The sequence below is a fragment of the Helicoverpa armigera genome, chromosome 23, assembly GCF_030705265.1.
Source record: "Helicoverpa armigera isolate CAAS_96S chromosome 23, ASM3070526v1, whole genome shotgun sequence".
In the NCBI taxonomy this organism is placed as follows: domain Eukaryota; kingdom Metazoa; phylum Arthropoda; class Insecta; order Lepidoptera; family Noctuidae; genus Helicoverpa; species Helicoverpa armigera.
Genome location: NC_087142.1, coordinates 6996004 through 8149436, shown reverse-complemented (window position 1 = coordinate 8149436; position 1153433 = coordinate 6996004). Strand labels below are relative to the sequence as shown.

General features: G+C 34.9%; 20 protein-coding genes, 3 long non-coding RNA genes and 13 other non-coding genes across 66 annotated transcripts; 15 read left to right on the top strand and 21 right to left on the bottom strand.

Annotated features, from left to right (window-relative positions):
• Positions 1-10365: 10365 nt before the first annotated feature.
• LOC135118515 (uncharacterized) lies at positions 10366-12865 on the bottom strand. The gene is made up of 3 exons (XR_010277628.1): positions 11006-12865; positions 10747-10897; positions 10366-10469 (listed from the first exon to the last, which is right to left on the bottom strand). It is a non-coding gene; the product is annotated as an uncharacterized LOC135118515 (long non-coding RNA).
• Positions 12866-17688: 4823 nt separating this feature from the next.
• On the bottom strand, positions 17689-26917 carry LOC110373734 (serine/threonine-protein kinase 40). Its single transcript, XM_064040705.1, has 8 exons — positions 26349-26917; positions 25123-25266; positions 24466-24699; positions 23690-23822; positions 22957-23137; positions 22520-22613; positions 21890-22093; positions 17689-21532 (listed from the first exon to the last, which is right to left on the bottom strand). Exons 1-8 carry the CDS (start codon positions 26682-26684, stop codon positions 20939-20941), a joined length of 1920 nt encoding a protein of 639 aa, XP_063896775.1. The 5' UTR covers positions 26685-26917; the 3' UTR covers positions 17689-20938.
• A 205-nt stretch (positions 26918-27122) lies between these two features.
• LOC110373719 (AFG3-like protein 2) lies at positions 27123-30899 on the top strand. The gene is made up of 2 exons (XM_021331058.3): positions 27123-28967; positions 29711-30899. The coding sequence occupies exons 1-2, from the start codon at positions 27518-27520 to the stop codon at positions 30577-30579; spliced, it is 2319 nt and encodes a 772-aa protein (XP_021186733.1). The 5' UTR covers positions 27123-27517; the 3' UTR covers positions 30580-30899.
• A 1533-nt stretch (positions 30900-32432) lies between these two features.
• On the bottom strand, positions 32433-36858 carry LOC110373720 (transcription initiation factor TFIID subunit 3). 2 transcript variants are annotated; one of them, XM_049837537.2, is made up of 2 exons: positions 36582-36858; positions 32433-36467 (listed from the first exon to the last, which is right to left on the bottom strand). In XM_049837537.2, the coding sequence occupies exon 2, from the start codon at positions 36446-36448 to the stop codon at positions 32927-32929; it is 3522 nt and encodes a 1173-aa protein (XP_049693494.2). In that variant the 5' UTR covers positions 36449-36467; positions 36582-36858; the 3' UTR covers positions 32433-32926. The 2 variants fall into 2 exon arrangements, with proteins under 2 accessions (XP_049693494.2, XP_021186734.3); XM_021331059.3 differs by having other exon boundaries at positions 36622-36858.
• Positions 36859-37977: 1119 nt separating this feature from the next.
• On the top strand, positions 37978-53388 carry LOC110373735 (general transcription factor IIH subunit 1). The gene is made up of 12 exons (XM_064040883.1): positions 37978-38216; positions 38248-38462; positions 40000-40201; positions 41972-42108; positions 42473-42674; positions 42997-43102; positions 44968-45102; positions 45294-45539; positions 45814-45912; positions 47401-47527; positions 48640-48830; positions 49270-53388. Exons 2-12 carry the CDS (start codon positions 38309-38311, stop codon positions 49390-49392), a joined length of 1722 nt encoding a protein of 573 aa, XP_063896953.1. The 5' UTR covers positions 37978-38216; positions 38248-38308; the 3' UTR covers positions 49393-53388.
• A 545-nt stretch (positions 53389-53933) lies between these two features.
• LOC110373732 (syntaxin-12) lies at positions 53934-61546 on the bottom strand. 2 transcript variants are annotated; one of them, XM_021331075.3, is made up of 6 exons: positions 61414-61546; positions 58479-58707; positions 57906-58071; positions 57301-57429; positions 56807-56945; positions 53934-56255 (listed from the first exon to the last, which is right to left on the bottom strand). In XM_021331075.3, exons 2-6 carry the CDS (start codon positions 58697-58699, stop codon positions 56080-56082), a joined length of 831 nt encoding a protein of 276 aa, XP_021186750.1. In that variant the 5' UTR covers positions 58700-58707; positions 61414-61546; the 3' UTR covers positions 53934-56079. The 2 variants fall into 2 exon arrangements, with proteins under 2 accessions (XP_021186750.1, XP_021186751.1); XM_021331076.3 differs by lacking the exon at positions 61414-61546 and adding an exon at positions 61215-61407.
• Positions 61547-69244: 7698 nt separating this feature from the next.
• On the bottom strand, positions 69245-70164 carry LOC135118575 (uncharacterized). The gene has a single exon (XM_064040958.1). The coding sequence runs from the start codon at positions 70142-70144 to the stop codon at positions 69524-69526; it is 621 nt and encodes a 206-aa protein (XP_063897028.1). The 5' UTR covers positions 70145-70164; the 3' UTR covers positions 69245-69523.
• A 44-nt stretch (positions 70165-70208) lies between these two features.
• On the bottom strand, positions 70209-71554 carry LOC135118569 (serine/arginine repetitive matrix protein 1-like). The gene is made up of 2 exons (XM_064040947.1): positions 70337-71554; positions 70209-70292 (listed from the first exon to the last, which is right to left on the bottom strand). Exons 1-2 carry the CDS (start codon positions 71552-71554, stop codon positions 70209-70211), a joined length of 1302 nt encoding a protein of 433 aa, XP_063897017.1.
• A 15641-nt stretch (positions 71555-87195) lies between these two features.
• Positions 87196-88789, top strand: LOC135118548 (uncharacterized). The gene is made up of 2 exons (XR_010277663.1): positions 87196-88175; positions 88541-88789. It is a non-coding gene; the product is annotated as an uncharacterized LOC135118548 (long non-coding RNA).
• A 22127-nt stretch (positions 88790-110916) lies between these two features.
• Positions 110917-194628, top strand: LOC110373728 (fibroblast growth factor receptor homolog 1). 2 transcript variants are annotated; one of them, XM_064040848.1, is made up of 15 exons: positions 110917-111129; positions 150380-150521; positions 183563-183716; positions 185468-185592; positions 186269-186562; positions 186907-187098; positions 188257-188477; positions 188956-189091; positions 189401-189657; positions 189962-190202; positions 190447-190636; positions 190824-190935; positions 191193-191386; positions 191834-191971; positions 192532-194628. In XM_064040848.1, exons 2-15 carry the CDS (start codon positions 150422-150424, stop codon positions 192734-192736), a joined length of 2559 nt encoding a protein of 852 aa, XP_063896918.1. In that variant the 5' UTR covers positions 110917-111129; positions 150380-150421; the 3' UTR covers positions 192737-194628. The 2 variants fall into 2 exon arrangements, with proteins under 2 accessions (XP_063896918.1, XP_049693500.1); XM_049837543.2 differs by lacking the exon at positions 188257-188477 and adding an exon at positions 187231-187433.
• Positions 194629-195434: 806 nt separating this feature from the next.
• On the bottom strand, positions 195435-226241 carry LOC110373724 (putative glutathione-specific gamma-glutamylcyclotransferase 2). Its single transcript, XM_021331064.3, has 3 exons — positions 225767-226241; positions 213486-213521; positions 195435-197459 (listed from the first exon to the last, which is right to left on the bottom strand). The coding sequence occupies exons 1-3, from the start codon at positions 225944-225946 to the stop codon at positions 196929-196931; spliced, it is 747 nt and encodes a 248-aa protein (XP_021186739.1). The 5' UTR covers positions 225947-226241; the 3' UTR covers positions 195435-196928.
• Positions 226242-228708: 2467 nt separating this feature from the next.
• Cv-c (crossveinless c) lies at positions 228709-539007 on the bottom strand. Of its 6 annotated transcripts, XM_021331060.3 has the most exons (21): positions 538827-539007; positions 531518-532051; positions 302218-302289; positions 267876-268024; positions 253858-253971; positions 251226-251368; positions 242613-243222; positions 241795-241937; positions 240465-240605; positions 239552-239661; positions 238506-238673; positions 237444-237556; positions 236858-237110; positions 236410-236513; positions 235961-236088; positions 235312-235471; positions 234623-234717; positions 232970-233107; positions 232623-232763; positions 232115-232300; positions 228709-231727 (listed from the first exon to the last, which is right to left on the bottom strand). In XM_021331060.3, exons 2-21 carry the CDS (start codon positions 531723-531725, stop codon positions 231613-231615), a joined length of 3291 nt encoding a protein of 1096 aa, XP_021186735.3. In that variant the 5' UTR covers positions 531726-532051; positions 538827-539007; the 3' UTR covers positions 228709-231612. The 6 variants fall into 6 exon arrangements, with proteins under 6 accessions (XP_021186735.3, XP_049693495.2, XP_049693496.2 ...); XM_049837538.2 differs by lacking the exons at positions 531518-532051; positions 538827-539007 and adding an exon at positions 500302-500671; XM_049837539.2 differs by lacking the exons at positions 531518-532051; positions 538827-539007 and adding an exon at positions 311012-311701.
• Positions 529711-529783, top strand: Trnak-cuu (transfer RNA lysine (anticodon CUU)). Its single transcript has one exon. It is a non-coding gene; the product is annotated as a tRNA-Lys (tRNA).
• A 15252-nt stretch (positions 539008-554259) lies between the features above and the next one.
• LOC110373740 (uncharacterized) lies at positions 554260-556606 on the top strand. The gene is made up of 2 exons (XM_021331088.3): positions 554260-554363; positions 554852-556606. Exon 2 carries the CDS (start codon positions 554863-554865, stop codon positions 556450-556452), a length of 1590 nt encoding a protein of 529 aa, XP_021186763.3. The 5' UTR covers positions 554260-554363; positions 554852-554862; the 3' UTR covers positions 556453-556606.
• A 399-nt stretch (positions 556607-557005) lies between these two features.
• Positions 557006-669742, bottom strand: LOC110373736 (uncharacterized protein). Of its 6 annotated transcripts, none has more exons than XM_064040740.1 (22): positions 669303-669742; positions 638763-638876; positions 636199-638209; positions 576184-576261; positions 570143-570325; positions 567745-567973; positions 566719-567031; positions 566298-566389; positions 564929-565151; positions 564617-564708; positions 564280-564410; positions 563737-563897; positions 563334-563426; positions 562812-563074; positions 562406-562426; positions 561909-562089; positions 561600-561667; positions 561152-561288; positions 560748-560925; positions 560557-560583; positions 559924-560094; positions 557006-558379 (listed from the first exon to the last, which is right to left on the bottom strand). In XM_064040740.1, the coding sequence occupies exons 2-22, from the start codon at positions 638831-638833 to the stop codon at positions 558090-558092; spliced, it is 5013 nt and encodes a 1670-aa protein (XP_063896810.1). In that variant the 5' UTR covers positions 638834-638876; positions 669303-669742; the 3' UTR covers positions 557006-558089. The 6 variants fall into 6 exon arrangements, with proteins under 6 accessions (XP_063896810.1, XP_063896811.1, XP_063896813.1 ...); XM_064040741.1 differs by having other exon boundaries at positions 638769-638876; XM_064040743.1 differs by lacking the exon at positions 560557-560583 and having other exon boundaries at positions 669303-669741.
• Positions 602892-603821, bottom strand: LOC135118551 (uncharacterized). The gene is made up of 2 exons (XR_010277665.1): positions 603371-603821; positions 602892-603163 (listed from the first exon to the last, which is right to left on the bottom strand). It is a non-coding gene; the product is annotated as an uncharacterized LOC135118551 (long non-coding RNA).
• Positions 669743-679154: 9412 nt separating the features above from the next.
• LOC110373725 (uncharacterized) lies at positions 679155-683772 on the top strand. Its single transcript, XM_064040880.1, has 5 exons — positions 679155-679667; positions 680025-680092; positions 680400-680519; positions 680830-680880; positions 681460-683772. The coding sequence occupies exons 1-5, from the start codon at positions 679478-679480 to the stop codon at positions 681544-681546; spliced, it is 516 nt and encodes a 171-aa protein (XP_063896950.1). The 5' UTR covers positions 679155-679477; the 3' UTR covers positions 681547-683772.
• A 1448-nt stretch (positions 683773-685220) lies between these two features.
• Trh (trachealess) lies at positions 685221-850281 on the bottom strand. Of its 5 annotated transcripts, XM_064040818.1 has the most exons (14): positions 849963-850281; positions 824318-824350; positions 796925-796972; positions 774172-774192; positions 717081-717319; positions 703483-703559; positions 699239-699328; positions 696260-696428; positions 692121-692245; positions 691730-691783; positions 690420-690613; positions 690012-690121; positions 686875-687022; positions 685221-686783 (listed from the first exon to the last, which is right to left on the bottom strand). In XM_064040818.1, the coding sequence occupies exons 1-14, from the start codon at positions 850115-850117 to the stop codon at positions 685571-685573; spliced, it is 2676 nt and encodes an 891-aa protein (XP_063896888.1). In that variant the 5' UTR covers positions 850118-850281; the 3' UTR covers positions 685221-685570. The 5 variants fall into 5 exon arrangements, with proteins under 5 accessions (XP_063896888.1, XP_063896890.1, XP_063896891.1 ...); XM_064040820.1 differs by lacking the exon at positions 774172-774192; XM_064040821.1 differs by lacking the exon at positions 691730-691783 and having other exon boundaries at positions 849963-850277.
• On the bottom strand, positions 745820-745891 carry Trnaa-cgc (transfer RNA alanine (anticodon CGC)). The gene has a single exon. It is a non-coding gene; the product is annotated as a tRNA-Ala (tRNA).
• LOC126054068 (U4 spliceosomal RNA) lies at positions 764689-764828 on the bottom strand. The gene has a single exon (XR_007510672.1). It is a non-coding gene; the product is annotated as a U4 spliceosomal RNA (small nuclear RNA).
• An 8506-nt stretch (positions 850282-858787) lies between the features above and the next one.
• Positions 858788-858859, bottom strand: Trnaa-ugc (transfer RNA alanine (anticodon UGC)). Its single transcript has one exon. It is a non-coding gene; the product is annotated as a tRNA-Ala (tRNA).
• A 798-nt stretch (positions 858860-859657) lies between these two features.
• On the bottom strand, positions 859658-859729 carry Trnaa-ugc (transfer RNA alanine (anticodon UGC)). The gene has a single exon. It is a non-coding gene; the product is annotated as a tRNA-Ala (tRNA).
• Positions 859730-860272: 543 nt separating this feature from the next.
• On the bottom strand, positions 860273-860344 carry Trnaa-ugc (transfer RNA alanine (anticodon UGC)). Its single transcript has one exon. It is a non-coding gene; the product is annotated as a tRNA-Ala (tRNA).
• Positions 860345-861513: 1169 nt separating this feature from the next.
• Trnaa-ugc (transfer RNA alanine (anticodon UGC)) lies at positions 861514-861585 on the bottom strand. The gene has a single exon. It is a non-coding gene; the product is annotated as a tRNA-Ala (tRNA).
• A 66-nt stretch (positions 861586-861651) lies between these two features.
• Positions 861652-861723, bottom strand: Trnaa-ugc (transfer RNA alanine (anticodon UGC)). Its single transcript has one exon. It is a non-coding gene; the product is annotated as a tRNA-Ala (tRNA).
• A 7577-nt stretch (positions 861724-869300) lies between these two features.
• Trnaa-ugc (transfer RNA alanine (anticodon UGC)) lies at positions 869301-869372 on the top strand. The gene has a single exon. It is a non-coding gene; the product is annotated as a tRNA-Ala (tRNA).
• Positions 869373-869929: 557 nt separating this feature from the next.
• On the top strand, positions 869930-870001 carry Trnaa-ugc (transfer RNA alanine (anticodon UGC)). Its single transcript has one exon. It is a non-coding gene; the product is annotated as a tRNA-Ala (tRNA).
• A 12592-nt stretch (positions 870002-882593) lies between these two features.
• On the top strand, positions 882594-882665 carry Trnaa-ugc (transfer RNA alanine (anticodon UGC)). Its single transcript has one exon. It is a non-coding gene; the product is annotated as a tRNA-Ala (tRNA).
• A 658-nt stretch (positions 882666-883323) lies between these two features.
• Trnaa-ugc (transfer RNA alanine (anticodon UGC)) lies at positions 883324-883395 on the top strand. The gene has a single exon. It is a non-coding gene; the product is annotated as a tRNA-Ala (tRNA).
• Positions 883396-886928: 3533 nt separating this feature from the next.
• LOC110373738 (uncharacterized oxidoreductase TM_0325) lies at positions 886929-888211 on the top strand. Its single transcript, XM_021331086.3, has one exon. It carries the CDS (start codon positions 887035-887037, stop codon positions 887794-887796), a length of 762 nt encoding a protein of 253 aa, XP_021186761.3. The 5' UTR covers positions 886929-887034; the 3' UTR covers positions 887797-888211.
• A 1307-nt stretch (positions 888212-889518) lies between these two features.
• Trnaa-ugc (transfer RNA alanine (anticodon UGC)) lies at positions 889519-889590 on the top strand. The gene has a single exon. It is a non-coding gene; the product is annotated as a tRNA-Ala (tRNA).
• Positions 889591-889943: 353 nt separating this feature from the next.
• Positions 889944-912575, bottom strand: LOC110373737 (tubulin polyglutamylase ttll-4). Of its 13 annotated transcripts, XM_064040975.1 has the most exons (19): positions 911608-912568; positions 911057-911407; positions 909074-909329; positions 904854-904988; positions 903642-903835; positions 902400-902611; positions 901679-901756; positions 900837-901085; positions 900168-900463; positions 899083-899290; positions 898650-898776; positions 898153-898372; positions 897531-897680; positions 897009-897068; positions 896448-896546; positions 895479-895686; positions 894912-894979; positions 894142-894162; positions 893020-893758 (listed from the first exon to the last, which is right to left on the bottom strand). In XM_064040975.1, exons 1-19 carry the CDS (start codon positions 911991-911993, stop codon positions 893660-893662), a joined length of 3417 nt encoding a protein of 1138 aa, XP_063897045.1. In that variant the 5' UTR covers positions 911994-912568; the 3' UTR covers positions 893020-893659. The 13 variants fall into 13 exon arrangements, with proteins under 13 accessions (XP_063897049.1, XP_063897041.1, XP_063897039.1 ...); XM_064040979.1 differs by lacking the exons at positions 893020-893758; positions 894142-894162 and adding an exon at positions 889944-891538 and having other exon boundaries at positions 912193-912575; XM_064040971.1 differs by lacking the exons at positions 893020-893758; positions 894142-894162 and adding an exon at positions 889944-891538 and having other exon boundaries at positions 911617-912574.
• Positions 912576-913839: 1264 nt separating this feature from the next.
• On the top strand, positions 913840-916309 carry LOC110373723 (uncharacterized). Its single transcript, XM_064040748.1, has 2 exons — positions 913840-915945; positions 916184-916309. The coding sequence occupies exon 1, from the start codon at positions 914026-914028 to the stop codon at positions 915388-915390; it is 1365 nt and encodes a 454-aa protein (XP_063896818.1). The 5' UTR covers positions 913840-914025; the 3' UTR covers positions 915391-915945; positions 916184-916309.
• An 8186-nt stretch (positions 916310-924495) lies between these two features.
• LOC110373717 (zinc finger MYM-type protein 3) lies at positions 924496-938441 on the bottom strand. 2 transcript variants are annotated; one of them, XM_049837825.2, is made up of 20 exons: positions 938180-938441; positions 937191-937598; positions 935635-936203; positions 935265-935451; positions 934752-934907; positions 934221-934376; positions 932786-934063; positions 932263-932539; positions 931896-932004; positions 931352-931466; positions 930514-931161; positions 929479-929646; positions 928917-929146; positions 928340-928550; positions 927875-928000; positions 927368-927489; positions 926785-926923; positions 926436-926535; positions 925668-925858; positions 924496-925360 (listed from the first exon to the last, which is right to left on the bottom strand). In XM_049837825.2, the coding sequence occupies exons 2-19, from the start codon at positions 937546-937548 to the stop codon at positions 925669-925671; spliced, it is 5139 nt and encodes a 1712-aa protein (XP_049693782.2). In that variant the 5' UTR covers positions 937549-937598; positions 938180-938441; the 3' UTR covers positions 924496-925360; position 925668. The 2 variants fall into 2 exon arrangements, with proteins under 2 accessions (XP_049693782.2, XP_049693783.2); XM_049837826.2 differs by having other exon boundaries at positions 925668-925843; positions 938180-938440.
• A 1352-nt stretch (positions 938442-939793) lies between these two features.
• On the top strand, positions 939794-955707 carry Ino80 (INO80 complex subunit). The gene is made up of 28 exons (XM_064040811.1): positions 939794-939994; positions 940206-940451; positions 941104-941309; positions 942265-942471; positions 942761-942855; positions 943019-943214; positions 943535-943672; positions 944003-944199; positions 944660-944903; positions 945248-945427; positions 945963-946218; positions 946516-946662; positions 946799-946939; positions 947095-947216; positions 947862-948151; positions 948573-948823; positions 949138-949241; positions 949762-949917; positions 950431-950590; positions 950941-951068; positions 951225-951314; positions 951407-951643; positions 952042-952144; positions 952277-952353; positions 952879-953005; positions 953471-953620; positions 953918-954193; positions 954599-955707. The coding sequence occupies exons 2-27, from the start codon at positions 940217-940219 to the stop codon at positions 954130-954132; spliced, it is 4452 nt and encodes a 1483-aa protein (XP_063896881.1). The 5' UTR covers positions 939794-939994; positions 940206-940216; the 3' UTR covers positions 954133-954193; positions 954599-955707.
• A 16088-nt stretch (positions 955708-971795) lies between these two features.
• On the bottom strand, positions 971796-981634 carry LOC110373739 (uncharacterized). The gene is made up of 5 exons (XM_064040901.1): positions 981375-981634; positions 980713-980938; positions 974768-974898; positions 974214-974369; positions 971796-972419 (listed from the first exon to the last, which is right to left on the bottom strand). The coding sequence occupies exons 1-5, from the start codon at positions 981448-981450 to the stop codon at positions 972229-972231; spliced, it is 780 nt and encodes a 259-aa protein (XP_063896971.1). The 5' UTR covers positions 981451-981634; the 3' UTR covers positions 971796-972228.
• Positions 981635-1153433: the final 171799 nt, after the last annotated feature.

The following is a 1153433-nucleotide window of genomic DNA, read 5'->3' as shown; positions in this document are numbered from 1 at the left end:
TGAGAATCTCGTAGAATTTGATATCAGCATCATAAGCAAGTAAAATCAGTGTTAATAGTACATATCAGTACTAGAAAAAAGCCTAAGAAATATACGAGATATACCGGTGTTCTTTAAAGTATGGATCGAAACGAGCCCGATAATCTCAGTCGCAGTCGGTAGCAGCTCAAATCACTCTTATTTATTTCTATACAGTTTCTCTTATATACGAGATCATTACGCATCCCGGTTGCATAATTTTTCTTCTATCCAAAATTAGTTATTAAGTGAGTACCTAGAATGAAAATACGGGAGACCAAAATACATAGAATCTTCTGGAAAACGTACTTAATCAACATGATGCATCAGCTTAATTATTTTATGTTTACAAAAATAACGGTAAAACTTTCCGTCCATCGATATAAAACGGACAGTAGACAGTAGACAACTGTGCGTGAAGTAACGAGCCAACATGAATCCGAAGCGCTTATTTCAATTCAAATCTCCAACATTATGTCTTATACAGATAATTGCGCTTCTGCGATTGTTACTTGGAAATTATATCAATCTCAGTCAATCGAAACTCACTCAATTCTTGACAAAATTATACTGCGTTTGTGTGTGTTCCTCTGTTGTTAGCATATATCTTCTTATGTTATTCAAAAGCTCGCCTTTCCCAGTTTACACTTTCATCATCATCGATTACATGTGCACAATCATAATTACCGTAATTTTCGGCTCCGATCATTACACTACCTTTATCGCTGCCAACATGACTAATGACCGCATCATGGGCTTCAAAATAAATCTATCATTAACCTATTATGCCATCTTTAGCATATTTGGAAGTGCTTTTGTAAGGATTTGTCTGATCATTGCTCATACCGTTTCCCGTACCCTGCCAATCCTGGTATTTTGTGGTGTGACTTGCGCAGTTGCCGCCACAGACCTCAATTATATATCAATCATAATCATCTTCACAATGCTTCATAGACGTATGAAGAATTTAAGAACATTCTTAGAGACCAACTCAATCCCCATTAATATAACTGGACAGGATGAAATAGCAATCAGTATTTCAAATGTACGGAAAAGTTTGTTGTATTATAATAACTTGCTGGATAATTTCAATGCTCTTGATGAGCTATTACAACTTATAGTAAGTTGATTTCCCTGAATTTTATACAATCCATTTTTTTTATAAAAAAAGAAGATTACCAATATAATATGTTTGTTGTTTCAGATATCCGTCAACTGGATTACAAACTTCAGTAGAACTTGCGTGGTTGTTTATGTTTTACTTCTACATATTATTGTGCAGGTATATTTTATGGAAGAGAATTTGAAAAAAAACCGTTTCTTCTTCATCCTTTCGTCTCAGATCTTAATCAATTGCATATTTTTTACTTTCAGTTGGAGCCTGCGCCGCAAATGATCTATTTCTTTTTGGACCTATATCCGTCACTAGTGCTGATATCAAGTCTAGCGATTATTGTGGAAACGATCATGTACGAAGTGAATCAAATTAAGGAGACGCTCACTACACAAATACTTAGATGTTCAGGTGAGGTATTGCCATCTGTGAACCTTCGTTAATTAGATATTTACTTTTATCATCATCGTTATCTGCGTAGCCGTTTCCCAATTACACTGTGGTTGGTTTCCAGTCCAACCTGACCTTGCTGAAAACGGAGTTCTGAATGGAGCGACTCTCTATCCGACCTCTTCAGTCCAGTATCCAAACGATTCAATACTCCTTAAAAAGACTGTTTTTTTGAGTGTTTTGTTAGACTCCAAAGTTACGCTTTAATTGGAGTATCATTGAGCTCTGTATGTCATCAGACGAGTGTCTCCGGTTCGAGCTGCAGACGGCGCTGCAGTACGTGCGCCTGCGTCCGTTCCGATACACGCTCTGCCGCGCGGTGCCGCTCGACATCAACCTGCTGTTCACCACCGCCGCACTTTGCATTACTTATGTCATTGTAGCTTTGCAGTTGACGCATTTTTCAGCTTATTGAAGTTTTAATAAAGTATTTTGTGTGTTGTTCTATTTGTGCTTTTCTTTCTTTCTCGTCTTAATTCTTGCAAACTGTGATTTTTTTTCTGAACCCATTTTGTTTCTTGTAATGAGCTGAGCTTGCATTTGACCTCTACTTTCAACATAATGTAATTAAAAGTAGGTCTCAATTATTCTTCCTCATCTTTTTACTCATTTAAAGATTCTTTTGTCTATCTATAGCTATCAGTTTTAGATCCAAAGTTTAAAGTAACATTATCAATCAAATTTTCAGTTTATATTTTTTTTTTTTTATTCACATGGATTTTTGATTGAAGCTTTCTTTTGAGCAAGAACTGAGAATAGTCATGACGACATGATTCAATAAAGAATGTAAAACAATGAAGAAAATATCGTCTTTTAGATCAGCAAATATTGGAACACCCAGGAATTTATACAAAGCAGTTATTTTCGAAATTACGAAGGACATTCATTCCAAATGGAAAATTTCTCAAGGTCAAACAAATTATTGTACTTCTCAATATAGTTTTTAATTACGGTGATACTTATCACGAACACGGGCACACCGGTGTCATGTATACTTGTGTTATTTGTGTACACAACGGACATAAATTGATACTGGCAATAGAAGCTTAGCCAGAAGTTGAAGCAGTCACTTGCCGCCATGATACCCAAGCGACAGCTTCCCAATCAACAAATCGTATCCGAGTGGGTACTTAAAACCATAGCAGCATGTCGTCTCTTACTTGGCAGTTACATGAATATCACCGAATCCAAACCTATCGGCTATTTCGTGAAGTTGTACTGCATTTGTTTCTCTGCTGTCGTCATCTCAAACTACTTCGCTGAGGCGAATGAAATATTTCTTTTTTATACGGTATTTATTTCTATCGCTGAATACATCTGTATTTCCTTCTTGTCCATAATTAACGACAACAATATATTTTTGGACTTTTTCACTGCCATTAAAACGAACGACAGAATTATTGGTTTCGAAAGAATGTCTCTAATCACCCGTTTTTCGTACTTGATCATTTTTGTGAATTTTGCTGTGCGATTAGTGATTGCCGTCAGCTTTTGTACAACGCATATTCACTCATTTTTTGAGCATTTTTATGTTTTCCTCACCATTATAGCCATGGACCTTTACTATGTGACAGTCATTATCCTTTTTGCGTTACTACAAAACCGTATGAAGTGTCTGAGATTATTCGTAGCATCCAATTCTGTCCCCATTTGTATTACTGCGGGGAATAACGTTGCAAACAGTATCCGAAATGTAAGGAAGAGTTTGGTTTATTACAATAATTTGTTAGATTACTTGGAAGGGCTTGGTCAGCAGCTTCAATCTATGGTACATTTTATTTTTATATACTTTTATATTTCTGGAGCTGTCATAATAATCTTATCATTTCATTTATGAGTCTCTTCTTTTATTGCAGATATTTGTTAACTGGGTTTGTCATACTTCAAGAGTGATTATTCTGTTATACAGCATTACAGTTTTTTACTTCACTGGGGTAAGTTAATGCATACCATTTACTACACATGGTCTAAATGCAAACAACTGTAATAAAATATTTCCAGCATTATTCGGACCTGTTCTTGGGAACCCTTACGATAGGGGCACTACATTCAAAAGTGATGATCTATACTCCAGCGGTGATTGTAGAGGTAACTATAGGCGAAGTGGATAAAATCAAGGCCATTCTAACCACACAAATATTGAGAACCTCAGGTAAGATCTCGTCACAATTTTAATTGCGACCGGAAGATTGCCTTCTTGGGTTATAGATGATCAAAAAAATGACGCAGTCTAAAAATGTCCACTACTGGAAAAAGGCCTTCACCACGCTGAGCATGAGTGTTGGTGAGTGCAGTGTGGGATACTTTAAGCTACGGAGATGCTGCCAATCTCCTCAAAATATACAGCCCCAACGCCAATGCTGATGATGAAGAATTGACATTCTGGAACACGGTGTATATTTAATTTCTTTCGCAGACGAGTGTCTCCGGTTCGAGCTGCAGACGGCGCTGCAGTACGTGCGCCTGCGTCCGTTCCGATACACGCTCTGCCGCGCGGTGCCGCTCGACATCAACCTGCTGTTTACCGCCACAGCATTTTGTATTACTTATGTCATTGTAGCTTTGCAGTTACACCATTTTGCTGAATAATGTACCTAGATGTTTGAATAAAATGTTTGTGTGAAAATGGTGTATAATTTTTGTCATTTTGGTCAGTCATTTTGGACCAAGTAAAATCAGTGTAAAAAGTGTGTATTAGTCGTAACTTATAAACTCTAGTAAATAACGGGTGATTTTTTTGCTGGTATCTTTTTGGGAACACTGTTTTTGGCAGATCACGCTTGAATCGTGTCTTGTGTCATTGTCAAACTTGTTCAGTATGGTCTATAATTTAACCATGAATCGATTTACGAACGAACAACGCTTGCAAATTATTGAATTTTACTATCAAAGACGACAATGGCCGAAACGTTACTGTGAATGGCGAGCGCTATCGTGTGATGATTGGCGATTTTTTTTGCCCAAAATGGAAGAATTGGACATGCCTGACATGTGGTTTCAACAAGACGGTGCCACATACCACGCGGCACGCGAAACAATGGCCCAATTGAGAGCAGCCTTCGGTGAACAGTTTATCTCACGTTTTGGGCCCGTCAGTTGGCCGCCTAGATCGTGTGATTCAACGCCTTTGGACTATTTCTTGTGGAGCCAGCAACGATTGACGCACTGGGAGTCTTTTGAAGCATTTATTCGTTATATACCGGCTGATATGTTGGAGAGTGTGCTGAAATTGGACCTTGCGAATGGGCCATCTAAACCGGAGCCGCGGGCAGCATTTGCATGAAATCATCTTCAAACATTAAATTATATTGATCGTTCTATCAATTCCAACAAAGATTTCATCAAATTTTTCAATTTTTTTTGTGCTTTTTTTGAAAATCAAATCCTATATACCTCTTAAAAAATCACCCGTTATAATTCAAAATATGGATATTTGACGGCTCCCAGCGCGACAAACACCGAAGCTTTGTCAGCATAATACAGGGTGAAAAACAGAATAATATGTAGGAAAATAATAATTTTAAGTATTTCCTTTTGTATTTTATATTTATGGGTGTGGGTTGTGAATGAGATTGACAGGCAGGCAATTTTCTACATTTCATAGAGTAATAAATAAGGGTCAACAAAATATTTCATTGATTTGCAAGCAAGTGAATTATTAAAATATTTTGTGCCTCTTTTGCCGGTCCTTTACATCCTTACTAATATTCCTTACTAATATTATAAATCGGAAAGTGAGTTTGTTTGTTTGTTTGTTTGTTCCGCTTTCACGCCGTAACTACTGAACCGATTGCTTTGAAATTTTGCAGACGTAAAGTTAGAAGTCCGGATTAAATAATAGGGTACTTTTTATCCCGAAAAAAATAGATATTCCCGAGGGAAAACAAAAATATTGTTTGCTTGATGGATGGATTGTAGATGGCGCTGTGTGTCGTTTAAAACAAGGTAATATATTGCAATTTGCAATATATATTGCAAACGAATATGAACATACCTATAAATTTAGAAGCTAAATGATACGATAATGAATCCTCGAAAATGAGGAATTCTCGAGGGATGACGTATAATTTGTTTTATCGTCTTAACTGTTTTTTTACATCTACTTAGAAGTTTTCTTTTAGTTGTGATTTATACCGCAATATAACCGAATTCCACGCGGGCGAAGCCGCGGGCGGAAAGCTAGTGACCTATAAGTCAGTATTCAGATAACGTAAGCCATCTAAAGCATTCTTACTCATTCAAGAATTTAACCATTTGAAAACGACATATAAATCACTTGAATGTCATCAAGTTATATACGACTATGTATGGATTATTTACATATTTCTGACCTCTGAGCGCAATTTTGACGAATAATTTAAGAATTCTAATCTCCATTATGAATCAAAAACTTTATAAATATGAAGCTGATACACTAAAAATTTTATTTTTTAAGTTAACTTTGCAACTGTTATCAGAAAACAATATAGTGATAACCAATTAAGATCCTTTTAGTCTGCCTTTTGAGCATAATGGTCAACCTACCATTTGCCGTGTAGCGACGGCTTAAGAATACATATGTCGCTACCCCTTCTTCCAGTGGGTGTCGTAGAAGTCGACTAACCCCTGGGCCGCACTCATCGCGATAACCCGAATATTCACGTTATCGCGATATGTGTAGCCAAGTATTCGCGAACCCTTCGGCACTTCGGGCGAAGCTTCGGGCTTATCGCTTCGCTGTCGGTAAACTCTCGCAGATCAAAGGGTTTTATTGCGATGAACTTCGCGGTGCGCGGCCACACTTCAGTCGGCCCGTACGCATCGGCCAAGCGGACGTGTTTTCAACGCTAGTATTTTCTCTATAGTTTTCACTACAGTGCTGAACGAACATGGATTGGAGCAACGAAAAAATTTTAGAATTCATTGCGAATTATGAGACTGAGCCGATATTGTGGAACCCATTAGAAACTGGCCATAAAAGAAAAGATCTCTGCTACGACGCTTGGTTGAGGATTAAAAACAACTTAAGCTGGGCATGTACCGTGGAAGATTTGAAGAAAAAACGCGACTCCCTCATGGCATACTATAGGCAACACCTAAACAAGAAAAAAAAATCTTTCAAATCTGGAGCTGGGAGAGACGAAGTTTACCAAGTTAACTGGTTTAATAAAAAATAATTATTTGCTGCCATAAAATACAGAGCAACCGCGGCGTCCATGTTGTTTTTGCGTTTGTACATCGCGATAACATTTGAGCGATAAACTTCGTCTATTATATGTGGCCACCAAGATTCGCCGTAGCCCGAAGACGAAGTTTATCGCCCGAATGTTATCGCGATGAGTGCGGCCGTAGCATATTTGAGACAATTGCACCGAACACCAGTGCGAGAGAAGGAAAACTCGAAAAAAAACCCTCTATCAACCCGTCTGGCCAGCGTGATAGCAGTAGGCTAAATACCTCCATGAGCAGCACAAAAAAGCCACGGCCCCTAGTTCCCGGCAGTCCCGCTATTCCCGGTCACGGTGGCGACCGTGGTTACGGCGGGGCAGGGGGTGCGAAGAATCTCCGGGTTACGGGAGGCCACCAAACAAAACTGACTCTGGCGACGTACAACGGCCGCACGCTACGGCTTGACTCGCATCTGGCGCAACTCGAGGTGGAACTTGGGAAGATTAGGTGGCACATATTAGGGTTATGTGAAGTTCGAAGAGAGGGGGAGGACACCATAACCCTCGAATCAGGTCACCTAATGTACTTCCGAGAGGGAGACCAACAATCCCAAGGTGGCGTTGGGTTTCTGGTTAATAAGTCCCTAGCTGATAACGTTGTGGAGGTGTCTAGTGTGTCGAATAGGGTAGCGTACCTTATCATAAAGCTCACCGACAGGTATAGCCTCAAGGTAGTGCAAGTGTACGCACCGACCTCGACACATTCAGACGATGAAGTGGAGGATATGTTTGATGATATATCAAGGGCCCTCCACTTCACTACAAAGACCCATTACACCGTTGTCATGGGGGACTTTAACGCTAAAGTGGGAGTACAGATTTGCGGCGAATCGGCAGTAGGATCCCATGGATTTGGAAGCAGGAATCATAAGGGGCAAATGCTCGTCAACTTCCTCGAACGCGAGGGGCTCTTTTTGATGAACTCCTTTTTCAAAAAGCAGCCCCAAAGGAAGTGGACGTGGCAAAGCCCCGACACTATGACTAAAATGAGATTGACTTCATCATGACGAACAAGAAGCACATATTCAGAGACGTCTCCGTGATCAATAGGTTTAATACCGGTAGCGATCACCGACTTGTCCGAGGCTCTCTGAATATCAACTTCAAGGCCGAACGTTTCCGTCTGATGAAGGCCAGGCTCCGACCAACACTGCTCCAAACCATGACAGGATCCGAAACGTTCCAGTCAAATTTGGAGAACCGATTTGCCGCCGTGGAAACCACAACAGACGTTAACCAGAACCACGAATATGTGGTTCGGATCCTCAGGAGGAAGGTTCGAGATTCTGTAACATGCAGCGTAAGGGCAAGAAATCAAAGCTTTCGGAAGAGACATTAGGGCTTATGAAGAAACGACGTGAAAACCCGCCTGTCACTTCGTCAGCTAAGCGGGCTCTAAACCAAGAGATCAACAAGCACGTACGACGCGACCTCCGGTGCTCCAATACTCTTGCCATTGAAAGAGCAATTGAGCTGAATCGGGGTCAAAGGTGTTCGTACAATCTCTTGGAAGAAGCCACTTGACGAAGCTGACCACAAAAAGTGGAGAAGTCGTTTCTTCGGTGCCGGCAGTCCTTTCGGAAGTGGAAAATTTCTATGGCCGGTTATACGCATCGCATGCATCTCGACCTGATCCCGGAAATGAGGATTCTAGAGCCACATTAACACGCCATTTCACCGAAGACCTGCCAGAAGTCAGCAGTGGCGAAATCGAGATCGCTCTGAGACAGCTCAAAAATGGAAAAGCCCCTGGCGAGGATGGCATTACAACAGAGCTTTTAAAAGCAGGAGGTAAGCCCGTACTGGGGGAGCTCCAGAAGCTTTTTAATGCCGTCCTGTTTGAAGGGAGAACTCCAGAGGCGTGGAGTAGGAGTGTTGTCGTCCTGTTCTTCAAAAAGGGAGACAAAACCCAGTTGAAGAACTATCGACCCATTTCCTCCTAAGCCACGTCTATAAGCTGTTCTCAAGAGTGATCACGAACCGACTTGCGCGAAGACTCGACGAATTCCAACCACCGGAGCAGGCTGAGTTTCGAGCGGATACGGCACCATAGACCACATCCACACAGTGCGGCAGATTATACAGAAGACCGAGGAGTATAATCAGCCCCTGTGTCTAGCATTTGTGGACTATGAGAAGGCCTTTGACTCGGTTGAAATCTGGTCTGTTCTGGAGTCCCTGCAGCGTTGTCAAGTAGATTGGCGATACATCCAAGTGATGAGATGTCTCTACAAAGCCGCTACAATGTCCGTCCAAGTACAGAATCAGCAAACAAGGCCCATACCGTTGCATCGAGGAGTGAGACAAGGGATGTTATTTCCCGAAACTGTTCACTAATGCAATGGAGGATATGTTCAAGACGCTGAACTGGAAAGGACGCGGCATCAACATCAATGGCGAACACATCTCTCACTTGAGATTTGCTGACGATATCGTCATCATGGCGGAAACGCTGCAGGACCTACAACAGATGCTTAACGACCTGGCTGAATCTTCTCTACGCATCGGCCTACGGATGAACTTGGACAAAACCAAGGTCATGTTCAATGAACATGTTCTACCGGAACCGATTGCGATACACGGCGCCGTTCTCGAAGTTGTTCGGAAATATGTATACCTCGGGCAGACATTGCAGTTAGGTAGAAACAACTTTGAGGACGAGGTGAATAGGAGAATTCAGTTGGGTTGGGCTGCATTTGGGAAGCTACGTCGAGTCCTAACATCGTCGATTCCACAGTGCCTAAAGACAAAAGTCTTCAATCAGTGCGTCCTACCTGTCATGACTTACGGAGCCGAAACGTGGACACTGACGGTACGGCTGGTCCACAAGTTTAAAGTCGCTCAGCGGGCTATGGAAAGAGCTATGCTCGGCGTTTCTCTGAGGGATCGCATCAGAAATGAGGTAATCCGTCAGAGAACCAAGGTCATCGACATAGCCTACCGAATCAGCAAGCTGAAGTGGCAGTGGGCTGGCCATATTAGCCGAAGAACCGATAACCGTTGGGGTAAACGAGTTCTAGAGTGGAGACCGCGCCTCGGCAAACGTAGTGTAGGACGTCCTCAGGCACGGTGGAGTGATGACTTGCGCAAGACGGCTGGCAGGAGCTGGATGCGAGAAGCCGAAAATCGATCTCAGTGGCGTGCACTTGGAGAGGCCTATGTCCAGCAGTGGACTGCGATAGGCTGATGATGGTCAACCTATCCGAAATCTATCTCTTTACAAATCGACTCCATCCAAAGGTTGTCTGGAAGCTTGGATGGCTTTAAGCGATAAGACCGCTTACTCCCTCATATTTGTTTGTTATGTCCTTGTCTATGTTTGGTGTACAATAAAGAATATTTCTCTTCTATTCAACGACAAAGCAAGCTTTTCCAGAAACAAAACTGGTCAGAACAAAAGGATGATTCTTTTTAGTTGCTTTAATTATGTCGCAGTTTTCAAGAATTAAGACGAGAAAGAAAAAAAACAACTAATAGAACAACACACAAAATACTTTATTAAAACTTCAATAAGCTGCAAAATGTGTCAACTGCAAAGCTACAATGACATAAGTAATGCAAAGTGCGGCGGAGGAGAACAGCAGGTTGATGTCGAGCGGCACCGCGCGAGAGCGTGTATCGGAACGGACGCAGGCGCACGTACTGCAGCGCCGTCTGCAGCTCGAACCGGAGACACTCGTCTGATGACATACAGAGCTCAATGATACTCCAATTGAAGTATAACATTTGGAGTCTAACAAAACACTCAAACAACCAGTCTTTTCAAGGAGTGTGGAGCCTTTTGGATACTGGGCCGAAGAGGTCAGATGGAAAGTCACTCTATGTAGAACTCCGGTTTCAGCAACGTTGGGTAAGACTGGAAACCGACCACAGTGTAATTGGGAAATGGCTACGCAGATAACGATGATAAAAGTGGCGGATCTACTTAACGAAGGTTCACAGATGGCAATGCCTCACCTGAACACTTAAGTATTTGTGTAGTGAGCGTCTCCTTAATTCGATTCACTTCGTACATGATCGTTTCCACAATAATCGCTGGACTTGATATCAGCACTAGTGAGGGATATAGGTCCAAAAATACATAGATAATTTGCGGCGATGGCTCCAACTAAAAGTAAAGAAAATTGATTGATATGTGAGACGAAAGGAACAATCGGTTTTCTTATGAATTTTGATTTTAAACTTCTAATGAATTTTGATAAATCCAAAAATATACCTGTGCAATAATGTACTGAAGAAAAAAATTAACAACCACACAAGTTCTACAAAAGTTTGTAATCCAGTTGACGGTTATCTGAAACAACCACCATGTTATGTATTTCTTTCCTACAAAAATAAAAAAATATATATAAGATAATACTTTACTTACCACATTTTGCAATAGCTCATCAAGAGATTGGAAATTATCCAGCAAGTTATTATAATACAACAAGCTTTTCCGTACATTTGTAATACTGATAGCTATTGCATCCTGTCCCGTTATATTAATGGGGATTGAGTTTGTCTCTAAGAATGTTCTTAAATTCTTCATACGTCTATGAAGCATTGTGAAGATGATTATGAGGGCAAAGTGATTGAGGTCTGTGGCTAAAACTGCGCAAGTTATACTACAAAATGCAAGGATTGACGAAGGATGGGAAAGGATATGAGCAATGATAAGACAAATCCTTACAAAAGCACTTCCAAATATGCTAAAGATGGCATAATTGGTTAATGATAAATTTTGTTTGAAGCCTATGATGCGGTCATTAGTCATGTTGGCAGCGAGGAAGGCAGGGTAACGATCTCGGCTGAAAATCAAGCAAATAATGACAGCGCACGTGTAATCGATGATGATGAAACTGAAAACCGGGAGAGGCACTCTTTTGGACAATGAAATGACGTACATGCTGACAATAGAGGAACACACACAAACGCAATAGAATTTTGTCAAGAATCGAGTGAGTTTTGATTGACCGACAGTAGTATAATTTCCAAGTAACAATCGCAGAAGCGCAATAATTTGTATAAGACATAATGTTGGAGATTTGAATTGAAATAAGAGCTTCAGATTCATGTTGGTTGGTTACTTCGCGTACAGTTGTGTACTGGCTACTATCCATTATTATCGATGGACGGAAAATTTTACAGTTATTTTTGTAAACATAAAATAATTATACTGATGCAGCATGTTGATTAAGTACGTTTTCCAGAAGGTTCTATTTATTTTGGTCTTCTGTATTATCATTCTAGGAAGTCACTTTATATCTAATTTTGGATAGAAGAAAAAATATGCAACCGGAATGCGTGATGATTAGAGCAACTGTATAAAAATAAATAAAAATGGGCAGTTTGAACTGCTGCGACTGAGATTACCGTAGTCGTTTCGATCATCACTTTGAAGTTTACAGGTATACCCTGTATATTTACTAGGGCTTATTTACTGATACGTACTTTTGATACTGATTTTATTTTTCAAATTATAGACCATTTTCACACAAACATTTTTTTCAACATGTGCATTATTCAGCAAAATGATTTAACTGCAAAGCTACGATGACATAAGTAATACAAAATGCTGTGGAGGTGAACAGCAGGTTGATGTCGAGCGGCACCGCGCGGCAGAGCGTGTATCGGAACGGACGCAGGCGCACGTACTGCAGCGCCGTCTGCAGCTCGAACCGGAGACACGCGTCTGGAAAGAAATAAGATATACAACGTGTTATATAGAATGCCAGTTCTTCATCACCCAGCTTTGTCTCTGGATCTGTATACTTTAAGACGATGGGAAACATCTCCTTAGCTTAAAGTACCCACACTGCACTCACCAACACTCATGGTCAATTTGGGGCATAAGTGTTGGGGAGTGCAATTTTAGGCTGTGTAATTTTTTTGTACGTCTATAACGCAAGTCGGCAATCTTCCTGTCGCAATTAAAATTGTGACGATATCTTACCTGAGGTTCTCAATATTTGCGTGGTTAGAATGGCCTTGATTTTCTCCACTTCGCCTATAGTTACCTCTACAATCAACGCTGGAGAATAGATCATCACTTTTGAATGTAGTGCCCCTACCGTAAGGGCTCCCAAGAACAGGTCCGAATAATGCTGGAAATATTGTATTACAGTTGTTTGCATTTAGACCATGTGTAGTTAATGTTATGCATTAACTTACCCCAGTGGAATAAAAAACTGTAATGCTGTATAACAGAATAATCACTCTTGAAGTATAACAGACCCAGTTAGCAAATAGCTGCAATAAAAAGAAGAGACTTAGATACTTTAACCAGTTCTAGTAATACAGAAAAAATATAAAAATAAAATGTACCATATATTGAAGCTGCTGGCCGAGCCCTTCCAAGTAATCCAACAAATTATTGTAATAAACCAAACTCATCCTTACATTTCGGATACTGTTTGCAACGTTATTTCGCGCAGTAATACAAATAGGGACTGAATTGGATGCTAAGAATAATCTCAGACACTTCATACGGTTTTGTATTGACGCAAATAGGATAATGATTGTCACATAGTAAAGGTCCAGGGCTATGGCGGCGAGGAAAACAAAAAAATGCTCAAGAAATGGGTGAATATACGTTGAACCAAAGCTAACAGTAATCACATATCGCATTACAGTATTTACAAAAATGATCAAGTACGAATAACGGGTGATCAGAGACATTTTTTCGAAACCAATAATTCTGTCGTTCGTCTTGATGGCAGTAAAAAAGTTCAAAAATAGATTAAAGCCGTATATTAAAGACAAGGAGGATATCAAAGCGTATTCAACAATTGAAACGAAGATCAAAGAATAAATATTTTTTTCATGCACTTCAATGAAGTAGAAGTTTGAGATGACAACAACAGAGAAACAAATGCAGTACAACTTCATGAAATAGCAGATAGTTTTGGATTCGGTGATATGCATGTAACTGCCAAGTAAGAGACGACATGCTGCTATGGTTTTAAGTACCCACTCAGATACGATTAGTTGATTGGGAAGCTGGCGCTCGGGTATCATGGCGGCAAGTGACTGCTTCAACTTTTGGCTAAACTTCTATTGCCAGTATCGATTTATGTCCGATGTGGGAATATAAATAAACTCCACTTTTGCTGGTAGCGACACGAGTATATATAAATTCACAGGTGTGCCCGTGTTTGTGATTACTATCGCTGTTATTAAAATCTATATTGAGAAGTAGGTACAATAATTTATATGACCTTGACATTTTTTCCATTTAGTATGAATGTCCTTCTTAACTTCTAAAAGAACTGTTTTGTATAAATGATCTTGGGTGTTTGAAGTACAGACATTCCAATATTTGATGATCTATGGTATTTCCTTCGTTTTTAGAAATTCTTAATTTAACAATGTTGTCATGAATATTCCTAGTTCTTGCCCATTTGCCAATAAACATGAGCACAATTTTTGTCAGGTGAAATCAAACCTCCATATGAATCAAAAATCTTTATGAATTGATTAGTTTATCAGCTTCAAAATAAAGATTTTGATTCTTATGGAAATTACATTTCTCCTGACAAAAACTGCGCTCAGGTAAGAAATATGTAAATAATCCATACATAATGTAGGTATGACTTGATGACATTTATATGATTTATGTGTCGTTCGCTTTGAAGACTTTGATATCCGAAAAGCTGTACATGGTGTTTCGTTTTCAAATGGTTAGATTTTTAAATGAGTATGGATGGATTAAATGGATATACTTATGTACCTATACTCCATTCAAAATAACATTAGAAATTTAAGTAAACCTATTTTACTGTTTGTTCAACCGATTTTGACTTCTATTGCGTTAGTAGTATGATTAATGGCGGCAGCAGTAAATACTTGGTATTGTAACCACTATTTTGCTTTCAATTCCGTTCTTTTGTCTACGGAATAGAAGTCAAAATCGGTTGAACAAACAGTAAAAAAGGTTTACTTAAATTTCTAATGTTATTTTGAATGGAGTATAAGTCATATTAAATTGTCTACTTGCTTATAAAACTATGGATAAGATTAAGTAACCTACCTGTTCATATTTCTTTAATTTTTACGTTTTCTAAATACCGTCTTATAGGTCATGTTTGTAAAACACCAGCAAAAGAGGCACAAACATTTTATCCATTCACTTGCAAATCAATGAAATATTTTGTTTTCCCTTATTTATTGCGCTAAGAAATGTGTCTTTAAATTGCCTGCCTATCAATCTTACACACTCATACATCTAAAAAACAAAAGGGAATGCTTAAAATTATTATTTTCCTACATATTATTTTGTATCCCACCTTGTAAAATGCTGACAAAGCTTCGGTATCTGTCGCCTAGGGCGCCGTCTAATATGCTAATACTTGCCGAAAAGATGGCGAATATAGGACGTAGCCTTTTGTATATTTTTTTACTTCTTTTGTTGAGTGACGTCTATTATATTGAGGGGAACTTATCTTAAAACTTCAGTTGTAGTTTTATAAGATTTTTATTTTACAGTTAAGTGTAAGTTGTGCCATTTACTTAACTATAACGATACTTAATAAAACGGCAAATCGGCGGTTTGATAACAGAAAACGGTTCGGTTATATTATAATTAGGTACATGGTGCAACTCACCACAAGCATATTCTGTTATTTGACCCTTTTTGAAATATAAAGAAACTTTCAACTAGAAAGTTCTCGGTACAAGTATTAATATCAAGTTATTCCTTCATCTTAATTTACAAAAACATTTTGATGAAATAAATAGGCAGATCCCCTGACTGATTTGTAAAGAGGACAAATATTCAGACTAACGAAAATAAGACCAAGACGATTTGATAATATTTCACATCCTGTAAGTATTCACCCTCGGGAATTCGAATAACAATGCCTCCATACACATTACCTCATAAAAATCATACATAAAAATCTGTATGCTCCAAATAAAAGTGGGTAGGTAAGGAACCTTGCCAATTTGTAGCTACTTTACGTTTCCAATCGCTGGAGGCAATAACATCATTCTATTTTATTGTTTCAAATCGTTACAGGTTTTCTTAAAACAAATTACTTTTAAGACAACAAACGGCAGTCGAGTTAGAGGGCAAAAATATTCATGTAATTTTTCTTAAGTTAAGAATAAAGGACGTGGCACATTACAGCAGCACCGCAACAGCACGGCTCCACACCAGCATTTAAGTTGTCATTCAATTTAGAGCATTAAATCGTGTATATTATAATATATTTCGTAATGTCAATATGATAAAGGCAACGGCGAGCAGTCAGCGTGCTCGCCGCTTCCTCACAACTCGACTCGCCGCACGCGTGCTGCAAGCGAGCGGTCCTCATGCGTACAGCGCGCCGACGGCGTGCTAATTGCGCGCCGACGCCGAGCCGGCAGCGAAACAACGACATTACGTCGAGTTCAATCATAACATCAATCATAATCGTCTTAAAATAAAATTGAGTTTGCGGTGACAGCAAGCTTACACCTCCCGGCCGTCGCGCGGCCGGCGTGCCGACGGCGAGCGGACAGCGCGTGGTTGGCGCGCTGGCAGCTAGCCGTAGTCTGAATTCGAAGCGACGCCGTGCTGCGGCCGTGCTGCTATAATGTGCCACAAGCTTAAGCCTAGAAGAGTGGCTACAAAATTAATTGGTAGAAGCTCAGGCTATAGATATGGTCCATAGGCTATACTTAGAGGTTCCTATAACTTGAAAGTACCTATAAATCTCAATAAAGAGATGGAAATCCTTTCCACTTCCATTTATATACCGTAGCGTACAATTTTAACGCACTTCAAAATCCTAAAATCCTTGGCTTCAAACGAAACGTATCTCAATTCTAGTGACGTCACCTCCTATAAAAATAAACAAAAAGAACTCTATACTTTATGCCCCACACGGGACGACCATAAACTCCAATAGAACAGAAAGGTATTCACTCGTAATGTTCGGGAAAATTTTAAATTTTACGACGTCAAATACTTTAATCGACTTTTTATTGTCGTTTTAGTACTGAACCCGTTAAACGGCTTTTAAATATTGAATATGAGATTAATTGTCTGTAAACGTTTTAAATGGTGGATTTTTCTAATATGCATGTCAGTAGCAGACTACCTATTTCCCTCACCATACTACCTACCTTCTGCTCGTAAGAAAGTCCAAGCTATTTGAATTACAATTTCGAACTAAAAGAAAACAAGCTTTAGGTACCTACGTCCTATCGAATTCATTTTCATGTTACCTATTCGTATTAAAGTATGTAGATATGTAGACACTTTTTGTTGAGTACCTATCCTAAACTATCCCATATCACCTACCTAATATCAGTCATTATTTACCTTAATATCGTTAATCCAAATTCAATAGGTGGTACTATTTTACGTATTTCGCATTGGAAAATCATAAGTTTTATATATAATTACATAACTTTATGTAAATATCAAAATGTAATATCTATCATCCTTTCATTTACAAACATGAATGACGTGCTACTAATAAATAGAGCGTTCCTAACGCAAGCAATAACGTAAATTGAAAATTCTCAGCGCACAAGGGGAGGTGTAATATTTCAGTGTCCAAACTAACGTTCGCGTCAGACTTAAACCCTGTTTAAATGAAAACTAATTTTAATATTAATGCTAGGTCTTATTGCTGGGAAGCTCTGAAAAGATGCTATTTTTTACTGTTAAGAAAAGTTAGATTAATATTACATTATTAAATTCTATAATGGTTGGGTTTGGAGCTACTTTTCATGCTGAGCGTAAATGCTGAACCACTGGTCACTTATTATCCATTCTTGGTACTTTTTATTAGTATTGTTAGCGTATGAAAAGGTTCGATAAATAACTGATTACGATGGCTCAATGACTAGGTAGCTGCTAAATGCAAAGTAAATCAGTATCAATGAGGATTTATATAAGGTGAGAAAACAGAAAGAAAAAAAAGAAAGTTCATTTTATAATTCATTTTATTAGCTTACATACCACATTAGCATGCAACTAACAAATAACAAAATTGTCCTACTTATAATACGTTCGATCATCAATTTTATACACTACTAAACTACAACATTCATTTGAGAATACAAAATGTTTTTTCATACGCGTAGCGACATCTGTCTTTAGACACTAGAAGTAATGAAGTACGCTCTCCACCGGTAGATGGCGCTGTACAAACTGTATTACGACATTGGAATTTGCGCGACGACATACAAAGCACTATTTACATATTTTACTTTCGTAAAATTCAAAGGTAAAAAAAATGTATAACTACATACATAAGATTAAGATATCCAGCTTTTTTTAAATGGCTACATGTTGATTTCAGTATATTAGATTAAGAATAATAATAATGTATAAAATATGGTCAATTTAAACCAACGTCAAGGTTGTATTTTTTCTGCCAGCAGATTTGATGATGTTATGATTTAGATAGATGTTAGCAATTCCCACATTAATGATTACTTAACATGTAAATACCTGTTAGCAGTTACCAAGAATTATACTTTTTTTTTCAATTCAGATACATATCATAAATGGTTATTGATCGCTACAAGATTTATTTATATGACGAATGAGTTCTAGTTAAATATGAAATTGTGTTAATAATAATATTTATTCACTACTATGCGTTAGTTATATTAGTTGGTACTGTTATAGAGATGCAATATTGCTAAGATCCTAAATGCCTATTTTCTGAATTGAATTTACGCTTATTTTATTGACTAATTAAGTAAGTGGCAGTATTTTCAATTCGCATATTTATCGTTGTTAATATTGTAGCAGTTTTAAATACAAGATTGATTATATGCTTATCTAAATTGGAGTTGATGTTCATCCTGAACTATATTACACGATTAGTTAGTTCTAAAATATTTGATCACGCACATAATAATATAAAGGATACGTAAAGAAAAATATACAAAATTCTTACTATCCTTGATCCCAATGTTTAGAAAATTAAGTCCCTCCACAGAAATCATTCATTTCTAGCTTAACTCCGATTGATTTTCTTAACCATATTTTGGAAATAGGTGGTTGGAGTAACGTAGAAACACGTTTTCTTTTTGATGTCCAATTTTATAATCTAACTACAAGTTGGCACTATAATCACTTTTCTTACACTTCCGAAAATACTTACAATTTCACATCACAATCAAAAATAATAATTAAATGGACGATAAACTTTAAGTAATAAATTGATTGACAATTATTATTTATATAAAAAATAATTGCATTGATATTAAAAAATAACTACTTAAAATAAGTAAAATCGAGTACCCGAGTTCCTGTGTATAAAAATATTTATGTTTACATCCTGCGTCGCTATTATGCAAGTAAATGAAGATTTTCGCGATGGCAATGTATTTGCTGTTTCCGCCCATAGATGGCGTTAGTTTAATTGCAGGTAATATCGATATCTTTCTACGATATGGATATGGATATAAGCCATGACCATTAAGTATATTAAATACATATTTACCATCAGATCCACTTCTAAAAGAATCCATGGGTATTTCTTGCCGGTCCTTCTCCATGAGACCAACTTTTTTGGAACTATGTAGCTAGATTGATGTTTCATAGGAGCCTGCAAAGGCCTACTTGAAATAAAAACAAATACTTTGAGTGACATCTTTTTCTATGAGATTTTGAGAAATCTCTTTAAAGGCATTAAATTTGAAAGCCACGTAACTTATACTGAAATAGTGCCCACATATTACTTGCATAATAGAAACGCATACTTACCAGTAGTTACTCGATAAAGAACCACTGAACATCTCTAAAACTATTCAAATCCGAAATGTTCATAAAACAGCTAAACATAATGAATCACATCGGCTATGTTAAAGCCGAACAATCTAGGCGTTACACAAAATATAAATCAAAAGGAGTTGCAAAACTAAGAAGAATGTATTTAATCACACCTTACAGCAAAAAGATTTTACAAGTGCAATTCGCGCCAATCTGAATGACAGATGTCAGTTGTGAGAAGCCATCAAGTTTGGCGCGAACTATACAATTACAGCCTTACATATAAACGTGAATTAAATAATAAGTAATACTTAAGGGCTGTTTAAGAAAATTCTTACTTATAAACGTTGCTTAAGCATGTCTTAACTAACATTTAATCAGTACTTAAGGCTTTAAGTAGTAATTAGTTAAAATGTTGCTTAGAAGGTTATTAGAGATTTTTGTAAGTAAGGCTGTCATATTCCACTTCTTATGTTAAAATATTGTTTAGAAACATGATGAAATGTGGATATACAATACTTTTATCTTTACTTTTGCAACCCACAAACTATTTGATTAATTTTAAACAAATATACTTACTTAAAATTAATACAATGCTAATCTAAAAGTATCAGACTTAAACGATAATAAAGAAGAAAATTATAACAGTTATTAAATTCCGTTCATACTGCAAAACTAAATTCAATTGCCTCCCTAAAACTGATGTCAGACTTACTGCCAAATAAAAAGCACTCTATGGTAATAAACTCTTTACATGTTTCATTTGTTATGGCAGTAAAATAAATTGGTTTCAGCCAGTAATTAGCAATACAATATTTTCTTCATTTTTAAAAGTGTTTGCGGTGGCCGATCTCCACGGAATTAAATTATTCGTGAAAAGGAAAAGAAAAAAGAACTGAAATACAGGAATAAATTGATTCAAATCAATGAAGTCTTGTTCGTTTTTGGCAGGTATTAAGTCAAATTGAAACTATCCTCCTTCACGAATACATAGATATTTCTATTCTGTTGAGCACTTATTACATAACAACTGGGCCCAGACTCCTAGAGCCGAAAAGACAAGTTTTTAAACAACCAATGGAATTCATCCGCTTAGGTACGTTGTTCAAAATCTTCTCCGTTCCACTATGGAGTCTTGACCTTAGCTATACCAATAACACATTGATCATAGATTAAACACATAGCTACAAAAGTAAATAGAATCAATCTGCATACATACTTAGGCCTTTAGTCTAAAATCATACCCAAGACCAAATTCTTTCGTTACAGAATTTGATTGATTAAAAAAATTTAAGATCCATACTTAAGTGTCATTCTAGAATACTCGCTTTTTCTACTAATCAATGTGAAATAAAAAATCAAATTACAAAATTTTCCATAGCCATAAAATATACTTTTGTTGCTACACTTACCAATTTTTTTTTATCCGTCTATTACTCTAAAGAGGTTTTAATCGACATCGGAAGGGTCAACATGAGGCCTTGGGTGATTAACCACAGCTTCCGAATTAATCGTATGAACTGGTGCCGGATTCATAATCCTATTCCCATTCACTCTAGAAAGATCTAGAACCGGTAGTCGTAGTACATAATCGTTGTCCCAACCCCTAGACCGAGATTCGGACCACTGTATAACTCTGAAGTCTGCAGAATTTTGTCCTGAAGTGGTCGCTATAGGGTTGAGTCTCGGAATGCGTTGGGCTAAGCTATGCAGTCTGGAATTTTGTGGTCTTTCTTGTCGAGTTTCGGGAACGAAGTTGGGTGCATCTGGTCTGCGATTTGGTTCTGGTCGCGAAGGTTGGTTAGAAGCAAACATGTGTTGGTACCTGGCTATTTCACACGGCAGAAGGGGACGGGCATCCCTTCCGATCCTTTGAACGGTGATTTGTCGCTGGTTTTGCTGGTTGGGGGATGTGATGGATGAAGAATCAACGGCAGTGTGGGTGGGATGTATGATAATGCTGTTTTGGTTCACTCGGGTGGGTGATGGGAAGTTTAGAGCGAGGAAGTCTGGTAGAGGTACGCAGAATACGCCCAGTTCATCCTGTGGACATAAAATAAAATGTTTTTAAAAGATTGGTGAAGTTTTATATAAAATCGTAGACAAACAATATCTGTAGCATACGTAGTTTATGAATAAATAGAAAAGAATATGTATTTGTATCATAGGTGTTTAGTTAGGTTACATTATACATACAGCATGTCTCACCGCTCAATCGGAATCATTTTGAGTAGGCACTCATACATTCATGACATTAGGCAAAACTAGATTTTAAAACATAAATGTGACATTTTAAACGATTCAATAAGATTTCCAACATTCAAGAAAATACCATAACGCATTTTAACACACAATAACATTATTTTCTATCTGCAATATTAATTTGAAAATCAAACTTACCGCAGGATTAGGCGGCCTCTCAATATGAGTGTCAGGTATATTGAGAAAGGGTTTCCTATCCACTTCGGTAGAAGACTGGACGGTATTCGGCGATTTCTCTTTATTTTCTTCCTCTAGGGGTACGTCGGGAACCACTTGCAAATCTTCAGGCGGGTTTGGAATGGTGACGTAGCTTGCTATTATGCTAGAAAGCTGGTCTAGTACCTGTGAAAAAGACAGAAGAATAGCAACATCTTGTAAGGTTTTTCTAACCTACAGACAGACATGTGTTGCTGGGGAGTTTGTTGCGCCACTTTTGCTTCCCAGCAAAAACACATAGGAAGTGGTGAAGAAAGGGTTGGAGTTTTGGGGGCGGTCTTTTGTGACTTTTTTGACGATCAAAAAGTGCTTTTTTGCAGCCAAGTTTCAATTAATGTTGAATCTGCTGGTCGATATTGCAGGTTGTGTAGCTTGTTGCTATTGATAGATGGCGTTATCCAAAATTGCATCACCGATTACTTATTTTATGCATGTTCTACTAAAATTAATACATACTCTTCATTTTTCAAAATGTTTACCTTACTTTATTTAAAAAGGATGAACATTTATTTGCAAAATTGAGTACAATGCAGATATATCACTAGAACTTACCTCATCAGCCATTAGTCTATGTTTGGGATCTTTGACCAGCAGCCTTTGTATTAGGAACACAGTGTTGTCAGATACTTGCACAGAGTTGCCATCTCTGTAAATAAAAATAAATAAATTAAATAACAATATTTCTTTGTAAAACCTATCGTGAACTTCAGTTTCAATTGCTGGGTCGAGCCGACATCCATTTGTTTTTTTCCTAAATATTTTTTTTTGTTCCACAATATCGATGATTTTAATTTTATTGGTTTAAATCAACAATAAGGGGACATTATCTCTAACACAGGCTGATTATAGCCCGTCTAGGAAAAAAGTACTGCACCCATCAACATTGTATAGTTGAACCTTCAAACTATATACCTAAATCCAAATCTTGTAAACTTTTCAATGCTTTTTTGAAACAAACTATGTATTTCGTTATTTAGAAAAATACTTACGGCGGTATATTATAATTGGCAGCTTGTATCCTACTAAACAGTTGTGCTAGACTGGTATCACAGAATGGGAACTGTCCGTAAAGCATGGTGTATAACACAACGCCTAGAGCCCACATGTCTGACGGCTTGCCTAAGTACGGCTTGCAGAGTAACACGTCCGGGGAAATGTAGGCTGGTGATCCTGGAAGAAATTGGTTTTATGGTAAGTTAAATCAAATCAAAACGTTTATTCGCGTTCATGACGCACAGACAAAAACGAATATACATATAAACGCACACAAAAAAAAGTTACGTTAAGGACTAAGATCAGCAACAACATAAATGTCTATTCTCCTTAATACAACTGTTTACTTTGATAACAGACGACACATATTCATATACGAACGAAACGTATAAGAAAACTTCAAATCAACAAAGTAGTTTCTGAGATTATCTTGATTAATCAAACAAAACCTTCAGCTTTGTGATATTATTATCGTAAGCCTTTATTTGAGATAACTATATTTAAACAGCATATAGCATTGTGCCCAAGCTTGTTCATCACGAGTGTCTAACTATCTATCTGGTCTAAAAAAAACTCAAAAGCTACTAAACGATTTTCACGTAATTTTTACCAGTAGATAGTGATGAAAGATTAATGACAAAGCTTTTTTTATTATTTAAAACCGTGCAAAGCCAGGGAGGATCGCTAGCAATATTATCATAATAAATACTCAACTTATTAGTGACTTACCTCTCTGATCCTTCAAAAGGTCCCGGTCGCTACCGAGATGGGTGCCTAAACAGAAGTTGGTGATGATAACACGGCCCGTCCGTTGGTTCAGCACTATGTTACCCAACTTCAAGTCCCTGTGCACAATGTTCCTCTGGAAAATTAAATATTATGTTGTAAGATAACGGCAGACAGAAAACTATTGTAAGAAAGAACGCGAGTTCTATTGACACAAGAAAAGACGGATGTACATATGGACAATATTAAACATAAAACAAAATTGAAGGGGAGAATATGCGTCTTAATACCCCCAATACGGCCTTCGCTCAACATATTATTATGGTAGGAGAAAACATGCTGCGCCGACACCTAATAAAATTGGAATAAGGACAGGGGGATGATGATACCTATACACCTATATATACACTGTAATAATACCTATACACCTGAGTGGCACTTTGTTATACTCTTGGACTACTAACTGCGTATTTCAATAACGTATCTATTGATTTGTTTAGTAGGTTATAAGATTTCGACATTAGTCTCATAGAAGCAATGTTGAATATTGAAATCCAGACCATATATCACGAAATCAAATACGTGTATCTTTTTTATAAGGCAATACGAAAAGAGCGCGCGTTTCAAAATAATCTACAATAATTTATACATTGTAAGGCTAATAGCTCTTTATCCAAAGACAAGGAATCTATTAGGTATATAGTTTTTAAGGTGTAGACGCCCAGCATTGATTTGATTTTGTGTATTTTCAAAAAGGTTATAAAGAAATAAAAACTCACCTTATGCAAATTAGCGACAACCCTCACAATATCATAGAATATCAGTATAGCCTCTTTCTCCGGCACCTTCTTGACTTTAGTAACATACTGCTGAAGATTGACCAGCTCTGATCCTTTCTCACTGAACTGGTGAGAACTGACGCAATCCAGTACTAGGAAGAGACGCTGTCGAACTCGGCCCGTGTAGATGAAACCGTTGCCGTTTGGGTTTGGAACTTCTTCTAAAGCGTGGTCCTGTAAATTGAGAACAAAGCAATGTAGCTTTATTTTTCTTAATGATTTCAAAATAAGTTTCTACACAAATGCAGTAAAAAGGGCCAATAAGTTACAAAACATTGGGGTATGAATGTATGTGCGAATTTTTGCGTGGTGGTGGCAGCCACTAGGAAATTTCAGGTGTGTTGGCTGAATTTTGGTTTAACAGTAATTCATTACAATGACCCAGATATTACATACAGGGTATGTATGTAAGCATAATAATACTACGATCATCGAGGGTGTTACTGAAATAACCCAATACTGCAACAGAATGCTATTACCAATATCAATAAATGATATAAAAAAATGTGGATAAGAGTTAAACAACCTATATTCTCACTGTCTCTTATGGACCACAAGCCAATAAATGTCATTCCCAATATTGTTTTTAATCCTCACCTTATACAGCCCATGGTGGTGAATGACCCCATCCTGGTCCTTCAACAAGGACAGTAAAGAATATTCTGTATGCAGCAGCATCTTGCCTTGTCTATCATCTTGGGTTTCAGGCTGCCCTTCATTTCTTAGGGTTAAAATCTTCACCTGTAAAATAATATTTTATAATGAGATCAGTGTAATATGGACAGTTAAAAAACAGCATAATATTTTTTTTATGTCTTCTACTTCCTGCAGAATGTAAGCAAATCATTTTTGCATAACTAATAGTAATTTTGTTACTCACTAATTATCATTTTTTATTACCTAGCTATGCATTAGCTATTTGCTATGCACTAGCACTATTAGGGACATAATTATAGTTTTATGATAGTAAAAATTGAATTTGAAAACCCAAAATGTGCTTTTTATCAGTTTTAGTGTTAAGCCCATTTCATAGACTTCAATTAATTTTTATTTCACAATATTTTTTTAAATGTGTAATATTTAAATTACAGATAATCAATAATTAACTAGCTGAATATTAAAAGATTTATTTGCTATGCCAATTATTATTATTTCTTTATATTATATACTTTCTTGAGTTTCGGAAATAACAAATCAAACAAAATTGGGAAGGGAATGATGATTTACTGTGCTTGTAAAAAGTAACAAGTTCTATAAAGTTCATTGAACAAATCTATCAATAAATCACAGAGAAAAAATATAAAGAACATGTCTTCCTACTATTTAATTAGCAGTTTACTTGCTAATCAAATATGAATAAATTATTTTTAATTATACAAGACTTAACTGAGAATTTACGGAAATGATGACACAGGCAGAACCAGTATCATTTCATAGCTATTGCACAAAGTCAAGAAATAAAACTGTAAAAATGAAAAATATTGCATCTTTTAATGTAAAGTTTTTGATTAAAAATTATTGCGTAAAAAATTCAATGATGGAGTTATTAAAACTCATTAGATATTATTAAAAAATAGATAATTATGTATGTAATTGAGGCCTTTAGTACGTCAGGAAAGGCTAATGGAAAATAGACATAAAAAAACGCAATAATTTTCATACAATTTGCTGACCAATGATTTAAATTAAAAACTCTGATCTGATGAAGAAAATTGAGAGAACTTACAATCAAATAGCACAATCAATAGCAAATAGACACACAATTTAATGCACCTAATGAAAACATGATAATTCTGTTTACAAATAAAATAAGTAGGTATTACCTGGTAAAACTCATCTGTTCTCTCCTTCCTTGCCAAGCACTGCACTATGCTTTTCACAGGACTTGGCCCGAGTTTAGGACCAAGGAGGTACGGACCTGCCTTACGAACCAGCTTGTCAGGAACAGGCGTCCCAGGTGCTGGCACATCATTCCTGTTATACGACACTTTAGCCCTCTTCGGCGAGTGGGGACCGAACTTTTTGGAGTTCTTTAAGACCCCACTAGACGTTGAGCTCGCGTACGCTGACACTCTAGCGATCTTCGGACTTGGTTGAAGTAACAAAGGTCGTGTCCTCTTTCCATGGTTCGAACTGCTTTCTGGCCTCTCTTGATCCATAACTAGTGCAAATTCACTAGTTGATTTCAATCACTAATACAATGCTAATCACTTTGTTTATGTAGGAGTCACTTGGATGGTTTATGTTTTACTGGTTTTTTTGCGATTGATGATGCGGAAGGAGTCGTTACGATGAAAATAATACAATGTTCGTAAGTCTGATTTATTTACCTACGAAATGAAAATGTCTGATTTTCGTTCAGAAACTAAGCGAGCATATGATCCACCCGTTGAACTTTATTTACTTATTTAATATTTAATTTACATTCAAAAAACCTTTCAACTGCAATATTTGTTTTTTTTTATTATTGCCTCTGCTAATTATTTAGTATCTTTTATTACATTAAAATACTGATTTGTTACTGATCAAAAAGAGCAGAACTTCCGAACTTATTATCGATACCTCTATGCTTATAAATTCATTCATATCATCACTCATTCACTCAACCATTCAACAAGCCACAATACTGTTTGTCACATGTCAAAAATGTTAAAAAAATACTGAAATAGCCGTGTAAAACCATTCAAAAAGGTGTCCCACAATCACAAGCTTTTGTGTTTAAGGTCAATAATTAATAATCTGATCGTATATTGAAATAGAATATTTGCTATGCTAACTCAGTTCAAATTACATCTTCTGTCGTCGTGTGTAGAGGTCTTTACTCCTACTTTGACAGGTGAAGTGACAATCTGATTGTGACAGATTTTATAACCATGTTTGTCACGATATTTCACGATAGTATTTTGTGATCCCGTTTCCAACAGAATTGTGCAATAATAATAAAGAAACAATTATTCTGTACATAGTTAATAATAATTAAAATAAAATCAAAATGTGGAAAGGTTTGAGATTAACGCACTCTCAGTTAACTAAGTTTCACCACAATGGCCCGAAATTTCAACCAATCGGTGTCCCAGCGATAGATTCAGTATTGAACCAGTGGTACGAATTCTGCAAAAAGCCGCCTAAAGGATTTGAGAAGTACTTTCAGCCAGGCACAAGTCAGAAACAGGCGAAAAACCCGAATCCTGACAAAAACCCACCACCGCCGTCAAAAGGTGCGCAGCCTTCCTCCTCAAAACCAACGACAGCTCAGGACAAATGGAACATGAACATGTTTAGTGGCCCTGGAAGCGGCAACCGCAGCGGCTACGAAGGCCAGGACAAAGAGAAATGGATGATGTTTGGAGCAATGGGCATTGTGACAGTATTAGCATCTATCGCATACTTCGAACTTCGCTACAGAGAGATTAGCTGGCGAGATTTCGTTAATCTATATCTCCACAAAGGCGCTGTAGAAAAACTAGAAGTTATCAATAAAAAATGGGTGAGAGTAAAACTAAACCCAGGAGCAGCATTAGATGGAAAAGTGATTTGGTTTGCCATAGGCAGTGTGGACTCATTTGAGAGGAACCTAGAGAATGCACAGATAGAAATGAGTGTTGATCCTCCTAACTTCCTCCCAGTCATATACAAGACTGAGGTTGAAGCTTCCAGTTTAACAGGCATGCTGCCCACTATACTCATAATAGGATTTTTAATTTACATGATGAGAAGATCAGCAGATATGATGGGGCGAGGAGGAAGGAGAGGTGGTGGACTGTTTGGCGGAGTTATGGAGTCCACAGCAAAGTTGATCAACCCAACTGACATTGGAGTCAAGTTCCAAGATGTTGCTGGCTGTGAAGAAGCTAAGATTGAGATCATGGAGTTTGTAAACTTCTTGAAGAACCCCCAACAGTACATTGACTTGGGAGCTAAGATCCCTAAGGGAGCCTTGCTTACTGGCCCTCCTGGTACTGGTAAAACCTTACTGGCAAAAGCAACAGCTGGAGAAGCAAATGTGCCCTTCATAACAGTTTCAGGATCTGAGTTCTTGGAGATGTTTGTGGGTGTTGGTCCCTCTAGAGTCCGTGACATGTTCTCCATGGCACGTAAACATGCGCCTTGCATTCTGTTCATTGATGAGATTGACGCTGTGGGCAGGAAAAGAGGAGGTCGCAGTTTCGGAGGTCACTCCGAACAGGAGAACACGTTGAATCAACTTCTAGTTGAAATGGATGGGTTCAACACTACCACTAACGTTGTGGTTCTGGCTGCTACAAACCGAGTGGATATTTTAGATAAAGCCTTGCTAAGACCTGGCAGATTTGACAGGCAGATATTTGTACCTGCTCCAGATATTAAGGGTAGAGCTTCAATTTTCAAAGTGCATTTGTCTCCCCTGAAGACTACTATTGATAAGGAAAAGTTGGCTAGAAAAATGGCTGCACTTACACCAGGTAAATATTTACTTTTTGTCAATACATGATTGCATATTTTTGTGACCTTAAAGTAGCATTAGGTCTCATCTTCCAAAGATTACCTTAACTTACCCGTCCTAACAACTTAATCAACTTTTCTGCATTAATTTATGATGATATCTGTTAATTTCTCTAATATCCAGCAAAATTGGTAGGCTACAAGAAACTGATATCCAGTATAAGACTCAGTGACGTGGTGTTGATATAATTCTTATATAAAACCATTTAAAAAGGGTGGTTACTGTGACAATTTTGTGATTTTTGACAATGCAACTTTATCATTGGCATAACAATTAAAATTACCCAACAATATAATATATTGCGACATTGTGACGTAGCATTTCTTCGCCTATTACTCAAAACACGCTCATCATCGCCAGACACGACTTTCACTGCCAAATAACTTAATCGTCGTGACTATATTCGCGATAATCGTTGTAAGGGGTGATTGAAATAAAACATCCTTTGGAATATGAGCTCAGTCAAGGGTCATCTTCGCTACATACAGTTTTCTTTCATGCATCTCATTTTTAGCCTAATCTCTGACCACCAATAAATCTTATTTCATAAAGATATACCCAACTTTACCACTAGCTTCTTAAACACACTCTTGGAATACATTATCGTCTACTTAAAGTTACTTTTAAAATACTAGACTCGTACATACCGTATAACTGTATTTATGTCAACAAATTAATTAATCTTTCACACTCTGTTTCCAGGTTTCACCGGCGCTGATATCGCAAACGTCTGCAACGAAGCAGCTCTCATCGCCGCCCGAGAGTTAGCAAACGACATAACGATGAAAAATTTCGAACAAGCGATTGAGAGAGTTGTCGCTGGTATGGAAAAGAAATCCAATGTCCTTCAACCTGATGAAAGAAAGATCGTGGCGTACCACGAAGCTGGCCACGCAGTCGCCGGCTGGTTCCTACAACACGCCGATCCATTACTCAAAGTATCCATTATCCCCAGAGGAAAGGGTCTCGGATACGCGCAATACTTGCCCAAAGAACAATACCTCTACAGCAAAGAACAGCTATTCGACAGAATGTGCATGACACTAGGAGGAAGAGTCAGCGAAGAAATTTTCTTCGGCAGAATAACAACAGGCGCCCAAGACGATCTCAAGAAGATTACACAAAGCGCTTACGCACAAATTGTCCACTACGGCATGAACCCCAAAGTAGGCAATGTTTCATTCGAAATGCCTCAACCTGGCGAAATGGTAATCGATAAACCATATTCGGAAAAGACAGCCGAGTTAATCGATTCCGAAGTCAGAGAATTAATAAACGAAGCTCATGTCTTCACAACAGATTTGTTAACTAAGCATAAGGATAACATTGCTAAAGTTGCCGAGAGATTGCTAAAGCAGGAGATTTTAAGTAGGGAGGACATGATTGAGCTTCTTGGTAAGAGACCCTTCCCAGAGAAGAGCACTTATGAAGAGTTTGTCGAAGGCACAGGCTCTTTGGACGAGGACACTTCGTTACCAGAAGGTCTCAAAGAGTGGAACAAAGAGAAAACATTTGTACCTCCCCCAGAAAGTTTAACACAGCCAGCACCAAAACCACCTTCTGCCAAGTAATGAAATAAACCTTTGTTGTAGTTTTGAGTGTAGTCAGTTTTACGTGAAAATATTTTAATTACCTTTAAGATGTAAAGGTATTTTCTTTATTAACGTCTGTGGGCGTGTGAACATGACTTAGATTTGTTTTTTGTAGTCTGAGAACGAATTGATTATCTGGAAATGGTATCAGCATTTACTGTCGAATGTTAGGTTTACAAACGAAAGTGAAGACGTTAGAGAACGTTTGCATTAACATTTCAACAAATAATCATAATGTTTCAAACATTTGTATAGCTGCTTCACTATTGCTGTTTTGTAAAATAAACAAATTCCAGTCACTTGATGTTATTTTTATTTTTTTAGATACTTATTCTGCTTGTAGTGTTGTTACGTCTAAACTATTATAACTCGTCTGTTTTATAAATAACAAATGGCTTTTAAAATATCTATATATGGAATGAAAATTTAATTAAATTTATTTTGAACAATTAGTAAATTAATTGTAACGAGTGTTATTTAATTGTGAAAAGTTTAAAGGGGCTATACCCGTTCAAGCCGTTACTTTATTAAACTGAGAGAAATAGTTATTTAAAGCTTAGTAAATACTTCTGTTGATTTTAACAATAGATTTTTATGTTCAACAATATCTTTTATTTCTGTGACCTTTGCTTGGACCTCCTACATACATACAATACACCATGGATGAGCACAGAGATCTTGGTCCTGGGCCTGATTGTCAGACCATCGGACTACGTGGACGCTTGCGCACTAAAATATGCTCTGAGCAGCTGTACTATCTTTGAGAAGAACCACCGTATTCTGGACGCCATCTTTATCAATTAAGTATTGCTTTCGTGGTACCTACCTATACAAGTCGCGAGGGTAGGCGAGGACGTGAAGTACCTGCGTCCGGATCTATAGAACAATATACGGCCTTACCTATTTAACAATAATTCATGATGGTGATTATGAGCAGATAAAGACGTACCTACCTAAGTAGATAGGTAATAACTTATAAATAGTATGTTCACTCCACTATTCAAGTCTGAAGTCAGTCACAATGCCAAAAGTTGTTTACCACACTTATGTCCTTGATACATGCCCACTATGTAAGAAATAGGTAACTATACATACTCGAATGCATAAAAGTACAAATAGGCGTGATAATTGCTATGCACACGCAGTTGTATTTATAAGTACTTACATAGTAATATTGTTAAAGTACCTGCTATCATACTATGCGTCTGACCTTGATTGATATGGTTATACGTGATGCAATTGCATTGAGCTTTTCTTAGTTCATTACAAATTCTTATTCAATACACTCTGATTTAGAAGGCTAATCACCTCTGCCGAAATCGGCTTGAAGATAGAGCGATAAAATTTGGCGGCAAATTGTCTACGCACCAGTCATATGCGGCCGGTCACTTTTATTTACAAGAATGGAGCGGGAAATATGAATAGTATGAAGCTAATGTAATCATTTGTTTGTATCTAGACGAATCGTGCGTTGTGCATGTTTTTGACCGGCCGTGTTATTGTTGCTCTTTTGACAGGCTAGCGAGCTTGTATTTTTCAGATAGGCAGGAGGAAGGAAGTGGTTATGATTGGAGTGGTCACATGGTAAGGATTAAAATAACTTACTACATTTCGAGTACCAATATATTTAATTGGCCACTGGCTGAAATTAAAAATTTACATTTGCCTCCCCTCCAAGTAAGTCGAATGCAGTAGGGCAGGCACTTTCGCGCGGGAAACACATATCCTTGTCTCGCGTTATAAAAACGTTCAGACTACAGGAACAGCGCGACTATGCCTGCCCTGTACAAAAATTGAAGGAACAACTTCAACAAAAAAAAAACAGGGTTAGGTATATTAAAATTATAATATGAAAATATTCAAATATCAGCTGAAAATACATCCAGCCTTATTTCTGTTTATTTAAATATTCACTACATTTACTTTATACATCACCAATTTCTTAAGTAAATTCAGTTTTTGTACAATATAAAAAGAATCTTATATTATCATCTATGTTTACACGCGAGAAGTGTATAACACGCCCGCAATCGCATTACAGCTTGATCTAACCGAGCGAACGAGAAATAAAGAGAAATCGTAACAAAATATTTAAAATTATGGTAATTATTACAAGTAACTACACTATTTTTATGTTCAACATTTTATGTCAATATTCATTATTATCTATACTTAATTGAAGCCTATGATATAACATTATAAATGATGAAAAACATTTTCTTCATGATATCATTCAACAATTAATCCATTAACAACATGCATCCATTTACTCGTATCTATCGAACGGAAAATTATCACTAATCTCAGTAACAACAAAAGGTCCATATCAATGACAGTCTCTAATTTTTTCCCCTTTGGGTTTTCGGCCCCTCTTTTTACCGGAGGAAGTGACACCGGCGAGCGCCATTGCGGCACGTTTGGCGAGACACGACTTACAAAACCAGTCTTCTGTGGCGCCAGGCTCTTCCGTGATGCCGACGCACACCCAGTGGTACCAGCCGTCGCAGCCGTCACAACCGATCATAGGCGAGCCGTTGTCCGGCCGGCCACACGCGGGACATACCCAAATCTTATTGCCGTGTTCGTCCACGTAATAGGGTGTAGGTAATGGCCCGGTCGGCCTCTCGACGGGCGCGGGAGGCGGCGGAGCTGGCGCCGGTTCTTCCGAAATCGATGCAACGTCATCGTCAAAGTTTTCCACGTGCCCTTTCTTGCACAGCGGTTTAATTAATATCCTTTTATATTTCGAAGAGGAGGATGGAGTATTTTTTCGGGGCGGCGAGCTCCCGGACGGCGGCGAAGACGAGTGGCCTTCGATGTCTGCGATGTGGTTGTGTTTTGAATGTTTTGGTTTTGGTGGCCGCGTCACCAGTGCAGATATTTGCGCGAGCTCTGGGGAGCGACTGTGTTCTCTCGACAGCGGCTCTTCTTTCATCGGTGATTCCTCCTCCTCGTCTTCCTTTTTTATCACCGGTTTGATGTTTAATTTGTATAAATCTGGCGAGCTTGGTGGCATTGGTGAATTTGAATTCGACGAGCTCAGTTTAAGCGTAAGTTTCGGGACCAAGCCGTCAGCCAGTTTTTCCTTCTTTTTCTCCTTCTTTTCTTTCTTTATTTTATCTTTAAGCTCTTGCCTCTCCTCCTTTTCTCTCTTCTTGTCAGATTTATCCTTGTTCTTATCTTTTTTATCCTTTTTCTTCTTAATTTTTATGCCATCCTTATCTTTCTCCTTCTTTTCTTTTTTATGTGACTTATCCTTTTTCTTTTCAGAGTTATCTAATTCTTTCTCCTGTGGTATTTCTGGAGATGGAGCTCTGACAGGCTCTGGTTCTGGCTCAGGTTTCTTTTCGACCACTGGCTCTGGTGTGGGCAAACGTGGCGGGACGGGCGACTGCCGAGGTGGCTCGAGTCTGACCGGGTCCACTTTAGGAGGATTTAATTCGATAGTGATATCTGGCGTGACAGGTGGCATTTTAAACATGTTCGACTTGTGATCTTTATGCGACTTGGACTTATGCTTCTGTAAAATGTTTGGAATGGTTTGAGATTTGTGCTTGTCGTGTCGGTCCTTTTCTCGTCCCATCATCGGAGACTTATGCATGCCTCTGTCATCGTCATTATCAACGGGAATCACTTCTAAGCTAGGGCGACGACGTAACATTGGAGGTATTTTCATAGGGGAAGATCTGGATGGGTGAGGGAAATTACCCATTGGGATAAGTGGATTTCGTATACCAGGGTTCATTCCACCAGACAAGAAACTAGGTCCGGGAATCAAACCAGGTCCACCTGCACCTAATGCAAATGGATTGGTGAGCAAATTCGAAGGCGGTATTCCTCTTAGTGCTGGATTATTGGCCAACTCAGCTAGAAATTCACTGCCAGGTATTAATCCAGGTGTAGGTATTAAGCCTGGACCAGGCATTAAACCTCTCCCTGGAGTCATAGCAGGGAAGAATGGGAAACCAGGTGGCATTTGTGGCAACTTTGATTCATTCTTTGGCCTACTTGCTTTGGGTGGTTTCGCACCACTCATTTTCAAACTCTGCTTTTCAGCTTGGGCTAACTCTAATGCTATCTGTTTCTTCAATAATTTTGCTTCTAGTTTTGCAGCTTTATCTTTCTTGTCCTTATGTTTCTTTTCCTTCTTAATTTTTGGACTGACACTAGCTATATCTTTGGGATAAGGTACCTGCAAGGATTTATTAATTGATATACTAGGACGATGTTCCGTTGGCGGAGCTCTAGAAGCCATAGGATGCACATCTATAGAATCATCATCAATATTTATCACTTCATCAGTCCTCAAGTCCATAACTTTAGACAAATCTACAGCACTATTATCATTATTGTTCACGACTGGCTCTTCAGATTTCACTCTAACATTTTCATGCGATCTACTTTCAATTGCATTATCATGTGCAGAATTTTGTAACCTTGAGATCATTGTATCAGACTGTAATTTTTCATGAACAACCTCTGGAGTGATTTTATCTTCTTTCGATTTGTTCGATATTCTTTTAAATATATTAATCTTTGATCTATCTGGTTGAGAGGCCAATTTCTCCTCTTCTTCAATAACTTCTTTTTTAATTTCCATTTCTGGTACAAAGGAATTAGTGGAAGGATGTGATTTATGTACAGGAATTGAATTAGAAACAAGTGGCGATTTTGAAATAGGTATTTTCCTTGGTACAGGGATTGTATCCTCTGTTATTACTGAGTTTTTGGGCACAACTGGTGGTGCCGGTGGTGGTAGATCAACAGGCTCCTGCTTGATGTGAGGAATCGGTCTGATAGGTTCGGCCACAGCTGGTGGTGGAGGCATCGCAGATCTCGAAGGTGGCTGTGGAGGCGGTGTTGCCTTAGGCGCTGGCATAGTCACGTGATTATGATGTGTAGGATGAACATCCTTATTTTTCATTGGATAACCAGGTGGATACTTATTCAATTTACTACTATCCTTAGATTTACTACCCTCACCCTTATGACTCTTATCTTTTCGTTTACTTTTCATAACTTTACCATTCAATAACTTATTCTTCTTAGATTTCTTATCACTTTTCTCTACTAGTGGTGCCTTCATTACATTAGAATGATGTGAATTTGCTTTATGTTTGTCATAATGTTTATCTGACATAATAGCAGGAGGTCGAGCCTCAGGCAGTTTACCCTCACGTGCCGGAGACAGGAAACCTGACATTGTCATCATCACACTACTGATTTCTCTAGTCCTTTCCTCCTCATCCAAACGTAACCTTGGTCTTTTACTGTTGGGTAACGAAACAGGATCAGTGGGTCTCTTGAATATTTCCTTGTTTTTGTCAGGGCTGTCAGTGACTGAAATTTCTGGACTTGTACATGTTGCATTACTATTGTCAACATTATCAATGCCGTTTTGACGTATCTCAACAGTTCCTGCCACAACAGGTGTATCCCTCTCTTTTTCCGGGTACATAGGTGGCAGGTGCTCGTGCACATGCATAGGTCTCGTGACCACTTCATGGCTGCCAGGTTTGAGAAAGTTCAAATTGGATTCTTTAGGTTTAGGGAACTTTTCAGAGGTTACAGGCGGTGGCACGGGTGGAACGCACCTTGTATACTCTGTCAACTCTGGTAAATGAATGTGTAGGTCACGAAATACTAATCCTAAGTCATGTAAATTTGGTTCAGTCCTATTAAATTGTTCGGCGTATCTATTTGCTTGTGTCCCAAGTGACCTTATATACTTCTCCAGCACATGCACCAATATGTCCAGTGGAGTTGAGTTTATACCGTTCCATCCTATAGTTTGGCATATTTGCGCAACATTCCTTCGCAGTATCTCGCGGGCGTACGCCTCTGACATTATGACACCAACAAGTTATCTGGAACAAACGAATATATCGTATTTACTACGATAGTCCACAGCTAATTCAACATCAAACATGTAATTTGTCGTATTCGTCATGTTTACAATCATATAGAATCGTGTTACGAACGTTAGGACTCCTGAAACAGCAAATCTCATGATTTTTATACCTGCAAGTGTCTAGTAGTACAGAGTCGTGATTCCGAATGGGTGAAAATTTCACGTTTGGAACACACATGTATGCTTCACTACAATCTTAAAAACTCAAGGATAATTTATAAAAACACATAAATCGTTTACAATGCAAAATAACGAAGTGTTTACGTAAAAACTTCTCAGCATTCTAAAAACACAGTGCCCCGTGCGCCATGATTGCATTTTGGGTTGTCAATGTTCAGTGTTGCTCTGCTAAAATAATTAAAAGGCGGTCTATTATGGATGCGTTCATAGCACATTTCTATTATATTATAACATGACAAACTATTTTTAGAGTGTTACCCCACTTGGAATAGGACATGATGGGGGGCCATTTGGCTTTTTTGTCGAAGCAGGGAAGCCCGGAAGTAAAATGGTATTCCCCTACGACATTGGTTCGCAAAGTCCCAATAAAATTAAAAACAATGTAAAGAAATAATTAATATGGACGAAAGTATGTTGATAATTAAAATCTTAATAATTTTCAATGAGACGGTTTATTAATTAGTACCTATTATAAAACAACTATGAAAATTAAAATAAAATATGATTTGTCACGGTTCACAGTCAGCGCGTCACAAAAATACGTTTGTGTTCTGAAATATGTGCTAATACATATATTAACACTTTCACCCGCTATTTTGATTTATTGCAGGGAAAACTAACACACATAAACATGCTATAACAAATAAAAAGTTTTCTATTTGCGTTCTACCAGATTTAAGTTGAATGTATATCGAAAAACATAATATATGTATAACACCATGTTCGAAATAGAATTCTCGTATTTGGATTTTTGAATGAGAGTCGATATGGCTAGAATGTTAGTTATTTATTTGGTATATGACTGTAGATAGAGTAGTAAGGAAGAGGAATACAAGCTGCGCCCGCCGGCTCCAAATAAAATTGGGATAAGGGCAGGAGGAAGGACTAGTGTGTAGTTATCGGTACGGATAATGAGCTGTCGGCGGAAGATTGGGGATCGCATTGTGCACACTTATGGCAATAAACCAATAAATCACTTCTGCGCAGGTGAAGGTCAGGGCTCAATATCCTTGCCGATGATTATACCTATAGTAATCTGTGCACAGGATAATGATTGCACAATATTATTGTAGGTCTAGGGCCACCTTATTATTATTATAGCCTTTGGAAATTAAGTAAAATTCTAAATTAATAACTTCTGTATACGTTTTTTATCATGATATAATGTATCTGGGAAAACTTAAAAAAATTAAATAAAATAAACGTAAAAAGTTACTAAAACTAAACCCACGTGGTTCGTTTTGTAATGAACAGAAAGATAGCACAGCAATTCAAAGTCAAGTTAAAAAAAAAGCCTGACAGTTTGTCAAATCCTCTAATGGTCGACGGACTGTGATATGCTTTTTGTAGATAGAATTTCATAATTCTTCGTTTTTATACTCGAAATAAACGTTCACATTGAGAGATACACGAGAATTTCACAAATTAAAACTTAAAAATCGCGCTAAGCACCATGAGGAGCCGATAAAATCGAGTTAAAATTTGCACGTAGCGATAGGAAGAGCTCGAGCACTATAGTTTTAACCACAGAGTACTTTTTATATTATGGTTTTAACGTTTTATAACTTTTTCATGTTAAAACTGTTGATATTGTGGTTTGAGTAGTGAAGATTGAAGATGACTACGTCTTCTGAGGACGTTTTGCTCAGCGTGAGCTACGTGAGGTACAAGAAGGGTGATGGGACTTTGTATGTTATGAACCAAAGGTTAGCTTGGATGTTGGAAAACAGAGACACAGTCGCTGTATCACATAAATATGCTGATATTAAGAGTAAGTAAATTAATGGTTAACATCTTGACTACATTTTAAAATATACTTTCTAATTAAATAGCAAATACGTTGTAGTGTGTAATCAATTTTATGTTCACACATCTCTGGTAGATAAACATTTATAGTATGTTGCTTTCTATGTACATCACCTGTCGCGCTATCATATTACAGTGATACTGCAGTGCATTTGTATCTAAGCAAGTCAATCTACTTGTTATAGTTAATTCTGCAAAGCTCATGCCATACATTGGTATATGCTCTGTACTGTAGATGCAGGTGCGCTCGCTTTCATAGAAACTTATCTTCTAGGAATTTAAAGTACATAGTTGTTCTCAGGAATGATCAAATTACCTGTACGTGAAGGATAAAAGTAATGTAGTTAATTTCTAAGAATAAAATCCAGGGTTATAATAAAAGCAATGAGTTAACAGCGTTGTTTTGCTTTCACATTGACGCACTTAATATGTATATAGTTTTTTAAGAAATTATTGTATTACTAATGCGTCAAATTTTATTTTTTGGGTGATTTAAGAGTTTATTGGACTTCAACACATTGAACGGAAAAAGAATGGTAGCTTATGGTACAAGGTAAAATGATTATGGTATAGATAAAAGGAGCCAACAAATTCAGACCTTAAAACTTTGTCTGCTAATTATATCTCTCATACAAGCCTTTTATCTAAATTTTTTACATATATTTCCCATGACCTTGGTTATCATGAGTCATTGGAATTTGGTCAATGCAATATTATGGTATGTTTTTGTTTCATACTTAGAAGGACACTTAATAATATTGACCTCAGGCAGCCCTTTCGTATATTTGTAGGTAAAAATATTTCCAATAGTTGTTGACCATGACATCAAGTAGAAAAAGGACAATTCCTTAAGCATTTTACTTATTTTTCTTGTGACTTTAATTCTCTCTGTATCTATACATCTATACGTATAATAAAATGATAGGAAAGTCAAAACTGTACATTGAATATTTTTTTTTTTAAGAATACTTGGGGAGTGATCCATAATCGATTCTGAACCCAAATATGTAGTTTTTAGAATTTTTGTCTGTATGTCTGTTTGTCTGTATGTTTGTCCCGGATAAACTCAAAAAGTACTGCATGGATCTAAATCAAATTTTGCATGACTATTACCTGGGGGCCGGTTCAACACATAGGCTATATATTATCATGCTATCACCTACGGGGTTGAGCAATGAACGATTAAATAAACTAAATTGCCCACGCAAACGAAGTCGCGGGCAACAGCTAGTATATTATAATATTCTCTGTACATACATATATGTACTGTACATACTGTGATGGATGTGTATCTAAAAGTGTTTCTTCACTATTATTTAACAGGGACACTATGTAAAATTATGAATAGGCTTCGAAATCTTGTCTTATCCTGCTCAAGAAATAAAAATAATTATTAATGTTTGCTTCGTGTGTATCTATTAATTAAAACAAGTTGAATATATATTTATGTCCCAAGCGCAAACAAAAAACTCAAGTAATTTCTCAATTTCTATTCTTTCCAGCACAAAAAATATCCCCAGCAGGCAAACCAAAGGTGCAGCTGCAAGTGGTGTTACACGATGGTACGTGTTCCACATTCCACTTCGTCAATCCTGCTGGGGCGGAGGCCCAGGCCAAAGACCGGGATCAGGTTAAAATGTTGCTGCAGAACTTACTACCAAAGTTTAAGAGACAAATCGATGGGGAGCTCGAAATGAAGTCTAGGTGAGGGTCAGATTGGATTTTTGAATTTATATTTGGAATAGAATGCCTGCACAAAGAATGTCTTTCATGCCTGTATTTGTGTATTTTTGTTTCTGTGTTATCCTTCTCCGTGTGAGAGAAGGCCTGTGCCCAGCAGTGGGATGATAGAAAGGCTGTAACAGTAACATGGCAGATCACCACCTTAGAATGGCAGAACACCATGTTTAACAATTTTATGATCAAGTTGTTTGGTTGAATATTATGTCAATGCATAGATGTACCCATATTCGCAAAAAATTTAGTATTGAATGATAAAATATAGCTAAAACCAAGTCTAATATTTAGTAGTCATCTTCAATATATCCAATAAAAATAAGTAAAAGCTACAAAAAATAGTTTATTATGGAATTTGTTTCTGAGCCAAATTCAAGATGTAGATGAAATTATTTAGAGTTAAAAATAACTGAACAGCACTTGCAACCTTTCACTGACATTGCACTCAAAATTACAAGAACTAGTGCAAATGCAATATTTAAAGTAGAATTATGAAAATTATAAATAAAAGCATTATGCAAAGTATAATCATCAGCAAGGATATTGAGCCCTGACCTTCACCTGCACAGAAGTGGTTTATTGGTTTATTGCCATAAGAGTACAGTGCGCAAAGCGATCTTCACTCTTACGCCGAGAGCTCATTATCCGTGCCGATAACTATACTATGTACAATAAAATTGTCCTTTCTATTAAAAAGAGGAGGTATTTGATTGGTTTTCCACAAAAATATGCAGAGTACAAGTTTCAGCCTATTGTTGTACACAATTTTATCTCAATCAGTTTAGCCATTTCACAGTGAAACCGAAACTTACAAATGATGCAGCTATTTCAACGTTTTTCATCAGAATCTTAGTAGAATACTATCGGTACAGTGGTAGTATAAAAATATCCCAAATCCCTCCCCAGATTTTAATTGACCTTGTACCAAATTGTTGTGCTTATTACGTCATCACGTCAAGTTTAAATTAAAGCGCGTGCTTAAACTAAACATGTTAGGACTTGTTCACATAACATTGTTGATGCTTTTTATCTAAAGGCGCGTACGCACGTACGAACACGAACATAGCGAACACAAACACCAGACCCGAACATTTGGTTTGTACGTATGGACGGCATATTCGAACACGAACGCAAACATAGTTCGGGTCGAGTTCGCGAACAACAGTCGTGAACTCTATCTTAGTAGCCTTGACGGCGCCGTTGGAAGTGGTCGATTGTGAAGTTATTAAAGCGCTTCGAACACCGTCCATACAGAACACACTACAAGGATCGCCGCGAACATGTTTGACGAACAGAGTGTTCGATGTTCGATAGTGGTACGCACGTGCGAACCAAGTTGTTGCATATCATGTAACGCAACAAATTTGTTCGTACGTGCGTACGCGGCTTAATACTTTATTTATACTGATGTTGTTTTGTTTTGATGACGTCAGTCAATCTAATAGGGATGTACTTACGATATGATTTTTATGGACCTTGGATGCCTGATCCAACTAATTAAATAGATATTTTATTGTGAAAGTATAGTATATTTACAAATAGATATTGCAATTTTTTTATTTCAGGCAACAAACAAAATGTATTTTTTTCAAATTAAAAATATGTTGTCTATCTACTTTAAACAGCAAAGTATCTCTTTTGGGCTCACTTACTATTTTCTGGATTCAGATGATTATTATATTATGCACAAAATAATTAGATATTTTTATGAGTGTCACTTTTGTATTTTATTCACAGATTGTTATCCCTACACCCTACTTTAAAGCATTTATATGAAGACTTGGTGATATCGAAGGTGATCAATAGTGAAGAGTACTGGAATACGCCCACACTCAAAACTTATACCGAATCTAATAATATTAAGCAGGAGGCTGGTATGTTCACTTTTTATATTAATTTGACTACCTCCCACCAGCGGTTTCACCCGCTTCCTGAGGGAACTACTTCAAAAAAATATAATAAAATACTGGATAAAAATTGGCTATATGTTATTCCGATGTATAAGTTATGTTATTGCCAAGTTTCATCAATATCGATTGAGTAGTTTTTGTGTTAAAGAGGAATAAACAATTGTACTAACTCTATAGTAATAATAATACATTAAATTAATTAATTTCAAATTATTATGTAAACCATAAGGTTCAAAGAAAAAAATCTGTACCTGTACATAATTTATGTACCTACATTCTTGGCAAATAAACGATTTATATTTCTTAAATAAAATATTGCCTTTCCCAGGTGTATCCGGAGCATTTTTAGCGGATATCCAGCCACAAACGGACGGCTGTAACGGCCTCAAATATAACCTCACGCAAGATATAATAGACGCCATATTTAAAACTTATCCCGCTGTCAGAAAGAAACACATTGATTATGTACCCAACAAGATGACTGAAGCTGAGTTTTGGACCAAGTTTTTTCAGTCTCATTATTTTCATAGGTGAGTTTTTTTCATACGTGCTCAATTAATCAAAGATGGTCCTTACCCATATTTGTAAGATGCATCGAACTGTACGATAGACCCTTCCAAGAGCTAAAAGAAATCATTTTTGAACTTCAAAAGTATTTAAATAATCGAATCACAAATATCGATAATTTCACATAGAAATGTCGATAATTAGGACTTTCGATAATGTCGAAATATCGGCAAGTTTACTTAAAAATATATCGATAATTTTACTAAAAAAATATCGATATTTACATCGACTCTTTTGACCCCTGAAAAGTTTGTGACGTCGATATTATTTTGTAAATTATTTCAGAGACCGTATCGCCTCATCGTCTAGCAAAGATTTGTTCGGAGAATGTGCCAAAATGGATGACCAAGCCATTGCATCAGCTATGAAACACACTACTTTAGATCTCACTGTAAGTATAGAACAAAAAACTATCCCCTGTATCAAGAAACCTTATATAGGTACCTACCAAAAATAATGCCTCGTATTTGGAAACCCATAATTTGAAAATAAGATAGAATCTGACGTAAACAAAGGTTAGGCCTGGGAGTGGCTTAGCAAGCGGTCTTCTCTAAATCTATACATATAATAAAATGATAGAAAAGTCAAAACTGTACATTGAATATTTTTTTTAAAGAATACTTGGGGGGTGATCCATAACACTAGTTTACAAATTTTTATTTTTTTCATATACCCCTCACAAAATCTATACCAGTACTCTCTGCCACCTTTGTACATTCTAAAAGTAACAACATAAAAATTCTATCACGTCACATTTTTTTTCTACCCCCAAATATTTGTTTTTAGGAATCATTCTTAACTCTCGATCTTTGGTATTGCATTACTTGTTTAGTTTACGAGATATTTTTTGTTTAATTAAAAAAAAATTTCGCGTAGACAGTGTAAACAAAGTTGTGATCGATTTTGTTATGTTTGTGGACAATTTATATTTATAAAGAAGAAAAGACATATGAAAGAATCGTTGAAAATTGCATATCTTCATTATTTCGGATTTCCTGTGGCCAATCAAGAAAAAACTGGGCCTACTATGTATTTTGTGACATCTGGCGAAAATGTTCACCTGTCATTTGGTACACCAATGTTGTGCAGGGAACCAACTAATCACGAAAATGACTGTTAATTTTGTGTTACTAAGACTTCGGGTTTTAATAGGAAAACTAAGTCGGGTATTGTATATGCATATGTCACTTAAAGAGGGGGTGATTGGCGTCCCACAAGTACGCAAAATCATAAGTGATTTTAAGTTTGATACTCTTTTATCTACGACTGAAAGAGTTGCTTGGAATTCATTCAAAACTGTTGTTAGAGACTTTTTAAGCGATAATAAAAGTGAAAACAATAGAGATCGTGAGTGATTCATTACAAAATTATCATAAGATGGGTGTTAATATGTCAAAAGATTAATTTTCTACATTCCCACTTGGATGTTTTTCCGGAAAACTTAGGAAGCGTAAGCGACGAACAAGGAGAGCATTTTCACCAGGATTTAAAGGCTTTTGAAGATCGTCATCAAGGCTATTGGGACGAAAATATGTTGGGAGACTACTGCTGGTCTATATTAAAAAAAACGATTCCTAAACCTACAAAAAGAAGTCCGAAATTAATAATTTATAGTTGATTATGGTCCGTTTTCTCGTGTTTTTTAAATTAAGTATAATTCTAAATGTGGACGTGACAGATTTTTTAAAATATTTTTCCTAGAGTAGCTATAGATAGATAGATAAAATTCAACAACTTTCATCTGGGGTATAAAAACCGTGTAAACTAGTGTAATCGATTCTGAACCCAAATATGTAGTTTTTAGAATTTTTGTCTGTATGTCTGTTTGTCTGTATGTTTGTCCCGGATAAACTCAAAAAGTACTGCATGAATTTAAATCAAATTTTGCATGACTATTACCTGGGGGCCGGTTCAACACATAGGCTATATATTATCACGATTAAATTACGATTAAATGAACGAAATTGGAAATTCTCACGCAGACGAAGTCGCGGGCAACAGCTAGTAAATAATAAATTAGAATAGAGAAATGCTTATTTCTTAAAAATACTTCATTTCAAACATAACAAAATATACATTCAAGTCTCATTCTATAAATATCATAGATAGAAGTGGATAAATAAAGATTGGACCGTTTTGGTATCTAGCTCAGGTTTTATCGAAATAAAAGTTCAGATCAGTTTTTCTAAACCTACAAACAGTGCTGAATTTCATCCTAGTTTTTTTCAGTGATGAATAATACCCCCTTTTCCCCAGGTGGACCTACCACAATTCACGGAAAACATACCTCTTTTACCGACGGAAGACGACGCGCCGCCAGAGAAGGACAGAGGGGATAACACCTCCATACACAGGAACATGATCAAGCGGTTCAACCAACACTCTATTATGGTTTGTTTTGCTTGTGTTTTAGGTAGGTAAGTGGTCAAATTTTTGACCATATGGAATATTACAGACAGGGTAACTGGGTTGAGGAGGTCAGATAGGCAGTCGCTTCTTGTAAAGCACTGGTACTCAGCTGAATCCGGTTACCTATTTTTATTATGTTTAGACTATATTTCACCATTATTTCTCCATTCCAGGTGCTCAAAGCTAGTCATAAAACAAATTCTAGTAATAATAATAATAACAGTAGTAGTAAAACGACGAATAACAACAAAGTTGTTGAGAATGGCGTCAAGGAATCGAATGGAGTAGCAGAGAAGAGAACGGCAGATAGTAATACAGAAGCTCCTGATAAGAAGAAGAGAATATTAGAGAAGATACATTATGAAGATCTAGAAGATAGAAAGGGGAATGAGGATACGCAGGAATTGAAATTGTCAAAGGTAAGAGAAATTACCAAAATAATATTAATACAACAACAGCAAGGGTTACTCGAAATTGCTATTTTTAGTCCATCTATAGGTCACTAAACTTATACAAAGAATGTTCCTATGTTTAAGTCGCTGCAGTCTCGTTACCGAACTATATAATAAATTGCTATGTAAGTCTGTAATTTGCTCAAGATTTCTTATACAAGCTTTGGTTAGGTTCTGAAGAGTTCTAATAAAAGAAACATCATAAAATAATCGTAATTTAATATTGTTTCTTTGTATACAGGTGGAACGATATCTTCTTGGTCCATCGTCTCAGACACATCAAACACACACGCATACAAATAATCCACCACCTTTATCTGCGCTCGCGTCGATATGTCAAGTAAGTGCCTATTTTATTACTACCGTAGTTGGTATAGTATTTAATATATACTTAGACGTGACGCAACATCAAGTCGTGATGGCCTAGTGGGTAAAGGACCAACCTCAAGTATGAGGGCGCGGGTTCGATCCCAGGTCAGGCAAGTACCAATGCAACTTTTCTAAGTTTGTATGTACTTTCTAAGTATATCTTAGACACCATGGACTGTGTTTCGGATGGCACGTTAAACTGTAGGTCCGGCTGTCAGTGAACATCCTTGGCAGTCGTTACGGGTAGTCAGAAGCCAGTAAGTCTGACACCAGTCTAACCAAGGGGTATCGGGTTGCCCGGGTTACTGGGTTGAGGAGGTCAGATAGGCAGTCGCTTCTTGTAAAGCACTGGTACTCAGCTGAATCCGGTTAGACTGGAAGCCGACCCCAACATGATTGGGAAAAAGGCTCGGAGGATGACGTGACGCAACATCTATCAGGTCCAATTTTATGTACTTCTATACCGACGATATAACATATCGACGTTCTTACTAAGTTGCGTAATAAATACTAACATTTTGTAAATGGTCCTAAAATTGTACCTTGAGAAACTCCAGATTGTACAATCTTGAATAATGGTAATTGACTTGTATAATACTTGACTTGACTTGATGTAATAATTGGGACGGGTGTTCATACGTACGATGTTAAATTTTTTGTATCAATAAAGAAGAAAAAAAACGATATCTAAAACAGAGTTTTTATAGCAAACGTTGATGATTAGCTCAATCAAATGCATCACTAAGATTAGTTTACAGTCCATAAAATGTTTTTTTTTTTTTAATAATAAACCTATTGAAAAAAGACATGCTGCGGTTCAAAAATATGTGATCTTATCCTCTGCGCGAGATTTTGATTTTCGAAAAGACGATGTTAGTTTTCAATGTTATGATATATGGTATTATCTCGTATGGGGTCCGCAGCAATACGCTGAGCGAGGGTAGTATTGCATTTTTTACACATATTTTCCCCTTCATGTTTCAATTTTCTATCTAAAATATTATGTCATGTGCCTTTACCCACACTTACCGGCAAAACTACATAGTCCTGGTCGTCGTATATTTGCGGTATAACTCTCACGGCGTACCAAGTGGAATATTTAAGCTTAAAAATATAATATATGCGTAATCAGCTTGAGGGAGGCTTGTTTCCGCCTCGATAGATTAGCTGGTTTATAAATAATAATGTCGCCTTTCCTTGATGAGTTTAATGTTGGCCATATTAGAACATTTAACAAGTGTTGATATAAGTACAACTGTAACGTTGAATGTTTAATGTCTCTGCAACCAATATATGGCCAAGCCGCACGGGCGATTGGGAGGTATGTAATAGGCAATGTACGAGGGGATCAGGGGACGGGGCGGCGCGGCCTCGTCCTTTGCAGGTGTGGCCGGAACAGGCCATTGTCCAGCAGTGGACGTTGTAGCTGTGACTGTATTTTGTTTCTTTCTTCCCTAAGGCGTGGTCGAGCGGGCAGCAATGCCAGCGGCCGGTGCGGGTGAGCGCGGGTGCCTGCGTGGGTGCTCTGGGCGAGCTCAGCCCCGGCGGCGCCCTCATGCGCCACCACCACGCCGCCTCCATGGCACGTGAGTACTGCGACATGTGACACAGTGTAGGCAGCAGTGCAGCGGCCGGTGCGGGTGGCGAGCTCAGCCCCGGCGGCGCCCTCATGCGCCACCACCACGCCGCCTCCATGGCACGTGAGTACTGCGACATGTGACACAGTGTAGGCAGCAGTGCAGCGGCCGGTGCGGGTGGCGAGCTCAGCCCCGGCGGCGCCCTCATGCGCCACCACCACGCCGCCTCCATGGCACGTGAGTACTGCGACATGTGACACAGTGTAGGCAGCAGTGCAGCGGCCGGTGCGGGTGGCGAGCTCAGCCCCGGCGGCGCCCTCATGCGCCACCACCACGCCGCCTCCATGGCACGTGAGTACTGCGACATGTGACACAGTGTAGGCAGCAGTGCAGCGGCCGGTGCGGGTGGCGAGCTCAGCCCCGGCGGCGCCCTCATGCGCCACCACCACGCCGCCTCCATGGCACGTGAGTACTGCGACATGTGACACAGTGTAGGCAGCAGTGCAGCGGCCGGTGCGGGTGGCGAGCTCAGCCCCGGCGGCGCCCTCATGCGCCACCACCACGCCGCCTCCATGGCACGTGAGTACTGCGACATGTGACACAGTGTAGGCAGCAGTGCAGCGGCCGGTGCGGGTGGCGAGCTCAGCCCCGGCGGCGCCCTCATGCGCCACCACCACGCCGCCTCCATGGCACGTGAGTACTGCGACATGTGACAAACTGACCAGAATATACAGGAAAGAAGAGCTTTCTTCGAAGAAGAACTTTCGCTCGTTTTTTCCGCGCGACAAATTTCGGATCACGGGCGGTGACGCGCTTACCTATAGGTACGAGCGACAGAAAACAATCGACAGCTACCATATGATTACGTTTTATTTGATGGTTTTGCTACGCGCAATAAAAATCCGTCAGTGTAAAAACGGTTTAAAAAAATTTAATATGTCCTTTTTGTACACCAAACTGCTCCAATCTGTAATACTTTGCTCGGCAAAAACCATAGGTCCCTTATATATTATTTTTTAACCGACTTCCCAAAAAGGAGGAGGTTCTCAATTCGGCCGGTATGTTTTTTACCTTCCTGACCAAGTTCTACAACATCTTCATAAAACCCATCTCCCTTACAGAATTAATACCACCCGACGTGAAATCCGAACTCCATCGCATCTACCTCTCCGGTGGGGAGTTGCTACGGGAACTATGGCGGTGTTTCCCGCAGCCCGGGGCGGCGACCGACACGGAAGATACCACGGCCAGAGCAGAGAAGTTTTATGAAGCCCTGTTAAGATTTAGGAATGTTAAGTTGAGGCCTTTTGAGGTAAGGAGATTGATATAAATAGCATATTCTCAAAAATGAAAAATTTTGAACAAAGACAATATTGCGCACCGTTTTGGATAATGATTAAAAACTATGTTTTGTGATTTTTAATGTCTCTAAGCTGTCAGTGTACATATATGACACTTAAAAGTATCCCCCATTGAAGCCTTTTTTCAGCATATGTGAAATGTACTACATAATTCCATGTTTTTATATAAAGATTTTCTTCTATTCCTACCAAATATCATGTAAAATGGTTGGGCATGTTGATAAAGCACCTGTGCCATTGTAGTAATAATAATATTTTACCAGACTGACAAATTGAGTTATTTAGCCATTTCATTTTACCTAAGATAAAAACACCTCTTCAATTTAGCTTGTGTAAGAAATACACCATTACTATTGTCCAAAATTAATAAACCAATCTATTCCTCCCCAGGAAAAAATGCTCCGAGATTTAACACCTTTAGCCACAACGTTAACACGACATATGAATCAAATGATAGACACTGCCTGCGCGAAATACGCGGTTTGGCAACAACGCCAGGCCAAACTGCGGTAGTAGTAAGTTTGTAGTTTTCGTTGTACCTTCAGCAGAAAAAAATAAATAAAAAATGGTAAAAAACGTTGTTGGTAAGGCTTGTTGAAAGGTAAGTTTCGTTGACCATATATTTTCTTTGGACTTTTAAAGGTATTTTTATGACATTCGTTTTTTTTATTGGTATGATAAATATGTCATTTGTGGTCTTATGATAGCGTTGGGTTAAAATTTTGAAAAAATATTTCTTTACACGACGACAGATTTTTCTCTGTGATTCTAAAAACAATATCATAATTTCATAGTTAGTGGATTCATATCTAAATGTATTAAAAAAATTGTCATAAAATATAGGCTTTTAGCCACTGCGGTTTGACTGATATAGCCTTTCAAAACAAGCTATTAGAATAAGTGGTTCAATATTAGCATCATCTATACTCATTGCATTTCAATAAAAAATATTCTAAAGACTCGAATACACGCTTTATTACAATTTTAAAGAGCAATAGATAGATAAAAATGTAACGAAAAGCTTCTAGACGGGTTCTGTGATAGATAGATAAACACATTTATGCCATATACTTGCAAAATAAATGGTCTTACTACAAAAACTTAAACATGTGTCAAACACTTGTCTAAAAAAAGTGTGGCTGCAAAATGGTCCTTATTTCAACGTCATAATCTGTCATTTTTTTAGACAATTGTTAAACTGACGTTTAAAAGTTTTTGTGGTAAGACTGAAAATGTCTTATAAAAAAATAAAAACTTTTTCTGCTGATGGTACTTTTTTGTTTTTGTAATAAATGCGACCAAATTGTCAAATTGTCGTTTTTAGGTAAGTTAGTGATGTGACGAGAGACTAAATGCATAATAGTCCTATTTATTTTGTAATCCATTGCGTGTTTTGCACTGAAGTTTATTTTTCTATGAGCTTTGAAACTGTCGATAGGTATGGACTAGTGTTGTGATAGATATCTTTTGAAGATACAGAATAGAAACACAATGTATTGAACTGTGGAAGTCTGAGAGCATAATAATTGGAATTTAAAGAGTTTTTTATTAGTTCCAACTTTTATGGGATAGAGAGCTTTTTGTTTTATAGGCAAAAAGAAAAATAATAAAAAATTACGCACAAAATTAAATATGATCTGATGCTCTAATCTCACGATAAAAATCAGAAAAGAAAACATGAAATGGATAACTTTAATAAAACCACTCCCTAGAACCAAAACTGCCCTTGTAAATAGAAAAAAAAAAAACAGAAATAAGACTGACTACTCAACCAGTTCCCTAAACAATTTATTTAAAACTTTCTCGTCACATCTTAACATTTAATTTGGCATATAAACAATTGTACATACGCCTGTCTTATGTATAAAAAAATAATCTGTGAATACCTAATATCATTTAGTTAATGTAAAATTGGGCCCATGGACGCGGAGACAGTTGGTCGAAAAAATCGCAAAGTCGACTATTTGTCGCACTTATTGGATGTTAGTCTGACGCTTTTGATAGCTTCCTTAGTAATTTGTTGAGATATTAGTATCTTCATTTTATGGGATATATTTTAAAAGTGTGAAAAAGTGAGAATGAAAGAATGTAGTACCTAGGTACTTATAATTGTGTGTTCATTTCCACCATACTTGTTCATTGATTTTTAAAATCTTTTCAGTATGTTACAATGCTTTTTCAAATTCCTTATTCTACTTTTAATTCTAATGTTGCCATAGAAAATATACTTTATAGCGTTTATATCATTTAGTGCTTCCAAAATACTCTGCGACTCTAGTACAAATGATAAATAAGTAAAGATTCTTTCCAATCGTCTAATCGTCCGTGAATGGCCCGCCTTAGATTACGTAATAAAAAATATAATTTAAAATGGAAATAAATGCATTTTAATGAACCAAATCTAACTGAATGAATAGTACTAATTTATTATATTTTTCACTGCATATCAAAGTTATTGCGCATTGATTCAATAATGTAATATTCACTTTAAAAAACTGCATCAATATTGATTGTTTTAAATGTAAATTTGCAAAAATATTATGTGCCAAGTATGAGATTTTTTAAAACAAAATACATTCAACTTGTGTTTTTTTAATAATTTGGGAAATAACTTAAATAAAAATGGGTAAAACCGGTGGAAAAAAATACTATTTTGAATATGTTTAAACAATTTGGTGCAGTTTTAACTATCACTGTAGTGTTCACGCAATTAAATTGTTAGCAGTTGACTTTCAGGCGATATTAAAAAAATACTCAAAAAAGTAAAACACTAAAAGCCATCTCTATACTCAATATAGAATTATGGGTTTATTTCTTAAACGCATTCATATTATGTTGATCTTCAATTTGAAACTGATAAAAATATTCAGACAATATCTAAATAAAAACTTCCAAGGGGTATTGGGTTGCTCGGGTAACTGGGTTGAGGAGGTCAAATATGGCAGTCGCTCCTTGTAAAGCACTGGTACCTACCAGCTACGTCCGGTTGGACTGGAAGCCGACCCCAACATAGTTGGGAAAAAAGGCTCGGAGAATGATGATCTAAATAAAAACTTCTTACTGAAAGTCGACTGCTTAATAACAATAATCAAATAATATCGACATTCTAATACTCTATTGTTCCAATACTGAACATAAACTGATGTAATTTCTAATAATGATTGGCGACAATAAATCGCATTATGTAGTATAAGTTGGAAAAGTCCAAATTTATCTCGTTACCATACATATTGGCTAAATTTATTATTTTTCTTGTAAACAATGGCTGATGTTAGTTAGTTTTGTACGAATTTAAATACTTTTTGAATGTGGTAACACCAAATTAGCGAATTTTTGTCTCTTGCTCTGCATCTGAACGACGAATAGTTGGTACAGCAAACATAATTATTATTTCAATAATAATATCTACGATCTTTTTAAATTTTGTTGGTCGGAAATTATTGCTAACAAATGCCATTGTGAACAAGAGGTTTTTAGGTTATGAAAAAACGAAAATTTTGATATTTTTAAGCATTAATGTTAACGTTGGTGTTTCTTTCACCTTTTTATTACAATTGTTTGTTTTATCTTTATTGTTTTAAAACGTTAAGACACAAAATAGAATGTGACACAGGGATAGTGTTGTGACGTCTTTGTGCTATATCGATACATTTAATAGTTTTTTTTTTGTGTTGTAGTATTTATTTATTTTCAACTGTATTTCCATTCTCTCACTACTATCATCTGTTAGCAATAATATTTATTATAGTTTTATGTAAAAATATCTTCAGTTTTAATTTGCTAGTGTTGCTTCTATTTTGTGTCACATTGTAAATTACTATCGAAATTATGTTTATTCAGTTTGAAGTTATTCAAAGCTATTTTTTAGATCTCTCTAAGATATTCGCACCCGTTTACTACCAATACTCCATATAGTATTTTTTATACTAGTGTTACGATCATTTGTCAATAATATCATTATTCGCTTACCTTAAGTTTTGATAATAAACGGGTGCCCAATAAATATGTTCCTGAAGCAATATTTGTAATAATCTGATCGTTTAGTTTATTTTTTAATAAATATTTCATTTCGTGATACGTAAAAAATATTTTTAGAATTCTTAGGGTGATAGTGTACAATATTTTAAAATAAGATGTTTACACACCATTTATCCCTTATTTAGTCCTAATATAAGGATTTTACTCAGAAATTCCGTATAAAAGACCAGTTTACAGTGGTATTTATCGACTGGCCACCGACCCTTGCAAGATTATGAAAACGCTGGTCAGATTATGATAGTCTTATGAAAGTTTACTGTTATTTTTATCTATTTTTCTTATGCTTTCCCAAATTGGATACTATCGATAAAATATTGTACACCATTTACCTATAGTATCATCATTCAAATAAAAATAGGAATGCGTGCTTATCGATGTAAACGCACCTCTGAATAGTTTGTTTTAAATAAATATTGTTCTTTTGTCTACTAGTTCGTCAGTTTAATTTAGATACAAAGATATGATTCGGTATTCTGTTGTTTTATTTTCATCATTATTAGCCTTTCACAGATATTGAACAAAAAATATCCATCTATTATAGACAGGATTTCAAAACGGTTGAGGATAGGAAGAAAACGCTGATTTCTGACAAAGATTTAATATAAATATGTTTTACAAATTCAACAAAATATACGTTAATGATATACTTAAAAATCTTTTGTCAAAAGCATCGATATTTCATATGCATACCATCTGAAAGTAGGTAAGTTTTATCGATAACATAGTGATGTTACCAAGTGTCATCTCGATTTCAAAATAATGCTTTTAACAAAAGTAAAACAATAAAATGAAACTATGTGCAGTTATGAGTTAAACAGCCTTCTTGCCTACTAAAATAATATTATAATAATATATTAAAGTTTATGAGTAAGTTACATTTATATATACACGTGATAAAAACTATATTTATTGTTCTTTTGCAGAAGCAAGTGAAATTATTGTTGCTTCGAAACGTTATTTCGTGCAATACTTCCTTAAATAGTGAAGGTAAAATAGGTTACATAGTATTTTTAAACAATTTAGAACAGGTACGTTGATATACAAATAAAATACAACCAAATCACAATTTTGTTTTATAACTTGGCAACATTATTTGAAACTCTGACATTTTGAATTGCCAGTTAATTCTGGTTAGAAATTCAACCTTCGTTAGAAATGGCTTGCTAAGTTATTTTCATTAAAATCTTGAGTTTTCTTAAAGCCATACTTAAATGAGGAATCGAATTATTTTGGTTATTTCATACATTTTGGTTACGTGACTCCTGTGTTTGTGTCAAAGTTACTGCGTGAAAAATCTTTGGAATGTTGACAAAACAAGAGCTTGACAGAAATTGATTAATAATAATTACCTACTATAAAATTCCTAACTACTATTAGTACATAAATAACACAATTATATATCTCTACATTACATAAGGCCTTATACACAGCGGTTACTATAGTTTTTATTAACAAACCCGTACGCTAGAATAAAATATATTTTAAAGTGGTTAAGGAAAAGATGAATCATAGACATTGTCGTAAAAATACTCTCATTAGATAGGCATTTCAATGCTTAATGAGTAATGATGGAGATTACATTATATTTATATAGTTACTGTAGGCATCTATAAATAATAATTATAGTAATTCCTATCGAATGAGTTTTTTCAGTTGTTATTACTATATGACCATAATTTATTCTCGGGGCATAAGACAGGGAGAACCTTTATATATTTTTTCTAATAATATATAATTTATAATAATGACACTAACATCCGAACACTGAAAAGTCACTTAATTTTAAGTCCTGCTTAAAGATCATTCTATCACTGTCATACTTAAATTAATTGCTTCGAAAGATTTTTAAGTAAGACTTAAAGTTAAGTAACGTTTCAGTATTTCCTAGTAAATTGATTGTTTTATGTAGGTATATTTATGAACTTAAAACATACAAACTTAGCTACCAATACTGTGACAAAGTGAGTAGATAAAATGACGTGTCAAGATTTAAATATTCAAAATTTTTGTGTGTAAATAAGAACTAAATAAACTAGGTTATTTACATAATGTGTAAACAAAAACATAATAAATAATCACAGTTTAGTTATTCAGCGTTAAAATATAAAATAAAACCTAGAATATATTTTGCCTAAATGACCAATTAAAAGTTATTTTCGAAATTTATATGTTGGCCTGTTAAATATTTTTCTAGATCTGTTACAACTTAATTTTGAGTTTAGTATTATTTGTACATGTGACACCACAAAATATCAGAATATTGGTATTTTTTTGTGATGGCAAGAATATAAAATGTTGCCACATATAAACTTAGCAACAACCTTAAAAACAGAATTTTGTGATTATAGCTTTTTTCACTTTAATTTCGAGACTTTATAAAACGTTTTACCGTAAAACCGTCCAACCGATTTAGACGAAATTCTTTTCGAAGATAGATTGAAACCTAAAATACAAACTAGCATCTTCCTTTTTACAAGTTAAATTATGGGAAAGAAATAGTGCATACGTTTTTAGAAGGACATTTGTATAATCCTGAAAACATTTATACATAAAACATGTGTCTAGTTTTTTTCATGCTTTATAGTCGATTTTAATGGTGTTATGTGTATTTATGTCGGTCGGAAGACATAATAAGGCTACATATAATATATAGACAATCCTCCTCTTTTCAGATCTTTTGAACCCCATGTAGTATTATGTAAGGTTTATTTACCTTTTTGCTTGGGTAAAGGATATTTTGTAGTACCTAATTATTTATTGTTTCCAGTGAGAATTAATGTTGGCTTAGGTTGATTTTACACTTGAAAGTTGCATTCCCAAAATTCAAGTTTGTCCGAACAGTTAGGAACATTTGTAGGGCAAAAATGTGGATATTTTAACTTCGAGAATATTATGAAATTAACGCTGTTGCAGAATGAATCGCAAGTGATTTTACGCCCTGCTTTTTTAGAAAATATTTCTGGTATTTTCTTTCACTTTATGTAAAGTTTTTTGACACCTTTCAAGTGCAAATTCAACCTAAAACGCAAACTATTAACTACATCATTAAATTCGTTACATCGTCCACTGGGGCTTCAAATCCTATCATAAATTAGACACAAACTTCTGGGCACACTTACCCTTTACAAATCCGGTTAATAATACTGTATGAAGTTTGGAAGCCTATCTGAAAGCCTTAATGACCCATACAATGAAGACGATGGCTACAATGACAGCGATAATGATGAGAATGAACATTTTCTTGCGGTACCGACGTTGGTACTCGGCGGCTTTCGCTAGTTCGTCGACACCGGCTTCCACGTTCGCGCTAGCGGCTTCAATGTGACTTTCTACTGTATCTGTTATAGAAAAATAAATTATTATAGATGATTTACTCCTCTATTTAAAAATTTACTAAAAAAAACAAACAGATGCAACAAAAATTGCATTTTTTGCTGTACGTACTGAACCGATTTAAATGAAATAATAGATAGTCCTGTGTGGAGCCTACGAAATACATAGGTTTTTTATCCGGGAGCAGGACATAATTGTTTAGAGATGCAAGTGGAACTGCAGGGAACAGCTAGTCTTCTATAGTAATACTGTGTAGAAAAATCTGTTATTGCTTTGCCCTAAATGCTCCGAAAGTACAGAAAAATCGATTTTTTTTCTGTATAATAATAAGAGACATGAGTCAATAGGATTGTATTGAAATATTATACCTGCACTGATCGGTACCTACCCGTACAGGTTTGTCTGTACCGGCAACCTGTTTCTTTGTGTAAGCACCCTATCCCCGAGAAACAAAGGCTATATTTTTCCCAGGTACGGGAAGAAATTCCCCGGAACGCGGAAGAATTCGAGGGAAACATCTGGTCAGTAATAAAATATATGAACAAAATGAACTTACCAACAGACTGAGCCTGTTGATTGACCATGTCAGCTAACTCCTGTATGATTTGGTTAACATCCAAGACGTCGGCTTCTATCTTATTTATATACGCCTCTTTCTCAAGCAGCATGCTCGTCTCGAATTGTACTAGACGCGCCTGGAAATGAAAGCATAATTATTGATAAGGTGTGGATTGCGGTAAGTAAATTATATAAAATTATATCTCTAATCGCGACACAATGGATTTAGCAGTCTGCAGTTAATTTATATTGTTTAAATTCCTGTAGGAATAAAAACATTTTTAAATCAATGAGTACTTTGTCATCTATGAAAAAGTATTAGTTCCCTTCTTTCTGGTTTAAGTTTATTTATTTTCAGAGACGCTAGCTAGAACATTTTGCTAACGGTTTTTTTTTATATTAGAAAATCAGTTATGGCTTGTATATATTAGCGCAATACGTCCTCAGTATGGCACACTCTGTAAAATCCCATTTACCAGAGGATTCTCTTACCTGTGCCTGCTGGTTAGCAATGAGCGTGGCCTCTTCATCATCGGCGATGGCTTGTTGTTCCATCAGCTGCGGATCGTTGCGAACACGCGGCGGCCGCGGCATATGTGCTGCCATCTTTTCTGATACTTGCTGTAATATTCACAAAAATAAATAATGAAGAATAAAGTTTTGATAATTCTGAGGATCGAAAGGATTCAATAAACAATGATGATGAATTTAGAGTAAAAAAAAGATTATACATATAGTGAAATCAACAGAGTTTTTTACTATCGACCACACATTATAAACAATGGGTTGCTAAAGTTTTTGCAAAGTGAATAGAATGTTAAAGACTAATAAGTCAACTCTGATGATCAATTTTCTGTAGAATATCTTTGGTAAGTCACAATCACTACAAAAAAGCTGTCTGTGGTGTGTTTGTCTTCAAGACACCAATTGAGCCAAAAAAATAATAGGTGTGGAATATAAAAGGTATAGAAATTATAGAATATATTTTTTTCTTAGCAATATCTCATTTTTTTTGTTATTTATAACTTTAACAAATTAATGTCCAAAAAACATTAACAAATCTTCACAAACCAAATAAGAAAAGAAAACCAACTAACCTTCTGCACCGAAGAGTATTTAGCCAGTGCATCTCTAAAGGCTTGTGTGAGCCTCTCCACCTGCAGCTTCTGCGGCTTGTCACCGCGTCGCACCACCACGCCCAAGCGCTGTATGTCACGGGCTGTGGCTGAGACTGAGCCGTTCACTGTCTGTTGTGTGTCATGGCTGGAAGAACGGGGTTCTATGATTAGTTCAGTGTTGTACATAGGTCTGCAATTTTATATGTTTATTTTTGCAATGATTTTCTAATTTGGTCTTTGCTTGCTTTCAAACATGTAAAGTATTTCGGCAAAGGCAGCTGCTTTTCAAATCAAATTTTAATCAGACTCTCGTCTGATTGGACGGCAATCCAAAACAATTGGAGACAGATCAGGCGCAGGACATTAACGTACTCTCCTAGGCACGGGTGTAGATTCAACTCCAGTCTGCTTTGTAAAAGCTTCTGTAATCCACAATGCAATAACAGTCCCCCTCCCCCCCACCAAGGAGTTGAATATATCATATTTTTGCTTATAGTCCGATTACTAGCGAGTCCTAGTTCTACAGACTCTCTAAATACCAAAATAACTCACATTTTCTCCCTCAACTGCACATTATCATTAGGCCCTCCAATCTGCTTCATCATCTTCTCCAGCGACCGCAGCCCACTATTTATAGTATTCACATTGTCAGCGATACCCTCGCTCAAGTTATACAGCTCAGTGGGGCTGAAGTCCGCGAAACCAACGTTGGGGACCGCGGCGGTGGCTCCGTAGTCGCGAGCGGAGCCGCTTATTGGTTCTCGTTCAGCCATTTTTTATTCTGTAAAAATAACTTAATATTAATATAAATTAATTAAAAAAAGAATAAAGAGCTGCCTTGTGTGAAAGTTGATATGATTAGAAATAACGCTACGTGCGAGATAAGCGCAGATAGAAAAGATTGTAAGAAAAAATATGCTGCGCCGACCTCAAATAATAAAGAGTTGCGTCTTGGACATTTTTTGAAAGGAAAATCAATCAGATTTGTGGAATGATAAAATTCCGTAGATTGCTGCAGAAGACATCATTCATAGGTATTTTATATAAGATACTCCTACAGTTGAAATAAATATTTGAAATACTATATTTACTCAAAATAACATAAGTTGAGATAGGTTTAGACCGTTTTGATAACGTAAAATATCTATATAATATATCTAAGAATGTATTTAATTAACATAATATTTACATATTAAAAAGATTACAGAAAAGTCGATAGATTGAATAAAGGTGAAGGACATTTCAAATATAGTTAAGTTAGTGATAATATAATTATGCATAACTTTTAAAAGATTGTAGCATTCTTCAAGCCTATGAGACGAAAACTGAGCCTATGTAAAAATAAAACGCCTATGTAAATAACATAATTATAATCTAGTAATAAGTTGTAACCTATTGGGTCCATATTGATTCTAAACTGTAAAATATACCACCTGTATAACATGGAATGCTAATAAAGAATTGAGTATTGAGAAATTTACATAATTACTGCTGCTTGGGCTGTTCGAAAATGGTTCCAATGCTCATGTCTTGCCAAAAACGTTTGGTCTTAGTTTCAGTGCAATTACATTGTACATTCTTATTGCAATCATATACTTATGTAATAACACTTCATTATGTAACATAATTGCGTTTTTTATCAATATTGCTGGTTATTAAAAGTGTAAAGGAAGATATTAATAAGAATATCACAAAGCTATAAAAGAAATAAGTTTTTATTATATAAGAGCAGAGAAAATATACATACATTGGTATTGTTGCTATCCTAATAACGGTCCAAAATACTCAATTCCTTATAATCATTCCATATGTTATGCAGGTGGTACATATTACTTTTGCGTTGCCAGGTAACTGGGTTGAGGAGGTCAGATAGGGCAGTCGCTCCTTGTTAAACACTGGTACTCAGCTGCATCCAGTTAGATTGGAAGCCAACCACAACATAGTTGGGAAAAAGGTTCAGGAGATGATGACACAAAATGGGCCTATCAGAGAACAGCTTATGGAAGATTTTAGATGCCAGTAAATATGTATGCTAGTAAATGTTTGAAAAGGATTATCCAGAGATGACGATTAACAATACTGTCAATAGGTTGTTGTTCTAACATTGGGATTGACCAGTAAAAATTTTCCTTAAGTAGTAGGTAGTATCTACAAGCAAACCCTATCAAGTGTTGAATTTTTCACATTTATTGCATTGACATCCTATCAAATTAAGTACCACAAATAAATATCTGTGACATTGTAGTACAAGTTTTAATAAATATTTTTACAACATGATAAAAGAATATTAACATTTTATTTTCAATTAAACTTATTTAATAGTTCATTAGCTTAGTTGTTTTGTTAACTTTTACTTTAACTTTTTAAATGAAACAAATAAGGTTATCAGAATAAAGTTTATGTGAAAAAATAGATAGCAATTCAATTATTTAAGTATTAAGAATGGTTTGAAAGACATGATCCACCAAATTATAAATATTACTCAACTGCACAAGGAAAAAGTTAGTGTTTTTATGCTTTATATTGATTGATTTTAGAGATAGGACAATAGATTGCCAGATAACATATAGTATGTCATGGTATAGCGATAGTATCTATAGTAATATTATAAAGCTGAAGAGTTTGTTTGTTTTAATGCGCTAATCTCAGGAACTACTGGTCAGATTTGAAAATTTCTTTCAGTGTTAGATAACCCATTTATCAAGGAAGGCTATAGGCTACTTTTTATCCCGGTACGGGAAGTAGTTTCCACGGGATGCGGGTGAAACCGCTGGCAGAAGCTAGTGTGTTATAATGTTCTTACATGTTTTAAAAATAATATTTTTGGCAAGATAAATAAAGCAATTCCTCCTTGAAATGATAATGCTGAAGCACACATAATAAAATTGTATTAAAAATACTGCTTCGGACAAAAATAAGATGTCACATGGCATGACTGTTGGTTACTGCAAAAATTCTTTGTTTATAACGCAAATAATGACTCACGTCCTCTTTATTGTTATCTTCACGCGAAATATATGTATGTAAACATGCGTTATATTTCAGGAAAGTAAATAACCATTTCAGTTTTATTAAAAAAAGGAATTTAGCTCAGAAAATTACCAACACATATAATTTTTTACATGTTTTAAATAGGTAAGTATTTCGTATGAATAAAAATTCACACAAAAATATACGAAACGCAATGCTTTTTACGCTTTCTTTTAATACAGACGGAACTTCAATTACGTTAGCTTAAAGAACAGACACTTTGAACGGTCGTTTATATAAAAAAGTTTAGGTAGTTACCACTTATTGCGATGCAGGAAATGAACAAATTGATTCTTGTTGTGATTCACTACGATTTTTATCCACAATACATTAATTGATGACCGACAGCTACTCGACAAATTGTGAGAATACACCTTCACTAAAATGAACTAAGACTACTTAATTACATGATATTGAGCAACGTGGTTGGCGTAACCGGTTTACTAAATAACTTTACCTTAAAAATGTAGATTAGGATACTTAATTCAGGTTTTTCTACGGCAAAATTCTTTTGTTCAATTTCCAATCGACGGTCGATGGACTGTCAACTTAATTGTCAATGTCACGTCATGTATTTTTGTTACGTCAAAAAAAAAACAATTACCAATGTAAAAAAAGAAAATAAAGTAAAATAAAATTAATGTAAAATAGGAAGAAAATAAAATTATAGTTTATTTTTCCTCCAGAGTAGTAAAATATTATGAAAGTTTAACACAATAATATTATTCAAAGCAGGCAACATGACTAGCATTTTTGTTGTCTTACACGCCCATAGATGGCAGTAAACGTCAGTTTGTTTGGTTTGTTGACTATTTTTGTAGTTGCCGATATTTTTGTGGAGTTGGTTCGATTCCTGCGTAGATCTTTTTTTCTATCGATGGATCTGGATGTTTGTACGTTATATGTATTTTCGTGACTACGCCCACAATACAGAAGTTTGTTCTAGAATAGAATTAATCTTGTCCTGAAAATGCAAAATGCAAAGAAGCAGCTCTGATGAGCTCTGAAAACAGCATGCTTAGTTAGTTCCATACAACGTAAGTTGCTACTGTAAATAACGTAAAGCACGACGTACTCACACAAAATTATTAACAAAAACTTTGAATTAAATCATAACGACGTTAAAATCTATGCACTGTCTAACAAATCTTTTATTTATGATATTTATTCAAAGGACGTATGGTATGGAGGCCTTGCAAGAATTTTCTCACAAGAGCGTGTAAAGATCAGGATGCATAAACCACTCGCCACCTGCTACCTTTGCCTGTTAACGTGCTGCGATTAAAAAAAAAACTACTTGGAAAAATAGAATAAGGCGAGGAAGTGGTCAACAATAATTCCATAACCGGCACGCGCATCTAAGGCGCCAAAAGGGGTCGGAGCGTCTGAGCGGGGCGAGGATAACAATACGCGCGCTAGCTTAAACTAAAAGTCGTAAGCGACAAAATGGTTTTGTAATTTTAATATTTAGAAATGATAATTTAATAAAAATTCCTACTACCATTTTAAAGAGTATGTATATACTCAACTACTAAAAAAGTTAAGAGGCTTAAATCGGTCCCGTTTGCCCATAATATGTGAATCTCTTTTTAAAAAGAGGTATGTTTGATATATTTTTCTCTGTTATAAAAGTTACCTAATCATGTTTCTACAACTAACAAAATAAGGCTTATATCATGAACTTTCAGGTAACCAAGTTGTATTTTGATCCGTTTTGTATTTACTGAGAAAAATTGAAATCCTTGGCGCCAAAAATTCCAATTCGTCCTCATAATGGCCGGGATTTGCGAGCACCGTGATTTGAATTTAGAATAAGTAGGATTATGATAAAATCAAACATGGTGGAAGCTTATAGAAATTATAATAAAAATATTAACAAGGACAAGATCATCCACCTGAATCGCAAATCACCTTATTTCTTAAAATAAACCTAATTACTTATTAAAAATAAATCAACTATATATCATATTCATCCATTGCTATTTGAAGTAGGGGGAGTGTAAGGTATATGACAACCTCAAATATAACCCGAAATTCCATTTGAACTTAGTTTACTTAGTGCAGTTCGTACACATAATTTTAAGTTTTCTTCCCAGACGTTCGTGTGACTAAGAATAATTAATTTAATGCTGGCAATTATTCGAGACGACGTCTGATATTTATTTTATATGATTTGTCTTGTAACATTTGATGTGACGACAGTATTCAAATATTTCATTTATTTATGGCACACGCGTTTAATGAGCTCAAGTTTGAGCAAATAGAATTAAGTAACTTTACATACAAGATATCCAGTGTAAAATGACCTTTCTGATTTTGAATATGGCAATACTTCGGTATAATTGTTCCTCTTTGCCTTCCTGTCCTTCCCAGAAAGAAGAATGTGTTCCGTCTTCCTCACTGAAGAAAATAATGAGGTTTGAATGCCATGGACTGTGTTTTTTAAAGCTCTGCCTGTTCTTTCAAGAACTAGATGTTCCCTTCAGAACCATTAAAGCACTGTTTGAAACATTTTTCTCACCCTTTTAAAAAGTAGCTATGCTCTCACATTCCTTTATTCATGTACTAAAATTGGTTCAAAAAAAAGGTTGGTAAAAGTTCTGGCCTGAAACCCCAACAGATATACAGGCTTTGACATATACAATATTAGTAAGGTAAAAAATAGTTTGTTTCAAAAACTCAGTTAGGTACTTATATATCTACTGCAAAATTGATTTTCTTTATCAAATATAATAGGCATGTCAATTTATACTGGTCGCACTGTTCTAAAGAAAGTGAGTTACAATGGTTATTTTGAATCCCCAGTTTCAAGACGCGTTTCAAGCAAAAACGTACAAATAACTACCGAAGGGTTAAGCTTACTGTTTTATTATAACAAATGACATTAATGATGAATGGTGTAATGAAATACGCATGAATCGCTTTGTCAGTCTCTGGCTAAAATGGAACTGTGTTGTTGTCTTGTAGTGCGCTGAAGGACATTTTATGACGATTTGACTCATTAATGGCCGGCTTCTGTGCAAAGTAGAATGAAAAAATAAGGGTGCTCAAAAACCGGCCATAATTATACGGGTCCAAGTTTATTTACTTAGTACTTAAATAGGTACCTATTAAAAGATAATCCTATCTTGCTGTGCTTTTATTAGGATAAGGGCAAGGGATTAGGGACTGATAATAGACCCTGTTTTCCTTCGAGCGAAGTCATCTATTAAACTTTGCTGCCAAGGTTTTCTTTAAAAAAACAACCGAAATAATTTATAAAAATAGCTACAGGCTACTTGTACATCAGCATTTAACAAAAATCACAGAGAACTTACAGAAATTCTCAACAAAACCATAAACACTTCATATCCTATGAAACTCCCGCGCAAAATGCTGTCAGCCATTTTAACTGCCGCATTATTACGCGTCCATTTTTTTGATGACGTTAAAGACTGTTAAATTGCTCTCCGCATTAGCCACTTAAAACATCTAGGTGGGAATCTAGGAATTTACAGCAAAGTACTTATTTCCTGCAATCCTGTTTGAATGGGCGTCTTTAGTAGTCTGTAATTACCTTTAGATGTTCCATACTTTGTGCATTTGTACGTTGGTATTCTCGGTATTTCACAAAGGTGAGGTTTTATATTTCCGCTTTCATTCAGAGTCATTAGGCATTAAGAAGGTATATATTAGATCGCTATTTTGGCCTAAGGTTCATACGAAACAAATTCCGTCTTTACCTAATAGAATTTGTTACTGCATTGAAATATTACTTAGGGAGACTGCTGGAAATCCTGATGCAAAAAGCCACAAAACAGACTGAATATAATCTTAGTAACTTCACGTCCAAAAACATACCTGACTCTTGCATCTTCATAAAACCCCATGCTAAAGAATTAAGTTAGACGTCAGATTACTTAATAGTACCCCCGTGTTAGACGAGTTAAATTCCCGCCAAAACTCACGTCTGTCAACACGGCCAATGGCGCCCAAAAACAAATTTAATAACAAAGAAAAATCACTCTCAGTCGCTATTAGTTCCAAACGACTGAAGAACCACTTATTTATGTTTATTTAAGTAAGTACCTAAATATCGGCGGCCGCCATTGACCAAATGTTTATGGGAATGTACTACGGGATAGCAGATAAAAAAATATACAATAGGAAAGCATTTTGAGATTTGCTCACTTGTATTTTTAACTGGACATATTGCTGTGGGATTTTCAACCTTACTTGCATCGAAACAGAGTGTGATTTTGAGCGTGTGTAAGTTTTCAGGGATAAATATAGACAGTTGTAAGTATTTCAGTTTCAAGGTAACGTTTAAGTTAAGTTTAAAAGGAATTTCTTTTGTAAACTGATGTCCGTACCCTGCAGACCAAACAGTCGGCCGACAGTCGACCCGAACGGTACCTAAGCAATTTTTTTTAAGAAAATCTTTTATTCTGTCAAAGTTTTCAATCGATTATGATGTCCACTTAATAATCTAATCGTTGTACATAATGTGTGTTCTACACTCCATCTCGATACTGATTTATGAGCCCAAACAAACTAACAGCACACTAAAAGTTTGCACTGTAAGGATGCTCTAAAACTTGCATTATCACTATCAAATAAAAGCCTAACATATCAACAAAAAGCGCCCTAATTCTTCTCATAACAACTAATTATAATATACCTTAACAACTTCATAATTAGCGCGCCTAATAACAGAAAGCTTCATTTTTCGCGCCAACCACCATTAATCTTGACATAATAAAATGATTTCTCGTCCACAGATATATGAAAGGCCACGCTTTAGAGTAAATCATGACAATTTATGGTTTTATTTAGGAAAATAAGTAGGTGTAAATATAGTCGCCGCCATTTTGTTTTAGAAATATAATGGTGAGTCCAATTAGCGTAGAAATTGAGCTATTTAAGAGTAACAGAGAAGTAAATAGTGCACCATTTATGTAACTTAAAAACGAAAAAACCTTCAGGTAAACACTATTACCACTGCATTGAAATGCTACTTAATAAGACTGCTGGAAATTCAGATGCAAAAAAATCCACAAAAGAAACTGAACTGAAGAGACATGTAAGAATATTTTCAGTTTCTTTTGAATTGCTGTACCTTTTTTTTTTTATCGACGTAAAATCATCAAATGACCCCTCCCGCTGTGGGTTAGCAGCGGTGAGGGAGTGTCAGACTCTTACTGACTAAAATCGTCGTGTTCCGTCATAGGCCTTTTATGTACCAGGGCCGCGGTATCTCTTTCGAACAACCCGCAGCCCCGGCAGGCCTTGGCCCTGCTGGGCCCCGCTGGGGTTGCTGACGTCTCTTTGAGGAGCGCGTGGAACAACGCGCGCCGTCGACACGGGTCTGTCGTCTAGGAAGACAGAGGGACGATGAGCCACCCGAACTCACCGCCCACAGACCCACGCCTACGGTGGCCGGGAGTCATCTCGCGACACCCGGCGCCCATGGTGTCTACCTGGTCCAGCGCGGCGGCCGGGATGAGAGGTGCGCACTCTCTGGCGTTCCGCCTCCTCCTTCTCGAGCATGACCGCTTCGCAGAAGGAGGCGACGGCATCCCATTCCCTCTCGCCCCGGACCATGGCCTGAACCAGGGCCGGACGCGAGAGGTCGCCGCCGCCCAAAGCCTCGACGAGGACCCGGCGGTGCCCTTCCCATGCGGGGCACACCTGGACTGTGTGATCCACCGTGTCCTCGGGGCTGTCCGCACAATGGTGACACCCGGGCGCCTCCTCACGACCGATGCGGTGCAGGTACCTCCCGAAACACCCGTGTCCGGTGAGGACCTGCGTCATGCGGTACGTGAGGGCGCCGTGACTCCTCCCGAGCCACTCCTCAAAGAGGGGACTTACCGCCACGATGGTGGCGTGCCCTGCACTGGGTTGCGATAGTCGCTCCCTCCAGGCCACCATGAGATCGCGCCGGAGCTCCGCCCGCTGCGCGACAACTTGCCGCGGCAACGGGGTTTCTCCCCGGCGCTGAGCCTCCTCGCGCCAGTCGTACAGGCGCAAGAAGACCCTCGCCTCCAGATCCCACGGTGGCAGTCCAGCGAGTAGGCCAGCTGCTTCGCGGGAGATCGTGCGGTACCCCCGGATTAGCCTAATGGCTATCACCCTTTGGGGCACGTTCAGGTAGTGCACAGCCCGCGGCCGTGCCGAACGTGCCCATACCGGGGCCCCGTAAAGGGCCATGGACCGCATGACCCCCGCGTAGAGTTTACGGCAGGGGGCGTTTGGGCCTCCCAGGTTGGGCAGGAGCCGCTTGAATGCAGCACCTGCCTTCTCCAGTTTGGGGCCCAAACGTCGGAAGTGCTCGACGAAGCTCCACCGGCCGTCGAGGACGAGTCCCAGGTACTTCATCGCCCTCTCGACGCCGATGGTAGCCCCCACCGTGACTTGGGAGCCTGAAGGTGGCGCGTTCCGAAGCCCATGAAAGCACATGGCCTCGGATTTGTGCAAGGCCACCTCCAGTCCCAGCAGCTGGATCCTCTCGATGACTATCGCAACCCCGCGCGTCATTATGTCGGCCGCCTCCTGGTGCGACCTCCCTTGTGCCAGAACCAGCGTGTCGTCAGCGTAGCAGACCACGCTGACGCCGCTAGGGAGGTCGGCGCGCAGCACCAGTCGTAGCCGATGTTCCACAAGAGCGGCCCCAGTACCGACCCCTGCGGAACACCGCACGACATCTCTCGCCGGTTCCATTCCCCGTTGTGACCAGGGTAAATGATGGACCTATCCGACAGATAGGCCTCGACCACGCGACGAAGGTAGGTCGGCACCCGGTGATACCGGAGTGCCTCCCTGATGCAACTCCAGGGAAGAGTGTTGAAGGCGTTGGCGATGTCAAGAGACACCGCCAAGACGACCCCACACAGCATCCCCGTCGTGAGAGCTCACGCGCATGATGGCGTCCACCGTTGAGCGCCCTTGCGGAAACCGAACTGGTGGTCCGCAAGGTCCGGCCCTATCCCCCCAAGGTGCGCGACGAGGCGGTGTGCGACAACTCGCTCAAAGAGCTTGCCCACCTCGTCGAGCAACACGATAGGCCGGTATGCGGACGGAGAGTCCGCAGGGCGCCCCGGCTTCCGTATGAGGACCAGTTTCCCTGTCTTCCAACGAAGTGGGAACTGGCCCCTCTCCAAACATGCGCTGAGAAGCCCCCTAAGTCGAGGCCCGAGAGCCTCAAGGGCCAGGACCCAGGCCTTGCCAGGCAGGCCATCAGGCCCTGGGGCGGTGTTTTTGGCTTTCAGCCTAGCCACCGCCACTCTCAGGTCCACCCCAGTCACCTCGGGGACATCGTCGTCGTCGGAAGTGTGGTCCGTACTTGACACCGCGGGTTGCAGAGACATGGGCGGGGGAGAGTGTTCCCCGCGCGAAGGGAACAGAGCGCTCACCACCTCCTCCACCAGCTGAGGCCGAAGACTCTGGGTCAGCGGGGGGGCCCATGGGCGGAGCTTGCCCCGCACCATTTTGTACAGGCCCCCACGGGTCCCTGTCCAGAGACCCCAGCAGCTCCGCATTGGCCACCTCCTTGGCCTGGACGATGGCCAATTGGAGGGCGGTCTTCGCAGCTCTGTAACCCTCGTACAGCTCTGCTTCCCTGGCCTCTGCATCCGGAGGGCGGATGCGCAGCCTGCGGTGTCTGGTGTACAGGTGCCTCGCAGCGACGCACGCCTCTCGAAGGGCGGCGATCTCGCGAGACCACCAGTACACCTGGCGTCGGGCGCGTCCTGGCGGGACTCGGGGCATGGCCACGTCACAAATCTCGGACATGGTCTCCCGGAACCACTCCGCCTCGTCGTTGATGTCGGCGGGCCTGTCCGGTGATGACACCCAGGCCTGCACGACTGAGGCTTCCAGGAGAAGCTCCCGGTCAAGGTGCCTCAGCGCCCAACGTGGACCACTCGGGGTCTGCAGGACCGGCGCGCTAGGGTTCTGGGCGGAGACGTCAAACCGGATGTACCGGTGATCGGAGTAGGTCTCCACCCCCTCCTCCACGCGCCAGTCAAAGACACGCGGTAGCAGAGCGGGGCTGGCGAACGAGATATCCACCACTGACTCGCCCCGCATCCGTACACACGTGGGGACAGAACCCCGATTGAGGACGACCAGGCCTGCTTCCAGCGCCCAGTCCTCCACCATCCTACCCCGTGCATCTGTGCGTCGGGAACCCCAGGCCAAGTTCTTGGCGTTGAAGTCCCCTAACACTATCACGGGGAGGGAATAACTTCCGACGACGACGGACAACTCCAGGAGGGAGTTGTGGAACTCGGCGAGTTCGGCTCGGGGAGAAGTACACCCCCACGACGACTATCTCCCCGAACCGTGCTGCGACGCAACCCCTTCCACTCTTCACCCCTTCGAGGGAAGGAGTACCAGCGGCGGCCGACGATATGATGGTCACTGAGCCGCTAAGGTCCTTAACCCAGTCATCCCTGGGAAGGACAAAGTACGGCTCAGCGACCACGGCGATGTTGATCGACCACTGCGCCATGCTTTGGAGCAACAGATCCTGGGCACGGGCGCAGTGGTTGATGTTCGCCTGGAGGAAGCGTAGTGGAGCCAGGCTAGCACTCCATCACGTCTTCCTCCTCTTGAGGCCCGAGGACGGGCGCTGCGGCAGCAGCAGTGGCGACAGCGACAGCGGCGGCAGCGTTGGGGGCGGCGGCGGCCGCAGGAGCTGCGGTGGTGGCCACTGCGGAGGTGGTAGCGGTGGCGGCGACGGACGGCCCGCCCTTGCCCTTACCCTTGGTCTTGGCGGGTGGGGCACAGGACTTGCTCCCTGCCCGGTGTTCGGCCGGCTTGCCAGCAGCCGCGCATGCAGTGCAGTGCGGCGCGGCACTACAAGCCACGGCCTTGTGACCGGGCTGACCGCAGCGGAAGCAGAGGGCGCTGCGGTCGACCTCCGAGGTGCAACGGTCACCCACATGATGCCCGACGTGGCATCGGAAGCACCTCAGCGGTCGGGGGTCAAGCAGCTTGACCTGCGCCGACACCCAGCCAACCAGCAATCTTCGGCCGTCTACGATGCGCTTGGCCGCCGTCACGGGGCAGCTCACCGTGATGGTGCACGTGCCCCTGAAGTCGGGACGTATGGTGCCCGCCTTGACTTCGTCGGCGGAGCACCCACCCGTCCTAGCGACGGCGGCCACCACCTCCTCCGCAGTAACTGAGTCGTCCAGGCCCATGATGCGCAGATCCGCGCACTTTTGGGGCCTGGAGACTCGGGCGTCGTCCGCACTTATGGACGCCCTAAGCCTCTCGGCTAGAGCGTCTGCGGCGGGCCCACTGGCCGCTCCTGGGACCTCCAGCATTCGGGCGCCCGTTGCGGTCACCCTGAGCCGGAGGCCGGAGGCGATACCCAGCTCCTGCAGGTTCACCGCCTCCTTTGCTTGGGCGAGCACGTCGCGGTACGACACGCCCCTTTTGACCGCGTCCGGCTGTAGTGTGACTACTACAGCCGCGGTTTTGGGGGCGCGGAGTTTCGCCGCGGCGGCTCGCTCCCTGCGCCGCTGTTTCTGGGCCTTCTTTTTGGCCGCTTTGGCCGCCCTCCGCCTCTTTTTCTTTTCCCCCACCACCTGCCACTCAGACTCAGTGGCAGAAGAGGTAGGGGCCGCAGACGGTGTCGGCTTTGGAGGGCGTTTCGCCACTGGTGCCGACGACGGAGCCGGTGCTGACGGTGGCACCGGGGGCCTCTGCGCCTGGACCGCCCTTGCGGTCTTGGGCTTTGGCTGAGCGGGCGCCCTCCTGGTCGGTCCGTTCGGCGCCGCGACAGGGGGCTTGCTCGGCGGTCCCCTTCTGGGTGGGGGTGCCGCTGCAACCGCGGCCGCATAGGAGGCCCTTTGGGCCGCTGGGGGCTTCGACGCCGCGAGGGGGGGGCGCAGGACCCTGCCCTCCAGGACTGAGAAGCGAGCCTGGAAGGCCGCCATCTCCTGACGGACTAGGGCCAGGATCTGGCTCTCAGCCGGCGCAGTCTGCGCCTGTTGCCTGGCCCCACCGCGCTCCGCCCCCTGCTCGCGCATCTTAGCGAGCTCCGCCCGGAGACTCCTGTTCTCCTCCACAAGAGACTCCAGGGCGGCCGTCAGACGACCCACCTCCTGCTGCAGTTTGGCCAGCTCGCTCACGGGAGCCCGGCCAAAGTTGCTCACCGCTGCGGCGGTGATGGAGGCGGTGGCGGCCTCAATGGCGCCGTCTTTGCTGGCCTTTTTTCTCTTTAAGGCCACCTGCCTGATGGCGGACTCCACCGTCTTCTCGAAGTCCGCCCTGCGCTCCCGGTCGGAGCCGATGGCCGACTCCTCCTCGGAGGAGGAGCTCCGATGAGCCGCTCCTCCGCCACCCCCAGAAGCCCTAGCGGACCCTTCGCTGACGGGCCTCCTGGCGACCTTTTTGGCCGAGGCCCCGCGACCACCAGAGGAGGACCCGGGGTCTTCCCTCCTCCTCTTGAGGAAGGCGTCGGCCCGGTGGTCCTTCTTGTTGCGGGGGAGCTTAAGACCCCCCGCATCCCCCTCGCTGGACACGGACTCGGAGTCCGAGTCCTCATCCCACTCCCTTAGTTCGTCGTTGTTGTTGTTTTGTTTTTTGTTTGTGTTGGTATCCATACAGTTCCCACGATTATGAGAGCAATTGTTCGTCCACCCCGGCAGTGGCCTCATACCGGGGCAAGCCTACATACTGTTGGGGGCGGCTGGCCCCAACAGGGGGGAGCGCTAACGACCGTGTCCCCCACGGCCATTCATCCCCTCGCCGCGCTCCCGAAACTTAGGATTGGGTGGTTTTTTATCAAGAGGTGTCCTTCCTCTGGGCCGGGCGATTAAGCCAAGCCCTCGGCGGCGGCATTATACATGCCTCCGTCTGCTGTCCGGCCAACCCGGCTCAGCAAACCCGCCGAAAGGTTTGCTCTTCGTTGTACGAAGAGCAAACGACCACCGCTTTAGTGCGCCTGCACCTCCGCGGGTATGGCCGCATCCTTGCCATGTCCACTAGCGTGGACTGGTCAGGAGCGGCCCCTCCCTGGGTCCCTCTTTGTCTGGCCTCTCCCCTGAACCTTTCCGGCATGAGTATCTCTACCGGCAGAGCTTCAGGATCATTGAGGCACACAAGCCCCACCACGACGACAACGTGGGGACCCCCTCGGTGGGGGAATTGCTGTACCTACCATTTCAATGTAACGATACGAAAAACGATAAACGAATCATTTTCAGTGGTCAAATCAAGTTGTCAAATCGTTGATTTGACAATCAGCGGCAAGTATAGGTACATATGTCTGGTGCTGGTTTGGTTATCGTTAGGTAAATGAAGTTAAATGCTGCCAATTGCTCAGTGTTTAAGCTTTGTAGGAAGATATTGAGTTACTATAAGCTCCTAGCTTTATTAGTACGTATTTCCCGTAGTTATTCAGATATTGGTCCTGTATCACTTTGAAGCTTAGTCCATCGGAACGAATTTCGATCAAAGCGGCCTATGTCAAAGAACAGGAGACATCATATGGGATATACCTATTGTAACCCTTACTAGGTTATATTATAAACGCGAAAGTAGCATTGTTGTCCTGTCTGTCTCCTTCTGTCCGACTTTTACGCCAAAATCATAGAACAGATTTAAATGTTTGGCACATAGTTAGTCTAGAGCCCAAGAATGAGCACTGGGGCCCGATTCTCCTAATTTTACTTAAGCGACATAGGATTCACGTTCGACTCGATTCGACTGAGATACAATCCCGACTCGATTACGATTGAAGCGTATGTGGCATTCCGCTATTTTTTCTTTGAAATAAACGTTTTTATTCTTTTCTGTCATTCAATAATGAATCATTTTGTCTGCAAATGATTTACGATTGCAAAATGATTGTACAGCAAACTACCGTATAGACCAAAATCGCCAAAATAGCAGACCAATCGGACACCAATCAAATATCAATCGAATACAATTGGTCTTTTATTAGTAGCAGAAGGCCCGATATGGTTAAAACTGCTATTGCGATTCGATTTCTATTCGATTTTGACATTTATTAGAATCGGGCCCCTGATAGGCAATATCAGGTAACCATAGACAAGTAAGACATAGCTTAGAACCTTTTAATAAATTATTTACCTTTTTTTCCCTACAGTTTCATAAATAATATAAATTAAATAAATGATTGAATAAGACTGCATAGTAACGCCAGGTCAATTAGACAGTTAACAATTTATTTATATTCAGCATTGCAGTTGCTAACGGCGGACTGTGACGCAGAGTCAAGACAAAACTAAAGGGATTGGATGAGGCATATTTATAGAATGCGTTCGGTGACTAAACTAACGTGAATGAGTCTATCTTGGGACTCCATACATAGGTACCTATAAGACTCATATTCTCAGATACATTGGAAAACGATATGAGATTCGAATATAAAGCTTTAAATAAAAAAAAGAACAAATCTGGAAAATCACTTAGAATGCGCATATGACACACACAAGTATTGTGTAGGTAATTGGTTGACAATCAAATGAGTTTTTTAACCTATACCTATAATTGAAACCTGTAGAACAGACATTACCCGAAGATCTTACATGTACTATGTAAAAAAAATACATACGAAATGATTTTTTTTACATGGAAAGACTACACCATGCTTTCCGTTGGTTCTTACCACAGAGCTATGAACCATATTACCACCTCCACAGCTTCACACATGCGCGTCACGTCGGAGGAAGTTTACGACTCACGCGCAGTGTTTCCTCGTTCGCAGGATGTTTTGCAGCGCAACCCGTTTGGACGTCGCTATTTCTGATTTATGTATGTCGTATGTGATCGATGTTGGGTCTCTATGGGAAATCGTTGGTTTAAGCTTGGGGAAATGATGATGATTATGAATGATGAAAGTTACCTATATAAAGAGTATGTGAAAAATGTAGGATGATGATGACACAATTTTTTGGCAGTAGGTATGACTATGTGCAGAAGCCGGTTCGTTTTTCGGCTTTCCACCTTATAGTCCAAAGCGATTTTCTGGCTTTTTGATAAAATGAGTAAGTACGTAGGTAGACAGTATCAGCAGTAGATGAAACACTTTTCGGAATAATTTTTGATTTATCATGATTCATCGACATTTAGAGAAGCTTTTGGAAGTTAAGGACTTATTCCAAAAGCGAAAAACATACTAATTTGAGACCCATGTATGCATGTGTTTGGGGATGTAGGGTCCATTTTAGGATATGGAACATTTTAGATAGTTGAACAGTGTATATCAAATTATTGCAGTAGGTACTAATACAGGTAAATCAGAGATGAAATGTTGCATCTATAGTTACATCTATTTAAACTTGAATCTCCAGAGAATTTGCAAATCCTGACTGATGTCCATTATGTAACCTTTCAAGCTATTTGTGTTATCATAATCTCCTCTCAGACTAAACACAAACGTTCGCGTATTATTCAAACAAAAACAACTGAAAACTATCGACATTTAGAACAATTTTCAGTTTCTATTTACAGAAAGACAGGTGTAAAAGATTTCGCGTCAGAATTGTTTGGGAACGCGAAGGTTATTGGTGCAAACTTTTTTTCTTGACTTTTCTTATTTCATTGTGCATTTAATTTTGTTTTTATGCAATGTTCTTGTAGCTGAAGAGTTGGCATCTTGCCTAGGTGATGATTGTCACTGTTGTTTTTATACGTAAGGTTATGCATTTCTTATGATTTGGGTCAAGTTTATTTTCAGTCCATTTAGGTATATTTCCTTGGCATGTGCTAGTTGCTATGTCATTGGACCTTAGCTATAGAAACATAAATGACTAGGAATTCCATTGCTATATATTTCATCCGCGGATGGGTCAAGTTTATTTTAAGTCCATATTCTTTGAGTGAGCGATTTTTATCATTGGGCTATGATTCAAGTTGTGCTAAGCAAACTACACCGGACTTCTACAAAAAATTTTACTACACAGAACTTTACCCGGTTTAAACGTTATTTTCAGGACATTATTTTCCATGTTACATACCTAGGTACTTATTTAACTTAGGTACAACTTATTAGAAGTTGTAAATGATATGATTAATATGTCTTATTGTATCTACTACTGTAATTAAACTTTCTAGCCTTCTTTTGCTGTGCCCTAACAGGGTCCGTAATATGTACCTAGCTTTAGGCCCCTTGTAACATCTTCATAACTTTATGGTATGCAAAATAAATATGAATATGAATATCATTTTGTAGCATCCAGCCTTGAACTTCAATATTTTACAACCAAAACTTAAAAGATTATTGAAAACAGCCATTCTCTCGAAATCTTTGTTCTTTTTTATTTTCCACAAAATGACCGCGGCACTGTTGCTACACAAAGGGATAATAGTTTAGTTTGTTGCACCGGGTTATGGCATGTGCTCGACGAAGATACCACGTGCATTAGTTTAAAAAAAAACTGTATGATCTATTGTTTATGAAACAACAATAAAACGCAGATGGAACAAAAATATTGAAAGAAAATTAATTGGAATAGTGTAGGTACTCCTTGAAATTGCGATTGCACATCGAATTGTGTTCAAATAAAAATAACTGCTTTCCGTGGTATTTCCAGAGCCTTTTAACTTTGTACAATATCTTTTATAGTCGAATGCTTGTACATGTATGTTTGTGCTTGTGTTTATCAATTTAATCGTGAGCTTAACGATGGTTTCGAAATTGTATAAGTGAGCTATCTCTATTTCCAGCATCCCCTCATGGCATGGCGTCTCCGGTAGCTTCGATACTCCAATCTTTTTACAAATCTCACACAGTTTAGTAGAGTTCAGGGTTAGATTTCAAAAAAGGACATAAAAGCTATAACAATAACTGCAACAGAAATAAATAGCGTTTCCTAAGTGGTACTGCATAGGTACACCACAGACATAGGTAAGTATGTCTTTGTCGGCATAAACAATAAACGATTTGAATCAGGTGATAATTAACGCCTTAAATGTCTAAGTGACGATTGTTCTAGGCTCAACAATTATTAATATTGTCGTTTGTAGCCTTGCAGTTGAAGAACTGCTATCATTAAAGAGGCATTGACCTTTGGGGACTTGAGCCAAGTGTTATGAACTAAGTCGGTAAGTATGCACAAGAACACGCTGAGGTATTTTAGAACAAACCCGGTTCAGAAGAAATCCACTGCTTCTTTTATAACCATTTTCTCACTTTCAAGGCAGAATTGTACAAGTAAGCTTTCCCTAAAAGCAGCAGTAGAAGTTTGTTCATACACTTTGACCACCGTAAAGTAGCCTAGTTGGGACAAGCAAGGCTACCCAAATGTATCTATGCATAATATTGCAGGCAAACTCAAACTCAAAATCGTTTATTCAAATTAGGCTGATAAATCAGCACTTTTCGAACGTCAAAAACAAAAGACGGCTTACTTGTCATAAGCGGGGCACCTAAACTATTCCCACAGTTTCACTTCCTTGGGATTCCCTCAATCAAGATTGAGAATCAGCAAAGATTACTCACAGCTTTATCCGTTCAATCACGAGTGTATATCAAGAAACGGTCACCCATCCTAAACCGATTGAAGTAACCAATAAGCTCTTTAATGAACCTATATCCTAACTGTTTCTTACTAAGCTAATGAACATAGTAAAGAGCCAGAATGAACACATTGTAGCCAGCTGCGCTACGATGCGCTCTTAACGCGATTATCATGAAAGTAGGTGAGCAGAGTTCAAGGTGCATGCTTGTATGATCGCAAATGATAAGAGGATAGGGTAATATACCGTTAATATTTATTGTTATGTACGTAGGGGAGTTGGGAGTTTTAATTGCTAGAGATAGTGTGAAAGTATATGAGCTTTGGCGTTGATTGAGATAACCAGACTGCACCTTGTATGTATGTAGAAATTGTTTTGGCATTTGTTAAACAATTTAATTTGCTTGCACTGACTGTTGGGGATTCGATTCTCAAACGCAGCGAGTTTGAAAGAAATGCAGTCAGTTGTTTGTCATTATAAAAATTGATAACTGAGACATAATCGCGTTCGTGGGCATTTTGGGCTGTCTTTGTGTTTCTTGACCTAATTTGGAAAATGTCCGTCTTTAAATCTGATAAAAACCACTAGGGCTTTAAAATTAGTTATTTAAAATCACTTTGTATACTTTATTCTCAATACAACAATGTCAATAAATAAACCTTTTGTAAGCATTGAGGGACACAAATAATGACTAGCACACGTGTATGACAAATGAATAAAATTGTACTTTACGTTCTGACTTGAATGCAATCAAAAGACATGACTTTGAAAATCTGGTTTGTACCACATTTGTATCAAGTAAAACACGTGTTTAGTAAAGTCGCTTCAAGCCTCCTTTTATAGAGGTTGGTGATGACAAATGTATTTCTCTATCCAGGTTAGGTCCAGGAACCTATTTGAAAATTATTTTGCCATTAGTAGGTACGTTACATATGCATTTGTGCGTGTGGTGACGATAAAATTGAGTATAAGTGGTCGTGGTTCTATATTACAGGACTAGATATCATCAAACCATGCAATCGAGACAGTGCAAAGAAAGTCTTCCCAAAACGGCGATAAAAAAAGAATATGCCTTTCACTCAATACAGTTAGTTAATGAACTCCGAAGCTTGAACTTGAACCAAAAGGCCAGTCGGTCCTGTTAGATTTCTACTTATTGATATTGATTAGACAAACGAACATCCCCATGTTGCTAATGGGACAATTGTTTCACATCCGTTTTGTTAATCATTGACAAATAAGACTTGGACGTTGGACGATGTAACTTTTAATAATTGTATGGAAATTATAAATGGGTTTTGAAGCGAAGCGGAAGGCATTTTGAATTGGTGAATCTCGACAGTAATTTGGAAATTTTTGGCAGTTAGGTAAGTAAAGAGTAACTCTATGGAGTTTCTTGCCCGTTCTTCTTCATATCCATAGGAAGCTACTTTTTTAATGGGCAACTAGAATCAAACTTAGTTATATTTTGACGTTCATAAGTGCTTGTAAAGGCCTAAATGAAATAAATGATTTGACTTTGACTTTGAGTCGTTACGGGTAGTCAGAAGCCAGAAAGTGTGATAACCAGCCTTAGCAAAGATCGGGTTGCCCAGGTAATTGGGTTGAGAAGGTTAGATAGGCAGTAGTAGCACAGATTACTATAATAGTTATAGTAGCCGGCATATAACTTGGCAAGGATTTGGGACCTTTAATAAGTTTAAGCTCGCACATAGTGCACTAAATTATACAAAAAAGTGGTCCCTGCTATTGCTTGTGCATTATTCTATGGTTATTGACATCATTTAGTGGTGATTATGTCTGCTTGAAAAAAATAGGACCTGTTTTCATCTCACGATTCTTGCCAAGTTACGTGCCGGGAACTATACTTGAAGTAGTATGTATGTGAAACACTAGTACTCTGCTTTCATTGCTGCATCTGTTTAAGCATGGTGGTATTTTGGAAGACGATGATATCTAGTTTTAATTGGGGAAGCATTTCTTCCTTCCATACATTTTATTAGAGCCTATGTAGCTACGTACGTATTGTATTAAGTACTTCTAGTGTAAAACCATCAGTCTGTTTGTCATGTATTTTATGCTAAAGATTATTGTAATATTATGTAAATTTTACATTCAAAGCTTTACGTCTGTCTGTCAAACTGTTATATTTACATGTACCACCGATAACAAAGGGCAAAGTTCATACAGTTTAGTAATTCATGTAACTCATTGTTTTCTAACTTGTTTTAACGGTTAACGCCTAAGTTAAACATTGTAACTTATGTTCTAACTTACGAAGTTCCGAATCCTCAATACTAACTGTTATTTTTGAATATTATTTATACCTGGTTGTTATAGAATTCTGACTTCAAATGAGTTTGCTACCATAATTTTTGAATTCCATTTCCAAATTCAGTTATTCCCTTTTGATTGTGTTTTGTTTTTAAGTTTTTTTTAGTTTTCTAGAGGCGAGAAAATAATGTAAGTAATAAAGTCTAGGTACCTATAGTGTAGTTATACTTACGTAGTGTAGAGGTATACTAAAGTTAAAGGCAGAGCAAATCTTAAAATAGACTTGTAAATAACGAAACGATGGAGAGTTGTAAAGTTAATTGAAATAGCGATACAATAATAAATATTAACATAATTTATTCTCAATAAATCTTTGCTGCACAATCGTGTATGGCAATTAAATGAATCCTTTTATCAGCCTCTTGTGTCTTTCCATTTGGATCTGTGTAATTCGTTTCCTTTATATTTAGATATGTCTATGATCATCATCACTGCTCCATGAATAACATATGTAGTCCTCATTTATTGTTTATATTTGAAACTAGCTTCTGTCCGCGGTTTCACCCGCGTCCCAGATGGTGGCAAAAACTATCTTATGTCCTTCTCCCAGGTCTAAGCTATAGCTCCCCTCTAATTTTCAGCTTCAGTGGTGCAGCCATTCTTGAGTTATAAAATATGTAACTAACACGACTTTCTTTTATATACATACATAGGTATATAGATAGATGTGTAGTTTTTAAAGTACATTTGGATAGGATTTTCCTGCGATCGTTGAGCAAATCATGTTTAACTTTCAACAAATTCAGAAGTCAATTTATTTTCAGCAAAGACAACTTTTATTATCATCATAAAATCTAAAAACATCCCCAAAAATTGTAGCTGTTGGTTTCGTTACACATAATTTATTGGCGCAGCGTAGAGAGAAACGTAAAGCGACAAACATTAACGACGATCAACTCACGCGCAGTCCATAAAATTTTAATTCGATATCGTTCTGTAACTGAAATGAATGAAACTGGACTTCCTGGCTAAGCTTTATGAATGGGTTGGTGATAATTTTTACTTTTACGGTTTCATGCGATATTAAAATATACATAATCAGTAAGCTTTTTCACAGTAACTAACTAGCGAATTGGACGGCTTTATGTATATACCAAAGGACCATACGCATTTGTATTCTACTTTCATATTACAAATTCTATTCTATTCTAAGCAAACCGTATTTAAATATCTAAGTATAATTTATTTAAAAGGCTTATGTTTAACTGATCACCAGATATAGTAACAAACAGCAGACAAAAATAGTAAATGATCACCAAAATGAAACTTGCATTTTAATGTAAAACTATCACCAAAGTTTTAACAATTTGCTATCCTATTTAAGTGAAATTACTCCAAAATAAATCATGCGTCAAGCATGGTCGGCATCACCAAAATTAAACCACCATTTTAAAGTAAGATATAACCAAAGTTTTTAAATTCTGCTATCCTATTTAAGCAAAATGAGTCCAAATAAATCATTGTTATCCCAAAAGTAGTAAATGATCACCAAAAGTAGTAAATGATCACCAAAAGTAGTAAATGATCACCAAAAGTAGTAAATGATCATCAAAAAAGTTCAAGTGACTCCAAAAAAATAAGTTTGGCCTGATAAAATAAATGTAATAACATTATGGGGACCCTTTTCCTGCACTAGCGTGGAAAAATGTCTATTGCATGCCTCTAAACAGTGCGATAAGAGTGTGTTTTCGAGGGAGTGTATTGAGAAACACATTCTTCTTCTTCTTTCTCCTGCCCTGTTCCCAATTTTACTTGGCGTCGGCGCAATATGTCATTTTCTTCCATTTTCCCCTGTCACTCGTCATACTGACACTCACGCATGAGTGAGAGAGATTGCAAGCCGGACACATAACTTAATATGGCATCATAATACTTTATTTGGTAATAAGCCTACATTTTATGGCAATCACAGTGACTTATTTAGGCAAAAATAATACATTAATTTGGTCGTCAAGAGTTGGTGATCATTTACTAAATTTGGTGGTCGAATACAATTTAAAGTGAAGTCGTGACTAAAATAGCTGGTACTATTACATTTTTAGACTTTATTTTTCTGGTGTTCAGTAGATATTTCTGGTTACAAAACTTAGGGTATCAAAGCATTTTATGGTGGTCATTATATTTGTTCCCTTAAATAAAATAAACCGACAAAGGTTCAGCACTCACAAAAAAATACAGAATAAAATAAAACTTTTTAATTCAAATCTATACTTAATATTGTAAAGCTGAAGAGTTTGTTGTTTTTTTCGAAAGCACGCGCTATAAAAAATTATCCCAATGTTAGATAAATACTAACACATATTTATAGAGAAAAGTTGTAGGCTACTTAACCTTTTATCTAGATGTGTAAACCCACGGAATGTAGGTAGGTTACACTGCTCTTAGAAGGTAAACTATTTTAAACTAATTCTTTCGAAGCTTACACACTCTCATAATGTTTTTCGCTACATCGCCCTGGCGCCTGGTCTTTCGATACGATCTTTCTGGTCTTTTTACCCTTGTCTCAGTGAACTAACTAGCTGTGGTCCAGTGGCTAATTGGTAAGGAACGTGGTGAGATTGTCACGGGTTCGTGCGAGGGAATTTCTTGTTCGTGGACAACTAATTAGGCGCCTATTCATTCATTAGTAGGATTTTTATATTGCATTTTTTAGTTTTAAGGCGAGTTGAGGGTGATTTATTTTAGTTGGTTGAAACTGAAAGTTTTTTAATTGTTTTTTTTTTAATTTTGTTTTTAGACAACATATTAAGTGCCAATTCTGTCTTATTTAGGGGTTTTAGATACTATTCGAAATTTTCGAACATTAATTGCCAAGGCTATCTTATATTGCAGGTTTTTAAAGAAATACTTGCATACATTATACAAAAGCAATTGCCGTCATTGAACGTCATTAAACTACGTTGAAAACTACATCATAGTCGGGTCAGCCTAACGTGAAATATGCACGCAGATATATAGACATACAGGTCAAATTGAGAACCTTTTTTTTTTGAAGTCGAACTTTCCAGAATTTCTTACACACGTTACAAAAAAGGTTAGTTATTCTTAGTAACAAGAAGAACATATCAGGCTTTCACAGACCGATACATAGCAATTAACTCTGCACTCGAATATGCAGCGAATAAATTCAACTTAGATAATATCGCCTGTATTCTAGTTTCGCGGCGAATGTACTACTAGTGTTGGGAGATTGGATGATACTTCGGGGATTTTGTAACATAAATGAGTGGATAAAATTCCCGCTGTTTTTGCAAAATGGAGAATGATTATTTCTGTATTCTTTGTTTAAGATTAAGTTTGTAGGATAGGATAAGTGTTCGACTATAAATAGAATTTTATAAAAAGACGTAAATATTCTATATTCTTTTCTTTTTAATGACCCTTCTTGGCGGGTTTCTGTAGTCAAAGTCAAAGTCAAAGTCAAATCATTTATTTCACTTAGGCTTTCACAAGCACTTATGAACGTCAAAAAATATAAATAAAGTTGATTCTAGTTGCCCATTCCAAAAGTAGCTTCCTATGGAGAAGAACGGGCAAGAAACTCCATGGTTACTCTTTTTAAAAATAATAGGTATTACAGTTTGTATGTATTGATACATATTATAATAACATGCGAAGATCATGTAGAATCACAATAGACAAAGAATATGAGAATAAATAATAATAAAAAAAGGTTAAAATGCTACATGGTGTTCACATTTACAAATCAGTTTATATTTTTGTACAAAGTTACAAACAAACAATCAAAATAATAACACAATCTTACTAGCGGGTGTAATAATACTGTCAGTGCGTCCTATGGAGCAGGACCAGCATGTTTCCAAGCATTTTTATCTTGAATATAATCTTCTAATTTATAATAAGCGTTTTTACAAAGTGTGGCTTTTATATGAGTTTTAAACCGCATGTCATTTAGTTCCAGAATGTTGTCTGGTATTTTATTATAACATTTGACACAATATCCCATGAAAGATGTATGTACTTTAGATAGTCTAAACTGCGGGATGGCTATTTTATTTTTATTTCGAGTGTTATTGTAATTGTTATTGTGTAATTATGTCTATCACATATTTTATCAAACAAATGTAGGTTTTCCTAACATACATGATATTTTCATATATAAATTGGCAAGGCACGGTCATAATATTAATGTTTTTAAACAGTTCCCTAAGAGATTCACGACCACGTAAGTTGTACATAGCTCTGACAGCTCGCTTTTGTAAGATAAATATGCATTCAATGTCAGCAGCTCGTCCCCACAGCAGAATGCCGTACGACATGATGCTGTGGAAGTAACTAAAATATACCAGTCTAGCTGTTTCTACGTCCGCTAGCTGCCTCATCTTTCTAATAGCATAGGCGGCCGAGCTAAGACGACCCGCAAGAGATGTAATGTGGGGTCCCCATTGTAGTTTTTTGTCAAGAGTGATTCCCAGGAAAACTGTCTGATTTATAAATTCTAGTTTTTGACTATTGAGTATTATGTCACATTCACTACTTTTTACATTTGGCAATGAAAATCGAATGCATTTTGTTTTTTTTTCATTAAGGGCCAAGTTATTTGCGTTGAACCAATTTTGTAGTACCCACAGAAACGATGTTGATGAGCTCATTAGTCTACAATGACTGTGACCAATATTTTGATCGAAACTAAGAGTGCGCAGTTTTATTCATTTTCCTTCGTTTTATACCCAAGAAGTATTTTCAATCATGAAAAATTCAATCAATATTATATTCCATGATTAATAATATGAAAGTCAATAACTTTTTCTTTTTCATAATAATATAGTTTCCCGGTATTCAGCAGCACGGGACATCACTATCAACCCACACGTATTGAAATTGAGATGTTTGATGTTGATTATGGCTGCGTGGGAGGAAATTAATTGGCTGTACAGATATTACTAATTATTTTACAATTTAAGACTATCTCACTTCGCTGTGACAGTTGGAGCCCTTGAATTGTTGCTCTTGAGATTGCAATTTATTAGGTAGAGCAGTTTTTTGTTATTTATGATGAAACTATGATATGCTCATCATAAGTTATCTTCTAAACATTATTTTGGTAACTGGAAACAGCTCATCTCCTTTACTTATAAAACTTAAGAATTTGCTGGTTTGAACGGGATACTTCAGGAAATACTGGACAGATTTGAAAGTTTTTTCAGTGTTAGATAGCCCGTTTATGGAGGAAGGCTATAGAATCTATCTTTTTATCCGGATGGGAGAAGTTCTTACGGGACGCGTACTTACGTAATTAAGAATTGTTGATGATACAGACGTAAATAAAATTATTAATAACTGTAAATATTGAGAAAGACTAAAGAATCTCATCTAAGGTGATTTAGATATGATACCAAGGCTTAGATATAGAAATATGCATAGCATTTTAATAATTTAATGCTATCTTACATCGAGTAGACAGTCAGACATGGTCTGAATAGTAAAATACTGACTTTATCGTTTAATTGCAGCAAACGTATTGACAGCCGCTGTCAAACAATTTATGAGTGGTAACGAGTGTTACCAGTTTATTGAAGAAATAGTTGATATACTTTGATTTTATGGTAACATCGATGAGAAATATTTAAATGTTTATTATGGAGAAAAAACATTGAGATTAAGGAAGGTATGTGAAGTAAAGCTTCAATGTATAAAATAAGAAGTGTAAAATGTAAACTAAAAAATATCAAATTAATTCAATAAAGATATCAAGAGAATCTGAGAATTAAGCGTTTGCAAATCAGAATCAGTGTTATGAAAGTTCTACCAAAGATTATGTAACTTAAATGAAAGTAAGTAAATTAAGATTCGACTTCCATGAAATTGTACCACCATAAAGAAATTTTATAGCCATTTCGAAACCTATAAATTATAAACACAAAAGAGATCCAGAAACAAACAAACATTGTGTTAATAAAACTGAACACATACGTCAAATCAAAGTCTCGAATCAAAGGGAAGAAGAACAAAAGGATTTTGATCACATTTCACCATAACTCCACTTAAAACCACAAACAATTTTCATCTTTAAGTCCTAAGTAATAGGGTTAAAAATCACGTGGGGTATTTTCTTCAGTTTTTGTGTTGCAAGTACCATCAAACGGATTATGTACGTATTTTGGATTCCAATGCGTTTTGGATGCGTTCGGCAAGTCGTACCTAAATACAATAAGCGTGTTAAAAAGGAGGAAAGTAAGCGGTAACCTGATTATAAATTAGTCAAAATATTGCCATATCCAAATGAAGCCAGCAAAAGACAACCAGACCCAGCTTCGGTTGTAGAGGTAACTGCTTTGAAGAGGCACTCGTTCTAGATGCTCAGCTGCAACCGATTAGGCTGGAAGCTGGGAACATAGCCGGGAAAGCTAGGCAGATGACGATTTGATAGACAAAGATAGATTTTTGGGAGTTTGTTGGGCCACTTCTTCTTCCCAGCAAAAACACGTAGGAAGTGGTGAAGGGTGGGCGTTTTGGGGGCTGTCTTATGTACATTCCTGACGTTCAAAAAGTGCTGTCTTGCAGCCAATTTTGAATAAATGATTTTTGATTTTGACACTTTACTTTGCTGGCACTTACCTACATTTTGTTGTTTTTTAAGGCGGATTGCGTTTTCATTTTGTATGGGAAATTACTATTAAAACTGACACAGATGATAATGACTGGTGAATCATAAAACGCGGGGAATACTAGTCAAAGCTCTATTTTCTACTGGCGCCAAAACAAAAGGTGCTTTATAACACCACTTCACACCTTTCCCTTAAACCAATACTAATTACGTATAAACGCTAATTAGCACTAAACGGTCGGTGTGCGGTGTACTGTGAATTAACATTACGTTATAATTGTTTACACTTCGTTAATTTTATTTTAATGTTTGTTGGTTTATTTGTTTATTGGTGAATGCAGTTCTGTTTTTAATTGCCGCGTTTTTATTGTGGTGAAGTTTTTTTTATTAGTGTAGTAGGGCTGTGTAGAGCTAGTGCTTTGTTTTTCTATTTATGATTAGAAATATTTCTACTATTTTAATGTTATAAGAGAATTCAGTACTTATGCAATTGTCACGGTTTCTTCGCTATTAACAAAGATAAATTATTTCGGACTTTTACCGATCATCCCGAAATCTTAGGTAGGTTACAGAAAAATACTTGGTACATCATTTTATCCAAATTAGTTTATTAATTATTCAGACCCCAACATACACAATAGTACATATTGCATAGTTCAGAGCGTACATCAACAAAAAAATATATCGATAAAATTCTCAACCATTTCAAAACAAAACAGCGAATAGGTAACCCGATACAAAACAAGCGTTGACATTGTATTGTTGCAAATAGAACTGATAGAGTGCCGTCATTGGTCTAAAATACGAGTGCTACAATTGAATAACGATTTTAATGTGCGCACGGTGGACTGGGGTCCGATGTTAGTGTTGGGACTTGTTAGTTATCGATAGATGTGATTGTTTATTTGAGAAACTGAGTAAAAAAAAATCTAGCAGTTAGGTTAATTTTATTTCATTTGCTGGCTATTCGCGGTGTTTCAAAAGTTATAAGAGACGTTTTCTTAAAAGTATTAGGTACCAAAAGAAAGGTATTGTATTTATTTTGTAGAAACAATACAATACGTCGATCTTTATAAAAAATGTCTTAACAAAGTGTTGTTTAAGTAGCTTAAAAAACCTCATATATTATTTCTTCCTCGTTACATTAGGTAGGTTTTGCAAATTGTTCGGAAATGAGTGACCCATGTCCTTATTCGATTACATACATATTTCGAGACTTGTATAAAGCACTAGGAGGGTACTACTCTGTTGTTGCCAGTGCCTACCGCCGATAATATCGATAACTTACATCCCATCACTATCATTTAGTGCTGTTATCCGAGTCAGGTCGTCAATGGCGGTGAAGTGGATACGGGAGTCGTTTGATCTAGTGTCTCACAATCTCGACCCCACTAGCGTTGCCAAAACATTTAGACCAAGGTTCGCTTGTACAGTGGGGTGCAATAATATTGGGGTCAGCTACGTACCTATTTACGAAGGAGCAATCTGGAATCGGTTTTCTTACTGGATGGTGATTATGTAATGTCTACTTAATAGATGAAAATATGATTTAAATATTGATATTTACATTAATACAGGTACATACTAATACAAAATGGCACCTTTTTATCTGTTAAGAAGTTTTTCCCCAGGAATGTACCTATGTGGACAGTGGTGGATGCGGAGTAAAGCAATTTCTATTGGCATAAAACTACATTTTCAACAATAGTAATATGTATTATTCAAGAACTAGAACAAAATAATTATTTTAATATAGTCATTTACATTGCCGCCCTTTTTGCAAATCAGTACACATTAGTTTTAAAAAACCGTTGCAATACGCATTTACACTAAAAGTTTAATGGTGAACATTTGAACTTAACCGTCAAATCCGTAGCGGACCCCAATCGGGGTCTGAACATCAATGTCACCGTAAGCTCGGTTTAGACCCCAATTGGGGTCTGCGAATCAGTCATATGCTTTCCTAATTATTTACGCTCATATTTATTTTCTTTCCAATCAAACCTCATTTGTGAGTACTAAATAAAATAACTAAATAAATTTAAATTATTTTTACGCATTCAAACCTTTCATATTTAGCATCCCGTTAGAAATATACCTTTTTAAAATCCAATCGTAATTACCGGGAATTCTGATCGAACTCGCCATGTTTGTTTACATTAGTTGTTTTTTTAAATTTGAAGATGCATAGACAAGATGGCGACGGTGATAGAAGTTTTGCATCGAATGATCCGATTCGTTAAAATAAAGAATCGATTTAATAATTTTATATTATTTGATATTATAATATTACTAAATTGCACTTTTGTATACTTACCATAATCTGAAAATAAATTAGGAAAAGTAAATTTATTTTGAAAAAAATGCTAGAAAATCAGTGGTAGAAAATACTTTGTAGCCGGAATAAAATAATCTTCGGTTTTTAGGGTTTCTGAAGACGGCAAATGAAGACTTATTTATTTCTTCGGGTGTTTTATGTGCAGGATTCCTGTAGACCTGCCAAACTTAATGGCGATTCGTTACTTCCAACTTTTTAACTGAGCGGCAAAGCAATTTGACGAGAGCCGTAGTTAGGTGTAGGTAGTTATCGCAAAATTTTATGACGATTTTATTGTTTGAAAGGGCAAATAGTTCGCTGTTCATCGAAAGCTGGTCCAAGAAGGAAAGATGGCCGCCGCCGACTTATTTTTAACCGACTTCCCAAAAAGCGGAGGTTCTCAATTCGACCATTTTTTCGTATGTTTGTTACGCGATTACTCAGCCATTTATTTATCGATTTTGATGATTCTTTTTTTGTTTGATAGCGTATACTTCCGAGGTGGTCCCATTATCATCAGGTTGAAATCTTATCACTCAGGTGTTTGCCTGGTAGCACTATTCAACAGTGAAGGCTTTGAGCTGACCTGATGATGGAGACCAGTGAAGGTCGAGGGAACTCGACAACTGAATATTTAAACTTTCTCGTGTTTGTGCTTATATTATTCGTATTTACGAGGCCTCTGCAACAGTGAAGGAGATGTAGACGAGAGAAGTTCGGTTGTCGAGTTCCCTCGACCTTCTCTGGTCTCCATCATCAGGTCAGCTCCAAACCTTTACTGTTTCATAGTGTTATCAGACATACATCTGAGTGTCAAGTTATAACCTTATCTTTGCTTACAATTTTCGAGAGTTGCCCTCGATTTCTCAAGGTATCCATCATCAGATCCTGGACCTAATAACAAATATGGGGAATATACCCTTTCGACCAAAAACAAACATCCAAATTGAGAACCACCTCCTTTTTGGGATTCGGTTAAAAATATTTGGTGACTTTAAAATCAATCAATTATTATTATTGTTTCTCATCATCAAATAAGTACATTACTTTGGTAGTTACAAATTGCATTATATTTCAGAACACCAGGCTTACCCTCCGCCGAAACAAAAATCTTAGAATTGTTGAGAAATAATATAAGAATAAATTAAAATTCCGTAATAGGTAATAAAAATTCAATTAAAGTTAAAAATTTTTACAAATGACCAAAATAAATAATACATATAAAAATTTAATGCTAAAAACTTTCATAAAACTTAAATATCTTTTTTCTTAACAACAAAAACAAATTGAACCTATAATTTAAAATTAATAAATAAAATTGAAATAAGTTGCTTTTAAAAAATAGGTATGTATATATAAAATTGGTATTCGATTATTTATAATAAATATCCGATTTAGGTATCGAATGCACACCGCTGATTGAAAAAAAAAAATACATACTCCATTCCAAAGTCTACTTCTCTTTGATCTTGTAAATTGTTCATTTTTATTGTGTATTTTATGTGCTGATTTTTTAGTTATTGAACATAAATAAGTGCACGAAATGTATTGCAACGGATTGAAAATGTTATAAATATGACGTTTGTGTTGTGTTTGGGAAAGTGATGCGATTATTTATTGGTAAGTTTTCACCAAATTTGAAATGCCTAACTTTTCGATAGACTTAAAAACACCGTAATTATTATCTTTTTCTGAATTACCTGACCCCATTTGACCTTTGCACGTTGTTGTCAAATAAGTGAGCTCTAAAGTTATAGTTAAAATACTTCTGATCAGGCATTACGGACTTAGAATTCATGTGTTGAAAGTTAGTACAAATTTTTGACTTCCATGTCGCGATTCAAAATATCCCGCCGAATCAACGGTAAAGTCATATGTCAAAATCTTGTCGAGCAGAGGGGTTAATATCTAAATCAAACTGATGAATATCATAAAGAAAAATGACCACATTACTTTCCTAAACATTTTCTCTTCCCAAAGAAAAGTCTTCATGATTTAAATTAAGTGAAATACTAAAATCTTTGGCGCCGAGTGTATTCTGAAAGAGAAAAAAATGTATAGTAATAAAGTTTCTTGAATTGGCTATCACCCAGTTTGGTTCCGCTGAGGAGATGTAGGATGTCCAAACGTTTATGATAATATATAGGACAGGACACTTAAAAACTTTTGACGAATTTATATAGTGTGATAGTGGCAAAACTAGGTGTTTAACAAAGAATAGAAATCTTTAAATTAGTAGGTACTAAATATGGTGCTTTTTAAATTATTTTTTTTGACTGATGATACCTTCCCCTGCATAGGTTATATGATTCATTTATTTACCCTAAAATAAAATGTCAATTACCAATACCTAAGTATCGGGAGTTCCCAAAAAAGAAACATGATTCATGGTATCACTACATTGTAGTTTTATGCGCCGATAGTGGTCTCGTTCGGATATAACGCCCCATTAGTTTTTATGTCCAGTGTTGCAAGCTGACAAATAATATTTTTCCTCAAAGTCGTTAGTGTCAACTCTACGATTTTATACGCAGTTTCTATTTAGAGCTTGGAGCATTTAACTAATCGGATACGCCATTGCAGTATCTTCCCGCCAAAGGTGCAAGACAGCGCGCCGCTCATAGTCTTATTCTGTCGTATGCACATTGGACAGCGTATGAAGTCTATGCTTGTGTTTGTCAATCGACCAACAAAAAAATTTGGTTCTCAGTTTTGACCCGTATGCATATTATGTTTGTGAGCGATTATCTCATGTTTGGCTGAACCGATTTTGATAAAGTTTTCAGAATAGTATGTTTCAAAATTAGGAGAAAGTTTGAGTTATCATTATCACTCACCGACCGCTGCTCGAATAATTGGCAAACTTTTTCGTATACACAGAGATGGCTCGTATCGGCTCCAGTTAGTAAAATGCTCTAAGCTTTAGATAAAACGTGTGAAACGTTCTATGTAAAACTAGTATGAGATGACTCGTTATTTATTTATTTTAATACTAATAAAATATTGGTCGCATGTTGATGTGCAAAATATGAGTATTGCCAGGAATGAAATTTGCAATCGAGTGTAGTAGATTTAGAATTTATTGTGGAGTTTTGACAAGCTATCACAAAGTTACGGTTATCCTGTTTCCTGAAGAAAAACAATTATGTTATATTTAAACAGTTATTCGCACTTAAAAAATGCAGGAATGCAGCCATCGATTTGTTAAATAAAGCTTGATTGCATTGTAGCACTCCCACGCTTTTTTAAATTGTTATTTAAATTCAATTTTCGAATACCATCAAACATGTCAGGATGCCAAAAAGGATATTAAAAAAAAAGATTGACGTAAAAATTCGAATGCACAAAATTTTGAATTTGCATATCCGCCGAAAGTTTGCAATCAATAAAAAAACAAATGATTGTATTTTCTCAACGGCCAGTAATATTCTTTATCTGGATAAAATCTGCCGGTAGTAAGAGAATATCGATTGAATACTAAAACCAATGACAATGGGAATAATGTTTTTACATTTTTGGCCGCGGGAACTATTTTACAACCGGAGATTTTAATAAAAGTACATTTTATAGTTCTTTGTTGTTTGATTTATTGGCTGACGTCACTGTCATCTAATGACAGGATGATTGAAAACGTCAATGAAATGATAACAGGCTGTCAAAGGACGGTCATTGATGAGTGCACTGTAATATACATTGCGTAGTTTATATGCCTAAAGTTTTTAAATGTAGAACTTATGCGTCAATGGATTTTGTGCTCTGACCGTGAGACATCCTTGTATATTTTGATCGCCAAATGATTGTAATAAAAGATTTTATTATCTTATCAGGATATCGGTTGTTTTCGAGCTAATCTGACAAACATCTGTCATAATATGCACTCGTGTAAAATGTTACTAGAATCAAAATGTTACTTTGATTAATTTATTAGATTTTATTGTAGACGAGGTAATTAACTAGACATCAATCATGCCATTATTATTGAATTAAAATCTAGGTACAGCATGTAACTATTTTGACGGTAAAATTACTTTATCTAAAACCAATATAGGTAGTGGAATAATTTGAACACATGGGCCACCTAACATTGAAAAATGATTTCGAAATCGGATCAATTCTTACCGATATTTTTCAGCTTTAAAATATAAGATATAAATCACTTCAATGTTACACTAAATTCTATCAAGTAAGACAAGTTCGCGTGATCAGACGCCAGTCAGAACATTGTTTATCTTCGTCTATTAACTTTCAAACGTCCGCCATATTGAATTGCAGACGGATTGTATTTCAGTACATTGAGTTTAGCTTGTTATTCTTTTGTTTTTGTTGTTTTATTGTTATGTAAGTTTGTGTTAGTATTATATTGGGTTTAGATACAATGTGGGTTGTTGTACCTTTGTAGTCCAAATGGACGTGAGTACAGTTCTTGAAAAATTGCTTTTCGGGTCTGAAGTTAGTAATTTAGTACCTCGAGCTACTGCAGTAGTGTGTTTAACACCAAATTTATTTTTAGTTAAAATGTACAAAAAAAAAATCCTTTACATGAGATAAAAGCGTTATTTTATATAGATTGTTCAATATAAGAGCTGAAAAGAAAATTACATCTTAGACTTTTCGGTTCATTTATAAAGTTTTTACAGCAATGCGTCAGCTAAAATAAATGGGAAAGTGCAGAAAAGCATTTGTAAAAACACTGAAAAATAGTAGAATATTAAAGAAGTATCTAACAAGTAGAAGAGGTTGTAGAAGAATTTATTCTAAAAGGAAAGTAACTTAAGACTGTGCCTAGTGATATACAAAGTAAAAATACGTAGGTATATATCGAGACTGACCAATCAATTGGCATCTAATCGCCTTAATAGAATGCAATTGTCTTGTCCTTACTTCTTAGAAGTGAAGAGCTGTTGTAGCAGTTATACAGATCACTTTGCATTTTATTATTTAGGTTTTTTACAGATTAATAATGTCATATAGTTAAAACTCATGGCTGAGTATTGAATTGAAGAATTAACGCGTCGAATTAGAAGGCTTTTTGTACAACCTACTTATTTTAAACTGGCCGTTTTCCCCGCGGTTTCAGTCGCGTATCTAAATCTTAAAAAACAAGTTTTTCTGTAAGTATAAGCATTCTGTCCCTATGATTTAGAAATGTTTCTGGTACAATAGGTACTTTACGAGACTTTAATAAAAAAAAATCTAATATTTTACTCATGCAGGTTCATCTTTATTTTACAGGATTAACAATTGCTCAAAATTAAAACTCAAAGTTATCAAAAACCAATACAAACGAAAACCGCTATGCAATTTTATTGCCAAAAAAACAATAAGTAATTTATTTTCACATCGATTAATTTCCGACGGAATAATGTAATTAATTGTCAACATATTTTATGGCCGGAAATTACAGCATTCGGCAATTGAATTCTGATACAGCAGTTTTTAATTTCTTTTTTGTTCAACTAGTGGTTGCCTGCGACGATGTCTACGTCAATTTATAGGTCTTACCTGTAAAATACGAATGCATGACTTTTGTAACTCTTTTGTAACTGATACCAAAAACTTTCTCTTGAATCACACCACACAAACTATCAATTTGGAAAAGCCGCATCAAAATCCGCTGAAAAGTTTTAATTATCTATGCAAGACAGACAGTGGGAAGCGAGTGGGTTTCAAACTCCTTATCTAATGGTGTTGGACATCAGAGTTACTTCGTCTCAAAAGCCATTTTCAAATCAATTTCAGTGATGACGAACAAACACAACAAATTAATCATATTGCAGTACATAATTACAGCTACATTTTTTGCAAGGGACGGACCATCGACAAGATGAGAGCATCACTGACCCAAATATCAAACAAGGCATTATTATAAACGGCTTGTTGTCTCTGGTTTTTTATTTTATTGCCTTGTTAAAAGGATTTATTGGTGTATTCAATGAATGGGACGCTAAATTACATTGTAAGTACAGTTTTAAGAATTAAGATTAAAAAATCCGTATTTTGGTTCATTCTGTGTTTATTATGTGTCTTGGTTCATTGACCAAAATAACTGTTGAAGGTATTTTTTTAAATTATGTTTCATTAATTATTTAGCTCTAGAATTTTCCAAAACTAAAGGTAATGGAAATTGTCATCCGTCGTCCTATAAGTATGAATATGTTTATTTTATATATTTATGTTTTTTGTTTATTTTTTGGCATTGTTTCACATACATAAGTACTTATTAGTATTAAGTAAATTATTTACTTCTTGATAAAGAAAACCCTTATTATATTCTCTAAAGATTCTGTTGTTGTATTACATAATACTTACGTCCCGTGTCTAAACCGCCCGTGGTCGTAACCCACAAAGTATTTAGGCCTGAGATAAAACGACATATTTAGGATAAGTGTCACCTAAAGGTGTCACCTAACTACGTAAGACGTTAAAAGCTCGTATAAAACTTTGTCACAGTTGTGTGTTGAAAGGTAGGTGAATATGTGTGGCATTAGATTTGCTTGTTATAATAGGGTTAGGTTTTGGTACAGATCTGGTCTTATAATATTGCCACTCAGAATCTAGGTACTTAGTGCCTTCAGTCTTTATAAATGTAGGGATCAAAAAACTACTGCCCTTCCTATGCGCATTAAATGTTTGACTTCTTCATTTTGGATTGCCGATTTCAACAACTCATTCAGTTATTATAATTTCAGTTATTATAACAACATTTCAGTAAAAACATATACTGCTCCCTAAAAAAGACCTACGTTAAATAACGATTTCTTAGTAAAAAACTTGAATACAAATAAAAAAATAAAATTAATCAGTTACTTTCAACTACGCACACAACTAAAACTCAGTATAATTTACTCTAAATGCTTTCACCAATCATTAAAATCAAAGCTTGCTATGTGTAAGCTTTTCCTGTCAAGAACAAATAACGCATCGAAATGCCCCATAACCTATCAAAACCCATAACCCCTGACAGCCCTAGTTCCGACCTACATCTACGTCCGTACCTCCCTTCCTCATAGTGAACTAAAATAAGCTCGCCCGATATCTGCTGTTTACCTCACTGGTGACGGGTTTATAAGATGACAATTAGCAGGGAATACTGGGTTGATGGTAACCCTTTATGAATTTTAGCTGCAACAATAGGTACTTGGTTAGTTTGGGGTAGGTAAATCGGCTTCAGCGTGTGCATAGCAGTTTGCCTTTTTCGAGTAAAGTACAGCCTAAAGCATGCGCAACGTTTTCGTTTTGGGAATAGTGCCAAAGTATAGTTTTATAATAGTAGTAGAATAGTGCCTGTAGAGTTTTATGCCGGTTCTTCTCTATAAGGACTATTACTAGGAATCATGCACCTACCTTTTAACTTTTCGTAAGAATCTGTAAAACTATCACAATAAGACGAAAAGGACGAGGGGAATGTTCGTCAGTCTGTATGTTCGATTATTTCATTTACAAGCTTATTTATCGACGAGGGTTATATATAGGCTACTTTTTGCACAAAAAGTTCCCGCAGAACGCTGGTGAAACCTTAGTGAAGAGCTGCCTACTAGTATCTCATCAAATAAGTGTAATCATCGGCAAGGATATTGAGCCCTGACCTTTACCTGCGCAGAAGTGATTTATTGGTTTATTGCCTTAAGTGTACAGTGCGCAACCGAGAGCTCATTATCCGTGCCGATAACTATATGTCATCTGAACGAAGCTGGCAACAGTAAAAAAATATTAACAAAACACTGTCGCACATGCGTGAGGCATCAAACACTGAACACAACACATATCTCACTCAAACAAACTTTCGAACCCACCTGTCAACATACTATCTATTTACACATACACAGTTATACATTATATGCAATTGTTGTTTAAACAATGCATCGACCGACATCGTTAATCAAGGTCGAGCCAAACTGATAGTGATTGATAGTAGAAACGCGACTTGAATGCAAACTGCTTGTGCTATCTGCAAGTTATGCAATTTTATAAGTGTTGTAAATAGATTGGCTCTTTATTTTACTGTTATCTATATTATGGTTTAGTAATGGCAAATGTGACTGCCGTGTACAAGTACTCAGGTTCGATAAACGGCCCGAAGTCACAGTCTTTGTGGTTTTTAAAAAACTTTCACAAAGCATTCCGAAGTCTGGAAGTTGCTGCTGATATCCAGTCATGTCGGAACGTTACAAAGACTATAAAAAATACTTTATGAAAGTAAGGGAGTATAAGCATAAAATATAACATGACCTGCGCCGGAGGAGGACTTATACCTACATGAAGACCAGCCTTATTTTCAGTTTAGTCAAATAAGTACGAGTATGTACGTAGGTATGTATGGACTTATCCAAGATGTTAACAAAATAAAGAGCATCCGTAATCTCAAACAAGAAATGTGACGTGCGAACATTTTTATACCATCCAATAGCGATCAGACATTTCCTTTACATCTATTCTAAATTTAAATATATTTCCCTCCGAGGAAGTCCGAGAGGAAACGATTAATTGTTAAAAAGCGATGGTTTGAGTTAGCGGCGCGTGCGCATCCTTAACCGTTACATGGCGACGTTTTTTCAAAAGTGTCCACATTTAGAATTTGTGGCGTTGCTTTCTTTTTCTTTTCTTTTTTTTTTGAAGAAGGTTAATGATGTCCTGCTTGGTTGGGTTAGTGTGGAGAGGGTTAATGTTGGGTTTTATTTTTAGTATAGGTGAATCAGTTTTGAAATGTTTCATTTACATTTAGGTTTTAAATTAATTACATACTATTAGTTAGACGATGTTTCGCAATCAGGCAATACTTTTGATATCGAAGCCAAATGACATCACTATTGTTGTAAAATGTATGTACACATACGTCGAAACACTTACTTCAATCTTTTTATAAGTAAAAGTGCTCAAGTTTATCGCTTTTACACTTATCTTTTGTTGTTTTATCGTCCTTTTAAGATTAAGGCCCAGCGGAAAATACGGCAAGGGGTCTATGACTTGTGTTAAATTAATCGGTTTAATAGATTTGGAGCCCATTAAACGCGAACAAACAATAAAACCCTTCCACTTTTTTATAATAGATATATAATAGCTGAACCGTTTAAGCTGAAAATAAGAGGTAGCTTAGACCCGGGAGAAGGACATAGGACAGTTGTTGCCACCATCTGGGACGCGGGTGAAGCTAGTAGGTAATAGATATATAGACAAATTAGCCCTCCAAACAGAAGCCGCTTCCACAACACGTTACCACTCAATGGTCGATACGTTGTGACAGACATACAGACGCGTAGGAAGTCATTAGTTACCCTGTTATTTATAACAATTGATTATATACTGACTGTAACTAGTGGCCACTACAAATTGGTGAGAAGCACCGACTGACCAATTATTGCTGGGGTTTAAAAAGGACAGGTAAAAAAGGTTGTCTTATTGTGGACTTTAGAAAGGACAATCTATTTTATGCTTTGGTAAAACTGGCTTATATGAAGTGTATGAGAAATGAAATTAAATTGGGCTTAAGTAAAAGACATTTTTAATTTTGGATCTTATTAGGAACGCCTGTTTTGTGTACCTATTGAAGAGGCATACGAATCCTTTATTGTAGACTTTCAATTCTGACAATGTACAGTGCATTTGTGGATATGTATAATAAAATGGTCGATACGTTGTGACAGACATACAGACGCGTAGGAAGTCATTAGTTACTCTGTTATTTATAACAATTGATTATATACTGACGGTAACTAGTGGCCACTACAAATTGGTGTGAAGCACTGACTGACCAATTACTGCTGGGCTTTAAAAAGGACAGGTTAAAAAGGTTGTCTTATTGTGGACTTTAAAAAGAACAACATATTTATGTAGTACTCGCTCTACTGAAGTGTATGTGAAATGAAGTTAAATTGGGCTTGAACGTAAAAGACATTTTTAATTTTGTATCTTATGTTGTAGGAACGCTTATTTTGTATATCTATTGAAAAGGCATAAAAACAGCAAATAACCGTTGAGAATCTTTTATTATTGTAGACTTTCAATTCTTACAATATATAGGATGAGCATTTATGGATACGTTGTGACAGACATACAGACGCGTAGGAAGTCATTAGTTACTCTGTTATTTATAACAATTGATTATATACTGGCGGTAACTAGTGGTCACTACAAATTGGTGAAGCACCGACTGACCAATTATTGCTGGGCTTTGAAAAGGACAGGTTAAAGAAAGGTTTGTCTTTTTATGCGCTTTAAAAAGAACAAGATTTGAACTAGTGAAATGTATGAGAAATTAAGTTAAATAGGGCTAACTATGTATATGACATCGTTAATATTGTGTCTTATTTGTTAGGAACACCTGTTTTGTATATGTACCTATTGAATAGGCATACAAACAGCGATAAAACTGTTAAGAAACTTTCATTATTGTAGACTTTCAATTCTTACAATATATAGGATGAGCATTTGTGGATACGTTGTGACAGACATACAGACGCGTAGGAAGTCATTAGTTACTCTGTTATTTATAACAATTGATTATATACTGACGGTAACTAGTGGCCACTACAAATTGGTGAGAAGCACCGACTGACCAATTATTGCTGGGCTTTAAAAAGGACGGGAGAAAGAAAAGGTTGTCTTTTTAAGGGCTTTTTTAAAGCACAAAATTTTTTTTTATTGATGACAAGATTTTTATCCAACACAATGCTCTTCTGACGTATAAGAAGTGATGGTATATTGGGCTTAAGTAAAAGAGATTTTTAATGTTGTATCTTATTTTTGTAGTTTTGCATACCTACTGGAAAGGCATACAAACAGGAATAAAACCGTTAAGAATCCTTTATTGTAGACTTTCAATACTGTCAATATACAGGGTGTACCCAATTGTGCAACTACGTTACCGGAAGTTAAATTAGTTTAAAAAGACAAAAAGGGATATGTGTTAAAAGATAACATAATAGTGCACATGATCATATGTAAGATACGACCAAAATATCTTTCTAAAATTTGAGGCTATAAAATGTTCGCTCTAAACTGTACATACAAACAAACAATAGAATGTAGGTGTCTTATTATTATTGTGATGAGTTAGAAATGTTTTGTTTGACGTATATCGTTAATTAAGTACCTTAGCTTCGTTTACAATATAACAAAGCACCGTTTTAATTATTTGTCTAGCCTCATTAATATTTTTTACCCACTTCCCAAAAAGGAAAGACATTCTGCTGAATTCATTTCGTAAAACGATTTCATTTCTTACTTTTCGCGTCCTAGATTAATTCCTTAGTAAGTTACCAGTTGCGGGCTCTCAATCTAAGTTGCAAAAACAAACAAAATCACTTCAGCATTTTAGGCAATCAACTACTGTAATGCATGAAGGCATAGGTGCAGAGAGGTCTCATTAAGGAAACATAACAATTCCTTCCAGTCCAGTCCATTCACAATAAGAGCAGAAACCGTTACAAAAACAGTCTATCAATTCCTGCGAAAAACAAACACACATACAAACTATAATATATCTACAAGTATAGTACCGGTGAAAGTTTATAAGTACCTACCTAAGTTCATCAATCAAGTACAATGAGTCTGTGAATCAATAGTGCATGTCACGGCGCCCTAATGGGCCTTTCGTTAGCTAATGGCTTTTATTAAAACTGTATGCTGTTGTGTTTTGTTTTTTAAGGTGGGATGTTGTTTGTAGGTGTTGGGTGGGTTTTAAAAAAGAGGCTGTCTGTCTGTCTTGTTTCTGATAAAAATAAAGGTTGAACTTCTTTCTCATTTATGTGAAAATTGTTATTTCATATTTGAAGAAAATCTTTATACTATGTCTAAATCCTTCTTGACCAACCCGCATTGAACAAGCGTGGTGATTAATGCTCAATCCTTCTCCTTGTGAGAGGAGGCCTGTGCCCAGCAGTGGGACGATAAAAAGGCTGTAACAAAAACAAAAAACAAATCCTTCTTGCTAAACTTAGGTTTAATATTTGTCCAACGGTTAAAATGATATAAATTCATATCATTGAAGTTACAAGGATGTAAGTATTTGTAACTTCAGAGAATGAAGACCACGATTCTCTTTCGTCCCAAATATTATATAACTAGTGGTTTCATTCATAGTGGTTACTTCCAATAAAGTTCTTGTAAATTGCTTTCAATTATGATGTATGCCAATCCAATGGCAATCTAAATTGTAGTATATAAGTGCACATTTCCTTCTAATCATGATAAAAAATAGTTCACAAGAATTATATTACTAATCAATTCAAATCAAGACCAATAATTCCCTTTTATCTAGAGTGCAACGTCGTTGTTATCAGAATGACAAATGCATTCAACTCTAATATCTTCATAATCAATGCAAGTCATCTAGTTCATACCAGTTTGAAACCTAGACTGGACAGAAAGTCATAAATATATCAAAATCATGGTCCTATAAACATTAGTGACTGAAGTGCAGTTTCTATCGAAGTATTGTTTGAAATAAATATAAGGGCTAGCATGCACTTACTTGTAATAATTTTATCGACGTGGACTTGGACGAATTGGAATTTTTGGCGCCAAGGATGTCAATTTTTCTCAGTAAATACAAAACGGATCAAAATACAACTTGGTTACCTGAAAGTTCATGATATAAACCTTATTTTGTTAGTTGTAGAAACATGATTAGGTAACTTTTATAACAGAGAAAAATATATCAAACATACCTCTTTTTAAAAAGAGATTCACATATTATGGGCAAACGGGACCGATTAAAGCCTCTTAACTTTTTTAGTAGTTGAGTATATACATACTCTTTAAAATTGTAGTAGGATTTTTTATCAAATTATTATTTCTAAATAATAAAATTACAAAACCATTTTGTCGCTTACGACTTTTAGTTATAAGCTAGCGCGCGTATTGTTATCCTCGCCCCGCTCAGACGCTCCGACCCCTTTTGGCGCCTTAGATGCGCGTGCCGGTTATGGAATTATTGTTGACCACTTCCTCGCCTTAATTTTGGACAGAAATCGGCTCTTTTCTAAAATCTAATAAAAACATTTTCATAATCAACTTTGGGTGAATGCCTTCTTGGGTCAATATTTTCTTTCGTTTTAATTTACAGACAAGAGTGAGTGTTCAGTGGTATATTACTAATTATATTAGAAAGATTGGTGAAGGCAACATTAATTATATGAGTCGAACGTTTATAAAAAAAAGGTATGCTATAGGTAATGATGAATTTGCGACAACAGCATAGTCTTTTAAAAGTATAGATTTCGCAGGATGTTTTTATCCTCCCAAGTAGTTTACTGAACTAATTCTCTGTGGCTACAGCTAAAGCATAGCTTCAATTTTTAAATATCAAAACTCGTCTCAAATGTGACTCAAGCCCAATCATAATCCAACTTTCTCCAATCGAAGTATTGTGTTGAACATAAATACAATGTTTTAGAATAATAACGCTCTGGATTATTGAAACCGACGTACTGTTGATTTATTATTAGTAGACCACGTGGGCGATTGTAGGTACGACCCACGGAAAAAGAAAAAACTAGCGGAGACGTCAAAACGCAAAATCTCCTAAGAATGTAGCGCACCAAACTGCGGGTTCGGGGGACGAGGAATGTTGCTAGCTGAGCTCTCATGCACCTTCTATAGAACCCACCTATTTTTTTGAAAACCAAATCACTTATAAGTAAAGGTCTGCGTCAGAATCGCTGACACAACTCTTCGATCCTCTCGAAATACATATAAAGAGTTGCTACCTAATTGCTACCAGCTACCATTAGTTGCTACCAATTGCTACCCGTGGTTTTGAAGATATTCAGCATCTAAAGGTGACAGCCATTCTGATATCAGGATGGCTGTCACTTTTCCCAGTGTGAAGAAACGGCACAAAAGTATTAATAAGGATCGCAGAGTTGTGACAGGGATCCTGAGGCAGACAAGTAAAGACCAATCTTTGACAGCTTGGTCTTCATTTAACAACGAATCCGAACGCCTCGTGAGTTCTAGTAACTGATTTCGACTTCTGTACTTTACTTGGCCCATAAGAAGTACCTGCCTTATGGCATCTCCGCTCATCTTTCTTTCCTCCTTGGTACGACCTGTCTATGGTTAAACAATGCACGATTTAAGTGATCTTACACGAAATGGGACAAATCGGTGAAGTGAGTTATGGTTTTTGGAATTATTTGTTTTGTTATTTATACGGGTAGGTAATTAAATTGAGTTATAGTTGAGCATTTAGAAGAACACAAGAGACAATTTTTTTTTACAAAAGTTTTGTTTTTCGGTTTAATTTACTTGCTGACTGAGGCAGTACAAAGTAAACCAACGTATAAATTGAAATAAATAATTGATATCGCAATAAACAAAATAAGTAGGTAGTTTTATTTCGAAAAAGAAAACAAGCGCTAGTATATACCAGTCTTCTTTTCAAATAACATCATTAATTTGACGTGCCAAAAATAAATTTAACTCAGCCTTTTACCTATGATAGAAAGGAAATTAGTAGAAATAAAAGTCGTGGTGGCCTAGTGGGTAAAGGACCAACCTCAAGTATGAGGCCGCGGGTTCGATCCCAGGTCAGGCAAGTACCAATGCAACTTTTCTAAGTTTGTATGTACTTTCTAAGTATATCTTAGACACCATTGACTGTGTTTCGGATGGCACGTTAAACTGTAGGTCCCGGCTGTCAGTGAACATCCTTGGCAGTCGTTACGGGTAGTCAGAAGCCAGTAAGTCTGACACCAGTCTAACCAAGGGGTATTGGGTTGCCCGGGTGACTGGGTTGAGGGGGTCAGATAGGGCAGTCGCTCCTTGTAAAGCACTGGTACTCAGCTACATCCGGTTAGACTGGAAGCCGACCCCAACGTAGTTTGGGAAAAAGGCTCGGAGGAAGAAGAGAAAGGAAATTAGTGTACCCATTCATTTTAAGTGAATACAGGCAGTGAAGATCATATAAATCCTATGTTAGGTGTACACAAATATTAACATAAGTCTTGTTATGTAAAACAAGCTATATTTGACCCCATTTTCAAAACTATCTAAGCTTAGTAAGTAACGTTGAAGCTTGCTCATAAACTATCAACTAGTCGGAGTAACTTATTCTGTCTTGTCTGTTTGTTCATAAGTCTGTAGCGGTCATCCTGTGTACTGTCTATAGAATTGTTAGTACTGTCTATCTGTTTGTAAAGTCATTTTTAGAATAGAATAGATATGTCTGAAAAAGTCATCAAATCATCTAAAAAGTTAGTTTTAGTTTTACCTTCTCTCAATTTATAAATTACAGGTTTTATTGCAAAAAAGTTAAATGGGTGCTTGAGTTTCTAAGAATTTGAAATCCACTATAGATGTGTTTCGAAAATATTTCCATTTAAGTTTTTAAGTTTCTAACTTTCTCTAAGAGAATGTAGATTTTCATAGATTGCCAGATAGATTTCATAGATTTCATAGAGTGTCTAAGAAAAGGCTTATCTTTCTTATAATCTTTAAGTTTAGAGAATGTAGCATCATAAGTAAAACGCTCAACACTGTCTGTATGTTTGTTGAACATTTTTGTTTATTTTTTTCATATTACAGCTTAAACCACAAATGTAAAAGTGGTTTATTTGTTTATTTAACATTAATTTAATGGTATTTGAACCTGCCAATTACGTTTTTAAAAGTAACGAAAGAGATACAAATCCTGCAAAAAAGGTTGATATATACTTTGAGAGTCACAAATATAAGCTTTTATTTTTTTAAGAAGCCGCTAATATTTAAAAATTTTCTTGAAACATTTTTTTCTGATACATAACTTTTTCATTTCAGGCGTAAAAAAAATAACATCCCAAAGAAGGAGGTCAGATATACTAACTGTTATCAACCGATTACTTCATACAAGGAGCGTTTACAATCAATTACAATAAAAGCGCATCCAACGCGTAAGTGCAGCCAAACCCGCGGGACGAGGTTACTAATAGTTTAAACGGTGATTTGTGGGACACGGTGGAAACAGAAGGTCTAGTGTGTTCTGCCGGCATTGTTCGAGAAAGTTACCACTCTGGAACACGAAGGGTTCAAAAGGAAGAAAGGTGAGTTTAAGACTGCAGAAGTTTCAGTAAGTTTTCTCCAAAACAATATTATTTTCGCGTTTAATCAAAATGACGTAGCAGTAAATAGAAAACTGCTCCTGGACGTTTAGAGCTTGTGTCTGAGAGCAAACAATTTATTTTCGCACCATCTGATCTTTGAATATGCTTATCATAAATGGATTACTTGGTCGGGTTTTTTATGGCAAGAATATGCAAGCAAATGGCTTGTTAAAAGAACATAAAAATATGTTGTATGCATTTTCACATCTCCAAACATCATCATCAGCCTATCGCAGTCCACTGCTGGACATAGGCATCTCCAAACATACAAAACACCAAACATAGGAGTAAATTAATATCTCTCCTACTCTATGTTGACTAGCAGTCGTGTGACTCTTATTCTATAGCAGCTGCGCACGAGTTGATCTAATGCGTAACGCTTGATTTAGAGAGTGAATTTACTCTACAAATAGTGATGTGGTTTGTTGCTCTATTAGATAAGATGTTGGCGGTGATGCCAAAATGGTTTAGTATTGGGAAAGTTGTATTTTAATTGTTTGTTTAACTTTTACGATAAATGATGGCCTACTATATTAAAAAGACAAAGTTCCTCCGTTTTGGGAGGTCGGTTAAAAAAATATGAATCCCAATAACTTCTGACTGTTCCTTCGCAGCGAAGGATAATTTTTTACCATTCGATAAGAATAGTAATACCTAATTAATTTTGTTGGCCTTTATAGGTGGCGTTGTAGGTGGTAGCTATTTTTCTTTTCAAATAGTACTTACGTGGATATAACAATTACAAAGTTATACCTAGGTTCTATTAAAACGTCTTTGCCTACTTTATATAAATACAAATATGTCTATAATAAAATAAATACATTATAAGCCACAGTTTAACAGTCACAGTTTAAATTATACTCATCCAAAATACTGTAGTAAAATACGTACCGTCTTATAGGACTTCTATATTTTTCTCTACAGTGACTCAGTGGGCGGGAAACCTTATGGATTTATGTTAGTGACCTCCAGCACCATTCAATTACATGGTCAAGCACTTTATTATCAGCGTGACGTTTACAAGAGTGTTTACAAACTCTGAGAACGGTTCCATGTAAACGGGATGAGAGATGATAAATCGAACGTTTGCCCTCAAAGGATTTATATGGTTGATGCGAAAGAAGATGGGATGCAGTGAGATTAAGAAACATGGGTTATTTTATTAATTAGCATAAAATATTGGACTGACATATATATGTTTGTTTAGATTATTGACAGTTCACTATGTTTTTTTTACAGTGCTCGTACATTTTTACACTGACGGAAAAGTTGCAAAAACATAAATGATAGATATGGACACACGTTTATTTCTAAGATTTTCTAATTTAATTTACGATGTGGCTTTTATAGGCTATCGGGTTTCATGAAAACCTTATTGCTTTTACCCTAATCAAATTGCATGCAAATTCTTTGAAATGAACGCTCTAATAACCAATTTTATTCAGCATCTATTTAAAGCCTTTAAAGCTACAAGAAATGTGGGGTGGTCTCTCTTTCAAAGCGTGTCTAAACCCAAAATTGGGCCAACTTCGGCAATTCCTTATTACAATCCTTTTGTAAGAGGTCGAAAATAATCGGAAGTGTTAATGCCATGGAGAACAAAATGAAAAGCGGAGATGGCATATCGCAAAATCTCCTAAGAAAGTAGCGTGGCAAAACGCGGATATTTTGGGGGACGAGGAAAGTTGCTAACTCCTTACATGCCTTCTACGGAACTCATTTATTATTTACAAAATCTCATCAAATCAAGAACAATTTTTGGCAGATTGGTTTTGATTTGCCAAGGAACCCATATGTCTCGTAAGTTCTAGTAACTGATCACGCCTACCATACGTTGCTTGACCTACAAGAAGGCGCCTGACCTACTTTCCTTATGGCATCTCCGCTATATTTCCTTCCTCCGTGATCCATACCAACTATAAATCGATTCGTAATCGGTATGAATGAAAGCTATTAAAAGAACGGGGAACTGAATGAAGGAGTGAATGAATGGGGAAATGCATACACTTTCATATTTGCTTGTTCTATATTTGAAAGTAGTGAGGTAGTGATGTAACTGCTAAGTGCAGGACTAAATAATGGGCTGAAAATATCGATGTTTATGCGAGACTAATTAAAGAAATATTTTTCTTGTAGAATTAATGTGCTCACAGACTATATTCGGCGATATCGTAAGACAAGGATTTGTAAAAAACAACTGAAGATCGATCTTAATGGTAGGGACTACATAGAAGTCTAATGAAACTATGAGAACTCTCCCTTCAAGATGATCTTTTAAATACCTACCTACTTAAAAAGAGATAACTATTTAACATAAAGCGTAGTTTTCCTAACAAAAGCAAACCTATATTAATTAAACTAAAACAAAGCTAATCTCTCATACTTTTTTCTCTCAATCACTACTCGAACTACACACTCCTATACAGTAACTATTGACATATTGCTTGCGCGCGCGTAGGTAGCACGCCATCGATCGTACGCGCACGCGACAGTCGCGTGCCACTGTATATACCTCTATGTAAGTAACCAATAAGAGCAAAGCATAAACTGCACTACATTACAGTTTCAACCATTTCCAGCGAACCATTGTTGTGGGTTAATAATGAAAACATTGAGGTTTAACCACGTGCTGAAATTAACGTAAATGTTGTAATGATGGCTTTAGTTTCAGTTGTATATTGTACGTTGTATGTATGTGTCAATGGTCACCGTAAGGCACATAGTACTTTTTCTGATTAAATACTGTTTAAATAATTATTTAAGGGCTGAATTCAGAAATTAAATTACTTATAGTCGGTTCTCGGTGAAACTCAATTTATGTGTTCGCGTTTCAGTAATTTGGAAATGTCAGTCACAAATTCAAAATCATATATTTTTTGCGAATATGGGAACATCTTTCTGTATTCTTTCAGATGTTTTCGAAAGGTTTAATCAACCCTTAATGATAGTAAATACTTTTTTTTTAATATTTTGTGTTAGGAATTAAACTTCACTAATATTCTGTGAAAAAAAAGGTAGGTACTAAAATTCTTAGATTATATTTACATTCTAGTAGTAGTGTAACTACAGAAAAAAGACAAGACACAAACCCAAATTCTTTCATAAAAAGTCCCACATCCGTTTCCCAAACCGAAGTCGAAGTTTAAACTAATTCAGTCTATCAATCAATCAATCAGTAGTGAATCAATCGCCAAGGGAGGGGCGCGACCCGAATTTGTTCTTAAATATACGAGTATCCGTTTCCGGGGATATCGTGGCACGCGCCGCTTTGAGGGAATTCCAAGGATGTTTGTTTTTTTGGGTGCAAATGATAGTTTTGGAAAGATAGGTCAAGATTTTAGGGGACAGGGATAAGTTAGTTTTAAATAGTTTTTTGTACAGAAGTATTTAGTTAAGGTAAATAAGAGCTTATATCCAGAAAGTGGGTATAAGTAGTAAAGAAGTCTATGTATTATAAAAGTATCATACGAATGAATAAACATAAAACTTTAGATTTTTTATTATTAGAAAATCGTGAAATCAATCAAAATTTTTCGTTGATACCGCACAACCTGATCGTTTGTTACGTGTGTAGTTCCATCCATCTTCATACTGACTTATGAGCCTTCAGCCCAAACCAACTATCGGCCGAGTAAAATGTATTCAATTTTCAGTTTTCAGTCTATAATACAGACGAATATAAAGACTCTATATGCTTGTGATTCATAAATCTATTCACACAAGGGACTTATTATCTAATATAATTATGCAACAGTTTCTGCTAAAGCATACCTAATTACTGCCCAGCCGGATGGGCATCAGACATATTAGCGAAAGCACTTACAAAATCACTATATAGAACAAAAACCATTCATTTAATGCAACTAGGAAGTGTTACAGACATACAATACTTGGAACACATTATTGTGTTCCTAGAAAATAAAGTAATGGAGGAAATTCGTTTCCTTGTGAAACTACGATTCTTACTATTTACATATGGACAGGGAGTGTGGTGTAAATGGAGTAACCAAAGCACGTCGTAATGGTTCAAGAAGCTTTGGGTTGCTTGGTTGTTGGGAAGCCTTAGCTTGTATGTATCTAACTGTCGTCCTCCAATCCTTATCCCATGGGATCGGCGCAGCATGTTTTCTTCTTTTACACTTAAAAGCAGTTGTCAATTTTGTTAGATTAGGTAACAGTGCCGCACGGCAGTTATAGTCGTCTAAGCATGTCTTTTAAATGTTTTTTTTTTATCTAATATTTAAAAATGTAAAAAAATATGATGAGAGATAAATAAATGAACTAGTATGTGAATAAATCCAATATTTTATATCTTTGAAGTGACAATAACTTGTCTTGATTGTCTTGATTGATTAATTGAAAGGAATCTCAAGATATCGAGTTGTAGTAAGCATTAGCAATATTTGCAATCTTATCATCAATAACCTTATAATGAAGGGGAAAGTCAATATATTATTGTCGCAATCATTCATGTTTTAATACCATTTATCAATGCGGTTTTGTTTTTATTATTTCCGAGTGCTCTTATTGATAAGGTTGTGAAACATCTGGTTTCCTCTCCGTCTTGATATTTATGTCAAATATTGAGTACTCCACTTATTATTTACTCCATGTTCTCTACAACTTTACGATTGAGGCATGTAATAGAAATTGCTACTTTAGTAAGTTTATTTGTAGAAAGTGATTATGGATTTTATTCTATATTGTTATCAAAGTTGCAAGTTTGGTTTGTCTGTTGTTAAATAAGTGGTAGATTATCGTAGATCAGGAAATTAAAGAAACTCATTTGTCTAGAACTATACTCACTTGCAATAAACCAGTGCATTGTATTTTTATTTTAAGAGTGCTCTTTTAAAGAAGGACCTAGCCTTGACATTCAAATGTACTATAACGATATTGCACACGAATGTTTCTTCTATTGTCTTCTCTCTAACATAAAGTAATAAATTACCTTTGAACATTTCGAAGATGTTGGTGAAACTGCAACCTTTGTGCTCAAACCCCTACTTCGTAGCTTCTTTCTTTCTTCTGGACTCCGACTGAAAAAAATAAAGTAAGTAATTGTGTATCGTTCAACTGTTTTCTACGGGTAAAACCGCGGTTAAAACTAAGTCTACTATCTAGAATATCTTCACTGTATCTAATACAGTTGTATTGTGACTGGCTCATAGATTATGCAGACAATATAATACGAATAATAGAGGATAGCGATAATATTAGCATAAACTGACATCTCGCCGTGTATTCCGCTGTTGTTAGGTTAATACACTGGGTAAAGATAGTATTTTATTTAGAAGTGATTTCTTGTGTTATCGGTATGGAGACATTTAATTAGTATTCTTATTATATTTCCGTAATATAATTAGCTACATATGTATTTTACTGATTGAATCATCAACGATAGGTCTAGTTTTTAATTTAGTTAGAATTAGTTTAGAATTTTAATTTAGTTATGTACCTATGGACTATGTTTTCACCACGGGTTTTCACCAATCTCTGTTACATAAGTACTATCTACATTTGCAGCATAACCAATAAGCAATCATTATTACTAATAATTAACTAATAATTATTACTAAGTATACTCATTTGTTTTTGTATACGGAAAATAATTTCAGACAAATATTGCAGAGACCGATAAAGGCCAGATTTTTATACTAAGATATAAATTTTATAAAAGATAGTAGGTATGGTGTATTACACTGAACGTTATTGTTTGGTTACAATAATGCTATCTTATTCAAGAGAGAGTTTAATATAAACTATGAAATATAAATGTTAGTAGATAATACGAATAATAGAGAATAGCGATAATATTAGCATAAACTGACAGCCCGCTGTGTATTCCGCTGTTGTTAGGTTAATACACTACGCAAAGATAGTGTTAAGGTGTATTTTGTGTTAAAGTATAGACTAGAAAATTGTACATTTGCATAAAGTAGTTAAGAACGAATGTATCTTTATTTAACGTACACCAGTTTGAAATCTTACCAGGATAATTAAAAATTGAGAAGGTACTTATTTTTCACCAATTTCTATTTATTTAGTTACTTATGCACTTCCTTCTTTATTTGCAGATACAAAAATAAAACGTTTGAACTTTTTAGTACGCCCCAATTTTCAAGAAAGATTTTGTATTATTTTTGTAATCTGAAAATATTTCGAAAAAATACTCTAAAGAGTGGAATAGTACCACCGTTTACGGGTTTTCTAATTCATAATATTGCTTGGTTGCAATAATGCTTACTTATTTCAAGAGAGAGTTTAATATAAATGTTAATACAATACATAACCTACTGCCTTTTACTATTTAATCTGCAATAACTACTTTTAAGCCAATTTTATGTACAAACCACGGAAGGATTATATTGTCTGTATTTATCCGGGGTTACATATTGGTACTTACTCAACAGCGAAATGTAATGCTTAGAATATTATATTGAAACATCGTTTTATAGGATAACTTCATTGTATTCTTTAATAGCTGATTCTGCGACAGTGTTTATAAATAAGATTTTTACTCCTTTCTGTATAATCTTACTAAAATTACCTACTATCTTTCAAGATAAAATTACCTACTGGATGGTTTTTACAATTTTTTATCCATGGAAGGAAGCTAGTATTGATGGAAGCTAGATAATTAATACTAGTTAATTTTATATGGTTTCTACCACATGGTCACAAAAAGTACTAAATACAAATTATATGGTATAAAACTGATTCAAGAGGCCTATTTACTTATTTAGAAAAACAAGAAAACTACATTTTATATTCAGATACAGAACTGATAATCATCATACTAACATCAACACATTTAGATGACCGATTTTCTGAATGAAAATACGCGCTACTTCGCACGAAAAACCGTGTCTCCGGGACCATATCATTGAATATAAGCCAACATTAACAAAACGTATGAAAAACAGTGAAAATACATTTATCACAAGACAAGATATATCATAAATGCAACTCCGATTACGTAATGCCACGCAAACGCTCTGTTTACTTCAGTTTTCCACGATTTTCACGCACCAACTTCGATCAAACAAGGACAGAGATAAAACAAGTACAGTTTTCGCTATACGAGTGAGGGAGATAGGTGTACGCGCGCGCTTTCCACCGCGGTTAAAATTACAGCGCACGCGCACCGCTGAAAGCTCTCGCGCACAGACTATTCAGTCTTCTTGCAAAGCTCGATGCGTGCGGACGTCTGCGAGTGTCGAACATTAATCGAATTTTCACGTACGGAGCTGAACTTTTGATGTGACTGTGTCAAAGTGATTGTGTATCTTAACTTTTAGTGACGTTTTGTGTTAAAAACTTATAAATTGGAGTCTACAGTGACATTTTGTGACGTTGCGGATACGAAGGAATTGTGTTCATTCCCAGAAGCGGTAAGCTGATTTGTTATTTTAAGATATAATTAAATATAGACTGGCGGCATTTATATGAAAACGTAATTAGTTTCATATGTATATGAGTCAGTGTTCTTAGTATTGTTTTTGGGTGTGATTAGATAAAGTACTATTTTTCTCGGAATTGAATTTTAATTTGATGGGAATTGGCGGGAATTTATTTAATGTGCCTAAGAATGACGATGGGATTTGCGCTTCTGTTTACATATTTACACTATGGAAACCTTCAGAACACAATTGATATTTTTTTATACTCATAATAAATAAATTAAAAAATACTGAACATGGACCTGAGGAAAATATTATAAGTGATATCTTCGTCTTATTATATTTAAGAGTACCTAGCTAAAAACTTTTCACTGTACTTAACGTGTACCTGGAAAATAAAATATACATACATAGCCTCCCATTTTAATTAATTTCAAATACATTTCACAATTTCCTTCCCAAAAATCAAAAAATCTCAATTGACAAATTCCAACAATTAAAGAACATTGTCTTTACTAGAAAAAAAAAACGAACAAAAAAGGAAACATTCAAGCAATAAATAAATCTTTACGAAGGCAGGCAAGGAAGATGTTCGAGCGGGAATCGAACCAGTGTCCCTTTTAGCATTCAGCCGGCGTCCTAACGCTTAACACGTGGCAAACAATGTGTTTTTGTGCCTTAACGAACAGAGAGGTCTATGGAGTATGCTGTGTGTTGCAAAATTTTGGATGTCTTTTGAAAGGATTGTGTTAAAAAAAAAAAAACATTTTTATGTTTCTGACTAATTGTAAAGTTATGTAAAAATGTGTTTTGGTAATCAACTAAAAAATACAGTATAAGTATTTTGTTTCTCGAATGTAGAAGTTCTCTTCTCTCTTAAAAACTATTTTTTATGTATCTTACCTACATGGATATCGTAAGCAGGATGTGAAATAAATTGAAAGTGCACTAGAAAAAAGAACATTTATCAATCCTAAATATGAAATAAATTAAACCACAAAAACTACAAAACAATTCAAGATCACAGAATACTGAATCACCTTATTACTTCATAATTTATTTAAAATACCAAAATATTTTAACGCAAAAAAAAATTACCAACAGCGTCTCCACAGTTCGTAACCACCATTATTCTTTCCGGTACTAACGTGTGCGGAACACGTGGTTCTGTAGGTAGGAACAAAAAAACGGACAGACAGATCACAATGAAGATGTTACCCTTAATCTCGCCCTTTGCAGGCGTGGCATGTGCCTTAATTAAATACTTTGGACACGTAGGGATTTTGTCATTTTTATTTTTTATTGTTAGTTCTGGCAGCTACCGAAAGAAAGAAGAAACGACAAATATTGATTCGACACAAAATAACGCAACTGAAAAAATAAATAAAACGATTGAAAACTTTTTCTAATAGATGGACATCAAATGCGTTAAATTTCAAAGCTGTCTGGGAGCCCAATACTTTAGTACTTTGTCCACTCTGGATTTGAGTCTAGGGTTGGATCTTAATTGACGAAAAAGTCGAGTAAAAATCTTTAAACTGTGGCAGTTTGTCTTACAGACGCTACTAAATTACTAGCACATCAAGCTACTACAATCTGTAAAATTTTGTCGGTCAACATTGAAACTTATGCTTTGGATAAAGTTGAAACCTATGTAATGAAGGATATATTTTAATAGCGTCTTACAACCTTTAAAATTATACCGCCAACGAAGGCCCTCATACTCAGAAGTACTCAGGATATTCTTAAATATTACTTCCATATTTCTCATATAATATCTGTGTGAATAAAAGCTATAAAACTGCACCGTCAAACCAAAGTTTACACTAAAGCAAAAATAAAGTTTATTCTTTCGACATCACAGATTTCTTCGAAGTCATATTACTTTTTTATTTCGATCATAACAATATAAAGTCATAAAGGCTAGATCCGTAAAAGTTGTCTGTTTCTTTATATGAGACGAATCATAGTTTTTAAATTATACTTCAGACTTTCTCAGATCTGAAGTCTTTTAATGTTTTTTCCGTAAATGTATCTCTTTTATGTGTAAGTTACAGTCTAACTTACATGGAAACTTAAGTTAGTCTTAAGCCAGCTGCGTAATAGGTAATTGTGCTCCTAAAACGTCTACTTTCTGCGCAACTACAGATAACTTTAGATCTGTCAAAAGTCATAACAGAAATTCTTCTGTGTTTCGGAAGAGACGACATGTTGTGAATCCCGGGATTTGCACATTTTTGGCAGTCTTATAAAGCTCGGATAAATTGGTTGCGCATAACCAGATGTAGCTGAGTTCAGTGTTTTACAAGGAGCGACTGCCACTGCCTCCCCAACTAGTTACCCGGGCAACCCAATACCCCTTGGTTAGACTGGTGTCAGGCTTACTGGCTTCTGAATACCCGTAACGCCTGCCAAAGATGTTCAAATGACAGCCAACTAACATTGTTGGGAAAAATACGATGTTTCGTTGGGAAAAGGCTAGGCAGATGATCTGTCCAAAATATAAAAGTGTGGTCTACACTCAACCCACGGAGTCGATTAGACATCAGAATTATTGAGAAAACCTCTATTCTAGAGCGTGACTCAAGTAATGGAACGTTTTATTGTTCTTCAACTTTTTATAACTGTATAGGTATTGTGTGTTTGGTAAACGGAGAGTTTTGGAGTAGAGAAAAATGGATTTATAAAACGTGAGTAGGTGGCATATGCTGCCTTTATCCTGTGGATCGGTTTGTTCTTTGGAAAAAATAGGTTTTGAATATAGATGGAATTATTTTAATATTCTTTACGCGGTTTCAGTTATTTCAGAAGCATGAAAACGTAAAAAAAACAGTGTAAATGTGCCTTATAAATGTATTTTTTGTGCTAGTCTTATTTTGACCAAAATTATACCAAAATGGAAAACTCAAATTGCTTTATCATTCAAGATAAAACAAATGAATGATACCTATCAACTAAATAAATGGGGAGTGAGTGAACTATTTCCAAAGTGACTCTCGCATCACATTCATACGTTCTTTAGAATATATTACATTTGTACAAGACGGGAATCGAATTAGGATCGATGCCAATACAATCGATTAATGTTCAATCGATATATCGATACATTAGAGATGTGGTAGCTACGCATTAGTGGGCGGTTTTGAACGGATAATTTTCCTAATGTATTCTTTGGAATTTCACTATGACTGGTATTGAAGATATAATTCTTAATAATAGGGGTTAAAGTATGAAATTGCCGATTTGTACTGAAAACCTAAATTGTATTTTTTTTTAAATTTTTAACAAACTTATTTAATCAAAATAGTTGCCATTATTATCTATACATTGCGGTCATCTAATAAGAAGGTCATTTATGCCTTTACGATAGAACTCTGAGGATCTAGACTGCACAAACAGTGTGAAAGAATTTTGTTCTGCCTCCTGGGAAGAAACTTCTTGTGACGTAGATAATTGTCCAAATCACAAAAAAAAATGGTCGTCCGTTAGAGCAAGGTCTGGCGAATATGGAGGAAGACGAATAGTTTCCAACTGCAGTTCCTGAAGAGTTAAAACGGTTTATTTTGCTGTGTGAGGCCTCGCGTTGTCATGGAGCAATAGCGGTGAAGGTCGATTCATGAGTCGTGGCTGTTTTACTGCTAATTTTTTCCACATTATTCGGTGTTCGGCTGGGTATCTGGGTAGTTTGACTAGGATCGGCGTTCACCGTCTCTCTTAATTTCTCGTTAATCACCTGTCAGGCGGTCTTTCTCATGGCTCGTTCTTCAAGTCGAAGTTTCCACCACGAAAGCGTTTAATCCAAAATCGCACGGCGCGTTCTTTAGCAGACACCTCTTCAAATGCAGCATTGATATTGCGGGCTGTTTCTGCCGTTCAATCCCGCGTCGGAACTCATATTCAAAAATTACTCAAATTTTCGCAGTATCCATCTTTCTTGTTTAAGTTGAATAACAAAAACAATTGAACATCGATAATCAAATGTTTCACATTTTTTAAAAGAAAAACATCACAGAAACCACGTGAAAAAAGTTCCATTCGAAAACCTCAAACCATGAAGACTCTATGGCAATTCAAAAACCTACTAGAATAAAACGGCAATTTCATACTTTAACCCCTAATATATCATGCTGATGTTATTTCTATTCTACTAAAGCATTCGCCAAATAAAGGGGCTCTGAATTTGGTTACTTATCATCTGCTTAGCCTTTTTCCCAACTGTGTTAGGGTCGGCTTCCAGACTTCCAGAATGCAGCTGAGTACCAGTGTTTTACAAGGAGCGACTGCCGTGCCTGACCTCCTCAACCTAGTTACTCGGGCTACCCAATGCTCCTAGGTTAGACTGGTTATCAGACTTACTGGCTTCTGATTACCCGTAACGATGGCCAAAGCCATTTCAATGAAAAATAAAATGGGTGATTTCAGAGTGCAAAGTTATTTGATGACAGCTCAAAACTGAACTTTTTGGATCAGTTAACTAGCTGTATATTTTGAGTGGGAAGTAGTGATAATGTTAAATAAATAAAGCAATTGTTTTTCAACTGAAAAATATGATAATAAAATCTGCCAGTGTTTTGAACTGGGAATTACCCAATGGCAAGGAAATGAGCATTATTTTTTTAAAACATGTTTTTTAGCAAAAACTAGGCAATGCAGTATTTTGGGATATTATGGGAATATCCCAAAAGCTCAGCTTGTTTACGAAAACATACTCTAAATAAGATTTTAATGTTTCTTGATCTCGAAGCATTTTCAAAAATAAAAATAAGGTTATTTTCCTACAGTATTTAATAAAATAGTGATTTATATTTTTTAAGATTTAACAAGAGTAAGAATATTATACATATACACACTTATCTATTATTATGAATTTATTAATAATTTCACAGCCATGACTAAGAAATAGTTACCCTTGCAACTGTACTGCATCTTCATCAATCCAGCAGTTTTCAACACTTACAAACAGACCTGCATTAATATACCAATCGTTATTCGATAAACAATCTCGCATTAAGGTCAGCCAGAGTAAATAGGTCAAGTGCGAGTTGTTCCACAGAGTTATGTAAACAACTATTTGTCAGTCTATCAATCATTTATTTGTAGCATTGGATTTTGGAAATAGAACACAAGTTACTGGCTGATTCATGCAGTTTTCACCGCGTTTTGAAAGACAAAGTTCGAATTTTAAATTGTACTGTTCTTATGTTCAAAAAGTATCTTAAGTACATACCTAGAGTAATGTGTGCTTTGGCTAAAAATAAAATAACATCTTAAAATATTCGATTTCTGTACATCTAAAACATTCCCGGATAACTCTCCTCCGGTTTCAAGGAAACAAACAATAAATGATAGCTGCCAAACCGCAAATCGTTGCGAATTATATCTTAAAGCTATAACAATAAAGTCTAATTTTGAATGGTTCGTATATGATCGGGATTTAGTTCCTAGATTCGAAATGGAGTTTGTAGGTTTTATCCGAAGTTCCTCGTGCTAAAGATACTTTGTGACGTCAATACTTACTTTGATTTATTCCAGAAATCATATAGTATTAGGTATTTTTAATGAATCATATGGTACTTCCATTGCAGACAAAAAAAGAAGAATAACTGACGAAAATAGTTTTCAATTTCCGACCGAAGACTACATACTTGATAGTAACAAACTTAAATCAGTACCTAAACAAAAACAACACAGCTCTAATTCAATGCAACAAGGTCTAATTTACATTAAATTATAATTAAGTTACGGTAAAAAATAGTTGGTCGAGTACGCGGAGCGACGGAATCAGAACACTGGCCGTATAGAATACAGATCGAAAATAGAATGCGTGTGACAATGAAAATAACTAAATACAAATTCAAATTTGGAATTCCGTGCGCGTTTGTTTCTTGTTGTCTGAACTTTTTAGCGATTTGACTTTCGAAATGACAGACCACCCTTTTGACGAAATTCAAATTAAGATTTTTTCTTTCACACAAAATATATATTAATATAATTTTTGACTGAAGAAAATACTTAAAACAAAAATTGATAGCTTGCGTAAATTTTGGCTTAGTGTGTGGTCCAGCTGCTATGTATTGACTTTAAATTATTTATAAATAATTTTATGAAAACCGCAAACTGTAAGTCATCTAAAAAATGGGGTCATTGCTCATACTGACAAAATCACGCGATAGTACACTTTGTAGGGCTTCGAATCGGAAGACCAAAAATAAAGAAAAAAAAACATTATTCTTTTTTATTGGATTATTGCCAGAGTCTGGTAGTCTGGCTGGGTAAAATCTTTAATCATAATTTCGTTATATACATTCTTTTTCGTACGGATGGTCAAGCCAGCCAGATGTGTTGAAAATCTGAAGTCTTGAATATTGATAATTATTGATTGAGCTTATGGATAGTATGTCATGTAGCTAATTAATAAAATTTAATCAATTCTTAAGTTATTGATCGCTTCTCACTGACGGCGACATTTTTGCATACCCAGTACCATTTCAAGTAGCAGAAGAAAAGTCTGTTTTATAGTTCTCGCCAAACTTTATGTCAGCTTTTTAGGAAGCGGGAGGAGAATTCGCGAGGTGGTTATTGGCCATATGTGCGTTACGCCCGGAAGATAGTTGCAAACCGCCCTTAAGTTAGACGAGCACTATAGATACCAAAATTAGGAGCTTTGTTTACTTACTTTTTAAAACAAATGCAATTATATAATTTACAAAATAAATTATACATATCTAAGTTGCTACTTAATGAGTAATGTAGGTAGGTGCACTATCAATTGTCTTTAAGGGCCAGTCGGCCATATTGTCTACCTACGTCATATCCTCGACAGGAGACAGGAAGAGATACGCTATTCTATTTATTACCCAACACAATACGAAGTATCCTTACTAATATTATAAATGAGAAAGTTAGTTTGTTTATTGGATAGGTACATATTTTTTGGTGTAACAATGGGGTTGGGCAAATGGGTAGATAGTACCATACTTATATTTTTGCATGAAAGGCTTCGAGGTTTCGGGCAAAATCTTGTAATTAGAGGTATATCAATACAAAGGCGAGTAAATTGTTCACCATGAGTAAACAGTAAAAACGCGAATCAGTTTTTTTTTTAAATTTTGGCATCAAGATTTTGTATTAAGAGATTAGAGATTTCTTACTTTGAAGACGCTTGTAAGCTCGGAGCCGCAGAATTCAATCAGTATAGTATAAGTTATAGGCACTTCTGTCTGCGTTGAACTTAACACTGGACATCATAAACCAATATAATGTATTAATTATTATTAATTAATCAACGGTAATTGATTTGATTGTTTTGTGATAATTGCTTGAGCATTGACTAATTATAATTATTTGTTTGTCAATATTGTCGTATCCACGAACGGTGAACATTATTTGCGAAATAGCTACGAAATGCCCACAAAAATTGAACATTATTTAACTATAACGATAACCAAATCATCACCAGCCGTATATCTTGCCAGGGCTATCGTTGGAAGCTGAAAAGGGCTATCGTTGGAATTAAATCGTGCAACTCACAGTAAAAGTCTTCTTAAAGTACATAATTAACTGTAATCATATAATTGTAGAATATGTTTTTTATTAGCCTATATTATCCCACTGTTGGGCAAAAGTCTTAAATTCTTGTATCATCATCATCAGCCTATCGCAGTCCAAATTCTTGTATAATAACAATCAATTTAGATTTTTTCGAACACACTTTTCTTACTGACTATCCATTACCTAATTTATGTCAAGAGCAAAAACGCCATAAATCAACACCACTCCAAAACATTCAATATGTCCGCATGCATTTTCGCAGTACAAATACATAAAATGGTGACGCGCCATGAATTTTGAAAATGGAATGAAGTTCAGTAGCCGCGATCTGCATTTGACATTCTCTATGGTTGTCATCACCATGTTATGGTTACGTCAACCCGTGGCCGTGAACCCGGTAGTGGAGTGTTGGTTGCTAGAGATGGGATGAGGGGAATCGATGAAATATGGTCAAGTATATCGATGTTAAATTGGAGTAGTGCTGTGAGATTTTTGTGTTTGCTTTGCAAAAAGGTCTTGAACTTGAACTCGTTGGGGGAAAATAATGAGAAAATAGTTTCTTTTTATCATCTTAGTCATGACATCACCGTGGTTTTTGTACGGTTGAAAAGCTTCATTTTGGAATTACATAACGTAAAGCTACGTGCTAAGCTAAAGCTAAGCGTATAGTATGATATCATTCCTAAAATAATTGGTGCACCTCAGCTTTTCCGGCGAAAAATGTGACGCCATCATCATCTGCGCAGACTTTTCCTAAGTATATTGGGGCCAGTTTCCAGTTACCAGTGTCAGTCGTACCAGTGTCTTCCAAAGACCAGCTACCTATCTGACCTCCTCAACCTAGCTACCTGGGCAACACATTAACACGTGACGCCACAATAGAATAATTACCAATAATTCATCGATATTATCTAGACAAGCGTTTCCCCCCACTATTCAGGAAGCTTCTATATTTAATATGTCATATGCATACGAGTTCGTAACATACAAAATACCCATAGCATATGCAATGCATGCCCCATAGTCTATAGACGGAATAAAAACTAATAGGGCCTACTACCACACATACAAATTAGAATATTCCCATTTGATAGCAATTAAAATTCAAGGAAATTCATTGAACTCTATATGGTTATTATCTCCTGAAAAGGTACTTGTTGTATCCTGTTTGAAGTCTTGGTACCTAATATACATATGTATGTATTATTGTATTCTTATATACATAATTTATTATTGAATACCTACAAGAGAAAAAAATATTGTAGCTTCTTGATAAAAATGGTAATAAATTGCATAGATAAACTAATATAGTACAACCAGGTTGCAAGAACTTTAAAACTAGCCTAAGATCTTAAATTGCCAACTCAGGATTTAGGTCATGATCCATAACCTCTAACGTATCTATTTGGAGTACTTGTAACATGATATTTGAGAGCTAAGCTTCCCTATATTTGGCATGATACCTCATAGGAATTATAGCATGACACGCTATGCCATACTAACCTAGCTTAGACTTATGTAGATGATGTTTACTTTAATAAAGTAATCTATATGCAGCTTCAAGCCATTGATCCTTTAGTATCTTTTTAGTGACTTTTTTGAGAATATAAATAAATCCTCCATGACACCACAGTGATAGGGAATGCCAGACTACTGCTGACTAAAATCCCATCTTGGTTTCTGCTGGAGCCGGCAGGATGTACATACATGGAGAGTAGGACTTATTTCTTCAACCATATTTTAGAGAAGATTCACGCATATTTCGATACTATCTCTCGTTACAATTTGTAGTAGGTAAGTCAAGTTACCTATCATAAACATATCTCACAAACTGGAGTATGATACTATGTTGATACACAAATAGACAAGTTTATAATAAAAATTATAATTAAAGCTAGCGGAATACCGGCTAATCCTAGATACCCACATAACAGTTCTAGTTTACACTATTAGGTATTCTTCAAGCAAACCAGTTGCATCATTAGTTTAAATATAGACATTACGTTCAATAAACATAATCAGTTTATTCTGAGATTTACGGCAACAAATTGTATGCGTTGCTATCAAAATAAACTGGGGATACATTTCGGGTTTATTGCTAGGCTACATCTTATTCTAGTCTACATCTTATTCTAGATCTGGCTAAATTCCTAAGTCTTACTGAGCGTTTTGTAAACGCCGTTAGCCTATAATTATAGATACAAAAACTATTCTCGTATCTGTTCTCGTATCATCCTCTCTCCATCTCCAAGATACCACATAGGTATACGCTGTGATAACTAATGCAAAAAATAACTTATTCTTGACATTAACATTATAACATTAAATATAGATTGCCATGGTGAACATGCATAATACTCGCAAATTCCGTGCCTCTTTATTGGTGATTTTCAAAATTGAATAAGTTTATTTAGAGATTATCCCCCTACATAGACACAAAGTCACAAACTTTACTTCTATATCAATATCTATAGCAATAACTAGCTTGATCTCCTCAGTTCAAACAGCAATGCATTCTATCAATCCATAGATGGATCAACGCGCGCTTAACTTCTTGACCTCCGTATCTTACATAGTGAGTAAACCCGTCAATCGGTCTTGCGTCTGATCTCCCTTCGTATTGATCTGCCGTCCTATTAGTATAATAAGATTTAAGGGTATTCTGCAAATAAGTTTTTGACTGTTTTGTTTATTAGTTTGGCAAGGTTTTAGAAAGACTGTTGTCACTGCAATTTGTTTTTAATCAAGGCTCTTGTGAGACTCTTGTGACTTAGGTATCCCCAAAATATCTCCTTTGAATTGCATCAGGTTTTAACTCCAATATTCTTGTCCATCCTTCCATTCATCCATCTAGTGCCCCTTGTTAGAATATCTGATAAGTAATTATCAGCTGAGATCAAAATACTTCACTCCACTTTTGCCAATCAACGCAGCTTGATATTAAGTCTACAAACTGCCCAAGAGTTCTGGCTACCATCACACAAATCCATCATCCACCTATCATCTTAAAGGACCACACATTCACGCTTACATAATCTTAGTTCCCGCCAATCGCAAGCAAAGATAACCAGCGACGTAATGGGTCAAACGAATAGCAATATCCGGCCATACATCATCGCTTCCTAGTGGCTACGGTGCGCGAATGATAACGCTTGAACGTGCACTTGTTATATGGACACACTTTATAAAGGACGGTAGACAGAGAAGCGGAGCGGAGGCGGTAGCGGGAGTCTCCGGCGATCCCCAGTGAGGACGAACAGGGCCAAGGCCCGCCGGGGCTGCGGGATTGTTCGAAAGAGTTACCGCGGCGCTGGTACATAAAAGGCCTACGAAGGAATACGACGGTTTTTTAGTCAGTAAAAGTCCAACACTCCCTCACTGCTGCTAACCCGACAGCGGAGTCATTTGAAGATTATTGACACGTTAAAAAAAAGGGGATTCGGCGATGCATAGACGCTTCCTCGTGGCTACGGTGCACGAATGATAACGCTTAAATGTAGACTTGCTTTATAAGGCTGTTGTGAGCTGCGGAGCGGAGGCGGTGGCGGGAGAGGAAATCTAATGGTGTGCTAATGAATGTAGATATGAGTGGGTGTTAAATATTTAGAGTTTGCATAAATGGCATCAATGCTCAATTTTTGGTTTTTTGAAGCTAAAACTTATATTACCTACTCTAAAATTTGCACACTCAGTGCTAAGACCATTACTGCTATATGTATTCACGTAATTTTACTTCAAAATCTCTAAATCATAACGATATGATTAACTCAAAATAGATAACTTCATGTCGCTCCCTCTTCTACCAAGCCCCCACCCTAATGGAAGGCAAAGCTTATGATTGACGTATCAGCTTATAAGACATGCATAATTGAGTAGCCATCGGCCAGCGAGTAACTGTAGCACTCATGTAGCTAATATGCGGAGGGAATATTAATACGAAGGGCTTTTACAATTTGATAGATAAGGGGTTTTACGGAAGGTAAAAATTAAGGGAATTGTGGAATAGACAGAGTTTCTTATATAATTGAGAGAGTATCGCCTACACTTAAGTCACAACATTAATTTCATCTGATACCTAGGCAAGATTTGGTGGCGGGCACTGTCATGCTCGCAGACATTAAACCTGGTCATTTAGATCTTCTAAGTCAAAGATGAATAATTTCAGCGCTTAGTTCAATTAAATTATTATTATTATCTCTTTCTGAACTCGGGACTACAGAGTCCCGGATTTTTGGGAGGCGAACGTGGGGCCGAAGCCAACACGCTGAAGCCCTTTTGACACAACTTTAATGAAATGGTATGAATTATTGTATTTTATGAATTTATTATTATTAATTATTAATAAGTATTTATTTTATTCAAGAAAAACATAGCACTTTGCACTGTATACATGTTTGGAAAACAAAATTTACATAATCATGCAATAGTAGACTCTATCTTTTAAACTATCTTTTAACTTTTAAATTCACACTTACCTATGACCTCAGATAGGGAAAATGGAAGATACAGAGCACCTTAGGTGCAGTGGATAGAGAATGACAAACTTTTACTGACGTGAACCCACCTGCGTTCTTTCTTGAGCCCTATATGTGTACCAGGGCCGCGGTAACTCTCTAACAACCCCCAACCCTAGACTCGGCGCCTAACAGCGTAGGTACTTGCTGGTTTAAGTACTTCTAAACCTCCAAACACCATCTAAAAAGTATTTCCTCCTAACTTTTATCACAAATCGTTCACAGTAGGGTGACTGCGAGTCACGACCATTAGGACACTAATGTGTGGTCAGATCACGACCCCATAAAAACGCAGTAAATGTTGTTACAACATTCTTTGTTGTGTTTATGTGATTTTGACTTGTTTTGTTTACTGAGTTTATAGCTAGTTTGTATAGTTTGGAAAGGACATATGTTTAAAATATTTGATATCAGGAAACAATTTGTCATTAATATACGACACTTAATTGGTAAAAAAGGAAATGTGTTTTTTTTTGCGCAAGTCCCCCAAACGATAGCATCCTTTTTCTTGCAGTTTTCGCCTAGTGCAATGCGAAACATGAGGTAAGATTTAAGTGTCCTTTATTGTATAACTTGTAGACATGGAAACATTAGTAGTGCATTATTATATCAAAACTAAGAATATTCTTTAATTCGTCTGATTAAGTTGTTTCTTTACAACGACATCCTGTTAATTTATAATTGGCAACGACTATTAAAAATAGTCGACGAAGTTTTTATGTAATTTCTGAGAAATGTGACGCAAAACTGTCCTATAGCGTCACAGTTGTAAAGATTCCAATTTTTCATACTGATATGCGCGTGCGCAGTCTATGCTGAAATGTAATGATTAATATTGTCATCGTTGAGATTAATGTATGATAAATGTAAAGTAGTAATGTGTAGAATGAAGAGCTTCTCAGGGAACTTTTTTATTTTGATACACATAGATTTTTTGATGTCAAACAATGTATGCCTGGGCCTCAACTAAAGCACGTTTTCTTTTTACTTTTAAAGTCTATAAATACAATTAAAAAGGTTTAGGAGTCTCAGAAAACATTTTCTGACAAGATTCTGAGAGAGAGACTGAAAAAAACTATAATGACTGTATGTGTGGCTAAATAAATGGTTTAAGTTAAAGGTAGTTTAATGGTTAAAGTTAGTAGTACCTACTGAAATTAACTTGCTAAGCTAAGCTTATAAGGTCACTGTAGATTCTAAAGCTGATATTATTTTAAGAAAAAGAGATAAATAACCACGATTATTCCCCGTTAAACTCATGTAAACTATTTCGGTTTTATTCCCACATGACCGTGGAAACATTAATCATAATAATGTACTAATATCCTGTACCAATCAAAGTGATTCATACTTCTTGGCCTAGCAATGAAAATATTATGATGACCCGGTTCAAAGTCTGTAAACTTTCGCAGGAAGTTTTTTTTTTGATAGGAAATGACGTAATGAGCTTTTGAGATAATTTTTCGATTTTGAAAATGAGCTTGAATGTACTTTAATTTCGCTGTGAAATATGAAAAATAATAAAAGCTTTTTTGAAAATAGTTTCAAAACCTATCGAATAAGTATTTAAATTGTTAGAAAAGATGTTTTTTTTTTGGCGCTACAAAGTTAACAATCACGAACATTTCTGCAATAGTTGAAAACGAATATGACAACGGAACCCCAATTCAGTTGTCAACAGCTACTAAACAACATTGTCAAGATACTGCCTATTATCTATTTACAACTGTGAGACAAATGACTTTATCCAAACAACCGAGATGAACCAACATAATTCAATCAAACAAACCGGCGCAAGATTGTCTCAAATCACATGAGTGCAAGCATTATCTTCGATTGGCCGTCTACAATAAAATATTAACCCTCAACTCCAAAAAGAAACAATAACCACACAGTTCAACCATCAAATCTCAACTTTACGACCCAAGAGTTAAAGTTCAAATTTTATTTGACAGCTGACAGTCGTAAGTGTCACTTTATGGCCCGAATCGTATGTGAGATGTAATAAATTTCAATTAATGTTGTCAACAATGAATATAGTATTGTCTTACTGTACAGATTTGGCTAGCAGTGTTGCCATGAAGAAAATAAATGCGACCTTTTTTGTGTTCTTAGAAAATTGATTCTGGCGATGAAATGTGATACGGACAAAAAGTTAACGGCTTTTGTTTACACATGTAGTTTTGTCACTTTGTAGTTTTTGCTCTTGATATATGGATCTGTTAGGATTCTTTATATTTACTGTTATTTTTATTACAAATCTTCTTTAAAAATAATTACATATTGAACATAAAAATAAGTCTATTTGCCTCAGTCAAACCAAATCAAGCCACTTTATAATAAAAATTAACATAATATGCCTTAAGCACTTAAAAAAAGGTGGCCATGTTAAATAAGGGAAGTTTATTGCCCTATTAATAGCAACACTGTTGGATGCATCTTATGGGCTACCCATATAAGTCGTTATACCCATAAAAGACAATTAATTATGTATGTACAAAGTAATATGTGTATTATTCACGAATAACATCTTAAGTGATGTTAAATGACGGACAAAGGCCATTTTTAATCGATTTATATGTAAATAGAATTGATTCGATTGTTCGAAGTTATTTATTGCATGTGCATGTGAATCTTTATTCTTATGTACTATTGTTTGTTGCAAAAGTTTATTTATTTACTGTGATATAACGAGCGGTGGATATTGTTTATTTAAGTATTTATTTCTATATTTTAAAAGGGAATTTTATTACTGGTTGCATACGGTTTTGGATGTGTCGTAACTTTTTTGTTTAATTAAATTGCGAAATATATTTTACACTGATTACACTGTCTTTTCTTGTAATAGATTTATAACAATTATCTTTATCTTTACCGTAGGCATTTAAATAATTGTATGACAATAATAAGTAATATTTACATAATAAGTATCGATATAAAAAAAGTAATTTTCAAAACAATATTATGCTAGATACTTTACAAATAAGATTCTTGATATATACTATAATAATATGGAAAAATAGGCTTTTCCATGATGATTATTTTCACCAAAAACAGGAAGGTCGTACCTATTTTGGAACGATGGTATTAATGTGAATTTGTTCCTGCGTTTTGACGTACAAAGAAATGAGTCAAAACCATACACGCGTTTATTTAAAGCCCCCTTCTGGCTACACAATAACATATCTCGATCATTACCGGAATCAAATCGATTTCCGAGAATTTTTGGCACTCGATTATAAACCGGTTTTCATCGCTCAAAAATGGATAATCGTTTTATTATTAATTTAAGAGACATTTGAACAATATAATGATATGATTAATAAACTATTTTTGGTATACCTATGAGATGGGATCAAAAGATTCTGCACTGCAAACTTTTAGTCGGCCGATCAATAACAAAAAGACGTTTATATTTTCTCTAAATCCCTTCAATCAGAGTATCTATATTTTAAAATTATTATTGTAAGAATATGCGACACAAATTAAAATATCCTGCACGCACGTGACATATTGAGTATTTATTTATGTATTTTATTTTCTATGGGCCTTAGATGCTTGATTCAAAGAAATTAATAAAAAAAAAAACTGTGAAAATTCTCAAGCCAAAAAAACCCTTACTATATTTAAGTAATTTCACAAAAACAGCTCAGACATTTAGATACTCTCCAATAACCAGTGAATACATCAATACAATTGATAGCTAGTCGAAACTACATGAACCTTTCATCAGTCAACGACTGGACCGGAAGCTACGATAATATTCCACTAGCTACCACGAATATAGATGATTGACTGCAATAAGACGTTGGCCTGAGGACTGCGTCCCACTCTCGCATACAGACCTACAGATAAGTTAGAAAGAGACGGTGTAACAGGAGTAAAATGCAGTACACGTACAAGGAAGTGGGAATGATTCCTTATGCTATAGAAATATTAATCGGGTGTGTTTTGAATGCAAATGGTAGTTTTTATGTTATGTAAGAGTTGGTACATAAATTATTATGTGGTTGTGTTTTTTGTAGTATCTTTTCAAAAGAGTAGGTTGAGTATTTTTAGGGTTCCGTAGCCAAAATGGCAAAAACGGAACCCTTATAGTTTCGTCATGTCCGTCTGTCCGTCTGTCCGTCTGTCACAGCCGATTTACTCGGAAACTATAAGTACTACAGTGATGAAATTTGATGGGAATATGTGTTGTATGAACCGCTACAAAAATATGACACTAAATAGTAAAAAAAAGAATTGGGGGTGGGGCCCCCCATACATGTAACTGAGGGATGAAATTTTTTTTTTCGATGTACATACCCGTGTGGGGTATCAATGGAAAGGTCTTTTAAAATGATATAAAGTTTTCTAAAAATCATTTTTCTTAAAGTGAACGGTTTTTGAGATATCAGCTCTCAAAGTCGTAAAAAGTATGTCCCCCCCCCTCTATTTTTATAACTACGGGGTATAAAATTCTAAAAAAAATAGAGGTGATGCATGCTAATTAACTCTTTCAACGATTTTTGGTTTGATCAAAGTATCTCTTATAGTTTTTGAGATAGGTTGATTTAACTGTAATTTACGGAACCCTTCGTGCACGAGTCCGACTCGCACTTGGCCGGTTTTTTACTTTTATTTAAGCTTTATTTAAAAAAATCCTGCAAAACTACCTATCTGTTGAATAAAGTATTAAACTGTCGCATTTCGAAAACAAGTGCAAAATACCTCGGTCAAAAAACAATAGGTTTAATTATATTATATCTTGATATATACCTCTAAGTATATTATATACATAATATGCAATTGCAGTTCCAGTAAATTCGTATTAAGACACTTCACATATTACTCTTGTATCATATTTTATCGTGTTTCATTTAGTGCGTCATAATCTGTTTTCAGCGTATCCTTCAAAGAAAATGATGTTTGATATGCATTTTATGCGAATCATAGCTTTGCTCTTACTCATAATTCCTATACTTTATCGTGTGATTTCAATCGCATCAAGCCGGGAAGAATCCCGGCGTGTAAAAGTAGCATTATGTCACCGTCTCCAGATATCTTACTCAGTAATCGTTGAAACTCAATAGGTCCAGCTCTTTTAGAGTGAAAGTATAACAAACAAACTCAATTTTATATTTAGAAAATTAGGAAAGATGATAAGAAGGCGAATACTTTGAACCTCTTTTTTAAAAATACGGCAACGACGTGTTTAATACTTGACATACCTACCAAGTAAAAGTTATAACCAAAGCTAAAAATAACTTAGAATTTCGAACAGTAGTTTGTAGAAGCACAAAAACAAAAGAGGTGGCACTTAACGAACGCTCTCAAGTACTAGAGTACAATGTGGTCAGTATATTGATATCTTAACGTTTCAAGCACTGGAGACTTATTGGTGCGCCTTTAGAATAAAAGTGGGAGTAGAGTGGGCTTGTGTATTTATTATGTGTTTACTAGTTATATGCTTTTATTGATAATTGTAATGATTTTAGTTATGCTGAAAATATAATACAGACGCTGTTTCTCTGAAGTTTAAGTTTCAAATAACTAACTGCGGATTACAATAAAGGATACATCCGTTGTTTTGCGATTGGAGATTGAATTTTGACATTAGCTTCAATCTCCAATCGAAGAACATAGATGTATTTAATGATTAAAAAAAAAACTATTTCTATGGCTCTAAAGCACTATAACGAAAGTAAACCGCTTTTATTCATACTTGCTTTATGTCAAAGTCATCCGTGTTAACGATTATCACAAAAAATGTGTGCAGAAGCGACTCTATAGCACCTCTGTTCTTAAGACAGTTCGTAGACTCCCCTTAATCAAAAACTCCAGACGCTGACGAGTGGCTTGTCGCATGTATACCAAGTAGCTACATGTATGTATACGATCCTTAACTTATAGTCCTTTTCCTTGTGAGGATCACTCACTGAATTATAATTTTATCTTTGGTAGAAAAGTTGGGTTATGTGGGTGACTCTGGGTGAGAGTGCTGTATTTTATTGGCTGTTCAATGTTGTCAAAATGGAGTCGGTTTTAAGTCTGTTTTATCCAAACTAATATTATAAATGCGAAAGTAACTCTGTCTGTCTGTCTGTCTGTCTTTCTGTCTGTCTGTCTGTCTTTTCTTCACGCCTAAACTACTGAACCGATTTGTGTGAAATTTGGTACAGACATAGTTTGAAACTTGAAAAAGGACATAGGATAGTTTTTATTACAAAAAAAAAATAAAAATAAAATTATTCCGGACATATAGCGCCATCTATTGGTCAAATCAAAAATCTGCTGGTAGTCACTATTCCACGCGAACGAAGTTGCGGGCAAAAGCTATACTTTATAATTTGATGGAAATCGTAATTTTATAAAATAAATCGAAAATATTATTGAAAAGAATGAAAAATGGGAGTTGAAAGAAGTCATGGTGGTACCTATCTAATAAATGGTTGTAAGTGTGTTGAGATTCTTTATAAAAAGCCACTTAGATAATCTTCTGTAACATCCTTTTGTTATTTAATCCAGTACACAAATGCTCACATCACAACAAATTCCTCTCAACAAAGGCGACATAATTAGCTAATTAAAAGAATGCAATTCTTAATGTAAAACAAATGCATTCTACCAACGTATACTAAAGTATGCGGTAGCGGTACACGAGTAGTTTACCTAAGTAGGTATTGATGATGAAACTATATTGACTCATCATCATCATCATCTGCCTAGCCTTTTCCCAACTATGTTGGGGTTGCCTTACAATCTAACCCGATGCAGTTGAGTACCAGGATTTTATATGGAGCGACTGCTTATATGTTCTTAACTAAGTTACCCGGGTAAGCTGATTCCACTTGGTATCGTGTCAAAGATATACAGATGGCCGAGATTGTGTTGTGTAGTTTAGCGCCACTTCTTAGAAACAAAATGGTGTTGGTGATCAACCTTTTTTGCACTTTAATGTCCTAAAAATATGACATGAGAAAATTGAGCTATATCTTATTATCTGGATTCGGTTATGTCAGTTTCAGTAAAAACTAGGCTACATGATTTACGGTACCATCATGAAAAAGAGAACCATAGATTCATAATGTTATGGTCGAGTATCTTTTTCTTTCGAAACATTAGGTGCAGATACGTCACACATACAAAACACCAACATATTTTTAACGTCGATCCAATTCAACCATAAACTGTCTAGCTGTCATACAATTTGTATGCAATTTACACATAATTCGTATTACTAAACAATAGAATTGGACGTATTAACTCAGTCGATATAACTAAAAGTCCCTAGGTGTCCGTATTCCGTAAATCAGTGTGTTTACAAGAATTGTGACGGTAGACAAGTTAGAGGAATTTGTATGCGATGCAGAGAATGCTAATGTTGCTAAGTTTCTTCGTTCCCTGAATAGGGCTGCGAGTTGTAATTTAAAATTAGTGGTAATGTTAAGTTTTTGATCGTTGGTGGTCTTGGCAGGGATAGGTTTTATCATTAAGGCTGTGTGAAAGGCTAATTGTAAATAAAGGACATAAAATCTTTTCTGTTTATTTACAAAAATGTTGTTTCAATTCTTATTGAAAACAAACCATAAATAATGCCAAAAATATGATCTTTATTTCACAAACGAAATAAACAATAAAAAATTATAAAAATTTCTTTAAAAAATGCTGAATTATACACTTTAAAACGATCTCCTAAGTACTTCTGCTGCCAATATTTCTTTGCCTTTAAGAAAAATACATATCTTCTTCTAAATTTCACGTATTTTACATACCAGTCAGCCCTAATAAGTTACACATAGTGTCTCCCTTGGCTCGTCAGTAAGTTGTAAGTTTGTAAGAATTGGAACGAATCATTTACATGGGTCAAGCGTGATCTACTGCTTGTTTGATTACATTAGCTACGGCTTTTACTAGATATTGATGATTTAATGGGTTTAGGAAGCTTTTGTTACGTCTGTACTTTACGAGTATGTAGGCTTTTAATGGTGGTTTGCAGTGATGATAGAATGACAATGAATTTAAGTTTGGCAGTGCACAAATACATAGTGCTTCGTGTTTTTGTAAATAAACAAAACAAAATATTTTGCTCTCGTCCTCTTGGAGAATAGCAAGATATGGCAATACTATTGAGCTTTTTTCATAGATCATAGCAGTCATTTAAATAACTCTTTGATCGTAAGTTCAATCATCATCCATTGCATTTTGTAAAGTGTGCTCAAAATGTGCGACCCTCACAGATAGTTAACTTCTTCAAGTAAAATAAATTCTTGATTTCTTCAGAAAAATATAGACCCATTCCAATTAATAACAACACAATTAATTCACTCAACACCCAACATCACAATACTTTATCTCCATCCTGTAGAGGTGTTAATACCCCCCATTGTCCCTAAGATTATCATCTCTATATTGTCATTCGTCCCGTGGAGTCGACTAGCGACTCGAATCAGAATAGCCCCGTCGATTCTCGGAAATGTTGTTCGAAAAATGTGTCGATGTGCGTAAAGTATTCCGTAGTGTTATAAGACCGTGGCCAGAATTTCTGATTAGTCTACCACACTGAAGATTAAAAAGTCGACCGACAGTTGGCCCGATAGTTTTATTTTTTTGTAGAAAGTCGTGAATTCTATCAAAGTTTTTGGTCGGTCTGATAGGGGTCAAATACCTGACAGCTGTAATTTCTGCATTTCCAAACATCTCGTACTTATCAAGCGCCCAATCACACTTAGGGCGACTAAAAAGTCTGCAGTGTGAGTTGTCTAAAATATGGATTTGTTTATTGTATCACTTGGTTTACAGGGCATAAGGGTATTGTTAAAATGGGTTTCGGAAATGAAAATGAAAGTGCTTGCAGCGACATTTTATTTGGGATATTCTGTTGTCGACTAGCGACTCGAATCAGAATAGCCCAGTCGATTCTCGAAAAATGTGTCGATATGCGTAAAGTATTCCGTAGTGTTGTACCTCCGTGGATAGAATGTTTGATTAGTGTTGTCTTAGTAGGCGACTGGAGTTGTCGATGAAATATGGATTTGTGGAGTGTATCACTTGGTTTAGAGGGTATTAGTAAAATGGGTTATTGTGCTTCTATTTTGCGTGAATTTTTCAGTATTTTTTTCGAATAGGCAAAATGTAAAAACTGCTTGATATCGTTTAGTTTCCAAATAACAGCAGCAACGGCAGCAGTGATTGACAAAAGTAAACAATTTTTTTTTTAATCAGCATCTGTGGTAGGGATCTTTTTTTTAATCAGCATCTTTTTCGGATGGCACGTTAAACTGTAGGTCCCGGCTGTCATAGAACATCCTTGGCAGTCGTTACGGGTAGTCAGAAGCCAGTAAGTCTGACACCAGTCTAACCAAGGGGTATTGGGTTGCCCGGGTAACAGGGTTGAGGAGGTCAGGCAGGGCAGTCGCTCCTTGTAAAGCACTAGTACTTAGCTACATCCGGTTAGACTGGAAGCCGACCCCAACATAGTTTGGGAAAAAGGCTCGGAGGATGATGATGAGCATCTGTGGTAGGGGCATTAGTGAGTTTGCTTAAGAAGTTTTTTTTTTATATTTTTATCGAAAGTACAATTTAAGAAGCTGTACATTGGCGCACTTATTCTAGACGGACAGATACTCAAATCAACCAATCAGAAGCCTCTTAAATCACAGTACAATTTAAATGCTCGATACCAGTCCAGCTCCACTTCATCCCAGAACCATTCTCCCAGCTCCCAGCAGTCACGTGTACCCATTTGAACCATTTGAAATCTCTTAACCTATAAAGCGAGCAATTGGAGCGAAGATACCAGCATCTCGCTCCCCTTCGCCTTGTTATCCAATCTCTACAAAGCCACTGTTGTTTTCAATGTAATAGACACAAATACTATTGGCCTAGTTTGAGATTGGGGAGTGAGGTTGTTGCCTACTGAGATTGGGGAATGGTTTTTGACCGAAATTATTTAATTGAATAAAAAAAACGAGCATACTTTGTGCATTGATAAATTAAAAAAACCTTTTATTCAAAATGGGCCGAAAAACAGCATTTTTCGAAGGTCAAGCTTATATGAAACAGCCCCCAAAAATTTCCACCCTTCATCGCTTCTTATATGTTTTTTGCTAGGAAGAAGAAATGGTGAAACAAAACTCAACACATATCTGTCTGTAACATTTGAAGCATTGTTATACTTGATCAATATACAAAGGTGAAAATTTCCCATTTATGATACACATCAGTAACGATGAATTAGATGAATAAATTATTATGTATTACCACGGTTACGTCGACATTTTTTTATTACGTACAAATGATATTTCCATACTTTATGACTGGGTTTGTAAAAGCACGTGCAATCAATCACTTTGTTTATGACCAATCAATCAACACGGATTTTTAGCATTCAAGGCAAAAAAATATTATGTAAATAAATGTACAAAAACACAAAATATACGTTTTTAAAGCTATTAGATCATTTATTTATGATACTATGAAAAATGATATTTATGAAAAATTGTGATGATTTCAATCGTCAAACAAAAACTTCTTGAAATACTTGCACAGTTGGAAATCTACACTCTTCTTAAATAACATAGGCAATATTTTATCCCGGTACGGGCAGCAGTTCCCACGGCACGCGGGTGAATCGCGGTAAAACGGCTAGTCGAAGATATAAGCAAGACTTTCTTTACGCACCTACAAAAAAATAGCTAAAAATATCTTATACGGATTTCCTGACCTTGCTCTGAACTGCGAATGATTTAATATCGAAAAACATATACATTAACCAAAAACTCTTTGATATCAACTTTTATAGTCGCTCTGAATAAATTCTTGAGTGCCTAATTGACTTCAGTGTTCATAAATAATACGGTTCGCTTTTGATAAAGTTACGGTTTTCAGGAATCTTTCTGAATTAAGTGTATTGATTGGGAACGTTTCCGGTTTTTCGCCGTATTTCGTGTTTATGTAATGAAGCGTAAATATTTTTCATTACGTTATCGATAGCTTTTCCTGAAAATGAGTGCGGTTTATCGTTCTTGAGAACAGTGAGTCTTTCTAACACTGAAATATATTTTTAAATCCCGTTCCTACCAAAAGGATATACATATACTATTGCATTGCATCTATTTGTAATGTGTTTATAATTTTTCACTGAACAAATTATTGACAATGTTTGCAGCTCAGGAAATATAATTCAAAATCTACTTTAAAGTGCTCGATGAAAGAGATTCACAAAAACAAATTGTAAAAAAAGTATTTTTCAAATATTTCAAACTTTTTTTACGTCACACATTGCATAAAATATTCAAAACAATGCTGCAAAAAGGTCGATAAAATTTATCGATAAACTACACTTTAGACGTCCACTTCTATTGTTGAAATCGCTCAAGCAATTTTGAACTTTGTAGCTTCAAAATATGAAACAAAATCGTGTGTTTTATATATGTAAGTTCTACTCTGTAAGAGTACAGAAATAACATTCAATATAAATTATCAAACGCCGTGAAAACTTCAGCGGGCCGTAGCATAAATAACTAACACGATGCCAATGCGAATTAAATAGACACCATTTGCATGTGACTTATAATATAAATAAGACTTGAATTTCAATTTGAGACTCGAATTCAATATCAGATTATCATGAAGATAAATACATAATTATTGCTAGAGCTACTGAATTCATATGGAAAAATTATCTCTTTTGACATTAGTAATGTCACATTAAGTTAAATTGATAGGGATGGGAGTTTTCATCGATATAAAATCGAATGAGCTTTCAAATTCTATGAACGTTGGTATTCTGGGAAATACGCGAAACTATTTTGTATGCCGTTTTGTGATGCAGATGCGTTTCTAGATGTTGATGATATGCTATGAGAAAGATGTAAATTGCGTCCACCGCTTCTCATTGTGGACGAGTTTCTGTGAATATAGTGCAATTAAATAGTTCGCAGCATCATTTTCTTATTGACTCAAATCTATATTAATGTTGTAAAAAGCGATTTTTTGTTTGTTTCACGTTTCAGAACTACGTAACCGATTTGAAAAATTCTTTCACTTTTAAGAACCGCCACTATCCCCGGGTGATACAGGCTATATTTTATCCGGATACGGGACGAAGTTCTACCGGGATGCGAGTGAAACAGCTAGGTAATTAATTAGTACATTTTACCGTTAGCTGGTTGAGGCTTTTACATCTCGAAGGAAATGTATTAGTAAGTTGTCAACAGAAGTTTACAGAAACCATTTTTTCTATGCTTGAGAAACTCGCAAAGAGCCTTGATATCAGTAGATGTCCTTCAATTGTTATGATGACGAAAATAGAATCAGATTTAATTATGACAAGTACATCTTTAATGCAGTCGGTTATGGCTTTGAACAAGGTCAATTATATGTTTATATTGCATAGTAGTGTGCATTGAATTTAATATGGATGTCAGTTCAAAATCATTTTAGTCAATGAGATTAGCGATCTAAGTGTGTACTTGATGTTAATCGCCCATTTTATTACGATTTTCAAATTGTACGACTAATTGTTTATGTCGCTGTAGTTGTTTTTTTGTTATTGCCTTTGACAATTTACACGTGTTGTTATTCTATGTCCTATCATGCCTGAGTTTTTCACTGGTTAAAAAATGGGCTTGAAAACGATAAGACCGTTTTTCTTAAAACCACCAGATGTACTTTCGAACAAAATTATTAACTTTCGAACGAAATTAATAACATCTCTTCTTATTGTGTGACACACACCAATTGTTTAACTATTGTGTCCGCATCGTAGACAGTGCAGTAGTAAAGTTATGGCACAAAATTATAGCTTAAATGGTAACTCTTCAACCTTTCTTAGGAGCATGCCACCTGAATCCCACAAAAGCTTACCTGCACTTATAGTTAAACACTAACCAAACTATTGAATAGCACCTTACTGTAACCGACTTGACTACTCATAAGCAAGTTACAGTTACTTGTAACACAAACGCTGGTTAAAATTTTACTACAGGCTTCTTATAACCGTCGTATTTACATATCTTAATCCTAGAATGGGTGGCATATTATTATCGGCCACCCAAAGATAGCTATGGTAGTCATATTATTTGATAGTCTGTCATACAGTTTAGTGTAACGTATACAAACAAACACACTTATGTATGTACCGTTATATATATATTAGAATACATAACTATTTGAAGGTGTACACACACATACATGGAGTATAGGGATATTGGACTGTCTCCTGAAATCCTCTCTCAGATGTTTTACTACTAAAATTAATGTATTGTTGGATGGATGCAATAATTTTCCATTTCATTCATCAACCGTAAATTAATTGTGCCTATCGACATCAATAGGTTCCTTCACTATCCCATTACAAGAAGTACAGACTTCTTCTCATATAGAGAAAGAAAAAGTTTTCTCAAAGTATTTTCCTTCATCATTCCTCATACATTCTTATAATTAATTCATCATCAGTTAATGGTGTTAATTATAACGCCATAAAGTATATCTTCATGTTTTATACACCACCAATTACTTCTCACTGTAACAATTAAACTTCTAAAACTCGTAAATTAAAGGCTCGTAAAATTTCCAATAGATGAGAAACAATGTGTGGTCACAGCGAAAATTCTAAAGCTCACAACGTGATCGATGTCGAATTGATGTCCATCGTATTATTCAAGCCACGTTCTTGATAGTAGCAACAGTTATGGCCTGTAGTAGAAGCGCGCCCAATTGAATAACGATTTTCTGCGCGGGCGCAGCGTAGTGTTGCGCGACTAAGTACTGCGTTATCGATAAGGATTAAGTTTTTGTTACGTGGTGTCAATTTTGATTGTTGTGTGTCAATTACTGTTGTTTGTAATTAGGTATTAGTTTTATAGCGCGGTTTGGAAATAATCATTAATTGAATTGGTACTTGATGGTTTTACAAATACCTAATTGTTTGTGTTTTTTTTCAAGTAACTATTGAACACTAAGCGGTTAATTTATGCTAAAGTATCTTGTTTAAATATTTGAGTGTTAGAAAAATCTTAATCATTTAATCCGAAGTTTATCGACAGTGTCCCCTCCCTAAGAGATCTCAGGCTCCTTATCGATGATTTACAAATTGTACGACGGACAATAGCCATAGGGGAGGAGTTGCCAAGGTCGGGAGTTCGAACCCGGGAGATACACTTATTTAACATAATGCGGAAGTTTTGTCATATAAACGATTATTCAATAGAATTTTATTCGATGTTTTGTATTGCAGTTTCTGTAATGTGGGAATATTGGTATTTAAATGTTCTATAGGAATATAAGGGCGTGGTGAATTTTTTTGTTTGGTATATTTATGTGGGCAGGGGAGATTTTTTTGCTGTTTAGTGGGAATTCTGTGTTGAAATAATAATTTTCTTACGCCTTCTTCTTTGCAAACCTAAAATTGATGAAAAGTTCTTCTCTTATTGGCTTGAAAGAAAATATCAATTTATGTCGAAGTTCTCTCTTCTACGTTCAATTTTAATTCCTTCTCACAGGTTAAACAAAAACACATCGTACATTGTACCTTCTATAATCTAAACCACCTGCGCCAAGGTGTAAATTAAGCCCTCTTAATACTCTCATAAGCCCATTGTCGGCTCATAACTCTCTGAAACTACTTACACCATCACCAATTTTGCAGAACACAACGATAGACACAAAACAGCACTCCATTACTATGACCTGTTTAGATTATCGAGCGAGTTCAAAAGCCAGTAGTTTTCGCGGCTTGTTCTCTTTTACTCCAAACCCATTGTTTTCTGTTAGCAAAATTTTCATACATTTCTTAAAGTTGGGTCCAAAATTTTGTCATCCATCCATCCCAATTTTATTTGAGATCGGCGTAGCATGTTTTTTCCTTCCATACTCTTCTATTTAATAATTTATTTGACTCTTCTATTTGCCGTCATCTCACTAGTAACATTATTACTTACCATATCTACTTTCACACAATATTTTTTTTTAACAAAATAAATAAATAAAAATATAAATTTAAATTACTTTCACTTGGTTCCAAAAGATTTTGTGTATCGTCAGCAAAATATCAAAATCTTCATATCTTTTGGAGCTTGGTAGAAGGAATTTATTATTTTTCATTAATTGATTTTTTCGCTTTAGACCTGTTGGGAAGGAATTTGTGGAGCAGTTAGGAGAAGCCGTTTTCGCTAATAGATTAGTGATCCACTCTCCTATTATTGTTTGATATGATTTACGGGCTAGTAAGTGGGGCGAGTAGATGGACTAGGAAACAGGTAATGAAGTTTTATGCTAAATATTAGTGTTTAGATTTTGTATTGAGTTTGCAGTGAATCTGTGAGTTTGTTTATTCCGGTTGAAAGTAGGTTTTGGGAATTGTTTTGTTAATCTCTCTACTTTATTAACTATTAATATTGAGCTAACAGGTTCATAAATTTGGACCAGTTTCTACTGAGTTCGTTTACTTTTTGGTTTTAAAAGAAAATATTTGTCTGGAATTAATCTAACCTTTTAAATTAAATTTTAATTTAAAATAAAAACATTTTATTACTTCAAAAATGACTTACAGAAGCTTACTTTATATTCCATGTCATTATTTAAGGTACGTGTATTCAAATTATTTCAACCAATAATTTCAACATCTACTCTCCTGTCTTCATCTTTCACCACTCGCTTATAAACTGGCACAACCAAACGCAGCATAAGGTATACAAAATCCCGAAATAGCTCTGACCGTATGAATTTGACCTATAGTGTGAATGTACTGTTGTGATATCACAGCTTAATATAGGAAGAAACACTTTATAAGGTTTTTAGGTACTGCGGGAAATGGTAGGGGTGAAAATTCTTCTGCCTTTGAGGTTTCCATGCCCTTTTTCAGGTAAGTTTTTGTTCTGAAATTGGCTTCAAAAGGATTGGGGTTTGGTGAGAGATCAGAATTTCCTTTTTCAATATTTTGATAACATAATATGAACATTACTTATCGAGCCTGAAATTGAACTTAATATTTTATACTTTTTCAGTCTACATATTTCGTTTTGTTAATCTACCTCTGAATATTACATATTCAAAAAGTTTTTCAAACCCGATACCCTTACTTAGTCGTGACAGACAAAAATTTTTATGTTTTGTTATTACAGTATTTTATTTAATTCTGCCGCAACACATTCAATGTACTTATGAATGTATCAAAATGAACTAGATTATCATTCCTTACCATTCAATCACTTCACAGATAACATTCCACAACATTACAAGTGTTATAAGAAGCAGTAAGTTATCTGAAACTAGTAGTTAGAGATAGTTTGAAGTGCCACTACACTGCCTACCTACAGCTTCAAGTGTAATCCTTTCATTTATATTTAGAGCAGTCCCAAGGTAGAAGGTTAAGAACGAAAATAAAACTAATTTAATTTTTTGTGATCATATTAGGGCGATATTGAAAGAATTTTGCGGTGTTTTCTTTTATGTATTTTAGACCGATATTAATTTTAAAACGAGACCCTAAAAGAGTTATTGTAGCCTTAGTTCACAAAGGGCTTCTGCAGAAAGAAACTTGGGTTTCTGAAGGTAAAATTCTAACACTCCCTTCATCCTTCATCAAGGATAGTTCTGCTAATAGGAAGACTATCCTCAGATGATTTTAAATTCTTTTAAATAAAAGCTATCAAAAGATCGATTTAAAATTACACGCAGGCTCAAACTACCAGGTTTAATAGTTACCTGTGTATTCTTATACTAAACCACGAAACCTTTTAAACGTCAGTTGAACACTTGTCTAAAAAAATTACAGATTATGACGTTGAAATAAGGTCCATACTGCAGCCACACTTTTTTTAGACAAGTGTTCGATAGAAGTTAAGTTTTTGTAGTAAGACCATTAAACTTTAACACTAAATCCTCCTCTATTTAAGCCGGTTAAAACTTCACACGTACACAACAACCGAAAAATAATAATTTCAGCTTCAATCTCCGTACCCGCTACAGGGGTTACCTGGCTTGGTGCTATAAATAGCCATGACTCGCACCCCATAGCTCCATGGTTAATGTACGCAGCATTTAATGCAAGACCACCGGCTTTATGCTCCTTTTAAGTTTTGAAGTTTAAGTTATATTGAGTATCGATGGTTATGTCGGGATTTTGAAATTTTTTGAGATGAAAATTGTAGAAGCGAAAAGGTATGTATGGTAAAGGTTTTTTAGCCATTTCGATAAAGACTATTAGAGATATCCCTTTTCTAAGGTGAAGAAGGGATTACATATTTGCTAAATTGTAACAGTCGGTTCAATTTTTTTTTTCATTTAAATTGTACAAGAGAAAGTGTTGTCATACATAGTTTAAACATTGAAAAGATTCAATAGATCTAAAACCAATATAGATTAGTTTTAAAAAGTTGTGTACATTTTTCTTGACAACACAATTTCTAACTTAACACTTGTACAACATAATCATTATATAAAGAAACACATTCATTACAATATTTGAACAGTTTTTGAACAAAAACGGTCAAGTACGATCGATTACATCTCTCTGTCGCGGCGTATACAAGGTGCGCGCAGGAAGTTTACGTAGCACGTGCTCCTACATACAGGATGTTTTAAATGCGAAAGCGAATTAGAATTAACAATGGTTTGTATGTTTGTGCGTATGTATATGCGAAAATTACGATTTAGTGGGTAAGTGTGGGTGGTTTTGCTGTTGTTTGAATATTTAATGTATATACTACTAGATATACCTACTTTTGAGTCAGTTGATATAGTAAGGTGGAAACAGGTAGGTAGGTACTATGTCGTATTTTAAAGTTAAATTGCCATAAACTATGAACTTAAGATTTCATTAGATAATTTTAATTTGACAACCTAAACTGTTATAAAATTAATAAACTACTTCTACAATAAAAAGTACTTTGCGCACCATAAATAGTATATTTTCCCAATAAATATGCTATCTTAAACTGAAAGTTTTTTTTAAATCATTTCAGAAGTTCTTGAGATGAATGAACAAACAAACTCTTCAGTTTGAAAATATTAGTATTGGTAGTTATAGATTTATTTCGTCCTCTACAGCATTCTATACCAAACACACTTGCGGTGGCAGTTATTTGCCTCTGCTGTCAATTATCACTGTTCTGCGGTTTGTGGTCACTTGTACACTCAATACATATAAGGACATAAGTTCAGTTCGACACTTCCCACGAGCATTTGCATATTAATACTGATTTGTGAGTCATTAGGAAGAAACCGCCGGTCTTTGTAGTATTGGGCAGGTTTACAAACACAAATTGAGGGTTATTTATTTTTTTATAAGTTATTATTTTATGAATAAAAATATTGATGTCCTAATAAATAACATCAAACTACTCGTATTATATATAAGGTCCTACCAACGGGATCAGCCCCGTCCTGTGGGAACTACTTAGCGTACTCGGTTAAGCAGTCTCTTTCCTCTATAAATGAGCTATCTAACACTGAAATATTTTTACAAAGCTATTCAGCTGTATTATATTTAGTATACCTACGTGATAAACAAAACTATTCTCTGTTATTTTTCAGGGTTCATTCCCAAGTCATTCAGTAGTATCATTCTAACTACTTAAAAGCAAAGATTTTTCAAAGTAATGCCTATTTTTTCTGAATAATTAAGTAAACAATTTTTTGATACGTCTATATATTTTATCAACTCTGTAACCAATCCCGTCAGTTAACTATTATATAATTATAGTAAGCGGTTACGCGTATAATTGTTCACAATCACCAAAGTTTGTTTATTACCAGTTAACGACGTATTCTAGGGTTTAATGTGGTAGTTAGTACATGACTATGTATTGACTAGGTTAATTACTAGTGTGCCGTATAAACAGATTAACTGTGCACTTAATGAGAGATTTGGTATTATAAGTATGTTGTTGGTCCTTGATTTACGAGATGGTTTTTGTATTTACATCTCATCTTGAAGTCTAACGCTGTTTTTTTTCAATCAGTGATGCTGTTTTATGCATCCCTGTTTCTATAATCAGCTTATTAGAATTAACAGATTTTATCTCTAATTATGTTTAAGTAACAAAAAACTAATACAATTCTAAAAATTACGAAGAAAGTGGTATATATTCAATTCATACATCCAGTAGAAAATGCCTAATACCAAGTAAGTAATCTATGAATAGTACACAATAAAAAATACATTTGTTTGATTTCTTTCATGGTCTTTCATTTCTAAAGTCAATCTTGTAATCTGTAGAGTGTAGACTAACGTCAATTAACTAGTCAACAAACGATCCGAGTAATTCCTAAATACTCAATAGTAAATCTTTACTCTTATTACAGTTACTTAATATACATAGTTAAAAAGCATCACCCTATAGAAACTCATAAAGCCATGTTTACTAACACGAAATTAAAAAAAAACCGCCGCCGCGACATCTGGCGCTAGAGTTATGTAATTATTTGTTTTATGAACACATCTACGTTTACTTAGTTATTTTTTTGTCTCATATGAGACTGAAATATTGTTAGTAAAATTCTATATCATTTGATAAATAGGTATTTTGGTACAGTTTTTCAGGTATTTTTCATGTAAATAAAGAATATGTACCTATATGAAATTCAGCATCACGATGTTTTAAACTTAGGTAAATTAAAAAATGAAATAAGCACAAAACACGCTACATTGAATGATTTCAGCAAGATTTAACAATATTGTCACCACTACCACAGAAAAATAGGATCTTAAAAAATACATGTTATGTTCTAATGTGCTATATATTTAACCTAAACAACAACTACATACAAAATATACACAAACACCATTTTTTTAAAGAATTTGTCCTCCATTTACAAGCAAACAATTACAAAAACACACATTTGGCACGGTCTGCCAATATCTCAAATCGTTCCCTCCATAAATCAATCACAACCAAACAAACTCTTTGACAAGCCAATCCCGTTCATTCACCCGCAAAGAAATGAACTCTAAAATAAAAACAACCACAAAACGATTTACAGAGTTATTAATAGTCAAACAATTACACGCCCAAACCCTTTCACCCTAAGAAATAAATAAATCATTTAAAAATGGATTGTTGAAAACCGATTTAGAATACCCACACACTGGAGACTAAACAGTCGGCTGAGAGTTGACCCGATGGTTGCCAAAAACTTTTATTAAGAAGAAAATCTTGTTTCTAAGGCTCTAGACTAGACAGACGGACTGCGTTTCACTGCAGTTCAATCAACTTCAGAACATGACTGCACGCCGACGGCAATTCAACTGCAATCGGACTGCACGTTTCATTTGCAGTTCTATTGTAGTCGTGTCAACCGCATTCAAACTTCCCTTAAACTGCAATTTGCAGTTGAAATGCAGTCCGTCTGTCTAAAGCCTAAGCATTTTCAGGCGGTCTGAGACCGGATAAATACCTGAACTTTGTCATCATATTCATCGCCATACTGATTTATAGAACAAACAAACTATCGGCCGACTAAAAGTCTGCAGTTTACTCTCACAATAGGGGTTATATAGAGTGGATCACTAAAAAACTGACGCCATATTTAAAATCGTCGGGATCCCCTTATAATATATGAGGCTAGGGCACGTGTTATAAGCTGCTATGAATTCTGACATAAACCAGAGCATAGAAAAAACTAGTCTGCGTTAGAAGGGAAAATATCCTATTTTTGTTTATGATTAGTCGTTAAAAGTTTACGTTTACGCGTTAACGTGAAACTTTCAGCCAATTTGTAAAGGTGTCTGGTTTAAAACAGGAAAATTGTTTGAAAACTGTTTTAAAGTCGTTTTTCGTGCTTTAACTGCTATATTTTGGCTATACTTTTTAAAACAGAATATAACAGTATTCCATCTCATATTATGTCTATTTTTTTCAAAATATATTTACAAGATCACAAGCATGGGTTCTGTTAAATAGCAATGTATATTACCAAGTAAACATGGTAAGAGTCCTGTAGTATAAAAATAAATGAAGATTCTTGTACCTAAAATAACTATTCCAACAAAAGATACATTAACAAAACATCTATCATCTGAAATCCTATCCCAAGATACAATTTCACCCCCTAAAAAAAATTTAAATAAGATACACTTTCAACTACATATAAAATAATCGTTATTATTAACACGAAATAAAATCTTCACCCCGATGCATCAGTGAATCAAACCTGAGTTATTTTATATACATATGTTTGTTTATTTCTCGTTTAAATTTACACCGTGCCAACGACCGGCGCACTGTAAGGAAAGTTATAATTATGTGGGGTTATAAAAATATTGTTGGATACCGTATGGGTTCTGTAGAAAGGGTTTTTGTACGTTGTATTGTAATTGAGCTTGTGCACTGTATATATCCTGCATAGCTGGCTGATTTTTTAAGCCTAAGAACAGCCACCATGGTCTTAATTCGGCCTGAATTATTGCAACTTATAAGTTGTAAAAGCATACTCTTGTGCAAGTTTCAATTAAATGATAAAGGATAACGCCAAAACTGAATAAAGTTAACGCAAATGACAGAATTTTAATCTCAATCTGAATTTCAAAGATCAAGTTGAAAATACGTATAAAGTTAGACGTACCTTTAGCGAGGAAACTTAGGGTAAAGCAAATAGAAAATATTACTTCTTTCAAGCAATAAACCTCTGAGTAATAACAACTCTAAAAGGTAAATCTCTGAATCTTTCTTGACGTCACATCATCCTTTCAGTCTTATTTCAGCATTAACCGCCAATTTGTTGCACTTGTTTACATTTATCCCAGTTTCCAGAAACCTGTCAATGTACAATATTGCCCAGACTTTTGCAGTCCTTACAAACTCATTTCAGTTTCTTAATTAAAGGTGACCTCATAAATTTTGAATTAAATAGCTTGTTTTTGAGTCATCTCCACGTATTGATGTAAGAAAATTTACCAAAATATTCGCTTGTTTTTTTAACATGGCAATTTTGTGTTATTTATTTCCCGTTTAACTGTGTGGCAACACTGGGATTATTGCGCGAACTATCATAGGGCTGTGTTGATTGACACATATTCTAGTTTATATTTATATAAGAGATGTAAAATTAGTTGGTTGCGAAATGCTGAAGCGAATATAAAAATTCTTTGACTAATAGACGTTTTCTCAATTTCAGTATGACACGACTATCATGAATATATTGGTAGATATAAAATTCAGCTTTTACGAACGATAAGGTTAAAGAATTTTGATTAGATGGGACATACATATGAAGAATTCTTGAGAAGATTAGACAAAAAATCTGCCTTTTTCAATACTAGATATTGTAAATAAACTGTCACTTATCGTATACAATGTAGACGACAACGTTCAGATATTTTGTTGAAGGCGTTGATTCATATATTGCTGAACAGTTCTAAATATATCTGTCATCGCCCGAAGTGTTTTTCTTTACACGATTCGAGGAAAATTTCGTAACTTGATGCAACATTTTAATGACATGTTATGGCAAACAATTTTAGCGGGAATTTTGATTGTTAAATATAGGTTATAAAAATTCGATATTGAGCTGAAACATGGAGTGTAGAGTGAAAGAGAGTGAAAGATGTAACATCGGTCGTTCAATCGTTCAGTCAGAAGGTAGTAAGTCTGATAATAAGTCTTACCTAGGGGTATCGGGTTGCCCGGGTCTATGTGGGGCTCAGCCAGCTGTATCCGGTAAAACTGGAAACCGACTTCAACATAGTTTGGGAAAAGACTAATAATAATAATCTTCCACGCCGATTTCGGCAACGGCGACCACTTCGACCCTAATGGCGTGCGTGTGCTCTCATGTGGCTGGAGTATCCAATTTTGTGCGTGAAAGTCCGCGCACACTGCGGACATGTCAGGGTACCAGCCACAAAGTTGTAGTTGATAGCTACAGGTGGTCGAGCTTTCAACTCATCTCGTTTGGCATCCAACTCAGAAAGTCGGCGTGCTTCAAAGTCAAAGACTTTGGCTTTAACGCGGCTTCTCCAGTCTCTGCGGTTGGATGCCAGATTCTCCCACTGAGACGGGTCAATGGAACAGCTTTTCATGTGACGCTTCAGCACATCCTTGTATCGCAGCAGCTGTCCGCCACGTTTCCGCTTGCCCTCCTGCAACTCGGAGTAGAGGATGCGCTTGGCCACTCTAGTATCCGGCATGCGCAGTACATGCCCGCACCAACGAAGCTGTCTCCTCATGAGGTATGCTTCAATGCCACCTACATTGGCTTTCCTCAACACTTCTGTGTTACGCACACGATCAAACCAACGGATATTTAATATTTTGCGCAGACATTTGAGGTGGAAGCGGTCTAGTTGCTTGATGTGGCGTCGGTACGGTGTCCATGTTTCCGCTGAGTAGAGTATACAAGGCAACACAACTGCCATATACACAGAAACCTTTGTGGATATCTTTAGGTCATGGGAGCTGAAAACCTTCTTGTCGAATTTGCCGAAAGCAGCGGCTGCAGCACCAATTCTGCTATTGATTTCGGCGTCAAGGTCGCACTTTGATGTTATAATGCTCCCCAAATATCGAAATTTATCGACCTGCTTCAGGACATCTTCACCAAGCATAATGGTCAGTTCTTGACGTCCGTGATTGTCTGAAGACATTACTTCTGTCTTTTTGATGCTGATTTTAGACCAAATGTACAGCACTGCTTGTGAAGGTTCGTGACTAGCTGTTGCAGGACTTCAGGGATTCAGCCACGAAACAGAGGTCATCTGCATACATAATGTCCTGTATATGTGCATAGGACACCTTTGTGGTCGCCTTGAGTCTATTCAGGTTGAAAAGTTTGCCGTCAGTCCGATAACGAATACGAACTCCTTCAGGAGAAGAATTCAATACTTCCCGGACTACAACTGCGAAATATAATGCAAACAATGTGGGAGCCAGGACACAACCTTGCTTCACTCCACAGGTGACGGAGAAGAAGCTCGATTGGTCATCTTCAACCGCTACACAACATTGCATGTCATCGTGCAGGAGTCGCAGGAGTCTTATGAACTTCTCTGTACACCCCAACTTTCTCAGTACCTTCCAGAGGGCCTCGCGAGGGACGCAGTCAAAGGCTTTTTCCAGATCAATAAAGCAGAGATACAAGTGCTGTCCCTGCTCTCTACTTTTTTCCTGGAGTTGACGGACTGCGAATATTGCCTCACAAGTTCCTCTGTCTGGTCTGAAACCAAATTGGGTTTCCGGCAGAATCTTTTCAGAGAGGTTCCTGAGGCGGTTTAGAAGTACTCTGGCGAAGACTTTTCCAGAGACAGAGAGCAGTGAAATACCGCGGTAAGAACCACATTCCGACCGGTCGCCTTTGTTCTTATAGAGAGCCCTGACGCGTGATAACTTAAAAGTTTCAGGAACTTGTTCTTTCTCCCACATAAGCACAAACATTTCCCAGACGCGCGAATGCAGTTCCTCGCCGCCGTACTTCAGAAGCTCACCTGGTATAAGGTCTAGGCCAACCGCACGCTGATTTTGCTGTTGTTTGATGGCACAAAGCACCTCATGTTTAGACAAAGCATCATCCAATTCTTCTGCTATTTGAAGTTGAGGCAAACTGTCTATGTAGTGTAGATCGGCTGTTCGATCTACATTAAGTAGATTATTGAAGTGTTCTGCCCAACGATCTAACACTTCATTTTTGCTTTTCAGCAGACTTTTACCATCCAGCGACTTCAGTGGTACCTTTATGAAGTTGGTGATACCCAGGAGATTGCGAATTTCGCTATAGAAATCACCGAGCTGATTACTATCAGCAAGCGACTGGATGTATTGAGCCTTGTCTTGCCACCATTTATCTTTAGTGTGTCTCGTGAGTTTACGCAACTCACGGTCACTCTCTCTTATAAGTGCGCTGTTATTACTGCGCTTGAGAAGTTCTCGGTGTTTGGCAATAGCTTTAGAAAGAACTTCGTCGTTCTCATCAAACCAGTCTTGCTTGCGTTTATTTTTTAGCCCTATGGTGTTAATGGCTACGTCAAGAATGGACGACGATAAAGCGTTCCAGTCTGCATCAATATCACCGGTATTTTGATGAGAGTGTATATCACATGCCAGCGTTTCAGCGTATTTGCTTCGGGGTCCCGGATGTTTGAGTTTCTCAATGTTTATGTTCTGAGGCTTTTTCCTGCTAGCCCTGAATGGTCGCCGAAGGCAAAGACGCAGTTTGGTGACAATTAGTCTATGGTCCGTCCAGCAATGAGCACCGCGCATAGCACGAGTGACTAGGACCTGAGAGATGTCTCGCTGCCTCGTGATGGCATAGTCAATGAGGTGCCAGTGCTTAGAACGTGGGTGCATCCACGTAGTTTTGTGCTTAGCAGCAAGGCGAAACATGGTGTTTGTGATTGCAAGTTGGAATTGAGCACATAAACTAAGCAGCAACTGGCCATTAGAGTTGATGTTGCCTACCCCATGCCTACCCAAAACTTTAGGCCACGCTTCATAATCTTGACCAACTCTAGCATTGAAGTCCCCTAACAAGAGAATCTTTTCTCTGTTCGGTATTTTATGGAGACATTGTGTAAGTTCTTCATAAAATTTATCCTTGATGTCGTCAGAACTATCTAGCGTCGGTGCATAGACACTGATAACATTAAGGAAATTGTCACCGTCTAAGTGAAGGCGCAATGTGGTTATACGGTCCGAGATGTGGATTGGACATTCTTGAAGTGTCTTCACAAGATTATTCTTGATCACAAAACCAACTCCCGACCTTCTTGGTTCTGTTGCAGCAGTGCCCTTCCAGTAGAAAGTGTAGCCACCGCCATGCTCGACTAGCTCGCCCTCATCGGCAAGGTGGGTTTCGCTTACAGCAGCTATATCAATGTTGTAGCGGCGGAGTTCTCGAGCAACTATGGCCGTTTTTCGTTCTGGGCAGGCGTTTGTCTCCCGGTCGAGAAGGGTGCGAACATTCCATGCACCAAAAGTCAGTAAAGGTGTTTTAAGTTTATTTCTATTGCGTCGACCATGAATAAAAAGATGCGGAAGCAGCCGTGGTTACTGCTATCCAAAGAGTGTTTGGGGTGAGCATTTTTTTAGGGCACCTTTTCTAGCCCCCTCCCAGGCTGAGCAAGGAAAGCAGTGCTCCCCTAAAGGGCTGCTTTGTCGCTCTGGGTGCTGCCGGATTCCCTCTGTCCCCCCAGCTCAAAGAGAAAACGACCACGGCATGTACTCACACCCCCAGAGCCGCTAGTGTGCAGGTCTCAGACAAAGCTCAGGTTGCATCAGCCCGAACCTCTCTACCTCAACCTATCGCCACTAGTCTTCGCCAAATCGGGGTCCATTATACGGAAGCAGTCAGATGCGCAGGATATATTATAGTGCTCAAACATACGCGCAAACGCAAGAGCACTCTCTCGTCTAACATCCCTTTATCCAATGGAACGGTGAACCGCTACGATCGGAGAGATGTTAGATGCAGCAGTTTGACATACGATAACACGATCCCTATCGCTGCCTCTAGGCCTTCCTGCGATGCCTCGGTGTCTTGCCACCAGTGGTGGTCTGCTATTTAGCCAAGACACAATTTCGGGGGATTTCCGATCCGGCTTGGGAGATGTTGTTCCCAAGCGCCGGCGCCGACGGTAGCCGCCGCGCTACTGACGGCGCTCGCCGCCGTGCTCGACACTGTGGCGCCCTCCAGCGGACACGCCAGGTACTGTGGAGAGCCTGCTCTCGCACACGTCCGGCACCGGCGGTGACCGCCGCGCTACTCCTGCTGGGAAAAGACTACACAGATTATGAATACGTAATTAAGAATCTATGCGTAAGAGTAAAATCTAGTAGCCCAAAACAATCGTTTCCCAAGACACTCTGGCACCACATTTCGCGAAACCCACGCATCTTAAGAATCCACAATTAACTCAAACTTACAACCATATAACCAAAGTATTTCTGTGCACATTATACTAAAATTTTATTAAACCATTTGACATTAAAATTTATTAGTTTTACGCACCCTGTATTTCAGAGCAGTCGCAAATGTTCGCTGTTTACTATCGATGAATGTTCGGAAGCTAATTTTAGGAATACAGATGTCCCGTTTAGCGTGAAAGCCATATTTGTCAACTATGCTGGTAAAAAGTTTTATTTTGTCCCTTTGAGTGTTTTTTGAAGTCGGTATACTTATATCACTTTATATTAATTTACATTAAAACATACCTAGAATATACTTACATATGTATTAATGATTTGTTCTCCTTTGTTCCAGAAACTAATGGATCCGAACAAGAGTTGATTTTGTCGGTGAAACATGAATCTCGCCGCCATTGCGTTTTGGCGCGAAATGCCAATCGCGTTCACGCTCCTCGTGGCAACGGCGTGTCTTGTTACAGCCAAAGATATTGTTTTAGGTGAGTTTTTTTCATACATAAAACCTTTTTTTGCCTACGTGAAAAAGTTATCCATGAATTTGAGTAAAAATCTCCGGTAGGCAGAGTGAACGGTTGAAATAAAAACGAATACTAGGTTATGTATATTTGTCATGCTGTATATTAATGTAGGATTAGTAAGATATACCAGTAAAGGATATCCGTCTTCCTTCAATATTTTATTTCAGCAATTACTATTCTTAAAATCTATTGCCAAATAATCGTAGGAAGTAAGAATATTACGTCGTTGTAACAAATGTCGATGGAATCAAAGGTACAACAATAGGCCCCAAAAAACATGTGTTGAATGCGTATAGGCTTGTTAAAGCCAAAAACGACGAATTTCGTATTCAAAATCCATACGTATTAACAAAAATCTGGGATGGTATACTTGGAATTTAAAATTCTAATCGTTTCGTAGAATGAATACTAATTTGTACCGAAATCAATTGTAGGGCCTACAGTACTGTATTTTTGGCAATCGGAAATCATTTCTTTTGTCTTATTATTATTCAAAGCGGGTTAAGGCGCCATGTCGAGAATTATATTGTCAAAGTCAAAGCGGCTTTATAAATATCGACTACAATCGTTAGTGTTGCGCCAACGATATTTGAATATGGTCTCAAAATCGATTAATTTTTGGCAGCCATAATTTTTGTAACGGTTGTTCTAAATTCAAACTCTATGACACCATCAGCTATATTAATCTTTTAATATTTTGTATGGACGTCCAAAATATTGTTGGCTACGACTATGTATCACAAATTAACACCGAAAAATTAATATAGCAACGGAAAAGGTTATTACTTCACGGTCACAAATCGATTGTTGCCTCCCCAACCCTCTCATTTGGTTCTCATTAGACGACCGGATGCCTAATTACTTTAATAACCAGTTAATTTAGAGCCCTTTGCTCTCTTTTTAAATCTTTCGTGATTGTGTCTGTGCCGTCCAGCGTCCGCTTATGGGAGGTCTTCTTACATTGGACGTTATGATCTATTTAATGTAACGTCCTGTGGAATTATATTGTCCTGGTACATCAATTTGATTGAGGGATGATAATTTGTTTAATTTGTCATGATTTTTAGGCTGAGAGGATGTTATGGATTATTTTTATTAGAGGAGATGAAGTTGGTATATTTAACGCGTCGTTAAATATCTCCCTTAATACTGTGGGTTGTGATTTATGTTCCTTATCTATTAAGTCATGATCTTTAATATGAACTTCTGGGTGAGACTCTTATGTATTTTTGTCGTATCATCTCTCATCCCCAAAACAAATATGCAATCTTTATCTTCCCTATTTTTTGTAGTCCAAATATTTTCTCCGGCGCTATCGAAAATCAAATAAACTTGTGTACAGTGATGACTTTCTGCGAAAATTTTTTTGATGTGAGGACCTAAACAAATATTCTATTTGTATTTGACATTTACTTAATTCTTATGTGGTCTATTGGTATTATTGCTTAGAACTTATTTGGTCCTAACAGTTGTATCAGAGATCACTTATGATTTGTATGGTAGTCTTCCATAAGTAACTCTTCGTTGATTGTGATGTCAGGTTAACCACATTAATTTTCATTAAAAATATGTAAATCAAAAATCTCAAAAAACACATCAGGCACAGACCCAACAAAAACAAAAACAGTGAATACAAAAAACCTTTGATCCAAAGTAAACGATACCATGGCAAATCAATATGATTTCGTATTGCATACAAATGGCGTGCGCAGGCGACGGATGTCGGCGCCTTTTGCAGCAATACTGCCAACACGACGGATGACAACTGCGTTGGCGCATCCTCTGGCCTTTGTAGGGTTGGTCAGTGGGTGGGGTTTGTGTGGATTATGGAGATAACAGTAAAATAGAACCGAAAAACTGTGGTAGAATTTTTGCCTGGGCCAGGAGCAAGGTTATGTTTTATATCAAGAATATCTAGATTTTATTCACTGCAATTAAAGTTAATCATCATTATGATCCTCACAATGCCCTACTACATCTATTTGAATTGTGTCACCAAAATCAAAAAGTCCATTTTCCAAAAATCTTTCCACTGTAAGTTTCATTTCCAAAACAAACAAAACACTTACATCATCATCAGCTCCCATTTCCTTATAAACCAAAACAATATTATTTGCCACTGCATGCGAAACAAGTCTATCTCTTCATGCAGGACTTGTACGAAACTTTTCCGCCCTACCAGCCCTTGTATGGACATCGCACGCCCTTTGCATTTCTATTACGTTGGGAAAATCGTGATCAGTTGACTGGATCGTGACGTCCTTACCCAACCTTGGAGACTCTTGCGCCTCCATTTTGTATTCAACTAATGTTATTATGACAAGAAAGCTCTCTTCGTAATGTATTTCCACTCATTTTGCGCTTCATATTAATTTTATTTATTAATCTTGGCATGGATGACGGCTTTATATTTGGGTTCGTGACAATAATTTGTACTTTGGCTTTAAGTGAGGCAATAAAATGGGATGAAACTGTCAACGTTTTAAGTGTAATAATCATCATTCTTATCAATCATTCATAATAGGCATGTATTTAACGCGGCGACTAAGTAAAACGAATATAGGTTTTAAAAAATAATAGAGTGGGTACCATTTATAATGGGTTGGCAGCTAAAAAGGAGTATCATAATAAGTAAAAGGTAGCGTATTAAAAAATCAGTTATGAGGTCCGTTTTAATTTAAACTAGTATCAAGTTTTTCTTTTGGCGACTGAATTAATATCTAAGCGAAAACTTAATGATGACAATAAAATAGAAAAAGGGCATTCATAAATAATACAAATCAGGTTCTATTTAAAATTGTTTGGATGAAGAATAAATATAAACTAGCTCATATTATAAATATATTGTGCGACTTTTTAATAGCTTTAAATAAAGTCTAAAATGGCATGAAGAAAAAATATTTTGCGGCTGTTATTTTCAAAATTATAGGTGAATAACATGGAAGTAAGCATGCAACATGCAGCAAGCATGACTTCTGTCACGGCTCCGGCGCTGCGGGGCTCCGGCGGTCCCATGCGAGCTTATCGTCGCATCGCCGCCTCGCCCCTCCGCGCCTACGCGGTTTCGAATTGCACTCTAGGGGTAGGGCAGACAAGACTACGTGGAGTCGGTTTTGCAGCGATTCGTTTTCGTCACTAACTTCAATTTTTAATTTTTAATTTTTAATACAATGTTTTTTTAATTGAAGGTTATAAATGGCAATATGCTAAATAAAATGAATCCAAATTATATTCTACCATCTTCATAGTGCGCCAAGTGAGATAATACCACCGCACCTTCCGCCATTTTCATGAAATTATGATACACAATATTAATAATTAACTCTTATTCCTTTTTATTGTACTCCTTTTAATATTTAGAGCTATCCACAAAGCGAAGCCTGAAACTGGGTTTTTAGTCGGCACGAAATAGTTGGTAACATATTATCTTTGCCATCCAACTAACATTATTAGTCGCCAAGTCATTATAAATAGCTCCTCACCTAATATTTCAATTGACTGGTAGAGTTTATTTGCTACCCAAACGCAGCTGCTAGTTTTTAGTTTTTATAACACCCTTAATTTTGAACCTTACATATTATAATAGTCGCGAAAATATTTAATCGCTGCCAAGTTATTTTATTTGTTGCCAACATTTGTCGACTTTTAAGTTATTAGTCACCAGGAATATAATAAGCCTTCATAATAATACTCATCTACTCATGTTTCTTAGGTACAAGTGTTCTAAATTCAGTTGATTCAGGAAATTGCTTGTTACTGCTTCTAATTTAACCGTTCCTTCCCGATTCTGTAAATATCACATCTGTTGGCGAGCATATTAACATTAGCCCACCTTCGCCAATTTATCTACTCCAACATATCTATTTAGTGACTGAAACATAAAACTCAACCATTTTGTAGACATATACTCATGAACACTAATCCAACAAGACAATTTTCGTGTCAATAAACAGATCCAAGACGTTAATGTCCAATTTTTACAACTCGTATCTCTCGCAGCCAATTTCTCCACCACAGTTGATACTTTCCGAGAAACACGGGCAGTTAAATAAGACATAATAGATTTGACATGTACTAAAATCCTTGCTAAGCCGAAAGACAAATAAACCTTTAGCCGACAGCCTAACGAAATGCAGTTCCGAAGTGGAGACGATGCTTAAAATGTCGTAAAAAAATTTATGGTCCGTATGAAAATAAATAGTTTTTCACCGTGATCCATTTAGATGGACCACTATAAAAGTTTTTACAACTGCTGGAAAATAGACTTCTGGAACATCTTGCGTAATAAATGATGTATCTGAAAGGCATGTAAATAATCTGTTACTAAGAACTTCTATAAATGTGTGTGCGGTGACTGAGTCAATCTCAGCTTCTAACATTCTGGTCTAGATGGCTTTGATTAGTTCAACCTTGCTACTTGTTTAGCCACGTACTGAATTACTAAACACGTCTCAAATTTTAAATTTGTTTGTTACCTATGCGAACTAAAAATAACTGTTTTGCGTGATGTAGTGTTACCTTCTTATGATTTTCCTGTTTTATGTATTGCTTACTGCATTATATTTACGTTGTCCTATCTTTACTCCACGTAATATCTACAAACACACCTGGTTCTTTTGCCTGTTCCCCTGAATCTAATGGATTTGGTTTCTTAATGTTCTTATTATTTTATCTACATCCGTCTAGTCTAGACTTAGATCTGTCACACCTTGTTATTCTAACTTAGCTTAAAGTTTTCGAAAGACCTCTGCATCGTTCGTGGGTCAGTAAATTACGTCAATTATTCAACTTGATATATTCACGCCAAATAAGTGAAACGTTCACGGCGCTTGTCTCCGGGAAATTTGTCAGGACCGCGCATAATCTCGCGTGTAAGTCTAAACTCATAAATAACGGTTATTTTCTCTCCAAATGAGACTGAATTAATTGGTGTTTTGCAGGAAAATAACCTCTTTGATGTATGTTGTAAAGATTATAATCAGACAACGTATCGGGAATTATAGTTGCGTTTGAATTTATTGCGCTATCTGTCTATTGGTAGTAATCAATAATCTTATTTTTCTTATTAATTGACGTGGGAGTTATTTGAATGCAAACTCTATTGATTGATTATCGTTTGCTAGTTTAGTCTTCTTCTAATTGATTGCTTGGTATCTTACCAATAATAACTGCAGATTTATGATCATAAATCCGTAACGCATCTTTTACTAGATAGATTCCCACAAAATGATTAACTTTTATTTAACCGACTGTCAAGTCATGCTTCTACAATCCAATTAAAACCACGGCCTACATAATAATTATACGTTTCATACCATTCAATCGGACTGCAGCGTATCTTTAAGTACTATTAATATTGCATCTTCCATTTGCAAAACTATGAGTTATGTTCCTACCGAGTGCCTATAAAGATAAAAAGGTCGTTCATATATAGCAGACTTTTGAATGCACCTGCTCTTTCAGCTGTCAATATCATATGCATTAGCAATGAGATCATTTGAGAATTTATCAACATTTCATAAATGTTTTAGCTATACTTTTTACAGCTTTAATTATTCAATTACGAGTTTTTTTTTTCAATTCGATTCAATAAAATAACTGACAAATGATCTTAGGGGCAATGCAGAGTCTCAAACGCATTTGTTATTTACCTAAGATCTTTCCTATCCAAACTAATATTATAAATGCGAAAGTAACTCTGTCTGTCTGTCTGTCTGTCTGTCTGTCTTTCTGTCTGTCTGTCTGTCTTTTCTTCACGCCTAAACTACTGAACCGATTTGTGTGAAATTTGGTACAGACATAGTTTGAAACTTGAGAAAGGACATAGGATAGTTATTATTACAAAAAATAAAAATAAAAAATAAAAATTATTACGGACATACAGTGCCATCTATTGGTCAAATGTCGAGCTGTTCCTATGCTCCGTAGATAGATGGCGTTAATCGCGCAATGGTGTCATTACAGGGGAACTATGTGGGTAAAACCAAAAATCTGCCGGAAGTCACTATTCCACGCGAACGAAGTCGCGGGCAAAAGCTATCTATTTATACTTCCTGTTTCACCTTAACGTCAACACTCAAAAAACAAACATCAACAGACTCATCATTATCAAAAAAAGCGGTATCTTTTTGCTAAGCACACATTTTTTGCATCTTAACGTATCGTTAGTACCACCCTCGTATCCGAATTCAGATAAAATAACACAAAGTTTCGTCACTTCCTATACTTTTGCATCTGCATTTATTTCCCCAGTTTGTCTTGTCACCACGTCGTCAGCTGATAAATTCAATGTTTCTTCATTAAATGCTTCTCCAACACGTTATAAATCTTACGTTTCTGACGTTCCGTCTTATTTGATCCGTATCTTCCCTTCTATTTCAGATTTGGCTTCCCGTTTATTAAAATTAGCGGCATTAATGTCATATTCAATTTCGTTTTCCTCGTTAGGTGGTCAGTTTTCATATTCTAATTAATGTTTAATATTAAAATTGGTATCAACAATTTTATGACTTCAATGTAGTGCTTTAACAGCGTCGTTTACTTCATATTTATGTTATTTTAGTTTGAATTTATATATTTATATTCTAATCACTAATATTATGTTTCCTTCTATATTAATTTTCGCCGTCCATGTCCAAAGCTTAATGTTTGTCATTGATGTATTTGTGGCGAGTTGCACGTCGTGCGTTTGCGCACTGTAAATATTTGCTGTGCCACGGTATGATATGTGTTTCAGTTCATTGAGCCCCCGCATCTATTTGTGACCAGTGGCCATTACAGGACTACTGTAATGTAGCTGGGATGTTGACTAGCTATTTTGTAGAAATGGCTTAATTAATAAAGACGTTTGAAGTAGGATATTTTTGTCTCACTCAAAAACAATTTTATTATAATTTAAACTTTATAGTTACACTATAGACCAGAAGTAAATTGCTATCGGTAGCGAAAGGAATACTGAAAATTGTCACAATAATTTTGACAAATAATTGTCTTTAGGGTTTGTCCTAAAGACAATAATTAAGAAACAATATTCAGAAATGACCAGAATCGGTTTTAATTTAAGACATCAAAGATGTTAAACTGTTCTGAGGACTTTTTCCCCTTAAAGACCAGCCACGGAGCTCCACCTCCCAAAATGAGCATTAGCAAAAGAGCGAAACGTAACGTCAACGCTGTCCACATCCAATGACAAATCATCCCATAGCCAACATCTGCTTTTAAGACCTGCAAATTCATTAGCTGAAAGTCTCTTTGCTCCTAATCATAAAGCACATATTCCCTTGGCAACTATTTCAGCAACAGCTAAGCCATTTAGCCAGTGCAAGTTTTTGAATGCACATGGTGTCTCCATATTCATTTTACAGTCTGTTGCTATTCTAGGAATAATATTCCTCCATATATTCGCGTATTTTGGTACAGGTGCCCAGATGTGGTGTACAGTTTTCCTTTTGCCAAAGTTTCGGTAGGGGAGTTATGTACCAGGCAATTTGTCTTCTTATTCGGTCGCATCTGTCTGGATTTATTGGTTTGGCTTTTTTAGTCATGTCTTTCCCAAGTTAGTGAACTTGATCCCAATTATTGTGGACTGACTAATTGCTGATTAACTTGGTTTTGATTCTTTGTGTCAGTATGTTAGCTTGACACACTCATATTCGTTATTATTTCTATGTTTAGCGCGTGGCTCATTGCTTTGTAATGTGGAGAGCTTTCTAACGATCAAATTGCTATTTCGTTGTAAGTTGTATTATAAGTAAATTGCATTATTTGCTCTTATCATATCTTTACAGTTGACTAAATCCGATATTCCAACACTTGCAACCTACATAACGCATACAGTTAATAAATGATTGTATGCCTACACGGCCTGTTTTCGAGAAAGCCCAGTTGTTTCCGCTATCCCCTGCAAGCGAGCACTAGATAACAAAATTAATAGCCGATCCAATCTAAGCCTATAAATCTGATAAGAAATATAGGCCCGTTTATTCAATTGGACTGCGGAATCAGGGGCTAACACTATCAGAGAATGGTCTAAGATATCTAATGCCATTTCGATAATTTCAAAATCTATATTATCTTGGATAAGTAATTCGTTCGTTATCTGTTGGAATTAGTTTATCTGGTATCCTCTTCGGTGGTATCTGCTTTATTAATGTTTTAAGCTTTTGCAAGTCCTGTTGGTCTTGTTGCCTGAGCATTTGAAGTTGTATGTTTGATCTCAGATTGAGCGAATACTTTATGAGAGTCTTTGATATCTGTTTAGATATCATTGCGTGTGGATAGTGTGTCTGGTATTTTCAGGCAAATTGCTTGCTATTTAGGTTGGGGAAAACCGAGAGATTGTAATGCAATAACGGATATCCCAACATCGAAGGTTAGATAGGAATTTGTAGGACCAAGATAGCTTGAAGCAAAAATAAATGGAATATCCAATCAGCATGCGTGCTAGCAACTCAAAACATTTGCACTACAGGCGGATTTATTTTCTAAAAAACCGAAGCTAGCGAGTTTCTGCTGGCACAGCGGGTCTTCAAAGATGCGTTGTGTACATTATTAAAATTTTTCTCACGAACACATGGGTTGCGGGGGCATGCAGTTGCATTTACAGGCGAAAGTTTAATGTTTAATTGAACATGTTTCGCAAGGGAAACTTCATTAGGTTAAGGATGCGATGTTTTGTCTTGTGGATCTATGTTTGGATTTGTGCCATCAACTTGTTTACGTCTTTCATTTGTTTTGGTTTTGATATGTACTTGTTTAGCTGTTGTATTATAACATAAAGGCTATATTATTAGAATGTATTTTCCATGTTACAAATAAGAAGCATCAAAATATTTAATGGTTATGGCAACATCTTCTAAATCAACTATTACCGTACAGGCTAAGTAATTTCGATAAACATATCTAACAAGAAATACAACATTAGATATTACATCTTTGATTTCACTATAAATCTTAGGAGATGTTTACAAGTTATGTGCTGTTGCCACTTCTCTAAGTGAAGAGTGGTAAGTTCAAAGATCACGTAAGTGATCATGATAAGTGGTTAACGCGTTACTTACAAGCGCCAATTTTGCGTAAGTTGACACTTTGCTTTGAGTTGTACAAATTATTGAAAACTGGTTAAAGTACACATTTTATTAATAAACCCTGTAAGTGGATAGTGTTTAGATAGATTGAAAATAGAATATGGATTTACCTCTTTTTCACCTTAATATTTCAATGAATTAGAATTACCAGTCTATCTTCAACACATTTTAGTAACATAAAAAATATAAATTCTTTAACAAGTTTGTCTCTACAGTTTTCTGTGTCCTCATTTCGACCTACAGATTTATTGCTAACCATTTTTTGCTTGTTTATTTATTTTTAAAAAGACATCGTGTCAAGTTGCACAAAAACCCTAGAGCGGCGAAGTAAATTATTGTGCGAATATTTTTTTACATCTTCAGTAGCTACAAACATATGTATGTCTTTATGAGTTTTGTGTGTGAGAAATGCTGGGATATTCGTGGTGCAACTTTTTGCCGGAGTAACTTTAGGTGACGCTGGATGCAGGTCACCCCCAACAGGTATCTGTGGAGATCTAAAGGGGAGGCCTATGTTCAGCAGTGGACGTCCTATGGCTGAGATGATGATGATGATGAACTGTAGGTAAGGATTTTATAACTTAGTGGGGATTTTTCCTACATTGAATAATTTTCAAGCATATATTGATGATGTCAATTCTGCTAATAAATAAGCCCGCAGTAAATTCATTATCCTCTTCTTTGTTGCTCGTCGCTGTCACTGGGTACCCAAAAATCTGGCAGCATTTTAATTATTTTTAATAATATTTCTACTCATCAAGTTAGGTTTTATTTAAAGCATTACCTAAGGCATCAAAAACAAAGACTGGACTAAAACAGTAAAATTTCCAAAAAACTACATTCTTCGAACTAACTACACGGTTTAAATCAGCCGAAACTCAAATTCCCGCCATCCAACAGTTTACTAAGAATTTCTGAACTGTTTTCCTAATAAACATGTTGGTGTCGTGTTACTGTGCGTTTCGCCTTACAAACATAATAGCAGAATTGTTACTAGTTCTACACGATTAGGAAGTTCCAAATTATTGTATGTGTGCTTCCTAATTTATGAGTTTGTTTTTCAATTATAACCAATCTATAATGTTCTATTCTATCATATTATGAAGCTGTGTGTGTTGTTTTGTGTAAACGTGCTATTATCAGAAACTAGGTACTGGACTCATTTAAAAAAATATAAGTATTAGTTACCATATTTATTGATAAATGGCGAAAAAATATATAATAGAAAGCTATAGGCTACTTTTTATCCGGGTGCTTAGAGTGATTCCCACGGTATGCGGGTGAAACCGCTGTCGAAAGCTAGTGATCAATATCTACATAAATGAGAACATTTCTTTTAAAAGCCAATAAAATCACATTCTTCCCTCAATTTTTATTATGCTTTTCCCATCAATTTCCAGTACCTAATATCCCCATTTCTCCTCCACAGCTTTCACTCACATTTCAGTCAGACAAGCTTAAATTAGTTTTATAAGCTCTACTAAGGAAATATTTGTGCTGAAAGCTGTCCTTGGGCTTGAGGGAACGGGGCTGAGTAGAGAAACAGCTAAAACGGGCTCTAGTTAAAGCGGCTTGTTCCCATTTACTCCAAACCTATTGTTTTCTGTTAGCAAAGTTTTCATACATTTCTTCCACTTGGGTCCAAAATGTTGTAGAAAAAAAAATATACCTTTTTTAAGCGATGGCAAAAATCATCAAATGATCATCATCAAATGAGTATCAGACTTTTACTGACTAAAAATCCATCTTGTTCCTTCGTAGGTATTTTATGTGCCAGGGCCGCGGTAGCTCTCTCAAACAATGCCGCAGCACCAGCAGGCAATTAATATACCTACATATACTTTCGAATTCCTTCTACATTTTTCCAAAAGATTTTGTGTATCGTCAGTAAAATATCAAAATCTTCATGTTTTGGAGCTTGATTTTTTCGTTTTGAACCCGTTGGGAAGGAATTTGCGGAGTAGATCGGAACAAACCCTCAAAGCTATTTGTGGATACAAAAGGTGAAGGTTTGGTTAAGTAAATCATGTTAGCAGTAAAGTGTGGTTGCTTTTTTGTGTTTGTGGTTATTGCGGTTTTAGCTGCCGAAGTGGTGAATTTAGTGTTGCGTGTTTGTCTGTCATCTGTACTGGCGAAGGAGTTATATTTGTTATTTTGACAACTGCCAGGATAAATCATTAATCTGATTCATGGCTATAGACCTAAGCGTTTCAAATACTAGTCATTTCTCTCGGTTTCATATACTAGTCTTCATAAATACTACTCGGTGTACCCGTGCAATCGTAGCCTTCTTCTATCTTATAATGTTTTGGTTGTAATCAGTCCAGCAGATCCCAAGATAAGTGCGCTCAAGCAAACAATACAGCTATCCAGCTTTAGAATATAAGTAAAGATTATGTAAGAAGCCTATTCAAAACTTAAATTCCCCTAATAAATCACTCCACGCAAAGTCACATCATTACCATCACACACAACACTAGTGACTACCGGTGTCCAGTTAGGTCTAATGGTAATAACACATCACATTGCTATCACTCATTCACTCATACTAGTACATTTATATCGCATTAGCCTTAATTAGCTCTGCTTTGTTCAGATATGTTCCTAGGTTTTGTACTTCCTCTAGGAATTTATTCCATTAGAAGAAAAGCATTTTCTGATGATAGGAAGTTATTATTCTTGGTTATCCATTTGTTTATGGTCCACATTTTTATTTATCTATATAACTAGTTACTTACAGCAATTCCACTTCCACACACCGAAATAAAAGTAGCCTGAGTCTTTTTTTAGGTTTTATCTAAAAAAAGTTTTCAGTAGGTAGTTTTGGCGTTAAAGCGAGACACGTCTGTCACGCTTTCCCCTGTAGGATAAGATTCCACCTGTGGGATGGTTCTCCTAAACGAACTCCTTTCCACACTCGTATAGAAAACCTAAGAAATGTCTTCACACATACTCAGCAGAGATTTAATTAACAAACCCCATTACAGTACTTCGCTCTATCAACCTAATTTCAATAAACCCAAATTCCCACACAAAAAAAAAAACTGCACAGCACAGTGGAACTAATGAACAATTTTTCGAGTCAATCGCATCGGTGACTGCATTGAACAAAAAACCGGCCAAGTGCGAGTCGGACTCGCGCACGATGGGTTCCGTACCAGAGCAAAAAAATCACGTTTGTTGTATGGGAAATGGAGCCCCCCAAAATATTTATTTAATTCTAGTTTTCAGTGTTTATTGTTATAGCGGCAACACAAATACATCTGTGAAAATTTCAGCTCTCTAACTATCACGGTTGATGAGATACAGCCTGGTGACAGAAGGACGGACGGACGGACGGACAGAGGAGCGAAAACAATAGGGTCCCGTTGGGTACGGAACCCTAAAAAGTCTAGACCGTAGCCAGTACCTAGATAAATGCAGGCGAATAATTGTTGTTAAGTATTTCTTTTTATGCGTCTGGTTTTTTGTCTGTCTGTCTGTAAGTAAAGGTCGATGGACATCTGCAGTTTACTGAGATTTAGAAGATCTTGACCTATTGATGTTGCTATGCGGCGATGCGTGAAGTCATTTTGAAAAAGTATTTTGTAATTTGAAGTTGCAATATAATCAATATTTTGGCTGAGGTTTAGGTAGCTTACGCTAGCGATTTCAGTCATGAGAGAACTACTTCCCGTACCGGCATAAAAAATAACTTTATGTTATTGCCAAGTTTCATCACAATCCGCTGAGCCGTTTGCACGTGAAGAAGTAACAAACATCATAATCCCTATTTGGTTGATGACCCACTTTAATTCTTAATCAAGTATGTTTGCATATCTATGTATCTAATGTGTATTTACAAATAGCCAAAAATCTGAATTTGGATATTACACCATATTTTATGTGTGTTCCACCACTTATACCGTTTTGAAGGAAACCAAAATTATGGCAATATTTGGATTAGGTAGTTACCATAGCAGACTTTCTACGGCATTGTAACATCAACGTTTACCCAAGCTGTTATTATTTACCGGTTTTAAAATTCCTTAAATATACTAAAATACATTATGTACCTACCCATGTCAATACATAATACCTAACTATACCTACCTTTTACTCGATCTAGACAAGTTCAGGTATAAAAAACATTCTAAAACAAACCTTTGCTACCTCAAAGAATTATAAAAATCGAAGACATCAAACATAGTACCTACATTAAAGCTCTTTGGTGGACATATATGTACGTAGTTTCAGAGATGACCATCCACAATTTTACAATCAATAAAATATGAATAAACAAGGAACTACCAAGTTCACTATTTACGACAATAATGAAAACATTTATTTGCTAAATAATTCTGTAAGATAAGTTCAGAATGGGTGTTACCGCACATTACAAAGCTTATAGCTTCATAATTAATACGAAAACGGCGCTGTAACTACGATATTTATTGTTATTTTATGCGAGTTCGAAATGCAATAAAAGATACTAGCCGTAGTATAAGTTTTGAATATATTCCTTGAAGTTTACTTCCTTATATAGATTGGCTAATCTGTGATCAACATACGGGGCCCATTTTGAATGCCTAAAGTATGTAGGTACCGAGTCCTAATGCTAATCTTATATTAATAAATTTTAATCTTCCCAAAACTGTCAGTTTTGATTAAAATTTGAGCTTACTTGCATACCCATCTGTGTGAGTACTCTAGCTTAAAGCTATGCATGTACATAGGTATGTCAACGTCCATGGGCAAACATCAATCCTTATCCATATCAATCCTTAGAACTAGTCTCAAGGGCACTCCTTAATTGCCCTTAACAATCCTGAAATACTACAATACATAACGCCTTTTTTGACAGCCATCCCACTCCACTCTTTCCATCGACACTACCATCATCATATTATAAACTTTATTAAATTAAATAAAATTATTGCCCTTCTGCCCTTTCCCTACACATTGACCTTCTCAACTGACCTTTGCAGACGACACTGACACCAGGGCACCATATTTGCAAAGCTCTTCAAGCAGAATTGTTTTACGACATTCTCCCCGAGACCCGAGTGGACCCGGGATGGCTAATTGTCATGTAAATAGTGTACAGTCAACTTCAGGTCAGTGGTAACAGTTTTATAGGAAAATCGTACTTATTACTATTGCTTTAAGGTGCATGACAGTTACCACTGATGTGCGGTTGACTGTACCAGTCATAATAATTGTATAGTTTTACATATTTACTGAAATGTAAATGAAGACGTAGAATGTGTTTTGTTGGGAAAGTGCTGTGTTAAAATATAATGGTTTGAACCTTTTATGAGGTTGTCGTGTAAGACGGGAGTGTTAGGAATTATATTTATTTATTTGAACTTTAGAGATTTTACTTAGGGTAAATATTCCGACAGCATCAAGATCTGAAGAATAAATTTCTTTGAAGATAAAATATTACAGACTCAAAGTTTTACGATGTTGTCACATTCTCGATACAAGAAATACGAAACGTCAAAATGAATGGCTTAACACTTCGTCCTGTAATAGTGCATCAATTTCGACATACTATTCATATAAAACGACTCCTTCAAGTGTCGGATGTACAAAAATAATATATTCGGTGTTAAAGAGGCTCTTCCTAAGCTATTTGAGGAGCGAGATCCGTGTACATATGTACAGGAACTGTGCAATTGGCGGGTATTGATACAAGATTTGCATGTCTTGAAGAGGTTGACACCAGCCAAGTGTTTGGTAAGCAAAGAGAGGGCAAATATTTTATAGAATCAAATGACAATAAGTACGGTGTGGTACTTTTAAAATGAAGGGATATGATGCATCTGAATATTTCTATACACAAAATATCTACTTCTGAAATACGTGGTTTCCAAGACAATGCACATCTCAGTTCAATAAACTATACCGTGAATCTTCACTTATCTCTTTGCGACAATCCTATACTATCTTTTAAGTATCGACACTAAAGCAACTACATAAATATCTAAGCAACTATAGCGACCGTTTCGAAGATGCCTAATGACGATCAGTTACTTACTTTTATATTTTAAGCGATTGAAAACAAAAACGCTCTAAAAATAAAAATATTCTCCTGAAAGTGGCATATTTCGTCTTCCACCAAAGGCAGCCTATGTCCGTTTCCAAGGTACCAAAACATTTCAATCATTTCAGTAGTTTTTGCGTAAAAGCGCAGCAAACACACTTTCACATTTTTATACTGTTGCTAGAAGTGCTCGTTCAAGTGATTATGAAGCACTTCAAGTAGCAGCCCTAGTATCCCCCATCGGTGACACATGAGTAACGCGACGTTTTGTTGTTCCTACGTCTGGACATCGTCTCGTTGGCGTCTCCGCATCAAGGTCAAGTGACTCAGCCACTTTGTGAGATGAGGAACGGTTAGAAGTTTCACTTTGTATGGTAGCTTAATTGGACTTAGTATAATTATTGTAAGGAACTTTGTTAGAAAGTTATAGTGAGATAAAAATAATACTTTATTATGTTTGGTACTACAAAACGGTAAAAGGGTTAATAAAAAATGTGTGAATAAAAAAACCGCACATTTTTTTATTATAAACATAAAAAATAGCTAAATAATGCTAAAAATAAAAACATTCTCGTTAAGCTTATAGTTTTTTTTTAATAACCCTACTGCTGCTACTGCTAAGAAGGGTTATAATTTTGTTACAAACTGTACAATTTACATACATAAAAAATAAGTACCTAATTAAATAACAATCTTTAATCTTTACGACTTCTGCATTTACCTATACATTGGTATATTCAAAACTAGCTACAGTTATGTTGATTTTACGTTAAATGACAAAGAGCTGACACAGTGGCTGAGTGTACATTTGTACCATTACAAACAAACTGACATTTAGTGCTTTTACATACAATACTAGTCTTGCAAATTTGCTTAGAAGGCTGTTATATGTAAGTACTTAACTTATCTATCTGTCGAGAGAAATATGTTTGATGTCAATTTTTTTTATTAGTTTTTTGATTGATGAGACCTTTTCAATTTTGTTTGTGTTACTAATGACATTGTGTGTCAAGCAAGTTTTTTGCGAGCATATTATTCTAAGCTCCTACAGCGATGATAGGTGTCCGTTAAATAAACATTTATTTTTATATCGCCAAGTATCTAAGTGCTTAATTTTTTGTACAAAAAAAAATCGGCTTCTATGTAGCTCTCCAAAAGTTTTGGTTATAGAGGTATTTACATGCCACATACTTATGAAAGTATCATATATGCTTAAACTGAAAATATGTAAAAATAAATAAATACTACTACTAGACAACACATTTTGTCTATGTACATATTTAGCTGGCACTAAAATCCATAGACAAACAAACCTTTCATAAATGACGTCAACACATTGTTTTCTATACCCCCCACAGAATTTCAACATTCTTTATTCAAAAAAGATCTATCTCAAGAAACGTTGAAAATGAGTCACAGATTAAACATCACAGATGCGCAGGAGTTGAACGGAAATACCTAATCTTTACATTAGTCTATCGCGGTTCGCTCTTACCACGTGTGGTTCAGGAATGTTTTTTGAAAATAATTGCGTTCCGGCCTATAATGTGGTTTTGAGATTGCGTGAGTGTTGAAAGTGAATTCTTGGCTGTAAATATTTAAAAATATAAAATATGGAAGTAAGCTTGAGATAATGAAAATAGCAAAGAAAACGACATACCTACCCAGTTATCTAATATGACATAAAAAAATATTATTTATGAGCTATTTTGTATGACTAGTAAATTACCCTTCTAGTATTTACCTACCTAACAAACTTTAGATAACATTCTACAAGAGAAAAAACTCATGAAATATGTTGTATTTCTTATCCTGCAGTGAAAAGTCTAAGTACCTTTTGTCATATTGAACTAGACAATCTAGGATGACATAATATGAACTGGAATGGACTAGGTGCTATTGTAGTCTAGAAGGAATTGAGTCAAATGTGTCACTCTGTAGGCGAAAGGTCACTGGCCTGCGACTAAACAGCACAAACGCAAATATATTTTTTTGTGTCAAAGACTAAGTTTTTCTCAGAGGAGTGGTGGTCGTTAATATAAGGTTAATTGCCAACATTCCTTAAAAACCTTACTTTTGCTAAAAAACCCATTGGTTCAAAAAAGCTACGTTAAATTGCCGACACATCTCGTTTACATTTAGACGCTGTCGTGATTAACATTACCATCTTTAGACATTTTTAATGTATTACCTACCATCCTTTTAAATTAGTGGAAATACGGTGACGAAACTTCTTAGAAGCAAGACCGAGTGTCGAGTGTTGTATCTACAAAAAAAAAAAATAGTTTAAAAAAACTAAAAAAAAAATACGCTATTCATGTATTGTCATTAGAACTCAGAGCGTATGCAATTTCATCCTGATCGAAGACCGGGAAGTGGGTCAAAAGATTCGAAGATTTTCTTACATTTTCTTACAAAGTTACAAGTGAAGCTAATATAAGCGTGTTAAAAATGGTAAAACCTCTGTCTTAATAAAAAGAAATGAGATCAAAACAGAACCGTTTAAAAATGAGCGCGAAAACTATAAAACAGAACTATAGATCATAAATAGTGTATCAGTCATCGTTAGCGGGAATCGCCGCTTGCGCAGCCGTGACCATTAATACGTTAGTACATTCGGTAGTACATTGTTCGTGAACGATTATTTAGATGCTAATTTTATTTTTGTTTTGGTTGCCTCTGTATATTTAGTAAGTGCTGGTTCATGCTTTGAACACGATTATTGAGGACTTAAAGGTACTTTCTTTATACATGACATGTGGATGTTGGTAAGTCTGAAATCGCCAATGAAATATCGATAAATGCTCGCACCAATGATGGGACCATGATGATGATGATCATAATGATTCTAGAGTTGATCTTTGTCTTTAAAAAATAGTCAATGTTTTTTTAGTGTTATTACCATAACCAGCCTTTTTAACCTAGCCCATTGCAGGACACAACCCTCTTCTAATACAGAGAAGGATTGAGAGTAAATTCCAAGAGAGGTCTCCTCAAGATGTTTCCCTTCACTTTCTTAGTCATGATGTACCGACCTACCGACATACATACATACACATACAAATTAAAAACCAACTAATTAACAGCACTTACAAACAATCGCAGTTACCGACCAAAACAGTAACAATATGTGTTACGTTATAACTGTTTTGTGACGTCATCCATTGCTATGCAAACCAGAGACTATGTGCCAACTGTCATAACTACGACGATGATTTATTGGAAATTGTCTTTGGTAATGCAGTCATCTTTAGTTAGAGTTTTTATTTGTGTCAATTTTATATACCGTAGTAAGTAGTTTTTAGTTGGATAAATAATATAACACAATAACAACATTGTAAAGGTTGACTCTGATTATATTCTAGGGTTCAGTTGAACAGTGTAAGCAGAAGTCTCTTATTTGAAAATGGGAATTAGTTGATCCCTGCGCTTTGACCCTCGTCTTTAGGTTTAGCTTTAGGCTTTAGGGGCATTTCTTCTCACACCCGGACAAGTAGTAGCCTATGTCCTTTCTCAGGCTTTTGTTAGACCATAATTTATGTACACTTGTAATTTAAGTATGGCAGATAGACAGAGTTAATTTTACATCTAAGTATAATATGGGTAAAGATTTTTCTAATTTCACCAGGAATATAAATTGCATACAGTATCGAAGGTTAAAGGAGTTGCATCTCAAACAAGTTGCGGGTTCGAAACCTGACAAGTACACACAACAGTGTACCTTGCCATAAATCATAAATGCGCTTTCTAGGTTTATCTTAGACGACACTGACTAACGGTGAAGGAAAACGTGAGGTAACCTGGACTTTGGCTAAATATAAATCAAAATTACCTTTCCAAACGCAGAGGTGGTGATTGATGGTCTTATCTTCTGATTATGAGAAGTGGTCTTTGGTCAGCAGTGGGATGATGAAAGCCTGGTATCATTAATATAATATGAAAGTCTCACACGGAGAAGGTTAGTCTTAATCACCACGCTTGCTGACGGCTGCGGGATTAAATAAATTTGCAGAGAGGTCTTTCGCAATATTTCCTAGAATAATACGATGATAGAAAACAATTAAATAAGAGGAAAATCATCAAAATATTACTCACACGAACCAAGATTTCATGACGTAAGTGCATGAGAAAATTTCATGAAAACCGTTAGTATGTCAATGAACTCGTGCGAGGAAATTGTGAAAAGCTCGAAATAGACTGAAACGTAACTGAAAGTGTTATGATGGAGATAATGTACTCTCTAGCTCATTCTAGATTGTGTGTACTCCAGAATTATGTGCTTTAGTACATTTCCTATGTATAAATGTCGTGACAAATGTCTATAAACAAATGAATGAGCTTTTGTTGTCACGCCTGTGTGTTCTACGGCTATAGGCAGAGATGAACCTAAACTATGCTTGTAAATGAGGCGAGCACTATACTCAAAATGTTTAGTCAGGTTGTGCTAGTGATATTTTTTGGGGCTCATAAGTCAGTATGGAGATGAATGCCAGTGAGTAAAAACAGACCTACAAAAAATTAGGCTTGTAACCTTCAAACTACGCTCTAAACAAACCAACTGACCAACTTCTATAGATAATTTTTTAGTAAGTGGAAGTTCTTATTGACCCTAAATGGGTCAAATCTAAAACGAAGCCACTGGAGATTTCTATGTACCCCAATCGAATCGAATCTTCATGATAAGCAGCGACGCTCAATAGATAAGCTAAACGTCAATTGAAGCTACTGAACCCTGCTAAGCTTCATAGTAAGACATCTGGATATTCACAATGGCCCAATAATCGCCCATAGGCCTTAGCATCTCTATTCACAGTCGGCTTATCTGCACAAGATGCCTCAGGCTCTATTGTGATCAAACCTGCTTCCGTATACTATCTTGAGGGTGGGTCACACACTAACTATGCTTTGTGAATACGTACGTCTGAGGTAACCTTAGGTTTTCAGAATTACACTAATATTATAATGATGAACGGAAGTCGAGCCCAAAATAGTTAGATGATGATGATGATAATGATGAACACTTTTTATTAAACTTGGCTGTAAAATAGCCCGTACATCAGAATAACAATAAAAAATAGATCTCAAGAAATGTGTGAAGTAATAATAATGCAGATAGTTAAAGAACAAATATCTCAAATCTATATATATCTTATTAACCAGATAAAGGATCCATTACCGGAAAAAAATATTCAAGACCTAATTGCAGATGCAAGCAGATTTGAGAAAACTTTGACACTAGAGCTAGTCAGATTAGTATACTTGCTTCCCACTCGATAAGATATCACAAAAGCCTTGTGGTAGTGTGTGCAACCTTAACTCAAGATTATAATCCCCAGTATTGGATAAGAAAGCTCGATATTTCATACAAATTCCCGTTTTACGCTCAATTTAGAGTCGTTTGGAATTTGATAAATGGAGAGGTCTGAGCTATCTAAAGTGCATTAGGAGCTTTCTAAGAGAATTTTGATTAAGAACAGGTTATAAACAGGCTTGATTAGCTACGCTTGACAATGTATTAAAATAGCATAGCTACATTATTTTGGTACATAAACTTTCATACTACTAAGAAAAGTTTTTTATAAATTCCTCGGAAATTACATTTCCTTTTACGGCGGTCACTTAGTAACTCTAAAGTTCAACCTCATCTCACAAAAGGTAAGCTTTTCTTTCGGAGCTATTCACGTGTAAATAAATGCCTATACAAAACTACCGAAGCTCGAGAAAAAGACATAAAAATAATGTATAAAAATCATTGTTAAATAAAAATTGCCAGATAATTTTAATTAACACGCTCATTTCTCAATACACCAACCATACAAACGAACATTGTCGCCCAAAAGTCTACAAACCCAGTTAAGTTTAGAATCCAAGACGCCACAAACTGCAATACAATTGTCGATCGTAAACCGGTTTCATCCAGAAACAGATACTACCTCATTAACAATCAGTTAGCCATTATTATTATTCAAATGAACACCTTGTCCTGTTGGTAAAACGGACAATATACTCATTGCTTTGCCTCAGTACGGATAAACACGGTCGGGGTAAGGACAGAACATTTCTATTATACTCCAGTGGTGGTATGACAAAGAATCCAGAAGGTCTATTTTAATGTCATTGGTGGTTTATCAATATGGAACTGGATTGCAACTGGTGTTAGTTGAGTACTGGTTAGACTGAAAGCTGACCACAATCCAATTGGGAAAGGCTATGCAGATGACTGGTATCATCAATGACGATATATTTATAGTTGTAACTATTACCGTGTCACTTAGTTCTTATATTTTTACAGAAGCTTTGGGCACTTCCTAGATTCCTTCAGGAGCTTCAAAGTCTTGCTCTAAATCTATGTTTGGCCACCCATCTAAAGACTAGCCGCAGAAAGTTCAACTAGGCTACCAAGCAATAAATTTCCTCCTTCACGTGATTCCTAAACACTTCAGTGAGGTCCATTGTAAACACACTTAAAATACTGCAACAGCATTTTATTGTCATAGCAAACAAATGCACTAAATCAGATCAAGTTACTCGCGACTAGAAAGTTATTGAAAACAGATTATTGTAATAAAATGAACAGTAAAGTGCATGTTATTATTTTGTGGACCACCATAAAATTTTATGGATTTCCAATTTGATAGCCTTTAAGTATCTAATTTTATTGTGGATCTGTTATTTCTAGTGTTGTTATTTATGGCAAATCGTGCGCATTACCGCCATTGATGGTCGGTTCATAGGTTTTGGTCAGGCAACGGTTCCATAGCTTTCTGGAGACTAGATAAGATACCTAGTTGTTAGCAGAAGGCTCGTCTTAAGATAAGAAAAGCATCCGAGCAGTTAATAGTACTTATTTGCAACAAGTCCCTAGATCTCCTTTCCTATATGTGTTTGGAATCACATAAATACCCAACATCAATTTTTACAAATGGTCAGATTCACTTTACATGCAAAGAAAAGTAAAAAAAAATCTACAAAATCCAACATGAAAACACCCTAATCGATCAACCTAAAAAATTCCCATGCCTACCACCAAAAATCAAAAACCGTTTGTAAAACCAATAATCCTGGGTTTACCAACATCGTTCCCCGGATCACTACATCTTCAGAAGCTAAGTAGTCCATGACTAATGTCTTCCGACCGAACATTATAGTATTGGGATAGTCGACGACATTTAAATAGATACAGGAAGCTAACAGGACGGCCGATGTCCTTTGGTTAGAAAAATATTTTGAGAGGAAGAAAGAAATGAGTTTGGGCTGATGATTTTTGGCGGAATTTGGGTGGTTTACCTGAATTTGATGGGATTATTAAATGCTGACTGGATTCTGAAGAAACTATTACTATATTAAAAAATAACAAAGCTTTTCACTGCGTCTGTTTATCTGTCTCAGAAACTACTGGGATTGAAATAATGGGTTTCACCAATTATCCGTGAGGAAGGCTTAGGTAAATATACGAGTTTATACGAAGCGTTATATTTCAAATAATTTTTGAATCGTCTGGATTGCTATATGCGACGTTAAAAGTATTACCTTTCAGATTCTGCATATAGCTGAATTACCTTAGACCTCTTTTCATCCTAGACGAGCATATTAATTAAATCCGGTTGTAATCTATTCTACCGAAAGATAATTTCTAATGTTTGTTCGCATCAACGTTACAGCTTACATTAACATCGCTTTCACGATCCCGTCCACAAAATCAAGAAAGCGAAATGTTACCGCCTACATGCGTTTGCGCAGAAAGACTTTGTATGTACAAAATGGGTCAGAAGGCCCACTCAAATTAAAAGTAATGCAGTAAAATAAAATTGAAATTCGTATTTCCTTTGCACCTACATATCCATTTAACTTGCATATATGCATAAAAGCATTGGACAGTGGGGAATTAACATCGTCAAAACTACCCCGAATGGAGTAATCGTTTTGGGGCTAGAGTTTTTCGGTACTTAAAAGTAGGTACCTAATTTGTTTTTATTTAGGTACATAACAAAGATTCATGAGGATAACATACATACATAATTGTTAACACCTTATTTCAAGCGAATAAATGATGTAAGAAACCCCAAAAGAAAATGATACATTAAAGTTCTCGGTATCTACGACTGGGACTTCTTAATTACTTGTATCACTATAGTTGCGCACGAGTTAATCTAATACGTCTCGCTCAATTTAGAGGACGAATTTACTCCAGAAACAGACGTGCACTTTATTAGTTTATTAGAGAAAACGTTGGCTAACCTGCCAAAATGTTACTTAGAGAAATTGAGTCATAGACACAGTATAGTTATCAGTAGATTAATTAATGATTGCAATGGGAGAATAATTTTGTATATTTATATGACCCGCTATTTAAGTATTTGCAGAGTTACCTACTCTTAGCTAAGCTATATTTGTTCCCGGAAAAGGATTCTGAGAAAATGGTGCCTGTCTCTATTTGAAGACAAAGACCAGGTCTATATGTCTTCGTAGATGTATAAAGAGAAGAAATAAATTCTGGTGGCACTAGAATCTTGCTTGTAGAAACTAAAAGGAAACCAAAGGTGAAGTAAAGAGAGACTATTCATAAAGCATAAATAATAGCTACCAAAAAAATAAAGGAGAAAGAAACCAACATACACCTAGATGGACATACAGAAGCTCTAACAAGCAAGATGAATGATATCACAGTGAATAAACCAGATTAACTATTATGAGCACAAGCTTCCGTTGGCAAAAGGTCAATAAATAACTTTGTTAACACTTGCCCACACGCAAGACTAATTACAGATGTAAACGCATAAAATACTTCGTGTATAGCTGCAAACCTTTATGTTAGTCTAAAGACATATACAGATATATACATATAGATACAGACATAGACATAGCTGTCGTTTGAACATCTTTGGCTGTCGTTACGGGTAGTTGGAAGCCAGTAAGTCTGACAACCAGCCTTACCTAGGGGTATTGGGTTGCCCGGGTAACTGGGTTGATATGGTCAGATAGGCAATCGCTCCTTGTGAAACACTGGCACTCAGCTACAGCCGCTTAGACTGGATTCCGACCCCAACATAGTTGAAAAAGGCTAGGCAGATGATGAATGAGATATAGATAGACTACTTATCACACACACTAATATTGAAAGGTAAACAATTTTGAATGCTTTTTAGTCTTTCACGCCAAAACCACTGATCGGACTACGATAAAACTTTACAACAGGAAACAGAGATAATACATTACAACATTACGACCACTTGTCTTTCATAATTGTCATCAGAATTTATAGAAAAGATTTCTATAGCTTTTCGTTAAATTACAAAAGAATTACAACAATTCCCAACTTCAGTGTGAACAAATAAATTCGTGGGATGTGGGATAGAAGATTTATGGTTTATTTCCTATGTTTCGTTTATACTTTTATTGCTATTATCTCTATCATTAGTTGTATCAAGTGGGTGGGCAACATCATTCATTGTTAGCTGTGCCTGCGCAAGTAAACCCACAGGCTTGAGTGATTGAAGTTTTGTTTTATTACTTTCTTCCCAATCTATATTACTATAGTCTATGTTTCTTTCGGTTCTTCCTTATGGTACAAATTTTCAGGATTTGATAAATCTGTGAATAAGTATATTTTTGGCTTGAACTCTTGTTTTGTGGTGCCGATTGCATCTTAAAACATTTCCAGATTTCATATTAAGAAATATTTATAGCTTTCCAAAAACTCTTGACTTCCATGAAATTGATTTCCCACAAATCAAACTAATTGAACGCAACTAAAAGAAGCGTGCGCGTGCGCCTATAAATAAATTCAAGATGGCGGCCCACCCTTCGCGCCAAAATTGGAAGCTATAGAAAAAGTTCGAACAGTAGCAAAAAAGGTACAGCCATTAGCAGAAATGCAAGTAGAGGTCTGTTGCTATTATTTATAATGATGAAGTTTTTGCTTGAAGCAGCTGAAAAGATAATAATAGATTTTGCCTCTTCAAGAATGTTGTAGAATTTCTTTTGTATGAAGAGAGGTACCTTTTTCAACAACTATGTATACCCTTTGTTGGTATTCTCACACGTTTAAAGGGGAAATTACTTTGACTGTATGTTCTAACTAAAAAGTTACTTAGCGTTCGTATTTGTAAAGCTCAAATGTGCAATGTTTTCCTTACGTAATTGTTAGAAGTTAAATGTTTGCATAAACTTTAACTCGGAAATGTACAACATCAATATCGTTGTACAAGTATTTATGTGACAAATTATTCATTTCAAAAGTTTACCTGCTTTCTAACTATGTATTTAGGTTTTGTAAGTTCCTTGACTAACCTAGCATTAAATGTCAAACACAGCGTTAATGTTTAGCCAACGAAATGTCATATTTACCAAAGCAAATTAAAATATTACATTTCAAAATTAAACCATCTGTGTCTCGCAATCTCGTGCCAAAATTTAAAATAACAGTCACAAACCGAACATATTTGACATTCTGTAACAAATTGACATTCGGTAACAAATTGACATTCCTGTCAAATTACACGTCATCGTTTAAATTCAAATTTCGCAACTGTCATATTCTAAACGGAAATGACGTATCGGGTTACTATGAACGACGGCGCTTCCGCCTTCGGACGCCATCTTAATTGGGAAAAAGCTTGCGCACGCGCAAACTACGAAATCCGAACAGGAAACGGATGTAGCGGTGTGTCTTTTTTAATATTTTTATATTCCCGACGCGACAAGTCGTTGGAATTAAAAATATTTCTTTTCATCTTTTGAATCTACTTTTGTTAATAGTTTCCTATATCTCGGATTGAGCTTTGAAGTTGTCATAACAAATATTGGGCACTCCGGCTAATTAGATAGTAAGTGATTAATTTAATAATATGTTGAAAAGTATCACATAAAAAGCTGGTGTGTGGAGGTAAACGGAATTTCACTTCAGTTCAGATTTGTTGAATGAACTAGAAACTACGTTTGAAACATAATAGTATAGTTCTAAAATTACAGAAATCTTCAGAGCAATTCTTTGCAAAGATAAATAAATACATGGATGAGTTTCTCATGAAGTAGGTACACTTCGTCAGACGTCTTTAAAATCAACTCTATTAATAAGTGTTGCCAGAGGATACATTACCTCTCTTTACGGTTAAAATCCAATGCTACTGAACTGTGATCTCTAGCACGCGCCTTGGGGATTGTCTTCTCAAATTATTTCAATAATCTCGAACCCCACGTCACATTATTATGAACAAACCGTAAAATCACAGGAAACCGTGCTATTTCTACATCCAGACGAACGCACTCGATATGACGTATGTCACACGATATTCTTCAAAACATCACCAGGAAACCAACCATCAACATTGAAGCTATTAGCTTCTATTTCGAAGGCAATAAGGTTGAGAATTCATTGGCAATTTGTGTCGTGGCCGCAGAGTTACGTGTGTAAGTCTGAGTATCGGTTTAGGCTTGACATTGATACTTGATGCCGTATACGCAGTTTTATTTTTAGGGGTTGTTTTAAGTGGTTTTTTGTATTTTAATGACTGAGCACTGATTTTGAAGGGCAGATTGGTAAACAGTTTAGTGGAGATAGAAAGCAGGCTTCTGACGTCATAGACGATGATAGTGTTTGTAATGTTGGAAGAGAGAATTTGTTTTCAGATTATAGGGAAATGTTTTGGTATGCTTGAAATTAGAAAATAAAGCAAAAAACAAACAGTAAGTAACAAAGAATTACTTAGGTCTGGTTTGGAGTTCTCACCTGAAACATTAGAACATTTCCATGTGTTCGAGGTTTGAAAATATACCTAACGCTTGAGATAGTTAATAAATATTTCTTAATATTTCCTATTTCATAATGAACAATACAAAAGACCTGATTCTTCCGATAGAGTCGAAGTTTCTTTGATATTTGAGACAAAAGGAAATGTAAAAGAAACTAAATCTGGTTACGATTGATGTTGATGATAAACTTCGGGATATGAAAGGCAAGATGCGGTTTGGCGGTGAATTTTATGTTGCCACATCGCAAGCTTCAAATTTCGAGTTCCTGGGTTTGATTTTTAGTATAGGATAAATAAATATTGGTAGTATTTACTATTGAGGAAGAATTACATAAAGAAGACTTACTAATATCTACTCCAAACACTAAAGTAGCTCCGTCAGACTATCTACTACAGATTTAAATGTTTTGTACACATAAGTACATAATATATGTAGATATCGAAGAGTCTAAAAAGCACTATAGGCTTCATTTTACTCGGTTGCGGAAAGTTTACCCAAGACGTGGATGAAACCGCTGAGAACAGCTAGTTTACTCAAATCCAACAATTTGCGTAGTCTTACAAAATTGGAGATAATTGCATATATGTTATATATGTATATGAAAAGTCTTCATCATTGAACATAGATTGCACAAATCCCATCACCTTAAAAACCTTGATATTATAACAGTACACCTGACCCAAAAAGCCCGCAATTTATTATGTATCTCGTGTCTAGTCCCTTAAACCGTTGTCTCAATAAGGCTCGAGGTAATATGATGTATTGCGTCCGCCATTGTTGGTGCCATCAATATAATGGTCATGTACCAGCTCTGCCCTAAGGGATCGGAAATAGTTGCACGTTTGAACTAGGAAGGTTTGTTCAGTTCATTAATTGTATGATGGGAGGTTATATCGTTTGCGATGTTGTGGGTTGAATATAGCGGGTTTCATCAAATCATACGTATAGGGTTTTTTATACATTTCCAGTATTTCATAGCCATATTTTCACTGCTGAAAGAAAATTTTATTTCAAAACCTCAATTTTGAAAAGTTTGAAAGCCAATAGTTTGATCAGGTTAAAAAATTAGTATGGAGCAAATGATATCCAACCGATATCAGACTGAATAAAAAGTTAAAATTCACAATTACCTTCAAATTAAACTAGCCAACTGACAGCCTACAGTTTAGTCTTCAGTTTAAAACTCTTAACATTAAGGTAGTACATTGAAAGTATAAGCGTTAGTTCTCTTAAAACAACTGACTACTGAATTTTTATGTACAATTTTCAAAGTAACAAGTAATTTTAAGAAAAACAGCCCTAATGAATGATGGATATCCCACATACCTACATATAAGTCAACCATACAATCAGTTCCTGTATGGAAGTAGGAAGAGGAAGTCGCTTCGGAATGTAACCTTCAACAGAAGATGGTTAAGCGCATTAATTAATAAGTGATTAACTGATTAACAATGCGTTTGTGATCGTTGTTTGTAATGCGTAGTACTGTTAGAGTGGAGGCGTTGTTTGTTGCATGGGCGTTGGTATAGAAAATATTTTGTAGAAAAAAAAATGGTTCACACAAATATAAATCTAAGGATGTGGATAGATTAACAACAAAACAGTTTATCCGTCAGAATAACATACAGTACCCACTGGGGCTACTGTTATTCGAGTACGGAAATTAGTTATTCAGGTATGAATAACCACGGAGAATACTAAAACTTTTGTGAAAAAAATGTCCTTTAAAATCTGAAAAATAAACTCTTTTCTGAAGAGTTTTTTTAAGGCTATGGTTGTTGCACTATACCATCGATATAAAATTTGATATTCCTAAAGCCCAAAATCTGCTCGTAAATAAATTGATTCACACAATCAGAAATATAAACATGTTTCACAAATAACACAGAGTCAGACAGAGACTCATTCTTTCTGAAAAAACATGAAACAATCGTCGCTCTACCAATATAATAGAAAAATTAATATCAATAAAAGTCAAATTACATGAAAGTATGAAAGAATCATGATGAAGATACGGAAATTGAAGTTATTTTTAGATACGTATATCATTGGCCTACATAATACAAAATGCATTAATATGTCGATAGTTTACAATATTATTTAAGTTACTTTATTGAATGTTTTTTTTGTAAACATATACCTACTTATAAATAAAATGCTTTAAAATTAGGATGTTCGCGTTTCAAAATTTTTTGCAAAATACTGGCACTATAAAAAAAAACTGGTATTCAAAATGATTACAAACACAGTAAAAATATTAACTGCACATCAAAGCTATTGCAAGAATAGAATACGCTTTTTAATTTTCAAAACAGTTACAAACTCTAAAAGAGTAATTAGATCGCAAAAGTTGTTTTAAAAAGAGAAATAAACCGACTTATATTTTAGACTTTTCAGTGCAAATGAACTTTTTGAACTCATCATAAAATATTTTTGATCAAATAAACGTTATGTACTTGATATACATTAAGAATATAAAATAACGCTGTATGTAGGTACTCCCACGTAAGAAAATCTTTTTTGGCATAGTTCCAAGCAATTAAAAAGTCATCTGTAATGTTCATACAAAAGAAACGCTTATGTATAATATAGAGCTGTTTTATTCTAATCTGTTTTATTAATAAAATTATGAATTGATACTACCTTACCCGCGATGTCACTCAATTTTGAAGATAAAATATCTAAGGGCACCGAGATCGAGCACAAATCTTAAACTACAATCATTATTGAGATTTGAGAAGCAGTTCAGTTGTTTTTCAGTTACATGCCAACTATTAGTCGGCTTATTTAAGGCATTTGATATGCTGCGAAGCTTAAGAAGGAACATGGTGGATTTCAGTCAGCAAGAGTCCGACACACCCTCACGGTGCACCCACAGCGGGAAGGATCATTTTGATCATTTCCACAAAAAAATGCCTTATTTGAGATTATATAGTTGTCGTCAGCGTTTCGAAAACTTTTGAGTCCTTTTGGAATCGAAGTCAGTCAGACCACCAACACACAACATTAGGCAGTTTCCATTGTTTCTCGAAATTATAGGCGTTCAAGTGTCAAAATGAAGGGTTGCCATAAAATGAGGTAATTATAGGACTATTGTTGCCATCGGGATAATTTGGGACTACCAAAATTCGAAGGGATTTTTATGTGTGTCATCTGGGATAAAAAACACAACCTGTAGGTTAGGTACACTTTTATTGATATTATCAAATTACTCTATCCATCTACATATTTCTGTTTAGAACTAACGAAACTCGATATAGCAGAAGAGCTAGAAAATCTTTGAAATGGTTTTTTTTTGTCTTAAATAAGAAATGACCAAAACTTAACCCAACCCAAAAATGGTCATTTGTATCGACCTTTCCCACGTTTCTTAGGGGCTATTGTTTTTAAAAATACGAAATCTTTTATGACGCTAAGCTTGACTTTCCATGTTTTTGTGACCCATGGCTGCAAGGGCTTGCATCTGCTGAACATATGCAACCACTAAATCGATGGTTAAGAAGCTCGCAAAAAGATTAGTGTTGTAGAGTAGACTGTCGATACTTTTTGTAGATTGTTTGTCGATCGTAAAAAGTTATTTTAATTTTTCAAAATTATTGACTAGTTTTGTAGTCTATTATTGACTTATTCTTTATTATTATAATTCACAAGGTATAATTTTTCAGAATTGTTAATTATAGATAATCTTTAAACAGAAAAATACATTACTTCATACCGTTAAAACCATTACTGATTTATCTTTTTTTTATATAAACTGGTATTGATTTACACGTATTTATCGATATCGACAAAACAAACTCGACGTGCCCATCACTAGCACAGGCCATAATTCACAGGCCACAAATCTCGATGGCAGTTAAAATTTCAGCCGGGACCACTTGCGAAACAAAGAGACGCTACATTGTAAAACTGCAGTGTATTTGTATGAAACCCACAATTGATCTCTATTTATTTAAAAATACTTTTTGAGTACTTACAAATTTTAGTCTCAAAATATACTTTTGTATTTTGATTTCTCAATATTTTCTATAATTTTGTAAAGCTGTAAATAGATCATATTTTTGTAGCATTTACTACATGAAAAAATCAATGACAAAAATGTAAAGTAATTACCTAATTCGATTTTTAAATCATAAGTGACCACTTTCTCCTTAAAGAGGCTAATAAAATATATTATTTTCAAAATAATTGTCTTACTTTGTTCACTTAAGTATTGACACTACCTACTTAAATGCTTAACAGTTTTCTTAATAAGGATCGCAAGAGCATGCGTAATCTAATAAATCAAATTGCATTTGACAATGCGTAAATGAAAAACTAAACAGTCGTTCTTTTGTGTACTTGTTTTATATACGTCAACGTTGAGTCAGTCTGTCCGTAGTGACGTCTGAATTTGATTCATTTGAAATATATCGATATAAAATATTTATCATTGAAGATATTTTGGTACACCTTCACATGAGAGTATAAAGTAAATTACAAAGAAATAATACTGATCAAGTTTTTGTAAAAACATCTTATTAATCCGTGCGTGAGTTTTTAGGAAGCCTATTTTCGTAATGAATAGGTGTGAGTACGTAGTTTAACTATGATTAAGGCTATTACTGATAAATTAAACCAAAAAAGGTACTCACTCGGATCTGAGAATCGTAGGTACCGATATAGGTACATGTAGCAAGACCCAGCAGTTGGTAACCACAGTTGAATATCTCGCAATTACAAAAATAACTAAAAAAATCTCACAGCCCACTTTGTAGGTCCGCACAAACACGCAATATAAAATAGGCACCAAATATGCAGAAAACTTCTCAAAGTAGCCAACCCTATTGAATAACCCTAAACTGCAAAGCGAAAGTCGAAGTCGTTACAGTAAAAGTCCTTAAAAATAAAAACCAACCCGTCAATGCTCATTAAAATCACGTTTGTGCTTATAAATAGAAGTTTGTTCGGACACCTGAACACTATAAATCTACTTGTATATTATTTTAACGTTCCAAGTGTTGCAAATGGATTTTCTAAACTGCATTGGGTCGTGGGTCTTGGGTAGGGTGCTTTTTCTTGGGCTAAATTTAAATTGTTGGTCAAAGTTGCAAGTTAACCTTATTGTTTTGGGGTCATTTTTATGTAATAAGTTTTTAATTTTGTCACAAGACTCATCATGGCCTTGTAACTCAGTAGCTATCAATGTTTATTTTTTTGAAGCAATTTTACAGCAAACCTATTCTACAACAAGACTCTCATAAGATTGTTCAGACACAAAATTGGTTGCAGTTTATGTTTCAATAGAGAATGAAAATCATTTTGATATTATAGTAGCAAATTGCATATAGGTAAGGTATGCCCCATAAATTATAAACACGTTCACTTTACACCGGCTTCTTTGTAGTATTGTCTCTAGTTGCTTTAGATTCACAAGAACAAAGGACTGTATACCAACATCAGTAATAAATACATCAAAAGTCAAACCTAATAAATTTTAAATAAGTCTCAAACAAAACAAACACAATAAATCTTCGTTTATTGTTAACAAAAGTCAATGATATTCATTTAATCGACATTTTAAGAGCAGTAAACATTTTTTTAATGTTTAATTTTAAACATGTTTTGTTTTTTAAACTTGCGAGTGGTCATTCGTATTCACTAGCTGCACGCGAAGGGTTTGCTTTATGAGCTGAGAACGCTGCACTAAAGGGTTACTTTATTCTCGTTATTTTATGGTGTATGTTAAAAATATAAGCGTACGCATTCGTAGGGTTATGCGGTTAAATTGTAGATGTTGGTTTTATTTACGGGATTCAATGCGATGCACTTCGAAATGGCGTTGTCCTAATTATCGTTTTTCTCAGGAGTTTTTTTATGCATGTATAATGTCCTGTAATGTAAAACCTTAAATGAATCCTTCAACCGTCGACCGAGAAACGATTAGTTTTCGTTTTTAGTAGTTATTTTGTCTATTCTGTTTTAAACTGAATTCCCAAAAAGTAGGAGGTTCCCAATTTGGATGTTTGTATTTTTAAACTTTACAATCCTAATTCAAAATGGGCAATGACTCAATGAGCACTCGACAGTCGCAAACCAGAGCGCCAAAAGCTCCAAAAGATTATTTAAATTTAATTTTCCTATATCGATTGTTACAGACAAAGACTACACAACACTAGAAGCGTCACTGAACGAGAGGCTGCGGCTCACTTGCGGTATAAAGCCGAACGGAGAGAAGTCCTCAGTGCTGTGGTACAAAGATGGACTGCTGGTCGATACTCAGAAGAGCAGAGTTGTCCAGCAAAGGCAGTGGTGAGTTATACTGAATGGATAAAAATAAGTAAATCGATGAAATATTTGGCATAAGACATTGTGAAAGGACCTATATATAGATACTCCATTACAATATTGATAGGTATAGGCTCTACGCGATCAAGTACTTACGTATTAAACAAATAAACTACTTACTACTTAAAATAACGATCCATTTGATTCAGTAACTGTTATAATTATATTTACTTTGTAAAATGTAAAATCAGTTCTGATTTTAGTTCAGTTCTGACTAGTGGGTAAACAAAGTCATATCCAAATTGTTTACCGTTTGCTTACTGAAATGTAGTGTAGTACGATGTACGACCCAAATGGATTATCTAAAAACCTGAATTTTAAGATTTTACACCATAGAAAATTAAAAGGAAGAATAATTAACGCTGCAATTTATAATAACACAAGCTCATTTTTGCTCCGTTTTCATAAACAATCTATTAAAAAAACAATTACAAAAGACTTCAGCTAATTCAAGCAGGATCCAACAAAGTCTACCTTGCTATTCCAAGTACAACTCGAAATAACATCGAAAATTTCGCGAACTACAGAAATAGAGACATAGAAACGGTAAGCAATGTATTCAGTAACATAGAGAACAAAATCACTTGCGGAGGTGTCATAACGGAAAATCTCCTAAGAAAGCAGCGCGACAAAATGCTATTCAGTGGAAGACGAGGAACGTTGTTTTCGCTCTTATACGCCTTCATTGGACCCGAACATTTCTTGTAGTACCAAAAATGGTTGATAGATGTCTCAACGAACCTCGTTAGTTCTCTCGAAACTGCTCATTTTAGTCATGCCCACCGTACGAATTTGACCCAGAAGAAGGCGCCTGACCTACCTTTATTATGGCATATCTGATCATTCCTTACTCCGTGATTCAGTAACAATATTTAGAGAAGTTTGAATACAAGCTTTAATGCAGGCCTGAGTTATGAGTTTCTATTTGAAGCGCTTCAAAACATTGTCGATCAAAATTATGTTTCGTATTAATCACGTAAATTGTGAATGAATACGTCAGAGCTAGTGTTTTGATGTTCGTTTTTAAGTTAGTGTAGGTTGGTATTTAGAAATGACGCACGTGCTTGAAACTGTTTTCTAATCAACAGCAACTAGTGCTTATTCTTCAAGATCAACACGACCATTTATATTAGTTCTTTCAGTTAGGGTGTAAGCAATTGAGTCTGCAAATCAATTTCTGTTACCTACTCAAACTCAACGAAATAAATAAGTGTAAGATACCACTACACCGAAACCTGACCTAGTCTAACTAGAACTTGAAAGGTTTAAGCCATTTTTTTCATTCAGTCATTTTATTTGATCTACCTTTATTTGGCTAAAGATGAACTGAAATTCAAGCCAACATTTATACTCCAACTCAAACCAAACTTTATAGCTTCATATAAAAGTTTTCAAGCCAAACTCTTTCTTGTGGATAAAATGTATTTTGGTCTGGCCACGTATTTGGCGTGGCAAAGAATCCTCATAAAACGATATGACGTTGGTTATCTTCTGTTCAAGATTATTTCATTTATGTTATTCAAGTGTTACTGCTAGCAATTATAATTAGTTTTCACACCACCAAACAGACAAACGTAAACTACTGAATGGATGATTCATCAACTGCCTAGCCTTTTCCCAAACATGTTGGATTCGCCAATTTATCCAGTTTTTTTCAGTTTATATGACCTTCTCAACAAGGATAATATTAATGCAATAAAAAATGATTGTTTCAGGTTAAGAATAAAAGGATTCAGAGCCAAAGATGCTGGGCTTTATTCTTGTAAGACTGATAATGATAATGAAAAAGAGATGACGATTAGGCTCACTTTGAAACATAATGGTGCCCATGATATGGAAGGTAAGTTAGTTCATTCAAATTACAAACTCTTAGCAAACGTGTGTGACAAATACTGTGTACATAAAGCCCATTATGATAGCGAAACTGAAGAAAACAATAAACATAATGCAGTTAGCATAGAAAAAGTCACAGTAACAAGTTGTAAAGAAGTAAACAAACTTCCTAGAAAATGATTCCTGAAAACAGCAAACATTAAAATAGAAAAGTTTTCCACGAAACTCTCAAATTGCACAATCTGTAAACAATAAAACGGTTCGCGTTACGAATCTTCAATGTCAAATGCATAAGCATTACTTTGAACACGGATTTTCATCGCTGTTTCAGTGTCTTTGCCCTGAGGTTATTTTAATATTATATTTTATTGGCGTCTTTATTGGTCATCCAGATGTGTAAACAGTGTGCACCGGATTCCGGGGTTGCAGCAATATTGCATCGCTCGGAGAAATGTTTGCAATGTTCGGTTTTAAAATCACGTTAGCTTTTTCGACGACACGGGATGCACTTAAATTTTGATCGAAATAACCAGCGGTTTCCTGTGTCGTGTTGGGTTTTTATTTAATGTTGTTTACATGTTCTTTTTTATTTTAAATTGTGCAGAATTCGACGAGATGTAAGCATGAATGAAAATCATCCCTGACTGAAGTCTTGTTAACCTAATATACTTGGAATTTTCCAGATTACCAAGCAGACATGGGCGTAAGAGCACTTCCAGAAACGCTATCACAAATCAAAAGTGCAGCACTAGTTGAGAACAACACGTTAGACGATAACATCACAGACAGCAAACGATTTATAAAGGACGAAGATCTTGATGAGAAAGGAGAGAAAGATGAAAAAGAACATCCAAATTACGGCCACGTTGATGAAAAACAGGAATATTTCCCTCCCCGTTTTAAGCACCCTACAAAACTTTATAAAATGGACATGAAACCTGCTGGGAATTCCATAAGACTGAGATGTGCTGCAGAAGGTAATAAATATTTTTATTGACGTATGTTTTTAGGATCGTGTTTTGTTGCTTTTATTTTTGATGCTGTGTTTAGTGTCATATTTTGGATTAAGTCGTTTTTGATTATGCACATGTGTACTTTTCCATCTTCAGTTCTTGTTTTATTCCTTATTTGTCGTCTTTATAAATATTTACTTGAATATTTTTTGTGCATACTATAAATACTTTAGTAAATGTTATTCCTACATTAACCTCAAATGGCTCGTCCCCAAGCAGTCTGCTTTCCCATTCTACTCCACTAACTTTAATGCAGCCCGCACCGAAATAGCCAGAACCATGTTTACTACATCGTAAAACATTTGCAGGGAACCCAACGCCTAATATTACTTGGTACAAGAACAGGAGTACGCCAATATCTAGGGTGTTCTTCCAACCGTCTTATGGGAAATGGTCGATGGCTTTGGACGAGCTGACGAAAGCCGACAACGGAAATTATACTTGTGTTGTCTGTAATATTCTTGGCTGTATCGAGCATACTGTTGTTCTTCATATACAAGGTAAGAATTTATGTTGGAGCTTTTTAATTAACACTTTCATTAGCTTAAGGATTATATGGCATATTTTTTCGTCAAGGAAACTTATTATAATTTTCACAACTTCACGACAATTGATTAGGCAATCTCTTATAGAACGCTACCCATCGAAGCCATACATAAAGGAAGGTTACCCCGGTAACGTGACAGTTCTGGTCAACGACACAGCAGTTTTATCCTGTCCACCAGTCTCAGATCTTGAACCGTATCTGTACTGGATCAGACCAGCCAATTATACTGCGAAAGACGCTGAAGTTGGACCCAGTGATATGCCAATACCTACGGGAGATGTTATAGAGGTCTTTTGATTATTTTATCTCGGTGTTGGTCCAATATCACTGTCAACTTGGTGATGGTCAATTTTAGTTAGGGTTGAAGGTTAATTTAATCTGCACTCATGGATAGATCATTACAATCTTCATCTGGATTAATTTCATGTTCACGTGTTACATCAACAGTATATTATAAGTTTCTGTAGTAACTTCATTGGTTAAGGTTTTTCACAAATCAAAACTGTCTCACATGTCGTTATAACTATTTGGTTTAAGTAGAAAGGAGTCGGTTTACTAACTTGGTCAAGGTCTTCATTTGGTGGTGGTTAATGTTGTACATCAGTTATTTTAACACTATTTTTAGTATCCTCATTAAAATAAAGATTCACCTTAGCAACAAGATTACTAACAGGAGAGAATTTCATCAATGTAGTTAACGAAAGCTTATCTTCTTTTTAAAGGCAAGCAAAGTTCAAATCGTTAACATTAAGTCTGGTTTAAACAGTAGGCGTTTCAAACACGCCAAGTATTTGATTCAATACGAATATAAACTGCAAAACGTAGAAAAGAACAGTACATTCCGTTAGTTTGGTTCCAAGTGTTGCAATTCAAACATTGCTATTTTTGTGGATTGTTTTTTTTTGGAATTCAAGAATTCCTAAAGTAGATGTGAATAATTTAGTTAGGATGATAACAATGATGTTAAAGAAATATAGCTTTAAGACACTGTTGAATCTTAATTTTAACAAGAGAAGATATAACTTTTTTTGCAATTATGTTTAAGAGTAAAAGTCTATACTATATGCCAGCAAATGCAATGCTGAATTCTAACACCCCAATTTTTTTATAGAGCGTTTGTACGCGAAACCAGTGTTGACTCAAGGCGCTGAAAACTTGACCGTTGTAGTCGGTGACACAGCTAGGTTCAGCTGTCAATTCCTCACTGATTTACACTCTTCACAATACTGGATGTACTTCACTAAAAACGAGTACATATACAATGAAACTATAGATACTGACGCCTTGATCAAGGAGTCTGTGGTCTATCCTGATTATAGCAAAGTTGTCACGGTGAGGGAACTGTCACTAACGCATGGGGTGTTGCATGATTTGTTATAGAACTTTGTAATGTATCTTTATGTATTATGTTTTTGTATCATTCGCTTTCTGTTATAATAAATATTAGTTTTAGATTTGTTTTGAGGATCTCGGCTTGTTTTAGAGCATGTTTTTTATCATCAACGTGATCTAGGGCGTATGTTATTATTATACCTACCCACGTTTGAAGCATATTTTTGATTTAGTTATTTTATACTTCTTTCAACATTATTTGCTTATATTATAACTTAATCAGAGTATTACTTAACTGTACAGCTGCAATATAAACCAAGCTTAAGTTAAAAGCATTATTTATTAATTATTTACGTGATTTACAAAATTATCTACATATAGCATGATTTCTCACAAATACTTATTGAGTGATAAACTAACAAACCGATTTTTACCATTCAACTATATTTCTGTTGCTAATATACCTTAACCCTTTCAGAGTGAGAACCCAACAGACAAACCAGAACAACTCACAATATACAATGTGACTAAGGATGACGAAGGATGGTATGTCTGTGTTGCCCTTAACAGTTTGGGCAATACTACTGCTAAAGGATACTTAACTGTATTGGAATGTAAGTATTTTTAGAGCATCAAGTTAAACTTATATTAGGACCCATGTAAGCTCGCATACGCGGTTGTAGACGATGCCATATCATGTCCTATGACAGTTAATAAATTGGTGTTACTAGCTTTGTTTCGGTTCCTACACAATATAAAAATATAGTAGGATTTCATATCAATCACGTAGAAAACAATATGATAGTAACTGACCAGGTAGAAAATATGGCTCTGAAATCCAAAAGTCTATTCTGCAGAAGTAACACCCTCTATAATTTTTAACATAAGTTAAAGTTTTCTAACAATTTAATTCCCAATTTCAGCACAACCAGTACAAGAAGCCCCCGACCATGGAAAGCACACACTCCTCATAAACATACTTACTGTAGTCCTCGGAGCCATGTTCTTCGTAGCTGCCATCATAGTGGTCATGATATGCAAGAAGCTGAAGAGAGAGAAGGAGCAGAAGCAGTTGGCTATAGAGACGGCGAGAGCAGTGATTGTTACGCATTGGACAAAGAAGGTGACGGTTGAGAAGCCGCAGATGAATGGCTCGCCGACGGCTACTGGTGAAGCTTTGGTAAGAATGATATTATGTAGTGACCTAGCTAATGTAGAACCTAAGGTTTTTGACATCCCAAAATCGAAAAAGGACAAAGGTAACGCTACCAATCTGTACAATGGTAACAATTTTCAGTAATATGGCGGAAACATTTAGAATCAAATAAAAGTGTCTCCTTCATTGCTTTAACTTCAATCGGTGGAGTAACAATCACATTTCACTTTCTCACTAAACATCGAATAGGATAGCTATTAATCATGAAATTCACTTCAGTATATTACTAATGTATCATATAACTAACCAACCGTTCCACAACCCACAGCTAATGCCAGTAGTGAAGATCGAGAAACAAAAGCTATCGCAAGTGCAGAACACGACAAGCGATTCCATGATGATGTCAGAGTACGAGCTTCCGATGGACATAGACTGGGAAGTGCCGAGGGAATCCCTGTGTTTGGGGAAGGTGCTCGGTGAAGGAGAATTCGGCAAAGTCGTGAAGGCTGAATGTGTTGGTATATTGAAGCCGGGAATGCAGTCTGTTGTTGCTGTTAAGATGTTGAAAGGTAAGATTTTATAACTAAGATTTGATACAGATTATATCATACATAATAAGTTTGGAAATACGTAGCTGTTGACTAGAATAGAATTTAGATTCCTTTATTATACCCAGACTTTTTAACTGTTGTAAATGATAAGCTCCGCTGATTTAGTAAATAACGTTACAACGCAAATTACACCTTTTTTGTTATGCCTATAAGAGACTTCTACGACTGTGTCTCATTCTAAAATTCGCCTTTAATCTTCCAGAGGGCCACACGGACGCAGAGATGATGGCACTGGTCTCGGAAATGGAAATGATGAAGATGATCGGCAAGCATGTGAACATCATCAACTTGCTCGGCTGCTGCACACAAGACGGTCCACTTTATGTTATTGTTGAATACGCACCCAATGGAAACTTGAGGGAGTTCCTGAGGAATCATCGACCTGGCAATCGGTAAGACTCCTTCGTTCTATAGATGAAATAATCGCTACAATTTTGATAGAAACAAAAACTGATCTGGTAAATCTAGTAATCCATATAACTAAGTTCAACTATGTAGTTACACCATCATGTAAAAATGGAAGCATCAGGTCTATTAAAATCTCAACCGAGCCTTATCATAAAAATCTTCTACTTACAGATACGAATCACCGACAGAAGAACTAAAAGAAAAGAAAACGCTTACTCAGAAAGATCTAGTCTCATTCTCATATCAAGTAGCAAGAGGAATGGAATATTTGGCGTCCAGACGGGTAAGCTCTCAACTATTATCTTGCATATTTTGTCTAAAAAATATTCGCCAATGGTTTCTTGTTAAGTTCACTTTCATTTACCAATTGGTTTAAGAGTCATGATTGTGATAATCGGAAGAGTCTCTGTAAATTTTTATGGTGTTTGAGGTTCAAACATCATTTCCTCAGTTGCATTTAAAATCATTACATGAATGGTTTTACCTATTATGTACTTCTTCTCCATCTTCAAATCTAATTCTTCACCCATCTCTTTCCAGTGTATCCACCGTGACTTAGCCGCTCGTAACGTGCTGGTCTCAGACGACTGTATCCTCAAGATAGCTGACTTCGGCTTAGCCAAGGATGTCCACAGTAATGACTACTACAGGAAGAAGACAGAAGGCAGGCTGCCGGTCCGGTGGATGGCTCCAGAGTCGCTGTACCATAAAGTTTTTACTACGCAGACTGATGTGTAAGTTCGAATAACTTTTCGATATTATTTATTTCTGCTATTAAATTGACTGTACATGCTAAACTTAAAACGAATGTTATTCATAAATTAACAGAAAAAGAAACTTAATATTATTAAATGCAGTAAAAGTTGCCTAATCTTATTTTTGGATCGGTGGTATATCTGTTACGATTTACTTTGGATCGAAGACATCGAAATACACAGGAGTGGCGATGATACTTTATCCATTAAGGCACGTACCACAATATTGAAAGATCCTTGACCTGATGGGTTAGGTTGAAGAAAATAATCGTCTGTGTTCGTCTGTTTCTAAATTCTCACTCTTCAAAAGTGGGAGACCTTTTGGTCAGAAACCAATTCCGAAATATAAAGACACAAGAGCTTTGGTTTCTTCACAGAAATTGATGTACATATTGTATTTACTTATTATTGTCTTTTTATTTCCAGCTGGTCATTTGGCGTGTTGCTGTGGGAGATCATGACTCTAGGCGGGACGCCGTACCCGACTGTCCCGGGACAGTACATGTACCAGCATCTCAGCGCTGGACATCGGATGGAGAAGCCTCCGTGTTGTAGTCTTGAAATGTTAGTGTACCCTCTTTTGAGTAATTTGCTTCTCTTCATCTAGTTCAGATTACTATAATTAGTTTATACTACTTATCTTGAAAATGCACTATGAGTGGTCTTTTTTTTTTTCCGACGTTAAAAATCATCAAATGACCCCTCCCGCTGTGGGTTAGCAGCGGTGAGGGAGTGTCAGACTCTTACTGACTAAAAACCGTCGTGTTCCGTCATAGGCCTTTTATGTACCAGGGCCGCGGTATCTCTTTCGAACAACCCGCAGCACTATGAGTGGTCTCACGCAGAATACCCTTACCCTTACCTTAAGCTAAAATTGAACATGATTATGAATTCTGAAGGCTTTTTGAGACAATAGGAACTTATGAATAAGATTTTAATCATTGCTCAAAGAGATTGGGTATATAATTTTGTTTTTTTCCAAACTCCCTTTGTTTAGGCTAAGTAAAATTCATCACAAATTTTCTTCTGTACAACTTCATCAACGATTGCGTCAACATTTCAGCCGGGTCCTACATGGATATTGGTCAACTGCTTGTGATAATAAATTAAAATATCTTCCACAGATACATGCTGATGCGCGAGTGCTGGTCCTTCTCTCCAGGAGACAGACCTTCCTTCACGGAGCTCGTCGAAGACCTGGACAAGATCCTCACAGTGACTGCAAACCAGGAATACCTGGACCTCGGTCTACCACAACTGGACACTCCACCTTCAAGTTACGACGGTTCTGGTGACGAGAGTGACAGTGACTTTCCTTTCATCAAATAGACTTTTGAATTATGATGGTGGAAAGAAGAACAGTATTAGTACGAATAAAGTACCAATTTAAATGGTATTTGATGATATAGTATTTCAGTTTAGTGAAACTGGTGTCTTACTAATTGACAATGAAACGAAATGAGTGATTTTTTCATCGTTAAATGTTGAATTGGATCTCTGAGATGAGATGAGATGAGACCTGATGATAAATCCTGGTAGAAAGTTATTTAAGCTAACTGGTAGCTCTCCAATTAATATTGAGATTACTCTATGAGATTTTCACTCAACAGTTACGAAGAGAAGAAATAGAGGATTCTTAGCTACTCCCAATGAATAGCTGAACTTAAATGAACCCACCAATGATAATCGTGTTTTATTTTCATAGTTAGATTATTACAATGATTTGAGATTTTTGACGAGTATTGTTGAGGACAGTAGGACCAATGTTCTGGTCCTTTTAGTAATATGGACTTGACTTTTGTATGTTATTTACCATTATTTACAACACAAAAATCCTTAGCATTTTAAAGAAAGTTGATGACGAAGAATTTCGAAATTATATCTAAGTATTGTAGAATTTTCTTTGGAAATTCCTATTTGTCTAGGTACTCAGCAAGAATACTTTGGTCTTTTAAAGTCGATGCACCCAGCATGACATAGTCTATATAAGATTATTTTATATAATTAGATTACCTACATATTTATTTATAGGCTTTACACAATATGCGAAACAAAGTATTGCATAATATTGAGTGTAAATAATTATAGGAATAAAAACCTTTTTGGGGTTAATTGTAAATATCCTAGTACCAAAGTTTGTGTTTTTTTTTTTTTGTATTATAAAATATTATTGTGAAGTTTTAGAGCATTTTTTATGAAGGGGCGATTTTTGAAAATGAAAATTTGTAACATCTAGTCTGTTTGTAAGAACGGAGAGTCGACTTTTTTATTTTAATTATTTTCTTTAAGAGTCTTTTTAAGTATTTTAGCATAAATCACAAAATATTATGGCTGTTACATTGAGTTAGGTATTAGAGACAACACTTTGTAGTAATTTACAATAATGAATAATAGAATTATTTCCCATTTCACTCAGGACACCAACAACACAAATCTAAGTTTTTTTTACCGTTCACTATGAATTTTACGGTATGATCTGATCGTTTTTTGTCGCAGTTGACAGTCCTGTCAATCTTTTCTCTTGAAAATTTACAGCTGTCAACTGCACAAAAGATTCGAACAGTTTCGTTCTTTTAATGATAAATTGATGTTTTGGTTGTCAGTGGAAACGGGGTAAGTCCACATTTTCACGTTGTTAATGGGAATTTCCTATTCCGACTTTTAGTTGTTAAATAATTACAGACACATTTTAGTTTTGCTGTCTGTAAAGGATGCATTTCACCACCAAATCTTTTACGTACTTAATTAATTATTTTATTGCAATAATTATACTTGTGTAACCAATTAGAAAGAAATTATTATGAGATTATTTTGTAAATAGTAGATAGGAATTTTCTACTCATTTTTATGCAATGAGAGTTATTTTATAAGTTGAGAAAATGTGTTTGATATGACTTCCACTAAATAATAAATTATTTGTTAAATGTAGTGGAAGTCGTAATGGGAATTTTATATGCATTATGGGAAAATTATAATAAAACATATATTTTCTACTATTAAATATAATATGTATGACATCACCATTATTGGTATTTATAAATTAATTAAAATTATATATTTTTAATCAATTATTTTGAATGTCGATGTGCCTTGAATAAAATAATCGAATATTGTTGTAGTAATGATTTTGGCGCTCCTTGTATGTATATTTGATGGATAATGTGTGGGTCAAAATGAGTTGTAATAATTATAATAAAATAAAGATTTATAGTGCGAATGTATTTTCTGGTTTTATTTTTACCAGTTACTGAAATACCTACTAGGTAAGCTCCTTCAAACAAAGAACTAGGCATAAAGAATCTTTAGAAAAAGTCGATCATAATCGTAAAGTATGTAATGTGAGAAAATGTATGAGAATATTTGTTGAAGCGACATCTATGATCAAATTGAGGTACTTATTAAGAAGCAAACGAACCTAAGTTAAAGAACCTCTCTCTTAGTTATTTACAACTGCCGATAGAGGGCAGTATTGGTATCGTAGAATTTAAATATCAAACAATAAATAAGTTATGGAATATTATAATTTAATATCAGCAGAAGTTATTTCAAACGCATTATGTAAGATTCTACGCAACGCTATGCAGGTGCTACTTGCTAATACTACTAGGTTTCTGATTGTAAAAATATGAGAAGGTGGATTCAGATGAATCGGGGTACTAACACAAGTATTAGGTACTTCTGGATTCACAGGTCTCGAATAGTAATATCGGGAAGAATTTATACGGAGCCTTCATCTGCAAGATAGTATTAACTATCAGAACTGGTGTTTGTCAGAACGAATGTTTTCCCGCAATCATCCCATAATTGTTGTGCCTCTGTAAATTCTGGAATTACTGATTGGTGTTTTGAATATTTGGAATTCAACTACCCTATTATATTTATTACATAAATAGGAATCTTCTTCTTTAATCTGCGCTCCTACAATTTTACAAGGAGCAAATAAATTCTTTCGAATGATAGCCATTTATCTAAAGCTCGTTTTTTCTCTTTCGATTATAGGCAAGGAATATGAAAACAAAAGTCAAAGTCATTATACACAATTTTATTTTTGTCAGTACATTATGGCGTCGCCTTAAATTAACATTCAAATGTTCATACAAAAATTATGCTAATTGAACATTCACATTTTTTGTTTAAATTACACAATAATCGTTTTACAAATTTCATTTAGTACTTATCACAATAATCTTTAGAATTCTAGCGAATATTAAAACAGTTACAAACAAAATTCGTATTACCAGTATTTTAAATAATAACATCAACATAAAATTTACTTAAAATTAAATAAAATAAATCTATTAATCACAAAATAAACTAAATTAATCTAGATTCGTTGATAATACTTATTTTATTACATCATTATTTGGTTTTGTTTTTGTTTGTGCGTTGTTTTAGTGTAATTACAAAATAACATTCTTAAATAAAATATAGTTACATGATTTAATTATAAAAATATATAATGTTTGATATAATTACAATAAACACATACTCAGCTACGAATTTATGCTGCCAAATCAAAAAGTCATAATGTTTCTATCATTTTGAATTACAATCAAAATAAGAATAGAAACCAACACTTTTTTTCGTGTAATTTCGAAATTCTTGTCAATTCACATTTTTATTTTATGTCAATTCAATTTTCTTCATGTCATTTTCGTTACGGTTAATTCCAAAATGTTTTTATAAAATGCCTGTATTTTTAGTACAACCGTCCAGCGTTATACAAAGTCAAAAAATGCAGAGCATATACATAAATAGTGTAACTAATATACCTAGTAAATAAATGAATTTGTTATGATAGAATTAGTATACATACAATTATGTTGACAATGACAAATAATTACATATATTAAGCTGTCCCCAAAGGATGTATTGTCTAACAAACAATGGTTTGGCTATTTTCTTTGTTTAAGAAATTGATTAACTTAACATTCAAAGCATTTCGGTATAGATATAAACATCGCAAAGACCAATAAAAATGGAATAATCCCTTTCACTTAAATTAGGTATTTATATTTACAAACTACGGAAGCGGCGAAAAATTAACCACAAAACTTAGCTAGATTATAGAACAAAGGTTTTGAACCCATTTAAATTATTCTTTGCAAAAATTTCATAATTATTTCTGCGAAAACAATTTATTTATCACATGCAAAATCTCATTTCTTTGCTACCTACCTAATACCCGGTTCTACTCAGAACAAGATAAATAGTCATGACGATCTTTGTCAATATCAGTATGTCAATTCATTTTGTCATAATTTTATCCATCCATTATTTTAAACAGCAAAATACCTTCCGTATTTGCGTATCTATAGAAACATTTATAGCAATTAAAGGAGTATTATCATAACGAAGCACAAAGTTAATCCAGTTAGTAAATACGTCTAAAACACGGAACTGCTGCACAATTTTCGAGTAAACTGTTACCAAATGGTCACAACTATTCACCTCAGTCCACTGAACAATGACGAATAGGCTTACTTACAACTATCGAGACCGTCCATAGCCTAACTTCATATCACATATTGACACAACGCAGTTTCTTCTCCGGGACTCTCGAAGCGAACTGGTAGCTTGGCACGACCGCCTTAACCTCAGCCTTTTCTTCCTGCGATTCCTCTCCCATTAACGTCCTCAGGCAGATCTTCATATCCGAAGCGAATTTCCTCACCAGCCTTTCCAAAGAAAAAAGGTGTTCGTCTAACGCCTCAGGGATTTCTTCCCTCATGAAGTCTGCTAGCCTTAAGAGGTATTCCGCGTTTGGACCGGACTGTCCTTGGCATTCTAGAATTTGCTTAGCTATATCTGGTAGAGGGGCTGCTCCTAACCAATGCCGGTTTTCAGGTACGGCGATGTATAGGAGAGCGTGTTTTTTCTCCGAAGAGTAGTAAGGAGCGGAGGAAGATGAAGAGGCGAAGAGATTAGGACGAGGGTGGAAGTGAACTGTGTGGGTTCTGTAGCCACCGAGCTGGCATTCTCGGGTGGATAGGTAAGGTAGGGCTGCGTTGTTGTCTGGTGATATCAGGAACGCTTTGCCCCAGGTGATGCCCTGAAAAAGAAGAAAGAGTAATTTTAGTATATGAACGGATTAGATCGTATCAGATCACGGCTTTAGAAAGGCCTTAGTAACATAATGCTGGAAAATTTTAAGCCCAATCTTTGTAGATCTTATCACATTAGGTAGCATTGTCATAATCATAATACCATGTATCAACACTATCATTTTTGATTGATCTCAGAAATAGCGGCAGTCTACATACATTTATAGTAATAATATAAAGATGAAGAGTTTTTTGGTTTGCTTGAAAAAAATTCAGCGTTAAGTAGCCCATTTATCGAGGAAGGCTACTTTTATCAGGGTGTGTCAAATAGTTCCCATAGGACGCTTATAAAACCGCTAGAAATATATACCTAATGCAAAATTTTATGCCCTACAAACGATTGATGATGGAGATTTAACAATGGAAAAACAACCAAAAACATAAACTACTAATAGACGAATATCATGAATTGCCGTCCGTTCATACACTTTCTAATGTTTACAGATAATAAGGGAAGCAGAGTATCAGGTAACACTGTCGGCACTAACATGATTAGTTACTGATACAAACTGGATTACAGCGGATTAGAAAAATATACGCCATTATAAATAACAAGTCTAATTTATAAGTCTGTCGTATTTAAAATAGATAATGTCTACAAAAATAAGCTGTTTTGTTTGATAATGTTATCGTTTGTAAACCTGTTGTCATAATAAGTTAGTTTTATGTGAGTTCATTAAAATTTTACGAATAAAAATATTTGAAGGTCGATTAGTTTATTTTTGATGGAGCGAAATACTTTTGTTTTCACCGGTTTTCATCATAAGCATATTTATTAATTCTACGAGATAAAATTTGAGAATTATATTTATGGGCTTGTTGGAATCTAGTAGGTACATAATATGCAAAGCCAGTCTGATGCGCAGTGTCAACAAGTGATATTATAAGCTGACTAGATAAATAATCTTGTCTACAGTAAAGTCATGATTACAGACTTTCTTCGTACATAATCTTATAGAAACAGATACCAAAACAAAACGCGTCATAATCTATTTAATAACATGATAATATAATTAGTTGGTAACGAACTTAGCATGTGCGAGTCCACGCATCGTTTGCATGGCTCTCGATAAGGTAAAGTTGCACATGTGTTAATATTGTTTACCCATACACTTTTCTTTTGGCTAACTAGATCATATTCAAGTCACTATAGGTACCTAGTCGTCAGAGTTTAAAAAAAAATTCAGTGCTTTTCTCAAATCGGTCTCTGATTATGGGTGTTCAGAGAGTAACCCAAATATATAAATAAAAAATTATTGCGAAAATCTGCAGCTAAGCTGTTTGTACTCTATTATCAATTCTATATTTTTATTTTCACATACCTAAACACTAGAATTTAGGCATAATATTTTTATAACCATATCATAAGCCGCTGATAAATATATAGGCATCTAATATTTTTATAAGTCTCACATAATACTTCAGATATCAGGGTCATGTAGCAAATGGCCCACACATTTAGATAAATTGAATTCCACGATCAAAGTTTAAGAGATTACCGAATACCACTAACGCCATCTATGTACATTTTTGCATACTAAAATTATTCGTACATTTCAGCAAAACGTGGTATTTGGCAAACAGTACCAAATGGGTACCCCAATTTTGAACGATAGCCAATAGGAAAACGATATTTATAGATCCGCTTTTTAGATAATAAAGAGAGGAATTTTGTTTAATCTATGTTGATTCGGTAAAAATTTGTTATTTAGTTGACCCCAAAATAGGTCAAGGTTGAGCCGAAAATATACAAACATTAGGCGAGCACGTGAAAAGCATTTGTTGAAGTTATTTAAACAACAAACATATGAGTAATACAGGTTGCTTTATTCAATTTGAACAGCCAATTAATGTTTGGATAATGCATCGGTATTCTAGAGTAATCGAATGCGATTTTCTGGTAGTCGGTTACATTCAGGAAGACTCGGAGCCGACCCCAACTTAGTTGGATAAGTTTAGGCAGCTGATGAATCCAGAGAGTTGGACATCAGGATCCCTGGTTGAAACATCAGACATGCTGCAGTTCCGAATAAGAAAGTATTAGGTATCGATAACTATTTACTGCACTAAAAGACAAATAAACGGTACCTACTGACTATTTTGCAAACTTTCCTTTTTAAGGCCATAAATTATAATCTATCCCCCATCAGGTGATATTGCATTTTTACATTGTAGTCTGATAGAATCTAGTATTTTTATCAACCTCTGATGTCTGAAGGCGAATTACAAGGATAATATGAAGAGATAAAAATACTCGACTTTGATACTATTATGGCAACAGCATTTTTGCACGCGTCTGTCTGATGATAATAATATTTTGGTTATAGTACACAACTTTCTTATCTAGTATAAATATTATATTTCGTATCAGCGTAAATATAATCCAGTTTTTGCTATTTGCGAGATCTAGACGTGCCTAATCTGACAGGTTTTGGACTTATCATCTTATCTTAACAAATATATGATATTTAAATAGCAACAATATTGCTTACACTGCTGTTACATTGAGTGAGCCTCTTGGCAAAAACCTATTATCCGCAGCTAATCGTTTTCCGGGATTGTTTGAAAGAGTTACCGGGACCCTAGAACATAAAATACTAAAGTTCTTACACAGGAAGTTATATTTCACAAATGGATCCTATTCTCACATCGAAACATATGCCACGTGTCTAAGCAAATATACTTCGAACAAGCAAAGAATTCATTAATAACATTATAGAGATAAACGCAATTACTCAATCTATACCAAACCTATTGTTTAAACAAACAACAGTGGTTCAGGATAAACTGTGAACTCTAAAACAATTAACCAGTTGTCTCAAACGATAGTCACATAGGTTGAACCAAAATACTATTGAGGCATGGGAAATATCTGAATTGTAATTTATTAGACATTATAAATAATGTACTTAAGTGTTATGGGATCAAGTTTGATATTCATTCATAGCCTTTGTTTTTATCAGATGTTTGGATGGGAATCTTTTATTTATTTTGTAAGATTAAAGAGCATTTACTGACTTATCATTACCTAAGTGGTATTGGGCTGCTCTGGTAACTGGCAGATAGTCAGTCACTCTATGCTCAGCTCCAACCCCTTAGACTGGAAGCCGACCCCAACATAGTTGGGTAAAAGCTAGGCAGCTGATGGTTATAGACCCGTCATTGATTAACTTCATTCTTGGCATGCGTGTACACATATATTCAAAAAAATGTATATCTACATAGTAAGACCACTTGGGTACGAAAAATTTAGTGCGTTTAACATGAATTAACCACAGTTATATAGATAGGAAATACACGGCAAAACTAAAACATTAATTGAAACCATTAAAAATGTCACCAAACACGGTAATGAACACAAATGTAGTAATAAAATCACCAACGCGTGACATTTTACAAATTTGCAATTCCTACCTATAAAATTACGAAACTACGCTGAAATAGCAATGTTAATAAATTGGCAAGTTCACGGTAACTAAAGTTGTTATTGCAAAGTTATGGCAAATTGTGTTAAGTCAATTTTCTTATGTAACCATAGAAAGAGGGTTTTCTAAAATGGCGTCCACGAGGTGGCAGCACCGAGTCGTCAGGTCCAGATAACTGTCAAAGTGCTTATCTTTACTATGAATAGTGAACGATTTTAGTGTTTTTTTTTTATTTTATAATTAAAGCACTGCATTATTGTTTTACTATTGAGGTTGAGTAAATAAAAAAAACTAAATCATATTGTGTTAACAAATTTTTCAACAAGCTTTTCCTTAGTACCAGTGATTTTTGCACCCTCTCTCTTAGCTCAATTTTTAGTTCGGAAACCTTATTCTGACCGTAGTCCATAATAAAATCAATAACACTTCCAATATAACAGAATTTCAATAAACAATAAGTTCGGCACCTACAATTCCATACTATTTGACAGCTGTTTGGACCTGACGCATACGAAGCGCCGCCTGGCGGCAGAAAAAATATCAAAACCCTCAATGGCATCGAAGATGGATCTTACGCAAGTGTACCATTTGTTAATGAATGATTGAAGACATTAGCTATCGCCTTTTAACGAAGGGAATGAACCTCGAAGAGCGAAAAATTATTAATATCAACTGATTCCCAAAAAATGTGAGCCATACACATTTTTCGGGAATGTACACAACGTACACCTCTGTAGTATCTTTCAATACTATGAAGAACAGAATTCATGAAATAAACATTCCTTTTGAAACCGCCTAACTTGATAGAGCTAAAAACTATAGCCGAGTCGTATGACGCTGAAGATAGTACAACCATATCTTGAAGTCCAAAATGCATAGAAGAAACTGCAAGACACACAAAACAGATAAATTCAAATTAAAACAAAACACAGTGAACATTATCTATTAGCAATGAAACTTAAGCAATAACAATTTACGACATTGGTAACAGAGTTATCGTTGAAAAAACGAACTAGAATGTGTCCTATTCGGAAGACGGTCATACGAGTCAGGGATACTATCAAGCTCTTTGGAATGGAATGAAATGAAATGAAATGAAATGAAATGAAATGAAATGAAATGAAATGAAATGAAATGAAATGAAATTGTTTATTTTGCAAGTTGGACATTACATCACTTTTACACGTCATTTTAAGAACGCTGAGGCCGGCATTTCCTAACTGACTGATCCCTGAGAAGAAACGCCGAAACAAACTCAAGGGTCATAGTCTCTTTTAAAGTCCAAACATGTTATAAATGAAATAATTATGTGTGAGTGTCACCATGTACGCGGTCTGGAATGGCCTTTTGAGGAAAGAGCCACATCAGGCTGGAGCTGACCAGTCCCAACAGACGGCACGCATGCATCAGTCGTCGTGTAGCTCAACCATATCTTAGGGAGCTCAACGACCTGTCACACGACGATATCAGATCTGCAGAACATTTGCGTAGGCCATTCAAAAATACTCAAACCCGCCAGACAGTATTTATGTTATAAGAATATATAATGTTGCTCGCATACACGATACTCACATTCACAAAAATAATAAATTAAAAAAAAAATACAATTATAACATATAAATGTCAATAAAAAGAATGTCATTAATAAAATGTTATCTGATGATAATAATATTTAAATGTCAAAAGTAACAATACACAGGCATTTAAAAAGATATCACTCACTAAGCGAGCAGCTCATTCCCAAGCTCCTTTATCATTTAAATAATCAGATATTTTGTAATATCCTTTTTTCAAGAGTTTGGATTTTATATGATTTTTAAATTTCTTGATAGGCAAATCACGAACCGCTTTGGGAAGTTTATTGTAAAAGCGTATACATTGACCCATGAACGAGTTGCTTACTCTGTGGAGGCGAGTAGCATGTACAGCAAGATTATGTTTATTCCTAGTATTTATGCTATGAACATCAGACATTTGAACAAAGTTAGAAATGTTTTTACGAACGTACATTAAATTTTCAAAAATATATTGAGAGGCAACAGTCAGAATGTTTATTTCTTTGAATTTCTCTCTGAGAGAAACTTTTGGACCCAGATTATAAATGGCTCGAACAGCTCTTTTCTGTAAAATAAATATAGTTTCAACATCCGCACAGTTTCCCCAAAGGAGAATCCCATACGTCATTGAACTATGGAAATAACTAAAATAAACTATTCTGGCTGTGTCCACATCGGTGATAAGTCGGATCTTTTTAATAGCATAGGCGGCTGAACTAAGCCTTCCTGACAATTTAACTATATGTGGGCCCCATTGGAGTTTGGAATCAACGGTCAAACCAAGAAATACCGTTGACTCAACAGGCTTCAACTCTACTCCATTTAGTTGTACATTGGTGTGTAACTGCCTTACGTTTGGCGTTGAGAATTTAATTAACTTCGTTTTAGATTCATTTAAGAGAAGATTATTGACATTAAACCAATGAACAACCTTAGAGAGTGCATTGTTAACTTCGTCAAAATTGTCGAGTTGGCGCTTGATTTTAAAAACGAGTGAAGTATCATCGGCAAACAACACAATCTTGTGATTATCCCTTACGTGATAAGGGAGGTCATTAATATAAATAAGGAACAAAAAAGGGCCTAGAATTGAACCCTGTGGAACCCCCATGGTGACCGTAGATCCAGAAGACCTCTTACCATTGACATCCACCCTCTGAATTCTATTGTGCAAATAAGAAGTCAGAAGGTCAAGAGCCTTGTTTTTGATACCATAGTGGTGAAGTTTCCTGATGAGTATATCATGGTGCACGCAATCAAAAGCCTTGGACAAGTCGCAGAAAATACCGAGCGCATCCTGCGAATCCTCCCAGGCCTCGAATATATTTTTAAGCAATTCCACGCCCGCATCCGTAGTAGAACGACCCTTGGTAAATCCGAATTGTTTGGTGTGCAACAAGTTGTTTCTATTAAAATGGCTCAACAATTGACGTAATATTAACTTCTCAAAAATTTTACTCAAAGTGGGTAAAATTGAAATTGGCCGAAAATTTGATGGATCGGTTGTACTACCAGATTTAAACAATGGAATTACTTTACTAAGTTTCATCAAGTCAGGAAAAACACCTGATGCAACACAAGAGTTGAACACAGTTGCTAAATAAGGTGAGATTATTTCAATTATCGATGAGATTATCTGAACTGACAATCCCCAAAGGTCAGCAGTCTTTTTTACATCGAGATCTTTATACGCTTGAATAATATCCTTAGAGCTGACAACCGTGAATTCAAAACCTTTGTCACATTCCGCAACACAATTTTTTAATATTGTAAGAGCCGAACTGGAAGATGCCATCAGAGTTCTGGTTGTTAAAATAGGGATATTGGTGAAATAATTTTCAAACTCAGATGCTACCTCCGAGTCGGACTTAATGTCTACATTGTTTATTTTTAAGTGAAAGTCTCGATTCCGTACAGTGGATCGACCTATTTCTGAATTAATTATATTCCAGGTGGTTTTTATTTTATTTCCAGAAGCTTTTATTTTCTGTTTTATGTGTACTGATTTTGCGGAGGTACAGGCTCGTTTAAATATTTTTGAATAGTTTTAACGTACTGTTTAAATGTTTCATCTTGATTGAATGATCTTTCATAGTATAATTCAAACAACTTCTGTCTACTTTTGTAAATACCCGGCGTTGCCCAATCACTAAATGTTGCCTGATCACAAACAGATATGGACTTAGTAGTAAAAACTTTTTTAAATTCACAATTAATTAAGTTGAATAAAAGGCTGTAAGCTTGATCAGGATTATCATGATAGGGCAATTCAGGCAGTTTTTCAAACAAGTTATTTTTAAATTGTTCCAAGCGATGTTTGTTCACAGGAATAAAACTTACATTTTTTCTCAGAGCTCTGTTAGTTTTCATAGGAAAAATAACTAATTGACCAGAGTGATCAGAATCCAACACATTTAAAATTTGTTTATTTAAAGGTTTTAAGTTTGTAAAGATGTTGTCTATACATGTAGCACTAGTGCTAGTTATTCTAGTTGGCTCGAGAAATGTACTGTACAAGTTGTATGATTTAAATAGAGTTATAAAATTATTAACAATAGCAGTATTTTCCAGTATATTAATATTAAAGTCTCCACAGACGACAACTGTTTTATTATTATTAGAAATTTTGAATAATACATCTTCCAGATGCTTCTCAAAAATTGTATATGTTGCACATGGGGGCCTGTATACACTCATTACAATGAACTGCTCAAGCTCAACGCATGATATCTCAATTACTCGCTCAACAGAAAGGTTCACAATATCCTTCCGTTCTTTGAATTTAATGGTATTGCGAAGAATTATTAGAGAACCACCACGTATTATATTTACTCTGCTGTACGAGCTGCCTACACAATGGTTCTTGAAGCTAAACATGAACTGATGCTCTTTAAGCCAATGCTCAGTTAAACATAAAATATCTATATTATTACAGTTCATGAACAACTCCAATTCCAATTCTTTACCAATCAAACCTTGAATATTTTGATGGAATATATTCAGATTGTGTTTGTTTCTAGAATTTATACTCAAAGGGTTTGATGGATCAGAAGTGACAACATTTTTTGCGGTATTTAATTGTACATTTGAAGAAATAATTGTATTTATGTCACAATTCAAAATAACCGATTGACTATTGCTAGAGATTGGCTCTATTGTCTGGTGGTGGAATTTAAATCACTTGGAACTAATTCCAAGTTCTGTGAAAAAATAAAACTAGACTGCTGAAAAGGAGCAGTATCGTTAGCCAAGCATTTGGCTTTGTTATAAATACAATAAAATAGCGATTTTGCTATTTGTTCTTTATAAAAATTACAAAGATAATAATTATCTTTTGTCATAAAATAATTATTACTAATGAGTACATTAGAGTCAATAAAATTGAATGTTTCATTATAAAATGTCATGGTTTGTAATTTGAGATTGCATTTATGTCTGTAGTTGTTTTCTGTCTGCGACAAGCCCTTGCCATAGGGAAAAGCATACAAAATTATTTTATTTACGTTTAATTGAGATAAACACTCAAAGTATTTAATTACTGTTTCAACAGTGGCATTTCCTCTTCTCCCAATTAGAACAACCAGAGTAGTAGTTGGACAGTAACTACTGCTTAATATTTTATCTAATATTTGTGTGTAAGAAGCCTCAGGCATACAATAGTTTATTACCTGGTCACCTAAATATTGGTGTAATTTGTGACACATGTTTTGCCCAATTTCATCGCTATACATTACTATTTTGTTGCATTTATTATTTTCATTTTGTATCAATTTAATTGTTTTTTGTGAGTCGAAGGAAGTACTTTGTTTACAACTATTTAATTTAATCAAATGAGAGGATTGATGAGAATCATCTAACCCTGAACAGCCTGGCAGACCTTGTTCACAACCTGGTGTTCGATTGTTTGTCAATGAATTAAACATTTTTTCATTCTCACTACACAGATCCACCAAGCCGTTCATTGCCAGTATGTACTCACCCATTTCTCTTTGTGAGGTTTGATATTTGCATGTAACTGCCATCAATGATTCTTGTAAATGGAGAATCCTTGACTGCAGATGCTCCATATCAACCTCATATTCTGTTTTACTATTATGGAATTTTAATTGTAATTTTTTACAACTGTTAAATGATTTGTAGTTTTTGCTGAAATTATTTTTATTACTTTTAATTAATTTTTGGGTCTTTTTGATAAATTTATTTATTTTGACATATTTTTTTAATTTGTTGTTGCTGCCAAAGATTTGCTTGACCTGAGATATTGATGCAAAACTATTATCAGTAGTCAGGTCAATAGTCACAATTTGAGAACTTTTCAAGAGTGAGTCAGCAGACCGCACCGGAGTGGTACCAACCAGTTCCTCAAACAGTGCATTGGTTTGCTCTGTTTGAAGTTTCTGGCTGGTACTCTCCATCCTAATAATAGTGTCCTGGGCCTCACTCAACCTACACTTCAGTTCAGCGTTGTGTTTGAGAGTTGTGTCAAACTCATCGCTGCACCGGTCAAACTGGTCAACAATGTGTTGGAGCTTATCCCGTTCTTCTGTGATGTTAACTAATTGACAGTGCAGTTCTGCCATCTCACTCTTTAATTTACTATTATTGTTTAAAATATTAAGTACTTCCTTCTCATTGTCATCCTGTTCCCTCTGTAGAACCCCACACAAATCCTTATATTTCTTAAGTTCCACTAGTGTTTGTTGAATGTCGTCCTTAATGCTCCGAATGCATCACCCACGTGAAAATACGATCATGCAATAACAATGCTTTAGTTAGAACAACGAATATGACACGATAGGTGTCGAATAGCTATGAATGTGCATCTACCACCAGTTCAATGCACTATCATAACACTTGACATTCAACTTGCACTAAATCGGGACTATTGACCGAAGCCTCGTGCAAGACAAAATTGCTGACAAACAATGTCAAAAACTTCTACATAAGCAATATGATCCCTCTTTGTTTCAAAATTGGTTTTAAGCTGAGAAATCAATATGCTTTTACATTATTCGCTGAATTTCATTTGCAAGATCAACAAGCCGTTCGCAATTCATTAGAGAATCAATTTGCGTGACCAAGCTTTTCATATAATTGATTTGTTGAAGCTTATTGGAAACTATCTCGGGGCGTGCTCTGAATTTATGATGCCGACCGCAGTTCATCTATACGTAGCTTTATCCATTTATAGCCCCAACAAAGGGGGTGAGTCGGGTGGACGGAATGGAGTACTGTCTAGACACAAAATAATCACATCAGCCAACAACAGCTTGCTACAATTTCGCAGTCTAGATAATATTCTACGGTACTACGCTTCTACAGAAGTGGTCTGTACTAATCTTGTTGCTTCAGAGAGGGCGAAAAAAACATTCGACATTGTTTTTGCAGTCTTAGTCGTACATACACCAAACGGGATGGAGATACCTCACGAAAGCTTCCTTTCAATCAACAATTCAAGGAAGGGCATAAAAAACAAGTCTACAATAGAATACCAAATCAATTCCACTAAATTCAATACGTCTTTGGCATTACAATGCGGCCCCAGTTCGTCTGTCGTACTATACTTTCATTTAACATCTATGACACGTGAATGTCCATCATACGACTGCCAATTCGTAAATCGGCGGACGTTAGTCACATTCGCACCGTTCGAGTTCATCAAGAACCCCTTTGTGTCAAATACGGATATAGTGGGAGATATAAAATGTATATCTGGAGCACTGAGGTTTTGTTCTATTGGCGTGGAACCAATTTTTCTTTGTTTCAATGTTTTAGGCATAAGGTTGACCGACCCCAATCTGTGTGGCAGAATTACGGGGTATTTTAATTGGGTTTTATTCTTCATATTTTGGTAATGAGGTATGAATGAATGAGGAGCGATGAACGACAGTCTGATGTAGATAAGATAATGTAGTCTAGTTTTGTAAAACTGGTTCATAAATATTGCTGAATCATTATAGCAAAATGATAAAGACATCTAAACTAACGCATGCTAATCATTGCACATAATTTACAGACTTAGATGTTCTGAGTGTAACCGTCAGTTGCACAAAGCTCCATTAAAGTTATAGCTTCATTCAATCTATTGCTGACACTTTTTATACTGTCAAAGAAAGAGTCAGCAACAAATTTAATGAAGCTTTAACTTTAATGGAGCTTTGTGCAACAGACGGTAAGGGTTATAAAATCCCACATTTACGAGCAATTATGAGTAATAATTGAGTAATAAAAGACCTAAAAATACCACTGTCACCAAGTTCGAACTACTCAATGAGAATCACACGCCAAACCAATGTGAAAACAAAAAGCAATCACTCAAATACATGACGTAGAAAGCATGTGACGTTTTGCGTCTATTCTTGAATTATTCGCAGAATCTTAATGCATAAACACCTAAGTACTAAAGACTAAGGACTTGAGTTATTTTTGTTTAAGAAGTAAACTGAATAACAATATTAGTCGTAGTTAATCTAATAATAAAAACGACACGTGTATGGGCACACATGTTGATAATAATGCAAAGCAAAAGCATGTGGGCACTGCGCGTGAATTTGTCGTGTCAGGACATATTTGTCATTAATGTATTAACAATGTAAGAGGTCAAGGTATAGTGGTCAATGCTGTTGATCTTAGGAAATGAGATGAGAAAGTGACCTCTGACAATATTAATCTAAATAATACAAAGAACCAAAGGAACAAGGATGAAGGAAGCTTAAAACTGGGGATGACTCAATTTCAAGGAAAAGACGACGATTTTCAGATGTGCATTAAATGACACAAGAAATGAATGCAAAGTGAATCCCGAAACCCATCTTGTTTCCTAGAAATTGCAGAGGCAATCTCGCCTTCGAAAGTAATTTTGCTATCGCACAACTACAAACTCGAACTAAAGAAAATACTGAAGAAATTCTACGTCTAATAACTTTAAGGGAATACAGACTTGGATAGAGAATGTAGGGAATATTTTGAGACTTCTAGCGTTTTAAAGAGGCTGTATGCTTGTAGTTTCTATAGATCCATATGATTTCAGTGTGTAACTGGCTATTGCAAACGTATCTGATCTCATCTTAAGGAAAAATATTTGTTTACTTTTACATTCTGCAATGTTTACAATCGACAATTTGCGATACTAATTAATTGGATAATGTGGCCTCGGGAACATGCATATTGTTGTATATGCAATTATTTATCTATGCAGTTTGGATTGTCCATTAGACAATAATGAGAGATGTGTGCCCTATTTCCTGGTGAAAGATATAACGTTCTTGACTTTTCCTGTAACCTTTAATAAAAATCTATTCCCCGAAAATATGATACATTAGTTATTATATCCCCAAATAAAAGTAATGTCCTGTCCTTTCTCAGGCTCCAGAACTAATTTCATTAGTTCAGTGGTTTTGGTGTATTGTCGCAATAAACAGATAGAGCTACTTTCGTATTTATCATATTATATAAGGATAAGGTACTTCTTAAATACATCAATAGCTTACAACGGTTCGATTATTAATAAATATTTAAATTTCCAATTTTATCAGACCACGCAACAATCGCGTGCTCTGATTATATTGGAGAAATAATTTATTATCGATATACTATTTTTACCTTTTTTATAACCACCTCTATGATTTGGCAACAAAAGCAAAGTACCTACCTAAAATTCTAAAATGTAAGTCCCTTTTGTGACTTCATTTTCTTCAATACTACCAACGTCAGACTATGACGCAGAATGACGTCTTAAAACTAGATGCTGGGATTTATCCCTCATGAGAAGCCTTGGATGACGTCACAGTTCACGTGTTTCACCACTCGACGACAAAACCAATTATTTCCAGTGCAAAGGATATTCAATATACCACGCATGACAGAAATGACGTCTATGTTGTGAGAAGCACGAATTATTTTCTTATAAAAATTATGGGATGCTTCATTGAAAATCATAACAGCTAATGTTACTGAGTTAGCTTAAGAGTTATTACGTCAAAAATGTTTCGTAATTTCACGAAGTAGTCATAATTGAATGATTCGTATCAATAAAATTAGAGAAATATTAACTCATAGCTCATTAGATGTACTTTCCCTATGATAGGTAAACCCGTGGATAGCATTAATCAATACCAACTAATGTTGATCACAATTGAGTCTAGGATTCTAAGTAAGAAGGAATGCATATTGCTATGGAGAGTAAAATCCCAAGAATGCTCTAACCATTGAACGGTCTTCGACCCTAAGAGCAACTAAGGAATGTTAGGAAGATAATGGAGATATTCATGACAGAAAGATGATTATTATAACAATTAATATAATAACAAATGATTATTATTCTAAGACGATCGCCGGATGCTCCTATCGGATACTTCGTTCAGTAAGTAATGAACTGTGAGGCCTTATTTCAAATGAGGAACTACTCAATGAAAACCATACAACGAAGAATACGAACACTATATTAATAATAAAATTAAAAAGGCCAAACTGATAGTTAAAGCTAATAAGCAAACTGTACAGGCTTAATTGAAGTATTCAATTAACCAAGAAATATCGAAAGTAGGTTACAATGTAATAGGAGAACCGTTAAAAAACAAGAACGAATCAATCAATAATCTTGTCCGAAATGACAGTAGGCTAAGGTTCCCAAATGAAACAAAAGATGCCGAAAAGCCATTTCGAAACATTCGGTTCAAAGTTAATCTAATTACAGGGCCCATTAGCCATAGGAATTGCGATGGAATTACCAATAAACCACTTGAGATTAGTAATCATTTCAATGGTCAATTTCGCCATCTGATTGGTCCTAATTTCGGTTTTTACTGGAACGTTCCATGGATCAATGTAGTAAGATGTGATGAAAACATAGCGTAGTTTACAAAATATGAGACTTAGCATCTGGTCGGAGATGTGGAGGATAGCCAGATGAATCAACACAATCATCTACATACACTAAGAAATTTCTAGAACGTACGAATGTCTAAATAATGAAGAGTAAGAAAGAGAACCATGTTTTATAAATCAGACTGGGTATTAGTAAACATACCCCATCAGCTTAGATAAAACAACAAAAATCAGGGACTTGCAAATACCAAAACACAGTTGAAGAATCTGGCACAAAACATAGATACGGAAGTTTTTATCTATTTAGAACAAAAATAAAAACAGAGGAACTAGAATGAACTGGACATAACACACGGATTTTGCGTCGTAAAGTGTGAAATGAATCTAAAATAGCATCAAAGAATGTTGAATGTGTTAGCTGTGGTGCTACTGGTATTATTTGTAAACTTTGTGTAGCGGTTGCCTTACGAGTAATACCTGCCTCAATTTTGTGTCTTTTTATTTATGCCACATCGCTAATTTATAACAACTGCCACCCTGCTTTATTTTCTTCGCAATCTAAAACAATTCATTCTCTGTTCATCTGTTCAGTAAGGCCGTCTATTATATGCTTTGTCTCTATTTATCCGTCTAACTTCGCACCTGTCAAGTGTGAGTAAGACGTGCCCATTCAAACACGGCGCGTGTGCCTCAGTATAGTAACCTCCATATATATTTTTATCCACTGCAATAATGGCCTCTTCATTGTCCTCACTGATTATACTATTGCATTTAAAAAAAGCTTTTTCCTAACGTCACGTAATTCTGATAGCGCTAGCCTCTTAGACATCTTCATATAAATTATAATTTACAGTTTCCCTAACGAGTGTTTTATCACTATTAATACGTAATAATACTTTTTGTTTTGACGTTCCGGGTTATCAGCTGACCTGTTCAATGTTTTAGATTGATGATATGAATATTATTTAATTAAGTTAGTTAGTCATATTTTTGTGTTGATATGAAACTAATATTCGCATGGCTTGTTTATTATATTATGTCGATTGTAGGTTATATTTTCTGCATGTGTATAAAATTGATAAGCCTTCCTTGACTGTAACAATCGGGTCATGGGGTATTTAACCGATATGGTTGTTTTGAATCGAGGCTATGTTCAAAAGTAGGTAATTTAAAAAATGAAGTAAATAGGTTTTAAGCATCAGAATCTGATCTGAATGGAAGAAGTAACTTTAATCATACATATGAGATTCTACAGGTGATTAAAATCCATGATTAAACAAGAACATTAAAAAGATAGATTGATTGGCAATGGACATAACAATGTCAAGGAAATCAATGATAAGATTGATAGAAAACCCATCACGTGGCAATGCATGCAGTCTTCTGGGCACGTTTCCGGAGGACAGTGATGCGAAGGAGTACTTCGACGCCTAACAATACTGGACATGTTGTTTTAGATTGTTCATTTGAGTCAAATAATAATACCTATTGATTAAAAATAAATCTACTATTAGTTACAGTCTTGTTATCGTCCCACTGCTGGGCACATCGTCCTCTCACACGGAGAAGGATATAGTATTAGAAAAACGAAAACCTAAGAATTCAACAAACGATGATGAATGATCCAATAAGGATATAAATTACTGTCAAATCTAAACAGTTTTTGTTTACGAAACTAGTACAATACAACTAAATAACTGTTTCCCATTCACGGTCATTGTTTGAAGGAAGTTAGCTCTGATTACAATGGGATCTGTTAATGGGTCAAATTTTTACAATAGCGAGCCGATTGTGAGTACAAAAAGTCTATTTACTTTTTGTTTGATAGATGATTTAGATTTTAGAATTTGCATCAATGATTAACATTTTTATGTTAAAGATATTGTCTTCCTACCGTATTTGCTGACTACAAAGAGTTGTCTACTATTACAGTAGAAGGTTTTACTAGTTCTTTCTTTCCATGACAATAGACCTAGTGTTGGAGAAAATTCTTCAGATATTTCTGAGGATACCTTTCTTCATAATCAGGTACAGACGTAAGAAATAGATAATCCAATACGCATGTCGAATAAATGCGTCAATGAGACGATTCTTTCAAGAAGAAAGACAATGACGTGAATACTGACACAAAAAGAATAGATATTTATATATAAAAGAAAATACTCACTTCCTTGTCTTCTATTAGAGTCGCGACTCGGCCGGGCTGTGAACAAGAAAATATTTTGTTAAATAAATTGTTTATGTAATGATAATAGTTACTTTACAATCTGCTGTCTCCAAAACAATTGATAACATGTGATTATAGAGTTGTTTTCAAAAATAATTTTATTTTGTTTCGATAAAATACCTAAATCATTTTCAGCCGAGTCACTGTTTTGTTTTCTTTTGATTTAACTATGAAATTGTTAATGCCTCGTAGCTTTATATAAACATGGACTATTTGACTTTTGTAGCTGATTTTGTTAGTAAGATGAACTAAACTTCAGCTTTTGTTTGCTTATCCATATTATAGAGTAAATAATGACGATCTGACAAACTAACCTTTGATACCACTTAAAATTTAATATATCGCGGACATCAAAACACTGACATACCGGTAGACATAGTGGGCGATTTCTTTTCCCGCGAAATTAAAAATAGATAGACCAACGTGATAGGTGCGTGATTCGGATTTACGCAGTTTATCTCACGCAAATAAACTAGCGTGATCCATTATGCGAAGTCGTGCAAAATATTTGGTTTAGAACGAGTTTTACAACTCTTGTGGAATAGAACTGAGTCGCGAAGTTTTCTGCTTGGTCTTCGAATAGGGTCCTAAGTTCCTACTCCTTGGGTGAGATGATGGTTACATAAGGTAACCTAGAAAGTTCAATTTCACATTGAGTCCATCAAACTTCAAATTCTGTTCGTGACTCTTTAATATGGCTAATCCATATGGCTTTGCGATCAGCCTTGGATGTATGTAAGTACGATGAGTTAAAGATTTTTCTTTAGAATTGGTCCTTTACAAGAAAATAAGATCGAGGATTCTGGTTCTCGAACATTCTCATTTTTTATCTGACTACTCAGGTATTTGGGGTCAACACAACATTTTGTTGTTTGCTTTGAACAGATGTCAAAAACACGAGTTTAAAAGGTTATCAATACATTTATAAAATGACAAATGAATACTGTTCGGAATTACCTACAGCAAGAAAATTTTAAAAAGTAGGTAGTCAATAAGGGAATCACTCAAATGAACCCTTTTACTGTCTAAGTAAATGTTTATGGCTTTTACAGGCCTTTTCCCAAATCAGATTTATAAACATGACAAAAGATCGGGATTTCACAAGTATTTCGCACTGGTCTGCCAATAAGTGCTAATCCAACACAAAAAGTGTTTGTATTCATTTGATACAATGAAAACCTTTTAATGCATTGCACGTATTTGCCAAACCATACTCAGACGGATTTTTATCACATTACACTACCAAATATCAAGTGTTCAGGCGCCTATGTAATTACGATTAAAGTAATCCCAACAGGACTGTGATAGCCGAAACTTCTAGATTGATCCAGTCATATCGTTGTGATAAGAACCTATTATTAGAAGTAATAATATTTCCTGTATGTTACTAGCCAAGATAAGACAATATTATGCAATGTATTCCATGAATACAGATGCATAGTTACAGGCCCGTACGCCGTACGTCATCATCATATTTTTTTATAATTTCCCCAATTATAAGTTAAAACAAATCTATCATCATCTGACTAGCCTTTTCCCAACTAAGGGACGGCTTCCAGTCTAAACGGATGCAGCTGAGTACCAGTAATTTTTAAGGAGCGACTGCCTATCTAATTTGCTCAACCCATTTACCAGGGCAACCCAATACCCTGTGCCTATTGTAAGACTGGTTGTCAGACTTACTAACTTTTGACTACCCAACCAAAGATGTTCAAATGGCAGCCGGGACCTACAGTTAATCCCTTATGTATCTAAGAAATTCCATTATCATGTCATGTTTACTAACTCTGCTTAAAAACACCACCGAGTAGGCAAAAGCAAATGAGTCTGATAGTACCCATATCTTTTGTTTACATGGGATACTTTATCTCATGTTTAATGGGAGATACCCCTTAGGTTAATAAAACAACATGAGTTTTTATATGATTTGGCTAGACGAACTGTCTGGTGTTCTCAAGTTGATCGACCTAACTTAATACAAGATTCTGCAAACTTTTACAATGTTGCAGATATTTACTTATGCAGTAGATAATATTTTTCTTTCTTGATACATTGTATTCTAAGTTTACATCTAAAGTTAATATACGATAATCCGCTTTCTCTGTAAATGTTTAGATAAGGCAGATGCTATGTGCATCGGACAAAGAAAAAAATATATGTAGTGTCTTTGATGCATAATGGCCTCTTTGGTGGAGTTATGAAATCTTTCTTGAGTTTGTAATGTACACGTTTAGCTTTTTTGAAGATTAGAAAATGTAACTTCACTATCAAAGCAAAATATTATTGTTTTGTCTTGTCTATTTATTAAAAAAAAACACATGTTTTGTTTTATTTTTCGATACCTATTCATAATATTTTTGTGCTCGATTTCTTATTATGTTTTGGTCTTTCGGTCTTATCTTCTGAAACGCAAAATATTTTGTAGTCGTTAAAAACAAAAATATTATTGTAACCTATGAATAACTATTACTTTGCATATTTACTTATTTATATGTGGAGCACGATTTCGCGTTTTATTACTACTTGCCTAACCAATACCCAATTTGAGATAACATGCGTTACATGATAGCATCCAATATAATACGTCGAAATTTTTTTAGATTTGGACGTAGTTAAATATCTTGTTTGGTTTCGTTATGGGACTGTGACGGTGAGGGAATAGTTTCTGCGCGTACGCCGTAAGAACTGTAATGCCTAGCGTAGATTGCTGATCTCCTTCGAGAAGCCATTTTCTGTCTCGGAAAATTAGAAGACAATGTTATCTATCGTGGGTCATCTGATGCTATCCCAGCTTATATAAAAAAGTAACCACTCTTATCTCTTTTCCAAGTTCAAGTTATACACTAAAACGGCAAAGTCCATTTCATACTATAGGAGGTATGGGATTAAAAGAAATAATATACTAATTTGATATTGAAATATTTATTCTATACTTTAAATGGTACTTGGAAGCAATACGTCCGTCTAACAAGATCCCGTGACGCAGTGTGTGTAGAGTTAAATAAACAGTAGATTGTTCAGATAGAACAAAGAACAATGTTATCGAAAGTTAGGGGTATTAGTTTTTGCTTTATATAATCCAACACGCCCCCTCAAAAATTAATCCCTAACTTTTAGTCATTCGTTAGTTTACTATACAGTATCTAGTCTACAATTCAACATTACAAAGTGAATACCAACTTATAAATACGACGTAACATATTATACTTCCAAGTAAGGTCTGGGACAACTGTACAATAATGGTCCAACATTTGCTGCACAGGATCAGGGAAAACCCAGAAAAACCTGATCAGACCATTTCATAATGAAATTGTACTTAAATTAAAACTTATTCTATACCCAATCCTTTTCTCAGTCTTATAAAAGACACGACTGGTAAAGGTTTTGTCAACAAGTCTGCCAACTGGTTACCTGTGGAAATATAATTTAATTTTATTACATTTTTCTCAACTTGTTCTCTAGAGAAATGATATTTTATATCTATGTGTTTGGACCTTTTATGACTTGTTGGATTATTAGCTATGCTAATACATCCGTTATTATCTTCATATAAAATAATGGGCTTATTAATTTTTAAGTTTATGCTTTCTGCCAGAGACTTAAGCCATAATGCTTCTTTAACAGCTTCATATAAAGCCATATATTCGGATTCAGTAGACGAGACCGCTACTGATGTTTGTCTCTTTGTACACCATGTAATTGTATTTTGATCAAATAATTTAAACACATATCCAGTAGTGCTTTTCCTATCATTACAATCGTGGCCACCCCAATCTGAGTCGACATATCCACTTAGGATGTTATTGTAATTATTTCTTGTATATGTTAACTTCAAATCAATTGTGCCTTTGATATATCTTAAAACTCGCTTTAAGCATAACCACAATTCTTTATTGTTCTTATTTGTGTACCGACTTAAAATATTTACGCATGTACTTAAGTCCGGACGCGTACAAAGCATAATGTACATTAAACAACCGATCAGGTGACGGCATGGTGCGTCACACTTCTTATCAGCGTTAAGAGCTTCATAGTTTAATTTAAGCTCCATCGGTGTGTTTATAGGATTGCAATCACTCATATTAAATTTATTCAAAACGGTTTTAATGTAAGCACTTTGGTCTAAAGTAATTTTATCATGGTGTCTCTCTATTTTAATGCCCAAAATAATTTGATATCGTGTAAGTCGGTCATTTCGAATTTAGTCATTAAATATGCTTTGAAATTATTCATTGTTTGCAAATCTGCACATGCTATAACTAAATCATCGACGTACAAGATTACGTAAATATTTTAGAAATGTCTCCTTTACCTTTCATATATATACACCTATCTACTGGGGAGTTCTGAAAACCTATTTCTTTGAGACATTGTTCAAATGTTTCGTACCAACATCTAGCTGATTGTTTTAAGCCATAAAGAGCTTTGTTTAATTTGCATACGTAATTATCTTTACATTTTACACCTTCAGGAACTTTCATGTAGATTTCTTCCTTTAGTGTACCATTTAGAAATGCTGTTTTACATCCATATGATGAATCAGTAAATTATATTGATTTGCGTAGCTAATTAAGAATCTAAAGCTTGCTATTCTAGCAACTGGTGCAAATGTTTCATTATAATCACTAAGATATTCTTGACTGAAACCTCTAGCGACAAGACGTGCCTTATATCTTGAAGGTTGACCTGAAACGTCATTTTAATAGTGAATATCCATTTACAGTCTACAATATTTTTATTTAATGGTTTTGGTACTAATGTCCATGTATTATTTTTCTTAAGAGAATTGAGTTCTTCTCTGACTGCTTTTTCCCACTGATTCCTATCGTTCAGAGATTTAATTTCATTTAATGATTTTGGTATATTACTTGTGATGGATAACGCACTATAGACATCATAGTCATTTTCATTATATGATTTACGCGAACATGTTTTCAGTCTTTCACTTCTTCGTAAATTTAAAAATTCATCAGGTTTATCCTGATTTTTGTGTTTCAAACTACTCTCAGATTCATTTTCAGGTTCATTCGGTATTTCATGACTACCGATTTTTCGAATTTTACTTGTACTGCATTCATCAGATTGAGAGCTATCTGATTTAGGGCCAGAACTATGAGACTTATAAGACACTGATTTTGTTACGGAGTCATTATCAGTTTCGTCTTGGGAATATGTATTATTACTCCGTTCAGGTCGTAATGAAGGCCTAGATTCGATAAAATTAGTCTCATCAATTACAACGTCCCTTACAGTTTCATATTTTTCGAATTCTGTATTCCAAACTTTATAACCATTGGGTTCATAACCTACCAGTATTCCTTTCCACGACCTATTGTCAAATTTGTTTTACTGGTTTTATTATGAACATATACAGTTGAACCGAAAACTCTGAGATTTTTAACGCTTGGTTTCCTATCATGCCACATCTCGTATGGTGTCTTTGATTGACTTAAAGCTTTCGTAGGCGTAATATTTATTAAATAAACTGCAGTTAAAACTGCATTTCCCCAAAACGTTTTGATGCTTTAGTGCCATTTAACATAGCACGAGCTTTTTCTGTTATTGTGCGAACCATACGTTCTGCAACACCATTTAACTGTGGGGTCCTAGGAACTGTTAAATGATAGCTTATGCCTCTTTCTCTACAGTAGTTTTTCATTTCGGTGGATAAGTATTCACCACCGTTATCACTATAAAGATTTACTACTTTGAAATTGAATTTAGCCTCACTTTTAGCGACATAGTCTTTAAAAGCTGTAAACACTTCTGATTTGTAAGTTAACATATACACCACACAATAATGTGTGTATTCATCAACAAATAAAACAAAATAATTTCTGTTATCTATTGTTGGAGGTGTTATAGGACCACAAACATCTGAATGCACAATAAACAGAGGGCGTTTAATGTAACTTTTGTCTTTAACTTTATTAAAAGGCAGGCGAGTCTGCTTCCCATTTATGCATGCTTCACACAACTTATCATTTGGAGTTACGGTATTTATTTCATCTAAGTCATCAATCATATTATGACATTTTAACTGCAGGAATTTAGTTTTACTTATATGTCCTAGGCGTTGATGCCATAATTCATATTTATTTTCATTAACATAACATGCTTGGGAAGCGGATTCCCCTTTTATTACTGGTATTTTAAACTCTAGAACTATAAGATTATTCAATGTCTTACCTTTCATGATGATTTTACCTTCCTTTGTAATTTGTGTGCCTTTGTCATCAAATATTATGGTGAATCCTGCTTGCTGCATCTTTGATACCGATATTAAATTATATGGTACTTCGGCACAGAACAATACATTTGTAAGTATTCCTTGCACTCCTGTTTGACTGATAAGATTTATGTTTCCCCTTTTAGTTGCTGAAATAAATGTATTGTTTTAGCTACTGAAATTTTTAAAGGAGGATTTAAACATTCAAACGATGTGAAGAGATCATCTCTATTTGTGATGTGATCAGACGCTCCTGAATCTAATAGGAATTTAATTGTCGAGTGGTCTTTTTCATAATGGTATGCGCTTGTCATGAACGCAAATCCTGAAAAAGAAGAATTCGAGGTCGTTCCCTCTTGCAGGGCAATAGTTTGGACTTGTCTTGTCCTTTCTGGGGCATTGTTTTGTATATTTGTCTGTCTTTTGAAATAGAAACAATCCTGTTTCTTGTGTCCTTTGCGTCCACAGTAATGACATTTCACAAATTTTTGTTTGTTTGTTTTCTTGAATGTTGTATTCTTCAAATAGTTTTGTTTTGTGCGATTGTATCTGTTTTATTATATTTTTCTTCAACATGGAGTATCTTTAAACTGGTATCACGACTCTCGTTTTTTAATTTTACTTCGTGATCTAATAGTCTAGTTTTTACAAAACCGAGAGTGATATTTTCTTCAGATAGTGTCTCAATTGCAGTGATAACGCCATCATATGTATTCGGGAGAGTAAGTAATAAATGAGCTACTTTGTCCGTTTCCTCTAATTTAGCTCCAGCAGCTGATAATTCTGTCAGCAGATCGTCAAATGTTGAGAAGTGTTTGATCAAGGGTATATCGGCTTTTAATTTTAATCCCAATAATTGTTTTCTCAGCGCTAATTGAGTTGCTACACTTTTCCTTTCATAGATCGCGTCAAAATGTTTAAAAACTGCTTGAGCAGTCCCATTTTCATTAATATAATTAAGATATGAGTCCGCCAAATATTCGACTATAATACTTTTGGCTGCCTTATTATTCTTTTCCCACTCAGCGGATCGCGTTCCAGGAATTTCTTCGTCAATAACACTGAGCAAGTTTAACTCTGAAAGCAGTGTACGAATTCTAAATTTCCATACACTGTACTTTTCTCCATTAAAAGGCTTAATGTTTCTTTTCACTTTTTCCATTGTCACAACTTTATTTTTATTTACAACTATGCACTTTACTGTCACTACGCACTACTGAATGTTCTCACTACTAAAAGTCCTTTTTCGCACTGGGCCCATAACCTATAGGAGGTATGGGATTAAAAGAAATAATATACTAATTTGATATTGAAATATTTATTCTATACTTTAAATGGTACTTGGAAGCAATACGTCCGTCTAACAAGATCCCGTGACGCAGTGTGTGTAGAGTTAAATAAACAGTAGATTGTTCAGATAGAACAAAGAACAATGTTATCGAAAGTTAGGGGTATTAGTTTTTGCTTTATATAATCCAACACATACTTCCTAAAAAGCATCCAATTACCTCTAGCCTCAATCAAATTCTTTCAAGCTTCCTGTCTTCCGAAAGACAATAGACTCCACATTCTTTGCTGAAATAAACTTGACCTTGATTGACGCACTGATGCATTGAATGCCAGCAAAAGTACATAATATGTCAGTAACGTCAAGTGAAATTGAAAACACGTCATCAGGATAACCAGAATTGTTTAGCCAGCTGACACGATATCCAATTTCCTTGTAAACATAATGTGTTGTTGAGTAATCTGTTGTTCTGTTTCATAAGTCTGCCATTGTAATAAATACCGTAGTATTAATAACACTAGTTTACAAAAAAATATTTTTTTTTTGTTCATGAAATGAAACCTATATTATTTAAGTAGGCTATGGATGGTTACTAAAAAAATTTTTTTTTATTTTTCGTAGCACGTCATAATTCAGAGATATCGATGACTTTTTTTTTATCTACCCGCAGTTGTTTAAATGCGTTTATCGTTCTGTTTTGTAAACAACTGTGTGAATCAAAAGTCTCATTTTTATATAAAAATGTCATCTAGAGTGTGTAAACTACATCCAGATAGATTTTGTTATGTTTGTGGGAAAATTGTTCAGTTAAATCGTGGTTTCCCTTTAACAAAACCATTGCAAGAAGCCTATTTACAATATTTTGGATTTCCGGTGTCAAATCAAGATAAAAATTGGGTTCCTCATGTGATTTGCACTAATTGCAGATTGGTCCTCAGCTCCTGGTATTCAGGTAAAAATAGATCACTGAAATTTGGTAAACCAATGATGAAAAATTTTACCAAAGCTTTGGATAAGTCCAAGCCTGCATTTCAATATCTCTGCTCTGTATTTACGAATCTTTCTGCGGCTAAATTAAAGGAAGATAAGAAGAAGATATTTGTGGGTCCTCAAATCAGGAGAATATTGGACGATACAAAAATCGAGAGCCTTTTAACCGATGTAGAAAACGCAGCCTGGAACTCTTTCAAAAGTATCGTTAAAAATTTTTTAGGCAATAAAAAAAGTGATAATTACAAAGAGATCGTTGAAAATTTCTTGCATAATTATGAGCGTATAGGTGTAAATACGTCACTAAAAATTCATTTTTTGCATTCCCACGTAGATTTTTTCCAGAAAATCTTGGTAGTGTGAGTGATGAACACGGTGAGCGATTTCACCAAGATTTAAAATTATTTGAGCAAAATTATCAAGGTTTTTGGGACGAAAACATGCTAGGGGACTATTGTTGGTCTGTTGTGAGAGATACAGATGAAAATATTTATAAAAAAAGAGCAAAAATTACCCATTTTTAACTGTCTATCGTTTATTTAGATGTGTTTTTTGTAAAAATCTTCTTAATAAATATTTCAAAAACCTGACGTGCTGGATTTTTTAAAATATTTTTTCCGAGATGTAGATACCCAAAGTAATGTAACCGTATGTATTCCATTTCATGAACAAAAGTCATGTAAACTAGTGTAATTATTCGGTGTTCTCCGGGGAAAGTCGAGATTATAAACTACCAATTTTGGTAGCAAGCAGACCCCCAGAAACAGGCTGGATACCCAGATGATAAAACTTTAGTAATTTTCTTAAAGCCTGCAGATCCTATGAGAGACAAGGGACTTACCTATTTGATTCCGATTAGAAAAAGTATTTAATTTAATTTATTTATACGTACTAGAAAATGAGGGGAAACTGAATTTTTTTTCGTCTTTCACATTACTAAAAATATCTGCCCCTTTTTATTTCAACAATACTCTCGCGACCTCGGCTAATTTCGATTCGTCAGAAGATTGTCGGTCGCGATGCGTCAACGCATCTCGTGAGAAAGTGCATCCACACCTTGAATCTTCGCCAGTTACACTTGTGAAGAATAATATTTGAAGGTTATTGCGTAAAGGAATTCCGGTGGGGAATTCGCTTATGCAGATTTTTGTCATACCTATTACGATTGTGTTACCCATATTTTATACATTGGTACGTGTGAACGGAATTGAAAAAGATTGTAAGGGATAAATGTAGCAAGATCTGCCCCGGATAGCTGAAATAAGTAGGCCTTGTCGCAAAAACTTTGAATAAATGCATTTTGATTTTGGGTGGTATAGTCGTATGTGGCCACAACGAGAGTTTTTTCTCTGTGTACAATTCAGACCCATCTATCGGATCATTCAGGTGCAGCAGTCCATGTATCATTGCGGGTGATACCTAATATACAAAGTTAATTAAGAACTCACCTATGATATAGGTACACAAAGGATATACATATTATGCATTTGCTACTGTCAAACCGCAATCTACCGTAATGCAGAACACGTTTCAGTAAATCGCGGTTTAGAACGTAGAATAGATCTACTTTGTACGTCAAACGTAAACGAGTCATTAGGTCATGGTGTGCTTTTGAAAAAAAGGTTCATCAAATGGCCTGCCCAAATTATCCATGGCTACTTCTTTAAATTATCTATCCGTTTGTTTTGAGATTAGAGATTGGAGGAATTTATAGAGCATCAAAACTCGATCTCTAAATGCAATGGATAGATGGATAGGAATCTACAGTTTATCATTCAGATAAAATCAAAATCACCTGTTCAATGAACAATTTGACGCACGTTTAATGTGAATATGAAAGCCGTTAAATACCAAACTAGTACACTGACACACTTTCTTACGCATTGCTTTCGGCGGACTAGCAGAACCGCAAATGTTACTCTTTTGTCACTTATTATGGCATTATTAGGTTTGTGTTTTTACTTATGAAGAACTGCCGATACAATGACATACAAAATGATTATAATATTTAAGTAATATTTCTCTAAATTGCCTTGCAGTGAAAGGTCACCCATCCATATCTCGACTGGCTGGGGTGTTGCTTAACCGCAAGCAATAATGATGTATGTGACATTTTCAGTCATAATCCCATGTGTTATCATAGTATGAACAGCCTCTTCATATAAGTGTTTAAATGCTGTTTTTAAGAGCACTTGTTATATTGATAATCCAATAGACACTCGAACCGGGATTCCGATTTAAGTAATTTGACATAAATTCTGTTGTGTTGTGGTTAAAAGAAATGCCATTTAAATACCAAAATATTATGTGAAATCATTTTCCTGCCAAATACAATGTTAATCACCAGGCTCGCTCAATGTGGGTTGGTGATTTCAGACTTTATAGTCCAGGTTTCGTCGAGATGTTTTCCTTCTCCTTTTAATAGCAATTGAAGTACAAGATAAACTTAGAAAGTGAGAGGAGGCCTGTGCCAACCAGTGGGACGATAAAAAGGCTGTGAAAATGTAATTATGTACCTACCAATGTACATTGGTTATCAGCTAGACGAGTCTACAACAAATCCAATACTTATCGGTACAGGATTATATTAAGTATAGTAAGCAAACACTAATATTTGCTTAATGATAATACTAAGCTAGTTTAATGACTTATTAAAGGATTAAGTAGGTACACATATATGATAATGTTCTCTTGCTGATAGAACTGGCTATTTGTAGTGTACTTATTTGATTTTTATATGAATCTAATTATTCTTGTATGAATACAAAACAGTGTTAATTGGAATACATGATATATGTATGTTGTGTGTTAGTGAATTATTGTAAAAAAAATCTCTTTTAAGCATGTTCTCAACAGATTAAAATGAAAAAAAAAATTCAATTGGTTTATAGTTGCATAATGTTGTTTGTTAGCTGTTTAGCTGTTGTAGATGTTTGTCATAAAATAAAAATAAAGCCAGAAATAGGCACAATTGATGGAAAAGTGATAAGAAGAATAATAACAATGGAATAGTATGATATAGAGATGGAATAAAAATGAAGTCCCTTAAAGAAAGCCAACTTCAGTTGCTAGTTATTTATTGAGAACATTAAATCAAATAATTTATTTATATAGTTAATGTTGGAAACCGCTCATTTCATATGAAATCTCTCATTAAACCGTGACCTAATTGGCTTGACCTGAACACTTCAGTATAATCTACTTGTAATGAGATCATTGGATCAAATACATGATTTATTACAACTTATAATTTATAAATCAACCATAAATTAATTTCCCTTCATGGCATAAAATAATAAAAAAGGTTACTAATACAAAAAGTATAATTATGCTAAATTATTGTTTGTTAGGACTAAAAATATTTTATTCCACATCTAATTATAGTGACCTGTTCAAAAAAACAAATGTCATTTGTTTACTAAGAAATCTATTTTCAAAACAAGTCATTGAATATCATTGTGCCTAAACAGTTGGACAAAATAAACACTATTTGGGTTCACTGAACTTTGTCAAAACAAAACAGTGTTATTCCAATTAGAATCTTTTTGAATTCAACCTCTGTGGCCCTATTAATAGGTGCTCATTAGTTTTACTTTTAAAATATTTTGAAATCAGAACGTGCGTTCAGTCAAATAAATTAAAAATCAATTATTTTATTTGGATGATGCAAGCAGGTAGACGTATGTCAATAACGAAATATTTTTGTCAAATTACCTTCGAATCAGTCCCTCTGTGTGTCGTGTTTCCTTGCCAGAATCTTCTTGAGAATCCCTTCACGTACCCAGTAATTGACTGCTGGTACTCAAAACCTGGGTTCCAGCACAGCGAACCGTACCCAAACACCCAGAATGGCTCCTTCTTCGCTTCCATGACTTTACTCTGTTCTTCTGACATATTTATTCTAATTTATTTGACAATTTTAAGTTAAAATGTTTTTATCCAATTTTATCTCGTAGCACTTCGCGAATTCAAATAAAGAATGGAAATTTTAGAAAGCGAAGGACCGAGTCGCGTGCTCTAATCACACAATTTTACTTCACTTTTATTATTCTACTTGTGTCTCATTGTTAGTATTTAGTATACGCACATGAAATAATAAACTAGCACTAGGAATTATATTTAAATTTTAAACGACCACCCATTGCGCTCTTATATTGCAGACTGACAATTGACATTTTTCGTTTTGTATTTTAGCAGCAGTCAGCGAGCAATGGCGCGTATTTGCGTTCCGTTACGCGTGATTCCTCGTTCTGACAAACGCAAGAATTAAGTCAATATCAATCTGTGAAGATCTGCTTCGCTTAAAATTCTGTTTTTAATGTATGTCTCTACGAGATATTGCCAAAAGTTTATTTTATTAATTTAATTACATTTAAAGTAAACTGATAGCACTCAATTTTATTTAAGTTTTCTACTTGCAAAGAAACGTTGCGTATTTCTTTTATTTTTGTTGTGGTAACTGGATTTTCCCCCCGCCCAATAACCTTTCTCCTTGAGAGGAACTGTTCGCTGATTGGTCGTTACAATCTGATGCAATTTTTTGAATCCCTTGCATGAAAGTCTTTGCGGTAATTTTCTTTCTATGATTAATTAATTATATTACTTACGGCTATCGTAAATGATCGTTAATGGCATGCCAACATGATATAACTATAAAGACATAACTATTCAACATGTAGGCATTGCGGGAGTTTTGATGAACTCGTATCTAGTAAAAGAATTAAAGTAGGAAATAATCTTTTTGTTTCTCTTTCTATCTCAATGTTCACGGTTTTCGGTCCAAACAATAATATTGTAAAAGTATTGCATTTTATTTATCAAATAAAAGAGTTGCTTTCATTGATTTGTGGTTGTTTTAATAAGCCTCGCCCCGTTGTTATTGCTTTTCTTTAAAGTAGATAGGTAATCTGTAGCTATACTTGTACCTATCTAATATTCGAGCAAAATAATGATCGAGTACTGAGAGCACGATGTGCACAGCCTAGGACTACTGAACCGATTTGGAAAGTTCTCTTGTTCGGAACTGTTCGGAAGCTACAATATCCCCGTGTAATATCAGCTATATTTTACCCGGGTACGGGAAGTCGTTCCCTCGGGACGCGAGTAAAACCGGGTAAAAGGATTTTATTTTTAACACATCTGTAAATTGAACTTAAGTGGTCAGGCAAAAATTACCTCGATAAAGTAGTGAGTAAACTAGTGAACAAAATTATTGGTCTGTAATTAGGACACTCGTTTGATAGACATCTGCAAACCTACATTCAGCGCCTACTGACGACCTTTGTTAGTTCATCTGGGGCGCGATTCTCCTAATTTTACTTAAGCGACATACGATTCACGTTCGACCCGATTCGTTTGAGATCCAATCCCGACTCGATTACGATTGAAGCGTATGTGGCATTCCGCTATTTTTTCTTTGAAATAAACGTTTTTATCCTTTTCTGTCATTCAATAATGAATCATTTTGTCTGCAAATGATTTACTATTGTAAAATGATTGTACAGCAAACTACCGTATAGACCAAAATCACCAAAACAGCAGACCAATCGCACACCAATCAAATGTCAATCGAATACGATTGGTCTTTTATTAGTAGCAGAATGCCCGATATGATTAAAACTGCTATTGCGATCATATTGCGATTCGATTTCTATTCGATTTTGACATTATTAACTTAGGAGAATCGGGCCCCCTGACTACTTGGCGGCCGTCATACGCTGGGGCGTTTACCAGTCCGTAGTACTCGAATGTTTTGTTTATTAAATGGTTCACGTATGTATTCTATCTCACTGATATTCTATAGGCGAAATGGTGTATTTGTAACTTCTTCTTGCACAAATGGTTGCATTTTGATAAAACTTGGTAGTACTTAAAGTGCCTACCTACAGCTTATAGCTTTAGCTTTTATAAAAATGTAATTTGGGGTAACCAAAAGTAATTAGCTGCATAAAACACACTCCATTGTTTATAAGGGACTTTCCCTTTGAGACAAAGGGATAGACTTGGGATAGGCATAGGAGCATGCAGATAAGCATATATTGCTTAATGCGGTTTGAGGTCAGAAAATACTGCATAAACATGTTCTAGGGAAAATAAGTTATCTAAATAAATAGGGAGTTAGGTACCTTCTAGCCTTTGTTATGCTAAGTTTAATAGCTACGAGAGATATTTTAGTACCTATAACAAGATGCTGAAAAAAATCGTGGTGGCCTAGTGGGCAAAGAACCAACCTCGAGTATGAGGGCACGGGTTCGAAGCCAGGGGCACGATTCTCCTAATTTTACTTAAAAACATTCGATTTACGTTCGACTGCGATCCAATCCCGACTCGATTACGATTGAAACGTAAGTGGCATTCCGCTATTTTTCTTTGAAATAAACGTTTTTATCCTTTTCTGTCATTCAATAATGAATTATTTTGTCTGAAAATGATTAACTATTGCAATATAATTGTAGAGCAAACTACCTATTGTAGAGGAAAAAATTTTTTGTTTGCTTGTTTGTACTCAAAAGGCTCCGCAACTGAAAGCTTGGAAAGCTTCACTCTTCTCGAGTAGCATAGGCTATATTCTTTCCCAATGTGGACTATAGCAGTTCCCACGGAACGCGGGTGGAACCGCGGGAAAACAGCCAGAATTAAATAAAACTCCAAAAAGATTTAATACAATGGTCCATATATTTTCATAAAGAATAAATCACAATGCATTAGTTTATTTTACACGATAAAACAGACACGGAGTATTAAAGGGTTATATATTTCAGTTAATTGCTGGAACATTTTATTTTATTTTACAATAAATGCAGACGGTGCTTTAAACAGATACAATACTGTGAACATCAATATGGTAAAATGGCGGATAAATTCATGACAGTCTGTCGAATATTTAAAACTGAACACACCCATTTTTTATTCCAAAATCATTTTTATACCACAATTATTTGACAGACTTTCATTTACATTATTTGGTTTCATTTTGTAATAAATATTAAGTATTTATGGAATGCCTGAAAACGGTTTTATTTTCATGTTTTCCTATTTAGAATTCCGCGCGTATTTTGTTTCATTTTTTTTATTCTCTAGAACTGGAATTCCAGAATGGAAAACTATTCTAAATTCCAATTATGGAATGAAATGTTTATATTTTATCTGAAACTAAGAAGTATGTTAAATATTTATTTTTTGGAATTGGTACATATGAGATTAACATGTAACTGGCCTTTATTTACAGTTTGATGATGTGATGTATGTTTGTTTATAATTGAATTAACCTAGTACATCGAAAGTCCACTCGCCAACTCGGGAGATTTCCTAACTATCTTGAGAGCAAAATATTTTCAGAATGTTGAGAAAATTCCAGAAACGTCTTCTTTTATATGACTTTTAACACCTTATACTAAAAACGCTTAAGTGCCTATACAATGCAATTACGTAAGAATTTTCTGACGGAATTGGAACCTGTAGACTCCCTCGATTAAAGTTAGGATTGGAAAAAGTCGCGAGTCAACTACAAACATTCCTAATGCTAAGAGTTGCCATTACTTATAAAACTGTCTCTGGAATTCACATCACATTCACGTATTAATTATGAATAACTGCACCAACAATTTGTGAAATCATAGGTAACTAACAACATTATAATATTGAGATTACAGATTAATAATTAAAAATATCATTTAAATCTATTTTTAAAAGCGATTTAATATCTTCAATTTGCGATATTTGGCTTCAAATTGATTTTCCATTAAGGAAAATATTTTTTATTCTGTATGAAGCTGTGTTTCATAAACATGTAGCTTTGTGGTTTATGATAAAAGGGTGTGGGGGAAAAGGGTAAACCCTATCCTACTTCTACGTTAGTCATCTTACTTATACCAATACTGAATGACGTATTAAATATAGGAAGATCTTAGGTGCATAACACCCATAAGACTTAACCACAAGCAACAACATTTTACCCATTCTCTTGCTGGAGAAAACCCATTTCTGCGTTATATGAAACACAGCTTCATATAGCAATTACTCTAAGTACATTAAAATTGTGATGGTCATTTTCTATCAAAGCTAACAATGCAACTATTTACAATCAGACTTTTTACAAATACACATACAACAATATTATTCAATAGAACATACACTTTATTCCATTCTGATACACCTCAACGTTCAAAAATTACATAATTTTATTACATTATTGAATATAATATAATATGAATAATTAATGTACCTAAATATAATTTAATACTATGTTCCTGAACACAGGACAGGTACGGTTAAATGTGTTTTATATTTGATTATTATTTTTATTAATATAATATGACTAGTGATATGTAACGATAACTTTACATAGGGTATGGTAAAACAGAATAATTTTTATATTCAAATATTATTCAACGAGATTTCTTGTTAATTATATTATTCAATAACAATATTGTAATATTGAGTTTTTAATGAATTTATTTAAAATATAACTTATATTTACAATGCACCACGGGGTAGACTAATATTAATTAATAATATCTAACTAAATTTTCAAATAAATCAGGCTTTTTGGTAGGTCCCTTTTGGGGCTAAGGGTCTAGCTAGAACAACTTGTGTTACAGAGGTAGGTAAAGAATATTTTAAAAACCTACCCCCTTACTTATAAAATCTCTAATCACCTTCTAAGCAACATTTTAACTAATCACTACTTAAAGTCTTAAGTAGTGATTAAATGTTAGTTAAGACATGCTTAAGCAAAGTTAATAAGTAAGAATTTTTTTAAACAGCCCTTAAGTATTACTTAAATTTAATTCAAGTTTATAAGTAAGGCTGCTAATGAATATAAATTTATTATGCGGTTAATTCAAATTATTATGATTCTGTTCAAATATTTGCAAGACAAATGCTCACAAATTATTTTAAATATTGCAAAACTTTTCTACATAATAATATAAGACCATATCAGATCCTTTTTTTTATTGCCTACAATAATTATAATTTTGGTCAAATATTCACGTCGAAATATAAATATGTATGTACTTAATATTAAATATGATAATATTGTAGTAAATATAGTAATTCTGTTATGTATATTGAATATGTCGAATTTCTATTTACCTACTGTCAGCAAATTATTTGAGTATATTGTATGCTTGGGCCATTTTGGAATTATTATACTCGTAACATTGAAATATCTAATCATTTATGTAATTATTATATCGTGCAGTCTATAGTCAACAATTTCTTAAGATTCTATCCAAAAGTAGATTTCTGTATCTTTTATTACACAGTCATGTGTTTTCCATTACTGATAACAATAAATATATTTTGAAAATCTATTGCTTTCCATAACTAGTACATAATATACTAATAGACATAATATATTAATATCCCATAATCACTTATTTTTAAATCAGAGAATGTAAATTTAGGTACATCTCTAACCAGCCCAGTGTTGGCAAAAACGCCAATCCATTCCATTATACAATTCCATGGAACTCTAGAGAAGTATGTACAGTGACGTCACAAACGTCAACTTAAGCCAGTTCCAATATGGCGCCGGCTTAAGTGGAATGCTTGGATCATACATTCGATTCGGGACCTTCTGTGTTATGTTTGAAGGACGCTCGGATTCTGGCGAGGTATAGCGCGCAAATGTGTCCGTAGCATTTGTTGTACCATTCTGGTGTTCGGCCCCTGGAACCAAGAAATATTTTAACATTAGTATATGGTGAAACGGTTACCACATAATTAGGAGAATTGTCTCCTTGTCACATAGCACAACTGCTAAGCACGAGATATCGGGTACGATTCCCGGGACTGGGCGAAATCGCTTTATGGGTTTTAGAAACTTCCACAGACTAGCCCGGAGTCGGGAAGATGGCGGAGTTACACCATTGTGCCTGGAATGGCATGTAAGCTGGTGTCCCCGATTGCTACTCAGTCGGTAGCAGTCGTTGTTACAACTCCACGTTAGGCGAGGATTTGACAAAACTCTGATACCAGGTCTTGTTAGGTGATTAAACCTCACTCGATAAGAAAAAGGTAAGATCTGATCAAATAGTTTGTGACAAGTAAACTTACATGGTATCAACTCTAGCCAGATGCACGAGTCTACTCCTGCCCTTCCCGGCGGGCTGCGCGAGGTAGCGCGAGGCGAGCACGACGCCGCGTGCCTGTGGCGCGGCACCGGGGGGCGCGGCGCCGTGCGCTACCGATGTCTCTGCCACCGCGCACCACCCGCCTGCTGTGCCGCCTTGCTGCCATGACCTGAAGAATAAGAGGTAGTGGGTTAAATGAGATTGAATATCATTAAATAGTTAGATAGTTTTTTTTGCCAACGTAACCTGTTTAGTCAAAATCATTAGCACTTTTGAAGTCAATATTTACAAAGCGCTATGCTTTCCTACGCCGCCCTTTCACTCCTTCGTAGTGTTATGGCATAAAAAGTTATTACATATGAAATGGTCACAATAACGTCATACAATTTGTGCTGACAAACCATGCACTAACAATTTTAATGCGAATTTCCTCCACATTCTCTCAGTTTGACGGTAGCTTTTTAAAATGTAGAAATACTATATAAACTTACCGTAAAACACAATAATCTCTTGAAGGTAGGTTGATGCTAGATGCCGTGACGTACTGGAATACTTCTGCGTTTGCGCCCAGCTTCTCAGCGACTCGCCACTTCACTAGTGAGTCGTCCCATATATGCCGCTCTCGGAGTATTCTGAAATTTCGAGAATATCAATTATTTATTTTTAAACTCATGAAACTAAGTTAGTCTTGGCAAATATGATATAATCTTTCATCTTATTTAGGCAACACTTTACATATGTACTCAGTACCTATACTGCTTTGGTAAAGAATTCTAATATTTAAAAATGCAAAAACTAAACTATTTATTGGAAATCTCTACAATTAATTGAAGTTTACCTTTGCATAACCTCCTGTGGCGGCGCCTCCACATCGGTGGTAGCTCTCCATAACCTCAATGGATGTCCATCCCCAACCTTCTTGCAACAGAGTTCCACATGAGGAGCAGCTCCTGACACTGACATCCACCCACGTGTTCTGGAATTATACAACCTGGGTTAAAATTCCATTCTGACTCTGGAATCCAAATAAAAAAGCCTGAAATCTAATCAAACACTGGAGCATGCGAATCATCCATTTAAAAATAGAAAAAAATGAAATTAATTTTTGTTATTTAATTTTCTATCATTCCCGTTTTTCTATTTATTTTAAAAACTATTATTATACATCAAATTAGTATGTAACAGCCGATTGATAAAATTGTATTCTTTTTAGTAGATTATGTCATGATGTTTATATTCCATCATTTATAGTGACTGTTATATCTATGCCAAAAAACAGTCCTTAGTAATTTTATTTATGTGTAATTAAAGCCAATAAAACGTTGTCTAAAACCAGTCCACCTATATTAAAGAAGCAACATTTAGATCGAAAAAAATAACAGTAACACTACATATAACACCTAAGTGGCCATGATAGGACTACATGTAGTGACATGATATCAGTGTTTTAGATGAAAATTTTGGGTAGAGAACATCTGTTCTTCATTGATTTTGTATATGTTTACTAACTGGTAATCTGTCACAAAACTTCGTACTTATTTTGTAAGGTCACACGTTTCCATTTTCATATAAAACCGCATCTCCAATTTATTTATGACGATTCGCGTATATACTACAGAAAAAGGACATAGTTGCAACATGAAGCCATTAAAATTACGCTGTGAATGTTGATTTAATTTTTCAGTTATGAGAAGAAATGTTCCCATGATTCATAATTTACCTTTCAGTTATATAAAGGTCTTATGATGATGTTATATTTAACCACAAATCAAAGGACATGGAAAGGGAAAATATTGAAAAACATTTTGCTCGGTCGTCCCATTTTCCAATTTTCCCACTGACGCGGACGTTACCTAAGGTATATTTAGTCATAACTGTGAATTATTATACTTTACTAACAAAACTATTAATGAATCTTTCATCATTTCCCACATTTTGGAAAACAAGGTATTGAATCTAAACAAATATGGAGGTGTAGAAAATATTTTATGTAAAAACTACTGCACGTATCTGTTATGAGATTGGTTTGCGATAAAATGTGCCTATAAATTCATATAATTTTTAGGAGATGAGTTGAAAGATTTCTATTCGTCTTATACCGTCAATCCTACCCTAAGCCAGATATTTTTTTAAGAAACTATTGATAAATATTCATTGTTTTATTTTGCACCTAAACCACAATTTTCGAAAATATATTTATATGAGAGTTTCTAATATCCATTGTAGGATATTAGGTTTAGGACTTCTGAAAATCAGTAAAGAACAGATGTTTTTTATAAAAATCGATGATAAGGTGGATATACGCTCTAACACCGATGTCTCACCTCTTTCCTGATCGGCCACAGACTCTAAAAAAGCATGAAAAAAGTTAGACTCTATAAGAGACAAGTTTACACAAAGAAATTTTGAAGAGAATTATGAATTCAGAGTCTACTTAGTACTTCAAGGATTTTGGAAATATGGGCTTTATTGCTGTGAAGATAGAACTTACTTTTCTTTGGCTTCTTTGAGTAAAGCTTTGATACAGGCTTGCTGGAAACCTTTCCAGTCTTGGTTGAAGTCTGCTCCCAGTTCTTCGAGCGCGACCTGGAATGTCAGAATGGATTTTGGATTATTTGTTTCCATTCCTCATGATTCTCTACAACGCTGATTCAGGAAGTTAGGTATATTATTTTCTTAGATGAATCAACTAGGAAATGATCTGGGAGAGTCCGGTTAGTATTATATTTCCTTTAAATATTACATTACTTTTCCTTTGATTGATGATTAACAATCTTCAGAAATCCCTATGCATGACATAAGACAAATTATAGCATAAAAGGGATCTACTCTGCATTTATTACATTACAGGAAGTATTCTACTTCCTTAAGCTTCATAGGAAAATAGAATTAACCTCAATTTTCTCTTTAACACTTATTGTTTGATCAACTTTCTCTCAATCTAGGTACTTACTATAACATTTCCTGTATACTACAAGCATTTACTTTATATTACAAGCAATTTTCTCGCGGTTTCACCCCATTCTCAGGAAAATTATTCCCTTACGTTGATAAAATATAGTCTATATCACCCGAGAATAGTGTACCTTTCCAACAGAAAAAGACTTTTCCAAATTCGTTCATTAGTTTAGGAGCCTTGTTTTCTTTTTATTATATCGATTAGATGTATAGATGACTTACCGGCACACTCTCCTCGAAGTAATTAAACTTGCACCTAGCGAGCATGTCAGCGGGTGCTAGGAAGAGCTGCTTGTGTGCCTGTATGAGCAGCAGCAGGCACGCGTGCGCCGCGCGGCTCTCGCTGATCTGTCTCTGGTCGGCGACGCTCTCGATTACCATTCTGACAATGGAATAAGTTGGGTGTTTAAAGATATAATACAAAAAAAAAAAACTCCAAATATGGGTACAATTTAAAGGTTATTTTAAACTGATATAAAGTCAATCGGTCAAGAAAATGTTGCTGATCTGTCACTGGTCCTCTACGCTCCCGATTAACATTCTGGGAATAAAGTGCGTTGGGTGTTTAGAGACAAATATGATAAAACTTCTGATATTAAGCACTGGTGTTACTTTGAACTCTAAAGTTAGTGAGTCGAGAAAAAGTAGCATTTTATTTTTGACGTTTAGATGCTTATATGAAGAGGGGAATGGGCAACTATGATCAGTAAAATCAGTAAAATTTTAAATAATTTATGTAAGTTACATTGATAAAAAATGAACCCATTATCTGTATATAGGTACTTTAGGACTCATTTAAAAGTCTCAAAGGACCAAAATGCTTATGTCTTCTCATGACCATTCTTTATTGTATTAAAAGAAAAATAGGTACCTATTAGAGTTCCCTTCCTTAGTGCTTCCAGTTTGTGGTGGTGCGTGATGTAACCTCAACAACGTAGGAGCTAGGCAGACAGCTAAGTTTGATGCCGTCATTTGGTTCACAGCCGAATGTTCCGCCACCTGAAAATTATAGTTCACATAAATAAGTACGTTATAAAAAAAATGTAAGACACACAAACATCGGTGAAGGTAGAATAAAGGTAGGCTTGTAGAATAAAGTGCTTTTTCACAATAAAGGTGATGATGTCAATTGAAAAGAAATGTGTTTGAAGCTGTTCTCATGATTAAAAATGGGAATTTGAGGCACTTCCATGATAAAAAAATAACACCCAAACAACTAGAGGAGTGACAGAGAATACTTAAAGCATGCATACTCATGCATGTCAATGAAAAAAAAAAATACTAATATGGTTGAACAGTGGTCTTTCTGTTTTTACTTACATCTGCTAGGAATATGAGTAGAGAATGCAACGCTTCTAAATGCTCTTCAGGTAACAGTAGTAACGCACACTGTACTGCGTCCGGCCTTAGAGGTTCGGGAACATCTGAAAATATTACATTGATAAGTAATCATTTGAATTAGTCATTTCCATAGGTAATGGAAAGGTACACAGGTACGTGTATCGAAATAAACGCTTCTCTATATGCGACGGTGCGAGCCCATTAATCAAAGGAAATAATATTGTGCATTCAGTGAAAAAACATGGCAGAAGTGCAAAAATGGTGTTCAAAATTCTGTAAGGCAACTTGACTTCGACATTCGACAATATGTACTTCATGTAAGATGTGGATTTTCATGAATCGGTAGTAAGTCAGTAGTAGGTAATTATTACAATATTTTTCTTCATTCTCTTCATACAATTAAATAATAGGTACCATATATACTCACGTTGAAAAATCGCAATAAAGGTCTCACTAAGCTTATTAGTCAACAACGCATCAGGTAGCTCCCTAAAGTACTGCTTCACCATGTCGGCCACATCATGCGCTTGTGCTCCATCGAAGTTCAAACTCGATTGGTTCGGTTCCATGGTGTTAAGATTCTCTATAGCGAAGCTGGCGTTAGAAGCCCCAGCAGCCTCGACTGTGGTACGGAGTTTCGCGATCCTGGATTTTACGCCGGCTTTTCTGAATATACCCATCTGAAAAGGATTTGTAGTTTTGGTTAGTTTCGATATTTGGTTTTGATTCTTTAAAACAATTGTTAGGATCTCAGAGTCCTAGAACTCTTTAGTTTCATAGTATTTATTTATTAGCAAAATTGTTTTCTACTACATCCAGATTAAACATAAAATTGACAACAAACTTGTGTTGATAGTCAGCTAATCTTCAATAGATACATTTTTCAGAAATCAAGATGAATTAAAGAATGACAGGATGGTCATCTAAGGACCGACCGCATCAAGGTTACTTAACCCTATGACTACAAAATAATAATGAAGGATAGATAAAATGAAGACAGATTATGTACTTACTTGATCTAAAGCGTTGTTTTTGAGCCAATTCAATGCACACTGTATAGGCTTTGGTAACGCATGTCCTGTCCTTTGTAGAGACACTGTTAGGGGTACACCGAACACTGTCTTATCTGAAACAGAAGAAATATTACCATTATATAGATACATTATAATACACAAAATGTACCTGGAATTCAAAATATTTAGAGTAGACAGCCGAGCAGATGGTTATAAATTGTACCATGTGTTAGGTTCCTGTACCTTGTTCCTGTTGTATTAGTTATTTTCAACACGAAATCTATTTATTTACAATCACCCAAAACTTTTCGTCAACGAAGTAAGAATAACATTTGCCCGATAATCCCCACTTTCCCCCAAACATCTTACGTTAAAGGGGAAAGTTGGGCAGTTAACATTCAAGGGATGAATACACTTAATAATACTTAATATAAACGTTGGAAATATATTTTGATTTCTTCATTGTTATGTACCATTGGATCACGTCAAAGGGTCCTCATGTTCATTCAAATGAAAGTGCACCTTACCCCATACATGATAAGGTGAAAATTTGCGTGTGATTTTTCATGTTTTTCCGTATATATTTGAGGAAGGATAATAAAGGCTTTTGTGATTTAGGAGTCCTAAATGTCACATTGTAACGTTTTGGTTGAATTTTATTTGCAATGATTTTGCGTGGAAATCCCTTTCTTTTGAAAAGCTTTGTTTTGTCATGTTGATTGACGAAAATACCATGTCGTATATAAACAGACATTTGTTGATCCATTGTCATACTCATCAATCATTTCCAAAATTAAGCCTTTTGATGGTTGAATATTTTTGTTTCCTTGTTTTGATGAGTCTGTTATTATTATTTTTATTTGTTTCGTATGCACTATCACATCTATAAATTATGACTTTATGTCACACAAAGTTACTCTATCCGTCGCTAAGGCAGTTGTACCTACCACCTACCGTTGCGCTAAATTGTATCTCATTCAGTTCACCCGTTTTAGCGCCAAAGCGCAACAGACAGACGGACTTACTTTCTCACCATAATATTTTATAGATTATAACACTAACCTTTATAATCAGGAGTCTTAATCTTCCTAATAAGTTTAGGCAGTTCCCAGTTCCAGCCAGACTTGTGTGAAGGACAGTATCGTTCCATGCAGGCTGTCAGTCGAAGAAGTGCCAGTTTCCTCAAAATGTGGAGCTGACCACATGACAGTGATGACATTGGCCGGGATACTGAAAAATGCGGATGAAATGTGTTATATTAACAACTAGCTGTTGCCCGCAACTTCGTCTGCGTGGGCAATATAGAATAGTCAAAATACTACTTATCCCGTAGGAGCATTCTTTCACGTGACAGTATAATTAGGATTAGCACTTAGCAGTCGCATTACGTACTGATAGGTTCAAACTAATACATTTTACATCCTTCATCATCCCTTATTTTATCACCCGTGGGGGTTGAATGGGGGTTGAATTAATCAAAATCGTATTTAAGCGAACGTCGTCATAAAATTCTGCTTCGTCATCAGGACTTCTTCATAAAATCTAAGAAGATGTATACAAACTTTCATCCCCTATTTTATCCCCTTAGGGATGGAATTTATCAAAATCCTTTCTTAAGGGTTGCCTACGCCATAGTAGCTTTATGCATGCAAAGTCTCAGTCCGATCGGTTTAAAATTGACAAAGTTTCATACAAACTTTCATCCCCTATTTCATCCCCTTGGGGGTAGAATTGATCAAAATCCTTTCTTAGCGGATGCCTACGTCATAACATCTACCTGCATGCCAAATTTCAGCCCGATCCGTCCAGTGGTTTCAGCTGTGCGTTGATAGATCACTATGTCAGTCAGTCAGTCACCTTTGAGTTTTATATATTTAGATTGTTCACTAGCTGAAGTAAGCTTAACAGAAAAAATGTTTGAAGAAAAAAAATTAAGAAAATATCATTGTGTCTAAAAACTGAATTCTGAAACCCTAAGTACCATTTTCTTAGTGCAAAAAGTTACTCGGAGTATTTATTTAAAGGGGCCATATAAAGTCTCTCTAGTTGCATTAGAAAGACATAGATAAATAACTATATTTTATTATTCTATTTTATTTATAACTTACGATACGAATCCGGGTCCTTTTGGTTTGGGGTCGGTGTCAATGTGTTATTCGCCTTGGGTCCACCATTCAACGCATTTGTCCTAAACGAATACCATCGCTGAATGTTGTTCCTGAAAGATTTAAATAATCCATAGTGAATTTCTTGATTTTAAAGAAAATACTTGGGATCTTCAAGTAGGAGTCGTACTGGCCTAGTGGTTAAAGCACCTGCCTCTCAAGTATGAAGCGCGGGTTCAATTCCAGGTTAGAGAAGTAACAATGTAAATTTTCTACGTTAATCACATAATTTCTAAGAGTTTCTTTTACACCAACTGACTCTATAAAGGTAAAAGAAAATATCTCAAGGAAACCTGGACTTTAGGAGTCATTTTATCAATCCACACTGAGTAAGCGATTAGGTACCGCTCATTCCTTCTCAATAATAAAATGCCTGCGCCTTGCAGTAGGATAATTAAATAAAATACACTGGTATGTTCGAGAAAATTCCTTTCAAGGTTAGTAAGAAAGTACAGTTAAGCTTAAGCTATAAAACTCTTAATAGCTTCACTTAGTTATTGCATTACAGTTAACCGCCTTTATGACTAATCAAAGGTCTAAATAAATTGCCGTAGTTAAAAACCTAGAATTCGTAATTGGACGATGATACGCGTGGATTGTTCCGGGCAAGTTTTATGTTTCATAGCCTATTACTCGCTAAAGAAAAGATTCATTAGATTTGTTTATGTCAAAATAAAAAGTCTGTCTAAATTTTTTGATAATCTAAAAGATGGACTAATTCGAATCACTATTTTCAACCCTGTCATGGAACCTATTAGATTAAGTAAATTTTAGCTTAGCACATTTTGGGCAAACATTCCATCTATCACTTTGCTCTTAGCTTACGAGTACATATAAATTATTATTGATTACTTACTTCTTACTCTTCATATCCAGACTATCATCGTCATCATCCTGGTCTCCATCGTGTGACCTGGATCCAGCTGAGTTGGGACTGCTATCCAGCTCTGAACTTCTTGACGCTGACTTATCTCTTTTGAGACTTCGATCACGAAACCTGTAGATAAACAGGAATTTGTTTACTTTATTCTTCCTTTATTACACAATATTTCTTCTTTCTTCGCATATAAATAGTTTAACATCACTGATTGCCACTTAATTAGTATCCTTATCGTCTATTCTATTATATGAAACAAAAATTTCACCAAAATTAGTCCTTACATTTGCAAGGTACATCACAATCACAAAAACACATTTCTACCAAAAAACTGACTATTCACAGAAACAATGAATACTGCAATGTAGCCAAGAAAGCTATTAGTATGCCAATCACTTGTGTAAGCATTGTCCATTACTGTGCCACTAGTTTTAAACTAATGACCGCTGGTTGGAGTAATTAGCTCTGACGCGGTAATGTCGCTTTCAAATGTAGCTGTTATGGTCATTTTGGAGACAAATTGTGACTTTGGAAGTAGTGTACCTATATATCCGATGATATGTATGGATGACTTCAGGATTGGACTCAAAACTAAACATGCTTTGGGCATAGCTATCATAGAACATAGCTATCATAGAACCAGGAATCATACTCGAAACTCTGTGTAAAGCAGTCACTCTTTGCGACTTCTATACCAACAAACCTAAAAACCGAGAATTAAACTTGAGACTCCGTATACAGCAGTCACGCTTTGCGACTACTAGACCAATAAACCTTCGAATAAAATAAAAAGACATGTACCACTTAAACTACACTTCAATATGACTGAACCATTTTGATTTATTGAGCGCCTGTTTGCATAGGACGCAGGCAAAATACATTATCCTTTGTTTTGCAAGTGTCCTATTCAAACGACGAGCGGTTCAAAGAAAATTTTGTATGATGTATCAACAAGAATGAAGGATCTCGTGTATCCTGAGGATGTTGGGAGGGGTGGATTATCCAGGCTTTTGAGTAGGAATTATTCAATTCTCAATATGCCAGGAAGTAGGAAAGCGTGGCTTAGTAACAGTGGAGTTTGATCGATAAGATGCGTTTGTAATGGTTCGCCAATCAGTGTCTATCTATATAATTATGCAGCTTGATTTGTTGGTCGTATAGTGCGACTGTTCGGGTTCGATTTCTGGATCGGGCGAAGTCATTTTTAATCTAATAAACTTTCATGAAGCAGCTTGGAATTTTAAATAGGTTTTGCCTGAAAGCAGATTCAACAATAGTTGAGAAGGGCAAAAATAAATAAGTTACGTACTTCTTCCCATCATTTCCCAAATTAAGTGAACTGGTCCTTATGGCCTGCCTTCGATGGTGTGTGTGGCCTGGAGATTTCTGGACTTCTCGAAGAACTTCAGGGTCTGGTTTGAGTTCCACTGGAGAAGGTGGCTCTACGTAGACCTGGTGATAAATAAAAAAAGCAATACTTTAAGTTATATGAATGTTAGCATATAGAAATGTCATGACTTTGACAGCAAAACTCCTATGTGTTTTGATAGGTTACACTTACTAATTACATTGCTATGAGATTTTACTAAGGGATATTTGGACAACACATAATCTATGTAAAGTTTAGAACACTTCCAGGGAACTGAGGTTTTGAAGAATATACGTATTTCAATAAACATGTCTACAAAAGAAAACTGTCCTCGTAATTGATACCAAAAACTTCCAGAACATTAGTTCCCATAACGGATACCATATTAAGTGGCCTAGAATAGTTAAGATAACTTCGTCCACGATAAGCCAAACTTGTAATAGTAATGTGTAGTTCCAGTGAGTTTCCGCAAACTATTCGCGGTAGTTAGGAGGCACTCTAAGTTATCTTGTCGAAATAGTTAACCAATATCTTGTGGTTGGATATACTTTGTACGAGTTTGTATGGACGCTGGATTAGAATGTAAGGTAGTAAAAAGATATATGTAAGAAGTTAAGGAATCAGTCTGCTATATTTGTAAGTAAATGCTCATATAATATAATAATCACAGAAGATAGCCAGTGGTCTGTTTTCTAAAACCCCATGGCTATACTGTTGTAAAACATTCACGGCACAAGCAATCATCTAAATAAACTCACCTCTGTGTTTTGATGAGTATTATGCTCCTTATAATAATTATGTCTCCAACTAGCTGGTTGGCACTCCGAATCACTGAGAGCACTAGAATCATCATTCTTGATCCCTCTATGGAAGATTCTCTTCGCCCTCCCCAATTTTGATTTCGAACTCTTATTGCTCGAACCCATGCTACCATCCGAGGCGTAACTCGAACTGTCATCTCCAAAAGGAGCGTTGAGGACAAAGGATTGTTCTAAAGGAGCAATAGGAGATGGGGGCATAACGGTCATAGGCGAAGGTGGTTGGGTTCTAATTGCCGGTGCATGTAAGGGAGAACTGTGGAAATCTGGGAAGGGAAATGCTGTAGGCGTAGTTGGAGTCATATCTATATAACTTAGATCTGCGTATTTATCTTGTTGTACGTCTAAGAAATGGGGGGATGATACGATGACTTCTGTCCGGTTTTGCCTCTTTCTTCTTCTCGTTTTGAGGGATTCCACTCTTCGTAGTAAGGCTTTCGCTCCGTCTCGTAATCTTTCGGAGCCGGTGCGTCGGAAACGCGTTCCTGTTTCTTCTTCATCTTCTTTGTCACTTGGTAACTGTATTACATTTTGGCCTGGTACTGTTAATCTGTAACAAAGAAATAGTAAGGTTTTATCTTACATATTTATAAAAAAAAGTTAAAGCTCTTAGACTGGCCAAAAACTTTTGATTGACCTGTTTTTATAGCTATAAAAAAAAGAAATGGCAATTTGGAAAATCTTGAATTATTGTCATTACTGTGAACCAAAATCTTATGAATTCTGAAGACATTTTTCGCACGCCTTAACACAAAAGCGACCTTAGCAGCACACTAACTCATCTCCATAAACTTTGAAAAGGCCTATTATGGTACCAAAGCTACACCAAACTTTGGAGGCTCCAAACTCAAAGTACGAAAGTTTGCAGAAACTCGTCAAACTAACAGACAACAATTTATTTCCATTATAATACAAAATTTGGGCGTTTATTAATTGAAGCTGAGATCGCGTCTCATTAATGGCGTTATCGAAGATGAGATGGTTATTGTTAGATTTTCTCTCCCACATAATCTTAATTTGGAATTACGGGATATGAAAATATTTGAAGCAGCGTATGTTTGTTTTTACTGAATTAGACTAGGAGAGATTATGAGTGTTTCTTTGCTAGTGAAGCATTTTGTGGAAATAAGTTTTACCACTGTCGGAATAGAAACCCTTTGATTGCTGGATGAGTGACATAATATTGTCACGTCATTATAAATACTGAAAGGTAAGGAATATTCAACAAAAGATAGATATAATTGGACGATCTAGGTCCTATCTGGATAAAGTGGATGAAGGATTATTTCAAGAGTTAGTTGAGAATTTCGAAATTTTCGACAGGTCTGAAATTACACTAACCCAAAATCAGTCTAACATTTGATTTAGAATAGGATACTATGATAAAGTTACATCCCAAAACTGCAAATTCATGTGAACTCCAATTAAAACTTACACATCGGTGTGGAAACTGCAATCATATTTTAATATTATGATTCCATTTCGCATAAAGCTTGGCGAATGAAAGTTAGGAATTCCAACTAGAGGGCGCTACGGGCACAAAAACTTTTCGTGAAAGAGAAATGAATTTCAGCACAGAGTTAATATTATTTTTGGTATTATTATAAACTTTGTTGAGATTAGTGTTGTAAGTTAGTTAATTAGTTCTCGGGTTCAGCAGTTCAGTGTATTCATTTGCCTAGCCTTTTCCCAAAACTATGTTGAGGTCGACTTTCAGTCTTATCATGATCCAGCTGAGTACCGTTGTTTCACATGGAGTGACGGCCTGTCTGAATGCCCCATCCCAGTTACCTGGGTAACAACGATAAACCTTGATAAGACTGGTTGTCAGACTTTATAGCTCCTGACTACCCATAGCGACTTCCAAAGATGTTCAAATGACAGTCCGGACCCATCAATTAGGAACGGGGCATGACAAGATAACCTTATGATCGATCGACATTTTAGTGTACATATTACTTATATGTATTGAAGAACTATTATTTGCAATATTAATATATTTATTTTCTTTCAAATTATATGGAAAACGGGTATGTATTAGACTTGTCATGTCTGTTCTTAAATTATGTCAGATTTAGGTATATTGTTTCCAAACTTTCGGCTATATAATAAGAAAATCAATTCTTTAACACTAATTACAGTTCCAGATTTTTTAACAAAAACTTATTTACTTGTAAATAAAACAATTAAAAACTTATCCATCAAATTCAAAATCTTGATGATAGATTGTAAAATTTTGCGAAGTTTTCTACCAAGAATCTTACTCCTAAAAAATAATAAAACACAGTTATCCCATTACCAGATTAGACAAACAAACAAACTCGGTACATTTAATTAACAAATTTTATTGTTCTGAAGTAGAAAGTTTCTTGTTTTCGTTAACTGTCATTAGAAAGTCAATTTTTTGGGAGTATCGCGTTATCTAAATTATTTTAATGTGGTTAAATCAGATGCATATTTTACACCAAGGCTTCGTTTAAAAAAGATTGTTTGAACGCGGTTATCTCAGGACCTGTATTCGACTAATTTAAAAACTCAGCCTTTGGTAGTCTATTTATCAGGAAACTCTATAGGCAAATTTTTATCCGGGTGCGCGGAGTAACTCAAACGGGTGAACTTACACTGACGGAAGCTAGTACTTACAATAGTGGTCTACAAATTCGACTTGTAACTAAAACAATTAATTTTTGATCGATCTAATTTCCTGGATGGTTTATCGCAAGGTGTCTTCGAACTTGGCTTTACGTGTACTCGCTCGATTATCGCTTCAAATTCACACGGTAACAAAGTAACAATTAATCTTACATTAAAAGCTTTCCGCTCTCAATACGAGCGCCCTTTATGTAGGTTAGTGGGGCCAACGCAATACATAAGGTTTTGGTCTCATTACTCGCGATTTGTTTGTTAAATATTTTAAATCAGATCAACTTTACACCCACATTTCTTTCTCTAATTTCCCTAACTAATATAGGTATAGATAAAATTTATATTTACATATAGTTTTGGAACCTGTAAATAAATCTGTGATTATAATTTTTATGACTAGATCAAAACAATCAAGACTAGCTAATTCTTCTGTGATAAATAAATGTATACCTAGTCAAAACTGTAATCATAAATGTTCTTATAACGACGTATGCCTCTTATTGATCCTATTATTGAGTAAGAAATTGGAAATAAATGAATGCCTACTAATACCTTTATCTATCGACAGTAAATCAACAAACAATTGAATCAAAAACTATTTTATTCTAAAACGCTTCCCGCTTCCAAACGGACCTACCCCCTCGCACACAGCCTATCATTACAGAAGGTTTAGCAATCCGAAATAGAAACGTGATAGGTGAAGGGCCTATGTAGAACAAATGGGATGTTGGCTTAATTATAGTCATTGTTCGATTCAAGCCATCAGAGTGACGGTCTATTTGCTAAGGGTTTAATGAGGCTCTTAGTCAATAGAGCTTCTTTTTGGTATGGTAAAAGGGCCTTTGTTAGTTTTAGAGATGATGCTACTGTAGTTTTGGAGCCGGTTCATTTGAGTTCAAAGTTGGAAATGTTTATTGAAATGCGGCTTCTTGGATGAGTACTTCTTAGTTCATAATATGATGTCACTCCAAAAAACGAACTTTGACCGTTTTTCGTAGTGTTATAGCTGGAAAGAAGAAGCGGTCCTGTAAATTTTCTTACATGACTGCTCAAAAATGTATAGGTTTCCTTACTGCAAGAAAGTAAGTAGGTACTTACATTGTTTAGGATTTCGACGTTGTCTCAAGTTATGCTCACATAATGTTCAAAAAACAATGCAGATATCTTGAAAGATAAGTGAGAAAATTGTCAGTCGCAGTATGTATGAGCAACTTTGCTAATTGTCAGTCTGATGAGACAAGACAATAAAGGGTAGGTCAACCTTTTTCAAAATTTAAGTTATTTCGATACATATTCTGTCTTCACAAGTAACCAAAGTTTAATAGATTAGATCCATAACAGCGTTCGACGGACACTTGTGAACTTTAACCTCTATTTAACTAACTGTTATGTCTTTGAGTGATGCCGACGTGGTCAGAAAATGTGGCTAAAGATTTTTATAGTAAACGGGTAAAGACTTTTGAGATAGGTTTGTTGATGGTGTTCTTGAATGTCTAAGTAGGTCATATGGAGAGAGAATTCTGATAGGACAGCTCAGTAACAGCATTTTACATGTAGCGACTATCTAACCTCCTCAATCCAGTTACCCGGACCGATCGCTACCCTTTGGTAACACTAGTTCTCAGACTCTCTGGACCCGGACTACCCGTAACGACTGCCAAAAGATGTACAAATCACAACTAGGTCCCATGAACGTAACATGCCTTCCGTAACGGTGACAAACTTGTCATGACAAGATGGTCAATCATCTGATAGACCGCGTCAAGCGTTGCTTAACCTTATGATCGATCGATTCGGCTAAAATTTAGTCACAAGCTGTTCTATACATTTTCTTTTAGTAATAAAAAAAAGTTCATAATTATCGTGGGAATAAATCGACTAACAGTAATTTTCTTATACAAATAAACACATTGAAATAATAAATAATAGATATAAATACACAATCACCGTAACAGGTAACAGGCTTGTATCCCATAAAACAATAGCCCGAGGCTAAGGAACCATCTCCATACCAAATAATAGAGATAACTAGTGTTACTCAACTGTTACATGTAAATAGAGTATTGATTGAGAAATAATCTGTTGATCTGTGTGTCTGTCTACTGTATTCTTTGTGTTGTTGTTGAATTCAGTAGGAATAAATTGGAATTACAACTGCATCTAAGTTCCTCAATAAAAAAGAGAACAAAATACGTAACTAGATGTTTTCCGCGATGACACCCGAATACTAAAGGAACTCTTTTCTGCTCGTAGATAAAAAGCAGCGTAGGTATGTCGTTCATCAGGTCCTAGTCTAACAGTGTATTTTTAATTTTATTATCTAGTTTACCGAGAAAGCGCGATAAATAAACACAAAAACTTAAAATCTTATCTAAGTAATATTTATTACTTGAGATTCTTCAAAGACAAGTGCAATCGCAATTCACACCTAGTACACCACCAAACCAACAACAAAAAGAATCGGTCATCGACACGTTCCTTTACACGTTGTCTAAACTGATACGCATCCGTTCCGTTACACGTCAGTATCATTCCACTTAACATTCCTATCAATCAGTTGTAACAATCAAATTAATAAGCTCGCATACAATCTGTAATCATCTAAGTGTTAATGAGGATCGGTTTTGGGGCTAGGAAAACAGCGATTGACTGGAGCTGTAGCGATTTTAAAATATTTTTGGTGTTTATTATTGGTAAGTATAAAAAAATGTACAGGATACCTCCTCATATTTTAAAGCTGAAGAGTTCGTTCGTTCGTTTGATTGCTTGAATTCTCTTATTTGCAGGAATTACTAAATTGAACCAGCTTATGTCAGGGTTGCCCGGGTTACTGGGTTGACGACGTCATATAGGCAGTCACTCCTTGTAACACACTAGTACTCAGCTGCATAAGGTTAGACTGGAAGCTAACCTCATCATAGTTGAGAAAAGGTTCGGGAGATGATGAGCGGGTTCAAACAACCAAACTACCAATAAAACAGTAGCTTTTCGAGTAGATTTCAACAGAGTCGAAATGTAGCAGTCGTTTTAGTGGCCCCAAACTAACAGTATTTGAAGATGCTTAAAACTAAAATAATTGGCCCTTGATTACGCAAGAGATTGATATCATAGATGATTCAGGGTTTGGTTTACTGCTTAATTAAAAGCATACCGTAATTGTTCATTTCTTGTTTCAATTTATTATGAATTTAATAGTTAAATCTACAGTACATCATAAAGACGAAAAGTTTGTTTGTTAACTTGAACGTGCTGATCTCAGAAACTAGCGGACCGATTTGAAAAATAAGTAGTGCAGCACACCAGTCTTTATTCTACAGAAACTTCTTGTAATTTTCCTTGCTTTGCTGATGCAAGGAAATAAAAACAAGATTACAACATAATAGGTTAAGTAGTGTGACTGCTCTAAAATGCACCCGCAATTTACAATGCCACTACGATGTCTAAGTCCTGCTGGGAAGTCCGGAGTGAATATATTTTCATCATAATTAAGGATAAAAATTACAACAGGGCGAATTAAATAGGCCAGTTTCTATGTAGGTAATTAGATCACTTCATAATGTTTTGTGCAAAAGCCACTGAACAGATTTCGAGCGTTTGCCCTAAAACAGTTAATTAGGTATAATGGATAGGCTACTCTTTATGTAGGTGCGGGAAAAGTTAGCTCAAGATGTAGGAAAAACTAGCACAAAATTACATGTATTTCTTTCGTCGCTATTCATACAGCATTGAGAAGGAAATACGGAAAGATCTGTGCAAATACGTAGCTATGCTAAGAGATTGATTGCCTTTTTGAAGAGTTTCGCTGCAAATGTTCTAGAAACCTGACGTAATTCTAGCAAATCGCGCTGGTAAAGTATTGAAGTATTATTGGATACGAAATTGAAGAGGTATCTATTTACATAGATAAGTATCAGGGAGCTCAGGAATAGTGGCATGAAAGCATCAACATTTTATCAAAGTGCCTAGAAGCTGTAAAGATACACAAATCTTTTAGAAGCTACGGTTTATTTGAGCTTAATTTTTATATACTTTTCAGTCAAATCTAGTGGACCTTTCTAGAAAACACTTTTTCATTAAAGGACTATTCCTTTGTGAAACAATCTCACCCAAAAAAAAAACAACAAATATAAACATTATACTTTACATTACAAAGAAATTAGATAAGAATATACTTGTGAAAATTCCGCTAGCATGTAAAGACGGTCTCAAGATCGACCTACTTGAGGTCACCCTCTCGTCATTGTTCTTCGCCTTTGTAACACCAATTTGTATAAGAGCTTAGTCTCTTGGCGCCTTCTGAACTCCTAGTACTTAGAATATTGTGCACCTGATGTTTGTTGGGGAAATAATACGAAATACGAGTAACAAATTACTATCAAGAGACCCATTGTTTGTACTAAAGTTGAGGTTTTTTTGCGTGTAATTTTGTTTGTGAATATTTTTCTTTAATTATTAAAACAGACGAATGGGATGTCTCGACGTTATGATTGCAGTTGCTTGACAATGAGTGTTCAAGAGAATCTCTGTGAATTTCTGTGCGCCTGGTATTTTTACGTTGGTAACGTTGCTTAATATGCATTGAAAATGATTAAAAGATGTGACTTTTCCATTTACTGGAAATGCTACTCATGCGTATATTTTTCAGACGAGTTTGAATTGTTTATATTTTACCTACTTATGATTTCAATCTTGTAATATACCTGGCTAGCAAAATGACGCTTGAACTACGCGTTGGCGATACGAACATTGAATAGAGTATTTGGGTACGAACAAAACTTTTGGGATAACAATTGAATGGGAAAGGCGAAAGTTTTGAAAAAGTTACTGAAGCCCAAAAGTTTAATAGTCAGCCTTACTTTTGGAAACCCAACTACAAGCTACAAGGGTAAATCTACCTCTATATAATAAAACTTACTGATATGAGATGAAAGTGGCAAGAAGTAGGCAGAAATGGAAAGATTTGGAGGAGGCCTACGTCCGAAGACGGACAACCTAGGGGCTGTGATTGATGGATGGATGAGATTTAAGGTTCTGGGAATTAAAATTAATATAACATAATGAGATTGATCAATTAACTAACTAAAAACAGGTATTGTGAAAACGTATAAATAGTTCTTGAGATTAGCTCTTCCGCTTTAAGGTATTGTTATAGAATATATTTTACAGCGTAATAGGCAACGATCTTCATCAGTATTAATTTCGCTGAAACCAATACTCTATAATTTTCATGACTACCTACTAGCCAAGGTTCACCATGAACGTTTTAGTTTCAGAACTAAAACGATCTCAGCACAAATTGAGATTAAAACTATCTATAACAAAGCGGTGCCGACATAACAGCTCAAATTCTAGTTAGGAGCTAACTAGCTAACATGTTGCAAAGTTAAATTCTAATTCAAGGTGCCAACGTTTGCATTAATGCTTCAGCGACCATGTTCTAGAAAATTAATAATTAGGATCTACGTTGCATTATGCACTGAGTTTTGGGTGTGCATGTGATCAAAATTTTAATGTAAATCTTGTTTTCAGTCTGTTTTAAGTAATCCTTCATATAAGTCATTCAGTGAAGGAACATGGGCAACAGATCCATTTTCAGCATGGCTTGGCTCTCAGCTGGTCTTGGTTTGATTATCTTTAATATCTACATGGAAGTTTTCCTACGATAACTTCCGCCCGTAACTGGATAAAATATAGCTTGTGTCACTCAGGGATGGTCAGAGTCAAAGTAAGATCATTTATTTCATTTTCACATTCTCGCGTTTACGAGCGTTATGAACGTTAACATTAAAAATTTGTTTGATCCTAGCTGCCTATGGTGTATATTTTCAGAGCTGATTCAATGCCTTCAAACAAAGAGACAGTCAAAATCTTTCCCCATTTTCATAATAAACATGAAGTTCTACTCACAGATCAGGTTCGACATCAGTATAGTTCCCCTCAGGGTCGACAAGCCCCACTCTTATCGTGGGCAGGGTCTCGTCTTCATCATCTTCCACTTCCCCCCTCGCTTCCCGTGCTTCTCTTTCTGCTAATGCTCTGGCTGCTATCACCTGGAAAACAGATTTATAGTATGTTAAATAATCTAGAATATAACATAAATATTGATTAGCTATTTTCTGTAGTTTGCTTCCCAGGAAACTACTTCGCGCACTTAGGTACAAAGCCATCCGAAATTAGTGGGATATAAAGATTTTTTCTAATGGTATGCAAACATACATTCCAGCTCATTACTGGTTTTCGATCATATTTGTAAAGTAAATGGAAACAAATAATATAATAACAATTTATGTGTATGATCATAATGTAAAAAGAAGAAAAATAATTGTGAGATTTCTCTCCAAAAGTTATTTATTTACATCATGACCTTTCGAATTAAGCCTTTGTTTTATTACATTACATACGAAATATTTTTTTATGTAACATAATTCAATTGTTCACAAAGTAAAGGTTAGTCTTTGATCATAAAACCCACGTGACAATTCAAACATACATATTCAGTATAAGATAAAAAAATATTGAACTTGTTAACATTTGGTCTTTTTATCCATAAAAGCATAACCCACGTAAAACAAACAAAAAAAAAATCGACACGCAGCCTTTCATGTTCTCCCTAGCCTTTTCCCAACTATGTTGGGGTCGGCTTCCAGTCTAACTACATGCAGCTGAGTACCAGTGTTCTACAAGGAGCGACTGCCTATCTGACCTCCTCAACCCAGTTAGCCGGGCCACCCGATACCCCAAGATTAGTCTGGTTGTCAGACTTACTTTCTTCTTACTACCCGTAACGACTGCCAAAGATGTTCAAATGTCACCCGGAACCTACAGTTTATCGTGCCCCACGAAACACGATTTTAAATGGCCTTTGTAGAGAGATATCTATATATCATTGTATTTGCAAACAGAACAAAAATAATCCAATTGACCGTACATTTCCGAGCGATATCCATTCCTCTTTATATTTTTAAATCCCCCGAAACAAATGTTGTGCGATCAACCATTTTTCACCCAACGTTGAAAACTTGAATGTACGGATGAAATACTCGATTTCCACAATAAAAATGTGTATCGAAAATTCTGCTCTATATTTTTTGTTTGAAGCGGTTGAAAAATGTTTTTTCAGATTTAGATATTGCTTTAAATGATTTTTAGAAATAAAAATATGTGAAACAGATAAAATCTATAGTCTACAATCCACGTAGGTTTAAAAAAATATTTATTTTAAACTTTATTGAATCAATTGCGTTTGAGACCATTTGTTTCATGGAAATATATCGGCCATAGTATTGTACTTAATTTGATATTTTTTGGTTAAGACTGACAGATCTAACACTTACTCCATAAAGCTTTCATTAAATAACCTAAAGATACTTAAGAACTATCAAAGCTTCTTAGTACAAACGCCACTCAAACTGCATCTATCACCCATTAAGTAAACACAAACAATATTACGAACCTCAAGTAACACAAAACCCATATTAATTAATGCACTGTCAGACCCCACTTAGAAACTGTAATAGCAACTCATGTCTTTATGCATAATTTAATAGAAGACAAACGTTTAGGGTCTTAAACCGTCACGTTTGTGGACTGAAAGGTCTCAGTTTTGAGTAAAAGGACCAACGGAGATAGGACCAGTCTTGGATCATACAATCTTGGGGATATTCTAACAGGTGATATATCTGTACTGATGTTTTTTGGTTTGAACACCCTTATCTCGACAACGACTGGTTCGATTCTGAAAAAATCGCCCATTAATCGAGGAATGCTTTAAGCTACTTTTTATCCAGTTGAGCGAAGTAATTTCCACGGGAGATGGATGAAACCGCGTAAACTAGCTAGTGTGGAATATACTAGTCGCCATAACATGTTGTTTTCAGAAAAATACAGGATAACTAGAGGGATTCATAAATAGTAGAAAAAATATGATTTTAAAAGTATTTTCTTGATTTTTGTTACAAGATTAATGATCAATTTCATATCCAAGCCCACATATTTTTTCCACTTTCCATTTACTGATTGGATTGAAGAGTCTCTTAGCGTGGGAAGTATCTTGTCAACGTAATTTTCTATTTATCTCGCTGTACAACCTACACTTAGATTCGCCCTAGCAACATATATATTTTTTGAAACAAATGTGGATTGGTTTCTAATTGGTTATTGAGATCAATGACAGTCTTTCTTGGTTTATCTACACGCATAGTCCATAATCTTAGAAAATTTTGACAAAGCCCTCGTTACCACTACAACTAAGCTCTTTCCACTTCGTCATAGAAGCAGTACTACAGACTTCTGCATTATGATGACAGCTTTTATCCTTCTGTATATTTGAAATCTACCCCTGAACCATCATCAAATATATTATTCTATTGCCGTTCACAGCTGAACATAAGCCACCCCCAATAAGTGGTAAACATCACGGTCTTGGGCAGCCCGAATCTATCTTCCACATCATATCTACTCCACAGCCCTAACTTACAGCTGTGTTAACATAGTTTTTAGAGTTAGTTTGATATTTAAATACCAGTAAAGCTATAGTTACCTGCAACCTCCTCTGCGCTTGCGGCGTGATCTCCACGACCCTGGACCAGCGGCGTGACTTCCTCTCGTACTGCCATTTGTCGCTCAAAGCGCATTGCTCATCGTCAGAGTCGTTCTGAAAGAGAAGACAATAATAATTATGAATAAAGTTATTTTTTTATAAGGTGGTAATTATATGACCCCTCATCTGTGGGTGCAGTGTGGAATTAGAGACTTTTATGGGACAAAACCCTTCTGTGTTTCATTTGGAGCCCTGTCTGGGCTAGCGCCACGATAACTGCTTACCACAATGTCATTAGGCTATAACATAACCTTTATTTTCGGTGCAGTCTGGTAAAAAGTTGTAATTAATGTAATTTTTTTCAATTATCTTTATTATATTAGACAACTGTGTTAGGTGAAAAACTTTGGGTCGAGTTCATATGCGATTTTTGTAAATATGCTATTTCAGTAGGTAGTCAAGCTGTTAAATCTTTTGGAATAATTTTTATAACAATAGTACTTATATTTTAATAAATAACACAGCCCAATTTTCTTTCACCTTCACTCTAATTAAAGGACGTAATCTAAAAACCAATTAAGAAAGAAAATCTACATAATTTTCAGTACACTCACGTCATACATTTACTCTTTACCGAGAACCACACATATAATGAAAGTCTGAATATTCATACATGCCAGACACTACGTAGCCTGTCGGGCAGTGACCTGCTAGACAATATCACCCTGTCTGGGTCCTTCTCATTCGAGGAACGTAATACCGCAGTATAAGGAGACTTCGAAAAAGGAGTCGATAAACAAATGAATGTAGGCATGTAGGGATCTTAGGAGAATACGGGAAAGATATTTTGCATAGAAAAATGCATCTAAGCGTATCTTAGACTGTATTATCAGGGTGCTTGAAAAACACACCGTTGCTGCATCAACGTAAAACGTCTGAAAGAACTCGTAAATTCTACAGTACATTATACTTATGTTTACTATGATCGGGAGGGCGATATCCTTTATGAATCACTATTAGCTTTTCCCTGTGGTTTTACCAATGCCCTGCACCGGGATAAAAGGTAGCGTATGTCCTTTCTCAAGCTCTGTGTGCCTTTCAATTAAATCAGTTAAGTAGTTTTGGCTTACCCTAACCAAGGGGTATCGAGTTGCCCAGGTAACTGGGTTGAGGAGGTCAGACAGGCATTCGCTTCTTGTAAAGCACTGGTACTCAGCTGAATCCTGTTAGACTGGAAGCCGACCCAAACGTAGTTTGGGAAAAAGGCTCGGAGGATGATGAAGTCGTTTTGGCTTAAAAGTAGTCTTACTTTCACAATTATAATATTACTAAGGATTCCTTTGATGAAGAATGAAGAAACATCTAAAAAAGACGAGACATACAACCTTAATCCGATCGCAATAGAAACCAAGTAATTGGATTAACACAAATTATTTTACAAGCCCGTAAACCAAGTGAATGTAATTCAATTAAATTGAATTAATCTGTTTTGAGTCGAGCACTGTGAGGCGTTGATTGCACTCAATAAAGTTGGAGCTTCGTGAATGTGTAGTCTGAGTGAAGACAGGTGTAGTTTGTTAGCTTTGGTTGTAAGATAGTATCGAGTTTTGTGAATTTGTGTTTAATTGATTTCAACCAGATACTTAGGAGAGAATATTGAGAATATGTTTTTTGGTATTGCATAAAATTGAAAGTGTGTTAAGGGAAGAATTGACAAAATCAGTTAACTGAGGAATAAATATGGCGGCTTGACATATATTGCAAAAAACTGACAAAAATATATTCTTTAGATAAAAGTTCACACATACACAAAACGTCATAGTTTAGCTTCTTATTTTTATCAAAATATAAAAGCAATCTATTGCCAAACTAGCGTTATCAACTTGGAAAGGGACCTAGCAGTCGCGCCTATAGCAAATGGTTCAATAATACACTTAACAAACCAACAAAATACTATTTTAAATCCTACAAAAGATCGTCATCTTTTATCTTTTAATCCTACAGCTGTCAAAACGAACCTAACAAGCTTCGAAGCGTTACAAAAAGGCGTGAAGGTGGCTAAATGTATAAACTAGCCGTTTATTAACAGGGAGATCAATTTGTTACCATGACCAGCGAAGTCAGATCATATCGGTACTTAGAGCTTTTCAACAACTGGAATCGTTAAGTTGAAAAATTGTGCCAATTTACGCGCGGGGGAGTTATCGCTACAAATAGTGACAGAATTATTGTCAAAAATAGGCACACATCTATACTTCTTCTATACTAATATTATAAAGAGGAAAACTTTGTTTGTTTGGTTGTAATGGATAAACTCAAAAACTACTGGACCGATTTTAAATATTCTTTCACCATTAGAAAGCTATATTATCTGCGAGTAACATAGGCTATACTTATCCCGGTGCGGGCAGTAGCTCTCACAGGACGCGGGTGAAACCGCGGGAAAACGGCTAGTTACTCATAAAGTGAAAAGGAGACATTTATTTTTAAATCGGTCTAATAAATCCATTTGAATTTTTTTTAACGAAAATGTTGAGGAGCTAGGCTTTCCCCGAATAACACATGCTATATTATTTTATCGGGGTAGGAAGAAATGTTCCTAAGGGACATGGGTGAAGAGCTTATTTAAATATGAGCACGACCGGTGCTCTCGTATCTTCGGAAGATGATAAAGTTTCTCCTGTTGGTTAAGTTATCTGTGTGTCGGAAAGCTAAAGAGTACAGTCATTCACGTAAATGGTTTGCTATTGAATATTATTTCTTATTGATATACTTTTTTGTTGGTGAAGGCTTTGATTGGTTGAACTGTAACAGTTAGTTCAATTGTTTGTATCAGATACTCGTTACGTTACCATAAATATTTCTTACCAAATAAATAGTTTCTTTGGGGTCAACTTCCTATTCATCTGCCGTTTATTCCAATTATATACATATGTCGGGTCTATTTCTGTCAACGGTGGCAACTGAGTACCACTGTTTTACATGGAGCCACTTTCTATTTGATTTCCTAAACTTAATACCTATTATTCCCTAACAAACTAAAAAACTATCCATTCCTCAGCATATCTCAAAGTCATAGTCAAATTTTTTACAAAATTATTTTAAAATTTAAAACCTCATGCTGCTTGCAAGCTTCCATAGATTGGGTCTCACGGGGAAGAACCGGCAATAAACTCGATAGACACAGATATAAACACTAGAATAAGGTTAAAATGAATTTTGACAAAAATACATAAACTTAAGAAAAGATGGATTGCCTGAAAGATGATATCAATAGGAAGGGAGTGAGTGTCAGTATGACATGGGAAAATGGAAGAAAATGACATATTGCGCCGACCCTAAGTAAAATTGGGAACAGGGCAGGAGAAAGAAGAAAGAAGAAGACATAACACTAGCATAAGGTTAAAATGTGTCTACAATTTTTGTTATAAATACACCTGAATCCTATTCAATCGTCATTATCAACAAGACACTATCAATATCATTCGTGACTAGAGGCGTTATAATTAGAAGTATAATTACACGCAACAATTCAAGGACTCGAAACTTAATAGTTAGCTAATTAGCACAACATAGCAAAGGTTAAATGTCGTTAGATCACGCTAGTTAGGCTGTGTGTACATCATCACGACCGTTTTTATGGTGAAAATACAAAAAAAAAGAAGAATCATCATCATCTGTCTAGTTTTTTCCCAACTATGTTGGGGTTGGCTTCCTGTTTAACCAGATGCAGCAGTACCAGTGTTTTACATGGAACGAAGGGGAAAAAAAGAAACATAATGATAAAAAATACCTCGAGATACAGGTTGACTTGGTACGGAAGTATTAGTACCTACAGTGATAAAGAAAATAAAAAGAAAAACTTTACCTAAATGCTCTATAATAGTTTTATTACTACATCATATCGTCTTCAAACTGTCAATTCAACCCAAAACTTGACATTAATATTTGACAAACAACGTGATTGATACAAGCAATATATCAATCAAACTCACAAAACTGTTCAGTGTAACCAACGCTTTACATTAACAATGATGGAAGCCTGTCTGCTCGATATGATCTCAGAAAGGTCGAAATAATTATGTGATATATACCTGCTCACACGATTATTAACAGTGTAAAGTTAGAAGTAGATATTTGTAAGAAAATTACAAAATAATCTCAGAATATTAGGAAGCTGAAGAGTTTGTATAAATAAAGGAAAGTACGAAACACAAATACAAATTGAAGAAGCTTGGATTTAGTTTGAAATCGAATTGAGCAATTAACACTTACTCCAATTATGAAAAGATACTTATATCCTATGAAACGTATTGTTCCCATAAAAATGTGATGTTGCTATTTCCTATAAAAAGAGGGCTATATGTATATGCCTTCCGACACAATTTAATAAGCTGTTGATGATTACGACAAGATTGTTTGGATAAACGGGCTAATCTCAAGAACTGCTGATTCAATTTGGAAAAATCTTTCAATATAAAATAATCTTTCAACGTAAGTCGCATAGGCTTGCGAAATAATTAAGCATTTTGGTATGAGTGATTTAAGTTTATCTTCTTTGTATTATTTACAAAGAAAATGGGATGAAACATCATGCCTAGTCTATATAAGTAAAAAAAAATTTTTTTTTCATCAAAAATCATTGCAACATTGTACGAAATCCAGCAAAATATTAGCTAAAATTGAAACAACCCCGATCCAAATTACCAGGCTGGCATAATCGAAAGGAGTTACCTCGCATCGAACAGTATCGATTAACGCAAGCCCTATAATACGAGCTTAACTTACAAAGCTGGGATTACACACGGCATTGTATTTGCACTTTATCGATATTACAGAATTATGTATTACAGTGTTAGGGTAATCTGTTTTGTGTTTACCTTCTTAAGCTGGGGATTATCGGGTTGTGATGAGATTTTTGTGCGAAAATATGTACAGGTTGTGTTTATGTTTGTTGGTAAGTATAATGTTACGTAATTTAGTTGGATTGTTAAGCTAAGGAGATTGTTTGATTGTTTGCTTCAAACATTATTCCTGAAAACGATTTATCTGGGTGCGCGGAATAGTTCCCATGGTAATATAGAATTAAAAAAAAAATCTCCGATAGGTTCATAATTGCTACTGTAACATGTACCGAAACACGATAACCACAGGATATATTTTACCATACCCGAACTTTAATCAACAGCAAAAATAACTGAATTTACAAAATCTGATTGCATAATACGCAATATCAACTGAAGAAAGGAAATTGTTCAGTTCAGTCCACTGGGCGATTAAGTTGCACTCAAGTGTAAAATCGAGACATCTGTAGCTTTTGCCGATACGATGCACAGCATTGAGCAATGTATCTAATAAATATTGGTGGCATATAGCAGAATTTGGGTACTTATTTTGTTTTGGAATTTCAGTTACCTACTTAAAGGGATATTAATAAAAGAATTATAACTCCCCCACTCAGAGACGTTTAATGGTTACTTAAGCCATTCCTTAGTGACTTGACTTATTTGAGTGACTAAGTAATCATTAAGGTCTCTGAGAGTGGCGGTAAGAGCTAGAGCAAAATTGAACTAAGACTAAGGCCCCTAGTTGATTGATAGTTTATTTTGAAGGTAATCGTGAATCCAATCAAACTTTCTAGTCGGTCTGATACAGGTCCAATACCAGATACAATATCCACAATACTTGATAAGTTGGATAAAACCATCAGCCGACTTAAAGTTTGCAATGATACTTGGTAAAAATAGAAAATTGGATAGAACCTTTTTAATTTGCAAGTAAGATATTTAATAATGTAATACGAAATCAACGTCAATATCAAAGGAATTTTCCATTATTTTACTATGTTACAATATTTTTTCTCCCACAGTTACGACCTCAAAGACAATTATATAACAGTACTTTGACCTATGATGATATCAATCAAAAAAATCTTTACCCAGAAGCACATTCACTGTGACACCCACGGCGTGACACAACGCGACTATCTGATATTACGTAAACCTTAAAACAAAGAACACCTAACATTAAACGATGCTTAATGGATGAGAGTATGAATAGTGTTTATAGAGCGCTGTATTAAAGAGACACGTTTAAATCAGCGGTTTTCTCCGCGTCCGATGGAAACTATTTTTTTTTTGTTATTTATCCATGTGTTTCAGGCATCCGGCCGTTTTATAAGTGCCTCGATCAAAAGTTGGCAATTAACGAGATGGAACGAGCAAACAAAATCATATAGGTACCTATTTAATTTGAAGAAGAAAATAAGAAGCCTTCAAAAGCGTTTACAATTTAATTTTGAAAATCAATTTATTCGTTTTGTTTTGAAGGGTTTTTGACTAACTGCTTGAAATTCAAATTGAATTATTTTTGGCAGAAAATATACCACATTGCGTTATGCGAAATCATTAAATAGCACGGAGGTATTCTTGTGGGAGTGTCAGACTTTTACTGACCGAAACTCACCTCTTCTATCTGTAGCCCAAACCTAACCAAACTTAAAGCTTGTTTAAATAATACTCAAACGCTGACACATCAATAATGTCTGTGTACCGATTCTTGTTACATTCGACCTTTTGCAAGCAGCAATCAATCTTATGTCGAAACGTTTGAGGGAAAATAATGTGTTTTGTGTGACTATGCATGTGCATTTAGATTTGGAAAAACAAATGAAGATAGGTGGTCAATGTTGTCATAGAATTATTGGGTTCTCCGAGACACATTATACATACGATACATATCCGTATTTTCACGCAACTGTGGAAAAAATATTGCTTTTGTAAGTAGTCCATTCAAATCACTTACAGAATTATATTATAGACATTACGTATACTCGTATGTATATTTTTTTCAAAAAAGTTTTTTTTTTTCATGAAAGCAGTAAGCAGCCTTGTTAGCTCTTCCAATGAAGCTAAAAGGTATGCTTTTGGAGGGTTTCAAGTCAAAAATGTAGAAACTGATATATGTGTTAGACATTCTTGTTTCGGTTATTTATTTATTATCAGTTTCATCACTTCCAAAAACCGTCGTCAATCATCTGGATATTCAATTACTCTTCATAATTGGCGTAATGTTTGGTATGATGATTCAATGTAAAGTACTGTCAACTGTGAACCTCTCATAAATAAATAAATATTACTTTTACGCACTTTTAATATAGTGTACAGAATTTCAATCATCTTCAAACATATTATTCTTCTTCAACAAACAAGAAACACATAAAACTCAGCTCATCTTTCTAACGATACATCGTCTCGTATCAAAATAATTTACAAACACAACAGACAACGCGATAATTCTATATAGCAAAGTAACGCAGCCATGCTTGAAATTGCCCGGTTATTACGTGAAATATCGGCTGAACCGGTAATAGTGTGTGTGAATTAGCCGATAATGGGCAAAGTGGGTAAAGGATTTAATGGCGTTGATAGGACGGTATGATAATTTTATAGTGTAAGCTTATAGTCGGTGTGAGCTAGTGTATTTTCCGAAGCATGAAAGATGAGTGCCCAGTATATTGCTGATTTCAATAACCTATCTTTATTCTATGGTTGTGTTTACTAGCGATATATTTTTTACCCATTAAAATCCGCAGATAATAATTAACATTCTACTTCTCGTGGTTGCACTCACATTGTACATTAGTTATTTACCCACCCCATGCTACTATAAACTTTAAAATATGTTTACAAAATGACAATCTATTATCTATTTTTATCTTAATGTAAGCCGTACCCTGGTTTGCTCCCAAAAAATATCAAACACACTTTTATATTTGTGCTATAAGAATATAACTCTTAAGTATTCCAAGAATATAAATTATAAAAGTCCTTGACAAAACAAAGAAAATTCCAACCAAGTCTAAATGAAAATTATGATTCAAAACATTCGCATGTCAGCCAAATGTTCGAAACTTTTCACCAACCCCTAGAGAATGTCAACCCGTGTAACTACGTCTAATTTGCAGAACTCCTGTGAAAATTACTTTGTGGGAACCCAGAGCAGTACTAATTTCTGACTAAATTGTAAAGAACTGAGCCTGGATTAAAATAGTACGTAAGACTTGTGTTGGCTTTGAAATGTACTGTAGCTGTGCAGTGGGTCTTTTGAAAATGAGATTTATAACAAAACTGAAGCAAGCAGAATACATTATGAAGTTGAAGAGATTATTTTGTTTGAACGCGCTAATCAATGAAACTCCTGAACTGATTTGAAAAATACTTTCAGTGTTAGATAGCCTAGTATCGAGAAAGGCTGTAGGCAACTTTGTCAGGGCGCTTAGAGAAGTTTCCACTGAATACATACGCAATATATGCCAGAAGCTAGTACTATCACTACCGATTTGGTAATTAGTTACAGCCTATTTATCGTCCCACTGCTGGGCACAGGCCTCCTCTCACACGGAGAAGGATTGAGCATTAATCACCACGCTTGCTCAATGCGGGTTGGTGATTTCAGACTATATAGTCCAGGTTTCCTCAAGATGTTTTCCTTCACCTTTTTATCAGCCACTGGTGTCTAAGATATACTTAGAAAGTACATACAAACTTAGAAAAGTTGCATTGGTACTTGCCTGACCTGGATTCGAACCCGCGCCCTCATACTCGAGAGGTTGGTTCTTTGCCCACTAGGCCACCACGACTTTTTTGGTAATTAATCAATTTTATTACGATCCCATGCTTTTCCTTCCTTTAACATTATTTAACTCTTTTATGTAATCCAACCTCCAATTATTAACCTATTAATATTTTCGAACCCATTTAAAATCATCAAACTTTTTGTCTCCAGTCATACCCAACCTTGGCGTTTTAATTAAGTTTCTTAGAATTTTATTCTAACAGAATTATCTTCATTAAGAGACGACGAGTAAGCTGAGATTTACTTAACTTTTGTGCTTAATTTACATTTATAATGTGTGATTTGTTGACACGCTTTATGGAATATAAATTGGGTAATTATTTGAATGGTTTCATTAGGATTTTATTTTATTTTGGAATTGCTTATGAATGGAATTTATGTGGGACGATTACATCTTTACTTAGGCTCATGCGATTTCAAAATGATACAGTTTCAGTATACCCAAATTCGTATAAATAAAGTCTTAGATTTATTATTATTAAATAACTCCAAATTACCAATTAAGTTAATATGTTTGTACGCAATGCATCATGCGATCTAAACATATTTTTATGCAAAAGACTCATGTTCCTACGACAGAATAAAAATAATAACATTAAATTGATAAACGCAAAAACATATAAAAGCAATCATAAAACATTTATCCCGGTATTTATTTACATAATTAATTAATATTCAAATGCGTACTCATAAACGCAGTCACAAACGTGCTAGCTTGGCAATTCTTATCATACGTACAGAAACCTTTAGTAGGGATATTATGTGTAGGTACAAGATTATGGTGAAAACGTGTATGTAATATTTACTTATACAAGATACATGCTCAAATAAGTGTTTATGCGTGTGTATAAGTGTGTATCAATGAACTTTAGCGCAAGTATTGGTATATTGATTGATAGCAATAGAGATTTTGTTGAAAACTAAGTCGCCATGTATAAGCAAATTACTCCAAATGCAACACATGAACAGTAAATAATATCTGATCAAATATTTATAACATATTTGGTAAACTCCAGCTAGAGCAATGTAGGTGCCAACAACTGATAAGTACGCGTATTATGATGTCCCCCTAGCCGATTATCGGCTACTGCGTCTGTTCTCATGTAAGGAGATTATCCAACTGTGCAGGATATATTATAGTGCACAAGCATTTGCGCAGACACAGGTGCGCTCACTCTTCCTTCACTCTCATAGTCCGATGGGACGGCAATCCGACACGACCGGAGAGAGATCACGTATTATACCTAGGTATTAAGTATATCAAAGTGTGCAACATTGTTGGTATGATAAGCACATAATAATTTTACACATAAAATGAAAACAAGTACAAACAATACAAAATATTCAACAATGTATCCTTTATCCAATAACTATAGAGTATAACGAGCCTATCTCCCGTTTATCTTCTCCTAACTTATCAGAATGCTAATCAGCAAATCGTAAAATGTTAACATAACATATAACTTATGTACGCATTCCCGTTTTACTCATCTTAAGGCGAGGAAGTGGTCAACAATAATTCCATAACCGGCACGCGCATCTAAGGCGCCAAAAGGGGTCGGAGCGTCTGAGCGGGGCGAGGATAACAATACGCGCGCTAGCTTATAACTAAAAGTCGTAAGCGACAAAATGGTTTTGTAATTTTAATATTTAGAAATGATAATTTAATAAAAATTCCTACTACCATTTTAAAGAGTATGTATATACTCAACTACTAAAAAAGTTAAGAGGCTTAAATCGGTCCCGTTTGCCCATAATATGTGAATCTCTTTTTAAAAAGAGGTATGTTTGATATATTTTTCTCTGTTATAAAAGTTCCCTAATCATGTTTCTACAACTAACAAAATAAGGCTTATATCATGAACTTTCAGGTAACCAAGTTGTATTTTGATCCGTTTTGTATTTACTGAGAAAAATTGACATCCTTGGCGCCAAAAATTCCAATTCGTCCTCTTAAAGTCTAGAATATTTTATAATATAAAAATCAACTAGTTACGACGCCCTGTTTCACCTACCCATTGAGTCCCGATCACATCCGCATCTGTACCTACTTAATATAGTTTTGACTTTTAATTCGGCTTCTAAGCACCATAATATGAATGTCTTCAAACCTAAATATGGTTGCTGTTATTTTTTTATTTATTTCTCTATCGTATGGTGTCTATAGCTACAATGAAACCACCGAAACAAATTACAATAGCTCACAAAATATGTGTAACGAAGACAGTCGCTTACACTTTTTCAAATATGACTGAAAAACCTACCGTCTTACCACAAAAACTTTTAAACGACCGTTTAAATCTTGTCTAAAAAATGACAAATTATTATGATATTGAAGTAGCAACACTTTTTTCAGACAAATGTTCGACAGATGTTTAAGTTTTTGTAGTAAGAGCACTAATGTTTAGCTTACCAAACTAACAAACTCTCCAACTTAATATAATATTAAAATCAATTTACAATCAAACTTATAGCTTTGAACTTGGTGCATGTTATCAAATGCACTCTTTAGATGTCCAATAATCGTAAAACAAGCGGTTAGGTTAGTTTACTAAGCATTCGTCCAGTGTTTCTCAAGTTTAAGAGATTGCACCCTGGGAGTTGAGTGCGGGTCCCTTTTAAGTTAATGGGGTCATTGACTTGGGAGCATAGATTTTACTGCTTGGAATAGTTCTAGGTATGAACTAGAAGAAGTTGGTTAATGTCTCGTCTAGATTTGGATCACGGAATTAAAAAAGAGGAACATCGTTTGATAATAATGGGCGTATTAACTTATTGGGTAAGTAGAGATAGATAAACTGAATATTAATTTGTAATTGGACAAATTCCGAAATATGAATAAAATGGACTCCAATTTTGTCATGTTTTGAATGAATACCGTAACTGCAATTATGTTTTGTTTAGAGTTGTGCAATAATCTTTTCTGGTGCACGGTCATATCATGAATATTTCTGTTTAGTTAAAATTCTGTATATAAGATCAAAAGTTATTTTGTAGAGAAAATTGGTCACGTAAAACTTTTAGAACCGTTGTCTCGTAAAACGCGCAACGTTTTATAATCATGGAAATGGGATTTTAAAATAAATGCAAGAGAAAATGCTAACTGGTAACAAGTCATAATAATTATCATTTTTATGTCTCTGCATTATATTATAATATTTATTATAAGAGTAACCGTATACTGCAGACTAAACAGTCGGCCGACAGTTGACCCGATGGTTGGCAATCCAACAAAAAACAAAAAGCTCGTGATTCTCATCAAAGTTTTCAGTCGGTATGATACTGGCTGAGTAACTCCTATTTGTAATAATATTCACAGAAACTATCGGCCGACTAAAAGTTTGCTATCTGCTCTGACGGCCAGTTTCTTCATCAAAAGTTAAAGTAATGTCTAAAGTAACGGTCAAATTCGTTTTTTCAAGGGTAAAGTGACAGCAAAATTCATAGAAAAATTGAATTTAACCGTTACTTTTACTTTAGACATTACTTTCACTTTTACTTTGGCTTTAACTTTTGATGAAGAAACTGGCTGTTTAATTTTATTTGATTTTGCAGGAGTTGTAAGGTAAGCTATTATTCACCTTTGCCGATATTGTTAAGTTTTCCTAACCTGGTATGACTCACAAGTAGGTAAGTAACTGTTTCTTGAGATTGCTATGATACACAATATAAAACCAAAGTACAGCCACTTCCTCTCTTATCCTCGGCTTTTATAATATAGGTACTTAATAATAGAAAAAGGTGTTTTATTTTTTTCTCACTAACTACAGTTTTGCCTCCGGTATCCGATATTTTTTGTACATTGCCTTTGTCAAATACAAAGAAGATGACACATTATTTGAACTACAAAAAGCTACTTAAACTGCCGTTAAATTTTGTACAATTGTTTTAGGACAATGAAAATACCTTAAAGCTTTCCTTTTTGCCCTGTTAGGTAAAAAGTGGCGCTTGGCTTGTTATTGTTAAATTACGTTCTAAGTTTTTTTTGTGAGCAAAAAAGGACTTTGCAGTATTTAGGACACGGTTTAATTTAGCTTTTTCAGGACTTCGAGGCTTCTATGTTGTTTTAAAATTAATAGATAAGTACTTAGGTATTATAAATTGAAAGTTGTTGGTTGCTTTCAAGATTAAACTAATGAACCAATTTTTATGAAAATTCAATATTGAGGATATGGAAATTAAATTAAGTCAAATCATTTGTTAAAGTAAGTTAGGTAAATATTCTTTATGATCGTAAACCCGTGGGAAATAGTACAGCAGTTAATTAAAACGCTGTTAATAAATTAATTAGCATTGATAAATGTAGTTTTCACTCCATAACTGTACCTTTTTAGTAGTTTTTAGTTTATTTGGATAAATCTCTGAATGTTGATAAAACTATTAAATTAAAATCATCCATTATAGCTGATCAATGCACTAAAATGTGTAATTAACTTCAAATTGAATCATAAATATTAATTATTGGGCTGTAATTATATTTGAGGGCTTGTGGGAATTATTTTTGAGTAATGAAGGTATGATAGCTAACGGCTTCTTAGTGGGTAATTACAAGTTGTAATTATTTTGAGTACTTTAATTGAGAGATAATGGTTATTTAGAAGGGATTTAAAGGAATGTTATCTTATGCTGCCGTTATTATTTTACTGACTAAGCTAAATAGACTTTTAGGAGGCCTATATTTTTTTATAATGCAAATTTCTTTCTTAATTCTATCTATCGCATTAAGTTAAGAGAAACCTGTAATGGTAGAAAAATGGCGTAAATAAATAAATAAATATCTATAAGATCGATGCTATCAAAAGAAAATTAATTGATTCACTGAAGTCTGTTGGAAAACTAAGCCACTTAAATATTATGCATACCTATATACCTATGAGATATTGTAGACATACATACATAGTATGCATATATAGGGCTTGATAACACACTGTTCGTATTTGATTTCCCTAGGGCATACGGATATCTGCTCCTCGAGACTTTTCAATACGAAAATAGCATAAAATCTAGAACAATTTAGGTATCCCAAAAACATATTTTTCGGTCTAGACGTTGTATATTTTTGTAGGTTATGTGACCTGAAAAGGTAAATATTTGTGGTACAGTATAAATATTTAAGAGCATGTATGGTCGGTTTTTATACGCGCGACAAAATATCCGCTACAGTATGGCCAGCTTGTTAAGGACACACAGAGGGTCGTCACTGACAAAAAATCGTCAAATTTCTTACTTTTACACACCGTTTTGTCTATTTACATTTTACAGTAATAAATATACTCTTAGCACATGACTGCTGTGACCGGGAATACAACCCGGGACCAATTCAGCAGTCTTGTTTCTCGACCATTGTACCAAATTAGGTACAAAAAAATAATAAAACTTACCGATCTCTTCTGATGATGATGATGTTCTAACTTCATGTTGGCACATCGGTTGAGTGCCGTCAGTCTTCTGAACAACGATTGTAGAGAGTCCGCGTCTAAGAACGGATGGTCGTTCTGTACTCCCGATACGTCTATGGGGAATTGTAGGTCTGTAACAAAGAAATTAGGTTTTAAAGAGACAGTTTCAATAAAAACGAAATACTTATAAACTATAGTAAATGACTATTAATACAAACTTTTAATAAAAATTTGAATAATATAGGTTTATGGTAGATGTGTATGGTAAAGGATTTTTTTTTGTTTCCACTCCCATAAAATTTTATCTGGGGAAAGTCAAGCAGAAATTCAATATAACATCCAATGTACACCACGTTTGCACATAGGGTTGCTTTCATATAAAACTAAAATATCTATTTATTTTCATTGAATTAGTAAGAAGATCCCAATTTGTACACAAATTATAGGCACTAACTGCGGATTTTAATAATCGCTGTTGCGTGAATTCTGGCATACCTAAAATTCTATTTGTTGAGTCGGCCCACTCGCTTCAACCGCGTCCACGACAAGTGGGGGCGACTGTGACGTCGTGGTGCAACGGCTCGCCGCGAATCGCCGAGTCCAGAGGTCAAGACTTGCTTATGCGCACCGGCCGCGCGCACGCGTTCTTACTACTTTGATTCGTATTTGCTTAATTGTACTATATTGTTATTCTTAAAAATCATTATACGTATTCACATATTATACAGTCCACGCTTATTATTTACTCCACCTGCTGAGCTATCGTCGCAACACTATTTCTTATCGCAAAACAACCGATAGATCGGTTAAGTCACCATTTTCATAATTTACCTCGGTCCACTATCAACTACTTATAGACTACCTGCCTCAATTTTATCTTCATCCACAATCAATTCAATAGAATATCAGACATTCAAACCTACGTCACTATACCCGAGTACTATCCACGTCACTGCCAAATACGTCATTCTTATGACGTCACAACTCCACGAACTATTGTCCTACCCTCAATAGAGATTAGAAAGATAATACTTGATTTAGGTACGATGGTTCTTCAATATATTGCGTCTCGCTTTCTCTTGTTATCCAGGATAGGGGATGAAAGAGAGGGTGTATTGTTTAGATAGGTATTTGTTTTGTATAACGAAGGTTTGGTTTGCTTGGAAGCGCTGAAATGCTTTTTGTACCTATTGAGATAAATCTAGTTTCTACCCATTTGAGATATTACATAGAACATACGTTTTTGTGGCGAAGGTATAGGGATTTATTTACTTAGAAGTACAAAAACTGTAGTCTTAATTTTTCAAGCGACAAAGGTGCTAACTATCTTAAACAATACATTTTTATCATCACCCTCCTGCGATTATCCCAATTTTATTCATCCATATCCATAGCCATTATCTCCCAATATTTTATTCCAGTAATATCAACTTTCACACTAGTCAGTACCTAAAGCAGTATTATAATCAAATTCCTGAAAATCAAAACCACATTTCAGCAAACTTTCTTTTCTACAAATAAATTCATTTAAAAACAATGTCCCAAAATTATTGTCAACTTAGTGTAAAAACAAAAGCGTGTCGCGTCGGTCGTTTCAGTCGTGTCGCGTTTCTGGTGTCGCATCGCTCGTCAAGGAAATGAAACTTCGCGTCGGAACTAGGAAACGCTCTTAACTCATACTAAATGCAACTCGGGTATTTTGTTACAAGAAATGTAGGTAGGTATATGAGTGTTAGAAGATTTATACATTGTACTATGTATGAAGAAGCACAGAGTTTATGAAGGATTCATTGCTCTTTTGAGTTTTCAGAGGAGCTTCTGTCTTAAGGTGAGGTGGGGTTAAAGCAACACTTCACTTAATCGGTCCAAGTGAGCATCTTATCATGACGACTTATTTCGTGTTTCGGAAGGCATGTCAAATGGTGGCTCTCGGGTGCTATTTGAACATCTTTGACAGTCGTTGTGGGTAAAGTAGATCCCATCAAAAACATTAAATGTAAAAAAAGCCAATCTTCTACGCAGTTCCTCCACCGTAAAAAGTTTTGAGATCGCATAGAAGCCAAGTCCTGTTCAACTTTAATTGTAATAATAAATCAACATTTTGTGACTATATCAATTAAATAGTTTTGTTCACATTACAATAATATTGTCTTGGCCATGAGCACAAGTTAAAAGTCGCTCCTTGTAATAATGTGTAAATACCATTGAATTGATAAATTCTATATGGACATGATTCTACGATTGGACTGATTATGCACTGAAGAACTTAGACAAGGACTTAAAAGATAGGCTAGTAACCTATCTTGGTGCCAAATTTGAAGGTTCTAAGTTTGCTAGAAGTACCTTAGACTTTTGATGATCGGTCAGTGAGTGAGTCAGTGACAAAATGGTGTAACTTTGATCGCTCATAACTCGTAAACTATTTATTCAAATTTCTTGTAATTTTGGGACTGAGCTTGTTCTAATACTTACTCTTGGTCATCGAAAACCTAAACTCCTAGCTTTGTTCACATGGAAGATACAGGGGGCTGAAATAGCCGCGAAACGCTTCGAGAAAAGATGGTACGGCCGTGCCCGCTTTGCTCGAGTCTTGGCTGGGGCACTGCCGTGCCCTCAGATTGGATTGCCTGAACCATAATAATAACTTAAGAACGGCTTAAACGATTTGGCTGAAAATTGGTATCGAGATAGTTTATAACCGGAAGGAAAACAAAGGATACTTTTTATCCCCATTCGAGTACTAGCAACAGCTCCCACGGGATGCGAGTGAAACCACAGGCGAAAGCTAGCATTCAATAAATCAAACTCAGTCCAGAATTTCATCTGCAAATTGCATCACAGTCGCATGTCCTACGTCCTTTGTGCCGACATCCAATAAGCCATATACAGGGTGCACCTGTACTAACGTATACAGGGTGTTTGCTGTACCAAGTAACTCATTTACGCAGTCCTTTGTTGTGGTAATTCTCTCTAACTGGCCTTCTGTGTAGAAGCGTGGCTTTTTTTTTTTTGTAATGAAAAATGTTGTTTAGGTTCTTTTTAAAGAGTGGGTAAAGTGGATAGTGTAGTGTTTATAGTCATTTACTTTTGAAAAAGAGAGTAAAAATGCAAAAATACTTAAAATATAGAGAGGTAAAGTCTTTAAAACAAAAAAAAACATATTCTAGCATCATTAGGTATAGGAGTCATTTATAAAAGTTAAGTTTTAAGATTTTTATCAAATATCATAAAAATACCTAATATTATTCAGAACATTTTAGATTCATAATTACAAAATAACGAAATGAAAAAAATACCTCTACATCGTATCCATTAAAAACAAATGAACAGCAACTCAACAATACAACTGTCAACCCACAACAATGCCACAGTTCTATAAAATACAGTAGGTAAAATAAAAAATACCACATTTAAAGTTATCGCGGGAACAAAAGTAGGCCGACTGTCAGTGGGTTCCGTATCGTGACGTCACGTCCGGCGTGGTGGGGGTGGGGGTGTCGGAAGCGCAGTCGCGTGTTACACGTCAAGCATGTAGGTCGTTTGGAATATAATTGGAGAGTAGGTTTGTGGAGAGAATATTGTTTGGCATTGGTATTTATTTTATGTTTGATCAATGAAAAAATATGAGTGTGTATGTAGTTTGCTAATGACACAATCTTAAAAAAAAAAAAATCATAGAGGTCGTTTATCGAAGTTGTTAGATTTTGATTCACTTTTACATGACATACCTACACATTACAGACAAGCTGAAAGTTTCAAGAGGACACTTCTTGAAATACGTGTGTAGGTGACGCAACTGCAGCGTATTTCTATGTTTTTATGTTTGTTTCGTCGTAAGGTCTATTTCTTTTGATTTGTTGCAATTGCGTTGTTTGTGTTAAATAAATGTTTTTTCTTTGTATGTGTAAGTAGGTAAACGGCAAAAAGGTCGCAAAGGTATTTTCGACATTTATGTGTTATATATCCTTCAGTATGTAAAAATATAAAACAGTCATAAATATTTTCCCATAACCCCTTTAACGATAAGGTCCGGAAGATGTTATAAAACGTCACATATCGTGAAACACGGTCACAAAATAAGATACCCACCTCGAGGCTCTCAATATAAACACACTCGACTTTATTAAATGTGGTATTATGACTACCAGAAGTCAATAAATATGATGTCAAACTCTATAAATTGCCCTTGGCCGTAATAGAGATGTTTTCCGATGTTACGACTGGATATTAGGTCAACTGCGGCCGACGGATGGTATAAAATGTCAAAATTAGTCTGGTTATGTATGCTAGAGTGCTTGAACTGTTTCTAGCCGGTCTAGTAGTTCGAATGTTTATAAGCCTATTTTTATAAAGAAAAAGAATATTTTTAAAAGAGCCTTATAAAGAAGATTTTTTATAAGGGTCCATAATTGTGACTAAATTAGCTATATAACAACAACCTGTATACATTATACGTATTAAAGAATTGATCCTGCATCGTTGCTTCAGCTTAATATTGTATACGCTTGCTCCGATGGATGTAATGGTCATGCGCTCGACAACCGTGCTTCAAGTCCTGAGTTTGATTCTTAGTGTCGCGTCGCTTTGTAGGTTTCAGAAACTTTAACAAAGCAGTTCGAAGTCTGCAAGTTGGTGGCATTACGCACGTCTCTGGGAGAGCACGCAAATCTAGCTACTCAGTAATAGTTATTGTTGCAGTTCCACGTGAGAGACTGTCAGGCGGTATTGATCAAACTTTGACACTAGGGCTTGGTAAGGTGTAAGTTAGTAAGCCAGCAGCCGACTGTGTGATACATTCGTGGAAGGTACGTGCTTTTACATCATCATCCTCCGAGCCTTTTTTCGAAACTATGTTGGGGTCGGCTTCCATACCATATTGGGGTAGGTTAGGTATGTGCTTTTATCAAACAAAACATAAACGTGACTTTTGTGTCGGCTACTTTGATTTAATAAAAGAGACAAGGGCTTTTTATAATTAATTTCACTCCGTCCTTAAATTCTTATTGCAAATTAATTTATGTTAAACCAATTCAAACTCCTTCAATGAAGGGTTAACCAAAAATAGACAGACCCCCATTTAACATAATTGCCATCAATCAGGCGAAAATAATGTTACAAGGTAGCATTCAGTATATTTCTGCTGGCAACACACGTCATGTTTTGACGAGGGTGGTAGTGACGTAGGTATGGCAACACAAGTTGTTGTTGATTGTTGTTGCTGTTGTTCTGTTGATTGTCTGTCGGGAATTGTTCGATAGATTTTGAGCGAATAATGGTATTAATATGACGTTTCAGTGGAAATTGTGGTGGTATTATGCTGTTGGACTTTTGTTGTGTGAATTTTAATTTAAAAATTAGAGATTTTTGGAATTGTTCATATAGCACTCTGCTACACTAAAATAATGTTACTTGGAAAAACAGAATGGCAAATCTACTGGTATGAAAATGATGTTGCAAGTACATACTTTGACTACATTTATGAGTCAAATATCTAGAATTAACAGAATAAAGGTTTAAACATTTTCCTTCAGTGTTTAAAATTTCTTCCAAAACTGAAAAAGGAAGAAGCCCAAACGCCATTAAACTACAAACAGGCTCAAACTCATTCAACAGGATAATTAACTAAATGCCAGACGAACAGCAAAAGGCTTTCACACTTCATTACAGAGACAGACAGACAGACAGATATTGAGGCAATTTCCTTAATATTCCTACCCCTAAAGCTAAGTTTTTATAAGGAATAGGGGATATTTTTTGTTTAAACATTGAAATTGGGACTCTGCTTTGTGTATGAATTGGCTATATTGAAATATTAAAGACCTAGGGTAGTAAATAATGTAGTAAATAGGAGTAGTAAATAAGCGGGTGCGTAACCAGGTACATAAGCAAGTGCTTAAGGGGATACATAAGGAAGAGCATAAGAAAGTACATGAGGTAGAAAATAGTGGAGTACATAATCTGCTTTATACATATTCTGCATATTACCTACCTACATATTGGGTTATTTAAGTTTGTTTAAATAAAAAAAATATCGGCTTGTTAAAATATCTAGATAGAGATTTTGATGAAGATCTAGATCTTCGATCTAAACTCAGTACTCAAATAAAACAAACAAACTTTTGTCTGTTTCTAACAATATTTCAGATTAAATCTCCAGACGAAAATAATTATAATAACAAATAGTCTGTTTTACTTACGTAATTTATTTTACAATGAAGAAATCGATACAAAATCGTGACTTAGCAAAATGTTCTAACCAAAATAGAACCTAAATACCGACGGTACATTTCAGTTGGCGCCGTCATTTTAACCTTTCGCGACCTTTCAAATTTATTTTCATAATAATATGACCAAGTATTACATATTTTCTACTACCGAACGATTGCAGCCGAAAATAGGCATCATTAAAAACACCTTTTTAGGTAAACACTATTATGAAAGCAAAGGATAATTTAAATATATTTAGTTAGGCTCGAGTATTGTCAATTTACAATATTTACTAAAGTGTATGTTTGTTTTGCTCTAGGCCATGTTGTTTTAGGAAATTCCAGTGAATGGTTATGGGATTTTTGTGGCCAACAGTAGTTGGTTGTTGGTCTACTCGTGTCGGCTGAAAAAGAAGATTTGGCTTAGTTAGTAATTAATAGTTAATTGTAGTATAAATCTAGTTTTCATACGATTAATAATAAATAATGAGTATAACATACAGAAAGGAAGGAAGAATAGTAGATATTCTTCGACATATATTACATACATTATATTAATGAATCTCTAAGTATATCCCTTGGTCATGCCATCACGCGTGAATAACTGGACCGATTAAGCTGAAAATTAGAGGGGAGGTAGCTTAGACTCGAGACAAGGACATATAGTTTGGCCACGATCCGGCTAAGGGAAGCAGTTACCTCGGGCGAGGATGAAACTGTGGGCGGAAGCTAGTACCTATAATATTAGGAAGACGTAAGAAGAGTATAAATATATTTAAAAAACTGAGTATGTAATAAAAAAAACCATCCCATTTTCATCAAAGCACTAACCGATGTGCACCCTATATTCATTCCGCCACCGTTTACACTGCACGGCAGTATAAACAACCCCCGTCGGGCCGTGTTTAAAATTAGCACGTGGTCGGCCGCCTGTAAAATATACGCTCGAACGAGCTCGCCTTTTATCCCAAATCAGAGCCTAAACCTTTCATGTATTACATATTAAATATTGTTATGTATTTAAGGGTTTTTTTCTTAAATATACTGATTTTTGGTTGTAATTAGACATGTCTTTGGCTGTACTTTTGATAATATTGAGCCAATAATAAATTATTCGATAGCCTTTGTATGTATATTTTGGTCTATTTACCGAGCATCGAGACTTACTTTAGCGAACCCTATTAAGAGTTTCTAAATCGAATTATATTAAGGTTGAACTAATCTGAAACTTGGTGTTTGGAAGTAATTTTAGTTGTTACTTAGTTTATTTTTCTTGGTAATTCTTATAACCTAATAACCTTCAGGTATAATTTACAGTACTTTCGTATAGCTTTCACCCGTCGATTCACAAGCGCCTAACTACCCGGATAAAAAGTGTCCTTCACCATCTCAATTGGTTTAGCCGTTTTAACGTGATTGCTTAGCAGACATATTTACTTACAAACAGAGTTAGTAAGGATTAAAATGCCTAAGTACTTAAAACTATTTTTAATTCATTTTAAAACTGTCACCTCATGCAAATGAGGCCACAAAAAAGTACCCAGCATTTTACTCAAGAATTTTTTAACATTTTTTCTTTGTAAAGAACAAAAGCATTCAAGTTCAAGTTTAAGTAAATGTATTCATGTATTATTCCGTAGATAGACAAGTGAGTCGGCGACTGACAGCTTGACGTCTGGCATGTGAAGTAGGCGCCTTTTGTCCGCCATTTGTATTCCGTGAGACAAGCTTTTGCTGTAAATTTTCCTGTGTAATATTACCTATGTTTTTTGTAACGTGTAGTGTGATATTTTGAGCTTTTAGTGGAAACCGTAAAGGGTGAATTTTTGTTAGGTTATAAATATCACAAAATAAAGGGTACCAGGGGTCAACACTATTTTTAACTAAATTGTTCAATGACACAATTTGGAGGTTGTGACCTATTTTTGACAGAGAGTCACAAATGTTTAGAATATCTTTGATTTAATTTTCCTTAGCAGCATGGATATAAATTAAATAAAAGTGAATGAAAATACAAACATTCCTAACTAAATTAATAAAGAAAGAAACTTAATTAAACACTGCCTATATGAGAACTGCCTTTAATAACACACGGTAAACAAAGAAAAATGTAATGACGAACCAAATTTTTTCATAAAATAAATACACCGAAAAGTTGATACCTACCAAAAACTTTTCATAAAGCCAAATTGATTCAAGTCTTCATTTTAATATTCAATGTTTTCCATTGACGTGAACTTTTAACCGGGGCGAAAGACTTTTGAGCGAAAAAAGGATGAAAACTTTCGAGTTTTAATTGAATCGTTAACTGGCTTGTTTTTTCTGTCCTGAAGTGTATTGTGGGGTGATTGTTTTGTGGATAAGGAAGTTTTTTCATTCAGTGTCCTAAATTAGAAAATGTACTTTCCTTTTAAGCAGTCTCGAAATTAAATGTAAGGAAGTATTAAAAAGCAAAGTATACGAATATTTAACTTAGAAATAGTTATCCAGAATGTTATATTGACCATCAAAAATATTTTCGAAAGAATTGTTCAATTACTGTTTCATTATTTCGCAAAGAAAACCACTAAAAGCCTACCCAGCATTTCTGAAATGTCCATGTATACCTACTACGTACACGCCTCTTTGCTGACGCCATCCCATTAACCCTTCAGTTAGTCGTACACAAACTGAATTAACCCCAAAATGCTGTACATAATCCAAGGGACATTTCGACCATCCGGGAGACCAATACAATTACTTATCAGAACATAATTAACGAACTCGGACATAGCTGTCCACAGAGATACGAAACCTTTTGTAAATATGGACCGCCGTGTCTATTTATAGGTTAGTCGTAAATAGAAAGGAATTAATTGAGGCAGGCATTGGACATTCAAAGGGTTGTTTTGTTTATTATTAATATTACACTTGGGAGAAATTATTTTGAGTCAGCTGTTGTACCCAAAATTATTCTAAATAAATAATTATTAAGATTAATATTTTTATCACCTTCAAAAAAGGAGGTTTTCAGTTTGACTTATGTATGTTTTTGATGCGGTTTTTAGTATGTACAGTATTTTTTCAGACTTTTTAGTAGGTTTTAGGTGGGATATATTGTTGAAGTTGGCGATATTTTTTGTAAAAAGGATTTTCAACGTATTATATTTGTATAACGATATTTCAATAAATTTCTGCGAAAAACTATACTTTTTTTAAAAATGGTAGATTTTTATACAGTAGCAACAATTAAAGTAAAAAAATAATAATATGCACTACTGAATATCGTGACAGTGAGCCGTTTCTAATTTATTCCCAACAGAATCCAATAGATTTAGCAAAAAACGGTTGAATAAATGTTTTATGAAAACTCCCGTCACTTTCGCTGTTTACTCACGTTCCAAGTACAGACGAGGTGAAAAGGGCAAATATATTTATATTTTTTATTTCAAATTATTTTATTTTTATTTTAACACGTTGATTAAAGTGTATTAAAATATTTTTTTTATGAAACAAAAATATTAATTTTAGTCTGAAACACAATTAAAAAATATTTTTTAGCATAAAATATAAAATTATATATTTTTGTACCTATGAATTATATATAATTATATAAAAATGCGCAGCCGAATTGAAAACCTCATTCTTTTTTTGGAGTCTGTGAAAAATACGAATTCCTTTTTAAGCAAGCAAGGAGCAGAATAACCCACAGAACTTTTGTAGTAAAAAAAACTATATCAGAATACCTCACAACGACACAAACTCGCAACATATTTTCCGCTTGAACTACAAAATCCATTTTCCCCGTTTACATTGAAATTCCAAACGCGGCATATGAGATTCTCCATAATACTGCAAGCTGCAAGTATTTCTATTTTACTTCTCAAAGAGCCTGCATAACTGTATTTCGTAGTAGTGAGCAAATATTGCCTTCAGAATCGAATTGAATAAGAAATCCTTGGAGTCGAGTTACTGTATCAAATATTTAAGATATTCGCACGGAGGAAGGTAACGTAGCAGAGATGCCATAAGGAAGGTAGGTCAGGCTACGCGCGGTAGGCGTGAGTTCGGGTTCCTTGTCAAATTAAAATTAATCTGTTAAAGATTGGTCATGATTAGGTAAGTGATTTTATTTTGAAAATAATGTGCGTGTTCCGTAGACGGCCTTCGTTCCTCGTCCCCCGAACACTCGCATTTTGGCGAGCTAATTTCTTAGAGGATTTTGAGTTATGACATCTCCGCTAGTCATTTTGTTCTCCACGACATTTTGTGTGACAAAACGTTTGACTTTTAAAACGGTGTAAAGTCAAAGCTATGTCCATCTATCAATAATATTTTTTATTAATTTAAGCATAGTCTTCCTTATTTTTAACCTTATCTAAATTGCATAGGCTAACGTCATGATGTAATAATCGCATGCTGAAATGCCACTTCATAATGTACTTAATTGATAAAGTGACATTGTGAATTTAAGCGCCATTTAAAATAGATATCTGTGTATTACTAGAGCTTAAAATATGGAGGACATTATTATTATTTCCATTCATTTATTCATTTTTTAAATATAACTTTATAAAAATATACGTAAAAAAGTGGACTTTTAAATTGTCTATATAAATACATATAACACTCTTTTCTTATGTATTTCATGTTTTGAAATATTTACAACGGTCTGTGTAACGTCTATATCCAGAGTTCATAAATCAATCAATCAATCAAGCGTTAGTCATTTACTAAGACGAGCTCACAAACAACTTTCTTTACTGCAAATTCCTCCATTATTATGAAGGAAAACAAAAATAGTGTCTGAGAATGACCCATTTGTTTTGGCTTTCAATAAAAATATTTTGAAGCGATAGTTTATTGAGTATTTTTAAAAATAATTTTTAATATACATATTTTTAAAATCTATGCACATAGTGTGAGTCCTAATTGTTACTTGAAATAAATAAATTTGAATTTAAAAATTGATAGGTTTTGCGGCACTTCAAATTAATCACAATTATTTTAGTGCGAGTTGAGACCTTATACGAGATACAAACACCAAAATAGACCTTAATTACCAATAAAAAACACCTTAATTAGGTACCAGGCTGTGTAAATCAAAACACTTTCAAACAATAATGAAATAAATAATAAAAGAAAAAAAAACAACAACTTAAATGGCCAGCTAATAAAACTCTCGAACCACTTGGCTGTCCGCTAGTACATCAAACAAATAGGGCCTGCAAATTAAAAGCATTTCACAAAGCCCTGCCCAGTGGGCCGTATATTCGATTAACTCGGCATAAATGAATTCGCTCAATATGTCTTTTTACCTATTTTTAAGCGACTTTTGTAGCAACAGGTTGTGTTGGCCGATTGTTTGTTTGTTTTTTTCTTCGTTTTTGTTTTAAAAATGGAATTAGAATTGAATCTTGCGGCTGTTTGCTGGATTTTAAAAAGAGTAGCCATGGAGCTTCTTACCCGTTCTTCTCCATAGGAAGCTACTTTTGGAATGGGCAAGTGGCATCAAACTTATTTGTATTTTTGATGTTCATAAGTGCTGGCAAATACCTAAACGAAATAAAATGGTTTAACTTTGATTACAATTTTGTTATACCGTTTTCAAGTATTGCATGTCAAGAGCTAAGAAGATGATTTTTTGGTGTTCTACAAACTTAAAAGTATTTCACAAAGCCCTGCCCAGTGGGCCGTATATTCGATTAACTCGCTATAAATGAATTCGCTCAATATGTCTTTTTACCTATTTTTAAGCGACTTTTGTAGCAACAGGTTGTGTTGGCCAATTGTTTGTGTTTTTCTTTCTTCGTTTTTGTATTTAAAAATGGAACTAGAATTGAATCTTGCGGTTGTATGTAGGATTTAGATTTTTGTTGTACCGTTTTCAAGTATTGGATGTCAAAGGTTAAAAAGACGGAGATTATTTTTTTGGGGTTCTACAAATTCATTAAGATTGATTAGATATGAGGAAAACATTACGGAAGAAACTGAATACATTAATAAAAAATAGTGTTTTGTGAAAGTAATAAGGAAAATTAATGTTAAATTACGGTTGCGAAAAACAGACGATAAAATCTTTAAAATTTCTAACCTCATTAACGTGATATCTACCTAATTCTAATCAAAGTACTGACTCAGAATTTAAAAAATTCTGATTCATATTAATAATACATTCAATGAACACCAAAAATAAAATTAGACCAAATAACATTAATATACCGCTATTTCACGTCAACAAATCAGTTGCATTTCTAAAGCTACTTCATCATAAAGGGCTTAACCGAAATTGATAACATTGTTCGTTTAGTACAATTTAAAATAGAATTGAATAATTGTGTACTTAAGATAAGGTGTAACGGTGTCAGTGGCGTAGCGTGGGTATCTGCCGCCCGGGGCAGTTGTCGATTTTGCCGCCCCTTCCCGTGTATTTTTTTTTTAACAAGTGTTACCTACTGGCCGTTTGTCATTTTTAACCGACTTCAAAAAAAGAGTTTTTTTTGTATCGACGTTAAAAATCATCAAATAACCCTTCCCGCTGTGGGTTAGCAGCGGTGAGGGAGTGTCAGACTCTTACTGATTAAAAACCGTCGTGTTCTGTCGAAGGCCTTTTATGTTTTTAACCCCCGACGCAAAAACGACGGGGTGTTATAAGTTTGACGTGTCTGTGTGTGTGTGTGTGTGTGTGTGTATGTGTGTGTATGTGGCATCGTAGCTCCCAAACGGATGATCCGATTGTAATGCGGTTTTTTTTGTTTAAAAGGTATGTCAGTCGGGAGTGTTCTTAGCTATGTTTGGTGGAAATCGGTTCAGGTCTTCAAGGTCATCAGCTCGTTTGCTAGATGTGATAGGAATGTTACACGCTCTGTTTACTTGCAAGTATATGTGGGATCTGAAATTTGAAACACTAATGTCTTTTGGAACCACTGAGCTGGTCTGCTGTTAGGGCACGAAGGTAGGAGACGTAACCCTGAACTGCCTTTTAGTAAACCCGTCGAGTTTGGGCTCGTTGAATTTGTCTTGACGAGTTCTCTTCATGTTTCTGATTGACGAGAACCTGATGCTGGAAATGGGATGTGGCGGATGGAACCCTGAAATGTCGGAATGAAACGGATAAACCGATTTATATTTTTGCTGTAAATCTAGAATGTCCAAAGGTTAATCTTTATTGTTTCTCAGTCTGTGCAATTCTCCCAGAGCCAGTTTGTCATGAGGATTGTTAAACAGTTCCTTTGGCCGAGATCGCATATAGCGACCCCATCTTAAGATAAAATAAATTAAATGAAAGAAGGAAAAATTAAGGAGCTCCTTTAAAAAGCATGAAATAAAATTAAATTATAAATTTAAAAAAACCCCCGACCCAAAAAAAGTATGCAATAATTATGACAAAAGGTTAAAAACGCTAAACCCTATAAAAAGCAAAAAATAACTTTTAACACTAGGTACGTAAACTAAATTTTGACGTGTCGGGGGACCGCTTTTTACCTTCATAAATACTTACATAAATAAAATGATACCTACCTAATTACAACATTCGTTTAAAAAAAAAAAAACACGTATCTAAAGTAATGAATTAGAGCGGTCCCCCGACACGACAAAATTTAGTTTACGTACCTAGTGTTAAAAGTTATTTTTTGCTTTTTATAGGGTTTAGCGTTTTTAACCTTTTGTCATAATTATTGCATACTTTTTTTGGGTCGGGGGTTTTTTTAAATTTATAATTTAATTTTTATGGTAACTCTTTCGAACAACCCGCGGCCCCGGCAGAAGGGGGAGGTTCTCAAGTAGATTTTTCTTTTATATCTTTGTTACTTGATTTCTGGAAGGTTTTAAAATTCCAAATACGCGAGCGAAGCGAGCGGGAAATTTTTATCGGACTTAAACCAAAAATTACGTAAAATTTAGCCCAAACGTACTTAACTTTTTGTTTGTTGACAGATGCAAGAATAAGGGCATATCGTTTTAGAATACGCGAGCGAAGCGAGCGCGAAATTTTTATCGGACTTAAAACAAAAATTACGTAAAATTTAGCCCAAACGTACTTAACCTTTTTGTTTGTTGACAAATGCAAAAATAAGGGCCATAGTATAGTTTCTGAAAACGCGAGCGAAGCGAGCGCGAAATTTTTATGGGACTTAAACCAAATATTACGTAAAATTTAGCCCAAACGTACTTAACTTTTTGTTTGTTGACAAATGCAAAATCAAGCGCATACAGTTTCTGAATACGCGAGCGAAGCGAGCGCGAAATTTTAATGATTTTTTATTTAAGACTCAAAACCAAAATTACGTAAAATGTAGTGTCACGTGTGTTTTAAGTACCTAACAATAATGAATTTTAAGTTTAAAAAGTTTCAACTTGTTTAATGTTTTGTTATTGTTAGACAGTTTTATGTACCTAGCGGCGCAGATACCTACTAGTTGCGAACAATTTTTTTTTATTGCGTAAATTTTGCCGCCCCCTAAAAGCTGCCGCCCGGGGAATGTGCCCCCCCTGCCCCCCCCACGCTACGCCACTGAACGGTGTATTCGGTATTTTGTCGGCGACTGTACTTATGGCATTGTTTTGGGTTTATTATAATGGGAGTAATGGGATTTTAAAGATTAGGTGATTAACGAAATTGTGTAGCACTTAGAAGTAAGAAATAAATAGGTAAATATCTTTTGAGGTTATTTGTAGTATGTTTTTACTAATAAATCTATTCTTCAGTTTCAGATTAGTAGTAATATATTTCAAAATTTTGTTAATAATGTTGTAGGTACATTTTGTTAAACTGTCTCTTCGTTTACAACAAGTGATCAAATGCGAGAAATTAAAGTAAATAATTTACAGCTCACCTGTAACTTTTATTTTCAGTTCCAATACAAAATGCACGAAATCCAAATAATTTAGAAAACGCATTTTATTTTACACTGCATTGCACTAAAATTTAACACAAAATATTTTCTTTTATACAAAAAAAAAACACAAAATTCACACAAAACCAGCCAAAGAAAATTGGGATTCAAAAAACAAAAGCGCGCGTTCTTTATTAAAAGTCGTCTATTCAGTCCGCGATAATTTAACAAACAGGCAGCTTGATTGTACTACATAGATAATCAGAATCAGCAAAGATAGATTGCCAATGAAAACATACGGATCAACGTGAGTATTGTCACGCATGTATTTACGAGCTTGTTTCGAGTTTCGGGGTAAGTAGAGTTATTTATTATTTCGCGCTTTTAAGTTGTAGTTGTATTAAAATACTGTGTTTTAGGAACACCTCGCATAATTACGTGGTCAGAACAAAATATAAAGATAGATTTATTTTTATTGACCCTCGTTCATGTACGTACACGCCCTGAAATACGTCCTCACCCGGATAAAAAGTATTCTACTTGGCTAATGGCTTGATGCACATAATTTAGCATGAGAACGTATTAAACAAATAAACAAACTAGATAAGTATAGGTAGACTAGACCGACCCCAACATAGTAGGGAAAAGGGCTCGGAGGATGACAAGTAATAGGTTAATAATAAGCCCCAAATAGTAATAGGTAAGAATTTCCAGGTTTCGACCTTTCGTCGTGAAGAGGTTTCTTCCAACACATTTTTACATAACTTATGACAATCTAGAGTATCACTTAATCACAAATGGCTGCCAGTAGTTACAGAATTTTTAGAAAAATAATTCCGGTCTACATTATTCTTTGCAACATAAATGGGTTGTTCCTACAACAGCCATATCTATTCATAGCGTATCGACGCCATTCCGTCTCATAGCTCACATGATACAATATTAATTAATCATTACTCAGTTGACGGTAATTGCTCGGACGCATCAATAACAATTTCTGATAGATCACTTGCTGGAATTAGGTGGTATTGCCTGATCACTACATTAGCATGATTGGTTTAGACCTAATTTAGCTGTTTTAAACGGTTTCAAATACGTCCTGATACAGCTTTTTACTCTATGTTTTAGGATATAATATATAGCCTAAGAAATTTTCAAAAAAATTAGGCTTTTTATTGGTATAAGAATTTTTCAAAATCAGTTCAGTAGTTCTAGGATTACAACATCATAAAATCTTTGTGACAGCCTCTTCATAACATTTGTTCGATATAAAAGACGTAACATACACACATTTACATTTATATGAATCATCTCAATATACACTATTCATTGAGTATTAGTCATATACAACTACCAAGAGTCTAAAGTCTAAACTAATATTGTAAAGCTGAAAAGTATGTTAACTTGAACGGGCTACTTTAAGCAACACTGGTCCGATTTGCAAAATTCCTTCTATGTTAGATAGTCCATTTATCGAGGGAGGCTATAAGCTACATTTACTCGGGTGCCTAAAGTTGTTCCCATGGGACACAGGGAAAACCTGAAGATAGTTTTTATCATAAAACAAGATTAATCTCAAGCTGCCGATCGTATCGTACCACCTAAAATGACAATAATTTATAGCATTTATAGATAAACATTGCTATCATAATAAAATTATAACACCTATCTCATTGTGTACGATAATACCGTTTATGATAAAAATAATATTCGATAGTGATAGAATCGGTCACATTCCGATTAGGACCTAGTTTATTTAATTAGTGTGATAGTGTTTATTTGGTTTTGATATTTCCTGTTTTCTTTTTCAGAAGTGATTCGTGGAAATATTGGGCGTCAGACCGACTGGTATTTTATGCCATGTCACGATGAACGCGAATGCCACGCCTCTATCGTCCTGTTTATTTAGTAAATACTAACGGCCAATGAAGTCAAAATCAAAATTATGAAGTAAGACACTGTTTACAATTTTCCATGAATCTGTAAGAACAGATTTTCTTTTGGCCTTTTAAGCACAAGCCTTGTTGTAAAAGTTGTTCTTAATTATTTCATAGCCTCTCATTAGTATAGTTATGGGCACGAATCTTGAGCTCTGACCTCGGGATTGGTTTTTTGCTAATAAATCACTTCTACGCAGATGTAGGTCAGAGCTCAAGATTCGTGCCTATAAATAAACTCTTTTGCAAAAAAAACGGGCACCTATGCGAAATCTTAGTTTTAAGGACTTTACGTGTATTTCAAAGGGTTTTAATGATTGTAGTATGTTTCTAGCATCAAAAGAGTAAGCCGAGCATGCGTGAGAGTGTATTCTAAATTTGAATTTTGTACAATTGCTAAGAAATTGGTTAAACCTTGTTTTGGACTAATTGCTGGCAGAAAGTTCGTCGGTGTTTTGAAAAGTTTTTGAAGTGATTTTCAGGAAAATGATAATGCAGTTTTAATTAATGATTAATATACTTTTTTGTTAGATCAAAACATTTTTGAAAAACTATGCGTATTTGATAAAATTTTCGCCTGCTCTAAATGGTCTATACGGATGATTGATGGCAATGTTAAGAGTTTCGGTATTTTAGTGTAAAGCGTTCTATTGTTTAGATATTGTACCCACGTGTTTTAAAATATCGCTTTTTCATAAATAAACACTATTTAGAAGAGTATCAGTACTTTGAGCTACGACAAAACCAATTTAAAGTAAGCAGTGCCCATCACAACCCGTCTCCTATCGGACGTTGACATTTAAAAAATACCAAATTTTTAACCGACTTCCCAAAAAGGAGGAGGTTATCAATTCGGCCGGTATGTTTTTTTTTCTATGTATGTACATCGATTACTCCGAGGTTTATGGACCGATTTACGTGATTCTTTTTTTGTTCGACTCGGAATAGCTGTCAGTTGGTCCCATAGTCATCAGGTCAGGATCTGATGATGGAAACCCTGAGAAATCGAGGGCAACCTTCGAAAGTTGTAGGCATACATAGGGTAAAAACTTGATACTCAGGTGTACGCCTAGAAGCACTATTCAACAGTGAAGATTTGGAGCTGATCTGATGATGGAAACCAGAGAGGGTCGAGGGAACTCGACAACTGAATATGTAAAATACCTCGTATTTGGACTTATATTCTTTGTATTGATGAGAACTTCCCACTTGTATGGATAGTGACAACTATACGTATCACTGAAAAGCTTTAAATAAAAACTTTTTATTAAACCGACTTCCCACTAAAAGCAAAAAACTAGTTTTAGGTGCATCGGCCTAGAAGTCGGTGACAAAATTAACTTAGTAACATCCATTAGACACCGAATTCTAGGCCGATGCACCTAAAAATAGTTTTTTTTTTTTGCTTTTTAGTGTTTTGGGAAGTCGGTTTAATTTTTTTGTAAAAAAGTTTTTGTGATAAATGTTAAAATTAACCACATGAAAAATGATGAGGAGGGTTAACCCAACAAACAAAAAATCCTCTCATAGTGGCTAAAAATGCCAAAAATAAATTTCTTGTAAGAGCCGTATTAACGCTAATAAGGGTGCGTTTGGGCACAAATTACAAGAACAATAACCTCAAACCCCCCTTATATTTGCTTTATTGTCAGCTTCTTTTTCTTATATGTACTTTATTATAGCAAGCGATAAGGGAGTCAAACTTATAAAAGCAAAAGGATTTGCTCTTAAAAAGCCAACCACTCTTATACATGTTTTATAATGGCGAGCAACAAGGGAGTAAAACTTATAGCGGCAAGACAAATTCTATTTTAAATCTATTCGCCTTAAAATCAGTGTTTGAGATTCTGCAACAAATGTTTTGTTGAGTGATTTTTCACAGTTTGGCAGCGTCAACGAGTATTTTAAAGAAAACAAGAGCCATGATTAATTTCATTTATTTTTTTTAGTGTACCTGAATCCGAGAGTATATTGTGCTTGTTTATTGAGAAAACTGTGTGGGAATTCAAACGTATGATAAAATGTGGTACAAAAAGTGTAATTATATCAACGCGCCCTTGAATTTGAGTAGTTTTGACGTAAAAATGTGAATAATTATTAAGGCATGTTTTTTATAACGCTTTTACAAGGGTAATATTATTCTCACAACGTCTATTAGAAATCTATAAGATTATAAGCTCTGTAATGGCAACATTTACTCCATCTGCTATCGCCATTTTATCTACCGTTAGGGTTCCTTTCATCATTCCGTAGCTGTATTAATATTAGCTATATTACATTTTAGGTATTATCACAATGATCGTATTTACGGAGAAGATCTCACTGTTCAAAACAAGAGATGGCCATGGAATTTGACACATTTTATCGTACGAAGAAAATGTTTTCATTGCAAATATCAGACTTTGTCAAACATACCTTCACACTTTGTGATTGGTCGTAAAAAAATAGAAGTTTTGCTACTATTGTTTTGTCAAAATTGTAAAGAGTATTTGATTTATGATCTTTATTGAAGATGAATGTGAATATTGTAATCCATAATTTTATTACACATTTCTCAATAGTAATAAAAAATTTTAATACCTAGCAATGAAAAATAATTATTACTAGGTACCTAAGTGTATGCAGTGGGACAGCATAGGCTAATTAAAAAAAAAGTGTAAATAAATAGATATTTTAATAAATAGATTGTAATATTTTTAATAGATCACTGAAAGCCATTGTGAAATATTATTTTTACTGCCCAGTTTTTGACATCACCACCGATATCCATCTTATTCAACTCAAATTTAGTTGAAAATTTATGTCTTCTTCACTACCACCACCGTTATATTCTTCTTGACTGATTTCCTGTACTTCATTGTCATCTTCCATAAAATCATTGACGGAACCCTCAAGTGATTTGTTGGTATCGGGTGTATGACTATAAGTATAAGTATTTAATGACTATGTAAGTGATTATGGATTGCGTTCATTCTTGTAAAGACCATATAAAATGCGGAATATTGTTTGTTGGGTAGACATCTTATGAAATGCTCCTATGAGTTTAAAAGTGTCATAGTTAGCTTATGCGTTACTATTACCTATAAGAACAGTTAGCCAAATGACAAGCTTTTATAGGGTTTTGAATATTATAAGGCTTAAAAGCATTGTAAATGCGCTTATGAGAATAACACATTTTCAATCCTTATTATAATCATGTAATTTGGACTTGTTATGGTTAACCCAACCAAATAGGGTAGTTTCCAGGGTCGAAATAATGAAATAATATTTAGTCCGCTTTTTAGATAATCAAAAAATATTGGATACGTATTTTTTCTTTTTTTAATTAAACATAAAATGACAAAGATAATACGCTTCAAAAATTAGGAGTGGGGGCCTTTTACGTCACAGTCTCCTGAAAATTGTAGCAACTTGTGACGTCACACTCAACTTTAACACGCTATATCTTAACAAGTTCTGATCCAATTTAAAAAAGAAAAAATACGTATCGCTTAATTTTGGACAATCTACAAGACGGACTAATTATTATTTTTTAGGAAACTACCCTATTATAAGAGTAAAGGTAATATTAGCCAAATCTTCTTATATTGTGCCATAATAAGGAACATTGACATAATGAAAGCGATTTTAAAGCAACTATAAGAAATTAGACCTTAAACATATAATTTTATAAGAGTAGTTTGTTTGTTGGGAAAGCTATCTAAAAAGTCAAATTATTGCCTCGTTGAAGCTCTCGATAACTCCATAGGTATCGGGTTACTAAACGACGAATTAGCTGCAAGGGAGTCAAGAATTCAAAATTATTGGCCAAACATACGTTTGGCCAATAATTTTTATTATATATATATAGTTTCTTAAGAAATGAGCAGATAGCCAATTATTGGTAAGATTTAAGCAGGAAAGTGCTGCAGATGCCAGAAAATCTCGGTGTAGGCAAGTTTATTTAATAAAATGTCCGTGGGATGAAAACACGCTATTTAAACGCTCAGACTCATAGATCTTCAGAGGTCTACAAAGTTTCCCAAGGGACGAGGTTGTTTAAAAATCAGTGATTACGAGACCTTAAGACCTCGTGTTCACAGTCTATGCGTTATTTTCTGTATTTTGTAGAATTTCAAGATTTTTCAAAATGTCGAGTCCGATAGGAGACGAGTTGTGATGGGCACTGCTTACTTTAAATTGGTTTTGTCGTAGCTCAAAGTGCGGATACTCTTCTAAATAGTGTTTATTTATGGAAAAGCGATATTTTAAAACACGTGGGTACAATATCTAAACAGTAGAACGCTTTACACTAAAATACCGAAACTCTTAACATTGCCATCAATCATCAGTATAGCCCATTTAGAGCAGGTGAAAATTTTATCAAATACGCATAGTTTTTTAAAAATGTTTTGTTCTAACAAAAAAGTACATTAATCATTAATTAAAACTGCATTATCATTTTCCTGAAAAACACTTCAAAAACTTTTCAAAAACACCGACGAACTTTCTGCCAGCAATTAGTCCAAAACAAGGTTCAACCAATTTCTTAGCAATTGTACAAATTCAAATTTAGAATACACTCTCACGCATGCTCGGCTTATTCTTTTGATGCTAGAAACATACTACAATCATTAAAACCCTTTGAAATACACGTAAAGTCCTTAAAACTAAGATTTCGCATAGGTGCCCGTTTTTTTTGCAAAAGAGTGTATATAGTTTTAGAATTGCCGTACCTTTCACCAACATATTCAAATTATACCTACATCTGCTCATCCCCAAAACAAACGTCAAAACAAACAAACATCAGAAATTCGTGATCCGCTACACAGAACACAAATAATAAATGGCTTGTGGTCGAGGCAAGTGCATCATTGCACAATTCAATTGGACCCACATGTTCATAAGGTCGGCGGTCATACTGTGTACTGCACAAAACGTATGGCGTGGGTTAAGGGAAAAGATATGAGCGATTTAGTTGTTGATCAGTTGTTGATCCATCTTTTAGTACATCGCTGTCTGTCTGGCTTTTCCTAACTGTGTATGTTGGGGTCGGTTTTTAGTGTAGCAAAATGCAGTAGAGTTTCACTGCTTTACATGGAAAGACTGCCTATCTGACCTACTCTACCCAGTCATCTGAACAACTCGATACCTCTTAGTAAGACTGGCTGTCAGACTGCCACTTAATTACAAGAATTTTTATTATAAATTCTTAATACTTAATCTGAACAATCATTTTTACTTACTTCTTATACTGGTGTAGTTATCTATCAGAGTTTGTACCTATGTATTATGAAAATATCAAGAAAGTATAAAAAGCACTTTTATGTTTTTACTGCCTGTTTGATGTCAATAAAAATTCATCTTATTATTAAATTACAGCAGTGAAATAAACAGTGTCGCGAGCATAAGCTGAAGCGATTCCAACTTGCACCACACAACACATATTAAAGCGAACTACACAAGGTCAATCCACACATGTGTTACCCGCCTATACAAAATATACTTAGTTATAAAAGTGTTTGATTGATTGCCTTCCAACCGGACTGCCTACATTCAATGAGGTAAATATTTAGCTCGGTTTGTACTGAGAAATGGTGCGAAATTACTGACCTGGATCTGTTTTTGTCTAGCATTTTTAGGTGGTGATCTATGTTTGTGCCTAGGAAATGACGTTAAGCTATTGAAAAATCTGGTCTATTATTGAAGTGTAGGTTAATTTTGTAACCGTTGGTTGTTGGGATCGAATAGACTGGCCTTTTTTAAATATTTGAAAACCTGAAATTACAACGTGAAAACGTGAATATTTTTTTTGTACCTACTTAGTTAATCTTTACAACGGTCGGGAAGTAGCTGACTTGAGAATTCTGCTGTATTTTAACATCGAATTAAGAAGCTCCTTCTTTTGACGAATAAAATGATTTACTATTCTGTCTCAATCCTACAGTTTAGAAGATAAAAATGGTTAGACTAACTTCTTATTTTAACAAAAACATTTTCAAATCCATAACAACTTAATAATCCTCACTAATCTTCTAACACATTTACTGGTACATCTATCTTTATCTGTGTCTATAGAGAATGTCATAACACACAACAAGTTACAAAGATATTTGGGCGCGAACGTGACGGAGCGCATGTCAGCCCTATTATGTTGGTTTCCGCGTGTTTATCTTGTATAAGTACTTTCTTATGTGTTTTTTTTTGGCTTGTGGTTTTTGAAGGCATTGAGGATAGATTTAGGGCCTAGAGTGAAGTGTCCAGTGATAATGAAATTCGCGTGACGACTTTGAAGATCTGGGTGTCCTAGGTCAGGCTTTCTTAGCTATTAAAAGTCTTGATGTGCGGTCTAACATCTGACCTACGTTGTCAAGCCTGGATGTCTAGGTAAAACTGACCCCAATATATTTAAAAGGAAAAGACTACGTGTAGTTGTTTCCTGTAGTCTACATAGATGATGGTTATCACTATCATGATCATATCATCAATTGCTCGTCAACTGCTGTAACTAGGCCTCTATTTGGATTAGTACAAAAATCTGTACGTCTTAGTTATTATCATTGCTTAAAAACTTAAACAATAATGGCCTTTATACAACCATAAAAATGCACCAATGAATCGTTGACTCACTCAAACATAAAACTACAACAATGCAATTCTAATCTTGAAATGCAAAAAAGATTATTACCTATTGACTCATTTCTCGTTCGTAGAGGAAACTTGGCCCAGTTGCCCCTCAGTTAGTATGAAAGACATTCATTAGTTTGACGTGAAAGGGTGGCAGCACTGGCAGCGGGTGAAATGGCAATGCAGCTGAATGGTGGAGTTATCAAATGTATTATGTAAGTTGTGTTTTGTATTTTCTGATTAGTTGTTGCGACTGAAGAATGGCTTGGGTTGTAATAGCAAATAAGTTTTTAGTACGTAATGTGGTAAAATTAACATACACAAGTAAGTAAATCAAGACCGATTTGAAAAAAAATATGGATGATCGATAAAGCTGAACATATAAAGAAAAATAAACCAATTTTTAATAGTAAATTCATCATTAATTTGTCCACAAAATAGGAATTAATTATCCATATCTTTTGTCATGATAAATATGCAAAAAACCAATTTGTTTTGTAATGGCAAAAAAAATATTTATCATTGAGAACCTAATAATACATATAAGTCACTATCTCAAAAACATGTATTTATGAAGTGTTTTTGTATGTATGTAAATACTGAAGATAGACTGCAATAACCAACACAGGTCTCCTAGCTTCTTTTAAAACACACGCAAATTAAACATAGGTTAACAAATTAATCAAAAAGTCAACAGCTGATGATCACAATGTCACGTAAGGTTGATAAGTGATGAGTACCGATGATGATGATCAAAGCAGCCGATGTTCACAGCTGCAAATGTCTTAATGATCATCAGTGTTAATTGATAGAAGTGACGGTTCTGTGGTCTTGGTCATTATTTTATTGTTATAGCACTTTGTACGATGCTATTTAGGAGATTAAAGAATTGAGTTGGGTACATTTTTGTAGAATATTATTTAGTAAAATATCTGAGTATACTAACATTATAAAGCTGTAGAGTTTTTTTCTTGCTTGAAAGCATTTATCTGAGGAACTACTGGTCCGATTTCACTGTTAGATAGCCAATTTATCGAAGAAGCGAGCTAGTAAGAAAGAACAATATTTTTTGGTCAGTCTTGTATGTATTTGGTTTTAAATATAGTTTTTGGTCTTAATATAAAAATAGCATAGAACCTTAAATGACAGGACTTAATGTATTGCTGCTGAAATTGGCACTCAACACCAGCTAGAGGTCATTTTATACGTAAGCGATATTCAAAATGGTCTCTAAAGTACTGACAGCGTATAAAATATTGCTCGGTTTAAGAGCTCTTTACATTTTTGTTTACGATAGGGAAATTAAATTTGAGTTTACTAGCTGTAACCCGCAGTTTCAGCCACGTAACGAGGGAACTACTTCCCGCACCCGGTTAAAATATAGCCTATGTCTCAGGCTCTAGTACCTATATCTGTGTATCAAATTACATTAAGATAGTGTCTGTAGCTATGGCGTGAACTGTAACTTTGTATACCTATACATACATATGACAAATTTTAATGATTCATTCTGAAGTTACACTGTTATTATTTAATTTAATAAAACGACATTCTTGAGAAAGCAACAAAAAATCGATGACACAAACACCTTCATTCATGCCTGACGTCAGTTTCCTTGTAAGACATTATCAACTAATAGTGTTAATAGAGGCAGACTGAATGTTTTGGTCATAATGCCACATTAAAACTAAGGTCAGAAGAATAGAACTGTATTTATTGATGCACAGTTGGTTTCACAGCTTTAGAGTATATAATACTAGCGACCTGCCCCAGCTTCGCACGGAATTGCCAGTATGTCCCCACTATTTAATGGATGTTATTATACATATAAACCTCCCTCATTTAAACACTCTATCTGATAAAAGAAACCGCATAAATGTCGGTTGCGTACTTTTTAAGATTTAAGCGTACAAAGGAACATAGGGACAGAAAAAGCGACTTTGTTTTATACTATGTAGTGATATTTCTATGAGTATTTGCGATTTTTTTTTGCTATGAAAAAAGCTTAAAAGGTTAAAATTCATATTGGCAGACGTTTTGAAGTGCAGTGATCCTTTGACTACTCCATATTTAAGACTTACTGACGTAACTTTTTGTAATTTTTCATCTGAAGTGCGTCCATGTGAACTGTGCGTTTCTGTTATCACAGTACACTTGAAATCGCAAACCGCTTCAAAATTCCAACTGAGATTGACTGATAAGATAACACTCAACTAAATGACGCGAATATGAATTGTACGTTACGCATTTTTTTAAACCGTCCCTAGAAATGACGTTGTTAAAGAATTAATAACTGAAATAATTGTATTTAATTATATTATCATTATTTGCATAATCAGCTTCTCTTATACTATTGCATCTGTTGTTTTTAAAACCCATGCGAAATGCACAAAAAGAAGTGAAAGGTGAGTTTTAGGGACTGTTTAAAAAAATTGTTACGATAAAAATGCTACTTTACAGCTTATGTTAGTTACGTAATTTCTGTAAGTACATGAATTGGATTTTTCTAAGTCCTTTTGATAGAGTGAACCTTCTCAATTATCTATCCTACATGGTACGCGAGACCGGTCACGCCTACTTAGTCAGCTGTGCTCCAAGTCAACAGTGCATGTGGGTTATGGGCATTTGGAAGGTCATGTAATAGACCAGTTATTTGGGCATTTTTATAAAACTGGTTTTAATATGGTGTGTTGGTGATTTTGTCTAGGTAGGTATCTAATGCACATATGTAGATAGAGCATAGGTACCTATAGTATTTAAAATATGATTTGAAATGTTGTCTAATAATTTCAAATTAAAATTATCATTATTTAATATCAGACGATAGAAATTAAATCATCATTCAAATAATATCTAAGTTATTTATAAAATCAACTTAGGTATTTATTCAATAATTTAGCTAGATAAATTACACGCTAATCTATTAAATGTTGACTGAGTACACAAATCCCCAAAAAGTATTCGCCAAAACAAATATTTATTCAACATTAAACGCTAACAAAAAACACTTACCACCTATAATTCTGTGCAAACAAATACCTCAAACAGAACACTGTGCAAAATTTAAACGTACACATTTTAACGGTCCAAAAATCACTAAAATCACAGAACTGTCCGTCCGTCCGTTGCAACATGCAGTCACCCACTGGTCCTTTACCTGAACTAATCGAAAAAAAAAACATTTGACGAATAAGTTTGCCTTGTCAAGGATGCCGACCCCCTATCGTTGCACTCATGATGTAGCACAAATTCTAACTTACTATCCATAAAATATGAATTCATATCTTATTCTAAACGACACAAGGGCTGTTTTTGCGCGAATAATTTTGCTACAAACCGCAAAATAGCTTGGCCTAATGTCAAAATGTGTCAAACAGAAATTCTTATTGTAAAGTCGGTTCATTTGGAATTCGAAATTTAGTCATTTTCGAGAAATATTTTACCTGTGTATCAGATAAGGCTAATCAGTTATGTTTTGTTTGACTTCGGAATGACGTAAACGATCATTTATTGTGACCATACCATTATGTTAGTGGGTATCAAATAGGTGGGCGGCCACTTTCACTAAAAAAAGGTTTTTTACTATTTGGTTTGTTGAGCAAAAAGTTTGGATTATGTCATTGGAACGGCCATTATTTTTATTGTTATGTTTTTTGTAAAGCATTTTAAACCGTTTCGAAACTAGTTCGAAAAGCCAAATACGAAAATTATGAAGGTCCAGTATTTTATTGAGTCTATAAACTTTTACTATCCGTATCGGAGCATGTAACTTCTTTTTTTAGTTAAGCTGGGTCTGTTTTTGTTGGAGTTTATTGCAAATCTTAAATATCAATGTTTTGTGCCCACATTATAACGTAGTTAACATAAAAGGTCTTTGGAACCATGAATATTTGGATATGAATATTTGGAACCAGAAGTTCCTGCCTTTTTCAACAAAAATTACTCTCGCTCAGTCGCTTCTTCTCCCTCTTTTAGATTATGCTGATGTCTGTTTCCTTGATGCGACTGAGGAACTTCTTAACAAACTCGAGCGTCTGCAGAATCTGTGCATCCGCTTCATTTTTGGCCTCCGGAAATACGACCATGTGTCTGAATTCCGGAGCCAGCTGAAGTGGCTGCCAATTCGGCAGCGTCGAGATGCTCATATTCTGTCTTTTCTCTCTCTCTTCACAATCCCAACGCTCCAAATTATCTTAGGGAACGCTTTGAGTTCCTTGTTCCTAGAGGCAAACCCTGTCGCTCCTCTTCATCTCTTTTACTCCGTATCCCTCCTCATACTTCGAGCCGTTATGATGGATCCTTCACTGTTCGCGCTGTGAGGCTTTGGAACGCTCTGCCTCACAGTATACGTGACAGCACATCGTTAGATGTCTTCAAGAGACGAATTAAAGAACATTTCCTGTCAACATGACCTTATTTGTATGTATGTATTTATTTATTTATTATATTTTATGTTTTATTTATAGGTATATATTTTATATTTTATGTTATGTAATTTCATCTCTGTTTTGTTTAATGTTGTGCACTTTAAATTTTCTCTTCCCTATCGCATCTCTCTATCGCTCTAAGGTTTGCTGTTAGAGAACCCAGTTCTGGGTTAAGCTCGCCTTTGTACATGTCTTCTCTGTGTTGTGTGTGTCTTTTAAATGTTTTTGTGTACAATAAAGAATAATAATAATAATAAAGGCCTTTGATTCCGTCCCTCACAGCTGGTTGTCACATGTCCTAAATATTTATAAAATCCACCCGACTCTAAAACGGTTCCTACAAACAACCATGCAAAATTGGCAAACCACACTAAGAATCAACCAAGGCACATCATCTGTATCTACTGAGCCAATTTCTATAAAACGTGGAATCTTCCAGGGAGACGCCTTAAGTCCGCTGTGGTTTTGTATGGCACTAAACCCACTCTCTCACCTGCTCGACAAATCTGAAATAGGATACACACTCACAGACAACAACACATCATACACCTTGTCACACCTCATGTATATGGACGATATTAAGTTATATGCAGCTAACACAAACGACTTATTCAAATTAGCCGACATCACCCAACAATTTTCTAACGACATTTGCATGCAATTTGGTGTAGACAAGTGCAAAATCTTATCAATTGTTAAAGGTAAAATACATAATAACTCATACACACTTGAATCAGGAGAATCAATACAACCAGTAGATCAGCACAGCACTTATAAATACTTAGGTTTTAAGCAATCCAGACAAATACAGCAAAAGACCACAAAACAAGAACTACACAAAAAATTCACACACCGCATCAATCTTATCTTAAAAACCAATCTTAACTCTAGAAACACAATCAAAGCTATTAACACATTCGCTATACCCATCCTCACATACTCTTTTGGAATCATACAGTGGTCTAATACTGACATCCAAAAATTACAACGCACTATTAACACTTCATTCACTAAACACAGAAAACACCACCCCAAATCATGCACACAACGTCTCACACTGCCAAGACAAGAAGGAGGAAGAGGATTGATAGACATACACAACCTACACAACAAGCAGATATCGACACTCAGAACATACTTTCACAACAAATCTGAACATTCAACACTACACAGACACATCACGAACACCGACATACAACTAACACCACTCAACCTACACGACCGAAACACACAAACTAACGAATCAATAACAAACACACAACAAAAAATAGCAGCATGGTCTACCAAAGCCTTACACGGAAGACACCGAGCCTTCCTGTGCCAGCCACACGTCGATAAACTTAAGTCGAACGAATGGCTCAGGAGAGGCGAGTTGTTTCCAGAGACCGAAGGGTTCATGCTCGCTATACAAGACCAGATTATAGTTACTAGGAACTATAGAAAATATATTATAAAAGACCAAACTCAACCGACTGACCTATGTAGACACTGCAACACTGCGTCTGAAACGATACAACACATTACAGGGGCGTGTAAATCCCTTGCACAGACCGACTACAAACACCGGCACGACCAGGTTGCAGCAATCATTCACCAACACCTAGCTTACAGAGACAAACTCACAGATAAAATGGTACCGTATTATAAATATAAACCCGAAACAATTTTAGAAAATCTTAATCATAAAATCTACTGGGACCGCACAATATTAACTGATAAAACGATACACTATAACAGACCTGATATTACAGTACACGATAAGTCTTCCAAAACAGTCTACTTAATAGACATTGCAATACCAAACTCGCACAATATCCAAACAACCATATCAGAAAAACTAAGTAAATATCAGGATCTTGCAATAGAACTAAAAACCCAGTGGAAAGCACAAACCGTCCACATAGTCCTCATTGTACTGTCATCCACCGGTATCATACCCAAATCTCTCTCACAAAGTCTAAACACATTACACATGCCTACCCACACACTACACATGCTTCAAAAAGCAACCATACTCAACACTTGCCGCATTACACGTAAATTCCTAACATCATCCACACTATCATCTACTTTTTCGATATAATCATCCCCTTACACGCTTGGCTCCGGCCCGCATGTAAGGTTTTACACTCTCTTCATAGAGAAGAAAACTAAATAACATATAAAATAATAATAATAATAATATACCTATAATTTTATCTGAGATTTATTTATTGACCTAGAAAAGAAATCCCTCAGGTCATTTTGACGAAGGTTACAAAGTGTTACATAAAACATTTAAATCTTTTATAAACGACAAAGTAATTAATTCCAGTGTAATTAAAAAGGTGAAATTTATGAGTTTTCTTGTAAATTTTACCGCCAGGTGATACAGTTTTATGAAACTCGCAATAAAATGTATTTTTTAATACAGTGTAAATAATTTCAGATTTAATTATAAGCATAAATTTTGCTTAATACCTTCCTTAAAACTATAAAACATTCAAATAAAGACTTATACAGATTCTTTTGCGCGTTCTCGTATTTTTTCCACGAATTAAATATGTTAACCACTGGGTTTTACATTTTGATGGTGAGATGAAATAGCAAGATGTGGCCATTAATACGTCATTTACGGTAAGTCAACATTCATTCTATCTATGTATTTATCCTCATGTCTGATTCAGATGTCTTAAGTTTTGTTATTTTAACTTTATAAGGATCCTTGGAGAAGTTATTGATTATCATGGCTCCTATGGTGGTCTACCTAAAAAAAATAATTTCTGGTGGCGTACTTTTGGTCAGATATTTGTTCTGATTTTCTAGTGGCAAGCGATAACTTCTAACAGGATTTACGGAAATTCCTAACTAGGTGGAAAATTCCAATAGATAACATTTTTATCAAAATCGAATTTACGCTTGGATTTCACAAAAACATAACGATATACTAATAACTTCAAATTAAAAACAAATGTCTATTAAAAAAGGAAAAAAATGCTTACTTACATTTCATATCACCGTCCTAAAACACCAATATTACAACACTGACACATCAGCCAACACGTAACCAATCAACTGATCAAGGCAAGTCTATTTCTCATCAATTCACATTCAAAAAACATGAATCATCGTCAAAATTGCACGAAAATCCTCACAGCTTCTCAGAAACCACTAATGTTCTATGATAATATCCTACGTCATGCCACAAGGAAAGTATCCGTATCAATGACTACACGAATGTAAACAAAATCCTTTGGTTTACATTTTTATGTATATCTTATCTCAGATTATGATAAAGACCTTGGAAATGGCTGTTTGTCATAATACTAAAAAACAAAACACAAGCAAAAAATACTCTTATGTATTACATAATAAAGTTGAATATTCAAGCTGTTACATAAGTTGTAAATTGTATAAGAAAATATAATCTTTTTAAAAAATATTGACACAGTAATGGATGTATGCGATTAGTAAAAAGTGTTTTAAGTGGTTTTTAAACTTTTTATTGTTGCATTTTTGAGTAATGAACTGATACTTAGCTCTTAATACTTTAAAGTTTAAAGTAAACATATTTTACAAAAGAAAGTCGACGATATCTAACACCGCCCACAGAAACACCCACATAGTCCTACAATCATTTTTTTCCATATTTTTTTTCGATTCGATCCACTGTGCGAGCCATAGACCCCGTGTCCAAATAATCAAAACTAAAAAAAACTCAATCAAAGATCCTTTAAAGACCCACATAATTAAATTATTCATAACCTGTGGGTCATGTTGGTAAAAAACCTGGGTGAGGACCCATATTTGGAGAATGGATTCCATCTCTGGCTTCATAATGGAATATTTACGTCACAAATAACTGAGTAAGCGTTTGGTCCTTTTGCTCCTATTAAAGAATAATTTACTTATATTGTCAGCGTAGATGTAATATGCAGTGTTGGATTAGTGTGGAATATCATTTTAATAGATGCATAGAAAATTATATCATATCTTCTGCCCAGCCTTTTCCCAACAATGTTCGGCTGGTTAATAGTTAGAAATTAGAAAATAAAAAAACGCGCGCTTTTAAAATGAAATCGAGTATCTATTTAAGTATGAAATTGACCAGTGATGGCATTTCGTACAATCTTTCAAAAGAGTCTATTTACTTTTTCATAATTTTTGTGCTCTATATAAAACCAAATCAGACAAATAAATATATTTTAGAAATCAATTTTCCCAAAGGACCGCGGGAAAAATACTTGAGCCAACAGTTTAAGTCAAACACGAATAGAATAAAGAAACAATAAAACAAATTGAGTGTGAACAAAGCGTAAGAGAAAAGATAACGAAACGTAATCCAAAAGTGAAGGGTCCAAAGGACGAGAGCTATCACGTGTAATGGAACGTCTTTAGAATACGAAATTAGGACATCATGAGCATTTGAGTGTAGTAAAACGTTTTGCTTCTACTTTTTGGATTTTATTTTGTTTTAGAATAATCTGAGAGGCTAATGAATATGTAATAGGACTTCTTTTAAAAAGACTTCTTTTTTGTAAATTCATATGTTTTTTGAATATTTTAATTTCGAAAATTGTTATACATATTTGTAATTTTAACATTGTACTTATTTACTTTATACTTAATTTAAAACTAGAGCAAAATCCAGTTAAAATTCAACAGATTTATTTTTCAATATTGTAATTTAAGTTTTGTTGTAAGAGAACCCAATTCAAGGTTAAGCTCGCCGTTATACAAACTATCTGTATTTTTTTTCGTGTTTTTCGTATATAAGTATGCAATAAAAATAAATAAATTAAATTCTAATAACTACATGTCTCTTTTGTGTTTTACTAAATTCTCCAAATAAAAATGACCAGAAAAAAAACATTAGTTTACCCAATCGCACAAGGGTAGGTCCACGTAATTCGTTCATTAACAACATAAGAATAGCGATCAATTGAGTGGGATTTGGCTTCATCTGGCCAGCTGAGCTTCGTTACCGGCTCAGTGGTACAGGCTGCTTGAAATACGAGTGCTGGGATTTGTAAGGACTTTCTGCTGATCTGGGGTTTTTTGGGCGTGAATGTTAGACGTATCTAATTCTGCTGTTGGAAAGGGATAGGTAATGTGGACTGGTTTTTGCTGCTCACTGATCTTACAAACGACAAACGAAGCTAATTTTAATATTTTTTTAGGTAATTGCATGATTAGGCTGTCTATTTCTGAGTAAAATTGTAATTAAATCTTGGAAAATAATATCTATTTCAATATAAAAGAAGAAACATCAAGCTTATCATATTCATAAAACTCTTGACAAGTGTATTATTTCATTTACATGGCTAGTCCCTTTTTTATTTTTAACTGATTTCCAAAAAAGGAGACTGTTCAATTCTTTGGAATCTTTAAATTATTATAATCTTTTGATTATTCAAAGTCAAAGTATTTATTTGCAAATGAAAACAGTAGGTATTGACATAATTAACAGAAATAAAAACAGGATAAAATAATAATAATTTGCATAAACATCTTAAACACCCTATATACATTCAATATGTAGGACAAACCTTGCATTGACTAGTAAGTATGATTAATAGATTCGTTGGGACAGGTCGGGACATAGTATCGGGACTGTCCTTAATAGGGTAGCACTTCGTGGAAACCCTTGGTTTATGTATTGTAAATTGTTTGAAGTTAAAGTAAGTGCACTTTGAGGTATCGTTACGACTGTATTTTGTTGGATAAGCACGTAGTTGAGTGCTGGTTATTTGTATGGAATAAAGTTTTATAGTTCTTCGCTTTGCAGTTTGTGTAAGTCTAGTGGCTATGGGGATTTAAATTTAAAGGTAAGAATAACCACTTAGTTTTAGTTATCACACCTGCACATGTGTTCTGAACCCTAAAATATAGTAATAATAATGGTTTCCGAGATCATATAAGGCCAGCAGGATCAGTCAGCTGCGCAGGACACATACTGTACAAACATTTGGTATATCAATCACCAATTTCCAGACTCAGGGCTGATTTGGGAAAGTTTCTGAGATCATTTCTGAGATCAAAGCGATTTCGACCTGAATCGAACCCGAGACCTCGTGCACAGCAGTTGCGCGCACTACCACTAGACCAACGAGGCAATCACATTACATATATTTTTTTCATTTATTTAAGTCAGGCCTCAAGGCCCATAGCATACCTATACACTGAGTATATAGGTCCAACCTCATTGCCACTCATGTGCCTTGCATTTGCCCAACCAAATGTGGTATCGTAGGTAAGGAGCCACGATCGTATGAAACCACGGTGCCCACCTATTTATTAGCTTGTCACATAATATTATATTATACATATCAATATGGTTATGGTTGACATACCTTCGTACATCTGCGCATATTGCGGGAAGCCGGCGGCTCTCAGCCATTTGCAAGCCTCTGCCGCTTCGATCTCTGAAACAAATAGATAGGAAATTAGTTTCATTGTTATATTCTATAGAGTATTTTTACCTATAATAATTTATTTTAGGAAGAAAAATCTTTTGATAATATAACATAGGACAAATAAGGAATAAAAAGTATAAAAACAATAGACTGTGCCAAATGAGCCCAGTTCAGAATTATGTCAGACAACTGGTTCTTGACGCTGGTCATGTGTTAGAGTTAACTGTGGGTCAAATACTTTCTGTCTTATTTAGCACATACATAAAATAATGTACAAGATCAGAGGAATAGATTCCTAAATGTTTTTCAACTTAACCGTGATTATACACAAACTTTTAAGTATTCATAAAAGTAAACAAATTCAGTAATAAAGTTTAACTAAGTTATTATGGTAAATAACTTAATAAATTATGCACAAAATTAACAAGTCTGCCATTTACGACTCTTGCAGCGTGGGCTCAACGACAGTTTTTCCATTGTTTTCCCATAAAACCTTCGTAGTAAAAAACATGATAAGATCATAAAAATTCTATTAACTTTCACATTGATGAACTTTCTATAAGATTAAATTGTTTTAGATAAACTTTTCCCATAATAAGTGGGAAAACAATTTTATGACAAAATCTATTTTATTAAACTCGATATTATTAATTTAATTAAAAAGTTAAATGACTTGTGACAGTTTCACAGTCAAATGCAAAATAATCCTGTGAATAATTGTAATGTAGAGGTATACCTATGCTATTTTACTGCCAAGTTTCATGGAAGTTTTTTAGAAATTATAAATTGGTAGGTATAATTACATCATTTTAATTAATTAAAATATTTGTATGACTGAAAATGATAAAGGAATGAGACGTGGTATCTCATCATGACCAACAAGTGCAATGTAGAATATTCCAGCATACAGTTCTTTGAATGCACTGATAAATATCATCAATTATCATAATTTTTGGTTTGCACTATCTACTGAAAAAAACAAATAGATAAAGTGATCATAATTTGCAGTACCTATCTACTGAAATAAATCAGATATGCCGTGATCGCATATACCTCTTGAATGACGCGTACTAATGTCATCATTTCTTAAAAAAACAGTTTTTAACAGTTTTAAAATATGAAAATTAATTTAAACTATTTATTTAATTTATAATAGGTATAAAAATATGTGTGCAGAAAGTGTAAAACTATTCCGCATATTTCTTCATAGACACAATAAAAATACTCTATTAGCATTGCACCACTAATTAGCCCGCTAGTTAAAATTCCAAAAAATAAAACAAATACTTTCACAGAACATACATTATTCTGGTGTCAAAACCAGTTATCTTGGCCCTTCGAGCCGTGACAAATGTTGAGGATATCAATCAGAGAGTATTACACGTCAGAGGTCAAGTTGAGATGGTCTGAAGTGAGGTACAATCAGTGGCTTTGTGTTCGTGATAGGTACAAATGCCTAAATAATGGACAAGAAAGTGTGGTTTCGGAGGATGATATTTGAGGATGCGGTATTTAAATGTACTTAGGTGATTTGTTTAAGTATGAAGAATATTGGTGGGAAAATATAATAGGAGTTTCCTTGAGAAGCAATTCCTACTGTCTTTTTTTCAGTTGGTTTTTAAGAAACATGGAAGTATTGCTATCTTATGGAGAATGTAATTCCGTCTTCTGTGTACTATCTACGTGTTAAGAGTACATGGATTTGAATTTGAAGCATTATAAAATTACAAAACAAGAATCTTTTTTAGATAGATTCATAAATCCTTAACTGAATTTATTTTAGTCATGTATGGCGAAATTACAAGATTAAATATTTTTATATTATTATGCCGCATCAATAGATTTCTTCATCGAGTCCATTAACTTAGGCGGATAGTGGCAAAGTGCAGATCAATTTTTCATTGGTACTTTAAAACGTATGATTTGTATGGCGTTTTTGTTTGTACTAACAGTAAAATAGTAGTGTACAGGTTACAAATAAAATGTAACGACTTCAGAATTTAGAAGATATTGAAGAAAAATTGTACATTGTTAAGTTGCTTTCCAATATACAGGAACTTTTCATTTCGTTTCACCCGCGTCCCTTGTTGCACCTCGATAAAAAGTAGGTACATAATACTTCCTCAAAGAATTGGGCAATTTAACACTGAAATACTCTTTTATAATCGGACTAGTAGTTCCTGAGATTATGTTCAAGCAACCAAGCACACAGAACAACAAACTCTTCAGCTTAATCAGCATAGATGTTTACCAACAAGCAAGCCAAATCTTATGATGAAATTCACCAACATAAACAAAAAGAAAACACAAAATTTTGATTAAACGCACATACAATCTAGACACACGGCAGTGTGTCCGCCAAGTTCGAGCAAAAAAAGCGACACACCGGCCGTGGGTTATATTACACGACCCATTTCGGGCCAAATTCGACCCCCCTGTAACTCAAAATCTATTTTATTTACGCATATCAAATTTCTAGTATCTGTTGAGACCCCCTCACTTATCTAAAATACAAAATTTCATTAATATACCTATTGTAGGTCTTGAGATATTGACGTCAGAAAATCGCTATTTTTACTATACACTCACTGACTGACTGATTCACTGACTCACTCATCAAAAACCTAGACCACTTCCAATGGTCGTATTGACTTGAAATTTAGCATGGAGGTAGGTCTTTATGTCAAGGTAAAGGGAAAAATCTGAAAATGGCCAAGTGTGAGTCGGTTTCAAAATAATGAAGGTGTTTTATACCCGGTGTAAATTTATACCCCTAAGGAACTGAAACGAACTTAATTTATTTATATTTATATAATATATCTTCGAATGGTACAAAGGTTTGTATTTAGTCAAAGTAAAGTAAAAATCTGAAAACGGCCAAGTGTGAATCACTTTCGAAAATAACGAATGTGTAACTTTGATCCACGAACATAATATATGATAACATGTCATGTCAGTCAGTTGGTAAATCTAGTCCATTTAGTTAATCTAGTTCATTTCTTTGTAAAAAACATAGTGCATATTAAAAAATCTAAAAGATAGTATAAATGAGACATTTCTTTAACTAACTTCATCATAAGAAAAAAATAAAATAAACAACCTTACAAAAATAAATGAAATCCCACCCAAAACAAAAATGTGAAAGACTGCCAAGTTCGATAATATGGGAATGCTTCGCCTATAAAAGAAGTGAGATCTAAATAAGTACCAAGTTCCATACACATACCTCAGTTAAAAATAGTTACTTTTTAATGATGTTACTTGGCAAGTTTTAATAGAAAATTAAATACTTGATTCATTGCGTTTAGTAGGTTTATAACAAGGTGTATGAAAACTTGCCAAGTAACATCATTAAAAAGTAACTATTTTTAACTGAGGTATGTGTATGGAACTTGGTACTTATTTAGATCTCACTTCTTTTATAGGCGAAGCATTCCCATATTATCGAACTTGGCAGTCTTTCACATTTTTGTTTTGGGTGGGATTAATATTACCAACAAACACACTTATTAACGTTTCTGACAGTACTTAAGTAGCCGATCGGCTATCGGCCACCGGAGTAGCGTCGACAGCTCAACATGAACCGTTTACTACACGATAAACCCCATTGGGACACCATACATTTTATTTTGAATAATTTGTTACAAGATACCGAACTTATTATCAACATATTGTTTTGGGGCTTTTAAAAAATGGTGATGTTTAATCACCATACCAGCGTCAGGTATTCTACCTGACACATGCTGAGCTGGACTCCCATTCGGTGCAAGCGTAAGACACTGCACCACGCCGTTAATTTTTGTATTTTATGTTTGTCTTTCTACCCACTTCTTGTTTTGTTTTATTTCTTATTGTGTATCTTTATGGTGTCTTGTCGTTTGTCCGAATAAATGTTTTATCTATCTATCTATCTATCTATGTTCTGCTTTTGGTGAAAGATTGATTAATCTATACTAACATAATAAATAAGAAACATTTTTGTTTGTACCCAAAAGGCTCCGAAACTACAGAACCGATTTGAAAAATCTTTTCATTATTGGAAAGCTACACTCTTCCCGAGTAATATAGGCTACATTTTATCCAGATACGGGAAGGAGTTCTCCCGGAATGCAGGTGAAACCGCGGGGTAAGCTGGTAGTTTTGAATAATTAGTTACAAGATACCAAACTTATTATCAACATATTGTTTTGGAGCTCTTAAAAAATGTTCCTATTTAATCATGATGTTCCGCATTTGGTGAAAGATTGAATAATTGACGATAATTTGTAGTGCTGTGCGGAGGTCGAGAAGAAATGGTATCGATATTTCATGGATCGAAAATACAGTGTTAATTCCTGGTGGTTTCGGTTCTTGTTTTGTATTGATACTTTCATTATTTTGCAGTAAGATTAATGTTGCTTAAATGGTGAATAAGGGTGAAAAGTAATTATGAGCCGGCCTTTCCAAAATAATACAGTAAAAAGAATATAGCATAATATAGCTTGCGTTTTCGAAGGGTCTTATTTACGCACCTGGATAAAAAATGACTCAAGAATATTTCCAGTAACAGAGCACATTTCGTATCTTAGATCTGCTAAACAAGAATAGAGATATTTATGCAAAATAATGAATAACAACGGAAAACTTTACAATTTTAATTTGTTTCACAATACTTAACATGACAGGAAAACGGAAATCAGACTGCATAATTTTAATAAAATAGATAATATATTCAACACGTGTTTTATTCCTACTAAGTATAGATAAGTTTTATCTATTATGCATTGATTGTAGTAGTCAAGTGTTTATCGTTTAAATGACGTCAGATTATCGTCTACTGTAGACTACTGTAGACCACACACGATTATTTGATTCCAATAGGCTACTATATTGTGTGTATCGGCTATTAGTTCCTAGGAAAAATTAACTTCCTCATACGCGTATACGTCAAATATGTTGATTCCTGTAGGTTAGGCTGTTTCTAAGAAAAATAGACAATGCCCCTTACATATAACATAAGTTGGTATTTCAAATATACCACGAATTAATAATATAAGTAACCTAGGGACTTTTTGAAAAACGTGGTAAGTAAATATACTCATGATAAGTACATAGATAATGGCATACATCAGTACAGGTAAGTTAACAATAACATGGTAATCGGTCCTAATTTTATTTCTGATTGTATGTTCAAAATCCACAGAATTAAAATGTATGCAATATGCAGGATTCTAAATAAAGCTACATACACAAACTCTTAAAGCATTCATCGAGCTTATAACTGTAATAGCTCAAGCCAAAAGCTGCAATATTACCTACAGGAAACCAAGTTCATTCAAATAGAAGACCGTTTCAATGGCTCGTGCTAAACTTAACAAAAAATACCAGTAGCTCATACATCTTCACCACAAATTGCACCTTTTGATGCAGCTGTTATGATTGCAGTTGCAAATAGGTGCAGCTGTCGAACAGATGCCAGTTCTATCATTTATGTTGCATCTAAGATTAACAAGAACTTTGATATACTTAAAAAAATAACCAGGGTATTAGCGACGCCTTTGCGTGGATATGTAGGTACCAAAACTATCTACTACTATCATATGTCAATGACCTCGTGAAAATTCGTTCAGTAGTTTCTGTTCTTATCGCACAGGAATACAAGCGATTACTCGCGCTGTTTAATTTAATTATAATAGATACTTAAATACGAATAAATCACTTGCTTATTATCCATTTATTAGGTACTGGCTTCCGCCCGCGTAGAGTTCGGTTATATCGCGTTTCCAAGAGAATTCTTCATAAGTCCGGGATAAAAACTATCCTATGTTCTTTCTCAAGTTCAACTCTATCTCTTTACCAAATTTTATTAAAATCAGTTCAGTGGTTTAGACGTGAAAACGTAACAGACAGACAGACAGATAGAGTTACTTTCGCATTTATAATATTAGTAAGGATTATTCAGCATGACATAAAAAAATGTGAAAAAAGCAATTACACTGCTCAGCAAAACGCTGCCACTCAAAACGGCAACTACAGAAGACATAACTGTCCAACCAAGTTGTTCCCTTTACACTTCCAGCATAAAAACTGTCACAGCCAAGCACTCCCATTCACTTCCACACTGCATTGTGTTGACGTGAAGCTAAATTCGTAAACATTAGTGAACTGGGTTGAACACAATGGCTGTAACACCACGGAGTAAGGAAAGATGAGAGGTGTTATAATGCAGGTAGGTCACGCCTTGTTCTAGGTCAAATACTATCAGTTACGAGTGAACTAACGAGGGGGTCGGGTTCTTTGAGATATTTATCAACGATTTAAAAAAAAATGTCGGGTCAAAAAGGCGTTTATGTAAGTTCAAAGACAATAAAGTTCCTCGTCACCGCATTTTGGCACGCTATTGTCTAAAGAGATTTGCCGTTATGGCACCTCCGCTAGTCATTTTGTCTCCATGGTTGAATACAATGGCGTGCAGCAAAACAGACCCAATTTGAAAGAATTGAATTATTTGTTTTTCAAATTACGCCTGTTTTGCCGATTGTTATGCAAACAATATTGACCCAGTTGTCTGGAAACCGAGTGTAATGAACGAATTTTGGACCGTCTTAATTTTTTCGTGTTGTTTTTATTGGGTGTTCTGTTTAAGTGATTTATTGTGATCGTATTTTGTTTTGGAAGCCCGTGTTATTTAGTCATACCGTTTGTATAAACCGGTGTGCATAAAAAAAATGGACGGCCCACATGATTTTGTGATGATCGTGGTTTTTGGTCATCTGTGAATTCTGTGATTAATGGTGCATGTAAACCTTTAAATTTTTTATTCAAGAAAAATATACGTTACATTATATGTATATGCGTAACTTATTTCAACACTTTCGTGGTGTATTTTCGGAGATAACAATAATAATTATGTAATAGAAAATCTTGAATAGATAAAATTTATTTGCAGACTTTAATTTTGAGAATTGCTTTTCAAACCATTGCCGGAATTGAAGATTATTCAACAATTTTTGAAGCCCTACGAGAAAAGTTATCTTTTACGCAAAAGATTTACCTTTTCCTGAAACTGAAACACTTCAGCTGTATGTACAGAAAACATCAAAAGATTGGCAATGTTTTGCTTTAATATCATCATACGAAGTTCGTAGTATATGAAGTTTATATTGTAAACAACAGCTGTTTGGTAAGAAACTCCTTTCTATGAATAGGTTTTGAAATAAACTATGATTGGGTTGAAGTACGGAAACCGAGAGGACCAAGTTTGTTCGTGCCCCTTTTCCATAGACTAGCTGTTTTCTCGCAGTTTCACTCGCATCCCGTAGGAACTACTGCTCATACTCAGATAAAATATGGCCTATGCTACGCGGGGATAATGTAGCTTGTCAACAGTTAAAGACTTTTCAAATCGGTTCAGTAGATGTTTTATTTACATTTCATTCAACAGATTAGATCATTTGAAAGTTATGGCAGATCGGGGAAATACCAATATGAATCACGCTCAAGAAAGCATGCATAATGAATAGAGCAGGAAGGATTCGTTCTTATATATTTATATTTGTTACTAGATGAACCCGCGAACTTCGTATCGTTTAAACCTTCCCTGGACCTCTACAAACATTTTAAAACTAAAATAAGCCAAATCGGTCCAGCCATTCTGGAGTTTTAGTGAGACTAACGAACAGCAATTCATTTTTATATATAAGAGATTTTATATTATTTTCAAATAACATAAAAACTAAATAATATGTAACAATATTTATATACATATAGAATACAAATACTGGAGTCGCTAACCACTATGCTTTCCTAAATATGTACATATGTAGGTATTTCACGACCACAACTTTGAAACCGCATCCATCGCTCTTTTAAAACCGATTTGGCTTCAAACGGTCTATACAAGCAGAAAGATGGATAACATTTCTTTCCTTTCTCTCGTGTACCAGTAAAAAGTTTTAAACAGTAATGTGTTGAGGTAATTAGTAACTTATCTATAGACGCCATTTTTGTTTGTATTTTGTGAACGCATTGTTATCTGTCAGACATGTTGATTTATTTGTTTGAGCTGTTGGAGACATTCTAATTTTAAAATCTTATAAGACACGTACTTATTGAGATTGTTGTATGAAAGGTTTTTTGGCTTTAATTCAGAAGCTATGCTGAGGAAGTTATGGTCATGTTTTTTTGGTCGGATGTAAGTAAATAATGGGTCCTGAGCATTTTAATTCCAAGTGGCATCAGAATTTTCCTTTTGAAAATCTTCCAAAACAAGTGTGAAGTGCACAGCACACAAATGGCATTTACATAAAAAGTGTGAATACATTAGGTACAACTCTGCACATACTTTTGTTAATACATAGCCGTGATGGAATAATTTTCTTGTCGTTTAGTTTAATTTAAGAAAATCTAACCTGATTCAATACAGCTATTGTTTAACTGTTAGTAAACATAACATTCTGTCTGTTTAACTTGTTTATCATACTTTGTGTGAGAAAAACTGGTCAAGATTCTGTGGAGGAAAAATTCCAGATTTTAAAAGTTTAGTGCTTATTAGAAAATACGATAAGATAGCAAAAGTATTTAGTTATGGTTCTTGGAATACAGATTATTGGATAGACGGATATATCCAATAAGCCCTAGAACACTTAGAATAAAACACACCAAAATAGTAGAAAAGAAAACAACCAAAACAAACGAAAAACGACATTTCGCACCTACTTATAAAGAATAAAAAAGAAGCACACAAAATTACCTGTAATCTGATCAACACTTAAATTAGGAACACTCATTTTGCACAACACTGGCACACTAGAACACTAAACGCGCATCTTAGAAACATGCAGACTCCCGCGCATCGTTTCCAACACTGAATCACTCATTCATACGAAAATCTCAATCTATTAACTGCTATTTGAAACGTATTAACACATAAAACGTTATAGAACCAAGTAACATTTATTGGTCGTAACTTAAATTGTTAAAAAGTTTTTCATTGAAAATTCGATCTAACGGTTCTTTAATAAGATGTTAAATTATCGACGTCTCATTTAAAAACACTGGCCACTGCGTCATTTTGTCACAAATTGAAACCGACGAGCATTCTTATTTGAACATTTGAATTTTCGAATTAACTTTTGAATTATGACGCGTGATAAATATAAAAGTCGATGTTTAAATTTAGAATTGTTTTATTTATAGTTTTTTTTTTGGATAACGGTTTTGCACTTTGGACGGTTTTAGAATGAGAATTGTTTTGAATTTAAATTTAGAATGAATTGGAATTCGATTATACTGATTTTAAAATTGTAATGATTCGAGTGTAGTGTACACGGATGTAAGAAACAAACGAGTGAGGCGACTAGTTGACTAAGAATGAGATTAGTTATCAGTGTTTATCGCAAGCAGTCGTTATGCGTCCTTTAATCGTTGGTCGCGTCACCCCGATAGCCACACAACTGGACTACATAAAAACGCTTGTTTGGATATGGTAACTATACAATTTACATTTTTATAAGGAAATCAATATTTACTCAGTAACCTGTTCTGAGAATAATTTTGTAGTTAAATGTAATTAGATCGCTTGTACTGGAATGTTGTCGTGGATTTTTCCTATGTGTTTGATTGTCGATACAAACATTAAAATTAAACTGATTCTATTGACTACAACAATTGACTCAGCGACACAATAATATTATATAATAGATACGCAATTACGCATTTGGTTCAATTACTGGCCAATATTTTTTTGTTTTGACATTTAGGTATACATTTTCTTCTTGTTTTCCCGCGGTTTCAGCTGAGAACTGCTACCGGGATAAAATAAAGCCTATGTTACTCGCGAAGAGTGTATCTTTCCAACAGTGAAATAATTTTTGAAAGTGCTTCTGTAGTTTCGGAACCTTTAGGGTACAAACAAACGAAAAAAATGTTCATCTTTATTATATTAGAATAGAGTAACCTACTGTATCCCATTTGTTGCGTTCCATCTAGTCTAGGTACTTATAAGTTTACTAGCTCTATGTAAAGGGAATGACTTAAAAAATTAGGGACCGAAGTATTTAGAACTCGCTTATCTATTGTGTCATTCAAACTACACCATGTAACACTAATTTAAAACCACTACTTTGCTTCTAATTCTGTGGAAATTACCCATTTTAGGAATTGAAAGAAACAAAAATGGCCATTTCCTCATTGTGCTAATCTTTTGTCAATTGAATTGTCGGATTCAGTTCTTGAAATTCCTAATTGTTAGTTTCCATTTTGAATTTAGAAATATTGAAATAAATACTTAAATGAGAATTGAAATGTGTTTTGAATTTAGAATTACTCGTTCTAAATATAAAATTGAAAAAATATTTGTATTAAATATAAATAAAAAGTGGTAGTTCTACATTTAAAATCGTAGCCTATGTAGAACGCCTTTAAATTTAGTGTTCTGAAAATTAATACAAAAGTCCCACAGAAAACTCTTTATAAACAAACAAACAAAAATGTTTACCTTTACCATCACAAAACGGTCAGTCTTACAACATTTTTATACATATTAGTTAACAAATGACGTGACATATAGAAATAGAACAGAAATGACCTCATGGTTTAACGTAGGTGGTCAGCAGCCTTATAGGTTGCAGTAATGCATTTAGGCGTGAATCGGCGATTTTGAAGTCCCAACTTTGGGTTATTTTAATGGCTCTGTTTATATGTAAATGCATACCTACTGTTTTACTTTAGTTAAGCGGGAAAAAATGTGTTTTTTTTTTCAGTGTATTTTTTTCCTAGTGAAGGATCAATTTAGGAATGAAAATTAAAAACAAAAGTCAGTCGTTGTTCAGACAAGACCTGTTATAATTACCAAATACTTACGGTGAGTTGCACCATTTAACTAAAACCATAACCGAGACATTTTTAGTAGTATGTATTCACATCGCCAATTTTGACCAATGGTCGGCAAGAACACAGGTGGTTAAGGTACTATGGCTTACTACTACTACTACTATGGTTTGGCTATCATTAAAAGCTGCAACCCTTCCTTAGAAAAGACACTATGTGCTTACAAAGAAGCTTCTAAGCAAAGTTACCTATAAAAAGTAAGGGTCCTAAAAACGCGTATAAATGGCGTAAAAGACCTCTAAACTGGCCCGATACGTAATATAACCCTTTATCTATGACAGTAGTGAGTGAAAGCCAATAGTAGCGTCAGGTAGCGAGGAAACTCAGGCGATTTTACAGCATAATAATAATTTTACGTGGTTTTAATGGCCACACTTGCTAGGGTGTGTTTTGTGATGTGGGACAAATATTTTTGAGAATTTTGTGAGAGAAATAAAATGTTTTAAGGATTATTTAATTATGATAGTTCTTATGATTTAAATGTTATCAATAATGAGTGTATTATTTACGCAAAAATGAAGATAATTAGACATTGTTGAGGCGGTCAGAAAATGTCAAAAGAAACATCGAATTATCAAATCTTTTTCTAAAGCGATAAGATAGCAACATCTTACAATAAATCTAGATAGCCCAAATCGTGTAAGTAATCTTAGTTCAATGATTTCATTGCAATGAGATTAGTTTTTTTCAGAAATGAATTTTGCAATTTTTATATAATTTACCCGTTGTGTATTTGCATTTTTTAAGGAGACTAAAAAATATATAGAACACCGTAAAAAAATGAGGTTATATTTTTTTTAGAAAAAATCAAAGACAAAGTTCCTTTCAGAAAGAAGAGCCTTTTCCTTTTGAGACCCAACACATGATACAGGGAAAATATAACCAACAAAACTGGAAAAAAACCGTACAAATCTTTCAAGAATCCAAGCATCACCACAGTTACGCATGTTATCAGAACATAAATACCACATACCATACATATACATAAGTCATAAGATCGCTTGAAATAATCCAGTTCCGATAGCGAGTGCAGTAAAATTGATTGTTATCGATTCCTGTAAATCTGACTCATGAATTTCAGGTGTTTACACTGAAAAGCTGCAATTTCAGTGCTATGGGGAAAATCTTAGTAGATTTGGATGTTGGGTTTATAAACAAAAGGCTTTTGACTAATGTCTTTTGAATGGTTGCCATGTTTTAAGGAATGGTTTTCAACCGACTTCATAAAAAGGAGGTTCTGCGTTTGACCTGTATGTATGTATGTATGTTTGTGAGTGATTGTCTCACGTTTGACAGAACCTATTTTAATACGGTTTTCAGCATAGTACCTATTATTGAGACTTATAATGTCGTAGTTAGTGTTGAAGTCAGTTTAATCGTTTTGTAAAAAGTTTTTTAACTACCCATCCACAAAATTGTCCCAAACCTCAAATTGTCACTCCATGAAAAAAAAAAAATCCCTAATAACAAAACTGTCCCGACCCTTTAATGGTCAGTATGGTCACCCTACCCCATAAACTCTACCAATCCGTGCTACACTATTAGTGTAAAGCCAAAAGCGATAAACCCAAACCTGAGGCATGGTCACCGCAGTTACCAGATGGTCTCTGTATCTATGTGCCGAACTAGGTTATTCCCGTGGTCACTATGTGAGTTTGTGGATTAAAGTAAACATTTATGGTTTATTAATGAATATACCTATGTATCTACCATATATTATCGGCAGGTGTCATATCTATGTAGATTATTAAGATGTATGAACTCTCAGATTTTCCAGTGCTAATATCATTTACAGTATTGACAAAAGACTAAAAAATATAAAGCAATTCTTATTGTGCTCAATTAAACTGCAGTTTCAAAAACCGCTTTTGGCAGGTGTTTACAACAATAAGTCAAGCACCTTGTTTTTCCTCTCCCTTATTTTTGAGCGTTAATCTGTTGTTGGCAGTTTTCCTATTCTTAAAAACGTCAAAATAACGAAATACTTTAAAGCCCTTTTACTAACTGAAAAAATGTTTGTTTGTAAGGTAGCCCCTTTATCAAAATAACTAGCTTAATTATTCGGTAGTCGTTTCCATGGTACCTACGCGGCTGCAACAGCTAGGAGAAGCTAGTCAGTTTATAAATATCGTTGATAACATTTCGTAACTAGTTTGTATTATCATTGAGAACAATAACAGACAAATTAGAAAGATAACGATATCTTAATGTGTGTATTTACCGTTTTTGTGTAACCGCACTAATTTAAAAGATGATAAAATTTACAGAGTGTCATCATCTGCCTATCCTTATCCCTTATCCCAACTGTGTTCGGTCAGCTTCAAGGGCTTCATGCAGCTGAGTACAACCGGCATAGTTGGAATAATTGGTTGGCATACTTTCTAGCTTCTGAAAAACTACAGAAAAACTTTATCGTAAAATATTTTTATTATATTATTTACACACGATCTTTAAACCCTAAGCTAAGTTATTGATCAGCTTGTGTTATGCGTTAGCACAGCATAGAAACTGCGGAGAGTTGCTAGAGCAACTTACTTATACTATGTACCTATGTATACAAAGTTGGTCCTCTGTCCGACTACATAATCTTGTGTCAACAGAATCCAAGATGGCGATCGTACATCATTATAATATTGCCAAACATCAATCACTGGTCTGAGGTCAACTACTGAATATGTTAGACAACCATTCATGATTGTATTGGTAATATTACTGCTTATATAAGTATAGATATATATGTGTTATCAGCTTGAATATTGTCGCAGTCAACTGGTTGGTACTTAGTCAATACGCATTGATTATTTAGAGTAAATTATCTAATATGAATCCTATTGATATTATACCTAAACTCGTTTGGATTTTTGCTCTTCTTTCTCGCTAATACTACTGAATTTATTTTGATGAAAAGGCGCATTATGGCTTATGGGACAGAATAATATACAGGTTACTTTTATCCAAGTGCAGCAAATAGTTCTCTCGGTATTTTGCAGCCACTTTATTCTTGGTAACCAATATCTATTAGGTAAATACACTTTTAAATAAAAACAAAGCTTCAAAACTTGACCAAACAATTGACCTTAAACTGTCATTTAACAAAGCATTAACTTCGTAACAGCAAACCCGAGCCTAACAGAATGACAAGTAATAATTATCGCATTAAGATGTTGCAGCAAGAACTTGTTACCCGACTTACGGCCATCTCTGAGGTATTAAGTGTTTACACGATAATCCCCAATTTGAAAGCAAAACTGACGTAATCTGAAGATCATAATCAGAGCGGGCTAATTCACGGGCGGAAGCGATGTAAAAGATGCTTCATTCGCATCTTCCGGAAATAACTCCACGTAACCGAATGAGAGCTTATAGGCTTCGTTAAATGGGTCATCTAACACTGAAAGATTTTTCAAATCAATGCAATTAAAGGGATTTGCAGGTTTAGACAAACTTTAGTTTTGTATATTAATAGGACAAGTATTGGTTAGTGTAGATAGCAGCGATTGATTAATTATCATAGGTGAAGTACTATATCGGCATTTTTTAAGCAATATGACACTTAAATCTATTACCTATATATTAACACATGTAAACGTAAAAAAATATTTATGACTTACACACTTTTACCAATTTAGAGTTTCTTAAGCAAGTTTCATTGAAAAAAAAGAGTTAATTTCAACAAAATCGCTAGCGCTTATGCCACATACTCAACCCCAACTTAAAGTCGGGCATTCAGCTTCACATGGCCACCGGGTGGCCCGGAAGCCGTTTATAAAGAATTTACCGCGCTTTACCGCGGTTTACCGGCTTGACCTCAAGTACTGGCTTGGTCAAATATGCTTTGACTTAGGTCTGAGGGAAGGTACCTCGGAGGTAGTTGTTAGTGAGTGAAGCAAATGGGTAATTGTTGGGAATGTTTGTTTGGCTGTTCATTCTTATTTTGTTTGTAGATATTATTGGGTATCAAATGAAGAGCAAATTATTTTGTATTGCGGAGTTTAATTTCGAGGAGTTCAACATATTTTATCTATTTATATCTATTTTGGCTACAAACAACGATGACAGTTCCTATACCACCACCAGTACCTATTACCAGTATAATAACTATCTAAATGAAATCTAGAGACTACACATATTGTAATTACCTCTATGAATAAAATATACATAGTAATTATATTTCAAACAATTTGTTATTAAAAAAAAAATATTCATGAAAGTAAGTGCATACTTAACCTTGTCAACAAAAACTATTAACTTCCCAAAAATAAATAAAAACAATTTCAATTTACTATTCGCGCTCTTAACGTCTGGTCTGGTCAATATACTGACTTAAGTAACATAAGGACCAACAAGACTCCATTTCATACAAATTCATGGGTCTCATAGGGAGGTTTGCGCTATAAACCATAGCGCTTGGACGTTTTTACGACACCCCGTGTCTCGTTAAAAAGTATTTAACTATATTTTTTATGTGTAGTTTAAAATTCTTTGGTGAAAGATGGTATGTTTATGGGGTAAGAACATGTGGTCGTGTTTGGGAATTGAAGATGGTTTAGTAGCTGATGAAATAGTTTACGTAGATACTAATTTTTGAGTAAGAATTTTAATATTTTTATAGTAGGTACCTACCTAACAACTAATGTATGTAAATGAATGTCAGTCGACTTAAAAAAGTAGCACTGCAGTAGAAAGAAAGAGTGATGGTCTTATTATGGTCATTTAGTTTACTTTAGTGTACCCAGAATATCAGTCTTAAAAGAGCTGGAAAGCAAAACAATCCATTTTGAGTTCTTTAAAATTTGTATAACCTTACGCATTCTAAAGCAGTAAATACAAATAAAAACACAAACGCCGAAAACCTGACTATCCGATTATCAAAATAACCGATGTTCTTAAAATTAAAAGAGCAATTTTTTCTCGGAATATCCTCTCTCTGCACTTAAACCGTTGAATAATTTATTTCTAAAATTAATGATTCACAAGCAGATATACTGCGAATCGAATGATTTTCGACAACATTCGGAAATGCCGTGCGAAATTCGACGAACATAGATTATGGAATTTGTTTGTTACCTTTTCCTGATTTCTAGAGAAGTTATTTTACTCGTATGTTTTTGATATAATGTTATAGGTATTCGAAATGCTCATTTTATAATGCTCTGTTTCTCAGAAGTTTACTAGGATGGCATCCTTCTGTCTAGCCTTTTTCTTATGCAATTTGAGGCTGTCAACATTTGTATAGTTTCTAAAAGGGTTAAGTAATCTGTATGATAAATCGTGTTCACCGATTTAGGTAAAATTTTGTATGAGATCAGATCATAGCATATCCAGACAGAGCAATTTCTTAAGCACATAAAAGACCCGCGTTTGATCACTATTAAATAAATAAATAAATTCGACATCACCGAATAAATTGTAAAAGACCGATTTTCCGAGAAATGAAAGCGTTGACACATCACTGTCTTGTCAGGTTGGCCTACTTACCGCCAATAGCCAATTATGGCCAACGCCAAATAGGGCCAACGTTTGTTTTCGGCAATCAATGCAATTATGTACAACTTTGGTGTTAATTAGTATTAATTGTTATATAATTAAATATAAGTGTTTTTGTCCAAATTAAGTGGAAAGTATACTTATTTAATGCTTTTGTAATATACCGTCGTAGTTTATGAGTATCCAATTTTTTTGGGAAGAAATATTCTCATCGATTTTTCAGCTAAAAGAAAGTTGATTAATGCAATAGTACTTTGAAATGACCGCGCATAATTGAACATACCTCCCGAAACACACAAAACAACTACTAATCACCAAAACCAGCATTTACAACATTACACATACTCAATGCTCATATACCAACATTACCAACATCAAACAACCAACATGTCCCCACTAGGTCAGTACCATAACATTTTCACCAAACATTTGTTACATAAACGCCAACACGACAACCGCAGCGTGGATAAGCGCTCGTTAAAATTCACTATAAACAGATGACCAGAGTTAGGCGTCAATTGACCATAAATTCTCTATGGCTTTCGTTACGGTAAGGTTGTATGCCAAGTTAGGCGATATGGATGCGATGTTTTGTAGTTTAGTAATATTCAACAAATATTTCAAGAGTATGTCGGTCTGGCGTTTATCTAGTGAAAGCTATGCTGTTTAATCAATTTCATCAGGCAAAATATTTGATTAGCCTTCGATAGCGGATTCGCCCTCGCTCAGTGGGAACTATTTCATGGACTCAGAGAAAAAGAATCCTGTACCTTTTCTCGATACGTACATTGGTAATCTGAAAGTCTTCGGTCAGCAGATTTGCTATTTATTTTTGAGTAGGTATTAGATAACATGGCTGTTGCGGAAAGCTAAAGGCTTCTTTTTATCTAGACACTCAAAATTAAAATCATCAGCTGTTTTTTCAGTCCCATCTCTGGCATAGGCTACCTCTCACACAGAGAAGCATTTAGCTAATATAAAGCTACAGATAGCATTCACTATACAACCATCCTAATTCTTGTCACTTTCTTTAGGAATTCGATGTCCGATTTATGACTGTTGTAATATTATTTGTTTTTATCCGTTTCCTATGGTCTTATGGCGATATTCTGAATATTTAAGCACCTATTTTAGCACATTTTCTCACATGGTTATAAACTTTATATTCATGGAAAACATATAATATTAAACATGTTGTATGCGGGGATTTGTATGCAGATATATTTTTATGGCTTGTTTGTGTTTTTTTAATGTTTTAATTTTAAATATTCAGGTGACATTATTTTTAATACAGTGATTGTAAACGTTTGGTTTTAGTGTCAAGCCAGTATGCACATTTTTATGGGTTTCAATGTTGAATTTATTTATGATTTTCGTTTTATTGCTTTTTTATTAATTTATTGAATAGAATAATGAATTTAGCAGATGGTGGTATAAAAGTTTTAAGCTTAGTTAGATTAGTCAGGCAATACCTGTGTGTGTATTTTTGGTGGGAAATTATCAAACTGTGACAAAAAAAATGAGCCTCAAACTCAAAATATATAAAAAAAATACTCAAACTCAAAAGAAGTACATACAATTATTTCCTATTTTTATTCCTGTCTGTGTTTTGTGTGTAATTGTGAACATAAAATGTCAAATAAGAAGCTCAAGTCGACCATTTAAACTATACTAAAATAAGCCTCAATAAGTAACTATAGGTAATTGAATCTTACACACAGTATGATTTATGTAAGTAATACACAACATCCTACTATTGGTTTACGAATTCAATACCCATTGTCTTCTGTTAGATTTAAATAGTACACGCTCTTGCTAAATTATTGACAGTGGGCACCGAGAGGTGTTGCAATTAAAGGTAAGAACATACTTGATGCAGAACATGTAAGATTGAAAATGTGGCCAAAAAATGTGGTCGATATGGTTCTAAGAATCTTGAAGTAAAAAATTTGATTGAAAAGTAAAGTGTGCTCCGGATTTCTGGAATCTTGAAATTATTGTGCACAATATTTTTATTGTTGGTGTTATAAACAAAACAGTTAAATACACATAATCTTAAAAGCCGATTGATATATAGCACCCTATTTAATATTACTTATCAATCGTCTTTTGTTTGTTTGTGTATTTAAGTTGCTCTTGGTTTTTTTTTAATTTCTTTTGATTGCGTTATTTGTTACACTCGGATGCTTCTTAATTTTTTAGCAATTCTTTCTTTAAAAATCCCTTTGGACATTATATTATTACTCTTCATTGCATCCAACAAGTGTACAAATATATGCACCACACATTTTGAATTGAATTCCACGAGCTTTCGCATTTCCATCTCTCAGCAATATAACACACGTGTGAGTGTTAGACAAGTATGTTACGACCCTAATGCTTATGTTAGAATTAGCATCTGCCTACATCTTCCTACTGATGGATAATGTTATTAAGTTACCTAAGTTAAGTTAGTTAAGTTAGCTAAGTTATTAGTTTGAGCGTGACTTGGGACTATTTGGTGGGATTCCGAATGTTAGGTTTCTGTGTTATTTCAGTGTGTGGGTGGTTGTAGTCATAAGTTGTGAATGACCGGATGACGTCATTGTTTTATTGTGTGTATTTATTACCTATACTTTGTGACAGTAGTATTAAAAACTTTTATGGATCCCTAGGTCATAAAAACACACAAATTGAGTGCGAACATTTCTATAAATAAGTCCGGGATATTGTAAGAATATTTGTGCAAGAACACAAACAAGCAGCCGTGGTCTCGCATTGATGCTGATTTGGTAGAATCAGTTACCTTGGTTTATACTGTGAGTATATTGAATAGCATTGTATGTATGATATTTTAAAAAAAGTTAAATAAAGTAAATTTAGGTCTTGTTTCTTTCGGTCAACTCTTAAAAAAATGACCCAAAGAATCCAACAACAAAGTTTTTGACCAAATATACTTAGACTGCCTATAGGTACTACAGAAACCAATCACATCCCACTCAAGTCGATAATTTGCAACATTTCTCACTGATGACTAACAATAACAACAACATAGGTACTCAGATTTACATGTCAAGGGAAACTTGCAAATTACATTTTGTAACACCTAATAAGATTTAAAGAGACAGCTTATGTATTTGTGAATACCTTAGAGCACTTAAATGACTGGACACGTCATCGTTGTACCTTAATTTTTGTAAACAGTACGCACCCTTATTCTATTCTTACTTGAATTTATATGTTTGTTTAAGACTTATATTGTGTTAGACAGTTTTGCTATATGCGTAAAGACGTGATCGAAAATGCATGAGTGAGCTATTACTATTTGGTGCAGCATTGCCTCACCACCCGCGCGTAAATTGCCAGATTTTTTCGCACATAGATTTGCTCTTATGGCGGTTCCAGTTGATCAAATACTCTAAACTAAATACCGATTTATGACCCAAAGGCACTAAACGGAATTACGGATTTACCGTAATTGGAAATGTCATTATTGCATGTCGTGATTGAAATTGGAGTGTTAAATAGATTACTATTGGGTTTGGTAATCGATTATTGTAGTCGATATTTCCTGCTTCTTGATAGCATATTGAATCGAATGGGCTCGGTACAATTTCAATCACGAGCGAAAAGCAAAGAAAGCAATCGATCTTACGAACAAAATTGACTTGATATCGCATCAATGAATTGATACCTTCACAGGCTAGTAATACAGATATCATTGCACACATTTGAGTAAAAAACAAAACAAAATCACCAAACTACCTAAACGAACCCAACTTTATTTCAGTCCCGACCGAATTTAACAGAGATTTTCGTAAGACCACGTATAAAATGACGTCATTCCGTCTGATTTCGTAACTGGCACTCCTACGTGTGTAGTTCTTAATTCCCCTCAGCAAATGTTAAATCTTAAACAAACATTTGTGCTAAGATGACTGACATCATATTGCGCGCGCGCTTTTACGCGCTTTTTGTTGTGGTTTAATATGTAAGAGTCAAAAAAAACTTTTTTTTTATAGAATCAGCCAGATCTACAATTTATATACAAGAATTTGCGTAGACAGAGGTGTGCTCGCTATTCCCTTACTCCTATATTTCGATGGGATGGCAATCTCAGGCATCGGGAGAGGGATCAGACACAAGACCAATCTTTTAATTTGGCTTTTAATTTGCACGTTATACCGGTACCTATAAAAACATCAGCGTCCAATCCTGAACAATGTGTGTAAATATTTGATTTTGTGTATCTATGTTATATTTATAGGTCCCATGCATTTGGGACTAAACTCGCCGGTAGCTGGTCAGTCAAAGTTGACAGTAATCTTTTCTTATTTTTTTATCAGACTGGTCTGCATGCCCAAAGTATTTTTCTTTCACGAACCTTTTCCCTTCATATTACCTTATTTTAAGAGTAATCCTACAATGCCATTTGAAAACATTAAACTACGGCGCTTGGCTAAAAAAATGTCGTTTCCCGCTCATAACTTACACCCAATTTATTCACGTTACGTTTTAGATCTGTTTAGGCAGCACTTAAGAAATATTCAGCGAATCTCACTGTGTTTGTACAGTACACAGTACATACTTGTTTGTGTATCTACTTGTGTTGTGTACTGAGTGTGTACATTGTCGTCTTTTGTCATTTTATTTTTAGTAACATTTTGGTTTTATTTGTGCTAGATAAGAGGTATTTAGATTATTGTTAGGAAATGAACTGTCTTAACAGACTCCAGCCAGATAAGGTTACTTTTTAATTTTAGATTCTCCATAACTAATAGGGTAAAACCTAGGTGTAAATGCTTTTTGTGGGTTTTAATTGTATATGCTAGTTCATCAATATAATATGCAGAACAGGTTCTATTTTGATTTATTTTGAGACTTAAGATCAAGTGCCAATTTTAATATGAGATATGATTTTTTTTCCAAAGCCAATGTCTATTATGGCTAGAGCAAGAGAGATTGTGAAATTCAGATTCCAATTAAAAACTAAATAAAACTAGTTACTATCTGTTTATGCTCGATTTTAAGTAAATCAAATGTCCTTTGTCTTTTCAAACATAAAACTAACAACCTTAAAAATATCTAATTTCACGGTCATTGCAAAATAGTGCAGGAAAGCAACCACAAAAAAACATCGATAAAATCTAAAATTGAATCATGTTCACTAGTTCGAAAAAATCTAGCTGCTAACTCTAGATATCGCATTTCGGTGTTCTTGTGGAAATTCAATATACGTCTGTGACTGACAGATTGACACCTCGCTTATTTGATTAATCACTTGGTGTCAAAATGGCGCTTGATATTACAGTTCGGTACACTCAAGATATGTTGCTATTTAGTTTCAATGTCTAGAATATTGTACGGGTATCCTGTGACTTTACTCGCGTTGGTACAGACACCAGTAAGATCGCCAATTCTGGCAAATTTTACTAGGTAATCGAACATTAACCTTCTACTGTTGTGATAAGGTTGAAAATTTATTGAAGAAATTTTACGGTTTGAGGTAGGTTGATGTATACCTACCTACTGTCTGTACTTAGCATGGTAAAAAGTAGCCTTAAAAAGTTGTCTATACTTTATATGGCCGCGATTTAGAAATTGAGTATTCGGACATTCTAGAGATTTAACTTTAAAAAATAAATAAACAAGTGAACGTTGATTTTAAGACGGATTTTCTTGCAAATATTTACATATTATTCAAATACTTTGAAGCCCAGTTTTAAAGTTTGTTTTTGCTTGTTTATTTATTTTGTCCACAGTAAGTACTTACGTACCTACTGGTATGCAAATTAAATTGTAATATTTGTTAGTGAAAATCTAATTCAAATTATTTTTTTTTTACACCAGAAATAGAAAAATCAATTCACTATTTAAAATATAAATTCTTATTTCAAAAATAGTGTTGTACCATCACCACATTGATAGTTTTTTGCCATTAAATCGATTTAATCGGGCCAGTTTATTTACACAATAGGCGATTAATCGATTGAAAGTAGATATCAATTCAAATGAACGATCGATCGATCAAATGAAAGTATAGATCAATATCTGTGGTCAAATAAATTAGAATCTGAATTATAACAATGTGATATCGTTATTTATTATGTCTCTGCTAAAGAAATATTTGAATAATAATTGCCTTGCTTGATGTAATAGAATGATTGTAAAAATAGTTTGAATTAAACTTGTCAAGTCAAAATATTTCGTCATGTAAAAATAATATAGACATTACACAATCATAAGTCAATAAGAACGAAGTTTTTACACATACATACATAGAACTGTTAATATGTTAATGACGTCTGTTCTTAAGAAAAGCGTAGCTTAAAAAAGTCAGTAAGTATCTATAATTAAAATTTTACTCAGTATTAATGCCATTAAATCTATTTCATACTTCATTAATATTCTAACAGCCACCCAGATTTCTTTAATCCCATAACTTCCTAACATTAGATGGAACATTTTATGAGCTAATAAAATCTTTCCTATAGCAAAGGAATCTGTAAAAAAATTGCATTTTAGAACTGATAATTCTCATAACGGAATTTAAACGGTTAATTTACAACCGACTTGTTGTATTGTTCTTTACATTTATGTGCGAAGAAACTTAATTAACTCACGCTACTAATATAAAAAAATTTGAAAGTTTACATGTTCCTTTTCCGCCCAAAAACAACAAATTATGTAATTAAAATTGAGAACGAAGGTTAGCAAGTAACCTTTGCTCTATAGCATTAGATATATTATGTACATTTGATGAAACTTGGTAGTAATATAGCTTAATTACCAGAGCAACATTTAGGCTACTTACTCTTATCCAGGTTCGGGAAGTAGTTCTCTCGGAAAGCGGGTGAAACCACGAGTAATGTATTTTTAAAAATTTACCGAAAATGTTTCTATAATCAACACATGTTTTATCTACCAAAAACCGTTACACCCAAAACGGACGATGGAAAAACCTGAAATAATGACGCGGGAAAAGATAAGCATCGATTCACATACTAAAACTTTGCGAATAATGTGTCTATTTCTACTCTAGTGTACAGATTAAAGTAATATTGTTGCACCCTGCAAACTTTTAGTCGGCTGAAATTTTGTTTGGGCTCATAAATCAGTATGAAGGAACCGCAAATTACAATATGTACGCAAATTACAAAAATCAGATATTTAGCCGCTTTCAGACCGACTGAACACTTTGATAGGAATTAAGCCTTTCCTTAAAAAACGCCCATTGTCGAGTCAACTGTTGGTCGACTGTTTAGTTTCTCGTCTGCGGGTACTCTAATGTGTCTGCTATTCTAGAGATTAAAGTAACAGTGTTAGTCTGTAGTCTGTATAACATTAAACTGACCCCTTTACCACGGTGATGAATGGACAAAGTCCTTATTCCCACAATTGTGTCGAGATTTCTCACGGAAATGCATTAAGTGGTGACGCGGCGTCGATATGTCGATGACATATGAGTGCTTGCACAGCACTAGTGTTGACACTAAAGTGATACCATTGGTTTAGTTGTGAATATAATTTAATATTTTAGGTATTTAAAGTATGTAATTTATTATTTTAATATGAATACAATTATTTTTAAAGACTAATAAAAATGTGTTGCAAATAAATTGAGAACATATTTATGATACATTTAATTTGTCAACTTTCTTCTTTACATTGTTCTCAATCTTAATTTTAATCAACTGGGCCAACAACAAAGAAATATAACATGAATAAAACAAAATGACTAATTCGATTCAACATGAACAACTTCTATAAAATACAAAACATGATATGTTCGAAATATGATACTTTAAAAATTATAGCCATTTATTTTAAGACACCTAGGATTTTTTATACCTCAGGTCACAGACACACTGAGCATAGAATTAGTATTAAAGGTCGATTTTTAGGGTTCCGTAGCCAAAATGGCAAAAACGGAACCCTTATAGTTTCGTCATGTCCGTCTGTCCGTCTGTCCGTCTGTCCGTCTGTCACAGCCGATTTACTCGGAAACTATAAGTACTACAGTGATGAAATTTGATGGGAATATGTGTTGTATGAACCGCTACAAAAATATGACACTAAATAGTAAAAAAAAGAATTGGGGGTGGGGCCCCCCATACATGTAACTGAGGGATGAAATTTTTTTTTTCGATGTACATACCCGTGTGGGGTATCAATGGAAAGGTCTTTTAAAATGATATAAAGTTTTCTAAAAAACATTTTTCTTAAAGTGAACGGTTTTTGAGATATCAGCTCTCAAAGTCGTAAAAAGTATGTCCCCCCCCCTCTATTTTTATAACTACGGGGTATAAAATTCTAAAAAAAATAGAGGTGATGCATGCTAATTAACTCTTTCAACGATTTTTGGTTTGATCAAAGTATCTCTTATAGTTTTTGAGATAGGTTGATTTAACTGTAATTTACGGAACCCTTCGTGCACGAGTCCGACTCGCACTTGGCCGGTTTTTTTTATCAAAGATGGAAACCTGGTTTCATAACATTTAATTTGAATAAAAGAAATTAATTATATTTGATTGCATCCAGCTGTAAAATTATACAGAAAATTAAATAAACTGACCGTATGCAAAATTATAAAAGACTTTTTTGAACTATGAACGTATTAATGAACATGACTAGCTTCTGCCAGCGGTTTCACCCGTTTTCAGTAAGGACTACTCTCCATAGTCGAAAAAAAGTCTATAATTCTGATATTCAACTATATTAGGTAGGTACTGACCATGTTACATCAAAAGCCATCCAAGTACTTTTTGCGCGAAAGACTACTAAATATTAATATCTACATACATACAACTTACACGTTTATATGTTCTTCACATGAAAACCAAACCTTCAAAGTCTGAACCAGAATAGACATCGAGACATCGATTAAAATATCCCCATAGTAACCACAAAACGTATGAAACAATGGCCCTTTATACAGTGGCCTGGTGTTTGTCAAACGCATCTGTAATTTGTCAAACGGTACTGTGATTTGTCAAACGTGGTCATAATTTGTCAAACTTCGTCAGATAACCGTTCCACTGTGGTGGTCTTCTATTGATATGTTTACGAGTAATTTGAATGCGAATGCTTGTTTGTTTGTTACGCTTTCATGGTAAAATGGGTGAACTGGATAAGGTGTTACTAGTACAGAGTTAGGTTATTGATGCTATAGAGGTAAGTAATGCTCTGAAGACAGTATGTGTATGACTGTAGTTATATGTTACTTTTATCGGGTGCGATACATAAATAATTAGATGACCCCACATACTTTGGGATAGAGAGGAGTTCTGGCACCCTTTGTGTGGATACCAGGGTCACTGTTTTCCCCGACTATTACCTAATGCAAAATGATCTTACAATTCCATGTCAAAAGCCTTCATACACATAAGAGAAAACTCTAACACAAGAGCTTTTGATAGGTGATTAAATCAGCAGTTTACCCGAATAGAAGAATATTCAGTCCCAGAAAGAAGTTTTATCAAAACGCCAGCGAAGCCGCGATAAGCAACTAGTTTTATATAACAATGCTAAAACGTGATCGCTTTTAGATAATGGTGTTTTGAGGCGTGAAATCAATCGTGATTATGGTATTTGGGACAATTAGAAATTGGCTTTGTATCGATAATTTTAATTGGGCGGAAAGTGATTGATCAATTTGTGGAGTAATTTGAATTGAACTACTGGAAAAGAAGGTAAGTGTTTTAAAATATATTTGGTTAATAACCACTTATTGATGTTTTTTTCTTCCAGAAGCTCAACATTTTTTTTAATATTTTGTGTCATTTAAAATAGTTCTTCGACGCTTGCAAACCATCTATAAATGACTAGAAGCCGACTCCAACACAGTTAGCTACACAAACGAGCCATGACACATTGAGGTACAAACACAAGAAAGTAACCAAACTATACAATTTAGCCGCACCCCTTTTGTAAAAACACACATTAAAATTACACTCGAAATTCGTAGAAATGTACCACATGATACACCCACTTTAGCCGAGGCGTATCATTACAAAACATTGCATAAAAACGTATTGAAACCCAGCGTCGCATGTTTTATTCATAACGTGTCCTGTATTGTATTCAAATATAGACTTTCGCCAATTATAATGACTAGTGCTTTCGCGGGCAGACCCTGGGTGCCTCACTAGTGGGTGTGGGCTAGAAACTTTGATTTAAGTTTTGGTCTGTTTTTGTTTCGTAAGTACCTGAGCATATGGTTTTATTGTAGAGGGAGGAAGCTTGTTTTAGACACATACTTCTTAATTTTTATGTATTGTAAATAAACTTAATATGTAGGTAATATTATTTGTAATTCATTTACAATAATAATTTCACTTCATTTTTTAAAATATATTGTATAAACCCAACACATTTCTTAGAAAAAAAAACATTTTTATTACACATTCAAAATCTCAAAAATACTCGCCAACAAAGAGTAATTAATTAACAGACTTTGTTTGCACATAAAAAGAAAACGTCAAAGAACTTTTTACAGAAATCAATTAAATGATAATTAAAAACATTAATCGGTCTCCGATTACTTTTAATTATACGAAAAAGTCTGTCAATGTAGAAACAAAGAAAATTAAACTCAGCAGACGGAATCAATTTGAGGTCATTGAACCATTGTTTTATTAAAAAAGAATATTCATAAGTATCTTTCTCATTTCCACTAAAAACATTAATTATGTCTGACATTTTGTAAAATTTTGGGTTTCTTGAATTCATTGAACAGTTATCTACATGAAAATGTGTTTTCAGACAAAAATGAATCCTTATCCATTCTACCTTTATCCCAAATAAAAATTATAAAGGATCTCGACATAGTATATGCCTAAAACTTGAATTAAGTGTGTTTTGTTTCCACTAGATATTTCGCGAAAAAGAAAAAAATCCAGGAACCCCAATCACTATTAAAAGGATTAAAAACCTGTTGGAAAACTCAAAATCCTGTCCGTCAATGTCCAGCATTTATTTTTTGTTGCGTCCATCCGCAATGCCGTCGCTATGTCGCCTGACTTAAAAAATATTGTGAACGGTACATGCTATAAGCGTTGGGCTGTTTTGTCTGCAAAAATAAAATAATTTCCTTTAAAGTTCAGAAATAAAATTATGGAGTTGAAAACAACAACCTTGCAATTATTTTCATATAAGAAGGGATGATACCAATACCTATATTCCACCCATCCCCGTTTCACCCAGTGTATTCCAGGGTATTTTTGTCGTCATGTAAAATGTACTATACCTTACAGTCAGCCCTGTAATAATTATTTTTTTATTGATCATCACCGTCTCCATTACCTGTAACTATGTAATCTACCCTTTCCCACATAATTAAATAGCCTAAGTATTTTTTAGTATTTCCATAATTTAGTCTACGACAATTTATTCCCGTATTTCCACAATGTTACCTATATAAAAAACGACTATCTCTTACATTTGCACCGCATCCTATCCACATCGTTTAGCGTAGTCGATCGAATGCCCGCAGAACTACGCAATGAAATCGATGGCCGTCACTCATCGTATCCTGCACACGAATGAAGGTTTTAATCTGATTTATTAGTGGTTTTATTATTCATGCATAACCAATAAATCATAATAGGTATTTATGACTATAATTAATGCAATAGAAACTCTCGCGGGTCGAGGGAATGACTTAACGCACCCGAATAAAAACGTAACCTATGGCCTTTGTCAGGCTGAAGTATCTATGTATCAAATGAATCATTTAATTTGGTTCTGTAGTTTTGACGTAAAAGCGCAAAAGACAGATAGTTTCTTTCGCCTTTATAATATTAGTTATTTCAGTATTTTTTTATGTTTTCATGTGTGTTTTCAGGAAACTACAGCCGAACCTTTATAAAAAGAAAACAAATGATGCTCACTCGCGCGTTGCTCTTGGTTAAAATAGAAACAAAATTGGTTTCGTAGATCCAAAGATAGATCAATTTTATATTATAGCAGCGAAAAATATCAGTTACATAAAAACTAGTAAGTATAATAAAACAAATAATTTATAGTCACATTAATCAACCGTTTAAGCTTAACATCTTGTCACTATAATTAATTGGAAAACAAATAGAACGCCGATATTGACAAACGATCGATTGTCTGGAAGTGTAAACTAATAAATTTTAATAGAAAGTGATGTATATGCCTTTCGAAATGGTTAAATGTTGATGTGGTTATTGGTATCAGATGGTATCAAGTTACGTGTGAGCTTGGGTTAGTTACCTACTGTTGACGGTTTTTGTTTCTTTGATTAATAAAACTACTTCTACGGATTTTATCGCGGTTATTATTTAAATGTCTAATATTCGCGTAAGTGTCAGAAATCAATATCTTTGATTAATGTTTGACGGTTATCCTTTAAATTGTTTCTTGCTTTGATATAAAATACTAGCTTCTGCCAGCGGTTTCACCCGCATCCCGTGGGAACCTCTGCACGGACCCGGATAAAAAGCCTAGCGGTGGCTAAAAAGCCTTCCTCGATAAATGGGCTATCTAACACCGAAAGAATTGTTCAAATCAGACCAGTAGTTCCTGAGATTAGCGCGTTCAAACAAACAAACTCTTCAGCTTTATAATATCTATTAGTATAGAAGTATAGATTGGGACGGTTCTACGTTGTTTACAGAACATTGGAACATGAGAACATTGGTTCATGCTTACTAGAACTTACAATATGAACCATAATTATTTTCAAGACAAAATCATTATTTTATGATAGACTTTGCTTTTTTAACATCACATATTGTATATTTCAAAGCATTAAAATAACGTATTTTTATTAATTCGAATAATTTCAGGCAATTATAGCTCATACAATACACATTTATAATATTAAAAATATACAAAATATGAAGTCGGTAAAAAAAAAAGTTACCGTAGGTAGTAGTTATTCATAGTAAATATCGATTGTTTAAATAAATAAGTCTACAAGTCGCGAAAGTATAAAAAAAAACTTTATGCAGCCAAGTAGTGGTTTTGGGAATTTCTAGAAAAAAATAAACAACTTCTTAAGTAAACCGCAAACAAATATAACCAGGCAGTAACCATAAAACTGTTAACCTAAGTCAGCAAGTTAAATATGCACAGTAAGTTAAATTGCTATCTGGTTCAAGTTATGGTTCAACTGAATGGACAATGTCGGAAAAAGTTACTAACTTTCTTGTACTGATTGCAAAAACTGTTTGGCTGTGAGAAAGTAACTTTTATTTACTAGTTTTTCTTGATATAATGATTTTGTTTCTTTAATATCAAAATAAATTCAGTGGAATTAGGTAAAAGGTAATCGTATTTTACCTAAATTCACATGGCGAGTCTAATCGTAGGTAGATAAATTGCAGTACCTACTCAATATTAGCGAATATCCACAAATTTTATCTTTGTAAAAACATCACATAAATAATAATTCCCCACAGTTAGAGTAAACAAGAGCAAGTAAGTAGGTTCTTTTTCTTGAGTATTTTATTCCATATTTCAAAATTTTCAGTAACCAAAAAATATGAAAATTAAACAATTTATTTTTCACTCATTCTGAAATTATTGACTACGAGACATACTTATTTAGTTTCTTTAACCCAATAAAGGCCAATGACCGTACTTTCCCAAGTTTTGTACAAAAATTTATCTTACCGAAAACGCATTGAATTGAATGCGGACATACAGACGGAGAACCTTATAAGGGTTGCCATGAATTAAAAAAAGGCTCAGCAGAGTTTAAAGTTTTAAAGTCAGAATTTCAGTGAGTTTTATTGAGCTTGGGTTCTGTTAGTAGGTGCTTTTTTCATCAAATAACTTTGCCGCTTTGAAGTTGGATACGTGCAATAGTGTTTTGTTCATACATTTTGACTGTTGCGGAATCATATTGATAGCCAACTTCAGAGCAATAAATTGCTTGACGAAAGCTGTACACATTTTTAATGTTGCAAAAGATAGCATTTTCGATAACATCTTCGTCTAAATATTTGGTTAATATGTTTTAAAAAATAAAATCTGATCTCTAAGTTTTATATAAAAGTCAAGGTACCTAGGTAATTAGCAACCTCAAAATATTGATGGTAAATAATCTTAAAAAAAATATCATGGAAAAAAGTTTCCCATTATTCTTTAAGCAACCCAAAAACCCAGCACGACTGTTGAATGAGCATCGAAAAACGATGCCATCCGTTCCCCATTACCTTGTTTAACTTAAAGACCTGAATGAAAAATACATTAAACATTTTTCCCTTTAAGCTCTAAGAAAAAACCAGTAAGTGCGGTTGTCTCGCGAATTTTATTATATTTTTTGTATGTATGTTTAATTGTTCTGTATTGCCATTCGTGATCGATCGTTTCCACTTCGGGTTTTTTCGTGATCCGAAGTCGATGGTAATTTGATCGTTTTTTGTTTTCATTTTTGAAGTACTGTTAGTGGAAGTTTTATTCAATTGTTAATGTTGGTAGGTTTTTTGTTGCCTTTTGAATTGTTTAATGTGTCTTTAAAAGTTGAAAATATTTAAAATGATCTTTTGTTTTTGTGTTTTTAACGGGGTGGCTTTTGGTTACACTTATGTTACTTGATAGGTTTAAATGCTGTGTGTAATTCCCACGCTAGGCTATTGGGTTTCTCCATCAGGAAATTCTCAATTCTGCCAAGCCTTCATCGAAACCTACGATTTTGCTACCAGGTATAGGTAAATGTTGTTGATAACGTCATGATAAAATGGTGAAGAGTGAGCGTTTGGGCTTTCAATTTTTTAGTGACGAAACATTTTTGAGTTTGGAAATAATTAATACAGTTCTACACAAACTTTCTGTCGTCGCAGAAACACGGCATATTGGGCGACTCGCTACGCAGAAATATTCAGTAGGTATCAGTCTCTCGGTGACAGAAGTGTACGCTCAGAATTAAGTCGTGAACCGCCATTAAGATTTGCGAAAACTGTACAAAATATATAACTTGCAAAATAAGACTTTTTTCTTAGCCAACTACTTCAGTTCTCATCGAGCAATGTTTCTAGACTATTCATTGTACATTACAGAAAGGTTAAGATCATTAGCGAGTTCTCAACATTTCCTTCATTTCCTTTCTTAGCAGTTTCTAGTTTTACACAGAATGCACCTTTGACCTACTATATATAGTACAAGAGTCCTTTATGAATAGGTAGTAAGTTATACCTTTACATGAACCTAGTTCTATGGATAAATTGCTTACTGTAAGGTTTATTTATGGTTTATAGATGTGTTTCTTATAAAATTGAATGAGAATATGTTTGAGAAAAAGTAAATTTGTGAAGTGACTGTCAATTGGGTATAAAGAAATGCATTTTTGGAAATGAAAATTACTGTTAAAGATTATGTACTATATTAGATGGCAATGTCATTGTCTATGTCTGTAGATCTTTATATAATGTTATACATATGACCTGAAGAGTTTGCTTGCTTCAATGCGCTAATCTCAGGAACTACTGGAGATTGGCAAAAAAATATCTTAATTATTCAGTTACCAGTTTAGATACCAGCTCATTCAACAATGGAAGGATACTTTTCATAATATCTGCTAATATATTTCATCTGGTCCCGTAACAAACTAATAATATAAGAGATGAATTTAAATGCATAACATATGCAATTCATAGCTTATGATATGCATTTATAATTACAAGTTGGTTTCCATTACCATTAATCCATATAAGTTCACATTTATTTCTTTATCGAATCTAGTTATTAATGCAGTCAGTCTCAGTCTCAGTCAGCTCTATTACCTATACATAAAAAACTATATCGATTTTTACAATCGATAAATAGGCAATGAAAATTTAACACGACAAGCAACTTTACCGATTAATAAATAATTAACGAGGCGATACATCGATTAAATAAAAATCAACAGCTGAACGAATCGATTTTTTGTATCGATTATTATTTTAATCGTTCAATGGCGCCCGTCAATTGATGCGCTTGAGTCTTCGGTTGCTCTTTATGTTTCAATAAAAGGATGTATTTGGTTAATTCAATACCTTATTCAATGGTTTGAAAGAAAGAAAGAAACATTTATTTGTATAGAACATAGACAGTACCAGTTTTTACAAAGGTTAAAAGTTCTAACTATATTCTGCCTAACTTGGCAAGCAAATATTTGTACTTACTTTAAGAATGCTTTTACTTAGAGATAATGTTAAATTATCATTTAAAGGGACATAAATACCTAAGTTTTTTTCATTGGATGTACTTCTTTAAGCAATGTAGATTCTAAGTCAATCATAAAGTTAAGTTTTAAAATCCTTAAGTAATTTGGAAAAACATCAATAAAACGATTTTCTATAAAATTAACAATAATTACAAAATAATAAAGAAGCCTGTAAACTTAACTATGACTCATTGTAGCCTATACCTATCAAAAAAATAAAAGGTAGCTTATTCCCACAAAATAGGTTTCGCACTGTCCCAAAAAAAAAAACCGAAAACCAGTTTCAAAAGTACTGAAGACTTACATTTATACAATCGACGAGAAATGTTTCCTTTTAAAATGTTTTTTGCCGATCAAGAATTTCTCAGCGGCCAGCACTGAATTATGTATTGTGCGCAAGAGTTGATGAGAGCGCGTTCGATATATGAAATGTGGGTTCCGTTCGTTTTTTAAATTAATTTATTATGCCCTTATCTTTGTTGATGATCGGCCATTTAAAAGTGTGATGTAGCTTTCATTATGTTGAGAACAGGTGATTGGAAATTCATTTGGTTTTCACTTCATTTACAGTTAATGTCATGTGTTTGTTTGATGGTTTTTTACGCAAAAATGGCTAATTGGATTTTGATGACACTTGGCCATGGTACAAAGAGTCCAAGTAGGCTGTGGTATGGTATCAAAATAACATAATGTATGTGCTGGTCTTTATTCTATTGTGTGAACTAGTTTCCTCGAGACACAGGTAAAACCGAGGGTGGAAGCTATTATGTGTATGTATAAAACGTAAGTAAGCTAGTCAATAAGTACCTATGTTTGTCCTTCTACTAAAACTACTTCCTGAGGAAACAGATACGTAGCTAAATCCATAATATTATGTAAATCAATTAACTGTGAAGAACATTCATAATTTCAAAGAAATCGTGACCAATATACCACGATTCACAGTGTGTAAATAATTGATATTTACTTCCGTGCATTAATGTTAATAGTTTTAAAATGTTTGTGTATTTTCGAAGGCCTTAGAAATAAAATAGGAACTGCCTGACGAATAATCTATAAGTTAAGCTTAGGAGAAGGTCAGTTTTTAGTGGTAATTATAAGTACCTAATATCATGAACATAATAGTATGTTTATGTTATGACATGACGAGTTCCTCCGTGTTTTAGGAGGCACGTTAATTTGTGTATCCCGGCTGTCATTTGAATATCCTTGGCAGTCGTCACAGATGGTCTGAAGCCAGAAAGTCCGACAACCAGTCTTATCAATGAGGTATTGGTTTATCCGGGCAAGTAACTGGGTTGTGGAGGTGAGATTGGCAGTCGTTCCATGTAATACACTGGTGCTCAGCTGCATCCGGAAGCCGACCCAATCTTAATTTGGGAAAAGGCTTGCGGCTTGACAGATGAAAAATCCTTACTAAATAAAGAATGTGTGCCTAGCTTAACATTGTTGGTAAACACATTTGATTCACAGCGCAGGAATGTCAGTTCAATTCAATTGTAGACGATTGATCCCGGCTAAAAATAGATCAACCTTTTGCAGAGAGATGCGACTCCAACTTAATGGACTAGATGAGCAGTATTGGACTTTTGTTGACATGTAAGGGTGCGTTTAGACCAGATATCAATGAATTGTGGCTAAAAAGAGTTAAGGCATTATTCGTCTGTCAAATTATTTTAATTTTAACAGAAACAGTATTGTATATTGTTTGAAAGTATGTGATTCTTTCTTTTATTGTTTGGATTACACTACTCCACTACTCACCCTTTGTGACAGTACTACGGCTTTTTTAAAGTTTTTAATATCTTGATGGATAATTTGCAGTCATAAACTACATCATAAATAGATCAGTGTTTTTATTTGATATAATTATAATTTAACAATAGAACCTCACTATTATTTGGTTGGTACCACAAAACATAAAGGTTTTATGTGGTTTTATTCACACTCCAATGAACCCTAAAACAAAACAGAAACCATTGGTATTTTCGTTTATTTGCAATAATTAATTCGTTTTTACTGGCCAGTGCGAATTAAATTTAAACAGTAGTAATTATAATTTTTAAGAGTGCAACATTGTTTTTGCGGTTGCATTTTGAAACTGTTTGGTCGTACCTTTATGGATGAACTGGTTTTCAGTAGTTTTACTTTTTTCTAGGACTACTTTGACAAGTTTGGAATTTATCGAGGATTAAAAGACAGAAGTGTTTTCGGTATATCTTTTTTGCGAAATTATACTTAGGACGTTATAAATGTGGATGTTGTCAACGGTATCTACTTATATTTTACTCTCCGTTTGGCTCGAGTTTTCTCTGCTCTCTGGTCTTTTTACCAGATAGTTGTGCTATCAATGGACCAGAATTGTACATAATAAATAACAAGCTACCAGAGGCATTTTAAAGTATTTATTAAAGTCAAGATACCTAAATTCCCAAAAAATGCATTAGATTAAATTAAAAAAAATACGTTAGAAGTTCAAACATCGACTAGTACAGTGTAGTTCAGTGTACTTCGTTAGTGACACACGTACAATCGATTTGCATGTTGTCAATCACAGCTATGATTGACAGGAGATCAAAATTTCGACTTGGAATTTAGAACCATTTTGAAAATATATTTTTTGATTTATGGAAAGAACTGTGGCACCTTAACATAAAAATATCCTTTTTGTTAGTCCAAAAATAATACACTCAAATCCTTTTAACACCGCTGTTAATCTAGCCTTACCACAATTTAGAAAATGACATAAGCCACAGGGCCGATAAATCAGGGAATTTAACATAGCCACAAATTAACCTGACAATGAAACCGGGATAAAAAGGTAGGCCCGACGGTAGCATCCAAAGGATTTGAATATATTTTATATTTATTAGGATAATCCTCTTACCGGTAACATGGTCACGGCTCAACTGAACTGTGATTTGAGGTGTTTTATTAAGGCAGTTTTGTTGAAGACCAGTGGTTGTCAAAGTTATAAGAATTTACAGATGACTGGAATAGATTTCTTGACGATATACATAATTCACCAGTAAGTTACAGGCAAATCTCATCTTAAATGACTGAACAATAATTTGGTTAACAAAACGCGTTTTTTTAATGAAAGGCATACTTGATGCTTCTTGCTATTAACAAGATCTTTTGAGCTGTTTGGTGCTTAAACATTCTAAATGGACACACCATAAACTCCTTTGAAGCTACGAAGGTATGTTCAGAATCAAAGTGAAATAAATTTTAATGGATTAAATTAGAAACTATTGATAGACAGTAGACTATTAGGTATTACAAAAACTGTGTCTGAATATCCACGTAATCCTTTTTTTTCATAAGATTTGTGACAAGTTTGAGAACCACAGTTAAGTAGACCGGTAGCCAGTTTATAAAAGCGTATTTGTCGGCAATCACATAAAGCCATTGTTAAGTCGAGTATTGAGGAAAATATTTTAATCTCCCGAAGCTTGGAAGATTAATTTAACTTTTTTCTCCCAAAAGGTTAGATTTTATATTTATATAAGGCACTTAAAGTTAGTTGGTTTAAGGTTTTTATATTGTAAGATGAAGAATTAATGTTTAATAATAGAGTGGGAGGTTTAGAAAATATTTTTTGATATATTTTAGTTATTAAAATATTGTTGGTAATAATTGTAAGGTGCAAGAGGTGAGAAATGAGAATTCTTCTTTTGAAAATATTATTTTTGGGGGTGTTTCATTGATCTCAAGATTTTCTCTTAATTTTCATACAACTAATTTAACAAAATATACTTGGTAGTAATATATATCTATGTAGAAATAGTTATATACATAGAACATTGTCAATCAAGCCACTACAGTAGAAACAAATTCGTTAAAAACGGCGTTTTCCTGGTGAAATGTCAACTTTTTCAGATTTACCATACCGTGAAGGTTTTTAGGTTAAAAGCCTTTAGCGATGCACGAAGATAAATTGGATGAAAGGTTTCCATACCTGAAACAAACATGAAAAACTTTTTTAATATACAATGTAATTTTTCCGTAATTTTATTAAGTCATGTAAAACGCAATTAATTTACTTATTGACCTCCGGTGATTGTAAATTGCTTTTAAATATTCACTTAAAAAATATTTTTAACTATTCAATAAACCTCGTCTAAAAATTTGACCACGCCGTTTTATGGCTTTGAACCGGGAGAGTTCCCAATAGGCTGTAATAGCTGTCAGTATTGCCTTGTTGTGTTTCAATGCTAAGCCTTTGACCGAAATAAAAGCCAGCCTTTGGATCACAAGAAGTGTCAACGAGTCGCTTTGAAATGTCCTTAACAAGGAGTGCACTCAGACCTGACGAGCCGAGACTTTCATTTCAAAATAGCTTCAAAATATACTCTCCTCTCCTATCTTCTATCTTCGCCTCTTGATGTTCTCTGCTTTATTGCTTCCCAATTCCGGAATAGATGGCTCACTGGCCTACGTTCAGCTACTACAATTCACATATACCGACCCTACCAATCTATACCGTACATTTCAAAAACCCAAGTAAACTACATCATCTTAACCCAACAACTACTAGGACTGTATAAGTAAATAAGAGTGCACCTGACTGCAACGGATAACTATCTTATAAATCAACAGATGCACTATAAATCCATCAGTGGGCTCGCCATAAAAACGACACAGATTTTAGAGATCCGTGGGTAAATGTTGAAAGGGGTGCTGTTTGGTTTTAATGTGATTTCTTGGATAAAGGGTATGGAGGAGATTGTGTTATACGATGGAGTTTTTAATGCGGGTGGGTGTTTAATAATATTTTTAAAATTGTTTTTTTTTTACAGTTTTGAATACAGTAGAAGGAAAATATCAGTTTGAATCATTTTTTTAATACAACCATTAAAAAAATGTACGACGACTTGTCCATTTTCAATTTAAAAAAAAATCGTAAAAAATATCAGAAAGGTGACGAAGTTGTGTCATTAGAGTTATATTATTTTTTTAGAGGTACATAACTGAAACAAACAAACAGTAACTCTTGAAACTACTCTAGAAATAATAAACGTATATGTAGGTACAGTATAGAAGATTAATTTTACAAAAAAAGAACAAAAAAGATAACCAAAAAAAAAGTAAACAGAACCCGACACCAAACTCCATTAAAGAATTAACTAGATTTATATCCGAAACTTTAAAAGTAACAACGAGGCTGTTTCCAAAGTTTAATCAGCTTAACAATTAAGCTCGTATCCAATTACAAAGATATTATCTATCATTTTGGGTACAGCACTTCCCATTGTTTGTTTGGTTAAAGAAATCGACCCTTTTGATTTGTGAGTTGTAGGGTTAAATGATGTTGATTTATTCATGACTAGCTGTTCGTCGCGGTTTCACCCGCATCGCGAGAGTTCAAATCGGTTTAAAAGGAGCATTTGAAGGGCTTAAGCTACTTTTTTATTATCAGTATTCAAACAGCAATTGGCTGATTTGATGTTGGTAATGTCTTAAAGCCTAAACTCTTTCTCATCTCTACATTTAAATTGTTTCAGGAATTTTGGCGTGTTTGTGTTTATAATATTTTTTTCTATGTGTGCCTTCTACTGTGAATCAGTTTGTAATAAGACTAACCACAACCATAAAAAAATATTATTCAAACACCTACTAAAAAGTCCCCCTAAAATTAAAATTTAATCAAATGACCTCTCCACCCGCATATAAAATAACTAATCAAATAATAACAACATCCTGGCATACAAATATAAAAAGGACTAACAAAATAAGGACCCATTCTTTTGTAAAAGGATGACCCATTGTCCGTCACCCATTCAACAATTTAATAGCAACTTCATTCATCTATAATAATATTAAAAAGAGTAAACATTTTTTTGTTTGTCTGTTTGTTTGTACCCTGAAAACTCCGAATCTACTGAACCGATTTGAAAATTTATTTCACTGTTAGAAAGCTACACTGTTCACGAGTAACATAGGCTATATTTTATCCCAGTACGAGCAGTAGTTCCTACAAAACGCGGGTAAAACCGCGGGAAAACGGATAGTCACAAATTCATATATTGTTTAATTTACTAAGGCTTATGAAAATTTTGAACCCTTTTTTGTCGCGTTTTTAACGAACAATGATTGGCACTTTAGGGTTTTTGTGGTAAATTGTTTATTTAGATGACGTGGTTATTGTATTCAGATTATATTGTTAGAGAGCGATAAAAAATGAGCTTATTCTTCCCTATCTAGAGGTACGCAAAGACTATTACGCTAGCATTATAGTTTTCAACAGACAGTGTTTAGTCAAACCGGTGGCGCATGCTAGTTTTAGGATATTATAGCAAGTAAAATAGACACCCATTTACCCCTATCAAAGGGGATTCGCAAATTGACCCACACGTGTCAGCTGAACTGTCAATTTAACTTACTCTACCCGTCAATAGATGGCGCTATTCACAAATTTAATTTCATACTTCACTTGGATAATGAAGTCAAGCCTGTTTGATGTAAACGTGGGTATGTTTAATATTATTATGGGGAAGATACGTTTTAAAATTGACGGAGATAGCGTGTTACTCGTGCGGAAATGTTTTCCCTTTTTTTTTACTTACACGTGCGCCGTATCGACCCTTAAGGCATGACCGTGAAGTTTAATTCAGGAAATTATGTGTCATATTGTATTTATACTAAGTGTCAAAAAGTTCGTAAATAAAAAGATTCTTTAAGAATATTTTATAGGTAAGTAATATCATAAGGGAAAAAGAAAGGAAAGTTCTTGATAACATAGGTAAAGCGTGTAATGTGTTCTCTAAATTACTGAATTTAAATGTCATCATAATGAAAAAAGAATAAATAAATATAAGTTCTCGATAGCATAAAAGCGCTAGAAATGATGTCAAAGTTTCAATATTTCTAATAAATTACGAACCTATTTTAGGAAATCAAATTTTAAAGTTAACACAATAAACATCTATTACCACATAGATTACATAGAATGATGTACTCACACATTTACCAAGAAAAAAATCTCAATGCATACCAACCAATAAAATATAACAAGGTGACAAATACCTCATTATACGTGATAATTGAACTTCACTTCACTAGAATTTAAGTGAGCACACTTTTATATACATATGTTAGATATCGTTAAGATAAAGTTGAAAATAAGTTATGTTATGTGCTTGACCTGGTCAAGCTTTTAAGTTGATAGTTACTGGTAAATGTGTCTGATGTATGGTTAAGAAGGTTTGATAGCAATGAGAGTGGCTGAATAAATCGAAAAAGTATTTGTAATGTATGAGTATGTGATTGTTCATTAAAAATACAGTTCATGTTTTATTTTTTTTATTGTTTTAATATTCATCCCCGTAGTACATAATAACGTACATATTAACTTTAGTAAGTTGGATAGTTCTAAGAAATAAATAAATAAATTTGTTTATTACTAGATTAAAAAATTGTTCTTAAAAAAATATGATAGCTTTAAGGCCGGTTGCTACTACTTGGCCTTGATTTCTAGTCACGCCCCATTTTACTAATGAGTTTTCTAACTTTCATACTTCATAGTTATTAAAAACATTCCTTATTACAAAAAAAAGCTCTCTAAAAGACAAATAAACATCGATTACAGACACATTTTTACTTAAAACATATTCGTTAACCACAAAACCAGTGTGTAGAATGTTTAAGTATAACTCATATCAAGATTCGTGACCGAAAGATCATTATTAACCTGTTACAAGATAACACCCAGTTTAAAAAGGTTCACCGCCTTAACCGTGGGTTGTACGAGAAGATGCTGCAACAAGTTATCTCACGTTAACTGTTATATAGTGCTGTTAAAGATTAGCGATGATGATTGATCTTTTTAGGGTTCCGTACCCAAAGGGTAAAACGGGACTCTGTTGTTTTCGCTCCTCTGTCCGTCCGTTCGTCCGTCCGACTGACACCAGGCTGTATCTCATGAACCGTGACAGTTAGAGAGATGGATTTATATTATTTTCACAGATGATGTATTTTTGTTGCCTCTATAACAACAAATACTGAAAACTATAATTGAATAAATATTTTGGGGGGCTCCCATACAACAAATGTGATTTTTTGTCCGTTTTATAAATAATGGCACCGAACCCTTCGTACGCGAGTCCACTCGCACTTTTTCGTTTTTTTTTATAAGTTTGAGCAAAAGGGGCGGGGTTTGGTTAAATGTTTTTGTCGGATATTGTTATTAACATTTAAATGTGAAATTAATGTTCTTTTATGGTTTTCAGAATCAGTTGTGCCGATTTATTTGGATGTGGATGTGGGATATTTATTCAGTTACCTTTTTAAATATGCTGACAACTGATAAGCTCTCCAACTTCATAAAGCTGTACCCTATAGGGTCCATAGTGTCTCTAGTCTGTAAAATGCACCACCTCTTTAACAAAAGGAATGCTAATAAAGAATTGAATATTGACAACTACCCAAAATACGAGTAAACCTTCACAATAATTTCAACTAAATAAATAACAAGACTATAACAAAAGCAGGTCAAGTTTCAATGAAAACCACGTGAAACTCGAACCCAAATTGATTCGCAATCAAAATATTAAGTCGAAGGCTTTGCGAACCATCCGGGGTTCTGTAGGTATAATTTCCAGTTAGTATGCAAAATGGTAACGATGTTATTTACTTGAGAAAACTCTGAGAGCCTGTGACTGGGGTATTAAGGGTTTCTTGTTTAGTTTTTAGGAGGATTTTTAATAGATAGGATGCGGATGGGCGATCGTTTATATATTTTCTTTTAATATTTGTGGTTAATACTTAAACTTTCAATAAAATAAAAAATACAAATTCAAATTGATATCAGTGATGTTTTAAATTATGCCTTTAATTTCTTCAAATAATCCTACTTATATTATAAATGTGAAAGTTTGTGAGAATGTATGGATGTATGTTTGTTATTCAATCACGCAAAAACGGCTAGACCGATTTGATTGAAATTTGGTATGTAGATAAGTGATACCCTGGATTAACACATAGGCTACTTTTTATCAACACACCACGCTGGCGAAGCCGCTGGCGGAAGCTAGTAGCTTAATAAAATCTTGTTTGAGAGAAAAAAATATAACATAAAACTATGTTGGATCATACGAATAATACAATGTTGGACCACATTATTTCAGCAAGAATGTTAAGAAATATCGCGTATGAAGAAAATATAATATCATTCAATCAAAAGAGGTCATTAAAGAGTATAGATATCAAAATATTTCAAGTATAGTTGTATAGAAAATAGATATTATGCAATGCTCACTAAAAGAAGATTACATACGAATATAAACATGATGTAATATAAAAATATTATTATAACGTATAAAACTCACCGAAATACTATTGACACTTGACCTGACTTGTCAATGAATTATAAAACAACTTGTGTATATGAAACTGAATTTTATGTTTACACTAACATAAAAAAATATTGACTGTAATGCTGATATTTATCGAAATTGGATGATCAAATAAATTTCGAGAGTGTAAAAAGTGGAAAATACTATTTATTTTACCTATAGAAAAAGATATAGTAAGATTTAAAAACCGATATTTGAATAAGATATTCATTTGTTTTCCGTAATAACTGGTAAGAAATCTAAATAATTGATTCAAATTATGTTTTTCTGAGATTCCAATTATATTGTTCTCATTTTGTGCTTAGACATAGTAAATCATAATAATATTATTCCTTCACACTCGTAAAAGGAGACTGGAGAAGGATTGATATGAAAACATATACTTATGTAACAAAACGCTTTTCTATTGTCTTGTCTTGACTAGAATATATTATGTCAATGTCTTGACTAATTCAAACTTGGAGTTTGTGAATGACGATCATTAGATTCAAATTTCAAATCGTTTTCTTTAGAACAAACACGTTCCAAATCAAAAAAACAAAAAAACACAAAAATGAAAATAATTACCTAAGACCAGTACCAAAGTCCATAGCTAAAACATTACACGATCTAGAATCTCTAGTCAGGTATCGTTGAAGCCGCTTTGAAGTAAACTCCTTTGAAGTGTCGCCGTACGCTACACGTGAAGGCTTATTACGTGTGTTTCCGTTAAAGGTAGCTTTGGTACAGTAGGTTAGTAGCCGGTCGGTTAAATAGAACTTTGTATTTGGGTTTAAGGTACTTGTGAGGGTTTTAAAGTTAATTTCTACTTGTTAAAATAATAAGTGCAAGTTGATTTGAATATTGTCTTTGATTGATTTGTAGAATACGTCTTAGATACCTACCTACTGTTATAAATTTCATTCAGTGCTTTTGAAAGGACGTGAAATTGGTGGGTTTCGGTTGTCATTTGAAGGTTTGGCAGTCATTACGGATAGAAGAAGTCAGAAAGTCTGACAACTAACTCTTACCCTGGAGGTATCAAGTTGCCCGGGTAACTGGGTTGAGAACTATTGAGAAGGTCCGATAGGCAGTTGATCTATGTATAACAATGGTACTCAGCTGCAACCTTTTAGACTGGAAGGCAACCCCAACATAGTTTGAAAAAAGGCTAGACAGATGCATTTTATGAGTGACGCGTGACATTGGTAGATGCTGGCATTAACACCAACAAACTACCATAGAAACATAGGTACCGATAAAACCAACATATTCTTTTTAATACAACAAGAGTCAGTCGCTACCGCTATCAGCCTACCTTCAATCCATCAGTCGGTAGATAACCACCAATGGTATCAATATAACTAAGACCGATGGCTCCCCGGTTCGAACCTATGTAGGTCAACTTGTTTATTAGAATTTTAATTGTAGCTAATGATGTTTTTCTAATCAACGCTTTTAATTAAATGTAGAATTTATGGGCAGGTGGGTTTGAAGTGAAAATGTGGTTTTTCTAGTGTGCTTTTTAGTAGATAGCAATGTGCATTTATTTAATTTTAGTTGATAGTAATAACTTCATCAAAGAATGTATGTTTGTTTCTCTTTCGAGGAAAAACTACTGAATGGACAAAAATTTTGATGATAAGCTACTTTTCGACAATTTATTTTTATAGGAATTACCTCGAGTGAAACCACGGGCAGAAGCTTGTATACTGTATGTACTTGTATATAAAGTTGTTCAAGAATGTCAATACTCGCAGTTTTGCTGTGTGATTTCCATTATGTATATTTTCGTCTAGACAGAGTAAAATCTATGTCAAATTCAAATACCTTTAAATATTTATGACATTGTCATACATTATTGTCTCTCTCACCTTAAATCCACAATGATATTATAAAGTGTGTTTGTTTGTATCCCAGAAATCTCCAAAACTACTCAACCGATTTGAAAAATTCTTTTACTATTGGAAAGCTACGCTCTTCTTGAGTATAGTTATCGGCACGAATCTTGAGCGCTGACCTTCATCTGCGCAGAAGTGATTTATTAGCAAAGAACCAATCCCGAGTGACGGCTATGACGCGATGCGCTGCGGGCCAATCACCGCTTTAGCCCGCCCCCGCTCCTCACTTCATACCACAAAAGGGACCCAATAAATTACTTCTGCGCAGGTGAAGGTCAGCGCTCAAGATTCGTGCCGATGATTATAAAATAGGATATATTTTATATAGAAAGTACCTACTTAGAAGTACTTACAATGGGAGACGGGTGTGTATTTGTATGAGACAACTGTTTCGAGTTTCTTGTTGTAACAAAGTTGTCGACAGTTTATCTAACAGAATTATTCTCTTGTAATATTACACTAACACTTTGACGTTAACAGTCTTAGATGGCTAGGTGTAAGATTACAAGGAAGACAAAAATATTAACTTCGTTGACAGTTCAAGTTAGGTCAAATTAATATAACTGTGTTTCGTTGCTGTAATGTGGTTTTTGTATTTCATCTTTCTCAGGGTCCTATAAACTTTTCTCATAGTCTATAAACCCCCTGGTATGTAAGATATGTACAAATAACTAGCTTCCGCCGGCAATTCCACCCGCTTCTCGTGAGAACTGGAAACTACTTTACAGACCCGGGTAAAAAGTGGTCGGCTTTGATTAAATGGCTAACTTAAAACTGAAAGAATTCGTCGTGTTCTACCAAAAACTTTCACACTTCAGTTTTTTAACATTAACTATAGGTACTATACTATAGTTAGGCTACTTATTTGAAAAAAAAAAAAAAAAAAACAATTACAGCCAACAAATCGACGCCATTTAGGTGCCTCACTTACTCAACACACCTAAAGCACAGAAATTAACTAGCAACTTCCGTAAAACGAACAAATGAACAGCTGATCTTTCACGCATTTCTCACACCATGGCACAAAAACAATGGGATAGCTGTACAGTTGTGTTATTATTACCATAAAGAGCCCATAATTATAATTGTGTAACACAGAGCTCAGCATCGCTGGGAGATGTTGCGCAATTGAAAAGACAAACAATTCAGAAGGGTTATCCCGATCAAAAACATACCGTCAGTTGCACAAAGCTTCATGAAAGTTAAAGCTTCTTTAAATCTATTGCTGACTCTTTCTTTGGCAACAAGTATTGTATTGAATTGTGGTAGTATTGAATAGTAAGTACCTAATATTGAATCAATGCTCACTGATGATTGATTAAATAATGACGATACTTAGATCACAAACAATTTCTACACGAGTTTTATTACCAGCCAATGATTACGTGTATATATTTGTTGGTAGGGATCAAAACTTCTGTATTATGTTTTATTATGACATCAGCAATAGACGCACGCGCGTCGTATCCGAACGATCTGTATGCGCGGGAGTTGCTCCGTTATCCTCAGGGCTGATAGATTTTTTTAAATTGAATTTTAGATTTATATGCAAAATTATCAATTTCCTCCCTTCGTTTTTTTTACAATATGCAAAGGAATGTGTGATGTGAATCTTTAACAACTTTTTCATACATTTTGGATAAAATCTTTGCTATAGGTATATTCATATTTTATCGTTTTTTTTATAAGTAAGCATATTTTCTTCTACTTACGTTCTTGATGAAGCATTATTATTTTGTGAAGCGGATGTTCCCAAAAAGTGTTACTTTAAGTTATATTTTTTCATTGTATTTTTACAATGCATGGCAGCCCTAACTTTTTAGTGTCTTCTGCTTAACTTTTTGTCCCGCAAATGATGGGATTTATAGAATGATGGTAGATTGTTATCTTCCGTTGTTATATTTTTCATAAGTGTTAAGTGTTTTTTGTGTTGTAAATTATTTATGATTTATGATGACTTTTTCTACATATACTAGAGATGAATCTGTGAAAAAGTTTGGTGGGAGATTGAATATTTCTTAATGAAATTGCAATACCATTCAAGTGATGGGAAGCTTTTTTCTCATGTATTGAATATGATTAGATTAACGACCTTACATTTTTTTGTGAAAACAGATATTCAATAAGTACCTAATTTTGTATAACTTTCATAATTGTTACTAGCAAGTTCGAACCTAACTTTACATTGGTTAGTATTTAAGATGCAGTAAACTTTTTCTCAGTCCACCACGACATGATCAGAAAACTATAGACTTCAGACCAATTTATTACCCGATGAGTTCATTCCTATCTATCATTCACCAAACGAACCCAAAGACAGCCATTGCATACGCACCACTCTTTAACTTTAACCTATTGTCACTCCTATAGCCTATTGTTGCACAAATAACTAATGACTGGTACACATTGTCACGTTGTCACTGATCTACCGTTATCACCTTTGACCTGACTGCGTGATATAACGGTACAGTACCGTGAACAACCGTGACAGATGCGTTATTTGTATTTGATAGAAATAACAATAGATTTGAGGTTGAGATGTATGGGATTGGCTAAAAATAGACTTGTCCGAATTGAGAACCTTGAACTCGTTGAAGAGATAAGGGTTGAGTACCTCTTTATTAATTACTTATGGTAGCTAATATTAATATATCAAAACTTAAACCTACATATTTACAAGTTAAGTATTTTAATGCATTTATACAGACAGTGCATTTGGACTTGCGTTAACTTCCTCAAAATAAATGCAAAAGTCTACATACACTCACTGCTTAAAGCTGCTAATCTCAGGAACTACTAGACCGATTTGAAAAATTCCATCACTTTTAGACAGCCAATTTTGACCTATGTCAGAGCAATAGTATCTTTAATTTCCTGTACTTATGTATCCATTATTTAATTATTATTATTAAATCATTTTAATGGATACCTTCTCCTCACCCCTTTGCCAGATCACGCGTGTAGCAGTCATCCAATCCCACCTGCCATTATCGAACGGAAGTATCATGATGAGTAATTATATATATATATATATAGACAGATATTGTTACTAACATCAATCATTGTTGGATTTACATTGAATGGTGTGAATGCTGACTCAGCCATTGTGGTCTGAGGCTATTTGAGTTGTGGGTCAGAAAGGGCGAAAATGTAAGGCCTTTTTTTAGGTTAATCTGACGTGGATGAGTTTAAAAGGGGTTGTTTATTTATAGACTTTTTTTTGGCAGCCCTCTATATGTACCTACTAATGATTGTGTAAGCTAATAAAGGAAGATAAAAGTAGCGTTTTGGTAAAGTTATCATTTTTGTCGTCATGGAACACTGCATGATTATGCCGTTACCATTTTTCCCTTCGATGCCAAAAGATTGTTGATACCAAAATTGCCAAATATGGGCTAGAAATGCGTGGATAAGTGCTCAAAATTTAGTTGCAAACAGCTAGCAACGTTATTTTTTGCGATCACTGTATCAACAGTTTTTGTTTCATTTGGGCAAGCAAATGAGGGCCTTCAATTTTCTCCTTCCTAAATCCCTGCCCACTCCCTAACAAATATACCTCAACAACAAAACAAAACAATAGCTACAAAAACAAGCAACTTTAGCACAATAAACTCTAACAGAACAACTTATTCAATTGTTAGAACATTGTCTGAAACACAGCTTTCCGTCCAGCCAGGAGGTTATAATATTTATGAGTTAATTCGACAACCGAATCTTGTACAACAGTTCGTAAAACTCGTGGGCGTCCCATTCAGAGGAAACGTACACAACAGACTAAACTAAAACTAAAAAGTCGGCCGACGGTTGACCCGATGGTTGGTTTGAAATCTTTATTCCTGTCACAGATTTTAGTCGGTCTGATACCGGCTAAATATACTTATTACCTATATTTTAAATCCGAAGAGTTTGTTTGTTTGCTTGAATGCGCTAATCTTAGAAACTACTGGTCCGATTTGAAAAATTCTTTCAGCGTTAGATAGCCCATAGGCTACTTTTTATCCGGGTTTGTGCAGAAGTTCCCACGGAATGCAGGAGAAACCGCTGGCAGAAGCTATACCTGATATTTGTTATGTGCCAACTACCATTCATCTTCATACTGATTTATGAGTCCAAAACAAACTATCGGCCGACTAAAAGTTTGCAGTCTGCGGGTTTATTCAAGGGTCACGATACCATGTACCTTTATAGAGTCAGTTTTGTAACAAATAAATTTATAGACGAGGATTTCCTTAACGGTGAATGGAAGTAAGGCAGAATGATGGCCCGCCAAAAATGGAATAGGATTTAGTACGGATTGTGTGAGAAATGGTGCGTGTTTGGTGTAATGATTTTGATAGAGAGGTAGTAACAACACAACTCCAATACAATTTACTGCACATTAACCAATAAAACATAATAATAAAAAAATAATTTAATTTGAAGATGGGAATATTGTTTGCAACAAAAGTATGTACTAAAATAGAAGTCAGTTTCTCAGGCAAAACTTTGGTAAAAATCTTAAGTACCTACCTACCTAAATTTTATTTGAAAAGTTGTCAGAGCTTCTTGTATCTAACCACACTTTTAGTCGAAAACCTACATATCACAGAAAGGACCAATGGTCTAAAGTCTAAAGTGCCTCTCTTGAAGAATGCATCAATGGATTGACCTAAACATGGACAGCTTAACCTCAATCGATCAACCAATGCAGCTGTTACCTCTAAGATATCTCGTATTCCACAAATACACCTACGTTCAATATAGGTTGCTATAAATATACATCCATGTTCCCGACTGTTGCAAGCAGAATATTGTGTTATACCAACATGCGTATCTACATTTTGTATCTATATATATCCTTGTATATTAACCGATTTCGCAATATCAAATCCATGCATATTTATGATGTAACCTTCACAAAATGTATTACAGTAAACTCGTTGGTGTAAAAATTCGGCGTCAGTGAAATGTAGCGATTTCTGACGTAAGAGTATCAGCATACTGCAAACTTTTAATCGGCCGATAGTTTGTTTGGGCTCATAAATCAGTATGAAATGAAAGGTAGTACGCACATTACAAAGATCTGGTATTTAGCCAGTATCAGACTGACTAAAACTTTGATTGGAATCAAGACTTTAATTGGAGGAAATAAACTATTTTTATTTTATTAATTTTTTTGTATTAAAAAATAATTTTCCGAACATCGGGTCACTATAAGTTTGCCGAACTGTCGGCCGACTATAAGTTTTCAGTGTGCGGCTACTCTAAATGTTTAGCAAAAATGCCGTTTTGTGCTGTTCTTAATTTGAAATCACTGTTTGTTTAGGCCTCATTAACCTTTTGTGAAGGGGTGGTAACTGCCAGTATTTTCCTGGCGATTAAAAACCAAAATACTGTGAACGTCAAAATGTTTTGTTTGACGAATGTTGCATTGGTACCTATGGTAATGTTGTTTTTGTACTTTTGGCCTTAAATTGTTGAATGTTTGCAACAATGCCCACTTATATGGTATCTAAAACATTTTTTCCAAGCTAGACGAATTAGATGCAGTGGATGATCTAGAAGCTAAGTATATTTGAATACTTTTCAGCCTTATTCATAAGATGGTATTTTTGCTGTTGTTTAGTATTTCAGATATGTGTAATGACAACTATCCTCTTTCTCCACCTTCGTTTTATCTTGATTTTTTCAAGATTACTATCTCCAACACAGTAAAATCTACAAAGACAGACAGACAGTCAGGAACTTAGATACATGGAGTGCATTCAAGTACAGTAACACGATATGCATTACACATGAACTCACAAGGAAACGGATGGATGGACAGACGTATTTACACATACAGACAAACAAGTGTGGGTATACGGAAGTCGGGGCCTTGGAGGGGATAATACCCTTCCTTATTTTTTATGGGTTTTTAGGGGTCCGTACCCGAAGGGTAAAACGGTCCCCTGTAACTAAGACTGTCTGCTCGTTCGTCTATCTATCACAAGGCTATATTTCACTACAAGAAAGACAGCTGAAATTTTCACAAAATTATGTATTTTTGTTGCCGCTATAACAACAAATACGAGAACTTTGGAATACATACATAATAAATATTTAAGGGGGTACGGAATACGATACGCGCGAGACCGATTCGCACTTGTTTTTTTTTTTACCGAAGGGAAATCATCAAATGTTACTATGGGAAGAGCGCGAGTGGCTTTATCAAAATAATCCATACTACCTTTAAAAAGTCCTTTGCTTTTCAAAGCAGTAACTCTTTCGTACTATCCCGCAACCCAGGGGATAATGCCTTACATTATTTTGTAAATCTGTGGTAAAAATATAGCCGTAAGTGTGGGCCAAGGGTTTGTCGTTTGAACCCGAGTTTTTATTTACATGGGAAAGCCAAAAAGGGGTATGTTGCAGCTTTTTATAGCACAGAAATTCAGGTTCATTACCTATTTGTTTATCAGCCTGCGTGTATCTGTCCAATGCCAATCGAATATTAACCTTCCCCTAATGTGATAAGGTTCAAAATCTATTGAATTTGACATTTTGCAACAAAAATAAAACATTTGTCCTACGTAGAATTTCAGATTTTTATATAATATTTATGTGTTGTTTCCTGCCATCTATCTTTTTAAGCTTGTAAAATTCTATAGGTACTACGGGATTTTATACTTAACGGGATATTCAAGAAAGGATGTGCTAAACAATAAATGCAGTAATTATTAGCACTAGACTATGGAATAGTTCAAATTATTACCGGCCATAAAATACGGCCATCTAAATTAAAAACAATAGAATCTTAAACTCGGTTCGTGTTTAGAATCCTAATCGCTTAGCTTTTGTTTTAATTCCTGTATTGAAGATTTATGTGGTAAAGTATATTCTCGCAAACGAGAAACTTTTAATCGGCCGACTATTAGTTCAGGCTCATAAAATAATCAGTATGGAAATGAATGGTAGTACACACATAATCAACGATCAGGTATTTAGCCGATATCAGATCGACTAAAAACTTTAGTTGAATTCACGAACAAAAACAATTTCACCCATTGGCGTACTATCGGCCGACTGTTTAGTCTGTAGTGTATAGGTTCTTTAAGTGTGACAGCTTTTCTCTAGAGGAACAAACACGTAACTGCAAATTCACGAGGCAGAAAACTGCTATTTTGTGGAACATCTTCGTTCCATCTGTATTGTTTTGTGATCTTCGAAAAATTTACGCAGACGTATATGGATTCTTTAAGATCTTCATACTTCATTAAAAATAAATTAAATGAGAACGTGGCCATCTATCTATTAATTCAACTGCTTCCTCCAATCATGCAGACCTCTTCACCACCATCTGCCTAGCGATTTTCCAAAACTATGTTGGGGTCGGCTTCCAGCCTAACTGGATGCAGCTGAGTACCAGTTTTCTACAAGGAGCGACTGCCTATCTAACCTCTTCAACACAGTTACCCGGGCAACCCAATACCTCTTGGTAAGACTGGCTGTCAGACTTACTGGCTTCTGGCTTCCCGTAATGACTGCCAAAGATGTTATCATACAGTAGACCTATGCACCTAAAATAGACAAACAAAAATACACAGTGTCACACTGGCGCCATACCCGACTTGTCTATTAAATATTCACCCTTTTCCTTTAAAAATTCTTTACCCAAATACCCTTTGAACTATTCACTTCACAACTTCCAAAACGGCCCGTCACCCGCACGTCGCGGGCGCACGATTTGAATTGCAATGAACATGCGTGAGCGCACCTAACGGTACACATTATTGATTCGTTGACATTTCGTAGATGGGACTATATCAAGGATATGTGCGTGGGAAGAATTTGAAATATTACGTATTTGGTGGTGGGGGTGTCACGATTTTGGTGAGAGAATTTTCTAGAATTACAGTTTGGAGAAGGTCATTCCTGGAACTTCTTCTTGTCGAGTTAACTTTATGTTTAACTGATTGGTTAAACACTTATAAGCCATAGTCCTAGAGTTTTGTCAAATCTGTCTGACGTGGAGTCCCAACAACGACTGGTACTGAGTAGCAATTGCGGACCTCTCAAAACAGCAAAACCTATTGAAATGAAAGACATGGAAAGAGGTAACCTGACGACGGAGACACTTTTAGTCAGCGCTGAAAACCAGCGCTGTTGTCTCGTGCTTGCGTGTGCGAGACACAGCATTATGCTGAGCGTTGCCCCTTTTCACGCATAAGTGACGCAGCTGCAGCGCTTTTCTTTTTTTGTTTCACTGTTTGTTTTGTCCATTGTTATATTTGTTTGTATTTGTGTGTGTTTGTTTTCTGCGTCATTTGTGTGTTAAATAAAATGGTTTTTCTTTTTCTTTCTTCTTTCTTTCTTTCTTTTAACCTAGCTTCGGGACGTAATTCTCTCAGGACGTTGACGAAATCGCAGTCAAAATGTACTTTTTGAACCATGTCTCCTAAAACACAGCTCAAATTAAGAATTAACACACTCAAAACGAATTTAGGCGTCCCATTTAAGTTAACCAAACAAAGCGAGTAGGGCTGGGTGCACACTGCACTACAATTACTGCGTGCTATTGTTCGTGAGCGATCAGGTCCGTAGTAATTACACGGTTTACTGACAGTTGAGGCTACGGCTGGACAATTTGTTGGTTTTAGTGTAAGCGGGGTTAGGGCTGGTGGACTGGAAAAAGTACATATTAGTGGGGAAAAATAATAAAAAAAAATTGACACATATGAAGTGGTGAAAGGCGTTTTGGGCCCTGTCCTTGTGTATTTCTTTTGTCGTGATGATAAAGTGTTCATTTTCAGCCCGGTCTAATTAAATGGTTTGGACTTTTGTTTATATTTGTCTAGTTCAGTGACTAAGGTACAATTAAGTATCTATAAAATACAAATACAGTTTTTGTTGTCCTCTTAATTTCCCAAGTTAAATAGTTATTGAGTGTGTGCTCACTATTTTCATAATTACATACGAAATAATAATCAAATGTCTTCCACCAATTCTCTCAACATAAGCTAAGATAAAAGTGAAACGAAGCATCAAAAATCTGTCCAAATATAAATTGCTTTATCCAATCCGACCATCGTAAATCGAGAATCAATTTGAGCGTCTCAAAATCTGGATTTATTAACATATTCAAATGGCATTTACATTTACTTATCTGACTGAAAGCTTCTTAAAATATTCAATAATAATTCTTTTGCAAAATCTCTCTCTTGAAAAAACACTTATTACAAAAAAATAAACCGACTTAATACTTAAAACTTTCTCATAAGTCTAACAATAGTACTACGCCAAAAACCGCACTCAAATCAGTTCAGCTATCATGAGATAATCGCGCTCAAACACATACATACGGGTCATACTTAAAACCTCCTTTTTGAAAGTCTGTAAAAATATCCTTTTCTGGTGGATAAACAACCCTTAATTTTCCACTACTTATAGTTTCAGACCACTGTTAGCAATTACAAAATGGTTGCTGGTTACTACAACCAGTCGTTGTGTCCTCCGCCTAACGAAGTCTGTCATTTCCCTGCCTCATTGCGAGCTAAGTGAATTTGTAAATAGATGACCTGTTTAGCACCGTGTAATATTTCAAGAGTATTTTTGCAAAAGGTGCTTTTTTGAGACAGTTTTTCTTGGGAAAATGTTCTTTAGGAAAGGACATTTATGAGTTTTATTTAAATAACTAGCTTTCCGCCCGCGGCTTCGCCCGCGTGGAATTCGGTTCACCCCTCCCGCTGTGGGTTAGCAGCGGTGAGGGAGTGTCAGACTCTTACTGACTAAAATCGTCGTGTTCCGTCCTAGGCCTTTTATATACCAGGGCCACGGTATCTCTTTCGAACAACCCGCAGCCGCGGCTGGCCCTGGCGCTACTGGGCCCCACTGATTTCAAAACACCTTAACACAGACTAATTCGCGGCGAACCTTAACACCGCGATACAGAAAAGCACAACGCCATCTATCGAGCTATCGGGAAGCTCGCGATTGAACAATGAGCTACAGGTTAAAGCGCGAGATATCATTGCACTTCTTACGTATCTTAAAAAAAACAACGTCACCACGTTTTAAAAAGCTATCATTCCACTTCTTACGTATTTTAAAAACACATCGTTACCACGTTTTAAAAACACTCAGCGCCATCTATCGCATACCTCAAGAACTAAATAACTTAACTAATACTTATACCAATTAGTAATTCGTTGAATTATAGTTATTTCAGGATAAGTAGATGTAAAAAAAACAGTTTAGACGATAAAACAAATTGTACGTCATCCCTCGGGAATTCCTCATTTTCGAGGATTCATTATCGTATCATTTAGCTTCTAAATTTATATGTTCATATTCGTTTGCAATATATAAGTAGATGTAAAAAAAACAGTTTAGACGATTAAACAAATTGTACATCATCCCTCGGGAATTCCTCATTTTCGGGGATTCATTATCGTATCATTTAGCTTCTAAATTTACATGTTTATATTCGTTTGCAATATATTACCTTGTTTTAAACGACACACAGCGCCATCTACAATCCATCCATCAAGCAAACAATATTTTGTTTTCCCTCGGAATATCAATTTTTCGGGATAAAAGTACCCTATTATTTAATCCGGACTTCTAACTTTACGTCTGCAAAATTTCAAAGCAATCGGTTCAGTAGTTACGGCGTGAAAGCGGAACAAACAAACAAACAAACAAACAAACAAACAAACAAACAAACAAACAAACAAACAAACTCACTTTCCGATTTATAATATTAGTAAGGATGTAAAAAAAACAGTTTAGACGATTAAACAAATTGTACATCATCCCTCGGGAATTCCTCATTTTCGGGGATTCATTATCGTATCATTTAGCTTCTAAATTTACATGTTTATATTCGTTTGCAATATATTACCTTGTTTTAAACGACACACAGCGCCATCTACAATCCATCCATCAAGCAAACAATATTTTTGTTTTCCCTCGGGAATATCAATTTTTTTCGGGATAAAAAGTACCCTATTATTTAATCCGGACTTCTAACTTTACGTCTGCAAAATTTCAAAGCAATCGGTTCAGTAGTTACGGCGTGAAAGCGGAACAAACAAACAAACAAACAAACAAACAAACAAACAAACTCACTTTCCGATTTATAATATTAGTAAGGATAGATTTCAGGCTATTTACGTTGATTCTGGAGAAAATAAGCTTTGCATTATGCAATCCATCATAACATTTTTCATCACCATAGCTACAGCTATGTTATAATCATATCCTTTTTGTTAGGAAGCCAAACGACTAAAAAATATCTAACCAAACGCAAGTCAACAGAAGCTAACTAGATTTACATTACAATTAATTTCCGTTCACATCTTATTGAACTCTTAATCCTTGAAAATGCTCATCAAGTCGTTAACACCTGCGTTTTCTACCCCTATACAAACACCCTTCAGAGTTCCTTGCACCCCAGATCTCGGTGCGTAACTAGGTCATGTATGCTATAACCAGAATATATACTTATAATGAGGTCCTTTGAGGTTTTAACGCGGTATTTTTCCTCATTTAGCAAGCAAGAGATTATGATGTTAATCCGACTTCAAAAGGTTTTTCGTGAGTTATTAGGATGAGGTTAACTTGCACTGTTTATTTTAAGAGGAGTCAAATTGAGAACCTCATCTTTTTTAAGTCAGTTACAAAGAGTATTTAATGCTAATTAATTTTGACTGTGTATTGATGTCCGCCCATACCTGTAACAAAGAAAAACACAATATTGTTAATCATCCATGCAAAGAAAAGCTACTGTTAGATATTTCCCTTTGTAATTTCACATGTTTCGTACATATCTATGTAGCAAATTTCATCTAAATCGATTCAGTAGTTTCGGCGAAAAAGCGCGATCAACTGACTAAGATATGTACTTTCGCATTTACAATTTCATAACGATTCTCTCTTACACAAAGCTGAGGCCCAAAACCTCACATAACCACATTGTGTTAATAGAAAACAATGGATAAAACATACTTAAACATTTTTCTAAGAAGATGTCTGTAATCGATTAAGCATATATTAATAGTCTGTAGCTGTGCTAAAGTAATGCTACAGCCACCACGGGTTGGTGATCCATTGCATATCACTGATGTATGCAAATGTTTTGTGTGGTGCAAGGTTTGAGCGCCAAGCGAGCTTTATATAAATAAAATGTGTTCATTCAGTACAGCATTTTATTGCAGCTTGTTTATTTTTATTTCTTTATTAACCGGCTTCCCAAAAAGGAGAAGGTTCTTAAATTGTCGGAATCTTTAGTTTTGTTTAATTGAAGTTAGTGGAATAGACAATAGATTTTTGTTGTGAAAAGAAAATGTGAGAGATGATATTTCAGTAAAATAAAGTTTTTTTTAATCACAGGAAATAATACTGTCTTTTAAAACCAATATAGTTGTATTTAAATTGTAAGTAAGGAATAACTTGTACATAGGTAATTACGTTTTTTTGACTCTCATGTATTTATTTTTTTTATTGGTAAGTTTATAACTTGTACCATATTCTATAACGATATTTTGATTGATCCATTATTCATATTGATGTATCAGAAAATCAATTATGTTGATGAACCAAATATATTTCTGCTTACAATCATTTTAGAAAACGTTTTTATATTACATGCTAAAATTGATTTGTCTGGCCCACATAAGCTTACAATTTATTTTAGATACCCATTGTAGTAAAGTAAATTGGTATTTTTTATATTATCAACTATTTACCTTAAAAGTATTTTCTTCTGTAAATATGTATGTTTAAAATAAATACAAGAGAGAGGGAATAAAATAGATATAAATGGATATTTTCTCACCACACAAAAACTTTCAATTTCAACATACATTTTCTACGAAATGATGTACGAACAACTTTCAATCTAACACATGAATCCATGTCTTTCTAAAAGAACAATGGTTGTACAGTAGACCGCACATCAGTGGTAACTGTCATGCATCTTAACTCAATAGTAATGAGTACGATTTTCCTATAAAACTGTTACCACTGACCTGAAGTTGACTGTACATATAAGACAATACTATCGATATAATGATCCCATTTATCCGATAACAGATAAGCAATAACATAGGTGTGCTATCGTCGAAATTATCATGAAGTTAATTTGAATCCATCTTTCAAATGTTCACATAGCTATTGTTTTGTTTGTGATGTAACAAATGTGGTGTCAGAAGGTTAGTTAGATAGATAATGGGTGAGACAAAAAAATTGCGGCGAGATATATCTGAAATTAAACACAGAAAATGAGGTGTAGATGCAGTCTTTTTCATGAAACTCCATTCTAGTTTGTCTTAAGTCAAACTTTGATACACTATTCGAATCGAAGTTTTAAAACTAGAGTTGGTGCTTACGAAATTGAAGACAATAAGTAAGTTGGTGGTTCCTTCAACTTCATATAATAAACTTTTCTTTGAAATGACGGATACTTCTGACTAACTTTAATTCGAAATGAATAGAGGCGTAATTTTAAAGGCGGTAATGTCTCTGCTACACGAATCAGTTAGTCAATGGAAGAAAACTAAAGGAGCTTTTTATAAAAATAAAATATTGATTTGAAAAATTAGATTTTCTTACCATAATCGTTTTCTGACAAGTAATTACCATAGAATGTGCGCTCTGGGGGTTCACACATGACCGACCATAATAATTCCATAGACAACGCGTTTGTAACAGTAATTTAACTGTCAATGTGATATGAACTTCCGTCATGATTGTAATAAAATTCTTATTGTTTTGTGTATGCTCTTACATAATGCATTACTATTCGATTTCCCGTGTTTTCACCCGTATCTATGGAGGAAGGATTTATCAAAATACTATAGTAATTTATATTTAATGTTTCTTCTTCATATCAAATAAACAAACAGCTCGTCCACAAAGCATTTTAAAAAAGAAACTTATTCAGAACATTTTTAATAATGTTTTAAGGAACTGAGAATTTAATTTCCGTCCGCATTCTTTCTGTGTCATGATAATTTATCTCAACCACAGACGGATTTAATTTAATAGCCCGGATTCCCCTGTTTCCTTATCTGTGGAGTTAGATCTTCATTAATTATTTAAGTGCACTTTATAGTCATACTAGCTGTACCCCCATGAGGGAAATACTTCTACCACCTGGAAAATGGAAATTAGCCTATATCCTTACTAAGGCTTAAGACTATCTGTGTATCACACTTCATTTAATTTGGTTCAGTAGTTATGGCGTGAAAGCGCGACTGACAGGCATTTGTAAAGATGCGAAAGTGGGATCATTGTTTGTTACGCTGAAATGGCTTATCCAATTTAGATTCGAAGACAGTTGGTACACTGAAATCGGAGATAAGTTTATTCTTTATCCGGTAGGTAGCTGAACCGAATGCAATAAAATTTGGGATGAATATAGTTGATACTCTAGAGATGCTAGTCTTTATCGGGGTACAGGATACAGTACAGACAAAGTCACTTGTAAAATCTAGTCCTAAATGTATCCTAGTACACTTATAACCTAATCCCACTCAGTAGGTACATAACTAGTTTCTCACGACAAATGGTAATACCATATCACATCCTCATATATTGCTCACACATTGGTATCAAGCAGAAACTTCATAGATTCGTGACCATTGTACGGCGTAACAATAATTATTTCACAATTTTATCTTGGCTTCGATTATTTTATTTATAGACGGGCATAGACGTTCCCACTGCGCGGATCAGGGGGGTTCTTGATAGTGCTGGGAAAAGGAATTTTAGGTTTATCGACACTTTCGCATTTTTGCAAGTACATACTACATCTGAGGAGCAGGTATCAAACGTTCGTCTAGGAATATGAATGAAATTCGTGATAAATTGTGTTGGGTCACCAAAAACGTTGGATTGATGAAATCGGTGCCATTTAATGACTTTTTATCAAGTATTGACACACAGTAACTGTGACGTCAAATTGATGCCTTTTATCATTTCAATACCAATTTAGTAACAAAATCTCTAACTATACAATTTGTAAAATTGTTAATCGAACTCCAAATTTTTGTTAATAATAATTTAGTATAGCTAGAGAAAAACGCTTCTTCATCTTAAAGAAGAGTCTCTTTCCATTTTTATCGACAAAACATCGACAAATCCCATCACTCCAAGCATGGTGTTCGCGTGTAAGTAGTGATATAATCTATTTATAACCGACCGTTCTGCTCAGGCGCATATCACAAGTGAATGAGCACTTTTGTTAGTGCACCGCAATACTTCATGTTTTTAGCTTTGGAAACTACGCGAAAAGTATTTTTAAGTTTTTAAAGGTCAATAGGGTGGTGGTTTTAATGAGGTTTTTCTTCGTGGTAAAATCGGTGCTTTTCCGTGACCTAAAAATATAGAATACTAGAATAACATTTTAGTTTTAGATCAACATAGACCTTTAGGTATATATTCATAATTGTACATTTTCTTCTGCAATTGGATCATTTGATACTAACCTAGACATAGGTGTACCATGTATACAAATGTAGGTTTTTTGAAAAACAATCTGATCAGATTCCGAGACAGAGATCTACAATTAGAACAAACTAATGACAATTTTAATGACAGGCAAGCTAAACCTATTTAGTATAAAAATAGTACATATACTCAAAAAATGTCTACTTACATACTTAAATAAATTACAAAGAAAGAAATAATCTAAAACGACGAGAAAATTGACACAATTTCACATGCATTACCACTATCACTTACACGCCCCTCACAACAATGAATTAGTGTCATAAACTTCAATTAAAATTAATGAACTAACCCACATACAAATGAACTTCCTACTTAACATGAGCTCCACCCCTTTCAATTGTAAGCGGAATAAACATATGCTAGTCATTATCAGGACATTGCTCTCATTGCGACGAGTTTAACCGACGGCGGGGAAGAGGGTTGTGTATTTTGATGTTAAAATATAACATTCGTTTTCGTAAAAGTCAAAAACTTGAGAAAAGGTAACGATTTTTGGAAAGAAAAACTTTTATTTTGCAAGAAAATAATAAGTGGCGAAAAAACATGATAGGTTCATTGATGTACCTATATCATGCTTTAGATACTCTGGTGTAAAAGGATTTTTGAAAGAACACTGATATGAAGGGATATTATCCCCCTTTTATAGTAAGTTCATGTTTTATGTATTATACATTTAATAAATAATACATACTATATTTATTTAACGGAAAAACCACTACTGACCAATGTATAAGAGTGGTTATTTAGGTTAAATACCTTTCCCAAGTATAATTTTATGCAATAGCTATTCAAATAACATTAATCCGAATAATTTCCATTCAAAAACACCAATAAACAAACAAATGCATTACCGAAAATAACTTTCCATGCTATTAGATCCAAGGAGGAAGGAAAGATAGCGGAGATGCCATAAGGCAGGTAGGCCAGGCGCTTTCTTGTTGGTCAAAATAACGGAGGCGTGATCAGTTACTAGAACTAACACGACGTTTGGGTTCATTGTCAAATCAAACTGAAAATAAAGGGCTGGTTCCATAGAATGCGTAGCTAGGCGTACTAGAGGCGTAGCAAGTACCGTTCCTCGTCCCCCGAACACCCGCTTTTTGACGTGCTACTTTCTTAGGAGATTTTGCGTTATGAGATCTCCGTTAGTCATTTTGTTCTCCATGACCAGAATACACATAATACTTTTTACACGTAAACTGCCAATAAAAACCGTTAAAATTCAAATACTGTTCGAAAATACCGCTCCCCTATTACGTAAACAACATATTTCTTATTCGAATAGCAATTGACAAATCAATTGGTATACTAAACAGTTTCTCTTGCAAATGTAAGCTTATTTACATAGGTAACTATTTGAATTCAATTGCAGATTCAACTATCAATATGTTTTAGAAACGCTACCGTTTGAGTGGCATTGGGTACTGTGTATGTGTTTGTGTGTTTCACAGTATGTTAAGGCCCAAGTTTACCGAAAACATAAACGATAGTTATCGTAAAACAATTGTTTACTATAAATTTTCACATTCAAGTTTCAAAGTAAACCGTTGTTTTAAGAAAAACTTACTTTTATATTGTCGGTGAAATTGGCAGTGAGTAATGGTTAAAAATTTAACACGGGTCGATCGATCTTAAGGTTAAGTAATGCTCGGCGGGACAGGATGAGTTCCTCTATTTGAATAGGTGGGTCTCGGCAGTCATTTGAAAATCTTCGATTCAGAAACTGAGTTGTGGAGGTCAAATAGGCAGTCGCAACATGTAAAATTTTGGCACTTAGCTGCATCATGTTGGGCTGGAAGCCGACCCCTACATATTTGGCAAAAGACGCGGCAGATGACTAAGCACTGTTAAGTAAATCCCAGTTAATACAAAATTTCATCATATTTATTGAGATTTGATTCGACACAGCTATGAAAAGCAGCGAAACACCTATAAAACAAGTATACGCACAGTCAATGGGAAAACCACACATAAAACATACAACAAATAACTATGTAGTTATAATCTTTGCTATAAACGAACATGAAAGTATTTTCCGCAATAAAATCGATACGAGCCAATCGATTTCCGAATCGAATAGGCTTGTAGAATGTTTGAGTTGTAGAGTATGTATGAGACAAGCTTACTTCTGTTACATGTGTTGAACATATTTATTTTAAACTGACTTGACCAGCGCGAGCGGAAACAATATTAGTCATACTTTGGCGAATATCTTTGTAACCTACTGTGTTATTTGTATTTAATTGAAATACCTATACTATGTATCACAATAAAGTAAATAATAAACTGGAGTTTTACTTCCTGTGTATTTTATTCTAGGTAAAACAGCGAGGTGAAAACTTTTTTAATAACTGATTTGTATGGGTTTTACGTTACTTGGTTCCACCTTTCATCCATCCATCATCAGCCTATCGCAGTCCACTGCTGGACATAGGCCTCTCCAAGTGGTTATTTATTTATTTAATATAACTAATATTTAATTAATTTTATTTATTTAATATAATTATTTAATATAATTTACCATAGAGTTCGCCATTTGTCTTAATTTTTCCCTATTTTGTTGGGGTTAGCTTGATGTCTAACTGGAGACAACTGAGTACCATTTACTTCACTAAGAGCGACTGCCTATCTGACCAAATCAACCCTTTTACCCCTTGATAAAATTCCATACCAAACTTTCTGAATTTTGATTTCCCCTAAACAACTTAAAGACATACAAACACATAACATTAGCATTGTCATATTCATACTTCTCTTTACAGTACATATCACTTTCATACCATCACCACTTACTAGCAGTCGTCAATTGTCAACGAGCCGTTCTCACCAGGTTTCTCTACAAACATTTGTGTACCGTCCGTTGATTTGAACTTATAAGGCGAATTGCACATTAGCTGCTGCTTTTTTGTAGTGGAAGATAATTTTATGCTAATGAGAATAGGTCTTTTTAGCTAGGCTTTGCTTGTATAGTTTTTATTGGTGCTTTTAATGTGTGTGAATGAATTGCGTAGTAAGAAAGTATGGTTGTAATTTTGTCACTTTATTAGGGATGGCAGTCTGTAAACATAAACTAAGTTGTAGTAATTTTGTTTTAAAGTTTGAAATTATCGAATGGACACGCATTGAGCAAGTGTGGTCTCATTCCTCGTCTGTTTAGGGAAGAGGTCTGTGTAATGAAGTGGCCCAAAAAATATGATTAGGTATGAATATCTAGAGGTAGTAACCAATTATTCAGAATGTATTTAGGCTTCTTTTTAAGCTGTATCCTATATATAGAGTTCATATTATTTCTAGATTATAAAATGTACCACCCGTATGACACGAAATGCAAATATAGAGAAATAGTATTAAGAAAAAATCTTAACGTTATTTCATTAAATATTTCAGTAGCCGCGCTTCTTTTTATTGAGATAAGAAATATAAAAATTGCATTGTATAAGAAATGACGCTGCATTTCTCTACGTGATAAAATGCACCGATAGCGGAACAAAACTTGAAAGAGACGAGCAAATCGAAATATCGATGCGGACTCGAAAAGAATCGAGAATCGAGATTGGCAAAAGCTTGGCGGTCAGCGATTAGGGTAAAATCAGGATAGTTGTCCCAGGTGTATAGTTGCCTCGATTATAATAACTATAGTTTTACGAATGAATATGTAGGTAGGTATCTGTATAATTTCAATTATTAATCGAGACTGTCAAGCTACCAGTAAGTTGATCGTATGGCATGCCTCTGTGTGATTACGTGATCAAGTTTTTGGGGATAGGAGTCCCGTTTCGGAAAATCGGGCATCTATCTTATGCAGCATTTATATGGATCAGGCGACTATCGCCAGTAGGTATTAATAATACTCTGAAAAAATATTCAAGAAAATGTTTTTTACTATTTATGAATTGGTCGTTGAAATCCCAAAAATATGGAGCTTAGAAAACATTATGGTTATAATTTTTAGAGTCATCAACAGTCTCAGAGTGATTTCAAAAAGTGCGGCAACTATCCCGGTTTTACTCTACTAGATAAGTGGACGCTGGTCTTTAACTCGATCGAGTGTGAGAATTTTATCGCCGTCGGCAAATCGATTGACAATCGATTCGTTAGATGCTACCGTTGCTTATCGATGCTTCTCTCGCATCACTTCTTTGTAAGCACGATTGCTTTTAGATTGCAATCGATTATGATTTTAGAACTTTTTCTATTTTCTCTTTCTGTTATACTTATATGGTTTTATGTATGCAGGTCGTTAGAGCGGCTGTTGAGCGTATTCTGATACCGATTCCGAACGAGTATGGTTGATACAAAACTAGTTTTTTGTTACAATTTTGTTCGTTTCAATGCAATTCTCATGAACGGTTTATGGTACCTAAATACATGTCCGTTAAGTGAGAAGTTACGACGGGGATGCCAGAGTCCTGGCTGATATTTGAAAGTTTCAGAAAATCAAGAAAGCAGATTTCAGCTTGACCCGTCGTAGAACCTGGCACCCGGTACATAACAGTCGCGTTTGGAACCAATAGACCAACGGGTCTTTTGGTGTATGTAACGTAACGATATAGTTTCAGTCAAGGTAAGGAGGAAAGTTTTTCCAACACATTTTTTTTACAAAACTTTTATACACTGTACGTTGTTAGTTTTCCCTAGAGCTTGTTACATTAACATTGTATATATAAGAAAAGTTTGTAATTGCAAAAGTTTTCATATGATTTATATGAACAGGAAAAGAGCTGAAAATTTTCTTTTTTAAATATTTCTTTCCTTTGCATGTTATGATAACTTTAGAGTTGTGATGAGGTAACTTGGAAAGAGTTTTGTAGTCTTCCTAGTTTTCTAGTGCACTTCTATGTCATTTCATTACAGTTTTCAGAACGGTGCATCCAAACTTTATATATCAATGTAGTTATGTTTATTAATAAATTTTTAATGACAACCAGTAGTCACCATTCCGGATTGACGAACCTGAGGTCCCGGGGTTCCATCACCGTATCAGTTGACATTTATGTGATGAGCATGCTCGTTGGGCGTGGTCTGGGTATTATAATCTATATTTATCAATACTTATATATGTAACTAGCTGTATATTATTCTCACCCATAACACACGCTAATTAACAACTAGCGTTTGAAAAAAGTTTTGCGTTATTACTAACTAGGTACATAAGACCTAAACCTATCTCACATAACCGATTAATCACTTTAAAGCTAAGTTTACACAACACAGGAAGATATCAACATCTAATTGCTCACTGATATGCGCCGGCACATACACTGATACGGTGTTTATATCCCGGTTGAGCAATATTTAAAGTGGTCACAACTAATCTTAGTTTAGTACTAAACTCAGATTATGTAACCAACTGGATATGCCACGAGCACAATGTATGAGCAAAAAAGACTGCCAAACTAAGGGCAGAGGGAGAGCTAACTTGCTGGAGCTGCGGAATTGTTCTAAAGAGTTACTGCAGCCCTTTTACATAAAGGGCTTAAAAAGGAACATGATGGGTAGTATGGTAAGTATGAATCTGACACTTCCTGAGGCTGCACCCACAGTGGTTATTTGATGATATCCCTTCAAAAAAAAAGGGGCCGAGGAAACGCAAAAATAGTGATAGCTCAGTCATGCATTTTTTATCACATCGTTACGCACGCACACATAAAATTGGACGAACGCTAGTATGAACTTGACGCACACATGTAGATACATATGTATGACTCAGGCTAAATGTATTGTGCCTTCCAGAGAGGAGAAGATACGGCTATAGCCTGTCCGGTTGGTTAAATGCTCTAAGCCTTAACTTTAATCTTTATCTTTTAACGCGGATGCAGTTTAAAATTATCTTTGATTAAATTAAAAATTAGTGGCACTTGTTTTATAAGTTTTTGTTGATAACGTAAGTATTTAATCTGTGGTAATAAAAAAAAGATTTCTCTTTAACTAATGGTGAGAAATAGATTGTAGGAAGTATTTTATTTATCTAATTTTGTAAGGTGTCGTTAAAAGTTTATCGCTTAATGCTACCGGATGGTGATATCATTTTAATATGCTTTGATAAAGTTTTTATAAGATAAGTAATGAGCGCTTAAAAATATTTATTTAAATCGGTTGACAAATAGCTGATATTATATCGATAGAAGAAGTCAAATAAAATCAAAAGTAAAATTGCCATATCAACTTTAATTCAGTAGTAGTAGGTATATGTATATTATGTTTAGTAACCTTAAGTTATGTACCTTCAATTACCTATATACTTCATTCACATAAGAAATAACAAATACAACAAACATTTCCAAGAAAATCCCATTAAAAACACACAAAGCTTATTCAATTACCTCACCTCACGCTTTCCCATACAAAAGAATTAAACTTAAACTTTAAATTCTAACAAGCAACCTCTTACCGGAAACTTCAAAAGAAAAAAAAAGTCACAATATCACGATTTCCTCCTGACAATTGACATGTTCGCACGAAGAACGATTGCAATCTCGATTCAGAAGCCGATTGTATCGATACTGGCATTCGAATAGACACGACCATCGAGAACAATATGAACGGAGGTGCCATAACAGAAAATCTCCTAAGAAAGTAACGCGCCAAAATGCGGGTCTGCGGGCGACGAGGAACGTTACTGTCTTCACCTTTACATGCCTTCTTTGGACCCGATCATTTTTTGTAATACCAAAAATCGTTGAGACGACTCTCGAAGAACTAAAAAGCCTCGTTAGTTCACTAGTAACTGATCGTTTTGGTTATGCCCACTGTACGTATTTGACCTAGAAGAAGGCGCGTAACCGCATTACGGCATCTCCGCTCATCTTTCCTTACTCTGTGAACACGTCGCTAGCACACGCTAGTGAAACTCTGTCGCATCGATTCTTATCGATACCTTTGTTGGTTTTCGATGATCGATATAGTTGTAATAGTCAGTTTGACAATGGAAGTTGTGCGATAGAAAAGTTAGAAATCTATGGTTTTGTTGTGCGTGATTGTGGTTTGAAAGTATGATTTGTTGTAGTAGTTGCTACGAGGAAAATAATTTACACGCTTCTGGGTTTAATTTATTTAAAAACTGCATTTATTTATTTTATTTTTCCATACATTTTAATCGATTATTGCCGTGAAACTATCCGTCAGTATCTACTACTTTTCAGTGTTTAAAAAAAGTATGAGAATTTTGCATTCCAATACATATAGGTTTTGGTGTATCTTCATAATTAATGTCTACAGTTGTTGCTCAATTCTTGAATAATAATCGAAATATCCCCTGAGAGACAACTTCAAAATTAAACATTGCAAACGACCATTAAAAGAACGAAAACAATTGAATTTCCCCACAGCTATTTTACAAACAAGAAAGACTCGTGAGTCACAACAAAGCATTTTATAAAAAAACTTAGTTACACCAGTATAATTTAGTTCACGATTCAGGATACCTAGAAACTGAAGATAATTGGCTTCGAACCTTTTACAGGCTCATAATTTTACACTTCCAATAGACTGTGTTTTGTTGGTCATGGTACAAGTTATAGAAGTATTGCAGTTTTTGAAAATAATGAATCAAGTTTTGCTCGAAATTCCTGAAATCAGAAAGATCATAAAATCTACAAGACAAGGGTATCTTCGGAGTATAATAGGAAATTACCGTTAACTTCTTGTAAGCAGCTAAAACAATAGAAAAACAATTGTTTCTTGCGTATATCTGCGCTCCAACACACAACAGGTTAAACACCACGCTTGCTCTAGGTGATTTCAGACCTATAAAGTCCAGGTTTCCTCAACATAGACAGATGCACATATATATTTAGAAAGTACCTAATATAACTTTAAGAAGTCTAAAGTAAATAACACATTATCCTTTATGTAGAAGACTTGAGTTTTGTGTAAAAAATAAGCATGTGATATACACTCTTTTGCAAAAAAAACGGGCACCTATGCGAACTCTTAGTTTTAAGGACTTTACGTGTATTTCAAAGGGTTTTAATTATTGTAGTATGTTTCTAGCATCAAAAGAGTTAAGCCGAGCATGCGTGAGAGTTTATTCTAAATTTGAATTTTGTACAATTGCTAAGAAATTGGTTAAACCTTGTTTTGGACTAATTGCTGGCAGAAAGTTCGTCGGTGTTTTGAAAAGTTTTTGAAGTGATTTTCAAGAAAATGATAATGCAGTTTTAATTAATGATTAATCTACTTTTTTGTTAGATCAAAACATTTTTGAAAAACTATGCGTATTTGATAAAATTTTCACCTGCTCTAAATGGGCTATGCTGATGATTGATGGCTATGTTAAGAGTTTTGGTATTTTAGTGTAAAGCGTTCTATTGTTTAGGTATTGTACCCACGTGTTTTAAAATATCGCTTTTTCATAAATAAACACTATTTAGAAGAGTATCAGTACCTTTGGCTGCGGCAAAACCAATTTAAAGTAAGCAGTGCCGATCACAACCCGTCTCCTATCGGACTTTGACATTTTTAAAAGTCTTTAAATTCTACTAAATACAGAAAATAGCGCATAGACTGTAAGCACGAGGTCTTAAGGTCTCGTAATCGCTGATTTGTAACAACCTCGCCTCTTGGGAAACTCCGTAGACCTCTGAAGATCTATGAGTCTGAGTGTTCAAATAGCGTGTTTTCATCCCACGGACATTTTATTAAATAAACTTGCCTACAATGAGATTTTCTGGCATCTGCAGCACTTTCCTGCTTAAATCATAACAATAATTGGCTATCTGCTCATTTCTTAAGAAACATACGTTTGGCCAATAATTTTGAATTTTTGACTCCCTTTCAGCTAAATCGTCGTTTAGTAACCCGATAACTATGGAGTTATCGAGAGCTTCAACGGGGCAATAATTTGACTTTTTAGATAGCTTTAACCCTCCTCATCATTTTTCATGTGGTTAATTTTAACATTTATCACAAAATTTGGTATTTTTTAAATGTCAAAGTCCGATAGGAGACGGGTTGTGATCGGCACTGCTTACTTTAAATTGGTTTTGCCGCAGCCAAAGGTACTGATACTCTTCTAAATAGTGTTTATTTATGAAAAAGCGATATTTTAAAACACGTGGGTACAATACCTAAACAATAGAACGCTTTACACTAAAATACCAAAACTCTTAACATAGCCATCAATCATCAGCATAGCCCATTTAGAGCAGGTGAAAATTTTATCAAATACGCATAGTTTTTCAAAAATGTTTTGATCTAACAAAAAAGTACATTAATCATTAATTAAAACTGCATTATCATTTTCTTGAAAATCACTTCAAAAACTTTTCAAAACACCGACGAACTTTCTGCCAGCAATTAGTCCAAAACAAGGTTTAGCCAATTTCTTAGCAATTGTACAAAATTCAAATTTAGAATACACTCTCACGCATGCACGGCTAACTCTTTTGATGCTAGAAACATACTACAATCATTAAAACCCTTTGAAATACACGTAAAGTCCATAAAACTAAGATTTCGCATAAGTGCCCGTTTTTTTTGCAAAAGAGTTTATAATAAAAAAAGATCGAAAGTTCTAGCCTAAATTTTGACAAGGCTGACCATCAAACGAATATATCTTATCAACCTGATCAAAATCGACAGCTAGTAAAAGTTGATCGCAATCATATCACGATGATTTGTGGCGCGGTTTGAAAACGCCATTAATTTTTATGTTCTTTTTTTGTGCGTTGAAACTTTGTTAATGGTGTTCGTAATGAATCATTTATTTTGCTAGTGTTGTATTGTTATATTGAGATGGTTTATGTAACTGAGTTAGTCTGCTAGTAGAAAGAGTTACTGCAGATTATAAGTTTAGTCCTATGTCCTATTCTTGTATTTATCAAGTGTAGGTACCTATTTATTGCAATTGCAAATGTAGGTAATTAGTAATTATTTCTAGTATCAGCAATAGGCATGTAATGTTAAGGTACATAGAAAGGCAAAGTTAACTAGCTAGTTTTCGCATTTTATTTCCCGCCCAGAGGAAACTTATCCACTCACTTGCATAAGTAGCTATGTTTTACAGATTACAAAGAAAGCTTACAATTATTGTAAAGAAATATATCTTTAGGATTATTCAGTAATAAAAACTCCATGTTGTTTTAGTGCTCTGCAATGTCAAAAATATGTTCTACAGTGCAAAATATTTTACCATCCAAAATGACGACCACCAAAAAAAGGCTTTTCCTACTTGTACCACAAAATAACAATAGGTGTGTCGCGATATCTATGGTCGCACAAGTCGAAGCCATCAGCTGAGCTCACGGATCTTATCTGCGCTATCTGGAGATCGTTAGCGGTTCGATGGCAGTCGCTTGCGTGTGGATGATTTGTGGTCGCCTCTGAACACGGCTTTATGTGACTGTCGTTTTTGTTAAGGATTTTCTTGGGATGATTTTTTCGTGTTAGAGGGGTGGGTCTTTAATTTTGTTTATATTTGTGCCTGTCGGTTGAATTATATTTTTTTGGTACTCATAAAATGGAATCGTTATATCTAGACAATTATGCACTAGACTAAACTGAACAAACGGGAAATAAATAAATGTATCAAGATATTGTAGATGGTGTATTATATGAAATTAATAAAACTTGGAAAAATCAAAGTATGCGTGAGGAATATTTTTATACAAGTTATTTTTCTAATATTTAATTTATCCAAATTAGTATAAACTAGGCTTGATATTAAATTCATTATAACTAAACATAACAATACCCGTTTTCATCCAGTTCTCACATTTATCAACAAACAAACAAGTCCATAATCGATTATAATAATTAAAAAGCCATAAACAAGAAAACCCGATCGATATCACTTAAAACATTAACATACTGTACCACAGTTAATAGTGATGTAAATTGCGCAATTTATCGATAAGTGAATTAAATCGGTATCGAAGTCGTTAAGGAAAATCGATTCATATGGCAATCGATTGATTCTGCTGCGTATAGAAAACCTTGTGTTGGATACTTTTTGCTTTTAACATACTCTCAAGGATTTGTTCTAGATTTTGTACGAGTAAATGATTAGAATGTAGTTTTTGATGTTTAATTTATCGTTTGAACTTTGTTCAGTTAATTTTTGGACTAGGTGTCCTTATGAATTGGTTTTACGTTTAGTGTGAATGAAGGCATTATTTAATTTAAGAAGTAACATGTAACTGGTACGCATTTTTACAAATTCAATTTTCATCGGCCATTTTGATGTAAAAATGCGTACCAGTTACCACATTATATTAATTACTTTATTTAATATAATGACTGAATATGGTGATGATATGATGATTAGTTTAAAATGGGTAGATGGCCTACGAGAATTTATTCTAAGCCCAACTACTCTAGTTAAAATTGAAAATAACAGTACATATTACCTAAATAGATTTTACTTAACAGTTTTGGGTTAACCGTAATTAACTAAACTTCAGAAGACCAGTAATTACAGTTAGAACTTTAACTGGTGAATTTGTAGTTTGCACTAACTTATGTAACTAGTTATCTGTAACTACTAATTGTGGCATTAATTAATATGCTAGGAAAGTTTTCCAACTCATTAGCATATGCTGAAGTGTCCAAATTAAAATGAACTAATTATTTTCTCGCAGCTTCACTCACATTTTCATACAAATTAGGTCACCATTTTATCTAGTAGTAAAAGAGAATATTTATGTTGGTATCTCACACGGTTGGTAGATCACATCTCCGAAACTACTGAACCAGTTTTGAAAATAATGTGCCTATAAAATCAATGTTATACGCGAAGCAGTTTTCCTAGGCGTTAAAGCGTGAACATAAACTAGTGTAACAATAAAAGTTATAGCAGAATAAGTTAACCCTAAAATGTCACCGTCACAAAATACAATCGGCAAATAAAATAAATTTAACCTGTAAACAGACCAACAAACAGACATTTTAACAAATTTTATATGTCTAATTTGTTTGATAAAATAGTGTGACAGAAAGACCAGTTATTTTCATTGTTCGGTTTGCAAACAACGAGCATAAACAATATACGGGACATATTCTGATGTAGACTCAGCACGATCTGCAGTCAGAGGGTTATTTGTGTTTGTTTTGATATCGGTACCGAGTATCGATACTAAGAACCGATTTGTTGTTGGTGCAGCACTATTGAAAGGGTGTTTAGGTTATGGCGTATATAAATATGATTTTTATATACAGAGTATGTGATTAATTATACATTTAATAACAAAAAGTATGTCTCTACATACTGGAAAGTAAATACAATTAACATAATAAATGTAACTATCGTATTAAAATTCAATTCCAAACTTAGAAAAAAATAAGAAAGAAATAATGAAGTCCTGTGCTATTTTACTTTTGTATCGATATTCAAGAATACTTTCCAGTCATTAACTTATCTCACACGCAATTCCCACAACACAGAACAATTTAAACCTCCCTATCATAACTTATTATCACCAAGAAAGGGCCGTAACAAATCTAAATAACGATAACCATTTAACTATCAAACAAACTTCACATTAACACCGAAAGACCTACATTCCCAACCGAGCATCGATAAATCGATTCCCATCTCGATTCAAAGTTCAATCGAGTAGCTGTCATCAGTTAGCGATAGCGTCGCCTGTTTACCGATATTCCGTGTTGATACAACACTAGTGTCGGTGAAAACTGATGAGCCGATATATTGTTAGACAGGTTTCACACCACTTTGTTTTAATAGATTAAAGTAAGTTTGATGGCTTGTGAATATTATATTTTTCTCGTTTGTTTAAAAAGGTTTATAGTAACGCCGATTTCTGCTATAAATACAATATTATAGAGTTAAGAATAGGGCCCATCGATTCCCATCTCGATTTTAAGTTCAATCGAGTAGCTGTCATCGGATCGCGATAGCGTCGCCTGTTTACCGGTATTCCTTGTTGATACAACACTAGTGTCGGTGAAAACTGATGAGCCGATATATTGTTAGACGGGTTTCACACCATTTTGTTTTGTTAGATTAAAGTAAGTTTGATGGCTTGTGAATATCGGATATATTGTTTGATATTTACTTTTTTATTTTTTAGTTTGATTTTTTCTCTCTTGTTTAACCTATTTGTGAATTTGCCATTGGTGATATGAGAATAGGGTCCACCGACTAGATTAAGTTACAGGGAACATTGTAGGTAACTGAAATTGTACCCTTTGGTATTTTTTTATAGTGAGCATTGATATTGATTTATATTTTCTTTTAAATTAGCAAGTAACGTTGAGTGCCTTTTATACTTTACCCTTCTACCTACATAGTATTAAACTTGGAGATTAAGATCATCACTCTCTACTTGCTCTTTCTTATACTCTTCAGATGCCATCTCACAAGTAACATGTTTTGATATTAAAACATAGGTAATAAGCCATTTCTTAATAGATTTAACTTGGAGACAAGTGTGAAGGTTTCCCAACACAACACGGATGTTAAAAGCACTTATCTCAGACGTGGTTTGGATGACAATGGCGTACAAATGAATTCTCTTACCTTTCTAACAAAATAGTTTTAGTGAAACATTGTGGTACTATGCAGGTTTTCTTTAAAGGTTGGTTCTTAGGAATTTGTATAAAAATATATAGTACTAGCTGTTTTACCCGCGTCCGGTAGGAAATACTTCCTGTATCCGGATAAAATATAGCCTCTGTAATCCAAGGATTGTGTGGTTTTAAAAACAGTGAAATAACTTTTCAAATCGATTCAGTAGCTTCAGAGCTTTAGGGTACAATAAAACTGAACTTTCCTCTTCAAAATGTCAGATAGAAGAAATATAGATTATATACTTCCCAGCCGATTTCGGCTGCGGTGACTGCTAATAATTTTATGATATAGACTAGTATAAGGTAAACATAATTTTAAGTAACAGTTGTATTCTCCTCCATGTATTTGACGCAATTATCTTACACGTGAAATCCATTTTCGAAATAACTTTTTAAGTTATGTTAGCTGACAAGAAAAGATAATTATATAAAAAAGTTATGTTTCCTCAAATCTATCTAAATTATATATATTCTTGGAAATTAGGTAAAATTGTATCGTTTGGAAAATTCCTAAAACGATCGATGGATTGTGTGAAAGACTTTATGTTCAGTAAGAGTGTAACTTGTGTGAAGACCGCAGATAGAAAAGTATGGAAGGAGAATACATGCTGCTCAACCACAAATAAAATTAGGATAAGGGCAGAATGATTATAATGTTTGGAAAATTATTGTACTGTAGAGAGAGAGCTGGTCTTTTCTTTAGTGAACATTAATTCTGTATATTATAATATCTTAAGTAAACAATCGTATTGTTTCCCACGAGATACAATACGTAGGCGTACATTATTATTGAACTTTACTTGTACTAAACTTAGAATTATGACCTGCTAAAGTTAAGCAATAGACGAGTCTGTATCTTGATAATATAATACACAATAAATTATTACCTGAATTGAGACAGTGGGTAATGTCCTTTGTGAGAAAATACATTGGAAAGTAGGATAAAATAACATAAACATCAGTACTTATTATGAAGCAAATTCACCCATCATAGCTGTGTCTCAGTTCGCATGAACAAGAAAAACTCAGAAACTGCGACATCAATTTCATACGATTCTCAATCATAAGAGTGATACCTACGCCTAGATACCTTCATGAAGAGTGCCGAAGTGCTTATAATTTTAAACACTGTTTTAAAACTATCTATATCACTGCACAATTCGATTCAGCGTATTTACAATTTGTACATGGCCGCAACGCGTCCATAGAAAAATGCTCACGTATACTTTGTAATGCAGTTTTAAAAATTTGTGATTGTAACATAGACGAGATATAATACTCGATTCAACTCAATACTTAATTCTAATCCCATCTTATTACAATAAAACCACGGATCAGATCTCAAAACCTTCAAGCACAGAAGCGTCAAATCAAACAGAAAAAGATAATAGGAAATCCTATTATAACTTTTACTTGAACTTATAACAAGTGGAAAGTGAGTTGTGATCACGTATAAATTGATAGAAACTCACTCACTCGATGAGTTTCTGTCCAATATTTTACGTGACGGATGGAGAAATGGGAATTATTGTTATTATGGGACTGTAAATACTGTTTTTTGATATGTATTTGTATTAGGTTAGTCGGTTTTTTGTTTACAAGGGCCGTAACTTATTTACATTGCCTCAGAAAAAAGGACGTGAAATTAAGTTCCTTTTCTCTCTCTTCTTGGCACTCTCTCTTTTTTGGCTCAGTTTAAATTGTTAATTTTAATAATACAAGAATTTGCATTGCTATTCAGCTAAGCAAAGTTGCTAGCCTTTTGGGCACGATCCAAGTCTGACAGAATAGATGATGATGACGATGATGCAGAAGAGTTTTTTGATACTTAGTTGTAATTGGACTTTTTTAATATTTGCAAATCTTTTATGGTTATTTCTAGTTAAAAGTTGTGTATATTGTTATCTTAAAAATCGAATAAAATACACTTCGCAAGAAAATCTTACCTATACTCCTCAACCTTATTTCAAATACTAAACATTCAAAACTACAATATGCATGAGTCACACACACATTCAAACACAAACACAACTCAAAATAATTATTATTGTAATTCTCACAAACTGCTCATTGGCTCGAGGGTCGGTCATAAAGTACGCGAGGCTAATTACTGACGACTCCTGCGCATGCCGCTAATAGCACTGTAAGGGCGAGGTTAGGATGCGAAATTTATAATGGTGGGATTAATTTTAATATTAAGATACAACTTATTTTAAGGTACCAGAGTGGTCGTGTGAAAGTTATAATGAAGAGATACTTATTAATCTGTGTATTCATGATTACCTACGTAGATAAAATATAGCATGTCACGATGTGCAAAAATGTATTAATTAAAAATTAATGGTACTCATATTATTCCGTTTTGATCAGGACTTATACGTAATTAAGAATTATTGCTAGACAAAATAAGGCTTGGTTCTCACCATGCGATCCTAATTTAAATAAGTAGGTAAGTACCTATAAAAATTACCATAGACTACTAAAAAGTTTTTACCACAAGTATGTAATATGATATTTTTATCTTCTTGTGTAAATGTTTAAAACCACTATTGTGCCATTAAAAGGGTAATCCGCCTACATGTAAAAATTCAACAATAAACGTGCATTTAAATCGTTGATAAAAACCATTGAATTATATATGACAATAATGTAATTTGATACTATAAAATTAGAAGCTTCTTAAACGGTAGTCGGACGGTAGAAGTCGTGCTTATGTCAAAATCAGTGAAATAAATAGTAATAAAAACACTAGTAGCTTAGAAAAAACATGTGGTCAAGTGCCAGTCGGGCTCACGCATGTCGGGTTCCGTACATACGTACGTATAAAACGATAAAAAATCACGTTTGTTGTAGGTAGGTATATTTTTGTTATTTTTATAGAATCCTAAAATCAATGATTAGCCTATATATAGAACATAAAATTTTCTAGTGAATTACTCTAAATCTACTGTTGACAAACGCATTAAAACCCATGCAGTGGTTTTTGAGCTAATCACAGACATATACAGCCAGACTTTGTTTTATAGAACTAATGTAGTGATAGTGATTTTTGAAAACAGTTTATCAAGCAAAGTTGAGTTTGAGTGAGTTTAACAAGCAAAGAAATTGCCAAGAAAGGTTTTCAAAGCATCTTTGAAAAGACGCCCAGATATTAGACTAATAGCTTAAACTAAGAACTAAGAGAATAATTAACGCCTAAACAAATTAACATAGCACACATTAATTAGGTTTGTCAGCCCTCGTCAGCAGTTTTAGCGAAAAATATACGAAACGTTATTAATGATGTTTTTTACTTTAACGAAATTTGTTCTATCACGCTCCATATTTTTATTTTAGGTTAATTTTGTATTTTAATAATGGGAATTTTGTGCTGTGTCATTTTTGTGTTATTTGCATTAATAAATAAGTATGTGCTATTCTTAATAATGCCAGCTGTTGAAGTATTTTCAGCTGCAATAGGTATGTAAAGTTAATTTATATGCAGACTTATTTTGATCTACTTATTTTGCCAAAAAATATAATAAATATCATTTAAATAAATACTGTAGTTAGTAGTTCAACCTTTTTTATCGTCCCAAAGCTGGGCACAGGCCTCCTCTCACATGGAGAAGGATTGAGCATTAATACCTAGGTATGTAGGTATAATAAAAATGGAAAGTAGTTTATGCAAATATGACTTTAAGTATTTATAAATTAGCTGAAACTATTTAGATTAAACAGTTAGTATGCTCAAAGATTGATAGGTTCATAACGAATCTTTCCTGACTTAAATTTTCCTAGGTTCATTAATTAAGCATTTAACTGTACCAACTAAAACCACAGGTAAACACTAATATTTTAATAACAATTTCGCCGTGGCCGGCACTTTACCTCCGAGATGAAGTGATAGATTGTCATTACGGCGCCTTATTAGATTGGCCCTGATAGCACAGTTTCTTCACAATGACCTTTAAGGATTTTCTATTTAATTACTGAGGTTAGACTAACTTTACCTTTAGTTACCTAGTAGTTTTGGATAAGGTTATTTTGGTCTTTTATAATATTGAATGTTTGACTTTCAAAAAGTTACCTATAGTACTATGCAGAACTTTAGTATCCTTCACCCGCAGTTTCCATTGCGTTCTAGGACACACTTTGGGAACCCAAATAAAAAAAATCTTTCCCAGTAAAGGGGCTAACATTTTTCAAATCGGACCAGTTCCTGAGATTATTACGTACCCATAAATACTAATTATTTTTAGCATTCATCTCGTTTCGGTGAGTTCAAAACATATCAAATCATATTATTGCGAAGTTGTAAAAAGACCACATACTCAAACCGGGAAAATATACCTAAATAACTACATTCTAAGTTCAATATTTATTTTTTAAGAAGACTATAATACTAAAATGTAGGCGTTAGTAGATAAAACAGTAAAGTAAGTATATTTTCGCGCCTACGTGAAAACTCAATGAAGCACGCTTTGTACCGTGGGCGTTAGACTAGGTTTTATATAGAACTTTGCTTAGGTACTTATTAATGAATAGAATTAGGTATTTCTGGGTACTTAAGTTTATTTTTTCTTAGAAGGCAATTAAATTATTTTGGCGAATTTAGTTTTAAGTTTTTTTTTTTTATGGAGATCATTTTCTCATTTTTGTATGTTGATAAATGCTCAATCCTTCTCTGTACGAAACGAGGCCTTTACACAGCAGTGGGCACAGTGTGTATGGGTGATGATGATGTTATCATTAAAACTAAGGGAAAAAGGTTATGTTTTAGGAAAAACAATACCTAACAGTTTTATAACACCCTACCAAGCACCCAGCTTGTAAATGTGTTTTTATTACATACAATATGGGGCGTCATTCGAATAGAAACTCAAGTGAAATGGCCAACGGCAGCCAAAGCAATCACTACACACCATGTAACAAAACTACTGAAACAAATGACAGCTACAAAACAAAAGAAACACACTAAACCCTAAGCTTTTAGTCTTTAAACAAACACTATCAAATAACAGTATGTTGCCTGTAACCTAGGCTTTTAGCTCTCAAACAGCACGTGTTACAAGTTGTAACCTGGGCTTTTAATCACGGAGGAAGGAAAGATAGCGGAGATGCCGTAAGGAAGGTAGGTCAGGCGCCTTCTTGTAGGTCAAGGTAAAGTTATTGAGCCGTTTTTTTATTTATTAAGATTGCCAACAGGAGCCACACAATTATATAAGTTATGGCATTTTTTAGTATAGGTCAAGTGTGCGCTCCCAAATACAGGCGACCACATCACCACACTAATACCATTCGGGTTCCTTGTCAAATAAAAACCAATATGTCAAAGACTTGATTGATTGGTGATTTTATTTAGAAAATAATAAGCTTAATCTAAAGAAGGTGTATAAAGGCGGAGGTAGTAACGTTCCTCGTCGCCGAACACCCGCATTTTAACGCATTAGTTTCTTCGGCGATTTTGCGTTATGTTATCTCCAGTCATTTTGTTCTCCATGCTTTTAACCCTTGAACAAATAGTTCATAGCCAACCATCGGATGTGGAAAAACTTTAAAAGCCCGGTTGTACCGTTTTATTTGCTCTACACGTCGGTATTTGTGCGACTAGTGATGGGCTGCTTCCTGTCGATAGAATCTACGATAGATGTGGTCTTTTTGTTTGAAAGTGAGTGGAATATTAAAGCTTTTGAGAGATGGGTGGAATTTGAATGAGCTTTTTTGGGTATTAGTGTACTGCAAAACTAAAATGACATTAAATTCTTTAATGGAGAAAACCTTATGGATCCCGGCTGTTCTTTGAAGATCTTGGCAGCCTTTATAGGTAATCAGTTGCCAGAAGTTTCTACAGCAAGATTGACTTAGAGGATTGCCCAGGTAAAATTACGAATTAGATTTTGGGGTAACTAACTACATTGAGGAGTAAGATGGGAGGCAGTCACGCCATATAAAGAAGTGTAACGCAGCCGCATAATTAGGTTAGAAGCCGACCACAATATAGTTGGGAAAAAGGCTAGACAGACATTCTTGCTTTCAGAAACCGCAACTAATATTTTGGTAAACTTATTAGTCGATTGAAGGCTGAGTCAAATGTAGAATATTTTCAATACCGAAAATAGTTTAAGGCTTTTATGTTTTCTTACAACATTGAGTGTTTACTTACGATAGTACCTATACTAAAGTAATATAATATTTACCTAGTCTAGTTCTCTTGTAATGTAATAATGTTTCTAAGAAAATACCTATCCTTATTCCCTTGAGTCGGTTACAAATGGCGAAGTTGTGTGGTATCTTTATTTTAGTGGAGATAAATAAGCCTCGATAAATTGTTTATGTTATTTAGTATTTTGTTGGTGTGCCTTTAAAATAAAATAAAATTTTGTAAATTACCTACGCATTAATTAATTTATTTTATCTTAGAAGTTTCTTATATAGAAAAACGCTTCTAAAAATAGCAATTCGTTATTTTGTACATACAGCAAAATTAGCTTACAATATCAGGAAGATAAATCTTTAGCTACACTTTAAAATCAATTTTAACAATAAATCAATAATATTATTTAAAAAATTCAATCCTAGACCAGTGTTACAATATGTAGGTAAGTTAAAAGTAAAAGTCAGTATATTATACCTATAATAATAGCATATATATATTAAGTTTGTCCATACAAGGAGAAATTAATTATATCAAATTGTTCGGGCCATAAACGGATCCTCTCTATTAACGAATGCAAATAATCTTAAATCCAATTAAATTGATTTAAACGTTTTTAAATTATTTTCGTACTTATGTAACAAACGTTATATTATTTATTGATCAGTATAAGACAAACTGCAGACAAAATAGTTGGCCGACAGTTGACCCGAAGATAGTCAATTTTATTTTAAAGAAATATTCGTTGTAGGTAATCAAAGTTTTCAGTCGGTCTAACACCGGCTAAATACCTTTTAATCTTTGTAATGTGCGTACTACTATTCATCTTCATACTGATTTACGAGTCCAAACAAACTATCGGCCGACTAAAAGTTTGCACTGTGCTCAAAGAGGTATTAGAAAGTCGCAAATTAATGAACACTTAAAATAATTAAGAATCAATGACTATGCATGTTAATAGTATTTTTACGATTCATTACTATCAATAGGAAGTTAAGTAAAAGTGTTAGTAAATATCAATAGTAAACCAGTTGAATATTGACAGTTTAAGAGCTATTGGAATTAGAAAAGATACGTCGAAGATATTTTTGATGTAAGTGAAATATAATGGTTTTATTGACGGGTTAGATTTAGATATAAAAGATAAATATATCATTGTTCCAGATATTTTTATTGTGTTTTGAAGTCTTAATGTCGACGATGTTTTATATGTTTTATGCATGCTGTTAAAATAATTTGTTCTAGTTTCAAAGTTCAGGAAAGTGAACCAACGATAATTTATTTCTCGAATAAAAGTAGTACATTTTCTTATGAGAAGTGACAATAAAATTAAAAGAAAAGACATTGACCAGCAAGAAAATAAAAGGAAATCTTAAAGAACAATATAAATTTTGAAGTGATAAAATAAAACCCTAATTAGACGAAAATAATTCAGCAAAACTAATTGATATTAAAAGCAACAAATGAAACGAAAACCATTACTTTAATATTACACGAACACACCCATTTAATTGTAGCTTCAAGCGATTTTCTTTCAAAGGATCTGAAGGTATAACGTCACTAGCAGATGTTGCCTTAACATTAAGATTTAATAACTAATAAACCCATAGTCTAGACAAGAACATTTCTAGGAAAATACTTGATAACAGACTTTACACTCAAGATTAAACTGAAACATAAAACGATGATTCACTAGTTAATTTACTTAGATCACCGTTTAAGAGTTTGGTAATTCAATTATTTACACCAGGTTCAACAACAAACGTATATTTACCATCAGCAAACTTTAAAACTCTAACAAAATGTATAGCGTCAAAAGTTTCGGAGCCGCAAATTTGAATTGTCGCATGCTTATAGAATGATTTCATGACCTCATCATTGAATCGAGTGTTGAAAAAAACAAAAATGCGTAACGTTGATTAGTGAGGGGCAAAAAAATAAATCAGAGCGTACTGAATGAATATATCGAGTTCGATATCGAATAAGATTCATTGACACGGTTACCGTCGATAACCTTTAGCATTGGACATCATTACGGTTGTTTCTAATGCTGTTGAAGACGATATAGTACATAGTTGAATATAATGTTCTTTTTTTAGTTTATGACTGTTGAGATAGTGAGGTTGATGAAATAGAACTCGTAATGTTTGTAATAAAACTTTTGTTGACTGAATATTAGGCAAGTGATGGAAATAAGGATTAGGCAGAAGCTAGTTGATTTCTATATAAATTGGAACAATAATTGAGGTATATGCCAATATGCAAACGGAACAGGATAGTATGCTAATAAAAAAGTAAACTTAAACTATGTAAGTGACTAAGTGTCATAAAGGCCTCAGAAAACAGACATTGGATAAAACAAAACTCAAAAACTCATTAAAATGGTCACGTAAAAACTTTCTCAGTGCCCTAATTCTATAAAATTCAAACTCAACCTTCAGGATTTAAAATAAATTAACCCGTCGGGTTATACACGACCTTTCTCGATTAGATTACACAGAGATTGCGAGACCGCCTTGATATTGTTTTAAGTTAACGCTGAAAGAGCATTTTCTTCAGTTCCTACAGTTTTAATATAGAGGAAATTTTCAGTTAAAATTCTGTTCGGTGGAATGTGAATTGAATTTTGTAGATAGTAAGATCAAGCAACAATTTGAGTTTTCAGTTTGAAAATATAACCTTGAATGAAATAATGATTAGCCGATTCCTGAATCTAATTATAACATAACTAATGAAAAATGTTGTTAGAAGACAGCAATTTATTTAAATGTATATCTGAATTATAGGAAAACTATGGACAAGTGTCCATAAGACACGTACTTGTTTAAAACTTAAACAATCGGCAATCGGCATACGGAACTACTAGGACCTTGTTCCAAAAACTTTAATCTAATTAACCAAATCAAAATGGACAATCAAAAATTAATTTAATCCAAGGTTAAACCCAAAACACAAATCATTTGACTCCCAATTAATCGGATTCTAATACTGTGTAGCAAAATCAGGTCAACCGCAAAAAAAGGGCTTAACATTTTTGACCTTGACTTTAATTAGAATCAAATTGGAAAGACAAATTTATAATTGGTAACAAATTGATGATAATTATGAAATCGTCATTTGTTTAAATGACCTTTTAACCTATTTTTGATAAGAATTTCCGTTGACCTTCCATCAGTAACGATCCTAGATGTTTTTAACAAGGAAATGAATGAACATAGGGGCTATCTGTCAGATTACAATATTCTCATTATTGTAAGTTATAGGTCAATTAGATTAATAGTATTATTGTGGTAATTATCATTAGAAATAATGTCATAAATAATGTTAATTACTTGATACAATTTATTGAAGGTAATGATAATAATTGTGATGACAAAGTTGCAAACAAAATTAGGTCTAAGAAATGATTAAAAACCAATGAAAATTTTTTTGGGGAAAAAGAATTTCAAAACGTTGAGGCGAAAATATAAGAAAATAATACAGAACTGTGGAATAATATTTTTGATACTGATAGCCAAAATGTTCAATCGACTATATACTCGAGTATGTTATGAATCCGTTTTAACATTCCGGAAAAAGGGTTCAAAATAAAAGCTTTTATTTATAACCTTGATTCGAGCGTTTCAGAGGCACAAATGAAAATATAAATAACCAAAACTGGATACAATAAAGTGAGGATTGCCGTGTATTTTCATTTGGCTTTATATAAAAACTTTATACGGTAATATTAGCCTTTTATTGTTTTTATAGGAACAAACAATATTTACTTCCTACATATAAAACAAGGTCTGTCAAAAGTCTAAAATCTTTTAGACTAAGATGACATAACAAATATCTAATCATAAAAAATGACAATCATTTTTTATCACGTCTCACTTCGCACAGTAAAATAAACGTATCTACAGAAACAAATTATTCAAACTTTATTATCTTATCGATATCACCATCTGCAGCGTGGTTACATCACTATATTATTTACCGTCTCTCGTTTGCAAAAACCACAAGATCTACGCGTCATACAGTCTGCGCCATGTCAGACTACTTGCAATATAAACAAAAAAACGTTACCACATTACTAGTGCAACCCATGCAAAGTAATATCAACCTTATCTCTACGAATCAAGAGTCTAAACAACTGCATAACCAGATATGTCAGCCGCCTTTCGAAACAAATTGATGCAGACTACATTTACGGGAAAGTGGACTTTAAGTCTGAGTACGAAAAGTCGTATGAATAGTAAAATTAAGTTGGTAATAGCAAAAAATAATAAGGCTGTAGATTATATATTAAACATTAATCATGAAATCAATGGAACACCGGCAAACGTAGAATTAATCAGGTTTTATGAGGTCAAGAAACACGAATAAGTATTATTGCGTAAGATTTCTGGTGCCTTATTTGCTGTGGGTAATTTGACAATCAATGAAAATATGTTTTCTGTGTGGTCCACCATGTATTCATCTCTCATTAAAAACAACTTTGAATAAAAACCCTATTTTTTTCTTTTAGAGATACGCTATTTTAGGGCGTTTAAAGACTCAACTTCGGCTTGGAAAACTCCGATATTTTTTTGTAGAATTTCCCACTAGCAGCTGTGAATCAGAATTAGTACAATACTTAGGTACTTGTAAGATAAGAATGAGAATGAGTCTAGCAGTCTGGAATATAGCTCTATTAAGTCATCTCAATACAACAAAAATAGTATACATGGCTTATGACATCACATCATCAATTACTGCGGTTATGACCTCATGATGATAATTCGTAAAAATAAATCATTTTGCAGTTACAATATCAACGTCCTGTTTTACATTAACTCTACTATTCGAGGTTGAAGACCGACTGGTGCCTCAATGTCTGCACAAACCTGTTCGTAATAAGCGTTCAGCGTATCTGACTAGATTATCAAATTCAACAACAATGCCTTCATCTAGTTTACATGAGTAATTTAAATTCTCATTCCTAACTTACGTTTCTTGCTCAGTAATATTTAGTCTTGCTTCCCGTAAAAGAATGTTGACGTTTGCTTCAAAAACAGCTAAAACGGTATCATCATCATCATGTACTTTAAGTAATTTTCCATCGCGAGTGCCTTTTCTAACAACATAATGACAGGAAGAGAGACTATTTTTTTCTTGTGTAATTTCAAAACGGATAATTTCGTTTTTATTGTAACTACCATGCAGTGCATTCTTGATAATGTAATGACGTAATCAACTTGCTTCTTTCACAATGTATGTATAGTGTTATCAACCTGTTTTTCATAATGACCAATAATTTCGAAGCAAGATGAACTTATCACGATTAAGTAGAAAGTGTTCACAGGGAAATTATTTGCCTCAAGATTCACGTAAACATGCTTCCAAATTGATATGAAATCTTCATTTTTCATGCTTTCAATGCCTTTCACATACTGGGAGGTCTTATTTTTTTTTAAACAAACCGTTCTTGTCAAGATTGTCATAATTCCTTAAATTTTCCATTCGAATCTTAACCACGTTAACAAGATATCAATTATCATATTATAGCCACCAATATGTCGAACATGACACAATTCCATAATAATTAACCCCGCAAGCCATAATTAAATATCACTTAGCCTTTCAACCGAGATCATATCATATATTAATGATACCTCATTAAACTGGAAGGCTCATCCATTCTTAACTTACATTTTATTAAAAGCAAAATTCAAGAAGACAGTAGTCGTTTTCTCATTGTAGTGAAAATTAGGAAAAGAGGTGGCAGTTGTTAATATACCTGTCACGATTTGTTTAGTCATTACTTCTTCTAAGCCAAGGAAAAGGATGTTTTGGCTTGTAGCCATTATTGTTTGCTTTTAGTATAGTTTTAGGTTACTTATTCAAAGATCCTTGGGTTGAAATGAGGCCGAGTATAAGACAGCTGTTATGAAAATCTGTCGGCTAGTTATCTCTCTAAGGTTAATTGTGCTTTGAGAAAGATTACTCTTCCTTATTTAAGAAATATAGAATAAAAGGATCCCCAGATTAAAATGCCAACGAAATACAACAATTGTAAATGAATAAAATAAATTGTTTTCGGAACTCCAGAAGGCTAATACATTGATTGAATTTGAATTAAATTAGGTCAGGGACTGGATGGAAAGGAAGAGTATGACGCTCTTATTTCGCCAATTAATTACAGCTACGTCAAGACTTCATTTGTAATTAAATTAAGGAGTAGGATTATTATTATTATGCCTGCTGACTTAACATTTTAGTTAATTTTGCACAAAGAGGAATTTATTTTGAGGAAACCAGGAATATTTTAGCAGTATTGAAAGATACTTGAGGTATTTCTTATTTATTTAGAAGCGTGAATTTTTTATACATCAAACTAGTATCTGAGTTCACACTTGGTCATTGTTTTTTTAACAACTTGTATATTGCTAACATTTCATTACTCTAGAATTGTCGACCTTACAAAGTAATGTTCTAAATAACCATCATGAATTATAAATACATCGGCACTATCAATATTTACAGCATCCATTACGTCGTCACTGTCATCAAGTTTGTATATCTTTAGTATAAACCCGTCAATGTACACCAAATAATGAGATATATCGTGCGTTTGACGTACCAATCAATTTCCTGTCACGGCGCTTAGCACGGGCCATAATGGTTATAGTTTCCTTCACAACTAGACTATTATCTTCACAGGTTTACACTGAATTATTTTAAACGTAAGCAGAAGCAATAAACTTTTCGAATCCGGTTCCTTTATTGGCAGTACCTCATGATGTTTCCTTAAGTGATTGTAAAATTGTGTGAACATTTTGTCCGGCTGGTGAGTATAATGGAGAATAACTGTTGGAATATGATAATGCGTTTGATAAACTTCGTATCTCGTGAAACGGTCGGTTAGGCTATAAAGTCTAACTGACTATTGTATTAAATGTTGATAAATTCACTCTGTGGCTTGCATTTCGTTAAGTAGCTATTAAAATATCATAACAGCAGTAAACTTAAATAAATATACAGAAATATAAAGGGGATTTCCACAAGGAACTCTCTTGGGGCCACCACAATTCAACTGAATTGCTCTTTGTTTTCAAATTATGATAGTTACCGTTTTGTGTATTTCTCCGTATTCCAGTAAATGAAAGTTGAGTTAAATTACCTGCAACAAAAACGATGTTTGATTAGTTATGTGAATAATTTAATAATAACTTTATCTTCTTGATTAAAAGTAGTTCACACTGTTAACGATGTTCTAACATTATACGTGATATGAGCTTACACTTCAACTGTGTAACAGTTTTAATTCAAGATACAAAGTTGTTAACGTCATAAGTTACTTTATTGAGACTGGCAGTTTATATGTCTTCAAGCTTTTGTTCAAAAAGTACTTTTTATTAGACATGTCGTAAAGAGGAGTTGCGTTTGTTCCATCGATAAAGGGAAATTTTGTTATCTGAAGAAAAATATCAGGTTATTACCAATTATATTCACAATTAGGTTCAATGATATTATAAAATATACCAATAACTGCTACATCCCAGTCCTTATCTTAACGACTTCGATAACTAGGGTGCCGGCAGTTATGTAAACATAGTGTTATTAGTTTATTATTACTTGTTCTATTATAAACCTTATCGGTGTTCATTCATTGGGTTCGTAGACATAATTATTATTGTAAACTATAGTAGTCGGATATCAATATTTAAAGAGCTATTTTTGGTGGACTTAGTGAACAATGGTCACCCTTTTGACTGACAATTCACTTAATTAAACAAATTCGTACGTATTTGTATGATATGTATATAAGCCAACAAAGTAATAACTTACTTAATCTTCACACTTATTGCAGTTAACCTATCTCATTAAAATATACCTAATGGTTAAAAAAAGACAAACCACCAAATAAAAGACAAATACACGGAACCTTAATTTCTGGATGAAACACTAGAAATCCTCATTCAAAATCCCAAAACACATACCTAAATTCACTCTATCAACCAATTCTAAACCTAGCAGTGGCGAGGCGTCCTTATAAGCCGATTCCCATCGGCTTCCCTTCCGAATTTCAAGAAAGAAGCATAGGTATAAGTTATAATATAGGTATAGGTATAATTAATATAATCATTTAAACCACACAATTTAAATATGTAGGTATAACAAAACGCCTACCACCGTAAAAAAAAAAGTCTATAAATTACTTGAAACATTTTGCTCCTACTAAACAAGCCGCGGCTTCCTCCTCCATACAAAACTACGCTTGCGTGACGTCATCCACGCCGCGCCGCGCGATGTTCGCAAAATAAGGGCGAGCGGTAAGCCGGCTCACGGAGCGGGTTCCACCAATCAAAACTCGCGAGTGAACGAGAAAGAACGCGTCAAGAGTAGAGTAGCTATATCTGTCTACGCGCGAGTGACAGCGCTTAGGGCTTTCAAATATGTAAACAAACAAATCAGACAAATTCACTCTCATTGTTCTTATTTTGTTTTAGATAATACCATTAACAATTTGTTCTTTGTATTACTTAATTGAATTTATTAGTGTGTGTATCATTTGGAAATAACATAGTTCGTGTGTGTACAATATTTTATGTTAAAGTGTTTTAGTTACATTATGTCAACATAGATGGCGTTGTGCATTTTTATGCAAATCCTGAATCGCGGTGTTAAGATTCTCCGCGATTTAATGACCCTAGTTGGGAATTTATAATTTTTCGTGTCCACCGAGTATGTTAATTTGATTAAGTAGTTGGAAGTATCATTACTCCCTACTAATCCCCGCGATCGCACTGTAACCTGGAACTCAGTGCAAGTACAGTGTGTGTAGTGAAAATAGAGAGACCTACGTTGAAATGAGTTATTTTGATACGTAGCGTAGACAGTTTGCATCAGGTTTCTTTTTTTTAATGTACATACTTATAAAACTTAACTAGGATAGCATTAATCGCATTAGACTGTTTTCCACAGATTATTTACTTTAGGAAGGAACTTGTTTTTCAAGGTTAAGTTTTGAGAATAAAAACGTGTTTTAAAACTCGGGCACGCCGCACGGGTGAATTACCTACCAATATTACGTCAAAATTAAAATTACTAACGTCCTGACGGATTTATGAAACATATACCTACGATAAATATCAATGGCTAACAGGCCGTTGTAAATTAAATACTTAAAATGTACCTATTGTTTCTAGTGCCAACTTTTCTCAGATTCTAGTAGTTAATATACCTAACTAAAGATAATAAAGTTTTATAGATATTTATAATCTGCCGAATTCCTCGAGAAAACATGTTCAAACTATCAGTCTCTCAGTCAGTGCTAAAAGGTGGACTGAGATATTACCTCCATTACCTCTCCCCCCCATCCCTGAGTACTCCCCCCCCAATTTTTTTTTTGCTGCGGCTTCCCTATTTCATTAAACCACCCTTCGCCACTGAAACCTAGCGCACCCATCAACAACTTTCCTATCTTCATAAACGTCCATTGTTTCCCTAACAAACTCAAAACAAACGACTATCCCATCCGTTAAGTCATCGATAGCTTAATAGTCTTTCCCAATATCCTATTTATCTTTTGATTTGCTTACCAGGGATAGAATTTTAAAGTTAGCCTCATATAAGTAACGACAGATTTGTATCTCTAGATTGACAATACTTTAAAGTAGATGGCATTAAAGAATAATATCCTCCAGATCGCTGCCAACCGGGACTCATTTAGAATAGTCGTCGTTTCAGCCAAGAGCCTCCCAATGTTCACCACTTTGCTCGGGCTTCATCAACTCTGATGAAACGGTTTCATCCGAGTTGTAAGTGGTGAACATTCACTATAGGACAGGCAGTATTAAAAGTAAACGTATATCCTATCTCCTTTAAGCCAAACAACAGACACAATATTGAAATCGGCCGTAACACAAATCCCCCTTTAGACCGAGATCTATCACGTACTCGATCGAGTTAGAATATTAATTATGCACGCCAGCTTTCAAAGGAGCCAGGCAGAGTAAATCCCTTTAGCTTGGATGCAAAGGTCAGTGTGACTAGGTTAGCTTGGTAAAGCCTAGGATGACGGGATTGTTTGCATGCAGGGTAATTATAAAGGTGTGGTCGAGAGCCTTGGAGTTTTTAATTAAATTGTGGTAGATGCTTTTTTGTGGGAAGTTATTAGAAGATTTTTGTAATCAAAAGATGTTTAATATAGGTAATTATTATGTAAACAAAATACAACAGATACTCGCAAAAACTAAAACTAAATAAAATAAATGTCGAAATAATGCCTTACGACTGCTGCATTAATGCCATCATCACTTTGACAATGATTAAATGTTATGGTAATTTAATGTGAAATACATATTTCATTTCAATTCAAGAAATAGAGTAGGAGGTTTGGATAATCTGTAGCAATATTTCACTATTAATCCGTTGGTCACTACCTTGGCTTGGAAGCTACGCTAGTATCCCCAACAAAATGATATTTTTTTATCTGGGTACGGGAAGTAATTTCCAAAAGGTGGGTGAAATAACTAGTGTACAAAAAAATCTTCTTACCTATTCCACTGTAAAAATCGTTTAAGTACCTATAGTTAAATGCTTAATATCAAAGTATCAAACGGCATAAAACGCCCAACGATATCCCATTCAATACCCATATTGTCAGCAGAACTAACATTGTGAGCAAACGCAATGTTATATAATGTAGTCTTTAGAGAATACACGGATACGTTGCTTGAAGTATGGGCAAGATCAATATTAGCTATGTTTTACGGTAACTTAGCTAATATTATTAAGTGTATCACACACTCACACATTACCATCCGCGGCTTTTTGGAATTTCTAAAAAAATCGAGTTGGTGCTGTTTTCCTAACCATTATTACCTACATATTATTTATCTGACATGAGATAGGGATCATTTAAAAAGTACTTACGTATAGTTTTATAAGTTACGTTTTATACTTATGGTCTGTTTATAGAAACGAATGTGGGCGGCTTACCTACTTATTTTCAATGGCGTGTGCGTGTAGGGAAGCTCATAAACTGACTTTTACAATATTAGTTACTAATACCTGTAGAAAATTGTTAAAAATGTATAAATCGATCCAACTTACAGATGTTCAATCTCTTCCATCGTATCATACCTCTTGGTAGTGTGTGATCCACCTAACTTACGTTCAGAGTACCTACACTTAGATGGCCCATCCAGGATATTATTGGGAAATATGTTCATCGCAAATATTGTTATGTTTTCTGTATTGTATACCTACTTGTTACAAGACTCTTGTCTCAGGAATTGTGTATTACTGATAAGCTTGTTTATTGTTAAAAAGCTCAATATTATATAGTGCAGTCCTTACTACTAACATTATTTTATTAAGAATCTCTCCATATTATTCATTAGCTTGCGCCAGTAGTTTCATGTGTGTCCCAAGGGAACTATTCTGATCACCCGGATAGAAAGTAGTACCTACGTAATCTTTCTCGATAAATGAGCTATGTAACTCTGAGAGATTTTTTTTCAAATCGGACAAGCAGTTTCAAGATTAGCGCGTTCAAACAAACATGCAAACAAACTCTTCGGCTTTTTAATGTGTCTTTATTATTATAATTTTTTCAGTTACTTGGAGTACTTCCTCTAACAATGCGGCTGAACCCATTGGCTACATCCAGTTCGAAATAATTACATCTCCCTACCCTCAGGGAGTCGTGCTTGATGCCAGACAGATGTTTACACTTACACGTTATTGTTGCAGCGACCATCGCTTCAGGCTCACCTTTGACTGAACTTTGATTTGTAAAGATTAGTTTTGTTCCTAGTTATCTATATATGATATTGTAAAGCTGTCTGTTTGTTTTCTTAAACGGGCTTAACACAGGCAACTGCTCACCCGACGAAAAAAAATCAGTGTTAGACAATCCATTTAGCGAAGAAGGCACAACAGAGGACTAATTACAAAAAGATGTTTAAGTCTGAAATTAATGGTTCATTTGTTGCTTAAAAATAAAAACATTAAATAGCAAATAACTTGTCAAGTCAAAAAGAAAATCTCTACAAAGTCTATCAAAAGAAAAACATCTAAAAATCAAAACAAAATATGAACAACTTTTTTCAGAAAATTACAAGAAAGTAACGAACCGTTCATTTCCATAATCCATAATCAGTTAACCATTTGAGAAGACTTAATGCGAATAAAATCTACTAAAAAAGTAGAAATTATTCAAATCTTCTTTCTTAGAAGATTTTCGTTCGAGTATAAAATTTGAATTTTCTGCCACGTGTGTTCCAAATTATTTCTTGGGTATTCATTCAGCCATTTGCTTAACTTAATAGTTTTTTTTTTCGTAAAATATTATAATGGCCTCTTTCTGGAGCATTTTTCTATATTTCTTTTAGGAGCAAAGTGCAAACTTTTAGTCGGCCAATAGTTTGTTTGGGCTCACAAATCAGCAGGAAGATGAATGGTAGTAGGACATTACAAAGATCTGGTATTTAGCCGGTATCAAATCGAGTGAAACTTTGATTGCACTCAGGATTTGCTTTTAATAAAAATTGCAAACCATCGGATCAAATGTCGACCAACTGTTTAGTCTTCAGTGTGCGGTACTTTTAACTGGATAGTTTTTTTTTTCATAAAATATTGTAATGGCCTCCTACGCAAGTCCTTTCGAGAACACTTTTCTAAGTAAACGCCTTTTTAATGGTCAATATTAAAAGTTCACTATCGAAATATCGTTTACTAGGTATCGATAATCGGTATTCAGGTGTAATCATTGAAGTGTATGTAACGTTATTGGATTTGAAGTTAACTAAACCTTTTGTTTTACCTTGAATTTCTAGGATTTAGGACTTTATTGAGTAAGTTCTAGAATTTGATGATGCTCATTTGTTTTGTAACCAGCCAAATGTTTCTAAGCAAAATTAACGACTTTAATTGTGAATGTTAGTAGGGCTATGAAAGATGGTCTCAAACCACTAGCCTGAGCATATTTATTGAAGAAAAATTAATCTTAATAGCTTAGTAGAATAAGCAAGGTGAATCACAGTGGTTGATCACAGGCTTTTTATTAGTATTTAGGTATCAGACTATCCGACCGACATAAAAAAAATATTGGATCGAAACATTGGGCCAACTATCGGCCGACAGTTTAGTATGCAATCTGGGGCTCTTAGTAACGCAAGAAGTCACTTTCATTCATGACAAGTACAGTTGCCTCTCAAGAATAGGTACTAGTACGAAATCTCGCTCAGCCTACAAGTCAAATGAAAACAAATGATTTCAATAACAATACGCATTAATAACCTTGAGCTAGTGTCAACATATGGTCATTGTATCTCTCCTTTCACTTTCGATTGCCCAATACTAATTATCTTATCTCAATCATTAATCTGGAGCGAATGGTGACCGCTACTACGTGCGTATGAGCGATTTTATCTGTTTATATTTTTGTTGAATGGTGTTTTTGTTAGTAAATGAAATTAGAAAGATCTAGTTCTAACAGCGAGCTTGATTATAATGATAATCGATGATCGAATTTGATGTTCAAATGATTCAAGGAGGGAATATTTTTAACCCTGAGTTTTAGATATTCTGAAGTCGGAAAATAATAAGGACATTTTCCTGTCGACTGAAGAATAAACTACTCTCACGCACTAAGTATGCCATTTTTTATTCTACAAAATAACCTATGTATTCGAGTCTTAAGCCTGCCTGACTGATTAAATCTTCGTGTAGGTAAAGGTACTTATGTGCCAAAGATACAAAAACACCGTAAGGTTATCCAAAAAAATATATGTACAATTGGCTTAAAATTACTCCGGTGACTTATTATCGAGAACGTATAGTAAAACAAAACTAGTAGTTTACTATGATTGTTCGTTGTGCACAAATAATGGGCGAACAATTTTCTACTCACAGTACAATTGTATCTGCATGCTCCCTACGATTAATTATTGTTAATCTCACTTATCTTGCTTTGATTAATTTTCGCGGCTGTTGATAGAAGGATTGATTTGGTTTCTGGTTTTATATGAGTCGTGTAATGTGTGTCCTCTGGTTTTATAAGGGTTGTACCTACATACAGTTAGTAAATCTGAGGGCACGGCAGTGCCCCAGCCAAGACTCGAGCAAAGCGGGCACGGCCGTACCATCTTTTCTCGAAGCGTTTCGCGGCTTTTTCAGCCCCCTGTATCTTCCATGTGAACAAAGCTAGGAGTTTAGGTTTTCGATGACCAAGAGTAAGTATTAGAACAAGCTCAGTCCCAAAATTACAAGAAATTTGAATAAATAGTTTACGAGTTATGAGCGATCAAAGTTACACCATTTTGTCACTGACTCACTCACTGACCGATCATCAAAAGTCTAAGGTACTTGTAGCAAACTTAGAACCTTCAAATTTGGCACCAAGATAGGTTATTAGCTACATATAAAGGGAAAATTATAAAAACCTTAAAACTTAATAAAAAAATAGGAAACAAATTTATATTTGCGGTTTTTCAAGAACATTGTGTATGAATTTTGACTGCATTGATAACTTTGTTATTTATTTGTGTACAAAATGTTACTATTTGTTTTATTGTTACGTAGTGTGGTATATTGTTATTATGTATTAAATATACATACATATGAATAAAAAAGCTAGGTTAAAATAAAATGAATAATGATAAAATCTTTCATATTAATGCAGTGCGATAAATACTGCATGCTCGCTCGATAGATGGCGTTGTCCTGGTCTAAGTCGCGCTACGGTTCTTAGTTAAAAAAAAAACAATTTCATGTGATAGCGCCATCTACCTCTGAAATAAATCTCTTTTATTCTAAAAGATATTCGATTAAAAAATTCGACAATTTCGAAATTGTATAATTTATTTAAAAAAAATGTTGTTTACGTGCTAGTTTAGGTCTACATATTTAGTTTGTTATATATTTAGTTAGTTGCATGTAAGTTAATTTAATTTGTTATATACTTAGAGAAGAAGGAGACCTACAAAAAATAAATTAGATCCCACCAAAAACATGAAATGTAAAAAAGCCAATCCTCTACGCAATTCCTCCACCGTAAAAAGTTTTGAGATCGCATAGAAGCCAAGTCCTGTTCAACTTTATTTGTAATAATAAATCAATATTTTGTGGCTATATCAATAGTTTTGTTCACATTACAATAATATTGTCTTGGCCACGAGCACAAGTTAATAGTCGCTCCCTGAAATAATGTGTAAATACCATTGAATTGATACTTTCTATATGGACATGATTTTACGATTGGACTGATTGGAATTTGAGATCACCATGGACCAAACATGCGCCATAGTAAATGTGCAGTTCATGATTTTGGATGATACTGACTGTCGGTCATTTAGTAACAATTGAAAAAACTAAAAGTATTTAATTTTGTGATATTAAACTTCATGATTGACTTTCACCTCTCCAAGATATGCTGTATTATATTTGTAGTTTATTGTGCTCATGGCCAAGTCAATATTATTGTAAAGTGAACGAAACTATTGATATGGTCACAAAATATTGATTTATTATTACAAATAAAGTTGAACAGGACTTGGCTTCTATGCGATCTCAAAACTTTTTACGGTGGAGGAATTGCGTAGAGGATTGGCTTTTTTACATTTCATGTTTTTGGTGGGATAAGTATTTTCGTAAGAACAGTATGAAAAAAGGTATTCTTTTTGTTTGTTTGAAAATCATGAAAATGATTATGGATATTTTAGCTTTTAATACCCTCGACAAAAAGTATGAATCTAATTTCTTATCCGTATGAATACCATTGAAGTATACCTATTCAATGGTATTCATACGGATAAGAAATGACAGAGAAGTTTGCTTTATATTTTCTTTACATTAAAAATAGAAACATTCGAATTGAAAACCTCCTTTTTGGGGAGTCAGTTAAATAGATATTGATTTTAAATATGGTTTCTCAACGCGATATAATGCCGTGTCTACTTAAATGTCAAAACTATTATATATACATTTTTATTTTTATCTAACAATCGCTAGATAATAATGCTATTAAGTTTAACCTTGAAAACATAATGGTTGCATCTGCAACGAGTACCTAGTTCATTATAGAAATAAGAAATATGTTTATTATTCTAGAAAAAATCTAGAAAAAGATCTTAGAATATTTCTTTAGAAATAAATATTTAATATTATATTTTTTCATATACTTAATGATGTCAGACAATGATGTAAGTAAGTAAGGAACATGCTGGGAGAATAATTATGATTTTTGTAATATTAGTAGTTGAAACTGTTTCATTGATAGGTAATATTAGAACCATTAAAAGGACCAAATTCACATTAACTTATCCTCCCTCTAATTTCTAAGAGCGATGGGAAAATTTGTTGAACCACTTAGGAAAGTTACTTACAGCTACAAATTAACATTAATGTAGAACCGCACAAATTACCTCTAGAAACATATTCGAGAGAAATATCAAAGTGGTTCAAACCATATTCAGTAGAATACGAGATATCTTTGCATTAGTTTAATCCAATTAAGAAATTTCAGAACAGTACAAAATTCCAGTTTAAATGTCTACCAACTTGGATAAGGACATTAAACTGGATACGCCATATGCCATTGCCGACCTTTCCTCTCTGTCAAAGCTCCGAGAACGTCGCTGGTACTTGTATGTGTTACGTCAAGTTGTATGTGATGCGTATGTAATCGAAAATGCATGAGTGAGCAATCAATACTTGTTGCGTTGGTACACACATACATACATTGGTTGGCAAACTTTTCCTGCTTATCTCAAAAGACCCTAAGGTTGTCTGGAAGAGATCGCTCTTAGACATAAAATTGTCAATTATGTCACAAACCTAATTTCGTTTTTAGAACAAAAATATATACATACGTCAGTGTAACTAATAATGTGTCTATCTATCTTTTTGGCATTCAGATTTGTGCTCACAGCGGTTCCAGTTGGTTAAATTGTCTAAGTTGGCGCTCTAAGTCGAACTAGTTCTAGGCTTTTGATCTTTTAGTTATTGGGTTTACGAAACGTTTTGGTATGCTCGGAATCAGTAATTATTGTTTAAGTATGGCTGGGAGCCAAAACATACTTTTGCGTAAGTTAGACAAGCACTTTCTAAGTAGTTATAAATTGTGATCAAGTAGAAAATTATAATATCTAAGTAGTATTTATAAATACCTACAATTCATTATATTATACTAACTTCTATTAAAAGCAATTTGAATAAACAAAAGAAATAAGTTTCTAGGTACAATTTTTTTGTACAAAATATTGTAAAAAGAAACTGTGAAATACTTAGATAGATAAATTTCATATTTTCTAAGACTTATAAAGGTCGATATTCAGCCTTTAAATTCCTACAAACATACACCATACCGTCTACAGAAAAAGTAATGTACAACATAAATTCCGTCAGTCTATTCCTTTTAGCTATAAAGTGAATTACACCGTCCACTTTATCTCCCAAATTGAATTGCCAACCTTACCATCCAATAACAGGGCTGTCATTCATTTTTTTCTGACGTAAAACCTTATAAAACAGCTGAACTGGGAACTTATTTACACTGAAAGAAATGTGAGATACAGCTATTTTTAGCACTGTCAGGCTTTTTGTTTGTTTATCGGCTATCTAGAATCTAGGAAATCTATCGAAGATCATGAAACAAATTGTGTATGTCATTATTGGTTTCAATCCCCGATACAAACCCTCTGTTTGTATTGGGGACTGAAACCAAGTTATAATTTTGGTTATAATTTTGATTGCTAGATGTATCTCGGCATATCCGAGGGACTGAAGATCTTAAAAGTATGAACCGATTTGGATGCAGTTTATTTTTACAAATGTAAAAATCTTTGTCGCCAACTTCGGGGAGGATACTGCACCGTACCTATTATAGTTAAAATATCCCTCACATCGTTACATAGTAGGTATGTTATGGACCAAGTGATAAATTGGGCAGTATACATAATGCCCGGTCATTATGAATAATGCCCAATATGATAGTGCAATTTGATAATCATTATTCAAACAATCAAATTGACCGGGCACTATTCATATTGCCCGTGACCTTTTGGGCAAAGTAATACAAACATATTTAATTTCATTTTTTTTATTGTTATTGACATTTAACTTAAAATAAACTAAATATCCCATATCAATTGACAGAGCATAGAAGTAAGCATGCAACATGCAGCAAGCATGGCTTCTGTCACGGCTCCGGCGCTGCGGGGCTCCGGCGGTCCCATGCGAGCTTATCGTCGCAGATGGTTTTCACGCTCACCACCGCAGCTTCGGCTTGCTGGCCGGCTCTGCCGGCCAGCCTCAGCCGCGGCGGCGAGCGCTTCAACTACCTGCGCCTCAGCTCGCAGGCCGCCTCGCCCCTCCGCGCCTACACGGTTTTGAATTGCACTCTAGGGGTAGGGCAGACAAGACTACGTGGAGTCGGTTTTGCAGCGATTCGTTTTCGTCACTAAGTTCAGTTTTTAATACAATGTTTTGAATCCAAATTAAATTCTACCATAAAAAAAAAACGAGCCAAGAAAAATGAGATCAAGAAAAACGAGGCCGAGTTAGTAAATTAGATGACAATTGTCCAATTAATAATTTTGTGGCTAGACTTATAATTTCCCATTAAAATAGAACATATAATTTAAAACAATAATCATAAAATATGTAGCAAGTAACAGGATTTATTTATTAGAACAACTGCCACCCTCGCACCGTATAAAATATAGCTTTATTATCAAATTGCCCAACTATCATGTAGCAATATAATAATGCCCGTGCAATGTGATAAATAATGAAGTTAAGATAGTTATTAATCACTTGGCCCGATAAAGCTAGACATTATTCATAATGCTCGGGCATTATAAATAATGCCCGAATTAATCACATGGTCCATAACAGGTACATATTCAAAGTTATCGGCAGCAAAGGACAATGCCTAAAAACGTCCCCACCCACCAACAGACTTGAAAGTAGTGTCATTGGATGCGCCTCATTAAATAGATCATTTCTTATTATGGAGACATATTCCAAAAGTATGGGGTTTAGGAACTATAAGACAATTTAGTGTCCTTAATAATGAATTAACTTCAAGTTTGTTAACCAATTACTCGGAGTTGGGTGGACCGATTTTGATGTTTTTATTTTTATTTTAAAGAATCTATCTCAAAGTTAGTCTAATTTAATTTTCATCAAGATCTTTTCAGCAGTTTTTGAGTTATCATCGGTTAAAATAATCGGTTTGAAGAGACAGTGTAGTTCTTCGTAAGGACACCTTAACCACCTCCAACAGAGTTCAACTAAGTGTCATTGGATGCGCCTCATCCGCCAAAAAGATCCCGATGAAAATCAATCGGACTAACGTTGAGACATTTTCTTTGCATTAAAACAAAAATAATCAAAATCGGTCGACGCAACTCCGAGTAATTGGTTAACAAACTTGAAGTTAATTGATTATTAAGGATACTAAAATGTCGTTTATTTCCAAAACCCCATACATTTGCAGTAAATCGTTTTGATAATCATGATCTATCGAAAGATGCGCTTCCGATGACACTAGTTTCAAGTCTGTTGGTGGGTGGGGACAGGGTCCATACAAAATCTGGCATTGTCCTTTCCATTACAACATTCCGTAAAAATTCAAAAATTGCTGGATTTTCGTGCAGTTTTTATTCCCACAGTGATTTTTGATCGAGTTACAGGGTATTATTTATCGCAAATACCTATGAAGTTGTGAACACAAGTTGCAGGTACCTACTATAAATAATGAGTGGAAATTACTGCGTTATTATGGGAACTAATTGTGTGACTGTTATCGGTCATATTAACAGTCACATACTAAGTGCTAATGTTTCATGGGAATTGGCGCTCGATAAAAAACTATGTCGGTGTGTGTGGGATTTGATTTAATTGTTTCGTGAAATTAATTGAAAGCAAGATATGAGTAAAATACTTAAGTCATCTGCGGGTCAAAACTATAAGAAAATACATCCGCTTTATAAAAATAGATTCCCAATTAAATTCCCAAAAAGGTTATCAATCCCGACCTTTGTATTTCATTTTCGTTTTATTTTATTTCGCTTATAACTCAGTCGTTTGTAAGATTTTCACATGAAATCCAGTATTTAATTAAAATTCAAACACAAGAGTTGGTACAAAATATGTCAACCGCTTGTCTTTCTGAAGTCGTTAGAAGTAATTAAAGAAACCGGGTTAATATTACTCTTAGTCTGGGTTAGCAATGAATTTTGATTACTGGTTGAAATGATGATGATGATGGGAAAAGTTTCAGGCTGCTTCAGAAGTCTTCATCAAGTGTAGGTATTGGACTTGCTTAAATGATAATGACATAAAACTATAAAAAATAAGAACAAAAAAACTCGATTTCAAAAAGCGTATAAAACCACGTTCATCATTCAATAATTAATCAACCTTTAAGCTTCACCCTACAGATAACACAAAACATATCATGGAATTTTCCCCGAAAACCTTCAACATCACCCTCAAAAAATCTTCCCTGGAACTCATTAACTTCAAAGCCTCTCAAAATGAAAATCCGTGATCCCAATTCCAAGATCATCCAACCATTACGTTCCAACGAAATATTAGTAATTACAAATAAACATGGTTCCAAATTAACCTTTGACATTATTAATTGGAACGAATGCCGACCGAGATCCCGATTTCCCAAACGTTATAATTATTGGGTCACTATTGAGAACGCTTTCTTAGAAATGGACAACGAATCATTTGGTGTCTACTGGATATGTTCTAGATAAGTTTTTATTGTCGTTCTGGATTAATTGAGCTGTTTAGGATCCGTCCTATTTATTGCCTCTTAAATTATTAAGAACTTTATTGTTACGTCTGGAGTCTTAATTAAACGCCCAAAAATCAGGGCATACAAATGAACTAAATTTTGTGTCAAAAAATAGAGCCATTAACAATATTAAAGTATGTAATAATGATGAGGAGGATGAAAACAACAAAGTTGTAAAAGACATCAAACTAATCTGCAACCATTTGCTTGATGACAATGCGGATAAACATGTAGCAAAAAGGCCCAACCTCATTTTTATAACAGTACCACCATTTAGTGAAGATAATAATCATCATAAAAGCGACGTACATAAAATAGTACAATAACATAATCATCGTAATAACTCAGTACTGTTAGAATATTTACATACAAACTGTCCAAATACTCATAATATTTGTCCTATGCTATTACTTACAATTTATTTTGAATACCGTTACAAATAATTTGATATCCAATACGGAACCATTTAAGCAATTTTGGACAACATTCACAACCCAACATGACGATAGCAAATGTCGAGTAGCCCACACGCAGTTCTAGTGTTTCACTTGTATCGATAGTATCGATATTATTGAAATTATCTTGTCGATCTGTATCGATTTCAAGCGGAGCTAAACCTTTGGTAACCTTGTACTTGGGATCAAAATTTACACCGACATGACAACAATTAGTAATATTATCAAGATTGGTCTAATTTTCTGCAACCTTTTCAATATTCACCATTTATTTCAGAGCATTTAAAGTATCTTTTTCAATAGCATTTCTACCCACAACATCTATAGAAATTGCTTTTTCTTTATCATTTTGAACATCACTATCTACTTCAAAGAAAGTATCGATATTTTTAACAAAAACCTATCGACTGTTCTCAACGAGACACTCATACTGATTGACAGATAAATACACTTTTATTATACCAATGATATTGTTTGGCATACTCAAGTAGCGACAAGTAGGCGAAGGCCCATAGTTTATTGACACTCTATTGATACATGACTGACGGTCCGCAGTAGTGATCATTGTAAAAGTATCCAGTTGGAAGCGAGTTTAGAAATGAATTTAAAAGGTCTTTTGAGAAGTTTTCCGGAACATTTTGATAATAGAAGGTTTGTAGTAGTGTAGGTATATACCTAATGGTTTTTAAGAGCCCAGACAAGAATAATAACAGATTCAGAAAATTTGGTTTAAAGATCAATGAATCAAAAATGGTTAAGACAAGTATCAGACATAAATCAATAACAATATTAAAGACTAGATCAAAGCTAAATCAATAACAGCCACAACAATAAACCTATTATTTGTTGAACTAAATAACTTTCTAAAATAACCATAAATCATCAACTATTTAATATTAAATTACTTGTATGCTTTTACCACCTTCATAAAGCACTATGTTTTGATATTTAAAATACCAAAAATACACCAATAAATCGATCAAAACAAACATTGGACGGGATATGAAAATCGATTCTAAATCGATTATCGGATCAAAGCACCGAATCGATTAAATGCGATTTATATACATTTCATTGCCTTTTTATTCTTAGATCAAAGCATTCGAGTTGTAATCGATATTTTTAGTTTTATGCTCGTATTTGGGCTTAGTGGTCTGAAAATAGCCTTAATGATATTAGGGTTAGCTATTTCAAGGAGAGCCCGAGGTCAACGACCGATAATGTCATTCGTTCAACAGCAGTGATTAAGGCAATGAATGAATGAAATGGTTCGGGCGACTTGAATAGGTGCTTACGATAGGAATGATTTTGATTGATGACATTTAAATCTGAGCAAAAGAAAAAATGTACGGAGTCTTGCCTTACGTTTCCACTCAATGTACGATTTGGCTCACCGACAGAAAGGCCCCAATTATGTTCGAAGTACTTGACAATAATTTATCAAACTTAAAATCAATTACGTTGTCAAGCCAAAGGTACGTCGGATGTTTGAATTTGATTAGATATTTGAGTTCATTGAAAGAACTGACTATGGGCCTCGATTTCACCTGCTTTCAGTTTCAAGAAGCCGCTATTATAATCAACCATTTTTTTCAACTCCCATGTCTCTTAGTATATTGTAAATTTTATTATAGCGTAAAAATTAATAAATGTAAAAAAAAAAAACAAACTATTGTTCTCCCGGAAAACTGACACTCACAGAGTGAAATAATATTATGGTCAGACAAACCACATAGTATGTGAGATAGAAGTCAAGATATTTAACTGAAAATATCCTCTAACTCAACCTATAGTAATTAACAAATCAACGAGTCACATATTTTTCCTACTTCCTTCTCTCAGAAGATCAAAATCAGATTTATTTATATCATTAACGTCAACTCAAGACGGATAGACGTACATGCCAGCATTAGTACGGAATTTTCACTCAGAAATATGAGTAGGAATCCGTTTGATAATTCAATTTGCTTCACTCACGCACGGAGCAAGGAAAGATAGCGGAGATGCCATAAGAAAGATAGGTCAGGCACCTTCTTGTAGGTCAAGCAACGTAGGATGGTATGCGTGATCAGTTACTATAACTAACGAGATGTTCGGGTTCTTTGTCAAATCACAAACAATATGTCAAAGATTGGTCTCGATTGCTTGGTAATTTTATTTTGAAAATAATGAGTGGTTTTCATGAAAGGTGTGCAAAGCGGAGCTAGTAACGTTTCTCATTCACCGAACACCCGCATTTTGGAGCGTTTCTTTCTTAGGATATTTTTGCATTATGACATCTCCGCTAGTCATTTTCTTCTCCATGGCTTCACCAATTTTCATGTTTTAGTAGCTACTACGGTTATTTATGCATTTGTATGTTTCTACGTATCAGTTTCTACTTGCATTTTTGATACATTGTTTCCTGCTTCCTTTTACAAATAGATAGAAAGTTCGTATGGTGTTAATTTTTAGATTAGATTAATTTATTTGGTGAAAATATCACTGATGTGTTGTGGAGGTGTGTCACTTTAGTTACATAAATCTACTACAAAACGAAGTTGTTCATCATAATCTAGCTGGATTAAAATCCGATTGAAAACAAATCAACAAGTCTATGAACGAACAAAAGTGTACAGATTGTAGTCACACCAGTTTCCTTTAAAATCGCTACACTTTATCCTTCTTCGAAAAATGCTGCAGAAGAATTTTTCATTATTTTCGAAATTGTATTTTCTGAAACAACGTGGGATAAAGTGCAGTCGGATGCACTGAACCAAGCACAAATAAATAGATCTCATCAGTCTTCAACAAACGCGGTGTACCGTAGCTAATGCAACCTAGATTTTATCCTGGACTTGCCAAGGTTAATGCTGTTTGTGGCTGGAGTCTTTCAATCTAAATTGGCAAATACTTGGATTTAAAGATATTGCAGTACCCGTGGTAGAATATTGAACGTCTAAAATTTAATTTCTTGTCTTCTGCTGAAGCAATTCGTTAAGCTAAATTTTACATAAAGAAATAGCCTATAAAAATAGTTGATTGCATGTGTTTTTATGAGTTCAAGTCAAAGCAACTGAATAAATCAGGATACTCTTACAGATAATGATTCACGTAGATTGATTTAATATTAATTCGAACTAAACAAAACTCAAACTAAATAAAATCAGCATTCACAATTTCAAATTAGATTGAGATACCCAAATATTGGCTTCTAAATATAACCTTATTATTTACAACCTCAATTTAATTAAACTCTCAATAACTTTCTTTGGTTTTACAACTATTTCGATTTAATTTATTAATATCAGCTTCCGCTACTTTATGGGCTTCTATTCATTCGATATAATACTCGATAATAATATCGATTTCAAGTTGTTAATCTACATTTCAACGTTTTAGGAAATTAACCTTAGATTTTATAGCTTTATTATAGATGTGAACTATTAATTTTAAATTAGTATCTTGATTTGGTTCTTAATAAATAATTTAGTATACACTGCTTTACATATAAATAATCAAACTAATAAACAAATAAATCTTAATGTAGAGGTAACCTCCTCTATAATGAAGATGTGCGTCATTTTAAGTTATCTTCTTCATTCTACCAACACTTTGAAATGTCTTTCCAAACATCTTTATTATAGAAAACATCATTTCACATAAAATATTTTCCTCTCAAGCTAATATAATACTTGATCTATCAGGAAATTCTGTTGAGAAAATGGATATTATAAATAATAGTGAAATAGGAAGTGCTGAATGTAACACTAGGCCTGACATCAATACCCGTGAGCTTGCCCCGGGAACGGTGAAAGGTATAGAAGAGTAGCGTTGAAGACAAACAACAGTTATGAAGGAACTATCTGATGAAAATGGGGAACATAAAAATTGTTATGAATGGGGCTACAATTTGTGAGAAGGTAAACAACAACATAAAAATGGAAGCAAGATGGTGAACTTGAAGTAATTGTATACAAACACGCTTCTAATGAAATTATAGTTACATCTTATGAAGCTTCCCGTTTCCAAACACGCAATTCAGTAGATCTAAAATGTTAAGTAAGATTGAGTTATGTGAGAATTGGAAATCTTAATACTCAATACACGCTTTTCCCAACACCTATTCCTTTATAAGCCAACAATGCATCAATAGAAAGGTTAACTACTTGCCTAACAAATATAAATGACATCATAAAAATCGGACCCATTCAATTGGGTATCGACCTTAAGCTTCAATTTATATGAGATCCAACAATACTAAATCTTGAGCTGTTATATTTTCCAAAAGTCGTTATTCGAAACATGATTTAAAGCCTCCGTTATGCAATGATATAAATCATGGGAATTTGTTTGGTAAAGAAGAACTCTATTGGATAGAAATGGAAGATTAAGATAGCCTTGTTAAGGAAATGAATGATGCTTATCTGTTTTCGTGTGAAATTTTGTAACTTGTTTTGGTAGATGAGGATTGGAATTCCGATCTTTGATTAAGTGATATTTGTAAGTTTATTACGGTTTCTGTTTTGGTTTAAGTGGATTTTGCTATTGGGTAGTTACTAATGAAGTCCTCTCTGATATCAGTTAAAGATCTCTTAATCTTAATAGCTTTATCGAAGTTAAAAACTTTGTTGTTATGTCTTCATTTTGTTTTCTATAGCTACTAAATAAAAAATTCTTCTAGTTCCTAGTAAACTATCAAATCCTTACCAAAAAACTTGAATTGAATCTTATAAACCAACTTCAATATTTCTATCAACCGCTAGACAGTTATCATAATCTTTACATAACATCATACTCCCATAACAAGCCCATGGCTAACGCCATGAGTTTCCATCAACAATCCTATAACTATCTGTTTCTTCATCTTTGTTTGGTCTGAACGTGAAAATGATATCACTTGGATCTTCATCGCTTGTAATATTGTATTCAATGTCATGGTCTGTGACGTCATAAAGGTCAGGAACACCAATATTGTGAAGTTCAAGTGCAGTATCTTTCATCTTTTCGTTTGTTTGGTATTGAGTAATCTTTATTAGGTTGTGTTGATTTCTTATTGTCTGTAACTTTAGTGTATTTATTTTCTCTTCTGTTATTTGTTTTGTATGTGGTATTATAATCAAAGTATTAGAAGATCTGCTTTCAATATCTTGTTTAACCACTAATTACCCAGTTAGGCAAACTGAATTAAATCACGACGTCGGCATATTGGTAACACTCAACTAATTTTACTTCAAGCATGTTATGAAACTCAGCACTCGGTAGTATATTGCATGCCCTTTCAAAATCTAGCTCAATAGTTCAACAAACCATACACTCAAGTTAAAACTAATAGGGCCCATTCCGTAAACAAGACGTTAACTGCCGTGCAAAATAACCCACACACTGGAGACTAAAAAGTCGGCCGACTGTTGGCAAAAATATTTTTTTAGCAACGTCAATTTAATCAAAGTTTTAAGTCAGTCTGATACCCATGGTCTGGACCTAATTTGATGAAACTAGATTAGGCAGGATATAGTGGCGAAAGATATGAATGAGTGCGATGTCATAGAAAGAGCGAAGTGGAGAAGAAAAAAACGGACAAAAAAAATCACGTTTGTTGTATGGGAGCCCCCCGAAATATTTATTTAATTCTAGTTTCATCATCTGTGAAAATTTCAGCTCTGTAACTATCACGGTTCATGACCTGGTAACAGACGGACGGACGGACGGATGGAGCAGGAAAGAGAGACAATCGGTCTGATACCGGCCATATACCTGATCGTTGTTACGTATGTCCTACTGTTTATCTTCATACTGATTTATGAGCCAGCAACTATCAGCCGACTAAAAGTTCGCCGTCTACGGGTACTGCACTCACCAATTATCCACTTAATCGATTCAATCGGTTACGAGTGACATAAAAGCTTTGGGATAGAATCGATCGTAATCGCCACTATTAGTCGGGAATTAACCGAGAATCGGAATGTAAATATCGATGTTAATCGATGGTTGATTATTCGAAAAAAATGTCTGCGTGTTGCGCATTCTATGTGATTATTTGTGTAAACTGATTTCATTAGTGCATTTGTGGTTAAATACTGGGATTTATCAAATGTTACATCGTTATGTTGAATTGATGGAGATGTTATTATTTGTGTTTTGGAATTTGTATAAATAAATGATTTTGTGGTCTCATCTATATAGTTGCTCTTAACAGTTTTTTATGCTAGACAGGAAGCACATTTTCATAGGAGACAGGACATTTTTATTCGGGCGTGTCAACTGGTAGTTGCTATAACAAGTTATAATTTCTTGTATTTCTGCAAAGTATGGGGATGAAACATCCTTTAACATTTTTATATTTTGGACACATGATATTTGTAAAATATGAAAATCCTTTCCAACATTATATCCCAAACACACTTTAACTAAACTAACTTCTCTCCAACTAACTAACTATAACAGTTATATAATTACCCATAATCCCTCAAGGCTGTGTTACCACACTATAATATAAGTTACCAACAAGCCAAATATGTGGGTCCAGAATATTTGACAAATTTCCTCAAGGTTGAAACCCTAAATCTACTGAAATGCTGTAATGTCAACTATTTGTTCAGGTTACCTAAACTGCCGTATTTGAGTTAGCTTAAAAGTAAATAAATAGTGAACGAAATATTATACATAAGTATTACTTTGTCATTTTAAGCGGTCGGTCATTGTCCTTTTAAATACTTAGGTAGAATTAGTAGTAGCAAATAATTATGTACTCTTTCGACCAATCTTACCAAATAATGTTTATTTTAAAAAGTAATAATGTCCTATTATTTTAAGTTATTACCAAACGCTCATTTAGGTATTTATTGGTATAAAGATTATAATACCCAGGGGCTTGTTGATAAATAAGTGGATCCGCACAAAAGTCTAGTACATAACAATGGAATTTATTTACAAACATTCTACCTCTAAAATATTTCAGTTTGAAAAAGTTTTCCACGAATGTACAATCAATTCCCAGAGCGGTACAAATTGCGGACCAACATTTGCACGACAGGTCACAGTTAGTAGACGTGGTTTGTTAAAAAACAAACAAAAAACGGCACGCTTTTTTTTGTACGTACCTTGTACGTACCTACTATACTGCAGGTATCTACAGGTTTTTTTCACCACTGGATGAAAATCTCTAGTGTTTGCAGGAACTGCAAAACGTTTGCGGAAGTCGGTTTACTTTGAAATATTTTTAATAATTCATCAAAATCATGGTATCTCAGTGAAGATATATTTATTGAGCACCATTTAAGAGCGTGTACGTCAACCGCGCGCCATTTGGCCTAAAATGGTACTTTTCAAACCACTGTTTCTCAGTAACTACTTATCCTATAACTATGTTATTTTTTAATAACGCAAGGTAATTTCACTGTCTATATAGTTAATTGAACATAAATTTCAGTTTGTGTAGTTTAAATACTTAAAACCCCTATAACGTAACAGATGTTTTATAAAATTCCCGTTCAGCGTCTATTTCGAAGCTTAAATTCATGTGGAAACAGTGGCAAATCTAATCATATTTATTTTTTTACTCATAGACGAAATCCCCATGCCTATAGTTAGTTGAAAACATTTTTTGATTTAGGTCTCTATCTTTCAGAAAAAAATATTTTAACAATGTGAAAAATTGTGAATTTCAAATGCTTTTTTTACCTATCTATCTTACTTAATTTAATATAACAATTATTTACTATAGTAATATAACTCTTTCTTTAAAACATAAACTTTATATTATAATTTAATCTCTCGTTTTTATTTTTTTATAAATTATTTAAAAACTACTATAAAACGCTGCACGCGAGTCAACTCAAACCAGACCGCCGCAAGGCTTCACAGAGAGAGGACGTGTCGCTCCGTCACATCGCGTAGGGTGAATAACCTCTGCCGTGGATACCGAGAATAGAGTACATTTCAAGCGCGACCAACAAATCTTGATACATTACTATTTTATTTAAAGTTCAATTTTAAAGCATATTTTTTTATCGATTGAGTTGAAATTTTGTTTGAATGTTCAGTTTTAATGACAATGTATGATTCTATGATCATCTTCGTCGCGTTGCAGGGAAATATGGTATCGGGGAACGAAATGACAGGGGTGAGCGACTGCTACAATTCTGTTGTGAAGAAAATTTTACCATCTCCAACACTTGCTTCAAACATCATATCCGCAGACTGTACACTTGGATATCCCCTGGCGACAGATGTAGAAATCAGATCGACTACATACTGATAAGGACACGATGGCGAAGCTCAGTGACGAACGCCACAACTTACCCCGGTGCTGACTGCGGCTCCGACCATCAGCTTCTTGTGGCAACAATCCAGTTGCGGCTAAAGAGGATTAAAAGACCTAGAGTAGTTCCGAATATGCGAAGCATAGAACTCAATGGCTTCAGACAAGGTTTTGAGCAGAGAGTGAAAGATTTTCCAAGTAGCATCATAGACAGCGATAGTAAGTGGGAGCATTTCAAGAGGATGGTTGAAAAGACAGCTACCGAGAACAAGTTGGTAAAACCCGTCATGAAGGACTTCATTACACCAGAGACGGCGCAAATCATTCTTGAGAGACGTGAGTTGAAAGAACAAGGTTTATGTTCACCAGGAGATCTGCAGCGTTATTCAGAACTCAGCCGCCAAGTCCAATTATGTTGTCGAAAAGATTATGATAGCTACATCAATGGAATTTGTCTGCAACTCGAACAGCACTCCCTAAAAAACGAGTCCAGGTATCTCTTTCAAAAGGTTAAGGAACTGACTGGAACACGTAAACCTAAGACCTGTGTCATTGAAGATAAAAGCGGACGCCTACTTACCGATGTGGCTGACGTATTAGACCGATGGAAAACCTACTGCGCGGAGTTGTACAACACAAGCGACTCTACAAACGCTGTAATTACATGGTCGACAGAAGAGCCTGACATCTTACCATCGGAAATTGAGCATGCGATCAAGGCTCTTAAGTGCAAGAAGTCACCAGGCAAAGACGGTATTACGGCTGAATTGTTAAAAAACTGGGTCAAAAAGGCACGAAAGCTATCACCGATATATGCAACACCATCTGGAAAACAGGAAAATGGCCGAAAGACTGGACAGAATCGGTATTCATTCCCTTACACAAGAAAGGCTCGTCAAAAGATTGTGGTAACTACAGAACTTTGGCGCTAACATCACATGCGAGTAAGATCCTCCTCCATGTCATCAACCGCCGCCTTAACTACTTTTTAAGCCGACAGATACCCGAAGAACAGGCAGGTTTTGTTAAGGGCAAAGGAACGCGGGAACAAATATTGAACGTCCGCCAAATCATAGAAAAAAGTCGGGAATTTAATAGCCCCGTGATACTGTGCTTTATTGACTACACAAAAGCTTTTGACTGCGTGCAATGGGATCATCTATGGATTGTGTTACTGGAAATGGGAGTTCCTGAACATCTTGTCGCTTTAATCCAGAGTCTGTACATAGAAAATCGATCTTTCGTTAGGATAGGCACCGAATACTCTAACATGTTCCAAACGAAAAAAGGTGTGAGGCAGGGTTGCATCCTGTCCCCTGCACTTTTCAACATCTATGGAGAGTACATAATTCGGAAGACCATCGAAAATTGGGAGAAGGGTTTCCTGTAGGTGGAAAGAGATTGTCAAATCTCCGATATGCCGACGATACCGTTCTCTTGGCAACATCCATGGAAGATATGACTGAACTGTTCCAAAGACTCGAAACTGAAAGTGGCAACATTGGTCTCGCAGTGAACAGATCGAAAACTAAGGTGATGATAGTGGATCGAGCCGGAACACTAGCAAATGTCACCTGCAACATTCCTGGCATTAACATCGTCGACCACTACATTTATCTTGGCTCCCAAATCTGCAACGATGGCAGCTGTGTCCCCGAGATTAAGAGACGCATCGGGATGGCTAAAGATGCTATGACCCGTCTGAACAACATTTGGAAGAAGAGAAGAATTGGCATTAAAACCAAGATCAGGTTGACACGAGCCTTGGTATTCCCTATCTTCCTTTATGGAGTGGAAACGTGGACGATCTTAGCCCGAGAACGACAAAGGATAGATGCATTCGAGATGTGGTGCTGGAGGCGATTACTCCGAATACCTTGGACTGCAAAACGCACCAATGTGTCTATCCTGAATCAGCTCAAAATAAAAACCCGCTTGTCGACCATATGCCAACAACGCATTCTATCTTATTTCGGCCACACAGTGCGCAGAGGCGATGAAAGTCTGGAAAAACTGATTGTCGTTGGGAGCACCGAAGGCAAACGATCGCGTGGTCGTTCACCAACCAGATGGACCGATCAAGTGAAAGACTCATCGTCCTCCGAATTCTACGCGGTAGTGAGAGATGCGCTGGATCGAAACCGGTGGAGGCAGATCATCCGCTCCAGATGTTACCCCGATGCTGACCACGATCCTCAGATATGAGGGACCGACTATAGAGATGATTCTATATCCAATATGGCGGTATAACCAAGATGGAGAAAAAAATGTTTTTAATGCATTCCTACGATATGGGTATCAAATGAAAGGGCTTGCTATGAATAACTCGAAAAAAAATGTGTCGCGAGTCTAAATCCAATATGGCGGACTCCTTAGGCTAGAAATCACTTATTGCAGATGTCTGTTACCAATCGAGCTATAATTTTTTTTTTTTTTTTCATTTTGGATGTATCCAAATTTTGACTTTTGATCTCGAATAACTTTTGAAGCATATAGGATAGATAACTTAAAACTTTATTTGCAATGGTAAACCCAAGCTCTTCACCAATGTTTGGCTTTCCGGCAATTGTTGTTATTTGACCACAATTTTTCGGTCTGGATGGACTGGACCATTCATATAAACAATCAATTTTTCAAATCGGTCCAGGCGTCTTTGAGAAATCGAGAACAATCAAATTGAGAACAATCACAAAACAATCTAATTGAAACCTCCTCCTTTCTTTTTTTTGAAATCGGTTAAAATACAGAAACTCTTAACATTGTCATTAATCATCAGTCGACTATTTAGTACTGTTGAAAATTGTATGTAATATACAGAAAGTCCTCAAAACCAAGGTTTTCATAAGTGCCCGATTTTTTTGCAAAAGAGTGTACGTATTAACGACTTATTTTCATGCTTTTATATTTTAGACATCCATAGACTTACACTATTTTCCCGCTATTAACTATTTACTAAATAATATATTTTTTGTTCTACCAATTTCACTCGAAAGGATCAAAATGATTTGTGTGACTATACGTGAAGTATGATAGGCACGCACACAGCCGCGACGCTAGTCTGCGAGGTTTTTTGCGTTGAATTACCTAAAGTTGACATCGCGCGCCGAGCGTACACGCTCTTAAGCAATCATGAAACTCTTTCAGAATTAAAGCATCGGAAAATAAACTTAAACAATCAACAGCCCATCCCAATTAAACTTCATAGATTTTCACCAAATTCTCTTCATCAATAGAACATTAAACTTTGAATTTCTCAAGCAATCTGAAACAACCCCATCTATAATACGCAATATAAATGTAAATAGGTTGCTTTAGCGAACAAAACCTTAGCGCACATTATAATTCAATTTCTTCGGTAATTTTATATCGATCGATTTGATTAACATATTTTGCATTTCTTAATATCTTAATTTGTGTTTTTAAGGGCCTCACATGGTGTGACGTAAGGATTGGAAATTGAAAAACGTTGCGTGTGAGATGATGTCAGTTAGAAAAGTGTGGAAGAAGAAAACGTGCTGCGTTGACACTACATATGTACCTAAGTAATTAATGATGTTAAAGAAATAATTGCATCAGTATGTCAAAGTGATAGAGTGTCTTTTAAATAAAACTACTTTTACGGATTTTATTGCAGTCTGCCCGTGACCATGGATGCTGTTAAGGATGTGTAAAGGATCCGAAACGTCGGGATTAAATAATATAGTATAACCGCGATAAAAATCCGTAAAAGTAGTTTTATTTAAATGTCTAATATTCGCGTAAGTGTCAGAAATCAATATGAAAGAGTGTCTTTGGAATTTATTGAAGGCTCGACCTCCATGAGACCAACGTGGAACCATGCGCCTAGTGTGACGTTTCATAGGAGTCTACAAAGGCCTATGTGACATAAAAGCTTTTGACTTTGAGAGTATGAGGTCATCTTAATGTAGTTCCATTGCCGGGCACAGTCCTCTTCTTAAGATAGATTGGCAATTTCAGATATTACTTTAACACTTTTTTCTCATAATTAAGATGCAATCCCATAAAGTATAATCAGTCCTTATCTCAACTTTAATCTCCTTTGTTTTAAAAGCCTTTCGTGACAAACACGGCACCGCACAACTTTATCGAGAACTTTCATTAATATACTTACTTCATTTGCATTGCTTAATAACTTAATTCGTATAAGTAACGGCCACACACGCTGAGCCGGTATTGAAACATTTAGTGATGGGAAACAGGTTTACTGAGGCCAAGTGCCCTCGTTACGGTAAAGTTTTGACCTAACTGATCGAATCTGTTTTCAGCCTGGAGCTAATTGTTAAATCTTTTCGCGGAAGCATTTTTCATTGTTATCAAATTTATTATAAGAGCTTTTATATCACTGGCTGTTTCCCACGGTTTTACCCGCGTCCAGAAGAAACTTTTTACCGCATCTGTACGTACCTATAATAGTTTACAGACATAGGTCTATTTATACTTAATTTCATTTCAGATGAAAAATAATGTTCACGGAGAAATAAATATTATACTTTTTTATTCCCATCACTACGGCTGTTCTTTTTGTTCCGCTATCCATATTTGGATGCACATAGTGCGCAGATATTAAATTTTATTACAAGTTTATAATTACTTTATGATTTATTTATAAAACTTCGATATGCCGATTATGGATATAAAGAATAATTAAAAAGTACAATATAAATCAGTATTATACTTAGTTGGGAATTAACTCTAATTACCATATTTGTCGAGATAGTATAGAGGTGATATCGGTGATAGGATACTGGAAGACCGTATTAACATCATAAATCACAATATCCTTCATTGGAATAATACAAATCTTCATTTTTACCAAAATTCAACTTTTACAAGTCGAAGTCTGCACTTGACCCCAGCATACAACCAAAACAATATAAACGCCAACGACTCATAACCCAAAAATTAAAGTGTTATCATCGAAATTATCAAAAATAAAACCCAAAAAAATCACACACGCAATAAAAGAAAGATCATACAAATTATAATGAGAGACACGAGGCTTCAATTACAGGTTCGCAATCAATACAACATTAAAAACAAATTATGCGTAAAACGAAACGAGAACTGATGTACAAAGCGATTATATCACTGTGTGCGAACACGAATAACTTTATGACTTCGTATGTTTAAAAAGAGGACTTATTCTGGTAGGTAATTGTTTGTAATCGCAAGATATTAATCGTGCATTTTTCAAAAGAAGGATTGCTCTTTCTATATCTTAGCTATCAGGTCCTATTAGAGCAAATAATTACAGAATGCTCTGCCTCTGACTACAGTCAAATAATTTTGTGAGGATAGAATACGCGTAACCTCTTTTGAATTTTATACACCGAAAAAAAGACTGAAAAGAAAAGATCCAGGAATGTTATCGATCTGTCTATAAAGTTGCGTCTGGTCTATGGATAGGTCAGCTATTGTTGCAAAATGCACTTTGAGTTGCTACAAAGTATACCTACAGAACTACAGATGCATTATTTCCCACAGCAACACCATAAGAGATATTCAAGACCAAATATTATCATTGGCAATTTTTGAATGTTCTTTACACTACAAATATAATTGGTCAAAAAGTAGCACTTACCATTCAATAACAATAAACAGCATTGGTATACTCAATAAAAAAAAAAAACAGAATACGCCCGCCGAATCTTTACGGTCGATCACATTGATTCATTAATACGAATTATTGGTTCCGTCACCCAAATACCAATATTCAGATCCCATATCGAGATGAAAGGGCTCCTCGGATCACGTCGCATGTTATATTGTAAAGGATATTGTAATTGATTGTAATTCAATTAATATTAAGTGCCAATCCAGGGCTGTTGGCGTCGCGTTCAATTTTAATGGAAATGAGAATACATTTTGAGATGGTAAGGTTTTACTTGCGTTTGGGGAAGTTGGGTAAAAGGTTGTCAATATTGATGATTTATCTAATGTATCTTATCTTTAGGTTATTGGGTGTTTGAAAAATTGTAGTACAAAGACAGGTAATGTTACGTAGCATTCAGGTGAAATGTATATTTAGTTAAAAAGTATAAACAAATTAAAAATGAGCGGGGATAGGAGATGATACATGCATAATACTGTATCTGTATGTATGTACTGAATATACATATTTAACATACCTGTAACTAAACTGCAAACGTATTGATATATATTCTTTAGAGATACTGAACTCTCAAAAAGGAATATGAGCATCTAGAAAGAACTCGGACCAATTTTTCAAAATTCAAACGTTCAAACGATTCGAACAGACAAGATATAGATTCTCTTAGTCTTCCAATTTCGAACACGAAAATTCCAAATACAAAACCATCTGTATTCCAAATTCAAAACCTACAGCTACAACAAGCGCGTCATAAAACCGATGTGGTTCATAATGAGGGTATGTATCTGCACCGATAATTGCGAGTTGCATCGGGTCAAGGAGTAAGGAAAGAACGGAGATGCCATAATGCAGGTAGGTCAGGCGCCTTCTTTCATGTCAAATTCGTACTCTTGGCCGAAACCTCAGTTACGAGTGTTCTTTGAGACATCTGTCAACGACTGTGATCATGGAGTTTCTTGCTGGTTCTTCTCCATAAAACCCACTTTTTGGAACCGCGCAACAAGCTTGACGTTTCTTTAGCACCTGTTATAGGTGTACATATATGAAATAAAAACCTTTGACTTTGATTTTTGGTATTACATACAAATGATCGGGACCAGAGAAGGGGTATAAGGGCGAAAATAGTAACGTTTCCCGTCCCTCGCATCTTGGCACCGTTCTTTCTCAGGCGATTTTCCGTTATGGCACCTCTGCTAGTGATTATGTTCTCCATGTGTCGGGTATTCCAACATGGCTTGTCCCCAGGCTATAGCATTTTACTTTCACCGTCTGGACTTGCGTGATTTAGACTGGTCTGGTATTTGGGTTTCTTTTTTTCGGAAAAAAAATTGTCTGGCTGACGGTTTTTGGAGTATAAATACTTGGTTGATGGAGCCTTTTTGGTTCTGTGTGGGTAAATTATGTGCAGTATTGGCAGTTTTTTTTCCAACCACTCGGCCAATAGTTGGCCGTCTGTTTAGTCTACAGTGTGCGCGAAGGCCAAAGCTCCTCATTTTTAATTCCTCAAATAAAAATAATGCCCAATTCTGCAGAAGTATTCATAAAGGTGAATTTAATATGTTAATGTACTTCAAAGAAAACAGACATGAAATGTTGTAGGTAATTTCGCATTCCCGTTCTCACAAAGAAAATTCAAAGACGGTATTGCTTTCAACTTCCTTGTAACAGAACGTTTTGCAATATTTTGTTATCAATATGGGTATAGGTAATATCGTTCGATCTCTTCCATGTAGATATTTTATGAAAATAAAACTTACGATTTATTCAATTTGTATTTTTATTTGAATTTTTTGTGACTGTTGCAAGCAATGCCATTTTCCATGAATGCTAATATAATTAAGGTGCTTGCTAGTGTCAAAGAAAATCTTCATAAAACATCTCCATACATAAAAAAGGCTGTATTCCATTCATGTTTTTGCAGTCACGTGCTACCTTGAAATAAGGTACAGTGCCAGAGAAAATAAAAATAAAAGATCTTTTTCTCATCCTAATAATTTGTACGTTTTATTAGGTCCCTCCTATGTCTTCTTCTTCCTTAATATATTTGGGTTAGAGGAAGAGATGGCGATATAATTCGATTAGGTACCTACGTAAATAATACGGTGTTTTGAAGAGCCAGTGTTTGCCAAAATTTCCTAAGCTATCAATCACTCATTGGTATTCATCCAATGATTATAAATAATATAGGTACTAAAATAACAATAATTGCAGATAAAAGTGCATCAGCGTCGCTAAAGACGTGTTCACTCCAAAAATATACTTAAGAAAACAACTCTGAAATCACCCGCATTGAGCAAGCGTGGTGATTAATGCTCAATCCTTCTCCGAGTGAGAGGAGGCCTGTGTCCAGCAGTGGGACGATAAAAACGCTGTAACAGAATAACAGAAACAACAACTATAATTAATTTATTTATCAATAATTCAAGAAAATTCCAACACACACTTTCAAAACTAAAAAATATAATTTATTCCCATTTAATGCATTCACAACCATTAAAAACATTGCACCATTTCCATGAAACATACTGTCAGTTTCCCTAGACGACAGCGAAGTGAGCTGAGTTCTCCCTAAGGTAAAGTCTTTGAGCACTTGATCGCCGTATCGTCTAGACTGCAAGCTATATATGTTGCTTTGGTCCGAGCGCCTGTGTGGTTTAAGGTGAAATGTGTTCTGCTGTTGGTATACAGCACTTTGTCGCAACGGCCAGATTTGTTTCATTGCACTTTGAATGACTTTATTAAGCCGCATTTTATATAATATCCATTTAGTACACTAAACATTATATTGTAATAGTAAAGTTTTCTTAAAAAGTATATCTGTCAATGTGTAAAGGTGTATGATTTAGTACCATCACTATTGAAATAGGTAAGACCTGTGATGGTAGTTATTTGTTTGGTATACAAAATGAATAAAATACTGTCAGTTTACCGAGACGACAGTGAAGAGAGCTCAGTTCTCCCTAAGGTAAAGTCTTTGAGCACTTGATCGCCGTATCGTCTAGACTGCAAGCTATATTGCTTCGGTCCGAGCGTCTATGTGGTTTAAGGTAGCTTATGTTTAGTTCAGAGGTGGGTAAATGGATTGAAATGTGTTCTGTTGTTGTGGGAAGATTCTACCGGTGTGTGGCACTGTGACGGTCATCAATGTTTCTTCTGGTCTACTCGCTCAAGAAAACAGTAGCAAATTGCATGAGAACATTTCTAAAAAAAATGTCTGGTTTTGAAATTCCAACTTATATGCGTGAACAATTTTGGTCTAATATCGCCAGTAAATCTATGTACTAAGTTAAATGTGCAAATAAGTTAAAAAACATTTTGAAACGTGATATAACTTTTGTGTTTTATAAGAAGAAAATGTAAAATAAATGTTTTTTTCTATGGAGGTGCAGAATACAGGTCTGGCTTCAGGTTATGTTTCACTGAAACACAATAGTCGGCTTTTATACAGAACTGAAAAAGAAAACTGCAGTATTTCTTTTACGAAAGCAACATAACCTGTAAAAAATTAAACCAAGCGAAATCAGCAATATAACTCCATAAAAATATAGCAGCATTTCCTGATCACAAAAAAATTCGGTCCACCTTAAACCATATCATTCGTTAACATACCGCCGAACGTATTAAGATTTTTATAACTATAATAAACGCGCTTGACATCCATCGCGTGTCCATTAAGTACATTTACACATACAAATTATATATTATAAGTCAAAGTACGGAATATTTCACGTGAAAGCAAGAGATTACAAGTTCAACTGTCTTCTCTGATCGTATAACGAGTTTTCACCAGTTTTGCGAACATTATGAATGAAATTTTTCGAATGAAATAAAATGTGTGTGTTCACCTGTGAGTCATTCATGGATGTATTATGAATGATAAGTAATCTTGTTAAAGTTGGTAACAATGTTTCTATGGTAAATAAAGTAATTGATAATAAAGAATACTCTTGTTGTATTCTTTTACAAACCAAATATGGCATGTACTTTAACGATATTATGACACCTTCACACATTAATAGGAATTTGGGAAAATTGTGCTGAATTGTAGTATTAGTGATAATAGATAAAATAAAACGGTAAATATCATACCGCATGCTTAACTATTACTGAAAATTAACTTTAAGAAAGGGTGTGTAATATCTACATAAATGATTTAAACCATATAGTCTATTTACTAAGTCATATAGCACACATAATTATACCAAAAAAAACCTGATGATTTTAATAAAACACAAACCTAAAACATAAACGTTATCACCCTATCTGTCAGTTACCACATCAACAAAAGTCTAGCCACCGTTTGATATCTAAATCTGCATTTATACAAACTGGTTATTCAGATGACTTCAACCAGATGCCACGTGCTTTTTGCGCAAGAGTGTTCGACTTGATTGCGTTTGCGCACCTTTGAGTGCTATAAATGTCATATTATTTTGATAGACTGATCTCGTTCAATGGCTTTATTTATTTTTTTATATTGTGTTTGGTGGTGTTTAAGAGTGTTGTTAAATAATTGATGTTGAATTTTTTGGTTATGATTTTTTTTATTGTTGACTCAAAGTTTTAGTGAAATGAAAGAGTTTTAGAATGCGAAATACATAGTTGGAACGTAGAATCGGTGAAAAAATAAAAGATACTTAAGAAACCACTCCTTATTTCGGATCAGTTGCATCCATACTAGATCATAAACTTAGCACATACATAAGTAGCGGGCTAGTAAATGATTTTATCTCTGTGTTACTCTACCTAAGTATCTACCATGTTTGAGTTAATCTATATTAATATGTTTTGTTAAATTGTGTTTATGTTTTTGTGGGAAATAGTTCTCAAGGTCACTCTAAACCTATAGAAAACTAATAAAGGAATCAGAACTATTTTCCAAACCTATAGAGCAACTATGAAAACAACTGAAAATATATCTAGATAATATTAAGTTTAATAGTCGGCTATAAAACCGAAGTACTCTTATGAATGACCTAGCGCTCCAGCTGTGACCCATATACAACAGCTGTTAGCAACATATTGTGCTAAAAGACACAGATTTTATAGAAAAATAAATATGCGCTGCGTTTTACTGGTTATAAAGTTTTATGCTTATATTATATTTATAAGAGAGTTCCTGGCGAAGTAACAACTATAAAGGTCGATGGATCATAGGTGAACAATGTTAGTTCGTGGTCACCATTTTGTCATGACAAGATCTTCTGTGATTGGTGGATCCCGGCTGTTATTTGAACTTCTTCAGCAGTCGTTTCTGAAGACAAAATGTCTGACAATCAGTCGTGCCAGGGGGTATCAGGTTGCTCTGGTTCCGGGGTTGAGGTAGTCACATAAGTAGGTAGTCGCTCCATGCACAATACTGGTACTCAGCTGCATCTGATTGGACTGGTAGCGAACCCCAACATGTTTGGGAAAATGTTAAGCAGATGATGAATTAGATATTAGCGTGTTAATAAAATAATTCTGGACTTGGTAAGGTAAACTATTCCATGAATCACTGTCAAAGTAAGAAGTAAATGAATGAGAACTTAAACGTAAATGCATTGTGCAGTGTTTTAATTGATTGGATAATAGCTATTGTAGTCTCGATTCTCACACTCATTAATAACTTTTTATGTCTAACTGTATTAATAAATAGACGTAAATAGATAGCTAATGAGAAATTATTATTATAAGAATTTCAGAAATAAACCTGTATTTTATCTATTTTGATCTATTTAACTGACACATGTATTCAGCAAATAATAATTGATAATATTTTAAGAGCAATCAACCAAAATGATTGACAATCTATCGATAAAACAGTTGCACACCACTACCGATTAACATACCAATTTCGCAACACTAAGTACATCATTAGTTTATGTCCTTATACATATTAACATAAACATATATTACTGCTATTATAATTTATCATAAGTTTCGTCACTTTATAGGTAGTCACGATATATCGTGAGTTGTGACCACAATTTCGTAGATGCATGGTGGTCTTTAGATCAATATTTTGGATATGTCAAAAATGTCTTAATATTTAGACTTAAAAGTTGACCAAGGATATAATGTAAATAAATAGGTATGTATGACGTCGAGATAAACTACCTAGCAACCTATTCAAATCCTTATAAATAATTTGTAAATTATGTTTGCTTAAACGCGCTAATTTTAGAAACTACTGCTGTAATTGGAAAGAATCTTTCAGTGTTAGGAAGCCCAGTTATAGAGGCAGGCTTTTTATGCAAAGCGCAAAAAATGTCCTCTCAAAATAGGGTGAAAACATGAGGATCAGCTAGTATACGATGTTGTTACAAAATTGAGAAATTATTGGTGTTTCTTCGAAACTATTAGCACTCTATTAATCTACCTACAACAATAAATCACGCACTATAAATTGATATCAACTACAATTTAATCCCACGCAGCAACAATCGTTGTTACGATGTCATTACAAGTCATCGACATCATTACGAGAAGCCAAGGTTGACCAGACATCACTTGCCTATCACTTGCAATTGGGCCAATGTTGGTCAATAGATTAGTTATATTGGGCCAATATTTGGCAATAGTTCAGTGGTCTTAGACCAATATTGTTCAATAGTATAGTTGTATTGGGCCAATGTTGGTCAATAGTGTAGTTGTATTGGGCCAACCTTAGCAATAGTGTACTTGTGTGGAACCAATGTTTGCGACACTCATTTGTCAAATGTTGTAATTAAAGCTAAGCTAATATATAGATATATCATATTAAAGTCATTTTGTGACTTCTTTTTAATGTTTGTTTGTAATTGGACAGTGATAAATAAACATACCTACATTAGTAAAATTACAGCCCCACGTATTGGTCGATTGTGATTAAGGCTTGGTGCGGTCGGTCTGTAGAAATGATCATCTTCTTTAGGAGTTCCTCCGTGTTTCGGAAGACATATTATATTGGTGGATCTCAGCTGTCAATTGAACATGACAACAAGGAGGCATTTTTAATTGATAATCATGTAGGTACTCCTATCCACATCTTAACAGTAGCAATTTTTACTAGCACCGACATAGGTACTATATAATTTTTAGCTAATTACACACATTCTCACACGAGCCCTTAATAACCCAACCTATTTACGTATTCACAACGAGATCACAAACTAGAACTGCAAACAGAATCCAGTCACTTGTAATTACATAGAAAAACCATGAATCATGGTGCCTATGTGATGGAATTCATAAGTGCTAATACTCCTAATGATTGATTCACGGATGGAGAAAATGTTCATGTAATATTTTCTTGGAGTATACAAGCAACTGGAGCCGTCGTGTACACAAACGAAAAAATATCTGCCAATTTTTGTGTGGTTGTGTGTGGTAATGCAATAAATATTTAGTGATAGCTAACTCACGCATTTTCTTTCACATCCTTAGATTGTCCTTTTGACAATCTGATGTTTTGTTGTTGATCCTTAGATGTGAAAGAAAATGCGTGATAGTATATGCATAGTACAATATTGACAACACAAGCATAAACTTGATACACACATGTACCTACAAAAATTTAATTGCTCTCGTATTTGGCACAACCTTTTTATGTCTAGTTTTTTTACTATTACAATTAATTAATATTTCTTGTGTTAATAAATGTATTTTTTTTCCTTGGGAAAAAGCAAGGCATGCTAAAGGCGTCTCCAGTAAGTTCAATTATCTAAGAATATTATGGTCGGACCATGTTTGAGCCTGTTTTTGTGGTCGCGGAAAGTGTGGTAACGATGCCGCATTTCTAATGGCGGTTATGATATTTAGGGATCCTTAGGATGGTGGTAAAGGGACTTTTAGTCCCCAGGCCGGCGAACAAATTTTTTTTTTATACATATACATTTAAGACTTTGTGAGTGCCTTCCTTACGATGAGTCCGACAAACTTTTCGAATGCGCAAATTTTGGTGCCGCTGCGTTTTTTAATGCTTGACTCCTGAAATTGTCGATATGACGTCACTATGGCTCTTCGTACATACACGTTTCATCTTTTGAGATTCGTTTAATAAAGTTGACTAGAGAATGGTGGTCAACTTGTCCGATAAAGATCGTGCTGCGTTTGGAGTGTCCACCATCCTGAAAATGTCGGTATGACGTCACTACGACTCTTCGTACATATACGTTTCATTTTTTCAGGTTTGTTTAATAAAGTTAACTAGAAAATTGTAGTCAACTTGTCCGATAAAGATCATGCTGCGTTTGGAGTGTCCACCATCCGAAACATGTCGATATGGCGTCACTGTGTCTCCCCATACATACATGTCGGACAAATACTATTCTGATAGATAATACTATTCTTATTGCAAATATCGACTTGTCCGACAAATGTAGTGAGTCAAATAGTCAGTTCGACAAGAAAATGAGAAAAAAATATTACAATTGGAAGAAGTTTATTCTTTTTGTCAATTTCTGACTTAAATATTCACGTGAATTATTTGAGTATATTAAATTGGCATACTACTTACCAATTTTAATTACTATTTTAGAAAAAGTAGCCTGACTAAGACGTATTGTTGATAGTTTATATTATGTTAAGGAATAATATCCCACATCTATTAATGGACTATATATCAATCAAAAGGTCTTTTTAAGTGCAACATTTTGTCTTAACATACCACTTATCAATTCTTAGTATTTTAGAAGATATAGCCCAAATGAGGCGTATTATCGATAGGTTTTACTATGTTAGGGAATAATGTCCCACCTCTAGGTATGAACCATATGTCAATCGAAAGATCTTTTTAAGCGCTATATTCCGTCTTAACATACCACTTACCGATTCTTAGTATTTTGGAAGATATAACTGACCTAAGGCATATTATTGATACTTTACATTGTGTTAAGGAATAACATCTCACTTGAAGTTATGAGCCATATCTCAATCAAAAGATCTTTTTAAGCGCAAGGTTGTATTAACATAACTCCGACAAATTGTTAGTACTTTAAAAGCTAGAGCTTTTCTAAGAATATATTATAGGTAGGTTCTGTCAAGCTAATCCATTACTTCTTAAGTAACAAACTATATATTATTTGAAAAACCTTTCCAAATGAAACATTTCGTGTTAACATACTTCCGACAAATTGTTAGTAGTTTAGAAGCTAGAGCTTATTTAAAATTATAATTATTGATAGATGTTTTCAATTAAATAAATCCCATCTCTAGTAATGAGTTATACATCATTCAAAAGACGTTTTTAAATGCAACATTTCATATTAAAAAAACTTCGGCGAATTGTTAGTATTTCAGAAGCTAGAGCTTATATAAGATTATTTTATCGATAGGTGTTTTCAAGTTAATAAATTCCTCCTGTAGTAATGATACATATATCATTCGAAACGACTTTCTAAATGCAACATTTACTATTAACATACTTCACACCAATTGTCAGTACTTTATACCAAATCTTAAAATATATCTATATTTTCCGGACGGTGGACACTCCATATGCAGCATGATCTTTGTCGGACAAGCTTACCACAATTTTCTAGTTAACTTTATAAAACAAATCTCAAAAAATGAAACAGGTATGTACGAAGAGTCGTAGTGACGTCATACCGACATGTTTCGGATGGTGGACACTCCAAACGCAGCATGATCTTTATCGGACAAGTTAACCACAATTTTCTAGTTAACTTTATTAAACAAACCTGAAAAAATGAAACGTGTATGTACGAAGAGTCGTAGTGACGTCATACCGACATTTTCAGCATGGTGGACACTCCAAACGCAGCACGATCTTTATCGGACAAGTTGACCACCATTTTCTAGTTAACTTTATTAAACGAATCTCAAAAGATGAAACGTGTATGTACGAAGAGCCATAGTGACGTCATATCGACAATTTCAGGAGTCAAGCATTAAAAAACGCAGCGGCACCAAAATTTGCGCATTCGAAAAGTTTGTCGGACTCATCGTAAGGAAGGCACTCACAAAGTCTTAAATGTATATGTATCAAAAAAAAATTTGTTCGCCGGCCTGGGGACTATTTGTTTATGGCTCTATAATAACTGTCAATGATCATAGTTTTTAATTTCAATGTAAACAAGACTGGGTAACGTCAGCAAACGGTATCAAAATTATAATGATTGACCCTGATTTTTTAGGAGTTGGCAGAAAGTCGCAAAGTTCAAATTACGTACAGGATTATAAGGGTAAAAATGATTTTAAGATTTTTATAGGATACTAGCTTTCGCCCGTGGTTTCACCTGCGTCCCGTAGCCGGATGGTGACAAAAACTATCCTAAAACCTTCTCCCGGGTCTAAGTTACCTCCCCTCTAATTTCCAGCCAAATCGGTCAAGCCGTTTTCATGTTATGTCGTGACAACGGAAATCGGGTTTCATTTTTATATATATAGATTTACAATATCATACAATACGATAAACGACGATACGGAACCGACGCTCTACCATTTAAACTCCCACATTGCCTATTTGCAAAAAAATATGTTCCCGTTTTGTTATGGGAAAGTTTTCCCATGTTTTCAATCAATCTCATGTGCTTCTTACAGATCCTGAATGATGGTTTAGGACCATCAATCATTTTTAAATCACTGGGTTTTGGGTTAGCCATTGAAGTAGTGTTACTGTGTGTGACTAAGGATGAAAAGAAAGGTCATTTGGGACGAAGAAGATGAAAATATAGTTCAATGGAAAATGACAACGTTATAATTTTGTGAATACTATTTCGTGTAAGTATACTCATAGTTAGACTGAAAGCCGACCCCAACATTGTTGGGAAAAAGGCTCGGGGGATGATGCTACTCATAAATAGGTGTGGTTAGGACAAGACCAACAAAGAACTAGACAGAGCTGGTTTAGAACAAGATATATCTATTACAGTACATAGTCATCCTTTCCCTAACAAATTGTATTTATAAAAACAGATATTTCGTTATTCTCTGTAAATAATTTGGTAGGTGGAGAAGAAATAAGCATTCACTCACAGCATCATTTACTCTAAATACAACCTCAGTTCAGTATTTTGAGTGGGTCATAATGACGATCTTTACTGAACCCGGTAATAGAAAGGGAATTTTTCCTCAACAAAATCCAACGTGAAATCTTCTGAATCACCACTTAATCTTTAAAATCTACATTCACATCTTCAACGCCCAATTAACGCAGTTTCCCTCAGTATTAAACAAACCAAAAATAAACATGTTAATGGCACTATTGAATTTTAATGTAGAAGTCACTATTTCAATGATCGTCCCATCTTCATTCAGAACGTGTTATAGTAAGTTCAACTCAGTCGTGCGCGCGGCCCTATGTGTGGGTAACCCTTGTACATATACAGTGACTTTGTGTGCGTGACAAGAGGTACAGTCGGGTACAATACAGTTATTTAGGGGTTGTATACGGGTGTTTAAAGAAAAACAGTTATTACGTAATTTAATGTTTATTTATTTATAATGATTATGAATCGCTACTTGAAAAATCAAATGATGAATTTTCGGATTCGCTACTCTCCAAGGTGACTTATAAATTCTGACTCCATGTCAAAATGTCTATAGTAATCTTCTTTTTTCTTTTATATATGTCGACAAGTATTACCCCACATCCCTTCATCAATTTGACTTAAACGTTCATTTATAAGTTTCATTATTTTCGTCTTATTTTGGTCGACATTATGCAAAGCAATATAATTTTTTTAAATTCCCCACTCATTTTGTTTACATTATTATACTAGATTATACCTCTTTTTATATTCTTAGTCCACACTTTTATTTATTGTGCGCGTACCCCGAGCTAGAAAACATGTAAGAAGTATTTAATTCATCTTTTAGATATTTCACCTTATTTATTTCTTAGATAATGTCAATGTCAATTTGAAAAGACGTATGAGAAAATTATATTTAATTTAATAAGAAGCTTTGAATGTTGTTTCATTTTTGAAACGCTTTACCTGACTCCTTAATAATTTCTCCGTGAATAACTAGTATTTTCGTAAACGACTGTACCCATAACAAAAAGCGATAAGAACACGTCATGCTCGGACGACGTCACTGTCACACGAATGAAAGTTGTATATTTACAAGCCGACGCACACATAGGGCCGCGCGCAAATCTGAGTTGAACTATCTATAAAGTTCTCTCATTAAGAAAAGCCTTGGTCTACTCGTGTCTTCAATCGTAGAGCATTGAACCAACCGGAGAGGCCACTGCCAAAGATACCGTCGGTCATACTCGTATACTCGTATACGTTAAAAAGTGCTAATCGTATTAGCCTATTTTAATAAATGATTTTGACTTTGACTTTGACTTTGATTATATTTGCCTGTGAGAATTTTGTGTGTGCATAAAGATGTGATCGAAAATTCATGAATCTTCTACCACTACTAGAAGCATTGTTTCTATCCCCAAGCGTGTTATTGGCAGATTTTATAGCATAGAGATTTGTGCTCATAGCGGTTCCAAATGGTTCAATACTCTAAGTTTTATACAATGAAATCGTATGTTAAATTATTTATTTCTGCGTCTACAATTTGACTGTCAATAGATTTTCCCTTTCGGGGTATCACGCAATATTCCCTGTGTTGCGTTTTAATGATTGGTTAATGTAGTTTAAGTGATTTTGGTTTCGACATTTTGATAGTACTAAAATAGGTTTAAAGCCTTCGAAGCTTGTTTTCGTATTCTTGTTTCGTTTTGTTCTGTCTCAATTACGCATCATTATCGACGAAACATCTCAAACGTCTACTAGTGAATCATGTGTTTACATTTATTTAGTGGTGTGTCTTCTAACAATTGATATTATAACACAGGCATTGATTTTAATATTATCATGTATTTGTAAATTTTTGACTCATTAGCATCATAAAATTCACAATCATACCAATTTTTATTTGAGATCGGTGCAGCAGGTTTTCGTCTTAAATATTTATCTATCTGACATCATCTCACTAACAGCATTCTTTACTTCCATAATTGGAACTTCTTAAAGATCTATTGTTTAAATTCAATGAAGCATTCTTTTCTTTGTTTGCATAGCAATTTTCGCCAAAATATATTATAGTTTACTTTAGAATTTTGTACTACTCAATTTTAACTAGTTTCACATCACAAACAAGTGTTATATCAGGCCCTTACATATTTCCTTTACAAGGCCCTATAATAAATGATCTAAGGAAAATAGTACTGTAATTATTCACTAGATTAGTGATCTCACCATGATAGCAAGTGTAATCATAGTATGATGTAAGTCGGTTGGTTAACATACTGGGTAAGATTAATGTTACATTATTTCAACCTTTCCTTACTGTTTTACTCGCGTCCCGTGGGAAATACTTCATGTAGCTGGATAAAAAGTAGCATAATGTATAAGTAGCCTTCCTCGTGAAGAGGCTATCTAACATTCTTGTAATTTTTGCGTTCAAGCCAGCAAACAAACAAATTTTTCTGTTTATAATCCTAACTAACATTATAAATGTGAAAGTAACTTTGTCTGTCTTTCTCTCTGTCTGTCTGTCTTTTCTTCACGCCTAAACTACTGAACCGATTTGTGTGAAATTTAGTACAGACTTAGTTTGGAAATAGAGAAAGTACAAAGGATAGTTTTTATTACAAATAATATAAAAATAAAGTTTATTCCGGACATATAGCGCCATCAATTGGTCAAACCAAAAATCTGCCGGAAGTCACTATTCCACGCGAACGAAGTCGCAGGCAAAAGCTAGTATTAGATAAAATGGACGATACTTTAAATGGTAAAAAGAGTTTGTGATGCAGAACGTGTCCAAAATGTATTTTAGAACAATGTTTCGTGTTCAAAAGTCGAAAATGGATTTCGAGTTGAATTTCAATATGTGAACAATCGATTGTTGAAGCTTCCGTTATTTTGTGGTGCATGTTATAGAATTCAGCGTCAATAACCATATAGAAACAAACTTATTGAAGTCGGTAAAAAATCAAAATAGTGGCGTATTTCAAAGTTACAATATCTCTCTTTCTGACATAGTTGGCTAATCAGAATAGTAAAAAGGTATGTCATCATCATCATCATCATCAGCCTATCGCAGTCCACTGCTGGACATAGGCCTCTCCAAGTGCACGCCACTGAGATCGATTTTCGGCTTCTCGATTCTAAAAGGTATGTAGGTACAACAAAATTGGTTAAAACCAACAGATTTTCAAATTCCTCTCACGTATATTTTATCAAGCAACAAAGACGCTACAAATATTAATAGCAAAACAGTTTCCTTCTTCACAATCGAGTCACGTAATAAATTTATTTTTGTCTACTCAAAATAAGTACTCTGGTTATCACTATTGCGCTCCATATTTTTCAGTGCCGTTCATTTATCATTACGACTTTTCAAATTAGTGTTGTAGTTTCTGAAATTAGCGCGTTCAAGGAAAGAAAACACTCTTCAACTTTAGAATTTCGTTTTTATAATGGTATACCTGCGTAGATATATTATATTAGAATAACATATTAATTGTTAATTATAAGAGACTAGCTGTTTTCCCTCGGTTTCACTCGAGTCCCGTGGGCACTACTGCTCGTCCTTGGATAAAATACAGCTTATACTACCACGGGGATAATGTAGCTTCCAAGTAGTGAAAGACTTTTTCAGGGTTTCGTTCTTACTTACAAACAAATAAACTTGTCTTTTTATGATTAAAATTATAGATACAGATTATAAGCTACTCATTATTCAAGTTTCAAATAAACCATATGAAACCGCAGAGCAACCTACTTTATAATATTACCCTTCATGCAACAAGTCCTCATCGCTCAAAGTCTGCAACTTGGGGCATTAGCGACCGCAGTGTGGTCTCGGCTGCGGGTCTAATGGACCCCGTGTAATTACTTCCTCGCTTACGTTACGACAGCTGTTGCATGTGAATAGGGTTAACTTGTGTTTGAAATTGGAATGATAATTTTGATAATTTTTGGTCGTCATTGTTGATAGAATACCTAAGGTAAGATCATGACAAAATGTCTATCTTTTCTTCCTCCGTGGGTAATAAATATAAAAAAATGCAAATAAATTTTCTACATCATCATCATGCCATCAAGTCTCCTCTAAATACAAATCCTGGCCTTACTACAAGAACTTAAACGCCTGTTTTACACTTGTCTAAAAAAATGACAGATTATGACATTGACATATGGTTCATTTTGTGTCATGTCACATTTTTTTTGGACAAGTGTAAAACTGATGTTTAAGTTTTTATAGGAAGGTCAATAGAGTAGAAGAAAAATTGTCTTTGGGTCCACTAATCATCACCAAACAGCCTTCATTTTTTCGTTCAGGACAATTTTTAAACTAATTGGCTACTTGTATATTATTCCACATCTCATTCCTATCTAAAACAAAAATGAAATAAAAACGGTCACCTATCTTACAAAAGAACTTCGTACCCAACGAACTTCGCACTCCATAACTACAAGAACCCAACACCTACACAGCATAGTACAACAGTTCTGCACAGCTTATTGACAGGTATTCAAAGTTATTGAACAGGGCCTGCTTGTGACGTCATTGTCATATGAGGACAGAAGACAATAGCTAGAGCACACAATTATATCGGCTTTTATAATGAATGAAGAGGTTTATTAATTAAAAATGTTTTTTTTTCTTTATTGAAGTTTGTATTTTGCTGTTGATTATTTTTCTTTCGTAGCTAATTGAAAAAATGATGGTAACTTTTTTATGTATAAGGTTATCTAATAGTTTGCGCAATATAGGAAGGTTAATATGATGTTTATGTAATTTATATTTTCTCAAAGTCACAAATAGCTAGTCAATAAATATTTTATTATTGATTGTACAGATTGATAGTTAAATATATGGCTTAGTTCAGGGAAAAACACTTTAAATGTCGAATAGTCATTGCATTGAGTCATTGACGTAACGTACCGTTTTGATTTTAATTACCGGAGCTTACACAAGAACTCTTAATCAGCAAAACCTATAAACTAAGAAAATATATAACTCTTATACAAAATACTAAAACTAATATCTATCGCAATGACAGGATATCACGTTTAGGCGGGCCACACATGCGTGTAAAACGGCATGGGTCCTAACTCAGACTTTATTGCACATAAAGTATCCCCTGTGTAGACGCCCTAAGGAAGCGGTCGTTACTTTTTAATATTATTTTCTTAATGAGCTGTTATATTTGTGGGTTACAGCTTTATTTTTTTATTTGCGAATTATGATTTAACACTTTTTTATTTGGTAAAGACTAAATATACCATCATATTTTTTCAAATAGCTTATTATCAAGAATGTTTATATATATTTTCTATGTTGACTTAAAAAAACCGTGAACTTAACCTTGAAGTTTCACTGTCTTGAAAATAATAAAACTCTTCCCAAATGATCTTTAACCTCAGCTAGCAATAAAATATTTATTCAATACATAAAACAAAAAATAAAATTCGACTTTATCGATAAACCGCTCAACACTACCCACGCAGTCTTAAAACAATGGATGTTACATCAAGCCTTGTTCGACATAATTATGTTCGATATGACACGATGTCCCAACTCTATGACACGCCCAAATAATCCATTGATCACCATGACATAGTGGATGTTCATGGAAATTGAGGATCGAAAGATATTAGTCATTTGTTTTGTCTGATTAATCTATGGTTAATGAGGTATTCTGTATATATGTCACCGTAAGATTACAAACATCGTTAGATTACAATCTATCTCGAGAGATTGTAAACTGTCGAATTATTGTGAACCGTAACATCTGATTACAATTTACCGTATGATTTTTCGCTATATTATAATCTATCAATGTAAAGCGGTCAAATTGTCAACTGGCGTAGAACGGAATGCATCTTGCGCGCTGATTAGTAGAACGTAATGTGCCCCCGCCGCTCCCGCCATTTTGTTTTTTTATTTCGTTTGTTGTCGATTGTGTAAACAACTGTGTTTTCGTGATTATAAATTGATTTCCTGTTGAAAATAACTTATATCTATAGAATTAGTTATATAAAAGTATACGGGAACTCCATGGGAACAGAACGGCTGGTCGTGATTGGTCGATCTTACAAAAGGACTGACCAATCAGGGAGAGCTTTTGGACAGTTGACAATTTGACAATTTCTCATCGATAGATTATAATATAGCGAAAAATAATGCGTTAAATTGCAATCAGATGTTACGGTTCACAATAATTCGACAGTTTACAATCTCTCGAGATAGATTGTAATCTAACGATGTTTGTAATCTTACGGTGTCATATACATAACTTATTACTAATAGACATGCAAAAAAATAAATACATAAGTAGGTTCATATGAAAAAAAATATGTCGTGCCTCTAGGGCGCAAAATTTTTACTGGGATGTTTAACATACTTTGTCAAGGTAGAGTTTTTTTTCAAGTTAAAAGGTGCACCTAATATGAACTTTTGAACTGTGGCTTCAAAACTACTAAACACTTGAAAAATTACTTCCCTGTTGCGAAAGCAACACTACACTGGGTTACAAAGGCTATATTTTATTCGGGTGCTCGAAGAAGAACCCTGGGGCGCGGGCGAGACCGCTAGAACAATTGGTAATATTACAAAAATATCACTATCAAAGAGCATTTGTTCTAGAATTGAAATTCTTTATTCATTATCCTTACTACACTTTAATAAGTAAGTATAGTAACTTAACTGCATTCAAAGTAAAGAAATCCCCACTTAACTTTACTTACAACTTAGCAGTCTTGCTGAAGACTTGTTGCTTCTCACTTCAAGTACAGATTAAAGTTTTAAGCATTGATCTAAGTTGTACTTAGTTCGTTCCAACAGTCACTTAAGTCGGCCACTTGGCTAAATCTGTTTGGAACTTCGCAAATTCAGAAGTATTTGGAACAACAATGAGTATTTAAAGTAAATATATGAGTACCTATAAATCTTTGGTCGTTGAAGATAATGAGAAAACTTATTGAAGGACTTTTGTTTCATCTACTTATTAAACTAAAGCTGAAGAAACTACTGATCCCATTTGAAAAATTATTTCAGCCGTACAGCTAGCGTAACCTAGTAATTGCTGTGAAACTAACTTTATATTTAAATTTAATTGTTATAATTAAATACATGTCTGTCTTCTCAGTATTCCAACTTCTTATAAGTGATGATAACAAAAATAAAATGTCTCTTTTGATATTTTATTTAAAGCTGCATTAAATATACCTATTTAACAATGACAACAGAAATTAAACAGGTGTCAACTGAAATATTTTACAAACACATTCAACTATAGACCTAAGAGATAAGTACCTACCTATTGTATTTATGAGAACAAAAGTACCCTAGCAATTTCAATAGCTCTATAAAATAAAATTAATTTAAAAAACTTTTTGCGAAATAATTAACCCTGCGCCACGCAGCTGACTCTTTATCTCTCAACCCTACACCACTGCACGAGCGAAATAATTTAAAAAAAGGTCTAATTATAACAAAACGCAGATGTTGCAACAACAACAGCTGATCGTTTTGCCAATAGAATGCATCTGCTATCAAGTACACGGTAATGCCAATGCAATGAAAGGGTAAATTACTTATGCACAAAGTATTTTAAAAGAACATGAAGACAAAGAAAGACTGTAAAAGACCTACTACTAATATCTAAATTAACTAAATGAAAGGTTCAGTACTTATCAGTGTCTACTTACATATTATGTTTTTTTATTTAAATCTTCACACCCGGTTGGCGGTTGTCAAAATAAATGTCGTTTCGTGCAAAAAGCTGGTTGGTATCCAGCTGAGTTCCTTTAAATCGGAAATCAATCCCCAAATTGGGCAGATGATGATTTGAGGGTTAAATAATCTTGATTTCAAGTATTGTTGCGGTATCACCTTTTTTCTGTCCTTAGATGTATATCAGTAGGCAGATTCTTTCACCCTACTCAATGCGTAATAAAGTAAAAATAAACAAGAATAATCTCATGTTATAAGCTCACAATACAGCCCTATAGTTGGCAGATGGTTTAACAAAAGCAAGATTCTACAGAAGGTCAATTTATCTCGTTTTAAACAGAAAGGGATCATTGTCAAATAGTAAATTTTTGAAAATGTATAATTTGTAGGAGGAGGCTTTTTATATAGAGATATTATGTTTATTAGATTTGTTTACTTTATTATTCCTATTTATATAACTTAGGATTTTTCATATAGGTAGGTAAACGTACGTATAAGTATGTGCACTGTTCCTGAAGTTTAATACCCAAAAAAAATCCCAGATGTACAAAAATGTACATTCCTTGTATTTCTGTTCCTTATTTTGTACTGTACATTTTACCCACGTGCCTGTGGCGCTTTCATTCCAAAACCACACAACACCTGGCATTCTAACCACCTTTTACAGCCAAACAAAACACAACTTTAACCCCCACAACACAAAGTTCAAATTCCTGTACCTTAAGCAAAAATTACACCATTCAAAATATCGTAGGTGTAACAAAAAACACGTTAGATTTTGGGCTGGACCGGGTTCGTTTTCAAAACTTTTTTTTTGTCCACAAGGTCATTTTACCGCTAAAGGCAGACCGGGTGCAATTTGTAGGTCAATCTGTATCCCGGGGCAGATGTTCAAAAATACGGCCTTTTGATGACGTACCTGTAACAAAAAGATGAGTTTGGGTCAGTATGGTGACGTATGTGGAAGCTTATAAAGCGTTTTTTTTTTTGTTTTTTGATGTGTAGGCTCGTGATATGGCCAGCTGTGGTGGATTATGTATGTAATACGATAGCTGGCTTATTTTGCTCTATTACCAATAATGGGCATCGGGTTGCTTACTAAACGATATTTTTTCTGCTGATTTTTTAGGGGCATTATGCTAGAAGAATATTGTCTCTGCTATGGTCAGAAGATTACCCATCGGATTAGTTACTATTTGACCATGCCAGCCTCGGGTTTTGATCACAATTTTATCATAATTTGGACTATCTCTCTTTAGGCGCAGACTAAAACCCACTATTGTCGACCAGGGTCGCCCTAACTCTTTGTACCAGCCAGACAGGCAAATTACCTATCTACTTGTTAACCAGGTTTATACAAAACTTCAATTATATCACCAAGCTATTAAACTTACACCACTCTCAACAATTAATCGTTCTATCAGAACTCACACAAGAGACTTGCCACACGATACTCAAAAACAAAAGCATAAAGGTTGAGCCACACGGTTGACCCGGGTGTCATGGCGTCGGTAATACAAACCCGGGCTCCCGACCTTATGGCCTAGCTACTCAATTATTCAGGATAGCTGATCGCTTTTCATGATAAAGTATGAAAAGTAAACAAGCGGAATTGGTTATGGTTTGCTGAAATTGGCTTTGAAAATTGAATTTTTGAAAGAGAAGTAATAACAGCGAATTTTCCTAAAATCGTGTTATTTTTACTAGACAAGAATCATCTATGTATGTAATCCTATTATGTAAGGCGATATGGGTACCTTTGTAGCTTAAATTACCTGGAAGGATTTCTATGAAGCAGTGAATTTTTAGGAAAATGTGCGGAAAACAATTAGGAACCTCGGGACGCGGATGAAACCATGGGCAGAAGCCAGTAATTCATTTATAGAAGTTACTCAAGAAAGTTTTAATTGATAGCATAATATTAATAAACATGTAACAAATCAAACGCGTTTTCTAAAAGAAAACATTATTTACTCGCTACAATTAATCCAAAGTTTAATCAACATTTACCGGTTTCTGGTATACACCCACTGCAAACTTTTAGTTGGCCGATAGTTTGTTTGGGCTCAGAAATCAGTACCTTTTTTTTTAACGACATCAAAAATCGTCAAATAACCCCTCCCGCTGTTTGTTAGCAGCGGTGAGGGAGTGTCAGACTCTTACTGACTAAAAACCGTCGTGTTCCGTCATAGGCCTTTTATGTACCAGGGCCGCGGTAACTCTTTCAAACAACCCGCAGCCCCGGCAAGAAATCAGTACCTATGAAGATGAATGGTTGAAACACACATAACAAAGATCATATATTTAGCCGGTATCAGACCGACTAAAAACTTTGTTAGGAATCACGATTTAAAAGTTGGCAACTGTCGGCCGACTATTTAGTCTTCAGTATACGGGTACTTTAATTATAACTTCGGTTAGAAAAGTTAACTTTTACTTTTACATGTAAGTTTGGCAATTAAAAGGTTATCGGGAAATTGGGGGAAAGTTTATTTGTGGTGTAACGTGTACTAAAATAGTTTTGTTAATTAGTAACGGTTGTTTTCCGTTTACACTTTCTTTTTCCCAAAGGGCTAGTTAGAGGCGTACGTGCCTACGTACTTGTATGGGTAAACAATTCAATCGTTATCATGTTTTAAGCTATTTCGGCTGCGAAATATCAAAACCCAGTATCTGCACAAAACCAAATTTTATAGGAGAGCCGAAAAACGATTTCATATCTTTGACAGCTTGCCGTTTCAATAATATTAGTCGTACCGTCCTAAGAGTGATTGCAAAATTTGAGGGAGATAACAGGGTTTTAAAAAAAAGTGTTTTAATGCGTCTATCACCAAGTATGTACGTAGAGGAGCAGTTACTAATAAAAAAATTGTTTTCTTAGTTCTAACTTTTCGAGTGTGACAATTTCAAAACCTAGTAAGATCACTTGCTTTGTTTTCATTTAGGTCTGAATTTACTGAGTAGAAACTAAATGCACTTTTATAAACCTAGTAAGAAACAATAGAATAAAACAACGAAATAGTGATATGCAGTTTTAATGAAAAAGATTAAAAAAAAACTCTTTTTCTCAGTAAAAAAAAATAATCACTCAAAATATTTGAAAACAATATTCAAATAAAATAAATTATTCGCTTATTAAAAATTGTCCACCAGAAACTAAATCAACTGAATTATTATTGATCGGTAAACTTTGCCAAAACTCCCTTCTGTTCATTGGCATAAGCTGTAATAATGATTTTACTATGCCTTTCTTTTAACTTTCTTTAATGCCTCTTGGAATACATTTTAAGGTTGGCATGGTCAAGGGATTGTGTTTTTTCATAACGTTCGGTAAGGCAACGGGCCGTACACTACCTGAACGTGCCCCAAAGGGTGATAGCCATTAGGCTAATCCGGGGGTACCGCACGATCTCCCGCGAAGCAGCTGGCCTACTAGCCGGACTGCCACCGTGGGATCTGGAGGCGAGAGTCTTCTTGCGCCTGTACGACTGGCGCGAGGAGGCTCAGCGCCGGGGGGGAAACCCCGTTGCCGCGGCAAGTTGTCGAGTAGCGGGCGGAGCTCCGGCGCGATTTCATGGTGGCTCGGCAGGAGTCACGGCGCCCTCACGTACCGCATGACGCAGGTCCTCACCGGACACGGTTGTTTCGGGAGGTACTTGCATCGAATCTTTCGTGAGGAGGCGCCCGGGTATCACCACTGTGCGGACAGCCCCGAGGACACGGTGGACCACACAGTCCAGGAGTGCCCTGCGTGGGAAGGGCACCGCCGGGTACTCGTCGAGGCTTTAGGCGGCGGCGACTTCTCGCGTCCGGCCCTGGTTCAGGCCATGGTCCGGAGCGAGAGGGAATGGGATGCCTTCGCCTCCTTCTGCGAAGCAGTCATGCTCGAGAAGGAGGCGGCGGAACGTCAGAGAGTTCGCACCTCTCATCTCGGCCGCCACGCTGGACCAGGTAGACACCACGGGCGCCGGGTGTCGCGAGATGACTCCCGGCCACCATAGGCATGGGTCTATGGGCGGTGAGTTCGGGTGGCTCAGCGTCCCTCTGTCTGCTTAGACGACAGACCCGTATCGACGGCGCGCGTTGTTCCACGCACTCCTCAAAGAGATGTCAGCAACCCCAGCGGGGCCCAGTAGGGCCAAGGCCTGCCGGGGCTGCGGGTTGTTCGAAAGAGATACCGTGGCTCTGGCAAATAAAAGACCCACGACGGAACACGACGGTTTTTGGTCAGTAAGAGTCTGACACTCCCTCATCGCTGCTAACCCACAGCGGGAGGGGTCATTTGATGATTTTTGACGTCGTTTAAAAAAATGCCTTTTATTCATAAAAAACCTTGGAAAACAAACAATCTTGACAATATTATACACTGAAGCGTACTTAAATTTCATCATGTTGTTCTTTTAAAGCACTCAAGAGCAATTTCGACCTATAAAACTGATTTTTACTCATTTTTAGAGACAAACACGCACTTGCAACGACTTCTTCTCACATACTAAAGTTGCGCGGGAGTTTTGACGTTTGTTACAACCATTTCATTGGCTTAGTATCTACATGAACCATTTTATATCCAAGTAACTACAAGCACTTACTAGGTTTTTAAAATGGTTTACGTTAGATACTATGTTTTAATCTTGTAATTTTTGCATTTTGAAAACGTTTACTGTAGATACTAGGTTTCCGACTTTGTGTAACTTCGTTTTTGTCAAATTTTTGGGAGTTTTTGCTATCCTAGTATGTGGAGAGTGGTCTATAAGGTCGAAAAATGCAAAAACACGCTTTTTAAAAAATTTGTCAGATACTAGGTTTTGAAATTGCACAGCCGATTTAGTGATGGTACTATAAGTGGTTTACTTTGTGACTAAATATTCTATACATCATTTTGAAAACCCCATTGAGACTATTCCTGTCTGGAAATTCGAGAACCTAATCCTTAGTGGATCAGTCAACCAATTATTTTTTACGCCAAAATTCTGAATTTCATGAAATTTTGTATAGGGATAGTCTAAAGTCTGAAAAAAGACATCGGCTACTTTTAACCTAAAAGTATTTTGCTGTTTACAGCAATGATGTTTCAGCAGCACTAAGAATAGATTGAAGTTTCACTATTAGTCCGTAAGACATACTATAAAAAAAGAAAGATGATTAAAAACCACTCCAGAAACTAAACTCACATCCTGATCTCCAACATCCATTCATATAGGAAGTCTATATCCGTCCAGGAAGGAACGAGACAAAAATACATAAACGCACGAGAGTGAAAGAGAACACCAGTAATACGATCGTCTGATCAATTTGTGAAGAAAAAGTGGCAATACGACGTCGAATGCTTCCGTAATAAAGAGTTATTGGGTCTCGAATGTCATGAGCTTTTTTGGATATATTATCTTTAAGGTATATTTATAGGGTTTATATTTACATAGAGCTTTCAGCTTAGGTATATTATGTGAAATTAATCGTTGAAGGCAACGGCTAAACGCATACCTAAGTATAAACATAAGTCAACTAGTGAACTCTATATTCTATACTATCTCCTATTAATAAGATGAAGAGTTTGTTCGTTTGTTTGCATAAACGCATTTATATCAGGAATTGGAAAACTTATTTCAGTGTTAGGAAACCTTTTTATGAAAAAAGGTTATCCAGGTTCGCGGATGATTTTTTATCGGCCTTGGTAAAACTGCTGGGGGAAGTTTCTTTTAAATAGAATTGTAAGAGAAAAGGTTTAACTATTAAACTAAGCAGCCAATTTGTTTAATTTTAGCGCTAAACAGTTTAGTTTAACTATGTATTTTAGTTAAAGAAGATTAACGACAATAGCAACGCTCATTATTCAATAATTACTAACAATTACTCTTGACCAGTAACGCCATATTTATAATCTTCCTACAAATCAATTAATCAAAGCTCATTAGAAAGAAATTGATTGCGTATCCATATGGACCACATAGTAATGAAATACAGAAGTACTATTCTGTACATGACTATCCAAATATACCTAGTTTAAATGGGTTACTGACTTACGCTCCCAATAGTCGAAGCATTTGCGGCCGAAGCTCCCGATTTGTTTAATATAAAAAGCAATTTTCGGGGGCGTCGCACAGGTGCACCATTGGGGGCTTAAGCAACCGATCCCTTCAAATATTATATGACTTTGTGCCTCCAAAATCAGCCATTTCCCACCACGCACGTCCGAAAAAGTTTTTCATACAAATAGTGAAGTTGGTGGCTAATTTCAGAATAGAGAAGACATGAATTTTTGTGTAAAGATAGTTATTAAAAAAACTACATACCTAAAAAATTCGAGAGATCTATAAGCTATGGGTATTTTTCTTTGAGAGAGACTTTACCTTCTGATATACCTTTTCAATAAAATACTTAGTAACATAATTTATTATCCAAATAATCCGTTTTGATAGGCAATGCATCGCTCGGTCACGGTGCGTTATGTTCATAAAACAAACATTAATCTTGGGAAAGTTGAACTTTATAATTTATTGCTAACGTAATTGTGAGGGAATTTGATGAGGAAAGGTCAGGGAAAATCTGACACGAAGCAGCTGAACCCAAATAAATTAATAATGTCGTGACACCTTTTTCATACATGGTAGGTTAGCCCCACGGTAAGTTATTAATTAACTTGTGTTATGGGTGCTAACACAAATGATAAACTACATATACTTAGCTAAATATATACATATTGTAACACCCAGACCACTGCCAACACGCGTGCTCATCACACAAATGTGGTCACACAACCGAACCAGGAATCGAACCCGGGAGCCAGGAGCTTAAATTAGTATAGATAACATATTTAGATTTTCTCTCTATTTTATTAAGAAACATGTACAAACAACGATCACTGATAAGAAAATTACGATAGACTTGTCAATCTCCTCTCAACAGACATTTTTATTACACAGAATATTTTAAGGAACTTTATTATAGCGAAATTAGAATAAATTATTCCCTAATTGGCTTTGATATGTAAATATATTATGTTATCTAAAATATCTATGAAGTCTTCATTACGTAACTTGGAATAACTTCGAATAATAACTAGCTGATTTATTCGAGTTTTATTATGTTTTATTATGCGAGTTTAAAAGCAACATATAAAGTGATGAGCCGTTTATTAAGTTTATGCAAATTTTGATTGATATCAAAATTGTTATCTAATAGGTTCTCAAAAGTTATATCATCTTTTAGGGAAATATGATAGGTATATGCTTTATGACGAATATTAAATTATATATAGTCTATTTCTCGCTGTTTTGCCAATCTACAATAGGTACATTGTATGATACCTTGGTATGGAAAGGCTATGGTAAAGAAAGTAATGAAAACCTGCAAACCCGGAGGGTAAGATGTCCTGGATAGAGCGAAGTGGAAGAAGAAGACATTTGTAAATAGTTGAAATAACACATTATTGTTATTACCTAACTATTATAAATTACTATACATTAATTTTAAATAGTCATAATTTATTAAAAATTAATTAACATTTATAAGTGAGTCTCCCGCTGTGACTGCCGTCTTCCGAAAAAATAATTATTATTACGATTAACTTTATTACTCAAAGTCGTAATATTTGTAATAATAGTGGTAATCGTTTAAGCTTTTACAACGTTATTTAATTATTAACAGCGACTTTTTATTGTAACAGTTATTAATTAAAGGTGAAAGAACTGGTTGAGTTTTGTCGGTTTTGTTTTTTTTTGTAAGTTTAATAAAAGGATTCACGCTTAGAATGGTTGTTTTAGTACTTGTGTTTCATTTTGTTTTTACGATTTGTGTGTAAAAACAACAACTAGTAGTAAAGTTCCCGAATTTATCACAGAAATTAAAGGGAGGTTCATTTAGGAACTATAAGTATATGAATACAAGACTACAACGACAAACTCTTAGCTCTCATCTTTTCTGCTATGCTATTGATTAAATTTTATGAACACATATCAATTATGGTTCTACCCTCAGAATTCCTATAGTGTAATCATCCTTACTTTACCCATTCTTGTCACACCACATATCCATCTCTAAGTACTTCATAATATGAAATGTTTTTAGAGATGACTGACTGCAGGAAGATTCTAATAGATACATACACTGCTGTTTTGTGCGGTTCAGGCAAACAAATGCATCAGCTATAAATATTAGAAAACTTACACCTCCCATAAGTGCAATTTTCACTTTAGCAATAAATAATAACATGACACTTTCTCAACAACAAACAGTATAGATGTATTATTTTGTTAATAGCAAGATTATTATTACTTACATTTACTAGATAATTAATATCACAGCTTCGCATTGTGAACATAGAAATATGGGCAATTTTCTATGAAGCTTGCGTGACATACGGCTGTATAGGACGTACAGTAATTAATGTTTGTTGTAGAATATTGACTTGTCTTGTAGAATATTAAAATTATTAAAGTAAACGAAACGAAGAAATTTTTTTAACTTCAGTGTTGAGAATTTCTTGTTTATCCTCTAAACGGCTTGTCGACTATAACTTATACCTACACATATTAACTTAGACAGCAATCATTGTAAGCGACAAACTTTCCTTCAAAGTTCTTAACAATGTACATATAACTTCATATTTACTTTTCCTATGCTTAGATAAAAAATCAGCAAAACATCTTATGATTCTCCGAAATTTTATTCACGATAATTTAAAAAGCACTTAGGTAAGTACTTAATAAAACTTTTGGCCACTTAAATCTTTTACGGGAAGTTGTAAAGTGTTTACATAGTTAAGTAATACTTTGAAGAAAATGAAATGTTATATTTATAGCTAAAAAGTAAGCACAAAAATATATATGGATAAAAATATCGACATGTCGCGTTATTGCTACTGCTTACACTCTTTCGTTATGAAGTACGTACTGCTTCTGCTGATTATATTACGTTATTAGCAAATATTTTATAAAGATAACTAAAAATTATCTAATTTTACAGTAATACGTATCCGTATCCGATCCGTACACAGAATTACACAGAATCGTCGAAAGATAATGATCAGAATGAACTTAATGTAATTTCAAAACTTGCTCACCGCTTTTAAAACCCGTAAGTACCACACAAGCTAATATTTAACCGCCGTCATATCTCCCGCCGCGAACCTACGATATTGTATCCACAACATATACGGAGCAAGGAAAGATGACCGGAGATGCCATAATGCTGGTAGGTCAGGCGCTTTCTTTTACGACAAATTCGAACGGTGGGCATGATCAGTTACGAGTGAACTTACGAGGCATTCTTGTTCTTTGAGGCACTTGTCAATTGATTGTCGAGTGTTTTTTTTTTCTTTTCTTAGCCCGTAGTGTCCCACTGCTGAGCAAAGGCCTATCCATTTGGCCTCCACACCTCTCGATCTTTTGAGACCTCCCACCAATCAGGGTTGTAAGCATCCAGGTCATCCCGCCAACGATTTATTGGTATTACAAAAAAATATCAGGTTCAAAGAAGGCGTGTGCGAGCGAAGACAGTAACGTTCCTCGTCTCCTGCACACCCGCATTTTGGCGCGCTACTTTCTTAGGTGATTTTCCGCTATGGCACCTCCGCTAGTCATTTTGTTCTCCATGAAAACATAACATAGTACCTTATATTTACACCGTGTTGTACCGTCGGCTAATTTAATAACTTGCTTAATTGTCCTGTCAACTATTGTTGGCGGCGCGTCGGTGTAATGGGAGGTCAAGTCATTGTGAAACTGTTTTGGTGACTTTGTTTTGATTTATTGTTGAAAACATTTATTGTTAAAGTTAGTCTGCATGAAATACATGTTTATTAAATACATGTTTTAAGGTTGTAAAGACCAAAAATATGCGAATATTCTGTCAAAATAAGTACTGAATTTCTGCTAAAACCCTGACAGTTTTGTGACGTTTTCAATCAGTGTATGTCATGTGCAACCAAAACTACCATATTATTTTTCCCTGAATTGTTATGACTGACATGACTTAAACACCTATCCATTTTCCGTCATCACTGAAATATCGAATCAAAATGTATTAATTTTTACTCTAATTTTATTTAGGAGCTATTTTCAAAGATATGAAAATTATATTCACACAAATTACATAAGCCAAAGTTCATACAATTACAAAAAACAAAACACAGTCAAGTATTATCCAAGAAAGAAGCAAGAATATGAATGTCTAATGTCTAAACCTGGAACCGACTAGCCGACCCCACGCATCGCGACCGTCCGTACAAATGTCCCATACGTATATGTTATTTTTACACCATAACGAGCTGAACATTAATTAAATAAACCATCGGTTTGTATGTTTGTTTGTGTAGAAGTGAAAAATATATGAGGTTGGGAAGGATTTGTTGGTATGCTGTTTTAGATTTTTGGAACTGAAGTTTATTTGGGTTGTGTTAAGTTTATTTATTAAAAAGGGATGATATTTTAAGGATACATAATATATTAATACATAATTTATATTTTAAGTAAATATCAAAAAACTGCACCTACGTACCTGTTGATTTTTCTTCAACACTCAAACGTAGAATAGGAGAAAACGCCTAAGGCGTTGAGTCATTTTACAAAATGTGCATAAGGTATTAAATAAATATAGTTTCTTTCATTTTTATGAGAGGTTTTTTAGAAATAATAACAAACTCTCACAGACAAAAATAAAACAAAAATTATTTCGCTTATTAAATACTGCCATCTTGAAAAGCAATGCTATTAATTTCATTAATCCCTTTATTTTAATCCTCTGTTACCAAACACACACACACATTTTCACATTAAAAAATCCCAGTCATTTTTACGAGTTACAAAGAAAAAATAAAACATTCATTCGTGTTAGTGTTACTTGTAAGCTCACAACTAATTTTTAATCTTTATTGGCTATTAAGCTTAGCATGGCTCCGTGTATACAATTATTTATAAATTTTTATTTATACAATTATTTACTGTTCTCGTACCGTATAATGCGGTCCTCCTGTTTTCTAATTAATGGGTGGAATAAAATAGTAGCTGCGCTTGTGTTTTTATATATGGACGTGAAATGTGATTATGATCCAAGAGTGGTTTTTGTGAAGCGCATGTCTAAAATTATACAGTGGTAGAATCGTTCTGCTAGATAAATCTGCGGTGGCCGTGTGTGAAACATAAACAAAATTAAAACTTCGTGAAATACTGGTGTGAATGTCATTATTCAAGTATCTACTCTGATATAATAGGTACTAATCTTATAAGGCGTTGACCTAAAAAAGACACAGTCCATACATTATTTATTCTATAAAGAATTGCTATCTTAGAGCACTGAACCAACCGGAGAAGATATAACAGTATCCCAAACTGCCAAAGAAACAATTCAATTACTCAACGATTACTTAATGTTGGGATCGAAAATGTATGAGTGAGCTAAAACTAGGTACATTGTTACGATACCTTATCTGCCTCTAAATTGGCAGACGTTTTCCCACACAAAGTGCTCACGGCGGTTCCATATGATAACATGCTCTAAGAACCCCATACATTATGCCCACAATATTTCACAGCAATTCTCTTAATATCATTGTGTAAGTAGCTTTTGCTGTAATTTACCACTTGTATCTCCTATGGTGAGGCTTTTTAGATACCCATGGGGCTCCGGGGCTCCGTAGGGCGCCTTGTACATCTGTTCTCCATTAATGCAATACATGGTATTTATCGTACTCACACACGCAAGTATGGTGCGCCCAGGAGCTATGATAGAGTATCTATAATGTTTTGTTCGTGTAATGGCTTGCAAAAAATTGTGGTCAGTTTTTAAAGGTGATTTTTTTTATATCTACATAGTAATTTAGGAAAGGTTATTCGATTTGGTAAGCTTTATTTTGAGAACTATAAGCCTAGGTATCAGCGAAAGCTATAGACTACTATCTATCTGGGTGCTCAAGATATTGACCACGGGTCGCAAGCGAAACCGAGGACGTAAACTAGTATTTAGAAAATTCGTGATGTAGCATCACAATAATTATAGAGCAGTGCAGAGCAGTGCCCAAAAACTGCATCATATCGTCCAACAAACAATTTATGCGGCGATCCATCTAAAAGATACAAAAACATATCTTTGGAAAGATACAATCGTATCGTAGGAGTTCAAACCTTTGATACGCCGCGTTTTGTGCGCGTGCGCAAACAATGAGACGTTGTCCGGAGTACCGATAGCAAAAAATGTTGCGTAATAGGATGAAAAAGTACCGTTAGTCTGTTGGTTCGTTACAGTGGCCTGTGCAAGCCAATGCTATTGTTGGTAAGGGGTTTTCACACGAGATGGGTAGACGTGCGTTTTTTAATCCCCCAGAAAATCTAATGGGTGTTGGTAATTATTTAACCTTACATGGTTTTCGAAGTAGAAGCGTCATAATGTACCAATAAACAACAATTGATTAATAATCTTGGCAGTTTTGCACCAACTCTAAAAAATATTTTCTCGATTCGCAAAATGTTGCTACATCTGAATTCAGGTTCCGATGAAAAATGGAAAACGTTATAATACTCTTGTTTGCATGGCAACAAAAATCCTCAAAAAACAGACATTATATCCTGCGTATCATGTGACAATATCCGGGCTGTCGGAAGCACAATTACTTTTATTTATGCGTGATTTGATTGAATGCCGGAGAACGGAAATTGCGTGCTGAAAGATGTAATTTTTTATTTTGGTCTTATCGTTTGGAACACTGATCAAGGCACATATGAAAATTATATTATGCATTGCGTATAATTGAAATGATTGTGAATTTAATTGCATATATAATTTGTTGTGTTTTTTATTTATAACAAGCATCCATTTTTTTTTTCGAAATTATGATTTTAATTTACAAAATCCATTTTTTCAATAAGTACAAATCTAGGCTTTTTGCTTTTCAGCGTCGTTTAATAAATCGAAAGTTAACACTTCATTACAAAAACACTATATTACCCATAAGTTTTCCCGATAACTCAAAAACGCAACCTCAAATTCGTCCGTCTGAAACACCACAGCCGACTGGTCGACCTCGCCATTGGGCAACAGAACCGCTTCACAATGCGCTTACGCACACAGACGAGCGGACGACAAACCGACCTTAGCTAAAGTCGCTTAATGTATATGTAACTTAATATGTACCTACACTAGATTAATGTGTAAAATACATCTATATTGTGAAGATAAAAATTTGGTTGCAGTGTGAAATAAGAGATTGAGTATGTATTCTATTAATTGCATTATTTTTATACGATTATAACAGTATTTATTTATGATGACTTAAGCGATAAGACAATATTTTTGATAAACCCATTTTTGATAGTTTTATTAAAATTGATCAATGTATTGTAATTTCCCGATTACGATTGTGTAGGAAAATCTTCAGGACAAATAAGTATAATGTATAAAAAATAATTGGTGCGCTCTTTCTGTAATACTCACTGACAGACATAATAATAAGTAATCAAACCTGTTAGGTAGGCACAACAATGTATTGCTTCTGCATGCTAGAACTACACAACCAAAGCCGCGGGCAAAGCTAATATCCAAACATAAATACTCCAAACATAATAATATGTGGAACATATGTTAATGGATTGAACATCTTCACTTCAGTGTAAAGAATAACGGGACACATCTGCTCGTAGTTGCAACATATTTTTTGTGTGGGTCAATTTTTGTGTCGTTAAGTGTGTTGTTTGTGGTGTAAATTAACCTAGTTTTTGATACTGGGATGATTAACTTTAGAATTAGGGCGTTAGATTGAGCATTGCAGACTTTTGTAGCTAGCTAAAAGAGAACTTGAGGAAAAAGAAAATTAGTGATGTTATTTTAAAAGCCCTTATTTCAATCGGTTTCATTTCATGTCTATTTTATACTAATATATCAAAAGGAAAGCAATACCAACGAGTAAGTTCCGGATCTACTGAACCGATTCGAATAATTATTTTCTTGTCATTTTATCCCGGTGCAGTACATGAAGTAAATCCCTCGGGATGCGGGTAATACCACGTACAGCAGCTAGTTATAAATACAGGCATACCTTTAAATACCGAGGAATCTATAACTTGATAAAATTTTATATAAAGAGAGTGTACTCTTTATACCTATGTAAAATCGACCTTCGAAATAAACTGACCACACATTTCATTCCACATTCTTTTCTCTTATGGAATAAAGGGTGTGTCCAATAAATATAAAACAAATAACTACTCGATCACTCAGTATAAATACCTATATATTTTGTGGTATAAACAAAACACTGCCATTCTTATAAACATACACTGGAGGCCACAAAAAATGACTCACGACAGCATCATAACAATAACATATGTTACTGAGAAAGTAACGACTGCAGAGATGCCATGAGGCAGGTAGGTCAGGCGCCTTCTTGTAGGTCAAGCAATGTACGACAGGCATGATCAGTTAGCAAAACTAACGAGGCGTTCGGGTTCAAACACGTCATCTGTCAGAGAATGGTCTTGATTGATTGATGATTATATTTTGAAAATAATAGGTGGATTCCATTGAAGAGCTAGTAACGTTCCTTGGCTTCCGAACACCCGCACAATGGCGCGCCAGATTTCGCGTTATGACATCTCTGTTAGTTATTTAGTTCGCCATGATCAAAACAATAACATATGCTACACTGCTGGCCACGAAAACTGGTACAACCGCGTGCAACTCAAAGCATTGGAATGTCAACGCGGGTGGTGATTGACAATTGACCTTTTAAGGAGTCGGTTGAACATCAGTGTAAACATGAGAATGACCTGAGAAGTGAAGGATTTAGAAAACTATGGGCTTTGTGAATAATGTGAGTGTATTGTCAATAACAAATCAATGCATTATTTATGAGTGTTTTGTGTTGAAGATTTTGCGAAAAAAGCGTACTGGGATAAAATATAGCTCGCAGATGGTTTCACCTGATGATGGTGAAATTGAATTTTTAAAATCGGTAAAATAATTTTTGAGTTTATCCATTGCAAAAAAAAACATTATTTTCCTCTTTATAATATTAGTACCTAAAGGTTGGTTAATTCGACATCGTGTTAACGTTTTCTAGACTTAAAAAAACCCATAAGTCTCTAAGCTCCAAAAGTGTTTAAAACTCCAAGCAGACATATGACAGCCATTTAATCCTAAAGACATCCACAACAAACAATAAAAAGCCAATAAAAAGCTATATTCCCAAAATCATTTAGCGGCCACATTTATTCTCCAGCCGTCGCCATTTTATGACCCGTCTACTAGGAACACAGAAGCCGCCATGACCTTAAAGAACATCAAATTTAAATTCAAATCTCGAACGCATTCCTTTAGAAGAAAAAGTAATGGCCTATGTTACCTAGGAATATAAATTCTGGATATGAATGTGCCACGTACATTGGTTCGTTATGGTACATTTTGTGAAGAGTTCTGAACTAATAAGGCAATGGACTGTGATGTGGTTTGTTTAGTCCGTGGAGAACAAAATGACTAGCGGAGGTGCCATAACGGATAAAGGCTTAAGAAGGAACATGAGGGGTTTAAGTCAGTAAGAGTCTGACACTCACTCACGCTGCTGACCCACAGCGGCAAAAAAGGCACCAAAATGCGGGTGTGTGGGGGACAAGAAATGTTACTGTCTTAACTCTTATACGCCTTCTTTAGACCCGACCATTTCTTTTGTAATACCAAGAATCGTTGACTGAAGTCTCTAAGAATCTGATTGCCTCTTTACTTCACTCGTGAATGGTTGTTATGGTCTAGAATTTGACCTAGAAGAAGGCGCCTGACCTACCTGCATTATAGCGTCTCCGCTCACATTTCCTTACTTATGGTTAATTCTTAGTATGTGTGTACTTATGTACTACAAGTAAAGGTTAGATGCCAAACGGGACCGTTGCTAAATAGGTATGTGAGCGGATGGTAGGCTCTATGGTATACGGGAAGTATTTACTCGCCTATTCATTGCACGTTAGGTCTACCCATTGAGTTTAGTAATGGGCCTACGTTTCTAAAATATAAGAAGATCGATTATAGGATTTGAATATGGAATATCGATAAAATGGTCGCATAAGAAGGTTCAGAATATTTTTTTATGAATTGAAAAGAGTCAAATGAGACTTTGGGCTTGTTCCAATAAACATTTTTGTTACCATAAAAAGGATAACCAAACCATTATTAATAAAGGCATCCAAATATAAATAATCAATTTACGTTATAGATAACTGCAATTGATTTTGGTATAATAGCTTAAGCTATGATGCTTGAGACATTAATCACAGTTGATCCGTTTAAAACACTGGTACTCAGCTGCATCCAGTTTGTTTAGGAGCCAACATAGTTGGGAAAAAACTAGATAAATGATGTTTTTCAAAATCGATTATGATCCATTTTGAAAAACTGAAGACATTTTGTTGCAATGCAAACCCACATATAATTAAAGTATAAGTGATGACCATGTTATAATTATCATCGTCACCCAACAATCCGGTATTCAAGAACACGTAGAGCATGTGCGCTATGAGCATAGTGACGTCACAAGCGGCCATGTTTGTAACGTCATACGTCACTCGTAGTCCTGCCACAGACTGAACAAGGTCCTATTAGATTAGAACTAAGGTATAAATTTTGCTTTTTGACATTTTGTTTGATGATATAGTTTCGGTAGCTGTGTCACTGTTGGAAATACTTTGTGCATCTTGATAAGATGAATCTTATAGCTTTCTTCGATAAATAGAGTGTAACACTAAAATTATTTTAGAAATCGGATCTGTGACTCCTGAAATAAGCGCGTTCAAGCAATTCTACCTTTACATTATTAGAAAAGATACAAAGTATTCCACAATTTTTTGGTTGCCTTCTTTCTCATCTTTTCATCAGATTATGATTATTTGAGCTCAGCAGCCAAAGCAGCTTCTAAGTTACCTTTAGGTACCATAACACCGACTTCGTTTTAGCATGTCCACTCTGATTTCTGTCAGTCTTGCAATAATTATAACTACGACTGATTGAATGCTAAAGACTTAAAAAAAACTACATTTTGAGACAACTGTAATTCCCCACATACAAACAGTTACAATCCACATTATTTCCAAATTGCGCGATTAAATCTTTTTCCAAGTCAACGAGGCGTGATAAACGGACCGTCACAGTGTCTGTGGCCGGCCTTAAATCAAATCTACATATGGCATACAAGGTTACGTTACAACAATTGTTAGTAATCAACAGATTTCGTGTAAAACGTATGTTTGTTACGTAGAGAACAAAATGACTAGCGGAGGTGCCATAACGGAAAATCTCCTAAGAAAGCAGAGCTCCAAAATGCAAGTGAGCTGGGGACTAGGAACATTACTGTGTTCACCCTTATAGGTCTTCTTTGGACCCGTGTAATACCAAAAATCGTAGGCAGATGTCTCAAAGAATCCAAACGCCTTGTTAGTTCACTCATAACTGATTGTTTTGGTCATACCCACCGTATGAATTTGACCTAGAAGAAGGCGCCTGACCTACCTGCATTATGGTATCTCCGCTCATTTCCTTACTCCGTGGTTACAGTCCTTATTTACACATAATGTGTGTTTAATCCTAACACACACAATTCTATGGAAATAATAATGTGTAACTAACTTTATTTGCATTTGTTTTGTGTTCTGTTTTCGAATTAAAGCGTTGATGTTTTGTTTCGTTAATTTTGAATTTGGAATTGTATTATTTCTGGCTGAAGTCCTTTCAAACAGTGTTTGGATAGACAACAAATTGTTGTTTCGAAAATAGATTTGAACTTAAAGTTTATTATGAAACAGGATTCCTGTTTTATCTAATAAGTTTTCATGTTTGGCAATTTCAATGATCTATATTTCTACTATAAAGTTGTCCTTTCTATTTATTTGTTTGAAGCTATTTAAAATACCACAGCTTCAATATTGCAAATAACCCCACAGACAAAGGTTTTTATAATATATTCCAATTATCTTCCACTTTCAATTATACATCACTTCAAATTTAAATTCGTTCCAATTTTAAATTTAAATTTTCGTAAACGACGGCTTTCAATTGTTCAATTAATTAAATTAATTTTGGATCAACACTTTTATACAAAAGATTGCTTACATTATACTCAGCCATTATGCTTTTATCATTTTAATACAGTAAAATAGAAATATTATATGGAATTTTTAATTTAATAAAAATCATTTAATTTATTTGTGAATAACAAATACATTAATTATGAAAACTACATTTTGTTTTTTTTATATATACATATATATTTTGTGAACCTTCTTCATACCATAGACTATACAAGTTGGTCACATATAGTCACCTACATAATGTCATGAGTATCGTAAAATACATAATAATTTATACTTCTTGTTGCTTTTATAAATCACATCACTTCTTCACAAATCATATATAAGTTTCACCGTAATACAAAAAACCCTCTTCATATTATGTTAAGTTAGCATTAACAACCTTCTGTTCGCAAACAATGTAATATTAACTTAAAATTAGAACCTCATCATCACACAATCATTAACTCACAGACCAAACTTGCGACATTAAAAATAAGGTCCGCTAAGTTACGAAACTCCGTAGGCGTTTGGCCGCCAGATGGCAGTGACGAAATCACTATTTTGTCTTAGAGAATGCATTTTTCAAATGCACTCCGACTGGCCGAAGGTTGCCGAAGTTTGACAGCTGACAGTTGCGCGTTGACAGCTGTCATCGGTGACGTTCTTGAAGTTGTAATTGATTTGTTATTGTATTGGGTATTGATAAGGTTTGTAATTGTCTTTTGTTAATTTTGATGACGTGGATATTGCTTAGGTAAAGTCGTTGTTGTTTTCATTTAATAATAATAGGCCCAATTATTTAAATATGATTATTTCTTGACTAACTAATTATCAGAATCAGCCCAGTAGATTTGATTTGACTAATAATCATTTTAACATCATTTCATTAACTATTAACAATATATTGGTGTGAGTAGGTTTATAAGTTGGTATGCAAGTGAAACTGTGTAAAAGTAGCTATTTAGGTAAATAATAATATGCATTCAAATCGATTTGGATATATTGGATACAAATACTCGAAATTTAACAGTTTAAAATAGCATTATCTAGACTTTCAGAATACTTTGATAAGTATGCAATATTGATGTTGTTCGACTTTATCAATTATAGTAACGTTTTATTTGTGTAAAGATACATAGTAGCAAGTCGTGGTGGCCTAGTGGGTAAAGGACCAACCTCAAGTATGAGGGCGCGGGGTCGATCCCAGGTCAGGCAAGTACCAATGCAACTTTTCTAAGTTTGTATGTACTTTCTAAGTATATCTTAGACACCATTGACTGTGTTTCGGATGGCACGTTAAACTGTAGGTCCCGGCTGTCAGTGAACATCCTTGGCAGTCGTTACGGGTAGTCAGAAGCCAGAAAGTCTGACACCAGTCTAACCAAGGGGTATCGGGTTGCCCGGGTTACTGGGTTGAGGAGGTCAGATAGGTCGCTTCTTCGTATAGGTTCGCTTCTATAGTCGCTTCTTGTAAAGCACTGGTACTCAGCTGAATCCGGTTAGACTGGAAGCCGACCCCAACGTGATTGGGAAAAGGCTCGGAGGATGATGATACATAGTAGATTTTATATTTCTCTATAATAATTTGCCATCGAACTCATTCGTCTTCGATTTTTTATTTAAAGGTTTTCACATTTCCTTTACTTAACTCTAAAACTTGAAGCGAAACAAGTGGTGGACTGCGGGAATTCGGAATACGGGAATTTATGCACCGCAAGAACGAAACGCACCATTTTTCATTTGTTCAAAAATAAATTCTTTTCAAACTTATAACAACGTTGTCGGGAACATGGTTGGGAATTTTTCGGTCTTTTTAAAAATGTGAATGAAAAGCCATTCCTGTCTTTACTTTTTAAATAAATTAGCACTTGCTTTTTCATATTTGAATAGTGTTGGTATTCGCTTTATATTCTACTCGCTTTTTTAAATATTAAGATGAATAGGTAGTCGAAAATCTCCGAAAACTAATTTAAAAATACATAGAAAAAATAGAAAAAAAAATATATCAAGGTTTTAATTCTAGCAATATAAAGTTTTTCTACGAACAATTATTAAACTCATCATTATTTCTACAGTACAAAAACATTTAACAGCGCTTCTAACAGCAGAAAAACCACATGGTGAAATAAATCAAACAACTTGACGACTAAAACAGACAGCGCGACAACTTGTGCCAAACCGATTATTATTGCGCTTAGAGCCTTTAACTAACAGGATCCACCATAAGCAAATCTCTGGGTGGAAAAGTCTGGCAGGTAGAACAAAGGGGAACGAGGCAACGCAACCAATAGCGGTAACTCATTCCATGCATTTTAGATCATATTGTTGAGCACACACCAATTACAAACACAAACATAAAGTATACTTGACGCACCTAACACACTAATGACAATTATATTTATGACCTACCTTAAGAGGGCTATCACAAATTTTCGCGAATTTAAACGTTTTATACGAGTTTTGATGCTTTGGATATAGTCACAATAAAAAAACAAAAATAAGATTCAGAAAGTTTGATCATTTATCTTGAAAGTGTATTAAATAAATATTTTAATTTGTCCACGTACATCAGTAAAATCTTTGTCTCTGCAAAGGATGTTTCATAAAATGTTGCTTTTGGGTATCTTTTGATGCTTCGGTACTCCGAGGATATAGCAATTTAACCATTTATAAAAATGTTCAAGATACAACTATATCTTGTACTTGGAAGTGCTTAAATCAATTTATTACAATTCATACAGTATTACACCGAAAATAATTCTATAAAACTGAGAGTTACTGACAATTTTCCGTACGAAACTATATTTTTTATCTATGAAAGTATAATCCAAATTCAAATAAAAAACATTTAATAATTAAGGTGGTATTGTTATAAAGCTTGAAAAAAATTGGTCTATTTAAAAGTAAAACAATATTTTAAAATAATTTTTGTTTGCAATGCAAAATCAATATAAATCTTGTGACGCGCGGTGTTCAACTTTAGTCAGCGCCAGGCGCTTACCGAGGAGGGACGTATCGCTCGCTGTTGCGCCGCGTAAACTCGCCGGAGTTCGAAAAATATAGCGCAACCTACGCATCTAACACGTTTTGATACTAGTGAGTTTTATTTTATTTATTAGTTATAATGATCTGATTGAAATGTAATATACATAAGTATTAGGCCATGATATTCTAATTCGAAAATGTTATAGATTGGGTTCTCTTTTTGATGTTGGTTATAAAGAAATATGTACGTAAATGTCATCGTCGTTAGTTTCGCTGTTGCATAATAATGTAATTGGACTTCTTTGATTCTTGCAGGATAATGAAAGCATATTTAATTCAGACTATCAGACTCAATTGAATACCAGTACAAATAATATGGTAAGTATTTTTTGTCACCCGCAAATGGTATACGTGACATATTTGTTTTAATAAACTATCTACATTCCTAGTTTTCATTGTTGCAGGAAAATGAAGATACAATACATGGAAGACGAATTATAGATTTTAGTTTTTTTATAAATCAATTACTTATAATTGATAAACATGGTGAAAAGTTTGGTTGTCGATTAAATAATTTAAAAATTGTAAACGATTACTTGTTTATTGTAACTCAGTCGAGCTATTCTAGGTTATAAAATTCATTGGTACAAATAATATTTCATAAACTATAAAAACAATAAATTATTTCGGAAAAAAGTGGCAAAGTCTCAAGTTTGTTTGTGCCGCGTGGCGGTCCGCAGGTGTGCGTTGCGTATTTCACTAGACGCACACATGCGCAAGTGCTGCCGGCTATCGTCTAATTTACCTACAACTGAGCAATTCGATTTTGTAATAGCGCTCTTAAGCAATTTTTTGTAGAGACAATCAAGATTAATAAGATCAAAATTTAGCATGCACTGTATAAGAGGTCTTTATTGTTTTGACAGTTTGAATCCATACGACCGATACCTACATACGAGTAGCAACGACAGTCGCATACCTTTTTAGCAGGGGAAGACAAATCAATAACGTCTCCAGTAAGTTAGATGGTCCAAGTTTTCGCGTATAACCACAGCTAGGGTTGCCAACAATATCCGAGAATAAACGGAGCGATAAATCACACGGCAATTCCAAGAGCAGTGTTACCAGTTGCAACCCATAAAACGTAATTGAATAATACCAAGGGTTTGTTAGCCGCGATGGTGTGGCGATAAAAATTAAAAAAAGTTGTGGTACCGATCCTCGTTTTTGAAAATTCCGTATAAGTATGCGGGTAATTTTGCAAGATTTTGTGTTGAACAGGTTGACAGCATCGACAAAATATGAATTCTTTAGTTTAGGTTGACTTATTCTTCTAGTCTAGAACTTATATTGGAATTCTTAAACGTCACGTTGACTTTGACACTTCAATGTTAAAGCTCTCTAGTCTTTTAAAACTTTTAAAGTTCTGATGTCATAGAACTGCCATAATTCTAAAGAGTCCGATGGATATAAGAAAAACTGCCAGTAACAAATAAAGCTTACATGACAGACAGAGCAGTATTGATGTAATAATAATCTTTAACACACAAATAAGAGTATTTCAAACAAAGATGTAATATTTATAAGCACTCTTGAAGGAACTCTAAATATTGGCATCGGCTGCCGATACCGACAAGGTGTTTTATCGTGTCGATTTCTCGGATCGTTGCGTAGCTATAACCTTGCAGCGGCGGGGTAACCTTTACACTGCATTGTTAGCAATGGGGAACTGAGGGAATAGGTTATTATGGTGAATTGCACGTAACCCAGTCATGGATTGTAGAGTATTTGTATTTTAGAAGAGTTGCTTTATTGAGAATGGCTTAGTTGAAACAATTGAAAAAGTTAGTGCGATTAAACCTGCACCCAATTTGATTAGAAGAAAAAGTCCCCCTATTTTGTTTTTTACTCCTGCAAACAACTCACAACTACATAAAACCTATTTCAGAAAATATCGCCATTCAAAATTCAAACCCCAGTTTATTTTCATATCATCAACACCTACCACCCTATTCATATCTCAAAGATGGGAAGCGAAACTTGTCTCCCAATAACATAAAAGCAACATTACCCACGTGCAAGTTTGCGTCGTGATGTCTCGCATGCAAGCGTATGTAGCAATAAAAATTTACGGAACATATGAATGTCAAGTTTGTCTTCAATAGTAGCGAATACTGGTATTAGACGTTGTAGCTAGGAAATGGGAAGAGTATTGTCTTTTGTGGAAACTATTTCTGTAGTTCTTTTGTTTTGTTTACTTACTATATTTTTGTTACTAGTCTTGGTGCGTTTTGTGACTGTTTAATTTGGATAATTATAGCTTTCACATTTATAAAAGTTGTAATCATTTGTTTAATCGCGGTGATGTTTCGTCTGCGTTTGTTTCTTTTTAACAAAATATACCTCCGTCATCAAAGCGATATTAATAAAATGCAATCTCAATTAAAGGCAAGCCCTCACTTTTTTAATCAAACCACATCTCAATTTCACACAAGGAAAACCCTCAAGATCAATGACCCAACGAAATTAAAAAATTCAATTACGATAGCACGAAAACCCAGTGGCTTGTGAGATTACAGCCGCGTCCATAACATTCTTTCTCTCAATTATCTCTCCATTTTCCTCGATTATGGTTAATCTAATCTCTTAATGTTGTCTAGAGTTGTTCCATTTTACGCTCTGATGCTTCTGGCTTGCACCAACGACCTTCAAGTAGGTCCAAAACGACCACGAACTGGGCCCTATAACAGTTTCTGACTACGATCGCATAAAAATCAAATTTAATGTGATTTATTTTGTGGAAACGTGTGGTAACCTTGTTTCCTATATTTTTATTGCTATGCAGTCTTTGTTATCACCTGTTTTATTAGAAGTTGTATTCGATAGTGTTATGGTTTTTATTGGTTTCTGAGTTGGATTGTTTGCATTTTTATTGTCTTTGGGTAGATATGATACATTGTTAAGCGCATCTTTGTTTCTGTTGTACAAGTTGGTAGCTATATTCTCTGAAGACCGAAAGTAATCAAAAAGTAGGACAGCCATAATAATTTTGAAGTCGGAATCAAGTGGATTAACTTGATGTTTCAAGAATAAAGTCGGATTAGTGTAGGAAATTGCTATAATTTGTGTTGTGATTAATATGTTAAGACGTTGGCACAATAAAAAAACGATGTATTTCCACGATTTACTTAGCATCATTATTCTGTCATAATTTAAATGCTGACAAATGGAAAACACCGTTAATTTATAATAATTCACCACAGTCAGGTGTGCAAAAATGTTTTAATCAGAAACTCTCGCATCGAAAACTTGCAAAATAGTGAGGAGACATCTTACTTATTTTAAAAAGATTATTATAAATAACCCCAATAAGTTACCGCACCTTTCATAACCGAAATGACAGGTTGATATAATAATACCAGTCAATTTGGTACCACAAGAATAATTTGTTTGCTTTTGAGAGAAAACTTTAAAGACTGACCGACCGCCATTTTGGCTGCCAGCAAGTTTTTTGTCACGTAAAAAAGTCTTTAAGGCAAGGAGGTTAAATAAGTTGAGTTAAAATACTATTTGTGGCTTCGTTGCCTACTTTTTTAATTTGGGATTTGGCACTTCTGGGGAAAGTGGTAGGTTAATATTTTTGTTTTGTCATATTGGTAGTTGGTACATAATGTTGTTTGGATAGTTAAATAGTTTGGTGTGGCATGAGTAGGTATAGTTTGTAGAAAACAGTAGGTAATGTAAATACGTTTTCTTTAATTATATTTTTAGAATATATTTTCTTGTCTACTTATTTAGAATAAAATTTAACGTATAAAATATTATACAAAAATAAATATCGTATTAAATTGAAATATATTAAAGTAATGAAGTATAGATAACATTACATTAACTGATTTCAGTCGATTCAAAGAAATATATCAAAGCAATAAATAAATAACTAATTGCTCATTATTTTTTGCAGAAATAAATAAACTTAAGTTCGATATAAATTGCAACATTCACAAATGTTTTATAACAGTAACGGTCACATATTTATTGCCAAATACCTCCAATTTAGCACCTCTTCACATTTAGTACAGGTATTTTGAACGCCCTTACTCAAAAGGGACAAATTAAATTCTTATTTGTTTGATGTCAAAAGAAGAGGCTCGATCTGTGGTGTAGGTACCTAATGACTGTGTGTGAGCCGAGATAAGGGTTCGATTCCACATTATATGTTTTCCTTTATACAGAATTGATTTGTCTTCTGGTAAAGGACTACCATGTGCCATCTGGTAAGAAGTTTTAAAATAAGTAAGCTATTGCGCTGTTTTAAGGTAGAGTCCACTGCCAGACAGTTGAAGGTATTTTTATTACCTATGTGTAACCTACAGCCCATAAACAACATTATTTCTTCAGAAAATAAAACACAATCTAAACCGATCCTTCATACAGTATTACAGAAACCTAGCCTGAAAGCGATTTCAGTATTCTACTTGAAAACCTACAAACGGCGTTTCCTTACAAAGCCGGTATTGAGGAAATACGTAAGATGCACTCGACCTCAAATGCTAGCTAGAAGGTGCATTGTGGGTCTAGGGAATTAAATCAATTCAATACTTTTCTGTATGCAGAACTTGGGAAATGTGGAATTTATTGTAGAAAATCTTTCGGTTAGCCTTTTTCTACTGTAGAGTTGGTTTTGACTTTAAATGGATTCTTATATAGATACGGATTTACAACACAGCTGGGCCTATTACACTAAATACTCTATACCAGGTACTGATAAGATGTAGAAAGGACAGAATTTTAAGGCTTAGCGACTTTTAAATATTTACGTAATGACGATTTATAATTGAGGAGGAATACCATACCATTGCCACACATATTTTATTTATGAAAATACAAATAAAAAACATCAAAAATAAAAGCTCTAAATACAACACGGAGCCGTCAAAATCCTAATAATAGACTACAGATAACTTTACAATACACAAAAACGTTTTATCGCTGTTAAATTCGACACGTTGTCGATGACAGATCTAAAGTTTCGACATCGAACGTTCACATCTCTATTATGATACAATGGACATCTCTATTTGCGTGCAAGTGCTAAGTAATGATGTAATATGTTTCGGTTTAAGTTCGAAAGAGTTTGTGCATGAATTAGGTTTTGTATTTTTTAGTAGTGCTCCTACAAGATTGTACAAGACCCTTGAATTTTCATGATCTTTCCAAAATTTATGGATTATTTTTAGTGACATTTCCACAAAAGCCTTTGAAGCCAAAAGGCTCATATAAAATAATATTTAATTTAAATTCAAGTAATAAGAAGTCCTTTTTTTATTAGTGTTTTTACATTATCAAAATGCTAGACTGGAGCACATTGGAGGATGGGCATATTTTTGTTCTCCATACATTTTTAGTTTTGTTTTAAGAATTCAGCCATTTATTGCTTACCTGCATAAACATCAGCTCTGGAGCTCTCAAATTATTCACATTAACAGCTGATTGAAATTCAGATTATATCAAAATTGAGCTTCACATAACAAGCATGAGCAACGTCTAATGCTCACTACTGATATTCAATGCACCCTTCACACAGATTCGCCTGAGGCATGTCGATGCAAGTGTTAAACTGTTCAACATAATACCGGCCGTAATTCGCTAACTTCAGTACTGTTGCTTAGAACGGTGCTGGATGGAATCAATTTTGTTAAATGAAACAAAGATAACAATACATTAAGCATTAGGATGGATTTTTGTGTTTGTAACGATGTATCATAGGTATGTTTTTTTTTTTTTAATTTATCTAAATAAAAATAAATAAGTACAAAAGCACTCACAAATAAAAAGTACCTACCACCTTTTTTAATTTTTTACTCGCCAAACTTCGTATGTAGTTTGGATTTAAAGCTATGCAATATGAAAAGTACAGCAGTAACAATAGTTCCATTTTGACGGATAAAAACAATATTCGGCATTGCCAACCCGCCTTGAGCAAGCACCTTGATTGGTGATCAATAGTTACCTTTTTTCTGTATTCAAACTTATGCCAACAATAAGACAATAACCATTGTTTTTATTTGTTTTCATTGGACAAGAATTCACGTAGTCATCACAATATAAGTTACATCGCATATTTCAAGGGGTCAATACCTGATAAATATCTTTAGTTACATAATCAGATAGTTTAAGATAAATTTCGCAAATAATCTGACATAATCTAAGCCAGAGGCTATGATGTATAAGAAATAAAACGTATAATTACTAAATTGATCGCCATATACAGAGTGTGTCATTCACAATCACACTAAATCTAATCACATATACTTTATGATATTCTATGGCGAATTATAAAAAAAATAAGCTAATCCATTCAGTGGTTTAGCCACAGGAGTCATTTTTCGTTTATCTAATTTACAACATCATGTGTAAAGCAGAGATAAAGTTAGGAGTATCGAATGTTTTGATCAGTTGACAACTGTCAGTTTTCAAAGGAGAGTTTCAATTTTTTGTAATGACTGACTTTTATATGGTGTTCTAATTTTGTCACATTTTTATTCTGTTTACTTTGTTTGAAAAATGCATTTTTTTATTTTAACGTATTTTTCTTTTTCCTTTGCGCTAATCGACATATAATAACCAGTATATTAACGCTTTTCATTTAATGTGATTATGAACGACACACCCGATATATGTTTTATGGCTTGTAATGACCGCTTCGGCAGTTTCGAAGTGCAAAGATTTAGATTTCAACATAGATTAGCGTTTTTGGTGTCAATATGTTTTTTTTTATTAGGGAAGTCACGATTGGAACTAGTTCTTGTTGAATGTATGTAAATTGCAGTTGTTAGATCTAAGGAAGTTATCAAAAGTTAAATTTTTAATAGTTGTAAATTCGGTACATTTTCATTTCTTTTTTTCACCCAATATTCAAGTATTTATTAGCATTCCATATATTATACAGGTGGTACATATAACAGTCTAGAAACAATATGGAAAGTTGGAGAGTTTAACAGTAGCTTATTACTAAATTATACTTCTTCATCTTTTGGCTAATTAATCTGTTAACTTACACTACAAACACCTAATATTTTGAAATGGATAATGTGCATAAAATACAACGCTACAAAGTTCGACGTCAACAGACAGTTTTAAATAACTTAACACTTATTTTCTCGCCTGTACAAACAAGCTCGTGATGAATAAATGCATTGTGTTGTTTTTTTTTTTACCAAAAATATATTTGGATTGTTCCTCTCATCTGTTCTCCAAATATAAGCTAGGTTCAATAAGAGGGATGGATAACAAAACATATAAGGGAACTGGTAATTAGATGATTATTAAAATAAGTTCAGAAGTATTATAATGTAGGTAATGATGACAATTGAAATACGAAAGAATGAAAAAAAATATATACTTATGAAATAATAATCTCAATCGACAACCCTATTATTAATATTATTGAGTAAGTATACCTACATCTAGTTGATATTTCGTCAAATAATTTTCTTGAGTACCATAGATATCTGCCCACACACGTAAGTACTGACAGAAACTTATATAATGTAGTAATAATGTAGGTAAGTATTATACGAAAATGATATAATATTATAACTTTCCTTTATGGAAAAACTAATTCTACCTTCCAAACATGGAAAAGGTTCTCAATTCCACTGTTTTTTTAAGTATTCTGGAGTATTTATGAATGTGTAAGTACGTTCTTAATACCACAAAAAAACTAATAATGAGCCCACAGTATCGATATAACCACACTATTACAACACTACATTCGGTGACAAAACCCGACCCGAACAAAGTTCCCATTAAATTTTATTGCATTTTTATCTACTCAATACATTTAAATGTTTTAAAAAGAAAATGGTTTTACATAATCCAGTGTTGGGTCGAGTCGCCTCGTTTGTCGAAAAAACAGTGATGCTGGCGACCTGAATACCAAGTTACAGCACAAAACAGTAGGCCGATTGTGAATCAACGAGGAAGTGCTTTTCGACGATATGGGTCAGCTTTGAAGGGTAGTGATGGGGAACGTGTCGATAAATCTCGGAGTTTTTGTCGATAAGATTTGTTACAACGGTAACGGCATCCAAGGTTGATTTCGGCCACGGCGGGCGGCCACCTCATGTAAGAAGATATTAAGTGAGACGCGGAGGACATATCATAGTGCACAAGCATTTGCGCAGACACAGGTGCACTTACGCTAATCCGACAAGACGCGAAAGATTTACTACCACGGTACCAATGTGTGTAAAATACTTAATATAAAATAGCTCATAATAATAGTAATGAGTCACTAGCGTGTGAACTATGTTATCCGTCTACGTAGTTGGTTCAGGTATTTCTATTGAGTATTAATTTATGCTAGTTCATGTGACTTACATACGTATATCTTACTAGCTTTCCGCCCGCGGCTTCGCCCGCGTGGAATTCGGTTATATTGCGGTATAAATCACAACTATATGAAAACTTCTCATTCCCACGGAAAAATCTAAGAAGCGCGATGTAACGCTGGATACGATTAGTTGTTAAACCAAAACTGAATGGTACACTATATTATACGTTTTCCCTTGTGGAGCAAAAACATGCAGATTTTGGGCACTGGAAACCCGGGAACACGCTACATAGAGCCGACCATGCGAAAAACAATGTTTTTCTAAGTGTACTCCAGCAACCCTTAGAGTTTGGCCTTGTGCTTTATTAATGGTCATTGCAAATGAAACCCTTATAGGAAATTGTAGTCTTTTAAATTGAAATGGGAGGTCTGTTGGAATAATCGGAATCCGAGGAATGAGTACACTTTCACCCTTTGCTGCGCCAGTTAAAATAGTGGCTGTAATAATGTTCCGCCCAAGCTGAGTGACACGCAGCCTGGTACCATTACACAGTCTAGGGGCATCGAGATTACACATGAGCATCTCCGGAACACCTACTTTTAGTTTTAATTTATGAGAAGGCACCCCATTTCGGGGATTCATTATCGTATCATTTAGCTTCTAAATTTACATGTTTATATTCGTTTGCAATATATTACCTTGTTTTAAACGACACACAGCGCCATCTACAATCCATCCATCAAGCAAACAATATTTTTGTTTTCCCTCGGGAATATCTATTTTTTTCGGGATAAAAAGTACCCTATTATTTAATCCGGACTTCTAACTTTACGTCTGCAAAATTTCAAAGCAATCGGTTCAGTAGTTACGGCGTGAAAGCGGAACAAACAAACAAACAAACAAACTCACTTTCCGATTTATAATATTAGTAAGGATAAGTACTCGTGTAAACAAACGCCGCTGATGTGTCAAGCAAATAGCTTAACCCGATCCGATATTTACCTGTGAACAAAAAAAAAAACAAAAATAATTAATGATGAAATTAAAACTAAAGCTAGACAAAATTGGACTCTCTAATGCAAATGTTAATCATAAATCCCACGCTGAAAGAACCACACCTTACTAATTAAGAAATATCGACAAATTAATATTAACAAAAGCTGGCAGCGAAACGCAATACATCACAAAGTTCGATTTATCATTTGCCAATACATCGACAAGGCTCCTCTCTAACTGTAACGAATTGCATCATACTAGCCATCGACAGAGATTTAGAGCGGGGCGTTACGTTGGTTTACCTAATTTTTCTTTGTAACATTGCTTCAACCGATCTCTCATTGTTTAGCCGAACAATGACGGCTTTGACGCTGTTCTGTGCCGGAAAATTATTAATTGGGAACGCGAGGTCATTGCGTTCGGTATTTTTGTCGAGTCGAGACGCGCTGTAACGTCCCATCACTATTTATCTGTCAGTTTTGTTTTTTTGAGTTTTGATGTTTGCGGCACAGAATTTCCTTTTGAGGCTTGTGTCGGTGCACGATTATTTATGGTCGGTGTTCGCTTTGATTATAAATTCGAGTATTTTTGTCCACCTTGTTGCAATTGTAGCTAAGACTAGACTTATCCAAATTGAGCTTGTTAAGTTTATAAAATACTGTTGGCGTTTGAAAATGGCACAGTTTCATCATTTCCACAGAAATCGTTTGTGATAGAATACCAGCATAAACGAGTGATTTTTACGCTCCAATTATTTTAAAATGCAGATTGATATACGAAACGCGTATGTGCGTGGAAAAATTATAATGAATACCTATACCTTTGTAACGGAGTTTTTCAAGCAGTATTTTTTTCAACAAAATTTTGTCACAAAGATAAAGAAAATAATGATTCAGATTTCAGATATTGCTATTGTGTTCTTTCTTGTCTGGAAAATTCTGAAGCTTTTACCATAAATTCAGTTCACGAAAATACTTACAAAGTATTTTATTGTCCTGTAGGTGATCTGGAACTCATTATAGAAGTTATAGAACTACCAAAACTTGTAATAAACTGAAATATATTTTTTCATTCATTTGAAATGAATTCGAGATTTTTTTTTTCATACATATAACTCATCACTTTATTTTATTTTTTCTTATCAAGTAGGCTCACCTATCTGGCGTCAGTTTAAATATCAAACTTACAGTTTTCAAATTAAATCCGCCATACGCCTCTTACGTTGAATTTCCAAGTATACTTTAGCCGAATCTAGGAATCAACCAAATGCATGCAGTTGCATTTTTTGCGACAACCACAAGCTGTATAAAAACAAAAACAATTGAACAGCAACAATTCACAAGAGCCCGAAATAAAATCGTTGAACCAACAACAAAAGTTGAAAAAAAATGTAATTAGAACACACATGGTTCAAAACATGTTTCAGTCGAATTAAGCTTTATAATTACTTTTATTGATACCATCCGCTTGATTAACTTCTTCCTCTAATTAATCAGTGATTAAATCTGGTATATCTGAGATAATTGAAGATTTAAATTCTTTCTCCTACGGGTTTTAGGAAACTTCCCGTTTCAATTTGTTTTTGAGATGAAACTGGTGTTTTTCCAACCAGTTTTGTGTTTGCTTCTTCCCATGGTTAAAAATACAAATTCTGTTCTTTTATTTGGTTAAAATCTTGTTTTTGGAATATCGTATGCGTGAATATGGTTAGTTATCTAATACTCCAATCTAACTATGAAGACGACACGTATTTGGATAACAATTCTGCAATGTACATAAATGTACGAACTCAAAAATATGTACATAGGTAAAGTTATTTGTACTAAGTCTGGTATTTGGGAATCTTATGATGATGTTGTTAAAATGGTGTCGATCCTAGAGACACAAAGTCTATGAGAGCCGTTTTAATGTCTTGCAGTTTCTCAATAAAAACTCGAAAATTGGAAGCTCTTTTAAACACCTGATGTTATGCCACCAGTTATTTTCCATTTCCACGGTTTTAAAACCGTCAACGTTAATGAAAGAGCGTAGGTTCCCGCATTATGTTAATTTATTTATATCTTTTTAATTAGAAGTTTTATCTTTGTGGCCCGTAGTTTGTGAGTTATGGCTTTTCTCTTATGGTTCATTATTTAAATTGTCAACTCTCGTTTTCTAATCTTTTAATACTTTAATGTTTATTTCTTTTACTGCAAAAATAATATCTACTTGTACTATACTGTTTACTATATCCATTTTCTTTGCAATTATATTACTGGTTGTTTGTTTATCTTAAGCGTGTGGATTATAATTGTTTTGTTTATTCCATAATTATCCTCAGTGAGTTTTATTGACTTAGTACTTCTATGATATTGTAAATAAACAAGTCATTAGTATTGTGTTGTATCCTTGTTTTTACTGGTTGTCGCTTATTATCAATGTTATCACCTTGAAATTAACTAGGTGTATTCTGATAGAAATGTAATGAAAAATTAAGCCAATTTTAAAAATCAATAAAGTCTAAAGTGAACTGCATATTACTATAAGACCTCATTTGCCACGTTTTACAAACAAAGATTCTTATAGACAAGGTACTGGTAAATCAGTAAAAAACCTGACCCAAGAAATCCAAGTTGATTTGCACTTGCTTATTATAAAGCAATCATTTTCATTCTTCTAAAATAAATAAATGATACACCATTCCAAGTTGGTAGTGAGGTCAAAAGGCTGGCAACATTACCAACAAACTTGCAACATCCACATAATGCATGTATTTATATTTTCAATACTTTTATCATTATTGCAGAGGCTTTCAATATTTTCGTGACTGACACTTAAGTGCACGGTTCACGGTCCCAAAATTATGTTCTATGTGCCCTTGGACAGCGGTCAAAATTATAGTCTTGACCCCAATGTCTTTGTGACTCAGCTATGGACAGTTTTTTGACAATATGCTACTATTTGCTGGTTGTTTTGTACCTATATGTTGTTGGTAGGATGGTCTGATTTTAGGTATTTTGTGTAATTTTTGGCCAAATTACGAGATATCAAACAGTCGGTATTCGTGCAATATTTTAGCTTCTGGCAACTTTACTCCAAAACAGATTAAGAGTTGTCTGTGGTCTCACTTATTTTTTCCAAATTACTTATTGCAATTGAAGTTTAATACAAGACGAGGCAAACAAACATCATCATTGTGAAGAACATCATCAATACACTTTGCCAATTATTTTATTTGCCTTAAGTTTTAATGAATAAGACAAAACTCCAAACGCAAAAACATCTAATATCCTACCAGAGAAACAAAATTGAAACATCGTGTATCCCCCCTTAGCAGCCATTATTAAACAACAAGTTATTACTAATGACTTAACTCATGATTATTCAACAGCAGACCTTCAAGCAACAACTGTGCTAACACCGTCTGACACTGTTCTAACAAATGTTTAATATTTTCTTTGAGGTACACGTGGTAATGAATCAGATGTTATGTGGTACCTACTATTGTATTCGTTGGACTTTAATATATGTCGTTGAAATGGTTTCTATATAATATAATGGCGCTTAAGTCATTTGGAGATATAAATTCTACAATCTTGCTTAGACTAAAAAAACATAATGTCGTAAGTGCCAACACCCATAAGGTACCTTTTATCGCGAACTGACACAATAATCTTTATAGAGGTAGATTACAAGAAGTAGGAAGAGATAGCATGAATGATGATGATGAATGATGATATGGCTAAAAATGTATCAACAGAAGCTAATGTAGATGCAACGAAACGTATAAGCAATATAATCAGTAATAAGTAATTTATCATAAAGGGAATAAATCAGTTACGATTAAGCAATCAGCTTCTTAGTGTAATTAATTATTAATGTTATAAGATCTTGAAAGTGCATAAGTAACCGTTGTGTGTAAACCTAATTACGAAAGCCATGATTACGAACACAAAAATAAAATAAACGAGAAATGAATTAAAAAGACCAAATAAACACTTATTGTACCTTTTATAAAGTAAGAACAAATTCATAAATGTATCTCTCCATTTTATAAGCCAAGTTATATTTTGGCGAATGTACCTTTTTATGCTGTTTTTCTTTATTTTCTTCTAAACATTAATCTTCACTTACTTAGAAATGGTATTTTTTTTATCAATGTTAAAAGTCATCAAATGACCCCTCCCGCTGTGGGTTAGCAGCGGTGAGGGAGTGTCAGACTCTTACTGACTAAAAACCGTCGTATTCCGTCGTAGGCCTTGTATGTACCAGGGCCGCGGATTCTTTCAGGTTTGATGTGTGAATGATGTCTGTTAAGATAATGATAATAATGTATTCAGTTTTGTCTTTGGGTCTCCTTGATTTAATGACTGTCTGGCAACCTTTGCTATCAATTTACTATTTAATAACCCAAAGACTATTAAGTTTTAATTGGTATTCAGTGTTAATGCCAATCTATACGTATATTTATAATGAGGAGGAATTTAGGAGGAAACAACTGAACTTTGTTCGTTTCCCGGCAGTAGTATCCACGGAATGCGAATGAAACTGTGGGAAAACAGTTAAAGTTTCATTTAACTAAAACACCATCAAGTACATAATATTTCATAATATAGCTAAACACACTGCAATAAGCAAAAACAATTTTGTTGCTGACTTTTCTACAATCGATAGAAATCCAAACGTGACATTAATGGAGACAGCTACACTGTCAATGTAACGTGACAGGTAAAATGGAACACATAATAAATGCTTCAGCATCAGTTTTTGCAAAAAATGTGGATGTACATAGCAATATTGATGAGGATGACAAAAATAAGTTTCATAATGTTACCCAATTTTTATGTAATGATGTGTATTTTATGCAGTAAATAGTCAATACACATAAAAATGTTCATAATAAAAAAATACAAACGTCTAAATTTAGAACCTCCTCCTTTTTGGGAAGTCGGTTAAAAAATTAACACAGCAGCTTAGATCCCGCTCTCGATACCGGTGGTCAAGGCTACCCATTTTTTTTATTTGAAAATGTAAATATTTTTGATAATCATATTGAAAACTTACACTAATATGTAGGTATAAATAAATTAATGTCAAAAAAAGGTTCACAATATTTACTAACAGCTATTTAATTGCCATTTACCAAGAAAAGGTAAATCCAAAAATATTTGTTCCGTTTTAATTGAGATGAGACCCATTCCCAGAAATATGAGACCTTCGTTAAAACTAGACGTTTCCCCTTGACTAGTTCCAAGATATTAATTATATTATCAAAATTCGTACCTCTTACATCGAAATCTGGATAAGAAACTCCCAATGGTCCCTTTTGTGGATCTAACAAATAATTTTCGAAATTATTATTTGTCAGCAATTTGTGAGGACTTTGGACCAATAAAAGGTAAGAGAATCGTCAAATAAGATTTCTTAGGAGATACGGAAAACATTGAATTACAATTTTGTTGTGTTGGCAAATTGTGTTTCAAGACTGTTGATATTTCCTTAAGCTAGCAGATTGTTGAAGAGTTTGCTGTTTGTCAACTTGTATTTGTGTAATAAATTATTTTGTATTGTCAAACATTTGGTTTTTAAAATATCTTCATTTTGGTCTTACTTATTTTCGTTTTTTTTACCTTATCTATACGTTAATCATTAGAAACGATTAATTAACGATTTAATAGGTAAAAATGCAGATGATTAATTTGAGAGATTTGTTTGGACTCCTACAAGCATCTATTTTAATAAGTATTTAGTTTAAAAGCGTACTCACACTCGTATACGAGTTAATTGATTTTTCTACTACTGATCATTCTAAAGTCACTATTTACTTCTCAGATATAGATTAAAATTATCTATTCATTTTGTACTACACTATCTCATCATTAGAAAGACTTAATCAGTTGCAGTTAAAAAATCGTCGTGTGTGTTCCAATGATTAAAAACCATCGGACGTAACGATCAACGAGACGTCCATTTTGATTTACAAATTCCTTAATTACACAGGAATTTGTCAAAATGTTGAAATACTCGAAATGAATTATAATTGTGAAGACTTTTTTGATCTGATAACAGTCTAATTCATTAGTTAGTTTGCCCTCATTGAGAGATGAAAGCAAAGATTTATATTAATGTTTGAGAGATATTTCAGAAATAAATATTAATAAAAAGCTTCATGCTTATTTCGAAGAAATTACGCTTAAGTTGGTACTAAGGCTTTTGCTTACTGGTTACTGGCCGAAAAATGAACAAACTCAATTATGTCATTCCAAATTCAAAATATAGCAATTTTGTTTCCATTAAATTCGAATGCAGCTTACAAATTGAATAACGAGTTCTATAAAATATTAAAAAAAATCGAACAACGTTCACGATTAAGTTCTAATTGACCCTCTTTCAAATGATTAGCACCATTTAATAATGACTTTTAAGCCACGCAAATAAGGTTGAAATTAGAATGTTAACCTAATCTCCCTTTTAAATATGCGTTTATTAATTAATGACAATAATTATGAATAGTGGTGCGCGGCATTGAGACTCGCGTTTGAATAAATTTTATGGGCTCAAGTGTCAATTGACGTAAGTATTTAGGCCATGTGACTAACTCATAATATTTATGAGCCAATAAAAACTGAATTTCATATATTGCTATCATAATGTTGATGCGATAGAGTTTCCCGATGAGTAAAGTTGCAATTTCCGGCCTTAAAATCGAGTAATCGGTTTAAAATCGTGGTGTGTTTGATCGATTATGCACTGGTTTTAATTCGGTTTGGAGCTTGTTTGCATTAAAGCAATATCCTGCTTTGTGTTTAACGCTCAATCCTTCGCAATTCATTTCATGATATGCACTAAATTATTTTATGATCAAATAATCTGTATTTTACCTTATAGTGCAATCGATTTTTTATCGATATCTCTAGAATCGAGTATTATCAGAATCGATAAAATCAGATCCCGTTTACACCCTAGTTACGATTCCTGCATGCGCCACACGTTTCGAATTTCGAATTTAGAATCCTTTGGAATAACTTTACGCGCGTGAACTGGCCATTTACAATCAATATGTCTATGTAACAAACTTATCATTACCTTCATTAAAAATATAATGATCATTATGTCGTTGTAATAAGGTTGAAAATCGTTTGTTTGTTTCTGTAACGAGTGTAAGAATGAATTGGTAAGTGGTTGCTTGTAGTAAAAACAGAATTTTACTTGCAAATGCTCAAAGGTACAGACAGGGCACCGTTAATAAGCACGTATTGAATAAAAAGTTTAACATCTAGACGTGTTTAGTAACCCTTAGTAATGTTATCTCGATGTGTAATAAATACGAATAAGGATCGAGTTAGAATCGATTATTTTGCTGGTGTTGTTTTGCACTAAGTATTTTGTTAGTTTTTTTTGCGTCTGTATTTTTGAATAAGGCGTATACCAGTAGGTAAGTACATAGTACATTAGAGACCAATGTCAAAAAGTATGGTCGGTCAAGAAAAGAAAATAAAACTTTTTTATTTTCATTAATCGTTATACCCTATAAAGAAAATCATCTCTTTTATTTAAAGTTTCAGACGTTCTTAATCATTGTTCAATCCGAGCACATTTAGAAAACAGGTCTTACCTTAAAGGATATACTTACTAAAATATTAAAAATACTTATTTTGTTTACAAATGGATTTCTGATTTGGGACTGTTTATTCGGGAATTTCTGATTCACAGAGTAATCAGAATAAACTAAGCAGATGCTAAAATCAAATCTAAACTTTAACAATATTTTTCCAAATCTAGCCCAGATTGCATGCTCTCAAGACTCTGACCGGCCACATCTGCCACAATTCTCGCGTGGGAGTTATAACCTTACTTATTCCCCGCCCACAACCTTCATTACTGCTCGTACCAGTCATTTAAAGCTCCGTGAAGCTACGATTAGGTAAAAGTGTTTTGTTGTAAAAGGTTTCGTAGATAGTTGTAATATAGACTAATATATAATAGTTTTTTACCTTACTGTGGTAGAAGGAGGGTTATGTCAAGTTAAACTGTTGCAGTTGATAACTTTTCGTTTATTACTTACTCTACTGCGACCTCTTCAATATTTCATCATCAGCATCTGCCTAGTCGTCCCTACTTTTTAAGATCGGCTTCCAGTCATCGAGTTCCAGACCGACCGCCTATCTGTCCTCCTCAACGCAGTTACCTAGGCAAATCAATTCCCCTTGGTGACTCGTTGTCAGATTTTTTTTACTTCGAGGTTTTAGTTAAAAAAGAGTTATTAAAAGCTAAATTATACACACAAAGGAACCCATAAGACACCATATCTCAAGAGAAATACTCCCAACCATCGTATAACTCACTACACCTAAAATAAGGGCCAATATCCACAAAACCCACGCTTGAATTAAAAGCTGAACATTTAACTGGAACTAATAAAGCCTTAGCGAGAATCGTCCATTATTTCAGAGCTGTCAATAATTTGCAACCCATTGCCGGTTGTTCTCACGTTGTACGCAGTTGGTTGGGTTAAGCGCGTGCGCATACAGGCTGAATTAAGTAAGACTATTGAGATTTTTACTTGATTATAATGAGATCTTCAAAAGTATTGTGTATGTAATTAATAATGCTTCTTGTTTTTTTTTTTTTGTAGTAATAAGTAGTTTAAATTTTTAAGGGACATCAGAGTGAGCGAGATAAACTGATATAGGAAGAGTGAATCACTGCACGATAATATTATTTAAAAAAGACATCAGCGGCGTATGTAAGTAAATAAGTCTATATATGTCACTCTGTGGTTATAATGCGTATCACTCTGTTCGCGAAACATGAAAAATCGTTTTAATTTAAAATAATCGAGTTTGCGATTTTATTAAAATAAGTAGGAATATGACGAAAATAATTATCAGATAGGTACCCAACTACTACCCAACTACTACAAAGTTTAAACATCGATCTAATCTAGTATGGTCAGGTTGTTTGTTAAAATTTTCAGTAAGTAGACAATAGTCACAAAAGTAATGGCATAGTGGTCAAATAACTAACGTCCCTAATAACATGTCTAAAGTCCTATATGTGGTTAACCAGAACAGTTACATTTAACCAACAGTCATCACACGATAATACACTGCCGGCCACACAATGTGAGCACACGTGGTTATTATACTAAACGCACCAAAAATCCCCGAATTGAACTTTAAATTCAATGTGTGTGCTCTCTAAAAGTACTCGCAAACTGTAAACTAAACAATCGCCTTACAGTTGACCAGGGGATGAATTCTGCTAATTTAATAATGTGTCAATTGGATACAACTGAGATACAATTGGGTCTCGATTGAATCTTAGTTGGATTTAAATCGTATATCGCTTAAGTAAAATTAGCAGAATTAAGCCCGAGATGGTTTGGAGATTTTTTTTTAAATAAAATCTTGACTCCATCAGTCAGTCTGATACCGGCTAGATACAGATTTTTGCAATGTGTGTATTACCATTCATACTAATTTAGAGACCAAACAAACTATCGGCCGACTAAAAGTTTGCAGTGTGAGGCTTATTGAATAGTTTAATATAACGGCTAAATACAATGATGGCTATTGATTCGTTCGGTTCAGTGTGGGTGGAAGCCTGCAGTTATTGTATGGAAATAATGCTAGGTTCGTAGATATTGACCTTATAAAGGTGAAAGGATTGTTCGAAAGATGAATTGAGATGTTGCGTGGTTGCCGATTGCCTGCAATTAAGTGTATTCCCTTTGTGATTATGGAGCCAATGATTTTTATACCATGTTGTTTTACTCTATTGAGAGGGGAGCTTGTATGAATGGGTTTTGTACTCACGAGTTTCTGAGAAACATATGACACACTAGTTTCCGCTTGCTGTTTGTGAATGCACGTGGATAAAAGTGGCCTATATGTATAATTCTGCCAGTAAAGTAGCTTAAACATCAAAAGAACATAATATTTATAGTGGCTTTTTTTCACCCAGGTAAAGCTCTGGTACTCAGCTACATCCAGTTAGACTGGAAGCCGACCAAAATAGTTGAGAAAAAGGCTCGAAGGATGATGATATTTCACCCAGATACAGTAAGCAGTTCCCTCGGGACGTGCAAGAACATCCAGTGGCAATAAATAGCATGACAATGAATGAAAGTAAAATGACTAATAGTCTCATTACGGAGTAAACCTTCAAACAACAAATAATTACACATACAGTATAGTAGTAGTAATATAGTATATGACATTAAAAAAATACAAAAACACCTGCATCACGAAATGAGGAACTGACAGTTATTATCAAAACACAAACAGCGATCAATGAGTCACCGTGCGTACGCGCAGAATGCACGATGTGAGAGATTTTAATTTACTGTCGTGCCATTTCCTGGTAAAATACAGTTGTACGTTTCTTCTTAGAACGTTTGTTAAAATCTATAGGTACTAATATTATAAATCTGAAGAGTTTGTTGGTTTGAAATCACTAATTTCAGTAACGTGGTCCGATTAAAAAAAAATGTCAGTGTTAGATAGCTTATTATTATCTAGAAAGGCTATAGGTTTTTCTTTCAATCAGGACGCGGGTAAATCCTCTGGTGGGAGCTAGATTTTAGCATATCTAAAGTCATACACAACCACATCATTAAACAGACTACGGGTCATTTTGCATTGGAATCATGAAGTCATCAACCGCCGACGGAATAAAACCTGCGACCCTTCAACCTTACAAACAATTGAGTCACTGCACCTTCCCATCTACCTAAGTATTACAGGTACATAATACGACAGGATCGGTGTTATACTGGGACTGCGGGACTGTTCTCGCGAGTTACCTCATCCCTGGTACATAAAGGGCTTCAGAAGGAACATGGTGGGTTTTAGTCAGTAAGAGTCTGACACTCCCTCACGCTGCACCCACAGCGGGAGGGTCATTTGATGATTTCACACAAAGAAAGGATCCGTATTATTCCGGCTGCCATCTTTGTATGCGCAGGAGTCAATGACACCAGAACATGTGATTATGACATTTCGCATATTGAAAAAAGATAAAAGAATGATAATTGCGAATTCTTTTGGGAGCTTCAGTTATGCAGAAATGTATGTATTTGGTTTGAATATTTGTTTGGCATTTTGAGGTATGGAAGACTTGCACTTTTAATGAACAATGTGTAAGTTTCATCTTCCAGTAGTTTTAGTTTAGTTAGATAATTTATAACTCAAAAGCAGCAAAACAATTTTTTCGAAATTTTTAAAATTGGTGGGGAGGTAGCTGAGCCAAGAGACAGACAGAATACTTTTTATCATCATCCGGGTAGGTATGGTAGTTCTCTCGCAAAATTCTACATTCTATTACCGACTAGTTGGGTATACACCTAAATAAACACAACACTACACGACTATAACAAAAAATTATTACCATTAACAATTACATACAAAAATAATGGCCAAATTCAGTTACACCGACCGATATAAATAACCAGCGGAATATGAACGTGATCATAAGATAATAATAGCTGCTCTGATAAAATAATATCCGTAATACATTATTTACTCACTATTTCACCTTCGCATCGAATTATTTACGACTGTTCATAAATCAAAACAATGGAAAAACAGTTACGTATGGTAGAAATATTTATTATAGTAACTGTAACATTTCAATTCTTCATTCGTAGATATGAGTTCAAGTTACTACAGGTTTTTTGATGAAACAATAGTAGCATAGAATATTAGGTTATTTTATTCATAAATATCTATATAAATTATTTTGTCAAACGGCTAATAAGTAGTTTTGATTTCTAGGCTAGAAATTGTTTCATGTCATAATGTTACCCGAATTCCAGTAGCGAAACCGATTCTAACATTGTATTTGTATAGTTGACAAGACATAATTCCGCTATAAGCCTTTCTGTACTTAAATCTTCGACCTAATTTACAAATTACAATAAATATGCGTTCTATCATAGTATATCTACTATACAGATTTTTTCATAAATATATCCAACACAAGCTTTATTTGCCACACTACACATGTTTTAAACATTTATTAACCCTTTAACACGTTGCCAGAAACCATAAAACATATTACACAATCTTTGAAACAGAGCATTCCGTTATGAAGTAATAAGTTTCAGTTTAGGGTTATGAAGCAACATTGTAACTAAAATAATTTCAAAGGAGGATTTATTATTCCAAAATTTTATGACCTGTGGTACTGAAATGGACGCGTCTATAGTTTAGCGTTTATTATATTTGAAGCAAAATCTTTAACAGTTAAACATAAATAAATAATATGTAGTCTCAACTCTTCTCTCAAATTCTTCAGACTACCATTGATAAAAAGGAAGGTAGAAAACCGGCCAAGTGCGAGTCGGACTCGTGCACGAAGGGTTCCGTAAATTACAGTTAAATCAACCTATCTCAAAAACTATAAGAGATACTTTGATCAAACCAAAAATCGTTGAAAGAGTTAATTAGCATGCATCACCTCTATTTTTTTTAGAATTTTATACCCCGTAGTTATAAAAATAGAGGGGGGGGGACATACTTTTTACGACTTGAGACGACTTTGAGAGCTGATATCTCAAAAACCGTTCACTTTAAGAAAAATGTTTTTTAGAAAACTTTATATCATTTTAAAAGACCTTTCCATTGATACCCCACACGGGTATGTACATCGAAAAAAAAAATTTCATCCCTCAGTTACATGTATGGGGGGCCCCACCCCCAATTCTTTTTTTTACTATTTAGTGTCATATTTTTGTAGCGGTTCATACAACACATATTCCCATCAAATTTCATCACTGTAGTACTTATAGTTTCCGAGTAAATCGGCTGTGACAGACGGACAGACGGACAGACGGACAGACGGACAGACGGACATGACGAAACTATAAGGGTTCCGTTTTTGCCATTTTGGCTACGGAACCCTAAAAAGGTGACAATCAAGAAACGATAGATAGATTTTTGAAAGACGATTTGCGACGTTGCGTCAGATAGAGAACAGAAGATGCTACGCGTCAGATCTATAAGTATGGAACAAGAGGACATACTGTACCGATTCCAAATAAAATTGGTATAAGGGCAGGAAGATAATGACATTTGACAGGGTATTGTTACAACTACTACTATCAAGGCAGCATCAGATCACCTTCCTAGCTTTGGAAAATTTACAAATCCACAAAACGATTGGATCCATTCCTTCTCAGTCTCCACATACTGCAATTGCATTCAACCGCATATTGATCAGCACTAACATTTGCAAACATCAATAGTTTGTTGCAATAGTTATGTTGTTTTCATTGTTTTAGAGAACCATTGGAATGTTAGTCGTGTAAGGAATGCCGATGTTTAGCAATCTTTGGCAAGGTTCTGTTCCAATTGTCTTCTTATTGTTTGTTATCCTTAAGCAGTAAAGGCTGTTTCATGAATTTCAAATGTTCGATTGTGGGTCGATAAAGGTTTGTCATATTTTGATCCTTAACCAACCCACTACTGAAGACATATTCTAAGAAATCGACAACAAAGATATCAGTTGTTCAGAATCAATTAAAGCAATATATATCCAAAAAAAACCCATGCTGAGACGTGGAATACTACGACGTGACAAAGAAGGAACAGCACAGTTTAGAGAAATGGTGGTCTTAATAGTGAGGTAGATTCTTTCATTAATATTGGAAAAGTTGAAGCTAGAACACGTCATAACATACCACCTGCTTATTAAAGCGTCAATAGGCAAAGCACATGAAAGTAATTTATTGCCATTGTCCCATTATAATACGAACTATACCAATGAGTCAACAACCACAAAGTTTCTAAGAAATCGCTAAGGAAAAACGACATTGCTAAACATGGTCTGACCTTGATCAATGGAATTGATCCTTCTAGTTTAGGTCCATAACCAAAGTATAATAAGGAATTTCTAGTTACTCATTACTATTAATAAAGGAGAATTTGTAGAGGAAAGATTGTGGTTGATCGCGATTGTCAGAAAAGCCAAACATGTATTGAATACAAGTAATCCATTTAACAGATCTGATCTAGTCTGATTATGTAATAGTTTATCGTTATACCTATTGCACTTTTTCATGTGTAGGTACTATATCTATCTACTGGCTTATTTTGTTTTAAAATCCAGTCATAATGTCATCCATGTTCAAAAATAGTTAACATCAAATTACCGATCTATATTAAATTGTATTTGACCAAATCAATAGAAAAAAGAAATCTAATAACAACATATTAGGAGTACCAGTCTCTTACATATGTATGAGTACATACAAGGATCTCAAATTGAAAGTCATTACGGAGGCGGAAAAACAAACATACATAAGTGCTAAACCAAATACGAAATTGAAAGAGGAAATGAAACCAAAATTTGTACCTACACTTGATCGAATGGCTGAGAAATTATCTAGACTATATTTTTGAGGAAGGTAAAAATAATGTAGGTCAAAACCTGAGATTAGACTCAGATAGAAAGGAGGAGTTGCTACAAGATTATTCAGATAAGTACATAGCTTTTTTGACTGTTTGGAAAGGGAAGTTAAATAAACTGCTGCCTATACAATATTATCAAGATGCAAAGCATGAAGGTGTAAGTGGTAATTTTCTTTGCCTAATAAGCCGATTTTCGAAATTCTTCTACTTATTTTATTTGCTAGTCAGTGCAGAATTGTAACAAACATCAACGCTGCTGGTTGCTTTGATTTGTAATTTGAATTTATTTACATTCAGTGTAAGTTTATTGGTTGGTATTCATTCATTCTTATTATCTCAACTCTGTATACATTAATGCAATATGTAGGTGTCTGAATGGTTGTCAACAAAATATAATTTTTAACTTGTATCGTCTGTTACATATTATTATACGTAATTGCTATTTTAGTATGACAATGGCGTAATTCTATCTTAACCTCTGACTCTGTTATTCCGATATCAATATTCGTTTTTTCCCGGATTTCTTTAGGTATAACCGAAACATTATTTTTTATTGGTGTACAGAAATGGATAAAACCATTATTTATAATGGCTTGTGATAATTTTGCGTGAACGAACAGAATTTTATTATCTGTAGTTTTATTTATATCGCCAGTATTGTCACGATTTCTTTGATAAATGTTTTTTTTTGTTCTTTAAATTGTAAAAAATGCGTTTTCCTCTATGAACTTATTTCTGTAATTTCCTTCATTAATATGAAGGAAATAATAATTTGGTATCCTAAGGATAATTCCTTAGGATACCAAATCTCATTAATAATCATTTGCATATGTGTATATCTCATCTTTTACTAAGTAATCTTTAATATTGTTCGCTCTTCGTAAAAATGGACCAAAATAACCACTCATGACCTCAATCCTCACCATAAGTACGATCCTAATGAATCATGCGCAGATGCCCATATTAGTGAGTTTCTAATACTGTTTGTCCGTCCATAAGCCCATTGTTTTGCTCCAAACTTTTTTGTTCTCACAATTACTCGCATCGTTAAGTCGAGAAGACAAAAGGACTTTTTGTAAGACTTAAAAGATTTGCGAATATAAGCAGAAAATCATCAAAACAACTCCTGTGGTGGTATTCCCATAAAACAGCCCAACCCAAAATGCACCTTATCTCACGTAAAACAGAGTCCAAAATTGGAGATACAGATCGCTGAATCAAGATATCAGCAAACAATTGAGTGTATCATGATTGACTTTATAGTCAGTCACGCCCGAATTTTTGTGCGCATCACAAAAATGATATTCATCTCTATCCCTTAAGTGATACGGATCAAAATCAAGCTTACCATCAGCATATTTAAGTTGGTACATAAAAACATGAAAGCATTAATACAGTGAATGGTTAATAACGTCGCGATTGACATTAATTCTTCCTTGTTGCGCTTCTGATTTGCATAATCTGTGAACTTGTTCCTTTATAAAAAATATCGAATGAATCATTTTGTGATTACTGTGTTATAATCAGATATACTTTGTGATGTAAAAAATCTTGAATCGATGTAAGGAGAGGATTTCTTGGAAGAGTTTGTTTGGGATGCATTTTTGATTCATTACGTTTCATCTCAATGTATTGTGTTTTGTTTATAATTTTTTTATCGAGGTATTGAGATATATGATAGGGTTTCATAGCATCTCCATTTTCGTCCACTGAAATTGCAGATTCTACAGTAATAGGAATCTCGTTAGCTTTGCTTTTCTGTTACTACACTTTATCAATATTAACTATATTCATTGATTACTTATTTCAAGATAGAAATGATGATGATGATGATGTCCTCCCAGACGTGTCCGTCGACGGCGACACCCTGTCAATTCCCGGCAATCTGTCTTCGCTCATGGGCCCGGTAGTGACTTGCGATAGAAATACCAAGTTCGTTATAATCACCATCAATGTGGACTCTTTAGAATACCACGTTCATTGACTGTTTAACCATTCAACAGAAATCATCAATAAATTCAACGAACACACCATAACGTCATTGGGAAACGTAACCGTCAACAATGGATAATAATATAATATAAAACCTTGAAACATAACGCCATGAACGTGTATAACACCATTGATGCACCTTATGACGTCACGTGTATTATCACCGTTAATACTTTGATTTAAGGTTGTAGCATACTTATCAACTCTTAGTGCCAGAGCCACCGGATCTTCTATATTGTTTTAAGATTAAGGTCATTTTCATTCACAACATAAACGTCGGCTTTTCTTAAAATAAATGTTTACTTTCAAAACAGACGTTTAAGTTGTCGGTAAATTTTTAGGTGTACAACCACAGCTAAATCAGCGAGTGAAACATAATTAGCATCTTATACATTTTAGAGACCTTTGTTATTCTTAGTAATATTTATACCAAAGCCATATACAAAATCCCCTACAGCAGCATAAATTCCATATCCATAATTTTGATTTAATACTCCTATTATGTCATCATTCGTAATGTAATTAGATACAACGTATTGAACGCCGGCCATTGAACTATTTTTTCCATCGCTTAAATAGAACCAGATCACATTGAGCCGGATTGGTTCATTCATTGATTTGTGCTATTCAAAAAAACTCATATCCAATTAGTTCCATATTCTATGGATCTTTACTGAATGGCAAAACGATATTTCTCATCATAAGTCTAATTAGACGTGCGAAATTGATTTTGCGGATCTTTTTCTTATGTCCGATTTTGATATCATTCGATCCAGGGAATTAGTTTGATGTATCTAAATTAATTCTTAACTCAAAAGGATTTTTTGCTTCTACTTAAAATAGACTGGGCTGTAACTCATAACACTGAACTATTCTAGTCTTAATCTCCCAAATTGAGAATTGCAATCAGGACTCCACTACTTATCGAATCTCTGATCTGGATAATATGGCTCGTGGCTAAGTAATAGTCGTACGGATTGAGGTAGACCAAGCCGCTACAGGTACTAAACAAACGACATCAGATGGATATGGAGAGGAAACACCAGAGAAAAACTAGTGACGGGTTAAGTGACGGGATAGATGATAGGGCTAGAAAGCATGTAACTTGAAGATGGCATCAGATAGAAGAAGAAGAAGACATGCTGCGCCAATGCGAAATTGGGATAAGGCAGCAGAGAAAAGGATGAAGATGAAGTTGCTATACTAATTATAGTCAATCCGAAGATATAACCATATACCTAATGTAAACTACTTATTAGCTAACATTAGAGTTGTTACTGTTTTCAATGTCACACATGTTGGTATGAGGTCGTGAGATGATAATCAAGTAACTAACAATGTATTGACATTGTTGCGAAATCATTTGCTTGTCACGAAACAATCATTTCTTGTTTTATATGCCTATTCTGTTTTATACAATACTTTGGTAACAAACAATAATGAACTAAGACAAGGAAAAGCAGGATTAAATATACACCTCAAAAACAAATGACTATCATCATTATAAGCATTCTCAGTGAGAAAACTGATAGTATGAAACTGTATTTTCAGGAACGTGACGGACCCCTTGGGAAAAGTTGTTGAAAGCAACAAGCAACTAGCTAAATAAGCCATTTTCAGCTGAAAGTTTTGTAGCTAACTAGGTATTAATCGCTGTTCCCCCCGTCTACAGGGGGAACTACTTACACACAAGGATAAAAATCATTTTAATGCAAATGCAAAAAACTACAGTTCTCAAATATTGAACCCAGAATTTACGAATCATAAGACGTAGTTAATACATAAGCCACCGATGTCTTGTAAGGTTAACAAACATTATGTCCGCACAAACACTTCAAGATACAACTCAATAAAACCCATGTATTTACAACCAGATGTGTTGAAATAATACAAACAACTACAGTAGTCAACGCGAAATTCTCACTTTCTAATGTTCGCACATAAACATAATCAAATTATGTCCAGCCGGCATGAGTGACCGTACTTTCGTTGAGCAAATATACCGTAAGGGCGAGGTGCCACTGTTAGCGGATATGTGATAATTATTGATTAGTAGTTTAGAGCTCCTTAACTTGTGAGATGACGGCAGATAGAAGAGTATGAAAGGAGAAAACATGCTGCACCGACCCGAAATAAAATTGGGATAAGGGCAGGAGGATGATGATGATGATGATGAGTAGTTTAGTGCTCCAGTAAAGCTATGATATCTGTTTAGCCTTTTTGATTTATAATCCTTATCAATCTGCACTGAATCTACTGAACTAAGCCTGTATAAATACATTTGGTATTGTCGTCAAGTAACTTTAGTATAGAGTAACCGAAGCTAACTATAAGTAACTTCACTGTTGTCAAAATATAAGCACAAAGTACTATTATGCACACAGAAACAAAACAATTGCAGGAGACGTCAAAATTTCTTCAGAGCAGAGACAACTGTAAAACGCTGACAAACAGTCAGCTTACTGTGTGACCCTATCCTTAGGACACAGTTCAAACATTACTAGAGAGAGAACAAAAACGGTGAAATTCTTGGACAACGTGTGAAAAATGGTTTTCATTTTTAGTTTGTTTAACACCTACATTCTTTGGGCCCTTTTCTGTATTGTTTTAAGGGGACAATGTGGTGTCATTACGTATTCTCTAGGGAAAATGTTAATGAAGTTGACATGTCGAGGTAAAGTATTTTTGAAACATTTTCGAATTTTATGTTAGGTCTGTATGTTTTAGAGTAACTTAAACTTGTAATATATGTAAGTAGATATCAGGCAGACCCCAAAATAGTTTACTCCTGAAAACTTTACTTTTTTATGGATAAGGAGAAGGGCACTGCAAGAAAAAGCTGAGTAGACAAAGCCATATTAGCGATGGTGAAAGACTTTAAATTTGACAATTATCTTTTCCATTCTTCATTGTATCCTTTTAAAAGTAAGATAATATATGAACCTAATATCGAGAGATATTCTACTTAGTATTTTTCACAAAAATAAACACCTAAAATCCACTAATAACTTAACTATTATGCCAACTAAACCATCAATCACTTTATAGCTTCAAAAACAAATGACGGACACTGTCATATTTACAAACGCTTACAAAATTAATAAGACCCGTTATAATATTTTACGACACTTAAACCTTTGGCCCACAATATTACACTGTCTGGTAATAAATCCTAGTGACATAAGTGCTCATCTCACAAATTACAACAGTGAATTTCTTAAGCTTGGATTTGCGAAGTTTTAAGCTGAGTTTAGTGTTAAGAACTGGCTTATTTCAAGTTCAGGAGCTGTAAGTATATTTTAGGCGTGTGTTTATACTTCGCTATTTTACCAATTTATTGACTTCAGGGTCCAACTGCTGAATTTATGTAGTTGAGATTTGACATGAAGATTTCTACTGCTTTCCACTGGTAAAAGAGTTTTCATATTTTCTTTATTCTCTCTCACTATGGTTTCTTATGATTGCAGCTATACCTAGGAAATTCCTAGTAAGTACTTACATAAATCGTACATGCATATGTATAAATAAACACTGATATCTGACCTCATCTTATTTTTTCTGCTTACCAAATATGTTTACTAAGTATGACCACATTCTTTAATTTACCTACCTAAATACCTACTGGAATATTTTATTAAATATTGTAAACATGAGTATCTACATAGGCAGTTTGCGGTGGAAAAACCAATAACAATAGGTACTCTTTTTGTATGTAGATCTGAGCTCAAGAATTGAAAACAAAACGATCAAATAATATTGTTCGTTACATGCAGTTTTATTTTGATCAGATATAAAGACTTTCGTTAGATATAATATGTAAGTTTTTTTCTGTAAAATAAGTGTTTACTAGAACAATTGCTTCGGAAAGAGTTTTTGTTCACCCAGACACGCTATGCTGCCATTAGTGCTAAAAACAACCAAACAACTATTTCTTAACATTTCCAATGCTTTAAAAACATAACTAGCACATTCGAGTAAAAATAAAGAAAAACTTAATTTTTAACTAGAGCTTGGTGATCACTTATAAAATAAATATATTGTGATTAGTCTCACCTGGACTAAATTAATAAAATTAATCATAATTAAGCAAGACAATCAACATTTTGCCATCATAAAATTCATATAAATATCTATTGTTTAAAGTAATGAACTGAAATGAAGTCATCTTAAGGATAATAAAACATTTGACGAACAATACAGAAATGTCTAGACGTTTGTTCAGACTGTTTGCAGACGTCTTTGAGGCAGATTCTAATTATTCAGATAATTTTCTGAACAAAGCTGAGTACACAATATTAGTCTGTTGATTAAGCTTTTAAGTAAAATCTTTTTGACATCATCATTTTCAACTATGATAAAGTCTATTAAGAATTTGGGAGCAGTCGAATCTTCAAACGATAAAAAAATAGTAAGAGAGCTTTAGCAAACGCAGCTTGAGTTTGATAGAATAGTATTTCTGAGTCAAATACGTCCAAAATTCAAAATGGAAACTGCATTCGAGCTCCCGACTAAATAATTCATATTGCAAAATGAAATAGGTGGACTCAAAGATGACACAGAAATGAAATATAGCCAATATTTCATGCATGCAGACGCCATTTAAATGCAGACATACACCCGAGAGCATTCTAAAAACTTTGACCCAAACTATTAAGAACACAAGACAAGATGTATTTGTATTTGCACGACACAAGAATTCCTAATTTGAATTGTAAAACGAACTGCAAATAATTCGATTTGACGTTTACCAACTGCATGAAATTTGAGACACAGTGCACGATATCCCTTACATAAATGTGCCATCATATGACACAGTGAGAGGCAATCATGTGTTTGAAGTAGAATCAAGTTATGACCAAATGATCGTATAAAAGAAGTCTGCACCGAAGGTCACATTAAGCAAAATATTTCTTAACAGTATACCTAATATAAACAGACGGTATAATGATCGTAGCGTATATTTCAAATGCTCATAAATTATTTAACAGGTATTTTTTCTAACGTCTTACTGTGAGGTTTTTTGCGTATCATTGTATTGTATAATGTACGGTATTTATATTAGCTAATAATAACGTAGATGGATGGGCTGCGTTTGTCATGGTCAATAGATGGGCGCTATGCCTTCTAAGTCTGTCTTCGTGTGGTGATGTTTTATGAAGTCTAAAACTAAGTTCACTGATAACCACCATGGGGGAGGATTATTAAACCCATCCGATTGCTTTAAATGGTAAACTTTACTTATACAACTTAAGCAGCCAGGTTGATTTAAAATTCTATATATACTTGTCATGCACTATTCTGAACTTTTTCAAGAAGGTACTGTCGCCAATAAGGTTTACTCTTTTAATGATTCAAAAATGTATATCACCTGTATGTATCATAGCATAGTTAAATAAGCACGGTATAGGTATTGGCCCAAATAACTTTGCTATCTTAAAAACAGAGAATCACTATCAACAACAAAGATACTTAGTACAAACATTAAAATAGTGAGCCTTCCCAATTCGTCCCATATTCCTTTAAAGGCCCAAAGCATGAACGTTAAACCAACATCAAGACAAACGGGACCCATCGATAAATCCTTAGATTTTATCCATATTCCACTTTGGTAAGGTAAACAATACTTTACCATAATAGAAGCTACAGTTATCCCAACCCTCTTGGTTCGTACTGTGAATATATTTTCTAAAACAGTAAGGCAAAGTAAGGTCACGATTCAGCCATAACGTTTGCTATTTTTGCTAAATCCGATATTGTTATATTTGGATTTGTATGCATTTATTTGCTCAGATCTTTAGTACCACAAACTGCAAACTGTAGACTAAACAGTCGGGCGACAGTTGTCCCTATAGTTGGCATTTTTTTTAAAACGAAGTCTTAATTCCTGTCAAAGTCTTCCGTCGTTCTGATACCGGCTAAATACCTGATCTTTGTAATGTCCATGCTACCATTCATCTTCATACTGACAAGCCCAAACAAACTATCGGCCGACTAAAAGTTTGCAGTGTGAGGATACTCGTCTTCTGTTTTGCGATTCTCTAATATGGAGGATTTAGCTGTGTTTGGTGATTTCAACCCACATTCACCCACGAGTGATTCAGTTGGTTATTGCAACCTTTTTCGGTTATCTGCTGTTAAAGGACTGGCTTGTCTCTTCTTGAAATATAATACTGAATACAACAAATTACTAAAATTACTTGCAGTAGGTTAGGGGCTGATAATTGATTTAAAATTAACGATAACAATGGAGGTAGCAGTCAAAAATTTAAATTTAAATTGCGTACATCAGCTACTCAGTCTTTTTCAACTAGGACATGGGGACATAGAAAGGTAAAACCACCAATCCAACTTGAGCAAGCACCTTCTTTCTATGGGAATAAGCCTGTGGTGGAACATTACCAAATGTGTATGATAACATAATAATTAATTTTTAATTTATTACTAAACAAAAGAGAGCCTCATAGCACTGCAGACCTTCCGAAAACATAACCTAATATTTCACAAAAGGAACATCGTAAGCACACTATGAATGACCTACTTCATACAAGTAAAGCGACTGAATATGACAGTGCTGTCTGCTGTGAAAAATGTGCAGCATTTGTTATTCCTGATGTCAGATGAGATGACAACGTGGAGCGTCTCGAAAATAGAGGGATGAAATCCAAGCAGTGGTAGATTGTACTGGGTCATAGGTAACTTAGTATTTTTATTTTTGTATGTTTTGGTTACATTGTAGAAAAAACTTTTTTTTTATGTTTTTAGCCTAAAGGCTCCGAAATTACTGCACAATTTGAAAAAAGTTGGAAAGCTACATTCTTTCCGAGTAATATAGGCTATATTTTATCCCGGTACGGACAACAGTTCCCAAGCGACGCGGTGGAAACCGCGGGAAAACGGCTATTGATAGATGGAAGAAATAGTTAATGTCTTCAAAATAGCTTTCTGAAAATGATGAATGTGTGCAACATTAAAATATACTTATATAAGAACGATTCAACTCAAGAACCAAATTGAACTCCTAAAATTGTATCATGCCGCTGATTCATCTACAACAGAACATTTGAACTTAGATACATTATCAGCGTTTTAGGGTCAAATTTTATAATAATCAGTATTACTATGCGTTATAATTATATCAATTTGGGAGTTTAAATTAAACTTTAGCGATACACACTTAATTCACACATTATATTGAAAAAGGAAAAAAATATATAATATAACATTTCAGAATAGTAACAAAAGGACTGATTAAAGTCTGATGATACTCATGACCTCAATATTATGACGATTTCAACAGCAGATAGTCATTCACTGTACGCTAGAAAATTATTTTTCTCTCAGTAAGAAAAAGTAATGCATATAAAATAAACCAACATTAGCAACAAAGTAACACCCTAACAGGTCTTATAAATCATTCGCACAAACCATCAAGTTACATAGAAACTTGAGATGAAATAATTAAGAAATACAAACCTTCGAGTCGTAAAGACCAATAAAAAGGTCTTATGATAACGACATCATAATTTACAACCAATCAGGAGCAAGTGTCATCATATAAAAGTATTTTGATGTTCTCCTTTAAGAACTTTATGGGAGATGTAAAAAGGACCATTAGAAAAGGTTCGAGTTAGTACCTACTTTGTTTATTGTGTAGGAACCGTAAAATTCCTTAAGAATATCGAGAGTCTTATTTAGGAAAATTTTCAATGTCTTTGTTACTGTGAGAAAAGAAGTATATGGAAATATCTAAAAGAAGTCTCAATTTTATTCACAGTTGACCACTACTGAGCGTTAACGAGCTTAAACCTTACTTACTTATGTTGTTATGTTCTCAAGTAAGTGACATGTAAGTATGTATGTTATTATTGAGAATGAAGATTCTTTAAACCTAAACATATATTATTATGTACAAAGACAATGTGCATGTATATTTACACATAGGTAGTACAATTATGGTTCATTCGCTTTTTTGAAAGAAAACATATATTGGTCATTGCATCAGAAAAATACAGGGATCTTAATTTACAAGTCTATAGGATACGTAAGAGCAATTTTGTATCTTTCCTTCTTAAATATTGCTTGGGGTTTTACACAGTGATTCAAATTGCTAATCCTGATCTTAGCATTGTATGATGTCATCACATAAAGTTCTGTCATAAGATGTTGTGGGGTTCTTCTCTAGTTTTCTTAATGGTACCTATTAATTTTAGGATCCCATTATGTCTATACATCTAAGTGCTTCTCACATACAGTGATACCTAAACTAATGTACAAGTCTAAAATTATTGTACAGATTTCAAGTTCTTAACTTAAAATTTGCGCATTCGTCTTTTCAAATAAACGCCTAATAAAGCAATTTGTACATGGGAAACACCTACTCAACTAAGTAGGCGTAGGTAAATTGTAATTATGCAAATACGTTCCAAAACCTTACTTAATAACGCATGACCATTACGCAAACATACACTATCCCTACTAATGCTATAAATGCGAAACTCTGTCTGTCTGTCTGTTACGCTTTCACGTCTAAACCACTGAACCGATTTTAATAAAATTTGGTACAAAGACAGAGTTCACCTTGAGAAAGACCATACGATAGTTTTATCCCGGACTTTTGAAGAATTCTCTTGCAAACGCGATATAAGCGAACTCTACGCGGGCGAAGCTGCGGGCGGAAGCTAGTACATATAGGTAGAAAACACAAACAGTATGAGATGAGTAAAATATAGTATAGTGGGCCTGTTTGTGCCACATTCCAAAACGCGTTATAGTCTTCAATGAAACCAGTTTTACTTGATAATAAGAATATTCAACAGCTGATTATCTTTGTCAAAATACTCACAACTAAAGGCTCTGTTATACTACTTATTTATAAAAGAATGCATGTATGTATTATTTTTAGCTGACTTCCTGGAAAAGGTTATCATTTTAACCCCAGTATGTAAGTAATTTGTGGACTGGAATGACATTGTTGTGTCATATGCAAAAATATTATGCAATTTAAATACACAGAAGCTTATTACAAGAGAAAATATTTAACAACATTTAGGTATTTTTGATAAATTGGTGAAATAATGAGGATAAGACAAAAGAAACTAAGATACCAACTATAAAATAGTATGACATGTTGTTTTCTAAACTCACTAAAGAATTTAGGGTAGGTATTTGCAATCCTTATTCACTAACAAATAATTTCCTAGATATGCCATTCTCACTCTTCTTAAACACTCTCTAACTATTCAACTTTTATCATTCCTTAAAACCATTATCTCAACTTCAGCAAAAACTCCATCGACTGAGCGATAATTAAACGCCGGTATCTCCCACACTTTAACGAGTAAAATAACTTATCTAATTAACGAGGTCAATGAACTGTTAATAAATAAAGCCGGTACACATTGTTACAAAAGATAAAAGTAAATAAAGGCCAAAAGATAAGGAAGTGTTACACGCAATCCATTTGGAAGGAATTTGGGAAAAGTTACGTTTAGTTTCGTTTACTGAATCGAATTACGTGTGTGTAGTGACTTTAGTTTTAAGGTATTACGCAGTAAATGGGGCAGAAAAATAAAACAAAAGTGTTCTGAATGGATAGGTACACTTTATTTTGTTTCTGAGAGAATATTCTGTTACAAAAAGTTACGCGGTACTGTTTAGAATTGAGCTTATCAGACAAAATATACTTAAGTTGTCAGCGGCATCACCCGTCAATCATCACACACAGGTTTCATAATTGCAATTGACATTCATTGCAAGGAATTATCATCCAAACGACTCATCCAATTTCATGAAATCTTTGGCAAGCCTGTAGCTTAAAACCTCCCGAAATCTCACCCACTTTTCATCCTATTTCCTCAAAAGGTTAACATCAAAACAGCACATAATCTAAACAGCTAAGTACTGCCAAGAACAATTTGCCTAAAACCTCCCAAAATTCTAGCCTTATACCTAGCCAAATATCTAGCCTTTCCCATCCTTTTCCCCCAAAACAGCACAGAATCTAAACAGCTAGCTACCACCAAGAACTGTTTACTCCGGAAGACACACTCAAGAGAGCTTGATTACATAAGCGGTTATCAATCAAGAGAGAAGTGGAATGCGACCCCTGATAAGCTCGCATCTGCCTGCCCCATATTGTTGTGAGCACATTGTCTTGATAGGCTATTTGATAATGCATTGTTTGGTTAGTAAATAGTTTCGCTTTTGGGTGGTGAAAAGATTGGTTGGAGTGTGTGAGGTTTGACAAAAAGTGGGGGGTACTCTTTATGAAAGAATAATTTAATCTGTTTTATAAGGAGATTATACCTAAACAGGTAACTTTAATAAAATGCTTATCAAATTGAGATTTGATTGGCTTGGTGATTAATTGGTATTTACTATGTACCTAAAGTTTGTGTGTAAGACCAATACCTTCTAATCCAGTGATTATATCTATTTTTTTGTGATTATATAATCTTCTTCTAAGTATCTTTCTTATATTACGTGGCAGCTTTAAGCTGATACATCCTTTCTTCTGGCACAATCGATTAAAACTTACAATTTAACCAAAAAAATACTCAAATAAAAAACTCAATCCATTCGGCCTTACTCAATAATTCATCAATTATTATTCGTCGGTCAAAACAACAGCGATAGTTCTCAACAATTTTTCCTGCACGTCATTTGTTTTCGGCAAACCCCTTTTTTGTACATCACCCGATTGCCTTTAGCAAGGCAAGGCAATTACATAAATTGCTTCTAAATCTATTAATATACTTCATAGTCATGTACAAAGATCAATCATACGTCAGGACAGACATACAGTATGATATCATCATGAACCAACTTCCTTCAGGCGGTTATAGTTAGCAATTATGAGTTACAACTAATTGCTAGTATTGCTCATGTTTATGTCTAGAATCCAGTCTAGGCAGACATTTAAAGGTAGGGATGTACGGTTGCTTCCGTAGTTTTTATTGCACTGTAAATTATACTGTATTGTTATAAGCATATGGTTCAGATTAGCTTGTGAGTTTAGATTGTTTACTAAAGCTCGTTTGTAATGGTTTTTTTTTTAAGTGAGAATAACAAGCATTTCGATTTTAAAATGAATCTAGATGACGACTTATAAATGAATGTATTAATTAAATGAAAAAATAAACGTTATTTTAAAGTGCTTGGCGTATGACTCATCTGTTCAAAGGAACGGGAATTTTTGCATGGAATGCGGGCGACACTTGAAGCGGTTCAGTAATTCTAAAGGTTACAAAGCGAATATAAACAAACAATTTAAATGAAATATTTATAAAAATGACGCATTTACCAAGGTTAAGTATAATTTAAGATTCTAATTTATAACTGCGAATTTAAATATTTAATAATGAATGAATCGACCGTTAATCGACCTTCATAAACCATAAACAAATTATAGTTATTTAAATTGATTTTTATTTACAAATTGCTTCAATGCCGAAAAGATGACTTTACTTCCTTATTGCGAATATTTATGGAGAGCTAACTGACCGTGGTAGGTCATTTCAGGGTCACGCCATCATCTAGGCGTCTTCAATATCAAATAATAATCCATACTCCATAGTTATATAACTTTAAAAACACCAATATCATCACTAGTCTTATAAATGGGTTGCTAGGTTGTCAATTGTTGAGGAGGTCAGGTAGGCAGTCACTCCATGTAAACATTGGTAACTAGGCAAGTCCTCAATTGCATTAGATTGGATTGGAACCCGAAACCAGCATAGTTGGGAAATGGTTAGGCAGATGATTATGAGTAGTAGTTTCTAGAACTATTAAAATCAATAAGGAAACTAATTAATGGAAGATAGCTTTCCGGATGTAGATTCAAGCAAAAAGTTACACCGATTGAAGGCTAAAATATAAAGCCCGACATTAAATGATGCTGTATACTTAGTTTTTAACTGTGGATTTCCCACGGAAAACGAGTGAAACCGCGTGAAAACGACTAGTAAGTTATATGGAGCTTGTCTTAAAAACAAAGGATAGATAGCTTATAGAAATCCAGCATAAATTAATACTTCTAAATGGAAAAAATAAAAACTAGAACTGTCGAACGATTCGCTAGCAATTGGACACGCAATATTAGTTACATCGGAATTTGTAACAATAATAAAAACACCTATTCGTTTTTATTATTGTTGAGCGTGAATTCGTTCGCGATTTATTTTTGCATTTTGCAGTTGCATCTGTAGTTTTAGATTTTATTGCACTGTTGATGCATTTTTATTATTTCTGAATACAGATATAGTCATGAATAGGAAACGTACATAGGTAAGGTGTTAAGCGTATTTATTTTACTTTACTTATTTTACTTTTCAAAACTTGAATATTTTCAAATTTTCTGATAATTTTTTTTTGAAGTTCTGTACCAATAATTTAATTAAGAGGAAATATTTTTTGTTTCCTCGTTTGTTTCTACCTTAAAGGTTCCGAAAGTTACACTCTTCCCGAGTGACATATTTTATCCTTGTCCAGGTAATAGTTCTCATAAGATGCCGGGTGAAACCGCGGAAAATCAGCTATATATAATCTTCAATGAAATGAACTGCATTTCCAAGTAAAGAGATCCAAGCAAATCACTTATTAATTTCCAAATTGAATACTTAATACCGCATCAATAACTAAAAACAATTAGACATAACTCCATTTAACGACATAATAAACTATTCGGTGTTAATCGAAATATTTCTAGTTGTGTACATAATGAAGTGTTGGGGAATGCAAATGCCAACGAACTGAAATTACAATAAATATCTGCAAAGCTCTGCTTTAACCGCTAATGGCGACCTTAATGTTGTAATGGTATGTTGAGCTGTAGCCTACGGTTATAGATTAAATGTGTTTTTTCTGTTAAAATAAATAGAGTTTAAATATTTCTAGTTTGACTTTTTTGTTCAAATTGTTCTTATAATAAGTTCTGTGTATCAGAAGGAGCTTTAAACTGTAGGTCCCGGCTGTCATTGAACATCCTTGGCAGTCGTTACGGGTAGTCAGAAGCCAGTAAGTCTGCCACCAGTCTAACAAACGTGTATTGGGTTGGTCAGGTAACTGAGTTGAGGAGGTGAGATAGGCAGTCGCTCCTTGTAAAACACTGGTACCCAGCTGCATCTGGTTAGACTGGAAGCCGACTCTAACATAGTTGGGAAAAAGATAGGCAGATAATGATTTGCAAAGGTCTGCTTTAGCCGCTAATGGCGGCCTTAATGTTGTAATGGTATGTTGAGCTGTAGCCTAGGGTTATAGATTAAATGTGTATTTTTTACGGTTAATACAGTTGAAATATTTGCTTTACTTATGATGAAATAGATCTAGAACTAATTGCAAGATAAAAGCTAAGTTATTGAAGAAAACATAAAATCCAGAATTGACAACCTCCAAGTTTTTGGAAAGTCAGTAAAAAAACTGTAATTTAAATTCTGGCATCTAAACTTATATACCACGGCTAATATACTTCTTGTAATACAATTAAATGATCATTTAGCTAATTATGATACTAATGATAATCCCATTAGCCGTCATAATGCTATCGTCAATTGTAAAATTATTTTTATGACACACACACATAATAATAAAATAATTTCCATAAAAATTAAGTCCTTTAACATCTTCATACTTCACAGGTTCTGTCCATTATAACTTAATATACATAAATGCTTGATGCTAAGTGGGATTAGTAATCTGGCTTAGCGTGACGTCATAGGTACTTCGCTCCAAGAAGACTGGTGTTAGACGTCAGATTAGCAGTCGCAGTTGGCTAGTTTCAGTATGCTCTGAAACGTCTGTTAGACAACAAATTAGTTACGTTACTGTTATTTCTGGGTGTTGTAGTAATTATAATTAATTTATTTGTAAAGGATTTTTTTTGTTTCGGTCAGCTGCTCGTTCACATTTTGTAATAAAACATTGTACACTTTGAAAACCAGTGAAGATATTTTTTCTTATTTGATAAACCTAACCTAACCTTTTTTTGAAATTAGCAAAGAATCCGGCAGTGCGTGCAACGAGAGGGAGTGTCAGATTCTTACTGACCAAAACTCACCGCGTTCCTTCTTAAGCCCTTTATGTACCAGGGCCGCGATAACTTTTTCGAACAATCCTGCAGCCCCGGCAGGCCCTCTGGGGTTTGCTGGCTCTTTTAACCTAACCTTGCAATATAACTTAAAAAAAAAACGAAAATAAATAAGTAAAAAAAAACTATAAAAAATAGGAGTAATTGATACAGTTATTATTCAAAATGCATTAAACTTAGGTACTTGTGAGAAACTGTAGTGGTCATCAAAAACATAGCCACGATCATTAGCAAGAGTAGCTTAGCAGATATTATTTATAACAATTTCAGTTCATTCACTCGCTAGTTTAATTACCCAGACCTGCATAGTTATTATAAATCGTTGGACTAGTCGGTTTAAATGTTCTAATTGCAAGCAGAGGGTAACGTAAGAGTAATGTGGGGATCATGCCTATTTTACATGTTTGGGAACAAAGTCATTGATGATTTTCCTATATGTTATCCTATAAGAAGCCCATAGACACTTTTGAACCCGTTTGGCTTATAGACTATTTTGGTAAATAAAGAAGTACTTTGTAACAAAAAATCTAAAAATAAAATACGCTTTATTTTAGTTTTGAAAACTGAAAAATTTTGAAAAAGGACTCTCTCTATATTTAGTTTTCCATATAAGGATATAATTAGTCCCTAAATAAAATACGACCCTTTAAAGGATGACACACATAACCTTAAATTAGTAGATAAATACAGCGTGTTCTCAAAAATCCAACATACCAACGAGCACTTACACACAGCGTGTTATGCTGTCGACACGAGTACCATGGCTGCTGTTTACTATTCATAGTGTCGGTATCCGACATACGGCTGTTATTCACGAATGACATCATCACTCGACCATCAGCCGAATAAAGGCGTGTCTGTATAAATGATGTAGTTTTTTTTTTGGTGAATAAAAAAGTAAAAAAATTTTTTTTTTTGTTTTTTTTTTTTGCATAGTTGGATTGGCTTGGAGGTCATTAATCATTTTGTGTATTTAAAAGTTATTGAGTTGTTATTAAAAATAATGATTTTATTTATCTAGGTATTTTTTTACTTTTTTTTTTAAATTTTTTCTTGCTTCATTAATACATGAAGTTGTGTTTTTTTTGTAGCTGTAAACAAACCTGATGACTTATAAAAATATTTCACAACCACGTGTCAAAATACATAAAAGCTTTTTTGTAATATTATTGCATCAATATTATTAGTATTTACAATAACATTATAACATGTTAGAATCTTGTATTAGTGCTCTTAATCAATCAGTGTTTGCAAACCAAATGTCACGGCCATTCCAAAACGGGTTTGTAAAAATATTAGGTAATCATTAGTGTTGCTAATAATGACGGTATGTCTAATAAGGTGCATTGATAAAAATATTAAATATAAAAAAGACAAAAAATCAGGTCATGTTTTATTTTTAATTTTGTATATTTTCTATGTTTTTTGCAACGGTACGAATTAAGTATGTAGGTAAGTATATTAAGATGTTTTTTGTTTTTATCTAAACTTGAAATCTATAGTTTTTATCTTTTGAATTATAAATAAAATCATCGTGTTTTTTTAGAATCATTTGAATATCTTTTTATGCTGATGTATTATTAGAGTTTTTATGTTAAAAATAATAGATAAAGCAATAACAATATAGTCTCATGTTACCTCTAGATAAAAAAGCCTTAGTTGTATTATATTGTAGGGTGAACTACCCTTCGTCGTCTCATCCCTTATAATAAACATTTTATTAAAAGCCGTACCTACTATCATTATTAAACTTGGGTAAAGGCAAACTATATTGCTCTTTGAAGTATTACGTTACATACAAAAAATAATTGACAGTTTGACTACCGTTTACCTTAGTTTTTTTTGGTTTGATAGAGACCCGTATTTTTATTTACTTTCATGATTTAAATATATTTTTTTAGCGACGTATTAAAAAAATCTTTGTCGTGGTTCTCAAGCAAACGATAAAAACATTCAAAGAATAGATCAATTCTCAAAAAAATCTCTATAAACGTTTCACAAACCAGAAAATTAATATCTTAGCACCTCATTCTGATACAAAAGCATACAATCAGAGTTTGCATCGTTTAATAATGAAGTGCTCAAAGTTGGTCGGGCAAGTCGCAAGAATCTTGCTTGCCTTGGCTATTTCCTACTTGTCCACTACACTTTGGTTCGAGTATCGCCTCCGTACCAATGATTATTATCGATAAAAGTAATCGCAACACTAGTTTTTTTGTAATTTTTTTTTTCTTTTGCAGTAGCTAAAACAATTTTTGACAATGCCATAGTGCAATTAGAATTTAAAAATATATATAAAAAAAAACTTATGAATTAAAATACATGTAGTACTTTCGCCTGTACCAAAAGATATATTTTTTTTAAACGATAAATACCATACTTTTTTTATATTTTTTTTTTGCATGGTATCTAATAATCGAAAAAAAAATAGAATTTGAAGCCAATATAATAATAAAAAAATTAAGCATTCAGAACATCAGCAAGTATATTAAAACAGTAGCGATATGGTTTATGCTTACATTAAACTTGATGCAATATCTTGGTAAAGGGATTTCGGAATGATGTCGAGGAATTCCGAAGTTTGTTTTTTTTCTCGATTCGCGTTATTGTGTATTGAAGCTCGATAGTGTTTTTGTAATGTTATGCTTCGTAATAAGATGATTATTGAGTTTTTATGCTGTGTTTAATTGTGAAAATAATATGTTAATGTATTTTTAAAGTTAAATAATTGTAAAAAATAAATTAACTTTTTTTGTTTCTACATCTTAATATTTCGTTGTATTTCTATGTTTTTATCTGTTTGTGTATTTTATTTAAGCTTTTGACTGGTTCTTATCAATCATAAAAAAACACGCCTCCATATTTATTTACTCGTAAAAATAATCTTTCTTTTGGCACCTCTTTAAAAAGTCCTTTATCGCATTCGGAAGTGAAGACATAAAAATATTGATAACGACAGGAAAGTGTCTTTTAGCATCAAAGTGATAATTTGTACGCAAACTTTTACGACAGCTGGTTTTTTTCAATGAAATACGATTTTGGGACTTTTTTCTCCTTATGCAATAATGTCCAATAAAAATTGTATTTTATTCATTTTGTTTTTGAAGCTCACACAGTAAATAATAATGTTGAATATTATTTTTAAATTCGTCCAATATAAAATTTATCGGTCCATTCAAAAACTTATCTGTAAAGGCTATCTAGTTTTAATAACATAATAATAATTTATGCATATTTTATAAACTTAAAGTCTTGTGTTAAAAGAAACCAGTATTGTACCTGTTTCCTAGTAACAAGGCAAAGTTGATTATTTTCTTTACAAGTTACAACTTGTTCGGAACATTAAACAGCTGATTGGGTCCCATCTTTGTTTTTTTAAAACCACCATAAAAATCTACATATTCATTTAGCCTTTAATGACTGTTATCGATACAATTAAACGTACTTAATACCTACGTATCTACATGACTTTTGTAAAATAAGTATAAATAAATATTTTATCGACATTTATTTCTTTGATAATGGAGGATCATCGAAACTGGTTTTTATCGATAAACATTTTTAATGTGGAGGACATACCTAACTTGAATTAGGATACATATTTTTGTACGAAAATAAATCGATTCTAATATTATAAAGTTGAAGAGTTTGTGTGTATGCTTGATCTACTCCAATTTAAAACATTCTTTCAGTCTGAGATAGATCATTTACCGAGGAAGACCATAGGCTACTTTTTATATGGATCCGTGGAGTATCTAGGTACCTATGGAAGGCGGGCAAAACCGCTGGCAGAAGTTAGTATAAAATAAGTCGGTCTTTAAGTTCACCTTTTTGTTTTATTAAGGCAAGGTTCCAGTAATAATATTAGACCTTAATTAATCAAGCGAGCCTTTAAACAGCCGTTGAGTCGTAACAAAGTTGTCCACATAAATTAAATTGTGTTTTCGCTAAGTTAGTTCCAAACCGTGATAAAATTTATTAAACACTAGGTAGGTAGTTGGTTCAATGTCAAAGATTTTAAGACTTTGTTTGGACATGGATTTTTCTGTTATTTTTTGAAGGAACAAGGTAATTTTTTTAAGACAGTTAATATTTCTAATGAAAATAGGTACCTAATAATAGAAATGATTTTTAATTTGAAAAAAGGTTTTTTTTCAGAAGATGTTGAGAATTGTATTTTGGTGTTCTGTTTTAGATGATGAGGTTCATAGGTATAAAGTTATTACTATTACATCAAAAAATACCTACTGCGAAGACATAATCGAATATAAAACACATAACTGGCATACCTACTCGTCTATGGTATTTTGCAAAAGAAACATGTTACTAATACATCACTCTCTACATGGAGTCAAAAGTACAGTCCATTTGTTGTTTGAACTTGACGACTAAAGAAGGAATTTATGCCGACACGGGCGATCAGCTGTTACCGACACTAACCCACACATGTTGACATAGTCTACAGATTCTCTCACACAAGAAACATTATATGCATCTACAAGTATAAACACCTACCGTTTTGCCAAGTTAGTGCAAACAAATCCTCGTCGCAAAGCCATTGTAGTTCGCTAATTATAGTCGACATATCAGCAAGGAGCGACATTAAAACATGATAGCACTACACTACACATCAAAATCACATCACTGGCACAAAAACCTTCAACAGATCCTTTGACACAACACTATAATTTTCTATCCACAATGTGTATTAGTCACAAAAACACTGAAAACTTTCGCTGACAACGAAAAAATTACCGATATCGCGTTACAGTATTGATGTTACGAAACGTCAGCTTGACAGTTCGTAACTCGGGGTGAACGAACGAGGTGCGCGGGCGCAGCGTGCGTGCGGCGCGCGCGATCGAAGCCAACCGACTGGCTCGACGACTCGAGTAAACAGTCGCGCAGCGGGGGGTTATCGATAACCTTCCGAATATCGACAAACAACATCACTAGTGCTACTACTGCGTGTGAAACCGAAGGCCGGCAATTTTTACGGTTTAACGTAAGGTTAATGGAACTTGTTCGGTATTTTATTGATGATCTCAATGTAATATGAGGTTCAGATTTTGTAACCGCTCAGTTTCGTTCGGTTAATTATTTTCGCGGTTTATTTATTTTGTGTTAATCATTCGTAATGGTCGTTTAATTTAAGATTGTTGATAATGTGATATGGGTAATATAAATTGAAGGAATATAATAAATGGGTTTCTTTATGATTTAGAGATCTCCTACGCATATTTTAATTATTTGTTAGGTACTGAATAAATATAAAATATCAAATCGGACAAAACAGTTATACAGGTGATATTCTACTACTACACGCAAACGTCAGCCAAAACGAATTCTATTGTGAAAATTCACAATTGAATTTACACGCTCATGAAAAGAAAATATTTTTCGTCAACACATAAAATTATTAGTCATTCGTGAAGAAAAACAAGCAGTGAGAACATATCTTAAACAATTAAACTAAGACACAATCTGAATATAAATAGCTTTTATCTATTTAGACTTAGATAATAACAATTGTTGGACAAACACTGTCATCTTGAAATTGGGGTGCGCAGGAGTTGAATGTCGTCATACGAGAATTAAATGTTAAAAGAGTGAGATAAGGTGAAGTTACTATTATAGATTTAATATTCTTTGAGAGAAGGAAGACTTCAGTCATGAGACCGGTAGCAGGTTTAATATGAGAGTGAGTTAAGACCAATTGAAGAAGAAACTAGAACGAGAAAATTAATAGTATTTTAGCATTGTACCTACCATTTACCTTTTTAATTATTTTTGTGTTGTTAGATGCAGAGGATTCCTCCGTTGTTGTCCCTAATATAGAAATAGGTGGGGATAGAATATTACGAGCACGCGCTCGTTTGGTTTACACACACTAGTAATATATGACTAACTTAGAAAAAAACTTAGCTCAACTCCTTATTATTTACAGTTAAATAAATAAAATTAGCCACTGTGGCTGAAAAACCTCTAAAAACTACGTAATTCACCAAACACGCTGCACAAAAAATGAACCAGCCTTCTTATATTTATTTACAGTTATTACGTCTACTCAAAAAACTTTTTTTTACCCTTCATCATATTATTAAAGAACGCCGCTAGCCTTCATAATAATTCGCGTGAAGTTACATATTATAATAGTCTCGTAACAAGCAATTATTTTGCACGGAAGTGTATAATTGATGTGTGGTAGCTGGGTGAATACTCTTGGCCGGGAGTGTACGTAATCACTTAAGTGGCTGGTGGCTAAGCTCGAAATTATTAATAGAACCGTTTGTAAGCTTTTTGTTACGCGTATTATAGGCAAATTGTTTTGTGTTTGTGCTTGGTTTATGACGTTTTCTGCGTGAAATGTAAAACTGTGGTGTTTTTACAAGGGATTTTACGTCAATAACTTGGGAACTTGGAAATGACTCCCGCAGCTGCCCAAAATTGTAAGTTCTGGAAAAATGAGCAGCTCAAAGTCGCCATCAGATTCCTTTGCTTTCAAAGCATTTAGGAAATGCGTAAATCACAATGTTCTACCTAAATATTAATAAGGTGTCCTAAAAGAAAAGGTTCTTGTAGTGTATAAGACAGTTCAAGAATTGGAATACCCCACCACTGCACCAATAAGAGCTATGTTCTTAAAGAAGAAGTTACACCATGAGCTCTAAAGAGTCGCTACCCATAATCTCTAACTTCTACATCACAGTCACAATTCAAAGCTCTCAAAAGCCAATTAAACGTCTCCAAACATACTTTATTTCTCCTTTTTACACTAAACAGATTTACATACGGTATGACTCGTTCACAATCTCATTAGGTATGTATGTCACATATACGGTGGAGTTGTGAGCAGTACTGCTGAAATCGCTAAACCTATTTTACTTGTGCTTTTCACTACTAATGTGTGTTTGGTCTAAGGTGTAAGCGGTAGCGAGTTGGATGTCCTTTTGTTGGTTATCGCCAGAGACGCGTGAAAAATTGCGTTTCTCAAAAAGATATCGTATGGTTAGAAACTTACATATTGAAAGTCGTCGACATTTATGTATGAGGGCAAAAATCCTTTACCTGAAACAAAAAGAAAAATATACATGTTTATATCGACAGTTAATAATTGTGAAAACAAGGATGTCCAAGGGCAATGTGCGGGTTCGAATCCAGTTCAGGCAAGTACTTTCAAAGTGTATCTTGGACACGGCCGACTGTAAAGGCAAAAGAAAATATCTTGAGGTAACCTGGACTAAACAGTCTGAAATCATCAATCCGCCTCTGCACGTACCTAAACTCTGTACGAGAAGAGGCTTGTGCTATTATAAAGGCTGATGATAATACTGATAACTACTATAAGCATAGTATTAATACTCAAAACCAATATGAAAGTAGCTCTTCTACGCTTATAACTTGACCCACACACAACGGTACAATGAATTTACGTCCCAACATTACGCGACTCGTTATACTAGCAGCCAATTCAATTGTTTTTACGACATTCGTTACTAAGTTTTATTTGCATAGCTAATCAGTATACAGTAACAAATAATTAAGAATGAATAGCTAGAAAAACTTTGATTCAGTACCTGACGTAGATTTTCAGTATATACTTAAATTCGGAAAATAAATGCGCTTTGTACCGAAACCTGTGAATTAAAGTACTTTGCAAACATACTTGTCTGCAAAATATAGTCGCAAACTTTATAAGTTTAAAATAATAGTTTCGTAATAATAGCAATTTTACATTAACAGCATGAATAATAGAAATCTAGTAAAAAAACACCTTAAATTGTATTAAAAGCATGATGCAACTGGTTTCAATTACAATTGTATTACTGTCTGCACTAAAATCGCTATCACCCCATAACTTAAACCACAACCCAAAAGTAGGCATAATCTGTTCGCTTCAGAACACGGCTGCGAAATATCAAAACCCAGTATCTGCACAAAACCAAATTTTATAGGAGAGCCGAAAAACGATTTCATATCTTTGACAGCTTGCCGTTTCAATAATATTAGTCGTACCGTCCTGGGAGTGATTGCAAAATTTGAGGGAGATAACAGGGTTTTAAAAAAAAGTGTTTTAATGCGTCTATCACCAAGTATGTACGTAGAGGAGCAGTTACTAATAAAAAAATTGTTTTCTTAGTTCAAACTTTTTGAGTGTGACAATTTCAAAACCCAGTAAGATCACTTGCTTTGTTTTCATTTAGGTCTGAATTTACTGAGTAGAAACTAAATGCACTTCTATAAACCTAGTAAGAAACAATAGAATAAAACAACGAAATAGTGATAAGCAGTTTTAATGAAAAAGATTAAAAAAAAAAAACTCTTTTTCTCAGTAAAAAAAATAATCTCTCAAAATATTTGAAAACAATATTCAAATAAAATAAATTATTCGCTTATTAAAAATTTGTCCACCAGAAACTAAATCAACTGAATTATTATTAATCGGTAAACTTTACCAAAACTCCCTTCTGTTCATTGGCATAAGCTGTAATAATGATTTTACTATGCCTTCCTTTTTACTTTCTTTAATGCCTCTTGGAATATTTTTTAAGGTTGGCATGGTCAAGGGATTGTGTTTTTTCATAACGTTCGGTACGGCCGCGGGCTGTACACTACATGAACGTGCCCCAAAGGGTGATAGCCATTAGGCTAATCCGGGGGTACCGCACGATCTCCCGCGAAGCAGCTGGCCTACTAGCCAGACTGCCACCGTGGGATCTGGAGGCGAGAGTCTTCTTGCGCCTGTACGACTGGCGCGAGGAGGCTCAGCGCCGGGGGGGAAACCCCGTTGCCGCGGCAAGTTGTCGAGCAGCGGGCGGAGCTCCGGGGCGATCTCATGGTGGCCTGGATGGAACGACTGTCGCAACCTAGTACAGGGCACGCCACCATAGTGGCGGTAAGTCCCCTCTTTGAGGAGTGGCTCGGCAGGAGTCACGGCGCCCTCACGTACCGCATCACGCAGGTCCTCACCGGACACGGTTGTTTCGGGAGGTACTTGCATCGAATCTTTCGTGAGGAGGCGCCCGGGTGTCACCACTGTGCGGACACCCCCGAGGACACGGTGGACCACACAGTCCAGGAGTGCCCTGCGTAGGAAGGGCACCGCCAGGTACTCGTCGAGGCTTTAGGCGGCGGCGACTTCTCGCGTCCGGCCCTGTTTCAGGCCATGGTCCGGAGCGAGAGGGAATGGGATGCCGTAGCCTCCTTCTGCTAAGCAGTCATGCTCGAGAAGGAGGCGGCGGAACGTCAGAGAGTTCGCACCTCTCATCCCGGCCGCCGCGCTGGACCAGGTAGACACCACTGGCGCCGGGTGTCGCGAGATGACTCCCGGCCACCATAGGCATGGGTCTGTGGGCGGTGAGTTCGGGTGGCTCAGCGTCCCTCTGTCTGCTTAGACGACAGACCCGTGTCGACGGAGCGCGTTGTTACACGCGCTTCTCAAAGAGATGTCAGCAACCCCAGCGGGCCAAGGCCTGCCGGGGCTGCGGGTTGTTCGAAAGAGATATCGTGGCTCTGGCAAATAAAAGGCCCACGACGAAACACGACGGTTTTAATCAGTAAGAGTCTGACACTCCCTCACCGCTGCTAACCCACAGCGGGAGGGGTCATTTGATGATTTTTGACGTCGTTTAAAAAAAAATCCTTTTATTCGTAAAAAACCTTGGAAAACAAACAATCTTGACAATATTATACACTGAAGCGTACTTAAATTTCACCATGTTGTTCTTTTAAAGCACTCGAGATCAATTTCGACCTATAAAACTGATTTTTGCTCATTTTTAGAGACAAAAACACACACTTGCAACGACTTCTTCTCACTTACTAAAGTTGCCCGGGAGTTTTGACGTTTATTACAACCATTTCATTGGCTTAGTATCTACATGAACCATTTTATATCCAAGTAACTACAAGCACTTACTAGGTTTTTAAAATGGTTGATGTTAGATACTATGTTTTAATCTTGTAATTTTTGCATTTTGAAAACGTTTACTGTAGATACTAGGTTTCCGACTTTGTGTAACTTCGTTTTTGTCAAATTTTTGGGAGTTTTTGCTATCCTAGTATGTGGAGAGTGGTCTATAAGGTCGAAAAATGCAAAAACACGCTTTTTAAAAAATTTGTTAGATACTAGGTTTTGAAATTGCACAGCCGAACATTTCTTTTGTACCTTATCCGCGTTGATTGCTATGCAAAAAGGTGTTCTGTCGTCCGCTCAGTAATATTAGTACTACGTGGGTGTAGACACTGTAGACAGCCTTTTAGCGTTCCCGCAGACAGGAGACTAAACAGTCGGCCGACAATTATTTGCCTTAGGGTTGCCAACATTTCATCAGCACAATATATTATTTTCCGAAATAAGGCACCAAAAATATAGTATCATAAAAAATATATTGTATTTTATGGAAAAGGAGAAAAAATATAAATTTTGACTCACGGAAAAAACATGTACCAGTTGATATTCTTTTAATGAAGGAGTTATTTTTTAGATTTCTGTTTTGAAAATATAGTATTTTTGCATATATTTTTTCAACAGTATATTAATTCGCAAAGCCGAAAATCAGTACAATACTATATAATTATGTAGTACTGTTGGCAACCCTAGTTGATCCGATGGTAGGCAAAAAGTTCTTTTAAAAGAAAATCTTGGTTCCAATTAAATCAGTCGATATTATAGTAGCTAAATACTTGATATTTCTAATTTGCGTGCTGCCATACTGATGCCATACTGATTTATGACCCTAAACAAACAGTCGGCCGACTAAAAGTTTGTAGCGTACTGGTAGGCTTGTAGTGACAAGTCTACATAGAAATAGTGTTGTGAACTAAACAAGAAATGTTTACACATTTTTCAACGAGTTTACACGGTGTCATGTGAATTCGGTATGGTTTTAGTAGCTGTTTGTAAATTGAAACTGTGCGAGTTTAAGCTATAGAATTAGTGCTTGTTTAAAGTAAATGTTACTACAATCTCAATTCTTAAAATATATAATTTTATGTCCTTTTCGTAATTGTTATTCAGAGTTGAGTAGGTGTATAATAAGATTCTGTAAGAAAGAATGAAACCTACTCTAACAATTTGCTGACATAGAACAAAATGTATCTTTCAGGTGATTTTAACTTCACCCCCACTTCCCACCCCGTCCTCCTCCCTATCTAAGTTTAAACTTTAAATGGTTCACATTGAACCCTCTACCGCTTATGCCTCACACCATACACCAAGATATGACGCAGTTTAGTTCTTACATCTGACGCATATGAGCGTCGTTACAGACGTCACGTCGACACACCATACCACTTACTTCTTTAGTTGTTAGAAATACTCCAGTGAGTTCGCATGCAGAAATGTTTCACACCCGTATTCAAGAACAATATAAATACCTAAGTAACTGCCACCGCTTGAGGCGTCGTTTTCAAAATGTTATTTGGTTATTTAATTTGTTTAAAAAAAGGAGGTTCTCAATTTGACCTCTATTTTTGTATGTGTGTGCGCGATTAACTTACGTTTGGTAGAATCAATTTTGACGTGGTTTTCAGTTTTCAGAATAGTACTAGATATCTAAAATTCAGATTGAGGAGAGGGTTTGAGGTATGTTACTGAAGTCGGTTATTTTTTTAAATTCAGAGTAAATAAATAGTATTAGTTGACAGTGTGTAGAATAGTTTGGGTGTGAATGTATGTTAAGCTATAACTTTCAGGTGCCTTGAGTGTATCCGTCATAATTTCACTAAAGAGGTCATCAGTTGGATTTGCTAATGAAAAGCAACACAAACCTACTTAGTTACTACCTTACATAGGAAAGCTTTGTTGAAGAATAGTACATCAGACTTCACATAGTTTACATCAAAACATTAAAACAGTCGCTCAACTTATGATGAACAAAGTTTAGCAGTACCTAGCTTTCTAGGAACGTCTTTCAAGGAGGACAGGAACTACTCTCTCGGTTGTAAAACTTTTGGTTTTCCACTTTTAGTATGATGGTCGTTGATGGAGAGAGCACATGAGGATTTTATAGCTAACTATTATGTATGTGGCAAGGTTTAATGTAGGATGAAAGTGCTGAAATCTGTGTTTACGTTCTTTGGACAAATGCCAGCAGTTTTAGTGAGATGTAATGAACCTCATTTAGTAGTAAGCTAGTTGAACAGAAAAACTATTATCGTGGGTCTTCATCTGCCTAGCCTTTTACCTAATTTGGGGTCGGCTCACTGTTTATCCAGATGCAGCTGAGTACCAGTGTTTTATAAGCAACTGCCTATATGACCTCCTTAATCCAAATATTCTGGGCTATCTAATGCCCCTTGTAGGACTGGTTTTCAAATCCTCTGGCGTCTGACTACCCGTAACGACTGCCAAAAATATTCAAATGACAGTCTTGCTGATTCGTGCCTTATAAAAAACAAAAGAAACTCGTCATCAGAATGTTGAACAAACGATGCAGTAGGTAGATATGATTAGCTTCTTTCAATTACCAATAGTGCAAATGGACATCGTTTTCGAAGAAAATCATTAGCCAACACCAACACTAGCAAACACTCACTCACACATACAAACATATCCGTTTCCTACATGGACACATCAACTGAGTGTTCCGGGATGTCTCACTCGAGACTTATATAGCTTTAAACTGTTCAGTTCTGATATAAATGGAGGAAGAATATAAATATTCAAAGGAATCTTACATTAATAAATAATTAATAAATGTCAAATAAGTCAGTCCTTTAATTCGTGGTGGCCTAGTGGGCAAAGAACCAACGTCTCAAATATGAGGGCGCGGGTTCGATTCCAGGTCAGGCAAGTACCAATGCAACTTTTCTAAGTTTGTATGTACTTTCTAAGTATATCTTAGACGCCGATGGCTGATAAAAAGGTGAAGGAAAACATCTTGAGGAAACCTGGACTGTATAGTCTGAAATCACCAACCCGCATTGAGCAAGCGTGGTAATTAATGCTCAATCCTTCTCCGTGTGAGATGAGGCCACAGCCCAGCAGTGGGACGATAAAAAGGCTGTAACAGAAGTCAGTCCTTTTGCTATACAATCACAAAAATGTCTGATCCAGCTCAAATGAAAATTGGTACAGAGATACGGATAGTAAATTGGATACCGGCATTGCCTGTTTTTTATGAAGTGTAAAAACTCAATTAAATACACACTGCTTCATTTGTTCCTACTCGTTCTATTATTGACAGAAACATCACAACGCAATTTATTTCATCAGAGACAAAATAAAACAAAAGTAATTGAAATAAATAAAATGTAACGATGTTACGTAATCACGCTTCTATCCCATTTCCAACGGTAGCCTATCATTATCCGCCATTTTCTTTTTACTAACTTCACGCACATCATTTTCAAATAACGTTCGAAATTCAAATTCAAATCTCGAAGCAACCGTTCCGTGACACTCCATAAACAATTACGAAGTTCTCCGATGTGTGAAGTACACGGCCAGTTTAAGAAGACCCTGCAAGTACGTACACGCAATTATTGAACGTGCAATTGCAAAGGGATTAGAGGGAATGAGGGGTCTTTTTAAATTGGTTGGTTGGTAATGTCAGTAGCATTAATGTGACGTAGCTTTTCTCATAATATCTTTGTGTTTTTTTCTTTCTAATGCATTGTTGAAAAATCGGTTTGACGTAATCATATTTAAAATGCCGAACACGTACCAAAATATATTTTTCTGCTAATTTTTCCTCTTCCCTTACTTTGTTTGCTTAAAGAATCGTATTATTTTTCTTCGCTCTGAAATTACAATTTCACAATGTTCTTTTATTTACCTTTTCTGAGCAGAATTATAATAGAATTGGTATTCGGGGTGGCAAGCTTTTCATTTTTGGCAAGGTGAAGTGATGATCTGCATTGCGTCAAGTTTGGGGTGACCTTTATTTAGAAGTGGACTTATATTACTAAGATCGATGATGATGTTGCTACTTTATCTTTGACCTTGTATTGAATGTCAATGAGCAAGAAAGGACATTAGTTAAGGGTTTATACTTTCAAGCATAAAAATATTCTGATAAAATCTGTCAATCGGTAATTATCGATACCCTTATTAAAACCACAAACCACAATCACATTATCACTCAAATCAATTCCTACACTCAAGAATAATAATTAAAAACCTACATAAAACAGTAATTAATTTCGCAATAATATTTACTCTTAATATTACTCTCCCTTTTAAAACATTGACCAATGGGCGGAAGTTAGCGCAGGCTATCAAATTTCAGCAGGAAATTGACATGGCGGCGCGTGCGCGAAAGTAAACCGAACTTGACTCATACGAGAATGTGGTAAAAACATAAGAGGTAGCGAGTTGGTAGTGGTATTTATTTTTCTGTAATAAATTGTAATAGAAAGATTTGAGGATACTTTTTATGTATACTCAAAGAATCCTTAAGGAATACAATATATTTTTTTATTATTGTATATTTTTTAGATCTTGAGCACAAAAAAAAAAACAGAATGTCTTACAACCAGTCTCTAAGGGATTCGTTTTTTTTTTGGTGGTTACTGACTTAAACCCATCATGTTCCTTCTGTAGCCCTTTTATTATCAGGGCCGCAGTAACTCTTTCGAACAATCCCGCAGCCTAGTGTTCGGATAACTAGGTTGAAGAGCTCAGTAAAGGCAAACGCTCCATATGAAAGACTGGTAATCAGCAGCATACAAGCAAGGACTGTAAGCAGTGCCCAACAAGGCTACAAAATGCTAGCTTTTCCCAAATTTTCATCATCTGCCTAAGCTCATACATTTAAATCGCTGTAGCTAAAAAATTGACACCATTTCTCATTAAGGAGTTATATTACATGTTACAGTGGCTAGTGTTACTGCATATTAAAAAAAGAACGGTTCCGAATAACTTCCTTATTCTGATTGAACGAGTCACTATTCCATTATAGAATATCGTTTATCTCTGTCTAATTACCAAGGATAGAAGAAGAAGGATGATGTGTGAATGTATTTGGGGATTACAGAATAAGGCTGTAGCTGGTGTAACTTTTTTTAAATACGCCCTTGTATTGGAATATGATAGGTACCTAAGGGTGGTGACTAAAGAATCAAATTGCGTGGGCTATTGTTTTGATTAAATAATTGTAGTTCGTGCTTTATGGTTTATGCCTCATTAGACTTAAACTATTAAGGTTAAAGATATTATTGATACCTATCGTCTGTTTTATAAAGCGTAACCACATTTCAGCAGTATTTACCTATATTTTATTTTATTATTCGAATTTCATCGCACCAACCTTTTATTGTCTTTTTCAGTCAGAAACCATAAAAAGGTATTTACTTTTAACCCAAAACAAAAACTGAAACAATTTTAAAAAGCGTTTCAAAAAGTAACATTTTCTGTGTCCTTTTTATAAAAGGGGTGATGTTTTTTTGTATCATTTTTTGCAAACGAACCGGGCTTAACAAACAGACTTAAGTCCTTGAACGGCCCCGGCTATTTAGGCCCAGTGCTTAGGGCGATTACAGACGAGCAACTATTTCTGCGCGTATCCGTCGTTGTGATATATAAGTCTATACTTACGTATGATACATTAAAATGACATGTGTACATGTGTGTGTATAGTAAAGTATATACATATTTCTACTTGACTCGGGTATCCAAGTATCGAGAATTTAAAAGACTCACTCTTTTTCTTATTGAAACTCAAATTCAAAATATTTAATTCTGGTTGAAAAAGTTCATCGTTCAATATAAGGTGCCCGAATGCGCTTTCAGAGAGGAAAGCGTAGGTACCTACTATGCGTCTGTTTACTTCGTGATTTGATCTAATTTAATGGATGCTTAAAAATGCTGCAAAATAATAAATTTATTTTGGCTCTAGTTCTCTCATAATTTTATCAAAACGCACCGCAACACGATAGTCTGATGTAGCCTTTACTCGGCATCTGTGTCCAATACTGGAAGTTAAACAAAGACTCGTTGTATCTAATTACAGAGGAAAATAAGAAGGCAAGGCGGCTTGAGGTTGACTCATCTAGTAAGAGTACGCTTTATGTTTTAAAGTGTATGGTAATGTTACTTCGACTTGTCCGTTCTTGATCTTGGGGGGTATTTATGTATACTATAACTGAAGAGTTTGTGTGTTTGAACGCGGTACTGTTACTGTTATAGCCTTTTTATCGTCCCACTGCTGGGCACAGGCCTCCTCTCACACGGAGAAGGATTGAGCATTAATCACCACGCTTAACTCGCATGAACTGCTGGACCAATTCGGACAATTCTTTCAGTGTTAGATATACCATCATCATCATAATCTGCCTAGCCTTTTCCCAACTATGTTGGGATTGGCTTCCAGTCTAATCGGATGCAGCTGAGTACCAGTGATTTACAAGGAAAAGAACTGATTAGATAGATCATTAATTTAAAAAGCTGTAGGGTTATTTTCATCAGGATGTCAGGAGTAGTTTTCACGGAACGCGTGTTAAACCTTTGGCAGAAGCTAGTCTCGGTAAAATGGCAGCGAAAACTTAATCAGGTATGTTTTCCTTAAAGGTTCCTATAGAAAGAACATTATCTGAATTTTCCCATATTCAGGGAACCTATTATCATCAACTGCGTTTTACGTAATAAAGACCCTCTTGCCAGGGGTAAAATGGCGACTTCGGTCCCATACTAATAAAACCTCAATCCATTTGACCAATGAGGCGGGGAGGCTTTAAATATTGTTTTCCTTGACCAAAAAATTGGATACCTATAAGAGAAACTAGTGGTATCTATCCCGCAATTTTGTACCCGGGTGAATAGCTTTTAAGATTCAGTTGTACCATTTAACTATCACACCGTGTACTTGCCGCCCCTTGGTCTACAATTACTGCAGCTAAAAATGGTTCTGCTTTCGTTAAATATAGTTTAAAAAATCAACCCACCGTAAGCGTGCCAAATACAAAATCAATTTGTTGAGCCGTTTTACTATTAAATTGTAACAAAGTAGGGATACTAATCCATGAAAATTAATTAATCAAAATACGTCTAAAACTGCAGCACACAACATTTTTCATAGAACAGGTTTACAAACTAGGGCAGTCTAATACAGCACATGGTCGATATATTCGTCCACTTCAGTCTAAGTTATCTATAAACCAAGCCTACAGAATCTTTCCTAGAATAGAGCTCCGCCCTGCATGGTCTGATAACTACTATAAAATTAGCTTTATGTGAGGTTGTTACAGTTACTTAGAATCCTGACAATAACTTAATTGCTGGAACGACGAACAAAGGATCGTTTGGTTAGTTCAAATACACGTTACAATTTTATTTCTCAGTTTCTTACTCACTAACTCTACTACTTTTTATTTAAATATAGATGTACATAGTTCATTTTAAAATAAAAAATATGTTTTAGGTAAATAAAATTAAGCTGTAAGTAAGTTACATTCTTAAGATTCAAGTATCCTAAATTGTAATCTTACTCACAATAATCTCATTCACTTAGCTACTCGTATTCGGATAAAATATGTCACTTAGGGATAGTGTAGTTTCCCAACAGTGAAATAATTTTTCAAATCGGCTACAAAGTCTTTCAGTTACAAACTGCATACGTTTTGATGCTTATCTTACTGAAATTCAACCAAGCAATTTATACTGCCCTTGACTATCAAAATGGCCACCATTCAGCCAATAGGAAAGATGACGTTATGTAGTAAGACTGTGTCTTGAGTATTACTCTGAAAGAGTATTTGAACACCTTTATAAACAAAACCAACAGCAATAAATGAACATTGAAATACTATTTTCAAACAATACCCTCATAATTAGAGGGTTCCGTGAAAACATTTCAGTGTTCTGCTTTTTGTGTTACAAGTATCTTTTTCTTTTTGCCTTTAATCTTTTTTCTTTTAGCAAAGATATTTTTCTCACAAAGGGCGGGGTACTGTTAATTGGATGCTCGGTATTGCTCAGTGTATGTGCTGGTCGGATTTTTCCTTGTGGCAAATATGAGTTCATTGTATCTTTACGTACCTATGTAAGGGAGAATATTATATTGGTTTTGTAGGGAGAAAATATAAGCTGATTAGTACGGATTATTTTTCCGACCCAAATATCGACCAATAGAATTGCACCATTCGACGTCACGTGGTACAACCTACATGGTATTATACTGAAAATTTTTTGAATATTTTCTCTGGTCGTTGCTACGTCAAACTGACAGGTTGTGGCCGACATTTGGGACGGAAAAATAATCTCCCGAATACCACACGAGCTTCATAATTATCTGGCATTTCCCTCAAGGTTCCCTGCAAACAAATAAAGTCGTCAAGTTTTTCAGGAAAAATCACTCGCGCTTCGCGCTCGTTATTTTTTAACCTGAAAAACTTGACTCCTTCATTTGTTTGCAACGAACCTATCGGAAAATACCCGATAATTTTGAAGCTCTTGTGGTATTATAAGTGAAAATCTACCGACCTCGTTGGTGTTATGATCGAGTCTATTACATCTATATTATTTCTACAATAAGTAAAGGTTCGAAATATCCATGTTTGTTTGTAATTTTGAGAAATATCATTTCTTCTGAAATATCGAGAGAAGAGGAAAAATGCAAGACATAGGAGAAAAGTCTGTGCTCACAGTAAAACACTGCCTCAAAAAATTAAAATATTTTTATACAAAATTCTCACTCAATCACAAACGATCTGATCAATGATAGGTACCTTTATAAATCAAAATTTTCTAAAGTGTCAAATCAGTATCATAAAATTACACTTTTCTTTACTTGCTAAAACATATAAATAAACACGTTTATAACTATTTATTGGCTATAAAACAACAGTATGTGGTTGTGTGTCAAGGTTGTCACTAACTTTCTAATGGTTATGGCAACCGTAGGCTTATGTGGGCTTGCATCCGATTGAATTATTTAGTGATAATGTGGCTTTATATGCTAGGTATTTGGTAAATAATTAATGTTAATTACATAGCTATCCCCATCATCTTCCTGTCAATAGTTAATTTTATTTCTGGTCTCTTCTTCTTCTATAGTTATATGTCGGAAGTCATCTCACATAAGTGACATTATTTCCAACTTTATCATTATCTTTAACAAAATTTTCTTGTAACGTAAGGTAGCGACAATACCTTTAAATAATGTAAGTACCGTACCTACGACTATTAATTAAAGCTCAAAAAGTTATGCTTAAAACCATTTTCGACTCCTCACTAATTTAAAAACTGCAATACATAAAGAAGATGTGCTGTTGCAGCATACCTTCATTGTTCCTAAATCTTATGCAACACATCTCTAATCACACATCCACAACTATCCTTATACCTCCTACTGAGTAATTTCTCATAACAAATAAGTACATTCTTAAAACAAAAGAACCCAAATTAACCATACAAAAATCCTAACAAAACTTCGCCAATATTAAAAACCGAACGCAGGAAATAATTCCCATCAGTTACGTATGCCAATAGAACCACACCCATCTTATTATGAGGAAAAAAAACTTTGCCAGTTACCAAAGCTTTCATTGGAGTCAAATTAATTATTCTTTTCAACCGTCTGCATGTCAAACAAGACGTTTAATTATGAACATTAACCTTTAATTAGAAATTGATAGAGACAAATCGTATGAGTTCATAAAAGCAATATTTACATTCAAATATTACGATGTCTGAGATATTTGCATATGTAAAATTGTTAAGGGGAATGTTATTTGTTTTGTGATTTTTTATATAATATTTTACCGAGTTTTTTTTTTTAATTATCACAATGGTAAACTTACATTTCTAAAGGCAAAATTAATAGTATAAGTGAGGTATAATCAAAATTGAAAATTACTCGTTATAAAAAAGTAGAATTATTTCGAATCTTAATAGGTACCTACTACATAATGCCTCAAGCATCGTTTTTCTTTTTCAGAACTGAAAATTACAGCCTTTAGTAGGTTCAAAGACCACTAAGCTCTAGTAGAAGTAAGTTTTATTAGGTACCTACACTTAAAGATATTTAAACGTTTCAGGAAATACACACAGTACCTAATAAAGTGCCTAATTCAGTTAATCTTATAAGTTAATATTATAGATAAACTATGCCTTAACAAACCTAAAAAATCGTGACGATATTACAATAGACACTGATTTACATAGTCAAGTCCTTTCCTTTCCGCAAAAAATGGAAAAGAGTAAATTATTATCAATATCAGACAACAATTAATTTGCAAACGTGATATATTGACTTGCTAATCGCAAAATGTGTGGTGGCCACGGATTATAAGATCGCAGGATAAGAAACACCACTTCTGCGATTTTTTTATTTTTGTCATTCGTTTTTTCAGAGATTCATTATCATTATTTTAATTTTGTAGCGTACACTGTTCAATGCGAAAGTGTCCCTCTATGTCTGTCTGTCTCGCAAGAATGCGCGACAATACGCTAAAAGTACTAAATTGTTTTAAATGAAATTCGGTGGACAGTACGCAGAAACCAAACCTACCAAGAGCCTAATTAAGGACATAGAGTACTTTTATCCAGGTACGTGAAGTAGTTCCCTCAGAAGTCAGGTTGGACAGCGAGCAAAATCTAGTCAACTCATAGAAGACCAACTATAAACTAGAAAGTACAAGCATTACACAATTTAAGTAACAAAACCTGTCACCGTTAGTAACTCGATACTTTTCGCCATCAATTAATATTACAAATTGCGATTAATTAAAGGCTAGTTAACATTAATTAAGCAGAAGCAGATACTTGGCGATGTAGAAAGTAAACTCTGTGGTTTAATATGTCTAAAGTAATTAGTGAATGGTCAGCAAAGCTATCGATTTGGTATAGTGGATGGATATTTGACATATAGGTAAAAATGGCAGCCAGACCTACAGCTGAGATGGCCGTTAAAAAGGCTGGCTCCCTCATGTTCACTGATAACATTAACGTCTTCTTAAAACAATAGTTTCCTATGCAATTCCAAAGTAAACAATGGTATTGAGGAAAACGAACGTTCATGTCGTCCATGAACTTGGGCTTAAGAAGATCATTATCTATAACACCTCCAATGCAAAATAACTGAGCCACGGTCACGATATGAGAATAAAAATAAAAAAGTTTATGAAAATAAGTTTTTTTTGGACCGTGGCTTAGTTTCTTTATTACACATATCTACATAAGTATAAACCTAATCTTCTTCTTTTTATTGAGTGAGCAGTTTTTAATCACCCAGCAAACCTGGAGTTTTTTAATATAAGCCCAATGACCGCCTATCATTAGCAAAGCCTATTAGCTAAAAAAAATTACAGAAACGAACGCTCGAGGCTCTACCATAGATATTCACAAAATTAACCAGTCGCTAATCATGCTATTAATTACAACGGAAACTCTTCCGATTAACCAGTCTTCATATATAATATATTATATTAGATATGTAATTAATTTCGGCAGAAGAATCGTGATAGAAAGTTGTTCGCAAAAATTATAGCTGACGTCTGTTTTGAGTTTGCCTCAATTGAGATTTATTTGCGAAATTCATGTTAGCTTATGCTACGTCATCTGATGATGTGATGATGCCATCATACTATGATGTTTTGCCAAACAATGACGAAGTCAGTATTCGATCCAAAAATGCGTTTAATACAAATGTTGTTTGTTATAATAGGCACCAAAAAATGCATTATTAAGTTATGGAAAATAAAAACATATATTTATTTACCTAATCAGCACCCAACTAAAGTGTCCATCTTTTAAATGCTAAATAATTTTCTTACTTACTTACGTTTTATGAATTTACAATAACTACAGATTTCTAACTAATCATGGAATATTTTAATACTTACACATTATTTCCTATACCAGGAAGAAACATATGCGGAGATCAAAACATTACGACACGACTGTGGCATAGCGTAAGCTAAGTATGTCTTAACATAGCCTTTCGCTTAGCAATTAATTAAAACTTATATATTATTGTTATCTACAGAATTTCTACGGCTACTTTGATCTCCCAATAAAACCAGCGAAAACATAAATTCTAGAATTCAAAAGTTGAATTTACAATTTTTATTTATTACCGTGTATTTTATGTAACGTATGCTAATTATGTATGTGACTGAAAGTCGATTTTTATCTGCTATTAATTACGTTAATTTGTTTAAAATTCAAGGAAATAGGAAATTAATTTGTGGTACTTTCGATTTTGATTATTTTATTGCTATTGATAGGTATCTATAGACGACTGTGAAGTAGTATAAGAATTATCAGCCAATATTTATCAACTATACATACTTTCTTGTAGAAGTTAAGAACTATGAAGAACCCTACATTTTGACTTGACCAGTCCACCTCAATATTAACAAACATTTACCTTAATCCTAACCAATACAAATGGCAACTTCCCTCTCCCTGACAAAACAAATGACTGAAACATTTAACCGAGACAGAAAAAAAGGAAGCCACAAACTGTACATCCATGACAAAATATCTGAGGCATTGAGGCATCCTTGCAATGTGCAATGCAGTGTAAGGTGAACAATCAGATGGATAAACAGAGGGCGGGGTGAGCGACCGATGTGCATCGCTGTCTACAATATGGTGACCATGGATTTTGTAATCTGATGGACAGATGTTAATTCTAATCCGTCTATCCAGTATTACGAATAGGTATCGGGTTGCCCGGGTAACAGGGTTGAGGAGGTCAGACTCCATGGATACACTGGTACTCAGTTGGAAAAGGTTACACTAGAAGCTGACCCCGATATCATTGTTGGGAAAAGACTAGGCTGGTGATGGACATTGATTGACAATAGGGTATTACATGCATTTTTGAAATATATCTTAAATAAATTCTTTAGTCTTAATATATCTCTAAAAAATTAAAAATATATTTTTTTATTGTATATTCTTTTGGAGTCAAGTGGAGTGTATACGTGTTTTTGCTTTCCTTGTTATTCAAACTAAAAATACGACGGAAATGTTACAATTATGTATATTTTTTTCAGGAGTTTTTTCAGTTATTTTCCTTAATTGAGAAGTATTTTTTTTAATAAATATTTTGTATTACAGCAACAACGCCAGATAGTAAGTTAGTCTAGCAGGATTCATTTGAAATACCGACATGTTGAAAGAATCTCAATAAGAATCGACTAAAAAATTCGATCAGTTTTGTACAATAACTACTTATAGAACCTTCCCACTTTTTTAACCGAAGCACTAATCACTATCCCTCTCTATCATATTTCAAATAGGTCGCTAAGTAATTGACCTATTAGGTCAGGTGTTGAAATAATCCTGAGACTTAACACGTGCCACGCACACAGGCACACATACACCCACACATATAAGTATAACCGTGTGCAGATAATTGGAAGACCGTCTCCAATAAATGAGCGAGGTAAGAGTATACCTACATTTTTATTTTTTTTCCCTTTTGCAACGTTCTTGTTTCTAACATAATTAATAGCGAAATGAATAGGTATATTTTATCTTGAGGCTCATGTTTTCTTTGTGTTGTGTTTACTAGGTAAGTATATATTTTTTTCTGAGAGTCGGTTGCTCATTTCAGGTACAAACATTTGTATTTGTGCTTTGTTTGCCTTAAGAAATTATTATTTTTTGTTAGCTGAATGTGTGAGTATAGGTTACTTGACTTTATGTTTTAACAACCTTTTGCCATTGGTTCTGCCTACGTCCAGTAAGAAGTATTAAAAACCTATCACCTTACTCCATAATTGGGCTATCTAAACCTGAAACCGGGCCTGTGCCTTCGGAGATTAGCGCGTTTACCGAAAAAACCATACAATTTCATAATACTCATCTTTAATCCTCATAAAAAATTTAGATATAATATTTTTCCAAAATCATGGCCACCCCATAATCCTGCGCCATTGATGCGTCCACGCACGCACACATTGTATGGTAATTGTTGCGCATGCGTCGTGTCGTTAGCGCGGAAGGGATCCGATTGTTTTCGTATTACAAGGAAGCGTCATTCGTATGACAGACCGCGGATCGAGCGGACGTGTCGGCACGCGGCTTATTATAGATTTGATTGATGCATTTCGTAGTGACGATTTGTTAAGTGCACTTTGGTTTCTTTGTATGCTAATGGAGGGATGGTTCTGTTTGTTTTAGGTTGTCTGATCTATTTTTGTTATTTTTGGAGCGTCGGCAATCTCTAAGATTTAATATTAGAATGAAATTCTAAATATTTGAGGTTAACTAAACATTTCTTAAAGAAGAATTTGAAACAGTTGCTTCTCTTTAGCCATGAAAAAAAGTTTCTGACGTTCTTGAGACTCCTAGAAATAAAAATAATGTTGATATGAAAACTATTTAATTCCTTCTTTTGTCTAAAACAAACAGTAGCCAATTCTGGATAATCCAGGACCAAACACAAATGCGTAGGAGACATCCAGATCAGCTTATGATAAATCTTATCAAGATCTATGCTGACGTGGAACTATGTAAATTACTTACTGGAAGGATAGGTGGGTGATTCGTGTCAAAGACGACAAAGGTGGAAAAAAAGGCACTAGAAAGATTAAGGCTTACAGATACAGGGATGAAAAAAATGGGTACGATGTTAAATAGCCCCTGTAGACTATAAAGTAAACGTCGTCGACTAATTTAAGTTTTAGCGTAATCCTGAATCCCATCAAACTTCTTAGTCAATCGATACCTAATTGTTGTAATATCCATCTACAATAAAGAGCCTGATCAACCTGTCATTCGACTAAAAATTTTCACTCTGGGGAACATATTAAATCATCAAGACACTAAAACAAAACTTTTTGCTTAACCGTTTAAATGTTATGATGTTTTGATAATAGGCATGCGTAGTATAGGGAAGATGAACTTTCTTAAGGATAGCATACCCAGTCATTATTATACATTAGCATTCCATAATATGGTACCTTTCCAGAAATATTATTAGATCAATATTCAAAGCCCGACTTATTCATAGACATCATTAATCAACAAAGAAATACATAAATCCTTCAAAGAGAGTTCTCTAAGCATATTAAGTTGGTAGCTTATCCAGGTATATCCTGACCACCTAGGTAGAATTCTGAGTAAGACCTACGGAAACAGACATCTGTGGGTAGGATCAGAATTTTAATGTATTGACTGCGCTAATAGGTTTAAATAGTAGACTAAGTTAGGTGTGCGTTTATGGAGTTTTTTGATCTGATCAAATATAGTATGGAAATCGGAAAGAAGCTCTTATAAAAAGTTTTGGCGACTGTCGCACATTGGGTTCCGGGTTCCTGGGTCCTTTGTCGGGCCGAAATCTCTTTGCGGATTTTATAAACATTCACAAAGCAACCCATAGTAGAGAAGTTGGAGGTGTTACATAACTTACCTACACACGTGCCTGGCAAAGAATGTTAAAACCCCCAAATATTGGTCAGTAGCAGTCTTACAATTCCACGTCAGAGGCGGTCAGGTGGATTTGAGAAAACTTTGACAGTAGGGCTTATGATGCGATTAAATCTGCAGCACACTCGATTAGAACAAGAGGACTATGCTAGAAAAAGTTCTTTATTAACACCTTATTGATTCAGGTGTTATAAACCTTTGATTGCAAACTGTATGCGAAATAATTGTGTGTGACATTTCAGACCACGAAATGCAATTACCTTTGAGGTTTCCAGATTGAAACTGACAGGCTGCTAAATCAATTAATCGGTTTTATTGATACACTACCCATGTCGTTATATTGTAAGCGTGTTGAATATTAATTAATTTAATTAATTTTTCGCTTATTTTCTACAAAAAGTCATCAATTTTTAAATAGATAGATTTTACTATAGAGGTTACATTGCGTTAAATACTTTTCGGAGATGCTGGCTGAATAGAAATTTAAATTTAGATTCTTATAAAGAAAATGATTTATATTGACGTTGTCATTGTCAACGGCTGCCCTGTGAAATAACAGAAAGTATTTACAAAAAAATTCAGTACTCCTGAAGACCGGATATTGGATATACAATAGCACACTAAGTAAACTAGCAGTTAAGCAGGGTTTTTATTACCTTCATAATAACCATGTTATTCCCTAGTTGTAGTAGTAGTAGTAATAACAAGTGCATGAAATCCGTGACCTAAAACACAATCTGTTACTTACGAAATCAAACAAGAAACAGATAAAAACTTTTAACGTGAAAAACTGCAAGTAAAGCAAGCTTGTCTCAGTTCTCAGAAAAACTACTAAAGTAGGAAAAGTCGGTAAGTAACTACTTCTTACTGTCTTCTGTCTGTATAATGACACCAATCCTTTAGAAGCTTTATTGTGAACTGGGCATTTGTTAAATACTTTAATCTAGTTTAAAAAGACTTAAATCACCTTGACAGGTTTAGTTGTTGAAATAATGTAACCATATGAGACTAATTTTAGTATATTTTGTTTCATAGGAACCAAGGTTCAGCAAAGAACATTAAATATTTGTCGCAAAACTGTCGCCGAAAACAAGAGATTTAATAACGTTAAACAAAGTATATATTCCATGGTATACCGACAAATACTAGATAGCATTTGTTTTATCTAAACAACACACGCGCTCTGTAGTTGCAAACGCCTACCATAGTTATCATAGCAACTAGTTTACTCCACGCAGCTGTGCTCTGATATTTTTGTTAGGCGTTTTTACAACTTTGAAGCGTAATACTGCAGAGAGAATAACAAATGTATTTGTTATATGAGCTATATATGGTTAATTTATTTGGTGCAAAATAATGATAAACCTTATAGTATTCTGATTGAAAGTTAATGTTTACTTTAGCAGGTACATTATTTAGTAAGCGATTCAATGAAACGATAAGATTAAACTAGGCGGGTATTAACAAGTTTAGTCCAATTTGATCCTAATTAGTATTCGTGCCTATAAACAACTAAACAACAAGCTTAGCGCCAAACTTTCCTAAAATTGGTAGACCGTACCGAAATTACTCCGTGTTTGCTTGTGCCTACTCATTTGTATTGAGCAATTGATTTTTTATGTTCTTTGCTATGAATAAATTCCGATAGGGTTAAACGAGTCGATGGTTAAGTTATTTTTAGGTGAAGTGTGAATATGTATGATTCATATATGATACCTATATCTTTGTGTTGCAGTGCTCAATCAAATCTGGGATTTCATAGACGCTTTCAGTAAAATGCTACTGTTTTTTTTTTTCAATAATTCATTATAAGTTAGTTAGGTACCTACTCTCTATTGGATTAAAAAGTGTAACTTTTTTCCTTATGCTGGTTTTTTTATTTTAATATTTTTTTATAATTTCAAGCCTAAATAACTTCAAAATCTTAGCAAAGATCGTGTCTTAAACCCTAAGGATGCTAATATACTACTGAAAATACAGTACAGACAGAAGACCATTTTAAGACAATCTCAAGATTTGATTATGTAATTTTCTCTCCAAAGACGAAAAATGCACCCATTTTTTTTTTTTAATTTTTTAAATTTTAGGATAGTTTTTGATATTTATTGTAAATATGTATTGTAAATATCTATGTAAATATCTATGTAAATAAATGAATAATCACGACCCTTTGAAAATTTTTACCAATATTGCGAAATACGTGATTGCTAACTGTCAATAGCGGCACCTTCAAAAGGGCAACTAGACCATTATTTATGAATACAGTAACTCTAGAATGATAACCCATATTCGATTACTCGCCAATATTATGAATAGTGGGTGGTCCAAATTCATAACACCCGAACGGCCTTGCAACTATGTATGTAGTAAAATAAAAACAGTTGTAAATGCTATTACAGACTTGGCTAGTTTCCAAGACTTCTTGGTACGTTATCGAATTCAAGTTCGATTTTTTAATGGTTTATCGGTTTCGATATTGGTTTGTTTTGTTTCGAATTCTTTGTGAAGATAGGTGGTGTGAATGAATTCTTTCGTTTTTTTTTTGGACGAAAATAAGGCAGGTTTTTGAAATATGTTGTTAAAGCTGTCCTGCAAACTCAAAACCATTTATCGAAACTTGACTGTAAAACAGCACTTTTTAAACTTCAAAATAAGAGACATGCCCCCAATCGCCCAGCCTTCGCCACTACTAATTGATTGATAGCTAAATTATAGCTAATTAACTCTTTATATTCTTAGGGATATAATTTGTATGCCTTCTAAGAATACCCAAAACCAATCGACAATCCCACCAAGACAAACATTTTCCTTTCTTTGCCTATCTATACTACCCTTCCTAAATTCTCCGTATGTAATTTATTTCAAACATGTCCAAACATCGTTTATCTGTCGTATTACTGGGAGGGCAATAGAAACTCCCCATAGACCCCAAAACATGTGATAAAGGTCAATTGGTAGTATAATCTAAATCTCTAAACTCTTCAGATCTTATCTATCGCTTCCTAATTGAAAGAGGTTCGTATACAATTTGCTTTGGGGTTTTTTCTTTCAGTTTATTGGTTTGTAAAAGGCTCTTTTGTTTTTATCTTTGTGTTTTTCTGCTTGTGTTTGCTTTTTTTTTCAGTTAGTTCTTGGTTAATTCTTAATGTCATGATTTGATTACATTTAATCAATCTCATATTTTTTTTCATTTCTTATCGAACGCGGGAGTCATGGCTTTCCTGTATTCCTATGTTAATACATAATCCAAAGTAGGTACATAACTCATTTCGCAAAATCTGCTTTTCCAGAACACCAGACAAATACCTACATATAGCTAGATATTTAGTATTCATAAACAGAAATATGAAGCTTTATTCTAGCGTTTCAAAAAGCACGAGATTTTGAAAACCTTTGAAGGATCATCTTCGCCTCTCACTGGGATTTCAAACGGTATTTTAATTGCACATACTTCGAATGTCTGCTTTCGTACGAAATTATGCCACGAGTCATAAATTATTTGAATGCCAGTCCAATTTTTAAATTTCTGCTGTTTTATTTTGCTTTTAATTGCTAAATATGGTCGGTCATACAGACAGTAGGTATTTAGATTAATGATTTTTTTGTTTGATTGCAGGATACAATTATTTGATGTCTATAGCACATCCCTCGCCAAATAACTTTGTATCTCTGAATTTGGCCACTATTAACTGTGTAAATATTCAAATGTGTCAACAAAAATTCTGTTAAGCATTTGAAAGGCATTAAATGGCTGACTTCAGAGCGGATAAATTATAATATAACGAGCAGTATTAAAAGAAAGGTAATCAGAGTCCAATTTGAATTGGTGTTCAACGAATAGCAATAAGCTGATAAGGAAGATATCGAAATCTTCCCTACCCTTAATCAAAAATAGATGTTCGTTATTTAGAATTTTTATGAAAAACCTTCGATATTTTCATGAAAAGAAATTGCATTCAACAAAATATTTGCTTTATAAAATTTCCTCAGTGCTTTGCTTAGCTACGAAAATTCTCTTTTTCTGTGATGCTGAAAGTGAAGGATTATAACGGATGGATGAGCGACTAGTTTTTTATAAAACCTTTTTAAGGCTTTTGTGGATACTAGATTAAGAGGCAGTCAGGAATATCATTCGGCTTCGATAGGTGTAAAACCTATAAAATACCTTATAGTACGAGTAAAGTAACACCTATGATACATTTCCCTTTTTTGTCACTTGCCATGGTAGTCCCAAAATCTTTTTGCGATTTCCTAATTAAGAACGACAAATTCGTACATTTCACGCAGTACAATGTTTCCAATAGAATCTTAAGTGGATTTATTTGCAATCATTGTTTTAAGATACTTTTAATTAAACTGGAATCTGTTTGGGAGGAAGCTCGAAACAAAATGGAAGAGCTTAAAAATTCCGACGGCATCGATTTCAGTCGAGTTACAATTAAGATTTAATTTGTTATTGATTGGTTTATTAATTCATGTTGCGATTGTGAATATTGTGATTATAATTCATTACGGAGTGTTATGAATGGAATTGGTTAAAATGATTGATGAATGGAAATCTACAATCTATATATGTTTATCGACGTATTCGACTTTATATTCAGGAGTGTAACGTGAGTGAGAGTATGGACACAACAATTATAATGACATGTGACTTTATATTACGGACTTAAACTTTGTAAGAAGGCATAACGCGACAGTGGAAATCTCACAAAAATCCTCAACAACAAATCCAATTTTGCGTATCACCATAAACAAAAGCCCCAACATCACGCAAACAGCTTTTATCACCAAAACCGAACGTTTTAAACCTAGCAAACTTCGGTACTAAAGCGGCCATAACAATCTTGTCAATTCTACAAACCATTCCGTTTTAGCAGAAGCATTCAACCTCTTTATCTATACCACTGTAATGGAATTTACTGTCTCTTTTATGGGAGGCCCTCCAATCTAATCTACTAGAACGCTTTATAAACAAAAAAGGCATAAAACTGCTACGGAAAGGCGTGTCCTTGGAACTGACCTTTGAAGATTGATAATGACTGACCTTTGGAAGGTCATGGGTATTTAGACATTTGCATAAGGAATCGTTTTGGTTACATCGCGTGTTTTACCATGGGAGTGCCTCAAGGACATATTTTTGGGCCAACTTTGTTCTTTTTTCGCCGTATCGCGTAAAATGCGTAAGTAAGATATATGCTGAATATTTCTTTACATTACAATTGAGTTATAAATTGTACATGACTAATAGTTTTAAATGAAATTACAAGGGAAGTAGAAAATATTTACCGCTCGCAGCGGTAAACAGCAGCCGCGTTCGAGTTACTAAGTAACGTAATTAGCTAAATTATAAGAAACTGCACCTGACTAGTCTTCCATGTTGGATTTTATTTAACTACAGCTGTATACCTACGTTTAATAAGTATTTATTTCTTAGTAAGCTTGAGAAGATTATTTTTTATAATATTTTTCACCACGTTCTCTTTTTATCGATTAACTAAAATAGATTAACTAAAAATTAAGACACTTTGAGAATAAAATTAAGAAGGTCAGATAGGCAATCAGGTTAAGACTGACAGCTGACCCTAACATAGTTTGGTAAAGGTTTGAGATTTGTGCTTTATTCAACAAAAGGAATTTAAACTCTACATACAAACACCTACAAATTGTCCAAAATAATTATATTCAACAAATATATTTCGCAAATCAAGTATTGTCTCACCAACACCCACGGTAGAGCCACATGGCGTATTTACTCCATTCAACAAACCCGCTCAATCCTGAATTAATTCAATTTCAATAATGAACCAGCGAAACAATAAACAATGTTTCTGCTTTCTCAAAACTGAAGCAGCTGTGGTTTCACGAGAAATTCAATTTCGTCTATTTCGTCTTAACGAGTAAATAAAATGTTATAGCTCAAGGCTGGTTGCACAAAACCGATTCGATTGTTTGCACAGAACTTATTGTCGCATTTAATATTTGTTATTAGGTCAATATTAGCTGGATTTGTGGAGAAATCTTTTGTATTGACGATTTTGAGTATTACTTTTGTGAATCCAGCTAGATTTATTGTACGAATTGGATTTTATTTATTTATTGTTTGTAACAAATTGATTGCACGGTTTTGTTATTTTGGTGTTTTCCTTACTTTTATTGATTCATAAACAATTGTATTATTAAACGCACAGGTAAGTAGTCTGTTTTTGGTGTCCTGATATTTCCCACATGTTGAGGTAAATGCATTGATCCAAATCAAGTGCTAACTACTTTTATAACCATTGTTCAAAAATAAACCTTGTTCCATCAAAATTATCTAAAAATAGCGTATTTTGTATTAAATTTTCATACACCAGTTACCTTTGCCATTTACAAAGTCCCTTCTTACAAATCCATTAAGGATTTTAATTACATTTGCATCACCGTTCCACTTAAGTCTTTTCATACATAATTGAATAACGAAGTTCTGCGTAAAATCGCAAGTTTGTAACCAGCTTATATTCAAAGCTGTCTTCATTTTCTCACAAGCTCCGTGTATCGTATCCATGGAGAACAAAATTATTAGCGGAGGTGCTATAACGGAAAATCTTCCAAGAAAGTAGCGTACCAAAATGCGGGTGTGCGGGGGACGCTTCCTTTAGACCCGAGCATTTTTGTAATACCAAAAATCGTTGACAGATGACTCAAAGAACCCGCAAGCCTCTTAATCACTCTTAATTCACTCGTAACTTTCATTTTGGTCATGCCCACCGTACATATTTGACCTAGAAGAAGTCGCCTGACCTACCTGCATTATAGCATCTCCGCTCATCTTTCGAATCCTTACTCCGTGGTATATCGTGTCACGTAAGCGGTTAGTCTGTGAGTTTGATTGAAAACGTCTATATTGTATGAAGTCTTTCATTTTCTTGATTATTTTGTTTTGTGCAGTAAAAATGTTTTGTTTTGTTGTTTGTTTACAATTCTGTTTCGAGACGTAATTTTGTTGCTTTTGTTAACGTTTTTGAATAATGTTATATTTTAGCTAGTCTTTTTTTGTTCTTAATTATGTAAGTTAAACCAACGATTCGTAGTAAATTGACTATAAAAACTTCGTCTCTTTCTTTTCTAAGTAACTTTACATTTATACCTAGTGCATAGCTGTTATTTGAAGTAAAAGTATAAGTTCAAGTTGGTTTTCGCTAGCTAGCAGTTTGAAATTACTTGATATTGAATGGTCTTTGTGGAAACTTCTAGTCTTATTAGAACCAAAGCTAAGAAGTTAGGTGTTAGAAGTTCCAATGTAATTGGACTGATCTTGGTCGGTATTTTAGGTAGCAAAATTAAAGTTGTTAAGAAAAATAGTAATAATTTTCTGTTTAATTAGCTTTAGAGGTTTTATTTTACGTTTTCAAAAATACATATAAGAATAAATTACTTATTGGCCAAGCTATGTACTACCTACTGAACTCTATGAGACAAAAAAAAACCTTCAAAGTTTTTGCTTAAAAATGTAAATTAACAGTAACATGGTAAAGAGGAATTGACGAACAACAAAAACGACTGAACCGAATTAAAGAACTCTTTCATTGTTTTAAAGCTAAACTCTTTCCAAGTAACATAGGCTATGTTTTATCTTTGTATAGGAAGAAGATCCTCGAAAACCGCAAGAAATCAAAATTATAAAAACCAGTAACAATTCATTAAATAAATATTTACGATACAAAACTTGATATTTCTACCCTTAATCGAAAGCAACCCTCGTTCGAAAACCGATGTTCAACATAGCCAATGCGGTTACTGTGTAATTAAAAACCCTTTTAATTTGTTCTGAACAACACAGAACTTTTGGAAAAAGTTCTGATTTAATTTGGCAAAGGTAACATTTTGTTTGAGAGAATTTGCGCATTGCACCAGATGCGATGTCGAGAGGTATTGGTTCGAATACTCTAGAAGTCTGGTCTGAAACTATTTGTTAGAGTAGTTGCAACGGTTTTGCCTAAAATACTTAAGTAGTTTTATTATTGAAAATGTTGTAAAAGGGAGTTTTTTTAGCAATGCTTACTACATGGTTTGGTAGTTTGTTATAACTGACATACCTACAATTTTTACTTTGCAAATAATGAAAATAGCTGCCAAAATAGGAAAAAAGAATTGCAAAAAATAGTTTTTGTTTTTGCTATTGTTTGATAAATCCAAATTTTCGGTGACTTTAGAGTCACTACAAGTCAGATAGACTTGATATTATTGTAATGTTTATTTTTGTTATGCGTCATCGGTTCTTGCGCCTTTAACCCACCCATCAATATATTGACCTCATTAAAAGCTTAACTTTACCATTCATCATTATTTCTATCCACAAACTTCAAATTATCCTTCTAATAAGGAAGCTAAATAGTTTTTTTGTTTTATTAGTTTTTGTTTAATGAAATATTTTCCGTTTTACTTTATCGAAATTAACAATTTTGAAGACTTAAAACCTCATTAAACAGATGTTCCAAGGACATAAAACATAATTTGGTATGCAGGCTTCCTTATAAATTAGTCAAATGACGTCTTTGTTTATAATTATATGTACTTAGGACATACTGACTCACTATTTCAAACCTGCCACTACAGCCCGGCTAGCTCAGTCGGTAGAGCATGAGACTCTTAATCTCAGGGTCGTGGGTTCGAGCCCCACGTTGGGCGCAAACTTTTTGTGGTCTCAAAACGAATTTCTATTACAAAGTGCTTATTATTACACGCTTTTTATTAGCTTCACCTGTATGTTTGTTTGTAACCGACTTCTTTGGGCGCGATTTTGACCCACTTTAAACGGCCAGATTTCGTTCAAACTTTGTAGATTTATTGAGGACCGATGACAATACACTAATTTGATAAAATTATTCCATTTTAACCGACTTCCCAAAAAGGAGGAGGTTACACGTACACATCGATTACTCAGAGGTTTATAGACCGATTTACGTGATTCTTTTTTTGTTCGACTAGGAATAGCTGCCAGTTGGTCCCATAGTCATCAGGTCAGGATCTGATGATGGAAACCCTGAGAAATCGAGGGCAACCTTCAAAAGTTGTAGGCATACATAGGGTAAAAACTTGACACTCAGGTGTACGCCTAAAAGCACTATTCAACTGTGAAGATTTGGAGCTGACCTGATGATGGAGACCAGGGAGGGTCGAGGGAACTCGACAACTGAATATGTAAACTACCTCGTGTTTGGGCTTAAATTATTTGTATTGACAAGACCTTTGCAACAGTGAAGGTTTGGAGCTGACCTGATGATGGAGACCAGAGAAAATCGAGGAAACTCGACAACTGAATATGTAAACTACCTCGTGTTTGGGCTTAAATTATTCGTATTGACAAGACCTATGCAACAGTGAAGGTTTGGAGCTGACCTGATGATGGAGACCAGACAAAGTCGAGGGAACTCGACAACTGAATATGTAAAATACCTCGTTTGGACTTATATTCTTTGTATTGATGAGAACTTCCCACTTGTATGGATAGTGACAACTATTCGTATCACTGAAAAGCTTTAAATAAATAACCTTTTTACAAAAAAATTAAACCGACTTCCCAAGACACTAAAAAGCAAAAAAAAAATCTAATTTTAGGTGCATCGGCCTAGAAGTCGGTGGCAAAATTAACTTAGTAACATCCATTAGACACCGACTTCTAGGCTTTTCAATTTGCAAAATATGATTTTTGTTAATTTATATAATTTTCATCTATAGTCGATAAGGTAAGAAAATTAATTGAAATTTTCTAGAATTTTTCTCTACAGTCGATAAGGCAGGACTCGATGTTAATTTTTGTTTCCAATCATTATCTTTAGCCGTTTCCTCTAATATTGACAAATTTTTGTATACTAAAGAGAATTTTAATTCTACAAAACAAATAATAGTTTTAAAACAAACTAAAAAGTAGAAAATAAATAATAGTTTAAAAAAACTAAAAAAACGCTTTTTATAGAAAAACGAACTAAAAAATAGAGAATAAATTTTAATGAATTTAAATTAAGAAAACAGTGTTAAAAATTTCAATGAACATAAATTAATAATAGTGTGAATACAAAAAAAAAATATTTAAAAAAAGCGTGGGGTGCTTTTTAAGATATTATCGAAATGAAAATCACTGTACCTACTCATATCTGTCAATAAAAAAACTATTGACACCATGCACCCCACGCTTTTTTTAAATATTTTTTTTTGTATTCACACTATTATTAATTTGAGTTCATTGAAATTTTTAACACTGTTTTCTTAATTTAAATTCATTAAAATTTATTCTCTATTTTTTAGTTCGTTTTTCTATAAAAAGCGTTTTTTTAGTTTTTTTTAAACTATTATTTATTTTTTTGACAATTATTGTGGAAAAATAAGAAAATATCTTATTAAAAAAAATTTTAATAAACGTACCTGCTATTTTTCTTTCTCGCATCTTCCTCCATAGTTGTTCAGCTTTTCTCATAGGCCAGTTTTCCACCTTAGCGCTGAAGCTTCTGAAGAATTTGTACTCTTTGAAATGGGACATTCTTCGCTCCATCTTGCTTGGCGTATGTCCGGGAGGGGGCGGGGATGGGGCCTTGGGCGTCGTCGACGGCGAAGGCTCGTTATTCTTCTCCATTTTATTTTATTTATTTCTCAATTTTATTCTAAATTCAAAAATATTAATTCGGATTCTTAATTCAAATTTTTGGACCCGAATTCAAAATTTAAATTTCCATTTAATCATCAACTTATCTTTTAATTCAATTGATTCCATTTTCAAATGTAAATGTTTACATTTGCACGATTTATTTTAGAAAAATATTTATAATTTTAAATTTAACTATGATTAAATTCACTTAGATAACTTAGCAACTTCACTTAGACACGATTTAACTTTTAACTTATATTAAAACACTTAGTTGGACTAGTTTCCAATTATGCCAAGTGTTTTCGTTAATTAACCTGAAACAAGTAAAGGGCAAAGTTTACTCACAAACTCACACAATCATTGGTGAAACAAAATCTATTAAATTGGGTAAAACAAAGTGATGGATGTAAGGGCAAATAGTAAATTGGAAAGTGATTTACTGTATTAACGACTAGCCGTTTTCCCGCGGTTTCACCCGCGTTCCGTGTGAGCTACTGCCCGCACCGGGATAAAATATAGCCTATGTTACTCGCAGATAATATAGCTTTCTAATGGTGAAAGAATATTTAAAATCGGTCCAGTAGTTTTTGAGTTTATCTATTACAACCAAACAAACAAAGTTTTCCTCTTTATAATATTATGTAGATAAAATAAGAATAAGTTGAATATTTTCATTGACACAATATACCTACACAAAAAATCTAAAAAAAATATTAAAGAATTGTCAATTATCTTTTTAAGTAAACTTTTAGGCTTTTTTAAATCGATTAATATAATACAACTTATGTCCATTTTATAAATAAAACACTAAACTATTCAGTGTTATTTGACCACAATAACTGTGTCATTGTATGATTAACTAAATAATCAATTTATTCATTTATATTCAATACGAAACATTCAATTACTGATAGTTGTCACCTGTGCTGATTTATGACAAGATTTAACGATTGTTAATGTTCATAAAATATACTTTAATTAATTAGCTAGTTGGGATTTGCAAACAATAATAAAATATGTAATAATTTTTAGTTAATTAAATAACTTATGGATAGATATAGGGTACAGCTCTGGTACTCAGCTGAATCCGGTTAGACTGGAAGCCGACCCCAACATAGTTGGGAAAAAGGCTCGGAGGATGATGGATAGATATAGGGTACATATTTTTATAGGTGGAAACCAATCTATTTTTCCTTGTTTTTGTTCGCACCTATAAAATACCATTCCATTGATAAATAAATAAGAGCAACAACAATTTGTAAGACGTGAATTTTTGAGTGTCAAATAACACAAAAATATAAAAATTAATTTGACTTTTTCAAATCAACCTCGCTTGTTTATCAGCCCCTAAAATTACTTCGGCTACCAAATGGGAACGCCAAAATTTTTCCAATATGAAAACCCCGATTTGTTTCGATCCAGGATTAAACTGACTTCTGATTTAATTCGATTTCGATATCAAATCGAGATTTCGATTTTCGCAAAAGCTTTAGGGATTTCGATGATTTTGATTCAAGTCAAAACGTTTTGGGTGATTTGTATGCGTTGTAAGCCTATCCCTTGAGTTATTTTTAATTTCGCATTCATGAATATTTGGCATTCAAAAATTGACCCAGTTTTTGACAACGACGATTAAGTTACACTTGTGGCCGAAAATCTGGGTTACATTTAGATATCTTTCGGGAACTTATATTTTTACACCTTATTTATGTAATTTAATTTAAATTTAGTGCTTGTTTTTCAATTGTCCAATATGTGAAAATGTTAATAACTGAACGTTGTAGCAAGCAGTGTCCATAAATTATTTTGCAGTGCGGTATTATAACCAATCCCTGATTCTAACACGCACGCTTCACCCCTCGTTCAAAACCTCGCTAATCTTATCCCAAATATTGTACTATCAACATAACACCTATTTTTTATAAGATTTATTTTACATGAGTAGATAACTATTTATCGCTTTTCGTATATTTTTGTTTATTTTAAATGGCGACTACTAAACAACACATAACGTCAAAAAATGTACCAAAAATATTTTTTTTATTACAATCAATCATTCTTCTCACTAAACCAAAGCCTTCCAAAGCCTTTGACCTAACTACAAGCTCCTATATGTTATGTCATATATTTGTAACCTGCCTAAATATCTAATTTCTTTCGGTCACACAAACCACTGAAAGCACTCCAGCATGTATGTTTAGACCTCATTATTATGCGAAAGGTTACTAAAAGCCAGGTCTGAAGGTTAAAGGGTCACCTAATTTTGGAACGATTTAGCTTCAGCTGAAAATGTTTCAGTGTTCATTATTTAGATTTTAGGATTTTAATGCGTAAGTACAGAAACGATACTTTCTGTAAATCGTATTACATTTCTCTAGCAATAATTTTAATAGACCTGAAAGGTGTCTACGCTTAATATGAATGGAATTGAGTATTTGGAATTCAAAAATAATTTATGCTTTCTTAACCGATTAAAAGAAAAAGATGTTCTCAGTTTGATCTATATGTTTGTATGTATGCTTGTGCACGATTATTACACGTTCGGCTGAACCTATTTTTATGTGGTTTTCAGCACAATTATCAAAGAAAAACGTTTTGAGTCTATGTATTAACGAAGCGGTTTTTTTTATTATGACTATAATTATCCTAACACTATCCTAATTACTTTTCAACACCAAAGACCGTATTCTACTCTTAATTACTCCGAAAAATACTCATTAAAACATATCCAAGTCACATGTATCAATCACGAGGAGTACATTGACAGTAAAAAAACAACCACCGTAATTATTTACCTTAAAAACATCGAGTAAATTAACAGCCAAGTCCTCCCTTGAGTTTATTCGAAGATCGATGAAAAGGCAGAGAATTAACGTAATTGAATATTTCTCAAGTTTGATTGACTGTTTGCATTTCGACGAGAAACACTTCTATGTGTGCGTAAACGTAAAGAGATTTCTTTCTATGTGTGCGTAAAGAAAATTTCGTCCGTAATACACTTGAGTGCGAAGAAATTGGGTCAGTTAAGCCTCAGTGTGTTTGGAGTGATTTATTTTGGTTCGTAAGGTGAAAAAAATTGTGAAGGCAATCTATTGATGAATGATTACTATAGAAAGAATGGCTCTAATTTGATAGCCATGTAGAGTTTTGTAGGTATGACGTAATTCAGATAAAAATGCTAGGTGTACATATTTATTCTAATAAAGTGCGAAAATGATATTTCCCTACATAGTAGTACATATTGTCATTTTATTTAAATTTTAAAGTCACGTGTTCATTCTGGTAAGATATAGGTAATTGGTATTAGGTATCTTTCCAAAACACGTCAAATGTAAAAATAAATACTGTATTTTTATATCATGCAAATACTTTCCTAATTCGACGCAATTTGCTGGTCCAATTATTCTGCACTGGAGTGTATATTCCAAGTTTTACGTTCTTGGTTTTCTTTTGAGAGATTTATTTAACGTTTGAAGTGTGTGTTATTGAATTGAGTTAAATTGATGAGTATTGGAGCGAAAAGCTTGGCAGGGAGGTTATTGATAAGAGCTTACTATAGAAATTATGAAGAATTAGAATTTGTGGCAGAAAATATTTTTAAAAATGTATGTGGTAGGTAAAGTGTATTACACAATCACTGAAATATGTAAAAAAAATATCCTTCTTTAAGTAAAAACATACATAATTAGTTACAGTAAACATATTCATATTATTTATTTGCGTTCCACAATGTATAAAGATGTCTGTTGAAAACTTGTCAAAAAAATGTGGCTGAACGGACCTTTTTTCAAAGTCTCTCATTTTTTAGACAAGTGGTCATCAGACGTTTAAAAGTTTTTGTAATGTTTACTTCAATTTTGCTTGAAACCGCATATTTATTTGGTTAGATTTTCTTACTAAATTCCTGTTATATTTACTCTCTGCTGTTTATTTACTTTTCCTTGTTTAGCATTTTCTTTATTTTCTATTGAGTGAATCCTGAGGTCCAACCTGCATAACAATTTTTGTGTTATGTAAATTATAACCAAGTTGGTCAGGGCCGAGAGAACCCCAAGGGTCTGCTTGTATTTAAACAGAAACTTTACTAAGGTTGGTTCGGCCCAAGTTATTATATTTTAGATTTATTTTTTTCCTTTTTTATTTGCACAGATTTTAATCTACGTTACTCTTGAATTAAAGTAAGCACCTTTGTTATTTAGCCAGGTTTGCGTGCTCGAGAGAGTTACCTCTGGAACGCTAAAGGTAAATTAAGGAATTCGTAATTTCTAGTTTAGACATTGAAAGTCTCACATTCACTACTGCTGTAGGGAATGTGGGTACTAATGGACACTATAATATAATAAAGAGGAAAGGTTGTTCATTTGTACCCCAAAAGGCTCCGAAACTACAGAATCGATTTGAAAAATTATTTCATTGTTGGAAAGCTATATTGCTCCCCGACTAGTAAAAGCTATATTTCATCCCGGTACCCACCGGTAATATTTTCCATAGGACGTGAAAGAAACAGCAGAAGTCCTATATAGAGTGAAGTAAATACAAAATAATAAAACCGTAACAATTTTCTCAACCTTCCATTTAAGCCTAGCTTCTCATACTATTCACTAGCTACTGGACCAGTAAAATGGCTAAATAAACACAGTTTCGAACTACCTGCATCAAACCTAAATTGGGGATCAAACGTGTCAATAAATTACCATAATATATGCCTTGTCAACACAAGCAAATACCACCTTTACTACTACACAATAAGGTTCACATTCCTGTGCCAGGTTTCGGAGGTAGTTTCGAAAGTGCTGTATGTATTGTAATTGTTAGTGCATGATCAAGGCAATTTCCCAAAGGATGGACAGAGATTCTAATTAATGCAGTATTGGAGATCTGGATCTATTTGAGCTGTGGATACCCATATATGTTGAATGCAACAGCCCGTGTAATATGGTTGCTATTTGCAATTTCAGTGCACCAAACGGGTGTAAAGACTTGACTGATAGGTGCTACATGGCTTTCCGTCCCAAAGTTCAAAACAAACAATAGGAAAAAAATAATATTAATCCGAAGATTTTACAACGTAACAGTTTAGTTTAAAATACGATACATTCTTGCATTTATTTATGAAAATATAATAATATAAACCTATATAATTTGTACCAATTATTTGATTCTAACTTTTCGATGAACAGACAGACAGAAAAGACGAACTACATTCCACAACTAGCCCTCAAATCCTCTCACACAAGCACAAATAAATAAGCCAAAATAATACATCAAAAAGGCTCAAAAGATTTCGGTGACGGGACTCATTTTTCTGAAGACCTATGAATATGATGTCACAACAAAAGGACTCCTGAAAGCCTCCCCTCGTATTATTATGTAAACAGCGAACACAAACTCCTTAGCAAAGTATGAAAAGTCAAGGTTTTTAATAAGATCTTTATGAGGGAATTCTGAGGCTTTTAAAATACCAATAAAGTTGGAGGATGAGAGAATTATTATAAGGCACCGTGTGTAATTAAATTTGTGGATGAAAGTTAAGCTTCTTATGGAAGAAATGAAAAACTAATGGCTAATTAGATTAGTATAGGTACCTAAAATATTAACTTTGTCATATTTTATTGGGTTTGTCCCTTAAGGGCTTGAATTTTTTTTTATACGCTTGTAAAACACTATTTTATTACTTTCTGGCAAAATACATTATTATCCTTTTCAGGTTTATTTTTGTACCCGAGTGCAAGTTAAATTCACAATATGCCTAGACAAATAAGAATTTGTAATCACTTTTTAATTAAATACTTTGGACGTAATGAAGCCTGGATTTGAGTAATCGTGTCAAGCTGCATATGGTTTACTGAAATCCGATCCCAACATAGTTGGAAAAAGGTTGGGTAGATGATGATGACCAAACATAGCTGTGTTTTTACATAATAGTTATTGTGAACTTGAAAGCATGGTACGTGCATTTCAGTAAAATATTTCTAAAACTACATATTTTGTTTAAACAATGAACTAATAATATTTTCCTTTTATTTATATTCCCGGTTTTCCCTTACACGTTTATCTATACTAATATAATAATGAGGAAACATTTGTAAGTTTGAACCAAAAGTAATGTATTCACTTGTAAAAATCTTCCACTTTTGGAAAGCTACACTATACCCAATTAATATAATAAGCCATTACACTAAGCCAATCTCCTAAGACGCGTGAGGAAACAGCTAGTTTGTATTATCGTGATCACTTTTGAATTCATAAATTAAAAACTATTTTTTATGAATCCTTACTAATCTTGTAAAAGACCCCTATGAATTGAGAATCTCCCCCTTTTCGGGAAATCGGTTAAAAAAGCAAAAGACTGAGTTACAGTCTATCTGTCAAGCTTTCCTTATTTATATAACAAATATAGGACTTTGTTTTAATTAAAAACCAACATAGCATGTTCATCAATTTCAAGCTGAAATTGATCAAAAGTTTTAGCGTGCCATTTGTAACAAAATTGCAGTTTTCCATTACCCCTGGAGCGACCACGATAATATGATTAACGCAAAGTTAAATTATGTTTGACGTTAATATCATTAAAAGGTTAAACATTTTTGTTTATTAACTTTCGTTAAATTATTAATTTGTGTTAACTTGTTTATTTGAGAGCGTATCACAATATTTTATGACAGACTTTTTAGTTTTGTGCTTATGAAAATTAATTACATGACTGTTTGCATAATATGATACTTACTATAATATAATTAATTTATTGTTATTTTATGAATACTGTGTTTTTTTGTTTTTGTGTACAAACTGCGTAGATATGTCCTATCGTATCCTCTGCCTTAGAATTTTTATTTTAACCAAGTTGATAATGAAACAGAATATTGCAAAAATCTTAATAAATCTGACGATAAACCCATATTGCTAAAAGCGCTTTTGGTACTTTGTCAAAATATCCGAGTCTACATCAAAGAAAGGTTGTGATAAAAATAATAATTTACCCATCTTAAATTAAATAAATTATTCTACAAGGTCGCAGCTATAATAATTTGCAGTAAATCTTATCTACCATAAATTCTACAGTGTAAAAAAAAATATTTTACTACTCACCTCACTATACGTCTTTCATTTATTAACACTAACACTAAAAACACAGCACAACACAAAAAATACACTAACTAAATTACATTATACACACTTTATTTACAAAAAGCACTTAATATAGTCGGCTAAAAGTTGAATCGTTCGCGAGTTAAGGGAGCCCAAACGAAAACCGTCCTATCAATGCACGAGAATCTACAGGTCTGGCCACATCGGTACAGAATTTCCCGCTCCAAAGCCAGAAAGAGACACAACTATAAGAAATAAGTAAACTAGACAGAGATGACTATATTTAGCCAGTTTCGCCCCTGCGGAAAAGCTCGCAAAATATACATAGGTTGAATGCGGATTTGTATAGGAATTCGCTTGTGTTTTAAATAATAATTCATTCACCATGTTTGTGTTTTTATGGTATTTTTTTAATGTTAATATTTAGACTAGTCTAAAACCAGGTGTTTTTAATACTTTTTGCAGCCACTGTGTGCAGTCTGCTAGTTGAATTTTTGGAATGGTTTTGATTTTAGGTTGTATTTTTCGTCTAGAGACAAACTGGATTTTATTTGTTGGAATATTTTGTGCCTATATTGAATTTCATTAGAAATGTATTATTTCAGTAAGGTTGATTATTTATTGAATAACCATTTTTATGAGCAGCATTAAATAAATAAATAAAATGTTCTTAGCTCGATGCTGTCACGATATCCTATGGCCTAATTCTATAGTATTATTATCCATAATTGGCCTTTCATCAAGAAACTGCAAAATAGAGATATAATATAGGTATTCGCCACCCGGTTTTACCATTAATATGCACATTTAGCTGTAACCTTCCTGACGCGATTTCATCCGCGTTCCAAGGAAACTAATACCTGCACATGAAGAAAAAACTACGTACTACTACTATTTTACTATAAAACTTTGACGTTAAATCCATACAGCAGAACAGTTACCAATATACATACACACACACATACCATACATCCTTACAAACCTTAGCATTTATAAGAAAGAAGGATTCTGCAAGCAATCAATAGAAAAAACATCCTCAGAAAAATCTTTGCTTATTCTCAAACGAGATCAATCCTTCAGGCATTCGATTGATTGCATTCCTTCCCTGAAAGGGTCGGCAATGAATGGAGAAATAATTATTTCCGCATAACATAACATAGCTAAATATCACAATAGTGCCTTTGGCAGTAGGTTTATGTTATTAACTACATTCGTTATTTCATGATTTCATTATAATTAGTCTGCTTATCGACCCACTGCTGGTCACAGGCCTCCTCTCACACGGGGAAGGATTTTGCTTTAATCACCACGCTTGCCAGGTTTCCTCGAGATGTTTTCCTTTACCTTTTAAGTACCAGTCATTGGTGAAGAAAGAGACATACAAACTCAGAGAAGTTGCATTGGTAATTGCCTGATCTGGAATCGAACCCATATACACTCATACGTGAGAGGTTGATACTTTACCCACTAGGCCGCCACGACTTATACCTAAGATAATTTATCTAGAATCTATCAGCTATTGCTAGCTTAAGGGTCCCCCTATAGTGCTGATTAAACTGGTAGCCAGATGGTAGAAAGCCTATTTTGAAGGTAATTGTGAATCCAATCAAACTTTAAAGTCCGTCTGATATTGGCCGGATACCTGATAGTTGTAATGTACGTTCTATCATTCATCTACATACCGCTTTTTGAGTCCGATTAAACTATTGGATGACTAAAAGTTTGCACTTGCGGCGGAACAGCTAATGAGATTTGAAGCTAGATTCGAAAATCCTTTTAAATTGCAAACCCCCAATTTACAGTTTTAATACTGTTCCTCTATCTATGTAGTTTCTTCTAGTAAACTATGTATTTGTAACATTGATTTTCTGGTACATTTAGTCAAACTAAAATCTATTGAGATGATGGAATAGACTAGACAGAAAAAATACACATTCGTGCTCATCTTCATTCAATTTCTAGTTTGTATTCATTCAATAAATAGGTAAAAGTAGGCATTGGCAACTGTTCAAAATAATAGCTATTACGGTGTGTCTGTGTGTCATTTATTTTATTATTTCTCGCAGTATTTATGAATGGATTTTATTTATTGGCTGCTAAATCTAAAGATTTGACGAAAATAGTTTGATGACTAGTGAGTGTTGATAGATCAGGATTTTAAACGTTGTCTTCTTATCGAGTAAACTGCAGGTCTAACCACCTAACAAGCCCTAATATAACAGTTTTCTTTGAAAAAAAAAACCTTATCTATCTTGTATCAAAATAATGAAGCTGAAGAGTTTGTTTGATTGATTAAAGTCGCTAAACCAAGGAACTACTAGGCCAATTAAAAATATTAGATGGCCTATTCAACGATGAAAGCTGTATGCTGTTTCGTATCCTGGCGTGTTTAATACGATTTTGACTTGAAGATAAAAGGGAGTTCTAAAACAGGGATCTACCTACTCATGAAATATATTCCCTTAAAATATTCCGCTATGGGTTCTCTTCATCTGACGGGGGTAAATAATACATGTCTGTCAAGCCTTACATGTAACCAACAAATTGTACAGGCATACACACCTGTCAGACGGACAAAGGGATCTCTCCACGGAGTAAGGAAATATGAGCGGAGATGCTGTAATGCAGGTAGGTCAGGCGCCTTCTTTTAGGTCCAAAACGTACGGTGGGTTTGACCAAAACGATCAGATACGAGAGAAGTGAGGCTTTTGGGTTCTTTCAGACGTCCTTCACCGATTTTTGGTAGTTTAGATTTGTCCAAAGAAGGCATTATAAGGGCGATGACAGTAACGTTCCTCGTTCCCCGCACACCCGCATTTTGACGCGTCACTTTCTTAAGAGATTTTCCGATATGCCAATTTTTTAACGACGTCAAAAATCATCAAATGACCCTTCCCACTGTGGTTTAGCAGCGGTGTCAGACTCTTACTGACTAAAAACCGTCGTGTTCCGTCGTAGGCCTTTTATGTATCAGGGCCGCGGTAACTCTTTCAAACAATCCCGCAGCCCCTCTGTTATGGCACCTCCGCTAGTCATTTTGTTCTCCATGTATCTCTCACTCCTGTAGATCTCAAGATCTGAATGCATGATAACAATCTTGACCCAGTTTTGAGCGTTTATGTTATAGATGCGTTATCATAACTCCTGTGCTTTGAATAGTATACCTTCCTTTGTTTAATGTTGATTTATTGTTTGTTTAACAATGGTTGGTGCGAGCTATGTTTTTACTGAAGTAATGATCGCTGCACTGCATGTCTTGGGCTATATTCTGAATGGAGCAATTGACGGGGCTTGTTACAAGAAAATATATAATTATGGGGTACAGTTTGTAGGACAAAAACTGAATAGTACCTACTGTGTGCCAGAATTTAGGCTTTTACTTTTGACTACACATACTCGTAATGACTGCCAAGCAAATCAGGGTCCTTCAGGCACAAGTGACAAAAACAAAGTTTGCCGAAGTTGATAAATTTCACGTTTCCTCATGATGTATTTCTTCAAAGGTGTCCAAAACAAAATACATAATTCTAAAAGTTACATCAGCACTTTCCTGAACCGTATTCGAATCCCCGTACATCCCAACTTGAGATACAAGATCCACCGCCACTAATCCACCACATTATCAGACCCACAATTAGACCTATTCAAAACTACATTATACCTATGGGGTTTCCATGAATGCCGTCACTTGCATAGCGACGTTCAAGGGCAGTGGTGAAGCGCAGTTATTAGTCCGTAACTAGGTCACCTGGATAAATCCTGTATGAACTGGTTTGTTATGATCTGAACTGTCATCTTGTTACTAACTGGGCTTTCAAAGTTTGGGAAATTGACTTGAAGATTAATTGTGACTGCTTTATAATGTGTGCCATTAAAGACAATATGTGCCATCATGCTGTAAGACTTCGTAATTTTTTTGTTAGGTTCGGTAACGGCGGTGAGGATGTTTCTATCCAACTTATGCAACTCTGACTGTATGTCTGTCTGTATGTCGCGCTTTCAAGCCCCAACTACTGGAAAGATTTAAATTATTTTGATACAGATCATCAGTTTTTATTAGGCGCGTGAAGATCTTTCGGGGCTAAACAAATTATTTTTTAATAGGTCACTACCTTGTTTTGTTTTAATTTAAATTGAAGTCAAAAAGTAAATAAAGCACAGATTTTTCACTAAGAAGGCTCAAGATTAATCACCGTATTTGATCAATGCTTTCTGCAGATCACTTTAAAATTCATACACAATGATACAAACATCGAAAATACATGTTGTTGTTTACCCACGTTTCATTATATCGGCAAGGCCTGTTTGTGTTTGTGATACAGGGTGTGTTGTTATAACTGAGTGAGAACCCGACTCACAAATACATGAATAATAAATTGGATGTTGTTTTATACATACACACATATGTACAGTAGTGTGTGTTTATGTATTAAATATAATATGCATGGGCAACGTGCATGTTTAAGCTTTGATGGTGAAATATGGCTGACTGTAGAGGAATAATCGCTTCACCTTTGTTAGCCTTTTTTATTTACCTACTCGATTGCCGAAAAGGTTGTTTTCAGCGCTTTCTTAACTATAATGCATTTTATATTCGTTATCACCTTGAAACTAAACTTGACGAAAATTGAAAAAAGATAGACTTCATCATCATCCTCCGAGCCTTTTTCCCAATCATGTTGGGGTCGGCTTCCAGTCTAACCGGATTCAGCTGAGTACCAGTGCTTTACAAGAAGCGACTGCCTATCTGACCTCCTCAACCCAGTTACCCGGGCAACCCGATACCCCTTGGTTAGACTGGTGTCAGACTTACGCTGTTATAGCTACTTTTTTCTATTTACTGACGCTTGAAGAAAACTATTCTTGGAATTAGTAGTATTTATTGATAGTATAGCTTCTCGATACTTATGTAACTGCAGTAAAGTGCAGTAGGTAAATATGATGATGCATTCTGGACATTCTACTTTATCTTCTGTTATTCCATACTTCACTGGTCTCGTAAATCCCTACCCAAGATTATCTACAGATACTTGGTCCAGTATCAAATAATCTAGCCGTCAATTAGTGATAAGTTCAATATGCTTGAAACTTTGCCAGAATCGTCTATTGTTTTTGCATACAAGGACATAGAACAGTTATAGCACCGGCCTGTGTTTATTACATTTACTTACGTCACATTAGAACTAGCTGACACCTGTGGTTTCACCCGCATCCCGGGTGAAAAGTAACCGGATAAAAGTAGCCTATGGGTATCTGTCTTCAGGGAAGCTCTAGCACTAGGTATGCCAAATTTCATCATATCAATTAAGTTAAGTGTATTTATTATTTTATTTTGAGGACATGAAGCAGAAGGCAGTGGATAGTGGTAAGTATGATATCTGTCAGAGACGAACGGAAGAAAAATATGTTGCGCCGACCCCAAATAACTTGGGAACAGGGCAGGAAGATGGTGATGAATTTAAGTGTATTTGTGTACACACAGAGACAGAGTTACTTCGCATTTATAGTAATGATGGGACCTAAACCCATTAAGGACTTACTATAGGTAACATAATTACAATCGTAATAGTATTACGCCAATTAAATAGTATTGTTAATTTTCTCTTTATTCTCCGCAAATATCTTTGTACCTTTCTATCGTGTTTCCCTTTGACAAATTAATAAATAATTCCGCTTTCAATGATCACAAAACCGAAACTAATTCAATTGGGAACTTTAAATAATTAAATCATTAGGTAGGCAACCCCACAGACAACTAAAAGTCTCACATTTCCAGTAATTTCCACAATCTGGTCTTTTGGACCCAACCCTCCCAACGGTACGCGAAATATATTACGTGCAGTGTTAACTTTTATTACAGTGTTAATTACCAAGTTGAAAGTTCAAAAGTTTTTGAACTTCTATTCACACTGAAACAAAGGCAGGGAATCTTCTGTGATGTAGCAAAACTTTTTGGTGTTTTAGCAAAATCACGGACGTTTCGTTAGAAGCGACAAGCTGCACATCCCTTTTTTACTATTTATATGAAATGATTGATTCAGAGGTATGGAGAGCTTGCTCTCAGATAAGAAAACAATAATCCTATCACAAGATTTGGCTACTCAGTAATCTTAGTATATCTTGCAATTCCACCCAAGGTCGAAGTTACATAGAACCTAGATCTTAACTCTACATGAGTTAGTTTATTTTTAACACCTTCGCGTCAAAACGGCTGGCCTGATTGAATGATGCAGACCTAGATAGAACCTTTGACTCGGCCATAGACTACTCTACATCCCTGTACTTACATGAAGTTATTCCTACAGAACTCAAGCAAATCTACATGCAGTGTATGTATGTGAAGTTATACGAAGAATCAGTTCAACATACAATGACCCTCAGCGGGCTCATAAACTTCAACCACTTTTATTACGCCACTAATTATGGCGACGCGTGTTACTCCGCCACTTCTATAAATAATAGAGATTTATAGTTTTTAAAATGGACGCTTTTTATTTTGGATTAAACTGTGTATTTAGTTTTGTTGGAAATTACACACCCTGTGAATGTTATCTACACTTCTGTAATGTGCTATGTATGTGTGTCTGTTTGTAAAGGCTCCAAAATTAGGTACTAGACCGATTAGAAAAAATATTTCACTGTTGGGAAGCTAGACTATCGCCAAGTATTATGCTATAATTATTTTATCGGGCTACGGCCAGTAGCTCATATGGGAAAACTACAGTTGTCGAATATTTTTTTTGCTGATGTAACAAATTAGGAATTTTCTTTGAATGTGTCTGGGTAGCTTTTAGAACATTTCACAACAAAATTATACACAATAAATTGTCTATAAAAATTGCTGAATACCATCATTTCAGAGAGTTTTCACGTAACAAATACCGAAGCATTATTGTTCATGAAAACTGAAATTAGAATTTTCACCTTTTATTGGCTTTTAAATATTTATTTACGAAATATTCAAGCTCAATAAACACTAAGTACCAATTAATTCACACATAACAATCATTAGAACATTAATTAAACCAATTTGCATAACAAATGAAATAGCATTATTCAGTGAAACTATGAATTTTAAATTCACAATTGCATTTGTGAGCTCATAGCTACCTATTAATATTTTATTACTCGATTTTGTACGCGGGTTCACTTGTTGTATTAGTAATCTAGCCGTTTTCCCGCGGTTTCACTCGCGTCCCGTGGGAACTACTGCCCGTACCGGGATAGAATATAGCTTATACTCGGCAAGAGTGTGATTTTCTAACGGTGAATTTTTCAAATCGGTTCTGTAGTTTTGGAGTCTTCAGGGTACAAATAAACAAAAATGTTTCCACTCTATTATATTAGTTTAAATTACACGCGAGTTCACGTGTATTAATGAAAAGGTTACCTAACTTTTTCACGTGAATTATAAAAAAGGGTAAAAATAAACCCGTCAACAACTATGCCTTTAACAAATTAGATCTTTATCGGTTAGTCGGTTTCAAAAGCGCAACAGACAAACATACAAACTTACACTGGCATTATTTTATAATATTATTAGTTAGGACGGTATCCACGCAATTTAGCTTTCAACATAAGCTATTAACGAGTTAGGGATCGGTTAGATCAATCGATATGTTACTGCTAAAATTAGAATTAGCATTCTGTTAACTTGGGGAAGGCCAATATTTTATTGGAGTATATAAATACTAGTAGTTTACCGCGGTTTTACCCGCGTCCCGTCTTCCCGATTTCCCTACTTTCTCATACTCTAGACTAGACTATCTGTTCATTTCTATAAAATATCATTTACAAATAAAATACATAAAAAACGGTTCAGTAGCTTTGATGTGAACTTTCGTTTTACAATAAGTACTTATGTATTTGTAAAGATTTCTTCAGAACTTTGTTACTGTGAACATATGATAGCGACTAACTACATAGTTTTTTTTTTCTTTTTTAATATATGTTTTTTGTCAATTTTATGTCCCTCTACCAACAAACGTCGTTGTATAAAAATATGTTCCTATCGCTTTTAAACTTTACCTATCTGAACCTGAAATCGAACCCCGTTTTTCATGATGCACTCTGAAAATAAATTACAAACGCTTAGCTATTTACAGAATCATACTTCCATGCAAAAATGTTTCATGTATTCCATCATTTATAAAAATAAGTATGGTAGAGATACCTACATACTTTGAACTGATAACAAGCTGAATTCTTTTGATTTTGTTATTGTAATACTTCATGAATGGTTTACGTTAGCGGAAATATTAAAATTTTTGGGTGTGTCCGGTTAAAAATAATTTCTTTCAATTTCAGATGATGCAAGAGATCAATAAGACTGGCATTTTCAAAAGGTAAAAATGAAATTTAATAAAAATGACTGATGATAAATTAAACATAATTAAGTTACCTAGTGGTTAAGTATAATAGGTAATTATGGTAGGTAATGTTAAAACAATGCTCGGCGTAGTCAGAACGTGGATAGGTCATCATCCTCCGAGCCTTCCAACCGATCCCAACATAGTTGGGAAAACGTGGATAGGTGACCCACTAAATATGTAGTAGTTAGGAAGGATCAATTAAGGGATGTAGTAATGAATTGTGGCAGAAGTTGTTACTAGGATTTTATGGACGTGTTCAAGAGCTGAAAAGTCTGATCTAGAGTTATCTTACTATGCTGTTAAGAAAAGACTTTATCGCTCCCACATTGCTCATTTGGTGTGACCGAAACTTTACAAACTCGAAATAGCAGCAAACAAAAATAAATGAATATTTAATTTATTAGCGACAAAACATTAAACACCAAATGTTAGCAACAAGCTATAATGCCTCTTATATAAACACAGTTAATGTCTAAAATCGAATAAACGTTTCTAACGCTTTTTATATCGCCGTTAGCTAAATTATGTTTTGTTTAAATTGTATTGGAATGTGTAATTAGAAGAATTTTATTGTAAACATTGCCAATCCGCAAGAAAAATGTTGCAAGGTTGCAAGTCAGAACAATTGTCTTCAAACTTGTAACTCCGAAAGTGTGAAAATCCTAGATATTTACAAGCTCGAAAGTCGGACAAGTAAGGAAGAAGTCTTATGTAATGCTTCAAAGAGGCCTAAAGACATAAGACATCAACTTTGTTGCCCATATATAAACTAGCTAAGTTGATTGACGATCGGTCAGCACTTTATTTTAATTTTAAAAGTCTTCATCAAATGAGTCCTGCTGAAGAGGGTACCCCTGGACAAACCGTCTATATTTCTTCTGGAGCCGTTGTGTAACTCTTTCGAACAATCCCGCAACACCTGGCAGATCGACAGTACAAACATCTAGAGGTACGAAGCAGAGTTTGTTTGTTTGTTTGAACTCGTTTTTCTCAAGAACTACTAGACCGACAAAAAAAACTGTAGGTACTAGATAACTCATTTATTGAGCAAAGCCAAAGGCTATAAGTTATACCTTTATCCGAATACCTGAAAGAGTTCCTACTGGATGCGGGCGAGACCACTGGCATAAGCTAGTCATAATCACGATCCTTTTAGCAATAAAACTTGTTATCCAAAACACTTCGCCTTGATATTGAAAAATTAAATTAAACCAACATTTTCTTTAAATAAGTATTTCGTCTATTCTGAAATCGTTTATTTATTTTGGTACATCAATGGCTGCTTTATGTTTTCTGAAACGATTCGGCTTTCAGTTTTATTTAAATTTATTTTTATGTGTTTAAATTGCAGTTAGAGGTCGTTTGTACGTTGGTTATGTTCTGTGAAGTAACAGTTTGTGAATAATCGTATTTTTAATTGTGAAGGTTTAGGAAAACCATGGGCTGATTACTGTTCAGAAATAGCAGTTTGTTGTAAATTATACTCTTTATAAACCTACTAAAAACTGACTAAACCTACTACTAAAATCTGGTTAAACTTGAAGTCAACCCAAACATAGTTGGGAGAAGGCTAGGCAGATGATGATGATGATGATAATGTAGGTAGGTACTAAATAATACTTAACACTATCTAGTAGGTATCACAAATACGAAAGATTGAAAATATGTATGTCTTTTTCACAGAAAAACTACCGAATGGATGTTAAATAAAAAATTTGAAGTAATTTAGCTTATGTACACGACGTATCTTACCCATACTTTCTTCACGGCACCTGCATCATTCGCTGTACACCTGAAAATGGTTTCTAACGACAAAAACTTTGACGAGAACGATATAATTTCAACCTAAAATTAATGAATTCTTTCAACATCATCCAAAATAAATTACCGAACTTATTACTATAACCGCTTCTGTCGGTAAGAATCGGAAGCTGTAACCCTCACCGTTCCTTGATCTAAAAAGCATCTCTTTTGATTCAGCCGTTCAGCATTCAGTAATTGATAAATAAACTTTATAATTTTAGAAACTTCTCATCGTGTCATAAATACTATTGAACGTTGATGCTTTAATGTACAGTCGGCGATAAAAGTTGTAGGTAACTGTTAAATATTTTTTTCAGCTTTTTACAAAAGTTTCTATGTGTTGTTATAATTACATTATTTTCACTTTTTTAAGAGTGAATGTTTTATTTTTACAGATATTTACACATTTACAAAAAAAAATTACACATTTACAATAAATGTAAAAAAATTAAATTATAAATTTAAAAAACCCCCGACCCAAAAAAAGTACGCAATAATTATGACAAAAGGTTAAAAACGCTAAACCCTATAAAAAGCAAAAAATAACTTTTAACACTACGTAAACTAAATTTTGTCGTGTCGGGGGACCGCTCTAATTCATGACTTTAGATACGTGTTTTTTTTTTAAACGAATGTTGTAATTAGGTAGGTATTATTTGATTTATGTAAGTATTTATGAAGGTAAAAAGCGGTCCCCCGACACGTCAAAATTTAGTTTACGTAGTGTTAAAAGTTATTTTTGCTTTTATAGGGTTTAGCGTTTTAACCTTTTGTCATAATTATTGCGTACTTTTTGGGTCGGGGTTTTAAATTTATAATTTAATTTTATTTCATGCTTTTTAAAGGAGCTCCTTATTTTTTCCTTCTTTCATTTAATTTATTTTATCTTAAGATGGGGTCGCTATATGCGATCTCGGCCAAAGGAAGCTGTTTAACAATCCTCATGACAAACTGGCTCTGGGAGAATTGCACAGATTGAGAAACAATAAAGATTAACCTTTGGACATTCTAGATTTTCAGCAAAAATATAAATCGGTTTATCCGTTTCATTCCGGCATTCCAGGGTTTCATCCGCGACATCCCATTTCCAGCATCAGGTTCTCGTCAATCAGAAACATGAAGAGAACTCGTCAAGACAAATTCAACGAGCCCAAACTCGATGGGTTTACTAAAAGGCAGTTCAGGGTTACGTCTTCTACCTTCGTGCCCTAACAGCAGACCACCTCAGTGGTTCCAAAAGACATTAGTGTTTCAAATTTCAGATATCACATATACTTGCAAGTAAACTGAGCGTGTAACATTCCTATCACATCTAGCAAACGAGCTGATGACCTTGAAGACCTGAACCGATTTCCACCAAACATAGCTAAGAACACTCCCGACTGACATACCTTTTAAACAAAAAAAACCGCATTACAATCGGATCATCCGTTTGGGAGCTACGATGCCACATACACACACACACACACACACACACACACACACACACACACACACACAGACACGTCAAACTTATAACACCCCGTCGTTTTTGCGTCGGGGGTTAAAAACTATCCTAGTTAAAAAGTTACTAAAAAATGTAAAAAATGAATCCCCAATCATTGACACTATATTCCAAACAAAGCTGGATAAAAAAAACTGCGGATAACATTATACTAGCTTTCAACGATATGGAAACGATCCTTTGTAAGGGCGTGAAAAATAAATAACATTGTGTAGAATAGATACATTTTGACAACCTCGCGCAATGGTTACCATGCTGGACTGCCGAACTTGAGGTCCCGGGTTCGATTCCTTCGGTCGACATTTTTGTGATGAGCATGCTTGTTGACTGTGGTCTGGGTATTATAATACCTAAACCTAGCTATATGTATGTATTTATTAGTTGTGTTAGCACCCATTACACAAGATAATTAATAACTTATCATGAGGCTAACCGGCAGTGTGTGAAAATGGTGTCTCGACATTATTTATTTATAGATACCGGTATACCGGTATGTAGGATACATAGAGGGACATGGCTATTTTTACGGCTCGTAAAGTATTTGGTGCATCTTCATTTAACTTCGTCATTTACATTGTAACTTTTTAAAATGTTATGCCACTGACTGTACGAATGCATATCTTGTATGAGGCCATCTATTTCGGTACAAAATCAAAACATATTCTGTAATAAATTCTATAATTAATGCTCTGTTATATTTAAGTTTCGAGTTTGAGAAAGAAAAGCAAAATCGTATGAATGCTATGCCCAATATTGTTACTTAAAAAGCTTATTTTATTTTTAAAACTGGTATAATTTATTGCAAATTGTTATTGAAGAATTATTACGAGAAAGTTTTTAGGATAGAATTTAGAGATAGATGTATCTACTTTGAGATTTAGTTATAATGCCCTGCCTACGGTATATTTATAGCGTGTATCTGTGTGGGAACTTTTATCTATTTAAATTACCTAAGCTAACTTGAAGAAAGAGACGGACTTGATCGAAACAGTGTAAATATGTATAACTAACTACTAACAGTGAAAAAGGTAGTTTAATATACTTTTGGAGTTAACAAAATAACAAGGGGATCAAACAGTGACCCAAAGTTAAGGGGCTTTGGAAAGCCAAAACTGCTGACAATCACGACTCGGTAAAACATGAAAGTGAATGACCTCGAACCTGCAAAGTCTGATGAAAAATTATAAAGATGTTTTTTTACACTAATTAGTATACGTGTACACGAAGTTAGTAAAACCATGTTTTTTTAGCCAGTTTCTGAGTCTGATACACTCTTTCACTGATGGAAAGCACGTTCAATTGGTACTTAGGTACCAATAGGTAGGTAGGTAGGTAAGTAGTCAGAAGCCAAAAAGTCTGACAACCAGTCTTACCAGGAGGTAACAGGGTTGAAATCATAAATTGGTTGAAGAGATCAGAAGGCAGTAGCTCCGTGTAAAGCACTGGTACTCAGCCCCCCCAATATAGTTGGGAAAAAAAGGGCAGATGGTAGCTTTAAAATTCTAGTTCATTTTAAATAAATAGTTATCCTTTTGTAGGCAACGTTCTAAATATACTTATAAAAATATTTAGCCCCTAACACTAACGTCTTATGCAGTCAAGGAGTGTTCTAAGAGTGGCGTCCACGGACAAACGTCCAACATTTTTATATCATTCTACTTTAAACAATGTGTACCGGACCAAGAAATAGGTACATGCAATCTTATTACTGTGGGAACACAAGAGTTCTTAAGGAGACTTGGGTTATGTGGTACAGTGGGAAAAAAATACATTTTATATTATGTAGGTATTTGTTTTCATCATAATTTGATTTCATATTGGGTTCTTACAACCAAATTGTGATGAAAACATTTACAGAAGATATTTTTATTAAGATTTATTTGCTTCGTTATCTAACCTTACATAGAAATTGAATTTTTCAATGTCACCGGCATGCAGCGTACGCTAGTTGGTGAAGAGCGAGCTAATTGGCGAACATTGGGAGAGCCGTTCGTCCAGCAATGAATTTCTTTCAGTTTTTTTCATACTTACGAATACTGAGATTTTGGTATTATTTTGAGCTATTTCTCAAGGTTGAATCACGATTCTACAGGTAGAATTGCTACTTAGGAATAATTATACGGTTTATATCACACCATTACTAAAAGGGCAAAAAGATTACATATGAATCCTTTACCAATTGTGTCATTGTTCCCCATTGTCCTCTCCCAGCTGCTCCAGAGCGATGTAATCAAGGCGGCAAAACAAACATGTTGTGACCAGTAAGGGCAAAGGAAAAACTTCTTTAAGAGGAAGTATTGCTTTCTAATAAATTATATATTTTTGGAAAAGTTACAAAAATACAATGGGCTTATTTAAAAAATAAGAAATACTAGCCGGTAAATAAGGAGCCACCTAACGAAATATTTGAAGCCTAATAATATTCAATGCCCACGTACTTAATATTTTTAAGATCCCCTAAGTTTATCTTGCTTGTGCTTCGTCACTTAAGTACTTATTGAATTACAAAAACATCGTCGTATGACGATCTCAAATACGTCCATATTATAGCGGTAACACCTTTCTTCCCTGATGGTGTTTCATCGCCGTATTCCGGTCCAGCCGTAGTCAGTTGTCTGAAAGAAAAAAAAAGATATCAGCTTGTACAATATCACATTTTTACATATCACCCTAAATAGTCCGTATTTAAACACAACACATACACACACAACATAAAACAGTTATTCATTAACACTTACCTTATTTCAAATACACCCAGTCCTGGGCACTAATTACGCCTTAATAATGTTCATTGTTCGGTCTACTCGACGTCCGTACGTCATTGTAGGGATCCAGCAGAATACCAGCGTCAAGTATTCTACCTGACACATGTTGAGCTGGACCATTCCGTGCAAACTTAAGACACTGCACCGCACCTTTTGTTTTGTATTATTTCATAGGTACTTGTGTCGTTTTGTTTGTGCTGAATAAAGTCTTATGTATCTGTCTACTTACAATGAAGTTGTCATGTGTTTCAGAGCCTGATCTTAGAATAGGTCATATAATAGAAATAAAAATATCTGAAAGTATTTGAAATTGACTATCGATATCCTAAAATGGAGAATATTCAAACAAAATCCATGACATTGGACGGAGTCAAGGTTGACTCTAGAAGCATAATATGCATCACAGATTTCAAATATAATGCTATCAAAAAATAACAAGCTCTTGACTTTGGCACTTTTGATGTCAAGGTCAAAAATCTACGAATATCCGAATAAAACTGAGGAACACACAAATTATATATTCATTGAATATTTCCTATACTGGACTTGATATTGAAAATATTATAGGGTTGGCGGTTGCCATAAAAACGGAAGAAGCTGTCGAGATATTTTTGAAAGAAGTTGAGCTTTACAGTCTAGAACTGGTACCAAAATTCTTCAAAAAACAGCCAGCCTCTTGAAGCAGATTATAGTCCAAAAAATTACGTACCTACCCAATTCGAAATGATGACAGACATTGCCCGAATCTATAGCATACAAACTCTTTAGATCAAGATACTCCTAAAGAAAATACAAAAAAAACAGGTACTAAAGAATCCAAGCTTAGAGCTGACCCCTTAACAGAAGTCGAGAACAATACGCAACTAGCATTGTTTTAATTTAATAACAGTCACATACTCCCGCTGGAACACAAGGGGAGAAACGAAAAAATTAGTTGCGACACCCCTAGGGATTTCGCCTACACTCCTTCCCTTTATAAAAGCAGGCTCCAGTGGATCCAGTCCTCAGAAACGAAGGAGCAACCCTGAAGTCAGTACCTCTTCTCATATCTAAGCTGTGGAAACATGGTATTAAGCTTAACCGGAAAATTTATGTGAGTACCTAATTTTTATCTGGCTCTTTATCTTATCTTGTGGGTTTATTGGTTTCTGGTTGTAAGGACCTAAGTTTGGTTAGTAAGCTTAAGTAATTTTGAATTTTCTCAGTAGTTTCAACTCCTACATAAATAGTGTTATATGGGGTAATATATTTGGCTTTCCTCATTTATCCCTTTGATTATAAGTCGCTACCAACCAATTCCTTGATCCGCGTTGTAGTTCAAATAATTTTTAAACCATATTTAACTTTTGAGAACTAATATAAATGTAAGGACAAATAATTAAAAATAGTTAATATTATAATAAAAATAGTTAATATATAAATATAATAGTGACAAATAGTTAAATTGTTCCTCAAATAAATATTTATCATCAGTTCCTGCAAAATTTTAAAGATATATAACGGATTTAGGTACATCACATGGAATCTTAAAAGAACTAAACGGAACTTTCATAGTCAACTCATTCTAGTCTTTGTTTTCAGATTCTAACAAAATGCGCAAAAAAGTACAAACTTTTCTCCTCTTCGTCCTCATAATAACCACCGATGTCGTTCTTGGCAAGGCTAATAAAACAAAATCATTTAAAACCTACCACAAAAAGCACAGTTCTTTGAAAGAAAAACCTGAAAATGAACGTATTAAGAGATCGCTGAATGACGATGACGATCGTCCATTTTGGCCAAATAGAGGTAAAAAGCAAATCGGTAATGAACCCAACTATTACAACACAAAATATGATAGTGAATATGAGAATCCACAAAAGTATCCTAAATCGAATGATAAAGTGATGAAAGAACAACCGTTTTGGGGCAACAGAGGAAGACGTGATAGTTCTTTAGAAAACATTTACGGATTCCCTGTCGACTACCCTAGCTACTCTGTGAAATCTTGTGAACGTTGCTCAGACTTCGATGAAACATCTGAAGAATTTAAATATATGAAAGAAAGAAGAGATGACTTTATAGCACCATTCTGGGGCACAAGAGGTCGTCGAAATTCTTTAGAAGTTGAAGGATCAGACGATGATCCTTTCTGGGGAAATAGAGGCAGAAGGCAAGAAAAGGAACCGTTTTGGGGCAACAGAGGTCGTCGAACAGAAAATGAACCATTCTGGGGAAATAGGGGCAGGCGTGAAGAAGAACCGTTTTGGGGAAATCGTGGGAGGCGTGAAGACGTCGAACCTTTTTGGGGCAATCGCGGTAGAAGGGATGATACTGAGCCATTCTGGGGTAATAGAGGAAGAAGGCAAACTGATGAACCCTTTTGGGGCAACCGAGGTAGACGGGAAGAGGAACCGTTTTGGGGTAATCGTGGAAGACGAAAGCTGTCAGAGCCTAATTGGATCCGTAAAATGGATTTGAAAGAATCGATTCTTAATGCTATAAATGCCGTTGAAGATGATATCGAGAATCTTTCACGTCTGAAAAAGAGTAATACTGATCCGAATTCGTTTTGGTCTGGAAGAGGAAGGGATAACAAACTTTCAGGGTTATTTAATGGACCTTCAAGAGGTAGGAGTAATTTAGTAAAATCGGGCAGATTACACGGACAAACCACTGAGCCAGGAACTGTTCTAGATAACCGAATGTACGTTGATGAGCCAAATTATATTTTAGTCGAAAGAACCGGTCGATCTTCAGCTGAAGCAGATGACCCTTATTATATATCGCGAGGTAAGAAATACTACATCAATTATAGTTTGGAGCAAGCAGCCAGGGATAGACGCGGAGCTATTGAAGAGATCGTCAAATCTGTACGAAATGATCCATATTACATCGCAAGAGGTAAAAAAGATATTGACATTCTAAAAAACGGAACGTCTTCGGCTCGTAAAGAGGAATTCGCTAAAGCCAAAGAATTAATCTGTGCTGCAATTGATTTGATAACGATTAAAAATGATGGAGGCAAAGTAAAACGGGAAATTGATGATAACGATCGAGACAGGCGGACTATATTAAAGAAATTGGCAGCTCAGCTACAAATGGACCCATATTTTGTGAGTAGGGGCAAGAAAAATCAAATTTCCGGCGACAAAGATTATCTCCAAGATTTCATAAGTAACGTAGCAGAAAAATGTAACTAAGAAATATATTTAGTACTCTTGTCATTAGATGTTTTCAAAGATATAGGTACATATTTATGGAATTTGGTGTAACTTTAATCTGTAAGTAGTGATTTCGTAATAGTGCAATTATAAAAATTTGTCTGTGACCTGATCAAATAAAATATAGATTGTTTATCATGGCTTCATTAATTTGCTTTGTGTTACTTACCACATGTTAATCAACCAATTAATACAATTTAAAACAAACTATAGATCCAATTGAAGTATCCATGCGTATATCGTATGAACCTATGTATATAGCAGGTAAAAATAACACAATCGATGGACTAGTTTAGAACTAAAGAATGTATTTTGAAATTTTGGAATTGGTCTTTTGCACACCCTTTATAAACTTGGAGTTAAATTTTATAAGATTTGAATAATATTAGACCTCTTAGATAAAGGTAAATAAAGGTAGGAACAAACACGAATAGTAGTAAAAAGTAAAACAAAACATGAGAAGCTTTGATATTTATATTGTTTATAATAAATTCTCACTAGTCACAAATCTTACCAAAATAAAACACAGTCATGTTAGTGCGACTTTTTTATTATTCTGCAATATTATAAATATAGGATACATCGTCCAAACATCCTATTTTAAAAAATGTTGCTCTCATTTTCTGTCAGATCAGGTAACATTACAAAACTTTTTGAGCAATCACAAAATTATATATCTCTTTTTTGACCAGATTTTCGATGATGTGGCAAGGTACATTCGGAATAACAGTTGTATACCTACTTCTAATCTAAATGAGAAAAATATAGGTTACAGTTCTGATTTTGGTTTCGAAAACATCATTTTTGAAGTTACCCCTGATTACTTTCTCAACTTTCTAGAAGATTCCGTGAAAAGTGAATAAGAAAGATTCGATCTAAAAGATAGTTCTAAAGATTACACCTAAATAGACGAAGAGATCAGTCTAGATTTTTAATTAATTTTAGACATCAAAAATCTTCTTGCAGATTTGAGTACAGAATATTTTTAAGCCGAGTTTTTCTAGTAAAGTCTAGTGAAAAACGAAATTGAGCTAGTAAGCACGAGTAACGAAAATTACGAAAGCTATGACAATGAAAGTAATGAACAATTTAGAAGACCTAAAAGTCCCTTAGGTACACAAATTTGTCATTATTTCAATAGCCTAAAACAGTATTTCACTACTACTCAGACAACGATAATATTATAAAGACACAAATGTCTTGATATGGGCTGGATACATGTAAATAGTTCTAAAACACTTGATAGAAACGTCTATAAGGTACGCAACAGGCCATTATACAGATGGTCCAATTTATTTAATAATACTGCACGTTTAAATTAATTTTGATACATTGGGGCAAATTGATAAAATGTGACATTTCATGTCCTAACGTTAATAATCTCATATCACGCTCACAAGCGCAAACACAAAATGATTTATTATATTTTTAACATACATCAACATTTCGAAATGAAAGCTGGAATAATACTAACATTCATTGACGAAAACATTTAAAAAATAAAACCTTTAGGCTTTCACTGACGTGTGATCCGTACGAAGAATGCAAAACGTCAATTTCAAGTCCTCGACGCGGTTGGCGTCCAATATTAGAACCCTGTAGGCCGTGAAATTTGTTCAGACTCTCCACAGTAGTAGGTGATTGGTCGAATCCTCTCTGCCTGCGTCTTCTGTCGTGGAAGAACTCCTGAAGTCCTCGTGTCCATCGCCACCAGAAATGATAAGAGTTTCCTTATTATTTTGAGTCGGTTCAGCTTGTTTCTGTAGTTTCTCGGCGTTTGTCGACCTGCGACTTAGCGCCTTCGTCTTGAGTGATGTCTGTGTGGTCTTTGCTGGTTGCTTTTGTGCAGCTGGGTTTTCGACTATCGTTAAAAACCTCACGTGCCCGGTATGCCCGTAGGTAATACCTGTAAAGAAAGCAGTTCCACCTCATTTGTTTGTAATTTCTTCAAAGCTTAGTATGAGGGTGTCAAAGCCATTTTTTTTTCCATTACGGAGTAGATACACTGGTTTGTTCCCACTAGTTCTACTGCTTAGTTCTACCGTAGAACTAATGGGAACTTTTTTTCCCACTAGTTCTACTATATGAGATGTAACAAAATAGTAGAACTAGTGGGAATTATGGTTTTTATTGGTATTCCCACTAGTTCCACTGAACATTGACAGTAGAACTAATGGGACATAATTTTGTTCTACTAGACAGAAGAAGTACAGTCGACGGCCGATAGTTGTGATTTTTTTCAGAGCTCAATATCGATAGCAGTCAGAATAACTTAGATTTTTTTCATGAATTTCAACAAAAATCAAATGTTTTTCTTTAGAAAAGTACTAGGACTGCAGAAATGAAGAGGAGCTAGTAAATCTTTTTTGTTCATCTAATTTTATAACACCTCTGTGGTGTTGTTTAAAAATCAGATATTGATAAAAAAAAACACGCTTTAAAAAGTTAGTTTAATGTGAGTGTTGTGCTGGAAACTAACAGTCTTTTACAAAAAGTTAAACATCTGTTGAACACTTGTCTAAGTAAAGTGTGGCTACAAAAGGGACTTTAGGTCAACGTCATAATTTGTAAAAAAAATTGACAAGTGTTCAACAGATGTTTATTTTTTTTTTGTAATTTTTTTAAGCGTGTTTTTAAACTATTATTTTTATTTGTTTTTTTTTTTGTCTTAATCATAGGGCTGCAATTCAAACAGTCAATCCGCAAGTATTTTTAAATAATTTCAATACTACATTAATTTTGTATAATTTAATGAATATCAATATCTGATTTTTAAACAACACCACAGAGGTGTTATAAAATTAGATGAACAAAAGGATTAACTAGCTCCTCTTTATTTCTGCTGCCCTAGTACTTTTATAAAGAAAAACATTTGAATTTTGCTGAAAGTTTGAAAAAAATCTAAGTTTTTTTGACTGATCGATTTTGAGCTCCGAAAAAAATCACAACTACAGATTACCGGACACGGCGAGATGTCACCCAGGCCGTCGACTGTACTTCTTCTGTCTAGTAGAACAAAATGTCCCATTAGTTCTACTGCCAATGTTCAGTGGAACTAGTGGGAATACCAATAAAAACCATAATTCCCACTAGTTCTACTATTTTGTTACATCTCATATAGTAGAACTAGTGGGAAAAAAAGTTCCCATTAGTTCTACGGTAGAACTAAGCAGTAGAACTAGTGGGAACAAACCGATACACTTGCGCACTACGGTTGTAGAAGCTAATTCTACAAATAATTGAGTTCAAATAGGAGAGAGGTACATAATAAATCTGTAATTGAAGCAGATTCAAGATAAATAATTAAAAAACTGATATTGCTTTGCCAGTGGTTCAACAAATAAAGTTGTCAAGTTGACAGTTGACATGCCTCAGGTATATTTAGTGTAACTGAATCCCTAAATCCTTGAATAAATAAATAAATAATTATATATTTGTACGATAACTCACCAGTAAGATGCGGCACAGTGAACACCCCAGTCCTGGCATTAGGCGAGTTGTGCAGCGGCGCAGTCAGCAGCACGCCAGCACTCGTGCCGACCCACAACGTGTCCCGATGTGCCAGCAAAGCCGTCACGCGCAAACACGCGGCTTTGTGCTGACGGATTATGTCGTCGCAACCTGATAACACCAGAATATACTGTAGATCTTACGTAAGGACTGTAGGCATGTGACCTAAGTGCAGTTACAGTGGTGCCGTTCACGAAAGATGTCCCTTAAATGGTGCTTGTTTGTGCATATACGAAAGACAGGAAGCTTCCCAAACTGGAATTCTGGGGGAACCTTAAAATGCCCTCTGGAAAGTGGTCATGTTTCGTGAATCGTTCTGTACCTGGTAACAACCGCTACGCTACAAAGTAAAATAACTTCAAAAGTTTAATGCTGAGAAGAAACATTCAAAACGTTAAAGCTAAGCAATCGCTAAAATGATGAAAATGAATGCACTCGTTGCTGTCCGTTATGCACTGAGCTCATGGCACACTAGTAACAGTAACAAAAAAAATAAAAGGTCTTTTTTCAAAAACCTGCACGGTAGCTTTATCATAATTAATAGTTGTTTCTCTATATCTTGCGTTTACAGACCTAGCTTTCCCCTCGTTATTCTCAGACCTGGTAAAATTGTAGTTAATGTAAGCTACTGCGTTATGATTAGAGTACAAAAATGTACATTGTTAGTTAAAATTTCAAAAGCCATTAAAGTATGAAGAAGCAATGATGCCAATTGCATGATTTTGTACATCGATTTCTCTTAGAATCAGAAGCAATGTCCTTACCATGTAACATCTTAGTAACTTGTGGAGTAATATTAATTTCTGCCAACTGCTCACGAGTGCTGGAGTTATAGCATCGGAGCTGGGCAGCATTGTGCAGCGACAGCCATATCGTACCACCTGCTACTGCCATATGGCTGATCGGCTTCGTCTCCGAACTTATTTGGAATGTTTCGTCCACCTGAAATCAGAGGAAAAGTGATTGTGAAAAAATTACGCAATACCAAGTTATATAAATTTCTACTTAAAAATAAATGGCCCTCTTAAAACAAAGAACTTAATGATTCTCTTATCATAACACTCTCTCCTAATTATGATCCTTCCAGAATTTCGTCTTTGTGGCTTCTTTCATTTTCTTAAAGTGGGTCATACATGTCGTCTTAATACATTTACTAGGATGTCCCCACCTGCAGTGAATGCGGGTTGATGATCTTGATGGAGGCGTGCGTGGCGCACCACAGCTTGCCGCCCGACAGCAGCATGCTGCTCACCGGCGCGCTGCCCGTGCCCACCGGGATCGTCGACCGCTCCGTCCATGAACCGTCTGCGAATATTAACAAAGGTCTAGTAGAACAGACAGTAATAGAAGAATAGAAGAGAGTCCCATTTCAATTCTGGAATTTGGGACTGGCTGCAATTTATCGCGGTTTTTAATACAGCATGCAAAATCAGTTGATATTCGCTCCTGGAGTGGACGTTCACTGCGTTATGGCAATGATTGATGTGATTATGATGCCTCATCTCATTTATGAATTCGTAATCCAAAAGGATTCATTATCAGGTTATTGATATTATCTTGTTCTAATCATGGTATTTACCATCGTTTTATTTAATTCATGTCTATTGCAGACTTACCAATATCTCGGCAGTAAACGACTAGATCGCCATTCCCAAGAGCAACAAACACTTTTCCCTCCACGTAACTGAAAGCGAAAAAAAATATTAAAAGACCTTCGAATTTCAAGAGAATTTCATATTCATAATGATATGGTTTTATTTTTCAATAAATACTCAGACGTTTTTATTATGGAGATAAAATCAGTCAATCTGGATCCCAGACAAAGGTTTACCGATGGGAAATTCGTTATTTTGAAAGATTATTGCTAGCCGGACTATGGCAACAATACCCAGGAGTCTATTAAGAAAATAGACAATTATACTTACACAATGGAATGAACCCCCGAATTATGCTGCAGTTTAACCTTATTCTTCTTTATCCTGATGTTATCCAAACAGTTGTATACATGTATACATCCATCTTCCGTGCCAAGCCACATCGTGGGCTGATTCGCAGTAGTTCCACTGTCTTCTGAAGATTGACGACTGGCTGGTGATGAGAGTGTCCCTGGAATTTTCAAAATGTCACTTTAGTTGGGGATAACTGTGATGGTTGTGCTTTTGTAATTTGTTTGTGTAGTGCTGATATTGAAGCGTTTGGTTTTGGCGAAGCAAAGCGTTGTAATGTCATTTACCTACAGTTTTCTGGTAATGATTATTGTATGTGTGGATTAGGTGTCTTATACTAATTAAACGATATCAATAGTCATTAAATTCTTAAGCTATGTATAATGCCAGATAAGCCCTTGATTGTAACTAAAAGAGCAAGAAAATAAAAGCGCAGAAATTCATGCAAAAGTAATTATTTCGATAGTCTATATTACCCAACATGGCACGTCCAGTTACTAAGTTGCGATGGAATAGGAAATATATATGTGAATAAATTAATGGGATACATACAAAGAAAACACATAGCATAAAAACAGATCTAGATATAAACCGTACATTAGCTTAGAACCTGATAAAGTGAAAAAGGCTAACAACGATTATTAATCATAAAGAAGATAATGTTCTGGAGAATTTGAGACATTTAAAAATTACAGATAACAAGAAGTAATTACTGTGAATCCTAAAACATTTTGAAATGTGGTAGTAAATTAAGAAAGACTTAAATTCAAAATCTAAGAAGACATAGGAAAAGAAGATTCTAACTATGACATCAAAGACACTGAATTGAGAAATATCCATAAAAATACTGAAATACGATAAAGAAAATTTTGTCAAACTTACCAGAATTAATCCCCATAGCCTGTTTATCCACCGCAGGATTTGAACTGGACTTCATAACAGGATGGACTTGTATACTCTGTCCTGTATGAGGTGTACTCAAACTCTTGCTATGGTTAGGCGTTAAAGTGGTCCTATGGTTGCCCAAACTGGCTGTCAGGCTGCTGTGTAGACGTATCGTGGCTGACTCTTGACTTCTTTCTGATTGGGCGTCTTGGTTCTCGCTAGTTGAAGACCCGTCGTCTTCTTCGTCGCTTGATGATGAGCTGTGAATTTTGGTGGTAAAACATTTATTACCCGGGGCACATTAAATCTGAATAGTTGATTGGTGCTTAATTCGATTTTGTTGTTGAACCATTGGATACTACATTGTGTATAAAGCATCTAACTTTTTGGAATTCTTATTGCGATTTGTAAAATTATAAAAACGGGTACTATATATTATAAGATATTTAAATAAGAATGAAGATGATAATGATACGTGAATGAAGATGAGGAATGAAGAAGATATATTATGATACAGACCTGTCTAGTCGTATGTTCTTGCAACTGTCATCAGGGTCAGATATACTGATACCGGGTTTTACTGAACTTGTACTATTCAGCGAACTCGTGCTCCTGAAACATTCAACAATTAAATTATTAATTTGCCTTAGCATTTTCGACATTACATAAGTCCAACACGGCAGAGAGAAGAATATATTATATGGAAGTAAGTTTGGAACCGATGAATGAAAGCTGGCAAAACCTAAATGCGTCGAGCTTTTTGAAGAAAGCCTTCATTCCTATAATTGCCATTTCTTATTGCTGACTATACAGTAACTTCCTTTTCCTAAGTCTCACTGCTGGGTAAAGGTCTCCCCATTTCATCTCCATGCAGAGTGGGGTGACTGGGTGACAAAATAAATTAAAAGACAACATCACTCACGGTATATCCAAAGTCTGTTGCCTCGTAAGCGCGGGCGCAGGCGGCACGCACGCGACGCACAGAATGCGCGCGTTGCACACGCCATTACATGACGTCACTTGCGGCTTGGGGGAGAGGGTGAGCACGCAGACCTGGCCTACATAGCCGTCGCTGTTGCATACCTGGAATGTGATGAGGTATTTGTCAGTAGAAGAAGTAATATTATTGTTTTACTGTTGATATTAGACTGGCGTGATTTGATTGTCGGTGTGGTTAAAGTTGTAGTGATCCTGGTGGCTGTTGGGTCAATCTTAATTTAATTTGGAACAAATGAGCTAGACGTAAGACAATGGTGAATCGATGATAACGGATTGAAGCAAATTAAGAATTTAAATGAATGAAAGGACGAATGGGTTTGAACAATAACACAAGTAAGAATGGTGATGGATAAGATTTGAGCTGATAGTGACAAGAATGAAATATGAAGAAGACTAATTATTACATAATACATAGTATATAGGTTAAACTATATTTACTCCAGGGTCTACCTAAACCCGTACTTACCCAAACATCAGGTGACTGTCCCTTCGGAGGCAGGGTAGGAGCAGCGCAGGTGAACTGCAGACCAGCTCGAGTCTTGCGGATCGGAACTGGCGACAGGAATTCTGGTGCTGGTCGCTCTTGACCGTATACACCTGGAATTGCATTTAAAATTTTCATTAAATATTGTGGTCGTTCTAATCAAAAGCCTTGTTAAAGACTTTTGGGAAAGTTAGTGCTTAGTCTTGAAAACAATATGAGAATTCGAGTTTTTTAATATCCTTGTATATTTATATAATATCACGGATAGTTGGTATGTTGTGTAATGTGTCTGCCTGTATATTAAATTAATGTTACTCACATAATTTCTGTTTGGTCTCATTTATTAATTCCTCCCAATTGCTCCTCTTCTCCGCTTTCGGGTAAATTATTGTTAAATTCTCTGGACCGTTTCTGGAAACCATAATTACAACTTTGTTACATTATCAATATATTTTCTCGTTACTGCGCTGTTCTCTGTATAAAATAGTAAAATAATATCACACTAACAACATCTCACTTCGACTGATCTTACTGTTAATATACTAACTACCATAATTATACCATCACCAATATGATCATCTTATAATATCCTTTTGATTGTTTCCAAATTATTCCCTACACCAATACTTACGAGGTATTCAAACTGATCTCCATATAACACAGCTGCGTATCACTATTCTGTCTCTCCGACAGCTGTCGGTTCAGGTTATGTAGCATCTCTCTCACTATCTCCTCTAGTTGTGCATGTTGTGTGTGCAACGCCGCTACGTTTTCTGATATCTGCGTCAGTGTGTTCACATCCTCTGTTAATGTTTCCACTTCATGCATTATTCTTCTTAGGTTCTCGTCTTTAGCTGTTGGTAGGAAAATGATGGATTGATTAGAGTTTTGTGTGGTTTGGTATATTCGGTTCGGTACATAATAATTTATGGAGTGGAGTAGATCTTTATGGATCTGGAGTTAAATTGAACTTGTTTATAGCATGAAACTAAGAAAAATACTGGTATATCATTGTAAGAGCTTCTCTATGAAGCTATGTTGGAAAATCAGAATCAGAACGATTTCCTTTTAAAAGTATGTAAAGTGAACTTCACATACGTAACTAAAACAGGATATCCTGCTTTATTATAAGAACGATAAATGTCAGATATTCGCGGAACAGCATTTCTTTTCTGTTGAAAATTAAATGAATCTGTGCAATAGATGTTAGAAAAAACCTATAATTTTCTATGAAACTATAAGACGTTTATTATTTAACAAAAACTCTCCTACGTGAAAACAAATTGCTTTATACTAGGTAAGTTCTTAAATATTGGCCGATACCTCTCGCTTACCTACTAACAATATTTTTCCTCCCGTGAGGCTAGAAAATTATACGACTTCGGTACACGCGATAGTTTCCATCATAAACTTTACCGGCGCTATTTCTTCGAACTCTTGCCGTGGAAACTTTATTATTGATATCGAATCAATATTTCAGCACTTACTATTTGACCTACTTCAGAATCTAACAAAGCAATCGTAACAATTTCCTTGATTTTCGTTTGTTTGTTCCCAAGATGGGAACTGACCTTTCCGAGGTCTGCTTGAGTAATTTTCAATAAAACATTTTTGCCAATAACCTTTTTGTAAACGGGTCTTTCATGTTTTGTTTGTAATTCTCTTTGTGGTATTTTTTTTGTTTGGTTTTGCTCAGGGCTTGATGTATGTGGATTTTTGTCTTAAGTATTTCTTTTTCAATCTTTGTCATACAGGTGCTTTTCATTGTTAACTTACTCATCTTCGGTGATGACTTTTTATTCATGTACAGAATTACGCAATCCAGAACAAATTAAACCTCTAATAAAATTATGTATGTATCATATATTACATTATTATTTGCTTCTGTAATCACAGCACCAATCTACGCAAGTTTTTGCAACCTCAAAGATTTTTTCTTACAACGAAAGCTACTCAAAAATTCAGATTTAATTAACAGATAAGTTGTAAATGGGTATTACCTTTAACAATTTCGAGATCGGCCAGCGATATCCTCATGAGCAGTTTGTACTTGTTTCCTTCCATCTGACTCGCTATAGAACTTTGGTATGTGCTGAAAACAAGAAAACATTAAAATAATTATCTTTATGTAGTGATAACCATAAGTAGTAGGTACATTTAAGGATTATGACAAGACAGAAAGAAGAATAATAAATCATAAATATCACTTTTAAGCTTTCACACTGAAACGCCAAAAAATCGAGATGAATTTAGCACAAAATTAGGTGGTATCCTGAAGACGAAGATAGGCATTATATGTATATATGTATGTAGGATACATTTTTCTTTGGCTGAAGAACAGAGTTCCCTCGGAATGGGAATGAAATCTACATAATGAACGAAGTGACAAAGTTTGCATCAGTTAATCAAAATATTACTTACGGTGTAGGCTTCTTAATAGTCCCCGTCCTCCTTTTAACACTAGTAATCAATAAAGTATCACTGAACAGAAAGAGAGCTCTATCTTTAATGGTCCCCTGCGCTGACGGCATCGTCACCATCTCATGTCTTAGGAACATTCGATCCAAGGTCACCAGATTTGATAGACCCTCAATCATTTGCTCTAATTCCCGTAACGTTTGCTGCTGTTGTTCAAGCTCCAGGCTTTCCCTTTCAGTGCAGTTTATTAGTTCTAGTAGATCATGGATTTCTTTTTGAGCTTCTAGAAGAAGTTTGTGGTCTGGATGTGATTGGTCTGAAAGAAGAAAAGTTTTAAAAATCAATGCATTTTGTGGTGTGGTAAAGGACAGTAGCTACGGCTGCTGGGCTATATATTGCGGGATCGATTCCCGAATGGACCACACTCACGACACAGGGGAAATTCCTAGTATATCATTTTAATATACAGACACAGATAATTTAAAAGAAATATGGCACAGCTGCTATTAAATTCAAAGTCTTGTTATAAAAGTAAGATGTACTTAGAGAAAATTAATTTCGCACCTGCCCTTGTTATGAAATATTGTCTCAAGGCGGTTGTAGGGGAAGAGACATCAATAACGAGGAACACAATTTATTTAAGGCCGAAACGATTCTTATAAGACAAAAGAAAAGAAATTACATGGAAAATAATTGTTTCTGGGGTAAGAAAGCACTCAGTTTGATTTAATGCGAATTTTGAAAAAAACTGCCAGTGAAAACCAAGTCAAAAATATTTATTATTATCTCCCAAATATAACTTATGGATTCATCGTCATTATCATCAGCCTTTTTATCCTCCCACTGCTGGGCATAGGCCTCCTCTCACACAGAAAAGTAGTGAGCGTTAATGACCACGCTTGCTCAAAGCGGGTGATTCTGGTTTCCTCAAGATGTTTTCCTATCTATGGATTGAGTGAGAGTAAATTACAAAACTGATTAACTCAGTACTACTCGAGCCGATTTTGGAAACAAATTAAACAAACTAACCTGTATGCTTTATCAGCCTCTGTATCAACAGCTTATAACTCGGGAACTTCTGTACTGGTTTGATGAGCAAATTGTCCAACGACAGCTTGCCCTTATGGTCTCTCGCCATAGCGTCCAGGAACTTCGCAAAGGCCGGTCGTGATGCAGAAGCCGTCTTGATCGTCTCCTTCGCCTTCTTCAAGTTGTTGATGAAAGACATGTAGGTATCCATTACGGTGGGTTTTGTGAACTGCAACAAGGAGGTTTAAGTTTGAGCACGTGGCTAGATAAGCTGTACTGGTCGATCTGTTACAAGGTCAAGATTGTCTTGGTCAGTCGTGGATCGGTAAACTATGTCATGACGAGTTTCTCCGTATTTCGGGGTGCATGTTAGATAGGTAGATCTTTTGCAATGATTAAGGCTAGTCAAAAGCCAAAGTCTAACAACTAGTCTCTAAGTCCCCAAGTGTTATCGGGTTGCCCAGGTTAAATATTGGATTGAAGAGGTCAGATTGGCAGTCGATCCATGTAAAACTCTGGAAGCTGACTCCAACATAGCTTTGGAAAAGGCTGGACCAATTGTTGAACCAGAAGATTTAATTACATACTTATTTGCATGTTTGTGAGATATGTAGATGAAATAGAATTGTCAGATTATTCAGAGATGAAAGTCGATACGATGGTTCATGATGTATGATCTCTCGTAAGATCATTGTAGTGGAAAGAAATTACTTAGTTTAGTAGTTAGGTAATTGTTCACTGCGCTGTATTACATGGTTTTGATTCTAACGCGGTGTAATGTATATTTATTTTAAACATTACCTATAACAAATTGTAATTTATTACCTTTTTAGTACCTACTCTATTACGTTTGTCATATACCAGCAAACAGCCTTAATTTGTTAATCTCTTCGATACTTATTCTTCTGGATGGAACACCGCAATAGATAAAATACTTATTCTTTTGAACGTAATATTCTTTTTAAGTACCTAGTCGTAACTGAACTTACATATTATATACTAAGCATAGAACCAGTGTATTTTATTTGTAATACGGCTACCTCGTTCAAGTTCTATCACAAAGAGCTTTTACTTCCAACATGAAACTACCCACCTTTTACGTTACATCATAAACTAATATCCGCTTATTACCTGTGCAGCAATCACAGTAAACGATGTCATATAATCATATTTCCTTACTTTGCTTCCTATAGTTTATTTTAATATGCACGTGTACATAAAAGCATCTATTTATCTGATACTAACTTCCACCTGTGGTTTCACCCGCGTTTTGAAGGAACTTTCCGTACCCTTTACGTTATTTCAATATACTTAATACTCTGCCACTCAATAAATTGTAGAAAGATTTAAAGAAAGTTTCTTTGTCCCCAGTCATATAGCTCATAAATCAGAATAGCAGGCTGTTTTTCATCCATGTGCCGGAAATAGTTCACTCGAGATACGAGAAGAACACGGGCCAAGGATTTTCAAATCCATGGAGTTTTTTCGAGAAAAAGTAACAAACCTACGTACTTAGGTACTAACTTTGGTGTACCTACCTATTAAAAATATGTTTATGTTCAACAGTAATAATGTTTATCAGAAACTAATATACATATTAGGTTTCCTAAACTATTTGCCTAAGCTACATATTTTACTTAGGTAAGTAAATACGATAACAAGAAAATTCTTTCGTTCCATCTTCATCAATCACTGTCGAAGGCAAATGTTAGGCCAACGCAATGCATAACACTATGTAAATACATTATTATAAATTCACCATAGTAATATTGAGAAAAGTCTTCTTCAATCAGCAAAAATCTATAAATCTTTACAATTCATATAAATGCGAAAGAGAGTTTGTTGCACTATCACGTTAAAACGGCTCGACTTATTAAAATGAAAATCAGTATGGGGATATGTACTCTGGTGATGTACCGAAGAAATGTGGACAAAGTTGGGGAAATTGAGATCTAAATAATTACAAAAATGTAATAATAATTGCAGCCACTGACAGTTTTTTATCATTTTACAGAAGCTAAGAGCCTTTGAGACTATTGAATGACAGTACCTCTCAATATTATGAAAATTGAAGATTAAACTGTAATTAAATAAGAAAAGTTGTCCCCAAAGATATTAGAAACGTTCTGTTTACTGACATTATTAAGATCAATAGACTTTGAGTAGCATAACTCCTTCCATACAGCTATAAAATATTTCTTAGTTACTTGGACACAAATAAAAAACTGAAAAAGCAATCTTTATTAACAATCTTTAACAACTATTTCGATAATATTAAAGAAATCTCGAAGGAAATTACGAGTTTATTAAAAAATGATGACTGTTAAGGCCGCGAGCAGTAAGTTATTGATACTAAAATGTTTAAACCAATCACCTATTACAGACAACGTTAACTCACCACATCTAAAAACACATCTCCAACTTTCTGCTGCAGGTCCCATTGTTCCAGCCTTCTCCTCAGCTGTTCCAAGAAGACCTGGTGCACGTTGAGGATCCCTGGCACCTGGTAGAAGATCTCATCCACCAGGAACGCGTCCAGAAGAGCAGCATTCTCTGGACTCTTTAGAGGTTGGAGGTATTTCTGTTGAAAATAACATTTTGTTAAGATGTGGTTATTTCAAAGGAAACTATGTACCCCAAGTCTAGGTTAAAGTCGCCATTGTACATAAACTTTTCATCGTCTTTAAAATTTTAACTATTGATATACAATAAGAGTACATCAATATTTTTATTTCAACATCAACATACAGTTACAGGATTTGGGAGAAGGATTGAGCATTAATCACCACGCTTGCTCAATGCGGGTTGGTGATTTCACTATGACTATATAGTCCAGGTTTCCTCAAGATGTTTTCTTTCACCTTTTTATCAGCCATTTGTGTCTAAGATATACTTAGAAAGAATCGATTACGAAAATTAGAAACATCAACATAATATAAAATAAAGTTATAGAGGGATTAGACTTGGAAAGATATAGGTAAGGACTCTACAGGTCTTGATTTCGACTGGTTACAAACTAAAAATTGTGACAAAACTACAGAGCAAATTCAAAGAAAGTAATCAAGATTCCATTATTTATTATCAACACAAAAATAGTCTTCATCCTACTGTGTCTCAACATTAACTTACAGGTCAGATAGATAAAAAAGAAGGTCAGTAGGTAATGATGATTGGACATAGTAAAACTAACAATACAGTAAATACAGTAGTATATTAAGGTAAGCCCTTCAACCCACCCTTTTACGTGCGTGATAATGACCGACTTGACCAAAATAGAACAACAAAACCACCAAATTTAGGACAACACAGTACGGTTCTTGACAACCTTATTATAAAAAAAACCGGCCAAGAGCGAGTCGGACTCGGCGCACTAAGGTTTCCGTACCATTATTTATAAAATGAGAAAAAATCACGTTTGTTGTATGGGAACCCCCAAAATATTTATTGTATTCTAGTTTTCAGTTGTTGTATTTGTTGTTATAGTGGCAACAGAAATACATCATCTGTGAAAATTCAACTCTCTAACTATCACGGTTCATGAGATACAGCCTGGTGACAGATGGACGGACGGACAGACAGAGGAGCGAAAACAATAGGGTCCCGTTTTACCCTTTAGGTACGGAACCCTAAAAAGTTATTCAGACACAAGGAAACCATAATCACCTACAGCACGAAACTCGATTAGATAAAAGCAAAAACGACCAACAACTTTCGCCAATAAAACTCACAATACCTTTTTTTTATATTTTATGAATTTTACAACGGTAATAAAACCTTACGGCAAGTACCCTACAAGGTTATAAACATTTTTGCCACAAGAAGTACCATAAAAATATATATAGGCAAAATTCTTATCTTTTTGAGTGACAAACTTTTGTGCCAAACATGGGATTACTTTGATGTTCCGTGTCTCAACTTTGACAGTTTGGTTACCCTAATCAGAGAAAGGGAAAGCAAAGGAGGGGGTGGAAGCTTGGAGAAGTTAACTAAAATGGAAACGCCATTGATGACATTGACAATATTGACTTTCCTTCTACCAGACGTGTGAATATTGTGAACAAACATGTATGCGTCAAGTTTATGCCTATGTTGACCATTATTGATATGTGAGTAACGGTGTGTTATCTATCACTGTTTTGACAATTGGCAGACTCTTTCGCGTTGAGACAGCCTTAAACTTAAACATCTGTTGAACACTTGTCTAAAAACAGTATGGCTGCAAAATGGACCTTATTTCAACGTCATGATCTGTCATTTTTTTAGGCAAGTGTTCAATAGTCGTTTAAAAATTTCTGTGGTAAGACGGTTAAATTCGTGGTGGTTCCGGTGATTTAAATGCTCTAAGATCAAAACGTACAAAGATATGGCACTGGAAGTTCGTTACGTTGAAAATGGAAATTTATTTGGAGATGCTGAATTCGCTTTTGGAGTAGAAAACTGGAATATACGCGCAATTCTGTTATATGAATATGGTGTTTTCGCTGAGTCAGATAGCGAATGATATTACATAGATTGGGGCAAAGGTGATGAAAATTAAGATAAGGTTACTATAGAGATTTAAATAGTAACATTTTTGAGAGTTATAATAAGTAATTAAAATAATGAAAAGGAATCAGATAAACAAAACGAATTTGAGGAAGCAGATATCGATTGACAAAAAATGTTATGAAAATGCTGTTTACCATATCCAAAAAATGTACAGAAACGAGGTACCTATCTGTAGGTAGACTGCTTTGTATCCATCATCTACGGTACAAATCTTTAAAATACGCGAAACATACAACTTACAAATCGTACCATTAGCAGTGACTTCAGACCTTGGAGTCAACGTCTCTGACAGACACGAGTCTGGCCTACAAAATAATTAAAAGTACCTTCGCGACACATTTCTATGGCCCTCTGTTAAATCTGTCCTTGGGCTGACAAGGTTGTAACGCAAAGAAGATGGGGACAAAAGCTTCACTCGTTGTACATGAACTAAAGGGATCTTCAAAGTCGACAATACACGAAAATATTTGCCGAATAAGACAAAAAAAAAACACAGTAGTTTATATTATGGATCAGCGTTAAAACTTCATTAAATAAGTGTGATTCATTTCAGTTCATAAATGTTTATTTAGTGATGTCATCAATTCCAGATTTGATTATAGATAGATTGTATGTCATCTAGCCAATATGTCAGAACAGTCGTTATTTTTGTTAATTCTCAAACATTTGTACTTCTCATTTCACGAATTTGATGTAACTTCCCAAACCTTCTGATACTTATTTGCGATGCGTTATTTAAGGGGGGTGACGTGAGAGGGGGTACTGGTGACAATAAATAGCCCGACCCACATGATGGAAAGGTAGAGCGGAAAATTTGAGTGGGAAAACCACAGCGAATTTAGGGTTGGTCAAATTTTCTGCAACCGCTTACTACACACGAAAAAATCGATGCTATTTGACGAAGTTGATATCTCAAAGAATCTGTGGAAAATGTCGTGTCTATGCTATTATTGTACACTTATATTATACTACTGTTGGTTTTTTTAAATAAAAATAAAAAGTATCCGTTTTTTTTCGTTTTCATAAGTGATCTCGTTCTAAATGAAAACGGCCTAAATAATTACTTGAATGGCTTCAAAGTTATAACCTTCGAACTTGGAATAGGATTTGCGGTTCGAATTGCCAGACAGTTCAAAATTCAAAATCTTCGTATATTACTTAGAATTTGTAACTGGGAGTGTTATATTTAGGCCATACTTAACAAAACACAGTTTCATTTTATATACAGTTTTTAAGTGCACTTATTTCTTAGAATGCAACATTATTTAGAAACTATAGTCCCTTCAAATGGACCAGCGGCAACACAAGTGCGCAAAATTTTGGTCCTTTTATACGAAGCACCCATTTGGTCCTTTCGACAGCTCATTAATTACCGAACAAAGAAAACCGAAGAAACACTAAGATTGATCAGTAACTCTAAGATGACAGCCCTGTATTTTCATCGTTTCCATAAATATAACGAATTTGTCAGTCCTCTGCTCGTTTGGACCGGATTAACGGCCCAACTGTGTTACCGAGTTATTATTATAATTTTACTGTTTACAATTAATTTCCATACTGATCTTGATGGTGGAGAAAAAACGCCGTTTTGTTGGTTCCATTTGAATTTTTTATGGAGTCTTTTAGGGCGAATCCGAGTATTTTTTTGTTAATGATGTAGCTGGATTGAAAATTAACCTAATGATTCGTAAACCTCTATGACACTCAAAAATACTTTACCCGCGTGGTGTGTTTATAAACAGTACCTATCCTATGTTCATTCTAGTACCACCAAGAATATGTGTACAAAGTTTCATGGTGATCCGTTAAGTAGTTTTTGGGTGAAAACGTAGCAAACAAACGGACTTTCGCTTTTTTAATATTACAGTAGGATAGTAGGATACCAATGGAATATAAACTTCAACCTAATGAGAGTAAAAAGTAAAAAAAATGATCCCACAACACCCTAATAAAAACATTAGCATTCAAATATTCATGATCACAATATTTGCTACAAAATTTGATCCTGTTTTCAAATTATTAAGGCTATGTTCACGCCTTCAGGGATAAAGGGTTAAGACAGCTGTCTTTTCCTCAATCCCCTTAATGACGGTAGACGAAATTTGTGTCATGTTATTCACTTATCTAATATTAAATTGTGGGCGCCATTTTTGTTATTATTCTACTTATACCTTATTTGGTTTAAGAGGTTGTTTGCTTGAATAATTATGTTAATCTCTTGATCAAGTATTTGGATTTAATTTTGGTATTTATCTGTTTAATGCTTTTCGAAGTAGGTAATTTAAAATTACCCAATAGCCTTTAAGGTGTCTACACACCAAAGCCGCTGATGCCGGCGGCACAGCCCGGCGGCCCAACCCGCCGGCCGTATTTTGTACAATCATGCCGCCAGCTTTCATAGAGTATTTGACAATTACTAGAACACCACATGCCGCGGCAGTCGTGCCGCCGGGCTGTGCCGCCGGGTCAGCGGCTTTGGTGTGTAGAGCCCTTTAGAGTCTAACGAGACGAACAATACTAGTTTTCTTACATTTTATTGACTTCGTTAACTAATAAACATCTTTACAGTAAAGTGTTTTTGAAAGCTTCAGTGTAAAGTTTTAAATATTATTGGAAAAACTAGGTATTCAAGCATACTATCAAGTTTAATACTTTTTAATAGACTATTGTGAATAAGTTAATATGTACTGAGAAATATTGAACTGTGATCTATATTAACCTAGATAGACATAGTAGGATCACTTAATGGACGGAAGATCTGAAGATCGAGCAAAGTGGCGAACTTTGGGGGATTCTTTTGTTTTTTTTTCGGCTGACACGACGACGACGATCTATTAAGCTTGAGGGTGCCACATACATACACCAAGGGGTGTAGGACTGCCCGGGTAACTGGTACTCAACTGCATCTGGTTAGACTGGCAGCCAACCCCAACATAGTTGGGAAAAGGCTCGGAAGATGATAGCGCAACATACACACATACTTTGTTGTTTTGTTGAAGAATAAGTTGAGATGCTTACATACGTAAGAAGATAGCGAGGAACTTTAAAGCCTAATCCTACTAATATTATAAACGCGAAAGTTTGTATGTATGGATGTATGGATGTTTGTTACTCTTTCACGCAAAAACTACTGAATGGATTTTAATGAAACTTTACAATAATATAGCTTATACATCAGAATAACACATAGGCTACAATTTGTAAACATATTGTTCGAAATACTAAACCTGCGCAGACGAAGTCGCGGGCACCAGCTAGTATTACAATATGTACGGGCTTATTTAAAAAAATACAATAACCACTTGACGAACCATCACAAAGGTCCAAAACCTAAAGCGACTATTCCACTACATTTGTAGTAAAAGACCAAATAACAACAGCTCTATGGAAGACAAAGCAATCAATCTATAACACAATACAATGTTTCCCAAAGGCAGCCACTGAAGGCTTGAAAAGAAAAGGTTTAAAACAAAAGAAAGAGTGTCATTCTTATTTTTGAACTGAACTATGTTGCTTTGAGAATTTTTCGTGACTTTATTTCATGGTGCAATGAAAAGCAAAGGTCGGAAAATTGCAATGCTTTTTTTGTTTGAAGTGGGTTAGTAGCTGGAATTACTGTTTTGAATCAACTTGAATCTTAAAATTCTCCCACAAAGATTCCAAAATCTCTAGATAAATTTAAATAAAAATATATTAAATAATCAATAATCAAATACACCACTAAAAGGTCTTTAAATGGCCCAATATACCAATTCATAATCAACTGACTAAGTACTTTGGTACACCTACATAACTAAGAAAATCATGAGACACAGGTAAATATAATTAAAATAACTATACTGAAATTGAAAACGGTGAGAACACCTTCAAAATGGAAATATTTTGTCTTACCTTGACTAATATCTCCAAAGCCTCCACGTATGACTTCTCAGTCTCATACAATTCCACCACCACGTGTGTCCGTGTGTCCTGAAACAATAACAAAAGAAAATCAGCGTCTATATACTTATATTTCATTGGTTTACTTGAGTTGATGGACGGCAAGAAGAATTAACTGACTTTAACAAGACCCATGTATCTAATCATCTGCCTATCCCCAGTCATTTTGATATAGATGGTCATCCTTCCACGGACTTCTCTGCTAAGCCTTATTTTATCTGTGATCATGTGTACGACTGCTACTTAGCGGTACCTAAGCTCTTCAAGAGTTGCTATTAGAACCCCACACTTAATATGTGACATGATACCCCTTTATAACTGTTTGTCAAACTCTCGGCCTTCCGCCACTTGTATCTAACGATAGGCGGGACCGATGGCTTAACATGTTTACCAAAACTCGTAGTAAACGCAACTATATATCGCCTAACCACGAAGACGGGCTACTGGACCAAGAAAAATAATAATACTTCGCTAATTAAATGCACTCCTTATAAGTTGCAATTGCGTCCCGTGAGAGCTACTTCGCGCACCCATATAAATGGCTCCACTCCTCGATATAACATGGGCTAAGTAACACTGAAATATTTTTTCAAATTGGACCAGTAATTCTTGAGATAAGATTTAAACTAACAAACAAATAAACTCTTATTCTAATGTAATAACTAATCCACTTCCGTCGCAAAAGAAATACAATATTCATGTAAAAAGGTACTAGTTTGCAAGTTGTGTAAGTTAAAAGAATTATATTTAAATGAATCCATGAGGTTTGCATAAATATATACAGATGGAAGCACACTGGAGAGTCGGGATGTACCCCTTAGGTGGATCACACACAGACAAGAGTATTTAGAGTATAATTTCTTCTTGTCGTATCAAGCTGATTAACCTGAAAAGCCTTTACGATAGTTTTAGATAAACAAATATGTATTCAAACACTACTATTGAGAATACCTCCAGACTTTTTAAAAACAAAACTAGACCAACAAAGCTGCTAAAAATATTTTTTATACCTGCAAAAATTATTGTATCATACGAAACACGCACTCATTTTATACAAAGATTTTTTTTTATACAATTGCCTTTCTGACAGCTGTGTCTTCTTCCTTTTACTAAGTTTTCATATAGCTGTAAGTCTTTCATAGTGTATCACTCGCTTTGTTTACAACTTCGAGCGTTTCGCGTGTAAGTGTGTGATCCGCCTTAGTAAGTAGAGTCAGACATTAATATTCATACAGGTTAAATGTGGTTTAGAAGCAGGTAGAGGAAGGGATAGGGAAAATGTGGTAAAGGGCTTTTGAGCAAAAAAATCTTTTACGTTTTTATGATGTTTTGAATATAGTCGTCCCTACTAGATAGAAGTAGATTGTGACTTTAAAATCCACGAATTACATACACTTTAAAATATACGGAAAAAATATAGTTACTGTAATGTCGTAAAGAATGCAAATAGTCTGTACCTACCTACATCTACTCTTTTTTCTGAACATAGTAGGTACCGCGTAGGTTCGTAGTATCGTTTTTCATGTTGAATATGATAATTAATTTTATATAGGTAAATCTAATAATAAACTGAAAAATACACATCCACCTTTACCATCCGACCTCCAAAACCCATTTACAAAAGCAATTCCCAAACTACTAGCAACAGAAACGAATCTTTATCTAAATAACGAATGGTAGCCTCGTCAGATCAGACATTCAGACCTATTTATGACTAGACTAGGCCATTCAGTCTAGGTTTTATCACAACGACCTTATAATAACGGTTAGTGGGCAAATATTTCCTGAAAAATGTACTGTGGGATAGTTTAAAGTATGCGTGTCTTATTGAAAATAGTTAAAGAATGATTTGATAATAATCTTGTATTGTGATGTGTTGGTGAAAAAGCAGGTTGGTGGTTACACTTGAGTGCAGTGAAAATGGGACAGCTACAAAGTTGCTTTATACAATTTTCATAAAGTGAAAAGATAAATGGTCAAATAAAACATGTTTCTTCCATTATGCATAAAGATGCTCTTCTCGAGGCAATCTAGCCTGTGTGTTTGTATGTAGGTCGAAATCTTCAAAACTATCAAACTGTTTCTAAGTATTTTTCACTATAGAAATTATATACCGTCGACTCCCGATTTAAAAAATCATTTCAGTTTTTCCCATAAAACGCAAGAAAATTAGAACAAAATACCCCCAGAAATAAAAACCCTCTAAATATGATATTCATTGCATTCCCAAGGTAGCGTCCAATCTTAAGGATACACACACTAAATAAATATTTTCTTAGGACGGGATAAAGCTTCAAACGCCCACGTTTTTATTCTCTGGAACAGTAATAAAAACCTTAATTATTAATGCTACGGCGTTATTAAAGGGGATAATTATGTGCAGAGGAAAGGTATTAAGTTCAGAAAATCTTATCAAAAAACAAAAGTAGGAAGGTTCTTATGAAATTTTTCGTTTACATTCATATACCTACCTCTAATCTAATGACCCGTATAATTTTACCGCAAGTGTTTTGTTTAGTTGTCCACAAAAATACATATATGTACTCTGCCAGCCTTGAATCAATACCATGGACGAAGGTAAGATTAGCGGAGATACCATGAGGTAAGTAACGTACGGTAGGCGCAATCAAAACGTTTAGTTACTACTAAACTAACGAGGCGTTCGGAAATTTCTTCCTTGAGACATCGGATAGGTAAAGATTGGAACTGATTGATTCGTGAAATGGCCGCATTTTGGCGACGCTACTTAGGAGATTTTCATTATAACATCTCCGCTAGCCATTTTATTCTTTCAACACCTTACTTAAATGCCTATACCTTACCCCCTTACCCTACTCTTACCCTATTTACCCCCTAGCCATTACCTTTGACTTTCCATCTAACCATACAGAGCATAATAAAAGTGTTATTGACAATGGGAGGGAGCCACGAACTAAGTAAGTGTCATTCAAACCTGCTTTGCTTAGGGATGTCACGCTTAGAAATTGGTTATTTTGGGAACGAAAAATATAATGGGAGAATTATGTTGACGATGTAGAAAAAACGAGAATATATCATTGTAGAATAAAAATTATGAAAATATTATGAAAGAAATCGATTGAGCATTGACCCATTGGAAAAGACTTTTCATGACTAAAAACAGTTGTCATACCGTATATTAATTATGTAATACGTTATAATTTCTAAGTATTTGTTATATTTAAGTAAATGATATTAAGATTCAGTTTCATCCCCAAGTCAAAATCTAATAAGGGTTCTTAGGCTTTAATTAGGTTTTGATCGACAATTAAAGAAAAAAAAAAAGATTTTTTGTACGTATGCTTTCTTTCATGATCATACAAACTTAACGTATAAATATGTAACAAAACCATGCATACAGCCCTAAAATTAACGCACTATAAATTACTATACATTATACGTATATGTTATAATAGCGAAGTGCCAGGGTGACATGTATGTATAGCTATTACGAACATGGTTAAACAGACAATTGTGATACTCGCTTTGTTTGCAATCATGTGTAATAGTGACGTAAAAACGGCTTGATTACTGTTTTGTGACGTCATAAAATTGTGAATAATATATTAGATATTATTAATTGTAAACAGAGATTTTTTTTTAAATAAAAAGAAAACTAATGGCTAACGTAACCTAGTTCATAATTTTAATTCAAAGTCCGAAGATTTTTTTTTTTGGTAAATAAATACTTGAAAAATATAAAAAAATAGATCGAAAATAAAAACTACACTTCGTATCAAAATTTCTTAAACAAACCAAGGAAACACCAAATTAGTTTAATGTTCTCCACAATTTAAAACTATCAACGGCAAATCACATTATATCGCCTCGATGATAGATTAACAGTCTCGTAATATGCATCAAGAAATATAATATATTAAAGTCGCACATCTTTTGACATCCATAATTATGATTAAAGATATCAAAAGATAAAGATAAATCTTAAGTGGTAGAAAGCACTTCCTCAGTTGAGCGTTATTCATTTTGTATACGTTTAGTTAATGAGGGATGTTAAAGATACTTGCTTTGGACTTGAAAATTAATGGTTGGAAACTGTCTGTCTTTTCAATGTAAGGGGAAACTTGCTAGAACGTTGACAGTTTTCAATGAAATCGTTATGTAACAGTCATAATCAGACTGTAACGTTAGTTAAGTAGTCCGTTTGTACTGGGCTACATAATTTTCTTCTATATTATTATGCGCATACTGTAAGGCACGAGTAGCCGATATTTCGTTTTGACTTTAGCAGTATTTTCTGAAGACAAAACTCTTCAGATATAGATGATTCACATCGCCTAGTGATCTTGGTCTTGCATAGCATGTGACAACTTTTTGGAGTAACATAGGTGTAAGTATTTTTGCAAAATTATTATGTTATTAAAAAAACATATGCGAGCTAGTATAGTATTTATCCCCGTATACATAATTTCGATCCCAAGAAAGTCTAACCAAAAAAAAAATTTTTTTTCGCAAAATGGGTACCTACTACCAAAGCTGTGTAAAAGCATTAGTATTTCATGCACCTACAAACAAGTACATAGAACTGCGATGCAGCTCTTCGTTGAAAGCTTAACTCCTCACGTGTCGTGTAACACTGTTGCATCATACTAGATGGGTTGTATGCACAGATTCTTGCTTTGTGCTTGCATTGCATTGTTTAAGGGTTCATTTTTACCTATATCAAAATAAACATATATGTACGTACATAGTTAGGGATAGAATTGTTACCAATAGTTAACATGCAAAAGTAGCTCTATCTGTCTGTCACGACGTTTATGACAAAACTACTGAACCGAACCTAATGAGTACACAGGTAATTTAGGACCTAAGAAAGGATATTGGTTACTTTTTATCCTTGGGCGGGCAGTAGTTCCTTCAGGCCGCGGGTGGAACCGCGATAAACAGTTAGTTTTCAATAAAACTAAGTGACTCAGCGAACTGGGAAGAAGATGAAATAAATTGAAATTCCAATAAGCGATGGCAGGTTTTAGCATTAAAAGTACTAGCTTCCTTCACGTCCGACCTGACTGGATGAATGGAATATTACTCTGTACTAGATGTTACCCGTGGTTTTACTCGCATCATACAAAACCTCACATAACTAGACATCTTCTTAACTAATATCTGTGATGAAAATCTTTAGGTTTGTCTGTTTGCTTGCACCCAGAGTCTCCAAAACTACTGATGCGATTTGAAAAATTATTTCACCGTTAGAAAGCTACACTGTTAAAATTACCTAACATAGGCTATATTTTGTCCCGGTACGGGCAATAGTTCCCAAGGGACGCTAATGAAACCGCGGGAAACGGCTAGTACTTATCTAATTAATAAACAGTCTACATACATCATCTGCCTAGTTTTTCCTATGTTGGGGTCACCTTTCAGATTAATTTAATGCACCTCAGTATCAATGGTTTATCTAAAATTATGTATCTGAATTCGTTAATGAAATGTAAAGCTTTCCCAATACAAATTGTTTCATGCTTAGGAACCAGGCATATAATGACTCACGCGCATTCAATGACCAATCGCTATCATTACTATATTGTGAAACGTATTCCCGAGAAAGCTAAATTTAAACTGTTTACGCCAAATCAAAGTTTAAAAATTTTGCAGTGACTCAATTTCGTGCAGTTTTTAGATCTAGACTAATGATCGGAGATCTTGAAATAAACTTTGTTTTTGACTGGCTGTTTCACGTGACTTTACCTGCGTCTGAAGAAAGTTGGGTTTACTTGTTTGCAAAGTCCCGTAGAGAGCCCCTCTAGAGGCACTAAAGATCAAGTATGTCGGTTCAGCATTTGATGGTGTTTTGACGATAATGTAGAAAAGTTACAAACAAATGAACGAACTCCCATTTTCATTAATAATATAGATTTCAATATAACATCACTGATGATAGTGATAAATATAGAACTATAGGTATCGATGCATCTAATGTAAATAAAGCAAAATTAAATGATTTTAGCAACGATGCATATCGCTTGGTTATAAATGATTTTCCCGTTGATCCCTATAATAGAACTAATGTGATGCAATAACTTACACAGATTGAAGTGATGAGGAAAATATTCGATCGAATTCAAAATAGAATTTCGTTGAGAATTTGATTTAAGGAATGTGATTTGGCCAAGTTGCAAGGACAACATCGCTGTCTGAAATAATTTTCAATTAAGGTACTCAATAGCAGTCGTTGTTACAATTCCACGTTAGAGACCTTCAGCCGGATTTGAGAAAACTCTGGCACTAGGGCTTATTAGTTGATAAAAACCTGCAGCTTAATTGACAAGAATAAGATTCCGAAGAACAGGCAAGGAACTTGATACACAATATCAAAGAATAAAGCCAATCCAAGACACAATTTCATCCGGAATATTCTTTTTTCATCATGTACCTTTTTCTCATCTATGTTAGGGTAGGCTTCAAGTCTAACCGCATGAAGCTGAATACAAATGTTTTACATGGAGCGACTATCTACCTGACCTCTTCAATCCAGTTACCCAGATAATCCATAGCCCTTGATAAATCTTCATCAGTCTTCCTGGCTTTTGACTACCCATAACGACTTCCATAGACGTTAAATGACAGCCAGGACCTACAGTTTATTGTGCCCTCCAAAATACCGTCACTGGTGTCTAGTAAATACTTAGAAAGTACATACAAACTTAGAAGTGTCATATCTAACATTCAAGCTAAATTATTAGCTGGTTCAACTAGAACAGTATAGAACAAAGGATAATCATGTTCTATCTATTAATCATCATTACAATATAGGTCACCGTATTACATAATATTATGGTTACCGCTACTTACCGTATCAGTTAATAGTTAATACGGTATCTATGCAGGTGACAATACTGTACCTAGTTCTCAGGGTATTAGACGAAGTGATCTATATTCATTTGTTACTATCGAGACTTTCAGTGCTTTCACACCAGGGAATTGGCTGCGGATTTCTATAACTTGTCTATCCGCTGTTTTGCTATTGAATTTAAAGATTAACTCCATAAAGGTTATGGATTTCAATCTCTAATCGCAAAACATCGAATTTGATCAACTTTACTCTAAGTATCATTGTTCAAAAAACATTTACAAAATACATATAACTGAGAAAAGTTCTCTTACGATTGCAAAAGTTCAATTTGTCCACTGTAAATCAGGCATGAAGTAAAATCTAGATCAGTGTAGCAACCTTTGAAAATAGTGAAAAATAAATAATGCCTAGTAAAATGGAACCCATTGGTCGAAAAGAGACGACAAAAATTATAGGAAATAATATTGATGCTATATATTTATAATCTCAACCTGTTCCCAATCTGTTTTAATTTAAAACTCTACCAAGGTTATGCTATGGGAACCTTGTAAATATATTGTCTTTACTTTAACGATGTACCTGTTCAAACCATTTTTGTTCTTAAATCCAAACAACTTACATGACTCTCATGTCATTGTTCCCAATTTCCATTCAATCCTCAAGGAACAGTTCCAAAAAGCCCTTCCCGAAAAACGTCATCTGTTCCCGTTATCACAACACGCTATTAACACGTTATCAGTTCAGTCGGCGACCTCGGTCCACTCGTACCCGATCGATATACCATTAATTATGTCCCAGTAGCTACTGGAAACTTGCCATCGTATTGTATTACAGAGTGGAAGAGAAGAGATGCTGTTTTGTTTTAATGATGTGGTAAGGTGGGATGAGCTTTCAACTGCAAGGTTCATTCTTGATCAAAGTTCCACTTACCTAGTGAAAGACTAGGTAAGTATAAACTCGTCACTTGTCGAATTGCCGTCCCATGTGTGCCGTGCCGTGTGACAGTGAAGGAATAGTGAGTGCACTTGTGTTTGTGCAAATGTTCGTGCACTATAATATGTCCTACGCAGCTGGCTGATCTCTTAGACATTGTGCACTAGGTAAAAAGCTATATATAAGAAATAGAAGAGAGGAGTTTGTGGCTTTTGACCCGAATGGGGCGATTGATTATAAGTTAAACCAATGCTAGGTGCGTTAGATCGTGGATGAAACACCATCTTGTCATGTAGAGTTCCTTCGTTCTAGTTGTCATTTGAACATCTTTGACAGTCATTCTCAGACACTACCGTGTCCCTATTATAATTATCATTAGGATTAATAAAGTTCATTTACACTAAAGTGACATTTCACATTCATGACTAATATTTCGGGAAATACAATCTTCGTAATGCTATTCACTCCCTAACCTTAATAAAAGTTGGTCAAGGTGAAACCATGGTGAAACGCAATAGGCATATTTTATCGTTAGTTTGTTGTTGTCATAACTTGAGGTAACTCTTTTGTATTCAACTTTTACTGAAAAGTAACATATTCAAAAGGTTTCAGTTTTATTCAATTCATACAATAATATATCTCTGGACATGTACAAGAGTGTGTTTTGAGAAATATTTTACACGAGTAACAAATAAAATGACATTACAAGACTTATATTTCCCAACCTGTACACCGCCCCTATTCTCAAATCAACCCGAAAATCGATAAGTAATAAATACGTGAAGATATTCAACCCTAACATCTTTCCGATGTGAGAAAATCCCAATATCCAATTTCGCAAAATAACCGACAATCTTAGAAAACGTGGAGGCCCAACGTCTCTGGGGACGTTGGGACGACTCGGTCATTTCCGATTCGGTCATCCTATTCGATACTATCGATTATCGAGACGGACCGAAGTGGGTGTTTCGATTTATAAATCATTCGAGTTTTGAGGAGTGAAACTGGGAGATGTTAGTGTGCGAAAATGTTTTAGGGTTTTAAATATTGAAGACGTTTACGACTTTGTTATTGTCGATATGTAGTGTTTTTTTTTTATTTTTCCTAGTAAAATGGATTGTGATAATACTTATAGATGGTCTTCTTTTGTTTGTCTTAATGAAAGACTATTTTTGTTTGACTATATTAAAAGTTGTAGATCATCTTAGATTTATTGATATTGTCTTAGCTTTCATCTATACTTAATTTAGCTTATAGGTAATAAAAGATTTGATTTTGAAATCCAAATAATCTCGTGACCTATTTACGAAAAAAATAGCATTATGTGCAAATGGAGCATGAAATACCGCCCTCCTACAAATGTTGAGAAAAAAACCGAAGTTCGCTGTTATAACCTTATAAAGAAAACCTTTAAATCAAACAGGAAGGCAACTTCCTTAATCATTGATAGGTATAAGGAAAAACTGACCAGGTTAAAGTTTTGCAGTGTAGATAAATACTATAGCCCCTATTCGATATAAGATTTTAGTATTAAATATTAAAAGACTGTCTGACAAAAATATATTCTGGATATAATCTTATTTACCTGATTAATGAATATTTTACACAACATTCGTTCAAAAGTTATCTCACGAAATTATACTAAAATCCATCAACTTCGATATCATCCAATTGTAGATCTTATTGTATGTTTTTACACCATGATGTGTAAAGCATAAAACACATATAAATATGTAAAAAAAGAGTACTTCAATAACCCATTCACCGAAATTACCTCGTATAACAACTCCATTACAAAATCCACTTCAAAGTTCTAATCATACAAGTAGGGGCCATGTTTACAGATTTTAAATCACGGAGAACAAAATGACTAGCGGAGGTGGCATAACGGAAAATCTCCTAAGAAAGTAGCGCGCCAAAATGCGGGGGACGAGGAACGTTACTGTTTTCGCTCTTATACGCCTTCTTTGGACCCGACCATTTTTTGTAATACCAAAAATCGTCGACAGATGTTTCAAAGAACCCGAAGAAGCCTCGTTAGTTCACTCATAACTGATCGTTTTAGTCATGCCCACCATATGAATTTGACCTAGAAAAAGGCGCCTGACCTACCTGCATTATGGCATCTCCGCTCATCTTTCCTTACTCCGTATTTTAAATCCACAAAGCGTTAACAGAACTCCATATTGTTGATGCCGTTTACGAGGTTAGATTTAGGTAAAGAGGCCGAGCCAAAAGCCTTCGGGCTGTAAATTATGTTGTTATGACATACTTCGTGAATGTACCTTCTATGAAAGCTTTTGTTGTTCCCGTTAAGGTTGTGTTATTTGGTGCCGTATGGTTTGTTTTAGTAGTGATTTGAAGAATGTTTGCTTACCCATGTATTACTAAGCAGTTGTTTCTCGTGGTATCACTCGCGTCGAGTGGGAACTACCTTTCATACCCGGAAAAAATATATTGTACTTATTTGTCTTAAAAAATTTTTAAAATCAAGAACTATCAATTATATTAATCTGAGATTTAGCTATAAATTAAACCGGTGTCTCAGTAAGTGACATTTTCTTTAAAAACATCGATGTGATAAAATTACCCCACAACCCCCAAAATACATAAATATACCTAAAACATTACGATAAAAAAAAACACCCCCATAAGCACCATAACTGCCTTCCACACAAAATTGTCTAGGGGACACCACACCAAAATGGCCCCCGTTCCTATAACCGAACTCATTTCTAATAATGACTATTGTCAACCGCGCTTAATTCTCTGAAGCAAATAACAGCTTCTATCTTTTTTCTTTTGTAATCTTTTGTTCGTCTGTCAACGCAAATAAAAGGTCAACCCTCCCCGCACGGGGGTAGTTAAATGGGACTTAAAAATTAAGCAAAAGGGACAAAAGTTTGTAAGCTGGTGCAAGCTTTACCGTACACTGTTTTGTTTTTTCTTTTTGCTGTTAAATAATTAAATTCTACAGGTTGATATACTTCATATGAATGTAGATTAAATGGTTATCATTTGTTACATATTAGATTGTAAGTCCTAATATTTTTTTAGTGTTTTACACGAAGACTAGATCTACATATACTCAGAAATAATTTATATCCCTAACTGAAACGAAGTCTTGTAACTTGACTTGAACGATACTGTCTAAAAGGCAAAATAATGGATTTACTGCGATTGTCTTATTTCAATGTTCTAATTATTTTCAAAATCTAATTAAACAACTAAAATTCGTGACCTTGTAGAGCATCATCTCTTGATCTACTGAACCGATTTTGAAAATACCAATGAAAAGCTAAGGAACTACAACGGGAAGTAGTTCTTCCTGAATGGGTGGAACCACGGGAAGTAGCTAGCAGTAAATAAAACTCGTCTGAAAGCCAAGGACAAAACTCAATATTGACGTCAGACATCCATAACTCATAGTTTAAACTACCAATGTAAAAATTATATGTCAGACATTAGCACAACTGCCAAGATACTCGTTATCTATGTGTTTAAATCATAAATAATGAGGCGAAACGTTTGTTTGTTTGTATACAGAGGTTCGTCGCTGTAACTAGTCTACGGAATATTAACAAAATATATATCAAAAAAATCTAAAATAATCCTATATGAACAGAGATCTGTTATCATCATACTTTACTTTTTATAAATCTGGTCGAGGAGATCAAGACAAAATAGGAAAATTATTAATAATTAAAACGCAACACAACTTCAGTGACTTAAATAGAAGATAATTAATCTCTAAATTATAATAGAATCAATAAGAAAATACACAGTCAATTTAAGTCTCCTTTAGATGTCGGTTGGAAAAAGTACCACTTATAAACACCTCTGAGTATACAAAAAAACAACATAACAATAACCCTTAATTTTACAGCCGCCATTTTGAAAAACACGATTAATTCCCGCCACAAATTGGTCAGCACACGAGTGTCGAATGCGCTGTCATAAACGGGAGTACCTGCTTAATTATGAAAGGTCCTTACAACGAACACACGCCTGAAACAATTATGAACATTCGCGTATTATGTAAAAAGTTTGCTAACAATTTTCAGTAACTATGTACCTTTTAAAAGGTTGGCTTAAATGTAGGTACTTTTTAAATGTTTGTAACATAACATGGTGTTGTGGTTGTAATTCTCGGAGGATTAGGCTGTATACTTATGTGTACATACTAGTTATTTCACCTGGTTTTCTATGAGGATTATTTAATGTTTCATTGCCGTTTTTCAAGGAAAAAAACAATGGTAATGTATCTATCAAAGTACAAAGTAATAAAAATATCACACTTTATACTAAGATTCAAGGTATTTCACGACATCTTTCTGTCTGTCCTTAATATGAACAACTACTGCATCCATTTCATGTAGTTTTCACCGTTAGAGTGCTTCATAAGGAAGCTCGCTCGAAAAATCGCTAAAGTTAAATGGTGCAACTCTCCCTTAAATTGTTCTTAGACGATTGCTAGTAAACTATCAATTGATAAATAATAGTAAAACAAAATTATGTCAGGCAGGCCTTGTCAGCCTATAGCCTAAACAGACTCACGCAATATGAATTGTACCTACAATAGTCTATTACATTGTCAGCTGTCATAGGTACTGTCATTCTGTCATGCTGTCTACTGCCCCGTTCTTGAGAATTCATTTCTATAAATGACAACTAATTAAGCTTTGATTCTGACTGTAAAGGGCGCAAATAAGACTGCAGTTAATTAATTATTTATTAAGTGTTTAGTTAAATACCTATTTACTATTAAGTAATCTTTGGTTTTACTACAAAGATTTGTGACACAGATTCTTAACTTGTAGCCATTTTTTAGGTGTAGAATATTGGGTTTTGGTATGATGCACGGTTGACATGACGCTATTTGAGGGTTTATTAGGAGCTTGAAGATTCATTTCGAAACGATGAATGGATAAACCACCAATAAAGATGGGTAAAAACCACCCATAATACACTAGTTAGCTCGAATGCTCGAAAAACAAAATAAAGTACATGCAGCACACAACTTTTTTTTTATATTTTGTACATAAACATTTTTATAATCTACTTAAGTATATAAACAATAAATCCATATAACCCCGGATGTCAGTGGAGTAGTGTAGAAGCACTTACCAGACCTTGCAACACAGTCACACGGAAAAGCTGGAAGTTTTAATAGCTTTTTATGTAAACGGTACTAAGCAGTGCTTTTAGAAGCAGGAACTTAAAATAATTAGAGTTAAGTAGTTGCAAGGAAAGTGATGCAAATAACATTATAATTGAGTAAGGTAATATTGAGATCTTGGGTTAAGGAGTTAGTTTGGAACTACTAGAAATTAATAACGATATTATAAACATTATTTAATCTGTGTATTTAGTAAATGCTGTCGTATAAGGGGAACGGTGATACACCAAGTTTAATCAATCATTATTTGAAGGAATACCTATCTACATCATTATGGTGCTCAACTAAAAACTTTTCGAAAAACCATTGAAATTTATACATCTAAATAACCACGAAAACCTTTAAAAATTGATGTCACAAAAACCACTTTACTTCCTGCCAGATAATAATTTACAGCCTATTTCTGACATGACAATATCTCACGGTTCATTTAGTATACGAGCTTGGTCACCAATTTTTATGCTCTGTCATAGCTTCAAGTTTATTTGTATAGAAATATTCGATTGGGGATAAAGAAAAAAGTGCTTGTATCATTATCGTTACAAAGATTGGTAGGTGTAGGTAAAAATTAGCTACGGCTAGCGGATAAAAAGTATCTAATATAGTTTTCAAAAATGACTAACAAATTTTCAGTATTTATAATACTAGTAAAGATTTACTTATTTTAAGCTTAGTACATATTATTTGTACCTACTTACTGTACTTAGTGTGTTACACGAACCAAGGTGAAAATATAAATAAGATTTAATTGCTTTTTGACTTTCAAGTTTTGTAGATTATGAATGAATTTTCATTTGTATCGATTCAGTATATTTCATGAATGCATTATAAACAAAATCATACATAAACATATTTAAGGTATTTTCTGTAAAGAGATTATAACGATATTTTTGGTCCCTAAAACCCAGTGGTTGGTTAAAAGTAACCTACATTTTCAAAACTCTAGAACATTAATTCTACGACACATTTTCACTGCAATGTAGTACCATAGGGACTGAATATTTGAGTAGTTTTCGTATTTGTTTAACCTAGTCATATGTACGTGAGGTCCCTAATGACTACATGTATGATAAAACGCTACCTTGTCGCATATACATATGTAGATTGAATAAACTTGCACTACGAAAATACATCGTGAATAATCGTGATTATTACTTTAATTTAGAGCTATTCCAATACTAGTAAAAAAACACTGAAAAAAATTATAAATACCTGTTTTTAAAGGAGAAGGCAATCTGCGCATTCTCCAAATAAAATGTGGATAAGGGCAGGAGAAAGATTCCAAAATAGGTTTTTTTTTTGTACCATTTTAGGCCAAGAAGTTGGGATCTGGATGAGTTCGTAATATTTAGGTAGAATGGAATATATGTACATAGTAAATGGCTAAAATCGTGTTGCTGCACATAGGAGTTATCTAATACACTTCTTTTACCTATACTGTTTTACTAAAATTCGAGTGTGTGAGTTTGTGTGTACCGAAACTACCCGTGCATAATTATGTCATTTCTACAAAGTACCTACCTAATGACATGATTGCAAAAATTGAGAGATGAAATAAAACCTCATTTTCCCATTAATTTCAACTAGTTTAAAAAATAGTAAACTAAGTACAGAACGAGTTTTTCATCAAACTTAAAAATGCAAGGACTTCATTCCATTCCGCTCAGTAAAGTAATTTGATTCTAAGATTTCTGCGTCTCGTTTCTAGATGCAAATTGATTTTATCCAATAAAAAATCCTAGTAGCTTTGCAAAAATGTTTTCATAAAGAATATAAGGAGGTTGGAAGTATGTTTTCTTGTAATTAAAAGCTGTGGTTGATTTAATTAAATATAGACAGTTCATTTTTTTCATAAGTGTCTTCAAAGACATGAAAGTATTATACATTTTTGCGTAATATTTATTTATTTTGCTATTTGATTAAATAATACGATGTGAAGGTGATGAATAATCATATTTCTGGGTTTAATCACGTCCATTTAAAAGCTTCAGGAATCAATTTTCTTACTAGTTCGAAACAAAAAAGAATTTATTTATTTCTCCAATTTAATGAACCCATACTTCCAAAAATCTTTATAACTTCACGAAAACTTACAATAAAAGTACCCACAAAGTCCTAAACTGCCAAAGTCGGTCAAACTCGGTCATGGATCAATAACCATTTGGATACGAACGCTAACGCATGATCGATGAATAAAGACGGTACACACGGTAGGAATTTATGACCCACATAAAATGGGGGAATATGATTGAAACGTATATTTTTATTATATAAGGGAATATTTGGCCTCCTTCAGACGTTATGAATGTTCGGGTGTCTTGGTAGAACATTATTGGGGGATGTTTTTTCTGATATTTAGAGGGAATCTTGGTGGAATTAATTTCAAATACCAGAAGCGCTGGATTCGGGTAAGATGTGATCAAGGCAGAAAGCAGACCACTTTTCTTTTACTGTACTAATATATACCTACTATCTGTTCTACTAATACAATAAAATAATGTATGAATAAATAGACCTGTGCCCAGCAGTGGGATAGCAGAGGCTAATAATAAAAATACTAGCTATTTTACGCGGTTGCATACCCATCCTGAGGGAACAATTTTCCTCACCCGGAAAAAAGGTAGGATATGTCCTTTCATAGACTTTAGACTGTCTATGTAGGAACCACTATACACATGAATCGGTTCTACGCCTCATGAAGTGGTTCTTTCAGGACGTGGGTGAAACCGCGGGTGGAAGCTAGTATCCTATAAAATACAATTGGGCAGTTACGTTATTTCAGTGAAACACGGAAGGAAAACCGGTCATTACGAAATCATAAAGGTTTTGTGCCCTACATAGGGTTTCGCCCTAAGGGTAAATTGTTTTACCCAACTGGTCGAGAGAGGTAAATGGTTTTTATACCGCAGTTTGCCTCGTGGAAGCTTAATTGCTTCGGGAATGATTAGGGCTGAAAGAAAATATTATTTCCTCAATGAAAGGGCAAATGTAGTTACTGTTATTTGTAGCGTTAATTAACCAACAAAAAAGTTGACTTAGGTATTCTGTGTCCGATAATCACGCTTACTACTTGATACGCTTAAAACGATAAAACGTGGTCTTAAATGTGTCTTAAAAAAGGCCTCACGTGGAACTACATTTAGGCCTTGAACTTCAATCAAGGTCATAGTTTAAACCTAGCACGAAATCTGTACATATCAGTCCAAAATTTACCTGAGCAGCGGTGACGGTCGCAGGCAAGGCATGAGGTTCATCGACCCCACTTCTAGAACTCCGGCTGCCTCGGTCCGAACTCTCTTCTTCCGAGTCCGAGGCATGGAACGAAAGGGACCCAGGACTTGGGTCACTCAGCCTCAACTTGAGGCAGTCTCGACGCATTTTGAGGCTTAGATCCTTTTTAATTTAACACTGTATTTTGTAACATGTCTTTGGTTATTCTTTGGGAATGTTTCGTTTTTTTAAGGTTTTTGATTTAAATTGTTTTTTGTGTTTTCATTTTTGGAGCTGTAAATTATTTTTGTATTTTTTAGACACAGATTTTATGGTGCAGATTGACTAGGCATTCGATTTCAATATAAAAATAATGCGTCCTCAGAATGAAGTTTCGACGAATATTTCACTAATTTGTTCGTAGCATACAACCACACAAACAAAACACATTCATTTACATTCACCAATTACTTCAAATAACTCTTTATATAAGTACCTTTGTACTTGATTGGTTCTATGTTTTCTCCTTGTGTCATCAACAGAGTACCAACATAAACACTAAAATAAATAAAACTAATTCGTAATTCACAGTGCACCAAATATGCTACAGTGTGTCCAAGACTTAAGCTTGGTAACGTGATACCGCGCCACGTAAGGACTCTGTTACCTCCTTCCATTGTTGCACTTGTGTAACCGGCTTTATTGCGCCTCTCGCCAGTTAGTACAGTTTAGCTAACTAAATAGAATACTATGAATAAGTAGTTATATTTGTACGCCAAAACTACAAATATTTTTTGAAAAATCGTAACCTTACTAGAATAGAAGACTTCAGAAATGTCTTACAATTTGGGTCAAGATTTACAACGCGTTGTTGAAAGTTTAAAGAAAACAATTAAGAATAGGCAAAAGTTGCAGCAATATACCTACCGCCAAACCTGGTTTGCTCCTAGACGGCATAATAAGCCCAAATGTAGGTAAGATAATTCATCTGGTAGCTACGATTCTTTTTAAAATCGACACCAAAACGAAACTACTTCGGTGTAGTCGCGGTTTGAAACTATTATCATCTATTCAAACAAAAATATTCATAACAAAACAACGATAAAAAGTGTTTTGTGTAAAACTTTTATACCTATCTTTGTTTTTATATTTATATTTTGTGAGCATTTGGTATTCGAAAACATTTGAAGTACCCGCACACTGAAGACTAAATAGTTGGCCGACAGTTGGCCCGATGGTTGGAAAATAATATTTTTTTACAAAAATAAAATTGATTGATGAGAATTTAATCAAAGTTAAGTATATCTTAGACACCAATGGCTGATAAAAAATTGAAGAAAAACATCTCGAGAAGAACTGGACTATAAAGTCTGAAATCACCAACCCGCAATGAGCAAGCGTGGTGATAAATGCTCAATCCTTCTCCGTGTGAGAGGAGGCCGCTGCCCAGCAGTGGAACGATAAAAAGGCTGTAACTGAACCGAACTGAATCAAATTTTTTGGTCAGTCTGATACCGGCCAAATACCTGATCGTTGTTATGTGCGTACTACCATTCATCTTCATACTGATTTATGAGCCCGAACAAACTGTCGGCCGACAAAAAGTTTGCAGTTTACAGTAGTTTTGTCATGTTTACTTTGCGAAGTATTCCTGATATTTTGAGCGAATAGAAACGGTTTGGTCTCGAATCATAAACACTGATTCGTTAAGTACGAAGCTGATTTCAACAATTGGAATTTCAAACGCTGAATGCATTGTGGCATCGACTGCGTGCAATAAAATCTCCCTCACTGTATGTCGCCACTATATTAAAAAAAATGTATCTCGAGGAAAGTTTTCTTAGTGATTTTTAGTGTTATATACCTACACGGTAGAAAAATCTGTTAATAACTTTCATAAATGTCATTAGGCCGAGCTTTTTTACTCGACTGCCAAAAATAGGTAGCTACTTTTTTACATTTTTTTTACAGATGCATGTAAGTAAAGTGACGCTAGTCCAAAGTAAGATTTTACTGCAACTACTGTAGGTACTATTTAATTATAGGACGGAAATTTTGTATTTTTCTAACCTGCAGTTTTCACTGGTTTTGGCCCTTCAAATCATCAAATAATATTCAAAGGATATACAATAAAGGTACTGCAAGATGGACAGTTTATAACTGTAGTTCAGACATGCAAATTCCGAAGACCACATCTAGTTCAATGATATACTCCAATATCAATTAGGAGTCGTAAACACAGAAATTGAAATGTAAACTAAGTCCGATTGATTCGCAAATGTGTCTGTATACTCCTTTTGTTTACAATGGTATAGAATGAAATAAACCAGTTCGGATATGTCTAGAAGTAATGTATTTTGAGCTAGGTAGTTGTACTAGTAGGAACAATATGAGTCATAGGTACATTACCTACATATTTGATGTTAGAATCTTAGATAAAACTACACGCAATTTGGGGAAATATTTCTAAAAAAATGTAATATTTTGATGATATTGTATTTTACCAAAGTATAGACCTAAATTTTCACAGTACATTGTGACATAAGAGCAGTTAAGGGTCTCTAGATCAAAACAGGAAATAAGCCCAGCAGTTTATTTTTCAACGGTACCTTTTAAAAACAGGTGTACGACATCAAGAATCTCCACTATTTCGTATTTATACCAAATGAATGTAGTACTTAGGAAAGCATAACACAATAAATTATTTTACATAACACGGTTACGCCACAAAATACATAGGTACAGAAGTCAATCTACATATAAAGCGCGTTCGAGTCACGCAGACATAGGTGTCTATGTGTGCGTGTTCACAGACGCGCTGTCTCAAAACAACTCAAAACAGTGCGAGCGGGGCTGCCGTTTTCTTGAGATACGCGCGTCACACACAAGGTAGATAAATGTGCACGCGTTTTGATACCTACCTAACTGTAATTTGACTGTAATATTTTTAATTTTAATAACAAAAGAAAAAGTAATAATCGAGTAACAAAAAAAGTCGTATTATATGTAATTGTTCAGTGGACGGTTGTTTTAATACAACAATAAACAGTGAACTGTCGTTTTTTAGCCTGCCGTATTACCTATAGTATGGACCTACTTATTTTCTCATATTTCGATGGTTCTTTTAATAAACGCAGTAGGTAGGTACAGTTAGGTGGGTAGGTAAGCGCCCTGGCGGCTTTTGCTAGTGTCGGCCCAGGCGAACCGCCCAACCTACCCTCAAAGATTATTACTAAGTAGTAGGAGTTGATAATTCATGGCGAGAGTAGGTATGTTGTAAGGTAGACGAAATAAAACTCGCAAATCAAGGTTTCTGTAGGTAGAAGCAAGCTTAGATCAGGGACTGTACCAACCCATTACATACAAAAATATTTTTTTCGCAAGTAAAGAGTAATAAGTAAGTACCTATAAGTATATGTATGAATAACAAAATTATAAATTGCGGTTTCTGAAAAAGTTCGGTTTCAAACGAATTTCCGTTGAAAGTGTTTATTAACCTCATGTATGCCACATTAAATATTTTATTATTATTGGTTTATATTTCATTTTTCCTGTTTTATTCTCAACAATAAATCAAATAATTAGATACGAGTACCACTACCACGTTAGTTTTATGCGCATAAAAAGTTGACGACCCTAGCGCGACCGCCGAGTTTAGGCATGAAAAGTGAAGTACATACATGAGATTGACTTCTGTACCTATGTATTTTGTGGTTACGCTAACCTGCCATTAAAATCTAATTATATTACTATTATAGATGACTAGTTTCCGCTCGCAGCTTCGCCCGCTTCAAGTTCGGTTATATCGCGTTTCCAAGAGAACTCTTCAAAAGTCCGGGATAAAAACTATCCTATGTTCTTTCTCAAGGTCAATTCTATCTCTGTACCAAATTTTATTAAAATCAGTTCAGTGATTTAGACGTGAAAGCGTAACAGACAGACAGAGTTAGTTTCGCATTTATAATATTAGTAGGGATTTAAACAGCTCTCACGAGCAATTTCAGTAAAGCTAAATACTAGTTGCTTCTAACAACCGAGGTTTTTCTCGTCAATTTGTAAAATGAACCACTTTTTGCGTCGCTACAAGTTAATCAAAGTTGGAAGTGCAATTTTCTAGCACTTTCCGCCATAATGAACATGGAATTAGTTTATAAGTAGATGTTTTATTACTACACGTGCTAGTTTTGATATTTTTATGAATGAAGTTTAATCAAAACGTACACTTCTTAACACTAAATTCTTTAAAAAATTATGTGTTTTGCAGACTCAACTTTCCTTTACAAAAACTGTCCACAGTAAATAATCAAAATTATAAGTTCCAATTCTAAACGATATTTTGATTATTAACACAAAATCTATTCCAAACATTCCACACTAAGCGTAAAAATACAGCTAGTTTTCATCAATACAATCCAAAAAACAACAACAGAGCATTAGAAACAAAAGAACTTAATAAGATAATTGGATGAACCGCTCACAATGGTACGCAATATCGTTTTGTCATTTCAAGCATCGCAATCCTCTATCTATTGATTCTGATCGGGAAAATCCGTTGGAAGCCGCTTCTCTATTATGAAACGTAGGATTAAAAACTCCGACTAGAAAAACGTCTGTTAGCAGAATAACTGGAACGTTGAAATCTTAATTGGCATCCACTTCATTAGTACTGTTTATTTCAACTCCATTCTTTTCTATCATCATATCTTTGTCTAGAACATTTTTATATTGTTCTATTTCATATCTTACACGTTCCTAAGCTTCTGAATTACCATTAATGTTCTCAGCCAAGTTCCTAACAGAATTGTATAAACTTTCACATCTGCTGTCTAAATCCATTTGGCAATGTTTTGCATCTGTTGCCTAGGTAGTGTTGAACAATGATATCTTAGAATTGCATTTTCGCAGACAGCTGGCATAGAAAGCACTGAAACCTTGCTTGAAATATTGTCAATGGTGAATTGATAGCTAGTAGCAGCCATTTATCAAAATGAAGTGCTCATAAACAAATAGGTTGACATAATTATAAATGAATTATGACAAGCGTGAGCCATGGCATCCCAAAACAAAAAACAGTACACAAAATTATTGTGATCTTTATTCCCAATAAAAATCGCATAATACTAACAAACACCTTGAGCATGACTAACTCAGCTACGGATAATTAAAATTAAGGAATGCAAAATGTAAATACTAATGTCATGATTGAGGAAACTAAAACTATAAAATCTACCAGAAAAGATACTTTAGTGTAGCATAACAATGATGGTACAAGGACTTTCTAAATATAATGGTATATCGTAAAATTATATGGTGTGGCGTGTTATTGAGCTGAAACACATTCATCAAGTGGTCTTGGTGAATTACTAAACTATATATCACGGACTGGATTAGATTGGAGGCAGGTGGATGGGGACGCCGATGCGAAAGTAATGGCTGCATTACTGCTTACCTTGAGGGAAATAAGATTGGTGATAAATTGAGCTGCGAAATAGGCTTGGGGTAAGACAATGAAGCAATGCAATAGATTGATGTTTTACTGAATACTCAATCTCTAATGACCTTTCTGCTTACACCACAATTGGTATGTACCTAAATCAATAAGCAAATGAACCTTATGTATTCCAAAATAGTATTCAAACTAGCTGTCTATTACACAACACTTGGGATTCCAACTATTTTATTTCTTCTATCATACCGTGCCCCGCTTCTCTCTCGAGCAAAAATGACATAACAATTCCAAGACACGTTCAACGTGCGATGTCACGAACATTCTTACAGCGACTGAAGATCGCAAATAAGCGCTTTAAAGTTCAGAATATTGCACTACCTTCTTTGAACTAAGTTGCTGTGTCGAAGGAATTAGGGGTAATGGCCTAACAGCCTTTAATACTGGAGGTATAAACTCGTATAGACGTGTTTGAGGGATTATCAAATTAGCCAGCAAATGCTTAGGGCTTCCTATCAACAAGGGCTCAAAACATGTACCTAAAAGATACCTCAATATTTAAAACAGACCCTCAATATGAAGGTGTTGAATTATTTATGTGAATTCTTCTCTCGAAATCCAGATAATCCAATGATGAACCTTTTTGGAGAGGTAAGAATTCATGCAGAAGATTTTTAATTTAAAGTTAATATGTGAATGCAAAAGGCAAAGCTTTTGAGGCTCTGTTAATTACTTTTTGCTGGGAATTATGAACACGAAGACTTTATACTAGTATGTCTATTTTCGTGCTCGTGCAAAATGCAATTGCGTCTAAATTACAGTCCAAAAAGACGAAATATTACGGGATGGCTTTTGCTTAGTTTGTTTTCTTAGGTAAATACGTTTTGTCATATTTTGTGTTTTAGGTATTTAAAAGATTCATGTACAGAAGAAGAAAGTATGATAATATATATGGCATACAGTTACATTAACAAATGGTTTAGATAGAACGAAAGGTAACATTTCCTGAAATCTGTTCGAGTATCTCGCCCAATTGTTCCTATCAGCACAACAACTAGTATTTGACCTTTTAATTTGACCTTCGAAGGCCTATTTGAATTAAATATGAGACTTCACATTAGTATCACGGAGAAAATAGGCGCGTAATAAGTAAATTCTACACAATTTCTAGGAACAAGTCGTTTTTGTGCGCACTCACTATAAATAATGATGACAATAATCAGCTATAACCTATAGACGCTTATATTTTAGGAGATATAGGATATCTACATAATGATCAAAAAATATATGAATGAAATGAAAATTGGTATTCCTAAACCTAACCTTTAAAAAAGCCAACGAATTATTCAAATCTTTTTCATTATCAAAACAAATTCTTCAAAAGATACTCTTATTACTTTTTAAGACCTCAAAACTCAGACTCCTTTGCCAAATTCCTTACCAACAAAGGAAAAATGTGGCTTTGAGGTTGCTTAATCATCCTTTTTGCATGTCGGCTATGATTTGTTTGTTATAAATTCCTGAATAAACTTTGACCTTTAACGTTTTAATATTCGGAGGAGGTTGTAAAGTGTTAAGAGCTGCCTACGTATTTTCTTCTTTTTTAAAATTATGGCACGCATATCATTCTAGAATAAGTACTGAGGGACCAAAATGGGAAAAGAGGTTTGTTAATACATGAATATAGCTGATGTTATTTCCTTTAGGCTTGAAAAGGTTTATGATTCTGTAATCTATGAGCTTTATTGAGTACGCTTGTACGAGAAATTGCGTTGTTTATTAGTCCAAAAGGTCACCTTTATTAATTGCTTTAAAAACATATTCGATCGAAATTGATTAGTCTGGATTTGCAAAAACGTGTTTCTGAGTGAAAGCAACAGATGTAAGATCTCTCTTATCAATTTATTAAACACATTGCAATGGAAATTATATTTTAAAATCTGGGTCAATAAAGTGTAAATTTAGATTTTCAGGGCCAAATATTGAGCAAAACAACAAAAATGTTACTGAAGCAAGTAACAAAACAATTTTCTATAAAATTATCAGAAATAGTAACATACGATAACGCGATTTACAACAATATTATCGCGTACAACAATTTAATTTTCCTCGTATTCGCACTAAAAAAGCAAACAACATTTAAAAATACAACCATCATATCTCATACATACGTAAATTCAATAATGTTTACATCGAATGCGTTGGACGAAACGTATTCTGAATCGAATTAGGTTTATTTATCCAGCCTGACATCCAATTATGGGAAAATTCCTCGGGAAAACATAGTAAGACGCGTAACGCACTTGTCTGATGTAGCGAAATAATCGTCTATTCGGTGAAAATACACGCAATATTTAGTACGACGGCCATGCCGATCTGCACCGTAAAACGCTTACAAACACTATTTTTGTATCGTTATTTTGTAAACGTAATCGATTAAGAACGTAACACAGATGATAATCACCGATCGTTCGGATCACAGAGGAATTTTTATTTGGTACTCGATATTTGAACTGGCTGTTGTATTATTTTTAATATATATTTTTTTCCGGCGAGAGGAAAACGCGCGGGGTTGCGTTTGGGAGCGCGTAACGACGCCCACCGACGACAGTGGCGCCGCGCGCGGCACTGACTGAAAATCAACTGGCTTCGGGCAACAGGAACGTTCCATTTTACCAGCAAATTTACAAATTCGGTGTCGCTCAACCTTATTGTCATTGTCATAGAGTTGTTATTTCCTCATTCTGGTTGTTTGCTAGTAATATTATGTGTATCTATATAGGTATCAGGATGTCCCTTTTGTTCGAAGCGTGCTTGTTCCGCTCATTTGAGTAGATTCCGTTTCATTTGGGCAGTATATAATCGTTACATTAATTTCTGTCTAGTATTGTCTCCACCTGTTTGTTATTCTCAATAAATGCAATATTTATTCACCTTTCTCATAAACTGGTTACTGTAAAAATCAATACTCATGAATTTTTTAAATAAAAAGATTGTAATAATTTAGTGGATTCAGCATTTTTCAGTTCAGTGATTGATAAGGATTTGAAAATTGCTCATACTCAGCATTTCTTCTTGGCGCGCGGTTACTCTACATTTCGATCGATATTAATGAGACGTTCATTCACGGTATCTTAATAAGCTTCTTTGCGAAAATTATGTTCTGCACAATTTTCCTGATTATTTAATGTACTCGTAGATGAATATTTTCTATTCCTATTTGTTTCAATTTGATGTTTTCCCAAGACTTTTCAGCAAAAATATTTGTATTAACTTAATAAAATCAGTAAAGAGTACCTAGGTGTAGGTACCCTTCATATTTTCTATGTTCTTATAGACCACAAGCATTATTAAGTCGACTGAAAAAACATACAACTTACCTACACATACAAGTAAAATTAAAAATAAAACATGGCCTTGAACCGCGGTCAACCAAACGTTCCCCATATAAGTACAGCGATTCATAAATTATTAATTTTCGTCCATACTACACTGGTTAAAAGAAAAGCTTGTGGGTAATTTGCCCAAGTCAATCGATTTTAAGGGCAAGCAAAATTTGTTGTGGTCGGATCTAAAATTTTTGGAATCAAATTAAGCAGAAACTGATTAATTTCAGTTTATCATTTTATCAATACAAACAAGTGTTATGAAGGGGATATCATCATACACAATCTTCTTCTTCTTCAGCGTTTATCCCGTCTTGTGACGGGGTCCGCTTTCCGTATCTTCTTCTTCCACTTCGCTCTATCCTGGACATCTTCCTCTTCGAGTTCGCAGATTTCCATGTCTTTCTTTACGACACTCAACCACCGCAACATTCAGAGAGGCATTTGACTTAAACATCGATAGTATCAGAAAATTGATAGATTTAAAGGATTCCAATCATTCATCAACTTTAAAGACAAAAATCTCAAGCATTAACCCTACCACCGCCGACGTGGTACAAAAGGCCCAGCTATTATTCGATTTATTAATAACTTCGACCCACTTCGTTCAACCACCTGTCATATCGCATTATTAATCTGTCGATGTCTTCAGAATATTCATTATAAAACGCTCGTTCTATTTACAGTCTATTTGATACTAATGTGTTTGGAATATCGTGATTATAGTATTGGCAAAGTAGTTTGTTGGCTTTTGTCAACATGGTTCTGGTTTGAGTTTGAATGGCATTAAAATGGTGCTTAGAGTTACAAGATTTATCGTTTAGTTACATTAATTCCTGTTTCTGAAATTAATAGCACAATTCTATGAGACAAAATAAAAATGTTACGGTATTTTTAACCTACTCGTGCATAGTTTGAAAAAAGATTTTTTATTTATTTTTCTTTCTTTCTAAGGAAATATAAAAAAAAACAAAAGCTCATCGTTCTACCATTTATTTCCTACTTTTGCGTTTCGTCAATTTATCATTAACTGTCTCTCCTAACCTTACACAGTTATTCGTATTGCGAACACGTTACCCTCCTTTGTAAAAGCCGCCGCGTTGAATTTTAAATGAAACAATTTATTAAAAGTTAGGACTTTTCATAGATTACACCATTTTCAATTAATTTGATCCTTGGGAATACATGGGCTTATTTCCTTTTTAATATTAATAAGGTAATATTGAGTTAATGGTTTAATAGATACCCATGTTCATTATTTAGACCAATTGTATCGTGTCTATCAATTTTATTTATATAGTATGTAATAATAGTTTATCAGTTGCGCTAGCACCCATAAAACAAGCTAAGAAATAGCTTACCATGGGGCTTACTGACCATGTTTGAAGGTGTCGTAATATTTATACATAATTATTATGTATTAAGAGCGCTATTACAAAATCGAATCGCTCAGGTTTAGGTAAATTAGACGATAGCCGGCAGCACTTGCGCGCGTGTGCGTCTAGTGAAATACGCAACGCACACCTGCGGACCGCCACGCGGCACAAACAAACTTGAGACTTTGCCACTTTTATTTTCGAAATAGTTTATTGGTTTTATAGTTTATGAAATATTATTTGTACCGATGAATTTTATAACCTAGAATAGCTCGATTGAGTTACAATAAACAAATAATCGTTTACAATTTTTAAATTATTTAATCGACAACCAAACTTTTCACCATGTTTATCAATTAGGTATAAGTAATTGATTTATAAAAAAACTAAAATCTATAATTCGTCTTCCATGTATTGTATCTTCATTTTCCTGCAACAATAAAAACTAGGAATGTAAATAGTTTATTAAAACAAATATGTCTGTTGCGAGTGACAAAAAATACTTACCATATTATTTGTACTGGTATCCGATTGAGTCTGATAATCTGAATTAAATATGCTTTCATTATCCTGCAAGAATCAAAGATATCCAATAATATTATTATGCAACAGCGAAACTAACGACGATGACATTTACGTACATATTTCTATATAACCAACATCAAAAAAAGAGAACCCAATCTATAACATTTTCGCATTAGAATATCATGGGTTAATACTTGTGTATATTACATTTCAATCAGATCATTATAACTAATAAATAAAATAAAAACTCACTAGTATCAAAACGAGTTCGTTGCGCAGGTTGCGCTATATTTTCGAGCTCCGGCGAGTTTGCGCGGCGCAACAGCGAGCGATACGTCCTCCCTCGATAAGCGCTTGGCGCTGACTAAAGTTGAACACCGCGCGTCACAAGATTTATATTGATTTTTGCATTGCAAACAAAAATTATTTTAAAATATTGTTTTACTTTTAAATAGACCAATTTTTTTTTCAAGCTTTATAACAATACCACCTTAATTATTAAATATGTTTTATTTGAATTTGGATTATACTTTCATAGATAAAAAATATAGTTTTGTACGGAAAATTGTCAGTAACTCTCAGTTTTATAGAATTATTTTTGGTGTATTACTGTATGAATTGTAATAAATTGGTGTAAGCAAGCACAAGTACAAGATATAGTTGTATCTTGAACATTTTTATAAATGGTTAAATTGCTATATCCTCGTAGTACAGAAGCATCAAAAGATTCCCAAAAGCAACATTTTATGAAACATCCTTTGCAGAGACAAAGATTTTACTGATGTACGTGGACAAATTAAAATATTTATTGAAAACAGCCCCAAGATAAATGATCAAACTTTCTTAATCTTATTTTTGTTTTTTTTTTTGTGACTATATCCAAAGCATAATGACGCATCAAAACTCGTATAAAACTCGAAAATTTGTGATAGCCCTCTTAAAACTATTAACAAAAACCCTAAAAAAACACATTCAAAAATCTCTTCAGAACCTCCACGACACATAAATACGAAATATCCGCACGTAATAAACTGAGCATTCATCTCTCACACAATAATTTATAACATTTATACCGTCCACAAACTAACTCTTTCCTTTATCCCCTAAAGAGACGTTAACGTCGAAAAGTTTTGACAGATACAAATCATCAACGTAATTAATAATAAACTGAAAATAAACCCGGTTCGCTTCATCACTTTGTTTGTTTGTTTGTAGTGGGTAAACTCAAAAACTACTGCACCTATTTCAATAATTCTTTCACCATTAGAAAGCTATATGATCTGAGAGTAACATAGACTATATTTTACCCAGGTACGGGTAGTAGTTCCCACGGGACGCGGGTGAATCCGCGGAAAAACGGCCAGTTAATAATGAACTGAAAATAAACCCGGTTCGCTTCATCATAAGACCGGAATTTGGCCGAGCGCTAAAGGGTTAAGTGAGATCCAATTATTGGGCGGAAGTAGAAGAAAAGGTATGCTGTGTTTTGAGAGAAAATTTTCGTCCTGTGTTTTGAGATGGGTTTGTTAAAAAACGTCTAAAGGTGCTTGTGAAGAATAATATAATATAGAGTAAGGAAGTTGAATATCATGTATAACTGAAAGATAAATGTTTCTTGTAGGTATTTTTTATGTATGAACTTACAGTTCTATAGAGTCAATACTTTATTTCCGATCAGAGAATGAATTCATCTTGTTAAATGAAAGGAAAACTATTGCTTTGTTAACCTAAGATTTAGCCTACAAACAACATTTTAAATGAGATGAGAAGACCTTGCAAATTTTTCTATTGCACATTTCTAAAGTGAAGTTTCCAAAATAAATTGCTGAAAGAAACTAGAATACCTACACACACGATTCAAGATCTGAACTGTACCGAGGAAGTGTAATATTTACGGACTATTAAAACTTGTGATTTCAAAGAGAAATACCTATTAATCTCTTTAAATATAATTTAGGCGCCATGATGGATATAAATAAATACATTGCGCAAAGCAAGTACGTAGACGTTTACAAATTCTTTATTTTTTATGAGTTTAAAATAAAACACTTTCTAGTTGTAAAACTAAAATTATCAGTTAGCTGAAAGCTACACTATCCTTGAATGAAAAAAGTTCCGCTGCTAATCGAATTAAATCCATTTGATTTGTTGGAACTTTTGTTTACTTCTTAATCGACTTTCAAAAAAGAGGTGGTTATCAATTCGGATTTCTGTTGTTTTTGTCCCTATATGAGAAAAATACAAAAATTATTTGTTGCTCCGAGTTAGAAGCTCAAGATTTCACATAGGCAAAATTAACAATCAAAACACTGCTAAACGGGCAAACTTGTTTTATGAAAAATATCTAAGCTATATGTTCCCTACATATCTGTTGCCTAGTTAAAACAAAATATAAAACCGAGATACAGTATTGAAAATACTGAATGACAGTGAAGATAGAATAGTTATGATGCGATATTACAGTTAAGGCATAAATATGTGCTCCCAAAGGATAGTGAAGACCCATTCACAGTAACGGTGGCAGTAAATTCAAATTTACATTTCTCTGAAGACTAAAGCCGTGGGTATGCACCATTCACCAATGCATGATGTGTTTTTAACAATTCAAAACAATTTTTCTTCATAACCAGTACTTACTTAAGTCTGTTTTCACTAATGGGCTTAATCTTCATATGAGACCACATCGGGGCCCAGTAGGGCCAAGGCGTGCCGGGGCTGCGGGTTGTTCGAAAGAGTTACCGCGGCCCTGGTACATAAAAGGCCTACGACGGAACACGACGGTTTTTAGTCAGTAAGAGTCTGACACTCCCTCACCGCTGCTAACCTACAGCAGGAGGGGTTCAAAAAAAAAAGACCAATATTTTTAAAAAAGCATCACGAAATATTACTACCACTCACGCCTCACGCCATTCCACTGGGCTTACAAGACAAAATACCTTGGTATCCATTTAACAAAGTCATCTAGGTATTAAAATTCAAAACAAATAGACGTTCCTCAAACTCACGTAAGTGTCAAAAGAGCATACAATTGCACTGAAAATAGATCTAGTATACACTAAGCTAAGAGCAAATAGACAACGGACATTTTGACTGGATACTGATGCAAACCTAGGTACAGTCAGCGTCAAATAGTTAGTGACACTCAGGGTATTCAAATAAATAGACGCAACCAAAACGTCAATAATATCGGTACAAACAAAGTGGAGAGCGTAGAAACCGAATACAATCAATCGCCTGTATGTGGGACTCCTCCGATCGGGTTTCCAATTGGAGAATCGAATCAGGTACCTGACATGTGCGGCCGTCCTTACATGCTACTTTATTTTTACCGATATTATTGACTTTTTGGTTGCGTCTATTTATTTGAATACCCTGAGTGTCACTAACTATTTGATGCTGACTGTACCTATATATTACGTGTAAACAATATGATGCAAATGTGTGGGTGTATACAACCTCTGTGTGGGTGTCGGGGAAAATTCATGAATAGAATCACGTGTTTTAATGTCTGATTGATTTTGTTATTACTATTGCGTTAGACGACGATGTATTTTGATGGGTGTTTTGTGGTGTCCAGTTAAATGGATTGTGAGACTGAATGGCAGACTCTTTGCTCGTAGGGTTAGGATTTCAAACCATTTTTTAAACGACTCCTCAAGAAAGAGGAGGTTCTAAATTCAGTTATGTAATTATTATCCTAATGCTTCCTTCTTCGGAGCTCATAGAAATACTTAACAGCCGCACGGTTCGATCGATGATGTTCGCAATGCTTGGCGTTGTCGGCCCGTGTATGACCGTCTTGTCATGATGAATTCCTCCGTGTTTCGGAATGCACGTTAAACTGGAGGATCCCAGCTAGTATTTGAACATCTTGAGCGGTCGTTACGAGTATTCAGAAGTTTTAAAGTCTGACTACCAGTCTTACTAAGGAGTGTCAGGTTTCCTGGGTAGTGAGTTACTGGCCAGATAGGCAGTCGCTCCATATAAAACACTGGTACTTAGCTGCATCTGGTCAGACTCAAAGCCGACCCCAACATAGATGGGCAAAAGCTAGACAGATCATGATGACTTCAGTCTTTAGTCTGTCATGCAATGACAGTTTTATTTTGCTTTGTTAAAGACAAGACCCTAAATGCAACATATTAATTTAATTTTTCTTGTCCTCAAGAACTATCATATTTTTTTTTAATATAATAGCTCATAAATAAGCGGAGGAGTAAATGTCAAAAGTGTTTTATTAAAAGAAATAACAAATTCTTGAGTAAAAAATAACTGTCACAAAAATAAGAAACATTATCTTGCAATGCTTGTCAACAAATTAGCGGAGTCCCTTGACTTAACATTCCTGAGACAAAACGAAAATATACTTTCAGTTTTTGTATATTTTCTTGGATATTACACAAGTTCTTTACCTATAATTAACAAACCACTATGAAAACTAGTTTCCATGGCTTTTGTCTCAATCGCAGCTCTTTCCAAGCAATTTGATACAAGGACTTTCCCCTTTTACCAAGATGTAATGTATGTACCTATGTGTCTAGTATTCCTTATTTCGTTTACTCTCATAATTCTGGAGTTGACTTACAATTTTTCACGCTCGTCTTGAGAGAACTATTCTGTATAGCTGGGTAAAATTAGATACTTATGTATAATCTACTTCTTCAAATGGGCTATCTATTAATTTCATTTTGAACCCTACAGTAAACTCTTTAGCCTTATATTATTAAGTATATCAATCAACAAGAGATGCAGTAAGCAATTCAAATGAATTCTTCTCGTCGTCAGTAACTAAACAAACCTATGGTTATTTTTTATCACCTTCAAACGGGTTGGGTATCGTTAAACTTTTAGTTATACTTAACCGTATGCGTTCATGACCCAAAATTGTTGGCAGTCAGTCAAACGGATTGTATAAACACTGAGTTGATACCGAACACGGAGCAAGGAACGATGAACGGAGATACCATAATGCAGGTAGGTCGGGCCTTCTTCTAGGTCAAATTTGTACGGTAGACATGACCAAAACGATCAGTTACTTTTGAACTAACGAGGCGTTTCCTTTCTTTGAGACATCTGTCAACGATTTTTGGTATTACAGAAATGGTCAGATCCAAAGAAGGCATATAAGGGCGAAGACTGCAACGTTCCTCGTTGCTCGCACACCCGCATAGTGGCGAGCTTACTTAGTACTTTCTTAGGTGATTTTCCGTCATGACACCTCCGCTAGTCATTTTGTTCTCCATGATACCGAAGATCTTGTGTCAGAAGCTCAATGGAATAATGGATGTGAAGGTAGTAAGGGACGGTGGATAATCAGGTTATTTTTGTTTGTATTGTTTTGATTATGGTTTTAATTAGGTTGGTTATTTTGCAACCCTTTGATCTGAAAGGCCTCGCACTGGAAAGGCCAAACATGAGTGATATTGAGCCATATTGTCATCATCATCATCTTTTGTTGGACGATTCGTGCTATCTATCCTTTTTAATAAACAAACCTTACGATACTACTTATAAGTATTGTAAAGGCGAAAGTTTTCATGCGTATGGGTGTATGTATGGAAGTTTGTTACCCTTTCTCCCAAAACCACTGAAAGATTTTTATGAAACTTGACAGAAACATAGCTTAGAGCTTAGGTATATACCAGAATAATGTTTAGGCCTTTTTATCCAGGTGCTGAAAGTACAAAGTTTCTACGCGACGCGGATAGCACAGCGCAACAGATAGTTTTCCATAGAGCTTCTTCATAGACATAGTTTCCCTTAGATATTGAAATTCTAGGACTAACGCTAAGTCGCGAACTTTCCCGACTTCAAAATTCTAGAATGAAGAAGTTAGTTAATTAAGGGAACTTTTAGAATGTAATCGTGAGATAATTATTATGAATTGTGGAGCCTCATAGTTGATGTATGCGGCGGTTTAACTTGCATCATAGGAATACTGTCTTACACTGCCGGATGAAAAGTGTGAATCTACACTACCTATGTATATTATAAACGTGAAGATTTGGATGTAGGAATGAATGAGTAGATGTTTGATGCTCTTTTACGCAAAAAGGTACTTAAATTAGGTTACTTAGGTATACAATGTTCGTCAAACTTTTTGTCATCATGAAATATTGTGCGAGTTACTGCATAGCAACGAAGAATTTAGAGGTATATAGGTGTGAGCCACAGGCGGAATTAAGGTGAGGATCGCCAACTTGTTTTGCGAGAACTAAACCTCATATACATCTGTCTTTTTCGCCATTATTTTATATTCATTACATAGTGAATTCGCACATTAAGTTCACGCTTATCAATCAGTTCAACTTTAAATCGATAATCGTGCTTTTTAAGTGTGGTAAAATGTGATATTTGTTCAAATGTCAGTAAAGGGTCAAACTTAAGAATTTTTGGTTTTATATGGGATTGTGGGTCATGGTTTTTTAATGCATTGTCTTTACAAGGCTTTTTTGAAGATCTTATAGGAATATATTATATTTCTTTGTATGGAAATAAGGTGACGATAAATTCTTAAATGTGTTGTTTGTGATTTTTATTCGCAGACTTTTATTTTATTTTTTGTAAGTAAAATAAATTTATAAGACGACGTAATATGACTCTTCTTTTACCCTAAAAGAGCATTTAAGAGCAACATGCTTAATAATGCATAAAAAATGGTTAATTTACCTTTATAATATGACAAGAAAATATTCCTATTTCGTCTTTTACGACTTTTCATATAAATACAGGCGCCAAACCGATGCTTTTTTTTATTCTACTAAAACAACAAAGACACATTTTAATAAAAAAATGAGTCATATTAAGGTACTTAAGACTAAAATAAATACCAATAAAAATACCTACCATACATAAAAGCTTTCAACTATTTTTAAACTCAGTCTTTGCTATCAATTTGTCATAAGAACATATGTGAGCCCTCCCATAACCATTAATAATAATGTACGAAAAACAACTTCATAGTTAAAATACCATTTTTCTTTAATCTTTGATGTTTACATAGTTTTTTTCGTTCTAACCGACTTCGATCAAGAGTTTCACAGCTTCACCATTTCAGACTTTTCTCAGTGAATCTTCCTTACCATATTCTTTCCATCATTATTCCTAAGATATAGCTAGAAATTAGGTAAATTATCAATAGCCTAGCCTTTTCCTAACCAAAGGGGGTCGGCTTCCAGTCTAAGCATATTTACAGTGTTTGTTGATGAATACATATTTTCTCTGGAGTCAAAATTGGTATGATTGAGCTAAAAGCAATCCTATTTATTTAAAATGTGAATGTTTTTCCCTCAATCTTAATGACTGAACGAATTTTAATGAAACTTCTAAGGAATAAATCTTCAGTATACATCCGATAAAATAAGGCTAGTATTTTATCGTAGGACGGAAAGTATTTCTTACTTCGAGACATAACTGAAACCGTGGGCAGAAACCAGTTAATCACATGTATAAACCTAAACCTTAAAATCATAACTATCAAAAAACCTTCAAACAATGGAATTTCAACTTTAATCTTACACAGACTTGTTAGTATTTCAGCGAATTGTCAAAATCAGCTGATGAGAGTATGTTTTCTTAAAGAATTGCGTCAAAAATATACACGGTAACAGAAATAGATAGTGTGTCTACGTATTTATTTCTTTATGCTATTTTTAACGGCGTCTGAGTGAAATACTGAGGGAATTGAGAGTTCACGTGTTAGGGAAGTTTGGAGTGATATTAAAAGGCTGGATTAAGATTGGTTTTTGGTTTTAATGTTTTAATAGATATGTGGTATAGTTAATTATTTGTATGTCATTATAATTATTATAAGTGGTTTACCCAAGTTCAGCTGTCAATGTTTGTACGATTTTTATTGAAAACTAGCTTCCGCCAGCGGCTTCGCCCGCGTGGTGTGTTAATAAAAAGTAGCCTATGTGTTAATCCAGGGTATCATATATCTACATACCAAATTTCAATCAAATCGGTCCAGCCGTTTTTGCGTGATTGAATAACAAACATACATCCATACATTCTCACAAACTTACGGATACTTATAAGTAGGATTAAATAAAAAAAACTTGCATTCCAATGATACTTTGACCATCCTTTGTCAAGCTTTTTTTTAATAATTGAAAACATCAACTTCAACTACAACCTTCTTAGCCGCATTATAAAAAGAATAAAAGCCTGCCTACAACACAATTATAGGAATTCCATATTTAAAACAAATCATTCACTTTTAAAATAAGAATATGCATTTAAAAATAAGTCATTATTTTAATTACAGCCAGCTCCGAAAACAAAGTGACTTCACATTTCATAGCAGACAGTTTGAATTCAGAACGTCTACACATAACAGCGTTCGATTTGAATAAATTATGACTATTCGAATATTTCCCGCCTAAATTATTCAAGATGGCATCTTATGCATTATCTATTTCAGTCGAATGCCATTGCCAAGGTATTTCGACTGAACGTTACGTAATTCGTAAATGGTTTAAAATGTGCTGAAAAATCTTTTTCAATATGTCAACTTTTTAGCGTGAGTCATATTTTAATGTTACGTTTTGTGAAAATCTTTGTTGTTTGTTGAAGTAGTTTAATGATTTATTCATGTTCTGTTTTTAATTTTATGATTTGTTAGTTTATTTTTGACGTTGGATCTATTTTGTCTTTTGCTTACCAGCGAATTTCTCGGCTGACCAATGTTCAACCATAATACAAGGACAATAAGGATATAAGTAACTTTTTTGAGTACCTATATCCAAGCGCCGTGTGAGTTTCAATACCCGATCTATTCGTGGTTTTGCCATTACAGGTTGCCATAATTTTTATGGCGCTAATGTCAGAAATCAATCTCCAATTAGGATAGATCGGTTATAGAAATCGACTACTTTTTACCAAAATATCTGCTGAAAAGTAAATTCGCCCAAAACAGATGACCAAACCATATCGTCACGGTGATCAAATGATTTACAATACCGCGGTGATCTCATTTAGGAGACCACGTCGTTAAGTCGGGTCTACACCGCCCTAAAATATTTATAGCAACCTAATAATGTACTGTAATATTATTTAATGGCGCTGTTGTGTTTGCTGCTTTATTCGTGCAGTTTGCCCATAGTTTTGACTTGTTAAAAACGATATATGTCGTGGTAGTCTAGTGGTTAAAGCTCCTGCCTCTAAACTACTAGTGTATGGTTTCAATTCCAGGTCGTTCAAGTACCTATAAAATTTTTCGAAGGTAGCTGAACTTTCTAAAATCTTGCACACCAATTACTGAGTTTAACTGAAGGAATACATATTGAGGGAACCTGGACTTTAATCCGTCTTAAGCGACCCTGATGATTAACGCTCATTCTTTCTCTGTATGAGAAAAGGCCTGTGCCTTGCAATGGGACAATAAATGTTGATGATGAAATACGCCACAGTTTTGATAATTAAATAAAAAATGGAGATATTATTATATGATAATCAGATTTTTTTACGTATATACTGAAATAGTCTAAATTAAATTGAAAACTTTCCTTCTTCACCAATAACCACGAACTACAGATACAATATAGAAAATACCGAAGACATTGAATAGTGGTAATGACACATTGCTAGTAGTTATAGAGTGAATTCAGTCGAGTCACGAGGCCCGTGCCTTAGCCACCCGCTGATTGGGCCGCTAAAATGACGATTAGACATTTAAGTAGTAATGTTATTAGGTTAAAGGTCTCGATCGAGAAATTATAGTAAAAAGAAAATATTTTATTTATCTTTTGGTTTTTACATTGAGTAGATACTTACTTCCCTAATAATAATAAATATTTAAAATGCTTATATTTCCAAGTAATTTGGGTACAGATTATAGATGAAACTTTGTTGGGCGTAATGTATTTTAGCGTAATAAAGTGTCACTGTAACATAAACCATCAACATCATAAATAGCCATTAATTCGCATATTATTAACTTGTAGCAGTTAAAGTCTATCAAAGTTTTTTTTTTTTATTAATGCTCAAGATCGTGCTAGACGGCTATTGCAGTCTTTCAAAGTCACAATTTTTTTACGCATTAAGCTCAGACTTTATTAAAAGGAAGAAAATAGAATAAATATAACGAATTAAATTCATGTCAAATTGGTCTCATGATAATAAATAAAAATATTTTTTTTTGTATATCACTTTTAGTATCTACCTAAGTACATTTTAGCGGCCCTGTTAAACGAAACAATAGCGAACGGTATCAGATCGCTGTATTAAATAATTATGCTATTATTATTCAAAATTAACGCTTACTAATCATATTTAGAATTATCTATTGTTGAACTAATCGTATCTATGGAAACATTTAATTATGTACCTTTTGTTCCTAATCAATATTGAATGAATCAAATTGGGATATGTATCAACACTTTTTTAGCATAGAGGTTTTATATGTCAGTCTTTATGATTTAAAAAATCAATAAATCCTAATATAAATAAATCATATTTGATACCTGATGTACCAAGCTGTCTTTTTAACCGACTTCCAAAAAAAAAATCAATCCAAAACCAAGCTGTCTTCAATTCATCGTCACCTTTTTAAATATGACTTTATACAAAACAGAAGCATCTCGACCGATTCGAACACTTCTGTCTTTGAATTTGAACTTGACTTATAAACACAAGTAGGTACACAAAAAAAACATCTTATAAAAAAATATACCGTGAAACCAGAGTGTAGTTGACACTCTTTGCAGTCTACATCTGTTCACGACATTACAGTGCTGCTAAGAAAATGTCCCGACAGGCTTTCCTTACAAAATCTTATTGTTTTCACTCATTCTTGTTGAGAAAATGCTCTTCAAATGTCAAGATGCTCTGGCGTTTTTAGAATGAAAAGGAACTTACAATGGGTAGCTAATATAGCTACTTTGGTATGTTTATTCGTTGCCTAGCAACAATAGTACAAACTGCATAGTTTGGGACTAGATAACGTTAAGCGAGGCATATTATGTCGCACTAGCTTCCGCCAGCGGTTTCAATTGTCCCGTGGGAACTACTTTATCCCACCCAAAACAAAAATGTGAAAGACTGCCAAGTTCGATAATATGGGAATGCTTCGCCTATAAAAGAAGTGAGATCTGAATAAGTACCAAGTTCCATACACATGCCTCAGTTAAAAATAGTTACTTTTTAATGATGTTACTTGGCAAGTTTTCACACACCTTGTTATAAACCTACTAAATGCAATGAATCAAGTATTTAATTTTCTATTAAAACTTGCCAAGTAACATCATTAAAAAGTAACTATTTTTAACTGAGGCATGTGTATGGAACTTGGTACTTATTCAGATCTCACTTCTTTTATAGGCGAAGCATTCCCATATTATCGAACTTGGCAGTCTTTCACATTTTTGTTTTGGGTGGGATTTCATTTATTTTTGTAAATTTGTTTATTTTATTTTTTTCTTATGATTAAGTTAGTTAAGGAAATGTCTCATTTATACTATCTTTCAGATTTTTGAATATGCACTATGCTTCTTACAAAGAAATGAACTAGATTAACTGAATGGACTAGATTTACCAACTGACTGACATGACATGTTATCATATATTATGTTCGTGGATCAAAGTTACACATTCGTCATTTTCGAAAGTGACTCGCACTTGGCCGTTTTCAGATTTTTACTTTACTTTGACTAAATACAAACCTTTGTAACGAATTTCAGATCGGTACGACCATTCGAAGACATATAAATATAGATAAATTTAGTTCGTTTTAGTTCCTTAGGGGTATAAAATTACAACTGGTATACACCTTCATTATTTTGAAACCGACTCACACTTGGCCATTTTCAGATTTTTCCCTTTACCTTGACATAAAGACCTACCTCCATGCCAAATTTCAAGTCAATACGACCATTGGAAGTGGTCTAGGTTTTTGATGAGTGAGTCAGTCAGTCAGTGAGTGTATAGTAAAAATAGCGATTTTCTGACGTCAATATCTCAAGACCTACAATAGGTATATTAATGAAATTTTGTATTTTAGATAAGTGAGGGGGTCTCAACAGATATTAGAAATTTGATATGCGTAAATAAAATAGATTTTGAGTTACAGGGGGGTCGAATTTGGCCCGAAATGGTTCGTGTAATATAACCCACGGCCGGTGTGTCGCTTTTTTTGCTCGAACTTGGCGGACACACTGCCGTGTGTCTAGATTCATCTGGATAAGAAGTGGCTTATAGCCTTCCTTGATAAGTAGGCTACCTAACGCCTAAATATTTTTTTCAATTCGGACCACACACACAAATATTTTTTTCAGGTCGGACACATGAACGCGTTTAAGCAAACAATCAAACTCTTGAGCTTTATAACATTCGTTTAGATTACTTAACGTGAAAACCAAAAAAACTTCATCAATCCTTATCTTAATTTTATTTGCAGTCAGCGCAGCATGTTTTCTTCTTCCACACTCTTCTGTATGAAAATACCAACAAATGATGTACAACTTTTTTCAACCCAATCAGATGAAAAGACACGTGCCCAACTTAACCCATCCAGACATATTCAATAAACAGATTGTTAGCCATAACTGTCTGACATTCACAGTTCTATGTCGTATTGTCAATACATTAGGGTCGGCTACTTGTGGCTGACGTCGGCCTGACGTTCGTCCTAACGTCGGCCTGACGTCACTGGACCATCAGCCATTGTTCTAGGTTTTTGTGTTAATTCTATTGTTTTGGGGGTAGACATGGTTATGTAAAGGGTAGTAGTATCTATTATATAGGGTGGTCTTTTAGTTAAGGTGAAAAGGGTTATGCGGTACCTAGATACAAGAATGGAATTCAAAGATTGAATGCACCAAGAGGAAATTAATCAGAACTTTAGAGGAATAACAGTTAAGTATGGTTTAATTATCTAGGATACGTTTCATTGAATTGAGTTATCGCTACCATAGTACACAAAAGAGCTCCAGAAGGATCAAGGGTGGGTTTCAATGACTAAGAGTCTGACACTTTCTCGTGCTGAACACCTAGCGGAAGAGATCATCTAATGATTTCCCAATTCCCATCTTCATCATCATCTTGGGCTGCGGGACTGTTCGAAAGAGTTACCGCGGCGTTTGGTACATAAAAGGCCTACGACGGAACACGATGGTTTTTAGTCAGTAAGAGTCTTACACTCCCTTACCGCTGCTAACCCACAGTGGGGTCATTTGATGATTTTTGACTTCGTAAAAAAAAGTTGGCACTTCTGCAAAAAACAGTTTCATCATCATCTCCCGAGCCTTTTCCCAACTATGTTGGGGTCGGCTTCAATTCTAACAAAGAACAGTTAATAAGTTTAAAACATTGCAAAGTACTGTTACAAAGTACAGCAATACACTAAAATACTGTTGCAATAAATATTCCTTCGTTCCTAGTTCTTATTGCACTTGTAGCAATTTATAGACCGGCTGTAACTGTAAATTGGAGTTTTTTTCAAGTGAACGGCAGAGAAAAGGGTTTGGTATCGATACACGTTGTATTTTTGGAAAATAGTGATAATGAAAAGAAATAGAAAATTGATGGATTATTTGTAAAACGTGCCAGTCTTATCAAGGGGTTACCCAGGAAATTGGATTAAAGAGGTCAGATAGGCGTTTTTAGTCAGCTGAAAGTAGAAAATACTACTAGATACTTATCTGTGTTAGTTAGGTTAGTCTGGAACTTTGTATCATCTCCCGAGCCTTTTCCCAATTATGTTGAGGTCGGCTTCCAGTCTAACTGGAGGCAGTTGAGTACCAGTGTTTTACAAGGAGCGACTGCCTATCTGACCTCCTCAACCCAGTTAACAGGGCAGCCCAATAACCCTACAGTTTGTAGTGCCCCCGAAATACGGTCATTGTTCTCGAAGATATACTTGAAGGTACATACAAACTTTGAAAGTATTAACAAAACTCAATAACCCAGTGTATTTAGTGTAAAGACTAGCTAAGATTGAATCATTATTTCGTGAAAATATTTACGTACTTACTCATATATATATTATGTTTTAGACGCCGCCGGCAAAGATTAATTGTATTCTAAATATAAATCTTCTAAACAGCGAAGACATATTGTTTTTAGTGGTATTTGGCTTTCAGAAGTAGTATTTTTATTTTGTACCTACTACTTCTTTAAAATAGATAGTTTTTAATTAAACCATTTCTGTTATGTCACTTTTATTTAAACTGAAAAAACGTATTGTTTTTCTTGTTCTTGAAAAAAAAAAATTAATGCCAAAATCTAGAAATACAAAAATCCGTTTCAAAAACAACGGAATATCCAAAATAAACCGTACCCGCAACATAAAAACCGGTATTTACCGACAAAACCGCGGGCAGCACTAGTTTAGTGATGAGGTAAAATGTATTGCGATTCCGCACTTGGACGAATGCCAGCACCTCTTCCGTTCTGATCGTCGAATAAAAACCGATAACGTTTAGGGACGAAAACGTATCACACTAGAATTCGTTTTTGAAGTTAGCTTGATTAAATGTCCCATCTTTACCATATGGTTTTGTCACAAAGAAATAGAGAACAAGATAAAATCTATCAATTGTGAGAGTGCAAAAATAATTTCAATAGGCAGGTATTCATTTTAAAGAGGTTGCTCTGAAATATAAATAAGATATGAAATTCTTTATCTTGTGAAACTTTAACTACTTACAAGAGATCAATATTTTTTTCATAATTTATTTTTATTTGGTGGATCCCATCAGTTGCACTTGCGTCCCCAGATAAAAAGAAGCTTATGAGCTTTCTTTCTTACACTCTATTCTAGACAACCTATTTAGTTACCAAACATTTTGAATCGGTTCAGTAGTTTAGACGTGAAAGCGCGACATGACGCGGTAGGCACAGTCAGGCAAAATTAGGAAACATTTTATTTTACTTCGAGGTGCGAAAGCTTACCAAAATCTACCCAATTAACCAATACTATAGTTTTTTAACGAGATTACCATACAACACGAAAGAACACTCAGTAAATACTTGATTGCCGTTAATTGCTATCAAGGCCTATTTCTAAGTAAGTAATATTCATATCAATTATCCACTTATGTTTGATTATTGTACAAGATATTTAATTTTACGAAAGCGGGTAAGCCAAGCTTGTGTGTGTAAGTGTAGAAACACATTGTTTATGTATGCGTATGCTCGGAAGCGCTCAGTATTGGCCCAATCGCCGAGTCATACAAAGACAATCTTCATGTACATTTACACACACAACTAAGATTCAACCGCTTTCGTGAAATAAAACATCTTAACTAATCTTTCCAAGTAACTTGACAGGTTTCTGACTAATAGCTCGAAAGTTGCCAGTAAAGAAAAGACAAACTGCCACATAAATCGTTGGGAACATCGGCTGTGTTGCCAGTTTACCTTATAGGGAAAATTACATTATACCTACTTTTAGCTGATAGATGTCTTTAGCTATTCAACGAGGTTATTTTTGATCGATTTATTGGCAGTTCTATTAAAACAAATAATGTAATGACCAATGATCATTGATCACACAAATAATCATAATTCAAAAACTGCCGTAAATGAGTACATTCATAGATCTGCCTAGCTTTTTGAATTATGTTGAGATCCACTTCCAGTCTAACCAGATCCAGGTGAGTACTAGTGTTTAACATGGAGCAACTGTCTCTATGACCTTCACAACCTAAATACCAGTTAACTCCAATCCCACTGAAATATCACTTATTATCACACTCTTTGACTTCTAACAAACCACAGCAATAAAAAAATCCCTAACATCATAAAATTACTATTATAAATCACAACATAATAACTTCATAAAAAAAATATTAAATATTATTAAACTATTTCAAATGTCCCCATTTGCGTTACGAAAGCGTGTTAACCGGGATAGCGCTCATTGGTACGAATTTGTACGAATTACGTGCCCCGTTAGTGAAATGTCAACAACACTATGATATTTATGAAGAATGTTTGGTATTCTTTTGTTTTTTTTTTCTGTAGATATTGGGGTAAAGGCAGGGAAAACATATGGGTATCTTCTAAGTTTATATATCTACTAATCTTGTCTTTACAATAACTAGCTAATATTTTACCAGCTGATCCCGCGAACTTCGTATCGTTTAAACTTTCCCTGGAACTCTACAAATATTTTAAAACCAAAAAAAGCCAAATCGGTCCAGCCATTCTCGAGTTTTAGTCAGACTAACGAACAGCAATTCATTTTTATATATAAGACTAGCTGATCCCGCGAACTTCGTTATCGTTTAAGCCTTCCCTGGCCCTCTACAAACATTTTAAAACCAAAATGAGCCAAAGCAATGGATTGACATATTAATTGTCAAATCTAATGTCAAATATTATGATTGCGTTCAGAAATTTAACTTAAGATTTATAATTTAAGTTGATCCCGCGAACTTCGTATCGTTTAAACCTTCCCTGGACCTCTACAAACACTTTAAAACCAAAATAAGCCAAATCGGTCCAGCCATTTTCGAGTTTTAGTGAGACTAACGAACAGCAATTCATTTTTATATATAAGATGGAGAATATAGAGATAAAGAGATAGTGAGTGAAATTGTGACGTTATAGGTAATAATTATTATTTACGAATCGATTTAAGAAATTATTTAGTAACGGAACGCTACACAACAGTGAAATATTTTTTTAATTGATTCAGTAGTTTTGGAGCCTTTAGGATACAAACAAAAAAATGTTTCCTCTTTATTGCATTAGTCTAGAAGTTTTGATGGATGCGGTAGGTAAGTAGTTCCCTCAGAAAGCACGTGAAATCGCGAGAATCTCCCAGTACTTTATAAACTAACATATTTACAAAACAAATTACTTAAACCTACTTAGATACACACCCATACCTTCACAGTCCCTGAAATTCACTCGAGAAGTGGGAGCGAATCAATACCTACCGTTGCTAAGTGTCCTAGGCTACTTGCATTTGCGTGTAAACTTGCACACATGCATACAGAATGATGAATGTTATACGGTTCAATTATTCAAAGATTGAGTTAGGATGGAATTTCGACCTTATGCTGTTAGATTTAAGGTAGCTTTTGCTGTGGGATGTTGGTGATGCAATTATAGCGTTGTAATTTTGGTTACACTGTCTTCAAGGGTTTGCGTTCTGCTAATTAATGCTTATTATAATATAAAGGATACATTGTTTATTTGTTTAATTTTGCCCTTTAAAGACTCCGAAACTACTGAACCGATTTGAAAAATTCTATCACTGTTGTGAAGACAGGTTGAAGATGGTGAAAATATTTTTAAAAATGTCAAATCATTAAATACTAGGAAATAAGTCTGACTGTAAGAAATATATGACTTTCCTTGTTTTTATACTAACCAAAGGAAAGTAATACATTTTCTTCCGATAACTAGATAGCTTCCTTGGTAATATTTTATTGCTCTAGTGAGAAAACAAGATCGATAGAGTTCCTAGGATTCTATATGCAACGATTCCTTGAAGTATCTCTTTTATAAATATATAGACGGACTGGCTTTCAAACAAGATGATTTTCCGCCTAGTTTTTCTACATTTTGTTTAATATTATTTTTTGATCCCTGACTTGTCAATTCTTTTTCTTCTTCTTCCTGCCCTGTTCGCAAGTTATTTGGTATAACATGCATAGATTCCTCTCTGTCAGCTGTCATACTAAATTATTTCGTTCGTTCATGTCTTCTTTTTCTTTATGATTTTTAAGATTATAAGGCTATGTATAAGCCAAGCTGAAAGTCCCCGACTAACCTACCCAACCAAAATTGAGAATTTAATTGATCGCATCTGCTTTGACCTATATCATGTTATAATAGACCTTAGAACCAAAACATAGATGACCTTACGAAAAAGATATACAGGCGCTTTTCATTTGTTTCAGATTTGCTTGCAAATATTCTACACCACGGACTACCTAAGCCTCAGACAACTGACGATCTACCCCTAACATCAACAACAAAAGCATGATGGAACCACATTGGCAATTCGCAGCAATTCCTAGGAATGTTTCGGAGCTTACCTACATAACGCAGTAACTGAGACACTCGGTGCTGCTCCGCCACTGACCTGATTCTGCTATGAATCATAGCCTTAGGATTGGTACAGATGGGAGTATGCTAATGAGAGCAGATATTGCTTGTACATTTTGAATTGTTTGATTGAAAATGAAGGAGCCCGTGGCTAAGTAACAGGTGGAGTTGATTATAAGGTTAAGCAACGCTTGGTTTGGCGGGTCCGTGGATGGGAGACCATATTGTCGTGACGAGTTCCTCCTTGTTTTGGAAGGCAAGGAAAATTGGAGGCTGTCATTTCTACGGTTACGGCTTTCTAGACTGGATCCAGAAAGTCTGTAGTCCCTGGTTGGCCCTGTAGCTTGGTTGAGGAGATCAGGTTGGTGGATGCTCCATATAAAGCACTGGTACTCAGCTGCATCCAGATAGACTGGAAGATAACCAAAATCATTAGGAAAAGGCTAGGCAAATGATAGTAGTAATATTATGTAAAACAAATTTTCGTCTGATTTCTTCTGCCAAAATGTTAACTTTGCATATTACTCGGAAAATAATCTTACCACAAATGTGCAACAAGCCTTACCAGCTTCGATTGCGAAACTTGTGTTGTGATTTACTAAAGCGATAGTTTGACAGCACACAAGTATTTACCTACTTGAAATCTACCCATCTGAAATATTTCAAAGATTTTTCAATTTAACACGATTCCAGGAAAAATCTCGCGCTGAAAATTCTGTCTGCAGAACTATGTACGATAGCTATAGGTATAGACTGACACGTGCTTGAAAAGTTCAGGATGAGATTCCACTAAAAATTTTTGTTTGTGCATCGGTGCGAGTCCACAAACACAAAAATTACACGACAGCTCACTTAATTAGTCCTCTGAATATTTTTTTTATATAGGGCAACTTAATTTTTTTTTATAAATCCAGAAAACTCTAATAAAAAATATAGACAAAAAAGGGCATTCACGCATTTATTAATTTTTATTTATTTCATGAGAAGTCAACTTCACAGCTATAGATACATATGTAGTTCTATGCATATGTAAAAGATAATTTATTTTTATATATAAATAAAAATTTATGATATAATAAATGCCCTTTTGTACCACAACAAGTTATATATTAAATCATAAATTTTCTCAAAAATGAATCTCAAACCAGTTCCCAACAATTTGATCGCAATTGATCTCCGACCTAGCATGTTACACGTGTTCGAGCCAGCAATAAATGTTCGAGTATCGGAAATATGCGCGAGGGGGCGTTATTATTTCCTTAGCAACTCCATTTTGTAGGAAAACCCGAGTTTGCCAAGGTACGATCATTGCCAATGCCGACCATGTCAGTTTTGTGAAATAACATGTGTATTTAAAACAAACATGGCGTCAAAATTACAAATGGGTTAGGCTAATTGATGGACTAATCTGCGGAACGAGCGGCGAGTTTAGTAATTTTGTAGCATCGCCAATATTACTTACTAAAAAATACAAATAAAGCCAACACTGTGTCTAGCTGTTCTTTTGTATATACTTTACAACTATTGAACCGATTTTAGCGCAGTTTTCACAATTAGATGAAGTGATAGAACACTTCATCTAATTGTGAAAACTGCGCAGACAATTTTATAGCCCTACCAGGATTTGTGATTAGTTCAAGTTATAATAATTAATAGCCTACTCCATTTAGAAAAGTAATCTATACCACCTCTGATAGTTAAAACCCTCTTGTATCCTAAAAAAAAGCATACACTGTGTTAACTATGCTTGTTCAAAGCAATGTCACTCATTTTTATAACAAAACTTCTTAGACCTTTATTACTAAGAAGTTTCTCCTTTCAAAAAATATCGTCTTTCACAGTGAACGATACAAGACAAAAATAATGAAGACGAACTACTTTTTATAGGCCTAACCCTATAATGGTGACCTCGACCCAATTCGGTGTATAACAACGGTGTTACTAGCTCAGTATGACATACATTGTGTTTTGTTTATCGTTTACTACGTTAGAAATAAACGCCGTATTTTCGGGTTACCTCATTGTGGTAATTATGGGAAAGTTCGATTTTACAAAATAACTATATGAAAAGTTGCCAAAAGAGATTCTACCCATGTGCCGGTGGGACTACTTCTCGCATCTCAATAAAAATACTAGCCTATGTCTTTTTCTGACTGTAGACATTCTTTTGTTACCAATGTTCAATGATTCAAGAGTTTTGGCCTGAGAATTGGAGAGTAAGATAGACAGTTACTTTCGCATCTATAATATGAAATAGGTATGGCATGACAATGTGCAAATATGTATAGGCCAAAATTGGAAGCTTCAAGCACAGGAAACGTGATTCATGATTAAACTGTCAACCAACCCTCAGACCAACTATAGACCGACAGTTTAGTCTGCAATCTGGGGGTTTTTCTTCGAAGCAATATTCTACATCTAGGAACATTGAAACTAGTCGATCTAATAGTAGCATCGCGTAGGTAGCTACCGTATAATCTAAGTTTATCTAAAGTCGTAAATGAAACCTTTATTCCGGATCAAAGTACGCACTACACTGAAAGAAAGTTTCTCAAAGAAATTCGAAAGTTTCCTCAAAACTGAAATAGAAGTTGTCGATAGAATCTTCTTGCTGAAAGTTTCAGGAGTGTCCTAAACACGGAGTAAGGAAAGATGAGCGGAGATGACATAATGCAGGTAGGTCAGGCGCTTTCTTCGAGGTCAAATAAGTATGGTGGGTTAGTAGGTATGACAAAAACTATCAGAAACGAGTGATATCTGTCAACGATGGTATGATATGGTCAAGTCCAAAGAAGGCGTATAAGGGCGGAAACAAATGACGTTCCTCGTGTCCCGAACACCCGCATTTTGGCACGCTACTTTCTTGAGGGATTATATTGTTATGGCACCTCCGTTAGTCATTTAGTTCTCCACGATCCTAAGTGTGGACGAACGGAGATTTTATGTTTTCTTTGCACGATAGCTGCAGAAAAGACGTTTTCTATTGTTTTTAAATGCCATTAGAAGCATTTTAGCTGCTAAGGCAAAACTTATTTATCCCATATCGGTCTTTATCCCGTGGTAACGACTTCGCACATCTGGATAAAAGTTGAATCGTGACTCAGAAGCTATAAATCAATAAAATAAGTTGTTCAATGTTTCAAATCAGAGACAAAAGATACTGAAATTGACACCATTAACTAAACAAACAAGATTTTCTTCTTTAATATTTAGTATAGATTCTTTTCCTCTCAAACAAAGATGGACTAACATACAAATTAATTAATTACACATATATGTATTTGAATACAGTCTCATCTAGATTCAATCAACTAATGTACACTCCTGTCCACAGCACGCGTAAATGCACTTTAAACTTTCATTCATAAAGTTGTAATTGCCTTAACACTCGACTGAGCTAACAGGCTGTCGCTTCAACTACTTTGGTGCAATTTTCCGATGCCTTTTTCGACTTTGAGTGCACTTGAGACGTTATTTGAAAAATAGTCCCGACACTCTGCTCTTATTAAAAAAGAAATGTGCAATTGGTTGGACACTACAAACTGGACTAAGCCTTAGAAATTGGAAAACTTAGAATAGTTTTTAATAAAGCCTGGTTTAACTGATAAAACGTCAATTGGTTATCTAAATGCTATCGGGCAAGTAAAGGCTGCTTATAATGACTTCCAGATATTGCAATCTGAAACCTGTGATGCCAAAAGTTTCATTTTTGTTTGTTTCAAGTTCCTGATAGGCCATCAGAGACATATCCCATGATGAAACTGGCCATCAATGAAATACCATAAGTATAACTTAGGCATAAAAAAGTTTTGTCCCTATATTTATTTGTTTGTTGTTTCTTGTGTCATGTTTGTGATGAATAGATGGTTTTTCGTTCTTCTTCTTCTTTCTATCACGATATAACAAAAACGCACTTGCCAGTAAACTACTAAACAGTTACCTGAGAAGTCTGACTTATCTTCAAATATTGACTTTGGAAACCATACAATACATTACAAATTCCCTCCCTCCTACATACTAACAAATACCTACCCACATTTATGCACAAAATCAATGTCTCAGAACCTTTCAATAGGTATTGAAGATTTCAACAACCGACATTGTTTACATACACAAAGCTAAATGCCAGTAATGAATCATATAAGTACTTATTATTGGAATAGCGTAAACAATGCTTAGGACATGGAGAACTAAATGACAAGCAGAGGTGCTATAACCGAAAATCTCCTAAGAAAGTAGCGCGCCAAAATGCAGGTGTATGGAAACGAGGAATGTTACTGTCTCCACCCTTAAACGCCTTCTCTAGAACCAATTATTTTTTGTGATACCAGAAATCGCTGACAGACGTCTCCAAGAACCCTAACGCCTCGTAATTGATAGTTTTGGTCAAGCCCAACGTACATATTGGATCTAGAAGAAGGCGCCTGATCTAGTCGCCTTACAGCATCTCCGCCCATCTTTCCTTATTCCGTGGTTAGGATAAATGTTCAATGTTAAAATAAGGTGCATACCACATTGCCGTGGTCTAAGTACTTCAGCGAGTATGTTTAACATGCAAATCTGAATATGGGATAATAGACTGTGTAAAGTGGCAGTATGTCATCCGTCTGATTATTGTTTGAACATGATGAGAAAGTTTACGTAATTTAATTTAAGAAAATTTAATATTCTTAAGAAAGTATATTAAAGAAACAGTATGCTGATAAATGCACAGAATTAAACAGTTGCTTTAAAAAGTCAAATAACATTGTAGAACTTTACACGCCCACATTTTGATCCCTCAGTTTAAGTCACTTCCAACGACAGAGTACAAAATACAACTCGAGAATTTTGCAGCAAAAATCGTTGTAGGAAAACCCAATACCAGTTTTTGCACCTTAAATTCGAATCTCCAATCGGATTTTCAAAAACAAACTGTTTATAGAATGTTTTATTAACGGTATCGCAATCTCCCACTCAATACTTCGAAAATCGGCCAAAGAGAGATCGGCCGGAGAAACCCATCGTTACATAAATCCAAAAGTCAAAAACAGATCATGAAAAACTATTTATAAACGAAGTGTTAACGATTTCATTGGGGATTTCCCGAAGGTAGTATGCATTCAATACAAAAATATGATGCTCTAAAAACATCGATAGACATTAAATTGTAATGTATTGTGAGAGACTTAAAATGATTCATATTATTTTTTTATTCTAATGGAAGATATCTAGTGTTTAGAAGGTCTTATACCAAAGGGTATTGGGTTGTCCCAGTAACTGGATTGAGGAGGTCAGATAGGCAGTCGCTCCTTGTAAAACACTGGTCCTATGCTGCGCCCGGATAGACTGGAAGCCGACTCCAACATAGTTGGGAAAAGGCTACGCAGATGATGATGAGTGGGTCACCATTAGGTACCAAATATCTCCGCTTTCTCGGTAAATAAGTACTTAAATTCAAAAAGGAGTCACTATACTCATTACTTTTACTATCGCTCGCACCAACTCAGAATTCACGAAAACTTTTTGTGACACAAAATCCTCAAAATAGAACGGCCAGCGTCATCATTATTTTGCTGCCCTTATCCAAATATATTCTTTCCCAGAAATATCTATCTGTATTCAGCTTTTTCGAGACTTTGTACAACCCATTCATCGTTTTTTTTTACCTTTTATATTTATAGTTTTGTCTAATCGTCATATTTATACCTAGCTTCGCCCGCGTCCCTGTTAACTTCTTCACTTTCCTTATCCTTACCTTTATTATTCTTTTGTTTTTTAGGCTACCATGCCTCACAGGGCTATGTTGAACTGAAATATTTTTTCAAATCAGACCAATAGTGCTTGAGATCAGCACTAAGATCTGCCACTAAGATTTTCTACTAAGATCCTTTGGTTCCGCTTCACATATCCATTGTTGAAGTAATTTCTTTTCTATCGTGTTAAACGCTTCCAACAGGTATCTATGGAGATCAAAGGGGGAGGCCTATGTTCAGCAGTGGACGTCCTATGGCTGAGATGATGATGATGAAACATTTAGATTTAAGGTCAGCGTTCAATCCTCAATTATTCCTCCTAAAAACAAAACTAACAAGACCTTGAGATTAAAGCCACCTAATCAGTAAAATCTCAAAGATTAGCTACAACACATCATAATTAAACAGTCAATCGATACTTTATTACACGAACGGATCCACACGCCGTTAGGATCTATATAAAGAAGCACTATATAGTTTCTTGACCTAATGACTCATCTGAGTGCAAAGCAACTCAGTCCATTGTGAAAATTAGATTCTGCAAAAATTGTTTGTGTAATTGAATTAATGTTTTGTTTGTTATCTTGGGGATTTGTTTGTTGATTAACTTTGAGGATATTTTGTTCAATTATTCATTAAATATGTCAGAGGAGTACATTGTCAGACAATAATTAGGTATCATCATCTTCATGTCGATCTTATGCCTACCAAAAGTCTGACCCTAGCCGTTCCTCATGATTTCATTTAGTGTCCAGGGGAACTTCTTTACGCATAGGGACTCAATATATCTGCTCATATCACTCGGGGACAGTGTAGCTTCCCAACATGGCAAGAATTTATCAAATCGGTGCACTTAAATGTAACAACTCATGTCTGAATTTAAAAATCTTAACACTTTTCTTTGTACCATACCAGGTTCAAATAAATGCTACTTTTTGAAACCATTTAGTTATAAATACAAAATACTTTTACTCACTTCTAGAACAGAGCTCTTAAAATAAATTCAACCTACATTAGGTATAATTAATCAAAACATAGTAACACAACTAATAAAACCTATTTTCGAAACTCCAACAAAAGAACATGTTCACGGAATACCTAGATATAGACGTCATCATCATAAATTTTCGTTTCTACAGTACTTATATATCATAGAGAACGAAATAACTAGCGGAGATGTCACATGGCTGCGGGATTGTTCAAAAGAGTCACCGCGACCCTGGTACATAAAAGGTTTATGACGGAACACGACGGTTTTTAGTCAGTAAGAGTCTGACACTCCCTCACCGCTGCTAACCCACAGCGGGAGGGGTCATTTGATGATTTTTGACGTGGTTATAAAAAGAGATCTCCTAACATTACGCAAACGCCTAACATAAAATCTCCTAAGAAAGTAACGCACCAAAACGACGGCGAACGTTTCCACCTTCTTATACATCTTCTTTGGAACACGCCCATTTTCGCCAAATTAGTTTTGACTTGACAGGGAACCAAACGCCTCATTACTTCTAGTTACTGAGCACGCCTACAGTACGTTACTTGACCTACAAGAAAACGGCTGACCTACCTTCCTTATGGTATCTCTGCTTATTTGCTTTCATCCGTGCTACGTACGTACATTTACAGTACATTAAGGCTCTCTTACGTCACTGAAACGTACTTTCTGCATAGTGAATAGGAAATACTGAAAAAGTGCGGAAGACATTAAAAGAAAAAGTGATGTTAGAGTACCTATATTTTTCTTGAATGTTTTTCTTTTGCAGTGGTTTATAAATTGAAGTAGACTTGTTTTTTTATTTGGAAAATCGTATCTTAATATTTGTATATGTATGCAATAATTATGTAAACGTCAGCACGAATGCGAGAGCTAAGCATAATGTTCGCGCACAGAGGTGTTTTCGCGTACATTTTAGAAACGTTTGCTACCTACTTTATTTCATTTGTAATCCCATGAAAAATCAGACCATAGCAGGTCATATTTATGTATATAAACACAGTCCAATATTCAATTAAATCTTTGTTACCTTTAACTGGCTTGCCAATTGAGCCAAAATTAATTAAAAACGAAAGTTAAACCTACCTTACCTACTTTCTCACGGAAATAAAGTCGTTAAATTGGCGCCGGGCTTATTATTATAATTCCTTACAAATACAACCATTTATGTACAATTATATTTTAATGGATTGGCTTAAAGATATTTGAGAAAAGTTATTTGTTACTTTATACTCAAATCATTTATTGTTAACTAGCAGCTGTTCCTTGCAGTTTCACTAACGTCTAGGGAGAACCACATCCTGCAACTGGTTAAAAAGTCACCTACGGTCATTTCATTTTTTATGACGCGAAAACGGAACATATGTATACGTAGATATTAAAGTTAAATTTTATGTTTGTGGCTGTTCAACAAGTTTGCCTGTGCCTACTAGTATTATAGAAAAAGAAATGTTTTTTTTGGTTTACACAAAATGACATGACAGTTGAATTTTGTTCTTTTCTTTTACATGTGCAAGTTATTTTCTATAAATAAATAATTATATCGTAAGAAATCTTGTTGTTTGCGGTCCCAAACCTAATAGGTTATGGGCCCAGACGCTGCAGGCAATCAACAAAGAGCACGAAAGAGAATACAGTAAAGAAAACTAAATTTATCAGGAACACGTGAAACGTCATAGTAACTATAAAAAAATGGAGTTGGGAAAGACGATGAGCCTCGATAAGTTTGACGGAACCAATTTCAAGCAGTGGAAATTCCAGATAAAATGTGCGCTGCGTGCCAAAGGTTTGGACATAACTCAACCCAAACCTGAAACGAACGCTCATCAGTGGAATAAAGATGACGGCATGGCAATGTTCATAATGACATCTGCAATGGACTTAAAACAAGTAGCACTCATTGAGAATTGTGAAACCGCTCTCCAGGTGATGACTAAACTTGAATCTATCTATGAGCAAAAATCGGAGTTAAATAAAATGATTCTACATGAACGTTTTATCAATATAAAATGTCACCGGGAGATAGTATGGCTCAGCATATAGCTAAAATCGAGAGCATGGCTAAACAACTGAAAGAAAATGGAGAAGATATTAGTGATACTGCTATCATAACCAAGATTTTGAGTACACTGCCTCCCAAGTATAGATCTCTCCGGCAGGCTTGGATGTCACTTGATTCAAGCAAACAAACTGTGATAAATTTAACAGCTCGATTGTTAGACGAAGAGGCTAGTTTCGGAGTAGAAGAAGAGAATGAGACGGCTCTAGTTGTAGCAAAACAAAACGACAAGAAGAGAAATTTTACATCTACAGAAACAAAAAGAGAACAAAGACCATCATCATCATCAATGAATCATCGTTTTGTCTGTTATAAATGTGGAAAACGGGGTCATTTTGCTAAAGATTGTCGGGCATCTAAACAAAATGAAGAAGAAAAAAATATGTTAGCTTTCAATGTAGATGACAGTGAATGGCTCGATGATGATGAAGGAGTCGGTTGGATATTAGACAGCGGTGCCTCAGCTCACATGTCTTATAAACGTGAAAATTTTGTTGAATTATATCAATATAAAGGCCCACACTGAAACTAGGAAATCAAGAAGATATAGAAGTTGCTGGACAAGGAAATATTTTGATTAATAAGTGTGTCAAGGGCCAGTGGGAGACAAGTATTCTTAAAAATGTGCTTTATGTGCCTAAACTAAGAAGAAACCTATTTTCAGAAGGAGCAGTTTCTCGGCAGGGTTATATTATTGTTAAGAAACGTGCTGAAGCTTTGATTTACAAGGACAATGATGTAGTAATGTGTGCAGTTTTACAAAGTAACAATTTATATAAGTTAAAAGTCAAGACAATTCAAAATCCTGTTTGTAATGTTGTACAAAAATTGGACCTTAGAACATGGCATGAACGCTTGGGACACTTGAATGTCAAAGAAATTCAAAAAATGTGCAATAACAATGTTATCACTGGTGTGGACTTAACAGACTGTCAGAAGTTTGTGTGCGAGGGCTGTGCTTATGGTAAGCAAGCACGTCAACCATTTAAGAAATCATCACGACAGTCACTACAGCCTGGTGATGTTGTTTATAGCGATGTTTGTGGACCTATCAATGTACCATCAGTCCAAGGTATGAGATATTTTGTTATTTTCAAAGATGCTGCATCAAGTTTCAGATATGTTTATTTTTTGAAGAACAAATGTGATGTGTTAGACTATTTTAAAAAGTATAATGCTAGAATTAAAAATCTTTTCTCACATGGTGTGTGCATCTTACACACTGATAATGGTGGAGAATACACAAGTAATGTTTTCAAGGAATACCTAGAAAGTGAGGGTATATCTCATGAACTCACAGCTCCGTACACTCCTGAACAAAATGGACGTGCAGAGAGGGAAATCAGGACAATAATGGAAAGTGCTCGATCCATGCTTTATGCCCGTAATGTACCTCTCAACTTGTGGGCAGAAGCAGTCAACTGTGCTGTTTATTTATTAAACCGCACATCTTCTAGCCAGACACCAAATGTTACACCCATGGAAATATGGTGTGGTATGAAACCTAGCCTGGACCATGTTCGAGTTTTTGGATGTGAAGGTTATGTTCATGTTCCAGATCAATTAAGGAGTAAGCTGGATTCTAAAAGCCGAAAAATGATGCTGGTAGGTTATGATAACCTTAACTACAAAATGTATGATCCAAACACAAGAAGAATTACTGTGTCCAGGAATGTTATTTTCAATGAATTAAAAAGCTTTGAAGTAAGGAGAAATGAAACTCAAATTTTGATTTATGATCATGATAATGAAGAGGAGACAGACAACATGGAGCAAAATGTGAGCAATGAGCATATTTCTTCAGATTACAGTGATGACAGTACACATACTGCTGTCGATGATCAAGATGAGACGTATGAACCATCAACAGAAGATTATTCTTCTGATTCATTTCATTCAAATGTCACTATTCGAACACGCAGTCATAGAACATTTGAGGCAAATGTAATGGAATTGAATGTGCCGGTAACTTATAAAGAAGCAATAAATAGTCAGGAAAGTAAATTATGGCTAGTGGCTATAAATGAGGAATTGGATGCTCATAAATCTAACAATACATGGAGTTATGTTGAAAAACTAAATCAGAGGACTATTACCTCGAAGTGGGTATTTACCATTAAAAGAAAACAAAATGGTGAGGTGGATAGATATAAAGCCAGACTGTGTGCCCGTGGTTTTACTCAAGTAGAAGGAGTAGACTACACTGAAATATTTTCTCCTACCACAAGATATGAATCAATAAGAACATTGTTGGCAGTCTCGGCAGAATATAGTTGGGAAATAACACAGCTAGACGTCAAAACAGCCTTCTTATATGGAGAGCTGGAGGAGGATATATACATGGAAGTCCCAGATGGAGTCAAAGCACCTCCAAATAAAGTATGTAAACTGAACAAGTCGCTGTATGGTTTAAAACAAGCTGCTCGTTGCTGGAACAAGAAATTTACTGCTTTTCTGGTAAAGTTTGGTTTTATTCAGTCACAAGCTGACAACTGTGTGTTTGTGGGTAATTTTCATAGCTATAAAGTTTTGTTAGTCTTATATGTAGACGATGCTTTAGTTATGTCTAAGTCTAAACAAGTTTTAGACTTTATTGTCACTTATTTAAGACAAGGTTTTGATATAAAAGAGTTTGAATTAAATCGGTTCGTTGGTTTAGAAATTATTAAAACTAACAATTCCATATGTATCAGTCAAAAACAATACATTGAGGAAATTATAAATAGATTTAATATGAGTACAGCTCACCCATGTAATACACCTGTTGATGTAAATGTCCAAATAAGTAAAAATGTGGATAACATGCAAACTGATTTTCCTTATAGAGAAGCCATAGGGTCATTATTGTTTTTAGCTATGGCAACTAGGCCAGATATTGCATTTGGTGTCAATCTATTAAGTAGATATGTTAATAACCCTAGTCTGCTTCATGTAACTCAGCTTAAGAGAATAATTCAATATCTTATTAAAACAAAAAATATGTACATTAAATACCAAGGTCATGAAAAGTTACTTGGATATTCGGACTCAGACTTTGCTGGGGATCTAGACACACGAAAATCAACAACTGGTTATATTTTTATGTTGAATGGTGGCCCTATTTCTTGGGCAAGTCAAAAACAGTCTTGTATTGCCCTATCAACGACTGAGGCTGAATTCATGGCAGGGTGTGAAGCTGCCAAGAATTTACTGTGGTTAAAACAATTTTTCAAGGAAATTGATATCAATCAGAGCTGCACTTCTCTGCTTATTGATAATCAGAGTTCTATTAAGCTAATTAATAATCCTGTGTATCATAAAAAAACTAAACATATTGATGTGAAATTTAATTTTATTAGAGAGAAAGTACAGCAAAAGTTAATTGACATTCAATATGTGCAAAGTTCTGACCAATTAGCTGATATTTTAACAAAGGCTCTGCCTACTGTTAAATTTGAGCATTTAAGGGATGAGATACTGTTTAATGATATCTAGTTTGTTTAAGTTTTTAATAATAAGTGTTATAAGTTTTTTTCAATGATAATTAGTTATTTTAAGTCTTTATTATCGTACAGGCAAAATGTTGTTAGGTATATAAAATTTAGTGGGAGTATTAAAGTTAAATTTTATGTTTGTGGCTGTTCAACAAGTTTGCCTGTGCCTACTAGTATTATAGAAAAATAAATGTTTTTTTTGGTTTACACAAAATGACATGACAGTTGAATTTTGTTCTTTTCTTTTACATGTGCAAGTTATTTTCTATAAATAAATAATTATATCGTAAGAAATCTTGTTGTTTGCGGTCCCAAACCTAATAGTAGAGACAGTCTTTATAACATTTATTGAGAAGGCTTTTCTAGAATTATCCTAATTGATTATGACTATGAATTTATCATCATGACATCACTGGCAATTGTATTCAACGGAAGTTCATTTTAGAGCCTTGCAGATGTCACGTAAATTAGCAAAATCGTGAAGGATATAAAAATTAGGCACTAATTTAAAGATCTATGGACTGTCCCACACACTGGAAACGTTTAGATGGCAGATAGTCAGCCGACATTTGTTTCTTCGTCTTCGTTCTTCATATTTTATCAAATTTTGCCGTCCACTGCTGAACTTAGGTCTCAAACATCAAACGTCTTAATTGAACAAGTATGTATTCGAAAATTTCCCTAAAGAATGTCAACTACCTCTAAAACAATTTTTACCTAAACGTAGCGTGTGCTATGAACCTTAAAAACTTAATATCGTACGCTTAAAATTAATTTTGTCTCCGAAGTCTACCGTCGATAGCTCGTGTTCGAAGATTTAATTTCCTGAACTAACGTAGTTAGCTGCTCCTGCATGATAGGTATTTTCATAAACTTTATGAAGAAATTCTTAGTTTGATTACCTATGGAAGCTAGTTAAAGTTTATACTGGCTAAGTTTGCTTGCTCCAACTTTTGGACACATCATCCATTGCCATCAGACGAGATGGTAGAAGCATAATTTCTGCAAATGTTCGCCAAAAAAAATACCTATGTGTAATTTAATTTTATATTTTTTTCATATGCAAACAACAAATTAAATAATAAATGATTATTTAAATTCATAGTGAAGTGCTCAATAAATCACTTAAGAGTAACATTACTTGGTCATTAAAAAAAACCCTTGTAGAAACTGCATCGAATGCAAACCAAACTTATTCATAGTTTTCTAATAGAGACATGGTATATGACATTTCCACTAACGAAGTCAAGAATAAAAAGGTCGGAAAACAAAAAGACAAAACAAATGCATATCGCGCTCATATTCAGAAGTAGGGCAAAAATATAGTGAGAATTGGATAGCAGTAGCTTCGAACTTTTTAGTACATAATTTTCTTTTTACTCACATTTTGTGTTTCGTACGCTCGACAAAGGATGACACGGAATGAAGAAAATGTGAATTTCGAGTTGCAAGATTGTTCTTGATTTAAAATTCTGTGTAAATGTGAGAATTGTGTAACATTTTCATGGGAAATTAAAAGTGTTAAGAGCAGCAATTATAAGGCAACACTTATTGTTATGTAGGAAATCGAAAATTGGTTTGAATAAATAATTTAAGGAGACAGTACCTAAAGTACACTTTCGAAAAAATAAGAAAGTAGAAAGATTTACCCCAAATCTTCTGTAGCAGTTTAAATCAGCTATAATATTGGTATCCACAAAATTAGCAAAACTGAATTCAGCTCTATGATTTGAGACTAAACAAACACAAAATCTAACTATAGTCTGTTCTATGAGGCATACAATTTATCCAGCCAAACATTTGCAGAGCCGTAATTCCTCTGAGCTTAGGATCCACGGTAATGACCAAGTGATCAGTATTCCAACGGCAAATCTTGGAGCCAAAACCCAGTATCCTAATTCACGCTAAGCTTCGAATATATTTGGTGCATTTTCTATCGGAATTCTATTGCAAATTGCCCATCTTTTCAAGCATGCTATTTGACGGTTGGTATAAACATTTCAAAATCACGAGGGAGATGATGAGATGTTCTTACGTAATATATTCATGTTTAATGCCTGAGTTAGTATGTAGATGTTTTTAGGTGTTGCTGGGTTTGTATTTGAGAAGCTATATTGTTAAAATATTGTTTGTGCCTTCATAAAGTAGCTAGTGTACCTTATTGTGATTTACTTACAAAGAAAAATGGAAATACCTATCTGAAGATTTTGCGACATTCACAACAACTTTATGTAACCGGAAAGCATGGAAAGTTCCAGAACGTTTTTACGACAAAAAAATACCAGGTACCTATCCTTTGATCTCTCATGAGATCAGAACAATTAAGGATAAAAACACGTAAGATATGTTGTCGTCTCAAATTGGAACTGGCCAATATTCCGAGCACACATTTGTGCATCCGTCCTTTACGATTAATCTCGAGTTTAGTGACAGTGATTTAAAATAAACACGATTGCCCTTACGATTTTTAATGCCCCTGGAACAGCTGTTGCATGATTCACGCGACATTGGCCCGAGGAACGCCGGGGAACACGAATAATATATTTAAATACAACACGACCATGAATATGATCGCGGATTAACAAAAACTGCGACCGAACTTGTATATCCCACTACTATTCGTTCGCACAACTGACAAAAATCTCAGTGTATAAACTCAAATAAACTTTGGCAATAACACAAGATCGTTTGTTCTTAAGCTATTTTCTGCTGAGATAAACATCATAACAGAATTTGCAGTGTTTCACTTTGTTGCTCTTTTTGCGGATGTAATCGGGGTCAATAGCAACTACAAAGGATGTTTTGAAAGTACTCACATTGTGCTGGTGCAGAGTCAGGACCACGTTGTCGAAGGCTGCTGAATTCGAGAGAGCCTCTGAGCTGCCTCGGAGCAGCTCGGCCAGCAAGTCAGCTCCAGGTTTCACTCCCACCAACTTCGAAGGTGATGATGTAGCTCTGACATGTGTTGGACCACGACCAGTGGCCCGTGGTGACGTCATAGCTCCGACACTGGTCTTACGACAAGGCACTGTTGCGTCAGACAAACTTCGTCTGCCCACTTCTACTGACCGACTGCACGGTGCCTCCAGAGTTTTGCCGTACGGCCTATTAAAGTGTTGTCGTCGCGCCTCTACATCTGAAGTGTCAGATGGACTAAATGGAGAAGGCGAGGCAGTTCTGTCTCTGGAGCACGTGTCGCTGTCGGCTTCAGAAGGCGAGTCGCCATATTTACGCCTCGCTCGAAACGAGTCATCATCTCTCTCGTCCGAACTTTGTTGATAAAACCTTGCCCGCCTCGCTTTTAACTCTTCAGACCTTGGCCACATTGGTGCTACCCCTTCAGACGGACTCGGCGGTCCGTTAGTACAGGAGTCGTCTGATTTGTCACCGAGTAACGATGAGGTACGTGTTTCGGCTGACAAACGCATATCTTGTAGTGATGCCTCACTGCTTTCACGTTTACAGCCGTTTACTGATGGTGGGCCTTCTTCCTCACCACCATCATCGCTCGGCGTTGTGATGTATATTCCTTTCCTTCTTTTAGTTTTATCAAGTGGCCTACGTCTTTCTCTAGCACCTATGGGGGCGGGCGTGCATGGATTCTGCACTGCAGCCAGTAAGTGGGCAACTTGTTCACTTGTTATGGTTTCATCTTCTTTGTCACGATCCAAAGATCCGTCAGACGCAGCGTCTGACCGCTGAGGCTCCTCAGGCGGTAACTCCTTCGACCACTGTTTCACTATACACTCATACACAGGCACAGGGATTAGGTTTTCTTCAGGACACTCTTCTTCTATCGTATTAGGAAAATTCGTACAATCACAGTCCACATTAGCACACGCGTTTGCAGGCGGTTCAGGCAGAGGGGGAAAAGCAAAAGGCTGGGGTTCTAACGGCGAAGTACCTTCACTATGGGCTTGTGCACTATCGGCTTGCGAGCCGTCACTTTCTTCGCGAAGTTCGTGTAAGACGCGCGGTGCCATCAAGGCTGGCAGACTACCACCAGCCTCGGCCGGGCCCTCCTTCCGCACTGGAGGGATACGTCGCGGCAGCGGGTGCGTCAACGAGCGAGCACCTAGCTGCTTGTGTGGGGTTTCAGGCGGCGGTGACCGCGGCGCTGGAGACGCGTGCGCAAGCAACCCCTCGTCCGATCCCACCGCAGAGTCAACCGACGCGACTGAACCACCCTCCGTCGTATTCTCATCGGTTGCAAGACTTACGGTTTCGGCATCACGACGTTTTACACTCGCGGACTCTGACACTGACTTTGCGGGACGTTTCCCAAAATCAAAAATCGACTGATGCCTATTTGGCCCGCGATAATATTTATCTTGCGCGAAATCACCTTGAGAGAACGACGCGCTGCGGTACGGAATAGTTTTTTGGGCGTAAGATCCGACGATAGAACGGGGTTCTACGCGAACGAGGGTGATGTTGTCGGTGTCGAAGTCATCACAGCGGTCCACAGAGACGCCGCGCGGCGGGCTGTGGCGGTGGCGGGCGCGGGGCGGCGGCACCGGCGGCAGCACGGGCGCCGAGTGCGGCGGCGGCGGGGGCGGAGGCGGCGGCGGCGCGGGGTGCGCGCGCGGCAGGAGGCGCTCGGTGAGGGCCTGCAGCCCCTGCAGGCGCTGCTGGCGCGAGGGCCGCTCGTCGCGCGCGCCGCGGCCCAGCCGGCGTTGGATACGATCCAGCGTGCGTCGATCGGGCTTGGCGCGGCCAAGGCACGCCGCCACCGCCTCCTCGGAGCAGCAGCGGCAGGGGCAGGCCCGCGGCGGCGGAGCGCGGCGCACAGCGTACCGCACCGCGCCCAGCGTCACGTACGGGGACCTGCGCACACGACGCTGATATATTTAGATGCGAGAACGACCGCGCGCGCGACTCGCCGAAAAGCTTGGCGGCAAGTGCGACCGATTTAGAGTGCGCGAGCTTCCCCGCGACTCGCCGCTGAATTCCGGGAGGATTCCCCGCGACCCACTCCGCCACGGTTCAACAGTTATATCGGAGCAGATGAGTCGTGTCCAAAGACGTGTTGCTTTGAAGCGAATAACGCTTGGTATAATTGACAGTTGCGCGTTAAAAGATCCACATACTAACGATGTAGTGCAAACATTAGTAAGCGTCTGGGTAAGAGCAGGTGTCGGACAGACAGACGGAAGACGCGTCGACTATAAATAGTTGGACGTTGGCGATTTGGCGACACAGCGACCTCGTAGCAATGTTTACAATTTTCTTGGTTGGTTGCTGTGGGAGATGTTTGAAAATATTCCTGGTGATTTCGTACACTGTTCTAGCTCCAACTTATTGTATAACCATCCCACACACCACCACTCAGTACCTAACAGTAGACTACATAATTTGACAAAAGTACACAGATACATACTCATACCTGGAGTATTCTCTCCGTCTCCTGGCGCCATCTGTGGGCTCTGAGGCGCGCGCGTCTGACGCCATCGCGGTCACGTGATCCCGCGCATCATGCGCACGCGTCACTCCGCTGCAACAATAACATGGAGTAAGCTTCTGGACTTTGGCTGGTGATAAACTTGTGTTTATATTGCGCTTACAATGTTACTCGTAATCATGTCTTCGTATGTCCTAGTTGGTGCAATGATCTTTCTTTTTTGGGATAGTTATGTTTCCTCTACATAAAGCGTAATAAATAAGTAATCTACTGTATGGGTCTTTTCCATGACCCATCTTATTATAGATTGAAAAAGACTAAAAAAGTTCTAGTTTTTACAGCGTTAGGTACTGTTGAATTTATTCAAACAAATAGCAACGAATACGTAAAGGAATATCTAGATTAAGTATTTAAATGGTTATTTTTGCATCTAAACAAATTATTTCTACTGAATTGTAATTTTGCAACAATTTTCGTAAGCGTTAGTGCGACAAAACAGCCTATTTTGAACGAAATATTTGTAGCATAGAAACTTATACACGAGTAACTACAATTAAAAACGTGCAGAACATGCATTACTTATATTTTTTCTCTCAAGATTTTAAACGTACACCAGCTGACATCTGACGGAATTTAAACGTACTATTTTACAGGGCGGGCGGCAAGCGGTTAGCTTTCATCTTTTGTAGTTAACTGGGCGGGCGGTTACATACTGCATTCTTTCATCGATAGAGGTCGCTGGTGTAAGCCGTAGTTTTCAGTAGTTTCAGCTAGTTAAAATACAAACATATAACTAATGTTATTAAAAGGATCATTTTTATATGTCTGTTTTTTTTTAAATCTAATAGCTCCAAAACGACTAAATCGATTTGAAAAATTCTGTCACTTTTTGGAAGCTACACCATCGCTGGGTAACATACTCATACTATCTTTAATCCGAAAACGGGAATAAGTTCCCCTAAACGCGAGTGAATCCACAAGAAACAGCTAGTGTAGAATCTTGTTTATTGAACAAATTGTATTGTCATTATATTGAAGAACAAATGTCTCTTTGTTCTTAACTTTATTGATATTATTTCTCTTCAACGAGGAAGCAAAACAAACAAGAACCCAATAAAACACCGCAGACAAAGTATTCAATAAATAACACCAACATTTATTAATAATTATTTATTTATTAACATTGTTGCACTTTTATAACAAAGTCCTTCAATGCAATTCTCTCTGGTTTATTCTCTGTTGATGTTAAAACGATATTCATTTTTCAATTTAGTAAGATCACAGGACTCGGTGGTTTATTGGCCAATTAATTAGCTTGAGAGGTAATAATAATGCAAATTAAGGAAATATTGAGAGAATTTATTGCGGAATATAAATATTGGAATGTTTTGGTTTGCTTTTGAAAGATTTCTTTGGCAATCTATAATAATTACTTACTAATATTGTTAATGTGTAAGTAATTCTGTCCGACTTTCACGCCAAAAGTACTTTGTAATGCAATTAGGTACTATACATATAATTTAGATTTTTTTTTTACAGTACTTATGGATAATTTCACCTGTTACTGATAGAGTCTCTGATAGTCTGTCAGGAACTTATCTGACAGATAAACTATAACTTGATTTCGAAGGTCTCGGATAGCAATATCTCGCAGAGTTTTTAAGCAGCTTTTTTGTGGCAGACAGCACTAACTATCAGGTAGCTAACTGACACTTTATCAGTAATCACTGATACCTAGCCTAAATATTCTAGATTAAAAAATCTGCGTTTTATTTTAAAGCATCTTTTAAACCAATACACCTGCATTACATCAGTTGACGTAAGCTAACACTGTTCGTTGAACCACCGGCCTTGCGGCTGCGCACCGCATTGTGTAGACAGCTAATTTGTATAGCACACTCGTAGATTATCGACTTGTATTGATGATGTGTATCGAAAATCTAATGGACTAATATTTTGAATACGAAAGTGACTTTGCCGAACACGTTCTTAGCAAAAACACGACTGAATCTATTTTGATGAAGTGAAGTCTGAAGATGGTTTGGACCCCGAAAACATGTTATGGGTTTTTTAGGAGCTGAAAGTCATTTATTTGGAATACATGTGAAATAGCAGTAAAGTGAGAAATAACAATATTTTTTCACATCATTCCAATTTGCAAAACCCATCCATGTCGGTCATCGTAAAAGGTGACTCTAGTATCCCAATTTCGAATTTAACACAGATGAATCATCAGAAAGAACCTACATCATCAAAGTTTTTGATAAAATAAACGATGTAGAAAACCAGTCAATAATCCCAATCTATTTTCAGTAATAAAATAGAGAGGGTTCGTTCTAAAAACTGAAATAACAAAACAACATCAAAGTTACGCTTGCACCAGTTAGAAGCTCGAAGTTTCCGATATTACACTGATGAATGATTTACTTGGTCAGTATTGAACGATAGTTTGGGTTCCGTAGACTTTTTATTGCTTTTTTTCTACATTAGATACTTAGATAATATATGTAAGTTCATAGTACAAAAGAAGATTGTAAATTACTAACGTAACAACAAAATCCTAATTGAAAACCTACTACGTTTTTGGGAAGTCGGTTAAAAATCAATTCTTAACTACTTTATACATGAATGTACATAATAAATATCCATATTAAGAAAACACAAAGTATATTTTATAGACATAAACAAACGTTTCCCGCTAACCATAATACCCGATAGCTTTATAACCACTTTTCTCCCACAAAACTTCAAAAAAACATACAAACTATCAATCACCTAGCTACAAAACCAAAAAGTTTAACTATCATGATACCAACCTATTTAGAACATCATTCTGCTATAATAAATTTAAATACGGAACCACTAAAAGAATTCTCTTTGACGTGTTGTATTTATAAACATGAACCCGAAATGTTAACTGGCCAGTATATTTTGACCTTTTATGTAGTCTATAGAAAGAATTGTATGATAAGACAATTGTATAATAATAGGAAGTATAGTAAACGAACATTGTTTTCGCAGTTTAGTAGGTTATGTGTGGCCAAAAGTAATTCAGAAACTGGCAATTAATAAGTAGTCTTAATTCAACCGCAAGGGCCCTTGCCAAGGACCGAATTACATGGCACATTTTAGGCCAAGACGAGCCTTTATCCAACAGTGAACTACCAAATAGCCAGTTAATGTTTTTTTATGCGTAGGTATAGTTAGTAGTCCTGATTGGATGGATATAAAGCAAGAGGATGATCGAAGAAACGATGCAAGGATTGTGTGAAAGACGATGTGGCAGCAAAGAGAAAAGAAAAGCAAAGTGAAAACATATGCTACCCAAATAATAAAGTGGAATGAAACGTGATGATATACCTATTTAGTTATTGTAATCCATAGTTAATTTAAAGACTAACTCCATCCTTTCTTTTCCCCTATATGTAGTTCAAAATTTACTCAGAGCTAATCTTATGCTGGTCGCACAGTAAAAAGATCACTTCTCGATCTCAGTTTTCAAAGGGAACAAAGATAATAACAACAGAAGTGGCAGCGATCTAGTTTCATTAGAAATGCGTTGAAAAATAAGACAAATTGATATTAGACTGTTGAACTACATAGTTTTCTTTCGACTTTGTTTGATCATTGAATTGTTTTTGACTTAGTAGCAGTACGTACACCTATACTTTTAAGTAGTTAGATGTTATAGTCAGTATAAAATTCTAACAGTCAAAGAATTTTCGAAATCGATGCAGTGGTTTCGGAGCCTACAACCAAACAAACTAAAACTTTGTATATTATCATATTATGTGTCATTAATTAGCTTTACAAGGTAAAACCAGTAGCCTGAGAACTTTTCGGCAGTCCGTTCACCTTTTTCCAATAACCGATGTTATTCTCATAATAAACTACCTAAAAGTTTACTAACACTTCAGTAATTTGTTACCATACATTTTACGCGTATATTCTCAAGAAATTGCTGTTGTATGCGTAATAACACTATCATAATAATGTAATAAGAGATGTTAAGTACATAATCAATAGGTTTAGAGTTACGGAGTACAGTTCTAGTTAAAATTAATGTTGTCGTAGCTTCAAAATGTAGTAACTAATATTAGAGAATTTTGTGCTGGTTAAACTATACGATTTAACTTGATAAGATCTACCTAGACTTTTTCTACACTATAATGGAGTCGGCTTATAGCCTTCACCTCATGTAAGTAGGTGGGAATTAGAGTTTTAGGATTCCTATCTGACATGATAGGTATGTATCTGCCCTCCTCATCGATAAGTAACCCGAAATGCCCCTTGGTAAGACTGTTTGTCCGACTTTTTGGCTCTTAAAGGTACCCATAAAGGGCCTTCCAAAACACGGAAGAACTAACATCAACAACGTCAAACATCCTACTTCAGAGACGCAAAGTTATTTGACGACCTTTGTGAAACATCCACGCTGTAAGTGGGTGCGCACACACAGCAGATAAACGATACGACCCAATTTCTTTTGCAATCTGTCAGCAATTTATCTCAGATAATAACTACAGAAATATATCTTAGCACTAAATCATTCAAATATAAATACCTACTTAACATTTATTTAAATTCAATGTCGTTTCACTTGAGACGCGTGAAAAATCAAAACGATTCGTACTCTTTTATTTATTTATAAAAATATTTAGGCAATCCATTCGAGAGTAGTTAACACATGTCAGCACTTGCGCAAGAGTTTATTACATTTTATTTTGAAGTTTTATTGCGGATTGCTGCTTGTGATGAAGATGAAATATTCACTTCTGCTTTTTCTAGACTTTATTTTTGAATTTAGGTTGTCTACTATTTATATGTGTCAACAAATACTGTAACTACTTAACGCTACAAAAATGCTGTCGGAAATACCTACACACAATCTTTCAGTCGCTTGTTAAGTCGCCTTCGGGTGCAAAAATTGTCGCCGAGTAAACCAAAGAATCAAACTTATCCCAGTACTGGCCCACAACTTTATTCATCACTTATATGTATTTATGTACCTACATAGATTCCTCCAAATCTAAGCTTATCGGAATACAGCACTGCTTCAAACGATATAACAAGGAAGAAGATATCCTGCAAGAATTATCATAGTCTCCACTAGAAAAGTCACTTACCAAAACGCATAAACACTACTTACTAAACTACTCAATTTAAAGAGATAGTTACCAAGAAAAGAGTATAATATTTTAACCGACTTCTCGGAGAAGTTGCAGCTGACTAATAAAGTAGTCTTTCGCGGAAACTAAAACTTGGCAAAACGCCATGATATCGCGACTTGGTGAATTAAGGACCAAATGTATCGTCACCAGGTAGAATTCCGACTGAGCATTTATAGAAATAACTGGTTCGATAAAATATGGGGTTAATAGGACTGATGATTGAACTATGTTGAGGTAAATATTGACAGCTTCATATGGGTAAGTCGTGGTGGCCTAATAAGTAATAGGTAAAGAACCAACCTCTCGAGTATGATAGTGTGGGTTCGATTCCAGTTCAGGCAAGTACCAATGCAACTTGTCTAAGTTTGTATGTACTTTCTAAGTATATCTTGGACACCAATGGCTAATAAAAAGGTGAAGGAAAACATTTATAGTCTGAAATCACCAACCCGGATTGAGCAAACGTGGTGATTAATACTCAATCCTTCTCCGTGTGAGAGGAGGCCGCAGCCCAGCAGTGGGACGATAAAAAGGCTATACTTAACAGTAACAGTACCTATATGGCATATGTCTCAAAAGTTACTAAGTTTCGTAATAAAGGACCAAAAACATGGGAATTTGTACCAAACGACCAGTTGATCTTGGATTCTAATTCCCAATTTAATTTTATACAGAAACAAAGGAAGGAAAACAAGCTCGAAAAATATTAATAGATAGTGTCAAAGTAACCCTGTTAATATAAATTAATCGATTTTCCAAAATTGGTAAAATAGCTTACCTACTTACACTAGTCATTGTTGAATTGGATTTTAGATATAAGAAAAAAGAGTGGATGTTTTAAATAAATCCTTCCATATTAGGTGCATAATAGAAAAACTATGTCAAGATTTCCGCATTCTTTAGCGATTTAGACTAAAAACTTCGAACAATGATCCTATGATATATTTCATTTATGGATTATGCAAATATATAATGCAAAATCACTAGTAAATTACAACTTATTGGCAATTATGAGCCGTAAAGCCTTTTTTGTTATACTTTTGTGAAAGGAGATCATTGGTCGATTATTGTTTTCTATCAGGATTACAATATATTAGGATAGACTCTAAATTAACTTTAGTTAATCTTGACATAAATGTCACACATTTTACTATAAAGACAGTAAAAATATTGCTTGCCTATTTATAGAATTTTATGGGCCGCTTACAACATCATAGGTTATGGAAACTCTACATTAACAGCACTGTTACATTGCCATCTTCATAAGATTAATTTACATTTAAATATTTACATAGATTAATAAAATAAGATGTTTATTATCCACAACTAAAATATATTTAACATTCAAAGCTTACATCAACACACAGTGTGCAATTTCATACGTAAGCCGGACAAAAATGTGACGTTTAAATCCAAAATGGCAGCGTAGACGGCATCACCAGTAGGTACTTACCAAAATATTTTAATTTACACTTTGTTCAGCTTTATTTCTGTACGTAGTAAACCGTGCTCACGTCTAATATTGGCCTCGAAAGGCGTGGGCGCAGATGCATTGCTTTTCTTTTAAAACACGATTATAAAAAGAAATTTTTAGTCTACACTTTCTTTCAAACGAATTTACACCTTATTCTACAGGTTTTATGGAAGAAATTTAAGTAAAGACTGATAATCCATCGACCCACATTGATGAGATACATTTAAGAAAATCTTGTAAATTATTTAATTTACTGAAATAGGTGGGCAGCTTACAATTATATTTTCGTATTAGCGTTTTTTTTATTGTCTTTAGAATTGTAAAATGCACTAAACAAAAGCTTAATTACATATGTCTCAACTCTAGTCAGAAAAATGAAGTATCATAAATAATATCTCGGCAGTCTATTATTAACTCTAAATCAAACCAAGATTTATTACAACTTACAAAAAACATATCTAACAAAACTTGACAAAATAATAGCATTCAATCAATCAAAAAATCTAGTCATAACAATAAACTAGACTGTATCTAGCTACATTTGCTCTCTCATCAATAAACCTAACGTGTAATTGTCGTCTATTTTCGTCGCACGCGCACGTAGCGGAGTAAATGAGTTACAACAGAGCTTGTAGACTGAGTGGCAACCTGTTGATGTCTTGTTTTAGTAACACGTGGGGAAGGGACTACTTTGTTTATAAGTATTGTAAGTTTTTAGGTTTTTTGAGATCTTGCAAAAAGATTATTAGCACAAAATATTGAAGGAATTCTAAGTAGTAATTGGATCAATGCACAATTTTAATAAGAGAATATAATACTTATAAAGTGAAAGATATATGTGTGCAGAGATACTAAGGCTCCCTTTCAATTTACAGCTCAGATTTCTGGCTACAAACAGGGAAAAAACGTAGACTTTTTCACTCTATATATTATCAAAACACTCAAAATCGCTGCGAGCAGAAACTAGTTCTAAACAAAACATAACTTTTTAACCTGACATTTTAATTTAAAAATGCCGCCAAAAGATCAAATCTTTGTATACTTTATTGACACATTCGTAAAAGAAACGAGCCTTTCCGCACATTAATTATTAAAAAACATAAAATTTCCTTTCATATTTTTGTTTAACGATTAAAATAAATTACAATAGATTTTTGCGTGCCGATTAAAATCATATCATAAAGAAACTGGCAATTATGATCTCGTGCGAATATCAACCGTTATCTTGCCGATAATAATGCAAAATACCGTTTTATTGTTTTACGATTGTTACGAAGATAAATGGTATTTTGACCACTAACGTCCTACGGTCCGCCCACTGGGTGTCACTCGCGGCTGTTGTAAAATTGTGAAATATTTACTCGGACTAGAGTAAAGCGGGTATTTGTTGGGTTTTAAACGATTTTCAATCTGTACTAATGTGAGCTTGTATGCCCTAATTTCAGGAAGTACGGTCCAATTAAAAAAAAAAACTGTTTCAGTGTTAGATTGCTAATTTATTCTTGATTCGATTTAGTGTGTTTAAAAACCTCTTTCTTATTTTTTTGTTGATATATGCATAATGTTTACTCATATTTACATTTACATGTTAGAAGTAATTTGAGCCTGCGATTTATTTTCCAATTGATTGCAATTTATTAAAAGATGAACAGAAACAATAACACATTTTGAAGCCAGTTTTTAAAAACAAGAACATTTATTTAAGAATCTCATTTACAATAAATTATTGCACATTTATGTGAACCAAATCATCATGTTTATTGTCTGTGTAACGACGGTTAAGCAGTTATGAACGAGGTCAGTATGCGGATTGGTTGTTTTACATTATAATGATTATTTGGACATGTTATTTAAGGCATTGGGTGAAATGAAAGTTAATCTTAGATTCGGTAAATATATATGATTAAAAGAAACGTTGCCTCAGTCAGACATTATCTGTATTTTTTTCCTCACGTTCATTAAAGACCAAGTCTTCTGGGACTGCGGGTTTGTTCGTAAGTGTTACCGCGATTCTGGTACCCAAGGGATGAACACAAAGTCAGTAAAAGTCACAGTATAAACTCTAAGACATGATTTCCAACCTCAAAAACAAAAGATTTATCTTATGTATGAGACAATAAGTATTTTATATCTTACCATATCTATGTAGGTATATCTTTCAGACTTTTATTTTAAGTTATACATACCTAAATGAAAATCTGTGAAAATCATTCGTCTGTAGTTCTGATTACTGATATATCATAATACAAAGTCGTATCCCGTACATAAATATGACATACTTAAGTTTTATGTGTTAATAAATAAGTCTAAAATTAATATCAATTTCTGGATAAAAGCCAAAACAATAATAACTATCGACAATTTAACAAATAGACGTTATGAAAATGTCGTCGACATCTTTAATTTAAAGACATTTCTTATTTTTAACACTTTCTTATCGTTGACAAAATGTTAACGCTTAACGTTAATTTATTAAAATAATTATACCAATGATTTACGCGTCTTTTGATAAATTATGATTCACGTGGACGTAAATCATGTGTTATTCATATTAATAAATAATTTAGTGGGTGTTTATGAAAGTTAAAATTTTAGTATATCGTTAACATTTGAACAACAAAAGTGTTATTTCTTGTCGACAATAATTTTGAAATGAGTATTTTAAGAAAAACCCTGAATCATTTGTCATCGGGCGGGAAAGGTATTTTTATTTGGCCTTCACCTAACGGTTTGAACTCTGTTATGCAAACTAAAACAGAAATAGATACCCAGGTATCTAATAGTCGGCTGGCACGACTGTTGTGCACGGGGACTTGGGTTCGATTCGATCCGGATCGTGCCGAAATCGCTATATGGGTTTACGAAATTTTCACAAAGCAGCCGGGAGGATTGATACACCCGTGCATAATCTCTCCCTGATCTCTCTCCGGTCATGTTGCATTACCGTCCCATTGGGTTAAGAATAATTCGAGATATGAGAGTGAATGAATACGGAGTGCCTGAGCACTATAACATGTTCTGCGTAACTGGCTAATACTTAAAGAGGATAATTTTTTGTACCATAAAAGCTCTGGAACTATTGAATCGATTTGAAAAATTCTTGCACTGTAGGGAAGCTACACAATCCCCGAGTGACAAACTATTTCATCCGGGTACCGCGGGTGAAATGGCGTGTGCAAACTAGTCCTAAAATAAACGAGTCACTAAAACTATTAAAACGTGTTCATTGAGCATGAAACATTGACGTTTGACACGCTCATAAAGTTCCGAGATTATTGACATCTAAATCTGAACATTTAAATGCGGTACTTAGCGGGTACTTGGACATCAAGTGGAATGCTGGAGTGGTTAAAATTAGACAACAATAACTAAGATTAAGACATAATGTGTGTGTCAAAAACAGACCAATGAAAAAAGAACCTTAAAGTAAGAGTGTTAAAACTCAATTTGTTTTGTAGTTAATACGATATTTTTTGTCACAAATCGTGGTATTAAGAGTGGGCAATATGTAAATGTTTTTTTTAACAATATGAGAACATTGAGAACTGACAATGTTCAATTAATAGATCCTTTTGAGGATTATTGCGCTTTATTATATTTATACTTACCTACTAGATTTAAAAATCGATAGAATAAAATAATTAAGTCAGCGCTTCCTCTCCATAGAGGTAATAAATATCTCTATTCACGATATTCTTGAATGGATGTGTCAAAAAGAAAAAGGTGTTAGAAAAGATAAAGTAAATAATTGAGTAATGATCAACCGCTATGCAAATCTCCATTAACACAAAAAACCCAAATTTATAGATCTAAGATTTATTAGTGTGAAAAATTATCAAAATTCGATTATACGAAATCATCGAATAATTCAATTTAAAACACGATTATCATCGTTTTAACATATAAATATCAATTTTATGTAAAATAATGTCTTGATCACATGTAAATCAGTTTAAGTTATGGGGGGTCTCTCTAATTGATTATAATTTTTATGTTTTTTAGTTAAAGTGATTAATTTAAAATTTCCATATCGATTATTGAGCGGAAACGAATCGAATCGATATAGTTGTCGATTCAAATGATACTTTATACGGTGATCTTGTAATTAGATGACCAATCAGATATTTATCGTTCTCAGTTAATTAACACCAGGTATTTAAATGTCATTGACCTTTCTAGTTTCTCTAAATAGTGGTCACACTCAATAATAGTGCCTATTGGTTGGTTTATTAAGTACCAATTACTTGATTGCTGTTATTGTGCTTAGAGTACCTAAGTACTTACCTACTTGAGCCTAAAAATTACCATAGAGAGAAAACTACTAAATCATAATTCCTATTTACGTCATATACCTACTTATCAAATTTATTGAAACGGACTAACTGTAAAAGGAAGAATTAGGTACACCTACATTTTTTCAAGCTCTTAAATTATCTGAATTAAAGTGCTAAAAAGAAGGTGATTTAGTCCTAAATTTTTTTATTGAATACTGCCCCCACTTTAGTTCCCTGTAACATCATGATGTCCTCCTAGCCAATAGGCTACTGCAGCTGTAAAGACATTAGCCAACTGCGCAGCGCAGGACATATTATAGTGCACGAGCATTTGCGCAGACACAGTAGCACTCACTATTCCTTCACTCTCATAGCCCGATGGGAGGGCAATCCGACACGACCGCGACCGGAGAGAGATCAGGCGCAGGACCGACATTTTCGTGCTCTCCGATGCACAACGTAGGTAGTTATGTCGCGTTTTTTTTTATTACAGCATCAAACTCGATACTTTTCGAGACTCCCGCTAGACTATTTTGACTACGGTTCTATTTTTGACGTGTGAATAATATGTCAAAATGAATCAGAAATCAGTCAGTCAACGCATAAAGTGTATCAATTTTACACAGTTGAGTCACAGCTTAATTAAAAATTATTGAGACGCTCAATTTTTTATGGTTCTATTTTTAAAATGAGAATTTTAGCCGTAACTCCATTCGTCTTCTTTTTTTTTCATTTTCATTTAATTCCATTTTCAAAAAGGTTTTATGCAGCCGATTGTAGGAGAACTTTGAACGCATTTGAAAATAGGATTCAATTCTAATTGGTCAAAAAAATTATTAATAGAACATAGAACTTTAAATAAACTTCCAATGGAAAATGAAATAAACAGTGGAAAATCATAGTACCTATTATTGTTTACTTTTCTTTTACAACCGGAAAATATATTTAAAGAAAATCCGGTAGCCGACACTGTCATAAGTAACATTATCGTCGACAATCAAAACAAAATGATTTATTAAAAGTTTCTTCTACTGCCTATAATATAATTAATGTTTATGTTATAACTTTGATTTTAGCCAATGACCTTTATTTCGATAGCTTTAAAGCTCAAAATCCCCTATCACTATCGTCTTCAAAATACGAAACAACAGTACTGTGACGTTTAGACTTTAAACTGAGTTAAGAGAAATTGAGCCTTACACTTTCAACTTTAGAGTTCAAATTGTCTGTTGCCATATTTCTAGGGCTGTCAGAAACAAGTTTGTAAGCCAAACCACAGACTACGGTGTTAAAAGTTAAACGAACTTGCGGTATGACCTCTGTATAACGTATGAAATACAATTTGTTTTTACTTACTTATTTTATTTATTGATGGTGTGACTGTACCCAAAATAACCAAAGGAAAATCATCACGTTTTCAGGGTTCCGTACGAAAAGGGTAAAACGGGACCCTATTGTTTTCGCTCCTCTGTCCGTCCGTCCGTCCGTCACCAGGCTATATCTCATGAACCGTGATAGTTAGAGAGCGGAAAATTTCACAGATGATGTATTTTGTTGCCGCTATAACAACAAATACGAAAACAAGAATTAAATAAAAAAATTGGGGGCTCCAACAAACGAGATTTTTTTGCTCATTTTATACATAATGGTACGGAACCCTTCGTGCGCGAGTCCGACTCGTACTTGACCCGTTTTTATTTATTATTATTTATTTTGACGGCTACCGTGACGAACTTACGATGTTTGACAGGTTTTTGCGGCTGGCAACACAAACAAAAAACATGCAGCTAAAATTAGTATAGGAACAAAAAAGTAGCCAATAAAATGATTGGTATTAATTGTCGACTCATTTCCCGTGAAATTATAACTGTGTTCTTACTTAAAAATCCTTGCTAAAAATAATAAATGCAAGTGTAGGTAATTCTGTCTATCTGTCGCGCTTTTACGCCAAAAATACTGAACCGATTTACTTGTTTGGTACATAGGTAGTCTAAAGCCTGAGAAAGAACACGGGCTACTTTTATTTTGGATCCGAGAAGTAGTTCCTTCAGTACGCGCGTAGAATCGCGGGGACGAGCTGGTATATTTTTTTTATTATACAGTTACTTTATATGGCTTCCAAATATAACCAAAGCTAATTGCTACCGGATAAGCTTGTTTATTTTATAATACGTTTATGATCTCTTAACTCCAATTACTAACTACAAATTGGCAACTAAATTAGTTTACGACTCAAAGCACCATAAAAGTATTCAAATAGGATTTTCGGGTATAAAATTCTTAGAAACTAATATTAATAAAGGACTTTTTTATACGGCTTTTTATTATGGTGTATAAAATAACTGTCAATACCATAGGCGAAAACTATTTCAAGGTGTAGGTGTTAATCCAAAACTTAATTAATAATAAACCGAAATAGAAGATTTAAGAGGAAACAAGACCTTTTGAACATAGACAAACGGTGACTTTGGTAATGAGATAAAAACTACATAAATAGCCTACATAGAAGTATGACACAAAATTAACATAAATAGCCTAAAAATATCCCAGTTATTCAGGTACCTACATAACCGGAAGGTTGAAGATATCTGTAAGTATAAACTCTAATGCTAGATAATGATAAATGATCCGCAAATGAAGAAATTAATAATTGCTTACACCGCTGTGAACCTGTGGTCATTCAACACCAAAACCTATTATTAACACTCTATTCCAAATAAAATTAGAACGGCACCCAAAAAACAACCATTAAAATCGATTACACCAAATCGATTCAAGATTACCATAATCATTACGCTAATATATGCTAATGACATTATTAAAACCTCTAATAGCACAATAAAAATAATAATATTTGAAGAAAAAATCAACTTAATTTCTTTATTAGAAAAATACCGCGCGGTCACGGATTGAACAGGTTTTCAAATCGATTCATTTCATGGAGAACAAAATGAATAGCGGAGGTGCCATAACGGAAAATCGCCTAAGAAAGTAGCGCGCCAAAATGCGAGGAACGAGGAATGTTACTGTTATTGTAGTGTCGCCCTTATACGCCCTCTTTGGGTGCAACCATTGTTTGTAATACCAAAAATCCTTGACAGATGTCTCAAAGAACCCGAGAGCCTCGTTAGTTCACTCGTAACTGATCGTTTTGGTCAAGCCCACCGTACGAATTTAAACCAGAAGAAGGCGCCTGATCTACCTGCATTATGGCATCTCCGCTCATCTTTCCTTACTCCGTAATTCATTCGAATACATTAGCATCGAATGATGAATCGATTTCTACGATCGAATCATGTCGATGATTCTGTAGTTTATTTCTCACTAGTAGGTACTTATGAAGTCATGTTTCTCAATGATTAATTTAAGGCTTTTAAGTGAACATTTTTTTAAGTACTTTACGCGAAAGATTATTTTTTAAGGAAAGTGTCAGGACGTTATCGTTAAACACTTAAAAACTACTTATGTGAGGTCAAGTTATGTCGGCATAATTTAATTTGAGAGGCTGTACACAACTTAAGTCGCCATAAAAATTAAGAAGAGAGAAAGAATGAGGCACGATTCAAATATATTTTCAACTTTATCCCTAAAAGAATTATGTACAATATTGATTGGATTTTTTTATAGCAGATGGGAGTAAATTGATGTGCTGGAGTTTGTAGGTAAGTACATGACAATGACAATGCTTCTAAATCTAGTTATTACAAGACACCTATCGAGGGACGGTTTGGCCTTGGAACACAAAGGAGTAGGACCCCATTACCTAAAACCAAAACTATAGCTTCCAAGTCTGTAAAAAACTGTTACCTACTGTTTACTTCTCTGCCTTTGGTGTTTCCTCTAAATCAGATTATTATAAATCCAACCTACAACTACTTGAATCTAATACTACGAGCTATCATCTTCTTAATTGTTTTAAACAAATTACATTATAACTCAAGAAAAAAAGCTACTTTACATCAAAAGATTGATTACAGTAAATTAAATAAAACACAGCACATTAAGCTTTTATGTAAAACATGTCTGTTTTAGCTGGGCCGGTTCTTAAGGTAATGTTTTGACATATTGATAAATGTGTTCAGATATAAATGATTTAGGACTTAATCTAATTACAAATAGTTGTTGATTTGAATAGATATTACCTCTTTTAAGAATATTTTTATGTAAATTCTTTGGGCGTAAATAGAGACATTTATTTAGGGTACAAAACGAAAGTATTAACTGTGCGTTTCTATTAAAAAATGAGAGCTGGGAATTTAATATGTCACCCATTCAAGGACCTAAGTTTCTGGACCTTATATATGACCCATGATATTTAGCTGGAAGATCCATACTCTGTGACTACGTTTTAAATGAATTGATAAATAAATTATATTTTAAGGTCAATGTACTTAGAAGAATTGAGCAATTAAATATCAAAACTTTCCAAAACCGATTTCCGAAAGTGATTTTTCTTGTCTTATTAAGAAATAAAGATTGCTTGATTAACCTTAATCGCCATTAAAAGAAACATGCTTATCTGTATCAAATTCCTAATGAGTTCAAAATGATCTAAATTTTATGTAAAAATTAAGTAATAAAACAAATAAAATATTATAATCGTTTCTTCATTAATATAAACCGAAACTAATTCTATAAAATTGCCTATAAATAACATAGAACAAACTAATTTTGAAATATAATGTTGGTATCGAAAATTTATTGAAAAGTTGAATTGATTTACATTTTGACATTAATTTATGTATCGATAAATAACTCTAGCTTTTATGTTATTTATGAGTATTTTTTTCGCTTTATTTTAATTTATTGGTATCGTGACATTTTTACCAGTTTTTAAAGGAAAGGATATTATGGACCTTCCTTGATTTTTTTCTTGTCTACTAAGTTAAATGAAAAAGTATATCATTTTACTTATTTATATAATTTTTGTTACACATTTTTTAATCTACATTTTCATCAGCTTTTTGCTGACACACTTCAGATGCCTTTTGTTTTTTTTCAATGCCTTTTTTCATAGAGAGAAAGAGTGCAATTTAATCACCGAGTTTGTTTAAAGCATTGACATTTAAAGCAGATGCAAACTCAATTTGTAAGTAAACGGTGTGGCTAGTACAAAAATAGTAGCATTTGTAATATTGTTTTTGTTTATTCATGGAAAAATACTAATCCGCACGTGACAAAAACTTCAATAAGTAGGTATATAAGATCAGGCGTAAAAAAAGTGTGACGATAGTGAATTTCACGCTTAAGTTTACTACGAATCATCTTGTCTTTGGCTATAAATAGAGTCGTAAATATTTATCCTCGTGCTATTTCAGTTAGCGTGAAATGTTACTGTAACGATAGTTTGGTAATACTTAAAATTTACTTGTTACTCTATGCTGATGATGTTATAAAGAGTTTTTTGTGAGTTTGTAAGATTCTGGGCAAATTCTGGGATTCTGGCAATTCTTGAAAGGATTTTGAAAAAGCACGTGACGATATAGACTGCAACGTTATTTGTGAGTGTTAGCTTGGGCTATTATTTTCTTATATGAGATTATATAATATATTAGTTTTTTATCTATTTAAATGCGTTAGAAAAGCGGGTAAAACTGCAATAAACATCCTTTTTTTTCAGCTGAGGAAATTTTTTTTTTCTTTTCACTTAACCGTTAAAAGGGTACCCTGCAGCGAAACCACCACTTAATAATTAGGCAAATTAAATTAATGTATTCTTTTTATATGAAAAACACAATAAAGAGACAATAAATTTACATAATCATTATACATAATTGATATTTTTTCTAATATAAATTATTAATGCGTGTCACTATTAATGGAAGTTTTAATTTTATACATGTATTCATCGCTTTAATTAATTGAGACTTTTATTTTATTACCTAAAGCGAGAAAATATTTGAGTTTGGAATTTGTGAATGAGATGCTTTTTTAATGTTTTTAGTTTTTTAAATCGAGTTTAGATTCCTTGTTGTTAATTTACTTTTTTAGCAGAAATCGTATAAATTATTCACCAGTAGTAAATTGCGATATCCTTTGTTGCCGTCGAGTAGAACATGTACCAATTTATCGCAGAAATTAAGGAAAATGCACATGCAACACCTACCCACTGCGCTGACATATCTTAGCAATCCTTAAGTTAGCCGATTAGCTGAGCAGTAGACAACTTCGTTCCTAAAGGACATTTTCGGCAGCCAAAGCTAACTTCAGATTCGTGCTGTTTAAACATTAATTAATAACGTGTAGGTAAATGCTGAGATAATTCCGCTACGTGTGATTTTCTTCTAGTGTAATACGACTAATAGCAGCGATTTGTCAACTTTTTTATGCGTCTGCCAGTTTTTTGTGAGAAACACATTAAATTCGTAGGTATTTTACATTGCTAATTAGTAAAAGGTACGTAGTTGTACATAGGTATAGGTGTAATGTTTTTAAAATCCCAGATGATGTATGATAAATACTTTCTACCTAAGCATTATTTTAAAATTAAGAAAAATAAACAACTGGAATGGTTTTGAAACGAAACTATTCGGTATTAACGCCAGTAACAAAATTGGAAATCCTACATTACATTTCAAAATTACTAATTTAATACTCTTCTGTGCCTAAAATGATATTATCCTCAAAATAATATTAATTCGATCCTTTATCGCAACCATTATTTCCAAATAAGACGTTAGAGACGAATTTTATCTACAAAATAAATAACAAAGATTAATCTGCTGTTGCATTATTATCCTGTTAAGATACATACAGACAAGTAAATAAATTTAAATAAATAAGCCTCAATTTCCTTTTCCCTCACAATTACACAGACTACAGCTTTTCCCCCAAAATAGCCTGTCCTGTTCACCACAGAATGCGGCTGGATACCCTGCCAAGAATATGTAACGTCTCATTTTCTATATAGTGTGACATATTGTAATGCACTTTATAAGTAACTGATATTGGCATATTGTGGATGTGCCAAAATTGTGTTAGAGGCCAAGAGTTTGATTTTGATGTTGTCAACGTTGAGTTTTAGATTGGTGTAATGTTTATAGGACACTACTTTGAAATTATTTGAGACACAATATAAAAAACATCATCATCTCCCGAGCCTTTTTCCCAACTATGTTGGGGTTGGCTTCCAGTCTAACCAGATGCGGCTGAGTACCAGTGTTTTATAAGGAGCGACTGTCTATCTGATCTCCTCAGCCCAGTTACCCGGACAACCCAGTTCCCCTTTGGGACTCCATTATAAAAAACATACTTACATTTTTGCATTATGTAGTGAAAATATAACGACTTCCAGCAAAATTTTATGTATAATAGACTTAATTACGCAAGCCAGAGAGTATATACTTATTTATACTTGACAAAACTTATTCATAAAAAGTTTTCAATCTTCCAACTCCCACCAACTAAAACTACAAGTACCTATTACTTTCTCCCACGTTAACATCAATTAACACAACTGTCGTATATTTATACAAATCATCAAAAGGTACAATTAAGCACCATTCATTGCGCATGCGCACCGCTGACACAGCACATATACCAGTAATTAAACTACAAGCATTCATTCACGTTCTATTGTGTATCTTTTGTATCTTTTTATAAAGATAAATATCTTTTGTTGTGTGAATGTATTAAGGCGTAGCTGTCATTATGTTTTCATTATGTTCTACTGTTGGGTATTGATTTTATCGAGTGATAGTTTTGCAAAAAATCTTTGGTAGTTAGGTCCCACACAAATCAGGAAGGTATGTCCATAATATTCCGTCAAGTCTCTTCAAGTGAAAATGTAATTTGGAGGATTTTTTGACATCATTACGAACTTTACTTTTAGTTCAAATCTAACAATATCTCAAATACACTGTTTTAGGGTTCCATACCCAGAAGGTAAAACGGGTCTACTATTGTTTTCGCTCCTCCTCATCCTCTAAACAATGGTACGGAACCATTCGTGCGCAATTCCGACTCGCACGTGGCCGGTTTTTCTGATATATTCTTAGGTCTGATCCTGAACTAAAACCCAAAATAGCACACACACATTCTTACGTGCAGTCCAAAATGCGAGTAAAACCACGTTAATTTACCAGTCATACCAAAACAACAACAATACTAACCATGACACTACCACGTACAAACAAACACATACTTTATCTCTTATCAGTACCAGTATCAGACAAAGGAATACACCGCGAATACTTTGTAAGTTAAATCATACTTTTTCTTTGTACGGCCGCATTCTTTAATATCGGTCGAACGGTGAGGTTTACTCTCCTTTTAAGCCATGTATTCACTGAGAAACAATTGTTAATAAACACTGTTTCAGAAACAATATATACGTGTTTCTGAAGCAAACAAACAAATAATTTTGTTTCAGAAACATATAATTTTGTTTCTGTGGACGATGTGGTCGGCAGAGTTTCCGAAACATTGTAAACATCTACGTGATGTTTCAGAAACTGTGTATCTGAAATATTGTTTCCCAGTGAATACATGGCTTTAGTATCCGATTGCGGTGTTCAGTAAGTTTCTTTTACTATAAAGTTACTAGACTGTGAAGGTATTTCTTAACACCCCTTTTGGGAGACGGAATTCCTAAAATTTGGGACTCCTAGCACTAGGAGCCTTTATTATTTAGCTACACCAAGTAAACATACATTAATAAATTCAAATCTAGTTTTATATGAGTAGATAAACCACATATTTCGTATTTGGCTTAAGATGCTTCTATGTCCCAACTGGTAGATCGAGAATCTACCAATAGGTACCATTACCTATCCTCTACCAATCCATTAGATACAATCAGGTCTTATTGGTATTAAACAAAGAGATTTTTGAACTTCAAGTCATTGACTAAAAATTACTCAAAATAAGCGAGACATTATTATCTATTTACCTTCATGTCTGGCTTAAAGATTACTGACTAAATAAGTAAGGTAAATCACCCAGTTATCGACCACTTATTAAACGTAGACAATTTATTGATCAATTAAATCGAAAATCAAGTGTTTGCCGAACTTAATTTATGATAATTAAATTAATCGGGTATCGATTTTGGAGTTTTGTTTCTTAAAAATATATTTTTAGTGAACCTTTTAATTAATTTATATGGAAATTGTCATAACTCTTAATTAAAAACTGGCATTGTAATCTTAATGGTTTTTTAATTCCTTGTATTATTTTTATGTCTTTATATGAAAATCAGAGTTATTTAGGAAAGAATTTTAAAACATATGTTTCGAGGTCTTGCCACTTAATAAAAATCTAGTTTTTATTTAAAAAATCTATCTTTATTGCTAGCCGATAACTCATCATCTCACCTTACAAATTACTAGTCTGTGAACAAAATACCGCGAATTCTTAACAAGGTAAATGGCGACAAACCAAAGTAAATGTTAGCTTTTAGCGCAAAATACCAAATACGATGTTTTCTCGTCAACGTGGGTGTCAAAGGTAATAATATGGATATACCGGTATCTATATCTACCTAAAGACTAATATAATGAAAAGGAAAAAATATTTATTTATTTGTTTGTACCCTAAAGGCTCCGAAACTACTGAAACTTTGATTCACTGTTAGATAGCTACACTCTTCCCGAGTAATATAGGCTATATTTTATCCCGGTACGCGCAGAAACTCCCACCGGGCGCGGGTGAAACCGCGGGAAAACAGCTAGTTCGTAATATGGACACACCGCCATAAAATATAAATCTTTTGATATAATTATGTAAATTATAGTTATTATTGTATTAGTACTAAGTAGTTATTATTGGAGTACTGTCACCTTCAGATATCTTGGAAGATTGCTCCATGCCAAAAGATATAATCGTAATATGAATAATCTCTGATTTGGGATAGGAGGTAACTGCCTGATTTACCCTACCAAAATGTCCTATAAATTCCCACTGATCAGCTATTTCTACATAAAAATTTATTTACATTGAATAGGCCACTTTATTCTCAAAAAACCGGCCAAGTGCGATTCGGAAGGGTTCCGTACCATTATTTAGAAAATAAAATCACGTTTGTTGTATGGGGGCCCCCCAAAAGATTTATTTTATTCTAGTTTTCAGTATTTGTTGTTATAGCGGCAACAGAAATACATCATCTGTGAAAATTTCAGCTCTCTAACTATCACGGTTAATGAGATACAGCCTGGTGACAGACGGACGGACGGACGGACAGAGGAGCGAAAACAATAGGGTTCCGTTTTACCCTTTGGGTGCGGAACCCTAAACATTTACAAAAGAGAAGAATTTAAAGCCGACTACAGAATAATTAGTTCAGAATTTATATAATTCTTACTGATGTTATTCAAAACTGGATTTTACCTCCATATAATTTCGATTTAGTACACAAAACATAGATAAGTTGAATGTAAATACCTACTAAACGATAATTACTTAGAATTAAGATAATGTAATTCTGTAGAAATGCAGTGTATTTGGATTTGATGTTAAATAAATTGAACAGAACTTGTTATCAGTAAAGAGATTGTTTGATAACATCACATTCATTGCATTCCATGTTTTATACGAAAGAAAAGTATATTGAGACCAAGTTTCATTGGTTACCGCTAAAGTATCAGTTAGCTATCTAATAGTTAGTGCTATCTGCCAGATATAGGCTGCTTATAATTTCAGCTAGATATTGCTATCCAAGACCTGTGAAATCAAAAGGATTTCAGGCTACATTTATGATAATGATAAAAAGACTCATCTTTTTACATTTTTTTGTCTTATTTCTAGGCATAGGATTTTCAGGGACCTTTTAGTCGAGATTATAGGTACAGCCATTGTCAAAATGACAGTTAAACTGTCTAAAGATAATGTTTCCATACAAAAGAATGTCTACTTGACTGGTTTTCTAACTACAGAACACTTGGTTAGTTTCAAATGTCCAAACATTTGATCTAACAATTAATATACCCACACATAACATATACATAGTATTTGTACAATTTTTTAACTCATTATCAATATGCAAGATGTTTATCTTAAATGATTGTAATAGCTTATAATTTATTCTGTGTACCGTTAGCAAAAACGCGCCCGCGTTACGTCGAACGAGTGTTGGTAATGAGAGTTTTTTGCTGACCGTACTCTACATACGTGAACTATACGCTAATCTGCATATTTGCTGGATGGAATGTAGAGTTAAGAATGTAATAGATAGTCCAGTTCAAAATTACTTGCTCGCTGAATGAGTTCACAAGAGCCACCTATATTGCAAGTAGTAATTTAAAACTTTGGTAGTGTTATTTTTGTGATACGGTGTTTAGTTTTCGTATGTAATCTAAGTAACTAGTTTTGTCGTATTAGGCTAAGTACCTGTAAAGATAAAATTAGCTGTGTTATGATATAAATAAATAAAAGGTAGCTGAATAGTATATTCAGCCATTCTATACATTTATTGTATATCTTTCTAAAATACATTTCCTTAAATTTTTAGCAGAGTCATGAATTCTTCTTCTAAAATACATGAGATGTACACAATAGGTACAAAGATGTCAACTAAACACATTATGTCACCCGATTAATATGTTTAAGAAGCCAAGCATTTTATTACTGTTTAAGTTTTAGACCAAAATCATTGATTAACAAATTCACAAAAATCATAATTTTTTGATCTCGACATCATTATCCTTTGCTTCTCATTTATTTTATGAACAGATTTTTGTTACTCACAACATTTTTTTATGCCCTCTCTAACATTTCTCAGGTCTACATTCCTGCGTGTCTATTTGTCCATATCGCTGTCACTATAACATTATTTGTGGTAATTATTGTGACAGGCTCAACCGCTCCCACTGTCATGGCCGCCGTGACGTCACAGGTATTTTTTTTATCTAAGCCTAGTCGTGTGTATTCTATGCAGCTATGGACCTTTATGAGAGCAATCCCTTTACTTCAAAATGTTTAATGTTTACTTATTATTTAAAGAGAAATATATTTTGTTTGTTTGCCATAAGCTCCAAAACTACTGAACCGATTTGAAACATTATTTCATTGTTGGAAGGCTTTATAATCCCTGGTCAACTTAGGCTATATTTGGTACGGGTAGTCACAGCTAGTAAAAAAATAATATTTTAAGGGATCATTAAATACACCAACTAATAAGTACTTATTTGATTTTTTTGTTACAAACTTTAAGAAGGCAATATCGACCATTTAACCACTTTATTCTACTTCTCCTATATCCGAATTGAAACAGAACTTCAAGAAGACTAAGCAACCATAGTCACCTACATTTTTCCATACACCTAAGTATAGCATATTAAATAAATGACAGATGGCACATGACCACAGATACTAATTACAATATTGATATACCAGCGGATGCTGCAGCCTATGCATTTGATAAACTTACAGCTGTCTATACAACGCCCACGGAATAGATAGGGCATTTCGTTATGTTACAAAGTACAAATTGTGAGTTGCCGTGTCTATATTTTAATTGGCTACATACGTTGTAAAATTCAATCTATCAAATAACTTGTACAAATCTATTAAAGTGTTTAAAAAACCCGCGCTTTGAAATACATCAGCTAAATATAATAATTAAAAATACAGTCGTAATTTTTAAATTATTCAATTTCAAACATTTTGCGTATCTTGTTAATAAATCAAGGCTTTTTTACACAACCAACCCTAACTACCTACATGAAAATCAATCATGAAGCAATATTCAAAGATTTTTTTTTGTGGTATTCAAAGAATCCAAATTTTTTTAAGTGACATCCTTTCTTGGGTTAGGTTAATACATTAATACAGAACATAGTACCCATACACCTACACCATACACGCAGGCCTCATCAAGTTTAAAAAAACAAACTTTAACAGAGTTATATTTTTTTTCCATTAACCACGCGTGACATAATTATCATTCATCATTTACGTGCCCGCTCGACTCCCACACGCAGCTAATATTTGTTTAGTATAATTACTTATACGGTTTGTTTGTTATCTTACTTATAGAGTATGACAAATTCGTAATAGGTTTTGTGTATAAAGGATTATAGGTACATCTATTAGGTGGCTGGTTGACGCGTGACCAAAACGCTGGCTATTACTTAAGACGAAGGACTAGCATGGTGATCCAAGGAGGATCGAAATTGACGCTTTCTGGTTTTAGTCTGTTTACTATTTTAGTTTTTAATTTATATTGTGTAAATTTTTTTATTCTGTATAATTATGTATATGTATAAAAACATTTGTTGTTTTCTGAGATTTGAGTGAATCTAATTTTTAAGATGAAGAAACTGATTTTAAAATTTTTCCAGTAACAACAAACTTCGAAAATAATTTAAATTAATATCATAGTTTATTTTACAAATTATTATTACGTGAACCTACAATTTCTTTACCCTCGCTACCTTCAATCAGGCACGATTTTAAGTAATGTCACCGTACCACTTAACTCGACTACTGGCATTTAATTGTGATTTACAAGTCCCGTTTTCATTTAACTTTCACTTAATTGTAATTTTTAACTTGAGCCATCAATCTTTTACTTGGACTGGTTATTAATAAATTGAGTAACGTATGAGGAAAAATGTTACGCTTCTCTGGAAGGGATCCGCAAAAATGAGCGGAAATTTATTAAGGATAATACGAACTACAGGAGTAATAACTTCCATTCGAATTTAATCAATCAAGACAGACAGTTTGATTAAAACTGCTGTTATGTAATCTTTGCAAAATATGTTCTAGTCAACTAACCTTGCCTCTCTGAAGTCAGCCATTATTCCATTGCCATTATATTTTGACTGTCCCGAAGTCAGTAGAAAGCTATCATCGGACCAGCAGAATTAATAAACAATAACTAGGCTGCGAAATATTTCAAGTCTCTCTCATCCTTGGTTTGAGTTCGTGTTCGTATTAAGTTATAAATTCTATATAGTTTTAGCTCCTTTGTATACACGTCTACAAAAATCTTGGATGCCCAAAAGTTGTTTCTCTAACTAAGGAATTACATACCATATTACATATTCACAATTTCATACACAGGTGCGAATCGCTTCATTTTTTTACAAAAGAGGTTTATTCAGCAGAAATCGTTTTAGACCTAGGACGATACTCAATGATCAGTCATTGAGTGTCAGAGCTTAGTTTTTATGAAAATGCTACAATATAATTAGTAAACTTCCGAGTAAAACAAATAAACTGAATAGTTCATATTCACTACTGTAACAAGACGCCGTTAATTTTAAACAATTTAATAACAGTCTATTCTGATCTCAACATAAACTAAAGCTATTGTATTAACGCGATATCTTTCCAAGAAGTCTTGAGATTGCAAGTTAAACAATACTAAGAAATAAACCAACGGTTTTGATATCGATTTGTTTTTAGAGATCATTTTTTTCCTTCTTCGAGTGCTCATTGGGTTTCTCTAATTCTTAATTATCCTCAATTATGTCATAACATTAAATATGAAAGTGAATTTGTTCGTTTGTTAGTCTGAGATGGCAAAACAGCTAAACGAATAGAAAACATATTTTTCAAACTACAGGTTACAGGATTTTAAATGGCTGCATTTTAATGGATAAACACGATGTGTTTTTTTTTACATTAAAACTTTTAACAACGTATAAATCAGCACAGCAATATAATATTCTGTCTTATAGATATTTCCTTATAACTTATAAGAGACAATCAGATTCATTGACCACTACAGGTATAAAAATAATAATGTCTCGATGTTTCCTCTTCCTTTTGTAATCAAACACCGTACTTAAACGTTAATTTATGAGTATATCACGAGCTCAGATAGACAGACAAAGAGACATTAATGTCGAATTAAAATATTTTATCAGTAGTTTAAAGTGATAATGAAATGAAAAACTTCCTAAAGGAGTTGCTGGACGATTTTTCTTCGGGGTAACTCATTTCGTTCGAAAAAATTCCATAGTTTAATCTGTGGTTAAGAGTCTGAAGTCCTAAGTTGGGGTCGGCTTCCAATCTAAAGAGATGCAGCTGAGATTTTTCATAGAGCGACAGCCTATCTGACCTCCCCAACCCAGTTACCCGGCCAACCCGATACCCTTGGTAATACTGGTCATCAGTCTTTCCAGCTTCAGAAACACTGAAGAACTCGTCATAGCAAGATGGTTGCTTAACCTTATGATCGATCAACCAGCTGCTTCTTAACCACGAGCTCCTCATATCATATATCACCGAATGTTTGGTTTATATCTGTCTTAATTTGAATCTTTATTATTAAGAGTTTTTGTACGTACAACTAATTGGTCGTTACGATATCTATTTCGATTAGGTTCATTGATGGTCGAACAAGTTTTGTTGTTCCCACGAGTGTAATTAAGGAGGTAGAACTAATTTGATAGTTTTTAACTGATATTTTTACTGTATTTCTTAAGAAGTTTTGGCTATCATTTTGATTGTGGCCCTGAATTCAGACTTGTACCGTGTTGATGACAATGAGAAGTGAACCTTTTTAAATGCAAAAATTTATAGGTGACCCGTTTATCTCCTAGGATATAAAACAAAGTACTAAAACTATATTTAAATTCTTGTTCCACAACAATGCCAAACCAAACTATAATCAACCAAGTAAAGGCAGTAAAGGCATAATGTATTCATCAACAGACTTATACAACAGGAATTCTCTAAATATGGTCTAGATTTTAAGAGTGCTTTTGTAGCCCTTTATCGGTAGTGTCTTCCAAATTATATTTAAGTATTTTTTTTTATTTAAGTAATTTTTAATAAAAATTATAGATTTGACTGTAGTTTTCAACCAAAACTTTTGTACCGGACATCCTAACTACCGAACTACTGTTACAATTAGTAAGCAATATTAAGGCTATCTAAACAAATTCCAAGTAACAAAATCGCGTAGGCGAATACGACAATATGTTTGTGCGTTTGTCTTATAATATATAAATAATTATGAATCACGGATGATCTCAGGAATAAGCCTTTAATCTCCTGTCGTGTTTATAACTCACTCGCTTGATAATATCTAGGCCTCTGAAGGTTTGTGACCTCGGTCATCAGCCGAGTCAATACGACTACAGATTGTAAGTATGCTTACTTCGCATAGTAAGGTTAAACTTGCCAATATGAGTATTTGTGTCTATTATGATTTTGTGAAGGGGCTCGTGGCAAAGTAACAGCTACATGGTCCGGATGGATTATAAGGCTAAGCAACGCCTACCTGGATGGGTGATCATTTTGTATTGACGAGTTTCTCCATTTTTCAAAAGGCAAAATAAATTGGGGGATCCCGGTTGTCATTTGAACATTTTTGGCAGTAGCTACGGGTAGTCAGAAACCTGTTGCAATCCTCGTTAAGTGGGCAATTTAACACTGAAAGTTTTTTTTCAAATCGGACCAGTAACAAGATTAGTCCACTCAAGCAAAAAAAAATAACTCTTCAGCTATTATACTACATACTAGTACCTTAAGAAGTAGGACGTAGGACTTAATATATAGGACATAGGAATCATTCAATCCTTACATTATGTTAGCTCTTATTTATTTTTATTATAATATAGGGCTTTATTGTGGAGCCTAAGCCTCATCTGCAAGCGCATGATGACCATTACTGACATTGTCCAAAGATTTATGTCTTATTATGACTATGTTTACTACGATTTTTATTAGTTGTTTATTGATTACAAAGTTCTTCTATTCTGATAAGTGATTTTAAATGACCAGCTTAAATGATTTTGTTCCAAAGGAGGTATTATAAACTGCCGGGGCTGCAAGAGTGTTCTTTCAAAAAGTTACTGGAGCCTTGGGACACAAAGGGCTCCAAAAGGAATATGATGGGTTTTAGTGATCGCAAGTTTGACACACCCTGCTGTTGCACCCACAGCGGGAGGGGGTCATTTGGTTGCTCTTCCCATCACTTTCTCCAAAATAAGAGTCCTGGATGGTAATTCTGAATTCTCGCTCATAAATTGTTAGGGTTACTTTACAGATTTGTTGCTCATGGCGGTTCCAGCTTTTTACATGCTCTAAGCCTATAGATGTATGGTACTGTTACTCACAACGATTGCATGTCAAAATGCACTTAATTCGTGGAACGTGACTATTCCTAGCGGGACAGCTGTTGATGAGTGTACATTATTTTCACTTGTAACTACTTATCTTAACTAATATTATAAATATGCTCCCATCCCGGCTTCGTATGGGAAAATTACTTACGTAAATATTTTTGTACAATTCTTCAATTTATTACTCTCTGCTATACAGGGTTATAGGTAAAACACTAACAACCTCTCAGGACCATATTACTAATATCATAAACTAAAACTTTTGTTCTATGACTTTTAATAATTCTCAGATTTTAGTTCATCAAAATTTTCACACAAAAATTAAAATATTTCAAGTGTACGCTCTAAAAGTTACGAAGTCTATGTAAACAGTAGTACAAAAGACAGCGGAGGGGAGCTGGGAGCGGGACTCGGGCGGGGGTGAGCGTTTGACCTATTTACGAGCGGCCGTCAGTCGTTTTTATGCGCCCGCGTCGCATCATACGTGTCCTTGTAGGGAAATTCGGTGGTGCGAACGTAATTATCTTTACAGTATGGCGTATCGATATTCAGTAGGTCGAGTACACGGAAATGGTGCGAAAGCTGGCTAGGTGTGATGACAATGTTTCGGAAGCCTGTCGCCAATACGCCATACGATTCCCAAATATCCCTACACCTAGCTGAGTAACAATGCTAGGCGCCACACAGCGGTTACGGGCGTGATAGTGATCGTCCACCGAGGCACACAGTACGTGAAGAAGATATTTTGCTTTTTTATTTTTTATTTGACCTTTTCGTAAAAAGAAATCGTAGCGTAGCGAGTTACCAATTCAAAAGTATGACTAGGTACGAGAATAGTGCTCGGCAGGCGTAGGGTAGACAAAGATCTTGCATTCATTCTAAAAATGCAAACCCTTCACCAAACGAATTTATTGTAATGTGTGATAATCTCGACTCGTCCGCACACTCTAAGGTCGACTAATCGCTCGACTGGTCTCGATCGGGCCTTTTGTTGGTGAAGAAATGGTAGGGGCGTGCTTATCACTACACTATAATATGTATAGCAAAATAGAGTTGAAATGTGTTAGATAGACCAATGATATCTTGTAGGTTTGTTTTTGGCAAATGTATTATGTTTTATAAAAAGTCATAGAACAAAAGTTGTAGTTTATTACGTTAGTAATACAGTCCTGCAAGGTTGTTAGTGATTTACCAATAACCCTGTATAAACCTCGGAATCACAATGAAAACAATACATATAAGTATACTTAAGTAGGTACATATATATCGCTTTAATCGCAAAAAAACTGATAAAATCACGTTTGCTATTTTCAGTTTTTGTTAAAAACACGTCAATTAACTTTGCATCTCCGAAGTCAGCTACTAATGACATCGAAACTGTCCAAATGACAAACAAAACACTCCAGCACATGCGCAAGGCATCAAATAGCTAACTTCCAGAACATCAAAGATAATTGACGACCAAGAAATACGGAGACAAGTTGATTGATTAATAAACTCGTTCACTATAAGCACTTAAAAACGAAAATTGCTTAATCTTATCTAACCTAATATAATTTAGCAAATAGAATCTTGATAGCTACATGGTCATTATAAGCTACAGCAAAATTAATGGCTTCGAAAAAACTAAAAGTTTATTGAATCAGACCGTCTAATCACGGCCTTATATTTGGCATCAGATTAGTATGAATGAATCTGTGTACTTTATGGGTCATTGACCTTTGAATACAGTTGAGGTACATGAAGGATCAAGTCTGTATTCTTCTATATACCTACTTACCACAAGTACGTAACTATAGTTATAACCTACACTGTTCATATTCAATCAAGCAACAAGGTTTTCATTAATCCATTCTTCATTGATTGCTAATCAATCTACTTCGTCTTTATTATAAGAATCAAATCTACCTACAGGATCCACAAAGTTAGCTACAATATCTTCATCAATAATTTTAAGTTTCTCATCATCAAGACTAGTTTCTTCAAAAACATATGCATTGATAATTCTATAGTTTTATCTAGTAACATAACTACGTTTCCAGATAATATTATGTGAAACAATGATAAACAGATTCTAGAAGATAATTTATTTCTGATAACAATTTCACCACAACTTTTTACAATGATTCAAATTAGAATAATATTAGACTTGTGAATTCTAAAACCGAATCATTGTTAATGCTAAATAGTTTAGTTCTATTAAAGGAATTAAATGCTACCTCCATAAAGTCCGCTCAACTTATGATTTGATCTATGAACTAACATTGTTCTTTTTTTGTGTCTCAAAGCGATTGTAGCTCTAACAATGCTTTAAGTTCTACCTCGCTTTATATTTCAAGTATATCCCTACAAACAAGTCTGGTTCCTCAAGCTGCTTTATTATAAAACAGCAAAACAAGAAACCCCAAGAAAGTCTTATTCAACCGCGTTCATATCAGATATGGAAATTAAGCCAGAATTATTCCAATAAAAGAGGTCTTTGCTTCCAACGCCTATATCATTGTAAGTATGCATAATGCTATCCAAGACACAACAGGACTCAAAAAAAACAATAAAGAAAGCGCATACATAAATCGACTTACCAGTTTTTGTTGAATCAAGATAAATCGCTGTACTAATCGACACAAGATGCTGGGACCAGCGCCGATACCAATTTCACCGTACCGAAAACTTAGCACAAACACGGGATGCAAAGTTGCAATGCAAAAAGTCACAGTACGAAAAAACTTAAACTGAAAATTGTAGATACGATTGTGTTAGACCGTAGTTGTTACACTTGTACACTGTTTTATTTATAATACAGAATGTTTTTGTGATTAAAAAACGATGATTCGGTGATGCGTGTAAGGCGAGCCGTCGCCGTGCGTTGCGCGAGCGCAGCCGATCTAAAACTGACCGAACCGGTCTGCGGTGTGAAGTCTCCGAATGAAAGATCGTGACCGACCGCCATTGGAGTCGATACACGCTCACTTCACTATGTACGTGAGTTTTTGTTAACTTTACTCTTATTTTAATCATTGTTTTGTTCATTACATCTTTTAATACGACTGTTCTTTAAATTATTAATGTTACATTCTTCGTTATCACAATCTACTTTGATAGCAATGTCTACTGTATTATCTAGTTTTATGTCGTTCATATTTAGATCCTAATTAGTTGAAATGTCTCCTCCGGTAGATAATGTCTCATTTAACGATATGACGCTTTCAAAATGTAAGATTATACAATCTTTGTAAATGTTTAGAACATTATTTTAATTAAGTAAATGACTCCTAACTTGCATTTTAATAAAACAACATAAATCAGATATAGTATTCATAAATTATAAAAATAAAAACATGCAGCATAGACAGAAAACAAAACGTTTTAGTATGTTTGCTTAATCTTTTCTCACGAACGGCAGATTTGTTTTGTGTAAGAGTTTTATTGGTGTAATTAACGTCTGCATGTTTTGTTATGCTATTGAGGTTTACAATGCGTTTCAAATATAACAAACTGCGATTCATTATAATGATTGTTATGTGGATGTAACGTTAGAAAACTTTCTTGATGAATTAAATAAGAATATTGTTGATACTGAAACTGTGACTTTGATCATAATAATTACCATTACCATTTACCTCATTTTTTCATTTACCATTTATTATCATTTACCTACTTTGTCACATTACTTTGCAGCACAACACATTTGTTGCTTTACTAAAACTTCCATGTTTCATACTCCAAGCTCAACAGCGTTCAAGAATACTCTTTATAGCAATCATCATTAACTTCCTCCTGTCCTTATCCCAATTTTATTTGGGGTCAGCTCAGCATGTCTTCTTTTCTATCTCATGTCATTCCACAAGTTACATTTTTTCAGCCATAACTAACCTGGCATCTCCGAATCTAAAATATATCTCATACTGCTCTCATCAACCCGCATTCCCTAGCTTAGTGAATATGGGCAAATCCTCTCCTCTTTAGGGGAGGTCCTTGTCCAGCAGTGGAGGTTTTTTAGGCTGTAACAGCAATCCATCATCTTTCACAGAACCCATCCATCGTTTCTTTAACCGCCTTACTTAGCATTGTCACACTATAAAACCGATCGAAAAAAATTCGCCAAGTAAATCCCCAACTTCGTAATACTCACATCGATGTATCTGACCGATTACCGCCATATCTCGATATTATCGCTTCGCAATCGTTAACGCGTCTCGGATAAACACGAAAACAGCCGACAATGGCCGATGCAATGTCAACAGATGATAAAATACAATTAAATTGTGCCGTGAAGTAGGTTTTATATCTAATCTGTTCGATAGTAATATGGACTCATTTTTGCAGTAATTATGTTTATATGCCACCTTTTTTTTTCGCTGTTGACAGGTGTGAAATAGGTCGGTTTGTTTGTTTATTTTGGTATTTGCTAGCTATGTTTGCGTAAATATTTCATGATTAGAAGGGACGCTATAGCGTCGGTTTTATTGCGTCTCTTCTTAATCTTAATCCAGTCTCTTCTTAATCCAGGCAAAGCGGTGGCAAAGTACTCTATAGAGTACCCACCCCTTTGCCTAGACTTCAAAATATTGGCCCCGTATTTACGAAAGAAGATGATATTGATGATAATAATCAGTCAACCATTTTTGTAAGTTGGGGAAACAAAAAACGATCCCTTCCATTGTGGGTGCAGCAGAAGAGAGTGCTAAATTCTTATGACTCATACACATAAATTACCTCTTCATAAAACCCTTCGTGTAACAAGACCGAGGTAACTCTTCCTAAAAATCCCACAGTCGCGTATATATAATCTTTTTTTTCAATAAAGATTATATATACAGTCCTGGCAGATTGGGCCAAAAGAGCTTAGCTCCAATAACACTAATCTAAACTACAAATTCATTTTAATGTATTGCGAGTGTACATAAAATTTGATAGGTATCTACACCATGTACCTGTAAAATCTTTCCTTTATCTTGTATTTTTACAGTCTATACAGAAGAATTTGGATTTACGAAAGAATTGGGTTGAGTTGAGAACCAAATGGGTTAATGTAGTGTTTGATAGCGGAATCTCCAAGAATAGCTCGAATTTCCACACAACGATACAAACTCCCACTAAATTGTTAATTGCTATCGTTTGTTTATATTTGATGTGGATTTAAAGATATACTGATTCCAGAACCAATAAATCAATCAGGAATGTTTTCGTAAATAATAGAAATCCCAACGCTCTCCTGCTCTTATCAAAATTTTTATTTGGGGTCAGCGCTGCATGTTTTCTTCATCCATGCTCTTCCGTCTGACATAATTTGTCACAAGTAACTATACCCACATCGACTTTCACATAGTGCATCCATCGTTTCTTTGGTAGTCCCTTTCCTTAATTATCCACGTTCATGCCCAAACCCTTGCAATACCGAAGCTGGTTACTGGTAAATGGTTCATGGTTCATCCATTTGAAATGGATGAAAATCAGCTGCACGCAACCTCAACTTCAGGAAAAGGCTTTGCAGATGTTCCTTTGCTAATGAGGTGCCATTCATAAAGTTATCTATTTATGGTAAGTAGACCAAAATAAGTCAGCAACCCAGCGACGCCCAGCAGGGAAAAGGCCTGCTGGGGCTGCGGGATTGTTCGAAAGAGTTACCGCGGCCCTGGTACATAAAAGGCCTACGACGGAACACGACGGTTTTTAATCAGTAAGAGTCTGACACTCCCTCACCGCTGCTAACCCACAGCGGGAGGGGTCATATGATGATTTTGGAAGTCTTAAAAAATTGTAGCCCAAAATAACATCCGCCATAATGAAATTAGAAAATTGCTTTATCATCTCTTACGCCATTAACAGGTCCTATTGTCACAATAATCTCAAATCCCACTTAAACTTACACAGTTACATTAACTGACTTATAAATGTGACGTAACGGCAAAGAGGAAAAAAATGCAATTTTTAATTGAACCAAAACCGGATTGTTATCCCATTGCGATAACTCACTTTCAAATTAAATCATGCGTAGATTAATATTTGGAACTCGCCATTGTTGATTTTATTTAATACTAGTTGCTGCCCGTGGTTTTGTTCGTACAATTTCTATGCGATACTCCACTTACTTCTATCAAAATTAAACCTAACCTAATCTAACCAGAATATGGTAATGAATATAATTGATGAGTTGATCCCACACACGATCTGTTATATTATTTGCCTTTCATAAAAATCCGTTCAGTTGTTTTTCTTGAGCAAACAAACATAATCAATGAAACAATAATTTGACTAAATTAATTTTAATGCAATGCATGAAAAACGCTCTACTAAATGCTCTAACTAAATCAATGTTATGTATTCCAAATCATAAAGATATCCCAAAATTCAATCTAAGTATTTGATTTTCAAGTTAATAACAGTCAAACAAGAATATATTTAACGCTGATTCCATAATTTATTTGATTGTAATAGTATTGATATTTCACGGATAGTTGTATCAATTTAACGTTGGCGGCACTCATGCGCATTATAAAATGAAATATGGAGTAGAAATCTCGTTCGGTTATATTTTAATGTGTGGTCTCACTGCCAGCTGTGTCGGGGCCGATTATGACCTAATAATCGATTTGAGTGTCGTCGTTTCAATGATTAGTATCGTATAATAGTTATGCAATTAGGATGTTTGAGCCTAAAATAAATAATAATGATTAAAATCCGCAAAACAACAAAAAAAATACCTAGGTACACTTTTTATTACAAAATGCGCCTGCCACGGACCGAATAGCAATACTATTTCCTCACTCCCTAGTTATGTTACAAATTGATCAGGCTATAAATCATTGTGGTTATAAAGTTAAACTATGTAGTTTACCTATCAGGTCTCGTAGAGTAGCTCTCTAGAAGTTGGTTCTTGAGACTTCACGACAGTCAAAAACTCAAGCGCGATTCGCTAAATGACCAATATCAGACAACTAACCTTATTTGACAGCACTGTTTGCACACTGCACTGTAGGTATTCTCTGACCGTTTTTTGGCTATTTTCCCTTGAAAATGGACAACTGACAATAAATACTGCACAAAATATTGGGTCCCCCTTAATACTTGTAACCACTCGCTTTAAATCAGGCCCCACCTTTACGGGAACACCGTAACGGCTCTTCGGTTCTCGGAAACCAGCGAGATGTAGCGTCGTCATTGTTTTTGTGATTTTGTTTTGTTTTAACAGATTACAGTACAGGGCTGGTTGATGAATGTTTCTGCTTGATAGACGGATTGTGACCGAAGTAGTGACGGTCAGGGAATTAATGTGTTCTTTTGTTTTAGTTAGGTGCTGGGTTGGAAAGATGGGCGTACTATTCTGAATTTTGGCTGCAGATTTGGTAAAATTTTATAACACCTCTTATTCCCCCTTCACACGTTACCGCTTATGTACCTACGAACCCTATGTACACGCTAATGTATTTAGGTACTTCCATTATTTAGGTACTTCATTTTGCCTTTCCTTATAGGTACTTACAATCTTCTATTATATAGGTACCTAATACAAAAAAGTGTCTGGTTTAAGTTTAAGGAATTTTTGTTTTAAGCCTCTTTGGATGGGCTTGGTAATAATTGACAAATACAACTTAGATTTGTAATTAAAATCAATTATTAACTTCGAATTACCATCATCCTCCGAGCCTTTTCCCAATCATGTTGGGGTCGGCTTCCAGTCTAACCGGATTCAGCTGAGTACCAGTGCTTTACAAGAAGCGACTGCCTATCTGACCTCCTCAACCCAGTTACCCGGGCAACCCGATACCCCTTGGTTAGACTGGTGTCAGACTTACTGGCTTCTGACTACCCGTAACGACTGCCAAGGATGTTCAATGACAGCCGGGACCTACAGTTTAACGTGCCATCCGAAACACAGCCAATGGTGTCTAAGATATACTTAGAAAGTACATACAAACTTAGAAAATTTGCATTGGTACTTGCCTGACCTGGGATCGAACCCGCGCCCTCATACTTGAGAGGTTGGTCCTTTACCCACTAGGCCACCACGACTTTTTTTTTATTTCCTTCGAATTACCATGATCAAATATTTCACATTCACGAAAAAAAATATACAGCTGTGGCTAACACCCTCGGGCATAACTAAAATATTTTGATCACCTTGTCACATACAATCTTTCCTAGATATTGCCGGTCAATCAACTCTAGACTACTCATAATTAGATACTAGGTGTATCAGACGCCTCCAATAAAAACTTTCTATCTTATTGATAGTAAGTCACGATCATGTCCTATTGAATGCAAATTAATCAATAATAAGCTGCTAAGTGCACTAGTAAACTAGTAATCGCTGTAGACTGTGATTTATGAATTCAATTACATTAATAATACCTAGATACGACATGGACATGTAAAATCTTATCATAGTTTTTATTTCTTTAGTACTTACCTAATTATTAATTAAAAGGGCTTCAAGAGAATTTTTAACCTCCGACCCAAAATAATTAGATTTTAAAATAACATAGGTCCTCAAAGTAACTTCATTCTAAACTATACTTCTGATTTTATTCCAATCACATAATATTTTAGTGAGTTATAATCATTGCATAATTCGAAATTGGCGCACTTTTATATACCATTGGTAAATGACATAAGAAAAAACAGACATTATTTACGTAATTACTACAACAATTATTGAAAATACACAATGTAACTAATTTGCTTAATAAAATTATGAGTTACGGTCTATTTGAATTTGTTTTGACTGTACAGGGTTAGTATGACAATAATTTCCTTAGTTTTTAATTATTTTTGGGATAAAAAATTACCTATTTCTACTGTACACACTATACATATATACAAACTTAAACTACTTATCTATAAACAAAACTAAAAATAAAATACTATATACAAAATAGATATAAACATAAAACATAAAATATAAAAGAGCATCGATCAGGCGTCGAAGTATTCCTCCGCATCACTGTCCTCCGGAAACGTGCCCAGAAGACTGGCTGCATTGCCACGTTGAATGGCAATGCTAATTCTTTGTCCGAAGAATAAGCCAGCCCTCTGGTCACGCGAAGCGTCGACAAGCCTTTTCGCGATGTCCTTATAAAGTAACCGCGAACTCGGGCCCCATGGTCCGAGCGTTTCGACCCCAAACGGCTCAAAAGTATAGTTCCCAATAAGGTTACTATACTTGCGCCGCTTGGTGGTCTCTGCAGAAGCAGCAGCCGCACCAGCATGACCTGCCGTGCAGGGAAGATGCGATGGCGCCAGGGTGTCTACGCACGTTGCATCCCACACCAAGGGCCTACCCAACTTCCATGGCAACAACGTCATACCATCAGGCCTCTTTCCATCGTCACGTACCAGTCCATTAGGCTCTAACACGGCTGGCACGCCGGCGGTGGAAAGAGCACGACGGATAATGTCGTTAATGCTGGCATGCCGTGCAATACGACCAGCACTTCTGCAGCACGACAGACCATGGTGCCCGAGGCTGTCGACGGCTTCACCGCAATGGCAGCGATGCGGAGCAACACAGGGCGCCTAACCGTAAGCATGTAGCGATGCGGAACGTTGTGTCATCCAGCATAGTGCCTATGCTAGATGACGGGATCGCCTGTAACCAGAGGCCCGACTCCCACTCTCCCACAGCCAACAAACGGGCACGCTCAGCAGCACTATTACACGTATTTAATAGATTATTCCGTATAGTGCTACAGAGCGGCCCGTCCCATTGTCTCTGAGAGCAGCGGTTGCCGGGCAAATCCGTATTGGGAGTAGCCATTTTCCAGGCAACCAGCGCATCGGTCAAACACGGTACTTCAACATCAACCAGTGCAGAAGACGACAATATCTTTCTGGTTAATGTATCAGTACTGTGAACCGAGGAGAGGAATGCCGGTAAACTAACACTTGAAATTTTGCGGACGCCAAGACCTCCCATGCGTATTGGGAGTGCAGCTTGCTGCCAGGCTCGATCGTCCAAGGCCACATTGAGGATGGAGGTGAGGGTGCTTCTGATAATTTGGTCAACTTTGTCCAAAACTTGTGGGTGCTTCCATATATGTGAGGAGCGAAGAATATAAGTAAATTTTGGTCCAAAACAACAGTACCGAATCAAAGTGAAGGCCGAATGTTTACTGATTTTGTATAATCTCTCTGAAACATCATTAAAATTTTGAATTTTCTCGTTAATATAACTGGTGAAGGACTCATCGAGAATAGGTGATCCCAGGAGGCGAAGGGAACTTTTTTCTAGTACTGTCAAATTTGGAGCTATGGATTGGAATTTCGAAAAGACTTGTTGGTTGTTATCAGGGATGAAGATTTCACATTTTGATAAATTTAGTTGTAAGCCAATGGAGTCGAATTTTTGTATTAAAATCTAAAGTCGTCAGCTACAGTATCTGCGTCGCCTCCTAGGATCCCATCATCGAGGTACCACACATTAAATTTAGAATTTAGCTGTCGAATAATAGGGTTAATAGCCAAGCTGAAAATGGCAGGCCCCAGAGGATCACCTTGTTGACATCCGACGGCCGAATCTAGAACTTTGTCTTTATAGAGTAATTTAGTTGAATGTCTATAACACTGCCAAAGAAATTTATATAATTTTGGAATTTCATTTTAACTTCCGTCAACAAGGTATCTCTATTTACGGAGTTAAAGGCGTTCCTAATGTCAACCTTAAGGATGACCTCGCCTTTCCGCTATTTACATACGTGGAAAGGGCGTGTACCGCAGCCTCACAACCCCCCTTCGAGCCAAAACCTAGTTGTAAGGGCTGAAATTTGGCGGCCAGGGTGTCTTTGTAGTAGGCACAGCCAAACTTGGCTGCGATACGGCGATATGTGCATCCCACGGCAATGGGACGGATGCCGCCATCTTTTTTACGCAGGGCACATAAATTGGCGCCATACAAAACGTCGATGACGGCTCCGTTCACATTGCCGGAGAGCATTAGGTTAATAAGGGCTGTCAGCTCCTTCAAAAGCGACTCACCAGCTTCCCCGGCGCTTGAGCACGTCAGATCCTTAAGGTGCTGCGGCGTCAAGCCGTCGAGGCCACCGGCAGAGCCGCTCCGGAAGGAGCCGACAGCAGCGCACAATTGGTTGGCTGTAATTGATAGATTATCTGAGTCTGGGGCAGGAGGGTCGGGGAAGGAGAGGTCATCCGATGCTGCCGGGTGTTTACTCTCCAGAGCTGCAACAGTCTCTGGGGAGCACGGCGCAACCACATCACTACTGAAAAGAATTCTAGCGGCACCCCTTATGTCACCTTCCCTAATTTTGACTCTACATGATGCAAGAGTCCTTTGTGGGAAAACTGTGCTGTAAATTTTGGGTCAAAAGAAGTAGAAGGACTATTACAGTTCTCTTTAACTTGGGCTGTTAGGGTTTTTTTGGAGGCCAAATTTTTTTGGACATGTAGTATCTTATAGGAAAGGTAAGTAACCGCTCCCAAGCACGTTCAGAGTTCTCTCGGACGACGAGAGAGACGCATCGTGCCAAACACGCTGCCACGGATGGTCTCGCGCCTCGAGGAACTCTTTTTAAGACGGGTATGGAATTTTTCAATTTACATAGCTGTTGCCAAATGGGGGTGGGATCAGGATTAGATGGGGTACTAGGTAAGGATATGGGGGCCGAAGGCACACCGTGAGGTTTATGAACCTTGCCGCAGTGCACCTTCAAACCCCGTTCACCTTTAAAAAAACGTGCTTGTGAGCAGTGGGGGCATCTCACTGATCCTTCCAGCGATGTGGCAGGCTGACTTCCACCATCACTACATGCGTCACTATATAACATGTAAAAAAACAGTAAACTTACTCTATTAAATTAGAAACAAACGTAAATTAATAAAACACAGAAAAACTGAAAGTCATTTTTGACACCTGGTGTCACTGGTGACGCATCAGGACGCCACCGGAGGCGCCGCCGCGCTGCGCCGTGCATCGTGGCGCAGCTGTTGAATATTTTTAGAGATCCGTGGATATAAATATGAATAACTGGATGAAATTGAAAAACTTTTTATGCAAAATTAATTGCAGATGACAGGAATGACAGGTGGAGCACTATGTCGTTATTCTTGTAATCACCTTGTTCTTGGTGATTTATTTATTTACATTTCACTTTTGTGTTCTCATTGCTGAGCTTTCCTGCAGCAATTTGCGGCATAAGTCTAGGTTTTGCGGTTCAAATTAATATTTATTTATTTATTTATTATATATATTGATGTCCTTGACAGCTCTTCCACTATAAAATTATTGTAATTATTTTATAGTGTTTTTATTCGGCAGGATCCAAAAATATTAGACGTTGAAACAAAACGCAATAATAGCATATCTGTGGTAGACAGACGTCAAAACGCTGTGAAAGCCAGCGCGTTCCATTGCCAACACAGAAAATACTATATTTAGAGCATCGATTAGTTTCCTTTTCGTTTTAAATGGTTATTTAGAATGAGATAGAACACAACAAACACTTTCTGATTTGAAATTCTCGAGAGTCGACAACGGTGAATGGAATTTGTTTGGGGCGTGATTTATTGTTGAAACTATTGTTTTTCACTCAAATTTGTAACAAAATCTATGATAAACCGAGAAGTTCATCAGTTTAGAACTTCAATTGCTCTAAAACATCCAGTAACTATAAAGTTTTCAGTTAACAAAACTAACTTCAACGATTACTGTTACAAGTTAGGCGTGGCTCCTACTGTGAAACTTTCGATATTTACGTGTTGATTCCAAACAAAATAGGACTTTGTGAGTAAACAAAGTGCGAAAATGGCTCCTGTATTGGAATCCTGTTGGTCACCATGCATCTGGTCGTCCGATACGAAGATTGGAAGCCGGGCAGTAGCCGTGTACACAATTGCTATGAGTTTGGTCTTGATTACGTTTGTCGCGTATCAAATGGATGGCGGTGACTCTACGCAACTTTGGAACCCACTGTTTGAAGCTGATGTTAGAGGATGTAAGTGAAAAGTCTAGATTGCCATAACTATTGTCTGCAGTTCAGTACTTTTGCTAAACAGTAAACTTTGTATCTGGTAACTTCAGTCTACGCTCTTAATGCTGTCTCAGTTCTGTTATTAAACACTGTCTAAAGAAGACCAATAATCGTTTTTCATGTTTAATGTTGACTATTGAACTTTTTTGAATAATACTAAAAAGGTATGATGCTCACTCTTGCTATGTCAAGATGAAGATGGAATGTTATACACAAATTGTAATAAATTTTTATAATGTTAATGAAAACATACTTAATGGAAGGCTAGTTTTGATAGGCTGATATGATAATATTACTATAACTTGCAATATTATGTTTCAGCTCTGCAAGTATTTGGGGCAATATTCATCATAATACTGACACTGCTTATTGTGTTCTCCGTGCTCATGGTAAGTTAAGAGATCCTAGTAAAATATGTACTTACTTACTAATAGTATTAAGCTAGAAAATTTGTTTGAATCTCAGAAACTACTGTACAGATTCAAATCACTTATTATTAATTGAGGAAGGCTCTATGCTACTTTTTATCAGGGTATGCAGATTAGTTCCATTGAGATAAGGGTGAAATCGCTGGCAAAAGATTGTACTTAACCAAAAATTATAGATTATAACATATAACATTGTACTCTTACGTCTTTCAGTTTATATAATATTTTAACACTGTTTTATTAACACATTCTTACTATAAAATTCCAGATAGTTGGTGTAAACATCTACATGCGAGGCTTCATTCTGCCATGGCTGCTAACTATGGGGCTGATCATCGTCTTCCAACTGCTGTTTGGACTCTGGCTCCTGGGAGGATACTATATTTATGTAAGTACATGTTCCCACATTAATTTACTGTTTGAGTTAATTTATGTTAAAAAAGATAAGCTAATCGCTAGCCTAGTGCATTTCAGCTGTGAAAAAGTAGAAAAGACGTAAAACACAGTGTTGTAATTCCAATTTATTGTAAGAGTATTTTAAAAAATTATAATATTTTATGACAAAATTAAATAAGAGATAATATACATAGTCGACTTTACTCAGGAGTAAGAAGACTAACAAATCAATCAAAAAACATTTACTTGTACATAATTACTCATTGAAGAACCATGTTAATCATTTTCATATTAATTTACAGTTGGATGCTACTTTTGCTGCTCTTGTGGACTTCTTGTGGATGGCCTACAATGTGAGTACAATTTTATCAATAAATAAAACAAAGCAATATACAACCCAAGTTTTTGTTTACTAACACTTCTTCAAGACAACAATGTGATTCTCTGAATCTACACATCTTTTGATTACTAAACATTATGAAAACAACTACAATGAAAAAAAAAAACTACAATAATTGGAGCATTTCATTCATTTGATGTTAATGCTATTTTAGCATACTGAATAATTATTGTCTCTAGGGTTCTGTAATCTTTCCATCTTCATCCCAAACCAATCTTGATTATCCACCAAGCTGTCATCCCAAGGGTTTAGCTGTTTTACATTGAACAGCATAAAAATATTATAAACCCAGTTTACATGATACCTACTAGTCGTTTTACCGCGGTTTCAGCCACGTTCTGTGGGAGCTGCTGCCCATAGTGGGGAAAAATATATATGCCTATTTTACTCGCAGATAATGTAGCTTTCTAATGGTGAATGATTTTTTTAAATCTGTCATGTAGTTTTTATACTTCAAATATAGAGTACAGACAGCATTCCAATAATTAATTATTTTTTATTAATTATAATTATTTCTTCATTTCCTTTACAGTTGTATTGCTGGCTTTGCGTGTTCTCGCAATATCAACTTATATTAGAAATGCAATCGCCGAATATAGAAATTTTAGTGGAGTACTAACCCAGTATGCCAATGTTTATTATAAGGTAAGGTAAGGAAGAAACCATTTTTAGAATAATGAATTTTTCTTATACATATAGACAAATCAGGCAGAGAGAATCAAGTTAACAAAAAATTATGTTTTAATTATTATTTATGTATGTATTGAAATACATGTTACAATGTGTTCAGAAATCATTATAATATGTTTAAACATAGAAGTTATTTTAATTATAATGTGTTATATGAGAGGTGGTATGCAGGTTAATATGGTCTCTTTATATCATTGTAATTTGATGCTAAGAATATTGTATATTTTTCATTACATATTCAATGTGAAAATCGGTTTTAAAATTAAATGTAGATAGATAAATGAAATTATTTTTGTTTTAAAAATATTAGAACTTAGTAGAATGACTTAGTATGCCTTAATAAATGTGCCTAAAGAAATAGAATACTTAATAGTTTGGAAATTTTCAGTGTTTTTCGTACATTGAACACGTTATTTACAATAAAGTAGGTATTGTTATTAATTTGTATAAAGCTCCACTTATGTGTTCGGTTTTCATAGTTGTAACCGTTTGAAATGCTGTAAATGCTGAACCATATAAAAAACAAATATTTATCTCCTGCAATACTTTTTGTATGTTTCTGGCCTTCTATTTAATTGTAATGACACTAACATAAGTAACATAATTAGCTTTAATCTGGATGAAAACGTCCCAGTGTGGTGCAAAGCCAATATTTATCAGATCACATACTTACAAACGATGATGTCCTCCTAGCTGATTATCGGCTACGGCGGCTGTTCCCATTTAAGGACATTATCCAACTGCGCAGGACATATAGTGCACAAGCATTTGCGCAGACACAAGTGCACTCACTATTCCTTCACTCTCTGCGCCCGATGGGACGGCAATCCGACACGACCGGAGAGAGATCAGGCGCAGGACTGACATTTACGTGCTCTCCGAGGCACAGTTGTGTCACCACCAAGAACCACACTCCGGCCTGTCTGTCAGTCTTGCGCTTGATCTCTCTGCAGTCGTGTCGGATTGCCGTCCCATCTGGCTATGAGTATGAGAGAACAGAGAGTAAGCCTGTTTCTTAGTAAACGCAACTGCACTATAATGCCTCATGCAGGGGCACGATTCTGCTAATTTTACTTCAGCGACATATGATTCACATCCGACTGAGATCCAATCACGACTCAATTACGATTGAAGCGTATGTGGCATTCAGCATTTTTTTTTTAAATACTTAAACGTTTTTATCCTTTTGTGATTCATTAATGAATAATTTTATCTGCAAATGATTTCCAATTGCAATATGATTGTAGAGAAAACTGCCGTTCCTATAGGCCAAAATGGCAGACCAATCGCAAACCAATCTAATGTCGTTGGAATACGATTGGTCTTTTATTAGTAGATTCTGCTACTCCTGCCCGATATGGTTATAACTGCTATTGCAATTCAATTTCTATTCAATTTCGACATTATTAACGTATCAGAATCCTGCCCCAGATGAATGATTTTCGAGAACAGCAACTATGGCTATATTTAAATTAGCCAGGATGACAACTATCGTACTATTTACGGCGTTGCATCACACTTCCGTTTTCGTCATTAGTTATAAGAACTGATCGTAACTGTCCGTCCATTTTTATATATTTAAATTTATACAATTGATTGTGACTTTTATTATTTTATATTTACGAAGAACCGGTGAATCTCATAAAATCAAATTTTGCATTTATATTCTTTGTACTTTAAGTATCAAAAAGACATTTTATCATAATTTTATTTGATACAGTTGTAAGTTATTTTATATATGTTTACATAGGTTTTAAATCATTGACAATAAGAAATGTATATTTGTAAATTGCTTCTTTGGGACATATGCGAAGTTGTGAACAATTGAATTCATCTTCTGAGCCTTTTCCCAACTATATTGGGGTCGGCTTCCAGTTTGATTTGTAAATTGAATTATGCCTTGAATATAAGCATTATCGTCAGATTTTTTAATAAATAAAATTCAAATATTAAAAATATCCAGAAGTTAAATAAGGTAAAATAGAGAATAGTCCCATTTTTTCTAATATATCACGCTAACGCATATATTTGCCTCGGATTCTGAAATATGCCTCCAAATTTTACACAAATCTAAATCACTACATACTAATTGTATCAGATCTGAATCATAAAACAATGTTTTTCTTGACTGAATAAATAAATGATGTTATTATAATGTACTGTTTATTTATTCTGTTTGGCTATCCAACGTCAATTAGTAATTTAAAAACACGAATGACCCCCTCAACAAAGAACTCTTATGAACTTTCTTTGTAAACGGATTTATAATAGAATCCCAGTTCACTTGTTACATCTAACTGGCAGTTGTTATGTACTCTCTTATATATTCTCTCATGTACTCCTGTTGTGTACTCTCGGCAAAACAGATAGGTATGCAGGCAACAAAATCATAACATGTTTGTGTGCGTAATTCAAAACGTTTTTACTTCGCCTATTCATTAGTCGCCGGTGGCGCCCCCTCGCGCGGTGTTATTGAGTATATGATTCAACAGTGTTGCTTGCAGTATTGCATTTGTTAGATAAGGTGTTTTATGTTTTGCATTGCAGGTATTTATAAAGCGGGTTTTTATCAACATTTTTTTTTGTACTCAATTTTATATCTTTGTGTCTTATAGTCGGCTGGTTGATTCAGTGACAAAATTAAAACAAATTGATTGAAAATTCTTAATCATTTATTCGGACAAATAAACTTCTTTTTTCATTCATGATTCAAAGAACAAAATACATGATGTTGAAGTTTTGAATTTCCAGAAGAAATATATAAAAAAAAACATAACAGAATAATTGCATGACAAGCCTATCCCAATTTTATTATAATAATTACAACTTTATTACAATTTTAATAATTATTACCTTATATTACGATACATTAACGAAGCCTTATAAAAATTGAAATAAACAACTTTTCCCACTCGTATTGCACAGTTAAAAATAGCATAAATATTACCAATTATTATTAATTGTAATAACACCTAATCGAATTAATATAAAAATTACAATTTTCTATATAAAAATAATAAATTGTATTTGGCTTGAATAAAATTATAAAGAAATCTGGAATGTTCTGAGTATTTCCACTACAATAAATTAATTGTCATGATCAATTAAATGACAATAATGAGATGATAATATATTTTTAATATTGAAATTTTCAAGAATTATTAATGTATGATTAAAATTATAAAATGGCGATGTCGATATCAGCTGTCAAAATATCAAATGTAACAATCGATAAACATTTTTATCGATACTTTAAATCCGATTTAATAACTAGTAATGTAATGACAAGTAATTATTTACAATGGAATCTTATACTGATTAATAAAAATAATATACAATACTTAAATTCTACAATTTACAATGTTAAATGATTATATTATCGCCTAAATACAGTCATGTCGATAAACTATTATACAATAATTTACAAAAAGCTTAACTATAAATGATATGCAAGAAGCTATTGATATAGCTCATGATTTCACTGGGTTATTACCTAAATAAAAATCTATGTATTAAATTTTGTTTTAAGTACGCAACTTTTAAACATACTTTATCGATATACTTTAGATTTTTTTTATATTTCAATCATTCTATTGATGAAGTTTATCGATATCTTTATGTCGATAGAGTATGAAGTTATGAAAACGAATTATTTTAAGGTATGTGAGAGTATGTGATTGATATAAATGCAAGGTCAGTGCCTGAAGCACAATTTTTGGCACATCCCATAAGAGTATTCAAAAACATTCAACTCCAAAAAAATAGAGAACGCCAAGTCGTCTGAGTATTATAGTTTTGGAAGTCTTTTGTTAACCGTATACGTTTTCCGATAATGCATCGGGGATTACCCCGTTAATTCTAATTGAGCCCCGAAACAACAAAATGTGAAAAACTTAACAACGAATGCTGTAACACAAGCTAGCGAACAAAAACGAAGATTACCGAAGATTCGGCTATGATCCTGCCGAGTACCAGTTCGTGTTCGGTGGCGCGGACTTGTCTACGGGCTGATGCGGGTGGGACGCATGCGCAGAGTGCGCCTGAGGGTGATACAGGTGGAACGATGAAGGTGGATGGAAGAACTGCGACTGGTCTAACGATGAAGCGTAATCTAAAGCCCCAGGAACCGCTGAATACGCTTGAGGCTTCAACGGAAGAGGAGCTTCACCTAAATAAGAGTGCCTTAAAGCTTCTGAATAAGCACTATTGTCGTACGGCAAAGCGTATTGTTGCTTATCTCTTGGGGATACTGAACCTGGCGGCGTCATCGCTGAATGATAGTCCGCGTATCCTCCGTAAGCTAAAGATCCTATATCTGTACCCTTATGTCCTAATTGCTCCCCATAACCAGAGCCTTCGCTGCCTGGCGGAGTGGGTAAGGGCCCTGATTGGCCGTCACCGGAGTAATACCCACCAGTTCTACCATCACCCAAGAAGTTGCTACGGATCACACTTTCTCTGTTAGCGTAGAGTTGTCTTAATAAAGCTGACGCTGGCGTGGAAGTGTGGTTCGATGGTATCTGCCTATTCAGAGGGTTTAGGTGATGGTTCTGCGTCCCTATCCATTGTATCGTCGATTTCTGCTGCTGTTGTTTCAAGAGCGCATCTGTGGAAAAGTCTGTTGGTCTGTGAGAGATTTCCTTGCCATCTAACGCTACTGATGGCAGGTGTTTCGACATGGCATTTTCTAGATCTCTCACTGATGTTGCGTCAGAAGCACCTTCGGGTATCGATAAATTAGTTTTAGACATGTCCCGTTCTGCTGGTGATATTGCAGCGCCAGGGTTAGATGAAGTCTTCCGTCTTTCTTCTTCTCGTTCTGCTTCGTCTTCGCAGTCAGTTGTGTGCTTTCGTTTCTTCAGTCTTCTGGCTGGCATTGGTGAAGTTCTTTCAGTGCTTGTGTGAAGAGGTAGAGGTTGTGCGTCACTGAGCCTAGTTAGGTGTGTGACGTCAGAAGTTGGTACAGGAGCTGAGGATGCCGAGTCGGTGTTTGTTGGTGGTTCGGTTCTTTCCGCCTGATGACGTGGTGGAGGGGGCGGCGCTCCTGAGTTGTCGGTGTCTGGTGGCCCGTTCTCCGGATCTCCCGTTGTTTCTTCTCTTTTGACTCCTTGTACACTTTCTTCTAGTTGACAGCAGTCCATTACCGTGTTTGGGTATTCACGACCACTGAAAGAATGAATTCCATGATTAGTTTTGTGTCTTTTAGGAACTTCAAATCAAATTCTATTTTCTCTATTGTGATCATTATTTATCTTACCTAATGACGTAATTGACGCATATAATGTTCTGCTCCTCAGCATTCTTGGAGGAGCAAACGACGGTGGCACAGGTCTGCATCCAGGTGTACCCGCCGAGCTTGTTCATTATCCTATAGTAGTGCGTCAGGACTTGGCCCTTATTCATTACTGAAACAATGAAATTGATAGTTTGTTAGTGATTATTTATTGAAAATATTCATTGTGTTTAGAGCCCTTTTAATTGAATTTACAGATTTATTCGTGGAATTTAAATTTTTAGACAATAATGTACATATAACGATCTAGACCTCTATTTGAGGCTGATATTCCATGTAGAAAATCGATTCATTTTTAAAGAAGTGGAAGTCAAGTCTTGATTGAATATCGTCACCAAGCTAGTCACAGCAAATCAAAACCCATCGGAATGTAATGATCCTGTAGCTACCTAAACGTCTGACCTTGATGATGATCGCTAAACAATAGCTTAATCAACAAATAAAAATGTAAACGCATTTGTATTAGCGTCATTAAATTCAATAGATTTGTTACACAAAGGACATAGTGAACACGTGTTTGTGGTACGTGAGTCATTAATACTAACACGGTTTTTGGCATTGTTGATGTATTGTATTGGCAAGTGATTTTTTAATTATGATGCATTTGATATTGGATGGGAGCCAATAAATGAAACTGATGAAGCAATTGTTTTTGATTTGTTTCAAGTTGGACAGTTAAATTGTATGGGGCAAATGTCATCTAAGGATCCTGACTTTCTACAGAGAGAACGAAAATTGTTTTCAAAATGTTGGCTTGTAATAGTAGTCAGAAAGATAGATATATTCTACCGGTTAACTTAAAAGGATGGATGAGGATGAAAGGTTGACGGAAAAGACAGGCTACGAACAATGAGAATGGTGTCGTTGTAGAAGGAAAGGACCGCTGATATGACGGGTTACATAGATCACGAATAAAATTATTAATATTTGCTGTATATATTCAAGACATAACCGAAAAATTATATAATATAATTTTAGAAAGGCAAGAGAAGAAATAGAATAACCGGGTATGATGGGTTACGCAGTACATTTCCATTAAGTACTTTAAAGATGAAATAAAACAAATCAAAACTTTTGTTAAAACAAAAGCGGTTTATCCTATTATTAGCAGTTGACAACGTCAAAGCTGAGGGTCATTATCTTTAATTGGAGACAATAAATAATAAATCAACTTGTTTTTCAGGCAGCGAACACGAAGTAAATACCAAAGTGTCATAGTTGTCGGAAGTCCCAAACATAATCATTTAATTTTATTGGACGTATGCACAAAATTTGAATATCATACGCTTTGCGATCGTCAATAAAGTCATCTCGTAACCAAACCGCGTATACAGTTGTAACCAAATTACCCGCTTTCTAACAAACACCCGGACTTTTATGCTAATATGTACAATTGTTATTCCAGACCAGGAATGTCCACATTTGACCGGCATCTACATAGATGTACATTTTAAATTCAAATTGATGGTCTCGTAAAGCTATCAAATGGTAAGGTGCTAGAACCGCATGACGTTAACGCTTCACCGTGATTGGCATTCAAAATGTCAGCCATCTTGTTATGTACGATGATTGGTTGAATGATTACGTCAGGATTATGAGTCCTTCCATTCATGTCATCTTTGTTCTTGAAGTCGTGTATTTTTGTGGTGGAGCAATCACATTAGATCGCATTCAGTCCAGATGAATAAGATACATTGAGGTCGTCACGAATTTTCCTCATCGGTCAATTTACATAGGTACCCGATACAACGTTAAAGCATTACAACATGAAGTCGATACTACGGATGTCATAGAGCCAGCTACGTTGAAATAAAGTAAAACAGGACACGCACACAATACTAATGAGTATTATGAAGCAATAAAATTCAATAAGGAAATTGATACTTTAAAAGCTGCAAGAAAAACTTATAAAACCGAGGAAGTTGAGAACAACAAAAACTATGAATCACATAATAATTCAAGTAGGAATAAACATAAAACAAAAAAAAAGCCATCTTAAAGGACATTAAGACATGACATTTCCCACGTATACGTAAAGGGAGAGGAAACCGAAATGGTGGTATAAAAATTATTATTCAAATCACAACTTGAGTAGAGACGGGCCGGCGTGGCGCTAGGCCTAAATTGTATTCCACTGACGGATGTGCAGGAAAGTAATACTGCCATATATGAGATTACATTATTTGAATAGGAATTTCGTACACGATCCTGTGCATACCATGATGAGCATATGAGAACAAAATTATAAAGGAAAAAGACGCTGAAAAGTTCGCTCGAAGATTCCCAATTTTTTCTCATGCTTACGACGAAATAATGAAGATCTTTATTGGCTAGGGAAAAAAATCTAAGGAAACCTAGGCTGCACTTAAAAGGGAGTATTATGAATAGTTACAATTATATTATCAGTGTAAAGTCCCAAATACGTCCTGTAAAATACCGGACCGCAAGTCCACATTATTCTTAAATATACATAAAAATGTCATAAGTGCAATATGAAGTACAAAGGTATTCACAGGTCAACAGCAAGCGATTTTTCACTGTCACTAAAAGAACTGTTCCCACAAGCGGCGGACTCATAAATTTTCCTCGTACCGCTTTGCACCTTGAGTTGCCTGTCTACTTGACATGGATTTCTATAGTCCACAAACTGAATACAAATAGGTAGTTACGACATTAACCTACGAAGGATTTCACCACATATATATTGGGTCATGGGTGGACATCGCATTGCTATAGACAATTTATTGTACTTGCAAGGCTAATTAGAAATAGGAGTGACAATTAACGTTGCCTAACTAGATTGATATATTGATAGGAAGAAATGTTGAAAGCTGTAATTTATAATAGGAAGTCGTAAAGTTAATTTAGGGACTGTTAATGAGTATGGTGAAAACGGTATTGTAGAATATACGACTATATCAAATGTTATTAATAAAATCATTCATAATAAAGGAGATTCACATGACAATAAACATAAAAATACTGTAAAGCTTAACAACTACCACAATAATCTCATATCTGATCAAACAATAGAAAATAACGACAAGAGAAGGTAATGAGATGAAGACATGAAACTTGCTAATGATGGTATATTTACTTACAATCTACGTGACATTTCCTAAGTTTGTTGGCATCTTCTCCGTGGCAGAGAGCGTATAGATTCTTCCCCGTTAATTCTTCAGCTGTGTAGCCTAGCAGTTCTGATACACGGCTGAAATAAAAATACACAGAATGTCAAATCATGAAAAACTTTATTCTGAAGAGATCGAAAACAGTATTTTTGATAACGATAATGATTAAAAGTGGGGACCTATAATTGGCTGCATGTTACATAAATTGTCTTATAATTATTAAATGTTACTGCTGTTGGTTCTCCAAATATTAAATAAATAAATAAATAACAACTTTGGCAAGAAGGATTTCAAGGATGTGAACTAGAAAGCAATATTTTTTAGGCAGTTAAGTAGGTAAACAACTGTATGGTTTAGTTTAGTGAGGTGGTTTCTTACCTAGGCTCGCAATGTGCTATTCGGAAGTCGAAGTTAATCCTTGTGACGAACATGTCAGACTCCAGTCTGATCTCATGGACAGACGGTGGCGGCAATGCTATGGCTAGAGCCACCATACCCAGGAGTACCGTTGGAGATTTCCGACTATGGGAAAAGGAATACTGCGGTCGAAGACGGCATAACATCAGAACCACCTGGAAAGAAGGAGAAAACCATTGAAATTGTGAATAAGAAAAAAATAATGAAAAGTTTAAATTAAAGTCTTCGTCAATGATGTCATGCCTATCTGAAACGATTAAAAAAACAACTGAAACTGTAATAAAACCTAAAATTCTCATTTCCATCATACACTAATAACATTAGAACATTGTTAATAAGACAACTTGACAGCAAAAAAACAAACTCAACAAAAACATAATAAAAAACATCATTAAAACTTTCACATTTACTTCGTTTTCGTAAAATAGAAAATACGGAACGTGTCTCATGTAAGAACATTAAACTTTCAAACATAACGAGAAACTGAAAAGCTATTTGTTACACACCGTAATGTTTCTGAGGCACGTATAATACATATTACCAGGTAATCGAAAACGAAGATCAAATGTAAGGAGGATCGACTAATTTGCAATTTTCCCAATAAAACCGTTGCCTTCGGCGGAACACTGGAAACCGTTCAGTATTAATTGCTTTACTGATTCTAAAACTGAGTTATATTACCCATTAAGATATAGATAAAGCGAATTATAGCTGTTACTTTTACTTACATAACAACCCTTTAAAATATAAATAAAAGAGCAATTGACAAGCTCTAAAGAAATTAACGACTCTCAGTGTATAAAAGGCAAGTGACCAAGAAATTGCTTATAAAATAAAAGAGAAATTTACACCCCGAAAACAATCTACCGGCAATTTCGCTCAGCTATTGCGGTATTCGCAAGTCGCTTCTGATATAATCACGTTTTATGACCTAGCACCGAGTTAAGGCAAAAATTATGGGGCCGTATAATGCCTTGAGGCACCCCAAGCTAACAATAATTCTAACCAATAATATTTGTGATCTAAGACGGATAAAGAGGTCGTTCGAATCCATTTGTTACTCGCTGTGAAGATATGGGGCTATGAGAAGTCACTTTCTTGAATATACGTGGAGGAATAGGCTGATTTATAATGTCAAAGGGTGTCTATAAATCGATATTTCTTCTGTTTCAAATAAGGGAATGTTAACACTGACATAAAAAAGCATTTTATGACACAATTCATACTCCACGTAATAATTTGTCAAAAATCTCTTTCTACAAGATACCCACCCGCCAGTTACCACTCTCGGACCTCGTTGGTTCACCCTCCTTGCCTCTTCCAACCTAGATCGAAAATGAAAATTCAGCTTCCATTTATTTCTCTCTATAAATACTAGATAAGAAAAATGTCCACAAACTTTCATAGTCTTTCATGGTTTACACATAAATTGAAGTTTTTAATGTTATTCATAGTAAGGATTCGATATTTGCTTAGGAAAATTAACTTCTTATTGTATGTATGTAATCATTGTTAGTAGCATAAAGGGAAGATATGGCAGAATTAAATTTTTGGAACGTCAATTTAGAAACTCTTTCATAAAACTCTTGTGAAGAACTATTTTTACTTTATAATATTCTACAATATCTTCGCTTTATGCTCCAAATGAAGTGGTTTCCTTACCCTATATCCTGAGGACTTGAAGTGGCACCCCCTCTTGGTCAGCGTACTCTTCATCCTGATGCAGAACGCTCGGTCCATCCCCCGGTATAGCGACCCGCTTGCCGCTAGGCTCATTTGTGCTGATACTGTTGACAAAATAAAAATAATTTATAATCATAGCTATATATTTTAGATAGAATAGAACTTGAGTTATTTGATTTATTGTGTCATTTCTACCTAAAAGTATAGTTATATCAAGCATATTGTTTGGTGTTTTTTTTTTTTAAGAAATGTAAACATTATTAAAGTACAATGGCTTCCCAAACTAAAAATAGATTGTCATTATTCCATCTTTTTCATAAAATGTCACATCATCTTGTCTTGTTACTATACAAAAGCTTCGCTTCCAATAAACATTTTCTAACAAAAATATATTTTTAACCAAAATTAAATGCAATTCAATTTAAATGGTTTCCTAATAAACACATATCTTGGCCAAAAAAACTTAATAAAGATCCGAGAAATGGACGAAATTTTAACACAAATAGAATCAAATTTTCGTTTAAAAATGAATCAATCAATGGTGGAGTTGATTGATTGGGTGGACGTGGAGCTAATTATAAGATTGGTGCGTCTGGGACCAGGGACGGTCGACACTACGCTGTAATTGATTTTACTGGACCAGCCACTAAGTTATTTGGTTGTGGTTCTAAAAGTTTTGCTGGCGAAGTAGGTAATTTTTTGAGTTGATAGATCAATTTGTAAAAGAAACATTTTTCGTGTCTTAAAGAATCTATTTCATCAACAGTATGTTTACCTACTCTTGATTCCATATCTTTGAAATTATCATTTTCACAATGAACTTTCTTGTTGTAGGTTAAGAAAATTTTCCATACAGTATTTATCAATGTATTGTATTGTGTTTTTTCCATACACAATTGCATCATTTTCACAAAGATAGCGACGCTAGCTTTTTATAAGGTTTTTTTCTAGTCCAATTTCAGAACGTTTTTTTTGCTTTAACTATTAGTCATAGATCGATACGTCAGTTCCTTTATTTCCTCGGGTCAATCTAGCGCAAAAAGTTCTTTACTCATCATTCTATTATTATTGGGATGAACTAATCTTTGCGGTTCTGTTGAGGCCACCCCACCATCGCAGGCCTTTCTTAAAGCTGCCTTTTTTTTTAAGATTCATCATCATAACAGAAAGCCTTTTCCTAGGATACACGTTTTGGTTGCCTACCGGTTCCAAAGAGTCAAGACAGAACTATATCAGTTGACTGGATTTATGATTAACATAATGAATTACCAGTTATATCAGTCACTGATTCAATAAATCTTGAATCAAGCAGACTGACCGTCAACATGACATAGAAGGACCAGTAAAGGATGATACACTAGTAAAAACCCCAGAAGGTGACTCAGAAAATGTATCAAAACATATCAATTTCCTCCTATTATTTCAAAAAACAGCTGTCAACAACTTAAAATTCTTCGAGCATGTTAGTTCTGTTGCAAGTTTAATCTTTGGCAATAGGCACAATGACCATTATGGCGGACAGAAGGTAGGTATGTCGATTTGTATCACGTTGCTGTAATACTTAACCAGATTGACTCAGCGAACAAATATTTGTGTAACCTTGATATATCAGGCTTTTGTTAAGTGTTACAAAAACGTTAGCTTTATTTTTTTGAAGTATATTTTGAAGTATAATAAGTTTTTCAGTGTATGGGGTATAATGTTCTGCTTTGTGTATTGTTTTATTTTTATCTTATGTTTGCTGTCTTAATTTCTCCTGCCTCATTTGTAGCTTACCCTAATGTTTCTTGTTGACACTTATGGATTTTTTCTCAAGTTGTTTTTGTAAACTTATTCAGCTTCAAAAAATGTTAAGAAATCTTCAACAGACAATAAACTCTTATCATCTATTCCCAGGATAAGATCAGGAGTTGTGACGTCACTTCCACCTACGATACAGCCAAGCGGCAGATTATGGCAATATCCCAAGATACTGGTATGTGGGAGAGTCGTTCAGCTAAACGTTTACGACTTGATACTATCTAAACGGGCACAACATTTCTATTACTTCTTTAATATTCATGCTTTATGCAACCATTTCTAGATTTTGAATTCAAACATTTTCTGTTATTTGAATCTTATTTTTCTAGACAGCTGGTGCACATTTGCTTTTAGGACTGTATTATACAAGGCTTTAAGAACATTTAGGTACTTAATATCTACATGACAGACTCAACTTACATTGAAAGTTGTACGATGGCTGTACGTCATTCTTTGTATGTTGTCAGTTCAAAATAGACACAATAAACCGCAAATTACAACATTGGCATCGAGTGTTGTGCCAAAGCTTTGTAGCGGTAAGTGATAGAAGTATACAAGCATCGAGTATTATCACATATTTTGTACATTGCTCAGTATCGCATAATTTAAGGGATGTGTTAAAATTGCCTTCACCTGTGAAAGAATTATGTATCCTGCTACCTTCTGCACTACTTTTAATATAATGGCTACTCTTGCGTTATTTAGATTCCTATAGAAGCAAGGGTGACTTTAAAATGTTCAACTTTATTCATATGAAGTTCCTCCTATGGTGTTGAGAGTGCCTTCTCAACTTCAACTTTTAGATCCACTGGTCCTTCGCTTCAGACAACATCAGTCCATGGCCATCACGGTGACAATGTGGCGATTTCACCATGGACCAGTGTTCTGTGACTCGTTTCACCACGCCCGTCACCACACAATGGCCCACTGTCAAACCATCTCGATCCTGATTGATTTTTTATCGAGTTCTTTAGCATCGCAGTGTAAATTGAAATCGATTCTAGCCCTTCGATGTTACGTGTGAAATTGGTGGGAGATTTCCAAAAAAACTGTAATGTGTTCAGTTTTTTTTTTGAGTTAATGTTGTAATTTTGTTGTGGCGAAAATTTGGGTCTGTTAACCGTTAGTGATTGGGTTGAAAAAAGGGCTTTTGGTAAAAAACTGAACATAGATGTTCGATCTCGATTCCAATAGAGAACAAATGTATCAATAGCGAGCTGACATTTTGATTATTACCTACATGTTCAATATAAATGAAGCTATTTCAATAACTTTAATGGAGTTACAGTAAAAACTTCGATGGATTAATTTATTCCCTTCATCATCTTGCAAGGGCTTACAATAATCTATTTCGTTCCACTTCATTTCATTTATGGAATTCAAAATATTACACAAAACAATCAAAAGAAAATATCGAATCGGAATTGGTTGCATTTAAAGCAAGTTTTTCATCAGTACAACCAAAGCCACAAGTTGTAAAAACTCTAGATCCGTTCGACCGAATAGCATTGACGGAGAAAATTATTATACGAATGAATTTTTTGCCTATCTCCGCGTTTAATTGAAGTCGGCACCCATATCTCTTTAAAAATTAAACAGATGACTGATTTAATGGGCCAGTCATCATCGGCGCCTTGATTTGATGCGCAGTTGTCATCAGCCCACCACATTCCCATAGCATTGGAAATTAAATAATAATTTACGGTATAAAGGTTTGTGCTGACACCCCATTGACCGTTTCATAAGGTCCGAACATGGCGTGAACGCTCCATAATCTAATTTCAATTTGATCCACAACTTATTAGTGCCAGCATTGGACGATTCGACATACCAGGTGAAATTTTTAGATCGGTATTGTCGCCGATTGTCGATGGAGCAACGGCCTCTAAAATAAGTCGACTTTAATTGAATTCCGAAACGATTTTTTTTCTTTCGAAAAGACGATTCGATAATTCTTGTTGCTTCTCGTTTTCTATGTGACACCTGTTTAGAATGAAAAACGGTAAAAAGTCTCCGCTTTACTGTTTTCAGTTGGTTTTTTGAGGAGTTTTTACCACATCGATTCGAATAAATGATGTTAAACGGTATTACAAGTAATCTAAAGTGGAACATTCAACTGATAGACAATTAGGGAAATGGCAGGAAAAAATGTTTATGACAATATTGCATTTCAATATGAACAAGGTATATTTTTCAAAATATGATTGCGTGCTGATGAAACAGCAAATTTAAACAGAATAAGAAATAAGTAGCACAGACGATGCAAATTCAACGATCCCCAAACTTCACTCCATCATCTATTGAAACAATCAACTCACCATCAGGGTTATTAGTTCCATGCTGGCTGCCTTCTTCACTGCCTGACGCAGGACTGTTAAGTCCAGCTTGACCAGGTCTCCCAGTGAGGGACAGGCCCAATTGCTCAGCAATCTCAGCATGATCAGCCTGATGCACGTAGTCGAATATACTGCTACCCGTCATCTCTACCTGGTAGAAGAAATTGAGAATTGGATTAAAGAGGTTATACCTAAAATTTTTTGTGAAGGAAAAAAGGCTTTGAAGAACTAAAATAAGATGGTCAATATTTTCCTTATATTGAATACTGAAATCTATTGTAGTTTTTCCAGCCAGCAAAAAGATCATTCATATTCCTAGAATGACATTCGTAGGCAGTTTTTCATTCAAGTCCAAATTCTACACGTTTACAATTATTAGCTAATAAAAAACCTGTCTTCATAAGGCGAGGAGGTAGGCTGAATGGTGGCCTGTCACGTACGTACTATCGTTATGAATGAAAGAGTTATCTTAGATCGCTTAGCAGGTGGTTTTCATAGAAACGCCTAACGAGACTGTGTTTATACTGGGATTGAAGGGAAGGATGGTAAACGGGACTTCCATGCGATTATATGAGATGTAGATACAGCTGACGTGTGTGATGACAAAAGGCTGTAAAGTTGGTGATAAGGTCTGTCTTATCGTTTGAGTTTATAGCCCTTTGGGTTACCTTGTCTGGGTTGAAGTTGCTTTGCCGCTTGTGTAAAGATAGGAGTAAATAGTCGGGGAAAATAGGAATCATACTGCCTGAAAATGGTTTTAATTGTGAGAGTAAACAGAAACTTGGGATGCGGAAAGGACATTTCGTTAAGATCAAAAATCAAAAAGTCTCAATGATCATGAAGATGATACAAAAGACAAATAAAAAAAAGACAAATAAACAAATTCCAACATCACCACATCATCTAATCAAAAATACACAAAGTAATAAAACTGTCAAAAAACAATAAAGATCCATCCAAAATCTGAACGATGCCAACAAAACTTTCACGGTGACCCTTTCACGGGTTATTCAAATGCATCTTTTAAATAAATTTATCAAATATAATTGTGGGACCCTATTACCTATTCAGGTGGCGTGTATCCGCGCTCAAGGCTTGAATGTAAATAGTTGAAGACAATGGTGACGTTATGGTGGTCGGTTCTCGGAATGATGGTAAGCATTTTATGGTGTTTACTGATTTGCCGATTGATGGAACACAAATTCGGAATGGAATTTTATGGAGGAAATGTTCTGAAATGAGGATGTGGGGAGTTTTGGATGGAAATGATGGCTAGCTGAATTATGGAGTGGTTAGAGATAGCATGGAAAATTCTGATGACTTTATATCCAATTGTGAAAAGAGTGTAGCAGATCTTAGATTTCAATTAACACAACTGAAAAGAGATCTATAAAGAAGTAGTCTTTGGTGTAAAGTATAGAATCTATTCATGATTTATTTACTGAAGTCAGTAAGGTTATTCGGAATTTATAAAGGTGTGATATTTCACGAAGCTAGAAACGTGCAAATTGTTAAAAGGTTTAACAAAATTCCATAAAACCCAACTTACAAGGCAAGCGTAAATGAATAAAAAACTGCGTGCAAAAAGGAAATATGATTTCCCATTGCCATCAGCCTTCAGAGGCAAAGGAGAAAAAGACAGAATTTAATATAGCCGAAACGTCTAACACGGGCTTTACTTATAAGAAAGTTGTATCTACTCTTATTTACCAGGAAGTTTATGTATTTTATGTTACACACACATGAGCGTTTGTATACATACACGCGTATGTGAAGATGTTTCGACGTTTTTTTGGTTATGTGTGCGTGTGTTTGGGGGTGTGTGTGAATTAGAATGAAGAGCACGCGCGCGCCTTGCCAGAGACGTGACCGGCATATCGTATCGTCCCTTTCCCCCCATGTGCCGTCTCGCTCGCACCACCCCCCGCAGCCATTTTGGAAACGAATTTCCCAGTTTTCGGCTCTTTTCGTAGCGCCTTTTAATTTTGGAATGTTATTTAATTTTACTTGTTTTTTTTTTGTAGTCAGTTTCTGTGAATTTATTTTTTGCTTCAGCATATTTTTAAAACATATCACACTTTACGTAGGTAAATTAGATTTTTCATAACGCAACGTCAAAGTGAACTTTTGAAATATATTTTATCTGCTGCTAAGAGAACAAGAGCTTCATAACGGTTTACAGTCGTGAATGGATTATTTCAGTTTTTACCTTAAAAATCTGTATTCTGAAAAAATCTATTACAGTCACAGATGATCTTTTTATGACGAAAATCTGAATTCGCGAAAAAGTACAGTCGACCACAAAAACTTTGGACCACCTAAACTCGAGCGTCCTGTCAACAAAAAAGTTTTCAAACCCTTTAGAGATGGTCTGAAAATAGATAGTAGTGTAAAAAACTAACCACGTATTGGACATAACACAACACATGTAATAGTTATCTTTCATCTAGTGCAGTAACGTCTTTCTAGCGCCGAATATACACAGATTAAATCTACCTACAGTATATGTGTTCACGTGTGAATGAGTCTCTTTACATGTGTGTGTTTGTGTGTGTGTGTTTGTATGCTGTTCCTAAGTGGTGGGTAGAATATCAAGAAGGTTTAAGGTTTGTTGAAGCGGTTAGCTCTATAAACCGTTTTGAGTAATTTTTGGTGTGAATCTAGTGAGGATATTGTGATTCATATTTTTTATATTTGGGCAAAGATGAATGTGATTTGGATGGACTGTGAGTAGCACACCTACTTAGATAAAAGGGATGGTTCAAATAAAGAGGAATGATATTATTGTCTCCTGGAAAGCGATGAGCTAGTCTAGTACATATTGTTACTAAATTGCAACAGTACCTATCTAAATTAAGTCGACTGTTCGAGACCTAATGATACCACAATTAGGTGAGGATAAAAAACTACTGAAAAAAAAAAAATATTATACAGAGAATTAGAAAATTCAGTAGAACTTACTTGTGATAATCCTAAATATATAGAAACAGTTTCAGATATGTACAGGAACCTGCCGTCTGCCGCCACGGAAAGCGCGAACCCATCCAAGGACTGTAAACAAGAAAATGTAACTATTAATAACATTGACATTTAGGATATAACATGAAAAAACTTTTGGTAACTCTATTTTGTGCAACTTTTTCGAATACATTTCTAGACGCTCTTGATTAAGGACCTTATTAAACATTGATGTCAGCAAGATTACCTTCTTCTTCTTTCATGTCGATGACATGTCATATATTGAGACTACACTATGTCAGTCCAATATGCCGCCACAGCGAGAGCACGACTTTAAAATGTAGCTTTAAAGGGGGCTTATATATTATAATACTAAATTAGCCCCATGTGATGAACCTTTGCATACTGCATGCATACTGCATTTTAAAGAAATGATCCATTGAAAAATCTCCATTAGCTTTAGTAGAAGCTTCCGCTTAGGTATATGTCATATCCAATGAAGAGAACGAAAGCTCTCCCAAACGTTGCACTTTTAACATCAACTATTTCATGGCATATTTCAGTGGGTTAACAAATGTACTATTAATGTTTGTTATTTTGATATAGCAAGGAAAAACTTATTGCTGTCAATCGATTGCAGATCACCTGTCATTCACTTAATATGACAGTTGACATTCAATGTAGCAATGTCATTTCAAGCTGCAATATCGTAATATTTGTTAATTTCAACAAATAGTGTGTAATGTATTGAAAAACCACTCTTCATTATGGCTAAACAATACTTTTGTATTAAAAATGGTCACGCTCCGTGCGCAAGCGCAGGCGTGAAACAACTTGACAAGTACAGTCAGCAAACAAATACTATAAGTTAATCATATCTTAACATTTTGTGAAAAGTTGAAATTTTTATTGAGACACACTTAAGTGTAAAATAATAATATTGCAAAAGACTGAATAACTTTTATTTCAATTAATATAAAATAACAAAAACCACTTATTAATTTTCTATTTTATACAAAGTTGCTACCAAATTATGTTTCTAGCTTTCTAGGGAATAAGAACCAATTTAACGTGACGAATTCACGAACGATTCAGTACCTATCTTATATTCCAAAATTTAATTAAGCATAACCTACACCTAAAACCAAAAAGTCTAAACAGCACTCATATTACCAATCAAACGGATTATTCACGCTAAAACGCAAAAAAAAATACCACAGACAATCAAATGATTCTAGAGCGAGCCCATAAGTGTTCTATTTTTAAACTATCGACATGGCACGTTAAAAATAAATTGGTCTAATTTTTTTGCACACTGTACCTTTGAAGTAATAGTTCTACATCAATTTTGTGACGGTCAGCAAAAAAAGTAAACAAACAGAGCTCTGCTGTGTCTGTTGATGAAAAACTACACGAGCCAAAATGTTGATCATAGATTTACTAGATGTGTCACTACATGTTTATCTACTCTTATGACACTTTGACGGCCGTAAGTATCTATCTATCTGAGATTTTTTTCAAAAGTTAGGAATTTGACATTGTTGAAATAGGATCTAACTAATTGAAAGATTTATAAGTGTATTTTAAGTTTAATGAAAAGAAAGAGCACTTGAAACACATTGTTTTTTACACGAAACAAGGACAAGAGAGACCACAGACAACCAGTAGACGTTTTCAAACCATAGATAATAAATTTAACTTATTACATCAGACATTACTTGCAAGGGGCTAATGTCAAAATTATATCTTTCGTAAAGAACAGATACCTAAAGAACAGATATAGATTATTGGGAATGGCGGTTCGTCCCCTAACGTGTGTTCTTATAGGTGAAGAGGACTGCAGAAAGTCACAGTAGCTTATCTAGTTCTATCTAAATCTGGACAAAAACCTTACTAAGCAATTGAATACGAATGGTAATAAAAAGCCGCGAAATATGAACGGTATTTGTTATTATTTTGAGAAGATGACAACAAAAAAAATGACAATTTTAATGCACTTCTGTTTTTCTATGGAATATCGTTAGCTGACCTATCAAAATATTATTTTAAAAAACTTAGTAAAAAATGTCTCATCTAGCACCTCTTATCTATATCTCATCTCAATTGAAGATTAAATTTGATTTTTTTTTTACTTCTTTGATCGTAATGAGATGCACGGTTGACAAAATACATCGAGATGAATTACTTTTTTTTATCATAAATCCGCATCTAAACGGTACTAGCCAGTAAAAAGTATGGATTATAAACTTAATAGACTATTGTCCAACCTTTATTAAAAACTTTTCGAACGTGGTCCTTGTTATTTTAAAGCTTGCTTCTACAAATTATTTTCTTCTAAAAGTTTTTCTTGGTAAAAGTTAATTTCAATTTAGGGCCTTTCGGCAAAAAGTCAATTACTGTTTAGTGAGTTTTTGTTGATTAAACTGATGATGTTATTCAAGTACCTACTCATTACTTGGACAAACTTTTCGATGTTAAAAGAGCCAAGGAAATGGTGTATGTAATGAATCATTTACTTAACTTTGTTATAATAGTTCATGAAATATTTTCAGGCTTGAAAAAAGAAAACTAATTGACCTTTTACATCAACTATAACCATGCGTCTCACCCAATAAAATAAATAATAACAACAAAACAATTCGACGTTTCGCAACAATACATGTTAGAAACCCGAGTTCCTTCATGTCCGTCCTTAATTTTTTTCACAAAAACGTACAAACGGTCCCGCAAAACAGTTGATTTTCTACATAATGTGCGAAAAAAATTGCCAAGGCATCACGTACTGGGCTATTCTACGGCTGGGAGTGGAAACCGCAATGCCCACAATATTATAATGATACAAAATCGATTGCAAAATGATAATTTACGTGGTACAATAGGTAGAATTGAATTTTTAGAGTTCAACACAGCAAAAAATGGACCCAAACATGTTACAGCACTGATTTTCGAAACTGAAATATTATTTTTTCAACCAAATAAAGGAGGCCAAACAAAAGGCGAGCTTTTGATTTTTTAACTATTTACTAGAATTTCAATAGTCAAATGATCGATTCGTCGCGAATTCAACAACAAATATTGTATACGGAACGTGCTTTATTGTATTCTATTCAAACTTGGCCGTATTTTTTTGAGTAACCCTCTCGGCTTGCAACAAAGTATATGTTCAATTAATTCTGTTATGAAATTTTGTGAAACTAGTGAAATATTAAATTGCATTTTTTTCTCCGTCTCGTGTGTCATAGAGTCTATTGTGTGATTTTTCATTGTGTGTTTTGTTCGTAAAAAGGCGTTAAGTTGGCCAAGATATTGCTCAATGGAAAGTCAACTTTGTATATGTTGAGGCGTGCATTGAAGTTTTTTTAGCCGTGTTTCGAAATTCGACTGTACGTTATCATAAAGTAGTTGATAGTTGTGTCTTCGGTAGCAAGGTCGCGATGACTAACTTTAATGTATTGTGATCGGTTGTCGAAGGAGTCCTATAATGAGTTAGTTTGTCATTGTTATAAACATCTTTAACGTTAACAATTGGTTGTATGTTTGTATTGTTTGTTTGTTTTAGCTTGTTAGTTACTGCTTTATCTTTATGATCAGTAATTTATTATAGATTTTCTGCTGATTAAGTTTTTTTATTCATGTCTTCTTAATCTTTAGTGTCCTCAACTTTATTGATATTAGTAACTGAAATTACATAATGATGCTTCATTTATTTTAAATTGCATTTGTAATAAAACTTAACCTTTCGATTGACTATCAAAATAAAATTGATAAATTGCTTATAGAGCTTCAATTATTGGAATTATCTAGTCTCTCAGACTGAGGACCTTCAAGTATGATGGAAAACCAATTTGATTAAAGTAACCACAGAAATGTACCTACGTACTAGATCGACATCTGTTATAGCTTAGAATAGTTACTGTAGTCCCCATTGAAATAAATAGTTGGTGATAGTTCAATTGTTTTTCAGCCAGTTTTTACACAAAAGTTTGTTTTGCTTACAGTGTTGTAGTGACTTTACTCCATGAAACTTGTGTCAGAAATCTGGGTACCGTTTCTCAAACTAAATCGTTGTTGTTTATAGAAACTGATAAGAGCATATAAGGCTTGAAGATGACCGGAAATAGGCTTCAGTCGGTAGGTAGTCTGAAACGACCAGCAGAACATGTCCATCGGAATTTTTGACATTTGATGATTTTCCGCCTCCATTAAAATAACTACGTTATCAAATATTTGTGTTTGTTGATTCTTACCTGTAATATATGCGTTCCTTGGTGTTGTTCGAACAGTTCCATGGCCAGACCTATCGCCGTCCGTCTGTTTTGAGCACCTGTAACAATTACACAAACATATTATTATTTATTTCAATTCTTTCTGGCGACGGAAAAAGTAAGTGTGCAAAAAGGTAGTTGGTTTAGTTCTCTCATAGATAAAAATATACTGTCTATATACAAATTCACTATAGCAGATAGGACCTTGAATAATATACAGGAATTTCAGTTTTTTTTTTTTTTTTGTAACAGGGCTATCTCTGAAACCACATAATTATTTCTGAAAATGATGCTTTTCTAGAACCCATTTATAAGCAAAGACTGATTGATGGAATCAAAGATTATTATAACCACATCTAGAACGCATTTATTGTTTTCGATACACGTATTTATTGTGATAGGTAGGTAAAGTTCCCAGAAAAAATCAGTAGCACCCAAAATATCTTATCCTATTTTGAGACTTGATACATTTTACGTCTAAAAAAGCATAGCCTTGTTATCTGGCAATAAAAAAACAAAAGCCTGTCTATTGTCTACCTAACATAAGATACTATGACAACGCACATTTGAACTCTTTTTAGAACCAATAATTGTCTCGATATAAAGTAGCTAGTTTTTTTATCTATTTATACTCTCGTAGGTTAAATCTGGATTAAACTACTTTTTTAGCTAAGCCTGATAGTTTTAATTAACTGTATTTGGTATCTAAAAATAGCGGTGACGAGCTAGGTAAGTAATGTTTTTTCAGGTGATATTGATCAATTGTTCTTAGAACTGTCTAGAAACAATTGACTGCTTCCGAATTTAAATGGAAAACAAAAGCACTACTAAACTAGTCAAAGCTTATTCTATATTTTATACTGAACACCAAATTAATGTTCTAAGTATGTTTACATTAAAACATTTTATTAACCTGCTTCTCAAGAAGGATGAGTTTCTCAATTCCGATGTTTCCATTTTTTATAGGGGAAAAGTGCTAAAATGCTGCAAAAGAATACTTTTGTTCTCAGCTCAAGTTCTTAATTTGTCTGGTCTAAGCGTTTATTGATATTTAACCAAGCTCATCAATTTTTAAATCATTAACATCACAATCACTCAAAAAGCACACACACAGCATACTTAGCTATTTACTTACTCATCCTCCATCATATTCCGAGCCTTTTCCCAACTATGTTGGGGTCGGCTTCCAGTCTAACCGGATGTAGCTGAGTACCAGTGCTTTACAAGGAGCAACCGCCTTATTTTACCTACTATCAAACCTTTATAAACCTATATTCTTCCATTAAAAACTTAAACTTAACCCTAGTTCATACAATATCTTAATACGAACAAACAATAACTTCCACAGAGCTACTGTTGTATAGAGCGTCGCGATCATATCGTGGGTGTCGGGTTGCGCCGGCGCACCGACTGCTTTACGATGACGTACGCGCATGGTTTATTACGTTTATCCGTTTTAAACTTAAACTGGATGAAATGAAGATGTGGAATTATTGTTCTGAGTTTTGAGTCATTCTTTTGGTTTTTGTGAGTCATATTGGCGGGAAATGGGTATAATTTTATTAATTTAGTTACTTTTTTTCTAAGATGGCTACTGTATTTTTAGAATATATTTTGCTTGAACACCATATAAGAGTCAGTCATTACAAACAACGGAAATTCACCCGTGAAAACTGACAGCTGTCAACTGGTAAAAACATTCGATACTTCTAACTTTATCTCTGCTTTACATCATGATGTTGTAAATTTTGAAAACGAAAAATGACTCCTGTTTCTAATCCACTGAATGGACTAGGCTATTTTTTTACAATTCGCCATAGAATATTCCATGTGATTAGGTACGACACGCCCTATTTAGGTAGGTACCAGATAATTTCATGGAAAACGGGAATTTATACCGATGAATACCACCTAGGATTGCCAAAACCCAGCCACAAAGTGGTAACTTAAGTATTTTAAATGTCTAACAAGTAACCTGTAGTCTGTTATCTAGGACAAAAAACAATGTTTGGTCTAGACGCAATGACTCACACAAAAGCGTGACGAATTGCAAAATAAAGATATTGACAATGCGTCGTGTGGTTTCTGTTAACTAAGAACAGAGTTGAGAAATAAGGTGACAAGACAATTATGACGAATTGGAAACTAAAAACTTATTAGCTTTAACTTCTGTGATTTCTGAAAGTTTCCTTGATGGCAAGCTAAATTATGTTATCATAGTAGGATAATTTAAATCGTATACATTATATGTATAAGCACCACAGACACAGAATCCTTGAAATGATTCCCAAAAACTTTTGGTCTATTCGATCCCATAGTTCATGATGGAAAATTACCAAGAGCCTTTGAAGCCAACATGACAGCGACCAAAATAATCTTTTCAAAATGTAAAAAAATGTCTTTTAGTGTTTTTACCATAAACACTAACACCAGCCAAAATATCAACAAACGCTCTAAACTATGAAACGACACAACAGTATTGCGCTTGTGTTCTTTACATCAATGATCATTAATATTTAAATCTGTTTGTAAAACGAAAAGACTTATGTAATTCTCATAACATCCCAAAAATATTACCCAAAACAACGAAAGTGCTCCTCATAGTCCCATGACCGACAAGGACACGAGACCACGTCGTGACGACCACGCGTGACGTCGGCGGACACACAGACAAACGGACAGACACGACTTGTTGAGGAAACTGTCGCATGTACGAGTTTGTTGCGCAAGCGCTTGTGTGATTTTTTGGTGGTCAAACGGTAGTATTGGATGGAAATAGGGGTGTTGATTTTTTCGTAATTGGAGCTACATACATACATGGGTTTGTTAGGTTGCGTCTTTGATTAGAAATAGTGATAGCTACTTGATCAGTACCAAGCTTTTGGAAAATCATGTACCTTTGAGAAATCATGTACCTATTAAGTATGACAAAAAATAATTCTTGATGTAGTTGAATATTATAAGAAAGTGGATATAGGACATTGTTAAAGTAAAGAGGTACATACATCGCATTTAGTCTTAGACATTATTTTTAAAGTGCATCCACACTTTTGGTGGACAATGATTCGAAATGTAAGTCAACATGCAACATCCGATAGCAAAAAGTATGGTTAGTATATACTTACCTATAGTCGCAAAAGTTAAAGAATGTTACCCAAAGTTATCGTATTACATTCTGTTGCTCTTCAAAAAGTAATTGCGGAGTCGATGCACCTTAAGGAAATCAAAGTGACTCTTCTAAAAATCTAAATGTATAATTTTATAAACTGCATTCTTAAAGACCCCAGATGACACAAACCCATTAAAAAACCAAGGAATTCCACCAGCAAAATTCTATAGAAAAATGTTAAGAAGACACGATACACTATGTTCTATGTCGTTCTGATTGACGTTTGATAATTTCTCATTGTAATATGTTTTCTTATAGCGCCGGAAACAGCGGGTCGTGACTGTTAGTACTAGCGGTCGGTTTAACTACCTCGATATTATTGCTCACGATGCTTGTGCAAATTAATGGATTTTCTTTGACTAAGTATATGGGTAAGGTGCCGACTTGATGTTGTGGTATGTCGGCTTTATTACGCTACCTTATTTATATTGATAATTTTAGAATGGTCAATTTATTCAAATGATTTTAGAAAGCTGTCAAATCGGTTCGTTCTTTTAAGAGTGCTACAGTGCCACAGAGAGACAGAGTGGTCAAACTTATAATGCCCTTTTTGCATCGGGGGTTAAAAACTACTTGAGGTTCTAGTTTTTTTTTGTCTGCTCTTTACTATTTTCCGTTTTCAAATATTCTCATAGATTTGTATTACAGCAATAACATTTCTCCATAACAATTCCATATTCTATATTAAGACTAAAAACTAAAAAAAAAATACCTTTGTCATATCCTACGACCATAAGGTAAGTTAAAAACAAAAATAAAAACTATTCCGCTACATCTTTATACGGGTGTAGGGCGACCATGATTCAACGCTTTCAGCGGACTGTCCCGGGTAATGTTACAAAGCTACCGTAAGATAGGGGCTTTGTGATGTACTATGTATGGCAACACTGGCCGCATATTTTTGGCGTGAAATGAGGTAAGGTTTTAAGTATCGTAAAATTTAATCTGAAGTGAAGTATCGGTTTCGTTTATCTGTTTTGGATTAAGATGTCACAGTTGTTTTTTTTATGAGCGGTTTTATTGTATAGGTTTTGAAAAACTACTCGTTTTGAAAAACAGTTTGAAGTTTAAACTTTAAATGGTCGAAATGCGTGAATGTACCTACCAATTGAATAATCACACACGTTTTTGACCACATGTTTGACACATGTTTTTGTCTATGTTTAATACGCATAAATTATTTAACAACAATTTTTAATTATTCAAATAAAACTAACATATCAACTTAAATTTTATTTTAGTACCTAATACTTTGGTAAAATCTTCGTTTTAGTATTACCTATATTAATATATTTAGGTAAGGTTGCATACCACTACTTCCTGTACCACAAACTCCCAACCCACAGTCACCCCACAGTCATGCAGTCGGCATATCAAAGCGGTCTCCAGTCAGTTTTGTTGAATTAAATCGTAATAAAGAACGCGCCGAGGCTATCGCAGCATCGCTAGGGTTAAATATGTCCCACTAGCTAAATCTGACCATGTGAACATACTAGTTTTGTTTTGTGGTCTAAAGTACCAAGTTGTTTGGTATAACAATAAAAGTAAGGAAGTAAAGTAAAATAATTGAGTATTATTTTAATTTTATTTATAGGAAAGGTTGAATATATAGAAAAAAAATCTTAATAGATTTTTTTTTTTAATAAATAGAAACCCGAAGAATATCTAACGAATTAAAGCTTTTACTTGGGAACATAAAGTATACCTTTTAGGGTAACAGGTATTATGTATTTTACAGTTAGAGGTGACACAAATAGGTATCGTAAGGTCGCTGCTGATTCGTCGCTCAAAAATTACAGTATTTTTATAATTGTCGGTAATTTTTTTGAGAGAATAACTATATCCCTATTAATATTCCGGAAAAAGGATGATTAAGATACTTCTTTCACAAAATAAAACAAAAAAAATACTACCTAAGTACAGAAAATAAATCTAAATTGACACCACACCGTGTAACATTCGCCACCATTTATTTGGCTTGATCAACCCCAAGCGAACAAATTTTTATTAACGCCTTTAAGACTTCGTATAATTTTCTCATTACACCGGCCTGCCCTTAAGTCAGATATTGTCGCTATCACGACCGTAATTTGTAAGGCATTAGCAGTTAATAAAGTTACGTTATACCGTTTTAATACTGTTTTTTTTGTTTGGTAATGTGTGTGATATTAAAAATGTATGGTAAGATTATGATCATTCGTTGGTAAAACAATTTTGAGTGACTGCCAAGAAGGGTATTTTTAACTTATGAAGTGGAAATAGGTAACTTTTGAAGTATCATAACTGTAGTTACATATTGAGAAGTTGTCATTGGATAATTGATCGGTGTTCCACTTCTGTAGCTCGACTGCCTAGAAATATTTTTTTTACGAAATATCTCTCTTTTAACGGAGCCACATCTCGATAAATAAAAATAAATTACCATGATTGACAGCCAAAAAAACATGTTTATTTTCCTTTTTTTGTTCAAAAGGAAAAACACCACCCTCTAGTTAATTCTATACAGGGTAGCGTCCAGTTCGGGTAAATTTAATAACCACCCTTAGACGGCCAACACTTACAACAGATCGATTTGATACGAAATAAAGATTTGGCTGTATTTACACCGATGTGTAACGAGCGAAGATTTAGTTTTTTTTTATTTATCCACATTTTTTTAGAGATTATTAAAAAGGAAATTATTTTTATGATATCGAGTGCATGGCGGAATAAATAAAGAATAGGCAATATTGGAAAGTAATAGTGATTTTTCCTGAGGTTTGAGCAGGCAGGTATGTTTTTTTTCAGATCTGTTCCTGCCTTAAATGATGATGTCCAATTTATTTCCTCATTTCATAAAACGTAGAATTTTTTTTTGCAATTCATAAAACAAAAAAAAAAATAGATAAACCATCCCGCCCCTGCACATATTATGCACTCATAGTAAAATAGCAGTATATAATAACTTTCAGTAATTCAAACTAAAATTGTAACAAAAGCGCCAAAATCGTGCCCTTACAAAATCTAACCCGCAAACGCTGATGGCTATATTTATCGATGGCAAGCAATAATTTGGTCTTATTTGCCCGTTTGGACATGTGCGGCCAACCAATAACATTGACACTGTAGTGTTAGCACAGCGCCCAAATTAAATAAAACTCACCACTAATATACGAGGGGACGTAAGGACTTAAAGTGACCTTTAAGGATTTTTTTTTTTTGTATTTTCGTGCGTATGTCAAAATAGCGGCGGCAATTTTTTTTTTCTGTGGGTGTTAAAATATGGTAGATAAATTCAATTATATATATTATTTTTATCTGAGCATTACCACAAAGACCTGTGTCGAATCAAGATTACGTGTAAAATGTTTTTTAAAAAAAGGTATAAACCAATGAAAAAAAAAGTCTCCGAAAAAAATATAATTTTATTTTGTATTAGATGTATCTAATACAAAATCTATCTATGTATAGATATGTATAGATATATATAATATTTAATATAAAATAAAAAAAAACGGAGAATTTTTCGGAAATTTATACCTTCGGTCAACTATTTAAGACTGAAATAAAACCCAAATAGGGCAAAATTTTTTGTCCAGATGTGTTTCACTCTCCCTCAAAAATAACGCAAGTTAGAAGGCGTTGATTACCAACCCCTGGGGGCGCCACTTGACCGGAACTCGGGACCTCTAATGAAGAATAACCGCCCTTTGTGCTTCAGCCTCTTTATTTGACAGCGATCGAGAGGTTTTGAGGAAAAAGTTTAGTTTGCAAGTTTATTCAGTTGGGTAAAGAATGTGGTTTATTAAGTGTCATTGAATAATTATAAAATAGCGATACCTAATAATAAACTTTTACTCGAAAAGTAATCAGCATGTAATTGAGCTGCCGGCTAGACGTTACAATGTAATAATAAATCTCTACCCATTGATTCTACATAATAGTATGGTACAGATAACTGGGTTCAATATTTTTTATGTAAGTTCTTCCAGAAAATGAATAAATGCATCATTTTATATCACCACAATCCCCAATTTTTCACACTGCCATCAAAATCCTTTCACCGAAAATCCGTCCACCCGCAATTTCTGAAAAAAATCACAATTCCGAAACAATAATGAATTGTAACTAGCCAATTACACGGGCGGCCAACCCTTCATCCGCGACGCGGGGTCCAAAAGGCCCGATAGTCCGAAAACGGTCGATACCGAATAAAAATAGCTACAAAATCCCGGAAAACGATCCCGGATTCGGAACACGTACTGTCTATATAGAATAGCATGGTGATGATTGTGATGCACCGGGGAGGGACGCACAAAAATGGCGTTGGTGACTATTATAGATTGAAAGTAATGGCGTATTCGTTCAGTACCGCTTTTGTTATGGTAGTAAAAGTTATGATTCAGTTTTTCGCATTTCGCATTCAATCTAGTAGGTCTCTACGTTTCCGTGTCAAAACAAACTTTTATTTCGTTATATTTCTTAAGACAAAGCCGTAATATGTAGGTATTAACCGCCATTTAAAATCGACTTTCGAGATGTCATGCACGTAAAGCTTAACTAAATCAATTTGTAAAATAACGTTTATTTTTACAAAATAAATTAGTGAGCGTGTTTCTTCACTAAAACAAAGTAATGAAACAATTAGCGGAGATCAGAAAAACAGCTTTCTCTTAGAAAAGTAATTAGTTATTACTCAATATTATCTTCAGAAACCAAAGATGATATTTTTATTTCTTCGTTTGTTTGCTCGTATCATGAAACACATCACGATTTCAATACGAAAGTCTTTAACATATTAATAAGTCGGCGACTTCTTATTTAATTATGCCCGGTTGGGCCGAGCCGGGTGCCCCCGGTTCATTATTGCCCGGATTAGCGGAAGGGTTAGCTTGACCGGGCAAAGATCCCTTATTTCTTAAGGTAAAAGTTCTGTTATTTACTTTTGTGCTGATACGTGGGAGCTTTGACTTTATTAAAATAAGCTTCTTTGTTGTTTATATTGAAAGAGTTCTTTTGTTATATTTTGTGAAGGTGTTGTGTGTTTTCTTGGCGTACGGTCTTGATTCATATGATAAGAATAGATGTTTTTAATGGAGGTCCTACATGAGTATTATGTTAATTTTTCTACTTAATTTTTATATGAAAATGTGACATCAAGCTTTTGAAAAAAACTTAATATCATGCAAAGTATCCTTTCGATTTCAACATAAAGAGGGAAAAAAACATAAAAACTTTGCTAATTTCAGCAAAAACGAAATGACCGAAAACGATTAAAGGCATTTAGCTTAACAGAGATACCACTTTGACACTAACCCCACACAATTAATATAAAATTCTATCTATCTATGATCAGCAAAACAACAGATACAATATTGGAAACGACCGTAATATCAGCAACAAAAATACCAGCACAAAACTAACCCTGTTGTCGCTATGTTCCCTTTATTTATTGTTATTTTTCTATTTCGTTGGCAGATGTGCGCGCTATGATTTACAACCGGCCCGTATTAAGGAACGTGAATTATAACGCCCGGACTGGCCAGGGAAAACTTGTTTTCTATATTTTACAGCGAAAACTAAGGTTTGTGATAAATTTATTGATTTTTGTGAAGTTTTTAGTGCAGGAAAGTTTTCAGTTTTCTTACTCGAAATTTAAGTTCTAAGAATGGGTTAAAAATAGTTACTATTATGAAATTTTTTTTTTTGAGATTTTGTCTATCTTAAATAAATAATAAATAAATTATATCGCGACACCTTCACACACGGTTGATTAGCTCCATGGTAGGTAAGCTATTTATTAGCTTGCGTTATGGATGCTAATTCAACTGATATACTACATATACTTTGCCTATAAATACTTTTAATACTTATATTACATTTTTATATGGCCAGACATATTATTTTGACTGCACTTTTTATGATAAAAATTTGTAAATCAGAAATTCAAAAATTCATATCAAACTGGATAATAATCTCATAACCGCCCATAAAAATTAATAATTCACGAACCCAATTCAAAACTCATAAAACATGAACATCGAAAGGAAACCAGTTACACACGTCTGTTCACCGCGAGATCCGACGCCCTTCTAGCAATAAATCACCGGTGCTGCCACCATACGGCAATATGTGAGACATGTGTTTACACAGAAGTTAATTTGTCGAATTTATCTGCCTTGTCTTATGTTGCTATGGAGAAATATTGCCCCGTGTTTGTGTTTTGGTTCGCCCGTTTTCGGAAACGTAGGTGAAATAAATTGTGTTTGATAAGTTTTGCTCGAAAATTTTTGACGTGAGTAGATGAAGGGTTGCTAATCGGACACAGATTTATTTATTATTTATTAAAATATTTTTTATATTAATTTATTGATTTTATAACAGACACTTGATATTGTTATTAATAAAGATTCAAGAATATTGTTATAGTGACTAGACTTATAAAAAATCTGTATTAAGTCACAGCATTCGTCATAAAACTGTCAGGTCTTACTGCATTTCGGCGCACATATAGCTAGACATATAATAGCTATAATATCTCATAAATCTCAACTCAATTTGTCAAGCGTATCCGGTCGTCAGCGAATGCCTATCACTCAATTACTCCGCATCACCATCAGCTCGAAGTAATTGCCATCAAATTGACATCGTTGACATTTTGTGTCAACAGAATAAATTAGAATGTCACTAGTGGATAATTGTTGAAATTGGTAGGTTTAAATATTTGTGCGTTATTAAATAATGATATAAAAATTAAGCAGAGCTCTGGTAATTAAGTACCTATTAAAAAGATTTAAAAGACCTGTATTAGACAAGTCATATTTTATTTGACAGAAGTTTGATTAAAAAGTGGTCTTTGGCGATGGTGACCACATATTGTCATCGATGGGGTTAACCAAACGGAACCCGTTTCAATACATTTTCGGTAACAATAGACACTAAAAAAGATGACAAATGCAAATTCGTCATCAGTCATCATGAACCAAAGAATAATTCCTAAAGAATTCCGCAATTAAAACCGCAAGACGCACAGTGGTAACACCAATTAAACGGGCCAGACAAAATCGTCAAACGAACCCCACAAAATTTGAATATCCCAGTCACGTTCGCCAAATAAGCAACACTAACAAGCGGTATATCGGTTGCACTGATTGTTAATTGATTAGATTAAAAATTTTGTCCCAATTCGGCGCGTATTGTTACATTGGGGGAATGCCCTAACGAATTAATTAGATATTTTTAATGGTGAAGGTGTATTTCACAATTTGGATGTTGACAGATGGATTATAAGATTAGCCTGTTGGTTTCTTTGGTAAGTAAAACTTTATCTTGTTACTTGATTGTGGGGTAAAGTATTTGATGCTACGGATACTGTGAACTTTTGATCTGATTAAAGAAAAAGTGTAATCAAATTACTTGTAAATGTTAATAAGAAGTTACTAAAATAATACATGGTCAAAAGTATGGAATTTTTACTAAATTTTGTCTTCAAACTGTGGCCCCGAACCTGCTCTCATTGACTGATATTAATGCCACTCACTTTATTACATTCGGAACTCTTATTACTCCCATAAGGGCCCATAAGTGATGTATGTAGCTAATAAATTACGCAATTCAGATGCAACACATGAGACGCACAAATTTTTACGATTCCAAACTACACATTCCTAAATTCCCCAGCAAATCTTTATTGCATACACAAGTGTATTTTGTCTACAGAATTTTACCCTACAATAACATTTTGTAAGACAATTTTGACACCCCTAAACACTCGTGTTTTATTATGTTGAATATTTTTATTTGAATACGCAGTACCCACCTTGGAAATTGAGTTAAAATGACAGTGGCATACGTAGTGATTCGCCCCGTGGTCGCATTAAGCGCATTAGGGGCCAAAATTGGATTTGTCGGGGGCTTTTTATTGGTACACTTGTTACGAAATTTTGGAACTGTGCGTTTAAAAAAGCTGTGTCTATGTGATGGTATGTGTATTGTGTTCATATTGGCATTTTGGACTTTAATAAGTTATATTTATTGGTGGTCTTATTCGATCCAGACCTACTATTTTAAAAAAATCTGCCTGCCTGCCTTTTCCCAACTATATTGGGGTCGGCTTCCAGTCTAACCAGATGCAGCTGAGTAGGTACCAGTGTTTTACAAGGAGCGACTGCCTCATCTATACTAATTTATTTGTATAATTGTATATGATCATTGATCAGTATCGACATATGTAATAAACATAATGACATGTAATTCCTAAGTATTCGATGTACGCACAGATTAGTAGCTCACATCTATTTCTCAGATATTCAAATGTGACCCGCACATATTTTAATATGTCTTACTTTAATTAACTTGTTAATTAAAACCTTCATACGAGTAATTATCTTGAAGTTTTACGCAATTCTAGTACAAACATTTACATAGGCTTTATTTATAGAGCTTAGGTAAGGTCTTAGGATTGCTTACTTAATCATTGTGAAACGATTTAATGAGGTCTGTTATTTGTCTATACATAAAGTTCAAATTTCTTGCATATCTCATAAGTAACGTTCCTTATTCCCAGGAATAAAAAAAATATGAAAAATTTACGAAATCCTTCAATCAGGGTCAGGTAAATAATTTACTTTTGAAAACAACATTTTTATCCCTCTCGTTTATCCACTTTTTAAGACATTTTTTTTATTTTTTACATAAGTTTCATTTCATTTTCTGCCAAATGAATAAAAAAAACAAGGCACAGTATTCCCACTAAAACATGTGCAAGGTAGCTTCCACAAATAAATATTTGTACTTTTACCCGACTGCGCATATTTGACAGATTGCGGTGAATCAGTATCCCTAAGGCGCATTTATTTGTGAACACGCTTCGTTTCACATTGTTTTGATTTACAAGGAGCAGTTTTTTTGTCCAAATTGATTCGATTTTGATGCACTGTGCGAATTTTGGGTGACAGTTTTTCTTTTTATACTCCTTAGCGATTGACTGTAATGGGTGTTTTTTTGTAGATTTATTTATTTATTTATAATTATTGCACATAATGTAAAATGGCAGACTTAGGGTGATGAAAAGAAAGTATTAGTAGGTGCAAAGAAATAGATGAAAAAAGATGTTACTCTTTTTACCGATGTGGTAATGAGTATATTGTTTTTTTTTTCAAAAATATTTTTGGTAGAATTCCGTAAACTGTCACCAATAACAAAATTACTACTCAAATAACCACCAATCACCGTACTATTCTGCTGCCACTACACTACCCACTTGTTTTGCTGTCTGTACAAGGGGTGCTTTAACATAGTTATCTCCACAATGACTTGACGAAGGCAAATCTGATTTGCTAACCCTCCAACGTTATTTTAAACCTAGTCTGTCATTCTGCATAGAGGGTTAAACAATTGGATATTTAAGTTAAGTTTAGAGGTATAAACTTAATGTAAGTTGTTAAGGGTTAGGTATGGTTTATTTAAGACTGTCTTGCGGCTTGGTTTAAATAAGTAATTTGGTGTTTTGAAAATTGTAGTTGATTTGGTTTTTATTTGTTTGAGGAATGTTGTTGTGCTTTCGAGATTAAGTTAGGTTTCGAAAAATAAGATAGATTTGCAAAAGTACAATAATATAATAAAGCGGAAGAGTTTGTTTGCCTCGAATCAATTTTAAGAATATTTCAGTGTTTGATATGCTCATTAATGAGAAGAAGGCTGTAGCTATTCCACTTTTCATATTTTTATAATATGTTTGGTTCCACAAGACGCGGTGCTTTTGTAGCTACAAGCGCTGATGGAAATATGATTATAAGGATTGTTAGAAGGATGATCAAAAAACTATTCTGACAATAGTTACAAGCTACCTTTGTCTATGACTCACAAAACCAAACTTTAAATACCAACTTACTGAGTCGAGTAAGACCGGATGTGTTTCACGGATTGGCGCATGGAAGCCGCATACGTATTGATTCATTTATACAAACAGAAGAAAGTTTATTTTGCATTTGATTGAAATCTATTGGAGAAATCTATCCGGGTGACGCTTAAGAAGTAAGGACTTGTGTTTGACGTATCTATTAATACTATTTCGCGAGCTATGTCTGCAATAGAGAAACTTGTTTGAAATCTGCACATAAAAGCTCCTAGTTCTGTTCAAAATAATAATTAATAAAATTAATTGAATCTACCTATAGTTTTAAAGCTAATCCTTATAATTTCTTTTATTTAAAATCCTAATTAAAACTTTTTACCTAATTCTAATTGAGTATCAACTTTTTCGACCATTCCAATTGGATAACCGCTTATGGAAACATTTGCTTAGTATAGGTACAGAGTAGGTATGGGTTCTTCCAATCCGAAAAACAAGTGACAATCTGCACTTCATACAGGCACTTCCATTCACAAAAACAATTGACAATCTACATATAATATCTTATAAGAACCTTACCTTTAAGCGCCTTGCTAGACGGAGGAGGGTCCCGACTCCACGGCGGATCCCCATGTCCTGAGAAATCCCGTAACTTCAGGTAGCTAATAGTCAGCCTTATAATGGAAGCTTTGTCCAGTTGACTGGTGATGGCAGCCGGGAGAGGTAGCATCTTGGCCAGCTCGTAAAATTCGTAGTTTTCCTTGCCCCGTCTCGAACGGGCGGCGTCCCGGCTTTTCTCTTTCCGAAGTTCGAGGATGCTGTAAGGAAATTTTTGGGTGTTAGATTGGTGTGGTTTTAAGGTGTGAGTATGGCTATGGTTATTAGGTATCTTACAGGTCTTTAAGTATTTAAGATTAAATAAGTGCGTATTTACGTCTTAGTCTACGAGCTTTAAGAAATACCAGTTGGTTGTATAAGACCGTTTTTTTACTCCTTTTACTGAATGAAAGCGTTTGTGTAAAGAAGACTTGGTGATGGTGTTATAAGTTTTCCCAACAACCATGTTGCTTATTTACCTACATTTTATACAAATAGGCAACATGGCACATATTAAAGCTTATTAATTTAAAACGATTTGGTCTCGACATAACCAGTTACTTCTGTAATATTTATCCCTTCAATCCATCACAGTTACCTTTATCTAAACTCCCTCATACAACACCTCATTCTACCTCTAAATAAACCTAAAAAATCTACACAAAATAACAGCAAATTCTTCTAAAATATATAGTACATTAATAAAGAAAAATCCGCCCAGTTTAGCCCAACTGTGGGTGTGTTCAGGACACTCCCAGAGCCCGCCCAGAGGCGGAGCTATACCCAGCTCTTAATACTTACTACACGTATAAAAGTATAAAAGTCAGAAATTTGCATTAGAGTACGAAAGATGTTACTGTATACTTAATTAAATTTTAATTTACATGTTTTTGTATTTTAATGTACAGTAATAAAGTTGAGTTTTTTGTTAATTGGATTTGTAGTAAAGTTGGGTTGGTTTATGTTGGGTTTTAATTTTGTTTTCGTGTTTGAATTTTAAATTTTGATAGTTTATTAGATGTCGTGTTTGAATTTAAGTTCTAAGTGTAGGTTGGTATACAAAATTAACAATTGTTTGAACTGAAAACATTAAAGTTCAATAATTTTACAGTACATTCCACCCGTTAATTGAGTTACTGATTATGATCGTGTTCTTATAAGATTCAATTATTTAATATCCAAAATGCAGCTTTTTACAATGCCCCGAAAATTACATTTCTTTTTCCATTTAATGTGCCCGAATACGAATAACGATTACTTTACCTAGGCACCAATCAATAAAAGAACACGCAAAATTCCTTTACATTTTCTATATTTTTAATGCAATTAAATCTAATAGCGCGCTTTAAAAAAACCGACTCCTAAATGTAGCCTAAAAAGTCCATTTACCTAAAGCACCTAATAATGAGACATTAAGCCGTGTCTACATCAGCACAAACTTTACAGCGTTCTAAACCGAAGGTGCGAAGTAAGCAGTGTCCAGTTTACGATCGTACGATTACGTTACCCGTGAGACCTCCGCTTTATTGGCACCTGAGTAAGGCTATTTCAAAATTGGAAGCCTTTTTTTACGATTTTTTTAAAGGTTTTGCTTGTCTTTTGTTTGGACAGTCTGGATGTTCTGGAATGGTCTCGAATGAGGTTGGATGTTACTTTTGAAAAAAGGAATAGGATTCTACTTTTGAATTCCAGTTTTTAAACTTTCTTTACATTTCTATTATTTTGTTTCAAGTGACTTCTGTGAAATCTGAATTGAGAATAACGTACCTACCTAAATATAACTTAAACCTGAATTAATAGCCACTTTATAAAACTTGTTAGGAATGTTATAACTTAGTGACCAAGCTGTAATCATGAAATTGATCTTTAAAGCTATTACTAAATATTTTGAAGAATTGGGATCTTTTACAATCATCCTTAAAAACCCCTTTTACTCACAAGATAAAGTTTTCAAAACAGCCAATAGGATTTTTTAAAGAAACCTTTTCCAATCAAGATTACGAAAACTAGGTATTTTAAAGCGTAACTTTTCCCTTATCTTAAATAACTGCGCCTAAGGGACTAATAGCGTTTAAAAATATAAAGAAATGCGAAACAACCCCTTCGTAAATCTGATTTCCCGATAAACGTTAGTAAACTGTTACCGGTTAAGGGCGGGTTATATGGACGCAAGTTTTCCTATTTAATGTGAATGATTGGTAAAAAAATGGAATTGGTTAGATATTGCAATGTTGACAAAAAATTATATAATTATTTTGAAACTATTCAAAATGTTTACAATTTTAAGATTTGTAAAGGAATACTTTTACCGCACCTACTTTATTTCTAAATTAAAACTTTAACTATGTATATTCAATTGCTAGGTAAATAAGCCGATACCTACTGGTGAATATGTTTGACCACAATTTGATACAAAAATAGGTAAGCACAGTTGTGGTAGTACAATTACCTAATTAGAAAAGGTAGCCTAAGCCTGAATTGAAAATGACTAGATAGCCAATAGCTATAACGTATTTAAAAAAAAATTACAATCCTTTGTTTGCAATCACAATTTTGCGTATTGTCTAGACAATTCACCATTGTAGTAAAAATGATGTACAAAACAATAAAATCGATATGCAAATCGATTCGCAAATGTGGTCGATTGAATCGAATAATTGACACATAGCGAGGGAGGATTATTGTACTAATATTAGCTACTGAGTCATTATGAGGTCAGTAGGTATGTCAGCTTATGGTGAAACGATGTGTGAGTGTGTGATTGAGTGTCATTTAATTGTGTCGCAGTAAATATCAACTTGAGTTTTGAATAATTTAAGTTTGTTTACCTTTAAAGTAGGATGACATAATAGGTAATTAGGTATTTATTAAATGCAGGCTCTTGGGTCCAACAATGTAGGTATACATATTTTGAGTAAATAGTCTGAAATGCACTATTCTTATTAATTAAAACTATTCTACGAGTATCATTGTTTTTTTTTTTGAATTTTTTTCAACACAAAAAATAAAATTCATAAAGAAGAAATAAATATAAAACTGTCATGTAAACCCACCTTAACTATGTCCGATTTAAACCAAGGGTTAGAATGGTCAGTTAGGGGCATAACATTGTTTAAAATAACTTTACAGTTAGGGCGGCACCCCCTTGTCTTGACCGCCCTAAGATTAGGGTGAATTATGGTTTTTATATAATTATCCTTTTTTAAATTTAATTAATCGAATTATTTTATGATTAGTTAGTTACATTAGTTTTATCAGTTTTGTTTTTTTTTTATTCTGATTATTATAGATCTTATTGCTATTGCCTATGTTTACCCAAGTTGGTTGACCGTTTTTGGGATAAGAAAAATCGTCATTTCTCAAATTCTGATCATTTTCAATTAGCTGTCCAGGGGCTTTAAATTGTTAGTTAAGTTAAAAAAATGTATTTCCCGTCCATTGTGATACATGTCTTTACGAGTATGATTGTACTAAATCCTAAACTTAATCGATCCAATTTATCTCATATAATCAAAATCATTAACGCATTAATATTATCGGATCACGTAAACAAATAAGAAATAAGATAAATCCATAATAATTAAAATATTTACTTTTAAAATAATATTGTAATCTCAGAAAGGTAAAAACTTGAGTCCTCATGATTACCAGTTTCCCATTACAGTATGTAAAAGTAAGAAAAAACGGTACTTTTCACTGACCATATTCAAAATGGTTTTATAACCATATGGAGAAGTTAAAATGGGTCTTATCAGGATAGTAACAGTACATGATATACTTAAAAAAGTAAGGAATGTTAAAAACTTAAAAGAGACATTAAGAAAATTGTTTTGTACTTAAGTAGTTAAAATTGCAAGTCCAGATTTACTTTTACAGAATAAAGAATTAAATTATCAGTGTATTACGTAATGTAGGGAAGAATACTTTTAGTATTTACCTTATTTTTGCATTTGGTCTTAAAGTTATATTTGATGGTTGTCAAATCGATTAAATAGGTAATAATATAATCTTTGTTTCACTGATTTATTTTTAGTTTATTTTCACTCTGACGTATCAAAGAGTAAGTAATAGGTAAATAGGAGGAAATGTATACATTTAGGTAAAAGAAAGGTGACATTGCCCTTACAAAAATAACACACGTATTATTATGATATTTCTCTTCCCAACAAGACTAAAACCAAAAATAAATATAAAAGCAAGACTCTCCAATGCTTTTTGTTCTGTCCAATTTTTATGACGAAACTCCCTTCATCTTAGAAGTGGCCGTCTTTAAGTGTTCGTGTACGTGCCTCAACACCCTGCTCACCTGGGAATCGAACCCACAATACGCCACTAACGCCTTGACCCTCTACAAATACTCCCTTGAAAACTTCAAGCCAAAATCAACCTTGAGACTACAAGCATAAAGTCCAATATCTAAAACAAATGCCAACCGTTCCATTGGTCAGTGATGATTAGTGTGATATTCCAAAAAGGGCTTAACTCCTAAATATGACACACAAAAGTCAACTTTATGACGTTGACATAGGAGTCAAAATCAAATGTTCAGAAAAGAAACAAAAAGAATACTCCTGCAAATTGAAATAGGAGAAACTCGTAGAAAAAAGTCCGGGATTCGAAGCCGGGAGAGGTCGTAAAAAGGCTAGTACGCAACCGTGTCGCAGTAGTTACGGTTAATGTGTCCCGGACAAATTGAGTTGTGCCCGGCTAGGAAAATTAGCTGTCCCCCGGGATTCGGGGATATTTCCCGGAGTCCGGGATAAGTGACGGATATGACATGACTATTTATGAGTTGCATTTTATTGCATCGATTGTATCATCTTACTGTTTGTTTTGATCCATCACTATCTATAAAGATACTTTACTACCAAATGCCCTCATACCTATTAGACATTGGGTACTTACAGCAAAATTACAAGGTAACACCCTAAAAAACCCTAAACTATATTTTGGGAGACATATGCATTAGTATGTCTCTTTGGTCCTAAGATTCATACACTTAGTAATGACGACAGAATCTCTAACAACGCGGAACTTATCAATCTCTTGTACTACGCCACACTGTCAATACACCATGTATTTCCCATCACACCATTAAAAACCACTTACAAAAGGCATTATTCACACTTTATCACTTAATTGGGACCAAATCTTATGTCTCTCATACAATCGGAACCAACCCTAAGCTGCCACCGAAATCTTCTGACAAAAAGATTATCCGAAATATACTAACATGTCAATAGATCGACGCTTGTTAAATTGTCACCCGTCACCTCTTTAGGGTTACCGTTGAAAGGTTAACACCTTCACGATTAACCCTAAACGGGGGTATTTAATACCCGGCTTTTGTGGAGACCCTGGGAATCTCTGAGCATTTTCCCCTTGAATGGTTCCGAGTCTAAACATTGGTGCTTTGTTGCGGTTAAAATGAGTTTATTGGAAATAAAGTTAACGGTTTATAAAGAGATAATGGTGAAGTTTTATTATTCAGATGGATAAAATGAGGTAGTTATTATGTCTTCCGTTTTACTGTGAAGCAGTGTCATCATAGATTTAATGCAGACTTTATATTAGATAAAGTGACAGATAAATTTATGCAGACGTTCTAACTATTCTTTTAAGAGAGTAATGAACATAAAGAATGATGGAATGCAAGTAATATCCATTAAGTATTATAAAGATGTAATATTAAGATTAATCTTGTATAATTTTACCATTTGCTTGAACACAATTCATTTAATTAATAAAATGACAACAATTTTACAGTCATCTGTCATATCGTAAAATGCCATAATAACCCCTAAGAAAATCTTCATGTTTAAGTACCACAATAAGCCCACAAAACCCTCTCATACAAAATATGACACCACATTCAATATCAAGTGGTTTTTGTCACCAAATATGTATGTAAAGTACTTCATATTTCTTTATTCGACGATATGGTTTAAAATTTTACATTGTACATTTTAGGGTTATGAGTGGGTATTGAAGTTTCGGTACCTTGGGAAGATGGGTGCAAGTATTGCTACCCTTGAATTCTGTCTTAATCTTTTTCTTTGCTTTGTAAAAGATTACGTTTGTGGTACAATCGTTTAAGATGTAGCTGTCAATAATGTAAGGGTTGACAAAATTGCGACACATTTTGTGGCGTATCTCAAAGTGGGATAAATAATAATTCTGTAGGTACAGTTCTCGCCAAACTTTTTGTCACCATAGATTGCAATTTTAAAAATTGCACTAAAACTCCATCAAGGGTTAAGCCGTTTTTCAATTTGTAACCAGCAAGTCACTGCAGGCTATAATCGTCTAATCTCCCAGCTACGTCTAGTAAATACCTTTCGACTTTCTTTAGGAAACTTTTCAAAGAGATATTTACACCCTCACTGAGGGTCGGCTAGTTTTCTTTAAAAGCATGGACATTTGAACCCTTGGAATTTAGTCAACCGTTCCGTCCCTAGAGCCTTGAAACCCCTACGGTCAGTCGTAAGAAATTCAAATAAATCGACTGTATTCACACACTTTTGGATGAATTACTTCAAATGACAACTCAAAAAAACAGCTATAAGTAGCAGTTTTCGTTGTAAAATATGCTGTGCCAAATGAAGCTTTAAGTGTAATGCTAGCTGAAGTTAATTGAAATCACGTTTGGCATAATGACGGGTCATTTCAAAGCAATAGAATCGCACACAGTATTGTCACGTTGCCAGCGTATCCACTAATTGAATTCGGAATACATTAGCGTAACAGTTCAGTTGTATCAAAAACTGTTGATGGAGAGACAGAGAAAATAAATGATGAAGATGAAAGAAATGTAGAAGGCTCAATTATTAAGGACTGTAAAGATAATAACGTTATAAATGAAGATTTTAAACCACGCAAGGAACCTATACTTAGCAAAGATAGTACGCGATGTGAATAAAAAGAAAAATCGTAGCTAGTGCATAAAAAGACAGACGCTAATCAGACGTTAGGCGTTAGTCACCGGGGTTATTCCTGGCATTCGAAGTATTTAGCCAGTTTGTTTTCTACTCCATTAATATTCTAATTAGTTTGTAGTAATCAGAGTTTTAAACGGCGATGCTAATGAAGACTTCACCGTAACTGACTTTCTTGGATAGCATCATCGTAGTGGCTTCTCGCTCTCGCAACAGCTTTTAGACTCAGAGTTAAAGTCTCGTGAAATACAGTGATGATATTTGGATGGGATGAATAAAAAAGCTTTAAACTTTAATCACAATCTTGGCCAATGAGATTGATTAATTGAATATTGGCTGAAAACGATGGATATTTTATTAGTAAAGAAGCAACAATAACTCTTTCGCATGTCAAAAAATGTAACTTCAGTTCTAATCATCAACCAATAAATATGGTTGATAATAGTATCCCAACAGATGCCAATAAAATCATCACATACAAAGCTAACACAAAGAACAAAATTAATACCTTTTATCACACTAAAAGTCACACTTCTATACATATTCATACCGAACCCCTAGCAGGGTAATCAGACAATGCAGACAGAATTAATAGAAGTCCACGCGTAATGATATATCTTATTTATACGAACAAATACGACTAGGGGGCGACGTTTGACACCATATTTGATATAGGAAATGAAAATGTCATCGGCTTATTACGCTAAAGATTATTGATATTGCACGATTTATGACAGATAATACAGGAGAAAGATTACAATCAGGATTTGTTGAAAATGATGATGAAGAATATATTTTTGGTGATGGATGCTAAATGGGTTAAGTAAATGAGTACCTAGATTCAGCAATGCGTTGTGTAATCACCGGTCGTGCGTCGGCTTAGCTTTTAATTGTTAATTTATTGCGAGTTTGCCAGGATTTTTAAACACTACAACCACTGCTGGATGGACGTTTCCATAAAAGGAAGGTTACTCACAATTTGTTGGTGTACAAAAACACGCTTAGTAAAATGACAAGCTTCCTTAGCTAGTTCTTTCAAAATCTTGTCTACGTTTTCATCACATCGTTTACATCCATTTTACCATCTTCAATAGCATCCAGTACCACTATTTCCTTCAATTTTTACTCTATAACAGAACATCCAGATTCCTCATTCTCACATGCTTTTTTACTAGCTTTTTTCTTCGCAAATAGTGTCAAGAAGTCGTGGTCCACGCTTGTTGAGGACAGGCGTGTCAAAGGTAAGATCACGAGGTTCTGTAACCCCGAAGTACTTAAGCAAAGTGTAATAAGATTTGGTCGTTGATAAAAAGTGCTTTGTAGTACTTTGTACTTGTTTCTATAATGTATTTAAGGTACGGTGAACCTAAGTTGTTTGAACTCTTTTTTTAAGAAGGCTATCCATTTGAACAAAATTAAGGAATATTTCGATACCTCCCACGTAAGTTGTTGTATCTTCAAAATTGTAATTTTACACTACAGCGTTTTAAAGAGGAACACTCGCGTCAAATTGTCTTGCTTCAATATATTCTTTTCAAATTTTGCATACACATATATTTTAAAGTGCTTTCAATGTTTGCCTACGATTTTTTTGTTCAATAGTTGTAGTTTTTGAGATTTTGTTCATACAACATTCTAGACTGTAGTGTTACCTTACATAAATGTTGTACAGGATACTTACAACCATTTACAGCGGAAAACAATATTTGCATTTAAATGTATGTGCTAAATACTATAGTGTACGTTGATATAAATTTAATATTTTGTGGCAGTATGTGTAGTTCCATATAATTAGGGCTTAGTAAAAAAACATATTTAATCCTCTTAAGTAACTCTGAAATAGTAACAATGCAACATAATTAAAAAATCTAAAAAAAAACAGTTTCTTCTGACATCAAATAACAATCAAGATTCTAGGTTAATTATTAGTAAGATTAATTATTCCAGTCTTTTATTTATTAAAACTTTGATACCTATATTATGTTAAAGTTACTTAAACATAAAAAGAAATAAGGTATCGATGAAATACTGTGTGATACCTCCTGTCACAACAGTCTTTAAACAGTAAAAAATAAATAAATTGAAAACGAAGTATTAAAATAAGAATAGTACTGACTGTAGAGGCGGATGACGGGGAGTAGCGAACCCGCGGGGCTATATATCCGAATGCTCCAGGGAGAGTATACTGTCCACCATCTCCGGCCTGCCGGAGAAGCATGGCGGGGGATAGGTCTCTCGCCTCGCTAGAGCAGGGTTAGCAGCTCTGCTCGGAGGGTAGGTGCCTCGTGGTAAGTGGCGAGTGGGCCGGTGATGCTGGACCCACAGGGAGCGCGTGATCTGCGTTTAAAGTCCGCCGAGGTATCCTCACCCTTCAGCCGCTCATGTAACTGTTGCCCTCTTGTTACCATTTAGCGACTGATTCCCGGGGGCCCAGTAAGTGAGTTGGCGAGTCTGCACCTGCCATTTTTACGTATACAAAACGGCAGGTGCCATAGTTCCCATAGTTATCCCCATTCCCAGTCCATTACATTAGCATCCCATCACAATAGCCCTAGTAGTTTTATTCCATATTTAGCAATAGTTTAGCACAGAACCGGGGATTGTCTTTGGGTACGTTTTTATATAGTATACAGGGATAATCGTCGGTTTTGTGTCGCCATTTCATTAAAGTTGTCTCAAAAGGGCTTCAGCGTGTTGGCTTCGGTCCCACATTCGCCTTCCAAAAATCCGGGACTTTGTAGTCCCGTGGTCGAGTAGAGACATACAAGATAATAATAATACCCGTTGCCCTCTTGTTGCGATTTAGCGACTGATTCCCGGGGGCCCAGTAAGTGAGGTGGCGAGTCTCCACCTGCCATTTTTACATGTATTTAATACATTGTCATCGGCAGGTACCATAGTTCCCGTAGTTTCCCCATTTCTAGTCTATTAGCATCCCATCACAATAGCTCAAGTAGTTTTCATCCATAGTTAGCAATAGTTTAGCACAGAACCGGGGATTGTCCTTGGGTACATTTCTATAGTGTATACAGGGATAATCGTCGGTTTTGTGTCACCATTTCATTAAAGTTGTCTCAAAAGGGCTTCAGCGTGTTGGCTTCGGCCCCACGTTCGCCTCCCAAAAATCCGGGACTCTTTAGTCCCGAGGTCTGGCAAAGACATACATAATACAAAAAAAACTTAAGAAACTCTACTACTCCGAATCAGAAGTTTCACTATCGGAACTCGTTGCTACCACAACTGGCAGACTCCTGAAGAAGTCATGATATGTAGCTGGGATAAGCCCACTGTTACAAAGATCCATCAAGTTTATAGATTGCGGACTATTTGATATTACGGACGGTGGACTATTTGCTTGTGGAGTTGAACAGCTACTTTATGCAAGTAGCTGTTGGTGATAGTTGAGGTACAATATCCAACACTGATGAATTTTCTTTTTCTCGTCGTGTGGTCGGAGTCGTGGTGGCCTAGTGGGTAAAGGACCAACCTCTCAAGTATAAGGGCGCGGGTCAGGCAAGTACCAATGCAACTTTTCTAAGTTTTTATGTACTTTCTAAGTATATCTCAGACACCATGGACTGTGTTTCGGATGGCACGTTAAAACTGTAGGTCCCGGCTGTCATTGAACATCCTTGGCAGTCGTTACGGGTAGTCAGAAGCCAGTAAGTCTGACACCAGTCTAACCAAGGGGTATCGGGTTGCCCGGGTAACTGGGTTGAGGAGGTCAGATAGACAGTCGCTTCTTGTAAAGCACTGGTACTCAGCTGAATCCGGTTAGACTGGAAGCCGACCCCAACATGATTGGGAAAAAGGCTTTTCTTTTTCTATGTAGTACGGGCAGAAGTTATTGTCACAATCATAGTCCAAATGATTAATGCTACAGGTAGGTGAAGGATGAGCTGTTTCAAGAATTACGGAGTCATTAGAATTTGTAGTGTTTGTTATCTCCAGATTTTCAAAAATGTCAACATCTGATATCATATTCGCTTATTCATTCATCTCAGATTCATTAAAAGTAACTGGCAACGGAGAATCTGTAATAAAATGTAATGGTATCAATTTCATAATTATCTATTGATTACTGAACTAAATTCGGCCCATGATCATCAGAACTTTAAATCAAAAATTTTTAGAGCGTGGTACAATCATCAAAAGCATCCAGAGCAGAGTGGGAGGGACTGTCAGACTTGTACTGACTAAAACCCACGGTGTTATTCAATAGCCCTTTACCTATATTGTTGTATGTCATTAAAAAAAGAAATATCTTCGCAACGTAAAATATACTATGTCAACATCCAATAATTATTTGTGTATGTAATTCAGACGTAAACTGTTGTATGTATTACTTCACATATAATTTGTTATTATTTAACAACGTAAAGTGTTGTATGTGATTATACAACGCTGATTTGGTATCTTCTAAGCGACGTAAGTTGTTGTAAGTAATCTTTAAAACAGTTTAGGTTGTTGTCGTTATAAAACTACATAATTCTAAAATATCGTTATAAATTATTAATTACGTAAAAATCGACGATCATAGGCGCGCGACCTCCTCTCTTCATGAAGTCCGGCGTGAACTGTCGTATGTCATACATACACGGTGCGAGCGCGCAACGCACCCCGCGCTCTCGCCCGCGTAAACCGTTGCGGAGGTAGATACAATGTTACACGCCGCCGTTGTAATAATGATACAACTTAATACGTCTGGTAAATATAGTTAAAAAAAAAATTTAATTTTTTTTTTTACTCTTAACGCATATAGTAGGCAAAAATAGGCGGTTTGGTTTAAAAAACGTAAAACATGCATATTGTGGGTTACAACAACTTACGTGGGAGGTATCGATTTGTTTGTAGAGCCCATTTACAAGTGTTGAGTTACATAATTCCATCAACATATTTCGTTGTGAGATCCACCGTAATCTTGATGAATCAAAAATCTTGAAAATTAAGAATCAGACTGCTGCTGATTTTGATACAGACAAAATTAAACATTTTAATATAAATATCGATAAAGAAACTACTATCAAAGATAAAATAAAATAACAAAAAGTATCAAGACCGTTCATAGCCAACCAGAAATAATGACAGGAGGCAATCGTTGGTCCCGAAAGCGTTTACTACCGAACCCCTGGTGATGAGGTTAATATGACTCGGCGAATTTCCGACAATGTCCGACAATCCGACACTATTCCGACAGGTCGGATGGGATAAAGGTTATTTAAGATTGAGAAGTGTCGCTTAATAGATGCTGTTATTTTGAATAGGAAAGAGTTATTTCCAACTTGAAGATTTTATTTAGGGCTGATTTTTCAATTATTAATTGACTTTTATCTTAGGAATAAATATGGCGGTTTGACATATTTTTGTGTATAAACTTCAAACATATTCTTCAGATAAAAATTATTTGGCGATTGAAAAATCGATCCTTAGTCAAATTGAATAATAACTTAACTGTTTAATAGCTGTATATATTTTATTTTTTTTTAATCTTAAAAACATGCATCATCGAAAAACATCCCTAACACCCACTGCACAGTGTTACAATGCCCAATAATTTTCGGACAAAAATAAATAAGGCAGCGTCCCGTCCCGAGCAGGCCCAGTGGGACGGACGATTTGTACGCCGGCCAAATTGCCGCTCTTTAGGCAGACTTTAATAATCACGTCATATCCAATTTTCGTTTGACACGCAACACGAATACAAATTGAGCAACGCGTTCATTGAATATGTCATTTGTTTATTAGTGAATTGACACCTTGTAATTAATGAATGGTTGATTATATTATCAGTTTTATGTTTATAAGTAGTGTAAATAATTTATTTTTTCTGTAAAATGGAGCTTAGGATTGTGTACTTTAGATGGTATATTCTGATGGGCATAAGATAAATAAAATGCCCCGAAAGTCACTTGCATTAGAATACAATGTCTTGGCAAGAATCCATAATAATATAAAATGCATTTTGCAATATATTTCTCATAACGTTTATAAAATAAGCTTCATACTTTCAAAATAAACTGTCACAATGAAAATCCCTAAATCTTGACCATTCAAAATGATAAAAAATCAGATGAATTGCACCCACTATGACAACGCAATGTCGACACAGTGAAAATAATCGTACAATAGATGATATCGCATGCCCACACACCCCAGTGGGCGATATCCCACTTTATAGGGACAAAAAATGACCAATCTGCTAGACGCGTCGATACGGGTATGACTAATGGTGGTCGCCCGCTTAGCAAATTGCCTGCCAAAATCGTAACGAAACTGGAAAATTGTTTCATTCATAAATGCAATACTCGGGATTTGCGTGGATAGCTATTTGATGAATAAAATAGTGAGGATTACGCGCCCCATGTGATAGCGGTTTCAAAACGTCAGATGGACAAATGCTTGTGATAATCGTTTATGTGATTGGATTTTGTTTGTTATTTCTCTTCGTTTTAGTGAGAAAACGTTCGATATCGACCGTTTTCTAAGTAAATAAAACTAGCTAGCTGAATTAGCAATACAAAGAGAGGTTGGGGCCGCATTCGCAGCCAATTGAAAGGAGAAGAAAATAATAGTTATTTGCAATAATCGACTGAAGGGACGGCTGATTGCGCCCGGGGCACGGGTGAGGAAATTTTTCCCGTATTTTTGTCTGCCAACTTACTGTCGAGTGTTCGTTAGTACTTACTATAAATTCCTCGCTTTATTTGCTTTTAGTACGACTTGTAATAAGCATTGCGCTTATCATAGATTAGCTACATACAAGTTCTAAATTGCGCTTCAGTGAGCTCTGTTTCACAATCATCCTAAAGTAGGTAAATAATGATCTATGTATACCGTTGGATTAAATAACAAAGCTTCATATATTATGGAAAAGTTGTGACAGAAAAAAAAAATCATCTATCAATAAGAGCCGTTTCTGAGGAACCCTTCCCAACCAATACCAATTCAACCCTAAAAGAAGGAATTAAAACAACAGGGGTCAGCACAAAAGTACGTTGATGAGGTAAAGGGGGATATAATAGATCATTTTCGGGACACTTGTCCTGCAGTTAATCCGGACTGGTCCAGCTAGTGATCGATTGTAGCCACCCTACTAAAGGAATGTCCATTAAACTTGGCATTTTATGGAGCTAGTTTCTGAAATATTTGTAACCGCATTAAAATGTTCTAAAAGTTTACACAAGTTCTTTTATGAAAAAGAATTATTGCTATAAAAGTTCGTGTTGAATATTTCTATTCGAAAAAATCTTTTGCTGCCGAATAATTATAGTTTCGATCAATATTTACATTTGCTTTCAAAGTATTGAATTCGATTCAAAATCATATTCATCAAAACGCTTTCATATCGACAGTTCCATTATTCAGACAAATTATTAAAGAAAGTGTCAATACGCGATTCGATACGTATTAAAGCTCGCAATTCCGTAGAATATTACATCGATTTTTTTCTCGTAACATTACAAAATTACAAAAAACACCTGCAGTAAGAAGATTCGAGTTGAAACCGCAGACATAAATCGATCGTTGTTTTTGAAAAATCGTTTTTTTTTACTTTTATTCGTTTATGTATGTCTCTCTTTATGATCAATATTTTATTATTTCCTGTCTCAAAAAATACAGGATTGGTTTTGACTGTTTTGTAATTTACTTCTTTTGCAGTTCTTTATAAAATAACGGGGCTATTCAAGATTAAGGCTTTTTCTTTAACCTGTAAAAACTTTTCAATCGCTAGATTCTTCGAAAAGCGCAATTTCGTGCAGCTTTATTTTAAGCAAAACCAAATTCGATCTTTGTGTCTTTCATATTGCTAAACCGTTTTCATTTTAAGTTTTTTTGTCTACAGTTTTAACACATCTAACCTCTGGGCATTGTTTGACACACTTATAAAATGTGTTGCTTGATATATTTTAGAGTCTTGTATCAAACTTCGTCTGTCGGTAGTAAAAACTGGAATGGATAGAGGGCGTGACGAATTGCAGTGAATCAGCAGTTGGTAGCCGATTGAGGCTGCCAGTAGATCTACAGGCTGATTTTAATGTAAAGCTACCTAGTTAGAAATATTTTAGATATTTTGAATAGATTGAATTGAAAGAATAGAGCACTGTGCATTTTTTATACTGACGACAATATTGTTGTAGGCATAAAGATCATAATTGCTTAACAATATGTTTTTTGACTTTTATCTTAGGAATAAATATGGCGGTTTGACATATTTTTGTGTATAAACTTCAAACATATTCTTCAGATAAAAATTATTTGGCGATTGAAAAATCGATCCTTAGTCAAATTGAATAATAACTTAACTGTTTAATAGCTGTATATATTTTATTTTTTTTTAATCTTAAAAACATGCATCATCGAAAAACATCCCTAACACCCACTGCACAGTGTTACAATGCCCAATAATTTTCGGACAAAAATAAATAAGGCAGCGTCCCGTCCCGAGCAGGCCCAGTGGGACGGACGATTTGTACGCCGGCCAAATTGCCGCTCTTTAGGCAGACTTTAATAATCACGTCATATCCAATTTTCGTTTGACACGCAACACGAATACAAATTGAGCAACGCGTTCATTGAATATGTCATTTGTTTATTAGTGAATTGACACCTTGTAATTAATGAATGGTTGATTATATTATCAGTTTTATGTTTATAAGTAGTGTAAATAATTTATTTTTTCTGTAAAATGGAGCTTAGGATTGTGTACTTTAGATGGTATATTCTGATGGGCATAAGATAAATAAAATGCCCCGAAAGTCACTTGCATTAGAATACAATGTCTTGGCAAGAATCCATAATAATATAAAATGCATTTTGCAATATATTTCTCATAACGTTTATAAAATAAGCTTCATACTTTCAAAATAAACTGTCACAATGAAAATCCTAAATCTTGACCATTCAAAATGATAAAAAATCAGATGAATTGCACCCACTATGACAACGCAATGTCGACACAGTGAAAATAATCGTACAATAGATGATATCGCATGCCCACACACCCCAGTGGGCGATATCCCACTTTATAGGGACAAAAAATGACCAATCTGCTAGACGCGTCGATACGGGTATGACTAATGGTGGTCGCCCGCTTAGCAAATTGCCTGCCAAAATCGTAACGAAACTGGAAAATTGTTTCATTCATAAATGCAATACTCGGGATTTGCGTGGATAGCTATTTGATGAATAAAATAGTGAGGATTACGCGCCCCATGTGATAGCGGTTTCAAAACGTCAGATGGACAAATGCTTGTGATAATCGTTTATGTGATTGGATTTTGTTTGTTATTTCTCTTCGTTTTAGTGAGAAAACGTTCGATATCGACCGTTTTCTAAGTAAATAAAACTAGCTAGCTGAATTAGCAATACAAAGAGAGGTTGGGGCCGCATTCGCAGCCAATTGAAAGGAGAAGAAAATAATAGTTATTTGCAATAATCGACTGAAGGGACGGCTGATTGCGCCCGGGGCACGGGTGAGGAAATTTTCCCGTATTTTTGTCTGCCAACTTACTGTCGAGTGTTCGTTAGTACTTACTATAAATTCCTCGCTTTATTTGCTTTTAGTACGACTTGTAATAAGCATTGCGCTTATCATAGATTAGCTACATACAAGTTCTAAATTGCGCTTCAGTGAGCTCTGTTTCACAATCATCCTAAAGTAGGTAAATAATGATCTATGTATACCGTTGGATTAAATAACAAAGCTTCATATATTATGGAAAAGTTGTGACAGAAAAAAAAAATCATCTATCAATAAGAGCCGTTTCTGAGGAACCCTTCCCAACCAATACCAATTCAACCCTAAAAGAAGGAATTAAAACAACAGGGGTCAGCACAAAAGTACGTTGATGAGGTAAAGGGGGATATAATAGATCATTTTCGGGACACTTGTCCTGCAGTTAATCCGGACTGGTCCAGCTAGTGATCGATTGTAGCCACCCTACTAAAGGAATGTCCATTAAACTTGGCATTTTATGGAGCTAGTTTCTGAAATATTTGTAACCGCATTAAAATGTTCTAAAAGTTTACACAAGTTCTTTTATGAAAAAGAATTATTGCTATAAAAGTTCGTGTTGAATATTTCTATTCGAAAAAATCTTTTGCTGCCGAATAATTATAGTTTCGATCAATATTTACATTTGCTTTCAAAGTATTGAATTCGATTCAAAATCATATTCATCAAAACGCTTTCATATCGACAGTTCCATTATTCAGACAAATTATTAAAGAAAGTGTCAATACGCGATTCGATACGTATTAAAGCTCGCAATTCCGTAGAATATTACATCGATTTTTTTCTCGTAACATTACAAAATTACAAAAAACACCTGCAGTAAGAAGATTCGAGTTGAAACCGCAGACATAAATCGATCGTTGTTTTTGAAAAATCGTTTTTTTTTACTTTTATTCGTTTATGTATGTCTCTCTTTATGATCAATATTTTATTATTTCCTGTCTCAAAAAATACAGGATTGGTTTTGACTGTTTTGTAATTTACTTCTTTTGCAGTTCTTTATAAAATAACGGGGCTATTCAAGATTAAGGCTTTTTCTTTAACCTGTAAAAACTTTTCAATCGCTAGATTCTTCGAAAAGCGCAATTTCGTGCAGCTTTATTTTAAGCAAAACCAAATTCGATCTTTGTGTCTTTCATATTTCTAAACCGTTTTTATTTTAAGTTTTTTTGTCTAACGTTTTAACACATCTAACCTCTGGGCATTGTTTGACACACTTATAAAATGTGTTGCTTGATATATTTTAGAGTCTTGTATCAAACTTCGTCTGTCGGTAGTAAAAACTGGAATGGATAGAGGGCGTGACGAATTGCAGTGAATCAGCAGTTGGTAGCCGATTGAGGCTGCCAGTAGATCTACAGGCTGTTCTAATATAAAGCTAGCATATAGCTCTACATAGTTATAAATATGTTGAGTATTTTGAATAGATTTTTATTCATGTTGAACACTGTGCAATATATTTTGTAGAACTGTCGACAATTTTGCTACATGTTTTTTATTGAATATGTTTTCTGATTTTTTTACATGCGTGGATTAAAGCATAATCAAAAATCAGAAAAAAAGTTACCTATATCTTTTTATGAATTTATGAGGTATATGTAGTTAAAACTGTCAAAAAACATCAACCTATATGAAATTTAAAAAAAAACGACACAAACTGTAATAGATCCATACATTCAAAAAGGGCCGGCAGAAATACCAATCTTATTTACCGTTTACCGATTTAAGATTATACCTTAACACATGTACATAAAGACTATAATTGCTTAACAATTCGTTTTTCAGGTGCAAAAAAATATTTTAGCTCATCTAAAATGAGGTAGGAGATAATACTTCATAATATTAACCCGGATATTTGATATTAGGTTTTTGTTGACCATTTTTTCTGTCAACCTATATTGTTAAGTTTGTGTTGAAATATGAAACGGTTAAGATACGAGTTTTACGGACAATTTATGGGCAAGTGATCCGAAAAAATTGGAGATATGTTGTTTTAATGTAAAATAGGTACTTTTGTTTCAGTTAAAACGGTTGATTTACAATTTTTGACGATAATATAGGTATGTATTGAACTAGTGCTGGTAATAATATGTATTATGGTAGCTTGCTCTTTGTGAAATACACTGGATAGCTGATTTGAGGTATTCTTTGAATAATCAATGAACTTAAACGCTGCCAAGACAAACTAGGAAATATGTATCTTTGCCACTAAAAGGTAAAGTTATCAATTAGGCACTTTAGTTTTCAAATATTTTTTACAGGTACAGTTTAAGTTTTGCCCACTGTGAAACCCACAATAACATAATTGTGGTCCCATAACACAAAACTACAAAGGTTACTCTTATGAACCAGAGTAGCTGCGGTTAGTTCCCGTTTTTATATGAAAACAAGTTCAGCTGTTCAGAAATGAGGTTTTACGATAAATGATGGTTATTTTGTTATTGGCTGCCAGTGAGGATTATTATTTTATTTGGATTTTTAAATTGGGAATAATCATAATATTTTTAGTTGGCTTTCTGATGGATGTTTTTCGAGTTTAGTTATTATTTAGAACAAGGCTTTTGACGTTAAATTATTTTTTCAACTTTTTGCAGGTTCATTTTCAACTGTGTTTTTTTTTAACAATCCCACATTAAAAGCCATTTCTCAAATATTTTGCCTTAAATCCTAAACTAAAGCAGCTGAATATGTGCCACTGTTTAGAGCCCCCGCAGACCACAGACTTTTTATCGGCCGATAGTTTAGTCGGGTTGGCCTGCTAGTACGCACACCGAGCCAACTAAACAGTTTAGTCGGTGATGAGAGCGCACACTATCCAACAGTCTGCCGACTATTTGCTAGTTTCTAACCAACTGGTGAAAAGAGTGGTCGCACCGAACAATGAAAATTAATAAAACATTGCATAGAAATGTTATTATTGCTCTCATACACCGGAGTAGGAAAATTAAAAAGAGAGCCCTAGAGTATTGGGTGCATCCTATCTTTAGTGATAAATTATGAAATGGAAAATTTTACACTATGCATTCCAAATTACTCGATTATCCGAAAAAAAATTTCGCCTTTTATCGAATGAGCATAACTAGCTTAGCTACAAAACACGCGCGATCGACCATTCGCTGTTAAAGCTCGGAGCGAACTGAACTATCGGCTTAGTCGGCCGACTAAAAAATCGTCATGTGTGCGCGTGTGGTAGGGAGCCAATACTGATTATACGGTCGGCCGATAGTTTGCCGACAGTTTAGTTTGAATGGAATCGGGAAGCCCATCAAACTTTTTTATCGGCCGATACCAAATCGTCATAGTGTGCGCACTTGCTTACATCTGCGTACTGATTAAGAGCCCGACCAAACTATCGGCCGATAAAAAGTCTGTGGTCTGCGGGGGCTCTTACGGAAACACCTTTTGCCTCCCATATTTTATTATAACAATCAATTATGATTTCAATAAATTATTATTTTTGTGAAATATATCCGAGAGTATATATGTAATAATATGTGAAAATGGTATTATTTTTACTCTCAAAAAGGATACTGAACCTACCAATCTTGATCCTTTTTTTTATTTTTCACCCTTTGCCACTTACATTGACTAGCATATATTTATTACCTACACATATAACAAAAACGCGTGTAACATTATTTAGTAACGCTCTTTATTTTTCAATCAAAATATTTTTGTCTACGGATGTGATTTTTTACATTTTATCTTTCAACAGTTTTTTGGCTTTCTTTAGAAATTTTGATGAAGTGTGAAAGGGTTCCTGTTTTGTGATTGAGACAAAAAAGTTTTTGTTTCGTGAGATAAAAGGTAAATTCTTTGGATAAAAGAGCATTTTATTGTAATAAAGCTCCAGATATGAGATTTTTCTGATATTTTTATAAAGTATTTTTTTTTAATAATATAATTTCACACAATCTTTCTCTACGAAGCTTGTGCCTAGCAGTGGGACGATACCTATACCTACCGAAACATGTGTTGAAAATGATTGCAAAAACCTATAAATAAATTAGTGTCATCTACTTATTAAAATAAAATCTTGATACTTAACACAATTTTGTTTTATAACGCGCATAACAGCCACAACAATTTCTTACCAACTTTTCCTAAAGCATTGTTTACCTAGTTTTTTTGCAATTACATCAACGAAAGTGTAATTATTTCGGACAGTTACCGTTCAAGGTTCAAGTCGAGTTGCGTATTCAAGTTTATGGTTAAAGATGTGGAGCAAACAACCAGTTAATATAACCGGGTACTCAATTATATTGCTTTGATGTTTCGCGGCGCAGTTAGTCTTGATACTTTTTTATTATATTTTTTTATTAAAATATGTTTTTTGTGTTACAAAGAGATTAGATTAAAACCGCATTCATAAAAATATGTGGCAAAAACTCTTCATAATATCGATAGTAAATATATTTTTTTACTTTCAAAATCGATTTATCGACCGCAAGTGCGCGTAAAAGCATCTAACTTTCATTTTTCTTGTTAATAAAATTAGAAAAAAATGTTACTAAGTAATCACAAACCTACATTTTTCATCGTGAGAATGTCGTAAATTATAATAGGGAAAAGGCTAGGCAGATGATGAATGTAATAAATTATAACAAAGTTAGAGTCTTGTTAGAATATTACCAATTAACTTTTGACTCAAGATGCTCGTGTATTTGTATTATTTTTAAATTCAAGTGCCTCATTACGTCCATATTTCTGGTTTTCTGGGAAAACGACAAATTACGAAGGTGATCTTGATGCGCAGATATGAATGCTGTAATATTGTTCAAATTGTAGAGTTAAGATTTATCTAGATCTGACGAGAAGGAAAAAATAAGTGTACGTATTAAGTTTTTTTTCTTTTGTATGTGTCATGTGTTTGATTTTTTATGGTATTGGTGTGTTTTGTGTTCAGTTAAAATATTAATTTTAATATACACCATATTTCATTAAATGATACTTACACACTTCTTATTTTAGTTTAACATTAAGTAAATCATATGTTAAGAATTAAATCACAAGTATTTTTTAACTTTTTGTCCCTTTTATCGATTTTTTAATTAATTATAATTAAATTACTACAAAAATATCCTCAGCCTTTTTTTCCTACCTCATTAATATAATTCTTACATCACAAAAATTAAAACAATAAATAAATTACTCAATTCCTTACGTTCATAAGCTCAAGTGAGCGAGAGTACGTCATGACAAGATAAAATCTTAATTTGTTTGCCTGTCCTGTCCACGTCAGTTAGTAAACTGCTTTACTTAGCAAAACGTTTTGGAGGCAGCCCACGATTTAATAAAACATTGAACTGGGGAACCATCAACAAATGAGACGCCGAAAAAATACGGTATAGAGGAAAAACAGAAAAAATATATTATCAAACCTCATTTTTTTCTCAAACATAAATACGGACCTTTTTTGCTCATGTTGTTGTGGGTTTTATATAACATTTTTTTTATTAATGTAGTTATGTAAGGAAATCTTTGCTTTTTATTGATAACTAACTGTTTCCCGTGGTTTCATCCGCGTCCCGTGGGTCTAAATAAGTATAGCCCACGAGTGTAGCTTTTCTCAGTGAGTCAATTTTTCAAATCGGTTCAGTAATATCTGAGCCTATAGAGCAGAAATGAAGAATCAAAAAAATGTTTCCTCTCTTTTATATCACTGGGTAATAAGTGCACTGTAAATCTACTTAGATACTTTAACTACAAGAGATTTCATTTCAAACTTTCACGCTATAACCACACCATAAAATTGTTAAATGACTGACAGATTGCCATAATTTGATAGTTTCTTAACGCGATCAGTTCAGCGTCATTATTTTAGAAATCGTTTGCAATATTTTAATTAATTATAACTTTTTATAAGCAATAATCTTGATACTTGGGTGCTTAATTGAAAACTTAAAGGCTCATCTATTGGATGAAAATTCTTGTTAGCTTCGGTCATTTATTTAAACGTTTTTAAATTCGAGGGCTTGATTGAAATTATTTGCTTTTTAAAATTAATGTATAATTTTACGGCTTTATCGATGACAGTTTATCTGACACTTGAATTAACTCAACTTCGGTCTGTACAACTTAAGCGTAGGTAATAAGGACCAGAATGGTTAAATAAAATGGTTCTTAGAGTTTTATAGAGGTAATGCTGACATTAATTTGTGAAATACAAGTAAGACAAGATGGGAAATCTGGTTTTTGAAACTCATGTCATATACGCAAATTACTGTACGATTTTCTATGAAATAGGTACTTTAAGTGAACATAGATGGTCAAAAATACAAAATTACTTCCTGCCCAAATGACGTAAGAGGGCAAAGAATATTATATTCGTGCTAGAAACCAGTACAACAATGCTGTGTAGATATAATCAGGAAATATTCGACAGACATTCTGCTGTCGCGTGGACATTTAAAACATTTTATTATCTTGTTTTATTTCATTACTTAAGTCATTCCACCGCTATAAAACTGACAAGATAATTTTAAACGAAAAAAGTCTGTTGTTTTCTTCTTGTAGTTAGTAAACTTGTAATATTGTATGGGACTTTTAAATAGTTGGGTATACAATATTACACAGATTCGTATTGAATAAGCACAGATAAAGAAGCACATTAAATAAAGGAACTGCAAAAAATAATTAAGGCAATAAAATATTGTTTCAATAACTCATTGATTTTTTAACAATTAATATCGAAAAAAATATTTTTTTTGTTACTACAAAATTTATTAAATATAATATAGGCATCAATGTGTTATTGAATTACAGTACATAACAACTAACTAGAAAATAAAAAAATATAAAGAAAAAAGAAACGTGCCCAGGTTCGAGATGCGATTGGTTGGATGCTTGTTGCTGCCGACAGATATCCGGGCTTGTCTGTACGAACCAGGAATGGGTGAAGGCCGGGTTCAGGCCCGGGTTGAGCCCCGGGCCCGGCCCAGGCAGGCCCATCACGCCGGGCAAGCCCCCGGGCCTCTGGTGGTGGAAACCAGCCGAAGCCACCGCGTAGTCCATAGCTACCGCTTGATATGGCAACATTGTCACTTAACACTGTTATTAATCTAAAACAAGTCCGATACAGTTCCACAACAGAGTTCCCGCGCTTTCTCACACTTCATTTTGAATTAATTGCCAAAAGTATCAAAATCGTTCGGGCGCTGTCTATTTTTTCTCAAGCAACTACCATTGTAACACACACTCGCGTCCACTTTACAAATAAAAATGTCCCTTACATTTGGTTAGTTTCATTTCAAAGTCTGGACCACATTGTTTACAGAGTCTCTGCAGCTGAAATATTCACAAACGCTGCGCCCGTTATTTCAGCGAAGACGTTTCAGTTATCAAACAAACGTTCTATTTTCGGGCGATCATTTACGGGGCGAGCTATTCACAGGGGAAAAGTCACGCACAGCCACCCACTTAATAAATATTCTGGGCATATATCCGTTTTTACGTGGACGTGACTGACGGAGTACTGTCCGATTTTCACGTACGGAACGCGCGGCCGATTATCGAAAACAGTCGCACGCGACCCCCTCCTACGACCTCGGACGTGCAACTGAGACGAGACACGCGCGGTAAACGCGACTCTATCGCACTCGGGACGCCAGCCGACCCGGCGCCGCTCGGGCCTTAGAGCGAGACGTCGCAATACGATGGACCGGCATAGCCATCGATCGGATGTCATCGCCGAGTTAAAAGCCTGCGTCGTTACACGGCTCGTAATAGGCGGTTACGTGATTGGGCGTGGCCTAAGCTATTAAGTTGAATTGTCGCGCGCTGATTGGTTGGAATTGCTAGTAGTAGTGTACGTGATATGTTCAGAAATACGTTTATAGCTGGTGTTCATAGAATATAATAAGTGTGTTGTCGGTTGGATGTCGGCCAGTTGACGCTGTTGGGCCCTGTTGCGGTTTCGTTGCCGATTCGCGTAATGCTTTTTAATTATAACGTCTGGGACCGTTAATAGATGAACATAGCGTGTTTAGTAGTAGAATGAGACATGTGTTGAATATTGTGGGCGTGGCCACACGTGCGATTGATTAGCTCCACAATTACCGCTAAACACGGGTCCGTTGATGATAAGTTATCGGGATTATGTACGACTAGATATTAAAGGTGTAGATCATAATTGAAAATGAGAGGTTTGATCTTAACAGTCTTGCTAGAGATCCCTAACAGACTCTAACAAGAAAATTTCTAATAAATATCAAAGGACCAAAATTAACTGATCCTTTATCCCTATGCCAAAATTCTAACAATAGTAGTAATAAGTACTAACACTCAAAGCAGAAGAGAAACGAAACAAAAGCGAGCTACTTTCAAACCATCCGATTTCTAATCCCTTGCCTCTGCTTCAAGCTTCCTATAAATAGAGTTGGTATAGAATTAATCAATAACTGTTAGGGTTCAAGATCGGGTGGTTTGTATGCTGAGCGCGATCAGCACAGCTGACTGCTTCGGAGCCAAGAATGGGAGGACCATGTAACGTAAACGCTGAAGTTTCATATGGGATGGAAAAGACCAAAAGTAATTGATGCCTCGACTTTCAGGATTTTTTTATGTAGGTAACGTAAGACAATAGATAAGCTTTCTTTGTCAAATGACGGAAAAGGTTTAGGTGGAAGTATGGAGCAAGACTGAGAGTTAGTACCTAAAGGTACCTAAATATGTCGGTATGGTTTAGATAAGAAATATAAAGTTAGTAAATATAGGTAGGTAAGTAATGTTACGGGTATGCAGACGAAACGGTTAAAAATCGAATTTGTTGTTACAAATATTGAACTGATTCCAGAAAATCGTTCAATAATAGAAAGATTCGTTACCGGAGATGAAGTCTAAATGCATAAAACAGAAGCCGTGCGCAGAAATTGTAGATAATTCACTATAAACTGAAGATCTATTGGAGCGTGAAAGCATAAACAATCTCGCTTTTTTATAATCTAATGATCGGTTACACCGTTGTTGGAATTGTAGCGTTTTAAGGTGTAGGATAAATTCAGTACCGTTTTAGCTACCTTCTATAAAAGATGAATGCCGTGATAGACGATAAGTCTTGTTTGAAAGGTAAGGCGTCAGAGAAGTAAGTAAGAAGACCCTGCGTGTACATAAAGTACTTAATGGATAAGTGTTAAGCAATTAACGCAGGTGCCTTAGTACCTAACAGTTATTGAAATGAGAATTAGAAAGGACGAAACAAATAAGAACCTTACATATACAAACCTATGCCTATTTAGGTGTGGTTGCTCTGCAAAGTTTTAACACACGTTATTAAACCTGCAGCTCCCTCGATAAGTTGTTTTCCATAGAAAAACATTTCTTCAGACTGTATCTAAAAGAAACAGATAGGTACCTACTTGATCTACTTCCACCATAAAAAGGGCTAACCAACAACCATCACGTACTGCAACCTTCTTCGTATTCTTTGCCTTTTTTCTATGAAAAACAAACAAATGAAGGTAGATATAAAGTATGTCGAAAGTAGAGTAGCCTCGTGTTTAGCGTAGCAGGTTGAAAGATCATTGAAGTAAAAAACTGTAGGTGATCGGCTGTTGTTTATAGCGGAGAAGAATGTGTTGAGATAGAAGGCCTGCCTTAGATAGTTAGTCTATGTAATCTGTTTTGCAGGTGTCATCATGAGCCATTTTTATATCATTGCAGGGCGGGCACATGCCTCTCGGAACCTAGTCTTAGGTAATATTTAGATAGGTACTGTAGCTAGTTCCACAAGCAGGTCTTAATATTTAGATAGATACTGAAGCGCGTTTCACGCTATACACCAGGACTTTGGGTTTTATTTGAATGAAAATCTTCATGGATTTATCAATTTGTTTATTCGTTTTAGGTCGATGACATAATGGACAAGTCAATATATAAAGACCCTCCTTGCTCTAATAAAAAAAACAATATTAAAATTCTTGCCCCATAATCTCCATCATTTTGAAAACACATTGATACCTATAAAATGTCTACAGTACCTAATCTAAGTGATTTTTTTCCCTGTAACAAATCATCATACCTGATACACGACTTAATCCATTCCATATATTAGCAGGTTCAATATTGAGCAATTTACTATCAAAGCATAACAGAAATAAGCTTGACAGTTCAACCCTAAACCACTGAGCTAAACCGTAACAATACCAAATCGTTCAGTTTAGATAATTCACGACCAAACTCCTAAACATAGGTGTCCAGTTAGATGGCTGCCGGAAGCGGATTGTTGCGGCTTCCGGTCACCCATCCGCCTATTTATGTGCTAATATCTATGGTTGGTCTATGGTTTAGATATTTGTTGACTGATAGCTGTGTAAGTTTAGTGTTATGGTCTGATGGGTTTGCAAAAGTAACATTATGTGTTTGGAAGTAAATATGGATTTGTTTGAGTGGATAGTTTTTCGTTTACTGTAAATTTTGAAGTTTTTGATTAGTGCTATATCGAATACCCTCGTCATCATCTTCCCACCCTTATCCATTTGGGGTTACCACAGCATTTTCTTCCATAATTCTTCAACAATTGATATGGCTTATGTTTAACTGATCACCAGATATAGTAACAAACAGCAGACAAAAATAGTAAATGATCACCAAAATGAAACTCGCATTTTAATGTAAAACTATCACCAAAGTTTTAACACTTTGCTATCCTATTTAAGTGAAATTACTCCAAAATAAATCATGCGTAAGCCAAAAATAGTAAATGATCACCAAAATTAAACCACCATTTTAAAGTAAGATTATAACCAAAGTTTTTAAATTCTGCTATCCTATTTAAGCAAAATGAGTCCAAAAAAATCATTGTTATCCCAAAAGTAGTAAATGATCACCAAAAGTAGTAAATGATCATCAAAAAAGTTTTTACATCTTGCTATCCTGTTTAAGTAAACTGACTCCAAAAAAATAAGTTCGGCCTGATAAAATAAATGTAATAACATTATGGGGACCCTTTTCCTGCACTAGCGTGGAAAATTGTCTATTGCATGCCTCTAAACAGTGCGATAAGAGTGTATTGAGAAACACATTCTTCTTCTTCTTTCTCCTGCCCTGTTCCCAATTTTACTTGGCGTCGGCGCAATATGTCATTTTCTTCCATTTTCCCCTGTCACTCGTCATACTGACACTCACGCATGCATTGCAAGCCGGACACATAACTTAATATGGCATCATAATACTTTATTTGGTAATAATCCTACATTTTATGGCAATCACAGTGACTTATTTAGGCAAAAATAATACATTAATTTGGTCGTCAAGAGTTGGTGATCATTTACTAAATTTGGTGGTCGAATACAATTTAAAGTGAAGTCGTGACTAAAATAGCTGGTACTATTACATTTTTAGACTTTATTTTTCTGGTGTTCAGTAGATATTTCTGGTTGCAAAACTTAGGGTATCAAAGCATTTTATGGTGGTCATTATATTTGTTCCCAATTGATATCATCTCACAAGTAGTAATATCACTTCCAGCCATATCTTCCTTCACAAAATCCAACCATCGTTTAATTTTTCAATATCAATTTAGATTCCCATAGTACCCATAATTTAGTTCATCCATAGTATGCCATGCTCAAAACATTCCTTACAACATGGTCTTCAATCAAACTATTTACGCCCAATTAATATATATACGCCAATATACGGCAGGTTTTCCCCATAATTTTTTTCAGTCACAACATATTACACACATACTCTGTTCTAATATGTATTGTGTCTCACACAAAAAAACATCTGTCTATACTCTATACAAAAGAAAAAAAAAACTAGAAAACAAACCCCCACTCACACTAGACACAAACACCAAAAAAAATCACGTTTACTTTCCACGATCCAAAGCCATTCATGAATCAAAGACTTTGGATTCTTTTAAAAGAATCTAGACTTTGTTCTTTGGATTGTATTACGGTATCAGTTGGGATGGATATAATCAATAAAGTGATTGTTCTGACACGGTCACGATGAGGGGACGCGGAGGTACGCAGGGTGGGGGTGTGGTGATAAGCGGTAGCGGGTAGCGGGTAGCGGAGCGTGGAATGGGAAAGCTATGAGAAATCTGGGAACAAGGCAATGCCCTAGCTAAGTCTCGAGCTTAGAGGGTTTTTATTAGTGGTATGAAAGCAGTCTCTAACAAAATTTATTTTATTATCAAATTCTCTGTAAAAAGTTACTTATGACTAAAAGTTAGTAGGTAAACAATCTGTAAAAAAAAATTTCGGTATCCTTTTGGTATTTTAGCTGATGCAGCGTAAATAATGTCGAATGCAAAAAGTAGCGTTTGGAGATGCTGGGATTTGAACCCAGGACTTTCAGCATGCGAAGCAGACACTCTACCACTGAGTTACATCCCCGATAAGACGAAGATCCAATTTATGCCTTACACCCTTAAGTAAGTAGCTAAACTACCTTTTTATTATAAAAAAAATTCCATTCATTTTTATTCTGCAATGATTATTAAAAAAATAATACCCGCTGTCGCTTATGTCTTCATTCACACCCGAATTCCGTACAAAAGCAGTCAGAAAACTCGCCACTTCTTATTGGATAATTCGTGATTTTCATTTTTTTTCTCTCAGACTCCGTGACAGGTGTTTGAACCTGTTCATGGTCTTGACATTGGGAGACCAGGAGCGCACCAATCGCGAGCCAGTTCAATGAACTCGATTATTTATACACTCGATACTACAGTTACGTGGGTAATCGATTATTTATCGTTCCGAATAATCGATGGTTGTATCTCTATTTCGAGAATTCGCCATAAAATTTCGACACCGATCGATTTGAGCAACAATCGTTTTTTTTTCGAATGAATTTTATTCGATATTGATATTGGTAAAGTTTTCTTATAGACATAGTATATTAGGTATTTGATCGATAGACGTGACAAATGTTGTACAGAAAAAAAACTAGAATGTATTTTAAAATTCTATTTTTTTCTTATATAGTGTATTCTAGTGTTTTCTTTAACTACTGTCAGTTGTCACGTAAAAACCGCAGAAAAACTTCAGTTACAGGTACACTTAAGCATCTATTTTTAGTTCTTTCTGTACGTTCAATTAATCTATGAAAGCATTGGAACTTTTTGCTCAAATTATCGACAAACAGTTGACACGTTGACCCTCTATTTAGGCACTAAATTGGTTCTATTATTAAATTAGAAGAAAAAGTCGTAGCATGCTGTGGACAATTAAATTAGCACGTGATAATTGGATTAGAGATATCTAAAAGGCAAAAATACTTAAATAGATATAACTGAAAATGTTAGAAATAACTTAATTCTGTTACTGAAACGACACGGAAGGACACAAACGATTCATGTCTTTTACTCTAAAACAAAAAGGCCCTAATACTTAAGACCAGCTGTGCCATACCGTGTCTTTATTGTTTCTCTTATATAATATGTTCCTCTTATATAACATTTAAAATGCTTATATAAAATTGAGCATGGAGTATTGACCAGTTCATTACACAGCCATGCATAATAAAAGGAGTTAGGTACTTAGAATAAGCAACATACTTAATTAGCCAAGATCTAAGCCTTCGACACCCACGACATTCGTGCTCAACCATCAAGATTGAAATGCTGATGATGATGAATTCCTAATGAATTCTCCAAGACGTTCTCACTTCGCACGGCCCCAAATGGCCCCGTACTGAGCCAGCGATCTATAGTGAATTTTAAACAATATCGATTGGGCCGCCCCACATACCGGGAGATACGTGCAATGACCGTAGGACGGTTTATTGGTGGCTTGGCGTGGCGTTGTGGGGATAAATCTTCGGCCATATGATTGTGATCGAAGCTGTTGTTGACAGTACTGTTTGGTTGTACGGTCAACTCTTTGATTGTTGATGAATTTGTTGACTTAAAAAACACGAAAAATATTAAAACAAAAATTTGGTAAATTCCGTACAAAAGTGAGAAAAAGTTAAAAGGCGGTGCTCTACATAGAAGTATAATGATAATTCTTGTTCATCTCCTTAGACTCAATTCTCTTCGGAAATGTAGATTACCTACACCAATTTACTTGAATATTGGAACACTCAGTGAATTTTAGGAACATCGCCGTTCTTACAACCAGAAAAGGGGAAAAAAGCTTTTGTTTCTATTAGACGGTCAGTTTTTTATGACATTGAAATCAATGGGATTACATACAAATAAGTAAATAAGTAGATATCTACTTATCAATTTTAAAAAATGATTGACGTTAAAGATTCCTACCATACACAAACCAAAATGTAAATTAACGGCTTACACATATATTAACAAGATAGGAGCCACACAAACAAACAAACACGCTAATACACATTCACTTAAGGCGTATAAACATGTCCAAGTAGCTAAGTTTATCTCCACTTACCCCAGAATTAGGGTACGAACATACATTAAGATGGCAACCCTGATACTTCGATATGAATTAAGATATTCTAATTTTAATTGGTCGAGTTGTATGCTTGGTGTTGCCAGTTTCCTTTGTTTTAGGGAATATTTTGTTTGTTGGTTTGAAGGAAATATCGTTTTCATCTGATGTGTAGTCTAACAATACCTAAATAATAATAATGAAATGACAAAGGACCCTTTAAGAGGATTTAGTAGATCTTGTTTGAAATAAATGGAGAAATGATACCTAAACTACGATATTTTCAGTCGTATTCGCCATCCTCTTAATTTTCAGAGTTAAATAATAAACCCTTGCTTGCTTGGTTGAAAGTTTCAGTAAAATAATCGTCACAGCACTATACCGCTGAAAATGGTTTTCCGCTCATAATTGGCTCAAAAATTACAAAGTATTATAATGGACTTAGTCCATTGTCCGAGTAAAACAATTTAAATCATACAAAAATTAAGCCTTCTAACAACATAACATGACATCTACAAAACAAGGGTTAAAAGATCATAATCTACCCGTTTAAATCTTAACCCTTAACTGGGGGTGGTTTTATTAATTTATTTTCACGTGTATCTCCGTTATTACACGAATACTGTCGTAATTGGCCCCATATGCAAAGTTTAATGTCACCATTTTGATTTTATCTGTGTTTAATACATTTTAAGGGTTGTCTTGGGGTATTTGGGCTTCGAGTTTTGGTGTTTGGTCGTTATTGTGTTATTGTGTGGTATTAATGTTTGCTTTGTTAGTAATCCGTACTCAAGCTAAAACTGATCCGTTTTCAATGTTATTTAGTACTCAGATAATCTAGAGCCTGAAAGAGGACATCAGCTATTTGTTATCCGTGCGCTGAAAATAGTATTTTCGGGCTGCGAGTGAAACTTCTTGCTTGAAAATTGATATAATAATTAGGTCGTATTACTCTCTTCAATAATTTTTCGTTTCAGAAGTTCAACGCAACGCGATTAAGATCCGAGAGATCAGGTGCAGAATTGACTGGTTCAATGTACTCTTCGAAGCACAGGTGTATCAACTTTTGAAGTTTTTTAAAGTTTCTTTAAAAGCACAAAGCTATTTCCAATCCAGAAATGGACCCCGTGACGGCACTTCAGCAGTACTAGAACAACAGTCAAAGTCAGAGCAATTGTGTAGTACACAAAGAAATTAAGCAATCACTAGCTACCTACAACAAACACACAAACAATACACGTGTTCCACACAATAATTTTCCTCATTCTTAGAAACAAACGAAATTACCACATTATTATGTCGGTGTCGGGTAAAAATAATACGGAATAAAGGATATGACTTACAGGCAGTCATCAAGATTCTACGCGCGTTGACGTCCCCTAAACTCTTATGGGCTTTTTGTCAATGTAGCTGTGTCTATGTGTAAGTGTGTGAGTGTTTGGGTTGTTGTGTGTGTGTGTGTGTGAGGTGATGTGTTTTGGGTAGTGATAGGAGTATAAAAATATTATTTAGAGTTGAAGAGTTTGGAGATTCGATGAATTATGTCGTCATTATTTTAGAGAAAAATCTATTTTCCCCCTGAATGGTACTTATTTTCTTTTCATGAAATAGACTAAATAATGTAGAGTTAGGCCTCTTTTTAGGTTCAAATAGTTTGAATAAATTACAATATGAGACGAATTTGAATAAATTCATTTTTAAATATTTATAAGTATAAAAAAAGCTTCATTTGTTCAAGTTAAGCTTGTTTCGCATATTACAGAAATTATCTCGCTAGACTTTAATAAAAATACAAACACCAGTCTGTTTCACGATATTACGACACAAATTCAGTAAATTATTGCCACCCACACTAATATAATATCAAGCGTATGTGTTATTTGCCTTAGGTATAATAAAACGTCTATATACCTTGTACATGTACAATGTGTTTGTATTAACATCGAAATGAATCAATAAATAACTTACTTAAGTATTGTATTTGTTAATTTTATACAAAAGAATAAGTAAGTAGGTAAGTACTATACATATTTTATCACTTTATGGAGGGTTTCTTGATTTCATCCCCACCATTTTACATTGAAAATCTTTGAACAATCATGAAAAAAGTCCTCCATTTTGGAAGTCGGTTGAAAAGAGGCTATCAAGATAATAATATTTTCTGTAAGATTGTTCGAATTCCTCGTAAAGACATAGTATAAACAAAGTTTTTCAGTATTAAAAGTCAAAGTTAAATCATTTATTTCATTTAGGCCTTCACAAGCACATAAGAACGTCAAAAAATATAAATAAAGTTGATTATAGTATTATAAGGGTGCCTATTATTATTTTAAGACTAAGGTCACCCATCAGCGGTTGATCAATTTGCCCTGGCAACTAATGTTTACCAGATAGACCATAAGGACAAAAACTAAAGGAAGCTCCGACTTTCAAGTTTAGATCGTGGAAACCACAACAGAATTCCTAAGTTTAACACTCCATTATATTTCTATAGAAAGATTGCTATCTACAGACAGCTAACAATATGTGAATACTAACCAATTTGCCGCGTTCAATCAACAAACCTAGCATAGAGGAAAAATACCTATCAACCTTTTTTGTTGCCATTTAAAAATAAAAAAGTCCCCTCTCTATTCACACTTTACTTCTTTAACGAATTACTTAAAGCAATTTTGAAATAAGAACTATTAACTACTGTTCTCGCGCCCTTTTTTTCTTTTTTTTCTTGTCGTGAGCACATTTTTTCCAGCCTGTTGTAAGGGCAGGGTGATTCGCGCCAAAACCTAATAACGCGAAGTAATTTTTCAATTGGTCGTGTTAACGTTTTTTGAAAATGTACACCTTGTTTTTGGACGGTGTTATGTTGTAAATGTTTAATCTTTCGACTGTTAGAATAGCTACCGAAAAATAAACATCCCAAAATTTGTCTTTCAAAATACAGTTTTTAATTATTTCAATGAATATTTAAAAAATAATGCTTAACATAAAAAAAAATTTCGTTGAAAATCATAAATCAATGATCAAATGTTTTTTTTTTGTGGGTGCTCTAATATGACTGCAGAGTTAAGTAAGTATTTTGGAACCAAGCGGCCAATGGAAAATATATCTTTCAAATTGCAATGAACAGAAATATGCTGACGTAATTATGATAATAAATGGAATTCTTCATTGCATTTTGCGAAAAAAAAAAACTACCTTTCGCATTTTCGCATAACACCATCCACTTCTGCAATTTGCATACAATTTTTCTCCCGTGCAATACAGTGCCTTTTGTCTGACGTCTGTGAAACTTTTACAAAACGTTCCTTTTTATTTCTTTCCCTTTTTTTTTCTTTTTCATTTTCGTCGGAACTTATTGCAGGTTGATCAGAATTTGAAAATAATTTTTCTTTCAAAAAAGTGGAAGAATCAGTTTATTTATTGCATTTTTGGAAGAAGGTATTTTTTGACTTTGTATGTGACTGTGACTTTGACTTATTATTGTTATATTAAAAAAATACAGTAGAGCAAGCTAGGTGTGTTCTTCAGTATAATTTCATAACTTCACACTATCATATAAAAGGAAATAAAGTATTTAAACAACCAATTTACAACGGGCTATTTACAGGTGTCTCAACTAATTGTACGACTAAATGTGAAAACTATATAAATATTTGAGATATTCTCAGAATATGATCAATCATGAGTGGTAAAATCATAAAATGTTTAACAATGTAAGTAAGTTAAAAACTGCATGTCTTTGACGTGTTGACGGGCGCAGAAATGTAACAGACCCACAATTGCACGATTCAATGATTTGTTACGTAGACTTACAACCCTCGTAGAATTGGCAGGGGGAGGCGAAGGGATTCAAATAGTCAAACGTTCACAGAGGTTAGCAGTATTTTGGTTTTGTAACTTTATAACTTATGAGAACAGTACCTACGGCAGGTCTTATATTGGCAGATAGGAACATTATGAAATGTTTATATTTCCGTATTAGGTATGTACCAAAATACTAATTGAAAAACAAACTTGTAATAATTTTGCAATCGTCACGTATATACTTAATAGGTATCGTACTTATTTAGCAACAACTTTACACAAGTGTTTATAGAAGATATAAATAACTACCTATTATTTTCTGTATTTTTCGTGTGTACTTCAATTAAAAATGTCCTATCTAAACGTTCATAGTCTACTTACCCACCCCTCAGCGAGTAACAAGGGCAATCTTGTGGGTGACTTTTAAATGAACAGAAAAAAATAAAGTTAGAAAAAAATGGCCACTTTTAAAACATGACTTTTGCATTATGCCGTCCGATACGGAGACTGTTAAACACGATAATAGAATTATTGAAATAATTTCTATTTTTGTCACTTCAATAAGAAACATAATCAGGTACTTATATGTAGCTAGCTATTTTCAGATTTGATATTTCTAGTTTAGACACAAAAATATCAGTATAATTGAATAAGTAGGCATGTAATTTTCCGATAGCAAATTCCGGTAACTATCTAATACCTAACTATCGAATGAACTGAAAAATATTTCATATTTTTAACAATCTTTTTTCAGCAAACAAATATGTACTTGTACATAATTTTTCCTGAAAAAGATGTGCATAGGTATTTGTTAACATATGCTTAAGCTAATGGATATATTTATCTGGCAAAAATAATTTGCTTTTCATTTCAGGTTATTTTACTGTTATTTTCTTACAGTTTATTACTATTTAATTCACAATGAAGCCTGTAGATCCAGACCCTTTTAAAAGCTTTTCTTAACAACAAAACACAATTTTTGCAACAACTCCAAGCATCATAATCCTACCCATACTAATTAATTATCAAAGTTGCATCATTTACCCCAAAGTGTGTCAACCAGCATTTCATCAACAATTTTATGGTGTACTTCTAACACACCATAAAATGTTTAAACATAAGAATTGGAACACTTTCTAGGAGCGAATAATTGGTTAATCGAGCGACACCGTGAATTTGAAGTGATGACTTTATTGTTAAATTGTTTTAAGTTTTAGGAAAAGCTTCTGGTAGTTGTCTGTTTATTTACGGTAGAACTTTTATAAATATGTACTTGTTTAGAAGATTTCTGTTTATGCACGAGTAGAGACCGTACATGGTTCTTTTCTTCTCATCAAGTGAGTTGCAGGTTTAACTGTTTATACGACGCTAATTAGAGAACAATATAAAATCAATTGTGTCTCGCGTATAGCTATTAGCGTTCCGGCATTCAAAGGGTTAATCACCTAACAAGCCCTAGTGTCAGCGTTTTCCCAAATCCGCCTGACGGCCTCTGACGTGGTATTGCAACGACAGCTTCAGAGTAACATTAGGGAATGCCAGCTTAAGATGCTTTATCAAGCGCGATGGTATACCATTGCCAACTTCCTGGCGGATCGTCAGGGGGTAAAAAAAGGAATATCAATAATCTGGGTTTATCGATACATCCTACATTTTATTTCCTTATTACACTGTAATTTTCCCAGTTTCTTTCCAGCATCATTAATTAAAGAATCAGTTAATCTAATCTAAAGAGTCTTAATATCAGTTACCTACGTGACATAACACATGTTAGCCAATTAAATAATAATTACTTTTAATTAAAGTGAAGTGTGCCATCGACCTTATTATCCTAGTTAATTAGAAACGTCGTTAACTTAATCGCTTGTGTAAACATGCAGTTTCTCACGATTACACTCTGATTCTCAGGGACATGGAAAAGTTAGGGACATTAGAAAGGTAAAAATTACAAAATCAATAAAAATAATTAAATATCTATGAGAAAAACAGCAAACAAAAGTTACAGTAATATCTCCTCCCAACATACCTCCGAGCCTTTTCCCAATCATGTTGGGGTCGGCGTCCAGTCTAACCGGATTCAACTGAGTACCAGTGCTTTACAAGAAGCGACTGCCTATCTGACCTCCTCAACCCAGTTACCCGGGTAACCCGATACCCCTTGGTTAGACTGGTGTCAGACTTACTGGCTTCTGACTACCCGTAACGACTGCCAAGGATGTTCAATGACAGCCGGGACCTACAGTTTAACGTGCCATCCGAAACACAGCCAATGGTGTCTAAGATATACTTAGAAAGTACATACAAACTTAGAAAAGTTGCATTGGTACTTGCCTGACCTGGGATCGAACCCGCGCCCTCATACTTGAGAGGTTGGTCCTTTACCCACTAGGCCACCACGACTTTTTAATATCTCCTCCCAACATAATAAAAAAAATAACGTCCTAATCATCTGTCATTTAGGAGCAAAATAAGTTACAAAGAAAAATAATTCTTCCAAAAAATGCTGAGCTGACGAAACCTATCATCGAATATGTGGAAAAATGTTTAGGGTTTTCCGACCACAAAGGTCAAATTAGCTTACAACAGCAAAATACCGCTAAAATGAAACAATAAAACTAATACTAGCAGAATCTATACGGTAATAATATCTACTGCTAACACTAAAATACGTTAGTCAAGAAGTCTTGATACTTTTTTAGAAAAAAATATTTAATTCCAAAAAAGAAGACGTTGTCTAAAAATAGATATTATTACAGAAAATAAAAACTTCAGAGAGATCAACTTTACAAGATCGTTGGAGTTGATTAGAAGACGATAATAAACTTAGGCATTATACGCATACTCATACGCATACATTTCTATTCGTATACAAAGTAAACAGCATACATAAACTCCTATATCTAGGTACATTTCTCAACAGTCGCCTATTTACTCCTTCAATCTTAACATTAGCATATTAATACGTCTGATAAAACAATGAATCAATATCGCTTCGTCCCGGAAGCAGACAGTAGGCAAAATACTCCTTTTATACGCCTATAGGAGATTGCAGTAATTTTGATAGTTGAATGATGGTACCGTTAGTGAGACAATGAATGAAGAACGAAGCAACGACTGGGGTAGACAGTAGTCTACTATTGACGGATTATTCACAACTTGGTGCGAGTTATCTTGGTACTTGATAAGATTTATCACGTTTTGAAATTGCTGACTTTGCCAGTCTGTATTTTATTTTACGAATCCGTCGTTTCAACGATGTTAATGTTTTCATCTGAGACGCATTTTGTACATCAAAATAAGTAGGGTACAAACACAAAAGTTATTTAATTTTAGATCCCATTTATTCCTTTTCAAGCTAATCTGTAACTTACGTGAATTTAAAAACACTCATTATTACTAACTATTGAAAATCTACTTTTAGTAATCATATATTTCAAAACACTTTGATCCAGACTATTTAAGTAGTATGTTAACATTAAAATACGAGCCTAAAGCCTAACAAAACCTCAAAAACTTATAAATCCACAAATAAAATACACCCAAGTATCAAAACCATTCACACCACACATTATCTTAGACGAACTCAGAAGTCACGTATCACAGCGGTCGAGACCGCACGTTCACCAATCATCTAAACCAAGCCCGTGACCGTATACCTGACTCTTTCCCCCCCACGGAACTAGGTATAACTATCTCGCTCCCACACGGCGAACCCGTCGGGAAATCTGAATAGTATGAAGTAGAATTAGGTGCTTTGACATTACTTTATAAGGCGTTGATAGATTTTCTTTGAACCTCCTGTGTATGGGGAGTGGAAAGAAAGTTTTCGGTTATGGCAAGCGTGATAGTTTTGATGAGTAGGTATACCTATGTGTTTTATGTAAGTAAGTATTTTTAGCTAGGGAGGGTTTTAGAGTTTCTCAATATGTAGGTTCTTGTTTTGTATCACTATTTCATTAATTTATGTTGTCTCAAAAGGGCTTCAGCATGTTCGCTTCGGACATTCGCCTTCCAAAAATCTGGGACTCTAGACCCGTGGTTTGGTAGAGACTACTACTAGGTATTACTTGATTTACGTACAAGGTTAGAGATCTGATAACAATCATTACTGTTGACCATGAAAACCTGGTAACTGTTAATGATTTTTTTTTCACTTTCCCAGCTTTCAATGCTCATTCTATCGTTCAATACTCCTTCGAATTCTGATCACCCCCTTACAGGAAAAATCAGTTACATTATAAACATCCAAAACATCTTAAGGGCCTCGAAAGCCGTCACTTTCAACAATACAGTCAATCCCATTCCGTTATACGTACGCACGAGTGCTTCGGAGCTATCGAATGCTTTCTCTCTTTCTATCTTGCACAATTTCCTTAAGGGGGACAGAGTAAGTTGCAGTTCGATTTTTGAAATATTTCAAATGTCTCGTTGTCGTTTCAGCGTTTATTGGATTATTTTTTGTTTATAGAATCTCGGTTCGTAAATAGTGATGACGTAATTTATGTCACAAACGAGGTTGATGACTCTGGGAATTATAATAATGACATTGACGTTTCTTTCTGTCAACTTTATTGGATAGATTTCATGGATCATTTTCTTTTGTAAAGCATCAATATATTTCTTAGTTGGTTCATTTCTCATTGGGAGATATGTAGCCAAGTTAAGTCTAAGTTAGCAAGTTAAAGATTTTATATCCAATCAACGTCAAATAACTTAAAATTTAATTATAGTTTACTTCTAGTTTTTTAAAGTCTGAGTTTGATCATAGAAATTGGTATACATTGAACATTCCACCAATGATCATAACTCATTCTGCCTCACTTTTGGTGCCATAATCCTTCAGCTTGCAAAAAAAAGCTTACGACGAAGAAACGCGCAAATAACAAGAAAAAACATAATATCTATTCAAAAATATGCAACAGTTTATTCAGATCGTATGAAACAAATAAACATAAGTAACCATTTCCCTAATGCTGTAGGCAATCAAAGAAAATAAGAGTTAATTACATTCATATAATAAACATTGCTTGCAAATCCGGACGTCTTTTGTTTATGATAAGTTATTGACAGTAGATTTATTAATGATTGTAAACGTGGAAGACTTTTGGCAATACATCCATAGTAGGAATTAATGACGACTAGATTTAGAATTTTAGGAGTATGTTAAGGGATCCTTAATTTAGATCGAGTTAATTGAGTTTCTTTTCTAAAAAATTGTTTATGAATACGTCTCCATATATCACTCTACTTTTGTATTCATAAAATTCCGATTTCTCATAATTTCTCATAAGCTTTAGGGCTTTTTCGTTTTTTATGGTGGGATATCATGAATCCCACCGTGGGTGCAACGTGTTCCCTCACGTGTCAGACTCTTACTGAATAAAACCCAACCATGTTCCTTCTGGAGCCCTTCATGGACCAGGGCCGCGATAACTCTTTCGAACAATCCCGAAGCCCGGCAGGATAATGAATATACTCCTGGTGGTACCTCTGCTCAATATGTGTTTGTATGCACTATGCTATCTTGTGAACATCGATATGCGTGGCGGGTAGCTACAATGCACCTGTTCAAGAGTTTAAAACTTTATATTTATGATCTTAGGAAGAAAAGTAGTAGGTACTTTTCGGTAAATACATATGTTCCACGTTAGTATACAGCCAACATTTTTCTATTTGGGAATTGCTTTTTCATTATATACTTATAAGCATGTGGAACAACACTATCTACTACCTTAAAGTCATTTCCTCAAGATAAAATTCAGAATCCCAAAAGTTCTGCTAAAATTTTAACTGACCCAAATTCTTGGCCATTAAGTGTACCTACTTACAGTAAGTACCTCTCAGGTATCTTTCCACTAGCTAGCTTTTCCAACCAACTTACTCTATCTATATGCGAATAAATGGCTTAAGCTAAAAAATAGTATACCAAGAAAAATCGCGTCCATTCAACCCCCTACATATCGCCGCGCCGGTCTAAGCAACCACGTACTCCGATTTTTCTGGTCAAATGCACTACGAACGAAACGCAACGGGCCACTTCGATCGTCACCGATCTATCAACGAAGTTCGCGTATAGAATATCAAATGTGAAATTCGAAATCACCAATCGTAAACGTCCATTTCAAACAGACTTAAATCTCGTACTTGCGAATATTTTAAATTCGAACGACTGTCTTCTGTTTTACAGATGCGATTTGCGTTTTCTAATTTAGTGTTTGTGGCTTTTGTTTTATTGGAATTTGAGCTTAATTGGCTTGTTTTAAAGTTGTATTTTGGTTGTATATGTTTGTTCAATACGTCAACATTTTACTGCAATTGTTTTAAGCATATAAACTATTTCCTGTTAAATGTCTCTTTCGCCCATTGTTTCGGTTTCTCTCTGAAGTGTCGATGATGTCATGTGAAGTTTTCAAGCGAATCGTTAATATATCTTCAAAAATACATTAAATATATGCAGGGGTATTAAAATGAGTCATACGGAAGCCGAATGCAATAAAAGATTTTAAGACCTTAGATGGAACTTTTATTGATAGTTTATCATATCCTGTAATCTAAAGAGATAGGCATCTATTTTACATAGCGACTCAACGTGAAGATATTATTGTAATAGTATACCGCATCCACTTTATTTCAAAAGCTGAGAATATTTTTCTAAAATAAATTATTGTCATCAAAAAACAACAAAACACTTAATAGGGAACGATATCAAAAATCTCCCATTTTACAGTCAACCATAAATTGTCTTAACAACCCTTCACTGCAGGTGGGTGAAAAATAATTTATTCAAATAAATCTTGCGAATTTTCGCAACACTCGGGCCTAGGAGGCCCCCGGGCGTCGTTCCGCGATTCTTTTAACTGCACCAAGGAGGTGGGTTTTTTGTCCCTTCTCTAATGAAAATGCTAATAAAAAAGCTGGTGATGATGTTTTTAGGTAGACAGAATATTTTTTTGCGAAACCAGGTAATAAGATACGGTGTTTGGTTTGGTACATGTTTTTGTTGGTAAAGAAAAGTTTTTAAATTGACTACTTTTTTGTGGTTTACCTAATTTTTAAGAACATTTGTAGGTAAATAGTAAAATAAATTGGTAGTTTTTTTTTTTGCCACTCTGATATAGATAACATTGCGTTGGTATCTACTTATCTAAAATGAATTATAGTTAAAGAAGAAAATAAGTAAAAATCCAACCTTAAAAATGGTATCATTAACGAGCAAAGTCAAGTATATCGCAGGAAGTCTCGCTTCACGACGCAAAAGTCGTAAATAAAAAACGTGAGATAAAAATTTACATTATCGTACTTATTTTAATTTCATTCGGCATTAATCATCGCGACTGTGAAATGTCGCACTCCCATTTATCTCGGGGTACTTTTTAATTTGGTGCTGCATTCTAAGGGTTGAATCGTTGAATGGTTGATTGCGTGATAGTAGGTGACAGGCCTATTAGCGTTTTGATGTTGTTTTTATTTATTATAAGCATTAAGTATAATTATTATAAAAATGTACCTACTGATATTTGTGTATTAATTTTAGAAAAAAATCCTACTTTATATTGTCCTACCATTTGACTGTAATTTTTTTAGCTGTTTATTTCATTCCATCCTCCGAGCCATTTTCCCAATCATGTTGGGGTCGGCTTCCAGTCTAACCGGATTCAGCTGAGTACCAGAGCTTTACAAGAAGCGACTGCCTATCTGACCTCCTCAACCCAGTTACCCGGGCAACCCGAAACCCCTAGGTTAGACTGGTGTCAGACTTACTGGCTACTGTATTTCATTCCCTATTGTAAATATTAATAAGCTTTTTAACAGTGTATTTTATTTTCTAATGTAAATATTTATAAGCTATACTATCAGATTCAGACAACAAAGTAACATCGTAAAATGACAGGATAATCCTCAAGATATATATCTATTATACTATACTGCATTACTTTCTATGCAGAGTCGAAAATTGTATTCAAGACCGAAGTGCTAGCTAAAACCTTAACTAAAACCTGCAATATATATTTTTCAATAAACACAATGATGTGGGCTCCTTGCCAAAGGTTAAGGGACCCTGTTTAAGGGATATTTGGTCCCTAAACAAATTGTATGTCGTGATATTCTGGGCACGGACAAGACGCGACCTTTTTGCTGCCAAAGAAAAGAGGTGTAAGTACGAAATCGATTTTTTATGTGTGTTTATTTATTACAGAGGTTGGGTTTGGAAAAAGTTGCTTATAGTATGTATGGTTAGATACTGTTAAATGTAAGCCTACTTTACTTGAATATTTATTTTTAATCTTAAATTCTATATCAAAAACATGAAAAAAATTATTCGATCCAAAAATCACAGTTCTATAAATAGCCTTGAACCAGGGGTAAGTCTAAGGCCGCTAGCTAGATTTCAACTTTGATGTTTTTTTTTCAGTTTATTGCATCACATAGGTATTCAAACTTCAATCAACGTAACAAGAACAAAACATTAATTTTAATAGGTATACATATACTAAAACTATTTCGTTTCACCTAACTTAGTGCAGTGTCCTCAAAATCTCTATTTCGCACTTGTTCCATTTTCTTTCGCGCTGCGAGCTAGGGTTGGATGAAAAACGACATAGAAGAAATTAAGTCTCGCTAGTGAAAAATGGTTTAACGTGGACAACGTTTAAGGGACTTTATAAAGTAAACATAGGGTCCCCTGGCTCTGGCTATTATAGAGAGTCAACACGGTTTACAAAACGATTAGTTAATTGATGTGTGAGATAACGTAGATTTTGACAAGACTTAAATATGACTCACTGTGCTGTGCAAATCATAATTTTCAGAAAATTAGATGGTTATTTAACAGGTAAATATTTTTCACCAGGTAAGTAGGAGTTTCTTCCTCGTTCCTTGGGAATTACTCCGTCTGTGCACTTAGATAAATAGCCTTCAGGCTCCTTTGATAAATGAGATAAGTATCTAACAATATTTTTTTTCAAGTCAGTCTGGTAGGTCCTAAGATTAGAGTAGAAGCCAACAAAACAAACCAACTCTTCTGGTCTTATCGACATAGATTTACATGAACTTTAAGTAAGCATGTATGATTCTCTATCCTATTACATTCTTCATAAATATTTCGATTTTATACGATAATATCATAACCATATTTTTGCAAAACTATACAGAAAGATTCAACAGAAAAAAGCCAATAAAAATTTGAAAAAAATCACGTGTGACTACAAAAAAAGGTTTTTATAGTTGACAATGAAAACCTTGATGTTATCGCAAAGCAATTTGCAGTAATATATGACTTAATCTATACAAAACTTACGGACAAACAAATGTTTTATGGCTTAGGAAGGAATATTGTAAATCATAGTTTAAATGTTATCAGCAATTTGTTAACCTTTGTTGTATTTTGATTAATTTTATTGCTGTGTTTTATAGTGTGAAAGTTTGAAAAAATTGTGGGTTACCATGTTTTGATCTATGGCAGTCAGGTGGTGTTTTGTTTTTTATTTTTATTAGATTTTCATAATCGCAAACAATTTAGTTATAATTAACTACCCAAATACTATTTAATTTAAATGCTCTGTAATAAAACAGAAATACAATAAAAATAATTTATTACAATTTTTTTTTAAATTTTTGTAACCATAAAAATAAAATACCTCACTAAAACACAAAATTTTCTTGTTTTAAGCAATAAAACAAACCTCAACAACAAAATAAAAATAAATTACACAAAACAAAACACACGCGATTAAGCAATAAAAATGGCTACTGTTTTTTGACACATCCCCTTTCTAAGAACACATAAAATCCACAACGATTTGTTTATATCGCATTAACAAGAAGGTGCCTTAATAAAGTAATAAAAATCCTAGAAAGGACGGCTAAGGGTATAATTTTGCTATTAATATTCAATTTTAACCCCCAAAACTTCGCTGCCACTTCAAAGAAAAATCTAAGATGACGATCTAAGGAGTATCTACTTACTTACGTAATTTCCGAGTAGGCGTTTGAAGGGTTAACTCGAAAATCGTGCGTGTGTGCGCGCGTTTGGTTGTGTGCGTGCCGTAATTATATGAATGTTAACACTTAAGCGCACGTGTTACACTATTTTATTCGTGAAGTTTTTTTGTATGAATAACTCTTTTTACGAATTTGTATGTTTTCAGCATTTTCTTAACTGTACGTATTAGTAGAATATGTATGTACGAAAATTATTAAAATAAATTAAACTTGCCTTTGTTTTCGTATATTTTGGTATGCCTCCATCAGACCACGGGACTACAATAATCCGGGATTTTTGGAAGGCGAACGCGGGGCTGAAACCAACACGATGAAGCCCTTTTGAGACAACTTTAATATAATGATGACACAATTGCTATTATTATTATGTCACAGAGGTAATTATAATGATGTAGTATTACCTTAAAAAATTAAAAAAAACTGTATGTAGGTGTTTTGTGTAGGTTCAAATTGTCTTCAGATTTAGGGCTGATAAAATGATCTTGTTAAAATAAAAGCAGTGAGTAGGTGTCATCATTATTACGGTTAAGTACCGTGTAGGTTTCATAATTGAGTAATAAAAATAATAGGTATTTTTTTACATTTTAAGACAAAATGGGTTCGTTAATTAAGGCCAAATACTTTTTGTAGTAGCAAACGTTGATTGAAGGAATAATAAAAACAATTGCCTCATTGTTCAAGCCAAGCAAAGCTCTGTAGCTTGGCCGTAATTTTTAGGAAATTTGAGACATCCAAAGGTTTTTTTTCAACTTCTATTATTGTTGTAAAAATAAACTCAAAATATGGAACGTAAATTTAAACTAAAATCATTGCCGAATTTTGTCAATGATTTAAATAATTTATTATTAAACTATAAAACGAAAGCCTTTCCCACTTAAACAAATATAAAACTAGCTACCTAAAAAACTGATTCACAGAAAAATCTTAAACGACATTTTTTTTCTCTCATATCATAACATTTTCTAGTAAAACTACAAAAACACCCCTGGCGTACACCTGAGAGTTTTGACAGTTGACTATCGAGCGATCATAATGCGCGCGCGCAGATTTACGACGTCATAAAGACCGGCGCCCGCGCACCACAATGGCTTGTTGACAAAATAGAGTAGCGCCCTTGGTAGACCCTTCAGTTTATGGCCTGGGATAGATTAATGTGGACCTGCTTATGTAAAATATAGAGGTACTCTTACTCTGAAAGCGGATACTATTGAGTTAAAACTTGGTAAAAAATCTATTATAAGCTGTATATTTTGGATTATAAATTGTGCTGCACTGATATAATTGTGCTTAAAAAAAGAATGGTTAATAGTACATTGAGAGTAAAATAAGCGTACCAAAAATACGTACCTATGTACACCAACATACTCTTACATACCTACATCCTGTAACTGATCATCGATTTTTTTAACTGTCTTCAATAAATGAATCATTAATTTAACCGCCTCACCAAATAAGACGCCACAATGAGCTTCATTTTTTTTTATTAGGCCGTTTCGTGTCCACACTAATCTTTCCATATTACCTTCAAACATAAACTTATGACATTAGCTCACCAAGCTTTGTCTATGCGTTCATAACTAAACAAAATAGCACCCATATTGATGTGGTTAGAACACCATAACTTTGACAGTTTATGGTCTAAAACACAATGAGAACGGTAGCCATATCACATAAAGATTCAGTATTTTGATGGAATTTAAATCAATTTATTTTGTGTCTCCTGAATAGAGGTACCTTAGGATGAAGTCATAAAAATGAAATATTGGGTGTTTTTTTGTTTTAGGGTCAATTCACACTGAAAGAGCAGCGGCCGGCAGCGGCCGGCAGCGGCCGTAATTGCAAGGGATTGAGCGTGCGCATCGCGCCGCGCTCTTACATTTTCCGTGCTCTTACGGCCGCTGCCGGCCGCTGCTCTTTCAGTGGGAATTGACCCTTAATGTGCTGGTCGGAGTAATCTTTTCTTAATAATCTTTGTGCTGAATTATGTGAAAAATTTACAGTTATGAACCTTATAATTGTAGTTTGTATTATAATCATAAATGACTGACTTATGGTTAATTGATTAATTTATGCCTAATGGACCAATTACCGAAAAATATAATTTGACTTGAAAGTAAATGAAAAACAGGTGTATTTTTTTAAGAAAGATGTTTTTTTACATTTGTTTCATACAAGACAGATGATGCCGTAAGCATTCAATGAGGTCTAGTATGCAACGTTAAGAATGTTTAATTACCCGACTTCAAAAAAGGAGATTCTCAGTCTCCCTTATAAGGAGGAACGCCATTAAAAATACAACTAAATGAGACCCAAAAACCCCTGCCTTTAAAACCAAAAATAAAACAAAAACAACAACCTCTTTGATTACAATAAACATGACGACACTCGTTATTACGATTCGCGTCAAATACTCAATTATCGATCATTATACGCGATTCAGTTTGCAATTGCTCTCATTTCCATAGAAAATACCCTGCCCTGGCAAAAAGCCATGGGGAAAAAATTATACGTAGTATAATATATACCTACTGTGGAGTGGCGTAATATTTGTGTGATGAGATTACTGATTTTAAAATTGACATGTGTAGGTATGTAGTATAGCAGAAAACGACAAAAAATATATGTTACACATTTAATTAATATTAGTTATCTTTTGTAATCAAAAAGATAAATATTTCAGCACTATAATGAAATGTGTACCTAATCACAGAAGCATTTTTTACAACAAAATAAACATGCATTCATATGAAAAAAAGATTTTTAGTTCCGTATTCTACCGCTAGGTGTACCTATCTGTCCCAGCCAAAATTTGTTATAATGTTATACGTACGACACATTATTACTAAATTATTAAATAACAGTAACGGTAACTACTCCATACCGTTCTTATTTAACGGGTTAACATAGTACGAAGTAATTATTGTAATGAGCAATAACTTTATTCTAAATACAAATGTTTTTCATTTTCAAAGGATTCTTAGGCCTATTAAGGCCATTCAAAAATTGCCATCGCGGACGGTATTTCACGTCCACACGGCGGGGTATTGGTAAAGTTTTCAACTAGCAATAATCGCACCTCGGATTAACCTCATTGGTTACGATATTGCCTCTGCGCAAAGTTAACTTGAGAGAAGTTCGCGCCCGACCCAACCAAATCGTTGTAACGAAACCATAGCGCGATCTAACTCGATCCCAACGCCATCTAGTTACAAATTTGGAAACTTTGCAAAATGAGATATTTTGTTTAGACGACACGCGAAATTGCATCAAAAGAACACACATTTAAATATTTAAAAAGAGAAACGATGCAAATTTAGAATTCCGCGATTCCGATTGGTCGAGTTAGGTCAGCCGAATTTCTCCGAACGTCAAAATTCGAATTGTAACGCGATCACGCACAGAGGACCGTTACTGCACATTTCAAAAATAGAACACGCCGGCCATACTGAGTAGGTGGACAGTTGACAGTAGCGAATCATGATACGCTTATTAATCAGTCTATTTATTTTATATTGCATATAAAATATTCAGAAGGCGCAGTCGGGGCGCATACATTCCTCAATAAAATGACCATAAAAAACTAATGCAGCACTTGGTGGTTTTATTGCGGTTCTTGGTAATCGTATAAATAATTGTTAAATTTCTATTTTAGGTATTTGTGGAATTGTGCAATGGCATTATCTGTTTCGAGAACAATATAAGTGTTTATAGGTTACTGAAATTATCCACTTGTCCGATAAATATTATTTCTTCAAATCAATTTTAAAATTACTTCTTTTGAAAAGGCAATTTATATCACAAATGACGATCATTTACAGAACAAGAATAACATTATGCTCTAAAAATATTATTTGACTGATATTAATAGTGTACAGTGGCGCCATTACTAACTAGCGGATTTTTTTGACAACTACATTTAACCCTATTACTGCCGGGTGTCTCACTTTTGTTGCCACGAGTAGTACACGGGGGGATCAGTAACATGAATAGTTACTACATACTATTAATCCACAAAATATTTATTATTGCAATAATTACAGCAAAAAGGCTTATTACTAGAGATTAGTTTTTGTTTTTGACTTGACACTTATGTCGAAAAAAATTTTAATATTTTACTGTGATTTCATAAAACTAATGTGAACGGAGAAAATTTTCATGTATCAAGTTCATAATAATTGCTGAGAACCTCTTTTTTATTTTCATACTAACAAAAACCCAATAAAAAAACACCTAAAAGCCAATTTTTCCGACAAAACACGCCGTAAAGTGAAAATAAACCTAAATAAAACAATGAATGAGTTAGCAGCAGTTAGCATGTAACACGGGCGATATAGCGTCGTCATAAACATGCAGTAAGCGTGAACTACTCGGTGCATTCCCGACAATACTGAATGACAAACATATTAGAAACCACATCATATACCGCATATTATTTTAAATACTACACTATGTACATTTAGGCCAGTTCATTAAAATAAAACTTCTGAAATGTTTGGATGAGAGAAATTGTGAAAAAAATAAATAAAGTGCTACTTATTTAGTTCTATCCATAGAAGGACCTAGCCGTTTTCCCGCGTTGGAACTACTGCCGTGCTTGGATAAAATAAAGCCTAAGTTACTCGGGAAGAGTGTACCTTTCCAATAATGAAATAATTTTTCAAACCAGGTCAGTAGTTTCAAAGCCTTTAACAAACAAATCGATGTTTTCTCTTCATTATATCAGTATACATAGATGCATAAAATCCTATGAAAGAAATAATGCAATAAAACAACATTTTAAAACATTCATAACAAAAGATCAAGTTGAAAGCGTTTATCATCCCTACATCCCTTGTTTTAAGACGGATATCATATCACCAATATATCCTGACCTCCTCTTATATTCATCCACTCTCTTAATCCTTCGACTTGTAAAGGGAAAGGGTGGTCAATCGTAACTGGTGGTAGGTTGAAACAATCATTTGTCATGTCTGATGCGGCTGATATAATGTCAGTTTTCTGATGGACACAGATTTGTGAAATGTGTACCTACTATGAATATTTTGTAGTGTTTTGTTGGTTCATGTGAAAAATGCAATTATAATGTTGCTCATGCAATGAACATGATTTGTCGGCTAAGATTATAAACAACCTTTTTCTAATATCTCGTCTTTACAATAACTTAACCCTCTAATTTAAAGCAAAACCAAAACAAAAATTAACACAAAATAAGAATAATATAAAAAAATCAAAACCACTCTTCCCAAGAGAATCATACAACCCAATTTCCATACTCCTAATCTTCAAGATAGACAAATAAATTCGCAAATAAAAAATGATAATTTTATTCAACGAAGTAAAAAGAAAAAATGTATACAACCTTAGCTAAGTGACTAGAGAGAGGTGCGAAGTGGTTTCAAAAAAATCCCGAAGAGAAATGAATAATTTAAGCGTACAAGCACACTGCAGAGAAAAAAGTCGGCTGATAGTTGGCCCATCATCTCATCTCCGGAGCCTTTTCCCAACCATGTTGGGGTCGACTTCCAGTCTAACTGGATGCAGCTGAGAACCAGTGTTTAACAAGGAGCGACTGACCTCCTCAGACCAGTAACCCGGGCAATCCAAATACCCCTTGGTAAAACTGGTGCCAGACTTACTAGCTTCTAACTACTGCCAAGGATGTAAAATGACAGCCGAATGACAGCAGAAAGGCAGTGAAATCAATGAAAGTTTTCAGTCAGTCTAATACCAGACAAATACCTGATCGTTGTAACGTGCGTACTACCATTCGTCTTCATACTAATTTATGAGCCCAAACCAACTATCGGCCGACTAAAAAGTTGCAGTATACGGGTACTTTTAGGCCTTTCTTTGCGGTTGTATTTTTTAATGTTTATTTATGTTACTATATGGGGTTGATACGGGTTAATATTAATGATTGTGCTACTGAGGGGTAGTTGCAGATTTTTTTCGATAGGGAGACTATCGGAAGAACATTTGTTTGTATTAATTTTGACAGGGATTTGTAAGACTTTGCTCTTTGACTTTTTTGTGTAGTGATTTAGGGTTAACTTAATGATAGTGTTATAAAGGCAGTTTTATGTTGTAAATATTTATGTCTTAAAATGATGAAGTTTTAATGGTGTTATTACAAAAAAAGGTCTCAAAAAAAATCGTATACAAAAAAATGAGTACAAAATTTTGTGCCAAACAAAAAATTACTCTTTTTTTAAATTGTTCTTTCAATCAAAACTTGGTCCTTTCACACCCTACCCCACAATTTCCAAGGATGTTTATCACAAACAAATACTTTATTCATTACTCATTGTTTCAACCGACCTCAATAAAATATCTTCATTAGTTACCTACCTACATAGCAACAACCACGGTACCCATTGCCCAACCGTCGGATCGGCAGGAAACGGTAGTGACTTCAAATCCTGAGCTGAATATTTTATTTGATTGATGTCATAGCTGTCGTCATACATTACTATTAAATATGGCACGGAATAGTAAAACCCGTATAAGTAAGCTAAATATATCTTTGGGAGTTTAGTCGGAAAAACAATTGAGATTCGCTCGACGTAAATTTTGAATGAAAAGCAGCGGGTTTTTCCAGGCTGTGGGTTATGGTCTGTCCATGGTGGGTCCTGTTGGGATTATTAATATTGTCCTAGGTAATGCGGGTGTTGGTACTTTTCAGCAGGCTTTTATCATGCCAAATGACAACAATCATACTTCTAACTTATTAAACGCCTTCCTCTCTTCTGACTATTTTGCTGTGCCCATCAGGGTCCATAATTGTGACTACCTCTATTATTTTATATTTTCCACCAAATGTACATTATGGAATGCAATAAATGATATGATATGATATGAACTTAGAAGTGAAGAAAATATTTTCATTTCTTTGAATACTATTTTTTTATTATGTTTATTTTTATTCTTTACGACATATTGCAGAGAAAAAACTACAAAACTTCCACTCACAAATCAACGATTTCAAAAACGTAAAAAAGGAAACAAAAATATCGTCAGTACAAGAAAACATCTGTAGAACACGAAATCAAACATTCGTAAAGCGTCACAACCCCTTAATAGAAGGAAAAAGTTACGGCACTTAAGGGCCCCCGCTTTAAAACGCCCCCACAGATAATAAAAACGCTTGTCTATGTCTTACACAATAAGGGAGTCTGTAAACCAACCAACCAGTATTGGAAGAGCTACAAATTCGGAGCAAATCCAACTATTTTTGCTGTATGGATACAATTTTTTTTACTTTAAAATAAGAGGTATAGACTCTAATGTGGGCTAACAATATGTCATTTGAATAATATAAAATCTATTTTTATACCTAAGTATAACGTACTTAAGGCTTCATCTACCAAGTGAAATGAAATAGCTTAAGTACACAATAAAAAAATTTTAAAACAAACTGCAACTGTCTACATTTTTTAACTTGTGAAACAAGCACCATTTTTTAAACTATAGGTACCTACCTAGCTATTTAGCATCCCAATCATAGGTGCCACTCAAAAACACTTAAAAAGTGCATCCCAAGAAAACTACGAACACCACGAACAGGCCATATTACCCATTACTGACACACACCATAGGCCCAGCCAGTCTAACACATAACACCCTTAAAAATGCATTTCTGTCAGCCATACTCGTTCAATGTCAGAGGTCCAGCTAAACTGGTGAGCTTGCTGAGACAATACGGTGAGGCAAATGGCTCGGAACGGGACTCCAGTTTAAAATTGTCATTACATGGGTTACGGCGTTTTTATACTGAGCTAGCGAGGTGCTTAGATGAACATATTTTTTTTCTAAGGTATTCGTAAGGGTTTTATGTATAGGGTGGTTTGAAAGGTTTAGAATTTTTTTTTTTTTGGTATGACAGTGTGATTGTAAAAATTTATGTTTTTTTTAAGTGAGTTTATTTATAGTTATTCTTTAATAATTTTTTTACACTTTAGTATAGAAGCTGAAATTGAATAAAAAAGCCGGCCAAGTGCGCTTCGGACTCGCACGAAGGTTTCCGTACCAGAGTAAAAATGAGCAAAATAAATCACGTTTGTTGTATGGGGGCCCCCAAAATATTTATTTTTCAGTATTTGTTGTTATAGCGGCAACAGAAATACATCATCTGTGAAAATTTCAACTCTTTAACTATCACGGTTCATGAGACAGCCTGGTGACAGACGGACGGACGGACGGACAGAGGAGCGAAAACAATAGGGTCCCGTTTTAGCCTTTGAGTACGGAACCCTAAAAATGATTGTAAAAACCTAAAATATGCTCAGTAAATCCCAAGTACCTACTTAGTAAAAAGATACATACTTCTTCTGCCTTAAATAATTACGTGCTAAGCTAAGTAAACTACACCAATAGAAAAATTCCTGGCTGTTTACGAAAAAAACCATCATGCTGTACAAAAACATAAGTCTATCAACCAAACAGATTGGCGTGCTAATAAAAATAATAAAGCAAGCAATCCTTTTTTCTTTATGTCGCTAAGGGCGGGTACACACTGTCCCGGGAGCCTCGCTTCCCACCTGGCTGCACTCGGCTTTATTTATTGCGATCATTCAAAACGCCTCAATGGTCCCCGAATTGACAATTTTAAATTGTTTTTATTTTGTTTAAAAGGGGGATGATGCAGAAAATAGGATAATATTTTAACGTGTGATAAATCGTTGTACTTTTGTGTTTTATTTGAAACTAGGTATACCTACTTAAAAAGAAAGTTAAAAAATGTTTTTTTTTTACATTTAAATAATTTGTCTATTAAAACTGATACTTCACCAGTGACTATACCTGGTTTTGTTTTTGAATATAGGTAGTAATTTTTATAAAAACTATAAAAAACTTCTGTAAAAAAATCACAAGAGTATAAAAATAAACGTAGGTATCTGCAATACGCGTCTCCATTAAACTTAATCAAAATTCGTTTACCCACTAAACCTCACTCAATAAATAAGACCATCCAAAAAAATCTTTTAAATCCACCTAATAAACATTAAAAACATATTTTCAATGACTTGTCAAAAGGAAATTTAAACTAATGGTATTTCACCCTCTGGTAAAAAATGGCGAATAAATGCCTGATAAAAATGGACTTATTAACTCCCTAATACCCCCGGTTTGGTCTTTTAGGCCCCCTTCAAGAAGTTTAAAGCACCATTTAAAGTTACTACTTTTGTGTTTTTTATTTTGCGTGGGCAGCGAAAGGGTTGGTTTATGCTCGAATAAGTATCTGCGTAGTTGTCAGTTTAAAGTGCCAAAAATCTTAGCTTAGATGCTATATGGGTACCTATCTAAGAATGAAACTTATTTTGATTAATTAAATAAGTATGTACATTATACTAATACATATTATATAGCTGGATAGCCTGGAGATTTTTTTTTGTTTAAACGTGCTTATTTATCTCAGAAACTACTGAGATGATTGATATGTTTTTTTCAGAGCTCACCTACACTGAAAGACTACTTCAAATCGGTAATCGTCTATCGAAGCTTGTTTATAGGAAACGAATACTTTTACCCGGGTTCGCAGAATAGTTACCTATCAAATCGTTGGAACAAATAAAAATATTGCTTCTTTCAGTCCAAGTTGTCACTTTAAAATTGACTTCAATTCGTCTAAATTGAAGCTGAAAATGTTCGATCAGTATAATTCGGAAACAGGTACACTAGAGGTACGGTGCCCTTATTAACATATAAATTGTTTGGCAAAGTGAGACAGTTTCATTTCTGTTGACGACTGACTGTAAAATCTTAGAAGGTAGGACAAAATCGTACTTTATAAGCTGAATTCAACCTGGAAACTTTTCGATTACACTACGAATTAGCAGGTATTTATATTCATTAGGCTAAAATTTGAAGCCGATCTACCATATTTCTTAACATAGCATTTAAGGAACTAAGAATACAGAATACATTATTCTAGTTTCAGAAAGTTTTCCATCGTCGGTCTTCGAAAAATCACGTAACTTTCGTATATAGAAAATAAGAAAACACAAACACATAAGTAGGGAAACTGTTGGGAAGTCGATTTAAGTTAAAAAGTTGCTTTTTAACTACCATTTTAACTAACTTTTTAACGCGATTTTTCGAAGACCGATGATGAAAAGCTTTCTGAAAGTCGGATAATGTAAAGGAGTACCTATATCAATGCTTGTTGCTATCTATGAGCTAAGTCAAGACTCCGTAGGTATTTCTTCTGACTGTGCTACGGTTGTAGGAAGTTAAAACAATAGACACTCAACTATTACACCTTTTAAGCAAACCACAAAAGTTCAAGATTCCAGATAAGAGGCAGCTTCAATATTTTTACTGGCGCCATATCAACAAGATCATAAGCTTTCAAACAAGTGTGATGTTAAAATTCACAGAGCGCGCGGCAGCCCTCGCTCGCTTTGAAGTTTCGCCGCCTTACGTAATCCGTCTAGCGACAACTGGATTAGGGTTGACACCGCGGAGAATACAATGACTAGCGGAGGTGCTATAACGGAAAATCTGCTAAGAAAGTAGCGCGCCAAAATGCGGGGGGGAGGGCGGGGAACGTTACTGTCTTCGCCCTTATGCGCCTTCTTTTGGACCCGATTATTTTTGTAATCCCGAATATTCTTGACAGGTGCCTCAAAGAAACCGAAAGCATCGTTAGTTCACTGTTTACGGATTCTTTTGATCATGTCCACCGTACCTATTTGACCTAGAAGAAGGCGCCTGACCTACCTGCATTATGGAATCTCCGCTTATCTTTCCTTACTCCGTGGTTGTCACTATACGTTGATATATGTATATAGATATAGCGAAATATTGTAAAGTCACGTTGTTTGCGGTAGATTATCGAGTGTGTTTGAAGATTTAAGTTTAGGAAGCATTTTTGAAGTTTAAACTGTGCTTGTGTCTTTAATGTGTGGGAATTAAGGAACTTCGAGTTGTACAGGTTACTTGAACAAATTTTAATAGTGGACTGAAATAACATCATGACTAGGTATCATTATGATCTATGTTCCCATTCTTTTTCGATTTTAAAATTCAAATGTAGTCGTTAGTCGGATAGTCACAAGCTAGCAAATCTGACAACTAGTCTTACCAAGGGACATCATTTTGCTTAGGTAATTGGACTGAGGGTTTTACATAGGCAGTCGCTCCATCTAAAACATTGGTACTCAGCTGTACCCAATTAGACTAGAAGCCCGGCAAAAATGTGGTAGAACTTTTTCCTAAATCGACCTCTAACATCAAATAAATTGTAACGCCCAAACTCCAATATCTCATGTGCCACGAAAAACAAATAAGAAAGCATTATCAATAAGGCTCGACGCGGACAAATCGACATACAGTCTTATCTAACTATAAATCAACCCCAGTGAGTCTGTCTGAGCAACTAATATGAGCAATGTTGAAGGGTGTATTAGAATAACAAATTGCAAGCAAATGGGGGAACTATGAAGTTAAGCAATTTAGGTCTTTATAAAATAGTTTTGTTAAAGGACTTTTTTAATTTAGTTAGGTAGGTACGTATACCTACGTATGATTGAAACCGGATTCTGACTATCTGTAACGACTGCCAAAGGTGTTCAAATGACTGCTGGATCCTAGTAATTTAACATACTTTCCGAAACACGGAGGAACTCGTCATGATGACGTCAATATGGTCACCCATCCATTGGCTGACCGCGCCAAGCGTTGCTTTATTGAGGTTTATTTGTGTTTATAACTCAAAATATAGACTTAAACCTTAACAAATCACTAAATACATATATCAATAATAACAACTGAGTTAAAGTCCAATAGCCAACCAGTCCATGCCCAAATTCTAAAACAAAACTGCAACGTTCACCTGTATTTTCTAACCCTCAAAATAACCAACAATAAAAAGCATTACACGGTCAATTTGTACCCGGGCATTACATAAAATGTTTAACCCTCCAATACCTACGAATTGTAGTTTTAATTCCTTAAGTGTGGCTCTCATTAGCGACGGTAGGGTTGAGACTTAACGGCCCTTGAAATAAAATTCTTTGGCCTTCTAAGACTGTAAAAGAAATTAGCTTTATTCGGTTTGAAGCCATTATGTTTAAGCAAATTGCAAATTAGATTTAGGTACTGTTTTATTGTGAGCTTTAGGGAGTCTTGAAAGAGGTAGCTGTACCCTCAGATCAATCCTATTTCTTTGATCTGCGGCTGTACCTATAATATCTCTTTTGTAATATATTTTTAGAACTGCCATTTAAAAATGTTGTTGGTCTGTTCACAGATTGATATTAATTTTTCAGAACATTAAAAAGCATTTTTCTACTGGAGAGAGGGTTCTTTCTAAGGGAACAAAATACCTAATTATTTAATATTTTGTAAGCAGTATGAAAATAAAATTTAAATTGCACAATAGCAACATAAAAATTTACAAATTGTCGAAGTTGAAAATTATAATCGAATTACTTAAGTATAATAAATATAAAAAGTTACTTAACCAGTTCTCTTGTGCATAGTATCTGAAACAAGTTATTTAATTCATTAATATAATTATCACATGATTAACTAAAAGTATCTAACTAAAAATGTAAGTTTACAAAATGAACATTAATACCGCCACGCAGCGCCACCTGTGTAAGTATAGTGGAACTACTTGACGTTAGTGTGTGTAGTTGTTCAAGTCGACCACAGATGGCGCTACTTTGTACTGCGCAAAAGGCAACGTACCAAAAGGATACAATATGTGAACTACTATTTACGTTGAAAACAGAAAAGTTAAGTCTAAATTAAGTAAAGCAAAGGTTTTTTTTTTCACTGCAAATACCTCAATTGGTCATGTACCTATAAAATAAGATGTTTTCAATGCATAGTGGTTATGCACAATGAACTTAGAACGTTGTCGAGATTTCAGCCCGTAGGACGATAAGTTCCGTCGCCTATTTGTTATTATATTATTTTCTGATACATCCTATACTCTGAAATGTCTGTGAAGAAAAACAGTAAATTAAAAATTTACGTAATTTTCAGCAATCTATTCTAGTTTTATTTAAATGTCTAATATTCGCGTAAGTGTCAGAAATCAATCTGTTCTATTTACTTTTTAATTACTGGAGTTCTGCAGTACCTACCTATTGCATTGAACTCTAGAGTAAGTATGTACCTATTCATAAGTTTAATTCGACCCTTTATTTAGGTATTATTATGCGGTTTAACATTTAAATAATATCCCAAAGGCCACTAAAAAGCACTATTCGCTCTAAGCATTGATTTATATTCGACAATATTGCGACGCACTGACCCTACAAAATTCATACAATTAATTTTCGACTTAATTTCTTCACTCATAAAGTTTATATTGCCTTGTTTATTAGAAGTCTTAGATTGGGCAATACTGGAACTATTCGATCTACATGTTTAATGAATTTCAACTTAATTATACTAAGAATAAAGTATAATACCTATAATTCCTCAAACAAATGGAGATTAAATGTGAAGGCAGTTGAATTATTTCTAATAGCCATCTATGAACGGGAAAATACTGCTTTATTCCATGGAGTTTGTGAGACAATGCCAAAATACATACCTATGCATACTTATTTAAGTATAAAAAATGCATTATTTTCTTTGACCCTGGAATTTTTCGTGAAACCTAACTCCAAACTTGCTTTGGTAATCACTTACTTCAGGAACATTTCTATAAAATAGTACCTCTACATTTACCTTCAAGTGTTGGAGTTTTTTACTAACGACGAATACCTGTTTTCCTTCACCAGACATTTTCTTTATTTTGGCAAAAAATTGCAAATAATAGAGCAAGTATGTGAGCATAAATTTCAACCAACAGACCCTCAAACATAGGTACCTAATTAGGTACACAATTTCGCAAAGACGCATCCAATACCTATTAGTAAGTAATAGCTTCCCACGATTTCACATAATGCACTGCGACCTTCGCAGTCACACCGCGGCTCGAAATGATGGAGATTATTCGTAAATCCATTCGTACACACTAATATACCTCTATAATTACGAGATGAATCATCATTGTTTCTATGACTTGAAAGATGAGAAGGTTAGCGAGAGTAGGTAGGTAATTAGGTACAAAGGATATTTGCGAAAATGTATTGTGATTTCTAACAAGCCAACATTTTTGCCAATGCAATGTTTGGTTCTAGCTACCTATCTGTCCTTCTGTTTTTTTTGTTGTTTCACTCATACCTAGATACACCTTCCCTTTTTCTATCGTAGGTATTCTACAAAAAAAAAGTAATTTCCAACAAAAAATAAGACATTACACCCCTAAATCACTTCAGCGATCGTCAAACAAAATTAATTTCCGCACATCATTTTCCAATCACGCGACAAAACAAAAAACTCCCCCACATCAAACAAACATTAAGAAATAATAAAACGGAACACCTTAATCTTATTACATTATAATAAGACTGAATAACTTACAGATGTTTTCCTAATCGGATACCCTCGGATCCCCAATTTTTCATCATGGGAAATTACATTATCGAAAATTTGCATTGCCTAAAGCGCCATCTATGAGCGAGTAGCGTTATTAAGAACCACGGTACGTTTACCTTGACGACTTCATAATTACTGCTCATTCCAACCTTAGCGCACTAACTATAAGGTTCATTTTGAAATGGCAGGTGTGTTTTCAAATGAATAAGTAATTTTGTAAATACAGAGTCAAGATTAGGGTTCGATCCGGTTCAGGGCCCTTTGCAAAAACAGTATGAATAATAATGTGATTAGCATAATATCGGGAGCTCATCTAACAAGGTTGTTTACTTTGATAAGTTGCGAGATAATAGTTGACTTGCTTTGAACGAATATTGCAATCAGGTTTTTTTAAACGAAACCGGAGCTAACGTGTGGTCCTTTGCAAGTAACCAGTCAAAAAGCTGTCATTGACAGTTTCATTCAAATTATGTTCTAAACATAGTATGCCGTGGATTTGTAAGTAAATAAGTAAATCGAACAGAAAAGGTGTCACAGAGAACAAAATTACTTACTTCCAGCGTAGTAACTATTATATAATCTGTGCTTCCAGGGCCAAAAAAATATGCCTAACATTTTAGTTGGCGAAGCTACTCAAGCTACTTGGAAACTCGCAAAATCCTAATTTCGTATTGTTATATAGCTTACAAAGTAAAACTTATCAACTGCCAAAATTCCATGTTGTGACTCAGACAGTCAGGACTGATTTAGAATCCAGAATCTAAGGAATTCTACAAAACTTCGAGGTTTTAGAAAACGACATTTTTGCCGGCTTTGGAATTCGACATACGGAATGTCGGCCTCATCGTTGTAACTATAGAAGTCACACTCATCTAGAAAACTACATTTCATTTTCAATCAATAGGATTTGAAATGTAAGTCTTATAGTCCTTAATCAACTCAAAATGCATTTATATTCTTGATCTTACTTTGCAAAATCTCTGTCAGCAAACGGAATACTGACCAAAATTCCAGCACAACAAAAAATACCTCCTCAATACATATGCTATCCATTCAATAACTATCCATCTCCCCCCCCCCTCCCCTCCACCCTTCAGTATTACCATACAGATACACATACGGTAGATACAGATACCTACGGTACGAGTGGTCAGTGTAAATAAATAATTGTAATTCTTAATAAAACTGCCCTCAAACTCCGGTGGCAGTAAATTGCACGCGGTGGATGATACCAATAGTTTTGTTAGGATTGAGATGTTTTGATACTTTATTGAAAGGTTCTTATAAGGATACCATTCGGTTTGCTAATGGAAAGTCTGTTTTGAAATGAGACTTATAGAAGAACTGTAGAAAAAAAACTGTAAAAAAGAGAAAAAGGTTTTTTTAACTGGATTAGTTGAGGAAAATATCTGTATGATAAACTACACCCCTTCTTCTATTGCAGTGTCCCTTAAAATATGTAGGTATAACACTAGGTAAGAATAATACAATGTGCGTGAATATTATTTAGGTACCTTTTAAAATAAGCAAAATAAGTTAAAGGTATCTTTTGTATGTTTATGAGTAAGTACTTTGTGGCCCACATAACTTTGATCTAGATCTTGTACTTTGATCTATGTAACACAATTCAATTTTATGAATACCATAGTCTATGTCTACCTCTGCCAAAGTATCAAGATTTGTAGCCGCACTACAACAAGATAGAGCCGTCAGTGGGTCGCGTAATGACCGGACACTTTGCATAATTTGGTGATCGAGTGACCCCAACCCCCCAGTAATGTTTGTTTTGACCCCCGGCTGTCCAAGTGTTCGGTAATATCTGTAGGTAATGCCGGGATATTGAATTGTGTGTATTGGCTGGATACTTTATGAAAGTTCTTGCAAAATAAACATTGGTACGATTTCATTTTATGTCTTTGGTTGGCAAGTACTCAGAAATAAAGATGTATCGCTGCTATCTGATAAATGGGATAATTATAACCCATCATTTGTGACTTCAATTTATGACGTTCAATTGAATAAACACATGAAACCGTTTCAAGCAATAACACCCATTACAATTTACCCTTGCTTTAATTATTTCTGACTTTTGCATAAACTACAAAAATACGTGATGTACCTAATACTTTTTGATCAATACTCCTAACTATTACATACTTTCTTCCAGAATTTTTCGCTACTTTCAAGAATTTGAAAAAACTCACTATCCAAGTATTCTATGTCATCTACCCATAACATCTCAACAACCAGCTCAAACCGACAATGTCAAAGACCTCCCATTTTTGACACTACCAGAAAAACTACCTCCTTTGCGAGAGTACAAAAACGTCACCACATTTCTACCAGGTGGGTCCCCAACCATACAAGCTTTAACTCCTGTATGAGGAGTATATAAAAATTAATTAAATGCTAAAACGTTTGCTGAGTGGGTAAAAAGTGTGGCTCGAGGGGCCGGCACAGCGGGCGCCGTCAATCAATGTCCTCGATGTATTGAAATTGCACTTTTTATGCGCGTGCGACTGTTGGTGTGGACATGGTGATGGAAGAATAGCGGGTGTCGTTTTTGAGGTGTTTTGGTAGTTGTTGTTGAGTATTCTGCTGCAATTAGAGGTCTAGGAGAACTATTGACCATTTAAAAATGTGTTATTTAAGTATAGCGTATAAGACAAATATATTTACCTAGATTTCTCTGCAATTCTCAGTTAAAATCCTGCCTTCAAAATGTCCATAATTTCTTTATTTGCTACACCGTTTAACTACGATATAATGACCAAAAATCACATACAATAATTTGAAAACTTGTCATCTTTTCATAAATCGCCCCCGCTCCGCTTATGAACAAGTCCACACCCGCTCTTGTACGTATAATAAAGTATTATCAAACGGCCATCGACTCCGATGACATAAAAACCAATCCGACATATAATTGTCGATGGAATTCGCCAAATGAAGGTTTTTACCACAATTCTGACAGTTCGTGCACTTATAAACTTCATGAAACCAATTTTGGGAGTATGGAATTTACGGGAATGTGTAAATTTTTGGGTTTTCATGTCTTAATATTTCACTCTTTCGTACTCCGATATATTTCCCTAATAACTAGTAGTTAAAAAGTTGTTGCAAGAAGAAAGAATTGAGAAATTTCCCTTGCCCTACTGCTGTCAAAAAACTTGAGACATTTTATGATGATAAGAATTTTTGAAAATTGGTGTTTCAAACTAAAGCAAGCATACGAAAAGCATGCTCATTTCCTAGTTTGTAAGTACCTTTACGAAAAACGTTCTAGTTTCGTTACGTTTTTGCACCTTTCTTTATAGACCGATATCTACAATACCTTACCACAAAAAAAAAAACTAGACCCCCACCATAATAGTCGAAGAGCCCGCCAACAAACCATCAGCATAATCCAACAACTTTACAAAAGCCTGTAAGTGGTCTTCTACAATCGAACCTATTTCCATTGACATGATATTACCATTTAATAGTCCCGGATAGCCCGTGGCCACGCAAACGGCTATCGGAATTACCCAGGGACAGTTTATGAGACATTCAGTTGGGCTCTCCGACTATCTGATGCATTTTTAGATGACTCGATTTTGGGTTAAGACAATTCGTGGTTAGGGTCTCGTGACATGTTTAAGAGGAATCGTAAAGCGTAAGAAAGCTGCTGTTTCAAAAATTATTTGGTTGCTGTTTTAATTTTTACCTCTTCTTTTGAGAAAATTGTCGTTTTTATATAAATTAAAACTTTAGACTTCAGTCTTTTTCAGGTTTGCCAAATAACATTTCTCAGTACATTACATTTAGGTACAAATTACATTTGCAAATCAGTAATTTTGGATTGAAATCGCAAATTGCGATCGACAGACTGTGTGACTTTCGCATCTTTGTATTAGGAAGGATATTTTCTTACTTTTCGGTTGCACATATTGTATTCGCGGTAAATAAAACAATACCGTATTGCGTAATGTAATATATTTCAAAAGTGGTTTTCTCTAAAATCGCTTTGGGACACCGTATGCCTATAAAATCGCTTCCGCTTGTAACTTACACCAAACATAGAAAAGCAATTGACTAGGAATTTACTGTTATAAGGATTAGGAGGCATGCTGCCTGCTCTTAAGGGGCAAACAATATCGTTTGAAGGTTTTATTCAATTCCATAAGGGAACTAGATCGAATATACTGAAATATGTTTGTTTCAATCAGTTTTGTATCGTGCGTATGTTTGTACGCCATGTTTGTATGCCATATTCTATTTCGACATGCAAATCATTGTTGTGTTTAGCTATTTCTACCAACTTTGAGAGACTGAAACTTTATCTAATTTTCAGCCCTATTTAAAAGTACTTCTGTCGTAGTAATTTACGTAAATGTGACAGAGATGGTATGATGTTCGTTTGTTAAAATTGAGCAATTTTTCAGTATTCGGCCTTTAATAATTTGGAGAGGAACAATAAGTCAGTATAGTCCTATCTCTGATAAGTACATACCTATATCTTCTCCTAATAAGCAAGAATACTCTAGAAGGCTACAGCTGTGTCCATTTCTCCACAGACTCCCTAAACTTATCATTTTATCAAATTACCCTCAAAGATAGCCCAATAATCCACGACTACCCCCCATAAAACTATGGGCCACGATAAATCGCCATAACATGGTCCCGCTCGTAAAAGTGACCCCTTGGCCATTGGGGCCAAAGGATAACTATTCAATAATTTATACAATTGATAAATAATAAATAGGAAGGGGCAGCCATAGTTTTGTTTTATTTTTCTGTGGGTAGTTTGAAATTTTTATGGCTGGACATGTTTTTGGGAGAAAATGTAGACGAACTCTGGCAATATTTAGTTATACTTGGGATAAAAGAATGCTTCAATTATCGCATAAAAATACGATATTAAAATACAACAATATGCAACAAATCTTTGTTAGGATTATCAAAAAAACAAATATCCACAGGGTGGTTCACAGATAGTTTGGATGACGTAGTAAATACTACCACATAAAAACCATTCAAAATCTTATCCACAAAGTCTAAGAAAATCTATTAACAGCTTCCATTCAATAAATCTAACACGAGAACCATAAATCAATGCTTAACAAAAACTGCTCGAAAATGACATTAAAAATCTTTCGCCACTCAAAGTTACGACTATCTTACACCATAAGAGTCCACCAGCACACTGACAACTTTTAGTCGGCCGATAGTTTCTTTGGGCTCATAAATCAGTATAACGACGACACTATGAAGACGCATGGTAGAACGCACATTACAACGATCAGATATTTTGTCCGTATGATCCAATTGAAAATTTTGATTGGAATAAATATTTTCTTTAGAAAAAAAATTGCCAACCATCGGGTCCACTGAGTGCTGCTTCCGACTTTTGTAAGTTAATGCGCTCGATACATAATTAGGTATATTATAACTCGGCTGAAATAAAGAGTCATACATCACATCATTGGGATGTTACATCTTCATTCATTTTGCCTGAAAATAACGTTCACTATTTTGAAAGGAGCGCGTTTAGACTACGAGCAAGTCCCGATGAGATCCTTTATTAAATAAACACTTCTAAAATTGATCGTACGAGTTAGTTAACTTTCAAAACTCACTCTAGACACTGTCGTCCGACTGTTTGATCTGCAGTCTACGGGTACAGCAAGTCCATACCGTTCACGGCTCACCCATAAACAATTGTGAGCATCATAATTTTATATTTGATGACGCATTTATACAATAAGTGGCCATATAGACCCTTAATGCGTTATAAAACAAAGTATGTTTAAATCAACGACGCTTTGAACAAGGCGTTAAGTTTTCAACTAATGATCTCGACACTAGGGCTTATAGGGTTGTCAAGAAGACTCTTTATGTATTGGACCCAATACTAAATACTTTTTCTTTTGAAGAAGTTATGTTCGGTTAGCCCCCAAAAGTCGATAAACACATTCTTTCCAAAACTGATGAACATCATAGCTGTAGTTTTTATGGTCTAGGTAGGTTTAAAATTTCTGAATTCCAGAAGCGTAGCTTTTCGACTAGGGGACGAGATTCAGCCAAGCTTCCTTTTATGGACCAACCGCGGTATAGGTATATGCTAGTATATAGAGAGATCATCATCCCTTCAATCTAAACCCAACATGTGTTGTGAGATTCAGAAATACTTAAATAGTAATAAAACAGGAACTGATATAATTTTACAACCCTAACTCCTTCTTAATCAAATTCACTTCCATATTTATAGCACAATTTTCCCACGGCCAGCCCTACTCATCACTAACCGATGCAAAAATCATTCGAGACCAGCGACATCTCGATTCTATAATCGATCAATTAAATCGAATTTCTTACGATAAACCGACGAGAGGACAAACGCGAAATTTTTTCGCACGGAATCGCGCGAACAATCGCGCCCCAGTATAATAACGGATAATACGACCTTTTTTGCTATATCCGTTTTCTATATCAATGCACATTTTGCTAAACAACACGCTTGACACTGACTTTTCAAGGCATTCCTTTGCCTACACTCGAAAACCAACCTTATCTTCAAGCCCCGAAAATTCAAAATCAATTGTACTATATACGGGTACGAGTTCATTAATTTATGTGCTTTATGTCTGAAGGCATAAAGGTGATTGTTGCTCGCGTAATCAAAGTGGATGGAAATAGCTATCTCATATCGAGGAATCAGTTCCTCATAATGGACCGATTGCATTGTCAAGACGTAGGTATTGATGGAAAAATACCTTTTCGGAAAAAAGGCGCTTTCCTATTATTTTGTATGTCTTTGTGATCTGTTGTATTGAGCATTCACGAAGACCCCTTCGTCAAAATAAGTGAAGATGTTTATAGTTATTGAGAGATCGTATCGCCGCTTTTCCGGGTTAAATAGACCCTCCACGAAGGGCATTTAATGATAGTCATAAATGTTTAAAATACCTGTATCTCTTGGTAATGGATATAAAATAGAATGAAACCCTATATCATTGGGCTTTTTATTTTCTAATACATTCTAATACAGCGTTTATAACCAGGTTTGCTTAAGGTGGATTAGCGATTTCAGGCTCTAGACCTATTTTTTTCAAGACGTTTTCTTACACCTTTATTCATTTTACATAGAAAAGTTACTTTTGCCTGCCCCGGAATCGAACGCACACTCGCAGTTAAGAGGCTGCTGCTTTAACCTCTAGGCCACCACTACTTCCTATACCTTCTTAAACATAAAAAAAACATAAATAATATATAACTTACTATACCAAAATACTCATAACAAAGTACACTCAAGTGCAGAAATATCAAACTAATCCTTACCAAACTTAAATCTTGGAACAAAAGGCGAAAAATCCCCAGTGGGTGACTTCGGTAACCCCGAGAGCGTTTTACGAGCGTCTTAATGGCGGCTCTCTGCGTTTTAATAACGTTAAATGAGCGTCAACGAGCTTCTAGTTAACAACTTCCCACTTTCTTGACTTTTGGCTGCAGTTGCGGGGTTAAAAGTTCGCTGTTTTGGGAATATTCCTCTATAGGTGTGAATGTGTTCGTTGTCAAGTTATGACGAGTTTTATGTGGTTTCACAACAGTAGTTTATCAATCAAACTTATTTACTGTTGTTAATCTTTTTAGTAGTATATCATTGTTTTACCATGTCGTATTTATCAGTGAAAACCGTATTATTTAAATTAGCCTATAAATATATAAATAGAAATTCGATAAATAAATCTTATTGAACACTTTAATGTCATTTTTTAAGATTTCATAAAGAAAAATAGTTTTAATTTAATTACAAAGCCGATTTTCAGTGACAAAAACTACAGAATTCAGAACTGACCATTGACCTCAGAAGCAAGCTCAGACAGACCACATCTATCAGAAAGACGGACCGTTGACGTCACATTACACTTCAGTGCAAACAAAATGAGTCCAGAGAATAAAGGTCGTATTACACTTGACTAAGGGACAGCAGTAAAAGCAAATTGGATTTTTTGCAGCGCCCTCTATGGGTGGGATTTAATTATTGTTTTATTGCGTGTTCGAGGGGTTCTCTGTTAATGCTGATGGCGCTACCGATTTGTAAGTAGTCTTGTTTCAAATTAAGTTGGAGAACTTTGTTGATTACTGTAGTTGAAAGTTTAATTTACCTTATTAATATTGTCAATGTGAAAAATATAAGATTCTCAACGTAAGAAAATCTAGAAAAAAAAAGAATTGTGTGTGTGAAACTAAAGAATTAAAAAGCGCAAAAAACGGGAACCCCTTATCTGATTCAATCTTTATGAAAGGGTAACGCCTATTTTTTTACTTGATTTTTCCCTAAAATTGGAAAGTAACATATCTGGGCTTATTCCTACAATAATGCATCATACTCATTACGTCTATATCTCTGCCCATAACACATACATATGTATACATGCACGCATATGCACCACCTGTTCAATAGCATGAACTCTGACACAAATAGTATCAGTTTGAAGTTCCCATTGCGCTCGTGTTCACATGCTGACCTTACACCCACTGAGTTAAGGAGAAGAACTTATGATTTTACTAGTTTTAACTTGGTACGTAATGCCTTTTAAAAATATATATGTTTTTGATACTCATCTTAATGAGAATTCGCCCACATACTTAACCATTTTTTCTACATACTTCAAACATAACTATTATTGCATTTTGCTGATTTTTCCACTCAAAAGATTTTTTTAATATACATATTTGAGAAATAACTGTTTTCTGTATGTAAACAATGATCTATCCTTGTCAAATAAAGCAATTTTCTTTTAAAGGCAACTTTTAGTTATTTTCATACACGGATCAGCGTAGTAAGAACCTAGTACTTAAATTATTTTTATTACAATTCCAGCAAACTAAAAATTTTCTCATTTTATACCCCTTTAGTAGTTTTAAGTTTAACTAGCAATAATATTAGAAAATTAACGTCCTTCGTATAATGTTACCAATTAATATGCATATTTTATTAATAGATAGTAAATATGTAATAGTTTAATGAGGCCGTTCAGGTTATAGGGTAATAAATTGTGTTAATAATAAGGAAAGCTATAAACTTATGCGAATGCCTATTAGCTTTTAAAATCCACGCGTTGTAAAGAAAAATCTTAACTATAAACATGGTTCTGCACTATGAATATACTTCAAAAGACTATACTTCAAACTTAAAATACGGTTTTACAAGTGATAAATAAAGTACTTGGAAAACTATTACTGTACTTAACTACAATTGAGCAATAATGAAAAAGAAGATTATGGCCTACATAGCAGCTTAGAAACGAATTTATCAATATGTTGAAGAAACTTGCATACAGTTTTCGTCATAGAAATACACACCTGTAAAGTCAACCGGTGTAAATTGACAAAACTAAAATGGTAATAGTTATTGGAAATATTAACAGAGATGACCTATCGAAAATTCAAATGAAAATCAAATCACATTTAATTTAACAGTAAAACTTAAAGTTTAAAGACTTTAAAGTAGAACCTTCTCCTTAACAGTATCCCATGAATCATGGTGCGCTCCGGAGCCTCTATGAATAAATGTCGTAACCCTTAGCTCGCTGCCATTACTACAATTCACCCGCCTGATATTATCTAAATACGGAATAACTATATTATTATGAAGGATTTGTTTATAATATTTTGTGTTAAACTTTTATTAATTTTGAGATTTTTGACAGATAAATGAAGTAAGTAGACAAGTACACCATAATCGGCTGATTATAATCGGCTGATTAAGTTTTAACGATTCGTTAAATCTTTTGTCATTATTGTTACTTGCACTGCTAACTTAACTGAATTGACATATTTAACTACAAAAAAAAAACTGTTTTAAAGGTTTATGTAGGTCCAATCCCCAAAAAAAAAAGATAAATTAAAAAAAATATACACATTATGACTAGGCAAAGAGAGATTAATCTACACTAACAAACTCAGAAACTTTAGCCCACAGCAATAAGTATAGTTTTATTCTGAACCATTATTTTTAACGGCAACATACAGCCAAGTAGTCGTAATTAACATTGATGTAGGTATCAGTAATGAGCACGAATAAATTACAACTATTTGCTCCTAGGGCTCGTTGTTTGTCACTAAAAATTATACAGTCATGTATACCTATGCCATTTACTCAAAGTTATAAATTAGTAATTATAGAAGTTAAAAATTATATGAAAGAAAATAAATTATAGATGTAGTACAACTGTTTAATGCAAACGTTTTATTAATCATCAGGCGCTTTAATTAACGGTAATCTTCTTTTAATTTTTGCTAGTTGTCCATGCCATGTTATATCAATGATCTTGACAAAGGCACTTTTTAATATGACAATCATTTAAGTTAAAGTATTGGCACATTGCAGACTAAAAATTCGGCTGACAGTTGAAAAATTTCAAAAAAATCTCTTTTGCTAATTATCGAGTTAAAAACAATATCTTGATTTCAAAGTTTTCAGTCACAATTCTTGATCTTAGTAACGTGCGTGCCACCATTTTCATGAGCCTAAACAAACTATCGGCCGACTAAAAGTTTGCAATGTGCGGTAAGTTTTAGTTGAATAAAAAAACGATGTGCCCAAAAAATACATACCAAGCTTGATAGAAGCTAACCATTCACCAAAGAATTTTTCAAAGAAAATTTCCAAGCTCCATATAACTTAAACAGGCAACAATTTAAGGCAACTAGTTAAATGTAACGGAATAAGTTATCGCTATGCAAATTCGGCAGTTAACTTGGCACTGATTAAAACTGCACGTCATAACTGTAATGGAGCGGTATTTGACGGTCCGTTAAACTTTAGTTAGCTTTTCTTTTGAGTTATGGTGTAACCGGACGTTTTAGGGTATAATATTACTTTATTCCTGTGTTTTATGCCACGTATATTGGTTTTACAAATTTTTTTAAGTATTTGTGTTTATTGTGAGAGAAATAAAAAATCGAGTTATTAACATTTTTTTTTTAATAATGATGTAGGTGAGATAAGAGAATGATGTAAGTATTTTCGTAATCTGTAATCCCCATGTGAACGAGAAAATATTAACCCTACCAGGAAAAAATAAATATTCTGTAGATAAATATTTTAATGTTTTTTTTTTTACCAAACTTGATTAAATTCTACCATATTTGGAAACTTTAATATATTTGTAAAAATAATATAAACAATACTAAATGATAGGCTCATTTGAAACAGGGTGTAAAGCGAGGGGTGAAGATGAAGCATCGAGGAAATGAACAGGAAAACGAAATGTACAACAACTGATAATAAGCTTTTACATATTCAGATTAGAATAAATGTACTGTCTTATTTTGTTTATTTTTCAGATATTTTGGTAATGTCTTGTCGGAAAAAATATGTCAGCTACAGTTTAGTAAAAAGGATTTTTTAAATAATAAAGTTTAAAAAAATAAAACAAAAAAAATATGTTGTAATGTGAAGGTACGTGATATAAAAATACGATTTTCGGGTTCATAATAAAATTATCTTAACTTTTACAGATTTTTTTCTTATTTTTTACCAAAATTACTAACGCAAAAAAAATTAAGAACAATACCTACCTGAAATTATTATTCGTACCTAATTTTTCGGAACAAAAACTTTAATTTTAAAACAAAAGACTTCGTTACACACGTAGTTGACAAATGAGTGCAATAAAACAAGTCAGTATTGGCTGTGCCTCAGTTTATCTGCCGCTACGTGTAACATATTGTGGAGTGCTGCTATCGCTAGCGGGGGCTGCACGGTGTGAAAAATGTAGGAGATATTTTTATTTTTAAGTTAATATTTTAGTAAGTATTAAAATCGCAAAAAAATTTAACTGCCTGAAAATCTGTGCAATAGTTTTTGAGTTTATCGCCAACAGTCAGGCGGACACAATTATGTAGCGAAGGATGTTGTTTCATAATACTAAGTGACTTAAAAATCAAACATGTAAAAAAATTGTGTTTGTTATAGTCACACTACTTATCACTTGAGAATGGCTAAAGCATTTAAGCTGAAAATTGGATGAGAGGTAGCTTAGTTACGGGAGAAGGAGATAAGATACTTTTTGTCACCATCCGGCTACGGGAAGCAGGACGCAGCTAACTTTTAAAAATACTGGAAATACCCTATCTATCTTCATATGTTTATGCATTCAAACAAATACTAAAACAATCAAACTCCAAAAATCCAGAAACCATACAATTCTCAACTGAAAACTTCCCTACCCGATAAGACTAACCCCTCAATAAATAATTTGGCAGTATTAGCATATGTCGATTTATCTCGCGGGTTGGCTAGAATTATTATTTATAGCCAGGCCGACCCCTCGCACTATATACGTTCTACTAAATCCGAGACGGCGAGATTTCTCATAGAGTAGGTGAATTGGGTAGATGGGACATGATTGTTTTTTTTTGTGTGCGTGTGGTTATCAGTTTATCAGTGGTTTATATACGTGTTGGTATAAAGAAAATATGTTGAAAAAAAAAATTAACATAAACATAAGGTATTTCTGCCTACATGCCTACCATGCAAAACTTTGTGCTGAATAAATAAAAAACACTATAAAACCACTTATCTTTACAGTTGTTAGTATATGAAAGTTCACGAACCAAAGATAAATAAAATAACTGAAAATAGTAACAAATGAAATGAGCCTCAAGCCCCTTATGGGTAAATTTTCTCTCTTGATCTCTCTTTTAATTTCGTACATATTTGGCTAAAGTGAGAGAATTTTTTAAACTCCATAACTCGATCCTTACCTAAAAAGTTTAATGTTGGAAAAGTAGACGTCAAAGAGTGATCCCATCTGCAAATAACATGTATATATTCTACTCTATGTCCCGGTACTGTTAAGGATTTCCTGTAGCCCGTCTTAGCGCAGCCGGGGACTCGCTTTGATTATCCAAGTTTGATGTCTTGACTACAATTTCTAGTTTGTATTAGCATTTTCCAATTTGTGTATTTGAATAACAAACGGGAACATACTTATTTAAATTTTAAAGCAGTTTCTAGTACAGGTTTGGTATATGTTTTCGTTATATTTGCAACCATAGGTACCTACCTATATTTTACAAGTAGGTACCTATCTGTCTAGGTACAGGTATCCAGTTAAAAAAATCTTCAGGCATAATATCAGACCGAAAAAAGAAGGTCCAAAAATATAGCTTAAAACTTAACTACACCAAGCCTTATTAATAAAATTAATTTTCCCAACAAGCAACACTGAAGGTGTAAATAAAGGGGCCCATTCACGCCAAGACAAAGTGACTGCGATTACTGCTGACGTGCGACACGACAGCTACAACCAACCTATTAATAAGCCGTATCAACGATGAAGTTAATTAAAATCAAACATTTCGTTTATCAACCCTTGGAGGGGAAGTTTTATTTTGCATGATGAATGCCATTTAGTAAATGGTTGTCGTTGATTGTTGCATGTTCTGTTTAATCGTGTGAATATGATTTGAATGGAGTTATTAATCAAATTGGTAAGTATGCGTAGGGTTTAGCATGTCAAGTCTGCTTTAAGCAATCCTGTTTAGCTAAAGAGGTGAATTTTTAATACTTATATTTGTTTGGGTTAAGACGAAACTTCAAGAACACATATACAATTTCCAATATGATGAAATTTGAATAAAATTGTCGGTTACTCTTATCATGTCAATTCTTATTATTTACGATTGATGAAACATCACAAGCAACGATGACATTAATGACATGGACAGTTATTAAGGTGTTTTTTCTGGATTCTACATTATAATCACATATCCCTCATTGACCAACTTACAAACCTTACTAACAATAGAAACGAGACAACTTTTTATCAATAACCCGTCCAAAAAAAGCCCAAAAGAAAAAAAAACGCCAGTAGCATCTTTTAACACGTTCAAGGGTTAAAACCTCTTAACAAAGAAAAAATAAAGAATCGAACAAACAGAACGACTTCCATTTATTAGTGAGGGTAGGAGACACTTAATCAAAGTATCACAATATACAGACAGACGAGGCTATGAATATTTATAAGTAAATTAGGCGCGGTGACGACAAGTCGCACGATTGGAGGCGGTGCGATTTGTCTTAGCGTGTATAGGAAGCTTTAGATCTGGTTTTTGTGACGTATTGTTTGAGAACAATAGGATTTTTTCAAGATTAATTTGTGTGAAATTGGATTGTGGTCAAGATTTGAGTGAATGAACAGATTTTTTGATGTAAGCTCTTAAAATAAAAAGTTTCAACCAAAGTACACATTACACACTACTTTGTGAAAAGTTACATAAAACGTAACCAAATTTTTTTTTAATTTTGGTCGCTCATTCTCTCTTACAGGCTCACTTTCGTTCTCAAACAGTCGTAGAAGTCTCACGCTCAAAACAAAATCTACTAATTTAAAACATAAACCAAATCTACATAAAATTCAAAATTAATTAACCAGAAAAGTAAACAAGAGAATCCAATCAGTAAAGCTCCAAAACAAACAAAGCAATTCAAAAATCTAAATCAAACCAATCCATTTGAAAACCGCCACAAAAACAAATAGAAATATGAATTGTCCGAGTGTCCAAATCCCGGTTTAATATGACGTTGGTCATCTGATCCCGGATCACTCTGCTAATCCTTCTACTAATAGCCTAGGGTTGCCCTAACTCAGTTTAGAAAACGCTCAAAAAGCTACAGAAATTTCAACCTTACAGCTTCGGTACAAAGTTCAAATTTCAATATCAGAAATGTACGGACATTCTATCCAGTCGAACAAGATGTTGGCAAATAAAATTCAGTCTTGTTATCCTAGTAATAAAGTTTGAATTGCAGTGGAGGCAAAGTTGTTTAGCGAAACAATTTTTAGGGCGCGAAAGTCCTTTCGTTGAAATGTGAAAGCATTCCTGTGTAAGATTATGATATTAGGGAATGTGGTGTAAGCAGTGGTGTTGGAGACATTATATTTTATAGTTTTGGACGATTTATTAAAAAAATCCCCTTGGAAACCACCCCTAGTTGGGAGATACTTTATTGAGCTCAGTACTTTCAGCTAATGGTCTGAGTTATGAACTACATGTAGTGGTACACCACTCAAGATAGAAATGAAAAAATAATGCCGAAATATGATATAAATAGAAGAAAACCGACATATGTTTGTATATTAGGTGTCAAAAAACTTTAGTAAGAAAATCACCCGATTACTGGTCTCATACGAATACTGGAAAATCTTATAAGGGTTTACTCACAAACAAAAATGTGGAAGTCAAAGTATGACATGAATGTTCAGTAGACACCTTTTTGCGACTGACAAAAATAAAATACTTATGCATATTACTGAGTGTAAGACACACATCTCATTAACCGTATGCAGATACACAAATCATAAACCAATTACAAAATACCTAACCACAATTACAAGGGCCATTAATTCAACAACAGAAAACGCAAAAATACCTATTGCCTTAAACATATACAACCAGGATTCCTGTCCCCGCTTCCATTGAGCAAGAGAACCGACATCCTCTTATTAAGACCAAATAAATTACTTCTTCCACCTAATTGGACCCTTAAAGCATTTTTTTTTGTCCAAAGAATTTATGCAAAACACTCGGCGTGGACAAATTAAAAGTGCTGAAGAAAAAAAAGTATAAATTAATGCACCCAGCCAGCATCTGTTTTAATTATGTCAGGGGGGAAAGAATTGTGTAGATGTGATTGTTTTTGAAGGTTGGCTTTTGTTTTGATTAGATGGATTAGAAAACACTAAATAAAATAATAAATACATTCAAAATGAGGCTAAGCTTCTAGTCTAGCATATCCCAAGCACACCTAACTAACCGGTGTGTTAAGCTAGGTAAACTAGGATTAAACTAAACACCTCAAAGTAAGCTAAGCGTTGGCAATCCTTTCTATGGCAATTTCAGACGCATTACAAAGTAAGAAATTAAATGAAATAGAAATAATATTTTTCTCAAAAAACTTGAGAGAAAAAAATAAGGATGATCGAATAGTCAACAAACAGTTCCGTTGAAAAAAATGACTTTTTACACAGCATACGGAAGTAAACTTATGCCAACAAAAGGTAGATCCACACTAACCTAACACCGGGGGCGTCTTAAAATTAAAAGTGAACAGAAGTGGGGTCAAACGGCTTTGTAATCGCCGCCATAAATCTTAACTTTCACTAATTGCTAGCACGTATCAATAATATGGTAATACCTGTATTTATTTATATTGATAATAATGTTAATATATTAGTTTTATAAAGTCCCGACAAGGAAATGAAACTAAAGAATAAATACAATAATAAGTAGAAAAACGAATAGATATTTTAATCAGAGAAAACGAAAAGGCATATACCAGTTAATATTTTTTGACTTTATCATAGGTTTAATTAATGATTGTTTAACATCAACAACATTTTTACCTAGATAACTACTTAGTGCTTAGAAAAGCTTATTAGAGAAAAAATTTAGGCAATTTTTCTAGGAATATATGCGAAGGTAACTAGTATGATATTTCACTTTTTAAACCTATTAACTCCCTAACAAATCAAATCTAAGCTAACCCGACGATCTTCAAAAGAAGTTTTGTCACTTACCCAAACAAGTGGTCACATTCATCACGCTAAAACAAAATGGCGTCGATCAGTCACGCAAAGGAAACATTCAAATAATATTTGGCCCGAAGCCTTTCAAAGATATTCGAAGAAATGAAAGTGAAAAATACATTCTGGACGACAAAAGAACGGTCTTTTCGTATGCAAATGTAGAAGAATGGGGACCGCTGGTATTTTTCAAAACCTTTTCAAAGATATTTTTGATTTTAAAATGGGATTTCTGTTGGCTAGTAAGCGTTTTACGTTGGGATGAAGTTTAAAGGATAAGTTCATTCCTTTTTGTATTGATAAAACATTCTTTGTTTAATGAAAAGAGAAGGTAACTTAAGTTAGCTTTGCAATTTAAAAAATCTACGACATAAGTGTAACCATTGTTATCAACCACCTCATGATATACCTACTTGATTGGATATAAAACCACAACATAATAAACTTTAATGTACTACGTAACTACTACTTAATATTCCGTGCAAATCCTAAAACTAAAATTTTGATAGACAGAAGGATGATGACAAAATATTCAAATGTTATCTTGTAAGGTAACTCAAATAAAGCATAAAGTATTTGATTCGACAACTATCTAAGACATAGTTAGTTCAATTTTAATTAGTGTCCCTTTTCTTGAGTTCCATTTTAGCCACAGAGACCACCACAATATATCAACTACCCATAACCAAAGTAAAACCTAAAATCAAGCAAAACCAGCTACAAGATTCTAATAAATATAAAAGTTATCCATCTTAGCGAGGCGAGAAATATAACATCAATCCATCTCGTTCACTCGCATCACCAGCTCCATACGTCTTCTCCCTTACTCTTAAGAACACGTGACCAGAATACTAGTAGCGAGAAGTTTTCCTGGGTTTATGGCAATTTCCCATGAAAAATCACCTGAAGAGGTACCGCCGGCGGCCAAATTAGTTTCCTAGCTGAGTCAGGATATGAAATTGTTGTTGTAAGTTTTTGAGCTGTGGGATTTTTGTATCGGAATGGTGTTAGTGTGTAAGAGTAGGAAATGGGAGCAAAGTAATTAATGTAGTTCTGACCGGTCTTATATTTTCATTTCTATTTTCCGAGACTCTCAATGCAGTGGTTTGTTCCAACTAAATTGACTAGTTATCTTTAAGTCATGTGCAATGTCAATTGGCGCTAAAAGAACAAAAACTCTATATAATAGGAAACCTTTGTTAAACATAGGCCTCCCACATTGAAGAAGCAGATAGCAATTCTGAGAACTTAATGCTTCCTTAACACTCTTAATTAAAACAATACAAATCTATATTTACCAAAGCCTAGTTATAATTTAACCCAAGGCCAACAAACCCTCATAACAACGCTATGCAAATACAAATTGATTAAAACAATAACAATAAACCAGTGAAATCGAATAAGGCATCGATTCTCGAGATGTATCGATACGATTCGATCTCCGTAACGATTATTGTTCCTTACTAGGTAAGCCGTAATTACTCGATACTATTGTCTGAGCCGATTTATCGGTTGTCGGCGCAACGATTTATAAATTGTTGTTTTAATTGACGATAGAATTAATGATGGATTTTATGAGAGGATTTTGTTATCTAATGTTGAAGTACATAAATTCATAATACTCTAATCTTTACCGTCTATCCGTCAGCGAAGAGTCTAGACTGGCACGGAAATTTCCGTACCAATATTTCATCATCATCATCATCAGCCTATCGTAGTCCACTGCTGGACATGGGCCTCTCCAAGACCACCAATATTTATGTAGATATCATAACTAAAAATCGCGTCTTGTATTTAAAACCCTAAAATATTTATTTCATTCCAGCTTTGAGTTATTGTTACAGCTTCTACTGAAATATATCATCTGTAAAAATTCTTACGGTTCATGAGATATAGCTTGGTGATAGACTGGACAGCGAAGTAATTGCAGTACATGTTAGGCACACCAAATATTCTCTATAATGGCTTTATACATAAGCTGATCAGTTTATTTGTATGGGTATACAATCATAACACCTTACATACCATGTTATTCTAAAAGTAACTCCAAACTAAAACGAAGCAAAATATTTATCCGCAACATTTAATAAGGAGCAACCAATAAGGCGGATGTGGGACAAAAATATGGCTATCAAAGTGTTCCCCGCGCACATCGTTAATAAGCCGATGCTTTATCATTTATTATTATAATTATCATCTCCTGTTGTGTATGAAACATACCTATAAATGAGACTGGGTATTTTGACTCATGATTGCTTGAAATAATTCGATGTTTAAGCGCCAAATTCAGTTAATAAACATTTTCGGGAAATACCTACTACGCCGTGCTTTTCACTTTTACGGAGTTTTCCATTTAAGTTCTCAATAAAACTATCCACCACCCAGGTTTGCCTTCTCAAGAATTCTTTTTTTTTCAGTAGCTCTAAAACTATAATGCTGATGAATTTACAATACCTGACGATGTAGTAGTTCTCTCAAAACGCTGATGGAACCGACGGGACCCACTAGTATTAACCTCTCCTAACCCACTTATTTTGCTGAGCCCGACAGGGTCCATGTGAACTATTTATAAGTTACTACCGCTTACCACCTAAGTATACATGTGGAAAGCAATAAAAGTATTAAGTTTTGAGTATTATGACAAACTTTGAGATAAAGGGGACCGATAGCCTGTGGCCAATACACGGCTCGATATGCCAAATAGTCTCACAGTCCTTTGCTTCTTCAAACCAATCAGGCCCACATTCACACAAATAATCTTGTAACTTACATCATCATCATCATCATCATCATCAGCCTATCGCAGTCCACTGCTGGACATAGGCCTCTCCAAGTGCACGCCACTGAGATCGATTTTCGGCTTCTCATGTAACTTACATACAGAATCTAACTAACCAGCCCGGCCCATGTCCGGTACCGGACGTCGGACACACGCAGCGCAACCGTACCGATCTAATTTGTCCGGGATTAGTCCGAGTGCCGCTTTTTCATTATTTCGCAGAGTGTCTTAAGCCAAGGCTTAGACGTGGCATGAATACTAAGCAACGGCGGCGTCTGCTAAAGATTTTTTGTTTGTATGTTTTTTTGACTTAGTAAGAACTTGTATTTAAAGTAATGGTTGTAATTGCAATGTTTCAGAACCTGATACTGTCAACGAGAGAGAAAAATAATAGTGGAATTATTACTTGATCCTGTGTTCAGCTATTTCTACACATAGATGATACACTTAACTAGCCACACCTTTTCATACATAATATAACTTTTTCATCGCATACTATTTTTAAAAGGAGTCACAGACTCAATAGATCAACATTCTTTAATCATTCACAAAAATCAGGACACACCAAAAAAACTAAATCCTTCCAAATCAATCACCATTACATAATTTTCTGTCATCAAAATACAAAACACTTCATCGTTTTTCTCCCATTAAAATAGATTACGCCTCGACGTTCGGTTAGTGGCCAACTGTCCATATTATTGGTATCAATGACCAAATGTGTTCGCTTGTCTTACCGTAGCGAAGACCGCGCGCCATGTCAAAATTACACGTTCGCTCGCGTAATTGTGATTGGATTTTGTGTCTTTTTTACCATTTTTTTTAGAGTTCCGCAGTTATGTAGGAGTGTTGGGGAATTATTTATAGCTCTATTGAGCGCGATAGTGACCTCTACATAGGGTATATATTTTTTATCAGATGTAATACGTATCAGTGCTATATTTCGCAGGGGTGCAATTAATAAAATTATAGAGTAAAGAAAAAAATGATTAAAATTGAAAACTTTTCAGTTAAAATTGATGTGGAAATTAAATGGCAATTCAGAGTCTATGAATAGTGGGTCATTTGAGCGTACCTACTCGAAAAAGATTAGATTGAAAATTGATAATCTAGAGAAGGTACAAATGCACAAAATTAAAACCTACAGAACCAACAACGTTCAATCCAACTCGATCCAGCCGATCAATGTTTACCTGACTTTTTTCACATCTAAACCCTTTGTTTCGTTCGTGAGAACACTCGATACCGAAATTACCATTTTTAGATATTGGATTATCGACAACCGCACTGGATTTGAGGTTATTTTAAAAACTCCATCGGCAGAATCGATTTGGTATCGAATAACATGGTTAGGGCGGTGTTATGGGATGAAAAAATCGATGTTATTTAGGCGGGTTTTAGATAATTTTGCGAACTTACCGGCTGTTGACTGATGCTGCGTTTGAGACGCCATCTACTGATGGTTTTCTGGAATGAAAAGAAATTCGTGTTTAGAAGTTTGTTAATGAGATGTATCACAGTTTAGAAAATACATTGAAGATGTGATTTGAACAACCATTGATGTGATTCCAACAATGACTTCTGCTGTCTCCGTCTGTGTTTGGTTTGTTCCAGACACAATAAAACGTTTGAAGGATTTCGATGCTCCGGCAAAGAAACTCAGCAGATTAGATACCTACTACTTTATCATAGTAAAGCTTAAAAAAATATTACATGTAAAGACAATGAACTATGGAAGAATAGTAGCGACCATAAATAAAAATTGGTATTAAGATAGGAGGAGGATGATGATATAAATGTCACTTCTTCATCAACTTTGTATACTTACATCCAATAAGGATCTGTGAGGCTCGAACTACCTCCATAATGAGGTCCCAAATGATAGGGACTGACATAATTAACCATTGGTACTGCATACATTTTTACTTTTGATCACTTTTTCAAAGACTAGAGGTTTTACGTCACTATTCCTTTAAGACGTTAGTGTTTTGTTTTCAGGGCATGATGGAGCTATTGGAATTTGAACTTTAAGGTTGTGCTTTTGATTTTTATAATTCAATGTAATTTGAGGTACGGTGATTTTGTGTCTAGTATGTAGTTTTCAGTTATAAGGTATCTGTTGTGGGATTCTCTCATTCGTATTTGACTGATTTTTTAATGAAAATTAATTTCTGGCATATGTTATCAAGTTTTTTTTTTAATTGAAGTTCCTTAATTGCTCCTACCTATATTAATATGATATTGATATATGTGGTAGCTTTGCATTGGAAAATCTTTGCGATAAGTTTACACAGTGATGCAACACCAACTATGTATAATAACAACTCTACATTATGTCTCGTACTACAGATTACAAAACTGCTTATGTAAATAGGCATAATAGTCGACAAATTCAACTCGGAATGGACTCTTTGATGACAAAAACCACCACATTCCTGGTCTTTTGAAAAAGCCGAAACCGTCACTAAATACACTCTAGTTGACAGAAAGCCGACGGGTCCCGAAGTTGACCGAATCGAATCGGACAATAGTTCCACTTAGCGGCCACAGATGTCGTTAGTGCCCGCTGCGCCCGCGTCGCTTGCATGCAGAGATTAGAAATTAGTATTCTAAACAGTTACGTTTGAAAAAAGTTGTTGCTGGTTTTTTTGCGAATGACTTTTTTACATTTTTTTAAAAATAGAAATCTGATGAAACAGTTTTTGAACTTACATTATTTTTGGTTTTAGGTAGGTATATATTTCAATAATTATTATGTCATAAATGATGAAAACAATACACGTATTATTTAAAATTAAAATTGCCCCAAAGAACCAACATTTTAGACATTACAAAAAATTAACACTAAAAAAGTAATGTTCTCAGACATGACTAATTTAAATCGTCGTGTGACATACTACAAGTTACTAAGTACCTTACAGTTAGAGTCATTCCGTTACACGCGGTATAAACTTCAAAGTACTCTAAATCCAAGGGGGGTAAGCAGTGATTGGTGAAAAAAGCTCTCACAAGTAGCGACCGAATGTTTTTTGTTGTACCTATTTAACTTGATTATTTACGCAACGATTCTGAGGATTGACTGTGGTGTACCTATTGTGTATGGGGATTTAGAGGTTTTGATACTTGATGGTGTTTTTAAGGGAGACTGAGTAGTGAGTATAATATATGTAGATACAAGTATTTTTTATATATCGGGTGTGTCGTTCATAATCACATTAAATGAAATGCGTTAATATATGTCGATTAGCACAAAGATAAAAATAAAATATGTAAAAATAAAAAAATGAATTTTTCAAACAAATTAAATGGAATTAAAATGTGCGAAAATTAAAACACCATATAAAAGTCCGTCATTACAAACAAGTGAAATTCTCCCTTGAAAACTGACAGCTGTCAACTGATCAAAACATTCGCTACTCCTAATTTTATCTCTGCTTTACACATGATGTTGTAAATTATAAAAACTAAAAATGACTCCTGTGGTTAAACCACTGAATGGATTAGGTTATTTTTTTACAATTCGCCATAGAATATCATAAAGTATATGCGATAGGATTTAATGTGATTGTGAACGACACACCCCGTGTACACACACATGTTACGTACGCATATTACGTAAGTATGTACCTATGTAAAATTTTCCCGTTGATATGATTTTTTCATCAGAAATATTCTGTAAATAGAGACGAGTGTGTAAGTAAAAATACTATAACTTAACTAAGTTACTACTAGATTCAAAATCAAACACATTTAACACTTAGGTGAGAATAGTTAACGTCGTCTTATTTCTTATTAAAAGTATTAAATGAAAAGTCGTCATTGCCTAGCCTAAATTCCACCAAAATTATAAATAACATTTCGAAAATAACTCATCAACGATCAAAACTGCTCGCACCACAAACAAATTGATCAATCACACCCGATCACAAACCGATGCCGGTAATCGGATCGATTTACTTTTACACGATTCGATTCCTACTTGCTTCTCGATTGTTTCCGAATCGCGGCGAGATCAAACGATCATACATTAGTCATGGAAACCGTAGGGCGGAATTAAAAACTTTTTTGGGACCTATTTAAAATAGTTCCGATAGAAAAAAAATTGTTTACCACTGAAGTTGAATGAGTAATGATATAACTTGCACAAGGAGTGTTAAAGAGATATTGTATCATTTGTCTGCCCGTGTAAAGAAAGATAACAGAGTAATTTTTGACCGTCATATTAATAATTGGATTCCCGGAGGTAGTGGAGCAAAGGGTTATTTATATCAGCGATGTTGTTCGTAAAACTTAAACTTTGTTGCTGCGCTTTGAAACTTAGATAAAGTAAAGTTCAACTCGATTTCCACTCTATTCAAAAGCAAATCTGTTTTCACTCAAAAGAAAAAATGTTTTTAAATTTCATAACCTCTATAGCAGTCTATTATAATCCAACTTTAAAATTAACAGTCAATTACAACTGAAAAACCTCTAATTATGTTTAAACACATTACATACAAGGATATTTCCAAAAATTATTTACTCATTCAACACGTCAATACAAATGTCTTCATTATCGTAATGTCGAACTGACTGAAACAAAAACCAATGAGAACTCCCACATCGAGAGTTTCCAAGAAAACTCAGCGAAAACGTCAAATTCCACCGCTAATCGAATAAGGAGACGACAATCGAAATGTTACGAATAAGTAATCGATCACCGTACGTCACTTTACATTTATAATACGTTAAAAACGAACCTTTCCAAATATTCGGTATATTTTAAGGTTAAAGTTATATCGATTAAAAAAAAAACTTGAAAATCGACTAAACTTACGCACAACTTTGAATCGATTACGACAAAAAAGTTTCGTTTAAAAAGTTACGATCGCGAATGAAGGAAGTTTTCGAATTTGGAACGCATAGGCCTGCGCTCGCCGCGGCGTTCCACGTGCTAGTGAAGTGACATGCACGCACCCCGGGAAAATTCGCAAGTCCCCCTTGCAAGTTTATACGCGTCGATGTGTGTAGGGAAGCCCCTAATCGAATAGCAATCGTAATTGGGGGCGCTATTAATGAATCATTAATGCGTGTTGAGGAATGTTGCGATGACTTCTGACTTGTTGTTCGCGAAGTTTGCAGTCGGATTTTGATGGAATTAAGCCGGGTATTTGAATGTAATTGGACTATGATTGAAACTTAATTATATCTTGTGATTTCCTGTGTCAAACACAGTCACTTAAGTAGCTAATATTAAAGCAATAAAAAGATAAGTAAACTAACTTATACAGATTTCTTATTAGAAATCCAGGGCACGCGCAAAACAATCGTATTTAATAAATTCAAAGAAAAAGCAGAACCAAACGACAAACTACATCAAACTTGATAGCACAAATGCCAACAAAATCTTTCACTAGAATGACAGTCACGGAGCCACTAACTCGCATTTACTGACTAAACAAAGGACCGAACTGACAAAAATTCCCCTCACAACCGGGGAATAATTTTCCAATATGGCAATAATATGACACAACAGTGGCAACACCGCGTGAATAATAAATATGGCGGGGACACGCGCGGCGCGTACGTTCAATTATTTACACGCAAATTATGGAAGTGACATGCGTGTAGTGGTTTTTGGGAAAAGACTTCTTGAAGAAATGGCAATGTAGGGCAATCCTTGGGCAACTTTTGCCGAATGGCTAGTTGGAAAAGACTTTCTCTAGGAATTATAATTTTCAAGCTGTATACCCGTAGTTTCACTGGCGTCCCGCCTGAGGGAACTTCTGCCCTTACCCGGATAAAATATAGCCTTTGTTTCTCAGAAATACTACTTACCATATATTTACCAACAGTGAAAGAATTTTCCAAATCGGTCATGTAATTTAAAAGCCTTTAGGGTAGATACAAATAAACATTCAAATTTTTAATTTCTGACACTTACGCGAATATTAGACATTTAAATAAAACTACTTTTACGGATTTTATCGCGGTTACATTGATATTATTGAAACCCGAAGTTTCGGATCCTTTACAGCATCCATGGTCACGGGTAGACTAAGGTGTCCACCTTACCTTACCTCAGACAAAATTTTCTTCTACATTTTAATTTTATAGATAGAAAGTAACCTTCTAATTTCATCTTCACAACATAAAACCACATGACATAGGTACTATACTCCGTTAATCACCATATTAACCAGACATACAGGCAATATGCAAATTGATACGCGTGTTGCCAGTGAAATGATGAGTTTTTACCACTAAGTAATACATTTATCAGAGCAAACATCTCCGCGCCGAAGGCATATAGTGATTGTATCGCAATGAAGGAAGATGGGATGTGGGAATTTTTCTTACTTTTTAACCAACTTCCCAACAAGGAGAAGGTTCTCAATTCGTCGGATTCTTTTATTTTGCTAGCTTATTATGATGACTGCCAAGTTAAATATAAGTAACTAGCTTCTGCCAGCGGTTTCACCCGCATCCCGTGGGAACTACTTCCCGTACCGGGATAAAAAGTAGCCTATATGGGCGATAAATGGGCTATCTAACACTGAAAGAAATTTTCAAATCGGACCAGTAGTTCCTGAGATTAGCGCGTTCAAACAAACAAACAAACTCTTCAGCTTTATAATATTAGTATAGATTATTTAAATGACAAAGTCAAAGAGATGGGTCACATGCTATCTGTGACAAGTTTGTCTATTATGATAAAAAAAAACATATTAGTTCAAAAGTTCAAATAGATATGAATCAGTAAGTATTTGCATTCTGATAATAAGAGCAAAAAGTGATTCAGCTAAACTGCATTAATATAAGTTTCAACAAACTGTATTTTTATTGAGTATTTTTTTGCTTGAAACAATTACATAATGGACACATCCAAACTTTACTTTCAAGATCCAGTTTTTCATTTTAATGTTATAAAAAAATAATATTATGCAGCGTTACCTCATAACTACATCCACCGTCATTGTATTCCCTCAATACAGCGCAAGCGCATAGATGTTAGATAGCGAAAGGATAGCCAGTTCGATTACTGGAACCGTACCCACTTTTTGTACTAAGATTTAATATTGATGCGTTTTATTACTTGTTGTAACTTTGTTCATCAATTAGCTGTTATGCGGAGTTTTTTCTCGAACATTCTAGAATGTTCTAGATGTTACTGTTTTTGTATATTTATCCGTAACATTGTTGAGAATTAATTGTGGGTTTGTTCGGTTAATTAATGTTAAGTTAACTGCCTTTGGTTGTGGTTAAGGCTACGGTGGGTCTTGGGAAAGATTCCTAGGTGAGGGAAAATGTTGTTAGATTTTCCTATTTGAAAAAAAAATGAGTTGTTTTTCGTTAGGAATTTCTCTTTGCCGTACCTACCTGCGGAGTTTCTGACGGCTCTCATTATTAGGAGTAACTGCACTTATTTACTTTTGCCAAAGCGTCTACCTATCTACCTATCTACCCTAAATATGTAAAACAAAAAGCTTCAATAATTGATCGTGATTTAACCAAGAAGTATACATATAGTGTTTAAAGCCGATACATCTACTAACGATAGGGATCATTATTCATTAATCCAACGAAATTGTGTCTTTATTTTTTTCACAGTTTAAACTAAATATTTCATTTCTGAAAACAAAAGAATTATACAATATTTCCCAAAACCACCAAGCACAGTACACGCCAATCACTTTACTAACATTCCACAATATTCAGAAGTCAGGGGTAATGCAATCGTAATATCCGCGGCCCGCTTTACTAGCGCCGTGGGATCTCATAAACTGAGGGCTCTAATGACGATTTACGAGGTCGCTGAGACGTATGCCAGCCGGGGTGCAAGGCTTTGTAGTTGGGTTGCATTGGTGAAAGGTGTGGTGAAAATTGCTAGAATACTGATGTTTTTTTGATATTTTGGAGGTCAAAAAGACAATTGTAAAGTGTAAAAGACTGATATTTGGTGCACAGATAAAAACTGCTGTAAACTTGCGAATGTTTTTTTTTACATTCTGAAAGAAAGAAAGAAAAAATATTTATTGACACAAACCATACATACACATAGAAATAAAAATAATAATGCACCTATAGTTAACACAAATGATATCACATTTTTTTTAATTCTACAAAAATATTTTTGTAACAACCAATTTATTTTATTATTAATTTTTCCTATTTTTTTATCCAAAGTCTGATTGAGATTTCACGTTGTGTGGTTAACTGAAATGATATTACCATTTTGTATGAATTTTACAAAAAATATTTTTAACCAGCATTTTTTTTATTTTAATTTATCTTTCTTTTTATCCAAAGTTTGCCTACCCCTGGCCCATCAGTACAAAAGGTAACTAAAGTTCTCATTGATGCGAGTGACATTCGACCCTCACACATTTTATATTTTACCTCCTGCCTTTTATAGTGCAAGGGTGACTAATGCCTTTTGTCTTAAACAACAATACCAAAGAAAACAGTCATGTTTCCAAGGAACTGAGTATTTGTGGAAATTCTCTTAAGAGTTAGGTATTTGTGAAAGAATAAAGACAGTTGAAATAAAATCAGTTTCTTTAAAAAACATATTATTATGTCGAACCAAAAAAAATCACATTTGTAGTATGGCAGATAACTAAAATATTTATTTTATTCAAATTGTTATAGCGGAAACAATAGTTTATCATCTGTAAAAATTTCAACTCTTTAAGCTATGACCATTCTTGAAATACAGTCTGGTGACAGACAGACAACAGAAGAATCCCGTTTTACCTTTAGGGCATGAAATACTAAAAAATACATTTTTATTAATAAAACAAAATATCTTATAACTAGGTGCCTATATTCGACTATGTGGTTTCGTCCACCATTCAACGTAATTTTATAACTGATATGAAGAACATTTACATGGGGTATTACCCCATAATGGTGCTTTAGAGATTTAAGACGACATTATAAGGATTTTTGGGTAAAATGTTATGGTGCTTTGTGGTGGCGGCAAGTGTAATGTAAGGAAAAGGATTTGGTTAACTGTCTCGAAGATTTTGTTGAATAATTTGAAGTTAATTGTGGTGAATAAAACTTAGGGGTGCGTTTTCTAAAGAATTTTAGGAATATTATAAGATAAAAAATAACCCTATTATAAGTTTTGCTATTGTTGTGTAACACAAAATTAGAGTCAATAAATTCATAAGTGTTGATTGTTTTTAAAATAAGTTAGCTAAAAAGTCGTTCCTACATGTAAAAGAAAGTAAAGTTAGCACTTACTTAAGAGAACTACCTTTTGAAAGATTCCGAAGCAAAAAAGCCATAAATAAAATTACCATACTTAATGCAAGTTTAAACTTAAATAACTTCACAAGTTAAGTGGCAAGTTGGCTCGCCGTAACTCTTTTGGTTAAGTTAAATAACTTTGCTACTCAAGTTAGACTTAATTGCGGTATGAACCTTGCCTTTATTGCACTGAGAATACTGAGCGTAATTTTAATGATGTTTTAGTTAATATTCAAACTTTATGTCGTATAAAATTTTCTCAAATATACAGTTAATTTTTTGCGTCCTCTAGTCAGCAGTTTTTTTTATTTTTATTTATTATTTCAAAAAATGTACAATTTTACTAAGATACGCTTTAGGAAAGAAAGCCTGTATACCTACTGTTTTAGGTAGAAAATCAACAGTAATCGTCATTGAAATATGGGTGTACAGGTAGGGCAAGGCTTTTGCTGTCAAGAGCCAATCTTTCAAAGCTCTTTCTCTCTTTCTGCCTCAATTTCTTCTTCGCGGTAAAATGAGATCTAGTAGTGATGAGCGGCTGATTTTAGGGGTCCTCTTTTGTAAAATTTACCTTCGGGAAGTGATGTTTTCAGTCTACTTTGTATCAAGGCTCCTTTACCTACAGCACAAAATAGTAGCAAACACAAACATTATTCAAGAGGCCCTTAACCTAGACTTGTGAAGCGTGGCCTAACGGGGTGTATCAGTCACAATTTAAACAAAATACGCATCGAGAGTATTTGATCCAGAATTGAGTAATCATGATTGAACTATGGATGCAGTGATAGGGCAAGACTTTTACTGACTACACCCAATCTTTGTTGCTTCTAGAACTATTTATGTACCAGGGCTGCGGTAACTCTTTCTTTCCTTTCTTTGTTCGTTCCACCATTTCTTCTTCCTAGCGAAAATACATAGGAAGCGGAGAACAGCGGGCGTTTCTGGGGGCTATCTTTTGCAAAATTTACCTACCTTATAAATTAGGTATTACAAAGTGCTGATCTTCAACATACTTTGTATAAATGAGACTTTTTTAAGCACAATCCCGCAGCCTAAGGCTTTACCTACAGCACAAAATAGTACCAAACACAAACATTATTCAGCAGGCCCTTAACCTAGACTGTGAAGCGTGGCCTAACGGGGTGTATCAGTCACAATTTAAACAAAATACGCATCGAGACGATTTGATCCCGCGGTACGGCTTCGTTACTCAACTTGTAGCGTCTGCAGATATGTTTGGGGTAAGTATTTGAAATGTGATATTTAAATTCTTCTAAATTAATAAAAGAATGAGGAAATTATAGACAAGGACACTTGCTTGGCTATACAATTACAAAGCAGAGCTGTAGAGCAACAAACAAATACGTTAAAGACTGCGTTGCCTTACGAAGTATGGATCAGGAGTTTGATAGGCAACAACAAACCAAGAGAAAATCTATGACTTACCCCCGCACACAGAGACATTTAATGATTACTTAAGTCACTCCTTACTGTCAGATTCTCATGGAAATTCTGCACTAAGGAACAGCTTAAGTAACCATTAAATGTCTCTGAGTGTGTCCATTAAATTACTTCCTTTGCTTATTTAGTTATTAGATATGATAATAACTATTATAAGCATAAAATTACATAATTCTAATAAAAGAGTACCACAAAAGATAGTTGCTAATATAACATTTGAGTATCGAGAAAAAAAGTCTGTCTGTTACAGCCTTTTTTTATCGTCCCACTGCTGGGCACAGGCCTCCTCTCACATGGAGAAGGATTGAGCATTAATCACCACGCTTGCTCAATGCGGGTTGGTGATTTCAGACTTTATAGTCCAGGTTTCCTCAAGATGTTTTCCTTCACCTTTTTATCAGCCATTGGTGTCTAAGTATACTTAGAAAGTACATACAAACTTAGAAAAGTTGCATTGGTACTTGCCTGACCCTGGAATCGAACCCACACCCTCATACTCGAAAGGTTGGTTCTTTACCCACTAGGCCACCACGACTTTTTTTTTGCGAACCATATGCGCCCAGATAGAAAGTAATAAGTCGGTAAAAATGTGCATACAATGGGTGCATTTGAAATGCAAAGCGCGCGCATTCAGGGGTCGAGCATAGCTGTCACTCAGTTGGCATTGTGTATCGCACTTGTGCGTGTACGGGGGAAGAGATAGCACGCTTATTTAGGAGGTTTTATAGGTAAATTGTGTTAATTATTTGAGACAGATATGTCGCTAATTAAGAGTTCTTGATCAGCTGTGAAAACCTTAAAATTTTGGTCAGCAGTAAAAGTGGCCATCTCATCATGATCGTAGATTGGAGACCGACCATATTATCTGTTTTAGCACGATAACTTGGGGGGTCATCGCACATCTTTGACAGTCTTCATAGACTGAAATAAAACCCCAGCATTGTTCGAAAAAGGCCAGGCAGATGATGACTTCTTGTTACTTTTATGTAATTTATCGTTTAAATTTTAGGTGATAGTTAAAAGTATGTCTTAATTTTAATTACGTGACTTATCAGTTGAGATAAAAACAACAACATTAAAATCATTACTCCGCTCTTTGTTTCTGAAGATGATAATACACCTCACCATAAACAAAGGACCAAAAATATAAACAAAAAACCACTGAATATTCATACACCTGTTAATCCTTACATTTTAAAGCTCATATCATACACGGAAGTACATCCACAATATTGCAACATAAACAAGAAAAAAAAATGCATTGTTTATCTTCATGCATATGCAAGTCCAAGTCTCCAGAGACAAGACAAGAAAAAAAAAACCGGCCAAGTGCGAGTCGGATTCGCGCACGAAGTGTTCCGTACCAGAGCAAAAATGAACAAAAAAATCACGTTTGTTGTATGGGAGGCCCCCAAAATATTTATTTAATTCTAGTTTTTAGTTTTCAGCTCTTCAACTATCATGGTTCATGAGATACAGCCTGGTGATAGACGGATGGACAGACGGACGGACGGTCGGACGGACGGACAGAGGAGCGAAAACAATATTACTTATATCCTCCGAGCCTTTTTCCCAATCATGTTGGGGTCGGCTTCCAGTCTAACCGGATTCATCTGAGTACCAGTGCTCTACAAGAAGCGACTGCCTATCTGACCTCCTCAACCCAGTTACCCGGGCAACCCGATACCCCTAGGTTAGACTGGTGTCAGACTTACTGGCTTCTGACTCTATAATAACGACTGCCAAGGATGTTCAATGACAGCAATGAAAACAATATGGTCCCGTTTTAGCCTTTGGGTCATCATCCTCCGAGCCTTTTTCCCAAACTATGTTGGGGTCGGCTTCCAGTCTAACCGGATGTAGCTGAGTACCAGTGCTTTACAAGGAGCGACTGCCCTGCCTGACCTCCTCAACCCAGTTACCCAGGCAACCCAATACCCCTTGGTTAGACTGGTGTCAGACTTACTGGCTTCTGACTACCCGTAACGACTGCCAAGGATGTTCAATGACAGCCGGGACCTACAGTTTAATGTGCCATCCGAAACACAGTCATTGGTGTCTAAGATATACTTAGAAAGTACATACAAACTTAGAAAAGTTGCATTGGTACTTGCCTGATCTGGAATCGAACCCGCGCCCTCATACTCGAGAGGTTGGTTCTTTGTCCACTAGGCCACCACGACTTTTTTCGTTTTAGCCTTTGGGTACGGAACCCTAAAAAGTAATCGGCATTAATAATACTTTTGACGTATTGTGTGACAGTTTGAAAGTTTGTAACGTCCCAATCTGCATGTAAAGTGAGGTATAATGGGAATTTACATTTGTACAGAAAACGTCTTTGTGTGCTGGTTGAGTCAGACGGACAGTGTGGAAACGTCGGTCGACGCCCTAAACACAGGTGGTTTCTTGTTGATGTTGGAGGATTAGATGCTGTGGAGATGAATATTTGGACAGTGGAAATTGTAAAAAGAATTGATATCGAAATGTAGTGAGCATGAGCGTTTGACTGAGATACAGCTCTTTTTTTTGTATGATTTTTAAAATTATCAGTATTGGCAAGCAGTAAAGTATAAAATTATCAAAGTCTGTCTCGCTATAATGCAATGAGAGTTTTCGAATTTCATTGAGAAACGAATTTCTGAAGTGTTGACCTATTCCATGGGTAATCATCTTCATCACTCAACTAGTGTACCATGCATCGCTTCCCGTTTACGAAAGAAACGTTTGTAAATAATTTCCTTTTGGGAAATTGTAGTATCAAATACACCGACAGAACAGCGAGTATACACCTGCGGAACTAAACTACTTCTTTCAGCCGCCTAACGACGGTGAAACATAAGTACACAATGACAAATATTGCGAGACAGCTTACGTCTACCATTCTCACTTACAAAGAGTTTATTTAAAAATAACACAAACGCTATTTATGTGGCTAGTGAAATATTGGTGAAATTCGGAGAAAGGAATACCTACTTGAATATTTATTTTTTAGTCAGCTTTTAAAACCATTTTGTCTGTAAGGATTCATTTTCTGTTCGTGAAATACTCAGTGGTCATAAGTCACTTCCGAAAAGATTTTTAAATACCTAACTGCTAAGAAAAATTGTAATTAAGTTGCCATCTCATTACAGTTACCTAAAGAAAAGAGTAATGGAAAGATACGACGCAGATGTTCCAAAAATTTTCACCCGGAAGTAACATCCAAATACCAATACCAAGACTCAACTAAAAAAAGTAACACATCCATTAAAAACTACATCTATTTACACATCTTTATAGTCCACAATGTCAGACCACATAGTTAAAGAAAACAACTATTGACATAGGAATACAATTGATAGTGCGAAGTCTTGGAACCGATGTATTTATAGTAACACCTGCGAAAAACTTGTAGATTTATTATTTTATTCCAACAAAGGACAATATAAATTAGAGTGAACGTTCATATAAGATGCACAGATGTCCGTCCGTCCGAAGACATTGTCTATCTACGACTGACGATATTTTAACAAACTAAGCGATCTTTTCAATAAATTATATTGTAGGCGCACGCGCATCGATGCTGTAGAACTTCATAGAGCTGATAGATACTCACACTTGATTTGTATCATGCCTAAATTATCCTTCAAAGATTATTTCTATCAAAATGATCGATTTTGCTTGGCTTTGATATTATTTATTAACAACTTAATGACAAAAATCATTATGTATCTGGGTACAATTGAAGTCACCATAACAATATTTTAAAATTGCAAAAAAATATAAGTACTCCTTAAACAACGTATGTACCTAATGCAAAATTATACGGCCAAGTCATATTAAAATTGACATTCCTATTTATTTACACTGCACAAGCACGCAAACTAGCGCCTACGAAGTGCATAATTCCAAAATAATTGACGATAATACAAACATCGTTAATATCAGCTACATTCACCCAATCAACTTTATTTCTTTATCATCCACATCTACCTGATTACACGCACTTAAATATAATTATAATAACATCCTAAATAAACATTGCAGCAGCATTACCTACAAATAAAATTTAATCACTCAAAATTATAACACGGGTTAAAAGTCGAGTCGGACTCGAGCACGAAGGGTTCCGTACCAGAGCAAAAATGAGCAAAAAAAGCCCCCCAAAATATTTATTTTATTATAGTTTTCAGTATTTGTTGTTATACCGGCAACAGAAATACATCATCTGTGAAAATTTCAGCTCTCTAACTATCACGGTTCATGAGATTGAGCCTGGTGACAGACGGACGGACGGACGGACAGAGGAGCGAAAACAGTATGATCCCGTTTTACCCTTTGGGTACGGAACCCTAAAAAATAAATGAAAAAAGGTGGTATCATCAGCTTTGTATAAATCCACCTGTCTCGCCGGTCAATCGCGCAGTGCAGTCGATGCAAATGGGTGCGCATGGGCATTGTTACCGCCGATCGCTAACGACGATGTCCGAACGCAGTCATTAAGCTTGACATGACCGGATCACGGCCGTGAGACTATATACTCAGGTTGTTACGTAATTTATAGTCGACCCTTAAGTTCCTTTACTTCCAAGCTTCTCTTGGCACCTGTTCCACCATTGTTTCGCTGGATTAACGGTTTGTTGTACTTGGTATTGTAATAAGGTTCCGTATATGGGTTTAGGGAAATTGGGTTTGAAAGAAAAGGTGTGTGCTTTGGGTAGGTTCAATTGTTGCTGCTTGATCAGGAGAAGGATAAGAAAAATGATGATGAATGGGGACAACCTAAAGAAAAAAGCTCAAATCGATACTTCTTCGCAACGAAAAAAACCGTCTCTGCATAATTTGATGCTAAGCTAAACATATTGGCTCAGTGGCGTGCACTTGGAGAGTCCTATGTCCAGCAGTGGACTGCGATAGGCTGATGATGATGATGATGAAACATATTGATGAAAGTGATGATAAATACAGACAACCTTTTCAAAAAAATCACACGAAAAATTCTTCAGCAACACATTGAAACTTAATACTCTCAAAACCCAAATCCCAAAGTGTCACACCAATTCATTCTAGAGCTAGCCTTCAAAATAACGAAACAGCCGGCTTCCGAGCAAAAACTGTCGCCTGAACAAAATCGAACGTCGAGAATTGCAGTACCGCCAAGAATCTGACGTGGCCCAAAAACTCAGAATGCAACAATGGATGGATACTATCTGACCACTTTGTTATTTGTATGTCCGATGAGGGCTTTCTGAACAGTGTTAGTGACCAGAAAAACGTTTAATTGTCGATTTGTTAAGATTTGGTGTTTGATTCGGAACTGGATGAGGACCGTATATGTGCTAATGTAATTTTGTCTGGTGCGTTGTTATTGAATGTAAGAATGACGTCTGGTTTCACTTGGAGTATGATTCTTGATAAATCTAGACAGGTAACAGATCCAACTTTTAGAGTAGATGAAATTGGTATTTTACTATCAGGAATTATGTTTAATTTTCTCCTAATGAAATCCATCCAAATAAATTACAAAGGAAACAGTGATACTGTCTGTCGAAACAGCGTTAACAAAGTAACAATACCTAAATTATTTCTTCACTTATGTTGTCAAACTCTACAAAAAGCTATCCAATTTCATCATCAAACTTAATTATATTGTGAACATGAACCGCGAACTCTAAAACACTTTTATAGAACAACTTTAGATCAACCCGCACATAGACTGACAGCTAGTGTTTTTTAACTCTGTAACCGATCATTCCAATTTTCCTTCAAACGTATCAAACATCGCATTTTTTGCTCTAGCCATCATTATACCCAAGATCGAAGCACACAGGAAATTTCTATATTTGAAAATGAGGAAAAAATGGATCACAACTTTTCAAACCAGAATGTTACAAGGACATGAAATTAAAATCTTTGCACAACGAGATAAGACCATTCCTGATGCTGACAAAAAAGGTAGTATACCTACTGTCCTATTCCCAACGCATTTCCAATAATTGTGGTAAAAAAATCGATACGTAGAAACCAATCAATTCGACGACAACGGAATAAGGCTTATTATTTTTTTCTTTTCGATAATAGGCACCGTCATGAAGGAGCGAATTAACCACTGCATCTTGCAGTCAATCTCATCCTTATGATTAGAGTCTTAAGGTTGATTTCTGATGTTTTAGTGGTAATTGATAACTTTGTAATATCAGAGGCTTAAAGTATTTTATCCAGTAATTATCCAGAGGATAATTCCTTCGGTTACGGTGACAATTTTCTACGATTGTGTTCCACTGAAACGGGTTCTGTTATTGTTAGTTGATCGCTTATTGATTTTATATTGCAACAAATGTATGTGAGACCTGATTAAGATCATAATTATGATCGATTAAATATTAATAGCTTTGATCCGCGTGTTGATCTGATGCCTTTTTATTGATAACAATATTTAATCGTTCTTTCTTGTGTATAAGTTAGCTAGTCTCCGTAGCATTTCTGCCCTATATCACTTTTTTGTTCAAGTGATATGAAAATGTTATCCCCAACAAATATATTGTTAATTCTGTTTCTTCTTCGATGACAACCAGTAGGAACTGATACAAAGATCTTACAAGAATTGTAGGCATATTTTTAGTCCTCTTTTTGTTTGAGATTGGACATCATCAGATGACTAATTCCACTTTGTGGGTTTCAGACATACCAAGTTCCTTCTGGTTCTCTTTGTGTACCAGGGCCACGGTGGCTTTTTCGGAAAATCCGGTAACCCCGGTGGTAGTAAGGTTTTGGCCTTAGCGAGTCCTGGTTCAATGTTATAAAACTGAAAAAAGTTTTCATCATTTACACAGCAAGATAGACAAAGCCATCTAACCTCCTATAATCCTCAAAAAAAACTATTGAGAAAGAACAAAACAATACTTGCTCATATACAATCAAGTCATAATAACCATATCGTGAGAAATTAATATAATTATTGGTCCTTATGCCTGCACCGACCACGTAAGGGAGATCGATGGGGTGCGAGCGAGAGGACCGACATTTCCCCATAAGAAAGAGTGGGATAGAAATATTAATGTGTTATTACGGTCAGCAAATTGGCTCGTTTATGTAAAAATTCGTCCCGATGCGCATTTGCTCAATATTGTTTTGTTTTAGTTTTTAAATTGAGTTTGATGTCATATTAGATTTTTTTGCGAGAGTTCTCGGCAGACTTTTTGTCGTCTTGCATCATTGTGCGAGTAGAAAGATTTTTTTGGTATCAACAGGTGGCGAGGTGGGGGAGGGGGCAGATTTGTATAACATGCGTTTACTTGTGCTCGGAAGCTAGTTGCGTAGCGCCATTGGATTTTGCCCAAACTGTATGCAATGGTCATAAAAGACAAAGAGAGCAAAAGGATCAGAAGTCTATATGTACCAAGGTCTGTCAAAGAGCTACCAGGTTATATATGCATGAACAGTAATCAAGACATATTTAGTCCAACATCTCCTAAATTAGGATTTGCATTTTGTCCCTCAATACCAGGTGTGTTTCTACTAAACTTCTCGCTTATAGTCTTGGTATTTTGAAAGTATTCTATTAGTTTGATGCCGATTTGTTACTAATTAATTCAATACTGCAACACCAATATTCTATGCTTTAAAAGGAAGTGTAGGTTACCTATAAATCTAAACTCCAAGTTTGAAACATTTGGTATGTATACTAAATTATAGATCTCCTTTTATTTACAAAGCTATGTAGAGTATAATTGCTTTATTAGCAATGAATATTATTGAGACATGAATGTTTTAAATTCATGCCTATGTACTGCAAGGGGTTTCACCCATTTTTAGACGAACTAGTTCCTACGCCCGAATTAAAATCACCCATTATGCAGTTCTGAAGTATCCTTATACTGATTAGTAGTATTCTTGTTAGCTTTACCTTTCTCGCTTTCAAAATATGTTCCGTTGTCAGTTTCAGGCCTTTATTGACCTTCATTCTTCATTGACAGTATAAAACCCATATTTAGTCCCCAACCCTAATATATCTCCTAAACTTGGCGGAGATTTTCAGCCAATTACAATAATATTCTAATCCATCTACACAACACAAATGTATGAATTTTCGAACAGAACAACAATATCTTAATGATACTTCATTACAATAACAATTGCGTATAAACAAAGCCTTGCATAGTTCATCGACATTGCACCTTAGAACACTGAACCCTCCGGAGATGCCTTTGTCATGACTTTCACTCTGCCAAAAGTAAGAAACTTAGCTACCATATACCTACATGTGCGTTAAGTTTATGCTTGTTGGTGACAATCAATATGATCGAAAATGCATGATTGATCATCTACATAGCCTTTTCCCAAATGGGTTGGGGTGGCTTCCAGTCTAACCAGATGCAGTTGACTATCTAGAGTATTTAACATGGATCGACTGGCTATCTGACCAGACTCTTCAAGCCACTTACCTTGGCTTAGACTTTCTGGATTTCTGACTGTACATAACGATTACCAAAGATGTTCAAATGACAGCCGGGACCCACCAATTTAACGTGCCTTCCGAAACACAGAGGAACTCGTCATGCAAACTTTCTATGCTCGTAGCGGTTTGTGTTCGTAGCGGTTCCTGTAGGTTAAAGGCTCTTAATATAGCTCCGATCAACCTGTTTAAGCATAGTGCTAAAGAAACTATAGATAATATTTTATGGGCTATGTAATGGCACCATATAAATACAGGCGATGGGAATTACAAAAAGAAATATTATATTTTATTTTTGCGGTTCCACTACGTCTGGATTGGAGTTTCTGAACTTATTTTTGTAAAATTATTTTGGTGCTTGACTGGTGGTTTAACTGGAACCATCAACATATATCAAAGTTCAGCCCACGGCGTCTGTCTGTCTACTCTCGATAAACTCAAAAACTGTTTCAGTATCTATACCTACTTATATTATAAAGCTGACGAGTTTGTTTGATTGAAAGCGGTAACCTCAGGAATTACTAGACTGATTTGAAAAGTTCTTTCAGTGTAAGAAATGTACTAGATAGCCCATTTATCGAGAAATGCTACATTTTCATCTCCTTGTGTCAAGTACTTAGTACATCACACAGTTGACACCGCGAGGAGTTACTACTTGCAACATAAATACCAATTAATTAACATATCACATTTATCACAAAACTACTTCAGATAAACTAAGAAAAATGCATAAAAATAATTTATTTCGCAAAAAATTGCCACCGGAACATCAAAAGCGTCCATTTCCGAAGAGTAATGGATCACCTGTAACGGTAAATCAAAATGGCGCATACTCTGTCTCTTTCTAACTACAGTGTTGTGTATATGTCTGCCTCACTTACGACGAAGGATGCGCCTGAGATTATGATATTTAGTAGCACTATTTATTTGATTGATGTTTGTCTTACTGAGCGCAATTTAATGCAATTTTTATTAAATAGCCATCGTTTTGGGGATATTTTTTATTTCTAATCTTCTTTCCTGACACTTCTTTGCTTAAACTCAATAAGCCGATAATAAATCCAATATGGTTAAACAATGCTACTGACAAATACCGAGCTTGCATACCGCTCCAGTTAAATTAGATATCTCCACTTTTTACCTACATAGTCACTCATAAGTACCAATATCAATACCCTGAAAAACATTACATACCTTTTTCAACACATCTAAAAATATACAAAAAAATAATTACATGTTGTATACTCGATACAACAGCAATAAAATTATTTGATGGACTTCAAAGCATTCAGAAACATAGCAGGTGACACATAAAAGTTTTAACCGATCACATAGGAAAAGTAATGATTCATTTATATTTTAATGTTATAGTCCACATCACAATACATATGTCCGATGTTATTACGTATTGTAATGAAAACTGAGCAACGCATCCGCCGACAACTCAACAAGAACAGAACATTATAAATTCAAATACAACAAAGTTATTCAAAAATTTAAGATTAACTTCGCAATTAAAAGACAACAACAATTGAAGGTTGAAAATTCAAAAAAAAAGATGGCCGCCAATGCTAAATACCACCTGTCAACTGTCAACCACTTTATTTAGACCTCTAGTCGTCAAACAACACTTAATATTCAAGGGCCATCTCAAGATTGTAATACAATTAACACTAACAATCAAAAAACAGCACTCGCTACCCACCGATTATGAGACATCGATACATGAATCGATTAATTCGCTCGTAAAGGTTACGTAGCAAAAAGAATCGAAACTACACCCATGTTATTAATTACTAAATTGTTTATCAATCATAATTAATGCACACATGATAAATATTCGCGACTCTTTACTGAGAAAGGGGTAATTTGTTATATTTCTACATAATTATGGGGTGTTTTTAAAGGCCATTATTACAATAAATTCGGTTGCAGTAAAACAAATAACAAAATGGCTTCTAGTACATTAAAATGCCATCGTGACACAAGTGGTGCTGTTTTAATGAATACCTGATATTATCCTAGACAAGGTAACAGAGAGTCTAACACCTTGTTACTTAGATAATAGGATTTACACCATAAAATAATTTAATAGATGGAAAAAGAGAAATAGAAGCCAAAGAAAATTGAACGACAATTTTGAGTATCCTGCATAACTTTATTAAAGCTTTGGTATTTTTTTCAAGCTAAACTGGTCAATGTTTACGAAATTACAGACAGAAATACACAGACAAGAGTAGAATGTACTAAAAGTTTTTTTTTTTAATTCTTTCAAACAAGCCCAATTTCTAATAAGGCCACAAAAACTATCAAAAATATTACTCGATCTTAGAAACACCTTAACACAAAATACCAAAAATATACCGTATCTAAAATATATCACCAAAATTCCTACAAGATATCCAAACCTGTGATAGCTAGGTACATAATAACATGCGCTGCGTGCGCGCAGACCTCGCTGTTATGGCCGGCGGTCAGCTAATTTCTTACCATCTGATAACAGCCCGTGATCTGAACGTAATACGATATTCACGACGACCAATGAAGCGGTAGATGGGGACAAATCATGTTGGTATTTAATTTTATAAATATAGTTTTTTGTTTAATACATAGAAGGATTGAAAAGGAAAACTTATTAATAGTAAATTACTTAAAAGAAATAAAATAATAACTGAGCCAAGATAAAAAGCTAACCTTGTGACAGAAAAACTGAATTTATTTATTTATTAAAAATGCTTAATATGAAGTCTAGGAATAATGAACTTTGAACGTCAAGACCTCTTGGTCCAGAAACCTAAAGCAGTTCTTAAACCCAAGAAGAAATAATTTTTGAAACAAAAATTATTATGAGTGTCTATGGCTGATAAGTATTATCTAACTGAATACATAAGGAAACTCAAGGCAAAACCAAGAAATACATAACAAAGAATATCAAAGGAAGATCCATAACTGAATACCACTTAACACCCAGCAAGAATTATTTGAAAAAAAAAAGGTTTTCTCACGGAAAAATTCAAAAGGAGTGAGTGACAGCGTGATACGAGCTGAGCAATATCCAAATATGGTGCAAATGGCGTAAAAACTAGTAATTGAATTCCAAGCTTATTGGTTTCACAGTAAAAACTAATAACACACTATAGGACTTCTTGTTTGTGAGTTTTTTAATGGGGTTCGTGACGTAGGAATAAAATTTGTAACCGAGAGCTCTCTCGGATGGATGATGATTTAAACTAAAACTTATTAGAGGAATCAAGGAGTTATGAATTGAGTGTCGAGATAGAGAGAGCCCTGATCTAAAATGAATCTTTCTTTTTTATTTTTGTAAGTGGACTCCTTCGAACTTTGGAGTTAAAAGATTGTGCAATAGTATCAGAGAATCTTTATTATTAGAGAATAAAGTCTGTCCTGGAGTCCTATTTTGTGAGTTTTTTTTTGGCATTGCGCTTACCTATCTATCTATGTTTACATAAATGCACTTTGCACAACTACACGTTTTGAAATATTCATGTAACGTTCCCCTAAGTTGTGTGGCAAGAAGCTAATTTAACAAGTACATTATTTTTTCTTTATTTGATCGTTAAACTGAATTCAGAGCATAATTGTGGTCTTGATCTTTTGAATTGATACAGACTAAAGCATCAATAATAACGCAGTATAATAGAAAATATTCTTATTAAATGGGGGTAGGTTAATACGATATTAATGCAAATTATAGATTAAAGAGCATATTCCATCAATCAACACAAGAGGCCATGTACCCACTAATAGATTATTAACTCTGTCGAAAAATTGAAGCGTAATGAAAAAATAATTTAACATGATTTATAGCTTACTCAGGGGTCCGCAAATTGCAGCCAGTTTGGGACATTTAACTTAAGTGCTGCGTACGCGCATGATACGTTAATTTTCGAAAAAAGAACGAGGAAATTATTTGCGAGCAAAATGGCGCGATGTATTCCGAGAGCAACCGATAATGATTGATTTTTATAAATACAGGGCGGTTGGCGCCTGCGCAGTAGATGTTAGCTCGGCGGAGATATAATTTATCTTTTCTGTTGTATTGGGTGGCAATAATGTCGAACCGGTGTCAGTTGTCTGCACCTCAATGTGGAACGGGTAGAAACGGCCGCGGGGTAACTTTTAATTTATTGAATTTTAATGTCGCTACATAATTATAGGACAGAGAAAAACAAGCAAGTTGAATCTTAATCATCACTGGAATAATATTGGGTCTATGTATAATGACCACTGCGTTTTACAATCAATACTACATACAAAGTTGCGGAACGATGATATGTTTCAGACTGCACGCAGAATTACAAGAAGGATAAAACTGTGGTAGGGACATAAACGTGCCCCAGATACGAAGAATAGCAGATACAGTATATTCCTAAATCATTAATTCTATTTTATTTTAAGGTTTCCTACATTATCATTTCACACCTACGAAGATTTCATCTCAAACCATCATTAACTTTTAATTATTAAAAAATGGTTAACAACGTGCCATTTAAAAAAGCCTGCTAAAACTCAGATAATAGCAATTATAATATTCAAATCTTAATTAAAAAGCGATGAAGACGGTAATAAGGTAAGTAATTATAAAAATTAAAGAATTTTTTGCTAAAACATTTAAGGAGGAAAGATATATCTCCTCTTCCGTCCTTCAATCACCATTTAAGGAGCTCCTTTTGCACCTTTCCGCGGAGTTTTTACAATTTTCCGCGTTAACATAACTTGACCATAACTTAGCAAATAATTAAGTTATAAAACTTTATAGGCCGTTGATACATAATTCAACGGTTAAGTTATAAAGTTCTAGCACATAATTAACTTTAGTATGGACTTGTTTTATTTTGTGTTAAAAATAAAACGAGTTTTTAAGGGGTAACATTTTTTTGGGTATTCATAAATTGTGTGAAAACTCTTGGAACATTATTAAAGTTATCGTTAATCTTCGAAATAAGCTATCGTTTAAAGAGGAACAAATATCTGATGCATGCAAGGCTTAAAACCAAACTCTTTTGTTGAAAAACCTTAATTCCTTTGAGCCGTACTCCTATTTTATAAAACTTTTCGTAGTCATTTATTTATTTAGAACATATAATTTACATTTTTAAATATTAAATATAAAAATAAAAAACATTTAAAAATATAAAAAATAGGTTGCCACCGATATCGGGCACAGGGTCCAAGGTACCGGTGGTTAGGGTCCCAGAGACAGAAACCTCCTCACAATACGTGCCGTATCAAGGAGTACTGCCTTCTGAATCAGTCCCTTGATCCAGCCGCCCAACGAGAGCCTCCTGAGGTGTTCGTCGAGGCTCTTGGCTATTAAACCATTGGCCGTAACGACAATCGGCACAACAACAGCCGTGTCGACACTCCACATGGCGACAACCTCGTGCGCTAAGTCGAGATACTTTATTTGTTTCTCTTTCTCAGCTTTCACAAGGTTCTCGTCATGCGGAACGGCGACATCGACTATCATCGCGCGGCGCGCTAATCGATCTATCACCACAATATCAGGCTTATTGGCTACAATAGTCCTGTCAGTGATGATAGATCGATCCCAGTACAACGTGATATGGTCCTTTTCGAGAACTGGGTCGGGCGCATACTTGTAGTACGGTACCTCAAGGTCTACAAGGTTGTATTGCAGAGCAAGCTGCTGGTGGATGATCTTGGCCACTTGGTTATGCCTGTGCAAATATTCACCGTTAGCCAAACGAGAACAACCAGATATAATATGTCTGATAGACTCACCCGGATGGTGACATGCCCGACATATGTCAACCGTCCCGTCTTTCATAATATACCTCCGGTAGTTATTCGTCAGGATAACTTCGTCCATAATTGCACATACAAACCCTTCGGTTTCTCCAAATAGGTCACCGAAGCGTAGCCAAGCTACGGACGCATTGAAGTCTACATCGGGGCTATGAAGAGCCCCGAAGAAGCGTCCGTGTAGCTGTTTGCTCTGCCATACCCCCTTGCGATCATGGGTAGATAGTACCACAGGTCTGCGCCAGTTCTCATTTGCCAACGATAGCGGGGTGAGTCCTTTGTCCACTGCTACCATATCACGATGCACACCCACGTCGCTTTTGAGAAGATATTCTCTGAGACTGCACACCTCGCGGTTGTGGAGCGTCTTTGCATTTAAAAAGCCTCGGCCTCCACATTTCCGTGGGATGTACAGTCTCATCACCGACGATCGTGGGTGATGCATTCGTTCTGCGGTCAGCAGTGTGCGGACTCTCCTATCCAAGGCATCCAATTCAGTTTGAGTCCATTTGAGTATGCCGAAGGAGTACATCAGGACTGGCATGACCCAACCATTATAAAACTTATTATTAATATGTATAAAATGCTAATATGAGCTTATTTGTTTAGTTTGTAGGCAAAAATGGATAAACCGATTTATATAAAATTCAAGCTAGGTACAAGCTCTCTTCTCGAGGATGTGCAAAGCATAGTTCCCTCTCCCATATAGCATTTTAAACGAAGTTTCAATAATATTCAAACAACTTCACTTAGTCCCAAGAAAATCGATTTTGAATAAAATATGCAAAATACGCAGATAGCCATATTAATATACCTACACACAACTTGTCTCATGCGGGATTCAAACTCACGACCTCCAGCGTAGTATCCATATACACTACCCACTACACCATTAGGTGGTCATTAAAAAGACAGCTCCAATAGATTAGTACTAATGTTTAACATTAATATTATACAACCTTATTACGTGTGACATTTGTTCCTACGATAGCACCTGCAATGTCTATCAGTAATTGCTATTGATGTCAAACGATTCGTGAAGTGAAATAATTATGAAAGTACATAGTCGATGTAAGGTAATAAGAAAGCTTTTGAATATTCAAAATTAAGCTCACAGAAAGTAGGTAAAGATATTAATATTTTAAGCTGAGTCTGTTTGTTTGGTTGTACTAATATCTGGACCTACTTGTCCGAATGATTGTTGTCATTGTTGTCCTATGAGTCAATCTTAGGATCTATTTATTGGCCCCATTTTAACCGACTTCCCAAAAAGGAGGTTCTCAATTCGACCGTTTTTTTTTGTCAGTGTTCGATACTTAGCTCACTTATCAAGCCCGCCTTTTAGCCCGGTGCGCGAAATAGTTCCCAAATCATTTTTTTCCGCCTCCTCTTTCAGTCAATTTTGCAAAATGCCACATTTGAAATTGAAATGTTACAATTAAAACATTTGTAACATCAGATAACATTCTTTAAAATTAATTGAATTCTAATCATACAAAATTTTAGAATAAATATGCAATAAACTTGATATAGGCGCCACCTGCCTATATTTAGATACGTACAGGTTAGAATTATGTATTTACAATAATATGCGCATTGAAACCATAACACTATGATAATGTAACAAACGTGTGAATATCTGACTACACCTGTTTAATTGATTTTAAAAGGAATCTATTGCATAGATAAACCGAAACAAAAGAAAGCTTCCGAGAAAGTAAGTGACCGTTTTATTTCAGCAGAAGGTTGATTTTTGGTTCGGGGTCGAAAAATAGGGTCGAAGAATTCTTTATAAGATCCGAGTTTTCGTCTCTTGTTCTGGATCAACTGAACCGACCTTGATGACTCTTTTACCAACCGATAGCCACTCTGTCACAGAAAACATAAGAAAGTATAACCCTGTTATAGTAATCTGTGGTATAACAGAGATGGAATTATGTTTGTGCTACCTTTTAAATTGAATGGCGTTTCAGTATTCGATCAAAATATTATATTTACCCCTAGTCCGGAAGTAGAACTTTCAACTCGGAAGTGAAACTCATTGAGTTACTAACCTGAGTAATTAGATTCTTAATCTTACATTGAATAAATCACATCAAAATCAAAACATTCATTTGACAAATAAAAACAGTAGAGATCCTATCATATCAATCACCATACGACTTTGAAAACACAATTTCAAAAGTATGCTACACCAATATTGAAAGTCTTTGTCTCAAATGGGCTTTGGTTGCGCCAACCGTGCGGCTTCACATAATTCCGCGGTGACCCTAACCCTCACTTAACCGGATCCGATGACCATTTTGACCGGCTGTTGTTAGGGTTGAACGGTTATGCAATATTAATTTCAATAATGATACACACTCTGATTTTTTAACTTAGATTTTTATTTTATTTTTATTTATAGTTCATGTACACAGATACACACAGAATACAGAAAAGACGAAAGATAGAACACATAGCACATAGGCACAGCCTTTACCATATTTTTGAAAATAAATATTTTAGCATGTCACGAAGATAAAAATAAAAAATTTATTTATTTATTTGTAGCTAGATTTAAAGTATTAATTTTATTTATCTACAGAAACAAGTAACAACATTTTTTACATATTGCAAACTTCATCTGTATTAATCATAACTTATTCAATTGGTTCTTGTCATACTATTTTACATTTCTGAGTAGTCGAATGTAACTCTATGAGTCTGTCTTACACGCCAAAGTTACTGAACCTGAAAGTACACAGGCGAAACCGTAGGGAACAGCTAGGTTTCTATATATATTTTTTTAAATTTAATCCGTTTGGTGACAGCCCTGAACATCGTTCCCATTGTTATCTAAGCCACAAAGTAAGCTATCCCGTGACCGCGAGGGTTGTCCCCGCAATTGAATATCAATCACCATTTGTGTAATATATTGTGTTCTGATTTTTTATTTCTAAGCAATATAATTTTTAAATCTCTTACCAAAGAAAATCATTTTCAGAAGTTATAAGTGGATATTATTTCCAAATAATAATTGTGTGTGAAGAAAATGGACATGATTCTGAAGAGCAGCCCGAATGACCGATTTTTATAACCTGCATACTTGTTTGTTCTTGAGAACCTTATCCCTCATCATTGCCAGGTTTATATTCAACGTATTTTATTCACTTGATACCTATACTTCCCAGATTCTAAAACTGCAAATCTAATTATCATCCAGAAGTTATATATAGTCCTTGCAATTGCTACTTGGAACCACAATATATTTTAATTCAATAATTGCTAATTAGACGTAGTGTCTAATTACGTAGTATTAATTATCTCACACAAAGAAATTAAAAAGAGTCCAATTAAAAATCCCTATGACATGTATACCTAACTCTACCATATAAATCTATTGTTATCAAACTAAAGGCAAAGGTAGGTTTACCTTATCCAAACTTAATGTTTTAATAGTAAATTGGTCAGCCACACTTAAAGGATTAGTAAGGAAGGATGTATATTTTGCATTTTGACGCCCAGATTATAATATTAAGATATTATAGTGGTCAGTTTAGTTAGCTTTATTGGACATCCCTTCGTTATTTGTTTTGGATTACAATACCTATATTGGATTTGTATAGGTTAAGCTTGATGTAAGATTAAAGCTTCGTCTCTTTGGTCAAAAGGTATAACCTAACTACGTACATAGGCATACAGGCATACTACCTATACCTAGTAATTGACCTGTATTCAAATTCTTCAATTTGAATGAGGTACTTACCGATCAAAATAAACAATAAATAATAAAACCAATAATTTTTCAATTGTAATTAGAAAAGTTATGGGTTATGGTGATTATAGCGAAAAATTGAATTATGGGTTGTTATTTTGGTTTTAATAGTAGGAAGCGTTATGAAACAAATTACCTGTCTGACCAACATAACGCGTCGTCCCGATACCTGAAAACAATAATAATATTTGTTCGTAAATTAAAAACAATAACAAAACTTAAAATCTAAAAATGGTTCTAAGTCCGACAATTTTCATTAATTATTTTGTGCAAAAAGTGTATGGATGAGTTGTATAACGGTATATAACGATAACCAAACCATAACCAGCCACGAAATGGTCGCCCATTGGTCAAATCGGCGACTTGACAACTGAAATTGGTTCAGATATCGTTATAATTTGCATTAAACTGTGCAACTAAGTCCTAAAGATAATCCACGCGTGTTTACTTTCAACGATTTAGAAAATGTTTAGCCCATAGCTATGTTAAACATACATTTACATATACTATGTAAAAACATAGTTGAGTCAGTTGACTCATTATTGATCGAGATATTGACAATACCTAGATGTACTGGCTCACACCTAGACGGTCTAAGAAGTAGAGTAAATGGAAGTGGCCTGTACACTGTACATGAATTAGAGTACACTTCAACCACGCTCAGAAATAATGAAAATTTCTATGCTTGCTCAAGTACCTAGCCAATAGGGGCGTTACAATTACGTAATTTAAATTCTATGACACATTGAAAAACGTATTTAGGTATTAGTAGTGAAGAAAAGGATTTTTTTTTTAATGTTGTTTTCATGTACGCTAATTATGTTGTAATACTAATCGACAAAAACTCCCATTTGTTTCTGATGCACCGTTTATAAGTAAAACTGTCTTGATTCTGCTCCTGTCAAACCGATCTCTCTCCTAAATGACAAATCTCTCTCCTAAATGATGTATTATCTGTACTTTTAAATTCTCCACATTCTACATAACCATTAACGGAGTATCTCTTCCATTCTCAATACATTCTTGAATTAGAGCATTTCCCAGTGATCCGACCTCCCGCGCAAAGTATGAATTATTCACGACGGCGAGTACTCGACGCCTACATTATTAATAACTGACTAGCTTCGGTATGAAGGTTGTAATGGCTGTTATTTCTGACTTTTTCAGGTATAAGGCTTCTAATGTATAGATTGGGTGTTGTTACGAGTTGGTAAGGAACTACTGAAATTGTAAAAATTCAGGCTGAACGAGGACCGAAACTACTTATCTAGTCTAAACGTTTTTGCAAATACCTAAAAAAGACGATAACAAAATAGTTCAACTAATTTGGAAATTAGCTTTCATAAGCAAACAAAAATGGTATTTATTATTCATTCATTTATTTGGTTCATAAATAACAATGTCAATAATGAACAAGAAATAAAAAAAAATAAGTTAAAATCAATTGGGTGACAGCTTTCCTTAAAAAGGAATACATTAAACTGATTTTTGTAAGTTTTCTTCCATTCATATTTAAGACATAGACATTGTCTCCTGAAAGCTGCCAGCAACTTTAATCTCCCTAGCAACTTAAACCATAGACAACAAAACCATTAACTCCACAACCTCGTCTTACCCATTAACTAGAAACTCCTTTGAGTTAAACTATAAAGTTAACAATACTAAGATAACCAGAGAAATCGCTTGTACCAGTTAAATCTGCACAATAAGTTCTGCACCTCACCCATTGAGTGCGCATACGCACAGTTTACGTCAATAGAATATTGTCTATGGTCCATTAGGGGACATTGGACTGTCATGGTAATTATTATGGATGGTGCTAGTGAGGAGAAATATTTAGAACGGAATTTAGTTTCAGCTGAAAATGTTAATTTTAGTATCGTAGGGAAAATTGAAGGCAGTTTTTTTTTAAATATTTAAGCACATGTATGGATGCATATATCTCAAATAGGTTAACAAGTTCTAAAAACAGATAGATGGAAATTAAATAATTGTGAAAGCACCTCAAACATTCAAATTATTATCTTCCACTTCATTGGGAAGTCCGACTTTACCAAATTAAATTATCAAATAATTTTATCACTTTGTATTTGCAAAATTTTAAACAAAATTCGTTTGTCATAAATTACTCCCCCTACCAAAATAAAATCAATGCATCTCTCTTCTTTGCTCATAAAACCATAAATTCACACCAAAAAAACAAATATTTCCACACATACCGTTGTAAAGTTCTCATAAGTTTGTCTATTGCCAATATGGCGCATGTTGTTCCCGCGCTTTTTAATAAAACACGGCTCTGCCCGATATTGCTGACAATAATATAGAAGATGGTTGATCGCACCGCTAAGGCTTATTAAATCGTGATGAAATTTTATATTAAATAGAGATATGCAAGGTATTTTCTTTACTAAAAAAAGTAGATAGGCAATCTTTATGTATTCATATTTTTTGTTAAATCTTCACAGCACCAAATACCGCTAAGACCGGTGTTTTTTGTTCAGCAGTTCCGAATATAACAATCTATTACGATGGATTTCTATAACCGATCTATTCACAGTTTCGGCATTAGAGGTTGAATTTTAACAGTAGCCCCATTCAAGTTATGTCCAATCCCTAACCGCTAACCTTACTTTTTTTCAGATAGGTATACCATAAATAAATGCTTCAATAGGCGTTATCAGAAAATTCGAGAACTAATTCGATATCCTAGGAATCCCAATAACGAATTAATTCATCGAACATAAATTATTTATCTAAATCACCAAACATCTGAAATGCGAGCAACGATATCGCAATTTTCAAATTGAATGTAGAACGAAGTCTCATTCTGCAACCGTTCGGAATCGCATTCAAACTCACAAGGTGTTATTCTACAACGTGTTCCTAAACGAACATAAAAAGTAATAGAATTCGGTTTAGGAACGCTGTATTCAGCCAGGGCTGTCAAAAGGAGAATGATTGAAAAAAGTTTGCTATCACAATGCATCGTGATTTGAAACAATGGATGAACTTAAAATCTGGTCCAATCAAAAATGTTTTTGGTGTAATTAAAAGTTAAATCGATGTTTTAGAAGTTATTTGGTGTAATTAGAGATTATAAGAGAGATTAAGAAAAACATATAGAAGTCAGAATGAGAAAATTAAGTTTTATTCCTTATAGGTATCGGATAAATCGTAAGATAAAGCTAAAATAAAAAAGTCACCTTGCTCATAAAACTGCAAATTATAATCAACTTAGTGAATTAGGTTAATTTGCTCCTACTAATAAGTATATGCAACTGCAACTGGTTGAGACCAACCTGTTTGCAGATATGCAATAATAACTAGTTAATGAGATATTAGATGCAGAATATTTTATAAGTTCTCGAAGCGATAACTGTTGTCTCATTAAACAAATATTATTTGCTATCATTTAATAAATTAAACAGACATATATTACATATACCTATTACCTATAAGGTACGTATTGTGCCAGTTTTCATCATCACCCTCCAACCTTTAAAAATAACCTAACTTAACTCATTTTTTTTCTTTTATATTTCCACACAATCCATCAATTTTCTTCATATTCAAATTCATTCAAATTCAAATAGCCTTTATTACTGATAATGATATTATCACATAAATACATTTAATTTCTACGTAATTTCCTTATTTTATTATAATTTGTATTATAACATTTTCATAGTACAATTAATAAAAACAAAATGCCTTCACAGATTATAAAAGTCATTTCCAACGTTAAAAACTTCAATTCTAAATTCAAATGCTAATTTTCTAAGATGGCGTCCCTATCCCGTGCAATTGTCAACAGCCGTCGAACGCTTTGCATTTTATAACATGTTCCCGAACGTTTTGTCGAGACTGTAATGATGAACATCAATTTTTACTGAGACCTATCAATTTTCGTTCAACAATGTTCAATGGGTTCGCCGTTTTCAGTGTTAGCAGAAGTTTTAGCAGTAAACGACTGCTGTAAAGTTTGGATTCAATTTTTATTGGGTCTGTTTAAATCATAATTTAGGACACAATTTTGAAATGTAGAATTACTTTATCGTGTGTGTTTAATTTATTTATCGTGTAACATTTTATTATATGTATTTAAAAAAGTGTTCAGACAATCTGATTAAACAATTTTATTTTTTAAATCAATTGGGAAATCTGTACATTATAATACGTTCAACAGTGATCGTTCTATGCCCGATATGGTGATGATAACTATAGCATTTTATTTCTGAGACAGACTTTTATAACACTTTCTAAACTTGCCAAATAATTTCACCATTCTTGTAAAAAATACCAAAATTCGTCCACTTCTATCACCATAACTCCTTCAAAAATCATTTTCCCCATCAAAAACCTTCACTAATCCCCGTAACCGACAGAACCGCACTAAAACGGTTAATTACCATTAACCCCTGACCCGAGCCGTCCCGAGCGCCCCCGAAGTTTGTTTGCCGAACAACAAACTCGAAGCTATAGAAGGCACGTGACGTCTAATTCTAAACCCATGAAAATGGTTTGTGGGATATTATTTTGGTGTATATGGGAATATAGGAAGAAAATGTAAATACTTACCTACATTATAAATTACCTAATTAAATAGGCAATTTCAGACTTGCATTGTTGCCAATACTTATAGGACTGAGAATAAGACCTGGGATTATATTTGATTTTACTCGCCATAACAGTTAACTAATAAAAACTGACATTATAACGCAATTGCTGAAAAATTGCGTTTTTCAGGTAGTGTTTTCAAAAACACGACACGAACTACCTAAAAATTGTAGTCCATATCTTACATCTGAACTTCACAAAACAAAACATCCAATTTCACGGCAAACGTAACATCTTAACGTCATCCTATCGTCATGTTCCAAATTTAAATTTTCAAATTCGGAACACGTTTGTCTCGTTGACAACACGCGTGTAGGTTTATTGCATAAAATTACAATAATGTACGACAGAGGGCGCCAATGTCCGCCATTATTGTTACACGTCGTTTTATTAAAACAATTAGGTATGTGTTTAATTGATAAATGGGGGTTATTTGTTGTTTTTTTAAATAGGGGGACCACCTTCCAGGAAAATATTAGGTACCTACCTAGGTTCTTAATTTACTTTATAATCAATTACTTCTTATTTTTTTATAATTAATATTTCCTTGTATTTTGTACCTAACGTGATACGTGAAGAAAAGTCAGGGTTTGCAATCTACTATAGTACTTCAAAATACGACCTATCTATACAATGTTCTCTATGCTTGAGTACTACCGCATAAGTACTTACTAGAAATTCGTTCATTACTTACAAGAACTTTCGATTTTACAGGTCAATTACTTTCCAATTGTAAAATATCTAATCCGGTATATCTTAAACTTTATGATTTATGGATTTGAAATTGAATTTATATCGGTTTGAAAGAAATAGAACGTTTCAGTTTCATATGACGGAAAACTGTGGAAAACTTCAAAAGGAAAAACACTTTCTATTAAAAAAAAACAGGCTGCGATAGTGAATAAAAGGCATTTACTGAATATTTGTAAAAAGTATGTTATGTCATTAAAAAATCTTATTCCCAAGTATCCATAAAACATAACATTTCCCTAGCCATAGACAAGTAAACTGACACATGTAAAACTAAAACAAACATACATTTGCGTCGGCCAACACTCCCGCGCAGCTAAGTGTTACACTCTGTGATTACAACGAAACGCAATTAGCCACCAATTACTGCGCGCGCGCCGATAAGATAAAGATAAATATTCTAAAAGATACCTGACACCTACTTAGTGGACTTGATTTAGCAGTAAGTTGCTAGCTTCGAGGTTTTACTATTGTCTTTGGGCCATATCTTTCTGTATTCTTTTAGGTACTTGAAAAGTTACATTTTATGATTCCTGAATTAAGTAATGTTACTTGGTTTCGATCCCTGTAAAGCTCGTAATATTGAATAAAAATCTACGAATGCGAATAAAAATAAAAATATTTTTTGCAATATCCGTGTATTATTTTACACATACCTAAGTAGATTTCAGTTTCAAGAAAGCATAATATAGACTACATATACTACACTAACATTTTTTGCAGACAAAAGTTTCACGGCAATTTAATTACATGTAATTTGCCTACATCCTACATCCAAATGAAATAATTTATCGAGTCAATAATGCATCTATTCAAACATACTTCTAACGATGGTCATATGTCCTAGCTTGCGACTATAAAAACCACTGCACACATCATATAACAAGCAACCACAATCTAAAAACCAGTAAACAATAAGCTCACTCCAAAACAAAGTTACTGCGGTCAATAGTCATATCATGTACGTACTTACGTAATTTTCAAGCAAAACCACAGGAACATGTATAGTCAATTGTATTACTGAACAACAGTACTGTTCATTGAGAATAAAATTAGTAGCGGAGGTGCCATAACGGAAAATCTCCTAAGAAAAGTAGCGCGCCAAAATGCGGGTGTGCGGGGGACGAGGAACGTTACTGTCACCGCGTTCTTTGAAACCCGCCCATATTCTGTAATACCAAAAATCGTTGACAGATGTCCGAAAGAACCCGAACACCTCGTTTGTTCACTCATAACTGATTGTTTTGCCCACTGTACGTATTTGACCTAGTAGAAGGCGCCTGACCTACCTGCATTGTGATCCTTCCTTACTCCATGGTACTGTTGCTGTTGCAAGATATGATAACGGTAGCTACCGGTTGTTCAGCGATTGCTAAAGGAATGCGTTCTGTGATAGATCTGATTTAAGGGAAACGAAATTTGATTTTTTCGTATTCGTTTTCATTATTTACTGTTTTTTTGATAAATTAGGTTTTATTAATTAGTCTTTCCTTGATCAACCTTCTTCTTTCCTAATTTATATTCAGACTGAAATTGAGAAATACAGATAGTTTAAAGGTGGTACAAAAAGCCCTTGATATTTTTTATTGGGTATTATTACATTACACCTTAAGAACCTACTGTATTCATGTGCAAATAAATACTTTGACTTTGACTTTTGTGATTTTCGGATTTTCGGCCTACTTTGAATAAATTATTGTTTATCTTCATCTTTTTTGTGGTTTCATATTATTTTTCAGACCTGATTGACAGCCACTATAGGTCATTATATAAACAAAAAAATGTATCAACCTGTCCTACAAAGAGACATTCTGTTATTAGTTTATTAGTGTTATTATCCCAGTAGGAAGAGCCTTAGACTCTGCGCCCAAAAAAAGAGGGGAACTTTGGCAGAAAAAAAATGCATATATATATGTACACTTGAAATAATTTTCGAATGATACACCAAAAAAAAAAGTTTTCATACCTTCCTCAGTTTTATGGCTCCTAACCCTATCATTACAAGAACCTAGAAGCTTGAATCTAACAACCGTTTCTCACATCCGCCTTCCATAACAGTGTTAAAACTAAAATAATTCTCTGCTAGATTACCGCGAAGGTGCAATCAATAATTTCGTATCAATGGCCGACCGTCGTAAACCCACGGAGTAAAGAAAGACGAACGGAGATACCCTAATGGAGGTGGGTCAGGCGTCTTCTTCTAGGTCAAATACGTGCCCTGGGCATGACCAAAACGATCAGTTTCGAGTGAACTAACGAGGTGTTCGGGTTCTTTGGGACATCTGTCAACGATTTTTGGTGTTATAAAAAATGGGCGGGTTTCAAAGAAGGCGTAAAAAGGCGGAGACAGTAGCGTTCCTCGTCCCCCGCATTTTGGCGCGCTACTTTCTTAGGAGATTTTCCGTTATGGCACCTCTGGTAGTAATTTTGTTCTCCGTGTATTAACCAGTCGTTATTAGTAAAGAAAAACAATAACTGTACACGTATGATTATATGGTGTCGTTCTTACAAGAATTGTGGGGATAAGGCCATGTTGATACTTTTTTTTCTGTAGTGGTTCGGCCTTTTTTCTTTGGTTATTGGCTTTATGTGTCCTGTTTTCTGTGGCCTACATGAGTGATGCTATTTTTATAGAAAAAATATGTCTCTTGATTTTGAACAGTTTTTTTGTCTATAACAGGAATGAAAATGGACTTTTGGTATTGTTTTTGCCTTTTCAGTATTTAAATTCCAGATTTAAGATTTTATTGTATTAGCTAGGTATACCATAAAACAACGAATTGAGAGTACATAAACATAATCATCTTAAAAATTATTTGTAATACTATAAAAATAAATCCTAAAAAGAAAAGCTAATCCACAATATTCCCAACAGTATCAAGTTTACGCGTTCGCGGCGTAAAATCACAGTCGACGATATAATTCTCATAATCCAGTGCGCGCGCGCACTCAACATAACCTTTCACACCTCGAGTCGTGCGCGCATTGTGAGCGTATCACTTGTGTACGCGACTGTACTTATTAGAGATACCGACGAAATCGTGTGAAGAGTTGTAGCTGTCTGTGATTGTACGGGGAAATGGTAGGTTTTAAAAGCTCAAAAAAAAAAGTGTTATGATCGTCACCTTTTCGGGACGAAAATGTAGGTATATTTCAGAATTAAGTAATTCTGAAATCAGATCCTCTAGAAAAACTAAAAAAAAATAGGGTATCCACACTATAGCCAAAAGCGTAAAATTGCAGTCGACGATATAATTCTCATAATCCGGTGCGCGCGCGCATTCAACATAACCTTTCACACCTCGAGTCGTGCGCACATTGTGAGCATATCACTTGTGTACGCGACTGTACTTATTAGAGATACCGACGAAATATCGTGTGAAAAATGTTGTAGCTGTCTGTGATTGTACTACGAATTGCTAGGATTAATAGATCAAAAAAGTGTTATGGTTGTCATCTTTTCGAGACGAAAATTTAGGTTCATTTCAAAGTTGTGTACTTCTGAAATTATGTCCTTTAAAAATCTAAAAACAAAAGGTAATCCACACTATTGCCAAAAGCGTAAAATCACAGTGGACGATATAATTCTGCGCGCGCGCATTCAACATAACCTTTCACACCTCGAGTTGTGCGCGCATTGTGAGTGTATCACTTGCGTACGCGACTGTACTTATTAGAGATACCGACGAAATGTCGTGTGAAAAATGCTATAGCTGTGTGTGATTGTACCATATTTTGCTCTGTAAGTGTTAAGTATGGTCTAACTTTTCTGGACTAATAACCAAAATCTGACACTTCTTTAGATGTGGTTCCGAATTTGTGTGAAGAAATAGGTCAGTTGGTCCCGTGAGTTCGTCGCTAATGTATTAACTAAACATTAACCCCCTTACTTATAAAATCTCTAATCACCTTCTAAGCAACATTTTAACTAATCACTTCTTAAAGTCTTAAGTAGTGATTAAATGTTAGTTAAGACATGCTTAAGCAACGTTTATAAGTAAGAATTTTCTTAAACATCCCTTAAGTATTACTTATATTTAATTCACGTTTATAAGTAAGGCTGTAGATAGAATTCGCTCTTAGACATTCTAAAGTGAAAGAATTGAGAACCTTTTCCTTTTTGAGAAGTCGGATGAAAAGGTTTTGCAATCTTACGTACATTGACAACTAAAACTGTATTTAAAACTGAATCTAACTTTGTCTGCAGAATTTTATGTAAGCGGAGTTAAAGCTGGGTACTCACTTAGAAGTGTAGCACGTAACGTTCTATTGCGACTGTTAAACGCTTGTAGACTAAAAGTCAGTGACAGAATAACCGTATACTGCAAATTTTTGATTAAGCTTAAGCAGAAATATTTTTTGAAGATTAGTTCTAAAAGCGTTTTCTGCTAATATTGCTATGAGTCATACATTAAATTGGATGTTTATCAATAGTCGTAGGTATCTTTAACCTTCTAGAGTACAACCAGCATAGTGCGAACTATCACACTAACTTTGAAAGTGTAAACTTTGCCCCTAAAACTAAAATTACTGAGAAAGCAGTTCTTATTCACATGTGAACTTTTTTAAATATCCAATACCGTTACGTGTGAGTCAAACAACATAACTTTATTATGAGTTAAGCAAATGACATGGGTTTTTTTTATGGTGACAGAGAAACTTGTAATGAAATGTAACAGTAATGAAACATAGCTATGATCTAGACCTATATTTATCTTCCTAAGGACCTGATACATCTCCTTATCAAATACCTCTCCTATAGGTTAACATTACCTACCTATCTCAATAATTTCAGCAGTAAAGCCATGAGCAAAAATCGCTATGTGAAAAAATCTGACAGACAATCGCAACAAAAACTGTATATATATATTCATTCATTTTCGATCCAAAAATCTCAAACACAGCCGCACACACACGCAGTTAACGCACACATACACATACAAGCACGTATTGGTTGGTTAAATGCTCTAAGATTGCATATCACTTGTAATGTTAGTATGGATTGTTGAAATGTTTAATACTCTTATTGCTCCTTTAGCCTCAGGCATCCTACTGCCGTTTAAGGAAGTTCACTCTTTACCTACATACATACGTATCTAAATAGCAATTTATGTAGGTACATAAAAAGAGTGTGATTTTTATGACTTGATCAAGCTCAATATTATTACATCTCCACATTATCAAAACGAACTATAAAAACAATGAACTCCTAAAATAACTCATTACGCCCAACAAAATACAACAAATAAAATTAGTGACGCGCATAATTTGTGCACACTATTATCGATATCGATAACCATAAAGGTGGTTACATGCTGTCGGTATTTTTAGCCGCGCACAAAACGGCTATAACGCGTCGGTGCAGCCATAAAATAATATTCCTTAATACATTATAATAGTGCTATCCCTGGGTAATGTTCGTAAGTATTGGAATTACAGGGCGGCGAGTTTCTGGCTACATATTGAGTGGGGTGTGGTGCGAGTGACAGGTGAAAGCGTGAATTGAATTGCATTGTTCTTAAAGTTATGCCTCTGGTGAGTTATGTCAGTGTACTGTGGATACACCAATCTAAAATGTTTATTGGGATCAATAGTAGGTAGTCCAGTTAATCTTAAGATGATATAGGAAAATGCAAAGTGTCATTCCCAAATGATGATGTCCTCCTAGCCCATTGACTGGGCATATTATAGTGCACAAGCATTTACGCAGACACAGGTGCACTCACTATTCCTGCACTCTCATAGCCCGATTTGACAAATATAATCTCAATTATAATTAATTGTACCTAAAGTACGACACATTTTTACATTCATCTACCGTTATCGTTAGTTAACTTAACAATAAAGCAAAGTTAAATATATCTTGGTAAAGTATCCAAAGACCCAACATCAAAATCGCTATTTCTTATAACATACACCACTTCCTTACATTGGATCTCATCGGTGCGTCTGATTGGCTGCGTGTGGCGAAATCGTTCGATTATGATTCGATTCATTCGATGACAGATTACGTTCGAAATTATCGATACAGCACTAGCGTACAATTTGTTTTTAAAGTGTACGTATTCACGCTTTGTACTTGGGTACACTATTATTTTAATGTCCTTGGAAATATTTTTTTATGTCGTGTCTTATTTTTTATTAAAATATACTTTGGTTGAGGCTCATTTTAGACCTTCATTTATAAGTTTTCAGCAATGCTAATTTTACACTAAGAACGCCTCCTGAAACAAGACTTATTTTTCTTTCATGTAGATTCATATATTTAATAATAACTTTTAAAATCTAAGAGCTCTATAAAATATCCTCACCTCAATCTTTCAATAGGTTATAAATTACAAATTCCTTATCAAATATTATAATTTATAGATATTGTATTTATAATTATAACTTAACCTCCGCCATTTATAAGAAGGCAAATAACCACATACATAAAGGTAATTATGAACACTAAAAACAGTCGTAATGTCATTTATAGTATTTATTTTACACTTGGCAATAACACTGAAGGTTTTATATTTAAATAACAAGAGTTCTTAAGTTTAAGTATTAATAAAACCACTATTAGGCACTTATAATGATAATTTAAGTTGTTAAATACCGATAAAGAGCAGTTAGAGGTAATAACTAGGTAGTAATTAATATCTGGATATAAATATTCGTGTAAAAATCTTGCTGTTTATTTTATAGGTGTGAGATCAAAGTTGAATCATGGGGTACCTCTAGTCGATCCTGATCATAAATATGTGCTAAAGAGGTACTAGTTGATCTCCGTGGGTTGACTCTCGTCCTGAGAAGACTACTTTCACAGCACCTGAATAAAAAGTAGCCTATAAGGTATACCTAGGTACAATATATTTTTCAAGCTTAGTATGTTCAGACATGACAAATATAGAAGCATCATTCACATCCAAATTTTCAATATATTTCTTTTTCGAGGTTTTTAGCTAAGATTAAGAAGTCTAGACCACAAAATATAAGCTAAATTAATAGTGCCCACGTAATAAGTACACGTTCAAAACCTGTTTAACATCGTCATTGCAACTACATAAAACATTAAAAACGTCAAATCATTGTATTTTTAAGCAAATCTCAGCGTCATTTTGTATGAAAGAAAACGTTTTTACCGTCATTACAAAAACTACGACTGTCGACCAAGAAACGGAATAATAATATTTATATAACATTAATAATTCAGTATAATTAATTATGCAAATATTATCTTATTTAATTGGCAAATATATGAGTGACGATGGAATAACTTAACAGCTAACATTAGGTAAGTACTTATTAGAATAAAATTATTCTAGGTATAGTAATCTTTTTTAATTGCAAATTGTCCGTATTTTTATCTATCTATTCAAATACACAGTTACATTATCTGCCTAGCCTTTTCCCATTATGTTGGTGTCGGCTTCCAATACAACCGGATGCAGCTGAATACCAGTGTACAAGGAGCGACTGCCTATCTGACCTCCTCAACATTTACCGGGGTGAACTAAAGCCTAAAACTGGATGAATCAAATGCATATTATTTCAGCTTTTATGATCACTATTGCATTGACTTTTGTGATTTAATTGAAGATACTTTTTTCTTCTAGAAATGCTTTAAAAGTACAACTTTTCAATGCCTTTCAAACACACCGCTACAATTCATTTATTTCAGGTCCAACATCACATCACATTCCACCATCTTGAAAAAAAAGACGATCTGACGCATCCAATATGTCGTCCATATTCATAAACGCAAAATAAATATTAATTTATCTAATCGGCAAACAAATCGAGAGGACGCCACTTACGGCGGCGGCAACTGAGGACCTATTACCATAGCAATCTGGAACGCATAAAGTTAAGATTGTGCTAATTAAGTGTACAGCGAACGTTCCCAGTTTATCCCACAGATACCAACACGCGATATAAATAAAGCGAATTCTGATACTAACTGATTTTTCTCTTGTTAAGTAATTAACTAGTTTTATAGCGATATAGCACCTTTTTTGATTGCGTTTTGGACGTGTATCCAAACGTTAAAATGAAAATTGATTGGAATGTAGGTATATCGTGTTTCGAAATTGAATCGTTTACTATTTGTAATAAGCTCGCCTTATTTGAATATCAGCTAATCCATTTAAATTAAGACGAACAACCACCGACTAAAAGAGACATCAAAATAATTATTAACAAATAAAACGTTCTCAGAGACAAGGATAAACAAATAAACAACATCGCGGCCGTCGCAGCGTGAATCCGAACGTAATCTATGTGCGTCGTTTTCTGCCGGCGGGCGGCGCGCGCTTATATCTCAAACTTTTGACACATAACCTCAAATTTTAAAACTACAATTAAAATCAACCATAATCCATTGATTTAAGGTTTATTTCGCAATACAATCGCACTTGATTTTAAGCTTTTTAGTATGTAGAGCCAATTTCACACTTACATTTACTACGAATTTGTTTTTCGAATTACAAAATTAGTTATTCGTTTTAAAAATACTTATGCAATTTACATAAGGTTGATTATTGATTGGAAGTCCATATTTGAGTTGTAAAAGAAAGTTTGTATTGTACAAAGGAGCTCGGAAAGCAATGGCGTCGATTAATCAAAGATGGAGTTTTGTTTTTGGAATAATTTTGAATAATTTGTGAATGGAAGCGCTATCGGTCGGCACAGCGAAAGTAATTTATAACTTGTGTATTCAGTTAATTAATGACTGCGATTGTTTTATTCGTGTTCTTTAGTTTATTAAGGTAAAGGTACGATCCGAAGGTGTTGCTACCTTTCGTTGAAGATATTTCGAATTAAAGTTGAAGTGACAAGAGATATTTTTCTTTTGGATTTTTTCAACGAAATAAAAGTGTGCATGTATGCGGTAATATACGTCATGAGCTTTTGTTTCGGACCTAAGATAAGGCTAGCTAAGTCAGATAGGCAGTCGCTTCTTGTAAAGCACTGGTACTCAGCTGAATCCGGTTAGACTGGAAGCCGACCCCAACGTAGTTTGGGAAAAAAGGCTCGGAGGATGATGATGACAACAGAAAACGATTAGTATTGAAAATCTCCACTAGCAAGCATTGCAGCACTGACCTAGAATTCAAATCTAAACCAACTATAAAAATTAAAAAGATTGTAAGTATTTGTAAAAAAAAATATTAAAAATATACGGAACCACTAATGCTTTTCTCCTAATCACCCCCGAACTCATAAATATAATAAATAGAATAGTTAGTAGCATTACAGTATTTATGTCCGTTTTATGGTAATTTAAATGGCCCCTTACTGTTCTATAGTCTATGGTGTTCAAATTTCGATAACAAATTATCGATTCTAATTGAATAAGTATTTATTATTTCCATCACTTATCAATTTGTTTATAAATAAAACGATTTTTCAATGAACAATAGCATTCCGCAACTTTTCTAAGTTTGTATGTAAGTACTTTCTAGTATGTCTTGGGCACCAATGACCGTGTTGCAGAGGGCACGATAAACTGTAGGTCCCGGCTGTCATTTGAACTCCTTTGGCAGTCGTAACGGGTCTTTCCAAAGAGTATTGGGTTGCCCTGGTAACTGGGTCGAGGTGTTCAGATAGGCAGTCGCTTCTTGTAAAGCACTGGTACTCAGCTGAATCCGGTTAGACTGTAAGCCGACCCCAACATAGTTGGGGAAAAGGCAGATGACGAAAAAAGAATTTTGCAATATGCGTTTAAAATATGAATTCTAGAATTCCATTTTCAAAATCACAGAACCCAGCTCCACAGAATACGTTGGACGTTAACACGAGTGCACACAATAAAATTATTTATTCGATAAAACAAATAGGCTTTAATAAAGTGTGACTTTTGTCACGTTGCCTTGTTACAAGTAATGGTGAGCATAAATAACCCGATGTCCTGCACTCGGCTTTACTTTATACGATTTTAGACTTTAAGGTGATGGTAATAAGGTCTCTTTTGTAAAGGGAGGAAAGTTGTTGCTTCATATTTTATGGAGTATGATTGATTTTGGGCTTGTTTTGATATTTTATAGTTTTCAAATAAAACTATGTTTATACAGCTGGATAGAACTTCATATGCTATAGGAACGGTCTTTCTATGACGAAGATTTTAAAGTTGTAGACCTTTCGGGACTAGTGGAATAGTTAATAATTAGTATCTAAATGTTAAAAAGGAATTATTCGTGATCTCATATCTCTTATTTATTACTTAACATAGTTAACATACATAGGAGGTATATATTAAACGCTCACAAAGACTAAGAAAAAGCTGAAAAAAACAATAACTAACCTTCCATAACACCTTAAAAAAAGCAGTACAGGAACTGCGTTTAAAAAATTTGCCTAATTCAGCGTTTAAAAAGCGAGTATAATGGTTTCGACTAATAAAGGCGGGCTCAGACGGCCGACAGCGCGACAAGGCGTTGAGCACCTTTTAATTCTTACACCCCATTTGCTAGCCCATTGCAGTCTGTGCAAATAGGAATATGAAGGGGGGTAGAGAGGTATTATTGTGATATTTTTTGCAATAATTGATGTGTTTTTTCCAAATGTTTGGTACTGTTAGATGTTATTTTTCAGGATTGGCATTGAAATTATCATTACTTAATACTGGCTAACGCTGATGTTGTTCAAGAATACAACAAGTTACGTTTCGATGTAATTTTTTTACATTAATTCTTATCTGTAACTTAAGTATGTAGTTTCTAGCTGTTACTATTTAACACTAGAAAGAACATTAAAAACTAGAAAGAAGAAACAAAATCAAAAATAGTAGTTTCATGTATTGTAAAGAACATTATGACATACCAAATAATATTTTCAAAAAATACTTCAACACGACCTTCTCCGCACCTTTCCCAGTTCTAATGTTTTCCTAATTCCGTCCTCAGTCCGGTGCCCTTTCATTTGTACTCAATTGCCCTGCATCCCTTTAGCACATTTCTTTTATTCGCACTTTTATTTCCACCCTCAAGGAATGTCGCAATGTCGCAAAGTCGCAAAACTGTCCTACGAGTAATTATTGCAAAAGAAATTTATTTCTTAAATTGCCAAAGGGTGGATAATTCAGTTTTCATTTACGGCACCGTAGAGGTAGAATTGTTTAAAAAAAATGGATGACATTGTCTATAGTTGTTAGGACATATATGGAGTGGCTATTACGTTCATATGATCCGTGACAGCTCTATATAATTGTGTCGCTTTTTTTTAACAAAACTTCTTACGTTTGACGCTAAAATTCTGAGAACGTAATTGACGGACAAATCGCAAAAAGTGAGCGTTGTCGCTCCTTTTAAACAAACGCTACATTATATTTGACATCCAAGGAACTTTTAGTAACTTTGTCAATTTCTAGAAATGGATGGTTGTTTTAGTGAACTATTCTTAAAACCATTTTTGTATACTAATTTAAACTTACATTAATAAGTTTTGTATCGCTAATTAATTATCTTTATCTACACTCTTTTTGTGGGGAAAATGTATAACTATGATGTACTCATAGGTAAATAAATAAATAATAAATCTGTCTTGTTTCACAGCAGAGAAACTAAAATCTTTCAGATTAGGAAACAAGTTCAGGATAAAAAAAAAAAAACAATAGGTAAATCCTATCCAAAATAAAATTCTCATCAACATTTCTAATTGCTACAAAATGCAACTTTCCCTCGGAACGACAGTTATTTAGAAAAGACATAAGGTCTACCCGACCACAATGTCAACATCTGACGATTAGCTAAACGGCCGGTTACCACATAATCATCAGTTTTGCGGTAGGTTAAGCAAGGCAAGCTTTCTTGTTTTCCGTGATTTCTGAGAAATTATTCGCAATTTATGTTCGTAGTAGCAGAAGAAATTATTTTTAGTATTGTAGTTGTTTAAAATGTCGTGTTTTTTTCTTGCCTAAATTTAGTAAATGCGTAGTAGGTACCTACCCTTATTCTTTGAATATCTTAACTATTTATAAAATAAATATGATATCTACTATTATTTTGAAAAAGTATTAATAATATAGCAGCAAAAATCTTCCTCAGATAAAATACAATTTTTGGAAATACTATTAGCTTATTACGTATAAGCAACATATTACCAATCACCGTTACTAACAAGCCCAAAAAACTATTACCGTCTCAAAGGAAGTTTGCAATCTCTTTTCCCCTAAAAAAAAACATACCAAAATAAACCTTATAATGAAGGCAAAGTCAAGTGAAACTTACCACCACCGTTACGCTATGAATGGGTAGCCTTATATCTTAACACTAATCGCGTCTATTCACTGACAATCTTCCCGACAAGCCCGCGATATAATAACATTAATTTCTATGGGGCAATTAAGCCGTGAACAGAACTGATAGCATGTGGAACCGCCCGTTATAAGCAACTAAAAGTTGCGCGATGAAATGTTGATAAACGTGCGTTCTTTCTTTGAAGTCTCTAGATACATTTTAGTTGTCAATGGTGAATGGTGAACTCATACGTCAGACTAAACCGCGGCAAAATAATCGAATTCGAATTAAGAAACATTTTTGAATTTGGAACAGTTTCAAAATTGAATGGAACTTATGGTAAGGATTGTTTCCATTAGAATTTTGAAATAACTTCTTAAAAAAAACACGGACCACTTTTTACACACACGATCGGTTAGCCCCATAGTAAGCTTTTGATTAGCTTGTGTAATTAATAACTAAAAAGACTTCAAGTCTCATTTTAATATATACTTAATTGCCAGAAAATTGGAACCTAAGCCAAAAACATAATTATAATGACCCAAAAACTACAGTTCCTCTACTCAATAAAACAATAACGTGTCCATAACCTGTAAATCTTCACGTAAGTACGTTATCAAACGGCGCCTGCGCACCCCAGTCTAGCATTTGATTGTGGACTTTTTGTTACAAGATACTTCTCATTTTACTTTGTAAACTATGTAAGTAGCATAATTTCATATTCATTTGGTTTATGAAGCAGAGGGAAATTAATTATTATAAAGACACGGATATAAAATAATTACAGATGACTTGATTAACGTGGTTTTATTTGGGCAGAGTTTCCCCTTACAATTATACAAATCAAATGCAATCACACAATCAACTCTTCTGGCTTTTATATGGCTGGCTGGCGGCTACTTCACCTCCCGCCTCTTGAAATTTGGCGGCAAGGCTTGCGCGGTAGGAGGTGACGTAGCGGCTTGGCGTGGCGGGCTTGACAGCTGACTTAATGGCGGCTAGCGACATCTAGCGTTACATTCGGCCATCCTGTAACAATTGCTCCCGCAATGGGAACAACACAAATTATTACAAGCGAGTTCAGGACAAGTTGAATCAGGGTGGGGATGAACTTCGGCCTAGCTCTCAAGAAGATCCAAAAGATCTTCGGTCTCCAATTGTTCATCCACACTACTGGCACTATCGGACATAGAAGCAACACTATGATAAGGTCGTAGGGAGTCAGCAGAAACTAGGCTTGTAAACTTCTTGTATCCCCTAAGACCTTTTATACTTCTCAATTTATATCGGTCATTTCCTAAAACATTAATTATGACATATGGACCAGAATATAATGCCCCATATGATATTTGGTAAACTATTGTCCCAATTATGAAAAGCCTCGCTAGGTTCCGTAGCCCTCAACGCATCGAGAATAGTGCGATTCGTACGTTCTACTTGACCATTTGACCTAGGACATGCAATAGTCGTTAAAGTGTGTCTGAATTGTTTTTTAAATTCTCAAAACTGGATCTTTGTGATTCGGATTCCTTTATAATGCCCGCTTCTAATAGTTCATTAAGTTTGACTCTAACAGTCTCCTGTTCGTGATGAGCTAATCTATAAGGCTTGCGGTGTACTGGTTCATTATTAGATAATCTTATGCGCATTTGAACTAAATCCGTACATCCTAACTCCTTTGTACAGCTAGCAGACCATTCACTGTATTGGGATAGTAAATCGATCAATTGATTATGATCAGATTTGCTTATCGGGCCTACCCTGATCTTGTCTAAGTCTACTCCACCAATGGCGTTATTATCGACACATGAGGCACTCAATTGTAGAACACATTTGGCAAATGGCATAGTACAAGTATTGGCATGTTGACTGACCTGATTGTTCAATTTTTTTTTTTTTTTTTATCCAGGCGGTAACTGTGCATTCTTCGTTTTCAGGATCAAATTAGAATCAGAATTAACGATGCGGCGCGGTGTTCTTTCCGACGAATAGGCACTTCGTGTTCCAGATCGTTGAATGCTTTTTCCACGTCTAGTGCTAGGGGATTCTTCAATAGTTTCCTTGCAGGCGGTGTGTATCGACCTTCGTCGTTTGAACTTTCGGACAACTGGCTTACTGACGCAGAATCTTCGTCCTCTGGGCAGGGGGACCGTCGACGTTTGTGTGTAGCAGAGCGTCGTTTCATCGTAGGTTTTTCCAATACCACTTCTGAGTATAAAGACACGGATATAAAATAATTACAGATGACTTGATTAACGTGGTTTTATTTGGGCAGAGTTTCCCCTTACAATTATACAAATCAAATGCAATCACACAATCAACTCTTCTGGCTTTTATATGGCTGGCTGGCGGCTACTTCACCTCCCGCCTCTTGAAATTTGGCGGCAAGGCTTGCGCGGTAGGAGGTGACGTAGCGGCTTGGCGTGGCGGGCTTGACAGCTGACTTAATGGCGGCTAGCGACATCTAGCGTTACATTATAATAATTATGGGTAGCATATCTAGTTATGGCAAAAGAAAATGCTAGACCACCACCACTGTATAGGCATTTAAAATATTTGCCTTGGTTTAAAAAGTTTGGTTATTTAACATCTGAAAAAATAGTGACTTCTTTCACACGGTAAGTCACCAACTACTATTTATTCAACAAAGAATAATTCAAAGAAATGAAAACTTAAGCCTTAATTATATTTGCTAATTAATACCTCATTATTTGTTCAGTTAAAGTAAACCTGCATCAGCCCATAGCGTGCAACCTATCTCTCTCTATTTTTTATCATACCTCATTACGAAATATCCTTACCGATAATTAGGCTGAACGCAATCAATTCCATCGGCAAATTGGATTTTAAAAAAGCAAAAATCAACAACGCTCCACCTTTATCTACACGTATAAACCCTCATTTGGAAATAAAATCGGCCCATATATTAGACTCGAATACTTTTTTTCACAAATAAAATCTTTTTTATATGAATAAAGCAAGTCTTTAGCTGACTAATTGTGACGTATTTTACGATCAGTGCACAGTAAGAGGAATTAAAGGGGCAATTGAAGATAGTACAGTTTTTCGTATCGGCCATCGATTTATGACGCTTGTGACTCTTTTGAAGCCCTTTTATGGTGAATGTCAGTCAGTCCTTATGAAGTTTAAGTGCCCCGTGGAATTGCCGCAAATGTGTGGTTACAGGAAGGGGGTAAAAAGTGAAACTGTTGGTTTTCACCGGCACGAGAATGTCATTGTTAGTAGAAGATAGTTTAATAGCCACAAACGATTTGTATTATTATAGATAAATATGGGCAATTATTTTTATTGACAAATTGCGATGGTTGGACGTAATAGGGAGTATTATAGCTTCGATTCCCATGCGAAAAACAGAAGCATTCTTATTTTAAAAATCTTCACGTATCTTTGAAAAAGCAAATGAAAAGATGTCACTTTATTTTCCAATCAAACCAAAATCCAATTCAACGAATTGCAAACTAATCACAAACGCTAATTAGGTAAAAAAGTTTTTTCCACAATCGTTGACAATGTAGAAAATTTGTTCAAATACGCATTATTTAAATGAGGTATATTGGAATCTGTAGTCGGTTTGCCGGAGAAGGTTCATCATTAATTATTGATGATAAGGGGAAAGAGAACGAAACTCACCCGTGGGCCAATCGACACGGGCGCTAATGAAGTGGTCCCAAAAGGAACACGCCAAATACAGCTGTCATTTGAAAAAAGAACCCTTTTGAAATTGTAATGTTCTTATAAATGGTGGCGTACATAGTTTTTTTTTAAGTTTTGATTAATTTTAGTTACTTATGATATGACAACAGTTTCTTTTAAAAATCTTTTGAGAACCAAACAATTTTCGGTCAGGTTTTTAAGATATTGACAATTTTCAAAAAGTGCATTTCTATTTCTATTTTCTAAGTTACGTGTAAGTGTAATCGTGTTCTAGTGTCCAACGTGTATAAGTATTTTGAATCCTCTGGTGCTTCTTATACAAAACCTTAAGGTGAGTATGGACTACAACATTTACTTGTAACAGAACAACGAGCCGCTCTATGAGATGTTCTAGTGTATCATCCTTTTACGAACAAAACGTCGAGTACGCTCGCCTGTTTTTTGTTTGCTTAACAATTGCTTAAATAGAATTTTGACACTAGCCCCATACCTCTACATGTAATATCAAATTCCGATCTATAGCGAAAAAATAGATAGACAGTATATTGGAAGGCGATGAGTACCTTCTACCAACGATCTTTCAATAAATTAACACAGACTTTCCTACTTTACTCAGATATATAAGATTTTACCAAAGTCTACATAATTTATAGGTAGCGCGAACGACGTATACATGTTGTAACTATCGGGGCCTGATTAGCTGAACCTGTTACACTACATCTTAATGCTAGTCTAGTCCGTAATGTGTTAGAATATGTTTACACTAGACTACTGTTGTAAAACTGACAGAGACTGACTGTGTTAATTTTGTATGTACTAATGTTAATAGATAAAAGATTTTCTAAGTTGATCTCTATTCTATGCTAATATTTGACTACCTACTCCAGTACTCCAGAGAGGTTTTCCGAAGTAATAGAGGGTTATCTCGGTCTGCTATAGAGATTTTGAAAATTCTTTAACAAAAAAAGCTACGTCAATATTTTATTCGGAAGCGGGAAATAGTTCGCCCGGGACGTAGGTAAAACTGCTCGAAACTGGTATTTCATAATTCATTCGTATCGTTAAATTACAAAGACTGCTATTTTTAATGGAAGCCATAAATAAAATCTGGCAGTTGTGTTACTTAGGTAACTGGGATGGATAGCTGAGATAGGCAGTCACTCCATATAAAACACTGGTAGGTAGGTAATATAACTTCACAGGTAAGACCACCCATTGTGTAATTACATTAGCGTAAACATAATAAAGAATATACCTATCTATCTATTTAGTTACACAATCTAACAAACCAACCTAAAAATATTTCCTTCACACGGCCATTGAAATGACAAACTCTCTCGCTTCACGATTGAGTTCGGTTTTTCTGTAAACCGGTAAACCGGATTGATTAAGTCAGCAGAAACAATGATCGTTGACTTAAGGCTATCTGCTGTACTGTTCCACGAAGAAACATGTTTCTTTAAATAACTTGATTGTTAATTTTTGATAATTTTTGCGGTTAAAAATGTTGGTGGAAGTGCATTTTGGATGAGGGTAAGTTCAAGGCTCTTCGCAACTTTTCTTAACCGACTTCCCCTAAAAGAAGGATGTTCTCAATTCGGATTTTTTTTAAACGGTTTTATTTAGCTCAACCCGTTTGTTTATTGTACAAAAGAAAAAAAATATATGGATGGACCTATTCCGTGTGTTATGCCAGTCCTTGGCAAATTATTTGTTTGTCGATTTTAAAGTTAAGTTACTTGTATAATTTCTCTAAAATTCGCACCGATAGATAATATTTGTGCAGTTGGGCAAAAAGTCCAAAATAATAATCTAAAAAAAGATTGTATCCTATATAAATCATAGTTTTTTTCCCGACTGCGGCGGATGATGAGTTAGATTTTAGCCCACTATTAGGCAGATCTCTCAAGGCTTAATCAGATGACTAACAACAAAACAAAAAACCGTAACAACAAATACACGGAACCGTATTTTTAAAACAATTAACTTATCCCATCCGAAAAACGACCAAAGGAAGTAAACATCGGAACCTCACTTTACTATACCGCAGTCAATAATTAGCCCTCGCGACTGCAGTCTCGACACGCCAAATGACAACCTTGCCGCCATCTTGGCCCGTAATTTCGGGCTGCGTACGCGCACAGATTATAGTGTGAATGGACATTAGTGGCGACCGACGACACGTGATCACTGTCATTCGATATTCGATTGGGAATCGATATCAAAAAGAAATCGATTTCTTGTGGGACTGCGGTTTAGATGGATTTGCGCCTCGTAGGATAATGTTGGTGAAAAAATTGGTATTGGAAATCGAATGATGTTTTCTGTTGGAGTTTTGTAATTACTTACCTACGTAGAAATAAAATTTCTATATACTAGGGATAACATAAGATAAATGTAGAATTTTATACCAACATCCTTGCTTAGTTACCATAATTTAGACATTGTGTTCCCACAAATAGTTATATTGAAAGTTATTTCAGATGTCATACCGTATATTATCCATGTGCTATAACATAACGTTTCAAGCTGATCTTACCACAAAATATCCTCAAATCGCTAGTTACCATCCAAATGTGCACAGTAAATAGTACCTGGTAACAGAAACTATATGGATCTAACACAAAACCAAGTGACATAATCAACGAACAAACAGACAAATTGGCTCATTAGTTCCTTATGAGCGAAATAGACTAATTCTTAGAAGTAGTGTCTAACTTCATAGATGAAAAGATTCGTTTAAGTCTGTCCAGTCGGAAGTGGGTGATGCAATACCAAGTAAAGAACTGAAAATAAAATGTTCTATGAGAGATCCTCGAAATTTAGACACTGAAGATGGAATTCAAAGGACCTATAACGAAAAGTCCCTTTTATCAGCAGTTTAAATCATGTCCCGTGGGAAATACTTACTGCACCCTGATAAATAGTAGCCCATACGGTATTCTGATTAGTAACTACATAGTTTTACTTTTCATGAACATCCTTTCAGTTGTTTTTACGAGAAAGAAATATCGACTTGTGAAACGTTTTTTAAGAAAGAATTGAACTTGAAAATATATTTCTATGTAATTTTACATATTGCTTTGTCTCAATTTATAATCTGAATTTACCAAAAAATTAGGACAGTCCAAATAAAAATTATTTTACCCCACACATTACAATTGTTACTCCTTGTCCAAATACGCAAGATATATCCCGCAGGAATCGAGTAAACCCACGTCAACCAACTAGTTATTCCCTATTTCAAGATACGATCTGCATTAATAAGTACATTAAGTATGTAATTCTATGTTTATGATGAGTTCCCCATGAAAGGCTTTATGGCATCGGTTTTTACTTAACTATAACTTGTATTATAGTTAAACATGGGGAATTTGCAATTTTGTACCATAAGTATGTACTTCTTTTGGATTTTTTAAAAATCTTGTTTGTTGACTTCGGTCTATGTTTGATGGGCTGCGGGATTGTTCGAAAGAGTTACCGCGGCCCTGGTATATAAAGGCTTTAAGAAGGAACATGGTGGGTTTTAGTCAGTAAGAGTCTGACACTCCCTGACGTTGCACCCACAGTGGGGTAATTTGATGATTTTCCAGGGAAAAATGGTCTACGTTTGACTTGATGAATATGTATTTTGTTTATTAGTCAAACTATTTAAATTTTAAATTACGCTGAGTCTAGATTTGGGAATAGATGTACCTATAGATGTACATAAAACCTACTAAATGGAATTTGATAGAATCTTACAGTAATAAGTATAGCGAATACTTCAGAATAAAATACAGGGTTCGTTGTAAATATAAACCTTATCTTATATTACCTACTTTTTGCCGACAAACTGTAAGGCAGTTCCGAATTAGATATACGATGTAAGGACACTATTGGCGCAGTCAAGTAAAATAAATTCCTTATTTTACTATTACAAAATTATAACTAATTACCCCCATCATAACCCAACTCTAATCAACACAAAACTAAACCAAACCTTAACTTCCCACAAACATCAGAAACCTAACCCCAACTTCCCACTTCCCAAGCATGAGAACAGAACCCACACACAGACATACAAATCCCCAACAATTTCCACCAGCGTGCGTTATGCCGCGTAACTCAAGCGCGCGCAAAAACCGGCGCCCGCGCATCCGACGGCATCCAGCCCTAATAACTAACCATATCTGACTCACCACTTTTTAACCACACACGATTTCAAGCGAAAACCAACCTTATTAACATGTAAATTCCCTATGCTTATTGGATAGTGTTATAATTGTTAATTAAGCTTTAATTGCTGTGCGCTTCAAAAAACGACCAATCCTTGAGCGGAAACTGCTTGTTATGTAGGGGAATGCAGGGGAGGGATTAGCTGGTTCAGTTTTTGTATAAGATTTAAATAGTTTATGACTGACCATCCATGGTGCTTGGTTAAAGCCTAGGAGGAATCTAAGAATCTAAGAGACATTTTCTAAATTTACCGTCGTTAAAATTGCTCCGTATATAGGGAGAATTATAGTAATGACTTACCGGTAATAAGGGAAAGGCTGCGGCACATGCAGATCCATGGGCATCGATGCGTGCGCGTGCGCATGGGAGTACTCGTGCTGCATCATACCATGCATGCCGTGGCCCAACATGGCCGCCCACGGCGAAGACGCGAAACCACCAGGATGCTCCATCATTACTTTATAGTTCCATTTTCAAAATCACTAAAAGTTCCACATTCAAAATCATATTCACTTCACTGTTCCATTTTTTAAATAGAACATTTCGAACGTTTAAACTGGCTACAAAGACTTTCGTGTTCCATTTTTTTAATAGTTTTTGTAATGAAGTACCAAATAGGTTTTGCTGCAAAAAGGTTGTAATAAAATTATGAAGTAATAATTTGTCAGCAACACGGACTAGTGCCAGCAATTAAAATATTTTCGTTGTGGAAAATATGTTTATTGCTTCAAATTCGTGTCAGTTTTTGCTCAAAAATATTTCAGTTCAGTTAATATGTTAATCTAATTGACACTTCTATAAGACATAAGAATGTGAGCATACCTATACCTTGGCATAAAACATATCTATTTGACTTAAAGTACCCTCTCGTACTACCAGAGTATTATGTTAAATGGTTTAAAAATAGATATATCTTTTAATGTGAAATTACCAAATTACATTACTGAAATGAATTATTTTAAGTAATCAAAAAATAAACACGAGATATACACATTCTACAATATCTGATTCTTTGCGGATGCAGAATTCTAGCATTTACCTACCTACGAAGAGCTTTTATGCTCAGATTATACCTCTGCTTTTACCTATGAACTTATTCAAAAATATTTCGACTGCCATGGCTATGTAGGTATGTCCAAATTGATGTGAATAAATGATAGTTGAAAAACATTTGTTCAGTTAATTGTCTATAGATGCGACTCTAAAACAATAGACCATAATATAACTGGTACCCTTAAATAACTACAAAGATATAGCCAATACATTCTCATAATCTTCCTACCTGTCCAAATACACCCAAACCAATTTTTCCAGTCTGTCGCCATCGAAATCGAACAAATGCAATCAAACTATGTGCAAATATAATATTCTGATAACGGACTGATATTTGTCTTAGCGAGTGCCTACAATGACTTGATGAATCTTCGGCAAACTTCGGCAAACCTCGTCTATCTTCGGCAAATATATAAAATGACGTTTGTATGCTGAGCCTAGGAATTTTCGTGACGTTTGTGGGTGTGAGAAAAACTTATTTGGATATGGTAATCTAATTGAATTAAAGTTTTTGGTAGAAAGATAAAATGCTTAGCAACAAATCGCTTAATTCGCAGAAGGCATTGACTTATTTAAATTCGATGATTAGGTACTGTCATGAGGAAGTGCTTAGAGCCCCTGAACACTGCAAACTTTTAGTCGACCGATAGTTTGATCGGGCTTATGCGTCAGTACAGTGATGAATGGCAGTGCGCATATTACAACGTACAGTTATCCGACCGGTACCGAACCGACCAAAAGTTTGATTACATTCATGTTCACTTCAAAATATAGGTACTTTCAGCGACCTATTGGACCAAGTATCGGCCGACAGTGTATGGCGCTTTAAAGTATGAACGCCTAAATGAAAAGAACCACCAAAGAAACGAATGGTTGAACTGTGTTAAAGACGATAGGGCTGGGAATAATGTTACCTGTGAGATGATGTCAAACAGAAAAATACGAAAGACATGCTGCGCTTACATAAACTGAATATTGGAATAAGTGCAGAAGGATACTGATGATGAAATTATATTAGTTAGTCATCAGAATCAGATATCTAAAGATAAATAGAAGTGGTTGATTATCCTTCACTTGAAAACTAGTGCTCAAAAAACACTCAAACACTAATATTAAAATAACTATTTAAAACTACGGAAATCCTTGTACCTACCATTTCTAACGCCAATATTAATCCTCTACAAAATCTAACACTTACAACAAAAGAACGAAAATTTCAAGAATTAGATAATGATGCTAGAAACCTACCATTACTTTTTACTTGCACGGAATTGAACTCTGAACCTAACACCTTCGGTTTGGTACGTGACTGAGTTGTACCTACTATTATACTTATGTAGGTATGTGTTTGAGGTACACTTGGGGTATATTATAACAATGAGTTAATAAGTATTTCATTAGGTATCTTATGTGGATAAGTAATACATCTAAGAGCTTATGAAGCACATATTTATATACCTATTGCGAAAATTAATTGAAATGGTATAATGGAATGGTATGAAGTCATCATCATCATCTTTCTGTCCTTATCTTAATTTAATTTTGGAGTTGGATCAACAAGTCTTGTTCTTGCGTATTATACATATTTCGTGTCTTCTCATATTTCCTTCATCACAGCCATTACTTTTTCGCAACATAATATGACAATTCTAAACCACGTCACGGTATTAAACAAAAAAAAACAATAACTTTAACAATTTGTTACTTCTCTTGCACATTTTGCTCTTGCTCTTGCAATTGAGCACAAAATGCAGGTAAGATAATTTTCACAATCTGTTGCGTGAATTAATTAATTACTATAGGTAATATTATAAGTAAATAAGCACAAGAAAAATAACGCCTAATATATAAAAATAATTTACACAAATATCACGCATCGCAGGTTAGAAAAACCAGATTTGAAACTATAGGATAGATGCAGTATTGCTTTAACTACGCTACTTTCAAGCATAAGGAATTACCTACATATTGACTACCTGCCTATTTATACCAGTTTACCTACGTATACTAACATCTACTTAATCTCTACAAACCTACAAATCCCACTACTTTCACGCAACGATTTGTCCGTTAACAAAGCAAAAACTGCGCACTGAGGCTTGATCTAGGGGTACCTGGGGCGCGTCCGCAGGGGGCCCGCGGGCCGCTGGGCTATGTCGGGGCCCTAATGTGAAGGATAACAAACTAATCAACTCAGATACTAGGAAATGGATGCAATGAAAGATATATTTAAAGAGCAGGAAAGTGTAAAAAGGAATTTTAAGAAACGTTTGACTAAGAATGAAGTTTGTACTGTCCGATTTTGTTTTGCAGAAGAAAATGCTTCAATCTTTTTCAGGAATAAAATTAATGGTGGATCAAAGTATTCTTAAGGTTAAATATATAAAATTAGCTGGAAATAAATTGTAATAGTAATTATGAAGCGGCGAAACAGAGGATATTTTTACTAAAATATTAAAGAGATTAAGGTTACTGAGTAGGTAAGTATCATTTAAGTCAAACAGATAAGATATACTAATACCTAATAGAATAATCTCCATAGCGGTTAAGCCTGAAATCATTTTTCTCGTAAAGAAATAACCAAAAGAATATTCCTATAAAAACCGTAATCTATAAATTATCTTACAATCAAATTCCCATACAACACCACTAGAAATTCCCACATTATGTACACACAGAACATTCGATATATTGACATTGTGCGTACACGCCGCGATTGTTTTCTGTCAAATCTTCACCTATTAGAGACCACTGTGTACACAGAGCCTAAATATTGCGTTAATATTTTGTTAACCTCAAGGGATCTGAGATTAACAGGTTTCTATGTTTGTTAAGTAATAACAGCTGTTTGTATTGGACATGCGCAAGAGACGGTTCTAGTGATTTTTATGATGTTAAGTAGTTAAAAGTAATTTGTGATTAGTTGAAAATTTGTAGAGGAAAATTCCGTAGTGTTAATTTTTAGGCTAAGGTATGCACGCATTCTGCCTCATTGCGAATTAAAAAACAGTTGCATTAACTGGAGGTGTCGATAATTACCGAATTTATTAATATATCCAAAACGGAAATTTATCACAAATTCACAAATAATTCAACGGCTCAACAACACAATTCTAGTTAAATCCACTTTTCACTTTTCAGTACTACCACAGTCACTCATAAACGGCCTACCGCAGCCGCACAGAACACGCAAAAAAAAAAGAAAAAACAAAAAGTCAAAGCGCGCGAATGTCAACTGCCAAACTTTTCCCGCGCGCTAAAACACGATCGGATACACGCGCGGTTGCATGCGTCACTATTTACATGCATTTTGGTAATACGTCGCCGGAGGTAAAAACACGTGTGCCGGGTCTGTCGGTCCAGCGGTCATTGAAGATCTGGTATCAAAACTATACGGCGTGCGGTGGATGTGTGCGCGAACCGGCCCGGCCATACGACGGGCATACGAAACAAGCCCGCCTCGGCTCGGAGCGTGCTGTCGAATATCCGAACGTCACGTCGTTGTAATTGGGTTAGGCTTACGTGACGCGGGAGCGTGGCACGTCTCTAGTCCCGCTGTTATGGGGTGTGCCCAATTACGGGATGAATGTTAGGTGTGCGAAAAAAGAGGTTTTTTTTTGTTTTTCGGATATGGGATGGGGTTTGGGATTTTAATTAGGCGTTAATTTAAACATCATTAGGAGGAAACATTAAAATGAGCAATTGTTTCACCAAAAATATTTCTGAAACTTATATTTCAAAAATATTCAGACAACCAGAACCTTCTAGTAGGTACCTCCCCTTTTCTAGTCGGTTAATACCTAACAGGCTCACACGTATTCTCAGGTACAAAGGTAACATAATAAAACCTCTGAAACTAGCATAAATGCTTTTAACCTGTGCCCTATGAAAAAAACAAATGACGACTTAGTTCTATTTTTAAACATAACGTTCTAATTTTGTTCAGGTATAATGACTATTAGATTTTTTCATAAAATATTAAGCGACTTATTCTATTTTTTTGGCGAGATTACTCGTCTTTTAATTCTAACATTTAAATAGTTATGAGTTATTTTTAAGCTACGTAAGAAAACGCTTAAGAGTGATGACTAAGCGCGTTCCTCATTACGCATAAACTACTTAAACCCGGCGACAAAGTACAAATATTGCGTATACCGTAACATAAAAAATAAAAGTAAGTAAAAGAAATATTCTCACGCTTTACATTCTAACCTGTGAACTTTAAATGTTTTGACGTTTCTAACTGTCGTAGCTATAAGATAGTGCCAGTTTAACTTGAGCTGTTTGACCCCCTCCTTTGTTTAACGAACCGGGTGTCATAGGGGGGTGATTGTGAATGATGTGGGGTCAAAATTAATTGGTTATTGCGATAATAATTGCAGACAGAAATGGCAGAGGTGTGAGTAAGCTGTAACGGTGTTTTGACTTTGTGCCAATGTTGTACGAGTTATTGAGACGGCTTTGTCTTTGCTGTTTTTTTTCGGGTACCTAATTGGCGAGTAATTAGTTTTTTGAAATTGGAACGGCATTTATTGGGCAATTTTCTTTAGTGAGGAAATTAATTGTTTGATAACTATAATCTAATTAAAGTTTTTTTTTTACGGCAATGGTAAATTTTTGTTCAATTTAATTTAATTTGATACTTTACCTTGAACACAAAAAGGTACAGCAAATGGTCAGTTCAAACAAGGATTAAGAATTAATAGAAAGCCAGGTAAAATAAACAAAAAAACATGAACTAAATAATATTTTTTCAAATCTTAACAAGTTACACCACAGTGCAAATATTATGTTATTTTTTCATATTTTCTCACCAAGCAAAACAAGTCTAAGTAAAAAACATAACACTATTCCACCCCTTTCATCCCTGACTATGCATCCACTCAACTACTTAACATATATTTTTTATAAAACTCATTTTCACAAGTATGGGGGGCACCGACCAATTTAGCAAGACCTATCATCATAGAACATTATCGAATACAGTTCTTAACATACAGGGGTCTATGTATATTGGAGATTGTCACCTTAAAAGGTTGTAATTCTGATTTAGTACCTTAAGATGACGTCACAGACCCCCTTTACTAAAAAGGTTATATACCCCTTAACAGCTTTTCTGTATTACAAAAATTAATTAAGCTATAAATAATATAAAAGATGTGTAGTGACAGAAAAATGATTTATTCACCTCATAAAATAATTTAAACTTTAATAACTAGGCGCACAGTGGCTAGATATTTTTTATTAATTTACATATTATCGTAAAGGACATCTACACTAATTTTATAAGATCACGATAAAACAGCAAAATATAACCCTAGTTTTAATGAAAGGTACTTTAATTGAAGCTTTTTAATAGCCATCAATTACGAAACTTATACTAATTTGTAATGATGGACGTCGTGAAAAAAAGCATGTCTGTAAAAAATTTCAACAATAAAAAACAAATTACATTTTACATACAAATAAAACATTATCCAAGTAAAAAAACGTCCGAACCGAGGTGCGAACGGACCGAGAGTGACAGAAACGGGTATACGTCTACAGTGACGTTTTAAATTTCGAACGGCGCGCTCTGATTGGCTGGTTGAGGGGCTCGCGAGGCGTGGGGCGCGGCGATTGGCGGGAAGGCGTGGTGCTAACGGGGCATTCTGGGTCACTGATGCTAATAAATTAGTTTTGAACGTTATAGAATATGCCTGTTTTATGAGCGTAGCTGCTACGGCGTAGCGCTACGAAGTTACGTAGCTAGATAATGTTTTCAATTCTTATTGATATATTGTGGTTTGTAGGCTTATTTTGGCTGTTTAGAGAAAGGAAACATTGGAAATAACACTACATAAGTTTTCTAACATTATTTATGACCTCAAAAATATCATTCTTTATATAAATAACCTCTTAAAACCCTCTATAATTGCCAATTTTATAGTAAAATTTAAAAAATATCTAATACTATTTTTAGTCTCAGTTAGCAGTGCGTTGAAGGTCACGTAAGCCGGTACGTGTGCTACGTGTTCGCCCGTCTTCGGAAGACCGACTCGGAAATTGTCACGTTCGTCAAAATCTAAACAGTTTTGTATTGAATGACAGGTTTTTCAGGCTTGTTTGACCATTAAAATGAAGTAATTTAATTCATATGAAATAGAAACAAGTATGTTTCCATATTTTGTCTAGTGTCTTCAATGTAACAGTTTCTACGATTGAATTTTACTATGTTAAAAATAACTTTTTGATAAATATAATACAATACTTGTATTTTTTTTTATGAGCGTTAAATGGTTTGATTCTCAAAGTCCTCTTCAAGTAGCTACGTTGTTTTTTTGTGTTCGAAATATCAACTTCTCCTGATACAATTTTCGCCGTGACACCTTAAATTATATTATCATCAGTCATTTAGGATTGAAATTATTCAAATAATAAGACTTTACAGTTCAACCCATTGACCAAACAAATTAATTAGCCTGTCAATATCATTCACACATAACCAACCTCCTTATTAGACTACGGCAAACCTTACATGCGTCCTTGACTGGTCTCCGAAGGTCCAATCCTTGGTCACATCACACCAACCCAAATACCACCTTACACTCACAGTTATAAGGTTTATTTTAAAGTGTAGGGTGTTGGTAGAAGATTGAGTACTTCGTATGCAGGCAGCGTATTGGTCGATCGATGGCTTGAGGAAATGGAGCCTCGAAGGCTCGGCGTTATCCTGAAAACTGCAGGCTTCGTACCCATGTGTAGGTTCTGTTTTGTTTTGTAGTACAAAGTGGAGGTTTTAAAGTTATTGGAACTTCTTTTAGAGTAGGATGTCAGTTTTGGAATGTTCTTGTTGAGGTTATTTTTTTGATAATGATATTCATCATAACTTCAGTTTTTTTCAAATAAATTGTGGATAACATTTCTTTGCCTGCAGGACTTAATCAAAAATTGTGATATTTCAGAGGGAGCCGAAACCGAATTATGATATTTCAGATAGGCAGTCGCTCCTTGTAAAGCACTGGTACTCAGCTGAATCCGGTTAGACTGGAAGCCGACCCCAACATGATTGGGAAAAGGCTCGGAGGATGAGAGGGAGCCGAAATAGGAGGTAAAAGAATATCAAGGAGTAGTATTGTTCTATAGGTAGGTACTATGGAGAAACGAGGAGCCTGATGAACAGTTTTATGAAACCAACCAAGCGAGGTTGGACGAAGCAATTTTATTGTTAACGTTAAGTAGTTAGCTTATCTTTTTATAATAATATCGAGTTTATAGAGTTTCTTTACTAGAAGTTACTGTCTAGAACTGCTGGCCCAATTTGAAAAAAAAAACTTTCAGTGTTTGATAGCGTAATCGAAGAAGACTGAAGAGAAGACTGAGAGACTGGAGAGAGAATTTTTATCCGGGTGCCCCAAAGAAGATTCCCACAGTGCTACCGCTACCAAAAGAAAGCTACACGCAGCTATTTCCCCACTAATTTCCACGCACAAAAAGCCAACATTTTCGTAAAATAAAGGCTCTAAACACGGCCACGTTTCAGACGCCTCGGCGGATCGATAGAGGCGCGTGACCCGGGTACCAAAGCGCCGGGCCTCCTTGCGAGCATTGTACCTCTAATTCCTACGTCTTATGCTGTCCTGGTAGCTTGGTACTTTTGTGTTCGGGAAGTGATGGGAGTTTTAAGGTGTTTTGTAATTTCTGTTTTTTTTTTTTTTAATTTCTCGTCAATTTATATCTTAGCTGTAAAGTATGTATATTTACAAAGTTACAAGTTTCGGTTTCGCGACGGTGTAAACTATTTAACGCACCCGACCAGAAAGTGGTTTAAAAAGTTGCCTATAGCCTTCCTTTATAAGTAGAGATCACCGTGATCAAACAAACTCTAAACCATTTTCTAGAGTAAATTCCTTCATGACGCATTTGCCTAACATTAGCGAATGGTATCCAAGATGCTTTATTTTTTTTTGTTCATACACTGGAAATTGAGAAACAGAGCACCTTCAGGCCACTACTAAAGCCATTATTCCTTAAGAAAAGAGCTTAATCCCTTTCATCCCTTTAACTATATCAATTTAATAAAAATGATAGATTGGAGATGCCGGGGATCGAACCCGGGGCCTTTCACATGCAAAGCGAACGCTCTACCACTGAGCTACATCCCCGTGTGATAGAAATAAATAAAATACACTGGTCTTTCGAGGTTCTGTTCTATTCAGCTGTGTAAATAATCTTCTCTATATATGAAAATTAATCCCTATATCCCTTGGTCGCAGCATTACGCGTGGGCTGGTCCGATTAATCTGAAAATTAGCGAGGAGGTAGCTTAGACCCTGGAGAAGGACATAGAGAGATTTGTCATCATCCAGCTACGGGAAGCAGTTACCTCGGAACGGGGGTGAAACCGCTGGCGAAATAAATTGTCAAGAGCTTCATAAAGTATGCGCTAATACTCTAGGCTATAAAGCCATCTATCGATTGTTAATGACTAAGGACTTCACTACCTTAAATAATTATCTGATGAGTATAACCCTAGGAGGAAATGATGGACATTTGTAACTAACTAGCTATACATATATACATCTGTTAAGAAATATAACTCCACTACTTAAATTCAAAGGGGACAAAAATATAAATACCATATAGTCCAGGTAGGTATGTAACTTTTATTCCTATGCCTAAATGGAGACTCCTTGATATGCAATTGAAAGCTGTACTGTATTAGCTAGTGTCTTTTTCGAACATAAAAATATGAACAGAGTAATTAGACCTTGAGTTCATGGTCTTTTAAATATAGTGTGACCCTACTATTATTCTCAAATTCTGCCCTTGCCTTTTACGCTGCCGCTAAATCGATTTAATGTGGCTTAAGATTACAGAAAAGCCTGCAATGAAGTTACCATTCTACTTCAGTCCACACGTCAATCAAGCTAATTTCGTATGCTTTGTAGTAATAAATAATTTGGAGATGCCGGGGATCGAACCCGGGGCCTTTCACATGCAAAGCGAACGCTCTACCACTGAGCTACATCCCCTGTTGTCAGGTTTTCTAATCAGTCCTACTAATTTCACTGATTTCAAGTCTCCAGCTGTGCAAATAAACTGTGATCCACTGATTACGAAATACTAATTGTTTACATTATTTCCACGTAACACCAGTTTTTAATTAAGATCATGACAGCCAACCAAATTCCCTACACATAGATGGGTGTCCCTTTGGCAAAATCATTATTATCTGGGTAGCATTCTTAAACTATGTTGAGTTCGACTTCTAGTCTAGCCACAGGTAGCTGATTACCAGTGTTTTACTTGGAGTTACTGTTTATATGACCTGGGCAACCCAATAACACTTGATAAAACTGGTTGTAGTTCCTGACTTCTGCCTACCCGCAAAGGGTTTAAATGGGCTGAAGTTAAGTAAATTGATAGTATCCTTAACAGTAACTTAAATAATACGCTTAAAGTTACTTATGGAGGCAGGCTATCCAAGTCATCATCTGTCTGATCCCATCCAGTTGGCACCCGAGTAAACGAGTATAATAAGCCAATTAGTATCTATTTCAATCAAACATTAAAATTGGAGATGCCGGGGATCGAACCCGGGGCCTTTCACATGCAAAGCGAACGCTCTACCACTGAGCTACATCCCCATATGATGATGTTTCCAATACAATGTTCTATTTATTTCAATTTAACTACATAACATCTGTATACACACAAATGGAGTAATATTTTTTCTAATACCATAATGAAGTTACATAAGCCCTTATTTCGTGCCTCATCATGTCATCTCCCGAGCCTTTTCCAACTATGTTGGGGTCCCGTAACCCGATGGATGTGGCCTTCGCACTCAGCGAGATATACTCAGGTATATACTCCTCTAAAACGTCGCTGTCTCATGTTCATTCCCTGAGCTTGAAGGGTTTTACGGGAGCGCAAATACCGACCACCGCCCAGAACACCCTATTCTTGGTTCATACGCAAGAAGAGAAATCTTCTCTTATTAGCCAGGGATACGGGTCCGGTGAAGGGTCGCGTACCTTAACCATTCACGAGGCTCAGGGACTGACATACGACAGCGTCGTCATCATAAACACTAAGTCCAGGAAGCTCCAAATTCATGACAGCGTCCCCCACGCGGTAGTGGCAGTGTCGAGACATACGGCTAGCTGCGTCTATTACACAGATGACGCCGACGATGCCACTGGCCGTTTCATAAAGCGAGCGATGGACGCACCAATAAAAACGGTCGTCGAATACAACCTCAAGACGGCCATGCAACATCGAGACTCCACTGTCATGTTAGCCCTACTAGCACTCGCAAAGTCCCTAGTCGCTAGCGGGAAATGAGACCAATCCCCAATCCGTTCCTGTCCCAAAATCGTGTTTAACTAAGTTGCCAAAGTCCATAAATATAGTGTTAAGTAAGTATTGTGTAAGTAATAAAAAATTTCTGTATACATATATATATAAATATTAAAATAAAAACGTAAATACGCGGTGGACTCACATAGTCTTAAGACTAGACATAAGTTGTGAGGCCAAGACGGCAAAAAATTATAATTAAATAAAAATAAAAAAAAATGTAAATAAAAGCGCGGACCCTCAAGTCTGCGGTAAGGCTTTATTAATAAAAAAAAAAAAAAAAAAAACTATGTTGGGGTCGGCTTCCAGTCTAACCGGATCCATCTGAGTACCAGTGCTTTTGCAAGGAGCAACTGCCTATCTGACCCTCAAGGAATGATGCCTGTTAAAGGTGACCACAAAATGCTAGAGACCAATAAAAAATTCTGTATAATTGCATTTTCAAAATAACGTTTGGAGATGCTGGGGATTGAACCCAGGACCTTTCACATGCAAAGCGAACGCTCTACCACTGAGCTACATCCCCATGGTATTGAAGCCAAAATAAAACCTTCTGTGAAAAAAAATACATAAAAAAACTCAAAATAAAAATTGGAGATGCCGGGGATCGAACCCGGGGCCTTTCACATGCAAAGCGAACGCTCTACCACTGAGCTACATCCCCTGTTATCACTTGGTCTAAAATGGCAGACCAAAACAATTATGATCTAAGCATACAAAAACAACTGAATAAACAGAAAATATTAATTACGAGATTTCAACAATACACACTAATTTCATTGACTTAGCAAAGTAGATAAAACAAAACATAACATAATAAGTAACATCTATACAAATGTTTTAGTCGATAACACTTATCTTCATCTACATTATTTAGTTTACTACTTGTAATACAGCATCACCATAGTAACTTTATAAGTGTTACAAGATCTTACGATTGTGTCATCATCAACTATGTTCGAGTATATTGGAATCCCGATAACATTCTTTTAGTTACATGCTGATCTTTATAAACCAGCTTCTTAAACCAGCTTAAATGTAATGAATAGAACCTGTAGATTATATTGCTCAAATCATGATTGGTTATTCTTAAGTCCTAAGGAGATCTTAAAGGACCAACTTGATACCCTCAAGCAAAACCGCATGCCAAACTAAGTTAATCCTCATCTCTCAACCAAATTGATTCACCGCTGCTCTACTTACGCATAACCGAACGTTTTTAACCGTCACAATTTACGTAAATCGACCATAAATCTCTGAAGCAAACTTGCGTAAAATCAAAATTCAAAATGTCGATAAAAAGGAGTTGGAATATATGAAGCGGGGGGCACAGACGGACGGACGGCAAGCCGGACAGACGGACGGACGCAAGAAATCATTATTGCGACGGAATCCATACAAATAATTGGCCCGTAAACATGTCATGGCGGCGTCTCTGCCATGTATATTATATTAGGGTTGCCAGGTAGTGTCAATCATTTTTGATGGGAGAAATATTTGAGTCTGAATTTATCTTGCCTGGTGATGGATTTGAAGCTAAATGAACACTTTAAAGGGCACATACATATGATTTTAAAAGTTGCTTGAATAGTGATACACAGCAATCACATTAAAGTTAACCAACTGTTATATCTTAATCCTACATTATTTTAGACTAGGCAATCCTACTAATCAATAAACAAACCTTAAAATATTCTACGCATCTCTACACCCCAGAGCCTCATGCAAAGTACACCTAATAACGCAAACATAACTAAGCTTAGGTAGGTAATCTAACCATCATTTGCGTAAACCATCCTATAACAATTGCCTTTTTTTTTAAACCACCACAAAAATATCCTGAACTCAAAAATCACAGCTACTATCCCATGACAGCCCTACCCGAGATCCCCCGAATCCGTCAATGTCGTATCAATACTGCTCGACGAAGCGATTTTTTCGTCGCGCGAGCCATGATCGACGTTCGTCGGCAGATGGCGTTGCTTTCTATTGTGCTCCTGCGAACCGACCAATGCAATATTTAACTTTAGAACGACAAGTTTTAGCTTTACTACTGTTTTGATCTCTATAGTTCTAAACTTAAGGGTGATTTTTGAATGATTGCTAGCGTCGTGCAAAATATTAGAACTTTTTAATGCAATTTTTTATTTGCTGTTGTTATAGTTCGTATGGTGAGGTTGTAAGGTTGATTTTGCGATGGGTTGTGTGTTGTTAGGTTTGTGTTTCGCACTGATCGATTGGAGTGTTAATTTTAGAAAATTAAATTCTAATTTTGAGCTGCTGATTTATTAAAAAGTGAATTGTGATGGTGTTAGGTTCAAACCTGTCTATATGGTCATATATAGAAGGGAATTACTGGAAACTTAGATAATCAGCAAAACATCTGTTGATCCTTAATAAGTAAAATACAGCAGAAACTTTCAGTTTTGAATACAAAAACTACAGCAGAAAGTAATTCAGAGTCATACCAGCATAGGCACTTAATATACAAGTTGACCTACATAAGATGTCTCTTAATTAATTATGAAAGGTATTCAAGAATATACAATTAAGTAAACTTATTTTAATTAGACGTCTTAATACCAACCTATTAAGACGTTTTTATATTCTTAATTGTTCGAAATTAATTACATTTCATTAAACGAAAGCTAATCTAATTAAGTCCATTATTTAATTAAAAAAGTAGCCTATTTTAAGACAAAACTGTAGTTAAAAACATGTCCCCGTCTGAAAAAAAATCGCGATATTATAAAAGCATCCAGACACTTTAATCGGGCCTGTATTTAGCTCAGATGCGTCTGCGCACATTTTATACCGATCGATCGATGTATCGATCGTTAGTTTGGCATTCCATCGACAGGTGGCGTCATTGTCCGCCCGTAATTATAATGTAATTAATGTAGGGTTTAATTAAACCCATCAGATAAGTAAGATCTTATTAATGCGCCAATTAAAAACCTATGTATCTGCCGACTGAGTTTGATAGATTGGTTTGGAGTTAGGTCTTGAAGGCATTTAATAGGATTGGGTTATTATTGTAATATTCAGAATATCACAATCGGAAATTATTGAAGAACAATAGTAATATAACCTTATAGCCAGTTTAATAAAGATACGAGTACGAGAGGCTTCCAACCTAATCGGATGTAGCTAGGTTCGAGAGTTTTACATAGACTGCTTCTGACCTCCTCAACCCAGTTGGAAGTTTTATTTGGAAATTGACAAAATATTTTTATGTATATCACAGATTGCTAAGTATTTAAGTATATCTGTATCAAAAAAGGTTGTTCTTTCGCATTGACATTCTTCTGCCTGATCATAAGTTACACACTGAAGTTCAGATATGTTGAGCATTATTACAGTAATTCCCAAGCATATGACATACTCAGCATATCTATATCAACAATAACCATCTCCCTCTTAAGCCCCTATAAAAATCACCAAGTAAAGTCATCCGATACATAAATAAAGTTACAACATCAAGTACCACCGCCTACCGCACTTTATCTCTCCAATCTCAAAGATAACAACGACTATTAAATCAAAACCGCTACTTTTTCCAACTTATTCTTATTCATTAATACTTCAAATAAAATGGGAAAAAACCACAGTAGAATAGGGGGCTGACATAAACCGCTTGAGAGTAAAAACTTGAATTTTAAATCGAACGTAAAGTTGGTAAAAGATCGAGCGTAAGAGATCTAAGATACGCCGATAAGATAGACTTTGAGATAGATCTTTTTAGAGGAAGTCGTTAGGTCCCTATGTTGGGCAAGGCCATAATTCAGTGGCTAAACGGTACTCCACTGTCTATGTATGTGGTAACTGGTCATAGAATCATTATAATACGTTGTAGATGATTGAAGTGACAGATGCTATGATCAAGCTATGATTCAGATTGCTGTGCAGCGTTTAGACATCAAATGATTGATTAATTATTATTATTTATGTGGCTATGATTACATTTGCCTATTAAGTTTAGAAAGTGGGGAGGTGTGTGGACCTCATATTTGAGTTATTAATACATTTTACAATAAATATTTCAAAGGATTTCTGTGCGTTTTTTTTTGGACACGAAGTTAACAAATGGAATGTTCACATAAGTAGGATATGTAAGAGAAACGATACCACATTTTTTCTCAAAGTTTACTAATTCAACGCCTTCGTCAAAGAATTACGAATTAAACTCGCACAAACAAAACCAAATGACGCTATCAGATCAAAATTACCACTTTACACGAGAATTCACACAACACTTTTTGTTTATACCTACCTTAAAATAACCATCGGTACATGTTCACTGACATTTCATACATCGATACAAAATAATCGATTCACCACCGCAAAACAATCGGCGTTTATCAAAGCCGGCTTGCAATGAACACAACTAAAAAAAATAACGCGATTATTTGAGTCAAAGAGTAATTTGGCGTCATTGTTCTTAAGAAATACCAATTATATACAATTACAATGTATATGACAATGTGTTTTCATTCCATTGGTTCGATATAGGATCGATGTAGGATCTCTCGAATGCTCGGCAGTCCGATTCATCGGTGCCTTTGTATCGATAAAAAGTGGAACAATGAGCAGAAATGTCGACCGGGCCGTATGGGGACCTGTGGAGCTAGGTGTCAAATATGTTGGGATATTTCGATATTTGCTCACTGGGTTTTTTTGAGGAGAATTCTAACTAGTTTGCTACTAAAAATCTCTCACTTTTGAATCGGAACCTTTGAACGTTCCCTATAAATATGTAGAGATATAAGCAACCTTTGCAAAGACCTACTGAGGCGATGTATTCTCGTTCGAAATCAAAACGTGTTAAAGTATAACTCAAATTAATTAAGTGTGGGATGTATCATTAAGAATATACGTATAGGAAAGTCGTGGTGGCCTAGTGGGCAAAGAACCAACCTCTCGAGTATGAGGGCGCAGGTTCGAATCCAGGTCAGGCAAGTACCAATGCAAGTTTTCTAAGTTTGTATGTACTTTCTAAGTATATCTTAGACACCAAAGGCTGATTAAAAGGTGAAGGAAAACATCTTGAGGAAACCTGGACTATATAGTCTGAAATCACCAACCCGCATTGAGCAAGCGTGGTGATTAATGCTCAATCCTTCTCCGCGTGAGAGGAGGCCTGTGCCCAGCAGTGGGACGATAAAAAGGCTGTAACTGTAACTGTAACTGTATCATTAAGAATACTATTTTATTACATTAGCTATACTATTGCGAAAATAATAAATAATCCTCCCAACAAATCGCATCCTTTTTTCACGCCATCTCAAGCCTCAACTTGCACTTAGTCCATAAAAGTCTGACTAACGACACGACATGCGACAAAAACGCGCGTTTTATCGTCCGATTTATTTCAATCGCTTTGCAAATGGTCGCGCGATAAACCTTTACAGCCTGTTCTTACTAATTAAATGTGAATTATGTATGAAAATAGCTGTTATGCTATATTTCTGCTTAGGAATAGTGAAGCCGTTATTTAAGATGTGTCAATGATTCTTCTGCATAATATAGTTTTTTTTTATATTGATTTCTGACACTTACGCGAATATTAGACATTTAAATATGACTATTTAAATAGTTTTTTTTTTGTTTTGTAACTTGTGTGTAAATAAATAAGTTTTCTTTCAGGGTTGGTAATAAGGGAACTTATCTTAGATTGAAGTATGATCATGCTTAGTTTTTGACTAGCATCGTCATCAACCTTTTTGATATCCCACTGCAGGTCACAGACCTGTTTCGATAGTGCCTGGAATCCAACCTGCATACTCGTATTTAAAAGGTGCTATCATCTAGTACTTAGGTACGCTTTGACAGTGATTTGGTTATTTTATCCTCGTTAGCTTCAGCTGAAGCTGCTTGGCGTTTAAAAGAGTCCAATTGACACAACTCATAATGCCTAGCGAGAATTCCAAAGATGCTAGGCCTTACTAATACTATCAAACAAAATATGATATTATGACGTACTCAGGAATTTTCAGTAATCCAACAGGGATCCTCTTAAATAAAACAGCAAATAACTACAAAAACCATTTTGAAAGAATGTCCTGGTGTCTCATCACCATTATTTGTGTAAACTGTCAATTATTTACAATATTTTTTGTTTAAGCTTTCCGCCAAGCAATATATTTGCCTTACAAGGCGTTATACCGTGAAAATATACAAAAACTAAATGTTCAATTAAAATATTTCTCATTTACGCCGCTTTGCGTGTGTGCGCACGAGTTATCCAAGTTATGTAATGCTACAAATAAATTCTTGTTTTATTTTATGCCTGTTTGCGGAAGTTCTATTTTTCAGACAGATGTTACTTAATAGTTAGAATTTTTCAAGAAGTATTTTATTCACTAAAAAAACGCAAAGTATGAAAAATTCCCACAAGTTACAGAATTATAGTTATCAGTCAGACATTTGAGGATTGATTTCACCGACCGCCAAATACCTAATCGATCTGCAAAAATATGTTTTTAGATTAAAAATTGTGTGGAATTGTGTGGTATATCTCTCGGAAATAACAGGAAAAGTAGTAAAAAAGTAAGTAGTGAAAAAAGTCAGTTTAAGAGGTCCAAAATTGCCTATAATATCACAAACTGAACCTCTTTATAATATCAGTAAAGATTATATTTATTTACGGTGCTTTTTATTGCTAGATCTCCGTGATAACTAGATGATGCCATAAGGCCACAAATGTACACAATAGATCATCAGAGCTCTGTGCTATACATGATGGATTCACTCACACAACACTATGTTATTGGTATTAGTTGTAGGGCTGTCACAAAACAATCAGGAAAAAGTTTACTGATATAAAAATGTCTTTGACTACCAGCTGTTTTCATTATTTTCACCCGCGATGGAACCACTTCCCGCTCCCGGATAAAAAGTAAACCGGGTGGTACTTCAGGCTCTAGGCTACACCATGTTGCTTATTAAGCCCTTTATGTAACAGAGACGCCGTTTCAAAAAAATGAAATCCCGGGCTTATTGTGTATCTGCCTTCAATTCAATCTGTTCAGTAGTTATTTAATTAAAGCTGGAAAGACAGGCAGTGTTACTTTCGCATTTATAATTAAGAACCTAAACTCATGGCAGTTGGTAATACAGAGGAAAATGTCAGTCGTAGCTCTTCACCTACCGGTTTGACAGATCACAGAAGATGAGAAGAGACCCAGCTTCTACAGTTCGGAACAACATATTTAAGTAGGAAGCTAAGGCAGACACATAATCGGTACAAATTGCAGATAATTATCTAGCAGTGATCACGATCCTCAATCATGAGGGAACGACATCTGAAAAAGAGAGCTAAGTAATGCTATGATATATTAATACACAAGCAGCTTTTAAAACTATTATTATGTTCAAGTTCTACCAACCCTACATCAGCCGTAAGTTTTTACCGCCGAACCGCGAATTCACAGCATACATTGTCTTAGTATGGACAAAATAAGTGAGTCGGAACTACACATAAGAAGCCGTTTCTCCACTCGATCAGCCCTTTGATGTCAACCTTATTCAAACCAAAACCAACCTTGGGACACCACATATAAGATTGAAATCACCTTGTAAGATGTTGAAATTTTCAGCAGATTTCCCACAAGGGAGATTGGACTTTACTGCTGAAGAGTTAAGGTGTAGGTTTCTTTGGAAGATGATCATGTCTAAGTTATAAAAACTCTAGTGATGATGAACAAGTAAGTAGAAACTTATTAAGCGCGTTTGACGAACATGCCAATTGTCGAACGTCTCATTGTAGCATTTTTATTTATAGCCATTTTCGAGATTGGATTTCGTTCGGTTTAGGGAATTCGATCGGTTGTTTTTTTGTTCGAGAAACATTTTTTAAGAGAGGATTATCCGTTCTTGGAATAACGGGATTTTTTCTTTGTTTTAATCTGGAATTGTTCTGAACAACGGTTAATGAATGAAATTGCTTAACGATCAATCATCAGTAACAAAAATTGTATGCGTTGCTTTAAGCTAAACTTAACAACGACTATTCCGAAATATTCTTTCAATGTTAGATAGCCAATTTATCAAGGAAGATTATAGGGTAGCTTTCTATTTTATCCGTGTGGTTTCGGAATATTTTTTTTTGTAGTATTTCACACACCTAGATATGACAGAACATCCGTCTCGAAAAATGTATTTGAATAAAAATCGTTTATTTGTACAGCTGTGCTAAATATTGGGAACCATCAGTTACTTTTATTAGATTTTCTAATCATAGGGGATGTAGCTCAGTGGTAGAGCGTTCGCTTTGCATGTGAAAGGCCCCGGGTTCGATCCCCGGCATCTCCAAATTATTTATTGCTTTATGTATCTTAATTAGCTTGATTGAAGCTCGATCAGGAGTGAAGTTGGATCAGAAGTGTTTATACTCAAGAACAACTGCCTTGAATTTCAACATACCTTCATGTTTCACTAATTTATTATAGTCTACCTACAGTGTGTAGACCGTTCATATATGTACTCTGAACGCGGGCGAAAAATCAGTCCTTACTTTATCAATAGATCTATTTCTACCAGAAAGGACATAATATGTCCATACTATACTATATTATAGTTAAATTGTAAAGAAAACCGTTGTTTGTAAAATGTTCCATAATGCGCAATTTTTTTTTCTTAACTGTGGTCTACGCGGTTCAGTATAAAAACTAGAAGATTACCTACACCTGGATATCTCGGATTTTTGATATGCATAGTTACGATTTTTTTTAACTAGAATACTATATTTCTCTTTATATTTATTATAGAAACATTACCATAAATCTATCAATTGTTTTTATTTGCTTAAACAGCTGGATAGAATGGATACCTCATAAACCTTTGTATTTTATTTGAATCTATTAATATGTGGGGATGTAGCTCAGTGGTAGAGCGTTCGCTTTGCATGTGAAAGGCCCCGGGTTCGATCCCCGGCATCTCCAATTTTTATTGGTATTAATTATTAATTATTGAGCTAGTGTGTTATCTTTTAGGTGTGAGCAATTTTACCATAACTTCTACTATGCCGATACCGAGGTCAGATAAGCATGCGTTAGATGGAAAACTGATACTGAGCTGCATAATATCAAATTCTTAACCGGTCATAACATGGTAAGCAAAGGGATAACAGCATTTTCAGCACGTAGATTTAGCTTGAGCAACAAACGCAAGGAACCAGAGAAAGAACGATCAGAAAATCAGCTAGTGTGACAGCGCTGTAATCTGAGCCTATAGTATCGATGTTGTGTTTTAATTTCCAACTTATTAAACACATACAAAATCACAAGCAACAACAAATGTCCACTATTACAGTGTTTCTCTGAATCAATACTACACTATTTATCATAGGCCACGGGTCGGATTAGCCGTATGATTTACGATGCGACTCTTAAGTCCGGCCGTACGACTTACCTCCCTGCTTTGTTGTACGCCATTAGTGAGGGCTGTGAGAACAGCGGTTTTGATTTCGCTCGCTTATGATCGAACTAATATTCAAGGCTGCCTAGTTTTCTTTCTTCAAAGCGCTAATCAGACAAAGGAACTACATAATTATTGAAGTGCTAATCAGTCCATTCATCTGGAAAGACTATAGGATATTTTTATCTGGGTGCACGGAGTAGTTTCCATGGATGTCGGGTAATTACGTGAAACCGCTGATAGACATAGCTTACACTAAAATAAAATTAAGAAATCGTTCCACATACTAAAAATTCAGTGATTCTGGTTAATTCATGAAATCTTAAAGATATTCATAAGTAAATATGAGCAAATCGACTATGTATGTGACGGTAACGTGTTTTTAGGGCTATATTTACCTAGTTATAGTTAGTTTATTTTATTTTCATTTCTATTTTATGTGTGTGCCGTGTTCACGTAATGTTATTTCCAACATAAATAATATACCTACCTAAAAATAATTATTTGTGATAACAATACAGCAACATTATCCAACATCACAAAATCGCTCTTATCCCGCTGACTTCACGGCCACCACGCATTGTCCACACACATGTCACCTCAATCGTATGGCACTTACTGTGTCGCTTTTTTAATATCACTCCCACAAAAACTGCCCACTTTTGGGCAAAAACAATTTGTGGTCAGGCCTTAGTCACGCCATTTTTTGCTGTCCATATTGTATGGTAAAATAAGATTGCAATGTCGCAAAGAATGTGTCTTTGTATTGTTGGTTTAAGTGAATTCTTGTTGCGAAATGTTTTTGGAAATTAAAAATATAGACAAGTAATAAGTCTAGTAACTGTAATCATGGGGGCTTGAGATCTTTTCTACATATTATAAAAACTTATGATAAAACATTTTGTTTGTTTGAGCTCCGAAAAGCTCCGAAGCTACTTCAAAACCTTAATACGTCACAGGTGGTTGTAACGACTAAAGATAAAAAGTATGATGATAATTTTCAAAAACCCAGCTGGTCCCAACATACAAGAGAATAATTAAAATTCTGATTTTCACAGTAAAGATCGATACTCTCATTTTCAAAAAACATCCTTCACCTACAACAAGATCTATACAAAATACACTATCACCTACTTACCGGGGGGTGGTAATGAAATAAAAAATAGGTGCTTCCCTCCCCCCTGGCCTCCTCCCTCCCCCCGCACCTGAGCACGCGGGGCGCATAGTAACACCTGCATTATGGGGTTTTAACCTGAAAGTCGACTTGCAAGAGTTTTTGACTATTTAGCTTAGTTTTGCGATGTTTAATTTTATGGGAAAATTTTGTAATTTTTATGGGGTTTTTTAGGTCTAATTACGTGGTTTTAGGTGTTATTTTCTGAGTCTGCTACATAGGTACTAGCAGTATAGAGCTATAAGTCATCATCATCATCCTCCGAGCTTTTTCCCAATCATGTTGGGGTCGTACCTATACAGCTATAAGTAAGGAGCATAAAAAATAAGTCATCAGTAAGTTATTCAAGCGACTGAAAAGTTTACAGTAAAAAAAATGCGAGTCAAAAAACATACGCAATCAATTTCAATAATCAAAACTGCATTACCGCTTATTCTATACAGCCCAACAATCCTAACATCCAAAAATCCAACACAACAGAAATAAGGCTAACTGCATAGCTACGTTACACCCGTAACACCACGTCTCCGTCCCGTCACGTAGCCGGATCGATCCCGGAGCGTGCCCGCCGACGGCCGACGGTTTATGTCCGTTGAAGTATCGCGTAGACCCCATAAACTTGGCTGAGCATACAAAACCGACCTACTGCTTGTTTATACTAGATACAGTACAGTTTATGGGAAATTAATGGCTTTCTGAATATGTTTGTGTTCTAGACTTGGTAGGAAAGGCTAGGTATGGGAAAAGGTTGAAAATTCAGTTTAAAGAAGGAAGGTTTTTGTCTTTTATTGTAACACCGAAATATGTACTAACCAATGATTATTTTTAAATTTTGAAACCTACTTAGGAACTTTACACTCCCACGAAAAAAAATAACACACAGTAAGACCAGTTAAGTATACATCTTACATCTTCACTAAAAACTACCCCCTTTCTTTAAATTATCAGTCTATTATAAATATAGAGGTCTGGATGGCAATTCAGGTTTAAGAAAGACATGTATAATACATACTTGTTTTGTGGTCACAAAACTTGTTAAACCTACCCCTATACCACCTATATAAAGACCCAAAATTCAAAGGTAAACCCTTATTTGCAGCCCTCAATCATAGTCGTGGTGGCTTGTTTCTTATAAAGTCCGATTCCCGAGGCCCAAGTCCCGGGATCGAGTCTACGCAAGTACCAATGTGATATTCTCGATATCATATGTACTTTCTAAGGTTATCTTAGACACCATCGATTGACGGTGAAGGAAAACATCGTTGAGGAAACCTGGACGTATGTCTGAAATCACCAACCCGCATTGAGCAAGCGTGGTGATTAACGCTCATAACTTCTCTGAGAGAAGTGGCCTTAGCCCCAATGTGGGACACAGAGAAGGCCAACCAAACCCCCTTTTGTTTGTATTTTTAGTAAAATAAAGCAGGGACAATCTAATCGAAAAAAGTTTTCATTTATTTTTGTATGGGTATGTATCTACGGCAACACATAGACTATAAGACAATCTTGTTAAAGTTGGATGTTTTTGACAAGGTGTAAGTTTTACACGCAGGTTGTCATAGCTATTTTTTAAGAAAAACTAACGAGAATATTTTAAGTACGCACAACGCAATTATCATACCTTTTAAACAACTTTCCTAATACCCCATTAATACTGTTATAAAAATAGCCATTTTATAATAAACGGCATATAAAACCCAGCTTCCTTCGTCAGAAAGTTTTTCATTACTAATCACCGCGCCTACTGCCAACATTCGAGTCACGTAGTAGCTACGTGGCGCCATCTATACGGCCCTACGCGTTCACTTTACACGAAAATAATATGTTTTTGCCTATTTCGGAGTTTTCCTGATGAAATTTTGCTTTGCTGTGGAGTGAAATGAGTGAATCAATTGTTGATGGTTTGGAACTATTACTGACTGAAACTTTGTAAATGTAACAGTATATTTTGGGCGTCACTGTACTTAAATTTTAGTGTGTAGGTACAACCTAAGTAGCCATACACGTATGCACATTTTATCTGTTCAATGTGTTAAAAATAAGTACATAGGTACTTTATGAACAGAGGCGGGGGTCAACCTGATTCAAGCACATTCAGGCATAAGGCATAAGTTCAGACTAAATGTTGGAATTGAGGAGCTCGATAACACTTCTACACCCGGAATCGGAACAGTCTCTGTATCTGACTATGAGTTCGATGATTTCAGTTTAGACGAGCTTTAAATAAGTATCTATACAGCCCTTAGAAATCTTATGTGGCCTGAAAGTCTGTAAACTGATTTCTTGAAAACAACCATAATATACACATTTCCTGTCTCCTAATCTCCTCACAGGATCAACATTAATATTCTTCCACATCACAATATTAAGATCAGCTCCGAAAACCTTAGCTTCCGTTCAATATGTAGGGGGTACAGTGATCAACGCAAGTTGTGCAGTATGCTGGTCACGTGCGCCTACGTGCGCGGCTCGCGCTGAATTACAGGGTGTACATATAGCATGGTAGGTATATGTATAAGCGAGATTTAGAAGCCTCTTTGATATTATTTTGGGAGATTGGGAAATATTAACTTGGTTGGGTTGTGAAGTTTTGGTAGATTATTGTTTGAAATATCTTGTGTTATGCCAATATATGAGGTCGCGGATTGAAAGAATTTCTGTATTATTTATGGTCAGTTACCCATCCAAAAACAAGATCCCTGCATATGAACATGCATAACTTAAATTTTACCGATCGGCTTATGTGGCTGTTATCAGTGGCGGCCCTAGGGGTGTGCGAACTGTGCCATCGCACAGGGCCTCGCGCTTGGGGGGGCCTCGCGCTACAACCCACACTAATATAAAAAAATTATAATTAAAAAATATATATCTGATCCAAGAAAAAAAAATTGCATTTATTGACTTTCAAAACTCAAAAATTTTCACGCTCGCTACGCTCGCGACTTCACCTTGCACTGTTGTTTGTTATACAAGTTAAGGCGCTTTAGTGACCTAAACCTCAAAACATTTTTACGCTCGCGGGTGCTTTACTTTCCACTTGTTTTGTTTTTTTTCATCATTTTTTAGCCGGACCTAGAAGGTAGCGCCGCTTTTAAGTCCTTTTATTAACAAAAAAATACCTCCTAGTTTCCGTATGAACTTTCTTAAGACGTCCGAACTACTCAAGTCACAATCTTTCAATACATAGGGGGCTCTTGGGTCATGATTGTACCCGGGCGCTACATGAGCTAAAGACGGCCCTGATTATCTCGGTGCTGAAATATACATAGGTATATAAGAAAAAAAATTAATTGATAAACTATAGAAATAGTCCTTACAATTCGAATAATAAAATAATAATATAGAAAAAGCAGTTTTTGAGGCCTAAAATTATTAAAATATGTTTAAGGAATTCGATGACACAAGATCGACTTTCAGCCCTTGCTATTCTTTCGATCAAAAATGACGTTGCTCATTCATTCGATTATTCTGCTTTAATTAAAGATTTTAGTCTTAAGAAAAGTCGCAAGCATCAGATCATTTTAATTTTTGTGATTTTTTAAATATAAACTGTAGTAAAAATAAAATTTTATTAATTTGTTTAACTTGAGCATTTATTTATTTAACTTTATGCAATCCTAAAATTACAAAGGCGGACTTAATGCCATAGGCATTCTCACTAGTCAACCTTAGGGTGATGCAGAGATAACATGGCAGGTGCATTAATAACTTAAAAAGACATGATATAGGACAAATAAAGAATAACAAAATTGGATACTAAATACACATACTTACAAATAACATACAAATAATTAAAAAAAATAAATAATATTATTCATTTCTCCTCAAACAACGATTAGCTAAATCAAAACACCTGCTTACTCTCGCAACACATACTTTTCACGTAGCAACACAGGACAAGCATTTGCTGCAGAAGTCGAAGGGTCCCAAAACTCAAAAATTTTCGCGCTCGCTTCGCTCGCGGCTTCTGTTCTTGGCACTATTTTTTTTACATTTAGCTACTTAAATATCCCAATATTCAAAAATTAAACCGACTTCCCATAACACTAAAAAGCAAAAAAAAAAGATGTAACGTTGTACGTTATATTTTGAATATTTAAAAATACTAGACTTGCGATATCTCGGCCGCGCGCCGCGAGCCGTGCGCCGTTGACGGGTGACGGAAACCGGTTCGGCGAACTATCCCTCCTATGAGGCGACGCGAGCAGAGCCGGCGGTCAATCGCGAGACGGTCACTAGCACGACGCCGCGAGCCGATACAGTCTACTACTACTACTGGTCTATGTACATTTTTAACTCGCGATTTTATTGCAAATAATTTAACCGTTAATAAACTATTGTGCTTTTAAAATAACTTTTAAAGTCAGTGTATACCCCAGATCGGGTGAGTGTTGCAAAATATTGCTTATTATGTGCATCTAGAAAAGTTATACGTGAGTACGTGACGTGTCGTAGAATGACTTGCTAATTTCATTGTGCATTCATTATGTTATATCATGCTACGATCACGCCTTTGTTGCTGTTCTTGTGGAATATTACCTATGGCCTATGTACTTATTTCCATAACGCTTTTAAAAAAAAATATATCATGTGGTATTTGACCTTACATGACCGGTGCACTTTGACCGTGTCATGAGGGCCACGCCCTACAATTATTTTTCCATATTCTTCTTTTCAAATAATTTCTTATAGTGACTACCTATTTATTAATTTCATTTAAACTAGTGCTTTGCTTTTAAAATCATGCAAATACTTTCATTCTCATCACTTGCATTTAGATTACATTTTGTTAGCTGTAATTATAATTTGTCACGCTGCCTAGGCTGCCTCATCTCGATGCTATCTAGTGCTTGATCACTGCTTTCCATCTAGTTAGGTAGTGAGTAAGTGGAAATCGGGATGTTGCAGTCGTGGCTGGAATATAACCGGACCGTAACTAAGACGGAACATAACGGACATTCCAGGGTTCAAGTACCTGACTACCTCCAGTGCACCTACCGTAGTGCACCTACCCTAAGCGCACCTACCTACGCGCTTGTCTACCTACGTGCCTGTGTCTACCTACGTGCCTGTGTCTACCTACGTGCCTGTGCCTACCTACGTGCCGCGCCTATCTACGCGTCCTGCATCTACCTGCGCGTCCGGCATCTACTAGCGCGCTGCACACTTACCCCGCCTGACCGCTGCCGAGCTGCCTGACTATACAGGGTAGTAGTGTTCTATAGCGGGCCAGAACTTAACGCGTGCTCGATTATTCTAAACCCACTCCCGGCTCTGCCGATCTTTTTGTAAAATATAGACTTTATACCATTTACTAAATTCCTTCTTTTATTATTCACCTTCTAGACTACCTACCACTAAACCTAAACGTTACAGTGGCGCCCAATAAAGGTAGAATATATCGAGCCGTGTTTAGTTCTTGTTTGCTAAGCATTTTGTAGTTGTCCTGGTGTTGGTTGTCTGTCAGTTGTGTTGAATTTAATCACAGCCTACCAAATGTGAATCTACCCACATCTTTTTAATATTTTTATTTTTCTCTCTAATATTTAAATTTAACCGTCCATTTTTTTTTTTACTTGACCTACCGTCAATATTTTTCTACCCCCAAATTTTATTTTTTCTTCACATTTACCTTCAAAGTTTTATTTACATTTACCTTAAATATATTTTCACATATGGTTAGACTGACCACAAACGTGCTGATTTTGCATCTGAATTGTTTTGACTTTATTATTTTTGACTTTATTTTGCAACACACTCCTTCTCTGCGGTTTTAATTTTTTATCATGTCTTACCCTATTAAGTTTTTATTGCTACAAAAAGCTGAACTAGATTATGAAGTTACTGTTCGTGATGGTACTGGGGGAGATGTGGTTAGCAAACTCCGGAAACAGATAGTTAAATTACCTCCTATAGTACAAATAACAAACTTATAATTTTAATCGTAACTATTCTAAACACTATAATCACTACACTAAACCTAAATTTACTTCTAATAGAACCCCACAAGACAGTCACAATTTATACGTTAATAAAATGGTACATAAAGTATTTAAACTATTAAATTAATTAACTAAAAAGTATCACTTAAACTAATTTTATCAGAATGTTACTACGGCTAGGTAAAATAATTAAAATTGTTAATACTTAAACTTCGTTGATTATGGCTAAATATATTTAATTTTAAACAAATTTTAAAAAATCACCTAAAACTAAATGCACTAATACATAATATAAACTAAACTAAATGATAAAAACTAAATTTAATAATATTAACTACAAAGAATAAATTATTAGTTCAACTTAAATTCTATAACTGTAATTAAAATTATATAACAAATTTTAAAAAATCAACTAAAACTAAATGCACTAAATATAACTAAAACATATACATAATATAAACTAAACTAAATAATATAAACTAAAAAACTAAACTAAATAACGTAAACTACACCCACTTACGACTACTACCCATAACTATTCCTTTTCTATTTTTTACCTATTGGTCTACCCCAATGGTGTATATGATGGTGGTCTACCCCATACATCGTATTACTATCATATTAAATATATTATGACTATCGGCCCTACACCGATGGTTATAAACGAAACTTTTGATCGTGGTTCTACCCCATAGATCCCTTCTGTATGCTAAAGGCCCTACACCTTTGGTATTCTACGGAGCGGTGCAACTCCTTAAATAAGCCTTTGCAAGAGCGGTTGATTACTCTTTAAGTAAGCCTTAAAATCACAAGAATAACTTATCTATTTATCCTTTCTAATATTCAATCTATCAATTAATAGTTATGTGTAGTTAGTAATCGCTCGGTTTCAGCCTTATCCTCTTCCAGCCATGACTGAACTGGGTGAGTGTTCTGGGCACTATAGGCAGAATACTCAGGTCGAAAGGACGCTGACGCACAGATGTCTAGTGTGATGTCGGCTATTTAATGTAAGGAAGAATGAAAGGTGAGGGATGATTACATTATGAATGAAGACGAATGAAAGAGAAACTCAGATCAGTTGTTAGCAAGAGCGAAAGCAGCGGATTTTTCCTAGGAAAAATCCTACGCTAAAAAGGGGGGTACTGTAACGTTGTACGTTATATTTTGAATATTTAAAAATACTAGACTTGCGATATCTCGGCCGCGCGCCGCGAGCCGTGCGCCGTTGACGGGTGACGGAAACCGGTTCGGCGAACTATCCCTCCTATGAGGCGACGCGAGCAGAGCCGGCGGTCAATCGCGAGACGGTCACTAGCACGACGCCGCGAGCCGATACAGTCTACTACTACTACTGGTCTATGTACATTTTTAACTCGCGATTTTATTGCAAATAATTTAACCGTTAATAAACTATTGTGCTTTTAAAATAACTTTTAAAGTCAGTGTATACCCCAGATCGGGTGAGTGTTGCAAAATATTGCTTATTATGTGCATCTAGAAAAGTTATACGTGAGTACGTGACGTGTCGTAGAATGACTTGCTAATTTCATTGTGCATTCATTATGTTATATCATGCTACGATCACGCCTTTGTTGCTGTTCTTGTGGAATATTACCTATGGCCTATGTACTTATTTCCATAACGCTTTTAAAAAATATATCATGTGGTATTTGACCTTACATGACCGGTGCACTTTGACCGTGTCATGAGGGCCACGCCCTACAATTATTTTTCCATATTCTTCTTTTCAAATAATTTCTTATAGTGACTACCTATTTATTAATTTCATTTAAACTAGTGCTTTGCTTTTAAAATCATGCAAATACTTTCATTCTCATCACTTGCATTTAGATTACATTTTGTTAGCTGTAATTATAATTTGTCACGCTGCCTAGGCTGCCTCATCTCGATGCTATCTAGTGCTTGATCACTGCTTTCCATCTAGTTAGGTAGTGAGTAAGTGGAAATCGGGATGTTGCAGTCGTGGCTGGAATATAACCGGACCGTAACTAAGACGGAACATAACGGACATTCCAGGGTTCAAGTACCTGACTACCTCCAGTGCACCTACCGTAGTGCACCTACCCACCTACCTACGCGCTTGTCTACCTACGTGCCTGTGTCTACCTACGTGCCTACCTACGTGCCTGTGCCACCTACGTGCCGCGCCTATCTACGCGTCCTGCATCTACCTGCGCGTCCGGCATCTACTAGCGCGCTGCACACTTACCCCGCCTGACCGCTGCCGAGCTGCCTGACTATACAGGGTAGTAGTGTTCTATAGCGGGCCAGAACTTAACGCGAGCTCGATTATTCTAAACCCACTCCCGGCTCTGCCGATCTTTTTGTAGAATATACTTATATACTAATTTACTAAATTCCTTTTTATTTTTCTACCTACTAGGGTACCTACCACCAAACCAAACGTTACAAAGACTATTTTTAGGTGCATCGGCCTAGAATTCGGTGTCTAATGGATGTTACTAAGTTAATTTTGCCACCGACTTCTAGGCCGATGCACCTAAAAATAGTCTTTACTTTTAGTGTTTTGGGAAGTCGGTTTAATTTTTTTGTAAAAAAGTTTTTTATTTAAAGCTTTTTAGTGATGCGTATAGTTGTCACTATCCATACAAGTGGGAAGTTCTCATCAATACAAAGAATATAAGTCCAAATACGAGGTATTTTACATATTCAGTTGTCGAGTTCCCTCGACTTTCTCTGGTCTCCATCATCAGGTCAGCTTCAAACCTTCACTGTTACAAAGGTCTTGTCAATACAAATAATTTAAGCCCAAACACGAGGTAGTTTACATATTCAGTTGTCGAGTTCCCTCGACCCCCTCTGGTTTCCATCATCAGATCAGCTCCAAATCTTCACTGTTGAATAGTGCTTTTAGGCGTACACCTGAGTATCAAGTTTTTACCCTATGTATGCCTACAACTTTCGAAGGTTGCCCTCGATTTCTCAGGATTTCCATCATCAGATCCTGACCTGATGACTATGGGACCAACTGGCAGCTATTCCGAGTCGAACAAAAAAAGAATCACGTAAATCGGTCTACAAACCTCGGAGTAATCGATGTACATACATAGAAAAAAAAAAAAAACATACCGGCCGAATTGATAACCTCCTCCTTTTTGGGAAGTCGGTTAAAAAAAATAGCGCTCGCTTCGCTTGCGGCTTCTTCACTTTGCGGATTTTTTTTTATTACACAAGTTTCGGTGCTTTAGTGATCCAAAACTCAAAAATTTTCGCGCTCGCTACGCTCGCGGCAACTTCACTTTACAGTTATTTGTATTTTTTTGTCTAACTAACCTATCAAAAAAAGGTAGCGCCGTTTTCAAGTCCTATTACTAACTAACAAGAAGGTACCTCCTAGTTTCCATATGAGCATTCTTATTTATGATCTTCGAAATACATTAAGTCACAATCTTTCAATACTAGGTACTACATGAGCTAGGGCCCTGACTTTTCGTGTAAGGAGGCACCTCATTGAATTTAAGTATATGGTAATATTAAAAATTAGGTCTAGTTTTGTTTTAAAAAAAATCGGACTCTCGTCCGGGGAAAAAATGCGATTTACGACAAATGTCCGGGTTTTTTAAATGTTTTTCCGGGTTTGGCGGAATTCGAAATGGCCCTACGTAGGACAAAGGGCCTCGCATAAGACCTTCCGCACGTAGCCTCGCAATGGCTAGGGCCGCCGCTGGCTGTTATGATCAATCCACGCTGAAGTTATATCTACTTAAGTGCCTCTAAAATAAATCAATAATTCATACAAAATGAAGCCAATTTAAGAGCTCAAATCATCCAGGTTTTTATACGATCATTTCATACGCGATTGCCATGGCAAGAACTGTACATAGTAGGTTACGGAAGTTTAATATATTCTCAACGATAGTTTTTCAGATTTCGCCCCACTCTTTTGAAAGTAATTGCAATAACATTCGAACTACAATTACCCCTTTCAAACACCCATACAGCTAAATAGTTACCACAAAAATTCTTCACACCTACCAAACACCCTAACATCTATAACTACGCTATATAACAACTTATATTAAGCCATAATTATCTGGCAAAACCATAGTAAATCATAAACCCGTCAAGGGTGAGAGCTCATGGCATTCTTGGTGCACCATAAAAATATCTACACGCCACAATGAGGGATTTAACCCTGCACCAGATAGCGAGACGATCTTATGGAAATTTCTTATATTAAATGTGGTTTGCGCTTATTAAATAGGCGCCTGTTTCTGTGAGGTCAATGACTTTTTGTGCAAAGAAGGAATAATAAATATGGAGATATAAAATATTGCAATTTTCAAAAGATAATTTGTAGGTACAGTTACCGGCACGGATGTCGAGCCCTGACCTTCACCTGCGCACAAGCGATTTACTGCCTTATTGCCTTATGCGTACGGGTGCGCAAAGCGATCCCCACTCTTCCGCCGAGAGCCCGACATCCGTGCCGGTAACGGTACGTGTCATGTCATTGTAGTACTGATAAAGCCCGTTGCGACTACATCAAGGTTTAACCGACCATATACCTGATCCTAGCTGAATCCTCTTATCTTCGGTCTAAAATAGGCGCAGCCTTCATTATGTATGGTGACCTAGGTGATGCCGCTCACCCGGCCATGGCTTAACTTAGCCTTTGATGCAGTACATCAGGCTTTTATCGTGAACTATGCATGGTATTGATGACTGATGTGTCTATAGAGAAACTATAACACACAGTATTCTCCCATTAAGAGCTATAGAAAAATCAATCATTAAAAACATTGTATGTAGTCTTAATTGAAAAGGCCGTTATCAAATAATAGATTATGTAATTCATCCAAAACAAGTGTTTTATTATTGAATCGCTTTTCATGAATAAGTTGATTAAAGAACTTGAGAAAGACAATGACTATAATTAAATTATTTGATAATTATTTGCTATTGCTTAACATAGTGAGGTTCTATGAATTGCAGCATTTTACAATTCAATCACACGGGGATGTAGCTCAGTGGTAGAGCGTTCGCTTTGCATGTGAAAGGCCCCGGGTTCGATCCCCGGCATCTCCAATTCACTTTATTGCAACTGTTTTAGATTAATTAGCTAAACAATTATTAGTTGAAGATGTCACTGGGTAAGCGGGACCTTACCCTCTTAAGACATATTCTCGCAGCCTACACATTTGTATAAAAAGGATTATCTATCGGGTAAACTGGGTTGAGGAGATCAGATAGGCAGTAGCTCCTTGTAAAACACTGTTACCCACTCAACTATATCCGGTGAGAGTGGAAGCCGACCCTAACATAGTTAGGAAAAGGCTAGGCAGATAATGATGATACTTATATTGAAAAATACACTTTTGAGTGTTACACATGTAAACGGTACGTACGAACGCAAAGAAAACTCCCCATAATAATAATACCATAGGGTATGTCAATCATCATAAGTTTTAAAACCATAAAACGGAAGGTAGATCCAAATAAAAACCCTTCACCGACTTCATATTGGATGCATTTAGTGCATAAAAGGCATAAAGAGGAACAATTTCACGTTTGAAGCCACAGTAGGTAGTTTACTACCATGCTTTGATGAATCAATCAATATAAAACAAATTCGGCATGGTATATTTTTATAGAAATTATATAAGGCAGGTATTTACACAAATGTAACAGGCATTTATTAACTTAACATGTCTAGCAATAGGCTTTATTTTTACTAATCATAACTGGGGATGTAGCTCAGTGGTAGAGCGTTCGCTTTGCATGTGAAAGGCCCCGGGTTCGATCCCCGGCATCTCCAAATCACATTTTTGTCCATCACCACTAAAAATTTACTCTCACTATTTACTTTTTTTCTTGAAATAATTTAACTTTACCACATAAAACAAGAAAAAAAGCAACAAAATAGCCTCATCCCTCGATTAACTTTAAAACAAATCTTGCAAGGAAATAAAAAGGCTAATCAAAAGCAATAAACAGTTTGACAGTAAAACAAAGATGGCGTACATTTGTGGATAGATTGACAATGACGGTGCGTGGCCGTAAAGCGCGGAATTAGTGTTGGAAGCATCCCGAATTAGCTGTAAAAACTTTTTTACAATCGACACTAGGGGCTCGGATAGTGTTGTTCTTGTAAACATCGATAGTTACCTGTTGTTTGTTTTACTGTGTAAGAAATTGCAAATACCTACTATTTGCAATTTCTTAAAGAATAGAAGAAAATAAGGAATTACTGGTGTTTTTACTACATGCTTTTTTTATTAAATGAGTTTATTTATGTTATTATTTCAACAATTTCAAACTACATAATGTATTATGCTCACTGACAATGGTGACCGAAGAATTAGTGGAGATAGTTGCGAGTAAGGAGGTAGGTACCTACCCACGTACTTCTCTTGCATAAACAAATACATAGCTACATGTATTTGCTTCTTTTTATTTTATGAAGGACAATATCGACAAAGACATTATCGTGAGTAACATCCCTATACAGCAGTAACTCTTGGCCGCACCTAATTTGCATTTCTTTATTGGATCGCGGCGGAATTGAGAAAAATTCTCTCGCGTTCCCTTTTAATTACAAATTGTATATTATTTACATTTAATTTACTACGGTTCAACAACTGGTAATTTAGGGTACTTTACTGCCTAGACTGTAAATATACCGATTCATCATCATCATCAGCCTATCGCAGTCCACTGCTGGACATAGGCCTCTCCAAGTGGACGCCACTGAGATCGAAGTATACCTACTGATTAAAGAAAAATAATTAAATCCGTTAAAGTTAAAAAATACTACTACCTACTATGCAACAATAAAATACCAAATCACACATATTAGTAACAATTACAATCTCTAACCACCATTTGGCAGTCATCCGTATTTACAGCCCATTGGCTGGCAATTCTCTGATTAGCCGATAGATCAGTTGTACCGGGCTATACATCCCACTAAGTGCGCCATGCTTCGCGAGCCCACATTAACCTGAATGTTTTATACAAACGCCGCCACTGGATATAAAGTCTTGCTGCGACGATCTATCGCTGTCAATCCTGTGAGAGATTGCGCCCATTTTGATGAAAAAAACGCAATGTTTTTAAGTTACCTGTGTTGTTTATGGTTTTTAGATGTTTTTCGTGAGGTAGACTAAGATAAGGTAGCAATATCTAGGGGACGGTGTAAAGAGGTTAGATTTTCCTGAAAGATTTGATTTGCTATAGTTACATGAATATTGGTAAAAATTGCGTCTAACGGATCTTCTCGGTGGCAATGCAATAAAAAACATAAGTATTCCTGAAACCCGAAAATATGTCACAATAAAGAAACTAAAAACCCCGCTACCGTAACATTTTTCAAAGCGACAATATTTATGGGCGTCCAATTGAATTTCACGCTTGATTTGATTCCGAAGCCGCTTGAAAAATCCTTTACAGTTACCAACCAAAGGAAACGCATCTGTCAAATAATGGCGGGAAAACAGACCACGGCATTGCCAGCTTAAACGAAGGGTCGCCATGTGTCAAATAGAAAATAGTTATTTATGGCCTCCATTCACAAATTGCATTTCGAGGCCGAATTGATATATTGGAATGTTTTATATGTAAATGTGGACCTAAGACGAATGGCTTGGCCCAGAAACGGGTATTGCATGATTTAGATTGTAACTGTGATGCAGGTTACAATTGTTTATACCAGAAATTAGAATAAATGCAGAAAACACTGTCTGGTTCATTACACAAATTAACACGCAAACAAGTTAGCATAGCCAACTTTAAACGCTTCCGGATGATAGATGAGGAACTTATCATATTAGCACAATTCGGCAAATTGCCTGACATTTTACATCAATCTGCTCAAAGCCTGTCTTTATTTTACCGACAAATCAATTTCCTTCTTTCAACAATCTTCAATTCACAGACAGAACAAACGGTCAATATCTCCATTGTAGTAAGGTCCTTGCTCCACATCCTAATACCGGAATAACAATAAAAAAACACTAGAACATTTAAATTTGCATTGCAGCGGCGCTCACGTTTGCGGCCGATAGTTTTGTTTCTGTAAATCATTATGTCAACTGAGGTCAAGCTCGTGGGGCACGGCCCAATCCGTTATTCACGATAATGACAAGATGAATTTATGTATCAATACGAACCTGGATTAGTTGTGGAAATATCCTCGTTGGAGGTCCTGTGTGGTATGTAGGAAGTTGAGTCGTGTTTTGGTTGTCTACCTAGGTATCTACTCTTTGAATGTCTTAGCTGGACATCTGGGTAGGATAGCTTTCAAATAGGATCCAGATAATATTTAAGCTCTTTAAACGTCCACTTTATTATATTAAACCTAGAGATCATAGATGTTGTTTCCTAAAGTTCATACAGGTTTCTAATAATAAGCTCCTATCTGAACTCAATTAACTTACAGAAGTTAATCAAAACCCGAATATACCTATTTCTTCATTTCTACTCAATAACGTTTATAATAAAGTTGTTATGTCCTATCTAAATGACATAATAGTTCCTACCATAAAACTACCAGCAAAATCCTGCTTTGTGAAATTTTCAAAACACTCAAATCGATTTCTGCCCGAACCGGGAATCGAGCCTGAAACCCCATGCTCAGCAGTCGTGCTAGGCTATCAGCCGAATATCACTTTACAGAAAAATGTTTGTCTGTAATAGAAATATTTGCGCCTCATCATGTACACATACAAACATGGACAGGACACAAACGCGATATATTTACATATCGTAAGATCACGTGCCGTGGACGCGGTGTTCAGTCTGCCCGTAGATTAGGCGGGGCTGGGTTGTCAGGTTAAAAATTCACTACGATTTTGGTAGATTCTGAGAAATATAAAATGAAAATTAACGATTTGTTGAGAAAATTGCTTGTCATCATTTGTTAAAAAACACTTGCTTTAATATAACTATGAGGAATTAAATACCAGGGTTCAAACACGGGATTTATTAGATACGCTGACTGCAGAGAAAAAAAACATTGTAACATCGTACGTGGATTCAAATAAGCATTTAATATTTTAATATACGTAGGTACTAATGTTTCAGTAGGACCAACCTACCTGCATATATGTTCAATGTGAAAACGTTCAAATTATAAGTTTATCACAGCGTAACACCATATAAGATTAGGTACTATGTGTCAGGTACCTATTTGATTAATGTTATTATCACTTCTAACAGCCACCCAATACCTTTTTCATTAATAAAAATATCAGGAATACAATGTTTAATTTCCGCTTTACCTCAAATAGATAAAAATACGAATATTTGGAAACTTGTTTTAGGTACAATTTTTCAAATACCTACTGGCAACATTACTCCAAATTGTTAGTTAGCGCAGACGCGTCAACTAGACGCCCCGAAGTTAAACAGCTGTTCGACCTTGAGTTAACAAACACAACCTAAACAAACTATAATCATGGACTTCAACGACAAAGTGGTTCTAATTACCGGTGCCAGTTCCGGCCTCGGAGCTGCAACAGCCATCTACTTGTCAAAACTATCAGCCAAACTCGCACTAGTTGGCCGCAAAGAAGCAAACCTCAAAAGAATAGCCCTATACTGCGAGAAAACTAAAGGAATAAAAGCTCTTTCAATTACCGCTGACGTCACAGAGGACCTTGATGCTGAAAGAATAATTAAGGAAACGGTCGATCACTATGGAAAATTGGACGTTTTAGTGAACAATGCCGGCGTTATTGGCATGGGCGGGATCAAGAACTCGTCTATGGAAACATACGACACAATTATGAATACAAACATGAGAGCTGTTTACCAGTTAACAATGCTTGCTACTCCGCATCTGATACAAAGTAAAGGTTGTATTGTGAATATTTCTTCGATAGCCGGTACTAAACCTAGCACGATGGCTTTAGCTTACAACATTTCGAAGGCAGCGTTAGATCATTTCACAAAATGTGTGGCGTTAGAATTAGCACCTGATGGCGTAAGAGTGAATTCTGTGAACCCAGGTTTTGTGAAAACTAATCTGTTGAAGAATATTGGTTTGAGTGAAGATCAGTTGGCCATGTTTGTGACCAATGTCGTTGGTAATATGCCCATGAAGAAAGCTGTTGAAGGTGACGAGGTTGCAGCCTTGATTGCATTTCTAGCCAGTGATAAAGCTAAAAGTATTACTGGTTCAACCTATGTTATAGATGGCGGTAGTTTATTGAAATAAATTAAATTTAAACATGCAATAACTTTAAAGTAAGATATAATTTATGAGATTTTTTAGTTCGCTAATTATTTATCATTATTATAGCTTACCACTTAATGTATTAGCCATATTATTTTTTTTTAATCCTTACACTGTAAAGAATATAATAAAAAATAGCTTAATAAGAAACATGCGAACAGTCGTAAAATACGTAAGTAATAATTTTACCTTATCTGATCAATCCTTGTTATAAACTTATATCCTATTGTTAAATAAATGTTAACTGTTGATGATCGTTATGTGTAACCTAGTCAAATGCTTTCAGAGTATTATTTATCGATAGTAAATAATATTGTTAAGTATATTATTCTTATAAAAAAGTGTATTTTTGGAAATGATATAAAATAAATATTACGAACATAATTAAACTTTTTATTTACCTGAACCAAGCTCAGCTAGTATCCTGAATAAATTAAAAATAAATAAATAAGTATAAAAACCTTTTTGCTGTAAAGGGGAATATCTACATTTGCGATCGGAAATGTTTTTTGTTCGATACATGTAATATGCAATAGGACGTAAACCAGTATGATTTTCTCGTCAATCCGATCAGCAGGTAAGATTAAGTGGCCAGACCAAAATGGCACGTGCTATTACCTAGTTTAAAACTCAGGATCTTGGGAGAGATTTCAGATAGAAGCCCTGCAGGGAAGGAGCAAAAAGACGCTTGGATATACCCCTACCATTTGCTAAGTTTACATCAACTATTACTACTGTTGTCTTATCACGTCTTTGATCAGGATTCATTGTATTATCGCGTGCTAGGTCATAATAAAAATGAAAGCAACAGACACAGTCTTCAAAATATAAATCCGATTAATTTCTAATATTCACAAGATAATCCTTACAAAAATACACTCAAATGGTTAACAGCATTTGTGTATAAGTCACTTGAAGTTCTTCGAAAACTAAAAGTGAGAAACAAATGAGAACCAGTCGTAGCAGACTTGTAAAACTATCAAGTGAGACCAGTTATCTGTATTCTGAAAACACCAAATAAGGCTTATTGTTTTTCCTATTCAACAATGCCTATCTTTATTGGGGACCGGTCGAAGCTAATTCTAGTTACAAGCCTATCGCATAAATGTGTTTTGTAATTCAATTCCTAGCTTAAGTAGACATCAATGTCGGAATTTACGACTCAAGTCATTTGTTAGTAAATGGTTATGTCATCTGCAAGTCTGATTATAACTTTCCTTATAACATCTCGCCTCACTTAAGATTCCTGAGAAAAGTTGCTTTTTTTCTCCCGTGTTTACATAGCTACAACATATTTTGTAATGGCACTGGTTATAAAAAGCCTAAGCGCATCTCAAGACAAGACTACATGTTTTTTGCTAAATATGTATTTTAATGAATGTTTGAGATGTGGAGATAGTTACGTGAGCGCAGGAGAAAATGCGAATATTTGCAAGTACACTAAAAATACATTTACAAATAGAAGAGATAATAAACATGTTTTCTGTCCATTTTTTAATGCATAAATTAGGTATTGCTTGTACAGCCATTTTTGCCGCCTATACCCAGGTGTACAAACACCAGAATTGCGTCACCAACGATTAGGAAATCTTGTGAAAAGTAAGCCTCTGCATACAAACACATTTTGCATACTATATCGAATGGATTTGGCTACTGTGAAGCCTACTTGAAGTATTGTTAGGTATTTGGCAGTTACAATCACACGGGGATGTAGCTCAGTGGTAGAGCGTTCGCTTTGCATGTGAAAGGCCCCGGGTTCGATCCCCGGCATCTCCAAAGTATCTTTTTAGTTTTCACGTTACCGTCACGTAAACGAATAGCAGTTATATCTTCAGCTATGTGAATTTTAACATTTATATTATTTATATCTATAGTTTACGTGGTTATTTTTTATGTGTATGTGTAGTATTTCAATCAGTGTTATTAGTTTAAGTTTTCTTTGTCGATAGTCCCAACTCAAAAAATAATAAATAAAAAAACAAATTAAGAAAACAATGTCACATTTCGATGTATTTGTCCGAGCAGTACAAAAGAGTAAAAAAAATCAAATACTTTTAAAAAAGACATCGTCATCATACGTATAAAATAATAAAAATCCAACGAAAGGAGATCGCAATCAAATAATTGAGAAGTGTCAACCGATTTATTGTTACACTGAAAATAATTTAGTAATTACAATAACTTGTATTTGTAAAGAAACAACTAATTTATGAAGTCAAAAAAATACACTGGTTACGTTTCATAATCGTCAATGGGAATAATGTTATATAAACTTTTCTTAAAAAGGAATGGAAATATAATCGTGACTACTCACAAATCGATTACAATAAAAGATTATATACATCAAATTTCATCGATTCTTTATTACTTTGAACACGACTCGAAGACGGTACGAGCTTTTACGCGCTAAACTAGCAAACTCTAGGTATACAATGAACACATTGTAAATAGGGAATTACCTACATTACTTAAAGAATTCTCCATTAACGTTATTTACGTTAATCTTAGGAGGAACGTTCGTGATGATCGGCTATATACACGCAGGATAAACTGATCAAGCAGACCATTCAAGCCTTGAGAATTTATTTTTTGTTTAATTTTATACAATTCAATTTTTAAATCAATATGTTTTACAAAGTTTACCTGGGCGTACACAGCTGTAAGACTGATAGAACGTACAAAGTTAAATAGATCATTAAAACAAAATTAAAATATGAATTAACACTAAAGATTTCTATCAGTCTCGGAATACTGACTAAAATATAGTTTCTGAATGCTTTGGTTATCACGTAAAACCCCAATATTCAGAAGTAAGCTTGGCGATACGAATAAATGTTATTCGTGATATTTACCGCCCCATTTATTGCATGCAACATTACAATTTGTACTGAATAAGCATATCAGAAATTTTATTTCAATCATCCTAAAACAAATAGGTAGATAAGGCTACATTTTCTTATAAATACTTAAAATTTTCTCCGCTATCCTTTTCACCCACTAATGTAGACATTCAAATTGAGCCCGTCTTACGCAGACTTCATTCTTAAAACTATAATTACGTAAATATTAGCCAACTATAAATGCCTACAGTTCACGGGCTTGTAATTTTGAACACTGATATTTTTATCACTGCTGTCCAAAATTTTACAACAAGTTTTTCTATATTTTTCAGATTTAGTAACTTGCAACTTTTTTTTTAAATTAGGTATATACCATAATTAGTGAAAAGGTCATGAGCAGGAATGTGATTTGAGTAATATCGAGTCAAGAATACGACGACAAAGACTGGAGAACTAACACATATCGGTCGACAACTCTGAGCGGACCGCCGGCCCCCGGCCGACTCCAGATGGTCGTCGCGCGTCCGTCGAACATTAAATATAATCTTCACTACGACAAACGGTCGAGCACCAACTCATCTACACAAAGCGACAGCATCAAAGTTGTCGAAACACATCGGTCACACTCTATAACGGCAACTATAGGACGACAAGGTTCGAGTCGCGGAGCTAGCGCGGGCCGGAGCACACGATCAGCAGCGCGGCGCGGCGGCGCTAGGCGCGGGGCTCGAGCGCGGGCGCGGGCGCGGGGCTGCAGGCGGGCGCCAGGCTGCAGGCGGAGGCGCCGTGCTCCAGCGACGCCACGGACGGCACGGACGCGCGCTCCGACGCGGCCGGCGACGGCGCGTCCACGTCATTCTGCAACCATCCAACGCGCTCAGCTGCTGCGCCGGCAGGGGGGGCGGGAGGGGGACCAGGCGGGAGGGGGACACCGTTACTCACTCGCATACCGTGACGCCACGCAGCTGCCGGCCCACTGTCTCACACACGCGTCTTATCGCCACGCAGAAGTAAGCAAAGGAGTATCCACAACCATACATATCAACACGTCAAGTATACTACAAGATCTAGTTTCAAAATTATTATTAATATCGATTAAAATAATCACTCGATTTGCTTACTGATCCGTGGCCGTCACTGCAGACAGTGGACAGACATTTGAGAAGCATCACGCGTCACTATATTACTGTGCTGTTCATGATACTGATGAACTAAACTATGATATGTACTATGGAAACAAAAAGTCGTGTCAACAAATATAATGTATTTTGAATAAACTGCTTTACATTATGACAATGGACTAGAATTACTGCTAAATCTTATAGTACTTGGATTTTAGTAGCAAAAGCCTGCGGTGTGATATTCTTTAGTTAATGTTTGTCAAACTGCTTCTAATTTCGATCTGCTATTGATCTGAGTTTTGAATTGAAGCAGCGTATAAGCGCTTGATTAATGACGTTAGATGATGGATAATATTCTAAATCCATAAAATATTTTTAATACTTAAAGTCTTCCTTGACAGTAAGCATTAGACTTGCAACTTCGAATGTTCATCAGCAAAGAGCCAGATCACTTATGGAAAAATTGTTTTGGTCTCTTTTTTTTCAAAATTTCTTAGATATAGGTATATTTTTTGGTCGTAATGGATTTAAAATACATAGGTAAATGGTATAGACAGCACACGTAGCGAGTGACAGGTGCGTACAGGTGATTCCCACCGGAGATGACAAAGCGTGACAAACAGGAGTTAAGCAAGGATTTGTGTCACTACTAGCAGTTTTATTTATGATTTTTTTATAAAAATATATTTTCAAAAATCATAAGGAACAACGTTTTAGGTAAATACAACACGACTTGTTATTAATGACTAGAATATTAGTAAAATTATGAGCTTATACTAAATATGATTGTTACCTTGTTAGTCGAGATTCTCTTGTGTTAGAAAGCAGTAAGCGTAATTAGGTATGAAAATAGACTGAAATATAAGTTAAACATGCAAATATGGAGGTTGTAATTAATTGTAATGATAGATATAATAGCAAATAGCAATAAGATAAATAAATTAAATATACATAAATCTAAATACAAAATCATTACAAATACATAAAATAAAATTAAGTACAAATATACCTAAAATTACCTAATTATTTCAGTACAAAAATATGCCAACATTATTCTAGCGATATACTGTGATTAACAAATGTATGTATCGATCGTGGTCTATTAAAAAATAAACATGATCTAAAGAAATCGATAAAAATACCTAAGGATTTTATCGATATTTTTTGGTAACGACTACCTCTCTAATAATACATGATTTTTACAATGATAATAAATTCATAGCTTTTACTTTTTCTTACTGAGGATATACGGGTCTATATAATAATACTTCTACATAAATAACATTCTAGCACATAATTATTCAAATGTTCGTACATATAAAACTTACAAATACCTGTGGTTCGAAGACGAAACCTAGATAATAAAATTCATATCAAATGTAGTGGTTTTTCTATCATCCTTAATATCACGCCAATAAATATAAAAAATCTACCTACTTAACAATTAATAACAATAACAATACAACATTTATTTATACCTATTCGTATAAATTTTAACGATACAAAAGTACCAACTTTTTATTACGAAAATAATTTTCAATTTATAAAAATCTAGCATTAACATCGGCTTCATGCGATTTTTTAAATATTTACATTTAGTTTCACATAAAGGTATTTACTTTCCTTACAACTCTACTCTAGAGTAAATAACGAGGACTTGACACATACATTAAAAAAACTATTCCCTTGATATCCCCACAGTACAAAAATCTAGCGCTATTTTCATTGCACATACATAGACATACTGGTAGCACATAAAACCTTCTAGCTTGTTAACTTTTTTAAACGGCTATTGTTTCATCTATATTGTCTATAGCATCGTGGAGGTCGGAACACTATGACCGAGGAGGTTCGTACACTATATCGGGACAGTCGGTAGCCACACTATAGAGTACAGTTCTGCCTCAGATTGTCTACGCACTTACTGTGGGCGACGCTCTTACAACCCAAGTATGCTCTCCTGAGCGCACTTGTCACTTTGCCCTGACAACCAGCCACAATCCGACACTTTAATATAACGCAACAGACTTTTCACAACAAATAAATGCTTCCTTCAACTAAAATATAAAATGCAATAAGTTTTTGAACAAAAATATCAGTTGGACAGCACATAACAGCCATATGAATAGCCACTCAAAACTAATTTTGAAATTGCGATGTATTAAATCAGCAGTTTGATCAGCAGAACGATTTAAATTGCCGAAAGATCAGTAAGAAAATTACAGAAGCTCAAAAGATTATATAAAAAGATTAATGAGATAATTTTTGTATGAGAAAAAATCTTAAAATGGTTACGAATTAGATTGTAAATGATAAATCTTAGTGACTAGAGAAGAAATGTCATGCTTAGCACAAAATGTTCTCACCACGCTTATCCCAGGCTTTGCCTGCAATAACAACACGCGTTGACTAACAACCTAATAATAATATTTCCTATATATTTACCCTATTCACATATTGGCAGTGGAAATCCGACTTATCGTAACTTACAACTAGTTAATAAATAGTTCTCAGTAAGTAATAATATAAATAGGTATGCTTAAATAAAATATGGAAGACAAACACAAAATATATACACGATATAATGAAATAACTGTGGGTGATGTTCACATGTTGTTAAGATTTTCTATACAAATACTTTTTATTTTATTTTCACGTTACTTTAAAGTTAAAATAGAGAATAGCACCGTTACTTGCAGTTGGAAGACTCATAATGAATTTGCGCAAACTCAGCAACACGTTGCGCAAATTGCGCAAAATAAGGGTACAATGCACAAAATAGACCATCATATTAAAATCCTGACTAGTTCATCACAGGTACAGCTTTTAACTACGAGTAGTTTGGACTAAACTAGTTTCAAGCTAACTTTAGTCTGAACTTGGACGGTTGGCGTTTATCGGAGAAAGCCTGTACGTTTAGCTAGGTGGGATTTACTTTCTTTATACGATTGTACCCCATAAAATTTATCCAAAATACACGTTTTCAGAGAGACCCAAAATCCATACAAAACCCTATAATTTCCTTCGTAACAACATGTGAACACGACATTAAGGGCACAGATCACCAGAGTGTGAAGAGAGTGAGCAGTAGCGAGGTGAGAGCGAGTATGTAGTGTATCGCGCGGGGACGCGTTACCTTGAGCGGCACGGGCGGCACCTCCAGGTGGTAGCCGATGTCGCACAGGTTGCGCAGCAGCTCCAGGCCTGGAACAGATACATCATCATCAGCGTTATCATCATCATCATCATCGTCATCATCATCCTCCGGCCCTTATCCTAATTCCATCCAAAATTACTCAAACAAAATTAAAATTCGTTTATTCAAAATTGCTGCAAAAAGCTGCAAAACAGCACTTTTCGAACGTCAGAAATTTACAAAAGCCCCCCAAAACGGCCACCCTTGACCACTTTTTATGTGTTTTTGGTTGGAAGAAGTGGCGCAACAAAACTCACCAGCAAAGCTGGCGTTTGGCTACCCATGACGAATGCCACAGATATTCAAAGGACAGCCACCACAAGGACACACGAGTGTATCGTGCCATCCGAAATACGGAAGAACTCGTTATGCCATGATGGCTCCCATTTACGGACCGACCGCGCCAATCGTTGCTTAACCTTATGATTGATCAATCCGGTTTGCTTTGACTTAGCCACGAGCTCTTCGCTCTAGAAAAATACTCAAAAATAATATTCAAAAGCTCACCAGGGTCCCTATTCTTTCCATACCGCGACTCCCAGGCATCGAACAGGCGATTATAATACCGGGGCCCCGCTAGAAACCCGAGGTACTTGTGTGTCTCAGGCGTCGGGAATATGCGTTCCATGTCACCCGACTGCGTCAACTCGTCCTCCGATTGTATGAGGTGACGGACATCGTCGGGCGTCAATGTTGAGAGGATGTCGCGAAGATACTGGAATGGAATGTTGGTAGGATTCATAAGATTGGCCTGGTATAATATGGTTGTCTAAATTGTCAAATGAGGAAAGCTAAAACAGTTACATGAGAAGAATTTTCAGTAACCCCGTATGTATCTCAATTCATGTCCGATTTATATCCAATGAGGGTTTTGTAAAATGGCGTCCACGAGGTGGCAGCACCGAGTCGTCAGGTCCAGATAACTGTCAAAGTGCTTATCTTTACTATGAATAGTGAACGATTTTAGTGTTTTTTTTATTTTATAATTAAAGCACTGCATTATTGTTTTACTATTGAGGTTGAGTAAATAAAAAAAACTAAATCATATTGTGTTAAAAAAATTTTCAACAAGCTTTTCCTTAGTACCAGTGACTTTTGCACCCTCTCTCTTAGCTCAATTTTTAGTTCGGAAACCTTATTCTGACCGTAGTCCATAATAAAATCAATAACACTTCCAATATAACAGAATTTCAATAAACAATAAGTTCGGCACCTACAATTCCATACTATTTGACAGCTGTTTGGACCAGACGCATACGTGGCGCCACCCGGTGGCAGAAAAAATTTCAAAAACCCTCATTGTCCCTGGAGTGTATCATTTGAAGGGCATCACATATCTTGAGAATCAGATAAAAAAGTAAGATACAAAAATACACCAAAAGATAAAAACCAAAAAATATGAATTTTGCATATAACTGATTTTTATTAGATATTCATATTACATTTCATAGTATATGTAGATTTGCAAAATCTTACCATATCCCGTTCTTCCATATTAGTATAAATGATATGTTTATCCCTTTCTTCTTTAGACAGGTACACAGTGTATAACCGACTGTCGTATGGCAACCCGGCCTGTAATTAAAATAAAGTAAATTAAGCAAGGCACACCAAAGTATATATAGCACATCAAAAAAAAAACTTAACGCTTAGACAATGTCACACAATGTTACTGACAAAGTAATACATAGGCATTATTGAGCCTAATGTCAAAAAACTACTTAGAGATACTCTAACTTATAACAACCCAACGATACGAAAACGCCTAAAAGTCTCAAATTTCATATGCAACATAGCTTTAATATCAGGAAATTTCGTTTCACAGATCTATATTTATCAACACTATCGTTTATTGTTAGTACTCTAAAGACTCCGAAACTACTGGAGTGATATGGAAAAATCTTTTACTGTTGAAAAGTGTCCCCTGTCTCCACGACTGTCGTAGGCTACTGCAGTAATATTTTAGCCATATGATATTATTATTATAACCCACTATATACACAAAAAACTACATCGTAATAAGGACAGTAAAATCACCAGTTTCTTAGGATTCTGCTTGACAAGCGAGTCCATATCAGTGTGGCCTGGCACCTGAAACTGTCAGCTAGGTTGAACACTAACGGAGCTATTTGGCTCTATGTACTTTACTAAGCTACTAAATTAGACCATTTTTTAATTTGAGTCCAATAACTAGCCTGTGACCTTCATTCAGGTATTAGGTTATTCAGGTTATTCAGGTATTTTGTTTTTTTTTTATTCTGGTAAGTGGACCAGAAGATTTCCGGGAGATTAGTTCCGTTCACAACTTTACACATATTGGGATCAGTTATGCTACAGTTTGTAATAAATCCAATGTTATAAAATAACAGAAGTAACAGATTTTAAAAAAGGTCCTGGCAAAACTGCTACATCGAGGTTACTGCTACATTTGGGAAGGATATAAGGTAAAGCAAGGTCACAGTGCCTCTACCACAAGACATTTTTTGCGCTAACATTCAAAACTATCTTTTTCACACCCACAGCTTTTTTTACTCTAAAACAGTGAGGTATGTAACGTACGAGTTTCTGCGGCTTCTCCTTGCTGAGCATGTCGAGGTTGGTCTTGAGCGGCACCTGGAACTGCGCGATGTTGAGCACGGTGGCCACCAGCGGGCCCTTCACGTGGATGTCCAGCGGCGACGCGCTGTGCAGGCTCGGGGAGATGTTCACCTGGGGACATGCATATTAACTCTTTGGTTTCAAAACTTCAATGTTAAAAAATATATATTTTGTATATCAGTTGTTGATGTTATTTTGTACAGAGTTCTGAAGGCATTGTTAATATTATATTTTAATAATAAAGCTTAATATCATTCATATTTTTTATCGTCTGCCTAGTCTTTTCCCCATTATTCATATTTTATCTGTGTTTATAAAGGCTTATAAAACTTTTTATTTTATGTTAATTTATGAAAATATATTTTATATTTATTGCAAATATAGCGATGCACAATTTAGACATAATAATAAAAACGAAGAATAGTCGTTACTTATTTGCCATTAGATATAATATGTGCCTGATGATGTTCATTATTGAGAATATTTTTAAATAGTTTGTAAAACATGCATCCAAAATTACAAAAGATTCAAATATACAAGTCAGTTCAAATATAATAAGTATTACTACAAACTTTAACCTTACCTCCAACAACCAAGGCTTAAGATCTTCATCCAACAGAACATCTATTCCGAACAACTCGTAACAGTTATACCGGGAAGTTATATTCGCTTTAGTTAACGAACTGATGCTGGCCTCGCCGGAGATGATAGTCTTAATGACAAGGTCCTTCATGGCCTCCCATAGGCTGTCTATGTCCACGCGCTTCTCTGATTTCAGGTATTGTAATAGAGTTTGTAGCGTCCTGAAAACATGATACGATTTTATTTACTTGCTAGACTTTTATTGAGGAGTCAAAGATTAAAATTGTTTTTGCGATGTGAAATTTTAACTATTACAGCTTGTAAATTATTAAACTGACGACTAGAAAACAATGACAAAATAATTAAATCTAGAGTCGATGAAAAATGATGATTTGGACATTTAGTGGGTCTTACATGATCGTCATCAATTTATAATAAATTATTCTTTGTAATTAATAATAAGTATTCTAAATAATAATAATATATTATTATGCTCACCATTTATGTCCCTCGCAAGCTGCGAAGTCTTCATTGGGCGTGTAATTCTTCGACAATCTATTGATTGAGTAGTTTGTCAAGTGCATATACCTATCGTTCAAAAATGCTAACTCATCGTTGTACTTCACTGAAATTAAAAGTTAAAAATTAATTAGTTTGGTTGCGCTAAAGTTGCGCAAAAACAGTTGTCTTAGCGCTAGCTCTGCGCTAAAATTTTGTGTTTCGAGTATGTAATTTCTTTAGTTTAATGAAGAAGTTTAAATTACATACAGTTAACAAATTAATGTACAGAAATAAAGGTTTCAAAAATAGATGTCTTGTTTCTAACTAACTAAACGAGAAAGGGCCTCCATCGGCACAGTTATAGATTACCATCCCACACACAACACCAAAACTTAACAAATAAGTACCCAACTAAATAAAATAAAATTACCTGAAGCAAATCTGGCCAATCCATCCTTATACAGATATATCCTGAGCGGGTGTACCGACGTGACGAGCACATACAGCCTGAGATCGAACTTGTTGCCGTTTATAAGGTACGGCTTGGACACATACCGTTGAACAACCACCGGCCGCTTCTTGGGTATCTGCGTCCATTTCGAGACTACCTTTATGCCTGTGCCGCGGGCTGAGGCTGGCTGGAATTGGGTAGTAAGGAATTAATTGAATATTTGTCTACATATTACAAAATGGAAACATTGAAAAATATATAAAATGGAGTGATCATCATCTCTCATCATTACGGCATCGTAATTATGGTCATAAGCTTAAAAAGGGCTTTGCCTTTGGCTTCAATGTTTGGAAGGATAAGTCTAAAATGCATTTTACGCTGAAATATTAATCTCATAAAAAATGAAGTATACAGTTATTTTTCTATGATAGAAAATAGGACAATTCCAAGTACACAAAACTAAAATACAACTTAAATCAAATCGATAATCAGATTTCCATATCAAGCTCTCGACAAGCACATTCCCCAACTATTATTGAATTAACTACGCAGTAACTTAGAAACTATCTTCAACAACAAAAATGCACTGTATCATAACATTCAACAACTGTCCTTGATACGAGAAGGGTCAATTATTTAAAGCGATGTATTTATGCACCCCACTTTTATGTAGTCTAGACGTACGTAAATAAAAATGCGACATTGACATTCGGATATACTCGTAAAGTTGTCGTCAATATTGACTTGACGTGGTAGATAAGTATTGGATTTTACATGCAATGCATTCTTCGAGTTTTTTGGGCAAGCTTTTTTTGTATTAGATCCATAAGAACCAAGATTTTCTGGAAATTAAGCGTATAAAATTTGACGGGGTTTGTAAGGTACCATTCTAGTTTTTAAGCTTTATCGCCAAATTGACACACGAAATGGCAACAGAGCTTTCAATCAATAATAACAACGCCTTCTATTTCCATCATCATCATCAGCCTTTTTATCGTCCCACTGGTGGCAACAGACCTCTCACACAGACGAGTTAAAAATATCAGGATTCAATAAATACATACCGGTTTAATAATCCACCGTTCATTATTAGCTGCATACTTCTCCCAGTCGTGTTTCAGCAGCTTCAGATCATGAGGCAAAACATACGTCTTCGGCATTATACCAAACTCATTGATACCGTATTTCGATACCAATTTCTGTAAATTCCTCCATAACCGGTCTTTCCTACCGATTTGAAACGTGCCCGGGAAATGGTTCATTTTCTGTCCGTCCTTGATCGCTCTGAACATTATTGATTTCATATGCTTGCCCCATATGCCAATCCATTCTATTGTTTCTGTAATTAGATAAAAGGGATCTATTTTGAATTTTTATAGGAACAGTCGTGTAATTTAAAAGCGTTAAACCGCAAATCAGTTTGTTTTTTTTTTTTATAAAACCCGATTAAAACTTTACTCCTATCTACAAACTCAAAATTTTTAACGTTGATTTTAGAGGCAGCCAATCATTACTTGGGTCGATAGTGATTTTTTTTTCCCTGTATGTAGGTTAAGTTTCATACATACATTATTCATAATATAACCAAAAAAAAGGGTCTTGACAGACAGACAGACGGACAACAAAGTGATCCTATAAGGGTTCCGTTTTTTACTTTTGAGGTACGGAACCCTAAAAAACAGTCGAATTACAACAATCTCCTCTTTTTTGAGAAATCAGTAAAAACCACATACCTTCCTGAGGACACTCAGCCGTATCACACTCGCTCTTAACCAGCCGAAATCCAGAGTTAGTCAGGGTTTTCTTCACAACAATCGGGGTGATGGCAGTCAGTTTCCACTTGAGATGCTTCTGTATGGGCAGAGGTATTTTTAGACAGGGGCTCTCGTCGTGTCCTATGAACTTGAGGTACGGAGGCACGCGAGGGAAGAGGGACGGCCGGAGACAGTTCGTTACTGATTCCGGGAGGTGAATTGGTGAATCTGAAATTGAGATTTTTGGTGGTTAGAAGGTTAAAATAATAGTTGTGTGTTGATAAATATTGAAAACTTTTACAGCAAATAATAGGTAAAATATTGTTTTGATCCTACCTATCTATCTATCTACAATAGTTAATGTATGATTACTAAAGAAAGAATTGTAAAGTTTAATCCTTAGGGCAAGTAAGCTATTAACTGGAGCATAAATATTAATTTCGTAGTGAAGGCTACGTAAGTATCAACAAAAAAGTGCTTACGCAATAAAAGTGAGATAAAACAAATGTGCAAACAATGACAGATAAAATACTGACGTGCTGAAAAACTGAATCAGTGCCAAAGATTTTGTTGAAAAAAATATCCGCATACTGCGTATATTGTTTATAACACGACACAAAACTACAACGACGTTACAGAACCAAAAATAAAACTTCTAAATTTATACAAAAAAAAGTCTATTGTATTAAGATAATGGTGGATAAAAAGTTTTGTGAAGTAAAATTAAAGTTACGTTACTATAATTGGTAGTTATTGCTAGATGGCGTGTCTAGATGTTGGTAACTCTATGGATATAATGACGTGAACACAAGGAGGCTTGCCTTTGCGTGTCGGCATGGATTTGAACGGGTTGGTTGTATGCAAAGCTGTCAGAAACATTTGCTCCTTCGATACTTTCTCTGCAAACAATTGTAGATGTGTTTCAAAGATGGATTTGTAGTTAAAACGCTTTTAATTGTTGCCGTGAAGAATCTGTCTACGGTGATACAAAGTAATTCTATGTAAAAATATCCACTATAAATGTAGGTGGTAAATCAAGTAGTGATGAAGTGCAATTGACATATTTCATTCGCTATACCAAACTAAGGGCGAATTAGTGGATGTCATGTCTTGATGAAGTTTATTATCAGGTTTTTAGTACATCAGTGCTAAGGCGATAAAATATTGTCCTGCCTACTGTGAATAATCCAGACTAAATCATATGCTTAATTTTGCTAGATAAACTAAAATAGTGACTACAGTACCGTACGGAGATCTACAACAGTTTTAAGTTTCGCATTGCACGACAAACATTAATACTTTAATTAGAACTTTGCAGTAGTAGACATCAATTAAAAGACTAGTGTTGCCGTTTGTAAAAAAAAATCCCGCGTCAGACAGAGACGGGTACAAACTCGTATGTACTCGTATAACATCGACTGATATCCGCAAATGAAACTCGTCTACACTCTTCGGAAACCGTAAACTCGACCGGACTGCCAAAAAATACTCGTCCAAAAAGTTTGATACTATCATAAGACTACTTGTTGAATCAGAACATACCTTTCAAAGGGATTTTCTTAGCAGCAGTAACGGCCGTCCCATTGAGTTTGGTGGTCAGTTTCGTGACCAGCACGTGGTTTTCCTCCTCTTTCTTAGACAAGGTGGAGGGGAGGGCCGGCTTTTCCTGTTTCTCCATTTCGGCTAATGCTGCATCCGTTTCCATTTGCCAGTAGTCTGTTAAGGCATCTGGCGACGGTGATCTGCTGTGAGCACTGGGAAACAAACATTTGAGAGAAAATTAATTATGGTATTACATAAAAAAATTAATTCGACTAGAGAGCTATGATTAGTAGATATAATACTTATAGAGAAATTAAAGAAGAGCGGTTTACGTTAATACAGGTAGAAGGTAAAGTAACAAACAAAATAGGCTTGAAAACGTAAAATATCCAGAAAGCAAGCCATTAAACCCGTTGGAAGGATGTCGCAATCCGCAATGCGGGGAACTAGGCGAATAAATATGGAACAAAACTACCAACTAACTATCAATAATAAATGTAGAAAGACTTAAACTGTAATTACTGTTCTTTACTTTGTTTCTGTTCTACTCGTTAGTTCTAGACAGCATGTGGACGTTTTTCGTTGATTTATTTCGAACGTTTTCAGTCATACATGAAGTTTATTAGCACAATTTTATTCTGATGACGTCTGTACGATTTTATTGCGTTCATGATTAATCCTAAATTGTGACGTCATTGTGCAAAGTTTCAAAATTTGAACTAACATAAATATTTTTTGTGTTTTGCGATGTTTTTGATAAATGTAAATACAAGTGTTTGCAATTCAGAATCTGAACAACAACTGATGTTTTAATTCAAGGATGTGGTGCAGGAAAGCAGGTCACTCTTGTAAAAAACTTGTTGATAGAATATTATAAATCGACAAAACACGTGTTGTTTCTACAAATACTTATAAAAAATGACATGTCTGGCTATCGCTCCTGTATCGCTTTTATGTTAGTTCCAAATAACTTATATTTTGAAATATCGGCATTAAAGTTTTTTACATGGCGTTGGATATTATACCTACTGCAGCCGCAACCGTGCTAAATGACCATTTGAATCTGTGACTTTAAGTTATTTCGCCGGAAACCTAATGGTAAAGCTGGCTGGATATTAAAGGTTTTTTTTATTGTAAAGATAGCTGTTTCCCACCAGTTTTTTGGTACAAACAAACAACAAATCCTCTTTACAATATTAATTAAGACAATTTAGAAATAAGTATACATATAAAGCTACTTACTCCTCAGTCTCCAACTCAACGCCACAGCAATCAGTCTGGCTCCCCGACTTCATCTTGGCTTTTGTCTTGGTGGTAACTTTGATTTTCTTCTTGATCTTCACAGCTTTCTTGGGTACGGGTATCGTGGTACCCGAACTGACTGGGAGGGCCGGACTCACCGCTGGGCATGTGGGTGTGAGCGTGTCTTGGCGAGGCTATGCGGAAATAAGATCGCACTTTACATTTTTGTAGGTGATTTGTGATTTGTTAATGGGTTGGGTGTGGGTAAATACTTCCTGAAGTAATTGTTTTTTTTTTGGGTTTAAAGAGCGTAGGTATTGGGTGTTTGAACTTGGGAAACATTTGAAGATCGTAAGCCACCAATTCATCGTACGGATTTTTGTAAGTATGTTGGTGCTCGGTAGCTACGTAATTTCACATTATGTAAAAAAAACAATGAAAAATACATATAAACGCCTCGTAAAAACCAATCTAACTCCCTCAAAGAAATTCGTATGATAATGAGCCAAATGGCCGCATGCCTTGAATATAACGTACATACATTCAACAACTTTAAGAATTCCAGATGGCTGTGTTTTCAAATATTTAGAGATGAGCACATACAGTTTTACACGAAGATTACATTCGGCTATAATATTGAATATTCTATTAGAAAGTAGATATACGGAAACTTCTTAAATATTTTAGTAACGGGATGTATGATACTTAAGAAAAACAAAACACGACCAGTGGGTCAAGGATGTGAAGAAATATTTTAGATTTAGAACACATGTAGACGCAACATGGCCGTCATAAGTGGATTTAAGAATAGCTAAGTCTTCACCGTGTTAGCGAGGCTAGGTTAACTTAGATTAGGGTCAGAGTAATTCTTAAGGGTTCATCGAGGTTAGGATTATCATCTGCCTAGCCTTTTCTCAATTATGTTGGTGTCGGTTGCCACTCTTGCCGTATGCAGCTTAGTTCTAGTATTTTACATGAAGCTACTGCCTATCTGACATCCACTGCCCAGTTACCTGGGCAACTCAATACCAATTGGCAAGACTGATTGTCAGATTTTCTGGCTTCCGACTACCAAAGATGTTCAAATGGCAGCTGAGACCCTCCAGTTTATGGTGCCTTCCGAAACACGGAAGAACTCGTTATGACAAGATTCAGGTATCGAACACAAAAATTTCGAATAGTGTCAAAAGAAATAATTTTAAGGGTTCTTACAATTTGGCCGTTTCGGGTCGGTTCGACATGTCCAGCGGGCGCGCTATTGACACGACACGTCCGGGGCCCGGACGACAAGCGCGCCGTTGTCGTCCCGGAGCCGCACCGACTCGAAATGTCCAATTGGCAAGAACCCTAATAAATATAGTACGTTAATTTCATATTTTGATTTAATAAATAGTATTTAAATTTAATAAAATCCAAAGGGCATGCAATATTTTAGAGGGGAGGTCATGTGACGTTATGTTTTAAATCTATTCCGACGTGTTATAAAGAAAGAGGTAGACTTTGTATGATAGTTTATCTCTGGAACCACTGGACCGATTCCAGAAATTCTTTCATTAGAAGTTACATTGCGTGTGAGAGCAAAACGAATGAACTTCGAGACATTAATACTTATATCGGTCATCTTGTATGTGTCTGCGCGATATGACCGGTCACCGGGTGTTCCACGCGGTTTCAACCACGTGCCAAAAGAACCACTTCTCGCAACCGGGTAAAAGTCGCCTATGCCATTTTCTCGGGCTAGCACCTGGCTAAAGTTACTTAATTTTATTTAAAAACAATTTAGAAAGATCAGAGTGTAAGCGCGATGGACTGATAGAGTTACTTTCGCATTTAATTATAATATTAATAAGGATTATACGGCAACAAAACTTTCAACTTGAGCTTTTAGTATATAGTTCATATCTTTAATAGCAATCCTCAAAACTTTTGTTATAACATTTTAAAAAGGATTTAGATCGTTCGTTTGATTGTAAATTACATTCGAAATAACACTTCAGGAAATTGCATGGAAACGGCCAAAGTTTCGGGAAACAAATCAACGTGCTTTATTGTATCGTGTAGCGTTTTATGGAGCAGAAAATTAAGTAGAAGAGTGTAATCGGGAAAATTGCAGTTGCATGTCAGTATTAGGTACAAGAGTATATCTGGCTTATACCTAAATATTAGTAGTAAATAAGCATAATCAAGTCATAGAAATAGGTCGACAGAAATATAGAGGAATTCAGAGATTTACCGGCACCAACACTCTCCAGTACTTTCGCAAATCGTTTTGGCAAGCATCACTTGTATCTTACAAGCCCACACTTATTGTAATTTCTTCTTCGTTCTAGCGAACGGATCGCTTTCAAATATAACTGCACAAAACATGTCAAGGTTGAAAATACAAAGGTCAATTTCTAACTGAAAACTTTCAACTATTTACATCTCCCGAACCATGATTAAAACTCGCGAACTGTTATTTATAATGGACAATTAATTGGCTAATTAGCATGTACAAAATTGACAGGAGGTGGAATCAGCACGGTAGTAACAGCGATAATGCATCGTATTGACATTTTGTACACTTTTGGCAAGCGGCCAGGTCGCGTGAACCGATGCCACAATAAAATCTAAAGTGTACAGAATTAAACAGACAATAAAACAAGACTAGTCGAGATGTAACCAGTCATAATGAAACGGTTCACACCACACCTACGCGTACCACGACCGGTGTTAATATTAATTATTCAATTTTTACAATCACTCTATGGTTTAACACATCCTAAAACTAATCAAAATATTTATTGCTAGCATTTTTATTGTCCTTACATGAAAACTTGTGATAAACATTTTTGTCCGCGTCCGCCAAGTTTTGATGAAAATCGCGCCAAAAGCAACAGACGCCCGGGCGCCACCTTCAAGCAGTGAAGATCAATAACTGATCGTAAACTTCAAAAGATTAGCATTCCGTGAATGAAAAGTTTTTTATTAACGTTCGTGTTGTTTGGTGATTTTGTGTAGAACATAACAATTATGTTTCAGGGGGTTTTATCCACCTTTACTGCACGATTTATGACTTTGTATTTCAATAACGATGAATTAAACTAGAAATAATTCCGTTGAAATGCGCGTTATTTACAAACTATGACTTACATTGTGTGAGAATTTCTTGAAAACTTTTCCTATGAAACCCATGCTAGACTTGCAGATGCACGCGCGTCTACCACAAGGCTACGTCAGCGACTAGCCACTGCGTTCCCGTACAACTTGCATACCGGGCGGCTTGGTCACGTCTTGCATAACCCCAACCAGTACACATCACAAGAAAAACTTCGTCATTTAACCGAAAATATCTTCAGAAAAATTCCGCCACTTCCGCGAACTCTGACGAATGTAAACAATCGTTTTTATTTGAACGATGTCCACCATTTGGTTGTAAAGCAATTTTATTGTCGTCACGTTAATTATGATATTTGATTTTACTCTATGTTCAACACGACACGAGTGATAAAGGGTGACAGAGTTATAGTTTTGGTAGTATATTAGTGTTGTGTGAAGTTTGGTTTATGTAGTGTGTTATAAAACTGTAAAAGTGTTTTTATGATACGCCGAAGTTTCACTCAAAGATAGATTGGAAGACTGAAAAGCTCAGCAAAAAAAATCGTAACAAGATTTACACATGTCCTAAGTAGCGTAAAATTTTCACAATTGCTTTATAAAACACTCCACAATAATCAATTTAACATGCGACTATACCGGGTCGCGTGCGGCCGTTCATAACAAAAACTCCGAACTCCGCAATGAACCGCGGAAAGCACTCCTTTGACACATTTCCAAGTCAATTTCAGATTTAACACAGTATAAAATGGTTCAGGTAGAACGCAAGAATTCTTCTATACATTTATAACACGGCGGAATTTCGTCCATGACTCATTTGAAGCGAAATAAACAATCCCGTGAGCCTGAATAATCACTTCAGGCAAATATGAATAGATTTTGAATGGTGATGACAGATGAATAGTCTAGGAAACAATCTTTCTATGACGTCAAGAATAAATAAATGACGTGGATAACCAAAAGCGATACAGCGCTGGAAAATATTCCATGTTTCAGGTTAATGTTTGAACGTAAATGTTTTCAGCGCTTTCTTGTTTAAATTAAGACGTGTTGCTACTAAAATAACATAACGACATCATGCGATAATCGCACGCAATTTATTTACGTGATCATTATGATTATGATAGAGATACTCGCTTTCTAATTTTGCTATTCAGTTTTTTATATAACTGAAGATAATCATTATGTAGAAATCATGGGAGATAAATAGGTAGTTCTGTTTTATTATTTTTAAGTGCTCTAGTCGAATGTATTTCAGATAGATCATTCTACTCGTTGGTTTTAACCTGGCTATAAGGCTGGTATTTTTTTAGGACCAGATCACGTTTTATAATAAGATGAGAAAAGTTCAGAACTTTTATGGTCATCGAAAAAAAATGTGATCGAAAGCAGTCACAACTGACTCTTCCTCTACTTACATTTTACAACCTATCTCAAACTCATTAAGTCTATTAATATTCCTTCGGTCTTTAAACTGGCACAAAATCCGCAGACGCATCATGCACTCATAACATATTTTTGTACTATATTCAGAAGTACTTAACAAGATGCACAGAGTATGGAAGTATGAGCGGAGATGCCGTAAGGCAGGTAGGTCAGACGCCTTCTTCTTGGTCAAATACGTACGGTGGGCGTGACCAAAATTATCAGTTATGAGTGAACTAACGAGGCATTCACGTTCTTTGAGAACGATTTTTGGTATTACGATAAGTGGGCGGATTCCAAAGGCGTATAAGGGCGGAGACAGTGACGTTCCTCGTCCCCCGCACACCCGCATTTTGGCGCGCTACTTTCTTAGGAGATTTTCCGTAATGGCATCTCCGCTTATCATTTAGTTCTCACTTCGGTCACGCATAGCGGACGCCGCGGCGCCGACGCTTTGCAATATCATATGACGCCGTGGATACGTAGTAGAGCATCATACGGTATTAATATACATAGTTGACTAGCTCATTAATGTGGGTTCACACGAATGTTATCTTATTTCGTTAAAGCCATTTTTGAGTTTTTGCCTTTCGAGTCTGATGTAAATAATTTGGCCTTAGTGGTTGTGACCACTACACACACTGTGCTACACGCTATTTTTAAAGTTAGAATAAGTAGTCTGTCGACTATTTATTACTTTAATAATAAGATAGATTGATACCAGAGGGCAAGACCTACATAGTGGATAGAAAAACGCAATAAGTCAGTCTAGTTTTTCTCTTCTATTCCGGACTTATAAGGGCTGAAGAAAATGCGTATCTCAAACCCATACAACAGGTACTCATCCGCGGAAACTTGCGTTAAATCGTAAGACTAATAGTTTACCATAAAAAAAATACAGAATCACTCACCAAATCCATCATAGGCTCAACATGTACAGTCTCATTGATAGCTGTCGTCCTCAACAAATGCATATCATGGTCATTATTGTCCTTTATCACGAGTATATCCTTCCGTTGCCTCGACTTGGAGCTGGCAGTGGAAGAAGTTCTGGTGGGGCTCTTACAAGCTGTGTTCCCGAGGCTGGCGACTGCTGAACCGTAGGAGTAGCCAATGCCTGAGTTGTCTTTGGCACGTTTTGTTGTCGCCGATAAGTAGTTCAGACGGCTAGAAGTTAATTAAACGTATACGTTAATTATTAAATTAGGTATCACTTATTGTTGCTAATTTGGGGTACTATTACGGCATTCGATAAATCAACACTACGGCCCATATTCAAAGACAACTTATTAGAAAATTGAACTGGTTAATTAGAAAATTAATGTGAAAATTACTAGTCTTGTAAGTTGTTTTGACAAAACTGATGTTTATGTTGTTGGGGAACTTGAATCTAAAAGCTATTAATTTATTCGAAATAGCTCTATCTAGGCACTGTTATTAACTGTGTGAATCACAGACAGACATTTCGCATGTATGTAATATAGATAGAAAATGTCATAATATTAAAATATCACAGTTGAGTGGGAGTTAGTGCATGTAAATAGTGACATCACAGTTTGTTATTTTTAGGTACATAATTAGGTAAATGCTGTGGAAATCCTATGATTGATGGGCTCATGTGCGCCATAGCTATGTTTAAATACCTCAACATGCAAATAACTCAAACATGATTTATCTGTACTGAAGAGGTATTTTTGGCAAAATGTTTGTATGCATGTCACAGCAAACTGGTTAAAATACCTGTTTAGTCAAACAGCTAGCCTAAAAATATTTTTACTAATAGCAATCCCACTATAATATAGAACATGCATTTATTAATTAGCATAAAAAAATATATAATAATTAATTATTTCATGCGTCAACTAGTACAATACTGTGCATTCGTTGACTATGACAAAATCTATTATTTCTGTTCCATCATTAGACCTATTGTCACTATTTGACAATTTAATAGAATAGAATTTTCAATTACTGTTATTTGTAATGCAAGCAACGTAATGAATACTGCATTCTTTTTAAAGAGTACTTAACTATACAATAGAAGAATGTATATCTATCATAATCCTTTTAGCATACTGACCTACTTTCTGGCTAATAATAGCCTTTGACCTGCGTGGGCATTTTTATCTTAAAATATATTGTCTATGACTATAGCACATCATAATATAAAAGAACCTACATAAAGATTGCACTCAAAAGAGAACAAATTTTAATTTAATTATAAACTTCCTACTTAGATAAGTAGGTATCTCAGAAATCAGTCATCCCGTTTTGATAAGAACTGTTTACAAAATGTCTACCCTTCTTATATGGACAAAGGTTTTAATATAAATAATACATAATTCATTTCTTTTTAATATGACCAATTATGAAAATAGAAGAATGTTTTAAATGTGTTTCTAGAGACTATCAAACCAACTAGATTCAAGGGAATATACTGTGATTACATTACATAACACAATGAAATAATTATAAAACATTGTGTTAGCAAAAGACAATAATCTCACATCTAATTCGATAGAATAAAACAATTATGAGTAATGTTTCAAGTCATATGAGCATGTGTATAACCTAAAAAAAACATTGACATTGCCAAATAAATACACACACTTCCTCATTGTAACATTCCAGTGTCTAATAACCATTTAAATAAAGCCTGCAATAAATATTTACCTAAAGTCCTCTAGTTCCACAACCAATATACCACTTAAATCATTAATCACAAAACAAATAGCATTCTAACATGCACAGAATTGTGTAAAACAAATCAATTAATTCAATTGTATTGTCAAGTATAACATTACATGCAAAAGACAAGTTATTGAATAGACCAATAGCTATTCAAATAACTGATTACATAGTTTTGTAATGATAACAGATAATAAACAACTCACTTATCATATCCCGGTACTGGAGAACCAAAACTATAGTTGCAGTATAAGTTGTCAGACTCGCTGGCTGCTCGCTGTCTTCTGCGGCCCTCTAAGGCAGCTTTAGGGTCCAGGTGTGGTTTGTTCTTGGGCTTTTTGAGTATTCCATGCAGAGGTGAACTTGGTAAGGGGTTATTGAGTATTGATTTCAAAGGCTGTTTTGTTGCTTGCACCTCCATCATCTCATGATCAACTTTCTCTAGTAGTTCCTCAACTTTTGGCAAACGGTCATCCACTTTAGTATTGGATAATGTTGTAACTAATAAAGGTCTAGTTGGGCTTTTCCGGTATAATTTTGATCTTCCTGGCTGGTAACTGAGGATAAACAAAACAATTTGTACTAGTGTTTTTATTGATAATTGAATTGAATTCGGGTCTGAATAATATATTTCTATTCTAAAGACAAGGATGAGATATAAATAGCATGTCTAGTTGTGACCTACTAGTGACAATAGGTTAGGTAACTGTGCAGTGTCGAGGCAGTACAAGCGTATAGGTTATGTTTATGAGCTCACCCATGGTACCTGTCCTGCTCGTGGGCCATGACGTAGTCGCCGTTCTCGGCGGCGGGCAGCAGGCACTCGTGGCGAAACCGCGCGGCCGTGTAATGCGGCTCGCTGGTATTCAGCGTGAAATGGCTCTTGTTGGGCAGGGCACGGTGATATCGACAGTTACCATCCGCGGAGCGGTTCGCCTCGCGACTCACATCCTCGTACGGCGAGCGGTCTACGCCTTCGCTGCGACAGCGACGACGCAGTATGCGCGCTGGCTCCCGACCAGACCAATCCAGCACCGACCCCAAGGGATCACATACGTCTAACCCGGCTTCGTAGCTTGGGCACGCTCGCCTACTATCCATATCCGACCCGCCTAATCGCGACGCATCGTCGAATGTCCACATGGATTGCGCACCAGGAATTTCACTATTGCACTGCTAATTTTACTGAGAACCACTGAAACATGAACTTATATCGGCGTCGACGAGGCCAGGGGGCGACAGGTGACAGATCGTCACCATTCGACAACCGCGATACAACGTGCCAGGACTCCCGCCAAAATTGAAAGAAAATGATGTTCTTTTTACAAATAAATTAGCAAACCTTTAAGATGGGATACTCCTACACGAATTACTCATTGACACAGTCACACACTTTGCACCGTTAATTTAATAATGCCCATAGTAATGGCGATCGTGGTAGGTACGCTCAAATCATCCAGTTTTTTCAGTTGTTGTTTACCTAATTCGATAAACAAAAGCGTTTAAGATCTACTATGAGGCAGCTTGTTAATTTCGTTACTTGTGATACGAATTTTTTGATTCTATGTCGCCAGTATATCGATCTGTAGAAAGGGATATTGAAAAGAAATTTAAAACACTTGATAATTTAGTTCTTTCTCTGTACACACATAATTATAGCTTTACTAGTAAATATGGTTGCTCTTCAATTCATGTTGTCACTTTCTCGTCAAACGTTTATTCAATGGGAGTGAAAGAGAGAACCTGTTAGTTCATTGTACTGCCACAAGTATTTTAAATTTGTTTGGTTGGCAAATACGAGATTTCATTGAAGATTTTGGGGGATTGATGCGCATGGTTACAATATTTATTAGATAGTAAGCTTGTTATACATAACAAAGTAATAAGTAGCAGTTTCAAAAATACATAAAATATTTTTTAAACATTTATTTGATCATGATTTCGGTGTTAATATGGTCTAATTTATATAAAAGATTTCAATAGTATTCAGTCCTTGAATGAAACGCAGTTTACAAACAATAGATTCATGTCATTCAAATTTCACGAAATCACAGATAATCAATCCAGACTTTAACATTCGGACCAGTCTTTAGTAGTAGGTATGCACGTATGCATAACTTGCATGCACATTGATTTTTTATTTTAAAATCATGCTCCGAAATGAAAAAATCATATTTATAAATTTTATTAAAAAATTGCTAGAATACAGAGTCTCCTGGTGGCTACGTGATGAACTAACGTCGGCGACCATCTTGAATTGCGGTTTTTAACAGAAGGTCATTGTAAATATTACCAAGTAAGTGTAGTTTTCCGAATTACATGGATATGAATGCTTTACGTATCTATATTAATATCGGAGAGCAAAACAAGACAAAAAAAATCTTTACACAGATGCAACCTCGAAAGATAGACTTCTGTAAAGAGCTCTATAGGGAAAAATTGTAGAAAACATACTTTTCGCTTTTCCGTGTTTTATAGAAGTTGGTTTTCTTAAATGTAGGATTTCATACCTACGTAAAATGTATATAATTTAATCTGATTGATTCAGAAACCATAGCGTTACATATGAATTACCAATTAATCTCATACATTCAGGTCAGATACCTTTAGCCTTTGTCAAAGAGATCAACATTGTTTTTTAAAAATGGCCCTGACAAGCGTTCTGAATCTTAAAAAAAAATAAGCTCTCTATACATTCCTAACAGACAACAAACGCAAGAGAAAATGGAATAAAAATCAGTCTATTTGAATATTCGCTGTGAATGAATTCTACTTCCAAAATTAATTATCTCATCCAGAAAGACATTACGACTCTATGAGGCCGGTAAGTACCTATTATTCAAGTTTAGTTTTAATTATTTGATGAAAGTTTATGGTAGAGATGTAGAGAATTTTGATTTATTTTCCGCAAAACGACGTGTTATCGGGGAATCCGGACAATGAACTTTGGCAACATTGCACTCAGTGCTCTCTGAGCGAGCTGTCTCCTTTCTCGCTCCCTCCTCAGTGTGTGAATTGCATCCCTAGAATATACACGTATTCTCATCTTCACTTCAGTACAGTCAAGTTCACAATAGTTTGGAGTCCTTCATTATTTATTGGCCAAGTCGTTTTTGTTTTTATTGCTTCATTTGTTTGTCAACTTTTACTTGTTGTATGTACATTGGTCTGAAAAATGCCTCGCGGACGTTACAGCGTTTTAAGTGGTCAAGCCCGGAAAATGGTGCATGCTGTCCTTCAATTTATGAAAAAAGAGCACGAAGAAGGCTTACTAATACCTTTAAATCTAGTTCAGAAACGTACGGCGGCTGCTACGGGTATATCTACGAGAACTGTTCAAAGAATAGCTGCAACAGCAAGTGAAGCTGAAGCCAGACCCGTCTTCCGCACACCTGGTAAAAAACGTAGGGGAGTCAAGAGAGTGACAGGCATTGATGGGTTCAATCAAGGAGTCATCAAAAGGTGCGTCCATAACTTTCATTTAACTGAAAAAAAATTGCCAACAGTCCAAGCACTCCAAAAGAAATTGAAAGCCGATATAAATTATCAGGGTTCTATGACCAGCTTAAGTCGAATTCTTAAGCAATCGGGTTTTCAGTGGAAGAAAACCCAATATGAGAAAAGAGTAATAATAGAACAAACCAGTATTCGATTACAGCGCATCGAATATTTGGAAAGTATTTTCAAGTATCGCTCGGAAGGTAGGCCCATTGTATACGCTGGAGAATCATATGTCGATTCTTCCCAAAGTAAGCAATCGGGCGACGGTGTCAAAATAGTAAAGGGTCAAGGAGTGGTTATCGTTCATGCGGGTTCAGAAGCGGGCTTCGTATCCGATGGTCTTTTAATGCTTAAGGGGAATCCAAAAAACACCGATTATCATGATAATTTGAACCCTGACATTTATGAAAGATGGGTTAGAACTCAACTATTACCAGGTTTACCAGAAAACTCTGTTGTTGTGGTGGATAATGTATCCTACCACAATAAAGAAGAAGATCCGGCACCATCTTCCAATGCACGAAAAGCAGAAATGCAATCTTGGCTTCATAAAAAGCAAATACCTTATGATGATAGCATGCTGAAGCCACAGCTTTACAAGTTAATTGCTCAAAGTAAAGACAGATGTAAAAAGTACAATTTAGATAAAATTCTTAAACACCATAACCACGATGTATTACGACTGCCCCCTCACCATCCAGATTTGAACCCGATCGAGATGGCATGGGCAGCCATAAAACAGCATGTTGCGAACAAAATTGTTACTTGGAACGTGAACACCGTGATGGAATTGATAGAAGAAAAAGCTAATCAAATGGGAGAAAATGAATGGGGCGAATATTGCGCAAAAGCAATGGAAATAGAAGATGATTATAGAAAAAGCGACGTTGTCATCGACAATTTGACAGAAGAATTCGTCGCTCAGGCAAATGATAGCACTGATAATAGTGATAATTACTCAGATTCCAACTCTGAGGGAGATTCGAGTGAAGAGGAATACTTCGGTGTAAATAGTGAAGATATTAGAAATGTTGATTAAATGAAAGCCCCAATAATTCAGACAGAATGTTTATTAGCGTTATACTTATTTTACTGCACATTATAATGATCCACTACGCACGCCATTATCAAAGCTCACCGGAAGAAGGAAGGATGACAGATACTTCCTGTCATAGTGACGGGACAACCACAGACAAAATAGTAACTTAATCTATGGTAGTATTCCAATACCCCCGCTCAAGATCAAGTCTAATTTTTTTCTTACAATCTTATACAAAACAATAAAAATTTACTTGATATTGAACACATCCTTATTTTATAAAAATGGCAACATTACAATCTGTCATTATGACGTTTGACATTTAAAATGGTTAACTTGACATTGACAGAAAAATATAACCTCTCTATATCTTACATCCATATTTAAAGAATTTAAAGAAAATGTTTACTAAAACATGTTACAAATATCCAAGTAATACAAAACATGCTAAATTAACAACAAATACAAACAATGTTTGAACATCTTATAATCTACGTTTCGTACAAACCAAGTGTTTCACAAAAATAGTTATGTTTAACTTGAGACAATGATTTGGTAAGTATATCAGCTTTATTTTCATTAGTACACACATATTTCAATGTAATTAAACCTTTGTTTACTATGTCTTTTATAAAATGAACTTTTATATCAATATGTTTGGATCTTTTACTGTTTTCATAGCTTTCTATCATTTTAATTGTACTTTGATTGTCAATAAACAAAGAACAGGTTAAGTCTTTATCACAATGTAAGTCTTTTAACACTTCTCTAATGTAGACAATTTCACTTACAGATAGAGCTGCTGCAATATATTCGGATTCTGCTGTTGACAATGCGACTGAAGTCTGCTTCTTGGAAGTCCAGCTGACCAGGCTGCCTCGATGAAATATTGCAACTCCACTGACGCTCTTACGATCCATTTGTTCACTTCCCCAATCAGAATCTGAAAAGGCTAGTAATGTATTGTTAGTTTCTCTTCTGTATACTAATCCTTTGTGCTTTGTTTGTTTCAGGTATCTCAAGATTCTCTTGGGCTGTCCACAGTGTTGAAGTTGGATGATTCATATATCTACTAAGGAATCCTGTTGCATAGGCTATGTCAGGACGACTAATTGTAGCCAAATACATGAGTGACCGATGAGTTCTCTATATGGAATGTTATTCAGTACTTCTTCATTTTGATTTATTTTAAGTTAACTTCCATAGGTGTATTACATCCTTTACAGTCTTGCATATGAAACTTCAATAAAATTTTCTCTATAATTTGTGTTTGTTTTATTTTTATTCCATCTTTGGTTTTAGTTATTTCCATTCCCAAGAATTTATTTATATTTCCCATATGCTTAGCTTGAAATTGTTCTTTTAGCTTCTGTATAATATTTTGTCCATTTCAATTATTAATATATCGTCCACAAATATAAGTATATAAACATCTTGTCCTGTATATAAGCAGAAATCACTCTGAGATTGTTTTAGTCCATTTTGTGTTAAGAACTTGCTTAATTTTTCATTCCAACAACGTGGAGCTTCTTTCAGTCCATATAAAGCTTTCTTTAACTTTAAAACTTTTCCTTCTGTTTTATTCTGTAGTCCTTCAGGGTACTTTATATATATGTTTGAGTTTAATTCTCCATTTAAAAACGCTGTAGGTATGTCAAGCTGTTTGATAGGTAATTCCTCCTGAACTGCTTTATTTAAAAATAACCTTACTGTAGTCATTCTTGCTACTGGTGCGTATACATTTTGAGTAGTTTCCTCCTGAAAACCTTTTGCGACTAATCTGGCTTTCTTGGTGTTGTCTGCTTTAGTCCGAAATACCCATTTTGTGTCGATAGCCTTGTGTCCTTCTGGTAGATCACTTTCTTCCCATGTCTTTAATTTTTTATGTGCTTCTAACTCTTTTTGTATTGCTTCTTTCCATTCTTCTTGTTTAATGGCCTCATTGTAGCTGACTGGGTCTTCAGACATTAGTGCATATGCTATGTTTGACATATCATAGTCATCATACTTTGCCGGTAATTTCACATGTCTTCTTGTGTGTCTGATTTCCTCTGTATTCTGATCAGTTTCTGTCTCTTGAGTGTTTTCCATATCTGTTGATTCTTCATCATCTATATAATGGTAAGTATTTGTCTCATTTTCTTCATATTTGTAGTTTGATTCATCAAAACGTACATCTCGCGATTCAATTATATCATTTGTTTTTGGGTCCCATAATCTATATCCTGAACCACAGTATCCTACCATTCTCACTGATTTTGCTCTGGGTTCCAACTTGTTGGGTCTTGGTAATATGGTACACCATGCTTTTGCACCAAACACTCTTAGTTTATCCAAATTGTTTTTGCCATACCACAATTTAGCTGGTGTGTCTCCTTTGAGAGCTTTTGTAGGTGACCTATTTATAGTATAAGCCGCACATCTTATAGCTTCACCCCATAGGTATTTAGGTAAGTTTGTTTCCAAAAGCATTGCTCTCACCTTATCTGCCAGTGTCCTATTCATGCGTTCACATACTGAAACTTGTTGTGGGGTATATGCACATGATGTTTCTTGTTTAATGCCATATTCTTCATAAAATGACTTGAGTTCCTCATTTACAAATTCTGTTCCTCTGTCAGTCCATTATTCTCTGTACATTATTTCCATTGTTCTTCATAACTTTTATATAATTCATAATGTAGTATTTTGCTTCATCTTTGGAATGTAGTAAATGAACTTCAAGAAAATGGGAGTAGTCATCTATGATTGTTAAGTAATATCTTTCTTCTTTATGAGTGATGGGAGTGACAGGTCCTCCTATATCACAGTATATTAGCTGACCAATTTTTCTAGTTCTTGGCAAAGGAATTGGCTTGAATGGACATCTTGTAGCTTTAGCTTCCATGCAAATGCTGCATCGTACCTTGGATAGTGGTAGATCAAGGACTCTCAACCCTCCATAGTTTAAATGTCCTAATCTTCTGTGCCAAAGATTCTCGTCTTCTGATATCAATGCATGTGTCTTTCTTACATTTAAATCTAATTTCATTGTATATAATTTTCCATTGCTTTGCCCTTGCACATGTATGTTACCTTTGCTTATTAATGCTGTTTCTTTTCTAAATGTCACTTGTAAACCTTTTTCATTAAGTTTTCTCACTGACAATAGGTTGTGAGACAATTTCTCCAAAATAAGGCAATCTGAATTGATATTTCTAGTCCTTCTTTTGAAGTTCCTTTTAATTTTCCTTTTAGAGTTGTTCCTATTGTATTTCCATCTGCTACTTTAATGTTTATGCGAGGAATCTTCTGTATGTCTGTCATATATTTCTGGAAATTGTGAGATATCATATGGTGTGATGCACCAGAGTCTATCACAAATTCTATTTCTTCTTTTATGTGATTTTGTGTGTTTTCTGCCGAGTTGGCCTGCTGCTACAAATGATACTTCCTTGTTAGTGGTATGCTCTTCTCCAATATTTGCAGTTTGTTTTCTAGTCTGCCTCATGCCTCTGCCTCGTGATCTGAAGCTTCCGCGGCCTCTCTGATGAAAATTTCTTTTGGGCAATTTCGAGCAAAATGGTTGGGTTCTCCACAACTATAGCATTTTATTTGAGAAGTGCTTTCAAAAACATACTCATTGGTTTTTCTCGTAACACCTTGATTGGATTTCTCTTTCATTTCCGCGTCCAGTAATTTGCTTTTTACAAAATCTAAAGTTAATTCACTGTTTGACATTTCAAGAGCTGTGACTAAGGGTTGATAAGCTTGTTCGATACTTAATAGAAATTGACATACTTTCTCTTTCTCATCTATGACGATTCCATGATTGGCGATATCTTGAACTAGTTTTTCGAATTTATTTATATGATCCTGAACACTTTGATTCTTACTGCATTTCAAGTTTATCAGTTGTTTTTTGAGACATAAGCTGCTGAGTGTAGATTTTCTTTGAAACGTACTCTTGAGCTTGGTAATCATGTCATATGCGGTTGATGCATTTTAACATAGTCTAGATACTTATCTGGTATTCCTTGTATTATTATATTGCGTGCTTTCGAGTCTTGTTTGATGAACTCTTCCTCTTTTGCTTTCTTCTCGTTCCCGCTTTCTATTACCTTTCTCAATCCCTTTTCATCTAGTAGAATCTCGATTCTAAAGAGCCAATTCTCAAAATTGTCTTCCAGTTTCGGTATATGGGAACACGACGCTGTCATTATTTTGGCTTTCTTCTCTTCGTTTCTGGCTGAAAAATAAGCCTACCCCTTTTACCCTTTTACACGTGTTTGACCGTAACCTTACTTGTTGATTAGGTACTTTCCTACGCTATCCTGTGTCATCTGACTGAATTATGGGCCTGGGCCCATAACCTATTAGAAATGTTGATTAAATGAAAGCCCCAATAATTCAGACAGAATGTTTATTAGCGTTATACTTATTTTACTGCACATTATAATGATCCACTACGCACGCCATTATCAAAGCTCACCGGAAGAAGGAAGGATGACAGATACTTCCTGTCATAGTGACGGGACAACCACAGACAAAATAGTAACTTAATCTATGGTAGTATTCCAATAGAAGACATGCCTTCCACAAGCGAATATATTTTTATCGAGGAATTGAGGGCTGTGCCATAAAATAATTCTTCTCAATTAAGTTTGTAATATATTAATCAGTATTAACGCAATCTTTCATTGTTCCTCAATAACCAATGCACATGTTATTGACTCTTAGGAGTTATAAAATAAAAATATTATATGGTGTTTAACATTTATCGACTCGACTGTACCTGCGCGCAGCTGTGAACTTGTGAAGTTCGTTGCGGGTCGCCATTATGGTCGAAAACTATAACTGTACATAGACGATGTTTTATAATTAGGTCTTATTACTTAGAGGATTTGTTATTAATAACAAAACTAATTTTAATTCATAGTGATTAAAATTGGGCCATAGCGGTGGCTTGTAGACGAAGTGTAGGGTAGGGTGGTAGCCAATGAACCACCAAAAGTTTGGAGATCTCTAGCGCGCTCGTTTTTACAGTCTAAGAAAATATTTTTGTCTCAAATGACAGGTTATTTAATAAGCTGCCAAATTGTGTTGAAATAAGTGGAAAACATTTGCTGTTGCCTAATTTATACATGTTTTTTTAAAACATGAGAAATGGTTCATAGCGTACTCCTAGGGGTACACAAAGAACCGGGGGGGGGTGGTACTAAATGAACCATGTGGTACACAATGAATCACGGTAATATAAAAAAAAACAATATTGTTTGTTTTAAAGAAAAATTAATACACTATTTATAACTTTTTTTAACTTTTAACGCTAGGTTGGGCAAGAAAAGCGGTGATGAGTTGAGAGTGGGGCAATTTGGATATGGGCATCGGAACCCTAGGGGACAGAGGCTGGCTGACTTTCTGGAGAAAGAGGAACTCTTCATGATGAACTCTTTCTTCCAGAAGCCGCCTCACAGGAAATGGACCTGGTTGAGTCCCGATGGTTTCACGAGAAACGAGATAGACTTCTTCATGACCGACAAGAGACGGATATTCAGTGATGTCTCTGTGATCAACAGGGTAAAAACCGGAAGCGATCACCGAATCGTAAGAGCCTCACTGAATATCAATGTTAAACTTGAAAGGTCCAGTCTGATGAAGTCTACGCTCCGACCTACTCGGTCCCATATTCAAAACCCGGAAAGCTTTCAACTCGAGCTCTCTAATCGCTTTGCTTGCCTTGAGAACTTAGTGTCAGTGGACGAGATCAACGACGGACTAGTGGAAACTGTCCGCACGGTAGGATCTAAGTTTTTTAGACCCTGCCGTAAAATAGACCTCAAAACTAACCGAGCAAACCTTAAACCTCATGGCTGAACGACGCTTGCTACAGTTGCAGTCTTCCCATGATGCGAAGTCATATAGGCAGCTCAATAGACGAATATCCAAGTCCTTGCGACACGATCTGCGTCTCTTTAATACAAATCGTGTTAAAGAGACCATACAGCGAAACCAAGGCTCCAAAGTGTTCGCAAAGGACAAGTCTATTGGGCAAAGCCAGATGACTAAGCTGAAACGGGAGGATGGCAGCATAGCGTCGACCAAGGCAGAGGTTTTAGGCGAGATCGAGAGGTTCTATGGACAGTTATACACTTCGGTCGCAAAGTCCGTTGACAGCTTGGCAGGAGATCCAAGAGCCAAGCTGTCCCGACATTATACCGAAGATATCCCGGACATCAGTCTGTACGAGATTAGGATGGCCCTGAAGCAGCTTAAGAACAACAAGGCGCCGGGTGAGGACGGAATCACTTCAGAGTTTCTGAGAGCGGGTGGAACACCGGTACTTAAAGTCCTCCAGAAGCTCTTTAACTCCGTCCTGTCCGAGGGCAAAACGCCTGAAGCATGGAGCAGGGGTGTGGTGGTGTTGTTCTTCAAAAAAGGTGACAACAGCCTATTGAAGAACTACAGACCCATCACACTTCTAAGCCATGTTTATAAGCTGTTTTCAAGGGTTATCACGAACCGTCTCGAGCACAGGCTTGATGACTTCCAGCCTCCCGAACAAGCCGGTTTCCGAAGAGGCTTTAGTACCATAGACCACATCCATACGCTGCGGCAAGTTATACAGAAGACCGAGGAGTATAACTTGCCATTATGCTTAGCGTTTGTGGACTATGAGAAAGCCTTCGATTCGGTGGAAACATGGGCGGTACTTGAGTCACTCCAACGATGCCATATTGACTATCGGTACATCGAGGTGTTGAAGTGTTTGTATTATAACGCCACCATGTCGGTCCGAGTACAGGAGCATAGCACGAAGCCGATTCCATTGAGAAGAGGCGTAAGACAGGGGGACGTAATCTCCCCGAAACTGTTTACCGCCGCAATGGAAGACGCCTTCAAGCTCCTGGAATGGCAAGGACTTGGCATCAACATCAACGGCGAATACATCACTCACCTTCGGTTTGCCGACGACATCGTAGTCATGGCAAAGTCGATGGAGGAACTCAGTATGATGCTCGAGGGCCTCGACCGAGTTTCACAACGGTGGGCCTGAAAATGAACATGGACAAGACGAAAATTATGTCAAATGTCCATGTTCAGCCCACCCCAGTCTCTGTTGGAAGCTCGGTACTCGAAGTTGTTGACTCATATATCTACCTAGGACAAGTAGTCCAATTAGGTAGGTCCAACTTCGAGAAAGAGGTCAACCGCCGAATCCAACTCGGCTGGGCAGCGTTCGGGAAACTACGCAATGTCTTTTCGTCCGACATACCTCAGTGCCTCAAGACGAAAGTCTTTAACCAATGTGTGTTACCAGTGATGACTTACGGCACCGAAACGTGGTCTCTCACTATCGGCCTCATCTCAAAGCTCAAAGTCGCTCAACGAGCTATGGAGAGGGCTATGCTCGGTGTTTCTCTACGTGATCGAATCCGAAACGAGGAGATCCGTAGACGAACCAAAGTGACCGATATAGCCCACCGGATTAGCAAGTTGAAGTGGCAATGGGCAGGCCATATTGCTCGCAGAGCAGATGGCAGATGGGGCCGAAAAGTGCTGGAGTGGAGACCACGGACTAGCAAGCGCAGCGTAGGACGTCCACCAACGAGGTGGACAGACGACCTTATAAAGGTCGCCGGAAGACGCTGGATGCAGGTCGCTTCCAACAGGTATCTGTGGAGATCAAAGGGGGAGGCCTATGTTCAGCAGTGGACGTCCTATGGCTGAGATGATGATGATGATGATGATGATATAACTTTTTATAATTATTAAGTTTCGGGTTATACATACGTTTAAGAACCAACAAATCAGCCTTAAAACTTAATTTTTAACAATAATTATGAACATCTTAAAAGTTACGCACAAACTCATTCCGGGAAAAAAGAAAAAACATTTTGTACTTGTATATTTATATTAATTAAAATGCTCTTAGCATTATAAAGTCGACGTGTTTTTATCACATTCAGACTTATGTTTTTTTTATTGTCCAAATCACAAATTGTAACAATCAACATTTCTTTATGCTGTCTTCATGTTGGGCAGTAAGAAATTTACTTGCATCATAATGGGGCTCTAGTCTACAAGACGGATTGTTCCTGTAGGTACTTTGTTTGTGACATATCTCCGCACAAACACTTCGTCTGTCGCAATACTGGATAGAGAAGGTTGCAGTTTTTGCTGCTTTTAGAATGCTTAATCCCGACAAGTTTTTTTTTCTATACCTCTTTGTGTAGCTTCCGCGGTGTGATACCCTTTTTTACGTGCTTTCCACCCTACCGTGTTTCGCCCCATGCTGAAATAGACGAATAATGGTAATTAATTATAGGTACTCACATTAACACTTAGAGGTTAACTGTCTAATAATACTTCCCAAATCATCATATATCATACAAAGCACTAAGATGTGGTACACAATACACAATGAACCGTGGTTCATTGCTTACCCAGTATAAATGGCTCACAGCGTACCCACCCCCTCTTAGGAAATGTTAGGTCATGTTTTATACAAAAACCGTTGAGAATTAATTCCAAAAAATAGTCTCAGATAAGCCTAATGATCTACATTACACATACAATTCACACATAGTTAAGTAAGAGTTAGATTATTAAAGTAACAACAAAAAGAAACTCACCTTTTTTTGTCGTTTTTGCTTGAGTAGAAGACTAAGACGCGGCTCATAGGTGAGTATATCGCGACAGACCCACGGCGAATAGACCAAACTTCTTGACGTGGCAAGGGAGTCTCGACATAATTTTTGCGCGAGCTAGCAACGTTAGGTATGGCCGGTAGGTACTATGGTTCATAGTGTACACGCGGTTCATTGGCTACCACCCTACCCTACGGCCCATGGGGGGTTATGATCAAGACTGTTGGATGTTTTGCTTATTCGTGCATGATTTTGAAAATCTATATCATTGTCTCAAATATGGGTTTAATTAGAATTTTCGCTAGGATTGTGGTAAGGAGGATAGGTGTACTTACCGTCATAGATAAAAGTAAAACCTAACGTAGTCAAAAGGGAAGTCCTGTCTAACAACTATATAGGTACTTGAATTCAAGTTTAGGGTACTTACCTAAAAAAAAAATAAGCATTCTCTGACAAGAGGATAAAATAAAACACATTGTTTAGAGAATCAGTATTCTTTTTACACAGCTTTATTAAACCTAAACCTTACAACTGACGCCGTTATACTTAAAATATAATACGAATCTGACTCTTTTGCTAAGCTATAATTATGTTCAATAAAAATTTCTATCTGAGAGATATATCGCTTCCCCAATTTATAAAATGAATACTACTATAACACATGAGTGCTCTTGCCACTAAACTTGGAATTTTATAACTTATATCTATCTAATATTAATATTCAAATATTACACGAGGGCAATAATAATTCCATTTATCCTGGCACTGAGGAACATAAAGCTCAGGCTGCCAATTATTACATTAATGAGAATGTTATCACACATTTACTTTCGAAAGAATACAAAATGATTCTTATTCGCTTGGCGTATTTACAAATTTTAAACCATACCAATAAAAGAATTAGACTCTCCACTACATCAGCGTAAGATAGTGTTAAAATAATATAATTGAATAATTGTGATAAATAAATCAATAGTGTATTAACGATACCACTAGTACCATTATCTGTACATGAATAAAACAGTCCCGCACAGAAACTTATAGCTAAAACATTGCAACATTATAAAAAAGTAATCTAATATAAACTATTTATTTAAAATTAATGTTCGCCGTCCGTTACGCAGACTGATATACAAAGTAGAAAAAATATACATGTCACCACGTGTACAACAACAGATTTCGATAATGTTAGGTGCGTTTGGGCGGCAGTGACGGCATGTGACGTCACCGGGGGCCGGCGGCCGCTAATGTCCGGTAAATAAAGGCTGTAGGACCGTGCCAGTGATTCGCATCGTATTGCTGCATTAGTTTCAAAGCCGCTTGCAGACTCGATGTGTAATCTGAAAGGAGAAGAAATTTATTGAAGAAAGGATAACTTAGAACCTGAAGATTATTTTGACTGCTGGAAAGAGACATAATTTCAACAGTGACAAGTGAAATAAACCTAGTTTCGAGAAGTCACCAGAAAGTATTAGGCTTCTAAAGATAGGAGTCTAAGCTGAAATGACGCGTCCCGCAACCATGTTTGGTAGCGCCATTTCATCATAGACCAACTAAAATACATTATATTATTTCATTTACAACACAAAACGACTGTAATTACTTTTTCTTCACAATCTGATATTCTTTAGTGTTTCTTTGGCTGACCTTAGCTAGTGAGTAGCGCGATGTTGATCTCCTTGACCATCTTGACGCGGTGCAGCATCTTGGCGAGCGCCTGTCGGCTGAGCGCCTGCGTGGAGTACCACACGGGCGAGTCGGGCACGCACGACCGCTCCGGCTGCAGGTAGAACACGTCGTTGCGGGTCCGCACCGACTCGGGACTGTTGGACAACACGCTACACTGTTAGTGGTAGAGAGTGGACGGTTGGGATGCCCTACTTAGGTCTACTGAGTGCACCTATGTACATAGCTATATCGTTTTGTGTTAGCTCTGTATTTTTGCACAAGTTAAGTTTACCTTCCTTCTCCATGTGAGAGGAGGCCTGTGTCCAGCAGTGTGAAGATAAAAAGGCTGTAACTTTAAGTTTACACCTATACGCCATCTTACATACATATCATCTTAGTCCATTTTTAATGCTAGTTGATTATGTCGTTAATGTACAGACCTAGTCGTCACTTGGATGGATGGTAAAGCGCAGGGCTAAGACAAAATGGATACTAACTCCCTCACAATAGGTGCACTCCAACCGTCTTACCAACTTCCCTGGACCGTATATCTAGAATAAACACGCCTCGATGGATGTTTCGGAAGGCACATTAAATAAGGATCCTTTCAGATACTTGTTTTGTGTTGCCATGGTAACTGGGTTGGGAAGACAGTCGTTCTATATACTCAATTGCATTGGATAAATAATCAGTAGAGTCAGATGCACAATCTTTCACAAATCTGCTACAAATAAGAAGTTGACATACCATTTGGAAATATAGAATTCATATAGTTTCACAGGACACCTCAGTGGGTTCTCCTCGTTTTCTTGTTGTTCATATACTTTCTTCTTTCTTGAATTTGCTTCTGCAATAAAATAACAGTTTGGGATTACTGTAGGAACTTACATATGCACCTAAATAATTTATCATAAAAAACAACAATAAAATTACACATTTGGGGTCAATTAATTTGTAGAATGTTTCCTACTGTAGTACCTGTAGATAGACATCCTATGCACCCAAATGTCTTATTAATAACACAGTAGAAACTGCAGGAATCTTTATTTTTTAATTTTTGTAGTGAAAAGAAAAGTGTCAGATTCGTAACACTTACCTAACGCAGATTGTGGAGGATAAAACCTTAGCAGAACATTCCTAGAGCCGGGTATTTTGGCCTGGCCCGGCTGGTTGGGATTCCTCTTCCAATGTTTCATTATGTGAGAGAATGATAGCTGCATATGCTCTTCTACCGTCTGGAAGTTTAAAACATATTTTATGAACATTTATTCACATTTCAGGTGCTGCAATAGCTAACCTAAGGTACTTAGAATAACCAGTTTATATGTTCAATGGACTCAAATAACGGGGGATTTGCATTTATATAACGTTAGGTGTGTATTGAGTGTGTAATGGATTTTTAATATCTTGACTTAGGTACATGAAATTGTGGAGTGCACAAACATTGTGTTGATACTCGATAGTAGTTACAGCCAACGGCCTATAAGCTAAGAGCCTGGACTTATATCTAAAAAGCTTTCGTTCGACGGTTGGGTCAAGCGTTTGATGCGGAAAGCTGTTTTTCTAGGCACGGCATGCATCGACAGGATGATTCTCTCTATGCAGCCCTGACTACCAGTAGTACCGGTACGTTGTAATGTACAACACTATGTACTGTACGGGGCACATGGTATACGTACGACGAGGTTGAAGTGCTTGGTGTTGAAGAACATGAGCGTGGAGAGCAGCACGTGCGGCGAGTGCGCGCCCAGCTGCTTGCTCTCCCACAGGTGCTCCTCCTCCACGCGCGTCACTATGTACTCTGTGGAGATATACACATGTTAGATACGTGATACTACTTCAAAATAATAATAACGGGACCTAGCAGATTGCGGGCCATGACGACTGTTCTCACACAAGGAGATCAGCCAGCTGCACAAGACATATTATAGTGCACAAGCATTTGGGAACACACACATGGGGAAACACAGTTGCGCTCACTATTCCTTCACTCTCATAGCACGGCGGGACGGAATTCAGACACGACCGGAGAGGAATCGGACGCATTGACGTGCTCTTCGATGAAAATAGCAAAAAAAAATCGTCTTAACCAATTTTCAGCCACGGCGGCTGATCTCAAAAGGGAAACAAAAATTATAAGAACTTATCCTGAATATGTAAAATTAAGTACATAAAATAATACTTACGTGAGTCATTATATAAAACTGAGAACTTCCTCGCGACCTCGTCCAAGCAGTCGGTGAATTTCTCGTAATATGGGTCCGTAAATATATTGTCTATCCTACCGTTTTCAAACAGATATTGCTGTATACCTGAAACCAAACATTAAATTCTATGCCTTCAATAATGCTATCATTTTTGGTTAATCAATTACTGTTTTTTTTATTATGCTATAAGATGAAATTCTCTAAATTAGCTATTGCATAGCAATTTATTATTGCTATATTTAAAACTTTTAATCATCATCATCAAAGTCCGCCCCCCATAGATTGAGGATCGTGAACATCATTAAACTTTTAATAAACACAGAAAATAATAACCGAAGCTAATTTTGACAACTATTTCTGTGAGAAAAATCAACCATATAAAGATTTAAGGTTAATTATGAATGGCTAAATACGGCTGTTAAGAATTTACTTTAATAAACTCACCTAAAACCAAATAATAAATAGTATCGGGGGCGTATTCGCTGCCGTTAGGTTTCCTCACTTCCTTGACGAACAAACAGAGCGAGTAGTTAAGTTCATCCGCAGTTAGTTGTAATATCTCCGACTTGAACGGTTTCCGTCGTATCGAACTCTTTTCGATTTCCGCGTTCTTCGTCATCACCCACTGCTTCCACGCGTTCACGCCGAAAGTGTACTAGAAATGTAAAGGTAATGATTAGTTCAAGGTTGAAATAAGTGATAAAAGTGCATTTTCAGAGATTAAATAGTCATGTCAAAGCACATGTGTTGGCAATTGACGGCAGTTTCATCAACATTTTAGAAATATTCGTGCTTTTGTTCTTGTTTGCAAGACCGAGTAGATTAAACGAACTCAATATGTAAACCGAATCATGCGGTTTATCGTGCAGCACGACTAAGGAGCATTGAAAGGGTGTATTGTAAGCTGGCGGGCCGTTTGCGAGATGTCCGCGAACTGCACGAGTGCATTTTTGTTCTCGCCTTGTTTGAGTTTGCGCTAAAGGGAGCAGCGCGGGGTGACAGAGCACTACATGCAGTATACCTTGAGACACATGTTGGCGTCAGGCTTCTCGGCGGGCTCGCGCGGCGGGTCGGGCAGCGGCGCGGGCGGCGGCTCGGCGCGGCGGCGCTTGGAGGCGCGGGCCGGGCGGGCGGCGGGGAGCGGCGCGGGGGCTCGCTTGCGCGGCGCGGCGGACGCGCGCAGGGCGGCCACGGCGCGCTGCTGCTCCAGCACCATCATGTGGTGGTGGTGCAAGTTCTCGCCTTCCAGACCTGACAAATGAGACACAAGTTATGACATAACTTTCGTCATCTCTGTTCAAGTTACCACTAAACCAAGGCCTCCGCTAAGCTATACACCGGGACCCAGGGCATTTTTTATATCCATAAAAATTGAAATAAATATTTAGAATTTTTTGAATATTTTCTTTCGACGATAAAATTAAACTTAGATCCCACCATTTCGATTTATAAACATTTTTAAAGTTTCACACTGTATAACTTACGCAAGCATGAGACATTCAACAAGGTGCAACAAGTAGTTCCCACAAGACACAAATGAATTCACAAGCATAACCAAATAAACATAATACACAGTGACTCACCAGGCATACCGGGATGTGAGCTAGGAGTGATAGTATTCGCCGTCATAGCTGACTCCAGATCCACCGGCTGGTCTTCATATTCCGTGGCCATCTTCAGTGCCATCTGTAGCATGTCCTCCCCGAAGGCATTGTTGCCGTCTATACCGGCCACTGGGCTGAAGGTCTCCTCTGTAAAAAACGAAATTTTTTAAAGGAATTGGTGTTAAAAATTTGTCACGTTGTATACCTACGTTAAAAATACCTAGAGGTATGAATTGAAAAAATTTGCTGCATTATGTATGGGAATTGTGTTGATAATGTATTCCTGCATTATTTCGGTTGAACCTATGACAAGTTTATCTGATGAATCTAAAGGTGACGGATCCATTCGAGTCTCGATTTTTTTATATCGTTTGCCACGGCTTGGCAAGCGTGTAAACGTACCATAAACGTTCCATGAGAAATTCGAATTACCAGCTTTAAAAAAAAATGGGTTAGTACACTTTAAGACAGATAAACTTGTCTGACCAGCGTAAGACTGACTTAAAAGTAACAAATGAAAATATGCGACCGAAACATGTCTCGTTCCCATAAATTGACTTTATAAAGGGCGACAGCGACACGCTTGTTTTTGAATTCACGAAGTAGCATTAATAATGTTTTTTATTTGTGTACTTGAAATGAAAGTATTGGCGAGACGCTTCAATATCGCGTGTCAACACCGTTCTGTCTAACATCGATGCTTATCACGATACCGAAAGTTCTTTCAAATTGGACGAATTCGAATTGATTCAGTCATTGAAGACTGCGGTGTGACAACAGTCACTGCGTTTATGCTTCAGAGTACGGCGACGATTATGCGTGTTTTCATACAAAAAGCTCTACCGTGGAAACCGTACGACTTGTAGAGCGGTTGCGCCACCACCGGGCCATAAACGCGATAAGTCTGTAAATAAGTCACAAGCTCCTCTCAATATCCCTACACAAGTTCTGTTATAATCATAACGACATCAACTCATATTGACGTAGAATTTATATACACGTTTGTTTACATACCATTCTCCTCATCCGTATCAGAATCGCTTTGATCCTTCTTCTTATCCCCGGCCACCATTTCTGCCATCATCAGCAATTCAGCTTCAAACGGATCCGTGGGCATCTTATCATGAATTTTATTGATTTCCTTCATGATGCCTTTAGCCGAATTCCTAGTCGTAGGTATGAAGACCGGCGTAGGTATAGGTATGGGGATAGGTACGGGTACTGGGAAGGGTAACGACCACATCGCGCAGGGTACAGGAACATAAATAGGGACGGGAACAGGGATAAGTACTCGTCGTTCTAAACTAGGGTCTGTTTGGCATTCCTTCGTGCAGGGGTGAGGTCGACAGGAGACGCCTTTGGAAACCATCATGGGTTTGGACATGGTTGCCTTGTTTGCTACTTCTCTTGGAGGTAAAGTTTTGACGATAACGTGGTTGTATATTTTTGGGGGAGGTGGAGGAGGGGGCGTTGGGGGTTTAGGGGGAGGTGGAGGTGTTTTGGGGGCGGCTGGGGGCTCGGGTTCGGGGGTAGGTTGTACTTGTAAGCGCTTGGACTTCTGCCGCGTCATGGAAGGCATGAGAGGCGGTGGCGCGGCTAGGGACTGTACGCTTGATATCACTGGCATGCCACCTGCGCGTTGCTGCTGGCCTTTCGCCGCCGCTGAAAAACAGAAGAAAAGTAAACTTATAATATGGTATATGCATAAAAATATATATAAATATTTTCTGTCGATAATCTCTAAAACGGCTGCAGCTATTTTGCGGCGAATATAGGCCTATTTGAAACATACTTTTTTAATGGTGTTGTATTTATCTTGTGTTGTAGTGATACATGTTTTATCTATCCTTACCATTATTTTTAGCTGCCCCAGGGTATGTCCGCCGCGGCGCCCCAGTAGGAACAGCTTTCTGCTGGTCGATGGACTCGCCCGGCAGTAAGGGAGGTGCGTGTTTTGAGTATTGACCCTGTATTGTAATAAGAGCTTTAAATACATAATTTTGTAAAAATGAATGATTATGTCATCAGAGTTATTTATTTATACATTATTTATTTTTATTAAATATTATTTTAATTAAATTGTAATATTGGGTATATGTAATTTGTTAACAAAATTATAATTGACTACATTTGTACCAAAATATATTTATAAATAAAGTTTGGATGTTTGAAATGTTGATTACTAGAAAAAACTACTGAGTCGATTTTGATGAAATATTTAGGCTACTTTACATCAAGCTGCGAGAAGTAATGAAACAGTGTCTTGGGTGAAACTGTTGCAAAGTGCTAATCAATAATTCAATATAAGTTAGTACATACTATAATTAACTTGTTTGCATTCTCGTTTTACAAACTTTGTAATTTGATTCAAAAGTGTAATAAGATAGTAATCTCACCTGGAATGTCATGACACACTGGTAGGAGCAGAAATTCCTCACTGTTGCATCGGACATCGTCAAATGGTATTGCGCCAACGACGACCGTTTGCACATATCACATTTTGTTCTGAAAATATATAAAATTGCATTAGACTTTGTCATAGTCTTATAAGTTTGCTTACAGTGCAAATAGACGGTACTTTTTTCCGAAAATTATTACGCTTTTTCTAAAGCACACAAATAGTTTTTTTGAGTGAACTCTGCTGACAGTAAATGTGGCGGGACAAAGAGTCGCTTACTTTTACCTGAATCATTAAAGATATGAATGATGGTTGAGAATACTTAATTCAGTAAACTAGAAAAATAAAAGCCAACTTCAACTAACCTTCTGGAAGACACAGCATTAACAGAAACCTGGTAGAGATTCAAGCAGTTGAGCGAGCACATCATGATAGCCTGTCCATTGGGCTGCACTTTCCTTATCATATCGAAGTTATACTTCTTGACTTTACACCAGTTACACGGAACTATATGCCTTGAGTTGCTTATGTACACATTCATACAGGACTTTGAACAGAAACAGTGGGCGTTTGCACCTTCATAGATTGTAAAGCATTTACTTTGTTTGCGTTCGAAGTATTTTTTGCACCAGCGGCATTGGTCTGTGAAAGAAAATATATTTTTTATTTTTGTGATAAAGTTTTAGGAACATATTCTACAAAAGGGGATAAAGACCAGATTATGTTATTGCAAGACAAGACCTACGTATGTAAGAAATAACGCAAAAAAAAAAACTGGTCTAAGCTGAGTATAAGATTATTTCACTGGATAATTTTGTGAAACTTCCGACGACGTAAAAAGCATAAATTGAGAAAATAATTAATAGCTCATTTAAAACTCCAACTTACCAGGAAAAATATTGTTGACGAACTTAAACGCCGCAAAGCAAGGATCAGAACACAACCTTTGCGACGCATCCTCACTAACTTCGACTTCGATAGCCGTCGCCTTTTCTAACGAGCATACTGCACACTTCGCCCACACCGGCTGAGGTATCGGGTTTTTACTCATCTGGTCGAACTTCTCCATACAAGCTTGAGAACAAAAGTCTTTAAACTGCCCTTTATCACCAACAGGAGCCAGAAAACCTTGGTGCCCAACAGATATATCCCTCTGACAATAACAACATATCTTCAGGCCTTTCTTAAATTCCTCTAAACACGCCCAATTGCAAAACTGACGAATATCAAAGCCGAATCTTACGCAATATTTTCCTAAACTAGTGTGTTGTACAGCATTCTTACAATTCGCGCATCTCGCGCCGATTTTGTTCTGATATCTGCCTAAACACATTCCATCACAGAAGTCCATGGTTTCCCACGTCAGTATTTTCTCGTCTGAAGCAAGTACAAGCGAACATTGGTTACATTTCCGTATAAAAGTCCGTTCTCTCTCTTCTCTCGCGGCTTGCACCATTGCGGGAGTCTTCGCCTGTATTTTGTAAGCTTCGTCTAAATATTTATCCGTGGCATTGCTAATAACTTTTAATTTCAATAATGGAGGATTTTGCGGTTGTGTGGGCTGTTGTTTTCTGGGCATTCGCTTCTTTTTGATCAAGTACCTACCATTTTCTAAGCCATTTAAACTCTTTATACACGAATTTTCGCAAACAAAGCGTACCTCCCCATACCTGGCCAATGAGTAAGCGCATTTTTTATGCTCGTCACAAACGAAACATACAGCTTCCTTAGCATTCATCAATTCGTCGACGATGATTCTTCGTCTCTTGAAGACGTACTTTTCCGCTTCATCGGCCATCATGCTGTTGAGGCAGGTCATGGAGCAGTAGTTGGTATCTTCTCCATCGTAATTGTAGTAGAAATAGCAGATTTTTTTTTCTTCACACTCTGAGCATGTCAGGGTTTTGGGTGGTATTTCTTCTATTAAATATTTTTTGTGCGTGATTGTGTACTGTCCCGGGTGAGCTGTTTGGAAGTCCTTGACGCAGGTTTCGCTGCAGATGTAAGACATTTCGTTTTCCTTCATGGAGACGCGGTAGGTGCAGGGCTGGTCTTCTTTGTTACACTGAGCGCACGTGCTATCGAAGGAACTGATCTCTTGTATAATGTGCGTCACATTTTCGTCGGCTTCAACCGAGTCGTCGTGTTCATTTTCATTTTCTTTGTCTGAAAAATTTAAAGGTATGTTAAATTGAAGAAATCTTTGCAGACACAGATATAGATTCTATAGTAGGTATTAGATAGTGGAAACATTAGAGACAAAATTACTTTCGTATTTCCTATATTATTCTTAGTTTGAGGACTACTGTCGTCATACCCTTACCTCCACCATTTTCCTGCGAGGCATCCTCATGAGCGACATCCGTCTCGGCATGCTCTTCCTCAGGCACCTCACAGTTAGCTTGCTCCTCGGTACTGACTTCCGCATCAGGTTCCTTCTCCTCTTTAGGTATAGCCGCCTCTGCTGCTGATGCTGCTTCTGTGAAAATTCAATGTGTAGTCATTATAATAATCATCTCAGCCTTCAGACAAACGTAACTATACCAGTTTCTGACAGGACCACCTTTTGTCTGTGTAAAGAGCTGTTTTTGAGGACAGAGTAAACAATTTTATGATATTAAATATTTTACAAATAGCTGCCCTAGAGTCCACAAAGCAAAGATACAAATCATCAAGTGATTTATCCCCCTATACTACACCATTCTCCAGATAAGTACTAGAATAATACTGCCTAGTGTCTTAGTTTTTTGTTATACTGCCATTGTCTAGGTTTTTTAAGGCATTTATCAGAACCTATATACAGTAGGTATATAGTTTGTGACTATGTGTTAGCACCTGTAAGAATATAAACTACCTTCAGCCAGTTTCCTCTTCTCAGCTAAAGCCTTCTCTGCTTCAGCCTTGTCAGCCTCAGATATCTCCCTCTCAATGTCCGGCAGGAGGCACACTTCCTCATCAGCACCGGGCTCTTCCTCCAATTCTGTTACTCCACTCTCGTCTATAGGGTGATCTGTAATGTAGATAATTGGGGAGTTAAAAATGCTACTGATTTGATTTGTTGCATAATTTAGATAGAAATAAGTAATGGAATGAAATCTATGACCTAAACATGTTTTTGCAAATTAGTGAATTGGGATTAGGAAACTTTTTTAAGCATGGAGATAAAAAATACCTCATCTATTCCATCTACAACATACTTACATATCAAGCATGTCAGTTGAGTTCTTTTACTGTAGAAATTCATCAAACAAATTGATATGTATAAGAATGTCAATAGCTTTATGACTTAATGTATGAAATTCGTAGAATCAGCTTACAATAGAGTGCTTTAACTTCAATGAAATAAAAGTAAAATGTTAAATATTACCTGCATGATGTTCATCATCATCATCATGCACATCACCCTCAGCATGATGATCATCACCGTCAGCGTTGTGATCATCATCGTCATCATCCAAGTTGACTGTTACTGACATATCTGACTTCTCCCCCGTTTCGTTCACTTGACTAGAGTCTGTTGTGTCTTTTAGAAGGGCATCGAAAGGATCTAAAGCCTGGAAATAAAAGTAATTTGATAAAAATCAAATCATTTTTGTTATTTTGAACCTTATAATTTAATATGTAAGGCTTAAGTTACATTTACATTTAAGAATTATTTTTGTATGCATTTAAGCATAGATAAAATAGTAATTTCCATAATCATTTACTGAATTCAAGGTAATCAATTCTTTTATTACCTGTGTATGATCCTCTTGACTTTCATCAACTGAAACATGAGGTGCAGTCTCAAACTCAGGCTTTCCCACCTCATCATTGTCCTTTTTATCTTCACTATCAATTATTTCTACTTTATCATCATCATTATTGATCTTTTCTAACTTTTGTTCCTTGTCTAAAACCTCAACTTTGTCATTATCATCATCAATTTTTATGGTATCTGCTTTCTCAGAACCCTCATCAACTTTTACAGTACTTTCATCAACTTTTGCAGTATCTTCATCAATTTTTACACTAGCATTGTCAATAGCTGCCTCTTGACTACTTTCTTGGCTGACTTCCGTTGTTTCCTGGCTGACTTCCGTTGTTTCTTGACTAACTTCAGTTGTTTCCTGGCTGACCTCAGTTGTTTCTTGGCTGTTTTCTGGTTTATCTTGGGTGGCTTCCGCCTCGCTAATATCTTGACTGGTAGATTCTTGACTGGGTACATCTGGGGAGGTTGATTCTGTTGGTAACTCATCTTTTAATTTATCCTCCTCTGTATTTGTTTCACTGTCTTGTGATTCTTCTATTTTATCAGCTATGTCTGCTGTAATTAAGAAAATATGTGTTTAAGTTGATGGAAAAGCTATATTCTAATTTGTTTTGTAAGTATGGACTGTTTCATAGTCAAATGTGAAATTGAAATCTAGGAACAGATTGAAAAGACTAACTTGTTAGGAAAAAACATAATAGTGTTTACATTTTAGAGATTTTAGTTACCATGTATAAACATTTTATATTGCATTATCATGAAAATCAACTTGATTTCAATGATAATAACACTACTGATAGGTCCTTGCATTCTTTAATAATGCATATAAATAACTTGTTATGTCTAGTAACAACACTTAAAATACTGAAGAAATATTGTAATTTAAATACCATAATGATATGTAATGAGGTAGAACTGTAGACATAATATAGACATAGTTTTCTTACAAAGTTACATGGGGAAGTCCCAAGATAAAATCACCAAAACAATGTAGTTTTTTCACTGTGAAAAAATATTGACATAAAGCTAAGAGGTCAGATAAGCAGTCAGACTGGTAATTTAATGTTATTTGGTTAGCTATAGTAATAAAACCAGTTTAGACTGGCACTTTGTTCAAATATCATTGCAGTTTACTATGAGAATTCTAGTTTGGATAAAAAAACAACATTGCTGTTTAATTTTTATTTTTATTTGAAGAAGAAGAAGTAAACTTAAGGTTTGTTGTTGAGAATGAATTATTAAATGGTTAATGATTTATGCAAAGATTGTTACTTGTGAATTAAATTAGATAGAAAATAATTATGTCAGGAGGCAAGCTATACCAGCCAATAATAATTGGGGTAAAGGCAGAGGTTTGATGTTGTGATGAATTACATGTACAAAATATGTAAACATTGAATAAAAACAGTTTGTTGTAAGAGACAAAAAAGGGAGTAGAAATAAAGATAGTAAACACTAATAGCTGGACAAAAAAAGCTCCATTTCTCAGAACCTTAATATTACTAAAAACATTAAAATATGATAAAAAGCACTTGAACTTACCATCATCCTTTACATCCTCTTGGCTCTCAGCATCAGTAGTATCTGTCACATCCTTCTTACAGTCACCAATATCACTTTTAACACTACTACTGTCCTCAGTAGTCACATCATGGTCTACATGGTTCTGTAACTCACTGTCACCTTCACCAACTGGTTCTGTCACACTTTTCGTTACATCACTGTCAATTTTCACATCACTAGTCGAGTCTTTCGCTTCACTGACGTCGGCACCAGCGTCTCCACTCCCTGACACCTCGCCAGCCTCAGCAACATCAGGTTTTTCAACTGCCGCATTGTCACCAGACCCCTGGCTTACGTCTTCACTTGGTTTCTCTGGCAAACTCTCTTTTTCATCCATTTTTCCAATCCAATTGGAAATATATCGTCAAATTAACCTCCAAAGGTCATCTGAAATCATCGTAATGCAAAATGAGGGCACTAAACCAGAATTCTCAGTCAATAATAATCGCCGCACCCGGCAGAATAGTTTTTAGGTTATGATGCTATACGGGACAAGCTCAAGCATACAAAATAATATTAGTAAAATATTACTTCAAGTTACAAGTAAGCACAACACGTACTACTATAACAAAATGTTGTTCTAGGAGATTAATTATCGAGACAAGAGCAGTAATACATGCTATATGACTGATATGACGCCAATCATTAGGCAAGCCACACGTCCCGCGCTTATTTCGACTTGGAATACAGAACAGTAGAAATTACCATTAGGTAAGGTAATAAGCTACATGTAAAGTACATGAAAAAAAAGACATAAGCATCACAGCGGCTACACTGTAATATGTGTAAAATTAATTGATATTACTTCAATCAACTACAACAAGGCTGTCAGGGAAGTTTCTTTGTACAGAAAAATGAAAGGTCATTCGGGTGCTAGTAAATTAAAACAGACAACATATGAATGGCAAGAAAATATTGAATCATACTTAGATATACATAATTCAATAGAATAAATTTAAACGACTTACTTATTAAAAAATCGTTCACAATTCACGTAAAAGCACAACAAACGGCCACCATTTTGGAATCAACTTGCCCCTGCCAAATTGTTGCGGAAATGCATTAACTGTCAGAGTGAGCCCTAATAAAATATCTCATCGTCAGTTATACAATTGCTTCAATAATTCAATTTTATAAATTAATTGTTGCTTTTCAAAATTAGATACTGAAATTATAATCTAAGAAAACGTCTAAACATGTTAATAAGTAATTTAACCATAATTACGTTTGTATTGTTATATTGGTACAAGGTGACGCTTACTTTAGTGATGGGATATGGGACCACGGTGTTTATCGTTGTTTTGTTTTTTACTTTTTCTCGAATCACAGTACGGCAAGTTAGCATTTGTTTTACCCCTTACGTCATCAATATTCCATGTTCAAAATAATAACGTTTTTTGTTTAACTTATAAAGATTTTCATATTCATGAATACAATCTTTCATAAGAAAACAATTTTTAGCTTTGTTTCGATGGGACTAAAAGATACAGAACAATGTAGAATTGAGTGGTTTTGTCATGATCATTGATCATACTTGGAAATCACCATATTAAATGAATAATAATAATGATCAAGCAGGTTGTGGTAGTTATTTTGGTGAACCGATCGATATCGACAAAACTTCGGCACGAAACTAACACTATCATGAAATCGAGGCCCATTAAGGCCCTTGACGACTAGCAAACTGAAATGGCCAAATCTCCTAAATCTATATAAACGCACAGACTAATGAAATGTATAGTACTTATAAAAATTCTTGAAATAAATACTGAGAATCATCAATTTGCAGCTTGCTTTCTACAAGTTATAAAACCCTGACTTAATAACCAACAACAAATCGTAGAATCGTGATCAAATTACAACACTATTATTCTAACAATGGTTTCTTTATAGGAACAGGCCAGGCTCAGACAGGCCGTACTTAATACACTGAACCACTAAAGCTGTTGAATAGCTTCACCTGCAGTAAGTGCTGCCCCTGCTGGGTGATCTATATCTACTGTTTGTTGCCTATTTGACCAGTATATGGAAGGGCCATGTATCGTATGCCTGGTGCAGAGTATGTGAAGTCTTAGGGTGTCACATCGCGAATTATAAGACCTCTGGATTTAACGTTAGGTAAAAAAGCCATAATGTGAATGTCTACCTTTCTAGGGAATCGAACCCGAACCAAATAATGGTCTCTGCACACAGCGGGCGCGGCGTGGTGGGACGGGACGGCGACGCGACACTGAGCAGTTGTAATGTACTAGATATTACGGAGGCCGCCACACACAGCCGTCCCGCTCGGCGCGACGTGACGCGACGATCTAGTACATTGTGTCGCGTCGCCGTCCCGTCCCGCCGCGCCGCGCCCACTGTGTTCAGAGACCATAAAGTTACATGATCGTAGTCACTTTGTAGATTGAGCAAGAAAAAACTGAACGCGTCTAAATTTGACAGCTAATTCTGGGTCTGTTCAGTTCTCAGTTACAACTTCCATAATTTGAAGAATAAATTGTCTTTCATTGGCTAAAAATCCGAGCATACATTTTTTCATTGGCCAATATACTGCTACAACGATTATCAGCCAATAGCGATTAAGAAATGTAGTTCAGTTAGTTGTTCAACTTCGTCAATTATGGCGGGTTCGTGTTTTTTCAAGCTCAAATACGAAATGAGTAGTTATTTGCGCCGCTCGGGCGGCGACATTGACAGCGATTTGTCGAATATTCTCGTGCGCCATTTTGTGAATGCTATGGAATTTTATGTTAAGTAATCGACGCGAGGAAATTAAAATTCGTGTAAGTTCAACTTTGCGCCAAGTGCCCTTCACGTATGAAATGATATTCGATATATTCGCGATTCGTGTGTGATAGCTGCAGTGCGGTCACGTTTATCGTTTATTCGTTTCTGTTTTGTTTCTTTTTGCAAGCGAAAAAATGCGATTTGGTGATATTTAAGTGCGCTTACTCATCGGGCAATTTGGTACATGGAATCGGTGTTTATTTTCAGGATTCACAATAATGTCTGAGAAGTTGGTGGGGAAAACGGTGCTGAAACGACATGAGGTTGCTAAGCCCGTTCATATCCAGAGGCTGGAGGCCTCCTTAGACGTCCGTCCATTCGTGAGTCAAGTGGAGAGGATCCTGAACTCTGATGTGGCATCCGACAGTGACGATGACTCCGATGCTAAGTCGTTCGGCAATGAGATGTCTAAAGGGGACCGAATGATCCATGGAGTAGTGACCACCAAGCAGGGTAAGTGGCTGATAAGCTGCACCATCAAACCAGCATAGTAGATAACATAATCTCAACATTGTGTACTTTAGATCTACGTACTCCAGTTTGAATTGACAATACATGGTTTTGAAAACATCTATATTTAGCTAAATATTTGTACCTATAATGTGTAACAAGTTTTCAATAGTGTATTAGTATATAAAAATCCATATACAACAAATTCAGTGCAGAGCTTTTGGCTGTTAGAATGTACATCAATTAAACCATTTATCAAGAACATCCTGTTTGCAATCATTTCTGAGGCCTTTTGTCCTTGTTATCTAAAGAGTATTATTCAAATTCCTTATCAATGAACAATATATAAAAATAACAAGAGTTACTGAAAAATCAATTCAAAAGAAACCGGTAAACATTCTAATATGAATGAAAAAAGATTCCATCAGGAGACTCAACTTACTATTCATTCTATTTATTAATTTTTATTTTCACAGACTACATCACATCACAAATATGCACTGTATCTTTTGGCTAATAATTATTACCATTTTGAAGTGAATTTTTTAAACTCGGCCCAGTACTTTTGAGTTTATCTCTTACAAACAAACAGAAATACAAACTTTTTCTCTTTATAATATTAGTATAGATATGCTTTTTCCATTTCTTCCTTCAGAACGTCAGAGTGATCGTCTCAGACTATACAACTTCAGTTCAGTCGGTGAAGAGCGAGAGTGGCTCCGAGATGTCCTTCTATCTTCCGGCTCAGAAACCAGCAGTGAGGATGACTCGCCCAACTATAAGGAAATCAGGATACAAAGGCTTTTGAAGGAGCGTAGACATCATAATAAATATGCTAAGAAGTATTATAAAGATCAAGGGGTGAGTTAAAGGTTATTGAATATATTCTTTACTAGCTTTTGCCCGCAACTTCGTTCGCGTGGAATAGTGACTACCAGCAGATTTTTTATTTGACCAATAGATGGCGCTATATGTCCGGAATAATTTTATTTTTATTTTTTTTTGTAACAAAAACTATCCTATGTCCTTTCTCAAGTTTCAAACTATGTCTGTACCAAATTTCACACAAATCGGTTCAGTAGTTTCGGCGTGAAGAAAAGACAGACAGACAGACAGAGTTACTTTCGCATTTATAATATTAGTTTGGATGTTGTGTAATTATGAAACAAATTACTTAGTTCAATTTATTATTATCCAAACATGCTGCTCTAACAAGACATGACATACATGTATTTTTCTGTTCATTTTATTTGTTATGTCCCAAACTTTGTTCCACATCTTCCTACATTTTAGCCTTTCTATAGCCACTACCCCCACCTACCTGCCATAACCTACCCATGTTGTACCTGTAATTCTTCCGATGCGGTCTCATAAAATTTTTTATCACATTAAATATTGAATTACGTTTAACTTCTTTCAAAATGTGATTTCATGTTATCTGACAGAATTTTTTTTAAATATATCAGATACAGTTATCAGACACATTTTATTCTAATATTTATATTTTGTAGCAACATCTTAGTGCCAATAAATAACCAGTTTAAGGGTCATTGACATCATAACCAACATACAAGTTTGGTACAAGCTTCTCTAAGCTGTAGTGATGATCTCCCCTATACCATTGTCACATTTATTCATATAAGCTAATAAACATAATATGCTGTGGTGGGATGTATCATTTCAGCTTGGACTGGCTACAGTATACATATATATAAATAGTTTTATATACCAAACTATACATATACATAATATACATATAGATATGTACAGTTGCTTGTGTTGTTATTAAATTGCTAAAGTACTGTATCACCTACAGAACTCCCGCTACATGTACTATGGCGCTGGTCTACTATCCACCGTGGACCGTTACCCAGAGCGTCGGATCAGCCGGCCGGTGCCTCCGCCACCGTCCACCAGGGGGCGCAGAGGCAGGCCTGCGGAACGAGGCTCCTCGACTAGAGGCTTACATAAAGCGAGGCGAGGGAGGGTTAGAGATGCTCGGATGAATGAGGGTGGTGATATGGTAAGGATAATTCGTGTTATAGAACTGAAAAAGATCTGTATGAAAACTATTAAAGACCCTTATACCATTGTTGCATTATTCAATTGGTTACATCAATATGTATAAGATATAAGTCTAAGGTAATTACTTTCTGCACCTGCACAAAAAGTAGCCTTAGTTACTCCTTGTTATGCCAATGACGGTCCCGTCGAAATGCAGCAGAGATTACAGAGATTGGCCAAAACAAACAGACTGACTAAAAATTATAATTTTATCGATTATTGAATAAAACTCCGTGATATTATTTTAGCCTGATGGTGTTGATTGGGAAGAGCAGTTACGTAATCTGAAAGAAGAACCTGATAACGATGAATATGGAATGTCTACTGAAAAACCAGGAGTCAGGTTAGTAAAAATAAGTACAGTTAGCGCTTAGTTTGCGCAAATACGTTGTTTTGATAATACCATTCAGAAATTGTTGCGCATATTCTACAGTTTGTCACTTGCGCAAAAATCCAATGTTTATTTATGTGTACCACCATATAATACGAATTCTTGCACCCACCAGAGGCCGCAAGAAACTCTCGACCCTCAAAAGCCCAGAAGCTCTTACGGCTCGGAGAAGACGTCATTGGCTGCTCCTCGTCAAGAAGGAGTTGGGCAAGGTGCAGAGAGCCCGCACAGCTACGCATAGGGAGGTGATGCTGCAGAGGAAACGGCTAGCCACTTTGTGTTGTAAGCATTGGCGGCATATTGCTATGCAGGTAATAATGCGTATTCTTAAAAGATATACATAAATGATATTATCATTTAAAACAAGGGTGCCATGTGTGCCTAATCTGAGCCCAATTTGTTTATCATAATTCGATGGTGTATTCTGCTATTGGCTAAGCCCTTAGACGATCATACTCGACTAGCCCAAGGTTTCATCCGCATACTGGGGGAACTATTATACTCCCACATTAAATGATTAATCCTTAGTAAAGGAATTTTCAAAGGAAGTTCAGTAGACCCAAAGTTTACAGCGTCAAAAACTCATTTTTTTTAAAAAAAACAATCTCTATTAAATATGCTCTTTTTTCAGTCTCAGAAAAACATGAAAGAAACAGTATGGAGATGCAAGCGATTGAGTCGTGAAATGCAGGCGTATTGGAGACGATACGATCGCGCCGAGAGAGAGACTCGACGGCGAATGGAGAGAGAGGCTGAAGAACAGAGAAAGGTAAACACTATCTCTATTACTAATAAACAGGCATTAATGTTGCACCCAAATTCTTATCAAAAAAACTTATTGCACTGCAATGTATATAAAAAAAATTAAGTACAACTTCAGTTCGGCTACTTACGGCTGTTTGAACTTTGTTCTTGTCAAGCTTTGCCAATTTTAGGCAAAAGTCCAGAATTTTCGGTCAATCGGAGCTACAGCCATTATATTTTTCTGGCCACCTTGACTTGAAAGAAACCAGAAAATACCCTTTAATGTTCTTAAACATATTGATTATCATCTACCACGCATCAAATACTTTATTGATAATCCAAAGCCTTACCCCAGATGGACGTGGAACTAATGGAAGCTAAACGCCAACGTCGCAAGCTGAACTTCCTCATCACGCAGACAGAGCTATATGCTCACTTTATGCAGAAGAAGCTGAATTCTACTGATGATGGGGACGGTGGAGCTGATAGGATTCTGAGGCAGCTGGATGAGGATCGAGACCCTAGATTGGCTGCTATTGATCATTATGATAGGTAAGTTAAAAATATATGTGGCTGAAAGAGGCATATTGATGTCCTTGTCTATGCATTAGCAAAGTATACAAAAAAGAAGTTATAAAATACGAGGGCTACTTTTACTTTTGTAACTTTCTGAAACTTTGTATTTTCTGCACTATCACACAAGAGATTTTTTGGCCTCAAAACTCCCTTGAAATAAAACACCCCAGTTCTTAAAACATAATTCACTGTAATAGCGTTTTTACACTGGCGGAGTTTACGCTCGGTTTTTTGTCTCATTTTTTTTTGGAAAACCAAAAGCTATACAAAAGACTACCAACTTATAAGTGGCAAAATCTGTCTTATGAATTTGTATGTATTTTTTGTAGCGAGAGTTGTCAATTCTTTTCAATATACTTACTTGCTTTTACTTTGTTGAGGTCACCTCAATATACTTTTTCACATAAACTTACATAATCCTTTTTACTTCCACCAGCGAAGCAATGAAAGCTCGTGCCTCCCGCAACGCCCGCGAAGCGTTCAGAGCCGAACGCGCTCGCACACAACTCTTCGACTCAGCCGCCGGCGCCTCTGACGTCACGGACGCCGACGGGTCCGGTGACGTCACGGACGCGCACGAGCGACGCGGCGGCGACCATGAGCAGCCCTCCATATTTAGAGGCACGCTGAAGGGGTATCAGCTGAAGGGCATGAATTGGCTCGCTAATTTGTATGATCAGGTGAGGCGGCTGTTAATTCCTACTGTGTGATTCTGACTATAACTGATCTGACCAACTATGACCGACTCTGACTTCTAACTGACTCTGCCCGACTATGGCCAACAATGACTGACTTTAATAGACTTCGACTGACTTTGAGTTACTCTGACTGACTCTGAATACCCTCACTGACAGACTCTTAAGTAATGCCTGTGTGGCATTCTTGTTGATTGATTACTTTATATGGCTCGGCGATCGGGGTCAGTGGTGTGACCCATAACTTGAATAACTAAATATGTCCAACACTCTATGACCAACAATTTCTCAATAACTATTTTTACCAACTAATTTATTTATTTCCTCAGGGTATCTCCGGTATCCTAGCAGACGAGATGGGTCTCGGCAAGACGGTGCAATGCATAGCGTTTCTATGCCACGTGGCTGAAAGGCTCGGCGTTTGGGGACCGTTCCTAGTGGTATCGCCTGCATCTACGCTACATAACTGGCAGCAGGAGATGCAGAGATTTGTGCCCGATTTTAAAGTGGTGAGTTTCAGTCGATTTATTTGAAGCAAAATCAAAAAGCATTTCAAAAGGTATTTATTCCTAGTATACTGTAAAACAGCACTTTTTGTATGTCAAATATTACATCAGACAGCCCCCAAAAATGTCCGTCCTTCACATTCTTTATGTGTTTTCGCTGGCGCAACAAACTCCTGTCCAAATGTCTTTATATATTATCACCTGAATAGTATATTTTTTCATTTCGAATAGACTTTGTTGACCTCTGTATATTAAACTCTTACAAATGTATGTATCAAACAAAAATTAGTTCGCCGGCCTGGGGACTATTATCTTATACTAGCTGGTGCCCGCGACTTCGTCTGCGCAGGTTTAGTATTTCGAACAATATGTTTACAAATTGTAGCCTATGTGTTATTCTGATGTATAAGCTATATTATTGTAAAGTTTCATTAAAATCCATTCAGTAGTTTTTGCGTGAAAGAGTAACAAACATCCATACATACAAACTTTCGCGTTTATAATATTAGTAGGATTTATACTTCTCAACTCTTTTTAGGTACCATACTGGGGCAGTCCAAGCGAGCGCAAAATCCTCCGTCAATTCTGGGAACGTAAAGACCTACACACTCGTCAAGCGGCCTTCCACGTGGTAGTGACGTCATATCAGATCGTAGTCTCCGATCTCAAGTACTTGAACCGCGTGTCGTGGCAGTACATGATACTGGACGAAGCTCAGGCTATCAAGAGTTCTGCCAGTATGCGGTGGAAGCTACTGCTCGGGTTCAGCTGTAGGAATCGATTGTTGTTGTCTGGTAAGTTGTAAAGAGTATCAATATGTTTATGTGTAATATCGATATAGTTTTGTTGGTAATTCTTGTACAGGTTATTGAGTCCTTTTGGTGTGGTTTTAATGTGATATTTCTATATTTTGATGGAACTAGGTATCGATAAAATTGAACATAAGATCGTTAAAAATATCGATATTTTGAAAGAGACATGGATATCGAAATGTGGAAGCTCTATTATCATCTCGTCTTTAGTGATGTTCTTTTAGGTTTGACTTACTTATTTTCCTATATGCAAGATTTATTTATTTACTCTTGTTTTAGGTACTCCAATCCAAAACAGTATGGCGGAATTATGGGCTTTATTACATTTTATTATGCCAACGTTGTTTGATTCGCACGAGGAGTTTAACGAATGGTTTTCCAAGGATATCGAAAGTCACGCTGAAAACAAAAGCACTATTGATGAAAGTAAGTATAGAATGGTACATTATTTAGAAAAGAATAGTTTTCCTGGAACTATTTGAATTATATACTGCAATAAAGACTGTTTCCCATCTTACAGTTGAGTTTCCATTCTTCAATTGAAATGTTTGCTTATTTTCAGAACATCTTTCGCGTTTGCATATGATTTTGAAGCCGTTCATGTTGAGAAGAATAAAAAAGGATGTAGAAAATGAATTGTCGGATAAAATTGAGATTATGGTGCACTGTCCATTAACTATAAGACAGAAATTATTGTATATAGGTAAGTTTGTAATGTGATATGACAAAACCATCTTAAAATATAATTCTCCGTTCAGTTAACTGGTAACACTTAATTTTGATCGTGTTGCCAGATATTTAAACTCGAAATCTACCTTTTTACAAAAGATATTTAAAAACTTTTTATTTTGTTTTCAGCTTTAAAAAAGAAAATAAAAATAGAAGAATTGCTCCACTACTCTGTTGGAGCAGAGTCAGGTCACAATGTAGATAAGAATTTTACGTCCAATCTTATGAATTTAGTTATGCAGTTTAGAAAGGTAAGTTTCAATCTTAGCAGTTTTATATCGGGTGTGTCGTTCACAATCACATTAAATCATATCACATATACTTTATGGTATTCTATGGCGAATTGTAAAAAAAATAACCTAATCCATTCAGTGGTTTAGCCACAGGAGTCATTTTTCGTTTTTATAATTTACAACATCATGTGTAAAGCAGAGATAAAGTTAGGAGTATCGTATGTTTTGATCAGTTGGCAGCTGTCAGTTTTCAAGGGAGAATTTCAGTTGTTTGTAATGACTTACTTTTATATGGTGTTCTAATTTTTGCACATTTTTATTCCATTTACTTTGTTTGAAAAAATCATTTTTTTATTTTTACGTATTTTTCTTTTATCTTTGTGTTAATCGACATATATTAACCAGTATATTAACTCATTTAATTTAATGTGATTATGAACGACACACCCGATATACTACATAAATAATGAATCGTTTATTGCTTCATTTTGTTTTGTACATAATTTTACAACAATGGGTTTAATTCTTAACAAGTGTTGCCAGAAGTTTTCTTTAACTTTGCTTGTATAATAAAATAATATTTTTTAACATTTTCACTAGCGAGCTAATTGTTGGCCATTTTATTTGTATTCTCAAAAATAACCCAATTTATTTACTCCCCAGGTATGCAATCACCCTGAACTTTTCGAGCGTCGAGACGTTAGATCCCCATTTTCAATGCTCGTAGAAGATTACCACATACCAAAAATAGTTGCCGAAGACTGCTACTTAATCCGTTCTATGCCTTCAAAACGCCATTTATTATACAATAAGTTATCTATACTATCCCCTGAGTATGTACAAAGGTGTGTGAATGGGGGGAGTTATGATGATAGTGTGTTTGCGTTCACGAGGTTCATGGATTTGTCACCTATGGAGCTGTTTAGAGTTATGCTGTGTGGCTGGTTTTGTGCGTGAGTATTATTGTTTTATGTAATTTTAGAATATATAAGAAAAGTTATCTGGTTCTTGAGCAACATTTTACAAAGTCCTTAGTAAATTTAGTCTAAGGTATGTGAGTCATAAGAGAAGAGGTTTAGGCCCACTTTCACTGACGACATGAACTTGTATTGTTAGTGTAACAGCTATTCACTTTAAAAATTGAACGTAAAAATTTGTAGTGAACAGTTGTTTTGAGGAAACTGACGTATATGTTGTCCGTGAATAAGGGTATTGGAAACCCAAATATGATCTGACTTTATGTGACCTTTAAAAACATAGTTAAATAATAATTGATTGAATTACCAAAGCACGTAGTTCAATTAACTAGTCACTAGTGTATATCAAGCATAAATCTCAGTTTATATTGTTCTGAAATCACCCAAAAATTTTCAGAATGCAACACATAGAGTATTGCCTAGAAAAATACGAGAAGCTCCGTCACCGTCACTACTGGTGGTACTCCTCGTCAACCAGTGACGTCAAACAGGAGGAGAGTGAGACGGACTTATGTGGTGACTACTACGATAGAGTGAGCAGCAAGGATATGCTGTTGATATGTCCTGATGGTGACGTGTTGAGGAGGAGGAAGGAGGATAGTCTGATGTGGAGGGAGCTGCTGTTTACTGATGCGCTGTGGATACAAGGTAAAGGATTTAAAGAAAATTATTAATCGTAGGTGCTTTTTGGTTGACTTTGGTTTTATTTGTTAGGGTACATAAAAACAAAAAAAAAAATTTCTATTTCAAACCTATATACTTTTTGTCTCTGAGATATCTCTGAACTGAAGAAAGGAGACACGATGAAGTAGCATTATTTATTTCAGAAGATTATTTGTTGTACTTTAAAATATTTGAATCTGTCTAGTGTTTTCGAAATAATATAATATTTTAAATAAAAATATATACATCCAAACCAACAATGATTATGATGTACTTATGTGTATATTTTTTGTGTCAAGGTGGTCCATTCTACACGCACACGGAACACACAATACACTACACGCCGGAAACCATCGAGCACAAAGCTTTGAGAATAAGGAATATACGCGAGAGAGATGGACAGGTATGTGTTTAATTGTTTCCGTCGTACCACATAAACTTTTAAACGTCTGTTGAACACTTGTCAAAAAAAAATCTGATTATGACGTTGAAATAAGGTCTGTTTTGCAGCCACATTTATTTAGACAAGTGTTCAACAGATGTTTAAGTTTTTGTAGTAAGTCTTTTTATGTCTTGTTAACCCAGTTACCGGAAACAATTCGAGAATGGGAACAATAGCAATGTCTCTAGTTGAAATTAGAGTTGATATCAGTAATGTTTCAAAGTTACCATGTCCTTCCTATTGTCTTATTAAAAAAAGTTTCAGGGGAATTTGTTGCGCCACTTCTTCACAACAAATAAACATGTATTTAATTAGGAAGCTGCGAAAAAAATGTCATTCCAATTTGATGTCCTCCAAACTGAATTTCCGCCTTATTTGAAAATTTAAAACACTGAATTAAAACTTTGTAACCAATGTTATTTACCACTATTGTTATTTTTGTTAATGATGCAAATGTCATATTTTTTTTTTTGTTTTCTAGTCGGAAATGCTAAGTGAGATAAAGACTGAAGAAGGCGGGGTGATCCCAGTGCCCCCGCTAGAGATAGCGGATGTACCCTTCGTGGAACGTCCACCCATCTCCTACCCAGAGATGCCGACCCCGCTGCCCAGCTTCCTGTACTTTGCTCAGCAGAAGGTAAGAAATAATGGTTCCTTGGATACCTAGTTATGGTTCGTGTGGCATATATTAGCGGTACCATTTTTAGGTAACAGCATGTGTCGAAAAGTACTTGCACCGAGTAAGGAAATAAGAACGGAGATGCCATACGCTTCTAGGTCATGAACATGAACGATGGGCGTGACCAAAACAATCAGTTACGAGTGATACGTTCGGGTTCCTTTCAAAAGAACTTTGTCAATAATTTTTGGTTTAACAAAATGGGCCGGTCAGCAAAAAGATGAGTGTATAAAGCCACGTATCGAGTGCGCGCGGTAAGCTATCGAACATTGGCGCGGCGGAGTCTTACTCAAATTTCGCGGCCGCCAAACACTGGCGTTTTGGCGACGCTACTTTCTGAGCAGATGAGCGTCATGACATCTCCACTCCGTCGGTCTACGGTTCGTTCTTCATGGCGGGGCCACAGGAGCCGACATTAAGTTTGACGAGAACTTTATATAGCAGTTTTTTTAATTTTTTTTATCTCCATAGGTGTGCACGTGTACTCGAGCAGCGTTCGCGGTATCGCGCAGCTTCGCATACCACATGCGGCGGCACGAGCAGGCGGAGTGCGGCGCCGCGTGGCGCTGCGTGTGGCGCCTCGCCGCCGCCGCCCGCCCGCCCTGGGGCTGGCCAGAGCTGCAAGTGCCAGGTACATATACACATGCGGCTGTAAGAAGGACAATATGGCGCCGTAAGGTCGAGTGTCTCGTCGCGAGAGGGGACTGCAACGGCATCGACGGCAAATCAAAATCGTAGCACTTCAACCACATCGACTATGACGCCGCAAGCAAGTACAGCTGCGCCTTATGCTGAATATGGCACCGCGATGGGGATGGGGTGCTATGTATGATGAGTGTAACATCACACTTTATGGGTGCTTCGATAGATATTTTTCTTTCCATTTGGAGGAGGTTTTCAACTTTTGTCCTAATTTTTATATCTTATGTCTGTGGTATTCTTTTTCTTAGAAAAATACTCATAAAAATAATTATTTCACAGATAAAAATCAGCTAGTCAGTGATGCGGGTAAATTGACAGCGTTGGACTCACTGCTCAAGAGACTGAAGGAGCGCGGACATAGGGTGCTCATATACAGCCAGATGACCAAGATGATTGACTTGTTAGAGGTACGAAACTATCAAAACTATCAAAAAACTAAATATAAACCAAAAGCCATAAAATTCATACATTTGACATGATTACAGTGATTTGAGACACGTTTTTTTAATTAGTAAATAATTTTTCGGTATATAATAAGTAACTAATGTCATAAAATTTAACAGGAATATATGTGGCATAGGAAACACAAGTACATGCGGTTAGATGGGTCCAGTAAAATCTCCGCTCGACGTGACATGGTCGCTGATTTTCAGGTATGTTAACACATTTAAAAGACAATATTGAAAAACAAAACATCTGAATTGATAAAAAAAAGTAGTTTTTGACTATCAACTTTCCTCCACAGGCCCGCACAGACATATTCGTATTCCTCCTGTCAACACGAGCTGGTGGCCTAGGCATCAACCTCACAGCTGCCGACACAGTGATCTTCTACGATTCCGACTGGAACCCCACAGTGGACCAGCAGGCGATGGACCGAGCACATCGGCTGGGGCAGACCAAGCAGGTCACCGTGTACCGGCTCATCTGCAAGGGCACCATCGAGGAGAGGATCATGCAGAGGGCCAGGGAGAAGAGTGAGGTAGGATATATATACTCGTCAAATAACTCTGCCGGTGTGAAGTTAATGAGTGGAGTCATTAGTAGCCAACTTCGGTAGAAAGCCCGGTTAGTGAAGTAGGTCATGACTTCATGCAAACTCGTCAAGTAACTTTGCCGGTATGAAGTTAGTGATGAGGCGAGTGGTGCAGGCGTCGTGTTTTAACTACCGTGAAGTCATTAATAGCCAACTTCGGAGTCGTAGAACTGTATGAAATAACAAAAATTTGCACAGTGCTGAAGTTTAATGGAGTAGGGAGACATTGGGTTTAACGAGTTTTGGAAAATAATTCAGGTCAATGGCCTAGTTTTCGTAAGTTATAAATGATAAGAATGTCGTTATTATGAGTGAAGTAATGAATTAAACGTTTTTATGTCCAGATCCAAAGAATGGTGATCAGCGGCGGTAACTTTAAACCAGACACGTTGAAACCTAAGGAAGTTGTGTCCTTACTTTTGGACGACGAAGAAATTGAACAGAAATGTAAGTAAACATCTATACTAATATTATAAAGCTGAACAGTTTGTCTATTTGAACGCACTAATCCTAGGGACTACTATTTATTTTTTAATACATACTATTGTAATATAAATATTGTTTTCATCAAATGAACAGATCGCCAAAAGTCTGAAGAGAAGAAACTTATGGAAGAAAGAGAACGTAAACGAAAATTGGGATTGCTGCCTCAAGTTGTAAGTATCGGTCTATAAAAATTTAACGTAGGTTAAAAATAAATATGAGTTGTGATCTTATCATTAGCGGTAATTACATACTCCCCAAGTATATTTTGATATCTTTGTTTAACTCTAAAAGTTTATAGAATTCAAATGTAATTCGATACACTATTACACTTCGCTTTAAAAAGTTTATTTATTACATTTGAATTTTATTTACGTTTTCCATAATAAATGTAGGAATATTGTCGTTCAAATTGCAAAATAAAGTATTTATCCGGAAAACGGACGTTTATATCTATACTAATATTATAAAGCTGAAGAGTTTGTTTGTTTGTTTGTTTGAACGCGCTAATCTCAGGAACTACTGGTCCGATTTGAAAATTTCTTTCAGTGTTAGATGGCCCATTTACCGAGGAAGGCTATAGGCTTTTTATCCCGGTACGGGAAGTAGTTCCCACGGGATGCGGGTGAAACCGCTGGCAGAAGCTAGTTGCCTATAAACGGGCTTGTATATTTTAGTGATTAATTATTTTTTACCAGCAACCGCCAGCGACAGTGGAAGCGAAACGGCCACGCGACTCGGCGTCGGAGCCCGGCAGTCCGCTGCAAGTGGACGATGACGGAGACAAACTAGTTGTGGACATACCGCCCTCGCCCGCGCCCATACGTGAGTACTGTGACACGTGTATAATATTAGTCATCTATTTCCAAATTTTTCTTACAATTATATTGATAAACTATATGAATTGGGTACTTAAATCTGGCCGAAGGAATATTGTTTGTGTTTTGGATAAGTTAATGATATTGTACGACATAACAAAAACAAGACATAAAAGTTCAAGAGACGGGAGGCTTTTTACGTAACTGTACTGTGAAGTTCGTAGGATTCTAGGCATTCACAAGGAAAAGACTGGTTAAGTAGTACACGGCCACCTAGGCTGAACTGCGAGATGCCATACAAAAAAAAAAGTTCGTGCGAGACAGTTACGTTATGCAAAACTGTCCAATACATTTTATTAATCAACATCCATTTATGCGTAGAATTTTTAATCGTCGGTAAAAGTCTACCATTTGATGCTTCTCTATTATATTGTGTAAATCTATCTAACGTCACTCGTATGTTTTCCCCCAGCGTCGTACTCAGGCGCGGTCCGGGCGGGTGCGTGGGGCGTGTCTCGCGGCGGTCGCGGCGCCCGGCGGGGCAGGCCGCGCGGCTCCCGGCACGCGCTGTCACGTCGCCCCGAGCCGCAGCCTGCTGATAATGCCAGTGCTGTTGCTGCTGGTAAGCTATGGAGTTATATGATTCTGGTATATATTAACCAAGGGCAATCTTTTGACAAAGGGTTGTTTCTATTGACCAAGATACCATAAACATAAACTATATCTAAACTTGACCAAGAGTCTGCTGAGTTTAAAGGACGGAAAAAAAATACTGAAATCTGAATTTTGTTAACTAACGATTAATTTATGATACATGGTTTATGGGAACATGTGCTTAGTAAAGTATATTAAGTTAGGCTAAAATACTTTTTTTTTATTTTCTAGCTACCAAAATAGTAATGTGCTTATTCTTTCTTAGGTGCTGCTTTACTCGAATCAGATGCCCCACTAGAAATAATAGAATCAGTAGCGCCACCCGAAGGTGCAGGAGCCGCAGGTCGCGGTCGGCGGGGCCCGGGCCGGCCGCGCCTGCGGGCTGCCGGGGCCCCGCGCGCTGGGGGCCCGCGTGCCGGCGGCCGCCGACCTCGTCGTGCACGCGAGCCGTTATTGGTACCGCTGGCACCGCCACCATAGCATATGCCTGTGATTAGTGGATCACATGATACTGGATAAATTATTGTTCACCTGTTACCAGGTTAGTAATTTTATTTTTATATGCTTTTTCACTCTACACTGTAACATTCTTTCAGATACAAGACTGAAATCAATTCTTATTAGGGTTGATTTATATTAGGCCGGGCCGTGCCGTGTCCAGGCTTTTACGAAATTCTAAAGACGAGCGTCGTTTATGGCCCGGACGGGCCACGGATCATGCACGGTGTAATATAAACTGCTTTATACAAAATGTATGTAATGTTTCACGTGCGTGCCCCGTACGAGCCACGTTCACGGCACGCCCCGGACACGGCCCGGCCTAATATAAATCATCCCTTAATCTCACCTTAATTTTACCAACATTGCGTTAAATATATGTATTTTTGATGTAAGTAAAAAGAAAAAAAAACGGTCAATGAAACTCATAAAAACAATATTGTTTCAGAAGCCATACAAAAGCGGAGCAGCACATGCAGTTAACAACAAAGTTCCCACCTCTAGTGCAATTATTTTAACTACAGAATGACCAGTATATCATGACAGACGGCAAAATAACGAACTAAAATAAAATGTTCCAAACTCCTCACACCATTTCCTTAGACAGTGGCGCCATCACCAAGTATCAAGATATACTAGTCAGTCTGTTCTCGCCAAACTAATAATAACAATAACACAGAAAATGTACAAAATAATGCTTTTAGTTACAAGTATTAACAAAGTTTAACTTTGAACGATAAGTCGCGTTAACTATGTAAATAGACAGAATTAAAATATTAATTTTTAATAAATATTTAAAAATAATTGTGTAATTTAATGAATTGAATGGTTGTGTTGTAGTCCGCTAAATGTTACTAAATCGGGGATGTGTAATGTCACTAGTTATATAACTAATTTACATGTATATTTAACTTGTCCGGATTTTACTGAGCTTGTAAATAGCTTAAATTTCAAACGGGCTCCGTGATAGTAATTACAAGGCATTAGTATTGACAATGAAAATATAAGCAATATTTACGCAGCTTGAACGAAGAAATGCATCATGTTAGTAAAGTTTCTATGTAGCTAAAATATTGTCGCATGCAAAACTAGACTATTAAATCCATGTTTTATATACAGTAAGTATCAAATTTGGTATAATCATCGGCACGAATCTTGAGCGCTGACCTTCACCTGCGCAGAAGTGATTTATTAGCAAAGAACGAATCCCGAGTGACGGCTATGACGCGATGCACTGCGGGCCAATTACCGCTTTAGCCCGCCCCCGCGCCTCACTTCATACCACAAAAGGGACCCAATAAATCATTTCTGCGCAGGTGAAGGTCAGCGCTCAAGATTCGTGCCGATGATTATAATATTATAAGTTTCACTTAAACAAGCTTTACAAGCAACAAAATAGTATTAAATAATAATTATGAGCTGCCAACCCGAAATATTATGTAACAATGATTGGAATTCTAAAGAACAAACTCACAAGTGTTCAATGTAATAGACTGGACTTATTATAGAACTGTTTATTTGACGAGAGAAAACGAATAAATGTTTTAAATTAATTTATTTTCATGTTTTATTTTGTCCATATTCCTATTATTTCATCTTTGCTTGGAAAAGTCTGTCAACCAGTTTTGCCAAATGGTATAGGGTTGCCCGGGTACCTGGGTTGAGGAGGTCAGATAGGCAGTCGCTCCAACCCAACATAGGTCCACCAGAAAGATGATGACATTGTAAGTATTGACTAATGGAAGCAAAAAAATGGAATCACCCCCTTGCGCTATACAAATCCAACGATTGCCAATGATACAATATTTACAGTTAAATGTTTATGGTCTCGTTTGAAAGCCTATCTACGGAATAAGTGTAAAAAAATATACCAGTTGTCTCATTGGGATTTTAACATACATACCTATATACACGGAAAATAATGTCATGCCTTGAAAGACATAAATCCCGCTATATGTAATAAGTAATAATACAGCAAGACTGTTATATATTTTAGGTCATACGTGTGAACAGTCGTTGCGATATACTCGTTCGTAAGTATGATAATCTGTCAATCTTAGCGATCGGATGAATCACGCCGCTAATGTGCCTATTAGACATACATGTAGAAATGCCAACATCTAGTAATCTAGATCGAACGAATTAACCTGTGGCTTGACTGAGAAAGGAAGACGGTAACGGGATATTTTGATGTTCTGAATATAAGATAAAACTAATTTATAATTAAGTATCTTGAAGTGTAAGAAAGAGTCCACACCTTATTTTCGTGAACTAGGTACTCAATTACGGTAGCATCTGTTGGGTGTGATTTAGCGGTTTATTTGCTAATAAAAAAAACTGTATGAGGTCTGTAATGTATGTTATGTAAGGGTGATATCTATGTGCCCTGATAAACATTACCCTCCTTTGAATTGCGAAGTCGGGTAACAAAGAGGCGCTTCATAAGTTTTGCACATAGGCGCTTTGAGGAGACGGCTCGACCCTGGTCCTGCTCTATATTTTACTTTCACCAAATTCTGCAAAGTTTATATGTGTTACATAGCCCTATTATAAAGAGGCACATTCGCATTAATATAAAAGTACCTACTACTAAAAATAAACATGAGCTTTTAATATAATAAAGTTGGCATAACGGCATCAATAAAGCTTCGTATATGGCGTTATGGTGACATGTTGGTAATTGTCCAGTAATACGCTCGTAAAGTACGCACTTTATTTTGTTGAACTACAGGCAGGTAAGATGGTAGGTCAGTCGCTTTACTACCTACATATGCCTGAGTTCACCAATAAGATATTTTCTTAAGCAACTGTTTACTTAGAACGTGGAAATCTATAGAAAATAGTAGTTGAAAAAACGGACGTTGTTGTCGGTGAACCTGCAAAAATTCAGCAAAATTATTGTGAAAATCGGTGGAACCGGGAAAAGATCCAGATTCGATTTCACAATTTTTGTTATACAGTGATTGATGTTTGTGTCTTTTGGTACCTGCCTTATATTAGTTACCTCTAGAATATGATAGGAAATTCAATACGTCTTTGTCGTTGTTTTTCACAGCTACAGCTACCTCTACTAAACCACCACTAATTCTTCATCTACAATAGACACTTACAACCAAAATCAACCAGCATTTCTGATGTCATACTAGTCAGTGATCGTCCTCGACCTTTAAATATTGTGTACGCCATAAACCCCCATAACAGTACGACATAATGCAGAGTGCGACAGTATCAATTACGCGTCGTGCGTCGCATACGAATGTGAACGCAGCGAATGCTCACAAATGTTTGTTTTGCGCCATTTTTGCGCATTTTTATGAGCTGCGCTAAAAATAATACGGACTCTTGGAAAGGTGTGGTTTATGTTAAATATTGTGAATGTTTCTAGAATTTTTAGAGGGAGCTTAAGTGTGAAACTCTTGATGCAAATGGATATTTATAGGCGCATGCAAATAGTGTAATAATTTAGTGAATATGTTCCTGCATTCATAGATTCATTTTGCTCGTTATTACCATTCGCAAAGAAACTATAATTTCTAGAGGTTCCATTAGCAAATAAAATGAATTTCTAGTAAAAAAATAATGCATTCACTGCACAGGTAAACCTTAGCTATACAAAATTATGTGGGTACCTACTTAAGTTTTTTATTGACTTATTTAAGTTGATATTCTGATAAGTGTTTAACCGCAACTGCATTAGGGATTTATTGACGAAACGAGCGTTTTATACAAATGCATTCACTGAGGTGTAGGTATGAGTGGTCGGTTTCTTAACTTTATGTGACAGAGATTTATTGTTTTGTTTTTTGGACATTTTGGAGTTTTTTGGTATTTCTGTGGAACACTGTGTAATTATAAGCAGGTATACCTACTTATGTACTTATTATTTTATGCTGCTTGACAGACACCGAGACTGCAATTTTCTTCCAAAATTGGTATTATTTTCACATACATTTTTTTAAATCTGGTAAATAATAAAAACAAGTACCTACCTTTTTTAATAAGAAGTGACGAAACTGCCCGTTACAGCGTTAAACATGTGTGTCAACTCTCCAAATCCGAGCTTTTTGTTTAGATAAAATCTTTCTCCGCCTTTTATAGACAATAATGAGAAACAGACTACACATTGAATAATTTAACAGTTTATCAAAGTTCACACGCACGATTTGAATGATAATATGTATATTATTATAAAGCTCGTTGTTCACGGTACCTAAGTAGAAATATTTAATCAAGGCATCTTCGATAGTTGGCTTGCAGTTCCACCGGTAATGTGTACGTGCCTTACATTACACGTAGCGCTATATATTTTCTCTTTTTCCCACGACATTATCCATTATATGTTATAATACAACTTTCTCAATATCTTTACATACATCCGGACAGTTTAATCTGTAGCAGTCGCACTAATATATGTAGATTGTTTCCGATGTTGCTTTGGGAAAATACTTGAGTTAAAAATTGTGGAAAGTTTCGTGTTGATTTTCAAAAGTGTTGAACTTCATTTTTCAATTTAAATCGACTGCTATTCAAAAGCAATTCATTCGTCGTCGTTCATCATTAATTGAACATAATGTTTTCTGCCAAAAATACACCATTTTTAATTATGAATATTGTAATGAATAATTTCCTAGTTGGAAAATAGCCGGCATAAATACTTGAGACCATTCTTCCGTTCCCAAGAATGTGTTTAGGGTGCAGCGTCCATTCCGTACTAGTTCCTGTTACAAATAAAAAGCACGCCATTTTATGAATATCTACGGCTGTGGTCACGCGATCGGCAATTAGTTAAGTAGTTTCAACAGAGTGCAACGCGCTTTTAGATAATAACTGCTTTATGATCTAAAGGTGGGCTTTTGAAAACTTTGGCTGCATTTATATTAAGATTATAACTTTCATAAGTTTGTTTCAGTAATCATTCAATAATTTAAATTAGGTATCTCTAAGGTGGAGTGGAAATGGAGATGGAACTAGTTCGTGTAACTATTCATATTTAGAGTGTGACATTTCATATACCTAGCTTGCGTTGGCGGAATTTATATGAAATCCTTATTTACTTTTTCATTAGAATGTAAATAACTTGTTAGGTACACATTATTTGTTCCCCTTTTACTTAATAGGGCTTAAAATGACCAACAGTTAATTGCCTCCCTGGAAAATATAACGGTTCTCAAATAGCTGGAGTAAGAGCATTTCCCTGAAATACCAATTCCCAATTAAGTATCCTTACAGTTCTTTTAACAAATCACATTACCTAATTAATTATTTCTTGTCTGTCAGTCACGTGACACCGTCAGTCAGGGCGGTCCGTCACGGCTGGACGCTAAACTATGCAATTAGTGACGCGGTGATCTTGTGAGCTGCGCTTGCGCATTGCACTCAGCTGTTAAAGTAATGAATGAGACGGTGTTGTAGAGTTTTTTTGTATGGTTGGGGAAAGATTGAGATTTGTCTTTTGTTAGGGGTATTTATTGGAGCTGCAAAAGGCTAGTTTTATTTTTAGAGCTCTTATTTGGGTTATTTGGTTTGATTAATTGGCTCAAAAATCACATCTTACCCATGTATGTAGTTGATATTTCGCAACGTGATTTACCTATTAGTAAAACAGGTCACGTTGCTCTTTATCCTGGTATTCAAGTCATTCTAGTCTGCAAAGCATTTTATTTATCAAACACAGGACTAAGAACAAAATACACCTATTTGTATGAAACCTTTGTAAACCGTGACACATTCCTTGCAATTCAAAATGGCGGTTTTCCACCATTTTGTTAAGCAGCCATTAAGATCTAGATATGCAAGCGCCCGCGCAGGCATACGGTAAACCGTCCCAGAATCGGTACGGTTTGAAATAAATCGGTTGTCACGAACATTACCGATTAGAATTTCACTCACACACACACTCGCACAGATAGTTCTCATAACACAAGTGAGTCATCGTGTGAATGGTAACTTTTCCTCAAAACGCGACGTGGAGTCATTTGCCAGTCGTCTCAAGTTTTGTCTTCGGTGTAAGGTATAAGCGGATTGTCAGCGGTGTTGTGTATTGCGGATTTTATGACCACACACTGACGGCTGGCTTTGCTTTGTACATTTTAAAGATTTGAAGTCAACTATTACATCTGCCGAGTCAATCAATCAGATATTTTACAAAGTCCTGAAGCTATAATAAGCAAACACAAATTAGAAAAAGAGTTGATTGGAAAAGGTTTTAGAGAATGGCAAAGTGTCTCTTTTCAATTAAACATTTTAATTAGGTAGGTACTCGTAGGTATAGGTACTACTTGATTGGTTAGCTAGTAGTGAAATAAATAATTTATTGCACACAAATACAGTGACATGTAAACTCTACCGCTATCAGCGTATAACTTGCGCTTTGCTCTAATAAGTGCGTAAGCGGTTGTGATGCCGCTCGCATGCGGGCGCTACCACGAAACTAAGTTAAACGTTGCTTCCGTACAACATTGTTACTGAGATTCTGGAATTATTGTTTACTATATTTGTTTATTTATATCTTAACTAGCTTCCACCAGCAGTTAAATTCGCGTCCCGTGGAAACTCCTTCGCGGACCCGGATAAAAAGAATCCTTCGATCAGAGAGCCACGTTTATGGAAATCAAAAATTCTACCTTTAGTGTTTGTTATAAATTTTCTATCTAATATTAAAAAAAACAAAACTTCTACATACATTCATAGTAGTGCAAAATTATGAATGTTAGTTATGAGAATGATTTTCTATGCAATAATCTATAGGTAACATAGACATTAGTTCACACTAAAGACATCACTGACAACTTACCATGTGATAAGTTCACAAAAACTAGTTCAATGTAGATTTCATTCATTCTTTAGATGCTGTGTCCAACCTGAGTGAATGAAACCAGTTAACCATGTAATGTAAGTTTCCTTGTCTGGTTATGTAGGTGCTCAGATTGTTTTCATTTTCTTTTCAATGTTGTGGGAATCACTACTTTTTCTTACAAAAATTGGCCATCTCAATATCACGAGTAAGCTATTTTCGCGAACAAAACTTACTTATTCCCAAAAACCCAACATTAAATTCCTTATTTTGTACCGAAAACAATATATTCACCTACTTAGTCACATAATTTCATACAACACCGTATCATTGAGGTATTAGGCGTGATCACACGATCAGTATCGAGGTCAGCGGCTCCAGCCGTGTGCACTGCGCTTCAGTTCACTGAAATGACTCCACGAGCTGCGCTAATGACGTTAAACTATTCATGTGGTGTGCAACTGGCTCAATGCTGGGGAGATGTAAAGATGGGTCAGATGCATCTAGGGGAAACTATTATCATGCTTAGAGATAATAGGGCTTTTTACTAAAGGGACGATCATCCGATTAAGGAAAACAGCCCTTTAATCATAAATTAAAACATGCAATAGTTAAATGCAAACATTTTATAACAGTTTTCCGACGATTCCACGTCTCGCCTCATACTCATTTTCTTGGATCTAAACTATCAGTGAATCAAATTTTGAATTAAATAGGTTCAATAGTGTTGACGTGAAAACCGGACTTGACTTACGGACAGACATAGTTACAATTTGGTATTTCTTAGTAACGATAGATGGATCAATGCGATTCAGAACGTCACTTGCATCGTATTTTTTGGGTCTAGGACAAGGTGATTTCCATGCCAAAGGCTGTTTTCCTTTATCGTTTTTGAAACGTGGTTAAACTATTGCAGAATAATAAGTGTAGATAGATTTTGATAAAACTTCGCAGTAACATACCTAAAGATAGGCTACTTTTTATCCATTTGCGGGAAGCGGTTCGCTCCTTGTGCGGATGAAACCATATGCTGAAGCATATTTGTGAAATAGTATGAATACTAATTAGATATTAAATCAATATCGCTTTTGACACGTCTTAAATCATATCCTACTATTTTTACCAACCCCTATTGGTATAAATCAAATGATCTCATTTACTACCTCCGCTCTCTTCACCATTCATCTCCCGTTGACAGCCGCTAACTGGTGATATGCCAGTTTTTCTGATCGTTCATCATCACAGACCGCCCTGACACTCCCCGGGGTACAAACCTGGGATTTCCGGGAGTTTTTGCAAGAATCTGTGAAATAGCTAAGATTTTTCAAGCGTGTAGGCAATTAGTAGTGTTCATTTAGATGAGCTTAAGATATTTTGAGGAATGTTAACATGCAAAGATTAATGACAATCCTTACTAATACAAGGCTTAATAGATTAGTTTCTATACTTATTTTAATTTTATACTGAAATAAGTGTAGGTCTCATGGAAGCTTTCACTAAGTGTGATGAAAATTGTGTAGCTTGAGTTTGTAGGTAGGTATTCGAGACATCTTGTTTGAGCTTTTTATTTTTATTGAAGTGCAGAAGCAAAACAAACAATGCATGACCAGTGTCTCATTGAAATACGCGAGTAGTCCCAAATATATTTTTATAAATCGAACAAGACATACACCCTAGAAGCTTACCCCATAAAAAAACCTCACAAAAATATTAAAATCTTTATCGGAAATGGCATATTACACCCCTATGATACATCCCCAATATAACCTGACCTCCGTCCCTTGTACAGTTTTCTACAAAAGTGTTTGAGATTGGGAGGTCTAATAAAATTGGTGGATTATAAGTAGCGAAGTTTAAAACACAAGGGTGTGTAAATAGTAGTGTAGTGTGGAATGACGGATGTCTTTACAAGCTAGACGACTTGTCAGTAGGGGATAGATTGTCTGAGGTAGCCAAATTTTACGTGGAACATCCAGACTAATAGAATCAACTGCTGGATGTAAGTATCAATTTGACAAGCTGTGGGAAAACACTAGCATCCCTTATGCGTCAATTTAATACCCAGCCATTTTTTAAATATTAACTTCATCGTTGTTCTTCACATAACGAACGTAATGTTATTGACTTGCAAAAAAAGATTAGTATGGGATTTTAACTGAGTTTTCAATTCCTTTTCAGTTTTCTATTTACATTAAGTACTTTTTCCCATTAACAACTTCCGAAAAATGCAGTTCACTTGCTAAGCAATCACACCTATTCTAAATTGCCTTTCTACCATATTTTAACTTTGAGAACCACATTTCCATAAGCGATAACATATCGTTCGCGCGAAAGATAAGTGTATCCTCTCACTTTTTACGGTGAAATCAAATAGTTAGGGGTGCCTCGAGGCAAAAGGCACAAAAAAGGCACGAGGCACAAAAAGCCTCGTGTCAAATGTCAGTACCACGTGCCGTGCACTAAAATAACGCGAAACGTGTGTTTCATTTACGTGATGATTTTGTTATGACAAACATACGTTTTTTGATTTTTTTTCCAAAGGGAGATTATTGTGAGAGCGACTTTGTCACGGATATAGGAAAAAACTAGGAACTGTGTAACGCAACGTTTGTGTTTTGTTTTTTTAAGCCTGTGCGGTTTAATCTGTCACTAATGTTGTATGTAAAGGCAGTTCCTTTCTGTCGCTTGATTACCTTAATTGCTATTTCAATATCACCTACAACAGAGTGAGTATATACTCTAAATGAAAAGAACAACGATACATGTTTATGTGCCCCGTATATTATAGACCAGCTTCCGCCCGCGTCTAGTTTGGTTATACCGCGTTTCCAAGAGAACTCTTCAAAAGTCCGGGATAAAAACTATCCTATGTTCTTTCTCAAGGTCAACTCTATCTCTGTACCAAATTTTATTAAAATCAGTTCAGTGGTTTAGACGTGAAAGCGTAACAGACAGACAGAGTTACTTTCGCATTTATAATATTAGTAGGGATTGATATATCAGACCAGACAGCTTACTTATTCGCATTTACAAATAAATGATAAAACTGAGACTTTGTATCGGATACAAGGTTAAGTAATCTTGTATTACTGTGGCTTCAGCAATTTCTCTCAGAAGTCCTTCAAGTCTGTCTGTTAACCTAGTTCCTTTGTCTCTGGTGAGTAAGTAGGTGACGATGTGTTGAGCTTGTACGAGTAATAATTGTAAGTGCAAACATAAAGAAAGTATGCTTAGACTTTACGGTGTAGGTACTTAAGGGCAACGGTTTTTCAAGTAAACTCGTAACTGGTTGGGAGTTAAGTTGGGAACTATATATACTAGGAAATTTCGTGTAAAGATAATGTAGACTGAAACCTGGGAAAGCTCGTAGTTTTTCTTTCAGGCTGTAAGTTAACTGGAACACGACTAATAATGTCAGTAGGTATAGCATACATACCTCAAAGAATTTCATTTAACCGTGGACCGTGTTTTGCTTGACACATTTTATGTTACATCAATCAATACCCATTTTCAGACTGTCATAACCACCATTCCTTTTCAATTGCAAGTTAAATTCCAAAACACCACATTTCTCATCCCATCACCACCATATCCATTACACTCGAACACCATAAAACTGACTTCCAAAGCCCATTGTCCACTTTACCCGGGCAATAACCGGGTATAGTGCCATAACTCACGGTTATTATCCGAACTGGCCGGTAATTAATTTGAATGCTGTTATTAATTAAAGTACGGTGCATGCCAGACAATCGCTTGTACCTGAAATATTGTTTTATGTACTGTGGGTGAGAAAAGTTATTTGGTATATTGATTTGTAGAGTTTCAGCTATTCGTTCAAGTAGTGCGATTTTATATTTGCTTACCTTTTCTAGCTTTCCTTTTCATCTTTTATCTTTCCAAATTTTTTTATTCAAGATTTTTTTAAAACTGTCCCAGCATCAAGAATTCGTCCCCATCGCTGTCGACTGGGAGCAAACCCAAGAAGCCAAGTTGGCAGCATTACTGCGTTGGATCGCCATGTCCTTTCTTACTTTCAATATTCTATTTACCTAAAGTTACACTAGTAACACTAACAGACAACTTTTCGCTATATCCTTTTAGCAATGTCCTAACTGAACAACCACATCCTCCTATAAAAATAGTGGACCATTCTACCCTGAAAATTTTACACGGACATTTTACAAAAAAATACAACTTTTGTTGTCGCCTGTTAAAAAGCTTTCAGCGTAAAACCTGGAAGTCTAGCGTTAAAAGGTTGGTGAATATTTAATTGTATTAACTTTAGTCGGTGTACGCGACTGTATAAGCCATTAGCCAGACAGACTCCGGGCTATTGATCTGGCTAAATTTACATTCGCCGCCAGATAATTGAGCAGTTTGGCTCAATGGGAAAGCTAGTGGACACCATGGCTTTTGTGAGTATGATATCGGTAGGTATATGGATCTATATCGGTTGTTTTAGAGCATTTATGATGTAACTGTTCAGAAGTTTTCTTTTCTACCTTATCTACGATTGTTACTGAATACTGCAAACGAGGCACGTGATACAAATCAACAATAAAATGTAACTGGGTACCGAATACAGAATAAGCTTTAACTTTTATTTAGCTTTTTAAGGAGTCATAAAACATGTTCTACTAGGCACTATCTGGCCAGCTTGATCATTTTTTATTTAACGTAAAAGACCTGTGATGCTTTAGAATAAATCCTTACTAGTCCTTACTAATATTATAAATCGGAAAGTGAGTTTGTTTGTTTGTTTGTTTGTTCCGCTTTCACGCCGTAACTACTGAACCGATTGCTTTGAAATTTTGCAGACGTAAAGTTAGAAGTCCGGATTAAATAATAGGGTACTTTTTATACCGAAAAAATAGATATTCCCGAGGGAAAACAAAAATATTGTTTGCTTGATGGGTGGATTGTAGATGGCGCTGTGTGTCGTTTAAAACAAGGTAATATATTGCAAACGAATATAAACATGTAAATTTAGAAGCTAAATGATACGATAATGAGTCCCCGAATATGAGGAATTCCCGAGGGATGATGTACAATTTGCTTATACACCAAATACAATACAATACAATATTAGCACCAAAAAATGAAACGGTCACTAAAATAAATGAAAATATTTTGAATGAAGTTATGGGAGAAAATACTGAATATTTATCTGTAGACACAGTGATAGAAACAGAACATAGTGCCTCATATCCTGTGGAGTTTTTTAATTCTTTGGAATTATCTGAGGTGCCTTCTCATAAATTAAAACTAAAAGTAGGTGTTCCGGTGATACTCATGCGTAATCTCGATGCCCCTAGACTGTGTAATGGTACCAGGCTGCGTGTCACTCAGCTTGGGCGGAACATTATTACAGCCACTATTTTAACTGGCGCAGCAAAGGGTGAAAGTGTACTCATTCCTCGGATTCCGATTATTCCAACAGACCTCCCATTTCAATTTAAAAGACTACAATTTCCTATAAGGGTTTCATTTGCAATGACCATTAATAAAGCACAAGGCCAAACTCTAAGGATTGCTGGAGTACACTTAGAAAAACATTGTTTTTCGCATGGTCAGCTCTATGTAGCGTGTTCCCGGGTTTCCAGTGCCCAAAATCTGCATGTTTTTGCTCCACAAGGGAAAACGTATAATATAGTGTACCATTCAGTTTTGGTTTAACAACTAATCGTATCCAGCGTTACATCGCGCTTCTTAGATTTTTCCGTGGGAATGAGAAGTTTTCTTATAGTTGTGATTTATACCGCAATATAACCGAATTCCACGCGGGCGAAGCCGCGGGCGAAAAGCTAGTATTCTATATTCTATAAAATAATCATGATTTCATTCATCTGGTGTATTGCTGCTTAATATCCAACCCCAAAACATTATCAATTGCTTTCGCCAACGTTGAAAATGGCATTTGTCGACAATATTAGTGGTCATTATAGTGCTTGCCAAATTATCCTTCATACGAGGATATCGCAGGACTTGTTATGTTAGCCATAACGTCCTCATGGTGTTGGCACCATGACAATATTGTTTTGTTTGTTGGTCTAGCCATATTAATTAAGTCAGCACATGGGTACTGACAAAATGCAAATGAATTTTACTCGACTGTAGAGAAGGGTTATGATTTTCGAGGAGTACTTGTTGAATTGTCGTATGTGTAGTTTGCGAAAATAATGATGACTTTGAACAAAAAAATTTGGTTTACTAAGTCATAATCTGCTTAGCCTTTTCCCAAGTATGTTGAAGTCTATGCGGAACAAGCTGAGTACCAGTGTTTTACAAGGAGGGACCGCCTATCTGACCACCTCAACCCAGTTACATGGGCAAGTATAACAAGTCCAGTTATCTATTTATAACTTGCTATTTTTCCCATAACAAAATAGGAGGAACTTCCTCTATTTTTCTAACCTTTCCGTAAAAATCACGCGATCATTAAGCGTATCGACAAAAAAAGACATCCATCGTCATACGTCAATTTATCTTCAGGAATATTTGGCACCCCATTGACGATGTTAAAAATATAATCGTAGGATATGTCTGTCGTTGTCTACCGAATTAGGTAAGGGATATGCCGGGGAATTTGGATACGGATACTGAGGAGAATTTCGTAAAACATCGAATTTCTAGAAAAAAACTTACAAAGGAGAATACTTAATAAGGTAAGAGTTACTTTGGGCTTTATACGTTTCAACACGTGAAATTCAGGAACTACTGCATCGATTTGAAAATTCTTCGGTGTTAGATACTTAGTCCATTTACGGGGGAAGGCTATTTTTATCAGGGTGAGTGAAACCGCTGGCTTGAGCTAGTTGCATATAAAAATATAAAATGAGTGTTTTGACTAAATAACTTATAATGCATATTCATTACAACTGCAAATAATACGCATACTTCTGAAAAATCTAACAATCGATATGGATTAAAAATCCGATTCCTCATAATCTTCAATAACGAGGTAGAACATATCAATGTAGCCATTCTTTAACAATTTCATTAAAAATTATGTACTTATATCATGAGCAGCAAAGTTCAATGGCCATTTTATGAGCTTTTCAGCATAAAGTTTCGTGAAACCAAGTTATATTGCATTCAGCCTCCGTTTGTTTTGAATTATGCGATTTTTATTTACTTTTGCAAATAAATTGCTATCGTAGACGAGTAATGGAGCTTTTGCAGTCCGTTTGTTGGTCGTGAATCATTTGTTATTGTGGCTGGAAGACTGTTTTTTTCTGGGTTCTTTTGATGCATTGTAATGTTAGGTAACCGGTTTGCTGAAAGAGGGATGAGAAGAGAGTGCATGTAGCTGATATGAGAATGTTGAGATGGATGTGTGGTGTGACAAGAATACCTGCATAAGGTAAAGAAGGAACACTATAACAAGTTTGAAAGTAGCACCAGTTACAGAAAATATAAGAGGTTGTCATGGTATGGGTATGTATTAAACAGGGATGAAACTCATGCAACAAAATGTAAATAGATAGATTGGGAGAAGAAGACTTGAAGATTTTCTGAAAAATGACCCGAATAAAAAAAATGTGTAGGTACCTTTCACGGCTGAAAGAGAGACTCTTTAGAATATAAGTGGGTACAGATTCCGAGCTTATTTTTACACGCCAGATTCGACCAGTCAAATAATTTCTAATAAGAAGTATGATCTCTAGTCTATACTTAAAAATCATAATCATCACAGAACCCGCAATACAAACCTAGCAAATAAAACTAAACGAGAAGTAAAAACTCTTCCGAAGTTTTCAGACGACAGTACAATTCGCGTGACTCCACAAATACTGAACGAATGCCAGTTGACAGAAATAAATGGCTTTTTCAATGTTGCTACAACAAATAAACTGGTTTTGATGATATTTCAAAAGGGAAATTAGATTTGCGGCAAATAAATGTAGTTTTGTATAAGTTGTGGTTTATGTGAATATTTTGTACAAGGATATCTGTTGTGTATTTTATGTGAAGAGTAATGTGGATGATATATTTTATTGTTTATATTTTTATTTAAACTTTATTGTGTGCATTGAAAACTGAGGAAAGATAATTATATTTCAGAGTTACGGATTTGTTAAAACAAAGTTTGAGGTTGTACAAGTAATTTTTCATCCCACCATCTCGGAAAGAGTAGTTTTGCTCTTCGATATCTGAGCTCTGAGATATCTTTGCCGCTCTAGAAGATGAATATGTCTTTTGCACTTAGATATCGAAGGGTAAAACTACTATTTTCGATATGGTGGGATGAAAAATCTATTTCCTCGCACTCGCTACGATCCTTCATAGTATAAAATTAACGGGTTCCACAACACCATTTTTTCTGATGATGTACAAGATGTCACATGACTGCTTTGCTTAATTCCGTAGTTCTTCTAATCTTACCCCTTAGTCAAAAGGGAAATACAATTTTCCAGATGTGAGGCTGGTTAATCATAAGACTTTCTTAAAGTACCTATTACACCATCCCATATAAGACAATACCATAGTTTAGCAAGCTTATAAATCCGGCATAACAGGCTCGCATAATTCACGATAGCTACAGGCAAATTGAGAGCAATTGTGCGCGGGTGGGTACAGGCTTAGAACATTTAACTAACAGGAGAGGCCAATGCTTTCCCTTCTCCTAAAGACCCACACTTTTCATACTCGTATGTCTGCATGGATTCAAGTCAGCTTTTTATTTCACATAGTAGGTCATAAGTCACTATATAAAATATACACTTTTTATAAGTTCTTACGAGACATCAATAGCTGGGTGCACCGTTCAAAGGAGGAGGTGTTATGGAGAAGAACCGGTGGGAAACTCCAAAGACACTCTTTTCTCTTGACAATATTTGACTTAGAAATGCGTCTAGTTAATGCTTATTGTTAGATTTTTTTTTCAAAAACAAGAGCGAGCTAAAACGAGAAAGCGTAATTTGGGATTTACATATTGACATTATATTCTTGGCGTCTCCAGTTTGTTAAACGCTCTAAGTGCCCAGCCCTCGCAATGCAGGTCCGATGCGCGGAGAAAGTGCATCGTGGGCAGATATGAACGTTGACGGCAACTTGTAGATATGATTGTGGGAAATCTTTAATTGGGTCAGCTTATTTGTAACAAGTGTAGTCTCAGTGATAAGGAAATTGGTTGCTTTTGCTTTTGATTGAAATAATTGGAGGCTGAACAGTTTTGCTTAGTTCCGTTCCGTAACTGATAAAGACTTTTTGGCAGATATTCTCGTTGATGCAGAGAACTAATTAATAGATTTTCTTATAGTATAAGATCCCGCCATAGAACGACCTTCACCGGGCTGGTTATTGGATTAAAAGTAATTTTTAGTTAATAAAATATGCCAATAAAGAGATTGCAAATGGGTTGCCAAAAAAATTCCTGTCCAGAATTAATTAATTGATAATCAATGAATAAATGACTTTTGATTTTGATTTTGACTCATACGTAACACCGTCCTATTTTACAAAGCACAACATAATGAGTCATTGGTATCGCAATCTGCATATCTGCGACGTAACGCGCAGGCGCGGGGTGCATCACTTGCGCAAGAGTGCTTGCAGGTCCCACGTGTATTAGCGTGCCGAGGTGGTTGTGTGTGTGAGATGAAAACAATTTTACCATAAAACAGTTTTCTATCTAAAATAGACATACATACACTATAGTAACATACTTAATTTGAATCATCGGCACGAATCTTGAGCGCTGACCTTCACCTGCGCAGAAATGATTTATTAGCAAAGAACCAATCCCGAATGACGGCTATGACGTGATGCACTGCGGGCCAATCACCGCTTTAGCCCGCCCCCGCGCCCCACTTCATACCACCAAAGGGACCCAATAAATTACTTCTGCGCAGGTGAAGGTCAGTGCTCAAGATTCGTGCCGATGATTATAACATACTTAATTACCTACTTATACTTGCTTGATATCGTCCTAATTGACAAAGCCCTATATAATGAGTCATTGGTATCGCAATCTGCATATCTGTGAGGTAACGCGCAGGCGCGGGGTGCATCACTTGCGCAAGAGTGCTTGCAGGTCCCACGTGTATTGGCGTACCGAGGTGTTTGTGTGCTTTAGTTTTGTTATTAGTATTTTTAGATCAAAACTATTTTACCATAAAACAGTTTTCTACCTAAAACAGACGATACATACACTTTAGTAGAATCATCGGCACGAATCTTGAGCGCTGACCTTCACCTGCGCAGAAGTGATTTATCAGCAAAGAACCAATCCCGAGTGACGGCTATGCCGCGATGCGTTGCGGGCCAATCACCGCTTTAGCCCGCCTCCGCGCCCCACTTCATACCACAAAAGGGACCCAATAAATTACTTCTGTGCAGGTGAAGGTCAGCGCTCAAGATTCGTGCCGATGGTTATAACATACTTAATTACCTACTTATACATACTACCCTCCTTATTGATAAAGCACAACATACTGAGTCATCCGTATCGCAATCTGCATATCTGTGAGGTAACGCGCAGGCGCGGGGTGCATCACTTGCGCAAGAGTGCTTGCAGGTCCCGCGTGTATTGGCGTACCGAGGTGTTTGTGTGTTTTAGTTTTGTTATTAGCGTTTTGTATATGAAACTATTTATGTTTATAATGATATCCAGCTCATCTGTATAGTCGAAAGATAACTGGACATGGTCACCTACCTAATCTGTTTTTAAGTAATGAAGTTATGAAGAACAATTATTTTCGTTGAGGATTGTCGAGGAATGTTAGAAAAAAATAAAGGTTAACATACAAAATTATCCAAATTCTTTATTTGTGTACTTACTATTAATTTACAATCTATATCGTCGCAGAATTTAATCTTACATCTAGTAAACTAAAACTCACTGGTAAATACATACGAAATTGATTTTGTTCAAAAATATAAAATAATGAAAAAAGTAAATTAAAAATCCTGGTTCTTAATACTATCTACTTATTAATTCTAAATCCTAATTATATTAAATTTTAAATATTATCACAAAACATGTACTTTTTCAATTGAACATGTTACTAAAACCACATACAAACTATCGCATTGCTAATATAAAATTTCGTTAAAAAAATAAACAAAAAAAGTAATATGATTGATTTTAAAATTAGAACTCCGCTATATTTTATTTTTCATCAAATTTTCTTTCAAATGTAAACACAATTTTCAACATTTGAATTTCGAAATGGAGTCTTATTCTGGATAATCAATCGGTTAATCACTGTTTTGGTAACTTTACAATCTCATTCAATCTAAGTTTTTTTTTTCTTTTTGTAGAAATGGGATTTTTTATTTTAATGCTTTTCTTCTTTTTCAAAGAAATCTTCAGTTAAAGGTACGTGTGATATTTGGTCGTAAGTGTACGCGTCGAAGAATTTCTGTGTCACATTCATGGCGTAATCAATGGCATAGTCCAGAATAGGGCCGCCGAAGTCCTTCGCTAGCGCTTGAGAATCCGCATTTAGGACTTGAAGCACGTTTGCACCTGAGAAAAAAATTGTAATGAGGAGTTGACAACAAAATTCTTTCATGGCAAAATTAGCATTTTAAATATCAAAATGACTAAAGAACCAATGTATTTTCCGACCGACCTATTCCTATTTTGTTTGAGGTACATTTTATTAAAAATAAAAAATTGATCTCAAAACGTGAACTGCCAACATATTAAAAGAAATTGATGGTGTATTTTTGACAAGTCATAAAAACACCATTTGGACTAGAACTCTGAGAAAAAATAATAATATCTGTTTGCGAATAAATACACATACACACCATATATTTATTATGTGCCGTACGTGCCCAATTATTTTACCTATAGAAAAAACCCCATAGCGATTTAACATTGACTTTGCCATAACACGGCATTGAACATTGGTCAATATTTGGGAGTTCGTTCGTTGAAAGCGGTCAAGGGCGATATTTGACCGTAATATGTACGCATCAAGCGTACATACAAGGGTAGACAGACCTTATGGTGTGGAAGGAAATTATTTTCGCGAAGAATCTATGTATGTACCGTGATTTTATTTTTAGAAACGATTGAAAAGTCGACGAGACTGTTAAGTAATTTTGTGATTCGTGAAATGGTTTTATCTTATTTTTTAACACGCTCTTTATAGGTACTAGTTTTACCTATCAGTGGATGAGAACTACTTCACGCAACCGGATATAGGACCTTCTTAGCCTAAGTCGATAAACGGGCTATTTAACACTTAAATAATTTTTCAAATAAGAGCCGATAGTTTCTGATATTAGCGGGTTTCAGCATAAATATGTAAAAAACCCTAAGTTTTTATCTAATATCAGTGTAAAGCTGAAACTATGTCACTAGAATAAAGCTACATAAGTTACACTGACAGGTATTTATGCAAGAACGACTATAAATGAAAATTAAGATAAGTATTGAAGGCCAAATATATTACTTGTCTTTCTCTGTCGTGTTCATAATACATAACCTACAATATTATCATATTTTACGTTATTGTACTATGATCTAAGTAAATACGCAATTTCTGCACAAACACGAGTTTTTCTACTTACTGGAATTTTGATAGGATGACAATGAAAAAAGATTATAAAAACAAACAAATAGTTTTTTGTTTAATTTAAACATTATTGCAGTTGTAATATTTATTATGTTATTACTTATGTATGATATATTGCTTGAAGAATTTAACAAACTAGCCTTTTCAATGCAATATTTAATAGTTGCTACGAGCATGATCGATACGATTTCACAAGACTTTGGCATTAATAGTCAAGTTCATCGGATGCAATTTGAATTCATATGTATCATGCGAAGGTATTTAGTTATTTTAGTTTAGTCGTTAAGGGCTGATTGTTCACGACAGTTACCGAGGCCCTGGTTCAAATCAAATCAAATCATTTATTTCATGTAGGCCTTTACAAGCACTTATGAACGTCAAAAATTATAAATAAGTTTGATTCTAGTTGCCCATTCCAAAAGTAGCTTCCTATGGAGAAGAACGGGCAAGAAACTCCATGGTTACTCTTTTTAAGACGGGTTTGCAAAGGGAGGTACCTACAAAGCTGAGTTTTAGTCTGAACAAATCTGACAGCCTGCCAGTTCCTCCTAGATCCCTCACCCACAGAGGGAGACTCTCGAACAATTCTGCAGCTCCAAGAGAGAGCTCATTTGATGATTTCCCACAAATATTCATAAAGTGGATCCAAGAATGTGATCTGTCAGTTCTGCTGTTACTTTGTTTAGGTATCCTACTGAAGGTACTTGAAAGATAAATTAAGTATTGCTACTTACTGATCTGCGGGTTTCCTCTGATAAGGTTGGTCAGGTTCAGCTTGAGGTCAGTTCCGTAGTCAGCCTTGTACTTGTAGGAGTTGATCTTGTAGTGACCCTCGCCCTGGTCGTTCAGCAGCACTCGCTCCACCACCTCTAGACGAATGCGCTGGTTATCTGTGTAGGTTAATAGTGCGATAAATAGATGGAAAAGCATAAGATTTTGGGTGTATAGACTTAAAATGATCGAAAGAGGGAATAATTTATGCAAGCATATGTTTGAACTATTCAAAAGTAATAAAAGGACAGGAACACAAAACTTATGAAATAGTCAAGGTCAAGTGTGAAACGATAGCTGAAGGAAACCTTAACGTTAACCATTTTCCTACATCGGGAAATACATACCTACGTATAGCATTTATTCCTTTTTTTAAAAACAAGTTTAAGAGCGCTTTCATAGCACCAGCTTTTGGTTCATTCTGTTCTTACGAGCCATAACAGAGAACATAACCTGAAATCTTTGCGCGCAGAAAAATTGAGCATAAACACTGGTGACATTTGGGGGGTAAACTTACAGATCTTAATCTTGGCCTGTCCCTCAGTGTCAAGGTTGAAGAGTAGCAGCCTCCCCAGCAGGCTGTACTGACCGCTCACTGTGAAGTTGCAGTGCATGTCGAATACGAATGTGCGCTTCTTACGACGGGATCTGTTACCAAGGAAAAATAAATGAATGCAGACTAAAGTAAAATATAGGATTACAACATCCTAAAAGGGCCAGTTCAGGAAATATTTAAAGACTTGAATACTTTTACTTTATACTGTGACATGAAAATAAATATTCAGCTCCTTTATCCACTTAAGTTAAAGGGAAAATATCAGTCTTGTTACTAATTAAGACAGAACAGAAGACAAGTGTGTTTAGGGTCACCTGTTTAGCATTTTCCGAGAATAATTGAATCATATTTTTTTTCAAATCTTAGTAAACTCAGACTAGAATGTTCAAGTAGGGTGACACGACTAATTGTTAGTCAACGGACATCACAGATTTCCACCTCCGTGTAATTAAAACTAGATGAGACAACTACATAATTAGATTTTAGTACTTCTGCTAGTTTTCATACTCAGTTGACGACTTTATTGTTGAATTATGAGTTTCCAGTTTATGATGGTGAATATCTTATAACTCCTACGTGTCTCATCTGTCAACAAGTCTACAATCCAAGATATCACTAACATATAGATAATATCATAAAACATGGGAATGATTGTCGGCTATATTCTTGAATCTTTGACAGTAATTGGGTCAAATAAGTGAAGAAGTAATTAGTTGGGCGACGCAAAATAAAAAAACTTTAAATAAAATGAAAGATTTTCACGATAAATCCATTTTTAGGGTTCCGTACCCAAAGGGTAAAACGGGACCCTATTGTTTTTGCTCCTCTGTCCGTCCGTCCGTCTGTCACCAGGCTGTATCTTATGTACCGTGATAGTTAGAGTTGAAATGTTCACGATGCATTTTTATTGCCATTATAACAACAAATACTAAAAACTAGAATAAAATAAATATTTTGGGTTGCTCGCGTACGACACACGTAGGGCTTTCAAATACCGGATTTTTTCAATTCCGGTATCAATACCGGTATTAGAAATTTCAATACCGTGATCACGTGATCACGGTATTGTCGGTCATGCAAATATTGCAATACTCCAGATAGCTCGTTTATGCGTCTTCGAAGTGCTTTTGCAAGATTTTGGCTTAAGTCATTATCTCCATTAGCTTGACCATCTAACTTCGTCAACAAAAATTTTAGCGCAATATCCGCTTTTAGTAAATTGGCATCCCGTTTACAAATTTCTAATACAGTTACTTTGACTACAGAAAGGCTGTTGTAAATATTTTTTTATATTGTCAAATCGAATTCGTCTAATTCGAAATCGGAGTTTAATTTAGATCGATTAAAACTTTTAAAACACAATCCTTTAGTTTCAAAAAGCTTTAATCATCTTTTATAGATGTTATCAGGCCATAGTAGTAAGAGACTTGTCCGAGGTGACTTCATCATGACGAACAAGAAGCACATAGTCTGAGACGTCTCCGTGATCAATAGGTTTAATACCGACTAAGAGACTTGTCCGAGGTGACTTCATCATGACGAACAAGAAGCACATAGTCTGAGACGTCTCCGTGATCAATAGGTTTAATACCGACTAAGAGACTTGTCCGAGGTGACTTCATCATGACGAACAAGAAGCACATAGTCTGAGACGTCTCCGTGATCAATAGGTTTAATACCGACTAAGAGACTTGTCCGAGGTGACTTCATCATGACGAACAAGAAGCACATAGTCTGAGACGTCTCCGTGATCAATAGGTTTAATACCGACTAAGAGACTTGTCCGAGGTGACTTCATCATGACGAACAAGAAGCACATAGTCTGAGACGTCTCCGTGATCAATAGGTTTAATACCGACTAAGAGACTTGTCCGAGGCTCTCTGAATATCAACTTCAAGGCCAAACGTTTCCGTCTGATGAAGGCCAGGCTCCGACCAACACTGCTCCAAACCATTTCAGGATCTGAAACGTTCCAGTCAAAGGAAAACCGATTTGCCGCCGTGGAAGCCACAACAGACGTTAACCAGAACCACAAATATATATTTCGGATCCTCAGGGAAGAAGGTTCGAGATTCTGTAACATGCAGCGTAAGCGCAAGAAATCAAAGCTTTTGGAAGAGACATTAGAGCTTATGAAGAAACGACGTGAAAACCCGCCTGTCACTTCGTCAGCTAAGCGGGCTCTAAACCAAGAACAAGCACGTACGATGCGACCTCCGGTGCTCCAATACTCTTGACATTGAAAGAGCAATTGAGCTGAATCGGGGATCAAAGGTGTTCGTACAATCTCTTGGAAGAAGCCACTTGACGAAGCTGACCACAACAAGTGGAGAAGTCATTTCTTCGGTGCCGGCAGTCCTTTCGGAAGTGGAAAACTTCTATGGCCGGTTATACGCATCGCATGCATCTAGACCTGATCCAGGAAATGAGGATTCTAGAGCCACATTAACGCGCCATTTCACCGAAGACCTGCCAGAAGTCAGCAGTGGCGAAATCGAGATCGCTCTGAGACAGCTCAAAAATGGAAAGGCCCTGGCGAGGATGGCATTACAACAGAGCTATTAAAAGCAGGAGGTAAGCCCGTACTGGGGGAGCTCCAGAAGCTTTTAACGCGCGCCGTCCTGTTTGAAGGGAGAACTCCAGAGGCGTGGAGTAGGAGTGTTGTCGTCCTGTTCTTCAAAAAGGGAGACAAAACCCTGCTGAAGAACTATCGACCCTCCCTCCTAAGCCAGGTATATAAGCTGTTCTCAAGAGTGATCACGAACCGACTTGCGGGAAGACTCGACGAATTCCAACCACCGGAGCAGGCTGGGTTTCGGAGCGGATACGGCATCACAGACCACATCCACACGGTGCGGCAGATTATACAGAAGACCGAAGAGTATAATCAGCCCATGTGTCTAGGATTTGTGGTAGATTGGCGGAAAAAGGCTCGGAGGATGATGATGACATCTTACGAGTACCTACGTAGTTATTTATCTTATTTAATACTACTCTGATACTTATTACAACAAACCACAATAATTAAAATTATAAAAAGATTGTAATACCGTAATCACGGTATTGGCTCGTCAATACCGGTATTGACAAAAGACCAAAATATATCCGTGATCACGGTATTACGGGATCCCGTAATACCGGTATTGAAAGCCCTAGACACACGTAATTTATTTGCTCATTTTAAAATATGCTACGGAACCCTTCTTGCGCGAGTCCGACTCGCACTTGGCCGGTTTTCATATAGATACATAAAAAATATATAAAAAAATGGATCTGTAGGTATAGTATCTATCAATATTACTGCTGATTGAACGGCAAGTAATTTTCTTTTCCTGTTTATTAAAATCAAATGAGCATCAAACAATGACTCATTGTGTTATAAGTATTCAGACGTTTATTATAAGTACCCTATTGTATCACAATTTAGGATGAACCTTGCGATAATGACGCTTTATACTTTAGAACGTATACTTATGATGGCATTATTACGCACCATGCTGTATTATGTAGCTAGCAAGTAAATAATATATTCGTCTTTGCATGTTCCTTATATAAATATCTTCTATATATCGTTATAAGTATAGAAAAGCAATACAAACGCTTCTTTAATATTTACCATGTTTTTCACAGTAGCTCTAATAGACTCCACACAGGTCGTTAAAAATGGAGATCAGATTTTATTTTTCTCCAAAACCCCATGCTAATGAAAAAAGAAACTTAGGTATATGCATTTGATAATAAAGAATATTTCACACTTAGCTGGGTCAACATTACAACAATTTTAAACCTCATAATAATACCTAAATACCTAAATTGCATTACAATACCAACACAAGATTATGTCAATTTATTCGCGAAAATAATTGACGTGTTCTGACGATGATATCTCTAAGTATTGAATATTTCAGAGTGTTGCAACTTACTTGCATCATTGACTATGTATGGTAGGGGTCAGCTTGTAACTTCTAGAATATGGTAGAATATCTATATTTAATGTTATACTGCTTTTGTGTGAAATTGGATATCTTATAGCTTAAAAGTTGATCAGATTTACAGTTAATTATGTCATTTAGAAAAGATACTGCATTTGATAAAAACAAATAGCGTAGAACCCGAGAAAAGTCATAGGCTACTTTTTACCCGACTGCGGGAAGTGGTTCTCCTAGGACGTGGGAGATACCACAAGGAACAGATGACAGGGAAAATACTTTATATATTTCTTAAAATGTCCATTAAAAATCATTACATTTAGGAACTTTTATATCTATTTTCTTTGCCGATCCTATCGAACTCAAATCACACAAATACTGATTTTGTAAAAGCGATCGAATTAAACCTTGTGGAGAATTTGCTCTACAATCATTGGTAAATGGCCTACCACCCGATTCGTATTAAGCTAGTTATTTGGCTTTTCAAATACCTTAAACCTGTCATTACCATACAAGTTAAGTCGCCAAAAATCACAGGAATTAGGTAGGTTTACCCAATATGTTTTAAAACACCGTGTTTTAGCTGAATCTGAGTGTCGGTTAGCTTGGTACGACCTCCGCTCACTATATTTTGCAATAGGTGAAGAAACTCTAAAGCCTATGTATGTGTTGTATGAAATATTTGTCGTGTCTTATGTTATGTTTATTTTATAATAGATGTTTCTCGCTTACACCCGGGAATATATTCCTGTACCCGGATAAAATATAGCATCTATTGTGGCTGTCTAGCATTTCTTGCTATTTCTCTAGGGTCTCGGGGATTTTTTTCCCGTAACGGGTTGAAATACTCGTATAGCCTATGTCACACGATATTAGGTAATATAGCTTTTCAACAGTGATCGATTTTTTCCAAGTCGGTCCTGTGTTTTGGAGCCTGTTTAATGCAAACAAACTAACAACGAAATCTTTCCTTTATAAATATGAATTATTGTGTATTTATAGTGTTTTGATATTAATATGGATCTAGGTTGATTTTTAAACGAGTTTGCAATCTGATCTAGGTATTGATAGATTGCTTGAGCAAGTATCATTAAGAAATGAATACCTACTTGTATGTATAAATTGTAAAAAATATAACAATATAATTTTTATAGCAACTATTAAACTTTTTCGTGCATATTTTTTTTCCAACTTTAGTATTTTATTATTTTCGGCCTGGTCATGTAGTCTCTCAATTTTAATGTAAGTGTACATTTGCATGTTTTTTACGATTGCATAAATTCAAAAATGGTTTTATGATACTAATTAGCTTGCAGTTAGAAAAAACTTAAACATTAATTTTGAGTTAATTTTCAAGGTTAGGCCTAAGTGTGACCTTGACCGTTCTGCACCCGGTTTTGCATTATTTTTTGTTTTCGTAAATGTACTGACAATTTATGATTTCCGTACTTGTCTGTAATGTTCCGTCCAGGTTTTTTAATAATCTAATTTATGTTTTAAGTAGGTATCTATTTATTTATTTAAATGTATGTATTTCTTTGAAATAAAAGCGTCGATATCTGAGTAAATATACGGAGAGAATATTAATACCTGGTTTTTATTTAATAGGTCAAATCAATAATAGTAATTTGGAAAAGTGAAACAAGCAACCTGTCCTGTATGTTGGCCTTGATTTTCAAAAAGGTTAGATTTTGAATTTGTTGGCCTTTACGTGATTTTGAGTTTTACATAAGTGGTCATTTATACTCAAAAGTTACTTGACGGTTTTCATAGTCGTCTAAGTAAAGAGCGACATTATTTTTGCTGATAGTCAAAATTTTTGTAGTTTCAGGAATTTTATCGAAAGGTCGAATTTACATCATAGAAAGATATACCATGATATGACCACGTTTTTTTTTTAAACAAGTTGCACAGAAAATAGCAAGTATACCTACCTACAGAAAAGGTAAACCCTTTTAAACATAAAAGATACTTACGAAACTTTATCAGGAATACACGAACTAAGTCCCTGTAACTTGGCATTATGGAAGGTCATCTTCAGATTCCCGGGGAGGGTCATACTGATGTTCTTGTCCAAGTACAACGGATCCAAGGGCGGGATCCCGGCCTCCGGGATTCCTTGCACGATTCCCGGGATTGCGTCCAGGGTGGCTTTTGTGAAGCACTCATCGCTTAGCTCGGAACAGGGGTGGATGTAGTCAGCTGTGAAAGGAATTAAAAAAATATATGTAGGGCAATCTGCTTTTATAGTTGGGGTTGTTATTACTAGTAAATATATCTGGGAGCTTAATTTAATATATGGAGATAGAATGACAAAGAAAATGGTTATTTTCGATCTTAAAATGACTTATGTATCATTATTTCAAAACACAAAATTTCATGAATTTTCATTTGTGCTTAGGTGATAATTCCTTCAAAAACTTTTGTAGGAATAAAAAATTCTAATAAATCATAAGTAACATAGATGGAAGCTATTGTTTTCGCAGATTTATTGTTTCAACTTAAGTAACGATGCACATTATCTCATTACAATCAAAACAACACGTTAAAATTGTCGGTAGTTATCAAATCCAAATTCAAACAATGAATAACGCCAGTTACATTCAAAATTCGAACGCAATTCAAAAACCGAACTTACGCAAAGGAATCAACTGGAAGCTGCCATAGATACAAACACTTAACACCACAAACACAAGATGGCTGAACTTCGACATAGTTTTTTTTTAAATATTAATTATTGATCACTTTTTTCTTCACTAATTTACGCAATACACACTTCTGTTGCACACGAGGCCTGTTACACGAATGTTCGCTGGCTTGTCTAAATGATCTTTAATTTCGTAGTGATTAAACAACACTTCAAGGATTTAAGGTGTGATTTCATTGGTGCGACTTAGTCGAAGAAGGCCGCAGACAGCGGCGGCGTTCGCGCGTTTGTCTCACAGTCTTTCTACACGCGCACGACGTTAGGTGTCGTAAGTTTGTTGTGACATAATTATGCAAATTGTTTTATTGTGGAATGCCAATATGGGGGCGATACACCGATTTTTGTGTTAAAAATAAACTACAAAATTTATTGTGACTTTATAAAAATAAACTCAATAAATATAGCCATTTTTATGAGCTTATTAATAAATCTAAAGTACCTTTTAACAGCTATTGTCACCATACCCTTGACCGAGGTTGTCATAAAGTTGAACATCAATATGCAACATTACTTCATGCGCATAAAAATCGCAGTTAACTAGGAAACTGCTAGACCGTTGCAATCGCGACCTTTATTCCAATCTGTGTCATAAGAGTTAAGTAACGCATACTATAGTAATAGTACACAAGAGTTAGCCACAAACTACATACTAAAAAGTCGGCCGACAGTGGCAGACCTAATGGTTGGCAATTAAAAAAAAAAAAAACTAAGTCTTCATTCAAAATAAAATAAGAAATCGTTTATTCAAACTTGGCTGCAAAACAGCACTTTTCGAACGTCAGAAAACAAAAGACAGCCCCCAAAACGCCCGAGTTGTGAAGGACAACTTCCTGTGTTTTTGTTGGGAAGAAGTGCAAACTCCCCAGCAAGTCAGGCAGATATTTGCTAAATACCTGATCTTTGTAATGTGCGCACTTCCATTCATCTTCGTACTGATTTATGAGCCCAAACAAACTATCGGCCGACTAAAAGTTTACAGTGTGCTGGTAGGTATTCTTAATGCGACAAGAAGATTGCCGGACGGGGAATGCAATTTAAATCTGATTGTGAACGGAAAATCCGCAGCAAGTCATTTGAAATGCATTCCAAATGCATTATTAATTACTTGGGATGCTGCAAAAACGGTATAGTTAGGTAATTCAATGGCTTGCATGTCTATTTCCAGCTGTTAACAGTTTAATGGGTTTATTTGTCATAACGAACACAAATACTTAAATGTAAAAAATATTAAAGGCAATTTTAGGGACATGATGTTTCAGTATTTTTGTACCCAATTTCCATTTTCATCTTCAGTTGGAAATGCGTAAAAGAAGAATAGATATATTATACTGAAGAAACGGTACCTTAAATTTTTGACAGCACTATTAATACTTACACAATTATTCAAAAAACATAAATAACTATAGTTTGACATTATGTCTATGTATAATTTGTAAAAAAACACGTTTTTTAACCTTTGGATCCACTTAAAACAGGAATAACCCGGAAATTAAAGTACAAAGTTTATTTTACCTATACCCTTTGTACCTTAATTTAATAAATGGAATATTAATTAACGGATCAAAGCTCAAACATTTTTTTTAGTTTTCAAAAAAACTCCAAAAATCTCTAATTTAAAATACCACATAATTCGTTTTGGAGTTGTTATTTTCCAGAGTACGCAGACGATTTCATAGAACTTGGATTAAACCATATTAAACTATGATCAAAGATAAGATAGAATTAAATTGTTATGTAGTCTATTTAACTATTCTTCATTCAGGTCAGAGATCACTAAATTGTAACATTGTAATATTTTTTATTGAAATAAATTGTAGGTGCCAAGTTTCTGCTTACACGCACGTACGTACCTAGTATTTCGATTTTCTCTTAAATCGTTCGTTTCTGAAAGTCTGTACGGGTGCTCCGAAGCCAGAAAGTCTGCCAACTACCTAGTCTTACCAACGGGTATTGGGTTGCCCGGCTAACTGGGTTGAGGAGGTCAGATAGGCAGTCCCTCCTTGTAAAGCACTGGTACTCAGCTACATCCAGCTAGACTGGAAGCCGACCCCAACATTGTTAGGAAAAGACTCAGGAGATGAAGAGATGACTATTTTTAGCCTTAATCAACAGTTTTAGGGATATTTTTATCCAATTTTGAGTTAACTGTACAGGACATTATTTTGGTTAAATCTCTTCTACTATCATACTAAGAAATGATTCCCCAATTAATTAAATACCAGCTAAGAAAATGATTCTCGTATGTTCACGCCACCCTAGGGAGCGTTGCACCACAGTACAGGCAAGCGCACAAAGTAAATAGTGCAGCAAGTGTTAGGTAAGCGGTTGCGAAGTGCAGGAAACTCGTTTGTTTACGACTGTACTTGTTTGTGACCAGCCAGAGATGGTGGTGTAATTCTAAGATGATTGAATGTGCTAATGAATGGTGGGGTGTATTAGTTTGTACTGAAAATAGAATAGATCTGACGGTATTTTTAAGTTAACTTTAAAGTTAGAAAGGATTTGATTTTTTTACGAGTACTAAGGGGTTTTCCATGAGAGGAAAATACAGATTCCAGGGGAATACAGTCAATTTTATTGTTTTTTTTTTACTAGGCAATACATTAGGTAGAAACTTCAAAAAGGAATTATGTTTTAGTAATTCATATAGCAAGAGATATATGCAGTTACCTTAATATTATAATGAAAAAAAAAAGAAGATTGATATAAAAAAACAGGTTTTTAAACCGCAGGTTTGCTATTTTGCAAGCCATTTACTATATTATTTAAGTTTACAATAATTTTCATAAAAACTTACTTCAAAATACATGACGTGCAAAAATATAAGGCGTATTCATCATAAAAATCTTTGCAAAATCATAACGCACAGTGGTCCAATACCTCTCCATACGCGGACACAGAGCGGGTAGGTACAGCGGGCGTGAGAAAGTAGTTTCACGGTCGATTACGCGGACGATATGGCGCCTCGCCCACCGTGCACTTCTACATAAACAGCCACAATTAGCCTGAACATATCGCTGATTGTAATTGTTACTGGAGAGAGTGATTGGGTGACTCGATTTTAGTTGTTATATGAGGATAGTGCTATTTATGAATTGGTATTCATTGTAAGATATGATGTATTTTTAGATCCTTATACATATTTAGATCAAGATACAGTTGTAATAATTTTGAAAATATAACATTTAAATGTTGCTGCTGTTGACGAAAAATTAACTGACACTTGTCACACTAACACACTTGACACGAAATTTTCCACTTTTTTTTTGTAACAGCGTGTAAAATTAGACGGTAAACATATATGAACACTGTACAAAATGTATGTAAGTACATATATTGCACAGCCCAACCTTCATTTGAGATTTTGAAACTATAAATTTTATTAATGTACATGCCCATAAAGAATATTTTTAAACGTTGCTGTTGCCACATGAAACATGGTGCTTACCATCATTCATTTTAAAAATATCGTAATAAATATGAATAAACTCTGTTTGAAATAGACACAGCTATTTACATACAAATTAGAGTAACAAACTGCAGCTTTTAGTTTTGAAAGTCATTTTACAAAAAAAAAAATTGCCAACAGTAATCAGTGGTTCTCATGCGCAACCCATCAAACATAAATTACACTATCAAACGAGACCATACAATATTGGGACCAGACTTATTTATCAGATCACTGGTCACCAACAAATAAATAAAAGAGCTTTGTGTCCACAAACGACTTAATTCGGCAACACTGGTACAATCGGCACTGGTACAATCGCATATGTTTACTTTGTCCACGTTTTTCGCTAAGTTGAACACCGTGCGAAAAGCCTTTCTGTATTGTTGGCGAATCATCGATTTAAAGGTAAATGCAATTTATTTTGAATTATATCCATTACCATGATCGATTCCTTTGTTGTTTTCAGGGCTGCTAAAAATGGGAATTAAGCAGTCTGACTATGATTTGTCTTAAAAAATGATTTTCAAAAAATGACTTTTTTGAGTATGTAATTAATGGAGTAGAAAGCCATTTTTTTTTCTAGAGACACAAAAGAGACATGGAAAAGCATTTTTACTTTTTTAGTCCCCAATTGTACGTACGTGAGATTACTGACTAAATTATTATCAAAAATGTCATACAATAACCATATCAGCCTTTCTCAAAGACATCCAAAATTGTTCACCTATTACCTATGTCATTGTGATCAAGTATTTTAAGAAGTTAATTTAATAATGGCGCTGGCTACTACAATTGGTCTTCAGTGTACAATGAGAGCACATTATAATAATGAGTCACTGTGTGAACTGGGCGCCGGTAGTTCCCACAAGGTAGCCATAAGTCTCTTTAGATCAGGACATTATAGAAAAAATATGGGGTTCATACAGATAAATGAAATGGTGTAACGAATGCACTGGTTTTCAAGCAATTTTAAGTCGGGAGAGATCTAAGTATTTCTAATTTATTATTAGGTATTGGTTAGAATGTTTACTTGTTTTATTTAAACATCTCGTCATCACCTACGAAATCTCCAATTGCTCCATTTCATCAAAAAGAGGATAATGTTTTTTCTTTACTTTTGTCTCTGACCTATCGTAAGAAAAATGAGGTTTATGAAGGTATTGCTTTTTAATTTACGCATTTTCATTCCTTTGGGAAAGAAACTGTCAGTTTTTGGAAATATATCCTACCTCATCACGCTATGTGTGGTCACCTTGACACTCATGAGTGGGCGCGTAGTCTGACTGGCTGTCTGTCACAAACGGATCAATTGAGCTTTGTGAGTGACACGGACAATTTATACACAACTAATAATGTCGCTGCGGTGAGATTTTGGCGATTTCAAATTAACCTGATGACAAAAGATGAAAGGTATTGTTGCTTTTGTCGTGTTCAGGTCAACACTCATGAAAGTGATTGGGTTTTTTTTTACTATCTCGAACTTACATGGAAACTTATTTCCTCTTCTTCTTATCGAATGAGCTGCACCTTTAATCACTTACCTAACAAGGTCTGGTATCTTTCCCAAATCCGCCTGACGGCCGCTGGCGTAGAATTATTGAGTACTGCTAAGTATACTGCATAGCATTTGGTGATGCTAGCTTTAAAAGCCCAATACAATTACGACGGTATAACACCACCAACTTCCAAACTTCAGGCTGCTTTGTGACAGTTTCCTTGGACCACTAAGCGAATTCGTCTCGACGCAGGAATTGAATCCAGAACTCTCTGCACGACAGTTAGCACTTGTGACCAACAGCTTTATGATTTGCCAACCTACAAATAAGAGTACCTACCTAACAGCTCTGCCTACCTACATAGCGCAAAGTGTGAAGGCTCTAGGGTCGTCTCCTCGTCGCGAGATGCACGGCGCTGTAACAGTAAATCTCGGTCGTGCGCCCGCGCCGCCTCTAGCATACTAATGCAGATTTTGTGCGAGTATCCATTGTTCTACAAGAAATTATTCACTAAACTTTTCAGATGTTGTTGAAATAACTTTACCGGTCCGACATTGGATAAGAGGATTAAGAGGGATTTCCGTAAGGTCAAAATGGACTGGGAAAATCTTTCCGCGTATGCATAAGGCGTCAAATGACTGGCTTCAGACAGGCACAATTATTTGAATACTTCTTAACTTTAAGAAGTTGTGGTATCAGGTAGTGGTTACAGCAAAAAGCTCTCAAATAGGTGTGCAGCTTGGAAACCAGGACTACAAAGTCTGACATTTTTAATTCACCTTGACTAAGAGAGGGAATATTAACACTCAATCTGCCGTCCGTTTTTCAGATATTTGAGGCAATCAATTAAATGACTTGAAAGTAGTTGAATCCCGGTTAAAGTAAAATGAAAACACACACCAATCTAGGCAAACTTTAAGACATATGGGTTAAAGTTATAGTAAAAAATACTCTTGGAAACTTATAAAATAACTTGAGACTTGCGAAACTGCCGTAACTATGAACATACAACCTACATGATTCAGATGTAAGTTGCAATTTTTGTACAAGACAAGACTCCTTGGTTTAACAAGCGGTGATTCATAGATTTTGTGTTCTTTTTTCGAAAGTTATGCATCATATATTTCTGGCTGACTTTTTTTCCTTGTTAAACTTTTTTTTAGGTTGGATGTGTGAAGTTGGGTCCTGGTTTTGAAAATGGAATGTCTCTAACGTATAGGTACAGAGAAGGTAAGTTAGGAATTGAAGAATAAATAAAATCAGATTATAAAGGCCCTATTTACCTAGTGATCATGTTAGGAAAAGCGTGTACTATGATTATTTTTAATGAAATTCTACTCGAGTACCAGCGTCAGAGTTTGCTGTATTTTTTAAATGCAAAATGTATAGGTACAGTTATAGAAATGCATTACTGGATGATATCCTATACTTTACCCTATTAGGGTGCAGCTGATTAGCTTCAAACTAGATTCTGCCACCGAGCCAGTATGGCTGAGCATTTAACAAATTATATTTTAAGTAATAATAAATTGATACATATACATATGTACATAGATGGAAAGTTGGCTAGAATATGTCATCTCAGAATGGCAGATAAATAACGGGAAATAGCTCGTACCTGTATATATATACTTATATTATTCGCAATTGTTGCACACATTATAACAATGTCTACGCAACAAAGATTTTAATGATTAGAGGACAATCTAAAAAACATTTGCATAGTTATAATAGTTTGTATTATATCGAAAATGATGCAACCGGCCTTCATAATGGCAAGCGTGGTAACTGTGTTGTATCGTAGAAATACGACTTAGAAGTCTCACATACAAATTGATTGACTAACAAATGTTATTATCTATTTAAATAAGAATATGTACACAATATTTACAAACTTAGACTACTTTACTAAATATAAAATACTATATACAAAAAATAAAAACTAACAAATTGATGTTGAATTTGAAAAGAAAAGGTAATGCTGCCAGCCTTTTGGGTACGCTCCCAGTCGACAGCGATGGGAATGATTTTTTATGCTTTTTAGTTTTAGTTTTGTTTTTACTAGGATAGTTTTTTATATCTATTGTAAATATGTAAAAATCACTTTTCCTGAATAAATAAACATACTGGAGTTGATCGAAAAAACAAGATATGTTAAATGAATATTAAGTTAAATATGTCAAAGTTCGCAATAAAACCACGTATTTCCTTTTATTAGATTCCTTTTAATTTGAAAAGTATTGTGAAGTATTTCAGGGCTAAGAAAACTATTCCTAACATAATAAGTATCAGGGTTTTTACATACCACGAAATAAGGTAACTAGAGCATACTCCCACAACACAGAAAAACAAAAAAAAACGGAAAATCATAAAAAAGCTACTAGTCATGAAATAAAATTAAAAACAAATTAGCATTTGTATCCTTCAAAACATTTCTGAAATGAATACTCTGGACAGACTAGACCTTCTGACACCTACCTACTCTTTGACACAAATACTTAGTGCACCGATGCGCCTGGGCATGTTGTGTATCTCGTTATTGCGTCATGTGATTCAGGTGCTTTTCATTTATTTGCGGAACTCGAGTTGCAATGGATTTGTATTTAACTTGGTCTCTCCCGCGGTTTTACCTGCACTTTTCACACAAAAAGATAAAAAATAATTTATCTTCATCGTTTGCCAGAGTTAGGGGCAAATCTGGGGGGTTTTATCCTAAAACTGTTACTCTACAATTTGCCATAGAAAATAAAGAACTCTATTTAAAATTAAGCAAAAAAAAAACAAGAGACATCTCCAAAAAGTTTTTATATTATGCTAAACCTTCTTCATTCATGCATATATCTAAACATTCACTATAAAATCATCCCATAACATTCTAACTCCAAATAAAGCAATTTCTACGCCACTATTTATACTTAGCAAATCTAATAAAAAACGATTGTGTACAAAAAAAGACTTGGCGCCAACGCTGTACTTACTATACCACCAGTTTAAATAGACCCGTGGCGGAATTTGGAACTACACATTGTTCCATACAAAATGTTCCTTTTGGCGAAGACAGTGGCGCCACCCCAATGGGTCAACTTATGCTAGACGTGTTACACGGAGCTATTTTACAGACAAACGCAGGCATGTTCCTATTCCTGTACTATTTTAGTTGCAAAGATGACTCTTAGATTATTAATAGTTTAAGTGATCCTATAATGTTTGTGATTGCATTTGTTTTGTAGTTGTTGTTTTTAAAGGGTGGAAATTGATGGTGAAAATTTTCCAAGTTGTTTTTTTGGGATTTTTGATGGGAATGTAAAGTTATATTGTAAAAAAATAGCTATAAAACAAGCTAATTATTGAATCTTAATTTTACCCCGGTACCCAATATATTATTATTTACAAGCATGACAACAAGACGTAAATAAAATTCTTAACTATCACAATTTGAAAAATGTGGTAACCATTTAATTAAATTAATTTGTTCAAACATAAATTGACATTCCAAATTCGAAAACGACAGAAATTCTATATTTAAACAAGCTGGACTAAGAAAATACATCCATGTTTGGAATTTGTTCTAAATTTAAAGCGACAGTTCATCTACTCGCTACAAGATGGCGCCACACACATCGTTGCTTCAACGTTCTTATTTGTCGGATTACTGTATTCTAAACGATGTTATTTGTGGATTATTATTACAAGAGTAATTCATCTGTCTAGAGAGCTTAGTATTTCATAATATTATGAATAGGCACACGTATTGAATATAGAAGTTGTAGTATATATTCTAGGACGAATTTCTCCGATAATCCCTTCCTTGTATGTTAGTCTGTATGAATTCTGAGTATTATCACGGACCCGATTGGTTTGGCGGTTCGTACAATTTATTAGGGCAGCTATTATGCAGTATTTGCATGTAAATACTTCCTGCATTAGTAACGTAACTATCTCAGATTGGACTGAATAGAAATCAGTCTCAATTCTCAATGTTCTTTGTGTCTTGTAAATTCTGGGAGAGATTGTCTGTTTTCTTGTCTGAGTGTTTATGAATTGAATTGGAGCTGTAGCTTCCATGAGTGTGTTGTGCTTTAGGAAAACAGAGGTTCGTACCTTCCGTGATTTCATTAACTTCTTTTGGCAACACAGCAGAAAAATCTTGCTGATTTGAAGTACCTAGATAATATCTACTGATTATGTTTCATTAAACGTATTGTGTAAATGCATCTTTCAGTTTTTATGTAAAAACGTTCTAAGATGATTATGAAAATGATAAATGTTATGTCGAATCAAAACCATACCACCTAAGACAATTCAATATTCAATTGATTCAATATTGAATGTGGTAGCGAAAAAGTTTAAATACAACTTTTATCTAAAAATAGAGTAGGAATCTTAAATTACAGCTGTTTCTTTTTCAGGTACACCACTTACCTCACTTTGATGTTTCGTCTGAAATTGTGAACAGAAGTTCGGTGACCGCATTAGCATTTTTGATTTCGTTTCGATAGTCGCGTTGTTTTCAAGTGATTTATTGAAGCCATTACCGAAAGCTGTAACATTGTATTTCATTGAACTTTTAGTAGTGTTTAGGAAAGTATGTACCTAGTGTTTTAAGTTGTTACAGAATCTGTGTGGGTAATTTTTGTTGTTTTTTATCTGGGTAGATAGGAACTGTGCAAGATTGGATTGGTTGGCGCTGACTGGGGGAAGCCTAAGTTTCGCAGTACACAGCAATAGACTGACATGATGATTATGATTTTTTGTTGCTATTTTTCCATTCGCGTTAATAATTAGACATTGGCTTAGTTAGATTAACCTCTTGAATGCTGCTAATTAGAGAACAATAAAAAAACCATTGTGTCTCGCGTAGATCTGCGCACAGGCACACACCTTGTTAAAACCGAGACTTGTCTTTGTGTTTGTAAGCAAAGTGAAGGATTACTTTACAGAACAGTTTGGCCATATTATTAGCGTATAAAACATGAGTACCTACAATCGATAGAGAAGAGACTCTTAATTACCAAACACAACCTAATTAACCCACCAAAACAAAAACACATATATTTACCCAAAAAATCAGTGGAGGTCCGTTTCAGTACCGATAGACTTCGTAAAAAAAAATGGCGGACACCCGTGATTGGTCGGCGCGCCTCCCGCGGACCGTGGGAGCGTCACCACGTGCCGACCACCGCGGTCCTGCGCCCGCGCATGTCACAACACGTCTAGTTGCTCCAGATATCAGACAGGGCTGGGATGGTGAGAAATTTAGATTTTATTAATAGATTTTTTTAAGGAGGTTAAATAGGTAATTGAGGTTAAGATTAGTATTGCTAATTATGTAGGTAATTAATTAATTACTAAGTTCTGGATTCGATTTAGAAGCTGGATACATTCATCGGGTATTTTATATCTATAGAAAATACTTAATGATTATTTTTTATATAGAAAATACTTAATTAATGTTGTGAAGTCAAGGATGGTTAAAAAATCCGGGCAGGTACACAAGTTTTGTAGCTTGGAGAAATTACAATTTCTAGTTTTCAAAGTAGTTTAAAGTTTACAATTTCTCATCAATTCTTCTGTAAAATCTTAATAGCTATTTAAAGCTCCAAGTTTACAATGTCAGCCATATAGCATTGAATTCTTCTTTAAAATCTTAATAGCTATTTAAAGCTCCAAGTTTACAATGTCAGCCATATAGCATTGAATTCTTCTATAAAATCTTAACAGCTATTTAAAGCTTCTTCAAACCAATGGTACGGTAGCAATATCAACCCTATAGATAGATTCCTGGCGTCCCATTTAGGAATAACATGTTTTTGTTCTACGGGAGTGACTGACCTGATATTGTTGATAACTAACAGATCAGACTGTTTATCAATATCAAAATTACTTCGCGGAAATATAATAAGTAAATATAATGATGAAAGTGAACTAGTTTTCGTGTCTGTTTGGTGAAAATTTCCGGAGTTTTCTGAAATTCTGTTTTTGGAAATTCGCGGTTTCACCCATACCTAATCCTTGGAAACTACTCCCCGTGCTCAAAATATAGCATATGTCACCAGAGGATATTATACCTTCCAAACAGCGAAAGCTCTCTTTAATCGGTTAAGCAGTTTGGAGCCTTACGTTACAAACAAATAAACGAAGAAAATCCTCTTAACGGGGAAAAAATATAGAAAATCTTATTTACGGGTAATATTACTTCAGAAGTAATATCCTAAAACTACTCTAAGCTTATAATTAGGTCTCGTCTCACTGTCTCGACATTACCGTCCACATATGGGGAAAAGCATGCGATCACCTATATCTTTCAACATGGTGCGCCGGCGCCGGTTTGACGCGCACACCGTTCCACTACACGCTGACTTACTAAATCATTGTTTCAGGAGATGCATCTATTTGTAGGTGTTTTAAAGGTTTAAAGCATATACTTAGGTATGGTGAAATAGGTTCTATAGTTGCAAATGGTAAATAAATAAAAAGGAAGTATTTGTCCCGGTGCCAAAGAAAAGTACATATATGTAGAGTAAAGAAAGTTTTCTTTCAAACAATGAACTGAAAAGTATCCTGTAGTAATCATATATAAGTGCATGAAAATATAATTTAGTCTTTCACGTAAATAGTTTTATTTTTCGCTTACAACACTTCCTTAAAAAAAACTTCTAAAGTGCGTACAGCGAGAAAAATAATAGACAAACAAAATTTTTATTTTAAAAGTTTAATAGAATTTGTTTTGTCTATTCCCTTAGGAAGTATTTATTCCAGACTTGGGCGTGGACTATTGAGGGTAAGTAATTACGTGTTGTCCCAAAAACTAACATAAACTGAATTGTTTTTGTCCGAGTTCATAAAAATAAACCAAATATACAAAAGTATATACAAAGTAGGTATCTTTACATTTATAGAACGAATATTATGTAGTTGCTGGAAGGAAGAAAAATCAAACTGAAATTGGATGATACAGTCTAGATCGCAAAAAGACTTGATACCAATCGAAATCTTCAAACAAAAAAACAAAAGACGATTTACCAATAACCATCCATCACCTTCCAATTTCAAACGTACCAATCTCATACTTTAGACTGACTCCACTCAACTCCGTTTAACCAACCACGCGGAGGTAAACGGGCCACTAAACGGTCAAGGTTGCCTATTTCAGGCAGGGTCAATGGCCCCCATGGCAAATATGGCCGCTATGTGTTTTTGTCACGCGAACTAAGAACATGTGTGTGGCCGTCGGTACTTTTGACTTATGGACGAAAATTCTAATTAATGTAAGCTTTTTTGGGAGTTTGTGTATATTAAATAGGTATTGTTTTGGATTAGGTTGGTTCGATGTTTTGGTGTCTTTTAGGCTTCGAAGATAGGTATGGAAAAACCAATAGCTAACTATTGCTTTTTTATGAAATCATAGGTACTTATCTGTTTTTCAGTAGGTAAACTTGCCTCAAATCTCGTAACCAAAATTTAAACTGAAATTGATTCTTCACAGTAAATGATAGATTTTCTGCGTAATTGACGATATCCAACCGTATATTATATAAATTATAACAAAACAAGTACAACCTAACCATAAATCAAGAATCAGATAGCCAATAGACAATTTCAAGTCAACTCTAACCTTCTTACATGCTATCAGATCATAGATAAGAACTTAAAATTACCCCTTTCATTTTACCCTTACGAAATGTTACGATGCCTTAAATCAATTTCAAGTATACCAATATATGGAATTAGAACAAGTTTTTTATCATGTAATAAAGTACCTAGTCGGGACTGTAGCGTGATTTCAGACTGTATTCATAAAATCGAAAAGGTATAAACTATACCTTTTGGACGGACCGTACGTATTGTTAGTAGAGTGGATAAATGAAATTGTTATCAGATTTCAGCGAACATATGATGTTTGTGTAAATTAAAAAAAAAAAGTGGTGGAAGTCATAGATTTTGTTATGTCCTTAATTTGGGACTAAAAACAGTGATATCCTAAGGTAAATCATATAAATTGGTATTGGGATCAATTAAGTATACCTAATTTCAGCCGGCTGAAAAAGAAGAGTCTTACGATTTCACCAAATGCCTAATGGGTTTGCGTTTAAAGTTTTCATAGACTCTCTCACTTTAGTCTATAACGGTATCGAAGACTCATATTACAATTAGTGAAAAAAGTGTTTTGATATGGCAATTGTGAATAACGTACAAGTATACCAGCCAAGTCTTCTACAACAGTTTCCCACTAACTTTCATATTAGTAGGTTATCTGAAACATCATACCTACAAACATTACAACACAAAAAGTTTCTCTCAACCATAGAAAGAATAACATTACCAAATATTTCATCACACATCTTGTCATACGTTTTGCCTATACGGAATACAAATGTGCATATTAAAAGCATATTTTGAAAACATCTGCCTTACATAGTTTTATTGTATAATCTTCTAGTATTCACAAACTGCAGACTAAACGGTCGGCCGACAGTTGACACATCATCATCCTCCTGCCTTTATCCCAATTTTATTTTGGGTCGACGCAGCATGTTTTCTCCTTCCATACTCTTCTATCTGCCGTCATCTCACAAGTAACATAAAGAATGTTACTTGTGAGATGACGGCAGATAGATACCATATCTACATTCACACAATCCATCCATCGTTTCTTTGGTCTTCCTCTTCCACTATATCCGTCCACATTCATACTCATCATCTTCCTGGTTGACACAATGGTTACCAAATTTTTTTTTTTTAAGAATATGTTAATCCCAATCAAAGTTTCCAGTCGGTCTGATACCTTCTAAATACCTGATCTTTTAATGTGTGCACTACCACTCCTCTTCATACTGATTTATGAGCCCAAACAAACTATCGGCCGACTAAAAGTTTGCAGTGTGTTTACTCTAAAGCTGCGTTGTAAGCTTATATTTCTGTTATCGCAATAGAAGGGCATAACATCCTGTAGTTTTGGACTATTGTGCAAATTGTGTTAATCGTTACTTAGTCATTGTTGAGCACGTTTGATGTCTCTATTACGGAATTAATATGGGCTTTGTATGTGTGTGCGTGATGGGTTTTGAAGACTACGATTTTGCATAGTTGGTTGGGAAGACTAGCTTTATCTATCTAAGTATATATATAAAAATGAGACCCGCTTTCCGTTGTCACCACATAACATGAAAACGGCTTAACCGATTTGGCTGAAAATTAGAGAGGAGGTAACTTAGACCCGGGAGAAGTTTTTGTCACCATCTGGCTACGAGACGCGGGTGAAGCCGCGGGTGAAAGGTAGTTTTTAATAATTATGTTTATTGTACATATGCCCATGTAACTTAGTAAATACATTTTAGAGTCTATGAAGTATTAGTTTCTGACTTATTCGGTTGTTACACGAAAGTTTCCTATAAATTGCACAATGAAATCGAAAACATAGGTATGTACCTACTTTTGTTAATGAAGCTAATATAAGCGTGTTAAAAAGTTAGGTGTTCACAGGTATTTAACCGAATAATGAAAGATACAGCATATCTTGTGTCACAGCTTAAGACCAACCAATTTGATGAATATTTACGATACTCTTATAACTGTCAAATCAAAAGATTAACACACTATAAACCATATTTATTAAACAAAATAAAAATAATCTTCTATTTCTATCCATTTATAGTTCTTTGTTATAAATAACAATATAATATCTAAATTCGGATCTGTCACCGTTGTATTGCGTACTAAGGCGTTAATCTCTGCGCTTGCGCATACGTCACGAACATAGCCCCCTTTCGCGTAACTTTGACGAAATTTTATTGATAGTTAAACAATTTTATGTCACATTTTTACAATCCTATTTAGTGTTCAATGTAAGGAATTTTGGCATTAAAAGTACTTTTGTACAAAGTACGTTAATAAATTGTTAATAGCCGTGCCTTGGATTTTGTATGATTTTATTGGCTATTTCATGCTGCGGGGATAGTTCTAGGATTTTATTGTATTTTTCTCTCTATTGTAGATCCATTGAAAGAAGGTGTTCCCCGCGATGCCAACCGCCTCCCGAGGAAACTGTTTCTCGCAACCGAATAAATGAAAAGTTTAGCCTTTTTAAGGCTCTAGAAAGACTATCACACACAACCAAATATTGAAATCGGGTCACTACAATTAGGGTGAAAAAACGACAACCAGACAGAGTTGTTTTCGCATTTATAATATACGAGTAAGTAAAGAGCAAGTTTGATCTTGAACTTTTTAAGAAAACTAGTTTTCCCGGAGGTTCTAAGTAAAAGCCATATTTCCACATTAATGAGAAATTGACAGTTAATATAGATGCTCGTCGTTACCTCCCGCAACTATTCGATTAAGACATTGATTACACGCATTCCAAAAACCAAGTAAATACCTCATTTATCATAACACATGCATAATAAAAAGATAACCATTAACACAAACTTGTAAGTTTTTCAATTAGACACAGTAAAGAGGTTTAATTAACTCTCAAAATGATAAATTTCATAATTATTATTTGAATTTACATAGCAATATTTGATTCAGGCGTCTGGCAACATCGGTGGCTTTTTTTTCTTTTTTGAGCTGGCAATGTGTTCGATTAATAAATTATAAGAAGTTTTATTTAGAAGGATGTTGAATGAGTTTTTCTTTGTTTGTCAAGTTTAAGTTTTTTTAGGTTTTGAACGGTACATGGCGTTTATATACGACTGATATGCGTGTGCTTCGAAATGTTCAGATAACATTGTTGCATTTGCGTGTTTAATTAGTATTTAATTCAAGAACTGAAGTAATTTTAAGGTGGTTAAGTATAAAAAATAGGATGTTTTAGAAATTCACTGTCGAGAATTTGAATTCGTACTTTGTTGTTCATTGTATGTTTGGTGCATTTGATATTTTTATTATGCACAATTTTAGGACAAAGATGGTTTTAAAGTAGAAAACTATATTTTTAGTTACCTATAGGTTCATTTATCTTCAATTAGCCAAGTACTCTTACATCATACTGGTACACCACCAAGTCTGCCAGTAAATGTCGTCCCACTCATTATGCAACGACAATACGGAACCAACTTAGCCATAGTTTATTAATTCATTTGTCATCGGCGCGGGCGCAGGCGTTTTCAATAACACGACTTACTCCTCTTTATTTATTAAATGTTTATTTATTAAGCATTACACAAATGCTGGCTGGAAAACCATAAATAATGCTGGCAACACCGACACTCTAATACTGTGTCTATGGTATTTATTTATCGTGCATAGACAATTATTAATTGATGTTTTGTTGCGTAGTTGCAGCATGCTGCGAGTTCGAATGAGATGTATTTTTTTTCAATAATTATTTCTTGATAATTATGTGATGAATGCATAACTTATTATCACTATTACTTTTTTCAATTCATAACTTTCAAGCGGCGTGTTTAAAATAAGCTTATTTGGAATTCAATGAGAGGAGAGAAAACTCTTCACAATATCAATTGCCTACGTTCAATTTATTAACTTAAGTTAGCCTTTTCAATATATTAACTGAACTATAATAGATATAAACAAATAGCTTCACGCTCTCATCCAACTTATATTATAAGTTGTTAGTTTGTAGGTAAGCATGTAAAAATGTTTATTCTTTTTTTTTACACGACACTACTGCATAGATTCGATGAAACCTGGCAGTAATGTAGTTTATAACATATCAGAATAACACATACTTACTTACTTTTCATCGGGAAGAAGTTTACTCAGGATGCTGGTGAATTTTTTTTTTTTTATTTATTTATCTTATATCACAAAGGTAGCCATCTTATATGCTAAGCCCCACAAAACCGTTGTAATGGTTTGACTGTGGGGTCAGTGAGTATCTTTAAGAACAATTAAATTTACTTATAACTAAACACTATACAGATAATGACAAAGAACTTGCAATTACAAATATAAAACTTAAATAATATCTAAATAATATAATTTTAATTTACGCTTGAATTTTTTTATATTAGTTTCACTCCTTATGTCTGCCGGCAGACTATTCAATAGATAAGGTATTCTCTTTTTTAATGTTCTGTCACCACGGGTGGAAGCTAGTTTATTAAGATACTTCTAAATATACATACTTCAAATCAAACATCAGACACAAACAGTAGGTAATATAACCGCAAATACCTCAAAAACCAGCAACCATAAACAAGAATTGGCAGTATAAAAACCTCCAGCACAGCAATTACTCTGTGGTACACTAGTACCATAGACTGTACGGTGTACAGTGTAAGGAGACCTCGTGTCGCATCGGGACGTTGCTGTCGATGCTATCTCTACCGCTAGGGATTACACTCAAGTGGGTATTGAGAGGATTGGCCATTGTTTAATAAAGTTTCGAGAAAATAACGTGATTTTATTCTTTCTGAATAAGATAGATAGATAGATTTACTTTATTGTACACTAAGAAAATTAAAAACACAGGACATCACAATACACAAAGAAGAGTACAAATGGTGGTCTTATCGCAAGGTTTAAGGTGGTCACTATTGGCTTCAAAACGGCCAAAATGATGAGGATAATGATGACATCCTGTTATCGATCATCAGGGACTTATGGCTCTCAGAAAGTTTTTTCCAGTTCTTTCGATTTTGACCAAACTTTATGTCCTTTCAACCGATACCAGTTGAGCTAGTTTCCTTCTGAGACGTTATCAGAAGAACTCACAAAAAACTATAATGGGCAAGCACAAGGCGACAGATTACGGATTTCAGAAGGGTGTTAAGATTTAATTATTTGGCAAAACTCTTTCGGTTTTTGGATGTACCTAATGGACATTTTATACATTGGTCAGGTTTTTTTTGCAAAACTGCATCTTCAATCAATAGGTACGCCAAATCTTTAGTATCCTATTGTTACAAAGTCAGTTTTTTTTTGTATAGTATCTTCTGTAAAATTAATAGTATACTTAAGAAAAAAAATGCGTTTAAAAATCAACAACCATAGCACACCATCCTCATTACTTTTCCCGCGCGGCCGCAGGATTTATTTCACGAAATTGTTTATAGCGAATCGCTTAACATTATTCCGCCAACAATAGTGTTCTTAGATTATTTAACCAACTAGATGCGCCATTGCCGTGCTATGCTTTATTTATGTTAAAAAGGAGACCGCCGCGCATACTTACGTAAAAATATCAATGTGTGCGATAAGTTTATGCTTATTTTTGACAATTTTGTCGAGTGCGTGCATAAAAATGTTATTCAAAATGCATGAATGGGCTATTACTTACAACCTTTTCACATTGGTTGATTTTCCGAGCAGAACACTCCAGCGGAAATCCTCTAATGTGTAAGCGCTGTATTTTTTGCATTGCCTAACCCTACACAGCGCCCAAATTGGCAATCATTGCCGCGTAGATATTTGTACTTAAAGCGTGTCTGGTTCGTTAAATGCTCCAACAATAGTGGTCGATACTCCGCTCCTAGAGTCACGCGTTCCTAAGGACATCTGCATAATACTACATGCATAATAGAGTGATTAGAATGCCTGTTAAAACTAACATTATTGCTAGAAATATGCTATTTATTCTATTGATTGCCTTTTGTTTTGAGGAATTGTGATTTTATTTTTGGAGATGATTAAACTTGTGAAGACAGTATGAACCATGATAGGTAAATGCAAAGAAATCTTCAATATATTTTACTAATTGGTATACTTTATAGACTTTCACTTAATATTCCTTGATACCAATAATACTATAGTGTTGAAATACTCAACTATAGTAGGAGTGTAAAAACATGCTACAACTATTTCTAGAAATAAATCACAAAAATATGAATTCCTTTTTTCCATTTTTGAACGTCTAATCATGGCAATTCGTAAAACGCGTTCGAATTTCAAAAGGAACGCTGTCAGCCGATCACCTTTCACGTTCGGATACCTTTTCAAAATACCACAAATAGAACACTAATATGAATTAATAGCTATTCACAGTAGCCGTGAAAAAATAACAGTTCTTACGCCCCACATATTTGTTTTTGGAGTGTGAAAAATCGCGTTTTTCGACGGTTTGTGGTTGGTTTTTAAGTAATATGAATGTTTTGGCATTACGCCTGAGTAATTTTCTGTCTCTGGCTAATATGCAGCTGCGGTGCATGTGATTTTATTTAGTTTTGTTGTAAGTTAGTTGAACGAATTGTGTTTTAATGCGTGGATTATGCAAGCTGTTTTTGGAGCCAAAATGTGTTTGTTGGTTTACGTTAATTATTATGTTTTTTGCTCAGTTTATTTTCAACGTCAACCCAAGTTTTAATTTTCTATACCTATTTGTAATTTTACAGTTACAGCTTAGCCTAAATCGCTACGAATAGAACCATAAATATTAATCAACGAAACTCAAGCGCATCTTCTACGCCATCTTGAAGCATAGACAACCCCATTGTTCAATTTGAACTTTTGCCTCCATAACTGTGTCACAGATTCACAATGTGAAAGCGATTTACCACAGACTGCATCCCATATTTTTGCGCTTTTCTTATGTAATTGCTTCCTGACGTAATAAATACGATGTGTGAACGGTTTATTGGTTGTAAACTCGTAAATATTGTCAAAACTTGGTGAATGCTACGAGATTTAGGAGTTTAGTGTGTAATGTTGTTTTGGAAAGATTTATATTCGGCTGACGTAATTAGGTCCGTTGTAATTTATTAATTTTAATTTTAGAATGGAATGTTTTCGAATGATAAAAATAATATAAGTAATTGATTTTATTTATTTTTCAAATACCTTGTTGATTATTGAACAACAGTTCAAACAAAAGTCACCTGCTGGTGATTAAAATACGAAATTCGTTAATAATTTTGCAGGTTAGGGATTTTCACTTTTATTTCCTGCTCTCTCAAAACCACATAAAGCATATTTAACACTTATTTTACCACAATTCGCCCATTAAAAGTCATGTTCTCGCCTCCTCACGACCCCCTCACCATTGAATCACTCCACATCACGGTGATGACACCTAACACATGCTGAGCCATCCTGATTGATGCCACACCTAATTATCTTTGAAATTTAACATCCATTCCTGCAAACTTACCACATACCATCACCCTACCTAAGAAAAAAAACACTCTATCTTTACTCGACTAAGATGCAAATTACAATACCACAAACATACCAGGACCACCTACCCTTCATTCGAAACACAACTCTATCTTCCCACAGCTAAGGTTGTAATTCCAATAGCACAAATATACCAAAAACAGCCAACCTTCATTTAAAACTCATCTCTATCTTCACACAGCTAAGGTTGATATTTCAATGGTGATGTTCCTCAGGGGATGGTAAACCTATGTTGGTAAAATTTCGTAGCTCTAAAGGGATGAAGAGATTGATGATGGCTTTCGTCTGTGTAGAATTGGTTTTACCTGGAATTGTGGATGTGAGGTTGAACTTAGACCTTAGTTGTCATTTAGTTGACGTCCTTAAGTTTTAAGATACCACATTGCCTTGAAGGCTGGTAGCACTTTTGACAAGCATAATCATAGATGCTCTAGTTTGTTAAAGTGCTAATGATCCTGAGGAATCTGTCCCTCTAAAAGATAGACTTGCTGAACTTATTACATATGTTTAATCTTACGAAAGCGGTTGAGCTGTATTTGTATATTTATGTACTTAAGTGCACATTATTGTCTTTGTATGTAAAAAGTTAGCAGCGCTCAGTAGTGGCCTAGGCGTCACTACAAACAACAGGCGCGCTTACAAAGAAACAAGTATGAAAGTTTAATGTTGCTGTAGTAGGTCCTGGCTTTCATTTGCCGTTGGTACTTTGACGGAAATTGACGTAATTTGGAAAAAGTTATCAAGCACCTCCTTACAAACAATCATGAGTGTTGGCTACTCGTTGTGACTGAGAAAGGTGTGTATTTAATAACGTTCTCATGTATTCCAGTGTAATCCTGTTCAAGTAACTAGGCTGTTGAAAATGCACCTGTTACATATTCGATTAGGCGTGAACACCTAAACACCAAATTGGGGAAAAAGGTCCGTAGTATTCTTACACTAGGTATTTGTTGACCTTTAGTGGCCATTCATTTATTTCAGTGTTAAATGTTTGTACGATCTGTTTTAGCTTTTCGAAGAAGCATATTAGAGCATTCGGCAATCCAGGTCATATACTCCTTCCTTTATTCGTGCAAATACCTAGAAGGTTCCGAAAGCATCATCCGTTGATGTGATAGTGATGTCAACCTATAATCTGTCCCTTTAATTTAAACTCTTCTCTGATCCTTTAGCTGCCCTAACCTTATTTACACTATCGAGAGACTTCCACAACACTAGAAGGACCTAGTTGTCTCATTGATACTGTCCAAAATTCTCACCTTGTCATCAATCATCCCCAATAAAACTAAGATAGCCGCCAAAGTCGGCGACATTAAAAGCTTCCCTTTCCCAAACACGACAAATCTATTTTTTCCTCTAATCACAATAACACGCAATAAAATAATATGGAAACAATACAACATAAATAGTTGTAAGGTCACGCACACACCGCACGACATAAAGCCACGAGCACATTTGTCGTGATGCCTTGCGTTTGTCGCGTGCCTTATACCGTCCGTGACTGGGAACGCGTTTGGACGAATATCAAAATGTTAATGCTCGTGTTTTCATTTAAATAAAATCTGTATTGGTTTTCGGCGGTTTTGGGTGAAAGGTTGGTTTATATGGAGTGGGAATTTGTTTGGGTGATTTTTAGGGTTAGGTGATATTTTAGTGTTTGTCGATTCATCTGATTCTTTTGCTTGAATTGTACTGAAATAACTTTGGAAAACCATGGAGATGGATGGAGAAAGCTCATGGATGAAACGGTCGCGGAAAATCTAGACTAGATTGAGTTTAAACGTAAATTGACTGTATTTTATCCGATCCTCTTTATGTCGTATATTTATATGACCTAGGGCCAATTTTTCAATCATCAGTTACCTAACTTGTATCTGAGGAATAACAATTTTCTATGCAAAAGCTGTCAAACATATTTTTTTGATAAAAGTTATCTTTCGATTGAACAATCGGCCGAAGTCATAACAAGTATCTTAAAGACTGATATAGTTTGATATTTTTTATTAAAAAAAATGCAAAAGCGTGAATAATTCTGTAACCCTCAACAATTCCCTTAAAACCACAAGCCACCACAACCTCAAAAATTAACATAAAAAAATAATAACACTTCTTAATGAAAAATGCATAACGCCACGTTTCCATGTAGTCGCACGCGCCGCCCACATGTGCGCACGCGCATCGCCGACCACACTCGCATTCTAATCACCTGCTTTCGTAATCAGCGGATCTTTAGTGATTGAGCTGTTTAATTATTTTATTGTATACTAGCTTTTGGCTGCGGCTTCGCTCCCGTCAACTGACTTCTCTACTTTACCCTATTTTTTCATAAGAACCTTCTCCTGACAATAACAAACACAACAAAAAAGAATTAGCCAAATTGGTCCAGGCGTTGTTGAGTTATGCGCTTACCAACACATTTTGCGATTCATTTTTATATTATAGATTTAAGCTAGTTATTTGTCTCGGTTTCACTTGGGTTTTTAAGAGAGCATTTTTTAGTTGATAGTTAGGTAATGTAATGCAAAGTCTGTCTGTTAAGTCGTTTCCAGCATTTAGAGTCCTCATGATAAGTTTAATTTTCAGCAGTTTCAAACAGGTAGTTGTACCTATGTTGTGAACGTTTTAAATATTTTTTTCTACAATATGTTACGCAGAATAATGAGGAAACGAAATGTTTCCCTGGCTGGGTTTTGCATTTTCAGATAATTAACTTTATTTCACCCGCTCTTTAGCTTTTAGTTCTTTTGCTTTCAGGGCTATGTTATCTTTCACAAGGTTACTTATATTTTTTTTATATAACATGTTAAAATATTTTTTTATCATTAGTTTATTGAGTGTAATATAGCAAAAAAAACTTAAAGGTACTTGAATAAATATTGCTTGGATTAGCAAACACTTGGTATTTTTAATTGTTCTCTAAGACTATCTTAAACAAACATGATTTTAGTTCGATACTCATAATAATGAAGTAATGTAATACAATGACTTATAGAAATATCTCAATCAAAGTTGATTACAAAACAAATGTCACCAAGATGATTTCTATCAGTTTTTAAATTATCATATAAAGATGCATCAATTCATTCTAATCGAACATCTTTAAGTAATTTCGAAGTTTGATCACAATCTCTTGTATTGATTATTTGTTTTATATTTAAAAAAATATTCATGATTTTCATAGTAAGTATTTTGTCTTTTGAATTCGTATGATGTAAGAATTTGTTCTTCTTATATTTTTGCCTTAACAAGATACTATTGGCGATTTAGAGTTATATTTTTATTGAGTTTGTGAATAACTGCTCTTAATTATAAGTTGATCTTATCTTATAATTAAGAGCAATATTTGAGTAAAAAGAAAGAGGCAGGTTATTTATGCTCCACAATTTTAAATACTTATCTCATTGTTTTTTTTCTAAATTGTAACGGCCATTCCAGAATCCTTCAATGCATTTCTTCAAAAACCATTTCAGTCCATATTTCCATAAAAATACATCTTACTTAGTTAAAACAACCACACTATAACATCTCATAGTGTAGCCTCGCCTTTATAAGTAAGGCGAGGAAGTGGTCAACAATAATTCCATAACCGGCACGCGCATCTAAGGCGCCAAAAGGGGTCGGAGCGTCTGAGCGGGGCGAGGATAACAATACGCGCGCTAGCTTATAACTAAAAGTCGTAAGCGGCAAAATGGTTTTGTAATTTTATTATTTAGAAATGATAATTTGATAAAAATTCCTTCTACAATTTTAAAGAGTATGTATATACTCAACTACTAAAAAAGTTAAGAGGCTTAAATCGGTCCCGTATGCCCATAATATGTGAATCTCTTTTTAAAAAGAGGTATGTTTGATATATTTTTCTCTGTTATAAAAGTTACCTAATCATGTTTCTACAACTAACAAAATAAGGTTTATATCATGAACTTTCAGGTAACCAAGTTGTATTTTGATCCGTTTTGTATTTACTGAGAAAAATTGAAATCCTTGGCGCCAAAAATTCCAATTCGTCCTCTTAAGACTCAGTAACGAGCTAGTCCATTAGACGGTGTGCACTCGGCCTAATGCTTGGTGCTTCACGAGTGAACGATATGGGAACCGAGTCCATTTTGAAAATTATGAGTTTTAAGAGTCATTCGATGGAGTTTGATTTGATGATGTAACTTTCAAAATAATTTAGGCACTTTTAGATTCTTGATTATCTTCTTAGAAATTGATAATTAGTTTGTTAAATCTTCAATTGTTCAAATCTTTTATATAAAGTATACCTATAATGATTGTACAAATGTTCGAAATTTTGTATAGGACAAAATGGACCACGAAAAGTCATAGACTGCAGCTTCATTTACGAACCAGCCTATTCTACTACACGACATAAGTACACATTGTATCTTCAACAAAACATAGCACATTGCCTACAAATTAAACCCAAAATATGCACAATTCCAAAACTCCAAAAAAAACAACACATGGCCATGGCCATCGACAATCAATCAATCCTTTACAACCACAATTTCCTGGATTCATTCACAACACCGAAAGTCGGTCATACAATACGAATAATTGTGCTAAAATGTGCGCCGGCGCAGATTTGTCGCGAGTGACGTCAGTTGCACATTTGACGTGCACCTTTAGCGGCAGAATGATATGCACCGTTGCACAAAGGTAAGGACAGTTTGTCTGTTTGTGTTAATGCTACATTGAAGTTTTGGTATTTTGAAATAGCGAATGTGTTCAAAAGATGGACGGTTTTGGTGAAGTTTTGTATTGAATAATTATAATAAGTAGGATGGGTATTTATCATTTCATTATAATTTAAGTTAAAAAATATTTTTTTTGACATATGCAAAATATATTTAATATAATTCAGTTTTTTATGAAAGTTTAAAAAAAATAGCGAAATTAGACTAATTCCTTCAGCAACTTGAAGTACCTAACGTGAAATATAAAAAATAAAACATTTACCAAATAACTCCCAAGTGCCCTATTAAAATAGAAATCCCTATCAAAGAGACTCACAATCATTTACAAAACTCCCTACTAATTACCACTCGCACATGCGTGGTTTTGAAGGCGCATGCGCCCGCGCAGTCGGAAGCGGCATATGTCGGCCATTGCATCGGCTAGATAAAGGGTTGTCTAACACCTTCGGTTCCGTTCTATTGTAGTTAGCATAGTTTGTGGAAATAATGCCGCCCGCTGGTTGCCCGTTGGTTTGGGAACGTGGGCCGGATTTGGGGGGAAGACCCTTGTAGTTTTTTTGTTGGCTCTGTAATTTTGTGTTAGGGAGGGAAATATTTTGGCTTAATAATATAAAATCTCGTGACTTTCAAGAATAATTATGTATCAAACACCTAATTAAAATTTGGTGTATAATCGAGGTCTTTAGGTGCCTATCGTTGCCGTTGATGCCTAATGAGTTCCTTTTTTTCATTAATTAGGCAGGCACACAATAACACCTACATTATAAGTTGTTTATAATTTAGTTGGAAATATCTATGTAAATAAAGTACATTGAAAATAATTGATGATTACTTCAAAAAACATACCACCCCAACTCCACCCCTGTCACGTCTATCGTCTCGCTGCGCAATCGCATACGTTATTATTTTATTAGCCGCACGACACGGCGCGGGCGGCGCGGGCGCAGGCCATACGCAGCCGTGAGCACGTGCCCACGACAAGCGATGGCGCGTGGTACACCTTACCTCTGGAGAGATAATAAGGGTGTTGTGAATGTTGAGAGAGGATACAGGACGATGTTTTTGGGAACTCTGAAATAAATATTAGCCTCATAGAAAACAATAACAATTTTTTTTTAGCTGAATAGTATTTTAAGACTGAGCCCTAATTGCAAAAGCCCGCTTTATTCTAGTGTTACTGTATTAAATTATAAATCCTGAAACACAAACCGTGAGCACGTGCCCACGACAAGCGATGGCGCGTGGTGGAACACCTTACCTCTGAAGAGAAAATAAGGGTGTTGGTAATATTGAGAGAGGATACAGGGCGATGTTTTTGGGGATTTTTTAAACTTCGAAATTAACTTATTAGAGAGCATTAAAAACATTAATGACTTTTTTCAGCTGAATGGTATTTTAAGGCTGAGGCTAAATGCTGTTCTGGTGTAACTGAAATAAAATATAGACCGAGAAATATAAGCACGTGCCCACGACAAAATATAGTGGCGCGTGGTAGAACAACACCTTATCTCTGATTTTGTAATAGAAACTAACTTTTTCGAGAAAAATAATAAAACGATTGACTTTTTTCAGCTGAATGGTATTTTTAAGCTGAGGCTAATGGCGTAATTACGCTATATTCAAGCGTTATTGAAATAAAATATAAACCATGAAATATAAATTTAATTTTAAAATTAAGTATAGATATTAAAAAAATATAAGTGAATGTTTTTAAAAGAGGTTTAGTGAAAGATTAAGAGAAGCCAGAAAATTAGTTCATGGAATTGGAATAAAATATAAACTTCATCAAAAAGGTGTGCGAGTGGTAATTGCTTTTATATTACCTAACTACACTACATGTTTATCAAGATATTTAGTAAATACAAAAAAGCTGCTCAATAAGCTATGTGATAAATGTAAAGTTGATTGCTTCTTAAATATCAGGTGTTATCAAAATCGCCATATGTTTAGTAAAAAATAGAGGTCTGTCAAAATAACATGCTACTGTCCGTTACAAGTGACAAAAAGAAAAGATTCGATCTACCTGTCAAATGTGGATGGGGTTATGCAGTAGGGAACTATTATGGATTTAAATGATGAAGTCTAAAGTTGGAAATAACTCGATAAAATGTGTAGTAAATTCGATCGAATTTAACTGTCACATAAGTGCGAATTGCGACTTTTAAGAATTATATTTTTTTGTGTATGAAATTCGCACGAATATAATTGATGATGATGATGTCCTCCTAGACGTTTCCGTCGACGGCGACACCCTGGCATAGTTCGGCAGTTTGGTTTCGTTCATGGGCTCGTACATGACTCGCGAAACCAAACTTTGCCTTGAACTCGCGGTCACAAATAGCGCAGTAGAGTTGCCCTTTATAATTATAAAGTGGGCGAATAGACAAAGTTCTAAAATGTGTAGTAGGCAATTCATATTTAAATAGTAATCTCATCTACACAGCGTAAAAGGGATTTTATAAAGTTTAATTTTCATAAAAGAACACAACAAACAAGTAACAACAGTATGCATTTAATGCATATGAACACTTTTATACTCAGTCGATTATAGGAAGAGTATTATAGATTTATTGCAAATAACTGGCCAGCTAAATAGTGGCCAGCGCACAACATCCCGTCATAAATTATAAGAAAATATGCAAAAACCTTTAATAGCTATAATCAAAACAAATAGCTGATATAAACCTTTCGATGCTCGTTAAAGTTGCCAGCGTAAAATAAACAAATGTAGTAATAAAAGTAAAAATTTTACGGCAAGCCCGCATTTTGTGACTTGCACCTTTTCGCATAACTCAGTTTGGTCACCGAATTTTTGAAGGGTTAACGTAATTTGGTCATCTACCCCTTTGGAAAACAGCCGTCTTTTATGACATAACGACTGTGAGACACACTGGACACTTTTAGTCGGCCGATAGTCTGTTTGATCTCACAAATCAGTATACCTAAAGGTGAACGTATGTACGTACAGATTTACGTTACACATATCAAATATTTATCTATCAGATCGACTGAAAACTTTGTCTGGAGTGAATATTTTCAACTGTGTTCTGTTTGTTGGTCAACTGTGATTTTCACTAAAAATAAATTTGTCTACTGTCGGCCGACTATTTAGTCTTCAGTGTGCGGGTACTCTAAATTAACAATTTGTCGTAAAAAAGACCGTTGGTAATGGTCAGATGAGTTTATGATTTTGTTGTTTTTCTTTTTTTTTTTAAATGGAATAATTTTTAAAACGTCTTGAAGGGTTGTAACGATTTTAAAGTGTTATCGAAAAATGTGCTTTTATTTTTACTGTTCACTGTTGCAAGGGGACTTTTATGATGGATTTGTTTTATATTATACTGGTTTATTTGTAATTTTTTTAGATTAAAGGACAATGCTCAAAAAAAACCCAAGCCCGGAACAAACGAAAAGTAACTCAAATTATAGGTAATAATAAATAATGAAATACTGCATAGGAGGCATCATCAAAATCAATGGCTAAATGTATGAAATTGCTATTCGATTTTTTAAAGGGGTAACATGAGCAGCTGGGGCTTATAGTTTAATTAAAGTGCTATCTGAAAAAACAAACAAGTAATATGGCAAGTAATAAGCTTCTCCAAAAAGATAAATCAATACCGAAGTACAGGCTGCAGCGCCCACGTCATCGCGTCATGAGCGTTTTACATTACTTAGGGTGGGCTAGACATGAGGAACAGTTCGCGCATCCCGCAACATTTTTGGATCTCGTCGTGCTGGAAATAAAGAATCGATGACTTTTAAGCGTTATTATTAAAATGAAAAGTACATTCATATCCTGTTTTAGTTCTATCATCCTATTATCTTGTAAAAGTAGGTAGAATAGTGGAGAAGTTGCTATAAACATGTCATTATGTACACTCTTAAACCACAACTGTATCTGTTTGCTGTTCCTTTTACTAATACATTATGTTACCTCTAAAATCTTGAGTAGCAATGTACCGCAGATGTTAAAATTCGAATAGCAATTTCACACATATAGCCACTGATTTCGATAATGCCCCCTATGTAATATTTAGTTACATATTTTTACCTATATTTTGAGTTACATTTCTTTTGCGCCGGGCCTGGGTTTTTTTCTCATACTTCATGAGCATTGTCCTTTATAGATAAGTGTACTAGGAAGTGTCAAATGTATTCTTTACCACAAAGTTAAAGGCCAGAATTACTTATACCCGTTTTCACCAACAATCTCTTAACGTTTCCCTAAGTGTCACTTAGAATAAGGGCTCTCCCAATAATAACGGTTATAAGGGACACTTAAACTTTGGTGAAAACGAAATTTGTATTAAGTGTTCCCTAAATGCTCTTAGGGAATCCCTAAATTTAGGTATTTGTTGGTGAAAATAGGCACAAGTAACTTAACTATAGAGTAGGTATGTTCCGTGGTTTATGACAACAACCATAGGCAATTTATCACGCAACAGGTAACTTCCCCCTTACACAAATATATCAGTTACAGCATAAGATTTACATTTCCACCGCGAATTACTCCGACGTAACCCTTTCATGCCAACATTTCGTTGTAAACATGCGTGCATTTATATCGACCCCGTGACTTAGAGCGTTTAACCTACAGGAACCGCCATATTCATAAATCTCTGTGTGAAACAGTCCGCCAATTCATACGGGAGTGGCGAGGCAACAAATAGTAACCTATAGCTCACTATGCATTTTCCATCACATCGTTTCGTATGCATACTTCATTATCTGCCTAGCTTTTTCCTAACTATGTTGGGGTCGGCTTCCAGTCCAACCGGACGAAGCTGAGTACAGTGTTTTATACAGGGCGAACATCTATCTGACCTCCTCAACCCGGGTTAATAACTTACTGGCTTCTGACTGCCTGTAACAACTGCCAAAGATATTCAATGACAGTCGGGATCTATAGTTTAACGTGCCCTCCGAAACACAGAATACATACTTAGACGACGAAATTGACTAAAAGAATCATAAAAATTATCAGACATGTAATGTATGAGTGTGAGCGTCGCTCTCAAACTTTTCGTCTCCATTTGGTTTAACTCTCTAAGCGCCATGCGTACACTTCACCTGGCCAGATTGCACGCAGGTGCGTCACTGCAAGCGATTCTTACGCATGCACGCAATCGCATCAATAAACGACGTATTCCACTAATAAAACTGACTTAATAGAAATTGGGACGTAAATATTTACGTACAAGACAGTTTAGTAGGATTTTATGGACTTTACTCTAGTTTGCGCGTTTGTTTTTTGTTTTAGATATATGTCAGTAGGTAGGTGATTTTTTTTGCATTGTTGTGTAATGGGTCCTACAAATATTGTAGCGTATTTCCCCATAAAGTTCTTTTTTGATTAGTTTTTCTTTTGCCTTCTGTAGAAGGAGAATGTGCACCAGTTTAACTAGGCTATTTTTATATTTCTAGCTCATAAAGCTGGGCGCCAGAATGCTATTGATGTTAATAACAGCCCTTGCAAACCACTAAACTTGCAATCGTTGTTTTTAGATACTCACTTAGTCATTTGTAGATTAATTGTGTATTTCTGTTAATATTTCAAAGACAATCCGGAATGGTTACAATTTAGAGAACGCTGAAATTCAGGCATTTCTGTCAAAAGCATTTAATCCTGTAAACCCAGATAGAAAGTTAATTTGTTTAATTAACTTTATCTACATACACACATCATCATCATCATCATCATCATCTCAGCCATAGGACGTCTACTGCTGAACATAGGCCTCCCCCTTAGATCTCCACATACATACATAGTTTGTATATAATAATTCCTAATAGTATATGATAGATATTAATCCCTACTAATATTATAAATGCGAAAGTAACTCTGTCTGTCTGTTGAACTGATTTTAATAAAATTTGGTACAGAGATAGAGGTGATCTTGAGAAAGAACATAGGATAGTTTTTATCCAGGACTTTTGAAGAGTTCTCTTGGAAACCCGATGTACCGGACTGGACGCGGGCAAAGTCGAGGGAGGAAGCTAGTAATTTGTATAAAATGTTCTTTGTACCTATTGAAAACTACACTTGATTTCGTAATTCGCAAATATGTATGTATATGTATTACCTATTCATAAACTTCACCCTTTGACCAAGAATTACGTCAGTTTACCTAATTACGTAATGTATGTAAATATATTGATGGCATAAACTAAAATAGAGAGGTCCTATTAATATATTGTCTAGACTGTTATTGCATATTCAATCACCATCCTACGTAAATGATGTTTATTGATCTATCAAGTGGTTAAAGTTGTCATCATAATGTTTAATAGTTAAGTTATGTTACTTAATTACCTCCGATTGACTAGACTTTCCCGCGGTTTCGCGGTGGGAACTACTGCCCGTATCGGGATAAAATGTAGCCTATCTTACTTTGGAAGAGTGTAGGTTTCCAACAGTGAAAGAAATTTTCAAATCGGTTCGGTAGTTTCAGAGCCTTTAAGGAATGGAAGAGGAATGTTTCTTCTTTTTCACATTAGTATAGACTGTAACATTGAGTTGGCGAAAAATTTACTAGGTACGCACCGCTATAAGATAAAAAAATACTTTCATTTAATAAATTTTTAATTGACGAATGTCGGTGCAAATACATAGGTAGCTGTGTTATTTCTTAACTTATTTTGTTGAACTGTAACTTTTTGTAATAACACCAGAGATATTTATTAACATAAATCGATTAAAACAATTTTATTCAACTTAAAAGTTCCAAATTCGATTAATAATTCAGTACAAGAAGTGCTTCCAGATCATAGTTTCGGCTACTCGCCGCTAGATGGCAGCACACGGTTCCAAAACTTGTACTATTATAGTTAAAAGATTATACACTACACAGTATTTCTTCAAATTAATATTCTATTACAAGATTATTCGAGTATTTTCTTGCGGTACATAATTAATATTATAGTAAAAAATATAATGCTCTGAGTTGCGCAAATAAGCGTAGGTACTTTGAACTTAGAAGCGTGAATAAAAATAAAATAAAAAATACATTGTTACAGCATGAGATTTTGTTTCTATTGTTCACAGAAAGAAATTTGATATTGCCAAAATGGTAACAGGTCCCGTACCTACTGTTTCTCTTTCATAAGTTTTGTTCACATTTTACGGTGCTTTATTTTATTTTATTTTGTCACTAGAGTTCAACACTTGGAAATTACATTCAGCCGCGTTCAGTTTTTTTTATCTAGTATTATAAAATTAGTAGGTCTTATACCTATTGTCAGCCATTATGACAGTCTTTTACTGTTAATACTAAAAAAAAATCTGGAAGTTTCGGTACACGGTCACCCATCCAAACTATGACCGTGACAAGCGATGCTTACCCTACATCAATAAACTCATAACTAAAGACTTCATAACAATATTAAATTAGTGCGTTGTTATTTTTTTGTGTTTATCAAAAAAATATTCTTCGCATGTTAGAATAAAGTTCAAGGTTTTTAAGTAACAAAGTTGGTACTAAGTGTGTTCTAATAGAATAACATATTTTTTGTGTCTATCTTATCTCGAATCTGAATCTAATCAGGCAATTACTTGTGAAGCGTTCCGGGATTTTTCCTGATACTTATTGATTTTAAGTTACCTATATAAGTACATGACTTCTGTTAAGTAAGACTTGAGTTAATTAACAGAATAAATGGAACTATACAATTAAGGGCAAAATTTAATTATGATAATGTAGTTCTATGTCCAAATTAATAAATATCTATACCTGCATTTCAGTTAATTTGATTAGAATTGTATAAAATGGGGTTATGACGTTAGTCTCAGCTGAATCCGGTTAGACTGGAAGCCGACCCCAACATGATTGGGAAAAGGCTCGGAGGATGATGACGTTAATCAAAATAATAAACTAATGTACCTATTAACCACCCATTTGAGCTTCGGTTTACACCTTTAGTTTTAAAAGATTGAAATCTCATATAAACGGCCTAGCAAACAGACATAAATACTTATAGATAAATTAAGACGCAAGCGCGTTAAGAAGCAACACAAAACACCAAAATCATATCACGTCTCCCCAAACTTTCTTTCTTTAAATCAACAGCAGATAAGAAAATAAAAATCTTATCATCTTCACAAGTTGTTCGTAATTAAACATGCTGCTACCAACCGGAACTGATAACAGTGTAAGGATACCGGATACCACGCCCCCTATCGGCAGACGCCTCAAACTTGGGGTGCCAGAACATATTTTTAATGATTTTAATATTCTTTTTTACAATTTTTGAACAAGGAGATCGGTATCGCTACACAACCTCTAATTAGTGCTCGCACAATTTTATGACAGTTAATTGTGTATTTAAAATGAGAATTCTAGATTATCTGTGATCTGTGGGAAGGCGTTGATTTTTTTGCAAAGTTTGAGGGCTGTTGAAAATTTTAAAAAGGATTTTTAATGCCTTGTTAAAAATATTACCATTAATTTCTGCATTTTTAGCGCCAACGCATTAAAACGTGTGATTAAAATAAGTACCTTATGAATTGTAGATTATCTGTGGAAAGCCGTTGAATTTTGCGATGAGAGTTTTGTCATAAATACTAAATGAAAAACGTTTTACTGGTTTGTTATGAGTATTATCGCTAATGGGTGCAATTTTTAGCACCAACGCACATTAAAACACGTCATAAAAATGGGTAGCTTATGACCTAAATATTATTATCTAGGATTGTTATTACTGTACTCATATATTTTAATAACACTTCGGTACTTAATTAAAGAAGAAGTTATTGTATATGTAGATAGCCAGGATCGTATGCAGCCATTACAAAAAAAAATAGCGACGCAGAAGCCATGTTTAATCAAAAATATTGTAAAAAGGTTTTCTTTCGTAAGGCATTAAGTAATCTTTATTAGAACTAATCTTATTTTCATTTTAAAATTATATAATGAAAATTAAATCAGAGCATATATTTTTTTATATAGTGCACTAATTAAAGAAGAAAAAACTCATTCGTCAACCTTGACATTCAATTCTTCACGAAAATTCTAGAAAAACAGAAAAAGGCACTTGCACTTAGAGATAGTTCTAACACGTGCCCATTAATGTGTAATACCAGTAGCTAATTTAAACCTAGCTGGTTCTAGATTATACCATGGCATTATAGAAGGTTAAGGCTAGGAATCAAGGCTACGGTGTACGAAAATGGCTATAGGAACAAGTATTTCGTATGGGATTTTAAAGCCTATAGGGGTGAGTAATTCGGCCTAGGTTATGTGTAGAAATCTGGTCTATGAAAGTGTGTCGGTTTGGCTGTATAGAAAAGCATAAATAGTACGTCAAAACCGACTATTTTAGAGAGCGTTATTTACTTAATTCTTCCAGATATTTTTGTGTTCAAATGAATTTCAAGGAATTGTCTCCTTAACTGTTTTTGGTATGTCGTGAAGATGCTGTTAGTAACCACATAAACCACAGCAAAAATTGCCGTCTATAAAAAGGCAAAGCCTACCCTAATTTACTTCAAAAGTGAAAAAAAAAACAGCAACAAAAAGTTATTAAGCTATTTTAAAACCACGGGCACCGTGACGAAAAAACTCTAAATTCAAAATAAGTGGTGTTTAATCTATAAATAAGAGCATAATGAGGTAAAGTGAGTTTCGCAAAGGTCAGCCATTTTGATTGATCGCCGTGAAGAGATGGGATTCCAGGAGTTAGTGCACTGTTCCTTGAATGTGATGGTTAATTTACTTTATGCTTTGAATAAGGACATCAGTCTTCGTGTTAATGTTAGGGTAATTTGGAATTAAGAACTTGGTTAATAAAGATTATTTTGAAACTCAAGAACATGTCTGAATTTTTGCAATATCTGTTTGCTCCCTAGCTTTTGGGTTGAAATCTAGAGGAAGCGTAGATTTATACAAAGTTCTTATTGAATCTGTAGTCTGCTTAGAAAAAGTTTGATCAATTTTTGTTGACTACTCTATGGTAATGGTTAAAAAGTTGATTTTATCCCTGTTATAGAATATGATGGAAACTATGATAAAACAAAACTACATACGTCAAAGCTGTTTGATAGTAATGTAGGTACCGATTCATCGGAACAAACAAATTATATGCTATTTTTATCCCGGTGAGGCAAGTAATTCCCATGAGACACCACGGGAAATAGCCTACTAGATATAGAACGCTTTAACCGGATTCAAAAGTTAGAAATAAGAAGAACTAAACAAGTAATATACCCAAGGATTAGTATTAACAAAGTTGCAAACATATTGAAATTGAATATTAATAGCAAAATACCTTTGTTAATTCTCTTAATCTTATGTATGGGCTTATTCTTAATAGTCTCGGCGTAACTTTGTAATGATAATTTGGCCGCTCTGGGTGGTCTAGTCAGATGCATTGTTGGTGCACTTGCAGTAATGTGCTGCAGCTGTTTGACAGGCACTCGAAAATGAGACCTTTTTAGAAGTGGTGGATGTTTTGGTGTTATTAGATACTGTAGATGAACAGAATATGATATCACGGCTGAGGAAATTAAAGCTGAATATGGAGTTGCTATGACTTCACCTATCGCCGACATACAGATCGTGTCACGAATTTCAATGCAACATGACAGGGTTTTCACAGGGTATAATGTGACTGTAAAAAATTATAGTTTTAAAAACTAAAAACACGCTAGTCATATATTGTCATCAGAACTCAGAGCGTTTGCAAAATTTCATCCTAATCGAAGACCGGGAAGTGGGTCAAATTAAGATTCCAAGATTTTCTTACATACATATAGTTAGTTGCAAGTGTTAAAAAAATATCATGTCTATGCTTAGCATTCATTAAAAATATATACCTACCTGTCGAATTAGAAGTCACAAAACAGACTCTAAATACTTCATCTTTCGCGGTCAGGTAGTTACAGCATTTCACCAACATATCAACGATCGGTCAGCAACCTGTCTCAGCTAAGCCTAAATAATCTACTCCACACATTTCCTAGAATTTCATAATAATATCTCAATATTGCCAAATAAATAATAATTGTCAAAACACGTTTAAGTAGCATGTCCGCAAATACTGATGTTTGGTTTATGATACGTTTATCTGATAGGTAGACTTGAATGTATCGAGTTTTGGTATCGGGCGAACAACCTGCGTCGAATTATCGTGGTCTTAAACTTTGGGGTTTTGGAGTATTTTTTAAATGTATGTAGATTGGTATGTGCCTTGTTGTCTAGTGAGTTCTGAGTAGGAGTTAGTTTATTTAAGTAAATGCACTCAGATATAATTTTGTGTCCCTGTCCTCGCAGCCTAAAAACGTCCACTGGAATCCGTCCGGAAAACCGTCTGGATAAAGGCCTCCTGTAAGCTGGGGGGAATTACCAATAAACTCATCGTGGGCATGCTTTTTGGTGAGTTCCCTGAGGGGTCACCTTTTAGTTTCGTTTCCATTCGTGCTTTTGATATCAGTTTTGTATTATATCTGCTACTTACATGCAACACATCTTCATAGCAACAAGCAAGAGTGGAACAGAACATCACATCCGTATGGTACGTTTAAACACTTTTCGTTTAGATTTAAGACCGATAACATCTCTCATATCGCTGAAAATCCAACTTCTCTCCACAGCTTCTTTTACTTGTCCCATTTCCCAGAGAACGCAACATAAAGTTTCAAATAAATGTTACCACTTAATTTACTAAGCGCTTAAATAGAAAGTGGCAACTTCCCGATTATTGTGACTGCTTCACTTCAAGTTAGCAATTTAACTTTTTCACTTTCTCCCTAACCCGGAGGCCCTGGGAACCTAATTAGGAGAATAATAATTATGCACGTGAATGAGGGTTAAAGTAGACTAAAAGCCAATTGTATGATGAATTTACAATAATTAATTACACACTTATATGGAAATGTAGGGAAATTGCTACCGTTAAGATTATTAATGGGAGGAAATAAGATAAGTTTACGTATTGTGTCTTAAAAGGCATGTGATTGCCTTTGGGTCATATTTTGAGCTCATTAATTTTGTTGTAAAGTTTAACCTATGTCTTATAGTACATCTGCTTCCCTTTTTTGGTAGGGAACTTATACAACTATTCCTAACTGTTGCAAGTTTTGAAAGTAAGAATTTGAAACGATGCCCAGTTTTCAACAATTAAGAATTATCCTCAAATAATGGAGTTTCTTGCCGTCTCTTCTCCATGAGACCAACTTTTTGGAACCGTGCAACTAGTGTGACGTTTCATAGGTGCCTGCAAAGACCTAAGTGAAATAAAAAGATTTAGATTTAATTTGAATCAAAGGTCTGTACAAATTCCATAACTTAAAAAGAGGGAAACAGCTGATGAGCAGAAAAATATAGGTACTTACTTTCGCTTTTTCAATTGGTTTCTTGTTACTAGGTAAGTTGCTTTTATGAATTTTGCAAAATCAAAGTAAATTCTTTCCAAGCAACTTCATTGTAGCAGTAATTATAACAAGCATTGTGTGAAACGGTCCGTTCCCAGCAGATGTCGCGATAATCGCCACGGCAGCGATCGCGTCCGCAAGCGCCGATGATCTGCACGTAGCGGGACAATTAGTCGCTTTGGATTTATACTGAAAGTGGTTTCGTTATTTTGTACGTGTTGTAAATATGAGTTTTCATGTTGCTTTGAGGCTTTTTTGTTTTATTAGGTATCTAGTTTTTAAGAAATCGTTTGAATCGAATAAGGATGGGTTTTACTGCACATTTATTTACTGAGCTGTTTAGGTATTAACGGTTCAATTGTTTCTTTGTCAGCTAAGATACAATATTTCTTTAGATTCATGTATTTTCAGTACCTACGATTGTTGCATTTTTCGTACTTTCGACATTTCTTGCGAACTTGACTAAAAAGTTTTCTCTTTCGAAATTCCTAGCAGTAGATAGTCATTTGTTTTTCAATCTTATCAACTCATTAAATTACGATATGTATTGCTAAGTCCAATACCCAGTTTTCTATCGTAACAAATTAACCATCTAATAAAAACTTTTTAGAGCCAAATTTTCTCATATCAGTTCTGGATAATCTGGTGTTACCTGTTGCACTCTGTTAAGTAGCAAACGTACCTTGAATGCAATGCAAGTGCATTCTTTGCTTAATTAGTGTCTTCCTTTTGAACGCTAAATTACGTTTTATAGCTGTTATTGAGTATGTTTATGTTTCAAATTGATGCTTTTGACGTGTTTGTTATCTTTGGTTACGTCGGTTAAGGTTGGGGTGTTTTTAATGCTGTTTTGGTTAAGATGTCTATTTTTTTATCACTACATAGTATAAAACAAAGTCGCTTATTCTGTCAATATGTCCCTTTGTACACTTAAATCTTCAAAACTACGCAATACTTAATAGATATTAAAAAAAAACTGCTTCAAAATCGGAGTGATTAAAGAGGAAGGTTTATATGTATGATAACATACATTAAATAGAGGGGAAATACTGTTATCCCGTGCGGAGCCGGAGCGGGTCGCTAGTTGTGAATATTTCAGGGTACCCCAAGATAGAGAGAAGTGAAGAAGTAGCTTATTTTTATATTTTCATTAGGCACCTAAGGTCCATAGAATATATGTACTATTACGTAAATATAATAAAATAAAATCATATACAAAGCAATTAATATCTTATACAAATACTTAAATATTAATGCGTCGTGTTACGCTGCGAGGTGTCTCGTAGCCTTCCTCGGAATCTCCGATAGACAACACCCTTTGACCAAAACTCTTGCTTGCTGGTCTAGAAGTGACGAGTTGGAACTCGCACCACTAACTTAATATAGTACAGCGTATTAATTAATTAAATATTGTAAAGCAGATTCCATGAGTTTTAAAATAAGACATGACATAGCAATACAAGTCAAGCATTTGACAATTCCGAGTTCATTCAGGCAGGAAAAATAAAACAAATTAACATTGAATAATTAAAAAATGTATCCGCTAAACTGTCATTGGTAAAAAGAAAGGAACCCAGACTAATGAGTGTAATAAATATCGAATTTGCCTTGAGTAATTACTTACTAGTATTAATTAGGAATAATATGTTCGTTTCGCATTTATATGGAGCATAAAAGTCAGAGAGAACACAGATATGTAGAGTTGTGGGTTTACCCTTAGGTTGTATGAAGTACAGTCATGATGTAAAGAGATTTGTGTGCTTTTGAGGACTTTAGAAAGGATATATTTAATGTAATGAGGAGGGATGATACGCATGCAACAAAGTGTGTGCTTAGTATGAATGATGGATGGAGGGGAAGAGGAAGACCTAAGAAAAGATGGATGGCTTGCCTGAAAGATGACATGAATAGGAAGAGAGTGAGTGTCAGTATGACGAGAGACAGGGGAAACTGGAAGAGGATGACTGTTCCGACCCGTATTAAAATTGGGAACAGGGCAGGAGGAAGAAGAAGAGAAAGGGTATATTTAGCATTGCTGTTTAGCTTATGAAGATATGTGAAGGTAACTGGTTTGAGGTGGTCAGATAGCTACATCCAGTTTAACTGGAAGCCGACCCCAACATAGTTGGGAAAAGGCTAGGCAGATGAGCTAGAAAACGAGCAGTAAATTTATGTTTGTGTTCTTCCTTTTGAAGATAAACAGTATTCAAATTCTAAAGGAATTATATTTAAACTATCCGAATACAATAAATGGCTTTAATATTTTACACATTATTTTGAACCCGACGATACATAAATGAATAAGAAAATTTGTTTCCCATACCCACTCACTTACTAAGCACAAAATTCATTTTTATACACATACTTAAGTTTACGACAAGACACAATAATTATGTTTCAGTGTAAAACTATAATGTTTGTCTTCGGGCTTCACTTGCAGTTATTAATATTACTAGTAGTAAAGTATCCAGTATGTAAATTCGAGATGTAAATTATATATGTCTGGCCCGTTTCCTTTCATCGTGGGACAAATTGACAAAAATAAAAATGTCGCATTGGTCTAGTTGTTTTATGTGCTACTGTATTTGGTGTATACTGTATATTAATATATTCCTTGTATTGTCTCATAGAAAGGATGTATGACCTTTGTCTTGTATAAGTTCAGAGTTTAAATTAGTTTTTTTTTTCAATATTAAACCAATTTCTTTTGGAGGCAGTTGTGCCCCGAAAATTGGCATTGGAAAATATACCAATAGGTAGATAAAATATCAATAATCATTTGTTTATTTATTACCTGCACTTTCAATATCGTATTACAGTTTATACAAATGCAATTTCCTATGTAGATAATGTGAATGGAAAAGTTATAGTGGAGAAAATCTGAAAAATCTGAAAAATTGACTGGAGTCTCAACTATTCCTTCCAGGATTAAATGAAGCTGCTAATGTCATATACGACTTATAAAATGTGACAAAATATCAGCCAGACTTCTTAGAACTTCTAGCTGATAACTTAGATAAAGTAATCAGTATTTGAACGTACCGGGACTATCATTGACGTCACATCCGATGTCTACCATCATCCGATATTTGCCGTGCAATATAATTGGGCCAACGATTGGCCGCCAACCTTATCAGTACAGTCAAGTTAATATATGATAATTGTTATTTTATTACCATTCATTTGCATAAGTACTAATGTGCTTAAAAAGTGACGGTATTTAGTCTTAATCAACGGTATTTTGGTTAATTCATAAGGATAAGAAGAGACAGGTATGAAGTACTTTTTTGAGACAATTTTGTTTGAATACAATTTTGAGATTTATTGTAGTTGCTATTTACTGTTGATTATGATTTTGAAGAAACTGGATATATTTGTTGCTGAAACATTTTCTGCAATCAATTCTAAACTTTCATGTAATCATACACACTTCTGACATCTTGTTAAATATGAGGACTGCGTTAAGGCCTATCTCACCTACACATTGCATTTATAATTGTACAACATATACCGACGAATGATGCAAATATTTACACAGATTTTGACGTACAAACCGACGTTTGTCAACGACTGTACTATTGACACCAAACTTCAGATAAGTTTGTAATTTATGAACGTGAGTGTACTCATGTATAGCTTGATTCAATAAATTCGTAGTAAAATATCTGAAATACGCTGAAGTTGTAAAGATAAGCGTCCCTGTCGGTTTTGGCAGTTGGTATACAAAGTTATTAATTCATATAAGATAGAAAATATACTCCGGTGTAAGAAGTACATAATTTTAAGTCTTTCGTTTTTAATTTCAGAAAACCGACATGAAAACAGGCTCTATTTTTACGTGGCTGTTATCAATTATAGTTCTTTACCAAAGTAGAGGCGTAAAATAATGAATACGATTATACCATTTTCAAAACATTGGTGTAATTTATCAATTTTGTGGCTAAGTGTCTCATGGTCTTCTAGAGTTGTTCCTAATATTTAAAATTTAGCGTCTACTATTTATAAACTATATACAATTTTTTATATACTACCGGTGCTTTCAACCAATATCATAAATTATCAAAATTAATTCAGTAGATCTAGAGATTATCTCGTACAACTTAACATCTCTATAATATTATCTCTATAATATTAGTGTAGAAATATGGATCAAGACAGTACAAAAACTTAGTTTTGCTCAGCAATTTAGCGACACTACAAGTGACAGACAGCCCGGAAGAGAAAAACTCGCAGTTTAACCAAGGAATGCAGCAGCTGGTCTAAATGTTAACGATGTCTCATATTCAAGACTGTTCATTGAATAAACTTGTTTATGGATTACGTTGTTAACTCTTTTACATATTAAGTACCGTTTCTTAAGGATTCAATAAGGGATTGATATTGGGTATAGAAATCTAAATTATTTTCAATATTACCTAATTCATTTATTAATCACTTTTCACAATTAATCACAGGATCTACTGGACCAATTTGAAAAAAATACTTCAGTGTTATATAGAAACCTCTGGTGGGACCTCGTTATGGCTTAAGAGAATTTCGATGAGCATACTTGTAATTTTGACAGGAATAACGATAAATCAACTAAGCAAAACCTCCCTGTAATCGTTATAAAGAAGTTCTTAAACCAATTAAGCTTTCTTTAAACAACATAATTTTAAAAGAAATTTTGTATCATTAAATAGCTGTCGAAACCCAGCCTAGTTCAATACCACTTCAATTAACCAATGACGTGATAACAGAACATTAAAAATTAACAGATTAACACAATTATAAAACTGGTCTAGTCTAGTCTACCATAGACATAGGGGTTACACGCTATCAACCATGGAGAACAAAATGACTAGCGGAGGTGCCATAATGGAAAATCTCCTAAGAAAGTAGCGCGTCAAAAAGCGAGTGTACGGGAGACGAGGAAATTTACTGTCTTCGCCGATTTTTGCAATACCAAAAATCCTTGACAAATGGCTCAAAGAACCCAAACGCCTCGTTGGTTTACTCGTAACTGATCGTTTTGATCATACCCATCGTATAGTTATCGGCACGAATCTTGAGCTCTGACCTTCACCTGCGCAGAAGTAATTTATCTTTTGTAGTATGAATTTGTGAGGCGTGGGAGCGGTGATTGGCCCGCAGTGCATCGCGTCATAGCCGTCACTCGGGATTGGTTCTTTGCTAATAAATCAGCTCTGCTCATCTTTCTTACTTCGTGGTACTAACCTATTTATAAGTACTATGTATTCATAACCCGATGTGACACGGTAGGCATTCGGCTGCACTCGGAATATGCGCTAGATCTAGGCAATATTATCCTGTTTGTTTTTATACACCCTGTAGAAGTAATTATAACTCAACCTGTAGGTCAAGTGGGGTGGTGCCATGTATACTAATCTATACTACTTATTTTGTCTATTATTATCAATACTATATCGTGGTTACGGGTAGTCAGAAGCCAGTAAGTCTGACACCAGTCTAATCAAAGGGTATTGGGTTGCCCGGGTAACTGGGTTGAGGAGGTTAGGCAAGGCAGTCGCTCCTTGTAAAGCACTGGTACTCAGCTACATCCGGTTAGACTGGAAGCCGACCCCAACATAGTTGGGAAAAACGCTCGGAGGAAGATGATGATTATCAATACTATATTGTAAAACTGAAGAGTTAGTATGAACGCGGTAATCTCAAGAACCACTATACCGACTTGAAGAATTCTTTCAGTTTTAGATAGCTCGTTTGTTGAGGAAGGCTATAGTTTACATTTTTATCAAAGTGCGCTGTGTATTTCCCACTTGCCGCGGGTAAAACCACTTTTAGAAGTGAGTATTTTTATAGGTCACATAACACGCCAAACTTAACATAACTTTTTAAACACTTAATATAACCAAGTATCTCCCATCTATAAAAGATGGGCATAAAATTTATAATTATTTTACCCATCTAATAAATGTTTCACATAATAATTTAATACAATATTCGCCATATTAGGCGTGGCTACACAACTTTGTAAGGCTATTACCATGCACGTTGCGTCTGCGCACACGATTCTCATACTAATAATGGACTAAAATACTTGTGTGCAAAGTAAATTAAAATATGCAATATATTCGATGAAAAAATTGTATCGGATGTTATGTCGTGTTTTGTAATGGCCAAGTGTGAGTTGGGCCGTGAACGCGATAAGCTGTCCTTCTTAGTTGACACATGAACATCTTTGAAAGTCTATAACGAAAACTTATGATGTTTTGACTTTCTGGATGATGTATGGCAGTTGTTTCATGTAAAAATTAATAACACTGTCCGTAACATAACAGGGTCCAAGTAAAAATATCTGGGAAAGGTTAGTTCATATGGGCTAAAAGCTCAATCATGATAACCATTTTAAATTAAATACTAGTCTAGTCTATATTTGACATCAAAAATTGTTTCACATCAAAAATAAAATAATGCAGTATATTATTTAGGTTTTTTTATTTATTACTTATATATTAATTGAGCATTAATGCTCAATCCTTCTCCGTGTGAGAGGAGGCCTGTGCCCAGCAGTGGGACGATAATGAGGCTGTAACATTAACAATTATTTATAATATTGAGTTATTTATTAATTTAAAAACACACACACAGCTGTCATCTCAGGCTTAGTTTAATACAATAGTGTATTTCTACCTAGATTATTTTATCTGGCAAGGCAAAACAAGGATTCTACTATTTCCTCAACTATCTCTAAACCTAGAGCATCGATAGCAGCAATCAATAAAAATATAAATAGTCAAACATTCGTAACTGTCTTGACAATGTATACCTTAAAACAATTACCTCTTGCATTCAGTGTGTAGGTCAATTAATCAATCGTTGTGTAATAAAGCGGCTGCATCGCTTTACTGATGCCTATCGTCGAGTCGACGTAATAATTAGGCTAGTTGTGCAGCGTAAAGCGCATTCGTCAAGTGCTGAGATGTGTGAGAGAAGTTCTGTAGTGGTGGGAGCTGTCGATGGTTTTTTGTCGATAGTTTAATAGATTATCAAAGAAGAAATCGATTTTTATCTTAAAATTATTTACGTATATATTAGTGTAGATAGATATGAAAAACAAAAATACTAAATTGAGTTTTAAATGCATTTAAAACATGGTTGTTTTACCCTTCATGTGACTTATTGTATTATAGCGCAATAGTCTATTGCACATGATTTTAGCATAAATACTAACAAAATAAAAATCCTTCAATATTCTTAGAACAACATGCAAATAAGCTGACTTATTTATTGTTTGTCCTTAAGACTAGGCATGAATGGTTGACATTTATGTAAATCAAAGATTTAAATCAGTAACAACGCATTTTTTCCTCGAAACTACTATTTAAGTAGGGTCACGTAAAATTGTACTCTGTTTACATACACAATTACTTCCCTTGTCTACTTGAGTTTTTGTTAAATGTATTTTTTTCTGTAATTTATGTGGGTACTAAATTTTATAATGTTCTTTTATTCTTATTCATGAATTTATTTTTATAGTGCGTGGATCCATTGTTCTAATAAATAATGTCCAGACAATTAACCAGTATGGATTTACTTGCGATTTCTCAATATGCTACTTTATTCGTTGCATATACATTTTTGATTCTATTTCATTTTCAACATTAAGAAAACTCATATATCACAAATCTGTTAAAACTACTGTGCATATTCAATTATCACAATTATCGACAAAATAATTTCTATCGACACCACCACTGTCCCTTCACTAGTCTGCATCTGTGTCAGATGTGCGGCAGGTGGCGCGCGCGCAGGTGAACGCCATACTAGGCGCGCAGCCTTGCACGCTCCCGCCAAAATCTTGCGGTGGCCTTACACCATACTATTGTTTACTAGACTGGCCAGTTCAATTCATCTTGAGTCCAGTCCTGGCTGACTTAAGTCCAGGCCCTGTAAGAATGGTGAGTGGTGTCTGATCTTGCCTTCTTTGTATGAGAAGAGGGTGTACCTGCACACTGTGGTAGAAAACAATTTGATGATGACATAGATATCATGCAATATTATAAAGTAGTCTCCGGTGTAATCCGGCTTGTGACATCAGTCATTGTGGTGGCTTTGTATGAGGAGAGGGTATTCCTCAGGTTTGGCAAGGTCAATATTATGCAATATCATAAGGTTGACATTCTATTGGTTATTTAACCAGTCTTTGGTTAGGAATAACGTATCTTAGCTCTATACTTACTTACTGAACATGTATTCTGGATATGTTACGTAATTTGGTATTTTAAAGCCAATTTCATAAAGCTAATTTTACTCAAGCTTATATTTTAAAGAATGATTCTATGTGTATTGATGTTGAAAGCCTCCTTGTTTTTGATATAATTATTGAACCAGTGACTCATGCTAAATATGTGTCGTTCTCTTATCACACTCAAATAAAATTAAAGAATCTGGTTTAAGTAGAGGCATAATTACAAAAACAAGATCTTTGATTTTATCTCCGGAACGGAGTTTAGACTGAAGATTACATTTAGAGCAGAATTTGAAATTTTGAAAACTTGTCACGTGGGTCCAAAAAACTGGTGTTCTTTGACATTTTGGTGACATAAACAGTCGGATTTTGATAAACATAAAACTTAAAATGACAATTGCTATTAATTTCATTATTATTATTGAAAAATTTGCAATCTTGGATAACCTTTTGCAACCACGTGTTTGCAATCCACGTGGAGATTAAACGGTATAAGACTTTTTCAAACAATCCTGTTTATTACAAAAACCTATTTCTAATGGAACTAAAGGAAACATTAAAAAATAATTACTTATATCATAATGTGTAAGTGGACCTTCAAAATTTTTTGATAAATATCTCCCAAAAAAGTCATGATTTGGACCACTTCGATGCAGAAACTCTCCTATATTTTAAACTTTAGGCACTGTTAAACATTTGTTAATTTTTCAATATTAGTTTCTATACCCAGATAAAAGATATTTAAAGCAAAATGCTGTAACTAATAGTCGCTAACGTGGTCTCATCTAAAAATAGCGCTAAGTAAGGGCGCCCTATTGGAGAGCCGGGGGATTACATCAGGTGCTTAGAACACCTGTGTCATAAATAAATACATTTATACCAGAATTACTGATTTCTGTACTAACTTTAGACCTAAATTGTGTTATTATATAATGTTAAATAGACTTTTGGCACGTGGGTAAAGAAACTTTGCGTAAGTTTTTTGGAAGCACGTGCCAAAATATATCGTGCTAAGTAGGTACATATTTTGGTGATAACACCAAAAAAGCTAAAGTTAATAAAAGCAAAGGTGCATTGGAATGATGCTAGTTGAAAACTACTGAATTAGAAATTGGATATAAATTAATTTGTAATATTCTTAATCAATTTACATGCATGTGTTTGAGCCATAGTCTAGTGAATTATTTGATTTTTTGCCTATATCTTTAGAAATCTACCGATTTACACAATAAAAAACTATAACCCAACTCGAAACGTAAGATAAAATAAAATAATTACTCAACAATATAAAACCAATTGTCAAGAGGAAGTAATTACATCAATCAGGTTTAATTTCCTGCAATTTTACGATTATTGGCGAAACTCGTCATCATCGGCCACAGTCTCTTGTATCGACAGGATGCTTTAGGCCTTTATTCGATATGAAATATCGATTTTATTTTCGGACTTTGAATCGATTATTTGATCACTTCCCACGGCTGTTTATTGGGGTATCTTTACTTACAAAGTTACGTGAGTTAAAGTTCAGTAGGTATATAGTCTTTGATACGGGTGATAAGGAGACAGGGTGTAAAAAGTTAAGGGAAATGTAAATTATATGGCAAAACAAGGCCAATATTTACCTAAGGATGCTTTAAGTGATTTCTGAAGTCTTTGATTACAGTTTAATACGTGGTAGAGGTCAGATACCTAGATACCTAGCTGCCAATAAGACAACACATTGTTTTATTAGAAAACATAATTTTCTTACAAGTACGCAGTTCAAATGAACCAAAAAATCTTACAGGAAACGGACGTATAAATTATAAAAAAATATTTGTATTTTTTCACCTTGACCCAATAAAAATTAACCGTTTCACAAACAACACGAACTTGGTAACATAGCAACATTAATTAAGTATAATAAATTTGCGAGCACGCGAAAGTAAAAACCCGCCTAGTAAAAGTATCCATCATATGTTTTCACTGCGCGGGCGCACGTCGTCCTCGGGAGTAACGGGACGAAGCAGATGGCGCTGTACGAACATTGTAAACAACACGTTTGTAACAGCTATATTATTATCGCAATATATTCGTGTACATACTTTTTAGACCAATATGGTATGTTTTTTAAAGTGTAAGAAATTCAGAAGATACAATTTTGTCTACGATGAAAAAAAAAATAAACACAAATAATAATGCACAATTTTATTTGGCATGTAAATTCATTTCAAAGGATATGCCGTGATAAAATCAATCGATGATATTAAGAAAAAAATTTCAACAAAAGTCATATTTTTATCAAAAAAAAAGTAAGTCCAACAAGACTAAAAGTATTAGAAGCCATTTTCTCTGAAATAATTGAGTATTGAAGATTAGTAAGTTTACATTCCTTAATGTAATTTCTTTACATAATATTTTGAACTTCTCTGTAAGTAGCCAAATCAGACTTCTGGTATTATCCTATATTGTGTTTCGAGGTAGATTTTAATAACTAGCACTTTTATTATTATTGAAGAGTGAATTAATACCTCGCTGTAGGGAACAATTTAGTTATAATAATGTGTTGTATGGTGACCGCTGAAACTTATTGATTGATTGGTTCAGTTCGTAACTAGAGGGCGGTCTTTATCGATACTTTTTATTTTGTAACGAGTACAGCCCTAGTGTTTGCAGAGTTGCGATAAATACTGTCATTTTTGTAAAATTATAATATTATTTTATAACTCTTCTTTAAATAGGAGCGAATAGAGAATTTATGTTGGTATACTTATTTTTCTGATTAGAAATATTTTTAGGAGTTTCTGTAACTACTACTAATAAGAACAATGAATTTAAAAAATAATGCCATTAAACAAAGAACTTAAAATTGTCGAACTATTAACATAAATACTAAGTGCATCTGTCACTCTTATTAAAATAAAATGTACTAAATTACGTACGGAGACAGAGAATTTCTTTCGAGAATAAATGTCATTTGGAGACCTTCGTAAATTAAGGGCTAGAGGACAATTAAAGGCGGTGTATAACGGAGCGGTTTTTCAGTAACGGTTTCAACTCAGAATAGGAACCAACTAAAATAAGCCTCATATAAGTAAGATTTCAGATAAACTTACATAAGTCAAAATAGATTCATCTCTTTCACTTCAAAACTAGTAGTCATATTTTGATCAAACTTAACACTAATATAGCTTATACATTATAATAACAAATATGCTATTTACATTACATAGGTACCATACAAACGAAACCATTTTAACAACACAATACAAATAAGTAAATAGATAGCCAGCAATTTTCTATATTTATATAAGGTTTTTGTATATTTTTTACAGTATGAAAATGTTTTAATAATGTAAACTAATAAATACCTAAATGAGAATAAAAATGTAAAAAAAAAATATTGAAATAAATGAATGTGAATAATAATATCATTCAATAGTACGTTCGTTTATCCCCCGCCTAACCCGCGTCGGTAACATTTCATCGAGCTTCTCTGTACAACTGACAAGATAACAATCGCGGTAATTAAGTAAGCTGACGTCATTAATATTACTTATTTCATGTTCGCCACTCGTCAATGTTGCCAGTTCATTAAATTTAAAGTTCGACACAAGTTCTCCGTTGACAAATTAAGTAGTGGCTTCGGAGCTAGTTTGATTCTTAATTTTAATTGATATTGTAGTGGGACCTACACTAATTGTTGACGCATCAATATTGTTCATACTGTACTTGCATTGTGTTCGCCTCCCCAGTTGTCCCGTATACCGCACTACTAACGCACGCTACTAAATATTGTGACCGTACCAAATCGTATGTAACCTAATTGGAGTCAGATAATAAAAGTGTATTAATTAGTATTCGGTTTATTTACTTATCTCTGAACACGACAACCCACCATCTAAAATATTGTAGAATATTTATATTTAACTAAAGGTTTCGTTATTTTGTATATTAATTTACATTCTTAATTAGTAGACAGAAATAAAATAGGTTGCTTGAATACAATTCCAGCAATCATATAAGACGGAACTGTAAATGTTAAATCTAATTAGTCTTCCTATAACTTAAGGGTGCATATTCCAATTTCAATTTACTCATTACACTTTTATTCTGAATCCAATATACAAATAATAAATATGGGTACGTAAGGTAACTCTAACTCCTGAAAATAACTTGTATCCTACACTCGCAAACTTCAAACAATTATGCAAACCTATCCCATCCCACCTTTCCTACTAACCACCCAACCATTAGAGGGTTATAAATTAAGCAGCTCCTACTAAAAGATAGTAGTTAGACTCCCATTTAACCCTTTAAACACGATAATTGAAAACAATGGGCGGCATAACGGTGAAATGCGATAGAGCACCGGGCTCTGCGGTTTTTGCGACGCCCGCCAAATGTCACGGCCTCGTCATTTTCAAGATGTCGTTTAAGACGACTGGCGGGCGCTTACACCGGACTGTAATTTGTGGAATGAAATTGCATTTTTGTGTGGTTTTGAATTTGTTTGCTAAAGTCATCTTTGGCTGATAAGTTGCTCATATACTGTCAATGCTTCAGTTTCTGGAGGCTGACGAATATTATATTGTCAGCAAGGAGATTCGCCGTCAGCTCAGATAATTTATTAAAATCTTATGCCAAGAAAATTGATCTACAAAGATCATTGCAATCGCGACAACGATTTTTTTCGCCTGATTTTACCATTCATTTTGCCCATTTATATTTTTTATTTATCAAAAGATAATGAAGGGTACATAGTAGTGTATTTAATGTCTTCATACCCGGTGGTTCAAGTCTAACTTTAGTAAACCTAGAATACTTTGAGTGACAGAGAAGTTATCCTTTCTAAACTTCTGAGATTTACACTTACAGATTTTAATTTTGATCAAAGTTGACATTCACCAATTTCTGCATTGCAATACGGTGTAAGACACGGCCCAATATAGCCGATCACTTTACGAATTCACATCGGAATGCAAACACCAACTGTTTTACTGTTGTACGAGCAAATTGCACTTTTATTTAATATTATTTGTTTAGCGGTCAATATATGGCAACACTGATGATGAAATAACGGTATACTGGCAACATCGAGAGTTTGTTCCAGTTTTATGGCGATGTTATGGAGCTTTTGTTTGTGAAATAACAAATAATGTCGCGTCTTTTATTATTATGCGTGTTTCGTACTTTTGGTGCAAATTACATTTATTAACCCATAATTGCCTACTTGTTTCCAATTAGGTGTTAACAATATTGTTTCAAGATTTGTCAGTTCGCATCTCCACCAATAATCAGCCTACTTCAAGGCACGTTAATCAATTTAAAACAGATATTCAGTTAGTTGACATAAAATAGATAGTCAGAAGTTAGTTCTCAATAAATAGAATTCTTCTAGTTCTCATCTTATCAATGTACCCTTATTTTACATGTTCAATATCAATCTTATTCGTCAAAACAAAACGCACAAGCAGTTCTAAATTTAAATACGCTCTGCATTCGAAACTCAAAAATATCGATAGGGGCGTGGGAAAAAGGCCTTCTGTTCCAAACTCTTTTTTTCAAATCCTCATTGTGGATTACACCTGCTAGCCGTTCGCAGCTTTCGATAAAAAAATCACAGCGTTCTTTTTTCGAATGGACCTATCGTTCGGCCGATATTCTTATGAGTAGGCCTGATTGGTTCGTTGATGGTCTTGTTTATATTCGAACAATTATTGTTTTAAATCATGGCGGGCCTATACCACCGTATCATTTTTAAGGCGCCAATAAATATAAGTCAAAGAAAATCAATATCATTGCCAATTGCGTTTTAATAAAATTGAAATTGATAACTGTATTTAACTTATAAAATAATTTATTTTTAGCGATTAAAAACTTCTCACGTTAGCTAACTCGGGCGTCTGATGCCTTCTCTCAGATACTTCGTATCTTAATTATGTTACCATTTAATGATGGCTCACAACTGGTTATTTCACCCCACATTTTTTATTTTTAAAGTAGTCGTGAGATACTGTGTATACTACGATTATTAAGTGGTAGAATCACGACGCGGTAATTTGTTTTTTTTTTTCAGTCCGTTGCATCACGATCGATGAAGGGTTATTGATCATTATAGACATCATAACGCGATGCCCCATTTTTTACCTCTCCAAAGAATCTTATTACATTTATTTCTCGAATTAAAACCCGACGTGTAATTTAAAATGTAGCCTAGAGACTTATTTGAATAGAAAAACCACCTACTGCGTACCTAAAATCTTATAATGTCTACAAAAACAGTTGAATCCCACAGAAAAAACGATGAAAAAATCACACAACGTAATTCATTCAAATTAACCTTAACTCTGTCACGTACTGAGCGATTGACTTCAAAGTAAAAAAGCAGATCACAAAACCTGTTATTTTGAATATTCCCTTCATCGGGGACTATGATAGTCGATTTTGTCGCTTTTCGATTTAGTCGAGTAGTGGCCGACCACCAATGAATCTGTGCTACGTGTAAGTTTATTTGAGACAAAAAAAAACAATCACCTGTACTTCCGGTCGTTCGCTTTTCAAATCGGCGGCGATGACAGCGATTTAAATATTTAATTTTGGAACGATATTAATAAAGTGAGGATGTCACGACTGTGTTTTGTCGAAATAGTTTTAAATTCTGTGTCTATTGTTTTGCTTATTTTTTTTCTCGTGTGATGTATGCCGAATTCTATGGCGCATAAACATAGCAATGTCGGTTCTTATGAAAGTCGTAAACTGACGGATATTCCCACATAAATATTTTAGGTCTTAGTAACCGTTTCTATACTTGATGTAATTATTTAGGTTTACTGACTATTGCTGATTCAGAATAAAGGCTTTACTTGAACGTAAAACGTGGTTTCAGTTTTAAGGCATAGGTACTTAAGCATATACCAGAACATTTTATTGTGGGCTATTCAAGCAGCCCTAAAGTCCGATTTAAAACATAACTGTTCAGCAGAGAGAATTAATAAACACACCACTACACAACGCAGGTGGAATTTTATTAACTCTCTACAAAATCCTCAACACATTGCAATGGCTTCCCAATTCATTTAAAAATTTCGCATTACGATATCGATCAGACATTTCCCTTAATAACGATTGGGTACTCCCATAAGAATTAGGTGTCGATCATTCACGAAGTCTTGTTCGGCCACCTTCGGCTATCTTCGGCCATATATGGACACGGCGCGTGCGCACCGGTCTTCATTACTGAGACGATCACATTCCATTTTTAAGAGGTCCGCTGTTGGATAGAAAAACCATGAACTTTGGCTGTCAATCATATCGAACTGAAATGGAGTAAAATTGATAAATAGGAACCACTGTTTTTATTAAATTGAAGATGGGTGTATGCACGCAGATGAAGCCTTGTTTTTGTACATAAATAGATGTATAAAATATTGCTCTAAGTTGCTCACTGATTAGCTGCAACAAAGTTCGGGATCTTGCACGCCTTGCAAAACCAGAACCACTGTGAAAAGATTCATAGTATATCATTTATAAATAGCAACTTACACATATAGTTGCAGTTACTTTTAAAGATTGTTCTCTACATGCTACAAAATCCTAGTCTCCATCTTTCCACAACAGTTGTCCAAATGACTTATAAATCTCCGCAATTTCGTGATCTTCATACCGCAAAGACCATTAAAAGCGTCGTGATTAGCGACGGTACGTCAACACTGCGGTAGACACATTCATTGACCGGCTACAAGGACGTGGGCTATATCGAAGGTCAACACTCACTGTTGACCTTGGAGTATGAAGTGGAGAAGTGGATTGCGAAATTATTGTGGCCTTGAATGGATTGCTGAAAGGTTGAAGGAATAGGGAAATTATAAATAAATAATAAAATGAATTTAGTTGCCTATTCGTAAAGTAGCTTCCTATGAAGAAGAACGGGCAAGATACATATGGTAAGTTAAATATGTGATGAATTTTTGAGTGCACCTTGGAAGGCACGAAATTATACTGATGTAGTTGTTGGAAGAAGACATCATGCTCTTAATATTTATCTATTAAGGTAAAGCAGTATATACTGATTCTTATAACAGCAAAAGGCTAATGATAATATAAGAAAGATTGTTAAAAATAACAGACAGAACCACACCAAAACACTTCCATCTCACATTACACCATCATTTATGAAATTGCAGCTTAATGTAAACGACGTTTGTTTTTAGTTGTGGCGACATTGTCGCACATTCATACGTGGGTAATGTTTTTGACATTTCGCAGTTGGTACCCCTGTCCCGTAGTGATGTGCTCGCCTTATATTTGTTTTTAATTAATCGATATTAATTGTCGGTTTTATAGGCCTAATTACATGGTTGGCCTGTTGAGGACAAGGACGATATTTTAAAGGGAGTCCTTTTATGTAGTTTTGAGCAGGTCTTGTTTTGAAGTTAACAAGCTTGCCGATAGTTTTCGTTGTAAAACAAATGTGAGCTAATTGTATGAGCATTCTTTATTGGCATTAAATAAATGGAAATAATTTGTAGGTTCAATCTACACCAAATTTTTGCGAAATTTTAGAAATCTTCAAACTCTTGAAGACGCGAAATATGGCTTACACAAATAAACTCAAAATCTAAAATTACAAACATCTCGAACTTCCTAAAAACATTCACTTGAAAACATCATCACCTGCAATACACAAGTACTCGACATTCAAACGGACCACAGACAAAGAGCCAGCGCACTACAACCTGCGCAGACGCATAAGTTTTTGCGCTTCACTCGCAAGCGTTTCCGTATCCTGCGGAAGTGCGCAGATGAGATTGGGAGGGTATTTGCGCAAAGCTTTGTGACATTTCCTGTTTCTTCAGGTAGAAGGTGCATGCTGACCTTGGGATCATGTTTCGTGGATGGGGATGGGATGGGACTGGTTTCCTGGCGAGACTAAGTGCTTGTATTTCCGTTGGTGTTTGTTTTTAGATCTTTTAGATGGGTTGTAGGTAGTTGTAATGTTCAGATTTGACTAAAATGAAATGTATTAATATTGTGAACTTTGGTAAGCAGTTACCTTATCTAAAATTGTCCTAGGAATTGGATTACAGAGATAGGTAGTTTTTAAATAAAAAACTAGGATGATATCTTCCAAAGTTTTGGTGTACAATAAAAGAGTAAATCTTTTGATCTATCTATGGTTGGAAAACACATGAACAAGGCGCTCAAATTTCAGTTTGTTACAAATCGATTGCTGCGTAAAGAACAGTACAAGTAAAAACTAAAAAAGACCAATCTTTTGTCGTCTAACCAAATCTAAGGTCTTACAAAAATCTCTTTGAAATATCACACTGCACTAAAAAAGCACGTACTGTATACACCTTTGTTTTTTTATTACAAAGAAGTCTTAGTGCGTACATACCTTACATTATTCCTTTACCTGTTTTAAGATCTGGTCCGATTACTTGATCTGCCTTTGTAAATCAATGTTTATCAGAACTCCACAATAAGGTGCAAGCAGATGGCAAACGCTCTAACAAAGCACTTGTGCCGAACGATTTATTTTTTCAAACACCATGTGCTCCTCACGAATTAAATCCCAAAGGTTTTTTTCCACCAAAAACGTCATATTTGCATCCCAGCATCTACGACACATGTCGGAAAATCACAAAAAAATCCCAAAGATTAAGAAAAAAAGGTCGAAGAAACGACAGATGTACGAAAAGAAACATAGGCCAGCACGTGCCATCTGCCAAATCTTAGAGACGCTCACACAAAGGGATAGATTCCTGCTCACACACAAAAAAATCTATAAGGAGCACGCACACACGCGCAAAAGTGCGCGATCGATCAAAGATCGGCGCACGCGCCGTTCGCGGCAGATGGTCCGACGTGATTGGTCGATGGTGTTTGAATTCCGAACTTCCGCACAATAGCGTGATAAGGAATATGACTTATGTCGGCTCTAAGACGGACAGTTTGATTTATTTTCTTGGAGTAGCCATTTGCAATTGTCGCGATCAATGTATAGCAACAATTGGTCCGTTTGAAGCAATTTCTTTTGTAGTTGACTGATGGACTGACATAGAAAGTGTCTCGATTGATCACCGATGATTTCTACTTTCTCGATATCAATCATTTATTGTAATTATTCCTTTTATATATGTTCCCATGGTCTAATTTACAGACAATAATTGATATCGTTTAGTTGTAAAACGGTTATAATTTATATTGACTTGTATCGATTAATTTCCGATGAAAGAAATATGCTTCCTTGCTTTAATATCTGTTCTAGGAAGCAAAATGCGCACTCTTCAAATATTGTGATAAAATTAATCATTGTAAACGAAGTGGTGCGTTATCTATCAGCAGAGTATTTATTGCAGTTTTCATGGAAATATCTGAAAAATACGGATGTTATTATCAATTTGTTTTGAAAAAAAAAACCCAGTAAGTTTATTGACATTTAGTCCTGTTTTCGGTGAAACATTGTTGAAGTAGCCATAGGTGACAAATAAGTACAGTGAAACTCTTCTACTGAAAACGTTGTCTATAAGAAATCTTAATAAGACAATAATAATATTTGATCCTCATTAAGTCTTACCCGATTGTTAAGATATAGCCCAAAATCTTTGATATATCACTTGGCCGCTATGTCACCAATTTATCGGATCCTTTCCCAATTTATTGATCAGATAAACTATCATATGGCTCATCGAAATTGTAACTATTTTATCTTATTCTAAATAACCCCATCTGCCAATGGCACCGCCATTCTTTATCCTACCCTTTCTCAATATTATCATAAGTATTCCCGAATTTCATTAATCTAAAAAGTACCTCAAAAAATAAATAGACTTAGTTTCTTCAAGGATGCTACCTGAAAAACAGCAGCTGCATCATTTAAATCGATCATATCTGTGTCTCTTTCTAATCCTATACAAAAAGGTTTTTCTCTCTCTCTAGATAAAGTGTCAGAAAAAAATAAGAAACGTCTGATTGTTGTGTCTAAGAAGGTCTGTTGAAAGAGTCTTTGTGTATAATGTTTATTCAGATTGTCTAGGTATATTTATGGACGAATTGCTGTGTTATTTACGGTTAGATTCGCCTGGGATTGTTTTGGTTAGGTTTTGGTTCATTACATCTAGGAAAGGACCTACAGAGTATCAATGTTTCGTTAGACAAATAAACAAACCAATGTAAGAACTAGTTCACCAAAAATATATATATATTTTTTTAACAAGTCACACATTCGCTACTTTGCGCACTCGGGTAAAAAGTAGCATATAGACTTCCTCGAACTCGAGCTATTTAAAACTGAAATATTTTGTCAAATTGACCTATCGGTTCCTAAGATTAGTCCTAGTCTGGAATAGGTCTGGTTGAAACTATTCCAGAGTTGTATCAAATACTTTTTGTCAACAGATCATCTAGTAAAAATACGAGTAGTATAATTCCTGATGTACTAACAGTATAAACTAAAACTAAGAACTCACTGGTGATTTTAACCACTAAATGGGATTTAAAGCAAGCAGCATTAGTTCCTAATATCCTAGTTTATTCCCTTGACGAGGTAAGTAGAACTCTAACTAACCAAACTGCAGTACCTAAGTGTTCTTTGGCAGTTTGCGACTAATGTTATACGGAAGTTTAACTTTCACAGTTAACTTTGGGACCTTTGGGAGTGCTAAACTCAGAGTTTCATGAACTAAAGTTAGGTGAGAAGTTTGACCGTACGTGATAATAATAGTTTTAAGGTAATTAGTGCTTTGTATGGGGAGTTAATCTGATTTAATGGGTAAAAATGTGTTTAGGCTCTTAAAGTGAGGAAAATAGGAAAAAGAGCGAAGTAGACAATAGGGTCCCGTTTTACCCTTTGGGTATGGAACCCTAAAAAAGAATAAATCATTTATTAGTTATATTTCTCATCAAATAACTTTGAAGTTGCTCACTAGACTGACTGTGCAACTGTCAAAATGTACGAACAAAAGATGTGCAGAAATGTCAAATGGCAATAACAGAAATTGTTATTTGACGAGAACCATAAGTTATAGAAGTCTTATTTTAATAAAAAGGAGTTTCTGCAAGTTTTATTTTTTTGCAATAGTTTCAGAAATTAAGTGCTAACATTAGATCACGACCGACAAAATCGATTAGATTTAACGCATTTGTAAAACGTTCATCAAAAAGCCATTTTCATATCGTGGTGTTTAATTCGCGAATATGTTATTATTATTGATTGCTATTTACTTTATATACTATATCTAAATTATTGTTTTAAAGTTAAAATAAATAAATAAAAATAAATAAATTACTTTTATTCATCCAAGAAACAGCAAAGACCGCTAAATATAACTATGTAGTACATGACTTAGTGAGTGGAAAAGATCACCTGTAGCAAAATATAAATCTATATATAAAATCTCTGACTGTATTATTTTTGTTGTTATTTAATAATGTCACTTATTTTTCATGACTTGAACTGGTCATTTTGGATTTAATTTCATTACTCTTTTCGTCCTATCAATAAAACATTTTTTTAAAAAAGCTTACTAACATTAACAATTCTTCTATGCATCTGGGAAATCCCATGTTTTCAGAATAGACTCAACGAAGGTTTTGTATTTCACGCAGCGACTTTCGATCAGCTGTGTGTATTAACCATATCGTAATAATATATTTGCACGTGCATTTACTTTCATAGGACAGAGCATTAAATGTTACTTCAAGAAATATTTTTACACGGGATTTCCAATCCGAAATTCAGAGGACTATCGACCTTGTATCCTAAAAATAAAGTTCATTTTTTCTTGTAGACCTAAATGGATCAAATCAGCTGATTCCCAAGGCTTCGCACACGTGTTAAGGTTGTATTTGCATTTTTTTTTAAGGATTATCTTAAAAAAAAATCTTTTCTGCGCTTGCGCAAAGAGCGTGGGAGCGAAATCTTCGTAACACGTGCTGCTTTACCTGAGTTACGCAAAAAACTTTCGAAAAGCATTTATGAAGGTAAAGAATAAGTACTAGGATTGTATCATAAAGAAAAATGTCTCTACAATGAGGGTTTTTGACAGTTGTATACAGTTTTGATTGGCGTCCAGCGGCGACAATGCTCTTTGATATCAAGTATTAGGAGACTGAATGCATACAATTTCTTGTCAGTAGGAAGTTCCTATAGTTAGGAACTCAGGAAGGTCACAATTGAAGTGATTGCTTGCACGTGCAAGAATATATTAGAGTAAAGTTGGTAGATCAGAATATTACATACATGTGAGATTCTTTAGTGAAAAAGAAGGCTCCATTTTGGCCCGCGTATATTGAACAAAATCGCATATCTTCTATGAAAAAGTTTTGATTGAGACTTATTTGAAGTGTGGTAAACATCTGTCATCTAGCTGTCTATCTACGTGCCTAAAACTTATTTGCACGAAAGTAAAATCTTGTAAAATTATAACCAAGTACCACAAACCCAAGAATGCCATTACTTCTTCTACACGAATGACACAACTTAAACTACAATCTATAACACATATAACACGTTATGTTGTAACTATAGAACGTAAAATCGATTCACTACACATCACACTCCAATAGCGATAAATGAGGAAAATACTGGATTGTTTAGAAATAACGTTACCTATGACCGTTAAAAAACTTTTAATAAAATCTGTAACAATTGCCGTGGTTAATCTGTAAAGTTGCGGTAAGCGTGATTTGGGAATTAGAAGAATGGTTCTGTAGAAATATTTTTGATAACATCATCATCATTTATCTAGCCTTTTCTCAACTATGTTAGAGTCGGCTTCCACTCTAACCGAATGTAGCTGAGTAACAGTGTTTTACAAGGAGCGACTGCCTATCTGAACTCCATAACCCAGTTATTCGGGAAATCCATAAAAAAACATTATTATTAATTGACTTTTTTGGTAACAAAATACGGTATATTGCAGAAATATTTTTCTGATAATGGTAGGGTAGATACATGATTGGATTTTTTAAGATTTACCTGTAAGGGAAAGCTTTAATCTCTGCCCTGTCTAAAAACATAACTTCTGACTAAGTTGGTTAACATCATAATTTTTCTCACATCCAACCTAATAAAGCAATTTCAATTCAACAAAGATCAAATTGATGATCCGTGATATGCAGCAATTCAAAAAAAACAGGAAAGTTTGCAGGAAACTCTCAAGATTTTCAATATGATTAGAATTTTTGGACCCATGCTTAGGAAGTCTGATCATTACTTTTAGGAGGTCTTATTTAAAATGGCAGATGGAAAGATAACCCGACATTTGTAAAGGTTTGCAAAATATCTTCGGTACGTTAATTTGAATGTGTACTAGTGAAATAAAATGTCATTGTAAGCCTCGTTATTGTAATATCTGCAGCTTAATTATGTAAACGGAGATTAGGTAATATCCTGCTCGCTTTAATCCTTACAAATTGTGGGAAAAAACGATGTTTTGCAATGCGTAGCTGGGAAGTGATTGTGCGGGCCTTTATAAATAATACGTTCGGAAATAAAACCTGCCTTCGTTAGCTATAGTTTGTTTCGTGGATTTTTTTATTGTAATTGGATTTAGTGTTGCAATTCTCTTGCTTTGTCTGAAAGTATTCTGTACTGCCAGGTTTTGTATCTGAGTTGGTTTTGTAATTCTACTTCTAAATTTTCACTTTTGTCAAGGCTAGCTGATCTCTCGGTCAGCGTCCCGAAGAAACTATTTCCCGCATAGGGATGAAAAATATGGGCTTTAGCTAAAGCGCAGAAAAACTGTCCTTGTACCTACCCATTTAAATTCTCCGCCTTGCAGTTTTGGCATGGAAGTGCGATGGACACATAGACAGACTTGGGTAAGACTGGCTTAAATTATATTCGGACATTTTTTAAGTGAAAAAAAACCTAAGGAACCCTAATTTAAGAGCGTTCTGTCGCGTGCCATACTAATGAATGACATGGTGTGTGTTACATCGTTAAATAGCGTTAGCTTTTAACGCTTAATTCCTGAAGAAATGCCTGTAGTCACGATATCTTCCTGGATTTACTGCTAAAGGATTATCACCCTTATGTGTTTAGAGTTAGGGTTGATTTATATGATGGCAAATCGATAGAATGTGCGAGATAAATGGTCTATTGAGACTCTTAAATCAGCGAGTATTTTAAATAAAAGCTGCGTCTAAATTATTTTACACGAAGAATTATCTAAAAATATTATGTGAATACAACATTTACAAGTAATACTTATTTCAAAAAGTAATAAAAAGAGATAAATATTATAACAATTAAAAGGAAGTACCTTTAGAATAAAACAGATACGTAGTTAACTATGGTCGCTTGATTCGTGGCATCCATAAAATTGTATAAAAAATGCTCAAATTGATTGATGAATTTGATGAAAATAAATAAATTACTTCATTCTATAAATTATTATTCAATATATAAAACGAAACCAATTATATTTTAAAAGTACGTCTTCTTTAAAATTAAAATGTCATTTTAATTTTAATAAAACTGTCAAACTTAAAATATATATTTTAATAATTGAAAATGTATCAATACAGGTATGGATAGTTCAACTCAGATTTGCGCGCGGCCCTATGTGTGCGTCGGCTTGTAAATATACAACTTTCGTTCGTGTGACAGTGACGTCGTCCGAGCATGACGTGTTCTTATCGCTTTTTGTTATGGGTACAGTCGTTTACGAAAATACTAGTTATTCACGGAGAAATTATTAAGGAGTCAGGTAAAGCGTTTCAAAAAATGAAACAACATTCAAAGCTTCTTATTAAATTAAATATAATTTTCTCATACGTTTTTTCAAATTGACATTGACATTATCTAGGAAATAAATAAGGTGAAATATCTAAAAGATGAATTAAATACTCCTTACATATTTTCTAGCTCGGGGTACGCGCACAATAAATAAAAGTGTGGACTAAGAATATAAAAAGAGGTATAATCTAGTATAATAATGTAAACAAAATGTGTGGGGAATTTAAAAAAATTATATTGCTTTGCATAATGTCGACCAAAATAAGACGAAAATAATGAAACTCATAAATGAACGTTTAAGTCAAATTGATGAAGGGATGTGGGGTAATACTTGTCGACATATATAAAAGAAAAAAGAAGATTACTATAGACATTTTGACATGGTGTCAGAATTTATAATTCACCTTGGAGAGTAGCGAATCCGAAAATTCATCATTTGATTTTTCAAGTAGCGATTCATAATCATTATAAATAAATAAACATTAAATTACGTAATAACTGTTTTTCTTTAAACACCCGTATACAACCCCTAAATAACTGTATTGTACCCGACTGTACCTCTTGTCACGCACACAAAGTCACTGTATATGTACAAGGGTTACCCACACATAGGGCCGCGCGCACGACTGAGTTGAACTTACTATAAATTGATATAATTATTTAGACATTGACAGATTATAAAGTAGGTACTTTTATACATCGCCACATACTGTGAACAATTTTTGAGATGATCAAAAAAAAATATCTTGCATTTAAAATTCCTGTCTTTATTGAGATTAAGCCATAAATATTTATTCTGTAGTTTTTAATATGAAAGGTGACTGCGATTAAAATTCTTTACATATTTTTTAAAAGTTATGGGAAATATGAAACATGATTAATAGGGACCTGTGACCATTGACGGACAGGGTCATTATTTTTTTAACCGCGGAGCCATAGCGTATTGCTATATTAAAATAGCAATTTGTAGAATTACCTATATAGTATTTAATGTTAATTTTACAAATTTTTAATCAAATAAAAGAAACGGTTTATGAAGTACGTATTTAACAGACACTTAAAGAGTCATAATCACTCTGTTCTATTAAAGATATACATAAGTATTATTATGAATAGTATATAATCATCTATCCATTATTCATATAAATGCATTATTTTTTTCCCAACCTTACATTTAAAGAATGAGATCTTTAGCTGCAAATGGTCAATTACTGAGTCTTATAAAATATATACTAAAGCATATAAATTACACTAAAAGGAACATAATGGGAACAGCTGGCGACCCAATATATCAAAAACTTCAAGGGAAGCCAGAGCAAATCTTTGAGAAATAGAATGCAATCCATTGTATGGCTATCATTCAGACAATGAGACAACGCAAGGACGACTTTACTTCACTCTATTAAAATGCTATTACGTTACAAAACCATTTTATATACAACCTTAAACATTACATACTCTTCCTTATTCTTATGGCGGTAAAGTCGAATATATGACGTTGTCAACTTTGACAACTGTCAAAAGTAAAGTTGGGCGCACACCAAAGGTATTGTGCGTATACTCAATAGCTCTAGTTTGTGGTATGAAACCTCATTTCGTGTAACGGAATAATTTTATCATCTTTTTTATGACATGTTAAACAATACTATAGGGTTGTTTGTTTGCAATTTTAATTTATTCATATGGATCAAATATGTTGGCTTGTTCTTAAAAGGGAGTTTTATTGTTGTTCTCTCTTAACTTAATAAATGCATGACTTGACATGAAAAATTATTCCCGAGTGAAAAAATCTCTTAGTAAACCATAAATGCAAGTTAAGTATTTTGATAGGATTCTCTAAAGACTACCCTTGTAGAAAAGCTCCTGTTTAATATGTAAAAATGAACAATGACATATTGATTCAACAATGACAGATATAATATTCTACTTATTCAAAATAGTTTTTATCCTTGATATATTTAGATAATTTCCAAAGTTCTGTATCTATGCTTAAAACTAATATTCTCTATATTATAAAAATAATATTCTCTATATAACTAATGTTCTCTATATTTCTTGTATCAATAACTTAACTGGTAGTGTTAACTAATAACAGAGTTTTCTCAGCGTCAGTAACCATCTTCGTACTTCATACCATTTCAATAGCTCGGTCTAGGATCACAGAATCAACGAAGATATGACTTTATTATATTTTAAAACTACTACTTAGTTTTAAAGTTCGCAGTTTCACAGGCCTTAAGTAGGAACTATTTCTTGCACTCTGAAAACAAAACCATATCTGCTGTGTTTCTTCATGATCTGTTCAGCAGTTTTTGCGTGAAATCATCATCATCATCATCATCAGCCTACCGCAGTCCACTGCTGGAAGAAAGACGTGAAAGAGTGGCAAATATTCACACTTCAGACTTTCCTGAAGGTATGTTTTGGAAATGATACCTATTTTGTTAGTTTCAGTCTAAGTATTTACCCGCAGCTTTTACAAGATTTCGAAATGTTTTTTATTAGTAAACTTCACCATAACCGTAACCAGATGAAAGCATCGATTGGTCGCCATATTGGATAGCAAGACAAAACAGCTGACGACCACTAGTCAAAGACACATCAAACCATTTCATCATACTCCTTGATCGACATCTTCAACGAAGAATCCCACCATTATACTCCGAACAAGGTAAAAACTAATCTAATATGGCATTACAATCGCCTATATTCATTCAACTTGAACTCGATCAATGTCTCTGAATCGATTTGTTTTTTTCTCGATATAACTTCGATTGATATCTCGATGGGACAATGGCGACCACAACAAGCATTTGTCGAAGATCATATCGTTTTCACGTGATCTTTATGGGCTATTGTGCATCCCAGGATGCGTTTGAAAAAATTGTATGGGTGCGTAACGGTTTAGCTTAATATTTGTGGCATTGTTATGATAGTTACTAGGTTTAGAGATGGTAATTTTAATGGTTTTGCTTGAAGGGGAAGTGATTGGTTCTTCATATGAAATTATGAGTAGATATATTAATAAGATTTTTTTGATAGAAGCAGTAGGATCAAGACAGCTGAGTAGGTTCCAATGATCAAAGATTTTGCTAAAACTGAAGTTTAATAATAAGGCCGAGGAATAAGTTGTGTCAAGATTACAATAATTAAGATTTGTTCAATATTTTAAAAAGTAAAAGAGCTACCAATCATGAAATAATATATGTATGTATTATTATACTTACTGTAAATGTCTTCCCACATACACGAAGCTTAGCTTTTTTGTCAAGTGGACGCTTCACCTAAAGAGGCGGCCATCTTGTTACGAGATTGATGGATTGACGTGAATAATACTTATCTATACAAGATCATTATATCTGTGTGTATAAAACGGTAAAATTCCCCCCTGAATTACCTCTGAGATTTGATAGCTAACATAAAGACATACTTTCTTGATTTAACCAATAAAAGACGAATAAATATACCAATTATATTATAATAGTATTATAACTATTGATTGATCAATAACAATAATTACATTGATTAACTTCTTGTATTTAATATGCGTGAAAGTTTTATTGTATATTAGTTTTTTGTCATTTTATTTGCATTAGGTATTATTATGGCGCCTATCTTATTAATAACTGATTTTTAATAAGGCTGTAAAATAAAATAGTCAATCTTTTGGAATTTTCGTCACCTTTTTAATGGACCTCATCATAAAAACTGTCTGTTTAATTTTAACTTTTTTTACATAAATACAGCGGCAATAACATATTGCTATCCCAAAGCGGTATTTCCATAAACACAACGAAAAACGAACAAAACATTCGCTGTAATCCTGTTATTTCTGCCTCCCGAAGCTACCAAAATTATCAGCATGCAAATAAGGCCCTAAGAAAACACCAGTTGGCGGAAATACGTGCCAAATCTACAAGGAGGCCGCAAGTCACCGGCTGCAACATTTTAACATTAGCGTTCTATTTTTGATGCACCAAAAACCACCAGATGCATGGCAGGTACGGCAAACAGCATCATGTTGCAAGTTGCAAATTACTGCACCTAACCAAATTGAGAGGGCAACATTCCTGGTGGTAAACTACAGTTTGGGTTGCGTTCTTAATTTTGCCGGTTTATACCCAAAACCACAGCTTGGTACGACAGATGCAGGCACCAGCGAGGAAGCCGACAAAAACACGCACGTGCTTGTTTGAAAAAAAAATCGCAAGCGCGCACAAGTAGACATGCGACACCTTTTTGGAAAAAAACGACGGCCGTAGCACGTGATTTCTAAGAATAACCGCGTGAAATGAAATATTTTTGATGATAGTATGCAGCTGCTAAAGACCTAGGATTATGGAGTGAGCTTATTTTGTGCTTTTTTGGCCTTGTGTTAATTCTTGGGTAGGTTGCAAGATGTTTGTGGCTTTTTGTGACCTATATAGTTGAATATGGGTTTTACTTTTAAGACTTGTAAATGAAATATACAGTTACACCTCTATTTTCTTTCTTTATTTTTTCATTTAAAACAATGTGAAGACAAAATGTTGCGTTTCTTTTAATTTCCTTATAATAATACTATTATGATTCAATTATTGATAAGGCGCTGCTCTTTTCAAATTAGTCAGGAGCCATGAGAAATATTAGTTGGTGCAATCGGAGAAATGGCGCTTTCTAAGTCATTTTATATTTGCCAAAAAACTCGTAACTATCCCTCAATTTCCTTAAACTTAATTTGGAACTCACCACAAAACATTTACAACCAACTTAAACTTACTATCTGATGCTCTTTATCATAATCAAATCTTCCGATCCATCTTCGTAAAAGCTGATTAGATTCCTCAAAATAATTTATTATATTATCAAGTGTTACCACAAAATGTTCCCGGAAGCTAAGGGTTGTCAGCACGTGCTTTGGACCACCCACAAATGTTGGCCATAGCGATGTGGTGTTGGTAAACAATATGTTGGTTGTTGGTGGTATCATACGGGTGATTGGTATCTTTGAGTGGCTCAATCCTGGTTTTGGTAATTTGAAGTAGCGCTGTTGATAGTCATTTGTTTTTTGATTGGCGTGAAAATGCTGAACTAAAGAGAAGTGAAATAGTTTTACAGAAATGTAAAAAAATATTTTTGGTGTTTTGTTATGATTTTCAAACTCGTTATAAGTTGATGGACATCTGAACCTGATTTGGATGGAATATTGTATGAGTCATGAGTCATCATTATCATTGGACAAAACTGCAGTAAACGAGAAACTACACTCTATATTTTTATACAAGCAATAATTATATATTATTAATTTAAAATTATAACTCGAAACCCATACTCTACTTATCTTAAAACTACCTACTAAATGAACAATATATTACATGCAACAGCTAGCTTAAGATGCATTTTTATCAAAAACTTTCATCACATTTTGACAATAACTTAACCGTTTCTCTGCAGCAGATGTGTCACACTCACCTTCCCATAAAGCATACAAGGTGCATTAAGGTGCATCTTGTAGGTGCAACTTGTAGGTGCATCATAGCTCAAAGACAAGATATCAATAACGCATTGTCTAGCCGTCAGTGGCATGAGCACTGACAGGTTGACGCCTGACCTATATATTGTGAGAAGCCTTTTACGGGTTAAAACGCGTAAGGAGTATTCTAATTATGGAGATGGTTTTATGTAGTAGTGTTTTGGTATTTTTTCAGGTAAAAATATGTTGTTCAAAGTTGTTAGATTAGCTGTAAAATAATCTTGTAAGTTGTGCTCACGAAATCGACTTACGATAAAGGAGTCGCTTGTAGTAATTTTTCGAGCTTTTTACAAGGTCGGGATAAGTCTTTATTAATGTAACTTCTGCTGCATAGCACCTAGCTTTCTTATTTGCAATTATCCCTAATGCACTCTTTCTGAAAAAGTGCATACAAAAATTCCATTCTTATGAATTATTTTAACACTAATTCATAGTTTCAATAACTCAAATGATAAAAACAGTGCAGCTGTAAAGTCTAAGGAATTATTTCGTCATTACAATAAAGCCTTAAAAGTACATATAATATCGTAAATTAAGACGCCTATAGAATAGTAATAATATAAGTTACATGATCTATTGGAAAGATAATAAGAAAACTTACTACATACATATGATACCGGCTGCCATTAAACATCCTTGACAGTAGTAGTCAGAAGCCAGTAAGTCTGACACCAGTCTAACCAAGGGGTATTGGGTTGCCCGGGTAACTGGGTTGAGGTGGTCAGTCGGGCAGTCGCTTCTTGTAAAGCACTGGTACTCAGCTACATTCGGTTAGTCTGGTAGCCAACCCCAACATAGTTGGAAAAAAGGCTATAAGGAGGATGATACACATGATAGTAGATCCCGTCAACAAAGAAAATTGCAAAGCTACTATAGACCTCATCAATGTTTGTTTTTCTTGACATTGCTTTTAAGTATTTTGTGGGTTTAATATTAGTTGAGAAGGTAGAGTTTTTATCAACCGTTGCTCATCACATAAGTTTTAAAATTAGTTCTTCAAAAACGTTATGAAGGGTCAGTAGGCACTCTGGGTAACTTTAACTAACAGATTTGGTTGATTAGTGCTATGCGTAAAGTCCATAAGTTAGTGTGTCCTCAAGCCAATTATAGCGTTTAAAAATAGAATGACAAAAAGCATAAATTAAAGAGGCTAATATATTTCAAACCTCCTTACTATAGCTATCCAAGATCTTTTTAATTTTACAGTTGAAGACTACATAGGCCATATATTTTTAGTAGTAAGATAGTAATCTATTTATTTCTATTTTCACATAAAGTTCTGTTACGTGTCGATAAACGTAATTAAGTGTCATTATATTTTACTTGTAGATTATCTAATAAAATCTGATGCCTATATAAGCCGAATTAAGGATGCTGCTATTTTTGGAATAGCCTATATATTTTACAGATATACATATTTATAAGTTAAATACCTACCGCAGCCCTGGTACACTGGGCTGCGGGATTGTTCGCAACCCTGTAAAAAGGAACCTGGTAGGTTTTAGTCAGCAAGAACTGTCCGACACTTCATCACGCTGCATACTCAGCGGGAGGGGTCGTCATCCTTTTAACGTTTTCATCTATATTATTAGCAAGATATAGGAGACGGACTACACGAATAGAGGAGCAATCATCATTTATCTGCTCCACTTTTAAAACAGACCTTTTTTAAACCTCACAGAAACTAAGAGTTGCCATCCATCCCATCAGTACATTATCAGGTACCAAATAACTTATCAGAAACTCAACCCATATCACTTAGTACTTGATTAATTTAACAGGACTGTTTTGAAGTTGTTTCTTTTCGCGTTTAATTATTGCACGTTGGAACTACATGAGGTCCCGTTATATTGGGTACAGGTGCAGCGCACGCGCATTAATGTACTGTATTATGGGTTTTGACGCCGCATTCTTGGTGGCTGGTGATTAATATTTTCGAAGTGATAATTTATTTAAATTGGCTCGGTTGGTACTTGATTTGGATTGCGTTTTTTTGTCTTTTGATGCCTAGGTTATTTACTTTGTCTTTAGTTTTGCAAGTTTGTTGCAAGTTGGATATTTTTTTGTTTATTTTTCATTTGTGTTAACCGTTTGGTATATTAAAAATTGCTAGGTACTACTTAAATTGAGAAACAAGTAAACAATTGTTTCTCCACGTGGTTAGATTAAAATGAGACCATATTTACCAAATTATTCGGTTAGAGAGAGAATTGAATCTGAGACAGCTTAGAGCATAAGTTTCATTCATCCGTAAATACCATAGAATATCAAACAATTTTTTTATAATAATTTAATTATCATGTTTTACCCATTATGTAAACAATATATTATATGTTTGTATCTGTAAAAGGCGCTGTATTTAATATTGACACATGTTTAATGTTAATCTTGAGAGACTTGGTTTCTCACATCACTGCCGCATACCAGATAATAATATGTTGGATCCATATAATACATATTTATTTAATATATGACAAGATTTATTTATTTAGCCACATATTTTTAATAAAAAGTAACGATCTATACCTAAGTATTATTAAATACTAGCTGGTGCCCGCGACTTCGTCTGCGCAGGTTTAGTATTTCGAACAATATGTTTACAAATTGTAGCCTATGTGTTATTCTGATGTATAAGCTATATTATTGTAAAGTTTCATTAAAATCCATTCAGTAGTTTTTGCGTGAAAGAGTTACAAACATCCATACATCCATACATACTTACAAACTTTCGCGTTTATAATATTAGTAGGATATTTTGGCTTGTTGCTTCGTAAATATTGTAATTAAAATTTCATAAAAATTGTACTTATTTTATACAGAATACATGGCATACTTACTTGCTAAAAGAGTAATTTCAGACAGAAAAACAAAAAAGAAACATTCAAATAAAATATGTTAGACATTTAAATAAAACTTCTTTTACGGATTTCATCGCGGATATACTTATTAATACTATTTAATCCCGACGTTTCGGATCCTTTATAGTCATAATAATTAAATATTAAACAAAAGCGTGATGGAATCTAAGCACAATTTCTGGTATAAACAATAACTTACAGAATTTCTCTTTACCGTATCTACTAAGTATTTAATAATAGGTAATTGATTCAATATACTCACTTATAATTGAATTTGATTACAATATCTTCTAATACGGGAATGTTATTGATACTTAGTTTCTAGTCGTAAAATAATTTCTAACATTGATTTACTAAGTATGTCTCATTGACTGTTTGTAATTACGGGTGGTTTAGCTAGACGCGTGCCTATTGATTATAAAATCCGTTGATCCGAACAGTGTTGTTTTCTGAGTTTCCTAGTCAAAGAAGCAACTTTTAGATTATCATGTATAAATGGCTGGAGTTCCGTTAATGTTCAACAATGTATCTTGCTAACAACTTGTTAATTAACCATTTAAGCTGGCTTAAAGTATATTTTAAGAAGAAAAGAAAGATGAAGTATCAGATATTTAAGAATCTCTTTTCTTTTAGTTATCTTTTTATCTATCTATTTTTTTTAATATCAGATATTTCATCTTTCTTTTCTTTTAAAGAAAGATAAAAAATTATACAATCTCTTAGACTGAACTTCCCAAGTTACAAAAGGCGAATTACAGTCAACTCAAAAAGATTTATAACTTCTACAAGTACGTGGTTCTTTAAGCCATCAACGGCATTAACAATATTATTAATAATTTCACAAAAATAACCAGTTTACCTACATTAAGTACAGAAGCTAAGTCATTAATCGTTTTCTTTACATCTGCAGAACACATCTGCTCGAACCCTTCCGTGTAAAGGATTGAGGATAAAAAAAATCTTTTTATGTGTAACCATTTTCTTAAGACGGTTACAATTTTTGACATTAGAAGTTACTGAAGCCTGTCTTTAGAAGGTTTACGAGCTGTGAAATTTGTCTGTCTGTAGGTACTTTAAGTTTACAGTTGGGTAGTTCAAGTTTTGGCGGTGTTGTGACAAAAAATCGGTATGCTAATTTCGAAGTAATTTTCAGATTTTATGGCATGTAAAGTTTTAAGAAAGATTAACTCTATTTTTACTGTTAACCCTTTCAATGCAAAAAAAAACAGTTCGTAAGGATATTAGGTATATAATCGTCATTTTTGCCATATGAATATTTTCTTTTGAACAGCGCATTCATTGATTTTTTTTCAATTTATAAGTATACTATTCTAAGTATGGGTAATATAGACAATATATTCTGAAGTACCGTTACCTCATAGGCTAAACTAAAGGATATACTAATTTTAACCAGCAAACCCTACTGTTAGAGACCCCCTCCACTTACTAATTAATTAACTAAGCCCACCTGTTTCAAACAAAATGCGCTGACACTTGCCATATAACTTGTAACTTAGCAACAGAGTATAAAACTTTATCAAATTATAATCTAATTACTGTTAAACAAGGTGTGCGATTTACCAATTAAGTTTAACGACAACGATGTTCGTATACTATAATGATATGACTAATGTTATAAAGCTAAATCGCTCATCTCGAGAACTACCGAATCAATTTCAACGTCAAAAGTCAAGTCATTTATTTTATTTCATTTAGGCCTTCACAAGCACTTATGAACGCTTCAAACGTTCAAAAATACAAGTAAGTAGGTTTGATTCTAGTAGAAGTTGAAAAGAAAACTATTTCAGTATTACTTACTCAACTTTCACAAAGTAGCCTGTAGTCTGGAAGTTGACGGTGTTACACCCTCGTGCCTGGGAGGGCACGTTAAGCCAGCGTCCTCGAATGCTACTCAGCAGTAGTCGTTGTTACAATTCCACGTCAGAGGCATTGAGGATTTGAGAAAACTTTGACTTCATCAGGGCTTGCTAGGTGATTAAACCTGCAGCTCACTTTATAAAAAGGAGTATTAGATAGCCCAATTATCGAAGTAGGATAAGAGCGATTCTTTATAATGATGCGCGGAGGATCCTGCTCGCTCGAGTAAAACCGCTGGCATAGGCTAGTCCAAATATAATACTTAATTCACATTATTAACACCATTAATCACGACGATTAACAAGAATATCGATTAATCATAAGATTAAAAAAATGTGTGTTTGTATTCGGAACTCTTCAGTTCGGAAATGCCGGACACGAATAGTTTATGTAACAGATTTTTAAGAATTTCCGGGAAAATTGATGATAAAATTATATTTCGTGGGAAAAGAAGGAATGCAATGTGAGTCAGTGACTAATTTTTGACATTCGTGTGTCATGGAGTTTAAAGGAACACATTTTGATAACAGTACGTAAATACACCAATATACTTACCTACCAAAGTTTTGACTCGTATTCGGGTGCTGCCAATTTAATAAAACAGCGTATGAGTTTACTCAAAGATATGTAATTCCAACACTTTTTATAGATGTGCAATGAAGAGAAATACGTACGGGCAACGTGAACAGCAAACTTTTAAACATCATGCTGAAATAATTATAAAGCTGAAGAGTTTGTTTGTTTGTTTGAACGCGATAATCTCAGGAACTACTGGTCCGATTTGAAAATTTCTTTCAGTGTTAGATAGCCCATTTATCGAGGAAGGCTACTTTTTATCCCAGTACGGGAAGTAGTTCCTACGGGATGCGGGTGAAACCGCTGGCAGAAGCTGGTGCTGATATAAAGCTCTTTGCTTCAGTTATAGTGGTACTCTTATGGTGGTAGTTTACTAAACAATGATTTAGTTTAAAACTTCCTCATAAAGTTTATTAAGCACTGAACAAGCTTAATGCCCTAACTTGTTCTCTAGAGTTATTTTATACTAAACCAGCAATTAAGCTCTTAAGAGTTTCAGCAAGTTTTAACAGCTTTAAAAGAGCCGCAATGAGCCCCTATGGAATTCAAACTTTACAGCTATTTCCAGCCTTCTCGCCATAGAAATCGCGTGATGAAAGATATTTTTACCGCTTAAATACCGAATGAAAATATTCAGTAAACGATCAAATGTATCATCAGAATTTCCGCTTCAAACAAACTAATGGTTTTCATGAAAATATCTAACAAGCATGCGGTATATTTTACGACTGAACACATAAAAAAGTTGCAAACTATAAATGTCAATCTTTATTGCGAAATTAATTAAATACTCTTTTGATGAACTCTGCTTTATGGTAGGTATAGAAACTCCTTGCATCGGTATTTCAATTGGTTGATAGATTTAAAATTGGAATCGAGAAACGATACTGTCATATACAACAATTCTATTTTTAAATGTCGTATATTATACATGTATTTTTAAATAAATATGCCGATTTCGAACTTCGAACGTTTGATCTTGAAAACTTGAATTGTCAATATTCAATGTTTTATCGATTTGATGTTATCGGTAAAACATACATAGATCAAAATAGATATGCATCTAAATATATAAATATTTAAAATTTATATTAGGTATGTCATTAATATGTATTGAATTTTGTAATTCTATCCTGGGAAATTGACTGTTAAATGTAGTTTTTATTTAATGAATTGTCTATGGGACTAAAATTGCAACCTTGATGGGTGTCACTCGAGGTCTGAGGTTCGAAGTTCATATTTTCTTTCTAATCGAACTTTTTAATGGATAAAGCTTAGTATAGGACCTGGTCTAATAACACTTTTACTAATAAGTACATTTGCTCGAGTTAGAAGTCTTATGCATGTAGCTTATCATTCATGAACCAAGAAGACATTCTGAGTGAAAATAAATTTAAAATTAAGAGACAATAAATGTTTTATTACATTCTCATTTCGTAGCAATTAATTGTGTCACTTAATTTCTACTCTTTTATAAACTGTCATAAAATATCAGTTATTTTCTTCAATCGAATTTTGTCTCAAAAATAACTTATATCGGGAGTAAAACGAGTATTTCGTTGTTAATCTCAATTTTAATTCGTCTGTCGGAATCGCGGCCATGCTTAAAGTTATTAACTGAAAACACACCTGTCTTTTGCATTAGCCGTATTTTTTGTGGCTGGCAAGGTGTATATTGTCGATTTGAATTTGGAACATTAGATTTTTGACGTTTGGTAGCATCGTCCGATTTTTTTTTAACTTTGCAAAGTGTTATTTTGTAATTAGTTTTATTTGAATTTCGAATGCGTGCAATGTGATTGAGGTATTTTCGTGTAATCTGAGTGAATTCGAAATAGTTTGAATGAATATTGTTAGTTATGTTTAATAGTTTGTATATATTTTATTAAGTTATTTTTAAGTAAGTAACTGCTATTGCGTTTGGTACATCCCGTAATGATAGCATGTAAATAAATATTTCTATTTTATATAATAAAATTGTCATTAATAACTTGAAAGTAAGTTTTTATTTTAAACAAAAATGGAGTTAAACATAAAATAGTGTTGTGGAATGTTGTCGACGACGTCAATAAAATACCAAAAAAATAACGACATTGACATTTTGATAATGGTTATTTTTCAATTGTTATCAGCATCTATTTTGGTTTATCGAAGATTTATGCATTTATATAATAGTGCATTCTTGATTTAATCGATAACAAAACTGCCTGATGCATTTAAGGTGCACAAAGTTTTATGAATTTGTATTTTTTAATTAAAATTTGAACTTAAATATTTCTTCTACTAATTGTTTAATAAAAATAACGATACGGTCGTTACTTTAAGTTTATATGTACGAGGTACTTATCATGTTTTAGGAATTCACATTCAGTTTGGATTGCCTATATATTAAATGAATCCTATTACAAAAGCACATATAAAACATTGGAAAAAAATCTATCGAAGATAAAATTACCATTCAAAAACGAGACACACTAAAGAACGAATCAATAAATGTCAGAAAATGAACTTTAAAATGAAATTGTCGAAATTTTTATGAATACAAAAAAAGTCGTGAATGTTTTGCGTTGTGTGTACTTGTTTGAAGGCAATATGGCGGCTGGAGGCAGGTGATCATTGAGCAGCTGCGCGCGCGCATCCAAGGTTACCCCTCTCCGCGTGTTTACCCTATCCCCCCGGCGTATCGATAACTGATAGTGATGTACCCCACCATATTTATGTTATGTTTTTTATTAATTAGCTAGATATTATAATTTTAGTAGGTAATTAACATTTGTGTGTAGGTACTTTATAGACGTCTGTAATGTCGGTAATTAAAGGTGTGTTTAAGTACATAAAGTTAGTTTTATTTATGTATATAGAAAATATGTTTTATTGCGATTTCTAATCAGACGACGTTCATTGATAAATTAAACGATATAAAATTATTGTTGTGCCAGTTTATATGTAAGGTAATAAATTGCACAAACCTTAATTATGACATTAACTCCGCAATAGTGTTTGTAGTAATAAATAAATAAAACTGCACTTAAAGACGTAATTACTTATTTTATTATACATATTATGTACACTTAGTATTAAACCTAAAATAAATTACTTAATAACTTAATTTTACACTTTCAAAACGAACAACACAATACTCAAAAATAAAACAAAACAACACAAAATTGACATCCCAAAATGTCGATATAAAAATTGCGCCCTATCCCCTCACTACTCATAGGTCGATTGTCCACGTGCTGTGCGCACGCGCCGTCGCCTCGTGCGAGATAACATGGCACCCTTCGCACGAGCCCGTCCGAGCGGACCCGATCTTACACGAGGTCAATCCGACACCAAAAAATATGTAATGAGTAAAAAATGGCACGAATTTTTTGTTAACACACTTTTATTAGGTCGACTTGTATGTAACATCATGCCCTTGTCCCAATAATTATTTATTTTACATTTTTGTACTCACACAAAATAAAGAAAGAAAACAGAAAAGAAAGAATTTACAAAGGTAAAGCTTATTTCTAAAGAAAACTCTGCCAGCATACGTCTGCGAAAGGAAAATGAGAATAAAAGAGATGTAGACAGACAGTGTGTAGAGAGCAATGGAAACACAAATTAAAATGAAAGAAAACAGCTGTATACCTACATAAACAATACGTAAATAATTAATATATACCTAGATACATAATATATTCATAAATAAAATAACTATGATGCAATGGACTGATAATGTTCTTTTACTTTTCTCTTAAAAAGTCCAACAGTAAAAGTATATTTAGGGTTTGCGCAGCATGTATTCTTCTTCCATACTCTTCTGTCTGCCGTTATCTCAAACGCAACGTTCTTTCTAGCTATGTCGACTTTCACACAATCCATCCATAGTTTCTATATGTGACTTACTATGTAATGGTATCTTAGGGTAACACTAATTTAATCATCTTCCAAGGATAAAAATATTAATATTATTAGGATAAGGATATGTTTTAAAATTTTCTAAAGTTAGTTTGACCCACGGAAAAAATGCATTGTTTACCGACTAAGCTTCGGAAGGCATATAAGGGCATAGAAAAATATTCAATTTTATTAGAACTACTTATTTATATTAAACAGACTTTGGAATATTTTTCTAAACATTCGCCTAAGCTGTAGGAAATTACCTACATTGAAAATTTTATTTTGACTCTAATTCTGCAGACTTACACAATAAATCTTCACTTTAAGCTAGTTGATATTTCAACTACACCTTAAACTCTAATTTATTAATTTAATCTAAGCTTAGTCATTAAAAAAATCAAGGCATTCACACCAAATCAGCTGTTTATGACGCACAAAATAAATAAACAAACAAATAACAGTATCAACATAATTAATTGCATAATATTTGCATATATATATATATGCAAAAAAAAAAACTAGTTGTGCCAATTTACGTCATAACCAAAGCCTATCTGAGTTACGATCTCCTAAAACTATAAATGCATGTAATATTGATAAGAATGTATCCGCATAAAAGAGATATGTACAGGTCAAGGTAAGTTTAGCTCTATTTTGACTGTATTTCCAACCTGACTGGATTATATTTACATAATGAAGTGGGTTTGTTAATGATTCGTTTGTTTATCGAGTGACAATAGGACTTTGGAGGCCGTTTTATTAGAAATTTTAATGCTTAATGAGATGACGTTGGTGAATGGTGATGAATGGAGATGTCGCGAAAAATATCCAGTCTTAAGAAAGGATCTTGTATAAGCATCCTTTCTTATATTCTAGATCCGAAAGTACCTAACTTTATCTGTCCATCCGTCTCACTCCAAAATTATTGACCCAGGGTCTAAGTCACTAAGTACAAAAGAACGTGGGCTACTTCTTATCGAGAAAGGACGTATATTTTGGACTCACGTCCACCCGTGACCACGATCTGTGCAATTCAGCCGAAACTTCGTTAAAATAAAAAGGTATCTTGCCTTTATATTAATTGCATTTAAGTCTAATAATACCTATGTTTAAAATCGAGAACGGACGTCTATAGGCTACATCCTCTCCCATTTCGGGAGTTACCTTCTAGTTCCCTTAGGACGCGGTTTTGAGTTTTAACTGCAAGGAACGCTTAGTACATAAATTCGATGACGTTACAATTATTCGGTAATACAGTAAGAGTAATGTAAGAAAGACAGTGGGCAGTAACCGACAGACAGTGCCAACTCGAGCTTCTTGGAGCGTGTATCAAAGATCGCCGCCCGTGACCGCGGGTGCTGGCGAGTAACGTGGACACTTCACACTTAAATAAATAGGTTTTTTTTGAGCTCTTAATATATACTGCATTGTGTTTTTTATGGCAACAATAATATCATTAGATATTGTAAGTCATCATACTCATTAAATATTATTTATTTATTATTAACTCACAAATTGACATGAATTTAGCAAGGAGAGAGGCGGTAGAGACCCTAAAGACGGTACGGGACGGTGAAGAAGATGCGGGACGTCGCATCCTCAGGCCGATATTCGTGAGTGAAATCTAGTATAAATTAGACTGTATTAATGAGACCAGTGCCTAGACTTATATTGAACGTAACGTCTTAAATAACTTAAAAACAAATTCAACTTTATTTTCATACATGTAAACATTTAAATATTGAACAAAACAATATTCTTCACCACCAAAAAGAAAAAGAAACCTGGCTCAAAAATTGCCCATCCATCACCACCCAATTCCCCCAACATCAACGTCCACTTCACTTGCCAGCACACAGCCGCAGCTAAGCGTTGACTTCCTACATCGCGTTCTGGCGGGTGACCGCGCTAACGACGTGCTTTATGGGAACCCCCCTCCCCCCTCTACCAGGGGGAAGAAAGAATTCACGGGTAATGTGATGTATGGGAGTTTTGCTGATCATGGGACCTTAGATGCCCAGGACCATAGAATATTGGAAACAGACGTAAGTCCCTGGTGGATGCAGAATATGAAGTTTCTTACCGCTTCTTCTCCTTAAAACCCACTCTTTTTAACATTTTCGTAAGAACCCGTAATTGGTCTATCATCACTATATAGTATAAAACAAAGTCGCTTTTTCTGTCCCTATATCCCTTTGTACGCTTAAATCTTCAAAACTACGCAATTGATTTGAGTTAATAGTAAGTAGATAGGCAGGTTTATATGTATGTATAATAATACACATTAAATAGTGGGGAAATACTGTTATTCCGTGCGAAGCCGGGGTGGGTCCTAGTATGAAATAAAAACCTTTGACTTTGAATCGGCCGATAGTTGGCCTACAATTTAGTTTGAAGGTAATAAATGTGAATGTCAATAAACTTTTCCGTCAGCCGAATGTAATGTGTCCATACTGATTAAAAGGCGACAATTTGTAGAGTTCACACAAAAGGTGTAAAAACACAGCTTTGGTTTTATTTAAATTCATGTCACAATATTCGACAAGTGTTCTCTGTAATCTATAAGAATAAGGATGACTGCACATTACAATGAACTATTTACGCCAGGTCATCTACCCTAAGTCTAGGCGGTATTTTAAGAACTGATTGAAAGCATGCCAGTTGTTTTAGATAATTTATTGTTTGTTGAACTGAAGATTAAGAGCATTCCTTTTTGGATACTGTAATGTTGTATGTGGTAATGACATAAGTATTTTAGAATAGTGGTTGAATGCGGTTTTACACGCGTCGCGAAAACCATCTTCTTATAGCTATCGTCATCAACAGCCTTTTTATCGTGCCACTGTTGGGCACAGGCCTCTTCTCACAGAGAGAAGGGTTGAGCGTTAATCATCAGTTACATAGCTGATATTTTTATAGCATTAGTATAGCTAATATTCATGCAAAATTGTATTCAAAATGCGTTTAGTCCGTGAATGAGAGACAGATATTCGTATGTCCTTATATAATATCCGAACAGTTTATAATATAGAAGGGATGTGATAAGATAACTAACGATACTGATACATATAGTATTATAGGACTTTATTAAAATATCTGTAAACATAATGTAGGTAAGTAAACTTTCACCGTTTTCAGCTTTGTACCAATTTGTGGATCGATCACTCAGATTATAGAATGCACATTTCGCATGCATTCCTGGTTAAAACGTTGCACCGATATAGATCAAATTGTTAACAAGATAAATTCTCAAACCATCAACATCAAAATAACTTAATTTACAAAATAATATCGATTAATTATAACGTTATAGAGACAAGCTGTTAGCACCTCAATAAGTTTGTAAAGCCTCGGAACTCTCCCCTATTTTGGCCGAAAAGCCCATCATGTGATAACTATCTTCCAAAATAATGCTATCAGTTCAGCAGCTGGTTGTCATAACAACCTTTGTTCAGTATAAAGGTGTTTACAGACAAAAGTGCGTTTGTGGCGATCTGTCGGTATCTAATTGTACCATCTTTTTATCTGTTTGGTTAAAGAATTATGTTCATCGCCTATTGTTGGGTACTGGTGCGTGGAGAAGTGTTTAATGTGTTTCGTTAATTTTAATTAGGGATAGTAAATTAAGAGATACTGAACTTTGCTTTTTTATTTAAATTAGGAAATAATTTTTAAAAGACCTCGTATAAAATTGTTGATCCATGCTGCCTTAGGTTAGGTATCTAGCTTATAAAAAATTACAAAAACAACAAAAGTAATAAAGATACATACAGAAAAAGAGACTCATTCATATTTTTTCTAATCCTCAAAAAATTTAATTATATTTGAGAACCAAATGAGATTAAAACTGTCTATATGTGTTTATGATTATTTACCTTCATGACACTGCAACAATGACGTAAATAAAATTGCATTAAATACTTTGACTTTTACACAAATAATTTTAATATTCAATTTAATTATCAATTAGATTTTATAGATAACTTAATCTTTGTTTCTAAATGTTGCAATATGCATGAGTTAATAATCAACAATGATTTCATCTTAATGAAATTAATTATGCGGTTCTAAAAATACTACCAAGGACTTTGTTTTCTTATTATTTTTAGATACTAAGTTAGGTTTTAATCGTACGTATCCATTACCAAAACTTCGTGGCAAAATAAAAAGCCATTACCTACACAAAATATCTATGTAAATATACAATGTATATTGGTGTGTGCTGATTGTGCTTAATTTATGTAAACTAGACTACATAACAAGAAATAAAATAAAATACGAGTTTTACTTTTCTTTCGTTGTTTCAGTTTTATTAAGTGAATTAAATTTCGTTTTAGTTTTTAAGAAAATGTTCCCTTATTTGTTTTCTCTTCCGTTTAGTATTGTTATAAATTAATATTTGAGATTATCAGCCAAATAAGTACTTAAGCAAAATATATAGTTTAGTAACAATTTTCATCGCGATTGTACCCACAGTAGTGTAGTATTTTCTAATAAAGTTCTCACATTTTAAACGCAGGCGCATGATTTGCGAAACTTCAACTTCTACGGATCAACGGCTTTATAAACGACTTCCAATTTATGAAGTCGTTAAAGACTTCACTAATAAAAACTCTATCCAATTATCTGGATAATTTAAAATTTATTACATAAAAAATTAAAGTAGATAATTATATGATCACAATGATCTTTAAGACACCGTTTTTTAATTAAATTAGGTACTGAAAATTAATCCGGCAGATGTTTTTAAAATTACTTTATAGGGCATGAAATTAGGTGGTATATAACACTTTTATCATATTGGATTAAAGAATTAATTAAATAAGGCTTTAACATAATTAATATTTCTAAAAAAAAATTGGTTTTCCAGTTTATAACTCTCGAGTCAGATACATAATCAAACCATACTATAATTTCTATTGGTCAGTAACACGTTTAGTCACTTATTCTATCCTTAAAAATGAAAGTATCATTCAAAATATCATCTAGTTATTTCACATTCATAAACTGTACCAATAATCTTAGTATATAACTAACAAAAAAAACCGTTATTAAAAACTAACAAATGATATATCATGTCAACGTCAAAACGTCACACTAAAATGTACAAACAAAAAATATCATTAAGGAAAAACTTACACAAAAATAAAAACCCCTATATCTCTCAAAATCTATTTAATTCTAAGAGTTTGACATTAGTCATAGTTACAAATAATGAATCAATTTACAGTCACATTTTTTCCGATCTAAATATACGAAAACATTAATCTTTCAGCTGCGCACGCGTCGCTTTCAAAACACGAAAGTGTACGGGGAATATGACGTCACGGGTTTACGTCATTGCGCGGCAAACGCCATCTTGGAACGCCATGTTTTGTAAACAACAACCAGAGACAATAGCATTCGGATGTGGACAAACAAACCCGACAAATATGTGTACGTCACACATTTTGTAATAATAAATGTGCAAGATGATTGTCCGGATAAAGATAATGGAGGTATTCTTTGAAAAGTCGGAGATTCATGCCAGTTACTGTACCGGACGCAAATACAGAGAATACTTGACGTAGATACAAGTTGCTCTTATTGTGCATCTGTATTCTACAGAATTGACTTTCCAGACTAATAGCTCTTTCAAGATAGTCGAGAGTAGCCAGTTCTCCTGCGATCCTTTCCTCTCTGCCTGCTATGGCCTAAATGTCTTCTATTAACAAATCAGAACTTCAGGCATACGTACCTATTTAATTCCGTAAAAAGGCCTAATAAATAAGGCGATTCAGAATCTGAAAATGGAACTCCAGAAATCCTTGCTTATCAATTTGATAAAGACTTAAACTATTCAAAAAGTATCGTCACGCAGAAAGCTCATTCATATCATAACATCCAAGTCCTGCTTTCAATCCTTTAACAAATACATAAATCCCATTTGGTATTAGAGGAACGTTTTCCAGTATTTGAGGTACGTTTACCAGTATTTTGTAGTTTATGTATTACGAGTAGGTATGTACCGGTCAGGAAATCACGATCTTCCTTATTTATTGGTTCGTGGATCTGATAGCCGATACGCTAAGTGCCGATGATGGGTTGCAAAAACAAATGCTTTGTGTTTCGTCCTTGATTGTACATTGGAAAAAATGTGGTGAAAAAACGACGTGTTGAGTTGATTTTCGGTTTGTAATCTGTCAGTTATTAGATTCATATTAATAGTACTAAGATGTATCTTTAATATGCTATTTTGAATGTAGTATTTCCCGTCTCGTTGTCAAATCCTTCTGGTCAGCTGCCTCTCTGAAGGGAGGATTTGCCCACAGTCATCGACCTGGGCATGCTTTATGGTAAGCTCAGTGCAGTAATATATTCTTTTAGCTTCGGTGATAATGCTGGCTTCTTAGACGATTTTCTGACTTACTACAACAATACCTGACTGTGTAGCGAAATGATTTTGGAAAACTATCTGAAACATAAGCTATAATTGCGATTTTAACAGCACTTTAATAAAACCCTTGTATATGAAATCATCATTACCTTCACAGGTAAGTAAGCAACGCTTCTAGTTTCTCACACATAACTTGTATGATTAACTAGCATATTATCATATCGGTTTACCTAGAAACAGCACTTATTATTACTTATCGAGGAAAATGAAGAAGCATTATAAGAATGTAAACACGGATGATATATAATCAACAACAACATAGATTGCATATCTGTATGTAATGCATAATACATAGGTTATGTTTACGTTATTCATAAAACAATAATAAATTGATCGAAGAAGGTATTTCTCTATGAAATTCCATGAAGTTCTGCTAGGATACAACATTCATCATATTCCCAGCCTGCCTCTTAGTAATACTGGCTGTCAGATTTTCTAGCCTCTGCCTATGTACCTAACGACTGCCAAACTTGTTTAAATCACAGCTGAACGAACCAATTTAACGGCTCCTCTTTCCTAATATCCTGATAGAATACATTATTGGTGCTGTAATATACCTACCCAGGTTCTTCTAGACAGTCGTCTAAAATGCAGGGCATACGGCAGACAACCTATCAAAAATGGATTTTCAAACTTCAAAACATAAGAAGTCTTCAAGGAAATCGCACATTTTTGGATCAAAACATCAAAACAACACTAATACACGTGTTGACCCCGAAAAGAAATAGCCTACTCACATTTAAACAGCTCTGATTAATCAACAGCTGACTAAAATACCAGATTTAGATTCCATCATAATTTATACACAAATAACTAATTAAAAACCACTGCAGATTCTTAAGACACAATCAATTAATTACAAAGCGGATTGAACGCCCCAAATCACGTCATTCGCGCAGATGGCATTCTTTAAATGTCACCTTAGGATTTGACCATTCCGCATAATCAAATTGTATCTCATAATTATATGGTTTGTAATGTTACATATAAGTTATTGTATCTGAAGTAGTAATTCTCAAACATAAGGATCTACCTACTTATCTAAAATAAAAGAGTTTCTTCAGAATAGATTGTGAACAGCAAAAAGAATATGCATTTTGGTTACCAAATATCATATCTATGGAAAAAAATAATAAATTTATATAAAGCTTACAAAGTCAGTGATTTTTATATTTTTGTACGACCCATGCCAGTTATTTGGAGTGTCCAAATTGGAAGTGTTTAATCCAATGTTGATAACCACTGTTCTAAAGTTATCTGCTAAAGGATTCAGGCCAAATCTTGGGTCAATCCTTTTACAATATCAAAATTATTTAGTTTTATTTTTGTACTACCCGTTTTCCCGTAGGAACTACTGTCCGTACCGGGATAAATATACCTATGTATGTTACTCTAATCGAAAAGTGTAGCTTTGCAACAGTGAAGGAATTTTTCAATTCGATACCAACATACAAACGACCAAATATTATTTTTCCTCTTTATTAGAGTAGTATAGATTATCGCATTTAATAAACGACAGAGAAGTACTGTGTAGGGAATATTGAAATTCCCCGAACGAGGGATGCTAGCATCCCCATTTGACGAAGTTAGATTGACCAATGGGGATTTGAAACTGACAGATGTCCAGATAATCATAATTAAAGTGAACTCTTTGATTTAGGGGTTGTTATTGTAACATGTGTCATTGGGACGACCATGGTATCTTTGGGGAGGTCTTTACATGTACCTAGGTATTTGTTGGTAAAGAAATAATTTAGGCAGATTAGACAGTCATCCTCCGAGCCTTTTTCCCTTGAATTGTATATAACTATACTTATATGTACTTGCATTTTTACAAGCTCATTATTTTGTACGTACTCGGATACATTTTGAGGATAGTATTATACAATTTTTATCATCATATTTTTGAATCACGTCTATACCTATTCCTAAAATAATATTTTCTACATAGAATTATAATCTTCATTTGGTGTTTTTAATCATTTTTAAATATTGAATATAAATACTTATTGAATAAAACTACACAGTCTTCCTCACACATTCAAAGACTGCTCCAGATCAAAATCATTTAATAAGTTAATGTTTTTTGTTGTACCAATCTGTCACTGTAGTCTTTAATTATACGTTGTGCCGTCTAGCCGTGGTACACTGTACCAATGACTCGTGTAGGTCAGGGTTAGGGCTGTCACTTAGTGGTACATACATGTTTGGACTTGTTTGAGGTGCTGGTGGCTAGTAACAGCCTCCTGGGTCGATTGATCATAAGGTTTAAGCAACGTTTGACGTAGTGGGTATCTTGACATGAAGAGTTCTTCTGTGTTTCTGAAGGAACGTTAAATTATTTGGTCCCAGCTTTCATTTGAATACCTGTGTCAGTTATTTAGATAGAAATCTGACAATCAATTTTACCAAGGAGTGTTAAGTTGCCAGGGTTGAGGAGATCAGATAGAGAGTAAATCACGTAAAACACTTGTGCTCAGCTACGTCCAGTTGGGCTGGAAGCCAACCCCAACATAGTTGGGAAAATGGTTAGGCATATAAAGATTGATCATACAACACACAAAGCTGATTAGGACATTAGTCAGAATTTTCATAACATGTGATAGTCTAGAGAACCGGTTGATTGGCAAACGTTAGGGGTAGTTGACATTGAATGAATATCAAATAACAAATGTCAGAGTTAGACTGTCTCTGGGACATGTTCTAATTAGAACATTTGCAGGCCCTTTTGGATTGACAAAATGTGGTCAGTTCTTATTATTTTTATTTTGAATTGAATCGTAGTGTTTTAGTATTTACAACATTTAGTTTAGTTAAATTAATTTTCTCAACTGACAACCCTTAAAAATACAGGATTCTTCATATACTTAACTTTTTATACACATTAAAGATTTAGGATCCGTGCCAAAGTTATAATAATATTTATGTTATACATCGAATAAAACAAGCGCAATAAAATCTTTATCGTTGTAATTAAAACATATTTTTTGTCAAAAGAAAATATAACTTATAAATATTCACGATGTTTTAAAATAATAAACAGAAGGCTGCAAAACAAATTATTTTATGTTTGATTGATAAAATCAAATGAAACAAGTGAGAATGAATAATTACTGTTGAATAATATAAAAACTAAAAAGCAACGTTATTAACAAACACAATATTAAAATGAATTGAGACACTTGGACAATGGTTTTACATACAGTGACTGCATAATCTGATCACTTCAACCCAGTTATCATCGAAACCTAATACGCCCTAGTAAGATTGGTTGTCAGATTTTCTAGCTTTAAGACGGTCAAAGATGTTCTAGTGACAAGACCCACCAATCCAAAGTACCTTCTGAAACACATCCCACGTCCGTCCCCTAAAAGCAAGATTGCAAAGAAAAGCCACAACAAATCCAAAAAGAAAATCATCCAAAGTGAAAACTCTTTTTTACCAAAAGACCATTAACAAACCACATTGACAGCGACATTTTTACAATAGTTATTGAACAAACAGGCACAGGTAACGAGCCCGCATCTGTTCAACCCGGCATCGAACCCGCTACCCCTAGCTCCCCCATCGTTGTCACCTGTCGGTACTGTTGTGATTTTATTTTGCGATTTGATTATATAATGGGTGGTTTAATCAAAGGGTGGTTTGAAAATGTATTTTCTTTTGAAGGTTTCGAATTGAGGTACAATGGTGTAGGAAGCATATTGATTGTCTTTATTTATTTCAAAAAATCTTATAGTGTATCAATAAATTATTTTAGAAATACTTTCTGCCCATGTTTAGTTAGACACAGAAATTGTAGCTTATCATCTTCACCTAAATGTGTTAGTCTTTAGATTTTCTTTACATTAGGTCCCTCTATATTTTTTCAATTCTATGATTCTTCCCTTCCTTCCTTCTTAGAAGTTTCCTCATAATACCAACAACTATCATTCTTCTTAATCTTAAACGACTTTTTATATAAGTATTCCCACACAATGACATCACATGATATCCTTGCAATACCTTTTAAAATCTAAAGGATCCCCTTAATCTTTGACATTTTTAATCACATCTTTTATTAAAATAGTTGAATGACCATAAAGAACAGACTTATGCTAAACAATGCTACCGTGCAAAATACGACTTCAACTGAAATTCTATTATCTATGCTTAGAAGACGAACTTCGAACCCTTGACAAACTTATAATGCAGTTACGAAAGTAAATAACCACCCTTATTATAAGGCATTAAGGGTAAATTTATCAGTGGATTAATGTTGACCCTTGACAAACTTACAGTGCAGTTACGAAACTAAATATTCACCTTTATTACAAGGCGTTAAGGGTGAATTTATCAGTAGATAGGTGAAGGTTGCATGATTAATTTTGTCGGATAGAATTCCCATTGTGATATTCTGAATAGTTGGAGATTATGTTAAAACGAGTCGGATGACAAATGAATAAAAAGATTCCTTTTGGCAAAGGGAGAGGTTTATAAGTCGTTGCTACCAATTCAATTGAAAATTAATGATATAAAAATAAGTATTAGATCCTTTTCACAGACAGTAGAAAATTATATTCTTTATGGGAATCGTGAATTAAAGTTGATTTCTGTATTTGTTTGTATTTTATTTTGTGGAGAGTAATAACAAGCGGCCCCATCATCTACAAAATCTATCATAGACGATTTTCCTAATAAGTACCTAGATAAACTTATTTATGATGAATTATTTGATGATTCATTTTGATGTTAAATACCCTTTGAGGCTATCACACTCTAGACGTATTACACCCATAGACTCTACAAGTAAAAACAACAAATTAAAATATATAATTTAAGCCAAAAACACCATCAGAAAGAATTTAAAAACAATTTCCACCAATCTATGTAGAACAGAAGCCAAATATTTTTTCACCGCACAGTGCGGGGGATGCATCGATAAAGTCGATGTCGATAGCGTGATGAGAGCGCACGTCGATAGCTATAGTCGTGCCAACTGTAGCAGCCGGGATTTATTGCGGACTCCGCTCCGGGATGATACTGTTGGAATAGGGAGGATATTACCGGAATATTTTTGATTTCATAGAGGAATTTTAAGAAATATGCTTTTGGAGTACGATCCGTTATAAAGTTAACAATAGCTGAGTTACAGTTTTGAAAGATACTCGAAAAACACACCTGAAATATTAAAGCCAGTAGTTATTAATAGTTATTGCAATATAATAATAACATGAAACATAATAATTTAATAAAAAATCCTTTATAAGCTTTTATTTTATAATTTGAAATTATTATATAGATACCTTTAGTCTGTCGTAAGTTTGCTCATTTTTAAATGCATATTCCTATGTGAACCAATTAATCACAGTCGTGATAGGTAAAAAAACTTAGGTATATTTTATTTAGCCACTAATTCAGAAAAAAGATATTCAAACAAAAACCACATCCATACAAATCTTTAGTTCCTGAAAAATGAAGGCACCGTCACCACGGAAGGCACAATAGCTCGATGTTAGAGTTCAACGTCCCAAGTTTTGTTTATTTCTGCCATAACATGGACTATTCTTCCCATATCTACGTAACGGGGAGTCATATTCCCATTCCCATTCCCTTGTGTGTAACTAGCTACTGTAAGACTTGCAAGGTATGCAGATGAAATAGATAATGGGATCATTGTAGTTGAGGGAATTGCTGAATTTTGACCTATACTTACTATAATATTTATTTATTTATTATACATTTTGCACATTTTACAATGGCAGTCTTAACGCCTTAGGTGTTCTCTGCCAGTCTACCTTAGGGCGGTGGTGAAATAGAAGTGGTAGGTGCAACACTGTTGTAAAAAACATTATAAAGTCTATACATAAATTATATAATACCTATAAATAAATTATAATATTTTAAATCTGAAGAGTGAATGTTTCTTTTTTTTCTTAAACTTTTATGAAAAATTATTTCAGTATCAGACAGCCCATTTTACGAGAGTGGATATACTTTTTATCCGCGTGTGCGAACTAATTACCACGGGATGTAGGTAAAAGGCTGGCGAAACCTTGTATGAAACAAAGGCATTTTGATGAGAAAGCCTAGTAATATGAGTTTACAAATATTCTCAGTTACTATTAATATTAGTTGCACACATTCACTTGACCCAGTAATAATTCCTCAAAACTTTCAGTATCGTAAAAACTAATGTAGCAACAGTTAACCACTAACTTTGCCACTATAACTAATCGTATTTGTTTTGGTTAAAATATAACGATTCGTTTTAATGTCATATTGTTTATTGAGAGAAATCTTATTTTGTACGCAGATTTCGTTTATATCGCTTTCTCTATTGTTTGAAAATTAAATATTGGGCGTGACAAAGTTGAGTGTTGAAATATAACTTAAGTTTAACCTGTTACTTGGTATCTTTGCACAGTTTAATCTTATACCCACTGATATTAGTGTTTCGAAATTTAGAAAAGATAGCAAATGATTTCTTGTAATATGGCGTGCACTTTCATTTTTGTTTGTGAAAATTGATTGTGTTTTGTTTCATTTCCAATAGACAATGATATGTTTTAAAAGTAAAAGTTTGCAATACCTATAAAAAAAGAAAATTTTCAGTCTTGCCAAATTGTATGATAACGTTTATTTCTATAGGTAATGTCCGATTAAAATTACTTATATCTATCTGAACTGTCCACATAGCCCGATTATAGTCACTTAGATACATATGTCTATTTAATTCTGCTCATAGCGTATCATAAAATTGTCTATCAGTCTGCCTAAATTACCCTTTACATACAAACTTTACGTATTACGTTACGTATTACTATACGTTATTATAAATTAGTATAGACACTTTACGTCTTACACAGTACTTATTAGGCTACGGAAGATTTATCCAATAACCTACTAAAGTCCTAAATAAGACATAATATTACGAAAATCCAGCGGAACGGTACAAAGTGGAATAATCGTGAGAAACAATCCGCACTAATAAAAATGTCACACGTTGATCCGTACAGCATAGTACAGGAATGCAATGAGTTCTTATGTGGCATGAAACGCTTTTATTGCAAGGAGTTAAGGTCTATTTTGGTATGACATGTGTGATTGATTGTGAAGTAGTGTAGGGTCACCATGCGGTTGAATTAAATTTGTTTATGAAAAAACAACGTGTTTTGGAAAACGTCCAAATTGTGGTCAATGCAATTTTCTTTCTCTTAGTCCTGTAAAGTTATAACAGACTTTGTCTTGATAATTTAATGGATATTTTTGAAATAGTAAAAAATATGCAGCCAGAGTGATCCATTAATAAAGGCTTGATTCCCTTTATGCAATTATTTTATAACCATAAAGAATATTTTGAATTCTTCGAAACCATGGCCACCCTTCTGACCACTAGTGAGGGATTGCAGATTTAATATGGTCCGTCATTATCGATAAGTAACGCGCTAATTTACTTGTCGTTGCCTTGTCGGCACGTCGGCATTCCTAGGGATGGGACGTTGTCGATAAAATTACTTTGACCTTATCGCAAATCCAATTTTGGATGTTATAGACAAGGATGATCGATCAATCTATTGTAATTGTAGTGTCATGCTTAGTCGATTATGTGTATCTATGGTTTATACTAATATTAGATTATGGTGATTGAGTTACGATAGGTCTGTGAAGGTTTTTGTTTTAGAGCAATCTTGTTAACGTTTGACGGACGAAACCAATCTTGTCGACTTGTTGCGTTATCCATCTAAACTGAGGGATACAAAATAAGGGATCTAAAATCGATACAATTATTATTTACTCTAGCACAATGTGTAAGTAAACCACTATACAATCATAGAAACAGTTCAATGACAGTACCTACTATTAAAAAACAAAAGGAAATCATCAAAATCTTTGTAGCCCTTTGTTAAAAAAAGAACATAACGTAACAAAAATTAAGAGCTACCGCAAAACGTTCAACTCTCAACAAAATGTTCTCATTATTGTCACCCGTGGCTACCACTTCATTTGTCAGCCATGATTGTTTTATAATGCACATTTTTATTGCTTACATATTATATTGTAATCAAAATGGACGCCCGCCCGGAGCGGCGTAAACGGTGCATTGCCCATTATGTAGACAGTGGCACATATTCGCTGGAATATGGAAAAAAGGTATAGAAGATTCTATGTATAATAGAAAAAATAAAGTGTACATAGAAAGTGGTAAGGTTCTCTCGATTTGGGTAAAATGTTTGATTATTTGCAATAAGTTTACTTGAATGTTGGTCAGTATAGTAAACGGAACTTAAAAATATTGTGAATGACATTTCACCTAGATTTTGATTTAAGTATACATATAGGAACAATTTTCTCGTGAATTGCAGAAGCGTAAAATCACCCTTTCTGAGTAACAAATGCAGGACTTTTAACATTAACAGTAAGTGAAACGCATAAAGTTAAGTTAAATTACTTAATTGATTTTTGACATCGATAAAAAAATTGTCGTTATCGTTACGACACCACAGAAAAAGTTGTTTTAGGGATAATTGCAGGCTCATTTATTGCCATTTTTTGAAACCCTATTGTCTCTCAACCATATCGATTTCCTGTTAACGCCATATTTTTTCGACGTCCTAATCACACGTTGATTTATCACCGACATTGTCCTTCAAACTTGTCAAATTGGTCAATTTGATCAAATTGGCCAATTAGGCCGCATTGCCAACTAGTTGGCATATAATTTCGTCTAAATAGTTGTAGAAATATATTTTTGTATCTAGTGTGCACACTGCAGACGTTTAGTCGGCCGATAGTTTGTTCGGGCTCATAAATAAGTCATCATCATCCTCCTGCCCTTATCACAATTTTTATTAGGGGTCGGCGCAGCATGTTTTCTTCTTTCATACTCTTCATGAGCTCATCGCGGCAACGATAAGGTATTTGCCCAGTATCAGACCAACCGGGATGTAAATGAAGATTGTCATTAAAAGAAATGTTTGCCAACCATCGGGCCGACTGTGGGACAACTAAAAGTTTGCAGTGTGCTCTTAATAGTTGTAGAAATATATTTTTGGATCTTAAGTAGGTATTTAAGGTTGGTAATCATCAGGTCATTTGGTGATTTTTATCGCACTGAATCTTGACATTAGGAGAGTAATTGACGTACCTAAATTACTTAAGCGCATACACTTCTCAAGGGTATCAGGTCAAAGGTTTGCTTTGCTTAATGTTTTTAACCTTACTATAGTTAAGTAGACTCTTAATCGTATCTTTAAAGAGTAATCTGTTTCCAGCTTCCTGTGTAGTGTTAATGACACCAAAAATATTTTTAGGTTTTGACGTCATTGAACACTAATTAATTAAAAAAAGCTGTCAATTTTAACTAATTTAATACATTTTACCTAATAAATTCTATGGCATTATATAGTGCAATGACACGACTTAATCCATCTTCTATCTGCACCCGGAAATATAAAAACACTTATCACCAACAATACTATAATATTTTAGACTTAATTATATTTAATTAAAACACGTTGATACTTTACACGGCTATTTGGGCCATAAAAATAACTGTAATGTGTAATAAGCGCAGCTTCCCACAATAATAGTTTTAGAATTTAAACAGAATCATAAAAAACAACTGTAGTATATTTTATATTAGATTTTATATAAACGCCTTTAGCGTAGTCTCGACAAAATAATATAATGATTGGCGAAAAGTAATTAAAATCTTTTCAATATAATCATTTTTTAATCAGAATGACAGTTGAGTGTACTTTTTAATGAATGCCGCAAGCTATGGCAGATGCAACTTGATTTATGGATCCACTTTTTAATGGTTTTTCGAAAAATATTCAACACAAAAATATTTTGTTAAAAAAATCAAAACATGTGGGATTCTGTCGTACTGTCACTGCAGGCTGTGTAGTAGGATGCGATGGTTTTGATACTTGACACTTTTCATTTAAACGAGTGCAACTTAAAAGCACAAATCAACAAAGTAACGTTAACTTCTTACATAAATACATACCCATAGGTATATCTACTATAGAAGTTTGAAATGTTTTTAGACAAAACACACCTTTTGCACAAATAGTTACAGATAATATTTTGGCTGAAATATATTTCACTTCTTCATTTTTATAAATTCATGACATTTTATTTTATAACGTTATACTTTCCTAATGAATCTATTTAAACAAAGAAATAAAAAAAAACAACATGAATATGTTAGTCAAAATATTATTTATTTACCACAAAAGTATCAAGATCACTCCATCCCCGTACACCCACCTATAACAAACTGGAAAGGTATCTGATGTCCATGTGTTCAGTTTTTTGGTGAACCGATAGGTTTTCATGCATTTTTTACTAAAAAAGCATCGCGTGCGCTTTGTTTATCGCGAAAATTGGAATAGAGGAGAGCCCGTATAAATGTGTTTTTGAAATAAAAGCTGATATCTGTCTGCCGGCAAACAGATTTTGTGATTTTTTGCTGTACGTAGAAATGACTAAGTATTTGTTTGCATTTTGTCATAGGTTTCTATATGAATATAATTGGGTATTAAGACCTTCGTTTATGTATCTATACTACAACTTTGTTACTTCAACCTCTCCAGTAACCTAAAATGATTTCTTTTTAATATCCCCCCTTTACAAAGAAGGGTCATCCTTTTACCTAAATAGTATCACAAACAACTCTTTTGTTTTTTCCTTTCAAGTAATAAGTAATCAGATCGTTAAACTATCAAAAAATCCAGTCAATATTAACAGGAAGTATTGCACTAACCACACGTCAACACGTTCTAACAAATTGATACGGAATCCTAGTTAATATATCTGAACCATTTTATATTAATCTTTGGACCATAAACTGTGTAATTTCTCAGTAAAGCCAGTATTAACTTCGTTATGAGATATTTGAAATTAATTAATATATAAGTAAGTATAGAGGTGGTGACGACATCTGTCTAGCGATGGTGTAATAGTGAACTGTGGCTTTCATAAAAATATCTCGGATGGTCTTACTTAATATGTCATGAGGATTTGTAAGAACTTATTCAAGTACATATATTCCACAAAAGCCTTTGCTAAGGAAAGTTTTTATATCGGGTGTGTCGTTCACAATCACATTAAATCATATCGCATATACTTTATGATATTCTATGGCGAATTGTAAAAAAAATAACCTAATCCATTTAGTGGTTTAACCACAGGAGTCATTTTTCGTTTTTATAATTTACAACATCATGTGTAAAGCAGAGATAAAGTTAGGAGTATCAAATGTTTTCACCAGTTGACAGATGTCAGTTTTCAAGGGAGAATTTCAGTTGTTTGTAATAACTGACTTTTATATGGTGTTCTAATTTTTGCACATTTTCATTCCATTTACTTTGTTTGAAAAAATCATTTTTTTATTTTTACGTATTTTTTTTTTTATCTTTGTGTTAATCGACATATATTAACCAGTATATTAACGCATTTCATTTAATGTGATTATGAACGACACACCCGATATAAGTATGTATTTACTAGCATAAATAAGCCCATTATACCTACCTCATATGCTTATAACCATATTTCTGGTTTCGGTAGGCTTCAAAAATGTTAATTACTGAAGGAATTTAGCTGAGATTTGTGACATAAGAATAGAAAATATGTCGAACAAAAGGCGGGAAAAAATTGGGACAAGCTCTTTTTATCAGAATTGATTATGACATATGATCACAAATACGTACTTTAATGTAACTCTTGAAATAGAAATTTCAGAACTTATTTACCTAAATTCGTGTGCCAATTTAACACCTCGTAACAACTAAATGGTTAATTAAGACATAAATGAAGCAATTGTTACAAAGTAAACAGTCTATTTAGAATTACTTCGACCAGCCTTGACGAGGTTCCCATGGCATAGTTTAATTTGAAGATAGTTAGTTAACTTCTTTGTAATAGTTGCAAACTTTTCCGTGAAATTGTTGAAACAATGAAAGAAAACACTCTTCATTTTAGCTGTTGCAAGATAACTAAATTGTTAAAATCTTTCACCCGCAACTTTGTCTGCGTCTCTTGGGGAAACTTCCTACCTATATCCGGATAAAAAGTAGGTATCTCAAAACAATATCCGTTTTCAGAGTACCTAGTATGTCCATTGTCCATGCTTTTATCTTAATCATTAGCCTTTTTGACATGAAATATAAAATGACAAACTCACTTTGACAAGTAAGCATTCTTTAGCACTACTGTTTCCATAGCCAGTTGTCTTTTTCAAAATCAGCAATACCAACAACATTTTCTAATAATTGGACGATACTCAAAAATACAGAAATGTCTAATATTGAACCACTTCTAAGATGGAATCACACAAAGATATCAAAACACTAAAAATCATTTATTAAACGTTTGATAAAGCAATTTCTGCGATGCGCTACCCATATAACGTGAAAGGACCTACCAAGACTGCACCTAAAGTTTACTCAACGCTGTTCCACTTATTAAGTTACATTAGAGCAACCATTAACTTTATACGCGTGTTAATGTATGTAGCAATCCATATTAATAACTATCATAAAGCAATATTTTGTACCTATGTTTGTTTGTGAGTGAATATCTCGGAAACCGATTCTGAAAATTCTTCCTGCAGTACAAAGCTAAACTATACGTTAATGTTACCTATAGGTTAATTACACGCGGTTGTGATGTCAAATTATTGAGATATGAATACTTTTGTGATTTAAGTCGGAGTAAAAAGGAGTATTTTTTAAAGGTGAAGTGGCACCGCGAAATAATAGCTAATTAGTTTGATATATTGATGACTTTATGTGTAATGAAAGGCACATAATGTTGATATTAACTGATGGGTAATCCAAACTATGTCGATGTAGTTATTTCCTAGAAATTGATAGGAATTAATAGGCTTTAATAAATAGTGAAATTAATTAGTTTTTACTCGACTACAATAGAAGTAGAGGAAGGATTATGGCCAGACTGTTGAAGCATGTAAAATATCGATATTCGGCTATCTTTAGTTACATTGGCAGACTGACCCAGTTCACCAGACAAAGATTCTAAGATAGATCTAAAACTGGAAATCAAAATTGTCGACATTAGGTGTACTAGGTTATTATTTATTATTACTGGATAAATCTTGAAATAATCTATGTATTCAAACTCTTTCAAATTACATTTAAATTATTTTCAGAGGTCTTGTGTGCAAATATACGCTATATGAAGCGACCTAACGTGTATTCATCATCATCATTTTTCTTCTGTACTTGAGCTTAACAAGGGACGATCTTTCGAACCAACTACTTACTGGTTTTAAATAAAAGATTCGAAAATCAAATCCTCAAAGAATACAAAAAAATGCAGTAAATAAGTAGGTAAAATCTACAACGCTTGCATTCCCAGCCCCCTCGGCTTGACCCTGAAGGTACACCCGCGACTTACAAACAGTCTTTATCAAGCAGACGTATGTAGCAACTGTCGCTATTCGCTTATCATTGAACAAATAGCATGGAGGTTTGAGTATAGAGGGATATAGAGCGCTTTAGCCGACGTGAAAAATAGGTGGATTATTATTATCCTTTATTGCACATACAAATATATACAGTTGATAGTACATTTGTTAAAATAAAAGGGTAAGGAGGTCAGATAGACAGTCGCTCCTTATAAAACATTGGTACATAACTGCATCAGGTGAGACTGGAACCTGACCAAAACATAGTTGGGATAAGGCTGGGCAGACGAGTATTTGTTATAATGAAACGCCTTATATTTATGTTTATCGAAAGATTAAAAACATAAGTAGGTAAGAATTAAATGATTTGCACAATAATGTAAACAGACATAGAGTCCATTATTTTAGAGATTATCGTGGGTGTCATGGACGCGACAACAGCTGATATGCATAAGCTCTGCCAATGAGGACGATGTTAATTAAGCTCAGGGATTAAATAATTGTTGATGCAAATCCTTCCATCTACGCGTGTAATTTGACTAAACAACGTCTGCGCTGTTACCTAAGCGTCATTCGGAAAAGCTTCATAGAATTTCACATATTTTCGGCTGTCAGTGCTGCTGATCAGTACGCTTAGAGATCGCATATTACGCATAAATACGGGCGTAAATAATATATAAAAAAACTATTTATTTCTTTATCTAGTCTATCTATTTACCAATATAAAAAATAGGTGGTACCTATAATTTTTATTATTACCTTTAAATACTAGGTCCGAAAGTAGGTAACTCGTTTTAGCCTAATCATAATACTTATCTATTCAACATACTAACAACCACCTGCTTAACCAAAGCTTGTCTAATAAATACCCCTCACTCAGCATGTCCTGTGTGGTCTACCCGTATGCAGCACGTGCTACTTCAGCTGCCTTCACAAAAACGAGGAAGTGTGCTCGTTCCGTGCGGTGCAAGTGCAGCCAGTGGGACAACACATGTATGCTAGTAAGAACTAGTAGTGGAGAGGATGTGGAGGCATTTTTGGGAGGTTGAAAGTGACAGTGGACAATGTTAAGTTTCATTTTGAATGTCGCTTGATTTCGCACACGATATGCCAGTCTCGATAGAACGTCCTGCTCAAGGATAGTTAGCTTACTGTCATCTCTAGGGTACCCTCTAGATCGGTTCTGTAGTATCAGCGTCAAAGCTTGTCACACTTTCTTTAGCATTTTATAATATGTATTAGCATATAGCGGCCACTATTTCACATGATGGTAGGGATGATGTGGTCTAAAATGAAGCTTGATTGTTTGGAAGTAACGAATGCACTGTCATGTTGTTGTTATCAAGACAATATTTAGAAGTCTTTCATACAGTTGAGCATTTATAAAATTTGTTTTCTTTCTTTCTTCTTTCTTTCTTTATATTTGAAATGCTACAATAAAATACATACAGGACTTTCTTTAGTAAAGAAAATAACACACAAAGAAATAACGCACACTTTCTATTTAACCAAAAAGAAATCGAATTCATATCCCCCAAACATCACCATGAATGAAAAATCACCATAATCAAATCAGAATCAGAAGTTAGAAAAACACGCAATCCTGCGCACGTGTTCAAATGTTCGAAGCACATGTGCATTAAAAGGACCAGTTTTTGAATCAAAAGGAAGAATCGGAAGTTCCAACATTCTAATAAAAAAAAATTGAAAAAAAAAGCCACGCCTATTTACAAGTAGGTTCCCAAAAACCAGCGTAACTTGACCCCTCGTGTAGTTCAATATGAAAGTGGAGACAGGTCTTGCTAAGCTGGTTTTGAGTTCATGATTTCGTGAATGAACTGGTGAATGAAAAAGGAGTTTCCGGTACATTTGATATATTATATTAAGTTATTAGATCTCTCTATTGAAAGGTCCAATTTATGAATGTAGGCGGACACGTAAAGAATTCTGTTGTGAAGGATTTGATAAACTCGAGTGCGATCAAGTGATATTTTTTGGTATCGATTTTGAACTACGGTGAAAGGTTATTTGTTTTTTTTTGTAGTTTTTAGTACGAATATTAAGTATCACCATCATCATCCTCCTACCCTTAAGTATCCCTTTTATTGGGGTCGGGCACAATTGTCGCTTCTTCCACACCCTTCTATCTGTTGTCGTCTCACAAGTAGCAACATTTGTAGCCATATTACAGATTACTCATGGCCATATTAAGTATTTCTAATATTCTACAAGATAATTTTGCACTTGTTTCTTGTATTTAAACATTTTATCTCTATATTTTTTAGATTTCCCTCGATTCGTTTCAACCTCTAGCAGGTAAATCGATCTAATAATTACACACACACAATTAAAACAAAACAACATAATGCAACCACAAAATCGTGCAGCGCACATCAAAACAAACAGCCTCTCACTTCGAATCAACTCTTGCGCATAAAAACCTACAATAAAGAATTCGTCCATTAATCATTTGTATAGTAAAATAAATGCACGTTTAATAATATTGACAGATGTGGTATCTTCACGCCGTTGGGTTAGAGGTCAGGCTGAGAGCGAGCATTAATCTGCACTAACTGTACTTCGGCTTATGTCTGCGCGCGCGCATCGGGTGATGGAATTTGGGAACATTTTTGTAGCGGGGATTTTTGGTATTGGAGTTTAATATTATTACTTAATCTTGATATTACAATGAGGATTCTCCAAAAAAAAAAAATTGTTTCCATATCTAACCTTTTTACGAAAACTATGCTACTTTTATTTTCTTTAGTTTAGAATCATATAATGCAAAAGTAGCTGTTATTTGCAATACCACGGATCTTACGAGAAATTTAAATACCCATTCAAAAACCTGCTAACAATTGAACCGATGATAAAATTAGATTTACTTTTAAAAAACTTTCTAGGCATTCAATAAATGTAAATACCTATGATCTGTGTCTTCTAGGTAAACAGGCCATATTTTATTGTTAAAATTCGCTATAACAAATAACTAACACCATAAAATATGTGGGTATGTGTGTTTATTGAGTCTCAGTCTATTAAGATGATTTAAATTTTACGTTTAGTACAAATATACTGTTCAATTTCTTTAGTGCATTGAGATTCGTTTTAGTTTGTATTAAAAATTAATAGCTTAACTGAAATTGTTGAAAGTAGGTAATGATGATTGTGGAAAACGTTGAGATGTAAAAATAATTTTCGGTTCCGTATAGCTTCCGGTACCGTTATGACCCGCGTCCTTCGAGCCTTCTCCGCGAACCCGGACAATAATAGGTCATAGACTTCCTCGCTAAATGTCATTATAGGTAAAAAGAAACTCTTCAGCTTTCCAATATTAAGCAGATATACATAGAATTCTACGGAGGTTCTTTTTTTTAATATTCTCAATTTCCGTTTCGCGCTAAAATAGTCTAGATAACATATTTTTCGTCCTGATAAAGTTAAGAATAAAAAAAAAAGAATATTTGTAGCAGACAACAGGAAAATCGTACCTAATCCATTTAGAGAACCCAAAATCATTTTTTTGTTGATTGATTTAACAAAGTGTGGAATGTATTATAATGGTTAGTATAACTGCACTTTGTATCCGCGAGAAAACGATCGGTTAATTCATTTGACAGCCTTATTCTGAATATTGTTATAGTACCGTAATAAAATAGGAGCAAAAGCAATACAGTTTTTCTCTTTTCAATATTCCTGTACTTTTCCTGACATTTTCTTTCTTCTGGCGTTTCATGATCCATATCTTCTTGGCGCCTAGCATACCTGACGACATTATATTTATTTAAATAAATTCCAATAATCAGGCAATTAGAACTACCCCTATATCTTTGAACAGGAAAAGTCCACGCAGATCACGGCTCAAAAGTAACGGTGGTGAAACGATGTTGACAATTTCCTTTTTACCTAGCAGTGAGATATCAAAGGCTAAAAAAGTAATAAAAATATACGTCACCCGCATCAAAACGAGGCCAACAACTACTAAACACTAAAACTCTTCAAAATACTCCAAAAAATCCACTTCAATTCACTATACACAGAATCAGGCGCCGAGACTAGGTCAGGTCGGAGTGCAAAACGCAGCATCACTTTCACCGTCAGATATCCATTAGACCGACAAGCACATCTGTCTCAGTCAAATTAACCATAAACACGATTCTTTACCTTTTAAAAATAACTTCTAAATGCATTATGGCATGTCTTTATACCTCTTTTGTTCGTCATTTGATTTTGATTGTGACTAAGAGAGTTGAGAATGAATGGTAATGCTGAGTAATATGTATGGGTTTTGTTTATTACGGTTTTATAGGAAAACTGATGAAATTATTGAGGTAGAAATTGGTATTTGGTTAGAGTGAACCCTAATGAAGATTTAATGGGTTTAAAGTCTAGGGCGGTTAAAGTCCATTCGGCAAAGAAAAATAAACTAAAAATAATAATCTTGGTCCTTTAATAGAAATATATTGATATGAATATTACGACACATCCTTATAAGGGATGTTTGTTATTTAACGTTTTTTTTATATTATAATTTTATACATGTGTCGTTTACTCTATTTGTAAAATTTAAGAGCCGAAATGTATGTGTTGAATGTGAATGTGTTTTAAATGCAAATTTTTTGGTGCAGACAGACATGCACAGTCATGATTTATAATTAGGTATCTTATGAGCGCTTATGCAAATTTTCAATACGCAATTACTTTATGATATTTAATCTACCCAGATAGATTTTTATGTTCATTTAGATAATACATGTACCAATAACATCCTAAGGTATAATAATCCAAGTTGGGCTGCGTTAACAGTTGCGTTAAGAAAACTGAGGTTTCTGTTGTACTGCACTTGGGTTTCTTTCAATATTCTGGACATAAGAACATAATTTAAGTAGTACACTTGATAATAAAGATAAAAACTCTGATAAGTATTTACAATTAATGTTTTCAAACTGTTTAATTTATTAACTTGTTTTCAGGTCATGCATCATAACGTTTTTTGTTTGAAGTATAAATTATATTTTTGGATCTCTGATTTATGTTTTGAAGCAGATTTCTGCTAAGTACTTGTCAAAACAGACATCGGGTTTCCTTTTTAACTAAAAAGTGATCCGTTTCCGATGTTTTCTTTAAAGTGAATAAAAAATCAATTACCAAAGTTATGATTTGAAAATCAATACATAAAAAATACCTTCACGTTATAAAATGGTTGGCCACTTAGATGTAAATTGATTTTTCTAATTAACTTTTTTCAAAAATAAGCACTTGACTGGTTCTTACAGTTAATACCTATCAGATTATTCTTGGTACTAAAACTGACACACTGACCTAATTTTACATCCAAAACACTAGAAATAAACATCAAAGTCGTTTGCAATAAACCATTAAAACAAACAGCATGACTCATCAACATCAAACATACATACATACAAACACACATGAAACCTTAATCATGCACACATTGCATTAGCAAAAACTTAACCCTTCGCTGCCTAAACAACCAAAAATAACCGTATGACATCACCGTCTGTCGCCAATGCCACTGGCACATGCCAAACCGAAAATAACCAATCTGCCATATGCACTAAATTAAAAAAAAGCACAAAAAAGGTAACAAACTTAACAAACACACGTTAACCTCATTTCTAATTCTAAGATGGCGGTAAAGTGTTGCGATATTTGAAAATAGAACAGCCTGCTTGAAACGGAACGCAACCGACCGAATAATTAAAAGGGATGTGCAACTAGTGTGTCCCGTGGATTTGGTTGCGGTAACTCTAGAATTTATTTGGCCTTATGTTGGATGTTTGTAAAAAAGGAAATTAATACTTTTAAATAAACGTCAATTCATTTAATCCTTGCTACGGATATGTAATTCCGCATTTTTCACTGCAATAAAATACCATCCTCATTTTTATAGGCATCAGGCTAATTTGTTGAGTAATTATTATGAAGTTTGGTTATAAAATAATAATTAACCATACAAAACATGTTATGAATCAAACGCAAAGACAGACAAGCAAACAAAATTTCAATATAAACCAAACAGATATAAAGAAAGGGGTAAAGATTCTTCCCTTGAATTTTGAAGGGGTTTTTAATGTGGCACAAAAAGTTAGGGGTCTTTGCGACCAGGTGCCCATAGCTTTACCGGAAATCTGTGAGCCAACCCGTTCGTGGCGGAAACAGCGGCGCATCCCTCACCTTCGACGTTCTTATTTTAAAAAACCATCCCTAAGTTTCGGTTATTTTATTACCATTTTCTTTGAGAGGCTCCTAAAATAATTTTTGGTTGCAGCGGTAGGGTTTGGGCTTGTGTTCGGAGTTTGAATTTTAAAGTTTTGTAGGTTGAAATTAAATCTTTTTGTTTTCCAGATAGCTTACATAACTAATGTATGTTTTGTAAAATAATTGTTTTTACCCACTCACCAAGCTCTCTGAAAATTGGTTCCGTTAAAGTTACACTTTTTCACATGTAATATTATCTGATATTAAGTAGGTTTTTAAAATGATTAATCATCAGCTATCAATAACTATAGTACCTATACATATTTTTTTTTTTGTGTTAATGATGTGCCTACTATTTGTACTATTCTGTACTGGTAGGTATCTTCCCATTAACTCCATAATTTGCCTATACATAACTATGTAACTGACTTCAATAAATCTGTGTAAAGCCGGCTATACACCTGCCAATCGCCTCGCGAGATCGATCACCGGAAAATCTGACAGCACCAATTGCATACAATTAGTCCAGTGACGATCGTGATTCACTGATGATTTGGAAATCGAGTGTTGCGAGATGGTTGCTTCGTTTGTAGTTGGCCTATAATTTTATTACTGAAATTGGAATATTAATTTATCTTTCTAGACCTTGTTAATTGTAATTTATATTGAATTTGCCGTTAACTTTCTACTGTGTAGTAAAATATTATGGGCACTTAACACTGAAGTTTCATTTCCTTTAAGTGTCATCCTAGGCAGGCTTATTAAGTTCATTAATTGCAAGAACATAATACTTACCTACTCAATTCTTTACTAGTAATTCCCAAAGTAATTTCCTATTGACTAATTACATGTATAAAGCAAGACTTTCTATTTCAAAAAATATTCAGGCATTTGCTTTCAACTGAAAATCACCTGTAAACCACTACCAAAAAAGTATAAGAACAAAACAAAATACGAACACAACTTGCGAGCCGACTAATAATATGGCGGACTCCGATTTCCATACACCATGGGGCACCATAAAATCACATCGGCCAACAGGTGGGTTTGCAAAACGAAGGGGCCAGAAACATGTATTAACATGTGTACTACAAACTATAGAATGGACTTTTTAACCTGTCCAGGCTTTTTTTATTTATTTGTTTGAATAATTCCACGATCAGACTTGGCAGTTGTTCTGTCACTTTGGTAGGTACAGTAAACTGCACATCAGTGGTAACTGTCACGCACCTTAACTCAATAGTAATAAGTACGATTTTCCTTTAAACTATTACCACTGACCTGAAGTTGACTGTACGTATAATATTAATTTATGCTACTTCATTATTGAGTTCTGTTTAAGGCCTTAAATTAATTTATGAATACCATTAAAACAATATGCAAAACTAAAGCAAATAACACCTTTATTTTAAAATTAAGCAAGATGGTTTTATAATAAATATCATATAATTCTTCATTAATCTGTCTATTATTTTAAAATTAATTATTAATTTATATACAGCTTACCTTAAAACATAATGTGGTATTACCAAATTCATAATTTTACAGTAAATTATTATTTATTATGTTGACCTTTTTTAAAACAATACCATAAAAATGGGTTATTTATTTCATATTTATTCTAAAAAGTGACCTCTCTAAAAAAATATCGCGAATGTCGTCATAGAGTTATTATTTATAGATCTAGACGCCTTCCTTATAGGCTTAACCCAATTACATTACATATGTATTTTAATGTATTTCGCAATACTACAAATTTTTACATTAGCACAAGACATCTCATCTGCCTAGCCTTTTCCCAACTATGTTGGGGTCGACTTCCAATCTAACCTTATGCAGCTGAGTACAAGCATTTTACAAGGAGCGACTGCCTATCTGACCTCCTCAACCCAGCTACCCGGGCAACCCATGCCCCTAGCTAAGACTGGTTGTCAGACTACTGGCTTATGACTACCCGTAACGATTGCTAAAGATGTTCAATAACAGCTGGGATATATAGTTTATAGTGCCCTCCCGAAACACGATCATTGGTGTCCAAGATATACTTAGAAAGTACCCAAACAATTGCTTAGATTCTGATAATACATGACATAAAAACCAATATTTTAAGAAGCTACAGCTGCCAACAAGTCCTATTAATAGTCGTTTACGCCTGATTTATTCAAAAAACTTATAAATCATAACATAATCCTCACCCTTTTTATTTTATGATTTACATATGGAAGGGTACAACTGTCAGAGTATTTTCAGCTCACGATATCATATGGTATTAATAACGTTAATTAATATTTTGTTTTATACTGTACATTATTGTTTTTGACTTTAAACGTACTTAGTTATTTTTCAAATTACCAACAAAGATATGAGGTTTTAATCGCATTGTTACACGTATTTTAAAGTCCAAATTAAAATAAAATAACAATAATTTTGTAAACGGCTAAGATTAGCCTAAAATTATAAACTAAAGAGGACTCATTTATTTGTTGTTTGCACCCGAGAGGCTCCGAAACTATTGAATTGATATGAAAAATTCTTTCACTGTTTGAAAGCTACTCTATCCTCGGATGGCTATATTTTACCCCAGTACGAGAAGTAGTTTCCACGGAACGCGGTTAAAACTTTGTCAACCATCAAATCGCGTATAAAAAAGGACCAAAAAATATTTGACGAGTATGTCAGGACCAAAAACGGGAGTTCGCTCCCGGCATCTCAAAGCGATCAATCTAAAGGTCGTTGACATCGGTGATCTATCACTATGATAATGCTTAGACAACACTATGATCACTGTTTGCTCTGCTCGCTCCCACGAGATTGTGAGACTATTCAGGATTATGAATTGACTGAAATGAATAATGTGAAGAATGTTGGCGTATACCAAGAAGTTAAATTCAACTATTGAATATAGAGGTGCAAACTTATATGTAGGTACAATCAAACCAGTGTCCCGTGGTAACTACTCTGCGTATCCGGATAAAAGTATCTTATTTACTATGATACATAGGCTATCTAACATTGAAAGTTTTTCAAATGGGTCCTGTAGATCACGAGACGAGCGTTCAAGCAATCATACAAACAAAAAAATACAAGATTTATAGCATTAGTACAGATTACGTTAAAATTAATATGTTCAGTAAACACTCCATCTACTTTAAATTTACTTCTGTTTTTATTTACCATTACATTTCTAAATTCCGCTAGAAAAATATAAGTCAGTAATCCCACACTAAACACATTATAACGTGGGTGCCATTACATAAACAAAGAAAACAAACATCTTACGACAAACTTAACTACAGGTCACACAAATATTTGCACCGACACGGGAATTGAACCCGTGACCACGAGGTTATTTTTGCTTCTTACGGCGCCATTGGGGTCACTGTACAGTGCCTGTATTTTTCTTTTAATTATAAATCAATAAAAGACCGGTATTTTAGCTGTTCATTTTGCTTGAGGCTTTATTTTCATGGGAAATATTAAAAATTGTATGTTAAGAAAATATTATCAAATATCACCACTAGAGTTAGACAAGAGTTAATTAATAATGGTGAATTCATAAACAATACGCAAATATATATTTAATTTCATCATCCTCTACTTAATATTTATAAAGGAATTAAACTTGGACACAATCCTGAGATATCAACTATGTATTTGACACTAAAAATAACATAAATTAAGTTGTAAGTTGATCAAGATAATACACCAATGCAATAAGAACGTATAGACCATAGATTCAAAGCCAATAATAATTTGCCTGCGACAAACAAACATCCTGTGCAGATTGACAGGCAGCTGATCTACCCAGTTTTTCTTACATTTCCTGATGAGCGTGGGAAGAAGAAGCATTTATTTAAATAATGAACAAATACATATTTTAGTATCATATAATTTTTTTCACAGTCCATTTAAATGCTATATACAAACTTATTTCTATAATTATACACAAAAAAAAAAACGAAAAAATAAAAAACAATTTGGTCACGCCGCGGACGATTTTTTTTATACATAGTAGTAATTTCTTTCTTTTATTTATTTGTAAATATTTATTGGTAATCGTAGATTGATTTCATTTATACATAAATATACAAAATAAAAAAGCAAATTGAAACTACGCGTCAAAAAACTCATTCGTATCGCAATCAGCGTGAATCGCTCCCAAAAGGACCAAAAATGATTGCTAAAATATACTCAAGCAATCTGTTCGAGTACCAAAGAACCAAACCTGCAATATTTTCTTCGCACCATATGATAGTCAGTTGTTTAACCGAAGCAGGTGGCCAACGGCTTCCAATCTGTGCACGAAAAACCTCAAACGATATTACAAACTACCCCAAAAAAATATAGGAAGACGTAGACGGAGATAGATGCAAGTTAGAGGGAGACAGAGCATATGTCTTTCCGTTTCCGTTTTATTGTAAAAAGTGGAACATCTGCTCTGACAGATTTGTGCTGTGGGAAGATTGGTGAGTAGGCAAAATTTTAGATCATCATGTGTTTTGTATTTTGAATGATTTTGATATTGAGGATGTTGTTGTATGCCTTATGGTGCCTTTGCAGTTTAAGACATTTAATATAAGCCTTATGGGCACAGATGAGTCCAATATGGACCAAAGAACCAATCACTAAGTAACCCAAGTTATCAGCCTCTCATTAAAAACCAAAATTGATAAATCAACCCATTATTTTCCCTCAATATTATCTGATAATCTGTGTTCAAGATAGGTTGTTGTGTAAAAATCTCTCCATCGTCTTCACAGAAGACAATAATAACCCTTTCCCTCTTCCGCTTTTTAACGTGAAACATAAATAAGAGAAAACAATATCGTTTAAAGAACACTTAAATACCTGGGTATAGTGACAGGAATAGCCCGGGACACACTGAAACCATTCATCATATCAACTGTACTTATGAAATGACGAGCTTATTCTGTTTAAAGAGAGAATTACGATATAATTTCGATGAGATTATGGATTCATTTGAATGCAGAAAACTAAGTTCTATGCCTAAGAAAAAACAGTTTTCTTGACTACGATATTGAATAGGTTCAGGACTGCATCACGTTTATTTCAAGATATTTCGAGTAGCCATTCTTGTATGAAAGTATTATTAAAATTTATTTTAAACGCAGACGTTGATTCTATCCACATGAGTAATGTATTTTGACTTTCGCGTATGTATGCAATTGATAAAGATCCATTTATTTATATATCATCATATATTCATGTATCTATTTAGTTGTAAAAAAAAACCTAAGGTAAGATATTCCTCATTGAGAAAAATTCATCTTATTTAATATCGAAAAAATATCGTTCACCAGAATACTCTCCCGAGCCCGATTTATTTTAAGTAACCCTTTTTATACAGGAATTATGTTCATTAAAGAGAGTTTTTTATATGTTTCTATTTATATTCAGTTTCAAGCATGTGGTCCTACCCTCATTGTTGAAGAGATTTGTGGTTAACCCTTCAGGAAGTAGAAAAACTAAGTCAACTGATTCCTGAAACTTATTGTTAAAAAACTGGGTCTAATTTTGTTTTGACAGCATGTTACCGAAATAGTACTTATTGAGTTTCGTTTTGACACATTTTTTAGAATATTATTCCGGTTATTCAAGCCATTACGATGAAGCTTTAAAATTGCTTATAAACTTATATCACCTACTTTTTATTTTATTTCTTTATTTATTCATTTGTTTATCACCTACTATGCGAAAACGATCTGCGAAAACGATGTGACTTTTTCCACAAAAAAAATTGGACCAATAAGGTTCTTTGTCAAAAACAACCAAATCAGACAGGTGATTTAATGATTGTACACAAAAAACTGTATCCAACAAAGTTTCTCACACGTTATATCATCGCTTGTAATCTGAAACGTTTTCTAAAAGTGAACTGAGTCAATATCCACCATTTCTACTTCCGATCTTCACATCCGCTACCATATCCGCAGGTATCCGAAGATTGTACAAATATTCGCACGGCGGATATCCTTTTTATATCGAGTTACACTTTCTTTTACATCCTTTATAACATCGCATAACTTGACATACACTGCTTACTTAGTACTAAGTATGTCTCGAAGGACCAATAGGTTCCCAGCAATGATTTTACATAACAATAATGATCGTTGACAATGTTATGAAGTTCGATTGTATGCACAAGTGTGTCAGAAAGTAGATCAAATGTATTATTTTCAATAGTTATAGAGAATTTGATATTTTGATTGAGAATGACAAATGATGTTACAAAGGTAGGAAGTAGGTGGGAATCGGTATATCCTTCGATTTAAGAGTAGGTACAGTAATTTTTATCAGGTAACTTATGCACTTTAGTTGAAATCTGAGAACGTCAATTTAGACTAGTGTTATCAGCCCCGGCTTTTGCACGGGCTTAAAATACATATATCGTAAATCTTCCTCATCAATCATTTTACAGATTTTAAACGTACCTACAGACAGACTTTGTTTTATAATATGTATTGCTAGAGATACTTTAAAATTGCTCTCAAACCATCTTCCCATCACGATCAGCAAAGGTCAACGCTCAAATAATTAGAAATAATTAGTTCACAACGATACGAGCATACGAAATGTAACAAACTCGCTTCAGAACCTTAACTTATTGTACCAACAACTTGGGAATTTATTACCTAAGTACCGGCCAAAGATTATGTGAGAACAGATAGGAATGGGTGAAAGTATTCTGCCTATTTTGAAGAAGTAGATATTTTTTTTAATACTGTAGACATAATATTATTTTTTATCTAACTGCTATTAAAAATATTTTCCTTAATTATGAACTACATTGTATTTTTTGTAACTAGCACAAAATGTTTCGTGGAAGTTGAAAATACGTCAAATTCCTAAAAATAACTTTATGTTTAACATTCTTTAATACATAAACATAAGTAATATGAAATAGCTATGATAATTTCTGTCACCAAAAACAAATAAACTCATAACTTTCGAACTTAAAAACCTTATTTACGAAATAAATAACCTTTCATCCCAAACAAATGTAGGCTTAACATTATGCATATGAAAGAAATATCAGAATAAATTACAGATCAAAGTAAAATAATTTTATATTGAAAGTTACTTACTATCTATGTATAATGACAGTTTCATTCCATTCACAATGATTTTGTTTCGCAATATCAATTTATAATAAAGTATTCACAGTTTATGCTAAGTTATTTAATCTATGCCTCTTCGACGAATTTTAAGTTGAAAACATACTTAGCATACGCCACTTTAAAAAGTTTTACCAAGAAAAGTGTTTTTTTTTAGTTTTTTTTTTAATATAATTGTGTTCAAACTGTTTAAATTATCGTCATTATAGAGATAATGGTAGTTTATTTGTAAATAAATATATGCAATTAATATCGACACATTACTTCATCTTTAAATTGCGCATGAATACATTACAAATCGTGTGAAATAAGTCCTTTGAGTTACAAAACACGAGTCCTCCCGTTACTTATTGCGATACCAATTATTGAGAACACGAGTTTTTGCGTCCAACACTCATTCTTATGCATTAAAAATCACCATAGCTTATTTTCTCGTCCACATATTAAATAATTGAAGATGATTGTAAGTTATTATAAAGCCTCATATATAATTCTTCTCTAATTTGGGTACAAAACTGTCGTTGAATCATTAGGTAATGCTAATATTTGCATTTTGTACCTAATTTATGACCTAAAGGTGTGCTGGAAATACCATTTAGTTTAATATTTTTGTATGAATTAATAAGTACTTAATAAATATTTCAACACATCTGCAGTTTTTCAAGTTAATCTAAATTTAAAACAATAAACAGGATCTTATGACTTTCTTGAAATTGAAAAATGTAATTAGGTATTGTTTTTTGGCCTTATTCTGTAAGCAACAAAAACTAAACAAAAAGCCTTTACCAATTTCAATTTTGTAAATAAAGAAAAATGAACAAAAAATCTATCTTACCATGGATTTTACATCTACCTACAAAAGTCCAAGTTGTAACTTTAAAAGTTACATAACGTAATCTAAGTATATTCTAAGTTGCGGTGCTAAGTGATTGCTTATTGAGGCAGCCACAGATTCCTAAGCAATGCGGAAGTTAGAAATTTCCTTTGTTAATTATGTTAAAAGTTTTATAGCCTACGTTTACTGTGTTCAGTTAATCTGTTTGCCTTTGATACGGATTTTGGGGTTTTCATACTTAAGTCATAATTGTACGTAATTGCGCTCTAATGGTTGAGAAGTACGCCAAACTCATTGAGTGTTTTGTTTGTAAATTTTATAGAACGAATCGGGAAAAAACTAACTTAGTTAATTCGCGGATAAGTTAAAATATTTGATGCAAGCATTACTTACAATTCAGAAAATTTCTTACTTAAAACAAGCAAAAAGCAAACAACACACATGACCGTGAAAAAAACAATTACACAACTTATTCTTACTCAAACTTGCGCAGTGCGCACGCGCAATTGACGTAACATTGAAATATTACGCTAAAAATTGATTATCGATTGTAGGTATCTATTTATAAATATTATTGAAGTACTCAAAACATAATAGAAAGTAAGGAAAAAAGTTAAAAAATGTTTTTGTCGCTAAGTTGTACGTAAGTAGTAAAAATAAAATATAAGCTAAACTAATATAATAATAAACTCCACGCTTTACTTAAATAACCACGTGCTAAAAGTCAGTCATTAAAAATCCATTAAAAAAAAGAACAAAACAATATCGATTTTTATATCCAAATTGACATTTAAAACTTAATCAATATGTAGCAGCGTAAACTTATAATAAATGAAAATGTCTCATAAATAAAGGACCTAGTAATAAAATTTTATTTTCTTGATTAAACACCGAAGAAAGGCGTGGACATATAAAATGGATTAATATAACTAATTAGGTTTTGAACCTTAGTGCTGATACTCCATTAAACAATTAATATTGATTTCACGCGCTGATAGTTTAATGTCAATTATTAACGACTCAAAAAGGGTTCGTATGTGAAAATATACGAGGTGAAATTGGTCCTTTGGGTGTTACAAACATAGTCAAGTACAATTTTTATTGGTCCCGGTAAGTGCTACCTCACTAGCACTCCTGATGAAATTTAAAAATTAATACAGTTTTGCAAAAAAACAACTTCATTTATTCATGCACCTGGACATTTTGACCTATTTAACATCGTTTCAAAAATAGGTTGTCTAACACGGAAATATTTTTTACAATCGGTCTTCTATTTTCTGAGAATGACGCGTTTAAATAAACTAGCATGTACGGCACAAATACTGGGGTTAACTGTATTTTTAATTCTTCTTCTTCTGCCCTGTTCCCAATTTTCCATTCTTCCCTGTCACTCGTCATATTGACACTCACTCCCTTCTTATGCATGTCATCTTTCAGGCAATCCATCCATCTTTTCTTAGGTCTTCCTCTTCGTGTCCATCCATCTTCATTCATACTTAGCACACACTTCGTTGTATGCGTATCATCCCTTCTCATTACATAGGTATCCATACCATGACAACTTTTTCTGTAACTGGCGCTACTTTCAGACTTCCTCTAATGTAATCATTCCTCACTTTATCCATTCTTGTCACACCACTCATCCATCTCAACATTCTCATTTCTGCTACATGAACTCTTTTCTCATCCCTCTTTTTGAGTGCCCAGTAATAAACCCCGTTTATATATTAGTTTTATTTACGTAGGTATTTACAACACAAAAAAAAACTATCCTAGTAAAACAATAAAAAAAAAATTCATTCCCATCGCTGTCAACTGGGAGCGTACCCAAGAGGCTGGCAGCATTACCTCGTTAGATGGCCATGCTGATCCTTTGTCCGAGGCCAAATAATAGCCAGCCTTTTGGTCACGCGAAGCGTCAACCAGCAGCCTAGACAGATCTTTAAATAGGGTGTGGGCATTCGGACCCATATTCCAAAAAATAATTTAATGATTACTCAACTAATCACCCAACTTAGATTACAAACTCAAAAAGCACCTAAAACAGCTAATTTCCAATTACGAACTAATGAACGGATTACATAAAAGCAATGTAACCCGTGGTTGAGGCGAGTCACCTGCCATCCTCTGTAACCCCGAGAGAAAGTAGATATGATAATTGGATGAGCAGCGATGTGCGACCGGACTGGCTTGCGAGTGGATGTGAGAAATGTGTGGATAACAGGAAAATTTAGTTTTGGAGGGGGTATGTGGGTTGTTGGTGTGTGAGGTGCTGGGTTAAGTAGGTATGGTGCGGTGTGTGGATGTTAGTAGTTTTTTTTTTCTTTTGATAAATTAAATTTAAAATAAAATGATACAGTCTTGTACTTAGTGCTTAGGAAATTATTGATTAAAGCTATAGCAATTTTAATTTAAAGTTGAATTAATAATTCGACCTACACAAATATGTACGTCAATATACGTAAAAGTGTATTTTTAACCTCTTGAACTGTCAATTATTTAGCGAATTTAAATATCTAATTCAATAAAACTTCTATCCACTCATCTCCCTATAAAGTTACTTAAGAAAAGTAAAGTTCCTTAAAAATAATCAAGGTTTTTTAAAGCTACATTATATTAGATTACCAAACTTCTCTGTGAGAGAGGAGGCCTGTACCCAGCATTGGGACGATAAAAAGGCTTTAACAGTAACAGTTATACATTATTTCAGTCAATTTTCTACTGTTACTATAATAAATTAACTGTCACATCCACATTATTGCTACCACTCGCATCCTCCAAGCACGCGACGTTGTTTCTGCCGCGTTATCAATCATGTAGTTTACTATTTGAACGCTCACATTTTATGCAACGTTTACTTGCCTACATTATACACCAATATATTACTTATTATGTATATTCAAAACTTGTTTACTAACGTGAAAGATACAGTAGTTATTTGCATGCCTTTCCGCTAATAATGTCGTTTTTATGCCATGTTATGGTTGAACAAATATGGTATACGTACAACTTGTTAGATAGTCATATAAAGCAGGTATAAATGAAATGTTAATCGTTTATGTAATGCGGTCATTGACCTTTACAAAAAAGATCTCTGGCCCAGAAAAATAAATAGCAATAAAACAAAATGTTATACAATTCCGAATCTAGGTTTAAAAGTAGCCAAAATGTCAATTCATATTACTCATCCTTTTAAACAGTCACACATTAGTGATGTGATCGTGACGTATCGATAAATCGATATAATCAGAACTCGTCACTTGCTTACCATTAACATGTGATTAAGTTACCAAACAAAGTTTAATCACCACTTAATGAAATATCAAAGGTGTTGATTCTATTGATAAACAAAAAGATAATGGATAACAGTGTTATTTTACGGACATGAATAAGAATGCGAATTGTGAATCGTGTGAATTTACGAATATTGCCATAAAAATATACAAATACTATAATGTGACCGATAAATAATGCATCGAGGTTGAGACGTGTCGCAAGATATTGCAGAAAGTCAAATTCAAACAAAGTATAATTTAAAGGTGGAAACAAAAAAAAATATGTTAATATCTATGCCAAGTTTTGAAATGTTGAGGTGCAGATAGATAGAACCTTGCATGTGACCTTGAAATGACATAATAGAATACCATTTCGGATAAATCTCCTCACCTTTTGAGAAAATTGAAATAAAGACTATCTCGAAACATTAGGATAGCAAAATCGGTACAGCCTTTACAACCTGAAAACCTAACTAACCAACGGATAATTGAAAAAGCGTGGTGATTACACCTTATTTTTTTTTTGCGTGAGAGGAGGCTTTTCCCAGACGTGGAATGACGAAATAATTTATTTCTCAGTGAACCTTTTGTTTCATCTTTATATCGATATTTTGGTTGCATCCCTAGTTTCGCAACATTATCTAAGAGACCGTCAGTTCGATGCTGCGCGAGTCACTGTACCGTGGGAAACATATCAATAACAAAATTATAATCATGCTAAAAATATTAGTTGATTTATTTCATGATTAGTATTCGCAATATGAATATCTATGCAATATTTTAATGAAATATTTTTAGTCTGTATTTAAATGTTAGTTTCTTCTTTAAACTTTCCAATTTTATAGATATTTGTTATTTATGGCTTGTAAATATTGATTCAAGTCTGAACAATTTTAACTTGGACTAATTTAGCACAGGAAACTAAGAAAGTCATTTTCTGAAAATGCCTTGAGAGCTCACATCTCCCTTTTCACATATTTGGATTGCTGCCCTTCTTTACAACAAAGTAAGATAAGAATTAGTCCAGTGTAAGTCGAACTAAAGAAGGAATGTTTCGTGTGAGATGACGGCAGATAGAAGAGTATGGAAGAAGAAAACATGCTGCGCCGACCACGAATAAAAATTGGGAAAAGTACAGGAGAATAATGATGATGATGACGTAAAACTCTAGAAGTGATAACCCCACAACTGTAGCCTCCACGGAAAGCCTAGATTTCGCCATAATGCCTATAACGTTTCAATCCAGTCCTATTCCAATAAACCAGTTATACAATCCTCATCATGAATCCTGACTGACTGGCTGATGAAAAAAAAATAACACTTTGCCCCCATGGGAAATCAAACCAGCTCTGATAACAAAGCCACAAAATATGATGCACTAGATATTTTAAATTAATATCGTGTCATAAAATAGAGCTTCTAATACGTAGGAATTAAAGCTTAGAACAGACTTGAAATCTCAATTAATTTATATACTTTAGCAATTTAATTTTATTACATAATTTATGTGGGTAACCGTACATTTGATGATCGTCAGTTGTTATTCAAGAGTAGGGTGAGCGCACACGTATGTAGCTAGTAATAATAATTAGAATTTTGCGAAACTTTTTTGTATGAACTATTTATGATGTGATCTGAATTAGAATCGATTTGACACTGATTTATATCGATTTTTGAGGAATATTTTGCAGGTATAGAGCATGGGAATATTACGTCTAGATCCAGTTTTGTAGCGAAACTAATTGAATTTATAACAATCTAGAATGAAAAATTAAATTCTTAATACAGCATGACGGATTAGTTAGTATTATATTTTGATTGCGGCTTAATAAAGGCAGCTAAAAATTAATTAGGTATTGTATAATCGGAATTGCATAAAAATAATTTGAAACATCGCGAACGTTTTGCATATACATACATACGTAGCGTTAAACAATTTACTGTGCGCACGAAATCGTGACGATCAATTGAAAGATTCGAAAGGTTTACATGAAGCTATACATGACCACTTATAAAATACCAGGAATCGTCTACAAATGCGTGCTAATTATTCAACGTTTCTTTATTTTCTTTACGTCACGTCCGAGCTTTAAAAGTGAAAAAAAAAACTGGTCAAGTGCCTGTTGGATTCGCACACTAAGAGTTCCGTACATTTATAGAACGAGTAAAAAAATCGCGTTTGTTATTATGTCTGCTAAAACGTTTATTTTATTCTAGTTTTCAGTATTTGTTGTTATTATAGGGACAACAGAAATAAATAAGTACATTATCTATGAAATTTTCCACTATCTAACTATCACCATGTAGCATTCAGCCTAGAAGACAAAGAAGTCTTAGAAATATAATAGGGTCCCGTTTTACCTTTCGGGCACGGAATCCTACAAACTAGTTCGGTTAGCACCGGAAATAGTCTTTTTTTTAAAAGCTCCTCAGAAATATTTAGCTATAAAGGAGTGATCTCATTATTTACGCAACATTGATCGCATAAAAACTAGTCGTGTAGACTGCGCTTAATGAGCCACGAGGGTGTGGGCCAAGGGGAAGAAATAACCATTTTGGTAATGATACAAAATGTAACGAAATTGAAGTGTTTCAAACATTACGATTACGACGTTATTTAGTGGAGCTAGAGAGGTTTTCAAAGAAATCTCTAAGTATAAGCAACAGGAATACTAATCCGAAAGCAGATTGTACCTAGGTTTAAGTAAAATGTTATGAAGCTAGTAATAGAATGACAGAATTTGAATTTAGAGATCATAACCTATTTTCAGTTGTCATTTGCATTCAATATTATATCGACGGTTCTCTGCAAAGTACCTTAATTATCGAGTAAATCGCTATTTTATCACCACCACTGTACTATTCTGTCACTCCCTCAATATCAATCTTTTTAAACCTCTTACGTAAATTCTCTTATTACAAGCTGCTTAGGTATAAGTATAACCTTTAACTCACACTAAAAATTTACCTAGACCTAACCAAAAATACAGCCAGTACTCCTTCCAACATCGTATAACTTATACCACCCGCATAACAAAGGGGGCATGGAGTAAATTTGAATATTTCACGCATTTAGTTGGCGACGCGTGGCGGTCGCAGGAAGTCAGGATCCTTTATTCAACGCGATGCGCCGGCGCAGCGGTCGGTCAAGGTCCTTGCTTCAAGGGATTTATGACTACTGTTCATGCAGTTTTTTGAGAAAAAAAAACATGGAGTGGTCAAGTTTTGAGGTGAACAAGAAAGAAATGAGTGTACTTCGTTTAGTGATTGTTGTTAATTGGATTCGTTATTTTTGTGTGAAAATTAAGTAACGACAATTAATTAAGGATTTTTGTAGTTTTATATAATTATAACTTACTTTATATGTACCTACTTATGTAGTTATTAGAACCAACAATACTCAAAATTAAAAGACAATTTCTGAAGGTAAAGTTGTATGATAGACTAAGCAAACTATTCAAATCACTTTTATTTTACTGGCACTTCTAGTTCAGATGATTTTAATACCTGTATCTACTGTTTTTTTTTTTTTTTTAGTTTATCTTTAATCTATTTAACAGCAAAACCATTACCCCCATCAAGTTCATCTATTAACACTAAAAACTCCAACGTAACGACACAAGCATTATTTCCGAACTAATTCCTAACAGTCATCGTGACCAACTAACCCAAAAAAACCTAACCCTGTCAAACATCAAGCCGTAAAATTACTAATGGGGGTATAAATTACCCCTTGATCACGACACACCGAAACTAGCACCTGCCACCGAATAATACAATAATTAGAATTGGCTTCGCTTGATGTTTCCATTATTTGGAGCTATAAATTTTTATTTTTTTAAATTTCGAAGCCAAGTCCGGAACCAGCATTTGTTTTATTGCATATATTTATCGCAGCGGGGTAATTATTTAACTAAATTGGGAATAATATTGCATGCGGCAGCGGAGGGTTGTGTAACTGTCTTGTTGTATGGTATTTCCTTGCAGATGCTTGCGTTGTTTCCAAAGTTTACGTGAAATGAGCTTAAAGATAAAAATAATGAAAAATATATCCCAGTTTAGAATGGTTGTTTAATCACACACAATAATTTGTAGCCCCTGTTGTCATTTGAATATCCTAGGCTGTCGTTATGGGCAACAAGAAGTCAGAAAGTCCAACCGTTCTTACCAATGGGTACCTACTGAGTGGCCCGGGTACACTATGTCAAACACTGGTACTCAGCTGCATCCAGTTAAGTCAGAAGCGGATCCAGACATTATTGGGAAGGCTAGGTAGACGATGACACACAATCCCACACTAAAACAATTAATATACAAACAGTAGAACATCATTTCCTTTGAAGAAACACTCATAAACATTAACAAATGAACCACGTAACAAAACCATAGCATTGATCAACATTTCATTAAACAATTAAAGAGAAAATGGCGGGACACTTACAACGCTGAACACGGAACAACCACCAATGAATTCCGCAAATACTTACGTATGCCATTTCAATTTATTACCATCTCAATTGAAAGAAGGTTATGTACTTTTGGTACTAGATAACATGAACAAACTATTGTGTAACTTAATGAACCTTCTGAAAACTTCTTTGCAAACCCGAATAAAAAGTAGCCTATATTTATATTATTTGATGTACAACCTGTAGGCCTGCAAAATTTATCAAAATCCGTTCAGCCGTTTTTGGGTGAAACAGCAAAGAAATATTTATGCTGAGGAAACATTGAATAGATAAGAGCTAATTTTCACCCACTTCTAACTTTCTCTCTCTCTCATCTGGTCATTCTTTTCGATCATTCCTAATATTATAACAAGCAGTTTTCTTGCGGAAAGGATGACGCTGTGAATATTTCACCCTTTTCTTTTTTCCATCAAAAACTGATCATAATCCTATAACTACTAATTTTTCCAGGACCTTCACAGCAAATTGTTCACACTGGAACTTCTCCCCTTATCCTCTATCACTAATATATTCTAATCGTGTTTTAGAACAGGCATGGGACATGAGGCGCCACCTAGCAAGTTTGGCATCAATCGTCGCTCAGCAGTGCTGGCGAATGTTAAGTACTTACTGGGCATGCATAATCGTGTACTAGTCACGGTTGTGATTACAGACTGGTCAGTATATCGGTCGTCCTTAGAACTACCATAGAGTGTGCTAAAAAAAACATAATACCTAAAAGGTAATTAGGTCTTAAAAACATAGGTTTATAAGTCTTTATTATACAACCTCATTTGCGGAAGTTTAGTAACTAAGCTGTATGTATACCAACAACGAAGTCGATATAGGTATGGTACTAGTGAAATGGCACGAGAGTCATTTCAGATATACGTCTGGGATATCAAACAACTGCTATGTTTTATATCTAATTAATTATTAAGAACCACTTATCATGAGATGAACAATATGCTTCCATCTTACAAAAGCTAATTTACTATCGAGAGATGCATCGATTCATCCTACAAGAGTACCAAAATCAAAATTCACTAAACTTCCCAAATACCCTGTTTCGAAAAAAACCCTCTCTTCCAAAAACACAAACGGTTAAACCTGCAAACAAAACAATTCGAGAAATACTCCCAGATGTGAGTTCAGGAATTCTTTTAACAATATTCTTTACTAATTCACACTTAGAAAATTAAATTAACTCAGAAATCGGCTTCAAGCAGATCGCCCGGTCAGGGCAGGGCTGCCTCATGGTGTAAAGAACACTTTAATTTAAGCTATTTAATCAATATCTTTAGGTATAACTAAAAATGTAGTGTAATGTCCATGAGGCGTCCTTCCATTTTGAAAAAGGCACGTTAAATTGGTGGATTGCGGCTGTCATGTGGTGAACATTTTTGGCCCTCGTTACGGGTAGTTAGAAGCCAGAAAATCTGACAAGTCGTTTTACCAAGTGGTATCAAGTTTCCCGGAGTGGAGGAGTTCAGATAGGCAGTCGCTCCATATAAAACACAGCATTTGGTGACACTGGAAGTCAACATTAACATAGTCAAGAAAAGGCTATCCAGACGATGATACTACCATTGCCATTCTACACTCAGACTAACCAAGCACAAGACCACACTAATTAATAAATTTCCTACAACCAGATCCGCACAGCCTCTCGAACCATTCACGCATCTAAGCAAGTTTTCAAACGAGCTCGGTACAAGATGACCTTTTGGAAAACGTCCTAAGAACATCCTGCTGCCGAGCCGGATACAAAACGGATCCAATTGTAAGGCCTTGAGTGTTTGCGGACATAAACTGTGGAATAGTATGGATTTGTAGTTAATGAAAGGACTTGTAGTTAAGGATTGGTAGTGAAAGTGTGTAAAACAATTGAACTACGTATATGTTTCTTTGCTATCCAAGACAGAAATCATTCCCTTTTAGCTTTTGAACGTATACGAGATTAGGTAGGCTCTTTACAGATGTTTACATTTTTTGATGGTTTTTTTACCTAAAACTTTTAAAGTATCTAAGTTAGAAGACAGGTCCATTTTCATGTTCTCTACTTTTTATCCTTCTTGCTTCAGTAAAAATATAAAAATATTATTAGATAACACAAGGAAAACCAAGTATTGTTTCGATACTAAACTCAAAAAATAATATAACTGGCAACCCTAAATTCAACTGTTTGCTTGCTCATTACTGCTTGCGCTCGCGCACCGTAACGGTAGGGTTGGTCTAGCCCCTTATTATGCTTACCTTTATACTTACCATTCAATTTCAGACTCTATACATTGGAGATAAGGTTGAATTTTGCATGTGGTTAGAGAAATGCTTTTTATTCCATATAGCGAATGGTTTGAAGATCTCGGTAAGTGGAGATATTGTTAAAAGTGTTTGTTTGTCTGCTTATTTGAGTTTAGATATACAGAGTATACGTAATTGAATATTTACAATGTATGTTTTAAAATGATAAGAGAAAAATTAAGAACTAAGTTGCTATGCAAATAAAGTGGCCTAATATCTACTGAAAAAAAACGATAATATTTTTTTCAAAACTACATGCAATAAGTAGTTCTATGTCGTGCGCAACAACATTGCCTAGTTAACAAATTATTAGTAGACCTACTCTCTATTTGATAAACCAAATCTTATTAGAAGCATTGCAAACACCCCAGAGGCGTTAAAAAACACTTGGGCTTTACTTACAGACCGCCAACTATCTACTAATCTCCTTATTCCTTCATCACTAAACCCCACTGACATACTGCGATCAGCCAACCAATGAACCAAATCCAACACGAAAAATAACAATTATAACTACAAAAAGCGACATCAACTTCGCATAATTTCTAACTTAAAAAATACGATCAGAAAATTCCCCTGTTCTGACCCTATCTTACAGCATTCACTGTAATTTCATCCCTATACCTTAGACATTAAAGTCTAGTTTTCATCGATGCGGTGGTAAGTCACTGTTGTAATAGACAGTCTAATTTCAGTCTTAAGTGTAGGTGTGAAGGTCTGTTTTTGCTTGTAACGGTCATAGGTCAAGTTCTGCATGGGTTATCACGGTATAGTGTTGGGGCTGACCGCAAGGTTCCAGGTTCTTTTCTTAAAGGGAAGGAAGTAACGTATCGTTGGTTTTTATTATACTTTATTGACGGCTGTCTGTTTGGGGAAGTGGTATTTTATTTTTTAGGTTGGAATAAAATTACATGAAATAGAAAAAAATATTTTAAAAAATTTAGATACTAAAAAGACGTTATCTAATTAAATGGCAACATTGACATTCAAAATACATGTTTTTATGTTCACAAAATACATAGGCATGATACACCACAAAATTTCAGAATCAGATTCAGAATACATTAATGCATATTGAATTTCCAAGTAAGTATCTGGGGAGCATTATTCGTACCCTTGTATGTACAATCGTATATAAAATGTATTACAAGCAAAATATATGATAATCACAAAATTTTAAAAAAAGGTTGAACGTGACGTTATCTCAAACAATAAACACGTGATAGCAACCATAGACAATTCATAAAGGTGCAACCACCTCTTTCGAGGCCTACGACCATATTTCAGAGCAGACAATAAAAAAATTACACATTTTTCTCGCTCCAATTACTATATAGACCGTTAATGTCTTTATACGTCTAAAACATGCGTTTTGCGTAAATCTCACGAAATTGAACGACTATAGGAATAATTTTCTTGATATGCATTACGCAACTTCGATATAGCTATTGCATATGATATGCAATAGGTCCAATGTGTTTTTAATTGCATATAGGTACAATAAGCGAGCGTTTTCTGTGCGGGTAAAAAATTTAGAGCGACGTAGAGTAAACGATTTTTGCATGTATACTGTCGTTCTACATTATTATAAATGATCTATACCTGATATACTTTATATTAACATTATAAAGCTGAAGAGTTTTTCTTTACGCGCTGTTCGCAACGACTACTGGAAAGATCTGAAAAAAATTTCAGTGTTAGATAGCCCACTTATCAAGAAAGACTTTTTATCTAGGTGCACGAAGTGGTTCCCACAGGCTGCGGGTGAAATCGCTAGCATAAACCAGTTACATAACATTTCGCGAAAGTGTTCACAGCAATATTGGTTATGATTGATTTTAATTCATAGTTAGAATCACAGAAGAACTATTATCAAATTCTAAATCAATGATTTGTTTTCTAAACATTGGCTCTTACCAATAATTTCCTTGTTTAAAGTGGGTGAGTTAATAGACATAAATCACACAAACAAAACCACCATTTATTAGATAACTATGACCGTTTCACTATTGCTAATTAACTACTGTGACTAAGATATTGGTATTTTTCCATTAAACCAATATGTAACGTATCCACTAATTTCTATCCTAAACCTTTCATTATCTAAAGGTCAGCTACCAGTACCTAATTTCAATCATAACTTACTAACCTAGTTCCAATTTTACCATCACTTGTACATAATTTATACATGAACCCATTAAGTAATAAATCAAGGGATCCACTAGTCTTGACATTTGACCTGCTATTACATAAAAATCTTCAATACCTGCTATTAAAACAAATTGATTCTCAAACAAACATGCAGACTAACCCAGTTTACTTTCTATACAAACGTCATTAACATATTAATAAGGTTATAAATTAACCCATCCGATAGTAACACTTTCAAGTTAGCCTTCACTTGAATATTTATGTAATAGTTGCTTTAGCACGATCATCTTCACTTTTGCTTAATTTTGTGTTGTATTTTTAAATGTCTGGTGTCTAGTAATTTTAATTAGCGTGCTAGATTATTTCGAGTGCATGTAAGCACAGTTGTATGATACCTTAATTATCTTCGAATATGGATAGTATATTTTGAGTTCGATCTACAAAATGTTTATCTATTTTCTAGATGTTCGCCTACATCTTTCTGCGGTAAAAAATTATGTTCTAACTTTACAAACAAGTCTTCCTTCTTCATAATTATCTTTCTTGTCCTTTGTTTGCTGTCTTCATCATCTGAAACAACATTCCCAATTACATTATGACCTTCCACTCCAAAAAGGACACCTTCCCCAACAGTGGGAACCGTTGACTATCTCCTTAAGCCATCACTACACACACATCCCTAACGAACATCAATTAAACCAATGAATATTCATTTGCCATCCCTTCAGAACTCATTATATCATAAATTCGTTTATATGAAACCATCCATCAAGGCATAAAAGATAAGAGCCTGAGACTAACTTTGTAACTTTGAACTTACTATCCGTGAAGATTATGGAGTTTTAAAGCGTTGCTACTGAAGTTATAATTGGATTGTGAGAAAATAGATAACACTCGAAGGAGAGAGATAAACCTACTTAGTAGAAAATTATAATTCTAAAAACAAATTCAATATACCCGAAAGGTCGTCAGTGAAATAAATTACAACAACACTTAGCTTAAACTACGATATAATATTTGTAAGACACGATATAAGATTTCATGAACCATACATCATTAGTACATGTACTGGTTTTGGCAAACATCCCTATGCTCAATCTCTTTTCTCTTTCTTCTTTCTCTGGCTCTAGACAATATATCTATGTCCCAAACATTTCAATTGGTCTAGTAGTTTTCGCGTGAAAGTGCAACAAAAAATCACTAGCTACTTTCGCATTTGAAATATAAGTAAGGATATAGATAAAAAACACTTGGGCTTTACTTACAGACCGCCAACTATCTACTAATCTCCTTATTCCTTCATCACTAAACCCCACTGACATACTGCGATCAGCCAACCAATGAACCAAATCCAACACGAAAAATAACAATTATAACTACAAAAAGCGACATCAACTTCGCATAATTTCTAACTTAAAAAATACGATCAGAAAATTCCCCTGTTCTGACCCTATCTTACAGCATTCACTGTAATTTCATCCCTATACCTTAGACATTAAAGTCTAGTTTTCATCGATGCGGTGGTAAGTCACTGTTGTAATAGACAGTCTAATTTCAGTCTTAAGTGTAGGTGTGAAGGTCTGTTTTTGCTTGTAACGGTCATAGGTCAAGTTCTGCATGGGTTATCACGGTATAGTGTTGGGGCTGACCGCAAGGTTCCAGGTTCTTTTCTTAAAGGGAAGGAAGTAACGTATCGTTGGTTTTTATTATACTTTATTGACGGCTGTCTGTTTGGGGAAGTGGTATTTTATTTTTTAGGTTGGAATAAAATTACATGAAATAGAAAAAAATATTTTAAAAAATTTAGATACTAAAAAGACGTTATCTAATTAAATGGCAACATTGACATTCAAAATACATGTTTTTATGTTCACAAAATACATAGGCATGATACACCACAAAATTTCAGAATCAGATTCAGAATACATTAATGTAATAATGAGTTTTAAAGCGTTGCTACTGAAGTTATAATTGGATTGTGAGAAAATAGATAACACTCGAAGGAGAGAGATAAACCTACTTAGTAGAAAATTATAATTCTAAAAACAAATTCAATATACCCGAAAGGTCGTCAGTGAAATAAATTACAACAACACTTAGCTTAAACTACGATATAATATTTGTAAGACACGATATAAGATTTCATGAACCATACATCATTAGTACATGTACTGGTTTTGGCAAACATCCCTATGCTCAATCTCTTTTCTCTTTCTTCTTTCTCTGGCTCTAGACAATATATCTATGTCCCAAACATTTCAATTGGTCTAGTAGTTTTCGCGTGAAAGTGCAACAAAAAATCACTAGCTACTTTCGCATTTGAAATATAAGTAAGGATATAGATATTCGAAAGTCACCTGCCAAACAAAACTGACAATCATACACCTAATATTCATACAGAATTCATATTCATTGTCAGAATTGCAATACTTAAGTTAAAAGCACTTTAGACAATGAGTGTTCTTGACCAAGAGGTCAACACTCAACAATTTGGAAACATTAGTATAGCTTGCAAAGTTATTAAGTTGCAATTGTGGGTTTGTGTTTCTTTTCATATCAAGTGTATTATAACGGTTGTATCGTTTTGTTTGTTTGTTCATTATGAATTATTTTTGTGTTCTTCTTTTTCCTGCCTATGTTGTTTGTGGTCGTCGAAATATTGTTTCCGCTTCCATTCCTCTCTGTTAGTCGTCATACTAACATCCACTCCCTTCTTATTCATGTCCTCTTTCAGGCAATCAATCCATCTTTTCCTCGGTCTACCTGATCATGATTAACCACCTGTCATACTTGTGTGTTATATCAAAAGCTAAGCTATATCTCTATCTGACAATAAGCCTAAATATGTGCATCTTAATGGAAAATATGTTACAAGACAAAATAATTTCTAATTATGTTCTACAAAATACCCAAGTGATGCCGCAGGATAATGCTAGCAATTTCTTAATGTGATAGTAACAGTTTGTGTGCATGTAAGTGATATATTATATGTTGGTATAATAGTTTCATATCTACGGTTTCCTGGTTGGGTAATAATTTTAATTATATGTTACTGAAAGCGTTTTGTTAATACGATAGTCTTGTGTGTATTTTTCGTAATGGTATGTATTATTGTATATGTATAAATTAGGTAAGGCACTAGAATAAGGTCTATTATAATTGATTCTTTGTGTAGTGAGTATAGGTAAGAAATAAGTATAGATAAAAGCTAAGTATCTGATGAAAGCGTGTGATACATACTTGTGTGCTTTTGCATAGAAATATAATGTGGAATGTGCGGAAGCGCTCAGTAGTTACCGAGTCAAACATTATACCATGATGTCCTACTGTTGACAGGTTTCGTTACATGCATCGGATGTCAAACCTACCATAGGTAAGCTAGGGTAAATATGGCTCTCAGTAGGTACTAACATCGTTCTACTCTTGATTATGTTGCTGAGAAGTTTGTTCTTCACCACTTCTTCTTCCCAGCCATGACACTAGGAAGTGGTAAAAGGGGGGCGTTTTGGGGGTCCTTTTGAAAATTTGACGTGAAAAAGTACTAAAAACTAGCCGTTTTTGACTTTGACTTTGACATTATATCAAAGAATAAGAAACCAAAACTCCCATCGAATCGAATACAAATACATGAATGTACTACAATTTGACAGTTGGAGTGCACCGTCCATTTCTCTTATAGAGGTTGGCGCATGCGCTCACGCTCCGGAACAGCGCACACGTCACGCCGGTACGCCACGCCCGTCGCGTGCGCACCACACACATACACAAACCGTGTGTGCACACACTCACACATGCACACTTTGTTACCCCTTTGAGGAAGTGTCTTATTCTTCAAGTATAGAAGGGTAATTTAGGAGCATGTGTTGTAATTTTGTGTTCGTGATTATTCATTATGGAAATTGATTATTGGTTGCTTAATTAGAGAGTTGATTTTGTTGTATTATCTTTTGTATCGACTTATGTATATTTATATTATATTTTTTAAAAGTTACACTTGCAAGGTATTCTCCCGAAAGGAGTTACTTTCCGCACCAGTGCACCACAAAAAGTAGCCTATAGACCATATAGGCTACTTTATCTAGACTATCTGTGGACCAAATTTCATTTTAATTGATTCATTAGTTTTGTCGTGAAAGCGTTCCTTTCCCATTTATAATATAACATGAATAAATAATAGTAACTCCAGTAGTATAAGTTATCGAAGTAATTTATACATGCACATTAAGTCCATTTAATTGCTTTCAGGCGCATTCCTGACAATTTTCATTAATATCCGAAGGTATGTCCTAATCAGCTTTCTTTATTAATGTCACTGTAAAGGTTAGAGAGTGTTGTAAGTTTAATTAGACCGATTGTAAGATAAGTAAACGCAAAAAGATCTAAGAAATTGATTGTGGAGTTTGCTTGTTGACAAGGCATGCTATTATCCTTATCTGGCTGAATATACTATTAAAAGTCTAACTGTAAAACCTATAAAAATACAGGGCTTTTTATTCTTGCGTATATTGTGAACTAGCTTCCGTCCGCGGTTTCACTCGCCTTTCTATGGCACCCGGTTAAAACTAACCTCTTTTTCCGTCGGAGGTTATAAAACTATATTTTATTCTGATTGGTATATACGCTTTAATAGTACCAAGGGAGACCAAAATCTATCCAGCATTACCCACATACATACATACTTTCAAAGTTTCTGTTTAATATTTGTAAGATGCACTCATTTAATATAATCAGTGCGGCTTAGCCACACTAGCAAAAGTAATTTTACAACCGCTCATCAGACATCAAACAAAAGCCGTCAACTTAGATTTATAGCATTAAATCCAGGAACAATAACACTTCAGATATTCCCAGACAAAACAACAAATCCCATTAAACCCCCAAAGACATGGAAAAGAAAAAATATAAAAAAAACAACCACAAAGAAAACTAAAAACATAAAATTCCCCGATCAAAGCGTATTCTATCAAAGGTGACAATAAACTAGCGTGACGTAGAAAGTATTAGAAATATTTTATTATCTTCAATGATAGGATCGGCGCCTTTCACCTCAAGCATGACTTATGTAGACAATACATATGCTGCTTCGGTTTCCAACGAACATAGACGTAATAATGTTACCTCAATTGTACCTCGATTTTACCCCGAAAAGATATAAAAGGTATAAAAGAAACAAAGCTGACTTTGTTGCCGCGACTCATAAAGGATATAAAGATTTTTTAAAGGCACTGAAAGGATGTACTAAGTTTATTGATTGACTTACCTTTTCCTTTGAAAAGCTTTGACAAGAAAATTCCAAAACAGTTTGAATACAAGTTTCTAGAATGGTCTTGAGAATTACCTATAAAGAATAGTAATTAAACTCTCGTGATCGTTAAATAATAAACATATATAATAACATATATAACAGTAATATAATGTTCCTTATAGATTCACACAACGTCGTCTTGTATACATTTCTTTTGTATATACATATACGGTAACCGAACCCGCCACCTCTGCAGTAGCAAACAGATTCACTTACTATTAAAGAAACTCTTGAGCTTCATAATACATATTACCTCTAATTTCCATTCACTTACTGACAAAACCTATGCATAAGTTACTATCAAACAGTAACTGGGTAAAAATATGATGAACTTAATCCCTTAGATCGTAAAAACCTGACATCCATAAACACTTCATAAGTCACAACGATCATTGTCATCTCCTTTCAATAAAACTTAAAGAGCTTTTGAGTTATAGGACCCATAAAATTTTATGAATAAGAGATTTGCCCTTTAGCATATTGAAATAATGACATGTCATAAGACGCCTTTCTCCATAAGTTCTGATAATAAGGTGTTAAGAATTTCTTCAGTTATATAGCGGTAGTTGAAAATAAATTAATTCTTGAGGTGTTACTCAGGGGGCAATATTAGGACCTGCATAGATTTGAATAAAATCGGGTCAGAGTTTAACTTGTACAATTACCTGTTAGTTTAACTTGCACAATTTGGAAATTAATCATTTTTAGATCAATATTACATTTAAGGAAACCAAAGTAGGTTATATTCAATTGATCCAAAAATTATAGAAACGAAGATGACAAATACATATCTTTTAATTTTTCATGACAAAGATTTGGGTTCAATTCAAAAAAGTTGCTCTGCATTCCGGTGCTCCTAAATCTACTTTACTTTGCCTCGTACAATATCTTCAACCCACTAAGCCAAAATGAACACCATAAGCAAAAAAATATCTAGAACATCAATCAAAACCGTATCATATGAACTTACATAAGAAAACGCCATAAAAATCAAAATGTCGATCTTCTTTAAATGAGTTTCTTTCAATCGGGTGGTCATCATCCGAGGTGATTTAATTAAACAACTTCTGCTCAAGTGATAAATCATTTTGGACTTTCAATTGTTTATTTATAGAACAATCTGGGCTTGGAATTGCTTGAAGGTTTTTGATATGATACTGACTTAGAGCGTTTAATTACTGGAGGCGCCAAAGCCGTAGGTACCTTCCCCTATGCCAAATGCCATGGCCGTCGATCATAATCGTACATGTCTACGTCAAATTCATGCATATTTTTTGATGATTTGGTCGTGTGCTTGTAAGAAGATCTAATGAAAAATGTACGATCGAAAATGCATGACTGAACTGTCACCATTTGTAGCATTGCCTAGCACCCCGCGTGGAAATTGGCAGACTTTTGCGTGTAGAAATTTTGCCCAGGGCGTATCCAGTTGATTAAGTGCTCTAAGAATACTGATGATGATACTGGTGTAGTAAAAAATGTATGAAGAAAACTGTTTTGAGTTTTAGGGAATTTGGTGGCTTAGATTGCTTAGTAAATGATCTGGGTTTTTGAGAAAGGTGAAACAAAGGTAGGCTGGATTAATTGCAGAGCAGAAATAATGTTGTTTTTGTAAATTCTCAGATCAAAAAGGACATTTTAATGGCCTTTACTCAAAAAGAATGAAATAGTAAGTACTTACATAATAAGGTACAGAACAACACAAGTAAATAGACTATTTTTATCCGGGTGAGGGAAAAAGCTAGTCTCAAAGTAAACATAATTTGGATGGTGGTACAATACAAGCAATCTGCGTTTTTAAATTGTTTTCAATTACTTAAATAGCACTTTCATTAATTGGCGTAGCGTTAAAATTATTGCGAAGTTACATGATATTAAATTGGTAGAAATTAAGAAACATATTTTTTGCACATGAAACTAGCAAATTCATAGCACCCTTTTTAAAACTATATCAAAAATTACGGTTACAAATTTTTATTAGTTTTGCTAATTACAAGTCACGCTAGGCTGACATTTAAGCAACAACAAACTTAATTATGAAAGTAATAAAGTTCAAAACAAATTGCCTATAGTTCCTAGCAATAATTGTTGAAACACCCCTTTATTGAAATAATTGCAACTACCTTTGATAGCGAACTAAAATAAACTTGCTTTAATGAAAAAATAAAAATATTATTAATCCAATTGTTATGCCAATTAATTTTATTAATAATCCGTGTTAGTGAATGATTCTTCCATTTGATTCTTCCCAGGCTTTATTAATTAAAGTCGTGAGTAAATTACTTTACATGTAAATGACACTTGTAATAATAGGTGTACGATTAAGCTGCGCATACGACGTTAATTGAGTCAGTGGAGCAATGGATCAAGTGGACTTCGTTTTATCTTCGTTCTTTTTCTGAAGGTGATCCGTGTAAGAGAAATAAAGCATTCATTCAGTTATGATATTGTAAATCGTCTGAGGATATTTTGAGTTTTAATGTATGGTTCTGGAGAATAAGTTTATGTTTGGTTTGTTTTTTAGTTAATACTTAGTTATCCAAATTATAGTTCTCATCAAATAACTTTGGTAGTCCGAAGTTAGCTGCTAGTCTTCACCAGAGTCAAAATGTATGAACGAAAGAACTGACAAACGACACGTTAAATGCCTAACTTCGAAGCGAAACAGATGGACAACGACTAACTATTAATAATCAACTAAGGCCAATATATTGCTTGGGTAATGAGACATATTGCTTCTCCTAGATAACATGAATATTCGCAATCTAGTCCAAAAATAGAAATGAATTCTTCAATTACAATTGAAACTAACCCAGCAACAGATTGACAAGTTAAAGTGATATATTTAACCTAATTACTGAATCAATATCATTTGTCACTGACGTTTGGCCAAGGGCAATGTACGCTTCGAATCGCTCTACATTTGAAATGAATATACAGCCTCCTAATACAGCCTTTTTTACGTCATATCTGAATTAGTGTAGCTATTTATAGGACTGTAATTAAATATCTGGTTTGTAATAGAATTCTATGTCTACATTACTACTATAAAGAGGAACGAAACTCACAAAACTAATGGACTCACAAAAAATATTTCAGCGTCAGAGTGGTTAACATAGGTTATATTTGGTTCGAATATGGGAAGTAATTCCCTCTGAAAGCGAGACACTTTACGAGATCGTGAAAAGTTCCCAAAACTGATTGTGTCTTCAATCAAAATCGTCGTTCTAAATTGAAATCCAGCAACTACTATTGTCATTTGTCTTATAAAACCACAGATTCCTCTCCATCAAATAAAAGTTACTTACTAAACTTTTTTCGAAAGGCCCCTCCAAAACATACACAGACAGACAGACACAATTACAATCTTTTATTCTTACTTATTCGTAGGTCAAGCGGAGTACAAAAACGGGCTCATATATCATGGGATCCCACCGGAACGGACAAACCACGGTCACCACAGTATGCTTACATTACCACTACATCACCAACATAAGAAGACACCCCATACCGAAGAACTCTTACAACTTAGTGAAGGATAGCAGAGGTCAAGTTAAGCTGGGTGTAATATGCACGTGTTATCTATTAAGGCACATAGAAAAGGATGTTATGTGGTCGTTTGTTCGTAATGGTGCCTCCGAGGCTTTTATTACACTTATGAAATTGAATTAAATGTTGGGTTTTTGTTTGTTGTTTTTAGTGTTTACCCAATTATCTGGTAACTTTAATGTCATCTTTTTGGTATAGTCAGGATAGTTCATCGGGCCTATATTTCGGGCCTTAGTTCAACATAGATTCCTAATTGTGACTGCATTTTTTTCCCACCCGTGAAAAGCACTTAGGACCCCTCACAAATACTAGGTCTATTATAATAGAAACTGGTCCAATAATCAATTTCCACATACAAAATTATGCTTTAAAACCTACGTGTACCTTCTTATACTTCCACTAGTCTTACCAAAAAAATTGATTAATGTCGAATATTAACATTTAAATTATGCACTAATTGAAGCAACAGCCTTCTCGCTAATAATCACAAGCACGGAGGAAGTCATAAATATAGTTAATTAAATATAATATACACAGTGGTCATACATAGCGGGAATTCCGAAATTTAAGTGCCTAGATACTGTTTTGTCTATCAAAAATATAGTAGCAAACGGCCAAAATATGTAACAAAAAACAAGAAACTTAAGCCTATTTTGGCTCCAAAACTGGCTTATTGGCTGTTAATTAATTAATTAAGCTAAATGGCTTTCTAGAGTTATCAAATTCCATTAGCAAGTTTTGACTTTCAAGGAAATATGGCCTGGTTTTTGAATGGGATAACTGTATTTTCGTCATTGTAAATCATTGATTGGTTAGAAGCGCATTTGGTTAAAAATAAATGAATGAAACGAATGACTTGATAGAATGCGTGATAGTGGTTGTATTTCGTATCGTTACTTTTTCAACATGGTTAAGTTATGATTTTACGACGATGATTAGTTTACGAAAGAAGAGCAAGGAAATAATTTTAAAATCATTATCATCCTCCAAGCCTTTTTCCCAACTATGTTGAGGTCGGCTTCCAGTCTAACCGGATGCGGCTGAGTACCAGTGCTTCACAAGAAGCTACTGCCCTTCTGACCCCTTCAACCCAGTTATCCCGTTAACATTTTAAAATCAAGAAGTTAATAAAGAGATGACTATTAAATCGAAAACTATACACCATATAAAAATTTAATAAGCCAGAAACTATCCTCAAAATAAGAGCTAAATAGAAAATAAGACTAAATAAAACTAAACTAAAGCAAACTCACTAAGCAATTACCTCTAAGTTCCGTGAGCGAACTCTAACTAGTAATAATGTTAGATCGTCTGTACTGCACACAATTTGTCATAGATATGCACTTGTATAGAGACATTATAGTATTCTATTTGGGACGCGAATAATATTAGTTGAACTTAGGTTGGTTTCAAACGTAGGAACTTAAGATGCACTGTAAAGTTTGCGACGCGTTTACAAAAATTAGTAAAGTTACATTCAGTTTAGAAAAATACTGAGTGTACCTACGTTGCACCCCTTTTGGATTTTCTCAAAAATATCTCGGTTTAAGCATTTGTTCCTGATTTGTGTATGATGGTGATGATGACATTATCAAATGATCAATTTTTATGTCCGTTGGATGCAATTTTTCTTCTTCCAAAATTCTACTTATTTGACGATATACCTATCACTAGAATTAGATACGATAGCGAAAGGTTTAAGAGGCAAATAAAACATTACACGAAAATGTGCAGATATCTCACGCCAAATTATTTCAAAAGGCTTTAACGAACATATTGATGACAGATATCATTTCAGTAATAACTTTATCTACAATTATTAATTTTACAACTTAATTCGATGAAGCATAAAACTGCAGTTCTTCATGAGAACTTATAGTTTTATGGCCGAGAAATAAATCTAACAATTAAACATATTTGTTCAGTTTAAGACCAGCCTAACTTAGAACAAACATAGGATCCTTGATATTTATTGGTATTGCCTCATATCCGCCGCTGAATTCTTATAATATACCCATTGCAGTCTGAATCATCGGTTGTGCAAGTCTATCGCTGTTTACTTGTTAAGGCAAAGGCAGATAAATCTAATTATTGAATTAATTAGACGTTGAACATGTAATGTTGAAGGGCCTCGATATAACTAGCTCGTTTATCTGCGTAGGAAATTTCGTTTTGTGATACAAGTTACAGAGTTATAGTATAATATTATGGACCCAATTTTGAAACACTAAGGTACGAAAGATCGGTTTCTTCATGTCTAGTCTTCTCTCAAATAATGGGTAGGGTTGGCTTCCAGTCCTAACTGGATGCAGTTGAGGACCAAGGACTTAATTTGCAAGGACTGCTTCCTTAACCCAGTTACCCTAGCAATCCCTTAAGAAGACTGTTGGTTAGACTTCTGTCTAACTGTGTGTGTCTTCGGTTTCTGACGAGGTACTTGTAAAGACTGCTAAAGATGTCCAAATGACATCCTAGACCCACCAATTTAACTAGCCTTCCAAAACAATTTCACTTGAAACCTAGCCTTAACATGCTACCTACCAACACAAATTCCGTCATATTTCAGTAAACAGTAATGTCAGGTGCACCATAATGCCAGACCTTGTCTTCTATGGCACCTAACAATTTTCCTCACAATTTGATCCGTTGCACTGATTACTTGGAGAACAGTTGACAATTGTTATTCTAACTGTGCGTGGAGTTCCGCATAGATGTGGTAAAACGGTACGGTTGGAAAAGACTGTTGGAAGTTTTATTGGTATGGAAAGAATGTGGAGAATGGAGGAATTTGTTCTTCTATACAGCATTCATGTTGTAACTGGGTACAAACAGAAGGGAAAAGGAAGAGTATTGTAAGCCGTTCAATCTAAACAATTACAGTATCTGGCAGTGTATTACATGGAGCGAAGCTATCCTATCTGCCTAACTGGTGTTCGAAACTAAAATACTGGGATTAGTTTTACTTATAGCCTTTTAAACAAAGTCTGCTAGTATTACTTTTCTGGCTTCTAACTACACTCCTGACTACTGCAGTCGTTTATTTTAGTACCAGCAATTTTATAAATCAAACGTCATTTTAGTATTAATGCATAAATAAATAGCACAAACAATTACAAAACAAAAAACAATCACACATTATCTAACACACTTTCACAGTCCTGCACTCCTAGTCACCCCAAGCGTCGCGTCGCGCTCCGCTTGCGTCTGCGCACCGCTTTCGTAAGCCGATCCTGAAGATAACGCTAGATCACTCGGGTTTTTCAATGCACTTGAATGCACTGGTTTGTTACGTGTCGTTTTGTGGAAAAAAGTAAGGAAATAAGTGGTTGGTGGGCTAGTTACTGGGCCTCGTTTGAAAGAGGGAGATTAGGTGGAAGGGAGTGTGAATTACTTTAATTTAGATTAAAACATTAAGATCATATCCATCAATCTGTTATCGAATCCCTTAACATTTGTATATCGTGGACAATGGGACTATCTGTAGGTACTATTAGTGCCTATTGGTAGACGAAAAGTACCTTAGGAAAAAGAAGACATGCTGAGCTGAAGACATGATTTAGATTCAATTATTTTGTTGACACATAAAAACATACAGTTATCATAATGTTAACAAAATACACAAAACATTGTCTTTAACATCCAAAAGATTGGTGTTTTATAATGACGAGTTTTATTTTATTACTTAATTTTAATTGATGTAAAATTAGAGCTCTTAAGTATTTCGTTTGCAGAAAAGAGAAGTCTGTCATCAAAAAAACAAATATATTACTTTTAAAATATAAGGAAATAATAGTTGGGAACTAGGTTAGGTAAAAGTAAGGAAATCGTACATTTATGGCCAATAAAGTTTATTGCTAGTTGTGAATGGGTCTCATCTCTCTATTTACGTCAATTGGGTACCATTGATTTATTTTATGTGGAACTGATTGGTTCTGGTCAATATAAACATTATTTTCAATGGCTATTTAACTTAAAACACTCAATTAACACATAAGCGCAAAAATATGAGCGAATAAAATATTTGAAAAAAATAAAAGTTTTTATAATCTTCACACGAGAAAAATCATACATACATAGGTATAATGATTTAACGATAAAAATATATTGACTGAAGTATGAGTGTCTTAGATAAATAAACCACTTACTCATGTTCAGTATTTTTTTATAAGAACAATTACAATGTAATACGATGACAGCTATCGACAGGCGGCAGGCGCCATACATCATTAAAACCTCTACAATTCTAAGATCAGCAATAACTCACGTATATTTCCCAACAATAACTATTACCTTATAAGAAAACCACATTTCTGTATAATATAAAAATCTAAGTAAATAATTACAGTAAAAATCCTTGATAAAGAATGCTTCTAGTCCGACATTTTCCTTGTGGCAATAACTGAGAAATCATACTTACATCAGTTCGCACGCATGCGCGAACACACTCACACATGCGTACGTATGCGCCTGCGCTTACAGCACACATGGAAACAAACAACGTGTTCATTAAACAAGAATGTGATTTACAATACACGAACAATTAGCAAATGCCATTTCGCAAAAAACTGATGAAAATATTCGATGGAATAACTGTGATAATAAACAAAAGACTGCACAAGGCCGGTCTAATTGGACGAGGATTAGGAAATGTCCATTCTTTGGAATGGGAATGAGAAAGGCTGAAGGTGTTTATTGTTAGATAATAGCCACACAGACTTGCTGTAGTGTGGAGGTGCACTCGTTACAGTCCATGAATTTATTATGTCATACTTGCTTATTTACTTACTTTTAATCACCTACCTCTATGTAAAGAAACAGTTGGATCCTAGTTGTTGCAAGTACTCCGAGTCCTCACAAGTCCTTTCCCAACTATTTTGGAGTATTCTATTAATGACGTCCAGACCAATTCTCAGGCACAACGGTTGGTCTGGAAGAAGATCAGTCTGCAGTACAGGGTATTTTATAGTACACAAGCATTTAGGCAGACTTTGGTGCACTCTGATAGTCCAGTGGGTCGGCAATCCAACACGACCGGTGAGAAATCAGGGTCAGGATCGAAACCTTTACGAGGTCTAAGAGTCACTGGTCTAACCCAGCTTCTACTCTAGTTGGTAATGAAGAAGGTTCTAGAATTCAATGAAGGTTAGGTACAGGTAAAATCATTAGAAAATATCAGTAAAATACCAACAATATTTTTCCCGTTTAGCAAATGACTAAGATAAATCTTGAAGATACACGGAACAGGTACGTCATTCATATAAACATTTGCATTGAGACGGACATCGAAGACACGACTCGTTTGCCTAGACAAACTGCACGAACTAAAAGCCATTTTGATTTCTTTATTTGTTTAAAAGAAATTCAAATGATTAAAGTAATACACCACGTTCAAGTCATGATTGTGTATGGATAAGCCTTCATCATCCTCCTATTCTTTTCCCAACTATGTTGTGGGATCGACTTCCAGTCTAACCCGATGCGGTTGAGTACCAGAGTTTTACATGGAGTGACTGCCTATCTGATCACCACGACACAGGTAGACACTGGGCAACCCATTACCCCTTGGCAACACTGATTCTCAGACTTTCTGGCTATTGACCACCCGAAGAAGGCCAAAGATGTCCAAATTACCGCAGGAATCCAACAATTTATCGCGCCTTCCGAGATACGGCAGATCTCGTCATGGCAGGATGGTCACCCATCCACGGACTGACCGCGCCAAGCGTTACTTAACTTAGCGTTATTGTTGTTGTGTATAGGTAAGTCCTAATGCTACTGCTCCACCTGCGTCTTAACGCGTTAAATTTTGGCATTACGCAGATGTGGCCAACGTTTTAATGTCAATTTATACTAATGGCAATATAAATAGCATTAAACGTTAAGCGATAACTCGGGTGTCGGTTTTTTGGACGCATCAAAGGGTTTTAGTGCGTAGCTTAGAGCGCTAAGTGATGTTGGCTACATTAATGCCATCTCAATGCACGCATGCAAGGACGAGTGTAGAGACTTTGTTTAAGCGGTAACTGCATTTTACGAGCACGGTAATGGAATGGTCAAATGAGAAAGCATTAGTTTTTAGAATTATTTTGTGTGTCTGAGTTTAACCTCTTTAATGTGTGTTAACGCGTTACTTCATGAGGGATTAACTCTTTGCGTAAGTGTAGCCAACACGCATTTTTAATGCAATAAGTAACGTGTAGTTGGCCATTGACATTAACGTTAACGCTAACGCAAATGGAGCAGGAGCATAAGAGTAAAAACCTTTAGCGCGTTGAAACTACAAGAAATAAAGTCCAGTCATAAGTAAATGCATAAAATAAAACAGTTTCCACAGAAACAAAAACATTGAATAACAGTAACATTACGTAATAAGACACCACGCGTTGTCAGCCGCACTTATCTTCACGCTCTCCTACCGTGACGGGGTGAGCACAACTATAAACGGTAGCACAAGTGTACCGCTATTAACAAATAACATTATAAACTTTTTGTATGTTTGTGTGCGTTAAACTGTACGTTAAATGGTATGTTTTGGTTCAGTGACATGCTAGCTAGCTACATCGCTAGCCTAAATATTGTTGCACTAACTAGATTTGATCAGAGGGATGTCATTAAAAATATTTTTTCTGGTAGTTGTTATTTATGAAAAAATCTCACGCTGAAGGCTTTACTTCTTATTATAAGTGCGTAAGTTACTCTGTCAGGTTGTAAGATTTTCACGCCAAGCTGAATTGATTTGGATGAACGATAAACAGATATCCTAAAGCTTGAAAACTACATAGGGTACTTTTTGTCTGAGCGCGGAAAGTAGCTCACTTACGACGACCGTAGAACCACTGGAAACAGCTAATTAAATGTAATTTTGAAATGAGGCTACATTTTGAGGAGACATTACGTCTTTAAGGCAGAATTCCGTGGATAGCGGCTACGACAGCCGCGCGCGGCTTACGACAGTCGTCGGCCGCGCGCGACAATAGTCAACATATGAAAATGTATGGCGCCGCTGCCGAGGCCAGCGACAGTCGCGCGCGGCCGACGAATTTCGTGAGCCGCGCGCGGCCGTATGCATCTCAACATGGTCTAGCGCTTAATAACATCTATAGAATTTTTGTAAAACCAGAATTGAATTGTTTTTTATTTATTCGGCAAAACTACCTTTTGTTTTCATTACAATACAAATGCTTTTGAATCAGTATTTGGTAGTATCCTTCATCATTTCTACTTTTTAAAGATAGGGTAGATTGGTAATCTATTTTCATAATACAGCCACAGCAACACGTCATCCTCTTCTTCTTCAAGGATATCAATTAGCACTTCGACTAGAGGGAACGGACGAACAAAATCGACTAATTTCAAGACAATGCCGCGCGCGGCTTACGAAATTCGTCGGCCGCGCGCGACTGTCGCTGGCCTCGGCAGCGGCGCCATACATTTTCATATGTTGACTATTGTCGCGCGCGGCCGACGACTGTCGTAGGCCGCGCGCGGCTGCGTCAGCCGCTACCCACGGAATTCTACCTTTATACAGAAGTATTTATATGAAGGCCTTTTGGATAAAAGGAGGTTTACACATATTATTCCACCTTTTTATCTTCTCATTTAATACTGCCCAAGATAACGCGTAAACGTCTGTCAGTTTTATTTTTAACACTATTTTATTTGAGCCCATTTTAACTTTCCCATTTACTTGTAAAAAACACATTAAAATGCATAATTTACTTTTAATTTGGTATTTAGGGTATCAAATTCCTGATAAACTTATCATCATAAACTTGCTTTAAGTCCTTTAATACCTAGTATCTTTACGCTCCTTTTATGGTACGAAATGTTCCAATATTTCTCATAAATGGCTTTCATACAAAAGTCAGCTAGTTTCTTATTGTTGTGTTAATTTTAGCTCCATATACTCCATATACATAAATAGTTATTATGTCCTTACTTTTACTAAATGCTTATCGAAGTTACAATTCAATAGTTACAGGATCTTCATTTTACCATACAGGGGCATACGTTTTCCCCATAAACTGTTTTACCACTAGAACATTTCGCTAGGCCAGAATACCATGACCAGACAGCAACAACGACAGAGAAACGCCATCAGAAAAAAAAAACTAATAACACATTTAGCTAATATGGGAATAAAACCTGAATCTTAAGGATTAGAATCAAGTATTAAATAAGTTTACAGTTTAAAGACATTACCCTTCTTGTTATGCAGTTGTGTAATTACCACTACATAAACCATTCAACTAATTCCAAAGTAACTTTTACGATGATTAATCACTAGTAATCTTATTTAAATTAAAGACAAAAGACAGAAACACGAAGAACATACATTCGATTCAATTTAATGTAATTAATCGTAAAGCAGCTGTTTCCATTAAATTGAAACAAAAAGTCCAATTAAAAGAACAAAAGTGAACGAGTGAATGAGTGAATGATGCTCGAGCAAAATCATGCATCTGCTTTGTTTAACCCTTTCTCTTTAGCACGGGGGGGGTTAACGGGTCGATAATGGCCCAATTAAAGATCGACTGTTGCCATATGACGGACAATAGAATTAAATTAACTTTTTTTTGGATTTGTTTTCGGTTCAAATTTTATAGAGATACTAGATGTGACAATTTTTAAACGACTTCTCAATACGTTGGAATCTTTTTTTAATACATTGATATTAAGGATGCCTTAAAAGTTTTGTCATTACCATTCAATAATTGTATAAGTTCTTCAATCTGTATGAATTAAGAAATTATGAACAATTCAACTATTATATATGTATATAGTTTGTTCACAGCGCCACTTAAAAGTTGTCCGCCAAGCAAAAATTTCTTGTGATATTTTTTTATACCGTGAGAGACCATTCAATATCAATACACATTCACATTAGTCTCTCTCTTATATCTACCGCAATAAATAAATGAAGTTTAAAAAGCTAAAACTGCACCCAGATTTAGCCTAGATCTGAAGATGAGCAATAGTTTTACGTAAGCACGATTTACATCAGACGAGAGATGCACGATCATAAAAATGTCGTGCCTATTGCGAAACGCAAATTCTCATCCTTTCCAAATGATAACTGTGTTTGTTTATTCAAAATAGACGATACGAAACTATAATTCTTGTTGCTTTACTGTGAGCGACGTCCAAAAGCTTTTTTTGTCACTTAAACAACCAATGTATCTTAATCAATTATACCGAAGTGCTGCAGGATTCAGTTTCCTTTGATTACAGACTGATAGAAACGCTATAGAAATTAATAGGTATCTTAAACAATCCAGTCCTTTAATTGATATGATATTGATATATTACCAGATAGTCTGACATACTCATTCAAGTACCTACTTACTTATTACCTTCTCAAAAATAAAGTCTAGGGAGATAATACGATGCAGATTTTTACAAAGTAAACCAGATCATTTTTAAAAATTGACATATTATGCCCAATCGAAGCCACCTCCTACCAAAAAATATTAAAAATATTCTTTGAAAAAAAAAAACAATATCAAATCAAATTCTGTCATCATAAAGCCACTTCCAGCAATTCTAAGCCCAATCAATGACACTATCGGAAGTGGCAGTCGGAAATCGGAACTCGGACGAAGGGTACGTTCAAAGGGTACCACGTGCAAGCGCATTGAACACCAATCTGACGCATAATGAGGGTACTTTGCTAAAGGGTGGAGATATAATGACGTGTAGTGATGTAATACGTGTTAGTCATTGTTGGTATGCTGTCAATAGCTTGTTGCAGTTCTATGTGATTATTGGGTATGATGATGTTGGGGTCAGCATTGATAGTCATTTATAGAACTCTGATTCAGATGATTAAAGAATGATGTAATTCCTTTTTGTTATATAGTTTTAAGTAAGTATTTTTTTCGTCTTCATTTGTTAAAGTCTCATCAAAATAATTACTCAATCGAATACAGCAAAAAATCTCTTCCTTAACCTGTGTCTCCTTTACCAACTTTCACATAGTTTCGTTCAAATTTTTGCTCATAAAACTCTTAAAATACACTATCCACTCAATATGCTGGGAAGATACCATCGGAACCGTCAAAATGTTTTGTAGCAACAACATTTTATCTGCAATCTCCTACATACTTACTTAATAGAGGAAATCGCCAATTGCATGAAACAATGCTCCGTGGTCTACCCCATTCATCGTTGGCCCCAACATTGGTTATACCTCCCATCTTGTTCCCACTCCTACTTTTATTCATAAGAGTAAGCAGGACAGGTGAAGTTGGAGGCCAATGTTGGTGGTGTATGTTGGTGGTACTCGAAAGATCGTTGTCTTGAATGTTCGTCTACTATTTTGTCGTTATTTAATGAATGTAAAAACAATGTTGGTACTGCGAAGTTGTGTATGTTTGAATACGTTGAAATGATACCGAATGCTTGATAAATTGCTGCTATTTACTTAAGTAGATGCGGTTAGTTTCTCTCGATAAATGTTGGCCTATGATTTTTCATATGAACGCATTTTGACTGGAGTTTGGGGGCATTATTAGCTGTCAGATTTTTTTCAAGTACTGAAATGAAAATTACTTACAATTAATATGCCCAGCCTTATGATAAACATATTTTTCAATTTCAAGCAATGGAACTAAATTTTTCTCGACACCTTAATTAGTTTTCAGTTAGGTATATGTACATATATTACTTATAAGTTCTTTTGTTACCTACACCAAATTATTTTAAATAAGTTTTATAACAGCAGATCCTCACTAACAAAACCAGATAGTAAATTATAGTTATGTCACTATGAAAATGTCACACGCGCCTTATTTGAATTCAACACACAGGTAACATAAGTTGATGCAATTGGACTTTATCTGTAATTTATATTACCTACTGGCAATTACCTGCGTTTTTCGTTGTAACTGGGTTACTAGGGCTACTGAAGTTCTAAGAAAATGGTCCGAAAATAACCTTAACATTTACGAAATTAAACATGGAATACAAAAGTGCAATTGTTTATTTAGACGTGCTTAAGAGCTCTTTTTTATCTTATATTTAGGTACTATGGAGAGATCTGGCGATCGATAGACTTTTAACAATACAAATGTGACCCTCTTTCTAGCGCATCGGTTAAAAATATTAAAACAAACGTCACCCACTTTTATCCATATTCCTAATCTAGAGGTACTTACACGAATAATTTCTTGATACAGCTGTTAACTGTGTCATACGCACTATGTATTTTCAGGTTAAACCAAACATGCACATCTCGTTATATATAAAAAAATACATAAAATGTCAATTATATTATACCTACATGACAAAAAGTACATTTGAAAACTAGCTACCATCATTTCAAGCCTTTTTTTTCCCTGGCAACTTTTCGCAGGCATCGTTTGACACAAATACCAAGATGCCTGCATCAGTAGGTATAATATGCGCGCTCGTTTGAAATAATACAATAATTGCGCATTATTAAGTCAATGAGGAGACGATTAGATCGCTATATTTATACCTAGGGCTGTCATCTATGACATTGCTGACTGCTGACGCGCTAAAGCAAGCATTGAAAAAAACTCGGAAGATTTTAGGGATTCTAAAGTGCTCCCCAATAAAAATAATTACAGTATTGCATTTCTTTTTCACTATTTTGGCGGATTTTTTCTTTGCAAAATACACAATAGCAGTTCAGACGACTCAAAATAGAAGGAAAAACTTGATAGCTAATCTGCACTAGTAGAGACAACGGAATAAGAAGTGTGCAAAAATACGAATGACACCTTAACACGATTGAAAGATACATTTTTAAATACCTTAACCTCTTGATAATAAAATAAAAAATAAATAAATAAATTGACTGCCGCTAATTAGAGAACAATAGCAAATCAATTATGTCTCACGTGGATCCGCGCACCGGCATACAGGGGGTTAAAAATCACCCATATTAGACCCTCTGTATCTCTATCCAGATAGTCAGTATCTATGATACAAACTAAGACAAATCTTGACTCACCGACCCTATAAACAGCGGACCTATTTACGTTATACCTCTATGTTCATATGTTTATACGAACCGCGCATCGTGAACTCAGTAGGGTTAGCAATAGTATATGACAGCTTTGACTGACGCGCCGGTTTGACTTTTGATCGGTAGTGTGTGGTCTATTGCAAAATGTATAAAAAAGTTGCGGTTGCATCTTTGATTTTGATTGCGGATTTATCCTTGTTCACGGGTTTTATTGTGTGAATCAGTCGGACTAATAAATTATCTTTTTAACGTATTACATAAATATGTGTGTAACTTCATCATCCTCTTGCCCTTATCCCAATTTTATTTGCTGTGAGCGCAACATGTCTTCTTCTTCTATACTCCTGTTTCACGTTATCTTATAATAACCTTATTTCATAAAATTATTATCTGCCTAGCCTTTTCCCAAATGTTACTGTTTATTTCATATATTACTAGAAAAATAACTATAATGTACATCTTTAACCGACTTATCAAAAAATAAGAGGTTCTCAATGCGGATGCATGTGCTTCTTTAAATGGAAACCAATCCAAAACTCTCATAGCTTACTAGTAACCATTACTAGCTGAAGATGCCTTCTCCAAATAAATATTTGCTAACCCTAACCTTTATTCATTGTTGGTTATCTCATTGAATATCTAATTTTTTCACTGACATTGAGTGTTGCCATATGTTGCTTTGTGTCAATGCACATTCACAGTTTTGCAATTGTACTTTTCTGTTACGTAAAATTAGTTGCTCATCGCTATGAAGTCTTCATTGTTTATGTATAAGGAGTGGCCTTTTATGTATTGAAAAGGTACCTATACCAATTAGGTAACAAAGATTAACATTGGAAATAAAGGAGGATATAAGAAGGCTGTCTGATATTGCAGGATGATAGTCCCTTACAGTCTGAAATGCGATCCTGGTTGCAGTTGATACAGTAACTTATTTTTGACTTACTGACTCTTAGACAATTATAAAGTGTACCTGAATGGTCTATTTATTTTAAATTACGTTATGTTACATAATCAGGGGGCACAGGAGAGCCAAGCAAAGCTCAAGGGCCAACTACCCTACCTGTTCTCGAAACGTTTCATTGTATTTTTGGACCTTCATAAAGTATTTCTGAATACATGTAATAAGGATGTGCAGAGCAAGATAATCATGGGAATAATTAAAACTGGTGCTAAATACAAACAATTGTTTTTATCTGATGACCCTATGCAACTGCAACTGTATGCAACTGCAATTATTTACTAATTACTTCCAACTCATCTTACATCATAACAATAGGCCACTTAATAACCATCTAATGACACAATTCAAAACATCGACAACAATTTATAAATAAAATAACTAAAGCACAAACAAATTCTATAACAGCGGCCATGTTTGTTTACGTTTGTGACGTCATAGAAACAATTGACTGTTTATGTCAATAGCAGATGACAATAAGACGCTGTGATATTGTTTAGATATTTGAATAAACTATTGAGATGTTTAGTTTTATATTTTCTGTTCTAATTTGAAGATATCAAGTTATTAATTAGTCCGTTTAATTAAACACCATAAGACATGATCTATTCTCAAGTTTAGCCGATTTCGCTTAATGGTCAGGCAGATTTGAGAAAAGTCTAATAACAGAACTGTTTGATTCAATCTGCAGCTTTTATAAGAAAAGAAGATCGAATTTTAATTCTCAGCCTTCGAACACCCTATCTGGTAATAAAATAGGTAGTTAAAACCATACTACCTCTAAAATACCTACCAGAGACCTCGTTAAAAATAACTATAGAATCCAATAAAAGTTTTACAATACTACAAATATAACGGACTAATTCGCACCTTTCAACGTGACTGATTTATTACCCGAATTAAAAGGGAAAGGAAAGATTATGAGTTTAGCTGGTTATGTTTTTGATGTCTTCGTAAGGTTTGTAGAGATTTGGGGTATCAAAACACTTTCCATGGCATAGGTGTTCAAACTTTGGTGATCTCGCGATTTGATTTGTTTCATGCTGCCTGTTTCGCATTGTGGATCCGTCTACCCGAGGGTACTATAATCTGTTGCAGGCTAAAATTTTAAGGGTAAGTTTCTAAGTATATCTTAGACACCAATGACTGTGTTTCGGATGGCACGTTAAACTGTAGGTCCCGGCAGTCATTGAACATCCTTGGCAGTCGTTACGGGTAGACTGGAAGCCGACCCCAACATAGTTGGGAAAAAAAGGCTCGGAGGATGATGATTGTGAAAAGAATTTTCAAAATCAATTCAGTAGATCCATAGATAACCCTCTATAACATCACTCACTCGCAAACTTTATTTCTGTATTATAATATTAGTATTCAAAACATTATACCTATAATTTAATGACTAGAGAACTAGATCATAACCTAATAAAGAACCTAGTCAACCCATTTGCCAAAATTTCATCCAAATTCGTCAAGCAGTTAAGCAGTGATTGATTACCAAAAAATACGCGATCTCCCACGCGTTTGAAATTCCTTCCGCTTATGGATGCTTTTATATACTTGGCATAATTTACATATATACATACATATAAGTATGTATTTGTATATCTGTCTGTCTGTTATGCGTCAGTTCAGACCGTGGGACCGAGTAGTACGTGACTGCTTGCATTAGGTAACCTTGTCACTATGAAGGAGGTAATAGATTTTTTTGGCTAAGATACTTAGTACTCCAATTTATGTTTTGTTAAGTAATTTTTCAGTTGTACTTGGCGTTTGGTAGAAAAGCTGCTAGATCAATTCTTAGGTAAGATTTCCCATCACGTAGACATCATTCACATTTTTTTAATTCTTTGTAAGTACGTTCTAAGAATATTGGTGCCAATCTTGGCTAAAACACGCAAAATGTGCAATTACCAAAAACTACAAAAATAAAACACTTTAAAAACTTATCTAGCTGAACGCATCGAAAAAATATTTCAAAAACATTTCAGATAAATCAGCAATCGGAAGCACTTTAGCGCACGTGCCAAAATTGCAGTTTTCGAGAATAACCCCTGACAAAACGAACATACAGACAGTCAAGTGGTACTTTCACTATCTCCTCTCTATCACGTTTGAGGGGATCCTGAATATTTTTAAAAAGCACTTCGGCGTCCGCCAAATTCAAGTGATTTGAACAGGATAACGGGTTTGAGTCCATTTTTAGTGTAGGAAGACACTAAAGTACCGTCGGGTGTCGATTGGTACTTTATGTGAATTGGTACTTTTGTATTGTCTGGTGGAAAGTGGATAATAGATGAAAGAAATTATAAAGGGGTTGCAAAATTTTTGGCAATCATTGATCTTTTATAGTTGAATCTAAACCTTATGAATCATCTATTCAATCATTAACCTAACGATATAATGTTAAGGGTCAGGCAGGTCAGGGTCAGGGTAAGGCAAAGGCCTGTTGGGAAAACAAGTTAAATCTTGAGAAAACAACAGGATATAAATATCACTACAAGAAAGAATGACTCTTGCACGATGCTATACCCCTGTCAGTCTCCCTCGATATATAGCAAATATGTCAGACCCATCTACACTCATCATATTCTAAACTGTCTAGACCCAAACTTAAAAATCCTCTTGCAAAAAGTATTAATCATAACGCTTTATGTCTCTGGTTGGTATACTGAACTCATTAACACCACAAAGATGACGCATAAACGAAAAAAATGTCATTATGTCAACCTGTATACCAAATAAACTGGTGTCTGTAGACTTTGGTTAAGTACCTGGTTAAACCAAGTGACTCACGATTGCAAACCGTTAGACTTAGCGCTACTTTTGTCTAAACTTCAGCCTAGGAAAACTTGAAATGACTGCTTTGATGACCCTGTAGTGCATAGGTAATGATGAAAAACACATACGTATTCCACTTTATACTTAGGCGTAGTTATAAAAGAATTTAACCTCGATGCAAAGATTGATAAACTTTCAGATCGCCACAAAATCAAACAGGTTACCTTTTAAGCTTATAATACAGACAGAATTAAAATATCACTCAAAACAAAGAATACCAAAGACAAAATCACTAACAACAATCCAAGAAAAACAATAAACAAACATAAATTAAACATACAAACAAAGCTTTATCATGAAACAAATTAAAATGACAATAACAGTGCACAAATCCAGTTCACACTCGAATGAAATACATATTCATATAAATCAGCGGTCCTATGGTTTCAATGTAACTGACATCCCGTTGTAAGAGCCGCAAGGACTATTATACTGCATTGTTTCCAACTCATCGGACCTCTATCATAATGATAATTGCAATATAAATCACTCGCATTAAAACCAAGGTTATCCGGCCAGCAGGGCTGTCTAAAAACCTTTAAGCTATGTAGTGATCAAGGATGAAATAATTATGATCAACCCTGTCTGTTTTAGTCTAAAAGTTTTATATAAAAATTTCTTCGCTATCGATCTAGCCAAGGTCACCGGGAAGCAGTGGATGCGGGTTGCTGAAGATCGAGCAAAGTGGCGAACCTTCTGGGAGGCTTTTGTCCAGCAGTGGACACCCGTCGGCTGACACGACGACATAATAATTTGCAATAGTCTTATCTTCGTAAGTCTCGTATAATGATGGTTCACAAATGATGACATTATTGCGCAATATGTTGTTATGTCCAGCAGAAACTTCTTTATCTACTTATCTGTCAGTTTAATCTGCAGTATCTTTGACCATGATCAATCAGGAATTAATTAATAAATCAGACGATTATTAATTCATCAGCTCTTTTATCCCATTTATCTTGTTCATACCAAACTTCTACTTGGCTTATAAAGTCTTCCAGATTTTGCACCTTTTTAACGGTCTCCAAATTATGGATTTTGCTCTACAGAGAGACAGCCCTAAACAACAGATAAATACAGTAAAGTCTTTATTGTGCGTAAATGGACAATTTGCATATTTAATCCACCATGAGATGAGACTGGTCAGTTCCCTGCATTAAGTTGTGAAGCTGACACAGTGGGCTAATTATTGCATCATTCTAGACCGATGGGATGAATGGCAATGCTAACTAGTTGAGTACTGTGATGTCAGTTTTTGGTGGAGTGATGAGGGCCAAGGTCAGAGGGTAGGAGTGACCTCCACCTGTCCGTCTAACTGTTTCGCAGAGTATTGTTCAAGATGTTTTTGTCGGTACTTGAAAATTGCACGCCAAGAGAATTTGCCATTGTAGTTACTGTAGGATATTTTTAAGATCTTAACATAAATCTGTTGATTTAACATAATTCTGATTTAAATATTTTTCATAAAGTTTGCGACTAGTTCTAAAACCTTCTGAAGCTTGATCTACTTCAGTGAGGTACTTAATTTTGTTCTCAACATACCAACAGTCCCTTAATCCAAGCATCAACAAAACTAAATCCAAAAGAACTGAACAAAGCTACAAGTAATGTCGGTTTTAAATATTTTATTTTTTCCCTCAGCCAGCCCGCAGTGTGTCGAATCGCCATTACTATGTCTAATTCGAAATAGGTATGCGAATAACCTATGGCTCTCAGATCTTGATGTGTTTTATACATTTGGCTTTGAATTCCGTCCTTGATAGTGCAAAAAGTAAGGTCTGTATCTCGTTTTCTGACGTATGGGAATATAAATAAACGTTTATAGAGAAGGGCTCTGTTCAAAAATTCCCAGAAGATTTTATTGACTTGAATTCCGCAATTCATAAAAGCGGATTGAGTAATCATCATAAAACTTTGCCTTCATGAAACAAATGACGAAATAAAAAAAGAACTTAATGAATCATCAATCCTAAATGAAGTTACCGACAAGGTAAATAATCCCATAATCTGACCAGCACTTTAATCTACAAATTAATCAAACCGTCAAAATTATAATTAGCCATTCCACGTTTGAACACGAAACTGCTACCATGACCCTAACTTCAAGACATTAACCCTTATTACGTATGCTGCTAACATCATGGCAATTACCAGCTTGACTACCATAGATACATGCGAAAACCAACTATTTCTTAAGCTAAATACATGAGAATCACTGTTTTTCACTTCTTGTCACGTAATCCTAAGGTTGAGGAACGCGGAATCGGTGGACACAACGATACTGAGAAACCGTGTGGAATAATTTCCAAAAAATTATGTATGCGCCTAACTATTCCGCCGGTACCGTTGGATACATCGTATCTCATGAGTTCGCAGACTCTGTCTAGAAAGCAAGTATTTCGTACGAGTTTCCTTAATGTAACCAGTTCAATAGCAAATGAAGACTACAACATTTTTGGACACCGTTTTACAATTTATCGCGAATCACTGTCTGTAACTCCAAATCGGCATGCTAATACACAGATTACGGAAAATTACATCAGTTATCAAAATGTCGGCATAACCATGAACGAGACATTAACTGTAGGCATCAAATAAAGGTTGATTTTCATTCAAAATATGGTTATCTCTTGTTCGTGACAAGAACTATTACTCAAGACAGACATCATTCCTCAAATCATCAGAAATCATTGATCTGTCCGTCAGTACATAACTATAAAAAATGTTCCAATAAGAAACATTGCATAATAAGATATCAATTTACACTAATCTTAGATCAAGGTTCGATGACGTCACCACACTATGTATAGCGATCGAATCAAGCCGTGAAACACGTGAAAATATATATACAGCAAATATAAAAATAAAGTATAATTGTTTACGTTTGTTCATCGAAGATCTCAGGAAGAGCTGACTCACGCGACTTAACAATGTCAACGTCTCCGTTATTGACAATAAGTACTCACGTAAAAGGAGAAGAGTGCTCGAAAATCAACAAACACTAAACAAAACGCTCTCGGAATATCATAAACAAAATAATTGATACGAAAAATGAGGATGCCCGAAACATTTCTACTGAGGATACCGAGCATCCATTTATTTTAAACACAGTTATCATCTAGTATACTTCATTCAACACGAACCTACCTACACAAATACACGTACCTGGCACAATTAATATGTTCACTGCTTATATCTCCACTATAAAACAAAATTTTACCGCTACTTAACTTAAACAACTCTTAAACAACAGAGAGAGGACTTAAAATCCTTCACCGACGACTCCAAATACGAATTTCAAATTGTTCTCTTGTGGCCAGCTTCTTCAGACACACTCTCATGCTATTTTAAGCTTTAAATCTAAAAGCCTTAAGCCTAGTTTTCTTCGTGACCTAACCAATGTAGATCTTGATGCTGTTAATGTAAAATCGACTATAAGTGCAGCAGCAAAGGCTGATAATGGAATGGATGGTGCAGTAAGTTTTAATAATAACCCGTTTGTAGCCGCCGTGGGAACGAAGTCGGATATGCGATGTATAATCGTCTGTCGGAACAGAGTGGATGCAATAGTCCAATTTTGCAGCCTTTTACTTAGATTACGTTTGCGGCGAGTTTGAAAATAAAAACTCGTTTGTGCATCGGATGTCTCGGGTTTTCGGTTGGTTTTTAGAAAATAGCAGTATCAAGTATGCTACTTAAAGGAAATGTGTGTTGCAAGTGAAACTACCGAGTATTCAGAAAGTGTGATTAAATGAGAGACATTTTACTCACACAAGCGGAATGTTACTCAAACAAACTTGAACTTATGTTTACTTAAACTGGCCCCAAGCTGCATCTAAAATAGAGGTATCAAGGTTACGTTTTGAGTTCTATCCACCTGAGAATTGACAAAACCGTGACGTGATCCATAATCAAGTTTACAGCCTCAGGAAAGCAGAAAGAATGTAACATTTTTGTATTATTGGTTACCATCAATTTGATCTTTAGCTACACGAATTAAAATTCCAACGAGCCTTTGTTGCTCTCAGCGATCTGTCATGAGTAATTTAAAATCAACATTACCTCTATCCTTGGAAACAATCAGATGGTCACTATTAATCATAGAGCGGTTTTACTCACTTTGTGTGTTGTGTTAAGTAGGTTTTTTGTCGTGAAAAACTTTGTGTGATGGATTAATATTGGTATTTGTAATCGATTGCGGAAATCCTTTTTTTGTAAAGGTCTTGAGTTAAAAACAAAATCAATTATAGTCATAACCTCACCTTTTGTTTATGATCGTATAGTATTTATAGGTTCAGTACTTCACATCGTTATTGCTTTTGTTTGTTGTTTAAATTCGACTTTCAATTTCGTATGTGATCCATTTTTTGCGGCTCTTTGTTCCAATTAAAGCTCTTCTGACTTCGCAGTTAACATGACATTAATTATAGTTTCGCTGTTTTCAAAGCATTTAAACTCATGTTCTTTATACAATTCCTTCTTGTTAAACCTGTTGACATATTTACTAATCATATTAATAATTTTCTCGTTACTAACTGCAGTAATATTAATTAAATCCGTTTCTATATTGCCTTCGGTATCTCTTTACGGTATATCTTCAAGGCTCCGTGCATTTACTTTGTCAGAAATGAAATTCGAGAATGCGTTTCTATCTTTGTCGTCTGATATAATCAGAAGGACCCTAGATTTGGTTACACTTTGTACGTTAATAAACCCACCCACACATAGCTACTGAGATTTAGGAGTGAATTTACGTCTGTGTAATTTGATTTGTGATATAAGAAATAGTGTATTGAAATTATTATTTATATCAGATGCGTTCGTAATATTGTTATCTTTAGTGATGATTTTATAGGTGTCATCATCTGTAATAATATTTTTATTTGCTGTTTATATAGTTTTAATAACAATAACTCGATGTGTGAACATAAACAATTTGCGATCAAAATCGTCTGAGTCATCTAAAGGTTTTAATCAAATAGACGGTCGGACAAGTTTTCGAATTCTTTTTTCCATAATAAAGTACTTTATTCTCAACATGGTTTTGCATAGGCGTGGTTTTATGGCATTTAAAACTTACTCGGGTTTTATCCTTAATGGTAGATATCGCGTGAGAATCAGAATCTGTCTCAGTTTGACTCCATAGATTTGTGCTCCACAAAGCTCAAAGCATGAACGCTTAAAACAAAAAGCATGGAACACAAAGTATCACATTCTTATGCATAAAGTGTGTTTGTCTTAGGTCGACAAAAAAGGCTCACGTTGAGACGTCTCTATTAAATCTCACACATAACAGCCGAGTAACACCACATTCGTATGTAAACAGGTGCTTAACTGCTCTAAGTTTACTGACATCCGTAATAATACCAATAAATATATATACGACAACGCCCATCTTACTTTTCAAACCATTACCACTTTTGTTCCAACAAAAAAGAAACAAGCCTAACAAAAGCGCCAATGGATGTCGTCCACCTCGAAACAGTCGATGCATTCTAATTCTAAGTTGGTGTGAATACCGTAGGCTGTGTTTTGCGCGTGTGTGCGTGTAACTTGCGCAAGCGCTTGAGACGAGACGAGGCTGACTCACCGAAGCGTCTATTAGGGTCGGCGCACACTCCGTCGCTAAGTACTTAATGATATACAAAGCTTTGATAGTGTTTTTTTTGCAGTTGTATGGATTAGAGACGGTTCAACTGTTTTGTGAAGTTAATTACCTGAAGATCTGAGCTTTTTCAGTTTAAAACTATGTAGCCTAACAATGCAAATTCAGTGCAAAAATATAGCCTTAATAACTACCATATCTAGACTTTTATACACTTTATAAATTCCAATATCAAAATCAAAATTGATAAATGATGCAATTTATTTAAATCTACCTTTCTCTAAATGCATTATCCTTAAAATGTTCAATAAATCAAATCCTTCATAATATATATTTTAAAGTCATGAATCTCCCTTATGTTCCCATTTGTTTTTCCATACGTTTAACATCCAACCTTGTTGATACTTGCTTACTAATGGCAGAACTTTACCAGATCGAGAGCCAAACGTTACTATTCATCTTGTCATATAATGTGATGTATTACGATTGACGATATGTAGTTTATTGGCACGGAGTAGTGTGAAAATGGAGAGTGCAGTTACTGGCTTTATTCAAAAGGCGTGTGTTTTCAGTGAAATTTTGATCTGGATGTATTTTCAGTGTCAGTAGTCTATGTTCTATATCTTTTAGTTAAATCTTCAATTCCATAAACGATTAAGTAATTCATTATACAACTATTGATATATGCCCACTCTCTAACTAAAGTTAACACACATTTTAGTCAGACTGCTGACTATTCGCAAACCCAAAAAAAAATATTACTGAAATATTTATATATTTAATTGCTGATTTTACAGTCATTCAATACCTACATATGACACTTGGGTATCTTAATTACTTTAAAACCAGGACTACATTTCTGCACTCTGTATCTTCACTCATCTTTGTTAACACGTTTAAGTATACCCTTTTACGTTACATGCAACTAAATATAACAACTCAAACCGTTCTAAACATACCCAATATGTAAGTTAACATCATATTTTATCATAGTTTTTCATAATGTTTTCTTTTAAGGTTAATCGAATGAAGCTGTGTGCGCTATATGAGTGTCTACAATATAATCTGTAGCCTGTATGAATAATATATTGCTTTGACGTTTACCATTCTCGTTTAAAAAGGACTTATTGGATTTTTATGCGATTGCACGAACTAGGTAATATTTTCTGTGCTTAGTTTTAAAGGTTGTTTAAAAGTAAAAGGTAGATTAATAATAGTGATTTTTATTATGGACTTTACGGAATCTGCTTCTAACCGTTCATGTACGCATCTTATATAAAAGGAGAAGAATTTAGACATCATATTTTGGTCGTTCAAACAGCATTTAAACATAGTAATAGCCAAATGTTATCGTATTACAAACAAAAGTACCATTCTTCTACATATTTTTTCTCCAACAAAGCTCAAATCCCACTCGGCTTTAAACCGAATTATTCCGTTCCTAATTAAATAACTCTTAGTGTAGCTTAGCCCTTAAAAATCCGTGCCAGCGCTGAACTCGGCAACGGCCTCGAAATTGACTAAAAAATAAACACTAGAACTTTGAACTTTAAACATTTTTTGCTTAGAAACGAGTTGCGACGCCAAATTAAATTACTAGTCTTTTGTTCATTTAGAGAAGCGACACACTGCAAACTTTTAGTCGGCCGATAGTTTGTTTAGGCTCTTAGGCCGGCAATACACGGACCGCTTGAAGCAGTCTGGGGCGACAGCTTCAAGCTGTCGACCGCCCGAATCAGTTGCAACTGCTCGAGCGGTTCGTGTACGTGCGTCCATAGAACTATGCAGTTCACTCTGCAGCTTGAAGCTGTCGCTCCTGACTGCTTCCAGCGGTCCGTGTATTGCCGGCGTTAAATCAGTATGAAGATGAATTGTGTTGATGTACGCAAATTACATGTGTTGCTGGGGAGTTTGTTGCGAAACTTCTTCTTCCTTACAAAAACAGATAGAAATTGGTGAAGGGTGAGCGTTTTGGGGGCAGCCAGAATAAAAGATTTTGAATTGGAATTACAAAGATCAGATTCAGCCGGTTTCAGACCAACTGAAAGCTTGGATTGGAAACAAGATTTTCTTTACAAAAAAATTGTCAACTGATTTTGAAATTGCCGACTGTTTAGTTGTCAGTTTGCTGGCTACTCTTAAATCAAGTTTAATTGCAGTGAGACACATTATCTGAACTATTTACACAGTGATTAGCACAGCAAACACGTATGTCTTTGTTAGGTTAATTTATTTCGTCGCTGGGAATTGCTTGGCGAAAATACTTAATAGGATAGATAATGTTTTGTATGTCTAGTGTCTCTAAAATATAGCTTTACCTAAAACTTTTTTGTTTCAGTTTAAAGTTGTGGTTTGAGCGAATTATTTTGTTTTGTTGGTATTTTATGTGCCAGTTTCGTCCTGCGATTTTCCTCTGTATATTTTTCAGCATTCGTATTTATTAAATTTTTTGTCTTACCTGCTGCTTTCTGAAACGTGAGTCTGACCATACTCTCATCCCTCTTACTAGTTGTCCCAACATTTGAGCTTATTAAGGAAGTTTATTTATGAGGTTAAACATACTTTTTATTATTTTTAGGTGAGAGACTATCAAATCACCCCCTCATGAGTATATGAATGTGCAAAAGGGAATGTCAGGCTTTTACCGACAAAGTCAAACTACGCTCCTTTTGAAGCCTTTCGTATGTATATGTCGGACGTCCAAGTAAGTTTATATTAACTTTCTATACTGTTATTTGTTTTCTTGAACGCGCTGATCGCAGGTACTACAAACAGGTCAGACTTGAAAAAATCGATCATTGTTCGATAACCCATTTATAGAAGAAGGCTATAGGGCTTTTATTCGGGCACTCGAAAAAGTTTCCCATCTTAAGCGAGTGAAATCACTGGTAGTAACTAGCATACATATAACCATACCAATTACATATAGTTAATACTTACATATTCTAGTTACAATGCATGAATAGAACCCCATTAAACGCCACCTGAACATTCAAACAGTCGTTGCTCGTTTGTTTTACGACGCGCGACGGTGCGCGTACGCACGCTGAAAACGCCCCCGTATGTTACGTTTCAGTACAAACCACAGATGCAAGTAATATTTGCAATATATTGCACTAAAGTATGACATTTTATTTGCAAAAGTTGTTTTGAGAAGCAAATAAATATTGAAAATTAAAAGTGTTTTGGAAAAATTTTATGTTGAATTTGCTGGGTTGTTTTTCTAATTATTTAAAAAGTTGATATCATTTGAATGTGAATATAATAAACTTTGGTTTAAAATACTTTTTGTGAGTCAAGTGTACGGTGTTTTAATATCCCACCCAAAACAAAAATGTGAAAGACTGCCAAGTTCGATAATATGGGAATGCTTCGCCTATAAAAGAAGTGAGATCTGAATAAGTACCAAGTTCCATACACATACCTCGGTTAAAAATAGTTACTTCTTAATGATGTTACTTGGCAAGTTTTCATACACCTTGTTATAAACCTACTAAACGCAATGAATCAAGTATTTAATTTTCTATTAAAACTTGCCAAGTAATCATCATTAAAAAGTAACTATTTTTAACCGAGGTATGTGTATGGAACTTGGTACTTATTCAGATCTCACTTCTTTTATAGGCGAAGCATTCCCATATTATCGAACTTGGCAGTCTTTCACATTTTTGTTTTGGGTGGGATTTCATTTATTTTTGTAAGGTTGTTTATTTTTTTTTTCTTATGATGAAGTTAGTTAAAGAAATGTCTCATTTATACTATTTTTAGATTTTTAATATGCACTATGTTTCTTACAAAGAAATGAACTAGATTAACTATGACTAGATTTACCAACTGACTGACATGACATGTTATCATATATTATGTTCGTGGATCAAAGTTACACATTCGTTATTTTCGAAAGTGATTCACACTTGGCCGTTTTCAGATTTCTACTTTACTTTGACTAAATACAAACCTTTGTACCATTCGAAGATATATTATATAAATATAGATAAATTTAGTTCGTTTTAGTTCCTTAGGGGTATAAATTTACACCGGGTATAAAACACCTTCATTATTTTGAAACCGACTCACACTTGGCCATTTTCAGATTTTTCCCTTTACCTTGACATAAAGACCTACCTCCATGCCAAATTTCAAGTCAATACGACCATTGGAAGTGGTCTAGGTTTTTGATGAGTGAGTCAGTGAATCAGTGAATCAGTGTATAGTAAAAATAGCGATTTTCTGACGTCAATATCTCAAGACCTACAATAGGTATATTAATGAAATTTTGTATTTTAGATAAGTGAGGGGGTCTCAACAGATACTAGAAATTTGATATGCGTAAATAAAATAGATTTTGAGTTACAGGGGGCTCGAATTTGGCCCGAAATGGTTCGTGTAATATAACCCACGGCCGGTGTGTCGCCTTTTTTGCTCGAACTTGGCGGACACACTGCCGTGTGTCTAGATTTTAATTCGTTTTACGTTCTGTAATTTATATCTAAAGCTGGAGAGTTTGTTGCATAGATCGATTTCAAGAAATCTTTCAGTTTTAGATGTCTTAAGGAAATCACTGCTCAAGTCTTTTTGTCTCGTTCGTTGGCGAAAGCTCATTTATGAAAGTCTTAATGGATAACCGAAATTCTATACTTGCATCAAAGAAAGTAACTTATTTTATAACTGTCAAACTCCGGTGTCTTTCGAAAAATAGACAGATCGGAAATCTAAGATTTACCTGCTGTCTAGACTAAGACCTACTTTTTTTTGAAAACATATCCTCTGTCAAATATACATGTTTCATATATACAATTACAGTTATTGTAATACAAAACCTTGGACAAACAATGTTTTGTTTAAACTGATATTTAATATTGTATCTTATGAAGGTCACTGAAATATACACCGAGAAATTGCAGACTAGAGTTTTGAATGAGAAATTGACCTTGATTCTAGTTGCTTATAAGAATATTTGGCTTATTAGAAATCTGCATAAATTGATTTGTAATACGAATAAGATTGAATGAGTAAAACCAAATTGTAAGGAGTAAAAATAAATAGAGTCAAAAACACAAAAATGAATCCTCGGTTTTCCTGTGTAATATGTTGATCTCCTAAGCTTGTGAGAAGTTATGACAAAAAATAAATTTGTAAAACGAGACTTGCCTACTCAGTCAGCTGCATCTGGTTAGAAGTCGTTTATATCATCGTTAGGAAAAGGCTAGACAGTTATAATTAGTCGTGGTGGCCTAGTGGGCAAAGAACCAACCTCTCGAGTATGAGGGCGCGGGTTCGATTCCAGGTTAGGCAAGTACCAATGCAACTTTTCTAAGTTTGTATGTACTTTCTAAGTATATCTCAGACACCAATGACTGTGTTTCGGATGGCACATTAAACTGTAGGTCCCGGCTGTCATTGAACATCCTTGGCAGTCGTTACGGGTAGTCAGAAGCCAGTAAGTCTGACACCAGTCTAACCAAGGGGTATTGGGTTGCCCGGGTAACTGGGTTGAGGAGGTCAGGCAGGGCAGTCGCTCCTTGTAAAGCACTGGTACTCAGCTTCATCCGGTTAGACTGGAAGCCGACCCCAACATAGTTTGGGAAAAAGGCTCGGATGATGAGTTATAATTAAAAAACTAAACACAGCTATAATGAATGAAAAAGAATTAGGTAGTTTCACATTCATTTAATCTTAAAACTCGAAGACTACAAAAAAAGAGAATTACCTAACCGATTAAAGAATTCACTTCTCACAAAACTTTTAGGTAACTCCCACGACACCGACACACTAGTTTTTTTTCTAAATCTTAACTTATTAGGTACCTCAAAGTCTCGCCAATGTAACGGGTCTCTCGATGTACAAGCAATTCCCATAATCTGTCTAGGTAAAGTATCAACTTACTAATATACTTAATATTCTAGCCGAACACAGCTGTGAGAAATACGATCACTTGAGCATACATTCTAGTTTCGTAGGAAATGTTGTCCGTTTGTTTAGTACGAATTTTAACATCAATGCGTTTTAGAAGAAATTGAATGATGGTGAATGAATTTTATGCTGAGAAGATTCAAGTTCTAAGGATTTATTTTTACATGAAAGATGTAATAAAATTTTAATTAGCTCGGTATTTGGTCTTACCATAATGACATACAAATGTGAAAACATTGGTTTATTAAGGTTATTATTTTGGAAACTTATATTTTTTTAAATCTTATTGAGGAAAGGATTGTCAATTAGCTATTTCCGTAATGCTTTTTTTAAATGGTAATCCCCGAATTTTGGCAGAAAGTTTATTATAAATCTGACTACTTCTTCCCAGTAACAACACATAGAAAATGATGAAGGGTGGGAGTTAATGATAATGGGGACTGTCTCGTGCAATTCTGACTATTCTTAGTAAACGCCTTTTTATTTTGATGCGAAGGTTGATTACCTCTCCACGTATCAATACCGGTTACAATTTGGCGTTAAACATATCATACTTTATGATTGGCACTTAAACACATCATCCGGTGATTATCGCAGTACGCAATAGATGTCATTTCTAAAAGAATTCCTAACTATAACATATCATAGCGTTTTAAATGGTATAATGATAAAATTATAGGTATATCGCTCAAATTAAGTCCTACTGGGTTAATTTCGTTGCATTTTTGCAGTCCTTACTTCCTTGAAAATACGATGTAATGTTTCGATTCTCACGCAATTATTTAGTACTTGTTTTGATTACTCATTTTATTGGCAAATATAATAAATTATTGAGACTGTCATTCGGTTACAAACAGTCATGACAAATTGATGCCATACCTGCAGATTATTTTACAACATTATTTTATTACTACCACCTAAAAATACATGTGGAAAGCAATAAAAGTATTGAGTATTTATATCCCGTGACTTTAAGTTGAAAACAGATGACCAAAATTCGGCACCCATCGTCCAAATAAGTCAACCCGGTAATTAATTATATACAGGGTGAAAAATAAATGTTAATAAACAATGAAGACTACATTATTTTATAGGCTTTATCAAGTAAGCTAAGTCGATCTTGGGAACTTTAAGCTTAATTTTTCACACACTAACACAACCTGTCCCCTGACCTTGTTGACCATGAAAACGAAAATGATCTATATCTAGAATTGATTACGTTCGTTTATGACATTATGAATAATATAATTATACGCTTAGCAACTTGAGAGCTGAATTTAAATTAACATAACATGCAACATTACAGTAAAACCATTGAAATGGTTAGACCTACTTTCTTTGTCAAATAAATAATAAATGCAAAATATTTCAGAAATAAAGCACTTACCCAGGCGCGAATTTGAGGCAATTTGAAATGAGGGACACTGAAAACAATTCTCACTTAAGTTGGCGACTTTAGTTGGCGAACCCAAACCAACAAAATAAGAATTCCATTAACGTTTATTGAACTTGCAAAAAAAAAACTTACAAAACTAGTAATACCTAACATAATATGAGGTGTGATTTTCATCTCAAAGATTTCACATTGATAAAAACTTATGCAGATCAGTGCCATTAAAATGACGAAAATTAATCTCTGGTATATTTCCTGTTTCGTCTATTTACATACAAATTGCTCTTATAATGTGTTTCCGAACGTAAATGCAGCATAAGGCCGGCAATACACGGACCGCTTGAAGCAGTTAGGAGCGACAGCTTTAAGCTGTCGACTGCACAGTGAACTGCTGAGTTCTATGGACACACTTACACGAACCGCTCGAGCAGTTGCAACTAATTCGGATGGCCGACAGCTTGAAGCTGTTGCCACTGACTTCTTCAAGCAGTCCGTGTATTGCCGGCTTAAAGCATTGGCCTCCTTGTAAGCATGGTTGGTTCCCATCGATCTATGTTATTGAGTTGATAAAGCTATTTTACTGCCTCGATAATGGCATTTTCTTGGATTTCACGTTCGGTCAGTTTTATGGGGTTTTCTTTGTTGTACTTCTGAGTAGCATTTTCCTTCCATAGTATTCATATTAAGTATAATAAAAGAAACACGTGAAAGTATTTTGCAAAAATCGATAAAGTCTTAGTAGGTATAACTTTACATACATACATATGTACATTGCAACATGGTTGGGAGAAGGCTCGGGAGATGCTTATGAGGTATGACTTGACAAAAAACGGGATCTCAAAGGTCTTTATGACATAACCTTTTATTTGGTATCTCCTGCTTGACAATACTATTAAAAGAAAAATTTGAAAGTTCATTTCATCACGACCCTTTTATTAATTTTAGTCCGATTCATTTCATTTGCGATTAATGTTATTATAGTCCAGATATTAAAAACATTTACATCATATTCATGAGCGTTTTGCAATTCTCCAAAAATCTATTGAGGCATAAAATTACCAAGCTTTACAGTCCAGCGTAAAAAGAGATGCAAGTTTTTGGAATAGCACTGTCTCTTTCCTTTTAATGGAATTTGGATCACTATAACATGTCATAATAAAGCTGGACTCACGAAATAAGTATTTTCACCAACTTACAAAAGGTGTATTTTATTGTTTAAACGCCTTTCGAAGACTAACTTATGTGAGAGTATTTCCTTTAGCGACACTACATTTACCGAAGAGGGAACCAATATTGAACTGTTAACTTTATAGCGAAAACATAAAAGGTAAATTACTATATTATTATAAAATATCTTTTTCTTAGATCATTCCATCTACAATAAATCCCACATCAAAATCCGTAGCGTGGTCTTGAAGATCTAAGCATACACAGGAAGAGACTGGCTATGTGGTGATACTTATTAAAATTTTAACACGGCATCTGTCTCTCAAGAAACGAAAATTCGCGAAATGATCTTCTGCGCGCGCGCAGCTGCCGACTCGGAACATTTGGTACGTGCCATAACGAAAAAAACTGCTTAGCGACATGGCGTCTATAATTAAAATAAAGAATGGTATTTTTTATAAATTAGTGCACAAAACAAACTCGTTTGATTAGGTAATAAGCCGAGAATGCCGAGGTGAAGGTCACAGCTATTTATGATATTTTGGTTACTGCTCAAACTGATACAAAAAAAGCTATAATAAAATCTAGATTCAGAAATGCGAATAAAACTTGGACTAGCATAATATTATTTAACCAGTTATTTTTTCATGGAATTTAAAATGGATCCTCTCTCTTTACACAGAACACGCATATTTAATGCTGTACCGGTTCGCATTCTGCACTCATAAGGCCGGAAAAAACTAATAATTATAACTTTAGTTCTCAAGTATCTGCGCCGGAAGACACTAGAAGTGACCCAACATGTCCATGAGAAAGCATCTGCTCGGCACATCTTTTACCTGGCCATCTTTCTTCAAACTGCATATGCCTCAAGAAAAAAAAATCACATAATGATACAAAAGTTACTCCAAAACTGTGTGAAACACATCTGCCTACCTCAAGGCTTCGCTATAATACGGGCCGAATTACAGAAACGCTTCCAAACCAATTTGTATTTTCCACCCACGCACGAAGACTTAAATTCGAATAAGCACGTGTTTGTTTTGGCAACGTCTTCGGGTGTTTTCGGGAGCAGTCGTGTTTCTTCGGGCGCGTGGCTGTAACAAGAGCGCCTGAGGGAAACATCAACTGGAAACTTAATTCGGACCCGTTATTTATTTAAAAACGTGTGTTTAGTCCCCAATGATTGTCATTGAGACCTCAGACGCAAATCGGAGGTCATAAAGTAGGGTTTAATGGCGATTTCCGGCGAATCGTCGCGACTTTACTAACTGTTTAATAAATTAATTCAGTTTATTGCCGACGGTCTAAGTTTTCGTCGAGCATAATGTGAGAACACTTTTATAATTATTTGTACCTATTAAAGAACATTTCAGAGAGGTTTTAAGATATTTTTTTTTTTCGTTTAAAACCTTGTTATAGTTATGACTATGCTTGTTAACAAAACTATGGGTTAAAATCGTCGGTACTGGTAACAAAGGGTCCGTAATGAATACTTTGACTTTACGATTTTACATGAACTGTGAGCGAACTACAAGTTTCTGCAGACATTAATTACTAACTAGCCTTCATATAATTTTACCTTAACAAGAACAGAACGATGATTTTAATTATTCTTCAAAAAAATAATTTGGCAATTAAATAGCCAATTTTTCCATTCCATTTACTTTTTACTGTTGAAAATAAGTGTGTTCTCTACTTTCGTACTGAAAGTGCATCTTCGAACATAAAGGGATCCACTTGGAACTTTTAAAAGTCTCACAAGAGCTTCTTAAAAACACAAAAAAACGCTTGATGGACTCCAAAATAAAAGGTGTTTTGTTGTTTTTTTGCGCTAAACATCTTCAAGGTCTCTTTCTGTGCATCTGCCGTACCTCGGAAGAGCATTATTTTAAAAAGCACATCTGCATAAAGAACTGATAGCAAAAAGTTGACCTACAAACCTTAGGAACTGACTTTTTCATTTTAAAAATTAGATGCTTTACCAATATGGCCTCTGGTTTATTTTCAGGGAATATTGAACCTTATGGCTTGGTGTTAAGGGTGGGGTATAATTGATTTTGTCCTACTTAAGTTGGTAAATACAAAAAAGTGCCAATTTCCGTTTGTTCGAACATCCGTTCTTAAAAATCGTCAGCCAGTGATTAGTGTCGCATGTGCATTGTTTTTTGCAATTTTTTAACTGTTTTCTGTTTTCTACGTGGATCGTGAACAATTTATCAAATTACAGACAGACAGCTGTATTACAAAATGTTTATCTTTAACATATTTTTGGAAATTCCACATTTTTTCGCATTCCTTTTTTACGACAAAAAAGTCTTAAAGATGTCTAAAATTAAATGTTGCAGCTTTCGCGACTCCTGCGCATATACTTTGTAATGAAATTAATTAAATAACAAATTGTTATTTTTTATTGATCAGCTTAGCATTTGAGAAAGCATTGTGTACCAATCAATCAATACTAGTCCATAATTAAACTTCGATCAGAGAGGATTTTTTCTGAGGAAACATTATCGCCTGACTAGAAGAAGTTTTTGCGCGGAAAAAAACTAGATTTTAATCTTAAGTCGAAAATTAATCTGTGTGTGATTTTTTGCTTGGTTCCACCTAACTGTTAAAGTATTATAAATCGCGGAAATAAAACCTGCATGCAGTATCCGCCTTCGGAACCAGAGACATGTGTACGCTGATATTTTCCCATGGAATCAATAGTTAGAGGCACCTTGGTATACCTACACAACTTGTCACTGCACCTTGCGTCCGCGCAACTTTGGATGTCCTTAATGTTTGGTGTAAGTTGTCAAACATTTTTCGGAAGGGTTAAATTGAGTTTATTTTGCAAAAGTTACAAAATAAACCAGGTATATACTATTTATTTACATACAACTTGTTTCTGTTTTTCTATCTAAGGAAATGTCAAATTCTTCATCACTATCTGCCGCGCCTCTTCCCATCTATGTTGTGTTCGGCCAATCTAACCGAATGCAGCTGAGTAGCAGTGTTTTTGTTTTCAAAATATAATCTTATGAAGGACCATATCTATAAAAAAACACGGCAGTATAATATCCTCAAACCTTAACCAAACTCAAAGTAAAGAGTTCGATTACCTATTATTTTTTGTATTTTCTAACTTAACCTATCCGCTATTTTAACCGCTTCCGCGTATAATTTAGGCCACAATATCTCACAGTACAGCAGATGTCTTAAACCCGTTAGGTGCTTTTGTGATAACACCCCGAGAATCTTCCATGATTACGTTATGAACGATACCGGCGCAAACGCATCTGTCCGCTGCGCTCGGAAGAACTGTCTAACGTGGTCTTTTTAGTAGAATAGCGGTGAATAGAAAGAAAATTGAGATCTTATTTGTTCAAGTTATTAATAAATATTATAGATGATTTTTCTGTTTATTTACCGACCTGATGCAACATGAAAAAAGATTTTTAAATAGTGTTTTTATCATCTACAAAACCTCGGTAACTTTTTTTTCAAAATTACGTTAGTGGGAACCCAAATTCGAATTTAGAGAGGTTTCCGCAACACAAAGTAATTAAGGTTTTAATTAATCTTACTTTTAAGACACAGTTATACCATCCAGCTCATCTCACTATTACCAAACATTGGCCCAACTGATTGTAATTTCCAAGAAAATTAATTGGACACCATTGCAACATTCTGTTTTACAAGCAATAAAATGGTACTAAACGTTAAAATAATCTAGGTAAATAGGTAACACATAAAAACTGCGTGGAACGAGATCTCATTAGCTTTTTATGCGCTGTGATTGGACATTGTTGGACAGCTGTTTTTAGGTCTTGCAACACTGGAGTAATGTGGATAGTTTTTTTATGGCAACACTCAATTAGAGGGCGTTAAAAATTACATTGAAATTTACAGTTTTTACATAGTTTATATGAATAACAAAAAGTGAATATTTTACCGTTAGAAGTTATAACTTGAATTAAATTTGCCTGAAACTGTAACAATTATAATCATTGTCTACAAATATGTTCCTAAAATATTCCTAATATATTATTAACCCATTATATTTAAGCCTATTCAGTACTACAAACAATTGTAAATGACTAAATTTTCATATCACATTCCAATCCTATTTCCAAAGATGCAATAATTTTGGAAACCCCTTCCATACAGGTGTTAAATCACATCATGCAAAATCTTATCCACACTATTCCAACCATATAAATAAGTAACACCCTATATAACAAGAACCATGTGTAGAGCAACATTAAACTTTGTTTTTTACTATTTCCACGGATAAATTATTTTCAGACGCATCCACGTACATCTGTCGATGCGAGTCTTTTTATCTTTGGCAAAAAGATAGGTTCCTTTGAAACAAGAGCACTCCCCTTTGATTTATAAATGGTGTTGCAAAATACAAGGTGTGTAGTACCTGTAGATACTTACGTACTTAATTGTATTGTTTGTCCTTTTTATAGGACATAAGTATCTTTATTTTACAGTTGTTAATTGCTAGTGTTTTGTTTATTTGAGTTTCAGAACATGTTTGTCTGTCCGTTTTTTTTTTCGTAGCACGGTTATAAACATTAAAAAGTATCCCCTCCACCTATTTTGCTGGCTTATAGTTAGAAATAGAAAATAATATTATGAAACTTTTTAAAGGAACCAATTAAAAAAAAACTGAGCTACATTATTTGGAATTCTATTGAGTGATAAACTCGTTATATCATCAGAATAATTTTATTACTTATATCAAAAATTAAACCACGTTCACCTATTAGTAGGTGTCAGATCTGTTCTCTGATAAGCTTAATTGAAAAAAATAATTAATTCGCATTTATAATTTTGACATTATTTAGTAATTTACTGAAATATTTCACATTCTCTTACGTCGAATTGCAAAAAAAAATCGTGTTAAAATCATGCAATAAAATTCGAGCGATATCGATCTAAAGAATCGTGGTTTTCGAAACAAAAACAAGCATTAAATATTTTTTTATTAAATTTATGTGTCCACAAATTATTCTGTCGACGCGTGCGCAAGGAATTCTGATATCTTTCAAAAAATGGCGGACTTTAGCAATTTGTTTTCGTCTAGATTATTATCGTAGGTGTCGAAACATTCGTTCCTGTAAGTTATTTTTAGTGAAACAAATGAAGAAAACCTTATATGGAACAAATTGATATCAACTTGGTATCGTTCTGTCATAAATAAGTTAAAATGTATATGTACTTCTTAAATACATAATTATGTACTGTATGTAGTTATTCTTGTAAGAACAATAAAATCAAACATAGCATACTTGATTCATTATCAAATGTTTGATATATTATGATAAATAAACGAAAGACAAAGCTTCACAATACTTCAGCAAACTAAGAATAGCTGTTTTTGAAATCCTTAAACTAAATGTCAAAATATTTTTATAAATATAACACGGATATTATCTCTGGCATAATAAAGTTGAACGTACTCTTTGGAACAAGTTTCATTATTTTAAATAAAAAACTTACCTAGATACTAAAACTACGTGATTTTATTTCTAGAAATGAATGAATTCTGAATGGTTTAAATAATTACTAGACCAAAAGATAGGAATAACAAAAAACTATAAAAAGAAAATTTTTCTACTGCAGACTTACTTACCAAAATAACGCTTTAATTTTGTTAAAAATCCACATTAAATACTTTTTACAATTCGAAAGTAAACTTTCCGTCCGCGTCACATAATAAACTTAATTCTAAAGCAGATTAAAGTGATAATTATGCTTTGTAGGTTAATTTTTAACTCACAAACGTACGGTTAACTGACCATTGAGTTTAGTGAAACTTAACTTTTAAACCAAGAATGATCCGCTAAGACATCATTTTATTCTTATTGATAATGTATTCTAGTCGCGAGCCAAATTTTATATAGCTTTTTTTTGTTGTTTTAAAAAATGCTTATTTGTTGAATTATACCTATTAAAACTAGTTTCCAGTATAGTCTAGCACGTGCCATATTAATAGGAAATCACCCGATGACGTGGACTTTAGACACAAAAAAACACATTCCTACAGCCCAGTTTGATTAGGTATTAATTTGAGAAGCTTTAAGAAAAATAGTAGTTGAAAAAATCAATCTGTAATTAAGTTAGTTTTTTATAATGTCGCTGTTAAATTAGTGGACTGGTTTAGATGAAATTTTGTGCGAATATAGTCTAAAACTTGGATAATAACGTCGCAAGGTGGGTAGGTTAACGCACAAGTTAAATTATGAGGAAAACACCTACGTAACACAAAATATACTACGAAACATATCAACGAAATGTTGATATACACCAAAAGTCAGCTCGAGTAAAACCAAAAAGTCGCATTTTAACCATAGTAACGACCTTATTTATACATCCCTTACATAACCAATGTCCCTTTATCAGTACAAAATAAATTACCGGTAACCTCTCAAATATCCAAACGATTCAATATATAATTAAACATTTGAAAACGTAACCCGAAAAGCTTGTCAATCTACACCTTGAAATCGGCAGGTGATCTGAGGAGGTTTTTTTTTAAGTTTTTTTTTTTAATTAAAGACATCAGGGCATCAAATGTCCCGATGCAATCGTTGACACTAATGTCGGGACACTAAAATATAGGGCGATATTTGAATATATCGATGGAACTGCTCTGACATAATCTTTAATGTTAATTCGGAAATCTTTTATTCAATCACACGTTTTAGTTTAAATTAAGATTGTACTGTTAATTAATTTATTTTATTTTTAATGTTTATTGGTGTCTTTGTCATTTTTATTAATTAACTTGTAGAAATGGTGTTATTATTGCAGAGATATTTTTTATAAACCAATACTTACCTACATAGTTACTTTCCCTTATCTCTAGATTTGTAGAAAACTTAAGATAACCAATATAATAGATTGAAAAATGGGTAAAAGGACCCACAATAACTGCGTGTACGCATAACCCCTTCGTGATAATCTGGTCCTGATGACATAAAAGTGTCGCGACATCACAAAACATTTATATCAGAAGACCAATTATTATTCAGTCTTTTTATTAACAGACTAGCCATCCACAACACACCAATAAATAATAATATATCTATTATATTCTGTTTTAGTGGTTTAGACACGTGCCTACCGGTTTATAATATATTCGGACTGGTAAATCAATGTGATAAAAAACCATGGCTAGTATTAAAATCCAGATTAATCTATAAAACATTTTCTGTTTATTACGATAGGATTATCTAAATATTTTTAAATTTATTCTGTCTCTAGCTTCGCGATTATATGGTCTTATTAAATAAACCCATTTATGGTTATAAACATAAGTGGCTCAAAGTGTAGCCGAATTCAAAAAGCTTTTGCGTCAATCGCAAAAAAAATTGCCAGCAATCCGAGAGAAAAATCAAATTGGTCCTTTTACCTTCATCTTTTTCGTAAGTACGATAAACCCGAACTTTTTCTCGCGTCTGTACCAAGACCACAACATATGCAAAACTGAGCACGTGGCAATCGCCCGCTGGTTTGCATATGACGCATATTTGCAAACTTTTTGTGGTCATGCAAAAAGGTTGATTGCCGAACATTGTATTGAAGTTAATTAATTGGAAAAGTATATAGAGCGAAAATTATAAGGCTTGGTTGTTTGGTAAATATGTTAAGTAAGTATAAACTGTGTTTAAGTGTTACCTTGCTTGCAGGTGATATTGGGCTTAAAAGCAGGGACTTTTAAATAAAAATCTCAATTGTTTTAGTCTATACTAATATTATAAAGCTGAAGAGTTTGTTTGTTTGTTTGAACGCGCTAATCTCAGGAACTACTGGTCCGATTTGAAAATTTCTTTCAGTGTTAGATAGCCCATTTATCGAGGAAGGCTATAGGCTACTATTTTTTATAAATATAAAAGCAATGTAACATAATTCGGTGCATCAAAATGGAGATACATAATAAACTTCATACTCGAACGTCATCTACAAAAGTATTCGACAGGTATATCTCAATATCTCGTGCTTAAATATATTTATATTTTATAATATATACTTCTAAGATACACCTATTATTGAAAGCCATATATCAAAAGGACCAGTTTGCAACTTAACTTCGTTTTTTCAAAAACGGAAGGCACTGTTATTTTATTTTTTTAAATAGCAATCATCTTCTCAACTTATAAATGTTATACGCTACAATGTTGCTAGATGAAAAAAATATATTAAAAAGCGTAACAAGCTTAGTAGAGGATGTCATGCTTATAGTTTTACATGTAGGCTAAAAGGCCAACTTTAAAAAAGAGGTAAAATAATAACTAAATTGCCTCGTTGGTGTAGTAGACAGAAATGCGACTAGCAAGCGTGGGGTATTGGGTATTTCCAGTATATAGATTTTTATTTAAACACGTTACAAGGAATATTAGCTATAATACTACAAACTTTTTGATGAAAAAAATATGATGTCACGAGCCATTTTACCTAAATGTATGTAGGACACACACCTTGCTATATTGCGGTTTTTTAATTACATGTGATAGTAATTGTATCTATTTGATAAAATACTCTTTAAATATTTATACGGCTAGCCGCAGGTAAACCTTTAAAAAATATCAACGCCGTTTTTCATGCCATCGAAAAGATTAAAACCGACTCATATTAATACCCTAAACAGAATTCTACCGTTATCTTCAAAGAAAAACACACAAAACGTATTAAAGATAGATAGCTAGATAATATGCGCGTGCTCACTAATCAGCCCAATTTAGCAGCATCTGGCCAGCAGTTGCAAACGCATGATAAATTCCAACTATTTGTTTATCTAGCCAAATGCAGCGCAAATAACTTATTTATTCTAATTAAAAACCTATTGAATAATGAATGGCAATTTATCTTGCAAAACTGTACCTTAATTCTAAGTTAGAAATAATTATATGCCCTTTAATTGTGGGATAACATTTTGCACGGCAATTTAATTTTGCAATTTATCTGTTTAGTTTTAAATTATTGTAATTTTACTGGTATCTTCAGTTAAGTAATTAATAGTATCATTTGGTACTTAAATGCTTACCTCTCCGGTTCTCAAATACGTTTCTCAGGCTTAGATCGATTTATATCGCTCCTTATTTGGGGTGCTATAAAATAGTCGATTGACGATACTTAAATGTACGTGTCTTGTAATAAGTAGGAGGTAAAAATACTAGACATTTGTTCTTTGAAAATTAGTGCCAATGACGCAAGAGGATATAAAACTATATGTTTAAGAGCAATAATTAGCCTGCACAACTCGTAACTAAATTCAGGTCATCATTTTGTACTTGCATTGGAGCTTATTTTTCAAATATCTATCTAAATTGTCTATTCAATTACACAGTATTTTAAAAACATTTGAATCTAACCATCCTCAACCCGAGGTTAAATTCCTTAACATCCAACAGGACTCGTTTCTTTCACAAACAAAATCCGTATCAAAGGCCTAACTAATGCATCCTTGTACTCTATACCTTACTGCCAAGAACCCAACGATAAGAGCAGATAAAACTCGTAACAACACGATTAAATGGCCGTCTAAAATTAAAACCAGCCCTCAGACGTAGATATGTACTAATAAAATCTATTAATACACCCGATAGACGGAACACGCAATGCTATTGATAAACAGTAATTCGCCCTTTAATAGGATTATTTACATAAAAATGCCCGTTGACATTATAAAGGGAGGCTAGCATATGGTCAGAATCCTATAATGGTCTAAAGGGCACCGTAGACCCGCGTGGCCTAAGGAATTATATGCTAGTTTTGTTTCTACTATAATTATTTTAGATTTTCAATGATCTGAGCATCTGTGGTTGGCATCAGCTGTTGGCTTGCGTGTAATATTTGCATTCTGGACTATTGACCTATAACAGGTTTTAGAAGTAGCGTGCCATTAAAACTGAATAGTTTACGGATCCTAGCAACAGCCGGAGATAAACGCTGGGTGCTACAGCTGAGTCTCCAATTTGTTGCCAAGTTGGAAATAAAATAAACAGTCTAACAGTATTAAATAGGATAAACTTATATTATAAAATACTTAAGAAGCAATTTAATTCGAAAACTATCGATATCAGACATCTGTACGATAGACAGAATCATAATTATGACATTAACATTCAAGAACAGCGAAATTCAAATCCCACCAAAAACATTAAATGTAAAAAAAGCCAATCCTCTACGCAATTCCTCCACCGTAAAAAGTTTTGAGATCGCATAGAAGCCAAGTCCTGTTCAACTTTATTTGTAATAATAAATCAATATTTTGTGACCATATCAATAGTTTCGTTCACTTTACAATAATATTGACTTGGCCATGAGCACAATAAACTACAAATATAATACAGCATATCTTGGAGAGGTGAAAGTCAATCATGAAGTTTAATATCACAGAATTAAATACTTTTAGTTTTTTCAATTGTTACTAAATGACCGACAGTCAGTATCATCCAAAATCATGAACTGCACATTTACTATGGCGCATGTTTGGTCCATGGTGATCTCAAATTCCAATCAGTCCAATCGTAAAATCATGTCCATATAGAATGTATCAATTCAATGGTATTTACACATTATTTCAGGGAGCGACTATTAACTTGTGCTCATGGCCAAGACAATATTATTGTAATGTAAACAAAACTATTGATATAGTCACAAAATATTGATTTATTATTACAAATAAAGTTGAACAGGACTTGGCTTCTATGCGATCTCAAAACTTTTTACGGTGGAGGAATTGCGTAGAGGATTGGCTTTTTTTACATTTAATGTTTTGGTGGGATCTAATTTATTTTTGTAGGTCTCCTTTTCTCTAAGTATATAACAAATTAAATTAACTTACATGCAACTAACTAAATATATAACAAACTAAATATGTAGACCTAAATTAGCACGTAAACAACATTTTTTTTAAATAAATTAAACAATTTCGAAATTGTCGAATTTTTTAATCGAATATCTTTTAGAATAAAAGAGATTTATTTCAGAGGTAGATGGCGCTATCACATGAAATTATTTGTTTTTTTTTTAACTAAAAACCGTAGCGCGATTTAGACCAGGACAACGCCATCTATCGAGCGAGCATGCAGTATTTATCGCACACAAAGATTTTATCATTATTCATTTTATTTTAACCTAGCTTTTTTATTCATATGTATGTATATTTAATACATAATAACAATATAACAAATAGTAACATTTATACCACACTACGTAACAATAAAACAAATAGTAACATTTTGTACGTAAATAAATAACAAAGTTATCAATGCAGTCAAAATGTATAC

Coding starts and splice junctions, on each gene's coding strand:
- LOC110373740 (XM_021331088.3), top strand. CDS start 554,863: ATGCGCAAAAAAGTACAAACTTTTCTCCTCTTCGTCCTCATAATAACC.
- LOC135118575 (XM_064040958.1), bottom strand. CDS start 70,144: ATGGGCCTGGACGACTCAGTTACTGCGGAGGAGGTGGTGGCCGCCGTC.
- LOC110373719 (XM_021331058.3), top strand. CDS start 27,518: ATGTGGAAAGGTTTGAGATTAACGCACTCTCAGTTAACTAAGTTTCAC. Junction 28,968..29,710: donor AATGGCTGCACTTACACCAG/GTAAATATTTAC, acceptor CTCTGTTTCCAG/GTTTCACCGGCGCTGATATC.
- Cv-c (XM_021331060.3), bottom strand. CDS start 531,725: ATGGAGAAGAATAACGAGCCTTCGCCGTCGACGACGCCCAAGGCCCCA. Junction 237,557..238,505: donor TAAGACTCCTGATTATAAAG/GTTAGTGTTATA, acceptor CTTCTGTTTCAG/ATAAGACAGTGTTCGGTGTA. Junction 232,764..232,969: donor CCACAGGAGGTTATGCAAAG/GTAAACTTCAAT, acceptor TCGAAATTTCAG/AATACTCCGAGAGCGGCATA.
- LOC110373732 (XM_021331075.3), bottom strand. CDS start 58,699: ATGGCTGAACGAGAACCAATAAGCGGCTCCGCTCGCGACTACGGAGCC. Junction 58,072..58,478: donor GTGCAGTTGAGGGAGAAAAT/GTGAGTTATTTT, acceptor CCGTTCTTCCAG/CCATGACACACAACAGACAG. Junction 57,430..57,905: donor AATACTCTTCGGTGCAGAAG/GTTAGTTGGTTT, acceptor TGAATATTACAG/CAAGTATCAGAAAAGATGGC.
- LOC110373723 (XM_064040748.1), top strand. CDS start 914,026: ATGCCTCGCGGACGTTACAGCGTTTTAAGTGGTCAAGCCCGGAAAATG.
- Trh (XM_064040818.1), bottom strand. CDS start 850,117: ATGATGGAGCATCCTGGTGGTTTCGCGTCTTCGCCGTGGGCGGCCATG. Junction 717,320..774,171: donor TACTATGCACAAGAGAACTG/GTTAAGTAACTT, acceptor ATTTCCTTACAG/CATCCTCGAACTTCGGAAAG. Junction 692,246..696,259: donor TGGAACTAATAACCCTGATG/GTGAGTTGATTG, acceptor TTTTGTCAACAG/TATCAGCACAAATGAGCCTA.
- LOC110373734 (XM_064040705.1), bottom strand. CDS start 26,684: ATGGATCAAGAGAGGCCAGAAAGCAGTTCGAACCATGGAAAGAGGACA. Junction 25,267..26,348: donor GAACAGATGAGTTTTACCAG/GTAATACCTACT, acceptor ATTATTTTACAG/GTGAAGATTTTAACCCTAAG. Junction 22,094..22,519: donor ATAGACTAATGGCTGATGAG/GTAAGTTCTAGT, acceptor TCTTTTTCACAG/GTACTAGACCAGCTTTCTAG.
- LOC110373717 (XM_049837825.2), bottom strand. CDS start 937,548: ATGGATGAAAAAGAGAGTTTGCCAGAGAAACCAAGTGAAGACGTAAGC. Junction 935,452..935,634: donor GTCAAGAGGATCATACACAG/GTAATAAAAGAA, acceptor TTTTATTTCCAG/GCTTTAGATCCTTTCGATGC. Junction 927,490..927,874: donor AGTTTTATATAATGACTCAC/GTAAGTATTATT, acceptor ATATCTCCACAG/AGTACATAGTGACGCGCGTG.
- LOC110373720 (XM_049837537.2), bottom strand. CDS start 36,448: ATGTCAGAGGCGTACGCCCGCGAGATACTGCGAAGGAATGTTGCGCAA.
- LOC110373728 (XM_064040848.1), top strand. CDS start 150,422: ATGAATCTCGCCGCCATTGCGTTTTGGCGCGAAATGCCAATCGCGTTC. Junction 187,099..188,256: donor TGTTGTTCTTCATATACAAG/GTAAGAATTTAT, acceptor ATTTTTTTATAG/AGCGTTTGTACGCGAAACCA. Junction 189,658..189,961: donor CGGCTACTGGTGAAGCTTTG/GTAAGAATGATA, acceptor CACAACCCACAG/CTAATGCCAGTAGTGAAGAT.
- LOC110373738 (XM_021331086.3), top strand. CDS start 887,035: ATGGACTTCAACGACAAAGTGGTTCTAATTACCGGTGCCAGTTCCGGC.
- LOC110373724 (XM_021331064.3), bottom strand. CDS start 225,946: ATGTCAGAAGAACAGAGTAAAGTCATGGAAGCGAAGAAGGAGCCATTC. Junction 213,522..225,766: donor ACAGAGGGACTGATTCGAAG/GTAATTTGACAA, acceptor TCTTGTTCACAG/CCCGGCCGAGTCGCGACTCT. Junction 197,460..213,485: donor CTCTAATAGAAGACAAGGAA/GTGAGTATTTTC, acceptor CTTCTTTTTCAG/GGCATCACCTGGGGCAAAGC.
- LOC110373736 (XM_064040740.1), bottom strand. CDS start 638,833: ATGGCGTCAGACGCGCGCGCCTCAGAGCCCACAGATGGCGCCAGGAGA. Junction 565,152..566,297: donor CGATCTCGAAATTGTTAAAG/GTAATACCCATT, acceptor TCCTACCAACAG/CTAAAGACGAGAACCTAAGA. Junction 560,926..561,151: donor TCAACCCGCATTCACTGCAG/GTGGGGACATCC, acceptor CTCTGATTTCAG/GTGGACGAAACATTCCAAAT.
- LOC110373735 (XM_064040883.1), top strand. CDS start 38,309: ATGACTACGTCTTCTGAGGACGTTTTGCTCAGCGTGAGCTACGTGAGG. Junction 40,202..41,971: donor GAGCTCGAAATGAAGTCTAG/GTGAGGGTCAGA, acceptor TTTTATTCACAG/ATTGTTATCCCTACACCCTA. Junction 42,675..42,996: donor CAGTCTCATTATTTTCATAG/GTGAGTTTTTTT, acceptor AAATTATTTCAG/AGACCGTATCGCCTCATCGT.
- Ino80 (XM_064040811.1), top strand. CDS start 940,217: ATGTCTGAGAAGTTGGTGGGGAAAACGGTGCTGAAACGACATGAGGTT. Junction 943,673..944,002: donor AGGCTGAAGAACAGAGAAAG/GTAAACACTATC, acceptor GCCTTACCCCAG/ATGGACGTGGAACTAATGGA. Junction 945,428..945,962: donor TTGTGCCCGATTTTAAAGTG/GTGAGTTTCAGT, acceptor AACTCTTTTTAG/GTACCATACTGGGGCAGTCC.
- LOC110373725 (XM_064040880.1), top strand. CDS start 679,478: ATGGCTCCTGTATTGGAATCCTGTTGGTCACCATGCATCTGGTCGTCC. Junction 680,520..680,829: donor TGGGAGGATACTATATTTAT/GTAAGTACATGT, acceptor ATTAATTTACAG/TTGGATGCTACTTTTGCTGC. Junction 680,881..681,459: donor TCTTGTGGATGGCCTACAAT/GTGAGTACAATT, acceptor TTTCCTTTACAG/TTGTATTGCTGGCTTTGCGT.
- LOC110373737 (XM_064040969.1), bottom strand. CDS start 911,993: ATGTGGACATTCGACGATGCGTCGCGATTAGGCGGGTCGGATATGGAT. Junction 900,464..900,836: donor GGCTGAGTGTCCTCAGGAAG/GTATGTGGTTTT, acceptor AATTCAAAATAG/ATCCCTTTTATCTAATTACA. Junction 897,681..898,152: donor TTAAGCCTTGGTTGTTGGAG/GTAAGGTTAAAG, acceptor GCATGTCCCCAG/GTGAACATCTCCCCGAGCCT.
- LOC135118569 (XM_064040947.1), bottom strand. CDS start 71,554: ATGGATACCAACACAAACAAAAAACAAAACAACAACAACGACGAACTA. Junction 70,293..70,336: donor TCGCCCAAGCAAAGGAGGCG/GTGAACCTGCAG, acceptor CCTCCGGCTCAG/GGTGACCGCAACGGGCGCCC.
- LOC110373739 (XM_064040901.1), bottom strand. CDS start 981,450: ATGTCGAAGTTCAGCCATCTTGTGTTTGTGGTGTTAAGTGTTTGTATC. Junction 980,939..981,374: donor CTTCCAGTTGATTCCTTTGC/GTAAGTTCGGTT, acceptor TTCCTTTCACAG/CTGACTACATCCACCCCTGT. Junction 974,370..974,767: donor ACAGGCCAAGATTAAGATCT/GTAAGTTTACCC, acceptor TAACCTACACAG/ATAACCAGCGCATTCGTCTA.